Source organism: Schistocerca gregaria, chromosome 3 (genome assembly GCF_023897955.1).
Source record: "Schistocerca gregaria isolate iqSchGreg1 chromosome 3, iqSchGreg1.2, whole genome shotgun sequence".
NCBI lineage: Eukaryota > Metazoa > Arthropoda > Insecta > Orthoptera > Acrididae > Schistocerca > Schistocerca gregaria.
In genome coordinates, this window is record NC_064922.1 from 842,810,183 (window position 1) to 843,963,615 (window position 1,153,433).

General features: G+C 42.6%; 6 protein-coding genes across 7 annotated transcripts; 3 read left to right on the forward strand and 3 right to left on the reverse strand.

Moving 5' to 3' along the window:
* Nucleotides 1-23,936: 23,936 nt before the first annotated feature.
* On the reverse strand, nt 23,937-48,828 carry LOC126354733 (uncharacterized). Of its 2 annotated transcripts, none has more exons than XM_050004598.1 (2): nt 48,706-48,828; nt 23,937-26,616 (listed from the first exon to the last, which is right to left on the reverse strand). In XM_050004598.1, exon 2 carries the CDS (start codon nt 26,586-26,588, stop codon nt 25,878-25,880), a length of 711 nt encoding a protein of 236 aa, XP_049860555.1. In that variant the 5' UTR covers nt 26,589-26,616; nt 48,706-48,828; the 3' UTR covers nt 23,937-25,877. The 2 variants fall into 2 exon arrangements, with proteins under 2 accessions (XP_049860555.1, XP_049860556.1); XM_050004599.1 differs by having other exon boundaries at nt 48,740-48,804.
* Nucleotides 48,829-78,284: 29,456 nt separating this feature from the next.
* Nucleotides 78,285-87,358, forward strand: LOC126355620 (HORMA domain-containing protein 1-like). The gene is made up of 3 exons (XM_050005983.1): nt 78,285-78,368; nt 83,812-84,051; nt 87,221-87,358. The coding sequence occupies exons 1-3, from the start codon at nt 78,345-78,347 to the stop codon at nt 87,356-87,358; spliced, it is 402 nt and encodes a 133-aa protein (XP_049861940.1). The 5' UTR covers nt 78,285-78,344.
* Nucleotides 87,359-110,928: 23,570 nt separating this feature from the next.
* On the forward strand, nt 110,929-235,976 carry LOC126354734 (uncharacterized). The gene is made up of 6 exons (XM_050004600.1): nt 110,929-110,986; nt 136,832-137,036; nt 204,689-204,825; nt 212,382-212,510; nt 222,434-222,594; nt 235,515-235,976. The coding sequence occupies exons 1-6, from the start codon at nt 110,933-110,935 to the stop codon at nt 235,645-235,647; spliced, it is 819 nt and encodes a 272-aa protein (XP_049860557.1). The 5' UTR covers nt 110,929-110,932; the 3' UTR covers nt 235,648-235,976.
* Nucleotides 235,977-327,155: 91,179 nt separating this feature from the next.
* On the forward strand, nt 327,156-930,653 carry LOC126354735 (uncharacterized). The gene is made up of 9 exons (XM_050004601.1): nt 327,156-327,252; nt 531,938-532,191; nt 740,164-740,290; nt 793,097-793,240; nt 856,709-857,052; nt 887,686-887,946; nt 917,516-917,960; nt 920,777-920,968; nt 928,887-930,653. The coding sequence occupies exons 2-9, from the start codon at nt 531,943-531,945 to the stop codon at nt 929,042-929,044; spliced, it is 1,920 nt and encodes a 639-aa protein (XP_049860558.1). The 5' UTR covers nt 327,156-327,252; nt 531,938-531,942; the 3' UTR covers nt 929,045-930,653.
* A 12,244-nt stretch (nt 930,654-942,897) lies between these two features.
* On the reverse strand, nt 942,898-1,006,887 carry LOC126354736 (aspartate aminotransferase, cytoplasmic-like). The gene is made up of 8 exons (XM_050004602.1): nt 1,006,676-1,006,887; nt 972,233-972,414; nt 961,004-961,112; nt 960,580-960,797; nt 960,296-960,446; nt 960,044-960,209; nt 959,811-959,953; nt 942,898-943,336 (listed from the first exon to the last, which is right to left on the reverse strand). The coding sequence occupies exons 1-8, from the start codon at nt 1,006,815-1,006,817 to the stop codon at nt 943,194-943,196; spliced, it is 1,254 nt and encodes a 417-aa protein (XP_049860559.1). The 5' UTR covers nt 1,006,818-1,006,887; the 3' UTR covers nt 942,898-943,193.
* A 38,389-nt stretch (nt 1,006,888-1,045,276) lies between these two features.
* LOC126354737 (aspartate aminotransferase, cytoplasmic-like) lies at nt 1,045,277-1,116,174 on the reverse strand. Its single transcript, XM_050004603.1, has 8 exons — nt 1,116,006-1,116,174; nt 1,088,319-1,088,500; nt 1,080,557-1,080,665; nt 1,075,148-1,075,365; nt 1,072,838-1,072,988; nt 1,068,293-1,068,458; nt 1,048,130-1,048,272; nt 1,045,277-1,048,031 (listed from the first exon to the last, which is right to left on the reverse strand). Exons 1-8 carry the CDS (start codon nt 1,116,166-1,116,168, stop codon nt 1,047,892-1,047,894), a joined length of 1,272 nt encoding a protein of 423 aa, XP_049860560.1. The 5' UTR covers nt 1,116,169-1,116,174; the 3' UTR covers nt 1,045,277-1,047,891.
* Nucleotides 1,116,175-1,153,433: the final 37,259 nt, after the last annotated feature.

Here is a 1,153,433-nt window from a genome sequence, read left to right on the forward strand (position 1 = left end):
CGCCAAAGGTTGGTGCTGGGACCACTGCTGTTTCTTATTTATATAAATGATATGCCTTCTAGTATTACAGGTGATTCAAAAATATTTCTGTTTGCTGATGACACCAGTTGATAGTGAAGGATCTTGTATGTAATATTAGAACAGTATCAAATAACGTAGTTCATGAAATAAGTTCATGGCTTGTGGAAAATAATTTGATGCTAAATCACAGTAAGACTAAGTTTTTACAGTTTCTAACTCACAAATCAACATGAACCGATATTTTGATCAGACAGAATGGGCATATTATAAGCGAGACAGAACAGTTCAAGTTCCTAGGCGTTCGGATAGATAGTAAGCTGTTGAAGAAAGCCCATGTTCAGGATCTTGTTCAGAAACTAAATGCTGCTTTATTTACCATTAGAACAGTATCTGAAATAAATGACACCTCAACACGAAAAGTAGTCTACTTCGCATATTTTCATACGCTTATGTCATATGGTATTATTTTTTGGGGTAATTCTTCTGATTCAAAAAGGGTATTTTTGGCTCAAAAACAGGCTGTTCGAGCTATATGTGGTGTAAGTTTGAGAACCTCTTGTCACCCCTATTCAATAGTCTGGGAATTCTGCCATTGCCCTCACAGTATATATTTTCTTTAATGTCATTTGTTGTTAGCAATACTAGCCTATTCCCAAGAGTTAGCAGCTTCCACTCAGTTAATACTAGGCAGAAATCCAATCTCCATGTAGAATGCACTTCCTTGACTCTTGTGCAGAAAGGAGTGCAGTATTTTGCTGCTTCTATTTTCAATAAGCTACCACAAGAACTCAAAAATCTTAGCAGTAGCCCAAACTCTTTTAAGTCTAAACTGAAGAGTTTCCTCATGGCTCACTCCTTCTATTCTGTCGAGGAGCTCCTGGAAGAGCTAAAAAATTAAGCAAATTCCAGTGTTACATTGTTGATTTTCTTTATTTAAATTTACGACTTGTCACCTGAATATGTTTTTTTTATATTTCATTTTATCTGTTTCTAATATCGTGTTATAATTTCATGTATTGACTCGTTCCATGGCCATGGAGACTGCTCCTTAATTTGGTCCCACGGAACAATAAATAAATAAAAACGTAGTGGCCTGTCAAGGTGTGCATCCCCGTTTTCAAGAAGGGATGTCAAACAGATGTGCAGAACTATAGACCTATGTCTCTAACGTCGATCAGTTGTAGAATTTTGGAACACATATTATGTTCGAGTATAATGACTTTTCTGGAGACTAGAAATCTACTCTGTAGGAATCAGCATGGGTTTCGAAAAAGACGGTCGTGTGAAACCCAGCTCGTGCTATTCATTCACGAGACTCATAGGGCCATAGACATGGGTTCCCATGTAGATGCCGTGTTTCTTGACTACCGCAAGGCGTTCGATACAGCTACCCACAGTCGTTTAATGGACAAAGTAAGAGCATATGGACTATCAGACCAATTGTGTGATTGGATTGAAGAGTTCCTAGATAACAGAATGCAGCATGTCATTCTCAATGGAGAGAAGTCTTCTGAAGTAAGAGTGATTTCAGGTGTACAGGGGAGTGTATGGGACCATTGCTATTCACAATATACATAAATGATCTTGTGGATGACATCGGAAGTTCACTGAGACTTTTTGCAGATGATGCTGTGGTGTATCGAGAGGTTGTAACAATGGAAAATTGTACTCAAATGCAGGAGGACCTGCAGCGAACTGACGCATGGTGCAGGGAATGGCAATTGAATCTCAATGTAGACAAGTGTAATGTGGTGCGAATACATAGAAAGATAGATCCCTTATCATTTAGCTACAGAATAGCAGGTCAGCAACTGGAAGCAGTTAATTCCATAAATTATCTGGGAGTATGCATTAGGAGTGATTTACAATGGAATGATCATATAAAGTTGATCATCGGTAAAGCAGATGCCAGACCTAGATTCATTGGAAGAATCCTCAGGAAATGCAATCCGAAAACAAAGGAAGTAGGTTATAGTACACTTGTTCGCCCATTGCTTGAATACTGCTCACCAGTGTGGGATCCGTACCAGACAGGGTTGATAGAAGAGAGAGAGAAGATCCAACAGAGAGTAGCGTGCTTCATTACAGGATTATTTAGATAAACTCCAGTGGAAAACTCTGCAGGAGAGATGCTCAGTAGCTCGGTACGGGCTTTTGTTAAAGTTTCCAGAACTCTTCACCGAAGAGTCAAGCAGTATGTTGCTCCTCCTACGTATATCTCCCGAAGAGACCATGAGGATAAAATCAGAGAGATTAGACCCCACACAGAAGCATACCGACAATCCTTCTTTCCACAAACAATACGAGACTGGAATAGAAGGGAGAACTGATAGAGGTACTCAGGGTACCCTCCGCCACATACCGTCAGGTGGCTTGCGGAATATGGATGTAGATGTAGATGTAGGTGTAGAAAGCAAAGACGTTTTTCGTCGCGGCGAGATCTATTTACGAAATTTCAGTCACTAACTTTCTCTTCCGAATGCGAAAATATTTTGTTTAACCCAACTTACATAGGCAGGAATGATCATCAAAATAAAATAAGAGAAATCAGAGCTTGAACAGAGAGGTTTAGGTGTTCGTTTTTCCAGTGCGCTGTTCGGGAGTGGAATGGTAGAGAGATAGTATGATTGTGGTTCGATGAACCCTCTGCCAAGCACTTAAATGTGAATTGCAGAGTAATCATGTAGATGTAGATGTAGATACAATGTCAACAAGACTATGTCCATCCTGGGTGCCACACTGTCAATCACTGTGGCAAACACTTATCCATATACGAAGGCTGTAGGCGACTCCAGTTGTAGTCTAAGTCTCACAGGCTGATCTCCACTATGAACTGTAGCTATGTACAGCACCCTTGGAACTCCATACTAGAACAGTCACATGCCAATGCCCAACATGAACCGTCTGTTGCTGCCTGTGGCCACAGCTTATCACGCTGCAGAAGTGCCATCTCATTGGCGGTGGCGTTGAGTCTACAGCAGGTGCCGAGCCCCCGCTTGTGCTTCAACATTCACCTTACAACCACACTGGAACGCCAACCAAACAACAAGGCGGAGGGCACACACCTGCATCCAATAATGGAGCAGAATCTTCACGGTGTTGACTTGCAGTGGTGTCATGATGAGGGATGGTGGCCTCTTGCTAGGCCATGGAGTGTTGTGAACCATCCCTGGAAGATGTCTATTGCCCACTTGGTGCTGGCTGAGGCATCTGGTCCAAGGTCCATAGGTTCGGGACCTGGTACTGGCAACGCAGGACCCCACGTTGCTGGATGAGTGCAAGCTGCATCATCCAAGGAGGCAATAAATCTGCAAACTAAGACTCAGCAGCAGGATAACACAAATTACAAGTGTGAAGTTGGTTCCGATGCCGCTGCTGCAAACCTCCTGGACCCTGTACAAGAAACATGGATTTACTTAATGATTTTAAGATTTTGCTGCAATCCCAGCTATTCTGCCTGCCCCACATCCTGAAAAAAAATTGTGGATTAGCTTTATACATTGGCTGAATGAGCTGAGTAGGTGCTGGGAACCATGGGGGGTGCAGCAGCTGAAGCAGTGTGTGGTGGCACCAATCATGGAGGACCTCTGCTGGTAAAGGGCTGTTGCGGGGCTGGGCGTGGTAAGGTGAGAGGAAGAGGAGCAAAGCTTGTTCCCGCATGTGATGTATGCAAAGCTTGTCCATGTACTGTTCAAAAGTGCACATGAAGTGCTCCACTTCTTTTTGATTGAGTGTGATGTGTGACAAATGCCATTGGTTGCACTAAAGTCCTCAGATTCTGCTGACACAAATTGAGGTCCATTGTCAGTCACTAGCAACTCTAGAAGACCTTCAGTGCAAAATATGGACTGCAGAGAGTGGAGCATGCTACATGTCAATGTTGAATTCATGGGCATGACAAAAGGAAATTTGCTATAGGTGCTGATTACAATTGGGCAACGAATGTTCCAGTAGGGTACAGCAAAGTCCAAATGAACGTGCCACCAAGGTGCTTCCAGTTTGGGCAATCAAAGAAACATTGAGGAAGAGCTGTCTGATGTTCCACACAATCATGGCACTGTGCTGTCATCTGTTCTGTTTGAGCATCCATGCCAAATCAAGTGCAGTACTTACATGTTAATTGTTTCATGTGGACCACATCCCAGTGACCCTGGTGGAGCAAGCTGAGTACATGTCTCTAAGATCCTTTGTGATCACCAGACATGATTGTTCTGATTCAGTGCATAGCAAAATTACACCTTGAAGCTCTGACTGCAAAGTACTAGGGTATCACTGGGCTAATGATTTGTGTCATTGGGTGAGGCCAACCTATGTGGACATAGCATAACAATGTTTGTAAGTCCACATCCACTGCTGTTGCCTGTGTGATCTTCCAGTAGTCTAAGGCGAATTGGTCCAGAGCATCTAACTCCTGTGCATTGATGTGACAACATGATGCATCCGACATGTCAGAGTCTGCATCTGGTCACATGGGAAGACACAGGAGCATGTCTGCCTTGGCATACTCAGATGTGGGCTTCTAAATTATCTCGTAATGATAACGAGAGAATAAGAGCTCATTATTGAAATTTTTGTGCAGTGCGGTTTGAAGTAGGCTTGGCTGGCATGAAAAGTGACTGCAGCAGTTTGTGGTCAGTGACTAGAATTTCCTTCCATTCAGGTATTGGTGAAATTTAGTAACTCCATAAATGACTGAAGAGCCTCCTACTCTATCTGTGAATAGTTGGTCTGAGCCTTGTTGAGAAGTTTGGAGGCAAAAGCTATTGGTCTGTCTGCAGAACCAATTCTGTGCGAAAGTACTTCACCATTACCATACGAGGGTGCATCCATGGCTAAGGCAATTGGTTTACCAGGATCAAAACGGATCAGACAACAGCTGCTGAACAAAGTATCTCTCAGTTTTTGAAATCCAATCTCACATTTGCTGCAACCACACAAAAGATACATTCTTGCATAAAAGATGATGTAAGGGCACTGTGATTTGAGCTTCACTAGGAGTGAAGTGGATGTAATAGATCAGTTTCCCTAGTACTGATTGTAATTCAGAAAGCTTTCTTGGAGGTCTGAGGTCACTCATATCCTGCAAGTGTGACCATCAAATGAACACCTTGGTAATTGATCACATGACCTACATACTCAATTATAGTCTGGAAGAACATCCACTTATCTTTGTTACATTCGAGGTCTACCTCTGACAATAGTTTGAATAGGACATGCAAATTACTTAGGTGCTCTTCTGCTGTGTCGCCTCATACCACAATGTCATCCACATAATTTGTGCATGAAGACACAGATGCAGTTAATTGTTCCAGATAGTGTTGAAAGATTGCTGGTGCACATGCACTACTGAAGGACAAGTGAAGAAATTTTTAGAGTTCCATATGTCTATTAATCACAAACATTGCCTATGGCTGTTCACCTAAGGGAATCTGTAGGTAGGCATCATGCAAATTGATCTTGGAGAAATAGTGACCCACTCCTAAGTGGTCCATATGCTCATCAGGTCATGGCAGTGGGAATTATAAACTTCTGTCTGAGGATTCACTGTGGCCTTAAAGTCTGTGCAGATTCTCAGTTTCCTTGAAGGTTTTGTCATGAAAATTAATGGGGATGCCCACAAATTGGTTGTGATGGGCGCAATGATGCCTTTTTCCTGCCACTGTGCATGTCCTTTTGCAGCATGTTCATGGAGGGCGTATGGTACCGTGTGAGCTCTGCTAAAGAGGGGCTGTGCATCATCTTTCATCATAACATGAGGAACAAAATAGGTAGCTTCACCTAAGCCCTCAGCAAACAAATCTTTAAATTAGTCACACAACTGAACAACACTATCTCTAGAGTCAAATGAAGTAACTGCTAGCACATTGTCACGATATGCAATCCAGACAAGTCAAACAAATCATGGCCACAAATATTAGCACTGTCCCATGAACGCAAAACTTAGAATTACACAGTCTTTTGCAAGTTTTGATAGATGATAGGAAGGCTACAAGATCCTTATAATGGAATATCCTGTCCATCGTACAGTGGCAACGTAGTTTTTAACTTGGGTTTGCCCTGCAGATCGTAAGTATCATGATTTAGATATGACACTAAAGCACCCATGTCTAACAGGAACTGAACACTTTGGCCAGCAATAATAAGGTCTACAGAAAGTATGTTGAAGTGGGGTTGCCCTTAAGAAACTACTGATTAATTTTATTGCACAGTTCCATGGTTATGTTCTACACTAGCATCACAGCGCAGCTGAGAATTAAGAACATGCACTTGAAAGTTCGAGTTGTGTAGGCATTTGTCTGAGTGTGCTGAAACGAGCGATCCACGAACCAATTAAAGCCTCGGCTACCGTCTTTGCAGTAATGTTAGGGAGAGGGACAGCCTCAACCCAGCGAGACAGACGGTCGATAGTTGATAAGATATATGTATGCCCCTCCAAAGGAGGAAGAGGTCTGATCACATCAATATGTACGTGACGGAATCGTCCTGCAGGAATGTCGAACTTACCCAGAGGTGGGGAGGTGTGGCGGCTGATCTTGTTGTGGTGGCAAGCAATGCAGCTGTGTGCCCTGGTTTGACAGTCCCGTTTGATATTCTTCCAAACAAAATGTTCTGACATGAGACATATGGTGGTTCGAGTGCCCAGGTAGGCTAGGTTATGCAGGGTGTCGAAAATCTATCAGCGCAGCCCAGGTGGGAGCAAAGGGTGTAGGGTGCCAGTTGAAGAATCATACCACACCTCATCGCAACGTTATCTGCACCCTTGATGTAACGAACGTCTGCTGTGAATTGAGAAACCAGGTCAAAGTGGTGGTAACGTCAAGAGGGTGGGTCTTCAAGTGGGTTGCAGAACACTTCTACCAGTGGTTTGTGATCGGTGAGGACGAAAAACGAACGTCCCTCGAAGTCGGGGCAGAAATGTTTGATTGCCTCTTAAACAGCAAGGAGCTCTCTATCGAATGCAGAATATTTTCTCTGAGCCATAGATAGTTTCTTGGAGAAGAAATGAAGGGGAGAAACCCTGTCGACCTTGTGTTATTGCAACACTGCCCCCACTGCGATGTCACTGGCATCTGTAGTGATGGATAACTCGGCCAAGGGGTCGGGGTGGCTATGTGTCACAGCGTGAGCTAAAGAAGTCTTCAGAGCCTTGAAGGCCTCTAGCATTGGAGCAGTCCAAGAGATGGATTTGATACTGGAAGTTTGTTTGCTTGATAGCATGTCCGTGTAAGACAGATAGCGACGATAGTAACTGATGGTGCCGAGGAAACAGCGTAGCTCTTTGTAAGTAGCCTACACATGAGATTTGGAAGGCTGTATTCTGTCAGCGAAGACGGTGTAACCTAGGAAGGAGATTGACGCCTGGCACAACTGAAACTTGTCTTTGTTGATCTTGACACTGTTGGAGTTCAAGGTCTGGAGGACCATAGACAGATGATTTTCATGTTCCTCTGCTGAGCTGCTGAGAATGAGAATGTTGTCCAGATAAGCAAAACAAAACTCGAACTGTTGCAAGATAGAGTCAATGAAACAGTGCCATGTTTGCGCTGCATTCTTTAGGCCGAACGGCATGAAGAGGTATTGGAATAAACTGAGTGATAATAACCATCTTAGGAATGTCTTCCGGCGCCACGGGAATCTGGTGGTAGGCGCATTTACAGTCAATAACACTGAAAATTGTGGCGCCTGATAACATGTGAGTGAAGTCATTGATGTTCGACATTGGGTAATTGTCCATGAAATTACGAGTGTTTAAGTGTCTGTAATCACTGCACATTTGAAAAGTTCATTTGTGTTCGGGGACAAGGTGGATTGGTGAAGACCAGTTGCTATCTGAAGGTTGCAGAACGCCTGCTGCCAAAAGTTCATTAATCAGCTGCCAGGCTGTGCGCAACTTGATAGGGTTGATACATCGGACCTTATGCCTAATAGGAGGGCCGGCAGTGGTAACTATCTTGTGTGTCCTTCCATCAGTGATGGAAGAAATTGAGAATTGCACATGAGGTTGATTAATATCCTGGTGCCGAGTCTTTGGACAGGTAGAGCACGAGGAGGTGTAGCTGTTAGCGCGATTGGGGAAAGGTAGCACGAAAGTCACATGTCTCTTACAGGAGTGTGGTGTGCGCTTGTATGGAGGAGGTGGGTGCGTGCACAGCACCGAGAAAAGGGGAACGGGCGGCGACTGTCCGCTGTTAACCTAGCAATGGACAACCGGCGCAAGCGAGAGCAGTGCTGGTGTTGCACGGGGCCACAATGGCTGCTGGGTTACGTGGCCGGTGAGTGAGAGAGGGGGTTTGGAACATCACACACAAGTAAAGTTTGAGGACGCCACCCGCGTGGAAACTATCTGATGCATAACATGCCTGTGGTGCATGTGGTAGGCCACTGAGGCGAGGTAAGGGGTCCATGTTACGCAGAACACTGAATTGTGCCTGTAAATTAGACACAAATGGAACATCACGTGCTCGGATTGGATCCGGCTTAGTTTGCAGTAATGGCGGCATTGCACACTGCCTGACAGTAACTGATGTAGCATGCCGATGGGTGGCTAAACACGTGTTTGAATGGAGATCACTTTGTTCTTGAAACACTCAATTAGAAGAGAGACAGTTTGAAATATTGTTCAGTTCACATTTCACCGTCGGATGAGCATAATCCAGTGACATGAAGCCTGAGTCCATTGTTCACTCTAACGGTGTAGCTGCTGACCGTTGGAAATTAATGAGGTTAGCACACAGCATTGATTGAGAACGTAAATGATGAATAGGCCATTGGCGAAGAAATGACGAAACTCGGTGAGCGGAGTTGTGCTTCCATATCTTTTAACAAGGCATTGTTTGGCAAGGTCATTGCGTAGTGCATATAACCTGTTGCATAAACACCAGCGCAGAAGACGTGAAACACGAACAAACTGCGGGGTCACCACTATGGGAATGAGATCGGTAATTGATTGACACTGCGCCCATACAGAATGAAGTATGACAAAGAACTAACTAAAGTAAAGTTAAGATGGAGGCTCAACAGAGTTCACAGATATTAAGTTTCATGTTTGATACGAAACCATCGACATGTCAAAAGTTTTTCAAAGTTACAAAAAGTTGAACATTTTCAGAACAGTGTAAGTTCTATTATTAAATAAATAATTTCCAACACCTTTGTACTTAATGTTCTGTAATGGCTTAGAAGATGTTTATCAATTACTTACTCCTAAGGCTTATTTTATTATCTGATTTTTGATCCCCATTTAGGGCTCATGGCATGTTCCTCCTAAAACAACATTTTATTTTTCTTTTCTCTGCAGGCATAATACAAAGCACTTTCTAAAAGGGAAATTGGAGAAGTTGTAAATGACCCCAATATCTTGGTTTCTTCTGTGATGAGGGTGAAGTAAATGAGACAATTAACATAATCGATAGTGTAAATGACATGTCTGACTACAATGATGTCAAAAAGATATTGGTAGATCCTCTTTCAGCTGATGTTCCAGGTACCTTGGAAGTTCATACTAATAGAGAAAGGGAGGACAAGGAAAATGCAGACCATGATAAGAAGAAGATGAAAGCTAATTTCAGATCTAAATGGACAACAGAAGATATAACTCACAGCAAAGTTCCCCCAGTCTAGCAGAAAATGAACCGAGCAGCTGCAGCTTAGTAACAGCACTGAAAGGAAAGTCCAAAATGTTTACTTCGAAGAATTTCTTGATGAACAAGTGCTAAACTTGATTGCTCATGAAAGTGCCTGATATGCTACACATGAAAATAATCACAGCTTTCATTTATCCAATGAATGCATAAAAAAAATTCAGGTATACTGCTCTTTGCTGGATACCGTGGTCTCCCAAAGGAACAATGGAATGAAGATGAGGGCATTGATATAAGGTGCGTATGGCAGTGCATGAACCATAACAGATATCTGGAAATAAAGTGCCACACTCACACCTGAACACAATCCCAGCTGGTGAACAGGATAAAGTTTTCAAAGTTTGTCCCATGATGGACTTGCTGAATAAGAATTTCATAAAGTTTTAAGTTTTTCTGATAGCCTGAGCAATGATTAGCAAGTGATTCGATATTATGGACACCATTATATAATATTTTTTTTTCATGGGAAGCCAGTGAGATTTTGATTCAAACAGTGGGTTATGTGCCCAATATTTACTGCCTCACGAATTAAAGTGCTCCACTGCGCCATGTCAGAAGGATGATGACAAGGGCATATCTTGCTCAATCATCTGTTACTTCTGACCCAAAAAGGGTAAGACATCCATCATGCCCAAAAGCATCCATTTCAAGTGCACCAGTTGAACTAAGGGCTTCTGTAATCGGACACGTGATTGAACATATGACATTCAAGACACAAAGAAAATGTGACTGTGTTTAATGTGGGACAGCATATGGAATGCTTTATTTGGCACAAAAAAAGTAAAAAGACAGTGGCCTCTGCTATGATCCCAATTTGGGGGTAAACTAAAGTACATTGTTTATTTCAAGGTTATTTAATGTTTTTACTTTATATTCTCATTCTCAATCTCTATGTCAATCAGGCAACCCGGAAATAAATGTAGACTGAAAAAAGAAAAATCAGCAGTTGATGAGTTAATTCATATATCAGACCACAAAATCAGAAGCCTTTCCTCATAGCAACAATTATCATTTACTTGAAACACTTAACCAGACCCCTAGAATATTCCTCACTTTTGTTTAGAACATTCCTCACTTTTGTTTAGCTGATTCAGTTGCTGTCTCAGTCACGTATTTCAGATGCCTAGGGTAATCAAACAATGGAAAATCCAGGATGAAATTTAACAATATTATGAAAAGGAAAGCTGCTACTCACTATATAGTAGAGATGCTTTCCAAAGAAAGCTTTCAGCATGTAAGGCCTTCGTCAAAAATAGAGGCCCCTCACACATGCATGACTGCAGTCTCAGGCAACTGGAGCCACACTGCAAGCAGCAGCACCAGTGCATGATGGGAGTGGCGACTGGGTGGGGGTAAGGATAAGGCTGGGGAGGGGAGGGGGAGGGGTAGTAGGGTAGGGATGGCGGATAATGCAGTGCTGCTAGGGAGCATGCAGGGGCGAGGTGGAGAGGGAAAGGCAGCTACGTGTAGTCGGGAGGTTAGATGGTGGGCAGGGGATAGGTGGGGAGAGGAGGTAGCAGAAAAGGAGAGAAGTAAAACAACTGGGTGCAATGATGGAATGAGGGCTATATAGTGCTGGAATGAGAACAGGGAGGCTGAATGGGTGACGACAATGCCTAACGAACATTGAGACCAGGAGCGTTACGGGAATGTAGGATATATTGCAGGAAAGGTTCCCACCTGCGCAATTCAGAAGAACTGGTGTTGGTGGGAGGTGTTGGTGGCACAGGCTGTGAAGCAGTGATTGAAATGAAGGATGTCATGTTTGGCAATGTACTCAGCAACTGGGTGGTCCACTTGTTTTTTGGCCCTAGTTTGTCAGTGATCATTCACGAGGACAGGCAGCTTGTTGGTTGTCATGCCCACATAGAACACAGCACAGTGGTTGCAGCTTAGCTTGTAGCTCACATGACTGGTTTCACAGGTAGCCCTGCTTTTGATGGGCTAGGTGAGTTTGTGATTGGACTGGAGTAGGTGGTGGTGGGAGGATGTATGGGACAAGTCTTGCATCTAGGTCTATTACAGGGGTATGAGCCATGAGGTAAGGGGTTGGGAGCAGGGTTTGTGTATCCCATCAAAGTCAGGGCTACCTGTGAAACCAGTCGTGATCCCTAAAATTTCACAGTGTCTCAAATTTTCTCCACATTTATATCAGTAATTAAAAACAGCTTTCTTCAGTCTGAATATCACACATTGCTGTGGCAGTGTTAAGTCATGCTGTCCAACCAACAATTTTTTTCTGTTAAGTTGATTATCATTCAATGGAGAGCTTATGAGCATTTCTTTGTATAAATTGGAGGCAGATAAATGGAACACTGAGAATTTGAATTGTGGGAAGTGTGCTGGGTAGGCTAATTTGTGAAGGTGAGGAGCACTAACAAAAGTCAGGACATCCAGATTTGAATATTATGGTTGGCACGTTTCCGATGAACACATTGTAATCATCATAACACATACCATCACTAAAAATATTTTTCTTCAATTTGTGTAGTATTATATTTGCAATTTGGCTTCACATGGAACATAAGCAGAAGACTATTTACCTTCTATGGGGAGCTGTTTTACCATATCATCAACAGTCCTAAATAATCTTTCTTATATAAAGCATCCAAGAGAATATTTTGAAAACCTTTGCCTTAGTAAAATGATTTGCATTTCTGGCGAAGCGTTACATATTTCCTGTGTGTCACAAGGCTACATAGTGACAAAACTACTTTGAACACACCAAATACAGACATATTAACTATAGTATGTAATTATTTTCCAAAACAATAGTACTAATCATTCATCTGACATCAGTTCAGTACAATGGTGCCTACTGTTAGTCTTTAACACAGCTTGGCATATTGCTTGTGTTTGGCAGAACATACCTACTTCTGTATTAATGTATTAACACCCCACATTTAAATACTATGTAGCAAATTATACTCCTACTCTCTTATATATTGCTATAATTTTTTTACATCATTATGCACAGCTGTGGAGAATCATTGAACATATTTCACAGATATGGTTGCTATCTTCTTTTCCCAAAATCCCTTCATCTTCTTGCTGTGAATTCTTCTGTCCATGTTCTCTTACATGTAAAACTTTGATAAGCTTTAAAAATATGCTTGTCAACTAAAGCTTTCAGGGCAGCTCTATCCTGTAGAATTTTGTCTGTAATGTCTATGTTCTAAAGATCTTTTTCAATTTAAAGTATTGAATTGTTTTTAACTTTCATTAAGAACTTGGTAGAGAATCCTTTTTGTCAGTCTATTATCATTCATTCTGAGATTGTGGCCATAAAATTTCAACCTTCTTTTCCTACAAGTGTCCACAATTTTCTTCAAATTTTGATATAACTCTTTAGACTTCCATCTCATCCAGATCCTCTCAACACAAAGCAGAGCAAAATGTTTCCTCAATATTTTCCTTTCTTATTTTTTATGCTTTTATTAATGATCTGCCTCCAATGATTACAATCTCTGATGATGCATATAACATTTTATTTTGCATTACGAGATATTGTGTTTTTCCTGTATCTATTTAATATAATACTATAACCCTTTCGTAATTTAATGATTCTTTCTTCGTTTGGTCCTTAACGCAGAGGATTCAACAGTTTTTTATAGGTATTTAAATTTGGATTCTTGAAATATTTCGCCAGACTGTGTAAACAGGAGTTGTCCATTTAAATATCAAGGAGAACCTTCCATGTACTGCCTTTTGTGTGTGTGTGTGTGTGTGTTTGTTTTTTTTTTGTTTCCCCCCCCCCCCCCCCCCCCCCCCCCCCCTCTCTTCATAAGAAATTTTTGGTCAACTTTGAGCTGCTCTTTCAGGGAGTTTTTCAAGGTAGTGAGTTGCATCATATCTGTTGTTTGATAAGAGTGCTAGGTTGTCTGCAAACACAAACATTGTAAACAAATTGTAGTTTGATGTAGTCTGCCAATGGTTATTCCTTTCACCTTTTTTCCCATGTCCTAATTGAATAGTATAGTGGTATAGTCCATCTCTCTGTCAGGCTCAAATTTTTTATATCCAAAAGTTCGAACATTTTGCCTTGTAGTTTAACTTTTGAGCTAATATCTGTTGTTGTTGTGGTGGTCTTCAGACCAAAGACTGGTGTGCTGCAACTCTCCATGTTAATCTGCTTTACACACCTCTTCATCTCTGAATAACCATTGCAACTTACATCCTACTGGATCTGCTTACTATATTTATCTCTTGGTCTCCACTATGATTTTTAACCCCCTATTTTCTTCAAATACTAAACCATTTACCCACCTAATCATTAGCATTCTTCTGTAGCACCACATTTCAAAAGCTTCTATTCTCTTCTTGTCTAAACTGTTTATCATCCATGTTTCACTTCCATTCATGGCTGCACTCCATACAAATACTTTCAGAAAAGACTTCCTGACACTTAAATCCTTTTTTGATGTCAACAAATTTCTCTTCTTCAGGAACACTTTTCTTGCCATTATTTCTATATTTTATATTCACTCCACTTTGACCATCATCAGCTACTTTGCTGCCCAAATTGCAAAACTCATCTATAACATCAGGGATAGCCTACAGCACTGTCTCACTCCCTTCTCAACCACTGCTTCCCTTTCATGCCCCTAAACTTTTATAACTGCTGTCTAATTTCTGTACAAGTTGTAAATAGTCTCTCACTCCCTGTATTTTACCTTGAAATTTTCAGAGTTTCAAAGAGAGTATTCAAATCAACATTCTCAGAAGACTTCTTTACATCTACAGATCCTGTAAACGTAGGTTTGCCTTTCCTATTTTCTTATAATAAGGCATAAGGTGAGTATTGCCTCTAGTGTCTGGAATCAAACTGATCTTCCCTGAGGTCAGATTCTATCAGTTTTTCCATTCTTCTGTAAATAATCCATGTTAGTAGTGTCTCCACCTTTCCATTTTTTACTTAGGACTGGTTTCCCATGCGAGTTCCTGATATTCACACAGCTGCTTCTCTTGTCACCACAGACCTCTTTAATTTTCCTGTAGGTGGTAACTATCTTTTCTCTAGTGAAATTTGCTTCTAAATCCTTACATTTGTCCTCCAGCCATTCCTGCTTAACCATCTTGTATTTCCTGCCAGTCTTATTTTTTATAAATTTGTATTCTCTTTCCCTTGCTTAATTTTTATATTTTCTCTATTGATCAATATCTCCCGTGTTATCCAATTATTTTTGCTAGGCTTTGTCACTGTTTCACCTCTCAAGTTACTCATTTGTCTCCTCCTTGTGGCGGGGCAGGTTGCTCTCTCACTATCCTTTAAACAATTTGTCCACATACCTGTATAGGCTTCAGGTTGTTTGCCCCTTCAGTCTGTGATGATAGATACTGGCTTAGCTGAAAAAAGCAATGGACAAAAATTTTACCTACCATGCAACCAACGTCTCATCTCCTCCAGGCTCCATGGGAAACTATGTTTCAAATGTAAGGTGACAAATCGTGATAATTTGTTATGTTACATACTGTATTCCTTTCCCCTGTTCTAGTCATCCATTGCACAATGTTCCCTTTGAAACTCTCAACAACCCCTGGTTCTTTCAACTTATCCAGGACTCATCTCTATAATTTCCTACCTGTTAACAATTTCTTCAGTTTTAATCTACAATTCACAACCAATAAATTGTCATCAGTAGTCTATATCTGTCCCTGGAAATGTCTTACTAGTTAAAATCAGGTTCCCAAATCTCTGTCTTACCATTACATAATACACCAAAAACTTTCCAATGTCTCCAGGGGTTTCTCCTTATGACAACATCCTTCCAAAATATTAAGAAAAGTAATAAAAGCAGCAAAAATAATGCATAATGATGAAATCATTTATAATTCTGCTAATAAATCAAAGGCTATGTGGAGTGCTATAAAAAAGGAATGTGGAGAATACAGACAACCTTACAAAAATATAACACTATCACATAAAAATAAAAATGTAACAAACCCCTTAGAAGTAGCCAACACATTTGACAACTTTTTCACAGGTGTTGCTGATTATGTTACAATCAAACTTTAAGAGCACCCAAGCAAATGGATATAAAATAAGTGCATGTAGAGGATCAATGTACATTAGTTCTGTTTCACAAGATGAAGTAGCTAAAGCAATAAAAGGACTAAAAAATTCCAAATCGGCTGGTATTGATGGTATACCTGCAACAATGTTAAAGATGAGCACATCAAACCTAATTGAAGTACTCACACACTTATGCGACTGTTCACTTCAGGCAGGCACTTTCCCCGATGTGTTGAAAACATCAAAAGTTATTCCTGTATATAAGAAAGAGGATAAAGACAATGTAAATAACTACAGGCACATCACAATTTTCTCCTGCATCTCTAAAGTACTGGAAAAAGTTATGTATGAGAAACTTATGAAATTTATAAATAAAAACAGCATCCTATGTAATGAACAACATGGATTCAGAAACAAGAGGTCGATGACAACTGCTGTCAGTGAGTGCATCAATTCCATCCTAAACCTGATGGACAAAAAACAGGAAACAATAGGAGTCTTGGAGTCTTTATTGACTTGTCAAAAGCTTTTGACTTGGTGGACCATAAAATTCTGCTATCAAAGCTAGAAACATATGGTATTCAAGGTCTGTCCAAAAAGTGGATCAGTTCTTCGTGACTAATCGTACGCAGGCAGTGTGCATCAAGCACACAAATATTGAACTAAAAACTGTATCTAATCACTTATCTGACTATAAATAAATTAAATGTTGTGAACCCCAAGGATCAGTATTGGCACCCTTTCTGTTTCTTCTGCACATAAATGATCTAAGCTTAAATGTTGATGCACACAAAACAATCATACTTGCAGATGACACCATGATTCTACTAAAAGGAGATGATGACAAACAGTAAACACGGTAACAAAACAACTTAGCACCTGGGCACAGAGTAATCAGCTTGTAATAAACAGTAAGAAAACCATTGCTCTAAAATTCCACAATGTTCCTAAAAAGGACATGTTTATCCCATCAGTCTCTATCAATGATGAAACAGTTGGTAACAATACTGAAACCAAGTTCTTAAGACTTTGGCTGCAGAGTAACATCAGATGGAATAAGCATATTGAATATTTCAATGCAGAACTGAGCAAAACATGTTACCTTCTTTGTTCATTAAAATCATGCTGTGGTGAGAAAACAGTATTGAATGCATATCATGCATACTTTCATTCTCGTCTTAGATATGGGGTCACCTTCTGGGGAAACTCTAAAACAGCTAATAGCACTTTTAAACTACAAAAAAGGGCCATTAGAATCTTGTTTGGGTGCAAGCCTAGAGACTCTTGTAAACCTCTGTTTAAGAAATCTGTTATTCCTCCATTACCACGTGTATACATTATGGAAACTCTTTTGTTCTTTAAATTAAATGTAATAGGCAAGGACCGGAGACTGCAAAAAAACTGTGATATACATGAGCACTTTACCAGACAAAACAGAAACTTACATATGACTCAAATCAGCACAGCACTGTGCCAAAAAGGTACTTTTCACATGGGAGTTAAGCTTTATAACAAACTTCCTGAAAACATAAAAGCTATCACTGAGGTCAATACATTTGGAAAATCTCTTAAGTCATATTTACAGCATCACTGCTTTCACTCCATTGAAGAATATTTAAAGTTATGAAATGTGTTATATAAATATTTATGTGTAAAGTGTATTATAGTAACCTTAAGTATGTATACCTTGTAATGCCTTTCAGCCTGTATATAACTTAACTTGACCAATGTCTTATGCATAAGCTGCTATGTAGACAACAGGACCAATAAAAAAATACAATACAATACAATACAATCCTCCTGAGTAGCCCTGTTCAGAGATCTGAATGCATGACTATTTTACATCCAGATATTTTACCCAAGAGGATGCCACTTCATTTAACCATACAGTACAGCTGGATGGCCTCTGGAAAAATTTCAGTTGTAGTTTCCCTTACTTTCAGCCACTAGTAGTGCCAGAATAGCAAGGCCATTTTGGTTGTGTTGCAAGGCCATATCAGTGAATCACTCAGACTGCAGCCCCTGCAGCTACTCGAAAGACCCTCTTTAGGAACTACATGTTTGTCTGTCATCTCACAGGTACCTCTCATTTGTGACTGCAGTTGCAGTACAGCTATCCATATCCCTCAGACATGCAAGCCACCACACCAACAGCAAGATCCACAGTTCTTGGGGTGGGGATGTCAGTTAATGTTTGTTTTATCAACTGTCTTATCTTTTTGTCCCCATTAAATTCTTCCAGTATATTAAAGAGTGTACAACTATCTACTGAATCATATGCTTTTTTGAAGCCTAAAAATGTGATAAGTTTGCCTGCCATTGCAGAAGTGCTGGACCATCTTGAGATTGTGAATTTGTTCCACATAAATTGTTATCATTATTATTAATGAAACCCTACATAATTGTCATTAGTAAAAATAGGTGGGAATCATGTTTGAAGATGCACAAATCCGAAACTGCTCATCTAGGTATGAAAGAGACTTTGTAAATGAGTTTTTCCTAACTTTTAAAATCCACAGAACTTATTATCATTCACGCTATGCAAGTCAATGTTTTAATTAAGTCTCATAATTTTGAGTACAAATGCAGATTTGAAAAGGGATGTCATACTCTCTTCACACATATTTCGCCTTCAACACGTATGGCTCATTTATCTGTGCAGTGCCTCTACCCCTTGGCTGCTTAGCCTTAGAAATGGCAGAAATCAGCAGTACTTAGGCTATGGCGTTTTGTGCCAGCTGTGTAACTCAGTGTTGCCAGATTGAGGCCTATTTTTCAGAAGAGGGAGCAAAAAGATTTCAGAAAATGGGAAATATTTTAGAAGCTATTTTAATAAAAAATTACATCTTTACCTTAAAACAATTAATAGTGAATCTTAAGGCAGTTATACAGTTTTCTTCCTCATCCTCCCCTCCAGCCTATAGATACCATTACTCAACAGATATAGCGAAATTTTGTGCCATTATGAAAAACATAACAGAATGAAGATCTTGCCTTCTTTTTGGAATGTAGAAATCCAATTAACATTCTAGTGCTGCCTCTCACTTTGGGTTTCATTCTGTCAATTACCAAAGATATTCTTGGCACACTAACTGATGTAACAACCACAAAAGTGAAATAATCATGGATGATAACTTAGAGAACACTGATGCTCCATCTTTTCATTTCAGCTTACAAACAGCATTTTGCTATGCAAACTGATTGTTGGTGGTAATTTTCACTTCTGAGTTCCTCAATGGGCCCATTCAGTGTCAATGTGTTGAATATAATTTTTAATAAAACCCTAATGTAAGACACACATCCAGCAGTCGATGAAGTCTCTTGTCTCTAACAAAAATCTTATATGCATATCCACACTCTGTAAATCACAGTGAAGTGCTTTGGAGAGAGTATTTCTCATTGTACTAGTTATTTAGGCTTCTGTAAACACTGCAATTAGTCAAAAATTTCACAATACCTATGAGAGCAATATGCAGGGATTTCAGCATATTTCTAGATTACTCACTTAAAGTTGGTTCTTGAAACTTGGTAAATAATATTTCACAAGATAGATACTTACTTCAATCATATGCCATTTCCATTCTTTCAGCATTTCCGTGGCACTCCCCCACAGATAAAACAAACCTTTGACTGTTGGCACTGCTTTGCTTATATATGTTCAATATCTCCTGTTAGTTCTACTTGATGTGGATCTTACACACTACAACAACATTCTACAATCACTTGTATGAATGTTTTGTAAGCAATATCCTTTGTAAACTAATTGCAATTTTTTATCATCCTGGCAATAAAATGAAGTGCCGCCTGCTTTATCAGTGGCTGAGTTTACATGATGCTACATTTCATATCCCTACAAAATTGATACTCCCATGTATTTATATGAGTTGACTGATTCTATATGTGACTCACTGATAGTGTAGCTATAGGATACATTATTTTGTTTTATAAAGTGCAGAATTTAACATTTCTGAATGTTTAAAGCAAGTTGCCAATCATTGAACAATTTTCAAATCTTGTGAGGTTCCTAATATGTACCAGTGAAGCATTTTTCAGACAGAACTCAATCATCCTGAAGGTTCCACTTTCAATAGGCTTCCAGCAGAACTGTAAACAAAATTAGTGATAATCCCTAATTCTGAAAATCTAGTTTTAAAGGTTTCCTTGTATCTTGCTCATACTGTTTTGTGGAAGAAGTTAAGAACTTTTCTCTGTAATATGTTACTTATTTGTACTCTCTCATAATTTTTTTGTGTTTTTGTAATTCTTGGTTTCTTTTCTATACAAGTTTTCTAATCAGCACTCTGTAAACTATGTACTGACTTGTTTCGTGACCAGTAGCTTTGGCTCACATGGTTTACATAACATGATAAACAAATAAATAAAAAATTGATGACTTCAATGTTAACAAACAGTCTGAGGTTGCTGTTGTCTATCAGGTCATTAATAAACAACATGAACAGCAAGGGTCTCAACACACTTCCCTTGGGCAGTTATAAAGTTACTTCTACAGACATTGATGGCTCTGCATCTAAGATAAAATGCTACAGACTCTCTACAAAGAAATTCACAAGCCAATTACAAATTTTGTTTGATGCCCCACATGACTGAATTGATATAATAAGCATTGGTTTTGTGCTGAGCTAACACTTCTCAGAACAAGGCAAAATACCATATGCCAGAAAGCAGCAATGAGAAGTAGGATTGCATGGCTATCACTACATTACAATGCAGTAAATAACCAAACAAAAATGTGTGACAGAATGGATACATTCTAAATGGTTCCAAACGTTTGTTGCCATTTCACAGAATTAATCTATATGACTACATCAAACCTTGAAATATGAGCATTCAACAACCCAAAAACTCTGCCTTAGGACACACTGTTGTTTCAGTTAAAGACCTTGTGCATGAGGGAAAAGTGTGAAATACTAGATATATTCTAAATGGTTGCAAAAGTTTGTTGTCATATCACAGGTTCAACCTATTTGAGTACATCAACTCTTGAAATATGAGCACACAACAGCCCAAAACTCATTCCTAACAACATCTGTTGTTTCAATTAAAAGAGTATAAACTTTCTTTTCAAAGTCAGCAGGAGTGGTGACAGAATGAGTGTGCATTTTAGAACAAACATATGATTATATTTGCATTGAAGAGCCATGGTACAGGTATGCAAATTCAAATACATAGATATGCAAACAGGTAGAATATGCTGCTGTGGCCAGCAACACTTGTATAAGACAAGAAGTACTGGTGCAGTTGTTAAATTGGTTACTGCTGCTACAGTGCCTGGTTATCAAGATTTAAGGAGTTTGAACATGGTGTTATGGTCGGTGCAAAAGCAATGGAACACAATGTCTCCAAGGTAGTGATGAAGTGGAAATTTTCCTGTACAACCATTTCACGAGTGTACCATGAATATCAGGAATCCAATAAAACATCAAATCTCCAATATTGCTGCAGCTGGAAAAAGATCCTGCAAGAACAGGAACAATGACGACTGAAGAGAATCGTTCAAGATTTCAATGCTGGTGTATCAACAAGTGTCAGCATGTGAACCATTCAATGAAACATCATCAATATGGGCTTTCGGAACCCAAGGCCCACTCACGTACCCTTGATGACTGCGCAACACAAAGCTTTATGCCTCAGCTGGGCCCGTCAACACTGACATTGGGTTGTTCATGACTGGAAACATGTTGCCTAATCGAGCAAGTCTCATTTCAAATTGTATTGAGTCGATGGACGTGTACAGCTATGGAGACAACCTCATGAATCCATGGACCCTGAATGTTAGCAGGGGACTGTTCAAGCTGACGGAGGCTCTGTAATGGTGTGGGGCATGTGCAGTTGGAGTGATATGGGACCCCTGATATGTCTAGATACAGGTCTGACAAGTGACATGTACATAAGCATCCTGTCATGACCTGCATCCATTCATGTCCATTGTGCCTTGCAACGGACTTGAGCAATTCCAGCAGGACAATGCGATGCCCCATATGGCTAGAATTGCTACAGAGTGGCTCCAGGAACACACTCTGAATTCAAACACTTCCGCTGGTCACCAAAGTACCCAGACATGAACATTATTGAGCACATCTGGGATGCCTTGCAACGTGCTATTCAGAAAAGATCTCCACCCCGTTGTACTCTTATGGATTTATAGACAGTCCTGCAGGATTCATCATGTAAGCTCCCTTAAGCACTACTTCAGACATTAGTCAAGTCCATGCCATGTTGTGTTCCAGAACTTCTGCATGCTCGCGGGGGCCCCTAAATGATATTAGGCAGGTGTACCTGTTCCTTTGGCTCTTCACTGTATAAATACTTGATGGAATACAAAAAGCAACTACTTGGGGAAGCACTGAGCTCAAGATAATCATGTAAACAATGATTTGAATATTGAGATGATGACATATTCAGATGCATTTCTTCACTTAAGACACAAATTTACAACTGCACAAAATTTGTGCATTAGGGATAAACTGCAGATATCTTCGGACATACTGAAATAGCTTTGTTAATAATATGTATACTAATAACAGCCACATAACAGGTTCAAAATAATTAATGGAAAATCTCATATAAAGATGTGAAACAAATACTAACAAAGAGATAGAGGGGCTGGCCAGTACTTACCTCAGCTCAGTACAGCCGATAGATACACAAAAAACAACTGAAAATTTAAGTTCCTAGCTTTCGGAATAAATGTTCCTTCATCAGGCAGGAGAGAGGGGAAAGAAAGGGAAGAAGGGAAAGTGGATTTAGTTACTCACAACCCAGGTTATGAAGCAACAGGGAAAGGAAAACAGGGAGGGTAGCAAGGATGGAGGCATGGTTGTCAGAGGGAAGCCAAAGATATTCTACTGTAGGTACTGTGCCAGCTTCAAACCAAAGAGGATGCATACAGAAGTAAAGAGGTATATAGTATAAAGATGTAGGATGAAAAGATGCATGAATGGCTAAAGAGGAAAGGGAAAGAGGAGAAGACTGAAGAGTAAATGGGAGTGAGGTTGTTTAACGTAGGTTCAGTCCAGGGGGATGGCGGGATGAAATGAACAGGTTCAGTCTGTTATTAACATTTTACAATTGTTCACAATATGGAAACAACAACTGCATTCATAAATATAACACTAAGAATATAAATGACTTCTACGTTTATTAATTATCACGATATAGCGCACAAAGAAGCAAATTTTGTGATACTTGACCACATCTGTGATGAATTTATGAAGGTAGACGACATAGACAAATTTTTAAAAAGTGCTTGTTTGCAGGAGGGGATATACAATTAGTTATTAAAGCTGGACCTGAAATTCTGCACTGCAAAGTCTGAGATGGAATAATAACAATGTGGAAAGAAGAATGCCAAAAATATTTCAGTTTAGACACCCCTCCTCTCTCTCTCTCTCTCTCTCTCTCTCTCTCTCTCTCTCTCTCTCTCTCTCTCTCTCTCTCCCCCTCTCTCCCTCTCTCTCTTTCACACACACACACACACACACACACACACACACACACACACACACACACACACACACACACAAAATGGCTGTTGTCAATACAAATCAAACGATCAGTAGGTGGACAAATATGTGTTACGAAAATATAAACAAGGTGAGGAAAGATCTGGCGGAATGTAAATAATTTAGCACACCAGATAGTAGAACCATTGAGTCATCAAAAGGCACTCTTTTTCTCTGTGCCTGTCAACGACTCAACACTTCTACTTGTCGTGTAACACATCATTTTGGTAAAGTGATGTGTTACCCAGCATCTACCTAACTGACGAATGATGAATGCCACATCTGGAAAGAATTTTACTGGTTAACACATTGAGATTTTTGATAACTTACGCAATGATTTACAAGGTTTGACATTTCTCCTTGACAATTTCTGCTCCATAGTAGAATTTTTATGTGTAAAAGGTGATGGGCAGAAATTACTAACTAGTGAGGGAGGAAGAGAGACATAGAGAGAGAGAGAGAGAGAGAGAGAGAGAGAGAGAGAGAGAGAGAAGGAAAAAAAACATTTATAAATGTTCAGTATACAACTATATTTACCAATTAATTGTGATGTGAATGTAAATTTTATTATGCAAATGATCCATGGAACACTAATTAATTGCCTGATTAGTGATGGGTGTTTCACTGTCAGACCAGGCAAGTCTATGGCATTAGGTTTTACTGTGGCCACAATGTCAGGCGTAAACCCTGCTGTGGTGTCAACATATTAAGTACTTTAGGACTGCAAACTTTTTGGAATTTTTTTTGTTTGTGTATGTAAACTGGTACAGATGGACAAAGTACATGTTTAACATGGGATGACAATGGCTGTCTTACCACACATTGTGGTACTGGCTGGCATAGCAGTTACTCTGTGCTGCAGCATCCCAGCTCAAAGAAGAAGAGTGTACCACTGAATAAAAGAAAACTGAGACTATATAGACTCTTGATATCTGTCACGTAAATTTTAGCATTTTATTGTTGTATCTCAAGTTGTCATATCAACATTTACGTGAAGACTGAGAAATTATTGTAGTGTTTCTTATAAAGAGTCGTTAATATGGAGAGTCATTGTATCTGAGAGTACAAATATACGTCACGTTAATCTGAGAAGTGCCATATTTATTTTTGAAACTGGATACGTTGCTCTATTCATGACTCCAGTGACAACTGCCAAATTTTCTCGTCAAGAAACGAAAAGATGAGCGAATTAATAGTCTGAAATTCTAGCTTGTGAACAAAACAGTAATCTACAACCAAGGAGAACACTGCATACTCTCTGCTGTGTTGTAATCCTTAATTATTTATGTTAAGAATATGTCATTTTTGTATACACATTATCACATTACACAATCAGTTGTGGTGTTGCCCTTACCTGAACAACACACAAATAATCAAATGGTTCAAATGGCTCTGAGCACTATGGGACTTAACATCTGAGGTCATCAGTCCTCTAGAACTTAACTAACTACTTAAACCTAACGAACCTAAGGACATCACACACATCCGTGCCTGGGGCAGCATTCGAACCTGCGACCGTAGTGGTCGCGTGGTTCCAGACTGAAGCACCTAGAATCACTCATTCCCAACGGCCAACCACAAATAATCAACAATTAGATCTCTAGAAGTATGTACTTTATTTAAACCAATTTATACTCCGATTTTTGCCTCTATTCGTGTTTTACTGAAAGATACTTGCTTTTTGAGTTTTCATTTATTGAGTTTTATGTTTCATCACATCTATAAAATCCTTATTTCCACTTTCATTCTATAATCTCAGTATCATGATATAATTACCTGTCTGCACATGATTTCCTAATCCATTCTATGTCTTTTTTATGTTGCTGTAATTATATTTAAGAACAATATACACATACAGCTAACTTAGTTGACAAATAAATTCACTGAGCATTAAAAGTGCCCACTCTCATTCCAAGTGATTCTGCTGTTCACAATACATGTGTTATGGTAATGCGGTCAGTTTCATGTGAGATTCCTTAAAAATACAACAAATGTTTGTAATTGTAAGTTTTCATTAGTTATTCAGTATTACTTCACATGTCTGTTTCGCTATTTACTTGTACCTTAGGCTAAGTAAATGAAACAATAACGAATGCTTTGTGTACTTCAACTTACATTGCAAATACCTAGGTATAAAATTAAGAAGTGCACAGTGTGCATAAGGTTACATTTAGCACAACAAGATACCATGTTCTGATAATCATGTATTTTGCTAAGCAGTTTAAAGATCTCAATTTTCACCTAGAAAAAAAAAAAAAGTTCAGTGAAATTTAAAATGATATTACTAAGATAGATTATTATGAAATGTATAATATAGTACAAAAGTTTATTTCTGAAGCAAATTGTGTAGAAGTATTAGTTATATAGATAATTTTCTCTTTCTCATGTGAAGCTCCATTAATGTCATCTAATCATACATGTTCTTGCTTCCTGATCTCCATAAGGTTCAAACAATAGCTTGAAGGCAGAACATTTTTAACAAATGTCTTTTGTAAAATTTTATTATGTTCCAGTACCTACCACGAAGCTGTATTACACTGTGATAGCAAAAACTGTGAAAACGACCTGTTTCACTATAAGAATCTGGAGATGATGATAAACACAGCTGTCAAAAGAGTGCAGTCTGAACTGACTGTCTAAATTCCTTGGGGTAATTAATGATTACAGAAATTTTAGTATTTAGGTATGACTGACTTCTTTAGAAGTACTGCTATTTTGTTTAAGCCTAAACATTTTTCCCAATGACATTCTTTTCTGTTCATGATTTGACACTGATGGGCCAGTGTTGTACAGAGGCTCAGTATTGGGTAAAATGTCTTCCGTGCCAGATTTTCTTCTGTCTCCACCAAACCTTTGCTTCCAAATTTTTCCCAGTTGTTGCTTTCTTGTTTCTCTTCTTTCTCCACATACTTCATGATCTTCTGATCCCTTTATATGATTTCCTTCCAAATCTACAGGCCTGGATTGTTTGAAAAACCTAGCCAAAGATCCTCTCTTATTCTGAAGTTGAACATCATCTTTCAAATCAGCTGGTGAGTTTATGTCTGATTCGTTCAATGTAGCTGGTACACTGTGCCCAAACCCGTGCCTAAAGAATTTCCCGAGTGAGCCTCTCTTACTGTGTGTAGTAAGCTGCTCCACCTGTGAAGATGAAATGTCTGGCAAGTCTGCTCCATGACCAGCAGCAGCAAGCCCCAGACGGAAGATTCTTGTCAAACTTGCCCATCTTGATGTTGTATTTTTGTCTTTGATAGATTCAGCTTTAGTTAGCTCAAAATCTTCGGGAACATCATACTTAACAGATGCATCAGTCAATTCATGGTGTCCTTCTCCGGCACCAAAATTTTCTGAATTCGTTCTCCTTAATGAAGTCAGAATTTCTTCAGCCATATTTCTGTCCGTTGTGTACAACAAAAATCTGAAACATAAAACCCATAGTATAACAAAAACCCATAGTATAACAAAAATGAAATGTAATAGACATACAGCAATCAAATTAAGTAAAATTCAGTTCAAAATGGTTGATGGTACAATGAAACACTGACATGTTACATGCTCAGAAAGATGTAATACCATCATATAAGCATCAACTGCTTGCATCCAATGAAAGCAGTGTTCTTATTATTTGCTAAGCAGAGACAAAACTGCAGAAACAGCTCAGATTTCTTCAAAATACGTTGCATCAAGAGAGGAATATTGCTGAGGAGGATGGGCACTATTAGTACTTCACCTGCCAAAGCACCCCTGAACAAATATAAAAGTACAATATACGTGTATATAAGAGCTTGTCATTGATTGCACAGAGGTAATCTAACAGAAATACAAGACTTTACTTGCCAATTGTCAGGGCAGTGTTTTCCATACCTTCACTAATAATCAATAACAACCTTCTACTACATTGTTGCCCTTCTAGAAGGCTCCAGAAGGATCAGTTTCATGCTCACAGCTGGGAAGTCACCTGTTAGATTGCACACATTTGGGCAGATATGGGAGAGGCAACTGGTTGAGCAGCAGATGGTGACAGTTGGGGTGCAGCTCCAGTGATGGAGAAAATTTATGTTGTGAAGAATTATTTGTTCGTTTTAAGATTTTGAGAAGTGCTGTAAAAGAGGAAACGGAAGACATTTTGTAAATTTATGAATGGAGCATTGAAAGTTACAAATGTGAGTGGCCACCACTATTGGATCACATCTGCAGTACTGCACAACAATAGCCAGATCATCACCCAGGCAGACAATAGAAAATGCCACACATATAGGGGCAAGGGGCATACCGGTAGCATTGCATAGCACTAAACTGATGCTATGCACAATTAATAGTGTGAATATGCACTGGAATTATAAAAAACAATGTTAGGTGGGATACTTAACTGGGCCTTGTTAGGATGTTCTGTGTGCCACATAGTAACAAATCCAAGGTGCATGAAAAAGACAAGATGGTTAATATGGTGCGCACAGACCCGCACTGAAGATCCAAACAAACTGGTACGCCTGCCTAATATCGTGTAGGGCCACTGTGAGCATGGAGAAGTGCTAGGCATCCCAGATATGCTCAATAATGTTCATGTCTGGGAAGTTTGGAGGCCAGACGAAGTGATTAAACCCAGAATAATGTTCCTGGAGCCACTCTGTAACAATTTTGGACTTGCAGGGTGTCGCATTGTCCTGCTGGAATTGCCCAAGTGCATAAGAATGTGCAATGGACATGAGTGCATAGACAGGATGCTCACTTACATGTCATCTGCCAGAGTCATATTTAGATGTATCAGGAGTCCCATATCACTCCAACTGCACACGCCCCACATCTTTACAGAACCTCCACCAGCTTGAACAGTCCCCTGCTGACATGCAGGGTCCATGGATTCATGAGGCTGTCTCCATACCTGTACACATCCATCTGCTTGATATAATATGAAACAAGACTCATGTGACCAGGCAACATGTTTCCAGTCATCAGCAGTCCACAGTCAGCATTGACGGGCCCAGGTGATGCGTAAAGTTTTGTGTCATGCAGTCATCAAGAGTAAATGAGTGAGCCTTCAGCTCCGAAAGCCAATATTGATGATGTTTCACTGAATGGTTCATATGCTCACATTTACTGATGGCCCAGCATTGAAATCTGCAGCGATTTGTGGAAGGGTTGCACTCGTATCAGACTAAATGATTCTCTTCAGTCATTGTTGGTCCCATCCATGCAGGATCTTTTTCCAGCTGCAGTGATGTTGGAGATCTGATGTTTTACCAGATCCCTGAGATTCCCAGTAAACTCATGAAATGATTGTACAGGAAACTCCCCACTGCGTCACTACCTCAGAGGTACTGCATCCCACTGCTTGTGTGCCGACTATAACACCGTGTTCAAACTCACTTAAATATTGATAACCTGCCATTGTAGCATCACTAACGGATCTAACAACTGTTCCAGGCACTTGTTGTCTTATATAGGCATTGCCGACCACAGCACTGTATTCCACCTGTTTACATATTTCTGTATTTGAATGTGCATGCCTATAACAGTTTCTTTGGTGCTTCAGTGTATTTATAGTTGTGGACACATGGAAATAAGTGACGGTGGATTGAAGATATGGGGTTTTGGTACAAACAGTACTCTAGATGTTACAGATCAAATTTCCTCCACACCGTTACCAAAGACTAGCCAACAGACAGACAATCCAGTGACAGGAAATGATTCTAACATGATGCAGTTACTCATCCAGAGTCAAGCTAATCTAGCTAATAGAAGATTTTGATGTTAGAATTAGAAGAAATGTAAAATGTACAAATGGGTAGCTGCAAGAAATGCAGACAAGCCAACTTCCATTTCCTAATAAAATCAAAGAAAGTCAAAAATGTCTAATAAACCATTTAAAGAAATGTGGGATAAAATAGATGAGCAGGACAAAGAAGAATCACAAGTTCTTATTCAACATCAAGAAGAGGTAGTTAATAAATGCAGCAAGAGATTATAGAAAGTCAGAATCATGCTGTTAGCGAAATTAAGCAAAATCTCACGATTTTAAAGATTAACAAGATAATAAACATGTCACATTATGTAACAGAAGTAAATAAAACAAGATAGGAACATGAGGAACATATTCATGACGTCGAAAGTACCGGAGAGGAGATGGGTACTAAGATCACAAGTCTTTAAGTGACATGAAGAATAAATACCTACAAGAATGGCTGAATGTGTCTGCCTGCCACAACTGTGCAGCGCTGCTATAAGTGGTGGTGAATGAAAAAAATCATGCTTTCTACAAAGCCCACAGTTACTGCATTTGAGGGCTAAGGGAGATTTCCATTCCTTTGCATTTATTGGGACTTTTAAAGGTATATCACCATCAGTGTGGACCAATGCTGAAAATATGTCGTACATTCCTAATCTCATATAACTGGGGAATGCAGCAGAGTTAAAGGAAGAATGACTTATGCTGAATTTGAGGCAGCTTTTTTGACAAACTATTGGTCAGAACACACGCACATGATTGCATTAAAGACGGGTTGTATTATAAAGAACATTCGCAAGAAGCCAACAGAACATAAACAGAATATGGGAAGAAAGTAAGGCTATTAATAAGCAAATATAAATGGAATGTGAAGTGGGAAAGCCAAAACATAATACTGATGCAATAACAGCAGTTCTGCAGCCTTGTGAGTCAATGATTATTGGTACTAACTTAATGTCAGAGCATGAACTGAGTTTGAATTTTACTTATGAAGCCACAGAAATAAATAATGCAAAGAAACAAATGATATCATCCAGTTTACTTGGAAAACTCACTATGATCAGAAACGGTAACTTTGCCAGAGTATGTGAAGTGAAGATAGAAGAGAAGAAGTTTGAGATAAATTTGAGAAGATTTCAGAATACTAACCAATCCAAAAGAAGTTGCAATAAATAATAAAGAAAAAATTATCAACATGGTACTGAAGCAGTAGGAGCTGATGAGAAAGTTAAACTGTGCAACATGTGGTTCTAATATGAAGATCTGTCTTGAAGGTCCCTGGCAAGATTAAAGGGCCACTGTATAGGAAAAGATCAGACCACACAAACTATTCTGTTACATGTACCCAAGGCCACAAGTAAAGATGAAATCTGTAAAAAATGGGGGTACAAGAGATAATGTTGGCAGGAATAACAGAACAGACTACTGAAGTACCAACAGTGATAATAATTAAAGTGCTGTTTTAGAGATTTGAGTTATGAACACTCACCACAATGATACTGAACTCTAGTATTAAAACCAAGCGAGGTGACGCAGTGGTTAGACACTGGACTCGCATTCGGAAGGACGACGGTTCAATACCGCGTCCAGCCATCCTGATTTAGGTTTTCCGTGATTTCCCTAAATCACTCCAGGCAAATGCCGGGATGGTTTCTCTGAAAGGGCACGGCCGACTTCCTTCCCCATCCTTCCTAATCCGATGAGACCAATGACCACGCTGTCTGGTCTCCTTCCCCAAACCATCGAACCAATCAAGTATTAAAATTCATGAAGCAATGTCTTGGCTACATGACAATGAAACGGTAGTACATGGTACAGATAACAATGTAGGATGTAATGTAACAATATTATGATACTTATGTCTGTTTTGGTTTCTTTTATGTGTGCTAAGTGAGATGGGTAATGAGAATTGATGTTGAGACCATGCAGAAATTGTTACGTCTGTGTTGATGAATGCCAAGACAGTCTGTGATACGCAGTCAACAAAGCTGCATTGGAAAAAATACATACATATTGAGAAGGACATGGCTAACTGCTGACTAGGATCACTGTCAATCTAAAATGCATGGCCAGAGAGCAGTCTAAAGCTGGCAGCAGTGGAGAACTATGTCATTACACTAGGACAGCTGGTGAGGCTCTCAGCAGAGCGGTCGACTGGAGAGGCCCTATTCAGACTGCACAGTATTACTTACGACGGATGTGTGTTGTCTTTCAGCAAACTTTTAAAACAAAAAATCAAATTTTATCATTTTTTTCTTAATATTTTGTAATGTCCTGCTTCAAATGAGTACTTTTTTGTTGTGTCATTTAATGAATGGGCAACAAAAAAGGGTTGAGTGAATGTTTAAATGCCATGCATTTTTTATGTTTATAATTGACTGAGTTCTCTGCCTGTTCTGCATAGAGCATTCGATGTTTGGTTGAAGAAAGGGATTCTTAAAGGGGTAAATCTCATAACTGTTAAAAATGTGGAGTAAAAATTTCTATATAAGTGTTTCATTTCAGGAGGAATTGGTCTAAAATCTGGAAATATCAAACTTGGTCCAGCTATTTCTTGTGTACTTTGCCTATATTCATACCAATGATGGTACATTTACATTATGAGTGATGTAATAAGGATTTTTGTAAGATTCATTAACATTTCATACTTTAATGTCTGTGTGATCTGCATATGAACTTTTAGAATATTTTTTCCTTGAGTATCAGAAGTATCTGCCTAGACTTACTTAAAACAGTAACATGCTGAATGCTCCTGACGGATGATTAAAATAGTTTAGTAGTGACTTGCTGTTTGCTTACATGAAAGTAATCCACTTAAAAGTTATTTACTGTATGCGTCCAAATCTGGAGCGGAATGAGTTAGTGTGATTGCATTGCTCAAAACACTGTACAGGTTTACAGCCATGAATGGAGGTCTAACAACAGGGACTTGATTTTCTGGTGATTTGAGTTTTATTACTTTGCAAAAAGTTACAGTTTTGCAAAGAAAAGAAGGGTGAGGGTGAAAGGTAGCATTGCTAATGCTGTTACTAATGATCAATCACAACCACCTACTTAGGGTGACTGCTATATCACAGACCTTCTATAAGGTTTCAGAAGAAAGACTTTCATGCCAACAGGAGATACGTCCCCTCTCAAACGGCACACACTTGGGCAGACAGGAGAGAGGCAGTGGTTGATGGTGACAGTCAGGATGTGGGTCCAGTACTGGAGAAAGTTTATGTTATTGAAGAAACATTTATTTGATTTAAGATTTTCAGAAATGGGTTGAAAACAGGTAGTCTTCTGAAAAGAGGTAGTCTTTCTGTAAATGTGGAAGAAGTTTTGTCACTTTACAGGCGAAGCATTGAACTTTATAAGCGGAAAAATAGACTACAGAATATTATGTAAGTGACTGCCATTGATGCCATCTGGAAGTTTGAATACTGTTAAGGTGACTGTTGGCATAATTGGATACCAGAATCAATTTTATTGTGAGTTCATGAGACAGTTTTTCTGGATGAAATTTTCAAGTGGAAGCTTTTTGTTAGAATTAGATGGAATGTATACTGTAGAGAGACTGGGGACCATTTACTTGCCTCATGCATTAATAAACTGTGTTTCAATTTATGACTTTTTATCATTCCAGTACTATCATTCAATATAAATTCCTTAGGCATATGATGCAGTGTGTAGTTTAATTCAGGCACATGGTAGAATTCAATAGCTGTCTGTGTGTCTGGAAGTAATCACTACTCCTTTTTTTTACACATTTGATTGTCAAATAAATAGTATGAGTACCAAAAAGAAACTGTAAAATAAACAGGAGGCAGTTACACAGTATATCATCAGCAAAACATAAATAAAAGAATGGATGCTTTCCAATGGAAACATAATTAGGACACAGAAAGCGCAGCATGGTGGGTGCATGGGATATTCCCTGGTGCCTATGGTGGAAGGCAGCTGCATGATATTCTGGTGATTAATACATCCAAAATTAAACAACATGGATATCTAAATAATTAATGAAAATTCTCATATAAAAATGTGAAACAAATACTAACAAAGAGATAGAGGGGCTGGCCAGTACTTAGCTCAGTACAGCCGATAGATACACAGAAACAAAAAACAACCGAAAATTTACGTTCCTAGCTTTCAGAATAAATGTTCCTTCATCAGGGAGGAGAGACAGGAAAGAAAGGGAAGAAGGGAAAGTGGATTTAGTTACTCACAACCCAGGTTATGAAGCAACAGGGAAAGGAAAACAGGGAGGTAGCAAGGATGGAGGCATGGTTGTCAGAGGGAAGCCAAAGATATTCTACTGTAAGTACTGTGCCAGCTTCAAACCAAAGAGGATGCATACAGAAGTAAAGAGGTATATAGTATAAAGATGTAGGATGAAAAGATGCATGAATGGCTAAAGAGGAAAGGGAAAGAGAAGACTGAAGAGTAAATGGGAGTGAGGTTGTTTAACGTAGGCTCAGTCCAGGGGGATGGCAGGATGAAAGGATGTGTTGGAGTGCAAGTTCCCATCTCCGCAGTTCAGAGGGACTGGTGTTGGGTGGGAGAAGCCAAATGGCACATACGGTGTGGCAGGTTCCTAGGTCCCTAGAATTATGCTGGAGGGCATGCTCCGCTATTGGGTATTGGACATCTCCTAGGCGGACAGTTCGTCTGCGTACGTTCATGCGCTCAGCCAGTTTAGTTGTCATACCAATGTAAAAGGTTGTGCAGTGCAGGCATGTCGGCTGATAAATGACATGTATAGTTTCACACGTGGCCCTGCCTTGAATTGTGTATGTTTTGCCAGTAGCGGGGCTGGAGTAAGTGGCTGTGGGGGGACGCATGGGGCGTGTTTTGCAGTGGGGTCGGTTACAGGGGTAGGAACCGCTGGGTAGAGAAGGTAGTCTGGGAATATTTTAGGGTTTAACAAGGATGTTACGGAGGTTAGGGGGGGCGACGAAAGGCAACTCTGGGTGGTGTGGGGAGAATTTTGTCAAGGGATGATCTCATTTCAGGGATTGACTTGAGAAAGTCATATCCCTGGCGGAGTAATTTATTGATGTATTCAAGGCCAGGATAATATTGGGTGACAAGGGGGATGCTTCTGTGTGGTCTGAGGGTGGAACATTGTTGTTGGACGGGGAGGAATGTATTGCTCGGGAGATCTGTTTGTGGACAAGGTCTGCAGGATAGTTGCAGGAGAGGAAAGCACTGGTCAGGTTATTGATGTAATTGTTGAGGGATTCGTCACTGGAGCAGATACGTTTGCCACGAATACCTAGGCTGTAGGGAAGGGAGTGTTTGATGTCGAATGGATGGCAGCTATCAAAGTGAAGGTACTGTTGTTTGTTTGTGGGTTTGATATGGACAGAGGTGTGGATGTGAGCTTCAACAAGATGAAGGTCAACATCCAGGAAGGTCAACATCCCCAAAATAGAGCTTCAAATGACTGATGTCATCTCACTGACACTGTTAAACTCAAGGACGCAATCGGCTGAGCGCATGTCATCTGCTAATAGGGGAGAGATATCAGGCAACAGCTGTAAACAGGCATGTAGTGGATTAAAATAGGTGCTCTGAAGGAAAGGTGTTTCACCATCTATGGTTGAGAGCAGGGGGGACAAAGTGAGGGAGGATCGCCACTTAAAAGATGTCGATGGCTGAAAAGACAGATGTGTCCAGTGGGCTGTAGTATTCGGTGTTGGGACAGCATCAAGAGCTTTGAGGTGTATCTATCGGCTGCACTGAGCTGAGGTAAGTACTGGCCAGCCCCTCTATCTCTTTGTTAGTATTTGTTTCACAACATGGATATCAAAATACAAGAGCACTTGAGCTACAAAGTGAAGTCGTAGCAGTCATTAGAAGTTACAGAACAGCAAGTTCTGCTGATGGAGAAACATCACTAGGAGTTATGACAGCATCAAAATGTGGCCTTATCAATTATGGAAGTTTTCAAGAGCCTACAGAAGATCAGAGACCAAAAACCTACTAACAGATGACAAATATTGTGATTGTACCTACAGGAGAAGTTTCAGGCTTCAGGAAGGGAAAAACCCAAAAGTTAATGGAAGTAAAACTCAAGAAGGAGGGGAACTCAAATGGAAGGAAATCTTAGAAAACTACTACTGAAGGGCGGGGAGGGGGGGGGGGGGGAGTATTCCCCAAAATAGAGCTTCAAATGACTGATGTCATCTCACTGACACTGTTAAATTCAAGGACACAATCGGCTGAGGGCATGTCATCTGCTAATAGGGAAGAGATATCAGGTGACAACTGTAAAAGGCACGTAGTGGATTAAAATAGGTGCTCTGAAGTAAAGGTGTTTCACCGTCCATGGTTGAGAGCAGGGGGGGACAAAGTGGGGGAGGATCGCCAATAAAAAGATGTCGATGGCTGAAAAGGCAGTGGCCTATCCTGAGTCTAGTTAAAATTACCTCCTCCCGACGACGAGGCCAGGAGGAGGAGGTGGTCCAAGCACAGGGAAGAGGTTTTATGTCCTGTAATTTATTATCGGGAAGAGTAGACCAATGTGCATGCTATAAAAGAGCAATGCAATGACATAAAATGCTCTGTAGATCAGCAAAGGGAACCATTCAAACAGTGGGCCGAGGAGTGCCATGTAGTCCTATGACATTTCATGAGAAATGGCCGCAGATGTGTCCAGTGGGTTGTAGTGTTCGGTGTTGGCACAGCATCAAGTGCTTTGAGGTTGTGTAGCCACTGATGTGATACCAAGAAATCTTTCCTAATGACACAGTAGTCATCTCACACTCAAAGAAAGGAAGCTATTTCATGTCAGAAGCATGTCCAGAGAACTCAGTAACACTGGACAGAGTAAATCATTGTAATAATATGGTGTATAGTTGTTGTGAGTAATTATACTTAGATTTTCTTGAATAACTGAGTAGGAATGCTGCACCAGTTGCTCCAGGAATACCAGGTCATAGCTCCTAGGCCTATATAAAACAGTATATTTACTGTAGGTGATGGTCTCTTAAGTTGGATTATTCTAGCTGTAGAAAATTTATTCAGCTCTGAATTATGATGCTATGAATGTGTTTTATTAATAACTGTAAAATTAGTTTATATTACACTAACAAGACTGCAGGTTTTAAGTAATAAATAAATAATCATAAATATATGTGAAAACAGATTTATAATATTTTAGCGTTCTGGAAAAATCTGAGGTAACAGCTTAGCTGAATTACCCTATATAGTTTTACACCCATCCCCATTGGATCTAACCCAGTGTATTATCAGAGCAGTCTCACGCTTCATTTCTGTTGCTGGAATCATGTTCTTCCTGTTCCTAGAGTTTTGCTTTACCAGCTTATGTAGTTGTGCTATAGTGTATATATCATGGATTTCTTATGTGTTGTTGTTGTGGTCTTCAGACCAGAGACTGGTTTGATGCAGCTACTCTATCCTGTGCAAGCTTCTTCATCTCCAAGTACCTACTGCAACCTACATCCTTCTGAACCTGCTTAGTGTATTCATCTCCTAGTCACCCTCTATGATTTCTACCCTCTATACTGCCTTACAAAACTAAATTGGTGATCCCTTGATGCCCAGAACATGCCCTACCAGTCAATCCCTTCTTCTAATCAAGTTGTGCCACATCTTCTCACAAATTCTATTCAGTACCTCCTCATTAGTTACATGATGTACCCATCTGATATTCAGCATTGTTCTGTAGCACCAAATTCTGAAAGCTTCTATTCTCTTCTTGTCTAAACTATTAACATCCATGTTTCACTTCCATACATGGCTACACTCCATACAAATACCTTCAGAAAAGACTTCCTGACACTTCTTCAGAGATGCTTTTCTTGCGGGTCATTCCATATCAAATCACCCAATAAAAAATAAATTTTATACCCACCTCCTTAGAGTTTCATGAAATTTGGCTCAAATGGTTCTAATACCATCCTGACAACACCTGCAAATTTTTTTTGCTGTATCTCTTATAGTTTTTTAAATAAATTTTTAAAGTTTTTATGTTTGGTATTTTGCGAACGTTCGGAAATGGTAAATTTAAATTGTATTCAAAACTTTAAAATTTGCTTATCTTAAAAACTCTTTTAGATAACATCATAAATTTTTGCAGCAAGTTTATTTATTATACATATTTGAAGATAAAAATGATACTATTAAAATATATTAATATTTTCTATGAAAAAAATATATGTATTTTTTCTTTTTTTTTTTTTTTTTTAAACGGATGTTTTGTTTTATAAGAATTGCAATATCTAGAGTCTCAGACCTGATAGAATGCTCAAATTTGTTTTAATTTACTCTTAAACATATATGCTACTTGATAAAACAAAAATAATGATAGCCTTTTAACATGTTTATTAATTATAGTAGATTACATTAGAATTATGTACAAAGATAGTGTACTTGCGTCACTTATGTATAACCCAACTGATTGCTTGAAACATTTAATTTTTTGAGTAATTTTGTCTTTTTAATAAACATTAATGCTGATTCAAACTGTTTTTCCACTTCATCCAAGAGCTTTCAGTTCTTTTGATACAGTCTTTCTTGAAGTAATACATTCTTCCAGTGCTGCTTGATTGAGGTGCGTCTACTACACAGACTATGTGCTCCAAAGGCACTATGCAAGAATCTTCTCTTTCAGGCCTATAAAATGATGCAGCTGGTCCTGAAGAATGTAGAAATAGAATTTCTACATCTTCTTTATCATTGAATATTGTTTTTACCAGTCCAAAGTACCAGCTATCATCATAAATTGCAGCCACATAGCTATTTATGGATGGTTCAACACACACCCAATCAGAAGAAGAATGGAAAGAAAAGACTAAGGAGGGTTTCACACTATCTGTAGCCCTTCTAATTTCAAGGTTGTTTGTTGGAAGTGGTTTGAAGTTATGAAAACTTCTTGTTACAGGAATGGTTCGGGTTGCTGAAAAACGTTTTTCTAGTTTTAACCATAGCAAATCAGCTTCTTTTTTGTCAATAAAGTGAAAATGAATGTTTTCAATATTTTTTTCACAAAACTTGTACACATCGATTGCTGTCATTATTTGTTCTTTGTCTGAAAGCTGTAGACTGGCTTTCCTTAAAATTCTTTTAATAGTTCCTCCTAGGCCATCACAAATTGACTTCCCATGACCTGTTGCAAAAAAAAAAAAGTGTGTTGGGCCTTCAAATTAAAGTCTCTCAAGTGTTCAGTCAAATTTTTAAAACTGTTTCTATTTTTGTACTGCCCAGCACAACCATCTGTAAAGTAGTGAACTGAATCAATGTCAGTACGAAGTAATGACAGCCACTTTGTAATTTCGTTTTGTACAAAGTTAACAAAACTAGTGTCATGTTCTTGGTCATCACTAACAAAACAGTGGTTGCAAACAAAAATATTGTTTTCCTCATTTCTTAGAAAAACTCCAACTGGGTGTAGAGTACAACCACCTCTATTCCAGTGATAAGTTTGTATAACAAAGGAATAATTTTCACTGAAATCCATCACAATAATTGCTGTTTTGGGTGGTGGGTATTCTTTCAATCTTTTAAAGGCTGTTGATTGGGATTTTGCTATAAACGAGTGCGGGGTGAGCTTTTCCAATGACCTAACCAATAAAGAAATGTAATCTTCAACACTGATAGACTGTTTGATCATTTCTGCCCTGTCTGTGTTAACCCACTGACTGATTACAACTTCTTCTTCTAAATCATAATCTTCACTTAGTTTTTCACTTAAGTACTCAGATAGTGCAGTATTTGCAGGACACCTGTCGCAATGATGTAGCATGCAGTTTTGGTTTTCCGTGTTGCATACAAGCATCTTACTTAGGTCTTTATAAGATTCTTCAATTTTCACAGCATCCAGTAATAGTTTAACATTCTGGTGGATACTGCATACACATACAGTGTGTGTGCCTGCAGCACCAGCAAGGATACACCATTTAGGTCTCAAGAAACAAAATTTTGAAAATCTTACTTCTACCTTGGGATTCTCCCATTTGAAAGAATAATAGAGTTCTCTCAAGTTACACAAAATGAGTCTTTTTTGCATGTACACATTTTTTTGAACACTTACTTTGTCTTTTGTTCCAGGTAGCACTCTGGAACTTTCATCCTTTTCATAAAAATCTGTTACAAGTCTTACTGTATTTTCAGAAAGAGTTTTACCTTTTTTGGACCAGGAGTTTCCAAAATACCCTTTTCAGATTTTAGCTTTCTAGCTTGTTGCACCATGTACTCACTTAAATTAAATTCTTTCATCACTTTATTTCGACTCCAAGAATCTGGAACCAAGGTCAGAATCTGGATTTTTCTAGACCTCCCAACAGATGAAATCTTCTCTTTCATAAGAGAAATCATTACAGCAAAATCCTTTGCTTTCTCAAACACACTTGTATCTTCTTCATCATCAGCAGAACTTGGTGCATCATATCTTAATGCTTTTGAAACCGCCTTTTTCGCAGTCTTTTCAATACGCGCTTCTTCCTTTTAAAATAAGACCCTTTACTTTGTTCTGACAAGCCATGAAGCTTTATCAGTGTTAAACCTACATTATCAAGAGCAATGTTTGTTTGTACAAGGGATTCATTTCTGGATTCCAATGATTCTAATTCAACCATGACTTCATCATCTGTTTCACTTTCAATGACTTCAAATCTTAATTTTTCCTCACAAAAGTTACGGGATGTTGAGCAAAGCTTTTGTCCAGGTCTTATGCTAATATTTTTTGTCAGTAATTGTTTAGAAAGATCCAAGCCTACACTTCTCAATGATTTTTTGATGGGCTTTTTGTGTTTTTTTAGTGGGTCTATACATGTTGTTTGATACTTTTCAAAAACATTTAAAAAATAGTAGCTGTGGTGTGAACATATATTCTTAAATTCACACAGATTAATTCCAGGTCGTAAGTGGATCAAATCTTTTTCTTCCTCACTCACTTCAGATACCGGTTGTAACTTTTTTGAAGGTGTGTAGGTTGTTTGGAAACAGTCAGATTTTTTAAATAACCCTACGCTACAGGTTTGAATATCTGACATACTGATTTTACTTTTGGTCTGATTACTGTTCTGGTTACATTTATAGGATATTGGAAAAGAATCTCTGTAAACTAAGTAACAGTACTTACTGAAAGTTTGAATAAACTTAATAAAATATTATCCAAGCACTATTTAACACTGTAATAATTTTTTACTTCAAAACACAGGATTAACAAAACAAAATCCAAGCATACATTGTTACTCCAAGAAGACAAAAACTTATCTTCGCTGTCTAGGTCACTTGGTACTTTTCATTTTTTAAATATAATTAATATTATTTTGAAAATTAGATAACTATTAAACATTTTATAATAAACATTAATAATTTTTCTTTTATCTAATAGCCTATACAATTAAGAGTATTTTAAAACAAATTTGAGCTTTCTATCAGGTCTGAGACTCTAGATATTGCAGTTTTTGTAAAACTAAACATCCGTTGGGGGGGGGGGGGGGGGGGACCTTGTAAATTTTTTCATTTGAAAGATTTTAATATATCTTTATGGTAATTTTTTTTAACATTTAGATATAATACACAAACGTATTCCAAAATTTCATACTGATATCTTCAGTATTCTTTAATATACAAATTTTTTTAGTTGTGGGGACACAGATAAGTTACGATTTCCGACTGCTGAAACAATGCCAAATCTAAAAACCTTAAAAATTTATTAAAAAAACTATAAGAGATTGAGCAAAAAAAATTTACAAGTGCTTTCAGGATGATAAAAGAAGTAATTATACCAAGTTTCATCAAAATCTGACCTGGTTGGTGTCAAGGCCTGGGTGACTTGACATGGAATGACCCTTGCCATATGCAGTCTACATTTTATATCCTCCATACTTAAATAGCCATCAGTTATTTTGCTCCCCAAATAACAAAACTCACCTACTACTTTAAATATCTTATTTCCTAATTTAATTCCTTCAACATATCCTGATTTTATTTGACTACATTCCATTATCCCCATTTTGCTTTTGTTGATGTTCATCTTATACCCACCTTTCAAGACATTGTCCATTCCATTCAACTGCTCTGCCAGGTCCTTTGCTGTCTCTGACAGAATTACAATGTCATCAGCAAACCTCAAAGTTTTTATTTCTTCTTCATGGATTTTAATTTATATTCCTAATTTTTCTTTTGTTTTCTTTAGTGCTTGCTCAATATACAGATTGAATAACATGGGCGATAGGCTACAACCCTGTCTCACTCCCTTCCCCACCACCACTTCCCTTTCATGCCCCTCAACTCTTATAACTGCCACCTGGTTTCTGCACAAACTGTCAATAGCCTTTCGCTCCCTGTATTTGATTCCTGCCACCTTCAGAATTTTAAAGACAGTATTCCAGTTAACATTGTCAAAAGCTTTCTCTAAGTCTACAAATGCTAGAAACATAGGTTTGCCTTTCCTCAGTCTATCTTTTAAGTTAAGTCATAGGGTCAGTATTGCCTCACGTGTTCCAATATTTCTACAGAATCCAAAGTGATCTTCCATTCGTCTGTAAAGAATTCATGTTAGTATTTTGCAGCCGTGACTTATAGTTCGGTAATTTACACACCTGCCAATGCCTGCTTTCTTTGGAATTGAAATTATTATATTCTTCTTGAAGTCTGAGGGTATTTCGCCTGTTTCATACATCTTGCTCACCAGATGGTAGAGTTTTGTCAGGGATGGCTCTCCCAAGGCTATCAGTAGTACTAATGGAATTTTGTCTACTCCTGAGCCCTTGTTTCCACATAGGTCTTTCAGTTTCTGTCAAACTCTTCATGCAGTATCATATCTCCCATTTCATCTTCATCTATGTCCTCTTCCATTTCCATAATATTGACCTCAAGTAGATCGCCCTTGTATAGGCCCTCTATATACTCCTTCCACCTTTCTGCTTTCCCCTCTTTGGTTATAACTGGGTATCCATGTGAACTCTTTATATTCATAAAATTGGTTCTCTTTTCTTCAAAGGTCTCTTTAATTTTCCTGTGGGCAGTATCTGTCTTACCCTAGTGATATGTGCCTCTACATCCTTACATTTGACCTCCAGCCATCCCTGCTTAACCATTTTGCACTTCCTGTTGATCTCATTTTTGAGACGTTTGTATTCCTTTTTGCCTGCTGCATTTACTGAATTTTTATATTTTCTCCTTTCATCAATTTAATTCAATATCTCTTCTGTTACCCAAGGATTTCTACTAGCCCTCATTTTTTTAGCTACTTGATCCTCTGCTGCTTGCACTATTTCATCTCTCACAGCAACCCATTCTTCTTCTACTGTAATTGTTTCCCCCATTCTTGTCAATTGTTCCCTAATAATCTCTCAGAACCTCTCTAAAACCTCTCTTTCAGTTTATCCATGTCCACATCTCCTTAAATTCCCACTTTTTTTGCAGATCTTCTGTTTTAATCTACAGTTCATAACCAATAGATTATGGTCAGTGTCCATATCTGCCCCTGGAATTATCTTACAATTTAAAACCTGGTTCCTGAATCTCTGTCTTACTGTTATGTAATCTATCTGATACCTTCTAGTATCTCCAGGCTTCTTCCATGTATACAACCTTCCTTCATTATTCTTGAACCAAGTGTTAGCTATGATTAACTTATACTCTGTGCAAAATTCTACCAGGCGGCTTCCTCTTTCATTCCTTGTCCCTATTCCATATTCACCAACTACTTTTCTTTCTCTTCCTTTTCCTACTATCGAATTCAACTCCCCTATGACAATTAAATTTTCATCTCCCTCTTCACTGTCTGAATAATTTCTTTTATCTCATCACACATTTCTTCAATCTCTTCATCATCTGTGGAGCTAGTAGGCATATAAACTTGTACTACTGTGGTAGACATGGGCTTTGTGTTTATCTTGGCTACAATAATGTGTTCACTATGCTGTTCATAGTAGCTTACTCGTACTCATATTTTTTTATTCATTATAAAAACTCCTGCATTACCCCTATTTGATTTTGTATTTATAACCCTGTATTCACCTGACAAGAAGTCTTGTTCCTCCTGCCACCAAACTTCACTAATTCTCATTATATCTAACTTTAACCTATCCACTTCCCTTTCCTATTTTTCTAACCTACCTACCCGATTAAGGGATCTGTCATTCCACTCTACAATCCATAGTATGGAAGTAATCAACACACCTCAATGAAATTAGGACCACATTTAGAAAGAACTGCTTTGCAGTATAGTATAGAAGGTAACTGAAAGAAATATGCACAGAGACAAACAGAAATCATACTTTTATTCAAAGACAATAATTATACTGAAGTCACCATGATTTATGGTGCTCTCCTGGGTATTACAAAAGGTGGGTGATCACCACAAATGGCAGTGCATGCTCTGCAATATGTTCCCATAGCTGCAACAAGGTTGGTAAGAACTTATTGTGGTAGCACTTTCCATTCCTCCACCAGCATGGGTGACAGCTGCTGGATGGTTGTTGGTGTATGCAGACATGCTGCAATATGTCTTAATGGGATCTAAGCTGGGAGAATGGGTAGGCCAGTCCAGATTAGATTAGATTAGTACTTGTTCCATGGATCATGAATATGACACTTCGTAATGATGTGGAACATGTCAGGTTAATAAAAGGTGTCTATACAAACATTACATTACACTAAATATTACATGACACTCAATAATTTTTCCTTTTTTGTGGGGGTTGGGGAAATTACCCACTTAATATATCCAAAAATTCATCTAATGAGTAGAAGGAGTTGCCATTAAAAATTCTTTAAATTTCCTTTTAAATGCTATATGTCAGACTTTTGATGCAAAGGTAAGTGACCAAAGACTTTTGTGGCAGCATAATTTACCCCCTTCTGAGCCAAAGCTAGATGTAATCTTGAGTAGTGAAGATCATCCTTTCTCCTAGTGTTGTAGCCATGTACACTGCTACTACTTTTGAATTCATTTGGATTGTTAATAACCAATTTCATAAGTGAATATATATATTGTGAGGCACCAGTGAAGATCTCTAGCTCTTTAAATAGGTGTCTGCAGGGTGATCTTGGATGAGCTCCAGCAATTATTCTGATTACATGCTTTTGTGCAATGAATACTCTTTTACTTAATGATGAGTTACCCCAGAATATGATGCCATACAAAAGCAGAGAATGAAAATAGGCATGGTAAGCTAATTTACTCAGATGTTCAAATGGTTCAAATGGCTATGAGCACTATGGGACTCAACTTCTGAGGTCATCAGTCCCCTTGAACTTAGAACTACTTAAACCTAACTAACCTAAGAACATCACACACATCAATGCCCGAGGCAGGATTCGAACCTGCGACCGTAGCAGTCTCGCGGTTCCAGAATGTAGCGCCTAGTACCGCATGGCTACTCCGGCAGGCTTACTCAGATGTATATCTCCAAAATTTACAATGACCCTAATAGCATAAGTAGCTGAACTCAAACGTTTCAGCAGATCCTCAGTGTGTTTTTTCCAGTTCAATCCCTCATCAATGCATGCACCTAGAAATTTTGAATATTCTATCTTAGCTACCAATTTCTGATTGAAGTCAAAATTTATTAATGGTGTCATTCCATTTACTGTGTGGAGCTGTATATACTGTGTTTTGTCAAAGTTTAATGAGAGTCCATTTGCAGAGAACCACTTAATGATTTTCTGAAAAACATCGTTTACAATTTCACCAGTTAATTCTTGTCTGTTGGGCGTGATAGCTATACTTGTATTATCGGCAAAAAGTACCAGCTTTTTATCTCCGTAAATATAGAATGGCAAGTCATTAATATATATTAAGAACAGCAGAAAACCCAAGACCAAACCTTGCGGAACCCCATTCTTGATTGTTCCCCAGTTTGAGAAATCACCAGTTTTTTGCATATTATGTGGACTTTTTATTTCAACTTTCTGCACTCTTCCAGTTAGGTATGATTTAAACCATTTGAGCACTGTCCCATTCATACCACAGTACTTGAGCTTATCTAGAAGTATTCCATGATTTACACAATCAAAAGCCTTTGATAGATCACAAAAATTCCCAACGGGGAACTTCTGGTTATTCAGAGCATTTAACATTTCATTAGTGAAAGTATACATAGCATTTTCCATTGAAGAAACCCCTCTGGAAACCAAACTGACATTTTGTTAAAACTTTATTTTTACCAAGGTGTGAAGCTACTCTACAATACATTACTTTTTCAAGAATTTTCGATAAGGCAGTCAAAAGAGAGATTGGGCGGTAGTTGTTGACATCAGACGTATCCCCTTTTTTATGCAGTGGTTTAACAATGGCACACTTCAGTCTATCTGGGAACATACCCTGCTTCAGAGAGCTATTGCATATGTGGCTAAGAATCCCACTTATTTCTTGGGAACAAGCTTATATTATCCTGCTGGAAATGCCATCAATTCCATGTGAGCTTTTATTCTTGAGAGAGTTTATCATCTTCCTAATTTCAGAAGGAGAGGTGGGTGGAATTTCAATTGTATCAAATGGTGTGGGTAAGGCCTCTTCCATTAACTGCCTTGCTTCTTCTAATGAACATTTAGATCCTATTTTCTTTACAACATTTAAAAAATGATTATTCAAAATGTTTTTGACTTCCTGCTTGCTGTTTATCAAGTTTCAATTCACTTTGATGGTGATGCCGTCATCCTGTACTCTTGGTTGCCCTGTCTCCATTGTAATAATATTCCAAATTGTTTTGATTTTGTTATCAGAGGTATTAATCTCAGACATACTTCTGGACTTTTAATAACCTTTCTTAATGTAGCACAGTAGTTTTTATAATGTTTGGCTGTTTCTAGGTCATTACTCTTTCTTGTTGTTAGATACAGTTCCCTTTTGTGGTTACAAGATATTTTTATTCCTTTAGTAAGCCAGGTTTTTTGCATTGTTTCTTATAATTAGATTCAACAAATATAGGTGTTTACTTTCATTCCATGAGAAACAACTGTGCAATTCAAAGCAGTCATGTACTATCATCCATAAAAATGAAAAGACACATGTGGGGAAGGATTACAGTTTCACAGTAATGTTGACTGGCAACTGTACTGTGTTTAGAGATTTGGATGTCAGTATGCCCATGCAGTGTTATGATTTCCCACACAAAAACACATGGATAACCAAAACAATCATGTTCGACAATGTTCCTTGGTGCATTATGTACACGGGGTATGAGAGCATGTAATGCACCCAGGATCATAATTTAACATGACTGTCTTACTGGTCCAGGTGTTATGGTGTGGGATGTATAATGTTGCATGGGCTTACTGACCTCTAAATCTTTTAAACGGTACATTCACTGGCCAATGTTACTGTGACACTGTACTCCTTCCCCATATGCATCTTTTCAGGGGTTCTTGTGGCGCTGACTTCATTTTTTGGATGACAATGCATGACTACTTTGAACTTCACAGGTTGAGCAGCTGTTGGAATGAGAGGATATTCGGTGAATGTTCTGGCCTCCCCAGTTACCAAACTCAAATCCCACTGAGGGAATGTGGGATGCATTGGGGAGATGTACTACAGCATGGCCACATGAACAAGTGACCATCCAGCAGTTATCAGCTAGTTGGTAGTGGAATGGAATGCCCCGCCATAAAAATCCTTATCTAACTTGTGACCACCATGGAAGCATACTGCAGAGTGCGTGTTTCCATTTGTGGTGATCACACTTTCTATGAAGAGCATGTCCCACATTTTGTAGAGTCCAGAGGACCATCATAAATTGTGATGACTTAAATGTAATTACTGTCTTTGCATAAAAGTGCCATTTCTGTTTGTCTCACTACATACCACTACTAGTCCTTTTGTTGCCTTCTGTACTACATTGTAGCAGTTCTATGTTCCTTTTGTTGCCTTCTTTACTACATTGTAGCAGTTCTATGTTTGATCCACGTTTCATAGAGCTGTGTCATTTGGCAGTGACACATCATTAGAAAGTTACTTTCATCTTTACATTTTGCACATCCATTCAAAGAAACGTTTGTAAACGTTATTTGTGGATGGTAGACACCTATTTTTCATAGTTGATATATGATGTATGTGCATAGTGTGAATCAATATACTCGTTGGAGCCTTGGCCAGTACCAGTATCTAATTTATCATAGTCTTTCTGACTTTACTTTGGAGTTTTAATTTTTATAGCAAATGTGCACAAAAGGGACAAAATACGTTAAATATGGCAATAATGTAGTTATCAGATTACGCTACGGACCACTCAGTTGCCACAACCTTTGTTTCACAATCATGTTCATTGACTTCGCCAACCCTCGACCAAATTATCACCTTCCAAATGGTCTAGACATCGGGCTAAGTCAGACTATCACAATGACCAAGATTTTAGAGGGTTGTTGGAGGAGGGGGCTGTCACACTCTACCAGAGATTTGTCTAGACATGAATGAATAAATAAACATACAACAAGAGTTTTCTGGATGAGGACTCCATAAGCAGTTGTGTGCACTGTGACTGCCACGCCAGATTTAAAAACAAAAGCAGCTCCTGTCTGACAAGTGCTTTTCACTGATGTGTGCAGATATTGCAACTTTACTGCTGGTATTTATGAGTCCTGTGGTCTTTAATACTAGCGCTGATGATGGTCATGCAGTGACTGAAATCGATTTGCAACAGAAATAAAGATTTCTACTTCAACAACCAATGCTGACCCGCCTTTTGTTGTTAAATCAAAAGGCTCTAGCATGCTGACTACCATGAGGCCACAGGTGGCCTAAGCAGAACCTTATGACGTGGCCCAACCTGGCAGTGAAACATCCACCACTAAGCGAGAGTCACTCACCGTGCTAGAGAAGTTGGGATCTACACCATGACAAGGCAACTTGCGCAACTGACTGCCAGCAAACATTCTAGGACAATCATTCTACTTTGTTTCCAGACTAAAATTAAGAATTTGAGCGTTGTCTTTTGTTTGTCCTAGTTACTGGCATTTACATTAAATAATTGTAAATTATGCGTTATAGTACAGGCCAGTGAAAGAACGTGTCGGCTGATCAAAACCAATAATGGTTATGGTGGATGTAAATAAGCTGCCAGTTCAATTAACCACACCTTGCGAAAATGGCTATCTACAACGCTACTGCACAAAACTCTTATATAGCTAAGGGTAGCTGTGATCTTACACAAAATACCAGCGGGCCAAAGTCTCCGACTTCCGGTTCAGAACCAGGAAATCCATACACGTAGATTAGGTGTGCACATAGTATCAAATGTACTGGACAAGATAATGCAACGACCAACGCACTAACTAGCATTTTGAGTCTGAAAAGAAAAAATACGTATCGAACTGGTGTATAGGGCGCCACGCTCACTGTAGAGGATATTTTCTTTCTTTTTTTACGGATAAATCATAAAAGAAAGATTAGGATTAGCGTCGTCGATCACGTAATTAGGTAGGGAGAATGAGCTTCGATTAGGGGCAGAAATCAGCCGAAGCCTTTCCAAAGGAACCATTGTTTTCTGTTTAACAAGTGAAAGTGCGATTATATCAGCTCATTAAAAATGCAAGCTCTCTTTCGCTTTGAAAATTACACAGAGAAAATAGTGGGATCTATTTCTGTTACCTTACACGTCATTCTCGCACGAAATGCAAGGCAACTATCTCAGATTACTGAGATGTGGTTCTGTTCCTAAAGCGCACTAGCAATCCAGTCTGTTTAGTTTTGAAGGCAACATATAGTATCTGTTATCTGACAGACACCGGTGCCCATACTATGGGCCTTCGGTAGGCTGTGGTAATCTATACAATGAGCCAAAATAAATTTAATATGTAGTTTGTTGTGCAGCTGCTTACCGCAATTTTAATTTGATGATTGCATAATATTCACCTCTTCTAATCCTTTGTGACAATCGCCGATCTTCAGTTGTCACTAATCTTTTGTTTATAACGATTAACTCTTAGATTAGAAAATCTGTGATATTATTTATCTTCTTTACAGTGAACGATAATGGAACGATAGCTTTGAGGAAGTCCGAAGTATTACGTTAAAATTCATACTGGCTACGAAGATGCGCCATTAATTACAAAACAAGATAACAGAATTACAAGTACAACTAATAAACTTGTAAGTTGCAATAGTGTTTGGTTGTTACGATTTGTTTTAGCATTACTCCTTTTATAGTTATTATTTCTATTTTTTTATAAAAATTGTTCATTGAACTTTTCTGGAACTTAGTGCTGAAATGGGTAATTTTATCTGGACGGATCTGAACAGCGATGGTTATCTGTATCGTTCTCTACAGCACAGTCTAACATTTTTAGACTGTTAATAAATATTTCTTACAGCAATTTACTGATCCGCTGACTTACCGTTTTTTGTCAGCGAACTCACATAGTGGTGTCTACACCAAGTTTAATCAGTGTTATAAGATGGATTAGTAATATATGCGCATTTGGCTTCAGGTTCTCATGACATTCACGAGAATGTATCTCTGACTATACCGTGGATCATACTCATATTCATTTTTAAAGATGTTATGGGCAGATATCGTTCCGATAGCGAAGTTATTGCAAACGTTTTTGACATATTTGACCTTTCCCTTAACGAAATTCAATATTGCGCAAGTATGGGCAGCGCAGTAATCTTTCGACGGCGAATTAAACAAGCAGCATTCTGATCAATAAACATCTGATGACAGTTCACTGTCATCTTCTTCTCATAGGAAGTCGCTTTACTGTAAAGTGAACGAGGCAAAGTAAAATACATAGAACAATCGGTAGCAGACAACCCCCCCCTCCCCCCGCCCCCCCCCCCCCCCCCCCCGCCGCCGAATCACGCCTCCGTGATGATGTCGGAAAACGTTGTTGGAAATGAGCGTGTTCCAAGGGTCACCCAGAAAGTAGTGCACCACATTTTTTTGCTCCAAGAATTATTTACTGAACACAATGAAACGTACAAACGAGAGAGAATGATGTTTCTTCTACACTCCCTATTTTTCCACGTTATCCCATTCCCGTTCTACGGCCTTCCTCCAGCGAGGCACAAGGGCGCATATGCTCAGCTGGTCATTTCTTCACTGTGTGAACCACCCCTTCGTCATCGTCAAAATGTCTTCAGCGCCAACTGCCGAGTCGCTATGCATCGGTCTTCTCTAATAAGCACATCAGCAAGCAGCATCTTGTCAGGTGCGACAGCCGTGGATGGCCTCCCCGAACGCCGTAAAGTCTTGGAGCTCTGCAGAACTGTCCTCTCGTAATGGCCTCACCCTGTTTGCCCCTCGACTGACCAGACTTCTGTCGGCTGCAGATGCCCCACAATCTGCACAAAAACCTTTGTTAATATTCCAAAAGTTCCTTTATCCGCTATGATAAATTCAATGACGGCATGCTGTTTGTAACATACATCACTTACAGACGCAATTTTGAAGCATTGGCGCAGTTCGCTGCGTGTCGGAGGAAACGGAAAAGCAGCACTCACTCCGAAAATTCCAATAATACGTACCTAAAGTTTCGCATTCGTACGACTGATTTTAAAATGGACATAAACAGACTCGATTCTTAGGTCGAGACTGTTTGTGCTCATCTTAAAGTACTAGATAAAGCCGCTCTTCCCCCCGAGAAATGTTTTAAAAAATTACCTACCATCGTTTTTGGCTAAGAAAAATACATGGCTTATAACTTCCTGGGCGATCCTCGTAGTTCGGCGCATTGGATCTGTTCAACGTCACCTTGCTAGTGGTATTTGCCTGTTCAACGGACTCTGCAGCAGGAAAAGGATGCCCTTGTGACACAGTCTTACCATGCATGGTTTGGGCGTTGTGAGGCACTGGAACTTGACAGCTGTGGCGTAAAATTTGTTTGAATTATATTTGGTATCCTACCAGGTATTTAATACGTTATAACACGGAAAGTAATGACTGTACGAGTACCAAACTTGGTAGCATTAATGTCCAGAGTATTGGGTGCATGATTTCCACGAGTCGCAGCGCCACCGTCCAGTTCCAAATATGGCCACCAGGTGCCGTGATCAGTGATCGTGATTAATAGTTTCACGCACCTGATTAGTCGCAGTGCACATGTTGATGTGTCAACATGAGCTTGAACAAAAGGAGCAGCGCATTATTGGTGAAGCTCTATTATATAAACAACAGTAATGCTGCAGTTGCACTTTGAGAATTGCTGAAAGGATTACGGAAGGGTGCTCTTTTTCCATCTGCTGTCTGGAGCATGATGAAGAAGTTCGAATGTACTGGGGAACTGGGCGTCCTCTGGGAAGAAGCCGACGGCCAGTCGCACCAAAGGTGGTTGCTATGGCAGACAACACTGCGCGCAATTTCCGATCATCAGGCAGTGCGTGTGCCGTGTCACGACGGTTGAATGTTACGTGGTCCACTGTACGGAAAGTACTTCGAACAATTCTCAAATATTATCCGTACGAGTTCCACACTGTACAGCAGCTTGAACCATAGGACGCACAGCGACTTGTCGACTTCCCTCTCCACTATCTGGAAAAGATTGAAGTTGTTGATGGCTGGCCCTCGACCTTGCTCTGGACAGACGAAGCGTTTTATTAGCAGAAAATGTAACAGATCTATTAAGGAGACTGCCTCCTCTACGCTTGTCCGTCCTCTTTTAGAATACTGCTGCGCAGATAGGAGTGACGGAGTACACCGAAAAAGTTCAAAGAAGGGCAGCACGTTTTTTATTATGGCGAAATAGGGGAGTGTCACTGAAATGATACAGGATTTGGGATGGGCATCATTAAAACAAAGGTGTTTTTCTTAACGGAGGAATCTTCTCCCAAAATTCCAATCACCAACTTTCTCTTCCGAATGCGAAAATATTTTGTTGACGTCGACCTACATAGAAAGAAACGACCACCATGATGAAATAAGGGAAATCAGAGCTCATATGGAAAGATATAGGTGTTAGTTTTTTTCCGCGCGCTATACGAGACTGGATAACAGAGAATTGTGGAGGTGGTTCGATGAACCCTCTGCCAGGCCATTAAATGTGATTTTCAGAGTATCCATGAAGATGTAGAAGAGGGGCCTCCACCACATATCGCTTGTGAAGTTCACCTGCTTCTCCGAAACACATTTGGAAATGATTGAATTATGAACCGATCGTTTCCAAATGCTTGGCTGGCATGATCACCTGATCTCACTCCCTGTGATTTCTGCTTGTGCGGCTACCTGACAGACAGGGTTTACCAGGGGAACATTCACACATGTGATCTGAAGCGCAGCATATCAAGAGAGGTAGCCAGCGTACCTACAGACATGCCTCATTCTGCTGTGCAGAATGTAATCCTGCATTTCAGACTCTTCTGGACATTGATGGGCGCCATATTGAGCCCCTTTTGTAGCAGTAATTGTACTGGTATGATGTACTGTAGAAGCACATTAAAGGTTTTTCAATTGAATTGATTCTGCATTATTTCTCTTTCCCACACCATTGACACGAATGCTACGAAGTTTGGTCTTCGTATGGTAATTAGTTCCCATTTTGCAACGTGTTAGATAGGGAAAGTTTAATTACAACCACCAAGGTACTTAGTTATACCGCCCATTAGATATAAGAATAAGGTGGAAGGAAGTACTGGACTTGCAGAGTACCCTATTGTGTTGAACTGGTTGGTAAATTGATCGCTTTTCAAGGGAGAATCCAAGCCCAGAAATTTCTGATTTGGGCACAGTGGAGCAGCAAAGTTTGAGTATGGTGGGGAACATCATAGTAAATATTCAAGAGTAGTGAGATTTGTAGACTGTGGGTGTTCCACCTCTATCAACCATCGATCTGTATATGTTCTGCACATCTACAAAGTGTGCTAGTGTTTGTAAGCATACATATTGTCCAGCAGCCAAATTATGTGTGAGATTGACATTCATTGGGCATTGTCATGTTGACAATATGAGTTTTATGATATGAGTGGGCGTGTTTTCAGTGAGTCAAGAATGGTCAAGGGAGCCTGTAGGTCTTTTATTTATTTATTCATCTATCTTTAAGTATTTGCATGCAGTCCATGTTGTCGTGTGTAATGTACAAAATGTTGATTGACATACTTGAATACTCTATGGAACCATACATTACGTAAATAAATATAATAAATGAATATACATAGGACAACAACATGGATGATTCACAAAGATTTCTCTTTGTGGTTAACTGTGAAATGTGGAACTAAACATTTTTAAGTTAGTTACTATGGTTCATGCAATAAAAGAGTAGAGCCCATAGAAAAATGTGGTTAATAGTAAAATATGAGCTGGGCATTAGTTAGTTACTTGCATATTCATTACAAAAATGGACTTGTACCACTATTGAAATAAGCCCTTCATATAAAATTACATAAATAACAGAATTGGTGTACAAGAAACTTTAGATCATTATTGTCTGTCAAGATACAAAATAGCACATCATAATTGACATGATATATTCAACAGATTCACATATGTAAATGAAACTGTATTAGTAGGCCTACTTAAGACCATCTTTAGGGTACATTTTGAATTATTCTGTTGTGTAAAATGTTTCTTCTCTAAGATATCTCTGTGAGGTATTTTTTTAAAACATACACATTGTGTGCTTTACTGGCAACACTTTAAACACTTTCACCCAATGTATTCCTAACTCTCTTAAGTTTTCTTAAGTCTAGTGGCTGTGATGTTGACCTGCTGTTTTAAGTGTGTGTTAAGTTGGCGGACAGATTGTCATAGCTTGTAACTGTGTTGGTTTTCTTTTGTTTGTATTAGATAACTTAGTACAAAGAGGGATGTAACTGTGACACTTTTAGTTTTTCGGCATACTGTCTACAAGACTCAGTATTTCTAACTCCACAGATGCACCTGATATCCTTCTTTTGCCAAATGACAACTTTTTTTTGCTCTAGGGAAATTCCCTCACAACAAAACCACATATGTTAAGTGGTTACGGGAAAAGGCATAGTATGCTCTGTTCATTAGCTTGTCACTGACATAAATCTTAGTACAGAAAGAATAATGAGAAAAAAGTACATCGTTCCGGCCTTACCTGCCACTGCAAGGAAAAAAAGAACACTGGTTATTCGTAAGCAGATTGAGTATATGTATAAGTTGCCTATATTGCTCTGGCTCCGTGACATATCCCTCAGCTTATCCAGCATCTCCTCATGGTGGCACAGCTGCCTCCTATCCGTCTCCTACACCCACTCAGGCATCTCTTTGCCCAAACTATCATGGATCAGTCGATCGTGATCTTCGAATTCACATCCAACAGCAGCATATTGATTTAATAATAAAGAAAAAGCGTACACACACAAAAAACTAAGAAAAAAAGGCGAATGAGTATGTACAGGGTGTTTCAAAAAGAACTTTACAGCTTTGAAATTTATATAAATTAATTCATATATACATATACGTGATTGTAGTGTCAATTTGTAGGGAAATACATCAAGTTTTGTCTCGCGTAGTTCGCTAGTGTCCAATCGCACCGTAAGGAGCTCTAGCGATAGTTGCATTAAAGATAGCTGCCTTCACTAGGCCCGATTGCGCTAGTTGTGTGTTTTGGCTTGAGGAATCGAACACTGCGACAACAGTTCAGTATAATTTGCGTACCAAGCACGCTGAAGATCCTCCTACGATTTATGAGTGGCATAAATGTTTTGTAGAACAGGGTGCTTGGTAAGACATGGGAAGACATCTGATCGTCCAAGCGCATCTGGCGACGTCGTTGAGCGAGTGAGACCTGCCGCACATCTCGCGAATTGCAAATCCAACATATGCCTGTTAGCGTGTGTTGAGAAACCGTTTGCATTTGAAACCATACAGACTGACGGCCGTACAAGCAATAAAAGACACTGATAAAACTGCCCTCTGGAATTTGTGTGTGGATATGTTAAATCGATTACATGAGGCTGAACATTTCTTGGACAAAATCATCTTTGCTAACGAGTCGACTTTTACTTAAGTGGCAAGATTAACTCTTATAACTGTAGGATTTGGGGCAGTGAAAATCCACATCAAACCTTGCAACATGTTGGCAATAGCCCTAAACTGAACTTTTTTGTGCACAAGTGAACAGCCACTTTTTTCCACGAGAGAACCATTGGCGGAATAATGTACCTGGATATGTTGCAACAATTTTTGATACCACAGATCGATGAGGCCGACCAAGAACGAAATGTTTACTTCATGCAAGATGGTGCACCACCCCACTACCTGGCTCACGTCTGGGGTTTCCTCAGTGATCACTTTCCAGGTCATTGGATTGGCCATGATGTGCCAATTGCATGGACCCCAGGTTCCCCAGATTTGACACTACTCGATTTTTTTAATGGGGATTCATCAAGGATATTGTGTTTGTACCTCCCGTGCTGGCTTCTCTACTTGAACTTAGACCAAGAATTTACACCACCACTGAGCAAGTTACACCTGCAATTCTACAGCGAGTTTGGTGAGAAATTGACTTCTGATGGGATGTGCGCAGGATAACCCACGGGAGTCACATACAACATCTTTAGTGTGAGGTAAAAAGCTTGATGTGTTTATATACAAAATAACACTAAACCCAGCTCTATATCTTCTTTCAATTAATTTATATGAATTTTTAAAGTTGTAAAGTTCTTTTTGAAACACCCTGTACTTACATGACAGCTGTGATGCAGGTGGCATCACAATCTCTTTCTCTCCCTACTCCTGTTCCTCGAAATTATCTACAGCAACAACAACAAATATGCAACATATTATGTATACAATGAAGTTTTTGTCTAAAAGCAACATATTACGTATACACACAGTAATATGAAGAAGACAATATATACTACTTACAGTAATGCTGCTGCTACACTGTTGCTGGCTTTTCATCAGCCATGTTATCAATTATTCGCTGGATGTATACTGAAACATTAAGACAGCATGTATTTAAGACTACTACAACGAAATTCTTTGTGAAAAAGTTACAGTGGTCGATTTTGATCCTTCAAGTAATGTACTACAGCAAAGATTCACAGACCACTGAATAACCGCAGCACATTATGTGTATGAAGAAAAATGTATATACTACTCAAGATGCTGTTTCTGCAACTGCCACTGCAACATCTCCCCCTCCAGCGCATCCACAATTTGGTAGATGTACACTGAAACTATAAGAGGAAATGTGTATTTAATTACACTACTATGAAATTCTTACTGAAAGAACTTACCTTGTAATTCTCATTCCCACGATAGACTTGGGTGTTTGCCATCACTGGCACTGCCACTGCTACTGCTGTCTGATACTGCTTCTGAATGCTTCATGTTGGCAGGAAGACAATGACGAAGCAATCGCACCAGCAACATGCGAGAAAGGAATCAAATAGAGCTGACCCAGTCACAGATGATAGAACGAGCCTGGCATTGGAAGGGGCAGGCTTTATATTCCTTCACTGATTCACCATTAGCCAATAAGACTGTGGGGAGATAAAAACCCCTGTCTGCATATTTGGACACACAGGTTCACACACAAACAGGAAGTAGTCACTTAAGAGAGAGTGGTGATGTTTTCCCAAGTGTAAAATATCTGCTTCCTGGTCACTTGCAGCTGAAAATAGCCACTTGAGATTGGAATTCCCTCAGCAAAGGAGACCGCCATGAACAAAGGGGACCACCGCTGTGGGGTGATCTGGCTACTGGATGGTCACAAAAAATGGAGCTTGCGTCTGCTGTCGTGGGCAGTGAGGCTCTCTGGGCGCTCAGTATTCATTGTGTAATTCAATACTGATCCACAATCTCTGCATGGTCAATGTGCTAACACTACGAGATGTGTTGTTAACAGTAGACAGCTGGCAATCCCTCATGTTGCAGTGCGATGTCTTGAGCCCGGGCACACCACAGCTGAATGTTAGGCCTCCAACTATGGTTGCCTGTGACGGGCTGTAAGACACCCAACAGGGGTTTTCTCTGTGGACAGTTGGTGTGGTGGACATCTGCCCCCTGCATGTGCAGCCTCACTGTAGTTCCACATGGTAACACTAGAGGCTCGCACTGGCGTCTTCCACAGCCACAGGAGATGTCAATGGTGGCAGCCCCTGCTGACATCTGTAGCATAAAGAAATGCACCCCCAGTGCACGGACGACAGACACATGTGGGGTGATCGTGAAAAGTGGCAAATATGCTGCACATCATTCCATTCCTCTGGGCTTACAGTTATTATGTCATTGGAGGAGGCGTCAAATGTGGGCTCTATCCAAGTTGGGGAGCCCTGTTTTCCACAAACTGGCTAAATAAAAAATTGACATAAAAATGTTATATTGACATTGATTTGAACTTCGTGACCTGAGCTCATTCCTCTCCAGCACAGATAGAGTCTTTTTCCTGTCAATTTGCAGAGGGGGGTGGGGGGGGGGAGAGGAGGTCAGTGTGAAGGAGAGAAGGGGAGGAGATGGCTGGGGTATTTCCCAGGGGGACAGGGGTTAATTTATCGGTTTAATAAATTTGATATCAAAAGTGTGCTTGTATCAGTCAGGTGGAGGAGAAGGGGGAGGGAGAGGGATGTGGAGTTTTTCAGAGGGTTATCTGCAGGGACTCATAAATCGGTTAAGATAACAATAGATTAAGGGGAGAGGGAGGTGGAGCAGTGGGAACTTTCTCAAAAGGATTGATTATCCCCAGGAGGTCATAAATCAATTAATCCCCATGGAGTCATAAGTCAATCAAGTTTGCTCCTGAATATTGGCAAAACACGAAAACTGTCTCAGAATCCCTTTACCCTACTACACACACACCTACATTTTTATGTACATAAGACAATCTATGGTCTCTTTAGTGTACACACACACACACACACCAGACTGGAACTCTGACACGAATTGGGGAAATGCTGTGAGGACGATGCCATGAGGATAATGGGCAAGGGATGCTACATCAGTAGTGTGTGGATAAGCTGAGAATTTGGGTCTGATGGGAGGAGTGCTAGGGTAGTCCATGCAGTTACAATGACCACAGTGTCTAGATACCTTAGTGGTCAAAGCAACTGCCTAGTAAGCAGGAGACCTGGGTTTGAATCCAGGTTGGGCACACATTTTAAACTTTCCTCATTGTTTTCAATCAGTGCCCACTCGTAGCCAATGTCTGTAATTTCTCCGTCTGAAACCTTAGATGTTACAGTTGATGAGTCTACTTACGTTTAAAAAAGTTGTACATAAAAGGTCAGTTTACATATATATACTTAGCTCTAATTGGAAAAGATGCTCACATTTCTCAGAGAGTAAACTGTGGACTGTCTATTTATTGCTTGACTGTTACAAGTCATGTAATTTCTATTTGTGTTTAATTTATTCGTGAAATACTTTTGCCAGGTAGATTGACAGTTTATTCTCGTTGATGCTTCATGTTTATATTGTAATCTTTGCTAGTCATTGATGCTAGTAGTGTTTCATTGATATTATAATTTTGTTTATTTCTTGCTATAGATACTAATCTATAGGTACAAATACATTTATTGAATTATCCTCTTGCTTTATTTCTGGTGGTAACGTTCGACCTTGTGCACTAACTCCGCAGTTACCTTTCATGTAAGTTTTGTCAGGAGGACCACTTATTAATTTTTAAGAAAATTTTTTCTGCTTTGCTAAATGAATACTGATTGGCCTGTTCATTGAATTAATCTGTGCCCACTGAAAGCAACACTTGCTTGACAGTTTCCAGAATCTATTTTGCATCTATGGTTAGAAAGATCACAGTTCGTATTAGTTGTTGTAATGTTATGGAGAGTACCAGAAGTAACATCTGACGTTCCCCAAGGAAGTGTTATAGGTCCTCTGCTGTTTCTAATCCATATAACTGTTGTAGAAAACAATATGAGTAGCCATATTATGTTGTTTTCAAATCATGCTGTCATTTACCGTCAAGTAAAGTCATCAGAAGATCAAATACATTTGCAAATGATTTATAAAGAATATCTACGTAGTAAGAAAAGTGCAAGTGACCTAAATAAAGAAAATTGTGAAATCATCCACATGGGTAGTAAAAGGAATCTGACAATGGAGAGAAGTCTTCCGAAGTAAGAGTGATTTCAGGGGTGCCGCAGGGGAGTGTCATAGGACCGTTGCTATTCACAATATACATAAATGACCTTATGGATGACATCGGCTTTTTGCAGATTATGCTGTGGTGTATCGAGAGGTTGTAGCAATGGAAAATTGTACTGAAATGCAGTAGGATCTGCAGCGAATTGACGCATGGTGCAGGGAATGGCAATTGAATCTCAATGTAGACAAGTGTAATGTGCTGCGAATACATAGTAAGATAGATCCCTTATCATTTAGCTATAAAATAGCAGGTCAGCAACTGGAAGCAGTTAATTCCATAAATTATCTGGGAGTACGCATTAGGAGTGATTTAAAATGAAATGATCATATAAAGTTGATCGTCGGTAAAGCAGATGCCTGACTGAGATTCATTGGAAGAATCCTAAGGAAATGTAATCCGAAAACAAAGGAACTAGGTTACAGTACACTTGTTCTCCCACTGCTTGAATACTGCTCACCAGTGTGGGATCCGTACCAGATAGGGTTGATAGAAGAGAGAGAGAAGATCCAATGGAGAGCAGTGCGCTTCGTTACAGGATTATTTAGTAATCGCGAAAGCGTTACGGAGATGATAGATAAACTCCAGTGGAAAACTCTGCAGGAGAGACGCTCAGTAGCTCGGTACGGGCTTTTGTTAAAGTTTCCAGAACATACCTTCAACGAAGAGTCAAGCAGTATATTGCTCCCTCCTACGTATATCTCGCGAAGAGACCATGAGGATAAAATCAGAGAGATTAGAGCCCACACAGAAGCATACCGACAATCCTTCTTTCCACGAACAATATGAAACTGGAATAGAAGGGAGAACCGATAGAGGTACTCAGGGTACCCTCCACCACACACCGTCAGGTGGCTTGCGGAGTATGGATGTAGATGTAGATGTAGACATGTCCAACAAGGCAGTATGCATTGGCAGATGTTGGTTGGTTTGGCTGTTCTGAGACCATTACCAGGGTCAGGGCCGCCAATTTGAGTCTTCACTTTTCATCACATTATGCAACTTGTGCAGGATCGCTCACCATCGTTCTACGGCTTATCACTCCAAAAGCAGTGGTCTTCTGGAATGATGGCACCAAACTATAAAAACTACACTCATGTGCTCTTGGACTGAATGGTCGGAGAACTCCTTGGAGTCTGTCCAGCACACAAGTATGACTTACAAGAATCACTAGAAGATAGTCTGTGTGGTGAGACATTGACGTTGCCACCAGAGTTTGTGCTGCCTAAAAAGTCTCTTGGCCCATCTCACCTATAGGATATGGTACAGAGGCTCAAGACATATATGGAAATCACTTGTACCACATCCACTGACAAATATGTTACAGAGCTATTCTTCATAAAAGGCTCACTGACTGTGAATACACAATGGTGGTAAGTTCCTATGGGATCAAACTGCTAAGGTCATCAGTCCCTAGGCTTACACACCACTTAATCTAACGTAATCTAACTTACGCTAAGGACAACAGACACACCCAGGCCCGAGGGAGAAATCGGAACCGTGGCAAGACGCTCTAGACTACGCAGCTACCCTGTGGGGCAATATACAATGATCAGAGACGATACAGTACTGCAAAACCATAGTCACATATTTGATTTAAATTTAAGCAGTGTCAATCAAGAGATTGAAGTCAACATGGACCCTTCACTCCTCGAACAACACGATACACCTTCAACATGATAACAAATCAGGCGACATGCCTACCACTAGCTCTCTGCTGGCAGAGCCAGCAGGCATCATCATATATGTTAGAGATTTACAGCCGGAAGAAGCAGCAATAAAACTGATTGACGATACCTTTCTATAGCAGCCACGTACATCATGCCGGATTCTGTGACTATACTCACCACTAAAAAATGTGTCTGCACTTTTCTCTTGCCAAACATGGTGGACTTCTAGGCAGGGTAATCACATCTCTCAGAGACAGGCCATCTAATAGGCTTCCTGTGGTGTCACCGCCAGACACCACACTTGCTAGGTGGTAGCCTTTAAATCGGCCGCGGTCCGGTAGTATACGTCGGACCCGCGTGTCGCCACTATCAGTGATTGCAGACCGAGCGCCGCCACACGGCAGGTCCAGAGAGACTTCCTAGCACTCGCCCAGTTGTACAGCCGACTTTGCTAGCGATGGTTCACTGACTTCTACGCTTTCATTTGCCGAGACGATAGTTAGCATAGCCTTCAGCTACGTTATTTGCTACGACCTAGCAAGGCGCCAGTATCCGTTCTATTGATATTGTGAATCATGTACCATAAAGAGCAACGTTCTCCATGAATGGATTAAAGTTAAGTATTCCACGAGCTACGTCCGTTTTTCTCAGTTCTAATTCCCTTGTCATGTTCCAGACCTCACGCCAGCCTGCGTGAGCTAAAACGCGTGCATTTCGGCCTCCTTTAATAACACAGGGTTGGCTCTCAGCCAACCACAACAATTGGCGACGAGGCAAATCCGCGTTCTTATCGATATTGCCCTGATTTACTTGTGTAATGGCTTCGCCACAATCTCCAGATGTACTGTCCGAATTTTATCGCTTACAGAATCAGCAGACGCAGGCCTTGCTGGATGCCCTTGGACAGCTCGTCCAGGGTCAACGTGCGATGCAAAACGATGCGGCAGCAGCCGCTTCACCGCTAACGCAGCCACAACACGCTGTTGCACTCACTTTTCGACCTTTTGATGCTGCACTGGAAAGCTGGACGGAGTGGTCACGCCAATTTGGATTCCATCTCGCCGCCTACAGAATTCAAGGTAACGAGCGGCAGCCTTATTTATTGTCTTCTGTCGGCGTGACCACGTACTGTGTGATAGTCAACTTATTTTCCCGACGCGACGTAGCAACTCTGTCCTATGAAGAAATTTTGTCTGCATTAGATACATATTTCAAAGAATCACTCAAAAGGTATACCTTCTTCCATACAAAACGTACGGCGGGTCAGACTAATAGGGAGTGGGTTGCAACCTTGCAAGGCCTTACTAGGGATTGTGCTTATGAGTGTCAGTGTGGACTCCTTTATTCAGATACTATGGTACGTGATGCAATTGCACAGAACGTTTCTGATGTTCGTATAAGGGAACAGATTTTGAAACTAGTAAATCCCTCCCTTCAACAAGTGATGGACATATTGGATCGGCGGGACACACTTGACTTTGCTCAGGAATCATTTGAAACTTCGCCAGCGGTGTGTCAGGTTAACCGGCTCGCCGGGCGAGCTGCACGGAGCAGTAAACAGTCCTCGCGCCCGGCCGCGCCGCTGCCGCCAGGCTCTCAGGCACGTGTACCGCGACGGCAAGCTAATGCAGTGATCAAATCATGCCCACGGTGTGCTACTAAATATTCGCGTGAGAATTGCCCGTCACGCCAAGCTATTTGCTTTTATTGTAATATAAAAGGACATGTTCAGAGTGTTTGCCAGAAAAAGCTCAGATCGGAAGATCAAAACCGTTCCAGGCCCTTTGCTTCGCGCCGGAATCGAACCAAGGCTACTCAGGCTCGCGAAACTTCGCCCAAGGAAATTCATGTAGTTCATTCCACTCAGCCCAGTGCCACTCTCCCAAAAATAGTGTGCGTCGACATCGCCGGAACTCCCGTCAAGTCACAAGTGATTATGTGCCAGTGTCAGTTCACGTTGCACGAGACAGTCGCTCTTGTCAGCAGGACAATAAACTTTTTGTGGACTTGGACATCAACGGCAAAGTGATACCATTCCAGCTCGATAACGGTGCAGCAGTTTCATTGATCAATTGAGACACGTACAAACTGCTGGGCACACCTCCGTTGCGTGCCGCAAATGTTAAATTAATTTGTTATTCAGGTGAACAGATCCCTGTGTTAGGACAGTGCAGCCTTCTTGCAACATACAAAGGACACACAAAACTTGTCATTTTACGTCCTTCGTTATTCTTCTGCAGTGAACTTCTTTGGTTTCGATTTATTTCAATTGTTTAACTTGTCTATAGTAAATCAGGTCCTATCAGTGAACCAGACTGTGCCTTCAGACAGTGTTTCTCGTCTATGTGAAGAATTTGCAGACATTTTTGCACCGGGCCTCGGTTGCGCTAAGAACTATGAAGCACATTTGGAACTGAAAGTAAACGCGCAACCGAAATTTTTCAGAGCGCGCAATGTTCCCCACGCATTGCGTGATGAGGTCGCAGAAACATTAAACGATTTGGAATCACAAGGTGTAATTGAACGTGTGCAGGCTTCTCTCTGGGCATCACCCTTAGTAATTTTGCCAAAACCGTCCGGAAAATTGCGACTTTGTGTGGACTTCAAGGCAACAGTAAATCCACAACTAGTGATTGCAACTTTTCCTTTACCCCGCCCGGAAGATCTTTTTGACAAACTGTGCCCGGGTAAATATTTTTCGAAGTTGGACCTAGCAGATGCGTACTTGCAAATACCGGTGGACGAAGAATCCCAGCGCGTTTTGGTGGTTAACACGCATCTTGGTTTGTATCGATTCAAACGACTGCCATTCGGGTGTGCATCCACCCCTGCATTGTTTCAGCAATATCTACAAACTATTTGTGCGTCGGTCCCTACTGCAGCAAATTATCTGGACGATATTGTGATCTCCGGAAAGACGGAAGAAGAACATTTGGCCAATCTCCGAACATTATTTCAGGTCTTGCGACAAAATGGTCTTCGCTTGCGGAAGGACAAATGTGTGTTTTTTGAGCGGGACTCGCCATACCTGGGACATGTAATCAATGCCCAAGGCATACATCCCAGTCCCACGCACCTTCGTGCCATACAAGACTTGCCATCGACGCAGAATTTGAAGCAGCTACAGAGTGTGCTGGGAAAAATCAACTATTATCATAACTATATTCCGCATGCCTCTTCCATTTCAGCTCCGCTCCATCACTTACGCCGTAAAGGTGTTCCGTTCGTCTGGGCGACGGAATGCGAGCGCGCCTTTCGCCAGTTGAAATCGGCGTTGCTTTCCAATACTTGCCTTACACCATTCGATCCCCAGAAGATTGTTGATGGTGGATGCATCGCATTTCGGGATCGGTGCTGTGCTTGCGCACAAAGATCGATCGCACGATCGTCCAATTGCCTTTGCGTCCAAATTGCTCTCGTCTGTGCAAAGAAATTATTTACAGATCGAGGAAGAAGCATTGGCTCTCGTATTTGGTGTTACAAAGTTTCATGATTTCTTGTATGGTCGTCACTTTACCATAATCACAGACCACAAACCTTTGACATCGATTTTTCATTTTTTCATCCGACCAAGCCTGTACCTCCACGTACAGCGCAGAAATTCATTCGCTGGTCTATTTTCCTCTCGCAGTACCGTTACGATATCGTGTATCTGTCCACTGCTAAGCACGGAAACGCCGATGCGTTGTCCTGCTTGCCTGTTGCTGAGGATAGGGCATTCGATTCCTCCGAACTTGCTTGCATGTTCATTGATGCGGAAACCGATGACGTGGCCGAATTGTTTACGATTGATTTAGGTCGTGTAGCTACAGCCACAGCTGCCGACCCTGTCCTTGCTCCCGTTCTGCGTTCTGTTGCTACGCCATGGCCCTTGTCAAAGTCACTGATCGGGGACCCTTTGGTTCGCCGGTTTTTTGCTCACAAGGAGAGACTTTTTGTACGACGTGGTGTTTTGCTGTTGCGTTCTGATAATGATCAGTCCAGGGTCGTGGTACCACGTTCGTTACAGTCCTCTGTCTTACAGCTTCTCCACCAAGGACATTGGGGTATAGTGAGAACGAAACAACTTGTACGTCAGCACTGTACTTGGTTCGGAATCGATGCCGCGATTACGGATATGTGCTCTTCTTGCATGGTGTGTACCGCACAACAATCAGCACCACCGCGGAAATTCTTTGCATGGCCAAAAGCCACTTCCCCTTGGCAACGCTTACACATCGATTTTGCTGGTCCATTCTGGAATGCTCGATGGTTGGTTGTGGTAGATTCATTCAGTAATTTTCCTTTTGTTGTCCGGATGTCTTCCACGACGTCATCTGCCACCATCCAAGCGTTATCCGCTATCTTTCGCATTGAAGGTCTTCCGCAGACTATTGTATCCGACAATGGCCCACAATTCATGTCCGCAGAATTTGTCATTCTGCAAGGCCAATGGTATTCAACATTTGACGTCCGCGCCGTTTTCGCCGCAGTCAAACGGTCCCGCTGAACGATTGGTCAGGACTTTCAAGTCAAAGATGTTGAAGTTGAAAGAGTCCCATTCCCGGGAGGACGCGTTATTGCTCTTTTTGTCCTCGTATCGCTCTCAGCTCCGAGATGGTCGCTCGCCGTCTGAGTTGCTCCACGGTCGCCCTCACCGAACCTTGATATCTTTGCTACATCCGCCGCATCAGGTTCCTGTGCAGCAGCAGACACCTGCTTTTGCTCCTGGCGCCGTTGTCTACTATCGCCACTATCGAGGTCACGGCGTTGGCTCGAAGGGCGCATTCTTCGCTGCCGCGGACGCGCTATGTATCTGGTTTTGGGGGCCTCTGGTGAGGTGCGCCGCCATCTCAATCAGCTGCGCCTCTGTCGTCGCACGGGATCTGCCGCTCGCCGTCTGCTTTCAGCGACGGTGCCGTCCGGTCAGCGCCCCGGGGACCCATTTACTGGCTCGCCCCAGCCCCAGGTGTTGCCGATGCTGCCTTCCATTTTGCCACATGACGACGCTCCGCCGCCGCCGCCACCGCCACCGCCGCTGCAGCCTGTTCTCCCGCCGGCGACGCCCGCAGTGGACGCGTCGCTGCAATCGCCAGGCGCCTCCCTGGGTCACACGCCGCCGATCGCTTCCCGTGACCGGTTGTCCTCCGACATGGAGCTCTTGCCCGCTCCGGACCATATGTCGTCTTCGCCCGTCGGGTGCCCCGGCCAGATGGAGGTCGACCCTTCGGTCCCTCCTGTCTCTCTACGGGCGCATACACCGCATGTTGGCGTGTACCCTGGAGCAGGTTTTCAGGCGTTTCCTAGCTCCCCGCGGTCCGAATGGCAGGGTGCGGGTGGCACAGCCTCGCCTGTTGTTAGGCTCCCCACCTCGTCGCATACGTCAACATGCGGTCCTCCCCACGGCGGGCGGAAGCCTTATGCCACAACCGTACGCCGATTTGCGGGGGAGGAATGTGGTGTCACCGCCAGACACCACACTTGCTAGGTGGTAGCCTTTAAATCGGCCGCGGTCCGGTAGTATACGTCGGACCCGCGTGTCGCCACTATCAGTGATTGCAGACCGAGCGCCGCCACACGGCAGGTCCAGAGAGACTTCCTAGCACTCGCCCAGTTGTACAGCCGACTTTGCTAGCGATGGTTCACTGACTTCTACGCTTTCATTTGCCGAGACGATAGTTAGCATAGCCTTCAGCTACGTTATTTGCTACGACCTAGCACGGCGCCAGTATCCGTACTATTGATATTGTGAATCATGTACTATAAAGAGCGACGTTCTCCATTAATGGATTAAAGTTAAGTATTCCACTAGCTACGTCCGTTTTTCTCAATTCTAATTCCCTTGTCATGTTCCAAACCTCACGCCAGCCTCCGTGAACTAAAACGCGTGCATTTCGGCCTCCTTCAGTTACAATGTGTTGGCTCTCCTGCCAACCACAACACTTCCTTCTTCATTTTCCTCTGTAGATTTTCTTGACCGTGAGAGAAATTCATTCTAGTTCGGTCGCCTAGTGTGTAGACTGTTTGCCGTTCCGTCGTCACGGACAGTTGCCCGGAGTACACCGTCTTGGAGGTCGTCTACACTTCGTACCCTCTCATCACAGATTTTGATCCTTCGATACCGGTGGAAGGAATGCAGCCCAGAAGAACTTGGTGCAGACTTAATCGTGTGAGGACTAACCACGGCAGGTGTAAGGCCATTCTCCACAAATGGAAACTCACTGATGATCCACGATGCGACTGTGGTGCAGAAGAACGAACAATCCCTCACCTGATCTTCGAATGTCCTGCGAGGAGGTTTGAAGGAGAATGGAGGGATATCGTGAGTGCTACTCCACATGCTGTTCAGTGGGTGACCTGCTTAGATGTGGACTTGTAATAGCTGCAGTGGCTGTCTCCCTAATCTTTCGCACATTGTTGTTTGCAATCAATCATTTAATAATATATCTTTAATTCATTTATTATATTAATAATAGTGTGTGTGCAATTTTACTCTGTAGATGCCATACATTAAATAAAATAAAATAGGCTTCCTGTCAATACTGCCTTGGCTGGCAATACAGACATAAGCCTGACAATGGGACAGCTTTTGCACCAGCCGACATTTCATAGTCTGATGGAGGTGAGGAAGCACCATTAGCCCCACCACAATGCACTATGGCCGACTGTTGCACCTTCTACCGTGGCTCACTCTGTATCACCTTTATGATGTCTTCAATCAACAACTTCCAACGAGGTCGATCAGTGATCTTGTAATGACAGCATCTGCAGCACTCCAAGCCATGTGATCTGCACTCTGGTAGGGGGTGGGACATCTGTGGGGACAGCGCCCAAGGGACTGTTACTGACTGTCAATGGCAGTACTGAGTGAAGTGACTGCATGGAAAACAGTTTGGACCGAGCAACTGTGATTGTAAGACATATGCGTATTGTGCTGCGTGAAATAAATGATAGAAGTTGTGATTCTATGTCTCTGTCAATCATTTGTCTACGCCACGAAGAAAAATGCCCACATGTCAAAAAATCCTATACATATGCCAACAAAGTTCGTCAATTTAACTTTACTTTTGAAACAGGCGCTTTTTGTGTATACTGTATTTTGACACTAGTGGGAATGGCTACAAATGCAGATAAAACATTTATAACAATGACTCTGGCATTCTGTTTAAAGAAGAAGAAACCAAGACGCTAGTCCAGGAAATAGTTTGAAACGAGAAACATACACATGAAAACCTGCTAAAGGAAATGTTACCCTCTGAACCTGACGACTGCATCAACTTTCTGTGGCTGGACGGTGAATGTTATAATAGCTTGTTTACAGTTCACCTTCACATTGAAACGGAGGATGAAAGTATGCGAAAACTTATTCTCTTCTTCCTGGTACTCTAACGACAGTCCATTAAATTACTACAACATGGGAACATACAGCTCCCAACATTCATGGAAGTACTGAAGAAATTAGACTTCTTCTATTTCGCTCCACCACCATTTGTATATAATGTGCAGATTATTGAATTTACTTAAAAAAAAGAACATGACGCATATGAAGTACGGAAATCGGTAGATGTGATATACATTTACAGGCAAACAAATTATTATGGTTTAAGAAAAATTGGATGATTTATTCAAGAGCAAGAGCTTCACAAACTTAAGAGGTAAGTAATGCGTTGGGCGACCTCTGGTCCCAATGCTAGCAGTTATTCGACTTGGCATTGATGGAGAGAGTTGTTGGATGCTTGTCAATAATCAGAGCGAATTCCAGTTGCTTACAAACGTCAACCAATTCATCCTGTGTTTGAGAACAGTATGCACAGTGGGGCTGCATTTTGGCTGTGCAATGTATTACAAGGCAGTGAACAAAGAACTTTAAATTAAACGTGCTGATTATTTTTTTGATCTGTGGAGCTAGAAAATTGCTAATTCCCTGTGTGATTTGAAGCAGATACACAAAACGAGATTTCTATTAACGAAAAATAAACATCTGTGGTAAAAATTACTAGTTTCCTAAAAGTCTTGATGTTAATTATAGTTGTTAGCAAACTCGAGAACCGAGTTAATTTACAATAAATGCAGATAATATATAGGGCTATTCCTATTAAGGGAAAACTTGATGTAACACAAAATGTTAGTTAGAAAATCTGGTAGTAACTAATTAACAGACCATGATTTGTTCCAAATTGCTTGTAGATTATATAAAGGACAACGGTAGCTTCCGAAAATTCTCAAGGTTGATATACAGGGTGATTACAATTAAAATTGAACTTTCAAACCGATGTAGAAATAATACCATTGGTCAGAATGACGTCAAATTGCAACGGAATATTATCGGAGAAGGGGGAAAACGTATGGCTGAAGAAAAATAAGTTACAAAATGTAGCAATGAATGGAGCTGTTAGCATCATAATTTAATAGTGGTCGACTACAAATGACAAATCAATTATACAATAATGGCTAAGTTGTACGTTTGTTGTTAAAAAAGCTGTACTACTCAGTGTACATGGGGTGCACAGGTGTGATACTGTTACTTACATAAGCCCATCCACCACGGCAAGGTCATATCACAACGGACGGGAAAAATCGGTTTTAACTGTCCTGAGGCCAAAAACCGCATAAAAACATCACTCCCATCGGTTTTTAATTGTCCTGGGCCAACAACCGCATAAAAAGCACCAATCAAAATCAAATCGGATTATTAATTTCCGAGTGACTGGCGCAAAACATGTTCATTATGCTGTCCACCGTTTTCTGCAACAAGTTGAAATCGAGAAACAGCATGTTCCACAACTGATCAGTGTTTCCAGGGTCACGTTCAGAATGTATTGCACAATGCGCTCCGACAATGCAGCTAAGTTTGCAATCGGATCACTGAACACAACTTTCAGATAGCCCTACAGCCAGAAGTTACACAGATTAAGATCAGGTGATCGGGACGGACAGGCTGTAGGGAAATTTCGGCTGATATTTCTATCATTTCCGAAATGGCGCTTCAGCAGCTGCTCAACTGGATTTTCAATGTGCAGAGGTGTGCCATCTTGCATAAAAATAATCCCATCCACAAATCCACGCTGCTGGAGATCTGGAATGACGTGGTTGCGCAAAAGACGCTCATAGCTTACCAGTGATACTACAGGTAACAGGACCGGAAGCATCTCTATCTTCGAAAAAATATGGCCCTATGATAAATGGTGCCATAAACCTGCACCACACAGTGACCGTTTCAGGATGAAGTGTTACTGGTTGATTTGTATTTGGATTTTCCGTTGTCCATATTCGACAATTCTATGTGTTGACATATTGTGTCAGATGGAAGTAGGCTCTGTCTGCCGCAAAATCTTCCAGGGCCAATCACGTCCACTTCCATGCGAGCAAGAAATTCTAAAACAAAGGTCTCTCTTGCTGGCCGATTAACAGGAAGCAACTCATGCACATGGGTAATTTTGAACACATAGCAAAGAAGGATGTTTCGTAGGATTTTACACACTGTGTTCATGGGTATGCCCAATGTTCGCGCAATTCTCCGTGCACTACACATTCGCACACCAACATTCATCTCCTCCTGCATTGTTGTAGCCACTGTTTCCACTGATGTCGAATCAATTTGTTTCCTCCCTTTACCAAATTGAACACCAAAACAACCCGTCTTTTCGAATTTCCGAATCATTTTCTCCACATCCATGGCAGTTATCGTACCAACACCTTTTTTCAAACCCTTCAGTGTCCGGAACATTTACAGAGCCACGTGTGCACAATCATCATTCTTGTAACATAGGCCGGTCGCAGTGCCCGTACGGTTCTAGGCGCTTCAGTCCGGAACCGCGCGACTGCTACGGTCGCAGGTTCGAATGCCGCCTCGGGCATGGATGTGTTTGATTTCCTTAGGTTAGTTAGGTTTAAGTAGTTGTAAGTTCTAGGGAACTGATGACCTCAGATGTTAAGTCCCATAGTGCTCAGATCCATTTTTTGTAACACAACTTTACAAAGAGAGCGTAATCCTGCATTGAGACACTCATGGAGAATGTCGCAGGTGCGAAAGGAGGAAAAGCCTTTTTTTCCTTTATTGTATTTCCGTGCCCCATATGGGGTGGGCTGGAGCAGCATAGGCGCCACTCTTCAGCCGAGAGACAGACAATAAGTAAGTACAGAACATGGAGACATTTAAAACAACATAGAGGATATACAGGAATATAAAGGGGAAACATAATGCAAGACAGCTTAAAAAAGGGGGTGACTGTAAAAATGGTGATAAAAATCTAGAAACTGTACACAAGAAAAACCACACACTGTGCCAATTAAAAGAAAACACAAGGCAAAGTACGATCCAGAGCATAAAAGTAGCGATGGGCGACGTAGCACATAACAATCGCTGACAAGAACACTATTACGTAGCACATAACAATCACTGAAAAGAACACTATGCAAAAGTCCAGCACTCAATTAAAATTACAGCTCTTGACGTCACGGGAGAACAGCACCCTACACAACACTGACGTAGCACACCGACGACCATGAACAAAATTAGAGGATCTGCCAGGGGGAGAAGGGAAGAAAGGGGGTAGCGGCAGTGGTAGAGGGGGGAGGGAAGGACATGGGAGGGAAACAGTGGAGGAGGAGGCACAGAGACTCAGGAGGAAAATCCGCTCTGGGAGGAGGAGGGAAGAGGAAAATGGTGGGCCCTGGGGAGGGGGAGGGGGGCGGAACAAGGCCAAGCTATAGTTAGTAGGAAGGGTAGATGTCATGGCAAAGTTCAACATGCGGGAGTGGGAGGTGCTGTAAATTACCCTGATGAAGTAGATGGAGGGAGTGGAGGTGGAGAGAGGGAGGGTATAGCGATAGACATGTGGCAATGGGCGGGGGTGGAGAGGAAGGAGGAAACCAAGGGACTGGGGGATCAAGCCTGCAGACAGTGTAAATTTAGCCCATCAGTAGTATGATAACATTTTTCAGAAATGTGTAGTGGTTTTGTCACAATGTAAGCTGAAAGTCTGGGCTGGTTAAAATCTAATTGTGTTCAAGTTAAAATAAATCATGTCATGTAAATGAGAAAAATTAGTCAACAGTTTAGAGATAATATACATAATTTCCAGCAATACTAACTAATAAAAAACGTTCAAAACAGTGAATTGCGTAATCTGAATAAATAGGTTTTACAGGGGAAATTAATTTACATTAGGTTGAAAATTCATGTAATGTGTGCTCAGATAACGGATTCTATTCAAATTTAGCAAAGAATAACAGCAAGAAAAGAAAAAACAAACTAGAACAGATCATAGCTGGTGTAATTATGAGTGTAAAAGACAAAGTAGGATGGCGGGGCCAAACTAGCTTTGTCAGGCATTGCATATGTTTTGCGAAAAATAGTTTAACTGATCAAGGATGAAAACAAAGCCAATTACGAAAATGGTAGTGTTGTCACATCTTTCTCAGCCATATACACTCTAGGGGAAAAAAATGAAAGAATTGTGAGAATGGAGCCGAAAACGGTAGACGTGATGTCTCTTTATAGACAAACGATTACAGCTGCGTTTCAGTTCGTCGTTGATCCATTAACTTAGTTTTTTTTTATTACAGAGGGCAGCTAACCCTCTTTAAAAAAAATTTAAAAAAATATTCTATATTGTTTGTTGAATTTGATCAGGGCGGACGTCCAGTGACACCCGTCCAATTTGTTCGTTGCTCCGTTCGCTCAGCTTTTATTTTATTTTGTTCATTGTTAATCGTTGTGTTTGGTCGTTGCAGACGTCACAATGATATCCGTTAAGTTCTTTTGTTGATCCTTCCACTCAGTTTCTTTTATCACAGAGGCCAACCGGCTCTCTGACCAAACACGCTGAGCTACCGTGCCAGCACCCTCTGACCGAACATGCTGAGTTACTGTGCCAACAGCCTAGAACCGCTCGGCCACTGCGGCCGGCCTACAGCTGCAGAAAAAATAGGTGATTTGTTCTAGAGAAAGAGATTCACAAATTGAGCACGTCAATAACGCGTTGTTCCACTTCTGACCCTTATGCAAGCTGTTGTAAATCCCTCGAGATGTCACAAAGAGTGGTGGGATATCAGCCTGGTCGTCACCCACCAGAAATGATGGTCTGGGCTGTCATTTCACCTCATAACAAGACCCCATTGTTTGTCATCTGCGGCACCCTTACAGCACAGTGGTACGTCGCTCTACATCCTATTTTGTTGCCCTTAATGGTAAACCATCCTGGGTTTACGTTTCAGCAAGGTAATGCCCATACTCACACATGAGAGTTTCTACTGCTTGTCTTCATGCTTCGCAAAACATACCTTCGCCAGCAAGGTCGCCGGATCTCTTCCTGAGAACATTCAGAACATTATGGGCAAGGCCCTCCAACCAGCTCGGGAATTTGATAATATAACGTGCCATTTGGAGAGAAACGGGATTCGACAGCTTGTGCGAATTGGTGTGTTGGAAGAACTCCTGAGAGTCGTACCCTGTAATACCTCTACCAGAGGTACCTCACGTACTACCCTCTCCTGTGGATCCTGTCTCCTCTGGAGAAAGTATCACGTCTGTCATCACCTTTCCACTAGACTGCAAGTGGCGTGTCAATGGTAGATCTAGGCGTGCTGTATAGAGTGGACGGATGTTGTACCAATCACCTTCACCAATACGTTTGAGGTGCTGTCTTTAATTGAACCTGGAACTTACTCAGTGGGACTCACTTCACCTGTTGTTGGGAAACCTGTTTTGTTCTGAGTGAGGAGGTGGCAAATGCAAAAGAGTAGGGGCCTATCAATCATTGGCAGTTCAGACGTGAGGCAAATGATGGTACTGTTAGGGAAATGGCAGCAAGGGACAGGAAAGAACACCAGGTGCACTCAGTGTGTATGCATGGGGGCCTCATTCAACATGTTGAAGAGGTTATTCCAGCTGCCATTGAGAGAACAGGGTGCAACCAACTGCAGAACGTGGCGCATGTTGAAACAAATGATGCCTGTCATCTGTGCTCAGACGTCATTCTTGAGTCATTCCAGCGACTGGCAGAGAAGCTTGACAAAACCAGTCTTGTGCATGGAGTTTCAACGAAGTTCACGACTCGCAGCATTGTCCCCAGAACTGATCCTGGCCCATTAGTCCTGAGTCGAGTGGAAAGACTCAACCAGAGACATCGACAGTTTTGTGAAAACCTAGGCTGCGACTTATGGACTCTCGCCATAGGGTTGAGAGCTGTAGGGCTCCCTAAGTAGGTCAGGTGTGGACTAAACATCAGAAGCTGCTACTCAGACAGCTGACTGTGTATGGGGTGCTCACAAGGTTTTTTTAAGATTAAACGACTCTCCATCCAGTCAAGATAACAATGGCTGTAGGAAACCCGGAAGTATCAATGTAAGATCTAAAGAAATGCGTCCCACAGGTGAGAATATTAAAATCCTAATGGTAAACTGCCAAAGCGTTTGCAAGAAAGTGCCAGTGTTTGAAGCACTCATGAAAAGCAATGAAGTTCACATAATACTAGGTGCAGAAAGCTGGTTGAAACCTGAAATTGATTGCAATGAGATTTTGGGGGGAAATTTTAGTGTATATCGATAGGACAGACAAATGGGAAATGTTTTGCCATAGTGGACAAAACACTCACATCCACTGAGATAGAAGTGGAAGCTGCATGTGAGATTGATTGGGCAAGACTCAATATCAGGAGTGGGCATAAAACCATAATTGGATCCTATCACCCACCAGACTCATCCCTTGATGCAACGGAAAACTTGAGAGAAAACATCAGTTAAATTGTGCTTATGTTCCCCAATCATACTAAATCGTTGGTGGAGACTTTAATCATTCAACAATTAATTGGGAGAATTACAGTTGTTTTAGTGGTGGGTGTGATAAGACATCCTGTAAAATTTACTAAATGTCTCCTCTGAAAACTGTCTATAACAGATAGCTAGAACACTACTTATGATGGAAATATATTCGATGTAATGGCAACAAATAGACCTGAACCTGATCTCTTTGAGAATGTCTACATCGAAACTGCTATCAGTGACCATGACAGAGTTGCGGCAACTAAAACAATCAAAGATATATATGTTCAGTACACTAGATAAAAATTAGTAGTGTCATATCTCAATGAGGAATTTGAATCTTTCAGCACAGGTCAGGAGCATGTACAGGAACTCTGGATCAAATTTAAAAGAATAGTTGACCATGCACTGGAAAGATATGTATCCAGTGAACAGCTCATAATGGGAGGGAACCTCCACGATATATAGGGTGTCCCACTCAAACCTCCCTGATTTCAAGGACCCAGGAGAGAAAATACACAGTAGATACAACAGTGAAAAACGCACCTCATTTTAAAGTATCTCAAAGAATTTATATTCCCGCGTCAGAAGAGCAAAGTGTCGTCGACAGAGTGCAGCATGGTCGCATAACGTGCAAGCAGTTGTGTGGTTTGCAGACACAAAATCGCCATTTACTATGCAAAGAAATTATCGTCGTGTGTATGAATGTTATCCACTTGGTGGGCAAACAATAAAGGTAGGAAGTGTCTGGCAACAGGAAATGTTATGAAACATTCTGGCGGTGCACATTACGAAGCTTCAGAAGAGACAGTGGAGGACATAAGACAGACGTCTCTCAGAAGCTCACGTAAGTCAATTCGTCAAGCATCTAGGCAATTTGATGTACCTTGATCAACATTGTATCGTGTAGTTCACCGGCGTCTTCATATGTGTACTTACAAAGTGGAAATTCTGTAACATCTGATGCCGAACGACAAACCACGTCGACAACAATTTGCTGTGGATATGTTGCAGCCTATTGAAATCGATGCCAGTTCCTGGAAAGATGTTTTCTCAGATGAGGCAACCTTTCGTCTATCAGGAAGGATTAATAGACATAATGTTTGAATTCTGCGTTCACAAAATGCGCATGTTGTCATTGAACATGTTTGTGGCAGCCCTAAACTAAACGCCTGGTGTGGGCTAATGCAGGACAGTATTGTTGGACCGTTCTTCTTTGTGGAATAAACAATGAATGGGTCAGTGTATCTGGACATGTTGGGGCAGTTTGTGTACCCTCAGATACAAGACTTGCAACCCAACATCATTTTTCAACAAGATGGAGCTCCGCTGCATTGGTCAACGGCTGTTCGCAAGTTCCTGGATAGGAAATTTCCCAGTCGTTGGATCAGACGCAGAGGGCCCATTGCCCGGCCATCACATTCACCCGACATTGCGCCACTTGATTTCTTTATGTGGATATTCGAGAAGGACCGCGTGTATGCGACCAAAGCGGTCGATATTCGTACGTTGCGATATCATATCACTAATGTGATTGCAACAATAACAGAGGAAATGTTATCCAACTTGGCAAGAAATTGCATATAGACTCGATGTTCTTTATGCTAGAAATGGTTCACATGTAGAGATGTATTGATGATAAATAAGTAAATTCTTTGAGGTGATCTACAATGTGGTGCTTTTTTTATTATTGTATCCACTGTGGTTTTTTCCCTTGGTCTTTGAAATCAGGGAGGTTTGAGTGGGACACCTTGTACAGTCACTGAAAAGAAACAGAGATTACTGCAGAATAGGTGTAAAGTAAAGGGTAGGTCTATAGATAGATTCTGAATGAAACATATTTGGCTGTCAAGAGAGCAATGCGTGATGCCTTCAGTGACTGCTTTAGCAGAATATTGTCAAGTGATCTTAGACAGAACCCAAAGAAATACTGGCAACATGTTAGGCTGTTAGTGACACGAAAGTTAGTGTCCTGTCCCTAGCGAATGAGACAGGAACTGAAATTGAGGGTAGCAAAGCAAAAGTTGAAATGCTTTACTCAGTTTTCAAACGTTCCTTTACAAAGGAAAACCCAGGACAATTTCCCCAGTTTAATCCTCATACCACTGAAGAGATGAATGAAATAAGTATTAGTGTCCGTGGCGTTGAGAAACAGTTGAAATCGTTAAACTGAACAAAGCTCCTGGCCTCGATAGAATCAGTGTCAGATTTTACATTGAACTTGTGACTGAGTTAGACCCTCTTCTCACTATAATATTTTAGATCCCTCAAACAAAAAACTGTGCCAGTTCTTGGAAAAAGGCACAGGTCACACCCATCTACAAGAAGGGTAGCAGAAATAAACCACAAATCTACTGTCCAATGCCCTTGATATCGTTTTGTTGTAGAATCTTAGAACATAATCAGTACTCAAACATGATGAGGTATCTTGAACAAAATGACCTCCTCAATGCCAACCAGCATGGTTTTCGAAAACATCGATCATGTGAAATTCAACTCGCACTTTTCTCAGATGACATACTGGGACTTTGGATCAAGGCAGCGAGGTAGATGCAGTGATTCTTGATAAGCATTTGCGTCAATACCACACCTATGCTTGTCGTCGAAAGTACGATCACATGGGGTGAAATTTGTGACAAGATTGAGGATATTTTGGTAGGAAGGACATAGCATGTTACCTTGGATGGAGAGTCAATGCCAGATGTAGAAGTAACTTTGGGTGTGCCCTTGGGATGTGTGTTGGGACCCTTGGTTTTCCTGTTGTATAGTGTATTAATGACCTTGCAAATAATATTAATAGTAAAATCAGATTTTTTTAGCAGATGATGCAGTTATCTATAATAGAGCACTATCTGCGAGAAGCTGCATTAATATTCAGTCGGATCTTGATAAGATTTCAACATGCTGCAGAGATTGGCAACTTGCTCTAAGTGTTCAGAATTGTAAAATTTTGCACTTCACAAAACGAAACATGAAGGTAGTATTCTATTACTATAATATGCTGGAATCGGCCAACTCATACAGATACCTATGTATGACACTTTGTAGGGACATGAAATGGAATGGTCACATAGGTTCAGTCATGGGTAAAGCATGTGGTAGACTTCAGTTTAATGGTAGAACACTGGGGAGGTACAATCAATCTACAAACGAGATTGCATATAAATCCTTTTTTGCTCAAGTGTATGAGACCCATACCAGGTAGAGCCAATGGGATATTGAACATGTACAAAGAAGAGCAGCACCAATGGTCACAGGTTTGTATAACCCATGAGAGAATGTTACAGAGATGCTGAAACAATTGAGACTACATGCTCTTGAAGACAGACATAAACTATCCCGAGAAAGTCTGTTAACAAAGTTTCAAGAACCGGCTTTAAATGAATAGTCTAGGGATATACTACAACCCCTACGTATCGCCCACACAGGAATCGTGAGGATAAGATTAGAGTAATCCCTGCACACACAGAGGTTTTCAAATAATCATTCTTCCCACGCCCCATACGTGAATGAAACAGGAAGAAACCCTTGTAACTGTTCTAATGGGACGTACCTCCAGCCAAGCGCCTATTGGTGGCTTGTAGCGTATAGATCAGATTTTGATGTGTTGACACTTCAGAAAACTGATAAAACGGAATACAAATTAGTTTAAAGCTGCCTAAACGTTTAGTTTATATATTATTTCGACAATCTCATTGATTACTTGTACAGCAAATGACTGTCGTAGTCGATAACAGTTATGATGTGGTGCGAAATAAAAAAAAACGCACCTCTTAGTTAAAGCAGAATTAATATTGTCGTGTTTAATATATTACAACAGTATGCTTGAGGTTTCTATTTGAATGTACTGCGTTGGCGTCGTCTTTCACAAATGTGGCAGTTCATGAATTGTTAGCTTACTTTGTACTACGTTGGCACCGCCGTAAAAAAAAAACAACAACAAAAAAACAAAACGCCAAAGTTGCAGTGCCGCGGGTTTACGAATGAGTTTTGGTGTTGCAATTGTAAATCGGATTATATTTAAAGATCAGAATTATGGCAACTGCTATAAAAACGAAAGTAGGCTTATGTTTCGTTATTTTATTTTAATTTAGAATGTATTCATCTATTACAATAAGTTGTGTGAATATCGGCCTTTACCGCGATGTTGAAATGATTTAATAATAGAACTCACGAAAAGTTCGTCGTTGGTAAGAAACACTTAAAAAAGAAACCTTTTCAATTAAACACGTACAGTGTAACAACGTAGAGCACTATACATTAATTTAATAACTACGCTGAAAAGCACAGAGAGGCATCCTCCACAAAGAAGTGAATTTTTTTATCCGCAAACAGAATGTTAATTTTTTTTCAGTGTATTGACCTGAGTGTCGAGGCAAATCCCAGTGTTGGCACTGTAGAACTGTAATGACAATGTCGTAGCGTGTGCTATTGTATTTACGATTACTCATCATGGTTTATATAAAATTATACTGAAGATAGCTACGCTGTAGCTGAAATCGATCTGCATTAAACAGATTAAAAATCTGCGATCGATGTTGCCCTTCGTCCTTTCTTGTTTAGTTCACAGAATTGGCAAATGAGTCTAACGTTTCTTTGTCGTTACAGATAGAGTAGGCCAAATAATTCATTACACGTTAATTCATTTTATGTTTCATCAATACTTGTTTCCAACTTTTCTAAGTTTCGAGAAAACTACTGTGTACCCGGTATGTATTAATTTTGCAGTTTTCAGGAAGTTTATTTAGTCCCATGTAGGCTATACTGACGAGGCTAGGGAATAATTGCAGTCACCTTATCAAACATTTTCAGCAGGATTATTACATGAAAAAACAATATTAACGAATGAACTGTATAGCAATTACAACTGCAACAATCTATAACAGCTAATTCAGAAACCATTTGTGAGTCATATAGATGGACATAGGCTGTTAGCCTGCATTCCTGAGTGTTAGCTTATACAGTTAGATAGGTACTGGAAAGAGGAGAAATATAAATAATGAAATAAAATGTGTAAAATACTCAGAGAAGCAGGGACAGCAAGTTGTGTTTATGGTATATCTTCTGATACTTTGAAAAGGATGTACATCGTATGTTCCGAACCTGCCCACTTTAAATCCACAGTAAGTCTTAGTAGAAGAACCCTATTGAAAATAGTCAGGGAGTTTATGTGGTTTAAGGCAGCCAAGATATAATTAAACAGGATCAGTCATTTGAATTAGAAGGCTTCTTAATGCGGAAGATGCAGAGGCTTCCACTGTTGTTGAAACAATTACAGGGCCGACTCTGTATGTCTTCATCAGCAAGACAACACAAAACATTTGAGGTATGAATACATACACAACAAAATTTAAGTGTGTCATTGACAAACGACACACACAACTTTTTAACTTATGCTAGGTTATGAGTGAGGTGATGAGGAAGAACATCCAAACCCAGAATTAAAATCTTTCACAAATTGTGGATAGCCAGTTTTCTCATCATTATTAGATTTTTCTGCGTGTGTGTGTGGGTGGGGGGGGGGGATTCTGAACAAAAAGCAGAATTAATATTTATGGAATATTGTGTGCTTGAAATTGATTTTCCTTAGTGATCCATAAATTCTCTGACTGTGAAATTTTAATTAATCCCTGGTTCATTGCATGAATCAATTACATATGACTTCTGCAATTTTTATGAACAAATCATTGAATAAAATAGTCATTTTGTTTGCAAAATATAACTTGTGAACACTGGAGAAAATAAAAGTTTCCCCAAAACCGTAACACAACTCACACATATGTCATACTAACACTTGTAAGTCCATCTGATGATAGAGATTTAAACCTTTGAAACGTGTTGTGGATATAAATAAACAGTAACTGGTAACAGGAATCATATTGTTTCACTCAGAATTGATATTTTCATTCATACAGTGATACGCGTATATGGTACTGAACTAACACAGATATGGTGTGGTATTTTGCCGCACTTCACGTAGCGCAAGAATCATGTTCCTGGCAATTTCTGCATGTTTGCCCAACATTCCTCAAGACCAACAGTGAACTGAACATTTTCTTTCGTGGAAATGTAGAAAATATATGGTTTTCTCACAATCCTTGATGCAACCTCTGCAAATGTTTCTGCTCTAGTAACATGTTCCTTCCCATACAGAATGCTCAGTCATGCTGTTGTCTTAACACCAGCTCCAATTCTATCAATTATTCCCTTCCCATGAGCTGTTGCAAAGATGCGACAGCCAGCTAGAAATCCCAAGTCTCGCTCATGGTAAAGGAGTCTCTCGAAAGTGAATGAATTTTTGAACTGCGATGCTGCTCCATCAGTCAAATAATGAAAGTATGTACCTTCGTGGCCCCGTTATTGAAAATTCAGTTAAAACAGCCTCATGAAAGACAATGATTTGTAGATTCAGATACAACATATGAAGCTGTGTTTAGTTCATTATAATCATGATCATGATAGTATATCACAGCTGTGAATAATGTGACAGTTTCAGAACCTCAGTGAGCTTGCATTATTTCATTTTGAAATTTGATGACAATTATCTCAGAAATGCTATTTAATGCTGTTGTAGAATTGGAGAGAGAACTCTTTCAGCAACATTTTTAAAAGTCCAAATGCTTTTGCCATGGTCATGAACTGAGTGATCTGTATTGAAACTGGGTATTCTTACACCCACTGGAGGAAGGTAATGTCTTTGGAAATGTTAACTTTAGTTTTTACTCCACAGTTTTGGTTTTCTCACTTTGCAGCAGGTGATGATATTAGATTTTCAAACTGTTTCGGCAACCAACACATTTGGATTGAATGGGAATTATGGTATCTTGTGAGGAGGTTTATTCACAAGCAACTGCACATTTTCTTGAAATAAGCACATAAAGACTTATGATATTTATCTGTTGTAGGAAGTACGCGAGGTCAATAAGAATAAAACTTCATGACTTTCTGCATTAGAACATTTTTACTACCTGTAAAAGACTGGATATCCTTCGTACCAGGAGACGTTCTGCTAATATCATCACAGATATAGAAGACCTTAATTACATCACAGAAATCATTTACAATCTTGTAAGCCCCCTCCTTTTGCAATGTTTCACCAGTAACAGTGTCTTTTTGTTGGTCACAGTTTGCTGTAAATTTGCTGTAGTACCACTGCCTGTTTATTGGGTGTCTTTGGCAGTGCTTCCTTAGCTTGCAGCTGCTATTCCAAATGCTTGAGAATTCTCTGCAGTCCTTTTTTGTTGGTCTTCCTTTTCAGCCAATATTGATTTACTTTTATTCTTTTGCCTGTTTCACTTCATAACATTCATTTTGCCATCTTACTGTCCCATGTGTATGAGACATGACAACTATATTTACTCAATACTAAAACAAGACAATATTTTGGAGTAAGAACAGGCCTGTGACCTCATATTTCAGAAACAAGCATAACTAGATGAGAATTAATTGCTGATATTGACTTAAAAGATGATGAAATTAGAGCATAGAAATCCTCAATAGAGAAGACCTTGTTTCACAGATTCGGCATAGAAAAATTAGCTTGGATTGTTAAGCATATGATGAGAACTGCATGTGCAGATTGTTAGTAGCCAGTCTGAATAATTTGAGCATTGTTGCTAGATACGCTTCGCATATGCTATCATTCCTCCTGCTCTGGGAGGGGGAGGGGAGAGTGACTAACAACAATTTTACTGTTTTCAGATTTACCATTACACCAGTCTTGGACAGGAATTTTGGGTTTTTAATTTTGTTATTTTTGGAAAATACATACAGTGATCTTTCATTTCATATGACATTTTCTCTAGTTTCTTAAAAAGTGGAATGCATGTATCTTGTCCAAAATACTATGAGGTGTTCCTTATACATGCATATGTATATCCACTTATTTGATGAGTGATGTTTTGTTGGGATTAATTAACAGTGCAATACTGCATTTATGGGCCAATGAAGTCATTAACATGACACAGTTATTACTTAAGAAATGACCAACAACTGACGTCACTAGCAACATGAAAAAATATCAAAATATCAAAATAAAATCCAACAAACAAACAGGATCTCTGAGGAAATAGGGGTTCTAAGCAACCAAAAGTTTTCTTTTTATTAAGCCCAACAACCATATGGAAAACTAGAAAGTATGAGACCACCTTGTGGAAAAATGGCTTTATCAGGGACATAAATATAACTGTGGAATGTGCAGTGGGGAAAAATGGTTTTGATCAGGGACATAAATATAACTGTGTATATTAAGAAAAGTAATGAATTTCCTGACATCTTTGTTGAAATACCCTAGTCACAATTAAATTTTCCCTCCAACCTTATACGGACCCCAGCTATGCTACAGATCAGTCTGTCAGCACAAATTTAGTTTACCGAAAATGACCATTTGACATGACACATTTGTTCACTTTGCAACATCAAAGCTGAACTTTTTTTTTCCAGCCTAACATAAACCTCAGTCTACAATATCCTTAAGTCTTCACCGAGACCAGCCTGGTACCACAAATTTTGTTTGCCGAAAATGGTCATTTGACATGACACATTTGTTGATTTTGCCAAGTCAGAACCTAACTGTTCCCCTCCAGCCAAACATAAGCCTCAGTCTACAATACAGTTAAGCCTTCACTGAGAACTCACTAAAGAGAAAAAGTGCTCGTATGCTTTATTGTAAGAGACCGTACATAACACATTAAATTTTGCAACATCTTTTCTGGATTCTGGTCATTTGCCATAGCTTGTATCCTAATATTATAATGGTTGTGCATGCCATTCATATCAAATGTTTTCCCATTACTACCAGGCCCCAAAATCATCTTCATAAAAAGACTTTTACATAAGGTTCCAAAATTTGTATCTTAGCTCGTTATCGGGCCAGCTGAAAAAATTCTGCTGTGACCATCATGCCAGACAGTACCTCTGTACAGAGAAGGAGAATGCTAGGCAAGCAGGATATGGTGTGAGGTTTGTTTACACTTGGCAGCAGTGACGGGGTAGACACCTCCGTGTAGTTAAGCTCTGTGAAGGGTAGCTGTGGACAACAATGAATAAGATTGAGTTAGCGTTGAAATGTAGTCAAACCTCGGACTGGAGCAGGGCTTTTATTACTGTCCAGCATTGTTCACAGCAAAGTATCCTGGTGCTGTCGTTTTGCAAGCTGAAGTCACTTCAATTGTTGGTGGATTACAAGAAATTCTCTGAATAGAAATTTAATATTGTGGAAGGTGCTTTTCAGTCTGTGATGAGGAAAACAAAGGACAGTGTGTTATTTCCAATTTGTAGAATGTTCAGATGTGATAATTCTGACACTACCTTGTATATTTTTTAGAACAGTTTGCAACATCTTTACTGTGTAGAATGTCTGAATAATATTGTTTATATATACTGTAAAGCACTCAGAATTTTAATGCTTGTGTTATGAATTGATGAGCAATTTGTTTCAGTATTCATATTTCAGTTATTCAGAACTAAACTTTTCAACAAAAATGTCTTATTCTATTTTCAGACCACACCAGTGGTAATTCCAACAACATGTCAGAAATCTCAAACGCTTATCAAGCAGCTGGTTGCTTTGGCAGTTTCAAATGTTGCATATAACAGATCATTTTTCCCAGAAGATGCATTTATTGAACAAGAATTTGAAGGAACGTGTGTTAAAGTATTGAACAGTAACACAAAGTGTGAAAATGCTCTGATTTTTCAGAAGTGGATAAACAGTGCCTTAGAGGCATTTGAAAAAGGATATGTAAGTTTGTTTTATGTTTTAATAACTCCAAATGTCACCTCCTCTAGAGAATAAACCAAGAAATAGCAACATTTGTATGAAACTCAAGCAGAAAAGTCCAGGTGTAAAATATGAGCTTTGTTAAAATGTTGTTGACAGTGACAGCAGGTGCTCTTATAAAACTAATTGCAATACAGGAAAGTGAATACTGACACTTGTTGTCAGAATTAAAGACTGCTTTATCAAGGAATCAGTCTAAATAGGAACAAAGGAAGGAATGCTGTAAGATTCCTAAAATGGAGAAGAGAAACATGAGCCATAACTTTTGGGAGAAGGGTATATTTGAAAGACGGGAAACAACGTGTAAAGCTAACTTATCAAAATAATAGCAGCTCCTAACAACCAAATCAAACTTCAGGACACTTCAGTGTGGTGTGCCTCAAGGAAGCATACTAGGGCCTATTCTGTTCCTTGTATATGTAAATAACTTATTTGAACCCCAAAATTGCATGGTGGTAAGCTATGCCGATGACATATCCTTCATCAGCTGTGGCAGTGATATGCAGTCTGCAGCTAACAGTACTGAGATCAGTTTCAGTACTCATACTTTACAGCAAACAAGCTTCTTGTAAATAAAGACAAAACAGTTATAATGAAGTTCATTCACAGTCATAATGCTGCCATAACTGATACTGTGTTTACATCCCCATTGGGTTTTGCATTTGGAAATTCACATAAATTTTTGGGCATCATTGTTGCTGAACGCTTATCATGGAAAGGACATGTAGATAATATGTGCAAGAAAATCAGTAGAAATGTGTATCTACTGAAACAAGTCTCAGCCTTCTTGGACCATATATTTTAGGTTAATTCATCCACACCTTCAGTAATCTACATGCAGCTTCTCAACCATCTGACCACAAATAACATATTATCAAGAACACAGTTTGGATTTCTGAAGGGTTGTGATACCGAAAAGGCTATTTACACCTACAGTGAAAATGTACTTAATTCATTAAATAACAAGTTATAAGCAGCAGGTATTTTCTGTGATTTGTCAAAGGCATTCGATTGTGTAAACCACAACATCCTTTTAAATAAATTAGAATTCTATGGTGTCACGGGCTGTGCTGCAAAATGGTTCAAGTCATATCTCGCTAACAGGAAACAAAGGATATTAGTGCAAGGGACTAGTGAATTAAGTCATCTGTCATCATCAGAATGGGAAGAAATTACATGTGGTGTCCCACAAGGATCCATCTTAGGGCCATTGCTTTTTCTTGTGTACATTAATGATCTCTCATCAGTTACACTGCCAGAAGCAGAGTTCATTTTGTTTGCAGATGACACAAGTATTGCAATAAATAGTATGTCGAGTGTAGTTCTAGAAAGATCTGCTAATGATATTTTCATGGATATTAATAAATGGTTTAAAGCCAACTCACTGACATTAAACTTCGAAAAGACTCAATATATGCAATTCAGAACCTGTAAGAGGTTTCCACCCAGCATATGCATAAAGTACGAAGAAGAGCAGATAGAAGAGGTTGACAGTCTTAAATTCCTGGGATTACAACTTGATAATAAATTCAGTTGGGAGGAGCACACCACAGAACTGCAGAAACGCCCTAACAAATCTGCATTTGCAATTCGAGTGTTAGCAGACATAGGCAACATAAAAGTGAAAAAGCTTGCATACTTTGCCTACTTTCATTCCATAATGTCATATGGTATAATATTTTGGGGTAACTCTTCAAGTCAAACAAAAGTTTTCAGAGTCCAAAAGCGTGTAATACGTATTATTTGTGGAGTAAACTAACGGACGTCTTGTAGAAACCTCTTCGAAGAACTGGGTATACTAACTACTGCCTCTCAGTATATTTACTCCTTAATGAAATTTGTCCTAAATAATATATCTCTTTTTCCAACAAACAGCTCAGTTCATACATACAATACCAGGAACAAAAATGATCTGCACAAGGACTTAATAGCACTTACTTTAGTTCAAAAAGGGGTCCACTACTCAAGAACACTCATCTTCAATAATTTGCCAGCAAACATAAAAAAATTAGTTACAAATAGAGATCAGTTTAAAAGGAGCCTGAAAGACTTACTAGTGGCCAACTCCTTCTACTCCATTGACGGATTTTTTAATAGAAACAAATGATGTGTTGTATATATTTATACTATTAGTATTGTTATCTCAGCTTAAAAAAATAAAAAATTAACAAAATGGTGACATGTTCCACATCCATGAGGATCTCCTCAACACGGATCTATGGAACGAAAAACTAATCTAATCTAATCTAATCTAGTATAATATGGGGTGGGGCATCAGCAGTTCATATAGATAGACTTTTTAGATTACAGAAAAAGGCAGTAAGAATGGTAGCCAAGGTAAAGAAGAGAGAGCCTTGTAGAGACATCTTTATAAAATATAAAATTCTTACAGTGTACTCCATGTATATACTGCAGACAGTCATGTTTGTGAAACAAAATCCTGAATATAATATTAGAAACAGTAATATACACAACTGTGATACACGGGGAAGGGAAAATTTTTATAGAATTGTGACCAATAAAAAGGCAACGGACCACAGCCCACACAGAATGGGAGCGATTTTCTACAATGCACTACCCTGTGAACTCAAAGTAAATCTAAATATGCTACAGAGTAGACTGAAGCAATTATTAATAGAGAAGTGTTGTTACTCTATAGAGGACTTTAAGTTGTAGTGCCAGCTTGGAAATACATTTGTAAATACATATGTCTGCCTGTGTCTGTATATGTGCAGGTGTGTGTGTGTGTGTGTGTGTGTGTGTGTGTGTGTGTGTGTGTGTGTGTGTGTGTGTGTGTGTGTGTGTGTGTGTGTGCGCGTGCGCGCAAGAGTATACCTGTCCTTTTTCCCCCCTAAGGTAAGTCTTTCCGCTCCCGGGACTGGAATGACTCCTTACCCTCTCCATTAAAACCCACATCCTTTCGTCTTTCCCTTTCCCTCTCCTTCCTTCTTTCCTGATGAAGCAACCTTTATGTATATGGGATATGTATGCAAGAATTAAAAAATTGAAATTAAATTTACCAATTAGTGTTTTACAACATTTTATCTGATCAGCAAGTGCTTTATTTATGAAATATTTGTAAATAGAGATTGAAATTTATAATTTTTTTATTCACTGAATTTCTTTCTAGCTTAAGCAGTTGATGGTCTGTGTCCGGCCTGATTCTGAAGATATTGGAGTTGTTCTGGAATCATACAAGTTCACATTTAACAGCAAGAATGATGATGTTCAAATGATTGCTGAAAATTCATTTGGATCATCTATGTAAGTAGACTTACAGTCATCAAAACTTTGTGCCTTGGACATAGTTATACCAAGGTGATCCTGTACCCTTGGCAGAACTTACAAGGCTGCAGCCTCCCCCTCCCCTCTCCTCCTCACATAAAATTACCTTTCTCCAATTTTTTGTATGCATGTTTGGTAAATTTTATAATTTTGTAAGTAATTTTAATGAAAATGAAGGTTTATTGAAAAATATTTTTTAAACAAACTATGCTTATGAAAAATATTGCCACTCAGCAAATTAAATGTATCGCTGTAGTAAATAAATTATAAGCTGTGTAAAAGTTCTTAATAGTTTTAAAGTAAAACAAAGATCTATACCTTGTTGTTTTTGATCACTACTGTACGTGGTTTTTATTATGATGTGTAATAAAAAACAGATTTTATTTGTCTCTCATAAATCATTGATAGTTGATGAATTATTAATTAGAAACAAAAGAAAAGGAGCTATAATGAAGAGTTGAGAAAATATCCTTTTCAGGAATTGTGTTTTTATTATAATTTTATTATGAATTTTCATGCTTTGAACAAAATAAAATAATTTATGTCATTGAAGTCATGTTTAGCAGCTGTGTAGTACTCTGTTGACAACATAGCTAAATTTGACATATTGATTTCACCCATACTCGACCCCAATAGTTTTTCATTATTTTTAACATGCTGAAGCTGTGTTCAAGATATGCTGTAGTCATTGGCATTGTCAAAAATATCCTCAATGCTGTTCAACTGTTTTGGTAAGTGTCTATAATCCATAGTTAGACAATGGAAACTCCAGGTAGGAATATCAACAATGTAGGAAAAGATAGATTGCTACTTACCGGAAAGAAGACACGTCAAGTTGCAGACAGGCACAATTAAAAGAAGCTATATGTGAATGTCTTTTAATCATGCCTATCTGTAACTTGAAGTTTCTTCTTTATGGTAAGTAGCAATCCGTCTTTTCCTATCATACATTGTCCATAGTTAGACAAAAATCTTAGAAATATCCATTTTCGAAACTGTTTTAATGCCCTTAATCGGCTGTTTTGCATGGAACTTGAAAGCTTTGTTTACTGCTTCCACTGTATCAGTATCCCTGCTATATGTGGCAGCAAACTCAGCTGCACGTTTTTCAGAATAACATACAGAACTTTCATTTAAGGAATTTCCTGACAGGAAATTAAATTCGACAAAATAGTGTTATACATGTGAGATCTGTTTTCCTTTTCACATATTATTCTATCAAATACTTTGAAACACTCTACCTCAAACAGTAACTTAGAAGTAGATATCCTCGAAGTCGTGAAGCAACTTAAATCACTTAATAAAAGCAAGTCTTCCAGTCCAGATTGTATACCAATTAGGTTCCTTCTTTCAGAGTATGCTGATGCAATAACTCCATACTTAGCAATGGTATACAACCACTCACTTGACAAAAGATCTATACCCAAAGACTGGAATGTTGCACAGATCACACCTATATTCAAGAAAGGTATTAAGAGTAATTCACTAAATTACAGGCCCGTATCATTAACGTTGATATGCAGCAGGATTTTAGAACATATATTGTGTTTGAACATTATGAATTACTTTGAAGAGAACAGTCTACTGACACATAGTTAACATGGATTTAGAAAACATTATTCTTGTAAAACACAACTAACTCTTTACTCACATTAAGTGTAGAGTGCTATTGACAAGGGATTTCAAATTGATTCTGTATTTGTAGATTTACAGAAGGCTTTTGAGACCATACCTCACAAGCAGCTTGTAATCAAATTGCGCGCATAAAGGATTTTCGTCTGTTATATGACTGGATTTGTGATTTCCTGTCAGAGAGGTCAAAGTTTGTAGTAAGTGATGGAACATCATTGATTAAAACAGAAGTGATTTCTGTGTTTCTTCTCCTCTTGTTTTGCCTCTGTATGTGCGCATTTGGAACTGCGTCAGGCCTGTGTCTTTTAGCCGTTCTCCTTGTTCGGCGTCCGTCTTCGTCCCTTCACCGCCTGTGTTCCTGTTTCTGTGCGCTTGGGCGCTGATGACCACGCTGTTTAGCGCCCGTAAACCTCAAAAACACACACACACACACGTGATTTCTGGCATTCTGCTAGGTAGTGTTATAGGCCCACTGCTGTTATCTGTGTGAATGATTTAGGAGACAGTCTGAGCAGCTGTCTTAGGTTGTTTGCAGGTGATACTGTTGTTTATCTGTCTAGTACAGTCATCAGAAGATAAAAACAAACTGCAGAGTGATTTAGAAAAGATATCTGTATGGTGTGAAAATCGGCAATTAACCTGAAATAATGAAAACTCTGAGGCCATCCACATGATTGCTAAAAGGAATCCATTAAACTTTGATTACAAAATAAATCAATCGAATCTGAAGGCTGTAAATTCAACTAAATACCTAGGAATTACAATTACAAACAACATAAATTAGAAAGAGCACATAGAAAAAGTTGTGGGGAAGGTGAATTAAAGACTGCGTTTTATTGCCAGAACACTTAAAAGATGCAACAGATTTACTACAGAGACTGACTACATTATGCTTGTGGTGTGGGATCATTATCTGGTAGGATTAACGGAGTACATCGAGAAAATTCAAAGAAGGGCAGCACATTTTTTATTATCGAGGAGTAGGGGAGAGAGAATGTGACGGCACAAACCCCTGTTACTAGATGAATATTTCTAGTTCGCAAGGATTGCTTTGTGGAGAGCGTGCTAGATGGCACACAATTCGCAGAAGAGCGTGGTGCACCCGCGCGAGGTTTGCAACGGTTGGTGGGACGGTCTCCGCCGCCGGGCGGCCAATTGGCCTGCAGCTTGGGGCATTGTTTGGTTTTTCACACATAACGTGAAAACTATCTAACTTATGGTGAAGAGTGATGCGGTAGTGGATTGTGGTCAGCAACATGCACCTTCTGGAAGATCGACCTTTATTTCAAGTCATGACACGCAAAAGTTATAGCACTCATTAAAAATGTTTCATCCTAGCAGATCGAGTGCCGTAGTCATATGTTAAAAGAATGGCACTATATAATATATTGGGTGGCATCACACGTGTTTTAAAACTAGTTAAGTTATACTATACACTTAACTTGCAATAGTTTTCATTGTTTGGAAATTATTATTAACATTTATTGCCCATAATTAATTAATTATTATAGATATGAAGATTTTGAGCAGTGCAATGTGTATATCACTATAGATTATGTCTAAAAACGGTGCTATACGCAGTTCTATGTTAAAACTTTGCAGGACAGATGTCAACAAACAAATTTGCGCTAAGTGGTGAAATTTTGCGAAAACTAAAACTTGATTTATGTGTGATTAATGTAACATAGTAAATAAGATGTACTTTTTAGTGTGGTTCTGATGGTGTACTTATTTCTGTCAAGGGATGTATGTATCAAAATGTGTAACCTTAACTGGTGATATTGGTACTTAAATAAGCAGGGGGATGGACATCCGAGCCTATATAAGTGAGTGGCCATCTTGGCCTGAGGTCAGTCATTTTGGAGGGTGAGTACCAAGCAAGCCCCACTTGAGGGTGGCACATGTGGTCGTTTGAGAATTCTTTTTCGCGCCGATTTATTTCAACAAAGAGTATTGTTTAATAGTGCAAGTGTGCAAGCATATAATTGGTGAACTGGAAGTGCTACGATTATTTGTGTGAGTACGATTTACGAGGTATACACCGTCGTAAGTGAACATGTGGCGAACTGTGATTTCGCGCCAAAACTGTTAGAACAAAGAGGACAGTGGGACTTGTGGTTCTGTTCGAATTGATTGAGCAATTATCGTTTATAGCAGCCTATATTACTGCTATTGGGGCTTGGAGTCAAATTATTATTAAAGTAGAACTGTAAACCGTCTCACCAGTGCTAATTTCATTGTGTGAAAGAAAAGGACAGCACCAATAAATAGTGATTGAACTGTGTCGTGAAACACTGATTTTTTATAATAATTGCCTAATTTATATTCCCTAATATAAACTGTACTCATGTCTGAGTGAATAATTAATTCAAATATTGTAACTAATGCACGGGTGTGGAACAGTTAACTAGTGCACCAAGTCTGGAAATCATCCCCTGAGACTTACGTGAGAGCCAAAATTTGCAATAACATTTTTTAACCAACATTTGTATATGCACATTCGTGTGAACTCTCCAACTGCAATTCCTTTATTTACCGCCCCATCGCAAGTGTCATGAACGTGATACAGGACTTGTGGTGGACATTATTAAAACAAAGTTGTTTCTCATTGCTGAACATTTTTCGGAATAACATCCAGAACTTTCATTTAACGAGTTTCAGACAGGAAATTAAAATCAGACAAAATGGTGTGATACATGTGTGATCTGTTTTCTATTTCACTTATTATTCTATCAAAACCGTTGAAACACTATACCTCAAAAAGTTTCCCTGCACAATTATCAACTTTCTCCTCTGAATGTGAATATATTTTGTTGATGCCAGCCTACATAGCGAGTAATGACCATCATAATAAAATAAGGGAAACCAGAGTTTGCACAAAAGGATATAGGTGTTTGTTTTCCCCGTGAACTGTTCAAGATTGCAATGATAGAGAATTAATGTGAAAGTGGTTTGATGGACTCTCTGCCAGGCACTTAAGTTTGGACTGTGGATTTCTACACACCTTCTTCATGCAGATGTTTCATATTTTTTGTCAAACCAGACAGAAAACTCGATGCTACATCAATTGTAGAACATTTTTCCTGCAGAAATTTGTTAGTAGAGATCAATTTTATCGATGTATCAGACTACACCTCTAAAAAACATAAAAATTCATAATCATTTTCACTGAGAAAGTTCGTAGTGCCTGTTGCTGTTTCAGTGATGTCTGTGCACCAGACCAAAGACAGAATGTCTCAGGACTCTTATAGTGAGTATGGACTGTAGACGGAAAACCCAGAAGTGACCATGGAGAGGGGAGGCTGTAGGAATAAATATAGGACCCATTCCACTCAGCTAGCAGTCTCAGGTGGCATCTGATGAAGATGAATCATGTTGTTGAACTATTGTGTACGGTTGATGCTAAAATCCGGCAGAACACCTCAAGAGGTCAACAGATCACGGGGAAAACCTGAAGAATTACACCAGGAGACTGTATGAGGAGGTAATGTACCAAGATGTCAAGAATCTGGGCAAGCTTCAGTAAAGGAAAGAGAGGATACTGAGTTTTTTCAGTTCCCTGGTGAGATATCGAGATGGGACATAGTACCAGTTTTCACCAGGGTGAAGTATCATATCAACTCCGGAATGGTGAACAAGATGGAACATTTGGCAAACATGGCCCTTTCGAGGGAAAGCATTCGATACATGCATCACAGGCTAGATGTGGTGACCAGAAAGCTTTTACATCTTCACCTGTGCTTGGCAACCTCCTTGGCAGGTAAAGATGGGCATGGGGTAGACAGTGTCTCTTGGTTTCTGACAGAATGTGCCAGGAAGAATGCCTCATTGGGCAGTCTGTGAATTTTGACCATACAAGCAAGAAAGCACAGCAGATGGAAGAAGATACTTACACTATGATTAACCTACATGGCAAGCAGTTTTAGGACGCCATTTTGAAGGTGCTCAGATAGCCTCAACTTTGCAACTACTCCTAGGAATGAGCCCATTTAAAAATTCAACAGTGTATGGTGCAAGTAGCCAACCCACGCCCACCAAATGTGGCAGAAGAAATCTGCCAGGAAACCTGCAGGGTGATCAGCAAGATGAAACCTCCAAAATCAAACATTGCCAATGATTAGAGACTGACACTCAAGAAGCTCCACGAAGACAGCAACATCGTGGTTTTGTCAGCAGTCAAAGGGAACTCCACAATTGTAATGCAGCAGACTGCTATTGATGAGAAAGTTGTCAACTTATGGAGGATACAGCACACAGAATTTTTAGAATTTGACTCTATTGTCAGAGTAGATAAGAAGAGAGGTACTCTTTTGAAGGAAACAGGCATGCCTTATAATGTCATGAGATAATTGTGATCGAGAGTGCCATTTCCACATTGACTTTATGGTCTGCAGATGCTAAACATAGAGGCTATGTCACTAAACCTGATTGTCAGCAACACTGGTGCGTCAATGTACCCAGCAGCTACGTATTTGAAGAAACTACTGTGCGCAAATATGAGGATGTATATTCACCACATCCACAACTTGTAGGACTTCTTGCAGCACCTCAAGCAACTACATATCATGGAATCTGATATAATGGTCTGTTTTGATGAGGTGTTCCAGTTTATGAAGGAATCTCTGAAAGACTTACTGGAGCTGATTTGCAGAGAAGTTTGACGATGCTCTGACGGACCTGTAGCACAGTTGTGTATTCATTTGTTTGTTTTGAAGAGCGAGCAGCCATTTGTTTCAGCCTTGTCAAATGGTCAGGCAGGCTCCATCTGTCAGTTGTTACACAACTGCAGAGTATCAAGTTACACATTATGCTTTTTCCAGGTTTTCTTAGTAGTATATTTCTTAAATTCTGTCCTTGTTCTTTATGTAAGTGTAATCTCATGATTTTGTAAATTGTGAGCATCTGAATGTACTGAATATACTTTTGGCCTCAAGTTATAGTGATTGATGGAGAATCTGGTGCACTGCATGGGACACCTCAGATTTTGCTTTTTGTGCCCATGGGCTCTGCTGCCGAGGTACCTTCCAGTGTACGTCACATGATGGTCAGCTTCCATCACAGGATGGTAACACATTCATGCCGTTTGATATGTAGGGTCAGTGTGGAGTCTGGCTGTTTGACCTTGCCCATTTGCCCTGTAAGTAGACTGGTGGCCACTCCCTCAGCAGGATCCAAGCAGGTTCACAGTGGGGGAGGGGTTTCTAGTTATCGGGAGCTCCGCATTAGGTACGTTAGGGAGCCCTTTAGGGAAATAGCATTCAGGACCAGAAAGAAAGCCATCTGTACTTGATATGCTGGGGGCCCCTTCCTTGTTGTGGAGAAAGTCTTGCCTGTGGCTATTGAGTATACAGTACAGTCATCTACTAGCTGTGGTTCATGTCAGCACGAGTGACGTCTATCACTTGTGTGCTGAGGCAATCGTCAGTTCATACGAATGGCTGACGAAAGTGGTGAAGGCTGCTGGCCTTACACACAAGATGCAAGCAGAGTTCACAATTTGCAGCATTGTTCCCAGAGTTGATTGGGATTCTTCACTTTGGAGCTGAGTGGAGGATTTCGACCAAAGGCTTCATCAACTCTGTGATGGTCTTGGCTACAGATTTCTGGACCTACATTACCGGATGGAGAATAGGAGGAAGGCCCCCCCCTCCCTCCCCCTTGATAGGTTGGGGTTACACTGCACCAAGGAAGCAGCTAGCAGCTACTTGGGGAGCAGAGTACTTGTGGAATGCACTTTTTTATTTTTTTTAAGGGTAGGAGGTAGTTGGAGTTACTGTGATGACCAGTCCTCATTTGACAAGCAGATAGCAAAATGAGGCCACATTTTATCAGTAAATTGTTGAAGTATTTGTTACAAAGTTCCCAAATTTATTGCCTTCCAGGAAATTCCTCATGCTCAAATTATTCTCGGGGCTGAGAGCTGGCTGAAACCCAAAGTAGAAAGCTCTGAGATATGTAGCTATTGGAGGGGAGTGTTCATTGCAGTGGACAAAAATAATAACTCTATTGAGGTCGAATTAAGTTTGACAGTGAGGTTATCTGGATGTGTGTAACAGGCCAAGGAGAAATCAAATTAATTGTTGAATTTTTGTTGTCAGCCGCTATTGAGACAATTTAGGGGACCAGCATTTGTAGCAGACTGCATAATGATTCTACTACTGCCAATGCACATTTTGTATGATGACCACAAAGATAATATAAGAGAAATTAGGGCTTGTGCAGGGGCATGTAGACATTCACTTTTCTCTTACTCTAATTGCAAGTGGTCCACGAAAGGAAATGCCTTGGTACAAGACAACCCCACACCACACAATACGGTGGCTTGTGGAGTATGTATGTAGATATAAATGTAGATGTAGATCTGTTCAGACATATAATGACTAACATATTTTCTGAATGCAGGCAATATTATGAACAGACAGAAGCAGTGGCCATGGGTGGCTCCCTCTCTCCAGTGGTAGTAATTTGTGGAGAAATTTGAGGAGGAAGCATTACAGATGGATAGATACAAACCTGCATACTCCTTCAGGTATCTGGATAATACCTTTGTCATCAGGCCTCATGGCAGGGAGTGGCTCCGCAAATTTCTGGAACATCTTCACTCCCATTCCCAAAAAAAAGTGCATCAATGGAGCTGGAGAATAATGGTGCGCTGCCGATTTTGGGTGTATGTGTCAAAAACAGAGCAGATGGGTTGTTTGACAATGGTGTGTATCACATACTAACTAACTCCACAAGAACAGGCCATAAAGGCTTAATGGTACTGACTGGCCACCATGTCATCCTCAGCCCACAGACGTCACTGGATGCTGATATGGAGGGGCATGTGGTCAGCGTGCTGCTCTCTCAGCTGTATGTCAGTTTGAGTCCGGAGCCGCTACTTCTCAATCAGGTAGCTCCTCAGTTTGCCTCACAAGGGCTGAGTGCACCTCACTTGCCAACAGAACCTGGCAGATTGGATGGTCACATTCATGTGCTAGCCTAGACCGACAGCACTGTACTTCGGTGATCTGATGGGAACCAGTGTTACCACTGTGGCCAGGCCATTGGCCTATCACATACCAACACACTGATTTATACCTGGGAGCAAACAGCTATCATTACTTAGCACAGAAGAATAGAGTTCTAAAGACATTGGTCCACAGGCATACACCTTATCAGATAAAGATTGTTTGACATCAGAAATAGAGCACCTACACTCAGCCTTCTGCAGAAATGAATGCATAATCAAACAGATTCAGAAGGCCTTTCAGCCAGCCTCTCTGCTGCATGATATAGAAGAAGAGCAAGATGAAGCAAGGACTGCAGCTTACCCTCCCTATGCAAGAATCTGTTTCTGCCAAGGTCAATAGCATTCTCAAGAAGCATAACATCAAGTGTGTAAGAGGACTACAGGGAAATGTGAAAGATAACCTGGGCTTATGGAAAACAAGACTTTACAATATACCTTACCATTGTTTCATGTTGTACATTGTCCAAACAACTAGGACGGTGGACATCATATGCCAAGAACTTTGGAGGCACACCTCCCAGGGACAGGCAACTAAAGTAGCCAATTCTGAGCACTGTCTGGAACTTAATCATTCCATGAACTATGAAAAAACAAGGATTGTGGCACAGACCCCCAGATACTGGGACTGTCTTATAAGAGAATCATTAGAGATAAAGGTGATAGAAAATTTCATGAATCATGACACTGGGTACCAACTAAGTAAAACCAGGGATCCTGCACTGCAGTCGCAAAATCACAGTATTGGCAGCAGCAGAGCTTAACAAAAAGAAGAACTGAGAATGTGGAAATGGGGAATGAACTCAAGACAGAGAACCAAGTGCACCAAACCGAGAAAAGAACTGCCAATCGCTATCAGGTGCACCAGACCAAAAATAAAAATCCAGCTCAAGGCCAGGTTCTCTGTACCAAAGACAGAACATCCCACAACAGTTCTAGTGGGAATGGACCAATAATGGAATACCTAGAACCAACCAAAGATGCACATCAGGCCGAAAATAAAACATCAGCTTGTGGCCAGCTGCTCTGGACTGGAGCCAGCATGTGTCAGGATACTTCTAATGAGCATGGACTGCACACAGAACACCCACACCCAATCATGGAGGGGAGAGGCAGTAAGCATAAATATTGGACCCATTCTACTCTACTGTCAGTCTCAGGTAGCACCTGATGAAACAACGAGTCATGTTGTTGAAGTGTAGTGAGTGGTCGATAGTGATATCCAACAGAACACTTGATACCTCATTATGTAATCAGATTGCTGGGCAAACCTGAAGAACTACAACAAGAGAACCTATGGGGAGGAAATGACCTGAAATATCAAGAAGCTGGACAAGCTTTGGCAGAGGAAAAGGAAGATGCTGAGTTCGCTAAGTTTCCTGCTAAGATGTCAAGATGTGGATGTAGTACCAGTTTCTGCCAGGGTCAAGCATCAGGATAGAGTTTTGGGACACTATGAGAGCCAAGGATTGTTCAGCACATATAAATAAGAGTAATATGGAGATGGATAGTGAGGAAGATACACTATTTTTACCTGAAATTTATAGTTGGGCAGAAAGGAAAACAATAAATGAGGATATTGAACATGATAACTCTGGTCTCAATAGACTGTTTACAATACAAGTAGAGGGTTATGTAAATGATGAATCAGAAAAGCAGCAATCTCTGGTAATGATGCAAAACAAGGAACAGATAGTAGGCAGGGAAGACATTGATAATGAAAGAGAGGGAGCTAAGGCTTTTTTTTGTGGAGAATGTGAAATTAAAGAGGTCATAGAGGAAGAGCAGTCATATATTGTCATAAATGCAGATGAAGTGGTGAAGTTAGATAAAGTGGAAGTTTTTGTGGGACAGAGAGGGATGAAGTCAGTAAGGGAGAAGCATCAGGAACACATTTGGTGTTGGACAATGCTTGTCAGCCGTTAGCCATTGCAAACATAAGATTTGATAACCACAGAGTTTGTGATCAGTCAAATAAAAGTTTCAGGTTTGAGGGAAAAGGAGAAAAGTGTCTAAGAATAATATAGGACAGTTATGGGAATAATAATGATGATGAAGATTTTTGGAAAGGGCTTGTTAAAATCAGTGAGGCTCATTATCCTGAATGGTGGAAAGAGTTAAAGGACCAATTAAATAAAAAATGGGGTAAAACCAGTAGTCTGTTTAGTATAGTTTCCTTTAACAGAAAGCAATAGGAAAAATGGAGGCATCCGAAATATATGTAAACTTGATTAAAACTGAAGGAGGTGTATCTTGTTATCAGGAGTAGTAAAAAGGCTTTGTTTGTAAAGAAATTGAAAAGGACCTATTATTTGAAAATACTGAAGAATGAGATATTGGGGTGGGGGGTGAATTGTGCTGCCGTTATGTAAAAGTTAAGCTATATGGTTGGGAAGGTAAATGTCTATTAGACAAAGGAAGCTCTATCATGCAAATAACATGAAAACTTAGAGAGAAGTCCATGATTGGTAAAAGTGCTGTTGAATTACCAGTAATTTGGGTAAAAGTCGAAGGAGCTACAGGGAGTCATAGCGAAATGGTAAAGAGTCAAGTACTTTACACTTTTGAGATTGATAATAAACAGTTTGACAACTGTAGAATACGTGATCATTATTGTGGACCACCTACACCCATTCATGTATGTCTTCCCTCAACGGCGATGGTGTCTTCCAGAAGAATAACTGACTATGTCATAAGGAGAGGATTGTGCTACACTGGTGTGAGGAGCATGATACTGAACTGATGTTGAGGCTTAGGCACCAAATTCACCTCATCTGATCCCAATAAAACATATCTGGGAAAATTTCCTGCTTGGTTTGAACTGGATTCCTAAAATATGTGCAAGATTTGATTGAGATGGAAAAAGTATAGTGGTAACTGTTGTATTCCTGTTAGCTGTCTTGTTGTTGTCGCTGTAGAGGTGTACCATGGGAAGCTAGGAGCGGATGTTTGTTTGTGGCCAGTATCCTCGTTCTATAACACAAACTATATGCAGTTAATAACTGGATTCTTTATTAATAAACAAAGAGCTACATAACTTGAAGTTTCATATGCTGAGGTACAAACTTTCTTCTGTCTAGTTCACATAACCTCAAAGCTGTTGAAGTAGAATTCTGCTATGTTCACTACAAGGTTGCTATGTACTGCCCGTCTCTGTGTAGGTGCTAAGTTTGTGGCTTCGTCTCAGTGACATGCTGGAACTCCATGGTGTACAGACTCAAACTAACTGGTGCAATAGGCTGGAACTAACTGCCTAAACAGGAACAAACTGGCTAGCTAACTAGTCCTCCAGTCCATGGTGGCGAACCTAAATACTGACGGCTGAGAGAGCGTTGGCGGCAAGTTTCCGAGTCTTGTTGTTGGCCCCTATTGATACTCTCGTAAACTCTATGCTGTGTAGTGCTCTAGTGCCAGCATACGCCAGCACAGTAACAGATCTCAAGGATGGAGTAACTGTCAGAACAGATATGTACCTTGTGAATTGTGGGAATGAATGTAACCATATCACAAATCTAGAAGTGTGGGGGATAACAGACTCAGTTTAGAAAAGGTTCCTAGTGATTCAATGGATAATCAGAACTCTGAGGAACTCATAAACATAAAAGTAGATGCAGCCACAGCTTTAGATTCCATTCAGAAAGAACAGTTAAACAAAGTCTTATTGGAATTTCAGGATATATTCTGTGAGCGACCAGGAAGGGTGAAGAATTAACAATGTAAATTAAGCCTCAGACCACATGAACCTCACATGATACCTTTTGCATAAAGAAAAGCTGTGGAAAAGGTAATTCAAAAGATGTAAAATGTTATGTGACTAGGGCCTTCCATTGGGTAGACCGTTCGCTGGGTGCAAGTCTTTTGATTTGATGCCATTCAAAAGATGGAGACATGGGGTATTTTAGAAAGGAGTGTGAGTGAGTATAACAACCCATTGGTAGTTGTATCAAAATGAGATGGAGGGGTAGACTTGTATTGATTACAGACAGCTTAATAACTATCTAAAAATGGAGAATGATCACTGTAAGAACAATGATGAACTCCTTTACAAATTTCAATGTGTCAAGCATACAAGTAGCTTAGATCTGACCGCAGGTTTTCGCAAAAATGTACATGGATCCTGATTTCAGGAAATACACTACTTTTTTGTACAGTGGAAAGTGTTTCCAGTACTGTGTTGTGCCTTTTGGACTAAATGTGTCTGTGGCTGAGTTTGTCAGAGCCTTAGATTTTATTTTGAGGGGATGAGCGAAACTTGAGCTTAGTAAAATATGTAGACTACAGTTTAATAAGTAGTGAAAATTGGGAAGAAGATCTTGGATTACTGGAGGAAGTATGTCTGAAGTTAAGGAATGGAATGATGACATTAAAGCCACAAAAGTGCAAATTTTAGGTGAGTGAGTTGAAGTTTGTCAGGCACATTGTTTCAGAAAAAGGAATTGCACCAGACGGTAAAAATTGAAGTCACTGCTAAGTTTCGTGTACCCAAGAATAAAAACAAATAATATCTTTTTTGGATTAACTGGATTTTACAGAAAATTCGTAAGTAATCAAGCCCTCGGTTCCGCTTGTTTATATAATTTACTCAAAAAGAACATCATATGGGACTGGAATCAAGAATGACACATTGCATTTGATGAAATACAAAAAACATGTATGTCAAAGCTCAATGTTGTCAAGAACTGATATGTATCTGACCTTTTTCATTATAAGTTATAGCAGTAACACTGGATTGGGAGCACTATTTTTTCAAGAAAAGCTAGAAGGGAGAAAGATAGAACACAAGTCAATAGCTTTTTCCGCCTGAGACCTACAGAAACATGAGAAATCCTATATCACAACAGAGAAAGAATTATTAGCCATACATTGGGCTTTTAATAAGATTAAAAACTAGTAAATTTTATCACAAAAGAATTACCAGGTGGGCATTATTTTCACAGCAGTTCGATTATGATGTAAAATACATCCATGGAAACAAAAATGTAATAGTTGATGCTCTCTCAAGTTTACCAGTAGGAAATGAGACAGAGAACAGTAGAGGGGATGAAGAAAATCAGTTTAAAATTATGTATTTAAGGGAGTAGAAGAGGAAAAACAAAAATACGAAAATTTGCAAAGATATTAGGAGAAATCAAAATCATGATGACATGTAGGGACTAGTTAAAAGTTTTCTAGGAAAAAAATCATAGAGAAACTACTGACCAGTATTATGTTGTCCATAATGGAATATTGTTTAGAAGGTACAAACCTGACTTAGATGATTGGAAACCATGGCAATCAGAAAATTATATATTGAGACACTCATCACTTGCATTCTTGAAAGCTTTGGGCACTGTAAAACCACTAAATGTGTATAGAAAACACAAGAAAACCTATACATTTACAATATTGCTGGGAGAGTAAAACAGAAACTTGTGACCTATGACAGATGTCGAAGACTCAGAATTAGTATTGGGAACAATAGGGGGCTGAAGCAGAACATAATGCCAGATAAAAACCTGGATCTCACTGCAGTTGACATACATGGACATCTGGTAAAAACAAAAGGAGGTGTTGCTATTTTTTTGTAATTGTAGACATTTTCTCAAAACTAATTGAACTGTACCCACTCAAAAAAGCAACTAGTAAATGACTGATTAAAAAATTTAACAGTGACTATTTCACTGAAGCTGGGAAACCTAAAGCTATCTTCTCAGATATGGGCCACAATTCACATCTCAGACTTGGAAGGATTTCATTGACCATACCAAAATGAGATACATCTTAATCTCAAGCTATCATCTGTTAAGCATTGCCCATGAGTAGAGAGTGTGATTCATATCTTTCTTTCTTTTTTCTCAAAATTCTGACAGAAATCTTTTATGAACACTTTTTGTTTTTAAATGATTAATCAAACAAAACTTTCTCTTAAATAAGATATATTTTTGAGACAACACATATTAGCAGTGCAGGATACGTATTGGTACACGAGGTTAATAAAGCACCGTGATTTATGTTCAACCATGGTTGGTTTTGTGTCATGTTATAAGTAAACAAGTACTGAGCACATGTTGGAAGTACATTTAACAATTAGTTGGTGAAAGACTTTCTTGAGTAGTTATGGCCATTTGTTTTGAATTCATATACACAGAAATAGTTTTGTTTGTGTTCTGTAGAACAGACAACAAATATTAGTATTCTGCATAATTTGGTTCACCCCCCCCCCCTTTCCGTCTCTGTTTTTCTGATTTTTTTCTCAATCACACATCATCTTTAATGTTTTGTTTACAACCAGTGGAAGCACATAATCTGTACTACATGGAAAGATGATGTGAAAGGGCAGTGCTATGTGCTAGACAGGTGGTAAATTCCGTGTGTGCAATTATGCAAAAATTCTACATTTCTTTCACCAATGGAATGATATGTTTATTGAAAAGGTATCTTTGAATGAAATGAATCAGATTGAACATATAAGCTCAAACATAGATAAAGCATGTGGCAGACTTTGGCTTATTGATTGAATGCTAGGGAAATACATTTAGTGTACAAAAGAGACTGCTTACAAATCACTTGTACGAGGGCTTTTGGGAAAGTAAGGTCCGATTGGTTGAGAAATGAAAACTACAGTGAAAATAAAAAATTTTTATTTGCAGAAGTGAACCACACCTTCCAGCTACATCTCTAAATAGTCACCACTCTGACTTAAACATTTGTCGTTGCATTGTACTAACTTTCCAGTACCCTTATCACAGAAAGCAGCCACCTGAGCTTTCTGCCAATTCTCTATGCTGGTCTGCCAAAATGTTGTCACTGTAGCCAGTGGTTCATGTTAGCAGAGCTGAACAATGGAGGCAGCCAATTAAGAGCTGTATTGTGGGTGATCAAACACTTCCTATCCAAAACTCTGGAGGAGCGTCTTCATTGCCCCTGCAGAATGCTGCTGGAAATTGTCTTGAAGAAAGAAACACATGACATTTATGTTATATGGGGTGCATAGCTTCAGGTGAAAACTCTCACCACATCCACATACTTCGCAGGAGACACTGTTGTTTTAGGAATTTCTACGTGATCACTTTGGCTTTTGATCTGAAAGGAGCAAGGTGAAGCGATTGACAGGCTTACTAAAGACACTGCTCAACACATCTGTGCAGAGTTCCATCAGGTGAGAAATGGAAACCAATGTGAAAATCTAATTGGACCTTACTTTCTGAATACACCTTGTACAATCCATCCTAAAATATTGCTCAAGTGTGTGGGACTCATACCAAACAGGACTAACAGGAGATCTTGAACATATAAAGAGAAGGGCAGTGTGAATGCTCACAGATTTCTTTGACCCATGGGAGAGCGCCACGGAGATACTGGGGAAGCTGAACTGGCAGACTCTTTTAAGACAGACATAAACTATTGTGAGAAAGCATGCTGACGAAGTTAAATGATGACTCTAAGTATATACTATCACCCTGTATGTGTCGCTAGGGATTGCGAGGAGAAGATTAGTTTAATTACAGTACATAAAGATGCATTTAAACAGTCATTCTTCCTAGCCCTGAATGTGAATGGAATGGGAAGAAGCCCTATAACTGGTACAGTGGGACATACCCTCTGCTTGTACTTCACAGTAGTTTGCAGTGTAGGTGCAGATGTAGACTATCACTTTCTTTGGACGTTGCATTTGTTGGTGACAGATCCTTCATCGTTGTGACCAGTGACAGTTATTAAGGATTTTTTGGTGCAACTCACAAGCTGCACTGGCCAATGTTGGATCAACTAGGAGCATGTGTATTGGAATAGGGACTAAATATAGCTTGAAAGAAATTCTACCTACATAACAGCAACATCAACAGGCAAATGCGGATAGTTACAAAACCACTTTTTGTGAGGGTACTCTGACTTAAAAAATCTTAAAGTGTAACATGTCCCATATTTCATGGGAAATTTTTGGTGCTTAATTTGAGCTTTAGAAGTGTAGGACTATAAATAATTATCTGAATCAGTATAAAATGAATGAGGCCTTTGTAAGTGAATATTGATTTTATCTTATTTTAAATGTAAATTCATTTATGTTTCATGTGGAGTATGTAAAGCCAGAGAGTGTCTGGAATTCAGCATATCCAGGGATTTTGTACCTTCAGTAGAACACACATATGGATACTCTACTCTGTGAGTGTACCAAGAACACTAGTTGCCCTCCTATGCAGTTACATTAAAGTTTTCAAAAATGATAGTTATTGTTTTGACAAAATATGTGTTTGTCCTTTTTTGTTTACATGGAAAATATAACTTGGAAAATAAATGTCAGTTGTGCTGTATAGTTTTAGAACAAAAGTTCAGTGATGCTCAGCAGTTACTCCAATCATACATTAGTGTATAAAGATTGCACAAACAGCTTGGCAGCCCAATGTGAATCTATGGATACAATCAATATTCAGAACTGAAGTTTGATGCAAGTTAGGAACATTAACTTTATAAATATCATGCCTTTGCAACTGGCAAAAAATTGGTGAATTGAATGTAAGATAACTTGAGCCAGAAAATCAATGCAAATGATAATATTCAAGCCAGTTGCTGTGGCTGAGCAGCTCTAAGCGCTTTAGTCCAGAATCGTGCTCCTGCTACGGTCGCAGGTTCGGATACTGCTTTGGGGGTGGATGTGTGTGATGTCCTTAGGTTAGTTAGGTTTAAGTAGTTCTGAGTCTAGGAAACTGATAACCTCAGATGTTAAGTCCCATAGTGCATAGAGCCATTTGAACCATTCTTTGATAATACTCAACAGTGCACTTAATCATTTACTGACTGCTTGTGCACATGACTTGCAATTCCTCAAGTAGATTTTAACAGAAATTTAGTGTGGCACCAGTAAGAAAGCTCGCCACTCCCTCCCACACTCCCACCCCTATGATGCTTTAGAAAGAATTGAACTCCCATCTACAAAACAGTTTCAAACATTGGATTACTTTACAAATGATTTAATGTATTATATATTTGATGCTGAACATGTTAAACCTTTATTGTTGAAAATGTTCCATCTTTAAAAAAGAAACTTATTTTACACACTTTTCAATGTTTACAAAGTCATATATCCTGAACAGATGCTGTACTGTGATATAATTTTGCAGATATGTTCAGTCGTGTATGTGCACACTGTCTGCAAAATGTGTTATGAATAGAGTTAATGATAAATACGTAATAAATTAAAATGTCATGCCTGATCTGCAGTTTCACTGCATGAACGGGAAGAATATAGTAAGTAGTAAATTTTCTCCTTTCATTATTTTGTAGTGGGTGTCAGAGAAAGTCTGAAATTATATGTAAAGTGTGTTGGAAGTGGCTAAGTGCTCTCACACTCAATTATTGGATGAATATAATTGGCATAACTTGTGTACTGTCAGTTACGCTGTCTCAAGGCATATACACACTTTCTGACTTTAATACTTCTCTTAGTGTGTTAAAATTTCATCATAAGATTATATCTTCATATGAGTAACATTTTACGTTTTTAAATTCAGACAACAGTTTTATGAAATGCTGAAAATAAAATTTTTGTTACTCATGGAATCCATGGCATGTAACTTACAACAAATAGATCTGTTGACCATTTTACAAGATTATGGTGCACCTTATATGTCAGTTCATCTTAAAAGTGGAAATACAGTGAAGATGTGACTGACTGGAGACTGTTATGGTGAGCAGCAACTTTCTGCTGGTGCAAGGCTCTCTAACAAAATACATAGTGATGCACTGACTATAATGTAAACCTCACAAATTGCAGTTGTTAGCTGGCCTTCCCAGAGACAGCAGCATAACATTTGTACTGCACTTCTATCAAATACTGATACTACATATTTTCCTGTCACTTAGTTTCATTGATGACACAACCTTTCATGTAATGTAAACCAACACAACATACCGGTTTGTGTGACTGTACATTTATGCTTAAATATTGAACATGGAGAGGATCCAATAAAAACTATGTGTGTTGTTGATGTTAGAAAAGAGCGTAGACCTTTCCCCTTTGCAGGGGGAATTGTAAATAGTTTGTCTGATCTTGATTTGGTGGCTATTACTATAAATGTAGCAAGATTCAGACAATTTTATTTTCATCCATAAACATGACACACTTCATAACCATTTAGTTGTTGTTGTTGTTGTTGTTGTTGTTGTGGTCTTCAGTCCTGAGACTGGTCTGATGCAGCTCTCCATGCTACTCTATCCTGTGCAAGCTTCTTCATCTCCCAGTACTTACTGCAACCTACATCCTTCTGAATCTGCTTAGTGTATTCATCTCTTGGTCTCCCTCTACGATTTTTACCCTCCACGCTGCCCTCCAATGCCTCAGAACATGTCCATTTTCTTCTTGTCAAGTAGTGCCACAAACTCCTCTTCTCCCCTATTCTATTCAATACCTCCTCATTAGTTATGTGATCTACCCATCTAATCTTCAGCATTCTTCTGTAGCACCAAATTTCGAAAGCTTCTATTCTCTTCTTGTCCAAACTATTTATCGTCCATGTTTTACTTCCATACATGGCTACACTCCATACAAATAATTTCATAAATGACTTCCTGACACTTAAATCTATACTCGATGTTAACAAATTTCTCTTCTTCAGAAACACTTTCCTTGCCATTGCCAGTCTACATTTTATATCCTCTCTACTTCATCCATCATCAGTTATTTTGCTCCCCAAATAGCAAAACTCCTTTACTACTTTAAGTGTCTCATTTCCTAATCTAATTCCCTCAGCATTGCCCGACTTAATTAGACTACATTCCATTATCCTCGTTTTGCTTTTGTTGATGTTCATTGTATATCCTCCTTTCAAGACACTGTCCATTTCATTCAACTGCTCTTCCAAGTCCTTTGCTGTCTCCGACAGAATTACAATGTCATCGGTGAACCTCAAAGTTTTTTATTTCTTCTCCACGGATTTTAATACTTACGCCAAATTTTTCTTTTGTTGCCTTTACCACTTGCTCAATATACAGACTGAATAACATCGGGGAAAGGCTACAACCCTGTCTCACTCCCTTCTCAACCACTGCTTCCCTTTCATGCCCCTCGACTCTTGTAACTGCCATCTGGTTTCTGTAAAAATTGTAAATAGCCTTTCGATCTCTGTATTTTACCCCTGCCACCTTTAGAATTTGAAAAAGAGTATTCCAGTCAACATTGTGAAAAGCTTTCTCTAAGTCTACAAATGCTACAAACGTAGGTTTGTCTTTCCTTAATATTTCTTCTAAAATAAGTCGTAAGGTCAGTATTGCCTCATGCTTTCCAACATTTCTACGGAATCCAAACTGATCTTCCCCGAGCTCGGCTGCTACCAGTTTTTCCATTCATATGTAAAAAATTCGCATTAGTATTTTGCAGCTGTGACTTATTAAACTGATAGTTCGGTAATTTTCACATCTGCCAACACCTGCTTTCTTTGGGATTGGAATTATTATATTCTTCTTGAAGTCTGAGGGTATTTTGCCTGTCTCATACATCTTGCTCAGCAGATGGTAGAGTTTTGTCAGAGATGGCTCTGCCAAGGCTGTCAGCAGTTCTAATGGAATGTTGTATACTCTCAGGGCCTTGTTTCAACTCAGGTCTTTCAGTGCTCTGTCAAACTCTTCACGCAGTATTGTATCTCCCATTTCATCTTCATCTACATCCTCTTCCATTTCCACAATATTGTCCTCAAGTACATCGCCCTTGAATAGACCCTCTATATACTCCTTCCACCTTTCTGCTTTCCTTTCTTTGCTTAGAACTGTGTTTCCATTTGAGCTCTTGATATTCATGCAAGAGGTTCTCTTTTCTCCAAAGGTCTCTTTAATTTTCTAATAGGTTGTATCTATCTTACCCCTAGTGAGATAAGCCTCTAGATCCTTACATTTGTCCTCTAGCCATCCCTGCTTAGCCATTTTGCACTTCCTGTCGATCTCATTTTTGAGACGTTTGTATTCTTTTTTGCCTGATTCATTTACTGCATTTTTATATTTTTTCCTTTCATCAATTAAATTCAATATTTCTTCTGTTACCCAAGGATTTCTACTAGCCCTCATCTTTTTACCTACTTGATCCTCTGCTGCCTTCACTGCTTCATCCCTCAGAGCTACCCATTCTTCTTCTACTGTATTTCTTTCCCCCATTCCTGTCAGTTGTTTCCTTATGCTATCCCTGAAACTCTGTACAACCTCTGGTTTAGTCACTTTATCTAGGTCCCATCTCCTTAAATTCCCCCCTTTTTGCAGTTTCTTCAGTTTTAATTTACAGTTCATAACCAATAGATTGTGGCCAAAGTCCACCATTTAGAAGTCGTGCAAAATTCTTGGATGCTGAATTAGCAGAAGGAAGTGGCAAGGTATCTTTTGTTGTCTATGACCTCATGTGTCATGATATCTTGCCACATACAAAATAAAGAATTTTAATTTGTGTTTGAGTGATTCTGATGGCTATGATTTCCCACCTAATAGGAAACAGTTTCTTCTCTTATGCGTAAATGAATCATTTCCTCCTGAAGTGAGGTATTTTTCTTAAATGTAAGTGTCGTGTTTTGGTGATGGTGATGTGTCTAAACCTCATGTTTCTATTTATGGGATAAAAAACTAAAGTTCTTTTTTTGTCGGTATATATATAATTTATGCGTTGTTCATTTATATTTTGTTTGTGATAACATTTATTGTGGCACCTTTTGTTGAAAACACATTATTTTCATTAATGAACTTCTGAGCAAAATGTACTAAACTTGAGCCACTTTTTAAATGATTATGTCTTTAGGTATTTGTATATATGTTCTAGCAGTGACTTTTCCATATACTTAAAAATTAATTATGTTTTCCTCCTCCTGTGTCTGTAGGAGTATAGACATGAAGAAAATAAGAGAAGACTACACAAACCTTATACGTTCCACAGCCAGACTTCCACAGCCAGAATCTTGCAAATTATATGAAAAAGTCCGCCTCTGTGTTAAACTTGCATACAATGAAGAAGGTAACACTGATATCTGTAAATTTCTCTGTTTCTGCAGGAATCATAACATTGCTTCCTTTAACCATCATATTCATAATAATCAGAACCTGTGCACAGCTAGTACACAAGACAAACAAATTAGCTACATGCTCAGCAGACAAACACAACACTATTCCAAAAAAAAAAGTGTACTCCATTCTAGCATCAAACTGTATAATGCATGTTGTGTACATAGTTCCGCGTAGTCAGCGCGTACATAACTTTCCCACTAGAGCGCGCCCCGCTAAGCACAACAGTGCAGGCTCAGCGCTTGTCCGTCTCTGCTCTACGAGATGGCGCTGCCTAAGAGGTGGAACAAATTCTGCTTCCGCCGATCCGTGTATTAATATGTAATGCAGCCAATGAGATTGCTGCTAACATAGAACCTTTTCTCCTTGCGGATCACACTCGCGCAGTGATATCTGAACACGTGAGGTATTATAACGAGTGTACAGACCTCCGATTAGTCAGCCTGCCTTAGTCTGCATTACTCTGTAGACAAGTTTCAGTGTGCGCCTAATAAGATTATCATATTCCTGTACATAGCCTTGAAGAGAAATGTATAGACACTTTGTCAAGTATCAGAGGTATGTGAGAATAAGATTAACATACCAAGACCAAAGGAACTTCAGATTGTCAATTTTCTGTTTAAAGTTGGTCACTGTCAATCTGCTACTCTGATTGTGCAAGTGGCATTTCTATTGTCTGACCTAATGGCAGAAGATAAACTTGCCACGATAAGACCACGAGACATATTGCGACACTCGCCTACCTCGTTAGAGTGACAAGTCAAATAATCTGATGGTGTGTGAACCAAAGGTCTTACAGTACGCACACCACAATGCATTAAGAAGATACATAACAATAATAATGCACAAGGGTAAATTCAGATCATCAGCAAAATATTGCTTTTGGAGAACTACTCCTGTTCTGTGAGGAAGTGTCTAGAAAAACTAAACTATACCACCTTTATACGGTACAGACTATTTGTAATATTTTCTAAATAATAATCTTCTTCTTTTTCTTGGCCTTATTCTGTATCTTCACAGGTCTGCAAGTTAATCAGGATTTGCCTGCCTGGTTAGCCATGTGGTCTAACGCATGGTTTCCGGATTGGGAAGGTGTGCCTGGTCTCCGGGACAAATCCGCCCGGCAGACTTGTGTCGAGGTTCGGTCAGCTGGCCAGTCTGCGGATGTCCCACCCCTCTGTCCTTCCCATCCTCATCCCGGGACAGAAATATCTGTACCCCATCTGTCTAGATCTAGTGTTATTATATGTGAAAGCTTGAGAAGTGTGAATTGTGTTAATAGGTGGAATGTGGGTACCAGCTTAATATTCTCCTAGCTGGATTTGAGACCACTTAAAAGCCTTATACAAAGCAGCATATCCAGGCATGTCATTCTAAATAATACAATATTATGTAAAGTTATTTCTGTCAGAAAAAATATGTATAGTATAAGAAATGTTTATAGTGCTTAAGGACTGGTCTAATGTCTGTTGTACACAGGATCATTAAATAATAATAATAATAATAATAATAATAATAATAATAATAATAATAATAATAAAGATGGTGAAGAGTCAGCTGCTGCTCAATAAGTAATATTCTCTGGGTGGAGATGCTTTTTCCATTTCATTACTGTAACAAAGCCAATCTGGACCAACACTCATCAGATACATGTTGCTGCATCACTTTTCTTGTGTTCGGGCTTCTAGCAGATAGAGTATAGCTTCTTGGTAGTCTGGACCTGTACTATGTTTGTATCATTTCATCTCTAAACTCATTGTTTAATTTTATATAAATATCCTGTCTGACATACTTTCAGCCCCTGTGGATTATGAAGCAGAAGGGTTTCACAAGTCTGACCATCCAAAGAATACATTTATATTCGAGACACTGAATGAAAATCAAGGCAAGGTTAGCACAGGATGGCATAGTATGAAACTTTCAACAAAGATTGTAAAAGATCCAACAAATGCTGCAGTGTCTGAGGTAAGACTGCCAAAATGTGAAATATAATATACAGAAAATTGTGTATGAGTTTGGTGAGTTAGTAGTAAATATTTAACCAAGTATTTCACATTAAAAGCAGGAAGATGGGCCCTCTGTAGCTTCCAGAATATTAATGATGACAATGTAATGATATAACTGTGCCAGTAGATGATCCATTACATTTGCCACTATTTGGATTATTTCAAGAGACACCAAAAGGCACATAATGACACAAGTGGGACTCTGAAAATTAAATTTTATTTTCAAGTCATTTACAAAATTAGTGATAGTCATTTAGATATTTGTTTCTTACTTATGACTGAAAAACAAGTTTTCAGTAGTTTACTCTTTATTTATTTACTATTGCTTTAACATTTTTAGGACAAGGTATTTTTCTTTCATGTTTTCTTACAAATTTAAGACTGCTCAGCAAATTTTCTTTTAATCAGCCTGACAAATGTAAGATCTGTTACAGTAAAAGAGGCATGATATAATTTAACATGACAGTAGAGGTAAAAGGTTACATCTGACAACTATAAATGTAATTTAAGTCATGTTTATGGGGTTTTGCCCAGTATCTCTCATACACACACACTAAATGGCTAATTTAATGAATTCTGTGATGCAGTGTCTTTTACCACTTTAATTTTGTTTCTTTAGTATTACACCAGGATGTCTATGTCACTTCACTACGCATTTGATGAGGGTACTTCGTAGGCTGATGATGGCTCTATAATAGCCAGAGAACAGAACTGTGTGAGAGGGAAATGAAGTCACCTTGCTAGTCAATCTATGGGGAGAAGTGAGTCTGAAACCACATAGAGACGAGCACAGGAAGAACACAGGGTGGAGTTGGTGTGGACTAATGTGTAAGAACTTGGCACAACATTCGGCACAGTGTGAGGTCTGTGGTGGTCAAAATCCGAATAAGCACTATCCCGCCTAGCCTATTGCCACCCACAGGAAAAAACCTCTACCAGCGGATCTGCTCTTACTGTGTGTCATATGCATCCTCCAAGGCAGGTTTATGCTCTATCCCACTTCACTACCCACGACAGCTCATCTGCCTGAATCGTGGTGTCCACTGACAGGGATACTAAGTCCTTGCCCCCTGAAAAGACCATGTAGGGCCAAAAATGACCTCTGGCTCAGGACCGGAGGGGCCCCTGGGGAACCTGACAGCGGACCAACCATGAAAGGAGGCAATAGCACCACTGCTGAATCTGCTGGGAGGGTATGGACGCTGCAACAATGGGGTAACTACTGGTGGCAGTGGAGGTGATGCCATCTTCATCAGCGAGAGGGGTTGGGCGAGGCGAAGGAGGAGGAGCAGCATCAAAATCCATGTGCTCCACATCGGCTGGCTCAGGCACAGGCATCACTTTGGGCTGTTGTTGCAGGTGACAGGAGGACTGTGGAGTGCGTGGAGAGGCTGGCAACATGGAAGCATGATGCTGCAAGTGGGAATCCAAACTTGGAACACTGTCATGAACCAACCTGCTGCCCAGCAGACCAACAGACCATGGTGGTGATGTCCCAACAGGGCGTGGGTGTAAGTGATTTGCATGGCAGGTCAGCTGCTCCCTACCAAGATCCCCTCAAACAACTGCTGACTTTTCTGGCCCACCATGACACCCAGCAGCCACCCCTGTCACTAGTTCTGAAAGACTGGGCCCAAACTGTACCCAGTGACTGGTGTTTCCCAGTATGCAGTCAGAAAGCTTGACAACGCATCATTACAGAGCACAGCAGACACAGACTTCCTCATTTAGGTTTTGAATGTATGCACAAAGCACTCCACCTCTGAGTTAGAAACCTATTGAAAGACGCTGTAGTCAGATACTAGATATCATTATGAATGCAGAAGTCCTCGAGCTCCCATGACACAAAGTGCCAACTGTTGTCAGATACCAGGTTTCTGGTTGATCCCGTAATGGCAAAGGTAACAGACGACTTGTGAACTGCAGCAGTCAATGACGTGGAGGACAGCCTGACTACATATGGGACATTGGACAATGCATTTACCACCAACAACCACATGCTGCCCAAAATGGTGCTGGCTAAATGCTCGAAGCCCAATGGTGCTCCTGAACAGGTTAAGCAAAGAAGCAGTGTGATGGTGTAGTTTGTTTATGTGCACAAGCCCCGCAAGAATGCACTAGGTGTTTGATGTTACCATCGATTGCTGGGCAGGAGACATCACATCACACCATTGCCTCCATATGGGTAAGCAAGGAGGCAACTCCAGGGGAATGAATATATGATACCATTGCTCCTCCTTGGCAAGCAGGACAACCTTGAGCTGATCATGTAGGAAGAAAAATGTATGTCATGCCTGATCCGCACCTGAGAAGATGCACTCTGGATAGCCCAACTGGACATTCCAGTAAAACATGTCAGCATCATTGGTGGTCATGACTTGGTGTGCTGTCGATGGAAAGCCAGACAGTTGAACAGTAGAACCTCCTGCCAATTGAACTTTGAATCAGAACCTACTGGTAGCCACAATTGCGCATTATGGGACCACCTCTGCAACTGATGTGCAGTCCTATCCGGCACCTGGAAAAGAAGGCCAAGCAAGGAAACTAGTGGTTTGTGGTCAGTGATGATGAGGAACCCTCTTCCCATATAGTAAGGCATGGAACTTTTTAATCCGAAAAATAAAAACTATCACCTCTTTTCCCACCTGTGAATAATTACACTGCACAGTAAAATGTTATCTGTGTAAGTGTTGGCTGCCATCCGGGTTCTGATGGAACAGGATGGTACCAAAACTATAGTGGGATGCATCACAGGCCAGGAATAAAGCTTTCCCCAGCAGAAAGGAAGCCAGACAGGGAGCAGAGCACAGGTTCTGCTTGATAGACTGAGCCCATTGACCATCTGCAGATCAGATAAACTTAATGTCATTCTGGCAAAGCTGGTTAAGAGGGTGATGGATGTGCATGGGAATGAACTGAGCATAATATGAAACGATTGGAGCTTCTCCAGGTTCTTGATTGCTGGAAGGTTGACTATTGTCTTGATGTGGTCGTCCATGGGGACGAAACCATCTTTACTATGAACATGACCCAAAAGATGCACCTGTAAGGAGAAAAACGGTACTTCTCCAGATTGCAATGAAGACCATCCTCCAGGAGGTATTGGAAAACTAACTGAAGGTTCTTTAAAGGCTCCTCCTGAGTAGGGCCTATGACCTAGATATCATCAAGGTAATTGACACAACAGGGAATGTTCTGAATCAGCTGCTGAACTCCCAGCACAGAGGAGATTCCAAAAGGCAAGCAATTAAACTGGTAAAGCCCAAAGGGATATTGAGGATTGGGAAAGACCAAGAAACCGTGTCCAACAGCAACTACAGGTAAACATTGCACAAGTTGATGTGGGAAAAATACTGGCCCTCTCCCCAACAACTTCACCCACAACTCTGCCTGCTGTGGAATGGGTTATGAATCTGCAACACATTGGATGTTGACCGTCTGTTTAAAATCACTGCAAAGGCACATGGTACTGTCTTTTGAATCACCAACAGAGGGTTGGGTCACTGACTACAAAATAGGAGTATTAATGCCTTGATCCCATATGCTGCTATCAGTCTTTACCTTGTCATGCACGGTGAAGGGAATGGTCTGGGCATGACAAAATTTGGGTAACTCTGACAGTTTAAGATAGACATGTACCTCGACCTTTTCTGCTTGGCCCAAGGTGTTCTCAAGCAGTGGCCTGTAGGACTGCACTGAGGAGTCCAAACAGTGAAACAGAATGGATTGAGACACTAAATGCACTTCGTCAACAATCTAGAAGCTGGAAACAGAAAACGTATTGAGCCCTTAAGATATTTTGCACCAACAGTGAATTGACCACTAATGAGATAAGTTGCTGTTCCACATTCTCATAATATGCAGAGATGGAGAATTGCCTCCACAAAGGAATGTGCTGTTTACTATAAGACAATCTGATGGAGTGGTCATTGCAGCTCCTGGCACCCCAGCAGCCTGCAAGTATCAAAGTTAATTAGGCAAACTGTTGCTCCTTTGTCTACCAGAAATTCAACTAGCTGCCCATCCAGTACCAGCATCAGCAAAATACAATGGGGTGAAACATATGGGACATTGGAGGCAACTCATAGTTTATTGCTAATACGCTAGTGGCCCGTCGACCATCACAAACAGTTGCCAAATGACCTTTCTGCTGGCATACCCCATGCATTGCCCCCACGTGTGCTCATATTAGAAGTCATAGCGAAAATGCAAGAAATGACAATCAGGGCAGGATGCTGGTTCGCTCAATGGGCGGAAGGTTAATGATGCTAAGGACCTGAAAAATGCTTCTGGTGGGAGTTATAATGTTACAATGCTGTGAGCAGCATGAACGTGCTGAGCTCGGCACAGGCAAGAATGAGCAGCACCTCAAGGCCATTGCTCTGTAATCGTCTGCAAGGATTCCACAATTTGGGCAATGTTGGTTAAGAATAATCAGACAATGTCAACACTCTAGTCAGTATCTTTCATCTGATCTGACAATCACATCTTGAATTAGTTAGGCTGCATACGAGGTAGCACATTTGAGACACTCAAAATTGCACTTTTTGGAGAGGCCCAGCAAATCCTGGCTGCATACAACTGATCATGGTACTGATTTAACTGTGACCACATGCAATCACATGGGTCTGATACCCAAAACACTGCATAGGCAACTGACAAAGCTCATCAAATGAGATTTCTCAGGCTCAGTGGAAGGCTTCAAATTGTGTACATCATCGTATGAACCTGCACTGCTGGATAACAACAAGACACCCTTATCAACTGAATCTGCGACACTCCTTACCTGGGATTGCGGCAAGATCCGGTGGAGGTAATTTTCCCACCTTTCCATTGATTCATCGAAATTGGCAAATGACATTGGAAGTAAGGGCTCCTGGCCCTGTACCGGCACAGTGGGGGTATGAAACAAGTCCGTGTTTTGGTTTATCAGCAACTGTATCTGCTCCTGTTGCTGCAGCAGATGCTACTGCTGCTGAAGCTGGTGCTGCTCCTTCTGTATATGCAACTGTTTCTGCCAGCATTGCAGAAATGCTGTGTCCATGGTAGCCCAAATGAACACTAGGAAAAGGGGAAAGAAAATATAGTTGTATCACCTGCATAAGAATGTCTTTCATCCTCACTTAAGAAACTACACAGGTGTGACAACACCATTTAACTACACAGTTGGCATGGATATTTAATGGGCCAATGGTGGCTCAATAATAGTTGGGAACGGAACCCTGTGATAGGGAAATGAACTTGCCGTGTGAGTCGATCAATGAGAAACAGAGAGTTTGAACCCATGTAGAGACAAGCACAGGAAGAACTCAGTGCATGGCTGGTGCAGACGGCAAAGCACTCGGCACAACACACAGCACAATACGCTACACTAGGTCTGCAGTGGTCTAACTCTGAGGAAGAACTGGCCCACCTAGCCTTCTACTGCCCACAGATCAATGCCTCCACCATCCAGTCTGCCTATACTACTTGTTGTATTCATTCTTCATTGCAGCTTTCTGCACTATCCCACTGCACAAGCAATGCCAGCTCATCTGTCTCCATCACGATGTCCATTGGCAGGGATACTAAAGTTTCATTTCTCTAACACCCATTAAGTTGTTACTACATACAAGTGAGTTTATTCTTCCAGGAACACTTTTTAACTGTACAGGATGAGGCAGCTAAGGCAAGTGTAACGTGACTAACCTGGAGGGGAAGCCTCAGGCTGTTGTTGAGAGTTATTTGTTACAGCTGGAGAAACCAGGTAAGTTTCCATTTCTGCAGGAATGCCCAGAAGCACAATAAAAGACGGTCCTTAAGGAGCATTGTGGAAAGGCTGGAGCAGTGGAGGAGCATACCCATTAGTTGAGGCTATGAATGCCAGGGATGGTTTTCAGAAAATGTGCCCCACATGGAATTACCTTAGAAAACTGTTCATTGTGTACAATCAGAGGCTGGGCAAACAGTAGTGTGTTCTGCTGAGGTAAGCGTGGTGAGGGCCTGGAGATGAAGAAGAGATTAGCAGCAATGAGTGTCTGGCCGGAAGTGGTAGGCACATATGGAAAAAGCCGAGAGGGCTGCTAACAGCTGCTGATGTCCGAAGCTAAATGTTGTTTTAAAATGCTAAGACTCTTGTGTGCTCCACTGATGCAAATGCAAAGTCAGTATTGTGGCATAGCCACCTGACTGATGCTTGTAGAAGACAACTAGAAGAGGCCATTATGGAACTCAACCTACAGGTAGTGAATGCATCTCAAAATCTGCCAACCTATGAAGGGACGGTTGTAGCAACATCAAATATTGATGTCGCTTTGGCAAATATGGCAGTGGCATGCCAAGTGAAAGGCTGGAAAGTTGTGAGTGGAATGGCATTGAGTGACCACAACACTACACCAACATTGGAAGGGAAATCCAAAACACCACAGAAAACTTGTGTGTAAGGCCCAAATATAAGATCAAGGATGCTAACTGGAAAGAACTAAGAAGAATCTTCCAGTGTCCAGGAAGTCCATTGCTGGGTGATAATGTAGTTGTTAAAGTGCAAGGACTGACAGTGGCTGTACATAGAGCAATGGAGGTGTCGATGCCTGTCAGCAGAGGTCATTCTGAAAGAGTACCTTGTATCTGGACTGAGACATTGCACACATTGTGTGTGAAACCAATACCTGGGATGTAATATATAAGATAGTTTGCAAGAAAATATGATCACCAACAGTCTTATCCACACTCAGAAAGCTGGGAACAGTCAGAAGCCCTGCTAAAGGAAACATTACTTCGTGACCATGGAGAAGGAGGTGAGACAGATGATCAGTGTAGGTTACAGGAAATGTTACGTCAGGAAGAATATAGAAACAATAAACTTTGTACCCCTTGTGCACAAGAAGAAATTAGGTAAATAATTTTAATATTGAAAAATAAAATGTATCCAGGATCGGATAGCATACTGCCCGAAGTAATACAAGCCTTGGTTTACCAATTAGATAGTTACTTGTGTGATCGGTACAATGGGTGTCTCTTACAAGGAAGGGTCCTTGCACCATGGAAGAATTCTGGAGAGGTAATAATTAGTAAAGGGCAAGAAAAGGATCTAATGACACCCAAATCCTACAGGGCAGTTTGTCTTTTGAATGTTCTCAGCATGATATTTGAAAAAAAAACTATTATACAAAAAACTACAAGATCACAGACTGCTACAAGGAATGAGTCCTCACCAGTGCAGGTTAGAAGAGGCAAGTCAACTGAAGATGCCATTAATAAGGTGATCTTGCTAGCAACAGATATTCATTTTACGTACACTCTAGCGATGATGGTTGATATTGCTGGTGCTTTCGATAACCTAAGGTGCCTGTCTTTCTTTGGTCATCTTAGGGATTTGAAGTGATGGGAAGCACTGTATAATTGCCTGAGAGATTATTTCCACAGGTGATATGTTTCTTTAACATGCTCAGGAAAGAAAATAATGAGGACAATAACAAAAGACTGTCTGCAGGATCATAGTGTGTGGTCCAGAGTTTTGGGTTGTAGCACTGGAGCCCATACTTCAGAAGCTACATGACAGTGGTAACATAAGGGGACTGATGGCATTTGCAGATGGTGTGCTGTTAATTGTAAGTGGTGACTCCAGAAGAATTATAGAAGACAAATGACCTTGAGGGCTGGTGGTGAAGTGTTAAATTGTTGCAAGCAGCTCACAAAACAACGTACCTCGTGCTGAAAGGGAACTTAATAAGAACCCCTAGAGTGAAATTAAATGATGTAACTATTAGCAGAAGCATGGTAACGAGAGATCTAGGTGTACTTCTGGACAAACATTGTAACTTTGCCCATAATGTAGAGAAAGCAGGTAGAAAAGGTTCAAACCAGATGAATAAAATTATAACCATTGCAAATAGGCAATTTCAGCTTCCTGGATATGGTGTGAGCTTTTGGGCTGATAGATTGTAGTTAGTGAAGCCAGCGTCACTAGTGACAAGAGTTCACCAAGGTGTGCTACGAAGATTAACGTGCGCATACTGCACTACCCCGAATGATGCTTTGTTAGTAATTCTAGAAATATGCCCACTGGACATGGGAATTAGGAAAAAGAGAGCCTTCTACTGGTTAAAGAAAGGTAATCAAATGGAATTATGAAGTGTGCTTGGAACTGAGGCCAATTTGAAAAAGACAATAGAAGATCGCATGTTACAGTTGCGGCAAAATGAATGGGACACTTCAGGCACAAGCAGAAGAACACATGAATTTCTCTCTAGTATCAGGGAGGGATTAAAAATGAGATTTCTTAATGCATCGAGTGGGTTGATACATTACCTGACTGGCCATGGCCTGTATGCCACATATCTGTACAAAATCAGAAGACAGATTAATGATAGCTGCACCTGCAGCAATCATTAAGGAGTGAGTTGACCTCACGCATCTTGGATGATACTGCAACTGCAGTACCCAGAAAGGCCAACCAAGGAAGACTTCATGAGGCATTCATCCATAAGTCATCATGCTGCCATCAAGGCTGGACATAATCTTTGCAGATGGAGAGAAGATAACTGAGGTTGGCAACCACTGAGTGAAACACTGTCCCAAGAAACTACATTGTGTTGGTGCAAGTTATCATGGAATTATGTACTGTAAGAAGTAACAGTGATGGGTGGAACTAATTGCAATAATGGAAACACTGCTGACGTGCTGCCCAACTCCAAGGAATCCAGTAGACTACAGCTGTTGACAGTGGTGGTATGAGGGCAGATCCAGTAATGGAGACAACCATCTACATGTTAAACACACCAAAATAAATGAACAAACAGAGAACAAATTCTGTTGTGTTTGTAGTAGATAGTAGCTGGTAACGGGTTAAAGATTTAATGTAGTTTTGTAGTAGTAGAAGTAGTTTTTTTCTATACATAATTAAGCATCAGAAATAAATAATTAATACACAACTTATTACTATCCAAGGAAATGTTATTTGTATGGCTTGTAATATCTCTTTATATTCGATGAATTATTCTGATACAGTTCTACACTTGAATGATGTTTACAAAATTTCTATCTTCATGCTCGCAGAATCCATGCACAAAATAGTTTCATACAATAGCTATGCCATGAGCGCATAATTATTCTTTGTAGTACTCTCTCTGGTGGTTGTTAGAAGAAAAAAGCTTCCGAGATTGTCTTTGTGCCGATTAGCCTGAGTTTTTTGTTTGAAGAATTGTAATCTGATTATTGAGATTTATGACCGAAGATAACTGGTTCGAAATTGTACAATTAAAAGGGAAATATATATACTGTCCCTTCAAACAAAAGGTGTGTATTTGACAATTGATGATTAATGATATTCATCGATGTATTGCAAGTTGTTAATCAGAAGGGAACTTCCAAAAACTGGATACGAACCTGCATTTAATAATCCAAGAGCTCCATTACTTCTTCGGAAGGTTAAACTTCATCATAGCTGAATATCCGCTTGATCTGAGGTTTCTCGACTGATTATACAACGCTCCCAAAATTACGAGGCATTTTATTTGTACAGATTAGCACCCTGCCGCAAAGCACGAGCCTGCAGAGAAGAAGAATCATCACCTGATTTCAATCTAACAAGTAAAATTTCTGAATCATTTTGAATGACTGAGCTATGACTGTGTTTCCTATCATGAATGACTGATTGCTCGGACGAATTGAGAACTACATAGATAGGAGGAAAAATTACAGTGGCACCAGTGTGACAGGACTCTCTTGGATTGTTATATAATATATGTATTTTTTGTTTCATGAAAACCAACGACTATATTGTGTGATTTTCGTATTTGGACATTGAACTGTGTACCATCTGTGAAGTAATTTGAAAGTTAAGTGTGTCTACGACAGTAAATTTGAAACTATATTTAGTGACTAGAACCTGATATTGACAGTTATTTAATGGTATTGACTAGAGCGGCATTTAAAATGTCATTGAATCAGCAACAAGACGTGCAACAGCCTTCAGCTGTTTGCGCAGAAGCAGAGGCCACAGATACCAATTCTGAGACTGTTGTGGCTAGCGATAGCAATATAAATAATCCCGCTGGTTCAGAAAACATTCATACAACAGCAGATCAGAGTGTTGTTGACACATTAGTTGTTATTATGCAACAGTTGTCTCTATTCGCCGAAGGCCAAGCGGAGGTAAAACGAGACTTATCCGCCATACAAAATGAACTCCAAAATCAATTAGCCAAAAATCAATTAAGAGCAACCTTTACCGAATTAGATCAGAGATTAAATACCCAGACACAGCAAATAAAAGAACAGGCAGTAAGGACCAAACAGAATCTTATTGCTCAAATTGAGCAGGTCCGCCAACAATGCCAAGAAAACAATAGTAAATTAAAAGCGGAACTAACCGAATATGTATCCTTCAAAATTGACGCGATACAAAAACAAGTAAAATTGTTTCCTCAAGTAATACAAGATCAAGAGGACATACAGTGTTCCGTAGCTATGATACCAGAAATTATAGAATCCCAAGATAATCTAAAGAAGCAATTTGATGAAGTGAAGGAAAAACAGGAGACAGTGCAACATAAAATGAATGTACTTGCAGGAAAGTTTTCAGAAATGACGTTAGAGCGGCAAAATTTTCCTTCGGAAACGATAGAAGAAACTGTGAAAGTAGCTTTACAGTCAATTTCAGAGAGTTCCGAGGAAAATTCTTTCAACAGAGGGTTAAAGGAAGTTCGTGAACAACTTGGCAAAGAATTCTCGCGTTGGAAAGAAAGTACAGATAGATCATTAAATCTCTCGCAGGAGGATTTAGAAACAGCGAGAAGTAGGAAACAAAATTCTCAATCTGCACATGACATTCCGTCCACGTCAAGATCCGATGTAGACAGAACTGGTATGTCACAAGTTAGATTCGATATAACGGATAGCCACAGGGAAAAGTACAAACAGGATGATTTTTGGAATCGTAGTACCGTTGGAAAAAAAATGATTAAGCAGAGAAAATTTCAGATCTTTAACCCTGACAAAAAGAATGTTCATCCTGTAGTCTTTATTCGAAGTTTCAGAGGTCTATTTCCACGATCTTAGACAGAATGGCAAAAGATTAGTTTTGTATCTGGATTTATACATGGATCAGGAGCATTGTGGGCATCCGAACGAACATCTTCTTGTGAATGTTACAAAGAATTTGAGCAGGCTTTTCTAGCAAAATATTGGTCTGCTGGAATACAAGAAAGACTTAGGCAGGAAGTATTATATCCTGAGCCTTTCTCATTTTCTAGAGGATCTCTAAAGAGATATTTTGAGAAATACATTAATAAATCTTTGTATTGGGATGTACCGATTCGTTTGCCGGATATACTTAGGATACTCAAGTCCAGATTACCCACCAGTATAAGGAATCAGCTGTTATATATAAATGATAAGGATATAGACTCATTTATGACTACGCTTGATCATATTCATATAATTGAGGAGGACAATAGAAGGGCAAGAGAAATGTCATATCAAAGAAGAGTAATAGAAGCGAATCCGGGCTGCAACTCGAATGGGAATGGCAGTAATGGTAGCAGTAACAATAATCATAACCAACTACACTCGCTGAGGAGACTTAGAAATGGACAAAATGCAAACAATAATTATGACCATAATGGAAACTTTAGTAATGGTGCAGCGAGGGGCTATTTTAGGAACAATATGAATTTTAATCGATATAATCCAATGCATGGCAACACAGGCAGTTCTACCAACACCAGTAGAACAACAACAATAATTACACGAATCAAGCAAGACAATATAGACCGAATTCACCACAAAAACTGATAATCACTGAAGTAGCTGAAGAGACAAATACCAATCGGACCAACAATCAGTCAAACTAAACATGACCGCATCGTGCCCCAGAGGAGCGGTCAGGGGATGTGTTAGGGGTGAAATAGTAAAATTACAATTGTTAAGATATAATGATGGTGAGCTGTTGACTGAAGAGTTAACAAAGGATGAAATAGTAAAATTACAATTGTTAAGATATAATGATGGTGAGCTGTTGACTGAAGAGTTAACAAAGGATTTAATAACGTGTCATAATAACAGATCGAGTGTTCCGGTATCGGAAGTATTTGTTGAAATAGAGGAAGTTCCAACGAATGTGATATTAGACACCGCCGCTTCCGCCAATGTCATCTCAGGCGCTCTTTTTAGGAGAATTATTAGGAAGAAGAAGGTACCAATTTTGCTGGTACAAAACTACAAAATCATCGGAGCTGTTGGAGCGCGTGCTCCCAATGTCAAAATACAAACACAATTAGAGATGAAAATGGGAAATTTAGCAATAAAATGCACGTTCCTGGTAGTGGAGAAGTTATTAGTGGACTGTATCTTGGTATTGGGAGTATGCAGGAGTACGATTGTCAGGTTGATGTTTTGGAAGGAATAGTTAAACTTAGATTAAATGGAGAAGAGATAGCACTGGATTTAAATAGAAAGGAAACTGTGCATGAGAAATATTGTCGCGGTGCCATAATTCAATTAATTGACACTACAAACGGTTGTTGGAACGAGCTTTCAAAGGATTTGATACAACAAGAGGACTTTAACCAAACGACAATGATAAAAGCTAGGGAATCAAATCAGCTTACCGGAGAACAAAGGCAGCAGCTTCGTTATTTGTTAGAGCCATATGAAGAGATATTTGATGAGAAACCAGGAATTATTAAAGGGTGTATTTGTCACCTACAAGTCATGCCACATCAGACTTACTGTTACACACACTATCCGATCCCTTGGCATTTAAAACAATCTCCTCAAAGGGAGATAAATAGAATGTTAGAATGGAACTAGATTGAGCCATCAACTAGTCAGATTGAAAAGAACTTCTGCATAAACCATCTGCCAAAGTATGAAGACCAGAATTTAAAATGGGAGGAAAAGATTCGACACGCTTTTGTCGATTTAACTAAAAAGGCAATACAACGGAAATTGACATATGATAAACGGATTCACCGGATTCAGACGTTTCATCTTGGAGAAAAGGTTTTATTGAGGTGACACATCCATTCCTCGAAACTGATGATGAACATAAAGAAATGGAATCTTATTTATACCGGACCATATGTTATTGTAAATATACCAAATCCTGGATCATACTTGTTGGCATATCCCGAATCGAAAAGAATAATGGGATTATTCCCGCATAATGATATTAAGAAATTTTTTGAAGGATCGTAGATGTGTGATCTGCCAAATATGAAGAAGAATTTAAAGTGGAATTTGACTATGAGTCGAATGTGTATATAAATATCAAGAAGTTTATGTTGTCTATAGATTAAGAGACAGTGAGATTACTCCTGTGATAGTTTAGCACAAAATTTTAAGATAGGTAGAAGAAATTGTTAAATACTAGTGTTTTTAAATGTGGACTATGAGCACAAGCCATAGTGATATACAACAAAAGTGCATCTACATTTACCCAAGACACGGCACTTATGTGAGAATTGCGTGTGAAACTCGAACAGTGCGGGATATGTAGGTAAATACGCTGCGTGTATGATGTGCGCTGTTCGCGCAAGAAAACAAATAAACTGTGAAATGAAGCAACAGTCGATAATGTCATTGCTGCAAACAATTGAAGAAACTCCTTGGTAGCGCGAGAGAAAATTATTATAATTTTTAGATTTTTCATTATGCCTTCTCTTCCAACGAGAATTAATTTAAGAATTTTAATTAACATTTTAAGAATAGCAGTTTGTGTGTTTCAAATTATGGACTTAATTGTTGAAATATATTTCCATAAATGTTCATGAGAGGATGAAGAAGATTCTGTGAGTGGCTGATTTGTTAAATGAACATATGTCATCATTAATGATATTTATTTGCAGGTGGATCTATAAATCAATTAATTATAAGAATAATGAAAATTTTTCAGAGAATTTTTTTCTAAATATTATTCCCTTTGTGGAGTCAGTGTCATATGCCTATGTTCAAAATTTTTCATCAGGTGTAAACTTAAATTTTATCCATAATTTGCAATTGAAAGCAAACCTCGGACATATTCAATGCTCTACTTCCACCTGCACTATAACAAAATGAAGAAAAAAATTGAGAGGAATACATTCGATATGAGCTACAACAAAATTTAAATGCCCACTGTCTATTTGGAAATGTTGTGGACAATCAGCAGTTGTAATGCAAAACAACTTTGGTATTGAGGACTATAAAAAAAAATTAAAAAAAATTGCAATTGTCAGGACTGATGAATGTTCCAGTCTAGTACAGATGGAAGAATATAAGAATCCACTCCAATTTTGAGTTCAACGATGAAATATGGACTTCGTTGCCTTAATCTACTCTCTTCCAGGGATTTATTCAGTCAGAACCTTGTCTTATTCCACTTTAAACCTTTTCCATGTAAACGTCCCTGTCCATCTGTTCCTGAGATCATCTTGCTGTTTCTACGGCACGTTACCAGCTTCTATCCTGTACCATAAGCCATCGCCTGTTCTCCGTGCCGCCTCCACCAAACGCTGTACATCACCTACCTACTGTCGGTACCCAGTGTTCCTGTTCCATCGACTTCACAACAAGATCGCCGGCTACATCGTCGAAAGAAGAATTTTGAAAACTTTTTTGGAGCACTATTGTAAAATTTTTTTTGGTTATGAGGCACTTTTCCTTCGATCTAATCTATTGAGCTTCTATATATTTCAAACTTACCGGATTTAGGCTTTCCTATCTTCTTTAATACCTGGGCTGGGGTCTATTCTTTCCAGGGTTTCCCTGTGAAGGCCAGTTCCCAAATGGGTAGACCTTTTTCGTAATTACACCAATCTACATCTTCCCTGGTTATGTACTCGGGATGCGGGTATAACCCGGTACATGTAAAAGCTACAGCTTAGGTATTCTCGTAACTTACTGTCTTAACATGATACCCATACTCTCTATAGTAAAATTCTATTAATTCAAAATATTCCTCTTTTGAATAAACAACCCAACAAATTTTTCCTGTTAGCTCGCAAAGTGTATTATCATTAACTTTGCTCGCTGCGAGGGGCAATTGTAATATCTCTTTATATTCGATGAATTATTCTGATACAATTCTACTCTTGAATGATGTTTACAAAATTTCTATCTTCATACTCGCAGAATCCATGCACAAAATAGTTTCATACAATAGCTATGCCATGAGCGCATAATTATTCTTTGTAGTACTCTCTCTGGTGGTTGTTAGAAGAAAAAAGCTTCCGAGATTGTCTTTGTGCCGATTAGACTGAGTTTTTTGTTTGAGGAATTGTAATCTGATTATTGAGATTTATGACCGAAGATAACTGGTACGAAATTGTACAATTAAAAGGGAAATATATATATTGTTCCTTCAAACGAAAGGTGTGTATTTGACAATTGATGATTAATGATATTTATTGATGTATTGCATAGTTGTTAATCAGAAGGGAACTTCCGAAAACTGGATATGAACCTGCATTTAATAATCCAAGAGCTCCATTACTTCTTCGGAAGGTTAAACTTCATCATAGCCGAATATCCCCTTGATCTGAGGTTTCCCGACTGATTATACAACGCTCCCAAAAATTACGAGGCATTTTATTTGTACAGATTAGCACCCTGCCACAAAGCATGAGCCTGCAGAGAAGAAGAATCATCGCCTGATTTCATTCTAACAAGTAAAATTTCTGAATCATTTTGAATGACTGAGCTATGACTGTGTTTCCTATCATGAACGATTGATTGCTCAGACGAATTGAGAACTACCTTGATAGGAGGTAAAATTACAGGCTTATTTTAGCTTTTCAGATAATATGCTGTAATTATGAAGAATAAATAAATAAATAAGATTCTGAATAGAACGAATACTCTGATGACTTAGAAGGATATGAGGAATATTGTTGCAGTAAGCTTAACACTTATATGTGAGCCCGTGCTCTGTAGACAAGCACCAACTGTAATAACAAGCATAACTAGACTCTGCACTGTAAACATTTACATATTAAAATTACAAAAAAAAGTCTTATAAGCTAGACATAATGTCAGATAATGGCACTGCACAGCAGCTTTTATCATGAGTAGCAAAGCAAATTACTTTATTATTAAATATGCTGTGATGATAAGTCTCTGCACAAAGTGTGTCATACCAGAAAGTACTCCACACACACACTTCTAAATGATAATGTTTCGTGTAAAATCAAACAATGGAAACTCCTTGTTGGAATACTTACAATATTAGGGAAAGGATAGGTTGCTACTCTCCGTAAGGATGACATGTGCAGTTGCAGACGAGCACAACAAAAATACAGTTATACAGTGTAGCTTTCAGCCAAAGCCTTCTTCAGCAAAGAAAACACACATAAATTCACAGAAGAAAGCACATGACTGCTACCACCAGCAGCTCCGACCAGTTTGCGACTGTGCCATGAATAGCAATCTGGAGGTGGTTACAAAAGGGGCAGGAATGTTAGGGTACAAGTTGGGGCAGAGAAGAGTGCTTTCTCATGCGGTGTGCAGGGACTATATGATAGCCTGACAAGAACAGTAGGTGCAGCATTAGAGGATGGGGGTCTCTCTCTCTCTCTCTCTCTCTCTCTCTCTCTCTCTCTCTCTCTCTCTCTCTCTCTCTGTTCAGTTATGGCCATTGGAGACTGTGTGTTTTGCAATCAGGAGTGCAGCCAAGTGATAGATTCACAAAAGAGACTTGCGGTTGTAACTTTGGTTGTGGGAACATTAAACTGTATTTCATTTTATACCTGGACTTTAGTTTACACATCTGAGTGTGGGGTTAGAAGAACTGGTATATAAATGCATGTAGTAATTTGAGCATATTGCGTCTGCCGTCAACCATTTGACTGCAGGACCACCAATGTAGTGGAATGAGTGGTCACTAACATATCAGGGTGTAAAACATATGATGTACAGCTCTACCCTGAGACATCTGTGACCTAAGTTTTAATGAACAGAGTCTGCCCAAGGAAGAGAAGTCATAAGGGGGGATCTTTCTCGTCTAGGTTGTGGACTTTAATTGATTTAGTTATGAATTCACAAGCAAGACTCAGTGATCCATGTCCTGAGGTGTAGACAGTGTTGTGTGGGGGCTTCAGGTGTAGAGATGTTGGGGAGAAGTAGTAGATGAAGTTGATAGTGATTTGAAGCAGTGGAAGAGATAAGAAGATGGCAACATGAAAATGTGTTGAATACATGACATTGACTTCATCAGTGGATACCAACAGTGCAGACGTTGGCTAGTTTTTGGTGACTACAATACAGCAGAGGCAGTCATCATAGCAGAAAAGAGAAATACTGGTGATGAAAATGTCAATGTATGTAGCTTTGCAGGCCTACCATCAATATTGGAAGATGACACATTCAAACAGTGTCCAAGCACTCATGGTTTGGAGAATAATAGTTAGCTAGACAGCCCAAAGTAAGAGTGCAAAAGTTTAAATTTGGAAGATCCAATTATTAAGATGCTGTGGATGATGGGGGTTTACAGTTTAATATGGGGAAAATGAAAACATGTCTTTCAAGTGAAATTTCAGTTGTTAAAACTGAAATCTCAACTGTTGAAACTGAACTAAATTCAAAGATAGATGACCGAAACACTAAATTAAAAAAATGAGCTAAAAGCTGAAGTCAAGAAAAGTAAAACATATGCAGAGGATATGACTAAGGGGAAGCTAACTGAAATTAGAACTGAAATGGAAAAAATTACAGATGAAGTAGGTCACGTGGATGAGAAAAAAAAATGATGTTGAAAATTCAATGGATCTAAAGGCAGAAAACATGCATGATGAATTGAGGGGTGATGTAGGTAACTAAGAGGCAGAATGGCACTCCATGACGTGTCGGAAAAAGTTGTAAGACTGTGAGTGCATCATTGGAAAAATCAGCAGAGTTTGGAGGATGAGCTTGAAATTAGGTGCATTAGTGACAGGTGAGGCTGCCACCATAATAAATGTCCTTTAGGGTGGACTAGGAACTACAAAACGCTTAGCTAACGATGGAAAGTACCATTGTACAAAGTTTCTGGCCACATGTAAAGACAGCATTGTACCAGGAATATCTGATTTTATGAAAAAAATGGTAGTCAAAAGACAGAAGGAGACACACTATCATGGGCAACAATTTCTTGAATGGGCCAAGCTGTAGATACGGCAGTATGATGATGTGAGAATTTTGTGTATGCATGTTGGCTAAATTGATGCACATAAGTCAACAATGATTGCCAGAATAATTGCAGTGGGACCTTGCCAGAATCATTGCAGTGGGACCTAGTACATAGGCCAGCACTCTCAGTAGATGAACTCTTCGATTTTGTATGCTGAAGTTTAAACCACAGAGTTTCAGCAGCAGGTATGTGAACATGAACTACAATGGAAATTTTAACCAGCATGAAGGGAATCAGTCCATGTGATTTCACAAGAACGACAATAATAACGTAAACAATTATTTAAGGGGGAATAATCAGGAAGCAAATTAGAAATCACGGTAGGGAGCAAAGGTTTAAAGGGCCAGCAATGCATGGGCAGCATAGCTATGAAAGGAGATGGGAAAACTAGATTTTGCTGCATCTCAGATCCAGAGATGGCAATCTAACTTGGCGTAGAAAAGGATAAGATGGGCAGTAAATCTAAAGGGATATAGGGAATTAGAAAGTAGGGCTGAAATTATGGAAATGAAGGTTGTAAAGGAAGAAAAAAAGTAGGGAAAAATTGGAAGCCGAGTAACAGTAAGGGGAGAGAAATATATGGTGAAGCTATATTAGATGAGGAAATGAGAGTAAAAGATTTATTTGATTCAGGGGAAGAAGAGGGTAATAGTTGAACACTTTTGGGGAAAAATTCAGGAGTATATTTGAGATAAAAACGAGTAAAAACTTCATGGAGATTGAATGTTGTGTGACCTCAACTGACAAAATCCAATAGCAATAATAATTGATTGTTTTCACTGATATAATAGCAATAGTCATTGTGATGTAGGTAGTGATTCAGGAAATGTTGCAGCAGATGTTGAACCAGATAGTAATAGTGATTCATATGTTGTGTCGGGGTGGGTGTGTAGAAGTTAAATGTACACTCCTGGAAATTGAAATAAGAACACCGTGAATTCATTGTCCCAGGAAGGGGAAACTTTATTGACAGATTCCTGGGGTCAGATACATCACATGATCACACTGACAGAACCACAGGCACATAGACACAGGCAACAGAGCATGCACAATGTCGGCACTAGTACAGTGTATATCCACCTTTCGCAGCAATGCAGGCTGCTATTCTCCCATGGAGACGATCGTAGACATGCTGGATGTAGTCCTGTGGAACGGCTTGCCATGCCATTTCCACCTGGCGCCTCAGTTGGACCAGCGTTCGTGCTGGACGTGCAGACCGCGTGAGACGACGCTTCATCCAGTCCCAAACATGCTCAATGGGGGACAGATCCGGAGATCTTGCTGGCCAGGGTAGTTGACTTACACCTTCTAGAGCACGTTGGGTGGCACGGGATACATGCGGACGTGCATTGTCCTGTTGGAACAGCAAGTTCCCTTGCCGGTCTAGGAATGGTAGAACGATGGGTTCGATGACGGTTTGGATGTACCGTGCACTATTCAGTGTCCCCACGACGATCACCAGAGGTGTACGGCCAGTGTAGGAGATCGCTCCCCGCACCATGATGCCGGGTGTTGGCCCTGTGTGCCTCGGTCGTATGCAGTCCTGATGGTGGCGCTCACCTGCACGGCGACAAACATGCATAGGACCATCATTGGCACCAAGGCAGAAGCGACTCTCATCGCTGAAGACGACACGTCTCCATTCGTCCCTCCATTCACGCCTGTCGCGACACCACTGGAGGCGGGCTGCACGATGTTTGGGCGTGAGCGGAAGACGGCCTAACGGTGTGCGGGACCATAGCCCAGCTTCATGGAGACAGTTGCGAATGGTCCTCGCCGATACCCCAGGAGCAACAGTGTCCCTAATTTGCTGGGAAGTGGCGGTGCGGTCCCCTACGGCACTGTGTAGTATCCTACGGTCTTGGCGTGTATCTGTGCGTCGCTGCGGTCCGGTCTCAGGTCGACGGGCACGTGCACCTTCCGCCGACCACTGGCGACAACATCGATGTACTGTGGAGACCTCACGCCCCACGTGTTGAGCAATTCGGCGGTACGTCCACCCGGCCTCCCGCATGCCCACTATACGCCCTCGCTCAAAGTCCGTCAACTGCACATACGGTTCACGTCCATGCTGTCGCGGCATGCTACCAGTGTTAAAGACTGCGATGGAGCTCCGTATGCCACGGCAAACTGGCTGACACTGACAGCAGCGGTGCACAAATGCTGCGCAGCTAGCGCCATTCGACGGCCAACACCGTGGTTCCTGGTGTGTCCGCTGTGCCGTGCGTGTGATCATTGCTTGTACAGCCCTCTCGCAGTGTCTGGAGCAAGTATGGTGGGTCTGACACACCGGTGTCAATGTGTTCTTTTTTCCATTTCCAGGAGTGTATATTGGCAAATGTAATTCAGCCATTGTCAAAGGAAAGTGTGGAGGAGATTTCAGACAATAAAATAGTGGATGAGGGTTGTAATTTCACTGGATTAGATGTATCAGAAGAGGGAATCAGAGCATTCATTTCTGTAGAGGGGGGTGATCCATTCGTTTTAGATGGTGATAAAATGTCAATGAGTGGTTTTGAGTCAGACTTGCAGAAACCATTGAACTGAACAGGTCCTAATTTGATGAAATGAAGGGTCCCATTAATTCTGAAACAATAGTCTGTGGTAGCAAGAAAGCTTTGAGCATAAATATTTAATGACAAATAATGTTGGTAAAGGTGTTGTAGAGCTTGTCTCATTAACTGGAGATAGTCAAGGCCATTGTCAGAGAAAGTTTGTTGCCAGAAGATGAAAACTGCGAGGTAAATAATTATATTTTGCATATGGATGGTAAAGCTATGGAATGCCATACACAGAGGAAAAGAAGGGTATATTTAATTGAATTAGTGGCTTTGAATGACGAATTTGAATTATGCACAGCAAAAAGATTGTCAGAAAGTGAGTTTTTGGCAAACAAGGCCTTTATCAGAAACAGACACCACACACACACACACACACACACACACACACACACACACACACACACACACACACACACGTATCCCAGTATCTGGCTGCTGAGGCCAACTGAGAGCAGCAGCACATGATAGGAGAAGCAACTGGCTGGTGGGGGTAAGGAGGAGGCTGGATTGTGGAAGGTGATGGATAGCAGGTCTCTCCCATTCACTTTACGTGGTCCTACTCAACCATACAAGCCACCTTACTCGGTGTTGATCTACACCTCAAAGATGCCTGCATCAGTACCTCCGTGCATATTAAACCTACCAATACCAGCAATACCTCCACTTTGACGTCTGCCACCCAATCCATACCAAGAATTCCCTTGCATAAAGCCTAGCCACCCTTGGCTGTCAAATCTGTAGTAACAAGCAGTCCATCTTGAAATATAATGAGCATCTCACCGAGGCTTTCATAGGCTTTAATTACTCTCCCAAACTAGTACATAAACAGATTTCCCGTGCCTTATTCACACACTATCTTCCAAAGTCCAACTGTCTGGCTATAGAGGAATGTTCCCCTTGTGACTCAGTACCACCCAGAACTGGAGCACTGAATCACATTCTCTGCCAGGAATTCGACCGCTCATACCCCTGTTATAGGCCTAGATGCAAAGACCTGTCCCATTACATCCTTCCACCACCACCATCTGCTCCAGTCCGGTCAACAGCATCACCTGTCTCACCAAAGGCGAGGATACCTGTGGAACCAGTCATGTAATCTACAAGCTAATCTGGAACCTCTGTGCTGCATTCTATTGGGCATGACAACCTACAAGCTGTCTGCCTGCATGAATGGCCACCGATGGACTGTGGCCAAGAAACAGCTGGACCACCCCGTACTTCATTTCTGTGATTGCCTCACAGCCTGTTCCATCTGGATTCTTCCCACCAATGCCATCTTTTCTGAATTGTACAGGGGGGGGGGGGGGGGGGGGGCACTCTCCTTGTAGTGTATCCTACTTTTCTCTTAACCATCCTGGCCTCATCATTCATTAGTCATTGTCCTTACCCATCTAGCTCCTTCTCTGTTTCCATTCCAACACTACACAGCCCTCTATTCGACCATTGCACCCGCAGTCTTTTTACTTCACTTCTCCTTTTCTGCTACCCCCTCTCTCCCTGCCCATTGTCTAATCTTCTGACTACATCTAGCTCCCATACTGTCTCTTCACCCCGTCTCTCTATGCTTCCACAAGCAGCATTAACCATCCCCCACCCCTGCCATGCTATCTGTCCCCTTCCCTGCCCCAGCCTCTTCCTTATCCCCACCACCCGGCTGCTTCTCCCATCATGTGCAGCTGCTCTCAGTCGGCCTCAGCAACCAGAGACTGTGGTCATGTGTGTGTGAGTCACATATGTGATAGTGTGTGTGTATGTTGTCTATTTCTGATGAAAGCCTTATTGGCTAAAAGCTCACTTTCTGACAAACTTTTTGTGGTGCCTGTCTGTGACTCAGCATCTCTGTTATATGGTGAATGGCAACTACCCTGTTCCTAATATTGTTACATTGCATCCTGGATTTTCCGTTGTATAAAGTTGAATTAGATTGGGGTACAAAAGACCCAGATGGTTTCGCTATAGGGGACTGGAGATTAAACCTGTTATTTACTTGACAAATGAGATACTATAAAATCAGGAAAAGTAGATTACTTGTAGCAAATCAGATCTCTCACATATAACACGGCAAAATCAGTGCTACAAGGAGAAAATTATTTTCCCACCATTTCATGAGGACAACATTGCAACATATTCATTTTCGTGATATTTGTTTTGAAGAAAGTGGTATCTTTTATAAACAACAGTTAAAGTCTACACTTTTTCCTAATATATTTATTGAAAATTAAGCACTACGGAAAGAAAACTATATATATAACCTGAACTTCTAAATTTTTATTATATATTTTTTGAAGTATGAAAAATGGGTTTTAGGAATTGCAGGGTAAAGTTGATCATGCCAGGGAAACATGATAGAAAGTTATGAACTAAGGGAAAGAGAAACTTTAATGAAAAATATCTTTGTGAGGGTGTGAAGAATTGTGTTGTAAACTTTCTTAGAAAAAGGCAGAATAAAATGAGAGATTACTTTGCATTCTCAGAAGTGTGAGATATTCAAACATTTTCTAAAGACAACATCTTGACAAATATCCATGTGAGAGATATAAGAAAAGAATGGCCCACAGTTTCTGGTGTAGATATTGGCAATGTGGAATATGAGTTTGATTACTGATTCTAAAGGATGAGTTGGTTTTTGTTTTAGTTCAGTGCTTCATCAATTTACAAGAATCACCCCAGCCTAATAAATTCAGATTTGTTCATCACGTAGTCTTTTTTATTGTATAAATACCTTTTATTTTTCATTGTATTAATCGTGATGAGTATGTGTAAAACAGAAGATTTCTATTATAATAACTGTAAGTAATTTTTTGTTATTTGGTGTTTTTTCAGTTTCAGAAATTTTCGTATTAAATCAATTTTTTAGCTGTTATGGTGATTTTCTTATTTTTGAGAATATTAGAGAGTTATAGATTACAGCTGATCATCTGTATCCCACACTATGAGGTAAAGCAGATCATTGTTTTTAAGTTATTTATGGCTAGAGTTTTGACACTATACTTTTAATATTAAACTATAGATAATACCTGTAGAACGTTATGTCTTTGTGCTTTTCTGTGTTATGTTACTTAAAAATAAAGAAAAAAACATAAATAACAAGTTGGCTGTTTGTAAAACTGAAGTTTTTGTTTTATTTTTAACCTACAATAACATTTCATGAAAGTGACACAAACACATACACACTATTGACCAAGAATTCCGTCTGTTGAATAGGAGGAAATGTCAAATGCAAATGATTTAAATTTTTCTAAAAATTTTTATTGTCTGCTGTCAGTGTTATTTCACTAGGGCATTGGTCACTTGTTTTTATGGCTGTGCACTGTGTTTCTTTCTATGCAAGAGTAAAGTTAAGTTGTAGATAATAGTTTAACAGCATCATGTGTGTGAAACTTGATCAAATAGGAACAGTGCTGAAAACTGATGCCCTGCCATCAGACGAAGAGGTTCGACGAACATCTCCCCTACCGTATCAGACATAAACAAACCTGTAACTCAGGTCTGGTTTGTGTGTTGTGATTACACTTGTCTCAAGCGCTCAAAATGTTGACCTTGTGCACTGACAAGTTCTACAAAGTGATTCCATATAGATAACAATGAACACTGAATTTAATTTTGATGTACTTCTGCTCAGATCTGTGGAATGCGGTGTTTCATGTCTTCAGGATTTGACAGAGTCTCCTTGTAGGTTTCTTATTTTAATTTTTACCACATATAAAAATTGAGAGGCGGGCATTCCATTTTATATTTCCCAAATGTCTGTTAAGAAGGTGTGTCATTACTTGTGTGTAGTAGGCAGAATATCAAGCTGCTTCTACTGCATGGATTGCTTTATGGCCAGAGTGGTGTCTTTCAATAATTACAGCAATATGTCTGTTAGTATCTGTAGATATTTGTGGCTATTTGAAGTGCCTTTCAATAAAACAGCAACAAATGATATGTTCCTTGAAAAGCCTGCTCTGCCCACTGACAGACCAAGGTTATTGTTATGTACTTCTCTCAGCTAGTGGTGATTTTCACCTAATTTGTGAACATGGATTTACCCATGATTAGTAAACAATGCTTCTTCTACAAACAAAATCTTGCAAAGAAATTCGCCATCACCTCAAGGTTTTTGTAAACATAATTTGGAGAACTATAACTGACTCTGACAGTCAGAGCTGTTGTTGGAGCAAAATGTGAGAAAAATGAAATGTGTTGAACTTTAGCACTTACCCAGAAAGCAGTACTCATTTTGATTGATCCCACACTTACATTCAAGTAGCCTCATAGTGACATGTTGATTGTGTGCAAAAATGTTAGTTGCATTTCTCTCAGCAATTTCTGTTGTGTTTCATTTATGTATTTTAGTCTTCACACTCACAGTGTTGTGAATTTTTTAAAAGCATGTTTTGAAAGACATATCATAAGAGCTAGGTATGATCAAGATACCTTTCAACATACTGTTCTCATCAATAAAACAAAGACCAACATTGCTGTTCTTGAAAAGTCTGCACTGTGTGTTGACAGATCAATTTGCCTCATTGTCTACTATAACTTTCCAATTGTCTTGTCCTACTGGTAACACCAGTTCCTGTCATATCACTGAAGTTAAATACTGTCAGTTGCACTAGAATCTGGATGGGTTATCATCCATGACTGCCGAGCACTTTTTTCAAGTGGGGTGTACTTAGCCCTTGTGAGGCCAATTGAGGAGATGCTTGATTGAGAATTAGCAGCTCCAGTCATGAAACCTGCCAATGACTGGGAGAGCGGTGTGCTGACCACATGTCCCTCCATATCCTCACCCAGTGATACATATGTGCTGATGGTGACATGGTGGTAGGTTGGTACCATTAGGCCTTACGAGGCCTGTTTACACGGAGTTTAGTTTAGTCTACTATAACTTAGCAGAAATCACACCTTGATGTATTTGATCATCCTGGATGTATTTGGTATGGCCTGTCTCAGTTGTGTCTAGCTGTATTTCCATGTTACAGTCTAAGGAAAGAATATCAGACTATCAGTACATAATGTAGACTTATTAAAAAGAATGAAAATAATTATAATTTTCTTTATTGATTATGATCAAATTATCTCATTTGTTTTTATTATGTATTTCTCACTTCCCAATTTACTACATTATTCACAGAACTTGGCAAGTGAGCCAGCTAACTTAAAGCATTGGGGAGTATGTGGACCAAAAACGGCTCCAAAAGATGCAGTTGGCTCTCCTGGTATTTTCTCTCAGCCAACACAAAGTGCTGTGACTGTAGCTCCTGAAAATGTTGTAAAAGCGGGAACTCATATGTTGGCAGAAAATACAGCAATACCACTTGAAAGCCCTGACCACCCAGGTAAGCTGGTATTTAAAATGAGCCAATCAGAAAACATATTTACTGTGTCTGAATCATTGGTAATACTTAACTTCATAGAGATTTTCTGCAAGGAACTGTATTTTGCTTCAAAATTTTATTGTCAAGTATTATTCTCAAGGAAGTGTATTGAATGGAGAGAAACTACTACTTACAAAATGAAACTTCCTGGCAGATTAAAACTGTGTAGTATGCAGGAGAGCTTCTGTAATGTTTGGAAGGTAGGAGACGAGGTACTGGCAGAAGTGAAGCTGTGACGACAGGGCATGAGCCGTGCTTGGGTAGCTCAGTTGGTAGAGCATTTGCCCGCGAAAGGTAAAGGTCCCGAGTTTGAGTCTCGGTCTGGCACACAGTTTTAATCTTCCAGGAAGTTTCATATCACCGCCCACTCTGCTGCAGAGTGAATATCTCATTCTGGAAACATCCCAAAGGCTGTGGCTAAGCCATGTCTCCGCAATATCCTTTCTTTCAGGAGTGCTACTTCTGCAAGGTATGCAGGAGAGCTTCTGTAAAGTTTGGAAGGTAGGAGACGAAGTACTGGCAGAAGTGAAGCTGCGAATACGGGGCGTGAGTCGTGCTTGGGTAGCTCAGTTGGTAGAGTAGTTGCCTGCGAAAGGCAAAGGTCCCGAGCTCAAGTCTCGGTCCGGCACACAGTTTTAATCTGCCAGGAAATTATAAATTATAGTATAGTATAGTATAGGTCAGTTGTAGCATCGCGCTTTAGTGTTTACTTCGTAGATTCTTATTTAAATTGCGTGTGAGTTTCGTATAGGAGGTGCAATTTCGAGTTTTAGTTACTGTAATCGTAAATTCAGCAGATTGTAGCGCAGTCGTTAGGCATTTGTACAGGTTAGTTGATACATTCTTTTCGTGTTCCGCTTGCGTTATCTAGGCACGGACTCGTGTTTCGGTAACTGTTGTTAAACATCGATTAGAATGGACAGGGATAGCGATTGCTGTGTTCGGATGAGGGCTGACTTGGCATCCCTTCGCTCACAGCTGCAATCGGCGCTGACTTCGGTCGCGCAGCTTGAGGCTGTCGCCAATGGGCACCACTGTGGGAAGCCGGACTCGGGTATCCCGGGGATGTCAACCTCGTCCCGTCTGTCCCCAGATCGGTCTGCCGCTGTGGTTGCTCCGGTTGCTGCCCGCAGTGGGGCTAAGCCCTCGCCTGTGGTTGATTGGGAGGTCGTTCCAAGGCGTGGCAGGCAGCGAAAGGCGTCCCCGGAGGCTGATCAGAAAGCCTCCCTGGTGCGTCTGACAAACCGGTTTCAGGCACTGTCTCTGGCTGAGCCAGATGCAGCTGCCTGTCCTGTTTCAGAGGATCATTCTCAGCCTTCAAGGTCCGGGCAATCGCAGAGGGTGGGCTTACTGGTAGTTGGGAGCTCCAATGTTAGGCGCGTAATGGGGCCCCTTAGGGATACGGCGGCTAAGGAGGGGAAGAAATCCAGTGTGCACTCCGTGTGCATTCCGGGAGGAGTCATTCCTGACGTGGAAAGGGTCCTTCCGGATGCCATGAAGAGCACAGGGTGCAGCCAGCTGCAGGTGGTGGCACATGTCGGCACTAATGACGTGTGTCGCTTTGGATCTGAGGAAATTCTCTCTGGATTCCAGCGGCTATCTGATTTGGTGAAGGCTGCCGGTCTTGCTTACGAGATGAAGGCAGAGCTCACCATCTGCAGCATCGTTTACAGAAACGACTGCGGACCTTTGGTGCAGAGCCGGGTGGAGGTTCTGAATCAGAGGCTCAGACGGTTTTGCGACCGTATTGGCTGCAGATTCCTTGACTTGCGCCATAGGGTGGTGGGGTTTCGGGTTCCGCTGAATAGGTCAGGAGTTCACTACACTCAGCTGGCGGCTACACGGGTAGCGGAGGCTGTGTGGCATGGACTGGGCGGTTTTTTAGGTTAGAAGGCCTCGGGAAAATGCGGGATGGGCTGCAATGTCAAAGGGTGCTTGGCAATTACAGGACGTGCTTGGATCAAGGAATAGTCGGAATTATAGTTGTAAATTGTTGTAGTTGCGCTGGAAAAGTCCCTGAGCTTCAAGCGCTAATAGAAAGCACAGAAGCTGATATCGTTATAGGTACAGAAAGCTGGCTAAAGCCTGAAATAAGTTCTGCGGAAATTTTTACGAAGTCTCAGACGGTGTTCAGGAAAGATAGATTAGGCAGAATTGGTGGTGGAGTGTTTGTGTCTGTCAGTAGTGGTTTATCTTGTAGTGAAGTCGAAGTAGATTCTCTGTGCGAATTGGTGTGGGTGGAGGTTATACTTAACAGCCGAATTAAGTTAATAATTGGCTCCTTCTACTGACCCCCAGACTCCGATGATACAGTTGCGGAACAGTTCAGAGAAAGTTTGAGTCTCGTAACAAATAAATACCCCACTCATACGGTTATAGTTAGTGGGGACTTCAACCTACCCTCGGTATGTTGGCAAAAATACTTGTTCAAAACCGGTGGTAGGCAGAAAACGTCTTCCGAGATTGTCCTAAATGCATTCTCTGAAAATTATTTCGAGCAGCTAGTCCACGAACCCACGCGAATTGTAAATGGTTGCGAAAACACACTTGACCTCTTGGGCACAAACAATCCAGAGCTGATAGAGAGCATCATGACTGATAGAGGGATTAGTGATCACAAGGTCATTGTAGCTAGGCTCAATACCATTTCTTCCAAATCCATCAGAAACAAACGCAAAATAATTTTATTTAAAAAAGCGGATAAAGTGCCACTAGAAGCCTTCCTAAAAGACAATTTCCATTCCTTCCGAACTGACTATGCGAATGTAGACGAGATGTGGCTCAAATTCAAAGATATAGTAGCAACAGCAATTGAGAGATTCATACCTCATAAATTGGTAACAGATGGAACAGATCCCCCGTGGTACACAAAAAAGGTCCGAACGCTGTTGCAGAGGCAACGGAAAAAGCATGCGAAGTTCAGAAGAACGCGAAATCCTGAAGATGGGCTAAAATTTACAGACGCGCGAAATTTGGCACGTACTTCAATGCGAGATGCCTTTAATAGGTTCCACAACGAAACATTGTCTCGAAATTTGGTAGAAAATCCGAAGAAATTCTGGTCGTATGTAAAGTACACAAGCGGCAAGACGCAGTCAATACCTTCGCTGCGCAGTGCCGATGCTACTGTTATCGACGACTGTGCCGCTAAAGCGGAGTTATTGAACGCAGTTTTCCGAAATTCCTTCACCAGGGAAGACGAATGGAATATTCCAGAATTTGAAACACGAACATCTGCTAGCATGAGTTTCTTAGAAGTAGATACCTTAGGGGTTGCGAAGCAACTCAAATCGCTTGATACGGGCAAGTCTTCAGGTCCAGATTGTATACCGATTAGGTTCCTTTCAGATTACGCTGATACTATAGCTCCCTACTTAGCACTCATATACAACCGCTCGCTCACCGATAGATCTGTACCTACAGATTGGAAAATTGCGCAGGCCGCACCAGTGTTCAAGAAGGGTAGTAGGAGTAATCCATTAACTACCTATATCATTGACGTCGGTTTGCAGTAGGGTTTTGGAGCATATACTGTATTCAAACATTATGAATCACCTCGAAGGGAACGATCTATTGACACGTAATCAGCATGGCTTCAGAAAACATCGCTCTTGTGCAACGCAGCTAGCTCTTTATTCGCACGAAGTAATGGCCGCTATCGACAGGGGATCTCAAGTTGATTCCGTATTTCTAGATTTCCGGAAAGCTTTTGACACCATTCCTCACAAGCAACTTCTAATCAAGCTGCAGAGCTATGGGGTATCGTCTCAGTTGTGTGACTGGATTCGTGATTTCCTGTCAGGAAGGTCGCAGTTCATAGTAATAGATGGCAAATCATCGAGTAAAACTGAAGTGATATCAGGTGTTCCCCAGGGAAGCGTCCTGGGACCTCTACTGTTCCTGATCTATATAAATGACCTGGGTGACAATCTGAGCAGTTCTCTTAGACTGTTCGCAGATGATGCTGTAATTCACCGTCTAGTAAGGTCATCCGAAGACCAGTATCAGCTGCAAAGCGATTTAGAAAAGATTGCTGTATGGTGTGTCAGGTGGCAGTTGACGCTAAATAACGAAAAGTGTGAGATGATCCACATGAGTTCCAAAAGAAATCCGTTGGAATTCGATTACTCGATAAATAGTACAATTCTCAATGCTGTCAATTCAACTAAGTACCTGGGTGTTAAAATTACGAACAACTTCAGTTGGAAGGACCACATAGATAATATTGTCGGGAAGGCGAGCCAAAGGTTGCGTTTCATTGGCAGGACACTTAGAAGATGCAACAAGTCCACTAAAGAGACAGCTTACACTACACTCGTTCGTCCTCTGTTAGAATATTGCTGCGCGGTGTGGGATCCTTACCAGGTGGGATTGACGGAGGACATCGAAAGGGTGCAAAAAAGGGCAGCTCGTTTTGTATTATCGCGTTATAGGGGAGAGAGTGTGGCAGATATGATACACGAGTTGGGATGGAAGTCATTACAGCATAGACGTTTTTCGTCGCGGCGAGATCTTTTTATGAAATTTCAGTCACCAACTTTCTCTTCCGAATGCGAAAATATTTTGTTGAGCCCAACCTACATAGGTAGGAATGATCATCAAAATAAACTAAGAGAAATCAGAGCTCGAACAGAAAGGTTTAGGTGTTCGTTTTTCCCGCTCGCTGTTCGGGAGTGGAATAGTAGAGAGATAGTACGATTGTGGTTCGATGAACCCTCTGCCAAGCACTTAAATGTGAATTGCAGAGTAGTCATGTAGATGTAGATGTAGATGTAGAAATTTTATATCAGCGCCAATTCGCAGAGTGAAAATCTCATTCTACTACTTACAGAATGTTTCAATGCAAACGGTGTTAAGTGGCTAGTCTTGCATTGTATTCACTGTATTTTAGTGGTATTGCACAAGGCCAATGAATGGGAAGTTCTTATAACATCACTGCCGTCAGAGTGAAGGATAAGTTTCTTAGAACTCTAGACTAAGTGGTGGGAATCATCAGTGTAAAAAAACCTCTGAAGTGCAAATCTGAGATTAGTAATGTGCTGAATGCTTGCTTTTGTGTAACACATGCATATCCTTCAACAAAGAATTTTGACTAACTTTACTGTCCATTTATTCTGAAGTGTTTTGTCACATTTTTTGCATTATTTTGTTTTCTTAGGTATCATTTATATTACTGTCAGTGCTGTAGCATTTGTTCCATTTTATGCAGTTGAGATTTTGAGCCTCTTACCTTTCTTGTTTGACCTTACAAGTTATATTTTATGGATTTAACAAGTTTATAGTGTATATGTCTTTAAACTAAACATACGAAGTGAAAAGTCTCCCGAAAATTGAGAACTGGAACCACTGCCACTTAAGATGTTTATTAACACACTGTTGAAAGGACTTCAAAAGAAACTGATTGATGCTTAAATCAAAAAAGGAAACAAAGTTCTTCTGACTGTTCATCAAAAGGTTAACTTCATCTTGAAGTGTCTAGGTCTGAAAAACAAACTTTGTCATTTACTAGCAGGAAACTCAAACAACACATGAGGGTCAGGAGAGGGGGGGAGGGGAGGGAGCAGGAAAAATCATTCCCCTGCCTTGATTCTGAGCTAAAGTCCATGTCCAGCATGGGATATGAAGATTTATCGAAGTTCAGTAACCACTCCTGAATACTTCTCCAAGTCTGAAAGTGTCAAATTGAGCAGGACCCATCCCGAGAAGCATGACATCAAAGGTGGATGGCGACAGCAGTGAGTGGCAGTAGCAGTGCCAGCAACTGCAGGGATGGGGATGAACATCAATCTTCAGTGGTGACCAGAGCACAATCTTAAATCCTGGCTGTGTGGATGACTAATTCTTTCTTATTGGCTGGTTCCCTTGTTGATGGATGTGTAATGTAGTGTGATCTGTGTGTGCCGCTGGCTGGTGTGCATGTCGATTGTTGGCTTGATATGGCCACTAGTATTGCCTTGTGGCATCCTGCCAGCTGAATTCTTGTTGTAATCCAAAAGTCGGCTGCTAGTAGTGTGGAGTTTAAATACTGCGGCTTGTGAATGGTTGGCACTTTTTGGCGTTCACGTCACAGTATTCATCCCACACCCAGGATGGAGGTATCAAGTAAGAGGCAGGCATCAGAGACCTCAATGAGGCCAGAGAGGAAGAGTCCGGTTGCAGTTTGACATCCATCGGTAGGGCTTGATGGTGCTATGGTACCTGTTGGTATGCCTCCTCCCAAGATGGTGCCAGGTCACTGGCAGCAGATGGAAAAGGAAGCTCTGGAACACATACTGGATATAGATTGTTACTTGGTGGTGCAGCACATCTTTTCTGACAAAGCTGGCTAACATGCTGCCATTGTCTGGACCCATCAGCACACTCAATCTCCATTATAACATGGGGTAGGAGGCACTGAATGGTGGCGGGGGGATCAGTCTCAGCCTACCCCTGATGTACATGTTGGCTAAGACACAGGATACTGGGTAGCACAATGGTGGCACTGAGGGTGGGAGTGGGGAGTTGTTGGAAGCACAGTATGTGTGATTGACAACTGGGACCAAAGAAGGTGACTGTGTAGGCATTCTGTAGAAGACAGCCCCTCATGGGGTTGACCCTGGTAGGAAGGAAGATAAGAATAAGGATGAGACATCTGTAACAGAGTAGTGTTGAAGGAGTTTGACCACCTGAGTTTTTTAAAGTCTGAATAAAAAATTTGGCAAAGCCATTAGATGCCTGATGGGAAGGAGCTGCATGTATCAAGGAGATTCCATTAGTGTGCAAAGCTTTCTGAATTCTACAGATATAAATCATGGGCCATTGTTGGTCAAAATGCATTTGGGGAATCTTCCAACGAAAAAATTCATGCCAGTGCTTGGATAGTGGAGATGAAATGCGGAAAACAAAATGAAAGCCGGAACCAGTGTTGACTACTATCAACCAGGACAAACGTATGGAGGGCCCAGCAAAATTGAAGTGTATCCTGGACCACAGGGTGTATGATGTAGGACAAAGGAGAATATCTGCGTGCTAGGAAGGCCTGTTGACTTTTGGAAGGCTGTGCAAGCTGAGACCATGGTAGACATGGCTACATCCATCGCTCTCCAATAGATATGATGTCAGGCCAGCTGTTTGGTGAGGTGTAGGGGCTCAAGAGCCCTCTGCTGAAGGGAGCTGGGGATGACCACATCTGTTTGGTCATTGTCCACTTGGATCAGCAAGACTCTCTGGAGAATGGAGAGCTCATGGTGTCTGTTCCAAAGAGCCTGGAGGTCGGCAGTGTGCAATTGCCTTGGATTTGTGGCCCCTGTTAAGAGCACACCTCAGGAGTTTACTGAGAACTGGATCTTGAACTATGTGCTGCCTCACAAGGGTGGTATCTGAGGGCAAGGTAGTGACAGGCTCTTCTGCTGCCAGGGTCAGCATTCAATGCAGGATCTACACCCATGATCAGATGGGGAAAAAATCTGTGTTAGTGTGTCGAGCTGAAAATCTGAATTGTATATCATAGAAATAACTACACAAGAAGAGACATTGCTGTAGGTTCCGAGCCTTTGCTGTAGGTACTGCTGTTGAAACCAAAAAAAGAGGGAGGAGTGGTTTGTTAACAGTAAGCAGCCATACATGTAGTCGTGAAGCCCCTTGATGCCAAAGATTATTGCCAGGTCTTTTTTCTCCATTTGGCTATAGTTCTTCTGGGTGTGGTTGAGATAGGACATTATACGTCATTTGATGATATGAGAAAGCACTGACCACATCCTATAATCAGATGCATCTGTTGCCAGGATCAACAGCTTGGAAGGGTCGTAGGCGACAAGACACATCAGTTTCAGGAGGGTGTACTTCAACAGGGTTTCCACAGGTTCTAGAAATCAGGGAATATCATGGAATTTGAAACATGCGAGGGAAATCAGAGAAATATCAGGGAAATTTGGAAAAACAACTGGAGAAAGCTTGTTTATGTCTCAGTAGATGAAATGTTTTATTTACTGAGGTCATGCGCTGTCGTTGGCTGGGTGCAGCTGAGTACGTGCCCTGCTTCCCTACTCCCCCATTACTACTGCTTCTTTCCTTCCTACCACTCCCCTCAGCTTGCAGTCAGTGCTGCCACCACTTCTTGCCACTAGCCTAGCAGCTGCTGATGAGAGGCAGGGAGGCATGAGGAGTAATTTGTTGGGATCTGATTCACAAAGATTATAGACACAGTGGCCAGAGACGGTGGTCATGTGTGCTTGAGTTGTGTCTGAGTGATTGTGTGAATGTGTGTATGTTCTTGTTTTATGACGAAAGTTATGTCTGAAAATTTAGTTATGGGAGTGTGATTGCCTTTTCTACATGCCTGTCTGCAGCTCAGCAGTCATCTTTCTGATGAGTTGCTACCTATCCTCATTATTATTCATTCTCAGAGTATTTGAACAAGTTATCTGTTGCATGGATTGATCACTGTGATCTCATTTCATCAACATGTTGTCTGTAGCTTATGAATAGCTGGCCACATGAGTGGATTTCCGCGATGGGCCAAAATCGCAGACTGTTTTTGTGAGTATGTGTATGTGTAATTCATCGGGCCTGCTGATCTGAAGCCATTTGGCTTCCACTAATGGGCAGGCCCTGCTCAATGGATCTAGTCTGACCAATCTGCCCACAGGCCGGGTCTGTTTGTGTGTGGCGTAATGCAGTGGATTTTCATGATTTATTCATGGACCCAGGATTGCGATGCTCCTCAGCAGGCCATGGGCGAAGGATTTCAGGAATTGCTACTGTCTCACCACAAGTACATTGTGCAGTGTGGTGTTTTAAAGACATTTTATTTGTTCTAGGACATATTGGCAATTCAAAAGAGTTTATTAGAGAATATGGGCGATAAGAAAAAGAAAATTGTGTCAGTTGCTGGGAGTTTGTATGCTATGTACTCATATATTTCGCAAAAGAAAAATCACAAAATACCTGTAGAATAATAGATATAACACAGTGGTCACCTACAGTTTCGATTTTCACAATTCTTTCCCGCCTTATACACTCCTTTCAAGAGACCTACATTTTTGTGAGGTTGTTTCTGAAATCAATGAAGGTATTTTAAATCTGTCTTGTGATTCCAAGGAAGTGCGTATTTTTGTCAGCAAATGTGTTTTGTTTTATTGATATGAAATAACATCAGAGGTCTTAATGAAACACATATACCATTTGGCCTGCTTTCTCCATCTAAAATCAGATCATTATGAAAGATGTTGATATTAGTACTTAAGATTTTTGGCTCACTTCAGGAAATGCCATTTTTTTTTAGATATTTCCTTGTTTGCACTATTGTTTCTTGTACCATAGTTGCAAAGGGAGATTGTCAACTTACATCTTAACTTCCCCTTGATATCTCAAAATTTGAAAAATGGTAAAATGTGTCTGGAAATCAGGGAAATATCAGGGAATTTCACTTAGGGAAACTTGTGGCAACCCTGTTCAAGGTATGGAAAGCCCTGTTGCATTGGTCTGGCCACCTCCGTGGGACATTCTTTCTGAGTAGTTGATGCATGCCGTGTAAAAGTACAATAGTAATTGATCTTCCCCAAAACTGACTTCATTTGCATTGCATTCCAGGGAATCAACAACTTCTGGATCGCTTTGACATAGGTGGGCATGATGTGGATGCCTAAGGCACTAAAGATATAGCATAAATATTCAGTATGCTGGACAAAGAATTCACATTTATCAAGGTTACAGTGCAATTTTACGTTCTGGAACAACCTGCACCCAAGATGTCATTGAGGTAATTAGCTATGCTGGGGATTGGGCAAATCAGTTGTTGCAGATACCACTGAAAAATAACCAGCACACATGCAATGCCAAATGGTAAGCAGTTGTAACAACAAAGGCCAAAAGGGGTATTAATCACCAACAGTTTCTTAGATGTGTCATTGAGGGGGAGTTGGAGATTCACCTCCTTAAGATCGCCCTTCAGAAACATCTTGCTTCCTGCAAAGTGTGCCTTAATGTCATCCACCGTTGGTATAGGGTGTGAGTCCACAAACCCATGGTTATGGATGGCAACCTTACAATCATAGCAGACACAGGATGCTCCATTCCGTTTTCTGCTAGGACAGTGGGTGTTGCCTATCTACTGTTAGGAACAGGTGAAAGGACACAGTCCTCTTGCAGGTGCTGGAGTTCCTTGTGGAGCATGCCCCAGAGCACAAAAGGCACAGTTTGGGATGTGCAAAATTTAGAAATCACATGATGCATCATGGTGATGTAAGTTTTAAAGTTGTTGACCCCCAAGACGGTTGACAAGAGAATGGTGGGGAATTTCTCAAGGAAACTACTGGCATGTGGTAGCCGACTTAATACAAGAACTGGTAGTGTTGCATCATGAATAGCATGTCCTAGAGTGTGACAAAGGTCCAGTATGAGCAGGTTACACGCCTAGGGTGGCAACCACAAGGATGCGAGCTGTGGTGGAGGTAGCCCCCTACCGTATATATTAGTGAAGACCCCAGCAATGGAAATCACAACATAGCTAAAACTCTTTATCCAGCATGGAGAAATGATGGAGGGAGAGTGCCGCTACCCATTAATGTCCAAGTCGATAACAATGAGGGACTGATGACCTCAGATGTTAAGTCCCATAGTGTTCAGAGCCATTATTTTTTATAACAATGATTGCCTACACTATGTCAATCTGCACGGTGGCCGGAACCCCATTGAGCTGCCTGCAGTATCTGCCTTGCCAAGATTGTCCTGACATGGATTCTGTTCATGCTGATCAGCGTGGATTCTGTTCATGCTGATTGGTGTGTGTCTCCTGACATAAGATGTGGAAGAGCAACAAACTTCAGCCCTTGTACCATTTTACCACACGCTGTACACTTGATCCGACAGAGGCGACAGTGGGGCTGGTGAACAGAGTGCTGTGAGGAGAAGGGAAGGGGAGGTTGACGATGGTTAGTGGGGGGCTTCTTTTACTGTTTGGAAACTGACACTGGGATGGGTGGCCAGTCAGTGCAGGAAGTGAGGCAAACATCAACCCTGGGTCTTGCATAGACATTGAGGACTGGAGAGATTATTTGTAGGTCCTGATGATAGGGAGGCACGCATCCAGTGAAGGGTTTTAGAGTTTGAAAATGTTATGAATAAGAGCCTCCCTTACCAGAGAGGAGTCACATGACTGACAGCACTGACATTGGACCAAGAAACCCTGCACTCCAAGGAGTGGCCTTGAAGATGATTAGTCCATTCATGATAGGTACCTGAGGCTAGCTTCTGGTGACTAAAAAACTTATGATGAGCTGCAGTGGCATCAATCTGGGAGTCGAAGTGTTCAGTGAGGCTAGCCACCATGGTGGTGGATGAGAGGTTCTGGGTTTTTGCTTTGTGATGAAGCTGCTTGATGAGCTGAAACACCGATGGACCAGCATTAGGTAATAGAAAGGCACAGCACTGTATATCACCTGTCACCTCATAGATGCACAAAAATTGTTTGAGCACTAAGTTGTTTGAACTGCACGACATAACAGTCCCAGGGCTCCACCTGCCAGTCAATGGGCAAGAAGGGCAGGTGCAGCTGGCGGATATTGACGCTGATGAATTAATCATCGTGAGCTGGCCCAAATGAGAGGGGCGGACCAATTGATGGCATCCAGCCATGCCATAAGCTTCTCATTGGTTTGCTGCAGCAGGATGAGAACTGGGTGCCTGAGGAACATGGGCTCTGCTGCATTTGTTATGGAAAACAGAGCACCAAATGAATGTTTCCTGGAAGAAGACATGAGTATCTCAGTCTTTTACCTCATTGCCAATGAAAAGTCTCCAGTCACCTAACATGTTTATCAACACACAATTTGATAGGACATTGAACAAAATTAATCTGATGCTTGAACCAAGAAAGGAAACAAAATTATTCTGAATATTCAACAAAAGGTTAATTTCTTGTCGAACTGTGTAGGACCAAAGAACAAAATTTGTCAGTTCCTAGCAGGAAACTGAAAAAAAGGGTAAAGTCACTGCCCTGGTGCATAATAGGTCCCACTTTGGTTCTGAGCGTAAGTCTGTATCCAGCAAGGGATATGAGGATTTGAGAAAGTGTCATGCTGTGTAGGACCTGTCCCTAGAAGCACAATGTTGAAAGTGAACAGCGACACTGGCAAGTCGTGGGCAGGGCGACTTTGGAGATGAAAATTAGTCTTCAGCAGATGGATGAACTGTTGGTTGTGGCCAGAATGTGATCTTAAATCCTGGCCGTGCGGATGACTCCTACTTTCTTATTGGCTGATTCTCTTGTTGGTGGATGTGTAACATAGTCCAGTCAGCACACAAAGTTGGCAGGTTTGCACGTCGGTTGCTGGCTTGGTGTGGCTGCCAGTATCGCCCTCTGACAGCTTGCAGACTGACTTCTTGTCATGGTCTGAAGGTTGGCTGGTGGTAGTTCAGAGTTATGGGAATTTAAATGCTGTGGCTCACGGATGGTCAGCTGTTGGCACTTTACGGAGGATGTGCCACAGTGTGAAGCAAATAATAATTTCTTCTACAAATCTATTGCTCAATTGGGCCTGTCTCACAATTAATGTCTTTCAGGACAGGCTGTAAGATTACCTAACATAATGGCTAATTTAATTAAGCTATTAATTTCAATAAGAGTATGACTGTAGTAAACCAGGTGTTAATATCTAACTTTCAATCAGAAATACCTTCATATTTTAATTGTTGATGGTGATGGTATGATGTACCTTCTGATACCATGTGTAAAATACCTCTAAAGCCCAAGTGATGTAATGTTAGTCTCATTCTCTCTCTCTTTTTTTAAAAATATACTCAATGGTTTATTAAGATTAACATAAATAGAAAAGTTCTGGTAGAATGTAAATAGTTTGGGAGTAAAGGAGATAGCTCACTGAATAGCAGAAGTGTTGAGCCATCGACAGGCACATACAAAAGAAACAGAAAACTTGCTAGATTTTGGAATAAATCCTTTATCGACTGGAGTGCGTGAATGTGTGCTCGCGCGCATCAACACACGCACACACACCTCTGTGCCCCTACATTGTGCCAGCTTGTGGGTGTTTTGTGTGCGTATTTGTATTCTAGCTTGACAAAGAATGTATTCCAAAAGCTAGCTAGTGTTCTTTTTCTTTTGTATGTGTGCCTGCCAACAGCTCAATGTTTCTATTTGGTGCATGGTTTTCTAAAAGTGTTATACAAAATTCAACAGTACTTTTTTTTTTACTTTTTTGTCATACATGTCATTCAGAATGAGTTTTTTCTAACTCAAGATGATAACTTTGATAAATTTTATAAAGCTATAAGCCACTTACAAGGGTTCAAATGAAATAATGCCACTTATGATATAAACAGGTAAATGATTTAAATTGCTACAAAAAATATATAAGGCAGTAAAAAATACTGTATTTTCACATAGTCTTTATTACTCATCACCAGTAATACCATTGCCATTCAGTGGCCCAATGTCTTTAGCATAATCAGAAGAAAGAAGACTTTGAAAGTACAGGTGGTGTTTTTATTTTGTGGAACAGTGCTATTATTAGCACTGACTTTGGAAGCATACAGGACATACATGCTTTTAGTGTTGCTTTGCTTTGCTCTGTTATGTATTTGAGGAACAAACTTTTTGTTAGCTAATATTCTGATAAGGACATTCAAGTTCGTAAATATTATTTCTAATACAGTAAATATTAACTAGTACAGTAAAAGTAAACACAATCATTTTTTGTTTTGCATTTTGTGCACTAATGGAAATGTGTATATTAAATCTAAATTTCATGAGGAAATGTGTCACATGGACTACGCTCAAATCAACTGTGTTCAAAAAATTATCTGTAATCAGCTACTGCTACCTTTCCATACTTGGGACGTATAACAGTTTGTTCATACTTATTGTAACACTGTTGGAATTGGTTAAGTTATCTGTAATAATTACTGTGACGCATCATTGTTTGATTTTGACATCTTTGAGTGTCTATCACCTGGAAGTTTTCATGATCTTTCTTATGACATCCCACGAGGCAAACAAGTCTGTTATCAATGACAGTTGTCCTCCTTTTTACATGCTTGACGCCCACTGTTAGTCCAGTCCAACACAAATCTGATACACTAGAGCATATTTCTGTCCAAGCAACACTTGTTTAGTAATCAATTTCTGTTACAGCCCAGCTGTGAGTTTCCTAAAGCGTACTAATGAACCAAAGCCTGCCATTTGCTTTATTTGTAACTTGAATTGAGATTGTGTGGTTTTTCAGATTTAACCTGTAGATTATTATTCTGAAGTATTCTAATAGTAGTAGTAGTAGTAGTAGTAGTAGTAGTTTTATTCATCTGTAGATCACTTTTATAAGGATTTGGACATGTCTTAGTTTTAAAATTTAAGAACAATAAATATAATGTAATTTATATACACAAACATTTATGCGGCTGCACGCCTGTTATGACAAGGATAGGACAGGTAGGCAGCCATGGCCTTATATTAGAAACCGTACCATTTGCTAATTTAGGGAAAACACAGAAAACCTAAATCAAGGTGGCTGGATAGGTTTGGAGCCTCCACCCTCCCAAAAACAAGGCCACTCTGTTTAAAACAGTGCTACCTCATTCGTTTTATCCCTAGTGTACAATACTATTTTAAGAATAAATTATTCTGACACGTTCCACATCATTACGAAGTGTCGTATTCATGATCTATGGAACAAGTATTAATCTAATCTAATCTAATGTAATCTAATCTTTAATAGTGAAACAGGCTGTTTGATGCAATGGTAATGTAATTTTGATTGTATAATTTGTTTTACTTTAATGGCTATAAAATTGGTTTTAGGTTATGAGGTTTCACATTTGTATGTTTTTGATATGTGGTGCGAAGATGAACTACTTTCTTTAAGTTTTCTTCAGAGGAGTTGCTTCACAGTGCCAGCATGAAGCATAACTTGCAAAACTTGTAAACTGACTGAGCATAGGAATAAATCCATTATGGCTGGGAGATGCAACTCTCAACTGCTAAAATAATTTGCTTTAATATGTAAAATGTAAAAGAGAACACAAAAGCTTAGGCACAGAGCCTTGTCCTCCACATCTTTGTATTTTGACAGTACTTGCCCATACTCAATGGACAAATACAGTCTGTGATAGCATTACAGCACATGTGCTTCCAGACTAGCTGACTAAGCTAGTCTCTTTTTGTATCCATCACCCTGTTATTTTTTATATACACTCTGGGGATATTGGTGCTCTTACAGAGTGATGTGTCACACTACAGAGAGACAGTATTGCTCCACCCAAGCTTCATAGAGGAGCGACCTGACAAAGGAAGGGTAGGAGTGATCCTTTGTTAAGACCTCAGACATAGGGTAAATGCCTAAATAAACATGAGAATACTACTTGTGCAACTGTACATGAAACTGAGCAAGACCATGATGTTAAGTTGTACATGTTGAAATCAGTCTATGCTGAAGAAGACATGGAAAGAGTGTCATATGAGATGAAAGGCGCTATAAGTAGAGTTAAAGAACAAGACAACCTTACCATTATGGGAGAGTGGAATGCATCGGTTGCAGAAGTGATAGATGGCACTGCAGTGGGCCTTTTGGACTTGGAGAAAGAAATGAACAGGGAGATATATTGATAAAATTCTGTACAGAGCATCAACTGGTAATATGTAACATGGGGTTTCAATACAAGCCATGGAGAAGGTATACTTGGAAGGCCTTTGGAGACAGGAAGAGGTACCATATTGACCTCATTCTGTAGACAAAGGTTCCAGAATCAGATAAGGAATTGCAGAAGGTGCAGACATCAATAGTGACCATAAAAAAGTTATAGGTGATTGTGATATGAAATTCAAAAAAGCTTAAGAAAAGAACTTGTGAGAAATAGGATCTGAATAAATGAAAGTATGATATGATTAGGTCAGCATATGAGGAACAAACAAATGTGGCTACAGTTATGTTACATACAACACCAGAAATGTTCAATGAACCTATACGTCCTTCAAAAGTGATATTCCATGAGCAGCAAATGAAGTAGTCAGGAGACAGAAGGCAAAGCATAAAAAGAATGGTTTACAGAAAGCATAATAACAAAAATGAATTTCAGATGTAAACTGAAAAAAGTCAACACTGAGCAAGGACAAAGGCAGCGTAGAGTGTTGAGGAATAAAATCAACTGAGAGTCAGGAAAGGCTACATTGATGGAGACAGAGAAGCTGGAATGTGCCTATAAATCAATTAAACAAGTCTTAGGAAATAGACAAATAAAATGCAGTTGAGTCCACAATCAAGATGGTATTATTTCAGCAAAAAGACATAGCAAAAAGGTGGAAGCAATACCTTGAAAAGATGCATGCCAGAAGTACTGAACATCTGGAACTGGAGAACATGAAGGATGTTAGTATTTCACTGAAAAAATACAGCAACCAGCCACTTTTTAATGCGTTTTTTATTTACGCCAATATGCATTTCGGGTTTGCACCCATCTTCAGCTGGCAAATTACATGGATCTTCAGTTACTACAGTAGTACAATTTCGACAGCAGTTTGGATGCTGCAGCAAGCCTGTGCAAAGCAACGACTCCAATCAGTTACTTCAATTTCGCGAGTTTAAAGTCACACACTATCAGCTGTTCATTTTAAGTAAAATGACTTCTTGTCATGGTCTGAAGGTTGGCTGGTGGTAGTTCAGAGTTATGGGAATTTAAATGCTGTGGCTCACGGATGGTCAGCTGTTGGCACTTTACGGAGGATGTGCCACAGTGTGAAGCAAATAATAATTTCTTCTACAAATCTATTGCTCAATTGGGCCTGTCTCACAATTAATGTCTTTCAGGACAGGCTGTAAGATTACCTAACATAATGGCTAATTTAATTAAGCTATTAATTTCAATAAGAGTATGACTGTAGTAAACCAGGTGTTAATATCTAACTTTCAATCAGAAATACCTTCATATTTTAATTGTTGATGGTGATGGTATGATGTACCTTCTGATACCATGTGTAAAATACCTCTAAAGCCCAAGTGATGTAATGTTAGTCTCATTCTCTCTCTCTTTTTTTAAAAATATACTCAATGGTTTATTAAGATTAACATAAATAGAAAAGTTCTGGTAGAATGTAAATAGTTTGGGAGTAAAGGAGATAGCTCACTGAATAGCAGAAGTGTTGAGCCATCGACAGGCACATACAAAAGAAACAGAAAACTTGCTAGATTTTGGAATAAATCCTTTATCGACTGGAGTGCGTGAATGTGTGCTCGCGCGCATCAACACACGCACACACACCTCTGTGCCCCTACATTGTGCCAGCTTGTGGGTGTTTTGTGTGCGTATTTGTATTCTAGCTTGACAAAGAATGTATTCCAAAAGCTAGCTAGTGTTCTTTTTCTTTTGTATGTGTGCCTGCCAACAGCTCAATGTTTCTATTTGGTGCATGGTTTTCTAAAAGTGTTATACAAAATTCAACAGTACTTTTTTTTTTACTTTTTTGTCATACATGTCATTCAGAATGAGTTTTTTCTAACTCAAGATGATAACTTTGATAAATTTTATAAAGCTATAAGCCACTTACAAGGGTTCAAATGAAATAATGCCACTTATGATATAAACAGGTAAATGATTTAAATTGCTACAAAAAATATATAAGGCAGTAAAAAATACTGTATTTTCACATAGTCTTTATTACTCATCACCAGTAATACCATTGCCATTCAGTGGCCCAATGTCTTTAGCATAATCAGAAGAAAGAAGACTTTGAAAGTACAGGTGGTGTTTTTATTTTGTGGAACAGTGCTATTATTAGCACTGACTTTGGAAGCATACAGGACATACATGCTTTTAGTGTTGCTTTGCTTTGCTCTGTTATGTATTTGAGGAACAAACTTTTTGTTAGCTAATATTCTGATAAGGACATTCAAGTTCGTAAATATTATTTCTAATACAGTAAATATTAACTAGTACAGTAAAAGTAAACACAATCATTTTTTGTTTTGCATTTTGTGCACTAATGGAAATGTGTATATTAAATCTAAATTTCATGAGGAAATGTGTCACATGGACTACGCTCAAATCAACTGTGTTCAAAAAATTATCTGTAATCAGCTACTGCTACCTTTCCATACTTGGGACGTATAACAGTTTGTTCATACTTATTGTAACACTGTTGGAATTGGTTAAGTTATCTGTAATAATTACTGTGACGCATCATTGTTTGATTTTGACATCTTTGAGTGTCTATCACCTGGAAGTTTTCATGATCTTTCTTATGACATCCCACGAGGCAAACAAGTCTGTTATCAATGACAGTTGTCCTCCTTTTTACATGCTTGACGCCCACTGTTAGTCCAGTCCAACACAAATCTGATACACTAGAGCATATTTCTGTCCAAGCAACACTTGTTTAGTAATCAATTTCTGTTACAGCCCAGCTGTGAGTTTCCTAAAGCGTACTAATGAACCAAAGCCTGCCATTTGCTTTATTTGTAACTTGAATTGAGATTGTGTGGTTTTTCAGATTTAACCTGTAGATTATTATTCTGAAGTATTCTAATAGTAGTAGTAGTAGTAGTAGTAGTAGTAGTTTTATTCATCTGTAGATCACTTTTATAAGGATTTGGACATGTCTTAGTTTTAAAATTTAAGAACAATAAATATAATGTAATTTATATACACAAACATTTATGCGGCTGCACGCCTGTTATGACAAGGATAGGACAGGTAGGCAGCCATGGCCTTATATTAGAAACCGTACCATTTGCTAATTTAGGGAAAACACAGAAAACCTAAATCAAGGTGGCTGGATAGGTTTGGAGCCTCCACCCTCCCAAAAACAAGGCCACTCTGTTTAAAACAGTGCTACCTCATTCGTTTTATCCCTAGTGTACAATACTATTTTAAGAATAAATTATTCTGACACGTTCCACATCATTACGAAGTGTCGTATTCATGATCTATGGAACAAGTATTAATCTAATCTAATCTAATGTAATCTAATCTTTAATAGTGAAACAGGCTGTTTGATGCAATGGTAATGTAATTTTGATTGTATAATTTGTTTTACTTTAATGGCTATAAAATTGGTTTTAGGTTATGAGGTTTCACATTTGTATGTTTTTGATATGTGGTGCGAAGATGAACTACTTTCTTTAAGTTTTCTTCAGAGGAGTTGCTTCACAGTGCCAGCATGAAGCATAACTTGCAAAACTTGTAAACTGACTGAGCATAGGAATAAATCCATTATGGCTGGGAGATGCAACTCTCAACTGCTAAAATAATTTGCTTTAATATGTAAAATGTAAAAGAGAACACAAAAGCTTAGGCACAGAGCCTTGTCCTCCACATCTTTGTATTTTGACAGTACTTGCCCATACTCAATGGACAAATACAGTCTGTGATAGCATTACAGCACATGTGCTTCCAGACTAGCTGACTAAGCTAGTCTCTTTTTGTATCCATCACCCTGTTATTTTTTATATACACTCTGGGGATATTGGTGCTCTTACAGAGTGATGTGTCACACTACAGAGAGACAGTATTGCTCCACCCAAGCTTCATAGAGGAGCGACCTGACAAAGGAAGGGTAGGAGTGATCCTTTGTTAAGACCTCAGACATAGGGTAAATGCCTAAATAAACATGAGAATACTACTTGTGCAACTGTACATGAAACTGAGCAAGACCATGATGTTAAGTTGTACATGTTGAAATCAGTCTATGCTGAAGAAGACATGGAAAGAGTGTCATATGAGATGAAAGGCGCTATAAGTAGAGTTAAAGAACAAGACAACCTTACCATTATGGGAGAGTGGAATGCATCGGTTGCAGAAGTGATAGATGGCACTGCAGTGGGCCTTTTGGACTTGGAGAAAGAAATGAACAGGGAGATATATTGATAAAATTCTGTACAGAGCATCAACTGGTAATATGTAACATGGGGTTTCAATACAAGCCATGGAGAAGGTATACTTGGAAGGCCTTTGGAGACAGGAAGAGGTACCATATTGACCTCATTCTGTAGACAAAGGTTCCAGAATCAGATAAGGAATTGCAGAAGGTGCAGACATCAATAGTGACCATAAAAAAGTTATAGGTGATTGTGATATGAAATTCAAAAAAGCTTAAGAAAAGAACTTGTGAGAAATAGGATCTGAATAAATGAAAGTATGATATGATTAGGTCAGCATATGAGGAACAAACAAATGTGGCTACAGTTATGTTACATACAACACCAGAAATGTTCAATGAACCTATACGTCCTTCAAAAGTGATATTCCATGAGCAGCAAATGAAGTAGTCAGGAGACAGAAGGCAAAGCATAAAAAGAATGGTTTACAGAAAGCATAATAACAAAAATGAATTTCAGATGTAAACTGAAAAAAGTCAACACTGAGCAAGGACAAAGGCAGCGTAGAGTGTTGAGGAATAAAATCAACTGAGAGTCAGGAAAGGCTACATTGATGGAGACAGAGAAGCTGGAATGTGCCTATAAATCAATTAAACAAGTCTTAGGAAATAGACAAATAAAATGCAGTTGAGTCCACAATCAAGATGGTATTATTTCAGCAAAAAGACATAGCAAAAAGGTGGAAGCAATACCTTGAAAAGATGCATGCCAGAAGTACTGAACATCTGGAACTGGAGAACATGAAGGATGTTAGTATTTCACTGAAAAAATACAGCAACCAGCCACTTTTTAATGCGTTTTTTATTTACGCCAATATGCATTTCGGGTTTGCACCCATCTTCAGCTGGCAAATTACATGGATCTTCAGTTACTACAGTAGTACAATTTCGACAGCAGTTTGGATGCTGCAGCAAGCCTGTGCAAAGCAACGACTCCAATCAGTTACTTCAATTTCGCGAGTTTAAAGTCACACACTATCAGCTGTTCATTTTAAGTAAAATGAACAGCTGATAGTGTGTGACTTTAAACTCGCGAAATTGAAGTAACTGATTGGAGTCGTTGCTTTGCACAGGCTTGCTGCAGCATCCAAACTGCTGTCGAGATTGTACTACTGTAGTAACTGAAGATCCATGTAATTTGCCAGCTGAAGATGGGTGCAAACCCGAAATGCATATTGGCGTAAATAAAAAACGCATTAAAAAGTGGCTGGTTGCTGTATTTTTTCAGTGAAATACTATTATCCACAGCCACGGAGCTCAACAGTCCAAATAAAATGGACAAATTGTTATGAAGGATGTTAATCCAGAAAACAAGGAGACTATATTTTGCATGATGAGTTTGACTTCACACTCAGGCAGCTAAAATCAGGTAAAGCCACTTGACTTATTGATATATCAGCAGAATTTATCAAGGGTGTTGGAGAACAGCTACATGATGAACTGTTCCATCTCATGCAAGCTATATACAAAACTGGAAATCTCCCAACAGACTTTACAAAATGTGTTACAGTGCCAATAAAAAAGAAAATATCTGCAGATAGATGTGAACTATAGGACTCTGGTATTGATAACACATTTGTCAAAGATCATGGCCCCTATCATTCTAAGGAGGGTTGACCCCAGGATGGATGTAATGATTATGGACAGCAAATTTGGCTTTGGAAGAGTTGTAGGCACCCAAGATGTAATACTCAGTTTATGATAAGTTTTTGAGAAAAGTCTAACGAAGGCTCAGGACAACCATTCAGACTTCAGATACTTAGATAAAGCTTTTGACAGCGTGGAGTCGTGACAGCTTTTTGAGACGCTGAGAGAGAGCAGTGAAAAGTATAAGGACAAAAGAGTAGTGCAGGGACTGTATAGAGAAGATGTGGCTGTGATAAGACATGGACAACATCAAGAATTAGCTACTATTAAGCAGAGTGTATTGCAGGGTTGCTCCATCTCGCCTGTCTTGTTCAGAGGATATTCAGTGGGCAATAGATGAATTCAAAGAGAAACTAGAAGAATTACGAGGAAATAAACATACATGTTGAGAGTTGCTGATGGTATTGCGGTGCTGATGAGGTTGACACCAGTACCGATCTGAGTATCATCTTTGAACTAAGCTAAACATTATCTTTGTGCAGTTCCGCCATCCAGTTCTTTGTAAGCCTTACTTGTGTATAGAGGTGAATAAATGAACTCCTGATTATAAGGTGTTGTTTGGTGTAACTGACTCGAGCATCCACCTCACTGGTGACCCCGAGTTGTAACATCTTCCGTTTTTGCCATTTTACTGTGTCTGCAGTCTCCGTATCAGTTATTTTCGCTTGTATTACATCAACACAACATTTGAACAATGGCTTCGGCCCAAGGCTAAACGCCGGATTTTGTGATCGACATGCGTCATGTTGCGGGCGATGTACACCCACCAGGACTGCAACACGATGCCTCTCACTTGATGATTACGCCGATTTCACTGGACGTTTTCGTGCCTGCAACAATAAGTGAGGTTAGGAGCGTGCAGGACTCCTACTCTCAGACGCCTTTGTTCCCACCACATCTGCCCTCCCTCATCGACGGTGCAGTTACCTCTTACGGATCTCCGTGCAGTGCAGGATCAATGCCGATTTCTGCAAATGCTTTGTTGGATAATCTACCACTACCAGGACAACAGTTTGCCATGCCACAATCCGTGCAATACTACACGGATTCCTGCCATGTGGCCGGAACTGCTTTGTTCAGAGGTCAACCTCCTCAGCATCCGACCACACCTGCACCTGCCTCGGTTCAGCATCAGGACATGCCTTCCTGCTTCAATACCTCGGCCTGCGACAGGAACAATAGCTTGTTATCTTTGCCTGACTTCCATCTCCGTCCTACTGCTATGCCTCAGTGTTTTGTGCCACGACATTCACCTTATCCGCACACCGTTTTGAGTGACTATGAACAGTGAACATTCACACATTTCATCTGATGTTCGACATCATTTTCTGCACTGTGCTTCTGGACAGCCCACACATCTGCAGTCTCCCTGCAACACAGATGGCTCTGACTCTGATCGTATGTCGAGTTTTCTGCAGACTGGCACGCGTTTTCAAACTTTGAACTTTTTCTCACCTGTCACCCCCATACCAGCTCCAATCGAGCTTCTGCTCCTGTTCTCGGCACGTCCTGGTACCTCATCCAAGTCAGTCTTCTGTGATACTTCAATCTGAACACACCCGCAATGTGTCAAACATCCGCAACCGCAGTCAACACATTACGGTGTCTCACGGACTTCCGCGCCACGACGGATCGCGCTCAACCACAACACGTCACCTTCACGCTGCCACCCGACCAGCCACACATGCTGGAGACACACTCTCCTAGAATACTGCAGTAACAGCAGCTCGTTTCAGGCAGTGCCCCGACGAATTCAGCTCAACCTGTACTTCCGAACGTTCTACAACGCATACCGATGCTGCCGCCGTTCAATCCCGACAGGGCAACAACCTGGTTCAAAATTGTGGATGAAGTGTTCAATCATTTCCAACTTGACGAATCAACCAGATTTCTGTGCCTAATCACCCACCTGCACTATCAGGAGGATTTGATAGCTGACCTGGTCGACGCCCCGGACTCAGCTACCCAGTACACTCTAGCCAAACAGACAGTTCTACGTCGGCTTGCGCGCTCAACTGAGACAGCAATACGGCAAGTGCTCCATGTCGAGCAACTAGGCAATGACAAACCTTCACAACTCTGGAGACGGCTACGGGCCCTGGTCAGTGACGATCTTCTCTCTGACAGGGCTCTCCTCGCTATCTGGTCAGATAAACTACCTCCTCACATCCGCTTTGCTCTGGCTCCCAAACCTATCGAGCAACGAATGACAATTGCTGACAAACTACGTGATGCATCACTGCTCTATTTCGTCAGCCACTGCCTGCCTGGCAAGTCTCAGGTTCAGGCTCCTCATCCCACAGCCGGACTCGGCTGGGGCCACCCTATATCGACTGTTCCGCTCACTCCAGGACACAGTAAACAAGGAGCTGGGACGTCACTGGCTCTGCACTCGGTCACGCCCCCTCCTGCAACTGAACCTCAACCACTGCCTCCGGCAATGAACTTTCTGCAGAGAATGCAACCGCACTACCCATACTGTTACTTCCACACACGGTTTGGTGAGCTGGCACGGAACTGCAGACCACCCTGCTACTTCCCAAATGCCAATCGCAGGTATGTTTTGGTGCCGCCTCCTGCACACAACATGATAGTTCACCCCCTCTCCCCCCCCTCTCAGTGCTCCATTATGTCCAGGTATGACCGGATAATTGTGGATGACTTTACATTAAAGACATTTTGTCAGGATACCTTTTCCTAGATGACACAGGCGCCGATGTTTCACTGCTGCCCACATCATTAGTGTCGTCAAACATCCGCCCTCATCATACTTCACTGCAAGCCGTGAATTCAACTAAACTACAATGTTTGGATTCAACCTTACACGTCGTCTCACTCTCCGCAAACTGCAAACTCGGGTGGACTCTTTAGTGTGCGAAATTGACGAACCTATACTAGGCATTGACTTCTTGTGACACCACAAACTTTCACTGGACCTAGTGCGAAACATTGGGTTTCACCACCCGTCCAAGACTCACTTCCCGTGTGCTCCGTTGAGCAACTCACCCCATGACACATCGGTCCGGGCTCATCTTATCCGTACATGCTTGTCTCTGTTGACGACATTACAAGAAACCACGCATTAGTGCCTTGTCGAGCTTGAACACGTCACTCGCCTACGTAAGGAAAACTTCAAGCTCTCCCTCTGGCTCCACAAAACACAGCTCCAGCTCTCCAATGCAGCAAAGGAATTACAGACCCTACAGCAAGGACAAAGCAAGGTCAGTAAGTGCGCCGAATCTGCTTCAAATCCCAGCAATCGAGCTTCTGTGTGTCTACCTCCTGCTACCCCTCGCATCTGTGCTATCAAGACTGCCATAACGTGTACTGACAGTTCCTCAGGGTCACACCCTCCTAACACGGCAGCGTTTGACACTCACCCAGACACAAGTGTGCATACACGACGAGTGTCACGTGTTCCCGAACTGACAGCTCCTACCCCACCCCTTGTGGACAGCACCTAAAAGAATGCAACTATGGCTCCTGCACGCCGCTCTGCCACCGCCACTGACAACACAAACAGTCCACTCGCGCCAAGCGTTTCACCCGCGACTGTGCTGCCACAGGCCACGCCTTCAGTCGATGGACTCACTAACACTTCATGAGCTCTACCAAGCTCTTCCGACCACGGTGCCATTGCTTCAGGCTGGAGGCCATCTTGTCACGTTGACTCCTGGGACACTTCTCCGCCTCGGCTCCCATCGGATCCGCCAAGTGGCTCTGAACACCACGACCTCGCCTCACCTGCCCTGCCCACCAAAAACATTGCAAACAAATGGACTCCCGTGCCGCCGGCAACATTTCCGTCGTTACCAATGGTACGGTTCACAAGCTTCGCCTTATGCCAGGGCCCCCGATCTCCAGTAAAACATGTCGAATTTGTCCCGAGCGCCTCACCGACCTTAAAAAGCAGATTTCTGAACTTCTAAGCTCTGGCGTCATTGAACCCTCTGCCAGCAGCTGGTCTACGCCCATTCATCTGACACCCAAGAAAGACGGGTCCTGGCGCATGTGCGGAGACTACCATCGACTAAACACACAAACAATTATGGACACCTACCCCATACCAAACACTGCCGCCTTTACCAGTTCCCTTGCAAGTGCGACCACGTTCTCTGTCATTGATTGCAAACGGGCCTACCACCAGATCCCCATGGCTCCTGAAGACATCAAGAAGACAGCAATCACCACCCCAGTCAGGTTATTTCAGTTTTGATTCATGCCCTTTGGTCTGAAAAATTCAACCCAGAACTGGCAGTGCTTCATCAACGAAGTGCTATTCGAACTGAAATTCTGCTTTGCATATCTTGATGACATTTTTGTGTTCAGCTCGTCTGTCGAGGACAACACTTGACATGTGCAAACTGTTATGCACACTCTCGCAGCAGCAGGTATCGAGACCAACCAGTACAAATTGCAGCTACATCAACCCGCTGTCACTTTTCTTGATTTTCAGGTCTCTGCCGACGGCATTTCACTGCCCCCTGAGAAAGTACAAACAATACTAAACCTACCCAGTCCTTTGTCATTCGAAGCTCCAGCTCTTCCTGGGGACGGTTAATTATTATTGCCCTCATGTACCACGGGCTGCGGAGAATCAGGCTCCACTGATGGACGCCTTGGCAGGCATCAAGACTTCTGGATCTCAGCCCGTTCCATGGACCTCTGCAATGACTGCCTCTTCCACTGCCCTCAAAAATCTTCTTGCCGAGGCCTGCATCATCACGCATCCTCATCCCAGTGCACAGTTTTTCATCACCACATACGTGAGCGATACTGCCATCAGCACTTTCCTTAGCCAGACAGTCGATGGCCAAACTTTGCCTCTGCGGTTCTTCTCACGCAAGCTCACCAATGCACAATGGAAATATTCCGTGTTTGACAGAGAGTTGCTCGTGCTCTATGAAGTGATCAAGCATTTTAAGACTGACGTTGAGGGATGCCCTTACTGTGTTTTAACAGACCACAAACCCCTGGCTGCGGCCATTTCAAACCAGCCAGCTGACCCGCCTCCTTGCCGCTTCAGATACATGGACTTTACATATCAGTTCACCATCAATGTCAGACACATAAAGGGTGCTGACAATATAGTTGCTGATTTCCTTTCATGAGTCGACGCCATTCATTTGCTGTTAGACCTCTTTGAACTGCCTAACCTCCAACCCTCCAACGAGGACAGGAAAAACCTAATTTCAGACTCTACCTCTTCACTACACTTCATCCGCTCCACCTTCGCTGGCATTTTTTGTGAGATTTGGTGTGACAACAGTACGAGTGCTTTATGCCCCCTCATCCCAACCATGCTCCATCAAGCTGTCTTCAACGCACTGCATAATTTAGCTCACCCCGGTGTTTGTGCATCCACTCACCTCCTAACGGGGCACTTTGTGTGGAGAAATGTCAACAAGGACTGCCAGCAATAGGCACGCTCCTGCGTCGCTGAAAAGTACACAAGCACAATTCACCCCCTCTTGGGGCCTTATTGATCCCTCCTGGGCGTTTCCAGCATATTCACATTGACATTGTCGGCCCTCTCCCCCCTCGTCTAACTGCTTTTGTTATGTTCTCTCGTCTATCGACCGAACGACTCGCTGGGTCGAGGCTGTCCCCCTCCCCAATATCACGGCAGAAACTGTTGCTCGAGCTTTTGTCGAGTCATGGGTATCGTGATTCGGATGCCCAGCTATCATTATGACTGACCAGGGCAGACAGTTTGAGTCGGCCCTGTTCAATGAGATTTGTAACAATTGTGGCGTCCAGCGCATCCCTACCACAGCATATCACCCGCAAAGTAACGGGCTAGTTGAGTGCTGTCACCACACTTTCAAGGCGGCTCTTCGATGCCACGACTCTCTATGGACAGAGGTCCTTCCCCTTGTGCTACTCGGCATTCATGCAATCTATAAGGAAGACCTCAAAGGCACAATAGCCGAGTTCGCATACGGCCAGAACATTGTTCTCCCTGGCAAACTTGTGAGCTCTTCTGCTTCTCCTCCGCAGTCTGATTTACCTTCCTTCGTGGACTGCATCAGACGCCACTTCATCAACCTCTACATCCCTCCGCCTGCCAGCCATCCCCACCCTAAGGTTCACGTCCTGAAATCTCTGAACAATTAGAGTACGTCATGCTCCGAGATGACACTGTCCGTGCTCCCCTCCAACCCCCATATACCGGCCCGTACCGAGTTCTCCGGTGCTCAGCCAACACCTATGACATACAGATAAAAGATTCAACTGTTACAGTCTCTCTCAACAGACTTAAGCCTGTTCATGTCGAGCCCACTTCTACCCCCCTTCAGTCCATGACAACGCCACTCACTGTTGTGGCTCACAACGCTCCGACTGCTCCCTCCACGTTGGACTTACACACTCAGTCAAGTGACTTCCAGCTCCAGTCATCGAGCTTTTCTCTGACCTCACCCTCTACTCCGGTCTCACGCACTCTGTCGAGTGATCACATGCTCCCCACGTCAAGCTTATCTAGGACCACGCCCTCACCGCTGGGCCCTTCTCTGGTCCCTTCGACCTCTCCTTTGTCATCTGCCTTGCCCTGTCGACATTTCTCATGCCCCCCCATCTTGAACCTGCCCTAGCTCGAGGTGTTTGTGCCTGTCCCTCCGGACATAATCCACGACACCTCTATAATACTTCGCAATGACACACTGTTCTTTGTGTGTTTCCCTTCATCCAGTGCTCATGACACAACCTCCGCCATTCCCTGCCACCTGGTGAAATGTGTTCTCCTCTCGCCCGACGTCGATCTGGACATGCTTTGTGTGTTCGTCACACCCACTGGAGACATCATTGTCATCGCTCCGTACCTCCCGCAAATCGCTGGCCTACCTGTCGCTGCACTACCAGCACGCCCAGTACGATGCCCGGCGCACTTCTACGACTTCCAGTTTTGGCGACTGGACCTTCCTTCATGACATCTACCCACACAGCTCCCTGACGACACTGTCGAGCTGACCCTGCTCACGCCATTGTCACCCCTCCCCCCCCCCCCCCCCTCGGCCTCTCAAGAGTACACCTTACTGTGGGGGGGTCTATGTAGTGCCGATGAGGTCGACACCAGTATCAAGCTTAGTATCATCTTTGAACTAAGCTAAACATTAATATGAAAATTAATAAAGCTAAAACAATAATCTTGGTAGTGAGTAGACAGACACTATTGGTCAGTGCTCCTTAACAGTGACCAACTGGAGATCTTTGAATCATTTGCCTACGTTTTATATACTGTGTTTTTAAATTGGACTAAAAGATATAAAATAATTTTTTCTAGCCACATACAGACTCTTAACCCCATACAGATATATTATAAAAATTTGTGATTTTTAATACTTATGATAATACTTATAAGATTTAAGCAGGGGAACAAGCAGTAGATAATAGTAAGGAGGTGAACTACTCATGTATTTTTTGTTTTAAATCTTACAAAATTTTCATAACTATTAACAACTATTTTCGCAACTATTAACAACCAGTGGAAAAATGCTGCTATTGGAGCACAAGAACGGCAAATATGCTCTTCTTTGTTAAAAGACTCTGACTGAAAAGTAGGGTACCAGCTGCCTCATTCTACCTTTCTCAGCACCTTTAAAATTTTTCACAAGAATATTGTCATGTAAACATATTTGCTCTCTTTTTAACATGCAGTTCGCCTCTCACTCCCACAGGCTGCCATAACTGTAACTCACTCACACCCACTAGTCTGTCACTGTAAGTCTCCTTTCACTGTCACCATTTCCCTCTTGCTCTCTCTTACTACTACTATCTCTTTCATTCTTTCCCATTGCTGCTGTCTCTTCTCACTGTCACTGTCTCTTTCTTCCTCATTGTTGTTGTCATAGACTCTGTCTCTCATTGTCACTTACTCACATCCCTTTCCACTTTCTCCTTCTCTTTACTCGTCTTTCACTGGTACTGTCTCATTCACTCTTTTCGTAGCATTGTTCTCTCACTGTCTGCTACGTTTCACTGCAACTACATCTCTCTCTTACGCTCACACTGCCATTGTTTCCTTTGCTCTTTCTATACTACAACCACTATCTACTATCTTCCAGTATATATTGTTTCTCCATATCTTTTCCACTGCCACTGTCTCCACTCTCAGCAGAAAAATTTGCGACTATGTTAACATGCCAATAATTTTATAAAAAATTTTAAAAGTGCGGAAGGTAGAATGAGGCAGCTAGTATTCCACTTTTCAGTCAGAGTCTTTTAATAAAGAGAAGCATATTCACCTTTCTTGTGCTCCAATAGAAGCATTATTCCAGTGGCTCCCTTCTTTTTCCAGCCATAGTAGGGCATGTCACTATATGAAGAGAACTTGATGGGTCAGTAAAATTTGGATAGTTTACTTATGTGGGTAGCTGGTGGTAGACTTGGTTTATTTGTAGAATGATGGGGAAGTGCAATCAGTTTACAAAGGAGATTGGTTATAAATCACTTGTGCGACTGCTTCTAGAATAGTGCTCAAATGTGACCCATACACATATACAGAGAAGGGCAGCATGAATTGCCACAACTTTGTTTGATCTGTGGGAGAGTGTCACAGAGATACTGAAGGAAGTGAACTGCCAATCTCTTGAAGATGGCCGTAAACTATCCCAAGAAAGTCTATGAATGAAGTGTCAAGAATCAGATTAAACTGATGATTCTAGGAATATACTACAATGATCTATGTATTGCTGACACGAGGATTGTGAGGGTAAGATTAGAATTATTACTGGATACACAGAGTCATTCAAATAATCATTCTTCCCATGCTCCATATATGAGTGGAATTGGAATAAACCCTAATAACTTGTACAATGAGATGTACCCTCCATCATGCACTTTATCATGGTTTGCAGAAGATCAATGTAGATGTGAAATTAAAATAACACCAAACTAATTTTACACCTCAGATCAGATTTTACATGCACAAAAATTCTGCATGTGCTTCAGTATTACAACAAGGAGTTCCCAGAACCCTTATGATGCTAATGGAGACACTTTTCATCATATTTCTCTTTGCTACATCACTTTATAAACTACTTTTTTTTTTTTGCCTCACACCGCATTTTATGTGCATATTTTATGTGGACAAGTAGACTTGGAAACCCTTGTCTCTCAATAATGGATAAAGATATCTAGAAAATTTTCAAGGTTGTTCAATACTGAATTATAAGGAATATATAACAAAAATTACAGTCATTTGCTGTGTATAACCATCCTGTAATCCGTGACTGGAATTTGGTCCACTGCTGATGGAAAAAAAAGAGGGGGGGGGGGGGAGAGAGAGAGAGAGAGAGAGAGAGAGAGAGAGAGAGAGAGAGAGAGAGAGAGAGAGAGAGAGAGAGATGAAAAATGCTGTTTTGGGTTTCTCCAGGAACTGTCTATGAATTTATGCAAATGCATCATTCATTCATTTACATGTATACCCGTCAGTTTAATTAAACCATGGGTTTGTCACAGGTATATCCCTCATCCATCAGTTAATTTAATTTTTGTGTGCATACTTTATGTGTATGAGTAGCATAACTTTGAACCTCTGTATCTAGGGAAGGGATAAAAATATCAAGAAAATTTTCAAGACTGTTTGTGTTTGGGATTTCAGGAATGTTCGTTGTTGTCTTCAGTCCTGAGACTGGTTTGATGCAGCTCTCCATGCTACTCCATATTTTAAAAAGTTCAAAGACTGTTTGTGTTAAGGATTTCAGGAATATATTTTAAAAAGTTCAGTTGTTTCCTATGAAAATGCACCATTCATTCATTCATTCATCATGTGTTGTATACCTGTCTGTTTAAACCAAGGGACATCACAGAGATAACTGTCGTCATCAACCATCAGTCAGTTTATTTAATAATTTTTACATGAATATTTTACTTATGCAAGTAGTGTAACATTGAATCTTGAAAACAGATGAAGACACCAAGAAAATTTTGAAAATAGGTTGAGATTGGGATCTTAAGGATATATTGTAAAAATTATAGACATTTGCTTGCATAACCATCTTGAAATCCGTTGATGGGGTTTGGTCTGCTGCTGATGGCAAAAAAAATGGTAAATAAAACTTTTTCGGGGTTTTTCTCAGGAACCACCTATGACTTTATGCAAAATCATCATTCATTCACTAATCAATTCATTCACAAGTGTAACTGTCAGTTTAATTATACCATGGGTTCATCACAGATATATCTGCTTTCAATCAATCTACTGAATTTTTACAAGCATACTTTACATGTACGGGTAGGGTAACTTTGGACCTCTGTCTCTGGGAACAGGCTAAATATATCAAGAAAATTTTTAAGGTTATACAAGATCAGAATCTTAGGTGTATATCATAAAAATTTCTGTCATTTGCTGTGTGTAGCCATCTTGGAATCCTTGGCTGGGTTTTGGTTTGCTGGTGGTGGCGGAAATACAGCCAAAAAAAACCTTTTATGGGGTTTTCCAAGGAATCGCCTATGAAATAATGGAGCCTCCATAAGTTCCATCAAGCCAACCGTAGACCACCTTAAGCATATAAAAAAAACCACCGATTTGCTCCATTTCCTAAGCAGGAGGAAGTGCGTAATATTCATATTTGACCATTTATTGTAGGATACTGAGATGATTTTTCTGTTGGGTGTATAAATGGTTCCTAGCCCAAGGCTATCCACAACACTTGACCTTATCTTTTTATCACCAACAGGACCTGAGGTATGAGCACAAGAAAATCCCTCTTTTGTGCACATTCTGAAACATATACTGTTGCATGCATATCGATTCACACTGACACATTTTCAGGACTATCTATATGGAATTTGGAATCTGTATAGTGCTAATAGAAATTATTGTATACTTTTTAGTCTGGTTAAAATATGTGGTATATTAAAACCTGTTTTTTTTAAATGATTATTTTCTGCTTTGTAGTCTTATGTGTGAGAAATTTTTTTACAGATTTCAAACATTTTGATGAGATTACAAACAGACACATGTGGTTAATTTCAGATTTATTTCAATTCCCCTCAACTTGATTCAACCATATATTTACTTCTCCTATATAATTACAAAAATGAGAGAGGTCTGAACTCACATCGAGGCTTACCTGCAATATTTCTTTGTGCGAACTATTTGCAACTCAGGAAATTGGGAAATGGCAGTGGTACATTAAGTACCCTCTGCCACACACAATGCAAGAAAGTGAGTTAATATTGCACTGTCATCCAGTTATATTGAAAGTTTCAGGTGTCTAGCTTGTTAGGAAGTTAGTGTAAAGTCAGTTGCAAAATTTGCACCAAATAGACAGACAAAAAAGTGATATTTTAAAAACATGTTAAAAAATTAAATCAAGTGGAAGATTAACAAAGGATATCTCAAACTGAATCTACCAGTCAAAGGCTGCTTTTAACAAGAGAAGTAACCTTTTTACATCAAGCTGGACAGACAAACATAACATCTTAAGATGATTGGTTTTGGGGAAGGAGACCAGACAGCGTGGTCATCGGTCTCATTGGATTAGGGAAGGATGGGGAAGGAAGTCGGCCGTGCCCTTTCAGAGGAACCATCCTGGCATTTGCCTAGAGTGATTTAGGGAAAGCACGGAAAACCTAAATCAGGATGGCCGGACGCAGGATTGAACCGTCGTCCTTCCGAATGCGAGTCCAGTGTCTAACCACTGCGCCACCTCGCTCGGTCATCTTAAGAAAGACCTTATGAAGACTATTGTTTACATTTAGTACTTCGTGGAAGAGAAAAATGGACACTACAGACAGGATCTCAAAGGAAGAGGCATTCCATAGAGTGGAGGGAGAGAAGCTGTGTTGTTGTGAAGCTTATCCAATACAGAAGGGGCATGTGGATCAGCTCGTCTGCTGAGACATGATTGTGTGTTAAAAATTCATTGAAGGGACAGTGAAGGGGAAGCATACAAGAGGCAGACTGATACTGAAACACATTAATCAGATCATGGAGCTTACCAAACCAAAGCTGAAGAAAGCTTTGGCTAAATCTCAGTTTGTAACAAACTTTCCATAGTGTTTGTCTGCATCTCGATGTTTTATCTGTATGGTGATTAGCAATCTATCATTTTCATAATTGTTGATATTCCAGCCTGCAATTTCTTTTGTTTGATTTATTCAACATATTCGTACAATTACCCAAAATTTTCAAAATGGCGCCCTTCTGTGGATGTTTTCAGTCATGTTCCAATGTTTCCCTTTCAGGGCTTCATTTAAGCAAGAGACCCAGGTCTCAGGGCTGTAGGGAAGATGGGACAGCAGTGAGGTATGGGTCCTCACCAGAAATTCATTGATGAAAAAAAAAAAAAAAAAAAAAAAAGGATTGTGAAATTGTTGTGATGCAGTTTCCACTCATACTTGATATTGCTTCGGCAGCATGTTGTGATGCTTCTTTTCTTTTTTTGAGCACTTACAAGTGGAAATCTGCACTCACAGTGGTCCCAGTATGTAAAAATCCATGGAGCACAAAGTGTGTGATATCAAAGAAGACAATGAGCACTGTCTTTATCCTGGGCTCGCTCATGTGTTCTTTCTTGAGGTGAGATGCCTCACTGGGATGTGCCACTTTGAACTCTGCTTTTCTGTCCCTGGATCGTATCCCAAACTCCATGACTTGTCATTGGTGATAAGAAAGTTTAAAAAATTATTATCATTTCCAAGAGTTCTTGGCACCAGTGCAGTCACATATTCTTTTATTTGTCAGTCAACACTTTTGGGACCAGTTTGGCACACGCATTTTTCATTTTTAATATTCAATTACAATGCAATAAACAATGGTCTTTATCATGTTTAAAGTTTCTGCTACCAGTTGATGGCTTAACTGTCTACTGGAATTCAAGCAATCACGCACAAAATTTGCAATTTTGTCAATTCAGGAAGTTGATAGATGTCCTGTGTGTGGTTTGTCAGTGCAAATGATCCTGAAATAAGAGCTCAGCATAAAAGGCACTGCAAGATCTTAAATGAAGTTCTGATAAAGGCAAAAAGTATGTTCATCAAACCAGAAATAGATAATTCTGGCAACAGAATAAAAACCATCTGGGGTATTATTGAATGAGAAACTGGTAGTTACTCAAATGATGCAGAAAATATTGAAGTTAGACATAATGGGAATATCATTGATAAAGGTGAAAGTGTTGCAGAAACTTTCAACAAGCATTTTTTGACTGCAGCAGATAAAATAGGGTGTAATGGTTCTGTAAATGAGGCTCTGAATTTTTTACAAAAAGTGGACTTAGTGCAACACCCCAGAGTAGTATGCCTCCTCCCCAGAGTAGCATGCCTCCTGTCACTGTTGAGGAAATTAAAAAGGTAATAAGGATCATGAGAAACAAAAACTCAACTGGTATTGATGGTATTTCCATCAAAGTGTTGAAACACACACACATTTTCATTTGTGAAGTCCTGTGCCTCATCTTTAATGAATCACTGACACTAGGAATTGTCCAAAATAGACTTAAATATGCAGTTGTGAAACCATTGTACGAGAAGGGTGACAGAAATGAAGTAACCAATTATCGTCCTATTTCACTCTTAACTTGTTTCTCCAAGATTCTCAAGAAACTTGTTCACAGAAGGATTCTTGAACATTTTAGTAAATACAATATTCTCAATAAAAGTCAATTCGGTATCCAGAAAAACATTTTTTGTGACTTGTCTAAGGCATTCGATTGTGTGAACCATGAGATTTTTCTGAGAAAGGCAGAATTTTATGGGTTAACTGGAGAAGCAGGGATGTGGCTTGCCTCCTATTTAAAGGACCAGAAAAAGAAAGTCATGGTAAATGATACTAATGGGGAACCAGTGTCCTTTTCTTGGGGCAGAATAAACTATGGAGTCCCACCGGGCTCTATTCTGGGTTCTCTACTTTTCCTTATTTTCATAAATGACCTTCCAATGTGTACAAGGGCTAAGGTAAAATTTACTTTGTTTGCCAAATACATGACGATTCTGGTAGACAATTCAACAAATACTAATCTCGAGATCACTGTAAAGCAATTTTTCAGGAGACCTTTAACTGGTTTACCTCTAATGGACTATCACTAAATTTTGAAAAACTCAATTGATTCAATTCCACACAAGCCAAAATATTGAATGTGAGATTAATGTTAAATACAATGTTGGGAATTTAGCAAGAATGGAGTCAACAAAGTTCCTCTGTCTACTTGTTAATAGCAATCTAAACTGGTTCTTACATATTTATATATAAACTGAGCTCAGCAATTTACGCTATTCGTGAGATTGCTTTCTTCAGTGACTTAAATACTTTGAAAGCTGCCTATTTTTGTTATTTTCATACCCTGATGGCCTATGGAATTATATCCTGGGGAAAACAGCCAAAGGCAAACAAAATTCTCATAGCCCAGAAAAGAGTCATTAGGATTTTGTGTTGTGTCAATTACAGACCTTCCTGCAGGAAACTCTTCCAAGAGCAGATAATACTCACAACTGTATCTCAGTACATTTTCTTTCTCATGTGTTTCTTGTGTAAAAACCATTCCCTTTTTGAAATGAACAGCATGTATCACAACCATGACACTAGGGTAAACAATGATCTACATCTTGAACAAATGAATCTAAGTATGGTACAAAAAGGAGTCCACTACTCTTGCATAAAAATATTTAAGGCTCTCCCTCAGGTAATAAAAATGTCAGTTACTGATCCACCTACTTTTAAAGATCAACTTATACAGTATCTTCTAAGTGAAACCATTTACTCACTGGACGAATTTATGTATGAGAATATGTGAATTGATTTTGATCTAGTGTAAGTCTGTTCAATGTAATTTGTAACTTTTTACAAAAAACAATTCTTGTAAACATTTTTTTCTATGTAATATATTATTCATTGTGCAACCTATTATTATAAAGAAATGTCTCAAATCTATGTAAATGACACATTCTACACCCAAGCGATTTATCGCTAATGGGTTTACAGAACATGAATGAAATAAAATAAATAAATAAAAGTGACCTCCTCTCAGCACTCCTTGAACAACTTGTGCCATTGAAGAACTCGTGATTTGGAGAAACTATCACTCCCAAAGGATTGTTTAATTACTGGAAGTGTTTCAACACTAATTTTAATTGCATATCATTGCTCCATGAAACTATCCACCATGCGATGTTATGTAACCTCGAAACAGGGTTCACAGGAATGTGTATTTTGATTCTGGTAGCTTGGATACAACTTGAGAGACTGGGCATATATTGTTTTGTGATGTTTTGTTGCACAAGGAAAAATTAGGTTTATTATTTGTGCAACTCACCTTACACACTAAGAGTAAGACCTAAGAAGGAAAGCATGGCAAACTTCTGCCAGCCAACCTGATGATGAAGACCCAATGAGAAGTTACCTTAAAGTTCTTAACTTCTTTGATGTGTTAAAGGGATTACGCGATAGATAATTGGTGATAGTTAATGATGCTGGTTTATTATTATTCTTACCATTCAAAAGTACAGAAATTCTATAATTCCCTCATTAAAAATTTGCCTTCTAGGAAGAACTGCCTTTTGGAGTCAGTATTTTGTTTGGTATGGCTTATCTGGCCACCATTTTGTTGGTTATCATTGCAGTCCCTCTACCAAACTCTTCAAGTAAAAAATAGGACAATCTTGTGGATAGAATAAAACAATATTAAAACAGCTGTACCCCCATATTTTTTGTTCCCTGTCATCATAATATTAGACATATCTGGTTGTTGGTCCAAAGAAAGAAACGACTCTTTCAGCTTGGGTTAGTGCTGAGTCTCTCTGCACTCTTTTGTGTGTGTGTGTGTGTGTTTTTGAGTTTTACCCTATCAGCCCTCAGTGGTTTTGGCATAGATTAGCATCAGAATGCAGGAGACATACAAGCACATATTTTAAATGCAATATATTTTATTTTGTATCAAAGAAAAGTGGTTGTGGTGGTGTAATGTTTAGAACGCAAGACTTGCTCCTCATTCCAGCCCCTCCAGAATGGCCACAGATCCACTCAGCCAGTTATCAAAACAAATATTGGCGATCTTTCCCAGGGGAAAAAAAGGCCCCCCTGAATAGGAAGGCTGCGCTCAAGTTTATCGCAAGAGAAATTTTCTCAAGAAAACTATAAAATTTTCGACAAAATTGATGGTCAATAGTTACATTTTTTGTGAAGATAAATACTTTCCTGAAATTCTTTCACATAATTATATACATTTTATGTTTGCATTTGATACACACCATGCAGCCTACACCTCATGACGTAAGTGCTTTGATGATTAAAACAATAGTGTAAGGACATACAGAGCCCATATTGTGACAAGAAGTGTTTTTTATTTTCAAGATGAGTTCAAGGCTTCATTGAAATCCATCTGAGAAGGAGATAAGTACACAGGTGCTCTCATTGTTAGCATAACAACTTTACTGGGAAATTCTTATGTATCCTTGAAATATCCTTCAAAGATAGTGGCCCATAGATGTCAAGTTTGGTAACCAGAGAGCGCATTCCACATATCATATATCTTGTCCTTTACTGTGAAATTTAGTGTCATTAAAAAGGTTATGTTTTATGGCCCAAAGAAATTTCTTGAAAATTTTAGTGTTGGTGTGCAGTAAGGTGTCAAGGACCAAAAATGGACGCCAATAATCATCATTGGCAGGGAAGTATCAAGAGCATTTCAGGTAGAATATTTTGAAAGTGTACTTACCACACTAAATTTAATAGTGGCAAAGAGGGAATGTGTAAAGACTAATGTGAAATCATAAATACGGAATGTAAACTGTTTTCTGTGTCAAGTGAAGGTTAAATATATTTAAGAAACAGAAGACTTAAAAAACTAGCTACTGGCTGCTTTCCTCGGAGGGTTGGACAAAGTGACACTTCAATTGCTGCTAATGATAGAACCGCTGGGGAGTTGCAGGTGGACAGTTGACAGTGAAAGCAGGACTTCATGATGCAAGCGACCTGGGGCTGCACGAGAGACTTCAGAGGGTTACCAACACTCAACTTGGCCTCTGGCAACGTACTCCAGCTTGCCGTCATCATCTACCACTGTCGACAAAATGTCAGCTGTTTGATTGAGAGATTAGAGCCAGAAACACAAGAGAAATTGTCTTGTGGCGTACAGCATGCAGGCTGTTTGAGAAGAGTCCCATACAAAAAGCTGCCAGCAATTCATTGCAACATACCTTCCTGTAATTGAAAAAGGGCAGTAACTTCAGAGACTTACTGGTATATAAACTAACAGCAGCCAGTAACAGTGTAACAAACTTGTTCAGAACTGTTTTGTCAGCTACAGGAAATATAGTGTTCGGAATTGGTTTCTTGAACTGACTTTAAAGGTTCTTAATGCTGAGCCTGAACACTTTCCAATGGAAGTTTGTTTAGACACACAGTCTGACATTGCTGCACCAAGAACTACATCATCAAACCTATGAAAAGTAAGTTGTCACTAACATTACCTGTGACTGTATACATGTACTTTCACTGGGTGATTCAGTTTCTGATGCGGATTGTTGCTAGAACCATCATTACTCTCATCAGTATTTTTTTCGTCAGTAACAGTGGTGTATAGGTCCATTAGGAACTATGAGTAGTTTTAATTCTTAGTGTATATGTCAGGCTTGACTTCTTTTGTGGAGCTAGGATTGTTAATCCAGTGTTGCTATCCTGCCATTGCCCTTGGTGATACTGTCAAGAGTTAAAATCGACTGCTTCATACATAAGATGTTAATGTGCTAAAAGTTAGGTGTGATAAGGGCGAAATGTTCTGATGTAGTGGAAGAAAGAATGGTCTGGCCTGTGATTGGCAGGTGGGTTAGCTATCCCTTTTTTTGTGCCCATTTACGACCCTACACAGAGGAGTGAGGCATGCGACAAGAGTGTGTTTTCAGAGACAGTAGCTGAGAATAGCAATATATGTGACAAATGCATCAATGCACGAAAATGAACAGACATTTAAATATATCGAAGTACTAGGAGAAAAGAATTGATGGAGCTCTTGCTTAACTACCAGAATAATGAAACCCAATCACAAATTAGGAAACAGGGGGATCCATTATGGTATCAGGACGAGAATGTGTTGTGCATTTCCTTGTTCTCTCTACTTATGTTTTAATGTGTGATATAAACGTGCAAACACGGGGTACTTTAATTTTTGTATGTGAAGCACTCACTGGATTAATTTAGAGTTTGAGGACAGTTTATGTCTTATTGTTTTACCAAAACACTTGATTGTATTGATTGTCCTGCACTCTTATATAATATGAAACTTTTTATCATTCTGATAAATTCATAATGTTGTTTCTAATGTCAACAAACAGAAAAATCATTTTGAATTTGACTGGGGCAATGTAAAGTGGAGGGAGGGGGGAAGGACTCACTGCAACATTCTGTTCGTGATCTACCACTATTCTTGACATATACAAATGAATTACCACTAAATGTGATAGGTGAATTAAAACCTCCTCTATCTTCCGATGATGTACGTTTCATTATAAAATATGTGGGATGTAATCAAGAATTTATTCATCATTTATATGAAGGAAGCTATATCTTAGGTACATAACAATAGTATATGGATTTCGATGAATACTGGAACAATTATAAAAACTGAAATCAATATTGTGCATCTGATAAAACTATTTTATATTGCAAAATAAGTTGTCTGGCAGAAACTTATTCTGTTTTATGTCAGAAATTTCCAGTCCTGTTGACAGACAGAAAGGTAATGTATTAAAGAATATTGTTGTTGTGGTCTTCAGTCCAGAGACTGGTTTGATGCAGCTCTCCATGCTACTCTATCCTGGGCAACTTTCTTCATCTCCCAGTATCTACTGCAACCACTTCCTTCTGAATCTGTATAGTGTATTCATCTCTTGCTCTCCCTCTACGATTTTTACCCTCCACGCTGGCCTCCAGTACTAAATTGGTGATCCCTTGGTGCCTCAGAATATGTCCTGCCAATCGATCCCTTCTTCTAGTCAAGTTGTGCCACAAATTTCTCTTCTCCCCAATTCTGTTCAATACCTCCTCATTAGTTATGTGATCTACCCATCTAATCTTCAGCATTCTTCTGTAGCACCACATTTCGAAAGCTTCTATTCTCTTCTTGTCTAAACTATTTATCATCCATGTTTCACTTCCATGCATGTCTACACACCATGCATATCTACACACCATGTGGAATGACTGTCAACGTTACTGATTCATATACACAATATTTATTTATTCATATTACGCAGATAGATGCAACTTAAACACTTGGTACCTCAGAACACCCTGCCCAAGGTCCAGAGATACTGTTTTTGCAGAAATATTCTTGGGGATGGAAGTTCATAGAGCTTGGGTTCCACAAATTTATTATTTATTTTCCAACAGTAAACAGATTGCAGGATATGACTTTCCAATAACACAATTTATGTGATCCAAGACTGTTTAACAACGACAATTGGCAGTAACGAACAATGTTGCCCCACCAGTCTCGAGTGCAATGTTCTAGTTGATATAAATTCAGCTAGTACTAATGATACTCACAAGTCTCCCTATCAACCGAGTGACTCAAATACTTTCAGAAATGACTTCCTGACCCTTAAATTTCTCTTCTTCTATTAAACAATATTATTATGTATTAAGGACATTCACATTTTATGTGGATTTCTAGATCTTGCTAGCCTATTTCTTGGTATGTCCGAATTTGTTGTGGTGTAATGCTGGAGAACTTCTTCCCTGGAAACAAATTCTATAATGTGAATAGTCTAGGCCTGCTGCAAAAAGGAACACAAATACCAGTGTTAAACAGTCTTGGATCACATAAATTGTGTTATTGGAAAGTCATATCCTGCAATCTGTTTACTGTTGGAAAATAAATAATAAATTTGTGGAACCCAAGCTCTATGAACTTCCATCCCCAAGAATATTTCTGCAAAAACAGTATCTCTGGACCTTGGGCAGGGTGTTCTGAGGTACCAAGTGTTTAAGTTGCATCTATCTGCGTAATATGAATAAATAAATATTGTGTATGTGAATCAGTAACGTTGACAGTCATTCCACATCATGAACATTGTGTTCATTACCCAATTCCTGCATTGGAGATCCTGAGTTTTTTGACAACTGCACCGTGACATTTTCGTGTGACATGTTGCTCTACCTACACCCGATGTGAGAATCCAACACCTCGCCGATGTGGATCCTCCACACACTGACGGGCAGCCAGCTACTGTCAATGATAGCAAGTGTTATGAGTGTTTACCCAACGACTTTTCACCATTACAAGATGGAAACTGCAATACGTCAGTGTTTAATGCCCGCATAACAATGCAATCATTGTCACATCAGCATACACATAAGTACTATGATATTGACCACAATGCCTTTAACGAGCACTGCAATTAGTGCTATAAGTGCTTATGTGGACACGAACCTCGTCAGACTACATAACGAAGGAACAACGACAATTGGCATTAACGAACAATGTTGCCCCACCAGTCTCGAGTGCAATGTTCTAGTTGATATAAATTCAGCTAGTACTAATGATACTCACAAGTCTCCCTATCAACCGAGTGACTCTACCATTATTTAGACGTCAGGCATTGACAGGATGATTATGGACACCAACTACAGTGACATAACGCTGAACAATCAGTGACAACAAACAAACATCCAGGTCAGTGTATTTGGTGGTCTCAGGACATATAGTGCTGATTAATAGTGATTTTGAACAGAATGACATATTTCCGCAAATCAGTTTCGCTGGGTGATGTTGTGGAAGCCGTGCCGCGTACCACGGTACACCTCGGGCGTGACGTCACGGCCTCCCCAGCTGCACCACTCCCCACACCCCAGCTTGCACTGGAATACGCTGAGGCCCACTGCGTGCCAGTATGGACTACATAACGAAGGAACAACGACAATTGGCATTAACGAACAATGTTGCCCCACCAGTCTCAAGTGCAATGTTCTAGTTGTTATAAATTCAGCTAGTACTAATGATACTCGCAAGTCTCCCTATCAACCGAGTGACTCTACCATTATTTAGATGTCAGGCATTGACAGGATGATTATGGACACCAACTACAGTGACATAACGCTGAACAATCAGTGACAACAAACAAACATCCAGGTCAGTGTATTTGGTGGTCTCAGGACATATAGTGCTGATTAATAGTGATTTTGAACAGAATGACATATTTCCGCAAATCAGTTTCGCTGGGTGATGTTGTGGAAGCCGTGCCGCGTACCACGGTACACCTCGGGCGTGACGTCACGGCCTCCCCAGCTGCACCACTCCCCACACCCCAGCTTGCACTGGAATACGCTGAGGCCCACTGCGTGCCAGTATGGACTACATAACGAAGGAACAACGACAATTGGCATTAACGAACAATGTTGCCCCACCAGTCTCGAGTGCAATGTTCTAGTTGATATAAATTCAGCTAGTACTAATGATACTCACAAGTCTCCCTATCAACCGAGTGACTCTACCATTATTTAGATGTCAGGCATTGACAGGATGATTATGGACACCAACTACAGTGACATAACGCTGAACAATCAGTGACAACAAACAAACATCCAGGTCAGTGTATTTGGTGGTCTCAGGACATATAGTGCTGATTAATAGTGATTTTGAACAGAATGACATATTTCCGCAAATCAGTTTCGCTGGGTGATGTTGTGGAAGCCGTGCCGCGTACCACGGTACACCTCGGGCGTGACGTCACGGCCTCCCCAGCTGCACCACTCCCCACACCCCAGCTTGCACTGGAATACGCTGAGGCCCACTGCGTGCCAGTATGGAAGCACAACATTCCCGTTTCACCATGACCACACGTCAACAACTACCAGCATGCCACAATGGATGCATCAACAGCACTTTGACCACAAGATGGATATCAGAATTACAACCTGACTGCTACACCACCCACACTGACAACAAAGGGCGTCAAGTTCGACCCAGATGTCAACGCCATGCCTACAGTGAACCATGTGGACTGATGATCTACCACGAATTTATTCAGCCATCAATGATTATACAGCATGCCGCCAATCCACTCCCAGCCGGCTGCACCACATGCCGGACCACAGCTCCAGCTGGAATATCACATCTCACCATGCCAACAGATACAACAAACAGTGGCCATACCTCTTCAGGCCACCACAGTTGGTCCAAATAATGGCATGCAACTACAGCACGGTGACAACTCAGTCAGACCAACACAAAGCAACCACTGTAGGAACCATCCACCATCTATCAAATTTCACCTTCCACCAATTCACACAGACTCACCAGAAGTGTGGTTTGCTTTATGCAAATGTATGATGAGGACAGCAGGGATCGAGGATGTGCTGAGCAAGCTGTTAATACTTCTCAAACATATCGATGAAAAAGCAGGTCTCGTCAGTGATCTACCGCTAAATACTCGAATTGCGTACAAGTATTAGACAGTGAATTCTCTAACACTGCAACGATTATCACGCACACCAGAGCAACAGTTGCACTTTGCCATAAACGAGTTGTCGCTGGGCGACAACACACCACTGGTGTTATGATGCAGACTGTACCTGATAATTGATGACAACTTGCTGCCAGACCTGGCCCTATGATCATTATGGTTACTCAAGCTGCCAGAGCAAGTACAGACAGCACTTGTAGTACATGTGGAAAACTCATTGGAAATGCGCCTACAACTGGCTGATTGGATACTGGCGCTCACACACCACCAGACATTGTACAGTGCCAGGACACCTATGTACAACTGCCATACCAGTGACGGATACGGTGCACAACAGACAAGGATGGCAGCAGTGGCAGACACAGCGCAAATAACTGTGCACAGAACCCGGGCAACTGGATCCCAGCTGCCTTGCAGGCTATGACCGCTGCAGCACCACAAGAATCATGGTGCACAGATACAGCTCCTGCAGGAAATAAACAAACAAGGGAGATGGCCGATGCATGGGCCACAACAACATCTCCCAGCCAAAACAAAATGACAAGCGGCTACTGCTGGTTTCACATGCGAATCGGCGCTGAAACATGCCGCTGCCGACAGCCATGCGACTACCCAAACTACACTGGCAGCCTGGCCTAGGCACTTCAGCCCACCTCCCAACCACAAGCCACTGTCTACACTGGAGATACCAAAGCACGTAACACGCAACACACACAGGTGTGTGGGGTCCGACTGTTTGTTTATGACTGCCGGCTAGACCAGTACCTGCAGGTATGAACATCAGCACACTACCCTTGCTTCTCACTGCAGGAGATTACAATCCCCAACCATACAGCTCTGAGCAGCAATATTGGGGACAACCACTGTGATGCTCTGACTAGACGATTACACACCACATCCAAGGGGTTTCTTTGTGGCCGAAACAATGGAATAGGTGCTTGGAGTGGACTTCCTCCATCATTACTGCCTCATCAGGGCTCTGTTTTTCCAGAGTGACAAACTACACCCTATAAGGGGTGTCTGCAGTGACAGTCTTTGTCTCCCTCAGACCCTCCAACCTCCTCCACTAGACATGGAGAACACAGCAGCTCTTGCATTACAACGTGCAACACTGCAACGAGCTCCACGAAATGATCACGGCCTATAAAAACATCTACAAAGAGAACAACAGAACACATACAGAGAACGAGCAGCTATGCAGCCACCATCATGAACTGGACAGCCAACTGCAATGAACCTGACATCAACTATGTACAATCACTAGCAAGGATAAATAGGTTAGTACAGTGCCTTTATATTTGGTGACACAGCTCTCGTGAGTGGGTTGAACCAGGACAGTGTTTCTGCTCTCGTGAGCGGGTTACCCACTGACAAGGCTACCACACCTGCAGACAGATCAGACAAAAGGATTCCACCCCTTGGACCACACCTACCAAACAATACAGTTATAATCATTACAGACGGCTGCCGTCCCCACTGCTTAGCCCCCCACAGGCTCAAGGCAGTCATTGAAGAATTTCTCCAGGACGGTATAATCAGACATTCGGACAGTGCATGTGCATCACCTATCACTATGCAGTCAAAGAAAGATGGTACATGGCGCCTCTGCAGTGACTACCGGAACCTCAATGCCAGAACGATTCTAGTCAGCTACCCGGTCCCTAATATCCAAGATTTCGGACACTAGTTGGAAGGGGTAACCATCTTTAGTGTACTGTACTGTGAAAGAGTGTACTCTCAAATACCTATGGCTCCAGAGGACGTTCACAGAATGGCCATTCTCACTCTATTGGGTTTATATGAATTCTTAGTCATGCCGTTTGGGTTGAAAAAAGCTGCACAGATGTGGCAAAGATTCGTTATTGGGTTTTTTTCCAATTTGCCTCAGTTTTACTGCTATTTAGGCGATTTAATTATATTCTAAAACTCCACAGAGGAGCACGAACAACACTTGTGTGGAATATACGACAAGCTGACAACACGGGGTGGAAATTAATATTGACAAATGGCATCTGCGACTGCCTTGCGTCACATTCATCAGCCACCTAGTCGATGCAAAAGGCATACAGCCCACACAGGACAAAATTGAGCAGATTACTAACTGGTCCTCTCCCATAAATTACCAAGACCTATGTAAATTTCTCGGCATTGTCAGTTTCTACCGACGACACCTACCCCATGCAGCTCAAAACTCTACTTCCCACCACAGAGGCTCTATGGAAGAGGAAGCTAACGTAGACAGTGTGCAAATTTATATGAAAGAAAAATATATGATGTAATTAATTAATTAAATGAATTAATTTTTTCTGGCACTGTTACCATTTTGATTCCTTATAGATTTTTAAGGTAATACAATGTCCTTCACTTTCAACTTACATCGATTCCTGTATAATTAGTTCTCATTCTCGACCGTGTGTACAATATTGATTCTTAATTGGACTTCCTCTTCAGATGCAGGCAGTTAGTGACATGATGTTAGCATAATGCGTGGAAGGAAATGAAAACTTTAGTGGTTTTGCACTAATAAGAATCCTCACACTTCATACTTCATAAAAATTATTATTCACATAATACAATGTCTACTACACACTTCTCACAAGAATACGTCTTTTCGCTGCAACAACTAACGACAGAGTCTTCCTTAAAAATAAAATAAAATAAAATAAAAGTTTCCATGACTTGTCTTTCGCCTTCTGGCGTAGCAAAATATCTCTTTGCCGATGATTACAGTGGCCGCGTTAATGTTTATCGTAGTGTGTTGGGGGGCTTTTCCTTTATGTACCTATACAATTGCCCCCACACTGTGCAGTGACATGCAATGGAGGCGCACAGTGTTTTGTATACACCCATACAGATTAAATCTAAATTTTGGCTGAAAGGGGTACAGTGACCTTTATTTGTCAGCGTATTTTTATTTGTACTTTGGGTTGGAGATGTCAGTTTTCTTGGTTACACGTTATCTTACAGGAAATGCACAACTTACATACAGAATGATAAATCACTGAATATTTACATGAGCGCACAAAATATGTTTCTTGTCTGTGCAAGAGCCGTTAATGCTCCATGCATTGATTGTGTATGGTCATTCGTGCATCCACTCCCACTTTAGTGTCACTTTCACACTGAGTGCAGTAATATCCGTTGAATAATTTGCTATGGTGCGGTCTTCTATTGTGAGTGTGGTACATGTGCGTTTACTCTCCAAGAACTGATGCTGTGGCAGATGATTCATCTTTGATACGGCCCAGGAAGGATCTTCTCTGTCATATCCACATTTTCAGTGGGATGAATACTGCACACCAACACCCAATGTCAAGGTAAGTGATGCTTGCACAGTTGGAGTTTGCTGATTAATATATCAGACATTGCATAGCATGACAACCACAATTGATTCGTCGCATTATTGCACATGCACTTGTTAGTTTTTCAAGTTCATATTTTACATATGGCTTGATATACACTTAAAATTCACATAAACATTTTGACATAACTATGCATATCACAATGGCTGACATTCCACCTATTATTTGTATCAAACATGGAAAATTCTTAGATACTAAAAGATTACAAAATTCCTTTTTCAATTACAGTTGCTGGTTAGTATATATTGTTTGTTAGCTTAAAAAAAGATCCTTTGTACATAACTACAAATAACTTATTTACATTTCATTTCATTACATCGTGTTACCATATATGCATTTAATGCATCCACATTGTATTTTCCAGTCATGCAAACATCAGTTATGAGAGTTAGGGAGAAATAGAGAAAAACATTTATATCAGGATTCTACATTACATGTTGCTGACTTAACTACGCTTTGGCATCACCTCCTGTGTTGGGGAGGGAATAAGGAATACTATTCTACTGGTTTAAAGGATTACTAAGGAAATGCTGTTCGTCCTTTCTTAAATCACTTACCAGGGAACTCCTTTTTCATGGAATGGGAACGTATTAATGACTCATGTACTATATATCATTGTGATGCTTATAACCGTTTACTTGTAGCTTTGTGTCATGCTTACCTCTTTACGATTATGTGGAAATGTCATCATTTATATTCGCATGTGACACGATATGAATTGATTAGTTTCATTTGAGGTTACGTGCCTCCGTGTTTGTGTGCTCTGTGTAGTCACTAGGAACGGGTAAATGTTTTGTAGTTGCACAGCGACAACGTATATTCTTATTCTTCATTTGTCTGATGACCAAAATGTACACATAGACATGCTAATAACCAAATCATTTCTTTAAGGTACAGCCCATTTTTTTCATTTGGTACCTTTAACACCCATCGTAAATCTCTTCTTCTGCGCCATGTAAATGCACTGGTCGCTGCAATATAAAAAACTTATAACTAACTTAAAAACTAATTGTGTTTCGTAGCTCATAGGCCATGCATATATCGGTCATCACATTCATTTGCAGATGTTATTCATATTTCATTCTTATTTGTTTATATATTTATTCACTTGCATTTTTATTCTTTTTATTCATTTACCCTGCAAAGACAGTTATTTTGAGATCTCCTACAGTGTCTTATCTTTTTGTTGGCTAACACACCCTGTGTGTTTCATTGTAATGATTTCTTTTAATTCTAGTTACAGTGTATGTGCCTTAGTATTGATGCAACTTCGCATGTTGATATAAATGTAATATTATATTCTTTCGTTACCTGATAGCAAATATAGTTGTTACATGTTATTATTTATTTTGAAATTGAGTTTGCTACTTGTGTAGCTTCGCCTTTCTGTTTGGTTGCGCCGCGAGTTAGCGTGTTGTGCTTGTGCAAGGTCAATGTCTCTTCCCTAGTACTGACGTAAGCATGCATTGTTGAGCACACACAGCTGAGTCGTATGCTGCTCCAGTTTGCATTTTGCTTTGCGTGAAGCTGTATTTTTACACTTCCTTCTAGTCAAATGTTTGTCTTTGCTTACAAAGCAAGGAAATTACTTGAGTTTATACACATTTCATTTAAAAATTCACATAATGAAAATTTTTGCTTAAACTGTGACATTTACTTATAAATATATTTTCTGAAGAGAACTGCTGTGATACTATGTCACTACTCGTGAAAAGCCTTAAGTCTCTGTGAGGGTTGAGACCTTTGTCTCTCCCCGTACTTTCATATACCAACCCATAAGCTCCAGGATAGGGTATTTTTAAGTTCCAGGATAGGGTATTTTTGCAATAATATAGGGCCCTGATGATAGTAATTACGATTTTTTATTTAGGTTACCGACCTTTGTCGATTTGGGATGTGTTCTCAAGAGGACTCGTTGCCCTTCATAAAAATGTGTTTTAACTTTTGGTCCTATATTCTCCTTATATATTCTGCTCTATTCTCTGGTGTAATTACTGCTTGTTTGATTTGATCCTGCAAAGTTAACTCTTTAGTAGGTAATTTTGGTATGGGTGATTCCCATTCATCCGTTTGCTTTGTCTTAAACATAAATTCATTAGGAGTGAAACCTGAGGAAGTTTGGGGGTTGAGATTTTTTTCTATTTGCATAAATGGAGTCACATATTCAATCCATCGTGAATGCTTATTATGACCGTATGCCCTTATAAATCTATTGAATTCTTTAAACACCCTCTCCATGGAACTTGCTTCTGGGTGGAAAAAGCTTACTATGATGTGTTTAATGCCCTGTGTATTTGTGAACTGTTTCCATTTTCTTCCTACAAAATAGGCTGCATTGTCTGTTAATATTACTTTGGGTTTCCCAACTCCTCATAAATAATCCTCTCCATTTCTCCTTATGATGCTACTGGCTATAGTGGTTTTGATAGTGCAGTAGCCACCAGAAAGATTGCGGGAGGCGCACATCAGCACGGCGCGTCATGGACAGTAGTTGCCGCAAGTAGAGTCCCGTCCACCAGAGGGCACGCGAGAATTTGGCCACGACTTCTGCCGGTGGAACAACAACAACAACGCAGGCAGCACGGGCCATGCCCAGTCAGTTGACGTCGGGCATTCCTAGCAGACTGTTCCCGGTCTACGCTATGTGAAGTGCGACGGAAAATGTGAACCGTGTTACTACACAATTGGTGATGAGTAGGGTCGCTCTTTCACGTGTTGCATTGTTGTTCCGGTTTCGCAGCTTATTCACGGCATGGAGGATTTTAGTGCGGGTTTTGGTTGAGCAGGAGATGGAGCTCATGGCAACCTTGAAACAAGTGCTTCCAGCATTGGTCTCCGCACAGTCTGCTCCAACGCCGTTCCCTCCTCCTTTTCCCTCGTATGACGAGACGGCAGAGTATTGGGACGCATGTGAAACATCACCTTCAGCAGCATTTCCAGGCATTTCATGTTTCCGATGCGGAGGTATGTCACGCTCTTTTCTTGTCTTTGATATCTCCCTCATGGTATCAAGTTTTGCGGCAGCTAGTGCCGTTGCAGGAACCCACGTCCTTGTCTTTTGATGCATTGTGTTCATTGCTGTCTTCATATTATCGCTGCCGCACGCATGTTGTGGCAGCTAGGGTCGAGTTCTATCAATGCAAGAAACAGCCCCATCAGTCTTACAGAGCGTGGGCCGCTATCATGCACGGTCTTAATTGCAAGTGTCATTTTGTCACAGAGCAGTCGCGAGAGTCATTGTTCGTTCGGCCTCTGATAGGGAGGTCTGGCAACGGCCCATGCAGTTAGAAGACTATTCCCTTGAGGAAGTCTCTCGTGCTGCAGATCAACAGTTGGAAGCGGGGTGTGACTTCGTGGCAGTTCAGGGCGGCACGCCCGCGTCCTAGGTTGACGATGTGCGAGCGGTACAATTCAGCCGTTACGGCTGCTCCTGCAGAGCGCGTAAACAGAGTTCCAGCTGCTGGCCCCTGTTACCGTCTTGTGCATCGTGCTATATACATCATGATTGGTCAGAGTGCCCCCAGCGTTGGGCCGTTTGTTGCAGATGTAAAAAAAGGACACATTGCTAAAGTTTGCCACTCAGCCTCAAAAGAATTGAAGGATGCAGGTACAAAGGACATGGACGTTGACATTCAGGAAGTTTCATTGGGCAAGGCTCCCGACGCATCGGCACAAACTCTTTAAAGAGGTATTGGTTTGGTCACGCCGATTACAACTGCAAGTAGATATGGGTGCGGCAGTTCCCTTGTTGAATGCACAAACTTACTCCGACCTTGGGTCGACCCCGTTGGCGCCAGTTTACTGGTGTCTACCGGGTTCTGGTAAACAGTTCATTCCCCTACTGGGTCAATTCACTAACGATATTACTTACAAATCAGTCACTCGGCCTCTTACTTTTATTTTTGTCAGTGATATGAGCTCCGCTAACGCTTTTGGCTTGGATGCCTTTCAAGCTTTCGGTTTTTCTATCGCAAACACCATACAGTTGGTCTCCGAAGACATTCCCTGTCAATCATTGGAATCTTTGATCTCTGACTTTATGGATATCTTTGAGGAGACTTTGAAACTCACTTAATTTGAAGGCGTCATCTCACCCTCGTTATCTATGCGCAAGGCAGATCCTCTTGGTTCTCTGCCCTCAGGTAACAGAAGAGCTAGACTGGCTGACAGACCTCAGGGTCGTTCTTCCCATTTCTTCTAGTGAGTGGGCTTCGCCCCTCGTTATTGTCAGGAAACCCTTGGGAAAATTACGTCTTTGTGGCGATTTCAAGGCCAACCTTAATTCCCAATTGGTGGTGGACACATATCCTTCGCCTCGTTCTGATATTTTTCGAAAATTGGTCTTTCGGAGGCTTATCAGATACTACTTGATGAGGACTCCAAATGGCTGGCGGTCGTCAACACCCCGTTTGGCCTTTACCAATACCAGTGGTTGGCCTTCAGAATATCCAGTGCCCCGTCGAAATTCCAGCATTATCTTGAGCACGTCACATTGACAATCCCTCATTGTATTAATTACCTGGATGACATAATTGTCACTGGCCGCAGCACGAAGGAACACTTGCACAACCTTCGCACCCTCTTTCTCAAAGTCAGGTCTGTGAGCTTGCGTTGCAACCTACATAAGTCAAACTTCTTCCAACCGTCCATTGAGTATGTGGGCTACGCCATCTCTCGGCATGGCATCCAGCCACTGGGAAGTTTGGTCCAAGGTATTGTTGACCTTCTGCGGCCCACTTCACTGAAGGAGTTACAAACTTTTTTAGGCAAGATTGCCTACTACCACCGGTTCATTCCCAGGGCTTCCACCATAGCCCGACCCCTGTACTGCCTTTTCCAAAAGGGTGTTCCTTTTGATTGGTCACCTGCATGCGAGTGAGCGTTCACCTCGTTGAAGGGCCTCCTCATGTCAGCGCCTTGTTTGGCTACTTTTGACCCGAATAAGCTGTTGGTACTGGCTACAGATGCTTCGTAGTATGGGGTGGGGGTGGTCCTGGACCATCACAACGCGGATAGCTCCGAACAGCCACTGGCGTTTGTGTCCAAAACTCTTAGTCCCGCGCAGGCCCATTACTCCCAGGTGGAAAAAGAGGCTTTGGCCATTGTCTACACTGTTACCAAGTTTCAGTTAATCACTGACCACAAGCCGTTAGTATCGTTATTTGGCCCTGCCTCTCAGATTCCGGATAGGGCGGCCCAGAGACTACAGTGTTGGGCCTTGTTTCTCTCTATTTACCATTATGACATTCATTTGTGCCCTACCGGACAGCATGCCAACGCTGACGCATTTTCCCGTCTTCCGGTGGGCCTGGAAGGAGATTATGTGTTTTCATTTGGATGTGGCATCCCACCAAGCGGTTGATGGCTTCCCGATCACTGCCAGGGAAATGGAAGCTGACCTGATTCTCCTGCAAGTAGTTTGCCTCAGTCAGCAGGGGTGGTCGTCCCGACCTCCAAGGCGGGTCTCAGACCCTCTTCGTAATTATTTTGTTCTACGAGACCACCTCTCCATCTTGGATGGAGTTCTCCTTCTGACTACCGATGATACAGCTCCTCGTGTGGTTGTTCCAGCAAGTTTGCAAAGGGAAGTCCTCACGTTATTACGTGAGGGGGCACTGGGGTGTTTCCCGTACTAAAACCTTGGCTCGCAGACATGTGTACTGACCCAGTATTGACAGAGAAATTGAGCACTTGGTGGCCGTCTGTTCCTAGTCTGTGAGCCAACAGGCGTCTCCCAGATCAGCGTTCTCTTGATGGCCGCCTGCAACCCAGGCATGGGAACATGTTCACATTGATTTTGCAGGCCCGTTTCTCAATGGCTTTTGGCTCAATGTCATTTATGCTTATTCCCGATTCCCATATATGGTTCGCTGCTCCTCAACCACTTCAGAAGTTGCAAGCCAGGCACTAGCAAAAATCTTTTCTGTGGAAGGTCTACCAGTCACCCTGGTCTCAGACAATGGACCTCAGTTTATTTTGCAGACTTTACAGGATTTTTGTAGGCGCTTCAGTATTTGGCATGTTTACTCTGCCCCCTTTCATCCACAATCGAATGGGGAAGCCAAGCACATGGTGTGCACATTTAAGACGCAGATGAAAAAGTATGTGAACGAATTTCCTGCGGAGGAGGCAAGACGTTTTTCCTGACGGCATACTGGACTACACCAATGGGAGAACGCAGCCTCACAGAGCTCCTCCACGGGCGTCAACCTAGGACTCTGCTGCACCTCCTCTGGCCTGGTCCTCGCCAGTCTTCACAAAACGAAGTACCCAGTTTTCCACTGGGTATGTCGGTCTGGGCATGTGGGTTTGGTCACATTGCACGTTGGATACCGGCGGTGGTCCTGCGCCGCAATGGCCGCCGGCTCTATATCTTGTAGGCGGGGGACCGGGAGGTACATCATCACCAAAGTCAGCTACGTCTACGTTTGGGCACTCACCCTCTGGCCTCTCGGGCACCGGCTTCCCCATTGCGGCACCCCTGTTGTTTTCTCAGGGGACGCTACCGCCCCTCCCCCCTGTGACTCTGCCACACTGTGATGGTTCTCAGCCTTGGCAGCCTCCAGTAGCTCCAGCACCGGCATCGCCATCGTTAGAGATGCCCCAGCGAGAGCTGGCCCCCCTTGCAGGCTCGGTTTCTCAGGAGGCTGGTTCACCTGTGGTCTTCCCTTCCACATCGTCCCTGCTATTGGGTCTTGCCCCTCCTGAGGTGGACCAGGATCCGGAGTTCGACGGCTTGTCTCCCGTTCTGTCCCGGGCTCTGGTGGTGGGACGACGGAGGCTTCTTCGTGTGGATGACTTCAAGCCGTATTCGAACGTTCCGGCTCGAGGGTTGGCAGATTCCCTTGGCTCCAGCCTTCCGATGGACGTAGAGGTCATTGCTCCTGCAAGACGCTCCACCTTCCAACGCAGTAGATTGCAGTGGCTTCACCCCCCGAAGCAGGAGGAGTGCAGTAGCCACCAGAAAGATTGCGGGAGACGCACATTGGCGCGGCACGTCATGGATAGTAGTTGCCACAAGTAGAGTCCTGTCCACCAGAGGGCATGCGAGAATTCGACCTCGACCTCTGCCGGCGGAACAACAACAACTCAGCAACACGGGCCATGCCCAGTCAGTTGACATCGGGCATGCCTAGCAGACAGTTCCCGGTCTACGCTATGTGAAGTGCGATGGAAAACATGAACCGAGTTACTACAGATAGCATAAAGTTCCCTGTATTTTGTGAAAATATCATAAAGAGCTATTATGTATTTGACACCACCTTTTGCTCTGGGGTATGGCCCTGCGATATCCAGGGAAACTATTTCCAGTGGAGCTTTGGTTAGTATGGGGTGTAGTTCTGTAAATTTTGACATATTGGATGGTTTTGTTCTTTTGCAAATAGCACACTTTTTTAACATTTTAGAGTCACATTGTCATAAATTAGGAAAGTAATGAAGTTTGGAAATCTTGTCTGCTACCTCATGGTTTATATTCTGGTCAAGATTTCACATTACCTTTTTCCACCTATTGTTTTGGTGTTGTTATCATTCCCATCTGTTTACAAAAATTTTTGTAGCCTGATTTTTGTGTATTACTTTGCATCAATAATGTTCGGTTTTCTGAATCGTGTTCACACAGTTCACTGAACTTGTCTAGTTCCTGTGGTAATCTGGATTGTGCATCTGCGATAATATTCTGACTGCCTTTTATGTGTATCATCTCAAAATTGAATACCTGCAGGTACGAACACTACCTCGCTAGTCTTCAGTGTAACAGTTTACATGTTAAGAGAAAAGATAATGATTGGTGATCACAATAGACCTTAGTGTTTTTAGCCCAAAGAAAATACTCGAATTTCTTAAATGCCCAAATTACTTCTGAACTTTCCAATTCTGGTAAGGAATGTGATCTTTCTGCCTCTGATAAAGTTCTGCTGGCAAAGCTGATGACTTTGGGTACTGTTTTTCCTTCTTGTGTCTGGAACAAACATGCCCTCAGCCCCTGAGACAAGGCATCTGTGCTTAAACAAACGTCCTTGGACATGTCAGGATGACTCAAAATGTTTGCTGATATTAATGCATTTTTAATTTTGGTAAAGTCCTGGTTTCTCTCATCCCATAGCCAAAGTTTATTCTTTCTCAACAGGTTAAGTAGGGTATCGCTATTCATAAGCTGTTGTGGTATAAATTTTCGAAAAAAGGTTAGTCCTAGATATGCTTTCAATTGTTTTTTCTTTCTTGGGGGTGGGCAATTACGTATGGCATGTAGTTTCTTTGGGTCTGGTAATATACCCTGTTCTGATATGATATGTTCTAAAAATTTTACTTGTTCTTTGCCAAAGCTAGATTTTTAAGATTTGCTGTTACTTTGTACTCTGAAATAATTTTCCATTATACTGATGTGTTCTGTCCAAGATGATGTGACTATTAACATATCGTAAACATAAATGGTAACTTTACTGAGTAATTCTGGTCCTAAGATCCTGTCCAAAGCTGACATAAATATGCCTGCACTACTGTTTATGCCAAATGGTAGAACTTGAAATTCATAACTCGTGCCATTGCAAACAAATGCTGTGTATTTTCTGCTCTCCTAATGTAACTTTATTTTCCAGTAGGACTTTTTGTAGATCGAGGGTGCTGAAATATTTGGTGTTATGAAATTTTAGCAATTGTTCATTTAAATTATCTGGGTTTGTTCTTACTGGTAATAGCATTTTGTTTATGCCTCAACTGTTTAAAATTAGTTGTACTGATCCATCAGGCTTGCTAACTGGTAGTATTGGGCTGCAATATGGTGAAAATGATGGCACTATGATTCCCCGTTCGCACATTCTATTGATTTTCTGCTTAACTGCTCGACGATTTGCCCACGGTATAGGGTAAGACATAACACAAAATGTTTCGTGAGGATAGACATTAAGTTTATGTACATAATCTTTGATTGCTCCTGGATTCTTATTAAAAACATTTGCATATATAAAAAGTAATTCAGAAAGCTCTTGTCGTGTAAGCATCTAGAATACCAGAATGAGATTTTCACTCTGCAGCGGAGTGTGCGCTGATATGAAACTTCCTGGCAGATTAAAACTGTGTGCCCGACCGAGACTCGAACTCGAGACCTTTGCCTTTCGCGGGCAAGTGCTCTACCATCTGAGCTACCGAAGCACGACTCACGCCCAGTACTCACAGCTTTACTTCTGCCAGTATCTCGTCTCTTACCTTCCAAACTTTACAGAAGCTCTTCTGCGAACCTTGCAGAACTAGCACTCCTCAAAGAAAGGATATAGCGGAGACATGGTTTAGCCACAGCCTGGGGGTTGTTTCCAGAATGAGATTTTCACTCTGGTAGAGCACTTGCCCGCAAAAGGCAAAGGTCCCAAGTTCGAGTCTCGGTTGGGCACACAGTTTTAATCTGCCAGGAAGTTTCATATCAGCGCACACTCCACTGCAGAGTAAAAATCTCATTCTGGAAACATCCCCCAGACTGTGGCTAAGCCATGTCTCCGCTATATCCTTTCTTTCAGGAGTGCTAGTCCTGCAAGGTTCGCAGAAGAGCTTCTGTAAAGTTTGGAAGGTAGGAGATGAGATACTGGCAGAAGTAAATCTGTGAGTACCGGGCGTGAGTTGTGCTTCGGTAGCTCAGATGGTAGAGCACTTGCCTGTGAAAGGCAAAGGTCCCGAGTTTGAGTCTCGGTGGGGCACACAGTTTTAATCTGCCAGGAAGTTTCATATCAGCGCACACTCCGCTGCAGAGTGAAAATCTCATTCTGGAAACATCCCCCAGGCTGTGGCTAAGACATGTCTCCGCTATATCCTTTCTTTCAGGAGTGCTAGTTCTGCAAGTTTTGCAGAAGAGCTTCTGTAAAGTTTGGAAGGTAGGAGACGAGATACTGGCAGAAGTGAAGCTGAGAGTACCGGGCGTGAGTCGTGCTTCGGTAGCTCAGATGGTAGAGCACTTGCCCGCGAAAGGCAAAGGTCCCGAGTTCGAGTCTCGGTCGGGGACACAGTTTTAATCCCCCAGGAAGTTTCAGCATCTAGAATATTTGATTCATTCAATTTTTGTTGTATTAATTCCTGCTTAACTTCAGTGTCAGTCTCATGTTCGTTATGACATTTGTTCAAGAAATACACGGTGGTTTATGAATACTGTACAGTGACATTGAGTTCTGGGCTTACTTTGCCATACCTCACCGATGTGGTAATCAGGCTGATGGAAAATCTTTGGTCTTTCACAAAGAAATGGCTATGTCTATTTGAGTTTTGTAGGTTCTAAATGTGTCCATACCTATCAAGCAGTTGACAATAAGTTTGTCTACTATTAAAAAATTACACTGCACTGAAAATTGTTCAATGAGAACGTTGATAAGAGCTTCGTGTTTTACTAATTTAGTTTAGCGTAGCAGTTTGTACTTTGCAATTTTGTACTGGCAGAACAGGAAATTAATTCCATCTTTTTAATTCAGTGAAAAATGCTTCAGACCTTACATTAGTTGTGGCCGCTGTACCAAGTATTAACTGTGTGTCTATACCAAAAATTTTCATCCTGATTACTGCTTGCACTTGTTCTTCTAGTGTGGTTTTCGCTGATTCTAGGTCATGTTGGTACAGATTGTCTTTTATGTCTCCTTGCTCATCGAATCGTACGAAATGTGTTTGAAAATCTGATTTGCCCCGATCGCTTATATGGCCTATAGTATGGGGCTCAACTACGACCGATTCGGGTTTCCCTGTAGTGTAGTCTGATCTACTTCTGTGCACGGAACAGTTTCTGTCAGCTGTACTGTGTGACTGTTTCTCTAGTGTGTATCATTTCCAGTTTGCGACATGCTTTCTCTTCAAAAGTTGGCTGCAGTATGGCGTGCCGCATGGTATTGTTGTTGCCTCGCGCCGGCCTTTTGTACGGGTGACTGTTTTTATTTATTTGTGGTGCATAGTTTTGAGAGGAGGGATTGAAATTATCTTGTTGATGGTAATTGTTCCTGTTGTACGGAAAGTTTTCTTTAAGTCTCATTTTCCTGCCATAACCATTCCCACGGTTAATGTATTCTTGCGGTTGTGCATACCAGCCTAGCTATATGTTCACATCTGGCATTTTGTACTGACCACTCGAGTTATGGTGTTTGGCTGTCTGACGCCCTATTTGTTATTAGTTTCTCCTCATATAGTAAGTTGATTGAATCTAAAATGGATAGAAAATATTCTGTGTTGTGCTCAGCTGTAGTAATTAATTTTTCATGAATGTGTGATGGTAAACGACTTTTTAAAATTTTTAAAACATCAACATGGGAAATAGGATTCGTCCAATAACGTGTTTCCTTGAGATACTTCTCAAAATACCTTTGCAAGCTACCATACTTCCTGTTAAAAGGGGTAGGGTTAAAAGCCTCTCGCGTAAGTCTCTCCTGTACAGCTTCTGACCAGTATTTGTCAAGAAATGCCCTTTCAAATTGTAAATATGTGGCACAATGCTCAGCTACCTCTGTCGCCCACAAAAGTACATTGCCTTGCATGTAACCAACAAAAAACCTGATCTTTTGTGCTTCTGTCCAATTTCTAGAAAACACAAATTGAAAAGCACTATTAAATACAACCGGGTTCATCTTCATACCTTCCCTTGTAAATGTTGGGAATTGACAGTGTCTTAATAGACCTCCCTCAGCGAATATAGTGGACAAGCTGTTTCCATTTTGTGCTACGTTTACATAGCTGTCGTAATTATTTACATTTCTTGTAGGAACTGGTTCTGGTGTTATGCCATGTAAACTTACACTCTGGGGTCTGTCATTACTACTGGCATTGTTGGTAGGGTCTGCAATGATCTGTGTACATACATCACTTTGGTTTGCTGTGGCTGACTCTTTGTTTATGTGTACCACTTGTGTCCCTGTAACACTTTCACCTAAGTAGTTGCATATTCTGTGCTCCGTAGCTTGAAAATTGGTGTTCACTTTGTCAATAATGTCATTTTTCTTTTGCCGAATAAATTTTTCATCTACATCATTGATTAATCTACATTCCTTCACTACCTTTTCTGCCGCGGTACTGGTTTTGTCCAAAATACTTGCTTCAGCTCGTGAAATTACATCAGATAAGTTTTCACTAATTTTGTGTCCTTCATTTTTGGCACAGACTGATTCGATTTCAAGTGATGCTACTTTTAAAGTGAGTTCATCAATAGCTATTGGCGTATTTTCGTAATCCTTATGCAGTTTGTTCACTACATTAGAGATGTTCTTTACTGTGGAAGCTAACTGTGTTTGTGTAACTTTCAGGTTTGTGTGTGTGTGTCTTTAATCACTTGTATTTGCTGCTCTACTGTATCATTCTGTTCGTTAAGAGTGTCTAATTTGTTTTATTTCTGTAATGTCATTGTTTACTTTGGAAAGTACATCTTGCTTTAGCTGCTACCCCATGTTTCTAAATTTTACATTCATTTCTTTGTGAAAATTCTTTGTCAAATCGTTGATCTGTTGTGTGACTGTATCCTCAAAATCTTTTAAAACTTGTTTTTGCTCTTGTTTAACATTGTTTGTCTTGTGCGACTATGGTAAGGTTTTGTGACAAACCGTCAAGTTTTGTATTTATGTCTGTTCGCAAATTGGTTACATTTTTTAAGACTGCACGCAAACTGGTGTTCATACTATCGAGTTTTTGAAGTAGGCCTATAGCGGCAAATGTGTCATTTTGGTTTCTATGCAATGTGCGTTGGTTGTTAACAAGTGTACTTTGTAAATTATATTTGGATTTCGTATGATAGGTGACAGTAAAGTGTCGTCAAAAGTCACGTTATCTTCGCTTTACATGTTTTCCTGGGTGAGGAGAATGTTGCTCGTGGAGATATGTGATGTAGTTTCATCTATTGTCATCAACGTATCATCAAAGTTAGAACTCTGTGAAAGCTCACTAGCAGTTGTTACTTTGGTTATGTTCATCTCTGAACTACTTAAATTTCTTAGTGTGGAAGACATGGCACTGGTACTTCAGATGTCCTGTCTTGCAATTGTAAGCCATCTTGGCTCATTGCATTTTCGCCATTGTTAACAATAATGAAATCTGATTTTTGTACCCTTTTGATTGAATATTAAAATCAAAATTTTGAAAAATAGAAAATAGAAATTTATTATTTTTGGAAATTTAAACATATGACTTACGTGTCGTCAAGCGTTAATTGGCTACTTTTAAGACACACAAAATGTTGTGACACAAAAACTTAAAGCTTTTCTCTCACTAATCATTGCATATATCTGAAAAATTCATTACAATACATTTATGAAAGAAAATTAAGGAAAAGGATGTCTAATTACTATGCAGGAGACAGTACCAAGCAAAGCTAAGCAAGCAGTTGCCTAGCGGTCCTATCTTTGCTGCGATGAAACAAACAAGAGTATTTCCAAAATTTTTTGTAAATTCTCGGTTTCACTTTTGATTCCCTTCTGAACTAGTTACGTCATCCACAAAAAATTCTGTTTCTGGTTATTTCGGTCCCAGTCGTGATGTTGCACATAAAAATTTGAAAATAATTAGTACATGCAAAAAATTTTCATACAATGTCATAAATAATTTTTGAATAATTTACACTACTGTTTTTATGGCTTTCTCAATGTCATGTCACCAGGTCGCCAGTTGTGCAAATTTATATTAAAGAATAATATATAATATAATTAATTAAACAAATTGTTTTTTCGTACTTTTTTCTTTTTGATTCCTTATAGATTTTTAAGGGAATACAATGCCCTTCACTTTTAATTTACATTGATTACTGTATAATTAGTTCTCATTCTTAACTGTGTGTACAGTATTGATTCTTAATCGGACTTCCTCTTCAGATGCAGGCAGCTAATGACATGACACTAGCATAATGCACTGAAGGAAGTGAAAACTTTCGTGGTTTTGCTCTAATAAAAATCCTCACACTTCAGAATTTCATAAAAATTATTATTCAGATAATACAATGCCTGCCACACTTCTCAGAAGAATATGTCTTCTCACCACGAGAGCTAACGACAGAGTCTTTCTAATAATTTGATTAACCTGTCATTTTAAGAAATTTCTAATAATTGTAAAAAAAAAAAAAAAAAGAATGAAAAAGGTTTCCACATTTGTCTTTTGCCTTCTGACATAGCAAAATATCTCTTTGCTGAAGATTACGGTGCCCGCACTAGTGTTTATCATAGCGTGTTGGGGCTTTTCCTTTATGTAACTATGCAACAGCCGAGATTCAAACTGCATTCGACAACATTGAAGCTCAAGTGGGCCACACCATCACACTCGCACTACCTTCACCAGGTGCTTATCTTATCATTACATCAGACCTGAGTGTCCAAGTGACAGGTGCTATATTACAGCAGGAAGTGCCAGGTATGACACATCCTCTCTGTTTTTTCTCAAGGAAACTGACAGACTCTCAAAGGAAGTGGTTGACCTTTGACTGTGAACTACTGGCCATGTACGAAGCGGTGCACTACTTCCGCTACAGTATTGAAGGGAGACCACTTACAATCTATACAGACCATCGACCATTAGCTGATGCAGTAAAGAATCCACCTGTCAATGCCACACCACACAGGTCTAGGCACTTGGACCACATCGCACAGTTCACAGCAGATGTTTGCCACGTGCATGGTGTGGACAATGTGGTTGCAGACTACCTGTCCTGCCTAGCGGCCGTGACCACTCAATAACCTCGCGTATACACAGGCAACGGATATGGACCTGGAATGATTTGTGTCAGGCAGCGACATGGGATTATGACTGCGATAATGCCCAGTGCCTGAAACCAACAAACTAGTTTCGTGTGACATGCCAATGGGGAGGCAATGGCCTTTCATCCCTGCCAACTATTACCAAACAATATTCAACTTGTTCCACAACTCAGCTCACTTCGGAGTGTGCCCCATGACGAAACTAGTTTCGGAGCATTATGTGTGGCTGAATATGAAGAAGGATTGTGCCCAGTTGGACACAAGCCTGTGTTCCTTGCCAAGGTGAAGACAGGGCGACACAACCAGTCGCCTTTGAGGAGCTTCTCTGTCCCAGAGTGCTGTTTTTGCCATGCACATATAGATTTAGTGGGGCCACTAACTGAATATAATGGATTTTGTTATATCCTATCTGTCATTGACTGAACGACTTGGTGGGTGGGGGCTGCTGCACTCAGGGACACATCAGAGGAGACAGTGGCATAGATTGTTCATCAACGTATGCCTAGTGAGATTTGGCTGCGCTAAGTCACAAACAACGGTTCGTGGCAGGCAATTCGAATCGACCCTGTTTATGAAACTGTGCCACCTCTGCAGCTGCCACTGATTCCAAACCACATCTTACAATCCACAGTCGAATGGCCTAGTGGAACAGTTGCACTGCATGCTGAAAACAGCACTGGTATGCCACGATAACGAATGGTCAGAGACCCTACCCTGGGTGCTGTTGGGTATCAGAACAGGTGAAAAAGAGGGTATCAATACCTCCCTAGCAGAGATCCTCTACAGTGAAGCAATTAGCCTCCCAGCAGAATTTGTCACACAGACAGCAGATGAAGACAGCGAGGACCTCCCAGACCTGATACGACGGGTCATAGAATTGATATGCAGCATCAGAATCTCACTACTGTCGCACCACACAACACCCACTTTATTTGTGTACAAAAACCTACAGACTTGCACCCACGTAATGCTACATACAGACACCATTAAGCCAGTGTACAGTGGACCATATAAAGTTCTAAGACAGGGACCCAACACGTTTGAAATCATGATAGCCAGCAAACCCACTACAGTGTCTGTCAGTAGACTGAAGCCAGCATGGACTTTGGTGGAGATACCGGGGAACAATACTGCCTCTTAGATCTCACCCCAATACACAACCCACTTTTCCGCTATAGGCGATTTTTAAATGCTACCCTCCAGAACATATCACTGTGTGTTTACATGACACAACGATTGTGGTATCTGCCACGTATGAAAACCGTCAGGTCAGCAACAGTGCAGTGTCGTAATCATTGCACCAATCACACTCTGATACCAGAATCAGTTGATACAGCAGCACTGTTATCTATGCTATCCAGTTACGGCATCCTACATGTCAGTCCCAAACCACAACATGGAAAACTGGTCACTGGATCAGCCTACACCTCCATCACAGGATTACGTACAACCACCAGTGGATGACCTAACAAGAGCACCTCCAGTACCACCTACTCAGCCAGTCCTGACGTCACGAACAGGCAGACCACTGCGCCGACCGAGACATGTAAACGAGTGTGAGTCGAGCTAGTCAGCATCTCCAGAGACGACTTGCACCACACTGCAACACAACTCCAGCACTCTATGCCTTGGGGGAGGGGGGAGCCCTGTGGGGACACAAGCTCTATGGACTTTCACCCCCAAAAATATCGTTGCAAAAACAGTATCTCTGGACCTTGAGCAGTGTGTTCTGGGACGCCAAGTGTTTAAGTTGTATCTGTCCATATTGTGTGTATAAATATTGTGTATGTGAATTGGTAACATTGAGAGACATTACACGTCATGAACATTGTGTTAGTTACCGAAATCCCACACATATTATAAAGTGTGTGTAAGTATGAATGTTTATGTATGTTTCACATGTCCTGTTAAAACCACTGGATCAATTTCAACCCAACTTGATGCATTTATCACTTAGTGCCTGAAAAGCACCATGGTTGAGGTAAGAACCACACGCCTCTCAAGTGGGTGGGGTGGGGCCGAAAAAGAAACATTGTTCATGATGCCCAAATAGCCAGAATATGTTCATCTAGTAGTTGAGAATGAGAGCACTTAGTAACTTGCAACCAAATTTATATATTATTTCAAAACTTTAAAAGACTTTTGCTCACCTACACTCCCTACAAAATGATGAAAGAAAAAGTTTATCGCTTAGTACATTTTTGATTTTCATGCAGTAAAACAGGGCCATCAGTCATGATGTTTTAATTTAGTACTTCTTTACTACCAACACTATTCACAACATATTTTACAGATAGTGTTCACATATACCACTAAATGTACCTGAAAAACCATATCATTGTATGACCCATAGTTCAGGAGAAGTGATGTCATAAACACTGAAATGCGTGGAAAACTGCCTCATCATGCATGACATTTTAATTTGTTTCTTTTTTACTACTAACTCTATTCTCGACATATTTTGGAGACAGATGCACATATACGAATGGATGTAAATGTAGAGTTATATCATTGTACGACATAGGTCGAGAGATATGTCATAAACGTCAACCAGCTTGGGAATGAAACAGCAGGGTGAAATTTGGTAGAGATACAAGTGAAATATGTGTACAAATACATGTGAAACATTTTAAATATATGTGATATGAGTGTGACGTGTGGTATATGGACAAAGCCATAGGTATAAAGCTCCTCCTAAAGTCTTGGATCATTTCAGCCGAACTTGGTACACACATTACATACTGTCTGGAAAGAAATACTATGGGGTTAAGACCTAGCAACCTCCTATTTGGATGGGAGTGATAATGCGGAGAGAGAATGGGGGAGGAAGAGATGTACAGACAGAGAGAGAAGGAGGAGATGGACAGAGAGAGGGGAGGAGGAAATAGACAGAGAAAGGGAAGAGGAGGAGAGGGACAGTGAGGGGGGAGAAGAGGAGATGGTAGAGAAAGAAAAGAGGAAAAGATGGACCGAAAGAGGGGGGAGGAGAAAGACTTAGAGGAGGTGAAGAGGAGATAGAGGAGGGCAGATGGACAGAGGGAGGGAGGAGCAGATGGAGAGAGAGAGAGAGAGAGAGAACAGTTGGACTAAGGGAGGGGACAGGAGGAGATGGACACAGAAGGGGTAAGTAGCATAGGTAGACATGGAGAGGATGAGGAGAAGAGGGAAAGAGATGGAGGAGAAAGAGATGGACAGAGAGAGGGGGAAGGGGATATGGACTAATAAAAGATTGCCCAGGCAAAGCTGGCTACTTGTCTATTAATGTTATAAATTTTTTAAATCTTAAATCACAAGTATCAGTCTAAAAGGATAACAAACTTTTGATTTATATGACGTACTTTATGTGTACATTTTTTCAAGTGTGAACCAAAAGTTGTTTTATTATGGCCTACATTATGTTGTTTTTGAAATCCACATCAAAACGTTTTTTTTTTTGGTCATATGAGAAGTATGGACAAATGCCACATTTTATTGTATTTGAACTACTCATTCCTTATGTCATATTTTATATAAAAATGTGGATGACTAATCTTGTATTGTTCTTTGGGAAAGAACAAACAATCTGGTGAAATGATTTTGCTTTGTAAGCCAATAAAACAATTTGTTTCTGAGTTTCGTGTTCATCAGCTACAATGCTTATTCATTTCTTAGTTAATTTCTTCACAAGTTGGTGAGGTCCTTTGCTTTATAACTGATAGACACAACTACCTGTTTTAAACTATTGAATTCTTGATTACACTCATCCTGATCTAACTCTAGACAATGTGGTTTATCTACCACAGAGCAGAAGTATTCTTACTTTTATTGTGGAAGGTGCATCAGCTTTTCTGTAAGAATTTACAGGTTGGCTTGCAATATACTGTGTTTATTACCTTATCTGAATATAGTGGGATCTAAGAAATTAATGTCATTCTTTTTTCTGTTTCTAACAAAATAAAATTTTAGGGTAAAATGCACTGTTTCTCAGTAGCTTCTGTTAATCTGCCTGCAGTAACATCCTAAAAAAATGGTTGTATCACTGAAATATCTATAATACCAAGCAATTTACTCCTTAACCTCAGGCTGTTGAATGAAGGAGCTACTTTTCAAATTATCCAATAAAAATTTTGGCAGCTGTGTCTGGTAAAGACACATAGTCCATAGTGAGACCTCAAGGTTGTCAAAAAATCTTGCTATCAAAACTGAAATAATAGAACATTCACTATCTTCTTATTTTTGAAAGCAGTTAACAATTAATCAACTATTCCCATAGCAGTTACAGTGCTGTTTTTACCCAGTCAAAAACATAAGTAATTGTTGCTTGTATGTAAGTGATTCAAATATTTTTGAGGATACTAGCACAATTGTTTATCACTCTTTTTAATAATGATGTGCCTTTTCAGATTTTGAGTGAGGTAGGAAAAAAATTAATACTCTAAATATGAATTACAACTGTTTGTATATCAAGTGAATTAAATTATTCTCATATCATGCCAAGCACTAACTGAGAATGTAGTTAATGTTATCAAGAGAATTGTTCTTCTAATAATGTAATTAGAATCCAGTAGCAGCCAATACTTTTGAAATTAAAGAAGTTAGACACTTTTTTAAATGTCATCAGCTGGGCTGATATAATATAAATGGAGTGGCAATAGAGTTCACATAGTTTATGGTTTAAAGAGTCTTATAAAACAGTCTTTTATTGATTCAAGAGGAAAAAATAACAATGAACCATTTTAAATTCTTAAGACTGAAAATAAATGAAAGATCTGTTGCAACTATTGCATTTAGGAACAGTTGTGGAAACTGAGTGCATCTACTTTCACTGTCGCTCATATAATGAAGGTTGTTCAACTTACTTATTTTCACACCATATTTTGTGACAACTCATTGAATGCGCAAAGGAAATTCTTAATGTAGAAAAGAGCCATTGTTTAATTACATAAGTCATGGTGAGTTCCATGAGTTGTAGTATTGGCTCATACATCCATTTCAATTTGCTGCAGAGGTTGAATGCCTGTCAAAGGAGATGCACTTATGATGCCTGTTAGGGGGTACTGCAGCTGCACGATACTGTGCTCGCGCAGTGAAAGAGCCAGTGCCACGCAACGTGATAGGGTGGCTGGTAGTGTTCCATATAGTTAGTACATAGGTGGCCACTCAGTGCACAGCTGATCAGTTCAGTGCTTGCATTTGACATCCTCACAATACTAGGATGGCTTGGTAATTACCTCATTTGTCACCCAGTTGCTCACTTTGGTTGTGTCTTGGATTTATCTGTCTGCTGCTCTGGACCTTTTCATCATTGTTGTGGTGAAGACTTCGCTCAGCACCTCGTTGTTGTTTAGATTGTTTGTCCTAGTCCTGGCCTGTTGTTTTGTCCACAGTCTGTCTGTCACATTTCACTCACTTACCGTTAGTTTGGGTTAGACATCTGCAGTTGATTTTTCTCACCTGGAGACTTCATCTGTTTCTCCATTTCTTCTGGAGCTTTGATGTGCGAACTGATATCCAGCTATCTTTGGTTATAGCAATATGGTCCCACTGAATCTGAGAATACAAGTAACTAAAATAAGGCACTGTATTTGTCTTTTTATCTGAGTTGAAAAATTATTTTAAGTAATGTAATAATCTGACTATTTATTCTAATCATACATTGTTAAAAATTTCCAACAGTTTCTGCTGTGTCAAAATCAGAGACACAAACGCCATCTGATATAAGAAATGCTGTAGTGGACTGTGCTTGTAAAACAGATGAAGACTCTTACGGACTTATAATATTATGTTCATTATGTCACAGATGGCAACATGGGGTAAGTTTTTGTGCATGCTGGTACATAATATGTAAACTGTAGCAATAAAATACTTCTCTGCTGAAAGATTAGTGCTTGTATTGTTGATTAATTGCCTCATAAAAAAATGAATGCCAAGTCTAAAATTGCTGTAATGTTGACTTGTAAAATGCGTACAGCAATGTGGTATGTCTGATCTCTCTGATCAACATTGCCTGTGTGTACCAGACACAAATTAGATGCTAGGTTAAGCAGCAAAGTTAGCAAATACGTTCATAGTGACCCTGCAGATTCTCGTATCAAGAGTGTGTGTAGATATTTCAAATGATTGTCCTGTTGTTTTTAAAGTGTTTCTTGGACCTCAGAATTCTCAAAAAATTGTTGCAACTTTACTAACACATTTTCTATATTTGACAATCAGTTTTCCATTTGATGAGATGCTTTGTTTTCATGTTTAATTGTTTTGGTACTTTTTCCCAAGTCTAATGAATTTTTGGCCCATCGATTTATACTTTTGGCTCAAAACTATTCATTTTTAACAACTGTTCTTCACACACAAACTAAAATAAAGAAAATGATCACTTTTGCACTTCACTTGCATGTGCTGATCTGCTGCCATTTTTGACCAGGTGGAAAACTGGTTATTGTTTGTCTCCATTGTCATCCTTTGTTTGGAAAAAAATCTTTTTATTTTGGTTAATGATATTTCTATATTCCTTGATTTCCCACAATATACATATCATTTCAGTACATTTTTTTTATTCCAATCCTGGGCCTGAAAAAACAGGTTTAATCCATTTGTTGCTCTGCTGACTATAATAATCGTAGTAATAAAGAAATTAGCAAGCTTCACAAATTTATGACTTTGCATGCATTTGCATAATAAATACATAATAGTGACAGGAAGTGCAGGTAGAATAATTAAAGTTTATTCTTTGTACTTAACTTTGTTATTGGTGATATTGTATGACTGTTCATCTACATGGTATATACTGCTTCCTGCAGAGTGTCATCGGGTTGTTACTTGGATGTATGTGTATGAAATAATATTAAGCATGTCTGCAAAGTAAGTAAAATTTTGGAAAAAAAACCTCATAAAAAGCTTTTTTATTTCAAAAACATTTTATTTTTACAAGAAAGAACATTTTTTAAACAATTTTTCTACACAGTTGCCACCATTGATCAGACGTTTGTCAATGTGGGAAACCAACTTTTCTATGCCCTCTTCATAGAAAAATGCTGCCAGTGAAGGCAGCTACCACTGAACAGTGTTTTCTTTCTTTCTTTCTTTCTTTATTTATTTATTTTTTTGCATCTTTTTCTGATTGTTGAGTTCCTTCCAAGAAGCGAAGCTTTCTGTGCAATATGATACTGTAAAACACTGAGAAAACTTTGGTGCACGGTTCTAAACAAAAGGTGTGGAATGCTGAGTCGAGGCACTGTGTTGCTGTATCACAGCATGTGGCCCCATTCTGCTGGAGTCACTTGGTCTTATTCAGGAATTCGGTTGGGAGCAGTTTGATCACCACCGTACAGCCCCGATCTCTCACCTTCTGACAACCATCAATTCTTTAACTTGAAGTGTGTTTTTGGAGGCAGGCACATTGACAGAGATGATGATGCAAAAAATGGTGTTAAATAGTGGCTGTCTTCACTGGAGGAATCTTTCTATGAGAGGGCATAGAAATGTTGGTTTCCCACTATGACATATGTCTGAACAATGATGGTAGCTTTGTAGAAAAATAGTTTAACAACTGCTCTTTCTTGTGAAAGTAAATTTTGTTTTGAAAAAATGATTTTATGAGTTCTTTTCCAAAATGGTACAAGCCAAAGACTGCGATTTATTGGCAGAACACTTAAAAAGTGCAACAGGTCTATTAAAGAGACTGCTTACACCACACTGGTTTGCCCTCTTTAGGAGTATGGCTGTGCAGTTGTGATCTGTATCAGATGGGATTGATCGAGGACATCAAAAAAACTGAAAGACGTTTTGTATTATCGTTCCATGAATTGGGGTGTCAGTCATTAAAACAAAGACGGTTTTAATTGCGGTAAGATCTTCTTATGAGATTTCAGTTACCAGCTTTCTCCCCTGGTTATGAAAATATTTTTTTGGCATTACCTATATAGGAAATGATCATCATAATAAAATAAGAGAAACTAAAGCTCACAGAGAAACATTTAAGTGCTTGTTTTTTCCAGACACTGTTCGAGAGTGGAATGTAGAGAAATACCTTGAAGGTGGTTTGATGTACCCTCTGCCAGACACTTAATTGTGAATCACAGAGTATTTGTATAGATGTAGATGTACTTTGAGAACATTCTTCGTATTCTGGTGTACAGTACTTTCTTCACTTAAACTTTTTAATGAACATCAGTTTCTTCATTGCATGGCAGACATGCTAATTGTTGACAATTTAATAAAATCATTTACTAAACAGTCCAACATCTCAATGCCATCTTCCAACTCGCTACTCCAAAATGAGCAGACAGATTCCAGCACAAAGATACACAAAGTTCACATACAAAGATATGCATGTTGTAGCAATATGATCAATGTTTCTTAACCAAAAAGATATAATCATACAAACCGTGCATAACATAAAGTACTTTTTTATCAGTTTTATCTTTTTTGAATAATTTTGGGAAGCAATAAGTATGATTATAATGATGAATTGTAAGATTCATAAATTTAAATTTTTGTGTATCATGTTCTATGATACTTTGTGAAAAAGAAGAGGTCTGTTGAGCAGTTCCATTACACTAGAAAACAGCTGAGTTTTCCTGAATACACCAGAATGGCTAAAAGACAGGACTAAGCAGTCTCAAGAATCCAATGAAAATCACGAGGCAACCTTGGTTGCGGCTGGAGAATATCAGACTTTAATGTGCTCTTCGGAAACTCTTGAAAGTCAGGGACGATATGTGATATGATGCTGATCAGTGACATCATTAAATTTAATAATTTTCAGCAGTGTTTCGTGCTGTTTGTGGCAAAATAAAAATTTAATAAACTTTTGGAAACATTCACTTGCTGTGTTTTTTTTAGAGTTTTCTGTACATTGAAGTTGTTTAGTAAATTTTGTGCTTTAGTTTTCAGCTGATGTATCTTATTGTTTCTAGTAAAATATTTCAGTAAAATTTTCATTCAGTGTTTTAACTTGGTTGAGTGTTCCAGTGGCCACTTGAATTTTTGGTTTTTAGCTAATAATTTTGTGAATTTTTGTTGATATTTGTATTAGCTGTGGTGTAGTAGTTTTAATACAAGTAGTTGCTTTCTTAGTAGGCAGAGAATTTTGAGACCACCATTGTTAGTTCTATAGATAGTTCTACTGGTGTAACTGAACTTCGGTAATATAGATGTATAGTTTTTTTTCAGTAACTGTACAATTTTACCGTGAGTGAGAAGTTCGGGCTCGGGTGTCATAGGTTTGTGAATAGTGGGTTATGGTGTGGGATTTGTTCAAAGTATTTTCATGGAGGGGGGGGGGGGGTGCAGTGGGGAAGCCAGCAGGAGTGCAAGAGCTGTGCCTTCAGGTGCAGTTACAACACAAAAAGGAGGAACTATATAGGTTGAGGAGGGTGAAGTGTGGTGGGGAGTTGGAACTGTCAGTTGGCAAGAAGGCAGCTAGGATGAGGAGGTGGTACTCAGACAGTTATACTTTGTGTATATGCAATATATTTGACTGACTGTCAGAGTTGAGTGGAGAGGAGCTTCTTGTAGCTGTAGATGTAGGGAACATGCAGCAGTCCACAGCAGTTAGGAGGCTTAGGTTAGTTGCAAAGTTAAACAGAGAGAAGAAATTTCTGCTGCTAGGTAGTTCACACGGTAGAGGTGTGGGCCAGCGGTTGCAGGAAGTGTTGGGGAGTGAGTACCAGGCCACCCGCATTGTGAAGCCTAGAACAGGGTTGGCTCAGGTGACTGACAGCATAGGGGAGTCATGTAAGAATTTTACAAAAAAGGATCAGGTAATGATAGTGGGTGGAGAAGGGAATAGTCTTGATAGGGACGGGGAATATGATGTCAGTGGTGATTTGGTTAAGATAGCTACTCAAACTGGTGGTACTAATGTGCATTTCGAGCAACTGTTTCAGCATAATGATCGGACTCATCTTAATGCGGCTGTTAGGTATGTTAACATGGGGCTGGGGAGGGCGCTGATGGCAGAGGGCATGGGTCACATTTCAGTGGTGCCAGTTGGGTCTATCAGTAGATGGGGTTTCACTAGGCGTGGCCTGCACCTCAATAGGTATGGGAAGGGGAGGCTGGCTAAGCTTATAGGTGACAGTGTAGTGGTTGGTGGTGGAATCATTCATGGAAAAATTCCTGTAGTAGTTGCTGTTAGAGCTGCACCTTTCTTAGATGGAAGTCAGCTGATAGGTATACCTGCTTAAAGGAAGTCCTTCTAACTGAGGGCTCACCTTCAGAGGATGTCATGTTTCCAAATAGAGAAGGAATTAGCATATTTCATCAAAATATAAGAAGTATTAGAGGTAAAGTTAATGAACTGCTTATAGATGTTTACTCTGAAATTATTGGTATGTCGGAGCACCGCTTAAATAATTTGACAATTCAGAGACTTCCTTTAGCAGGATACAGATTAGCTGGCTGTTTTTCAATGAGTTCCTTGCAGGATGGGGGAGTGGCTATGTATGTAAAAAACAGTATTCCATTTGCGTCCATAGACCTATCATGGCACTGCACTGAACAAATATTTGAATGCTGTGCAGGTGCAGTTAAATTTAGTGAAAGTAAACTTCTAATTGTTGTTGTTTATAGGTCCCCTTACTCTGACTTCAGAGCATTTCTACTCAAGCTAGAGACAGCTCTAGATTCACTTTGTAGGAAGTACCAGACATTAGTTATATGTGGTGACTACAATATAAATTTTGTGTATGATGGTGCAAGAAAAAGGATGTTGGTAGATCTCCTAAATTCATATGATGTGATGCAGACTGTGTTCTTTCCAACTAGGGTGCAGGGTAACTAGCACAGCCATAGATAATATTTTCATTCATTCTTTATTACTAGATGGGCAGTCTGTTATTACAAGTGTGAATGGCATTTCAGATCAAGATGCACAAATTTTAACACTAAAAGGCTTTTGTACTCAAACAAATGTTACATATAACTACAAACTATGTAGGAAAGGTAATCCAACAGCAGTAGAGAGATTTTTAAACCTTGTCAAGGAACAAGAGTGGCAGGATGTTTATAGTGCCAATAACAGAGGATAAATATAATGCTTTCCTTAACACAATTATCATACTCTTGGAGAGTTGCTTTCCATTAGAACGTTCTAAACAGGGTACTAGCAGTAAAAGTCAGCCTGTGTGGCTGACTAGTGGGATAAGGATATCATGTAGAACAAAGTGGGAATTATATCGGAATGTTAGAAGTAGTCACAATCAAGCTGCAGTACCCCATTACAAGCAGTATTATAAGGTGCTTAAAAATGTTATTAGGAAGGTAACGAGTATGTGGTATGCAAATAGAATAGCTAATTCACAGGATAAAATTAAAACCATGTGGTCAGTTGTGAAGGAAGTGTCTGATCAGCAGCACAAGGTCAGCAATATAAAGTCAGTTTGTAGTAAAAATATTTCTATTACTGATAAATCAGATATACGTGCACTATTTAACAATCATTTTCTGAGCATTGCTGGTGAATCAAATAAAAAATTAATTACTACAGGTAATCATATAACTTTCTTCGTAAATACCTTTCTGAGCTTGATTCTGAAATACTCCTCTTTGATACAGGCAAGGCGGAGATTGAATCAATAATTAAATCACAGATTAAGGACTCTCATGGTTATGATGGAGAGCCTAGCAGAATATTAAAGTAATGTGCTGCACATGTTAGCCCTGTATTTAGCCATATTTGTAATTTTTCCTTTAGGAATGACCATTCCCTGAATGATTAAAGTACTCATTAATAAAGCCGTTTTATAAAAAGGGAGAAAGGGGTAATGCAGACAATTTCAGACCTATTTCTATGCCATCAGTGTTTGCTAAAGTTATTGAAAAGACTGTGTATGGAAGTATAATTGATCATTTTATATCAAACAATTTGCTTTCAAATGGACAGTTTGGCTGTAAACGTCACTTAACAACTGAAAATGCTATATTCTCTTTTCTCTGTGAGGTACTGGATGGGTTAAACAAAAGGTTTCAAATGCTAGGCATATTTTTTTTAAATTTAATTAAGGCATTTGGTTGTGTTGATCACAAAATATTGCTCCAGAAGTTGAACCAGTATGGAATACTGGGAGTAGCTCAAAATTGGTTCACCTCTTATTTTAATAACAGACAGCAAAAGGTCGTTATTCACAATGTTGAGATTGTCTGTGATGTGGGGGCTATTAGTCTACTTTGCGTATTTTCATTTGCTTATGTCATATGGTATTATATGCTGGGGTAACTCTCCCATTCTAAAAGGATATTTTTGACTCAGAAACAGACAGTTTGGGCAATAAGTGGTGTAAGTCCAGGTATATCTTGTTGACCCCTGTCAACCAGTCTATGTATTTTGACTTTGGCCTCTCAATGTATATATTCCTTACTGTCATTTCCTCTTAATAATATTAGCTTATTTCCAACAATAAGCAGCTTTCACTCAGTTCATACTTAGCAGAAATTAAAACTGCATTTGGATCAGACTTCCTTAACTCTTGTGCAGGAAGGTGTGCAGTATACTGCTGCATCCATTTTCAATAAGCTACCAATCGAATTAAAAAATCTTAGCACTAATTCATGCGCTTTCAAATCGAAACTGAAGAGTTTCCTCATGGGTCACTCCTATTCTTTCGAGGAGTTCCTTGAAAAATGAAGCTGGTTCTTGTATCGTTGATTACGTTTGCTTAAGCTTATGGATTGACTTTTTGGATTCATAAACATTTTATTTTTATCTTTTATTACTTTTTTGTTGTAATTTCATGTACTGACACGTTGCATAACCTTGGAGATTTGCTCCTCAATTTAGTCCTACAGAACTTGGTGTGTAAATAAATAAATAAATAAATAAACTGTGACACCAGGCTGAAGACTGCCTGGCATGTGGCACCTTCTCTTTATATAATGAAAATTAATTCAGTTGATAACATTTATTAACTATTGTTTTTAACACAACTGTACAATGTTTGTATAAACACATGATACCAGACTTTTCACTTGATCCATTTAAAGTAGGGAAGAAACGTGTATATACTGTATAGAAAGGCAGTAAAAGGTTTTTATATTTATTGTATTAGTCTTATGTAAACATGTAAACACAGAAAAGTAAATAGGGTACGGAACACAAAAAACTGCACGTGGAATTCTCATGAACTGAAAGAAAATGGTGGTGGGAGAGGAAATCATGATAGCTTGATGTTTCAAGTGTTATGTGTAGATTTAAAAAAAAATGCACTCTTTGTCTCTCAGTGATTATTCAGTTACAGTAAGAAACAAAATGTGACATCTTAAACAACAATAATTGAAAGGTATGTAATAAGTTCTCAACATGTGTTAATGTCCTGAAGTTCATATGTAGTATGTTATGAAACATGTCTCATGTCATTTTCATGACTTACAGGCTTGTTACAGAATAGTTCGTGAAGAGAATGTACCTCCAAGATTTTGTTGCTTTTTCTGTAACAGTGAAGAAACTGGGAATATTTGCTATGATCAGACTCTCATTAGAATGGATGAAGAACAACGGAAAGTAAGTGTTTTAATTTTTGCCATTATTAACAGAAGAAACACTATGGAATCTGTCAGATTGGTTTAGGTTAGTACAGAAGAGCTACTGCTGCACTGAAGTGTTTAGTCATATTTGAGAATAGAACTCCAGGAAGCCACCAGGATGTTCTAAAACATTGCCTTTTTCCCCAGTGGTGCTTGTTCTTTGTTTTTAGTGGAAAGAACTCTGTGGCATTTGCGGTAAGTAGCAGAGAGATTGTGATAAACCACAGATTTAAGTTGGGGTGGGGTGCGCTACTACATCATTTACATGTGTAAATAATTTAGAAGTAAGTTCATATGTAGTATGTTATGAAACATGTCTCATGTCATGCTTGTGTCTGTGTTCAACTTTTGAGTCTGTGTCTGTGTGTGGGCGGATGGATATGTGTGTGTGTGTGCGATTGTATAACTGTCCTTTTTCCCCCTAAGGTAAGTCTTTCCGCTCCCGGGATTGGAATGACTCCTTACCATCTCCCTTAAAACCTACATCCTTTCGTCTTTCCCTCTCCTTCCCTCTTCCCGGATGAAGCAACTGTTGGTTGCGAAAGCGAATTTTGTGTGTATGTTTGTGTTTGTTTGTGTTTCTATTGACCTGCCAGCGCTTTCGTTTGGTAAATCACATCATCTTTGTTTTTAGATATATTTTTCCCATGTGGAATGTTTCCCTCTATTATATCCATATCATTAATTTAGAAGTAAAGGAGACATGCACTTAATAGTAGAAGTGTTGAGTTGGCAACTGGCACACAAAACAGAAAACACACACACACACACACACACACACACACACATTCACACACACACACACACACACACACACTCACACACACACACTTACACTTGTGCTAAACGAGGACATGAGATTCCTCCTCCTTTTTTTTGCAGACCATTATATCTGAATACAATTTTAGAGCAGAACAGAATAGAATGGAATGACATTTCTCGTAAGTATTGTTCAACTTTTGAGTGTCATCTTTGTCAGCAGTGCCTCTTGTTCTGTGCCTTCCTAAACATCGCCAAGGTGTGACGTCAAAGTATAAGTGATGCAGCCACAGCAGGTGGTGATGCTCAGTCATTGTTGCATTTTACAGATGTCCTGTTTTCACACTGCTCCCATAATACCTGTAAGTATATGAAGTCAAAGCATACACAATGGGAAGTTCTGTACTCAAACACAATGTAAATAATGTTTTTATACAAACATTTTTCATTTGGTTGAGAAGAAGTAGTGTATAACATTTTATTCTTAATGGACAACATGTCACACCACAACTCACGATTGAAGTTTATACGCTTATGTAAAACTGGTTGTCGATTTTAGCTTTACAAATCATGACAATATCTCTGATATAGTTAGTATGTCAAATTTCACAGTTTTCATTTTAAAATTTCATGAAAGATACATCAATAATAATACTTTAATTATTTTATAATTACGGTACACTGAGGTGACAAAAGTCATGGGATACCTCCTAATATCATGTCAGACTTCCTTTTGTAAGATTTAGTGCAGAAAATTGATGTAGCAGGGACTCAACAAGCAGTTGGAAGTCGGTTGTAGAATCCTGAGCTGTGCTGGCTCTATAGCTGTCCATAATTGCAAAAGTGTTGCTGGTGCAGGGTTTCGTCTATGAACTTACCTCTCAGTTATGTCCCATAAATGATCCATGGGATTCATGTCGGGCAATCTGGGTGGCCAAGTCATTCACTCGAATTGTCCAAAATATTCTTCAAACCAGTTCTGAACAGTTGTGGCCCAGCAACATGGCATATTGTCATCCATAAAAATTGCATTCATTAATGGTTGAAAATGGCCTCCAAGTAGCTGAACATAACCATTTACAGCCAAGGATTGGTTTCAGTTTGACCAGAGGACCTACACCATTGCATGTACACAAAATACACTTCACTATGGAGCCACCACCAGCTTGCACAGTGCCTTGTTGACAACTTGGGTCCATGGCTTTATGGGGCCTGCATCACACTCAAACCCTCCCATCAGCTCTTACCAACTGAAGCTGGGATTCATCTGACGAGGCCATGGTTTTCAACTCATGTATGGTCCAACCGTTGTGGTTATGAGCCCACAAGGGGCGCTGCAGAGGACGTCATGCTGTTGGCACAGGCACTAGTGTTAATCATCTGCTGCCATAGCCCATTAATGGAAAATTTCCCTGCACTGTCTTAATGGATATGCTCATTGTACATCCCACATTAATTTCTGTGTTTATTTCATGCAGTGCTGCATGTCTGTTAGCATTGACAACTCTGTATGCAAACACCATTACTCTCAGTCACTAAGTGAAGGCTATTGGCAACTGAGTTGTCTGTGGTGAGAGGTAATGCCTGAAATATGGTATTCTGGGCACACTCTTGACACTATGGATCTTAGAATACTGAATTCCCTAATGATTTCTGAAAGGGAATGATCCATGTGTCTAACTCCAACTACTGTCCTGTGTTTGGAATCTGTTAATTCCCATGGTGCAACCCTGATCACTTTGGAAAAGTTTTCAAGTGAATCACCTGAGTACAGATGACAGCTACACCAGTGTGTAGGGAAGCAGCCTACTCACGCCGTATAAAATTCACAGCGGTCTTTCCATTGTGTGCCAGCCAGTCCGCTGTAACTAGCTCTGACGTCATAAATGTTGTGCAATACTTTAAAAATCAAGTAAATAACCTGAAACGTTTCTTGAATGTCAGGAGTAATACTAAACCAATATGTGTTGAATATCAGTTCAATAACTTTAACCATTTTCGAGATTTGGACATTTTTCTGTAAAAATCATTTGCGCACCAGAAAAGAGCTAGAAACTTAAAAATTCATATTTAGATTCCATTTGCATAATAATTTAGTAGAAACAGTGTTCTGGATCGCACAAATTAAAATTTTAGATGACATTCATAATTTTCTGGTTTTTGTCTTAAAAATTAAGGAAGCAAGATAGATTAAGTAGGTGAATGAATAAAGCTAGGATGTTTAAATTTAAGTAGAAGGGAGATACGCTACAATCATAAAGATGTAAGAAGTTTCAACTGAATAACTATAAAACTATAGCGATAGCGTAGCTCCAAAGGGCAAGTTAAGAGCTCGTCTACTGCGTATAGTGTAATTAAATTAATTATCTCGCCCAAAATATTTGACTTAGCCACGTCAGATTTTTATTATGATTACTTACCTGTGTGCTGATTGAACATTTAAATTGAGAGCTTCATTGGCCATCAGCAAAGGAAGCAATGATTTATTTAATAACTTAAAGTGGTGCATTACTAGCTCAGTGGCTATTCGGGACAGTGAATTTAATCAAGCGTTCCCTTAGCCGTCCGCACCGTGGCTTTATATATAAGAACGCTGCGTGAGAAAGAATTCGAAACCAAGATCAAGCAGGTGGTGAAGGGCAGCTTAACAACGCGGACGGCAGGCCGCAACCTGTACCGCGTCATCACTCGCACCGTGGACGACTACCGTGGTGTAATGGAACTGACGAGGCATGGGGACTCCATTCCTTCACGTACTCATCGGAACCCGTGAAAACACTCAAGGTAGTTTTCAGGAAGCTGCCTTTCAACATGGATCCCGGCTACCTACGAGAGCTACTGGACGAGAAGGGGTATGTCATCCGCAGCACGTCGCGGATGAAGTCACCGAAGGACAACAGTGACATGCCCCTTTTCCTCGCTGTCCTGGATGACAATCCTGTTCATCGGAAGATTTTCCAGGAGAAGAGGGTGGGCAGTGCTGAAATCACTGTGGAGAAACTGCGGCGCAGAAGAGGACCTCCACAGTGCTTCAACTGCCAAGGCATCGACCACATTGTCAAATATTGTCAAATGATGCTGCACTGCGTGAAATGAGCAGGAAACCACGCCAGCGGGGAGTGTCCGCTCCCCAGGAAGAACGCCCCGACCTGCTGCAACTGCAAGGAGTTGCATGTCGCCAACTACAGAGGCTGCAAGGCCTTCAAGAGAGCAGCGGCCAGGGGGTGACCTGCGCCTTCCAGGCCTGTGCATGCGGGCAAAAGTTTCGCGGCGGCTGCCGCTGCATCTGCGGCACCGACGACGAGACCGGCCCAGAGACCACCAGCCCCCCTCACGGACGTCCAGGAGAGCGGACGGCGGAGTGAGCACCCAGCGCCTGCCGGCGCAGCATCCGAGGTCCAGGGGCGCGGACTGCGAAGAGAGCAGCCAGCGCTGACCGGCGCACCGCCAGCTGCAGAATCCACGCCAGCCAGGGCAGAAAACCGGCTTGGTAGACGCGGAGGGCGGCCAAACAACGTCCCCACCGCTTCGTCGCCCGCCGAGCAAGTCCTGCCTCCACCGACGGAGACGCCAGCTGCGCCCAGCGAAGCTGCAGAGCTGCGTGAAATGCTGCGTGAATTCAAGCAGCTCATACTGCAGCTTCTGCAGATGATTGTATCTGCCAACCAGGCCGCCACCACACGTGCAGCCCCCCGCCCCACATCATGGCTAATACGCCAATACTGGGGCTCACCGTTTGCGTCTGGAACGCAAACAGCATCCGTGACCAGGCAGGCGAGTTTTGGCAGTTTTTGCGTGACGAGGCCGTGGACGTCTGCCTCGTCACCGAAACCTGGCTGAAACCAGGTGTGCAAGTGCGGGCGCCGAACTTCTGGTGCTACCGCACCGACCGAGAGATGGCGGGCGGCGGAACGGCGGTGTATGTGAAAACATCGCTGCGCCACCACCCGTTCCAACTGCCTGAACTGACCACAGTGGAGGCCACTGGTGTTGTGGTCAACACCTCGGCGGGTCAGATGAAGTTTGTTGCCGCGTATCGACCACCAGGACGGCCGCTGCAAGCGCGAGATTTCCACTCGCTGTTGTCGATGCGTGGCAACCTGTTCATCGGCGGCGACTTCAACGCCAAACACCCGGAGTGGAACTCCCGGGTGACGACCAATAGCGGGAGGAGGCTACTGCGAGCGGCCCAGCAACACGACACGATAGTAGTGGGGCCTTTTGACCCCACACACTATCCCCAACGCGGCCGCGCCAACGTCTTGGACGTCGCCATCATCAAGGGTGCCGCACACGACGCTGTCGCGACCACGCGGGTGGCGCTATCGTCTGACCACCTTCCTGTGGTATTCGATCTCGACACCGATGGGGTCGCACCACCGGAGGGCCACAAGCAGTACCGCAACGTCGACTGGGACCACTTCCGGGACCACCTAGAAGAGACAGTCGCCACCATGCCTGACCCAGAAACCGAATGCGCCGATGCCGCCCTTGCAGCATTCACCCGTCTGACGTACGAAGTGGCAGCAGCGGCCACGCCACGCGAATGCAGACGTCACGGGAACACTCCAAGCAGCTCCCACCAGACATCCTCCAGGCCATCCGGGAAAAGAACCGTCTGTTCTGAGAGTGCAGATCACGCGACAGCCGGCAACGAAGGCCACCATCAACCGAATGCGTCGCGAGATCAAATACGCGATTGAAAACCACCGCAATCGCGACTGGGCCGGCAGAATTGCCACTCTCAGGATAGAGGACGGAACGGGCTGGAGGGTGACCAAGAGTTTCCTGCAACAACGCCGAGTCCCGCCGCTCCAAGTCGGAGGCGTCGCCATCACAGAGCCTGACGCCAAAGCTGGCGCGCTAGCCGACGCCTTCGCCGCCAATTTCACGCCAGTGGAGGACGTTGTGGACGAAGAGCAGGTCCGCCTGGTAGAGCGGCGCCTTCCTGTGTACCTGGCGCACAGAGAGGAGGGCGACGCCATCGCGGAGGTGACGGAGGACGAGTTCGCGCAACAGCTCGCACACCTACAGACAAGAAAGGCGGGAGGGTGCGACAACATCAGCAGCGAGCTTCTGAAGATGCTTCCGCCAGCCGCTGTGCGGCAACTCACGAAGATTTGCAACTCCGTGCTCGGGACCTGCAGCTTCCCAACTGCATGGAAACACGCGGTAGTTGTAGCGGTCCCCAAGGCCGGAAAAGACCTGCGGCTGCCGCAAAACCACAGACCTATCAGCCTGTTGCCCGCAGTCTCGAAGGTCTTCGAACGGCTCTACGTCAAGAGGCTGTGGCGGCACGTCGGGGAGGAAGGCCTGCTCCCTGACGAACAATTCGGGTTCAGGAGGGGCCACTCCACTCAGCAGCAGCTGCTTCGACTGGTCGAGCAGGCGATGGGGGCGCTGGAGCGTTGCGAGTACCTTGGGGCGGTACTCCTGGACGTTTCCAGAGCCTTTGACAGCGTGTGGCACGACGGCCTTGTGTATAAACTGCTTACACAGGGCCTACCGGTGTCGCACGCCCGCCTGATCAAATCCTATTTGACTGGGCGCACCTTCCACGTGCGCACCGACGACGGAACATCGACAGCGCGTCCCATTGCAGCCGGAGTACCGCAAGGGTCCGTCATCGGCCCCTTGCTCTACTCACTCTACACCGCCGACGTCCCGAAGAGGCAGGGCGTGCATGTCGCACTCTACGCAGACGACACCGCGCTCTATAGCAAGAGCATCAATGCCAGGATGATGCGTCACCGCCTGCAATCGGCTTGCAATGTGCTTGGAGCTTTGGCCACCAAACGGCGGCTTAAGTTCAACGCAGCCAAAAGTCAGGCGGTGATCTTCACCAGGAAGAAGATTCCGGCCGACCTCCAGCCACTCAACATCATGGGAGGCCCCATGGTCGAACACCGGACGCTACCTAGGCATCACACTGGACGGGCACCTGACGTGGAAGGCGCACATCAAGGAAGTAAGGGGTAAAGCGTTTGGCAGATTGCGCTTGCTATACCCCTTACTGAACCCAGCGACGACTCTGCCCCCACACTGCGGTGTTACACTGTACCTAACATTGATCAGGCCATTGTTCGAGTACGCTGCTGTGGTATGGGGCAACGTGGCCGACTCGTCAATCGCCAAGCTGCAGACGGTCCAGAACAAGGCGCTTAGGTTAGCGCTTCACCTGCCACGAGATTTCAGCACCGGAGAACTCCACAGAATAGCCAGAGTACCGCTGCTCAAACACCGATTCCGGCAAGCGGCCCATCGATTTTATGCGGCCGCGAGGACTTCGGAGAATGACCTCGTCCGCAACCTGGGCAACCAGGTGCACTGGCTTCCGACCACAAGGTGGCCAGATCTGTTGCTGGCGTAAATATACGCCACAACACGAGCTACAAGAAAGAAAAGCAACAACGCAACCGAGCAGAAGATCCAGAAAAGAGGTAAACAACCATCAACCGAAGATTGAAGTAGGAAAGGCGTGATCCGCTCACCCTATGACACACCAGAGCATGAAGCTCTGTGAATTTGCGAGCGAGCGAGTAAGTAAGGCCCCAGTTCTCTCCAGACGCTGATCAGCGCACCATCAGTGCCGGGAGTCGCGCCGCGTCGGTATCATTGCTATAAACAGAACAGCCTCGGATGCCGTAATAAGTTACTCAGGATACGCATAACCATGAAATCATTTTCGAGTGAAGTGTTAATTCTGGGACAACTCTGATGATCTATCTTCAGTTTGCGTATGTCGTATTTTCACTTGCCGCCACGGGACAGACATTCTACCATTATTTAGTGTGGCGTTTGATGAACATTATCATCAAATTATAGTGAGCATTCACTTAAACATTTAATTGGAACAGTTATAGTTGCATCAGCGCATTAGACTCTAAACTGCTCTGGTAGTGGGAGTGTGTGGATTCTTTTTGGTCTGTGACTTTCAGAATATAGCAAACATTTTTGAAAGAATAGTTTTTGATTATGAATCCCAGACAATCTGCTAATTCCTCAGAGCTATAAGCTGTAGCTATAAGTGTATTTCTCAGTTGAAGTGGGCACTAGTAATTCTAATTACAGACTTCACATTTTGTTAATCAGTTTCTGGTTGCCAATATTGTAGTTAGAGAGCCAGTGTTGAGAACGGCAAAAACAACAGCATTAATTAAATCATAGGAACATTTCAATAACAATAAATTCCATACACCGCCCCACATATGGTGCATCGTTGGGAAAGTTACAGACATTTCCACATTACATTTCATTCAACAATTATTTCCACCCGCCGCCCCGGGAAAGACATTCCACTAAACATTTATTCAATCATATATATTTCCACCCGCCGCCCCACAAGTGCATTGCCGTTTTGTACCTTGTGTAAGTGATACTACCACCATCTGTGTATGCACATATTGCTATCCAATGGCTTTTGTCATCTCACTGTTTATCTTTTTGTCCTAACATGATCCTGTGTCTTTACAGTGGGATCAATCATAATTACTATTACTCTTTTCTGTATTAATTCTACAGAGGGTTGTTTCAGCCTGTGTGCATTTTTTTGGCTTATGGTAAATCTTTCTATAAATTTATTAGAATTGAATACTATTGTTTTAAGTTCCTCATAAGTCAGTCAGTTTTCATAGATACAGTAAGGCAGCAATGTTACAATTTAAACTTCTGCACGTATACAGTTCATATGAACATCAAACAGTGGAAACTCCAGGTAGGAATATCAACAATGTAGGAAAAGATAGATTGCTAGTTACCATAAAGATGACATGTTAAGTTGCAGCCATGCAGCTTTGAAAATTCCTACTCTTCCAATCTGCTGATCTGTTACTAATACAAAAATTATAAATATTGGTTTACATTTTTTATGTTACCAACAGGCCAGCAAATGAAGAAAATGCTTTCATATATGGCTTATTGCTTCTCTTTTTCCATTGGCAAGTCAACAGCCACGTAAAACAGAGTCACAGAGAAGGAATATGCCAAACTGAGATTCATTGGAAGAATCCTCAGGACATGTAGTCCATCCATGAATGAGGCAGCTAATAAAACTCATACTGATACTGTGTATTACTCACCATTTTGGGAGGACTACCAGATATAATTGTTGGAGACAGTAGGAAAAGGTCCAAAGAAGAGTTGTGAATTCATCACATATTCATTTTGTGAGCACAGAATTTTACATTGATGCACATCAAACATCAGTGGCAGACAACTCAAGAGAGGCATTATGCATCATGATTTGGTTTACAGTTAAAATTCTTAGAGCGTAGATTCGTAGTAGGCTCATTCTGTATGTTGCTTCATTCTACGCATATCTTGAGAAAGAAAATGAAGGTAACATGACAGAGATCTGAATTCACACAGAGGTTTATGAACAATCATTGTTCCCATTCACCATTAGTGCCTGGAAATGTGGCAAGTGACAGTGGTGCATAAAATAACCTCCACTACAAACCTTATGATGCTTTGCAGAGGATATATTTAACAGAGGTAGATTTAATAAATGTAGACCCTTCAGCTCCAGACCACAGTGCTTTGATTATTCTGTTAACACTTTCGAGTGAGGCTAGCTGTATTTACCATGTATAGCAGTCTTTGGAGAGAACTGAGAATGGCCTCAGAACACAGGCAGGAGATGTGGTATATGCCTAAATGAGCAACAATCTGCAGCTGACTGCAGTATGTGCTCCTGCAGTAGCCTATTCCATCAGGCAGATAATTCTTCCCTGATACACACCAATGCTTGCCCTGTGATACTGTTTCTTGTGCCTAGCTACACTTTACTTGATCTTTTATTTTGACTGGAGAATGGTTTTATAGCAGGGTGTGTCTCCTTATTGATAGTGCTCTTTTTCTAATTTCATGCCATTTAAGTTATTTAAAATGCAAGAATAGGAAAACTGTTTCATTTATTTTTAGCTCATTCTTTTATTTTTGTCCTTTTTAATAAAACAAAATATTATTTGACCGATAATTTCATCAGCTGTCATTTTTATTTTGGCACATGCATTAATTTGTTATACTATTGTTCATTGATATCTGATGGACTTTTAAAAGTTTTATCATTATAGTGACACTAGACAATAAATTTAATTTAATGTTAATTGGTTAAATATATTTCATGTATTTCTATGACAGGAGGTGTGCTTGTACAGGAAAGCACTAGTTTATTGCTTAAGTAAACAAAGACTAAACCTGAGAACCTTTGCTGCTGATCTGTCACTCTCAGATACACAGTTTGAAAAAATTCAGAAATTATTGGAGGATGACAATGTTGTAGCTGTTAGCAGGAGAGGAACGTAAGTAAAATTTTTTATTTAGTTGACCTTTTTGAAGTCCTGAAATGTGCAAATAAGTTTAGAAAATCAATATTTTGGACAAAACTATATTAAAACTCTGCTGCATGTCACATAGATTATAATGAAGAGATAAGGGAGATTAGGAAATGTGGAACCATATAGATAGTTGTTTTTTCCTTGCTTCACATGCAAATGCACAGAACCACTAGTAATTTATTTATTTATTTATTTTTGTTTGTTGTTCATTGTATTGGGTCACTGTAGCAAGATTTTCTCTCATGGGTCATGTACATCCAAATGATTCAAATGGCTCTAAGCACTATGGGACTTAACATCTTAGGTCATCAGTCCCGTGGACTTAGAACTAAATAAACCTAACTAACCTAAAGACATCACACACATCCATGCCCGAGGCAGGATTCGAACCTGCGACTGTAGCAGCAGGGTGGTTCCGGACTGAAGCACCGAGAACCACCCGGCCACAGCAACCAGCTCATGTACATCTCCTCACTCCAATGACTCACTACTGTGCCGTATCTTCTCACTTGCTGCTGTTGTATTCCACAGTGCTGTTTAAGGCAGCAAATTACTTCTACTAATTGCATTGCCCCAATAAAATGTTAAATTTAGAAAATAAAATGCTGCCTAAAATAACAGGAACCTCATATACTCCCCTTGGTGATTTCTTTTCAAAATTTGGGGTTTTCGTAGCAAAATTCCAATTTTGAAAATAATAGAATAATTATATCAAAATCCATAGGAGTAGCGTTCACATCTGAATAATCTTGTTGGAGACTGACCATAAAGTTTATAAATATGTAGAAATATATGACATGCATATTAATTTCCTGTTCTTTCAGATTACTGCAATATTCAAATCCTATTTCCCATGTAACCTTACTATCAATGTTCATTACCCTTCTTCATTTTACCAGACAACAAACATAATAAATTTAACATATATCATATGATATTTCAAACAAATTGCTTATTTTAGGTAGTATGAATCTGTAATTCTTTGTAATAAGGCCCTTCTCAAATTATACATTAAAACAACATTCTGAATATTCTTGCTAAATAAAATTTATTATTTAGGTATTTTTTTACATTACTCTGAGTGTGAAAAATAAACACGATACTCACTTTTGTCTGTGGCCTGGTTACCACCTTATGAGTACTTTACCGTCTCATTATTACACTAACATAAAATATTATTTATTATGCTTTTGCATGCAACTCATTGCCCTTCAAAATACACATACCATACACACGGTCATTGTCTCAGGATGAAGTGACCACATGCGTACGAGATGTGCTTGCCTGAATGTGTGTGTGTGTGTTTTCTACTGCACAGTAAGGAGTTTATCCGAAAACTTTAATATTTTACCAGCCTTTTCTGTTGTGTCTGTGACTCAACACCTCCTCTGTAAGATGAGTAGCAATCTGTCCTAGTGTTGTGACGTGCCCATGGTCGCACCACTATAACATTCCTCTTCATTTTGGCCTTTACAACTGGCCACCAGCTCCCAAGGGGCCATTAGCACCTAACTGCACATATGTCTGGGGCTCCATAAACATATCACAGTTTATCCATGCATCCGTAGAAAATGTATATGTGACATACTGTATGAATGGCCATACCTTCCCATTTGAGACTGAATAAGTTAAGTTAACCCTTTCCATGATTACCTTAATGAATCGGTGTGTAGGATTTCCTCCTACCTGTTCTCCGTAGATCTCTCATTGATGTAGTCCCTCAGAGGGGTTGTGGAACCATGTTGGATTCATTTGGGGATGCAAACAGGCGACGTGTGTCCATAACACTGGATAGTGAAGTATATACCTATCCTTTTTTCTCCATAGTATTTTTCCATAAGTTAAATAAACACAACAGATACACATAACACAGACTTATATCATCAATAGTATGTCCTCCTTCACTATTTACAAGTCTGCCAAAGCGGTGATATCCCTTTGATTCCGCGACTGTGAAATCATGTGGTTTTGAGGTGAAGAACTCATTGAGCTACGTTCAGTGCATGTTTCAACCAGGAAGAAAGCTCCTTCAAGGCTGTTCAACAGAGAGCGAAAAACATGAAAATCTCTTGGTGCAATATCAGGTGAATAAGGTGGGTGCAGAATGACTCCCCAACCTAACTCTTGCACAGTGTTTTTAGCCAGTCTAGCAGAATGCAGGCAGGTATTATTGTGGAGCAGTATCGCTTGACACAATCTTCCACATTACTGTTCTTGTATTTCATCTGCAAGATGTCTCTGTTATCGACAATATATGTCAGCAGTGATGGTTGCATCTCGGGGATGCAATCCATAGTTCACCAGACCATTCCATAGTGCACCAGACCATTGCTGTTCCACCAGATGCATAGAATTATCTTTTGTGGATGAGCACAGGTCTTTTTACAGGGAGTTGCTGTTTTGCTTGGGCTCAATCATTCCTTTCTTTTGCTTATATTAACATGAAGACACCATTTCTCATCAGCACTGGTGATACAGGGTAGGAATGGTTCGTGTTATTCACAAGCCAATTGAAGAAGGAGAAGCAGAGGTGCACATATGGCCATATGCTGATTTTTGGGGTTTTGGATTAAAACATGGTACCCATCCACCTAATTTTTGATCATTCCCCAGTGCATGCAAATGTCACACAATGGTGGAATGATCACAGTTCATCACATTTGTCAGTTCTCAAGGACACTGATGTGGATCATTGTGAATTAATGCATTTTAATGATCTTCATCAAACCCAAAGGCCTTTCTGAATGTGCAGAGTCACTAATGTCAAAACAATCCTTCTTAAATTGAGAAAACCATTTTCTTGCCCTGCTGTGTCCAGTGGCAAGCACAAATGTTTCTGGTTGCCTCCTTTGCTGTAACCCGTCTATAGAACTCAATCAGAAGAATATGTTAGAAATGTACTGACTTATCCACTTGGCACTCCATTTTCTAGTGTTCACAGTTCCAGTCACAACCTCCAAATGACAAAATGACAACATATAATCTCAAATAGCAATAGTGAAGTACAAATAAAAAATGACAGTTGATAAATAAACCCATAGCAACCAGGATACCATCTTGCAAAAGAAAAATGCTATGAATTTATGCACCAGTGTAATATTAACATGTAATTGACTTCATTATTAAAGATGAGTAGGTGCCTAACTCCTGCAAACACAGTCTGATGTCAACACCTGGATCACTTAGAGCGAAGCAATGGTAAAGGGGCCCCACCAATTGGCAGAGGCAGTGCTATGTAAAACTTATTACTGGCTCAGTAGCAGCTGGTTGTCAGGACCAAGATGTGTTGCTGTATGGCACTGCAGCTTTGTAGAGAGAGTTAATGAATTGTGGCAGTACCTAGACCCAGTCCTCAACATACAAGGAGTGTTTTACGAATGAGTGCTGCTTGCCCTGCTGATTGTGAGTGGGTGGATTATTCAGCTGGAAAATGGCCAAATGGTTCAATTCTGATCTCCTGCACCACATGGTAGTCTGCATACAGCATCCATGTGACTCAAACAAACAATGTATGCTGGACAATAGATGTTCTGGCCATACTGTTACAGCACCTGAGATGGTCAATGCCCTGGTGGTTGACAGGATGCATATAAATAATGTCTTTATGACTCATAATTGAGATGGTGCTGATGGCATCATCACATAGCACTGGTTGCCACAACACTGATTCAGCTCCTTGCATGAGAGCTTGCTGTGCTGCCATCATAATACTATCACAATTCAGTGTGCCAGTGATGTCACCAGCTGTGGGGAAACTCCAGTAATAGGTGCAGATAGTGTGTTGTACATTTGTGCTGTTATAAAGGACTTCAGCGAACCCATGCGAGAGAAGCAAATTGAGCAAGTCTTCATTAATAAACCTATCTGCAGTCCAGTATATCACTGTTAACATACAACTAACACTACCAGAAAACAAACCAGATGTAGAACCAAACAGTACTGAATGCTAGCTTAAGACATAGAGTTAAGTGGACATTGATGATGATGATGATGATGAGGAGGAGGAGGAGGAGGAGGAGGAGGAGGAGGAGGAGGTGGTACCATACTCAGAGGAGCGTAGGGAACAATGCGGGAGACACACACCACCGACTAGGCAAGGTCGTAGTGGAGGTGGTTTGCCATTGCCTTCCTCCAACCGTAATGGGGATGGATGATGATGATGAAGACAACACAACACAATACCCAGTCATCTCGAGGCAGGGAAAATCCCTGACTCTGCCGGGAATCGAACCCAGGACCCCGTGCTCAGGTAGCAAGAATGCTACCGCAAGACCATGAGCTGCGGACAAGTGGACATTACTGTAACCAAAAATGTGTTTGGTGAGTTAATGAAACAACATTGTTTCCAAATAAGACACACAGCCCATACCATTGACATTTTCACTGTTATACAGATATTCTCAGGGCAACACAGATACTGAGATAAACAGGGATATGAAATCAAAGTAAATGCAGTTACTCTGTAGTGACTGACTGGAGAACATGGGTTCTTGGCGATACCTGAAGCCAGTTCATTTTCTTTTTTCACTATGTATCCTATTCCCTTAGGTTTCACCTTTTCCCTGCACTTAACATGTCCTGTCCTTTTTGTGATTTATTCCACATTTTTGTGCACATTTTGTGTTTTTTCATGTGTATTTTTATGTTATTTACGTGTTTTTATCCTCCCCCATGGATCCTTGCTTCTTTCATCTGTTCCAGCATGGAAAAGTTTCCTTATCCCTAGCTAGAACCCAATCCCACATGCTGTTCCTGCACTGTTGCTTGGATTAAGGAATTACTCAAATGGCCACACCATGAAATAACCCATCTCTGGCTGCAAAACCTCCTCCTACAATGGCCTCCATCTGTACACATTCCACTATTCCACTCACCAACCTATTCGTGTAAAACCATCTAAATCAGGCCCAAACCTCCTTGCAATACCTCCTCTCTGTCTGTATAATTCTCCTGCTCTGCAATCCCAAATTCCTGTATTCAATGCCTCACATTAAAACTGTTGCCATCCAGGAATTAGAACATCATGCACAAAGTCACCTCAAAAAAACTCACCAGCCTGTTCACCTTCCATCCCCACCATCTCTACAACAGCCTCCAAACCTCCCCCACATCTGCTCATAGCCAACAAACCCTGCTTCACCGACCTACTACATTTACCACACCCTCAAACTTCCTTCCACCACTATGCAGAACCTAAACAGAACCGAAATAGTCTTTAACCTTTCCTCCAAAAGCCTTAGACCTACAAAAGTGTCAGTCCTTTGCCCCACTCCCAAATTAAATCATGTTGGATTTGTTAAAGACCTTCTCTCCTTCTCCCAGTTCCTACAGTGGATACACTTTTTCATCACCAACCCTACCAACCAAACTCAACCCAAAGCCAATGTTGAACCCTGCCTGACTCAGTACACTCCTTCATCCAACTATAATCCAGCCCCACTACCCCCAAATCATCCCCTCGTAACATTCCAGTATTTCTTAACCTCAAACCTTGCCTTGCAATCATTCCCCAAATCCCTCAACATGTAAACTAACCTTATACATGCGGAAAGAATGGCAATACACTTTCTAAAAGCTGACCTCAACCTTATAATCTTACCTGCGGACAAAGGCTCAATCACTGTGGTTTTGAACCATAGCAACTACCTAAAGGAAGGACTCTGCCAGCTGTCAGATTTGTCCACCTACAAACACTGCCACAGTGACTCAATTCCAGTAGTACAACAGGATTTCCTGTCTCTTCTCAAATCCTTAGACCCATCCCAGAATTGCTCCCCTGAATATATCTCTCTCCTTCCCCGTACCATTAACCACACTCCTAGCTTCTACATGCTTCACAAAGTCCATAAACCAACCAGCCGGGATGCCCCGTTGTAGCCGGTTATTGTGCCCAATAGCTTCAGCTTATTACCCATAACCTACCCTCCTGTATCAAAGACACCAACCTTCCACAATCTCTCCACAGTTCCTCTTCCTTTACCACATGGCACCCTGTCATCACTACCAATGTACTTCACATTTGAAGGGATCACCATCAAACAAAACTGTGGTACAGTAATGGCTGTATAGCAACATCCTATGCCAACCTATTCATAGGCCATCTAGAGGACTCCTTCGTAACAACCAAGAATCCCAAGCCCCTCACCTGGTTTGATTCAGTGATATCATCTTCATGACCTGGACAGAGGGTTAGAACACCCTATCTACATTCTTCCGAACCTCAACACCTCCTCCCTCATTTACTTATACTTCACCTGGCCCTCCTCGACCCAACAAGCTGCCTTCCTCAATGTTGACTTCTACATCAAAGTTGGCTACACCAGTACCTCCGCCCATATCGAACCTATCAACCACCAGCAGTATCTCCAATTTGACAGCTGCCACCCATTCCGTACCAAGAGATCCCTTCCATACAGCCCAGCCACTTGTGGCTGCCACATCTAGAGTGACAAGCAGCCACTCTCCAAACATACCAAGGCCTTCACAGACTGAAATTACCCTCTCAACTTGTCTTTATAGTTACATACCACTTCTAACATTTGTGCCATTCAGCCGCAAAGCAGCACTCCCCTCATGACTCAGTACCAACCACGACTTGAGCAACTGATTCACATTCTCTGCCAGGGTTTTGAATACCTTATGCCGTGCACCAAAATGAGGAATACTGTACCCACTATCCATCTTTCCCTTTCCTCAGTGGTATTCTGCTGTCCACTGAACCTATACAATATCCTGGTCCATCCTTACTCCACTCCTGCTCCCAAGCTCTTGGCTTATGGCTCATATCCCTGCAATAGACCTAGATGCGAGACCTGTCCCATACATCCTCCCGTTGTCCCTGCTCTAGTCTGGTCACAAGTATCACCTTTCCCATCAAAGACAGGGCTACCTGCAAAAGGAGCTGCATGAGATAGAAACTAAGCTGCAACCGTTGTGTGGCATTCTGCGTGGTCATAACAACGAACAAGCTGCCTGTCCGCCTGAATGGCCACTGACAAACTGTAGCCAAGAGACAGCTGGACAACCCAGTTGCTGAACATTCTTGCCAACTTTCCTTCCAACTACTATCCCTTTTTCTACTCCTACTCTGGCACTACACAGCCTCCTATTCCATGAAGCACTCACTAGTCTCTCTCTTTTTCCCCCCTCCTCCACTTCTCTCGTTTTTCACTCACCCCCACCCCCCATCAAACCTCCTGACAGCACCTAGACGCCCTACCCCATTCCTGTCATATCCCTGCATGCTCCCACAAGCAGCAATACATCCTCCTCCATCGCTGCCCTACTATCCCTCCCCCATCTCACCTCAACACCCCAATACTAAATTGCTGGCTATTAGTTTCAATGTTAGTAATCTTACTAGTAGCTTGCATACAAAATTTAACACACACATCTTTTCCTTCTTTGATTTTATTTTCTAATACAATGTGACTTTCTTCACAGCACTTTTCTACCTTGTGAATCTGTTCCTGAACTTCACTTACTTCTGAATGTAATTGTTGCTCTACCTGCTGGTTGCTCTCGGCAACTTGCTCAGTTTGTGAAGTTAGTTCACTTTTCACTGTTACAATAGTAGTATTACATTCGAATTTCACGTGATAAATTTCTCCTTTAATATTATTACCAAACAAAGTCATGTCATTCTTTAAAGACTCCTTCAACTCAGACATTTTATCCTCCATTTTAGATTCCAGTTTGACTGCCAAGTTACTAAATCCCTGATCAATTCGGAATGCAATTTATTTATTTCTGAATTTAATTTACTTATTTTGAAATCCATATCAGTGCTTAATCTACTCATTTTATGGTCAATATCTGATTCCATTTTACACATATTAGAATTCATTTCTCCCATATGCTCTCCCAAATGTTCGCCAACATATCTGGCACATTGTCCTTTTGCTCCCTAGCAACTGACATTGGTTCCTGTTTTATTTATTTAACAGTAACAGCTATATATTTAGCATCGGCTTCCACCTCACTCAGTTCATTATCTACACCATAGTTAGACAACACTGACTCAGGTAAACCACTGTCATTTTATTGTGATACATCAAAACTAAAATTACCTGTCATTGAATCATCTTCGTAATTTACATTACCTAACTCTACCTCCCGTTTCTCATCTACAATTTCCTAATTCTTTTCGGCTATTCTGCAAAGTTTCTTGGCGCACACACACACAAAACTTTAAGTAGAACACTACTTATCCTTTCTTTCTTGCAATCTGCACAGCAAGGTGCTACAGCGGATCCGTTCTCCAGGCCTTGCTTCCACCGATCCAGTTTATGGGCCAGCACTCCATCCACAGCTGCGAACTGCTCCAGCGGCTGGTGGTCTGCCTAGTGTGACGACACCTCTCATAGCTCCACAGTCGCTGCCGAAATCTGCCGCCTTGTTCCACTTGTTGCCTTGTTGTATTATTGACGCACATTCAATTGCACATGTGTCTTTGGTCCTACTTTCCAGTTCCTTTTTTTCACACGCGTGTGAACACTTTACAAGTTCAATTAAACACTACTGCTTCTTCATATACAGTTCATACTCTTCCGAACTCTACATCCTACTATTTTCTGGCCAATGCACCAATTGCGGCGGGGCAGGATTTACTTTTGTTCGATAGCACTGTGTGAAGCAAGCTGCCAAATTAATGTCCACCTACCTCAGTATAGTGTCAGTTCACCACCTGTTACTCTGCATTTGAAGGTACTATGAAGACGATGCGAAAAGCAGCATTGAAGAAAACCACCGTCCATACTTATGATTGCAAAGTCCACATACCTCTGGTAACAAAGTAAACCTGTAAATCTCTAGTAATAATGGGCAAACATGGATGCTTCCTTCCTTCATTGAAAATGTCTGCTTATGGATTCTAATGCTTTTTATTGTCTTTTAGTTATGGTGTCAACAAGCCTACATTTACGTTGATAGTACATCCACCACTAGTTCAGGCAGCTTATATCACATGCAAGACAGCCAGAAATGCGCTAAGTCCAACCCGAAATATAACGAGATTAATACAATCAATATACTGCTACAAAACGAGTTCACACTCGGTCCTTTTCAGTGGATTCTTCAAGTGAAGATGCTCACCAAAATGTTCTGTAAATGCATATTGAACACGCCACGCAGAATTCAGTACAAAGACCGATAGTTTCACACGCAGTTTTCTCTGCAACCAACAGTCCAAAATCTCCGAAAACTTTACAGAACTGTCCATAACTGCATCTGCTTGAACGCCGATATAAACCAAACATGATAAAACAGTCATTTCTTCATTTTACAAATAATTTTTTTGGATATGTCTAGCATGACCTTCTCGGCCAGCAGCTAGTCCACGACTGACTGAATGCCATTGCTTTCAGGCCATATAACTCATTCCAATTCACGGGAAAGACTTTACTCTCATTGGTTGATCAAAACAAACAGCCAATCAGATTAATCTTTCATGGTCATATTCACACTCAAACTGCTTTACTCCAGTCAACATTCACAGATGAACTATGTTATTTCATGCTGCAAGTATTAACAAAATGTTCCACCGAACCAAACAAAATGAAAACTAAGAAAAAAACTATGCCTGAAATATACTTTAGAACTGCTTATCCTCTTATTACCTTTCTGGCTGCCTTAGTACAAAAGCAAACGGTTTTAGACATATGTCATCCATCAGTTACGGGGATTTACATAGTTAACAACACCTTGGTTGTGTAACACTTGCTAGTTACTCAAGGTGGAATTTTATGCAAATTTGAACTCATTTACTCTCACCCTAACACAAGATATAGGTATTAACTCTTAAACTGTTATTTTCATTACAAAAGAAAAAAATATCATTGAAAGCTAGAATTGAAATTCTTTAAAAATAAATCAGCATACTAAGAGTGCTATTACTGTTGTCAAATAACAAAAGAAATATAAACTGTTATTGTTACTATCTGAATTTACTTTCTTAAGTGTCAGTTAAATATTTTTAATAGGTTTTTTTATATCTCCAAAAGTATTATAGGTAGTGGTATCAAATTTTGACACAAAGCTTTTCTGAATAACAAAAGGTCATGTACCAAATTTTAAATAAAACAGATAATATTTAACATAGTTATTTAGTTTCTCAGGTGAGGTGAATAAGTGATTTTAGTACACATCACAATGAGCAATCTCACAGTCCGCTGGAGCAACAGGTGTAGTTATGATGCATACAGCAGGCCACATGGGCAGCTACCACTGAACACTACTGTACTGTAGGCTTCAAAAACAGCTTGCCAGAACTTAACAAACTTACTGCAAAAATGTGCAGTCACATAATAGCTGCGAACGCTACAAGCCCAGGGGAAAGCAGAGACGAAAAACTCAGAGCAGAGGGACTCCAGTTGCTGATATGGAACATGATCTGACACTACATTGACATCATTGGCTATGGAAAAACTGAAAGCGTTAAACATGTCTAACCGAAACAGGTCTGTGGTATAGGAATGATCCGTGGCATGGAAGGTGAGAGGGCAAACAACACATTTGTAAGAGACAGCAGCGGAGAACTGACCAAGTTCGGAATCTTATGTTTATTGTAGCTACACGACTTCCGTGAAATCTGTGAGAGCGGAGGGGAGCCCAAGTCCACTTACATTTGTGCATTTACTTAAGTCACTGCAGCTCCTAAGTCCACTTGCAATTTATTGAACACATGTAAGTCAATATAAAGTTTGTTCAGGGGGACAGTCACTGGAGAAATATAGTTTATGTCCATCGGTATTACTGTGTGTGCCACGTTTGAAGAGGGGTTATGCACTGATGCAGTGTGGCCTTTCTTTTGACACTTGTTGCAAACTGCTCAATGTTTAGGGCACACAGCACACTCATTTTGGATGAAGCAGTATGGGCAAGACAGAAGGGGAGCACGTGGCCACTGTTGTGATGCAGCCTGTTGTTGCTGTGGCCATAACTGATGCTGCCCCATATGACACTAAGTTGAAGGTTGTACTGCTGCAACTGCTTCCCTGTCATCCTGAACACTCGCAACATGCCTAATAGGGACTGACTGAGCAACTTCTGATATCTCTCCCCATGCAGAAATCTTATCACTTGCAGCCCGTGACACTTCGAAGGACTGTGCTGCATTGAGCACATCTATAAGCACCAAATTCTCACACTGAAGTGCTTTTTATGATCTTTCCTATCTGGGACCAGACAAATAATAACATCACACACCATATGATCAGTGTAGGATTCGTGATGGGTACTAGTGACAAATTTACGATAATGGCTGAACCGGTGTAATTCGGCAGCCCAAACATTGTATTATTGGTTTCGATCTTTCTGACAATGGTAAATTTCACACGCATTGCAATGACATGCGTTCTGTCACAGTAATAGGTTGAGAGAAACTTGCACATTTCATCAAATGATAAGCTGACCAGTTCTTGTAAAGGTGCAAGTTGACACAACTGATAAGTGTGCAGTGAAAGCCAGAAAAGGAAAAAGTCCTACTCAGGTTTGCATCATTCACATGAAAAACCTGGAAATGTTGGCATATCCATGTCTCTTAGTAGTCCCAATCTTCAGCCGATTCATCATATGTTGGAAAGGGCGTCGGTAGCACAGACAGGAGAGTAATCTGACGCAGACAGGTAGACACCACTTGATTGAGAGTGATGGTGAGAACCTGCTGCTTTCCACAAAAGTTTGCTGCTGATCAATGAGATGTTGGAATATTTCTTCCATTGAGATGTTTGTTGGATGACTTAGCACTGACACTAACACGTGGAGAAAATGTAACCCTCACTCATCATCAAGTTTGTTATAGCAAGAACAAGCACAATTTATGAAACATAGCACTTTCTAGAGCAACTCGTAAGATATAGGTTGTGCATACCAATGAACATATTAACTGGAAAATAACAACATAGTGTACAGAATAGGCCGAGCAATCATTTGCAGTCGCTTAAATAATACTGTTTCCTTGGCGGCTCACCAGAAAGCGACCCAGACAGTCCCCATAAGCAGGCCTGTGATCATTATGGCGTGTGATCTTGAAGGTACATCAAAATTCACAGTAATGCAAGTGTACTATGCTCAGTTCCACTGCTTGCTCTGCTATGTAATCATCTTCAGGTGAAATTAAACTCATAGCACAAACATAAACTACAAAGAAGAGCACTGAGGATAATTTGTGGTCTCAAAAAGATGGAGTCTTGTGAATGTCACTTAATAAAACTTCATGTTCTAAAAATCTCATGCCTGTCCATCCAAGAAACTATCCTATTCAACTGGGAATACCTCAGGTGAAATGAAATGTGAATTGTATTTTATTCATCTCATAACAACAGAATTTCAGAACGTATGTCTGCTGTACAGGAGACACATCAAGGTTACAATTCGCGTATTTGAAATTTTGTCTCGCTTACTACAATATTACCCGTAAAGAATTTATTTATTTAAAATTTGCCAAACTTACAATATTTACATCCACTACAACTATTATAAATTTTTATTCCATTTATGGATCCAGCTCAAAGTATCACTTCATCCTTCATGAAATCTTCCCCTTAGTGGTATCATCTTTTAGTTAGAAAATCATGTAACTTGCTTTTTAAAATATTTATCTTCATATTCATTATGTCACACCCTTTTATTTTGTTGTTCATTTTCATGACTATATACTAAGGAGTCTGAGCACACAATTTTAAGCAATGTGAGGCAAGCATAAAGTTTTCTTTATGCCTTGTGTTGTGTGTGTGTCAATTTTTTCTTTTTTCTTTTATCTTTTTTCTTTTTTTCCTTTTTTTCTCTGTTGAGTAGCCTTTTATCAGTAACGTGATGCAGCCATGAATACTTAAATTTTTGGGGTAACATTTAAGCCAACATTTAATACTATTTTATTGTTTCAGACTTTCACATGTACGGACTGTCAACAATGACCATTTAACAAATGTTATCATCCCAAAATATTTTCATGATGTAGAGGGATCTTCTGTTGTGAATAAGGCACAAAAGACTACTGATAACATGTCACTAATGTGATTATTTCACCAGAAATTTATTGAAATATTATTAAAGTGGTAAATTTCTTGGCCACAAGACTCAAAGATGTCATACAATTTGTAATTTAATTTAGTCTGAAAATATATGAAAGTGTTCTATTAGGTAAACCCTACAAAGTAAATATTTAAATGAATTTGTTAATTTCTGTTATGTACAGTTTATGAAGAAAGTCTGAGTGTAATATCAAATAGCTATTGTAAACTATTTAAGATGTATAGCACAAGTACAACTAATCAAGTTGTATGATATAATGTTCATGTTAATATCTTATAACTTAATGAGAATAAAATGTTTAGTTTTTCTAGTTGTAATATTTTTCAACATGTCTCAGTTCCACAGCATTTTCTGGTAAATATTTTTGTGTGGACTTGCAACTGTGTAATATTATGGTAAAATAATTAGAAAGGTGATATCATGATACTGTATTTTTCATAATTTCTTCTGTCTGTCAGATTAATAAATGAACATGTTACAAAAGTGAGCAAAATTATCATTTGTGAAGAAATACACTGTTTGAATGTTTATCCATGAGCCTTGTTAGTTAGGTTTAAAAATAAGTGTTTTTTTTTTTTAATTTAAGCATTTTACAAACAAATTTGTTGCTGCTTTTGAACTCCTTTCTGAGCCCTGACAGCTTTAATAATGCATGATAAACGTCATTTTTTCCTTTAGTGTTGTAGGTATGGATATCACTAGTCTTTTCAAATTGTGATGGATTATTTATGATGGATTTCATTTTTGAATGTATGTATTGTTATGATGCAATTAAAATGCTGAGCTCCTTGAAGAGGTACATAATGAGACAGTGGGTGGACACCACATATCATCTAACTGCTTGCTTTCTGTGGAATTATTACTTTCTTTCTAACAAGTGAAAATTATTCCATAAGACATTACTGAGTAGAAATATGCAAAATATGTCAGGAGGGCAATTCATTTGTTCCTGAGACTAACAGTTATACAAAGAACTTAATTGTATGTCAAGCTCAGTAATATGCTTCTTCCAGTTCAACTTTTCATCAATATGTACCTTCAAAAATTTGGGACATTCTGCCATATTTACTGATTCCTGTTCATGTGTTTCATCAATTGTTGACATGACTTTATTTACTGTACAGAACTGAATATAGTGTGTTTTCTCAAAATTTAGGGATAGTCCATTTTAAGAGAACCACTAACATTCTTTATTAAACTTTGTTAATAATATTTTGTGTTGCTTTTTCTTTAAAGAGATTTATTATGATACTAGTACCAATTCTGCTTGTTGAATGTTAAGAGTCATAAAATAAAAGCGGTGTATATATTATGAAAAGGAATGTTGCCTCTCACCTCATAGTGGATATGCTGAGTTGCAGATAGACGCAACAAAAAGACTGTTACAAATAAAAAAGCTTTTGGACATTAACACACACACACAACTGCAGTCTCAGGCAACTGAAACCACACCCAGTGGTTTCAGTTGTGTGTGTGTGTGTGTGTGTGTGTGTGTTGTGTGTGTGTGTGTGTGTGTGTGTGTGTGTGTGTGTGTGTGTGTCTATTGTTGATGAAGGCCTTAATGGCCGAAAGCTTTTTTTATTTGTGAAATTCTTTTTGTTGTGCTTATCTGCGACTCAGCATCTCTGCTATATGGTGAGTTGCAACTTTCCTTTTCATAATATTGTTACATTCCATCCTGGATTTTCCATTGTTTGAAGCAGTGTATATAGTTGCAAGAGTTTTATTTGTCCTCATGTTTCAAAATATGAATTTCAATGTATTTGTAAATTTCCTGTAGTGGTATTTTTCTTGTTACTCTACTCAGTGTAGATCAGGCAACAGAGCTTTTGGGACCTACAGAGGGAGTACAGAAGCTGGATGTTGGAATTAATTCCATTTCACTCAGTGATCTTTCTGTTATATTAGATTTGTTAAGAATTTGTTAATCGTAAGATAAATACATTGATACAGGGCGTTTCAAAAATGACTGGTATATTTGAAATGGCAATACAAACTAAACGAGCAGCGATAGAAATACACCGTTTGTTGCAATATGCTTGGGACAACAGTACATTTTCAGGCAGACAAACTTTCGAAATTACAGTAGTTACAAATGTCAACAACAGATGGCGCTGCAGTCTGGGAAACACTATAGTACGATATTTTCCACATATCCACCATGCGTAGCAGTAATATGGCGTAGTCTCTGAATGAAATTACCCGAAACCTTTGACAACGTGTCTGGCGGAATGGCTTCACATGCAGATGAGCTATACTGCTTCAGCTGTTCAATTGTTTCTGGATTCTGGCGGTACACCTGGTCTTTCAAGTGTCCCCACAGAAAGAAGTCACAGGGGTTCATGTCTGGCGAATAGGGAGGCCAATCCACGCCGCCTCCTGTATGTTTCGGATAGCCCAAAGCAATCACACGATCATCGAAATATTCATTCAGGAAATTAAAGACGTCGGCCGTGCGATGTGGCCGGGCACCATCTTGCATAAACCACGAGGTGTTCGCAGTGTCGTCTAAGGCAGTTTGTACCGCCACTAATTCACGAAGAATGTCCAGATAGCGTGATGCAGTAATCGTTTTGGATCTGAAAAACGGGCCAATGACTCCTTTGGAAGAAATGGCGGCCCATACCAGTACTTTTTGAGGATGCAGGGACGAAGGGACTGCAACATGGGGCTTTTCGGTTCCCCATATGCGCCAGTTCTGTTTATTGACAAAGCCGTCCAGGTAAAAATAAGCTTCGCCAGTAAACCAAATGCTGCCCACATGCATATCGCCGTCATCAATCCTGTGCACTATATCGTTAGCGAATGTCTCTCGTGCAGCAATTTTGTATGGATAGAGGTCTAAATTCTGGCGCATGAGACGATACGTGGACGTTGGCGTCATTTGGACTGCAGCTGCAACACGGCGAACGGAAACCTGAGGCCACTGTTGGATCACCTGCTACACTAGCTGCGCGTTGCCCTCTGTGGTTGCCGTACGCGGTTGCCCTACCTTTCCAGCACATTCATCCGTCATGTTCCCAGTCCGTTGAAATTTTTCAAACAGGTCCTTTATTGTATCACTTTTCGGTCCTTTGGTTACATTAAACCTCGATTGAAAACTTCGTCTTGTTGCAACAACACTGTGTTCTAGGCGGTGGAATTCCAACACCAGAAAAATCCTCTGTTCTAAGGAATAAACTATGTTGTCCACAGCACACTTGCACGTTGTGAACAGCACACGCTTACAGCAGAAAGACGACGTACAGAATGGCGCACCCACAGACTGCGTTGTCTTCTATATCTTTCACATCACTTGCAGTGCCATCTGTTGTTGAAAATTGTAACTACTGTAATTTCGAAAGTTTGTCTACCTGAAAATGTACTGTTGTCCCAAGCATATTGCAACAAACGGTGTATTTCTATCGCTGCTCGTTTAGTTTTTATTGCTGTTTCAAATATACCGGTTATTTTTGAAACACCCTGTATTTACACATAAATGCTGACTGTTCTCCCTTAGTTACATATACAGGAAAGTTCTGGAACACACTTCATACTAGAATCTTCTCAACATTTGACCAGTTTTGATATTCCAACATGCCTCTGTATATTTATGTCACAGTTAAATTATAACCAAATCACAATAACGAAGGTTAATTAATTACATTCAAAGATCTGATAAAAATGTCAGCCACTTTGTTTTCTGAATCTACTTTAGGAATGTCTGTAATCCTGTTCATATAACATTCATTCACAAAATGTTAGCATACTTTGATATACTTTGAACTTTAGTAAAGGTACCGTATCTAGCAATTTTGACTGCCCTTGAATTATCTCCATACCCCTTAACAGGATCAACAGACTTTACATCAGAAACATTCAAAATATCTAGTATTAACTTAATCTCTGTGACAGCTTCTGATAATGCTGCATACTCAGCAAAAGTAGAAGATTTTGTTAACACTTCCTTGTCTCTTAGATTTTCAAAATATTGTATTTCCAAATTATCTGGTTTCATAGCCTGACGTGGATTTACTATCTACACATTCACCTTCCAAATCCGCATCTACAAACCACTCTAAGAGATCAATGTTTTCAGTCCTTTCATATGTTAACTTTGAACTTTTTGTTAGATACAAATATTTCAGTACTCACAAGGCAAGTGAGTATCACTGTAACACTTTTGAAATCTATGAATTTTTTTCTTAAAGGCTTAAGTGCAAAAAAATTTCCCCTCAACCCTGCAAGCACTATCTATGACCAATTTCCAGGAGGCTTTGTCAATGTGTCAACAGTGGTGGGCAGCATTATGCGACAATTTTTAAAATGAACTACTATAAAATGTCATACCATTTGTTGTTAACAAATGAAGGCAGTTCTTCTGTATCTTCATTTATTTGTTTGTTTGTTTGTAAATACTTCGTGAAATATGGGAGCTGTTTTTGCCAGATTCTATAAAAGGGAACATCTATCAAGTTTTTGTACTTAATATCATGACTTATATCTTGCACTGCTTCTGATTTCAAATTACTTCCATTGGCGTACTGTAGAATGTCGAATGTTCAATCTGATATTTCTTAGGTAAAGATTCAATAAGATTATGAAAAGGCTAGATTGCTAGTCATTGTAAAAATGACGCACTGAGTTACAGACATGCACACTGAAAAAACTGTTACAAGCCTTCTGAATAAAAGAGAAAACACACACACACACACACACACACACACACACACACACACACACACACACAAAGAGAAGCAAGTGTATCTCATGCTCACATGAGTGCTATATCTGGTTCTTCCAGCCAGAATGCCTGAAGGAGGCTTAGGCCAAAAACTCAATGTGTAACAGTCTTTTTTTTTGTGCCTGTCTGCAACTCAATGTGTCATCTTTACCGTGAGTAGCAATCTATTCTTTTCGTAATATAATTGATATTCCTACCCGGAGTTTCCATTGTTAGGTAAAGATTCATTATACCTTTCCAGACTAATGGGCATTGCATTCTTTGCATAATTATAATTACTAATTATTGCAAGATAATTCTTTACTTTGTCAAAGTTCATTTGAAATTGCTTGGATTACAGATTCTCAATTTCTTGTACTTTTCCAATTACCTTTACAACAAATCAGCAAATCATCAACAAACATAGTTAAATAAATCATGTAATTTACAGTCACCAGTACATTTTGACAATAATCACATTTATTTCCTTTAAAACCTAGGCTTTCTGAAAACTCATCCAAACAATTGCGCAGCACTTAAGAACTTTCTCTCAAACCATATAATGCCTTAAATAATCTACAAACTTCTTTGTCCCTCTACCCTGAAGGTAGCTTTACGTAAATTTCTGGTAACCTTTGCTATTGAGAAACATAATGTGTACATCCACTGGTTCTACAATTAAGATCTTCTGACAACACAGTGACTACAATAGTGTGAATTTTTGCATTGTAGTAACTGGTGAAGGAATATCCACGATTTCTTTTTGTTGAAAACTCCTTATAACTAATCTTTTTTACAAATGTTATCTGATTTTCTTGTAAAAATACAATTTACATCAAGAACATTTACATTCACTAGTTTCTAGTTTCAAAGTTTTAATTTTATTTAAACATTCAACTTCTTTACCCATTGCCTGTTTCCAAAATTTTCACTCCCTACTATTCAGCACCTCCTCAAAATTTTCTGGACTGTCAGCACTGCAGAAGTTTACATAAATGAAGCTTCTCATTAAATCTAGCACACATTCTGTGTTCTGTATATATGTTCTCATCTCACATTCTTGATCATGTTTATGATTGCTTGAACCCCATTCAATGCCCTTTTTTTTTATTTTTGTTATAAACTTTAATCACCAATAATTGCGTGGATATTCAAACACTCTCACTTAGAAACAATAGCTGGTTACATGATAACAACTCAGTGTCTCTTAATCGACTGCCGTGCCGTGACATGTGGCCGGCGCTTTTTGTAGCTATGTGGTGCTCCCGCGCTCAGCCGAGTTGCTGAGCGCCTCTATCGCCGTTTGCGTGTACTGTCATGGCGGCACTGTTAAATGTCGTGGCACTGTCACAACACTTTCCCCCCTTGAAAAAAAACCAACACTCGCTTCCTTGGAGACATGGACAGTGCAGAGACATCCATGGCCTCTTGTGAGGCCCCGAGAAGATCCCGCGGAGAGACACGAGAGTATGGTCGAAAATGTCCAGGACGGAAGCTCGTGCATGGAACGTGCCTCCTGGATGAGATGATGGGTGAAAACTCTGGAGCAGCATCCATAGGTGTTGTGGACCTGGGGGGTGTGCTCCAGTGAGATGGGTCCCGGCGAAGGCGGCATCGTGACTGGGGCCGGTTCCGGCATACTCGGAAGCGGTAGCAATGTCGGCTGCATCAACATGTACGGTAGATCGGCAGCAGCAACAGGACGGGATTCTCGGGCTGGTGGAGGCGAAGGAAGGGGCGGTGGCACCAGCATGGCCACCACTCTTGGGCGCATCTGGTCGTAATGGCGAACAACCATGCCATCGTCCGTACGTATTTCACAAAGCCGGCAGCCGCAAAGAGCCTTGAGGTGGACAAAAGCCTGCTCACACTCGTCGGACCAACAGAAAGGGACGTTTTTGCGTAACAGCTGATGCAAAGGATGAGCTACCGCCACGGCGGATGGAATTAATTTGTGATAATAAGCAATCTTGCCTAGAAACGCCTGAAGTTCTTTGACTGTAGACGGCCGGGGTAGAGCATTAATGGCCACAATGTGCTGACGTAGAGGACGTATACCCTCACAGGACAAGTGGAAACCAAGATACACAATGGAGGGTTGGAGGAACTGTGGCTTGTCCAGATTGCACCTCAACCCAGCCGAATGCAAAACCCAAAACAGTGAATGCAAATTGCGAAGGTGTTCCTCAGTGGAGGCCCCTGTGACAACAATGCCATCCAGATAGGTTATGCAGCCGGGAACGGAAGCTGTAAGCTGTTCCAAAAAGTGCTGAAAAATGGCCGGAGCACTAGCGACGCCAAATGGTAACTGCTGGTACTGATACAACCCACAAGGAGTGTTGATGACGAGAAAGAAGCATCCAACGGCAACTGATGGTACGCCTCCGATAAGTCAAGTTTGGAAAAGAGCTAGCCCCCAGCGAGCTTGGTAAATAACTGCTCAGGATGGGGAAGAGGATAAGTGTCAATGAGGCTCTGAGTGTTGACAGTGGCTTTAAAATCACCACACAATCGCAGACTCCCATTTGGTTTAGAAACCACCATGATTGGCGATGCTCATTCGCTGGAGGTAACAGGAAGGAGAATCCCTGAAGCTGTTAACCTGTCTATCTCAGCCTTGACAGGTGCACGCAACGCCACCGGAATAGGGCGTGCCCAGAAAAACTTAGGGCGAGCTGTGGGTTTAAGAGTAATGTGGGCTTCAAAATCCTTGGCACGAGCCAGACCAGCAGAGAACATGGACGAAAATTCAGAACACAATCCATCCAGCTGTTGATATGGAATATCCTCAGATATGAGGTGCACATCATCATCAATGGAGAACCCGAATAACTGAAAAGCGTCATAACCAAACAGGTTTTCAGTGCCCGCATGATCCACCACATAAAACGTGAGGGGCCTAACAACAGACTTGTAGGCAGTGGAAGCATCAAACTGGCCAATGATAGGAATTTTCTCTTAATTATAAGTTCTCAGATTTTGCGTAACTGGAGACAAGGGAGGGGAGCCCAACTCCAAATATGTGCGAGAATTAATGAGAGTTACTGCAGAGCCAGTGTCCACTTGCATGTGGATGTCTTTATCCAGAACACGAACAGTAACAAACAACTTATTTGTTTGAGAAAGCACACAGTGAACATCCATGTCTGATATCCCATCCTCGCCGCCAAAAAGTTTTATAACCTTTAATCAACCAATAATTGCGTGGATATTCAAACACACCCACTTAGAAACAATAGCTGGTTACATGATAACAGCTCAGTATCTCTTATTCAACTGCCGTGCCGTGACATGCGGCCTGCGCCATTCGTAGCTAGGTGGCGCTCCCGCGCTCAGCCGAGTTGCGGACCGCCTCAATCGCCGTTTGCGCGTACTGCCATGGCGGCACTGTTAAATGTCATGGCACTGTCACAACAATTTTCATATACTTTTATACTGAGAATCAGTAAAATGAACCAGAGCCCTTTAGATCAATGCACCTGCTGTCCTCTTCCACAGTGTCAACATGTGTTTCAGTGCTAATTTTACTGTCAGTCAATAGTTTGTGTCCAACTTCACTGTAGCCTATTAAAATTCCCAAATGTGCATTATGATGCCACCTTGACTTTCTTAATTGGTCTGGTACATTTAAAAAAACCTATTTCCATACAACTTTAATGTTATAATTAGGTTTCTTCACAAAAAGTACAGTTTCAACAGTATTACTTAAAATTCTGTTTTTAATGTACACAGTTGTACAAACGACTTTTGGTCAAAAGCTCAAAATCGAATTTTTATTATCACTTAACACGCCTCACAAATCAAAGACTGTGACATAAGTCACAAGTCAATTCTAACACAATATACAGACTGCTAAACACAGTCTAAGGTTATATAATTTAGGGATAAAGGAGACCACTCACTGAGTAGCAAAAGCATTAAGTCATCAACAGGCACACACAGATGTGAGAGAAAACTGTTTAGAATAAAACCTTTCTTGAGCTAGAGTATACTTGCCCCTAACCTCCCTCTCTCCTTGTGTTCTTGTGCGTGTGCGTGTGCGTGTGTGCGCTTTAGCTCATAAAGGGTTTATTCACTGAAGGTAGCATGTTTTCTTGCTTTTGTGTGTGCTGGTGATGATTCAATGTTTCTGCTATTTATTCAGTGGGTTATTCACTCCTAAACAATTTATATTTCACCACAACTTTCCTACTTCTTATATTAATCTAAGATTATAATACATATGTTGTTAGTTCTTTGGACAGGTGTTATTTTACATGGTTATAATTGAAAAAAATAATCTATGTATGAGTGTCTTTTCTTTTGGACATCTCTAAAGTAAAGGCACCATTCGTTTGGGACCCCACAGCCATATATATACATGACAAAACTGAAATTCCAACATTAGCCATACTCGAGCATTGAAATAAATTCAATGATGACAAGAAAAAATTTGTTCTGGACCAGACCTCGAACCAATATTTCCCACTTTATGCAAGCAGTCACTTTAGCAGCTTCAGCTATCTGAGAACACTTCCCATCCAACCTCAATTTCCAATTTGTCGCTCCATATATATGTAGCATCCCATGTCCATTTCCCTCACTGCTCAGCCTCGTACTAATTCCTGCACGAGATCATCTATTTCTGTGTGTGGTGTCTGTTCTTTCGGACTAAAAATGCTGCACATAATAATTATTAATATTTGCCAGTTATTACTGAAACAAAATTACTATGCAAAATTACTACAGGTAAGACCCAGTGTAACTAAAACTTATTATTATGGACTTAACAGTGTTTAGAGCCAGTGAATATTTTTGTTGGTTTACTCTCTATCTTTATGGATTTTTCCTTTGGTCTCTGTTTCCTCCATAGTTATTGTGGCTGATGGCAGAATTAGGCCACTGCTACTAATATACATTTTGTGAGGGCAGGATAGGAACTATGGTTAGTGCAGAAGCATCTAGATCAGCTGTCTATAAACATTTTTGCCCCGGAGCCAATACTGTCATTGTGGGGCAGCACTGTAGGCGCATACATACCGATCTTATTATTAATTGAAGAATAGAAATATGAATGGTCCTGAATGCAAAACTCACATTTGTCAGGAGAATCAAAAAACAGTGTATCACTTTTTTTACATAACTTATTTGTATCCAAAAATTGATAACACACAGTTATGCTATTGACTTCATCACTGCAAATTAGAAAATAAATAATTCATTAAGAATGTTCTAGTGCTGAAATGACAGAACTGAGTGGTTACAAGTGCCAACTAGAAAGTTTTGTTTCAAGTGTCATTAATACAGAGGTGCTACATTTTATTTGTGGTAATACAAGTACTGTAGAACTGTAGTCAACAAAAAACATTTCACATTTCATTTAAGTTTGACACATAAAAGAATAACATAATTAAATTCAAGGAAAAATTTCTCAGTATCAACTTCTGTTTCTTACAGATCTTCATTCTTGGGATCGATTGTTGTAAAGTTTACTGTAAAGCTCCATGTGCTGCTGAGGAAGAATGGCAACATTGTCTACAATTCTTACTGTTGTGCAACTGATAAACACAGGTGGTCTTTCAGATGAAGTAAGGCATGACATACATGTGCCGTGGTCATTCCTCTTTTAAATATACTGACATTTTTCCATTATTCTGTTTCAGAGTAAAAATTTTCATATAGCTTTACGAGATGGACAAGTATGAGACATTTCAGTCATACTGCATTTAGAGATCTTACATGCTTCCATTTACAACAATGTTTCAGCAGCATTTTTAAAATCAAAGCAGTCCGTGCCATGCATGGGAATTACACGGAACAGTTTCATAGCTTTAACTGACCCTACAGTCTTGTGGGACAAAGTTCATGTTTATTTTTCTTCATTTTTCTATAATCGCAAAATCTCTGTCACAACTCAAAAAGCTGTGCCCACTCATCAAAAACTTATGCATTCCCTCTCCAAACCATCCCAAGCTAAATGGAGGAGACTGGGACTCACCGAATGAGGTGCTGCAATGGTTAATACACTGACCATGCATCTGGGAGGATGTGTCTGCCGCCTGCTGTCTGCGTGTATGCCTGCCAGTCCAGAGTTCAGACTTTGTTGGCCCCACACTATGCTTGATGTTGGAGGGAAGGTGACAGGCAGCTGCGGTGGTGGGGGGAGAATCTTAGTTGTCTTCTGCCCACTGCTCCTGTCGCATCTCGTGTCTGGATGTCATGTTCTGCTTTGATGGAGCTTAGAATTGGCTCCTATGTCTTTTCCAGTTGGAAGCTCAGATCCCTGTTAATTAAATTACCAGTCACACGGCTTGTAATCGCTTCTTTGATAATGGAGTCCCAAATTTTATTAGTGGTAGCCTGTAATTTTGTCTGCTGGAAATTCATTTTATGTCTCTTTTTAGTGCAGTGTTTTGCTTTTGCAGACATGTTAGCTGCAGTAATCAGGTTTGGCGCTCATGTTCTGTACATCGATCATCGATTCTGTGGATTGTTTATCCAATATATGTTTCTCCGCATTCATGTGGAACTTGGTACACCCCCACTTTTTGAGTCCCAGTTCTCCTTTACTGTCCCTGAAAAAGCACATGATTTGGCTGGCAGGTGGGAAACTGGTGTTACGTGGTGTTTTCTCAGTAGTGTGCCAAATCTTTGATGATACGTTGCGAGCAAATGATATTAAAGCTGTCGTCTTATCTTCTTCCATGTTTTTGGCCTCTGTGTTTTTCTTGAGGCTCGTGAGTTGCTGTACCCATTCTCGTGGAAGAGAGATTGCAGGTGGCGCAGCAATGCCATCAACCTTTGTTCGTCTGAAATGGAATATGCCCCATGTACTGATTGTTGAGCATGCTCTTCTTTTGGGAGGGATAGTGGCAGCTGGAGCCATGAAGTATAAATCCATATGCCTTGGCTTACAGTATACACTGTGGGCAAGCAAGCAAGCAAGGGTGAACTAGGTCATCGAGAAAAGGAAGTTTGCAAACTTTTTCTGATTTCATGGTAAAGTTGATGTTTTCACAGGTGACTTTAAGAAGCTTTAAGAATTTATGTAGTTTTTCGGGTTCATGTGGCCAGATGACGGAAGTGTCGTTGACATACCAAAACAGATTAGATTAGTACTTGTTCCAAAGATCATGAATGCAACACTGCGTAATGATGTGGAACACGCCAGGCTAATAAAAGGTGTCTATACAAGGTATTACATTACACAAAATATTACATGACACTTAATATTTTAAATTTTTTTATGTGTGTGTGGGGGTTGGGGAAATTACCCACTTACTATATCCAAAAATTCATCTAATGAGGTGAAGAAGTTGCCATTAAGAAATTCTTTTAATTTCCTTTTAAATGCTATATGGCTATCTGTCAGACTTTTGATGCTATTAGGTAAGTGACCAAAGACTTTTGTTGCAGCATAATTTACCCCCTTCTGAGCCAAAGTTAGATTTAACCTTGATTAGTGAAGATCATCCTTTCTCCTAGTGTTGTAGCCATGTACACTGCTATTACTTTTGAATTCGTTCATAAGTGAATATATATATTGTGAGGCTACAGTGAAGATCTCTAGCTCTTTAAATAAGTGTCTGCAGAATGATCTTGGATGAGCTCCAGCAATTATTCTGATTACACGCTTTTGTGCAATGAACACTCTTTTACTCAATAATGAGTTACCCCAGAATATGATGCCATACAAACGCAGAGAATGAAAATAGGTGTGGTAAGCTAATTTACTGAGATGTATATCACCAAAATTTGCAGTGACCCTAATAGCATAAGTAGCTGAACTCAAACGTTTCAGCTGATCTACAGTGTGTTTTTTCCACTTCCACCCCTAATCAATGCACACACCTAGAAATTTTGAATATTCTACCTTAGCTACTGATTTCTGATCGAAGTCTATATTTATTAATGGTGTCATTCCATATACTGCGTGGAACTGTATATACTGTGTTTTGTCAAAGTTTAATGAGAGCCCGTTTGCAGAGAACCACTTAATGATTTTCTGAAAAACATCGTTTACAATTTCACCAGTTAATTCTTGTCCATTGGGTGTGATAGCTATACTTGTATCATCGGCAAGAAATATCAGCTTTGCATCTTCATGAATATAGAATGGCAAGTCATTAATACATATTAAGAACAGCAAAGGACCCAAGACCGAACCTTGCGGCACCCCATTCTTGATTGTTCCCCAGTTTGAGAAATCACCCGTTTTTTGCATATTATGTAAACTGCTTATTTTAACTTCCTGCACTCTTCCAGTTAGGTATGATTTAAAGCATTTGAGCACTATCCCATTCATACCACAGTACTTGAGCTTATCTAGAAGTATTCCATGATTTACACAATCAAAAGCATTTGATAGATCACAAAAAATCCAGACAGGTGACTTCTGGTTACTCAGAGCATTTAATATCTCATTTTTGAAAGTATATATAGCATTTTCTATTGAAAAATCCTTCTGGAAACCTTAGCTGACATTTTGTTCAAAAATGGTTCAAATGGCTCTGAGCACTATGGGACTTAACAACTATGGGCATCAGTCCCCTGGAACTTAGAACTACTTAAACCTAACTAACCTAAGGACATCACACAACACCCGGTCATCACGAGGCAGAGAAGACATTTTGTTAAAACTTTATTTTTACAAAGGTGAAGCTACACTGCAATACATTACCTTTTCAAGAATTTTGGATAATGCAGTCAGAAGGGAGATTGGGCGGTAGTTGTTGACCTCAGACGTATTCAGCAGTTTCCAATGCTATGCCTTTAAAATACTCCATGAATAAATTTGCTACAACTTGGTGAGAGCAGGCTGCTTATCACTACCCCATCAGTCTGCTCATAGTTTTGTACATTGAAAACAAAACAGATTGATGTCAGAACATGTCTATTAAGCAGCGTCAGCTCAGGGCTGAACTTCTCATTGATAAGTTTTATGGAGTTTTCCTAGAGGATTCGAATGAAAAGTGAGACGACATCAAAGCTGACCTTAATGACTCCTGCAGCCTAAGCTCTTTCAGCTGGCAGATGAAATCACCCAAGTTTCATTTCTGATGTGTACACTTGCCGATGTGAGGACCCAACAGGTAAGTCAGATGCTTCGTCAGGGGTATGTTGATGCCTCGATGTTGCTCACTATTGGTGGAATGCCTTTTTTATGGGTCTCTGGCGGGTCATACACTCTAGGTGATACAGCAATGCAGTGGCGAAGAAGTGTTTGTCAGGGTCGTCATCAAGTACCGTGCTCGTTAAGAGATCGGAGGTGCTTTGTTACACTTTCTTGGTTGGTTCTGCTACTATTTTCCGGTATTCTGGATCGTTCAGAGGCTGCAGCATTTTCCGCTCATAGTTCTTACATTGGAGGAAAACCACGCCATGCCCTTACTGGCTAGAAGCACAATGATTTCTTTGTCTTCTTTGAGGGTATTATTATACTGGACAAACGAAGACCTATGTACAGAACGTGAGCGCCACACCCGCTAATTGCGACCCAACAAGTCTGCAATAATACAACACTGCGTTGAAAATGGACATAAAATGAACTACAGACGAAACTCCTGGCTGCCATTGGTAAACTTTGGGACTTAATTTTCAAAGAAGCGATTGAAATCCCTGTGACATAATTAAATCAATAGGAACACGGGCTTCCAACTCCAACTGAGCAAAACATGGGAGCCAGCACTAAGCTCCAACAAAGCAGAAAGACACTTCTGGATACAAGACGCAGCAGGAGCCGTGGGTGGAAGGCAAGTGAGACTCACCTCTCCCCACCACCATCGCAGCCGCACGCCCCCCACCACCAAGCACAGTGCGCAACCGATGACGTCTGAACTGTGGCAGGTGCATATACCTCCAGCGTGCAGCAGACATTATTCCATCAGCACCACCTGATGATGGCAGAATGCTTGTTCGCCAAAATATCCTGAACTTTCGATGATTGGATCCACCAGTACACATGAGAATCGTGGAAGCAGATGTAGTTTTTCTGTGATTCACATTCTCTAACTGTGCATCGGTTATGCTACTTACTCCTCTGCTCCTGAAGAAATCGGCCAAATTTACTTCACTCATGGCCGATTTCACCAATGTCAATTAAAATTAAATACATATTAAAATATTACTGCCTGTATAAGTGATGTTTGTTACTGTACAGGAAGCCTACACTCTTAAGAAGCTCAAAGCGTTAGCTGAAGTTTTTGGATGTGGCTATTAGTTACTAGATGCATATTATTAAAAAATTCAGTTGAGAACCACGGGCCACATGAATATTGTCATATTCATGACAACCACTGGTATTTATATCCCTCACTGCATCTGTGTGAGGATCAAGAAACAGTAGTAAATATGTTTCGACAATACAGTATGCGAGTCAAATTCACCACAGACTATGAAGCAGAGGGAAAGATAATTTTTTTAGATTTATAATTTATAACAAAAACATCAGACACACACTTCAAATGTACGTGGGGAGATAAAAAACACAACAATTTTATTAGCAAAAAGTTTAATAGGTCAAAGAACAAAAAAATACACATGAACTTACATCTTTTATCTACTTTTCTACATAGCCACCAACGTTCTCAACACATTTCTCTCATTGTGATACCAGTTTCAATATGGCCTGTTCATAGAAGTCCGTTTGGTTGGAGTATAGCCATGTGCTGACTGCTGATTTCACTCTTTCATCTATTGCAAAGCATTGGCTGACCAGAAATTTCATCATGGGGCCAAACAATTCGATGGTACAAGGTCCGGACTGTATGGTGGATGCTGCAGCACCTCTCATCAGAATTTGGCAATTTTCTCTTGAACAGGAACAGTAACATGGAGGTGAGCGTTGTTACGAAGAAGCTGGACACCGTCAGCACTGATGTTGTGGTGTTTGGTTAAGTTGCATCGTGCCCTTCATGACAAAGTTTTAATGTAGGCTGCAGCATACAGTGGTCCTGTGTTCAGCAAAGTACACCAATAACACACCATCCACATTCCAGAACTTTGCCACAAGCATTTTCCTAGCAGTCTGAATTTTTTTTCGTGCTGGGGAACCAACATGTTTCCACTCCATAGAGGTGTGTTTGGTTTTGGGCATGTAGTGATAAGTCCACATCTCATCATCAGTGATGATTCCTTTCAGAAAGTCACAAACTTATGTGGCGTAACGCGTTAAGAGATCCAAGCTTGTCATCATTCGTTGTCCCTTGAGGTTGTCCATCAGGTTCTTAGGCACCCGGCAAGCACTAACTTTACAAAATTTCAACGTGTCGTGAACAATATCATACACCATACCATAGTATATGTTGAAATGCTGCGGTAGGGTTCGCAGTTGTACTCGTTGGTCGTTCATTATAGTTGCCTAAATGGCTCCGACATTCTGCAGGGTTGCAGATGTTACCGGCCGCCCAAGTGTGGCGAATCACGAAGGTTCACACGGCCCTCTTGGAAGAATACACACCATCTGGAGACAATGCTACGGTTCATAAAGTCGTCTCCATATGCGCCACACATGTCGTTGTCAATCTCACTTGGTTTATGTCCTTTGTATGTATGTATGTATGTACGTATGCATGCATGTATTAAACAGGGGACCTAGAAACGACGGGGAGGCTTCTTCCCTCTGTAGCCCGCAGTGCTTCACAACCCCACAACAGGCCACAGCAGTCCACCCATCCCACCGCCGCCCGAACCCAGTATTACTGTGTGATTCGGCCCCCAGTGGACCTCCCCCGGGAACGTCTCACACAAGACGAGTGTAGCCCCAAATGTTTGCGTGGTAGAATAATGATGGTCTACGCATATGTGGAAACGGAGTTTGCGGAGCAATCGCCGACGCAGTATATCTGTGGAGGAATAAGGGGAACCAGCCTGCATTCGTCATGGTAGATAGAAAACCGCCTGAAAAACCATCCACAGACTGGTGGGCACACCGGACCTCGACACTAATCCGCTGGGCGGATGGCGCCGGGGACCGGCAAACCTTTTCGCTCGTGAAGCAGCGCGTTAGAGACTGCGGGTAGCCAGGCGGGCTTTGTCCTTTGGTCCGCAAATATCGAAATACACCTCGCTGCTCTTTACAAATTGACAATAGTAACATGGGCGCCATTTTTGTTTCATAGTTCAGGCCTCCCTCGCTAGAGCTGCACATGAATGCAAAATACCATGCTTAGCACAAACTTCAAACTGTATCGTTGTGAAATGTCAACATTACAGCTGCTATACTATGGAAGAAAATAAAATTATTGCGCGTTGCCATCCACTTCTCCCTCATGCAGGAAACCGGCAGGTGTGGATGTGATTATTAATGCCGATTGCAATCATCCTATACATAATCAATATTCATTCACTTACTCTATGATATACAACAAAGCTTCCACTATGCCGAGCGTAAGCAAGAAAGAACTAGGCATATTAAGACTGGTCGCCCTAAATATGACTGGATATAGTAAACACCATATATAATGAAATTCTGAAGAATATAGAGAAATAAAATACATGTACAGATGGCATCCGATAACGACAAGGATGCTGCCATGAAATACATAGGCAAAACTTCAGATAGAACTGAGCACATATTTCATAGAAACTAATTTAAAATAATTGGGTTCAGTACATCAGATAATATAAAAATACAAACGTGTCATAACTTGCCATTTAAGAGCAATAAATTTGGGAAATGTGGAAACTATAAAATATCATGCTATGACTGCAAAAAAAGCTATATCGGTCGGACACGCTGATACTTTGATTTGAGATTTAAACAACACACCCAAACCAGCAAAAAAACATCATTAGGCTCACATATGAAAAGTGGGATCTAATAATGGTAGCATTGACAAAAAACTAGAAATTTTATATAAAGTTGAAAAAGTTAATGGTAGGCATTTTAGAAGGACAGAAGGTTTATATTACGGAATGCAAGGAGCCAGATAAACCCCTCAATGAGCAGAATGAGTCTCCAACAAATTCATCTTTTAATACGCTTACAGAAAAAAATCGCAACACCAAAAAATAATTAATGCAGAGTAATGAAATTTGGAATACATTTGTCTATGTAATATATTTAACTGATTAACATAGCAGGATCACAGGTTAATGTAAGCACAAGATAAGACAATGCAAATGTGAAATTATGGTACATTAATAACCGGTGTGACCGTCAGAATGTTTAATACAAGCATGCCAACTTACATGCATTGTGTTGTACAGGTGCCGGATGCCAGCTTGTGGGATGGAGTTCCGTGCCTGTTCCACTAGGTCAGTCATTACAGAGACTGTTAATGCTGTTTGTGAATGACGCTGGAGTTGTCCGATGACGTCTCACATGTGCTCTGGTGGAGACAGTTCTGGTGATCGAGCAGGTCAAGGCAATATGTCGACACACTGTAGAGCATGTTGGATAACAAAAGCAGTGCGTGGGTGAGCTTTATACTGTTGGAAGAATGGCAGCACAACTGGTCGAAAGACCGGACTGAAATGCAATTTTGCAGTCAGAGAATGCTCCTGATTTCATACAAATTCATACCCTGTATCATACATAACTCCAGGTGTAGGCAAGAGCGCCAACTTTCAAAAATTTTTGTGGGTGCATATCAGTGGCGGAATGTAGTATGTTTTCTGGGGCATCTCGATATGTTTTAAAATAATGACCTTTTGTTTATAATCTTTTATGAACACTGCCTGTGTCATAAAGATATGTGCTGTGATAAAGTAAAATATACTGGTACCCTAAGCATACGTCGAGATTGCCCTATCTCAGATGGTAACACAACTGACTTAAAAGCAAAAGAAATGAGATCAAACTCGGGTTCAAATGTACTTGGACGAACCCACAGACCCAGTGGCGTAACGATGCGATACGGGCCCTCCTGCAAAAATAAAAATCATGACCCCCTAACATAAAATGTATAACCTATCACTAACTAACGTGATTTTCATTATAGCAGGTAGAAACAGAAACTTAATGGAGTGTATTGTAAAATCCCATGTAATATAAACAAATAGATCATTCGTTTACTATATTCAACGCATTACACAAAAATTATTAATACTGACAATTGTTATTAAAAATTACACATTATAGTGACTGAAAGTCAATATCAATCTATCTGTTTGATTTGTATTTGTAAAACCTCACAGTACTCACCTTGATCTCTACGGAAACTGGACAATCCAGCGTACTTTCTGTGATAGAAGGTATTGATTACTTCACTGGCATCAATAGATCACTTTTGATGCTGTGGAGGCTGAGTTGACTAACTTTTCTTGGGTCATAGAACTCTACAGACAGTTCTTTATAAGTATGAGCTTCAAAAATAAGCGTTCAGCCGAAGAAACAGGAACAGGAATATTTAAAAACAGGTAAAATTTTGTGCGTAAATTGGAACGCTACAGCTACGACTCAATTCTCTGCTACTAATAGTTTTGTTTAATCATCTACCGAGGATAATGAAGCTACTTCTTTGTTCAAAGCTCTTTTGGTCTGGGAATTTACAAGATAAATCCTTATCATATTCATTTTGAAGAATTTACTACTGCATTGTGAATCTCTTCGTCGGAAGCAGAATGTATAAATTTCAGGAAAATAATTTTGAAGAAATGGTTAACATTATGTATACTCTCAAATTTGCTATTTTACGTGGACTTCAATGATGTTAAACAGCCATTAAAATATTCCATTTCTTTACCAAAGATGCAGCCGATGACATTGGTGCTTCAAAATTGTGTTGATAGCAAGATAAATTATCAACTGCATCTGAGCAAGAGAACGTACTTTACCAGGCTCTACACTTCCCGATTGCTTAACCTGAGATGCTAAATTGTGAAGTTTTGAATGCAGCGCTACATGAAAAATGAATTCACATTTCTCTAATTGGTTTTTCAAAACAACAGCTTGTTCTCTTTCTTACCTTTGTATGTCAGTATTTTTTTACGCAGCCTCAAGTAGCCTAAATGATGATAGTATCCTCTTGGGTAAAATATTCCGGAGATAGAATAGTCCCCTATTCGGATCTTCGGGCGGGGACTACTCAGGAGGACGCCGTTATCAGGAGAAAGAAAACTGGCATTCTACAGATCGGAGCGTGAAATGTCAGATCCCTTAATCGGACAGGTAGGTTAGACAATTGAAACAGGGAAATAGGTAGGTTACAGTTAGATTTAGTGGGAATTAGTGAAGTTCGGTGTCAGTAGAAACACGACTTCTGGTCAGGTGAATACAGGGATATAAATACAAAATCAAACAAGGGTAATGCAGGAGTAGGTTTAATAATGAATTAAAAAATAGGAGCGCGGATAAGCTACTACGAACAGGGCAGTGAGAGCATTTTTGTAACCAACACGGACACGAATCCCGTGCCTACCAGACTAGTACAAGTTTATATGCCAACTAGCTCCACAGATGATGAAGAGATTGAAGAAATATATTATGCGATAAAGGAAATTATTAAGGGAGATGAAAATTTAGTAGTCATGGGGGACTGGGACTCGATAGTAGGGAAAGGAAGAGAAGGAAGAATAGTTGGTGAATATGGGCTGTGGGTAAGGAATGAAAGAGGAAGCATCCTGTTAGAATTTTGTGCAGAGCACAAAGAAGGCTGTATACTTGGAGGAGGCCTGGAGACATTGGAAGATTTCAGATAGATTATGTAATGGTAAGACAGAGATTTAGGAACCAGGTCTTGAATTTTAAGACATTTCCAGGGGCAGGTGCAAACTCTGACCACAATTTATTGGTTATGAACTGTAGATTAAAATTGAAGGAACTGCAAAAAGTTACGAATTTAAGGAAATAGCACCTGAATAAACTCAAAGAACCAGAGGTTGTAGAGAGTTTCAGAAAGAGAATTAGGGAACAACTGACAAATACAGGGGGAAGAAACACAGTAGAAGAAGAATGGGTAGCTTTGACAGATGAAACAGTAAAGGCACCACATGATCAAGTAGGTAAAAGGACGAGGGCTAATAGAAATCCTTTGGTAACAGAAGAATACTGAAGATACTGAATTTGATGAAAAGGAGAAAATATAAAAATACAGTAAACAAAGCAGGCGAAAAGGAATACAAACGTCTCAAAAATGAAATCGACAGGAAGTGCAAAATGGCTAAGGAAAGATGGCTAGAGAACAAATGCAAGCATGAAGTGCCATGTACCACTAGGGGTAAGATAGATACTGCCTACAGAAAAATTAAAGAAACCTTTGCAGAAAAGAGAGCCACTTGTATGAACATCAATAGTTCAGATAGAAAACCAGTCCTAAGCAAGGAAGGGAAAGCAGAAAGGTGGAAGGAGTATATAGAGAGTCGATACAAGGCAATGTACTTGAGGGCAATTTTATGGAAATAGAAGAGGACGTAGATGAAGATGAAATGGGAGATATGATACTGTTGAAGAATTTGACAGAGCACTGAGAGACCTAAGTAAAAAAAAAAAAAAAGGCCCAGTGAGTAGACAACATTCCATTAGAGCTACTGATAGCCTTGGGAGAGCCAGCCATGACAAGGCTCTACCATCTGGTGAACAAGATGTACGAGACAGGCGAAACACCCTCAGATTTCAAGAAGAATATAAAAATACCAACCCCCAAAGAAAGCATGGGTCGTTAGGCGTGAAAATTACCGAACTACCAGTTTAATAAGTCATGGCTGCAAAATACTAACACGAATTCTTTACAGACGAATGGAAAAACTGGCAGAAGCCTACCTCGAGGAACATCAGGCTGGATTCCGTAGAAATGTTGGAACACGCCAGGCAATACTGATTCTACGAGTTATCCTAAAAGATGGATTAAGGAAAGGCAACCCTACTTTTCTAGCGTTTGTAGATGTAGAGAAAGGTTTTGACAGCGTTGGCTGGAATAATCTCTTTCAAATTCTGAAGGTGGCAGAGGTAAAATACAGGGAGCGAAAGGCTATTTACAATTTGTACAGAAACCAGATGGCAGTTATAAGAGTCGAGGGGCATGAAAGGGAAGCAGTGGTTGAGAAGGGGGTAAGACAGGGTTGTCGCTATCTCCGATGTTATTCAATCTGTATATCGAGCAAGCAGTAAAGGAAACAAAAGAAAAATTTGGAGTAGGAATTAAAATCCTTTGAGAAGAAATAAAAACTTTGAGGTTTGCGGATGACATTTTAATTCTGTCAGAGACGGCAAAGGACCTGGAAAAGCAGTTGAACGGAATGGACAGTGTCTTGAAAGGAGGATATACGAGTACGATGAACATCAACAAAAGCAAAACGAGGATAATGGAATGTAGTTGAATTAAATCAAGGGGATGTTGATGGAATTAGATGAGGAAATGAGACATTTAAAGTAGTAGATGAGTTTTGCTATTTGGGGGCAAAATAACTGATGATGGTCGAAGTCGGGAGGATATAAAATGCAGGCCTGCAATGACAAGGAAAGCGTTTCTGAAGAAGAGAAATTTGTTAACATCGAGTATAGATTTAAGTGTCAGGAAGTCTTTTCTGGAGGTATTTGTGTGGAGTGTAGCCATATATGGAAGTAAAACATGTACGATAAACCGTTTAGACAGGAAGAGAATAGAAGCTTTTGAAATGTGATGCTACAGAAGAATAAAGATTAGATGAATAGATGACGTAACGAATGATGAGGTACTGAATAGGGTTGGGGAGAAGAAAACTTTGTGGGACAACCTGACTAAAAGAAGGGATCGGTTGGTAGGACACCTTCTGAGGCATCAAGGAATCACCAGTTTAGTATTGGGAAATATGGAGGGGGAAGTATGGAGGGTTTAAATCGTGGAGGGAGACCAAGAGACGAATACACTAAGCAGATTCAGAAGGATGTAGGTTGCAGTAGTTACTCGGAGATGAAGAGGCTTGTACAGGATAGGGTAGCATGGAGAGCTGCATCATACCAATCTCTGGACTGAAGACCACAACAACTACAAGTAGAATAATAGACATAAGCATAACGAAGGGCTTCTACAGACTGTTATCGCGAAGACCAAAGGGTTGGGCCAAACTTTAATAAGGTACAAGATGACACCAAAAGTTTCCGTTTTTTAATTCTATGATTGACGAAATGATACAACGTTTCTTCTGCGTCGTAGATGGACCACACTTCTTAGTTCCACATATAGCATCGTTAAGTGTTCGACTTTTTCATGTGTGCACTGCACAATGCACATATTTTGCAGCCTTTTATCTTTGTTGAATTGTCATTTTGATATCTTTGCGTATGCATGACATATTGGCACAGCCATCATAATCCTGACCACAGCATTTAATTAAAAAGTTCCCCTTCATCTACCTCACTTAGTATTTCCTTTTCTGTTCCTAATGTGCTTTGATCTTTTATTTAATGAAAACTTAAAATTTTTCGTTTATCTTTATGTGACGAGGCTTTCCACTGTGACGTATCTAGATATATGAGTTAATTGCACACTTTTTTTTAATGTTCTATGCTGCATGTGTAATAACAGAAAATAATGAGGCAGAGTTAATGTCATTAATAATTTTTTTTTCAACTGCAAGGCACAGGACTTTTGAATTGAAGGGCTAAGATATTTTTGCGTGCAGGTCTATTTTGGTTTATTTGCTAGGTCTTGAATTACCGTATTGTATTTTGCTAGAAGTTTGATGGTTGCTAAAAAGTTTCCACTGTTTGACTTTCCTGTTTTCTTCCCATGTCCCCGAAGAGCTATATTATTGGATTCCATCATGTTCACAATAAGCTCAAGCACCTATTTGCACACGTTCTCACTTTTCCTTAGTTACGAGTACATACCGGTGTCAACTGTGTGTTTTTCGTACACCAGGAATTGAATACAACGCATAGTTTCGTGTCACACTATACTTTTGGCTAACCACCTCTAACACGAACCACTTCGCTCCAAGCTGGAGGATTTTTGTCAAACAAAGAACTTTTCAGTTTTCTCATTTACATCCAACTGATAATCTGCTCGATCATTTGAACAGTCTGCCATATTAACAGGCCTAATTAAATTTGTGGTGATTTTGCTACCATCTTCTCGATAACTGCTGTTATAACTTTTCACTTCAGAATAGCACTCACTTGTGACACTGAAAACTTGCGTAACCATTGTGCTAAAGTGAGTAGACTGCCCGTTATTACACCATTACTTCCCATCGACTAATTGACAGTGTTGCTTAATAAAGATAAGACAAAAGTTAAATGTTCAGAAAAATGCTCATTGTACAGTCTCGGGTATACTAAAAATGAAGAATGGATAATTTTCTTCCTAAATGTGATATTTTGGAATACACTTCCTTGATTGCCATTGTTTTGCAATAACTAACCTGCACCACAGTTTTGTGAGGTTCGAGGAACATGCTACAATGAAAGTGGTACGAGAGACATCAAGGACAAGTATTGTTTTACATACTCTGTGCTAAACTCAATTTAGCGTTGACTGATTCTACGAAACCGTGTTTATCTGACCACATCTATGCATTTAACTTCATTGTTTATCGTATACATATTTCCGTGTTTACATTTATATATATTTTAATTTTAATTCTTAATAAAATAACGTTTTAATTGCTGCAGGCCGGTCTCTGTGGCCGAGTGGTTCAAAGCGCTTCAGGCCGGAACCGCGCTGCTGCTACGGTCGCAGGTTCGAATCCTGCATCGGGCATGGGTGTGTGATGCCCTTAGGTTAAGTAGGCTTAATTTGTTCTCAGTCTAGGGGAGTGATGACCTCAGATGTTAAGTTCCATAGTGCTTAAGGCCATTTGAACTTGCTGCTGTGGTCCGCTAAAGTACCAGGTCGACCCGCATTGCAGGTCCTAACTTTACACTCCTGCACACATGCATAGACCGTACGTTTCCGAGGTTTACTCAGCCTGAAGTCAGTACCGGAGCATCATTGGGCACTAAGCGAATCACTTACGTTTTTAATCACTTACAACGTTTCCACCTACATAAAGGCCTATGTGACAGGCTCTCGCCCGCAAGTGGGTTTGGATTATAAGAATAAGTTACTGTATCGAATATTCTCAAAATATGTTATCATAACATTAATCGATTTTTCCTGTATCAAAATGTCTTTTTTCAACTTTTAATTCACTAACGAAACGCCAGTTATATCTGTATCAGGTATTATATACTTTAAACAGCTCACATCCACAGTGATTGCAAGAGGCAACGACGTTATCAATACGTTACTAAAAGAAAATAACACATTCGTACAAATTAAAATAAAACTGCACAAATTAGATAGTTTTAATTTATTGGAGAAAGAACTATGCAAAGATTTATTTGTGAACATAACTGCAAAATAACTCGCTTAACGTACCAAATAATAATCATGAAATATTAACTTCCAGTATAAAACACTTTCCTTCTTAGGTCATTTACACATATAAATTTGTTTTTAATTTTGGTAACATCAATATTTTTAGTCATTTCTTTATGAACATGCAAAAGTTGCCAAAGCATTCAATCTTTTGTTGCCATTGTTGACTGTAAAACGTTTTTCACCGACTAAGTGCTGAAAATGACCGCTCAAAGGTATAAGAAGTAACAGGTATAGTTAAAATCATCTGAACAAACATCACAAATTCTGTTACCATTTCATGCGTGGGACCACTGTTTTCTCTACTTAAAATATTTGTAACGTCTGATAAGTTGGCCCCTTCCTCTTGCTTCGTTCTGCACACAGCTAGAAACATGTCCCTACGCAATGTTAGCTCGTCTTGCTCGAAGTCTGCCCGACAGAACTGCAGGATTCGATCAGCACCAATTTGACCGAAAGAAAAAGCTTCAAATTGGGAGATAAGTTCCAGAAACTTCGAGTCAAATCTACGATTTAGCGAATCCACACAGCCAAATCAATTATTTCAAAAAAATATTTGTCTGTTCATTTCCACAGCGTCTTGTCATCTTCTTTTTCTAGGGAAAACTGGTTCATCAATTTTAAGTTCCTCAACTTTCCTGATGGTTTCATTCCACAACTCAAAATATATATCCCTTTGTGCAGCTAAAATTGCAGACAAAGTTTCCACAAATGCTTTGATTTCTCGGTATGTCAGTGATTTCTTCTGAAAAGAAGAATGAAATTGCACAGTCCTGCCGGAAACTGAAATTAACATTTTCAGGGAAATACAAAAATCTGAATTGAAGCAAGTTTGATAAATATCCAAAAACCTTTTTACCGACTAATTTTTTCTTCTGAAAGATCTTCTAATAATTTCAAGAGACGTCGTAATTACTGTCCAACGTTTTTAGTGATTGTATCGTGACACACCGCCTTGTAGGGCAGAATGGTCCCAAAGTCAGTCTGTGAACGCTTTTTACATCACCTTCGTTGTCTTCTTGTAGCGATTGAAACACAGCTAGCCTCTTTAGTGAATGTCTTACAAATGATATTAACCCTGGAAGAATCATCAGAAAGTCTCGCACATGCCAAATACCTTGCACCGCGTCTTGTACTAGCAAATTCAAATTATGCGCCAAACAATGAACAAATGTAACTCCTGGCTGCAACTGAGTAATCCTACTTTGTAATCCTGTAAAATGGCCACTGACATTACTCTGGCCGTCATTACACTGACCACGACAGTATTTTATGTTGAGGGATAAACATTTTATGACATCCTGGACGATTTTAATGCCCAACTTATTGAAGATATTTCATAGAAGCCCATAAAAACTTCTTCAACCTCAAGATTTTTATCGACATAATTATCTGAAACATATGGATAGTTGTTCTTTCGCTAATATGTCGGAAGTCTCATCTACAATAAGGAAAATATAATGCCACCTTAATAGATTTCGCACTGTTTTGCTGTACATCACTGGTAATAATGAGTCAATTTTATTCAATATATCGTGAATAATCCACATGTATGAAGTTCGATGCAGCCAGTATTTCAAGTCAAGAGGACCTTCGTTTCTAAGTAATTATAACTGACGAATATTTGATACTTCATCGGTGTGAGCACGAATTGCTATTCCTTGCTGACTTAAAAAAAAAAAAAAAACTGGAGGGACGTTTTGTTCTTTAAAATGGCCTTGCGGGCATTTTTCATATCTTCTATTTTATTTGTTAAGATAAGGGTTGACACACTGGTACCTTGTTTCGTAGTTTCCAGAGTAGTCACGGACGAGCGATGAAGTGTAGATTTTTCATGTACTCTGAAACGTTCAGTTGCCTTTTGCCACTGGGAAAATTCATTCAGAACAAATGCATTACACGAATCCCTGTCTGCAGAAGTAGCAGTTGCCGATGGAAGCACTATACTGGAATCAAAAGCGTTTTTAGACACACTACAGAACATTTTGTACAATTCTTTGTTGTAATAAATCCAGGAAAATGTGTTTTTCCATTATTCATGGTATGATCTACCTGACGGTTTCTTGACATGTCTTGCTGATGTACTACGGGCACTGGTAGAACATACATTCTCAGGTTCCTTGTTTTTTGGCTCAACACGCTTTTCAATATTGTCGGTGTTAATAATACACACTTGTCATGATGACAACAAACGTATGACGAATTTATCCACAGCGACTAGGAAAATGTTCGAATTCAAAAGTATGTGTAGAACCAATACTCAATATTGTGTTTCAGCTGTCCACACGCGTCCAGTAATTGCGCAACGTTTAAAAACTGCGAAAATTTTTGGCCAGCGAAGAGCTTTTGCTCCACACATTCTGTCAGTAGACCTTTGTACTAACCATTAATATGGTGACACCCCTTCAGTCTGCATTATAAGCCACCTCGTCCTTCAAAGCAAATGTTTCAACAAACAAAACGACTACAATCCAGATTACGTGAAAACAATTTCACTGGAATCGTAAACGACACCACAGTGTTTTTTTTTTAAATAACTATTGAAGTAGTCTGTAACAACTGGCTTCCTTGTATCTGGGTTATTCTTTATTATTTCTCAGTATTGGGAAGCAGGTATTTCAAAATAATTTTTGACGGATGAAATGCGAATATCGTAGCGTGTCACTTTTTGGGAAACATGAAAGCAAGCCGAAAAGGCGAGACTACAGTCAAAGTATAGTGCGACTGTTATTCCGGGGTGTGCCTTTGACTTGGCCACAGAAGGCAAGGAACGCGGGAGTGTGTTGCTTGGTTGCCTTTGCACAAAGACATCAGAAAGAAACATGTTTCAGAGGTCAGAAATTTTTAACTTCCATCTCAGTGTTTTCATAGGTGATTAGTTTTTGATAAAGGCAAGTGAGAACTATTTATTTTATTTTGTTTTTATCAAACTAAAAAGTTTGTGGGTGCAGCGTGTTTGGGTGCTCGAACCCCAGTGCACCCACGTAGTCGTCGCACTTGGGTGTAGGTCCTGTGTGTCCGTCGCGCAGACGTATTGGTTGCAGGCCCTCAGCTGGTCTCCTAACCAACACACGGCCATCACTGGCACCCAGGTACAGCCATCTTTCATAAGAAGACACAACAGACCCCCCACTCTGCCCTCCAAAGAGCTCTAACTTGACACCAGTGCAGCTGCGAATGGCGATGGTTTGGGATCGGTGGAATGCACACTACAGGGCATCTAGTTTGGAGCTGCCCTTGAAGTGACCGACTTGTAGCAGCTCGTTGTGCCACTGTGGTGCCAACTGCTGTTCATATTACTGCTGCAGATGCAGTACGATGCGCCGAGGCTCGCAGCGGAACATTGTCTTCCCTCTCGACAGTGCCATCTGGAGCCCGGTCTTCTTGTGACTGTAAATTACCGCGACCACCGCTGCCAGCAATCATATAAAGCGGCTCCATTTCTGCCAAGTCTTTCTCCTGTGTCGTAAAGGAACATCCGGCTTCTCGTAGTCCTATTATACGACCTTCTTCAAACTCAGTGAGGTGTTGATAATGGCGTCTTTGTCGGCTAAAAGTCATTCTTGACAAACATCAACTCAACAAGTCCCCTCTCATAGGTAACTAACACTCACGACCGTTTGTAACGTCGCGAATCAATACACGATAACTTTCTTGCTGTAAGCTCCTTTGCAGAAAAGCCTATAGCATTGCAGCCGTTCGCTATGAAGGAGACAGCCAGTTGTATTTCAGCAGTGACTCATTCGCACCTGTCGCTATGATAGCCGTGGGAAGCGGTATCTGTGTCACGTCGAGCGGCTGAATATTCAAACCTCTAAGAATGCAAATAAACTATATTAAATATTATTCAATCATTTTCAAAATCGGTACACTAGCTTTTGTTATTCAGGAGAAGATTGTATAAAAATTTCAACGTTGTAACTATCATAATTTCAGAGATAGAAAAAATTACTTAAAAAGACAAAAATCGACACTTAGGGAATTAAATTCTTTTAGGAACTACAGGGTGGCGCACGAAATGTGTTACCAATTGTTTCTTTCACAATTTACGACGCACATTAGATATCCCGCTGGGATCTCTACAGCAGTACCAGCAGAGCTTGGAGAAACAAATGAGTTACGAAATGACGTGTAATTCACGATACTGCAGCTAGGAGACTAGTAAGCAGCAATGGCTGATATGGAAGACTGACGACACAGCAACGATCGGCAATTGTGTTACTCTTTCATGAAACGAAAAACCTTGTGTCTCAGAGGCGTTTTCGACAACAGTTTAACACACGATGGGTCCCTTGCAAGAAGACCATCCACAGGTTGTACGATAAATTTGTACAGGAAGCAACAGTATTGGAAGCTAAGAGACCTCGGCCTAAGCCTGTTTGTTCGCCGAAGAATACTGGAGCGGTACTAGTTGCTGTACAGAGAAGTCCCGGGAAATCATGTAGAAAGGCAGCAGTGCAACTGGCAATATCCAGACGCTCCTTTCGACGCGTTCTTAAAAGAGACCTCCATATGTACGCATACAAGATGACCTGTGCACAGTAGCTCACTGAAGAACACAAGCAGCAGAGACTACTGTTTGCTCAGTGGGCAGAGGATAGGGAAGCAGCTCTCAACATCGTTTGGTTTTCAGAGAAGGCGCATTTTCATTTAGACGGTGTGGTTAACAAACAAAATGTACACTTTTAGGTCACTCAAAACCCACAAATGCTTCATGAACGACAACATTATGCTCCGAGGATTACAGCGTGGGAAGCAATTTCCAGTCACGGACTTATTGGACCCTTTTTCTTTGAAGAAACTGTGAACAGCGATCGTTATTTGAGCATGCATCGCAATAGCTTCATTCCACAGCTTCTTGCTGCTGCCTTGCCCTTCAATATGCAAAATGGAGCAAGGCCACATACTGCAAACACTGTGTTGGAGTTTTTACACGAGCATTTCGACATGCGGATCATTTCACTCAGGTTTCTAGGTCGCTTCAATGACGGACAAAATTGGCCCCCCAACAGTCCAGACCTCAATCCATGTGACTTTTTCTTTGGGTGTACCTAAAGGAAATTTTTTTCCCGAAACGTCCACGTGATTTAATGGAGCTCAGAAGACTTCTTCAAGCTTGCAGTGAAATTACGGAAGACATGTGCCGTAGAGTAATCACTAACTTCAGTGTTCGTTTGATGGAAGTTAGGAAACCAAATGGTGGACATATTGAGCATGTGCTGAGTTACAACAAATCTCCATGGACGGCTCTTCATTGTAGTATATGTTCCTTTCAGATTGTATTGACAATAAAGTTTACATTCAAAAACAAAATGGTAACACATTTCGTGCGCCACCTTGTATAACAGTTTATCTTTTGGTATCTTTTGAAAACATAACCAGAACTCTCAGTGTGCAGAATTAATTAATTGAGATTTTCATATTAAAACTTTAATTATTTTTTCATTTTCGTAATATAAAATTATTTTTTGTGTTTTATGTCGTTGTGGAAATAAATGAGAGTGTGTATGAGGGACATACGTTAAATTTCAAGATTAATTTTATATAATACATTATGTAATCATAGCGTGGGAAAGATATTTGTACCCACATTGCTGATGACGTATGTCTAAGTGTACTTGCTTTTGTAAGGAGGCAGCCAGAAAAACAGTTGAAAGTATAATCATTTTTTAAATTTATTCCAAGATTAACTTTCTTTTCCTTTGGTTCTATTAAATTTTATATTAGTATTTGCATGCTGGAATGACTTAAATGCATCTGTGAATAGTGACTGGCGCAGGCCAGTTTTGGCGCAAGAATGATCTCAAACGATGATTCTAATTGACCAATCAAATGAATCAACCAATCAGAAATTTGCAGTTTCTACGCACTGCTAGATAGATATGCTGTGACGGAAGCAGCATCCAGGGAGTTACTAGTTAGCTATTGGATGTGCAGGTCATGTTGAACGTGTCAGTCTTCATTATGTGTAAAATGAAAACACAATTGGTTTCTCGCGTCTAGATTGTGTTGCCATGAAAGCAGTTGCATTTACGAACAGTTTGTTGAAAGTTGGAAATTTTGGAATTGTTTTGTTGAAAAGTTATATCGTATGTGAACTTTTGGCCTGAGTAAGATTTCCTCATGGCATAATCTGTTTTCATATATGGAATATTTTGCGAGCAGTTTCTGTTAAAGGAATCCACTGAAAAGGACCGAATGTGAAACTCACTATTAGTAGCGGAACTTTGACTGTAAGATCGGGTAATCATTCTGGGACGGACTTCCGTAAGATTCTGGCTGCTTCGTGTGTGATCTGGATTGCATGAACTGTGAACTGAGGGCAGTAGTTTTGTTAGTTAATTACATGCGGGCTTGATGGCAGGTTTTTTCATTTGAGCTAAAGGAAATAAAAAGACTTGTGGTGATCTGCCGCCGTACTGAGGTAGGTGGAACTTTTGCTGTGATCAATACGACGAACGAGCAGACTGTTTTAACCCGCCCCGCCGCACGTCGCAGCCTATATTTAAAGCAAACCTGATTTGCATCATCATAGTGACGCTACAGGGGCCGCTCTTGCGCGGCTGGTGTGAAATCTGGATAGATATCATCTTTCATATGTAGAAACACGCCCACCAATTTTCATATGTCGCACAACTCCTTTCTGGTGTTGGGCTTTTTCTCCGTCAGTGTATTTATAACATAAGCAGCAGACAGAATTACAATGTTAGCCGGAAAGTTCAAATTTTTCGTTTCTTCTCTCTGAACTTTAATTCCATTTCCAAATGTCTCCTTCGTTCCCTTTACTACTTTCTAAATGTACAGATTTGGCAAGGTCGCGGAAATGCTATAAGCTTGGCTCACACCATTATCAACATTTACTTCCCTTTCATGTTCTTTGACTCTTTGCGTAAAAGCCGTAGACAGCATTTCGCTCAACGAGGACTTATTAAACTGACGGTGCGGTAACACCCTCACCTAACAGCACTTGGAATCCTTAGAACTGGAACTATTTCTTTATTCTAAAAGTCTGGAGGATATTTCACCTGTCCCACATGCCTCGCATATCAGAAGCAAAAACTTTTTCATCGTATTTTCTCGCAGGAAAATATCGTTTATTCCAGCTGTCGTCTTTCGAGTAGGTCTTTCGGTCTTCGGTCAGAGTCAAACAACGTTTCGGATGCGGTAATGTGTGGGTGTACCAAACTTAGTTAAGCAAAAAAGGGAAGCAAGAGCGTCACCTCGTACAGTACATTGGAAAATGAGTTCAGTATTTTGACTGCAGAGTGTACATCGACAGTGTAGACACTGATGCAAATGATGAAAATAGGTGGAGTTTTGGGTTCAGTATTTCAGTCAGGACTTGGAATCACACTATAAGGTCATCCTCTGATGCTAAAGGAGTAGCATACGCTGTAATCTTCATTTTACCCTACAGAAAATAGTGAGGAACTGTTAAACCTGATGACAGAGTGGACCACAGAAGACTTCTCCTCTAACAGTACAAGGGACCAGAGTGACACTGTACAGTTCCATCTAAGTGAGCCGGAGCTGTGTCATTTTGCACGTATTTTATCTGACGAAACAGTACTGATACACAGTGCAATAATGTAAGAAGAGTATTCTTCTTCTTCTTCTTTCACTTACGCCATTGTCCTGCAGCTATTGCAGGGCCGGCGTGGTGACAACGGATTTGGCAAGGTTAATTTTAGGGGTGGCGGGATGCCCTTCCTGCCGCCACCCTGTACCCTCAGGGATGGAATCGGTGTACCCCAGCTGTCTGCATCTAGTGCAAATCGTGAAATAGTGCGGACGAGTTTCAAATGTCTGCAACGCGTGTAACTGAGGCGGAACGTGGGGACCAGCCCGGTATTCACCTAGCGGGATGTGGAAAACCGCCAAAAAAACACATCCAGGCTGGCCGGCACACCAGCCCTCGTCGTTAATCTGCCGGGCGGATTCGATCTGGGGCCGGCGCGCCTACCTGAGTCCAGGAAGCAGCGCGTTAGCGCTCTCGGCTACCCTGGAGGGTTAATGTAAGAAGGATATCTCTGAGGAAAATGAGGCAGATCCGTCCTGTCAGTCTGCTTGGAACCAGGTGCGGCCCACTGATCAGATAACAAGCACAGGGTGACAAATATTGAAATGTATTAAAAAAACGTAAATAAGTTACAAAAATGTTACAAACTACGGCATAGACAATTTATTCAGCATCGAAACGGCACTGCAGATGTTCGGATTTAGGTTATGACATGTTCAATATGCCTGCAATCATTGGCGATGATGTGGCACAAACGAACAATGAAATTCTGCATGAGCCGCTGAAGTGTCAGAACATCGATGTTGTCGATGATCTCCTGAATGCAATTGCTATGAGGTTATTGCTGTACACCCTGTCTTTAATAGTCGCAAGTGTTCAGATCTGGAGAATATGGCGGCCAATGGAGGCCCATGTCAGTGGCCTTTGGGTACTCCAGATCCAAAATGCGGTCTCCAAACTGCTCCTTCAGGACATCAAACATTCTCCTGCTTCGATGGGGTCGAGCTCTGTTTTGCATGACCGTACCTTTTCGAAATCAGGGTCACTTTGGATAATGGGGGATGAAATCATCTTCAGAAGCCTTCACGTACCATTCAGTAATCACCGTGCCATCAAGGAATATCGCACCGATCATACCGTGACTGGACATTGCACACCACACAGTCACCCCTTGAGGGTGAAGAGACTTCTAGTTGGCAAAAGGTGGATTCTCAGTCCTCCAAGTGCGCCAGTTTTGCTTATTGACGAATACGTGCACATTAAAGTAGGCTTTCACGCCAAATCAAATCACACTAATTTCCATCACGCCCCACAGCCAACTGTGCAGTTTGAAAGTCCTAATGCAAACCGTTCAGAAGTTATGACGATTTTATTTATTACAGTTCAATAACTGTTACCGCGTATTATTATTGTTGCAAAAGTATTCAAACGATCTACTACATACACTCCTGGAAATTGAAAAAAGAACACATTGACACCGGTGTGTCAGACCCACCATACTTGCTCCGGACACTGCGAGAGGGCTGTACAAGCAATGATCACACGCACGGCACAGCGGACACACCAGGAACCGCGGTGTTGGCCGTCGAATGGCGCTAGCTGCGCAGCATTTGTGCACCGCCGCTGTCCGTGTCAGCCAGTTTGCCGTGGCATACGGAGCTCCATCGCAGTCTTTAACACTGGTAGCATGCCGCGACAGCGTGGACGTGAACCGTATGTGCAGTTGACGGACTTTGAGCGAGGGCGTATAGTGGGCATGCGGGAGGCCGGGTGGACGTACCGCCGAATTGCTCAACACGTGGGGCGTGAGGTCTCCACAGTACATCAATGTTGTCGCCAGTGGTCGGCGGAAGGTGTACGTGCCCGTCGACCTTGGACCGGACCGCAGCGACGCACGGATGAACGCCAAGACTGTAGGATCCTACGCAGTGCCGTAGGGGACCGCACCGCCACTTCCCAGCAAATTAGGGACACTGTTGCTCCTGGGGTATCGGCGAAGACCATTCGCAACCGTCTCCATGAAGCTGGGCTACGGTCCCGCACACCGTTAGGCCGTCTTCCGCTCACGCCCCAACATCGTGCAGCCCGCCTCCAGTGGTGTCGCGACAGGCGTGAATGGAGGGACGAATGGAGACGTGTCGTCTCCAGCGATGAGAGTCGCTTCTGCCTTGGTGCCAATGATGGTCGTATGCGTGTTTGGCGCCGTGCAGGTGAGCGCCACAATCAGGACTGCATACGACCGAGGCACACAGGGCCAACACCCGGCATCATGGTGTGGGGAGCGATCTCCTACACTGGCCGTCCACCTCTGGTGATCGTCGAGGGGACACTGAATAGTGCACAGTACATCCAACCCGTCATCGAACCCATCGTTCTACCATTCCTAGACCGGCAAGGGAACTTGCTGTTCCAACAGGACAATGCACGTCCGCATGTATCCCGTGCCACCCAACGTTCTCTAGAAGGTGTAAGTCAACTACCCTGGCCAGCAAGATCTCCGGATCTGTCCCCCATTGAGCATGTTTGGGGTTGTCCAGAAAGTAAGATCCGATCGGTTGCGAAATGGACACCGCAGTGGAAACCTGATGAAACTTGGCACAGATGTGTTGGATTGTGTCTTTAGTATAACGTCGATCGCATCAAGACGCTCTTTTCAGTTGTGAGCGCACTGTGAGCGAGTAAAGGTGCCTAGAAGAACTATGTCTCCTGTCAAGTAGGAGGGCCCGCTGAGAGGCTTCGCCTTAATGAATGCAGCCCACCTAACACAACTGCCACGCACTTCCTACTTCATGGCAATTCTCAGCCGCACTCTGCAGGGGCAGCGAAGACGCTCCTGCAGCTTGTTCGATCACCCACAACACAGCTCTAATTGGCTCGTCCTGCGTATCATCTCTGTTCACATGAAACGCTGTATACGAAGCTTGGGCGCAGGCTACGCTCTATAGACCTGCATAGAGAATTATCAGAAAGCACAGGCGGCTTCCTTCGATGACGATGGTGTTGGAAATTTGGTATAACGCTCCGACAAATGTCTAAGTCGGAGCGGCGACTATGTAGAGACGTATCTGGAAAGTGAAGCTAACTCTTGCAAATAAAATATTTCTGATTTTCACTGTGGTTTCCATTTAGCGACCGATCGGAACTAACTTTCTGGACGACCCTGGTGCAAGAACGTTATCAATATAAGAATGGACCACTGTAGATTGTCCGATCAAAAGTATGGGAATTCCTGTATGTAATGCGTAATTGACCACTAGATGTCACAAGATGCGTACCCCCACGTTAAATGAAGATGGGAGGTGCTGCGTTGTCAGTGAAGAGGCAGTAACGGCAGACAGGATGGGACAGGAAGCTCAGTGAGTTCGAACTTGGACAGCCATTGTGTGTCATCTGAGTAACGGATCCATCACCGACATTGCAACCCCTCTAAAGCACTGTTGGTGACGTGATTGTGAAGTCGAAACGGGAAGAAACAACTACAGCTAAATAAAGACCATGGGGGCGTCTTTTACTGGCGGACGGGACGGTCGAGCATTGCTGAAGGTGGTTGTAAAAAATCGCATGAAATCAGTGGAAGGAATGACTCGCGAGGTCCAGACTGCTACCGCCAGTCCAGCTAGCACAGTGACGGTGCGTAGGGAGTTGAAAACAATGGGGTACAATGGTGGAGCAGCTCCTCATGAGCCACACATTTCTGTGGTAAGTGGTAAGCGACGCCTGAGGCTGTGTAAAGAGTGGTGTCACTCGGCAGTGGACGACTGGCGATGACGGGGCGATGAATCACGCTGCTACACAAAGATGCAATCAGGTGGGAAGGTTTGTTCTACGAATGGCTGGAGGACGTTATCCGCCGTCATATGCAGTGCAAAAAAGTGAAGCATGGAGCAGGTGGTGTTACGGTACGAGAATGTTTTACGTGATTAGTGTGTGGTCCCGTTATTTCATTCAAGAAAACGCTAAATGCGGAAGTACGGGAGTGAGTCAAATGAAAACCTTAAATATTTTTTCAAATATTATTTATTGTGCAGAAGTGGTAGAAAGCTGTATCACTTTTCAATATAATCTCCGCCACGCTCAATGCAAGTCCTCCAGCGCTTACAAAGTCCATAAATTACTTTAGAAAAAAATTCTTTTGGTAGTCCGCGCAACCACTCACGCACCGTGTGGCGTATCTCTTCATCAGAATGGAACTTCTTTCCTCCCATTGCGTCTTTGTGTGGTCCAAACATATGGAAATCACTTGGGGCAAGGTCTGGAGAGTATGGTGGATGAGGAAGACACTCAAAATGCATGTCTGTGATTGTTGCAACTGTTGTACGACCAGTGTGGGGCCTTGCATTGTCATGTTGCAAAAGGACACCTGTTGACAGCAATCCACGTCGCTTTGATTTGATTGCAGGCCGCAGATGATTTTTTAGGAGATCTGTGTATGATGCACTGGTGACAGTGGTCCCTCTAGGCATGTAATGCTCCAAAATGCCGCCTTTTTCGCCCCTAAAGAGAGTCAGCATAACCTTCCCTGCTGATAGTTTTGTTAGAAACTTCTTTGGTTTTGGTGACTAGGAATGGCGCCATTCCTTGCTCGCTCGCGTCGTTTCCGCTTGGTGGAAGTGAACCCAGGTTTCGTCCCCAGTAACGATTCTTGTAAGGAAGCCATCACCTTCTCGTTCAAAGCGCCAAAGAAGTTCTTCACAAGCATCAACACGACGTTCTCTCATTTCAGGAGTCAGCTGCCCTGGCACCCATCTTGCAAACACTTTGTGAAACTGGAGATCATGCACAATGTGGTGTACTGAGCCATGACTAATCCGTAAACATGCTGCAATGTCATTCGGTGTGACTCGGCGATTTTCCTTCACTATGGCTTCAACTGCTGCAATGTTCTGTGGAGCCACAACTGGTTTTGCCTGTCCTGGACGAGGAGCATTTTCCACTGAAGTCACACCATCTGCGAACTTCCTACTCCATTCGTAGACTTGCTGCTCTGACAAAAATGCATCACCGTACTGAACCTTCATTCGTCAATGGATTTCAATAGGTTTCACGTCTTCACTACGCAAAAACCGAATAACAGAACGCTGTTCTTCCCTGGTGCAAGTCGCAAGTAGGCGGCCATCTTTATACTGATATTGCGGCGGTATGTGTGCATCTCCACTATGCTGCCACCTACAGGCTATTCTGCACGCTGTTTGTAGCACCTTACCAACTTACAGGATAGCGGCCAGAAATTTCGATTTGTTATTACATATGTAAGGTTTTAATTTGACTCACCCTCGTATAAAAACACGTTTTACAGCAGTGTGTACTCTGTACAGTTGTGAAATAGTTCGGAGACCATGAGCGCTTGTATCAGCGTGTGAATGCACCCTCTTATAAAAAAAGCCTCTGTGAGGCAATGTTTTATGGTGAGTGACTTTCCTGAAATGGACTGGCTTGCCCAGAGCATCGAGCTCAATATCAGGGGCGAGTCAGAACATCGATCTCTTTCCACAGCCCAGCGCCCAACGTCACTATCTTCTCAACTTTCTTATCTTGGGGAAGAATGGGCTGACATTCCTCCACAGACATTCAGACACCTCACTGAAAGTGTCCGCAGCCCAGTTCTAGCCGTCGTGAAGGCGAAGGTTGGACACACCTCTTATTAATATCTGTGTAACGTAGCGATTCAATACGCGATAACTTTATTGCAGTAAGCTACTTTGCAGAACAGCCCGTAGCATTGGAACCATTAGCTATGAAGGAGACAGTCATTTTTGTCTTATCAATGACTCATTCGCACCTGTCGCTATGCTAGCAGTGGGAAACGGTATCTGTGTCACTTCGAGCGACTGAATACTCAAACCCCTAAGAATCTAAATAAACTATATTAAATATTATTTAATATTGTTTAAAGTCGTTACACTGCCTTTCAAGAGAATATGGTATAAAAATTTCAGCCTCCTATCTGTCATAGTTTCAGAGTTAAAGGAAATTACCTAAAACACTCCAAACCGACACTTACACTAAAAAACTCAGGAATAGTAACAGTTTGTCTTCTAGTAACTGTCTTCTAGTATCATTTGAAACCATTACTGGAGTTCAGAAAATGTCAGGTCAATTTATTTGGATTTTTATATTAAGAACGTTAACTACTTTTCATTTTCGTAATATAAAATCTAGAAAAGACTATTATTTAATTAATAACTATTTTTCGCTGTGGAATGAATGAGAACGAGTGAGAGTGTGTAGGTGGGACATACGTAGAAATTCAATATTGTGTATTGTACCACATTACGTAACTGTGTTGTGGGAAAGTTGTGTTTTCGCCTTATTGCTGATGACATATGCCTAAGAGTACTTGCTTTTATAAGAAGGTAGCCAGAATAGCCATTTGCAGAGTAATAGTTTTCTAAATAAATTCCCAGATTAGTTTTCAAAAAATGGTTCAAATGGCTCTGATCACTATGAGACTTAACATCTGAGGTCATCAGTCCCCTAGAACTTAGAACTACTTGAACCTAACTAACCTAAGGACATCACACACATCCATGCCCGAGGCAGGATTCGAGCCCCTGCGACCGTAGCAGTCGCGCGATTCCGGACTGAAGCGCCTAGAACCGCTCGGCCACAGCGGCGGGCAGTTTTCCTTTACTTCGGTGTTGTTAAACATTATATTAATATTTTCATATTGAAATGACGTGAATGCAACTGGGAATAGTGACTGGCGTAGGATAGTTTTGGCGCGAGAATGATCTGATTGGCTGGTCATTTTGATCAACCAAACAGAGTTTAGCAGTTCCCGTGCACTGGCAGATAGTTATAGGCTGTGGAAGGAGCAGCATTCAGGAGTCGCTGGGTAGCTATTGAAAGTGCAGGTCATATTGAACGTGTCCGCCTGCATAATGTGTGAAATGAAGAAGTTATTGGAATTTTGCGTCCTGATTGTGTTGTCATAGAAGCAATTGCATTTACCGACAGTTTTGTGAAGTTTCGAAGTTCTAGAATTGTTTTGTTGGGAGGATAAACGCGTGTGACCTTTCAGCCTTTGTAAAATTCCGCGTGGCATGTTTTGTATCCATATATGGAATATTTGGCGAGCAATGTCTTTGGTAGAAAGCCACTGAAAATGACTGAATGTGAAACTGAGATATAGTAGGTCGTATTGACTGTGAAATCGCGTAATTCTTCGGGTTGGACTTAACTACATTTCTGGCTGCCTTGCGTGTGTACTGGGTTGCATGAACTGTGAACTGAGGACAGTGATGTTGTTCGGTAATTACATGTGGGCTGGTGGCAGTTTTTTTTTTTGAACTGAAATGGAATAAAAGACTCGTCTCAGAATTTTGACATATTACTGAGAACTATTTGCATTGAACAGTACGACGAACGAGCAAACTTTTATAACCCGCCCCACCGCACTAAGTGTCAAGGTGCTTTTGATCAGGTAGTGTACATAAAGGAAAATATATGAAGAGTATCGAACGCATTTTGCCGTAAGCACGTGGTGGAGTTTCAGAAGAGTCCAGGCGCAAAGTATGGCACCTGCTTGCCTTCTCTCAGTTGCTACGAAAATCGAATGGTTTAGGGCAGGGCCGGCCACGGTGCGCCCGACGCCAGGCGCGCAGCTTGTGCGAGCCACACGCAGGCCAGGGCTCAGCCGGTCACTCGGCTTTGCTCGGTCCGTCTCGGAAGTACCCGGAACAGCGCCGACATTACAGTGGGTACTGCGGTGTGGCGTTTTTCGATCGGCACAACTCGCCGAGTTCTGCAGAATCGTGGTGTCAGCGGTGTTTCACCTTCGCTATTTGTACGTGGTATGAAGGACGTTCACAGGTCTAGTGGCCGTTTGCACAAAAAGAGGCAGTCTAACGATCTATCGGCACAGTCCTTTAAAATGAATGGCAGAAGAGAGCGATCAAAATTCTCAATTCCTATAACGACAGGTACTACTTATTTGCTATGAAAAGACATTACAATACCATTCACAAGGAGTTTATAGATTTAGTTGACAATGAAGGAGCAAAACATTACAATGATCAACAGACAGAAATCATTGTTCTGTACATAAAAATTTGCTTCGTGCTAAATTTGCAGGCCTGGAGCACGGAAGACTTTTGGTCGTACGAAGATTAAAATTTCTGAAGTCGCGCATTGTTCCGTTGTTAGTTGAAACCGTTTTCAAAGAAACTGACTAAATCGTCTGGAGTCTTCATATATTACTGTTATACCAGAGCCAAGGTAGCCCTTGCGGGCCATATTACACGATAGAGGACGAGGTTGACTATGCCCAAGGCTTACCAAAAGCACCATGGTAAACACCGGCTATTTACATACAAGATAATGGTAACAGACATTCCGAGCACTACTTCCTGCATGGGGAGCTCGAGCCACGGCCTGCAGGAAGTATCAATGCACCAAAACCTGATTGGCTGGAGACAGCTATTTAGGGGCTAGACCCAGCCCCGAAGTTCCCATCCTCTGTTACGCCAGTCCCACCTGGATATCTGCCCTCTACAAGTCCATCCAGATCCTTGAGCGTGATGCACTCTGCCTCGCCTTCCGTATATGCCTCCCGTCCCCCACGAGGATACTCTATGACCTCACTCCTTCCCCCATTTGCTCCTATTTCTCGAACATATCCGCATACTCTACACATCCCGCCGCCTTGAACCCCTCACCCCCTGCCACGCCTTCACTGTTGTGTCCCCCCTACCCTCTACACCCTTCATCTCCTTTCCCAAGGTGGCTTCCACCAACTCCCCCTCCCGGATGATGCCCTCTCTCCCTCCATCTATCCTTCCTATCATCTCTGATCCTCACCCCCCCCCCCCTCCTTTCCTCCGTCCTTTCCCTGGGCTCCCTCTCCCCTCCCCTTCCATGCTGTTTTCTCCCCACCAAACCTCTCCCTACGTCCCCCCCCGAGTCATTTTGTATTCCCCTCCTCTGCCTCCCCACTCATTATCGCGTCCTGCCAGCACCCCCCACCCCTCTTATGGGTCCTCATCCTCCATCGGCTCCTTTTCCCCCTCCCCACTTCACTTTTCCTTTCCTTCCCCCTCCCTCTTTTTATTTTCCCGTCATCTGTCCAGTTTCCCCCCACCTGCTCTCGCCTGTGGTATGTCACATTTGCCAACTTTTTAGTGCAGTGTTCCAGTGAATGTTCAGTATTGTTTGTCTTTCTGGTGTTCAGAAACCATGCTGTCGCAGGGTGTAAATTTTATGTCTTTTGCGAACAGAAACCAGACTGTCGCCGTGTTTTTTTAATCGTCCGTCTATTATTTTACCTGTCTGCTTTGTATGTATTTTATTCGCATCAGCGTCCCTTTGTACTATGTTTTAAGTTCCACTATTTTTGACGGTGGTTGTCTACCTCTGTGGCCAGTGCAACTGCCCCATGCCCCTACAAATGGCATCCAATGGCGCTATTGGCAGAGAATGACACGGGGGTCGGTCGGTACGGACGGACGGAGTTTACTTATTTGTCTCGCTCCTTCGTTCATCACCCGATGTGTGTCTAGACCAGATGGCGATAACACAGCGTTCTCCATATCAACAGCTGCGATTCAGTTACAAATGTGCGGCGTGATTTTCGTCGGGCGTATCGTGATGCACCTCACACAGCACAAAGCATTCACCATGTGCTTCCCTGGCATCTTTCGTGGCTATTTTTACGTTTCAGAGCACATAGGACTCTATTGCTACAAGCTCTTCATGATGGTGACAAACAACGTGTTGAGTTTATTGAATTCGTTCTGGGCCCGGCGAGGGAAGGTAACCGTACCGTTTTCGCGTTTAGTGTTCGGTGATGAGGCTACGTTCTATTTACGTGCAAAAGTGAACGACCGTAAACTAAGAATATGGAGAACACAGCACCCACGTATCATACTTCAGCACGCGAATAATAATTTTTTTCGCCATGTTCCTATTTAAGTCTCCGATTTTATCGCCTGTTTTTATTATTTATTCTCTTAATCTTTTTAACAAAGTCTGTAGGCTGAAGAGCGGCATACTACGCTGCTGCCAGCCCGCCCCCTAAAACGAAGTTCAGTTCACGCTGGATGCCGACTTCGTATACTGCGACCGTTGAAGATTTTGTCTTCGTCCCAGAATTGGACTGTTACTGGTGTGTGTGTGTGCGTGTGTGAGCGCGTGTGTGTGCGTGTGCGAGTGCGTGACCACGAACCTTTGTGGAAAATGAGAAGTTAACTTTTGTTTGCCTAAATTAGAAGACTTTTACTAGCATCGTTATTGTTACCTTTCGTTTGCTATTCAGTCATCAACCTTGTGAACTTACATCAATAAAAGTTATGTTTGTGAAAAATTGCGAATTTTCAGTCATAAATATTACTACAAAGTACGTTGGTTAAGTCAAGGGTCATGATTGGAACGATTTTTCGATTTAAAACTCGATATTGTTGAATTTATGAAAAAAAGTACAGCAGCAGCGGAAATTAGAACACCCGCAACTGAATGCAAAGCTTGCATTTTAAGTGAACTTGACTGTACACTGCCCATAGTAAGACACTGCATGGTAAATTTTTTCTTATTTGATAGTGATGAATTTAAAAATAAAATCACTTAGTAGAGTGGTCATAGTCTGATAAAGACAATCCACTTCGGTAAGGTCACTGCTGTTAAAGAAAGCGCGAGATTTTAAGAATTCATTGTGACCTTGAAAGAATTGCAAGGATGGTTTTATAAAGATTTTGAGGACAGTGTCAGTTTTGCTCCTGTTTCCACGCTGTCCTTGCGACCGTTTGCCGTTCCTGTTGAAAGCGCCCCTGAGCATAAGCCTATGTAACTGATTGACCTGCAAGGTAATTCCAATTTTAATGACAATTTTTTTTCTTTAGAACTGTCCGCTACGTCTACACTGCTTTCCTCCGGTCGAGTTTCCCGTCATGAGCTTGAAAAAGTGTTACAATATTTCAACCGTCATATTTGTGTGAAGACCTTTTCCGATTATGATATTAAATAAGTCGCGATTACGTTGCAACTTGGGTCCAAAACTCTTTGAAATTACCAGCATCTGTTCGTATGCCAGATAATAATTATGTTAAATCTTCAATGCACCAAAAATAATTGAATAACACCGAAAATTTGTTTTGTTTGTGGACTATGTTATCGAGAAATGGGTAATATAAAACTATGTTGTATGCAGTGCGACTGCACTGACGTTTAAATGTGGAGCGTTCTCAGTTTTCCTCTCTCCCCCCTCCTCGTGCTCAGACAGCGTGGCTTGGCGGTGGGGGAACTGTGTAGCGAGGCTTGAGTGCTTTGGCACTCACTCCCAGGCACGGCCCCAAACAGCATGCCAGTAATTTTGTTACTTCTTTTCCGGTAGATATCGTAATGTTGTCAGAAATGCACTGATAAACAACGGAATTACCGAATCATGACGAGAGCGGGGGACCGTCGGAAAACGCAGTGTGTGTGTGCAGGAATGCTGTTAGGCGCAGTGGGCTCGCCCACATTACATTGGTGGCCACTGGGTTGCATAGCCAGTTAGGCTACCAAACAGAGCATAGCGGCACATTGACACCATCCTTTTCTAACTTCGAAGCCTTACAGCACCGACACCATACATTTCCGGATTGGAGTTCGCAACTGAAAAATGACTGCTTCGCAATAAAATTATATCCAGCGAGTAAGTATGACCCAACATCGGGTAACAGCTTATCTCAGGATATTTTTCCTCTAAGGCTGTGCTTTGACCTGTACTAGGCTAATGGCAAGCGTTCTTCTCATGAACCATTCGCAAGTGGAACAGAAAAAATGAGGAAATGACACTGGCTGACAAAGTACTCTCCACCACACACTGTAAGTTGACTTGCAGAGTATAGGTATATATGCAGATGTAGATGCGATGTTAATTTAGGGCTTTCCCAAAAGATTCATCCAAATTTTCGAGACTACGTTTTCTATATGATTGAGAACAGAAACGTGGAGTGTATTTTGTTTTATGCATAGGACTGCAAAGTTTTATTTTCAATAGACGCATCAGAGTTTTGCAAGGGAGTTATTTTACGTACATACACATACGATCTCTGAGTACTTCTTACAATTACATTCAGCCTCACAGTTTTGAGACACGCCAACAGAGGCACGACAAACGTCTGACCGTAGCGATACTCGTCCCATATTTTTGGGAGCATGTGTGGCGTCACTGCATGTACTATTGTAACTGTGGGGCCCCGCAGTTAACTCAGCGTTGTTTGAGAACCAGGAACAAGACACCAGCAAAAAAATCGCATACCGCGAGATGAAGCGACACTGGAAGCCAATGACGCAATGCGAGATCCATGGACGCCTTACGCGACCGGTCTATCATTCAGACGGCTCGTTCTTAAGAAATGCTCTTGCGTGCGGCTGCCAGTGCGGTCATTCTGCGCTCTGCTGAAAAACTGGTCAAGTGCGAGTACAACTTGCGTACTGAGGGTTTCGTACAAATTTGATTATGCATATATGTAGTTCATTCATCCTGGGAGCCGAGATTCTCAACGATTTTTGCCTGATATCTGTATCGACACTGACAAGACTGACAAGATATCGGTCCTGCTAATTCCAAGACTGTATCAGAATCTCTGCAGTAGTTCCTCAGACTAGGCAGGACATACAAAAACGAACGAACAGGGCATATCAGTTTATATATGTAGAGAGAGAAGAATAAAAAAGAAAATATTTACTTACCAACACATAGATACAATTTACTTTTTTTGTTAGTATGCAGTCTATTACGCTTTTAACGGATGGTGAATGCAATGTATATTCAAATGGCAAAAGATATTTTTATGTGATATAATTACAATTCAACAAATTTCGCATTTTTTGCTTTCCTTGTACTGTGAAACCTTACTTCTTGCCGAATTTCTTGAGTATAGGTCAAGGGGAAGTACCCTATAAGTTTTGATGAGTGAGTTAGCGAGTATCAAAATATGTGACATAAATGGCCGTATCTTCTGACTGCACTGACATAAAATCTTAATTTTTTTTTTGTACCAGCAAGGACCGTAGACTTCAGCATGTGATGTAAATTTAGGCTGGTACACCAGCCTGTTCCAGAGAAAAGGGGTCTTAAAGGGCGGGACACACAGGCAGACAGATAAAAAATGACAAGAAAGATATTTTTTTGTGTTATGTAATTACAAATTAGCAATATACGGATTTTTTCCTGTACTTTTACTGAGAAACCTCCATTCTTGCCAAATTTCATGATACTAGGTCAACGGGAAGCACCCTACACTTTTCAATGAGTGAGTTTTCGAGTATCAAAATGTATGACATAAATGGCCGTATCTTTTGATTGAAATAACTTAGGAGCTTCAAATTTGTACACCTGCTAGGAACCATAGACCTTAATATGTGACATATATTTGTACTTGATTTGTCTGTCTGTTCCTGAGAAAAAGGATTCTTAAAAGTCGGGCGCACAGACAGACGGACGTTCAACAAAGTAATCAGAAAAGGCATTCGTTTTTAATGACTGAGGGACGGAACCCTAAAAATGAACTTGTCGTTATGTCTTGCAGTTGTGGCAAAAGCAAAATCTCAAACACAACACATACTTGATTATTGTAACCACTTTTCCCGAAAAAAAAAGGAACAGGCCATAAATATTTTTTCTCGAAACGACGCAAAACCGATACTACATGATACTTCGGAGAATTATTCGCGTGCTGAAGTATGATACGTGGGTGCTGTGTTCTCCATATTCTTAGTTTACGGTCGTTCACTTTTGCACGTAAATAGAACGTAGCCTCATCACCGAACACTAAACGCGAAAACGGTACGGTTACCTTTCCTCGCCGGGCCCAGAACGAATTCAATAAACTCTACACGCTGTTTGTCACCATCATGAAGAGCTTGTAGCAATAGAGTCCTATGTGCTCTGAAACGTAAAAATCACCACGAAAGATGCCAGGGAAGCACATGGTGAATGCTTTGTGCTGTGTGAGGTGCATCACGATACGTCCGACGAAAATCACGCCGCACATTTATAACTGAATCGCAGCTGTTGATATGGAGAACGCTGTGTTATTGCCATCTGGTCTCGACACACATCGGGTGATGAACGAAGGAGCGAGACAAATAAGTAAACTCCGTCCGTCCGTACCGACCGACCGCCGTGTCATTCTCTGCCAATAGTGCCATTGGATGCCGTTTGTACGGGTATTGGGCTGCTGCACTGATCACGGAAGTAGACAACCACCGTCAACGAAATGAACTGGCACCAACGTAAACTTCTAGTTTTGGCGCGGAAGTTGAAATATACCCGGCACTTCTATCATCAATCGTATAGATGATACGAGAGGAGTTCTATAAGTAAAGAAACACATTTTTCCTCGGCCAATTTCGGTTGAAAAATGAGGAATTTGTTGCGGGACATCGTGGCATATTCCCATTTCAGCCCCTATAGTTTCATAAAGTTCCGATATGTTTCGCCGCTGTACGTAGTCTTCAAAATGGCGTCTGTAACGCAGGTGCGTTCCAAGCAGAGAGCTATCTCTGAGCTTCTTTTGACGAAAACCAGATATTCATGGGCCATTGCACAATCTCTAGGGAAAACTGGTAGCGAACAAAAGCACGACGAGTCGTTGGGAGAGGCGTCCGTCGTCATCGCAACGAGGTCGCGCAAACCTGTGCGATCAACCGTGAGCCGACCGGCCAGCTGTGACTGCTGCAGTGTTGGAACGTGCAGACACTGTCATTCGAGGTGATCGACTGATCATAATCAAACACTTCGCTGCTCAACTGGACGCCTCTCCTGATAGTGCTGACACACTCGTCCATAAGTTGGGGTATTCTAAGGTGTGTGACTGCTGGGTTTCTCGCCACCTAACGGGAGATCATAAAGAGCTTCCATCTGTTTGGTCCAATGAAGGATGCACTCTGCGGGAAGCAGTACGTGGATGGTGGGTAGATTATTGATCCAGCAAGACGACGGCTCCGGCGTCGACTAGTAGAGTGCTAGCATGCGGGCATACACACCCGACCTGTAAGGTCGCATAGTCGCGTCTTGTAGATTGGAAATTATATTAAAAAAGGGGGGATTGTAGCCAGCCTAGTGGGGAATAATATAGTGTGCTAGAATCCTGAATAAAACCAACCTGCTTTAAGGGGGGTTGGACGTCAAACGGGCCGACTTGGAGCAGGAGAGGTACCACAGGACATTTTAATTTCCACTGCCTGTACTTTTACAAGTAAATTCATAAAACTTTGTCAGCATGACCAGGAAAGATTCAGGATTCACACTCGTAGCAGCAGAAGTTCAAAAACATAACAAAATTTTTTTTACATACTAACCATAGTTGCAGGTGTCTGAAGCTCTAGAATCTATTTAATTTATGAAAAAAATGAATGAGCTGTTACCTTTTAAACTTTATGTTTAGAAAAAAAATCAAATTTTATATTTATTTATCTCAATTTTTACCGCAGTTTTTAATATATTTGGAAAATTCTAGAGTTTCATACACCTGTAAGTATGGTCTGTATGCTGTGCAAAATTCATCAAAGAATCTCTCTTACTTGTGATGAAAAATGTACCTATAGCAACAAATGCAGCCAACAGTAAGTGAAAAAAATGATGAAATTTCATATCTAAAAAAATTATTTTGTTATGTTTTTGCACTTCCTTTGCTATGAGTGTGAATCCTGAATCCTTCCTGGTCATGGTGACAAAGTTTGATGAACTTATTTGTAAAAGTATAGACAGTAGAAAATAAAATGTCCTGTGGTGCCTCTCCTGCTCCAAGTCGGCCCCTTTGACGTCCTACCCCCGTCAAGAAAAAAAATATTTTTCAGTATTTACTGAACGGTCTGAGTGCATTCTTCTGATATCGGAAGAATCTTTTTGAAACGTCATACCGTATTGTATCGTCAAAATTCTGTCTACGAGACGTCACTTTCCTTTCACGGTAGCGACCATTTCCACTAAATAGAATCTCTTACAAGTAAGGGAAGCATATAAATGACGCAGGGGACGACGTCAGATTCTAGTGGCATCAGCTGCATATCTGAAGCGTGCTGCGCTACTTCTGCGATACAACTCGCGTGTTTCCCGCACGTCGGATATTTCCAGAGAACGACACCGTGGAAATCTACTGGCAAAGAGCCCAACGACTGACTCATCCCGAGACTGCACGAACACAGCAACGTGGCGCAGGTGCGGAACCCTAGCATACAGGAACACCGAGTTTGACGCAGCACTTCCGATCGTGATGGGTACAGGCTTGATGCCTCGAACTACCAGGGATCTACATCAACATGCATACACTGCAAACCTCCGTTTTCTTTGGGTTGGAGAGTACTGTGTCACTGTCACTACCCCCCCCCCCCTCTCCCCCCTCCCACAGTCCTCCCCAACGACTAGCCCCCTCTTTCCGTTCCAATCACGAATACTGCGCGGAAAAAAAAACGGTTGTTAGTAACACTCGGTGTGGACTGTGATTTCCCTTATGTTGTGAATAAAGATTCTAGTTCGCTTAATAAACCCTAGGACGCCTAAGGAGGGGGGTTCGTTTAACCCTCAATTTTTTTCTGTCCCCTGCTTTTTCCCAAGTAACTTTCATACTACTTATTCCCTTTGAGTCATTATTTGTTGGTTATTTTATGAAACGTCAGTGTCAATATATTTTATAGAAAATTAGAAAATTCCTGCTTTGAAAGATTTATTGCCGGTCCAACTACCCCCCCCCCCCCCCCCCCCCCCCCCGTAGGCTTCCATGTGGTAGAAACTAGAGGAAGTGATTGTTGAAGTCAGTCAGCTGTTATTTGTCTTGTAAACTTGCAGTGAGTTAGTGCAGTTCCTTGCCGTTCATACCAAAACTTACAAATGACTAAAAGAATACGTGACTCGTCTTTAGAAAGAGTTCTGAATGAAATTTTAGATGAAGATTCTGACTCCGGGAGTGAAAGTCAATATGAGGATAGTGTTATGGAGTATGATTCAGATCGGGAAAGTGATGTGGATGTTAGAGAAGATGAAGATAGCGCAGCTTCAGGCAGTGACCATCAGGATGTTATTGTGGCCAAGTCTGGAAGAAGGTACGTAACCACACAGCCTAGAATTCCTCGGAGATCTGTTGCTAATATAGTAAGAGAGCAGGCAGGAGTAACTCGACCTGCTGTTTGCCATTCACCTCGAAAGCCTTGAAGTTACTTCTTACTCCTGACATGATGGATATTACAGTAAAACATTCAAATGAAGAGGCAGTTGGGCGAAATGTTACTTTGGCTAATGAGAAGGAATTGTATGCTTTTATAGGAATCCTGATACTTATGGCCGCAAATAGGGACAATTCTGTCAGAGTGCACGATCTTTGGTCAGACCAAATGGGTCGGCCAGTTTACAAGGGTATTATGGCAAGAGAACGTTTCAAGGAACTTATTGCAATCATAAGGTTTGATGACAAAAGTACCCACCAGCTAACAAGGGAAGCAGGCAAGTTCACAGCAATCCGTGATGTATTCAGCAAAGTGAATGATAGATTTCCACTACTGTATAAACCAGGGGTCCACCTCAGCATTGATGAGATGCACAGCTTGTTTAGAGGGCTCTGCTCCTTCAAAGTATTTATGAAGGATAAAGCGGGCAAGTATGGCATCCTTATACGCATGATGTCCGATGCAGTTGACATACGTATTGAATATGGAACCCTATGGAGGTAATGTTCAGAATTTGTCGAAAGAAGAACGGAGTTCAGCAGCTGTCGTCAAACGTCTGGTAGAACCTGTGAAAAATACTGGTCGAAATATTACTTCAGACCGATACTACACATCGGTGGATTTGGCGGAAGTTTTATACCAAGAATACTGCAGTAGGAACTCTCCAGAACAACAGGAAGCATTTTCCAGACATAATGAAGAACACATCAAATCGAAAGCTATATCCATCAATGTTCTTGTTCACAGAACCATCAACAGGTAGGCCTCCAGTAACTTTGGTGTCCTACATAGCAAAAAAAAAAAAAAAAAAAAAAAAAAAAAAAAAAAAAAAAAAAAAAAAAAAAAAAAAAAAAAAACCAAGTAAAAACTTACTGATGTTGTCAACAATACACCAAGATAAAGGCACTGTTGGGGGAGAGAAGAATAAAACCGAGATAAATGCATATTATAATTCCACTATAAATCCACTATTGATCAAATGGCGCGTATGTACACCTGCAAGAGGGGAACAAAGAGATAGCCTCTATCTGTATTTTACTCTCTCATCGACATATCGACATTTGTGCTATCAATGCAACCACCATATTCATTCAGCAACATCCAAGATGGAATGAAAAGAAATACAACAAAAGGAAACTTTATCTTCTGCAAGCTGGGATGGAACTAGTTAAATTGCAGGTAGAAGAAAGAAGTGCCAACGCAAGAGGGTTATCTAACCAAATTATTCAATCAATGGAGACTATTCTACAAAAGAAAATCAAAGAAGTGACAACAGAAGCACGTCAGCCTCCTGCAGAGAAAGGTCGGTGCCATATTTGTGTAAGAGAAGCTAAAACAAAGAAGCAGAAGTACAACACTCTACACTCCTGGAAATGGAAAAAAGAACACATTGACACCGGTGTGTCAGACCCACCATACTTGCTCCGGACACTGCGAGAGGGCTGTACAAGCAATTATCACACGCACGGCACAGCGGACACACCAGGAACCGCGGTGTTGGCCGTCGAATGGCGCTAGCTGCGCAGCATTTGTGCACCGCCGCCTCAGTGTCAGACAGTTTGCCGTGACATACGGAGCTCCATCGCAGTCTTTAACACTGGTAGCATGCCGCGGCAGCGTGGACGTGAACCGTATGTGCAGTTGACGGACTTTGAGCGAGGGCGTATAGTGGGCATGCGGGAGGCCGGGTGGACGTACCGCCGAATTGCTCAACACGTGGGGCGTGAGGTCTCCACAGTACATCGATGTTGTCGCCAGTGGTCGGCGGAAGGTGCACGTGCCCGTCGACCTGGGACCGGACCGCAGCGACGCACGGATGCACGCCAAGACCGTAGGATCCTAAGCAGTGCCGTAGGGGACCGCACCGCCTCTTCCCAGCAAATTAGGGACACTGTTGCTCCTGGGGTATCGGCGAGGACCATTCGCAACCTTCTCCATGAAGCTGGGCTACAGTCCCGCACACCGTTAGGCCGTCTTCCGCTCACGCCCCAACATCGTGCAGCCCTCCTCCAGTGGTTTCGCGACAGGCGTGAATGGAGGGACGAATGGAGACGTGTCGTCTTCAGCGATGAGAGTCGCTTCTGCCTTGGTGCCAATGATGGTCGTATGCGTGTTTGGCGCCGTGCAGGTGAGCGCCACAATCAGGACTGCATACGACCGAGGCACTCAGGGCCAACACCCGGCATCATGGTGTGGGGAGCGATCTCCTACACTGGCCGTACACCTCTGGTGATCGTCGAGGGGGCACTGAATAGTGCACGGTACATCCAAACCGTCATCGAACCCATCGTTCTACCATTCCTAGACCGGCAAGGGAACTTGCTGTTCCAACAGGACAATGCACGTCCGCATGTATCCCGTGCCACCCAACGTTCTCTAGAAGGTGTAAGTCAACTACCCTGGCCAGCAAGATCTCCGGATCTGTCCCCCATTGAGCATGTTTGGGACTGGATGAAGCGTCGTCTCACGCGGTCTGCACGTCCAGCACGAACGCTGGTCCAACTGAGGCGCCAGGTAGAAATGGCATGGCAAGCCGTTCCACAGGACTACATCCGGCATCTCTACGATCGTCTCCATGGGAGAATAGCAGCCTGCATTGCTGCGAAAGGTGGATATACACTGTACTAGTGCCGACATTGTGCATGCTCTGTTGCCTGTGTCTATGTGCCTGTGGTTCTGTCAGTGTGATCATGTGATGTATCTGACCCCAGGAATGTGTCAATAAAGTTTCCCCTTCCTGGGACAATGAATTCATGGTGTTCTTATTTCAATTTCCAGGAGTGTAAGTAAACAGTATTGTGGACAGTGTCATAAACATGTGTGTAACACACATTCAGAAAAAAATTGTGAAGTGTGTCTCTTGCCTTGAAGTTGAGGACTCAGAGTAGTCTATTGTATATGAACACATCTGTATTTTGTATTGTAATATGTCAATTTTTTATTCAGTCAATACCATATTTATAACAATTAACAACATTTATAAACCGATGCCTTAGTTAAAATACTTAAACCATTTTGAAAGTTGTAATTTTTCTTCAGTAAACTTATTTAATACCTGTGGGCTCGCCGACCCCCCTCCCCCCCCCCCCCCCCTTAGGCATCCAAGTTAGAAAAAAAGGCTTGGTTGTCCTAGGGTAAATTTCTTTATAAACAAACAAAAACAAAAAAGGGAATTCATTAAATGATCTAGACGATTTTATTCAGAAAATTAGGAAATTAATTTCCTTTATTAATACGAATCCCTTTAATTTTGGATCCATGGGAGTTTCGCGACTTATGCGCGGGATGAAGCACTATATTGCTTGACATCTACAGGAAAGTACAGTCTTGGAATTTTTACAGTGGGCCATGCTGTGACGCACAGATCCCTTCTCGCAACGTCTCCCACTGCCATACCCGTGGCGGTTTCGCTTTTTCTAAACGGCACCACCGACCACCTTAAACGATAATCGATGCTAAGGTTATACCTCTGCTAGGAATTTTTGAGATGTGGCCGTGGGATAACTTGATGGAAACAGAACAATCAAACTGGCATTCTTTCCGAAATACTCAATCAGAGTATAAACAATAGTAAACGGTGGGTCAGGAACAAACGTTCTCCCAGCACAAAAGCAAGTTGTAACATTACGTATTAAAACAGGTCGCCAGCGTAATTAGGCATTATTGTGTCAAGTAAAATGATAAAGCAGAAAGCAGGGCTAAGGCTAGCCTGACGTACCTTGACAGACACCCTAAACTCTTTCCTTATATCTGTTCACACCACAACACAGTATCCTAACCTTGCAGATGAATGTGCTATTAACTAGTAAGTCAGATAAACAAATGGCCAGTGAGGTAGTAAACAGCAACATATGCCTCTCAACAACACGTACCTTAAATGAACGAGGTGCAACGGTTCATAAAACCAAATATCGACACACATGAAACTAGTAACAATACTGACTGAACAGGGAAAAGTTTAAATGATTCTGAATTTAAAACAGGGGGTCTAATAATGATCATAATCTATAACTTCATTGCCTAATACAGGATCTCTATGTCTGTGCATTAACCAACTTGCATTAGAATAGATAACACAGGAAATAGTTCTTTCTTAAACTTGGTTTGAAACAACTAAACAGAATACAAATCTAATTACACTGGCTCTGAAGGACCTTTTGCATTGCTTCATTAAATAACTAGGCTGGTACATGAGGAAGCTTAAACTTTCAGTTTTGAAGAACCATGGCCATTAACATAACTACACCAGTATGTATGAGAGAAGGTAAGTATTCTTATCATTAATTATTACTTAAATAATGCACAACAAACTATAACTCTTTAAATAACAAATTTGCTTTCATAAGTATTCTTTTGACCTACTCAGAATTAGAATTCACTGTGCAAATGACAACACAACGTTAAATTCAAATTCAGCCACTTTCTCATAATAAATTAGGACAATCGGAATTAAATTCACTAAGATAGGTTTCCTGCGCAGGTTTATGATTTGGGATAGACACGCGTGTAAGACAGAGTTTTTAGTAGCACCACAATTATTATTAAAATTAAGCAAATATCACAAATACATGGTCCATTTACAGAGTACCAAATACCAAACAGTTTTGTGGACGGCTGGTGACTAATTTGCAGTGGCTGTTAACCTGGTGGCGATGCAGTCACGGCAATACTGTTGGCCTCACCCTATAACTGATCTTCTTGGCGTCGAAATAATATTTTTATAGGTCCAAAAACCATGCCATGATAATGGTATCACCAAATGCAGCATCCGAAGCCCATAAATACTGCCCTTAAGCTCTTCTGGACTCAGAACAGGAATATGAACAGCTATGATCCGCTGCTGCTAGCGATATGTTAACCACAGTATTGCTCAGCCCAGACTCCTCACCTGTCACAAAGGACAAGTTGCCACTTGCGCGCCAACCACACCTTTTCCACTTGCCAGGCTACTTCCGTACCTGCAGGGCTTCCCCACATCTTTCACAGTTAACCCAACGTTTGTTAATTACGGACCAAGTTATTTATAGAACATTACCTAACAATCATTTCAGTAGAATGAGATTTTCACTCTGCAGCGGAGTGTGCGCTGATATGAAACTTCCTGGCAGATTAAAACTGTGTGCCGAACTCACGACCTTTGCTCTCCTGCGAACCTTCTGTAAAGTTTGGAAGGTAGGAGACGAGGTACTGGTAGAAGTAAAGCTGTGAGGACGGGGCGTGCTTGGGTAGCTCAGATGATAGAGCACTTGCCCGCGAAAGGCAAAGGTCCCGAGTTCGAGTCTCAGTCCGGCACACAGTTTTAATCTGCCAGGAAGTTTCAATCATTTCAGTAGTTATTTAAATTCACAAGCATATTTTACACAATTTCATTCAAAAATTCACATAACTGAAACATGTATACATAGTCAAAGAATTTCCATGACAGATAGACCATTATACATAAGCAATACTACAAATTGACATAGACTTATAGATATAGATACAAAATAGGCCGTAAAGGTGTACAGAAACAGTGTCGACAATGCTTTTCTTTAGATTTTTCTCTATTTTCATTGTCAGCCCTATCTGGGAACGGTCCCAGCTTGATGAGCAATAGTCAAGTCGAGGTCATACGACGGTCTATAACTCCTACTGTCTCCTTTTTGGGTGGGCTTTAAAAGCTTACTGTCGATGTTTCCAACGAAACGCAGTATGGCATCTGTCTTACCACAAATAGTTTTATGCACTTTAAATCACTCTGTACTCATACTATATACACTCCTGGAAATGGAAAAATGAACACATTGACACCGGTGTGTCAGACCCACCATACTTGCTCCGGACACTTCGAGAGGGCTGTATAAGCAATGACCACACGCACGGCACAGCGGACACACCAGGAACCGCGGTGTTGGCCGTCGAATGGCGCTAGCTGCGCAGCATTTGTGCACCGCCGCCGTCAGTGTCAGCCAGTTTGCCGTGGCATACGGAGCTCCATCGCAGTCTTTAACACTGGTAGCATGCCGCGACAGCGTGGACGTGAACCGTATGTGCAGTTGACGGACTTTGAGCGAGGGCGTATAGTGGGCATGCGGGAGGCCGGGTGGACGTACCGCCGAATTGTTCAACACGTGGGGCGTGAGGTCTCCACAGTACATCGATGTTGTCGCCAGTGGTCGGCGGAAGGTGCACGTGCCCGTCGACCTGGGACCGGACCGCAGCGACGCACGGATGCACGCCAAGACCGTAGGATCCTACGCAGTGCCGTAGGGAACCGCACCGCCACTTCCCAGCAAATTAGGGACACTGTTGCTCCTGGGGTATCGGCGAGGACCATTCGCAACCTTCTCCATGGAGCTGGCTACGGTCCCGCACACCGTTAGGCCGTCTTCCGCTCACGCCCCAACATCGTGCAGCCCGCCTCCAGTGGTGTCGCGACAGGCGTGAATGGAGGGACGAATGGAGACGTGTCGTCTTCAGCGATGAGAGTCGTTTCTGCCTTGGTGCCAATGATGGTCGTATGCGTGTTTGGCGCCGTGCAGGTGAGCGCCACAATCAGGACTGCATACGACCGAGGCACACAGGGCCAACACCCGGCATCATGGTGTGGGGAGCGATCTCCTACTCTGGCCGTACACCTCTGGTGATCGTCGAGGGGACACTGAATAGTGCACGGTACAACCAAACCGTCATCGAACCCATCGTTCTACCATTCCTAGACCGGCAAGGGAACTTGCTGTTCCAACAGGACAATGCACGTCCGCATGTATCCCGTGCCACCCAACGTGCTCTAGAAGGTGTAAGTCAGCTACCCTGGCCAGCAAGATCTCCGGATCTGTCCCCCATTGAGCATGTTTGGGACTGGATGAAGCGTCGTCTCACGCGGTCTGCACGTCCAGCACGAACGCTGGTCCAACTGAGGCGCCAGGTGGAAATGGCATGGCAAGCCGTTCCACAGGACTACATCCAGCATCTCTACGATCGTCTCCATGGGAGAATAGCAGCCTGCATTGCTGCGAAAGATGGATATACACTGTACTAGTGCCGACATTGTGCATGCTCTGTTGCCTGTGTCTATGTGCCTGTGGTTCTGTCAGTGTGATCATGTGATGTATCTGACCCCCAGGAATGTGTCAATAAAGTTTCCCCTTCCTGGGACAATGAATTCACGGTGTTCTTATTTCAATTTCCAGGAGTGTATTTAACGGATGTGACTGCTTCTAGCCACTATTCGTCAATCGTGCAATCATACAATAACTGGCCTTCCGCCAATTTTTGCGCAAATTACTACATTTATTTATGTTGATATCAGCTGCCAATCCCTGAAGCATGCTTTGAACCTCTGTGTGTCTTCATGCATTTAGGTACAATTTTCTAACGTTCCGACTTCTCAATGTACAGCAGCATCACTCGTGAATAGCCTCACGAAGTTTTCGACATTGTCCACTATGTCATTCATACACCGATGAGCGAAAACGTTACGACCACCTGTTTAAATAGCGTGTTGTTCCACTTTTCAAACACAGTACAACAGAGATTCCGCTTGGCATGGATTCTAAAAGTCCTTGTCAGGATTCTAGAAGTATGTGACACCAGATGTCAACGCACAGGTGAGGTAGTTCCCGCAGATTACTGGATGGTGGTTTATGGGCACGCAGTGGGTACAGACCAGGGACATTTACTGGCCAAGACATCAGTAGGAGTTCACTACAAAGCCCCTCAAACCACTGTAGCACGATTCTGACCTTGAAACACGGACAGTTATTCTGGTGCAAGATGCCATCGCCATAGGGGGAGACTTCAAGCACGAAGCGATGCATGTGGTCTGCAATAATGTTCACGTAGATCACGTGCTCTCATGATGCCTCCGGTTACCACCACAGATCCCATGGAAGACCAACTCAGTGAACCCCATAGCGTAATTTTATCCTCACAGGCCTGCATCTGTGGCACTGTGCATGTTTCGTGAAGGCATTCGCCTGGATGACGGCGTGTGGGGACCCGACCATCGACCCGGTGTAACAAGAAATGCGATTCATTTGATGGGCGATACGTTTTTATTGGTCCACGGTGAAGGCTCAGTGATGCTGTCTGAACCGTGATTTATTTTCAAAGAATATTCTTAAGAATTTATTTTATTTACTAGCGATTCATCAAGAACATTAACACATTTAATCACACTATTTAAGCATGGAAGTAGTTGCCAGGGAGTAACTGATGAAATCATAACCGAATTCCTACCTGCCTACTGCCGTCCTCATAATCTTCTTTATTGTGTAGTTATCAGTTTCACGTGTCAGTGCGCCATCCTCAGGCCTTAGTTGATGCTGAAGGGGTTATCACGATCCATATATACGCTGATTCAGTGTCAAACATAACTGGTTTACGCAGACTATCTGCAACTGTGGTGTCAGCACTCCAAATATCAGCTGCCTGCAGCATCAATTAAGGCCTGAAAATGGCGCATTGAAGCGCCGAAACTGGTAGCTACACAATAAAGAAGATCATAATCACGGTTTTAGGCGTTCAAATTTCTTACAATAGCTTCACTTCATGTCAGAATGAACACCAAATGTGTGGTAGTTATTTAAAAACGAAAAGCAAAAATATTTTTCCCCCTCTGTGGAAATGCCGATTATTTATGAGCCACTAGTTTAATGTTTTGTTTTCATACGTTGATCGTAGCCAGTATCGATTTTCTTGTTCCTTTTAACAAATGGGAATTTTATTCACTTTAATAGTGCCTAAAAGCATTTTTTAAAAGAAACAGATTTAAAAGTATAATCAGAAAGCACCCTCTAAATGTCAGAGTTACAATTTATTTAGAGGCAGAAAGAAACAAGTTTTAACTGTATGAACTTTCGGGCAGAGAACATTACCGCTCCCTTTTTGACACGTCCGTAGTTACAACCGCTCACAACAGCCTCTGAAAGACTACCCTGGTGCAAATCTACAACACACCAGATTACTTTAAACTAAGAGTTTAAACAATTGACACAAGCACGCAAACTATGCACCCCCCGTAGGAGGGATGGAAATGGTACAAAACACTAACAATTAAAATGTTAACCTTGCCACCGAAGGTGCAACTTGATTTTAACTTGTAAGAAAAGTCTTACGGTGAAAGGGTGGAAACTTTATATACTATAATGATCATGTAAATAAAAGCCCATGAAATGCAACCTTATATATATTCTATAAAGTTGGCCAAAAAATAGTAAGATGCTCTACAGTATACAGATACCGCCTCTCAAGATCACAGGCAATAATATCAAAGTTTACAAAGATCAAAACATATTTCAGGTATTAGGCCGTTACACTCCAAGCAATAAATTCGTTAACACACCAAATCCGACAAACATGACAGAGGCAGCTACTAACGTACGGTAGATTGATATGGAGATTACCGAACAACCCGAACCGCAAGTTGCTCTAACCCGCCCCTACTCCACAAGGGACAACCACCTTCTCGCGGGTGGGCAAACGGAGAAGAATGGTGGGACGACCCCAAAGCAAAACGGCTGGTGACCTCACCAAGAAAACAAGTAGAATTTAACAAGAGTAAATCAAACAGCATATCACCAATCACTTAACTTCTAATAAACTGCGATCTCTCGAGAAAACCTGGCGCAGCACCCCCCAAAACGCTCTCCCGAACCGTCCGCTGCCGGCCGCTTCAACGGACGCAGGATGGCGCGCCGATCTCCCGTCTCACGGCGTCGCAGCTCGCACCGGCCAGCCTGATGTCGTGGGTTGACTCCTGTTGCTCTCGTGTCGACCGCGAAGTCACTACCCCTCGCTATACGCCGCGGCTCACTGGACTCACGTGGCGACCTCACATACGCCGACGCTCAAGACGGACAAGTCATCTTGTGTCTCAGTGCGCGACCGACCAGCCGATCGATCCAACCGCCAGTGACCATTGCCTGAGCAAACTCGAGCAGACTCGCGGCCTAACTCGCAGACTCAGATGCAGGAACTAAGCCCCGACCGGGCGACCACTCTCTGAGTTCTTTTACTGTCGGGGTGGAAACACTCTCATTTTGCCGGCTTTAAAGGTTGATCCGACTGACCCACACACTACCACTCCGAACGACAGACAGACACTAACTGCCTAACAAATGCGGACGAGAGACAGACCAGCAAGCTGGGTACGAGAGACTGACCGACTGGCTAGCTCATAGTGCCCCTTAAATGCACGTGAACAGGCAACCTTTCCCCTTTCCCACCAGTGGGAGACACCAAAGTTGCGATTACCACAGCGGCGCCACCGCCAGAAACGGAGGGCGACTGCTTCACACTGGGCGCTGCGGCGCGCTCTTCAAAACAGCAGTTTTTACCACGGCTCATCGTGCCCACTGCAATCGTAACTGACAACATCGTTGGATCAAGACGGGAACACGCAGGGCCCGTGTGATGGGCAGCTCCAGGTCCAACAATGGTGTGCTCCGAAACACTTGTGCTTACACCAGCATTGTACCCTGCCGTCTGCTGCCAATCCTGGACCACACAGTGGGAGATCCTCCGACATCTACGTTTTGTGATGAGACGTGGTCGTCCAATACCATTTGGCCTACTCGTTATTTCAGCAACCTTCACAAATTTCCTAAGGTGCTCACGACAGTAGTACTCCAACAGGTGACCAGCCTTGCCGTTTCAGACGTACTTGCTTGCAACGGCAGGGCCATAACAATGTGCTCTTTATCAGAACCGCTTATATCAGTGGATCTCAGCATTTGCGGCCGGTATCTTGGCTATAATGACTGCCCATTCGTCTCTCTTTCACTTACATTCTTTACTTGCTGCATCAGGTGCTTGCAAGACCACCAAGAAGCATCCAACCACGCTGTGGGAAGAGGTCACAATGTTTTGGTTCATCAGTGCATAAACAGGGTGGTCGTGGTACTCAGAAACAGTATGAAAAGTTTATAAACGTGTTGCAGGGGAGGTTGTGCTGAGAAAGAATTGTTATAAAAAAAATTAGATTCATTGCACTGTTTGCGAGTTAATTATCGTTGAAGTTACACAATGAGGCAGTTGCAAATTCGAGCGGACCGTCAGAGATGGTGTCGCCAAACGTGTTCTTCGTTTGTTTTCCCTAGACCCGAACAAGAGAGCTATACAAATTGGACATGGGACGGTAGTAAGGATCGAACCCGAGCCAAAGGCTGCCCAGTCTCGTGTGCTATCATCTACGTTGTAAGGAGAACTGCCACTGGGGGGACGATTGAATTTGTGTGCGCAACGGCCGGATTAGCTAACTTCGATGCTCAATAAGTCGGAAACGGCGCCACATATTAATTTTTTTCTTAACAATTACTTCTCAGGACAGCCTACCCTGCAACACGCAAGCTTCGCAGGCTGTTTCTGACCACCCTGTACACATATTGTGAACAAAAACGGTTACTTTTACGTCTGCAGATTTCCCTCCGTTAAGAATGGCATGCTGTGGCGGTCCATCATTCCTGATCAAAGTAACTGGTTCCTTTTTACATGTCGTCTAGAGTGCGAAAATCCTCTGGTTTCTGTAAAAAGAGAAAAGTCACGAAAGTAACAAAAGTCCAAGAAACATAAGCACCTGATAGAAAAATGACTGTGTAGCATAAAAGCTATTACTCGCTAACCAATGAAGCTACGACCACCTTCAATCATTTTGGAAGGAGCTCACTGTAGTTTTGAGTCCCGACATTTGTCCCAGAAAGACATCTTTAGAGTCGACCATACAATGGACTACAGGTAGCTGGGGCTCTATTCTCTTCTCATAAAATGACTGCAGACATGTCTCGATTCAGGAGTAAACCCGAGCTGGTTGAATATCGATGACTTCCAAGGAGGCAGCAACTGTATCCGATGGCATTTTCTAAGTTTAGACAGTCATGTGTAAATAGTACTTGAAGGCTTATGAAGAAGCAGAAGCTTTGCCAGTGTATGTGAACTCAAAGAATCCTAGAAAGTGTTAAATCCCTACCACTCACGTCTTGTATTCTGGACGATTATTTTCATCAAGAAACTGTTAAGCAGAGAAAGTGCCCAGCATACTCTTTGCACCTGCATGGCACAGAGCACATCTGTAACGATGATAATATTATTAATTTATCACTGGGTTATTTTGCACAGTGATGTAGATAAGTTAGATCTGAAGAGGTCGATTGTCAGTAATATTACTGTAGCCCAGCTATACGCCTGCCACTGCAGCTACACGGCATGGAAGCGTGTCTGGCGGGTAGCCGCATTCCAGTAGCACAAGTATCTCCCGCTGGGGAGAGCACGCCCGCAGCAATCCCAATACTTGCCAGAGTGCACACCGAGTATATGGGAATGTTACGGACAACACCGAAGGGCCGGTTTGTTGTCAGCGGAGCCCCCTGAAGCCGCCACGAGAGGCGCCAGCGTCGCCACCACCAGCACAGGTCAATCGTGGGCACTATTTTACCTCCACGAGTCACGGGGCCTTCGAGTGACGACCAGATATCTTTGCGGGGGCAGGTCTTTAGGGCACCACTGGATGGTAAAGAGAGCAGTTCAGTTCACTGAGGATCATATCTCTGGAGTGTCCGTGCAATCGGCAGTTCAAGCGCCGAGCCAGGATCCAGTGTTGCCGTCGCTCATCCTGAACACCAGTGCTTTCGGAACATTCTACTACCCACCAGCAATTCACGACGAGCAACGCTCTCAGACCTTGGCATCCATGGATTCAATCCAACGCCAGGAGATAGTATCCAGCTGTCTTTGGCGTTTTCTGTGTTTGTGCATGTGGGACACCCGTGTAAACTGTACTCCGTCTGGACATAGAGATTTATCCTATCACACTCACAGCGAAAATGTTTAAGAATCGCTGTTTAAGACTAGTCACTGATCATGAAGTTATAAGACTGTTGCATGAAGAGGTCTTGTTGTTTTTCTGTGAGAGGTTCAAATAGCTCTGAGCACTATGGGACTTTACGTCTGAGGTAATCAGTCCCCTAGAAATCAGAACTAATTAAACGTAACTAACCTAAGGACATCACACACATCCATGCCCGAGGAGGGATTCTAACCTGCGACCGTAGCGGTCGCGCGGTTCCAGACTGAAGCGCCTAGAGCCGGCCGCAGTGGCCGAGAGGTTCTGGGCGCTACAGTCTGGAACCGCGCGACCGCTACCGTCGCAGGTTAGAATCCTGCCTCGGGCATGGATGTGTGTGATGTCCTTAGGTTAGTTAGGTTTAATTAGTTCTGAGTTCTAGGGGACTGATGACCTGAGATGTAAAGTCCCGTAGCGCTCAGAGCCATTTGAACCATTTTTGAAGCACCTATAACCGCTCGGCCACACACCGGTCGGCTTTTTTGTGACTGATTTTGCACTAAACCGTATGGTTAATAAGAAATGTCTCTTTTTATTTTACTGCTAATAAAACGTTTATTAGTAATTGTCTACCTGGGAGGCTATTCTTTCTGCATAAGCCAATACCAGACCAGATGATGTATCATACGGAAACAAATTAGTGGGTCTTAATGAGATGCAAAATTAAAGACAATCGTACATCTTAATTCTCCCACACATCTCAGAACTTCCTACAATTTTTACGAAGGGTGTATTATAATTAACAGCAAAAAGCGCCACTGGTGAAAATATACGATGACAGAAACAAAAACTTTCCATGAAACATAACGCTGCTAACAAGCTTCTTGCGAGATAATTGAGAATGTGTGGTGACGCCCTGCCACAGACTTCAGTACGAAATATTCTTCTAGTTAGTAAAAGTGTTTAAATTTTCTTGTGTTGAGAAGTTTGAAAAAGCAATCTGTTCTACTTGATAAAAAACATTCTATAGCTAAGATCGCATAAATTATTCTTTATTTTGGTCAACCAGTTTTGACAGACACTGCTTGATTTGTAACAAAAAAGATTTAAGGACTAAAAGATGACAGCAAAGTCTGTCGAAACCGGTTGTCGAAAATTAAAAACAATTTATGCGATCTAGGCTATAGAAGGTTTTTATCTACACTCCTGGAAATTGAAATAAGAACACCATGAATTCATTGTCCCAGGAAGGGGAAACTTTATTGACACATTGCTGGGGTCAGATACATCACATGATCACACTGACAGAACCACAGGCACATACACACAGGCAACAGAGCATGCACAATGTCGGCACTAGTACAGTGTATATCCATCTTTCGCAGCAATGCAGGCTGCTATTCTCCCATGGAGACGATCGTAGAGATGCTGGATGTAGTCCTGTGGAACGGCTTGCCATGCCATTTCCACCTGGCGCCTCAGTTGGACCAGCGTTCGTGCTGGACGTGCAGACCGCGTGAGACGACGCTTCATCCAGTCCCAAACATGCTCAATGGGGGCCAAATACGGAGATCTTGCTGGCCAGGGTAGTTGACTTACACCTTCTAGAGCACGTTGGGTGGCACGGGATACATGCGGACGTGCATTGTCCTGTTGGAACAGCAAGTTCACTTGCCGGTCTAGGAATGGTAGAACGATGGGTTCGATGACGGTTTGGATGTACCGTGCACTATTCAGTGTCCTCTCGACGATCACCAGAGGTGTACGGCCAGTGTAGGAGATCGCTCCCCACACCATGATGCCGGGTGTTGGAACTGTGTGCCTCGGTCGTATGCAGTCCTGATTGTGGCGCTCACCTGCACGGCGCCAAACACGCATACGACCATCATTGGCACCAAGGCAGAAGCAACTCTCATCGCTGGAGACGACACGTCTCCATTCGTCCCTCCATTCACGCCTGTCGCGACACCACTGGAGGCGGGCTGCACGATGTTGGGGCGTGAGCGGAAGACGGCCTAACGGTGTGCGGGGCCGTAGCCCAGCTTCATGGAGACGGTTGCGAATGGTCCTCGCCGATACCCCAGGAGCAACAGTGTCCCTAATTTGCTGGGAAGTGGCGGTGCGGTCCCCTACGGCACTGCGTAGGATCCTACGGTCTTGGCGTGCATCCGTGCGTCGCTGCGGTCCGGTCCCAGGTCGACGGGCACGTGCACCTTCCGCCGACCACTGGCGACAACATCGATGTACTGTGGAGACCTCACGCCCCACGTGTTGAGCAATTCGGCGGTACGTCCACCCGGCCTCCCGCATGCCCACTATACGCCCTCGCTCAAAGTCCGTCAACTGCACATACGGTTCACGTCCACGCTGTCGCGGCATGCTACCAGTGTTAAAGACTGCGATGGAGCTCCGTATGCCACGGCAAACTGGCTGACACTGACGGCGGCGGTGCACAAATGCTGCGCAGCTAGCGCCATTCGACGGCCAACAGCGCGGTTCCTGGTGTGTCCGCTGTGCCGTGCGTGTGATCATTGCTTGTACAGCCCTCTCGCAGTGTCCGGAGCAAGTATGGTGGGTCTGACACACCGGTGTCAATGTGTTCTTTTTTCCATTTCCAGGAGTGTAGTATACATGTATTTGAAATATAGACTTTTCCGTTTCAGTAATAAAATCAGACCAGTCTCGTCTAAATAGGGGCACATGACAACTCTGCAGGTACATTACTGGCCATTAAAATTGCTACACCAAGAAGAAAGGCAGATGACAAACGGGTATTCATTGGACAGATATATTATACTAGAACTGACATGTCATTACATTTTCACGCCATTTTGGGTGCATAGATACTGAGAAATGAGTACCCAGAACAACCACCTCTGGCCGTAATAACGGCCTTGATTCGCCTACACATTGAGTCAAACAGAGCTTGGATGGCGTGTAGAGGTACGGCTACCCATGCAGCTTCAACACGATACCACCGTTCATCAAGAGTAGTGACTGGCGTATTGTGACGAGACAGTTTCTCGGCCACCACTAACCACACATTTTCAATTGGTGAGCGATCTGGTGAATGTGCTGGCCAGGGCAACAGTCGAACATTTTCTGTATCCAGAAAGGCCCATACAGGACTTGCAACATGCGGTCGTGCATTATCCTACTGAAATGTAGGGTTTTGTAGGGATCGAATGAAGGGTAGAGACACGGATCGTAACATGTATGAAATGTAACGTACACTGTTCAAAGTGCCATCAAAGCGAACGAGAGGTGACCGAGACGTGTAACCAATGGCACCCTATACCATCACGCCGGATGGTACGGCAATGTGCGTTCACCGCGATGTCGCCAAACACGGATGCGACCATCATGATGCTGTAAACAGAACCTGGATTCATCCGAAAAAATGACGTTTTGCCATTCGTGCACCCACGTTCGTCGTTGAGTACACCATCGCAGGCGCTCCAGTCTGTGATGCAGCGTCAAGAGTAACCGCAGCCCTGGTCTCCGAGCTGATAGTCCATGCTGTTGCAAAAGTCGTTGAAGTGTTCGTGCAGATGATTGTTGTCTTGCAAACGTCCCCATCTGTAGACTCAGGGATCGAGACGTGGCTGCACGATCCGTTACAGCCATGCGGATAAGATGCCAGTCATCTCTACTGCTAGTGATACGAGGTCGTTGGGATCCAGCACGACGTTCCGTATTACCCTCCTGAACCCACCTATTCCATATTCTGCTAACAGTCATTGGTAATCGAGCAACTCGAGCAGCAACGTCGCGATACGATAAACCGCAATCGCGATAGGCTACAATCCGACCTTTATCAAAGTCGGAAATGTGATGGTACGCATTTCTCCTCCTTACACCAGGCATTACAACAACGTTTCAGCGGGCAACGCCGGTGAACTGCTGTTTGTGTATGAGAAATCGGTTGGAAATTTTCCTCACATCAACACATTGTAGGTGTCGCCACCGACGCCAACCTTGTTGAATGCTCTGAAAAGCTAATCATTTGCGTATCACAGCATCTACTTCCAGTCGATTAAATTTCGCGTCTGTAGCACGTCATTTTCGTGGTGTAGCAATTTTAATGGCCTGTAGTGTATCTTGTGGCAACCTTAAATAAACTGGTCGGTCTTACTTGTCAGTGTAGAGGATTCATTAGACTTTTTTTTATAGGTGCGGGGTGTAGCTTTAATCAACCCGAAGGCTGGTTTGAACAGCACAAAGAGTGGTCATTAGGCGCGGTCATACTGAATGTGGTGAGTGAGCTCTTGCCTTCCTCCGACCTCTATACTGGCTCACAACACTCAGTTACAGGCACGCCTACATTTTAACGTGGGCTCTCAGTCACGGGGAAAGTTTGCATTTATTGCATATGCAGTCAATGCCAGAGGCGAAAGAAGGCGCAGGAGGAAGTTAAATCCAAGAGATCACTTATGACCTTTGCATTTTTAGTCTGACACTCACCCACCGTAACACCGACACATACACTGCGACTTCTGCCAGAACAGTCTACGCTACCTTTACCTCAATAGCCGTGGTCGCTAACACACACTTGTGTGGTGGTGCTCGGCTCGGAAGTAAGCTGGTTCGAATCCTACAGGTGGATGAAATTTTCGCTGCTGGTATTTGACAGGCAAGGAGCAGAGATATGGTGACTTAAAGTTCCTGATGACCAGACTTTGCGCCAACGTTGTGGTTTAAATTCCAAATCTCTCTGCTGTGTCTCATGAAGAGAGGTCATGCGACGCTGCTGATGATGTCCCATCCGTCGGATGGCTGCCCCTTTGATGCTACACTACTGGCCATTAAAATTGCTACACCACGTAGATGACGTGCTACAGACGCGAAATTTAACCGACAGGAAGAAGATGCTGTGATATGCAAATGATTAGCTTTTCAGAGCATTCACACAAGGATGGCGCCGTTGGAGACACCTACAGCGTGCTGACATGAGGAAAGTTTCGCACCGATTTCTCATACACAAACAGCAGTCGACCGGCGTTGCTTGGTGAAATGTTGATGTGATGCCTCGTGTAAGAAGAGGAAATGCGTACTATCACGTTTTCGACTTTGATAAAGGTCGGATTGTAGCCTATCGCGATTGTGGTTTATGGTATCGCGACATTGCTGCTCGCGTTGGTTGAGATCCAATGACTGTTAGCAGAATATGGAAGGGGTGGGTTCCGGAGGGTAATACGGAACGCCGTGCTGGATCACAACGGCCTCGTATCATTAGCAGTCGAGATGAGAGACATCTTATCCGCATGGCTGTAACGGATCGTGCAGCAACGTCTCGATCCCTGAGTCAACAGATGGGGACGTTTTCAAGACAACAACCATCTGCACGAACAGTTCGACGACATTTTCAGCAGCATGGACTATAAGCTCGGAGACCGTGACTGCGGTTACCCTTGACGCTGCATCAGAGACAGGAGCGCCTGCGATGGTGTACTCAAGAACGAACTTGGGTGCACGAATGGCAAAACGCCATTTTTTCGGATGAATCCAGGTTCTGTTTACAACATCATGATGGTCGCATCCGTGTTTGGCGTGTATTCGTCATCGCCGTACTGGCGTATCAGCCGGTGTGATGGTATGGGGTGCCAATGGTTGCACATCTCGGTCACCTGTTGTTCGCACTCACGACACTTTGAACAGTGGACATTAAATTTCTTACGACCCGTTTCTCTACCCTTCATTGGATCCCTACGAAACCCAATATTTCAGCAGGATAATGCACTACCGCATGTTGCAGGTCCTGTACCAGCCTTTCTGGATACAGAAAATGTTCGACTGCTGCCCTGGCCAGCGTATTCTCCAGATCTCTCACCAATTGAAAACGTCTGGTCATTGGTGGCCGAGCAACTGGCTCGTCACTATACGCCAGTCACTGCTCTTTATGAACTGTGGTATCGTGTTGAAGCTGCATGGGCAGCTGTACCTGTACACGCCATCCAAGCTCTGTTTAACTCAATGCAAAGGCGTATAAAGGCCGTTATTACGGCCAGAGGTGGTTGTTCTGGGTACTGATTTCTCAGGACCTATGGACGCAAATTACGTGAAAATGTAATGACATGTCAGTTCTAGTATAATATATTTATCCAATGAATAGTCGTTTATCATCTGCATTTCTTCTTTGTGTAGCAATTTTAATGAGCAGTAGTGTATTTGACAGTAGTGGGCTTCGTGTTAGCTTCAGGTTTCACATTCTCCCCTCTCTCATTATCAAGATAAACACAGCACTGCAGTATTCAACCACCCATCACAGACAGCTACGCTCTACATCTACACATGCGACACAACTCTCACATATCCGCAAGATCACCATTTCCGACAGGCGGCTGAGCCCTCACGACATTTACATTTTCCCTCTACGGTACCGTACACAACTCTGCGCAGAACCTTTGAAAAATGAGCTATTTTCCGGTGACTGGGTGCCATAAGACCCTTCTTAGCCATAAAATAGGCAGTAGAACTGAATCACTAAACTACGACTCCATGTCACTTACGTTTGCCGGTGGCTGAATTCTGAGAACACGCTATGTATTCACACGTAATGTAAATGTCGTGTGATTAGAGTCTCCCGTCAGGTAGACCGTTCGCCGGGTGAATGTCTTTCGATTTGACGCCACTTCGGCGACTTGTGCGTCGATGGGGATGAAATGATGATTATTAGGACAACACAACACCCAGTCCCTGAGCGGAGAATATCTCCGACCCAGCCGGGAATCGAACCCGGGCCCTTAGGACTGACATTCTGTCGAGCTGACCACTCGGCTACCGGGGGCGGACCGCACGTAATGATCTGCATGTGACAGGACGTGATGCATAATTTCGGAAAATAACGTGTAACTCTTTCTCTTCAGGTTGGCGAGAAGAGGTGTAAAAATTCTATGACCAGGTCCGCGCCCCCTGCCTTTGATTTCGGCCGCGCAGACTTCAGGATCTTCCTTAAAGTCAAATCTGCTGTCAATGGGGGGCATTTTGTAGATAAACGATAGGCTATGTATATTTACCGCAACCAGCCATAATGTTTGAAGGTTATTAATACTATTCAATCCTGACTAGTCGTCGAATGTGGGGTTTCAAGGAAACCTGCTTTCTCGGATCGCTAGACAACATCCAAACAAATCGTATTAAAGAGCTTTATTACGAAAATTAAATGGCAATACTTAACTTCGAGGATTACATAGACGCGTCGAAAGCCAAGATCGTTAAGCAAAATAATCAATGTTCTTCAGTATAACAATTCCAGGATTGAACTGCATAGAATTCACATACAAGTACGAACTTTGACGCTTCCATTCAGGTCGCTTGTCTTCGAGTTTCTTTTGAATTGGCTTATGTCCTCTTCACATATATGCCACTGCTGACGCGTTGTCGTCCTGGAGAGAGGTCGGTCAGCGTGCGATTGGCTGACGTTAACTTCAGAGCCCTCTTTTCTCTCTCGTTCCCGACTGGCGATCCGGCGCTTGACTTTACGCCGAAACTAATACTGTGATATTAAATTATAAGCGACGTGTTTCGAGCTACGAGGGCTATCCACAAAGTACATTACGTTTTAGAATTAAAAATAAATAAAGTATTGGAATTTTTTAAATTATATACATATGAAAGCCACACTAAAATACTACTTTTCTACATAGTTGCCATTTAAATTAAAGCAATTATCGTAGCGATGGACGAGCTTGGAAATTCCTTCGTCGTAAAATTCGGCCGCCTGCGCCTTCAACCACATGGTTAATCAGTAACCCGGTAGAAATACGATTTTTGTGGATTTCCTGGAAAGAGGCACTACAATAAACTCTCAAAGGTATTGCCAAACTCTGCACAATTTCAGAAGAACAATATGAAACAAGCGCAGGGGAAAGTTGGGCTCAAAGATCTTGCTGATTCACGACAACGCCCGGGCCCACACGGCAAATGCCACTCGTGAAGTTCTCGAATCTTTTAAGTGGGAGTTGTTTCCTCATCCACCGTACAGTCCCGACCTGGCACCGAGCGACTTCCACTTATTCCCAGCAATGAAGAAGTGGTTGGCTATGCAGCGTTTTGATGACGACGCACAGATTCAAAAAGAGGTAATCACGTGGTTGAAGGCGCAGGCGGCCGAATTTTACGACGAAGGAATTTCCAAGCTCGTCCATCGCTACGCTAAGTGCCTTAATTTAAATGGCAACTACGTAGGAAAGTAGTATTGAAGTGTGGCTTTCATCTGTATATAATTAAAAAAATTCCAAGACTTTATTTATTTTTAATTCCAAAATGTGATGTACTTTGTGGATAGCCCTCGTACTAATACACACCAACGGGCATGGGTGTGTGTGTTTGTCCTTAGGATTATTTAGGTAAGTAGTGTGTGAGCTTAGGGACTGATGACTTTAGCAGTTAAGTCCCATCAGATTTCACACACATTTGAACATTTTGAACCCTGTGTTGGTGGCAGACTGAAATTTCTTTAAAAGATATCTCCGCAACGAAAAAACGATCATTCTATGGTGCCCTAGCCATCTCCTCCATCCACCAGACGGCATGTCATTGATATCAATTTGATAGGCTAAGTAATTAAATTGATCATGAGAGTCAGTTTGCGTGGCGAGTAACTTTTTGTTTTCATTAGTCGAATTACTCCCACCAGGTAGGTCAAATAGGAACCCGTGGAGGGAAGACGAAGTTCTTTTCGAGGAACACCGTTGAGAACCGACATTTGAAGCTGACCGTAGAGGGATTCTACAGCCCACGCAATACATTTCGCGTAAGAACTACCAGGATACTTGCGTTGAATCTTGTACAGACGTCTGTTAATGACTACAGCCACCGGTGAATCATATTCGTACCACTCTCATATCTCGAAACGCGTCACCTTTTTCGAACCTATCTACTAAGGATCCCATACAACAAAACCCCAGCGCTGTTTTTTAGACAGTTACTCTGCATCTAGGTCGCGATCGAAGACGCTTGCACAGACCGATGTAGTTTCCTCACCTACCTGTAGGATGACAATATCCAACAGAATATCAGTCACACGAGAGGATTCCTGTATTGTTCCTTCATACGCAGTTCAATACTAAAGTACAGGCTGGTAGAAATAAAACACAGAGGCGATGTTTCTCATTGACAAAAATGTGGAAGACATTGCAACATACGGAAACTGGAAGAGTTTCGGTATGGTAGAGTACTTCCAACACGTGATGACTGGGTGTTGTGTGATGTCCTTAGGTTAGTTAGGTTTAAGTAGTTCTAAGCTCTAGGGGACTGATGACAATCGATGTTAAGTCCCATAGTGCTCAGAGCCATTTGAACCATTTGAACTTCGAACAGCTATTCGAAGGAGATGACCTGTACAGTTTATCTCATCTTCCCCATGGATTGGGTAGCGGATGTCTCGGTGTTCCATTTCGAAAAACATTATTCCTTCATTTTACAGTCATGTACATGATTACTGTCCGGTGTTGACGATCGCCGGAAGGTGCTGTTCACAACACGTGTGGATTGCTACAAATAAAAAAGAGGTGCTGTCACATTCTTGGTAAAAAAAGAACAAAAACATGTGGAGGACATGACGGCATATGGAAATAGGGCCAGTCCGTGGCATTGAGGAACGCTACGAAACTACTGTATGGAGAGGATGACCTCTGCATTTAATCCCGTGCTCCACAGTGACAAGTAGCAGATATCCCGTTTTCCACCAAGGCTCCCTCCTCCTCAGCCAAGTGGTGTCAGTGAACCATTATGCGGTAATCATCAGTCCGTATCCGGTGGACGGTCAGGATGGGAAAGACACCACTGACATGCAACAATGTACTGTATTACACACCACAGTTGACAGCGATATCAATTTTACCCAGAAGTCGGAAGAGCTGTATCTAACACATTTTGCAACTCATGTAGGAACAGATGAGTTGAGTTAAAGCTATATGACCGTGTTTTGACCACTCGGTGGAAATGGGAACATGTTGTCGTAGCTCCGCCACGCCTGTACCATGTGTAAGGTCAGTGCCAAACGAAGCCTACTCCTGCAACACGACGTAGTATAAACGACAGTACGAACAGTTATGGTGGTATTTCTTGTTGGGTGAAGTAGGAAGGCTTCACATCGAACAGGGCATGAAAGGAGGACGAGGATTTTGCTAATGCACTGCGATACATCTCCAAACTACATACAGGTACCGCAGTCTGAAGCAGATCCTCATCCCTCAGGGCCCATTCACGTCTATCTCCCAAACATTCTATCATCGTTATTCTGTACCATCCAACAGAGAAAAATTACGAACTATAAAAGCTCCGCTAACTTCATCCGATAGATTTTTAACGAATCTCTTTCTTCTGATATATCGAAAACGAATACCATCTACGTGCTGGCATCGAGCATATGCGGCGATCCCATTAAATATACAGGTATTGATCCATTGGAGCAGGCGGATAGTGATCGAAGTCGCTTGCACAGACCGGTGTAAAGTTTCATCGCCTGTACTGCACGAGAATGGCATGAATAGAAGTGACAAATAAATCGATAAAATGACGGAAAATACGTATTGACAGAGTATTGCCGACTGGGCAGTCCGAAGACATACGCGATATCATTAAACGGTTTAATGATGATGATAATGAAATTCGGAAAAACGAATGAGATTGGAGTGGCACCTGGAATAGGAAGGCGTTCTTTCGTGTTGGAAGTTAGTGACAAGGTTGCCGTCGCTTTAACTGACCATGCAGCATGTGCCCCAGGTAATCCTAGTGCTCATGCAGTGACACCAGAATTGTCCATCCTGTGGAAAAAGTGAGGAAAGTTTTGTGGTCTGTATTACACTGGTTCCCGTACAATATTCAGATGTTGCAACAACTGAAATCTCATGATCTGCAGCAACGTTCTGAATTTGCTCTTCAGTTTCTGGCACGGATCGAAGTTGTGGCTGGGCATATTCTGTGGAGTAACGAGGCACATTTTACACTATAGGGTGCAGCGAATACACAGAAATTCCGAATATTGGGGATACGGTTCAAATCACATATTGTGCACGAAGTGTCATTGTACTCCCCGTATGTGACTGTGTGGTGTGCGTTCAGAAGCACTTTTACTATCGATCCGTTCTTCTTTGAAGAGAATCCACCCAGCGAGCCTGTCATGTGTATCGTGACGTCTGCACACTATCGATACCTCGCTGTACAGTATGTGATTCCTGCTTCGCAAGAACGCAACTGTGTGGAAACTGCTGCTTTCGTGCAAGACGGGACAATGCCTCATGTCGTTAGCCCAGTGAAAGATTTGCTTAATGCCATCCTCCGCGAACGTTTTATTTCCAGACTTTTCTAGGTGCGTGGCCTGCAAGATGACCTGATCTGAGTCCATGTGACCTTTGGTTATGAGATATCTAAAAGAGCGCGTTTACCAGAGACGCGTCCGCTCTGTACCTGATCTGAAGGCCAGTACACAGGAACACGTTGCTCAGACTCCACAGGGACTGCGCCGAGCAACTGTTTCTCACGTCGTTTGACGGATGTAGCGTCTCGTCGACGTCTCCGGTGCTTATTTTGAACAAACTGTGTGAACGGTACTTAAAAATAAAATCAACATCATGCCTTTCTCACTTATTCGACCTTTCCCATTACATATCAAAACATTTCTATACTTCTTGCATTCACTGCTCCAGATTTGCACCTAGTGTTCAAAATTAGACCTATTTTTTCAGCGTAAATCGGTTAAATGTGAACGTATTAGCGTGTCTACCAAGTTTCGCCGCCGTACGATAATTACATCCCACACTGGAGCTCTGAGGGCGGCTGCACTTCAATTTTAACCAACCTGTACGCACACTTGCACAAGCCGTCGCGATATGAACGCAGAATGACCGCAATATTAACACTAGTTTCTGAAAAACAATTTGGAACTCAAGTTGTTACAGACTGTCAGAGATATTTGACCTATGCTTTGTATGTCCCGATGCCTGATAATGACCACTAGTGGCTCGAAACGAGTCGCTAACCAAATAATGTCATAAGATTAAATATTCTTAAACGCTGTGACTGATTGCGCGACTACGGACACTGTATTATAAAAGTAACTACACTTAATCTTCCACTACGTTTAATGATTATTGATTTGAGGATGCAGAATCGATTAAGCGGACTGTTGCTGCAAGTTGAAGCTTCTCTCTCTCTCTCTCTCTCTCTCTCTCTCTCTCTCTGTGTGTGTGTGTGTGTGTGTGTGTGTCTTTGTGTTTCTGGGTGGGTACGTGTGTTTCGTAAGGGAATGCATGTATCTCCAAAGCGTATATGTTAGCAATTTTTACAGCATTTTTGTTCTATTTAGATGTAGTTCGGCGACTTACTTAATGTACTTTGCATTTACGGACGTACTATATCTAGTCTAGCTTACGAGTAGATTCAAACCTTTCCGACAATCTTGTGGCAGACGGATGTAAAGTCACGTAAAAATTCAGAAGGAATATCTGCTGACCAAAGATACTGCCTTTAGGGCCATTACCGTTCATGATGCACTGTTAATGCCTTAGTGGAGAGTATTAGCTACCGTCTGAGTCTTTTCACAGACGACACGATTATCTAGAAGACCTATGGTCCGATCGAAATTACAGCAACAGTCACTCAGACATTGACACAATACCAGCCTGCGGCTAAGACTGACGAATGTCTCTTAGCTTAGAGAAAGTTGAGTTTCCGCTTCACGAAATGTAAAAACGTCATAACCTCTGAGTACCCGATTAATAGGACGTAAGTGGGATCTGTTATGACTTATAAATGTTAGTCAGTAGCAATTGGGTATGATTTCCCGTTACATAGACGCTTTTGTAGACAGAGTAACTGAGATACTGGGAAACGGCAATTTGTCCTCGATCGAGTGTTTACGGAATAATTCGACTGCCTGTTCTGGGATATTGGTCAATTATGCCGAACAAGCGGCGTACTGGAGTTAACAAGGGACACTGATCGCCCGTAAAAGATAACTGTACCGATAGTCACTGACTTTTCGGACTAGAGGGAGACTGTCACAGAGTTTCATCGAAATTAGAGCTGCCATCCTTCTGATGAAAGATCAACTTAAAGTATTCGTCTAGTGAGTAGCCCACTACCACTTCTAGGAATTCTCGAAGATTCCTTTACGGACCACGTAAATGACATTAGGCTAATGCCACATCGCACAGCAAACTATGGCAGTTATTCTTCCGTCAGTGAAGCCTAGAATGAAACAGGGGGAATTTTTTATCTGTAGCACCAAAACAAGTATCAGAGTTCTTTTATCAGTGGATGACGTATTGAATGTAAGCAAAGCTATATGGTGAAATAAGTTATTGTGAAACACCTAGCAACCACCAGATCAGTGCGAAAGAACCACAATACAATAATGAAAGGTATCACCGATCGCCTTTTTCATGTTCTTGATACCATGTTGCTAATTTGTGTATCATCTTTATGTTCAGACGTTTGATGGGATCGTGCTTTTTGTTTTTAATATATATACGGGGTGAGTCATATAGGACGCAACACCCCTTTTATTTCCCGAACGCGTCCTGCTATCGAAACGCGGTTTTCCGCAATTGACTGTATTCTGAGGGGCACGTAATGTTTCGTATGAATAATGCTGTGAACTGTGGTATCCTTCAAGGTACTGAAACAGGTATGGTTCTTTTTAATGGAACCGTATACTTTTCATAACTCCATTCAGTAGCTCTTGGAAATACCATTATAATGATACAATGCTTGTTAGTATTGACGTCGAATCCTTTCGCAAAAAAGTCCGAGAAATGCCCTAAAATTGTAAAGCTATGCAGCCAGAAGTCAGATATTGCTGTGTAAACACCGCCAAACAGAGGCCGTTGTTTTATACGGAAAGACAAGCTTGTGATAGTAAGATGAAACCTCATTTCCTGTACTACATAGATTGACGGTCAAGTATGATGTTTCATATATGCAACTACGGCATATACTAGCTTCTGGCGCATGAGATGGGCCTTAGGAAAACTGTTTGGAATGTGCGTACGTTTCCAGGTTTTCTTGAAAACAACTATAGCTACGTCAGGCAGTTTTCCATAGCCATTTTGACAGCATTTGACATTCGGTGTATAAAAGTAACATGCCCAACTTCTCCTCATTGGTGTACTCGGTTGCATGCAAGGAATATTGTAGCAGTAATGGCTTACCGACAAACGACACAGTTTCTGCTAGTTCTGCAGCGCAGACAATCAACAGTCGAATGGGTTGATGCAACGACACAGCCTGGCATGAGCATGTTTACAACTCAGTAGCCGATTTCGAGCGACTTGCTTCTCAATTTTAGAATATTTCCAAGATTCTTTTGCGAAGAGTTTCAGTCTCAAAATTAACAAGCGTTATATCGCTGTACTCGTCTTTTCAAGTGTTTTCGGACGCCGTTAAAGAAAGTATATCATTCTCTAGAATCTGCCAGGAAGTTTTATATCATTTTGTTTAAAAAAATCATACTTGCTTCAATGTCCTGATCGATACAAGGTTAATATTCTTTATTAAGTACCAAAGTAAGTGCCCATTAGCGTTCTATCATCTGCCGAAAACCTCGTTTTGGTATCCAGAACCGTTCATGAAATAAAAAGGGGTGTTACGTCTTATGTGACTGACCGTGTATAGCCCCCATTCCACGATTTATCCAAAAAATTGACTTTTAGACGTTTTAATGCCACGTTGCGAATTTTTGTACCATGTTTATGTTCAGACGGTTGATGAGATCCTGCTCTTTCTTGTTAGTACATACATATTCCCCTAGTTCCATGATTTATAAAAGTAAACTGGTGATTATGGTACTAAAAACAGACAATACGTTGAAAAACTGGCACAGTACCAGCTTTTAACGTTACTGTTTTACATTGTACAAGGAGCTTCCAAAAAACAAATAATAAAAAAATAAAAATATGTGACATTATCACTCACATCATGGCAATAAAAGTATGCAAGATTCGATCGGAAATAAGAGGGGACTTCAAAAAGCAAGTTATTCATTAGCGTAGGAAGCGGAGTAACTTTTGTTATTTTCTGTACTACACTTTACAGTGACACAGATGTATGAGAATATTTCTCAACACCGTCGCCAAATCTGTGACTGGAATGTTCCGTCACTCGTTCATTTCCTCAAGGACAGAAATCCGCCCTTTGGACACGGAACCTTTCCAGAACCGGTGTGTGGACGTCCTCATTATTGCAAAATCTCTTCCACCCCCCTCCACCCCCCGTCCCCCTTCCAGGTGTTCTTTCAGCATGTCGAATAGATGGTGCAAGATCTGGACTTACCAATCAACATTATCTACATCAACGTCTACATCTAATGTACATGATTATTGTACAATTTACAATAAAGTACCTGGCAGGGGGTTCATCGAACACCTCCAGGCTATTTCTGTACCGTTCTACTTTTGAACCGCGCTCGCTGAAAACGTACACTTAAATCTTTCGGCGCTTGCTCTGATTTTTCTTATTTTACAACAATGTAAGCGGGCGCCAATAAAATATTTTCACAACCTCTGGAGAAGGTGAGTGATTGAAAATTCATGAGAAGATTCTGCTGGAATGAAAAACGCCTATGTTTTAATAATTTCCGCTGCAACAAGCGTATCATATCCGTGACAGTATCTCCATTTTTTTTCACGATAACATAAAACTAGGTTACCTTGTTTGAACTTTTTCGATGACATCCTTCAGCCCTATCTAATGCGGATGGCACTCCCACGGCAGTACTACAAAAGAGGGTGGAAAGTGTAGCGTAAACAGTCTCTTTAGTGCAACTGTTGAATTTTGTATGTGTTCTGCGAGTAAATCGTAGTCTTTGGTTAGCTTTTCCCACAACAGTATCTATGTGATACTATTTAGGTTATTCATAATTGTAATTACTAAGTATTTAGTTGAGTTTACAGCCTTCAGATTTGTGTGATCTGTATTGTAAATTTAGCGGCTTCCTTTAAGTAATGTTGTGTACATTGTTCCGCGTAGTCAGCGCATACACAACTTTCCCACTAGAGCACGCCCCGCTAAGCCCAACAGTGCAGGCGCAGCACTTGTCCGTCTGCGCACTACGAGATGGCGCTGCCTTAGAGAGGGACCAAATTCTGCTTCCGCCCATCCGCGTATTAATATGTAACGCAGCCAATGAGACTGCTGCTAGTGTAAAACCTTTTCTCCTCGTGGATCATAGTCGCACAGTGGTACTTGAAAACGTGAGGTATTATAACGAGTGTATAGACCTCCGATTAGTCAATCTGCATTTGTCTGCACCAGTCTGTAACAGTCTACATTAGTCTGTACCAGTCTATAGTCAAGTTTCAGTCTGTGCCTAATAAGATTACCCTATTCCTGTACATAGCCATGAAGATAAATGAATAGACACTTTGTCAAGTATCAGAGATTTGTGAGAATAAGATTTCTAACATTCTGTGTGGTGTCTGTTTGTTTTATATCGTGTCTCCCTACCACTTTCGCGCAACGACGCTCTGAGCGTGTTTTTTTAGGGAATTGACTAGTTGGAACCTGGGACCTGTTGCTGGTAAGGAGACGCCAGACCACACATGGCATATAGAATTCAGAAGAGTTCAGTGAGACTAGCGATTATATAAACAAATACTTAATGATTTCAGCGTCATCTCCACTGCACTCCCTGTAAAATAATCTTGATACTAACTAAATTCAGTGGAAGGGGTTCAAGGCTTTTCTATTTTTAATTTGCTGGTAAAATAACGTCGAAATATCAGTTAAGTTTACCATTGGAAATGTTATTCTACACACAAAACATTGTTTATAAACTGCACTATTGATAAAAGGAGATGTTTTAATACAGGATGGTAAAAACCAACTGCGTTCAACAAAAATGCGAACGAATATTCCCTGAATGGGTTTCCAAGTTCTACAATGGATCGAAGGATGACCTAAGCCATATCACATCTATAATCTAGGTTTAAATTAAGTTTCACAAAAGAGAAAACTATCAAAATGGTCTACAGTGACCCTCAATTATCTTTAATTACTTATCCAACTTGTCGTAAATTACAGTGGCTGATGTGGCTTCTCAATAACTATATAACAGAAATATCATCGCATTTCAGATTTTTACTTCAAGTGGCAAATGTGAACACCGTGAGCTTTAATTGACGATCGACACTAGTATTACGCAAAAAGGGGGTGTAACAGATGAGACTTCTGCAGTTCTGAGTGGAGCTTTATGCGCTGTTATGCGGCATCGCGTGCGTTCATTACCTTGTCGGTGTTCGTCAGGGGGCGGCGGGCAGCACAGCTCCGCTCACCTCGCTGTCTCGGAAGCAACTCTGTCCTAACTTCTCCTTACTACAATTTACCAAAGTTGGTTTTAAAAAAACTATCTGGCTGTGTTTTCATCTGACCAATCAGGGTCTCAATGTTAACCTTAAGCTCCACCTATAAAAATTCTGTCTATCCAATGAGAAAAGTTATACTTTTCTTGGTGGGGCAATGTTTTTAAAGTTTGCAACGTAACAGAGTCGCAAAAAAGTCTCACGCTAAAACTTGCAGCTGGTGTGGTCCTTTTAGCGTTATCGTAAGATCTATACTGTTCTTCTGGAGAGCTCTATCTTTTAATATGGGCTGGAGGGGGGGTCCTAACAGAGACGCGAAAAAATCTCACGCTAAAACTTGCGGGTGGTGTGGCCCTTTTTGTGTTATCATAAGATCTATACTGTTCTTCTGGAGGGCTCTAGGTTTTAACATGGGCTGGGAGGTTAGATGGCAATGTGGGTGTCCGTCCCTTATCGTAGGGCCTTCTTAATTAACACGGTTCTGCTCTCGGCTTCTGTTCTCGTTTCTCCCCTCGGAACTGCGTCTGTCTCGCGGTGGGAAGGTATGACATGTATTTAGGCATTCTTGTGTTAGTCTGTAGTATTCCATTTGCTCACTCGTTACTCGTATTACTTTGGTTAATTTAATGTCACGATTTATTAGGAGCTATGTGACATACTACTGGATTTGCTTATCATGTCAGTGTTTTCATGGAAGGTGTTGGATTTGCCTGACACCTTACAGATTAACGTACCAAGACCAAAGGAACATCAGATTGTCAATTGTAAACAGCATTCAGAATCAAGTTACGTAATGTCTATACTTTTTATTATTTTAATAATTGTGTGTGAAAAGTAATCAAGTTCTGTTTAAAGTTGGTCACCGTCAATCTGCTACTCTAAGCGTGCAAGTGGCATTTCTATTGTCTGACCTAACGGCAGAAGATAAACACGCCACGATAAGACCACGAGACATATTGCTGACACTCGCCTACTTCGTTAGAGCAACAAGTCAAATAATCTGGTGGTGTGTGTACCGAAGGTCTTACAGAACGCACAGCACAAGTATGTATGTGGATGGTCTCACACTTTTCATTGTTTAGAGTGTCCTCCCCGATAGTTGAGTGGTCAGCGTGACGGATTGCCGTCCTACGAGCCCGGGTTCGATTCCCGGCTGGGTTGTGGATTTTCTCAGCTGAGGGACTGGGTGTTGTGCTGTCTTCATCATCATTTCATCCCCATTCAGCGCGCAGGTCGCCCAATCTGGCGTCGAATGTAATAAGACCTGCACCAAGGGGGCCGGACCTGCCCTGCAAGGGGCCTCACAACCAATGACGCCAAACGTTCATTATTTAGAGTTAGCAGCCACTTTTCGCACCAAAGAGATACAGGGAGACAATTATTGAACTACATGAAATAAAATCGTCATAACGTCTGCACGGTTTGCTGTAGGACGTTCAGACTGCACGGTTAGCTGCAGTGCATGAGTAGAATTAGTCTGTGCATACATGGTTTGATTTAGCGACGAAGCCCACTTTCATTTGGATAGGTTCGTCAATAAGCAAAACTGGCGCATTTGGGGGACTGAGACTCCACACTTCGAGATCGAGAAGTTTCTTCACCCACAACGTGTGCTTGTGTGGCGTTCGGTGCTATATTCCTCGATGGCGCGGTGACTATCGAACGGTACGTGAGGTTTTTGGAAGATGTTTTCATCCCATTATCGAAAATGATCCTGATTTACCAAAATGTGGTTCGTGCAAGACGGAGCAGGAGTGTGATTGATGTCCTGGAGGAGCACTTTGGGGATGCGTTCTGGCTCTGGGGTACCCATAGGCCACTGGCATGGGCCTTGATTGGCCGCCATTTTCTTCGAATCTTAGCACGTGCGATTCCTTTTTGTGGGGCTATATTAAAGACAATAACACTAAAACCATTGGTGAGCTGAAAACAGTCATTCAGGAGGTCATCGACACTTCAGCGGGTGATGCAGAATTTCGCTATTCGTGTGCGCCACATCATCGCCAATGATGACAGGCGTATCGAACATGTCATGACCTAAATCCGAATATCTGTAGTGACGTTTACATGTTGAATAAATTATGTGCATGCCATAGTTTGTAAGAAATTTATGTTTTTTTATATACACTACTGGCCATTAGAATTGCTACACCACGAAGATGAAGTGCTACAGACGCGAAATTTAACCGACAGGAAAAAGATGTGATATGCAAATGATTAGCTTTTCAGAGCATTCACACAAGGTTGGCGCCAGTGGCGACACTTACAACGTGCTGACATGAGGTAAGTTTCCAACCGATTTCTCATACACAAACAGCAGTTGACCAGCGTTGCCTGGTAAAAAGTTGTTGTGATGCCTCGTGTAAGGAGGAGATTCAAATGGTTCAAATGGCTCTGAGCACAATGGGGCTCAACATCTTAGGTCATCAGAACTTAGAACTACTTAAACCTAACTAACCTAAGGACATCACACAGCACCCATGCCCGAGGCAGGATTCGAACCTGCGACCGTAGCAGCCCCGCGTTTCCGGACTGCAGCGTCAGAACCTCACGGCCACCGCGGCCGGCTGTAAGGAGGAGAAATGCTTACAATCACGTTTCCGACGTCGCATTGTAGCTTATGGCGATTGCGGTTTATCGTATCACGACACTGTTGCACTCGTTGGTCGACATCCAATGACTGTTAGCAGAATATGGAATCGGTGGATTAAGAAGGGTAATACCGAACGCCTGGCTGGATCCCAACGGCCTCGTATCACTAGCAATCGAGATGACAGGCATCTTATCCGCATGGCTGTAACGGGATCGTGCAGCCACGTCTCGATCCCTGAGTCAACAGATGGGGACGTATGTTGTCTTAACAACCATCTGCACGAACGGTTCGACGACGTTTGCAGCAGCATGGACTATCAGCTCGGAGACCATGGCTGCGGTTGCCCTTGACGCTGATCACAGAAAGGAGCGCCCGCGATGGCACATTCAACGACGAACCTGGGTGCACGAATGGCAAAACGTCATTTTTTCGGATGAATCCAGGTTCTGTTTACAGCATCATGCTGGACGCATCCGTGTTTGGCGACATCGCGGTGAACGCACATTGGGAGCGTGTATTCGTCATCGCCATACTGGCGTATCACCCGGCGTGATGGTAAGGGGTGCCATTGGTTACACATCTCGGTCACCTCTTGTTCGCACTGACGGCAATTTGAACAGTGGCTGCCCTGGCCAGCACATTCTCCAGATCTCTCACCAACTGAAAACGTCTGGTCAATGGCGGCCGAGCAACTGGCTCGTCAGAATACGGCAGTCACTACTCTTGATGAACGTGTTGAAGCTGCATGGGCAGCTGTACCTGTACACGCCATCCAAGCTCTGTTTGACTCAATGCCCAGGCGTACCAAGGCCGTTAATACGGACAGAGGTGGTTGTTCTGGGTACTGATTTCTCAGGATCTATGGACCCAAATTGCGTGAAAATGTAATCACATGTCAGTTCTAGTATAATATATTTGTCCAATGAATACCCGTTTATCATCTGCATTTCTTCTTGGTGTAGCAATTTTAATGGCCAGTAGTGTAGTTCAATAATTGTCATCCTGTATATTTTATGAATGAAAAATCCGACATAGGTACACGAAATAAAAACCAAAATACCGAATGTGACGTATATGTGGAGACTGAAGCGGCGAACGAAAATTTGTACCAAAGTCGGTATTCGAATGTGAGTCTCGTGCTCAGTAGGCAGTTGCACTAACTACTGCACCACACTGACACAGCGGCTCTGCACAAATGCTAGGACTACCCTGGCACACCTCCCCCCCCCTCCCCAATCCCCAATTACCATTCACACCTCAACTTTAAATTGATTTTTGTGATTTATTAGTTGTCTTTCAGCAGGAGGATGGCAGTTTTAATTTTGAAGGAACTCCATGACAGTCTCTCTAGTTCTTAAAGTCAATCAGTCACTATTGCTACAGTCTTCTTTTACGGACGATCAGTGTCCCCTGTTAACTCCAGTATGCCGCTTATTCGGCATACTTCATCAATATCCCAGAATAGGCAATCGAATTATTCCGTAAACACTCTTTCGAGGACAAATTGCTGTTCCCCAGTGTCTCAGTTGGTTCAAATGATTCAAATGGCTCTGAACACTATGGGACTTAACTTCTAAGGTCATCAGTCACCTAGAACTTAGAACGACTTAAACCTAACTAATCTAAGGACATCACACACACCCATGCCCGAGGCAGGATTCGAACCTGCGACCGTAGCGGTCGAGCGGTTCCAGACTGCAGTGCCTAGAACCGCTCGGCCAGTATCTTGGTTACTCTGTCTACAAAAGGGGGGGCATGCTAGGATAGTCCGTGCAATTGTCTAAGTCACTGTACCAGGGTGCTGTAGTTGTTAGCGCATTTGCCTAGCGAGCGGCAGATCCAGGTTCGAATACCGGCTTAGTACAAATTTTCATTCGCCACTTCAGTCAGCAAATACACCAAGGAAGTTTCTCACGTGACAAGGTTTCTGGAATTACAAGGTTTCATTTGAAAATAGAGAATGTTGACGATAGCAAACCGCAATGGCTGGCTACCAGCAGGACCGAAGAGAAATTGACATTCACGAAGGAAACATTCAAGATAGAAAGAAAGTTAGCACCATAATTCAGAAACGCAGCTTTGTTGGGAAGCCAACCCGACAAAATTCAAGGCAGACAGAAGAAGTTAAAACCAACTAAGCAGATAATTTACTTGCAGGAAAGGGAAAAATAAAGTTCTGGGTAAGCCCGTACATTCTCTTTAGTTGGGCAGAACGAATGAAAAACCAATTGAGGGGCTTCTGTTCATAAAGTAATTAACAATAAAAAAGATTTCCGTGTGTGCGACTGATCTACATTTGTTGTGCAAGGCACTGTGAAGTGCATGGCAGAGGGTACGTCCCAGTTGTTAGGGCTTTCTTCCTATTAATTCAGGTATGGAGTGCGAGAAGAACGATTGTTTAAATGCCTCTGAATGCACTGTAATTAGTCTAATCTTTGCGATCCATATGTGAGCGATACGTAGGGGGTTGTTTTACATTCCTAGATTCATCACTCAAAGTTGATTCTAGGGCGCGGTATATTTGCGTCTGTCTTCAGGAGTCTGCCCATTCAGTTCTTTCAGCATCTTTGTGAAGTTCTCCTGTAGGTCAAACAAAGCTATGACCATTCATGGTGCTCTTCTCTGTATCCGTTAAATATCATCTGTATTTTTGGTACAGGTCCCACACACATGAGCAATATTCTAGGATGGGTTGCACCATTGTTTAGTATGCTGTCTCCTGTGTACACCGGTTGCCTTTCCCTAGTATCCCATCAATGAACCGTAGTCTGCCACTATCGTTACGAACTTCCAGTATTAACGTGGGACATATTATGAAAAAGTTGTTTTATCTTCACGTAATCTGTATAGTTTGATGAAGCAAAGTTAGTTTTTAAGCTTGTAAATGATCAGAAATTATGAAGATTTTTCATTACCTATTGTTTGGTTTCTTTTAATACTAATGTTGGTGTTCACACTTAACGATTATTACGTGTCAACATGGTATACAGCTTTGTAATACGCGCCGTGTGTGGCGCTGCTGTGTTAGTGATTTTGAGTATTTGACTGTTTTTGGTAAAGATTTTAAAAAAGTATTAATTTTGTTGTTGACTTGTACGGCTATTGTATGAATTGTTGTGTTCTTGATGGTTGGAGAACATTTCATTAAATAATAAAAGTTACCTATATTCTAATAGGGCTCCCCCTTCTCGCGGTTCCCTTACGGCAGCGGAAGGAGTAAAATGCCAGTTGTCTGTATGCAGTGTAACTGTTCATTGTACGTTTTTGATATTTTCGGAAATGCCATTTTCGACTATGTTATATAAGTTTTGAATCGATATGTTCTGCATCCAGTCTGGAACCACGTGACCGCTACCGTCGCAGGTTCGACTCCTGCCTAGGGCATGGATGTGTGTGATGTCCTTAGTCCTTAGGTTAGTTAGGTTTGAGTAGTTCTAAGTTCTAGGGGACTCATGACCACCGATGTTAAGTCCCATAGTACTCAGAGCCATTTGAACCATTTTTTTTGTTCTGCATCTTTGGCATGTGCTTAAACACTTGGTAGTAACTGTATTATTCATGAGTGTAATTTTGGTTTTCTGCCCTGTAGGATGCTTTGAAAATGTGTCTCGGCCTCAAACTAGTCATCGAGTGAATAAAACGTACCGCTCTATGCGTGAAGAGAACGTCAAGCAGTGGCGGTAGTTCAGGGGTAGTAGCTGAAGCGGCACTTCACCAAGGTTTTACTTTCGCCACAATTTTAAAAAAATGTTCATTTATCCTGCCACGTTCTCTGATTTTAACTCCAACCGTAGTTCCCCGTGATGCTTTGCGTGGAACTCCCTCGTAGCAGCAAGCGAGCGATTCTGACCAGGCAACGTGAAGGAGCTTTGTCGAACAAAGCCGAACACAGCTGTGGCTTTACTTGCTTGGGTTTGTCTGTGGAGTGGGCATGCGGTGAGGTAGATGGATTTTACTCCTGGCTACTTCCAGTTCCAGATTGTAAAGCAATGACTGTTTTGTGTGTGGATAATGCTTCACCTGTAATGCGCTTGGTGTTGTATGAATGAAAGCAAATGTGTACAGAGCCTCGTATTGCGAAACCTAGTCTCCCGTTTGGATACAAGTGGATGAGAGATTTCGCGATTGTGGAAAAATTCAGTTTGTTTACCTTGCCAATACCATAATATTCGAATAATGTCACATATATTTTCCTTCTAGTACACTTTAAAACTTGTAAAATTTCGTTGGATCTGTATTCTGCAAATACAATACGTTAGAAACGAACTATCTATTTCGTATTCCTGACGAGAAGTAGAGTAAAATTTTCACCTGAAAAGTGTTAGAGATTCTTAATGAGGATAGGAACATTTTTACAGTCACTTACAAATTGTTCTCCGCTGCTCTGTGCATCTTTTCTACTACAGCATCTGTGGAACTGAGCTTCCCTGGCCTGAAACGTCTAAAAACATTTCTGAGAAACATAGGAATTAAACAGCCAACCGGTTGCAAATAACTGTTTGGTACAAGTGACCTAGGTTGTGACATCTACTAAGGGTATCTTCAGCAGATTGAAATTTTGAGAAGGCGTGTAAAATGATGCACAGAAAATTAAACAGGACAAAAAAATTAAACATGATAAAAAACACGTTAACTAAGAAGACAATTGTCATGACAAGTAACAAAGGTTACTTACATAAAATTACATTGCGAGAAAGCAATGGTCAGAATATAGAGCAACTGTGCTCAAGAAAAAATAAAATAAAATACGTTTCAGCCTATTCACATATGCCTACCTAGGAATAACACCTGACTGATCAGCCGAGTGGCTTACATTGGTGCCATGAAAACAATACAAGTAGCACCGCATATTGAGCGCGGACTGTGACATGTGCCTATGTGAACTTTACAACAGAAATAATTGAAAAAACGACAGTCAATTATAAAACCAAATTACGAGGAAAGAGATCTTAATGTATTTTTTTAAACTGCACAGTAGTCAAGCAGATGAAGTATAAGAACCATCTATTAGGCTGTACAGAAAGTACTATTACGTAAAGAACAGAATAATATAGAAATTTATACAAACAGCTGTACATCACAAAAATATCTATACTCATGCTCATAAATTAAGGATAATTGCAGAATGTGGTGCCACAAACGTGGCACTACACAAAACTGGCGCTAATAGCACACGACACAGATCTGTAAGTCTATGGCATTGGTGATAAGTCGATAAAACCGTCCCGAAACACATGTGCTACAAAACGCCACTGTTTTCTGCGCATGTATCCCGACATCAATATGGGATATGATCACCATGCACACGTACACAGGCCGCACAACGGGTTGGCATACTCTGGATCAGGTGGTCGAGCAGCTGCTGGGGTATAGCTTCCCATTCTTGCACCAGTGCCTGTCGGAGTTCCTGAAGTGTCCTAAGGGTTTGAAGACGTGCAGCGATACGTCGGCCGAGAGCATCCCACACGTGTTCGATGGGATTTAGGTCTGGAGAACAGGCAGGCCACTCCATTCACCTGATATCTTCTGTTTCAAGTTACTCCTCCACGATGGCAGGAAGGAAGTTGGGACACACTGCACCCCTGAAAAGGCGGACATACTGGTGAAATATGACATCCCGATACAGCTGACCTGTTACAGTTCTTCGACGTGCACCCATCATAATGCCACCATACGCCATCAAACTACCACCTTCATACAGGTCCCTTTTAAGGACATTAAGGCGTTGGTATCTGGTTCCTGGTTCACGCCAGATGAAAACCCGGCGAGAATCACTGTTTGGACTATACCTGGACTCGTCCGTGAACATAACCTGGGACCACTGTTCCAATGACCATGTACTGTGTTCTTGACACCAGGCTTTACGGGCTCTCCTGTGACCAGGGGTTAGTGGAATGCACCTTGCAGGTCTCCGGACAAATAAACTATGTGTGTTTAGTTGTCTGTAGACTGTGTGTCTGGAGACAACTCAACTGTTCCAGTGACTGCGGTAAGGTCCCGAGCAAGGGCACGTGCACTATATATATATATATATATATATATATATATATATATATATATATATATATATATATATATATATATTGTTGTTGTGGTCATCAGGACTGGTTTGCTGCAGCTCTCCATGCTACTCTATCCTGTGGAAGCTTGTTCATCTCCCAGTACCTACTGCAGCCTACATCCTTCTGAATCTGCTTAGTGTATTCATCTCTTGGTCTCTCTCTACGATTTTTACCCTCCACGCTGCCCTCCAGTACTAAATTGGTGATCCCTTGATGCCTCAACACATGTCCTACCAACCGATCCCTTCTTCTAGTCAAGTTGTGCCACAAACTTCTCTTCTCCCCAATCATATTCAGTACTTCCTCATTAGTTATGTGATCTACCCATCTAATCTTCAGCATTCTTCTGTAGCACAACATTTCAAAAGCTTCTATTCTCTTCTTGTCCAAACTATTTATCATCCATGTTTAACTTCCATACATGACTACACTACATACAAATACTTTCAGAAATGACTTCCTGACACTTAAATCTATATTCGATGTCAATAAATTTCTCTTCTTCAGAAACGCTTTCTTTGCCATTGCCAGTAAAGCTGCATGCCCTCGGAAAAAATTACGGCCGTAGTTTCCCCTTGCTTTCAGCCGTTCGCAGTACCAACACAGCAAGGCCGTTTTGGTTAGTGTTACAAGGCCAGATCAGTCAACCATCCAGACTGTTGCCCTTGCAACTACTGAAAAGGCTGCTGCCCCTCTTCAGGAACCACACGTTTGTCTGGCCTCTCAACAGATACCCCTCCGTTGTGGTTGCACCTACGATACGGCTATCTGTATCGCTGAGGCACGCAAGCCTCCCCACCAACGGCAAGGTCCATGGTTCATGGGGATGTATGTGACATCTTAGGTTATCGGTCCCTTAGAATTATTTAAACATAACTAACCTAATGACATCACACACATCCATGTCCGAGGCAGGATTCGAACCTGCAACCGTAGCAGCAGTGTGTCTCCGGAGTGAAGCGCCTAGAACCGCTCGGCCACAGCGGCCGGCCCTACCTGCAGTATTCCGTGGCCGCCTGCGGGCACTGATGGTGAGATATCGGTCTTCTTGTGGTGTTGTACACTGTGGACGTCCCGTACTGTAGCGCCTGGACACGTTTCCTGTCTGCTGGAATCGTGAGATCACACGTTGTGGCACACGGCGGGCCCGTGCTACGATCTGCTGTGTTTGACCAGCCTTCAGTCGCCCTAGTATTCTACGCCTCCAAACATCAATATGTGTTATCTGAGCCATTTTCAACACACAGTCACCATTAGCACTTCTGAAAACGCCTGCACACTTACGCGCTGCACCGTACTCTGACATGCACTAACACACCTCTGCATATGTGGACTGCTGCCAGCACCACCTTGCGACGACCGCAGGTCAAATGCAGCGCATGGTCATACCCCGAGGTGATTTAAACGCGTAAAACTCCCACCAGAGCGTTGTTTCACCATGTATCAGCATTATCGTCAATTTATAAGCATGAGTGTACATGAAGGTAGCTATAGCAAATCACATCTGTGAGATTCGAAGAAAATAGCATTTCCAAGGAGCGCAATTTCAGAATAGAGACTTTCTTCATTGGTGAATGTTTCAATACAAAAAGAACTTTTTGCGTAGTTAGTAAAAGCAACCGTTCTCTGAAGACATCACCTACATTTTTCCAGCGTTAAAGGGCCGAAGGTTTGATTTGGAGTACAAGAAATAGATAAGTCCAAACATTCACACAATATAGATATAATTTTCTTTTCTGCTGGCTCTTCACCTAACTTTCCAGGCGCAAGCTGCCACTGACGCGAAGAAGCCTCGGTAACTGGTCACGGAGACCAAATCCAAAGTAAAATTTATGGGAGAATTGAGGACAGAATTTGAAATAGACACAGGAGTTGACAAGGGGATGGACTGTCCCCAGTGCTCTTAAATTGTGGTCTTGAAAAAGTTGTTCGAGAATGGAGAAAAGCGGGTGCACTAACACACAGACTGGGACCAAGACGTAAGGGCATAGAATTAGACTGTTTAGCATTTGCTGATGACATTACCGATGCACAGAAACAGCTAGAATTATTACAAGAGCAGGCAGCAAAAACAGCATTACAAAGTTCATTTGAAGAAACAAAATTTATGACTGACATCAAAGATGCACCTTCTGATCTCAAAATTGGGAACAATTACATCTCTGGAGTAAAGGAATTTAAATATTTAGCTGAATGGATTGCAGAAAATTGTAATCAAAAGAAATCTGTCAGGTCAAGAGTCCAGAAAATGTAGACGGCGTTTCAGTTCGCAAAAAAATTTTACAACAAAAACAGCCTCTCGTGGAACTGCAAAATACGACACTACACATCAGTAATTAAACCTGAAGCTGTCTACGCATCTGAGACACTAAACCTTCAACACAGAACACTAAAAGGGGAATTAGAAGTGAAAGAACGTAAAATAATGAGGAAAATCCCAGGACCAAGAACTAAAGATGGTGTGCATTATCCAAAACCCAATGCAGAAACATTTAAAAATATCTCCAAAATAACAGACACAATGGGCAAGAGAAGAATCCAGTTCATGGGGCATGAAGAAAGAATGGACTCAAACAGGTTAACGCACAAAATCCATACATTTTTAAAGAACAAAACTACAAGACCGACCTGGTACAAACAGACGGAAAAATACCTGAGAGAATTAGGGTCTCCAAATCTACATGACGCAAATGCAATCAGAAAAATCACAAACACACCGGGTTTTGAGGAAAAAGAGAGAAAAACTAACCGACATACATGGTCTACGCAATGAAAGCTAGCCCATTCGTTGCTTTTGAAGGAATACTGGGCGAAAAGGAAGGCCAACAAATGTTGCTTACGCGTGGTTCTAAGTGATCCATCCGCGAAAAAGAAGAAAGATAGTACACTCTGTCGTGCACTAGACAACTGTTTGCGTAGAATAGATGTAGATGTAGTGGGTGGTAGTTGTGTCACAATGCCTTGCCCTGCAATAAGAAAGTGGCCTCCGCCACCGTGCGTGATGAGTAGAGCAGCCGCGCCCGTCCAGGGTTTACGAGCAGACCGGCATCGTCGCCTGTCACTTGTTGCTCGGGCCGCCGCCAGCGCCGCCAGCGGCCGCCGCTGAAAGCACGACCCTGTGGCGGCAGCCGCGACCACAGCGGACAGTCAGCGGCGCGCGGCGGTGAGGGAAACACGCCGGGTCGTAGCACACAGTTCACACACACGCGAGCGCAGCGGAACGGACACTTGCCGCCCGGCGACTTGGGGTGAGTACCGCGAGTCTGCACTAAGCCAGCGCCGCTGCCGGCGGACAACTAGCTGGCGTAGTGAGAGCAGGCGCTGCTGATTGACCACTCGCGGTAGTTTCTTGCACATCATTGGAGTTACATGCCACTTGCTTGCGCGAGATATCTCTGATAGTATTTAAGAGAGACTTGTAAAAGCATGTTATTCTTTTGTGCTGGACGGTGGAATTACTCTTTCGGCAGAGCGTTGCCTATTTTACTCTGTGTCATAAATCACCGATTATTACGGTAGTGCTGGTTTAGTACCACTACCCAAGTTATGCTCTCTATTAATATTAACTATATAGCACCTTGTCGATGCCCAGATCATTAGCGACGAGGAGCTACCTCAGATGGGTAGTGATGAGGGAGGGGAATAATCCACGGTCTCGTCGAAAGAGTCATTCCAACAACCACACGGAGAATTTTTCCGAAATACTGTAAAATCTAAATCCACTTGTTGGTGGAGTATGGACGTGAATTCCATCAGTGCAGAATGCGAATACGTTGTGTTAACCAATGTGCCACCTCCCGCAGGGGAACATGGATTGGAAAAATTGCTTTTACAGGAGGAAACCTGTGGCCAATTGTCGGGCAATGTTAGTAGTCTGAAGATTGATACTGCGGAACAAAACTTTTAGTCCGTATATAGATTTCTAACCCAGAAACGAGAGAGTCTTACTCGGAGAAGCAGTAGTTCCTCATAATGAACCAGCGTACCGATTTGAACATTCCACTAGTTGCTACAGTGAAGTGATTCACACCTTAGTAGAATTATGGCTTCGGGTTTGAAACAGGTTGTATTTCGTGGTGCAGTCCGTCTAATGTCCACTCGGAATATTTCTTTATGTCGGTGATGTTGGTTTCGCTTGATGAAGGTAGAAAAGTCGTCAGAGACCTGGGACCAGGTACCTAGCGTAGCCGTGGGGCGTAAGTAGCCAATAGAAAAGCGGTAGTGCTACTATTGATTTAGTGTCGGTGTGACACTGGCCGCAGTGCTGCGGGCACAGTGGAGGGGACTCTAGAAACGCCGGCCTCCAGCGGCGAGGGAGCAGAGTGCGGAAACTTGAGGCCTGGCTTCGAACCTCCGAGGAGTTACTTGGATCTTGACCTTCCGTGGTCCTGTCTCATTTTGAGCTCGGACAGAGGGGAGGTCCCTTGAGCTGCAGGCAGTTCCTCCAGCCGCCGGATAGAGGTGGCGCAGTAGTTAACAAACTGACTCTAGAGGAACGGCTTTCGGCCTTCGTCTAGGTTTTATGTTGACAAATAAAAACACTTAAGCCGAATGCTGGGAGCGTTGTTAAACAAAACCGAAAACACTTTATATCCAATTTTTTTCTCCAATCTGAGTTTGCGCTCCGTTTGCATCTACAATCGCCAAGCCACGGAAGGTGTGCGGCGGAGGATACTTTACGTTTATTGTCATCTCCCACTTTTCCTGTTACAACTGCGAATGGTGCACTGGAAACACGAATATTGGTAAGCCTGCATGTGGGTTCAATACATTCTAATTTTGACAGCATTGTTCGTGATGTAGCGCGGTGTCCTGAAAAGGTTAGAGGAAGTCACTGTTCAGCAGAGGCTGTATTTCCGTACAGTACTACATTTTACTTTGGGCTGTTGACCATGTGATCGTAATTGACCAATTGGGGAAAATAAAATATATTATAGAAATACAACGTTTGCGGCACAGTAACTTCCTTCAAACATTAACATTTACGTTCATGATCTTTTAAGTAGTTGCACGCAGAAGGAAGCACTATACTGACTCCCAGAATCTTAAGATTTTTTTTTTTTTAATTTTAAAATTTGTGACTTCTGACCTGAAGGCCGTACAGCCACCTCTCAGTCTTTCGCAGCTTTACAGAGTAAGCTTACATATATCTAAAATTTTCCGTATTAGTTTTGATATCAATATATTATTTTGATGAAGGGGCGTTGCTACATTTGTTGGTAAAGCCTGATGAAATCTTCTTAACTGTTGTGTGAAATCGATCTGCTGATCTGCTTACAGTTTAAGTTCGAGTAAAATATAGTTGATATCTCCTACTGTTATTCCATCACATTCACAATTATCTCGAACGTGTATTGAAGAAGATGGCTGGGGAATGATCTATGCGAATTATGGAACTTATAAACTTTATATTCACCTTAATTAACCCGGGCTTCGAGGGAACGATTGTATGCATTTGTTCATAAAATTTCTCTTTAATGCTTATCTATGATTAATGCCACTGGAGTTTTCTTCTTCTATGTAATGAGGTCTTCGCGTATGATGGTGACAATAAAATGTTTTTCAATGTGCCGTTTTGGCTAAGTCGTCGACTATTCCATTATATTTAATGTTACCGTGTCCTCTGGCCCACATAAATTATACCTTGTTTCCGAGATATTCGTTTTCCTTGAAAGCTTTCACGACGTCCATTACCAGTGGAATAGTTTTTTTTAGAACTGCTGGTGTCTACAGACCATGGAGCAAGCTTCCTAGGTCCGTTAAAATCGAGATGCTTCCTACTGTGATGTTCTCGAAGTAATTGAAAGCTTGGGTACAGCTGCGAATTTTCCAGAAAAATTTGAAGTTTCTCTCGGAAGCGAAATCATTTCCTTGTAACCTGTGCCTGGACACACGAACGCAGGGCCCACTATGCCTGTAGTTTTATAGCAGCAAACCAAACCGTGATGCAGAATGCCTCTCTTGCTGCGTCTGCCAGTGGAGGTGGATGAGAATTTGCATGATGCTTTCGCGCCTGCTAAACGGATCTGTGACGAAATGCCTTGCTCTTATTTGGATCTTGTCTGTCAGTCCAGTCTGGTACGGTCCCAAACCAACGAGCAAAATTCAAATATCGGTGATCTGCACAAGTGTCGAGCATCTGCAAGTCTTCCTGCCTCTGGGCGGCCGGAGTGGCCGTACGGTTCAAGGCGCTACAGTCTGGTGCCGAGCGACCGCTACGGTCGCAGGTTCGAATCCTGCCTCGGGCATGGATGCGTGTGATGTCCTTAGGTTAGTTAGGTTTAATTAGTTCTAAGCGACTGATGACCTCAGAAGTTAAGTCGCATAGCGCTCAGAGCCATTTGAACCATTTTTGTCTTCCTGCCTCTCCATACGACATCGTTGCGTTCCGATTTCTCTGTCTACAACATCATCCGCGAAAGGTTTCATTGAGCTTACATTGTCCTCTAAGGAATTTACGAGGGCTATTCGGAAAGTAAGCACGAAAAGGAAACAACAGTGAAAAGCCGATGACACTTTGCACAGATGTGTTGGGCAGTGTCTCTAGTATGCCCGTCGATCGCGTCACGTCGCTCTTTTCAGTTCTGAGCGCACAGTGAGCACGTAAACATACATAGAAAATAGTTCCTTCCGCCAAGTATGGGGGCCTGGTGAGAGATTTCGCCTGATGTGATGCAGCCCGCATAACATCTCCGTCATGCCAGTTCTCGGCCGCACCCTGCAGGGGCAATGAAGACGTTCCTGCAGCGTTTCCGATGGGAAGTGTTCGATCACCCACTGTACGGCCCTTAATTGACTCTCCCTGAGTTTCATCTAAGCTCACATGAACCTCTGGCTTTGAAGACAACATTTTGACACAGAGAACGAGCTGTAGAATAGCGTAACGAATTCCAGAAAGCAGAGGCGGCCGCTTTCTATGACGAGGGTATCGGAAAGTTGGCGCAGTGATGCGGCAAATGTCTAAGTCTGAGCGGCGACTATGTAGACAAGTATCTGGAAGGTTTAACTAACTGTTGAAAATAAAACATTTTTGATTTTCACAGTTGTTTCCATTTCGCAACCGAGCGGACCTTACCTTCCGAATAGGTCTCGAAATTAACATATTTGTAACATACCCCTCGTCTACTACTGGTGCTTCTGATCTAATGCACTTGTGTTTTCACTGTTCAAACGACTTAGTAAGATACGAACTACTTTGTTATAAATTACAGGGTCGCCACCAGTCCAGGCCCTTCTTTACAGATTAAATATCAGACGGAACTGGAAAATTTTGTATGACTGCATAATCGGAATTAAATGGGTTTAAATTAATTCAGTCAAAGTATGCAAAATCAGATCATGTAATCACACGACGAAGTATGTGGTAAATTAATAAAACGTGGACTAGGCACTCCACTGAGGAGGGCTGCATCTCAGATTATGTTTCGTTACTATCGCTGCCACCTTTGTGCAGCCTGTCAAAGCAACACTGATGTATTCTGAGAAAACATAGGCATTAGACAAAGCATATTTGGCAATGAGGGTGTCTACGTGGTAAATCAGAAAGAATACGGCGGCCGGCCGGTGTGTCCGTGCCGTTCTAGGGCTTTAGTCTGGAACCGCGTGACCGGTCCGGTCGCAGGTTCGAATCCTCCCTCGGGCATGGATATGTGTGATGTCCTTAGGTTAGTTATGTTTAATTAGTTCTAAGTTCTAGGCGACTGATGACCTCAGAAGTTAAGTCGCATAGTGCTCAGAGCCATTGAATACGGCGGGACGTACGGTACTAGTTTTCAAAGAGAACATTTGTTCTTAAATTCACATAGGAGAAACAAGGTGGAACATCTCAACTCAATAGCTCGTTACCAGAGCATGAAACAACTCACCAGGTCACTCTAAAATAACGCACGATCGTAAATCTTAATTGACCGTATGAGAGGCGAAGGGAGAAAGGAACGAACAGTTTTATGCTCCCAAACTGGATTCACACAAGAAGATAAAATTCGGGGAGAAATTAGCCATCACCAGAAGCATGAAATTATGACAAAGAGATTTATACCGAATGAAATAATATTACTGATATAGTATTAGATGAGGAAATTCGCGCCCACAATATACCTATATATGAGAAACGGAAAAGAACGAGTAAGTGAATAAATCACTCATCGGGAAACACCTTAGTGAAACAGGTAAAAATCATGAAATTTCCCAGTAAAAAGTACACGACTAGAAATGTTAGATTAAACGTGAATTGAACTAACGAGACCGGGAGAGGTGAAGCTCCCACTGGTTCATGCAAGAATGTAAGAAATGTAGCATATAGACAGACGTACTTAAAAAAAAAAAAAAAAAAAAAAAAAAAAAAAAGCGCCGCTCAGTTGTCATCTGCTCCATGACGAAAACAGACATCGAACAACAATGTTCATCACACAAAAACTATCAGGCTACTAATGGAAAGGATCACAGACACCAAACATGAGAAAACCACGATTGTCAACCGTCGTATGACAAAATGGTGCAAAATTCAAATTAGCCCTTACTTCTCGGACACCCTATACAACACAGCATGGCCATTCTTGACAAAGAGAAATCTTCAGACGTAAATGTAGGCTCGGGTGTATTCCGAAATATTGTTGTAGTAAAATTACTGTTCACATTAAGAAACGTCTCTATAGAATCGTTACATAATACTTTTGACCCATCTTATCTCATTCCATCTCATTTTCTGCACCGCTCGTCCGCCCCGCAGAAGAACTGAGCTGTGGGATTAATATAAATTTAATAATTATCTGACGAATTTTTATGTGCTGTGTAATTCAGTTACTTATCCTGTCTATCCTATATAATTCATGTACATACTTATACATGACATCCTATATTATCAAGTTTCCTTCTTTACTTTGCCACTTCTTTTAAATTCTTTATTCTGGTTTTACGTTACAAGATCCATACAGCCAACAACGTTTATAAAGTGCCAAAGAAACATAATCGCAAAAAAAAAGAATAACACAAAATTGCCGGCCGCTGTGACCAAGCGGTTCTACGCGCTTCTGTCCGGAACCGCGCTGCTGCTAAGGTCGCAGCTTGACTCCTACCTCGGGAAAGGATGTGTGTGATGTCGTTAGGTTTAAGTAGTTCTAAGTCTAGGGGACTGATGGGTTCAGATGTTAAGTTCCATAGTGCTTAGAGCCATTTGAACCATTTTAACACAAAATTACGAAGTAAACGTACAAACACACTCTTAAGGTAAAATAAAAGCGCAATTAGACAAACACCAAACAACCGGCGCCGCTCTATACAGTTACATTGTGACAAACATGCATATGCTCTTACAGTAAAAGACAAAACGCGAAAGGGCAAACACTGGACGCTGTACAATAAGAACGACAATAGCTGAAGAACAAAGCTGCAAATAATATCATAACAATGTAAGAAATGTAGCATATAGACATAAGCACTTAAAAAAAAAATCCCAAAATGACACAAACACAATACAACAAACGGTATGTACAATAGTGCCAGTATAACAGTGGCAAAATGCACTAGAGAACAATAATGAAACTTTCATGTACAAGTGGAGGACTGTACGTAAATTAATGTGGTCCCCACAAACAAAGGAGGTCACTAAAATGTCTCAAAACTGTGAAAATACAGGTGCTCAAATGACATGTTAGACGCTGATCATTCAATCTAGCTGGGTTAACCAGTTGGAATACGGAGCTACAGCAGAGGGCTCATTGAACAAGGAACACGTGGACATAAGTGTAACTAAACATACGATGAAATCGGTATATCTAAGCACACATTAATATGAGGCAGGAAAAATCCGTCAATTAGAACAGAAAGAAACACACGCACACGAAGGCACCTTTGTTCTCACCTTGACATAAGGTAAACATTGCTCTAACCTGGCTCAGTCAATACGCGCGGGAGAACATTCCACACCACAATGTTCCAGCGGAACGGAGAAAACCCAGAATACAGAATGAATCGAAACCCTGAACATTCGCTAGCATTAATGAAGCATTGTGCTTTTAACTGAACATTTCCTGGAAAAGGTGATGAAACGTTTCACTTAGGCTGAAGTACTTATACATTCACAACAACTTTAAAAGGAGCAAGACCGTGATTAAGAACTAAGAACTACGAACAAAACCCACCAACGGGCAGCAACAAAGTGTCTGTGAAGCGGTAGCACCCAGACTACCGCACAGGTAAAATGGAAAAGACCGGAGGGGTCGTTTTCGCCACCAACATAATAAACAGGCAAGAACGCTCATTGGCGACAGATTTCATTGCCCCGGTAAAGGAACACGAAGTTGATTACCCTGTACCCCAGAAGGCGGAAAGCATCTAGTCTGTCACAAACTTCGTAAACCCTAAAACACACCATCTTTTCATACAAGAGGCAACGTATTTTCACGTGGCATCAGACCAGTTCGTAATCGGGTGCGTAATTTGTGTTTTAATTTACGTACAGACCTCTACTTGTACATAAAATTTTCATTATTGTTCTCTAGTGCATTTTGCCACTGTTATACTGGCACTATTGTACATACCGTTTGTTGTATTGTGTTTGTGTCATTTTGGGTTTTTCTTTTTTTTAAAGTACGTCTGTCTATATGCTACACTTCTTACATTGTTATGATACTATTTGCAGCTTTGTTCTTCAGCTGTTATTGTTCTTATTGTATAACGTACAGTGTTTGCCCTTTCGCGTTTTGTCTTTTACTGTAAGAGCATATGCATGTTTGTCATAATGTAACTGTATAGAGCTGTTTGTAATTCTATTCCAATGTCATTGTCATCACTGCCGCCGGTTATCTAGTGTTTGTCTAATTGCGCTTTTATTTTACCTTAAGAGTGTTTGTACGTTTACTTCGTAATTTTGTGTTGAAATGGTTCAAATGGCTCTAAGCACTATGGGACTTAACATCTGAGCCCATCAGTCCCCTAGACTTAGAACTACTTAAACCTAACGACATCGAGGCAGGAGTCAAGCTGCGACCTTAGCAGCAGCGCGGTTCCGGACAGAAGCGCCTAGAACCGCTCGTCCACAACGACCGGCAATTTTGTGTTATTCTTTTTTTTGCGATTATGTTTCTTTGACACTTTATAAACGTTGTTGGCTGTATGGATCTTGTAACATAAAACGAGAATAAAGAATTTAAAAGAAGTGGCAAAGTAAAGGAGGAAACTTTATAATATAGGATGTCATGTATAAGTATGGACGTGGATTATATAGGATAGACAGGATAAGTAACTGAATTACACAGCACATAAAAATTCGTCAGATAATTATTAAATTTATATTAATCCCACAGCTCAGTCCTTCTTCGGGACGGACGGGCGGTGAAGAAAATGAGTTGCGAATAAGATAAGATTAGTCAAAAGTATTATGAAACGATTCTATAGAGACGTTTCTTAATGTGAACAGTAATTTTACTACAACAATATTTCGGAATACACCCGAGCCTATATTTACGTCTGAAGATTTCTCTTTGTCAAGAATAGCCATGCTGTGTTGTATAGGGTGTCCGGGAAGTAAGGGCTAATTTGAATTTTGCACCATTTTGTCATACGACGTTTGACACTCGTGGTTTTCTCATGTTTGGTGTCTGTGATCCTTTCCATTAGTAGCCTGATAGCTTTCGTGTGATGAACGTTGTTGTTCGATGTCTATTTCCGTCATGGAGCAGATGACAACTGAGCGACGCATCCAAGTGATAAAAAGCTATTACAAAAACAGTGAAAGTTCCACGGGAACCGTTCGGAAATTGCGTGTGACACTTGGACGTAATGCTGCTCCAACCGTATCATCAGTTCGGAAGTTGATCCGGAAGTTTGAGACCACGGGTTCTGTTTCAGACGTTAAGAAAACGGGACGAGTGTGTTCTGTTCGAACACAAGAAAACATTGATGTCGAACCTGACAATGTGACCGTAAGCCCCAGTAAAACAGTTCGTCGACGAGCTCAACGGTTGAATTTATGACAAAGTCCACTGCATTAAATCCTTTCAAAAGATATGAAAATGCATGCGTCCAAGATTCGACTTAGACAAGAGTTGAAGCCTGCAGATCACGAAAAGAGACATCGATTTGGTCAGTGGGTCTTTTCTCGACAAGCGGAGAACGACAACTTCGCAAAAAAAAAAAAAAAAAAAAAAAAAAAAAAAAAAAAAAAAATAATAATAATAATAATAATAATGATGATGAAATAATAATAATTTTATCAGAAGAGGCGCACATCCACCTCAGTGGGTACGTCAATAAGCATAGCTGCAGAATTGGTGGTAATGAACACCGCGAGTGGCGAGCGACTGTAGTAGATGAGAGGTCAGAGAATAAAAGACAGTCAAGTAAAATGTGGCGGACAGTAATCTGGACGCCACAAGCACTGCAGATTGGGGGGTCCTCCCGCCGGAGTAAAAAACCACGCGTGAAGGGACTGTGTCCAATGCGGAGGCGAGTGAGGAGAACCTCATCCCGCCTGTATGACTGGTAGGACGTACGCCATGGTCGCGTAGTGGCCTTTACCAGACGCAGCTTATTGTCAGAAACTGCCAACCACTCCTCTTCCCATTGATGCATAACACGAAAACGCAAAAAGGAGGTTATAGCATGGAGGGGAACGGCACATTCAACAACGTGAGGGAGGGAACATGCATCTTTGGCTGCCACATCCGCCAGTTCGTTTCCCCTAATACCCACGTGCCCCGGCACCCAGCAGAAAGAAACCTCCTTCCCCTGCCGTTGCAGGTGGAGTAGGGCATCATGGATGTTCTGGACGACCGTATCCGCTGGGTACAAGTGTTGCATGGTCTGAAGGGCACTCAGGGAGTCAGAAAAGATGAGGAACTTAAGACTGGTAACACATCTCATCTGCTCCAATGCCCGCAAGATTGCAAACAATTCGGCATCGAGGATGGTAAACGCCGCAGGAAGCCGTAACTTGACGACTCGATCAGGGAAAACAACAGCACAACCAACAGAGTCCCCTTGTTTAGAGCCATCTGTGAATACAGGTACATGGTCCGGATGCTGGTTTAAAATATCGTAAAATAAGGAGGTAAAAACAAACGCCGGAGTGCAGTTCCTCCGGTACTCCGACAAGTCTAGAAGGATGCTGGCCCTCTGGAGCAACCAGGGAGGCAGGCGAGTAAAACCTTGTCGTTGGGGGGCCACACGCTCCACACCAAGGGTCTCAAGCAAATGCTTGGCACGAATCCCAAATGGTTTTGTTGCCCTGGGACGACTGGAAAAGAGACGTTCCATAGGCGGTCGGGCAACGGTAGGGTACGCAGGGGAGGTAGGACAGGCAAGGAAATGACACACCCGTCGCACCATGAGGAGTTTCCGCCGGATGGCGAGCGGCGGTTCCCCTGCCTCAGCACACAGGCTGGGGATGGGACTGGTACGGAAGGCACCAGTGGCCAGCCTGATACCCTCATGGTGTACTGCGTCAAGGATCTTCAGATACGAAGGCCTTGCTGACCCATACACGGTGCAAGCATAGTCAAGACGCGATCGGACGAAAGCCCTATAAAACTGCAACAGACGCGCCCGATCTGCTCCCCAGGACCGATGGCTCAGACACTTCAAAATATTCAGTGCCTTCAGGGCCCGCACCATGAGGTCTTTAAGGTGAGGCAACCACGACTTAGAACTACTTAAACCTAACTAACCTAAGGACATCACACATATCCATGCACGAGGCAGGATTCGAACCCACGACCGTAGCGGTCGCGCGGTTCCAGACTGAAGCGCCTAGAAACCAACCACAGCGGCCGGCACACCCTCTGTTTGCTAGGAGCTCTTCAATCTAAGTGCTAAGCTGGTCAGATTTTTCCACATGCTGTTATTTTGTTCATTGCGCAACAGAGCGAAACTGTATCGAAAGCCTTTCGAAGGTCAAATAACACGGTATCAACGTAGGCGCCGGGATATGCCGCCTTCCGAGTCTTGCGGACTAATGACGCCGGCGTCGACACAGTAGTCTTACTGGGTTCCCCTCGTCCAGCTCGGCCGTGTCTAATGACGTAGAACGCCTACTGGGCGAAAAGATCAAAGGTTCGAGATCATTAACGACGGAGCGCATGCAAATGTCTGAAGAAGCCACAACGGTTGCTGGTCATTAGGTAAAGCACTGGAAGCAGCAGCTTGCGTAGGTGATGCCGAGCTGTGGCGTTCACACAGAGGGCAAATAATTTCCTGTGCATTGCAGCTTCACACAGGCCTACTCTGCAGGACGAGTTTAAAGTTTTCCCGTGATTATTTATTTATATACACTCATGCTCATAAATTAAGGATAATGCTGATACATGGTGAAACAATGCTCTGATGGGCGATTTGTCGGCTTAAATCACCTCGGAGTATGACCAAGCGGTGCATCTTGCGACGGGTCAGGCTCTTATCGCGCAGTTTCCTTTCCCTGAAAGAAAATCCACCTACCTCGTTTCTTAGGTAGTTGCTGCACTCGCCTCTCCTGATAGCAGCTACTGGAAAAATTGCAGAAAAGCAGTGTTGAAGAAACTGCAATTTAATAGCCGCTCACCGGAGGCCGCGATACATGTTTGCTGAAATACAATCTATGAGCAATCTTCCTAAATAAATTGAGTTATTGGAATGGTAGTAATTGTTTACTCAAACGAGAACGCGAAGTTGGTAATTCTATTTAAGCTCTTTATTGTCTTTAAGCCTGATCATCAGCCCGCTAATCTACGTTTGAAGAAAGTTCAGTTCACAATTCTATCCACACTCAAACCCCGCCAGAATTAGCTTTCAAAGTTACGGAATTTACTTAACTGCAACACAGACGATTTTCTAACATACACGTTTGCAGTCGATGTTCAATAATAGTTCGTTTTTTAACGTTAATGCTCGCCATAAGCACTTAGTAAAAGTTTACGAAGTACCGCCACGCTTTTAATTATTAAAGTTACTCGCGTCTTTCGCGGAACGAAAAGTCACAACTCGCTCAAACTCACACTACGCGTTACTGGACTCTTCCAGTCTCAAATCGCACAGTACCGAACCGATGAAGCCGTTTTATGCCTTCATTTTACACATTATTCGCGAGGACACATCAAGCATGTCTCTTCTCGATCACAGTTCCTTCGCGACTCCTCATCCACTCGCGACTCACTCTCCTAGTCTGCTAACCGTCCTCGCATCTCATTGGCTCACACATCACACAGCCAATCAGAATTAACTCTTTGGGTGCGCCTCGCGCCAAAATCTAGCACGCACCAGTCATGACTTCTGAATCATTTACGTCATGATTTCTTGTTACACAAAATTTACTGTATAATTTAACAAACCGAAAGGAAAACTAGACTTTACTTTATTTCCAGAAATTATTTAAATACCCGCGAACGTTCTGGCTGCTTGTACAATACCATACACTCTTGGACATCCGACATTCACTAAGATGGGGAACCACTGGCGACTCTGTTCCCACGGTTACATCGTCTGAACACTTGCGAGTTCCAACCTAGATTTTATACACTTGCAAAGAATGGCGAATGTCCCTCTTTCATTCACTCAGGCACACTCATTCACTCTCACCTACTCATATAAAATAACTGTTCACAAAAATTCAAAACATTTATGGTTTTAACAAAGTTATAGGTGAATTTCTAAAAGTAAAATTCTCAAAATAAATACAAAAGCACGGAAGGTGATTTTGTTTCATAGTTGGATGGTCACTGAAGGTGATCTATACATAATGGTATTTATTTAGACTCGAAAATTGTAGAAATTTGCGTTTTCTGTAAGATTTTTCTAATTTCCAAAATATGCAGGTTTCAAAGCTCAAATTTGGATGACTTATTTTTATTCATAACAGAAACTAGTATATTAACTTTTAATTTCCTCAGGTTCCTCAGTTAGAAGTTATTAAAGATGAAAGTTCCTTGTTATACACGCGGCTAGTTAGCGCACAGGTCTTACATTCTCACGGTACAGACATGCCATATGGTCGTGACGTCAGACGAACGGACACCGGTAATCTGCCCGCTACAGCACATATGCTAATCTGATGGCTACTTTACAGTCTGTCTACATTTCACAGTAAATATTTGATAGAAAACTGTGCGCTCGCACTAGTTGCGACGCCACACACCTCCTGAGGAAACTAAATTTTTTCATTCATGACAAACTTTTAGTTTTCTAAAAAAATTTCTATTAAAGATTTACTCAAACAGCTATTTAACATTTATAGTTCCTGTACATCAATCATCCACTTATACCTAGGGCTGACGACCTACAAAACATCTTATATCTAAACATGCACTTTTATCATCATTCAAAAAAAAATTTTTCAGATTACAAAATTCTATTTACAAATTCCTGAAAGAGAAAACAAACCTAAATACTATCTTGATGTACGTCACACGCACACTAACACTACTATCGCTATGGTGAGCGTCACTTTTTTACCACTTACACTTAAGATTTTGATAGCACTCGTAGTTCGACCGGGTCCTGCTTGGGAGGTCCATTTCAAGTCTCGTGCTACCACCTCTGTTTACTTCGGCGCACCTGAAACATCAGCTGGCCTCAGTTCCCTTTCTAACTGCTACGTCTTAACCTACAGCAGCGATAAATGGCGCTATCTGCTTGACTCTAAAGTCTCATATTTTTGATAAAATTTACTTTACAGTATGTACAATTTTCAATTTTTTTTTTTTTTTTTTTATTTAAGTGAAAAGTGAATTGACTTTCCTAATGCAGTACCGAAGTGGCACATTTACTCTTTAATTACTTCTTCATCTCATAATCAAACAAGTTATGGTTACATAAGAAATACTAAGAAAAACAATTCCTACAAATAGTTCACAAATACATAATAAATCTCCGCCAGCACTGGTGACTCTCCAGTTCCTGTACAATACACAACAATATAAAATATACACAAAATTATCAATATTACAATTCTGTCTCCAGGCAATCTCCTGTAGTCCTGTATCATAAATTAAACACTGAAAAATACATATTTACTTATTCATTTATCAACACTACAATCCTTATACTAATCTCTACGACAAACTTGGGGAGCTTTGTGTGTCTCTGGTCAAAAATGGAATCGATGTCATGGGTACTTTCCTCATCTCACATATCTGGAGTTACTTCAATTTCTTGTCAACATCAGGTTTTCTCTAGTCACATTCGGGTTTAATTTACAACTCTCATACTCATACTTCACACACTCAGGTTAGTATTTGTTAAAGCGTTTCCTACTAATCTGCGAAACCTCGTTACCCATACTTTCTAACATACATCCACCTCCTGAGTTACCAACGTCGCCTCAGCTCTGTTTACATTCGTAGCCTCACTTCCTTTTGTTTACAAACATCTCCTCTGTTTACCAACAAACGCCACCTCTGGTTACCAACATTAAGCTTTTTATTTACTCACCTTCGTAGCCTCACTTTTTCCTAATATCGAGCTAGCCAAACACTATGCTCATTCTTTCTCCTTGTCTCACATATTTCTCTTCATTTGACAGTCAGTCCTGCTGCACTGTCCCTTTAACTTAACTTCCTTTACCCCTTTGACAGTCAACCTTGTTGCACTGTACCTTTACTCATTTTACCACTAAATCACCTCCTGAGGCTCTGACTTCATTGAACAGACAGTTTTGCTGTACTGCTCCATTTCCTTTCCTAAACATTAGCTTAATGCTACGTCTTAACATATCGTTCTGTTACTTAACAAACAGCTTCAATGTTCGTCACCATATTTTCTGAGGCTCTTACATTTCTTAGTTATTTTACCTTTCTAAGGGCATTACTCACACCTTAGGCCAAACATTTACTTTACTGAGACTTATTACTTATCTGAGGTATCTTAATCCTTTTTGATTTTCTCTTACACTCATTCCTTACGCTTAACCTATACTGCACTGAGGTTCTTTCCTACTCATTACTTAAACACTTTATCACTTAAAAACTACGATAGAGAAGAAGGAAAGACGATAGAATTTTAGTTCTGAATGAAAGAAGAGGTAGGTTGACAATACGGAAAAGAAAGTGGAAGAAATATTGTCAAACGACTCGAGACCTAGTGCTCGTCACGCACTTAGCTCTGCAAAGAGTGCAAAGCTCTCTGAGGTATCTACTCACTCCTGGCCACGTCTCTCTTTTGAACATATCTTTTCAAATCCACAATGTTCCTAAGCCCTAACTCCTTATGTGATTTCACAAACTCCAGTCTATAAGCATTTGGGTGAGGCTTCTCTACGATTCTAAATGGGCCCACGTACTCATCGGTAAACTTCTTTGTTTCTGACGTAAGTTTCTTAGATCTTTCCCTAGTTTTCACTAGCACTAGATCCCCTACCTGAAAACTAGTGGGATCAGCTCTTGCGTCATGCCTTCTCTTTCTTTCCAGGGCCTTCTTTCTTATATTAATACGTGCCAGTCTCTCCTTCTCTTCGATGGCTATGTCTGTGAGATTTGGAAACTCGACCAGGTCGAATAAAATATTATTCGGCCTAATGTCACACATTAGCTCTACTGGTGCATATCCTGTGGCTTCATGCTTCAGATGGTTTATTACTTCTTCGAAGTATTCAATATAATTGGCCCAAGCGGAGTGTTTTTTATGACAATATGTTCTACACAATCTGTTTAACTCCTTCATAATTCGCTCACACATGTTCCCTTGAGGAAAGTACGCGGAGATTTTTATGTGATCGATACCTCTCTGTTGTAAACATTCACTAAATTTCTTAGAGATAAACTGGGGCCCATTGTCTGACAATATTGCCTTTGGCACTCCTATCTTCCCAAAATAGTCCTTCTCCAACTTATTCACTAATACTTTAGAGTTGGCTTTCTTAATTGGGTAAAATTTTACGTACTTAGTAAACCCATCCACCATCACAAACACATATTCACATCCCCCTCTAGACACTGGTAGTGGACCAAATAAATCTACAGCTACTAAATCCAGCCGATTTTGTGGTTCTACTGAATACATCTGTCCTTGGATAGTTCTATTGTTGGCCCTAACTTTCTGGCAACGATCACAGGATTCTAATCGCTGTTGCACCCTTCTCCACATATTATCAAAAATTACCACTTCACTTAACTTAGCTATACATTTACGAGCGCCATAATGCCCATACTTACAATGTACGTAGTCTATAAGTGCATCTACATGTTGCTCCGGAAAACATATTTTCCAATTCTCCTCACTGTCTTTCCTGCGCCTAAATAAGACATCTTTATGCACTTTATAGTAGACCAGTAATTTTGGGTAGTCTGGATGACCTAATCTACTCTTTACTAATTTAATGTTGTCATCCTGGTTCTGTTCCCTCCGTAGGTTCTTACAAATGCGCTTAATTAAGCCATCGTCCTGGAGCTGCATGATGGCCAACATTACTTCATTATTATCGGTATTTCTTAAAGATTTCCCTTCTTGTCCTGTATCTTTCACACTTCTTGATAAGGCGTCCGCCACGATGTTCTCGGAACCCTTAATGTATATCATCTTATAATTAAATTGCTGTAAATACAGGGACCACCTTCTTAATCTAGCATGTTTTAGCTGACATGAGTCTAAATATGTAAGGGCACTATGGTCTGTGTAGATAAAAATTTCATGTCCTAAAAGGTACTTTTCAAATTTTTGCAGGCCGAAAATAACAGCTAATGCTTCAAGTTCAGATATACTATAATTTTTCTCGGATTGTTGCAATGACCTGCTCGCAAAGGCTATGGTCTTGTGGACTTCCTCTTCTCCTTCTTTTTCCAACTGAAATAGTTCAACTCCTAACCCGTAACCACAAGCATCAGATCCCAGACAAAATGGTTTCGAAAAATCGGGATGGTTCAAAATCTTACTATTAATAAGAGCTTCTTTCAATTCTTCAAACGCCTTCTGACACTCAGAAGTCCATTTATAAACTACATTTTTCTTTAAGAGTTCTCGCAGGCACGGTGCATTGAATAATTGTCCAGACACAAATTTTCTATAAAACCCAAACAAACCAAACATCCCCTTTAATGCTTTACGTGTTGTAGGTGCAGCATAATCCCTTATTGCTCTAATCTTTTCTGGATCCGGCATGATACCATCGCCACTCACTATTTGCCCCAAGAATTTAATTTCTTTCTTCACAAATTCAGTTTTGTCTAGCTTCAATTTCATACCCCCCAATTTTATGGCCCTCAATACTTCATCCAATAACATACAGTGTTCCTCCCACGTTGGTGTCGATATCAAAACGTCGTCTACATACACTGTAATTCTTCTTAGTAGATGGTCCCCTAATACCTGCGACATAGCTCTTACAAAGGCACATACACTTATATTTAAACCAAACGGCACCACCTTATACTGATAACATCTACCTTCGAATAAGAATGCCGTGTACTTTCTTGATTCCTTTGCTAACGGTAGGTTCCAATATCCACAGGTCACATCCATGGATGTAAAGAACTTAGCACCTTTAAACTTTTGTAGCAGTTCTTCAATATTCTCCGGACGGTCACTCTCAGGTAGTACTATTTTGTTTAATGCTCGAGCATCCAACACTAGTCTAATTGAACCATCCTTCTTAGGAACTATGACTAGCGGGTTATTGTACACACTAACAGCCCTTTCAATAATTCCCCACTCTAACATATTTTGAATTAAGTCACGTACTGCCTCCTTATGTACTTCTGGGATTGCAAATGGTTTTTTGAAGAAATGAGCGTCTTTCTGCACTGTTAAAAAACACTCATAATCCTTTACTAGCCCTGGTTGATCTGAGAAAACCTCGGCATGTTTGACTAGTATTTGTCTTAAATCGTTTTTCCTTGCTTCATCAATATCAATTAATTCTAGTAATTTCTCCTCGATCCTATTTCTGACACTCACAAGCTCAGACGGATCCTCTACTTTTTTGCCACCGTACTCATTATAGCCCTCCAAGAATTTCTCTGTTTTACAAATACATATAGGAAAATCATTCTGCTCAGGATCCTCACATAGCTGCTTACCGATGAAAGGTATAGTAATTAGTTTACCCTTAATTTTTACCATAACATCATTGGTAGAAAAATTCACCCATCCTTCATATTTATTCAAAAAGTCAGCCCCCACCAATATGTCTACACTCAGTCCATTTATAACTAAGAAGTTCTGTCTTATTTCTACTTCCTTAAATGCTATGGGTAGAAACACTTCCTGTTTTACTGTCTTCTTAGTCTTACCGGTTGCTACTACAATGTTCAAGCCACTTACTGGCATCTTAACAATCTGTTTACTGTTAGGGAGTTCATTTACCAAGTTCTGGGATACTGCACAGACTTCCGATCCAGTATCTATCAAACATTTAACTGGTTCATTTAATACTCTTAGCTCTACTATCGGTTGCCCTAAGTACTCTTTATTTATTTTGGGTTCTGCTTCCTCCAATAAATCATGCACAATTTCTCTCCTTTCGAAGCCTGTCTTTTGGGTGGCAATCACATTCACACTTACAGGGTTTATTTCATGCTTATTATCACCCTCAATTCTAGTGGCAGCTCCTATTAGCCTATCCACTATTGCTAAGTCAAAACATTTTTCCAATGTTTCCCCCTCTTTCTCATTAACCTCCTTTTCTACGACCCTATCCAAGGCGTCGTCATTAACCTCTACCTCCTCCTCTAATCTATCCTCTTCTTCTAACTATCTACAACATCAATTATCTTATCAAGCACAGTCACAACCCTGCCATTATTACTGTTCTCACCCCTATCCGACAGCTCTTCATTAGTTTTACTGTGCATAATGTCTTTCTGATTATTACCCTTATAACTAGTACTTAGTTCTTCAATAAGTGGCTTCTTATGATTATTCTTACAGTTAATTGGTTCATTAACCTCCACTTGACTTAAAGCTACTATCTCTGTCTGTTTTACGTTATCCTCCCTAAATTTTGTAGCAACAACATTTATGTTAGGTGGTCGTTCAGGCTGCTTTCTTATGAATGGTTTTGCCAGCGGATTTAACTTTAAACGCTGTTGCCTACGATCGCCAGCACACTCGTAGACAATTAATGGTTTTCCGAGCGCGGTGCGTCATCACTATGCCTCCAGCTGACCGCCTCACCTCCTGACATCTGTCGGCCGCTGTCATACTGCTCGCGTTCATTGAACCTGTTAACATATGTTCTTCCTCTACCACGTGAACTGCCACGGTATCCGCCGCCTCTCTGAACACCCATCCTATTAATGTTTACATCCGCGCGATTGTCATTCTGCCTAGCAGGCGGGCGATGCTCCCTCCTCATGTTTTCTTCTTCTTTTTGGACGGATTCAACCCTTTCTAAATACTGTACGAACTTGTCAATGTTATCTCGGGGCGCAGATATGATCTTAGTTTTCCAGTTCCACGGTAGCTTATTTTCTACCCCTAATATGATCTGTTCTGTTTCTAACTTATTACTAAGGTAGGACAGAGTTGTTACCCACCTTTGAACAAATCGTTTGATGCCCTCTCTCTTGGGGTCATACTTCTCTCCCGACCAGAACCGATTAAGAACATCCATCTGCTTTCTCTTTCCCCAGTATTCCTCAAAGAACGCTAATTTAAATTCTGACAATTTCGCGTATTTTTCAGAGGCTAAATTCCCCCATACTCTGGCCTCTCCCATCAAATTTGAGGTGATAAAGCCTATCTTTTGTTTATCGCTCCATACTTTCGGCAAAACGTCTTCAAAATCGTTCCAAAATTCTCTGGGGTGCATGTTCTTACTTGGGTCAAATTTTAAAAACTGTCTGTGGGTAACATACGCAACCTCGGTAGATTCAATTATTCCACTGGAAATTATACTACCACTATGGTTAGAAACACACTGTTCTACTTTGGTTAGTCTGCATTCATGCCCACAAAGTTGCTCATTCACACTTTCACTGAAATGGCTTATGTGAGTCTCTAAATTATTGACCTTATTTACAACTTGCTCTCCAAGTTTCTCACACCGAATTTTGGTATCATTTACTTTACATTCTAAGGCGGCATGATTAATTTCATTGGAATTCTCTACCACTTTTATGTGCTCACATACTTTATCTAATTCTGCATCAACATGGGATTTAAATTGCTGTTGATCCTCAGTAACCTGTTCGATTCGTGTCGTCAATTCACTTTGCACTTGAACAATATTTTCTGTACATTCTAGTTTAACCTGCTGTATTTCAACATTTACTTTACTACTGAGCACTGCTAAATCTTGCTTCCAACAGTCTCTGAGATCGGATATTTTGGAATCTAAATCAGCGCCCATTTTAGTCATCTCATTACTTAAATCAGATCCTAATTTAGACATTTTTGAATCCATTTTACTTGACATATTAGTTTCCATTTGTGACATATTAGTTTCCAATTTTGACATACTGGAATCCATCTTACTTGACATATTGGAATCCAACACGTTCATCTTAGTTAATAGATTCATCAGCATACTGGCGACATTATCCTTCGCCCCCTCATTTGCTGATACAATGTCCCTATTAACATTAACTACCGGCATGGGTAACTGTAACTCACTTGGCACTGACATATTTGGATCTGACTCCAAACTATAATTAACATCGGATGAATCAGTCAAACTACTACTGAAATTGGGTTGAGACACGTCTAAACTAAAATTCATGGGGTCATTTTCCCCTGTCTCCATCCCACTATCACAACTTAGTTCCGCCTTTTTGTCACTTGGTTGAAACTCAGCCATTTTTCTCAGTTCGACTCCACAAACACACAAAGTTTTCAAAAGCACTGTACTTAACTTTGTGCTTCGGCGTGCTGCGTTGCTGCTAGATGAAACTGCGGGTCCGTTCACCATACACTGCAATGCTGTACCAGTTTCCGGGCCCCCGCTCGAATCAGCGCTGCCAACTGCCACTGCTGTCGTCGCCTCTGCGTAGTCTCCGTAGCTCGTCGTCTGCCAGACGCCGTCGTAGACTGCTATTCCAATCGGCGCGTAGTCACCGAAAAATTCTTCCGTTCCGTACAACACATTACAGTTCACGGACACTTTCACTGTCCTTCCTATTCACGTGGCGATATCAATTTGTACGCTACACAGTTCCTACACATAGCGAGCACTTCTGTATTGTCCGGTAATTGTCACTACTGCTTTTTTTTTGAAATTCACTGGAATTTACTATTTTTATTTCCCGGCCGATGCACCACTTGCGACGGGTCAGGCTCTTATCGCGCAGTTTCCTTTCCCTGAAAGAAAATCCACCTACCTCGTTTCTTAGGTAGTTGCTGCACTCGCCTCTCCTGATAGCAGCTACTGGAAAAATTGCAGAAAAGCAGTGTTGAAGAAACTGCAATTTAATAGCCGCTCACCGGAGGCCGCGATACATGTTTGCTGAAATACAATCTATGAGCAATCTTCCTAAATAAATTGAGTTATTGGAATGGTAGTAATTGTTTACTCAAACGAGAACGCGAAGTTGGTAATTCTATTTAAGCTCTTTATTGTCTTTAAGCCTGATCATCAGCCCGCTAATCTACGTTTGAAGAAAGTTCAGTTCACAATTCTATCCACACTCAAACCCCGCCAGAATTAGCTTTCAAAGTTACGGAATTTACTTAACTGCAACACAGACGATTTTCTAACATACACGTTTGCAGTCGATGTTCAATAATAGTTCGTTTTTTAACGTTAATGCTCGCCATAAGCACTTAGTAAAAGTTTACGAAGTACCGCCACGCTTTTAATTATTAAAGTTACTCGCGTCTTTCGCGGAACGAAAAGTCACAACTCGCTCAAACTCACACTACGCGTTACTGGACTCTTCCAGTCTCAAATCGCACAGTACCGAACCGATGAAGCCGTTTTATGCCTTCATTTTACACATTATTCGCGAGGACACATCAAGCATGTCTCTTCTCGATCACAGTTCCTTCGCGACTCCTCATCCACTCGCGACTCACTCTCCTAGTCTGCTAACCGTCCTCGCATCTCATTGGCTCACACATCACACAGCCAATCAGAATTAACTCTTTGGGTGCGCCTCGCGCCAAAATCTAGCACGCACCAGTCATGACTTCTGAATCATTTACGTCATGATTTCTTGTTACACAAAATTTACTGTATAATTTAACAAACCGAAAGGAAAACTAGACTTTACTTTATTTCCAGAAATTATTTAAATACCCGCGAACGTTCTGGCTGCTTGTACAATACCATACACTCTTGGACATCCGACATTCACTAAGATGGGGAACCACTGGCGACTCTGTTCCCACGGTTACATCGTCTGAACACTTGCGAGTTCCAACCTAGATTTTATACACTTGCAAAGAATGGCAAATGTCCCTCTTTCATTCACTCAGGCACACTCATTCACTCTCACCTACTCATATAAAATAACTGTTCACAAAAATTCAAAACATTTATGGTTTTAACAAAGTTATAGGTGAATTTCTAAAAGTAAAATTCTCAAAATAAATACAAAAGCACGGAAGGTGATTTTGTTTCATAGTTGGATGGTCACTGAAGGTGATCTATACATAATGGTATTTATTTAGACTCGAAAATTGTAGAAATTTGCGTTTTCTGTAAGATTTTTCTAATTTCCAAAATATGCAGGTTTCAAAGCTCAAATTTGGATGACTTATTTTTATTCATAACAGAAACTAGTATATTAACTTTTAATTTCCTCAGGTTCCTCAGTTAGAAGTTATTAAAGATGAAAGTTCCACGTTATACACGCGGCTAGTTAGCGCACAGGTCTTACATTCTCACGGTACAGACATGCCATATGGTCGTGACGTCAGACGAACGGACACCGGTAATCTGCCCGCTACAGCACATATGCTAATCTGATGGCTACTTTACAGTCTGTCTACATTTCACAGTAAATATTTGATAGAAAACTGTGCGCTCGCACTAGTTGCGACGCCACAATCTGACCTGCTGTCGTCGCACGTTGGCGCTGGCAACAGTCCATATACGCAGAGGTGTGTTGTTGCACGTCAAAGTACGGTGCAGCGAGTAAGTGTGCAGACGTTTTCAGACGTGCTAATTGTGACTGTGTGTTGAAAATGGCTCAAAGAACACATATTGATGACGTTATGAGGGGTGGAATACTAGGGCGACTGGAGGCTGGTCAAAAACAGCAGGTCGTAGCACGGGCCCTCCCTGTGCCACAAAGTGTGATCTCACGATAATGGCAATGACTCCAGCAGACAGGAAACGTGTCCGTACAGTACGGGACGTCCACAGTGCACAACACCACAAGAATACCGATATCTCACCATTAGTCACCGCAGATTGCCACGGAGTACTGCAGGTATCCTTGCTCGGGACCTTACCGCAGCCACTGAACAGTTGTCTCCAGACAGACAGTCTACAGACGACTGAACAGACATGGAGACCTGCAACGTGCATACCACTGAACCCTGGTCACAGGAGACCCCGTAAAGCCTGTACATTGTCATTGGAACAATGGTCGCAGGTTACGTTCACGGACGAGTCCAGGTATAGTCTGAACAGTGATTCTCGACGAGTTTTCATCTGGCATTAACCAGGAACCAGATACCAACCCCTTAATGTCCCTGAAAGGGACCTGTATGGAGGTCGTGGTTTCATGGTGTGGGATGGGATTATGGTTGGTACACCCTTTTCAGGGGTGCAGTGAGTCCCACCTTCCTCCTGATGGATGATAACGCACGGCCCCATCGTGGAGGAGTACCTCGGAACAGAAGATATCAGGCGAATGGAATGACCTGCCTGTTCTCCAGACCTAAAAGCCATCGAGCACGTCTGGGATGCTCTCGGTCGACGTACCGCTGCACGCCTTCAAACCCCTTCGACACTTCAGGAGCTCCGACAGGCACTGGTGCAAGAATGGGAGGCTATAGCCCAGCAGCTGCTCGACCACCTGATCCAGAGTATGCCAACCTTTGTGCGGCCTGCGTACGTGTGCATGGTGATCATATCCCATATTGATGTCAGGGTACATGCGCAGGAAACAGTGACGTTTTGTAGCACATATGTTTCGGGACGGTTTTCTCAACTTATCACCAATACCGTGGACTTACAGATCTGTGTCGTGTATGTTCCCTATGTGCCTATAATATCAGCGCCAGTTTTGTGTAGTGCCACGATGCGTGGCATCACATTCTGCAATTATCCTTAAATTATGTGCATGAGTGTAAATGATATGCCCTCTAGTATTACGGGTAACTCTAAAATATTTCTGTTTGCTGACGACACTAACTTCGTAGTAAAGGATGTTGTGTGAAACACCGGCTCGGCTTCAAATAGTGCAGTTCATGACCTAAGTTCATGGCTTGTAGAAAATAAACTAACGCTAAATCACAGTAAGACTCAGTTTTTACAGTTTCTAACACACAATTCAACAAAACCCGACGTTATAATTGCACAGAATGGGCATGTGATTAGTGAAGCTGCACAGTTCAGATTTCTAAGTGTTCAGATAGATAGTAAAGTGTCGTGGAAAGCCCACGTTCTGGAGCTTGTTCAAAGACTTAATACTGCGATTTTTACTATTCGGACGGTATCTGACGTGAGTGATCGTTCGACACGAAAATTAGTCTACTTTGCTTATTTTCATTCGCTAATGTCTATGGTATTATATTTTAGGGTAACTCTTCCCATTCTAGAGGATATTTATGGTTCAGAAACGGGCGGTTCGGGCAGTTAGTAGTGTTAGTTCGCGAACATGTAGTCGATCGCTGTTCACTAGTCTGGGTATTTTGACAATGGCCTCTCAATGTTCAGGGTGAATTACTAATTATTGCCACCAAGAATAACTCCGAAAGTATGATAGTAGCTGAAAAGTTTGTCGGACAAAAATTGCATGGGACAACGGGGACCATAATATGTTAGTTTTTTGTTGCTAGGTGGGGTCGCGTCAGAGATATGAAGGCCAACTTCGTTGTTTTATATTTTGATGATATAGTCTGGTACGTTTTTTCTGATAGCGGCTATCGAGACGAATTCAGTGATGTGTAACAGTAAGATCTTTGAACGTCAACGAAGGTCAAAAAGGTGGTATGAACGTACATTTACACAGGATAAACTGAAAGAACCAGATGTTGTACAGAGTTTCAGGGAGAGCATAAGGGAACAACTGACAGGAATGGGGGAAAGAAATACAGTAGAAGAAGAATGGGTAGCTTTGAGGGATGAAGTAGTGAAGGCAGCAGAGGATCAAGTAGGTAAAAAGACGAGGGCTAGTAGAAATCCTTGGGTAACCGAAGAAATATTGAAATTAATTGATGAAAGGAGAAAATATAAAAATGCAGTAAATGAAGCAGGCAAAAAGGAATACAAACGTCTCAAAAATGAGATCGACAGGAAGTGAAAAATGGCTAAGCAGGGATGGCTACAGGACAAATATAAGGATGCAGAGGCTTATCTCGCTAGGGGGTATGATAGATACTGCCTACAGGAAAATTAAAGAGACCTCTGGAGAAAAGAGTACCACTTGTATTAATATCAAGAGCTCAGATGGAAACCCAGTTCTAAACAAAGAAGGGAAAGCAGAAAGGTGGAAGCAGTATATAGAGGGTCTATACAAGGGCGATGTACTTAAGGACAATATTATGCAAATGGAAGAAGATGTAGATGAAGATGAAATGGGAGATACGATACTGCGTGAAGAGTTTGCAGAGCACTGAAAGACCTCAGTCGAAACAAGGCCCCCGGAGTAGACAGCATTCCATTGGAACTACTGACGGCCTTGGGAGAGCCAGTCCTGACAAAACTCTACCGTCTGGTGAGCAAGTTGTATGAAACTGGCGAAATATCCTCAGACTTCACGAAGAATATAATAATTCCAATCCCAAAGAAGGCAGGTGTTGACAGATGTGAAAATTACCGAACAATCAGTTTAATAAGCCACAGCTGCAAAATACTAACACGAATTCTTTACAGACGAATGGAAAAACTAGTAGAAGCCGATCTCGGGGAAGATCAGTTTGGATTCCGTAGAAATACTGGAACACGTGAGGCAATACTGACCTTACGACGTATCTTAGAAGAAAGATTAAGGAAGGGCAAACCTACGTTTCTAGCATTTGTAGACTTAGAGAAAGCTTTTGACAACGTTGACTGGAATACTCTCTTTCAAATTCTAAAGGTGGCAGGGGTAAAATACAGTGAGCGAAGGGCTGTTTGCAATTTGTACAGAAGCCAGATTGCAGTTATAAGAGTCGAGGGACATGAAAGGGAAGCAGTGGTTGGGAAGGGAGTAAGACAGGGTTGTAGCCTCTCCCCGATGTTATTCAATCTGTATATTGAGCAAGCAGTAAAGGAAACAAAAGAAAAATTCGGAGTAGGTATTAAAATCCATGGAATAGAAATAAAAACTTTGAGGTTCGCCAATGACATTGTAATTCTGTCAGAGACGGCAAAGGACTTGGGAGAGCAGTTGAACGGAATGGACAGTGTCTTGAAAGGAGGATATAAGATGACCATCAACAAAAGCAAAACGATGATAATGGAATGCAGTCGAATTAAGTCGGGTGATGCTGAGAGAATTAGATTAGGAAATGAGACACTTAAAGTAGTAAAGGAGTTTTGCTATTTGGGGAGGAAAATAACTGATGATGGTCGAAGTAGAAAGGATATAAAATGTAGACTGGCAATGGGAAGGAAAGCGTTTCTGAAGAAGAGAAATTTGTTAACATCGAGTATAGATTTAAGTGTCAGGAAGTCATTTCTGAAGGTATTTGTATGGAGTGTAGCCATGTATGGAAGTGAAACATGGACGATAAATAGTTTGGACAAGAAGAGAATAGAAGCTTTCGAAATGTGGTGTTACAGAAGAATGCTGAAGATTAGATGGGTAGATCACGTAACTAATGCGGAAGTATTGATTAGGATTGGGGAGAAGAGAAGTTTGTGGCACAACTGGACTGGAAGAAGGGATCGGTTGGTAGGACATGTTCTGAGGCATCAAGGGATCACCAATTTAGTATTGGAGGCCAGCGTGTAGGGTAAAAATCGTAGAGGGAGACCAAGAGATGAATACACTAAGCAGATTCAGAAGGATGTAGGTTGCAGTAGGTACTGGGTGATGAAGAAGCTTGCACAGGATAGACTAGCATGGAGAGCTGCATCAAACCAGTCTCAGGACTGAAGACAACAACAACAACATCGTGCAAATAATAAATATTCGCCGAATACGGTGTATCCATCTAACGTACCACTGACATGTAAACACCGTTCAGCGGTTTCGCAATACAGCACCAATAGGAACGCTAAGACTAGTAGCGTCGAATCAAGCAAATGTGAATGATGTATTCCTTCGAAGAACAAGTCGATATGCTTCTCATTTACGTAGAATGGCAACGAAATCCAGTGAGAGCTAGAGACTTATACGCTGAAAGATACCCTCAACTTATTCACCCTACACGTCGTACATTTAAATATGTGTATGATAAATTGAGAACAAAGCCGGCCGAAATGGCCGATGCCGGAACGGTAGCTCAGCGTGTTCGGTCAGAGGATTAGCAGCCCCGTGTAATAAAAAAAAACTGAGTTAATCGATCAACAACGAACTTAAACGGATGCCTTACGACGTCCGTCCCGAGCAGAAGCAACGAACGAAAGCGAACAAAATGAGATTTAAATTTTTTTTAAAAAAAAGCGGTTCTAGGCTTTACAGTCTGGAACCGCGCGACCGCTATGGTCGCAGGTTCGAATCCTGCCTCGGGCATGAATGTGTGTGATGTCCTTAGATTCTTTACGTTTAAATACTTCTAAGTTCTAGGGGACTGAAGAGCTCAGATGTTAAGTCCCTTAGTGGTCAGAGCCATTTGAACCATTTGTGTACTTAAACAAATCTACGGCTGCGGTAGTTCTACCCTGCAGGGAGCAAATGATTGATGTCCAGGTAAACTGGTGCCGTTATGGTAGACTCAGTGAGAAAGAAGTGGAAGCGTATCAATGAAAAAATGTCAAATTAAGCTACCACTTGCAATAAGTCTCACAGCTGTATGTAGCATAATAATTTAGAGACTCCCTGTATTTTACACGTGCAACGGCTTTCTCGACGATACGCCAGCTGTGGGTGGCTTATTCCATTTATAGCTGTCGAGTTCGTTGGTTGTCTAAGCGAAGCTGATGCTCATCTTAGTTGTGTCATCCTGGACGATGTCTCGCTACTTCATTGTGCGTCTTCCTCTCCCTTTCGTACCCTCTATTGTGCTAGATAAGCCGTTGTAGGTGGTCTATTATCTGACATTACATCCGTGTGACCTTTCCGAGACGGCGCATTCGACGCTCTTTGCCGTCCGAGACTGATGAGAACCTTCATAGCTGGCTGCTGAAACAGGACTCGGTCCCACATCTTGCTGCACCGTCGTCTGTCCTCATTTCTCCCTGCTTCAGCAATTACTCACAACAAAAGTTTACCTTTGATCCTTCAGCAAACAAGACATGTCACGGTTTGATTCAGTTTCACACAACACAGACATTTTAGTGAACGCTGAACATCACAATCATTTTATATTGTACGTGTGGCCCCATATGCTACAGTCGGAAACATAAAATGCAATTATTTATGCAAGAAAACAGACAAATTTTAGGTTGATAAAGATGTACACTTTTGGATTTGGCAACGTCTATGGAATGCGACGCAGCAAACTTTTTTAATGTCTCTCTGCAGATACAGGGACTGTCTTGGTTCAGTCCTAGGCTGTTAAGTCAGTTCTGTCGACCAATTCCAGGGTTGTTTTGGGAGCCTCCCTACATTCATACAGTTGTTCAAATGGTTCAAATGGCTCGGAGCACTATGGGACTTCACTTCTGAGATCATCAGTCCCCTAGAACTTAGAACTACTTAAACCTAACTAACCTAAGGACCTCACACACATCTATGCCCGAGGGAGGAGTCAAAGTTCAAATGTGTGTGAAATCTTATGGGACTTAACTGCTAAGGTCCTCAGTCCCTAAGCTTACACACTACTTAACCTACACACACAACATGCCCGAGGAAGGACTCGAACCTCCGCCGTGACCAACCGCACAGTTCATGGCTGCAGCGCTCTAGACCGCTCGGCTAATCCCGCGCGGCTGTGGCACGATTCGAACCTGCGACTGTAGTGGTCGCGCGGTTCCAGACTGTAGCGCCTAGAACCGCTCGGTGACTCCGGCCGGCCGTACAGTTGTAATTGGGCCTGTTAACTTGACAGGGCTTGAGGTACTGTAAGTAAACGAAGTGTTATAAATTGAATAAAAATTGCGTACATGATTTTTTAAACTTTATTTCTGGTTCCTCCACTGTGAAATGAAAGTTCTTTTATAATTTGTGTTGGTGTCTGTGCAAGATTTTTCTTTGTAGTTCTAATTCTTTGTTTCATTTCCGAATTTTAATTGTTAAAGTCGAGTTATATGATCAGTATCTGAGCGGAAACGTATTACGCGAATATCTCTTAGCTGTTGGATATGCTCGGTTTAATCACACGAGGATGTAATTTCACGTGAGGAACTATTAAAGACATAGAAAACATATTAATAATACATTGAAGAGGAAAGGAAACTGGTAAACTTGCCTAATATCGTGTAGGACTCCCGCGAGCACGCAGAAGTGCCGCAACACGACGTGACCTGGACTCCACTAATGCCTGAAGTAGAGCTGGAGGGAAGTGACACCATGAATCCTTCAGGGCTGTGCATAAATCGGTAAGAGTACTAGGGGGTGGAGATCTCTTCTGAACAGAATGCTCAATAGTGTTCGTGTCTAGGGAGTTTGGTTGTCAGCGGAAGTGTTTAACCTCAGAAGAGTGTTACTAGAGTCACTCTGTAGCAATTCGGGATGTGTGGGTTGTCGCAATGTCCTGTTGGAATTGCGTTTGTCCGTTGGAGTGCGCAGTGGACATGAATAAGATGCAGGCGATCAGACAGGATGCTTACGTACGTGTTACCAGTCAGAGTCGTATTTAGGTGTATCATGTGTTGCATATCGCTCCAACTGCACACGCCCCACACCATTACAGAACCCCCACCAGCTTGAACCTACTGACATGCTGGGTTGACAGATTCGTGAGGTTGTATCCCTACCCGTACACATCCACCCGCTCTATACAATTTGAAGCGAGACTCGTCCGACCGGGAAACATTTTTCCAGTCCTCAACAGTCCAATGCTGGCGTTTATGAGACCAGGCGAGGCTTAAGGTTTTGTGTCGCGCAGTCATCAAGGGACGTGGGTGGGCCGTCGGCTCCGAAAGCCCATATCGATCACGCTTCGTTGAATGGTTCGCACGCTGACACTTATAGGCGGTTCAGCGTTGAAATCTGCAGCACTTTGCGAAAGGGTTGCACTTGTGTCACGTTTAACAATTCTCTTCAGTTGTTGTTCTTCCCGTTCTTGGAGGATCTTTTATCGACCGTTGCGATGTCGGTGATTTTATATTTTACCAGATTCCTGATATTACGGTACACTTGTGGATTGGTCACACGGAAAAATCCCCACTTCATCGCTACCTTGGACATGCTGTGTGCCATCGCTCGTACGCTGACTATGACACCACGTTCAGAATCACTTAAATCTTGATAACGTGCCATTGTGGCAGCAGTTACCGATCTAACAACTGCGCCAGACTCCTGTTGACTTATATAGGCGTTACGACCGCAGCGCCGCATTCTGCCTGTTTACACATATCTGTATTTGAATACGGAAGCCTATATCAGTTTCTTTGGCGCTTCAGTGTATAAATATATATAATTTACATACACTAATGAAATACACTTACCTTTTACGTAATTTATTATATGAATTATCTCAGAGAACGAAAATGGTGAGGTTCAAATGGCTGTGTGCACAATGCGACTTCACTTCTGAGGCCATCAGTCCCTTGAACTTAGAACTTCTTAAACCTAACTAACCTAAGGGCATCACACACATCCATGCCCGTGGCACGATTCGAACCTGCGACCGTAGCGGTCGCGCGGTTCGAGACTGTAGCGCCTAGAACCTCTCGGCCACCCCGGCCGACCGAGAGATAGTCGTGCAGCTGCGATAACGCTGTGTCCCTGCCTAGTCAGCAGGAGATCCCGGGTTCGATTCCCGGGCCGTCACACATTTTCACTCGTCGCCGCTTACAACGCGTAATGTCTCGGTTCAGCTGTCAGCAGTGATCCCCTCCCTTTCCTCTCCTTTCTTCCCCACACCTTCAAATGGTTCAAATGGCTCCGAGCACTATGGGACTTAACATCTGTGGTCATCAGTCCCCTAGAACATAGAACTACTTAAACCTAACTAACCTAAGGACATCACACACATCCATGCCCGAGGCAGGATTCGAACCTGCGACCGTAGCGGTCGCACGGTTCCGGACTGAGCGCCTAGAACTCGACCACCTCTGCCGGCCCTCCTCACCTTCAATTTACGTGGAAAGTAATTTATCTGCAAAAAATATTTTGAGCGGATAATTATCGGTTGTGAAAGATACGAAACGTTAAGTGTAATTATTATAAAATTTAGTTCTTGAGGCACCAAAAATCTTCAAACGCATCAAATCAGTTACATTAAAAGTGCAACTTTAGAATCTTGCCCCCTCGTCGCCACGTGCCTGCGGACGCCCAGAGGCAGTGGGGGTGTACTGGGCGCCGCGTGGCAGCCCGCTCTGGGTTGTTTTGACTCAGCTACGGTACTGCGCGGACGTCTCGGTTCCACGTATTTGGACGGGACGACGATTGTTCTTTCACGATATTAAAGACGAAATTGGTCCGTCCCGGTAGCTGCTCGGTCAGCGCTGCGGATTGCCGGGCTGAGAGGCCCGGGTTCGATTCCCAGGCGGGTCGGAGAGTTTCTCCGCTCGGGGACTGGATGCTGTGTCGTCCTTAGCTTCGTATCATCATGGCAAACAGTTGATACAGTTGTGAATAGAGAAATACGTAACTTGGACAGTAAAAGTAAAAATTGCGCTTGTTCGGATTATACAGGGTGTACCAAAGAGAATCATCCCATTTGGCACGTTTATATTTCTGAAGCTAATAAACATATTCAATGCAGATTAAAACTGTGTTCCCGACCGAGACTCGAACTCGGGACCTTTGCCTTTCGCGGGCATGTGCTCTACCATCTGAGCTACCGAAGCACGACACACGCCCGGTACTCACAGCTTTACTTCTGCCAGCGCACACTCCGCTGCAGTGAAAATCTCATTCTGGAAGTATCCCCCAGGCTGTGGCTAAGCCATGTCTCCTCAATATCCTTTCTTTCAGGAGTGCTAGTTCTGCATGGTTCACAGGAGAGCTTCTGTAAAGTTTGGAAGGTAGGAGACGAGGTACTGGCAGAAGTAAAGCTGTGAGTACCGGGCGTGAGTCGTGCTTCGGTAGCTCAGATGGTAGAGCACATGCCCGCGAAACGCAATGGTCCCGAGTTCGAGTCTCGGTCGGGCACACAGTTTTAATCTGCCAGGAAGTTTCATATCAGCGCACACTCCGCTGCAGAGTGAAAATCTCATTCTGGAAACATCCCCCACGCTGTGGCTAAGCCATGTCTCCTCAATATCCTTTCTTTCAGGAGTGCTAGTTCTGCATGGTTCGCAGGAGAGCTTCTGTAAAGTTTGGAAGGTAGGAGACGAGGTACTGGCAGAAGTAAAGCTGTGAGTACCGGCCGTGAGTCGTGCTTCGGTAGCTCAGATGGTAGAGCACTTGCCCGCGAAAGGCAAAGGTCCCGAGTTCGAGTCTCGGTCGGGCACACAGTTTTAATCTGCCAGGAAGTTTCATATCAGCGCACACTCCGCTGCAGAGTGAAAATCTCATTCTGGAAACATCCCCCAGGCTGTGGCTAAGCCATGTCTCCTCAATATCCTTTCTTTCAGGAGTGCTAGTTCTGCATGGTTCGCAGGAGAGCTTCTGTAAAGTTTGGAAGGTAGGAGGCGAGGTACTGGCAGAAGTAAAGCTGTGAGTACCGGGCGTGAGTCGTGCTTCGGTAGCTCAGATGGTAGAGCACTTGCCCGCGAAAGGCAAAGGTCCCGAGTTCGAGTCTCGGTCGGGCACACAGTTTTAATCTGCCAGGAAGTTTCATATCAGCGCACACTCCGCTGCAGAGTGAAAATCTCATTCTGCATATTCAATGCATTTTGTTTTTTTGATGAACAGGAAACTCAAACAGTTTTCTTCATACCTTTTCTTCGGTGTTCAATATGCCCCCTTGAGATTCACGGCACATGTCAATGCGGTGTTCAGATTGTTCCTACACTGCAGCAAACATGTCTTGAGTTAAAGCTTCGAATCTGCTGTTATACAATGTGTTACTCCATTCACTGTTGTTGGTAACGGAGGCACATAAAGAAAACCTTCTATAAACCCTCACAAGAAATAATCACATACTGTCATGTCCGGTGACCATGGAGGCCAGTAATGTAAGGCTGAATCATTTGGTCCATTGTGACCTATCCACCGTCCAGTAATCCTTTGATTTAAAAATTCCCGCACTTCCAGATGCCAGTGTGACTGTGCTCCATCCTGTTGGTAAATGAAGTCGTTCGATTCAGTCTCCAACTGTAGGAAAATAAAGTTCTCAAGCATATCGAGATATACACCTCTTGTAACAGTGCTCCTGGCAAAGAAAAATGGACCAACACCTCTTCCCGTGAAACTGCACAAAACACATTAAATTTTGGAGAGTCCCTCTCATGTTCCACACACCATATTCACACATTATGTAACTTTTCAATTTAAACGGAATGTTGCCTCGCCACTAAACGCTAAGCATGGAAGAAAACTGGCCTCCTCCATCTTGCCAAGAACGAAATTACGGAACTCCACACGTTGTTGTTTGTCACCTCCACGAAGGGCTTGCAGTAGGTGGATTTTGTATGGTTTCACATCTAACGTCGACGCAACACACGCCAGACGACATCGGGGGCGTATTAAGCTGTCTAGCTGCACGCCTTACGGATTTCTGCCAACTCCTTTGTGATACTATGGCGTAGGCGTTCGACGTCTGTGTCAGATACTCGGGGACGGGCCGGCAATTTGCCTTAAACACAAACAACCTGTTTCTCGGAATTATTCATGCCATCGTCTAGTGCTCTGTGATGTAGGAGGATGCACACCACACCTAGTACGAAAGTCACTCTGTACAGTTATTACTGACTCGCACTGCGCAAAACTTGGAACACAAAACGCATTCTGTTGTCCCGTCACCATTTTTACTTGAACTGAAGTGGGCGCATGTGCTGCTACCTAGTGGGAAGCACTTAAAACTTGAGAGTTTTCTCTTTCCAACAGTACGTGCTTCACGCACATATCTCAAATAACAAATCTCTATGATTTTTTAAAATTGGATGATTCTTTTTGATACACTCTCTACTGTATTATGTGCTGTACTTTCACGTACATCCACAGAGTGTACTGTTCTCCTAGTAAATGGGCAACTTTTCTGCCTGGGACCGTCTCAGAACTGCTGTGTAGAGCAGCCCCCTTGAAACGGCCAAGGAGCTGCAGAGGTGAATTGTACTGCGTCAAGATTTACTTCAGAATCCGAGGGTGTTCGATAAAACTCGTAATTCTCTACAGAAGCAAGTGGATATTGCATCCAAATGCGAGGACAGAACTTAGAACAGCGTCTTTAACAGGTACGTATAAGTATACAATGAAACGTAACGCCTATAGTGCTGAAGCAGTATTGCACTTCTTGTTAGGATAGGCCGTGGGTAGAATTTGAGTCCTGTTACAGAGGCTTGAATAAAATGTTCTCGGGCCCCCAGCTGCGCAAAATGATTAAAATGCCATGAGCCTTCAACCAAGTATTGCTTGACCATTGTCAAGTGTTATGGCTGCCAATCGGCTGCCGATGCGCCACTTACATACTGTACCTGCAGGCTGTGACGTCACTGGTGCTCACAGCATCGCTATATATGATCATCCGTTCACTTGGCGTCCGATGCACCCACCTTCAACTGCGCGATCGCCAGATTCCATGCTGCGCTGAGCTGTAGTTCATCATCTGCATTAAAGGTGTTATCGGCGATTTTTATACGGATGGCTTCTTTAATTATGATTAGACTGGCGGTTTTGCGATGGGAAGACTGTTAGCTCCAGCTGTTGCAAACTTTTTTATGGAGGATTTTCAGGACATTGGCTTAGACATGGCGCCATTAAACCCTGGTTGTTTCTTTCGATACACTGACGACACTTTTGTCATTTTGTCCCACGTACTTGAAAAGCTTGACGAGATTTTGGGACATCTTCACATACAGCTCACTACGGAGGTACAAAAAGACAACGCATTGCCCTTCACCGTCCGCCACAAACTAAATTCGTACCTTGGCCACAGCATGTACAAAAAGCTAACTCCGATCTGACTTTGGCCGCCATTGGACACCAACAGCCAACACAGAAGCACCCTATGTTACAAACGATATCAGATACCGATAACCTGCCCCACGAGCTGAACCACATACGCACATTCTTTAGGAACAACGGCTGCAGCATTAACCAAATAAATGAACTGATATCAAGTAAGACCCACATTAAGACTGCCTACGAGGAGACACAGTAGAAACTTGCTTTTTTGGTCTCGTTCCGTGCCTCCGTGTCGGGCAAGATAAGTCGCCTGCTTAAAATACACAAAATAAAATCGATTTTGAGGCTTTCGTCAAAAATCTGACAGTTGCTGAGACCAGTTAAAGGAGTAGGAGGTCTCAGTACACCTGGGGTGTAAAAGGTACCTTGCGAGTGTCGGACAAACAGTGTGGCCTGCAGAACAACGCAGCAAGACCATGAGACGTTTTATCGCTTATGCCACCCCAAAAACCCCGCTTTAGCCTAGCATGCTCTAGAAAACGGTGACCGGATCAGATATGACGAAACCACTGGCGTGGCTCGTACTAACACGGGTCGCACTAATACCCTTTGGGGCTGGAATGAAATTTTCACTCTGCAGTGGAGTGTGCGCTGATACGAAACTTCCTGGCAGATTAAAACTGTGTGCCGGACCGAGGCTCGAACTCGGAACCTTTACCTTTCTCGTGCAAGTGCTTTACCATCTTATTTTTATTATTATTTTTTTAAATCTCATTTGTTCGTTTTTATTGGTTGTATCTGCTAGGGGCGGAAGTCGAAAGACACCGATTTCAGTTCGTTGTTGATCCATCAACTCAGTTTTTTTTATTACAGAGGGCAGCTAGCCCTCTGATCGAACACGCTGAGCTACCGTACCGGCTACCATCTGAGCTAGCCAAGCAGGACTCACTCCCCGCCCTCACAGTTTTACTTGTGCTAGTACCTCGTCTCCTACCTTCCAAACTTTACAGATGCTCTCCTGCAAAGGTCCCGAGTTCGAATCTCGGTCAGGCAGACAGTTTTAATCTGCCAGGGAGTTTCATAGCAGCGCACACTCCACTGCAGAGTAAAAATCTCATTGTGGGAACATCCCCCAGGCTGTGGCTAAGCCATGTCTCCGTTCGTAGGAGAGCTTCTGTAAAGTTTGGAAAGTAGGAGACAAAATACTGGCAGAAGTAAAGCTGTGAGGGCGGGGCGTGAGTCGTGCTTGGGTAGCTCTGATGGTAGGGCACCTGCCAGCGGAAGGCAAAGATCCCGAGTTCGAGTCTCGGTCCGGCACACAGTTTCAATCTGGCAGGATGTTTCAACTTCTGGGGCTGTGTAGTTAAAGAAGACATCGAAATAAAAAGTTACCAATAACATCCTAAATAGAGACGGCAGACTACAGCTGAACACGGCGTTCTGGCTGTCGTGCGTTTGAAGTGGGCGCATCGAACTTCGAGTCATCGTATGCCCGGATAAGGATATACCGTGAGTACCAGTGGCGTGACAGTCGGCAGACAGAATAATGTACCAGCAGCAACCCAGCAGTCGTTCCACTTGACAGTGGCCTGGGAGAAATTGATCGAAACCTCATGGTATTTTAACCACTTGACGCTGCTGCAGACCGTCAACAGTTTATTCAATGTTACCGCCGTAGGACTATGCATTCTTGCAGATAGGGGCTTAATACAAAAGTTTACATTTCAAATACATTTATACTGATTATTTCGCACTGAAGTCATTGGCAACCACACATTCGCAATTACCTCGCAATAGGCTAGTTTTAAAGCCATTTTTCTGGGAAGTTTTTGGTTCTATTATCGTGTTCTTTCACCTGCGACGCCTTCCTCTTTCAATTATGACACAATTATGTACACTCAGGAACACTGAAACTAGTGCACGCAGAGGGAAGAAAACTGTTTTTTGGTTGAGTCATCTGTCTTTTGACTATTTTGATGCGGCTCGCTACGAGTTCCTATGCTGTGCCAACCTCTTCATCTCAGAGTAGCACACGCAACCTACGTCCTCTATTATTTGCTGGATGTATTCCAGTTTCTGTCTTCCTCTACAGTTTTTACCCTCTACAGTTCCCTCTAGTATCATGGAAGTTATTCCGAGATGTCTTAACAGATGTCCTATCATCGTCTCTCTTCTCCTTGTCAGTGTTTTTCATATATTCCTCTCCTCTCCGATTCTGCGTAGGATCTCCTCATTCCTTAGCTTATCAGTCCACCTAATTTTCAACATTCGTCTGTGGCACTACATCTCAAATGCTTCGATTATCTTCTGTTTTGGTGGTCGAGCGGTTCTAGGCGCTTCAGTCCGGAACCACGCGGCTGCTAAGGTCTCAGGTTCCAATCCTGCCTCGGGCATGGATGTGTGTGATGTCCTTAGGTTAGTTAGGTTTAAGTAGTTTTAAGTCTAGAGGACTGATGACCTCATATTTTAAGTCCCATAGTGCTTAGAGCCATTTGAACCATTTGAATCTTCTTTTCCGCCTTTCCCAAAATCCATGTTTCACTGCCTTGGTCCAAACGTACATGCACAGAAATTTATTCCTCAAATTAAGGCCTATGTGTGATACTAGTAGACTTCTCTTGACGAGGAATGACCTTTTTGTCAGTGCTAGTCTGCTTTTGATGTTCCCCTTGCTCCGCCCGTCATTGGTTCTTTCGCTGCCTATGTAGTACAACTCCTTGAAGTTTATCTACTTCGTGACCATCAATCCTAATGTTAAGTTCCTCGCTGTTCACATTTCTGCTACTTTCTCATTACTTTAGTCTTTCTTCGATTTACTCTAAAGCCTTATTTTGTTCATTCCATTTAGCAATCATGTAATTCTTCTTCCCTTTCAGTGACGACAGCAATGTCATCAGCGAGTCGTATCACTGATATCCTTCCACCTTGAATTTTAATTCCATGTCTTACATCCTTTTTAATCCAAGCACTTCGTTCTTTTTTGACCTCTCTTATTATTCCCTCTTTGCTTTTGTACATATTGTATATTATCCGTCTCTCCCTGTAGCTTACCGCAATTTTTCTCAGAATTTCGAACATCTCGCACCATTTTACCAGGTCGACAAATCCCATGAACGTGCCTTGATTTTTCTTTAGTCTTGCTTCCACTATCAACTGCAACGTCACAATTGCCTCTCTGGTGTCTTTACCTTTCGTAAAGCCAAACTGATCGTCATCTAACACATCGTCAATTAGAGTCACAGTCGGAAACGCACAAACGCATAGTTTTGCTAACAAGTATGCTGAGATCTGATGTGCAAAAGATCCAAGACTTGTGCCAATGCGCATCCCCACAGACGCTGCAGCGGCGCTGCAATCGGGTAGTGGGCCATATTTAAACGGTACGTCGTGGACGAGTCGTAAATGTAACGACCACTTTATACTCGAGGTTGGTTGGTTGTTTGGAGGAGGAGACCAGACAGCGAGGTCATCGGACTCATCGGATTAGGGAAGGACAGGGAAGGAAGTCGGCCGTGCCCTTTCAAAGGAACCATCCCGGCATTTGTCTGGAGCGATTAGGGAAATCACGGCGGACGACGTTTGGACCAGTGGACACGAGATGGCAGCAATGTGCGAAGTACCGGGCCTGGAGCGACCAGGAAGACGACGAGGCGAGAGGATCGAAAAATAGTGCGGTAAGCGATCGGGGACGGTATAGTGGCTCGCTCCACGTTACAAGCAGATGTAGGGGTGCCGGCTGTTCCGTAAACCATATCCAGACGCCTTGCGGATGCGAATTTGCAATCGATTCGCACTTGTGGCGTACTGCCGTTAACACCGAGCCGTCGTAGATTCCGTCTACAGTGATGCGAAGCCAAAACGACGCGGATTGCTACATATCTGTATCTACATCCACCTAGGCACTCGGAAAGCCATCCTACGGTTCGAATCCTGCCTCGGGCATGGATGTGTGTGATGTCATTAGGTTAGTTAGGTTTAAGTAGTTCTAAGTTCTAGGGGACTGATGACCTAGGATGTTAAGTCCCATAGTGCTCAGAGCCATTTGAACCATTTGAACCATCCTACGGCGCGTGGAGGAGGGCACCATGTACTATTAATTGCCCTTTCCTTTCCTGATCCACACGCAAATAGAGCGAGGGAAAAACGACTGCCTGTAGGCCTATGTATGAACCTTAATTTCTCGTACCATATCATCGTGGTCTTTACGCGCAATGTATGTTGGCAAAACATCGTGTTTAGTGATGAATCCAGATTTCTTTTGGGGACGCGTGGAGGAGGGCACCATGTACTATTAATTGCCCTTTCCTTTCCTGTTCCACACGCAAATAGAGCGAGGGAAAAACGACTGCCTGTAGGCCTATGTATGAACCCTAATTTCTCGTACCATATCATCGTGGTCTTTACGCGCAATGTATGTTGGCAAAACATCGTGTTTAGTGATGAATCCAGATTTCTTTTGGGGACGGATGATAACCGCACACAAAGGTGAATACAACATGGTGAATGGTACAATTCCGCCCACGCTGTCACTCGTCACACCGCCCACGCAGCCAGCATAATGGTCTGGGGGGCCAAAGCCTACAATAGCCGGTCACATCTAATTGGGATACGTGGAACACTAACGGGCTAGCGTTATGTGGGACCTTTCCTTCATGATCAACCAGGAGCATTCTTCCACGAAGATAACGTTTGTCCGCAGAAATCTTGAATTGCTCGAGACTTCCTAGGTACGCAGGCCGCGGTGGCCGAGCGGTTCTAGGTTCAGTTGAGAACCGCGCTACTGCTACGGTCGCAGGTTCGAATCCTGTCTCGGGCATGGATGTGTGTGATGTCCTTAGGTTAGTTAGGTTTAAGTAGTTCTGAGTTCCAGGGGACTGATGACCTCAGATGTTAAGTCCCATAGTGCTCAGAGCCATTTTTGAACTTCCTACGTCCAACTCTTCCATGGCCGGCCCCTATAATGCGTGTATGGGATCAGTCGAAACGTCAGATGCCGGCGTGTCATTCTGTACATGATATGGAGATGGATGTTGAAGATTTGTGGGCCGACCTGCCTCAGGACAATGTCAGACGTCTAATCAAGTCGATACCGGACCGTGTTGTGGCATGGTTTGCACCAAAAAGTGGTGCGACACGTTATTTATGTTACACTGTGTTAGTCTACTAGTACTCACTGTATTTGTTTACAGGTCTTGATTTTGGTATCAAATGAACCTCTCATCTTTATCAATACTTTAATAAATTTCATTTCGACCCGATGCTCCCCTCTTGGTGCGCTATTTTCAATGTTCCTTTGTGTATCTCGTGATCAGTAATGGGCCTATAACTGTCCCTTGTGGTACTACGAAAGTTATTTTTAAATACTATTGCGCGAAAACAGAAGGGTATGCTGAGTGTTCTGTTCTAGGCGATCCTGAATCCAGTCACCAGTCTTCCCTGATATTCCCTAAGTTCATACTATGTTTACAAGCGATAGTACTGAACAGGGGGCGTCAACCTGGGCGCCATCATCTTCGGCCATCTGGATCTCATGGACTGACAGAATGAGCAAAGTTTTGGAAAATCTCTGTTTGCCGTACCCATGTAGACTCTTGTAGAGGACATGTTCACATCGAAGTGGGATATTTTCTGACGCTCTTTTATGTACGGAGACTTTTTAAAATCCTTATACTTAGTGGTAGTTACAAGGGAAACTCCCATCTCAGCCCCCCCCCCCCCCCCTCTCTGATTTAGTGGTAAGATGACCCAGTGAATAGCCCGTCAAAAACTCAACACACATCAAGCAGGAGGAAGGTATACTAATGTGTGACAACAAGGAAAACAGAAACAGTGAACCTTACAAGGTTAACATGTGCAACATTAAGCGCACAGGAAGAGTTACGGCGTCGAGGTTAAGTGGTCAGTGGTATGGACTACTAAGCGCACGAGCCGGGTTTGAAACTTCTGCCTGCCATTTATTATTTTTTTGTTTTTTTCACAAAATTATGAACTGTCCGTCCGGTCATTGAAATGTTTCTTCTCTTTCTGTACTCTTGGCACTTGTCATGCTATACATTGGTTACAGAATGTGAGTCATATGGTAAGAATACATTACCATCACAAGTAAATGTGATGCATAGTGAGAGCAGACAAGATACCACATAGACGTCTCACAGAAATAGAAACAACAAATAAATGTGTGTGAACTATTGCCGACCAGGGTGGCCGAGCGGTTCTAGGCGCTACAGTCTGGGACCGCGCGGCCGCTACGGTCGCAGGTTCGAATCCTGCCTCGCGCATGGATGTGTGTGATGTCCTTAGGTTAGTTACGTTGAGGTAGTTCTAAGTTCTAGGGGACTGATGACCTTAGCAGTTAAGTCTCATAGTACTCAGAGCCATTTTTTTGTGTGAACTATTTTATAACAAAGGAATTTAAAAGCCAAGACGTCCAACACGGAAAGCAGCTTCAGACGTTAAGAACGTATGTTTTGACAGAGCACAGGGAAACTGTCTGATTGTGAAACTGTTGAGTTCATTTGTTGCTGCCTATGTGACAAACCATTATGTTTACATCATTTCCTTGGGAGTGATCACAGTCATATTCATACCAACACCTAAATAGGGCAAACAGGCATATCTCAATCACTCACCAGGCGTACAAATTAGGTGTCGATAAGAGATTCCTATCGTATGACACACCTACTGTCACTAAAGCAGTGTATGGCATTCCAGACGTGTTTTCCGTTGGAGGATTCGGTTGATTTGTGGCTTTGTCATCAAACGTTTGCGATTCCCATTCGAAAGCCACCTCCTTTCGGCTGCTAAGAGAGTAGTTGTGCAGAATCAACTGTCGTTATAGGTCCCTACCTTACACCTCGGTTTTGGAAACAGACGTTACACCACGACACAGACACAAATTTGAAAACAGGTAACAGCGAAAAGCGAAAAAAAAAAAAATGGGAAGAGTGAGCTCTAAACACAGCTCGCCTACTTTGTAATCCAACACTGTGACCAATTAACCACGACGCCGTGGCTGTTCTTCCCCGCTCTATATTGCAATTCTTGTCTTGGACCGTTCACTATTTTGACTTTGCTCTTTTTAACACTTCAGTACAAATTCTTCTTCTTTTCAAGCTTGATCTCTGTTCAGTTTTTGACAGGGTATAGGGTGTCTATTGGGACATTTTACCACAGAATCTGGGTGGGGGGGGGGGGGCGTTTTCCTTGTAAGAAAAAGCCGGCTGACGAAAACACCAATCATAATCGCCAGAATGATCTCAAGCCTTCACCGCTCGTATTCAGTGTGGGGGGGGGGGGGGGGGGGGGGAGAGGTGGGGACTCCAAAGCTCCGATACAGAGTTTGCGGAATGTCTAAAGTCGGTCTCTCACGTGACGAGTGCTGGCCTTTGAGTGTTCAGACGGAGCACGTGGGGTAGGACCGCGCTCACCAGAAATAGCGGCGTCCAGTGGGTGACGAAACCGGGGCGCAACGTCGCCGGCCGCGATCTGCTAGACTCCACTCCGCCTGGGTTGGTTGCTTCACCTCGCCCGGACCGGGAGCGCCCTTAAATACGCAGCACTGGGGGCTTGTAACGCGGCCGTAGGGATTTTGCTGTTTAATTATACTGAGTAGTCAGATGTCCAGGCCGAGAAGGTACCGCACTAGCCATCACTGCGATACCACGGAAATGCTGGAAGCGCACATACTTCACGCTATTCGTTTGACTTCACAAATTTCAGCGCAACACGCCCATGCTTCCTCACTATGACTTCCATATTATGGGAGCAGTAAATTTCTCGTATCAAATATAATTACATTACACGTGTATTACATTATGGTTAACTTTACGAGCCGGCCGGATTGGCGGTTCTAGGCGCTACAGTCTGGAGCCGAGCGACCTCTACGGCCGCAGGTTCGAATCCTGCCTCGGGCATGGATGTGTGTGATGTCCTTAGGTTAGGTTTAATTAGTTCCAAGTTCTAGGCGACTGATGACCTCAGAAGTTACGTCGCATAGTGCTCAGAGCCATTTGAACCATTTGAGCATGTCAGTAACGCGTTGGTCCATCTTTTATTTAGCTGGCATCATTGGCGCGCGCTGTATTGCAGTAGATCGAGTAGCGAAGATTTTTGTGAGGTAAGTGATTCATAAAAGGTATAGATTATTGTTAGTCAGGGCCATTCTTTTGTAAGGATTATTGAAAGTCAGATTGCGTTGGGCTAAAAATATTGTGTGTCAGTTTAGTGATGATCAGAATAAGTAAAGAGAAAACTGTCTGAGTACGATGAGTTTGCCGCCCAGGGTGGCCGAGCGGTACTAGGCGCTACAGTCTGGAACCGTGCGACCGCTACGATCGCCTCGGGCATGGATGTGTGTGATGTCCTTAGATTAGTTAGATCTAATTAGTTCCAAGTTCTAGGCGACTGATGACCTCAGAAGTTAAATCGCGTAGTGCTCAGAGCCATTTGAACCATTTAACTTTACGAAAGATAAAAGTTTGGGTTTCGCTAGCAATTCAATGGGCTTATTTTGTTATACACAGCTCTACAATTCCGTACTGTTATACACGTTCGCAGGGGATTCCGCGTAAGTCCGAACGGAATCCATTAACTCCGAAACAGAATGACCGCTATTTCAGCATTACGATTGCCTAGGCATCATTTTTTTTGTCAACAAATGATCCTAGCCGCACGGGATTAGCCGAGCGGTCTGGGCGCTGCAAAAAATGGTTCAAATGGCTCTGAGCACTATGGGACTTAACTTCTGAAGTCATCAGTCCCCTAGAACTTAGAACTACTTAAACCTAACTAACCTACTGACATCACACAGATCCATGCCCGAGGCGATCGTAGCGGTCGCACGGTTCCAGACTGTAGCGCCTAGTACCGCTCGGCCACCCTGGGCGGCAAACTCATCGTACTCAGACAGTTTTCTCTTTACTTATTCTGATCATCACTAAACTGACACTCAATATTTTTAGCCCAACGCAATCTGACTTTCAATAATCCTTACAAAAGAATGGCCCTGACTAACAATAATCTATACCTTTTATGAATCACTTACCTCACAAAAATCTTCGCTACTCGATCTACTGCAATACAGCGCCCGCCAATGATGACAGCTAAATAAAAGATTCTAACTACTAAAGGCACTAACTACTGATAGGCATAGTTAGCAAATGAAAGAGTTGATAGAGAACAAACAATGTATTTACCTTAATAATGATCAAAAGTCATTTTATATGTATATGTATCAATTCGTGACATCCATCTTTACAAATTACCTTTTTCTGCCGGACACACGTCCAGATCGTCCGCTTATAGCATCCTCTCAAAAATCTGGCATCTCTCTCTCCACATCCACCACTGCTGGTGGCTCGCCTCCAACTGCACAACGCTAAGCGCTGTTCCCATGCAGCTCCCCAACACCACACAACCGAATATGCCAACCAGCCACAGACTGCACACATCACAGTGAGCGATTTTCATACAGAGCATTGCGTGGCGTTAGCAACATAAAAACCTAAACAGCCTACTTACAACTCTTTGACTAGCTTTCTATGGTTAATGCTAGCGGCACCTACTGGCCTTCGTTTACCTCTTTCATAGTTCAATCGCCACACTCAGTTTGGCACTGGTTCTATTCGAATAGGCGACGGCACTGTCAACCCAAGGACGCTGCATGTCAGCAGGGGACTGTTCAAGCTGGTGGAGGCTCTGTAATGTTATGGGGCGTGTGCTGCAGTTTAGAGTGATATGTAATTCCTGATACGTCTAGATACGACTCAGACAGGTGACACGTACGTAAGCATCCTGTCTGATCGACTACATCTATTCATGTCCGTTGTGCATTCTGACGGACTTGACCAATTCCAGCAGGACAGTGCGACACCCCATAAGTTGAGGATTGCTACAGAGTGGCTCCAGGAACTCTCTCCTGAGTTTAAGCACTCCCGCTGGCAACCAGACTCCCAGACACGAACATTATTGAACTTATCTGGGATGGTTTTCAATGTGCTGTTCAGAAGAGATCTCCACACCATCGTACTCTTACAGCTTTATGGACAGCCCTGCAGGATTAATGGTGTCAATTCCCTCCAGCCCTATTGCAGACATTAGTTGAGTCCATGCCACGTCATGTTCCGGTTCTTCTGCGTGCTCACTGGAGCCCTGCACGATATTAGGCAGGTGTAACAGTTTGTTTGGCTCTTCAGCGTATAACGTCCAGTCACGTTAATGTAGCGATCGCCTATGCTCGACGTCAACATAAACTAACCACTCACAGAAGGCAGGCTGCTGTACTAGTAGGGTATATACACTACTGGCTATTAAAATTGCTACACCACGATTATGACGTGTTACAGACCGAAATTTAATCGACAGGAAGAAGATGCTGTGATATGCAAATGACCAGCTTTTCAGAGCATTCACACAAGGTTGGCGGCGGTGGCGACACCTACAACGTGCTGACATGAGGAAAGTTTCCAACTGATTCCTCATACACAAACAGCAGTTGACCGGCGTTGCCTGGTGAAACGTTGTTGTGATGCCTCGTGTAAGGAGGAGAAACGCGTACCATCACGTTTCCGACTTTGATAAAGGTCGGATTGTAGCCTATTGCGATTGCGGTTTATCGTATCGCGACATTGCTGCTCCGTTGGTAGAGATCAAGTGACTGTTAGCAGAATATGGAATCGGTGGGTTCAGGAGGGTAATACGGAACGCCGTGCTGGATCCCAACGGCCCCGTATCACTAGCAGTCGAGATGACAGGCATTTTATCTGCATGGCTGTTACGGATCGTGCAGCCACGTCTCGATCCCTGACTCAACAGAAGGGGAATTTTGCAAGACAACTGGCGTATCACCCGGCGTGGTGGTATAGGGTGCCATTGGTTACACGTGTTGGTCATCTCTTGTTCGCATTGACGGCCCTTTGAACAGTGGACGTAACATTTCAGATGTGCTACGACCCGTGGCTCTAGCCTTCATTCGTTCCCTGCGAAACCCTACATTTCAGCAGGATAATACACGACCGCATGTTGCAGGTCCTGTACCGGCCTTTCTGGATACAGAAAATATTCGACCGCTGTCCTGGCCAGCACATTCTCCAGATCTCTCAAGAAATGAAAACGTCTGGTCAATGGTGGCCGAGAAACTGGCTGTTCAAAATACGCCAGTCACTACTCTTTATGGACTGTGGTATCGTGTTGAAGCTGCATGGGTAGCTGTACCTGTACACGCCATCCCAGCTCTGTTAGACTCAATGTCTAGGCGTATCAAGCCGTTATTACGCCCAGAGGTGGTTGCTCTGGGTACTGATTTCTCTGGGTCTATGCACCCAAATTGCGTGAAAATGTAATCACATGTTAGTTCTAGTATAATATATTTATCCAATGAATACCCGTTTATCATCTGCATTTCCTCTTGATGTAACAATTTTAATTGCCAGTAGTGTAAAGCGTGTCGAGGTGCAGAAACACAGCGATTTATCTGAGGTCCAAAATGGCATGATCATTGCATTCCGAATCAAGGGTGGAAGGATTTCCGAATCGTCTGAGTTTGTAAACTGTTCGCCTGTCGCCGTGATTAAAGTACACCGCACAAGGCAAAATGGCGCTATCCGAAATAGGTGCCAAGGCGACTGTGGTAATTAACAGGCCAGAGATCACAGGGGTGAACGACGGCAGCGGAGACGTTTAAGTGTGAACAGACGTACGCCTATTGAGAAACTGCCGCCCAGATGAACTAAAGAGCTGTCAGTAGCGTCTCCTCAACGAATATTCACTGAACTTTGCCGCGTGTGCAGCAAGCGCTTGGTTCGTGCATCCACGCCGACTTCTCTTCGTCGGTGGGGAAGGTTGGAATTTGGACGTCAGTACCACAACTGGACGTCCGCTGTGTGGCGCCAGGCAGCGTTTACAGGTGACTCACATTTTACGCTGCACCGGACAGATGGCCGTTGGCGTGTACGGCATGAAATGTATAAAGGCAAACACCCTGCATCAAGCGGCGGAAGGATCCAGGTTAGGTTGGAGCATTATGGTCTGGGTAATGTTTTCCTTGCATTCGCTGGGTTATCTCGTCATTCTCGAAGGCACATTGGATCAACACATGTATTTATCTATGCTTGGGGACCATGTATATTCCCGTCCCATGACAGAAACGCGCTGTCGGGCTGGGCTAGCACTTGGATGGGTGACCATCCGGTCTGCCGCGCGCTCTTGGCAGGCGGGGTGCACTCAGCCCTTGTGAGGCAAACTGATGAGCTACTTGATCGAGAAGTAGGGGCTCCGGTCTCGGAAACTGACGTACGGCTGGGAGAGCGGTGTGATGACTACATGCCCCTCCATATTGACATCCAGTGACACCTGTAGGCTGAGGATGACACGGCGGCCGGTCGGTACCCTTGGGCCTTCATGGCCTGTTCGGGCGATGTTTCGTTTTTAGTTTACTTTGGGGGCCATTTCTACCCCTTGTTCCCCCCCCCCCCCCCACATGATAGCATCTTCCAGCAGGACAACGCAACGTGTCACACACCTCGCAGTGTACTTGCGTGATTCGAAGAGTACGAGTACTCCCCTTTCCAACAAACTCACACCTAGAGGAGAATCTGTGTTACCACCTCTAACGCGTCGTTCGCGCCGTGGGCCCTCAATCGAGAGACCTCGTAGTGCAGCTGTCCAGGGCACAGGTGTCAGTGTGGTTCCACATCCCTCTCAGTGTCTTCCAGAACATCACTGACACTCTTCCTGAGCGTCTACAGCGGTCCGTGGTGCAAAGTGTGGTTATTCAGGCTTCTGACAGGCGGCAACATTAATGTGACTGGACAGTGTAATTAAGCTTTCGCTACTTGAGCCAATGTAGACGGAAAACTGTTTACAGTACGGGTACCCTTCTTTATAGAAGTCCGCGTCGCAGGATTTGCCTTGTTGGTAGCGTCAGTGTCTTGACTCACCGTTAGGCGTCGGTAGTGGTACGGCAGGCAACATACAGTGTGGATGAAACACAAGCATCAGTGCGCATCCCAGTTGCAGACGGTCAACGTGGATCCGCACAAGGTGAGAATGACTTTACTCTTATAGCTGTTTTAGCAAAACAACAGCAGTAGTGCCGGTGCTCTTCGCGAATATCGACGCATTGAAAAATACGGAGAGATCCTCTTTCCGCACAAGATTCGAAAGTTCGAGTCGAGTGGCCAATGAAAAAAATGAAATGAAATGTTGTGTGGCGAGGGACCCCCGGCGGGCGGAGCCCATCGCCTGGTGCAAGTCTTTTGAGATGACGCCATTTCGGCGACTTGCGCGACGATGAGGGTGAAGACGACACAAACACCCAGAAAAATCTCCAACAGAGCCGGGAATCGAACCCCGACATGAGAAGCCGGCGCGCTGCCCACTCAGCTACGGCAGTTCTGCCACAAGTTGTCGAAGAAGTCATTGTTGGCGTGGCTGAGAATGCTGAACGCAATGTGCGATCTTCGAGCAATGCACCGGCTGTGGAACGGGAGCTCAACTTTCCATGGTCCGCCTTTAGAAAAGTGCTGCAACCACTTGCGAAATGGTATCCCTAGCGCGGTTCCAGGTCCTCGTGGATATAGGTGGCCTTCAAATTGAGCCACGTCGGTTACCTGAACGTAAACGTGGTACGCAATTAGTAAATCTTACCCTCTCGTGTGGAAACTAACAAGGAGACGGCACGACAGAGGGGTCGGGGACTTGTCCGCAATTTTGTGTGGTGACAGAGGACCCCTAACGCCTCACGTGGTTAAAATATTAGGTCGCACTACCCGGAAAATCCCGGGAAAAATCTATCCAAAGCTTGTTAGGTGCCTTATGAGTATACAATGTTAGTACACTGCCAGGGCGCCGTCTGGCCTATTGCAGGCACGGTAGCTCAGCATGTTCGGTCAGAGGGTTAGCTACCCTCTGTAATAAAAAAAAACTGAGTTAATGGATCAATGACGGACTGAAACTGGTGTCTTGCGATGTCCGCCACGAGCAGATAAAACGAACAAAATGAGATTAAAAAAAAGGTGTTTAGGGCTCGGATTCTTACGCCGGAGGTCTCGTATTCGATTCCTCCGCTGGCAATCTTTTCTTCTCTTTCATTTTCTTTCGTTATTTCACCAATTATTCAGAAAGTTTTCCAGACCTACATTATCTTTAACAAATTACTTTCATTATTGAAAAAAAATTATTTTCTTTTTACGCAACACATTTCATGGCGGTGGGTTTTTCATTTTTCATAGTAAAGTATATGAGGAGAAACATTGCCTTTTTAATCAGAATAACAAAGTCGATTAGAAAACATTCAATTTTTATACACATAATTATTATAAACAATAACCGCAGTGGTAACTATCGTAAAAACAAACAAAACAACAATTTCTGCGACATCTTGCGCGACATATAAAAGCGGAGTTTTTAGAATCACAGGGCGTTTGCAATAAATCTGTACAAAAACATGCCCCATTAATATTTAGGAAAACGTTTCGAGTTTCTTACAATTTTGAGGCAAACCAGGCATACTGAATCATGCCTCTGAATATTGGTGACGATGATTGATGGTGAATTATAGAATGAATTTTTATACAGTCTTCCCGGGAATTAATTTCACGATTCTCCTGTAACAATGCGCTGCAATTTTGCATGCAACACAAGAAAAAAAAAAGTGCCGGAGGAGGAATCACACCCGAGACCTCTGCGGTAAGGGTCCGAGCGCTAACCACGTAGGGCAGACGGCGGCTCGGCAGTGGACTAACAATTTATACTCATAAGGCACCTAAGAAACTTTGGATCGATTTTTCTCGGGATTTTCCGATTAGTGCGTCCTAATATTTTAACCACGTGAGGTGTTAGGGTTCCTCTTTCACCACACAAAATTGCGGACAAATCCCAGACCCCTCTGTCGTGCCGTCTGCTTGTAAGATATGTTTCTTTCAATGGTTTATTCGTTATTTCTCTTCCGCATGTCGTTATAGATGTTTCCCTCTGAAGTAGGTACAGTTTAATTACAACCACCATATGTACCGCCAAAAAGCTGTTAAAGTCTTTACCAGAATGAAAAATGTTCCTATCATACCACAAAAAAGGCGAATATGCATTGGGCAGGGTTAACGGTGTAAAAGAAGGGAACTAGCTTTTCGATTTATCCGGCATCTTCAAAGATATTTAAATCAAAACATCTTGACATATGAGCCATTTTTTACTTGTTAGTATTAGCAGCCATGTCATGTAATATACCGTAATGGATCGTGTCACGTAAAGTAACATGACACATGATGTCGTGTCGTACAACACGCCGCTTGCCATCATGTCATCCAGCGTGCCATTTGTCAGGTCGTGCAATATGACACTGTAGAGTCTTGCCCACTCGCCGCTAATAGGGTGCCTAAGGGATGCAGCGTTCTCGGAATGCTATACAACAATTTCAAACAAATAAAATTACTAGTTTTATTTCTAGAAAGCAGTTGACAATACTTAACTTTAGAGATTTACAAGCAGTAGTCGCAAACGAGGGGCGACAAGCATTATAATTTAGCGTCCTTGATATGTGAACTGTTCAGGCGACTGATACACGCCACTGATAACTAATGTCCGCGATCCGGTGCCGATCTGTGCGGCCGAGGTTCGCTCGCACATATACTGAGGGTTGAACCCACTGCTGTGATCGAAGTTTTAGCGCAACGAGGCGCTTCTCCTTCTTACATGAAGATTGATGTGGGATGTCATGACGGTTTGGTGGTTGCTTGACTTTTGTGCAGCGGCCGAGGCTGCCAGGAGCGGCGTTTATATTCCTCTCTTCCAGGTGTCGCTCTAGACGCGGCGAGATCCTATTCCGCGCAATATTGGCCGATGTTTCCTCACCACCTTCTTTGCTCTTGCGCCCGGCATCTCCTTCGTTCCAGCGCTTGTAGTTACGCTAGAACAGACACAACGGGTCATTGAAGTTTAGGATGCATGCATCCTCACTCTGGAACACTGTCTATTATAAATGCACCCTCATTTCCGGGTACTTCCCAATACAGATGCATTCCACTCTCTAAACTTTGTGTTCTGCCTCACGGCAGGTCCTGTCATGGGGGAGTCTAGAAACACATAAATTTGTATCTATTTGTTATTACACACCTTGCCATACATGTGACGGTGGGTGTGTTCAAGGGTTACTCGCTGCGGTGAGGAAGCTGGGTTAACTGGTAAAGAAGAGTGAATAAGTCTAGATGTTTTGATTCAAACGTCTTTGCTGCGGCCAGATAAGCTAGAAAGCTAGTTTCCTCTTACATCCCCACCTCTGCACAGGGCATATTCACCTTTATTGTGCTGCCATAGGAGCAGTTTTCATTCTGGTTACCAACTTTTACCTCCATAATTTTTTTACGTTAGATCTCCATTTCTTGGCAACCGATGTAGATTTTTGTTCACTCGACCGACTTCTGATCTGGTGTAGGTGTTTTTGTTGTAATCCAAACAAATGTTGCGTATGTAGTAGCAACAGATAAAGCTTTCAGAAACTAACAGGACAACCGTTAATTACATGTGTTTGTCTACGTTCGTACAAAATTTGAACCGATCCACACGAGTCTGAAACATAGAAGTGACGCTTTATAGATATATATATATAAAGGTTCGCAGTAGAGTGTTTTTTTCTCGTATAATCCGAATCGAACCAGGTTTTTTAAAAAAGGGATTTTTCAGTTTTATTGTAAGAATGTATTTCTTATTTATTTAATTAACTTGCTTTCTTCGCTTTCAACTTATGAACGTATTTTTCGTGCTACATTTAGTTCGAATTTAAAGTATCGTATCTTGATAACGGATAAGATTATTGGATAAAAAAAATGGTTTTCAATTTATCCATTTATCTATCTTCGTCCAAAGTTTGACGTGATTCGTACAGATATAAGGTATAGAAGTGGCACTTCAAAAACCTCCCACAAAGCCGAGCTATTTGAACGTAAAATCCAGACGAAGCAGCATTTTTTCAACGGTTAAAATTTGTCTTAGACAGAGGTCCGATACACCGGTAGACCAAATTTGAACATCAATGTCGCTCCAGTCCGGAGTTATTTAAGAGTGACTGTTTCTGGAGGTAAAATCCGAACGGTGTCGACTGTTTCTGGACGTATAATCCGAACGGTAGAGGATACAATTAGCTGAGCATTAATTTCAGCCCAATTAAAATCTTTGTCGTTCAAACCTTGTTTAATATACTGTAAATCAGTTACAGCAAGACAGGTGTTCAAATTGCTAAACAAACGACCTCTGGTCCAGCTTAAGCCAAGAATTTTTACTCCGATTTCCTAGCTCCAGTAGCAAACGAGCACCAAGACGGCCGCAAATTGCGATTCTGCACATTGCCTTTTCATACATAGTTGCTACAGTGCTTCCTCACTGTAACGATTACGTTACGGGTAGAGTCGATAATTTGTGTCATCGATCCTTCGCGTTTCCACTTCAGTCACATCAGCAAAAGTCGAATTCAGTTTTAGAGAGATGGAAATGTGTGTGATGGATTTGTTACTCAGGTGACATACAGTGACTAGTCCACGTTCGCTGTTACTCAGCTCTTCTGACATACCCCTTCTGCTCTTCCTGATTACTGACGACACAGTACTACTCCACACCATCTTTTAAAATGGCGGCTCCGCTTGTCGTGACATCTGCTGCCCAATTCCGCATTGAATAGTTGTATTCCTGATGATTTTGGTCAAATAACGTATTATTGTCGACGACGCGGCTCCTAATTTTTCTTCCATTTGTAGGCTCTATATGACGTCTTTACCCTTTACTATTTAATTGCGCAGAGAAGCGACATTTGGCAAAGGGGCAACTTACATACTCACAGGATGACCCCCATCCGTTTTTTAATATTCTCCCTTACTTGTCTGAGTTATAATAAAACGTCGCCTGACGGAGTTGGGCGATACATGGAAGGTGCTCTGCAAGCGTAATTCCTGACGCCGGCTTTCCAGCTCAGTGAACTACAGAGCGGCTGCTGGAGTATTTCTTTTATTCTCGCCGCCGGATCAGCACCGGCACTGACGTCACTGTACCAACTAAATGGTCGTCCGTCCTGGACGGAATGAAGTCTGCGCGGGGAACTACCTCATCAGCTCGCGCAATATTGCAGCCGCTTCGGCCAGTGATAAAGCTGGAGCCATCCTGTGCTTTGGCCGAGTGTTTAAACTCCCGGTGCATCACGTCCCTTACAAGGGCACCTCACCGCATCCATATTTTTATAATACACTACTGTTCATTAAAATTGCTACACCAAGAAGAAATGCAGATGATAAACGGGTATTCATTGGAGAAATACACTCCTGGAAATTGAAATAAGAACACCGTGAATTAATTGTCCCAGGAAGGGGAAACTTTATTGACACATTCCTGGGGTCAGATACATCACATGATCACACTGACAGAACCACAGGCACATAGACACAGGCAACAGAGCATGCACAATGTCGGCACTAGTACAGTGTATATCCACCTATCGCAGCAATGCAGGCTGCTATTCTCCCATGGAGACGATCGTAGAGATGCTGGATGTAGTCCTGTGGAACGGCTTGCCATGCAATTTCCACCAGGCGCCTCAGTTGGACCAGCGTTCGTGCTGGACGTGCAGACCGCGTGAGACGACGCTTCATCCAGTCCCAAACATGCTCAATGGGGGACAGATCCGGAGATCTTGCTGGCCAGGGTAGTTGACTTACACCTTCTAGAGCACGTTGGGTGGCACGGGATACATGCGGACGTGCATTGTCCTGTTGGAACGGCAATTTCCCTTGCCGGTCTAGGAATGGTAGAACGATGGGTTCGATGACGGTTTGGATGTACAGTGCACTATTCAGTGTCCCCTCGACGATCACCAGAGGTGTACGGCCAGTGTAGGAGATCGCTCCCCACACCATGATGCCGGGTGTTGGCCCTGTGTGCCTCGGTCGTATGCAGTCCTGATTGTGGCGCTCACCTGCACGGCGCCAAACACGCATACGACCATCATTGGCACCAAGGCAGAAGCGACTCTCATCGCTGAAGACGACACGTCTCCATTCGTCCCTCCATTCACGCCTGTCGCGACACCACTGGAGGCGGGTTGCACGATGTTGGGGCGTGAGCGGAAGACGGCCTAACGGTGTGCGGGACCGTAGCCCAGCTTCATGGAGACGGTTGCGAATGGTCCTCGCCGATACCCCAGGAGCAACAGTGTCCCTAATTTGCTGGGAAGTGGCGGTGCGGTCCCCTACGGCACTGCGTAGGATCCTACGGTCTTGGCGTGCATCCGTGCGTCGCTGCGGTCCGGTCCCAGGTCGACGGGCACGTGCACCTTCCGCCGACCACTGGCGACAACATCGATGTACTGTGGAGACCTCACGCCCCACGTGTTGAGCAATTCGGCGGTACGTCCACCCGGCCTCCCGCTTGCCCACTATACGCCCTCGCTCAAAGTCCGTCAACTGCACATACGGTTCACGTCCACGCTGTCGCGGCATGCTACCAGTGTTAAAGACTGCGATGGAGCTCCGTATGCCACGGCAAACTGGCTGACACTGACGGCGGCGGTGCACAAATGCTGCGCAGCTAGCGCCATTCGACGGCCAACACCGCGGTTGCTGGTGTGTCCGCTGTGCCGTGCGTGTGATCATTGCTTGTACAGCCCTCTCGCAGTGTCCGTAGCAAGTATGGTGGGTCTGACACACCGGTGTCAATGTGTTCTTTTTTCCATTTCCAGGAGTGTATATTATACTAGAATTGACATGTGATTACATTTTCAAGCAATTTGGGTGCGTAGATCCTGAGAAGTCAGTATCCAGAACAACCACCTCTGGCCGTAATAACGGCCTTGATACGCCTGGGCATTGAGTCAAACAGAGCTTGGATGGCGTTTACAGGTACAGCTGCCCATGCAGCTTCAACACGATACCACTGTTCATCAAGACTAGTTACTGGCGTATTGTAACGAGCCAGTTGCTAGGCCACCATTGAGCAGACGTTTTCAGTTGGTGAGAGATCTGGAGAATGTGCTGGCCAGGGCAACAGTCGAACATTTTCTGTATCCAGAAAGGCCGGTACAGGACCTGCAATATGCGGTCGTGCATTATCCTGCTGAAATATAGGGTTTCGCAGGGATAGAATGGTGGATAGAGCCGGCACGAGTTGCCGAGCGGTTCTAGGTGCTACAGTCTGCAACTGCGCGACCGCTACGGTCGCAGATTAGAATCCTGCGTCGGCCATAGATGTGTGTCATGTCCATAGTTAGGTTTAAGTAGTCCCATAGTGCTCAGAGCCATTTTTGACGGATAGAGCCACGGGTCGTAACACAACTGAAATGAGCCGTCGAAGCGAACAAGAGGTGACCGAGACGTGTAACCAATGGCACCACATACCATCACCCCGGGTGATACGCCAGTATGGCGATGACGAATACACGTTTCCAATGTGCGTTCACCGCGATGTCGCCAAACACGGATGCGACCAACATGATGCTGTAAACAGAACCTGGATTCATCCGAAAAAATGACCTTTTGCCATTCGTGTACCCAGGTTCGTCGTTGAGTACACCATCGCCTGCGCTCCTGTCTGTGATGCAGCAAGGGTAACCACAGCCATGGTCTCAGAGGTGATAGTCCATGCTGCTGCAAACGTCGTCGAACTGTTCGTGCAGATGGTTGTTGTCTTGAAAACGTCCCCATCTGTTGACTCAGGGATCGAGACATGGCTGCACGATCCGTTACAGCCATGGTGATAAGGTGCCTGTCATCTCGACTGCTAGTGGTACGAGGCCGTTGGGATCCTGCACGGCGTTCCGTATTACCCTTTCGAACCCACTAATTCCATATTCTGCTAACAGTCATTGCATCTCGACCAACGCGAGCAGCAGTGTCGCGATACAATAAACCGCAATCACGATAGGCTACAATCCGACCTTTATCAAAGTCGGAAACGTGATGGTTAACATTTCTCCTCGTTACGCGAGGCATCACAACAAAGTTTCACCAGGCAACACCTGTCATCTGCTGTTTGTGTATGAGAAATCGGTTGGAAACCTTCCTCACATCAGCACGTTGTAAGTGTCGACACCGGGGCCACCCTTCTGTGAATGCTCCGAAAAGCTAATTATTTACATATCACAGAATCTTCTTCCTGTCGGTTAAATTTCACGTCTGCAGCACGTTATCTTCGTGGTGTAGCAATTTTAATGATCAATAGTGTATTGTATACAGCGTGGACATAAAGTCCGGGAACACTTTCAATTATTTGTTGCACAAGAACTAAACATTGCACACATGTCATACATACTGCATTTTGAAGAGAAACTCTGAAAGCTGTTTTGTACAAACATTGGATATGCGAACCATGAGTGACCCAGCAGACGGCAATACGGTAATCGAATTCTTGCCATACCTGTCCCAGCATGGCATTGTCAACTGTGGCCGTCGCTTTCCGTATTCTCTCCTGGAACATACACCAGATCTTTAATGTGTCGCCTCAGAAGAAAGTCACACGAAGTGGGAACTGATGATCGGGAAGGCCATTCCATGAAACAACTGTCCTGTTTTGTAGCACGGCCTATCCATCGATGCGGCGGTTCCGTGTTCAGGTACCCACGAACTTCACAATGAAAATGGGGTGGAGCCCCATGCTGCTGAAAGATGAATTGAGTGTCCGATTCCATTTGAGGCATCAGACATTGCTGCAAAATGTCCAGGTAGGAATATCCAATGACAGTGCTCTCGGTGAATAAGAATGGCCTCTACAGTTTTCGACTTGACAAGGAACAAAAAACATTTACCTTTGGGGTATCACACTCAAATTCAATGCACTCGTGTGGATGCTTTGTACCCCAGATGCGACAATTATGCCTGTTCACGTTCCAATTAGTGTAAAAACTTTCGTCTTCGTTAAAAAATAAGCGATCGACGATGCCCTCCCCATCCTCATTCAATAGTTGCAACTGCGAACAAAACTCAAAACGCTTGTCTTTGTCATCTTCATTGAGCTTCTGCACTAGCTCCAGTTTGAATGGTTTCATAGAGAACTTCTGTCGCAGGTCTTTTCCATACTGTCATTGGAGCCGTTTCGAGTTTATGGGATGCACGACGCACAGATTTATTTGGACTCACGAATGTCTCTCGTACGCGCTTCACATCCACTTCACTCACACTGGGACGTCCGCTTCTCTTTGCCGGGTACAAGCAACTCGTCGTAAAGAATTTGTTGTGTCAGTGGTAAATGGCCTTCCTTGTTGGTAGCTTCTTACCGTACTTGGTTCTAAATATATGTTGAACAGCTGTAGCACACTTGTTTTTGTCGAACTTCAACGCACAGAAAGCTTGCTCCGCACCTCAACTCGCCATGTTTGCAACTAGCACTGACTATCGGTAAATTACCAAACTACTCTGTGGCGGTATACATGAAAAACAACTTTCAGGGTTTCTCTTCAAAATGACATATGTATATCTGTACAGTGTTTTTTTCTGCAGTAAATAATTGAAAGTGTTCCCGTACTTTATGTACACCCTGTATTTATGGTAAGCGATGATCAGAACTCAAGTATTGATCCCCCAAAATAATTCGATGCAACGCTGAAACAATTTTGACAGAATCGACTACGAAGTTTTTCGACTGTCTTTAATATGATAAAGAAAGGCGATTTTTCTCTACAGGTCGTGTGGCTGGGTGATAGAATATTCGTCTGCCTCGTACGTGTTCGCTTCCCGGTTGCTGCAAATTTTTAAGCAGAGATGCCTGCACCTACTAGCAATTCCGTGAAGTCTAAAATACATAAAGATGGGAAAAAATAAATAGCGCTTGAGACTGGTAATAGCTGGTTCGAGTCTCACTTCGGTCGTTACGTTTTTCATTTTTTCCCTCTCCATTCAGTTAGAATACCTACGCCTACATCTACATCTACATGGATACTCTGCAAATCACATTTAAGTGCCTGGCAGTGGGTTCTTCTAACCACCTTCACATCTCTCTATTATTCCAATGTCGTATAGCGCGCGTAAAGAGTGAACACCTATATCTTTCCGTAAGGGCTCTCATTTCCCTTATTTTATCGTCGTGATCGTTCCTCCCTATGTAGGTCGGTGTCAACAAACTATTTTCGCATTCGGAGGAGAAAATTGGTGATTTCGTGAGAAGATTCCGTCTCAACGGAAAACGCCTTTCTTTTAATGGTGTCCAGCCCAAATCCAGTATCATTTCTGTGACACTCTCTCCCATATTTCACGATAATACAAAACGTGCTGCCTTTCTTTGAACTTTTTCGATGTACTCCGTTAGCCCTATCTGGTAAAGATCCCACATCACGCAGCAGTATTCTAAAAGAGAACGGAGAAGCGTAGTAGGTCTGTTACATTTTCTAAGTATCCTGCCAATAACCCAGTCTTTGGTTAGCCTTCCCCACATTTTCTATATGTTCCTTCCAATTTAAGTAGTTCGTAACAGTAATACCTAGGTATTTAGTTGAATTTATGGCTTTTAGATTAGACTGATTTATCGTGTAACCGAAGTTTAACGAGTTCCTTTTAGCACTCATGTGTATGAACTCAAACTTTTCATTATTTAGGGTCTACTGCCATTTTTCCCACGACTCAGATATCTTTAGTAAATCGTTTTACAGTTTGCTTTGATCTTCTGATAACTTTATTAGTCGATAAACGACAGCGTCATCTGAAAACAACCGAAGACAGCTGCTCAAATTGTGTCCCGAATCGTTTATATAGATAAGGCAGAGCAAAGGGCCTATAGCGCTACCTTGGGGAACGCCAGAAATCACTTCTTTTTTACTCGATGACTTTCCGTTAGTTAATACGAACTATGACCTCTCTGACAGGAAATCACAAATCCAGTCACATAACTGAGACAATATTCCATAGTACGTCATTTGAATACAGGCTGTTCATTAATAAAATGGCTAAAATGGCTCTGAACCCTATGGGACTTAACATATATGGTCATCAGTCCCCTAGACCTTAGAACTTCTTAAACTTAACTAACTTAAGGACATCACATACATCCATGATCGAGGCAGGATTCGAACCTGCGACCGTAGCGGTCACGCGATTCCAGACTGAAGCGCCTAGAACCGCACGGCCACACCGGCCGGGTCATTAATAAAACTGACAAGATAGAGAGATGGATTCCTGACTGAAAATGAAGGAAAAATGGTCCTGCGAACATGTGTCCTGAAATGGACGGTGCGCGTGCAACGGCAACAAATCGTCCCAGAACACACAGTTCTTTGTCACAGTAGATGTTCAAAGTGGCCCCCTTGGGATTGCAGGTGATAGGGATAGTAGCGTTTGTCATGCAGGATACAAATTGTCGTACTCGGACGTACACCCTGTTGGCGGGCCACTCACGTGGAGCTTGTACTAGGGTTCATCTCAATATCCTGTAGAACCTGCTCCTCCTCATGAAGTGGTGCCACGCCGCCTCTCCTCGAAGAAAAAGTTCAAAGCCGCATCCTTAGCCAGTAAAGTCATGGCGACGGGCTTCTGGGAATTTGGGGGGGGGGGGTTTCATTCTGTTTGATGTCCTCCTTCATGGTGCAACGACGAGCTCCGAAGTGTATTTTGCAACCCTCAGCAAACTCAAGAAACGGCTTCGGCGAGTTCGTCGCCACAAAAATGCAAACGAACTTCCCCCTTTCCGTGACAACACAGGGCCTCGGAGAAGTCCGTGCACCCGAGAGGGGCTCACAAAACTTCATTGGATTATTGATCCTCGTGTACCCTACAGCCTCGACTTCGTACCTTCCGACTTCCAAGTGTTTAGCTTCATGGTGGCTGCACTCAGCGGCAAGCAGTACGTTACTGGCTCCGACGTCGACCAGGAGTGGTATCTTGCGGGCATACGGGCTCTCTCAGTAAGGTGACGCAAGGCCGTTTCATTGAGCTAATGTTGAAAAATATAGTTATATAGCCAAAAGAGTGGGGAATAGTATGATTTGTTGGAATCGTAAACGAAACGAACCTGCTTGAAGAAAAAAAAAGTTGCATTACTTGTTGAACGCCCCGCATACTAACTGCCTCAGTGCATTGCCCTCCTCCCTCGCACGTATTAAACGATCCCGTCACGAAAAGCGCGGCTGTTCTTTGGATCTTCTTCATCTCCCCTGTTCTGCTTTTTTGTGCCCCTCTGTCGCGTGTGCAGTAAGGGGCATGACATCGATATACACGTGAATAAAACACCAGAAGAGTGGCTCTAACACACCGTAGTTCGACGAGAACCTCGGTGCCAGCTTATAACACTACCGTCTGCTACCGACCATAACCTTAAAGCAGGTTGTGAAATAAAACAATCTTATTAAAGCAATTATGGTATAACGCAACAGAGCAGTGTTACCCTCTGAGAGGAATTTTGTTGTGTTGGCCGTGTTGTACCTAACGGAGGGGGCTTATCGGAAGTGAAAGTCAGAATTACGGAAATATTTGAACAGTAACAAACAAAATTTTGCCTATCTGCACTGTTTAACGGGTAAAGAAAACGGTCGCCAGCCTAACTAGGCAAGAGAATGATTAACATTCTCGTTCAAGAAAATAGTTATTAGTAACTTTAATGGATAAACACAACATATACTTTGTCACACGCGAGTGCAGTGAACTCTTGACACATACGTATGTTTTAGGTTTGAAACTAACAACTGGAGCAGCACAACTATTTGCAAAATTATAACAGATACCGAGACACACTATTACTTTCAGGACTTACACAAACTGGATGGTCTTTATAACGTTATTATTACTATTCACTGCAGAATCATTAATTGGATATAGGTTAAGTCTCTCTCAGTTAAATACTTTACTATTTAAAATGAAAGTTAATTGGAATCCACTAACAGGTTGCTTATCACTACCATTTAAATAAAGAAATTATGGTTTTCATAAATAATGGTCTTTCCGTTGCTTGTTACCGAGCATTAACACAATAGACAGACTGCAATAGACAGACTGTGGATCCTGGTATACTATTCATATGCACTCCTAATACACAAGAGAGACAAACACTTAGCAAACATGAGTATATAACGTTTCATACTGCAGTTTTCCACTCTTACTACATTGAGGGACAAAATTAACATATATGTAAGATACTGACTCACCTCTGTGATTTACAACAGGCAGTAATGAGATCATTTACGAAGCAAAACTTTATAAGCGTCAGTCTTACGAACTCTTAAATTGAAGTTGGCAACAATACATTAATAAGCAGTTTTATTAGGAAAATTACTTTCAGCAAGTATTATTAACTTTAATTTTCTTTTTACTATGTTCAAGAGGCATTAATTAGCAAAAACACTGGTCTTTAATGTTATTTCAGTAGGGACACTCAGTAATCACTTTAGTTCAAACGGAGAGGAATCTGAGAGGTGTTATGATAAGGAAAAAATCAAGGTAGGTACATAAATTCAGTTGTAAATTACCTTATATTTGACCACACTAACACATCCATTTAGCTGATCCTTCACTGTACATTATTATAGTACTCCTTTACAGTGATTGCGCAATTTGCAGACAGAATTGCTGGACTCTGGCCTTTCGTGGTAGCGCTGATGAACACCAATTCCAGAGTCGTTCCAGCTATTTATCCATCCATCCGAGGCATTGGAAAGTAGCAGAAAATATCCTCTCTCGGGACCAGCACAATGTGCAACATTTACATGTCAGTGCACAGTTTGGTAGCTCGTCCCTGACTGGTGGCTCGCCCCCGACTGACTCTTGTTCCACCTTTTCTACCTAGGCCAACCACAATTTGCGCGCGCTACAGTTTCGTTCCCGAGGGGAACCACTACTCCTTTTACATACAAACTAACTAAGAACCCTAAGTGAGGATCAGCAGTTTACATAACAGCAAACAAATACAATAAATAAAACAGAACATTTGCACATACTGACATTTCTACCAAAAATTATTCACACAAAATTACAATTATATACAGTACGTTTTGTTCCCTCCAAATGGGACAAAGAATTTAAATGACAGATACACTACATTGCATAGAATCATATCATGACATCGAAATTCTTACAATGAAAGGAGTATACAATTTTATGTTATAGATTCAAACAAACACATTTACAGAAGCTCAGTGATGTAACATTAAATAAAACACAAGCAAACTAAATCAGTACAGCATTAGAGCTATGGTGTTACAAGCTGTTTGCCTTTGTTGGGCACTTTAAAAATTTGTCTAAACAAACACACCCAACGGCTGACCCCTACCCGCCAGTGGGAGAGGCAACCCTCTCGACACTAGCGTCTGCTGAAACCTGAAAGGCGTTGCAAGCGCTGCCTGCGTGCTGGAGCAGAGTCAGCTAGTTGCACGTCGAAAGCCACATCCCGTATGCAGGTGATTTTCACACGCACATCACTGATTGTTCGTTAATTTATCTGGTCTTAGCTACGATGGTGCATTCTCGATCTATAGATACTTAGAAAATTTTACTCTGTTCGAAGTCCCCTAACCTAAAATGGTTCAAATGGCTCTGAGCACTATGGGACTCAACTGTTGTGGTCATCAGTCCCCTAGAACTTAGAACTACTTAAACTTAACTAACCTAAGGACATCACGCACATCCATGCCCGAGGCAGGATTCGAACCTGCGACCGTAGCAGTCGCACGGTTCCGGACTGCGCGCCTAGAACCGCGAGACCACCGCGGCCGGCACCCCTAACCTACTTTGGCCTTTGTTTGTTTTTATCCATCCTGGCCAGCCGCTATGACAGAGCGGTTCTAGGCGCTTCAGTCCGGAACCGCACTGCTGTTACGGTCGCAGGTTCGAATCCTGCCTCGGGCACGGATGTGTGTGATGTCCTTAGGTTGCTTAGGTTTAAGTAGTTCTAAGTCTAGGGGACTGACGATCTCAGATATTAAGTCCCATTGTGCTTAAAGCCATTTGAACCATTTATCCATCCTGTAGATACGGATGTACACTACCTGACCATAAAAGTGAACCGCCTCAGTAAAGTGAAGCAGAAGAGAAGGTGGTAACAAATGAAACTTCATAATTTGATATTATTTCAATGATTACACAAATGAGCCACATTCACAAAGAACTTTGCTGTGGAAACGCACTTACCACGATGAAGTTGCACCCGCTTTGGCATGGAAGCACGTACTGATTCAGTTGGGAAGGCTGTCATAAAGCCTGTGGTGTCACCGCCAGACACCACACTTGCTAGGTGGTAGCCTTTAAATGGGCCGCGGTCCTTTAGTATATGTCGGACCCGCGTGTCGCCACTATCAGTGATTGCAGACCGAGCGCCGCCACACGGCAGGTCTAGTCTAGAGAGACTTCCTAGCACTCGCCCCAGTTGTACAGCCGACTTTGCTAGCGATGGTTCACTGTCTACATACGCTCTCATTTGACGAGACGACAGTTTAGCATAGCCTCCAGCTACATCATTTTCCGCGACCTAGCAAGGCGCCATGTTCAGTTACTAACAGATAATATTGTGAATCATGTGCCGTCAAGAGCGACGTTCATCATTAATGGATTAAAGTTAAGTATGAAACTAATTACGTCCGCTTTCTGAATTCTAATTCCTTGTCACGTTCCAGACCTCAAGTCAGTATACTTTTTCCCTCATCACGCCAGTCTTCGTGAGCTAAAACACGTGCATTTCGGCCTCCTCTACTAACACGGTGTTCGCTCTTCTGCCAACACAACAAAGCCATCTATTCCTCTCCTGAGGCGAGTTGGTGCGCAGCTGTCGTAACTGGTCCTCGGTGTTCTGGATACTTATACTGAGACGGAGATGATGCCTGAGCTGTTCAGACACCTGCACTATCGTGGACGGATTTCGGGATCTCGCTGGCCATAGAGCTACCTCAACGTTACGGTTGCAAACAGTTCATAGACACACATTGCGTCTGTGCTGTTTAAAAATGGCGCCTACACTACTGGCCATTAAAACTGCTACACTACGAAGATGACGAAATTTAACCGACAGGGACAAGATGCTATGATATGCAAATGTTTAGCTTTTCAGAGCATTCACACAAGGTTGGCGCCGGTGGTGATACCTACAACGTGCTGACATTAGGAATGTTTCCAGCCGCTTTCTCATACACAAACAGCAGTTGAACGACGTTGCCTTGGTGAAACGTTGAGGTGATGCCTCGTTTAAGGAGGAGAAATGCGTACCATCATGTTTCCGACTTTGATAAAGGTCGGATTGTATGTTATCGCGATTGCGGTTTGTTGTATTGCGACATTGCATTGGTCGAGATGGAATGACTGTTAGCTGAATATGGAATCGGTGGGTTCAGAAGGGTAATACGGAACGCCGTGCTGGATCCCAACGGCCTCGTATCACTAGCAGTCGAGATGACAGGCATCTTATCCGCATGGCTGTAACGGATCGTGCAGCCACGTCTCAATCCCTGAGTCAACAGATGGGGACGTTTGCAAGACAACAACCATCTGCACGAACTGTTCGCCGACGTTTGCAGCAGCATGGGCTATCGGCTCGGAGACCATGGCTGCGGTTACCCTTGACGTTGCATCACAGACAGGAGCGCCTGCGATGGTGGACTCTACGACGAACCTGGGTGCACGAATGGCAAAACGTCATTTTTTTTCGGATGAATCCAGGTTCTATTTACAGCATCGTGATGGTCGCATCCGTGTTTGGCGACATCACAGTGAACGCACATTGGAAGAGTGTCATCGCCATATTGGCATATCACCAGGCGTGGTGGCATCGGTTGCCATTGGTTACACGTCTCGGTAACCTCTTGTTCGCATTGACGGCACTTTGAATAGTAGACGTTACATTTCAGATGTGTTACGACTCGTTAGGATATGCTCGGTGCACAATACTGCGCTGTCGGTTGTGGTGGTCAGATGTGGTGAACCGGAACAATGATGGCCGGAATGCGTGCCTGCTCGTTCTGAAGCAGTCAGACATCAGGCCTCTGTCACGTCCTAATGCTCCACAAATCTGGGTGCACCACGATTTGCCAATCTCGCCGAATGGAATCCCACAATGAGGGCCCTTTCAAACTCTGTCATGCGCTGATAGTGATGTGTCATACGAGTACGCGGCATCTGCATGACTTTCACACTGATACTCGGCGTCTGGTTCTGTTCACGCCCGTTATACGTCCTACCAGGGTTGATAACAACAATTAACACAAACGACATTGATGTACTCCGGTACTGTTCTCCCTGTCGCAGATAATAGCATCTCTAATCATTTACTAAAGGGGATTATATGAAATTCCATTCAGATATGATCTGGTCTCGGTGCTTCATTTTCTTGGTTAGGAAGTGTAGACTGACGCTCGAAGGATGTCTGATTGGGGTGCCATTGTACGATGATTTACTCGCAGGCAAGGAAAGCTTTGTAGGGGCTGCTGGATCCACACACGGGTCTTTCACGCCCTCTCCGGCTCAAGTGACGCACAAAAGCTCCCTTGCTGGGAAGCGACCGAGGGCAGAGCGCGGCTACTTAGGGCAGCACCTGGCAGAGTGTAGCTATGGTGGGAGGGGGGGGGGCGACCTCTGCCCCCAGACACAGCTGCAAGCTGCAGCGGGGGGATCGCGTGGGCGGCGGCGGCGGCGGCGGCGGCAGAGGCGTCTGGGGCAGGTCGAAGGCGGCGGCGCTGCGAGAGCGAGCGGTCGATCCTGCCGGCGGCGATGCGAGGCGGGGAATCCCCCACCTCTTCCCGCCCCACCCCACCCCACCCCGCTCGTGGAGCCCGTTTCGGCGGCCAGGGGCTCGCTCGCGCCGCTAATTGGCGGGTGGCTAGCCGGTGCTTCCTCCCCCGCCCCTCCTGTCGCAGACTGGCCCCCGCTCTGCTCATTAATGCGGCCACTGCCTCCTGGAGATCTCTGTAACGCCTCGCGCAATTTGCAACACTCCGGACGCGCCTCCAAAGCACCGCCTCGTGCCCGAGTAGTCGGACAATGAAACCTGGTTCTCGCGACTTCCGCGAACCTTCACGAAATGCGTCTGCGTTTCGGAGCGCGTTTCAACCGAGCGAGGCTGGCGCCAGGGACCCTTTTACCGAAGGACCCGTGCTACAGATGTTCATTCAAATCACCCCACTCCATCATTACCGCACTGGCACTGGTGCAGCAACCATACTAGATCTTTAGAACAGGAAAAACCAAGACCGTGTTTCTTGTTCTACTGATACTATTAGGTGAACCGGAATTAATGTCATTTTTACATGAAATTTGAAAATAAAAATTAACAGGTTTTTATTTTTAACAATGAAGTAATCACCCACGTTTTCAACAACCTCCTGCCACCTAGCGTGCAAATTTTCAAGGCTGGATTGGTAAAAATTAAATAGTTTTTGAGCAAGATATCTGGAGATGGCATTTTGGGCATCATCTACATCTCCAACTTTATTTATTTATTTTTTATTTTTGCCACTTACAAAAGTTGCAGAGATAGATGTAAATTTACATCCGATGGCTCCATGTCCGACTACCGTGGTGGGTGTGGCAACACCTCCCACCTCAGTTCATTAATCTTTTCCTGCGTTTGTCTCGCACGTTGCAGACTTGTATTATCGTGTTGCAGAATAATGCTTTTGCTCTTGACAATCGCTGGGCACTTATAAATTCAAAATTGATTTATTCAGTCCCACTCTTCACAGCAAAGGTCAGAATTCAGAGTCCGTCCAGGTTTCAGCACTTGAAAATGAACGCCTACGCGAATACTCCATCAAACACATTGAAACGCCTTTTTCGGGAGTAAACTTGTCTTAGCTGTACCTCGTGGCGATTCATTGGGAGAGCGGCACTGCCTTGTCCGTTTTGAATTATGAACGAGGGCCCATTTTCCATCTCCAGTGATTAAGGTATCAAAAAATGTTTCTGCATTGTTCCGCGAAGCTCAATACGTGGCACCTGGTGGATCGGTTAGCTTTGTTTGTTTCTGCTGCAAAAGTTGTGGGGTGGCCGAACAAGCTTGCTTAAAAGTGTTTGACTGTTTCTCGATTGTTTGGTTTTACTTCCGCCCTTCACGTGTGATTCTCTAAAGTTGCTCTTATTACTGGTCGATACGAATCGGAAAGATCAAAATTACCGGATTCGAACTTAGATAACCACCTTTGGCATTTGTGTCTAATGCACTTAGATAAACACTGGAAATGTTCTGGTGGCAGCTGTTGCGTTACTGCCCTTGCGAAACTCAATAAGCATACGATGCTGGATATGTACCGCTTCTGGTATTTGGCGGTGATTTCACCACGAATTGGAAAAAAATTAAGATTTAATTATTTATCAGTAAACAAGTCACTCTAATCTCAAACTGACTGATAAATGATAAGCGAATAACGACATTACTTTCTGACCTTAACTTTACCACATATGTCGTGTTAATAGTCTAAAAACTTATATCATTGTACTCGATAATGGAGTAAAAGCCGAAATCTGAATTGTGCTGAAGAAAAATACAGTAATATAGAGTCAAATGGCGGTGTATTCTTCAAAAAAAAATTCAGTATGACTGTGGCTCGCCACCGTCGAAAATAAATGAAGAGTCTTGGCAAACCTAATTGCAGTAATTGTGCAGTATAAAATCACCAAAGTAAAATTTATGGGTGAGTTACCACGACCTTTACTAGTAAATACAGGTGTCAGACAAGGCCATCGCTCTTCTGCACTTCTCTTCGAGTGTGTAAAGAGGAAAATTGTTGGAAATTGTAATGCAAAACGGAAAGAATCCAAAATATCGTCTCTCGTAATACGGGAAAAGACCGAAGTGGGGCATTCAGCTGCCTAAAATTTGCCAGTAATTTTGTTATACTTGAAGTCAGGCGTGGTCGGCACTTGGATGGGTGACCATCCAGGCCGCCATGCGCTGTTGCCATTTTTCGGGGAGCACTAAGCCTCGTGATGCCAATTGAGGAGCTACTCGACCGAATAGTGGCGGCTTCGGTCAAGAATACCATCTTACGACCGGGAGAGCGGTGTGCTGACCCCACGCACCTCCTATCCGCATCCTCCACCGAGGATGACACGGCGGTCGGATGGTCCCGGTAGGCCACTCGTGACCTAAAGACGGAGTGAGTGAAAGCGTGACAGATGAAGCAGGCAAGTCAATTTTCTGGAAGAGGCAGCCAACACGACAGCCTTCAACCTGTCTTCAGAGAAAACAAATTTTTTGACAAATATAGAAAGTGTTCCAAAATATTTAGTAACAGCAATTGGGAAAACAGAAAACGAAGAAAGTTCAAATATCTGGCGGAGACTATTCAAGAAAACGGTTTAGAAAAATCTACTTGAAAGGAAAGGCTACACAACACCGAAACGAATACGTTCAACAAAAAGTGGCCATCAAAAAAATTTTAACAACGCGGTAGGTGAAATCAGAATTCCTGTGTGCTAGCGGATGTCTAGTATTAAAAAAATGGTTGATAAATACGTAGTATTAGAAGAAGAATTATACACAAAATATTATGTTCTTAGAAATACGCAACAATTTGGAAATTAAAAAGTAACGATAAAATTTATCGCAGCACAGAAAACATCAGAAACAATAACGAAGACGAGATTACTATTTTTTGTGTACGTTAACAGAATGGATGACAATACACTCACCAAGCAGGTCTTTAGATAACTTAGGGGAAAGAAATTAACAGTCACTTAAATCCAAGAGGTTAGGAGAGATTTGTAAGTGAGGAACGTAAGAGAAGTATTGGGAAGGGATATTTTTAGGGAGAAACCTTTAAAACTGGAAGGATTCCAAGGCACAAGGCTAACGAAAAGTGCCATAAATTGGACTGAAGTTTGGAAGAAGAAACATGGGGAAACAATGAAGGAGTACTGAAGGAAAGGAAAGGGAAGAACAACTTCAGTAACTTTACTAAGTGAACTGCACTTCTTGTGTATGAACGAGTTTGCCAACAATATGATAACAGTACTTACTCGTATAAACTTTTTTCCAGTGCTACGTTGCAAAAATATTCTGGTGTACAATCAGTAATTAGTTCTGGTTATCAAATGTTTAGTTATCAGATGTAAAGGACAACTGATTATTTTCATCGAAGAATTTTAGAATACCCGCGCTTGTACTTTCAGGTTTACGGTACCTTATTCGGAACTCACCTCGCTACCTACGTTGTTTAATACGAGTACTTTTCGATTTCTTGTAGTGTGGTCAGTAGACAGTTTCAAAACGTGTACCGCCGAATAGTGACTGAGTGACGCACACTGAGTTGGCAAAACTCGTAGGACGCTTTCTAATATCGTGTCGGACATCCTTGCCGGCCGGTGTGGCCGTGAGGTTCTAGGCGCTTCAGTCTGTAACCGTGTGACCGCTACTGTCGCGGGTTCGAATCCTGCCTCGGGCATGGATGTGTGTGATGTCCTTAGGTTAGTTACGTTAAAGTAGTTCTAAGTTCTAGGGGACTGATGAGTTCAGATGTTAAGTTCCATAGTGGTCAGAGCCATTTGAACCATAGAGGCGCTGCAGGCGATCTCGTGCTCTTAGCAAAGGTACTCCCGTCTGTTGTCTACTGCCATAGTCCACTAACGCCAAATTTCTCCGTCGTAAAGGATTCGTTCGTCATACCTTACACATTAATTTGTGCTGTTATTCCATACAATGTTTCTTGTCTGTTAACACTGACAACTCTACGCAAACGCCTCTGCTCTCCATCGTTAAGCGAAATCTGTCGGCCACTGCGTTGTCCGTGGTGAGAGGTAATGCCTGAAAAGTGATATTCTCTGTACGCTCTTGTCACTGTGGATCTCAGTATATTGAACCCGCTAACGATTTCCGAAATTGGATGTCCCATGCGTTTAGCTCCAACTACCGATCCGCGTTGGAAGTCTGCTAATTCCCGTCCTACGGTAATAGTACGTCCAGAAACTTTTCGCATGAATCTCCTGGGTACAAATGACAGCTTCGTCAATGCACTTCTCTTTTACACCTTGTGCACGCGATACTACCGTCATCTGTATATATGCATATCGCTATCCCGTGAGTTTTGAGACCTAAGAGTATATAGCTGCAAGTGTAACAGTTAAGAAGTAAGATTCTAAGCCTTGCATTGCAAAAAAATCAAATTAAAAAATATATATATAAAAAAAATGGCTCTGAGCACTATGGGACTCAACATCATAGGTCATAAGTCCCATAGAACTTAGAACTACTTAAAACTAACTAACCTAAGGACATCACACACACCCATGCCCGAGGCAGGACTCGAACCTACGACCGTAGCAGTCCCGCGGTTCCGGACAGCAGCGCCATAACCGCACAGCCACCGCGGCCGGCAATATATATATATATATATATATATATATATATATATATATATATATATATATACTCCTGGAAATGGAAAAAAGAACACATTGACACCGGTGTGTCAGACCCACCATACTTGCTCCGGACACTGCGAGAGGGCTGTACAAGCAATGATCACACGCACGGCACAGCGGACACACCAGGAACCGCGGTGTTGGCCGTCGAATGGCGCTAGCTGCGCAGCATTTGTGCACCGCCGCCGTCAGTGTCAGCCAGTTTGCCGTGGCATACGGAGCTCCATCGCAGTCTTTAACACTGGTAGCATGCCGCGACAGCGTGGACGTGAACCGTATGTGCAGCTGACGGACTTTGAGCGAGGGCGTATAGTGGGCATGCGGGAGGCCGGGTGGACGTACCGCCGAATTGCTCAACACGTGGGGCGTGAGGTCTCCACAGTACATCGATGTTGTCGCCAGTGGTCGGCGGAAGGTGCACGTGCCCGTCGACCTGGGACCGGACCGCAGCGACGCACGGATGCACGCCAAGACCGTAGGATCCTACGCAGTGCCGTAGGGGACCGCACCGCCACTTCCCAGCAAATTAGGGACACTGTTGCTCCTGGGGTATCGGCGAGGACCATTCGCAACCGTCTCCATCAAGCTGGGCTACGGTCCCGCACACCGTTAGGCCGTCTTCCGCTCACGCCCCAACATCGTACAGCCCGCCTCCAGTGGTGTCGCGACAGGCGTGAATGGAGGGACGAATGGAGACGTGTCGTCTTCAGCGATGAGAGTCGCTTCTGCCTTGGTGCCAATGATGGTCGTATGCGTGTTTGGCGCCGTGCAGGTGAGCGCCACAATCAGGACTGCATACGACCGAGGCACACAGGGCCAACACCCGGCATCATGGTGTGGGGAGCGATCTCCTACACTGGCCGTACACCTCTGGTGATCGTCGAGGGGACACTGAATAGTGCACGGTACATCCAAACCGTCATCGGACCCATCGTTCTACCATTCCTAGACCGGCAAGGGAACTTGCTGTTCCAACAGGACAATGTACATCCGCATGTATCCCGTGCCACCCAACGTGCTCTAGAAGGTGTAAGTCAACTACCCTGGCCAGCAAGATCTCCGGATCTGTCCCCCATTGAGCATGTTTGGGACTGGATGGAGCGTCGTCTCACGCGGTCTGCACGTCCAGCGCGAACGCTGGTCCAACTGAGGCGCCAGGTGGAAATGGCATGGCAAGCCGTTCCACAGGACTACATCCAGCATCTCTACGATCGTCTCCATGGGAGAATAGCAGCCTGCATTGCTGCGAAAGGTGGATATACACTGTACTAGTGCCGACATTGTGCATGCTCTGTTGCCTGTGTGTATGTGCCTGTGGTTCTGTCAGTGTGATCATGTGATGTATCTGACCCCAGGAATGTGTCAATAAAGTTTCCCCTTCCTGGGACAATGAATTCACGGTGTTCTTATTTCAATTTCCAGGAGTATATATATATATATATATATATATATATATATATATATATATAACTGTGAAGAACAGCGTTGGAGTCTTAAGTTACTTGTTGTGCTCGTCATTCCGGTATTGCCAATTGGGCTATGTTGGTCGTCCATTTTCTATTGAATATATGCACAGGACGAAGCTTTATAAAGAGAAATTTTGTGTACTGTTACTTAGATCACGCTGTGGCGTCTGAGTGCGCGAACGTTGTTTTAGCCTGTGTAAAAGTCTCTCTTAACGTTCCATCTTCAACTCAAGTTTCCATTTCACCTGTGAAGATCCGTACCGCATTCGAAGATGAAACGCCAGGAAACAATTTTATATACCGGCCACGGCCTCTTAGCCTGCATCTTTCAGCTGAAGTACAGTACACCGGCTGCGAAAGACTACATTGTACTATCAATGTGTATCCATCACGGGAGGCAGTGACAGCTTCGCGTCCGAACATAATAGCCGGGGGATGGATGGCCATGTCGCAGCTGGCTCCATGAAAGTAGGGAAAACAGTACTGTGGTAACAACCGACTTTATCCTAATTTACGCACGTTTTTGTCATTTAATATATTTTATGCTGCAACGTTGAAAGCGCGTTCTCACAGTCCCCGACAGCACGCACTTTACATCCACTGGATGATACATTATACCTAGTCCGTATAATACAGTGCTGTGCAAAATTTTAGGACGAAAGTAACTTTCACGTGATGTGTCGCTGACAAGTAACATAGCCTGATGAAACTTGGACCGTACACAGAAAGAACTGCTAGAGTATAGCACAGTAAAGAAGGTATTTGTGGAAGGGAGGTGGAAAGAATAAAGATTTTTTTTACATATATAACTTTCGTTTATTATTATGTCTTTTCAGGAAAGTACAGAATTATCTATCGTACTTAATGTCCCGCCGGCCGCGGTGGTCTCGCGGTTCTAGGCGCTCAGTCCGGAACCGCGCGACTGCTACGGTCGCAGGTTCGAATCCTGCCTCGGGCATGGATATGTGTGATGTCCTTAGGTTAGTTAGGTTTAAGTAGTTCTAAGTTCTAGGCGACTGATGACCACAGATGTTAAGTCGCATAGTGCTCAGAGCCATTTGAACCATTTGAACCATTAATGTCCCTATCCTTACCTAAGTAGTTTGGACTGGTAAATTGATTTTATAAAAATATTCACCCTTATAAAATGTTTCCCCCTGGAATCTGACTGCATTTTATCAATGTGGATGACAGTGATATTGGTGGGCAACGTACCTAAATCTACTCTAAACCTGACAGCTTCGAATGCAGCTAAAGAGAGTGAAAAGTCGTTTATTGAATTAAGCTCTTACTTTGCCGTGCAGCGATATCATCGTAAACTGCAGTTGTGTACGAGAACCACTGGCGTACGCCGTCTGGTTGCGGCTGAACTAGGTTCTGAGGGTGCTCTCACCAGTGCTGAAACCTTCCTCCACTCTTGGACCAAAGCTTGTCCGGTAAAATTCCTAACATGAACTGCTCTTTTATCCTTCTGTATGCGAGCCAGATCTACTGACTGCTCACAGGCCAGATAAAGACAGTGATTGCGAGCACACCAGTGTAGAGGAGTACTTCGAATGCATCAACAGCTCGTGAAGCTTATTAAATTAGTCACTCTGCGCACAGACCCACGAACGTACAGCTGTCTGAGACACGCTGGCACATTCACTAAAATTCAGTGAGATATGCGTTTAACCTGTGCAGTCTGAAACACACAGAGTTCCTCCTCACTCAGAGGGGACCCAAACTTGACTGCCCCCTCGCTTCTGTCCCCCATAGCAAGACTGAAACCTTCCCGTCTCCTCTATATCTCTTTTGTTACGCAAACTTCCCTTTTACAATAATCTATGAAACCTTCCCTTAGGATTTCTACCTCTTGCTTAACAATAACAAATGAAATCTTCCCTTTGAAATTAATTCTCTTTCTCAATCTTCGTATACAAATTTAAATGCTGCTAATTAAAAGTTATTTTCTGATTGTTTCGACGAAACATAGAATGTGTCGTCGTCGTGGCCCTCAGTCGTTACCTGCAATAACTCAAAACTGTTCCTTACCTTTTTTACTGTTACTGGATCGCCATCTGACTGCTACATTGAACTGCGACATGAATATACTTACTCTGTTTTACTATGTCTATTATCAGCTGGTGGGCTGTCATAATAAGTGGCTGTATTTATTACCAAAGCTGACATTGTTCTTTAATAGCAAAGCTGACGTCAGTCTTTAATTAATTTGACTGAAGTTACGTAATTCATAGTTAAATTTTTTCTTAACAACAATAAAATTTTACGAAGTTTTACGTTTGTGGATTTTGAGATGAATTATAATCAGTAATGCAATGTTGCTGGCAAAAATTACTTATATTCTGAATGAAATGATTTTACAAACGTTCAAATGGGACTTACTTGTTACAATAATCTTACGACTAGCAATGCGCAAACATACCTTCCATGGTCTTGAGTTTCTGAAAAAATTAATTCAATAATATTAGTTCCTCTTATGATAATAGTTAGCTGAAGTCTCTGTACATCCGTTTATAATCTCTTGTAAATAACAGCTGGTGGCTGGCAGGCACACCGCTCCTCGCAACCTCTCGCTTCAGACCTGCTACCGGCTCGCTTCACATCTCGCTTACTACGAACGCTAAAGTGCGGTCTCTCCTGCCAACAATGCTTTCTGGTGCAGACAATCCCTGCTACCGTTACAAAATGTATCAATGCGCGGTCTTTCTTGCTCTTTTCTTAAAATGTATCCATACGCGGCCTCTCCCGCCCATTTTAAAATTATATCAATTTGCGGTCTCTCTTGCCAACAATACTTTGACGCAGACATTCCCTGCTACCACAATTATTTCCAACATGACAAATATTAATTATTCCCACTTAATCCAATTAATAAAATATAAACATCTTTCATAAATTGTGGTTTGACAATAGACAATAGAATTGTACACGTCTTACAAGACGAGGCCCCACGCTTTAAGCTACATGATGGAGCTTAGTTTCACCGTCCATGTTACTCTGTGGCGCTGGACCGCCTGTAGAGCCGTGCTCCGCCCAGGTGTCCTCTGCTATACCTGCTCGGGCTATGCACAGAAACTGCTGTCTCCCTCCCTCGCCTCCCCGAGGCTTCTGACCGCTTCTCATGTCATTTCAAAACTTTGAGCTGTTTTCTGCGCTGCTTATGGAGATCAGCAATGCCATCCTCATTGTCAGGGTTCAAATAATTCTCTCATTTCGTTCCCGTCACAGAAATAAGCAAATTGATTATACTGTTGTTAATTTATGTCTGGGACATGTTTTAGTATATTCACTAGAACAATAACAACAAAATAAATGGAAACCGTGCTTTAACCTCATACAGTTTTGCGATGGCTTCATATTATCGAAGTTGCTAAATTTTAGGCAAAATCTTTTATTAGCTGTAACTCCGATGCGGCGGCGTGGTTCTTTCCGTCCCTTTACGACGAACCTGCACCTACCTGTGAACATTGTCTTAGCAGATCATCAGTAGGGAAGCCGTGCGGAACCTACTTTACTTCGACGTGAACCAGTCTGCAATTAAAGTCACTAAATCTACGTTTCGGGAGAAAGTTTTCACACGAAATGAAAGGTTGGAAATTTTGTCCTCAATTAATATATTCTGAAACTGAGGTGAACAAGAATCACTGACGAGCCGGTGCTAGTCTTAACGCAGTCACTCACTCACTATCCCTTTTACTCACGTTAGCAAGTTTATGGTGTTGCATTTCCCGAAAACGTAATAGCTACAAAAATACGTATTATTTTTGGTTGAGAATGCTCGCCAAATATTAAGTCTGTCGGTACTTAATGCGGTCACAGATTTTTACCCATCGACCTGCTCGGTTCGCCACGCGGAATTTATGTCTTTACTCGTCACAAAATTCACTTAAAAATTCCGAAATTTCTACACACCCATCAGAATAATTATCCCGTCACTTTACAACACTTTTGATGTATGAAACACTGCTTGATCCAGCAACTTATCATTTCCATCGGAACTACTACTACACACGTCCGAACTGTTTCATGACTAGGCTCTGACTCTTTCTAGAATACTCTAAGTCTTCTTTTCCAGCAGAGAAAGGCGCGCGAAGAATATTGCTTTACCATTGGTCAGTTTACTCAACAGCCAATAGCAAAACAACACTTTCCTGCGTCAGTTCGCGCTTTTCATCAATAACCAATCGCAAATAGTAAACCTAACGACTGCACTTTTTACCGACGTAATTATCTAATATGCTGAGGTTTTGCATATGCATAAAGTTATTTACTATTGATATTTATACCTGAATTAACTTTCCCTTTACCATAAACTTACTTTACAAATCTATTCTACAAAAATCCCCTTGGTCCATATCCATACTTCTTCGAAATGTTCCCACACTAAATCTTACTACATAACTCGTTAAACAATTATCTTCATATTAACCTTAAACCACACTCACGCATCACTCATACTGGTAAAACACATTTATAACATTTTACATACACAAAAAGACATAACAACACTTTATGAAAATACTAGAATAGTTTATGAAAAACATTCTATTACTTTAGTGCACTCTAGTGGGCACAATCGGAACTAAAATCACAGTTCCCCGATCCAATATTGTCCTCTGTCGGCTGATACATAAACTACGTGCGCGTCCAGTCTTGCGTCACCATCTGTCACTATCCAGCTCTGAGACACATCTCCCACTTAACCACCTCCAAAGCAGGGCCGTTATACGGCGCTACGCCTCGCTGTGACTGAACATTTGCAGACCTGTATTTATATGAACTTTTTTCTTTAGTTTTACTTGTAGAGTAACATATTAAAATATTTGCATATCTCCGTGAATCACATGGGTTGGATAAAAAGTAGTAGCAACACTGTAAGACTCGTACGACACTTTACTTGCACTTCACCATGTTACATCCCCTCGAGATAATCGCCCCGCATCTCGGTCTCTTTTCCCCAAAGGCCGGTATTATACTATCAAATTTCTTTGTCCAAGATATTTGATGGTGTAATAGGGCCTTTGTCAAATGTCGTCCAATATTTGATCAAATCTAGGGCTTCGCTGTAGATTTGATCAAAGAAATCGCTTGTCTTCTGTTCACTGCAATGTGACGTGTTACCACATGGAGCGCTAGCATCGCTGCAGCGTTCTGTCGTCTGTAGTGTTTTTATAAACATTGCCGGTAAATACAATTGGTGTGTGCCGACAACTACAAAATAAATAGAGATGTATGAAGCTGGTGAGGCGCTTTACAACGTGAGGCACCCTGAATACAAAAATAGATTAAGAAGATTGGAGACCTGACCTGACCTAACCTAACATAACCCTCTGCTGTAGCAAGGAATCGGAGTGTTACAGTGAACCTGTCTTCTGAAGATGTAGCAGTTCTTAAGTGAATATTGTTCTTTGTGATATGAGGATACACCTCACTGAGCACATACAGAAATGTATGCTGATCCATTCTTAAGTAATTGATGTACGACTTGACGTCTTCCACTCACGTAACAAGTTTTGTTGAATGCTTTTATCGTGTCATAGTAAAACCCACGGCTTCACCCAGATTAGATTAGTTTTTCGTTCCATAGATCCGTGGCTGAGGAGATCCTCGTGGATGTGGAACATGTCAATTTTTTAAAGCTGAAATAACAATACTAATAGTATGAATAAATACACCATTTGTTTCTATTAAAAATTTCGTCAACGGAGTAGGAGTTGGCCACTGATAAGTCTTTCAGGTTTCTTTTAAACTGATCTTTATTTGTAACTAAATTTTTTTATGTTTGCTGGTAAATTATTGAAGATGAATATTCCTGAGTAGTGGACCCCTTTTTGAACTAAAGTAAGTGCTTTGAAGTCCTTGTGCAGATCATTTTTGTTCCTGGTATTGTATGTATGAACTGAGTTGTTTGTTGGAAAAAGAGATATATTATTTAGGACAAATTTCATTAAGGAGTAAATATACTTAGAGGCAGTAGTTAGTATACCCAGTTCTTTGAAGAGGTTTCTGCAGGACGTCCATGAATTTACCCCACAAATAATACGTATTACACGCTTTTCTACTCTGAAAGCTTTAGTTTGACTTTAAGATTTACCCCAAAATATTATACCATATAACATTATGGAATGAAAGTAGGCAAAGTATGCAAGCTTTTTCATTTTTATGTTGCCTATGTCTGCTAACACTCGAATTGCAAATACAGATTTGTTAAGGCGTTTCTGCAGTTCTGTGGTGTGCTCCTCTCAACTGAATTTATTATCAAGTTGTAATCCCAGGAATTTAAGATTGCCAACCTTGTATGTATGGTTCCTTTTTCCCCCAACTTCTTTTCCGCATGTGAACACGATGCAATTGCGGTACGTGCTACTGCTTCGGTTAATAACAAGTTGTTGTCAGCCATCTTGAACTTTGACGAAAAATTTGATGGCAGTGTAATACCCCTTCTAGCGCTACGTCAAAGATCTTTGTCAAATATATTTGACGGAATATTCGATCACATCTTTGATCAAATCTTTGACAAAGAAATTTGATAGTGTAATACTGGCCAAACGGACAGATGGCCCAGAATACTGTCAGTTCTATCGATGTTTCGCGAGAACCGCCCTGTGGCACGGATGATGTCTTTCTTCTCTTGTGTTGTTGCGCGTGCCACGAAGAGTTTCCTTCATTTTGGCGAATAGGCCGTAGCCGTACGGACTCATATCGGGTGAGTACGGTGGACGTTCCAATATCTCCCATCCCCAAAGACACAGGAGCTCCTGCATGGGGTTCGCCGTGTGTGGCATCGGGCGTTGTCAAGGATGATGGGATGCAGTCCATAGGCGATCCACATAGAGTGGAGAGTCAAGGAGCTCAGTCGTCACGTTGTCCATGGGACGGGACGTTCCGAACGGGGCAGACCTTAAATGACATGCCTGCCACCCCGAAACGCTTTCATCTGTCTCGCCACCGTACAATGGGGTCAATGCTGCATCGCCACACGCCTCACACAGCCCCTGAAAGCATCGTTGCGCGCTCCTACCACGTCCCATTTCAGTCTTAATCCACGTATGGTGTTACGGCTCTTGAAATGGACTCGCGCTCGTTCAGACAGTTCAACCCCCCCCCCCCCCCCCACCCCGCTGCACTTCAACTGGCCTCCTGGTATCAGCGCACATGCCATTGGATACACATCCTTTATGTTACGGCAGTCACTACTTTTCATCCAACCCAAGTACATCAGATCGTAAAAATCTCGGCTTCCATGCAGCTCCCACTTTTTTCCCCGTGTATGTTCTTTCTTTCCTCAGTCAATTGAGCTCCTGTTTTCTAGGCTGTTTCGTCTGCGACTTGCGGCGAAGCGGGCTGCTCGCTCACTATCCTTAAAACAATCAGTCTATCTACCTGGATAGGTTTCAGGTTGTGTGGCAGATTTTGGTTTAGCAGACAAAGGAGCGTTGACGAAAAGTCGACTAGAAACCTACCACTCAAAGGCCGCATAACTCCAGTCCGTGGGCAGCAGTGAATGTTAGTTAACTATTGTGCGTTCAGGATTCTTGCATGACTCGTTGTAAATTTCCTTTAAGTTGGTTTATTGTCTTTAAACACGGATAATGGCTATAAAATCCGTATTTAATATCGCGGCATCAATTATGCAATGTTACTGACTGTCTCTGTTACAAGTTCACACCCGAAAGCAGCAAGAAGGTATTTAGTCCGACCGGATTTTTTGAACGTCCTAAACAATCACCTACCCACGACTACATATTTGCAAGTTAACACATTCAGTCGTTCAGTAGGCTCCCTGTAAAGAACTGCTCGTCATCATGTCTCGTAATCTGCAAGAAACACGCCACGCGGAGTTTATGTACGACATGAAATGTTCACATGCGAATATCTGCTAAAATAAATCAATCACAAAACTCAAACTTTCATAAGTTACTCAATACTGTAGTCGCTTTTCGTCAACGACACGAGAACCAATCGAAATATGCGAATTTCGTCTTCTTGGTACAAATTTGATCCACTCGATTTAACATAGCTCCCGAGCGCCTATATCGACTCGTAGATGTGAGGCACAAAGCCCTACTCAAACGTGCGGGAAACCCTTAATTCCGATTGGCTATACGGTAAGCAGACAATCAGATCATCTCGAGCACTTCTGTACTCGCGGTATTTCCAGTCCCAGCCAATCAGATTACCACAACTAATTTAGACATGAAATTTGGCAATTCCGAAACTAATTAAAATTTAATTAAAACAAAATACGATTACTTTCTACAAAATACATTACTAATAATTTAATACTCAACGTCCTTGGACAATGTAAACATAAGTAGAATGCACACCCGTCATTCCGTCAACCATCGCCAGTTGAAGACTTGTGTGAGTAGAAAGTACACCAACGAAGATAAGGTAGAAATGCTACTCATCTATGGGGAATGCAAGTTAGGAGAACAGTAATTGCAATACTGTTTTGTTATGTACGGGTACATTTAGGACATTAGTTTAGTCCTTTTAAATACTGTTGTTTAGAGTAGGCATACAGTAAAGACTGTCCTTCCTACAAACTGCATCGACATAACGTTTCTTTTATTGTTGTTTTTGTTGAAGGTAGGCGAAATGTAAGCAGGCAGCGAACTTTACTGAGAGCGATATCCTGACAATAACCCACCTTCCCGACGGATGTTTTCTCGTCTTGTTGCGACGCTTCAGGAAACGAGAAGTTTCAACGCACGACAACGCAATCGTCGTAGCACTCGCACAGACGAAGCTGCCGAAGTTACTGTTCTCACTTCCGTTGCTATGAATCAACATGTGAGCACACGACAGCTTGAACGCGAGATTGGCATTCCTAAAACCAGTGTACATCGTATTCTTACACGTCCCCGGTTCCATCCTTACCATGTACACTACATCAAGAATTGCGTGGGAATGATTTCCAGAATCGTGTACAGTTCTGTCAATGGGCACAGCAGCAAAACCTCGCCAACCCGAACTTCTTCTCCAATGTTCTATTTACCGATGAATGTTCCTTCTCAAACAAAGGACAGGTAAAGACAAGGAAAATGCATTATTGGTCCAGCGACAACCCACGATGGCTTAGACAGGTGAAACATCAGCGTCAATGGAGAGTTAACGTCTGGTGCGGGATGCTTGGTACTACAATTATTGGCCCTTATTTCATCAATGGTGGTCTAAAAGGCACAGCGTATACCAACTTCCTCAGACGAATTCTTCCTCCTCTTCTGGATGACGTGCGCTAAGAACTAGAATGCTTATGTGGTATCAACACGATGGATGACCACTACATATTGCCTTGCGTGCACGTCGTGATCTGAATCGCAGGATCCTGACAGATGGACTGGTCGAGGGGGAACAGGTCGAGGAGGAACTTGGCCTGCTAGGTCTCCTGATTTAAATCCTCGGGACTTTTTTCTTTGGGGATTCATTATAGACGTTGTCTATCGCGATATTCCAACAACTCCAGAGGACATGCAGGAACGTATCGTGCTTGCTTGTAATTCTCTTCATCAGGCAACACTGGACGCAGTAAATAATTCATTCATTCAACGAGTGCACCAGTGTATGGGTGTCCAGGTTCACTACTTTGAGCACCTTTGAATGTTTTACTCCTGCGCAATGGTACAGGAGAGTCAAAGTCAATTTTGTGTTATGTTTTTTTTACTTGGTTTTAATTTGTTTTCTGACAACTCCAGCAAGTGGACGAGTTTGTTATGTAATTAACAACGTTGAGTTTCAGTGAATGGTACATTGTGATACATTTTTGAATAGGTCTTTAGGAGAGGAAATGAATTACCGAATTAAAAATACAGGGTGCCACTTTAAAAATTCATACCGTTCTTCATATCTTTGTGAAAAAAAGCTACAACAATAATGGCTACTCAGGGAAAGAGGTAAAGAGAATGTTGCGACTAAGGAACAGAAGTCTGAAGGACAAAGATGAATCACAAAGACGGGAAATATAATTTCCCTCCCTCTTATTAAAAAAGTAACGGATCAGATCCGCAAGATTTTACAGAAAAATAACATCAGACCGCTCTTTAAACCAACAAAGAAAATAAGTCAAGCAGTCCGATCTATGAAGGATAAACGCCCTCCTCTGCTGACATGTGGTGTATACAAAATTCCGTTCAAATGGTACTGAGCACTGTGAGACTTACATCTGAGGTCATCAGTCCCCTAGAACTTAGAACTACTTAAACCTAACTAACCTAAGGACATCACACATCCATGACCGAGGCAGGATTCGAACCTGCGACTGTAGTAGTCGAGCGGCTCCGGACTGAAGCGCCTAGAACCGCTCGGTCACGGAGGCCGGCCAAAATTCCGTGTACGTGTAATAAAGTTTATATTGTAAGTACCAAGAAGAGCGTAAATACACGGCTAAAAGAGCACAAAAATTCTTGCTGACTAGAAAAAATTGAGAAATCAGCTGTAGCAGAGCATGCTCTGCAGTCAGGAAACCACGAAATGAAGTTTTCTGAAACAGAACTTTTATCTACAACGTGAAGTAATTATCCACTACTATGTAGAGAAGCCACTGAAAGTTATAAGCATAAGGATAATTTTAATAGGAAAGGGGAGGCAATGAAGTTGAGCAACAGATTGAAAGTAGCTCTCCAGAATCGCTAGACAGTTTTATCTTTGACAAGAAGACAATCGATAGTTAAGTTTTATCTCTGACAAGGATTATCTCCGCTCATCACATGTTACTTTGACCACGCCCCCTTTCCTATAGTACTTATGTCGCGCTCTGACGTCCGACCGATCATTCAGTCGGCAAGACTACAAGAGGAGCGCCTCTGAGGATGTCCAGCGCCAGTCCTGGACGAAACGTGAGGAACCGAAGAGTTTCTTAGACCACGACCTTACCAGCAGCTATGTCATCCGATCGTGAAAGCCTTCATTCTAAAAACTTACGTTGGTCATACATTGTTAAAATACATTTGGGCGGTGAGACTTCAAAACAATTAACATTACACAAAATGTTTCTTTAATTGTTATGAAAAAATTATTTTTAATGGGTTTTGATACAGTTATTAACAATAATATAGTTCCATTTGAGTGCGTCGTTTGTGAATTACTTTTAAATAAAGCGATTAGGGGCGCCAGCAGCAAGAATGTAAATATTTTGTTGCAATACTCCTTACTGGTGTTCATAACATGAGCAACACAAATGTGTTGGAAGGAACTACATCCACAACGTATAGACACGATGACACTTCCCCTTCGATCGCACTGCTCCTATAGCTATCCGTGCAGTCGCTGCTCCTTAAACACGCAACCCCAGAAGGTGGAAGGTCGCCTACGTATTTTGGTGCTGTCTAACATGTAGTATAAGCAGTTTTTATACTATGGTACGCCACGGCTGATCAGGTTCAAATGGCTCTGAGCACTATGGGACTCAACTGCTGTGGTCATCAGTCCCCTAGAACTTAGAACTACTTAAACCTAACTAACCTAAGGACATCACACACATCCATGCCCGAGGCAGGATTCGAACCTGCGACCGTAGCAGTCGCACGGTTCCGGAATGCGCGCCTAGAACCGCGAGACCACCGCGGCCGGCGGCTGATCAGGTGGTCCGGCGCAAAATTTCTGCTTGCCGAAATATCGTGGAAAACTTACAAGGTGACTTTGGCGGACTCGAGAATTCTCTAAGTGAGAAATACGCTGGGAGAACATCAGATCGCATGCAGAGTACATATTAAGACAGTGACCTCAAACACCTTGTTGTCTCGTAAATACCTGTAGCTTTAAACTGATCATGTAGAATCTTCAGCAACAACATACGCTAACCAGTACTGGATAGGGAAACATCGTTTTTACATGAAGCACGTTTGGGTTAATAAACGTGCCCCGTATCACAGTCCGTCCCAGTTTTATTCCTGCCCCGGCTTTCACAACTCGCCGCCAATCCCAAACAAGCTCCAAACGCAACCAGCCTCCGCCCCCGCTCCCCCCTGTATCTTTGTAGGGAGACTTGTCTCATTCAGCTGCTCCAGGCGGAGGCGGCTGCCTCTCAGAGTTAAGAGGGGAGTACATCTTGTTTCTCATTCATTGTCTGGGCTCAGCCCACTGTTTCGTCGGACCGATGTACTTCAAACTTCTCCTCTAGTCTATCTCGATTCCAGCACGGTAATGAAGTTTCAGTACCAACTGCTTCGTACTTATTGTATGTGTGTGTGTGTGTGTGTGTGTGTGTGTGTGTGTGTGTGTGTGTTCGTTTTTTTTGTTTTGTTTGGGGGAGGTATTATTCTGTAAATGACGTGTGGATCTCATCTGGTCCCACAGTCCCTCTATGTGTTTACTGGCTATTGTTTTATATTCCGAACATTCTGGTTAGCCAATATAATGAGAACGAGCAGGAGCAGTTACGGAGTGAGTAAACAGACTTCATTACTCTACACTTCTCCATAGTACTGAACCGAGTTTTCAGTGGTTTGGAATGGAGGGCTGGGTATTATTAAGTTATGAAGTTGAATTGGATATCATTTACTGAAACTTTCGTTTCCAACAGGCTGTAACATCATAGATCTAGGGTAGACCTGCGACAGCAATCGCACAACTTGCGTACGGGCAGCTAGACGCAACCGCGAGCGAGTTGCGTACGGGCCCCGAGGTGCTGCCACGAGCGCAACCGTATATAAGTACCGACGGAGTTCGCAACTAAAATTTCATGAATGCAATATTAACAAAATTGTAAAGCATTAAAAAACTCCATAAACCACAGAATAGGATTTAACCAAAAAAATTCAAAACTTACTCCAAACGGTACCATTATCTGAAATATTAAACTTTAGTCACGAGATAATACACACACTAAATTTGGTGATTACTGCCAATGCTTAACTTTCCCTTTTAATTCGCTTTCGCCATAAAATAATCAAAGGAAAGTAAGTTCATCATTTCCTTAGTTTGTCCTCACCCCCGAGAATCATTCCAGAATAACAATTTGTACCACGTATGACCAGTAATGAATCCTGGTCTCCAGACACTATCGGACGCAACACACACAACGCAGAGTTATCAGCGCTCAGTTCACAACCTTAACTATCTACATCTACATCCATCCTCCGCAAGCCACCTGACGTTGTGTAGCGGATGGTACTTTGAGTAGCTCTATCGGTTCTCCCTTCTATTCCAGTCTCGTATTGTTTGCGAAAAGAAAGTTTGTCGGTATGCCTCTGTGTGGGCTCTAATCTCTCTGATTGTATCCTCATGGTCTCTTCGTGAGATATACGTAGGAGGCAGCGACAAAAGGCCGTACCGAGCTACTGAGCGTCTCTCTTGCAGAGTCTCCCACCGGAGTTTATCTATCATCTCCGTAACGCTTTCGCGATTACTAAATGATCCTGTAACGAAGTGCGCCGCTCTCCGTTGGATCTTCTCTATCTCTTCTATCAACCCTATCGGGTGCGGATCCCACACTGCTGAGCAGTATTCGAGCAGTGGGCGAACAAGTGTACTGGAACCTACTTCCCTTGTTTTTGGACTGCATTTCATTAGGATTCTTCCAATGAATCTCAGTCTGGCATCTGCTTTACCGACAATTAATTTTATATGATCATCACAATTTAAATCACTCCTAATGCGTACTCCCAGATAATTTATGGAATTAAGTGCTTCCAGTTTCTGACCTGCTATATTGTAGCTAAATGATAAGGGATCTTTCTTTCTTTGTATTCGCAGCACATTACACTTGCCTACATTGAGATTCAATTGCCATTCCCTGCACCATGCGTCAATTCGTTGCAGATCCTCCTGCATTTCAGTACAATTTTCCATTGTTACAACCTCTCGATATACCACAGCATCATCCGCAAAAAGCCTCAGTGACTTCTGATGTTATCCACAAGGTCATTTATGTATATTGTGAGTAGCAACGGTTCTACGACACTCCACTGCGGCACACCTGAAATCACTCTTACTTCGGAGGACTTCCCTCCATTGAGAATGACATGCTGTGTTCTGTTATTTAGGAACTCTTCAATCCAATCACAAAAATTGGTCTGATAGTCCATATCCCCTTACTTTGTTCATTAAACGACTGTGTGGAACTGTATCGAACGCCTTACGGCACCTACCTGGTAACCGTGTCTATGACCGTCAGAGTCTCGTGGACGATTAGCACGAGCTCGCTTTCACACGATCGTCTTTTTCGAGAAAATTATACAGAGTTATCCGTGAAAGCATCAGCAGCCCAAGCAATCCACTTCTGGCACAGCGGAATTCACACAGCTTAACCTGTCATAAAGCAGCGTGAGAGTCCTAGATATACATAGGTATCACTAGTATTAAGTACGTAACACGTATACTAGGCTAGGGGACCTGGTGCAGCACATCTAACTTTAGATTAAGGAGAGCAGTCCTGGGCGCAAAAAGAAATTCTTATACCATTGCTTGTAATGAAATTGAACACAAGACTGATAACCAATACATAACGAACGCGCAGACTGCGCTTTATCACACCTACAAAAGCGTCTGTTTTCTGCTCAAACTTAATGTGGCAGAACATAAATTATTTTCGTGAGAGTTTTCGCCAAATTCGCACGATGTGTACTACTTTCACAGGCAATACCGCAAACGAGGTAAATCCTCCGCTTTTACCTCACTTGCGGTGCCCAAAACTTGAGTCTGAACAAGAAACCTAAATAAAATAAAATCTTGCACAATCAGTACACATGCATGGAATCTGTATTCATATTGCCACGCAGGGATGTAAAACGTCCCTTTATGATAAACTCATAGCACTCAGCACAGAGCCCCCTGATTGGCTGTATGATACGTTGGAGGATGCAGCAAAAGATTCGTGGCAGGAGCGACCTCTGGCTGATTTACACACCCTCTGTGCTTTGGTCCGGTGTACGCTAAGGCCACCTGCAGGTCGCCCTCCAAACGGCGGAAGGCGAACGTCATGTAGTCGCAGGGGCTAACCTGGCAACCAACCCGACGGTGGTGTGTTGCAGTGTGGCGTCGACGCCTGACGACTCCTGCGGCGCGCCAATAACACAATACGGAAATCGTAATTGCACTAGCTGCAGATCGGCGACGTGGCTACGGACACTAACCATTAACACTTTAGCCTATTACGCCTGAGCTGCACAAACCAGAAGGTGTACCTACACTACTGGCCATTAAAATTGCTACACCAAGAAGAAATGCAGATGATAAACGGCTATTCATTGGACAAATATATTATACTAGAACTGACATGTGACTACATTTTCACGCAATTTGGGTGCATAGATCCTGAGAAATCAGTACCCAGAATAACCACCTCTTGCCGTAATAACGGCCTTAATACGCCTGGACATTGAGTCAAACAGAGTTTGGATGGCGTATACAGGTACAGCTGCCCATACAGCTTCAACACGATACCACAGTTCATCAATGGTAGTGCCTGGCGTATTGTGACGAGCCAGTTGCTCGGCCGCCATTGACCAGTCGTTTTCAGATCTGGAGAATGTGCTGGCCAGGGCAGCAGTCGAACATTTTCTGCATCCTGAAAGGCCCGTACAGGACGTGCAAGACGCCGTCGTGCATTATCCTGATGATCTGCAGGGTTTCGCAGGGGTCGAATGAAGGCTACAGCCACGGGTCGTAACGCATCAGAAATGTAACGTCCACTGTTCAAAGTGCCGTCAATGCGAACCAGTTGAGATCGGGACGTGTAACCAGTGGCACCCCAAACCATCACGCCGGATGATATGCCAATATGGCGATGACGAATACACGCTTCCGATGTGCTTTCACCGCGATGTCGCCAAACACGGATGCGACCAAACAGAACCTGGATTCATCCGAAAAAATGACGTTTTGCCATTCGTGCACCGAGGTTCGTCGTTGACTACAGCATCGCAGGCGCTCCTGTCTGCGATGCAGCATCAAGGGTAACCGCAGCTATGGTCTCCGAGCTGATATTCCATGCTGCTGCAAACGTCGTCGAATTGTTCGTGCAGATGGTTGTTCTCTTGCAAACGTCCCCATCTGCTGACTCAGGGATCGAGACGTGGCTGCACGATCCGTTAGAGCCATGCGGATAAGATGCCTGTCATCTCGTCTGCTAGTGATACGAGGCCGTTGGGATCCAGCACGGCGTGCCGTATTACCCTCTTGAACCCACCGATTCCCTATTCTACCAACAATCATTGGATCTCGACCAACGCGAGCAGCAATGTCGCGATACGATAAACTGCAAACGCAATAGGCTACCATCTGACGTTTGTCAAATTCGGAACGAAGGAATCGGTTGGAAGCTTCGCTCATGTCAGCACGTTGTAGGTGTCGCCACCGGCGCCAACGTTGTGTCAATGATGTGAAAAACTAATCATTTGCATATCACAGCATCTTCTTCCTGTCGGTTAAATTTCGCGTCTGTAGCACGTCATCTTCGTGGTGTAGCAATTTTAATGGCCAATAGTGTAGCACCAAGTCACACATTCGACAAGCAGGTCTTCGCCTCCGCCGTGCACCGCGTGTCCGCTCATGCGACAACGTTGCAGCTTGCTGCCGATCAGCACTCCGCAAGTGCAGCTACTCCATCCTGTGCAGGCTTCTTCATCTCCCAGTACCTAGTGCAGCCTACATCCTTCTGAATCTGCTTCGTATATTCATCTCTTGGACTCCCTCTACGATTTTTACCCTCCACGCTGCGCTACAATACTAAATTGGTGATCCCTTGATGCCTCAGAACATGTACTACCAAACCGATCCCTTCTTCTAGTCAAGTTGTGCCACAAACTCCTCTTCTCCCCAGTCCTATTCAATACCTCCTCATTAGTTATGTGATCTACCCATCTAATCTTCAGGATTCTGCTGTAGCACCATATTTCGCAAGCTTCTATTTTCTTCTCGTCCAAACTATTTATAACCCATGTTTCACTTGTATACATGGCTACACTCCATACAAATACTTTCAGAAACGACTTCCTGACACTTAAATCTGTACTCGATGTTAACAAATTTCTCTTCTTCAGAAACGCTTTCCTTGCCATTGCCAGTATACATTTTATATTCTCTCTACTTCGACCATCATCAGTTATTTTGCTCCCCAAATAGCAAAACTCCTTTACTACTTTAAGTGTCTCATTTCCTAATCTAATTTTCTCAGCACAACCGACTTAATTCGGGGGAAATAGTACCCGTGGTTCTATTGCTTGGAGCACCACCGGAAGGAGGAAGGCGATCATTTTTTGGACTAAACATCACACTCCCACCAATGGCCTGCATATAAAACGTTGTTCGTGTGGACACAGTGGCGTATCCGTTATGAGGATTTATGTAACCTGTAACATATTTCCCATTTACTACCTTATATCACAATGCACTCGTCCCCATGTCAAGGTGTACATGCTGCACTGTACGCCATACCACTGAACTTGTCGCTGTTGGTTTCCACCTCTCTATGGTATTGTTCTGCTTCTTCGAGTCAAGATGTCATATATATCACCCGCCGTTGCCGTCCTGGTAGTCAGTAATTCAATATGTACGTAACTGTGTTGCATGTGGACAAGCGATGGTGAGATGTGAGCCACTGCTTCTGGTGCCAGACGAGAAGATGGAGCCAGGTCGTCTGTCAAGGTGTCTGTCAGACTTGTGATAAGTATCACGTTCGTTGCCATCCTGGTAATCGGTAGTTCCGTATCTATATAGCTGTGTTGCATGTGGGCAAGCGATGGTGAGATATGAGCCACTGCTTCTGGTGCCAGACAAGAAGATGGAGCCAGATCGTCTGTCAAGGTGTGTGTCAGACAAGCGATATATTTCATGTGCTGTTGCCATCCTAGTAGTAGGTAGTTCACACGACTGTGCTCCATGTGGGCAAGCGATGGTGAGATGTGAGACACAGCTTCCGGTGCCAGACGAGAAGATGGAGCCAGTTCGTCTATCAAGGTGGCTGTCAGACTTGTCTGGTATCATGTTTATGTAAATCACCACTTTTCGGTCGTGGACGTGGACTAGTCAAAGACCTTCACGATTATTAGGAAGGGTGAGGGTTTCGTATCCGACCTCAAAACACAGGCCTGTGCTCACAAAATATCCTAATGCCGTCAGGATTCGATGTGCAAACACCACCGGCGTAGGGAGAAAGTGGGCCAGGTGGGGAATGCGTTAAGCTAGATAAGTGTTGGAGAACGTTGCCCGTTGTATCGTCTGGAGCCCTTAACCTGTGACTCCGAACACTGGCGTGAATTGTTTGCAGAATCTGTCTGTAGCTGGGGGCCGCCGTGCGTCGAACGTCTGTAGTGAAGATAATTCCCAAGAATTTCATCTTGTCTATCGACTGTAATTGTGCTACACTTCCAATCGAGAATCCTCTACCGGTGTTCACCACTGCAGACTTTACCATGGTCATAGACTTCCCGTAGCCACACCATACAAATCAATCAATGCAAAGCCAGGCTTGTCTCGTCTCCCGATCGTACTAAAACACTAGATCATCGTCGTATGTTGTGCACATAAAGGTGTAGTGCCTTATCGGCATTCCTTGGTTCTGTGGTTCCGGAGGCCGCAGAGCAGCGACTCGACAGCGATGGCATACGGTATCGTCGACAGTGGGCATTCTTGTCTGACCTATCGCGAGATGGTGATGGGATCCACCATGCGTCCATTGATGAGCGCTCTGGATGAGGCGCCAGCACTCAGCTAACGGGCGAATATAAACGCAACAAACTGCATCCTTCCTCGACCTGGGAGATGGACTGGAGAAACTATTGTCCAAGTATTACACTACTGTCCATTACAATTGCTACGCCACGAAGATCACGTACTACAGACGCTAAATTTAACCGACAGGAAGAAGGTGCTGTGATATCCAAATGATTAGCTTTTCAGAGCATTCACACAAGATTGGCGCCGGTGGCGACACCTACAACGTGCTCACGTCAGGAAAGTTTTCAACCGATTTCTCATACACAAACAGCAGTTGACCGGCGTTGCCTGGTGAAACGTTGTTGTGATGCCTCATGTAAGGAGGAGAAATGCGTACCATCACGTTTCCGACTTTGACAAAGGTCGGATTGTACTCTATCGCGATTGCGGTTTATCGTATCGCAACATTGCTGCTCGTGTTGGTCGAGATCCACTGACTATTAGCAGAATATGGAGTCAGTGGGCTAATGAGGGTAATATGGAACGCCGTGCTGGATCCCAACGGCCTCGTATCACTAGCAGACGAGATGACAGACATCTTATCCGTATGGCTCTAACGGATCGTGCAGCCACGTCTCGATCCCTCAGTAAGCAGATGGGGACGTTTGCAAGACAACAACCATCTGCACGAACAGTTCGACGACGTTTGCAGCAGCATGGAATATCAGCTCGGAGACCATGGTTGCGCTTACCCTTGACGCTGCATCACAGACAGGGGCGCCTGCGATGGTGTAGTCAACGACGAACTTGGGTGCACGTTTGACAACACGTCATTTTTTCGGATGAATCCACGTTCTGTTTACAGCATCACGTTGGTCGCATCCGTGTTTGACGACATCGCGGTGAACGCACATTGGAAGCGTGTATCCGTCATTGCCATACTGGCGTATCACCCGGCGTGATGGTATGGGGTGCCACTGGTTGCACGTCTCGGTCACCTCTTGCTCGCACTGACGGCACTGAGAACAGTGGACGTTACATTTCAAATGTGTTAGGACCCGTGGCTCTACCCTTTTTCGACCCCTGCGAATCCCTACATTTCAGCAGGATAATGCTGCCCGCATGTTGCAGGTCCTGTACAGGCCTTTCTGGATACAGGAAATGTTCGACTGTTGCCCTGGCCAGCACGTTCTTCATATCTCTCACCAATTCGTCTGGTCAATAGTGGCCGAGCAACTGGCTCGTCACAATACGCCAGTCACTACTCTTGATGAACTGTGGTATCGTGTGGAAGCTGTATGGGCAGTTGTACCTCTAACCGCCAACCAAGCTCTGTTTGACTCAATGCGCAGGCGTATCAAGGCCGTTATTACGGCCAGATGTGGTTGTTCTGGGTACTGATTTCTCAGGATCTATGCACCCAAATTGCCTGAAAATGTAGTCATACATCAGTTCTAGTGTAATATATTTCTCCAATGAATAGCCGTTTATCATCTGCATTTCTTCTTGGTGTAGCAGTTTTAATGGCCACATGACGTGGGTAAAATAGTCAGTAGTTGTCACGGTGAGCGATGTATTTTGCTTGCTCGAAGGCGTGTTGATTATCACTTCCTATCTCCCCCTGGAAAGCTGACGTAGCTGTGGGAGGCGGATTGTTCCTGCGGAGCGGAAGTCCGGCCACCTGCTTTCAGAGCCTTCCAGAGCAGAGCACAGTGGAGATGTTGTTCTCCGGTGCTGGGTTCGCAGCGGGCAGCAGAAAGCCACGGCAGTAGCAGCAGCAGCAGCAGCGCGGCTTTGTTCTGGCGCTCTTTTGTTCGGTCCGCCACTGGAGTGCCAGAGATATCGATTGCCGTAACCGTGGTTTGTAAACAACGTCCGGTGGCACTCCAGCGCACTCCAGCCCACGTGCCGTGCTGCCAACCGGGCGTTAGTCGATTAGCCAAATTAGTGCCGGTTTAAAGAGACCGAGTGCACTTTCCTCCGCCAGCACTCTTGAATTGCAGCCTAGAGTTTGACAAACGTCTTCTGTTTTCTGTGTTTGTTTCGACACGGGGAGACGTTGCGATTAAAATACTCAAACTGCCTCGGCTTGCTACAATTTAACTGATATAAAGCTGTGTTACATGACGATCGCTTTGGCTTTAGGGAAGCTAAAGCCACCAGTGAGGCAATTCTGACCTTGCGGATGATAATGGGAGCAAGATTAAAGTGAAATTAAAAGACGTTCATAGGATTTGCCGACCTGGAAAAAGCGTTCGAAAATATAAAATGGTGCAAGATGTTCGAACTTCTGAGATAATTAGGGATAAGCTAAAGGGAGAGACGGGTAATGTACAATATGTACAAGAGACAAGAGGGAGTAATAAGAGTGGACGAAGCTCTCGGATTTAAAAGGGTGTAAGAGAAGGATGTAGTCTTTAGCTGATGACACTGCTATCCTGGGTGAAAGTGAAGAAGATTTGCAGGATGTGCTGAATGAACAGTCTAAGGAGTACAGGATACGCATTGAGAGTAAATCGAAGAAAGACGAAAGTAATGAGAAGTAGCAGAAATGAGAACAGTCAGAGACTTAACATCAGGATTGATGGTCACGAAATAGATGAAGTTAAGGAATTCTACTACCTAGGAAGCAAAATAACCAGTGACGGACGGGGCAAGGAGGACATCAAAAGCAGGCTAGCACTAGCAAAACGGGCATTCCTGGTCAAGAGAAGTCTACTAGTATCAAACATAGGGCTTAATTTGAGGGAGAAATTTCTGTGAATGTACGTTGGGAACACAACATTGCATGGTAGTGAAACATGAACTGTGGGAAAACCGGAAAGGAAGAGAATCGAAGCGTTTGTGGAGTAGTGCCACATGTGAATGTTGAAAACTGGGTGGCTTGATAAGGTAATGAATGAGGAGGTTCTGCGCAGAATCGTAAAGGAATATGTAAAAAACACTGACAAGGAGAAGGGACACAATGATAGGACATCTGTTAAGACATCAGGGAATGACTTCCATGGTAGTACAGGGAAGAAGAGGAATTCGTAGCGGGCCGCATCAAACCAGTTAGATGACTTATGACTCAAAAAAAGAAAAGCTAACTCCTGTCGCTACTGACTGCAGAGCTTGAGTTTTGTAGCGATACAGTCTAACCAGTCAAACCATTATGTATGACAACTTCCTTAACAGCCTGTTGGGCCACCTTTGGAACGCAACGCACAAGTTTTTCAGCATGGGATGAATTCGCCAAGTGCTTGGTAGAAGTCTGGAGGTATGTGGCACCAGACGTCTACATACAGGTCACGTGATTACGTGAATTATGGACTAGTGATTTTTGCGAATGTAGCTGGTGCTCGATAGCGTCCCACGTGAGTTCCAGCGAATTTCGTGGGATAGACGTTGAGCTGACTATCATGATGTTTAAACCACTGCAGCACGATTCTGGCTTTGTCACAGAGACAGTTCACTGGAAAATGTCACCGCTGTCCAGAATACATCAAACACGACTTGATGCCGGTGACCCACTATAAATTTCATTTAATCTACAGTTTTCATCATTCTTTAAATTACTATCACAGGTCTCCTGGAAACCCTGATGAAAGTTTCCCATAGCGCAATACTGCCCGCGCCAGCTTACGTCCATGGTGCGGTGCATGTCTCGAGAATTCTTTCACTCGGATCACTGCGTATCTGGACAATCGACCTAATTTATTAAGAAACGTGATTCATCCGACGGGGCAACATGGTTCTACTGATCTACGGTCCAGTCTCGATCATCCCCTGCTCACTTCAATTGTTATTGATGATGCCGTTGCGTCTAGATGTGAGCAAGCGGGAATTGTCTGCTGCGGCCCCCCTGTTCAGCAATGTGATTTACAGAATGGACAATCCTGCGACCTCCATGTTCTGTGATGTGACGCAAATGTCCAACATCTTGTCACTAATGATTTCAACATCCTTCGACCATTTTACATAGAATACATGAAATGTATTCGCAATTGTGACTATGGACAACCATCAACTGCATAATTTAATGACGTCAATGAAAACTGTGCCAGACCGGGAGTCGAACTCGGATTTACCACTTATCTCGAGCGGTCGCCTTACCACTAGGTATCCCAGAACGCTTCACGGCTGGACATAAACTTACATATGACGTCATGTGCCTATAACGTGCACACGCACATTCTTATGTATATTTAATTGAAAGTCGCTTGCCCGGTGTAGGCGGACAATTACGGTATTCCAGTGCCTGTGTTAAGTACGCTGCAAATTTCTTTCGGGCATGCATGAATGTCCGAAGGCACAGGCATTGCGGCGAGTACAGCCGTTATCCGGTCCCGCACAAATTTTCATTGTCTTCATTCCCTTACACAGCTGACGGATGTCCATATTTGCAAGTGCGAATACATTTCATGTATTTCATAACAGCTGAAGTCGCCGCAATGCGTTTTTCTTCGGACATGCGCGCACGCACTGCAATATCGTATTTTGTATAGACGCTCAGGGCAGTAGAAGGCGAACGGCCGGTCAGCTTTGTGGTATCGATAGCTACGACGCTACGGCGTAGGTACAAGTTCTTAGGTTGGCACTACAACATCGAAAACGACGACAGCGCCCTGGATACGGCGCTGTGCAGCTCTACGAGCGCCGCTCCACATTCTGCCATTTTGCTCGCGAGCTGACGACCAACCAACATCGTTTCATCTTCATAGTGGGCGAGCCACTACAGATTTTGCCTGAGTTAGCTTCGATACATCCGGCTTCGCACCTACGTGCTCATCTTTATCGAAAGTTACGTATATGTCATTGACTAATATTCTCTATTAAGTGTACTTTTACGTTAAAAGAAGTACCGAGATTTTTACCCCACCTGCTACTACTCGCTTCCTACATTCGGCCTATCCTTCAGTTTGTAGGAGCAGACCGACGAGCCGCCTTCCAGGCGGGATACAAAGAGCTTCAACGTTTCTGAAATGCTCGTTCCCATATGCTGGGCGATAACAATTTGCCCTTTGTCAAAGTCGGTTATGTCGGTGGGTTTACCCATTTGCGGATCGTATTGCTGCTAGAATGATTTTGCATCTGCTTCGCTAAGATATACCTAGTGAGGTGTCGCAGAGGTTAGCACAATGGTCTCGCATTCGAGAGGACGACAGTTCAAATTCCCGTTCTACCGGCCAGATTCACGTTTTCCGTGATTTCCCTAAATAGTTATGCCGGAATGGTTGCTTTAACAAGTCCGATATCCTTCTTTCGTAATCCGCGCTTGTGCTCTCTCACTAACGACCACGCTGTCTAGGCTTACATACTTTCGTTGCCGCGTCAAGTGGCCGCTACGTCACCAGATGCCATTCCATGTTTCGGTGCGTAGCGGTCCTAATTAGGGCTGTTGCTAAAATATCGACATCTTTTCCCAAAACATGTCGTTATATATGGGAGATATTTTTCCCCCGATAGGTATCGAAACTAAAATTGCTACACCACGAAGATGACGTGCTACAGACGCGAAATTTAACCGACAGGAAGAAGATGCTGTGATATGCAAATGATTAGCTTTTCAGAACATTCACACAAGGTTGGCGCCGGTGGCGACACCTCCAGCGTGCTGAAACGAGGAAAGTTAACAACCGATTTCTCGTACACAAATAGCAGTTGACCGGCGTTGCCTGGTGAAACGTTGCTGTGATGCCTCGTGTAAGGAGAAGAAGTGCGTACCATCACGTTTCCGACTTTGACAAACGTCAGCTTGTAGCCTATGGCGATTGCTGTTTGTCGTATCGCGACATTGCTGCTCGCGTTGGTCGAGATCCAATCACTGTTTGCAGAATATGGAATCGGTGGGTTCAGGAGGGTAATACGGAACGCCGTGCTGGATCCCAACGGCCTCGTATCACTATCAGTCGAGATGACATGCAGCTTATCCGCATGGCTGTAACGGATCGTGCAGCCACGTCTCGATCCCTGAGTCAGCATATGGGGACGTTTGCCATACAACAACCATCTGCACGAACAGTTCGACGACGTTTGCAGCAGCATTGACTATCAGCTCGGAGACCATGGCTGCGGTTACCCTTGCTGCATCACTGACAGGAGCGCCTGCGATGGTGTACTCAACGACGAACCTGGGTGCACGAATGGCAAAACGTAATTTTTTCGGATGAATCCAGGTTCTGTTTATAGCATCATGATGGTCGCATCCGTGTTTGGCGACATCGCGGTGAACGCACATTGGAAACGTGTATTCGTCATCGCCATACTGCCGTATCACCCGGCGTGATGGTATGTGGTACCATTGGTTACACGTCCCGGTCACCTCTTGTTCGCATTGACGGCACTTTGAACAGTGGACGTTACATTTCAGATGTGTTAGGACCCGTGGCTCTACTCTTCATTCAATCCCTGCGAATCCCTACATTTCAGCAGGATAATGCACGACCGCATGTTACAGGTCCTTATCGGGCCTTTCAGAATACATAAAATGACTGTTGCCCTGGCCAGCACATTTTCCAGATCTCTCACCAATGGAAAACGTCTGGTCAATGGTGGCCGAGCAACTGGATCGTCACAAGACGCCAGTCACTACTCTTGATACCGAGCGAGGTGGCGCAGTGGTAGCACAATGGACTGGCGTTCGGGAGGACGACGGTTCAACCCCGCGTCCGGCCATCCTGATTTAGGTTTTCCGTGATTTCCCTAAATCGCTCCAGGCAAATGCTGGGATGGTTCCTTTGAAAGGGCACGGCCGACTTCCTTCCCCATCCTTCCCTAATCCGATGAGACCGATGACCTCGCTGTTTGGTCTCTTCTCCGCAACAACCAACTACTCTTGATGAAATGTGGTATCGTGTTGAAGCTCCATGGGCAGCTGTACCTGCAGACGCCATCCAAGCTCTGTATGACTCCATGTCCAGGCTTATCAAGGCCGTTATTACGTCCAGAGGTGGTTGTTCTGGGTACTGATTTCTCAGGATATATGCACCCAAATTGCGTGAAAATGTAATCACATGTCAGTCCTAGTAAAAAATATTCGTCCAATGAATACCCGTTTATCATCTGCATCTTTCTTGGTGTAGCAATTTTAATAGCCAGTAGTGTACTTTTTGAGGTTTCATCACGTCCAGTCTTTCTCTTTCACCATGTGAAGCACATATATATGGCACCGATAATAAGTTCGACTGCACTGTTGAGTGGAGGTGTGAATAGGATAGCCTGATTCCGATGCGAAGAAATAGCACACCAGTTAAAAGTGATTTTTAACGCAGCTAGTATGTTATTTCTTCACATCGGCATTCTGCAAAAGCATTTGTTGAAAATGATGTACAAAAATGTACATGAGAAGACTGGGCTTTCCGATGGGCGGAGACGTGTGAGGGTGACGAAACCCACGAGAAAGACAGCCTGTGCCGCGTACGTCACACATCACGTGACACTGCAGGTCTTACGAGCGCCAGCAGTCGGCTCCGCCGGGGAGCTGGATACTATTTCAGAGGAGTTTGATAACTCTTGGCTACGTGTTTAAACGTAAGCAAGCAGTTGAGCAAGCAGTGAAGGAAACAAAAGAAAAATTTGGAGTAGGTATTGAATTCCAGGGAGAAGAAATAAAATCTTTGAGGTTCGCCGATGACATTGTAATTCTGTCAGAGACAGCAAAGGACTTGGAAGAGCAGTCGAATGTAATGGACAGTGTCTTGAAAGGAAGATGTACGATGAACATCAACAAAAGCAAAACAAGGATAATGGAATGTAGTCGAATGAAGTCGGGTGATGCTGAGGGAATTAGATTAGGAAATGAGACACTTACAGTAGTAAGTTCGGGAAGTGAGGCGGACAAGCCAGCTACTGTGACGTCACAAGTTCGTTGCAGGGCCGTATGTCGCGTTGGCCCCGCCGCCTAAATGCTGACGCAATTGTCTCTCGGTGGTACCAACACAAACTGCAACGTTCAACTTCACCACGCAATTTTGACGCTACAAATGCCGGGCCACTGGCGTTTGCAGAAATGAAAAAAAAGGGAAGTCGGCGTGAACTGTTCCGGACAAATCCTATATGTGACGATACCGAACGACGAACCCATTGGAAACCTTCTTTTGTACCATTTACATGCAGTTACCATTGTTAGCAAAATGGTTATCGCCAATTGTGAATGTGCATCGTTTTCCTTTCAAGTGGAATAAGCAGGCTGCTAGCTTGTTGGTGTACAGAACATCTAATAATAAATCAGTACTTAAACATGCAGCTTTGAAAGTTGCAGTATATTTACAATATGTAGATGATATTTTTGTAGGCCGGTACGTCGGTATTTTTTCCATCGGTACATCGATATATCGAGAGCCGATAACGATATTTTTTAAATATAGGGATATCGAATTCCTGATATTTTTAAAAATATGAGCAGTGCTAGTCCTAACGTTTGGGCCAGTCGCTGCAGGAACACTGCACTTCCTAGGCAAACCATGGACTTTACTCCGTGCAGTATACACGTATACAAAGACGCCTACATAAGCATAAAATTTCCATTTATTTGTGTGGACATATTGTCCTATAATTAAATTAAAAATAGGTCCTAAACATATGATTATGACCAAGGATTTTGAAAGAGTTTCCATTACATGGAAGAGAAATACCTGAACAGGAAATCATCTCGCAAGTTATTTCCAGTGGCGATTCTATGTGCCTAACTACCAATTTCTGCGTCTGGAAAGACTCTGATTGTATGTACAATGGGATAGAGCTCGCTCCACCTGTAGCGATAGATAATGAAAATAACTGCAATTAATTTTCAGAAATAAATGTCTAGGTTCGACATATTAGTACTCACAGACCCCTGCACACTCTTATTGGACATGAAGTATGTAACTTCAAATAGATGGATCGAGCTGATTGCCTACAGGTTTCTTCATATATTTTTGATACATTTATTGTTAAATACAAAAGTTTTCAGCTGTAATCATATTTGTGTGTGCTTCATAGTGCCGGCCGGGGTGGCCGAGCGGTTCTAGGCGCTCCAGTCCCGAACCGCGCGACTGCTACTGTTGCAGGTTCGAATCCTGCCTCGGCCATGGATCTGTGTGATGTCCTTAGGTTAGTTAGCTTTAACTAATCCTAAGTTCTAGGGGACTGATGACCTCAGCTCTTAAGTCCCATAGTGCTCAGAGCCATTTGAACCATTTTTGCTTCATAGTGTTTGTATATAAGAAGAATCATTATTTTTAATTTACTATTATCTTTTGAATGTTTGGCAGTAGAATGTCCAAATTCGTTATAGTGAAATATGTGCAAAACTGGCTATGTGTTTAGTAGGATACGAAGATACGAACCGTTTAACAGGATATGAACTACACTCCTGGAAATGGAAAAAAGAACACATTGACACCGGTGTGTCAGACCCACCATACTTGCTCCGGACACTGCGACAGGGCTGTACAAGCAATGATCACACGCACGGCACAGCGGACACACCAGGAACCGCGGTGTTGGCCGTCGAATGGCGCTAGCTGCGCAGCATTTGTGCACCGCCGCCGTCAGTGTCAGCCAGTTTGCCGTGGCATACGGAGCTCCATCGCAGTCTTTAACACTGGTAGCATGCCGCGACAGCGTGGACGTGAACCGTATGTGCAGTTGACGGACTTTGAGCGAGGGCGTATAGTGGGCATGCGGGAGGCCGGGTGGACGTACCGCCGAATTGCTCAACACGTGGGGCGTGACGTCTCCACAGTACATCGATGTTGTCGCCAGTGGTCGGCGGAAGGTGCACGTGCCCGTCGACCTGGGACCGGACCGCAGCGACGCACGGATGCACGCCAAGACCGTAGGATCCTACGCAGTGCCGTATGGGACCGCACCGCCACTTCCCAGCAAATTAGGGACACTGTTGCTCCTGGGGTATCGGCGAGGACCATTCGCAACCGTCTCATGAAGCTGGGCTACGGTCCCGCACACCGTTAGGCCGTCTTCCGCTCACGCCCCAACATCGTGCAGCCCGCCTCCAGTGGTGTCGCGAAAGGCGTGAATGGAGGGACGAATGGAAACGTGTCGTCTTCAGCGATGAGAGTCGCTTCTGCCTTGGTGCCAATGATGGTCGTATGCGTGTTTGGCGCCGTGCAGGTGAGCGCTACAATGAGGACTGCATACGACCGAGGCACACAGGGCCAACACCCGGCATCATGGTGTGGGGAGCGATTTCCTACACTGGCCGTACACCTCTGGTGATCGTCGAGGGGACGCTGAATAGTGCACAGTACATCCAAACCGTCATCGAACCCATCGTTCTACCATTCCTAGACCGGCAAGGGAACTTGCTGTTCCAACAGGACAATGCACGTCCGCATGTATCCCGTGCCACCTAACGTGCTCTAGAAGGTGTAAGTCAACTACCCTGGCCAGCAAGATCTCCGGATCTGTCCCCCATTGAGCATGTTTGGGACTGGATGAAGCGTCGTCTCAAGCGGTCTGCACGTCCAGCACGAACGCTGGTCCAACTGAGGCGCCAGGTGGAAATGGCATGGCAAGCCGTTCCACAGGACTACATCCAGCATCTCTACGATCGTCTCCATGGGAGAATAGCAGCCTGCATTGCTGCGAAAGGTGGATATACACTGTACTAGTGCCGACATTGTGCATGCTCTGTTGCCTGTGTCTATGTGCCTGTGGTTCTGTCAGTGTGATCATGTGATGTATCTGACCCCAGGAATGTGACAATAAAGTTTCCCCTTCCTGGGACAATGAATTCACGGTGTTCTTATTTCAATTTCCAGGAGTGTATTAGAAGACTACTAAAAGTGTGAAGTTCGTGATTTTTAACTAACATGAACATTCTTAGTTTTGCGTGGAAAGCAGGAAAATAAATTAAGTACAGTGAAATGTGTATTTGTCTATCTAATAAAAAAAATATATTGCCTGCCGCGGTGGACGAGCGGTTCTAGACGCTTCAGTCCGGAACCGTGCGACTGCTTCGGTCGCAGGTTCGATTCTTGCCACGGGCATGGATGTGTGTGATGTCCTTAGGTTAGTTAGGTTTAAGTAGTTCTAAGTTCTAGGGGACTGACGACCACAGGTGTTAAGTCCCATAGTGCTTGAGCCGTGGTAAAAATTGCTGTTTTGAAGAGCGCTCCGCAGCGCGTAGTGTGAAGCAGTCGCCCTCCGTTTCTGGCGGTGGCGCCGCTGTGGCAATCGCAGCTTTGGTGTCTCCCTCTGGTGGGAAAGGGGAAAGGTTGCCTGTTCACGTGTATTTAAGGGGCGCTATGAGCTCGCCAGTCGGTCAGTCTCTCGTACCCAGCTTGCTGGTCTGTCTCTCGTCCGCATTTGTTAGGCAGTTAGTGTCTGTCTGTCGTTCGAAGTGCTAGTATGTCTATCGTTCGGATCAACCTTTAAAGCTGGCAAAATGAGAGTCTTTCCACTCCTCCAGTAAGAGAACTCAGCGAGTGGTCGTCCGGTCGGGGCTTAGTTGGGCATCTGAGTCTGCGCGTTAGGCCGCCAGTCTGCTCGAGTTTAACAGGTTGGTCGGTCGCGCGCTAAAGACACAAGATGACTTGTCCGTCTTGAGCGTCGGTGCATGTGAGGTCGCCACGTGAGTCCAGTGGGCCGCGGCGTGTAGCGAGGAGTAGTGACTTCACGGTCGACACGAGAGCAACAGGAGTCAACCCACATCAGTCTGGCCGGTGCGAGCTGCGACGCCGTTGAGACGGGAGATCGGCGCGCCTTCCTGCGTTCGTTGAAGCGGCTGGCAGCGGACGCTTCGGGAGAGCGATTTGAGGGTGCTGCGCCAGGTCTTCTCGAGAAATTGCAGTTTATTAGAAGTTAAGTGACTGGTGATACGTTGTTTGATTTACTCTTGTTAAATTCTACTTGTTTTCTTGGTGAGGTCACCAGCCGTTTTGCTTTGGGGTCGTCCCACCATTCTTCTCCGTTTGCCGACCCGCGGGAAGGTGGTTGCTTATAAATTGGGTGGTCCGTTTTTCCCTTGTGGAGTAGGGCGGGTTAGAGCAACCTGCGGTTCGGGTTGTTCGGTAATCTCTCCAGCTACGTTAGTAGCTGCCTGTGTCATGTTTGTCGGATTTGGTGTGTTAACGAATTTATTGCTTATAGTGTAACAGCCTAATACCTGAAATATGTTTTGATCTTTGAAAACTTTGATATGATTGCCTATGATCTTGAGAGGCGGTATCTGTGTACTGTAGAGCATCTTAACTATTGTTTGGTCAACCTTGTAGAATTTTATAGAAGGTTGGATTTCATGGACTTTTATTTAAATGATCATTTTAGTATATACAGTTGCCACCCTTTCACCGTAAGACTTTCTTAGAAGTTAAAATCAAGTTCCACCTTCGGTGGCAAGGTTAACATTTTAATTGTTAGTGTTTTGTACTATTACCATCCCTCCTTAGGGAAGGGGGGGGGGGTGTTTGCATAGTTTGTGTGCTTGTGTAAATTGTTAAAACTCTTAGTTTAAAGTTAACTGGTCTGTTGCAGATTTCCACCAGTGTAATCTTTCAGAGGCTGTTGCGAGCGGTAGTATCTACGGCCGTGTGAAAAGGGAGCGACAAGGTTCTCTGCCCGAAGGCTCATACAGTCAAAACTTGTTTCTTTCTGCCTCGGAATAAACTGTAACTTTGATATTTAGAGGGTGCTTTCTGATTATAATTTTAAATCTATTTCTCTTAAAAAAAACGCTTTTAGGCACTATTTAAGTGAATAACATTCCCATTTGTAAAAAGGAACAAGAAAATTGATACTGGCTGTGATCAACGTATGAAAACAAAACATTAAACTAGTAGTGGCTCATAAATAATCGGTATTTCCACAGAGGGGAAAAATATTTTTGCTTTTCTTTTTTAAATAACTACCACACATTTGGTGTTCATTCTGACATGAAGTTAAGCTATTGTAAGAAAACGAAACGCCTAAAACCGTGATTATGATCTTCTTTATTGTGTAGCTACCAGTTTCGGCGCTTCAATGCGCCATTTTCAGGCCTTAGTTGATGCTGCAGGCAACTGATATTTGGAGAGCTGACACCACATTTGCAGATAGTCTGCGTAAACCAGTTATGTTTGTCACTGAATCAGCGTATATATGGATCGTGATAACCCCTTCAGCATCAACTAAGGCCTGAGGATGGCGTACTGAAGCGTCGAAACTGATAACCACACAATAAAGAAGATTATAAGGACGGCAGTACGCTTTTCGTTTTCTTACAATAGTGAACGACAGTGGTCCACGAGACCTCGTAAAAAGAATGGACATACAAAAACTTAAAGTGAACCTGTCCGCATCCTGAAGGTTGGGTTTCGCATCACTGCGCTTTCCGATTCATGTCTTCTTCTGATCTTAGAAGTGGTTTATCCTGTTTACGAGCAACGTTGGCTCCTGACCATGGAGCAGCTCGAGATTTTTCATATTAACAAATCACTGTCGATGAACAGGATCTACTGGGCATCGAACCGTAGACATATAGATTTGAGGTCAGGCATTGAAAAACTTCTTTCCAACTGCTTGAACGATCCTCTATAGATTAGTATGTGATATCGATAAATATTTAATACCACAACTAACCAGGTTTAGTGCGTAAATCTGCGTGTCTCAAGTTGGGAATTTGACACGGCACGTTGGTAACGGTTTTGAAGAACGTCAAATTACGAAGCCGCTGTTTATGAACCTGGCCGAAACCCATGATACGATCAACTACTGAATACTGCTTAAAAGAGATTACTAAATAATTATAAACTGTTTTTTACTCGCATAATGGCACGATTTTGGTCAGATAGTATCCTTAACACTGCAATAAACTGTTATTTTTGTCCTTGGTGACTCATTAAAGATATGTTTGATAATAAACACACACATGTGTATGTCACACACTCCTGCTAAAAGCAATTATGTATTTGGTGGCAAGAAATTTTCCTTAAATTTGATTTACTGCTAGTCCGTGACTTACAGATGGTCGCTTGACCTAAACTAGTTCTCCGTCAATAAATATTCATTACAACAGCTTTTGGTGGCTCCACTATACAGTTCTTGATTTACACTGAAACCGTACAGCACTGTCTATAGAAAATTAACTGCACCCTGGGCCACGGTAGGCACACTATTACCTCTTGCTGTAGCAACAATATGTAGTCAGTGGGTAGTTTCATGTGTTATATCTGAGACATCCACTTTGAGCACATGAAAGGGGTTGAAAATTCGAAAATTATCATTACGCCTGTTTATATGTCTTAGATATGCAGTTTCATGTGATCAACGCTTTTATTTGATTCACTTCTGAGCAATCATTGTTTCCCTTCTTGTTTATGGAAACCAAGTAGACGCAATAAATAAAAGTACCGAGTGTCTTTTCAAGGCTGTTGAATCAGCGGTATCTGAAAGTCTTTCTGCTACGTCTTTCAGTCAATAGACGAGATTTACTTATCCACAACTGTTTCAACAAGAAATCTCGTTGTATCCGTAACTCTTGTGTCAGTATTAAAATCTAGCTTTTTTTTAAATATCTGGCTTCCAGAGTGTTTTCTATTTAGCCATCTAAAGCTTAAGTATACATTATACATTTAATTGCCGGCCGCGGTGGTCTCGCGGTTCTAGGCGCTTAGTCCGGAACCGTGAGACTGCTACGGTCGCAGGTTCGAATCCTGCCTCGGGCATGGATGTGTTTGATGTCCTTAGGTTAGTTAGGTTTAAGTAGTTCTAAGTTCTAGGGGACTAATGACCACAGCAGTTGAGTCCCATAGTGCTCAGAGCCATTTGAACAATTTTTTTTTTATTTAATTGTATGGAGGAAATACATAAATTCAGATTTAAAAGCTCAATCTGTTAGTTTTTTCCACAGTAATTTTTTAAGAAATAGCATCACCATTAAATTTGGCACTTTCAACATTGCAGCACAGTCAGCAGTCGTGATAATTTAATATATAAGAAACTATCAGCCTCGATTGCGGTAATGAAACCAACCTTTACCTAGGTTTCAGCCCATATAATTGAGCCTCCTTCAGAAGATATACCTGAATCTATAATTTGTCTAAGAAGGCATGGTCTAGAAATAAAACGAAAACGGCCTGAATAGGCGTAGTCAAATTTTAAAAATGCGGTACATAAGTACTAAGTCAACACCAAGACTTTTCTTAGGCTCTGACGTGCGCCTCGTCTGCATGAACGCCGTGCGGTGGCCCTCGGGAGCTCACGTGAAACTAAGTAGGAAAGGGCGTTGCACGTCCGTTCACGCAATTATCATATTTTTTACACGTAAAACATGGTCATTTGCTATTATATGGCGATGAAGTGGCGTTATTCGTTAACTCACACGTTAATTTTAGTAATAAGATAAAAAGTTATTCTTGATAATATTCTTCATTCAGTGCGTGTCAGCAATAAGAAGTATATCTACATCAACTGATAAAACACCAATTCGAACGTCTGTGTACAGGTTAACCGAGACTATTGCATTACGGCTTTTACATACTACAGTTTTATGTCCAATGTCATCTTTCATTAATAACGATGGGTGCGTTATGCAGCATTCGTTTTGAAAGGGCCGATATATTCTAATAGTGTAAGTCGGGGTAGTGTGTTCGAACTTTATATAATTCTATGCATAGTTTGTCACATTTTAGTCATAACCTGGTGCAGAGGCTTTGTTTAAGATTTTCAAACTTTCTATAAGTTATTTGTTTCAAGATATAACTGTGTTGGTCTTTCATCTTTGACAGTCATGGATTCAGACATGCGCAATGTTCCCCGACCTGTTGATATGTAGCGCGTCATCTAGGCCTGCTTACAAGGGAACCTCCCCATCGCACTCCCCTCAGATTTAGTTATAAGTTGGCACAGTGGATAGGCCTTGAAAAACTGAACACAGATCAATCGAGAAAACAGGAAGAAGTTGTGTGGAACTATGAAAAAAAATGCAAAATATACAAACTGAGTAGTCCATGCGAAGATAGGCAACGTCAAGGATGATTTGAGCTCAGGAGCGCGGTGGTCTCGTGGTTAGCGCGAGCAGCTGCGGAACGAGAGGTCCTTGGTTCAAATATTCCTTCGAGTGTAAAATTTTTTTCTTATTTTCAGATAATTTTCAGGTACTCACACATAATCAACTTCGCTCTCCAAAATTCCAGGACATGTTCAGATCTCCTTGGACATATGCAGGATTTGACGGTCTACACACGGAAAAATTTGAAAACGTTAAAAACATGTTTTGACAGAGCACAGGGAAAACTGTGCGACTGTGAAACTGTTGGATTCATTTGTTGCAGTTTATGTGACAATCTATTATGTTTTCATCACTTTTTTGGGAGTAATTCTCACATCCACAAGAAAACCTAAATTAGGCGATGTAGAAGAATCTTCTTACCCAATCGTCAAGTGTAAAAGTTAGGTGGGTCGACAACATATTCCTGTCATGTGACGCACATGCCCTCACCAGTGTCGTATAGAATATACCAGACGTGTTTTCCTGTGGAGGAATCGGTTGACCTATGACCTTGCGATCAAATGATTTCAGTTCCCATTGGAGAGGCACGTCCTTTCGTCTACTAATCGCACGGTTTTGCGGCGCGGTCGCAAAACTCAGACACTAAACTTATTACAGTGAACAGAGACGTCAGTGAACGAATGGACAGATCATAAGTTTGCGAAAATAAAGAAAAACTTTTCACTTGAGGGGAAACTTGGACCAAGGACCTCTCGTTCCGCAGCTGCTCACGCTAAGCACGTGACCACGGCGCACCTGTGTTTAGATCATCCTTGCTCTACCTATCTTGGCATGAACTACTCAGTTTGTATATTTTGCTTATTTTTCCATAGTTCCACACAACTTCTTCCTGTTTTCTCGATTGATCTGTGTTCAGTTTTCCAAGGCCTATCCACTGTGCCAACTTATAACTAAATCTGAGGGGGGTGCGATGGGGAGGTTCCCTCGTTAGTTTCACGTCCATGGAGACGAGGCGCTCGCCGGAACTTAAGTCTTGGTGGTGACTTAGTACCTATGTACCGCATTTTTAAAATGTGACTACGCCTATTCATGCCGTTTTAGTTTTATTTCTAGACCATGCCATGTTAGACAAATTATAGATTCAGGTATATCTTCTGAAGGAGGCTCAATTATTTGGGTTGAAACCTAGGTAAACGTTGGTTTCATTACCGCTATCGAGGCTGATATTTTCTTATATATTAAATGAAATTAGGCATATTTGTGTTATTAATCCATACTATTTCTTAAATTTATTCATAAGCGATACATAAACATGAAAATATTAATTCTGTTGAAATCTTACAGAAATTAAAAACCACTTCTTAAAGGCGAAACTGCTTGAGGGAGGCGTTATCTCATACTCATTAGCATCTTCAAGAATTCCGATCTTTCGACCGAGCGAGGTGGTGCAGTGGTTAGCACACTGGACTCCCCTTCTGGAGAACGACGGTGCAAATCTACTTCCGGGCATCCTGATTTAGGTTTTCCGTGACTTCCCTAAATCGCTTCAGACAAACGCCGGGATGGTTCCTTTGAAAAGGCAAGGCCGACTTCCTTCCCCATCCTGCTCTAATCCGATGAGACCGATAAGCTTGTTGTTTGTTCCCCTCCCCCAAATCAACCAACCAACCAGTTGCGATCTTTCCTAGTCAGATTTGGGATAAGAAAACAGTGTGGTGTACATCAACGTTAACTCAGAAACACACTAAAATGCAGGACAACAGTAAATGTTGATTCTCAGTAGATGCAGAGGAAAAGATCCGTGTTTATAGCGTGTCGATCCAGTCTCGTTTAGTCTCGTCTCTGCTTTAAGGCTGTTCCACGACTGTTTTCCTCTCCTAGCGGTTCACCTCTGCGCCCCGGCTTCTCTCTTGGGTCGAAAGCAGCGCGTGTAAACACGAGACCAAGCAAACGGGACTAAGCCAGTAATCTGATAAGGCGAGGAGGCGCAGGAAGCAAATATTTTGGGACGATAGCTTGAACTAGCGTCAACAAAGGTGCGGGTGAATGAGTAATTTCAACATTTTTAGAGGAGCGATCCACTAAATGATTTGTTGCGAATATATGGCCGCGCCTTGGTTCAATGGTCATGTTAGAAACTAGCTACGAAAACAAAGGTAGCTTCATCGCAGATTTTAACGAAGTTGGCTCTGAGCGCTATGAGACTTAACTTCTGAGGTCATCAGTCGCCTAGAACTTAGGTTTAATTAGTTCTAACTAACCGAAGGACATCACACACATCCATGACCGAGGCAGGATTCGAACCTGCGGCCGTAGCGGTCACTCGGTTCCAGACTGGAGCACGGCCATTCCGTTTAACGAAGTTAAAGCCGTGTAGACAAACAGCAGATGAACGATGATAAAAATGAAAGGAAGGGGAGCAATTCCAGAAGCGTTCAACGAGCTAGCAATTAAAATTTTGGCCAGCGACGTGACGACGTCTAAGATTTTGTCTTGCTTCAGTTCGACAAACGAACCGAAATCATCTGTTGAGTCTCTCAGTGATCATAAAGGCACTGCAAAGGAAGATGAAAGAGAGAAGCCCGTAGTACTCAAATCGACGTTTCGAAACTATTCCTTTGTGGGATTCGTAATGCGATTCCTTCTTTCAATGACTGGACGAATATCGGAATTGCATATATTGAGATGAAGCATCGTGGAACAGAAAATAAATTGAAATAGGCAAGCAGAGAAAAACTTACGCTGCCAGACACTCGAAGAAACATACCAACTACCATGTGAAAGTCAATTAGTAAGTCTGGAAAGCTAGTTTGAACTGAGAAATCCAGGAATATTCTACATCCTACTACTTAACGCTGTCACAGGGATCGCGAAGAAATGACTAGACAGTCCCCAGAGAGGCACTTAAGCTGTCATTCCTACCGTGCGAATAGAATGGGAAGAAATCCTGATATACGGTACGAGGGAAGTGTTTCGCAGGCTATGGATGTATATGTAAATTTATATGTACCTGCAGAAGGTGTACCATGGGTGCTTAGATGGAGAGAGAGGGGTGCTTGGTAGATGGAACTATTTGATATTTAGATTAAAAAACCTGTAGGGAGTATTTGAAGCCGTTCTAACAGTCCGTTGCTAATTTAGTGGTAATGGAGACAGTGCTTTATTTTCAAGGGCGCATCTGGGCCTTGTAACTACGCTATATTCTTGAACATTACTTAAATTGACTTAACTTGGCCTGGAGTTCATTTGATGAATGAAAATAAGTTTCCAACTTCACACAATTTATTGGCAACTGAAGTGCATACTCGTCACGTTAACGAAACACTGACTGGCATCACTGATCTCTTTGACTTTCAAAACGAACTTCAAAACTGATTGACTGGCAGCATCGCTGCTTTGCTTTATATAGAGTCTTAACAATGAATTACAAAATGGTCCATTATTAAATTTGTACAATTTCGATGTTAAAATTAAAATTTACAAAACATTAAAAAACTGATGTGGCAGCTGAATAAGGTAAAAAATACAATATTAAGTGATGTAATTTTTATAGTATCATCACTAGTTTTAAATATGAGAATCGGTCTGAACTTTAATCACAACAATGTCTCTTGTATTATTTTAGTTTCGTAATTAATTACCTATTGGATTTGGATACTAGCATTCAATGACATTACAAATCTTGTGCTCTATCCGACTGCATACGAGAAATTTACAAATAAGGCTTCAAATTCTGGAAATCGGAAAATTGTGTGAAGTAAACAACTGTCGAGTTAATTAGAAATGTAATTACAAAGGATATTAATTACAGAGGAGGACATGAAAATAGACAACAAATGAAAATACATCGCTTGGTAATAACTTTTAATCTGTTTCTCAAGGTAAAGATGTTTTCCGTGTTTACTCATTCTTCAGTTCGAATTATGGTAATTAGAGGCTCCAACCACTTATGCCAACATTTCCACGGCCTTTTTTACTTTGTTCCTAAATATGTTTCCCCTGAAAATCATGATAATATACGTTTTTCTAGAATCTTCTATTTGGTTTCGCAATGAATATAAAGTGTTTTAGCAAATTGGACAGAATGATAGAGACACACATACAAGTCCGTAGGAAGCACTAAATGTTCCGATAATTATCCGGGTGCATACAATAAAGGTAGTATCAAACATTTTATTAGAGTTTTGGGGAAGGCCGTATCGTTATAGCCTGCACCACAGTACTGAAATAGCTGGAGGCAAAATGTTAATTCGCCTGAGCGGCTCCAGCAAGGGGAAGTAATGTGCTGGAAGGAAGCGTGCGTCCTCTGGATACTAAAAATACGCTCCTCTAAAACAGACACTTCCAACACGATCCACTTTCAACATTCTCGGCCGGCTCTAGTAAGGATGCAGTACTAAAGCACAATGCGTGGTATCATATGACTTGTCCTACACCTCAATCACTTTCTCGAATTTGTTGATCTCGTCATTTTACGTAGCGGAAATAACTACTACACCGTTGTGTTTGCTGTCAACGTACTACCAACAGCAACAGTGCGACCAACAGAAGTTTCTGAGTTACTACGGTGCATCATGCAGGTTGTTTAAAAACGATTCATATTATTCCACAAGACTTATTTTCTACATAAATTAAGATAGTACTATCAAGTATTTATTTTCGAAAGAACCATCTCATATTATAAGAGTATATCCTTTATACTCACGCTCTGTGAGGAATTTGTAAGACTAAATTAATCATCTTTTTTTTCATTTCGCTCTCATAAATGTTCATTGTAACCTCTATCGACACACGGCAAACATCCATACTTTTACAAGTACGTCTGCAACTACTGATTCCGTTGCCGTTGCTATGCGATGTAAAATTCGTGTCAAACTTCCTGGCTGATTAAAACTGTGTGCCGGACCGAGACTCGAACTCGGGACCTTTGCCTTTCGCGGGCAAGTGCTCTATCAACTGGGCTACCCAAGCACGACTCACACCGCCTACTCACAGCCTTACTTCCGCCAGTACCTCGTCTCCTACTTTCCAAACTTCACAGAAGCTCTCCTGCGAACCTTGCAGAACTAGCACTCCTGGAAGAAAGGATATTGCCAGGAAGTTTCATATCTGCGCACACCCCGCTGCAGAGTGAAGATCTCATTCTGGAAACATCCCCTAGGCTGTGGCTAAGCAATGTCTCCGCAATATCCTTTCTTTCGGGAGTGCTACTTCTGCAAGGTTCGGAGGAGAGCCTCTGTGAAGTGTGGAAAGTAGGAGACGAGGTATTGGCAGAAGTAAAGCTGTAGTAAGGTTGTGAGGATTGGGCGTGAGTCGTGCTTGGGTAGTTCAGTTGGTGGCTATCCCACCACTAACCGAGGCGTACCAGCCTCAGTGGACGAAATCTTTAGCGCACGCATGTACAGTGGCATACGACCCGGAGGTAAGCCGGTTCGAATCCTGGTGGTGGAAGAAATTTTCATTGCTAGTAATGGGCCGGCGGGGGGAGGAGAGGTGGAGCCGTGAAGTTCAATATGGTTCAAATGGCTCTGAGCACTATGGGATTTAACACCTGAGGTCATCAGTCCCCTAGACTTGTTATTGTTGTTGTGGTCTTCAGTCCTGAGACGGGTTTTATGCAGCTCTCCATGCTACTCTATCGTGTGCAAGGTTCTTCATCTCCCAATACGTACTGCAGCCTACATCCTTCTGAATCTGTTTAGTGTATTCATCTCTTGGTCTCCCTCTACAATTTTTACCCTCCACGCTGCCCTCCAATACTAAATTGGTGATCCCTTGATGCCTCAGAACATCTCCTACCTACCGATCCCTTCTTCTTGTCAAGTTGTGCCACAAACTCCTCTTCTCCCCAATCCTATTCAATACTGCCTCTTTAGTTACTTGATCTACCCATCTAACCTTCAGCATTCTTCTGTAGCACCACATTTCAAAGGCTTCTATTCTCTTCTTGTCCAAACTATTTATCGTCCATGTTTCACTTCCATACATGGCTACACTCCATACAAATACTTTCAGAAACGACTTCCTGACATTTAAATCTATACTGAATGTTAACAATTTTTATTCCTTAGAAACGCTTTCCTTGCTATTGCCAGTCTACATTTTATATCCTGTCTACTTCGACCATCATCAGTTATTTTGCTCCCCAAATAGCAAAACTCCTTTACTACATGAAGTGTCTCACTTCCTAATCTAATTCCCTCAGCGTCGCCCGACTTAATTCGACTACATTCCATTATCCTCGTTTTCCTTTTGTTGATGTTCATCTTATATCCTCCTTTCAAGACACTATCCATCCCGTTCAACTGCTCTAGACTTAGAACTACTTGAACCTAACCTAAGGACATCACACACATCCTTACCCGATGCAGGATTCGAACCTGCGTCCTTAGCAGCAGCGTGGTTCCGGACTGAAGCGCCTAGAACCGTTCGGCCACAACGGCCGGAGCCGGAAAGTTCCTTATCCAGACTTTGCATCTATGTCCTGGTTTAAATTCCAAACCTCTCCGCAGTCTCTCATGAAGCGAGGGAATGTGACAACTGTTGATGGTGAACCGTCCGTCGGATGGGGACGTTAAGCTAGGTGGTCCCTTTGGTGCTCTTCGAGAGGAGGAGGCTATGTGCTGGCACTGAATTTCACCATCTTCCTTCTCTCACCATTTCCATCACGAACGTCACATGACATACACACATCAGTCACCCATACGTAACAGATGCATGTACACTTACAGTTATCATCCCACGCGAAGGAAAGGTGCCTGAGTCTTGAAGGATAGGGGAAACAGTTTTTCTTCTCTAGGGCAAGCAGCATAACATAAGAACACATTGACACCGGTGTGTCAGACCCACCATACGTGCTCCGGACACTGCGAGAGGGCTGTACAAGCAATGATCACACGCACGGCACAGCGGACACACCAGGAACCGCGGTGTTGGCCGTCGAATGGCGCTAGCTGCGCAGCATTTGTGCACCGCCGCCGTCAATGTCAGCCAGTTTGCCGTGGCATACGGAGCTCCGTCGCAGTCTTTAACACTGGTAGCATGCCGCGACAGCGTGGACGTGAACCGTATGTGCAGTTGACGGACTTTGAGCGAGGGCGTATAGTGGGCATGCGGGAGGCCGGGTGGACGTACCGCCGAATTGCTCAACACGTGGGGCGTGAGGTCTCCACAGTACATCGATGTTGTCGCCAGTGGTCGGCGGAAGGTGCATGTGCCCGTCGACCTGGGACCGGACCGCAGCGACGCACGGATGCACGCCAAGACCGTAGGATCCTACGCAGTGCCGTAGGGGACCGCACCGCCACTTCCCAGCAAATTAGGGACACTGTTGCTCCTGGGGTACCGGCGAGGACCATTCGTAACCGTCTCCATGAAGCTGGGCTACGGTCCCGCACACCGTTAGGCCGTCTTCCGCTCACGCCCCAACATCGTGCAGCCCGCCTCCAGTGGTGTCGCGACAGGCGTGAATGGAGGGACGAATGGAGACGTGTCGTCTTCAGCGATGAGAGTCGCTTCTGCCTTGGTGCCAATGATGGTCGTATGCGTGTTTGGCGCCGTGCAGGTGAGCGCCACAATCAGGACTGCATTCGACCGAGGCACACAGGGCCAACACCCGGCATCATGGTGTGGGGAGCGATCTCCTACACTGGCCTTACACCTCTGGTGATCGTCGAGGGGACACTGAATAGTGCACGGTACATCCAAACCGTCATCGAACCCATCGTTCTACCATTCCTAGACCGGCAAGGGAACTTGCTGTTCCAACAGGACAGTGCACGTCCGCATGTATCCCGTGCCACCCAATGTGCTCTAGAAGGTGTAAGTCAACTACCCTGGCCAGCAAGATCTCCGGATCTGTCCCCCATTGAGCATGTTTGGGACTGGATGAAGCATTGTCTCACGCGGTCTGCACGAACTCTGGTCCAACTGAGACGCCAGGTGGAAATGGCATGGCAAGCCGTTCCACAGGACTACATCCAGCATCTCTACGATCGTCTCTATGGGAGAATAGCAACCGGCATTGTTGCGAAAGGTGGATATACACTGTACTAGTGCCGACATTGTGCATGCTCTGTTGCCTGTGTCTATGTACCTGTGGTTCTGTCAGTGTGATCATGTGATGTATCTGACCCCAGGAATGTGTCAATAAAGTTTCCCCTTCCTGGGACAATGAATTCACGGTGTTCTTATTTCAATTTCCAGGAGTGTATATATGATTATTACGAGGTTTGCCCAGAAAGTAATGCACCGCATTTTCTTCACCAAGAAAAGAATGGTGTTTCATCTACACACTCTATTTTTCCACGTAATCTGCATCCCGTTCTGTGGCCTCCTTCCAGTGCGAAACAAGGGCTTATATCCCCTGTCTGTACCAATCCTTGTCTTGGTGGCGAAGCCAGTGCGTCACTGTGTGAATCAACTCATCGTCGTCAAAACGTCTTCCAACTGCCGAGTCGTAATGCCTCTGTCCTCGCGAATGACATCAGCTTGCTGCAACACGTTACGTGTGACAGCCATAGATTGTCTCCCCCTCCGCCGAACCACTTACTGATGAGCTAACCACTTGTGCCCAGCGACTAACTGCACTTCAGTCGACAGTCGGCGCTCCGTAGACTTTGCACAAACGTTTGTGAATATTCCCCACAGTTCAAAATGGCTCTAAGCTCCATGGAACTTAACATCTTCTGAGGTCATCAGTCTGCTAGACGTAGAACTACTTAAACCTAACTAACCTAAGGACATCACACACATTCATGCCCGAGGCGGGATTCGAACCTGCGACCGTAGCAGCATCGCGGTTCCGGCCTGAAGCGCCCAGAACTGCTCGGTCACAACGGCCGGCCCCCACTGTTCCTTTCTCTGCATTCAGAAATGCAATGACAGACCCGTGCTTGTAACGTACATCTCCTACAGACGCCATTTCGAAACTGTCCTGCAGCTAAGCTATCTGTCGGAAGAGACGGAAACTTGGCGCGCTCTCTCAGATTTCAGATAATACATACGTAACGTTTCGCATTCGTATTAATGTTTTCGGCTGAGAAAAAAAATGCTGTGCATTACTTTTTGGGCAACCCACGTAAAACAGATGCACCAAATAGCTGCTTATAATAAGTATTTTTTAGTCACGCCAGACTGTTCTGTGACGTCCATATTACGTCGTTAGAGAACTTTCATAACTGTCACTGTTTTAATAAAATGGTAAATGAAGCAAATATGTGAAAATAAAATGTTAATTACGGTGCAACAGTTCGGAACCTGTACAGAGAAATGGGATAGAGATCAACATAAGCATCATTTCCGCCCTTTTTTATTGCCAATGAAAAACACACAATGCATGTTGTACCACATACAGCGAGACCTTCAGAGGTGGTGGTCCAGACTGCTGTACACATCGATATCTACAATACCCAGCAGCACGTCCTATTGCATTGATGCATGCCTGTATTCGTCGTGGCATACTATAAGTTCATGAAGGCATTGTTGGTCCAGATTGTCCCAGTCCTCAACGGCAAATCGGCGTAGATCCCTCAGTTATTGACATGTCACGTCCTCCATAAACAGCCCTTTTCAATCTGTCTCTGGCTTGTTCGAAATGGTTCATGTCTGGAGAATGTTCTAGCCACTCTAGTCGAGCGATGTCGTTATCCTGAAGGAATTCATTCACAAGAAGTGCACGATGCGGACGCGAATTTTTGTCCATTAAGACGAATGCCTCGCCAGTATGCTGCCGATATGGTTGCACTATCGACCGCAGGATGGCAGTCACGTATCGTACAGCCGTTACAACGCCTTCCATGACCACCAGCGGCATCCGTCGGCCCCACATAATGCCACCCCAAAACAGCAGGAACCTCCGCCTTGCTGCACTCAGTGGACAGTGTGTCTAAGGCGTTCAGCCTCACCAGGTTACCTCCAAACACGTATCTGAAGATTGTCTAGTTGAAGGCATATGCGACACTCATCGGTGAAGAGAACGTGATGCCAGTTCTGACCGGTCCGTTGGGCATGTTGTTGGGCCCATCTGTACGTCACTTCATGGTGTCGTGGTCGCGAAGATGGACCTCGCCATGGACGTCGGGAGTGAAGTTGCTCATCATGCAGGCTATTACGCACAGTTTGAGTCGTAACACGACGTCCTGTGGTTGCACGAAAAGGATTGTTCAACATGGTGGCGCTGCTGTCAGGTTCCTCCGAGCCATAATCCATAGGTAGCTGTCATCCACTGCAATAGTAGCCCTTGGGCGGCCTGAGCGAGGCATGTCATATCATCGACAGTTCCTGTCTCTCTATATCTCGTCCATGTACGAAAAATATCGCTTTGGTTCGCTCCGAGACGCCTGGTCACTTCCCTTGTTGAGAACCCTTCCTGGCACAAAGTAACAATGCGGACGCTATCGAACCGCGCTATTGACCATCTAAGCATGGTTGAATTATAGAGGACACGAGTCGTGTACCTTCTACCTGGTGGAATGACTTGGGAGAGGGGCAGGAGGTGATGGACAAAGCGAAGTGTGGGAAGAGATGGACAGAGACAGCAAGGACCCCCTCCGTCTAATAGGCGCTGCTCATGCATAGTTGTTTACATCTTCGGGCAGGTTTAGTGACATCTCTGAACAGTCAAAGGGACTGTGTTTGTGATACAATATCCAGTCAACGTCTCTTCAGGATTTCTGGGAACCAAGGTGATGTAAAACTTATATTCCTAGAGAAACTAGTATTTAATGTAACCATTTCGTAAAATATAGGAAAATTCCAATTTTACAAATATTTGTATTATTAAGGACATCTGTGCGAATAATAATGTAGCACCTTGTAAATAATATCTGTGTATTTGTAAAAATGCAGCTTCTTCAAGGTCGAAATTCTTTGAAATGTATAATTGTGTTCGAAAATGTGCTGTGTCAAAATGTTTCTTCAAAGGTGCTGTTTAACAGAAAGTGTGTATTTGTACACAAACATACTCCAGAACCATGAACCTACTACTAGAAACAGTAATGTAATTTTCGACTTATCATAGTTTTATAAGCTTATATTTCACAACGTGGCATTTTGTTGTATAACAATGTCATCTTGACAGCCCCAGAATTAAACTGTAAAGTTGATGTAGACTGTCAAAGCACCTGAAGGGCTCGAAACACGTGGTGCATTTGAATAAAATCACGACTTGTAGCTGAGGGTGGTTATTCTCAATTATTACGAAAGTAATACAGTCACGGAAGAAACACTGCAAACATGGATAAAATGAAGACATGATTAAGGGCGTGCGGAACTGTCAGAGCCCGGGTTCTACTTGTACCTATCCAATGTCCCCCCCCTTCCCCCTTCCCCCTTCTCTCTCTCTCTCTCTCTCTCTCTCTCTCTCTCTCTCTCTCTCTCTCTCTCTCTCTCTCTCTCTCTCTCTCTCTCTCTCTCTCTCTCTCTCTCTGTGTGTGTGTGTGTGTGTGTGTGTGTGTGTGTGTGTGTGTGTGTGTGTGTGTGTGTGTGTGTGTGTCTTCTTTTTCGGTAAGGACACTTCAAATGCCACGTTTCAGCAGCGCAATACACAGCCTCGTGCAGTGAAGATTCTACAGGCCTTAAGACCAGTAGCCTGGCCTGTACAGTAGTATACTTTAGAACAAAAAGTGAGGCACCCAGAAAGGGCGGAGGAAATGAAGAGAGATCTACAGGTTGACAATGTGTATGGCGTTAATGCAATGATTACAGCATCCGGTCAAATTTACACAGAACTTTTGAGTATGAGCTTGCTTATCACTACAAAGGTGTATCCCTCTCTCCTCTGCTGAGACAAGCTGTACCACAAGTGGTCCTTGACATCCTGCACGCTGGTACTGGTGTGAAGTTGACTCCCTGGCAGGATCCACACATATTTTATCGGGGACAGATTTGGGAATCTTTCTGTCCACAGGGGTACTTCAGCACCACACTTAGACATGTTCAGTCAGTCTACTGCTCCCTCATTTGTCCATCTGCTCCTTCCCCAACTGTACATCTCCTCCCCCTCTTTCTATCAATGTGTTCCTCCTCTCTCTGTCCATCTCTTCATACCCTTCGCTTTGTCCATCTCATTTTGCCCCTCTCACTGTCAATCTGTATCCCTATGTCCTTCTCACACTCCCCCTCTAATTCTATCTCCTTCACCCTCTCTCTTTGACTACCTCCTCTTGCCACTCTTTCTGTCAATCTAATCCTCCCTCATATGTCAATCTGCTCCTTCCACCTCTGTCCATGTCCTCCTCCGCTACCCCTGTCCAGCTCCTCCTCCTCCTGTGCCTATCTCCTTCTTCTCTCTCGCTTTCTGCCCATCTCCTCCTCTCCTCTTCTCCATTCATGTCATCACACTCAAGGTTGGTTGTTCTTACCCCTACAGTACTTTCCAGATTGTAGTTAATGTGTGTACCAAATTCGAAATGATTCCAACAGTTTAGTATGTGCTTTTTACCCTTGGTTTTGTTGGCATAAACACAAAAAATGGCTCTGAGCACTATGCGACTTATCTCCTGAGGTCATCAGTCGCCTAGAACTTAGAACTAATTAAACCTAACTAGAGGGAGACCAAGAGATGAATACACTAAGCAGATTAAGAAGGATGTAAGTTGCAGTAGATACTGGGATATGAAGAAGCTTACACAGGATAGAGTAGCACGGAGAGCTGCATCAAACCAGTCTCAGGACTGAAGACCACAACAACAACAACAACAACCACCTAAGGACATCACACACATCCAAGCCCGAGGCAGGATTCAAACCTGCGACCGTAGCGGCCGCTCGGTTCCAGACTGTAGCGCCCAGAACCGCACGGCCACTCCGGCCGGCGGCATAAACACATGTCAAATGTATATCACACGTAATATTCTTCTCGGGTATGCAGTCGGATCATAACGTCTTCATGACACAATATTCCCGGCATCCAACTGGCCGCCATCTTCAGGTGAGAGTGCTGGTGCACGGTCTCGCCGGAACTGACTTCCCAGCGCAAGCGGCGGCCCCTATATAGGCCGCAGAAGACCCACAACGCATGCACGAGAAGGTGCCGTAACTGCCCTCTAGCGCAGTAGACATACCCCGCCGTCAGTGGTGGAAACAGGCGAAATCGAGATATCGCTGTCAAAAATTAAAAAAAAAAATTATTCCGACGATCGAATCACAGATCGTTGTTTTTTAATGTCAGATAACACTGGGTCCCAAGTCTTACTTAAAAGATAACACTTGTCTCTATTAATAAGTTTGTCAGATAACCGAATCTCTATGGATTCTTTTAAAACACAATCCCAATAGCGAAATGCAGGGGCAACCATTTGTGTCTCGTCATATAGTATTCTGTGTCCCTCGGTGAGACAGTGTTCCGCCACTGCAGATTTCTCAGGTTGAAGCAGTTGTGTGTGCCGCTGATGCTCAACACATCGGTCCTGAACGGTCCGGATTGTCTGACCAATATAAGCCTTTCCACATTGGCAAGGGATCTTGTAAACACCGGGCTTCCTCAAACCCAAGTCATCCTTAACAGAGCCAAGGAGGGCTCTAATCTTGGCTGGCGGACGAAAAATACTTTTGATATGTTGTATTTTCAGAATCCTTCCTGTCTTCGAGGAAATGCTCCCAGCAAAAGGCAGAAAAGCTACCGATTTGCAGGTGTCTTCTGGTGGTTCAGGCGAAGGTCCGAACTGGAAAGCACGACGGATCTGTTTATCTGTATAGCCATTCTGCTTGAACACAATCTTAAGATGGTCCAATTCTTGTGTCAAGCTTTCTCCATCTGAAATGGCATAAACTCTTCTCGCCAACGTCCGCAGGACCCCCGTACGCTGGAACGATGGATGACAGCTAGAAGCATGTAGGTAACGGTCCGTGTGCGTAGGCTTTCGATAAACACTGTGTCCCAGTGTCCCATCATCCTTTCTGTACACCAGAACATCCAGAAACGGAAGCTTTCCATCACTTTCCACCTCCATGGTAAACTTGATGCTAGGATGCAGGGAATTAAAATGATCTAGGAGGCGGTCAAGAGCTTCTCTCCCATGAGGCCACACCATAAACGTATCGTCAACGTACCTCCAAAAACAGGTTGGTTTTAAGGACGCTATCTTCAGCGCCATGTCCTCAAAATCTTCCATAAAAAGATGGCGACTATTGGGGACAAAGAGCTCCCCATAGCAACTCCGTCAGTCTGGTCAAAATATTTGTCATTGAATAAAAAATACGTCGACGTTAACACGTGGCGACAAAGCCTGGTTGTTTCCTCATCCAGTTTCTCACCAATTAATTGCAAGGATTCTTCCAGAGGAACCCGGGTAAAAAGCGACACGACATCAAAGCTCACCTGTAAATCACAGGGACTAAGAGACAATGACTTCAATCTCTGAATAAACACCATATAATTGGAAATGTGATGTTCGCATTTACCGACGTGAGAGCCAAGAACAGATGCTAAATACTTGTAGGTAGGAGCACCCAAATTACACACGATCGGACGGAGCGGGACCCCTTTCTTATGAATCTTGGGTACACCGTATAGTCTCGGTGGCACGGCAGCACCAGGACGAAGTTTTTTGAGAACGTCGTCAGGTAAAGAACTCTTCTTCAGCAGTGAAAGCGTCTTCCGTTTTATCCGTTCAGTTGGGTCGTCCTGCAATGTTCTGTATGCTGAGTCTTCAAGTGGGAGATCCATCTTTCACAGATAGTCATCATGTGACAGAAGAACCGTTGCGTTGCCTTTGTCCGCTGGTAGAACTATCAGATCTTCGTCTTCTCTCATGGACCGGACGGCTGCCCTTTCGAGAGAGGAGGTGTTACTCCGTGGAGGCGGCGCCCGCCCCTATGTATGTGAGACCTCTTGCCTAATCTCTTCAGCTTGATCCTGAGAAAAGCTGGACACTGCTTGTTCGACTGCGCAGATGAATTCGGTGATAGGCACATCCCTCGGTGTAGGGGCAAAAGTCAGGCCTTTCTCCAACTCTGACAGCGTGGCGTTGTCCAGTTCTTTACTCGTGAGGTTAATCACTGTCCGTCGACGTGTGCCATCAGGTATCATGGGTTGAGAACAAAGCCGTTGAAACTTCGAAGACTGTTTCCTGACGGCGCTCCTATGCGTCCAATTTGATAGTGCCCAAGAAGAACTATCCAACCATTCCCAAGATGCATCCAACCATTCCCAAGATGCATCCGACAGCAGCGACGATAACCCCAAGTGCAACAAAAGTAAATCCTTGGATATGAGATCCAGTTGTCTTCGAGTGAAGCGAATGCGCTTCTTGACTAAGGCGAAACTGGCACGCTTCTTGATGTTGTTGGCCGTTTTCGTAACTATAAAATGCACAAATCTAGCAAACTTAGGTATTACTCTTCCATCGCGGCATCTCAGCAAAAAGGCGAGGGCACTCAGCAACTTGCCTTTTTTCCTTACGAAGTTTATCAAACTTCTTCACAACTCCTTCCCGTAGAGGTTTCTGATGTGACTACGAAACTATCGCGGAAATATTGTGTCATGAAGACGTTATGATCCGGCTGCATACCCGATAAGAATATTATCAATTATTACGCCGGGAAATCCTTCGTAATAACATATATCACACGTGTTTAATGTATTTGATGCATATTTGTGCACATATTTCACCTCTATGTCTTGCGAATTTCGGCCTGTAGTTTCATTTTCATGCAACTCAATGTTTATGACGACGTGTCTCCTGAAGTATGTGCTGTACATTGAGGTAATTGTGCAGGTACATCCAGTGGTGTATTTGCCTACTGTCTAAGAAGTGTGCTATGAATAGAGTTAGTAGTAAAGAAGTAATAAATTAAAACATCATGCATGATGCGGCAGTTTCCCACGCATCTCAGTATTTATGACATAAACCTGAACTATGAGTCGTACAGTGATGTGTTTTTCTAGGTGCATTCATATGCGGATACCTTCCCCTAAATGTGTTGCGAAAAAGTTTATAGTAAAGAAGTAACCAATTAAATAATGCGGTACCTTGGCACTCATCTCAGTGTTTACGATGTCATATCTCCCGAACTATGGTAGTATAATGATGTAATTTTTCTGGTGCAGTCATTATGTTATATGTGAATATTGTGTGCAAAATGTGTCATGAATACAGTTAGTAGCAAACAAGTACTAAATTAAAACGTGACGCTTCATGTGGAAGTTTTGCTGCATGAACAGAAAAAAATCTAGTAAGCTATAAACTTAGTTCCTTTCAACATTTTGTGTGGGGTCGCCAACGAGAAAATGTTTCGTAAAAGTTTGATTTTGTGTGTAAAGTTTGTTCTAAGTCACTGAGTGTTCTCATGGATATTGGGGACTACATTCCATTTTCACTCTCACCGCCGACACCCAGCCCACCTCCCCCGCCCCCCCCCCCTCTTATGGATGTGTGATTTTTACGCTCACAGTGATTCTTTCCAGGCAGTGAATGATATGTGTATGAATTATGGTTCAAGTAGGTCCAGTGGTTTAGGAGGAGATGTGGAACAAACATACACGCATACATACATCCATTTTTATAATTATATGTTCTTATTCATTTTTTTATTGAATCTTACCAGATTATTATCTTCAGGGCCCCCCCCCCCTAACGTCGGACCACAGTTACACGCACGCAGAGTATATTTTTTTAAATATTGCAGTTCTGCATCTACATTTATACTCCGCAAGCCACTCAACGGTGTGTGGCGGAGGGTACTTTACGTGCCACAGTCATTAAATCCCTTTCCTGTTCCAGTCGCGCGCTCGAATCTCTCTAATTTTACATTCGTGATCTCCTCGGGAGGTATAAGTAGGGGGAAGCAATATATTCGATACCTCATCCAGAAACGCACACTCTCGAAACCTGGCTAGCAAGCTACACCGCGATGCAGAGCGCCTCTCTTGTAGAGTCTGCCACTTGAGTTTGCTAAACATCTCCGTAACGCTATCATGGTTACCAAATAACCCTGTGACGAAACGCGAGACTCTTCTTTGGATCTTCTCTATCTCCTCCGTCAACCCGATCAGGTCGGATCCCACGCTGATGAGCAATACTCAAGTACAGGTCGAACGAGTGTTTTGTAAGCCACCTCCTTTGTTGATGGACTACATTTTCTAAGGACTCTCCCAATGAATCTCAACCTGGGATCCGCCTTACCAACAATTAATTTTATATGATCATTCCACTTCAAGTCGTTCCGCACGCATACTCCCAGAAATTTTACAGAAGTAACTGCTACCAGTGTTTGTTCCGCTATCATATAATCATACAATAAAGGATCCTTCTTTCTATGTATTCGCAATACATTACATTTGTCTATGTTAAGGGTCAGTTGCCACTCCCTGCACCAAGTGCCTATCCGCTGCAGATCTTCCTGCATTTCGCTACAATTTTCTAATGCTGCAACTTCTCTGTATAGTACAGCATCATCCGCGAAAAGCCGCATGGAACTTCCGACACTATCTACTTGGTCATTTATATATATTGTGAAAAGCAATGGTCCCATAACACTCCCCTGTGGCACGCCAGAGGTTATTTTAACGTCTCTAGACGTCTCTCCATTGATAACAACATGCTGTGTTCTGTTTGCTAAAAACTCTTCAGTCCAGCCACACAGCTGGTCTGATATTCCGTAGGCTCTTACTTTATCAGGCGACAGTGCGGAACTGTACCGAACGCCTTCCGGAAGTCAAGGAAAATAGCATCTACCTGGGAGCCTGTATCTAATATTTTCTGGATCTCGTGAACAAATAAAGCGAGTTGGGTCTCGCACGATCGCTGCTTCCGGAATCCATGTTGATTCCTACAGAGTAGATTCTGGGTTTCCAAAAACGACATGATACGCGAGCAAAAAACATGTTCTAAAATTCCACAACAGATCGACGTCAGAGATATGGGTCTATAGTTTTGCGCATCTGCTCGACGACCCTTCCTGAAGACTGGGACTACCTGTGCTCTTTTCCAATCATTTGGAACCTTCCGTTCCTCTAGAGACTTGCGGTACACGGCTGTTAGAAGGGGGGCAAGTTCTTTCGCGTACTCTGTGTAGAATCGAATTGGTATCCCGTCAAATCCAGTGGACTTTCCTCTGTTGAGTGATTCCAGTTGCCTTTCTATTCCTTGGACACTTATTTCGATGTCAGTCATTTTTTCGTTTGTGCAAGGATTTAGAGAAGGAACTGCAGTTCGGTCTTCCTCTGTGAAACAGCTTTGGAAAAAGGTGTTTAGTATTTCAGCTTTACGCTTGTCAACCTCTGTTTCAATGCCATCATCATCCCGGAGTGTCTGGATATGCTGTTTCGAGCCACTTACTGATTTAACGTAAGACCAAAACTTCCTAGGATTTTGTCAAGTCGGTACATAGAATTTTACTTTCGAATTCACTGAACGCTTCACGCGTAGCCCTCCTTACGCTAACTTTGACATCGTTTAGCTTCTGTTAGTCTGAGAGGTTTTGGCTTCGTTTAAACTTGGAGTGAAGCTCTCTTTGCTTTCGCAGTGGTTTCCTGATTTTGTTGTTGTATCACGGTGGGTTTTTCCCGTCCCTCACAGTTTTACTCGGCACGTACCTGTCTAAAACGCATTTTACGATTGCCTTGCACCTTTTCCATAAACACTCAACATTGTCAGTGTCGGAACAGAGATTTTCATTTTGATCTGTTAGGTAATCTGAAATCTGCCTTCTATTACTCTTGCTAAACAGATAAACCTTCCCACCTTTTTTTATATTCCTATTAACTTCCATATTCAGGGATGCTGCAACGGCCTTATGATCACTGATTCCCTGTTCTGCACATACAGAGTCGAAAAGTTCAGGTCTGTTTGTTATCAGTAGGTCCAAGATGTTATCTCCAAGAGTCGGTTCTCTGTTTAATTGCTCGAGGTAATTTTTGGATAGTGCACTCAGTATAATGTCACTCGATGCTCTGTCCCTACCACCCGTCCTAAACATCTGAGTGTTCCAGTCTATATCTGGTAAATTGAAATCTCCACCTAAGACTATAACACGCTGAGAAAATTTATATGTTGCCTAGGAAGTAACAATAATTTTAATATAACTAATAGTAATAAAATGGTGTTAACAGATTTAAAAAACGTTCGAATGTATGTAGAGGCAAAGTAAATAAACATTACTGACTAAGAACTAATGAAGTAAATACTGACGGTATTACTGCTGCTGCTACTTCTACTACTAATGATGACAATAATAATAATAATAATAATGATAATAATTCAAATAATATCACATCACAGCCAATACAGATTATGGGTGGAATATACCAAGGAGACTCATTAAGTCCTTTCTGATTCTGCCTTGCTCTGAACCCACTATCCAACATGCTAAATAATACAAATTATGGATACAACATTACTGGAACATACCCACACAAAATCACACATTTGCTATACATGGATGATCTAAAACTACTGGCAGCAACAAATCAACAACTCAACCAATTACTAAAGATAACAGAAGTATCCAGCAATGGTATAAATATGGCTTTTGGAACAGACAAATGTAAGAAAAATAGCATAGTCAAGGGAAAACACACTAAACAAGAAGATTACATATTGGATAACCGCAGCGACTGCATAGAAGCGATGGAAAAAACAGATGCCTATAAATATCTAGGATACATACAAAAAATAGGAACAGATAATACAAATATTAAAGAAGAACTAAAAGAAAAATATAGACAAAGACTAACAAAAATACTGAAAACAGAATTGACAGCAAGAAACAAAACAAAAGCTATAAATACTTATGCTATACCAATATTGACCTACTCATTTGGAGTAGTGAAATGGAGTAACACAGGCCTAGAAGCACTCAATACACTTACACAATCACAATGCCACAAATATAGAATACATCAAATACATTCAGCAACAGAAAGATTCACATTAAGCAGAAAGGAAGGAGGAAGGGGATTTATCGACATAAAAAACTTACATTATGGACAGGTAGACAATTTAAGAAAATTCTTTCTAGAACGAGCAGAAACTAGCAAAATACACAAAGCAATCACTCATATAAATACATCGGCTACACCACTGCAAATTTCATAACCACTTCTACAACCCTTTAGATCACATAACATCAACAGATACGAAGAAAGTCAATTGGAAAAAGAAAACACTACATGGCAAGCACCCGTATCATCTAACACAGCCACACACAAATCAAGACGCATCCAACACATGGCTAAGAAAAGGAAATATATACAGTGAGACGGAAGGATTCATGATTGCAATACAGGATCAAACAATTAACACCAGATATTACAGCAAGCACAACAGATAAATGCAGACTTTGCAAACAACAAATAGAAACAGTAGATCACATCACAAGCGGATGTACAAAACTAGCAAATACAGAATACCCCAGAAGACATGACAATGTAGCAAAAATAATACATCAACAGCTTGCCTTACAACATAAACTTATAAAACACGTTCCCACATACAAGCATGCACCACAAAATGTACTGGAGAATGATGAATACAAATTATACTGGAACAGAACCATTATAACAGATAAAACAACACCACATAGCAAACCTGACATCATACTCACCAATAAAAAGAAGAAATTAACACGACTAATCGAAATATCCATACCCAATACAACAAATATACAAAACAAAACAGGAGAAAAAATTGAAAAATACATCCAACTGTCTGAGGAAGTCAAGGATATGTGGCATCAGGATAAAGTTGACATTATACCAATTATACTATCAACTACAGGAGTCGTACCACACAATATCCACCAGTACATCAATGCAAGACAGCTACATCCAAACTTATATATACAACTACAGAAATCCGTAATTATTGATACATGTTCCATTACTCGAAAGTTCCTAAATGCAATGTAACATATACCGTACAGTTAAAAGGAAGACACGCTTGATCAAGGTCCGGGTCACTTTCTACTTCTGACTAGACATAACGTCTGAGATAAGAAAGAAATAATAATAATAATAATAATAATAGTGGTAGACAGAAAATGTATCTATCAGTGTACGAAATTGATATTTTCTGACGGAGAGTTCTGAAGAAAAGACATCTGGGTAGACTTCACAAGTTAAGAGCATTAGGAAAAGAGGAAAATCTGGTTGGAATGTGGGATGTAATGGAGGAACCAGTGCGTACTGGCACAAATGTGGATATTATTTTTGCTTCAGCAGATATGTCATTAACAGTCTTTTGAAGCTGGAGATGTTATTCAGTTCTGATACAATGAGAGAGGTCATTCCAAAGTCGGGTTCTTGCTACTCAAAATACTTTCATAAGGCATTAGAGGAGTGAGAGTTTCTTTTTCAGATCTGAGGAAGATTTTTTTACATTTTTGTAGGGCATGGAGAGGTGCTGATGCGCTGTTGCACATTGCAGCTGTGTGCTCTGCTCAGTTTACGAGTTCATGTAGTATTTCTCCTAGATTCTTCCTGTAGTATTTCTCCTAAACTCTCTGCTGAGGTAAAGAGGCTGATTATGCAAGAAGAAGGATTATGCAAAGAAACTGAGTAACGTTATGATGAGCTAAGGCGGAGCAAGCTTTTGTGGCAGACTGATTTGAGTGGAGGACAGAAGGTTATATGAAAGAACTTTCCAACTCTTTAATAAAGAACTCCCATTACTGCAAGTGAACACAAGAAATTGCAAATTATCCGAGAGATAGAGATAGAGAGACATATATATTTCGGTTGGTGTAATATTTTTCACTGTCGCATTCTAACATAGGCGTAAAGCTTGTCGAGAATACAAATTACGAAGCCTGGTCTTCATCCAACACATAATGTTTAGTAAACTAAATAGCTCTTCTCCCTTAGTTGGAAATCGACATTCGCTGCTAACTTTTTTGCTACCGCAAACCATATGAAGAGCGCTTTACTGAGACAGTAAAACGCAGCACCAGTTGCCGAGAGAGGGGACAATATTACATGCCACCTCGTTGGACGCTCGTAAAAATTAAGCAGTTAAGTGCTCTCGCGTTAAAATGCTGTTTGTAAGCGAGACTCCCGTTACCGTCTAGTCTTTACTGGAAATCTGCTCCATCTCTTTCCTGCACCATCCACGCTACGAGGGTTGTAATATCACGTTATATCATCGACTGCAGAGGGATACATCATTATTTAAAGCTAATGGGTATTTCATATTTTTTCTCACAATTCACTAAGAGAGGTGTAATTTCTTGTAATAATAACTGTTGCTGAGAGTAGTACGTTTCTTAAGCGCTTAATAACACTGGACTGTATTTAAATATGCGATTGCATAGGTCGAGGGAACTACAACTCCACACCAAAGAGTTTACTGTGATGAATGCTCTGCAACAACTTTCGATGGCTTACTTTTGTATCGGTAACAAATTGTGAGAACGAGACGGTCTTTAAGGAACGTACGAGAAGTGTTTTTAACTGTTCGTAGAATGTCACAAGCACGATAATTTCAGTGCAAAAGTTAGACGAAAGTGCATGACGCACTAGAGTAGAAATTTTTGAATTTGTGGTAAATCCTATGGGATGAAACTGTTGAGGTCATCGCTCCATACGCTTACACACTACTTGATCTAACTTAAACTAACTTACGCTAAAGACAACACACACACACCCATGCCCGAGGGAGGACTCGAACCTCCGATGGCGGCAGCCGTGCGAACCGTGACAAGGTGCCTAAGACAGCGCGGCGCACACGAGTGGATTCTGTCAGACAGTGTTTAGTGTTAAGCGTTTCTGCCAATGGACACCCACTTCTTAGAGTTATTCATGGATTGCAAAAAGAATGAAAAATGAAAAGAATTATTACATATCGCAACTGACGCAATGTGTGCAATAAATATATTTATCCCTCGAACGTGACCCACAATGAAAAATCAGTCTTCTTATCTGGCTTTCAGTACTTCATGGCTTCGTATAAAACGAGTATTGATCTCACCGTGAGGCATGCCCACTCCAGGAAGCTTCCACCCAGGCTACAAGTTCACCTTGTAACACTTCGTTTTTGAAATTTGTTGGAGTATTGTTATTCTCAGTGAACGTGAGAAAGATTACGGAACCTGTGGAACGGACCTGAATGGTCTAATGGACACACTTTATGGATTCGGAGTGAATCGCAGAAAGATGAAAGTACCGAGGAGTAGCAGAAATGAGACTAGCTATAAAGTTCACAACAACATTGGGGATCGTGTAGAAGAGGATGTGAAGCAATACCGCTACACTGAAGCGCCAAAGAAACTGGTATAGGCATGCGTATTCAAATATAGAGATGTAAACATGCAGAATACGGCGCTGGGGTCAGAAAAGCGTGCATCAGGCAACAAGTGTCTGGCGTAGTTGTTAGATCGGTTACTGCTGCTGCAGTGACAGGTTATAAAGATTTAAGTGTGTTTGAACGTGGCGCTATAGTCCGCGCACGAGCGATGGGACACAGCATCTCCATGGTAGCGATGAAGTGGGGCTTTCCCGTACAATTACTTCATGAGTGTACCGTGATTATCAGGAATCCAGTAAAACCTCGAATCTCCGACATCGCTGCGATCAAAAAAGGTCCCTCAAGAACGGGACCAACGACGACTGAAGAGAATCTTTCAACGCGACAGAAGTGCAATCCTCCCGCAAATTGTTGCAAATTCCAACGCTGCACCATCAACATGTGTCAGCGTGCGAACCAGTCGATGAAACATCATCGATATGGGCTGTCGGAGCCAAATACCCACTCGTCTACCCTCGATGACTGCAGCACACAATGCTTTACGCCTCGACTGGATCCATCAACACCGACATTGGACTGTTGACGATTGGAAACGTGTTTCCTGGTCGGACAAGTCTCATTTCAAATTGTACCGTGCGAATAGACGTGTACGGGTATGGAGACAACCTCATGAATTCACGGTCCTTGGATGTCAGCAGGGGACTGTCCAAGCTGGTGGAGGCTCTGTGATGGTGTGGGGAGTATGCAGTTGGAGTGATATGGGACTCCTGATACGTCTAGATATGACTCTGACAGGTGACACGTACGTAAGCATCCTTTCTGACCACCTGCATCCATTCATGAGCATTGTGCATTTCGACGGACTTGGGCGATTCCAGTAGGACAATGCGACACCCCACACGTACAGGATTGCTACAGAGTGGCTCCAGGAACACACTCCTGAGTTTGAGCACTTCCGCTGGCCACCAAACTCCCCAGACATGAACACCATTGAGCTTATCTGGGATGCCTTGCAACCTGCTGTTCAGCAGAGATCTCCACCCGCTCGTACTCTTACGGATTTATGGACAGCCGTGCAGGATTCATGGTGTCAGTTCCCTCCAGATCTACTCCAGACATTAGTCGAGTCAATGCCACGTGGTGTTGCGGCACTTCTGCGTGCTCGTGGGGTCGTCGAGTACCTACTTGGTGGTGGCCACAGAGGCATTACACTGTTCGTGCCTGAGTTGGAAACTCCCCTTACAAGCCAAGGAGTATTTGCCCATCACTTCTGGGACATGGAAACTACTTTGAATTGTTTACTGACCAGGTAAAAGTTGCTGTGGTTGGGTGGTGTCAAGAGGAAAGGCCCATTTGGAGTGGATGATACCATGGCAGAATATTTGCACATGAAGCGAATTAAAGTTTCTTCCGCTGGTGGCCGCAAGGCACCAGGAGGCTCATGAGAGGGGAAATATCATCAGAATGCATAGTGATGCGAGCCCACGACGTTTCTTTCCCAGGATATGCACTAGGAAGAGAGAAAAGCCAGATGTCTGGGAGCGAAATACTTCACCCAAGGACCGATGGCCCTTGTAGTCTGGTCCCTTCAGTCCCTTCAATCCCACAAACAAACCAACTTCATCCAATACTTGGTCTGTACTCGAACTGATGGATACTTTTACTGCCACGGAACCATGATCTTTGGTCCAAAACACTGATGAAAAATTTCGGGAAGCTGGGTCTCTGTGAAAAATGCCAAATGGTTTGTTGTTAGTTAAGACTTCCTCTGCTAACAACTCTACAGCTTTTGAGGAATGTGATCGTCTAGCTGACATACCTGCGACCATTGGACCTCACAAAACTTTGAACATGATCCAAGGAATCGTCTTTCACAGTGATCTTATGCTACAAACAGGTGAGGATCTCCAGACTAATCTCCAGTGGCGACACGTACAAAAAGGGCCTGAGGATAGTTGTATGGATACGGTCACCTTTATCTTAGCCTTTGCAGGGAATGTCCTCCTGGAGAAAGTTAAGGTCATGACACACAGCTGTGACAACCATATGTCCCAGCACCTGTGACGTACTTCGGCTGTCTACACTTTGGGCGTACATTTTCCTGCTCCACAGCGGACCCAAACTGCGGCAGCTGTGGAGGATCACTGGATCACTCCATGAAGGTAGTCTTTGCGAACATCCACCTTTGTGTGTCAACTGGACGGAACATCACCCTCCATGTTCGCCAGTTTGCCCAGTTTTCAAGAAAGAAGATCGAAGAATACAATTTTATTGACCGCCTGTCGTATACTGAGGCATGGAATAAACATAAACGCCTACATTCTCTGGGTACGATGATCAATTGCGCCAAAATAATGACCATCTCCCCCCCCCCCCCCCCCCACCTCAACCTTCCTGAAACCAGATCTTCCACCATGCTCATGCACTCTCTCTTGAATGGTACCCACGTCACTGATTAGGACCGATCTCTTCCAAGGTCCTAAAATCTCTCTCGCCTTTGATATTTTGGTGTCTGTTACCTTCAGCTCTTCAATTTTAATGTTGTTGCTATGTTTTACACTGACAGCTCTGAAACTGTGGCTTAGACGGGAGAAGCTTTTACACCCTATGCTGGTATGGAACGCCAGTTGCAGCTGGGAACCTATAGCGTGGTTATGGCAAAGGTGATAGTCATTAGCAGAGCCTTTCATTTTATTAAACGGGCTTTCATTGACTGCGTTTTAATATGTGCCGAATCAATGAGCAATCGCCAGGCTGTTGCCCGATGCTATTCTTGCTACCTGTTCTTCCGTCCTATTCATGACCTTCTCGCTGACCACCGTGTTGCCCGCTTATTTGTATTTCTCTAGGTCACAAGTAATGTGAGTGTCCAGGGGAACGAAGCACCCGATTGTCTGACTACAGGACCTCTCGTTCGCTCCCCATTTGCTTTTCCATCCCCATGTGCGAAGTTGTGTGTGCACATGGCACGTGTGCTCTCCCGGATGTGGAACGACATCTAATGAACTCCGTAATATTCTTGTGGTAACTAGTATATTTGGAATGGCTTGTAGCATACGAATGCGTTAATGTTGCATTTATTCTGGGTAATTCCATAGTGTGAGACGGAAACTACCTATAAAAACATAGATTTGGAACACAAGTGCTGACTGCAAACTGAGTGACAGAGTGTGGGACCTTCTTTTGGCTTTACTATAGGACTGGTACGTTGCATCACATACATATAATTCAAAACCCAAGTGCAACTACTCCATTCTGCACAACAACGAAATATTACATACTTACCCTTTTTTGAGTCCCACGTCTCTAGTACGCTTATAGGCCCTCTGGTTTACTTACACCACAAATTAACGGTCAAAACATTCTGTTTATTTACTTTGCGTATATCCCAGTCTTTTCACACGACAACCCAATATGAGTGCTAAGTTAGTTACAGTCCTGTCAACGTACATATACGTCCAGGCATCAAGCTGAGTCGCACAAGACACACTCCTGACCCTCCTTTCTTGCTGTTGACTGATTGCCATCTCCGCTAGTGCGGTGGCTAACATACGCACTGCCAGAGACACTAGGCTTGCCAGTGAAGTGACTCCAAAAGAAACTTGCCACAGGCGACCCTCTCCTCACGGCTTCTGGAGGATTCGGCACAACAGGGATTCACAGGTGAACTGTGCACTCCGACATGTCGAAATGTGTCCTGAAATTTTCTTATATAGGAAGAACGCACTGAAAGAAACTCTATGCCAACATTCTGGCTGTTAAGGCGCGCTGCAAGTGCGGGGTGTCTGAAAAGTCTCTCCGCAGTATGATTGGTTCAAATACCTCTGAGCACTATGGGACTTAACATCTGAGTCATCTGTCGCCTAGGACTTAGAACTACTGAAACCTAACTAAGGACATCACACACATCTATGCCCGAGGCAGGATTCGAACCTGCGACCGTAGCGGTCGCGCGGTTCTAGACTGAAGCGCCTAGAACCGCTCGGCCACTGAGGCCGGCCGCCGTATGATTGTTAGCCTCGCGTGCCGTATGATTGTTCGCCTGCCTGGGTTGCTTCCCTTCAAGTGGATTCTCCCAACATTCCACTGTTTCGTTTATCTCAGCCAGCGTCAGTAGTATCGTTTGTGTGTGTCGTTACGTGTTGACATGAACGTTTAATTCAAAAAATGGTTCAAGAGCACTATGGGACATAACATCTGAGGTCATCAGTCTCCTAGAACGTAGAACTACTTAAACCTAACTAACCTAAGGACATCACACACATCCATGCCCGAGGCAGGATTCGAACCTGCGACCGTAACGGTCGCGCGGTCCCAGACTGAAGCGCCTAGAACAGCTCGGCCACAACGGACAGCTTAAGTTCAGTTCCTTTGAGCGTTTGTTTCGTTTTTGTCACTGTTAAAGTGCTAACCATTGAAGAACGTGTGTTCTTAATCGAACAAGTGTTCGAAGCTGGCGGTAAATACACAGTTTCAGTTCGTCAAACACTTAATTCAGTTTTCCCGGAGACAAACTCCCACATCGCGATACTATGCGAGATTTGACTAACAAATTTCGAAGTACGGGTTCAGTGACAGATGTATCGAGAAGTGGTCGTTCTAGCGTTTTGTCTGAAGATAAACTACTCGATATTTCCGATAAAATGTCGCTGAGTCCGAACAAGTCAGTAAGAAAACTCGCCCAGGAAATCGCTGTTAGAGTTGGAACGATCGACGCAGCTGTAAGGAAAAAATTAGCTTTTCCCACACAAAGTGACAGTCGTTCAAGAACTGAAAAATACTGATCGTGGCAAGAGACTGCATTATTATCAATGGTTCAACAATTTTGTTCAACAAAATGGAAGGGATATTTTTAATGAAACGTTTTTCATTGATAACGCGTGGTTTCATTTATCCGGGTGCATGAACTCGCAAAATTCTCGTATGTGGAGTACTGCAAATCCATTGTGTTTTCATGAGGAACCACTTCATTCTGTGAAGATAGGCGTTTGGATTGCAATTTCTAGACGTCGGTTTGTGGGCCCCATATATTTAAACGAAACAATAAACTTACAACGCAGTGATATTCTGTACGCATTCATAGGAGAACTTGTGTTAAGTGAGATACTGAACGGTTATTCTCAACAAGATGGTGCACCGTAACATACAGCTTACGTTTCAGTGTCACTGGTTGCTGATGTTTTTGGAGATCGCATAATTTGACAGTGACTTTGGCCTCCACGATCGCCTGACCTAACACCACCTGACTTTTTCTTCTGGGGTGCAGCGTAAGCAACTGTCTATAAACACCGTCCAAAATCCATCAATGAATTGAAGATTGCAATATCCACTTTCACTGCTTCTGTTACAGAAGAGATGTTACAACTTATGTCTGGAAACATGATTAGACGAATTGAATTGTGTATTCAACAACAGGGGGGACAATTTAAACATTTAATGTGAAAATTTGAAATGAATATTCAATAAATTAACAACTTGTATTTCACCGAGTTTTATTTCGGTATATTCACTACGAGATACGGCACGCGCGGCTAACAATCGTATGGCACTGCGGAGAGACTTTTTGAACACCCCGTACTTTAAAAATGTATACTCCTGCCATAGCTATAGCAGACATCACGTGCACAACAGGGTCGCACATATCCTTGCTTGATGGCACATCGGTGAACAGATAACATTGCACAACGCGAACGTAATTTGTAAAGCGAATTTAAGTTCCTGTTGATAGTTCCTCTGATACAATTGTTCAGTTACTATTCGCTCGAATTTGCAACTCGTTTAATATCCGTAATACGAGGGCTATTTGGATGGTAAGTTCCGATAGGTCACGAAATGGAAACCACTGAGGCAATGCGATGAAGCTTTGCACCTGTTTGTTGGACAGTGTCTCTAGTTTGGCCGTCAATCGTAACGTCGGTCTTTCCAGTTATGAGAGCACGGTGAGCACGTCAGCATGCCTAGAAAATGTCTCCCGCCAAGTATGAGGGCTTGATGAAAGATTTCGCCTTATGTCATGCAGCTCACATAACATAACTGTCCCACGGTTCCTTCTTCGTGACAATTCTCTCCCGCACTCTCAGGAGTAATGAAGATGCCCCTGCAGCGTTTTAGATGGAAAATGTTTGCTCACCTACAATACAGCCAGTCATTGACTCCTCCTGTGTTTCACCTCTGCTCACATGAACCGCTGGCTATGAAAACATTTTGACACACACCACAAGCTGTAGAAGAGTTCAGAGAATTTGCGGAAAACGTAGGCGGCTGCCTTCTAGGATGAAGGTACTGGAATATTGGTACGACGCTTTGACAAATAGTGTGGTTCAGCCTCTGTGTGTACGGTGTGAAGCATTCTTCAGAAAGTTGTCAGGCAATGTAATTTCCAATAGCTTTTTGTTATTTCAGATTAACTGTGTGATCGTTATTGTTAAACTTCAAACATTTGTGCATTGTCAGTTTCCGCCATCACGTTTTACGAATTTGTACAAGTATGCCTGGTACACAGAATAATATGCAGAACAACGGCCACGACCATTTCTCCCTCCATCCCAATTTTGCTCAAATTAAACTAGTAATTACTGTGAAGTGCGTGAATGCATTAACTTTTCCTGTGTCAGATATGCCTAGTGTAAAGAAAATGTTTGTTTTAGACTTCTAAGAGACACTTCGCAGTTTTGTGACAACTACAATAACGCCCCGGAACTGTTTCATTGTTAGCAAAATATGTATCATTTACTAATTATCATAAGAAATGCGCTACAGAAATTTTTGTAAAGTACTTCGTGTCTAAAATTTAAAGATCTGCTTTATGAAAGTCGTATGTAATGTAACACCATACACTGCCTTGATTTTCCTATCTCCACTAGTCGCCTGTGTAACAATTGCATCCGAAGTAGCCTAGCTTTCGATGTGAAGTGCAAGCTACTCAAGCAATTAACGATTTGAGGCATTTTTGGTGTAGTCTGAGTGCTCAAAATTCGCATTTGAGGACTTTGTGCTTCATCCTACGCTGCACTACGAACTCTTGTCACGGCTGCGTCCACTTATTCTCCGATTCGTTCTCTACGCATGATGGGCTGCCCGAGCCGCTTTTATACACTGATGAGCCAAAACATTATGACCACCTGCTTAACAGCTTGCTTGTCCGTCTTTGGAACGAAGTACATCACTGATTATGTGTATCAGGGATCCGACAGTTTGTTGGTAGGTTTGTGGAGGTATGTGGCATTCGATGTCTACGCACAGGCTATGTATTCCGCCTAAATAACGGGCCGCTGAGTTGTGTACGCGGTGATGGCGCCCGATAGCGGCCCAGATGTGTCCCATAGGAAGTACCAACGTGAGTTCACTAGAAAGCTCCTCAGACCATTGTAGAAGAGATCTGGCTCCGAGACACAGACAATTATACTGCCGAAAGATGCAATCTGCGTTGGGGAAGCCATCAAGCACGAAGGGATGCAGCTGGTTCGGGTCTGTCAGGATGTCTTTGATTACTAACGCACTTCCTATGCAAGCGCAGGAGAATGTCTCCCACAGCATAATGCTGATCCCGCGAGCCTGTGTCTGTGTCACGCTGCACGTTTCGAGGCGCTATTTACCTTGAGGATGGCGTTTGTGGAGACGACTATCGGCTTAGTGCAGCAAAAGTGTCATTCACCCGAAGAGCCGATATGTTTCCATTGATCTACGGGCGAATCCCGATGTTCCAGCACCTACTGCAGTTATACTTGACGATGTCGTACGGTCAGCAAATGAACACATAGGTGTGGTTTCCTGTGGAACGCCATATTCAACAATGTACAGCGACCGGTGCGCTCCGAAACACATGTGAATGCGCCAGCATTGTGCCTTTTAGGCAGAGATGCCACAGATCACCATCTGTTCTACTTCACAGAGCAGACAAGCCTCCGATCCCCACGTTCTGCGAAGAGTCGTGGTCGTCCAGCCATTTAGTGCCTATGGTAGTTTCGCTGTCCTCCCACATCTTTCCGTAGAGACTCACGACAGTTGCACGTAAACATTCGACCACCTTTGCCTTATTCGAGATACAGGCTCTGCGTAATAATAATCAGCCCTTTGTAAAAGGCTTATCTCAATGAATTTCTCCATTTATAGCCCATATTTTCGCTAGGGTGGTCCCCCGCCTGTGTCTGCTCTGCTTACATACTTTCCTTACCGCGTCACGTTTTCGCAACGCTACTAGGCGGCATCCAGTGTTGCGGTGGGTACTGGTCATAATGTTTTGACTGATCAGTCTAAGTGGATCTTGGTGTGACAAATACGAGTAACTTTACCATTAAAGATAAAGAAAACTACTTGCAGTTTCTGGCAGCCTGCCAAGAAACAAGCACCCGCACAAACGCAAGAGTTCACCCGCTGTAAAAAGCCTAATTCATTACGCAGCAGAAACGTTATTTTGTGCTGTGCCATTATTTCATGCTTCTTCCGCAGCATCTTTCCGCCTTACTACGATTGTACAGTTCTAATACTGTACGTTAATAGAGACTCGTCACATTCCACAAGAATGTGACACTTAAATGAATGAAAATAGAAGCTTGGAGAAAATTTTAACTTACGCATGCCACTACAAACTTTTTATTTCAAAAGACCCATCCTGTTTCTGAAGGGTACATCTTTTACATACGTACACATATAACGTTGTGGTTCTTTTCTGCAATTTTGTTTGGGGTAAAAGTTTTCATTTACCTTTAAAATGTTACAACCACTACCACCGTCATACCTTAGCAAAAGATCTTGCTGAAAACCCTACGAAATTCTGGTCTTACGTAAAATCGGTAAGCGGGTCGAAGGCTTCCATTCAGTCTGGCCTGGCAACGGAAGACAGCAAAACGAAAGCTGAAATTTTAAATTCAGGATTTGAGAAATCTTTCACGGAGGAGGATCGTACAAACATACCGCCGTTTTACTCTCGTACAGATTCCCGTATGGAGCACATAGTGATAGACATCACTGGGGTTGTGAAGCAGCCGAATGGGTAGAAAATAATAAATCGCCAGGTCCTGATGGGATTCCAATTTGGTTTTACAGAGAGTACTCTACTGCATTGGCTCCTTACTTAGCTTGCATTTATCGCGAATCTCTTGCCCAACGTAAAGTTCTGAGCGACTGGAAAAAAAAAAGCGCAGGTGACGCCTGTATATAAGAAGGGTAGAACGACAGATCCTCAAAATTACAGACCAATATCCTTAACATCGGTTTGTTGCAGGATTCTCGAACATATTCTCAGTTCGAATATAATGAATTTCTTGAGGCAGAGAAATTGTTGTCCATGCATCAGCACGGCTTTAGAAAGCATCGCTCCTGCGAAACGCAACTCGCCCTTTTTTCACATGGTATCTTGCGAACCATGGATGAAGGGTATCAGACGTATGCCATATTCCTTGATTCCGGAAAGCGTTTGACTCGGTGCCCCATTGCAGACTCCTAACTACGGTACGAGCATATGGGATTGGTTCCCAAATATGTGAGTGGCTCGAAGACTTCTTAAGTAATAGAACCCAGTATGTTGTCCTCGATGGTGAGTGTTCATCGGAGGTGAGGGTATCATCTGGAGTGCCCCAGGGAAGTGTGGTAGGTCCGCTGTTGTTTTCTATCTACATAAATGACCTTTTGGATAGGGTGGATAGCAATGTGTGGCTGTTTACTGATGATGCTTTGGTGTACGGGAAGGTGTCGTTGAGTAGCTGTAGGAGGGTACAAGATGACTTGGACAGCATTTGTGATTAGTATAATGAATGACAGCTAACTCTAAATATAGATAAATTTAAATTCATGCAGACGAATAGGTAAAAGAATCCCTTAATGTTTGAATACTCCATTAGTAATGTAGCGCTTGACACAGTAACGTCGATTAAAAATTTGGGCGTGACATTACAGATTGATATGAAGTGGGACAAGCATGTAATGGAAGTTGTGGGGAAGGCGGATAGTCGTCTTCGGTTCATTGGTAGAATTTTGGGAAGATGTGGTTCATCTGTAAAGGAGACCGCTTATAAAATACTAATACGACCTATTCTTGAGTACTACTCGAGCGTTTGGGATCCCTATCAGGTCGGATTGAGGGAGGACATAGAAGCAATTCAGAGGCGGGCTGCTAGATTTGTTATTGGTAGGTTTGATAATCACGCGAGTGTTACGGAAATGCTTCAGGAACTCGGGTGGGAGTCTCTGGAGGAAAGGAGGCGTTCTTTTCGTGAATCGCTACTGACAAGGGAACCTCCCCATCGCACCCTCCTCATATTTAGTTATAAGTTGGCACAGTGGATAGGCCTTGAAAAACTGAACACAGATCACTCGAGAAAACAGGAAGAAGTTGTATGGAACTATGAAAAAAATAAGCAAAATATACAAACTGAGTAGTCCATGCGCAAGATAGGCAACATCAAGGATAATGGGAGCTCAGGAGCGCCGTGGTTAGCATTAGCAGCTGCGGAACGAGAGGTCCTTGGTTAAAGGCCTCCCTCGAGTGAGAAGTTTACTTTCTTCATTTTCGCTAAGTTATGATCTGTCTGTTCGTTCATTGACGTCTCTGTTCACTGTAATAAGTTTAGTGTCTGTGTTTTGCGACCGCACCGCAAAACCGTGCGATTAGTAGACGAAAGCACGTGCCTCTCCAATGGGAACCGAAAACATTTGATCGCAAGCTCATAGGTCAACCGATTCCTCCACAGGAAAACACGTCTGATATATTCTATACGACACTGGTGACTGCATGTGCGTCACATGACAGGAATATGTTGTCGACCCACCTAACTTGTAACTTGACGAATGGGTACAAAGATTCTTCTACCTTGCCCGATTTAGATTTGCTTGTGGATTTGATAACCACTCCCAAAAAAGTGATGAAAATATAAGTTTGTAACAAACTGCAACAAATGAATGCAACAGTTTCACAGTTGCAGTTTTCCATGTGCTCTGTCAAAACATGTGTTTTTTTAACGGTTTCAAATTTTTCCGTGTGTAGACCGTCAAATCCTGCATATGTCCAAGCAAATCTGAACATGTCATGGACTTTTGAAGTGCGGAGTTGATTATGTATGAGTGCCTGAACTTTGATAATTGACACACGATCACGTAAACAATACTGCTCTGTGTACCTGTGCAGCTTCGTAAAATAATTGTCTGAAAATAAAAAATGAAAACTTTTCCCTCGAGGAAAGTCTTGAACCAAGGGCCTCTCATGCCGCAGCTGCTCGCGCTAATCACGGGACCACGGCGCTCCTGATCTCAGGTTATCCTTGATGTTGCCTGTCTTGCGCATGGACTACTCAGTTTGATGATCAAACCTACCAGTAACAAATCTAGCAGCCCGCCTCTGAATTGCTTCTATGTGATGAAAACATAATAGTTTGTCACATAAACTGCAACAAATGAATGCAACAGTTTCACAGTTGCACAGTTGCACAGTTTTCCATGTGCTCTGTCAAAAAGTTTTTTTTAACGTTTTCAAATTTTTCCGTGTGTAGACCGTCAAATACTGCATATGTCCAAGGAGATCTGAACATGTCCTGGAATTTTGGAGAGCGAAGTTGATTATGTGTGAGTACCTGAAAATTATCTGAAAATAAGAAATAAAATTTTATACTCGAAGGAATATTTGAATCAAGGACCTCTCGTTTCGCAGCTGCTCACGCTAACCACGGGACCACGGCGCTCCTGAGTTCAAATCATCCTTGATGTTGCCTATCTTCGCATGGACTACTCAGTTTGTATATTTTGCTTATTTTTTTCATAGTTACACACAATTTCTTCCTGTTTTCTCGATTGATCTGTGTTCAGTTTTTCAAGGCCTATCCACTGTGCCAACTTGTAACTAAATCTGAGGGGAGTGTGATGGGGAGGTTTCCTTGTGAGGAAATTTAGATAACCAGCATTTGAGGCTGACTGCAGTACTATTTTACTGCCCCCAACTTATATTTCGCGGAAAGACCACAAAGATAAGCTAAGAGAGATTAGGGCTCGTACAGAGGCATATAGGCAGTCATTTTTCCCTCGTTCTGTTTGGGAGTGGAACAGGGAGAGAAGATGCTAGTTGTGGTACGAGGCACCCTCCGCCACGCACCGTATGGTGGATTGTGGAGTATGTATGCAGAGGTGGAAATGTTGTGTGCCCTCCCCCGGACGCGCAATAGACATCCAGACTACCGTCAAACTCATCCCATACTTTAGCGAGTACGTCTCGGAGTTACCGAATTCACTTCTGTAGCTTTGTAGATTTTAGTTCACCCACAGTTGTTAGAAAAAGGTGTGTTCACAAGTAGTCTTCACAATAGAAAAAAACACGTGACATCAAGCGACCTTGCAGGACAATATGAATTGCACTTGATGTGTTGTTACGAAGTACGATGCAAAGTGCTTTCGGACATGAATGCATGTGTAGACACGTGGTTGACGAGACACGGAAATTTGGGTCTGGCTGTGAGTCGTCCTAGGATGGCCTAATGGGAAGACAACCGCTGGCGATAAGCGGGAAATCTGGGTTATAATCCTGCTCAGGCTGAACTGGAACTGTTGAAACGGAGAATAGTGGTGATTGGGGGACTTCGAAAAATACGGCTATTTCGACAAATCTGGGTGCACTGTTGTAAATTACATTAAAACCATAATTTTATTCAAAGCCTTTTTTAATACCTGTTACCGTTTCAACGGAATTCATTCAGGAATATTAAGAGAGTTTGAGCCCCTTAACAACTGTATAAGTAGGCATAAAAAAGTCTATAATTTTCCTCTGCACTACAACACACTCAGAGCTGATCAAAATCGAAGTGTATCCTTTGTGTAGGTTCACTTGTCAGAAAACTTTTGTCAGCTGACTCTGGCCGCTGAAGTATTCGCAGTTAATAACGTAATCTTGTCTTGGTTGTTACTACTGAAGCGATGTGCAGGATGTCGTAGTGCATTCATAGATTCCGCACTTAACACTTCCTTGAAACTCTGTAAGAACGGTTTCACGGGACGGCTGACTTTCATTTTCAAGCGTTTGCCAGTTCTGGTTTTTCAGCACATCTGTGACGTTCTTCTGTGTGTATATGTTTAATAACCCATGTTACTCCTTTTTGGTATGAGTTACATACACTGCAGAAATATTTTAAGTTGGGTCGCACGAAAGTTTCATAAGCAATCTACTTTGTAAGACTAGCTGCATTTCTCTGAGTCCTACCGAACAACTAAAGTCTGCTACTTGCTTTACCTAAAACTGAACCTTTGTGATTACCCACATCATTACGGGATGTATATGGAGTACAAGCGTCCTATGACTTCCTGTTCTCAGCAGTATCCAATCTCCAGCGCTAAGAATATCAAACTCTACAGGAGGTCTGGAATAACACTCGGAAGAATCCTCAGCTAGCCATTCACCGAGATATTGCACAGGCGGGACATTAACTCTTGACATCGAGGAAACCATCGTGGCGTACAGAAAACAACCTTGTTAGTTCCTCTCTTAATGTCAACCATTCGTGAAAAATCCGGTGGGAAGTCATCAATAGTCAACAAACATCCTGGCCGGCTGGTGTGGCCGTGCGGTTCTAGGCGCTTCAGTCTGGAACCACGTGACCACTACGGTCGCAGGTTCGAATCCTGCCTCGGGCATAGATGTGTGTGGTGTCCTTAGGTTAGTTAGGTTTAAGTAGTTCTAAGTTCTAGGGGACTGATGACCACAAATGTTAAGTCCCATAGTGCTCAGAGCCATTTGAACCATCAACAAACATCCATTTTAGAACCATTCCTTGCGTTGTAAGGATTCGATCTTATTGAGCGTCAGTGGAGGATCATGAACTGAATTCGAACCGATCTCGGCAGATGTGGTTATCTGACGCACAAGTCGGGATGGGATATTGTGACTGTGATGCTTCCTCGCGACCTTGCAATCAATACACCATATCGTTACTGTCTGCCCTCTTCGTGCGTACGAAGGAATAATGGACATTCACCACGCATCAGATAAAGCGATCGAATGGATTATGGAACTAGATCTCGAGATATAAGATTTTACGAGGTTGTGATTGTGCACATTTGTCCACAAATGTTGTTTTAATTATACGATACATAAATAAATTCCATTTCATACCTGTACAAGTTGTATGTTATGCTATGAGACCAAGACGCTACTGTGTTCAACTATATTGTTTTTTGCTGTAGGCCTTAAGATTATCTGTGATAGTTATCAAGACCACTTGATGTACTTATCAATCCATAATTCTATAATACTTTACATTGTCTGCTTCAAAAATTGAAACATCGTACCAAACTATGTACCTTTCACATATAACCTGAAGATGGCAATCACGCCAAAACAGGCCGACAGTAACGAACAATGTAGTTGTACATAAAGTAGCAACCCATTTGGTCTCAAAGTGTAATGTAAAATTTCCTTATATGACATACGATGCAGCTGGCCCAGATGAGTAAAAATTCCTAAGAAATTGTTACACCCAGATAATTGTATGCATTCACTAATTGCCGTTGTGACCCATTTTTATTGTAGCCGTAGATTACATTTTTTCGCTGTGTTAAGTGCAAAGATTTACATTTCAAAATATTTGAAGTAAGTTGTTAATCTTTGAACAACTTTGAAACCTTATCAAGATCGCATTGAATATTTGTGCAGCTTTTTCCAGACAGTACTTTATTATACATAACTGCATCATCTGCGAAAAGTCTGGGATTACTGTTTGCAAGTCTGTGCACAATTTCGTAATTTCAGTTTACGGGTAGAAGGCAGTGTAGCCAGGGAAACAGTTTTAAGGATACCGCGATTTATTTTTCGATGCGCCCTCGATCTAACACAAAAAGAATAGCTGGCTGAAGTTTAGTGGATCACTGTGAAACAATTTCTAGGCATAGCGAGGTGCTATACGTCGTTTTTATGAGGTTTGAGCGTCGCTGTGCATTCGAAACGGAATGGGCCAATCAGTTTATAAAGGCAGCTATTACAGGGAACGCTCCTACCTGTTACCTTCACAGCAGCACCGAAATTGCCCTGACGCCATTCACGTGCTCAGCATGCGAACTGCGGTCGTTTGGCGGTTCGTTCTCGGTGCTCCACAGGCTTGTTACCGTCGATGCATTTTCAGACCAACGTAAATTGCTCGTTTGTCACGCACGTGGAATACTGTAATGGTATCATCATGAGAGTACGTAACAAGCAGTGCTTCGTTAATTGTGATATCAGTAAATGATTAAAGTTTACAACCAATACCGTAACCAAACAGTCACAAAGCAGGCATTTTGTTAAGTTATTTCGCTTTCAACGCAACTTAGATCCATTGTGTTGGTAGTAAATATTTGGTTTGTAATTTTATGCATCTCAACAAAAAGTTGGAGGTGTGCCAAATTGTGATTTTAATCATTTTCACATTCTTTGTAGTTCCGGTCAGTGTTGACTTCACACTCATTCCCACAAAGTAAAGTGCAGCTAAATACTGTGTTCGTGTGTACCTCGAGGGAGTGTATTCACCGTCACAGCAATTAGCTACATATGGTCAAAGGTATAATATTCCTGTAATACCTCCATCTGACGATGACACTGCAGTGGCTCGAAAACTTGTTCATGACGCACAAAACAAGTCGTATCAAAATCCAAAAAGTCGACGGGTTTCATATTGTACCCGAATGAATAGCCAAACTCATTTCTGCTACTCTTCATTGCTTTTGTATTTTTTCGGTGTACACCCTGTGTATATTTGGTACTCATTGTACTGTTCATTCCGTTCAACAGGTCCTGCGATTCTTCCTCACTTTCACCGAGGACACCAATGTCATCAGTGTCTCTTATGATTGATATTCTTTCAGCTTAAATTTAAATCCCAGTCTTGAACCTTTTTACCTCCATCTTTCATCGATGTGCAGACTGGACAGTGGGGGTGAAAGACTGAATTACTGTCTAACACCCTGTTTAATCCGAGCACTTCGTTCTTGGTCTTCTATTCTTATTGGTCCGCTTGGTTCTTTCCCTCTAACTTAAATCTATTTTTATGAGACTTTGGCACGTCTCACACTAGTTTACATTCTCGAACGCTTTTTCTAGGTCGACAAAATCTATGATTTTTCTTAAGCCTTGCTTCCATAACGAAAAGCAACGTCAGCCAAACTGGCCGTCATCTAACACCTCTATTTTTTTCCAATTCTTCTATATACTACCCTTGTCAACCAGTTAGATGGAAGATCATTTGATAGTCCTTGTACTTATCTGGCCTTGAAATCTTAGATTTTAGGTGGATGACATTTCTCCGAAATACTAAAGGTGTGTCGCCAGTAACATATATTCTTAGCGCCATCATGAATAGCCATTTGGGTGCCAGTACCTCAAATGATTTTTAGAAGTTCTAAAGGAATGTAATCCATCCCTTCTGCCATGTTTCATAACTTGTCTTCCAAAGCGCTGCTAAACTCTGGCTCTTGTAATGGATCCTCTATCTCTTCCATATCAACTCCAGTTTCTTCTTCTGCCACATCATCAGACAAGCCAACCGCTCGTAAAGGCCGTCAATATGCTCTCTTCGCTCTCTCTTCTAAGTTTATCAGAGTAGTCGTCATTGCACTCTTAATGTTGACGACATTTGACCTTTCTACACTCTCAGTTTCTTTTTCGAATTCTTCATATTTTTCCTGCAGCCATTTCGACTTCAATTCCCCGAACTTCCTTCATATTTCGTTCCTAAGTGACATCGACTGCTGTGTTCCTGCCTCACCCTGAACTTCTTGAAATTTCTTGTTTCGTCGGAAAACTCAAGCATTTCCTATGCTACCAAAGGTTTCTTTGCAGAACTCAACTAGTCTTCTCCTCTCTCATAATTGGTACCGAATCCAAATCCTCCCGTCAATCTTCGTCGATTCATTCCTTCACTACCGCAGTCCTATCCCTCATCAGTGCTACATTATCACCTCCCTTTACATGCTGAATCAACCATTCAGTATCGTTATATACTTTCTCTCCCTCTTCGTCTTATGCTTGCGACATCGGCATGTGTGTCTGAGCTATTGTTGTTGGCGTTGGTTTCCTGTCGATTCTGATAAGAGCAAACCTATTACTGAACTGTTCAGTGGGCCTTACATCCGTATTCACAGCTTATTCTATTCTCATTATATCATTTTCCGTAGCTGTTTGATGTTCCCCTATATTCATCTCACCAGAAACTCTTATTTCAATTTCACTTCTCTGACTCCCACTCTGTTCTAGATTGTACAGTTCTATATCCTTCTTCTGGCTTTGTACCTTCACTTCCAAGATGCTAATCCAGGCGGGTGTAAAAATGAACGTGCGCAACGGAAAATACTGAAGGCGAAAATGAAGATTTGGCCCTGTCTGACTACCCCCTGAAGCAGATCTTAGGATCTCTTAATGGTGGGGTTATCTCCTTCTTCTTGCTCTTTGACATATCAATTACAACATAAACACGAATGAATGATTAAGGGAACTAGTAACTCCAAATGTTAAATATGTTTCTGCTTATACATTTATTGTAAACTAAAACCCCTTCATATATATTACAAATGTTTATATATGTCGAATTGATATAAAGAGATACAAATGAATTTCCTAATTAATATGACTGATCAGTTGTCCAACTCTGCCCGTTTTTATGGCTACGCAGTATAAATAACTCGAGATGACTGGCATAAGTACGTACCAAACACTAGAAGACACTACTTTTCAAAGATGATCTACAGTGGTGTGCAACCTCAGTGGGAATTGCGTGATAACAGCTGTTTAGTTTTATAGCCCTAATAAGCCGAAGAAATTAGCATTATCACCGTATGTACTGTGTCCGGTGCGTCGGAGTGATCGTTCTCGCACACATCTGCGACAATGGAAGAACTCCAGCCACAAAATATTAAAAAAAAACTCATTCAAACACTAAGACGGCAGAAGACAGTCCTTTGACGAGTGTAATCTAATACTGTCTCCTCCTCTCTGTGTTCTACAGACGGAAAACGCGAACACCCAGCCACAAGGACGGAGTTCAGATAACGTCTCAACGTATGGGCACAAGAAGTGCTCTCAGTCACTGAACGCTGCGTACTCAACGACTACACCCTACCCAGAGGCTAAGTCCAGAATCGTATAAGTTCGTAACAGTACAGTGCCTAACCCTTCTAATTATAAAACCTCCTGAGAGCAAAGCCACCAAGTCTGTCTGTAGCAACAAAGCTGATACTGAGCGACCGTCAGACACGGGCGCTCAATACGGAAGACCTAATTTTCTTTACCCCTGGCTTCCCATCTCAGCTCGGATCCCCTCCATCACAACTGCAGAAAGCGAATCATATTCTCGAAACCACGAAATATTCTCCCTCTCTACAGATTATTCTCAACGGCGACCAGCCATACTTTAGTCTTTTGTCGTCCAGTGCGGAGAGTTTGCGAGGAAATACCTATCCTCGTTACTTAAGAATACATACAATGGTACGCTTCTCAGAGTAAAAATCCTCGGAAATAATCCAGCCCGCGTGATTTCTGAGGCAACGCTTCCTCTTTCCTCTCTGCTGCGTCCAAGATTTTCAGGGTTTCCAAAGTATTATCTGGTTATCCTTTCAGCCCCGCTACAAACCGGCCGGCCGCCGCTGTATTATACATCAGCGCTCAGGTGCCCCAACCGTCCGTCTCGGCTACTTCATGTGTCAGGCAGGGCCAACACAGCTGTGCGGCCTTTTCCACCCAGTGCTAGAGTTTCCCCTGCTGTTTCATTTCCACTGGGGTTCCTACCTCTACTAGTTTAGGCAATCATTCATTACGTCTTTTTGATAATAAAGAAACTCCGTCACCTTTAGTGCAATAAGCATTAACAACTACTTACAAGGTGTATGTGACAATGTCAGTCTTCTTTAAATATTCATATATACAATATACAACCTATCAAATTATACCTAATTCTGGTTGTAAATAATGGCAAAGTATGTAGATGAGTGCTTGTAAGGTGCCACCTTACACACAAAATTTTCATTGGTTATTCAGTTTTTTTTCTCATGGTTACCCCTCCTGGAAATCCAAAAGGGGGAAGTATCCGTATTCTTTTACCAATGAAAAGATTGTCATGACGCTATTTTAATTATAAGCCACGTGTCCTGCAGGTACACAGTATGTGTCTCCAACGAAGTGTTTTCGGTTTACTTCTGCGTCCTCAAGCCGTTGATCACTGCTGATTCTCCCGCTTTTTAATTTTCCACACCAAATGCATGAGGGTGCCCCGAAACTCGGTCCGTTCCGCAGCCTCTTGTGATATAGCCGTTGGTAGTGCGAGAATGGCCCCTTATATTGGGAGTCTTCGGCCGCCATTGCTATTGCTTGTTATTCAGATTTTAAGCAGTGGCTGGGTTCGATTTAAGTACTGAGGAAGTTTTGATTACTAGTCAAGACGGAACCCATAATCAACTAGTATCCGCCTAATACTTGGCTGAAAGGAGTCGAGACTCTATAATGGGGCGTCTCGTAAACAGCCTTGGAGTAACTAATCAAAAGTTAAAAATGAACCCAATAGTGGATAACGGGGATCTGTGTACGAGAATAAAATGGTTTATTTGACGGCGAAGGGCTACTACTGTGTCGTGTCACAATCGCACATCCTCCGCCAGTCTTTTATCCGACGATACTGAAACACCGAGAAGACGTGTTAAGATGTAACTGTAACTTCGTACATTTACACACTATCAGCTGGTATGTAAACGACTAGAGTCACAATTCTCTCCGACAGGTAAAACAGCCATTGTTACTGTTGTCGACGTTTAGTTTCTTTAGCAGGCCTGGTAAGTTATTGAGACCATATGGGTTCTATGAGAATGTGCGTGTGGTGTGGATGACAAAATAAAAAGCTATCTCTCTCGTCACCTCATAGGGACCGATGACCTTCGCTAGGAACTTACCACTATCTACCATCAACTCGCCGAAAATCAAAGTTCTGAACTGTTCACGAGTTCTATATCAGCTCGGAGTCCCCACGTGATATTGCACGACAAGATTCATTGACGCTTTAGACAACACAAACACTTCAATGGACCCTCGCAAATGTGTTTGGACTCAAAAGTTTGACTATGGTTCGTCTATGGGGCGCCAACTGGTTTGATGCAGCTCTCCACGCTACTCTATCCTGTGCAAGCTTCTTCATCTCCCAGTACCTACTGCAACCTACATCCTTCTGAACCTGCTTAGTGTAGTCATCTCTTGGTCTCCCTCTACGGTTTTTACCCTCCACGCTGCCCTCCAATACTAAATTGGTGATCCCTCGATGCCTCAGAACATGTCCTACCAACCGATCCCTTCTTCTGGTCAAGTTGTGCCACAAACTCCTCTTTTCTCCAGTTCTATTCAATACCTCCTCATTTGTTATGTGACCTACCCATCTAATCTTCAGGATTCTTCTGTAGCACCACATTTCAAAAGATTCTATTCTCTTCTTGTCTAAACTATTTATCGTCCACGTTTCACTTCCATACATGGCTACACTCCATACAAATACTTTCAGACACGACTTCCTGACACTTATATCAATACTCGATGTTAATAAATTTCTCTTCTTCAGAAACGCTTTCCTTGCCATTGCCAGTCTACATTTTATATCCTCTCTACTTCGACCATCATCAGTTATTTTGCTCCCCAAATAGCAGAACTTCTTTACTACTTAGGTGTCTCATTTCCTAATCTAATTCCCTCAGCATCGCCCGACTTAATTCGACTACATTCCATTATCCTCGTTTTGCTTTTGTCGATGTTCATCTTATACCCTCCTTTCAAGACACTGTCCATTCCGTTCAACTGCCCTTCCAAGTCCTTTGCTGTGTCTGACAGAATTACAATGTCATAGGCGAACGTCAAAGCTTTTATCTCTTCTCCCTGGATTTTAATACCTTCTCTGAACTTTTCTTTTGTCATGCAAAAATCATGTATGCACGTATTTCTTAATGTTTCACAAATTCGAGTTTATTTTCAATAAGAACGAAGATACAGCCAAAGTCACTTTTCACAATAAATTAATTTCAGAGCCTGACAGAGTTTGTTACGATCTTGGGGTTATCTTTAGAATACTGTTACACTTCCAAAATTCCTGAAACCTTCAAGCAACGTGAAAAATAACAAGTTCATCAGATGCTGAAAAATTTCTATGTCCGAATGTATCAACTCTGCAAAATCACACTTGCAACCTAGCGGCTGTTTCACCGAACTTTCTCAAAACACAGACTAACACAGCCCGACCACCTCCAGCGGCGTTAGAACGTAGACCCCACTCCAAAATGCAACTGTTTACCCATGAACCGTCCGTCATGCACCACTTAACTCAGTTAAATTGCGGAAATCAAAATTGCTGAAATTCTTAATTTTAATGTGTTGTGCGTATATGATACATCAAATCGCACTGAAATTTCCCGATAAATATTATACTGTTATCAGTTTTCTTTTATTTGTATTTATTTTTTATTTACTCGTCAAGTTCCTTAGGACCAAATAGAGGAGCAAATCTCCAAGGTCATGGAACGTGTCAGTACATAAAATTACAACATAAACGTAGTAACAGATAAAAATAAATGTTAATTAACCTTAAAAAAGTAAGTCCACAAGTTTAAGTAAACGCTATCAGCAATACAATAAAAATCAGCTTAATTTTTCAAGGTACTCGTCGACAGAGTAGAAGGAATGACCCACGAGGAAACTCTTCAGTTTCGATTTGAGAGCGACTGGATTACTGCTAATATTTTTGAATTCGAGTGGCAGCTTATTGAAAATGGATGCAGCGGTATACTGCACTCCTTTTTGCACAAGAGTTAAGTCCGATCCAAATGCAGGTTTGATTTCTGCCGGGTATTACCGAGTGAAAGCTGCTTATTCTTGAGAACAGACTGAATTGGTAACAAGAAACTACAGTAAGGAATATACGTTTTGAGACGTCAATGTCAAAATACCCAGACTCGTGAACAGAGGTCAACAAGAGGTTCGTGAACGAACACCACTTTTTGCTCGAACCGACCGTTTCTGAGACAAAAATACCCTTTTAGAATGGGAAGAGTTACCCCAAAACATAATACCATACGACAATAGTGAATGAAAATAAGCAAAGTAGACCAATTCTCGTGTCGAACGATCACTCGCTTCTGACACCATTCGAATAGGAAAAATGGCAATATTAAGTCTTTGAACAAGATCCTGAACGTGGGCTTTCCTCGACAGCTTACTATCTATCTGGGCACCTAGAAATTTGAAATGTTCAGTTTCACTAATCATACACTTATTCTGTGAAATTAAAACGTCAGGTTTTGTTTAATTGTGTGTTAGAAACTGTAAAAAATGCATCTTACTGTGATTTAGTGTAAATTTTCTACAAGCCATGAACTGAGGTCATTTACTGCACTATTTGAAACCGAGCCAATGTTGCACGCAACATCCTTTACTACGTAGCTAGTGTCATCAGCAAACATAAATATTTGAGTTACCCATAATACTAGAGGGCATATCATTTATGTAAATAAGGAACAGTAGCGGCCCCAAGACTGATCCCTGGGGGCACCCCCCACTTGACAGTACCCCACTCAGACCCTACATCACAGCCGTTATCAACATTGTGAATAATGACCTTTTGTTGCCTATTGTTAAAGTAAGATGTGAACCAATTGTGAGCTACTCCCCGTATTCCGTAATGGGCAACTTTGGAGCAATATTTTGTGATCAACACAATCAAATGCCTTAGTTAAATCAAAAAATATGCCAAGTTTTCGAAACCTTTTGTTTAACCTATCCAGTACCTCACAGAGAAAAGAGAATATAGCATTTTCAGTTGTTAAACGACTTCTAAAGCCGAACTGTACATTTGATAGCAAATCGTGTGATATAAAATGATCAATTATCCTTACATGCATAGCCTTTTCAATAACTTTTGGTTAGGCCGAAGTGGCGGTGCGGTTCTAGGCGCTGCAGTCCGGAACCGCGAGACCGCTACGGTCGCAGGTTCGAATCCTGCCTCGGGCATGGATGTGTGTGATGTCCTTAGATTAGTGCTACGGGACTAATGACCTTAGAAGTTGAGTCCCATAGCGCTCAGAGCCATTTGAACCATTTTGAACCAATAACTTTTGCAAACACTGATGGCATTAGAATTATCTACATTATCCCTTTCTCCCTTTTTATAAAGCGACTTTACTACTGAGCACTTTAATCGGCCACGAAACTGACCATTCCTAAAGGGAAAATTAAAAATAAGGTTAAATACAGGGCTAACATGTGCAGCACTGTACTTTAATATCCTGCTAGACACTCCAGCATACCCATGAGAGTTCTTAGTCTTCAGTGATTTAATTATTGACTCAATCTCCCTCTTGTCTGTATCACAGAGGAGTGTTTCAGACACTAATCTCGGAAAGGCATTTGCCAATAAAGTTATATGATTTCCTGTAGAAACTAAATTTTTATTTAATTCACGAGCAATGCTCAGAAAATGATTGTTAAGTGCTGTACATATATTTGATTTATCACTAACAGAAATATTATTACTGCGAACTGACTTTATATCGTTGACCTTGTGCTGCTGACCAGACACTTCCTTCACAGCTGACCATATGGTTTTAGTTTTATCCTGTGAATTAGCTATTTTATTTGCGTACCACATACTCTTTGCGTTCCTGACTTCTAAGCACCTTACAATAGTTTATTTATAAGGAATAATTTATATGGTTGTCCTCTGTTTTCGGATTTATAAGAGAAAATATGAGCACCACGACGACGACTTATACGTATTAAACCAACGTCCCACATGCAGTGTACGAATTCCTTCGGTGTGCAGGCTTCATTGCGTTGCTGGCGAACGGCAACATTGGTTACCTGTGGGAGTGTCGGCTTGAGCTAAGGAAGAACACACAAGACTGGTTGTGGAAGGCAGCGCCTCATTTGTTCCGTGTAATGCGTTCCTATTGTGCGGACACTCGGGACAATGGCACCGGCGCGTGGAGACCTGGCCAGCAGGCGATTTGCTGACGCGGTCCGCATCTGTCGATGTAGCGTAACTCTCAGCTGCTACTCTGCGAAGCACCGAAACGTAAGCATCCTTAACGAACAAGCTGCAGCCCCGTCACGCATCGTTACGAGATAACAGTGGCGCGTGCTACTCTGTACAGGCAGAACTCGCACGGATAACTAGACTACTGGCCATTAAAATCGCTATACCACGAAGATGACGGGCTACAGACGCGAAATTTAACCGACAGGAAGAAGATGCTGTCATATGCAAGTCAGTATCATGTCGTTTCTGGAAACCCAGAATCTACTCTGTAGGAATCAACATGGATTCCGGAGACAGCGATCGTGTGAAACCCAACTCGCTTTATTTGTTCACGAGACCCAGAAAATATTAGATACAGGCTCCCAGGTAGATGCTATTTTCCTTGACTTCCGGAAGGCGTTCGATACAGTTCCGCACTGTCGCCTGATAAACAGAGTAAGAACCTACGGAATATCAGACCAGCTGTGTGGCTGGATTGAAGAGTTTTTTAGCAGACAGAACACAGCATGTTGCTATCAATGGAGAGACGTCGACAGACGTTAATGTAACCTCTGGCGTGCCACAGGGGAGTGTTGTGGGACCATCGCTTTTCACAATATATATATAGTGTCGGAAGTTCCATGCGGCTTTTCGCGGATGATGCTGTAGTATACAGAGAAGTTGCGGCATTAGAAAATTGTTGCGAAATGCAGGAAGATCTGCAGCGGATAGACACTTGGTGCAGGGAGTGGCATCTGACCCTTAACATAGACAAATGTAATGTATTGCGAATACATAGAAAGAAGGATCCTTTATTGTATGATTATATGATAGCGGAACAAACACTTGTAGCAGTTACTTCTGTTAAATATCTGGGAGTATGCGTGCAGAACGATTTGAAGTGGAATGATCATATAAAATAAATTGTTGGTAAGGCTGGTGCCAGGTTGAGATTCATTGGGAGAGTCCTTAGAAAATGTAGTCCATCAACAAAGGAGGTGGCTTACAAAACACTCGTTCGACCTATACTTGAGTATTGCTCATCAGTGTGAGATCCGTACCAGATCGGGTTGACGGAGGAGGTAGAGAAGAACCAAAGAAGAGCGGCGCGTTTCGTCACAGGGTTATTTGGTAACCATGATAGCGTTACGGAGATGTTTAGAAAACTCAAGTGGCAGACTCTGCAAGAGAGGCGCTCTGCATCGCGGTGTAGCTTGCTCGCCAGGTTTCGAGAGGGTGCGTTTCTGGATGAGGTATCGAATATATTGCTTCCCCCTATTTATACCTCACGAGGAGATCACGAATGTAAAATTATAGAGATTCGAGCGCGCACTGACCCTTTCAGACAGTCGTTCTTCCCGCGAACCATACGCGACTGGAACAGGAAAGGGAGGTAATGACAGTGGCACGTAAAGTGCCCTCCGCCACACACCGTTGGATGGCTTGCGGAGTATAAATGTTGTTGTAGATGTAGACTAGGGTTTCAGAGCATTCACACAAGGTTGGCGCCGGTGGCGACACCTACAACGTGCTCGCATGAGTAAAGTTTCCAACAGATTTCTCATACACAAACGGCAGTTGACCGGCGTTGCCTGGTGAAACGTTGTTGTGACGCCTCGTGTAAGGAGTAGAAATGCGTACCATCGCGTTTCCGACTTTGACAAAGGTCGGATTGTAGACTATAGCGATTGCGGTTTATCGAATCGCGACATTGCTGCTCGCGTTGGTTGAGGTCCAATGACTGTTAGCGCAATATGGAATCGGTGGGTTCAGGGGGGTAATACGGAACGCCGTGCTGAATCCCAATGGCCTCGTATCACTAGCAGTCGAGATGACAGGCAACTTATCCCCATGACTGTAACGGATCCTGCAGCCACGTCTCGATCCCTGAGTCAACAGATGAGTATGTTTGCAAGACGCTGCATCACAGACAGAAGCTCTTGCCATGGTGTAATCAACGGCGAACCTGGGTGCACGAATGGCAAAACTTCATTTTTTCGGTTGAATCCAGATCCTGTTTACAGCATCATGATGGTCGCATCCGTGTTAGGTGACATCGCGGTGAAAGCACATTGGAAGCGTATATTCGTCATTGCCATACTGGCGTATCACCCGGCGTGATGGTATGTAATGCCATTGGTTACACGTCTCGGTCACCTCTTGTTCGCATTGACGGCACTTTGAACAGTGGACGTTACATTTCAGATGTGTTACGACCCGTGGCTCCACCCTTCATTCGATCCCTGCGAAACCCTACATTTCAGCAGGATAATGCACGACCGCATGTTGCAGGTCCTTACGGGCCTTTCTGGATACAGAAAATGCTCGATTGCTGCCCTGGCCAGCACATTCCCCATATCTCTCACCAATTGAATGCGTCTGGTCAATGGTGGGCGAGCAACTGGCTCGTCACAATACGCCAGTCACTACTCTTGATGAACTATGGTATCGTGTTGAAGCTGCATGGCCAGCTGGACCTGTACACGCCATCCAAGCTCTGTTTGACTTGATACGCCTGGGCATTAAGGCCGTTATTACGGCCAGAGGTGGTTGTTCTGGGTACTGATTTCTCAGGATCTATGCACCCAAATTGCGTGAAACTGTTATCACATGTCATTTCTAGTATATATTTGTCCAATGAATACCGGTATATCATCTGCATTTTTTCTTGGTCTAGAAATTTTAATGGCCAATAGTGTAGATTACTCCGGTGCAGCGTTCCCGCAAACTCCTTTGTTCAGGGCATCATGTTGACTGTACGGCACTCGGCGGGATTGTACCGTCGAGCTAGCAAATTTATAAGAGATCCAAGTTGGAGCAGAAATAGCACGTTTCCAGTAATTGTCGCTAGAGGCCTCTCGCACTAAAGCTCGCCAATTTCGTCTGTCCTATACTTTCTCCCGCTGACTTTCCATGTTGGAATCCATTATTTCTGTGATTTCATCGGTCCCTCTCATCCTCTTCTCTTTTTATCATTCCCAGCTTTATGGTCTGCCTTGTCACAATACGCCAAAAGCAGATCAGTTTTTGTTGCAGTATCAGACCTTCAAACGGACAGTTTGGTTTTATTTGCTGCAACACCGACCTATTCGCTCTTTTTACAGTCCGTGGAATTCGACGGAGTATATACGTAGATGCAGAAGAATAATACCAAGAGTCGCTTCGTTCATTCAACATTCAACCTGCTTACTCTATTAACACCTTGGTCTCCGTCTGCAAATGTTACCACCAGTTTCTTATAAATCAGTCTATTTACCCATCTTAGTTTCACCATTCTTCTGTATCACCACATCTTAAAAGCTTCTATTCTCTTCGTATCTGAACTTCTTATCGTCCACGTTTTCCTTTCCTACGAGGATACACTCAATACACATACTTTTAGGGTAGAATTCTCAACACTTAAAGTTCTATTAGAGGTTAGCAGATTTCCCTTTTTTAGAAACGCTTTCCTTATGATTGCCAATCTGCATTTTATGTCATCTTTACTTTGACAATCGTCACTTATTTTGCCGCGCAAACAGCAATACTCGTCTACTACTTTTAGTGTCACATTTCTTGATGTAGTTCCTTCATCAGCACCTGCTTTAATTCAAGTACATACTATTGTTTTATTATCGTTGAACTGCATCTTCTAATCTCTTTTTGAGGCACTATCTGCTCTTCCAAGTCCTTTGCTGTCTCTGACAGAATTACTACGTTGTCGGCAAAAAACAGTTTTTATTTCTTCTCGTTGAACTGCATTTAGCGTACAGATTGAACAACATCGGGGAATTCGCTAAAATCCCGTTCCACTGTCTTCTAGACCACTGCTTCGTTTTCTGGTACATCGACTCTGTTAAGTGCAGTCTGCTTTCTGTACAAGTTGTGGATAACCATCGGTACCTGTATTTTACTCCTGCTACCTTCATAATTTCCAATAGTGTATGCGAGTCAAATTGTTTTCTCCAACTCTGCAAATGCTGAAAACATAGGATTGCTTAGACTGTCTTTCTTCAGCCTATCTTCTAAGACAAGTCAGTACAGTCATACGTCTTTCTGCATTTCTCCGCATCTTCCCTTATATCTCCCGTAATCACTGAGCAAAACCAGAGAAATTCTGACGTATAAAGAACTGTGCTCACAATCTTTCTTCTCGTTGGACCAACCATGACTGCAACAGAAACAGTGTGGATGAGTTTGGTGAGGGATCGGGGGCTTTGCTGCTACATCATTTCATAATGATTGACCCCTGACTTCCATCTCAGCATAACTACTGCATCTTGCATCCATCCGAATGTGCTTTCCGTATTATAGTAGTGGGTCTTTCACGAAGAGCCGGTCCGAAAAGAAGTGTTCACTAAATTGAAAGATACAGCCGTGGAGCGACTTCTGAAGTAGAGTTATTCACCATTCCCATATCGGTCTCATTGGGTCAACCTCATTGTTCTTTTTCGGGTGATCAGTCATTCCTCTCTCGGGTCCGCCGTTGTTCGTTCAACTGTAGTTCCTTTCAGTCACTGCGTTAGCCTATTCTTGTTCTGTTTGAAATCTTTCCTGAAATCTCAGATTTTTGCTCATTGCGTATGCCGTCCAGTGTCCATGACTGAGAGTTAACAAGGAGTAATAAGTCTCTGGAACTTGTTTTTCGATATGCTAGTGGGTGTTTTTGATAACAAATTTTATTTTATTTTTATTTAAATTTCAAGTTCCGTAGGACCAAATTGAGGAGCAAATCTCCAAGGTCATGGAACAGGTCAGTACATGAACTTGCAACATAAATAGTAATAACAGATAAAAATAAATGTTCATGAACGTGAAATAAAATCAGTCCATAAGTTTAAGCAAACGCTATCAGCAATACAATGAGAATCATCTTAATTTTCAAAGGAACTCCTCGACAGAATAGAAGGAGTGACCCATAAGGAAACTCTTCAGTTTCGATTTGAAAGTGCGTGGATTACTGCTAAGATTTTTGAATTCGAGTGGCAGCTTATTCAGAATGGATGCAGCAGTATACTGCACACCTTTTTGTACAAGGTTTAAGGAAGTCCGATCCAAATGCAGGTTTGATTTCTGCGGAATATTAACCAACTGAAAGCTGCTTATTCTGGGGATTGAACTAACCTGGTAACAAGAAACAACAATAAGGAATATACGTATTGTGAGGCCAATGTCAGAATACCCAGACTCTTGAATAGAGGTCGATACGAGGTTTATGAACTAACACCACTTATTTCCCGAACCGCCCGTTTCTGAGTCAAAAATATCCTTTTAGAATGAGAAGAGTTACTTCAAAATATAATACCGTACGACAATAGCGAACGGAAATAAGTAGACTAATTTTAATGTCAACGATCACTCACTTCTGATACCGTTCGCATAGTAAAAATGGCAGTATTGAGTCTTTGCACAAGATCCTGAACGTAGGCTTTCCACGACAGTTCCACGACAGCTTACTATTTATCTGAACACCTAGAAATTTGAACTATTCAGTTTCACTAATCATATACCCCTTCTGTGAAATTAAAACGTCAGGTTTTGTTGAATTTTGTGTTAGAAACTATAAAAACTGAGTCTTACTGTGATTTAGTGTTAGTTTATTTTCAACAAGCCATGAACTGAGGTCATGTACTGCACCATTTGAAACCAAGCCAATGCTGCACACACCATCCTTTACTGCCAAGCTAGTGTCACCAGCAAACAGAAATATTTTAGAGTTACCCGTAATACTATCCGGAATATCATTTATATGAATAATGAACAGGAGTGGCCCCAACACTGATCCCTGGGGCACCCCCCTCCCCCCCCCCCTACTTGACAGTACCCCACTCAGACCACATATCGTAGCCGTTATCAACATTGTAAATAACGACCTTCTGCTGCCTGTTGCTAAAGTAAGAGGTGAACCAATTGTGAGCTTCTCCCCTTATTTCGTAATGGTCCAGCTTCTGGAGCAATATTGTGTGATCAATTGTTAAATCAAAAAATACGCCAAGCGTTCGAAACTTTTTGTTTAGCCCATCCAGTACCTCACTTAGAAAAGAGAATATTGCATTTTCAGTTGTCAAACGACTTCTAAAGCCGACATGTACATTTGATATCAAATCGTTTGATATAAAATGATCAATTTATCTTACATACACAGCCTTTGCGATACCTTTTGCAAACACTGATGGCATAGAAATAGGTCTAAAATGATCTACATTATCCCTTTCTCCCTTTTTATAAAGCGGTTTCACTACTGAGTACTTAAATCGCTCAGTAAACTGACCATTCCTAAAGGAAAAATTACTAATGTGGCTAAATACAGGGCTAACATGTGCAGCGCAGTACTTTAATATTCTACTAGACACTCCATCATAGCCATGAGAGTCTTTAGTCTTGAGTGATTTGATTATTGTCTCAATCTCCCTCTTGTCTGTATCACACAGGAGTATTTCAGACGTCAATCTCGGAAAGGCATTTGCTAAGAAATTTATGTGATTTCCCGTAGATACTAAATTTTCATTTAATTCACCAGCAACGCCCAGAAAATGGTTGTTAAATACTGTACATATATCTGATTTATCAGTAACAGAAATATTATTACTGCGAACTGACTTTATATCGTCAGCCTTGTGCTGCTGACCAGAAACTTCCTTCACAACTGACCATATGGCTTTAATTTATCCTGTGAATTAGCTATTCTATTTGCATACCACATACTTTTTGCCTTGCTAATAACATTTTTAAGCACCTTACAATACTGTTTGTAATGGGCTACTGTAGCTTGATTGTGACTACTTCTAACATTTTGATATAATTCCCGCTTTCTTCTACATGATATCCTTATCCCACTAGTCAGCCAACCGGGCTGTCCATTACTGCTAGTACCCCGTTTAGAATGTTGTAATGGAAAGCATCTGTCAAAGAGCATGAGAAATGTGTTATGGAAAGCATTGTATTTATCATCTGTATTATCGGCACTGTAAACATTTTGCCACTCTCGTTCCTTGACAAGTTTTGAAAAACTCTCTATTGCTGTTGGATTAATTTTCCTACGTAGTTTGTAATTAAATGCAACATTGGTTAGAGTACAAAAACCTTTTAGTGTTAATATTTGTGCATCATGGTCTGAATGGCCATTCACCCTTTAACTAACAGAATGCCCATCTAGTAGTGAAGAATGAATAAAAATATTGTCTATGACTGTGCTACTGTTCCCCTGCACCCTAGTTGGAAAAAACACAGTTTGCATCAAATCATGTGAATTTTGGAGATCTACCAACATCCTTTTTCTTGCACAATCATGTACAAAATTAATATTGAAGTCACCACATAGAACTACTTTCTGGTACTTCCTACAAAGTGAATCAAGAACCCTCTCTAGCTTAAGCAAAAATGCTCTGAAGTCAGAGTTAGGGGACCTATAAACAACAGCAATTAGAAGTTTAGTTTCACTAAATTCAACTAATGCTGCACAACTTTCAAATATCTGTTCAGTGCAGTGTCGTGATAGTCTATGGACTCAAATTAAATACTGTCTATGGTGTCAAATGAAATACTGTTTTTTACGTACAGAGCCACTCCCCCACCCCGCAAGGAACTCCTTGAGAAACAGCCAGCTAATCTGTAGCCTGGTAAAGGAAGCCTCTGAATGATCAAATTATTTAAGTGGTGCTCTGATATACCAATAATTTCAGAGTTAGCATCTATTAGCAGTTCACTAACTTTATCTCTAATACCTCTTATATTTTGATGAAATATGCTAATTCCTTCTCTACTTGGAAACATTACATCCTCTGGAGGTGAGCCCTTAGTTAGAGGCACTTCCTTTAAGCAGGTATACCTATCAGCTGACTTCAGTCTAAAAAAGGTGCAGCTCTAACACCAACTACTATAGGAATTTTTCCATGAGTGATATCACTATCACCACCACCCACTGCACTGTCACCTATAAGCTTAGCCAGCCTCCCCTTCCTATACCTATTGAGGTGCAGGCCATGCCTAGTGAAACACCATCTACTGATAGACCCAACTGGCACCACTGAGATGTGATCCATGCCCTCCGCTATTAGTGCCCTCCCCAGCCCCACATTAACGCGCCTAACAGCCGCATTAGGGTGAGGCCGATCATGACGCTTAAACAGTTGCACGAAATGCACATTAGTGCCACCAGTTTGAGTAGCTATCTTAACCAAGTCACCACCGACATGATATTCCCCGTCCCTGTCGAGACTGTTCCCTGCTCCACCCACTATCACTACCTGATCCTCTTTCGTAAAATTCTTACATAACTCCCCTATGCTTTCAGTCACCTGAGCCAACCCTGCACTAGGCTTCACAATGCTGGTGACCTGGTACTCACTCCCCAACACTTCCTGCAACTGCAGGCCCACGCCTTTACCGTGGGAACTACCTAGCAGCAGAACCTTCTTTCTGCTAGACTTTGCAACCTCCCTAGGCCTGCTAATTGCTGAGGACTGCTGCAAGTTACCTACATCTACGGCTACACGAGGCTCCTCTCCCCTAAACTCTGACAGTTGGTCGTATCTATTGCATGTATGCAAAGTAAAACTGTCTGAGTTCCTCCTCTTCCTATCTACCTTCTTGTCAACTGCCAGTTTCCATTCCCCACCATCCTTCACCCTCCTCAACCTATCTAGTTCCCCCTTTGCGCATTGTAATTGCACCTGAAAGGCACAGATCTTACGCTCCTGCTCCTTTATTAACTTGTTTCTACTACAGATTCTACATTCCCAGGAGAGGATCTCCCTAAAATGACCACTGGCTTCCCCACTGCATTCCCCCCAATGAAAATACTTTGAACAAATCCCACACCGTAATCCACTACTCACAAACCTACGACAGAGCCCACACTTTTCACTCATGGTAAATTTTACAGTTAATGAAAAAAAAAAACTATACGTCTACGTTACCAAAGTTCAGTTACACCAGCAGAACTATTTAAGAACTAACAATAATAGTCTCGAAATTCTCTGCCTACTAAGAAAGCTGCTACTTGTTTTAATACTACTACAACACAGCCAATACCAATACCAGCAAAACTCCACAAAATTATTAGCTACAACCAATAAATTAAAACTACCACTGTAACACTAAGCGAAGTTAAAACACTATATGAAAATGTTACTGAAACATTTCACTAGAAAGAATAATAAACGTCAGTTGAAAACTAAAGCACGAAAATAACTAACGACTTCAACGCATGGAAATCTCTCTAAAACACAGCGACCGAACGATTACAAAAGTTTATTAAGCCGTTATTTCGCCACAAACGGCACGCAACACAGCTGAAATCTATTAAATTTAATACCTGTATTACAGAGCACAAATAAGTTTGTCAGTACTTAGCTAATAACCGCTGCAGCTGCAGTAAACGCCCCAAAATGAAAACTCACTACTGAGGTTCGAGGCTTAGACGAACGACGAAAGCAGACTCACAAATAACACACCACTCGAGTCAATAACACAGGAAGAAAGACTGAGATTAATGAAAATCCACTAATAAGTTACTTTTACGGCAAATATTAAAACAAATAAACTTTAAAATAAGTAAATGAAGTCTAAAATTCATAATATATTAACGAACTATTTCAACAGCAGTGCAGCACACGTGACTATTACATAACCATGTGCTGAACGGAATGCCCAAGCAATTTCCACTTTAGCTTTCAGGAATGATATTTATCAATGGCAATATACGAAGTGGTGCCGAAAGTAATGCCTCCGAACTTTTACGTGAAAACTTTGAAAGCTTTTCCAGTAAAACGAACGTTTTTGACGTTGTACATCTTTATTCTTCGTGTCTACATATTTCATAACATAGTCGCCCTGGCGACGAACGCATTTCTCCCAACGAGAGACCAGTTTGTTGATACCGTCGCTCTAGAATGTTTGACTTTGTTGACGGAGGTACATCCTCGCATCTGCTTGCGCCGCTTCATCACTATCAAAGTAAAGACCTCGAAAACATTCTTTAAACTGTGGGAATAACTGAAAATCGGATGGAGGCAAGTCGGGATTGTACGGAGGATGATCGGTGACAGAACCCAAGGCCTCGAACTGTTGCAGACGTCGCAGCTGTCGTGTGTGGTCTGGCGTTGTCATGCTGCTCCTTGTGTGGACGAACTCTTCCACGATTGGAAACGCGATTCCAACATGCTGGTTCTCACACACCGCCGTGTTATACGCTCGCAATCCAGAGCCCTCTAGCGCCAGAGAGCTGCTGCTAAGCTGGACAGTCGAAAGAGCCATGTGCATGGCATGTGATACCTCAACTTGTTTTGAGAACAGAATAGAAAAATGAGAGGTATTACTTTTTAGCACTTCCTTGTTTAAGTTTGTGTATACATATCTCTTCAAGTTACTAAAAAACAAAATTTGGAAATAAATCAGTTTATCAAAACATTTCATGTACCATTTTCACTTTTACAGATTCTAAGGCACATCTGTCAATACCATGAACCCGCGACAATCGGACAACGTGGAGTCCATTCTAATCTGTTTCATTCGCTCATGTCAGCAACTTATTTAGGTCGACTTTCGGAAATTTTTGCTCCCACTTGAGTGTGACGCATGTCTGACGTTTATCAGGAACCCGACGGTCTGCTGTGCCCTCTTCGGTTTTGCCCATACTACGAAGATTTAAATGTCAATGCCCAAACATTAATTTCCATCTAGAGGGTTGGACCCCCCCCATCTAAAACGTCAGATTGCAAACCGTGGGCTACTCTCAGGGTGGAATCTTCGTGTTCGAAGATTGTTGCTGTTGATGCCTGTCTGTGTATCTGCCTGTCTGTGTATCTGCCTGTCTGTGTATCTGCCTGTCTGTGTATCTGCCTGTCTGTGTATCTGCCTGTCTGTGTATCTGCCTGTCTGTGTATCTGCCTGTCCGCCGCTCGCTGCTGTAGCTGTTCGTCCGTCCGCCTGCCTGCTCGCCGTCCATCGTCGTCGCCGCCGTTGGCGCCTACTGTCCGTCCGTCCGTCTGTTCGTCGCCGTTCGTCCACCATGAGTACTCCCACCTCCACTGTCATCTCCCCCTCCCCCTCTTCCAGTTACTTCCTGGAGTGCCGCCCCTATTCCTCCTTTCACCTCCCCTCCCCTTCCCCCACTTACCCATCCCCCTATCTCCTCCCCTGCAGTATACCCCCACCTATACACCCTTCCTCCAGCCTCCACATCCTCAACAGCTCCCACTACTACCTCCACCTGCACATACGCCTCTGTTGCCGCCTCTGCTGACCCTTTCTCACCCACCCCATCACTCCATCATCTACATCCCCCACACGCATCACGTCACGCCGAGCCACCGTCGCCACCACTGAACCGGCTGCTTCTCCCAGCATCTCCACTACACCACAGGGATCTGCCACCTGTCACCTCCCTCTCCTGCCAGTCCCTCTCCCCTCCTCCCAGCCCCGGTCTCCAAAAAACCCCAAAAGCGCGTCATTAGCGACTCTGCTCCTGCCACTTCCCACAAAAAGTCAACACCACCTCCCCCTCCTCCTGTCGTCTCCATGGACACCACCTCTCCTCCAGCCACCTGTACCCCGGCCCCCACCCTCCACACCTTTGTCCTGTCAAATCCCAATCCTAAGTTCCTCGATGCCCGTACCCTCACCGTGGAGATACGAAAGTATTTACTTGGTGCTCCCATCTCCCGACTAATTCCTCACAGGGACTCGGTCCTTATCGAGTCCCCGTCTCCCTCCTTTCGCACGGGCCTCCTCTGTAAACTCCCACGAGTTATGTTTGGACCCGTGCATCTCTGACACCCATCCTTTCCTCTTCCACTCTTCATCAACCCCAGCCTTCTCGTCGCCCCCCCCCCCACCTACACCGCCGTGATCACCGATCTCATCCTGGTGCTCAGGAAGGATGAGGTGTTGGCAGAACTAAACTCCCATCCGAACCTGGAAATTTGCTCTGCCTGCCGTATCCACCATGCCTCTGGTCCCACCTACCTCGTGAGGCTCTTCTCTGAGTCCGCCCCCTCCACTGACCATCTCCTCACCCATGGTGCCCTGATTTACCACCGTCGCCACCCTGTTGAATCCTCCAAATCCCCTCCTCAATCCTACCACTGCTAGCGGTCCCTGATGTACAATGACCACCGGACCCCCAACTGCAAACCCTCCCCCCCCACCTGTCCCCATTGCAAGGCCTCCCACTTTCTTAAGAACTGCCCCAACCTCGCTGCTCCTCCTTCCTGTAACACCTGCAATGGCCCCTATCCCACCTACTCCCACAAGTGTAAAGCCAAACTCCCTCCAGCTACCCTTGAGCTTACAGTCCCTGTCCGTCCCGTTGATCCCCCTGTCCACCGCAACAATTCCCTCCGTCCACCCCCCATGGCCGACGACATCATCCGGTTCCTTACCATTGTACTCCAAAACATTCACCCTTTGGAGCGCCCCCACACCTTCCAACAAATCTCCCTTACCGTTCGCTGCGTTTTCCACTTACTCCACTTACTCCCACAACCAAGCCCACTTCATTTTCACCCGCCTCGACAAATAGTTCAGATGGCTCTGAGCACTATGGGATTTAATTTCTTAGGTCATCAGTCCCCTAGAACTTAGAACTACTTAAACCTAACTAACCTAAGGACTTAACACACACCCATGCCCGAGGCAGCATTCGAACCTGCGACCATAGTGGTCACGCAGCTCCAGACTGTAGCGCATCGAACCGCTCGGCCGGCCAGCCCGCCTCAACACCCTGGTTCAAGCCTCTTCTCTCTCTTCCCCCCCCCCCTCTTCCCGCCATGGCGCGGCACGAGTATCGCATCCTCTTCCAGAAAGTTTGCTCCTTCCAGCAAATACCTCCTCATGCACACCCTGTCCCACCACCAGATCCACCCTTCCTCTTGAACGAAACCTTTCTCCAGCCCCACCATTCTTTCCGCACCTCTCCCTATATCCTCCACCGCACTGACACTCCTGGTTCTCGTGTGCATAGTGGAGTCATGATTGGCCACCTTAAGCATATCCCTGTCTGGCCACAACCTTTCCTCAGTGATCCCACTGAACATCTTACCCTCAGACTCCTCTTCCCCTCCGTCACGATTACCTGTGCCACCATCTATGTCCACTCCACTGCTCCTCTTCCTTATGACTTCATCTCACACACTGACCGCACCTTCTCCACCTATGTGATTGCCGCTGGCCTCAACATCCATAGCCGCACTACTGCCGCCCTTTGGCGGTGGCATCAGTTCCTCTCCACGATCCAAGGTGACCTTATTCCCCTTCCCCAGCACACCCAACCCAAAAGTGACACCACCCCAGATGTTGTCATTGCCTCCGCCAACCTCCTTGGGCGTATAGCTGTCGCCATCCTTGACCCCACAGGTAGCGATCAACCCCTCGTCCTTCTCACTATAAAGTTTGCTTGCCACCCCCCTCTGGCTCCCCACCCTGCTTCCCCTCTCAAGGTCGTCCATGACTACCACTATGCCAACTGGGATGCCTACCGGGAATCCATCCCACCCAGTTCGAAAGCCACCCTCTTACCTATCGCCATCCTGACGCCATCATCCACGCCTCGTCCTTCCTTCAGAAGGTAATTACTGACGCCGTGGAGGCCCATGTTCCTACTAAAACCATCCACCCCCACCGTCCCATTCTCCCTCTGTGGGCTGTCCTCCTCCTCCGTGAATCCCGCCGCCTCTATCGCTCCTTCCTGCGCACTGGTGACAGGGATACACTCCAATGCCACCGGCAAATACAGCGACACGTACGGAACCTTATTACAGCAACGAAACGCCGAGACAGGCGCCAGACCTGCACACGACTCAAGGCCACCATCCCTATCAACTCTTCCAAGTACTGGTCCGCCTTCCATCGCCTTACTGGTTCCCTTTCCGCTCCCCAATACCCCATTCTCCATAGCGATCGCCCCCTTCCTGACATCCTCAGTAAGGCCAACCACTTAGCTTCCCACCTTTCCAAGGTCTTCTTCATCCCAGATGATCCCCACTTTGATTATTCTCTTTTCCCTACCGCCATGGAACGTGTCGATACCTCAGCCGCTCCACTTGCTCCTAGTCTCCAGTACTTGGGGAAGTTGCCCCCCTCTGACATAAGCCCGCCCCAATGGGGAATTGAAATACAAAAATGGAAAAAAAAACATTCATTTACTAACGCAGTACGACGCAATTTACAAACACATCAATAAATCGGCTTTGAAGGATGGAACATTTCTAAGCTGTATTAAGTACAAAACAACTCTTGTTCAGGAGTGTAGCCGTTAAACTGCTGCGAACAGACACCAGACTGTCAGCGTGGTTTTAAATTGTGCCTGTCTGTTCACTATGTGTTTTAATCAGCATCGCCGACCCTTTGTTTTTATACTGTCTTCGCAATTTTTCCGCCTTGTTCCAGTTTTAATCAGTCACCGTTTAATAGCCTGTTTTTATTTTTATGATATCTCATAAATTTGTTTTTAACTTTTCTGTAGGCTGCAGAGCGGCATATTACGCTGCTGCCAGCCCGACCCCCAATAAACCGAAATCCAATAAAGAAAAAACAGACTGTAGCCGCTGGTAGCTGTTCGTGGGGAAAAAAAACGTGTGTTGCGAAGAAGTTCTATAACTGTAAAGTCACTGGTTGGAATGTTGCAAACGGTAACTTCTTCGTACTCTAATTTAAATTCTATATGTCAACAAATGAGAATGATAATTAACAAATATCAAACTATCGTGTTTTAATAACACTTTTTTAAATTTTTTTTAGCAATGATCCATAAATGCATGGAGAAAGAGCACTACCTCTCTCTCTCTCTCTCTCTCTCTCTCTCTCTCTCTCTCTCTCTCTCTCTCTACTGAACCACTCCGATCTGCACTTCCACCTTTCTGATTAGGGAGTTTGGAATGATTAGTTTTTCTAAACACTTCCAGATTTTACACCATGCCGCACTGTTATATGCTTTTCCCAAATCCTGGAACACGATTGTAAGATCTTTACTATTTTCACAATATTTTTCCACTAAATCTTTTACTACAAATATGAGGTCTATTGCTCCTCTGCTGCTGCTGCTTCCATGTTATTCCTCTTCGAACTGGTTTCCTAACAACGATCTTAATCTTTTTTAGAAAGAATCTTTTCCAGTATCTTAAGACAATGCAATAACAGATGTATAATAGAACACTAAACAATATGTAGTGCACTTTCCCCATTAGTTTAGACAGCACTTATGGGTATGATTGCAAAGGAAAGCATTGAGACAGGAAATATTGGTCTCAGTGATTTAGTCTTTGCTGATGATGCTGCTATTTGGAGAAAAACAGAACTATAGGTATAGGGAATATTAGACGATTGGATCTACATTTTAGAGGGCACTAGCTGACAGTAAGCAAGAGCAAAACTGTAGCAATACTTATGAACAGGGCATTTGCCAAGGCTAATGTGATGAGAGGAAACTAAATGTGTGAAAGCTTTGAATTACCTGAGAACCACAATATTAACGAATGGGATTGCCAGACCAAAAGTACAGACGCAGTAAGAAAGGGATCTAAATTTTTTCATGAAGTGCAGAATCTTGTGTGAGACAAAAGAGTTCCTGTGAAAGCCCAACACATCATGTTTAAAACGTGTCTCCTGCCAATTACGATATACGGTTTAGAGTGCTGTGTAGTTAACAAGGCAGACTTGAGCAAGTTACAAGCAGGCGAAGTGAAGTTTCTGTGATCACCCTTGCAGAGGACTAAACGAGATAAAATTAGGAATGAAGACATTAGAGGAGAGCTGCAAGTGGATCTGTCAGTGAGCCGGCCGGGGTGGCCGAGCGATTCTAGGAGCTTCAGTCTGGAACCGCGCGGCCGTTACGGTTGCAGGTTCGAATCCTGCCTCGGGCATGGATGTGTGTGATGTCCTTAGGTTAGTTAGGTTTAAGTAGTTCTAAGTCTAGGGGACTGATGACCTCAGATGTTAAGTCCCATAGTGCTCATCGCCATTTGAACCATTTCTGTCAGTGAATGAGAGACTGAGTACTCCACGTCTCGAACATGCGAAGAGGATGAAGGATAGCTGCCTGCGAAAACAATACTTGGATGGAAATGGGCAGGTGAAAAGGCCAATAGGATGAACCAGAGAAAGACGACTGGATCACATCAACGAAGATCTGATGGCTGGAGGAGAAAACTGGAAAACAGTATCAAGACAAGAAGTATATCAAGATAGAGCAAAATAGAGGCTAATTGCTCATAAAAACGCTACACAGCTGACTGGAAGGACATGAATATAAAGGTGGTGATGACTCCTGGTCGCACGGAAACAAATTACAATATGATACAGACATACAGTGTTATATGATTATATAAAATAAGTAACGATGAACGAGTAAAACTTAATGGTTACCAAAAAAAAGTCACAACAACTAGTTCCCAAAGACGAACGAGTTTGCCCATCTTTACCACGTATCCTCTCAAATTCAACATGCAGTCGCTCGTAGAATGTATAGCTGTCATCTTGATTTTTTTTTTCTACACGGAGCTACGAAATTCGTTATGACTAATACCAGTAACCTACGAGACATGATAGTTAAGTACTGATCCAATGGTGGGATTAGTTTTCGTCATGTTTCACTGCAGTCAAATTCCATTACAGCTCGAATCAGAAACTCAAGAGCAGAGGCGAATCAATATAGTCTCATGGATGAAAGTGTGGCTGCTGACCATCATTAAAAGGATATAGTTAACACATGCACAGCACCTGCAGTGTCACATACACACGGACATGCACGTATACAACATACATACACAATAAACACACACATAATTTTAATTATTGCTCAGGACAGCAGAACAGTGTTGTCCCAGAAATAAATTAAAATTTGTGGTTGTTTAGATTCTCCCGACGTACTTAATATCGAAATAATTCAGGAGTGAAATGCTGAATGTCAGTGTCGAATGCGTATAATATTTCGACAAACGAGCATGTTACCATCATCAGGTGCGCTGAAGATCTAAGTTCATCAGTACACCTGATAAAGGCAACGTGGTCGTTTGCCGAAATAATGTGGGTGCTGGACAATGTTATCCAGCAATTCACCCATGAATTACTTCTAAATAAATTAAAATGGTTCCAGTCTCCCTGTGCTGACCAATGGTTTTTGGAGTCTTCCCTTGGTTGTCGGTAAATGCCAGAACTGGTAACCACCTCCCATTTATTCTCAGTCCTCAATTTGGTATTGGAGGGATGTGAATGGAATAAAAATTGTAGAGGGAGGGAGCAAGGTGTTAGTTACAAAAAGCACATTTTAATGGATGCAGGCTGCAGTGGTTATGCGGATGTGGAAGATCTGCTGCAGGATAGACTACCATGGATTAACGCAGTTTTTGGACTGAAGACCACAACAACAATATCAAGTACATTCATATCCTGCCACATTAAACAAATTAATAGAATTGTAAGATTGTTCTCTTACAGTATGAACGAGTAATTTATGAACTGTTTTAGAGGCATAAAAACAGCATGTCAAACAAATATTGCATCACTTAAGCTGTGCACCTTGCAGCACTGCCTACACTGGGACTTGGAATATGTGAAGAAGTTTTCCCCGCTCACAAAGAGTTACCAGAGATCAGAACATTGATAATTGGCTGGAAAAGAATGGAATTAGACATCGTGCATTGGTATTTGTAGTCCGATGGTTAATAGCTCCACGAGAAAGTCATATTAATGGATTTACTTCGTCAAATGTGAAAGAGAGGGAGAAATTGATGCAAAGAGTGTGAAATGCATTTTTTAATAGTTCATAAGCTTTGAATTACAATGCAAATGTCGCTGCTGTGTCAGTTAAACAGTATAGTCGTCATCCGAAGGACGCCTTTCAGGTGCTGATGAAACTGCCCTGGTTCCCGAACTGTTCGCCCAAATCATGAGAGTAGTGTCAAGGATAGGTCGTTTCTGGAGTCTATGGAAACTCTTTCCTTACCTAATGGAATGTAGAGAGCCCTAAACAGGAAAGTAAAAAATAGTTTGTTAGATTTATACGATTTGCTGCTGAAAGATTGTATATATGTCCATTTCTGGGGTTGTTACTATCTTCTTGAAGCAGAACAGTTGTCAACAGGCCGACACTGATGCACAAAAGTACTACAACGTGGTTAGATGATCAGTTCGCTCAGTGTTTTGTAAATATGCTATTTTTTCCTCGGGAGGTTATCTCTGTGCTTATACACCAAAGTCATTATACTGAACGGCGTCGTAAACACGGTTGATTTAAAGGCCACTGCCTGTTTTTGCGTGAGTAAGAGAAGATACCTTCAAGAGCAAAACATGAGAACGTTCGGAGACTACTTGTACATATAACGACGCTCAGCAAGTACACTGAACTTCGCTAGCGTAAATACCGAGCACAGTTGTGTTACTGCAGACACAATTCTGAAGACAATTGTAGCGTATGAGCAAACGTCTGGAACTGTTATGTTCCTAAGGAAGTGGCGTGGCACAAAGCACCCTGTTCCATAAGGCTGTAAGCGTGTCACTTACCTGAGCATGAATGGGCACGCTGTAAATAAACTATCTTTATCCAAAACTGTCCCCATTAATTTATTCGTAACGGTAGCTACGTGTTTGGCTCGTTCAAAGCAGGTCCTCGCTATACTGTGCAAATAGTACCAGAGCATATACGGTTTAAACAGAACTACCAAGATATGTCGACATCGAAACTGGATCACAATTTTTGAGGACGTCAATAACGATCCGACTCATACAAATAAAATTTTTGTTTTGAAAGCTGCACGCAGCTGTGTGTCCTGTCTAACTTGGCTAAGCAATATTCACTGGAGTCTGCTTATAATCTGACTAACTGTTGCCGGTCTCATGTAGCTCTGGTTCAGACTGGTTATAAAGAAAAGAGAAAGCACTCGTCTGTAATATGTATGGGAATAGGTTGCAGGTCCCAGTCTCCTTCCCACGCTCCCCCCCCCCCCCCCCCCCCCGACCGTCCTTCTCCTCCTCCCCTCTATCTTTGTCCATCCCCTCCACCTTCTTCCTCTGTCTCTTGCCTCCCGCCGCCCCCCCCCCTCTCTCTCTCCATCTCCTCCTGCCCTTTCTCCCCCCCTTCCCTCTCCCTGTCCATCAGCCCTTCCTCCATTTCTCCGTTCATCTTCTCCTCCATCCCTCTCTCTCCATCCTTGTACTGCTCCCTCTCCCTTCACCTCTCTCTGTCTATCACCTCCTCCTGTCTTTCCTTGTCCATCTTCTCCACGCTCCTCTCTCTCCTTCCGCTCCCTCTCTCTGTCCATCTCGTCCTTTCAGCTTCTCATGTCAGTTCCCTCCCATCTCTATGTCCAACTCCTGTTTCCCCCCCTCTCTCTGGCTTTCTGCCTTGTTTATTATTATTATTACAAATTAAGATTCCCTAGTAGTATTCTGATCATAAGCTGATAAGGCATCAATATAGATTTCCTGTTTGCCAGCAACATTTTACTGTTATATATTTTAAACATACATTTATATATTATATATGTTAAAAACATATAGCCTACGTATGTCCATAGTTTTTACAGCAATGCAGTAGTATGTAAGAATTTGGAGGAAATCGGCCAAGTACTTTTTTGAGATTTTTAGTAACAATTTTTCCCCATTATGTACAGGATGTTTGGGAGGAAAGGTCAATATGTTACAGTTATAGTACAAGTAATTCTGAACAAAAAATGCTATATGAACATATGTCCGCAAATGCTTCGTTAGGGAGGCATGAGTATAGAAAGGAACTTTAATTCTGCAAAATTGATGTGAACAATTTGATCGTACGCACAGTACAACTGGACTGTAACGTGATTTTCTTGCACTGTCCTTGGCAGATTTCTGTCATGAAGCTAGATGATAGAAATCTTCCAAGGACAGTACTTGACTTATGGCATGTATCGGTAAGAAAAATGCACCGATGATGACTGATATCAGTCGACGTTGATTTGCAAAAAGATAAATAAATTATGTTTCCCCGATTGGTTGATACATTCTTTATAATTTTATATTCCACGGTCGCTGAAAGAAAAGGGAACCTTATTTAGCCCAACATTCATGTCTTCACGGTGTTTGGTATCGTTGGATGTCCCTCTCCGAGACAAAAAAAACTGGAATTATAACTTTGTTTGATCCGATGTGTAGTTTCCGAGATATTTCATAGTCTTCAATTCAAATGAACACCTTGTACTAATATTTCCCAGTATGCTGCGTTACCGTCTGGGGTTTTGCAGGACTCCCCATGCTAGGTCAGGGATGCACTACACAAAGGAAACGGCTGCTCGGGTAGCAGAGTACTTGTGGAGCGCACCTGGGGGATTTTTAGGCTAGGCGGTAGTTGTGCTCTAATGAACACTCACCAGTCGATTCACAGAAGAGAGGTCAAATGGCTTCCAGGAGAAATGCACTTGGACTGTCACAATTTTATCAGTGAACTGTCCAAGTATTCGTAATAAAGTTCCCGAATTTACTCCCTACATGAAAGTTCTCGCGCTCATATTGTTCTTGCGACCGAGATCTGGCTGAAACCCGAAGTGGAAAGCTCTGAGATATTTAGTGAATCGTGGAACGTATATCGGAAAAAGACAAAAGTATTATCTCTATTGAGTCGAAGTTGAGTGTGATAATGAAGTCATTTAGTCCCGTATAACAGGTGTAGGTGAAGTTAGTTGTTGGAATTTTTACTGGCCACACGATTCCTCTGTGACAGTTCTAGAGTCTTTCAACGAATGTCTACGACCAATAGCGCGTAAATATCTAGATCATGCAATACTAGTTGAAGGCGACTTTAACCTGTCGAGTATACATTGGGATGTCTATGGATTCATTAGAGGAATTATGGGCAGACCTTAAGCAGACTGTAAGTAGTTTTCTGGAGAGTTACGTGCCTACTGAGTGGGTAAAGGGTGGGAAAGACCAAGAGTGGTTTAACATCGAAATTCGACAGATGCTGAGGAAACTGAAGCCGTTGCACTCTAGTTTGAAAAGAGGACGCACAAATGACGACAAGCGAAGGTTAGTAGAGATTTCGGCGTCTGTGAAAAGATCTATGAGGGAAGCACCCATCAACTACCACCGTCATACCTTCGCTAAAGATTTGGCAGACAACCCGAGAAAATTCTGGTCGTATGTAAACTCGCTAAGTGGGTCTAATACTTCCATTCGGTCCCTTGTTGACCAGTCTGGTGTGGCAGTTGAAGTTAGCAAAACGAAAGCCGAAGTTTTAAATTTCACGTCCAAGAAATCGTCCTCACCGGAGAACCGTACAAATAATCAGTCATTTGGCCATCGGACATTGTCCCGTATGGAGTACATAGAAATAAGTATACCTGGCGTAGAGAAACAACTGAAAGGTTTGGAAACAAATAAACCACCAGGTCGGGGTGGAATTCCAGTTTAATTTTACAGAGTGCTCTACGGCATTGGATCCTTACCTATCTTGCATTTATCTGTGAATATCTCGCCCTGCGCAAAGTTCGAAGCTACTGGAAGAAAGCGGAGATGACTCCAGTATATAACTAGGGTAAAAGAACGGATCCGCAAAATTACAGAGCAATATCCCTAACTTCTGTTTGCTACAGAATCCTTGAGTTAAAATATAATAAACTTCCTTGACACTGAGAAGCTTATGTCTACGAATTAGCATGGGTTTAGAGAGAATTGCTTGTGCGAATTTCACTGCCTTTCTCACATGGTGCACTGAAAACTATGGATGAAGGACAACAGGCATATTCGATATTTTTAGATTTCCGGAAAGCATTTGACACGGTACCCCACTGCAGGCTGTTAACGAAGGTACGAGCATATGGAATAAGTTCTCAGATATGTGAGTGGTTCGAAGACGTCTTAAATAATAGAGCTCAGCATGTTGTCCTCGATTGCGAGTGTACAGCAGAGACAAGGGTGTCGTCGTGAGTGCCCCAGGAAAGCGTGACAGGACCGCCATTGTTCTCTATACAGGGTGTTACAAAAAGGTACGGCCAAACTTTCAGGAAACATTCCTCACACACAAAGAAAGAAAATATGTTATGTGGACATGTGTCCGGAAACGCTTACTTTCCATGTTAGACCTCATTTTATTACTTCTCTTCAAATCACATTAATCATGGAATGGAAACACAAAGCAACAGAACGTACCAGCGTGACTTCAAACACTTTGTTACAGGAAATGTTCAAAACGTCCTCCGTTAGCGAGGATACATGCACCCATCCACCCTCCGTCGCATGGAATCCCTGATGCGCTGATGCAGCCCTGGAGAATGGCGTATTGTATCACAGCCGTCGACAATATGAGCACGAAGAGTCTCTACATTTTGTACCGGGGTTGCATAGACAAGAGCTTTCAAATGCCCCCATAAATGAAAGTCAAGAGGGTTGAGGTCAGGAGAGCGTGGAGGCCATGGAATTGGTCCGCCTCTACCAATCCATCGGTCACCGAATCTGTTGTTGAGAAGTGTACGAACACTTCGACTGAAATGTGCAGGAGCTCCATCGTGCATGAACTACATGTTGTGTCGTACTTGTAAAGGCACGTGTTCTAGCAGCACAGGTAGAGTATCCCGTATTTAGTCATGATGACGTGCTCCATTGAGCGTAGATGGAAGTACTACTGACGAAACTAAAATGAGCTATATCCGGACACATGTCCACATAACGTCTTTCCTTTATTTGTGTGTGAGGAATGTTTCCTGAAAGTTTGGCCGTACTTTTGTGTAACACCCTGTATACATAAATGATTTGGCTTTCAGGGTGAGCAGCAACCCGAGGATGTTTGGTGATGATGCCGTGCTGCAAGGTAAGGTGTCAAATGGTTCAAATGGCTCTGAGCACTATGGGACTTAAGCAGTCCCCTAGAACTTAGAACTACTTAAACCTAACTAACCTAAGGACATCACACACATCCATGCCCGAGGCTGGATTCGAACCTGCGACCGTAGCAGTCGCACGGTTCCGGACTGCGCGCCTAGAACCGCGAGACCACCGCGGCCGGCGGTAAGGTGTCGAAGTTGAGTAACTGTAGGAAGATAAAAGACGACTCAGACAGTTTCCAGTTGGCATGATGAATGGGAGCAACCATGACTTTGGACAAATGTAAGTTAATGCGAACGAGTAGGAAGACAAAACCTTTAATGTTCCGATGCAGTATTACTAGTGACCTGCTTGACAAGTCAAGTAGTTTAAATGTCTGGACGTAACGTTGCAGAGCGATACGAGGAGGAACGAGCACGTGAAAACTGTGGTAGGGAGGGCAAATGGTCGACTTCGGTTTATTAGGAGAATTTTAGGAAATATTTGTTCACTTGTAGAGGAAATCGCATTTTGGACGCAGGTGCGATCTATTCTTGACTACTGATCGAGTGTTTGAGATCCGTACCAAGTCGGGTTTAAGGAGGACATCGAAGCAATTCAGAGGCGAGCTGCCACATTCCTTACCGGTAGGTTCGGACAACATGTAAGTGTTACGGAGATGCTTCAGATGGGAATCCCTGGAGAGAAGGTGACGTTCTTTTCGAAAAACACGATTGATCAAATTTAGAGACCTGGCATTTGAAGCTGACTGCCGAACGATTCTACTGCCGCCAACATACATAGCGCGTAAGGACCACGAATATAAGATACGAGAAACTCGGGCTAATTCAGAGGCTTAGAAACAATCGTGTTTCCCTCGCTCGCGCGCAAGTAATGGTACAAGATGTCCTCTGCCACGCACTATACGGTGTCTTGCGGAGTATCTTTGTAGGTGTAGATGTAGATGTAAATGTAAATGCTGTAAGTCTCACTAAGGCCTTCACAGACAGTCACACTTCCCCATACCTAGTTTGCAAGCAAATTTCTTGTGTCATTTCCCCCAGACTCATCCAATCGTCCCAAGACTCCCAAGATCCAGCTTCAGAAGAGTGCCTCCTCGACTACTCAGTACTCGACTCAACCTCTACAACATCCTAATCCAACCCTATGCCACTTTCAATCCTAACCCCTTACCATATGGATCATATCCCTGTGGAACACCTCAGTGCAAGACATGTTCTGTCCACCCACGCAGTATTTCCTATTCTAGTCCTGTCACAGGTTTATCTTACCTCATCAAAGGCCCAAACACGGAGCTACCTGTGAAAGCAACCATTTCGTATTCCAGCTCTGTTACAACCATTGCACAGCTTTTTATATTGGTATGGCCAGCAACCAGTTGTGAACTAGGATGAACAGCCAAGAGTGGGGTGGACCACCCCTGTAGCAGAACATGCAGCTGAAGATAACATGTTTGGTTTCAATGGCTGCTGCACAACCCGGGCCATCTGCACCCTCCCCTTCATCACCAGGGTTTCTGAACTGCGCAGATGGGAGTTATCCATACAACACATTCTCCAATCCTGTAATTGTCGCGTGACTGCTACGGTCGCAGGTTCGAATCCTGCCTCGGGCATGGATGTGTGTGATGTCCTTAGGTTAGTTAGGTTTAAGTAGTTTTAAGTTCTCGGGAACTTATGACCACAGATGTTAAGTCCCACAGTGCTCAGAGCCATTTGAACCATTTTTGATTTTGTAATTGTCCTTGTTGCAAGGTTGTAAGAGATAGGAAAAAGAACTGGTTGGGACATTCATTGAGAAGGGAGTGCTTGCTAGCAGATACTTTAGAAGGATTTGTTTGTGGGAGAAGATTGAGAGGAAGAAGGAGACACAAGACGATAGACAACATAAAGGGAAGAGGAAATTATGCAGACCTGAAGAGGATGGCAGAAGACGGGACAGCCTGGAGGACTAGCATGTGAAAACCTGCCTTTTGGCAGAACACTGATGATGATGATGTAATTGTCCTGGCTTCAACTTGCGGTAACCTACTGTTCCCTCCACTCAGCAGTTTCTGCCCCTTGTGTGATGCGATGCACCCCCTCGTCCTTCCCCTACGCTGCTCGTCTCCTTTTCCGTTGCCCATTAATTTTTTGTCACTTCTCGACGCTGCGCCTGTCAGTCTCGTCAGGTCGCCATCTAGTCTCTGCACCCTCCACCAGACAATGCTCTTCTCTCCTCCTCCCCCCCCCCCCCCCCCAATCCCATTCTCTGCTATTCACGTTCGCAGGAGATGACAGTCAAGCTGTGTGCATTCGAGGTTGAGGTTACGAAAACTAGCGTTCGTTACATTCCTAATATAACTGGACTTAAAAACTACTTCTTCACCTAACAAGCATTAAATACCTTGTTACGAACCTCGTGGTAGTTTAAAATTCTGCGCTGCTACACGTCCGCTCTCAAATACTGGAACCTGCGTATATTGTTCATACGCCAGATCGAAATAGGACAGTACTACGAGTGATTTAGAATAAGCTGCGTGAAGATGGAGGAAGTTCCTTGTTCAGATGAGGTGCAATTTGTTCAATGCAACTGCAAAGCTGAGGCGAAGATCTGGGGGAAGGTTGTGAGTCATACCTAGGTAGCTCAGTCGTTAACAACATTGCCTGCGAACCGCAACGGTGCCGGGTTCGAATCCCGGTCCAGCACAGGTTTACGTCCTCGAGTACCTTTCTTCTTACTTTCCCAACTTCACGGAAGTTCTCCTGCACAGCTTGCAGGACTAACGTCCCTGGAAGATAGCTACACCCCGGTGACGATCTGCAGAATGAACCTTTCACTACGCTGTCGAGTGTACCTTGTTACGAACCTCGTGGTAGTTTGAAATTCTGCGCTGCTACACGTCCGCTCTCAAATACTGGAACCTGCGTATATTGTTCATACGCCTGTCTGCGAGGCATAGTTACTGTCCAACAGAGGGCGCGGAATGAAATTCGCAAAGACTTTATGCCCTGGTATCGACATGTGCCCTACTTGCTATCTTGGACAAATACGCGGTAAAATGGCGCTGCAGCGTCACACATTAATCCATCGGCCACTAAAGTTCACAATTTTGCGTTTTTGGTCGATGCCTGTATGAATGTCAATTTTGTGGCCAATTTGCATGATTTCTTTGTGGTGCGTCGTTCTCTCTCTCTCTCTCTCTCTCTCTCTCTCTCTCTCTCTCTCTCTCTCTCTTGTCTTAAAGTATATAAGTACTGATGCCACAGCAAAAAGAGCACTCTCTGCTTCAGCTACGTATGTTAAGAGAATATGATACTAGAAATTCAGATCGTCCTTCAGGCCAGCTTCCAAAGTAGAACGAAGGTAGCACCTTGTAAAGCGTAATTTTTTATGTTTTACTTGCTATGTACAGACCGTAAATTAATTATTAGGAAATAAAAATAAATTGCTTTTGCTTTTCAAATTTGTTCAGATATTTACGGTGTTTCTCTCCATGCGGTGCCACACATCACAGGATCGAGGTCAGTATCCTTCTTGCATTAAGTAATCTCCGCAGAGCTCCCGGTAGCCCTTAATGGGAAAAGGGCCGTTGTGTCGAAGGGCTTGCAACGCTAAGAAGCTGATTCCATTTGCATCTCGCTCCCCCATCGGCACAGCAGGGTTCTCGGCTTAAACGAGATAAAAAGTTTAGGGAGCGCCTGAGATTCGCTCTCTGCTCTCCGTAGAGATAATCGGATCCGCGAAACTGCTTGCACCGAACTCGGGCGGCGAACCGCTGGAAAAACGTTAGCAGCGAGAGCTGAATGTCGAGCATGGCGCGCCACTGTATAAAGAAGAAGCTACGTTAACTGGACTGCTCTTTCACGTAATGATGGGTACAACAGCATCGCAGTTCTAACCACATCATATTATTCAGAAATGATATGCGCCGTGTTTCGCTGCCTGACAAAGAAAGTGAAAACTCAGAACGGGAGGAGGAAAAGAAATTAAACTTCCCGAGTTGAGAGGGAATATGATGCTATTTCAGTGCTTACAATATCGAGTCAGATTTACAAGGCAAACTTTCTTATGGAACACTTTAAAGACAAAGACACTTGATTTAGCAGAACGTTTACCGAGAGTCGTCAGGTGACTGTCAGACGATACGCGCAGTACACGAGAGGTGCGCTGAACACGAGCACCACACTCGCCTTTCGCAGCGCAGTAAGTCGGCTGTAGCTGAGCATTATATTACCACAGGACACTCCATAGATTTTTCTGCCTTAAAAACCTTGGCTCCGGCGAGATCCTTCTGGGATTCAGTAATTAAAAAGTCTGTGGAAATACGTCTAGTGCAATATCTCATAAATCCTGACGGCGCCTTTAAACTGGACAAGGCTTGGGATCCGGCGATCTCTGTAATTTCTTCTGAGAGAAGACAGTTTTTTGCTAATGACATGTATGGCGACATCGGACCTTTGTTTCTAACCCCGCGAGTGCGCGTTCAGACAGAGGGCGGACGTGTAATTTCACCTTTACGGAGGGAGCGCAGATTTTGATAGAGGGCGCTCCCGTGACTGCTGAGCCTATGGGTCAGTTTTTGCTATAAAGCCGACACCGTGAACTAGAACTGTCCATTAAACTCCATCATGTCGACGCCAGTGGTTTTCCTGGACTTGGAAAACGCGTATGACAGGATTTAGCAAGGCAATCTCGTGTTGAAGACGACCATCCCAGATATCTATGTCAACATCGTGGATGATTTCCTCCACGATAGAACCTTCTTGGCTACTAAGCAAGGAAAACGCCCGAATTGGGTCACATGTCAATGGGAGCCCCTCAAGGCTCTGTGCTGTCTCCCATCCTCTTTAACAATCGTGTTAATGATACGCCAGTCATCCCGCCCTGCCACCTGGCGCAATACGACGACGATACGGCGGTCTATACGACCAGCCGCAACACGGACCAGATCACTGCTGGTCTCCAAAGACAGGTGCACGCAACAGTCACCCGGTCTCGTTTGAACAAGATTGCCCTCAATGCTGCCAAAACTACGGCGGTCTACTTCACCGTGTTACGCCCAATCCTCCGTCCTGGTTGCATGGTCCGGATGTAGGTGTATGTGTCCGGATGGATAAAACACTGTTCTCTCGTCGATATGCTGAATACGTCACTCAGGAAGGACAGAAGCTGATAAAAGCCTTGTACGCAATGTTCAACAGTATGGAACATAACTGAGATACCAAACTCCGACTGTGCTGGACAGTTGTCCACCCTTGCCTCACCTGTGGCTCTTCCGCGGGAGCCACGATTAGTGCCTTCGAGATGCAGACCCACCAGCGCCTGCAGATTACGCTGCTTCGGTGGAGCATGCACACCACTCCCCTCACAAGGGTAGTTACCTCCACGAGGAGACAAACATGATAACTCGAAGGACGTCCATACGAGAGAAGGCAAGGCGTCTCTGACAAAGTGAATGCCCTGCACAACACCTCTCCGGCACTGGCACCGACACCCTGTTCCTCTTACCACCCTCAATGAATCACATTCAAACTATGGCTAAAGATATCCCTGTTACAGCCACTAATAATGTCTCATTCTTGATACGACCACTCACTATGTGACGTCCATGGTAATACCACCTGTGTAGTTATGTTTTCTCTTGCCTGCAGTCTTCAACTTCCACCGTCCAGGGTGGTATGGGACTTCATGTCCCACTACTCCGCCTTCAACGTTCACTTCAGAAAATGATTCAAATGGCTCTGAGCACTATGGGACTTAATATCTGAGGTCATCAGCCCCCTAGACTTAGAACTACTTAAACCTAACTAACCTAAGGACATCACACACATCCATGCCTGAGGCAGGATTCGAACCTGCGAGCGTAGCAGCAGCGCGGGTCCGGACTGAAGCGCCTAGAACCGCTTAGCCACAACGGCCGAGTACACTTAAAGAATGTCATTGTAAGATAGAAAAATTTAACCCTTACACGAGCGGCGACAGTGTACCACAACCTACGACAAAAAAGCAGTCTCCAGTGGCGGACACTCACCTGAAGAAGCCTGGACGGTTGCCAGTCGAAAAATGGTGGTAAGAAGTCAACATGACATAAAACCTCATAGAATGCAGAGAACTTGGCTGTAAGAGCCCACTTGTCAGTGTGACCTTGTTGAAGCCCCCTCTGGCCTGGACGCACACACTGGTTCCCTTGGGACAGGTGTCACAAAGTCGTTGTACCCTGTCCTGACCCAAAATCCTGGATACTGGCAACGGGACGAAGTTGACATTTGAACTGGTCCCATGGAGGTTCTGTCAGGGACAGATCTGAGGCTCTTGCTGGCCACAGAAATAGCTCAGCGTCATGTAGACAGTTCACAGGGACACGTGCCATGTTCGAACCTGCACTGTCCTGGTGAAAAATGGCACCGTCATACCATCCCTTGAGAGATAACACTTAAGGTCGCAATATGTTCATGACGTAGTATATTGCTTATCACAGTTCCCTCATTCACCACTTTCTGTGACCTGTAGTCATATAGAACGGCTCCCCACAGCATGAGCCAAGAAGTAACGCGGCTGTGCTTCTCCAAAACACTGCAATATTGGGACCTCTCTCCAGGTCGCCACCAACGATGGTTACCCGGGATGACAGAGGACTGTGATTCATCACTGAGCAAATATGACGCCATTCATCTGGAGTTCACGTTGCCCTGTCAAGACTTCAGACTCACCCATTTGTAATACAAAGGAAGGGAAGGGGTCAGCTCCCATCGACCATTGAAATACAGCAGTGGGGAAAGTTGAAAATTTGTGCAGGACTGGGGCTCGAAGACGGATTTTTTCGTTTCTTGCGAATGGTCGCCTTGACAACCTCAACCATCTGGACACAGTCTCTGACCGACCCAAATTACTAACATATGCACACACTACTGACTACCCACGCCCGAGGGAGGACTCGAACCTCCGCCGGGACCAGCCGCACAGTCCATGACTGCAGAGTCTGAGACCGCTCGGCCAGTCCTGCGCGGTACTGACGTAGTGCCCCTACTATACTCACTACTCGCAGCGATTCACTGCTTTCCGTAAGAGTTCTAGAGTATTATGCAACTGCACAGAGTGGGTCACTGGAACGTCCAGCCCTAGTAATATATCCACTGAGGTGACAAAAGTCATGGTATAGCAACATACATGTGGCGGTTGTGTCGTGTACACATGATATAAAAGGGCAGTGCATTGCCAGAGATGTCATCTGTACTCAGGTGGTTCATGTGAAGAGGTTCCCGACGTGATAAGTCACACGACGCGAATTAGACACTGAACGCGGAATGATGGTTGCAGGTACGCGCATGTAACATTCCATTTGGGAAATCGTTAGGGAATTCAATATTCCGAGATGCACAGTGTCAAGAGCGTGCCGAAAAAACAAATTTCAGGCATTACCTCTCGGCAAAGACGACTCACCGACGGACGTTAACGACGGAGAGCAGCAGCGTTTGCGTAGAGTTGTCAGTGCTAACAGACAAGCAGTACTGCATGAAATAACCGCAGAAACCAATGTGGAGCGTACGACGAAAGTATCCGTTAGGACAGTTCCGCGAAATTTTGCGTTACTGGATTGGATGATGGCAGCAGACGACCGACGCGAGCGCTTTTGCTAACATCACGACATCGCCTCTCCTTGGCTCGTGCCTATTTCGGTTGAACCCTAGACAACTGGAAAATGGTACCCTGAACGGATCAGTCCAGATTTCAGTTGGTAAGAGCTGATGGTAACGTTAGAGTGTGGCGCAGACGATACAATCCATAGACATAAGTTGTCAACAGGGCACTGTGCAAGCCGGTGGTGGCTCCATAAAGGTGTGGGCAGTGTTTAGTTGGAACTGAACCGATCCTTGATTGGAAATGGTTGTGTTCAGCTACTTGGAGACTATTTGCAGCCATTCATGGACGTCATGTTATGGAGGACACTGCGCCGTGTCAGCGGGCCCAATTGTTTGCCATTGATTTGAAGAACATTATGGACAGTTTGAGCGAATGATTTGGCCATGCAGATCGCCTGATATAAGACATAATCGAGAGGTCACTTCGTGAACAAAACTCAGCACCGGCAATAGCTTCGCAATTATGGATGGATGTAGAGGCAGCATGGCTCGATATTTGTGTAGGGGACTTAGAACGGCTTGTTGAGTCCATGCTAAGTATGGTGTATGAGGTATCTGTTCTTTCGGACATGTCGTTCACGTTCTGTGAATTGATCCGTACAGGGATTAAGCAGTTTCGGGACATGCTGATTAGCACTGACAGTTTGGCGAAAGAATCATGTTACGATGCCGACACCAGACATTGTGCACCGAATACCAATCCCGAGATTATGCAGCGGCTCTCCAAAGTACCTCATGTACATGTGGCAAGAGCAAGATGTTAATGCTTATTTCCTCCTGTGCAGCAGGTCACGTGTTGATTAGTGGATGGGTGGATGCAAAACGATTAGTCTATACTGTTAAGTGTAGTCTACTTAGTGGTGCAGTTACGTCCATACAGAAAACATCAGGTAGTAAAATTCAAATGGCTCTAAGTACTATGGGACTTAACATCTGAGTTCATCAGTCCCCTAGACTTAGAACTACTTGAACCTAACTAACCTAAGGACATCACACACATCCATGCCCGAGGAAAGATTCGAACCTGCGACCGTAGCAGCAGCACGGTTCCGGACAGCTCGGTTACAGCGGCCGGCCTAGGCAGTAAATTACGTGGGTTGTTTGCGGGATGACTGTTAGATGCAGAGAAAAAAGCAACGTACTAACCTACCCACTGATGTGTGTACATATTAATGTACCGGCTATAAAAATATCTGTACTAATTTAGTTACGCCAAATCAGACGCACTGACATGTTAATTCTTATCAGAGTGGACTCTCAGTTTTTATCCAAATCATTTGAAATCATATTACTGTATAGAATTAAAACGACAATGAATCTCCAGCGATATGTGCAGAGCTTTCGGTCGGGAATATGCGTATATGACTAAACTAAAGTATTCATTTATATTTGTCGTTGTTAGGCCGCATTAATTAATGGCTCTTAGCGCTATGGCACTTAACTTCTGAGGTGAACAGTCCCCTAGAACTTAGAACTACTTAAACCTAACTAACCTAAGGACATCACACACATCCATGCCCGAGGCAGGATTCCAACCTGCGACCGTTGCGGTCGCGCGGTTGCAGACTGAAGCGCCTAGAACTGCCACTCTGGCCGGCCGCATTAATTAATGTTCAAACTAGCACAGTGCTGGGTTTTGATTCAAAACAAATTTAAATTTAACTTAGACACAAATAAAAATTATTATTCCTCTGCTCCACTGCAGAGGAGTGGATTTATGGAATAGGGAAGTGAATAAATGCCCGGCACACAATAAACAAAATTCCGTTTTATATGCTATTCTTAATTAGCTCTACGTGAATAGTTCGGTTTTACAAAAGGCAATTCGTGTAACTCTCGGACATAACTATGCAACGTAGAAGAGGACTTGTGATATGGCCAAAGAGTGACAGCCATTGTCCGTCCATACTTTCATTCTTTCCCAGAACTACCGCAGTCCTCGTTGGTTTTGTGTCATTCGCTTCCGCTTACTCGCCTTGCGTGATGTGTCGGTCTGTTTTCCGTAAAAATTCCAACTTAACGCGTTGATATCCTTCGTAATGGACTTATGGCGTGCATGTAATTGTATGTACGGAGAGTGAGCAATCCGGAATTTCTTCAGCATTGTAGTGACACACGTTTACGCTATGCATATTTTACAATAAAGCGTTTATGTCTACAGTAATTGTGGTCGATAATAGTCTTCTGCAAACCGTAGTACATAAAAGTAACAAAGGATGTGTGCTATCTTTCACTTTTTGTCAAGGGAATGGCCCGATCGGTACCGTCAACAACGATGATTCTCCGCTCTTCCCACTTCGTACCCCCCCCCCCCCCCTCCCTTACCCATCGCTACATCATTCCTCCGTTTGTCTATTCGAGCAGGTGTTCTGTGCCTGTCAAGATTAAGTGAACGTTATATTATAAACCTCACTGATCTCGTTCAAAATTAGTTTTATTAATTCTACACCATGTGAGAATGATAGCCCGTCTTATAACTATAATTATCGTAGATCCGTGCGCAGTAGCTGGAAGAAAGCACAGGTCATACCCGTCTACAAAAAGCGTAGTAGAAGTATTCCACAAAACTACCGTCCAATTTCCTTGACATCGATCCGTTGTGGAATCTTAGAACATATTCTGAGCTCAAATATAATGAGGTATTTTGAATAGGTTGACCTCCTCCATGCCAACCAACATGGATTCCGAAAACATCGATCATGGGAAACCCAATTCGCACTTTTCTCACATGATCATACTGAAAGCCTTGGATCGAGGCAAACGGGTAGATGCAGTATTTCCGAAAACCATTTGACGCAGTATCACACCTACGATTATTGTCAAAAGTATGATCATATTGAGTATCAAGTGAAATTTGTGATTGGGTTGAGGACTTTTTGGTAGGGAGGACGCAAAATGTTGTCTTGGATGGAGAGTCATCGTCACATGCTGTGCCCCAGGGAAGTGTATTGAGACCTTTTCTGTTCATGTTGTATATTAACGACCTTGCAGACAAATGGTTCAAATGGCTCTAAGCACTATGGGAGTAAACTGCTGTGGTCATCAGTCCCCTAGAACTTAGAACTACTGAAACCTAAATAACCTAAGGACATCACACACATCCATGCCCAAGGCAGGGTTCCAACCTGCGACCGTAGCGGTCGCGCGGCTTCTGACTATAGCGCCTAGAACAGCTCGGCCACGCTGGCCGGCCCTTGCAGACAATATTAGTAGTAACCAAAGATACTTTGCAGATGATGCAGTTACCTGTAATGAAGTACTGTCTGAAAGAAGCTGCTAAAATGTTCACTCAGATTTTGATAAGATATCAAAGTGGTTCACAGACTGGCAAATTACATTAAATGTACAGAAATGTAAAATAGTGCATTTCACAAAACGAAGAAACGTAGTATCCTGTGACTGTAATATCAATGAGACACAGCTGGAATCGTCTTTCCGTTCAAGTACCCAAGCGTAACACTTTGTAGCGATATGAAATGGAATTATCATATAGGCTCAGTTTTGAGTAAAGCAGGTGGTAGACTTCGGTTTATTGGTAGAATACTGGGAAGCGCATTCATTGTACAAAGGAGATTACTTACAAATCACTTGTGCGATCCATTCTAGGATATTGCTCAAGTGTGTGGGGACCATCCCAAACAGGGCTAACGGGGGATATTGAACGTATACGGAGAAGGGCAGCATGAAAGTTTATTTGGCCCGTAGGAGCGTTTCATAGAGATACTAAAGAGACTGAACTGCAAGACTCTTGAAGATAGACGTTAACTATCCCGAGAAACTCTACCAATAAAGTTCCAAGAACCGGCTTTAAATGATGACTCTAGCAATATGCTACAACCCCCTACGTGTCGCTCACACAGGGATCGTGAGGATAAGCTTAGAATAATTACTGCCCGAACAGAGGCATTGAAAATATCATTCTTCCCACGCTCCATACATGAATGGAACAGGAAGAGACCCTAATAACTGGTACAATGGGACGTATCCTCTGCCATGCACTTCGCTTTGTTTTACAGAGTATGGATGTAGATTTGGATGCAGAATGTATTAGGACTATAACTTAGCTTCGGCCGTTTCGCAATAGATGGCAGTAGCGGTAGCGGAAAACATGGTACATTTAGTAGGTCTTAAGTCTCATACAGTAATCTTAGGCATTTGTAAATATAAAGCCTTCAACATATTTGTCGATTTCTGATTGCATAATGAAATTATTCTCGATTGAATATATCAGTGTAAGAGGCCAATTCTCATTTTCGGGAAGGTTTAATTTTCTGCTTTAACACGAAGAAATCTGTGGCTCAGGTTCATAAAATGTTGACTAAGACTTAACAATCAGACAAACGACCACAACACGATGATGGACATGAAAAAGTGATTTTGCAGCACGATAGTGCTGGACCGCATGTAGCAAAAGCGTCAAAACGTACTTGGAAATGTTGAAATGGAAAGTCCTACCCCACCTGCCGTAATCTCCAGGCATTGTTTCCTGTGACTACCACCCTTTCTGAACCTAGTCGATCAGCGTTTCTGGTCCTGTGAACAAGCGCATAATTCGCTCGATTCGTGGATATCCTTAAAAGACGCCCAGTTCTTCCGCCGCGGGATTCGTGTACTGCCCGAAAGATAGGAGAAAGCAGTGGCTAGGGATGGCTTAATACTTTGAATCGTTAAGTTTTTGCAGGTTTTTCACGATATGGCCTTGAACTTCTAGGAAAAACCGAAAGAACCAAAGTTCTAGCCCCAATATGTACTGCGTAAACTAACCTCCTAGAGAGTGTACTGAGTATTAACCATTCTACGTACAGCTGAAAAGTAGGTGAGCTGCAGTATAATTTCAGACACCCTTGATTTCAGAGAACTGCCGAATTTTTATGAGAGTAATAAACGACATAATGTTTCCTACTCGCAACAACTGCATTGAACTTGCAGAAATGCCCCATAAGTAGTTTCGATCCTATCACAGAATCATCTTCAGCTAACGTCACAGCTTGTCTATCTAGTAACGTCTGACAGTTTGTTTTGCATCAAATACGCCAGAATCATTGCTAGCTTATTCCTTTTTTTAACCTTGTATCTGTTGACGTTGATCTGAAGCCCGAGTAGAAATTTACGAGCTTTCTAGTACATCATAGTGGTGTCCATATTTTATAGGTGCAAAATTTTTACGTTCCATGTGAAAGTAGTTTCATTAACTTTCTCTATACTTTTATGCTGATCACTGATATTAGACCTTGCTTGGCTGGTAATAAGAGCATATGTTTGGTTATGAAGTTCGCAGTAGGGTTTTTAATTTTTTATCACAGAGTATTTTGCAATCATTAATGGATCGTTTGAACAACTGTATCTCCACTGCCACCACAGTTTGATTTGTCAGCAAATGAAGAAGAACAAGACAGCAGAAAACGATCACATCTTTGGTGTTACAGACAATGCTTACAGCAAGTCTAACACCAGTGTGTGTGTTAAGTAGAATGTATTAAAATAACGAAGCAGTCAATACACATATGTTTAATACAACTGTTTAATCAGCTGACAGAAGTTTCTGTTTGAAAAAAAGTTTAGTTCATAGGCACATGTTGTATTACATTTACCTCTCGCAAATAAACAGGTTGGTATTTGTATAGAAATGCAAGCAAAGCACAGAAGAAGGCCCCAGCTGAAAACTCATCAAGAGAGGAAGAGTGTTGAAGTAAAAGCAGAATTACTTGATATCTGGGAACTGCAACCAGTTCACTTCTCTATGGAGTTGGTGGGTTTGCTTTGGGATGAAATTAAGATCACGAAGAAAATAGCTGAGACTACTCACGTTACTGATAAACCTCTGTCACGTTATTACTACACAACTGCTTTTCAGCCAAGAACGAAGTTCTCGGGAGGAAATATTACTCACCACCGTTAATGAGCACGCTTGTCCCTTTGGAGCTTTGTAGGAGGTGTAGAATTGGTACCAGGCACAAATAAAACAGTGACTTCAGTTGCGGCAGTGGCGATGTGTGTTGTGTGCCAGCCATCTGTAACACACCAGTTCAGTAAGATGGTATATGTGGTGACCAGACAAAATGGCTGAAACATGGTATCGTGTCTGGACGTACCCACGACCACATTGTGAATGAAGTTTCCTGATTTGTTGGCGTATCAACGAGATTGTACAAAGTATGAACGAGGAATGGTGCACAGCAGCGATCGGCAACTGGCGGACCGTGGCCCACGTCAAAACTGGCTGACCAAAAATATTTTGAAAGCTTAAATTACGTTCTCAAATAATTAAAAAAAGGATCTTTCTGTAGATAGCAATTGGTTTGAACGCCACCCTTATATTTTTTCTAGTAGTCTACAATTAACTGCTGAATAATTAGAATTCTTCACTGGTAATTACAGATAGATTAAATTCATATTGGCTGTGCTGTGCAGCTCACGAGAGTGCGCGGAAGGGAGCAAAATGGTCGGCCGGCGCAGCGTGTCATATCGACCCACATAAAGGCTCTGTACACATGAATGCAGCACAAGAATTTCATAAAATGAAGAAGGAAATTTAATAAATCAATTTCAGACTCTGGCAACCTCTGAAAGCTCAATTAAGTCGGAGAAGGCACGTTCATTTAAACACCATTTTTTTGTGCTCGTAACTCGAACGATAGCTTAGCCTTAAAGCTACTCTGTGAAAGTTCCAGCGAGTTCACTCGACGGCGGCGATCTTTGACAACGAAGCACCTCCTTTGCTGTAAGGCTCCTTTGGTGTGCCGCAGCATATTCTTTGTCACGGGAGTAGCCCCTTTGCGGTGCGTCGGCTCTTGCTGTGTGCCGGGCGCCGCTATTTTTATAAAGAGCGAATTTACACTGAAGAGCCAAAGTAACTGGTACACCTGCCTAATATCGTTTAGGGAGAGTTTGGTGGGCAGCGGAAGTGTTTAAACTCAGAAGAGTGTTCCTGGAGCCACTCTGTAGCATTCTGGACGTGTGGGGTGTCGCATTGTCCTGCTGGAATTGCCCAAGTCCGTCGGAATGCACAATGGACATGAATGGATGCAGGTGATCCGACAGGATGCTTACGGTCAGAGTCGTATCTAGATGTATCGGGAGTCCCATATCACTCAAACTGCATACGCCCCCCACCATTGCAGAGCCTCCACCATCTTCAACAGCCCCTTGCTCACATATAGGGCCCATGCATTCATGAGATTGTCTGCTTACCCGTACGAGTCCACCTGCTCGATACAATTTGAAACGAGACTCGTCCGACCAGGCAACTTATTTCCAGTCATGAACAGTCCAAAGCATAGCCTTCCTAGTTCGCTCTATGTTGGGCAAGAAAAATCTGCAGAACCAGGGGTGCGTGTATGTTGGACATTTGACATAACACCGGAAGCCATTTTCAGACTCTGTGATTGTAAAACAATGTATTTTGGAAGTGGCAGTGTCACTTTTTGAAGAGAAAAGGGATCTTGTTGCCACAATTCAAGGTATTCCATTGTCGGTATGAAGTAATACAAGAAGAACCGAAATTCTGGGTGCTCGGACTTCTGCAGGAAGCGCCTTGCTACACCTTAGCACCAGAAGAATCATACTGTGTTGTTGATGAAGAACAAATGTCAATTTTCGTGCGATTTTTGGATATTGAAAGTAAAAGACTTACAGAATCATTGCTAACAATATTTCCGTTGAAAGGCAAGACTCGCTGAGAAGATTTATTAAAGAATTTTGATGACTTCACGACAAAATCAAACGTTAGCTATGACAAAACTGTCTTTCAACTGGTGGGTCCCCAGCGATGATCGGGAAAGAAAAAAGATCAGTAAAGAGAATTAAAGATGAGAATGCTGTGCCACTATCTTATCAATGCACATTTCTCCAGGCAGCCCTTCGCGAAAAACGTGAGTGTGACTCTGAAAGGAGTAATGGATAGGTTGATAAGTTGATTAATTTTATGAAGTCTCGTTCTGCTCTTCAGCACAGAGAACTCAAACAATTTGTTGTTGAGTGTGATTCGGCGATTTCTGACTTACTGCGGGACAACAATCTTCCTTGGTTCAGTAAAGGTCAAGTGGTTGAATTTTTTTGGGAAATAAGAGAAGAAGCAACATCTCGGTCAGAAACTTGGATTCACAAGAAACAAGAAACCATTTGGAGTTCCTAGCAAACGACCACAGTACTCTAGCTGTGACTCTCGTGAAAGACATTTTGAAACATTTAAATGCGCTCAATACCGAACTTCAAGGAAATCGGAAATTAGTATGTGATCTTGTTGATTAATCAGGTTTCTGCCGGTTATTCGCGTCTTTCCTGCACGATTAATCAACATGAAAACGCCTCGCCGGGAAAGCTTGAAGAATTGGAATATGTGATCTGATATATAAAGTGTGTCTTTTCTCCTTCGCGAGCTGAATATATTTGAAAAGACTTTTCAGACCAAGAAATTTTTCACTTTCTAACAATTTTTTAATACAAAATTAATTCTGATATAGACGTTTCAGTATTCTCAAATTTTATGTCAGATCTTAAGATGGAATTTGCAGCAAGATTCCAAAAGTTTTCAGAGATAGAAAAGCTGTCGCGATTCTTAAGATCGCCTTCTTGAGGTTTTCCAACGGCAGAATAGACGGATGTGGCTGCGAAGTTGTGCCTTTCTAAACCTTTACCTCAAAAGGAGATAATACACTTGCAGAAAGACATTTCCTTGCAGACATATGGAACTATAACCGCTGAATAATTTGTCCCAGAGAAATAAGAAAAATGCGAAGAATTAGCCATACACCTGGCTACAATGTTTGACTCCACATACATTTGTGAAATTTCATTTTCAAAAATCAGTGGCACCCAGCAATGTTGAACAGGTGCAGACACCAACAAGTGACATTATCTTAGTAGAATCAATTCCATCAGTGGTACCCAGTAATGTTGAACAGGTGCAGGTACCAACAAGTGACATTATTTCAGTAGAAGCAGTTCCATCAGTGGCACCCAGTAATGTTGAACAGGTGCAGGTAACAGTTCATAATATTCACTATCACTAATCACAGTTCATCAGAGTTTATCAGCAGAAATTAAACATTTCCATGTTGCAGCCATCAATGATGATAGGTGCAAGCACGAACAACAGTTTGAATGCACACACAATCGCTTTTACAAAATTATTATCAATGATATTACTCTAAACATTTTTTTTGTCGTCAGTCTACTGACTGGTTTGATGCGGCCCGCCACAAATTCCTTTCCTGTGCTAACCTCTTCATCTCAGAGTAGCATTTGCAAGCTACGTCCTCAATTATTTGCTTGACGTATTCCAATCTCTGTCTTTCTCTACAGTTTTTGCCCTCTACAACTCCCTCTAGTACCATGGAGGTCATTCCCTCATGTCTTAGCAGATGTCAGATCATCCTGTCCCTTCTCCTTATCAGTGTTTTCCACATATTCCTTTCCTCTCCGATTCTGCGTAGAACCTCCTCATTCCTTACCTTATCAGTCCACTTAATTTTCAACATTCGTCTATATCACCACATCTCAAATGCTTCGATTCTCTTCTGTTCCGGTTTTCCCACAGTCCATGTTTCTCTACCATACAATGCTGTACTCCAGACGTACATCCTCAGAAATTTCTTCCTCAAATTAAGGCCGGTATTTGATATTAGTAGACTTCTCTTGGCCAGAAATGCCTTTTTTGCCATAGCGAGTCTGATTTTGATGTCCTCCTTGCTCCGTCCGTCATTGGTTATTTTACTGCCTAGGTAGCAGAACTCCTTAACTTCATTGACTTCGTGACCATCAATCCTGATGTTAAGTTTCTCGCTGTTCTCATTTCTACTACTTCTCATTACCTTCGTCTTTCTCCGATTTACTCTTAAACCATACTGTGTACTCATTAGACTGTTCATTCCGTTCAGCAGAGCATTTAATTCTTCTTCACTTTCACTCAGGATAGCAATGTTATCAGTGAATCGAATCATTGATAACCTTTCACCTTGTATTTTAATTCCACTCCTGAATCTTTCTTTTATTTCCATCATTGCTTCCTCGATGTACAGATTGAAGAGTAGGGGCGAAAGGCTACAGCCTTGTCTTACTCCCTTCTTAATACGAGCACTTCGTTCTTGATCGTCCACTCTTATTATTCCCTCTTGGTTGTTGTACATATTGTATATGACCCGTCTCTCCCTATAGCTTACCCCGACTTTTTTCAGTATCTCGAACAGCTTGCACCATTTTATATTGTCGAAAGCTTTTTCCAGGTCGACAAATCCTATGAACGTGTCTTGATTTTTCTTTAGCCTTGCTTCCATTATTAGCCGTAACGTCAGAATTGCCTCTCTCGTGCCTTTAGTTTTCCTAAAACCAAACTGATCGTCACCTAGCGCATTCTCAATTTTCTTTTCCATTCTTCTGTATATTATTCTTGTAAGCAGCTGCGATGCATGAGCTGTTAAGCTGATTGTGCGATATTTCTCGCACTTGTCAGCTCTTGCCGTCTTCGGAATTGTGTGGATAATGCTTTTCCGAAAGTCAGATGGTATGTCGCCAGACTCATATATTTTACACACCAACGTGAATAGTCGTTTTGTTGCCACTTCCCCTAATAATTTTAGAAATTCTGATGGAATGTTATATATCCCTTCTGCCTTATTTGACCGTAAGTCCTCCAAAGCTCTTTTAAATTCCGATTCTAATACTGGATCCCCTATCTCTTCTAAGTCGACTCCTGTTTCTTCTTCTGTCACATGTCACATCAGACAAATCTTCACCCTCATATAGGCTTTCAATGTATTCTTTCCACCTATCTGCTCTCTTCTCTGCATTTAACAGTGGAATTCCCGTTGCACTCTTAATGTTACCACCGTTGCTTTTAATGTCACCAAAGGTTGTTTTGACTTTCCTGTATGCTGAGTCTGTCCTTCCGACAATCACATCTTTTTCGATGTCTTCACATTTTTCCTGCAGCCATTTCGTCTTAGCTTCCCTGCACTTCCTATTTATTTCATTCCTCAGCGACTTGTGTTTCTGTATTCCTGATTTTCCGGATCATGTTTGTACTTCCTCCTTTCATCAATCAACTGAAGTATTTCTTCTGTTACCCATGGTTTCTTCGCAGCTACCTTCTTTGTACCTATGTTTTCCTTCCCAACTTCTGTGATGACCCTTTTTAGAGACGTCCATTCCTCTACAACTGTGTTGCCTACTGCGCTGTTCCCTATTGTTGTATCTATAGCGTTAGAGAACTTCAAACGTATCTCGTCATTCCTTAGAACTTCCGTATCCCACTTCTTAGCGTCTAAACATACAAATTATAATAAACACACAAATGATATCAGATAATTGTCATATTAACTATTACAAATACACAAAAATCAGTAAACCTATAATATTTATGTGTGTCAGTGCAAGCCACAACCAACAAGTAAAATAATAATTAGGAGGTAGGTGTGTACCAATTATTTGGGATTAGGAAAGCAAAACACACAAAACACACAAAACACACTCACTCATCTTTCCAATTGAATAGTGTTAACTGTGTAAATGCAATTCTGTCAAAAATTTGATGTTCAACATGTGTATCAAGTAGTAGTGGTACAGTGTATAACAGTCAATAATAGTTAGTCAACGTCATAGTCATCATGTCAAGACCAATGTTTGCCAAGCCATATCAAATGTATGGTTGCTGAACAACTGTCAGTGTGCCAAGATATGCAAATACTTCCTCTCTCCAAAAAAAAAAAGTATATACTGCTTATTGATTTAACAAAGTGTGTGTGTGTGTGTGTGTGTGTGTGTGTGTGTGTGTGTAGACAATCTTCCTTCTACTTGAGTGTTCTACTCTGCCATCTTCATCCTCCTTGTTCCATATAAACCAAAAAAAAAACAAAAAAAAATCCTCCTCACTTACTTTACCTCTTATCCACCAAAACTCCAATAATCATCAGCATCACATAATCTTAATACTTCAATGATACCTCTTACGTCGATACATATAAACCTTATCATCAGTATCATTTACCTTACCTCTTGTCCACCAAAACTCCAATAATCATAAGCTTCACACATACACAATACCTCAATAATATCTCTTCAATACGTCGATACATATAAACCTTATCGCCAATATCATTACACTTCTATAACAACTCTTTCCTCTAGTCAGTCTCCTCGAACTAGTACAGATAAAATCCTAGTGCAAACTTCAATTCATTATCCTATACAATCCGAAGACACAATGTCCACACACAACCTCTGTGTAATCCATCTGACCCAAATCTTCTACTCATTATGAATTATAAAATACATTTTGGTTACCTTGTCCGTCATTAAATAAAAGAAATGCATACATGACTTCTAACAGCCTTTAGTTTGAATAACTTTCAGTAAGTAAGCACGAGTACGGAGTGTGAATGATCGTAATATTTCACAGTGTGTACACCACTTCAAGAATCATGGCAAAACAGAAGCAAACATGTGGAGTGTTTCTTGTGTCAAGTGCCACTTGCTATTTCAATTGCTCACGAAGAATGCAGTGTAATAACTGTCAATGGCCTAAACCTAGTGTTCGTATGTCATGTCGTTAGCTTCCTTGCTATTAGCAAAAATTTATACAGCTTCCATAAAACCTCCAGCTCATGTGAATTCAATGAAGTTTCTTGTACCAATGTCGTTCGTAGAATTATAGCAGTTCATTTTCTTATCTTAAAACATAAGGCACTGAGCGTAAGCAAAACATGCAATAGCGAGTAAATGTACCAGTAGACAACAGAATGTTAACAAGTGGATGTAGCACAATCCCTATAACGAGGCTCTGCCAAGGGAACAATCTATAATTAATGACATAGTATGACCTATACTCCATGTTCATACACTGTAGTACAGCATTTCTACATACCAAATTAAAGATTAGTTATGACAACAGAACAGAAATGTGTAAATATGCAATTCATACGCAAAGCAGCAAATATATATCTTACATAATAAACAGGTCATTAGCATCATATCGGCTTAAGCAAATAAATGTTCATATGTAATCTTAATAAGTAAACACGAAGGCGCAAGCAGATAAATCACAAAGTATAACTTACATACATAACCGTATCAGCACAACTGATCAGGTGACAATTATAATTTAAATAAATAAGCACATCAGGCACATAAAAAAATGTGACATCAGTGAAAAAGCAGTGCAGCCAAGCGATGCTTAGTACACATAAGTTGTTCATTAATCAATAATTGTCAAAATCAGTTAACACATAGTATAAATCACGTAATCGCGAGCAGCAAATTACGCCTAAAGTACGTACCTAAGTGGAAATGTTACCTCAAAAATAAACTCAATTAATAGTTACCTTTTTAGTTTATTACTTTCTTCTTCGAAATTACATTCTTCGTGAAATTTTCTCGATAGCAAGTCCTCTTAACGTCGGACACACACAGAATTTATCTGAAGTTCTTAAATATTTTATAAAACTGTATCCTGAAAAAAACTGAACGTTAATAACATAATTTATCAAGTCACTATAGCTTATACTGAATTTAATCAGAGAAATTAGACTGCGTATTTGTTTACGGCTGTCACTGCATTCGCACAGAGCGCTCGATCAGCTGTAGGTACGTGTGACGTAAGAAGTAATTGTTTGCGGTCAACGACTGCCTTGTGCGGCGCGCAGACTTGACTTGCTTTGAGTATGTGCCCCCGCCAGAACACGGCCCGGTATCCTTGTATTCTCTGCGTGTTTACGTATAACTGTTAGTTTCTCAAAAGTATGTCATTCCACAAAAATTTTAACGTTCGATATTTGATGTATTCCCTTAGAGCGCCGAGATTTAAGAATTTCTACTTCGACAGTGTTGTCATGAATAATTTTGTGAGACAAACGGTGAGACTTAATTAACACCTTTTGACCAACTGACAAGGTTTTTAAACGACCAGGACGTTTAGCTGATTTCTCTCTTATAACAGCCGCAGATGCAATATTTTGTAGAGAAAGGTGGAAAACTTCAGAATGCCGCAGTTTCCGTGAAGGCGGAAAAGGAACGATTTCAGAAATGCGGTTTGTCGGTGCTTTATTTTTTAATATTAATATAGGCGGTAAAGAAGTTGAATCATTAGGGAGTTCATTCAGAATGTTTTGAAAAATCTGAAGATACTGGTCCCACGTTCTGTGATTCTGATGACAATAAAGTCGATACAATTTATTGATTTCCTTCATCAATCTCTCTGAAGCGTTAGATTGAGGGTGAAAAAGTGAAATGAAAATTGATTTAGTCTTACGACGCCGTAGAGTACGAAGCCGAATTTTTTGAACGAAACTGTGATCCATCATCTGATCTAACCTTATCAACATGACTCAGTCCTTTAAGAAAATGCTTGATGAAAGCATTAGATACTGAACGAGCTGTTGCTTTCCGTAAAGGTGTAAAACACACATATTTTGATGTCAATTCCACTGCTACCAAAATGTACGCAAAACCATTAGTAGAACGAACCACTGGACCGAACAAATCGACTGCAGCCATCTCCTTTAATTTCGTTGGAATCATAGGAAACAACGGTGCTCTGTGAGAAATAGTTGGCGGCTTAGCCTTTTGACATAATTTGCATTATGAATTGCAATATGTTTTTTCCATATTACTGAAGTAGCAATTTTCTCGTAATTTATGAAAGCATTTTCTGGGACAAAAGTGTGCATAACTGAAATGTGTATACCAAATCAATTTATTAACCTACTCATGAGGAATGCAAACTAACGAAACAAAGTTGTTGACCCATTTTCGTTTAAAAAGAATATCATTGCGAACTAAATAATACTGTCTAACCGCTACGCTTTCCTTTCTCCGTCACTTCTCCTTAATGTCCTTCCAGGTTGGGTCCTTGTTTTGCTCCTTAGCGATGTCCTGGAGCGAAGACGAAATAAAATTTTCAAACGCAACACCTTGAATATACATCAAACAATAATTGTTTGCTTTGCAGTCCTCCTCAGCACTTTGTTTCAAACCCATAAGTGCACGTGATAAAGCATCAGCAATAATATTTCAAGAACCCTGTTTGTAAACAATACTAAAATCACATTCCTGTAGATACAGCGCCCATCGTGATAATCTTCCATGTGTTAATTTTGTTGACATAAGAAATTCCAGAGCTCGATGATCGGTGTAAACCTTAGTTTGTCTACCATACAAAAATATGCGAAATTTTGTCAAAGCCCAAACAACAGCCAAGGCTTCAAGTTCCGTAATCGAATAATTCTTTTCTGATTTAGAGAGAACACGACTTTCAAATGCAATAGTTTTCTGTATTACAACGCCGTTTTCTTCTATCTCTTGAAATAAGTGTGCACCTAGGCCTCTGTATGATGAGTCCGCCGCCAAACAAAAATCTTTAGATAATTCCGGATGTGAAAGAAGTGGAGCAGCAACTAAAGCATCACGAAGTTGTTCAAATTCTGATTGAGCTTCCTCATCCCAACACCAAGTAGAATTCTTTCCAGATAGTTCACATAAACGAGATGTGGCCAAATTCTCCAATCTAACAAAGCGTCTAAGAAAATTACAGACACCAAGGAAACTACGAACATCACGTTTTGTAGTAGGAACAGCATAATTACGAATAGCGTCTAGTTTCTCTGGATCAGGAAGAATACTTTCTGTAGAAATAATGACCAAGAAATTTCACTTGAGAATGACCAAATTCAGATTTTTCGAAGTTCACTGTAATGCCAACTCTTGCAGAAATACGTAATAATGAATCCAAAATTTTGTTATGCTCACTCCAAGAACGTTTAGAAATAAGAATATCGCCAACATATGAAGTAATATTGTCACGAAGATAAACAGTAAAATTTATTTTAAACTACGAATGAATGCTGCTGATGATACAGTAAGTCCAAATGGTAATTTCCGTAATTGATAACAGTTACCAAAGGCTAAAAAGGCAGTGTATTTTCTACAATCAGAGTGAAGTTCTATTTGCCAAAAACTTGCGCGTGTATCAATTGTGGATAAAACTTGAAGTTCATCTAAATTTTGTTTGGGTCAGTTTCACGAATGGTGATATTATTTATCTGTCTGGAATCCAGAACCAAACGAATTGACCCATCCTTTTTAAGAACGACATTTAATGGGCTGGTATAAGGAGTGACTGCTGGCTCAATAATGCCTTGATCTAACATGCATTGAAGTTCACTCTTAACCTTGTCTCTATAAGCCAAAGGAATAGCGTACGTTTTTCCTCGAAATAGTGTGTGTTCATTTACTTTAAATAAATATTGTAAGCCTTGTATAGCTCCTGTGTGATGACTAAATACTGTAGCATGTGAAGTCAAAATTTGGTGCAGTTCTTCTCTTGCAACGTCATCTGGCACTTCAGCTTTGTTAACCTTTTCATTAATTAATTCTTCACTATTAATTATATCCTCCATCCCGTCTCTGTACCTATTGTCGTGGTTATGAATGAACACATTGTCGTCATAATGCTCAGCGAAAACATCAGAAGTAAGAAACCTTAAACATTTTGTCTGATTCAGATTTCGTTACACACTCAAAAAATTTCAAACATCTCGGCATTCCGGCAACAGTCAAGTTCACACTTCCTTCTTTAAAGTTTAAAATTGCCTTATGTGTGTTAAGAAACTCCATACCTAATACAATTTGTGTACTGAGTAATGGAACAATAATAAAATCAGCAGAAAATTCATATCCTTAACAAATGAAATTTAAGTTGGTCTGTTGTTTGACTTACACACTTTTTCCAGAAATAGCTCCTCGAATTGTAGTTTTAGAAACAGGTAACACAGCAATAGTTCTTGCACATATACGAAAAACTGATTCACTAATAACATTCAATGGGCTCCCAGAATCTAAAACCGCAGTGAACTTATTCTTACTCACACATACTTCAATAACAGGATGTAAAAAAGCGTCTACATTATTTTCCTTTTCGTCTAGCAAAATATCTCTCATGTCTTCCAGGCGTACGTAGTGTAAAGTCGTAGTGTCATTACTTTCTGAATCGTCTGTATTGCTGACAGAAGCCGAAGCTGCAAGTCATTGTCGATTGTTTGCGTCACGTATTTGATTATTCGCGTCATTTCGCGGTTCAGTTTCTACGATTTGCGCTTGTCTCTCCGGATTTCTGTCACGCGGAGGATGCCAATTAGGTCCCTCCTGTCTGTTACATGTAAATTCTTGGTTGTGTCTGTTATTAAAATTTCTATTTTCCTGTCTACCTGCATGACTACTTCTTGTGTAATTTCGACTGTCACTTCTGAAATTATTGTTATATCTACTACCCTGGTTATTTCTGTAGTAAGAATTCCTATTATTGTATGAATAATTTCAGTCTTTATGATACCGATTACCGGTTCCGTATGACTGATCATTCCGGTAGGAGATCCCGTTGTTATAATTGTCTGTGTAATTTCTGTTAGAACGTCTGTTACTGTCATAAGGCTGGTATCTATTGTCCTGTCTGTTTCGTCTGTCATTTTCAAAATTACCGCTATAACGTCCGTTCCGATCATTATCACTTTTCTTTGAAAATCTATTGTGATTACCGTTACTGAAAAAAATTACAAGAATTCCCGTCGTCGTTGTCATACTCAAATTTCTTGTAGTAAAGCCTTAAAAGTCTCAATGTCGTCTTTACATCTTCCGGCTAAAGCAATTTGTCTTATCGATTGTGGCAGCTTAGTTAAGCAAATGCGAATTAATTCAGTCGGGCTATAAGGATTGCAAAGGACCTGATTCTTTCGAATCATGTCTTCAAAGTATTCTGCTGGCGTGCGGAACTCTGACTGTTTAAAATTACGCTGCATAATAAGACTATGTTTGACTCTGTCTTCCGTGTTTTCGGACCCAATATGCCGATAGAAATGCATGATAAAAATCATTTAAATTATTACAATCTCTAATAAGAGCGCATATGCGCGTCGCCTGTTCGTTTTCTAAATATCCACACATATATTCCAGTTTGTGACTTAGTGGCCAGTTTGGTGGAAGTGCGTACATTAATTGATCTAACCATGAACATGGATGTATGTCATTCTTAGAATTGCGAAAGATCTTAACTTTCCGAACAGTTAAGAAGTGTTTATAGTCAAAGTTTTCGCCTCGTGGCGACAAAGACCTACCGCGTCTGTCCCAGTCCCAATGTCGATTATTGTCAAGTTCGCGCGCCTGGCGCTCTCTTGTTGCAGCTCGTAAATGAAATAAATTATTTTCTTCAAAACCCGCTGCTATCTGTGATTCTAGATTTCTTCTACTGTCTTTACCTACGATTTCGCTTTCAATTTGTTTGACTTGCTTTCGTAACGCTTCAAATTCCCTTTTAACGCGTTCATTAAATTTTCCTTGATTTTCAACATGTTTGTTTATGTTCTGATACTCTTCGGTTTGTGCAAATGGCAATGGAGTTGTATCATCTGAATCTCTGTCCCCATTTAAACTAAGGTTTGTCAATTTATCTGAAATCTCCTCAACTCTTTCCGATAAGTTACCTATTTGTTCTTTCTGTTTATTTACGTCTTCCGTAAGTGCCGTGACTCGGGTTTCCGTATTGACACATTTAGTAGTTAACTGTTCATACTGTCGTCTTAGGCTATTTATTCTGTCATTTGGTACGGATTCCTCGTTTCTTTCAAATATTTCTTTCTTATCGTGTGCACGTTGTAAATTTAACTACGAATTTTTTTTTACTATCACGCGATCTCTTTCTTCCTGTTCTCTATCCTGTTCCTTTTGTCTGATTTCTATTGAAATTAATCTATTATTGTGAGCATTCAAAATCGGTTGTACTTCTTCTCTAATTTCTTTCTTTAATTCATCTTTCATGTTTTTGAAACATGTCATTCGTGAGTCTAATCGTGTTTCCATTGTTCCCATATCAGTTTCTAACCGTGTTGCCAGAGTTCCCATCTCTGTTTTTAATTCAGACCCTAACTGTGATCCCGGTGAGTCTAACCGTTTTTCCATTGTTACCATCTCAGTTTTAATTGTTCCCAAATGTAATATTGCACTCATCAACTGCTCCATTTTAACTGGTTCGAAATTCTTTTCGCCCCTAACATTTCCCGTAAAACTAACTTCGTTCGTCATAGCAGTAAAGCTACCTGTGTTCGATACTATTCCAGAATCTTCTGTCGTTAATCTCGTATTCTGGAAATTTTTGATTGTGAAAAATTTTGAACTGGTTCCGTACTATTTTCCCGGCTTATTAAATTGTTTTCTACTTCATTATTAATCATACTGTTCTCCTTTGTTGGCGAGTTCGCCATGTTAACAATTTCGTCATTCTGACTATCCATCATTTTTGCCTTTTTCATCGATCGCGTAATCATTTACAAAACATACAAAACTCGTCACTACACGAAAATTACGCACAATATAACACTTTATCACCAATAATATAATTCAAACGAAATGCTTCCCGACAAACACGATTAATAAACAATAATTGCACAAAATTGTCAAACCCGTATACGACTCATCAAAAACTAAATCCACAAAAATACAATCAGATGAATGGCAAGACAACTACAAATGTTCAATTACAAAATCTATACATGCAATATAGACTACCATTACTAAACTACAAATTACTACAACAATACTACTGTCTGCTATTTTTACTATCAAAAGAATTCCAAGGGACGATCCGAAGCAGCGGTCGTCACGTGCATGGGGGCTTAATTATTTTAAGTGGAAATATTTTTTTTTCTGTATGTCCGGTTACGAAGTCTCGCAACCGGTTGGCCTTGAGTAGTATTAGTACGCAATCTGACTGCATAGAATAACAACAAAGAATGAAAGGAAATTTCCGTTAACACAATTAATTCATTAAGTCCCCCCGAAACAACAAAGCACAAGTGAAACTGTTCTGTGTGTGGAAGTGTGATTCAACGTACACATCTGTCACGGTTCTTCCTCGATACGACAAGATATTTTAAACACCATTTGCAAGGAAGTAATTAAAAAAACCAGAAACACTATAATTGCAGATAGAAACCAGAATTACAATCTAATACATGAACACAAGCCAGATGCTTTGTGGACTGAACCTGTGACCAAGAGGCATTGTTAGTTAGGAAATTTGAAATTAAAAAAAAAAATTGTTACCTTTATATATATTGACGAAAAATACACTCTGATCATTGCAACATCCCCAATCAAACAGCATCTGCTGTCTCGTCCAACAGAACAACTGCACACGACATGCCCACAGCTAGTACTGCTATCGACATCCTCTCAACAAGCACTGCTCACGGCAACCTCAGAACTACAAAACACTCTTTGGCGCAATCTCTGGCGCTGTGACTCAGTGTAGGCACCTTTCAAGGTCACGAGTACATTCAGGGGCGTTAGCTTCTTTGTGCCATTTTATCAGATCTCCATGTTGATCCATCTTACTCTGTTGATTTGTTACAGCCGGATGGCATACACACATATCATGACACTGCCATGACATATGACAGCAGTAGAGAGCCACATTTCTGCCTGGTACCTGGTACAAAAACTACAACGTTCCAAATGGACAAGTGTACTCTTTAAAGGGGGTGACTAATATTTCCTCTGGAGAACTTAGTGCCCAGTGGGAAAACAATTGTGTAGTAATATAATGCGTTAGAGGTTCATTAGCAGGGTGAGCAGTCTGGTTTTTTTTTTTTTTTTTTTTTTTTTTTGTGGTCTTAAATTCCATTCTGAAGCTAACCCGCCATGTGAGTCAATAGGTGAACAGGTTGATTCTTGTATACTCTTCCTGTCTTGGTGAGTTTTCTGCTGGCTCCTCCTTCTATGCTTCATTTGTCTTTCTGTATGATTGCCAACCTGTATTCTTTTTTTTTTTTTTTTTTTTTGAGAAGTAAATAGAATACATCAGATGCCTACGGTTTTTTAAACGGGTTACAATACATCGTTATGACTGTATAAGGACGTGTTTGCTTTTGCAGGTAACATGTCCGCTGAAAAGGAGGCGATGTCGGGCGAGAAGGACAGGATGTTGGACGAGAAGGACAAGACGACGACGGAGAAGGAGCGCCTGGTGGCCTACCGGCGGAAGCGATCCGACCGGAAAAGGAAGAAGGCGACGGCGGCGGCGGCGGAGAAGCAGAGGATCGCCGCCGAAGAGCGCCGGGCGCCGCGGATGGTGGCCCCCGATGGCGGCTGGGGCTGGGTCGTCGTGCTCGGCGTCAGCGTCGTCAACGTGAGCACTAACCACCTGTCTCTACCTGTCCGTCCAACTCTCCACCTTCTGTAGTCTACTTGCCTGTAATCTGCAGCTGAGAAGAATGTGACATGAAGCGGCTGACATTCTTTTATAATTTTACTTTACACGCCCAATTCCAAAGGACCAAAAAGAGGAGCAAACCTCCATGGTCATGGAACGTCAGTACATAAAATTACAAAAGTAATAACAGATAAAATAAATGTTTATGAATCGTAAGAATACGACAAGCCAAAGGCATTGCCACAGCGGTAATATCAGTTCCTGTCAGATCACTGAAGTTAAGCGCTGTTGGGCTGGACCAGCAATTGGACAGGTGACCATTCAGTCAGCCGAGCGCTGTTGTAAAGCGGGGCCACTTGATTGAGAAGAAGCGGCTCCTGTCTCTTAAACTGACATGCGACTGGGAGAGCAGTGTGCTGACCACTGTGCCCCTCCATCTCCATCTAAATCTACATCTACATCCATACTCCGCAAGCCACCTGGCGGTGTGTGGCGGAGGGCACCTAGAGTACCTCTATCGGTTCTCCCTTCTATTCCAGTCTCGTATTGTACGTGGAAAGAAGGATTGTCGGTATGCTTCTGTGTGGGCTCTAATCTCTCTGATTTTATCCTCATGGTCTCTTCGCGAGATATACGTAGGAGGGAGCAATATACTGCTTGACTCTTCGGTGAAGGTATATTCTCGGAACTTTAACAAAAGCCCGTACCGAGCTGCTGTGCGTCTCTCCTGCAGTCTTCCACTGGAGTTTATCTGTCATCTCCTTAATTCTTTCGCGATTACTAAACGATCCTGTAACGAAGCGCGCTGCTCTCCGTTGGATCTTCTCTATCTCTTCTATCAACCCTATCAGGTATGGATCCCACACTGCTGAGCAGTATTCAAGCAGTGGGCGAACAAGCGTACTGTAACCTACTTCCTTTGTTTTCCGATTGCATTTCCTTAGGATTCTTCCAATGAATCTCAGTCAGGCATCTGTTTTACTTTATATGATCATTCCATTTTAAATAACTCCTAATGCCTACTCAGAGATAATTTATGGAATTAACTGCTTCCAGTTGCTAACCTGCTATTTTGTAGCTAAATGATAAGGGATCTATCTTTCTATGTATTCGCAGCACATTACACTTGTCTGCATTGAGATTCAATTGCCATTCCCTGCACCATGCGGCAATTCGCTGCAGATCCTCCTGCATTTCAGTACAATTTTCTATTGATACAACCTCTCGGTACACCACAGCATCATCTGCAAAAAGCCTCAGTGAACTTCCGATGTCATCCACAAGGTCATTTATTTATATTGTGAATAGCAACGGTCCTATGACACTCCCTTGCGGCACACCTGAAATTTGTCTGATAGTCCATATGCTTTTACTTTGTTCATTAAACGACTGTGGGGAACTGTATGAAACGCCTTGCGGAAGTCAAGAAACACGGCATCTACCTGTGACCCCGTGTCTATGGCCCTCTGAGTCTCGTGACGCCTGTGGGCTGAGGACGAGATAGTGGTCGGTCGGTACCGTTGGGCCTTCATGGCCGGTTCAGGAGGAGTTTAGTTATTTTAGTTTTAAGAAGGCGACAAGCTATAAGATTATATAAACGCAATCAACAATATAACACAAGAACCAACTTAATTTTCAAGGAAATCCTCCACAGAACAGAAAGAGTGACACACGAGGAAACTATTCAGTTTAGATGTGAAAGCGCGTGTGTTACTGCTAAGACTTCTGAATTCTTGTGGTAGCTTATTGAAAATGGATGCAGCAGAACTGATAATGGATGCATGGCTTTCTGCAAAAGTGTTAAGGAAGTGCGATTCAAATGCAGACTGCATTTCTTCCTAATATTAACGGAGTGACAGCCGCTAATTCTCAGGAATAAGTTGATGTTGTTGACAAGAAATGACATTAAAGAACATATGTGCTGAGAGGCCAATGTCAGAATACCCAGGCAAATGAACAGGGGTCGACAAGAGGTTCGCAAACTTGCACCACTTACTACCTGAACCGCCCATTTCTGAGCCAAAAGTACCCTTTGAGAATGGGAAGAGTTGCCTCAAAAGATAATACCATATGTCGTAAGTGAACGAAAATAAGCAGACTAGTAGGTAAAAGCAGACTACTTTTCGTGTCAAATTATCACTTATGTCACATACTGTTCTAATAGTAAAAGTGGCAGCATTAAGTCTTTTGACAAGATCCTGAATAAAGACTTTCCACAACAGTTTACTATCTACCTGGATATGTAGAAATTTGAACTGTTCAGTCTCATTAATCATGCGCGTGTCCTGTGTAATTATAACGTTAAGTTTTGTTGTATTGCGTCTTAGAAACAATAATTTAGCATTATTTTATTTTCTACAAGCCTTGAACTTATGTCTTGAACTACACTATTTGAAAAAGTGTCAGCATTCCAAGGAAGATACTTCACTACAAAGCTAATGTCATGAGCAAACAGAAATATTTTACAATCACCTGTAATACTAGAGGACATATCATTTATATAAAGAATGAACATGAGTGGCCCCAGAACTGATCCCTGGGGCACCCCCTCTCCCCCTTCCCCCCGTCCATTTAATCGTGCCCCAATCAGACGCTACATCAGAGCCATTCTTAATTGTGTGGAAAATGACCTCTTGCTGTCCAGTCATATAGTTAGAGGTGAACCAATTGTGAGCTGCTCCTGGTATTCCATAATGGTGCGACAGCAGTAGAAATATTTCGTGATGAACACATATCCGTGCCTTACTTAAATAAAAAAAGATGGTTAGCGTCCGTAGTCTTTTGCTTAATCCATCCAATACCTCACAGAGTGAAGAGAATACAGCATTTTCAGCTGTTAAGCCACTTCTAAAATCAAATTACACATTTGACGTCAGATTATGTGAAATGAAATGACCAGTTATCCTTACATACATAGCCCTTTCAATAACTTTAGCAAACACTGATGGCATGGTAATAGATCTAAAATTGTCTACATTATCCCTTTCCCCCATTTTATAAAACAGCTTAACTAATGAGTGCTTCAATCGTTCAGGAAACTGCCCATTCCCAAAGGAAATATTAATGTGGCTAAGAACAGGATTAACGCTTGCAGCACAGTACTTTAGTATTCTGCTAGATACTCCATCATATCCATGAGAGTCCTGAGTCTTAAGTCATTTAATTTTTGACTCAGCCTCCTGTTTGTGAGTATATCAGAAGAATATTTCAGGTATTAGTCTAAGAAAGGCATTTTCCAAGAGAGTTATATTACTCACTGCAGAGTCTAAATTTGTATTTAATTCACTAGCAATGCTCAGAAAATGATCATTAAATACTATAAATATATTTGACTTATGAGTAACAGAAGTAATTTTACTATGAACTGACTTTATGTTGTCCACCGAAGTGCTGTTGACCAGTAACTTCCTTTACAACGGACCATATGGTTTCAATTTTGTCCTGTGAATTACCTATTCTATTTGTGTACCACATACTCTGTGCCTATTAAGCACCTTACGGTACTGTTTGTAATGGGCTACTCAAGCTCAATTGTGACTGTCTAACATTTTGATACAATTCCCACTTTGTTCTACATGATATTCTGATCCCACTAGACAGCCACTCATGTTGCCCTTTACTGCTAGTACTCTCGGTTTGCATGTTCTAATGGAAAGCAACCTCCAAAGAGCACGAGAAAAGTGTTAAGGAACGTATTACATTTGTCATCTATGTTGCCGGCACTAGAAAAACGCTGTCACCCTTGTTCCCTAACAAGGTTTAAAAAACTCTCTGCTGCCGTTGGATCAGCTTCTTCGACATAGTGTGAAATTATATGTAACGATTATTTGAGTACAGAAACCTTTTAGTGTTAAAATTTATGCATCATGGTCTGAAAGGCCATTCACCCTATTACTAACACAATGCCCCTCTAGTAATGAAGAATGAATAAAAATGTTGTTTATGGATGTGCTACTGTTCCCCTGAACTCTTGAAAAAACAGTCTGCATCGTACGAGTATTTCCAACATGCCTTTTCTTTCACCTCACATAAGAAATTAATACTGAAGTCGACACATAAAACTGATTTTTGGTACTTCCTATGAAGTGGACCAAAAACCCTCTCTAGCTTGAGTAGAAATGCTCTGCAGTCAGAGATAGTGGACCTACAAATAACAGCAATTAGAAGTTTTGTTTCACAAAATTCAACTGTCCCCTGTGCAACATTCAAATGCGTCCTCAGTGAAGTTCTTTGATACGTCTACGCACTCAAATAGAATACTATTTTTTTACGTACACGGCCACTCCCCCACTCCGCAAAGAACGCCTTGAAAAATAGGCAGATAATCTGTATCCTAGTAAAGGAAGCCTCTGAATCGTCAAATTACACTCCTCGAAATTGAAATAAGAACACCGTGAATTCATTGTCCCAGGAAGGGGAAACTTTATTGACACATTCCTGGGGTCAGATACATCACATGATCACACTGACAGAACCACAGGCACATAGACACAGGCAACAGAGCATGCACAATGTCGGCACTAGTACAGTGTATATCCACCTTTCGCAGCAATGCAGGCTGCTATTCTCCCATGGAGACGATCGTAGAGATGCTGGATGTAGTCCTGTGGAACGGCTTGCCATGCCATTTCCACCTGGCGCCTCAGTTGGACCAGCGTTCGTGCTGCACGTGCAGACCGCGTGAGACGACGCTTCATCCAGTCCCAAACATGCTCAATGGGGGACAGATCCGGAGATCTTGCTGGCCAGGGTAGTTGACTTACACCTTCTAGAGCACGTTGGGTGGCACGGGATACATGCGGACGTGCATTGTCCTGTTGGGACAGCAAGTTCCCTTGCCGGTCTATGAATGGTAGAACGATGGGTTCGATGACGGTTTGGATGTACCGTGCACTATTCAGTGTCCCCTCGACGATCACCAGAGGTGTACGACCAGTGTAGGAGATCGCTCCCCACACCATGATGCCGGGTGTTGGCCCTGTGTGCCTCGGTCGTACGCAGTCCTGATTGTGGCGCTCACCTGCACGGCGCCAAACACGCACACGACCATCATTGGCACCAAGGCAGAAGCGACTCTCATCGCTGAAGACGACACGTCTCCATTCGTCCCTCCATTCACGCCTGTCGCGACACCACTGGAGGCGGGCTGCACGATGTTGGGGCGTGAGCGGAAGACGGCCTAACGGTGTGCGGGACCGTAGCCCAGCTTCATGGAGACGGTTGCGAATGGTCCTCGCCGATACCCCAGGAGCAACAGTGTCCCTAATTTGCTGGGAAGTGGCGGTGCGGTCCCCTACGGCACTGCGTAGGATCCTACGGTCTTGGCGTGCATCCGTGCGTCGCTGCGGTTAGGTCCCAGGTCGACGGGCACGTGCACCTTCCGCCGACCGCTGGCGACAACATCGATGTACTGTGGAGACCTCACGCCCCACGTGTTGAGCAATTTGGCGGTACGTCCACCCGGCCTCCCGCATGCCCACTATACGCCCTCGCTCAAAGTCCGTCAACTGCACATACGGTTCACATCCACGCTGTCGCGGCATGCTACCAGTGTTAAAAGACTGCGATGGAGCTCCGTATGCCACGGCAAACTGGCTGACACTGAAGGCGGCGGTGCACAAATGCTGCGCAGCTAGCGCCATTCGATGGCGAACACCGCGGTTCCTGGTGTGTCCGCTGTGCCGTGCGTGTGATCATTGCTTGTACAGCCCTCTCGCAGTGTCCGGAGCAAGTATGGTGGGTCTGACACACCGTTGTCAATGTGTTCTTTTTTCCATTTCCAGGAGTGTATTTGAGTGGTATTCTGATATATCAATAGAGTCCAGAGTCAAAATCTAAAAGCAGTTCGTTACGTTTATCTCTAACACCTCTTATATTTTGATGAACTGTGCTAATTCCTTCACTACTTGGATACCTGACTGTCTTTGAAGGTGATTCCTTTGTTCGAGAGACTTCTTTCAAACAGGGGCATCTGTCAGCTGACTTCAGTCTAAAAAAAGGTGCAGCTGTAACACCTACTACTGCAGGAAGTTTTCCATGAGTGATCTCACCATCGCCCACTACACTGTTACCAATAAATTTTGCCAACCTGCCCTTCCCATACCTACTGAGGTGCCGGCATTTTCATGACTGCAGTTACATCAACAGTGTAAGTATAGGACCAACATGAAGAGGCCTGAATGATGTGGGTACACTACTCAACGCAATTAAAGGATCAATTTGTCGAATCCTGGTAACTGTCTGTCTTTGCTACGTAGAAGTTTGAAATTTGGTTCAAACATGCCTATCAGCTTCCTGTGTAACGATGCAAAATGGTGGCACTCTGCTACGACACCCTCGGGCTTGGCGACATTTCAGTGTGTGGCGAATACACACATACGGGAAAAAGGCCAGAGCTCATAAAATCATGTGCGGTGTACGGTGGGTTCATAACGTCACATTGGCACCAAATTCCACCACACTTCTGTCTAACGCTGCCGCGGAGGTGTCAGTCGATGGGAGGGTCGCCGCAGCCACTCTTACCCACATCTCACCACTTCCTTTGACTTCTCCACGGTGGAGGTCAGAACCGTTACGTACTGCAATGAAATAGCGCTGTTTTCTTGTAGGTGGCCAAGTAAAACATTTCAGACCTACCGGTGCTCAGAGTGGACGCGAGAAGTCCTCAGTGGGGGGCCTTAACGTGCATCAATGAAAATTTTCTTTCTTTGAGGCATTGATTCTCACAGATTTCACGATTGAAAATGACAGTTTGCGGTGTGATGAGCAAGGGACTGAAGTTCTTGACAACCACTGGCACAGCTGAAACGCCCTGGACGATTCGATCTTTCTGAAAGGAGATCGTGGGGCCGAAACTCTGCTGAAAGTTTGCACGCCTTTGGAGTGCAGTGTGACTGTAGATTTTTATCTGGTGTACCGGCTGAAACCACTAGCGACCGTTTCAAAATCATTCGATGAAATCTGAATGTGGTTCAAAGCAGCGAAGGGTACTTGTTCTTTTGCAGCGACCTGCTTTGAAGTGATCACAGGGTGCTGCGACATTGGCACAAGCGCGAATAAAACGCCAAATGGCCCGTCTAAGATACTGCAGTTTGGCAGCACACTCAGCGCCATCCAACCTCCTGCGTTACAGGTTGCCTCTGTACAGGTACATTTTTAAAATGCTCAACGGAGTTCTAGATACTTGCAGAGAGCTTAGCTGCTGCTCTTAGCCCATGTTAGCAGCCATGCAGAAATGGAGGGGCGTCTGGGATTGCTTGCCTGCAGGCTCCTATTTCTCTGTCAAGGGTTGTTTCTAAGAGGACAATCTCATAGCTTTTACTCTGATTAAGGACAGGCAATGAATGATCATACTGCACGGTAATGGGATTACCTATGATGTGGCGTCCTATTGGAACACAGTTAAGTTGATTCCGCCTAGGGGTAAGTGCTGGGATGGCCACTACTGTTTCTTATATTTTCCCATGGCTTTGCCCACATATGTGTTCGACACTATATTGCACACACCTCCTCCTCCCTCACTCTTTCCGCATCTTCCTCAGTCACTCTGTCCAATATTGCAAACACATTCTCCCACCTCTCTGTTTCCATATGTTCCTCTGCCACTCTGTCTACCTCATCCTCCCCACTCTCTCTCTCTCTCTCTTCATCTCTTCCACATCCCTCTCTGTCTAGCTTCTCCTCGCCTTCTCTCTGAACATCTCATCCTCCCCATCTCTCTGATCATCTCCTCCTCCTACCCCTCTCTTTTTGCAACTCCTTCTCTCCCTTCCCTCTATAACCTCTTCCCCCTCTCTCTGGTCAACCACACCTCTTCCTTTACATCTGCTCCTCCCCTCTCTATGTTAATCCCATCCTCCCCTCTCTCTGTCTAGTCTCTCCTCACCCCTCTCTGCATCAACCTTCTCCACATTCTCCTCCCCCACTCCCCTCTGTGTTCCTACCCTCCTTCTCTTTCTCCATCCCCTCCTGCCTCCAACTCTCCTTTTCAGCCCTCCATGCAGGCTGGTACTACTGCAACCAACACAACTCATGCAGGGCAGCTTATATATTGGGCTCATGAAAACCGTTTCTTCTCCTGATGTACAGGCTGCCATGCAAAGCAGGCCAATACAGTAGGCTTGCACTACTCGAACACAGCATGCTTCTCATGAAAGGCAGCTTACATGTGCGGGCTGAAAAACCTTTTCTTGCCCCTGGCATTTTGGCTTCCCTGCAAAGCAGGTCGATCAGGCAGGTGATACTCTTGCTGCATGATATGTCTGTCACACAGAGTAGCCTATACTCCACAGCTAGAAGAAAACATTTGTGCCATATCTCTGCTCCTATTGGAACTGAAAGCTATAAACCCCACAGATCTGCTACTCAGAAGGCCTACAGTTTCAGTGTGTAATTTTGCTGAAATCGATCTGTAGTTTCAGGAAGAGATCCAAGGGGCGCAAACACACACACACACACACACACACACACACACACACACACACACACACACACACACACATATATATATATATATATATATATATATATATATATATATATATATATATATATATATATATATACGCTGCTTTATATAGATAAATAATATATAAAACCTTTAATATTACAGGCGATTCTAAAATATTTATGTTTGCTGATGACACTAGATTGGTAGTGAAGGATATTGACTGCAACATAAACAATGTATCAAACAGCCCAGTTCAGGACGTAACTTCAGGGCTTGCAGAAAATAAGTACTTGTGAAATCGTAGTAAGACTCCATTTTTACAGTTACTGGCACAATTCACTTAAAACTGACAATGTCATTACACAGAATGGGCATGTAATTAGTGAGCCTGAACAATCCAAATTCCTAGATGTTCAGATAGATGGTAAACTCCCATGATCAGGATCTTGTTCAAAAACGGAATGCGGCTGTATTTACCATTAGAATAGTATCTGCAGTAAATGATACTGCAACGCGAAAATTAGTCTGCTTTCCTTTTTTTCCCTTTGTTTATGACACACAGCATCATATTTGGGGGGGGGGTAACTCTTCCCATTCAAAAAGTGTATTTTGGCTTAGAGGTGGGCAATACAAGCAGCGTGTGGTGTATGTTCGTAAACTTCTTGTCGACCCCCCGTTCAGGACTCTGGGAATTATAGCACTGGCCTCTCAATACATATTTTATTTAATGTCGTTTGTTGTTGTAAGTACGAGATTACTCCCAATAATTGGCCACATTCAGTCAGCTAAACACTGAGTACAGTGGAGCCCACAGTAGATCGGACGAACAGTAACGCACAGAAGATGAAGAAGAAAAGGCACCTTTCTCAAAAACTGGTGTGTCAGAGACAATTTATAGTGCAGATTTTGAAATTTATTTTCATTTCGTTCTGTCACGTCAGAATTTTCCACAAAATAAGACGTCATACTTTAAAAATTTAAGTAATTTAAGCACAAATTAAGGAAAATTAAATCATGATCTGTACTTTTGTAATTATTCTTTTATCTTCCTAAGAATATACTAAAAAAACAACAAACAACTGACTTAGCAACATTATGAGCACCCTGTTACAATTAGTTTTGAAAATTTTCTCGTCTTTTATTTCCTTGCCAAACCTCTATCATCGCTGCTCCTCTTTAGAATCTAATAACAGTCTCCATCATACCTCCCTTCCATCTTCGCTGGTACATGTTCTCCGCCATTTTGGTGTCCTGGTGGAAGTGCTCTACCTCCTCTTCTTCGCCAGCTGCGGCACCACTGTATGTCTCCAAAGCGTTGGAAAATGAGACCTCTCCCCAGGTCTCCAGCAATGGCCGTTCAGGATGGTGCAGAACTGCGATTCATTGACGAACACAATGCTACCCCATTCTACATCTTCATCTACATATATACTCCGGTAGCCACTAAGCGGGGTGTGGCGGAGGGAAAAATTCGCTCCAAAGTCATATCCCCCCCCCCCCCCCTAAACGACTGTCTGAACGCCTCAGTACGAGCCTTAATTTCTTTGAATGGTGATCATTGCGCGATTCGAAAGCTGGTGATAATAATACACTACTGACCATTAACATTGGTAAACCAGGAAGAAATACAGATGATAAACGGATATTCATTAGACAAATGTATTATACTAGAAATGACATGTGATTACATTTTCACGCAATTTGGTTGCATAGATCCTGAGAAATCAGTACCCAGAACAACCACCTCTGGCCGTAATAACGGCCTTCATACGCCTGGGCATTGAGTCAAACAGAGCTTGGATGGCGTGTACAGGTACAGCTGCCCATGCAGCTTCACCACGATACCACACTTCATCAAGAGTAGAGATTGGCATATTGTGACGAACCAGTTGCTCGGCCACCATTCAAAAATGGTTCAAATGGCTGTGAGCACTATGGGACTCAACTGCTATGGTCGTCAGTCCCCTAGATCTTAGAAACACTTAAACGTAACTAACCTAAGGACATCACACACATCCCTGCCCGAGGCAGGATTCGAGCCTGCGACCGTAGCAGTCGCACGGTTCCGGACTGCTCGCCTAGAACCGCGAGACCACCGCGGCCGGCTCGGCCACCATTGACCAGACGTTTCCAATTGGTGAGAGATCTGGAGAATGTGCTGGCCAGGGCAGCAGTCGAACATTTTCTGTATCCAGAAAGGCCCGTACAGGACCTGCAACATGCGGTCGTGCATGATCCTGCTGAAATGTAGGGTTTCGCTGGGATCGAATGAAGGGTAGAGCCATCTGAAATGTAACGTCCACTATTCAAAGTGCCGTCATTGCGAACAAGAGGTGACCGAGACGTGTAACCAATAGCTCCCCATACCATCACGCTGGGTGATACGCCAGTATTGCGATGACGAATACACGCTTCCAATGTGCGTTCACCACGATGTCGCCAAACACGGATGTGACCATCGTGATGCTGTAAACAGAACCTGGATTCATCTGAAAAAACGACATTTTGCCATTCGTGCACCGAGGTTCGTCGTTGAGTACACCTTCGCAGGCGCTCCTGCCTGTGATGCAGCGTCCAGGGTAACCGCAGCCGTGGTCTGTGAGCTGAGAGTCCATGCTGCTGCAAACGTCATCGAACTGTTCGGGCAGTTGGTTGTTGTCTTGCAAACGTTCTCATCTGTTGAGTCAGGGATCGAGGCGTCGCTCCACGATCCGTTACACTCATGCGGATAAGATGCCTGTCATCTCGACTGCTAGTGATACGAGGCCGTTGGGATCCAGCACGGCGTTCCGTATTACCCTCCTGAACCCACCGATTCCATATTCTGCTAACAGTCATTGGATATCGACCAACGCGAGCAGCAATCGCGATAGGCTACAATCCGACCTTTATCAAAGTCGGAAACGTGATGGTACACATTTCTCCTCCTTACACGAGGCATCACAACAACGTTTCACCAAGCAACACCGGTAAACTGCTGTTTGTGTATGAGAAATCGGTTGGAAACTTTCCTCATGTCAGCACGTTGCAGGTGTCGCCACCGGAGCCAACCTTGTGTGGATGCTCTGAAAAGCTAATCATTTGCATATCGCAGCATCTTCTACTTGTCGTTTAAATTTCACTTCTGTAGCTCGTCATTTTCGTGGTGTAGCAATTTTAATGGCCAGTAGTGTATAAACTCTAAGTCCTCGGCGAAGATCGGATTTCGGAATTTAAGGAGCAACCCCTTCCGTCTATCTGCAAGTGTGTCCCACTTCCAACCTTCTATGGCATTTGTAGCGGTCTCGCGATGGCTAAATGTACCCGTTGCGGATCTTGTCGCTCTTCTTTGGACCTTTTGAATCTCTTGAATAAGACCCAATTGGTAAGGGTCCCATACAGACGAACTATAAGACTGGACGAACTAACGTATTGTAAGCAATTTCCTCTGTTGAAGGACTGCATCACTTCAGGATTCCACCAATAAACCCCAATCTAGAGTTCGCCTTGCCCTTTACTTGTGTAATCCGACCATTCCATTTGAGATCATTTCGAATAGTCACACCCCGATACTTGACGAATGTTACCGCTTCCAAAGACTGGACATTTATTTTGTACTCGTACATTAATGGGGTTTTTCGCCTTGTTATACACAGTAGGTTACACTTATTAATACTGAGAGATAACGTCCAGTCATTACACCACGCATTTATTTTCTCCAAATCCTCATTGATTGGATCACAAGTTTCGTGTGATACTACTTTCCTGTAGGCAAATAGTCTAATGCCGCTGTCAATACCCTCAACCATATCGTTTATGTAAATCGTAAAAAGCAGTGGAGTTATTACGCTGCCCTGGAGCATACCTGAAGTTACGCTTGTTTCTGTTGAAGTCACTCTATTCAGGACGACATACTGCTCTCTGTCTGTTAGAAAACTTCCTATCCAACCGCATATGTCATCGGATAGATCGTAAGTGCGCACTTTTTGGAGCAAGCGACAGTGCGGAACTGAGTCGAACGCCTTTCGAAAGTCGAGAAATATGGCATCAGCCTGGGAGCCGGTATCTAGAGCCTGTTGTATATCATGCACAAAGAGGGCCAGCTGTGTCTCGCATGACCACTGTTTCCGAAAACCGTGCTGGTTTCTGCAGATGAGCTTCTCAGAGTCTAGAAAGGTCATCGTGTCTGAACACAGCGGTCCATCTTCCTGGTCAGGGCATCATTAATGTACGAGTGTTGTTGTAGTGTTAATGGCTGTCTATGCAGGGGACTTTAGTTCCCTAGGTTGGTGCTAGTCTCCAACTGATGGTGAAAAAACGACATAACGTTGCAGGGAGTCCAGTATTTGTTCTCGAAAGGTAGGCGCAGATGAGGAAGGATTTCGATGTACTTCGTGCAAAGGTGGCTATTCTGCCTTGTGTGGTGATACGTGGTCGTCGGGGACGTTGAAGGCGAATATGCCTGCCCTCATTTTCCCATCCAGTCGAACTTAGGGTCACTCTCACATCCGAATGCCCCGCAAATCTGGATAGTGAATGATTCGACCAGTCGGCCAAATTGAGTCCCACAAGGCGATACCTTTCAATCTGTGTCACCACCAGTGTACTCTTGTGGCCTTCTACCTGCCACAGACAACTGCAACTTTAATCATTCACTTAGCCGGCGATTGTGTTTATGTGTATGAGGCTATACTGACATTCGATCATGTATACTGGGTCAGCCAGTGTTTATAAGTCTTTAACCTGAGCGTAAACTGTAACGGCACAAGATTGTGGGGGTGGATCCTGCTGTGATGTAAGTACGCCTCTGGTGATGCGTGAATAACAGTAACGTCCAGAGTAGCAATGAAAAGATGGTTATAGTAATGGGAAGACGAACTACTACAGGAGGCATATGGTATTTGACGGGAGGAAGGTAGAATAAGGGGGAACGGCAAGATACGCTGGGAAAAGCCTGGAATGGTGGGTTACAGTCTATGATTTGCAGGTAGGGTAGGCTATATTTCGGTACGAATGTCAGGATTGGGAAGTGGCAGTTGGTTGAAGTTACGGAGTGGCAGAGCGGATTCGTTATGGAGCTGCGTAAGACCCGGGTGTGAGTGAATGTTGGGAGATCGGTAGGTGAAACGTCGTACGCTGAGTTTTGCGGTTGATATACTACGTTTTAGGCATCCTGGAAGATGAAGTGGTGGGAAATTGATGAGTTGCTACAGCAGGTGTAGAAGTACGAAACCGGAATTTGGGTGCAATAATTACATGTCTGTTTTTTGAAACTGATAAACAATATTTATTCAAAATAATCTCCATTGCTACTTATACATTTCTTCCACCTCTCCGGCAGGCTATGAATGCCACGCCAAAAAACCGTTCTTCTTTTGGAGCGAACCAGTCAGTGAACCATTTTCTTACATTTTCATACGAATTAAAGCTTTGATCAATGAGAACTTGTCCCAGTGATGCAAATAGATAATAATCGGACGGAATCAAACCTGGAGAATAAGTCAAATGCCCTAGTATTTCCCAACTGAACGCCTCGATCGTTTCCCTAACCAGTTTTGCTGTGTGTGAAGGGGCGTTATCATGGAGCATTGTGACTTTGTGTTGCCTTTTCCCATTTTCCAGTCTTTTTCACGTAATGCTCAATTTAATTCCATCATTTGCTGTTGATAGCGATCGGTGTTAACGGTTTCACCAGGTTTTAGCACCTCGTAATAGATGTCACGCTTCTGTTCCCACCAAACACAGAGCTATGTCTTCTTTTCAAAGCGATTTGATCTTGTAGTGGATGTCGATGGTTTTCCTGGATTCACCCGTGGTTTGCCACCCTTAGGTTATGAAAACTGGATATATTTTGAGAATCCTGACACTATTCGATGAAGAAATGAGTTTCTTTTGTATCTGGTGAGCAGCATTTCACAAGTGGTATTTCGATTTGCTTTATGTCTTTCATTCAGGTCATGCTGAACCCATTTTTCCACTTTCTGCACCTTCCCTATAGCTTTCAACTGAAGAGAAACGCCCTTCTGTGTCACATTCAGTTATTCCACGAGTTCCTGTAGAGTTTGAGTATCAACTTCATCCAATAACTTTTTCGGTGGTTTCACGCGCTCGTCGTTTCTCACGTCAAAATCACCACTTTTCAATTTTTTGAACCACTCGAAACATGGTGTTTTCGCAAGATCATAGTCACCAAAAGCTTCGACAAGGACTCGATGCGATTCTACAGCAGTTTTCTGCAAATTATAACAGAAAACCAGTGGTGTCCGCAAATCGTAGTTCGTAGGCACGAAGCTCGCCTTTTATTTATGGATTGAAACATACCGACTTACGGAAATTGGGTTACCGTGTGTTGACATTCGTCGACCGCCGTTAGAGGAAGCAGATGGCGTTGCAGATGTGGTCTCACGGGCCCTACACTGACAGACAGCACCATCTGTAGGGAAATTCCCGTTTCATACTTCTACACCTCGTAGAATGCGATTTGGGAATGGTAGACAGAAGCGGAAAACGAAGACAGTTGCATTTGTTTCTAGTATTTCTTGTGTTAATAGAAGGTACTGGTTATTTGATCATGCACACTGAAAATTAAGAACAAGAAATCGGCGCGAGATGTGAGAAAATGTAGCAGTTTTGCTTTCTTATGAATTTACAGTTTTGATCCAAAACGTTGAAACCACCTGCTTAATAACCTGTTTGTCCGTTTTCGGAACAAAATACATCAGTGATACTGCGTATCAGGGATCCAACAGTTCGCTGGTAGGTTTGCTGAGGTACGTAGCATTAGATATCTACACACAGGTCACGTAATTCGGGAAAATAACGGGCCGCTGATTTTCGTACGCGGTGATGGTGCACGGTAGCGACGTAGGTGGGTTCCATAGGATTTACATCAGGAGAATCTGGTCGCTCAGGAGCCAACGTAAGTTTACTACAATGCTCCTCAAACCAGTGCAGCACGGTTCTGGCTCCGAGACACTTCTGAAAGATGATATCCCCGTTGGGGAAGACTCAAGCATGAAGGGGTGCAAGTGGTTCGCAGCTCTCCACATATTTTCGATTACTGTCACAGATCTTAGTCAAGCTCCCGTAGCATAATACTGCTCTCCTAGCCTGCATCCGTGGCGCGCTGAACGTTTCAAGCCGCCGTTCACCTCGATGACGGAGTTTGCGAAGACGACCATTGACCTAGAGAAGCAAAAATGTGATTCATTCGAAGAGCCGACACGTTTCCATTGATCGACGGTCGATCTCCGATACTGCCGTGTCCACTGCAGTCGTAGCTGACGATGTCGTTTGGTCAACGTGTGAACACGTAGGGTTGCTATGCCGGGGGCCCCATGTTCAGCAATGTGTGAGGGACGGTTTGCTGCGAAACGCTTGTGCGTGCCCCAGCATTGTGCTCTCTAGGCAGAGATCTACATCTACATCTACATCTACATACACACTCCGCAATTCACCATACGCTGCGTGGCGGAGGGTACCTCGTACCACAACTAGCATCTTCTCTCCCTGTACCGCTCCCAAACACAACGAGAGAAAAATGACTGCCTATATGCCTCTGTACGAGCCCTAATCTCTCTTAGCTTATCTTTGTGGTCTTTCCGCGAAATATAAGTTGGCGGCAGTAAAATTGTACTGCAGTCAGCCTCAAATGCTGGTTCTCTAAATTTCCTCAGTAGCGATTCACGAAAACAACGCCTCATTTCCTCCAGAGATTCCCACCAGAGTTCCTGAAGCATTTCCGTAACACTCGCGTGATGATCAAACCCACCAGTAACAAATCTAGCAGCCCGCCTCTGAATTGCTTCTATGTCCTCCCTCAATCCGACGTGATAGGGATCCCAAACGCTCGAGCAGTACTCAAGAATAGGTCGTATTAGTGTTTTATAAGCGGTCTCTTTACAGATGAACCACATCTTCCCAAAATTCTACCAATGAACCGAAGACGTCTATCCGCCTGCCTCACAACTTCCATTACATACTTGTCCCACTTCATATCGCTCTGCAATGTTACGCCTAAATATTTAATCGACGTGAATGTGTCAAGCGCTACACTACTAATGGAGTATTCAAACATTAAGGGATTCTTTTTCCTATTCGTCTGCATTAATTTAAATTTATCTATTTTAGAGTTAGCCGCCATGCTTTACACTAATCACAAATGCTGTCCAAGTCATCTTGTATCCTCCTACAGTCACTCAACGACGACACCTTCCCGTACACCACAGTATCATCAGCAAACAGCCGCACATTGCTATCCACACTATCCAAAACATCATTTATGTAGATAGAAAACGACAGCGGACTACCACACGTCTCTGGGGCACTCCAGATGATATCCTCACCTCCGATGAATACTCACCATCGAGGACGACGTACTGTGTTCTATTACTTAAGAAGTCTTCGAGCCACTCTCATATTTGGGAACCAATCCCATATGCTCGTACCTTAGTTAGGAGTCTGCAGTGGGGCACCGAGTCAAACGCTTTCCGGAAGTCAAGGAATATGGCATTCGTCTGATGTCCTTCATCCATGGTTATCAAGATATCATGTGAGAAAAGGCCACAGATCACCATCTATCCTACTTTACAGAGCAGACAAGCCTCTGAACCTCTCGTTCTGTGAAGAGCCGTGGATGTCCAGTTATTTAGCGCCTATGTGTAGTTTCACTCTCCTTCTGCCTCTTACCGTAAATACTCACGACAGTAGCACGTGGACATTCGTCCAGCTTCGTCGTTTTCGAGATATTCGTTCACAGGTTCTGTGCAATAATAGTCTGCCCTTTGTCAAAGTCACATATCTCAAAGAATTTCCCCGTTTGCAGCCAATATCTTCGCTAGGGTGATCCTGTCCGTGTCTGCTCTACCTAATACCACGTCACTTGCCCGAAACGACATCAGATGGCATCCAACATCGCGGTGGGCAGTGGGCACAATGTTTCGGCTTGTAAATGTATTTGAAGTGCCCGTTTGCTGTTCCTGTAAACCACGAGATTGAGATATCGTTGAAGAGAAGCATCAGAGATGTGGCGTGTATGATGTGTAGCTAGGTGAATAGAATTACCGGCACAGTGCCGACATAGATGACGGTGAGGGTTTAGGAATGTCTGAGTTTATACAGATGAGGGGACACGATAAATCCTGCAGGCACGGCAGCAATAGAGTGGAATATCCGGAAGCAGTTGTTAGTTCTGACATGTGTAGGACGCTGATAGGGGAAGTGTGCTATTAGTGTGATATAGTCATCTGCGAGCGCGTAAGTCTGTGATTTGAAGAGCAGATCAGAGAGCTATACTTGGATAAATGCTCGTTGGATATCAAGGGAAATATAAAAATGGTAGTTTTACGTTTTTAATTGGAGGGATGTAAAGGGGGTACGGTTGAGGAAATTCTCAGGTAATTAGAATGGAAGCCAAATTAGACCTAGGGTAATAGCTACTGCAAAATGTCGACAGATTCGTATCGTGTAGATAATTTGAAGAATTTAGCTGGAAACAGATGTGAGGCTAAATCATCGGTAGGATGGGGTGAGAGAGGGATATCCATAACATTTACGAAAAGTAAAACATAGGGTGTTGACCACACTTTACACACGCGCCATAAGCAGCAGTGGACAAGGGTTTCGTGGTAGGCTCTAGAATATTCTTTGAAGTCCTATTTATGAAATTCTGTATAGGTACTGCAGGTCTCATGGGAGAAGTGAAATATTTATGTTCCTGCATTCGTGGATATAAGGCTCAATGGAGTGATCAAAGCTGAGGTGAAATGAGATGGTAAAGTGGTTGGAAAAGCGGTTAGCATAAGATTTTGAGAGGGATTTACTATTATGTAGAATGGAGAACGTGGCGAGTGCCGCTTTTCCTGATAGCCAATATAATGTTTTCCAGAACTCCGCTCAGTTCATACATTATGTGATCAAAAGGATCCGGATACTCCCAAAAACATACGTTTTTCATATTAGGTGCCTAGTGCTGCCACCTACTGCCAGGTACTCCGTATCAGCGACCTCAGTAGTCATTAGACATCGTGAGAGAGCAGAATGGGGCGCTCCACGGAACTCACGGACTTCGAACGTCGTCAGGTGATCTGTTGTCACTTGTGTCATACTTTTGTACGTGAGATTTCCACACTCCTAAACATCCCTAGGTCCACTGTGTCCGATGTCATAATGAAGTGTAATTACACGTACAGCACAAAAAAGTACATATCAACCTCGTTAGTTGACTGAAGAGTCTGCCGACAGTTGAAGAGGATCGTTATGTGTAAAAGGCAGACATCCATCCAGACCATCACACAGGAATTCCAAACTGCATCAGGTCCACTGCAAGTACTGCGACAGTTAGGAGGGATGTGAGAAAACTTGGAATTCATGGTCGAGCGGCTGCTGATGAGTCGCACATCACGCCGCTAAATGCCAAACGACTCCTCGCTTGGTGTAAGGAGCGGAAACATCAAACTACTGAACAGTGGAAAAGCGTCGTGCGGAGTGACGAATCACGGTACACAATGTGGCGATCCGATGGCAGGTTGTGGGTATGGCGAATGCCCGGTGGACTTCATCTGCCAGCGTGTGTTGTGCCAACAGTAAAATTCGGAGGTGGTGGTATTAAGGTTGGGTCGTGTTTTTCATGGAGGGTGCTTCCACCCCTTGTTGTTTTTCGTGGTACTATCACAGCACAGGCCTACTTTGATATTTTGAGGACCTTCTTGGTTCCCATTGTTGAAGAGCAATTCGGAGATGCCGATTGCATCTTTTAACACTGTCGAGCACATTTTAATAACGCACGGCCTATGGTGGAGTGGTTACAAGAAAATAACATCCCTGTAATGGACCTACACAGAGTCCTGACCTGAATCCTGCAGAACACCTTTGGGATGTTTTAGAACGGAGACTTCGTGCCAGGCCTCACCGACCGACATCGATACCTCTCCTCAGTGCAGCACTCCGCGAAGGATGTGCTGCCATTCCCCAAGAAACCTTCCAGCACCTGATTGAACGTATGCCTGCGAGAGTGGAGGCTGTCATCAAGGCTAAGGGTGAGCCAACACCAAATTCCAGCATTACTGGTGGGGGCGCCACGAACTTGTAAGTCATTTACAGCCAGGTATCCGGATACTTTTGATCACATAGTGTATATATTATGTTTCGTTTAGTACATTTTATAAGCCAGTTTTGACTCCATTTACTGGTAAGTAACTGCAAACTTGACGAGGGCGGAGAAATTTTGTGTGAGGACGACGAGTTTTGTGGCCTATGACAAGAGAAGAGCACGTAAAGGGAGGATCGGACAGAACGGTTGTATGGCTGATAATAGATAACTGAGCCTTCCGTCTCTTGTTGTTGGAATAACGTCATAATTATAAATGAAAAGTACAATAGTGAATATGTTCCGCTGTAGAACAATACTTTAGAACATACAAGATATCATGTTTTTCATTTATAATCGTAGAGCGATTTTCATAATTTGCCAAATGAGCTACAGAGGACATTAAAGAGTCACATCGTGGCTCTATATGGACTGTTTGTGTCAAGACGTTAACAAAATAAAAATAGTATTTAAGGAACACAGTCTTGGATGTGTAGTTGTCAAGCAATTGTTCAAAGGACACGACCATTTTCCGCTCAGCGCTAAACCATCCACGCTGAAAGTACGTTTTGCTTGTTAGATATGTGTGTGTGTACGTGAAATCAACGAATTCATCTGTGTCATACATAACGGTGGGCATATTCCGCACTAGGTGCTCATTGCAGTGGAAGGGGTGAGTTAAATCCTTCTAAACTAGATCGGACTGTACATAGTAGCCCTGGGAGATTATGCGAAATTTTAATATTAGATGGCAAACAAGCTGCTAACGCAGAAGTTAGAAAATGTGGGTTGGCTGTTTCACCATTTACAGTCGTTGCCCTCTTATGATTCCGAACTTTGAATAATGGCGAGGAAGAAATTCGATAAAGCTTCAGGTCATCATTAAACTTTAATCAAATACTACCTCGTTGAAACTTATTTGATATCTTACGGTTCTAGGCGCTTGTCCGGAACCGCGCTGCTGCTACGGTGGCAGATTCGTATCCTGCCTCGGGCATGGATGTGTGTGATGTCTTTAGGTTAGTTAGGTTTAAGTATTTCTAAGTCTAGGGGACTGGTGACCTCAGATGTTAAGTCCCATAGTGCTCAGAGCCATTTGAACAATTTTGTTATCTTAAGAAACGGGAGATACTGAGGATTGAAAAACAAAAAATAGTTTTGCAGTAACATATAACACATCGATGAACCAGCTATTTTTATAACGGCAACTTGTGACGTCATTCTTAAGATGCCGACCTACGTTATAATTACACAGTGAATTTTGATTTAAATTATCCTTTACACCGGTTCGAATGACATTAAACGCCAAATATAAGCAAGATGTGGCGGATCAAAATAATATTTTGGGCCCCTGAAAGATTGCCGGTTTTGTTCGCACGCAAATTATGTTTTCTGATATATTTATTGAATCGGGTTACCTCATGGGTAGAAGGACTAAAACCATATGAAAAGTAAAATCACTGTTAAAATGTCAAAATAATAAATTGAACACAATGTGTTTGGAACCCGATTTTCACAGGACAAAGTATTTTTAAATTTTCGATATATGTTTATCCATCTTTTAATTAACTAGCATAAATTAGAATATTGCCTTTTATGTGGAACAAGTTACCTGTGTCGACGTGTTTTGACTTCATACTTGGGCTAGTGTACCTCAGTTACTTGACAATGCTTTTGAAACAAAGTGTCAAAAATAAGTTGAGGCAGTGCACTCGTATAAAGCTTTGTGGGGTTATTTCAAGGAAACTATATTCCACTGGACTTCTTGTGTAACTGTCTATGAGAGGTGACTTCCATTAAATATTAGTAATTTGGTGATAATTTCTAAGCAGGGAACAGAATGCGAAAACCTGAATCACACTAAGTAAACTGATAAAGTAAAAGCAAGTAGTATATTAATATGAAAAAAAGATATAATTTCAACTAGTTTTATGTTGTAGCAAAATTGGTGTGCGATGTTATATCACAACAACTTTTATTGCACGAAAATTTGGGCTATGATGACAAAAGAGCCTTCCGTCTGAAGCACTCAAATGTTTCCAGTTAATCTTGGACTAACAAACAGACTGAGAATTTAACAGAGTTATTCACAAGAACCCCAATTACGGAAGATTCCACTGGTGCAAAGTTCTCGCTACCTAGCAAATCAAAATTCAGCCCAACATGGTCAGCCAGGATCCGACCCACAGTATTCGTTGTCGACGGTTTTTGAAGCTTTCGAACCGTGCTTGGAATATTCTCCGCGCCGTCTCCCTGAAGCGGTACCCTACGACTGTCTTCTGTCGCCCCCTCCACCCCTTCAAGCTTCACAAGGAGATGTTTTTTGCCCTCCCGCTCTCCTTTCATCTCGAGTTCGGACCGTCCTTTGACGTCACGCAACCATCAAGAGCAATCCAGCCTGCCAGCGGTTGTCTCTTGGAAAATTACTTGTCATTCTCGCTCAATGTCCGTCGTGGCTACGCACGTCGGGTGATTCCTCGGTATAGAAGCAGTGATGAGAACCCTGCAGACCCCATGTATGCGCTGGCGCAACTGATGCTCGCAACCTCACTTGGGAGTTTAAAATTAATTCAAGAAAAACCAATGTTCCGTCAGAAACAGAATATAATATTTATAAAATGCCAGGATGTACCATTCTGTTAGCGAAATTTTATTAGTCCATTGTTGTTATTGAAGACAACAGACAGAAAGCCCCTAATTACTGCCGTGCCAAACATAATGACGAAAGTGACTTTCGGATGATGTGCCACTGTCAGGCAACACAGCTTGATGAAACTTACAGCATACGAAGAAAGAACTGCTGCAGTATACTACAAAAGTAGGTAACTGTCAAAATTACGCAATGGGACAAACAGAAATGGCACTTTCATTCAAAGATAACAATTAGATTGAATTCTCCGAGATTCGTGATGGTCCCATGGACATTACAAATGGCAGTAGGTAGTTCTTAACAGGGTGTCAAATGAAACATCTTTCATCCATGTAGTTTTCCAAACTTATTTTATTTGGCTACCAGTTTTGGCGATTTACTACGCCATATTCAAACCCCTGACCGACGTGTAGGAAAATTCCGCCTCGGTTCTGGTCAAAACAGGGACCAACATTCAACTGATCGCCGTAGCAAGCAGAAATGTATAGATACTGATATTTGAAGGCTGGCCCTTATTTTGACCAGAACCGAGGTGAAATATTCCCACATGTCGGTCAGGGACCTCTAGATGGCATAGTAAATCGGCGAAACTGGTAGCCAAATAAAATAAGTTTGGAAAATTAGATGGCTGAAAGGTGTTTGATTTGACATCCTGTAGTGAACAGCCGAGTCCCGCAACCATCTCTGGAATAATGGACATACAGAATTCTTAATAGGGTTTGTTGTCACCACGAACGACAATACATGCTCTGCAACATGTTCCCAAGGTTTGTAAGGAGTTGTAGTGTTAGGGCGTCCCATCCCTCTAGCAGTGTGGTTGACAGATACTGGATGGTCGCTGGTGTACGTGGGCATGTTGCGGTACGTCTGCCTATTGTGCAACACACGTGCTCGATGAGATTTGAATCGGGAGAACGGACAGGGTAGACTATTCGCCAAATATCCTCTCGTTCCACGGGCCCTCCACCTGCGCTGTTCGTTACGGTCGCGGATTGCTGGACGTATACCCAAATGGAGAGGGATGGAAACACATAATACACCCAGGATCGTTATCGAACGTGATCTTGTGGTAGACCAGCTGTCGTGGTGTGGGGATATATAATGTTGCATGGGCTTACCGACATCCAGATCTTTGAACACGGTGCATTCACAGGTCGACGTTATTGATACACTGTACTCCTTCCCAATGTGCGTGTGATCACCGATGCATTCGCCCCTGACTCCATTTTTACGGAGGACAATACGCGACCCTATCGAACAGCGCAGATAGAGGCGCTCTTCGAACGAGAGGATATTCAGAATAAATATCTTTTACTTCACGTCTATGGTCACAAACTTGTAGCTCCTCAGACTATCGGTCTCGATCAGGAATGACCATCTTAAGATCTGTTTTATAGAAACATGTCTTAATATACTGGAGCCGTAGTGGCACCGTCTAAAGCTAAACACACAATCAGCCCGAGCATCGTCACACATGTATAAATAATGTTGTAGTATACACAAGAGTCAGTGCGGCTGACAAGATGACGCTTGTGTATACTACGAGGTATGTCCACAAAGTAAGTTCTGTTTGGTTATGTAAGACAAACGTGTACAGATACAGAAAATGTATTCATTGCACAAAAATCAACAACTGTTAAACTACTTTTCTACATAGCTTCCGAAATTTTGTAAGCACTTGTCATAGCGTAGCACAAGTTTTTGTATGTCTTTTTCATAGAAGGTTGCCGCCTGTATATGTTCTCTCAGGTCGTCATCATCGCTGAAGTGTTGACCACCAGGGACAGATTTTAGGTGTAAGAAGAGATGAAAGTCGCTAGGAGCGAGGTCCAGGCTGCACGGAGGATGATCAAACGCGTCGCAGTCAAACTCCTGTAAGAGTTGTTTGGCTACATTCACCGTGTGAGGTCGGGCATTACCGTGGAAAAAAACAACACCTTTTGACGGTATTCGTCGGTGCTTGTTCTGTATTGCGGGGCGCAATTTCTTAATGGTCTCGCAGTAACCATGTGCATTGATTGTTTGGCCTCATAGTAAGAAATCAACGAGCAAAATGCCTTATCTGTCCCAAAAAACGGTACATATGACTTTTCGAGGTGTCAAGATTTGCCTAGGCTTAACTTTCGTTGGGGATGAAGTGTGCCTCCATTCCGTTGATTGCCGTTTTGTTTCAGGAGTGTAGTACGATACCCAGGTTTCATCCCCCGTAATTATCCGAGAAAAAAAACCATCGCCTTCTTCATTGTAGCGTGTCAAAAACTGAAGTACACTGTCCATCAGTGGTTCTTTTGTGTTTTTCAGTAAGAATTTTGGGTACCCATCGTGAGAAAAGTTTTCGAAATTTCAGTTTTTCAGTAACAATTGCATGAATTAGTGATGGTGAGATTTGCGGAACTTCCATAGCAAGGGCACTAAGTGTAAACTTACGGTTGCGCTCAATATTCTCTTCAATTGTGTGATCCAGTTCATCAGTAACCACAGACAGGCGGCCACTTAGTTCTTCATCGTGCACTTCATCACGTCCTTCATTGAAGAGTCTGACCCATCTTCTTACCATTGAGTCACTCATAGCATTTTGTCCGCATACCTCGCAGATTTGCCGAGGAATCTCCTTTGGTTTAACTTTCTTTGCATTTAGAAAACGAATCACAGATCTGATTTCACACGCGGCGGCATTTTCAATTACGGCTGACACTATAAAGAATCACTACAAAGCACACGTCGGCAGCAGCGATCTGAAAATGGCGTACATGTCTTCCCCTTGAGTCAGAGTAACTGCCGCGCATGCTCGGAACTGCGATCGGAGCGCTGCCGCGGATAGAAACGGAACTTACTTTGTGGACGACCCTAGTATTACTTACATATGTGTGACGATGCTGGCGCTGGCGCTGAGTTTGTGTTCAGCGTTTTACGATGCCACCAAGGCTGCAGTATGTTAGGTCATGTTTTTATAAAACAGACCTGAAGATGATCATTGCTAACCGAAACCAGTAATCTGACGAACTAGAAGTTTGTGACTGTAGACGTGATATACAAGAAATTTAATCTACATTTTCGGATCACTGTTCCATGTCGTAGCTTGTGAGATGATATGCGGCAAATCGACTGGTCTGCCCGTTCTCCCGACTTAAATTCCGTGGAGCACGTGGATAATGCCTTGGGCAGACGTATCGCAGCACGTTCACGCTCATCACGACCCTCCAGCAATTGCCAGCCGCTCTGGTGAACCAGTGGAACGCCCTACCACAAGAACTCTCAGATCACGCATTGCCGTCCATGATGATCAAACACCCTGTTAAGAACCATCTCCCATCTTTTGTAATATCGAGGTGACCATCGTAAATCGCGATGAGTTACTGTAGTTATTATCGAATGAAAATACCATTTCTATTAGTTTCACTGAGTACTTCTTGTTAGCTGCTGTGCTATTCTGTAGTTGTTCTGAGTCACATATGTAATGCGTCACTTACTCAAGGTATTTTCCCAGACAGGTTAAAATACGCCATTGTCAGGCCTCTCTACAAAATGGAGGACAAAAAATGGTTTAAATGGCTCTGAACACTATGGGACTTAACATCTGAGGTCATCAGTCCCCTAGAACTTAGAACTACTTATAACTAAATAACCTAAGGACATCACGTACATCCAAGCCCGAGGCAGGATTCAAACCTCCGACCATAGCGGTCGCGCAGTTCCAAACTGAGGCGCCTAGAACCGCACGGCCACACCGGCCGGCAAAAGGGAGGGGGGACACCACAGATGTCAATAATTATCAGCCAGTATCCTTGCTAACAGCATTTTCAAAAATCGTCTAGAAAGTAATTTACTCAAGAGTGGTTAGCCATCTCAATAGTAATTTGATACTTAGTAAATCACAGTTCGGATTTCAAAAATGCTGTTCCACTGAGACAGCAATATACAATTTCACTGTCGACATAATAGAGTCTTTAAATAGCAAAAAAATACCAATAGGAATTTTCGGTGACTTGTCCAAAGCATTTTATTGTGTGAACCATGTTATTATGTTATGGGAATTGCAATTCTATGGTATAAATGGAACAGTATATGAGTGGCTTAAGTCATACCTACAGAACAGGAAGCAAAAAGTTTCCTTATCTGGGTCAAGTGATTTAAATAAGTTTGCCACTTCATCTAACTGGGGTGAAATTACATTAGGTGTTCCACAAGGTTCAATCATGGGTCCCCTTCTGTTCTTGATACATGTGAACGACCTCCCTTCCAATCTGAAACAGGAAACTGAACTGACAGTGTTTGCTGATCATACAAGCATCATTATTAATCCAGTAAAAGAAAGTTAAATTGAAAATGATACAAATAAGGTCTTCAGAAAAGTCATTAATTGTTTTTCTCCAAATGGGCTTCCTCTAAACTTTGAAAAACTCAGTGCATTCAATTTTCTGCAGCAAAAAGTACAATTTTTTCAAGAAATATAACACATCAACAGAAGTCAGTAGACAGGGTAGAGCATATTAAATTTTTGGGTGTACATATAGATGAGAATCTTAATTGCAAAATTCACGTTTTGGATCTCCTAAAGCGACTAGGTTCAGCAACTTTTACGATCAGAATAATTGCCAATTTTGAGTATATAGAAATGAGTAAGCTAACATACTTTGCATACTTTCACTCTCTGATGTCATACGGAACAATATTTTAAGGTAACTCAACATCTAGACAAAAAGTATTTACTGCTCAAAAGAAAGTGGTTAGAATAATGTGTGGGGTTCATAGTTGCCCATCTTGTAGGCATCTTTTTAAAACATTGGGAATTCTTACGACATTCTCACAACACATCCACTCACTAATGAAATTTGTTCTCAACAACATGGACCAGTTTAAGAACAACAGTGATAATCATGATTATTATACCAGAAAAAGAAAGACTTACACTATCCTTTCCTCAACGTATCTTTGGCACAGAAAGGGGTAAAATATGCTGCTATAAAAATTTTCGACAAATTACCAGATGAAATACGGTGTCTGACAGACAGCAGTAATAGCTTCCAAAGTAAATTGAAATCATGTCTCCTTGACAACTCCTTCTATACCATAGATGAATTCTTGAATAGGAATAAATAAATCTATAAATATAGTATAAGAATTTTGTGCCATTTGAGTGAATGGGGTAAATAATAGAAATATTAATCTTTAACTCTTTATTGTAATATATATATATATATATATATATATATATATATATATATATATATATATATATATTAAAATAATTTGTTTCAAATGCGCATTTCTTGTGCACTTGACACGTTCCACATCATAACGGCTACTGTAACGTGCGATTGCTCAATGGAACACGCAAGCAGCTAACTAACTAGCAGTCTTTTCTGTGTGCGGTCCAAGGTTCATCGAGCTACATTACGTTCCAGTGACACATGATGCGTAAGTTACTTTCATTCTCAAGTTTTCCACACTGTTGTATTAAGTTATGTATTTCAGAATACGCTGCTCACCTTATAGAATTTTATTCAGGAGAAACAGCAAAAAACGGAATTTTATTTATTGTGTGTACGTGGTATATTAAGTAGAATACATGAAGTTGGTGATTAAGAGGTGTACTGGATTTAATGTTTCATCCACATGGATGCCAACTTTGACAGTGACAATGGCTCTGATGCGGCTTTGCACTGAGGCGAACTGAGGCTGGATGACAGATATGCATATGTCACTGCTTCAACTCGCCCCGAAGTTGATCTGCCGCAGTGGTTTACACGTTGTGGAGTGTCAGGTTCTCAGCAAACTCATAACCACACTTGAAGAGGTTGAAAAAATCATCGAACCATTGTAAACCAAAGGTTTATTTAGTCCCTGACCTAGGTTATGATATTTCTAAAATTATGTTCTTCAGAAACAGTGGGCCTTGTTACATATTTTTAGAAATATTGAAACCTGGTTCAAGGGCTAAATAAACCTTTGGTTTGCAACTGATTCGCAGATTTTTTTCAACTTCTTCAAATTTTTACACTTGATAAGCCGCAGCCATGTTTAAGATATCACAACCAAACGTTTTTTGTGGGCGAAAGATCTGGAGGCCGCACTGGACAGAGTAAAATACCGAGACTATCTGTATGTAGGTGCCGTTCAGTATCCTCGACAACCATTTGTTGTAGATTCCTAGAACATATTCTGGGCTCAAAGAGAATGGGATATCTCTAACAGACTTACCTCTTCCACACCAATCAGCATGGATTTCTACATTTATAGCATTTTTAGACTTAGAGAAAGCTTTTGACAATGTTGACTGGAATACTCTCAAATGCTGAAGTTAGCAGTAGTAACTAGACGGCAGTTATAAGAGTCGAATGACATGAAAGTGTAGCATTGGTTGAGAAGATAGTGAGACAGGGTTGTAGCCTATCCCACATGTTATTCAATCTGTACGTTGACCAAGCAGTAAAGGAAACAAAATAAAAATTTGGATGAGAAGAGCTGGAAACTTTGAGGTTTTCCTATGACATTGTAATTCTGTCACGAACAGCAAATCGCTTGGAAGAGCAGTTCAAATGAATGTACTATGTCTTGAAAGGAGGATATGAGATGAACATCAACAAAAGCAAAAAAGAATAATGGGATACTGTCGAATTAAAGTAGGTGATGCTAAGTGAATTAGATTAGAATAACATTTTAGCTGAGACATGGTAGTCTCAACTTTATCTTCGGTAAGGATAGAAGCTGAATAAATAAATTAAAATTTGCGCCATGGTCAGAACTTGAATCCGGGTCTCCTGTTTACAAGGCAATACTGGCAAATCCAAAAGAGGAAACAAGGTATAAACTATAGATATATGCACTCAAATGAAAGGTGGAACGAAGTGAAGTATTAGAGATAGTTCTGAAATACTAAGAAAAGTTATCTCAACAACTTTCCAGAATGTGAGAGTTTCACCTTCAGAACATACATAAATCTCTCTTAACTGCAAAAGACATTTTAGGTTGACGACTAAACACACAAAAACCGCTGAGATTTAGCTACGCTATAACACTCGATTTCCATTTACTATTTCCATTCTCCAGATATTTTAATAAGCACTTAGTTTCTTTAAAAAAGGTTGATATGTAAAACAGCTTGTCAAGAAAAAAGTAATTTTACGTTTCATTTCCTTTTAAATTTTTTCCGTTGTCCTAATGGGAGAGAAAAACATAATTTATTGGCTACGAGGAACAAAAAGAAAGATTACAATTTCATCAGGATAGAAAAGGAAATAGTTATGTCGACAGGGTACTTGCGCTCGAAAGACAAAGGTTCGGTAAACGGCTCTAATGTGCCAGGAAGTTTCAAGTACCAGAGTCTTTGGCTTCAAGTAACTTACCTGTAGCTCGACTCGTTTCGTTACATTCGCGTTGACTGACCTACATGGAAGTACGTAGCGCCGACCATCTGGAGCCTCTACAGCCAGCAGCACTGTACAGCCATAGTCAATAATCAATTGTAAAGAAGAATTATTAAGTTTGCGTATTATGTGCAGACCACATGTACTTTAATGACGTGGATATTTTGTCTTTAGCTGTGGTAGAAAACAGTTTCGTCTTCAGTGTCTAGGGACAGGCAAGTTCCATTCAGATACTCCAAAAATGTGGTCGAGTTGTTACGAGATGATTGAAATACTTTTCTCAAGATACAAACGAATTAATGACGTAAGCTGCCAGTTGGCACTTATTAAAATCAAAGTGGAAAGGTGAAAATTTGCGCCAGACCAGGATTCGAACCATGGTCTCCTGATTACTAAGGCAGATGCGATGACCACTGAGCCATTCTGATACAGTGGTCATCGCGACTGTACGAACTACCCTATCCCGGTCCGACATGTATTCTCAACTTTCCCAGCTGATTTACATAAATCAGTGCCGACTGGCAACTAATTTCATTAATTCCTTTGTGCCTTTACTGATTCTTAATGGCTCTGGTATCGAAACTGTGTCTGTTCTTTCGGACATGTCCGAGAAAACAGACACTACATATGAAATATTTTTCTTTAAATTCCACACTTCTTATTACGAATTTCACTGTAACAAACAAAAAGCTCACATATCTTTGCATATAATTTGTCAAAATCTTGAAAAACATACATTAATAGCATAAACAGTTCTTACTAGATCATTACAATACCACAACAGTCCGTCACTTAACAACAATTCAACAACAACTCTCTCCAACACACTTGGTACCAACTTACCACCGAATACAATAATGATACAAAGATAAGTTCAGAGATGTTACAGTGATATTGGATTGTAAACTGTGACATTGATACGTGTACGTTTAAAAGTTTAATTTCATTCGTCATTACAAAGTATAATTTGAATTAATATTTATAACTAGTATTTTGACCAATTATATTTGAATATAATGTAAGGATACCAGAATAACTAGTTTTCGGATTGCACACCATTTTGCATAAGGTGCAAGCCGAATATCTTCAAAATTATCCAGTATGATCTAGAAGTAATGAATAAATACAATAACAGGGAGCAACCCAGAAAATGCTGAGAATAACACGAATATAAACAGAAAGTAGTGTCGAGCGATTTATCAGCAATGAGACCGGCATCTATAGAATGAGTTTGGAAGAGAAAATTACTTAGGAGTGTTACAAGCCGCAACCAAGAACAAACGCCGAAGTTTCGTAACCGCACAGTGTCATGTGGATGCTGGTAAAGTTACAGCCGTACCAATGTTTCCTTATGAGAATTTTGTTTTTATTTTTCGCAAATAGGGGTTGGCCCAGGAGCCATTTCTTTGGCGTACATGGAGTCCTGACAAGGGAACCTCCCCATCGCACCCTCCTCAGATTTATTTATAAGTTGGCACAGTGGACAGACCATGAAAAACTGAACACATCTCAATCGAGAAAACAGGAAGAAGTTGTCTGGAACTATGAAAAAAATAAGCAAAATATAAAAACTGAGTAGTCCATGCGCAAGATAGGCAACATTATGAATAATGTGAGCTCAGGAGCGCCATGGTCCCGTGATTAGCGTGAGCACCTGCGAAAAGAGAGGTCCTTGGTTCAAGTTTTCCCGCGAGTGATAATTTTACTTTCTTTCCGTTTACTTTCTGTCCGTTCGTTCATTGTCATCTCTGTTCACTGTAATAAGTTTAGTGTCTGTGTTTTGCGACCGCACCGCAAAACCGTGTGATTAGTAGACGAAAGGACGCGCCTCTCCAATGGGAACCGAAATCTTTTGATCGCAAGGTCATAGGTCAACCGATTCCTCCACAGGAAAACACGTCTGATATATTCTATACGACACTGGTGACGGCATGTGCGTCACATGACAGGAATATGTTGTCGACCCATCTAACTTGTACACTTGGCGAATGGGTACAAAGATCCTTCTACTTTGCCCGATTTAGCTTTTCTTGTGGATGCGATAGTCACTTCCAAAAAAGTGATGAAAACATAAGAGTTTTCGGATAACAATTGTCTGAAATAAAAAATTAAACTCGAGACTTGAACCAAGGACCTCTCGTTCCGCAGCTGCTCACGCTAACCACGGGACCACGGCGCTGCTGAGCTTACACTCTCAATGATGTTGCCTATCTTTCCATGGACTACTCAGTTTGTATATTTTGCTTATGTTTTTCATAGTTCCACACAACTTCTTCCTATTTTCTCGATTGATCTGTGTTCAGTTTTTCAAGGCCTATTCACTGTGCCAACTTATAACTAAATCTGAAGGGGGTGCGATGGGGAGATTCCCTTCCCTTGCGAGTGTTCCAAAACTGGCGCTGCGCCTGCAGTTCGGCCCAGTGCGTGGCATTTGCCCGGTCGGCACCGCCGCAGTAATTCCGTGCAGCCATTACCGGGCACCAGGGGTGGCAATGAGGCCGCCTCCCCCGGGGCGCTGCAAATGCACCGCAGCGTGCCGAGCGCTAAAACACGGCCGCCGGCGGGAAACCACCTCCACTAACTTTCAGCACTGTTACATCAGAGGCAATTCTCTCCACAGGATGTAACATTTCTGGCTCTTGCGGCCATGTTTGCTTTATTTTCAACCAAAACATCATATGTAAGGGTATTGAGAAAATTATGCGATACAGCTTTATTTATTTGATTTTTTCGAAGTAATTTCCTCCATACTGAATACACCTCTCCATTCTCCGAACCCAATCCCTAAACCAGTTATCCCAAGTTTCTTTAGTGTCTAAGGCGCACTCGTTGCTCCAAGCCCTCTGGAAGTCCTCATCACTTGAAAACTGCACTCCTTTCAGCTTTATTTTCACATGCGGGAAGAGTATTAAGTCACAAGCAGCAAGGTCTGGAATGTAAGGAGGGGCTCAAGAAGTTTCGGTCCTGTAACCCGAAAATATTCGGCGCGTGCTATGGCGCGGTGAACTGGAGCTTTGTCGTAATGGAGGAACCGAGCGTCCATTATTGACTTCGGTCACAGGATGACTTCGGGCAGGCACTCACTGCTCAGTGTACCACGTAGCTGTGACAGTTTTCTGTGTGTCCAAGACAACACGCTCCACAATTCTACTCGATTAAATAAACAGCTATAATTTTCTTCTTTACTTATTAGGATTTTGTGACAGCTACGGGTGTGTCGTCATCGTCAAAGATCCAAACTTTGTGTTGAGTCTTAGTCGGCACGTCATAATAGTATAGCCAAGTCTCGGCACCTGTCTCGATGTTATTCTCGCACTGAGATTGTCCATTACAAAACTTCTTTTACATCTCCCGGCACCAAGTCACGCCGTATCATCTGCTCTTCCATCACTCTATGCGGCACCCAGACAAAACAAAGCTTTTTTACTTGCAAATGATCTTGCGAATTGCCGGTGCATTTAGATCTGGGGTATCCTCTACCTACTTATAGGTCACTCGCCCGTCTTCGTCTAGCATTTTCCTCACAGCATCAATGTTTTCCTCCGTAACTCATGATTGTGGCCTTCCCTGTCCTCTCAAATGGTTCAAATGGCTCTAAGCACTATGGGACTTGACATCTGAGGTCATCGGTCCCCTAGAACTTAGAACTACTTAAACCTAACTAACCTAAGGACATCACACACATCCATGCCCGAGGCACGATTCGAACCTGCGACCGTAGCGGTCACGCGGTTCCAGACTGAAGCGCCTAGAACCGTCCTCTCAGCGTCCTACAAAGTGAAATTTCCTTTTTAGATTTCTCTGTAACGCCTTCATGTAGTTCTGCGATGTGGACACACACCACCGAGTACAAGAGTCACTTATTAAAAGCACCGGTCTATGTTTAAACCACGCGCAAAGTTGTACCGCAAAACTGCCTGTACCTCACTTCGTGACCACAATGCCGTAGCCAGGAACTTCAAACTAACCCTGCCAGTGAACGACTGCGCCCACAGACTTGGCACTACGGCTACAATGCAAATATGAAGTATTCTCAGAACAGAGCAATAATCGCATTGCAGAACTTTCCTAGTACCCTTGACCGGTGTTTGCGACCAAGGCTAACAGATACGTGCAGAATTGCAAACAACACTTAGGGTCAGTGAAACTACTGCTTTTAGCTCGCCTGGAACCAGAGGAGAATACTACAGAGGATAGGCAAAACAATGCGAACACCTGTACTTACTTGGGGATAGTTTATTAATAAGGGGTTGGACCCCAATTCGCCCGTAATACAACTGCGATTCTTCTTGGAACATTGGCATATAGTGATTGTATAATCTCCAGTGGAATGTTATGCCCCTCTTCAATCAGAACCTCTTCTAACTCCTGTAGTGACCAGGGAGGCGGAAATCTGCTCCGGAGTCTGCACTCCAATACCGCCAACAGGGGTTCGATAATGTTCAAGTCAGGAGACTGTGCTGGCCAGGGAAGACGCTGCAGTTCAGCTCCATGCTCCTCATACCCCGGTTGTACTGCCCTGGCTACGTGAATGGGTTCATTATCGTCCTGAAACACGGCATCATTGTTGAGGAACAACATTTGAATCATGGGATGCACCTGCTTACCTAAATTTTCACATAATCGTCGGCTGTAACATGGCCTTTGAGACTAATGATGGGGACAGCAGAATACCATGATATAGCTGATCACACCATCACACTTCCACCTCGATGCTTAACCGTTGGAATCAAGCAGTAGGGATTGTAGGGTTCTTTTGGCGTTCTCCAGACGTAAAACCCGGCAGGATGTTGGAAATAACGAAAATGTTGCCTCGTCGGACGATATGACCTGTTTCCAGTGATCAGCCGTCCACCATGCTTCTTTGCATTGGTTGTCGTCACTAATCGTTTCCGTATAGCAGCTCATCCACGAATATTCCCTTTATGGAGTTCTCGGCGGACAGTGTCGATAGATACGGGGTCTCGAAGATGACTATTGAACTCTGCAGTGACTTTAGCCGTCGCAGTTTCCTGTTGTTTCCACACAATTCGTGTTAGCGTACGACGATCATTGAGTTTTGGTTTGCACCCAGTATTACGATTACACGATAATGTCTTTCCATGTTTTGTGAAGGTCTTCATGACTTTTGAAAAAAGTTGTTCTTGAAACATTCAATAAGTTGGCTGTCTTGGTTACTGATGCTCCACCTAATCGTGCCCCCACAATCTGCCCTCTTTGGATCTCTGTTAGGTCTTTCATTGCACGTCGACCTCGCCCACTGAGTGTAGATACGAAGTGTGCACTACTCGCAAACAATCTGCACTGATGCCTAGTTCGTACTGAACAACCAAGTTCAGCGCGACACGTGGTTTAACTGAGTTGTTGACCGTAAAAAAAAAAAAAAAAAAAAAAAAAAAAAAAAAAAAAAAAAATAAAGGTTAAAATGGCTCTGAGCACTATGGGACTTAAAACAAATTAAACGTAATTAACCCAAGGACATCACACACATCCCTGCCCGAGGCAGGATTTGAACCTTCATCCGCAGCGGTCGCGCGGTTCCAGACTGAAGTGCCTAGAACCGCTCGGCCACACCGGCCGGCAGGCAGGCAATTGACCCTAAATAATAAAAATGGTCAAGTCATCCACATGAGTGCTAAAAGGAATCCGTTAAACTTCGGTTATACGATAAACCAGTCAAATCTAAAGGCCGTAAATTTAGATAAATACCAAGGAATTACAATTAAGAACAACTTAAACTGGGAATAAGACATAGAAAATGTTGTAGGAAAAGCAAACCAAAGACTGCGATTTATTGGCAGCATACTTAGAAAATGTAACAGGTCCACTAAGGAGACTGCGTACAGTACACTGGTCCGTCCTCTTCTGGAGTGTTGCCGTGCAGTGTGGGATCTGCATCGGGAAGGACCGACGAAGGACGTTTTTCGCTGCTTCAGAATCTTCTCGTGAAACCTCAATCATCAACTTTCACCACAGAGAGTGAAAATATTTTGTTGGCACCCACCTACGTAGGGAGAACTTACCATCGTAATAAAAATTAGAGAAATCAGAGCCCTCACAGAAAGAAATAAGTATTCGTTTTTCCTGGGCGCTGTTCGAGTTTGGAACGGTTGAGAAATGGCTTCATACTGGTACCATGGACCCTCTTCCAGGGAATTAATTGTGAATTGAAGAGTAATCATGTAGGACAGGCAGATGCGGAAAGCTAGAGGGTTTGCACGGCACTCGAAGATCTGGAGTAGTTGGAGAAAGTTTGGTGAGGCGCTCTGCGCGGGATTCACATCGTTGCCCCATAAACGGTGTAGTGAACGCCGCTATGGAGCTGCTTTCTTAAGATTACCAGCTGTCACTTCTTGGGGCCAGGGCACAGTGGCCTTATTCTGTATCGTTCATACCGATCGGTGTAGTAGGTTAGTCTCGGTAGTGACGTCATTTTCTGTTCTTTATCCAAATATCCTATTCAGTAAGCTTCTGAGTCTTGTTACCGAACATTCCTCCCACCGATTTAACGACAATTGTACCGAGAGGTTTTGAATTCCAGTGTGGCCCTGTGGTTTGTATACACCTATAATGTGTTATTTTAAAAATATTTAGCGGTTTTAGCTTGGGATTTAGTGATTGTATCACTAAAGAATCGCCAGAGGACGTATCCAGTTGGAAAGTGAGTTCATAATAGACTACTTTCCTTGTTAGAAGCTCGCATCTCGTGGTCGTGCGGTAGCGTTCTCGCTTCCCACGCCCGGGTTCTCGGGTTCTGTTCCCGGCGGGGTCAGGGATTTTCTCTGGCTCGTGATGGCTGGGTGTTGTGTGATGTCCTTAGGTTAGTTAGGTTTAAGTAGTTCTAAGTTCTAGGGGACTGATGACCATGGATGTTAAGTCCCATAGTGCTCAGAGTCATTTGAACCACTTGAACCTTGTTAGAAATATGGTTAGATTAGGTTGTTACTGTGAGTGATTACATAAAAAAAAGGATTTCGGTCAATATTCTCTCAAAATACGAGTTGTTTTTAAGCGAATAAGAGTTCAAAGATCATTAAATATCTCAAGACATCGGCTCTGCTTACGTATATTACATGAGTGTGAACTGACATTACTAGTGACTTTGTGTACGTTTTCCCACAAACGGTTTAGTTAGTAACTATCGAAACGTGTTTACAACTTTCAAGTAACAATGGAAAGCAATTATGTGCAGCCTGATATTGGAAACCTTCCAAACTATCACGCATTTATGACATACGCAGCCTATGTTCCTCTACGCAATAGTACAAGAATTGAGCCATACGTTTGTGTTATTTGGCGAGGCCAAGTGGTTAGCGCGCGGGAAAGCGATACGAAAGGATACGGGTATGAGCACGGATGGGTGCAATTTTTTCCCCTTCATATATGCAACACGTTCTAAGACATTGTTATTCGTGTAAGTGAAGATTTTTGTGCAATCTTTTTTATTACTTATGTATAAGAGCGCACTTTCTCAGTAACGATTTCGTGATTTCTGTGTGTTTAAAAAACGAAATTTGAAATTGCTGGACATGAAACTGCTGTGAGTGAAACAACCGAATGTGAAGTTTGTATTTTTTCTTGTAAGAAATAATTCACCATTTTTTTCCGTATATGTAGCGACTTCCGAGCATACGGTTAGACAGGAATGTAACTAGCAGCAGTCATATTCATAATCTTGCTTTTCACAAGTATTTATCTGCGATCGAATCCTCAACAAGAGTGGACAGAGATAAAAGATCTCTGCCGAAATACTTTTAGATTGTAGCACCATATACGAAACATTTTGATTCATGACATGCATGTTCGACGAACTGCAGGAGCTCTCGAAAACGCGTTTCTTTCAATTTTGCTTTTAAGACCCAAATCGTTGACGTATCACAAGAGAAGTGGGCTACTTAATCATTTGGATCTCTAGGAGCTAGTTATAACCACATTCTGTTTACCTTATTCTTTGAAACTCTCAGAATCAATTTTTCGGGTGTTGTTATAGGTGTTTTAGTACAGTGTGGTACTATACACTATTCCTAACTCATTTTCCGAAACCGAGCGAGGTGGCGCAGTGGTTAGCACACTGGACTCGCATTCGGGAAGACGACTGTTCAATCCCGTCTCCAACCATCCTGATTTAGGTTTTCCGTGATTTCCCTAAATCGTTTCAGGCAAATGCCGGGATGGTTCCTTTGAAAGGGCATGGCTGATTTCCTTTTCCATCCCTCCCTAACCCGAGCTTGCGATCCGTCTCTAATGACCTCGCTGTCGACGGGACGTTAAACAGTAACCACCACCACCACCACCATTTTCCGAAACGAAAAATCCAAAACACGATGTCAATGCGAATGAGAATAAGATGACATAATGCGGCATTTACGACAATCTGCAGAATACCGTCAAATACGTTATCGTTATTATGCACGCATGGAAATCTGCGGTCAGAGAAACTTAAAAATTACTATGCATTTCAGCTGAGAATTATGGAAATTGATATACTGCGCCTGATACTGTTTAGGAGGAGGCAAGAGCGATGAAGGTGGGCACGTCAGCTCGATGTAATGCGGCGTCATGCGTTACGGCAACGTAAACGCAATTTTCGGTACTTGGAAGAATAGCGCGCCTGCGTCGCCTGCTAGCTTTGAGTTCGTGGCGCTGTGCGCGCTGCAGTGCGCGAGCGCGGATCTGCGGCCGCTTGCTTTTGATTGGCTTGCGCGACAGGAACCAACAACAGAGCTTCGGTTCTCTAGACCCGAACGGTATCGCTACCGAAATGCCTGCTGAATAATGCAGGGACTCTAATTCGAGTACTAGATCGTTCGGCGCTCATGATTACCGAAACGATCGACACAGTGGCGGAAAGATACAGAATAGGCACCCAGGTGTGGACCTGTGGCTGTCCAGTCCTTCGAGTTACAAAGAAGCAGCAGCTGGGTCTCTCGCTGCAGCTTCTGGCGGACACGCCATCCAGTGAGCAGCAGCGCGCCCAACTGCCGCCATAAGGGCTGGCAGCGCAGGGCAGGGCGGCTCCGACCGCACTCGAGACGGCGAGGGCACTTGTAGCAGCGAGCGCGCTCTGCCTGCTGACTGCTGGCCCTCCGCCAGGCTCCAGGGCAGCGCTGGAAAATGTGCGGCCAAAGGGAGGGGGTGGGGAGGGGTGGGGGTGCGTTTGTACCCCTCCACCCCCCTGCCGACCAGCTGGCGCCGCGCTGTCTGCCACGCCCAGGCCACCCGGCTGGCTTGTCAGCTCGTTTAAAAAGCAGGCACTGGCCTTCTCATTAGCTTCGCACCATTGTCGCAAAGATGCGAGCGGTCCCAAAAACGACTTACTCCTTTCTGTATTTACACTACTGGCCATTAAAATTGCTACACTACGACGATGACGTGCTACAGACGCGAAATTTAACTGACAGGAAGATGATGCTGTGAGATGCAAATGATTCGCTTTTCACAGCAGTGGCGACACCTACAACGTGCTGACATGAGGATAGTTTCCAACCGATTTCTCATACACAAACAGCAATTGACCGGCGTCGCATGGTGAAACGTTGTTGTGATGCCTCGTGTAAGGAGGAGAAATGCCTACCATCACGTTTCCGACTTTGATAAAGGTCGGATTGTAGCCTATAGCGATTGCGGTTCATCGTATCGCCACATTGCTGCTCACGTTGGTCGAGATCCAATGACTGTTAGCAGAATATGGAATCGGTCGTTTCAGGAGGGTAATACGGAACGCCGTGCTTCATCCCAACGGCCTCATATCACTTGCAGTCGAGATGATTCCAGTTGCTGACCTGCTATATTGTAGCTGAATGATAAAGGATCTTTCTTTCAATGTATTCGCAACACATTGTCTAAATTGAGATTCAATTGCCATTCCCTGCACCATGCGTCAATTCGATGCAGATCCTCCTGCATTTCAGTACAATTTTCCATTGTTACAACGTCTCGATATACTACAGCATCATCCGCAAAAAGCCTCAGTGAACTTCCGATGTTATCCACAAGGTCATTTATGTATATTGTGAATAGAAACGGTCCTACGACACTCCCCTGCAGTACACCTGAAATCACTCTTACTTCAAAAGACTTCTCTCCATTGAGAATCACATGCTGTGTTCTGTTATCTATGAACTCTTCGAACCAATCACACTATTGGTCTGATAGTCCACATGTTCTTACTTTGTTCATTAAACGACTGTGGGGAACTGTGTCAAACGCCTTGCGGAAGTCAAGAAACACGGCATCTACCTGTGAACCCGTGTCTAAGGCCCTCTGAGTCTCGTGGACGAATAGCGCTAGCTGGGTTTCACACGATCGTCTTCTCGAAACCCATGCTGATTCCTACAGAGTAGATTTCTAGTCTCCATAAGTCATTATACTCGAACATAATACGTGTTCCAAAATTCTACAACTGATCGACGTTAGAGATATAGGTCTATAGTTATGCACATCTGTTCGACGTCTCTTCTTGAAAACGGGAATGACCTGTGCCCTTTTCCAATCTTTTGGAACTCTACGCTCTTCTAGAGACCTACGGTACACCGCTGCAAGAAGGGGGACAAGTTCCTTCGCATAGTGTAAAATCGAACTGGTATCCCATCAGGTCCATCGGCCTTTCCTCTTTTGAGCGATTTTAATTGTTTTTCTATCACTCTGTCATCGATTTCGATATCTACCATTTTGTCATCTGTGCGACAATCTAGAGAAGGAACTACAGTGCAGTCATCCTCTGTGAAACAGCTTTGGAAAAAGACATTTAGTACTCCGGCCTTTAGTCTGTCATCTTCTGTTAATGTACCATTTTGATCACAAAGTAATTGGACTTTTTGTTTTGATCCACCTACCGCTTTGACATAAGACCAGAAGGTAAAGTTGCTGCCTGTAGATCATATGCATCACAGTGTACAAGTTGACGTTGGTCGTAACTTAAAGTTAGTGTATAAAAATAAAAACAAGCATCTATAACTATTTTTATTCGGTCGCTCTCTACACTGTTTGTAGATACAAATTTTGCAACTGATTTTAAACTAACTTCTTAATGAGCTACCGACCGGAAATTTTAAACTTAGCTCAGATCTCGATGACAATGCTATAGTAACGGGGAAGAGCCACTTACCTGCAGCAGGGTACGGGGTGGGCGTGTAAACTGGGTGACAATGAAGCACAACGCAGAGCACCGCCTGTCGAATTGGAGTTCCCGCACGACGGCTGTGCTTAGCAGATTGCGTCACAGCACCTGCAGGCGAAATGTGTGACAGGTACCTGCTGCAGAAAGTGTCTGCGACAATTCGCTCGATTTACAGGTGCATCTCTTTAACTCCTGAAGCAACTTGTATCAAACCAGTCACACTACTCAATTACAATCTGGAAAAGCGGTGCTACAGACGTGTTGTAATATTGTTACTTTATTTTGTTGCGTAAGCGGTGCTGTTTAAAAGTTGTGAGCTATTTGAGGAAGTTAACCTTGCATTACTGCGCAACTGTTTCACCAGGTATCCAGTCTAGCTTACCAAATTTCCAACCAGACTAACATTAATTATAATCTTTTAATAGTCATACGAAAACCGGTGATATATATATATATATATATATATATATATATATATATATATATATATATAAGAGAATTTAAATAAAAAGAAATAAATCAGTTTATATTTGGAAATTTATTTTAACATTGATCATTGAAATCTCAGCATATTAAACTTGAGTCATAACTAAGCTGGTGCCTTATTTAGGATTGTGAAAATGTGAGTTTGTAATCTTACGGAACACATCAAATATGGAGCCAAGATTGGGAGACTGCAGACAACATTGCATTCATAAATTAACACACGATGAACGTTGAAACGTATGCGAGAGTAAATTAACCACAACCAACCAATTCAATTTTCACCCAAATAAGTTACGTTTGTAGCGCAATCCTGTCCCTCATGTAATTGCCACACACTGGTTTACTAAATTCACACTAACTCTCTGTGAAATCTTCCCGAAGAGAATAGCTGAGGGCTACTTTGATGATTACACCGCATGCTTCACGTGGTCAACTTGGTTTACACAAATAGTGTAACTCCACAATAATTTTGATAATTAAAATAAATTAGATCGAAAAGCAATTTACAAAAGAAAAACCTCGAACTGGTTACTATCGGCTTACGATTAACCTGATGGATCAAACAATTGTATAAGCACGTGGCACTGGTCTCACAAAGTACATCCCACGTGAGTTGAACATAAAGAAAAGTTGCTATATTGAAAAATATTGTTAAGGCGAGACGTTATAATCTCACGCACATTCGCATTTAAGATTGATGATCTTAATTTGAGTTACTGATCAACACGTGGTTCCACTTTACTCACAAAGTAGTGACAAAGCAACTGCTGGAAAATATTCTGAAGTTCACACTCGAAATACACTGCGTTGCAATTTAAGATAACATTAGATATTTTAGAGCCAAACCTGAAATAAATGTGATTAAATTTTCAGTTAGGCTGAACTTAAGAAATCGATTGTCCTGCGGACTTAGCAAACACGCACTTAGCCGGAGATGTAACCACTTCTGACGCTCGCCACGGTCAGACTGACCTGCGGGGCTCCTACCGAGCGTGCTTCGGTATACAAAACGTAAGTGACCAGAGAGGCAGCTTCCTTTACCAACATGACAAGGGACGTACAGGACAATACTAAGGATAGAATCCTCTTTGCTTTTAGAAAGCGTAGCTACCTGTTCCGACGTTGGTCCTACTGTTCTCTAGCAGACAGGCTTGTCTGCTGCCATCAAGCTTGCAACTAGAAATACATTTGCTCATTCATTCTTTCACACAGAAGGGAAGGGGGATGATAGTATCTTATCATATACAGTATATAAAAGAAATCGGATGTAGGTTCCGTATGAGACTGTGTGACATGAATTACATATAAACTGTGTTTTAAAGTGTAGTAGTGTGACAGATCGTTGTTGTTTATGTGTAAAAGTAACACGTTTCACTGCTCAGTCTCCTCCCAGATAGTCCGAACACCACAGTAAATTTAGAAGAGGAATTTATGCCGTAAATGACAACAGATTTCAGAAATTAACATGAAAGGAATCCAACAGATACCTTTCAGTGTTACTGTCACAGTAATGTTACTGTGCATGACTCATTTTTCTAGGGTTTTATTAACTAGCTCTCTTGTCTGTCTGTTCGTCTGTTTGGTGCAAATTGTGCAATTGATTTTGCAGTGAGCTAGAGACTTGGAACACTAGACGTAGCTCAGAACTGGATGAAAATGTCGTATTAACTCGCTTTCTTGTCTGTTCTACATCTACATCTACATCCGTACTCCGCAAGCCACCTGACGGTGTGTGGCGGAGGGTACCCTGAGTACCTCTATCGGTTCTCCCTTCTATTCCAGTCTCGTATTGTACGTGGAAAGAAGGATTGTCGGTATGCTTCTGTGTGGGCTCTAATCTCTCTGATTTTATCCTCATGGTCTCTTCGCGAGATATACGTGTAACAGAGGGTAATTTATTTACTACTGTCGATTCCCAACGTGAAATTTTCAACATAGCACAGAACTGGGTGTAACCTTGTTTATTGTCTGGTGTCTGGAGTACAGTACTTTGTATACCTCTGCCACTCCCCCCTTCTCCTGTTCCAGTCGCGAATGGTTGCTCCTAAGCCTCTGTGTGGATAAATCATTCAGATTTTTACCTCAACTGTCTTTTCATGAGATATTCGTAGGAGGAAGCAATATATCGCCTGACTCAGCTGAAGAAAAACTGAAATAAGCCAGACGTTTACCACATGTCTCTCCTGTAGTCTCACTAACAAGTTCGAACTCGATTAAAAAATTTCCCACACACAATATAAAAAAGCAGAAAATAGTTATTTAAATAAAAATAAACTTTTAATGTAACACGTTTTTATATCAGTCTAAAAAGTAGATGCTTTACCCTAGCCGCATAGAGGTCGTTCTGAAAATTTAAGATCGTGACTTATTAATAGCTATGAAAGTACTTGCAAGATATATAACAGAAAACGTGGGACACATGAGACACATAATCTATGCATGAATAGTTCACTTTCTAACCATTATCCATTGCCTGCGCCCTGTTATCTGTTTGCAGTTAGGAAAGTGTTTCGTGTTAGTGCAATTATTTTAGACTTTTTAGTCGGATATTATATTAAAAATTCATTTTTATTCCATTAGTGATTACATGTCAATACAAATTCTAAAGGTTAATGCCTTGTCGATTCAACCACATTCTTCTGTTATTAGGTGTTCGTTTCATTTCCATATAATTACCACATCCTGTTCTCTTCTCGGTGTCTTCCAAATACTTCATCTTTGGGCGTCGTCTTTCCCAGAACTTCCCCTTTAAGGTTTTAATGATAAGTGTTCAGTTTAATGACATGCCCCAACAAATTTTATTTTCCCTTTTCCATTTCCTTTGACAATCTTCTCTCTTCGTTGACTTCCCTCAAGGCTTCCAGGTTGGTTTTCCCTTCCCGTTCAGCTCGTTCCTGTCATTTTCCGACATTTCCACATTTCAGGAGCTTCAAGTCAATTCCTTTCCAGTTCACCTAGAGCCCAACTTCCATCTCCATAGTGCAGTCTGCTCAATACAACTGTTTCTGCAAATGATTTTCAGACTTCTATATTTATGTGTTTGCTGGTTAAAATACGTTCCTTTGTCATAAATGCCTGTTTTGCGAATGCTATCCTTCTCTTCACTAACGTAAAGTATGTATTGTCTTCTGTGATTATACTACCGAGATAGCAAAATTGTTTCACTTGGTCGATCTGATCACCTGATCATGAATTTTTAAACTGTTTTAGTTTCTTCCATTTTTTTCCATACTACCATTACTTTCGTTTTCCGTTTATTCACTTTTAATTTCCATAGTTTAAGAGTGTCTAATAACATCTGTAGCATTTTGTTCCGTACTTTTTCTAAGTCTCTCACGATGTCATCAGCAAACATCATACAGTGTACCTTTCCACCATTGACTTCTATTATCTCTGTCTTCTCCTTCATGATCTGAATAGCTTTCTCAATTAACACATTAAAAAAATATGGAGATAAGGGACATCCATGATATCTCATCCCTTTTCTAATCTTGACCTCTTCTTCTACCTTATTGAGGTTTATTTTTGTGCTTTCTGATGCAATTGTTTAATCATTCTTCTGTCCTTCCAGTCTGTTCTTATTTTCTTCATCGTCCTAAAGAAAAGCTTCCACTTCACATTGCCAAAAAAATTTTCCATGTATTCATATCCATCCATCTCTTCACTAGCATGTGCAATGCCAAAATTGCTTTTTGTCTTCCTCTATCGTCTCTAAATCTAAACTGGTCTTCTCCAAGATGTTTATCTTTCTCTTGACTGTATTAATATTTTAGAGGCATGTGAAAACATTAACGGTGTTCTATAACAGGCGCAATCAACTGAAAACGCACATATTGCAAAGTAAGTAAATTGAAGTTCATGTACTCACTCTTTGAACAGAAGTGGTGCTACAGTTCATATCCTGAAATTGATATTTCGAGTGAATCTGTATTTAACATATATATTTCAAATCATCTGGCACCTTGCTGAACAGTTGTATTCCCATATATCCAGTACATTTCGTAATGCTCGCTGTGCACTGATGCTACTTTCGACACAAACTTGCTTTAGCTGGGATTTAATGCAAATTTTCTTTATGTGTGTCACAAGTTTTTATTACATTGCTGTTATTGCCAATTAGATTTCAATATACATTAGAGTGGCCATAACGTACATGCGTGGTAATGGTATCAATGTTTTTCAAGAGTGGTTTAAATGACAGTCTAGCCTGCCAGGGTAGCCGAGGGAAGGTTTAAAGTTGCTTGTTGGAAATTACTTCTCGCTGACACCCCCCTCCGCCCCTCCTCTCCATCGCACGCCACGCACAAAATAATGTCAGGAAAAAAGATATCGTTTACTACATTTTCCAGTTCGTGCAGCAAAACTTTAGGATCAGGTATTAACTTTTAATTTATTACTGCCTTAATATGAACTCTAGTCGCAACACATTTTCCAGACAATATCTCAAAATACCACTGAACCTGCGAGCATAAATATATTACTGTATGATGCGGCGTTCGGGAGATATATTCTCATAAACATTGAGATGCATCTAAAACTAGAGATTTTTTCAAAAAAAAGGAATTCCATTCTATAAAAATCTTGTGGAAGGGCCTTGATATTAAGCAAGTATATGTACACTATTGGCCATTAAAATTGCTACACCACGGAGATGATGTCCTACAGACGCGGTATTTAACCGACAGGAAGAAGATGCTGTGATATACAAACGATTAGCTTTTCAGAGCGTTCACACAAGGTTAGCGCCGGTGGCGACACCAACAACGTGCAGACATGAGGAAAGTTTCCAACCGATTTCTCATACACAAACAGCAGTTCACCGGTGTTGCCTGGTGGAACGTTGTTGTGATGCCTCGCGTAAGGAGGAGAAAAGTGTACCATCACGTTTTCGACTTTGATAAAGGTCGGTTTGTAGCCTATTGCGATCGCGATTTATCGTATCGCGACATTTCTGCTCGCGTTGGCCGAGATCCAATGACTGTTAGTAGAATATGGAATCGGTGGGTTCGGGAGGGTAACACGGGATGCCGTGCTGGATCCCAACGGCCTCGTATCACTAGCAGTCGAGATGACAGGCATCTTATCTGCATGGCTGTAATGGATCGTGCAGCCACGTCTCGTTCCCTGAGTCAACGGATGGGAACGTTTGCAGCACAACAACCATCTGCACGTACAAATCGACGACGTTTGCAGCAGCATGGACTATCAGCTCGGAGACCACGGCTGCGGTTCCCCTCGATGCTCCTGGGTTGTTTTCGCGGAGTCTCCGATTATGGTTGAACCTCTCCTCGACTATTCAGATAGTCTGCTGCACATCAAGTACTCAACGACGAACCGAGGTACATGAATGGTGCAACGTCCTTTTTTCGGATGAATCCAGGTTCTGTTTACAGCATCATGATGGTCGAATCCGTGTTTGGCGACATCGCGGTGAACGCACATTGGAAGCGTGTATTCGTCGTCGCCATACTGGCGTATCACCCGGCGTGGTGGTATGGGGTGCCATTGTTTACACGTTTCGGTCACCTCTTGTTCGCATTGACGGCACTTTGAACAATGGACGTTACATTTCAGATGTGTTACGACCTGTGGCTCTACCCTTCATTCGATCCCTGCGAAACCCTACGTTTCGGCAGGATAATGCACGATCGCATGTTGCAGGTCCTGTACGGGCCTTTTTGGATACAGAAAATGTTCGACTGCTTCCCTGGCCAGCACATTCTCCAGATCTCTCACCAACTGAAAACGTCTGGTCAATGGTGGCCGAGCAACTGGCTCGTCAGAATACGCCAGCCACTACTCTTGCTCAACTGTGGTATCGCGTTGAAACTGCATGGGCAGCTGTACCTGTACACGCCATCCAAGCCCTGTTTGACTCAATGCCGAGGCGTATCAAGGCCGTTATTACGGCCAGAGGTGGTTGTTCTGGGTACTGATTTCTCAGGATCTATGCACTCAAAGTGCGTGAAAATGTAATCACATGTCAGTTCTAGTATAATATATTTGTCCAATGAATACCCGTTTATCATCTGTATTTGTTCTTGATGTAGCAATTTTAATGGCCAATTGTGTACGTCTGATCACACCAGAGGCATGCTTACGACTCTCATTGTCTGCAGAAATAACGATATTGCAAAGCGTTTACAGTTTTTGTTAACAGATGGATGTCTACTAGTTTCTGTTACATTATTACTTTCGATTATTATTTCATAAATGAATCTACAAATAAACATAGTAACCAGAAGCGTATTGCGTAATTAATAATAGAAATTTTAAGTGTGACAATAGTTCGTAATTGGAAATGTTAAAAAAAAATTGTAACTATATATTCAGAACTAGAACTTATCAGAACCAATACTTATTGAATATAACATCGAGACTAAAACTTCTTATAAAGTAATTCCTTTTCATAAATTTTAGCTTGAAATGTAACGTACTGTGTATAAGATTATATGAAAGTTTTAGAAAAGCAATTGAGATAATACTGACCTCTTCAAAAGTCGAAAAATAATACTGGTATCGATAACTATTGTTGAGGGAAAGTAAAAAATATAAATGACCTAGTAGATAGTGTCGGAAGTTCCATGCGACTTTTCGCGGATAATGCTGTAGTATACAAGGAAGTTGCAGCATTAGAAAATTGTAGCGAAATGCAGGAAGATCTACAGCGGATAGGCACTTGGTGCAGGGAGTGGCAACTGACCCTTAACATAGGAAAATTTAATGTATTGCGAATACATAGAAAGTAGGATCCATTGTATGATTATATGATAACGGAACAAACACTGGTAGCAGTTACTTCTGTAAAATATCTTGGAGTATGCGTACGGAACGATTTGAAACGAAATGATCATATAAAATTAATTGTTGGTAAGGCGGGTGCCAGGTTAAGATTCATTGGGAGAGTCCTTAGAAAATGTAGTCCAACAACAAAGGAGGTGGCTTACAAAACACTCGTTCGACCTATACTTGAGTATTGCTCATCAGTGTGAGATCCATACCAGGTCTGTTTGACAGCGGAGATAGAGAAGATCCAACGAAGAGAGGCGCGTTTCGTCACAGAGTTATTTGGTAAGCGTGATAGCGTTACGGAGATGTTTAGCGAACTCATGTGGCAGGGTCTGAAAGAGACGTGCTCTGCATGCTTGCTGTCGAGGTTTCGAGAGGATGCGTTTCTGGATGAGGTATCGAATATATTGCTTCCCCCTACTTATACGTCCCGAGGAGATCACGAATGTGAAATTAGAGGGATTCGAGCGCGCACAGAGGCTTTCCGGCAGTCGTTATTGGCGCGAACCATACGCGACTGGAACAGGAAAGGTAATGACAGTGGCACGTAAAGTGCCCTCCGCACACACCGTTGGGTGGCTTGCGGAGTATAAATGTAGATACAGATGTAGATGTAATGCTAGAGGAGGATGTTCCGTTACAAGCGCCTGTCGTGAGCTCATGGCTCGTCACTGCGGTTGGACCGTAGACGACTGGAAAACCGTGGCCTGGTCACATGAGTCCCAATTTCAGTTGGTAAGCAGTGGTGGTGGGGTACTAGTGTGGCGCAAGCCTAACGAAGCCAGGGACGAAGTTGTCAAGAAGGCACTGTGCAAGCTGGCGGTGGCCCCATAATGGTGCGGGCTGTGTTTACATGGAATACGTTGGGCCCTCTGGTCCATCTGCACCTATCACTGTTTGTAAATGGTAATGTTCGTTTACTTGGAGTCCATTTGCAGCCATTCAAGGAATTCAGGTTCCCAAACAACGAAATGGTGTCACCGGGCCACAGTTGTTTACGATTGGTTTGAAGAACATTGAGGAAAATTTGAGCGAACAATTTGACCACTCACATCGCCGTACATGTGTACCGCAGAACATTCATGGGACTTACTTGCAAGGTTACTGATGCAAACAAGATCCTGCCCTGGATACACTTTCGTAACTGCGGACGGCTGCAGAGGCAGCATGGCTCAATGTTTCTGTAGGGGACTTTCAACGACTTGAGTCCATGTCGCACCGAGTTGATGCAGTACGCCGAGCAAAATGAAGTCCGACACGACATTGGGAGGTATCCCATGACTTTTGTCACCTCAGTGCACGCCGCGTTTTGCGATACTGACAGGTGTGCGTGTGCTCATTTCTTTCCGCAGTGACGTAGGAAATTCCGGCACGCCGGCGGCTGGCCGGTGCGGCTGTACGGCGGCCACCCCGCCGCCCGCCGCACGCCGCCTGAGCTGCTGCTGGTGTCGCGTGGTGCGGTGTCGCCCTGACCCTCCGCCGTCACTCATTGATCGCCGCCTCGGTTCGCCTCCTCTGCTGCCCTCCGGACGACCTTCCGCACGCCGGCGCCCGCAGACCTGCTGCTCATCCACCCGTACTGCACCACAGCGGCCTCCAACTTGTCAAGTCAATCCCGTAACGCAATCAGTACACGCTGTCACACACTGCTGTTGTTTTCGTGCTTTTGAGCTCGGAGAGTAGATTAATACCTATGAATGGAATATACCTCCGAAGGGAATATTCCAGAACTTGAAACACGAACAGCTGCTAGCATGAGTTTCTTAGAAGTAGATACCTTAGGGGTTGCGACGCAACTCAAATCGCTTCATACGGGAAAGTCTTCAGGTCCAGATTGTATACCGATTAGGTTCCTTTCAGATTACGCTGATACTATAGCTCCCTACTTAGCAGTCATACACAACCGCTCGCTCACCGATAGATCTGTACCTACAGATTGGAAAACTGCGCAGGTCGCACAAGTGTTTAAGAAGGGTAGTAGGAGAAATCCATCGAACTACAGACCTATATCATTGACGTCGGTTTGCAGTAGGGTTTTGGAGCATATACTGTGTTCAAACATTATGAAACACCTCGAAGGGAACGATCTATTGATACGTAATCATCATGCTTTCAGAAAACATCGTTCTTGTGCAACGCAGCTAGCTCTTTATTCGCACGAAGTAATGGCCGCTATCGACAGGGGATCTCAAGTTGATTCCATATTTCTTGATTTCCGGAAAGCCTTTGACTCCGTTCCTCACAAGTCACTTCTAATCAAGTTGCTGGCCTATGGGGTATCGTCTCAGTTGTCCGACTGGATTTGTGATTACCTGTCAGAAAGGTCTCAGTTCGTAGTAATAAACGGCAAATCATCGAGTAAAACAGGCGATATCAGGTGTTCCCCAGGGAAGCGTCCTGGGACCTCTGCTGTTCCTGATCTATATAAATGACCTGGGTGACAATCTGAGCAGTTCTCTTAGGTTGTTCGCAGATGATGCTGTAATTTACCGTCTAGTAAGGTCATCCGAAGACCAGTATCAGTTGCAAAGCGATTTAGAAAAGATTGCTGTATGTTGTGGCAGGTGGCAGTTGACGCTAAATAACGAAAAGTGTGAGGTGATCCACATGAGTTCCAAAAGAAAGCCATTGGAATTCGGTTACTCGATAAACAGTACAATTCTCAAGGCTGTCAATTCAACTAAGTACCTGGGTGTTAAAATTACGAACAACTTCAATTGGAAAGACCACATAGATAATATTGTGGGGAAGGCGAGCCAAAGGTTGCGTTTCATTGGCAGGACACTTAGAAGATGCAACAAGTCCACTGAGGAGACAGCTTACACTACACTCGTTCGTCCTCTGTTAGAATATTGCTGTGTGGTGTGGGATCCTTACCAGGTGGGATTGACGGAAGACATCGAAATGGTACAAAAAAGGGCAGCTCGTTTTGTATTATCACGTAATAGGGGAGTCAGTGTGGCAGATATGATACGCGAGTTGGGATGGAAGTCATTAAAGCAAAGACGTTTTTCGTCGCGGCGAGATCTATTTACGAAATTTCAGTCACCAACTTTCTCTTCTGAATGCGAAAATATTTTGTTGAGCTCAACCTACATAGGCAGGAATGATCATCAAAATAAAATAAGAGAAATCAGAGCTCGAACAGAAAGGTTTAGGTGTCCGTTTCTCCCGCGCGCTGTTCGGGAGTGGAATGGTAGAGAGATAGTATGATTGTGGTTCGATGAACCCTCTGCCAAACACTTAAATGTGAATTGAAGAGTAATCATGTAGATGTAGATGTAGCTGTGGTAAAAACTGCCGTTTTGAAGAGCGCGCTGCAGCGCATAGTGTGAAGCAGTCGCCCTCTGTTTCTGGCGGTGGCGCCTCTGTGGCAGTCGGAGCTTTGGTGTCTCCCTCTGGTGGAAAAGGAGAAAGGTTGCCTGTTCACGTTCATTTAAGGGGCGATATGAGCTGTCAAAGTCATCCCTCCAAAACCCAGGCGATCATTCCAGGCAAAACCACCCCTTCCTTCCGCCTCCTTGATTTCTATCTCACCATCTATGGCCGTCCTATCGCCCTCACTCCCACCCTCAAGTACCTTGGCGTCACCATCGACCGTCGCCTCTCCTGGACCCCCCATCTCCGGACAATCCAAGCCAAGGCACACTCCCGACTCCGCCTCCTCAAGCTCCTTTCGGGCCGTACGTGGGGTCTAGACCCCTCCACACCTATAAATCCCTCAGCCGCCCTATCCTCTGCTACGCCCATCCGGCCTGGATCTCCGCCCCCCCCCCTACCTTTTATAAATCCCTTCAAATCCTTGAACACCATGCTGTCCGCCTCGCCTATCGCATCCTTCTCCCCTCCCCCACGCGGATCCTGTACGATCTCATTCCTTTCCCCCACCTCCTCTTTTTCCTTGAATGGATACGGATCCTGTACACCTCCCGCAAACTCGACCCTCCTCACCCGCTTGTCTCGCCCATCCTCTCCCAACCCCACCCACTGCTGCGCCTGTATTCCCAAGTCCCACCCGGTCTCCATCTCTCCACCCTCCTTACCCTCTCCCAAGGTGGCTTCCGGCAGCTTCCCCTCCCTGATGATGTCCTCCTCCCCTCCAACTATCCCTCCTATCAACTTTGATCCTACCTACCCCCACTTCCTGTGGCTTCTCCTCTTGACACCCTCCCTCCCTTCTCTTTCCTTTTCCCGCGTCCCCTTCCTCCACACCTCTTCCCCTGGGCTCCCCCCCTTCTCCCCTCCCCCTGTCTCCCCTACCTATGGCATCGTTTCTCCCCTCTCCTTCTCCCTCTCCCTCCCCCACCCCTCCCCCCTCCTCCTCTCTTGGCAGGTCCCCGGACTCGTACATGGTTAGTGAACATTCGCGCGCCGGAGATCACCGCCTCGTGTTTCTGTGTGTGGCGTCGTTTGTGCTTAAGTGGTTCAGTGTTATTCGTTTTGTGCACCTACGTTCACGTGTGACAAATTTCGTCTATGTATGTGTCCCGGTGCCTGAACAATTTTTATCCTTTACTCTACACCCGTGAACGGCTCCATGTATTTTAAAAAGTGTTTGTCTCCGTTTATATGTCCACCATCTGTTCATCTCACGTTGCAACATTTCTGTCTTGTATGTTTCTCTGCGGCCGAAGAGCGGCGTAGTATGCTGCTGCAGGCCTGCCTGTAAACAGGTTTAAAATAACAATAAAGGGAAAAAAAAACTCTCCAGTCAGTCAGTCTGGGTCAGTCTCTCGTCCCCAGATTGCTAGGCTGTCCCCATTTGTTAGGCAGTTAGTGTCTGTCTGTCGTTCGGAGTGCTAGTTTGCCTGTCGTTCGGATCAACCTTTAAAGCCGGCAAAATGAGACTCTTTCCACTCCGCCAGTAAGAGAACTCGGTGAGTGGTCGGCCGACTGCATCTGAGTCTGCGCGTTAGGCCGCCAGTCTGCTAGAGTTTGTTCACGCAATGGTCATTGGCGGTTGGATCGATCGGTTGGTCGGTCGCGCACTGAGAGACAAGATGACTTGTCCGTCTTGAGCGTCGGCGTATGTGAGGTCGCCATGTGAGTCCAGTGGGCCAGGCGTATAGCGAGGGGTAGCGACTTCGCGGTCGACACGAGAGCAACAGGAGTCAAACCACGACATCGGTCTGGCCGGTGCGAGCTGCGACGCCGTGAGATGGGAAATCGGCTCGCCTTCCTGCGTCCGTTGCAGGGGCTGGCAGCGGTCGGTTTGGGAGAGCGATTTGGGGGTGCTGCGCCAGGTCTTCCCCAGACATCGCAGTTTATTAGAAGTTAAGTGATTGGAGATATGTTGTTTCATTTACTTGTTAAATTCTACTAGTTTTCTTGGTCAGTCTCTCGTCCCCAGCTTGCTCGACTGTTAGCCAGTTAGTGTCTGTCTGTCTGTCTGTTTGTCGGTCTGCTGTACGTTATTAGCTGCCTCTGTCAGGTTTGTCGGATTCGGTGTTAACGAATTTATTGCTTGAAGCGTAACGGCCAAATTCCTAAAATATGTTTTTATCTTGCCTATCATCTTAAGAGGCGGTATATGTGTAATGTAGAGCATGTTTGGCCAACCTTGTATATTTATGTAAGACTGCTTTTCATGGGTTTTTATTTAATTGGTCATTTTAGTATTTAAAGTTGCCACCTTTCCACCCTAAGACCCTTTTTTTTTTAATCAAGTTGTATCTTCGGTGGGAAGTTAATCTTTTAATGTTACTATTTTGTACCATTTCCATCCCTCCTACGGGGTGCATAGTTTATGTGCATGTGTGAGTTGTTAAAATTTTTAGTTTAAAGTAATCTGGTGTGTTGCAGATTTGCACCCGTGTAGTCTTTCAGAGGTTGTTGGCGGTCGTGGCTACGGCCGTGTCAAAAGGGAGCGGCAAGGTTCTCAGCCCGAAAGCTCATACAGTCAAAAATTTGTTCTTTCTGCCTCTGAATAAATTGTAACTTGATATTTAGAGGGTGCATTCTGGTAATAATTTTAAATCTGTTTATAAAACGAAAAAAGGCTTCTAGGAATAAATTTTCCATTTGATTTGCTTTCATCAGTTACCCACTGGCAACTACTTCCACGCTCATATAGTGTGATTAAATATGTTAATGTTCTTGATGAATCGCTAGTAAATAAAGCAAATTCTTAAGAAAAGGTTCTGAAAGTAAATTTACGGTTCAGGATTGTTTTGTGTCGTCTCGTTGCCAGTGTAAAGCTGTACCACGGGAAGCAAGGAGAGGATGTTGTTTCGTGGCCGGTACCCTCTTCTATAACACGCTGCACGCATTTACTTTAGTCATCCGAACAGACAGTTCTTATCTTAATCTAGTCCCTGTGGTACAAGGTCTACATAATAGTCCACGTTAGCCTCACTGCTTGTGAAGTACACTTTGTGATCAAAAGTATCCGGACACCTGGCTGAAAATAACTTACAAGTTCGTGGCACCCTCCATCGGTAATGCTGGGATTCAGTATGCTACTGGCCCACCCTTAGCCTTGATGACAGCTTCCACTCTCGCAGGAATACGTTCGATCAGGTGCTGGAAGGTTTCTTGGGGAATGGCAGCCCATTCTTCACGGAGTGCTCCACTGAGAAGAGGTATCGATGTCGGTCGGTGAGGCATGGCACGAAGTCGGCGTGCCAAAACATCCTGCAGGTGTTCTACAGGATTCAGGTCAGGACTCTGTGCAGGCCAGTCCATTACAGGTATGTTATTGTCGTGTAACCACTCCGCAACAGGCCGTGCATTACGAACAGGTGCTCGGTCGTGTTGAAAGATGCAGTTGCCATCCTCGAATTGCTCTTCAACAGTGGGAAGCAGGAAGGTGCTTAAAACATCAATGTAGGCCTCTGCTGTGATAGTGCCACGCAAATCACCAAGGGGTGCAAGCCCCCTCCACGAAAAACACGACCACATCATAACACCGCCGCCTCCGAATTTTACTTTTGGCACTATGCACGCTGGCAGATGACGTTCACCGGGCATTCGCCATACCTACACCCTGCCATCGGATCGCCACATTGTGTACCGTGATTCATTACTCCACAAAACGTTTTTCCACTGTTCAATCGTTCACTGTTTACAATCCTTACACCAAGCGAGTCGTCGTTTGGCATTTACCTGTGTGATGTGTGGCTCGACCATGAAATCCAAGTTTTCCCATCTCTCGCCTGACTGTCATAGTACTTTCAGTAGATCCTGATGTAGTCTGGAATTCCTGTGTGATGGTCTGGATAGATGTCTGCCTATTACACGTTACGACCCTCTTCAACTGTCGGCGACTTCTGTCAGTCAACAGACGATGTCGGCCTGTACGCTTTTGTGCTGTACATGTCCCTTCACGTTTCCACTCCACTGTCACATCGGAAACAGTGGATCTAGGGATGTTTAGGAAGGTGGAAATCTCGCGTACAGACGTATGACACGACACCCAATCACCTGACCACATTCGAAGTCCGTGAGTTCCACGGAGCACCTCATTCTGCTTCTCACGATGTCTGATGACTGCTGAGGTCGCTGATATGGAGTGCCTGGCAGTAGGTGGCACCACAATGCACCTAATATGAAAAACGTATGTTTTTGGGAGTGTCCGGATGCTTTTGATCGCATAGTGTACAAGTCCTTTATGATGATGATGTTTGGTTTGTGGGTCGCTCTACTGCACGGTCGTCAGCGCCCGTCAAGTCCGCTATGCAAACTACTTGGTTGCTAGGTACTGACTGACTCTGAGATAGTGGCTGAGGACTGCGACTCCCTCTGGGCTGCGACTGGTGACTCGAGTCGTTGACTCACTGCATGACTGACTGGCTCCTCCAGTCCGTGACGGCGATCTAAATACTGGCGGCCGAGAGGGCGTTGCGGCGCGTTTCTGGTGAGTATGTCTCTGGCTTCTCTCCTGACAGGCTCGCTTGCTCCGGTGCTTACTATCGATCTTCTCGCAACCTCTTTGCCGATCGAAGTGCTGGTAACAGCTTACGCAAGCGCAGATTACATACCAATTAGTACAATACATTTTCTAAAATTCAGAAGAAGTAATGGATGAAATTGTTGGTGGTCAAAGTTAGCATGGATTGGGAATACAATAACCGGCCTATACTTCCTCCACAACTGCCAGATACCATTCCATTTGTGGTCAATACTATCAAAAAGATAAGAGTGAAGTAATGGTATTTGGAAGAGAGAGTCAGAGATCAATGGAAATACACACCAGGAAATTGAAATAAGAACACCGTGAATTCATTGTCCCAGGAAGGGGAAACTTTATTGACACATTCCTGGGGTCAGATACATCACATGATCACACTGACAGAACCACAGGCACATAGACACAGGCAACAGAGCATGCACAATGTCGGCACTAGTACAGTGTATATCCACCTTTCGCAGCAATGCAGGCTGCTATTCTTCCATGGAGACGATCGTAGAGATGCTGGATGTAGTCCTGTGGAACGGCTTGCCATGCCATTTCCACCTGGCGCCTCAGTTGGACCAGCGTTCGTGCTGCACGTGCAGACCGCGTGAGACGACGCTTCATCCAGTCCCAAACATGCTCAATAGGGGACAGATCCGGAGATCTTGCTGGCCAGGGTAGTTGACTTACACCTTCTAGAGCACGTTGGGTGGCACGGGATACATGCGGACGTGCATTGTCCTGTCGGAACAGCAAGTTCCCTTGCCGGTCTAGGAATGGTAGAACGATGGGTTCGATGACGGTTTGGATGTACCGTGCGCTATTCAGTGTACCCTCGACGATCACCAGAGGTGTACGGCCAGTGTAGGAGATCGCTCCCCACACCATGATGCCGGGTGTTGGCCCTGTGAGCCTCGGTCGTATGCAGTCCTGATTGTGGCGCTCACCTGCACGGCGCCAAACACGCATACGACCATCATTGGCACCAAGGCAGAAGCGACTCTCATCGCTGAAAGCGACACGTCTCCATTCGTCCCTCCATTCACGCCTGTCGCGACACCACTGGAGGCGGGCTGTACGATGTTTGGGCGTGAGCGGAAGACGGCCTAACGGTGTGCAGGACCGTAGCCCAGCTTCATGGAGACGGTTGCGAATGGTCCTCGCCGATACCCCAGGAGCAACAGTGTCCCTAATTTGCTGGGAAGTGGCGGTGCGGTCCCCTACGGCACTGCGTAGGATCCTACGGTCTTGGCGTGCATCCGTGCATCGCTGCGGTCCAGTCCCAGGTCGACGGGCACGTGCACCTTCCGCCGACCACTGGCGACAACATCGATGTACTGTGGAGACCTCACGCCCCACGTGTTGAGCAATTCGGCGGTACGTCCACCCGGCCTCCCGCATGCCCACTATACGCCCTCGCTCAAAGTACGTCAACTGCACATACGGTTCACGTCCACGCTGTCGCGGCATGCTACCAGTGTTAAAGACTGCGATGGAGCTGCGTATGCCACGGCAAACTGGCTGACACTGACGGCGGCGGTGCACAAATGCTGCGCAGCTAGCGCCATTCGACGGCCAACACCGCGGTTCCTGGTGTGTCCGCTGTGCCGTGCGTGTGATCATTGCTTGTACAGCCCTCTCGCAGTGTGCGGAGCAAGTATGGTGGGTCTGACACACCGGTGTCAATGTGTTTTTTTTCCATTTCCAGGAGTGTATTACCTTGAATGCAGAACCCCTCAAAGTGGTAGAAGAAAATATCTAGGGATGGAAGAATAACTAACGAAATTAATGGGATGTTACAGAAGGGAGGCAATTTCTACCAAACAATAAAACACCTGATTTGGAATAAGGAAGTTTCAGAAAAAGCAAAACTCCTTATGTATAAGAATTGCTTTCCTATTGTCAGCTATGGTGGAGAAACATGGACAATGACGGAAAGGGACTGGAGCAGACTACAAGCAGGGGAAATGAAATTTCTCAGAGCAGATACGGGAAAAACAAGAATGGACAGAGTAAGGAATGCAGAGATTAGAAAGGATCTTAAACGAGAAAGTATGACAGAAGAAATTAAAAAAGAGATGAAGATGGTATGGGCATGTTAAGAAGATGCATGGGCAGAGACTCCCCAAAATTATGGAAGAACTCAAGATGGATGGGAAAAGACCTCTAGGGTGTCCAAGAACACGGTGGAAAATGGGAGTGAGAATATCTGTGGAAAGGAGAGATGTGGCCTGGCAGCAAGTGGTGGAAGAAAAGTGGTGGGAGGACTGAGCCAAACGGAGAGGACTCGTCAGCACCCAGAACCTGCAGTAGCTGGAGCAGGATCCGGATATAGATCGACTATCAAAAACCCAATGAAAAATTGACCACTCATAAATACAGCTTGTGTCCATAAGAGTGTACAAAGATGTAACGTGACATAGAGAATGCTTCACTGAACAATTTGAGGTAGGGAACCTGGGGTTGGAGAAGCCAGCTTCAGGAGATATGGAAGCAAGCTTGTCTACCGCTTTGTCTAGCAGTACTGTTTTCCAGTTTATTTGCAAATCACATAAGTACAGGTTTATTCGTACTGTGCTGTTTACTCACATGCACATTCTTTATTTCCTACAAGAAAACAAGTAGGACGATCTTGATTACCAGGAAGTCATAAAGCAGGTTTTGTTTACTTTTCTTGAACATAAGGTGGCTCTGTGTCGTGTTTACATTGTCCCAGGAATCAACGGCAGACCCATTTATTACTCACTGCTATTCATGTACGTTCAGTATAATAAGAAGGAGCAGTACCGATACGGTATCTCCTGGTCGCTGGATTGGAAGGGTGAGGTCCCATTCCATGGCCTGCGAGGTCACCTGACTTCAACCCCCTTGATTATTTCCTGTGGGGATACCTCAAGTCACTTATGTATGAGACCAAAGTGGATATGGAGTTGGAATTTAGTTGCCAGAATTGTAGCTCCCTATGATGTGACTCGAAACACACCATGGATATTTGTCAGGATGCGTCAGAATCTTGTTTGCCGATGTCATGTTTGCATTCATGGTGATGGCCATCAGTTTCAGCATATTTTGTAAGTTTCAGCATAAATGGTGCGTTCACTATGTCAATGATGGTATTTTCAGTTAACTAATGTAAATAAAAAACTACTAAGAATGTGATTTTATTCCTATTAGCTCCCTAAGATGGCTTCTCCGACCCCAGGTTCTCTGCCTCAAATTGTTCAGTGGAGCACCGTCTTTGTCTCTGACCTCAGATAGTGCGGCTTCGGCGTGCCTGCAGATTCTATTAGCTACATAGTCCGCCATGTCGTACTTAGACAAAAAAATTTCCACCGCTCTGTACGTCATAAGGAATTCTTTACTTATTTCTGGCTTCTAACTTTATATCAATATGCTATCTAATAGGCTGGTATGGGAGCAGAATGGAAAAGTATTTTCATTTTGTGTTCACTTGACATATGGTGGCAGCCATGTTCTAATTAGGCAAGAAACGAAATACGGCATCTTTGACCGGCACATTCAGACAGCTGGAGTTCGATATCCAGACAGTATTACAGAGATCACTGGTCACTGGTCTTATTGTTATGATACACTGTGGAGCAGTAGCGTGTCGTAAGTTGGCGCATCTCTGCTTGTGTTGGGGTCAGGAACGTCTTAGCAGTATGCAGGCTGGCCCAACAAGAGCGCCATCGGTATGCGACGGCGGGAGGAGAGAAGGACGTGCACAGAGTCAGTTGGACCGAGCTGTCATAAAAACATGCGTGACCAACAGCGAAGATTGGCACATCACGTTTTTCTTTTTTTTTTGGGGGGGGGGGGGGTCATCAGTCTACTGACTGGTTTGATGCGCCCCGCCACGAATTCCTCCCTGTGCTAATTTCTTCATCTCAGAGTAGCACTTGCAACCTACGTCCTCAATTATTTGCTTGACGTATTCCAATATCTGTCTTCCTCTACAGTTTTTGCCCTCTACAGCTCCCTCTAGTACCATGGAAGTCGTTCCCTCATGTCTTAGCAGATGTCCTATCATCTTGTCCCTTCTCCTTATCAGTGTTTTCCACATATTCCTTTCCTCTCCGATTCTGCGTAGAACCTCCTCATTCCTTACCTTATCAGTCCACCTAATTTTCAACATTCGTCTATAGCACCACATCTCAAATGCTTCGATTCTCTTCTGTTCCGGTTTTCCCACCGTCCATGATTCACTACCATACAATGCTGTACTCCAGACGTACATCCTCAGAAATTTCTTCCTCAAATTAAGGCCGGTATTTGATATTAGTAGACTTCTCTTGGCCAGAAATGCCTTTTTTGCCATAGCGAGTCTACTTTTGATGTCTTCCTTGCTCCGTCCGTCATTGGTTATTTTACTGCCCAGGTAGCAGAATTCCTTAACTTCATTGACTTCGTGACCATCAATCGTGATGTTAAGTTTCTCGCTGTTCTCATTTCTACTACTTCTCATTACCTTCGTCTTTCTCCTATTTACTCTCAAACCATACTGTGTACTCATTAGACTGTTCATTCCATTCAGCAGATCATTTAATTCTTCTTCACTTTCACTCAGGATAGCAATGTCATCAGCGAATCGTATCATTGATATCCTTTCACCTTGTATTCCAATTCCACTCCTGAACCTTTCTTTTATTTCCATCATTGCTTCCTCGATGTACAGACTGAAGAGTAGGGGCGAAAGGGTACAGCCTTGTCTTACACCCTTCTTAATACGAGCACTTCGTTCTTGATCGTCCACTCTTATTATTCCCTCTTGGTTGTTGTACATATTGTATATGACCCGTCTCTCCCCATAGCTTACCCCTACTTTTTTCAGAATCTCGAACAGCTTGCACCATTTTATATTGTCGAACGCTTTTTCCAGGTCGACAAATCCTATAAACGTGTCTTGATTTTTCTTCAGCCTTGCTTCCATTATTAGCCGTAACGTCAGAATTGCCTCTCTCGTGCCTTTACTTTTCCTAAAGCCAAACTGATCGTCACCTAGCGCATTCTCAATTTTCTTTTCCATTCTTCTGTATATTATTCTTGTAAGCAGCTTCGATGCATGAGCTGTTAAGCTGATTGTGCGATAATTCTCGCACTTCTCAGCTCTTGCCGTCTTCGGAAATGTGTGGATGATGCTTTTCCGAAACTCAGATGGTATGTGTCCAGACTCATACATTCTCACACCAACGTGAATAGTCGTTTTGTTGCCACTTACCCTAATGATTTTAGAAATTCTGATGGAATGTTATCTATCCCTTCTGCCTTATTTGACCATAAGTCCTCCAAAGCTCTTTTAAATTCCGATTCTAATACTGCATCCCCTATATCTTCCAAATCGACTCCTGTTTCTTCTTCTGTCACATCAGACAAATCGTCACCCTCATATAGGCTTTCAATGTATTCTTTCCACCTATCTGCTCTCTCCTCTGCATTTAACAGTGGAATTCCCGTTGCACTCTTAATGTTACCACCGTTGCTTTTAATGTCACCAAAGGGTGTTTAGACTTTCCTGTATGCTGAGTCTGTCCTTCCGACAATCATATCTTTTTCGATGTCTTCGCATTTTTCCTGCAGCCATTTCGTCTTAGCTTCCCTGCACTTCCTATTTATTTCATTCCTCAGCGACTTGTATTTCTGTATTCCTGATTTTCCCGGAACATGTTTGTACTTCCTCCTTTCATCAATTAACTGAAGTATTTCTTCTGTTACTCATGGTTTCTTCGCAGCTACCTTCTTTGTACCTATGTTTTCTTCCCAACTTCTGTGATGGCCCTTTTTAGAGATGTCCATTCCTCTTCAACTGTGTTGCCTACTGCGCTATTCCTTATTGCTGTATCTATAGTGTTAGAGAACTTCAAACGAATCTCGTCATTCCTTAGAACTTCCGTATCCCACTTCTTTGCGTATTGATTCTTCCTGACTAATGTCTTGAACTTCAGCCTACTCTTCATCACTACTATATTGTGATATGAGTCTATATCTGCTCCTGGGTACGCCTTACAATCCAGTATCTGATTTCGGAATCTCTGTCTGACCATGATGTAATCTAATTGAAATCTTCCCGTATCTCCCGGCCTTTTCCAAGTATACCTCCTCCTCTTGTGTTTCTTAAACAGGGTATTCGCTATTACTAGCTGAAACTTGTTACAGAACTCAATTAGTCTTTCTCCTCTTTCATTCCTTGTCCCAAGCCCATATTCTCCTGTAACCTTTTCTTCTACTCCTTCCCCTACAATTGCATTCCAGTCGCCCATGACTATTAGATTTTCGTCCCTCTTTACATACTGCATTACCCTTTCAATATCCTCATACACTTTCTCTATCTGTTCAACTTCAGCTAGCGACTTCCACATGGATACCTGAACTATCGTTGTCGGTGTTGGTCTGCTGTCGATTCTGATTAGAACAACCAGGTCACTGAACTGTTCACAGTAACACACCCCTCTGCCCTATCTTCCTATTCATAACGAATCCTACATCTGTTATACCATTTTCTGCTGCTGTTGATATTACCCGATACTCATCTGACCAGAAATCCTTGTCTTCCTTCCACTTCACTTCGCTGACCCCTACTATATCTAGATTGAGCCTTTGCATTTACCTTTTCAGATTTTCTAGCTTCCCTACCATGTTCAAGCTTATGACATTCCACGCCCAGACTCGTAGAACATTATCCTTTCGTTGATTATTCTATATTTTTCTCATGGTAACCTCCCCCTTGGCAGTCCCCTCCCGGAGATCCGAATGGGGGACTATTCCGGAATCTTTTGCCAAAGGAGAGATCATCATGACACTTCTTCAACTACAGGCCACATGTCCTGTGGATACACGTTACGTGTCTTTAATGCAATGGTTTCCATTGCCTTCTGTATCCTCATGTCGTTGATCATTGCTGATTCTTCCGCCTGTAGGGGCAATTTCCCACCCCTAGGACAAGAGTGCTCTGAACGTCTATCCGCTCCTCCGCCCTCTTTGACAAAGCCGTTGGCAGAATGAGGCTAGGCTGACTTCTTATGCCGGAAGTCTTCGGCCGCCAATGCTGATTATTTATCAAAATTTAGGCAATGGCGGGGATCGAACCCGGGAGTCAAAGACGCTACCCCTAGACCACGGGTACAATATCACGTACGGCTGTTAAAAGGGAGGCATATGGAGTTGGCTAACGGACGGTACACGTGGTACTTCCATTTTGTTGAACTGAAATCCGATGATGGTTTGGCCTATGGATATACTGATACTAATGGGTTAAATTTTTGCACGCTTGTATGGAAACACCCTGTATATTAATCTAAAATTTTCTTAAATGCTTCATTAAGCCACATAAAAGAAAAACGGCACATAAATCAATCTCTATCATCCATCATAAAAATTACAAATATGAAAAGTGCTAGGATGGAGTACTACACATATAACTCTAAATTTAATTGAGTGTAATACCTTAAATTTCATCCATCTTAAATTTAAAGGCTCGTTTAAAAACGTCCGATGCAGCTAGAACTAAGGTTATTTATTGTTCGCTTACTCAGACTTGTTGCCGGCCGGAGTGGCCGTACGGTTCTAGGCGCTACAGTCTGGAGCCGAGTGACCGCTACGGTCGCAGATTCGAATTCTGCCTCGGGCATGGATGTGTGTGATGCCCTTAGGTTAGTTACGTTTAATTAGTTCTAAGTTCTAGGCAATTGATGACTTCAGAAGTTAAGTCGCATAGTGCTCAGAGCGATTTGAACCATTTGCAACTTGTTGCCAAACAAAATTGATTCCTTGTTTTTGGAGATATTTGACATTGTATGCTATACCTGAATCACCATAACAGCTTGCAATTTGAACGATATACGAGGGTTGTCCAGAATGTAAGTTCCGATCTGTCGTGAAATGGAAACCACAGTGAAAACCAGAAACGTTTTATCTGCAACAGTTAGGTACACCTTCCACCTACTGCTCTACATAGTCGAGTTTTGTCGTAGTGTTGTATCAACTTTCCAATAGCCTCGTCATAGAAAGGAACCGCCTGTTCTTTCGGCCAGTTATCTGCACTGGTCTGCAGCTCTTTGTCTGTGGAAGAATTTTGTCTTCATAGCCAGTGGTTCCTGTGAGTAGAGACGAGATTCAGGTGGAGCCAATTACGGACTATATTGTGGGTGATGAAACATTTCTCATCAGAAACGCTGCAGGAGCGTCTTCATTGCCCCTGCAGTGTGCGGCCTAGAATTTGTATGAAGAAGAAACTGCTCGACAGTTGTGTTATGTGGGCTGCATGACACAGGCGAATTTTCTAACAAGACTCTCATACTTGGCGGGAGACGCTGTTCCCTACGCATCTTTACATGCTCACTGTTCACTCAAAACTAAAAAGATCTACGCGACACGATAGATGGACATACTAGAGACACTGCCCAACACAACTGTGCAAAGCTTTACCGGATTTTACCAGTGGTTTCCATTTCGCGACTGATCAGAAATTACTTTCTGGGCAACCCTCGTATGACTGTTATTTGTTTTTATTAGTTGAAGGCAAATTAACAAAAACAAATGAGCCTTCGTCTGTATACGGAAGGTTAATGTTTGTATTTCTTACTAACTATGACCAGGCTGAAAGTAGCTCCAAAACAGAGAAATCGTGCACATGACCTCATAAATCGTAATATACCGTCAGATATATACATGTGGACAAAACACTAATTAGTGGCTATACTACGGTTGTCCGTCCTCTTTTAGAATACTGCTGCGCAGTGTGGGATCCTTACCAGGTAGGACTGACGGAGCACATCGAAAACGTTCAAAGAAAGGCAGTACGTTTTGTATTATCGCGAAATATGGGACAGAGTGTCGCAGAAATGATACAGGATTTGGGCTGGAAATCATTTAAAAGAAAGGCGTTTTTCGTTGCGACGGAATCTCCTCACGAAATTCCAATCACCAACTTTCTCCTCCGAATGCGAAAATATTTTGTTGACACCGACCTACATAGGGCGGAACGATCACCACGATAAAATAAGGGGAATCAGAGCACGTACGGAAAGAAATAGGTGTACATTCTTTCCGCGCGCTATGCGAGATTGGAATAATATAGAATTGTGAAGGTGGTTCGATGAACCCTCTGCCAGGCACTTAAATGTGATTTTCAGAGTATCCATGTAGATGTAGATGTGAAAGGGCACGGCCGACTTCCTTCCCCGTCCTTTCCGAATGTGATGAGACCGATGACCTCGCTGTTTGGTCTCTACCCCCCCCCCTCCCCCCCCCCCCCCCCAAACAATCCAGTCCAAATCCTATTGCGTCACAATAAGGCTGACCGGTGAGTGTATCGTGTCCAAAGTCTTGGACGTCAGTACGCCCATGTAACACTAGGCTTCCCAGCACCATAACATCTGGGCCAGTAAAACATTCTCTTCGACAATGGTGTTGGATGTACAGAGGGTCCGAGTGGATGACGCCTGTGCACGATGTCAGGGGTAGTCTGGAAGCGCTCGTGGCGCTAAGGAAAGTTGATTATTCAGTGAATCGTTTATTTTGACAACTTTCACAAAGGGTGGTTCACTGCTGGCTGTAGTTGCCTCCTGCCCTGGTCACGGACAGACTTTAGGTGTCGGGCGCTGCCCCGGTCCTTGCGCCTGCGTCCTAGCGAGACGTCGTTCCTCTTCCGTTGATACGAATGCTGTGCCCAGCCTGGTACACCATGTGTAGCTGCTACCGGCTGAGGGAGAGTACTCTATCCGTGCCTCTTCTTCCCTGGATCACCCCATCCGCGGTGTGGTGTAGGCGGCAGGCGTTGAAACCGGTACTGCCGGCCTGGTAGGCACTGCTGCTGGTAGTTCATTAGCTCTCCCATCAGTAGTCGGAATTGTCACCTACACAAATGACCTATTAGTTGTAGTCACTGCAAACAACAGAGTCCAGTTAGAAGAGAAAGGCAGTGAAATACTACAAACAATTACTCAGTCGTGTCACAACAACAAACTCAGGATACCCGAAAACAAAACAACAAACACTTTAGTGAAAGGATCACTCCAGAGGAATCCTTCGGTTAAAATTGGGGACACAAACATCAAACGAGCACAAGTTACGCGCTATCTTGGGGTACACATAGATGAAAAATTGAATTTCCACGAACACATAAGGCTAACAACTGACAAAGCAGAGAAAATACTCCACAAACTGGTGAGGCTAAATTCAAAACAGTACAGACTACTTCTACCAGTCATACGGACATACCACTGTGCGCTCTTCGAATCAGTACTCAGCTTCGCAGCTGGCACGCGGGAACATAGACTGAACGTGGACACCAACAAATGATTCAAATGGCTCTGAGCACTATGGGACTTAACATCTGTGGTCATCAGTCCCCTAGAACTTAGAAATACTTAAACCTAACTAACCTAAGCACATCACACACATCCATGCCCGAGGCAGGATTCGAACCTGCGACCGTAGCGGTCACGCGGTTCCAGACTGAAGCGCCTAGAACCGCACGGCCACACCGGCTGGGGGACACCAACAAATCATCGGTCAGACGAGGGCAGAGAAGTGTCCCACTTAGGCTATCTGGAGCCTTCGGTACCACCTCAGCGGATGCACTGTGTGCGGTGCTCGGAATATGCCCCATAGATATCACGATCAAATACAGAGCTGCAAGGTACTGGTTAAAGGTGGGGAGACTAGGTAAGGTACACACAATAACCTGTGTGCCGATAGAGACGATACGCCATCTTAAAAGTTGGCGTTTGGATACATGGCAAGATGAGTGGGATGTAAGTGATAAGGGACGTAGCCTCCACGACTTCCTCCTTGACATAAGGGTGCGGTTGAGAACGAGACATATCGATACCAGTCGCGGTATGGTGCATTTCGTAACCGAACACGGACCTTATCCCACGCACTTAAACCGCGTGAGTCTGAGGCATGGACATAGGGGGAAGAAGGTTCCCCAGAACACTGTCTTTTTCTGCGGGCAATAGGCGAACAACAGACATACACTACACTTAGACTACACGTATACAGACACAGGTATATACACAGCAATAGGAGACGAAGAACAATAGGCACAATTAAGCGCACTGACAAACAGTATTCCAAAACAACACATGAAGATTTCAAATGGTTCAAATGGCTCTGAGCCTTGTGGGACTTAACATCTATGGTCATCAGTCCCCTAGAACTTAGAACTACTGAAACCTAACTAACCTAAGGATATCACAAACACCCAGTCATCACGAGGCAGAGAAAATCCCTGACGCCGCAGGGAATCGAACCCGGGCGTGGGAAGCGAGAACGCTACCGCACAACCACGAGCTGCGGACACATGAGGAGTACATGCGGACACGACATTACAGACATGCCTATGTTCAGCGTAACAACAATCTCCAGAGGGTGGACAGCGATACGCACAATGGCAGCGAAAGTAGTAACAATGAGGAGGAACAGGAGGAGGAAGCTGAGATGTGACAGTAAATAAGCATAAGGTACTGGCGATCTAGCCAAGAAATCACCAAGTGCTGTACATGGATGGGCACCTAAAGTAGTTAATACTTAGGATCAGTAATAAACAGGATAAGAAACATTATTTCTCTACTAACCGTGTGTGTGTGTGTGTGTGTGTGTGTGCGTGCGTGTGCGTGTGTGCGTGTGTGCGTGCGTGTATGTGCGTGTGCGTGCGTGTGCGTGTGAGACTGGCGGCCAATAGCTCGAAGAAACCATTCCGACGTATGCACCATCAGTCATATTCGGTGATAGTACTAACAAATCTCTCCTCTATCCTATCTTCTTTTTATATTCTTCTTAAAAAACAACAAAAGTTTATTTATATTTCAACCTTAAATTATTGTTATTTTGAAAAGTATCATTCTTTGTAAATGTTGTCGATAAAACAAAAGAAAACAAAACTGTAAAAAGATGAAAAACGAAAATTGTAAGATGTACAACCTGTTTTAAACATCAGGTAAGAGAAGGAGGAAATTAGTGTTTAACGTCCCGTCGACAACGAGGTCGTTAGAGACGGAGCGCAAGCTCGGGTGAGGGAAGGATGGGTAAGGAAATCAGCCGTGCCCTTTCAAAGGATCCAACCCGGCATTTGCCTGAAGCGATTTAGGGGAATCACGGAAAACCTAAATCAGGATGGCCGGACACGGAATTGAACCGTCGTCCTCCCGAATGCGAGTCCAGTGTGCTAACCATTGCGCCACCTCGCTCGGTCATCAGGTAAGAGGTCTATAATTTAGCAATAAATAAATAAATAAATAAATAAATAAATGTGCGGTCCCCCATCTGTAGTTGTTAGTGTGACACACCATGAAGTTCGTCAGTAGAGTTCAGCTCTGCGGCACTCCGCGGCTGGCTGGTACAGCGCTGGTTTATCTGAGACTAAAGCAACGTTGTCATGTAACGGAATGTCGTCGACACGGCTTCCATCATTCCCATTGACGTGAACCGTTCTTCTCTACTTGGAACTGGGACTGCGGTATTTAAAGAGCTTCCGTAGTTATATGACGTGCGATTTACTAGCGATGACAGCACGTGATCTCGGTATTCTGCTACCCTTCTTTCAATTCTCTCTTAGCAACTAGTTAAATTGGTCCTTTAGTGTTCTCCTTAGCCGTGTCTATGCTTCTTGCAGCATCCCTTAGCGCGAACGATAGTGCGTGTTCTTTTGCTTAGCCGCCGTCCTTCTCTGTTTTCCCGTTGCGTGTGCTCTCTCAGCTACTGCAGAGTTTCAGACTGTGCTGCCCGCCCGTCTTGCATAACCGTACTTCTTGCTCAGCCGCTGATCGTCGCGTAACTAGTCAATCTTACGTCAAGGTGTCTGAACTCCGTTAAAAAGGTTATAAATTGGAACCCTTAGTACCCTGTACCCTATTACGTTTGCCCACCTCTCACCATAGGAGGGAACAACCAGCATTGTCGAACTTCCTTCCGCATACTCATCATGAGTATTTGCGGACACTCCCATCAGTCAGAGTTGGGTCGCTCAAGAAGTCAAAATACACACATAAAAAACAGTGTTTCATCACCTCGTTTCGGAGAATTCCGGAACCTGTACAGAAAATCGGAATAGAGATCAACATAAACATCATTTCCGCCCTTTTCACTGCTCATGAAAACCACACATTGCATGTTGTACTACCATACAGCGAGACCTTCAGAGGTGGTGCCCCGGAATGATGTACACACCGCTAGCTCAAATGCCCAGTAACGAATCCTCTTGCATTGATGCGTGCCTGTATTCGTCGTGCCATACTACGTTCATCAAGGCACTGTTGGTCGAGATTGTCCCACTCCTCAACGGCGATTCGCCGTAGATCCCTCAGAGTGTTTGGTGGGTCACGTCACCCATAAACAGCACTTTTCAATCCATCCCAGGCATGTGCGTCGGCCGGTGTGGCCGAGCGGTTCTAGGCGCTTCAGTCTGGAACCGCGCGACCACTACGGTCGCAGGTTCGAATCCTGCCTCGGGCATGAATGTGTGTGATGTCCTTAGGTTAGTTAGGTTTAAGTAATTCTAAGTTCTAGGGGCCTGATGACCTCAGATGTTAAGTCCATAGTGCTCAGAGCCATTTGAACCATTTCTCAGGCATGTGCGATAGGGTTCGTGTGTGGAGAACATGCTGGCCACTCTAGTCGAGCGGTTTCGTTATCCTGAAGGAAGTCATTCACAAGATGTGCACGATGGGGGCGCGAATTGTCGTCCATGAAGACTAATGCCTCGCCAATAAGATACCGATATCGTTGCACTACCGGTCGGAGGATGGCATTTACGTATCCTACAGTCGTTACGGCGTCTTTCATTACCACCAGCGGAGTATGTCGGCCCCACATAATGCCACCTCAAAACAGCAGGGAACCTCCACCTCGCTGCACTCGCTGGAAAGTGTGTCTAAGGCGTTCAGCCTGACCGGGTTGCCTCCAAACACGTCTCCGATGATTCTCTAGTTGAAGGCATATGCGACACTCATCGGTGAAGAGAACGTGATTCCAACCCTGGCCGGTCCATTCGGCATGTTGTTGAGCCCATCTGTACCACGCTGCATGTTGTCGTGGTTGCAAAGATGGACCTCGCCATGGACCGGGGGAGTGAAGTTGAGCATCATGCAGCCTATTGCGCACAGCTTGAGTCGTAAAACGACGTCCTGTTGCTGCACGAAAAACATTATTTAAAATGGTGACGTTGGTGTTAGGGATCCTCCGAGCCATAATCTTTAGGTAGCGGTCGTCCACTGCAGTAGTAGCACTTGGGCGGCCTGAGCGAGGCACGTCATCGACAGTTCCTGTCCCTCTGTGTGTCTTCCATGTCCGAACAACATCGCTTGCGTTCACGAAGAGACGCATTGACACTTCCCTTGTTGAGAGCCGTTCCTGGCACAAGGTAACAATGCGGAAGCGATCAAACCGCGGTATAGACCGTCTAGGTGTGGTTGAACTACGGACAACACGAGGAGTGTACCTCCTTCCTGGTGGAATGACTGGAACTGATCGACTGTCGGCCCCCTCCGTGTAATAGGCGCTGCTCATGCATTTTTGTTTACATCTTTGGGCGGTTTCAAAATGGTTCAAATGGCTCTGAGCACTATGGGACTTAACTTCTGAGGTCACCAGTCCCCTAGAACTTAGAACTACTTAAACCTAACTAACCTAAGGAGATCACACACATCCATGCCCGAGGCAGGGTTCGAACCTGCGACCGCGGCAGCAGGGCGGTTCCGGACTGAAGCGCCTAGAACCGCTCGGCCACCCCGGCCGGCTTTGGGCGGGTTTAGTGACGTCTCTGAACAGCCAAAAGGGACTGTGTCTGTCATACAATACCCACAGCCAACGTCTGTCTTCAGGAGTTCTGGGAAGCGGGGTGATGCAAGACTTTTTTATGTGTGTACATATGCAAAAGAACAAGGAAGGCTACCCGTTGGATAATTTTCAACGGATCGTCCCGATGTTTACTTTAAGCAAATTTAGACACATCCTGGAATATTATAAATGTAAGGTAATGCAGATGAGTAGGAAAAAAAGGCAGTAATGTTCGAATACAGCATTAGGAGTGTACTGCTTCACACAGATGTAATTGCAAAGCGATTTGAAATGGAACGACCAAGTAGTCGTAGGGATTGTACTAGAGACGGCGAATTATCGGCTTCTGCTTATTGGGAGAATTTTTCGAAAGTGTGGCTCATCCACAAAAGAGACGGCATATAAGAAACTAGTGCCAGCTATTCTTGAATACTACTGGAGTGTTTGGGCTCCGTACCACGTCGGATTAAACAAAAACATCGAAGGAATACAGAATTCAGAGGCAGGCTGCTAGATTTGCTATCGACAGCTTAGAACAACGGGCAAGTATTACCGAGATGCTTCGGGAGCTCAAATGGGAATTCCTGGAGGGAAGGCGACGTTCCTTTCGATGAAAAATACTGACACAATTTAGAGAACAGCATTTTGATCGCAGAGCGATTCTACTTCTGCCAACGCACACTTCCTGTAAGGACGACGGAAGCAAGATACAAGTAATTCAGACTCTTACGGAGGCATAGTGACAGCCGTTTGCCCTCTTCCTATTTGCGAGTGGATCAGGGAGGTTAATGATTAGCAGTGGCAGACCGTACCCACCGCTACGCACCATACGGTTGCTTGCATAGTATGCTTGTAGAGGTATATGTACATATGGAATTACATAAATCTGAAAGAGTGTATGGAAATTTGAAGGTCGTATCTATCGAAAAAGTCTTGTACTCCAGACACTCGGTGGAGAGTTTTCAGAAACGGGAAGATGTTACAGTAGAATGGAGCTCTGGGCGTAATATGGACAATGCTCAGGTGTTACTCGCGTCAGTCAAAGGCACGAAGTTCACTAGCTTAAAGCCAGCGCAAACTGTGTTTCAGTACCTCTGATGTCGTCATAAGGAAAACAGGGATTTTTACATATACGTGGATGCTCTGCAAACCAAACCAAACTTACGTGCCTGGCGGAGGGTTCATTCAACCACCTTCACAATAATCTCTATTATTCCAGGCTCGAACAGCGCACGGAAAAATCGAACACCTATATCTTTCCGTTCGAACTTTGATTTCCCTTATTTTATTCTGTTGATCGTTTCTCCCTATGTAGATAGGCATCAACAAAATATCGTCGCACTCGAAACAGAGAGTTGGTGATTGAAATTGCATAAGAATATTCTGCCGCAACGAAAAACGACCTTGTTATAATGGTGTCCATCCCAAATCCTGTATCCTGCCAGTGACACTCTCTCCCCTATTTCAGGACGATACAAAAGGTGCAGTTCTTCTTTGAAATTTCTCGACGTACTCTGGTAATTCAATCCTGGAAGGATCTCAGACCGTGAAGCAGTATTCTAAAAGAGGGCAGACAAGCGTAGTGTAGGCAGTCTCTTTAGTAGATCTGTCATTTTCAAAGTGCTCCGCCAATAAAACGGAGTTTTTGGTTTGCCTTCCCCACAACATTTTCTATGTGACCTTTTCAATTTAAATTGTTCGTAATTCTAATTCCTAGGTGTTTGATTGAACTTACGGCTTTCAAATTAGATTGATTCATCGTGTAACCGAAGTTCAATGGATTCGTTTTAACACTCATGTGGATGAATTCACACTTTTCATTATTTAGGGCCAATTGCTAATTTTTGCGACATTCAGATATCTTTTCTAAATCGTTTTTCAGTTTGTTTTGATCTCCTGATGGCTTTACTAGACGATAAACAACACCATCATCTACAAACAACCTACGACGGCTGCTCAGATTGTCTCCTAAATCACTTATATAGATAAGGAACAGCAAAGGGCCTATAAAACTACCTTGGGGAACGCCAGAAATCACTTCTGTTTTACTCGATGACTTTCCGTCAATTACCACGAACTGCAACCTCTCTGACAGGAAACCACGCGTTCATGCACGTAACTGAGACGGTATTCCATAAGCACGCAATTTCACTGCAAGGCGGTTGTGTGCTACAGTGTCAAAAGCCTTTTGGAAATCTAGAAATGCGGAATCAATTTGAAATCCCTTGTGAGTAGCACTCAACACTTCGTGTGTGTAAAGAGCTAGTTGTGTTTCAGAACACGAAGTTTTCTAAATCCGTATTCACTGGTTATCAATAGACAGCTCTCTTCGAGGTAATTCATAATTTTCGAACGCAATATATGTTTCAAAACCGTGCTGCATATCGACGTTAATGATATGGGCCTGTAATTAAGTGGGTTACTCCTACTACCTCTCTTGAATATTGGTGTGATCTGTGCAACTTTCCAGTATTTGGGTGCGGATCTTTCATCGATCGAGCTGTTGTATATAATTGTTAAATTTGGAGCTATTGCATCAGCATACTCTGAAAGGAACCTAATTGGTATATAGTCTAGACTGGGAGATTGCTTCCATTGCTTCTAAGAACATTTTGACGGACAATGCCTCAACAGAGTTTAGATGTCCCAAAATGAGCTCCTCGAGCAAAATCGTGAAGAATAAAACTAAATATGTAGAGCACACAGTAAATTGTTTTATGGTTTCTCACTCCAATGAATCACTCAGTCTATATCATAAAGTGTGATTCGCGATCAAAGTACTCTCTCCTCGTCACATACTGTGGAAACCATTGCGAGTCCTCTGAGCGAAATATGTGGGCGTGTTGTTAGGCACTCTCTTTGTCCTCTCCGACTTGAGGTTTAAGTACAGAATTATTCAGTGAGTCATAGGTCGTAGGGAAAGGCCAACCCTGTGTCACGCTATTGCCGCAGATGTGTGTCGTGTCGAACCGATGACGTCAGGCGGAAATCGTTCCACAGCTGCACGTATTCTCGACGTTAAAGTGCTTATGGTATGGCCCCTTTCTTCTTCGTGTGTACCATCTTAGATTTTTCAGTATTCTTATTACCTTCTCTGGCCACTCAGGGAACCCTCTGCTCATTCTCCTCTTCTTGGTATTTGCTCTCTGTCCTGTGTAGGTCCGATGTGATATATATGATGACTTGAGCAGACGTCCTATGGTACACCCCTGGGATACACCAGGTACTACTCAAGTGTATGAAGATTCCATTCAGGATAACGGGATGTACCACACCTCTAGGGAAATGTTCGATACAATCGGAGACCTGTTTAGATTAGATTAGATTACATTTAGTTTTCATTCCATGTACCCAAAAATGATTCTCGTGGATGTGGATCAACTCAGAAAGTGTAACATAACAAACATAAAACTTTTGAATATCATACTCACCACCCTGATCATTTGTCAGGAGAATGTCAAAAATAGGTGAACACGTTACAGTAAACTGGAACTACTAATATTTATAGTAATAATACACTGTCAGACTGAAACATAGTTATGCACTTTTAATAAATTTATCATACATAAAATACCTAATCTTGACTTTTGTGACCAAGTGCTGCCAAAACTGAGTCTAGCAGACATTTTTTCTTAAGCTGGTTTAACAGTCCATGTTAAGATACTCATCTACACAGTAGAAGAAGTTTCCTATCAAAAAGCTTTCAAACTCTGTTTATACTGTGTTTTATCTGAAACCAAGTTTTTAATTGTTGCTGTGAGGAGCTGTATCTGTTTTTAGACAGCCAATCGTAATTTTATAAACTTACGTACTGATACTTAAGCTCACTGCTTTCCCAACTCAAAACAACGCGCTGGCACAATTCCTTCTCGCTTTCTACATTACACTAGAGTACAAGCCACAAACACAATAAGGCGAAAGTAAACCATTAAAAAAATGCTTCTGTGTCAGAGGCTCGTACGGGATGCGTGTAAACGGTTAGGTGATTGGATCAACATTTCAATGAGAACGTATGTGAGAAACGTTTGCTTGCAGACATACAGAAAAACAGCCAGTGGTGCAGCACATTCGTCTGCTGTGGGCTGTCTAGCGCAGTGGTTCAGAAGATTCGTGCTAGAGTGATTACGCGACGCATAATAACGAAAAATAAAAGGGGACGGAGGAATGGTATACTATTGAAAGTGTACGGAACAGAGGCAGCGAACAGTTTTAAGGCTGTACGGCTACTGTTAACGCGTCGCCTAGGGGTAGCAGCTTTGGTTAGTAATAAAAATGTCCTCGGTCCGGGTTCGAACCCTGCCACTGCTTAAAGTGTGATTAACAACCAGTATTGGCGGCCGAAAACTTCCAGCACAAGAAGTCACCTTCATTCCGTCAACGTCCTTGTCAAAGAAGGCGGAGGAGCGGACAGAGGTTCAGGGCCCATCTTGTCCTTAGGGTGGGGAAAATGCCTCTATAGGTGGAAAAATAAGCAATAATCAACGGCAACAGAATACAGCAAGCGATGGAAACCACTACATTAAAGACACATTTCTCCATTGACAAAAGATTCCGGAATAGAGTCCCATTCGGATCTTCGATAGGGGATTGCCAAGGGCGAGGTGACCGTGAGAAAAAGAGTGAATAACGAACGAAAGGATAACGTTCTACGAGTCAGGGCGTTGATAGTCAGAAGCTTGAAAGTAGTAGGGAAGCTAGAAAATCTGAAAAAGAAAATGCAGAGGCTCAATCTAGATATAGTAGGGGCGAGTGAAGTGAAATAGAAAGAAGACAAGGATTCCTGGTCAGATGAGTATAGGGTAATATCAACAGCAACAGAAAATTGCATAACGGGAATGGGATTTGTGATGATGACTAGGAAGGTAGGGTAGAGAGTGTGTTACTGCGAACAGTTCTGTGATAGGCTGTCCTTTTCAGAGCCAACAGCAAACCAACACCGACAACAATAGTTCAGACTGAAGATGAACAAATGGAAAAAGTATATGAAGACATCGAAAGAGTACAACAGTATGTAAAAGGAGATGAAAATTTAATGGCCATAGCGGACTGGAATGCAGTTGTAGAAGAAGGAGTAGAAAAAAAGGTTGCAGGAGAATATGTACTTGGGACAGGCAGTGAGAGAAGAGAGAGACTAATTGAGTTCTGTAACAAGTTTCAGCTAGTAATAGCGACTATTCTGTTCAAGAATCACAAGAGAAGGAGGTATACTTAGAATAGGCCGGGCGATACGGGAAGATTTCAGTTAGATCACATCATGGTCAGGCACAGATTCCGAAATCACATACTGGATTGTAAGAAGTAACCAGGAGGAGATGTAGACTCGTATCAGAATGCAGTAGTGGTGAAAATTGGGCTGAAGTTTAAGACATTAGTCAGGAAAAATCGACAAGCAAAGAAGTAGCATACGGAAGTACTAAGGAATGACGAGATACACTTGAAGTTCTCTAAGGCTATACGTACAGCAATAAGGAATAGCTCAGTAGACAGTGCAGTTGAAAATGAATGGACATCTCAAAAAAGAGAAGTCACACAAGTAGGAAAGAAAATCGTAGGTACAAAACCATGGAAAACACAAGAAATTCTTCAGTTGATCAACGAAAGAAGTGCAAAAATGTTCAGGGAAATTCAGGACTACAGAAATACAAGTCGCTGAAGAATGAAATAAATGGGAAGTTCAGAGAAACTAAGACGAAATGGCTGCATGAAAAATGTAAAGAAATTGAAAGAGAAATGATTGTCGGAAGGACTAACTACGCATATGGGAAAGTCAAAACAACCTTCGGTGAAATTAAAAGCAAGGGCGGTAACATTAAGAGTGCAACGGGAATTATATGTTAAATGCAGAGGAAAGAGCGGATAGCTGCAAAGAGTATACTGAACGCCTGTGTGATAGACAAGAAACAGGAGTCGATTTAGAAGAGATAGGTGATCCATTATTAGAATCAGAATGTGAAAGGAGCTTTGTGTGACTTAAGTGATTGATAATATTCCATCAGAATTTCTAAAATCATTGGCGTAAGTGGCAACAAAACGACTACTGGTGGCTAGAAGGTATGTGTCAGGTGATATACAATCTGACTTTCGGAAAAATATCACTCACACAATCCGAAGACTTCAAGAGCTGACAACTGCGAGAATTACAATCAGCTTAATAGCTCATGCATGCAAGTTGCTAACAAAGGCAATACACAGAAGAATGGAAAAGAAAACTGAGGATGTGTTAGTTGACTATGAGTTTGATTTTAGGAAAGATAAAGGCACGAGAGAGGCAGTTCTGACGTTGCTGTTGATAATGGAAGCAAGACTAAAAAAAATCAAGACACGTTCATAGGATTTGTCGACCTGGAAAAAGCGTTCAGCAATGTCAAATGGTACAAGATGTTCGAAATACTGAGAAAAATGGCGGTAACCTATAGGCAGAAACGTGTAATATACGATATGCACAAGAAGCAAGACTGAATAAGAGTGTACGATCAAGAAGGAAGTGCTCGGATTGAAAAGTGTGTGAGACAAGGATGTATTCTTCCTACTGTTCAATCTGTACATCGGACAAGCAGTGACGGAAGTAAAAGAAAGGTTCAGAAGTGGAATAAAAATTCAAGGTGAAAGGATATCAATGACATGATTCACTGATGACGTTGCTGTCCTCTGTGAAAGTAAATAAGAATTACAGTATCTGGTGAATGGAATGAGCAGTCTGATGGGAACAAAATATGGACTGAGAGTAAATCGAATAAAGAAAGGAGTAATGAGAAGTAGCAGAAACGAGAACTGCGAGAACCTTAACATCGGGATTGATGGTCACAAAGTAGATGAAGGAATTCTGCTACCTAGCCTGCAAAATAGTTAACGGACGGAGCAAGCAGACAGCAACAGCAGTCTAGCAATGGCAGAAAGAGCATTCCAGGCCAAGAGAAGTCTAATAGTATCAAAGATAGGCCTTAATTCCAGGAAGAAATTTCTGAGAATGTACGTGTGGAGCACAGCGTTGTATTGTATTGAAACATGGACTGTGGAAAAGCCGGGACGAAGAGGATCGAAGCATTTGAGATGTGGTGCTACAGACGAATGTTGAAAATTAGGTGGACTGATAAGGTAAGGTATGAGGACGTTCTGCGCAGAATCGGAGAGGAAAGGAATATGTGGGAAACACTGATAAGGAGAAGGGACAGGATGATAAGACATCTGTTACGACATCAGGGAATGACTTCCATGGTACTGGAGGTTGCTGTAGAGGGCAAAAATTATTTAGGAAATAATTGAGAACGTAGGTTGCATGTGCTACTCTGAGATGAAGAAGCTGGCAGAGGAGAGGAATTCGTGGCGGGCCGTATCAAACCAGTCAGAAGACTGAGGACCCCCTCCCACGCTCCCAAAAAAGAGGTTTTTGTCTCGGCTATGTCTGGAATGAATGAGCGTGAATGATTTGCTAGTAGCAACATACAATATTTTAAAACCTGCATGTCTGGAGAGTCTGAAGGGGTGGAAATGAAATGAATCAAGTACGAGTACAGATACTTGCACCACATCAATTTTTGTCAGTGATAAAATCCGATACAGTTGCTTTTTACAACTGTAACGGAGTTTATAATTGACAATGAATTAGTTGTGGATGTCTCGTGAAGGGAAACATCAAATTTTATATACGCTGTCATAATGTTAATTGTGATGATCATCATAATCACCTACATTCAAGGACCAGGGGTGAGAAACCTCTTCCGGGTTGAACTTCTTGGCTTCATCGTTTTCTGGGCCGACCTATGGCCTTAACCTTTTCGGTATGTATTGCAAAGCAAGGTGTTTTTGCTTTTACAGCCCTCGTGTTTCATAACCCCTTGTGGTGTGATCGAAGGAGGGATGGAAAAGCATAAACATCGTTTGCATCATTGTCGAACTTCCTTCTAGGTATCCTCCATGATTATGTTGAAGAGATTCTCTTCCGTCAGAAGTTAGGTCACTAATGATGAAACCCAAACGAATACACTGGTGTCCAAAACTAAAGCAACAAACAGAAATTTTGCAAGGCTGCGTTTATTTTGCCACAAAACAGTATAATCAGATGGCAGTGAATCAGAAACAATAAAAAGATTACAGAACATAAACAACTGCAACATGCATAACGGTAGACACAAATGATCTTCCTTTTTTCGAACTTAACGGATTTACACACATTCCGACAACTGTTCTGTATGGGGTGTGACTACCTCTGGAAGCAATGCAGGTATGACAAATGGCGGAGCATGCTGTGAATGTTGTCATCAGTCTCACGTTGAGGCAATGACCCCCATTCATCCTGCAGCAATGTTCGTAAGTCTTGAAGAATGTTTGTGAATGCTGACGAGGTGCATCCCGTGTCCCTAGTGCATCCCCGACGTGCTGTATGGGATTCAAATCGAGAGAGCGAGCAGATCACGCCATGCGTGCAATATCTTCCATTTTTAAGACAACATCAACCACCCGTGCTCTATTGCTCTATGATGTCGAGCATTATCGTCCAGCAATACGAAGTCTGGGCTCACAGTACCTCGCAACAGCCTAACATGAGGTCCCAAGATCTCGTCTCGATACCTGACAGCAGTTAAATCGAGCGAGGTGGCGCAGTGGTTAGACACTGGACTCGCGTTCGGGAGGACGACGGTTCAATCCCGCGTCCGGCCATCCTGATTTAGGTTTTCCGTGATTTCCCTAAATCTCTCCAGGCCGGGATGGTTCCTTTGAAAGGGCACGGCCGACTTCCTTCCCTAATCCGATGAGACCGATGACCACGCTGTGTGGTCTCCTTCCCCAAACCAGCCAACCAACCAACCTGACAGCAGTTAAGCCTTGCCGATTTAAAATTACAATTTCGTTAGGAAGTGTTCTTGTAATGAACATTATCCCTGCCCACACCATCAGGGATCATCCTTGATGTTAGCCTCTTCCCACAATGGTTGGGTCCCGAAATCGTGTTCCACGTGCGCTCCAGATGCAGATCCATCGAGAATCGCTGTCCAGATCAAATCGGGACTCATCTGTGAAAACAACAGTTGCCCACAGTTCGAAGGTCGAGGTGACATGTTGACAGCTCCACTCTAGACGTTTGCTTCTGTGAAGGAGCGTCAGAGGTAGACATACAGCAGGTCTCCAACAATAACGGCCACTCTGCTGAAGCCTCCTGTGCAACGTTTGCCTCCATATATAGGGTCACTCCAAAAGAAACGCACACTATTTTTGTAAAAATACAGTTTTCATTCTGCATGTGTGAAAGTCTTACAGTGTGTAGAAACATCCCTCCCGCTTGTTTTCAAACTTAGTTGAACCTGTTCCCGTGAGTGGCGCCGTCACAGCATGTTTTCAAGACTGCTACATTTGACGTTCGTCAGAAGCAACGTGCTGTCATAGATTTCCTGTGCTGTGAAAACGAGACAGTGGGAAACATCCACAAAAGGTTGAAAGAGTTGTATGGAGATGCTGCTGTCGATCGCATTGCACTTAGTCGGTTGGCAAGCAGGTTACGTGATGAAAGCGGGCACGGCAATATTGAGGATTGTCCTCGCAGCGGCAGGCCTCGTACTGCACACACTCCAGATAATGTGCAGAGAGTTAACGAATTGGTAACTGCTGACAGATACATCTCTGTGAACGAATTGTCACGCTATGTTAGGATAGGGGAAGGAAGTGTTTGCAGAATACTGAAAATGTTGGCGTTAAAAAAGGTTTGTGCCAGGTGGGTTCCCAGGATGTTGACAGTGGCTTACAAAGAAACAAGAAAAACGGTATGCAGCGAACTCTTGGAACGGTACGAGAATGGTGGAGATGAATTTCTTGGAAGAATTGTGACAGGTGAAGAAGCATTGCTCCATCATTTTTCATCAGAGACGAAGAGGTAATCAATGGAGTGGCATCATGCAAATTCACCCAAGGAAAAAAATTGAAAACCACACTTCCTGCTGGAAAAGTTATGGCTACGGTGCTTTTCGATTCCGAATGACTCTTGCTTGTGGACATCATGCCAAGTGATACCACCATAATTTATGATGCATATGTGACGACAGTGAAGAAACTTAAAGCTTGACTGAGTCGTGTTCGACCACAACGGCAAAAGCAGGATGTTTTGCTGTTGCACGACAATGCATGGCCACATGTCAGTCAAAAAAACAAAATATTAATATCTTCACTGTGGAATTGGAATTTTCCTGGAACAGGTCTGAAAGGAAGTGGGTCGGCGTTTTTCGCTGTAACTCCGATTGCGGTTATCTGAAACGTGAAATTAACATATTAACATGATCCTTACAGATGTAATATCAGTTCATCGTGGGCATTTACAAAAAAATTGTTCTGGCGAAATTACTGACATTTGAAAAAAATGGCCATTTTTGAACCCCACTTTTTTGGCCGAAAAAAATACTAAATATCAACACACATAAAAAAATCGGCTACGATGAACTAAGGAGAATTCAGTTTGCCTCAAGAGAGACCAAAAATCATTAAAATCTGGAGAAAATTGTAGCGTAGGCCGAAAAACATGATTTTGAGAGAAACGCGTTTAAAGTTTGACAAGTATTTATCATATAAAAAAGGGACAAAGCCTGAAACTTACTGGGTATGATCGATGCCTGGTCCATAATAACTATCGCCCCGGCTAGTGGGTGGCCGCTTTCTGCTGCTTTGACCTGATAAGCCCTCATTTTCGTCCTCAAAGCTCTTTTCGCTGCTGAGGGCATCGCCACTGGAGTCTCTATCTTCACAGAATCGACGCATTTCATTTTCGATTTGAACGCCATTTGCCATGTGCGTTAATGCAGTGTGTTCTACACTGAATAGACATACGGTCAAATTTGAAGCAATGTTGGCAATTTCGCTTTAGCTTGGTGTTATTTTTGAAGCGTATCTCCAAATGAGACCAGTTATTCAAATGATTCGCAGTCGCGTTATTTATTTTGCCGCCAACCGGTTTCAACCCGCGATGGGCGATGGGGTCATCTTCAGGGCAATTTACTCCATTTGGTCTCTCGCTGGAGTCGTCACCCTGCCTGTGCACGGTTGGTAACTATCACACAGGCAGGGTGACGATTCCAGCGAGCCACCAAATGGTGTAAATTGCCCTGAAGATGACCACCGGGTTGAAACCGGTTGTCGGAAAAATAAATAATGCGATTGTGACTGTCATTTGACTAACTGATTGTAAGTAAATTAATTGCTGTTTATCTCCATACAACTATTTTGTCTAAATATCCAAATGAGACAATTGAAACTCTCGTTAACATTTTAAGTAAAACCGCCCAAACAACGCTGCAGACAATCAGGTTTACTCAAATCGTTATAAATAGGGGTGTAAGCATCGATAACCACATGTGAAAATGGCATTTTATGTTTATAACTTTTCAATTCACCATTCGCTTTAGCTTCAAACGGTCACAGGATCGTTTCTTTTGTGAGTTCGCGCATAACAATTTGGGGAATAATTCTTCAATATACAGGGTGTCCCAGCTATCTTGTCCACCCAAAATATCTCTGGAACAATAACAGCTATTGGAAAACGACTTTCACCGGTATCAATGTAGGGCTGGGGCCCATATTTGGAAACATTCTAAAACTAAAGCATATGTGTTTCTTAACACAAACTTATGTTTTTTTTTTTAAATTGACCTCCTATATTTTTTCTTCGGCAATCCATAGCATGACAAAGCACATACACAATTGCGTTCGTTGATTGCATCGCAATATTCCCATTACATCCCGAGATATTAAGAAGCGAAGTTGACGCTTGAAACACCCGACATGCGCTGCTAGCGCACGTCCTGAAGCTCAGGCGTGAACCCCATGCTGTCCGTAATCGCGCAGCACACCGTATTATTCGTTTCGGACCTCTTCCATACTTATCAAGAGGTCCGAAACGAATAATACGGTCTGCTGCGCGATTACGGGCAGCATGGGGTTCACGCCTGAGCTTCAGGACGTCCGCTAGCAGCGCATGTCGTGTGTTTCAAGCGTCAACTTCGCTTCTTAATATCTCGGGATGTAATAGGAATATTGCGATGTAATCAACGCCATTGTGTATGTGCTTTGTCATGCTATGGATTGCCGAAGAAAAAATATAGGTCAATTAAAAAAAAAACATAAGTTTGTGTTAAGAAACACATATGCTTTAGTTTTAGAATGTTTCCAAATATGTACATTCATGGGCCCCAGCCCTACATTGATACCGGTGAAAGTCGTTTTCCAATCAAAGACGCTACCCCTGGACCACGGGTTCACTACTGGCCATTAAAATTGCGACACCAAGGAGAAATGCAGATGATAAACGGGTATTCATTGGACCAATATATTATACTAGAACTGAAATATGATTACATTTTCACGCAATTTGGGTGCATAGATCCTGAGAAATCTGTACCCAGAACAACCACCTGTGGCCGTAATAACGACCTTGATACGCCTGGGCATTGACTCAAACAGAGCTTGGATGGCGCGTACAGGTACAGCTGCCCGTGCAGCTTCAACACGATACCACAGTTCATCAAGAGTAGTGACTGGCGTATTGTGACGAGACAGTTGCTCGGCCATCATTGACCAGACGTTTTCAATTGGAGAGAGACCTGGGGAATGTGCTGGACAGGGTAGCAGTCGATCCAGAAAGGCCTGTACAGGACCTGCAACATGCTGTCGTGCATTATCCTGCTCAAATGTAGGGTTTCGCAGGGATCGAATGAAGGGTAGAGCCAAACACATCTGAAATGTAACGTCCACTGTTCAAAGTGCCGTCAATGCGAACAAGAGGTGACCGAGACGTGTAACCAATGGCACCCCATACCATCACGCAGGGTGATACGCCAGTATGGCGATGACGAATACACGCTTCTGAAACGTCCCCTTTGAAAAATTTATACACGACTGTGCTTAAACTGACACACAATATTTTTTTGCGCAGCGTAATCTGACTTTCAGTAATCCCTACAAGAGAATGGCTCTGACTAACATTAATCTATGTTTCACAAATCACTTACCTCACAAAAATCTTCGTTACTCGAACTACTGCAATACAGCGAGCACCACTACTGCCAGCTAACTAAAAGATTCAAACTACGGAAGTCACGAACTACTGATAGGCACAGTTAGCAAATGAAAGATTTTAATAAAGTACAAACAATGTATTTATCTTAATAGTCATAATATATATAGCAGTTCATGACACCAATTCTTACAAATTTCAAAACTCCGCCATCTCTCTCCCCACGTCCACCACTGCTGGCGGCTCACCTCCAAGTGCGCAACGCTACGTGCTGTTAGCATCCAGCTGCCGCTGCCCAACACTACAATGGCAGACAACAATACAAACCAGCCACAGACTGCACACGGCACAGCCAGTGATTTTTCATACAGAGCGCTACGTGGCGTTACCAATAAGAAAACGTAAACAGCCTACTTACACTTCCAATATGCGTCCACCGCAATGTCGCCAAACACGGATGCGACCGTCATGATGCTGTCAACAGAGCCTGGATTCATCCGAAAAAGTGACGTTTTGCCATTCGTACACGCAGGTTCGTCGTTTAGTATACCATCGCAGGCGCTCCTGTCTGTGGTGCAGCGTCACAGGTAACCGCAGCCATGGTCTCCGAGCTGATAGTCCATGCTGCCGCAAACGTCGTCGAACTGTTCGTGCAGATGGTTGTTGCGCTGCAAACGTTCCCATCTGTTGACTCAGGGAACGAGACGTGGCTGCACGATCCGTTACAGCCATGCGGATAAGATGCCTGTCATCTTGACTGCTAGTGATACGAGGCCGTTGGGATCCAGCACGGCCTTCCGTATTACCCTCCTGAACCCACCGATTCCATATTCTGCTAACAGTCATTGTATTTTGACCAACGCGAGCAGCAATGTCGCGATACGATAAACCGCAATGGCGATAGACTACTATCTGACATTTATCAAAGTCGGAAACGTGATGATACGCATTTCTCCTCCTTACAGGAGGCATCACAACAACGTTTCACCAGGCAACGCCGGTCAACTGCTGTTAGTGTATGAGAAATCGGTTGGAAACTTTCCTCATGTCAGCACGTTGTAGGTGTCGCCAGCGGCGCCAACGTTGTGTGAATGCTCTGAAAAGCTAATCATTTGCGTATCACAACATCTTCTTCCTGCCTTTTAAATTTCCCGTCTGTAGCACGTCATCTTCGTAGTGTAGCAATTTTAATGGCCAGCAGTGTAGCTCTTTGTTTATGTTCATATTGAACCCCGCTAATACATGCGCGAAGTTGTGTCATGGAAGTTGTGTTAAGAATGTTCCCCAGTGTACATCGAGTGGCACAGCTCGGTCTACACTTCATTCCCTGGCGGCTTCCGAGTTCCCGGCGCCCCCACGCTGCCTTCACCTGTGACGGCTGGAGTCCCGGCAATCGATCGCGGGCTCCACAGTGCGTCATAATGCCATTCGGCCAGCCGTCACAGCCAACTGAGCCGAGTCGAACTGAAGCGAATAACGCAGCGCCACCCCGGCATCCGCACAATGCTGTCGCCTGCTCTCGATACTTCCTTCTTTCCCACAATGGCGCCGCTGGAGCTCTTACCGTGAGAGTAAACCGAAGTACCAGCTGCAGCATAAACTAACGCCGTGAATTTCAGTTTGAAGAGGGAAAATGACAGTGTTATATTCAATGTAGATGGCACCGCTATAGACCGTGTAACAAACGCAAAATTTCTGGGAATGGATATTGATTCTCAGTTGAAGTGGTGTGAACACACAAAGGTACTTGCAAACAGAATTTCATCAGCATGTTGTGCCCTTAGAATCCTGTCATCAGTGTGTAACATGCTGTGTCTTTTAGTTACTACTATTCATATGTACACTCAATTCTTAGCTATGTCATTCTTTATTGGGGAACAAATGCACAAAATATGAACTCAATTTTCAAACTCGAGAAAAGAGCCATAACAATAATAGCCAAAAATTGAAGTCTACCTCACTGTAAATTTCTATTCAAAACAATGGGGATTTTAACTGCTCCGTGTGAATATATTTACTCGTCAGCTGTACACATCAAAAATAACATTTGTAAGTACTGCTCAAACAGCTCTGTCTATGACCGTCGAACAAGAGCTAGACTCAGCTTACATTTACCAAGAAAAGATGCACATAAAACTCAAAACACCATTTTCTACCAAGGAATAAAACTGTATAATAAATTACCAAAAGAGATTAAAGAAACTGCAAAAATACACCTATTTAAAAAGGAAGCTAAGAAGTACCTGTCATACAATACATTTTATATATTGAAGGATTACTTAGGTAAAACAGAGTAGGGGTTTGGTAAAAAAATGTTGTACAAATAAATAATAATAATGATTATAAAACATCCAACATTCCACATAACACCTTCACACTATGTTCTTTTTCCTTGTTTTTTCCTTTTCGAGAAAAACGTACCCTGAAGCTATGCATAGCACAATACTAACGCCTGTTTCTCTTTCTGAGCTCATCGCACTCATTATAGAGGGATGCTGACTCTGTCTTTCACTATAGCAAATGGCCGAGAGATCACCAGTATGCTTGTTTGTGTGAGTAGCCAGTGAAGTGCTATGAAACAATCGTGTATATTTGCATGTAGTGACTGATAGTAAGATATGAGTGAACAGTGTGGCATTACATTATTTAAGTAGTTATTTGTAAAAAAAAAGTATTGTATACCAGGAGTAAATCTAATCATTGTCTCTAACTAGACGTCTGTAAATGTATGCGTACACGAATTAGCTTATTTTAAATTGGTGTTAGCTTGTAAAAGCTTTGACATGCCTTATATACTTATAAAGAGGTCTACGGATGAATAAAGCTACTACTAGCACTACTACTACAGTTTGCGTGAAAATGCTGAGAGACGACTCAGCCATTTAGATGCACTTTTCATAACTTTCCTTGCGTCTTGACCACACTTCTATTTTTCAAACAACACCCTACGCGTTTCCACTCCGTCATTTCCAAAGGCTACAAAATACAACCGAAAACTGGTATCATAATATATGAAAATATCGTACATTTCACTACTCATAAGAGACACAGTACAACCACTAGAATATGTCTTATAATAAATTAAAAGATGTATACGACCACCCGAGGTACAGGAATTTCCTATTACGTCCAACGTTGGGGTGCTATTCCGATGGAAGAGAGCCCTGGCAGTAGTGACGAGTTAGCTGATAAGTAAGCTGAAGATATGATCTGAAATTTGTCTTGGGGGAGCGCACTGGACTTACGTAGTCCGTGCAGTATTGTTACTGATAGTACTGCGATTGTGTAATGGTCAGTATTCCTGCCTAGAAAGCAAGTAGACCGTGGTCCAAGTCTTAGCTGTGGCACAAATTTTAATTCCTCTACTCAGGTTCCATCATTATCGTAGATTAGAATATGGCTTCCTAACTCAAAAAAATGGTTCAAATGTCTCTGAGCACTATGGGACTTAACATCTGAGGTTATCAGCCCACAGATCTTAGAACTACTTAAACCTAAGTAACCTACACACCCATGCCCGAGGCAGGATTCGAACCTGCGACCGTAGCAGTCGTGCGGTTCCGGACTGAAGCGCCTTGAACAGCTCGGCAACCGCAGCCGGCGCTTCCTAGCTTACCAGTGCTATGACAGACATATAGAACTGTTCATTACCTATATTGTTACAAGTCAACGCTTTCGCGTTATTTTATTCAAAGCTGTCACTTCATAACATTTGCAGTCACAGCATTACAAACAGTTTTAGAGGATTTTTTTATGCCAAGGGTTATATTGTGAAACCCTTCACCCCTTCCCCTTTCTTTAACTGCGTCATGGCACTCTACAATGTTTGTTATTCACAGAAAACAGTTTTATGGTCACACAACCACAGGAGATCTTATTTACTTTATCTTAAGTGTGCCAGCTTTAACCAATTCCCTACCAACCCTCTAGTGAGTTTTATAATTTTAAGATTTATTAAGTATTTATCAGCTTTTACTGATGATAGTAACTTATGTGCTATAAGTTGTCAACAAATAAATAAGGTTCGGTTTTTAACAGACAGTTGGCCCCAGCGCCAATCAGTGTGTTCGTCCAACGTATTAGTTTCGACCACTCAATAATCTGTTACACATTGTTTTGATAAGTAATTATTTTTTTTGTAAAACACTATAAAGTGATATCCATGTTTACTGATGAAATTGTTCTATACGATGATACACTGCAACGATTTAATTGGGGTTGTAAACAAAACCAAATTGCAACGTCAACCACATACCCAGCGCCGGCTTGCGGTTGAGTCCAATTGGCTTCCAAAATTTTCCATTGGAAGTAGTTTGCACTTGTGATTGAGAATGTCGATGTGATGCAATCTATCTAATAAACAATTTTATATGACTGACACAATACTGGTTAGCTAGGAAGCCATATTCTAGTCACTGTACTATGTCTCTTATCAATAGAGTGATATGTATCATATTTTCGTACCTTCTGATGCCAGCTTTGTGTTGTATTTTGTAGCCTTTGAAAACGACGGAAAGTCGAAACGCGTAAGGTGTTGTTGGAAAAATAAAAGTGTGGTCAAGACATAAGAAAAGTTATTAAAAGTAATCTGAAGTAATGGATAACGATCATCAAAATGGTTCAAATGGCTCTAAGCACTTTGGGACTTAACATCTAATATCATCACTCCCCTAGACTTAGAACTAGTTAAACCTAACTAACCTAAGACATCACACACATGCATGTCCGAGGCAGGATTCGAACCTGTGAGCGTAGCAGCCGCGTGTTCTAGAGTGAAGCGCCTGAACCGCTTGGCCACAGCGGCCGGCGTAGAGACAGGATTTTGCTTATGTCCTGCTTGGAGTCCTGCTCTCTCCCTGGTCATACAACCAAGGGATCGAGTTCATTACAGACCCGTTGGTAATTAAGTAGCTCTAGGTCTAGGGGAATGATGACCTCAGATGTTAAGTCCCATAGTGCTTAGAGCCATTTGAACCCTCTGAAACTGTCTCTATTTATAAGGTCACTTGCTAATTTAATCTCAACTTCTTCCTCAGTTCCACTATTCCAATAGCTAGTACTGCACACCAGAATCTCCACGTTATTATAGTCCTTACGATGACCGGTCCAAGGGAATGTTCTGCAACAGCTGATTTGATCGGCTTTTGTAAGCGTGTGTGAAGTTTAGTGCATACACACTGATCCTCCACGGTCCTTGAGTTCTGAGAAATACATGACATGCCGTAACTGTAAAGAATACGACCGATACCCACGGTACGCAAACTAAGATCATCCTTCACAGATCCTAAAAGGGCTATACTCTTCTACTGATGTCGACAAACGCAGCTCACAGGGTGTTCCCTGATAATACCACTAGTCCTGTTGCAATGCGACGGGTTTCCAGTAAGTAATGCAACACACTTTTTTTCTCGGACAGTTTCGGTTGAAAAAAATGTGGAATTTGTTGTGGGACATCTTGGAATATTCCTGCTCCAGCCTTTATAGTTTCATGAAGTTCCGATAAGTGGCGGCGCTATACGTATCCTTCAATATGAAGTCCGTGAGGGAGGTGCGTTTCAAGGAGAGAGCTGTCATTGAGTTTCTTTTTCCGGAAAACCAGAGCATCGCAGATATTTGTAGGCGCTTTCAGAATGTCTACCGAGAACCGGTAGTGAACAAAAGCACGATGAATCGTTGGGCGGCGCGTCTTTCATTCTCACAACAAGGTCGCACAAACCTATGCGACCTCCCGAGTGCCGGCCGGCAGCACACGACTGTCACTACTGCAATGCTGGATCGTGCAGACACTCTCATTCGAGGTGATCGACAAATAACGATCAAACACCCCGCTCCTCAACTAGGCGTCTCTGTTGGTAGTTCTGACACACTTGTCCACCATTTTGGATACTCAGATGTGTGTGCCCTCCGAGTTCCACGCAAATTATCATAAGGAGCGTCGAAGGACCATTTGTGCGGAATTACTTAAGCGTTGCGAGGCTGATACTGACAATTTTTTGTCTAACATCGTCACAGGGGATGAAACATGGGTTCGGTACTTCGAAGCAGAAACAAAACAGCAATCCAAGGAGTGGCGCCACACCGCATCTCCCCCGAAGAAAGAAGTTCAAAGCCGCACGCTCTGCCAGTAAAGTCATGGCAACGGTATTCTGTATGATGTACTCCCTCATGGTGCAACTACCAACTCTGAAGTGTGTAGTGATAGACCCAGGAAACTGAAGAAACAACTTCAGCGTGTACATCGCCACAGAAATGTGAACGAAACTCTTCTTCTCTATAGCAACGCAAGGTCCTATACAAATGTGCGCATCCGAGAGGACCTCACATAGCTTCACTGGTCTATCCTTCCTCATCGCCCTACAGCCCGGATTCCCTTCCTGTATTTTAGCCCTATTACCTTCACAATTTCAAAGAGTGCATTCCATTCGACATTGTCAACAGCTGTTTCCAAATCTATGAAAGCAATAAATACAGGATTGTCTTCGTTCAACCTACTGTCTTAGATAAACCGTAAAGTCAGTGTTGCCTCGAATATTTCTTCGTTTCTCCGGAACCCAAACTGCAAGAGGTATGCATTCTTAATGTGAGATCAGAAGAGGCTCAAAAGCATTGGTTCAAATGGCTCTGAGCACTATGCGATTTAACTACTAAGGTCATTAATCGCCTAGAACTTAGAACTAATTAAACCTAACTAACCTAAGGACATCACACACATCCATGCCTGAGGCAGGATTCGAACCTACGACCGTAGTGGCCGCCCGGTTCCAGACTGTAGCGCCTAAAACTGCACGGCCACTTCGGCCGGCGGCTCAAAAGCATTGCTTTTTAACATCTCCAGATGATGCAAAATGATTCAGATGTGTGGTTGATAGAAAATAAATGTGAAATGCGGTATGATTCAGAAAAAAACGTGGACTGGCGTTTAACGTTCTATCAACAATAATGTCATTAGAGACGACGTACAAACTTCGAATCAGGAAAGCTGGAGTGGGGATATTGGTCGTGTTATTTCAGAGAAACCATTCCGAAACTTGCCTTAAGCAATTTAGGGAGACCACGAGACGCGTAAAAAGATGATGGCCTGGCATGGATTTAAACCTTCTTCCTTCTTTTGTTTACCACTGAGCCAGCCCGCTCTGCTGAGAACGACACTCTCTCGAAAGTCGCTGTAACGAAGCGGGGATCTCGTAATCCCTCAAGACAAGGCAGTAGATGCCTGCAGAGCCCCCGGGGTACCAAAGTTGCCGGGCAAGTGCGCGCCGCGGCCAAACCTAGCACAAGCTGGCGCCGTGGGGCAGGGCAGGCCACGGGCAAGGCTTCCGCCCTACCTCTCCTCCCCTCTTGTCCTCCCCCCCCCCCCCCCCGGAGCCGCTACCCCCACCACTGACACGGCCGCCGTTCCCCCTGCCCCGCCCAGCCGCTCAGCTGAGCGCCCCTGACACTGGGATGCGCCGGTCGATATCTCGCAACAGCCACCGGGGGGTGTTCCCCCTGCTGACGTCAGGCTCAGCCCAGACACAGCCAGAATTAGCTCAGTAGTTGTTATCAGCCGCAATAGATTACAGCCAGCAACAACTCCTCCCCATTCTCCCAAATCCATAACTCTCGTGTACAATAAAAAGCTTCAAATCTCTATTTTACATGTGAGGTGTTATTTTCAGTGTGAAGACAAGTTTGATGCAGCTCTCCACGCTACTCCATCCTGCGCCAGCCCGTTCATATCCTAACAACTACTGCAGCCTGCGTAGTGTATTTGTGTCTTCGCCCCCTTCTACAGTCTCCCATTCCCCCCCTCCCCCCCCCCCTCCCCCCCTCCCCCCACTGATGCACCTTCCTCCAGTACAAAATTCACAATTCCTTGAGTGCTGTTTGTCAACCTATCCCCTCTTTTAGTCAAGTTATGCCACAAATTTCCTGCCCCACCATTTCTGTTCAGTACCTACTCATTAGTTACGTGATATACCCACCTAATTTTCAGCATTCTTCTATAGCACCAGATTTCGAAAGCTTCTATTCTCTTTTTGTCTAAACTTTTTATCGTGCATGTGACTCTTTCGTACATGGCTGACTTTCTAACATTTAAGTCTCTATTCGACATTAACAGATATCTCTCCTTCAGAGACGGTTTTCTTGCCATTTTCAGTCTAGGTTTTATATCCTATCTACTTCGGCCGTCATCGGTTCTTTTGCTGCCCAAATACCAATACTCATCTACTAGTTTAAGCGTCTCGTTTCCTAATGTTATTTCCTCAGCATTGTCTGATTTAATTCATCTACCTTCCGTCATCCTTGTTTTGCGTTATTTGCCTTTGTTGATATTCGTCTTATATCCTGATTTCAAGACACTGTCCATTCCTTTCAGCTGCTCTTCCAAGTCCCTTGCTGTCTCTGACAGAATTGCAATGTCATCGGCAAGCCGCAGCTTCCTGGAATTGCATTCCTATTCCAAATTTTTCTTCGGTTTTCCTTACTGTTTGCTCAATGTACAGATTCAATAACACTGGCGATAGGCTACAACCCTGTCTCACTGCCTTCTTAACCACTGCTTCCCTTTCATGCCCCTCGACTCATTAGTCGTCTGGTTTCTATACAAGCTGTAAATAGAGTTTTGTCGCGGTTAGCTCTCCGAAGGCTATCAGAGTTCCGACGGAATGTCGCCTACTCCTGGGATCTTGTTTCGACTTAGGTCTCCTATTGTTCTTTCAGATTCTTGTCGCAAAATGTATCACATCTCTTCCTCATGTACGTCCTCTTCCTATTCTATAACACTGCCTCGAGGGCTATAACATCTTATGGATAGTCATCGTCTTAAATGTCTGGTAAGTCCGTCTGTAGACCAGAGGCTCCCCTCGTACCGGGATGCTACATGCAGGGCGTTAAAACGTGTGGACCATGAGTGAGAAGTCGAAAATACTGCATTCCGGTGAGTCTGCCTGCCGCCTTATACGTAAACGACTTTTTTTGCCATACATACGCACGGTGAAAAATGTAAGGACCGTATGGCTTTATTGGGTGTGAGATCCTAGTTAAGGATGTTCGGCCGCTACATGGAAGCCTCTCGACCCTGCCATCTAGAGGCAGTAGTGCTAATTGCTCTACCTCAAGCCAGTAGTAGTAGTAGTGGTGGTGGTACCTTTACTCATCTGTATATCTCTTTTTACAAGGATGTAGGACTTGTCAAAGTATTTATAAATTTAGATCAATTTAAAATGAGCTAATTCGTATACACGTATATTTACTGTCTTCTAGTTAGAGACAATCATTAGATTTACTCCTGGTATACAATACTTTTTTTACAAATAACTTATTAAATAATGTACTGCCACACTGTTCACTCATATCTCACTATCAGTCACATCACACGCTATACACACATTGTTTCAAAACACTTCATTCACGATACACACACACACACACACACACACACACACACACACACACACACACACACACACACTTGTGATCTCTGGGTCATTTTCTGTACCACAACTTCCCATTTGCTATCCTGAAAAACTGAGTCAGCATCTCTCCATAATGAGTGAGATATTGAGCTCAGAAAGAGGAAGAGGTATTAGTATTGTGCTATGCGTAGCTTGGGGATAAGATTTCTAGAAAGGAAAAAAGAAGATAAAAAAACATAAAGTGTAGGTGTTATGTGGAATGTTGGATATTTTATAATCATCATTATTATTATTTATTTGTATAACATTCTTATCAAACCCCTACTCTGTTTTGCTAAGTAATCCTTCAATGTATAAAACGTATTACATAACAGGTACTTTTTAGCTGCCTTTTTAAATAAGTGTATTTTTGCAGTTTTTAATTTCTTTTGGTAATTTATTGTACAGTTTTATTCCTTGGTAGAAAATGCTGTTTTGAGTTTTATGTTTATTTTTTCTTGGTAAATGTAAGTTGAGTCTGTCTCTTGTTGCATGGTCATGGACAGAGCTGTTTGTGCAGTAATTACCAATGTTATTTTTGATGTGTGCAACTGACTGGTAAATGTATTCATAAGGATCAGTTAAAACCCCCAGTGTCTTGAACAGATCTTTAAAGTGAACTCGACTAGTATTTTTGGTTATTATTGTTATGGCTGTTTTCTGGAGTTTGAAAATTGTGTTCATATCTTGTGCATTTGTTCCCCAAAAAAGAATGCCATAGCTAAGAATTTAGTGTACATATGAATGATATGTAACTAAAATACATGCTTGTTACATACTAATGATAGGATTCTAAGGGCATAACATGCTGATGAAATTCTGTTTCCAAGAGCTACTGACTTACGCAGGATAAAGGAGAGAATCGTGCGAAAACTGGAATACCAACAGTACATAGGCTGACCAAGTGAGTCCTTCATGTCAGTCAAAGACAAACGGGACCGTTTCACATCAAGGAATTAAAGGAAAGTACGCACTTGCGATAGAATGTATACCGAAACGATCTTCAACATCATGACCACGGAAATTGGCATACGTCGAGTGATATGTAATATTACTTAAACTTTGACAAATATATGTAATATTGAAAAAAATTACAAATATGTATCGTGCGTGTCGAAATGAGTTACCACGCCCAATAGTTCTGTGAAGCCTTCAAGACACTTCAGCAAGAAAGAGGAAAGCCACAAGCCGACGCTGGACTAATGTCCCACAGAAAACGACAACCGCGACCACGCGAAGATCCTCGCACAGTGACACAGCTGTACAAACAGGTTCACTTCACTTCACGCACGCGACGTGGAAATGAATTCCTTACAAAAGCCATGTACTTGCGCTGCCAAACGTGAGAAAATGTCAATGAAGGAGACTGAAAGAAGAATAAAGAACTGAAACAGACACATCGGGAAATAGGTCAGGAAATGGGTGCGAAAATGTCAATGATTACACAAAATATTATTTCCTGGAAACATGTCCGGGCATAGAAGCAACTGGCGCTTAACACTTTAACTAGTGATCGAGCGACATAGCACAGCGCTTAGTGCACTGGACACGCATTCGGGAGGACGACGGTTCAAACCCGCGTTCGGCCATACTTATTTAGGTTTTCCGTGATTTTCCTAAATCGCTTAAGGCGAATACCGGGCTTTTCCTTCGGAAGGGTACGGCGGCTTTCCTTCTCCATCGTTTCCTAATCCGAGCTTGAGCTCCGTCTCTAACGACCTTGTTGTCGACGGGAGGTTAAGCACTAATCTCTTCCATTTTAACTAGTGGTATCCTCTGCGCTATGTATTCGGGTACCTGCCCTGCTCTCCAAAAGAGTATGCGCTGCTACGGCTTCATACAGCCTGCGGATTTTAATCCAACTTTTTATTTTATTTAATGCATTTTTCGAAAATTTGTTCTAATTCCCTGTTGCTCCTTAATGGTGGGAGCTCTGTAACTCCTGTTTCTTATTTCGCATACTGACGTTCCTGTTCCTGAGTATCCAAGACCTAATTTATGATTCTATAGTTCATGAGTTCCCCTACGGTGTCTCTACTGGAAATGCTGACTACAGAAAAAGTCTCAAACAGCAATTTTCATTCCTGTCTTTATTAACTGCCTCAACTTTTAGATCATCTTGTACGGGTAAGATTTACTACTTCATTTTCAACAGCATATTTTATTTCTCTTTTCTGTTTTACCTCATATTCGTGATTAAACTACTTTTAACTTTGTAACCGAAGTAGTTTGAAACATGCTACAAATGAAGTAGAATAGAAATTTACGAGTCACTTATCAAATCATTATTCTTATGTGTCTATTTTCTTTTACAGCCTTATCCAATTTGTAATATTGCTATAGGGAAATACTGTACTTTTTCTTAAAGTATGTACATTCTTTTAGTTCTCCAATTTTACTTGTATGTTTGGAACTCGTAAAGTGACTTACATATTTCTTTGAATATATATTGTACAAAATGAGTTAGGAGCCACTTGACACTTTCTTTTTTTTTCCTTCAGAATACGGCCATTTGCCCGGTGCAGTGAATAATTCTGCTCTTACGGTGTTAAAGTCTGTGTGGTTAACTACTGCAATTCTATCTTTTTGTACAGTCACATATTTCTGCTACTGTTTTACAAGTGAATTTATGTTCTATCGTGTCCTCATTTTGACATTCGAACCATTTGTCGGTGTTACATGCGTGTCTAGCTTTCAATTTCGAATTAGTTAGTATCACATTAAGAGACGAATGCACTGCCCGTTAAATTCCCTGTGTGTAGTACTGCCGTACGCTCCACCACACACCGTAAGGAGGGTTGTGGAGTGCAGATGTAGATGAAGATCCTTTTCTATGGTCATCCATCCAGTTGTAGGCAATGCGTTGAACCTCTCCTTGCAGTGTAGGCAGTCCACAAAACACGTGCGAACAGTACGTGCGTTTCATTAAGATTTCCTAATGGATTTTAGCTGGCACCCGCTTTTCATACGATTAATTTTGTTTGTATATATGCAGACTGAAGCGAAAAATGGAAATTTGTACCAAGACCGGGATTCGTACAGGGGCCTCCTACTCACTAGGCAGATGAGCTACCCACTACGCAATCCTGGCACAGTGGCTTTGCATAACAGTACGGATAACCCTATTACGCCTCACTCCATAATCATAATTCCCATTCAGGCTTCAGCCCAGTTTGTGTTCCCCCAACACAGTTGGAGAGGCTCAGCAATGCTGTTCTGAAGCGTGAAAGGGAATTTTGACTGAGGAGGGAGGCACACAATCCTGACAATCGCGCAAAGCCACTGTGGCAGGGTGGCATAGTGGTTAGCACGTCTGCTTAATGAGCAGGAGACTCGGCTTCGAATCCCCCCACCGAGCGAGGTGGCGCAGTGGTTAGCACACTGGACTCGCATTCGGGAGGGCGACGGTTCAATCCCGCGTCCGGCCATCCTAAATCGCTCCAGGCAAATGCCGGAATGGTTCCTTTCAAAGGGCACGGCCGACTTCCTTCCTCGTCCTTCCCTAATCCGATGAGACCGATGACCTCGCTGTTTGGTCTCTTCCCCCAAACAACCCAACAAACTCGAATCCCAGCCTTGGTACAAATTTACATTTGTCCCTTCAGTCTGCATGTGTACATCGTAGATGTTTGAGACTTGAAAATATCTCTGTGAGCATATAGTTTCATGGTGTCACATGTTTCAACAGGGAGTAGCGTTGGTAAACACGAGAAGAACCTTAAGTCAGGAAATGAACATCTGTTGAGATATGGGACAATATTTCCTCTCACTGCCGTCTGTCTGTTATGTAGAAGTAGAAACTACAGGCAGTGGTGCGTCTGGTTTACACACATCCTGACACATGCTTCAGCTCTTCTTCGCAATGTACCAAGCTCTCTTTCACATACACCTGGCTCCTTTCGCACTGCTCCAAGTACATCGGTCACACGCTCGTGTGAAGTCTGCACATTGCTGATTGGTTTGGCATAAATCAATGCCTGTAAACGACTGCATAGCCAGAAATGCGACCAAATCCGGTACGGTGAAGTGGGGAGGCCATGCTATCGGACTTCAGCCGTCAGTCCATTGCCCATGGGACGTTGCGGGAGGTAGTGTCGCACGGGCGTAGACAATGGTGTGGTGCCGCGATGCTCACAATCCACAGTCGTTGTCTTTCTGCAAGGTTAACTTTCTCCAATAGAAAATGGTTCTAAGCACTATGGGACTTAACATCTGAGGTCATCAGTCGCCTAGACTTAGAACTAATTAAACCTAACTAACCTGACAACATCACACACATCCATGCCCGAGGCAGGATTCAAACCTGCGACCGTAGCAGCAGCGCGGTGCCAGACTGAAGCGCCTAGAAGCGCTCGGCCACAGCGGCCGGCAATAGCACAGGTAATGTATAACACGGGAATCGGTGATACAGGTACAATGTATGGGGGCTGTGAGCCTGTCACCCACAGTTCCTGGACATAATATTGATACTAAAGAGATCCAGGCGTCTCACATCCGTGACTGCTGGTGGATTTGTATCTGTCGACAAGTGCGTATTGTGATAATTTACTATGGTGTCTCCTGTGATTCATATCTTATCTCTAAATAAAATGCAGGCTGTGAGCTGCGGATCTTCAACAGCCCATATCTCAACAGGAGATATGGATCATTTCTTCCGCATCATTGTAGTAGCTTTTCTTCTAGTTGCTTTCTTCTAGTTTTCACCAACACTACCTCATAAAGGAATATGTGACACATTTTTTAACGCACCCCCTTTGGGAGGTCGAGAGACATGGATATTTGCGATGTATTTTGGAATACAGTTTATGCACTAATAGACTGCGCAACATCTAGAATCCAGGCCACTGGAAATCTAACCCGATCAAAATAAGTAGGTCCCTCCGAAAAGGCTGGCTCTCTCAGTGATGTTATTCGACAGCCCGCTCTGTGATCCGAACTCTACACACACCTTGACTTTTCAGGGAGCATATCTGGCAGTGTGTACGTACCCACATGGCTTCAATATGGTAGTTAGGAAGAACGAAGACACAGTGAATATGTGGGAAGTTTGGGTAAGCTTTAGCAATATTTGGTATCAGGTAACAAAAAATGTCCACTCTTTTAGCACAAGGCCTAAGGTCATTGCTGTCATGAACAGTATTAAAATAGGGTTTTGTTTTTGTCTTATGGTACCAGACAGCGACGCAGCTTACCCAGAAATTTTACATATAGTAAATATGTCTCGTTAATTGACACAAAATCACCTGACGGTGGAAGCTTAACACATCAAACCGCGCTGTGGAAATAAAATAGTGACAGGTTACAGTAAGTTGTAGTTTCAGTACACATTCACAACAGTCACGGTCAAGCCTAAACTAAAAAATCCGCGAGCAGTTTCATTTAAAAGAAACATCATGAGCCATGAGTGATACAAATCAAGCGGGTCGAAGTCTTCTACTCAGTCATTTCTCGACTGGTTCAGCAATGCATTAGAAGACAGTAGAAGGAAAGCCAAAGAAAATTTCGCGTTTAAAACATCATTCACGGAGAAGGGTCTTACATCGTTTTACCGTTGCACAGGCTCCCGTATGGAGAACAATGAAATAACTACCCCTGGCGTTGAGAAACCAACGAAAAAGTTGAAAACACAAAAAGTCACGAGGTCCGGGTGGAATCCTGACTCTGCTTTACAGAGAGTTCTATACGGTACTGGCCCGCTGCTTAGCTTGCACTGTTGGAAATCTCTCGACCTCTGCAAAATATTCGAGCGACTGGAACAAAGTGCAGGTGACTGCTGTATGTTAGAAGGCTACAAGAAACGGACCCGCGATCTTACACATCAGTACCTTTAAAGTCAGTATGCTACATAGTTCTTGAACATATTATAAGTCCGAATATAATAAATTTCCTAATACAATAAATTTTCTCAAGGACAGAAGCTTCTGTCCGCAGATTACGAAGGCGTCGTTCGTGTGAAACTCAGGTTTCCCTTTTCCGCGTGATTTCGTGTGATCCATGGATGAAGGACAACAGACAGATTCCATATCGCTAGATATCCGAAAGGCGGTTGACATGATGTCCCACTGCAGACTCGAAGGAGGTCAGAGCATACGAAATAAGTTCCCCAGGTTTGTGAGTGGCTCGAAGGCTTCTTAAGGAATAGAAAGCAGTACGTTGTCCTCGATGGCGAGTGTTCATCTGAGAGAAGGGAACCGGTAGGAAAGTCCCTGGGGAGCGTGATGTTTGTGTGAATTCCTAATGGACCAAACTGCTAAGGTCAACGGTGCCTAGACTTACACACTACTTAAACTAACTTATGCTAAGAACAACCCACTCAGCCATGCCCGAGGGAGGACTCGAACCTCCGGCGGAGGGGCCGTTCAATCCGTTACATGGCGCCTCAAACCTCGCGGCCACTCCGCACCACTAGGATGTGTGATAGGACCGCTATTGTTCTCTACATATATATATAAACGATTCGGTGGACAGGCCGAGCAACAAGGTGCAACTGTTTGGTGACGAGGCGATGGTACGAGGGAAAGTGTCGTTGTTGTAGCAGGGTACAGCATGACTTAGAATTTCTATTTTGCGTGGTGAATAGCAGCTTGCTGTAAAAGTAGAAAAACGTAAGTTAATGCAGACGAGTAGGAGAAACAACCTTGTAAACACATAGATATCCAGCGATCACAGGCCCTGCAGACCACGCGCTGCTTTCACAAACTGCGTCCATTCCTTCCTGTTTTATGCTCAGTTCCTCCAGGTGTCTTCAGTCCCCAGGACTGCTAGGTCCCTCGTCAGGTCGTCCATCCAGCGCTGCCTTGGTCATCCAATGGGGCGCTCGGTGTTTGGTTTCCCCTCTAGTGCCATCTTCGCCTGTCTTCCATCTGGCATACGGCCTACATGGCCCACCCGTTGTATTCTTTTGATCTTTATCTTCTGTAGGATAGTTGGTTGTTGCATCAGAAGCTAGATTTCCTCGTTTTTCCTCCTCTTTCATTCTCCGTTATCGAAAACTGGTCCCCATATCTTCCTCATGACTCTTCTGTCAAATACTAGTAGTTTTTTCTCGCTTAGTCATGCTCCATGTTTCCGAACGGTACATTACTGCTGGGCATATTATTGTGTTGTAGATTTTCATCTTAGTGTTCACTGACATCGATTTAGAGCCGAGCGTCTCTCTGAGGGAATGAACGCATTTCATTCCCACTGCTGTTCTTTCCTTGATGTCCAGTTTTATGTTGTTGTCCGTGGTAAACCAAGAACTCAAGTATTTGAACTGGTGTGCTCTGCGCTTCTCATCTATCTCAAGAAATTCTTCCTGCTTTTGGCTTCTTCCTAACTGCATTAACTCTGTTTTGTCTTCATTCACTTTGGGCCCTACCTTCTGTGCATAATTGTCCATTTTCTGGTTCATTCCTTTCAACTCGTGCTTTGATTCACTTAATGGTACTATGTCATCTGCATATGCGAGACAATTGAAGCTACCGCCCATCTCTACTCCAGCCCCCTCCTGTTGCCTACACTCTTTTATTATTTTCTCTAAGGTGACATTGAACACAGCACATGAGAGAGCATCCCCTTGTCTGAGGCCTGTCTCAATCTCGAATGTTTCTGATGTGGCTCCTCGGAAACGTACTGCTGCCTTTGACCCTTCCGTACAAGCTAGCACCATTCTCACTGGCTTCTCAGGGATTCTGAAGTCACGCATTGCATTTTATAGGCTATTCCTATGGATGCTGTCATATGCACAAAGAAAATCGACGAACAGGCCGTAGATATATTTAGCATATTCCCAGTGTTTTTCAAACAATTGTCTTAGTGTGAAAATGTGATCTATTGTCGATCGGTTTGGTCGAAAGCCAGCTTCGTGCTCCTGTATGTTGTTCTCCATGAATGGTTGCAATTTTCTGAGGATAATGATCGACAGTACCTTATACGTTACATTCAACAAGCTGATTCCTCTGTATTTACCACATTCCATTTTGCTTTCCTTCTTGTATATTGGGCATATTGTATCCAATTTCCATTCTTCTGGCAGTGTCTCCTTCTTCCATATGAACAGGACCAGGAGTAGGAGAAACAACCTGGTAATGTGCAAATACAGTGTCGCTTGAGTACTGCTTGATAAAATCACGACGATTAAATATCTAGCCGTGTCGTTTAAAAGCGATATGAAATGGCACGAGAACGTAAATTCGGACGTGAATGGACGATTTCGGTTTATTTGGAGAATTTTAGGGAAGTGTGGTTAATCTGAAGAGAAGAAAGGGTATGGAACACTAGTGTGACCCATTCTTGAGTACTGGTCGAGTTTTTGGGATGCCCACCAGGTCGGATTACAGGGAGACAGTCAAGAAATTCAGAGGCTTGTTGCTACATTTCTTCCCGGTTGGTTGTATCAACACGCGAGTACTAAGCAAATGCTTCGTGAGTTCAGATGGGAATTCCTGAAGGGAATAACGTTTCTTCGTGGAGCACTGTTGAGAAAGTTTAGAGAACTGCCATTTGCGGAACGATTGTATTGCCGCCAATCTATATTTCACGTAAGGACCGCGAAGATAAGATGGAGAAATTAGGGTTCTTATGGAGGCATGGAGATAGTCGTTTTCCCTCGCTCCATTTGCAAATGGGACAGTAATGGTACAAGGAAGCCTCCATCATGCACGGAATAGTGTCTTGCAGACCATGCTTATAGATGTAGATGTAGGAGTACACATTACTGAATTGAGGTCACATAGCTCCATGCGACACCGACGATTACAAAAATTCCTTTTGCAGAGTTTCCCCTTGAACTTCAAATTACTCCAAATCTGCGACACACGAGGTTGACAATTGCTCCGTGTGAAGGGCCAAAGACACCCGCTGATCGGTAAACGACAGATATCCGGAAGGAAGGGCCGGACAATGGCAGATAGAGATTCGGTGCGACAGATGCCGTTGGTCACGTCTGCCATGCCAGCACGTGCTGCGTTGCGTCAGACGAAAACAGTTGCACAACCGGGCAACGTGATATTTTTTTGTGCCGGCCGGCCTGTGACACCGACTCTGACGTCACAACAGGGGCAAACAGATCGTAGCGTACGCGGAGAGGCTGACTCACTGCTGGACGTCTCTAGCCGGTGGCATCGGCTCAGGGACTCCCTCTAATAGCGAGGCTTAGCCAGCGTTGCTGATTTTTCTGCACTTCTTGGCCGATCCGCAGAGATTCTGTTTTAATAAATTACACTGATGTCGATTTCCAAAATGGATCCTAGAACGCCATATGTCCCCAAAAACATCGAATCTGGAGCTTTGACACGTAGAAAATTAGCGATTTATCACACATTGGAATATGTCTGGAGATGGAATTCATGTTTTTTTAATTACAAAAAAGGTACGGCCAAACATTCAGGAAACATTCCTCACACACAAATATAAAAAAGATGTTATGTGGCATGTGTCCGGAAACGCTTAATTTCCATGTTAGAGCTCATTTTAGTTTCGTCAGTATGTTCTCCCACCTACGCTCAATGGAGCACGTTATCATGATTTCATACGGGATATTCTACCTGTGCTGCTAGAAGATGTGCCTTTACAAGTACGACACGACATCTGGTTCATGCACGATGGAGCTCCTGCACATTTCAGTCGAAGTGTTCGTACGCTTCTCAACAACAGATTCGGTGCCCGATGGACTGGTAGAGGCAGACCAATTACATAGCCTCCACGCTCTCCTGACATCAACCCTCTTAACTTTCATTTATGGGGGCATTTGAAAGCTCTTGTCTATGCAACCCCGGTACAAAATGTAGAGACTCTTCGTGCTCGTATTGTGGACGGCTGTGATACAATACGCCATTCTCCAGGGCTGCATCAGCGCATCAGGGAGTCCATGCGACGGAGGGTGGATGCATGTATCCTCGCTATCGGAGGACATTTTGAACATTTCTTGTAACAAAGTGTTTGAAGTCACGCTGGTACGTTCTGTTGCTGTGTGTTTCCATTCCATGATTAATGTGATTTGAAGAGAAGTAATAAAATGAGCTGTAACATGGAAAGTAAGCGTTTCCGGACACATGGACACATGTCCACATAGCATATTTTCTTTCTTTGTGTACGAGGAATGTTTCCTGAAAGTTTGGTCGTACCTTTTTGTAACACATATATATATATATACTCCTGGAAATGGAAAAAAGAACACACTGACACCGGTGTGTCAGACCCACCATACTTGCTCCGGACACTGCGAGAGGGCTGTACAAGCAATGATCACACGCACGGCACAGCGGACACACCAGGAACCGCGGTGTCGGCCGTCGAATGGCGCTAGCTGCGCAGCATTTGTGCACCGCCGCCGTCAGTGTCAGCCTGTTTGCCGTGGCATACGGAGCTCCATCGCAGTCTCTAACACTGGTAGCATGCCGCGACAGCGTGGACGTGAACCGTATGTGCAGTTGACGGACTTTGGGCGAGGGCGTATAGCGGGCATGCGGGAGGCCGGGTGGACGTACCGCCGAATTGCTCAACACGTGGGCGTGAGGTCTCCACAGTACATCGATGTTGTCGCCAGTGGTCGGCGGAAGGTGCACGTGCCCGTCGACCTGGGACCGGACCGCAGCGACGCACGGATGCACGCCAACACCGTAGGATCCTACGCAGTGCCATAGGGGACCGCACCGCCACTTCCCAGCAAATTAGGGACACTGTTGCTCCTGGGGTATCGGCGAGGACCATTCGCAAACGTCTCCATGAAGCTGGGCTACGGTCCCGCACACCGTTAGGCCGTCTTCCGCTCACGCCCCAACATCGTGCAGCCCGCCTCCAGTGGTGTCGCGACAGGCGTGAATGGAGGGACGAATGGAGACGTGTCGTCTTCAGCGATGAGAGTCGCTTCTGCCTTGGTGCCAATGATGGTCGTATGCGTGTTTGGCGCCTTGCAGGTGAGCGCCACAATCAGGACTGCATACGACCGAGGCACACAGGGCCAACACCCGGCATCATGGTGTGGGGAGCGATCTCCTACACTGGCCGTACAATGAATAGTGCACGGTACATCCAAACCGTCATCGAACCCATCGTTCTACCATTCCTAGACCGGCAAGGGAACTTGCTGTTCCAACAGGACAATGCACGTCCGCATAAATCCCGTGCCACCCAACGTGCTCTAGAAGGTGTAAGTCAACTACCCTGGCCAGCAAGATCTCCGGATCTGTCCCCCATTGAGCATGTTTGGGACTGGATGAAGCGTCGTCTCACGCGGTCTGCACGTCCACCACGAACGCTGGTCCAACTGAGGCTCCAGGTGGAAATGGCATGGCAAGCCGTTCCACAGGACTACATCCAGCATCTCTACGATCGTCTCCATGGGAGAATAGCAGCCTGCATTGCTGCGAAAGGTGGATATACACCGTACTAGTGCCGACATTGTGCATGCTCTATTGCCTGTGTCTATGTGCCTGTGGTTCTGTCAGTGTGATCATGTGATGTATCTGACCCCAGGAATGTGTCAATAAAGTTTCCCCTTCCTGGGACAATGAACTCACGGTGTTCTTATTTAAATATATATATCGACTATCTAATTGTTGAGTCTGGGGGAAACTAAAATACGATGGTGTGCAAAACTCAAGTACGAAAGTACATTTCGCAAGACGTGTTACTGCCAAGCAACATAGGTGGATGAAAGTTGTATCATATATATAAAGAACAGATAGTAACTGAAAGAAATACTCAATGAGACGAAGAGGAATGACTTATCGAAAGATAATTTTACTGAATGAGGTTTTCACTCTGCAGCGGAGTGTGCGCTGATACGAAAATTAAAAAAAAATGGTTCAAATGGCTCTGAGCGCTATGGGACTCAACTGCTGTGGTCATCAGTCTCCTAGAACTTAGAACTACTTATACCTAACTAACCTAAGGACATCACACACATCCATGCTCGAGGCAGGATTCGAACCTGCGTCCATAGCAGTCGCACGGTTCCGGACTGCGCGCCTAGAACCGCGAGACCACCGCGGCCGGCTACGAAACTTCCTGGCAGATTAAAACTGTGTGCCGGACCGAGACTCGAACTCGGGACCTTTGCCTTTCACTGGAAAACGCTGTACCAACTGAGCTACCCAAGCACGACTCACGCTCCGTCCTCACAGCTTGGGTAGAGAACTTGCCCACGAAGGGCAAAGGTCCAGAGTTTGCGTCTCGGTCTGGCAGACAGTTCTAATCTGCTAGGAAGTTTAATAATTTTACTGCATTCACCACGATTTATGATGGTGTCCTGGACATTCCAAAAGCCGGGATAGCGAGCGTGATTACCACAGCAGGGCGTGCCCTACAAGGTGCTACCATGCTCACCAGAAGGTTGGTAAGCAGTTCTTATGGTGGTGCCTCCATTCCTCCTCCTGTGTATCTGAGAACTGATTGATGGTCGACCATTTTTCTTTTGTTGGGCCAGCAGCATAATGTATGTCTGATAGCGACATAATTATTAGAGTAGGTGTACCAAATAGCTGCTTATAATAAGTAATGTTTATTTACGACAGACTGGTTTTGCTTTGTCGCCATTTTCAAGTACCTGGTTCAAATGGTTCTGAGCAGTCTGTGACCTAACATCTATGGTCATCAGTCCCCTAGAACTTAGAACTACTTAAACCTAACTAACCGTAAGGACATCACACAACACCCAGTTATCACGAGGCAGAGAAAATCCATGACCCTGCCGGGAATCGAACCCGGGAACCCGGGCGTGGGAAGCAAGAACGCTACCGCACGACCACGAGCTTTGGACTCAAGTACCTGGAATTACTGTATTGGTGAGAACAGGTATCGATGCAATTGTTTTTGTATCCCGCCTGGAAGGCGGCGATTGGGTCTGCTCCTGAAAATTGAATGGTTGGCCGAATGTAGGAAGTGAGTAGGAGCAGGGAAAGGTAAGACACGTCGGTACTGCAAATACAGTTAAAGCACCTTTAGTAGTGTATAATCATATGCAAACGTATTACATAACTCTAGGTGATGAGCACGTAGGTGCGACGTCGTAGACCCATCGTAACTGATACAAAGTCTCAACAGCAAACTAAGCTGACGCGATGTTTCCTGGCTGTCTGCACTTGATGAAATGGGCATAATCTGGAGCAGAGCTCATAGATCTGCACAGCGCCTGCTAGAGGGTACTATCGTTGGTGTCTTGTGGTGCCAACTTAAGTACTTGCACCTACGCGGTGGCATCGCTGCTATCGATACCACAATTGTCATTTATACTACAGTAGCTGTGTTGTATTCGCCTCTGGATTGATGTGACATCCGTATTACGTCGTTAGTGGACTGTTTTATAGCTGTCGCTGCTTTAATAAGATGGTAAATGACGTTAAGATGTCGAAAATAAAATGTTAGTTACGACGTAACAGCAGTTTGACAGTTCCACTCTTACGATGCTATATGTTCACAAATATTGTGCAGATGAACACCAATATTATTTTACCAACTGGAATATGTTCTACAAGAACAGGCAAATCGATAAATCGGAACTAACATATGCAACAACCGAAGACAATCGCCACAAATTCAAGTTAATAAACAAAATATCGCTGTTCATCTGCACACTCTTTGTGAACATATAGCGTCGTAAGAGGGGAACTGTCAAACTGTCAAACTGCTGTCACGTCGTAACTAACAGCCAGGTTAGCCGAGAGCGCTAATACTCTGCTTCCTGGACTCGGGTAGGCGCGTCGGCCCCGGATCGAATCCGCCCGGCGCATTACCGACGAGGTCCGTTGTACCGGCCAGCCTGGATGTGGTTTTTAGGCGATTTTCCCCATCCCACTAGGTGAATACCGGGCTGGTCCTCAGTTACACGCCTCGCAGGGATTTGAAACATGTTCGCACTCTTTGATGGTTTACACTAGATGCAGACAGCTGGGGTACACTATTCCGTCCCAGGGGGTGTGGGGTGGCGGCAGGAAGGGCATCCCGCCACCCATTTACAATTTACCTTGCCAAATCCGTACGTAACTCTCTGCCAACCTTGCATACAGTGCAGGACGAAGGCAGTAGCAAAGAAGAAGAATATTTGGTACATCTACTCTAATAATGATTGATGGTCGTTGGTGCATGCGGAGATGCTGTAATGCGTCTGCCCAGGGTATCCCACTCGTGCTTGATGGGTTTTAAGTCGTGGATATCCTCTCGTTTGAAAAGCTGGTCCGCATGAGCGTCCTAAAAACGAAGTCAAAGCCAAATGCGCTGTGAAAAAATGAAAATGGTGAAGGAGTACAACGTCACAATAACTTTGACCAGTGAGTGTTCCTTGTTCAAAGATTTGCAGGTCAGTACGACCACACATGCTCCTCGCGCCGTAACATCTGGATCAACAAACCGACCATATTCAACAATGTTCCTTGGTGGATTACGTGTTACCATCTCCCGCCATGTGAGGGTACATCCGGAATCACTGCTCAGCCTGAATCTGTTCTCATCCGAGAAGAAATCACAACGCCAGTTCTCTTTCGTCCAGACCCTACGTCCCTGGTACCAACGCAAACAGCGCTGCCGATGTACGGCTGTCAACGGAACACATCGTGCTGGTCTCAGGCAAAGAGCCCACACCCATGCATTCGTTGTGGCACTGTGGAGCGTAAGATTGAATACATTGCAGTCCTGTTGAATGTTGTTTCAATTCCACCCGTTCTTTGACAAGGGTCTCTTCTTGTATGTTGCACAGCGCAGCGTTCATCTGCTGCTGTAGTTGATGGGGCCCATTATTTCCTCTCTTTGTGCAGCAGAGTCTGTGGGTTGGAACGCTCCCGATGTACGTAAAACAATGCTGTGGGCAATAACAGATTCCTGCAGTGCAGACGGCACACTTCGTCCAGACTCCCGATAATTTTCCCCCTGTAAAGGCATCCAAATGATGACTTTTGGTCATGTTGAATTGGTATGGTACATTATCTGTCTGGTCCTTAAGTTTTGCAGAGTTGTCTATTAATAGCACTAAGTCTTTTCCCACATCACAGGCACTATAATCACATTTTCCTATTGCGACAATTTTAAACTAAGCTTAGGAGTAAAGAAGCGTCTAGGCCTATTCTCGATGTTAATAAATTGCTCTTACTCCGAAACACTTTCCTTGCATTGACATTCTACATTTTATATCCGCTCTACTTCGACCATCATAAGTTATTTTGCTGCCCAGATAACTAAACTCATCTACTACTTTAAGTATCTCATTTCCTAATCCAATTACCTCAGCATCACCTGATTTAATTCGACTACATTCCATTGACCTCATCTTGCTTTTGTTGATGCTCTCCTTATATCGTTCTTTCAAGACACTGTCCGTTCTGTTCAACTGTTTTTCCAATTCCTTTGCTCTCTCCGACAGAATTACAATGTCATCGGCAAATCTCAAGGTTTTTATTTCTTCTCCTTAGATTTTAAATTCTACTTCAAATTTTTCTTCGGTTTCCTTTACTTCTTGTTCAATGTATAGATTGAATAACATCAGGATAGACTACAACCCAGCATTGTCAAAAGCCTTCACTAAGTCTACAAATGCTATAAACTTAGGTTTTCCTTTCCTTAACCTTCTAAGATAAGTCTTAAGGTCATTACTGCCTCGTGTGTTCCTACATTTCCACGGAACTGACCTTCTGCGATGTCGACTTCTACCAGTTTTTCCATTCGTCTGTAAAGAAATCGTTCCACGGATAAATGACATGAATGTGCGTCTTGTTTTAAGGGTTTTTCATTCTTTATGAATCACTGTTTTCGCCTGCGGACAGAGCACGTTATTGGCATTCTTTGTTAGAGGAATGGAGCGCCGTGGTTTACCTGAGGAAGAGATTGACGATCTGCTGGATTTTGTACTAGTGTCGACGCTCTAAATAGTGAAGATGGTTTGAACGTCACAGTTGTCTTTGAAGGCGACTGCAGTACAATGTGCTCAGGCATAGGACTGTAAAATGGTAGCGGAAACTGTTTCTTCATCGGTTCATTTCAGACAAGGAAAATGCCAACAGCTCCATGTAACCAAAGCAGACACGCACGGTGACTGATACACAGACATTTTCTGTAACGCTTACCACAAATGGCTCTGAGCACTATGGGACTTAACATCTGTGGTCATCAGTCTCCTAGAACTTAGAACTACTTAAACCTAACTAACCTAAGGACATCACACACATCGATGCCCGAGGCAGGATTCGAACCTGCGACTATAGCGGTCATGCGGTTCCAGACCGAAGCGCCCAGAACCGCACGGCCATACAGTCCAGCCCACAAGCAAAAAATGTGCCTCCTGTGTATGTTATGTATGTTTTTCAAAATCAGAGGAAGAAAGTGGGAAAGCATCTCGCAAGGAGACACGTTGTCAGTACGAACAGTGCTGTGTGGCGCTGTGTATGGAACCCTGTTTTAAAATATTTCGTACGAAAGTGCAGTATAAATCCATGTGCACTGGAATTCCAGTGCAAGCAACAAACCGCTATTTCCCCGTGTTCTGTCTAATTCACGGAATAATCATACAAAATGTCAACAGATGTCGACACAATCGCGCACTTCACGGAAGATGGCATTTTGGTCAATGGACAACCGCGTCATCGGTAACGTCGGGGCACCTATCGAACGGGGTAGTGTTTGCTGGGTAATCCCACATCCACACTCGTTGTGTACACAGTCACAGAGGTTGCAGTATGGCACAAAGAAGACGCCTACCAAACCGTATGTGGTGGAGAGCGATAGGAACGACGGATGCAGGACGGTAGAAAACTGATGTGGCCCGATGCCTTAATGTGAATCGTTCTCTTGTTTCCTGGATGAGGCGACAGTTGACACAGACGGAAACTGCATCCCAAAGACCACGGTAGGGCAGACTACGTACGATATCAAAAGGAGAGGCCCGTTACTTGGCCGTAAGGGCACAACGGTGCCACCTTAGTACAGAACGGCAACTGGCATCTGACCTCGTAGCAACACCTGTACGTGTTGTGTCGAGACAAACGGTGTACAGTAGCTTTCGACAGAGTAGCTGACTGTTCCTCTGTGTACCTCTGATGCATCTTCACAGAAGGGAACGTCTAGGGCGGAGTCATGAACATGCCACCTGGACGATCGAACAGTGAGGGAATGTTCTTTACGCTGACGAGTCCCCGTTTGGACTGGAGAGTGATTCTCGACGCATTAGCACCCGCAGGGAACGCGAAAACACGATTTCGGAATCGAAAAATTGTGGAAAGAGACCGATATCGAGGTCCGTAAAGGTTTGGACAGGGATAATGTTGACCACTCGAACACCTCTTCAAGGGTAAATTAAAAAAAAATGGTTCAAATGGCTCTGAGCACTATGGGACTTAACATCTGTGGTCATCAGTCCCCTAGAACTCAGAACTACTTAAACCAACCTACTCTAAGGACATCACACACATCCATGACCAAGGAAGGATTCGAACCTGCGACCGCAGCGGTCCCGCGGTTCCGGACTGAGCGCCTAGAACCGCGAGACCACCGCGGCCGGCTAAGGGTAAATCGGCAAGGTTTAAATGGTGTCAGGTATCACGTCGAGAGCTTGGGATCTCATGTGCGGTTGTTGCGAGGTGCTGTGGGTCCAGACTTCGTATTGATGGACGGTACTGATCGACCTCATAGAGGGCGGGGGTGGTTGATGTTATCTTGGAAACGAGAGATATTGCACGTACTGCGTGGCCTGCTCGCTCTCCCGATTTGAATCCCATAGAGCACGTCTGCGATGCGCTAGGGAGACGGGTTGCATCACGTCAGCATCCACCATCCACTCTCGACGACTTGCGACCAACTAACTGTGCAGGAAGAATGGGCGTTATCGCTTCAACATGAGACTAATAACGTCATTCACAGCCTTCCCCGTCGTTGTCAGGCCTGAAATGCAACCAGGCATGGTAACATCCCATACTGAGCATGTTAACCAGTTGTCTGAATGTGTGTGCAAATCCGTTAAGATGGAAAAAACGAAGAACATTTCTGTCTACTGTTATGCATGGCCGGCCGCTGTGGCCGAGAGTTCTAGGCGCTTCACACCGGAACCGCACTGCTGCTACGGTTGCAGGTTCGAACCCTGCCTCGGGCATCGATGTGTGTGATGTCCTTAGGTTAGGTAGGTTTAAGTAGTCTAGGGGACTGATGACCTCAGATGTTAAGTCCCATAGTGCTTAGAGCCATTTGAAACATTTGACTTTTTGTTATACTTGTTGCAATCGTTTACGTTCTATGTTCTTCGTTTCTGCTTTACTATCACCTGTTTACTCTGTTTTGTGGCAAAATAAATGCAACATTGCAAAATTTCAGTTTGTTGCTTTTGGACACCAGTATACATCGAACAACGTAGGAGAGATACAACAACCTTGTTTCAGTCCCTTGTTCACTGTCGACTCTTCCGCCCTATTTCGACATTAGTTACTGATATCCTTACATGGTTGCTTGACTGGATTTACATAAACCGCAGAAACTTTTTTGTCTTTCATTGATTACCATATGTTTATAATTGGCACACTGTCCTACGAGTTCTTCACACGAATAAATACTGTATGCATCTCTTTTCTGTTTCCTATTACTTTCCTGCAAGCCCTTTGAGACAGAATATCTATAGTATTGGACTTAAACGTCCCATGTCAGTTTGTTCATTCAGTAACACCGTATGTCAATTTATTTAATTACTACTTGGCGTGAAATTTATTTTCCAATATTTTTTCATCTCATATTTTATTAGTGAAATGTATTATAATGACAGAATTTTACATGTGCTTGTTATCTTCATGATAATAATATTATTTTTAACTCTCCTGTGAAACTGAATTTTTTGACATACGAGGTTGCTGTCCCATATCATCGATATATTGTCTACGCTTGTCTACTAACCTTAAATCCACTTTACTCTTCAAAATCTTCTGCCTATTATTGTATTCTTTGCTTCATTACTCGTGTTAACAGTTGTAGCCACAGAGGAAAGAACAGTTATTCCCCTCTAGTTATTGCAATCTCTTTTACTTCATTTTATCTACTTTTTTTTTATACATAAGAAATTTGCATTCCTTGAGGATTTCCTCTCCACTCACTTAGCTGTTAAAGGCCTCTGCACAATTACAACACTTCGTCATAATGAACCGTACTGTTTACAGTAAAGATTCAAAAATGGCTCTGAGCACTATGGGACTTAACATCTGAGGTCATCAGTCCCCTAGCACTTAGAACCTAACTAACCTAAGGATATCACACACATCCATGCCCGAGGCAGGATTCGAATCCGCGACCGTAGCGGTCGCGCGGTTCCAGACTGAAGCGCCTAGGACCGCTCGGTCACTGCGGCCGGCAGTAAAGAGTAGCTCCGTTAATATCGCCTTCATTAACAAAGGCTTTGATAACCGTCCTATGTCGGGAGTAAAGAGGGTAATTTAGTAAATATAGGTAAAAACAACTATTGTCAATGTTCTATGTGTTTCTCCATCTAGTAAGTGAAACAGTCACTTCTCACCAATCGAAAAATAGGGCGATACTTTTTGCTGAACATAGTGGCAACGCAAAACCTGTGGCAACACGAACAATATTCTGGAAGCAGGAGGTGTACTCCAGAGCTTAATGACGGATCAGAATGAACGATATCGATCGTAGCTCTTCGAAGATTATTTATCTCCCTGTTTTCGACGCTTATTCTACTTCTCCTGTCGAGAACAGTACCCGAAAGCGTCTCTATTGTCATACGTGAATTACGGAAGAATTATTCTTCCGTACTGCCTCATTCCTGTTGCATATTTCCTTATAACAAAAGAGATACGTGTTGGTGATGTGTAGCAGACGACCTTTATAATTTAGATCACCAAACGTTGAAAAAATGTTTGCGTCTACAGTAACTTTGAAAGGTACCGTTATACGTATCGACACGTGATGTCACACCAGACGACTGGCATTCACAGTGTGCTAACAAGTCGCCTAAGATTTGGTAACAAAATGAGAACATGCAGTTACATGGCTACGCGTTTGCGGAGTGAACCAGCAAGCGTGAATCGCCCGCCGACTTCGCTACACGGGTCCTTGACTCCCTTAAAGAAATGGGCGGACTCCGCTTAAATGTTATTCATTTACAAAGATGGCGGACTGTGGAAACGATATTAAACGATGTTTTCTCTGCCTGACATTTGGCACTTTTCTCTTTCAGTTAACCTTCGCCGAGTTGGGCCTATAACCAGTGAACTTGTCTGGACCAGTGCTCGTGACACAGAAACCCTACTATCCGTCCCACTTCAGTGCCATATTTCATCACTCTGTTTTCGACGACAAGTAATGGAATACGACACGCGCACAGAAGCGTAGCCACTTCGCGCTACCTGCTGCCTCCATGGAATCAGAAACTACATTTATTCGGAAATATCCTGCACCAAAAGCTTTTTCACTTTTGTTCGGAGAGATCAGTGACATTTCTAAACGCGTGGGTGACATCGCATTATCTGGCAGGTCAACGCTAAGCTAGTTAGCGCGTGCCATTCTCGGAAACATTGTCTCGTTTAGCGGAACCGAGCTCGACTTTACCCAATTTTCGCAGCTGCGATATTTTCCCTGTTATGGGTAGAAATTGAAGGAGACATATGAGAGAATTAAGACGCTAAGCAGATTTAGATCGGAGCATGGTTTCCACGAGAAAAAACTGGTTGGAAAGGGGGGATACTGAATGCAATTCGATTAATAGGACAGACGAAAAGTGAAGCAGCAACAAAAGCTTGGCACATGTGAATAGAACTCACACACTGAGGGGTTATGTACAAAGGTAGTTAAGCAGGTGGACACTTCATCCATTCCGGGAATCGAGATCTCGACCACTTTTGCCTGTTATTAATACCGGCAACATATCAGTCTCTGGCATTCCAAGTTTTTCGGGAATGTTCTGATTTCAATCATAAAAATGTGACGTAAAGTCGCGCAGGATGCAGGCGACCATTTTTATAATCATGAGTAGTTTTCCATTGAGGCTGACGGGGACGCAACGGTGAAAGTCAAATATCAGACAAGGAATGACTATGCCTCATAAGGCATCATCAGATATTCAGGAGCGATTACTGCACGTTGATACGAGTTTTCAAGTTGTATTTGAAACAAACTTTCGCAGACCAGTCTGTGAATATTTGTTTCACATACAACATCACACGCCACATCTACAGGACGACAATCATTGAACTGTGTTAAAAAAAACGTAAATTATTTACAAACTACAGTGTGCACACACTTTATTCAATATGTAAACGTCACTAAGACGTCACTAACATATTCGGATTCAAGTTATGACATGTTCGATAATCCTGCCATCATTGGCAATGATATGGCGCAGACGAATAGCGAAATTCTGCATGACCCGTTGAAGCGTCTGAACATCGATGCTGTCGATGACTTCCTGAATTGCTGTTTGCAGCTCAGCAATGGTTTTTGGGTTATTGCTGTACACCTCGTCATAAATATATACACACAAAAATGAGTCGCATGTGTTCAGATCTGGAGAATATGGCGGCCAATTGAGGCCCATGCCAGTGGCCTCCAAAGCGCTCCTCGCCGGCCGCTGTGGCCGAGAGGTTCTAGGCTCTACAGTCTAGAACCGCCGCAGGTTATAATCCTGCCCCGGGAATGGATGTGTGTGATGTCCTTAGGTTAGTTAGGTTTAAGTAGTTCTATGTTCTAGGGGACTGGTGACCTCAGATGTTAAGTCCCATAGTGCTCAGAGCCATTTGAACCATTTTTGAAAGTGCTCCTCCAGGGCTTCACACACTCTCCTGCTTCGATGGAGTGGAACTCCGTCTTGCATGATCCACATCTTGCCGAAATCAGGGTCACTTTGTTTAACGGGGATGAAATCATCTTCCAAAACCTTCACTTACCGTTCGGTAGTCACCGTGTCATCAAGGAATATCGCACCGATTATTCCGTGACTGAAGATTGCACACCACACAGTCACATGTTGAGGGTTAGGAGACTACTGATCGCGAAATGCGGATTCTCAGTTCCCCAAATGCGCCAATTTTTCTCATTGACGAACCCATCCAAATGAAAATGGGCTTTGTCACTAAACCAAACAGCAATGCGCGTACTAATTCCATCATGCCCCGCGGCCAACCGTGCAGTCTGAACGTCCTAACGCAAACCGCTCAGCAGTTACGACGATTTTATTTCGTATAGTTCAATAACTGTCACCCTGTCGTGTGCAGAAATCGCTCCTGGATATCTGATAATGGATTAGTTCCGAAATGCGTCATAAGAGCAATAACGTGTTTGACCGCACCATTGCCACCCAGTCAAACTAACTGCAGAACTACTGATTGTTTTAATCTTAAGTTTGGCGTCGGATAACAAATCACAAAAGAGGTGTTTTTTTTCTTGTGATATAATTACAAATACACAGTTTCCGGATTGTTTCCTTCGGTTGTACTGTGCAGCCTTCCTTTTTCCCAAATTTCATGATTCTGGGCCAATGGGAAGTCCCCTACAGGTTTTGATGAATGAATTTGCGAGTAGTGCTAAAATATGTGACATAAATGGCTGTATCTTTTGACTGCATTGAGTTAGAAGCTTTAGCCTTTTAACCCGCCAAAGGACCATAGCTCTCAGTATGTGACATAAATTTCAGCTTGCTACGTCTAACTTTTCTTGAGATTTTTAACAGTCGGGCAGACAGACGTTTTACCCACACATGCACGGAATCCTGAAAACCTTTGAGATAAATTATGTAGCTTTAGGATTTTATTTCCACGTTATTTCTGATAACCTGGAATTAGTCTACGACAGCGTACATGTCTGTCTCTGTACTCATACACTGATCAGCCAGAACACTAAGTCTACTGACCTACTATCGATACAAACCCGACGTGGGAGTAGCAGCGTCGCTTGCCGAGTAGTGACTGCTAGTCAGACAGACGACGGTGCAAGTGGTATCGATGAGAGCGCCGTCCGTTTGTAGAATGGGGAAGGCGCGATCTATCCGAGTTTGGTCGAGGGCACGTTGTGATGGCCAGGAGGCTCTGCACGAGCGTTTCGGAAACTGCACGACTTGTCGGGTGTTCGAGGAATGCTGTGGTGAGTGTTGTGTTGGCAGAAGTGCCAACACCGTGTTGCTAGTGAATGCCGAAATGCACGCGTTTTATCTGATGCAGGCTGGCGTGAGGAGGGAAGGACCATACTGACGCGAGGTCTGGAACATGGCAAGGAATTAGAATTCAGAAAACGGACGTAATTAGTTTGATACTTAACTTAAACCATTAATGATGAACGTCGCTCTTGACGGCACATCATTCACAATATCTGTTCAGAATACATTCTTATGGTAACTGAATATGGCGCCTTGCTAGGTCGTAGCAAATGACTTAGCTAAAGGCTCGTCTCTGCAAATGAGAGCGTATGTAGGCAGTGAACCAACGCTAGCAAAGTCGGCTTTAGAACTGGGGCGAGTGCTAGGGAGTCTAGACTAGACCTGCCGTGTGGCGGCGCTCGGTCTGCAATCACTGATAGTGGCGACACGCGGGTCCGACGTATACTAACGGACCGCGGCCGATAAAGGCTACCACCCCTCGTTACAGATGTCGGACGTCTTAGGCTGGGCAGACTGATAAAACAGAAAAGACGGGGAACTGTGGCGGATCTAACATCAGACTTCAATGCTGAGCAGGCTACAAACGTGTCTGAACACACAGTGCATCGAACACACCAAACGATGGGCCTCCGCAGCCGACGGTCAATGTATGTCCCAATGTTAACACCACGACATCAGTAACTACGACTGGAATGGGTATGTGACCATCGACACCGGACGCTGGAGCACTGGCAGAGCGTGGCATGGTCTGATGACTCCCGATACTTCTTCATCTCACCGATGGGAGGGAGCGAATCCGTTGTCTTCCAGAGGAACAGCTTCTCGACACCTGTATTGCAGCATGGAGACAAGCTGGCGTCGGCTCCATTATGCTCTGGGGGACATTCACGTGGGTATCCGTGGATGCAGTGGAGCGTGTGCAAGGCACCGTGAGGGCCAAGGAGTAGCCTACACTGGTTGCAGATCACGTACACCCCTTCATGACGATCATGTTCCCCGACGGCAGTGGCATTTTTCATCAAGAGAATGCGCCATTTCACAAGGTCAGAAGTGTGATGGAGTGATTCGAGGAACACAGTGGCTAGGTCTAATTGATGTGCTGGTCCCCCACCCCCCAACTCGCCAGATTTGAACCTGATCGAACACGTCTTCGATGTAGCTGAACATGGCGTCAGAGCTCATCGCCCACCTCCCAGGAACTTACGCAAATCAGATTACTTGTGTGTGCAGATTTGGTGCCACTCCCTGCAGCCACCTACCAAGGCCTCATTGCCTTCGTGCCACGACGCGCTGCCACTTTTATCCGTCTCAACAGTGCACATACCGGTTATTAGGTCTGTGGTCATAATGTTCTGGCTGATGAGTGTATGATCAACCTATAACGCAACAGAATGAGATTTTCACTCAGCAGCGGAGTGTACGCTGATATGAAACTTCCTGACAGATTAAAACTGTGTGCCGGACCGAGACTCGAACTCGGGATCTCTTGGCCTCGATCAGTACAGCGGAGTTTCACCACTGTACACGTGTGTTATAAATTACCTTCCAAATCTAGATTGTAACTTTGAAATCTAAGTTATATTCTGTTTCTCGGTTGAATGATAAACTAGTATGGGGAGTAGGTCGAAATGCAGTAGGACAAGTGAATAGTACACAAATAAACGAAATCGTCATCCTTCATATCTAATGCAGACAAGTTAATATTTTCTCTACAGTTTCAGCATACGCATGTCTTAAGTTCGACAGCGAGAACAGACACGTAGAGACAGATGGATGCTTTTGAGCATTGGAGTTGGGCGCTTGCTAAGGATCCTGGAGTCAACAAAAGCTTCCAACAGAGAAGTATTAAGTTTCCTTAGGCCGCGGCAGACACTAAGAAGGAATACCCTTAAGCAGAGGTCATGCCACGACAATGTTACCTGATGAGGTATTGAAACTTACCCTTTGTGTGTAAAGAATGACAGTGCTGGAAAAACTCTTACGTTATTTAATTTTCAAACAGCTGAGTAAAACTGAACGTACTCAGACAGTTCTCTGTTTAGTTATTCCTATCATCACCAAACAGACACACAATATTTTTAGCGCAACGCAATCTGACTTTCAATGATCCTTACAAAAGAATGGCCCTGACTAACAGTAACCTATAGCTTTCATGAATCACTTACCTTACTGAAATCTTCGTTACTCGAAATACTACAATGCAGCGAGCACCAATACTGCCAGCTAAATAAAAGATTCTAACTACTGAAGGCACTAACTGCTGATAGGCATAGTTAGCGAATGAAAGATTTTTTTGTGCTCAAAAGTCTTAATATATATATATATATATATATATATATATATATATATATATATATATATATATATCAGTTCATGACATCCATTTTTACAAATTTCCTTTTCCTGACGGACACACTTCCAGATCGTCCGCTCATAGTAACCTCTCAAAACTCTCTCCTCCCACATCCACCCACCTTCAACTGCGCAACGCTACGCGCTGTTCACATCCAACGGCACAGCACTACACTAGCGAATATTCCAACAACGAGTCCAATCAGCCACAGACTGCACACAGCGCAGTCAGCGATTTTCATGCACAGCGCTACTTGGCCTTACCAACATAAAAACCTAAACAGTATGCGATACTGAAACAAGTCAAAGGAAAAAAAGGATGCAGTCCACAGATACGACGCATTTACATTTTACAAACTCGTCGTGACACAGCTTATTTTGTACGAACCACACAGTGCAATTAAAGAACACAGTCATATGCAGACTGTATTAGCAATTATTTGAGAGTCAGTTTCTGAGGTTTTAGTTATTGCTTTCGGGCAAACAGAATAATGGTAGACAGACTTCTTCTTCTTCAGTACCCCAGCGCTTGTCATCACCAAATTTTGGTAAGCAAGCTCGTGTCGGCACTCAAGGCATATTGATGTTACAATAAAACAGAATGTGAATGTGTTAACGCCTGTGACAAACGCATCCTTTGCAACTATTGTCTCAGTGATCTATACACACATGGTGACAGTTATGAAATAAAATCGTCATAATTTCTGAACGGTTTGCGTTAGGAAGTTCAAATTGCACGGTTCGCCGCGGGGCACGATCTTAATTAGTACGCGCGGTATGGCTTGGTTTAGCGACGAAGGGTACTTCCATTTGGATGGGTTCGTCAGAAAGCAAAATTGGCGCATTTGGGGGTCTGAGAATCCGCATTTTGCGCTCGAGAAGTCTCTTCACCCTCAACGGGTGTCTGTGTGGGGTGCAATGTCCAGTCACAGAGCAACACGGATTAGCAAGAGGGAGATCGATCCCATGGAAGCAGGAGAGTGTCTAAAGTCCTGGATGAGCACTTTGGGGACCGCATTCTGGTTCTGGGGTACCCAGAGGCCACTGGTATGCGCCACGATTGGCCGCCATATTCTCCAGATTTGAACACGTGCGACCCCTTTGTGGCACTATACTGAAGACAAGGTGTACAGCAACAATCTCAAATCTGAGCTGAAAACAACCATTCAGGAGGTCATAGACAGCATCGATGTTCCGGCACTTCAGCGGGTCGTGCAGAATTTCGCTATTCGTCTGCCCCACATCATCGCCAATGATAGCAGGCATATCGAACATGTCATAATATGGATCCGAATATCTGTAGTGACGTTTAAATGCTGAATAAAGTGTGTGCACACCGTAATTTGTAACTAATTTATGTTTTTTTTCATATAGTTCAATAATTGTCAGCCTGTATGAACAACAATGTGGACGGACGTAATATCGAAGTGTGTGTGTGTGTGTGTGTGTATGTGTGTGTGTGTGTGTGTGTGCGTGCGTGCGTGCGCGCGCGCGCGCGCGCGCGCGCTTGTGCTTGTGCTCTCAAAGTTCAAAAAAGGGTTGAATTTTGCTTATTATTTCGCTGAACATAAACTTCCTCAAAACAACACAGGATATTCGATGTAAGCAACAAAAGCTGAACTCATATCTTATACTAAAAATTATTTTTGTTTTTAGCTCATCGTTACATCTGATTACAGTGAAATAGCCATTTTTCTAATGTCGCATTATGCTGTAAAGCATGTCACCTCAAGAAACTTTCATACAAACGAAAACAGACAACATCTTGTAGTCAGCGTAATCTTATGGCTCCGAGCACTATGGGACTTAACATCTATGGTCATCAGTCCCCTAGAACTTAGAACTACTTAAACCTAACTAACCTAAGGACATCACACAACACCCAGCCATCACGAGGCAGAGAAAATCCCTGACCCCGACGGGAATCGAACCCGGGAACCCGGGCGTGGGAAGCGAGAACGCTACCGCACGACCACGAGATGCGGGCCAGCGTAAGATAATTGTAGTCATACAGGCGAACAGGTGTCTGATGATAAACCTGTTGTTCGAAACCGTCAACCGCGTTATTTCATTTTATTAAAGAGCATTATTTAAAGAAACTGTTTTCTGCAATTTACTTTTTGCGCGAATTGACCTGTGAGTTTACTTGCAGTTATGTAGTTCTCCTGTCTGCGCAGAAATGTACAGAATGGTTTTCTTACTGTCCCTATGTAGAATCTGTGACTAGGAATGCCTGAAAGCCGTTACAGTAAACCTAATTTGGTTCGCCCTTTTATCTCAGTTAGTGCAAGTGTCTACATCACTTAAAATTTGTACGTAATTACGATGTAATGTAACGTGTGTTTATACACAGAAGCGCCCAAGAAACTGGTATAGACATGCGTATTCAAATACAGTGACATGTAAACAGGCAGAATACAGCGATGTGGTCGGCAACGCCTACATAAGAAAAGAAGTGTCTGGTGCAGTTGTTATATCGGTTACTGCTGCTACAATCACAGGTTATCAAGATTTAAGTGAGTCTGAAGGTGGTGTTATAGGCGGTACATAAGCGATGGGACACGGCATCTCCGAGGTGGCGGTGACGTCAGGATTTTCCGGTATGACCATTTCACGAGTGTACTGTGAATATGAGGAATCACGTAACACATCAAATCTCCGACATCGCTGCGGCCGGAAAAAGATTCTACAAGAACGGGACCATCGACGGCTAAAGAGAATCGTTGAACTTGACAGAAGTGCAACCCTTCCTCAAATTGCTACACATTTCAATGCTGGGCCATCAACAAGTGTCAGCGTGCGAACCATTCAACGGAACATCATCGATATGGGATTTCGGGGCCAAGGGCCAACTCGTGGACCCTTGATGATGACTGCGCTACACAAAGCCTTACGCCTCGCCTGGGCCCTTCAACACCGACATTGGACTGTTGATGTCTGGAAACATGTTGCCTGGTCAGACGTGTCTAGTTGAAATTATGTCGGGCGGATAGACTTGTAAGGGTATGGAGACAATTCCATGAGTCCATGGACCCTGCATGAGAGCAGGTGATTGTTCAAGCTAGTGGAGGCTCTGTTATAGAGTGGGACGTGTGCGGTTGGAGTGATATGGGATCCCTGATACGTCTAGATACGACTCTGACAGATGACACGTAAGTAAGCATGCATCCATTCATGCCCATTACGCACTCCGACGGACTTGGGCAATTCCAACAGGATAACGCGATACCCCACACGTACAGAATTGCTACAGAGTGGCTCCAGGAGCACTCTTCTTAGTTTAAACACTTGCGCTGGTCACCAGACACCCCAGACATGAAAATTATTGAGCATATCTGGGACGCCTTGCAACGTGCTGTTCAGAAGAGATCTCCACTCCCTCATTCTCTTACGAATTTATGGACAGCCCTGCAGGATTCATGGTGTCAGTTCCGTCCAGCACTACTTCAGACGTTAGTCGAGTCCATGTCACGTCGTATTGCTGCACTTCTGCGTGCTCGCGAGGGCCATACATGATAGTAGGCGGGTGTACCAGTTTCTTTGGCTCTTCAGTGTATATGGGATTCTGTTGATGATACACGTAATGTTTGGAACATATCTAGTGCACGAAATAAAAGTATAATTTGTTTAATAGGTCATGATGGCTGTAGGGCGTGGGTTATTCTTATCAATGCACTGACTAGCTACAGATCTGTTACTCGTGGGTGACAGAAAGGTTTGCGGAGTAATATTTGCGCATTGATTACGTGCGCTGTTTACCGAATTTGACGTGGGCCTTGTACAGTTTTCACTGAAAACAGCTAAATACTTTAGGTCGGCTGTTTACGTCGTCCTCCCAGTTTGCGTTGCGTGTTGGCGGAGGTATTTCGGCGCCGAGAAGCAGTGTAAGCGTACGTAGACCTTTCCTATTTTAGCCGCCGTGATACGTCTCTGTTCAATAGCTTTCGTGAGGTTTCACCGTGGAGGTCAGGCCAACTCTCCAATCACTGATGAGAGCCATTCGCTGTGAGCTGGGCCCAATAAGGGAGCTTACAGGCTTCTTTGCAACAAGACTGGTCAACAAATTGGAACTATTTTCTGCATCTGGTTCCTAAGTGGACTGATTTTCTAATTTTGGAATGCTGAATTCAGGGTCTGACCAGATTTCCTCCGTCACATCACAGTTATGAAATACAAAACAAAAATAAAATGGTATTAGCCTTATTTCTAACATATGGTGACATTAATTAAAGCAAAAATTTGATACACAGAACCCGAAAATTATTCACTTACAAAAAACTTCAAAACAGTTATTATACCATGGAAAAGGTCACATACTTTCAAAATAATAATAATAGTAACAATTATAAATTTTAATACAGAATTTTAACGTCACTTTATTTGGAAAAATGACATGAGGGGGCTTTTCTTCCTAAGGAGTCTCTCCGCTATCTGTAAATAAAAACCAACAATAATTGTTCACCATTGGAGAATTCCAGGGTCCTTGATGGTTAAAATCTCTTGGTTGAAGCGTTCACCCTGTTCATTGTTATCAAAACGGAAGTTTTGTATGAAAAAATCAAGCTGCGAATGTGAAAGACGTATTTTTAGTGACATCCTACACACCATTTTTTTGGAGCTGTCCAACAGTTTAGTCACTGTGGTAACAGTTGCACAAAAAGGCGTGAAAGTGACGTTGAACGAAATCTGAGCGTGCAACTGGATATTCGCGAGTTTAGTACCGAAGTTCTCATCGATCAACAATTCTCCGATTCGTGGTCCAATAAACAAACTTGATCCACTGAACTCAAGAAAACCTGTTTCGAAAAACTTGAAATCCTCACACCCTATTTATCAACAGCATTTGAAAAATTCTTCAACAGACCTAAAAACGCGAAGTTAATGTAGCATTACTTGAAAAGACTAATGGTTTGTTCTTAATATTTTCCTTTCCCGTAACGAAAATTTTCCTCGTTGGTCGTTCCTTGACATCATGGTGATTTTTGACATGCTGCCAGTGACAAAAACAAAATAACAAAATCACCTGGAAATGTGAAAAAATGGTAAGTAGTACTGTTTTCCTTCGTTCCTTAGTTGCTTCAAAATTCGTAGACTTGTGTTCCGTCTACGCAACTAATTGAAGGCACTTTGTTTTTTGCCATACGTGATTCGCTTCTTTTATTTGTGAAGCATCTTCAGTGGCCTGTAATATATGTTTCTTTTTATACATATAACAAATGTTTCATTTGGTAGTTACAATATGTTACCATGTTACGCTTCGTCACGTTTTTCTCTTGTTTTTTTAGGTTAGAGTCGGTAGAAAAATAAGAGAAAAACATAACAAAATGTAACACGGTAACAATTGTAATTACCACATTATACATTTGTTATATGCATTACAGGCCAATGAAGCTTCCAAAGTAAAAGAAATGAAACGCTTATGGCAATAACAAACTGCCTTCAATTAGTAGCGTAGATGGAAAATACCTCTGCGAATATATAATATTCTTTTGCCTGTATGGGTCCATTGGTGCCGCAAGCTTTTGTGGTCTCAGCTAATTTCGCACCTCGCGTTATTTTCAAGCTACCTCCATCGCAGTGAAAAACGATTGTCACGCGTCGCATCTTTCATACAGTAGTGCGGAGGAAGAGCCATCTAATGGTTTCTCTGATAATGGTTCCTTACTAACGTAGAGGTAATGGACACAACCTGCATATATATCACATATATAACATAAAAATATGGGTTATGTTTGGTATTATCGTCAGAGGACGTAATAATTTACTTTCACAGACGTAAATTCCGTACGTAAAAAGATAAAAACCAACCCTTCTGCAGTTCTCTATCGCTGCGCCAGTCTGTTGTTTTCAGTCCTGAGACTGGTTTGATGCAGCTCTCCATGCTACTCTATCCTGTGCAAGCTGCTTCATCTCCCAGTACCTACTGAAACTTACATCCTTCTGAATCTGGTTAGTGTATTCATCTCTTGGTCTCCCTCTACGATTTTTACCCTCCACGCTGCCCTCCAATGCTAAATTTGTGATCCCTTGATGCCTCAGAACATGTCCTACTAACCGGTCCCTTCTTTTTGTCAAGTTGTGCCACAAACTTCTCCTCTCCCCAATTCTATTCAATACTTCATCATTAGCTATGTGATCTACCCATCTAATCTTCAGCATTCTTCTGTAGCACCATATTTCGAAAGTTTCTATTCTCTTCTTGTCCAAACTATTTATCGTCCATGTTTCACTTCCATACATGGCTACACTCCATACAAATACATTCAGAAACGACTTCCTGACACTTAAATCTATATTCTATGTTAACAAATTCCTCTTCTTCAGAAACGCTTTCCTTGCCATTGCCAGTCTACATTTTATATCCTCTCTACTTCGACCATCATCAGTTATTTTGCTCCCCAAATAGTAAAACTCCTTTACTACTTTAAGCGTCTCATTTCCTAATCTAATTCCCTCAGCATCACCCGACTTAATTCGATTAATAACATTAAAATCTGTTAGTTCACATTTCAAATAAAACATGACAGACGATGCCCATGCCATTAACTAACAGAGCAAAGGCAAGAAATAACGGGTTTATTTCAAAAATACAAATAGCCTCCGTAGGTCAGTGAGTTCCCTTAATAATGTCAAATATTTCGAAAACCTCAACTGATACCACATTTCTAAGGGTACATTTTTATTCTACACCCAAAACTAAACAGCACTTGACATACCATCACGCGAGAAGTAGACTTGTTAACTAGTCTTATCAGCTAAAAATCAGACACAGACCAATTTGGAGTCAAATGAACGATAGTCATCACGTTAGATGTTATTTCCCTTTACTTTTTCACTCATCAATCAATTCACACATTCTTGTACATTTCTCCGCACACGAAAAAAATGTGCCCTCTGAACCTTACGCAGCTATCTCATCGGAGCGCCTCATCATTTTGTCTTCCAAATTACATAGACACTGAGATGGCATAGTTATGTCGAATGGCAAGTCAACAAAGAAATCGTAGCCAATGTGGAGTAAGGAAGGTTAGGACATTCTGAACAACACGCTTTTTACATCAGTGCCAACGACCTTGCCACAGTGGCAACACCAGTTCCTGTCGGGTCACTGATGTCAAGCGCTGTCGGGCTTGGCGAGCACTTGGATGGGCCACTGTCTGGGTCTGCCGAGTGTTGTTGACAGTTGGGCTGCACGCAGCCCTTGTGAGGCCCATTGAGGAGCTACTTGACTGAGAAATAGCGGCACCGGTCACGAAAAGTGACAACGGCCAGGAGAACAGTGTGCTGACCACGTGCCACCCCCCATATCCGCTTCCAGTGACACCTAAGGTCTGAGAATGACACGGCGGCCGGTCGGTACCGTTGGGCCTTCAAAATCTGTTCGGACGGTGTTAAGTTTTCTTTTGTTTACATCATAATTTCACCATCTCTATACCGTATATGGTATATGAAACAGCCGATAAATTCACAACACCTCATGCAACTGCTCTTCACAACTTGTCACAAGTTTATATTACTGACTGGGTTATAATGTCCCACAACGCTTGAAAATGAGAACATGACTAAACTGCAGTCGCAACAAATAATGCTTTTATTAAAAGTTTTACGAAGCCTAAAGATCCTGTTATCGTCAAACTTCTAGATGTGAGCCGGCCGAAGTGGAAGAGCGGTTCTAGGACCTACAGTCTGGAACCGCGAGACCGCTACGGTCGCAGGTTCGAATCCTGCCTCGGGCATGGCTATGTGGAATGTCCTTAGGTTAGTTAGATTTAAGTAGTTATAAGTTCTATGGGATTGATGACCTAAGAAGTTACGTCCCATAGTGCTCAGAACCATTTGAACCATTTTTCTAGATGTGAAAAAAAAACAGAAAGAAACAGAACTCCCTGTTGCCCCCTCATCTATAAGCTTGCATACCTATATTCTACAGACCCGTATTCACAATCGTAGTACTGACTGAAATAATGGCAGTGGCGAGTGCACTTCATGGTTTTGTTGTTGTGATCTTCAGTCTCAAGACTGGTTGATGCAGCTCTCCATGTTACTCTGCCCTGTGCGGGCCTCTTCATCTACCAATAACTACATTTGCCTGCATCCATTTGAACCTGCTTCCTCAGTTACCAAACTGACAATTCCGTCAAGCCTCAGCATGTCTCTTACCGACCGATTTTACCAAACACGATCAACTGCCGACCTATACCCAGTATTCAGTGTTGTGTCGGTCAGTTTATTCTGTTACACATGCCTCAGTCCAAGCCTTTAAACTCGACGCCACGTAGGGAGCTAGCTGTGATTAACGGTTGTATCCACTGTAATGGTGTCTCCGTGTAATTGGGAATGGACTGAGAGAAAAGGGGAGGGGATAAATCCAGTGCTAACACATGCCCTCCTCCTCTGCAGATGTGTCGTGTCAGTATGGGCGTTGAGCTTAGATGGTTGACTGCCATAGACTGCTGAGTGTCCATCTATGGAGACCAAAAATTATATTTGGGCAAAATAATAAAATTTTCGACATAAACTTCTTAAAGATACGAGAACAATTCATATTTCGAAACTCCCGAGAGCTGCTGATGAGATAAACCTTTATAAGTTAGTGGTTTTGATAACGTGACCATCTTCAGGTAGCCTAGCATAAAGTTATTTACAGCATCCTGTATGGTACTATTCTCAGTGTGGCGTGAAGTTATACAGAATCATCCTGTGTCCTTGTTGTCAACAGTAAAATGCATTATACGCTCTAAAATTGAACACATTGATATACAGGATGGGCAAAAACAACATTGGCCGTGGAAAAAAATAAATAAATAAATAAATATTCATGCCCCTTAAGGTAGGCAACACACATTACTTCATCCACATCCAACTGCACATTATGTAAGCTGGGTTACCTATCTTAAGTCGCATGATTTATTTATTTATTTATTTATTTATTTTTTGCCAGTGTTATTTTTTTCCGCTCTGTAGTTGATTAATCAGTCTTCGTACCATTGCCAGACTCCATTATAAGCTGCTACATTTAATTATACTTCATACAGTGTCATAATCAGATTGCATTAGGACCGTGTACAAAGATAAATTGAGGGTATCAATGCACTGAATACACTCAGTAGCAAAATGTATAACGCATTGTAGTGTTGATTGCAGTGTAGCAACTTTTACATACAGGCTCATTTAAGTACTGATGTAATGATATGATGATCAGGTGGTCGAAACCTCTAGATTATAAAGATTTATTTCGTTACTAGTCTCGCCGATTCGGAAATATATATATTTTTTCGAGTATCTAGGATCCGTAGAGCACCACATGCAAGAAATGTGACCCTAAATGTAGATACGTCAAAAAGGGGACCCGTTTCCCAGTAGTCATTGACAGCACGTCATTATACATTAAAATCATTCTAGGACTTTTAACACTACCAGGGGCTATGTTTTTAAACTAAATTGTGTCATGTTACCTGTCACTATACTGTGTATGATGAAACATGTTGCTTGTTCATAGATGTATAATTTTACTACAACGCTTCAGGAACACTACACTCCTCAATTCTCTCCACAATATCTTCTTTAGAATACCTTTGAATACCTTTGAAATGCATTACTTAAAATTTTGACGTTCCGCATCTTGAATTTGTAAGCAGACTGTAGTATCTTTGCGTATCCCGGAAGCGTATATCGGTAGTTACTATACTGCGGTGCCTGTGCTGTTCATAATTGCGATGCATGAATGTCCGCTGGAATAGGCATTGGGGCCACTACGATTGTTATGAAATACAGTAGATGTATTCGCACTTGCGAATATGGGCGCGAGTCAACTGTGTAATGTAATGACAACAATGAAATTTTATGCCGGACTGGGTGTTGGAACCAAGTTTTCCCGCTTATCGCTTATGGTTGACTATAGTTTGGGTCTGGACGTGAAGCGTGCACAGACAGCCTGACGGTAAGGCGACCGATCGCGATAAACGGGAAATACGCCTTCGAGTCCCGGCTCGGCACGACTTTTCATTATTGTTATTCCATTATCAAGCTGCTCACTGACCGTATTGGCAACTGTGGCTCTCTGGCGGGCACAGAGCGCAGTAGTAGAGCTACATTCTGTGGCGTGTAAGTTTTATCATTTCAGTGTTGGTACCGCAGATGCAGAACGCTATCTAGAGGCAGTTGTCGGAGTAATTAACATTCATGCTACGGGACTTGTTTATTTCCATTTGAGTTTTGACGGTTCAGACTTGGTGGTTTATTAGAGGATGATAATTCCGAAATCATGTGTCGTTTCGGGAGAACAACAATCCAACAGTGTCAGGTCTGTTATGTGCAACTGAAGTTTATCCAGCAATTATCTGTGAGAACTCTAGAAGTGAGAGAGAGGGACAGATTCGGTCTGACCAAATATCACGAGTGTAGATACTTTTCGTGCGGATATCGTACCGCTGCGTCATCAAAGAGCCGTATCGCGGTCGGTCGTGCGTACGTTCGTAAAATGCAATAACTACGTCACTAGAGCTGAGTAATGCTAACTGCAACGACTGTGTTACACTTCTGAACTTGCAACGGCCCGTTTGAACAGTGAATTTTGTGCGGTTGTGCTCCGAGCGTTTTAACTGACTGCTTTATGTTTCGACGATACATTTCGTTACGTTCCAATGGACTACGTGGCTGAAATGCCAATAAATTATTGGTTCAAATGGCTCTGAGCACTATGGCACTTAACGTCTCAGGCCATCTCATCAGTCCCCTATAACTAAGAACTACTTAAACCTAACTAACGTCAGGACATCACACACATCCATGCCCGAGGCAGGATTCGAACTTGCGACCGCAGCAGTCGCGCGGTTCCGAACTGAAGCGCCTAGAACCGGTCGGCCACCGCGGCCAGCTCAATAAATTATTACATCGATTACTTGATACATTAGTTGTAAACAGCCCAGCACAAAATTTAAGGTGTTGATTATCAAGATATGTTTGGATCTTACCAGCTCAACTTGGATCTCATTATGTGAGTGCCTCTCCAACTTGCCACAACTAATTAACGTAGTAGGAGAGAATCTTCAGCTGGCGGTGTAGAAGCAACACGACAGCCGCGGGGAAACGAGGTACGTGGGGTTTAGGCATGCTGTAGTTAAGTATTCAGCCCTCGTCCCTGTGTTTATGTGACTTGTGCTGTATGAACTGAGTAGTACCAGCATATGCAGCTGTGTTATAACTCCGAGCATCTGACAACGTGTAGCGCAAACGGCTTTAGTACTTAGTGCGACAATATCTTTCCAAATCTGAAACCATAATAAACTGTCGAGAGACTTCTTCATCTACACTCCGACTGCCACCTTAAGGTCTGTGGCTGATGGCACTTCGTGACCCACGGTCATTTCCAACCTTTCTTGTTCCAGTTGCGGATGGTTCGTGGCGAGAACGATTGTTGGCAAGGCTTCGTGTGGGCTCGAACCTCTCGAATGCTGCGATCAAAATCTCTATGGTCTTTTCTCCAGACGTACATTGGAGGAAGCAATATGCTGATTGAGCCGTGCGTCGCTCGTGTTCGTGCCAACTATTACTTAACACCCACCTCGTTATGTTAATTTCTATCACTGGTGTCACTGACTTGTTGGCTTGCCTGGCCGTGAGCGGCAGCAGCAGCGCTTATCGATATAAGCCCTGCCGTATTATCTTTGCTGGACTGCTATTACTTCCCGGTCGTCGTGCGTAGACGAGTCAGTTAGAACGTGCCAACAGGTGTTCGGACATGGCAGTGTTTGAGTTGGCACGCTGCACAAGTTCAGTCGGGGCGCGGCAGCAGTGAGGTCCGGACCGCCCGACGGTTGCCGACACACATGATTGGAGTCGCGACAACTTTCGTTGGTCGTTGGTCGGTCGTCTTGCCGGACGACGTGTATTTCGCCAGCGATCGATTATGGGTTGGCTGTGTGTGCTGACTCGTGTTTCATCCATGTTATTGTACAGTCACTGCCGTTAGCATTGTCTAGTTCTTCTTGCAAGTGTTCGTGAAACTGTGTGTACTTTGTGTGATTTTGACTGACAAGTTATTTTATATGTTGTCGGCGTACTGGCTCTGAGGAGTCGGTCGGCTGGCGTGGAGCAGTGAGGAATTCTCGGCGGGGCGTACACTCCTGGAAATTGAAATAAGAACACCGTGTATTCATTGTCCCAGGAAGGGGAAACTTTATTGACACATTCCTGGGGTCAGATACATCACATGATCACACCGAGAGAACCACAGGCACATAGACACAGGCAACAGAGCATGCACAATGTCGGAACTAGTACAGTGTATATCCACCTTTCGCACCAATGCAGGCTGCTATTCTCCCATGGAGACGATCGTACAGATGCTGGATGTAGTCCTGTGGAACGGCTTGCCATGCCATTTCCACCTGGCGCCTCAGTTGGACCAGCGTTCGTGCTGGACGTGCTGACCGCGTGAGACAACGCTTCATCCAGTCCCAGACATGCTCAATGGGGGACAGATCCGGAGATCTTGCTGGCCATGGTAGTTGACTTACACCTTCTAGAGCACATTGGGTGGCACGGGATACATGCGGACGTGCATTGTCCTGTTGGAACAGCAAGTTCCCTTGCCGGTCTGGGAATGGTAGAACGATGGGTTCGATGACGGTTTGGATGTACCGTGCACTATTCAGTGTCCCTTCGACGATCACCAGAGGTGTACAGCCAGTGTAGGAGATCGCTCCCCACACCATGATGCCGGGTGTTGGCCCTGTGTGCCTCGGTCGTATGCAGTCCTGATTGTGGCGCTCACCTGCACGGCGCCAAACACGCATACGACCGTCATTGGCACCAAGGCAGAAGCGACTCTCATCGCTGAAGACGACACGTCTCCAGTCGTCCCTCCATTCACGCCTGTCGCGACACCACTGGAGGCGGGCTGCACGATGTTGGGGCGTGAGCGGAAGACGGCCTAACGATGTGCGGGACCGTAGCCCAGCTTCATGGAGACGGTTGCGAATGGTCCTCGCCGATACCCCAGGAGCAACAGTGTCCCTAATTTGCTGGGAAGTGGCGGTGCGGTCCCCTACGGCACTGCGTAGGATCCTACGGTCTTGGCGTTCATCCGTGCGTCGCTGCGGTCCGGTCCCAGGTCGACGGGCACGTGCACCTTCCGCCGACCACTGGCGACAACATCGATGTACTGTGGAGACCTCACGCCCCACGTGTTGAGCAATTCGGCGGCATGTCCACCCGGCCTCCCGCATGTCCACTATACGCCCTCGCTCAAAGTCCGTCCACTGCACATATGGTTCACGTCCACGCTGTCGCGGCATGCTACCAGTGTTAAAGACTGCGAAGGAGCTCCGTATGCCACGGCAAACTGGCTGACACTGACGGCGGCGGTGCACAAATGCTGCGCAGCTAGCGCCATTCGACGGCCAACACCGCGGTTCCTGGTGTGTCCGCTGTGCCGTGCGTGTGATCATTGCTTGTACAGCCCTCTCGCAGTGTCCGGAGCAAGTATGGTGGGTCTGACACACCGGTGTCAATGTGTTCTTTTTTCCATTTCCAGGAGTGTAGTTTGGCCGGGGCCCGCTGGCGGCCTCTACGCGGTGTCGGAGAGTGTGGCGCTGTTCCCATTGCTACGAGGTCCGTGGCTCACCGACCCTGGACACGAACTTACCAGCAAGTCAAGACTGTTCACATTGTGTCGTCTGGAGTTCGTTATCGGCTGTTGGGATATTCCCGCGAGCAACAACGTGGTTTTCAAGTTGGAAAATTCTAGCCTTCGTCTGATGGAGTTTCACCGTATTTGGTTGTTTGAATTAAAGTGCACCAGCGGAATCTTCTGCCTAGTGGACGTAAACGTTCCTGTTACCTGCCTTGGGCGTTGACGTAAATTTCGGGCAGTGTAGTTTCCTCATCGTGTTGTTGCTGTGTAGTTTTACAGCTCCGTGTATGATTGGTTGTGGGCGCCAGTATCTTCTACATTTGTCCGTTGAACTCTCTGTTGTGCCCTGGTCGGGTGAGGTGGAGTGAAGTCGGAACGTGAGTGGTTGGCCCGACTGCCTGTCTCACCTAAGCGAGCGTTAGTGTTTGAATTACAGGCTGACCCTGTAACGTCTGGGCGCCCTTGTGTGTACAGCCTTTTTTTAAAAAATTTGTTCTTGTTGTTGGTACTTGTATGGCTTATAGCCGGTTTTGTGTTTTAAATTAGAGTTGTTTCACCCTTAAAGCCTTCAGCCTAGTTTAAAGTACTGTTCCACGTAAGCTCTTCGGCATTTTAAATTTTTTTTTTAATTTTTAGGTTTCGGCTTTCAGCCGGTTTGAGTGCTAGTTGTTTGTTTTTAAGGCCTTCAGCCTAAATTAAAGAACTTTTTCACGTAAGGACTTTCGTATTTTTGGAGTTTTTCGGCCTTCTGCCGATTTGAATTTAACTTGTTTACTTCAGCCTAGCTACAGAAATGTTTTAGGACGAGGCTTGCCTTTTGTATTTCTAATTAAGCTTGGGCTTTAATTTATTAGCCTTCAGCCGTTTTTTAATTAAATTTAATTTTTAATTAAGTTCGAAAGATTTAAACTATGCGTTTAAAAAATTTTTGGGTTCTTGTAATGTTTAATCAAATAATAAAGTTGTATGTTCGAGTGTAACTGACAGCCCCTTATTTTGACCCCTTTCCACAATTTATTGTATCTGTCCTCTCCTGCGGGTTAAGCAGGGCATTTCACTGGTGGGCGCTTCTAGGAACGTACGTTCTCCGAACTTCAACAGTAAACCGCACTGTGTGATCCAGAGCGCCTCTCTTGCGGCGTCTGCCACTTGAATTGGCTGACGAGGAAAACAAGGCTGGTGCCATAAGCCGATTTCCCAGAAACTTCGCTCAGTGGCAGAGGGATCAAAATAAGCGGACTCGTGTCTCGGCTTAACCACAGACGATCGACAATTTCTGAGAAAATGAGGGTCAAAGTTTTCGACGTACTTTACGTGCCTTTTAGCGAGTAAGTAGTTTGACCGATGAGGTGGCACAGTGTATAGTTTCGCAGTTTAACATTTTAGCGCCCCGTATTCGAATCGCGGTTAATTTTTTGTTTATTTTTGTTTTTCATGTATCTACGCATATCCATAGAAGATTTCTAAGCAAATGGTTTTCAATGTATATTGAAATAATGTTGTCCTTACTCGTATGTATGGTGAATGAATTAAAAAAAAAACAATAAATGACAGGAAAAATTATTTTAAATTGTTTTCGGTGAAATTCCTATGGTGTGATTCATAGTCAACTGCAAGCGCCAGAATGTCAGTCCTAAGGGCCCGGGTTCGATTCCCGGCTGGGTCGGAGATTTTCTCCGCTCAGGGACTGGGTGTTGTGTTGTCCTAATCATCATCATTTCATCCCCATCGACGCGGAAGTCGCTGAAGTGACGTCAAATCGAAAGACTTGCACCAGGCGAGCGGTCTACCCGACGGGAGGTCACACGAAACTGATCCTGATCAAATCTTCCTGAAGACTACACATGAGAATAGAATATAAGAACTGAGAAGAATGAAATACAGGAATACGAGATTTTAAAATGATTGTAATCCCTGAAAATACCCCGGCGGGATCAGGGATTTTCTCTGCCTCGTGATGACCGGGTGTTGCGTGATGTCCTTAGGTTAGTTAGGTTTAAGTAGTTCTAAGTTCTAGGGGACTGATGACCATAGATGTTAAGTCCCATAGTGCTCAGACTCATTTTGAACCTGAAAATACCGTAACAGCTATATTATACACTGAAGCGCCAAAGAAACTTGTATAGGCAAAGGTATTCAAATGCAGAGATATGTAAACAGCCGAATACGACACTGCGGTCGGCGACGCCTATATGAGACAACAAGTGTCCGGCGCGGTTGTTACGTCGGTTACGGCTGCAACAATCGCAGGTTATCTTTTTAAGTTTGAACGTGCTATCACAGTCGGCGCACGAGTGATGGGGCACAGCAACTCCGAGGAAGCGATGAAGTGGGGATTTTCCCGTACGAGCATTTCACGAGTGTACCGCGAATATCAGGAATCCGGAAAAACAACAAATCTCCGACATCGCAACGGCTGGAAAAAGATCCTGCAAGAACGGGACCAACGACGACTGAAGAGAATCGTTCAGCACGACAGAAGGCCAACCATTCGGCAAATTTCTGCTGATTTCAATGCTGAGACAACATTCAACGACCTATCATGAATATGGGCTTTTGGAGCCGAGGGCCCACACGTGTACCCTTGATGACACGACACAAAGCTTCTCGCCTGGGCCTGTCAACACGGACATTGGACTGTTGGTGACTGGAAACATGTTGTTGCCTGGTCGGACGAGTCTCGTTCAAATTGTATCGGGTGTATGGACGTGTACGGGTATGGACACAACCTCATGAATCCATGGGCCCTGCACGTGAGCAGCGGACTGTTCAAGCCGGTGGAGGCTCTGTAATGGTGCGGGGAGTGTGCAGTAGGAGTGATATGGGAGCCATGATACGTCTACATACAACTCTGACAGGTGACACATACATAAGCATCATATCTCCTGCATCCATCCATGTCTATTGTACATTCCGACGGACTTGGACAATTCCATCAGAACAATGCGACACTCCACATGTTCAGAATTGCTTCAGACTAGCTCCAGGAACATACTTCGGTGTTTAATCACCTCCTCTGGTCACCAAACTCCCCAGACGTGAACATTATTGAGCATATCTGGGATGCCTTGCAATGTACTGTTCAGAAGAGACCTCCACCCCCTGTAGTTTTACGGATTTTATGGACAGCCCTACAGTCTTTATGGTGTCAATTCCCTCCAGCACTTCTTCAGACATTAGTGGAGTCCATGCCACGTCGTGTTGCCGCACTTATGCATGCTCGCGGGGGCTCAACATGGTATTAAGCAGGTATATCAGTTTTTTGCTGTTGTTGCTCTTCAGCATATAATAAATGTATGACACTTATTGTGAATCACAGTTTGCAATTTTACAGTTAACATAAAGCTTTCATATCCCCTTACTTGATAAGAGACAGTCGTGTAGTAATCTTCTACAGCCATAGGTAGATAAGTGAAAATCAAATAATAAAAACAATCGAGTATCGAACATGGGACTCGTTATTGAGAGGCCGCTAGGCCAGCCACTGTGCCACCAGTTGGCGCTAAAAGGCATCTGTGGTACGTCGGCAGTTTCGATGGTCGTCTTCCCAGAAACGGTCGCGTATCTACCGATAAGCCGAGAACGTGTTCGCCTGTCTTGCTCTCTCTCCTACTCAGCAAAGTTTCTGGAGAACCGGGGTATGCTACTTCCCGTATTCTCCTCCTGAGCACCTCCGTGTCGCTTTCGCGCCTGCTAAATGAACCTGTAACGAAACGTGCTGCTCTTCTTTGGACCGTCTGTAATCTCTCTATCAATCCTATCTGGTGTGAAAACCAGACTGACAAGCCATCTTCAAGTACTGGTCGAACGAGGGTAGTGTAAGCACTCCCATTTACGGGTGGACTACACTTTCTCAGGCTTGTTCCACTGAATCTTAATCTGATATCCGCCACAGTTGCGAGTAGTTTAAAGTGTTCGTTCCACTTTAAGTTGCGCCGAACGCACACTCTTCGAAATTTCGTGTACGTGACTGCTTCCAATGATTGTTCTGCAATGGTTTAATCATATAGAAAGGGGTCTTCGTGCCTATTTATGCACAACATCATTTTGTTTATGTTGAGGGTCTGTTACTAGTCTTTGCACAAGTGACGATCCTCTTTCAGCCTTCCTGCGTTTCGCTTCCATTTTCCAGCGTTGTGGCTTCCCTGTACAAAAAGGCACCATCCGTGAAAACCCTCATGGAACTCACACATTATCTACTAGGTCATTCGTATACGCTAAGACAAAATAACGACTCACCACGAAGGAATGATCCGGATGGGACGAAAATCCGTTGATGTGAGGTATATGTACAGACAAACAAATGGGTAAGAGATCAGAAAATTGGGATGATTTGTTCAAGAGAAAGAGATTCACAAATTGAGCAACAGAATAACCTCTGGCCTCAGTTATTTGGTTGGCATTGATTGATAGAGTGGTTGGACGTCGTCCTGTAGGATATCGTACCAGCGCATTAGATCGTCAAAAGCCTCGAGATGGTTGGAGAGCGCTGCCCATAATGCTCCAAACGTTCTCAAGTGGGGAGAGATTCGGCGACCTTGCTGGTCAAGGTGGGTTTTGGCAAGCACGAGGACAAGCAACAGAAACTATCGTCGTGTGTGGGCGAGCATTATCTTGCTGAAATGCAAACCTAGTATGCTTTATCACGAAGGGCAACAAAACGGGGCGTAGAATACTGTCGACGAACCGCTGTGCTGTAAAGGTGCCACAGACGGCAACCAGAGGTGTGTTGCTAATGAAATAAAGTGACATCCCAAACCATTAGACCTGGTTGTCGAGCCGTATGGGTGGCGACAGTCAGGTTGATATCCCATCACTGTCTGTGGAGTGTCCAGACACGCCATCTTTAGCTGTCGGAGCTCAGTTCGAAGTGGGACTCATCAGTGAACACAGCTGTACTCCATTCAAGGAGATTTCAGGTCGAAGATGTGTCTGGAGACGCCCCAGATAGCAGTAGGGTACCAGTGTGACTGGCACCGGCCAAACGGCTCGGCAACCGGGAGTGAGTGGCATTTCCTTTCATAGCAGGACCCCTTTGGTTGTCATCCGCGGCACGCTTGCAGCAGAGCGGTACATAGACAATATTGTACACCCCGTTTCGTTATCCTAGCGGGCTTTCAAATAAAATGAAATGGTGTGGTGGCCCCGAACTACGCACCCACGGACTCAGAGCTGAAATATTAAAAGTTTTGGCTGGTTTCGTTGTCTAAGGGCTGGGATACATAGTTGCCGCATTACAAACCAAATACTGCTAAGTCTACAGTACGCAATATGAATATACACATGAGTCGAATGGTCGTAGGTTCCTATCAGTCGTCAATTGCGAATGTAGCGTAGAAATTTACAAGTAAAAGATTGCAACAAAATATAATCTGCAGGTACTATTTTAACGACTTTAAATGATGAGTACGATAGTATAAGTACTTTTGAGAATGCGGTATATTTCTGCCAAACACTTATTGATGTTGATGGTTCAGCAATTAAATAAAATATAAGTTGAGTAACAGGGAAAGAATAGATTACTACTTCGCGTAATTAGTCATGAACGACAACACAGCTCACGAAATATTTACTTCTAAACGCACACTACGTCTTCACTGTAGAAGCCACGGAAATCTCACAAGAACACTAGTTAGCACTCCGAAGTATTTCAACAGCTCCACACTCCCCAAGTCTCCCCGCGACTGTGCGTCCATCACGCCGTCGCGTCCAGCCTCCCCCTGTCCTGTGCGACTGTCCCTCGTGCCGCATTGTCCCGAACTGTCTCCTCCATTCACTTCGGTAGTCGCCTCCCTTAGTAACGAGCGCTGTGATTGGCAATAGCGCTTCCATCATGTCTCCAAGCCAACGCACATTCACAAACATTTTGAAACATATTCAAAATACTGGATCTACGTTTAAATAACTTGAAATTAAATAAATATTCCTATGGCTCTACCATAAACACTCATAATATACGTTATGAAACGTCCCCTTTGAAAAATTATACAAGACTGTGCTTAAACTGACACACAATAGTTTTTAGCGCAACGCAATCTGACTTCCAAAAATCCCTACGAAAGAATGGCCCTGACTAACAATAACCTATACGTTTCACAAATCACTTACCTCACGAAAATCTTCGTTACTCAAGCTACTGCAATACAGTGAGCACCACTACTGCCAGCTAAATAAAATATTCAAACTACTGAAGGCACTAACTACTGACAGGCATAGTTAGCAAATGAAAGATTTTAATACAGAACAGACAATGTATTTACCTTAATAGTCATAATATATAAATCAGTTCGTGACACCAATTCTTACAAATTTCAAAACTCCGCCATCTCTCTACCGACGTCCACCACTGCTGGCGGCTCACCTCCAACTGCCCAACGCTACGCACTGTTAGCATCCAGCTGCCGCTGCCCGACACTACAATGGCAGACAACAATGCAAACTAGCCACAGACTGCGCACAGCACAGCCAGTGATTTTTCATACAGAGCGCTACGTGGCGTTACCAATAAGAAAATGTAAACAGCCTACTTACAACGTTAATAAATACATAAATAAATTAAATAAACATATATCAAAGGAATAGCAAACAAAAGTAGGCCAGCAGCCTAATGTTTGTATGCTTTCTAAAACACAGCAAATATTTGACCAATTTCTTCATGAATAGTATATATCGGATATAAACAAAGACATGCACGAATAAATATATTTATAAGCATGCTGCTACCATTTTTTTTATGTTGTAACTGTGGAGTACTTATAACCTGACGCGATCGATAGTAATCGACGACTTTGACCTCCAATAACTCATGTACTATTCAAGTTGCATGCCTGCAATTTATACCAATTTAGGTTTACACTTATAACTTTATAAAGACATGTCGACCGACGAAATCGGATGAGCCGTTTAGATTTTAGAAATTCGTTGCTGGGTGTTACTTGTATAATTTACCGTCAGATCCTAAACTTTAAACTAATAAAGCCATTGAAGATCTGATTAGCCACCAGAATCGTCGTGCAAATAATAGTAATGTACATGTTTCTTTTTGAGTTATCATGATTCATCTGGCTACTATTATATACCTCGCGAAGAGACCACGAGGATAAAATCAGAGAGATTAGAGCCCACACAGAAGCATACCGACAATCCTTCTTTCCACGAACAATACGAGACTGTAATAGAAGGGAGAACCGATAGAGGTACTCAAGGTACCCTCCGCCACACACCGTCAGGTGGCTTGCGGAGTATGGATGTAGATGTAGATGTATTAATTTCTGTACGAACTGTGAAATGTCTGGCATGATGGTTTCACCATCTTTGGCACTCTCGGCATACAAGTCTCTTTCATCGAGTCAGCACCACCACGGAATTCCCAGCCGCGCGGCTGGACCCCTCTTGCTTCAGCCAACGTCCGGCTCCACGTGGCCGGCCTGCCGAGCGGACCGCGCCCGCCGAGCAGCCCGTGCGGCCACGTCAACTCCCAACAGAATATTTTCAGGTCGCCACAACTCGCCCGTCACCTCACACCCTTCATGACAAGCCATCCTGCGCTTACATTTCCGCGCTCGGCGAGAGTTTGTACTGCCTGTCTTCGTGTTTGCCAAAACCCACCTTGACCAGCACGGTCTTCGGATCTCTTCGCAAATGGGAACGTTTGGAGCATCATGGGTAGGGCTGTCCAACCATGTCGGGACTTTTGACGATCAAACGCCGCCAATTGGACAGAATTTGTCACGGTATCCCTCAGAAGGACACCCAACGACCCTGTCGAGTCCGCAGCTCGTGGTCGTGCGGTAGCGTTCTCGCTTCCCGCGCCCGGGTTCCCGGGTTCGATTCCCGGCCGGATCAGGGATTTTCTCTGCCTCGTGAAGACTGGGTGTTGTGTGATACCCTTAGCTTAGTTATGTTTAAGTAGTTCTAAGTTCTAGGGGACTGATGACCATAGATGTTAAGTCCCACAGTGCTCAGCGCCATTTTTTTCTGTCATCGATGCCAAGCTGAATAACTGCCTGCATAAGGGCCAGATGAGGACCCATGCGTTCTTCACTCGCTCAGTTTGTGTGGCACCTTCTCTGGAATAAACCATCCAATTTTTCGGAAAGTCTTCGGATATTTCAGCCAATCAAAAATCGTGTCTGTCATGTCAAGATGTAGCAAATACCCAATTTTTTATGTCCACAACTTCATTTTTTTTTTGGTTTTGAATTTCTAACACGATTTTTAATGTTATTGTTGCAAACCAACTTTTCAGATTCGATACTGCTTAGGTACATTCACAAGACATAGTTCAACAGTTTCTGTCCATTCATTTTATGAAAAACGTTGTTAATTTATTGTCAGTATTTTTTCCAGGCTCAACCATAAATTTTCTTTAATTGTTGGTACATAAATATGAGACCAAAATAGACAAACTACATTTGCGATAATGTTAATACTGTATGCAAATACCTCTAGACTAGTTACTGCAAACATTTTATTGAGATTGGTAAATATGTAGGATAAAAAAGGCAACCTAGAACGTATGAAAGTAAATTTACAAGAAAATAGATTTTAAAAATTTCATTACAAACTCAATTCTAGTACAAGGCACATACACAGTAAAATTCACCAGCACCATAAATTTTCCCTTCCCGCTACTGTGGCTACCATTTCTTGTAATCTCGAGCCCAGGGTTGCCTTCTTCTTGAATTTTTCCTTCTCCAGCCAGCATCTCGTGAACTGCGTCCTTGACCTCTACATAAACAGATCTTCTTCTGGAAGGATGATAGAGGAGTGCCGGGACTCCTGCTTTCTTCACTCTTTATACACTCCATACTGAACTGAGAAACAGCTTCTACGAGGTCCGAAAGAATCTTCTTTTAGACATGAGAATTGTCTGGAATACTTTGACGTTCATTTTCATTTTGCGTCTCGCCGTCAGTGCCTTTGAAGTCTCTGAGAGAGAGGTATTAATCTTGACCACAACATCCGTTCCAAGACGACTGTGAGCATTATCTGTGTTACCTCCTGGATCTTGACTTAGTACTTGTAATTCGAATACAGCCAAATCGTTTTGGCATCTAAGAATAAACACTCAATGGACGTGAAACAGGCATTAAAAAATTTCTATGAAAAAAATTGGAGTTTCAGGGTAGAGTCTCGCCTTGAGTATTCTGCTTCTATTAGCTCACATCACACTGTTGGCGGTGTGTCGGTGGTGATGTGAAATACGCGTAATCAAATGTTTTCCAGTACCTTACAGAGTGAATAGGATCCAGCGCGTTATCTCCCCTCGGAACGTAGTTTTCCCTTCGTCTACACGGCTCTCAGAAAACTTCCAATCCTTCTTGTTTGCCAGAGGACACTGCAGACCTAATTGGAGGGCTTTGCCGTATCAGAAGCCCTTCTCGAAAGTTAATAACTCCACAACAACGAGAGTCGTGTCTTTCTCGGCGATGAGGATAAATTCCGTTCGCCCCGAGTAACTTCACAGCATTATGTCCCGGTTTTTATGGCAGTATTACATTTATAAATGATATTTTGTTCCCGTAATTGGTCGCCCGCAAATAATTTCTTCAAGTGAGTGTGTATTTAATTAATTCCCGAATCAATTTGTTGTTCCTTTTTTATGAGCCTTGATGACACGACGAATGACATGAAATGTAACTGTATCAATTGCTAGTTCCAATTTCTCAACTGTTTCGTTCAAAATAGTGTTGCTATACTAGCAGTAACATACTAACCATCGTGAAATTACGTTTCACTCAAGTTTGTTTGCTATGTGTTAAATACTTACTTCATCATGCAGTAGCAGCTTTATTATAAGTGCAGCTTTTCTGATTTACAGCTTGCATAGCCACCACCTGAATGAACGAGTGTAATGGTGTTTCATTGTTAAAATAGCCTGAAGCGTAAGTTTTGACAGTTCCTTATACCTCGGCTTCCATATCGTCGGCAATTTTTCTTCGCGGCAGAATCTAGGAAACACGACGAATGAGTGAATACCTAAATGAATGAATGAAAGGGTGTCGGAATGAGAAATTAGGTTAACCACAAGATCTAAAAATATGTCTCACGTCCAAGAACTGTAGCACCAAAGCACTTCGCTGATTTCTCATGTACAGAGTGGTTCGGGAGGAACGTCACATAATTTGTGAGGTGATTCTAGATTGGAAAATAAACTAAAAAAGTCCTATGAACGTGTGTCCAGTTTTAAATCGTTACAGAACTGAACAGGTTGGAGACTAGGCACATCCACGAATGAATCTGAAGACAAGCGTGAGTAGTACTTTGCGAAATGCTGTGTTGCCGCTGTGGTGGACAGAATATTGGTGGGACAGATGAATGAGCCGTCCTACAAGTGGTGTTCAAGATGTCCTCCACCCATCTCAACGCACTTGTCAATGCGTTATTTTGTTCCCTTAATTGGTCACCCGCAAAGAATTTCTTCAAGTGAGGCTGTGTTGTGTTGCACATCGAACGTCATCTCAGCGTTAGTGTGGCGAGCGAGAACGTCTTCACGTGCACCCATTTTCGTAGCGTACACATCCCCGTTTAACCAGCGCTATAAACAGAAGTCGAATGGGGTTAGGCCGGGTACTCTGGCAGGCCACTTAAGTGTCCGCCATGACCAATCCACCGTTGAAGAAATGTGTTATCCAGGTACTGGGATACTTGTCTGGCACAATATATGGGTGGTCCGTCGTGTTCCAGGTCCATATGCCCTCATTGCTCTAATGTCACGTCTTCCAAGAGTGCAGGTAGGTCTTCTGTCAGGAAATGTGCGGATTCTGCAGCTGTCTAGTTATTTGGCGGGAACACAACCCTTATCACCATGTCATCAATCATAGCGGACCAGACGTTCACTGAGAATCTAACTTGGAATCTTGTTTCCCTAGTGTCCTGTGGATTCTCCATTAAGTCACGTACGATAATTGCATGTGTTCGTGATTACACTGCGTGTAAATGTAGCTTCATCTATAAATAAACTGTATTGCACAACATCTGTGTGCGCAGTCAACAATTCACATACGTGTTGGTTGCTTACTGGGTCACCTGGAAGCAGATGTTGCACGGTCTGCACATGGAACAGGCACAAGTCCTCGGAATGTAAAGTACGCCACACTCGCTTTTGTGGAATATCGAGCTGAAGGTTAATGCGTGGGACTCCGTCGTACCTTTGTAGTAATTTCTTTCCTTTGCTTAACAGACTGGCGGCCTCACGTTCTGGTGTTACGTGTACTCTGCGTAGTGTTCTGGATTCAATTAATGAGTGAAAAACCGGTGGAAATACTCTCGAAAAGGGGGTTGGTTGTCGATCAGGGAAACGTCTCTGCTGTATTGTCACAGCCACACAGGTACTGCCATTACAATACCTGTACGAAACAACATGTCTGCGTATTCTACACGGGTGAGTATATGCGGCGTGTCACACACACAGTGGACTTGTTCAATTAAAGAACACTCAAGCACGACACGCATAGGGCCTCACGGCTACTCACTGATCCAGACCACGATTAAACGCCGAGCACGCTTGCAGCTGCTGCTTCGGTGTGATATCACGGTGCTGCCATTTGTTGGGGAACCCCCACTAACTATTCTGTCCACCAATGCACGTACACAGCATTTCGGTAAATAATATTCACACCTGTCTTCATATTCATTCATGGATGTGCATAGTCTTCAAACCGCTCCAGTCCCATAACGATCGAAAATCGGACACATGTTTACAGGACATTTTCGGTTTGTTTACGCACGTAGAATCACCTCACAAATTACGTGACATTCTTCCTGAACCACACTGTATATGTGCATGCGATGTCAACCAGACTGAGGCCTTGTTCTGTGCGAGCTTAGTTTGCTGTTACAAGAGCTCTCTCGCTATAGGTATGGCTTTACTCTCGCTTACAGGTTCGCTCCCAACTTTCCTTCTAAAGAAGCACCATTTGACCATTTGTGTAACTTTTTATGCTTCTTTCAAGTTGTCCTTCACACATCCTCCTCCCCCTTCCTAACTCTCTCTCTCTCTCTCCCTCTCTCTCTCTCTCTCTCTCTCTCTCTCTCTCTCTCTCTCTCTCTCTCTGTCTCTGTTGTCTCTTTCTCTCACCACTGGGCTGAATCATAAAACTGAGGTGATCGACAGTTGTTTCCTACGACGTTGTCGAAGGAACTACTGACAGAGAGCCAAAGTATTGTGACTTACTACGACAGTACGGTCCGAGCAGAGAGACTCGATGTCGTCCTTGTGCCTCCATCGAAGAACGGGCCTCTGTAGGGTTTGATAGGGGCGCATGAAGAATGAGCTGAGGCATGTGTGGACGATTGGAAATAAACGGAGACCATGGTTGATGCGGCAGAAATGGTGCATATTAGAGTAATACACATAGGGACAGCTATGTACAGTGTCTGAGGAAAAAAGGGAAGCACCTAGAAGAGAAGGAGGAAGCTAAGTAAAGCGTCACAGGCGGGGAGGACATCTAGCGTAATTTACAACGAATTTGATGAAACAGAAAACCAGCGAGGTGGCGCAGTGGTTAGCACACTGGACTAGCGTTCGGGAGGCCAATGAATGAAACCTGCATCTAGCCATCCGATTCAGGTTTTCCATTATTTCCCTAAATAGCTTCAGGCAAATGCTGGAATTGTTTCTTTGAAACCGCATGGTTGACATCCTTCCCCATTCTTCCCTTATCTAATGGGACCAATGGCTCGCTGTTTGGTTCCCTTCCCCCTCTCCCAAAATCAACCAACCAACAAAACAGCCCAATAATCTGTATGACGTTGCATCCCCTCTACCCTGCATGCATTGACTGATTCCCTTGATAAGGGTGTCATAAAGCCTTTGTGTGCTTGTTGTGGTTGGCACGAGAGCCAACAGGGTTACTAAAGGAGGCCGAAATGCACTCGTTTTAGCTCACGCAGGCTGGCGTGAGGTCTGGAACATGACAAGGGAATTAGAATTGAGAAAAACGGACGTAGCTGGTGGAATACTTAACTTTAATCCATTAATGACGAACGTCGCTCTTGACATTACATGATTTACAATATCAATAGAAACTGATCATGGCGCCTTGCTAGGGCGTAGCAAATAACGTAGCTGAAGGCAAATGAGAGAATAGAAGTCAGTGAACCATCGCTAGCAAAGTCAGCTGTACAACTGGGACGAGTGCTAGGAAGTCTCTCTAGACCTGCCGTGTGGCGGCGCTCGGTCTGCAGTCATTGATAGTGGCGACACGCTGGTCCGATGTATACTACAGGACCGCGGCCGATTTAAAGGCTACCGCCTAGCAAGTGTGGTGTCTGGCTCACCTGAGGCAAACTGCCCAGCAGCTGTTGTAACTCGTCTTCGATGTCCTGGATACCGGCAGTTGGACACAGTTCATGTTCAAGTTGGTCCCACACGTGTTCTATTGGTAAACGATGTGGGGACCTTGCTGACCAGGGGTGTAATTCACAGTTCATGCAGACAAGTGCCATGTGTGAATGAGCATTGCCGAGTTGGAGAACGGCCTTACGATACTGTCACTCGAGAGTTAACCCATGAGGACGTAGGGTATCTGATTGTTCTGCCGTTAGAGGCTGCCTCATCAGTACCAGCCATAGCCTGAAATCATATCCAAACCACGGCACCAGCTGTAATGCTGCACCTCTCCAAAACATTGGAAGAATGAGACTCCTCTGCACGTCACTGCCATACTCACCGATGATTGCCATCCTGGGTAGTACAGCACAAGACCATTCCTTGCCATTCATCAGAATCACACCAGTCACCGGACCACGCCAAACGCAGCACTCAGTGTTGTGGTATTAACGGCTGCACACGCAATAAACGGTAATTCCCTAGTTCGGCTGCTGCTATTCGTCGACCAGTGATGTGGGGATTACACAGGGTAGAGCAGGGAGTCCACTACCTGTCCCCGCAGGGCAGACACAGAACTGTTTGGGTTAAGCTGTGCTTGGTGCACAGTATGGCGACCGTACCTTGGGGTGGTCAGATGTGGTCGACTGAGACCTCGACGATGGATATGCCTACCCTCACGTTCCCACGCAGTTCCACATTGGACTCACATCCGAATGTTCCAGAAATCTGCTTGTTTCAAGATTCGATAAGCCGGCCAAATGGAGACTCACAATGAGGCCGCTTTCAAACTGTGCCAGGTGCTGATAACGCTGTCTCACACGTGTACACAGCGTCTGAGTGTCCTTCACAGGGATCACGCAACATATGATGGTGTTCACGACCTCCCCATATACCACGTCAGACTAACACTAAATACGAACAAAACTATTGCATTCCGGTGGGTGTTCTACCTACAGGGAGTCGTAACTGTAGTCATTTACACACAGAGTAGTAGTTACGTTATCTGTCCATGTCTTCCATTTGCTTCACTCTTTCTGTCAGGCAGTGTACTTACGAGGAGTAATCGTCTGGTTTAGAAAGGAGAGATACCGCCTTGAAGCTGTTTTCAAGTCTACTCTTATGATAAGAATGCCCTTAAATTTTCAGTTCTTTGTAAATTAATAACAAACTATAAAAATAATGCTACAATAACATACGAGGGCTCAAAAGAAAGGAATTGAGGAGAAATTTCATTTCGTCTCTGCATGGGTTCTATAAAACCCTACACACAGCTTCGAGCGATCCTTAATTACAACAGTTAGTTAAAGGCAATTTCGCACACAATTTAAACATCACTGCACAAACAAGCAACAGCACGTAGTACGTTATAACAGCTTTTCGACTGAAGTATTGAGATGCGTCTAGTTTTTTCAGCCTTTTAAGTATGTTTCGCGCCTTTGCAGCTGTATTGTTTAAACAAGCGCTTTAGTTAATCAGATGTGAAAATTACCGAACAATCAGTTTAATAAGCCACAGCTGCAAAATACTAACACGAATTCTTTACAGACGAATGGAAAAACTAGTAGAAGCCGACCTCGGGGAAGATCAGTTTGGATCCCGTAGAAATGTTGGAACACGTGAGGCAATACTGACCATACGACTTATCTTAGAAGAAAGATTAAGGAAAGGCAAACCTACGTTTCCAGCATTCGTAAACTTAGAGAAATCTTTTGACAATGTTGATTGGAATACTCTCTTTCAAATTCTAAAGGTGGCAGGGGTAAAATACAGGGAGCGAAAGGCTATTTATAATTTGTACAGAAACCAGATGGCAGTTATAAGAGTCGAGGGACATGAAAGGGAAGCAGTTGTTGGGAAGGGAGTAAGACAGGGTTGTAGCCTCTCCCCGATGTTATTCAATCTGTATATTGAGCAAGCAGTAAAGGAAACAAAAGAAAAATTCAGGGTAGGTATTAAAATTCATGGAGAAGAAATAAAAATGTTGAGGTTCGCCGATGACATCGTAATTCTCTCAGAGACGTCAAAGGACTTGGAAGAGCAGTTGAATGGAATGGATAGTGTCTTGAAAGGAGGATATAAGATGAACATCAACAAAAGCAAAACGAGGATAATGCAATGTAGTCGAATTAAGTCGGCTGCTGCTGAGGGAATTAGATTAGGAAATGAGACACTTAAAGTAGTAAAGGAGTTTTGCTATTTGGGGAGCAAAATAACTGATGATGGTCGAAGTAGAGAGGATATAAAATGTAGACTGGCAATGGGAAGGAAAGTGTTTCTGAAGAAGAGAAATTTGTTAACATCGAGTATAGATTTAAATGTCAGGAAGTCGTTCCTGAAAGTATTTGTATGGAGTGTAGCCATGTATGGAAGTGAAACATGGACGATAAATAGTTTGGACAAGAAGAGAATAGAAGCTTTCGAAATGTGGTGCTACAGAAGAATGCTGAAGATTAGATGGATAGATCACATAACTAATGAGGAAGTATTGAATAGAATTGGGGAGAAGAGAAGTTTGTGGCACAACTTGACCAAAAGAAGGGATCGGTTGGTAGGACATGTTCTGAGGCACCAAGGGATCACAAATTTAGCATTGGAAGGCAGCGTGGAGGGTAAAAATCGTAGAGGGAGACCAAGAGATGAATACACCAAGCAGATTCAGAAGGATGTAGGTTGCAGTAGGTACTGGGAGATGAAGAAGCTTGCACAGGATAGAGTAGCATGGAGAGCTGCATCATCCAGTCTCAGGACTGAAGACCACAACAACAACAACGTAGTTAATAATGGCGCACAATGCGCAAAAGCTAACCGTGCCAGTGAAATTAATAGGATGTCATTGTCGTTGTAGGTTAGCATTCAACATTCTTTTTTTATTATCATTGTACCTTTCTTCTGTTGTATAATTGTTTGACGTAATTTCGTAAAGTTATACTTAAGGGCTATGGACAGTTGTTTCAATCACAAAATAATAAGCTACATAACATTTTAATTACTCCTTCAGTGCGCATCCGACGATGCTATGGTCATGTTATTAGGTTAATTTTATTAAATAATGATGTACTTACTGACTCGGAAAGAGATGTGGCCATTTCAACGTTAATGAAAACACTACAGAGCCCACTGCATGGCACACGTTCACTTTCAGCAAGAAGAGAGCCAAAGTACCAGTTTCAGCATTACTCATGACAATTATGTGAAAAACTCTACGAAACGCAACATGATTTTCTGTTAAGCAACAAAGAACCATTCGCAGTAACTGGGACAAGATTACACCAAGCTATGTTCCAAAGTACTGCAAGTTTTGCCAAGGCGGCGTCGGGATGCCAAGCGCCCTTTCAAAAAAGTCAGTGGAACCAGATGACTCGGAAGATTTTTTTTCCTTTTTTTTAAGACAAAGGCGGTGGCCTATGGATATCTAACACTCGGTGGGGAAAAAACTACAGGTGCTCTGATTCGCAGGGAAACAGTTTTGCTACATTTTTGTGGTGGGGCGGGGGGGGGGGGGGAGCGGAGGGGGGGAGGCGGAAGAGAGCTATCAATATTACTGCTACAAAGTCCATAACGCACAAGAATTTCTACCACACCGGTAGATTTCACCACTCGTACTCACAGACTCACACTTTACAGAGTTTGTCTGAGGAATATACGACGGTTGGAACTTAAATAGTGGCAACTATTTATATACGACCGATACAAAACAGTTATATCTTTGCACCTGTTCCTGTCCTGCAAAGTAGTCACCAGCGTTGTGTAGAACCCGTTGCCAGCGATGTGGAAGGCGTAATATGCCATTAGCAGAGCCAGTCCTGTTGATGATGCGAATGGAACAGTTCTGAACCTAACGCCACTAAGTGGTTCCTTCATCTTCGGAATCAAATCAAAGTCACAAGGACTTAAGTTCGGAGAGTATGGTGGATGGTACAGTTCGCGCTATATGCACCCGCGCATTGTCGTACAGAATGATGGCTGGGTTCCGCAGAAAGTGTCGCCGCTTCTTTCATAAAGTTGGTCGCAGGTGATGGTGACTTTGATTTGATTCCGAAGATGAAGAAACCACTTCGTGGAATTAGCTTCAGAACTATTCCAGAGATTCGACAGGCAGTAGACCGCTCCATTCGCACAATCAACAGAACAGGCTCTGCTAACGGTATACTACTCCTTCCACATCGCTGGCAACGGGCTCTACATAACGCTGGTGACTACTTTGAAGGACAGTAGAGGTCCAAACATGTAATTCTTTTGTATTGGTTGTGAAACTTTTTAAGTTCCAACCCTCCTGGCGAGAATGGTGGCTGACACACAAAATAAATATACGCACACACTGCATGTTCTCTTACCAAGAAAGCAGACACAGAAAAGCCATGTGTGCAACTTATACAGGATAATTAACTAGCATCACACCTTCAGGAATGGAAGGTGTCTTGTGCAGCCACCTTCTACACTAATCAGACACTGTTTTTGTTGTGCTTAGTAAGAGGTTTTAGGCATCCAACAAGCACACAGTTTTCGAAGATTCAGTTTTTCAGAAAGAAGGTCATGGCGAGGTTGCAGTATTCTTGACTTTGAACACTTGGGCAAGAAACACACGAGCATGTCGTTCATCCTCTGTATTTACGAACACAATGAGTTCAATGCAAATGGTCTTCCTTGACTATCACAAACAAGTAACTAGTTCCTAACAGGATAATGAATACACGACTAAACGCATGTACTAGGAATACAAGAGTTGGTTGAGGAAACAACACAATGAAAGCTTCTGCACTTGTTCTCCACTAGTTTGGCTCCCAGATGTTTAAGCCCTCTCTCACCTTGAGCGAAGCACATTGGAAGAGACTAACATGTAAGTTACTCTCTGTAAGAGTTCGCGGATGAGTCTGACAGAATACCAACATGCCTGCGAGCACGTTGCCGATGTCCCTTGGCAGCATAGGCTGCATGCGGCTGAAGCGGCGCTGGATACGGAACAGGCTTCATTCTTTTTTTGGCTGGCTGTGTCGAAACTGCCGTGATCGGCGCTGGTGCGGTCCTGAATACTCGCACGGCGGAGGTACACTTCCTCCAGAATTGCTGTACGTGACATTAGCGGACAGGTTCGTGACAGGAGCAAACTCTCTCGCTGATTCACACGCTCTGCGCTTTGGTCCTGTGTACGCGAAGGCCCCCAGCAGGTCGCGCTGCAAATGGCGGAGTCGGGACGTCTTTTAGGTGCAGGGGCTGAGATAGCAACCAGCCCAACAGCGGTGTGTTGCAGTGCGGCGTCGACGCCTGACAGCTTGTGCCACACGCCAGAGGTGGCCTTGAAATTTGCACAGTTCTTAGAAAGAGCTGATACTGCAGTATTGCGGTTTTCCTTTACTAGTTTTTCAACTGCACAAACCAGTTCTTGATTAACCAAACATGACTGCCTACCATATTCTTCATCGTGCACTCCATCGCTTCCTTCACTGCGTTGTCAGACTTTCTCGTTACCACTGAATCACTCATCTTGTTTCCTCCGCAAAGCTTGCAAATCTGTCGATAAATTCAGATCAGTTTAGTGTTCTTCACACCTAGAAAACGAATTACTTATGCAATCTCACAAGCGGTAGTATTTTCAACCAACTTTGCCAGCCTAAAAAAAGCAGTATGTAGTTTAAACAACGCAGAGAGAACTAAAAATGGTGTCATCGCCATCTCCTCGACTTAAAGCAATTACTGTGCGTAGGTCAAAGTGCGATTGTAGCGTTACTGCGGGAAGAAATAGAAACAGAATTTAACTCTCTGGATGTACCTCGTATTAGCATTTAAATTTTTTGTCTGTGTCCTAGGATTACAGACTGAAATTTTTAACCGAAGGGATGGTGCATTCACCGACGGTTTTTTGGTTCATTTTTTTCTTTTTTCTTGGTAATACATCTTCAATATTTGCCTTACAAGGCTAATGTGGAGTTAGACGTTAACGTGATCCTTCTTTGGGGAGAGAATCTTTACCCCACACACAGTTGTCACACAGGCCCTCAACACCATTTCTGCCAGGTATGTCCAGGAACTACGGTTCAGTCGTGAATCCGTTTCTGCATTCTGAACAATTTCAGCCGTTAGTTTATCACGAAGCCACCTCACAAAACTGTTTGAGTATCACACAGATCGCAAATTCCTCAACAGAACAGAAAATGCTACGCACAACAGTTAGTGAACACGAGGATGCAACAGGTAGTGACGGATATCACACTACACCGTCTGTTTAAGAATATTTCCTGTCGGAGACTTCTATATGATGGACCTCGTATTGTGAACATGGTCTGTCATATGGCGGTCCCTGTGAGTAGCGGCTTTAAACTGGTATCCCTATTCGAGGCGAGAACTGAGTCTACGACCTACCTTTACCGCCTCCGAGCTTCAAGAAGCAGCCCTTTCTCCGAGGCATCGCTTTACAACACCGTGCGTGTGCAGTATTCAGGTCTGGCCGATTCATTACAAATGCGTAACCTGTTACGGAGATAATCCAACGCGTCCAAGCCTATGGCCTGCTGTTAAGCCAAGCAACAGGTGTCTGCCTGGATTAGCGCTCGACTCCCTGGACAGATGAATTGGCACGACTGCTGGAACACGTGTACGGGTGGAGCGGGCAGCAGACACTGACATACTCAGACCACATACACGACAGTTCTCAACACAAGCTCGGTGCGCAAATACACTCCTGGAAATTGAAATAAGAACACCGTGAATTCATTGTCCCAGGAAGGGGAAACTTTATTGACACATTCCTGGGGTCAGATACATCACATGATCACACTGACAGAGCCACAGGCACAGAGACACAGGCAACAGAGCATGCACAATGTCGGCACTAGTACAGTGTATATCCACCTTTCGCAGCAATGCAGGCTGCTATTCTCCCATGGAGACGATCGTAGAGATTCTGGATGTAGTCCTGTGGAACGGTTTGCCATGCCATTTCCACCTGGCGCCTCAGTTGGACCAGCTTTCGTGCTGGACGTGCAGACCGCGTGAGACGACGCTTCATCCAGTCCCAAACATGCTCAATGGGGGACAGATCCGGAGATCTTGCTGGCCAGGGTAGTTGACTTACACCTTCTAGAGCACGTTGGGTGGCACGGGATACATGCGGACGTGCATTGTCCTGTTGGAACAGCAAGTTTCCTTGCCGGTCTAGGAATGGTAGAACGATGGGTTCGATGACGGTTTGGATGTACTGTGCACTATTCAGTGTCCCCTCGACGATCACCAGAGGTGTACGGCCAGTATAGGAGATCGCTCCCCACACCATGATGCCGGGTGTTGGCCCTGTGTGCCTCGGTCGTATGCAGTCCTGATTGTGGCGCTCACCTGCACGGCGCCAAACACGCATACGACCATCATTGGCACCAAGGCAGAAGCGACTCTCATCGCTGAAGACGACACGTCTCCATTCGTCCCTCCATTCACGCCTGTCGCGACACCACTGGAGGCGGGCTGCACGATGTTGGGGCGTGAGCGGAAGACGGCCTAACGGTGTGCGGGACCGTAGCCCAGCTTCATGGAGACGGTTGCGAATGGTCCTCGCCGATACCCCAAGAGCAACAGTGTCCATAATTTGCTGGGAAGTGGCGGTGCGGTCCCCTACGGCACTGCGTAGGATCCTACGGTCTTGGCGTGCATCCGTGCGTCGCTGCGGTCCGGTCCCAGGTCGACGGGCACGTGCACCTTCCGCCGACCACTGGCGACAACATCGATGTACTGTGGAGACCTCACGCCCCACGTGTTGAGCAATTAGGCGGTACGTCCACCCGGCCTCCCGCATGCCCACTATACGCCCTCGCTCAAAGTCCGTCATCTGCACATATGGTTCACGTCCACGCTGTCACGGCATGCTACCAGTGTTAAAGACTGCGATGGAGCTCCGTATGCCACGGCAAACTGGCTGACACTGACGGCGGCGGTGCACAAATGCTGCGCAGCTAGCGCCATTCGACGGCCAACACCGCGGTTCCTGGTGTGTCCGCTGTGGCGTGTGTGTGATCATTGCTTGTACAGCCCTCTCGCAATGTCCAGAGCAAGTATGGTGGGTCTGACACACCGGTGTCAATGTGTTCTTTTTTCCATTTCCAGGAGTGTACTTGACGAAGAAATATTCAGAGCTAATAGAAACTTCAGATTTACTCCAAACGAGTGTTATAAAAATACTAACTGGGGTAGATGCTTCACTCAGTGAGTTGATAAGAGATTTTGTATTAGTTGGAATACAAGGATAATTCGCTGTGCTCTTCGTTTTTGCCGTTTTGCTTCGGGACTGGCAAGATCTCCGCCTCTTTTAAGTTTGGGTAGTGCGTACAATATAAATCAAATCAACGGTTTACTAACAGATACACCACGTACACTTTTCACACTTTATTTTCGATTTATATTCTTACTGTACCGCATTGACTACTCACACTTCACTGTTCGTTTTTATTCACTCACTGCACTACTTTTTCGGTTCCTTCCTTCATCATTTATAAGAAACTGACGGTCGAACCCACGACGGATCTTGCTTTATATACCCCTACCAACGCGGAGAACCACCAGTGGCGAATTCGACAACACCTCAAAAAGGCTTCGAATGGTTCACAATGTTCCAAAACATTCCACAACATTCGAGAGTGTTCTGGAACGTTCCACAATAGCCGGGGTGTTCTCAAACATTCCGGAATCATCCTGAATGTTCCAGACTATTACCGAACATTCCAGAACATCCCGGATCATTTTGGAACATTCCGGTACATTCTGTGGTGTTGTGGAATGCCCTAGAATACTTTGCACGTTCTGGAATGTTTTAGAATTTTTTAGATGGTGAAACTACTCAGTCGTTACATCTTCGAAAGCACCCCTTTTAGGTAAAAATGGGAACCTTCCTTGTGGGTGCGGGATAGAGGGCTACCCCACCATATAACTCCGTTGATCGTACCAAGACTCGTTTCTGAGTTTTAGCAGCACACACATTGAACACTTGCTTCTATAATACATATTGATTACTTTTCAAAATAAATGGCTTCAAGGTTAACAGCACAATGGAGGTTCCACTGTTAAGCGCAAAGGAGAGACAGGACAGGCGGAAACAGTATGTTGAAGGTCTCTACTATGGATTGGAAGTGTCTGATGTCATAGAAGAAACGGGAATCGATATGGAAGACATATGGGATCTATCTCACAGTCAGAGTTTAACAAAGGTTTGTAAGATTTGCCATCAAATAAGATTGAAGGGGTAGATAACATTCCTTCATAATTTCTAAAATAACTGTGACAACAAAACGACTATTCAAGCTGGTGAGTACACCAATGAGCCTGGAGACATACCATTAGACTTTTAGAACAATTTCATCCACACTGTCTCCCAGATAGAAACGGCATAGAAATGCGTGAACTATCCTGGATTCAAGTTTCTGACGAGAATACTGTAAAGAAGAATGGAAAACAAAATTGATGATCTGGTTTGGGAAAGGTGAAGGCACCAGATAGGTAGTTATGACGTTAAGAAAAATGAAGACACGTTTTTGGAATTTGTAGATCCAGAGAAAGCCTTCGACTAAGTAAAATAATGTAAGATGTTCGAAATTCTCGGGAAAATAGGTGTAAGCAGTAGGGAAAGACGAGAAGTGCGCAACATGTACAAGAACAACGAAGGAAAGGTAATAATGTGAGTCTAAGAACGAAGTGCTCGGATTAGACCGTTCAACCCATACGTTTAAGATGCAATGACGGAAATAAAACGAAGTTCCAGGAATGGGATACAATTCAGCATGAAATAATAAGATTCACTGATAATGTTGCTATCCACGTGAACGTAAAGAAGATTTACGGGATCTGCTAAATGCAATGATAATTCTAATGAGCATATCAAGCACTGAGTGTACACCGAAGAAAGACGAAAGAAATGAAGATTAGTGTTAAACAACTATCAAAATTAGGAACTACGAAATAGACGAAGTAAAGTAATTCTGCCATCTTGGACGGAAAATAACACATGAGGGACGAAGCAAAGAGAATAAAAAGAAGGCAGAGTAACACAGACAAAGAGGGCATTCCTGGCCAAAGGAAGTCGCCTAGCTTCAAATATAGGTCTTAACAGAAAGAAATTTCTGAGAATTTACGTTTGGAGGCCAGCATTGGTATGGTAGTGAAATGTGGACTGTGGGAAAACCGGAAAAGAAGAGAACCGAATCATCTGAGATGTGGTGCTATCGAAGGATGTTGAGAATTAGGTGGACTGATAATAAATGAGAAGGTTCTGCGCAGAATCGGCGAGGAAAGGGATATATGGAAACCACTGACAAGAAGAAGATACAGAATGATAGGACGTGTCCATGGTACTAGAGGGAGCTGTAGAGGGTGAAAACAGTAGAGGAAGACAGAGATTGAAATACCTACAGCAAATAATTGAGGACGTAGGTTGAAAGTGCTAATCTGAGATGAAGAGGTTGGCACACCGCATCAAACCTCACAGAAGACTGATTAAAAAAAGTAGGCAATGGCCTGAGGAGGTCAGGCGACAGATCCGTATGAAAACTGCAGCAACCGAAACTCTCCTGCATGAAGGAATGGAAAGCGCTTATACTCATGTACACAATGTATCGGAGACGAGTTCAGTCTCACAGTTCAGTTAAACGCAGAGTCAAAGCGGCATGCAGCCACTAATTCTTCCACTGAAGAGCCCAAGAAAATGGTACACCTGCCCAATATCGTGTAGGGCTCCCGTGAGCACGCAGAAGTGCCGCAACACGATGTGGCATGGACTCCACCAATGTCTGAAGCAGTGCTGCAGGGAACTGACACTATGAATCCTGCAGGGCTGTCCATAAATCCGTAAGAGCACGAGGGAGCGGAGATCTCTTCTGAACAGCATGTTTCAAAGCATCCCAAATATGCTCAATAATGTTCATGTCTGGGGAGTTTGGTGGCCAGCGGAAGTGTTTAAGACCACAAGACTGTTCCTGGAGCCGCTCTGTAGCAATTGGGGACGTGTGAAGTGTCGCCATGTCCTGCTGAATTGCACAATGGACATGAATGGACGCAGATGATCAGACAGAATGCTTACGCTCGTGTCACCTGTCAATCGTATCCAGATATCACGGGCCCCATGTCACTACAGCTCCACACGCCTCACACCATTACAGCGCCTCCACAAACTTGAACAGTCCCCTGCTGACATGCAGGGTCCATGGATTCATGCGGTTGTCTACATACCCGCGATACAATTTGAAACGAGACACGCCCGATCAGGCAACATGTTTACAGTCATCAACAGTTCAATGTCGGTGCTGACGGCCCCAGACGAGGCGTAAAGATTGGTGTCATGCAGTCATCAAGGACACACGAGTGGGCCTTCGGCTCCGGAATCCCATATCGATGATGTTTCGTTTAATGGTTCGCACGATGACACTTGTTGATGGCGCAGCACTGAAATCTGCAGCAATTTGCGGATGGGTTGCGCTTCTGTCACTCTGAACAATTCTCTTAAGTCGTCAATACTCCCGTTCTTGCATAATGTTTTTTCGGCTACAGCGATGTCGGATTCCTGATTTTCACGGTACGCTAGTGAAATGGTCGTACGGGAAAATCTCCACTTTATCGCTACCTCGGACATGCTGTGTCCCATCGCTCGTGCGTCCTCTATAACACCATGTTCAAACTCATTTAAATCTTGATAACCTGACATTGTAGCAGCAGTACCCGATCTAACAACTGCGCCAAACACTTGTTGTCTTACGAGTATATAGGTGTTGTTGATCGCAGTGCTGTATTCTGGCTGTTTACATATCTCTGTATTTGAATATGCATGCCTATACAAGTTTCTTTGGCGGGTCAGTTTATTTGTGAGTGGGCACTAGTTAGTTGTTACAAAGACTGCAGCGAGATCGAATAACGGTATACGATACCGTTGCGAGGCGCGTCAACCCAGTCCGGACATTAATGATAAAAAAAATGTCAAAGAAAACTGATGTAATATCCGCATAGATCTCTATAAAATACGTACGGACTTCAGAAAATGAATTCCATATGATGTCTCACGCTTAAAAGCATTGCACAACAAGACTGGTAAGAGGAGAGAACGTATTCCGGGTTTTCGGCAGGAACAGTGCTGCTCCGATGCAGATTACTGGTGACCCACAGTATGCGAGTCAAAAGGCGCTGCAGCTGGAAACCTACTCCTGAGGTGAAGCAGGTGGGCCATGGTCTACAGTGGAAACGGAATCACAGTGAAATTCTGGCTGTATATGGACCAAATATCGCTTCTCGCCGCTGTGAAATGGCACCAACAATTTGACCAAGGTCACGCAGGGAGCAGAGGGGGAGCCACGCTTATCGAGAAGGTAGGCCATCAACACCGACCACAAACAATAACCAGACATTCGAAGACCAAGCGTACAAATCATTCTCCACTCATGAATGCAATGGAATGGGAAGAAAAATTTATGAGAAATAAACATCATACGCCACCATGTACATCAAAGATTTGTAGAGGGACATGAAAGGGAAGCAGTGGTTGGGAAGGGAGTGAGACAGGGTTGTAGCCTTTCCCCGATGTTATTCAATCTTTATGTTGAGCAAGCAGTGAAGGAAACAAAAGAAAAATTCGGAGTAGGTATTAAAATCCAGGGACAAGTAATAAAAACTTTGAGGTTTGCCGATGACATTGTAATTCTGTCAGAGACAGCAAAGAACCTGGAAGAGCAGTTGAACGGAATGGATAGCGTCTTGAATATAGGATGAACATCAAAAAAAGCAAAACGAGGATAATGGAATGTAGTCAAATTAAATCGGGTGATGCTGAGGGAATTAGATCAGGAAATGAGACACTTAAAGTAGCAAAGGAGTTTTGCTATTTGGGGAGCCAAATAACTGATGATGGTCGAAGTAGAGAGGATATAAAATGTAGACTGGCAATGGCAAGGAAAGCGTTTCTGAAGAAGAGGAATTTCTTAACATCGAATATATATTTAAGTGTCAGTAAGTCATTTCTGAAAGTATTTCTATGGAGTGTAGCCATGTATGGAAATGAAACATGGATGATAAATAGTTTGGACAAGAAGAGAATAGAAGCTTTCGAAATGTGGTGCTACAGAAGAATGCTGAAGATTAGATGGGTAGATCACATAACTAATGACGAGATATTGAATAGAATTGGGGAGAAGAGAAGTATGTGGAACAACTTGACTAGAAGAAGGGATCGGTTGGTAGGACATGTTCTGAGGCATCAAGGGATCACCAATTTAGTATTGGAGGCCAGCGTGGAGGGTAAAACTCGTAGAGGGAGACCAAGAGATGCATACACTAGGCACATTCAAACGGATGTAGGTTGCAGTAGGTACTAGGAGATGAAGAGTAGCATGGAGAGCTGCATCAAACCAGCCTCAGGACTGAAGACCACAACAACAGGTGTGGATGCCATGTGTCACTAAGAGACTTGTAGGACCAAGTCCGGGCAACTTATATGGAGAACATTAGTCAGAAACTTCCTGGAAGATTAAAACTGTACGTCGGACAGGAACTCGGACCCGAGACCTTCGCCTTTCGCCGACAAGAGTTCTGTGGAGTGAGCTACCCGTGCACGACTCACTACCGGCAGTCACAGTTTTACATCCATCAGTACGTCGCCTCCTAACTTGCACAGTTTTAATCTGCCACGAAGCTTCATATCAGCGCACACTCCACTGCCGTATGAAAATTCGTTCTGGAAACCTTAGTGTGAATAGCGTATAAACCTCCAGTGTTTATTGAAGGTACTCTGAATACAGAACACCGAGAGTCTCATTCTGCTGCCGTTCCCAGCACCAGGAAGATGTAGTCTTCCAAGTGGATGCCGCTCGGGAAGAACTTATATTGTTGCCCAACGCACCCTTTAACCTTGGTCAACGCTCCTCTCAAGCTTGTTCAGTCATTGCAATTCTTATTTTATATCCATTGTGCTCTTGCTGTCATCTTTTACTGTAATTCCACCTAGCAAGTTTCATTTAGTTGCATCTACATTCTCAATGTTTGCCCTTATTTGTTGACCAATTTCTCCGTCAGCATTATTTCAGTTCGTGGATATCCAAGGTGCCAGACAAAATTTATACCATGTAGTTCATATCCTTTCCATAATCTCATAAAGTTACTGCATCATCAGCATACAATATATGTGGTTAGCAATAATTAATTTTGCTGCTTTTTATTCTTCGTGTTTCACTTCCTACAAATAAACTGAATAAATAAGGAGACACAGTACAGCCTTGTCCGACATCTCGTCCAAATTTTTTCTTAGTGTCATTGATATCTGGTTTTACTATATATTGGCAGTCAATTTAATATCTGTCTAGTCTATTCCGATTATATTCAGTTTTTCAAACACAGTATCTTACAGCCCACTGTATCAAAAGCCTTCTCTCGGCCAATGAATGCGACATACGTTCTCCTGTACATCTCAAGTCTTCTTTCTAATATTATTCGTAGCGCCATTATTGCTTCCCTGGCTCCTTTCCCTTTCCGAAATCCAGTATGGACTTCTCCCAAATGTTGACTAATTTTGGCTTTTAGTATTTCTTTAACAATATCGAGTGGAATTTTTTAAGCATGAGTTAGTAATTCAAAGGTTCTACAATTTGAACAATCATTGGTATTGCCTTCCGCAGGTACGTTTATTAATTTCGAGGTTAGTGTTTCATCCTCATAGAAGACACACATAAATTTTTACAGCTGTTCCTTCACCGTATCTCCAGCACACTTTAACAACACAGCAGAGATGTTATTTCTTTCAGTCCTTTGTTCTTGTTCAAGGTATTTAAACCATTATTGAATTATGGGCTGGTAGTTGGTGGTCGTATGAATTAATTTTCCACTGCTTTCATGGTTCTTGTGTAATATGAATTATTTCTGATATTTTCTCTGGGGTTCCCTTTATTTCTGCCAATCGCTCCACTTTAAATTAGTTCTTACGAACGGTAGTGCACACAGAGAACATAATGGAGCCCTGTAGGTGCTCGCGAATTCCCATGAAAGCTTTCTGTTTTTGCTACAGCTGCCCCTGAACCCACTGAAAACGGCAGAAACAGATACAATGCGTGGCCCAGGAAAATCCATTAACTCGGCGAAAGGTGGGAGGATTTAATACCACTCGCAGCGACGGTGCATCAGCGTACTTCTTTTTGCTCATTCTCAGGCTAGACGATCAGAAAACGGCTTTGCTGTCGCCGGAGAAGACAGGATGGCAGTTCCACATCAAAGGCGCCGCCATTACGCCGCAACGGCCTTTGGCAGTGGGAGGAACGGTGATCCTCTCCGGCGCACACAGACGTGGGCGGTGACTTTCCTCGAACGTAACAAAAGAACGACACGGCAGAACGAGCGTGGCGAATGCAGCGCCGCCACAAACAGACAGGCGTATAAAGAACTGCCAAAAAGCGAATAACAACGTCTGTCCAAATAGCCACAGGTCACTGCCAACGAAGAGCGCAAGAGTTCTGCACCCTTGACACACCAATGAACATGTAGAACGCTGCAGTCCTAGTGGAATGACTAGCCCTGTGTACAGACGTGATAACCAGCGAAGATTACTAGTAGCTACCGTCCTTTTTTTCATGCAAAATTTCTGTAAGTGTTATTCTAGCTTAACTGTGTGAGTTATGTTTTACAGTGATTTCGCAAAGCTTTAAAGTGAGTACTGTACAGTGAGCACATTTTTTTTACGACGTGAGAACGGTTTCTAATGTTTTATTACAGTTTACAACCGATCGACACGCAAGTAAAATTTTTTACCGGATATTTAGGCTTACATCTGAAGGACAACATTCCAACAACCAAGCCGTCCGCACACGAACCTCACTCGCGGACTCCTGCTTTTACAGGTATTCTATTTATATATTTACTTTGATCTTGAAAATGACCGTGTAGCACACCATTCCAGAGTTCGCCCGTGGTCTCGTCCTTTCGATATTGTGGACGCCAGAGTCTATTTCCGGTATCGGACGCAAGGGGGCTTTACCCTGCCCGGCGGTAATGGCTTTCGAGTCCCTGTAATTATCCCAAACGGATTGTGGTCCGGCATACTTCGCTGATTCATCTGCTAGCGAATTTCCTGTGACAACTACTTCCCAGCGTCTTTGACAAATACCCTTTTCAAGAACTTGCATTGGGCAAGGCATTGTTATTAACGTAAGCGGGAACTGGCCAATAAAAGTGCCTGTAAGTTACCCCTGAGTATGTTTTTAAGCGCCTGAACGTCGAAAAAGTTTCGTAAGTGTTGCAAGTTTGAAGAGAGGAGTTATTGGTTCTTAGTGATCGGTAAAGTTTTCCACTGATACGGAAGCTTACAGAAATTTGAAAGTGCATAGTCGTTCGTCTCCTGTGACGCCATCTAGTAAGCGAGCGCATACCTATAGACACAGTTCTCATATCAGAATGTGTAGCCATTGGATAGCTTTAGATAACTCGAGCTTTACTCGCCTGACATCCGAAAAAAAGGTTTAGCGCAGTGACTTAGATGAGATGGAATCAAGCTAAATTTCGTAGTAGGCAGGTCGCAGAATATTATCTTCGATAGAGACTCAGATGTAGAAGTAATCTCAGACACATGGGGGGGGGGGGGGGAATGGGTCCCTTGTTGTTCATGTCGTATTTAATTATCAGGCTGTAAATATTAACAGTAACCTCAGACTTTTCGCAGGCAGTGCAGTTATCCATACTGAAGAATTATCTGAAAAAAGTTGCACAGATATTTGGCCATATCTAGATAAGGTGTGAAGGTGGTGTAGAGATTGTCGACTTGTTTTAAATGTCCAGACATTTAAAATTTTGTCCTTCACAAAACGTAAAAATGCAGTATCCCCTGACCACTGTAGCTATGCGTTACATATACCATCAGCAGACTCATACAAATAGCTAGGTGTAACAGTTTGTAGCGAGACAAAACTGAATGATCATTTTGGCTCAGTCGTAGGTAAAGCACGTAGTAGACTTCGGCTCACTGCTTAGAATACTGGGAATCTTCAATGTGTCTACAAGTGAGATTGCTTACAAATCACTCGTGCGACCCATTTTACAATATTGCTCTAATGTGTGTACGATAAATACCAAACAGGACAAAGAGGGGATATTGAAAGTACACAGACGAAGTCACCACCAATGGTCACAACTTTGTTTGGTTCACAGCTGAACTTCACTGAGATGATACAAAAAATCTTAACTGGCAGACTCCAACTACCCCGCCGAAGCCTGCTTACAAACTTTCGAGAAACAGTATTGAGTCATGGATATAGCAATATCCCATCAGTGCAAAATGTTTCCGTACGGGAATAATAAAAAATAACGGAAAATTGAGATGGTGGTTTTAATGCTTCACATGTTTTACATACTATCAACCCCCTACTTAAGTACACAGCCATGTGAAACTGTCAGAAAAGACCTTGTTTGGGATGTTGTTCAGCTCACTAAAAACACCGGCTTGAATTTCGGTTATGTCGCCAAAGCGTTCACCCTTCATGTGAATTTCTGTTCTTCGTCGTTTTGTAGGTTCGTATTGATAACACCGATTCTCGTCACCCATGATGATTCTTTTCCAAGAAAGAACTGTCCGCGTTTTGCATCTCCATCAAGTCGCGGCAGCTGTCCAGGTGGCATTGTTTTTGTTCCAGAGTACGCGGGACAAAATTTACATACACTTTTGTCTTCTTCAAAACATTCTGATGGATATATTGAACACTTAATTTGGAGATGTCGCTTCATTGCACTTTTTGACAGATCATTGTTGACACACTTCGGCCGCGCGTTCACGGGTTAACACTGTCTGCTCATAAGTGACTGGTCGAATGCACGTCTGTTGTTTACTGTTGTTGGTTTTGGAGCCTCCTGTTGCTGCCTACTGGCGCTTCCACGATCGGCGAAAGTGTAATGTCCTTTTTCTATGTCCAGCCAGTATTCTTCACCTCGTCGGCGTAACGTGAAAGCGAAGCTACTCAACAGAATCTGTTACTGCAGTCATTATTTGTTGATAATGTCCGCTCCTTGCACTAATTTGAGTCTATATTCGGGGCTACACAAATTTTTTAAAGTCTCTCCAGATAATAAGTTTAGACTCAAATTATTACTATCGACTAGCTGCGTTGTTTAGCGGTTGTCCCCAAAGATGCTCATTAACAATTACTGGGCAATCGCTTTCAAAATTAATTGATATCTTTGATTAGCGTACCATATATACCACCGAATTAATTCCTTCAAAAGACACAAGGTTCATTTAGCACAGTACGATGTTTTGTCCGTTAAAAATTGTTCCTGTTAATATTAATGTGGAATAAACTATTGCTATTATTATTATTATTATTGTTATTACTGTCCAGAGATAATCTAACATACGGTTCACTTATCGTGATGCTCTGTTCGAAATCGTAGGACACTATAGTTTTTCCTTAACTCGGTTTTATCAACACATTTTCTTTGATATCGTTCACTACTATGAATGATCACACTTTAGCTCGATAATAAATGTCCCGACAGAGCAGGGAAGTCAAGTTGCGGCGCTATGTTTGAATAGTAGCTTCAGCAACAACTGAAGACCTTAAATTGAAATTAATGATATCGATCTTTTATCGATTGACATGTTCGCTGGATTTTAGCGTTATCTCTGTTCTGTCAGTTTTCGTACTTTTGACAATCAATTAAATAAACAGATATTTATTTTTAATGAGCCCGGCTTCCAATGTAGTTAACTATTTCACGCAATGGCGCATGGACTTAAGATACACGAATACTCAGGTCTCAAAAGCTAAAATCTCAAACACTAAAATCTCGAACATAAAGATTCGCAGACGCTAGAAAATCCGAAACGTTAAAGACTCCTAGACGCTAAAGACAAAAATAGGTGCGTTGGGTTTATATAGTACTTGCGAAGCAAATGGACGTTCGTTGCATACTCTTAGAATAAAGCCCCTTGCTACTTCGCATATACCACGTGAAGAAATATGAAACCGTATTTTTCCTATAGATGGTGATAGCCGTCTGTGTAGTGTGCGTGAGGTCGCGTCTGCCAGCACGTCAGATTTTACAGTAAGCAAAGACTGACGGCGAATGTCAACACACAGTGACTCAAGCTCCAGAAATCGGTATCTGTTTCAAACGAGTAAACATTTTGTGCCTAAGAACTACGATTTGCGGAGAGAATTGCTTTTCTATTATCGTTTGAAGAGAACTGCTGCAGAATCACATCGAATGGTTGTCGAAGCTTTGTGCAAACATGTTTTTGGGGGAAACACATTACCTCGAATGGCTCAAGAAATTCAAAAGTGGTGATTTTTGTCGCGGGGAACGACGAGAGCAGGAAATCACGAAACAGTTCGAAGACAACGAATTGCAGGCTTTATTGGATGAAGATGATACTCAAATTCAACAGGAACTCGCCGAATAATTGAATGAGACGCAAAAGCCGTTTCTCTTAGGCTGAAAGCTACGGGAAAGGTGCAGAAAGTGTGAAAATGAGTTCCGCGTGAACCGAATGAAAAACAGCAAGCAAATCGAAAGACCACTTGTGAAATGCTGCTCACCAGGCATTTAGAGAATACCATGCATCATAAATCATGGGTGAATCCAGGCAAACCATCGACATCCACTGCAAGATCTAATCGCCTTGGAAAGAAGACAATGCTCTATGTTTGGTGGCATCAGAAGGGTGTCATCTATTACGAGCTGCTAAAACCTGGTGAAAACGTTAACACTGATCGCTAACAACAGAAAAAGATCGATTTAAAGCCAATGTCATGTGAAAAACGACCGGAATATGGAGAAAGGTAACTTAGAGTCATATTGCTCCATGAAAACTCCCCAATACATATAGCATAACGGGCGAGGAAAGTGATCGAGGCGTTCAATTGGGAAATACTAGGGCACACGGCTTATTCTCCAGACTTGGCTCCGTCCGATCATCATCTGTTTGCATCACTGGGTGACGCTCTCGCTGAACAACGCTTGACTTCGTGTGAATATGTACGAAAATGGTTCTCTGACTGGTTCGTTCAAAAGAATAACTTTATTTTTGTGGCGTGTCACTCATAGCTTGCCGGAGGAATGTATAAATAGCAATGGAGATTATTTTCAGTAACATTTTGTTTATCAATTTCAAACAACAGACGTGTAATTATTGCAACCAAATCTCGGTTTCATACTTCTACACCTGGTAATACTCTAATCCATTGGGTCTTCTTTTCTTTTATTTAATTTTCTCTGCTTTAAAATGGGAATTTACGATTTTATATGAAATATAGAAATTGTTCATGGCCAATTCGAATAAATTTTTGCTTTAAAAAAGACCAGATATGTAACGAGGTGTTACATAGTTCGAGTTGCCACCGTGTTTATTATCAGTCACGGAACTTTTTTGATGGGCGGTGTATACTAGAACCACTTACATATGACTCTCGTAGCTACCGAGAAGACAAGACTAGAGTAATTACAGCTTGCACTGAGACATTTAAGCAGTCATTCATATCGCGATCATCGCGGAATGTGAGAAGTCATAAATTAGTGCATGGAAGTACCCTATCCCATCCACCTTACAGTATTTTACGTAGATATTACCGATATATCAGTGTTTTGTCTAGTTTTCGATATGTCTTGTTTAAGATAGTGCATAATCGAGAGGGGCACATTTATCAAACCTGCAACCCTGTGACATTTTCAAGATCGAAGTATGCCGGACCACAATCCGTTTGGGATGATTACAGGGACTCGAAAGCCATTAGCTCCGGGCTGGGTAAAGCCCCCTTGAATCCGATACCGAAAATAGACTCTGGCGTCCACAATATCGAAAGGACGAGACCACGGGCGAACTCTGGAATGGTGTGCTACACGGTCATTTTCAAGATCAAAGTAAATGTATAAATAGAATACCTGTAAAAGCAGGAGTCCGTGAGTGAGGTTCGTGTGCGGACGGCTTGGTTGTTGGAATGTTGTCCTTCAGATGTAAGCCTAAATATCCGGTAACAAAGTTTACTTGCGTGTCGATCGGTTGTAAACTGTAATAAAACATTAGAAACCGTTCTCACGTCGTAAAAAAAATGTGCTCACTGTACAGTACTCACTTTAAAGCTTTGCGAAATCACTGTAAAACATAACTCACACAGTTAAGCTAGAATAACACTTACAGAAATTTTGCATGAAAAAAAGGACGGTAGCTACTAGTAATCTTCGCTGGTTATCACGTCTGTACACAGGGCTAGTCATTCCACTAGGACTGCAGCGTTCTACATGTTCATTGGTGTGTCAAGGGTACAGAACTCTTGCTCTCTTCGTTGGCAGTGACCTTTGGCTATTTGGACAGACGTTGTTATTCGCTTTTTGGCAGTTCGTTATACGCCTGTCTGTTTGTGGCGGCGCTGCATTCGCCACGCTCGTTCTGCCGTGTCGTTCTTTTGTTACGTTCGAGGAAAGTCACCGCCCACGTCTGTGTGCGCCGGAGAGGATCACCGTTCCTCCCACTGCCAAAGGCCGTCGTGGCGTAATGGCGGCACCTTCGATGTGAAACTGCCGTCCTGTCTTCTCCGGCGACAGCAAAGCCGCTTTCTGATCGTCTAGCCTGAGAATGAGCAAAAAGAAGTACGCTGATGCACCGTCGCTGCGAGTGGTATTAAATCCTCCCACCTTTCGCCGAGTTAATGGATTTTCCTGGGCCACGCATTGTATCTGTTTCTGCCGTTTTCAGTGGGTTCAGGGGCAGCTGTAGCACAAACAGAAAGCTTTTACGGGGATTCTCGAGCACCTACAGGCCTCCATTATGTTCTCTGTGTGTACTACCGTTCGTAAGAACTAACATAAAGTGGAGCGATTGGCCGAAATAAAGGGAACGCTAGAGAAAATATAAAAAATAATTCATATTACACAAGAACCATGAAAGCAGTGGAAAATTAATTCATACGACCACCAACTACCAGCCCATAATTCAATAATGGTTTAAATACCTTGAACAAGAACAAAGGACTGAAAGAAATAACATCTCTGCTGTGTTATTAAAGTGTGCTGGAGATACGGTGAAGGAACAGCTGTAAAAATTTATGTGTGTCTTCTATGAGGATGAAACACTAACCTCGAAATTAATAAACGTACCTGCGGAAGGCAATACCAATGATTGTTCAAATTGTAGAACCTTTGAATTACTAACTCATGCTTAAAAAATTCCACTCGATATAGTTAAATAAATACTAAAAGCCAAAATGTGGATTCTGTTCTTTCCTTTATGTTTGTTCGGAACATTAATGACAGAAGCATTATAGACACAAAAGTGGAGGTAATGTACCTGTACCACTATTGAAATAAGCCCTTCATAAACTGTATGCTGATGATGCAGTAGTTTTATCAGATTGTGAAAAGGATATGAACTATATGGTAAAAGTTTTGTCTAGCGCTTTGGATACCAACAAACTTAAAAATGAACGCCAACAAAACTAAAGTAATGCTGATGGATAAGGGCAAACATCAAGAAAGTAAATAAAATGCTGATGCAACTAAACAAATATTGCTAGTTGGAATTACAGTAACAGATGACAACAAGAGTATAATGGGTATAAAATAAGAATTGCAGTGACTGAACAAACATTCAGAAATGAGAGTAATTTATCAACAAACAACGACATTGATGTAAAAATGAGACAGAAACTCATCAAAACATTCATTCGCAACATTTTTTATCTGTAATTGTGAAGGGTGGACTCTGGGAGATCAAGAAAAAAAATTAGAAGCAATAAAGATGTGGATTTTTGGAAGTCCCTCGACTGAAAGGAAATCTTAAACACTAAAAAAAGCCGGACAATTGCGAGTAGAACACGAACTCTGAGGGTTCCGTACAAACTCAATTTATGTATGTAGATAATAATAATAATTTCTTGTGTGTCAGTGGCGTGGTACAAGTCTTCATATTGGACGCCAATTGGGCGATTTGCGTCTTGCTAAACTACCCCAGTTACCCAACCGGCGAGACGGGACCTATAGTTTAACGTAGAATCCGAACCAATGTTCTTTCTAGCAACAGCTCACATCGTTGAGAGTTCACTTATAGGTTTTAATGAATGAGTTTGGGACTATCAAAATATTTGACATTTGTGGCCGTATCTTTTGATAACTTTGACTTAGAATCTTAAGTTATTCGCACTGCCAAGAAATCTTTGACCTTAGTATTTGACATAAATTTCAGCTTGACACCTTCACCCATATCTGAGAGAAAGCAGTCTTTACAGACGGACAGACCGAGAGAAAATTGCAAAAACTTTTATTATTTGCTACAATTACAAAAATGAACATTTGGTGGATATTTTCCTTTGCTTTTGCTGTGAAAACTGCTTCTTGTCAAATTTCGTGATTCTATAATGATGATGATGATTTTGGTTGAAGGAGCGCTCGACATCATGGTCATCAACGCCCCGACGGAAAGTCAGCATGCAAATCTCATGGGTGGGGACGAGGGCTGTTCCCACATACCGAGCATTTTCTAACGTATTAAAGTCTGACGGCCTTCCCCATCAATTTAGGGATGAGGCCTGACAGTTCACAAAATTTCACCACCCGTGTAACACTGGTATCGGAATCTGCGGAGATGGTGGGCAGATCTACGAGGTGCATTCAAGTTCTAAGGCCTCCGATTTTTTTTTTCTAATTAACTACTCACCCGAAATCGATGAAACTGGCGTTACTTCTCGACGTAACCGCCCTGCAGACGTACACATTTTTCACAACGCTGACGCCATGATTCCATGGCAGCGGCGAAGGCTTCTTTAGGAGTCTGTTTTGACCACTGGAAAATCGCTGAGGCAATAGCAGTACGGCTCGTGAATGTGCGGCCACGGAGAGTGTCTTTCATTGTTGGAAAAAGCCAAAAGTCACTAGGAGCCAGGTCAGGTGAGTAGGGAGCATGAGGAATCACTTCAAAGTTGTCATCACGAAGAAACTGTTGCGTGACGTTAGCTCGATGTGCGGGTGCGTTGTCTTGGTGAAACAGCACACGCGCAGCTCTTCCCGGACGTTTTTGTTGCAGTGCAGGAAGGAATTTGTTCTTCAAAACAGTTTCGTAGGATGCACCTGTTACCGTAGTGCCCTTTGGAACGCAATGGGTAAGGAGTACGCCCTCGCTGTCCCAGAACATGGACACCATCGTTTTTTCAACACTGGCGGTTACCCGAAATTTTTTTGGTGGCGGTGAATCTGTGTGCTTCCATTGAGCTGACTGACGCTTTGTTTCTGGATTGAAAAATGGCATCCACGTCTCATCCATTGTCACAACCGACGAAAAGAAAGTCCCATTCATGCTGTCGTTGCGCGTCAACATTGCTTGGCAACATGCCACACGGGCAGCCATGTGGTCGTCCGTCAGCATTCGTGGCACCCACCTGGATGACACTTTTTGCATTTTCAGGTCGTCATGCAGGATTGTGTGCACAGAACCTACAGAAATGCCAACTCTGGAGGCGATCTGTTCAACAGTCATTCGGCGATCCCCCAAAACAATTATCTCCACTTTCTCGATCATGTCGTCAGACCGGCTTGTGTGAGCCCGAGGTTGTTTCGGTTTGTTGTCACACGATGTTCTGCCTTCATTAAACTGTCGCACCCACGAACGCACTTTCTGCACATCCATAACTCCATCACCCCATGTCTCCTTCAACTGTCGATGAATTTCAATTGGTTTCACACCACGCAAATTCAGAAAACGAATGATTGCACGCTGTTCAAATAAGGAAAACGTCGCCATTTTAAGTATTTAAAACAGTTCTCATTCTCGCCGCTGGCGGTAAAATTCCATCTACCGTACGGTGCTGCCATCTCTGGGACGTATTGACAATGAACGCGGCCTCATTTTAAAACAATGCGCATGTTTCTATCTCTTTCCAGTCCGGAGAAAAAAATCGGAGGCCTTAGAACTTGAATGCACCTCGTTCAACGAGACTGAAGGCTGCCCTGATGTCAGCATATAGGACACATGTAGCCACAATATGCTGAACTGAAAGTGGCACGCCACAAACTTCACAGAGTCGTGGATCCTCCCGCCGGAGGAAGAAGCCGTGCGTTAAAGTGCTATGTCCGGTGTGCAGCCTGGTAAGCAGAACCTCCTTCTAGCGGCGAGGCTGAAATGAAGTCCGCCAAGACTTGTGGTCGATTTGAGCAACCGCAGTTCGTTGGCTGTCACCTGCAACCTTTCAGTCTGCATGATGCATCTGTCAGAAAATGAGATGATGGCGTGCAATGGGATGGGACATTGGTGGACAGCATTATCCGAGCATGATTCCTTGGCAGCTTTGTCGGCCGTGTCGTTGCCCTGTATCCAGATGTGGTCCGGTGTTGGAGAACCTGTAAGGACTCATGGATCAACTGAATCATCGGGTCTACTGGATGCATTTGGTGAAGTGCTTGCAGTGCACGAAGAGAGTCGGAATAGACAAGAAACCTTGTACGGTGATGTTTGTGAACCCTCTCTAGTGCCATCAGAATGTCATATAACTCCGCATCATTGTTTGTAAATTGTTCTGGAAGAAGTTGTAAAAACAAAATCTGAAGTTTTCTTGTTTTGTGTCAAACTTAAAATCACTTTGGGCCTCTGAAGACGCCAAGACGGTAGTGTGTTCCCTCCGTTTCTGTGTATTTTGATGGCTGAGAAACCCAGATCCTTGAGACAGTCTGTAGCACGTATACCGAATGGCTGGGTCGCATGGGGCCGATTCCCGAACAGCAGTTCAAAGGTAGATTGGACCACTGAACTAAATGCCAAAGACTGAGGTGACGCTGAGATTTTCAGCGCCTGTTGAAACAAAAGGATACGTCACCGAATCCAGAGTGGTGGTTCAGCAGCCTCTGCATACAGACTCTGAACTGGGCTAGTCCGAAAGCCTCCAGTCGATATCCGAATGCCTTCATGGTGGACAGCATCTAACATCCTGAATTAGGAAGGGCGGATCGATCCGTAGACCACGCTGCCATAATCTAAACATGATCGAATAAATGCAAATGGTTCAAATGGCTCTGAGCACTATGGGACTCAATTACTGAGGTCATCAGTCCCCTAGAACTTTGAACTACTTAAACCTAACTAATCTAAGGACATCACACACATCCATGCCCGAGGCAAGATTCGAACCTGCGACCGTAGCAGTCTCGCGGTTCCGGACTGATCGTCTAGAACCGCTAGACGACCGCGGCCGGCCTTCTCGGCTGAGAACCGAAAACCAGTTGTCCGGGACCAGGTTTCCAGCCTCTAATGGTCATCTGTAGATGCCTCGTCGTCTTCATGAGTCTAGGTCAGCGACAAGTACCCTATAGATTTTGATTAGTATCGAAAAATTTGTCATAAGTGTTGTATCTTTTTGATTGCATTGACTTAGAAGCTTACAGCTTTCACACTGCTAAGAGACCGCAGATCTTAGTACATGACGTAAATTTCAATTTTCTGCCTCTTCCGTTCCTGAGAAAAAGGCGTCTTAGGAGTCGCACAGAAAGACAGACAATGAAACAGACAGACGGCCAACAAAGTAATCCTATAAAGTTTATACTGATTAAGCTAGGGAACCCTAAAAAAAGAAAAAAACTAAGAAGAAAAGGATACTGATTAACACAATACAGAGAAGAAAAACTACATTATTTGACAGCCTAATTGAATACTGGAGCACCTGTAGCAAAATGGTACAGATGGCGATGTTAGGAGAACGGTGCTACATAGTGCTGATGATGATGATGATGTCCTACATTGAGGCGAAGGGATCATAAAGTGAAATGTCACACTAGTTTAGCGCAGTAACGCAGACTTTTGAAATGGAAACTGCCCACTAATATTAATGGACATCTACGGACACAGGTGAATCGCCATGCTGTGTAGACTCATCACTTCAAAAGAGTACCAGAAAGACAAAATTACTATTATAGTGAATGACATGCACACGCACTTCAAAACGTTCTCTGCGAACAACAACTTAGGAGAAGAAAGTAATCGGCCGTTATGACCGAGCGGTTCTAGGTGCTTCAGTCCGGAACCGCGCTGTTACTACAGTCGAAAGTACGAATCCTGTCTCGGACATGGATGTGTGTGATACCCTTAGGTCAGTTAGGTTTAAGTAGTTCTAAATCTAGGGGACTGGTGACCTCAAATGTTAAGTCAGAGCCTTTTGAACCATTTTTTGAGAAGAAATGTATTACTGCTACTCACGGCGAAAAGATTTATCTCTCCTCGTCGGGAGAGACACGACACAAGTCTCTGTAAAGTTATTTTTGAGAAGAAAATATAAATTAGAAATGTATTACTGCTACTCACGGCGAAAAGATTTGTCTCTCCTCGTCGGGAGAGACACGACACAAGTCTCTGTAAAGTTATTAACTTTTGAGTCGGGCTTCCTGAGCGGCAAGCCCTCCCAATTAGTTCTGCAGTGACCTCTGGCATACAAGAAGGAGCGGAAGTTTTGTGACAGCCGTCCAGACGAAGGGAGGAATACGTCTCGAGAGGAGCTAGTGTGGCATAGACGACGCAGTGTGCTTGGCACCTCCTATAATTTCATAACGTGTTGTTACCGCGGATCGCCCGTTACACGTCAATAACTGTGTCATTTAAGCTGCAAATCATTCTCCTGCCGGGCACGCCACATCCAGATGAAGTCATTCATCGATGATTAAATCCCGTAGAGTAAGTAACTTGGGGGGAGGGGTTACTGATCGTTACGCTACACTAACTGAGGGGAATTACAAGCAAGCATGATGCGTTCCTGGATGTCCTCTGGAGTTGTTGGGATATCACGATAGACAACGTCTTTAATGCATCCCCAAAGAAAAAAGTCCAGAAGGTTTAAATCAGGAGACCTAGCAGGCAAAGTTCCTCCTCGACCTGTTCCCCCTCGATCAATCCATCTGGCAGGATACCTTCGGTTCAGAACACAGTGTGCACGCAAGGCATTATGTGCTGGATATCCATCGTGTTGACACCACATAAGCATTCTTATTCTTAGCGGCAGTTCATCCAGAAGAGAAGGAAAAATTCGTCTGAGGAAGTTGGCATAAGCTATGCCGTTTAGGCCATAACTGATGAAATAAGAACCAATAATTGTAGTACCAAGCATCACACACCAGACGTTAACTCTCCATTGACGCTGATGTTCCACCTGTCTAAGCCATCATGGGTTGTCACTGAACCAATAATACATTTTCCTTGTATATACCTGTCCTTTGTTTAAGAAGGAACATTCATCGGTAAATAGAATATTGGAGAAGAGGTTCGGGTTGGCGAGGATTTACTGCTGTGCCCACTGACAGAACTGTACACGCTTCTGGAAATCATTCCCATGCAATTCTTGATGTAGGTGTACGTGGTAAGAATGGAAGCGGTGACGTCTAAGAATACGATGTACACTGGTTTTAGGAATGCAAATCTCGTGTTCAAGCTGTCGTGTGCTCACATGTGGATTCTTAGCAACATAAGCTAGAACAGTAACTTCGGCAGCTTCTTCTGTGCGAGTGCTACAACGATTGCGTTGTCGTGCATTGAAACATCCCGTTTCCTGAAGCGTCGCAACAAGATGAGAAAACATCCGTCGGGAAGGTGGGTTCTTGTCAGGATATCGCTTTCTGTACAGTTCCGCTGCCTGCATAGCATTTCGCCTACCTTCAACAACAACAACAACAACAATAAAAGAAAAGTTATGTCGATGCAGCTTGTAGGAAGGACAGCCTTTACTGTATGCCTACTCTACAGGACTGCACTACTGAACTAAATGTTCCCATACATAAGAAAACAGTATTACAATTACTGTTCTGTCCCCATAGATGAGTAGCATTTCTACCTTCTTTTCGCTGGTGTACATTCTACTCACACAACTCTTCAACTGACGATGGTTGACGGAATGAAGTGTGTCCAGTTTACTTATTGTTTCATTTGTCCTCTGTCAACGTCAGCACGTGGATGTGTGCAACTACCTCGAGTACCTGCACTAAGCGCTGGGAGCGTCAACGTCAGTGTTGTGTTACGTAATTAATAACGTTGTGTTTAAGTGAATGGTACACTGTGACACATTTTTGAATAGGTCTTTAGGAGAGGAAATGAGTTACCGAATAAAAAATACAGGGCGTCATTTAAAAAAGGCATTCCGCTATTCACATCTTTGAAAAAAAACCTACAGTGAAGGCAATCATGCTGGTCGATGTCCCTGTGATGGTTAAAGAACATTTGCTTGAAACATTTTGTAACATGCATTTGTACAGTTATTTAGGGTGGTCAAGATAAATGGGACATCCTGTATAAAATGAATGTTAGTAACGAATTACCTCTTTTGTAGTAATAGAACCCCACTCTCCATTTTTGCCAAATTTATTCAAGATGGCGAATCTAAGATGGCGGCAATAGATATGGCAACGTCGCAATGACGTCATGGTGGGAAGTTCCAATTTTGATGGTAAGATAGGTCAATTGGGCTACCTCCACTAACCTAAGTCGCCTGACCACCACCTCTTCCTAGGATTGGCAGGAAAAGGACTCAGCCTCTGCTGGGTAGGATGGATGTAAGTCTTTATTTTGCAGGCAGTCTTATTTAAACAATTAGAGGCAGTCGCTCCATCCAGTGTCTTCACCATGGGATCTGGAGTCCAACTGACCTAGTACACAGTACTGCCACTAGAGGGCGCTGTCATCCCTTCTGTGACATAATCCAAGATAGCGGTCTGGGGAGGAAAAATGGCGGGAAATGGACTCAGCCAGTGTTCGGCTGCTGGATAGGATGGACATAAGTCTTTATTTTCAGTCTTAATTAAAACAATTTGAGGCAGTAGCTCCATCCAGTGTGTCCACCATGAAGTCTGGAGTCCAGGTGACCTATTACACTCTACTGCCACCAGAGAGTGCTTTCATCCCATGGTGGTCTGGGGGGGGGGGGGTCGCGGGAAATGACTCAGCCTGTGCTGGGCTGCTGGAGGACGGATTTCTTTTAGTTTATTTATTACACTAATACAAAACACATGCTATGATGTGCTTGGGGTCGCAATTCACAGCCTACAGACCTGCAACCTACTCGTGAATCACCGAAATAAAGCAGTATGCTGATGTACAGACACACAAACAACACGTAAAATGTCAAAAGAATGCATCTATAATGCTCTGGAAACATGCTTGCTAATCGTAAACTTTAGAAATAATGCACTAAACAGCCTACAGAACTGCAAACTACCCGTAAATCACCGAAATAATGCAGTTCACTGATCTGCAGACACGCCCACTTATTATAAACTTCCGAAGTAATGCATACAAATTATTTAGGGACGGATTTCATCTGCTTTATTTATTACAATGATACAAAATACTTCTGTGGCGTGCTCGAGGTCGTAGTAAATATTCTTCAGACCTGCAAGCTACTCGTAAGACACCGAATTATTACAGTACACTGATGTGCAGAAACGCAAACAACTTGTAAATTGTCAAAGTAATGCATGTAAAAGGCTCTGCAAACGTGCTTGCTACTCGTCAACTGTCAAAATCATGCAATGCACAGCCTACAGACCTGTTCACAAAATAATGCGACAGACACGAAAACAACTCTTAAATCACCGAAATAATGCATACATAATGCTCAGCCAACACGCTCACAGCGCGTAAACAGCAGAAAATGCACTGCACTGCACATAAAAAACACATTCGAACTATAGTGAACCGCGAAGTATCAGCGAACTGTTCCCCTACAGAACTCAAAGGTGTGCACAGAAGGTGGCTCATTCACGCCGGTTGACTGTGCGAGACGCCTCTGGGCACGCATGTTTACCATTGGCACGATACTTGTGGATACTGACATCACAGGTCGCGATAGAAGTCCTTTCCAGAATAACATCGACTGCTTTCTCCCAAGCGATCCTAACTGGACATGCTAGCTGCAATTAGGCGGGCACATGTGTTTACCTCCCCAGCATTGCTGACGCGTTGCCACAAAGTGTCCGCTTGGTGACTCATGATCTAAAAGGTTCTCAATGTTATACTGACATCGCTTGGCTATGTAAAATAAAAGCCAAGTTGACCCCTCTGAAGTTGTATAGTGCCCAGAAATAGTTAACGGACGCTATTGTAGGAGCTTTAGTGCTGTCTCAGCTTGCCTGCCTGGAAATTCGTGTCCAAACAGAACCTGTTTACGAAAATAACACAGAATAACGCCGAATGCATTCCTTCTGATGGTCTTAATGTGGCACCCCGTCCATCACGTGTTACCCTTCATGGAAATCGTTAAGTCCTGCTTTCAACGAATATCTCTGAAATACAGATGTTCTCACGGCAACGTTGAGGCTCCTATATCCCAGCACAAAGGATGTCTTATGAATGAATGGATCATAATGGTTGGCTCTTTTTGAATTTACCTGCCGAATTCCTGATGCGTGTGAAAGCACTGTCAGCCTTTTATTTTCTTTCTGCAGACGAGACTTTCAGCGGCAAAATACCATTTTGTACAAATCACTTTTTGCACCAACAATTAAACCCTGCAAAGTGGCCTACAGATCATCAAATACGGAAAAACTCTTACTCAATTACACTGCTCTGCCACTGAGGACAGGTGCTTGAATATCATAGCGTGAAACCCATCTCCAACCCAACAATATATCACTGCGTACCGTGTCGATGTAGCAAACATACAATTCGTATCCTGCACCATACAAAGCCGCCACTGTTACATAATTCGTATAGCTATCAGGCGCCAGACACTCGTACATATACGGAAAAGACAGACAGCATAAGCGCATGCACCATAGGTGTACTCCTCGCTGTACTAGATATTTCCTGTGAGGTCGGGCAGTCATCCACTCCCCACGCGTGAGCAGAGCTCCCTCAGCAGACCAAAGTCACTCTCAGAGCTGTTCTACAAATTCAGGGTCGACCCCCTCGGCACAAAACGTTACTGCTTACCACCCTGACCTGTTGCTTGCTTGCTTTTCTACACCCCTCCCTACACTCTGGGATTACAAGAACATATGTAATTTCGCGTGATTTGCCAGAATATCATACCATTTTCGCGATACTTCTCGATATCAGGCACATAGCAATATCGCTTGCATAGCAGTACCACTCACACAACATAATTCCGAAGATATAGACTGGAAATTAATTCTCTAGAAAACCGAAACTTAAATGAGGTGGAGCGTGCTGTAAACCACTGAGTAACTAGAAACTTATCCCGTCTGCAAAGACCTGTACATGAAAACTCGGAAAAAATAGAGGAAACTGATATTTCCACTCACGAATACTGATGTCGGTGATGTAACAGATTCCAAATCAGTCCTATAATTTACAAAGTCAGCTAAGGTGTTCCTCATATCTAGAGAACCAGCAAATGTGTCTTCCACCTGTCTTCCACCCTTCTCGTACATGGGAAGGAAAAATGGTCCAACGTGAACACATGTCCATATTAGATCTTCTCAAATTTCCACTCGATCACAACAGCTGCACAACACATACTAAGTACTAGTTCGCCATACGGCCGTCTAGAGGATGACACTGTTAAGTCAGCCTTATTCCTACACCCCAACACACCTCTCTATTCGGACAGCTCCTGCAAGTAATGGTAAACGTGAATCATTCCCACCACAGTCCACCGGCACTACCTGCCAAGCACGCATAGGTAGAATCATCACCCGACGAAATCTTTCACCCATATATTTGATCGCTATACTTAAAATTAAATGTTTCATTTGCGATCTCTGTTGAACAACATTTGACAATGAGCGAAATATCGGAAATACACCCTGTTTAAGCGTTGTGAGCGTGTTGGCACAGCGTTATATATGCATTATTTCGGTGATTTACGAGTTGTTTTCGTGTTTGTCGCTTTATTTTGTGAACAGGTCTGTAGGTTGTTCAATGCATTAATTCGAAAGTTTACAATTATCAAGCGTGTTTGCAGAGCGTTATACATGCATTATTTTGACAATTTACATGTTGTTTACGTGTCTGTAAATCAGTGTACTGCTTTATTTCGGTGATTCACGAGTATTTAACTGGTCTGTAGGCTGTGAATTGCGACCCCAAGCACATCATAGCATGTCTTTTGTATCAGTGTAATAAATAAACTATGTGAAACCTATCCCTAATAAATTCTTCCAAAATAAATACGAGTAAATACAAACCTTCCTCTCTCCAGCAGCATAGCACAAACTGAGTCATTTCCCGCAATTTTTACCCTAGACCGCCATGGGATGAAAGCAATTGTGTATACTAGGTCAGTTCGACTCCGAACAATATTTTGGACGCACTGGATGGAGCTACTGCCTCAATTTGCTTAAATAAAGATTGAAAACAAAGACTTATGTCTATACTATCCACCAGCATAGCACAGGCTGAGTCCTTTTCCCACCATTTTTCCTCACCAGACCGCCATCTTGGATTATGTCACAGAAGGGATGAAAGCGCCCCCTGGTGGCAGTACTGTGTACTAGATCAGTTAGACTCCAGACCTCATGGTGAAGACACTGGATGGAGCTACTGCCCTAATTGTTTAAATATGACTGCCTGCAAAATAAAGTCTTACATCCATCCTATCCAGCACAGGCTGAATCCTTTTCCTGCCAATTCCTAGGAAGAGGTCGTCGTCGTATGACTTAGGTTAGTGGAGGCAGCCAAGTGAACTATTTTCCCTCCATTTTCTTAGGTTAGTGGATGTAGCCATGGTGTATCGCATTGTCCTGATGAAATGTGAACTTCCTGCAGTTTTCTGGCTTATGGGGAAGGGGATGGGAGGAGGGGGGTGGGGAGAGGGTTAGGTTAGTGGAGGTACCCAATTGACCTATCTTCCCAACAAAATTTGAAATTCTCACCGTAACAATTGCGACATTTCAGTATCTATTGCCGCCTTCTTGGATCCGCCATCTTGAATAAGTTTGGCAACAATGGAGAGTGGGGTTTCTCTGCCTTTGTTGTACTTCTGTTGTGTCATATGTTTCATAAGTTTAAATATTATGTTCATTTGTTTTTCTTTCATATTTCTGGCACAGCCTGTATTTCATATTCCCAGACCAATTTTTCAGTTTGATACTCAACTTTTCCCTAGTACATCATCACCTATTTGTAATATTGCTGATTTTAATGTTTCCCAGTCTTCTTAAATATTGTCCTTAGTTTCAACCGTTTGCAGTTTTTGCGCGTCTTTGTTGATGTAAATTCTTTATGCTTTCCTCCTGAGGAAAGAGAAGTCTTATGTTCAAGTTTTGGCCTTGAGCTTTCTTTACATTTGTTTGCTTCTGCAGACTGGCCCACATTTTAATTTTTGACGTAACTTGGAAGTGATCAGAGTCTATATCATTACCTCTAAATAGAAATATATCTCGTATTTGAGAGCTTACTTTTTTATTAGCAATTAGCATTTCTCAATAGTGTTCCCCGAAAGGAACGTCGCCTTCCCTCTAGGGATTTCCATTTGAGTTCCCGAAGCATCTCCGTAACACTTGTGAGTTTTTCGAACCTACTGGTAACAAATCTAGCAGCCCACCTCTGATTTGCTTCGATGTCTTCCTTCAATCCCATCTGGTGTGGATCCCAAATACTCGAGCAGTACTCAAGAATAGGTCGCACCAGCATCCTATGTGCGGTGTGCGGTCTCCCATACAGAACAACCCCTCTTTCCTAAAATTATCTCAATAAACCGAAATCGACAATTCGTCTTTCATACCACAGTTTTCACATGCTTGTTCCACCTCATATCGCTTTCCAGCGTTACGTCCAGATATTTAAACAACTTGACTGTGTCGTAAAGGACACTAGTAATGTTGTATCCGATCTTCCTACTCACTCGCATTACCTTACATTTTCCCACATTTAGGACTAGCTGCCATTCATTATACCAACTGGAAAATCTCATCTTGCTCCAGTCACTCAACTTTTACAACTTACCGTACACCACGGCATCATCAGCAAACAATCACAGATTGCTGCACGTCCTGTCTGTCAAAGTATTTATGTATACAGAGAACAAGAGCAGTCCTATCACACTTCTCTGGAGCACTCCTGACGGTACCCTTGTCTCTGATGAACACTCACTGTCGATCATAACGTACTGTCTTTTTTTCCATCTGGCCACCTGGCTGAATCGTGCAGAATCCAGATTTGTGGGGAATTCAGGTGTGACAGTGGCCCAAAGTTGGACGTCACGGGCAACGTGAGGGTGGGCGTACTTTTCGTCAAGGGTGCGGTCCGTCACCTGCGACCACATCCGATAACAAGTTGGTTCAAATGGCTCTGAGCACTATGGGACTTAACATCTATGGTTATCAGTCCCCTAGAACTTAGAACTACTTAAACCTAACTAACCTAAGGACATCACACAACACGCAGCCATCACGAGGCAGAGAAAATCCCTGACCCCGCCGGGAATCGAACCCGGGAGCCCGGGCGTGGGAAGCGAGAACGCTACCGGGCCCGAGAATAAGTAATGGATTCCCTGTCATCCTGCACCATTGGTCAGAGACTGGCAGCAGCCGAACGAGGGAATTACCGTCCCATACAGAGGCTGCCAGCGACACCACAACACAAACGGCTGTGTCTGAAGTGGTGGTGTGACCAGGGAGCAGGGACTTCTGTTGGCTGGTGTTGCATTATGTTCAGCAGTGAATGGCCGTCCTGCAGTACCTGGGATTCCTGTTGTTCACGACCTGGGAAGCAGTGACATTCTTCGAAAGCTTTGGACAAACACAGTGTGGTGTATCTGAGGTCATGGTATGGGCAACCCTTAGTGATGATTTTTAGTCTCGGCTGGTAATGACTGAAGAAACTCTGACTTCACAAGGATACGTCACGAAGGTCCTGGGACCGAGCAAGGTGACGCAGTGGTTATCACACTGGACTCGCTTTCGGGAGGACAACAGTTCAAAACCGGGTCCGGCCATCCTGATTTAGGTCTTTCACGATCTCCCTAAATCGCTTCAAGCAAATGTCAGGATAGTTCCCTAATCCGATGGGACCAGTGACCTCTCTGTTTGGTCCTCTCCACCAATTCAATTAACCAACCAAACAGCCAACAATTGAACAACTGGACTAACATCCTGGGTCTGGATCTGTCCTAGATAGAACATGTGTGATACGAGTTTGGATGTCAATTCTGTACCAGTGCTATTCTCAGCTCATAAAGGACCAGATGCTACAATTTTTGGCCATTTTGCCTCAGGAGAGAACACAAAGGATTTATGAAGCCCTTCGCAACATCATTGCAATGTCTTACTGAATAGCGAGCTCATATTGCGAAGTTACTTGTAAATTTGACTACATATTGCAGTCACTGAAATAACATCACGTACCCTCTCACGCCGTGGAGTTTCATTTCGTTTTCCTCCTCCCATTCTGGGTTCATCTCCTCTTTGTCAGGCAGTATATTTTGCCTGAAAACAGGGTTGTTTGGAAAATCAGCCTTATGCAAACACAATTAATTTTTTTTTTTATCCGTATGTGTTTCGACCCTATGTGCCATCTTCTGTGGGTCAATTTTTTTTTATTTTTGTAAAGTACAGGGTGTTTATAAATCAATATCGGGGTTCTAATGCTTTATAATATTTATTATATTAAACTTACAGTTATAAACGATGTGTCAAATGAAAGAGGAACTCACAGTTTTACCAACAACTTTATAAATGTTCAATGTGAGCACCATTAGTCACATGGTACACATCAAGTCCATCGCCGAGTTCTTCATAAACGTTGATAAACGTGTCTTCAGTAATTGTAGCAACAGCTGCTTCAATCCGGTTTCTTAATTGAGGGAGGTTTGCTGGTAGCGGAGGCACGTACACACAATCCTTGATGGAGCCCTAAAGGAAAAAAATCATATGGCGTTAGGTCGGGTGAACGTGGAGGTCGTGCAAAGCAAGCCCTGTCATTGGGCCCCTTGCGGCCTATCCAGCGTTTGGGTGGAGTGAAGTTCAACCAATGTGACAAATTATGTTCACATTGAACATTTATAAGGTCCTTGGTAAAAATGTTTGAGTTCCTCTTTCATTTGACATATCATTTGTAACTGTAAGTTTAATGCAATAAATATTATAAAGTGTTAAAACTTCGATATTCATTTATAAACACCCTGTACAATATCAAATTTATAATAATTTATCTATTGTAGGCCTAACAATTACAATATCTGCATTTTGCGTCTTTTTTAGACGCTCGCCTTAATGTTACATCGCTAAATGAACTGCATTATCATACATCGGTTTTTGTGCCCTTTTTTTTACAGCATGTCATCTGCAAAATAGCCATGAAGAAAGTTATTGTGTATTTGTGAAGAACTGTTTCGTGGGTAGAGGTAAATGTCCTTTTCTGTAGTTACATTTTTCGTCCTATTGCGTGTCTCTGGTTGATGTCTCGATGGCCTGCTATTCAGTGTACTGTTCCCACAAAGTTATTCACAAAATTTTCGCTCACTACTACACCTCACATGTACTTTCACAAGATGTGGAGAAACGTGATCTGAGCAGACACTTCGGACTCGATACTCAGTGAGAGGTGTTCTGTTATTGTCGCTGCTCACTTGTTCACCGTTGGTCTCGTGTTTGTTGCGGCGATAATTTCGAATGTTTCGTCGGAAGTAGTGTGGCGTGGCTGCTGGGAGAGGGCAGAATGTATGAAATGTGTATGTGTGTGCAGAATAAGAGAGAGAGAGAGAGAGAGAGAGCTGGAAAGAGAGGTGGGGAGGAAACCGAGAAAACAGAAGATTTTTTCCGATATTTGAAATTGTTTGGTATGTTCTATGTCGGGAGGTGCTTTCGTATAGTTCACTGAGTGTTCCAAGCAGTGTTTTGTTGCACAGTGTTGTATTTTCATACAGGACTCTCTTTTCTTGTACACTACTGGCCATTAAAATTGCTAATCAAGAAGAAATGCAGACGATTAACGGGTATTCATTGGACAAATTTATTATACTAGAACTGACATGTGATTACATTTTCACGATATTTGGGTGTATAGATCCTGAGAAATCAGTACCCAGAACAACCACCTCTGACCGTAATAACGTCCTTGATACACCTGGGGATTGAGACAAACAGAGCTTGGAAGGCGTGTACAGGTACAGATGCCCATGCAGCTTCAACACGATACCACAGTTCATCAAGAGTAATGACTGGCGTATTGTGACGAGCCAGTTGCTCGGCCACCATTGACCAGACGTTTTCAATTGGTGAGAGATCTGGAGAATGTGCTGGCCAGGGGAGCAGTCGAACATTTTCTGTACCCAGAAACACCCGTACAGGACCTGCAACATATGGTCGTGCATTATCCTGCTGAAATGTAGGGTTTCGCAGGGATCGAATGAAGGATAGAGCCACTGGTCGTAACACATCTGAAATGTAACGTCCACTGTTCAAAGTGCCGTCAATGCTAACAAGAGGTGACTGAGGCGTGTAAGCAGTGGCACCCAATACCATCACGCTGGGTGATACGCCAGTATGGCGACGAGCAATACACGCTTCCAATGTGCGTTCACCGCGATGTCGCCCAACACGGATGCGATCATCATGATGCTGTAAACAGAACCTGGATTCATCGAAAAAATGACCTTTTGCCATTCGTGCACCCAGGTTCGACGTTGACTTCACCATCGCAGGCGCTCCTGTCCGTGATACAGCGTCAAGGATAACCGCAGCCATGGTCTCCAAACTGATAGTCCATGCTACTGCAAACGTCGTCGAACTGTTCGTGCAGATGGCTTTTGTCTTGCAAACGTCCCCATCTGTTGACCCAGGAATCGAGACGTGGCTGCACGATCCGTTACAGTCATGCGGGTAAGATGCCTGTCATCTGCTAATGATACGAGGCCGTTGGTAACCAGCACGGCGTTCCGTATTACACTCCTGGACCCACCGGTTCAATATTCTGCTAACAGTCATTGGATCTCGACCATCGCGAGCAGCAATCTCGCAGTATGATAAACCGCAATCGCGGTAGACTACAATCCGACCTTTATCAAAGTCGGAAACGTTATGGTACACGTTTCTCCTCCTTACACGGGGCATCACTGCTGTTTGTGTGTGAGAAATCTGTTGGAAACTTTCCTCATGTCAGCACGTTGCAGGTGTTGCCACCGGCGTCACGTTGTGTGAATGTTCTGAAAAGCTAATCATTTGCATATCACAGCACCTTCTTCCTGTCGGTTAAATTTCGCGTCTGTAACACGTGATCTTCGTGGTGTAGCAATTTTAATGGCCAGTAGTGTATTATTGGTTTTTGTATGTGGTTGTTTTGTTGTGGCCTTCAGTCCTTAGACTAATCTATCCTGTGCAAGCTCCTTCATCTCCCAGTACCTAATGCAACCTACATCCTTCTGAATCTGCTTAGTGTATTCATCTCTTGGTCTCCCTCTAGGATTTTTACCTTCCACGCTACCCTCCAATGCTACGTTTGTGATCCCTTGATGCCTCAAGATATGTCCTACCAACCGATCCCTTCTTCTTGTCAAGTTGTGCCACAAACTTCTCTTCTTCCCAATCCTATTCAATACCTCCTCATTAGTAACGTGATCTACCAACATAATCAACATTCTACTGTAGCACCACATTTCTAAAGATTCTATTCTCTTCTTGTCCAAACTATTTATCGTCCATGTTTCACTTCCACACATGGCTACACTCCATACAAATACTTTCAGGAACGACTTCCTGACATTTAAATCTATACTCGATGTTAACAAATTTCTCTTCTTCAGAAACGCTTCCCTTGCCACTGCCAGTCTCCATTTTATACCCTCTCTGCTTCGACCATCATCCGTTATGTTGCTCCCTAAATAGCAAAACTCCTTTACTACTTTAAGTGTCTAATTCCCTAATCTAATTCCGTCAGCATCACCCGATTTAATTAGACTACATTCCATTATCCTCGTTTTGCTTTTGTTGATGTTCATCTTATACCCTGCTTTCAAGACATTGTCCATTCCGTTCAACTGCTCTTCCAAGTCCTTTGCTGTCTCTGACAGAATTACAATGTCATCGGCGAACCTCAAAGATTTTATTTCTTCTCCCTGGATTTTAATACCTACTCCAAATTTTTCTTTTGTTTCCTTTACTGCTTGCTCAAAATACAGACTGAGTAATATCGGGGACAACCCTGTCTCACTCCCTTCCCAACCGCTGCTTCCCTTTCATGCCCCTCCACTCTTATAACTGCCATCTGGTTTCTGTACAAATTATAAATAGCCTTTCGCTCCCTGTATTTTACCCCTGACACCTACAGAACTTGAAAGAGAGTATTCCAGTCAATTGTATGTGGTAGTTCTTCACTATTGTGAGTTTTTGATAGAGGCTGTTGCTTTTTCTGAGGATCTTAAGATCAGTCTGCGTGTTTTTTTGGTGGTGGTTTTCTCGTATTAGATGACAAGCATAAGTGTAGCGTCTGGTAAATTGAAAATTTCTCAAATCATTGAAAAGGCCATAGCGGATGTTGCCTGGTATCAGGTAGTTACTTTGCTCGGCGCTTTTATCGAGGTGGAGACGGTAGCTATGTAGGGAGCCTGGATGGACGGGAGGAGACATGGGATCGCTCCATGTGTGGGATTGCTGGAGGTAGCTGCTTGACGCCACGCCCTGTCCTGGCCTGCTGGAGCGCGACAGCACAGTCGCGATCGATACGGAGGGCGCCCCTACCCCCTCCCCTCCATCCCTGCAGCAGACCTCTCCCCCGCTAGCCGCCAACAGCAGAGCGTCTGCCCGCCGTCTGCTAACAGCCGACCCACATGTCACAGGGAAGGGGGGGGGGGGGGTTGAAAAGGGGGACAGGGGTGACACTGGGCGATACGCGGGATAGCACTTGCTCCTCTGGCTGTCCGCCACAGCGCTGTCTGCTGCCAGGGACGGCCGTCAGGCCCTCACCGGGCGCCATCCACTGTGCGATGTGCAGTGTTTGGAGATCTCTACTAATGTGCATTTTTTTCCCATCTCGTTCTCTTTCTCAAAGGCTGGTCTCACTAGACATGTTAACTATCCTACTACCCACAGCTCTCTCCATACTTTTACCGCGCGAGATTAGCCGAGCGGTGTCAGGCGCTGCAGTCATGGACTGTGCGGCTGATCCCCAAGGAGGTTCGAGTCCTCCCTCGGGCATGGGTGTGTGTATTTGTCCTTAGGATAATTTAGGTTAAGTAGTGTGTTAGCTTAAGGACTGATGACCATAGCAGCAGAGAGACTGAAACGTCCCCTTAGAAAAATTTATACAAGACTGTGCTTAAACTGACTCACAATATTTTTAGCGCAACGCAATCTGGCTTCCAAAAATCCCTACCAAAGGATGGCCCTGACTAACATTAACCTATATCTTTCACAAATCACTTACCTCACAAAAATCTTCGTTACTCAAGCTACTGCAATACAGCGAGCGCCACTACTGCCAGCTAAATAAAAGATTCAAACTACGGAAGGCACTAACTACTGATAGGTATAGTTAGCAAATGAAAGATTTTAATAGAGAACAAACAATGTATTTACCTTAGTAGTCATAATATGTATATCACTTCATGACACCAATTCTTACAAATTTCAAAACTCCGCCATCTCTCTACCCACGTCCACCACTGCTGGCGGCTCACCTCCAACTCCGCAATGCTACGCGCTGTTAGCATCCAGCTGCCGCTGCTCAACACTACAATGGCAGACAACAATGCAAACTAAACACAGACTGCGCACAGCACAGCCAGTGATTTTTCATACCGAGCGCTAAGCGGCGTTACCAATTAAAAAAAAACCTAAACATCCTACTTACAACGCCACAGGACGTTTTAACTTCCACTGTCTATACTTATACGAATAAATTCATAAAACTTTGTCAGCATGACCAGGAAGGATTCAGGATTCACACTCATAGCAGTGGAAGTACAAAAATATAACAAAATTATTTTTGTTTTACATGTGAAAGTTCATCATTTTTTCAGTTAGTATTGGCTGCGTTTGTTGCCATAGGTACACGTTTCTTCATAAGTAAGAGAGATTCTTCGATGAACTATGCACAGCATACAAACCATACTTAGAGGTGTATGAAACTCTAGAAATTATGTAATTTATGAGAAAATGAAAGTGCTGTTACATTTTAAACTTCATGTTTAGGAAAAACTCAAATTTTATAGTTAATTATCTCAATTTTACCACAGTTTTTAATAGATTTGGAAAATTCTAGAGTTTCATTCACCTGGAAGTATGGTTTGTATGTTGCGTAAAATTAATCGAAGAATCTCCGTTACTTATGTAGAAAAGTGTACCTCTAGCAACAAATACAGCCAATGGTAAGTGAACAAAATTGAAATACAAATGTAAAAAAATATATATTTTCTTATATTTTTGAACTTCCACCACTGTAAGTGTAAATCCTGAATCCTGCCCCAAGTCGTCCCGTTTGACGTCCCCTACGCCTCTTGAGTCCTATAAGATTTCACACACTTTTGAATGTTTTCTCTCCATACTTTGTATTTTCTAGTTTATAACAAGCCACCGGTCCAGGCCTCGAACAGGTAGCATTAAGTACCCAACGCTGGACTACTTGTACACTACGACACATACGCAAACCTCCCTCGTAAATCAGTCACTCTGTTACTGAAAATCGTATCAAAATCCCTACAACAGTTTCGAAAGTCACCTTCACATACAGGCAGAGAAACGATACAGGGGACTGTAATCGTTACAACGCGTTTTGGGGCAGTGTTGGTACTCTGTTCCTGCCTCAGATAGGAACATGAGGTGAAAACATTTTGGTTTAGCCTCGACCAGCAGTACAGTCATTCGAACATCTGTCTTACTGTAGCTCTATCGCAGTACATTAAGCAAGCGTTTAACGACGGAGAAGAGCTGGTGCCCAGGCAAGTTGTGCGAAGAGATTAATTCGTTTTTCAATAGATTTTAATTGGCCTGAAATTAATGCTGAACAAATAGCACCATTTTTATGCGCACCATTTTGCTTTTCGTGCAAAAACAATCACCTTTAAATAATTCCGGACTGGAGCGACACTGATGGTTAAAATTTAGTTCACCGCTGTATCGGAACTTGCTCTAAGACAAGTTTGAAAGAAATCTTGCTTCATTTGGATTTTTGGTGCAGAAAACACGCATTTCTGAGAGGTTGCTGAAGTGCACCACTTCTATACATTATACCTGTAAGAATCGCTTCAAACTTTATACGAAAGTAGATAAATGAACAAAGTCAAAACGAATTTTTGTTTATCAATAATCTTTATCCGTTTTCAAGATACGATGCTTTAAAGTCGAGCTAAATGTAGCATGTAAAACTCATTCTTACATTAATTGAATACACAGAAACGGTTTAAAATAAATCAGATAAATAAAAAATTCGTTCTTACTATAAAGTTTATAACTTACTTTCAAAAATCTAGCTTCACTCGGAACTTACGTGCAAGAAACACGTTGTTTTTGAGTTTTTCTTTTCCTTTTTTTTTACGAGCGTCGCTTCTGCGTTCCAAAATTGTGCTAATCAAATTATGTAAGAAGGTAGACAAATACATGTAATTAATGGACGTCCTGTTGCTTTTCGAAAGTTTTATCCGTTGCCACGATGTAAGCAGCATGGTTCAAAGAACAGTAGAAAAAACTACACCACATCAGTCGTCATCTGAGTCGACAAAAATCTGCATCGATTGCCAAGCTATGGCGGTCTGATGTCAAAAATATGGTGGAGTAAAAGTTGGCAACCGGTATGAAAAATATTCGTATCAGAGGACAGGAAAAGGCGAATATGTCCCGGACAGAGTTAGGGATGTAAATAAAAGAAGGGAATTAGCTTTTCACTTATCAGGCAGTTTCAAAGATATTTAAACCAAAACGTCTCGACAAATTATAAAGCACGTATAGATTCAGGTCAAGCTTCGCCTCTCTCTGGAGTTGCTTTTCCCGCCAGACACTGCCTCCTCTGTAGCTGCCCAGGTCATAGCTGCCATTATTGACACGCCAGATGAATATGGGGCGGATACGTATTACACACTTATCATCGCTATAAAGGATAAATTATATCACCAGCACTGACGGTTTCTCGAAAGTGCCTCGTTTCTGGAACGATCTACCATGATAAAATTATGGTAAACGACGTATCGGTGGTTAAAAGCTTTACATATTGCTGCTTTTCGTATTATAATTAGCGTGCTATGAAATTATGGTGTTTCAAGTCACTGGTGCCTTGAAGGCTTATGACAAATGCGCCGTTTTGGTACATTTTGTTATAATTAAATGTCAGAGAATGAGATAACGGTCCGACTCTGTAGCTGACTGGTCAGTACAGCCGACTGCCATGTGGAAGGGGGGGGGGGGGGCTGGTTCGATTCCCGGCACTACCAGGGATTTTTCGTCGGTGGTAAGACTGGAACAGCGTGCAGTCAGCCTCCTGAGGTCAACTCAGGAGCTGCTCGGTCCAGTAGTAGCGGTTCTAAGATCAAGAAACCCCATAACGACTGGGAGAGTCGGGTACCGACCACATGTCCCTCCATACTGCAAGAGATGCCACCGTTAGCAGATGATGACACGGCGGTCGGTTGGAACCTCATTAGGCTGTTTAGGGCCAGAACGCGGAACTTCAACTAACTTTAATGACATATTGGGGGTTAAAGATCTTAGGGTATGGTAAGATTGACGTTTTCAGATTCAAATCACGTTTATAGGCTGTAGTGTACTGTCTAGGGATGCGGACAGTAAGTTCGTCAATTTGCTTCTTGGTTTCTGCAAGTAATGTATTTTGTAAAAGATTAGAGATCTGTGGTATTAGTCTAATAGAAGTATGTTCCGAAATATTCGATGTTATGTATAAATAAGAGTGTTCTTCTATGAGGAGGAGGAGGAGGAGATTACTGTTTAGCATCACCCGACTTAATTCGGCTACATTCCATTATCCTCGTTTTGCTTTTGTTGATGTTCATCTTATATCCTCCTTTCAAGACACTGTTCATTCCGTTCAACTGCTCTTCCAAGTCCTTTGCTGTCTCTGACAGAATTACAACGTCATCGGCGAACATCAAAGTTTTTACTTCTTCTCCATGGACTTTAATACCTACTCCGAATTTTTCTTTTGTTTCCTTTACTGCTTGCTCAAGATTGAATAGCATCAGGGAGAGGCTACAACCCTGTCTCACTCACTTCCCAGCACTTCTTCCCTTTCATGTTCGTCGACTCATAACTTCCATCTGGTTTCTGTACAAATTGTAAATATCCTTTCGCTCCCTGTATTTTACTCCTGCCTCCTTCAGAATTTGAAAGAGGGTATTCCAGTCAACATTGCCAAAGCTTTCTGTAAGTCTACAAATGCTAGAAATGTAAGTATGCCTTTCCTTAATCCTTCTTCTAAGATAAGCCGTAGGGTCAGTATTGCCAATACTTGTACTGAATCCAAACTGATCTTCCCCGAGGTCGGTTTCTACCAGTTTTTCCATTCGTCTGTAAAGAATTCGCGTTACATTAGAAAAAGAAGAGACAGCAAGAGAAGTAATACAAAAACACATTTCAGTATCAAGTACGGTATAATATTCTTGTGAAAACTGATTTTCTCCGGTTATCTTTAAAAAAAAATTGGTTCAAATGGCTCTGAGGACTATGGGACTTAACATCTGAGGTCATCAGGCCCCTAGAACTTAGAACTACTTAAACCCTACTAACCTAAGGAGATCACACACATCCATGCCCGAGGCAGGATTCAAACCTGCTACCGGAGCGATCGCGCGGTTCCAGACTGTAGCGCCTTTAACCGCTTGGCCACAACCGCTTGGCTCCGGTTATCTTCGACGTTCGCAAAGACCCAATTAATGTAGCTATTTTACACGCGTCCGTTTTTGTAAAGAAACTGTGTGATTAGCGTACCTGACAATCATAGCGGTCGCAAATCGGGTCGAGAAGCACGTTCCGTGTGACGTTCCAGCTCGTTGCTGAGCATGCACCACGCGGGAGTTCACGTTTGCCGTGCCTCACATTGAAAAACACGTTCAGTATGAGGACGGACCGGTTTCCACGTATGATGTGTTCGGACTGTGTTTTGACTGTGCTCCGACTGTGCACGAAGTATGGGATCACGACTTAACTCTTCTGTTCACTTTGCAAAAGGCATCAACGAGCTCGTTTCCACATAGCCTGGTGCGTCGCTGCCGTATCCATGCCGTACGCCTGTCGCGCTGTAGGCTATGCGTCGGGAGAGCGGTTTCATAACTAATGACAGGTGCTCAGTCGGGACCCAGTACGTCACGTGGATACCAAATCGAGGCGCCGGTATGTCGCCTTTTCGCGGTCATTCGGTGTTCGGCTCTTCTTGCTTCGCCGGAACGGCTACGAATCTCTTTCGAATGCTCGAGTCGTGTCGGACACCACACTAGGCTCTGGTTGTTTTTAGTAAACATGGGTGAGGAGCTTGTAATACTTGTTCAGCAGCATCCACAGCTCTACGATTTGTCGCATAACGATTCCGACAATACTTTTACTTCAGGCAATATATGGAGGCACATTGGTGAGAATCACAACAAATGCGTTACGTGTAGGTTTTGTTTTGATGCTCGTGTTACCTTTTCTTGCACTTGCTGAAGGTGAAACTTCTCCTTTGTATGTAAAGAATGACAGTGATGGAGAAACTCTTACGTTATTTGATTTTCAAACAGCTAAGCAAAACTGAACGCACTCAGACAGTTCTCTCTTTGCTTATTCTGACCATCACTAAACTGACAAACAACATTTTTAGCGCAACGCAGTCTGACTTTCAATAATTCCTGCAAAAGAATGGCCCTGACTAACAATAACGTAAACCTTTCATGAATCAGTTACCTCACGAAAATCTTCGTTACTCGAACTACTGCAATACAGCGAGCGCCAATATTGCCAGTTAAATAAAAGATTCTAACTACTGAAGGCAGTAGCTACTGATAGCATAGTTAGCAAATGAAAGATTTTGATAGAGAACAAACAATGTATTTACCTTAATAGTGTTCAAAAGTCATAATATATATCAGTTCATGACATTCTGTCTTACAAATTTCCTATTTCTGACTGACACACGTCCAGATCGTCCGCTCAAAACTCTGGCATCTCTCTCTCCACGTCCACCGCTACTGGCGGCTCACCTCCAACTGCACAACGCTACGCGCCGTTCACATCCAACTGCCCAACACTACAGTAGCGAAAATTCCAACAAAGAGTCCAACCAGCCACAGACTGCACACAGCGTAGTCAGCGATATTCATACAGAGCACTACGTGGCGTTACCAACATAAAAACCTAAACAGCCTACTTACAAAGGTAACAGTGGTAATGTTTTTCACATTCAGGTATAATTATTCCTTTACCTGTAGGTGATGATTGCACAAGAAAATAGGCGCTACTGAGGTCGTATTCTATCCGAACTCTTCTTAGAGGCAAACCCACATATAGCCAGCCTGCAAAGATGATAAATAAATTGAGACTGAAAGAGAAAATGCAGTCCTTAATACGGTTTCTTCAAAACTGTGTGACTTGTACCAACGTTCTAAGTCCCCTAGATGATGTAAATGTAGAAAAAGAAAGAGGATGATGAGGTAGTTCCAACATCCGTACAGCCCCAGTACTTCCTCTCCCGCAAGTTGAACAACATTGAAGCGTGCTGGCCAGATAAACAGAAGCCAGAGGACTTCAGTCTCGCATGTAAGCGCTGGTGGCACTCGGAAATCGCACTGACTGATTCTGCAAGAGCCAGGAGTCAGTCCTGGCAACCGCCGCAAGCGCCAGAGAAGGAGAGAAAAGTAATGGCATTTCTCGAAGATATAACACATACAATGATGTTTTCCGATCTCGACACTAGGGAATTAAAAAGATACAGCATTATTAATACAAAAGAATTTGAAACGTCGAATAACTGAATGAAAGGAAATTAATGCCATGTGCAATCGGAAGTTCTTACCTTAGTGTTACAGCCTGTCTTTCCTCAGCTGAAATACACTCTCTCCATTACGAGTGTTTCTCCTGAAGCTTAGGAAGAAGGAACTACAATAAATTCTTGAAGGTAGTGAAATTCATTCTAGAATACTTCATGAATATCGCAGGATTATCAGCGAGCCGGTTAAATATCGGCATTTCTTCCTCTTCTTCTCTACATCTGAACAAAGGGTGAACACAGTAACGATGTTTCATTCTTTCCCGTTCTTATTTACTTCTCCACAAAACTAAAAAGGTCGCGAAAGCCTCAATAACACCGTGCCCTATTTGCGCCATTGGTGACTGTACACAGCTCCCACACGGTGTGTTACGAAGGAACGCACGCGAAGCGACACGGCAGGAGCACAGTCAAACGCACTGCCCTAGTGGAAACCGCCCCCAACAGTTTTTTTTCAGGTTTCCTACTAAAAGTAAAGTTGTGTGGCATGAATGGCTGGAACACCCCAAAGGGCAGCTTCAGCCACCTAATTGAAAAGCTTTTCGCCATCCTTCACACCCAGAGGCACCTTTCCTTCTACGGGGGTCACTCCAAAAGAAAGAAATACAGTTTTCATTCTGCGTGTGTGAAAGTTTTACGGTGTGTAGATACATCCTTCCCGCTTGTTTTCAAACTTAGTTCAACCTCTTTCCGTGAGTGTCGCCGTCACAGCATGTCTTCAAGATGGCTGCTACACTTGACGTTCGTCAGAAGCAACGTCCAATCATAGAAGTTCTGTGCTGTGAAAACGAAACAGTGGGAAGCACCCACAAGAGATTGAAAAAGGTGTATGGAGATGCTGCTGTCGATCGCAGTACAGTTAGTCGGTGGGCCACCATGTTACGGCCGGCCGTGGTGGCCAAGCAGTTAAAGGCGCTACAGTCTGGAACCGCGCGACCGCTACGGTCGCAGGTTCGAATCCTGCCTCGGGCATGGATGTGTGTGATGTCCTTAGGTTAGTTAGGTTTAAGTAGTTATAAGTTATAGGGGACTGATGACCTTAGAAGTTAAGTCCCATAGTGCTCAGAGCCATTTGAATCATTTTTGAACCATGTTACGTGATGAAAGCGGGCACGGCAATGTTGAGGATTGCCCTCGCAGCGGCAGGCCTCGTACTGCACACACTCTATGTGCAGAGAGTTAACGAATTGGTGACTGCTGACAGACGCATCACAGTGAATGAATTGTCACGCTACGTTGGGATAGAGGAAGGAAGTGTTTGCAGAATACTGAAAGTGTTGGCGTTAAAAAAGGTTTGTGCCAGGTGTATTCCCACGATGTTGACAGTGGCTCACAAAGAAACAAGAAAAATGGTATGCAGCGAACGTTTGCAACAGTACGAGAATGGTGGAGATGAATTTCTTGGAAGAATTGTGACAGGTGATGAAACTCGGCTACATCATTGTCACCAGAGACTCTAATAACCCTACCACAACAAAGGTCAAAATTTTAATAATGATTGTGGTGTTGCTCGCGCTTCTAAATACTGCATTGTCGGGCAACAACAGTCATATTATGTGGCAGGTGTCATTAGAGCACAGTTACTAGTCATTTCATGTAATAATCAAAAAACTAGGCAATCATCTTTTTGTGTTTCCCACGCTGGTCTCGTCGTAAAATCATGGCTCAATCGTTTAAAATCTAGGTGGTTATAATTCCAAGCTCGGATGCAAAGAGACCTAGGTTTTATCCTGCTATATTCAAAAGTTTTGTAGATGCGCTTCACAAACCATTCTTGGAGATTACACTTTTGCTGGACAATGGTGATGTAAAAAAATAATCAGCACTCCGAATTTAAGTTACACTTCCTTTTAATTTCTTTTATTGCAATATCACGTAACACACAAACAACACTTCACAATACAAAACGTACTTGAAAACATCTTCCTCACATTTTATAAGCCAACTACAATATGCATCTTTCCAACATGACGTCCAAGACTTGCCTTTTCAAGGTCCGACTCTCTAACAACTCCACAACTAACTAACAATCGCTTACGCTCCCAAAAATCAGAGTTACAAGTAGGTCATAGATCATAGTGACAAAAGAAAGAATACACATAAAAATAATATCATTGCAATATAAACATATCTATGTATCACAAATGGAATCAAATCTGAATGTTGTCTCATAAGTAAGTTAAGTAGTTAACAGAAACACAGTAGAATATAGCTGGTATCGAGAGGTTCAGGTGAGGTGGCGTTATGGTTACGTAATTCAAGTACCATTACAAGACGAAGAGGCAATCTATGGAGTAGCATCATGCAAATTCACCGAAGAAAAATAAATTGAAAACCACACCTTCTGCTGGAAAAGTTATTTCTACGGTGTTTTTCGATTACGATGGATTCTTGCTTGTGGACATCATTCCAAGTGGAACCACCATAAATTCTGATGCATATGTGACGACACTGAAGAAACTTCAAGCTCGACTGAGTCGTGTTCGACCACATTGGCAGAAGCAGAATGTTTTGGTGTTGCACGACAATGCACGGCCACATGTCAGTCAAAAAACCACGGAAGCGACCACAAAACTCTGATGGACAACACTGAAACACCCGCCTTACGGGCCTGACCTGGCTCCATGTGACTATCATCTCTTTGGGAAACTGAAAGACTCTCTTCGCGGAACAAGGTTTGAAGATAATGACTCCCTTCTGCACGCTGCCAAACAGTGGCTACAATAGGTTGGTTCAGAATTTTACCATTCGGGTATACAGGCGCCGGTTCCAAGATGGCGTAAGGCAGTTAAGAGGGATGGAAATTATGTGGAGAAATGAAAATATTGTTCCTAAGGGATGTATCTACACACTGTAAAACTTTCAAACATGTAGAATAAAAGATAGATTTAAAAAAATAGTGTGCATTTCTTTCGGGGTGACCCTCGTAGAAGTATGAGATCTGTGTGCGAACGTGTTTCTGTTGATTGTAGGTGAGTCTGCTATGTATATAGTGTCGTGTTGGAGGCGATCAGACAAAGCAGAGGGTGAAAGACGGTACCGGCACAGCCCTCTCCTCTCTAAGGGCACCAGGGAGGTTGCCCAGCTTAGCGTCCCAATCCGACGTACGGGTCGCCATCAACAGTGTCACATGGCACATTGTGGCGAGGGTTGGAATTTAGACCAGGATACTGGCGCAATGACTGGCGGTCAGAAACTTCATGCCTCCACCTCTCCCCCAACTACCGGCCAAATACTGCCATTAAGAATTTCCTCCACTACCAGGATTCGATCCGGCTTACCTCCGGAAAGACTATTACCGCGCAGGGGTATGTTGAAGTCTTTTTTTTGTAATCTCATTTCGTTTATTATTGTTCGTTCCATTTGTTCTGGGGGGACGGCACATGATACCAATTCAAGTTCATCGTTGATCCATTCACTTAGTTTTTATATTACAGAGCGCAGCTGTCTCACCGAACACGCTGAGCTACCGTGCCGGCAGCTAGCTTACCTCCAGGTGGAGTGCCACGGCACAGAGGTGTGTCAGCGTCCTCGGCCACAGTGGTGGGTTGTTGCCGCCACGACGCGCTGTGCCGTTACTGAAAACCAGCTGGAAAGTCCTCGAGCTCTCCAGGCCAAAGCTTATCTGCGAGGTCCTGCGAGATCCTCCAACAGATCCTCCGCAGAAAATAACCAGTCCCTTCTTTTTCACTTCCCGCCGATCATTCACTTCAAAATTCCTACAGCACGAATTGCTTTGTCATCTACATAGCAAAAATGGGGTATTACACAGTGGATCCGTTATTATTGATATTAAGAATGTATTCTGTCTGCCAGCTAAAATTAGAGCGCTGCTGCACTTAGTTAAGGATGTTTTGGATTTGAGGAAGCCCAGTGTCTACAAAATTCCCTGCAACTGCCGGAAAGTCTGTACTGGACAAAGGATTCGCACGGCTCAGGATCGATTCGTGGAGCACCATCGCCACATGCCTTTATTTCTGCCAGAAGAATCTGATGTTGTCTTACTGAAGGACGTAAAATGTTGCACGAAGCGACACAAGGGGTTGCCTCTGTGTCGCGTTATTGGGACTCTGCAGTGAAAGAAGCTGTCGAAATCCGACTATCTGACGATACTGTAAACAGAGTAGTATCCTTCAAGTAAGCGTTGCAACCCTGTTTTGTTTCACATTGAAAAACAACGGTCTTTGTTTCGGCCATTAAAAGGGGGCAACAGTGTTTGATATCGATTTATCGTTTCCGCAAGTTTACGCCATCGGTGCGCAGCAGTGCCCTGCGCTAGAGCGCAGTTAAGTTAGCGCATGCGCAGTGGACCTGAAGGAAATGTATTAAGGAGCAGCTGCTGCGGTTTGATTCCAAATCCGGCGAGTTAGTGATGATGAGGTTTGGTTTGTGGGGCGCTCAGTCCAATCTCGCAACTTTCATGATGAAATGATGAGGACAACACAAACACTCAGTCATCTCGAAACAGGGGAAAATCCCGGTTCTAGGCGAGCAGTCCGGAACCGCGCGACTGCTACGGTCGCAGGTTCGAATCCTGCCTCGCGCATGGATGTGTGTGATGTCCTTAGGTTAGTTAGGTTTAACTAGTTCTAAGTTCTAGGGGACATGACCTAAGATGTTAAGTCCCATAGTGCTCAGAGCCATTTTTTTAAAAATCCCTGACCCCGCCCGGAATCGAACCCGGGACTCCGTGCTCGGGAAGCGAGACCGCGAGACAATGACCTGCGGAAGGCGAGTTAATGAGACGGATTACTCAGCTGAAGATGGTGGCTAGGTGGACTGCCGAAACGTTGTGTCAAGACGACGTTACGCTCCAGCTGGAAATCCCATATAAATATAGTGAGGTATTACTCTGCGCAGAGAAAATAATAAAAAATAAAAAACCAGATGAAGATCCCAGAATAGGAAGAGGATGCAAAGTGAAACTTCACGCCGCGCGGGATTAGCGGAGCGGTCTGAGGCGCTGCAGTCATGGACTGTGCGGCTGGTCCCGGAGGAGTTTCGAATCCTCCCTCGGGCATGGGTGTGTGTGTTTGTCCTTAGGATAAGTTAGGTTAAGTAGTGTGTAAGCTTAGGAACTGATGACCTTAGCAGTTAAGTCTCATAAGATTTCACACAAATTTGAACATTTTGAAACTTCACGGGTTTCTTAGAGGGCAGGTGATGTTACTTCTATGATTACAAAAACGAGTCAGATTTGCAAACAACTTAGTAGTACAGGCCGACTTGTCACGAAGATATTTGTTCCCCCTCTGGCCTAGTCGCGTGCACTGATTCGGTTAGGAGAAATATCTTTTCCTGAGGCAAGCTGGCCAAACAGCTGTCGTAGCTGCTCCTTGATAGCTTGTACACTGGCACTGGGACGGAGTTGGTCCCACACATGCCTTATCGGATATAGACCTGTGGATCATGCTGGCCACGGGACTACCTCAGTATGACGCAGACAGTTCATAGAGACACGTCCCCTGCGTTGAAAAGAACTCTTCTGTTGGAAATTGGCCTCACTATACTGTCACGGGACGCAGGATGTCCGCGACGTACTGTTGTGCCGTCAGAGTTCCCTCAGTCACCACCAGCCAAGACGTAAAGTCATACCCGATGGTTGCCCACACTATGATCCATGCAGTAGCCCTCCTGGGTCTCTCCAAAACACTGCCGGAACGGGACCTGCTCCCAGGTCGCGCCAAGCTCGCGGACGAGGTTCCCCCGGAGCAGTGCTGAACAACGACTCATCACTGAACACAGGCGACGACATTCTTGAGCAGTCCATGCTTTCCAGTCATGACACCACTCCAGACGCAGCCGTTTGTGCTGTGGTGGTAACGGCAGCCTACGCAAGGGACGATAATTCCCTAGCCTAGCCTCTCTTCCCGGGGACTGGGCGTTTGTGTCGTCCTCATAATTCCATCATCACTCGTGAAAGTGGCTAGATGGGACTGTGTACAGATTGGGATTTTGCACGGGCGCTGATGACCGCGCAGTTGAACGCCCCAAACCAAACATCAACATCTAGTCTCCATTGGTGTGAAATGACAGGGAATATTGCATGGAATACATTACTTGTTCTCGAATGGCAGATTTAGATGTGAAAGGGATAAGCTGTACTTGATCTACAATACGGCGATCCTCGGTTGTGGTGGTCGGATTACAACGTTGAAGACGAATTTACCTGCACTCAGGTACCCAAGCAGTCCAGCATTAGGCGAATGTCACATCCGAATGCCACACAGATCTGGATACGGGGCGGTTCGACCAGCCGGCTAGATAGAGACCCACAACGACGCACTCTTCAAACTCTTTCAGGGGCAGATAACGCAGTCTCACACGTGTCTCCTGCATCCCCATGAACCGGTTGGTTAGAATTAAACTTTCCCTATTTAACACGTTATAACAAGGAAAGTAATTATCGTACGAAGATCAAACTTAATAGCTATAAAATCAAGAACATGGGGAAGAGAAATAATACAGAAACGATTTAGCTGAAACAGTTTTAATGTTGCTGCTACGGTACATCACACCATTACATACCGGTACCATTACTGCGACAAAAGGGTAGGGTCTTAGCATGGCTCCCATCAGTGTCCAGATGAGTCTGAATACGAACGATTTCATTCTGCACAAGCCGGCCGCTGTGGTTGAGCGGTTCTAGGCGCTTCAGTCTGGAGCCGCACTGCTGCTGCGGTCGCAGGTTCGAATCCTGCCTCGGGCGTGGATGTCTGTGTGATGTTCTTAGGTTAGTTCGGTTTAAGTAGTTCTAAGACTAGGGGACTGATTACCTCAGATGTTAAGTCCCATAGTACTCAGAGCCATTTCGACATTTTTGAACATTCTGCACAGAAGAACGAAGCATGTCCGTAGGTATACTTTTGATATGCTGTATTTCAGATCAGCACATGTGTGAATGTTCCTCTGGTAAAGCCTGTCCTTCAGGAAGCCCCCACAACCAGACATCACAGGGAGTGAGATCAGGTGATGGTGCCGGGCAAGCATTTGGAAACAATCGGTTGATAATTCGATCGTTTCCAAACGTGATTCGGAGAAGCAGGTGAACTTCACGAGCTAAGTGCGGTGGGAGTCCATCTTGCACGAAAACTATTAACCCTAGTGCGTCTCTCTCCTGTAGTGCGGGCATGACGTGCTTGCGAAACATACCACAGTAACGCTGGCCCGTCACATTGCACATCTTGGTCCTTGAGCGCCATCCTGTTCAAAAAAGAATGAGCCAATGGTGAACGTAGCCGTCAAGCCACACCATACAGTGACACGTTCACCACAGTTCATGCACAGTGACTGGAGGTGAAGATCACCACACTCGACAATTCTGTGTGTTCACCTGACCCGTCAGAGAAAAATGAGCTTCGTGTGTCCGTAGGATGGTTCAGGATCAGCCCTCGTCAACTTCAGTCCTTGCGAGAAAGTGGAGCGCTAAGTCAACACGTTGTTGTGCGTCCTGTAATGCAAGCTGCTGTACGATGTCGATCTTGTACGGATGCCATTTGAGAACGGTTTGAAGCACCTTCCGCACAGAGGACCACGGGATGTTCAACTCTCGTGACAGGGCACGCACACTGCCTGACGATAGGGATTTGCGCACAGCGTCGTCTGCCACAGCGAGAGAGATTTCATCAACCACCCGCGGTGAAACGGGTCGTCGACCTCTTCCCGGAGCGACGCCCAGTTCTCCAGTTGATTCGAACTTATTCATCATACACGGCACAGAAAGTGGAGGAAGAAGACCCCTCCGTAATTCTTCTGGCCGGCGATATTGTCGAATTGCAGCTGCTGCATTACTGTTGTTTTAATAATAGAACTTTACCAATAATGCCCAGCTCCTTTTATCTAAGCTCATGCTGGCATGTCAACAAGTGCACTTCGACTGGTCAAGTGGGTGAGTATATGAATCACGATGGCTGATCACGGCACCTGGTTGCCATTGTTGGAACTGGACGGTGGTGCTGTGACGGATGGAAATCATACACCCAATACTCTGCACATTGATGTTACCAAGTTTGGTACTCGTACGGTAATTAGTTTCCATGTTGTAACGTGTTTAATGGAGAAAATTTACTTATAACCCCCCGGTACTTCACAGAAGTCACTGAAAACCTGACTTTTTCACGCCCTTTGTGCACCCTACAAGCTCACTAAACACCAATGCTCTCCGGTAGCCGTTCTACCTGTCACAGAGAACTGCAACACTAATCATTTACGTATCCGCCAAGTACGTCCACATTCACATTCGACCATCTCTTGTGGATGCTTCAGATTTTTTTTGTCAGGCAGCCCACAATTTCCTGAAATTAAGCGCTAATGTAACCCCAGATAAAATATGGCCGAGAAACTCTGATGTGATTTTAATGGCTGGGATACACAATGCAAAAATCTGACGTAGGCGGCGGCTTTCATGGAGGTAGTGGATACTTTTGAATAGAACGCCCACAGCCCGATAGAGAAATCGATGGCAGTTTGGCCTTGACTTATCTGACTGCATCTAACAGACGAATTGTGAAACTGCGTCAATTGAATGAACTAAACGCTCACAGTTTTAATACACGGTCGCCATCACTCATAAGGAAGATAAACGCTTTATAGAGGAAATAGATAGAGCACAATTAATGACAAAATTCAACTTACTACTGCATCTTTTGCTCCAGCAACTGACGAAAACAAATAATTCTGCTTTGAAGAACGCGTACATCACAGCGTTGTCTCGTTGCATATATCAATTTGCTGAAGACATTTGATTGCAGTACGTTCATAAACAAGAAATATTAGCAATTGCTCTGTTACTTCATGACCTTAAAGTGCTGAAAATTATATCATACTTTGGTATTTATGAGTGTGATTCATTATTGTATTTCTCCTTTTACATCAGTTTTTGTGCGACTGACACTAATAGCACAACCTTAAAATGCCACAATTAAAAGAGCAACATCCACAACTTGAATATTTTTAATATGGCGAGTTTGATGCTTTACCTGTAAATTACTAAGTCTTAAAACATTAGCTCACATTTATGCACGTTAAGATTAAAAGGAGGAGAAGGAAACTGATCAGGTGATGAAATAAAGAACAAAACAACAGGATTGTGTTCTGGTTAAGTTTCATGCCAGTGTCCACGATTAAGTACGGAAGTAGCACGTGCTTATAATTAAACTGACGGTATTCAGAGTACTGTAGTGCGGGCTGCATACATCGCAGGACGCTGAAGCATCGTAGGTATCTTCATTAATCACTCCGGTCGCGGAGTATGCTGAAAAAATAATAGTTCCACTTTGTGCCACCATTTGAAAATATGGCGTTGTAAGCAGTCAGAATGCGGTGTGGGTGCAGGTAAAGGGGAGGAGCAATCGAACACTTTATAACAGTGGTTCTGGCGCGTTTATAGGATGTAGTAACAAGTTACAAGATATGTTCACTATGGTCTACCGACTCTTTAAAATTCTGCATCCGTAACACGGTATGGTCGATGGTTGGTCGCAGTGTAATCACAGCAACGTGTGGTCGCGTGCTTTCCTTGAGATTAGGAAGAGTCCGGAAACATCCCTGATAGGCACGATTTTTCAGATATCCCCACAACCAGAAGCCATGTAGATTTAGGTAGGGGTATCTGAAAGACCACAAATCTTGAAACTGGCTAGAGATCGTGCGGCTGTTACCGAAGGTTTCTCACAGCAAATCTTTCAGCCGATGAGAGACAGGTGACGTCGCCCCCTCTTGCATGAAAGTAGTGGTGTGGACACAGTTACGTTCTTGCTAAGCTGGAATCGAGTGCTGCTGAAGGAGGCCCTTATAACGTGCAGACCTCACTGTACGCCTGACAGGCCCGTAAAGTGTCATCTCCTCGAAGAAAAATGGACCGAGAATTAAGGAGCTTTCGAAATTACACCACACTGTCACATAAGCTGAGTGCAGTAGATGTTGCTGCACAATATGTAGCGTATTACAACATCACATTCCACTATTCTATGCATTTGAACAGAGCAAAATGTGCCTCATCCGTCCAAAGAATGTTCTCCAGCCACACGTCATCCATTTCCATGCGCGCCAAAAAACGAAGGACAAAGTCACGACCTTGTAGCCTATCTGGGCTTTCATTTGGTGCACATTCTGAGACTTTTAGGGATACCAGCTCAAAATTTGCTGCAAAATCTTTTGAACTGTTGGCTGGGTTAGAGATAACCCGTAACACAGCATGAGCCCTGGCTGCAGAACTTGAGTCATGTGCTGCACAGAAAATTATACTTACAGCAACTTCATAAACAACTGCGATTGGAATAGGCCGCCTCCCACTCCCTGCTGCACCATGTTACCCAACTGTTTCTTCATATTTCTTGACCATATGTTTATTGACTTGGGGCCTCTTCACAGGTGTTTCTATCGGTGATATTCCCGCAATGCAGCGCCGCTTCTGCTACCGTTCCGATAAAACAACTCTTATCAGCAGCGCACTGTCTGACTTCTTAATATGCACTGCGTTTCGTATCGTACGGAAAGCTTCAATCTTAATCTACACCTACATCATACCCCGCAGGCCACCTAATTGTGTGTGACGGAGGGTACTTTCGGTACCACTATCTGATCCCTCCAACCCCGTTCCACTCGGGAATAGTGCTTCGGAAGAATGATTGTTGGTAAGCCTCTGTATTGGCTCTAATTTCTCTAATTTTCTCCTAGTGGTCAATGCGCGGCATGTATGCGGGAAGGAAGTAATATTTTGTACGACTCCTCCTGAAAAGTGCTGTTCCGAAATTTCAATAGTAAATCTCACCGTGATGCGCAACGCCTCTCTTGTAGCGTCTGCCAGTGGAGTTTATTTAGCATCTCTTCTCTATCTATCAGTCCTACCTGATACGGATCCGAGACTGATGAACAATACTCAAGAACCGAGTGAATAAGCGACTTATAAGCCACTTCTTAAACCTTTACACCAGCAGACACTTCACAAAAGAAATCAACATGCCTCGCCAAGCGACAAACAGCTTACTGACGTCAAAACGGGAAGCATTTCAATTCTGACTACTTACAGCGCGCTATTTTTTCAACATACTCCACGAGCGGACCGATTAATGAACATACCTACGATGTTTCAGCGTTCTACGATGCATACAGCCCGCACTACAGCACTAGGAACACCCTCAGTTTAATTATAACCACCTGCTACATTACGGTCCATCAAAATTGCAACGCCATGAAGGCAGCGCGCTATAAACGCCTAATTTGCATGAAGTTCACTACAAGCTTGGATATGCATATGATTAGTACCACGTCCGATTGGTGGATACAGTACACAGCCATGCAGAGAGAGGCGTAACACAGCTGTATGGTCTGACATACACAACACCAGCATATTATGCTCCCGCGTTACTTCACGCAAATAGCACCCAAGCGAGCATTGATCCGCCAAATGCGGGTAGAGGCAGACGCATGGCTCCACTCAGGCAGGCTATATCGACAGTTAGCTCGACAGTATAGAGACGTAAGGCGTATCTATTCGTAGAGTGGGGAGGGGTGGTGGTGGATGGTGGCTGTGTTACTTTATAAAACTTCATTTCAACTGCATGTTTATGCCATAAATTTATATTTATCGCAATAAATTCCTCACATTGGCTGTTCATAGTTCCCAACTGTAATCTATCCCTCCTTCCTACTTGCAATTATTGTCCACATTAATAACCAAAGTATTTGATGAAGATTTGAGAGGTGTGAAGATTACAATAAAGTTTCTAGTTTACTTAGCTTGTCATGTTGAGTTGGCTCCAGTTCTTCTTGTCTGAGGGTCTGATTCTTGAAGCTGAAAATCTCACATTTCAGGTTCTCTCGGTTGGACTGACTTAAATAAATTTCAAGATTGTTGTTACAGAATTTTTATTTTTACGTAAATACATTTTCCCACATTTTAGTATATCATACGGTCTTTTGATTTTTCACGTTAACAAAGCCCAAAGTACACTGTTCGCACAAAAATACGTCCGATCATATCAGGGGCATCTTACGGCTCTCACACTCTGCGGAAATAACACTATTCCAAAGGGTTTACAATTTTTCTTAACAAATGAATTTCTACTAGTTCCGTTATATTATTAATTTCGATTATTATTTCATAAATGAATCCAGAAATAAACATAGTAAACAGTACAGGATTGAGTAATTAATAATAGAAATTTTAAGTGTGCCAATAATTCGTAATTTCAAATGTTTCTAAAAAGAATAATCTTAACTGTACATTCAGAACTAGTACTTCTCGATTAAAACATCGAAACTAAAGTATTTTATAAAGTAATTCCTTTTCATAAATTTTAGTTTGAAATATAACACACTGTGTATAAAATTATGTGAAAGTTTTCAGAAAAGTAGCTGAGAAAATACTATTGAAAATTCGAAAAATAAAGCTGGTGTAGCAACTACTGTTGAGGAAAAATAATCTTAGTGGAGGATGTCCCGTTACACAATGCCACTGTACTGGTTCCCTCTTGCACCATTAGATTTAATGGCATCTATCTCCTTTAGACTCTGTTATTTCACTTCAGTGAATTTAATTCACTTGGTAAATAACCTGCGCAACACAATGGAAGGGTCAAGTCCCGTAACTGTATCCCATTGTGACGCAGAAGTTTGAAATTTAGCTCAAAGCTGCCCACAGCTCTCCTGTGTAACGGTGCAAAACCCTGGCGCCCTGCAACGTTGCCCTCGGATACATGCAAGAAAAAGGCCGCAGTTCAGAAGTTCTTGTGAGGTGTAAGGTGGGTTAATGATGTCACACTGGCACCAAATTTCACCACAATTCTGCAAAATGTCACCGTCGACGTGTCATGCGATGGGGAGGTCATCACAACCCCTTTTACCCACATTGTGCCCCTTATTTTGACACCTCTGCGGTGGAGATCAGAACCGCGACGCCCAGCGTTGGAATCATGCGGTTTTCTTTTGGGTCGCCGAAGAAAGTGTTTCAGACACACGGCCGCTCAGAATCGTCACGGAAAGGCCACCGGGAGTGGCATAAACAGAGTGAATCAAAACTCCCCTTCAGTTGGGTCGTTTCTTCCCACACATTTCTCCCTCGGAAGCGGCGGTTCGCTGGGCGATGAGCAGTAGGTCGATGTTTTTGACACATTTTCCTCTGCTGATACCCCTCGAAATATTCAGACCTTCTCTACAGACATCGCGGTCTGCAACCCCTTGTACGAGATACCACCCCTTTGCAGTGTAGCGTGACCGCAGTTTTTTCTCTGGTGTACTGGGCGGAACCTCCAGGGACCGTTGAAAAGCATTCGACGAAATTTGAATGTGATCTGAAGCAGAAACAATGTTTACGCTTTTTCATCGACTCTTTTTTATGCCCTTCTTTGCCCTGTACACCGGTGAGGGAGGCGGGGGGGGGGGGGGGGGGGGGAGAAGAGAGAGAGAGAGAGAGAGAGAGAGAGAGAGAGAGAGAGAGAGAGGGAGGTGATGCGACAATGACACACATTTGAATGAAATGGCAAAAGATTGCTCTAAGATGGCCAGTTAGGCAACATCCCTCGTGTCACTCGAGCATCTTCGCTAGGCACTTTAGAAATGTCTCTGCATGGAGATGTCATTCACTAAGCCCTACCCACTTGCATGAAACGCAACCCACTTCGCACTTGTGCCTACTGGCTGCATTCCACACCACAGGGATGTCGGAAGGGTTGCCTATCTTGCCGGTGGGTTGGGACTGGAAGGTGGCTGCCTCCGCACAGGAACATTTTTAAAGTGCCCAGTAAAGTTGCCAATGTCCCGCAGACAGTGTTACCGAAAATGGGATGTTAGAGGCACCATTTGTCGTTTTATTCACGTGTGTTTCAACGCAGCATCCTTCCTCCCCTTCTCATCCCCCACACCTCCACCTGACACGTGTAGGCATAACAGATGGGTGCGAAAAAGAAGGAATGAAAAAGCATAAAAACCATTTTGGTTCTGATCATGTTGAAATTTCATCGAATGGTTTTGAACAGTCGCAAGTGATTCCAACCTGTACTCCAGAGCAAAGCTCGCAGTAGCACTACACTTCAAAGGAGGGAGATCATGCTCAATGGTTTTGCAGCGCCACAGTGTCTTAGAAATGGGATCCAGTCGATCGGTAATAGTCAACAGTGGCAAATATTGTCAAGACGGTCACCTTGTTGTACATCGTTCTGCACACTGTTGGTTTTGAGCACGAAATACGTGAAAATGAACGTCCCAAGTGAAGGGGTGGTTTCATTGACGCCCTTTATGCCGCCTACTCAGGTCTTTCCGTGTGAGTCTCAAATGTTTTCCTCTGCTACCCACAAGAAAACCGCGTGATTTCAAGGCTGCGCATCGCAGTTCTGACTTCCGTCGAGGAGGCCTGAAACGAAAGAGTCAAATGCGGTAAGATGGGGGGGTGAGGGCATCGTGCGACATGTCCATTGTGGAGTCGGGGAGAATTGTGATGAAAATTGGTGTCAATGCGACATAATTACACCACCTTACACCTCACTTAAATTTCTGAGTTGCGGTTTTTTTCTCGCACTTATCGACACCTTGCTGTTTGGAGAGTCGCCGAACCCGAGGGAGACATCGCAGGGCGTTACGCTTTTACACCATTAGACAGGGAGGCTGTAGGCACCTGCGAGCCACATTTCAAAACTCTGCATCGGAGTGGAAGATAATCACGGGGTTTCCGAAAAACGTCACTTTGATTGTGCTGCGGACTGTAGCTGCCGTAGTTGAAGCAGTGAGCGATCCTGACGGCAGATGTTTTTGTGTTCTATGCCCGCAGCTGGCGACGCGCTCCATCGAGCCGTCCTTCGGGCTGCTATTCGGCGACGAGCTCCGGGAGTTGGGCGTCGAGACGACGGGCGCCTCCGTCATCATGAGCGCCTACGACGCCACCATCAACTTCTCCGGTGAGTGACCTCCGCTGCCCGCGCTTCGCTATCTGGCACAACTCGCGAGCTGGTCGTACTGCTCGTACTGTCCCGCGACAAGCCAGCTTCGTTTATCTACACTGAAGCTCAAAAGAAACTGGTATAGGCAAGCGTATTCAAATACAGAGATACGTAAGCAAGCATAATACGGCACTGCGGTTGGCAGCGCCTCTATAAGATAACAAGTGTCTGGCGCAGATGTTAGATCGATTACTGCTGCTGCAATTGCAGGTTATTGAGATCTAAGGGAGTTTGAACGTGGTGTCATAGTCCTCGCACGAGAGGTGGGACACAGTACCTCGCAGTTAGCGATGAAGTGGGAATTTTCCCTTACGACAACTTCACGAAACATTAGGCGAAGTATCATCGATGTGGGCTTTCGGACCCGAAGGCCCACTCGTATACCCTTGATGACTGCACGACACAAAGTTTTACGTCTCGCCTGTGCCCGTCAACACCGACATTGGATTGTTGATGACTGGAAACATATTGCCTCCTCGGACGAGACTCGTTTCAGAAGTGAATCGAGCGGACGGACGGGTTTGGAGACAACCTTATGAATCCAAGCAGGTGACTGTTCAAGCTGGTAGAGGCTCTGTAATGGTGTGGCGCGTGTGCAGTTGGAGTGATGTGGCACCCCTGATACGTCTAGATACGACTCAGACAAGTGACACGTGGGTAAGCATCCTGTCTGATACCTGCATCCATTCATGTCCATTGTGCATTCCGACAGATTTGGGCATTTCCAGCAGGACAATGCGACACTCCACATGTCCAGAATTGCTACAGAGAGGCTCCAGAAACACTCTTGTGAGTTTAAACACTTCTGCTGGCCACCAAACTCCCCAGATATGAACATTATTGAGCATATATGTGATGCCTTTAACGTGCTGTTCAGAACAATATACACCCTGTCGTACTCTTAACGGATTTATGGACAGCCCTGCAGGCTTCATGGTGTCAGTTCCCTCCAGTACTACTCCTGACAGTAGTCGAGGCCATTCCACGTCCTGTTACGGTACTTCTGCGTGCTCGCAGGGGCTGTACACGATATTAGGAAAGTGTACCAGTGTGTACGGCTCCTCGGGGTAGATCTGGTGAGGGCGTGCCTTTGTGCCGTACGACACATTTGGGCATTTCCAGCAGGACAATGCGACACTCCACATGTCCAGAATTGCTACAGAGAGGCTCCAGAAACACCCTTGTGAGTTTAAACACTTCTGCTGGCCACCAAACTCCCCAGATGTGAACATTATTGAGCATATAGGTGATGCCTTTAACGTGCTGTTCAGAATAATATACACCCTGTCGTACTCTTAACGGATTTATGGACAGCCCTGCAGGCTTCATGGTGTCAGTTCCCTCCAGTACTACTCCTGACAGTAGTCGAGGCCATTCCACGTCCTGTTACGGTACTTCTGCGTGCTCGCAGGGGCTGTACACGATATTAGGAAAGTGTACCAGTGTCTACGGCTCCTCAGGGTAGATCTGGTGAGGGCGTGCCTTTGTGCCGTACGACACATTTGGGCATTTCCAGCAGGACAATGCGACACTCCACATGTCCAGAATTGCTACAGAGAGGCTCCAGAAACACTCTTGTGAGTTTAAACACTTCTGCTGGCCACCAAACTCCCCAGATATGAACATTATTGAGCATATATGTGATGCCTTTAACGTGCTGTTCAGAACAATATACACCCTGTCGTACTCTTAACGGATTTATGGACAGCCCTGCAGGCTTCATGGTGTCAGTTCCCTCCAGTACTACTCCAGACAGTAGTCGAGGCCATTCCACGTCCTGTTACGGTACTTCTGCGTGCTCGCAGGGGCTGTACACGATATTAGGAAAGTGTACCAGTGTCTACGGCTCCTCAGGGTAGATCTGGTAAGGGCGTGCCTTTGTGCCGTACGACACATTTGGGCATTTCCAGCAGGACAATGCGACACTCCACATGTCCAGAATTGCTACAGAGAGGCTCCAGAAACACTCTTGTGAGTTTAAACACTTCTGCTGGCCACCAAACTCCCCAGATATGAACATTATTGAGCATATATGTGATGCCTTTAACGTGCTGTTCAGAACAATATACACCCTGTCGTACTCTTAACGGATTTATGGACAGCCCTGCAGGCTTCATGGTGTCAGTTCCCTCCAGTACTACTCCAGACAGTAGTCGAGGCCATTCCACGTCCTGTTACGGTACTTCTGCGTGCTCGCAGGGGCTGTACACGATATTAGGAAAGTGTACCAGTGTCTACGGCTCCTCGGGGTAGATCTGGTGAAGGCGTGCCTTTGTGCCGTACGACACATTTGGGCATTTCCAGCAGGACAATGCGACACTCCACATGTCCAGAATTGCTACAGAGAGGCTCCAGAAACACTCTTGTGAGTTTAAACACTTCTGCTGGCCACCAAACTCCCCAGATATGAACATTATTGAGCATATATGTGATGCCTTTAACGTGCTGTTCAGAACAATATACACCTTGTCGTACTCTTAACGGATTTATGGACAGCCCTGCAGGCTTCATGGTGTCAGTTCCCTCCAGTACTACTCCAGACAGTAGTCGAGGCCATTCCACGTCCTGTTACGGTACTTCTGCGTGCTCGCAGGGGCTGTACACGATATTAGGAAAGTGTACCAGTGTCTACGGCTCCTCAGGGTAGATCTGGTGAGGGCGTGCCTTTGTGCCGTACGACACATTGGGCATTTCCAGCAGGACAATGCGACACTCCACATGTCCAGAATTGCTACAGAGAGGCTCCAGAAACACTCTTGTGAGTTTAAACACTTCTGCTGGCCACCAAACTCCCCACATATGAACATTATTGAGCATATATGTGATGCCTTTAACGTGCTGTTCAGAACAATATACACCCTGTCGTACTCTTAACGGATTTATGGACAGCCCTGCAGGCTTCATGGTGTCAGTTCCCTCCAGTACTACTCCAGACAGTAGTCGAGGCCATTCCACGTCCTGTTACGGTACTTCTGCGTGCTCGCAGGGGCTGTACACGATATTAGGAAAGTGTATCAGTGTCTACGGCTCCTCGGGGTAGATCTGGTGAGGGCGTGCCTTTGTGCCGTACGACACATTTGGGCATTTCCAGCAGGACAATGCGACACTCCACATGTCCAGAATTGCTACAGAGAGGCTCCAGAAACACTCTTGTGAGTTTAAACACTTCTGCTGGCCACCAAACTCCCCAGATATGAACATTATTGAGCATATATGTGATGCCTTTAACGTGCTGTTCAGAACAATATACACCTTGTCGTACTCTTAACGGATTTATGGACAGCCCTGCAGGCTTCATGGTGTCAGTTCCCTCCAGTACTACTCCAGACAGTAGTCGAGGCCATTCCACGTCCTGTTACGGTACTTCTGCGTGCTCGCAGGTGCTGTACACGATATTAGGAAAGTGTACCAGTGTCTATGGCTCCTCAATGTAGATCTGGTGAGGGCTGCCATTCCACCACGGACTTTCAGACGCCTCACTGAAAGTGTACCCAGCTGAGTTCAAGGCGAAGGGTGGACACACCGGACATTAATGTCCACTAATAGGTGTTCCCATTTAAGTAATCTGGTAATTGGTGATGAGTCTTCTGGGCTGTATAGCCGTGTTCGAAGGAACTTCTAGATTCCTGAGAGTCGGCAAGACTCAGTGTCGCTTAGAGCAATTCCGAAGCTGTCCTGCGCAGTCTAGACGAAACATCACTAACCGAAAACTTTCTCGGACCAAGGCGATGCAGCCCGGAAGATTCATAACCAGCTATGACATCCAGTAGTGAAAGCCTTCACTGTGTGATCTGATAGTGTTTGTTATGTCGGCAGTGATCCAGAAACGCCTTACTCCTATATCAGGTTTCATTTTCTTCAGCTGTTTACTGTACATCATGCATGACAAGCAGACATTAACAACATACCAGCTTATCACAAAAAATTGTGTGTGAAATCTTATGGGACTTAACTGCTAAGGTCATCAGTCCCTAATCTTAAACACTATTTAACCCAAATTATCCTAGGGACAAACACACACACACCCATGCCCGAGGGAGGACTAAAAACCTACGCCAGGATCAGCCGCATAGTCCATGACTGCAGCGACTCACACCGCTCGGCTAATCCCGCGCGGCCAGCTTATCACATGAAACTATTTCATACACGAAATGTTTCAAATGCCTCTTACCGTGTGTTTTCGGGTGTTCAGACGTCTAATTGATTCCATTTTACCTAAAAAGTTTTGAGACTGAGAAGCTTATAAACACGAATGAGCAAGGTTTCATAAAGTATCGCTCGAGCGAAACTCAGCTTGCCGTTTTCGCTCATAATATGCTGCGAACTACGGATGAAGGGAAACAGGCAGATTCCATGTTTCTAGATCTCCGGAAAGACTTTGTCACGGTGCCCCATAGCTGGAAGTTAAGTAAGGTACGAGCATATGAAATAAATTCACAGATATGTGATTGGCTCGAAGACTTCTTAAGTAATAGAACCCATCAGGTTGTCCTCGACGGCTACCGTTCATCAGAGACAGAAGTATCGTCAGGAGGGGCCAGGGAAGTGTGATACGACCGCTTTTGTTCTCTGTATATATAAATGATTTGGCAGACAGGATGGGCACCAGTCTGGATTTGTTTGCTGATTATGGTTCAAATGGCTCTGAGCACCATGCGACTGAACATCTGTGTTCATCAGTCCCCTGGAACTTTGATCTACTGAAACCTAACTAACCTAAGGACTTCACACACATCCATGCCCGAGGCAGGATTCGAACCTGCGACCTGCGACCTGCGCCTAGAACCGCACGGCCACACTGGCCGGGTTGCTGATTATGCCGTGGTGTCCACTAAATTGTCAAAAAATGGTTCAAATTGATCTAAACACTATGGGACTTAACATATGAGGTCATCAGTCTCCTAGACTTAGAGCTACTTAAACCTAGCTAACCTTAGGATATCACACACATCGATGCCCGGGGCAGGATTCGAACCTGCGACCGTAGCAGCAGCGCAGTTCTGGGCTGAATCGCCTAGAACAGCTCGGCCACAGCGGCCGGCTAAAGTGTCGAAGTTGAGTGGCTGTAGAAGATACAAGGCGACTTAGACAAAATTTCCAGTTGGTGTGATGAATGGCAGCTGTCTCTAAATGTGCAAAACATCAAGTTAATGCGGATGAGTAGCAAGATCAAACCTGTAATTACTAGTGTAATTGTCAGTGTCCTGTTTGACACAGTCAAGTCGTTTAAATATCTGGGCGTAACGTTGCAAAGCGATGTGAAATGGAACAAGCTTGTGAGAACTGTGGTAGGGAAGGCGAATGGTCGACTTTGGTTTATTGTTCAAATGGTTCAAATGGCTCTGAGCACTATGGGACTCAACTGCTGTGGTTATCAGTCCCCTAGAACTTAGAACTACTTAAACCTAACTAACCTAAGGACATCACACACATCCATGCCCGAGGCAGGATTCGAACCTGCGACCGTAGCAGCAGCGCGGATCCGGACTGGAGCGCCTAAAACCGCACGACCACCGCGGCCGGCCCGCTGGTTTATTGGGAGAAATTTATGGAAGAGTCGTTCACCTGTAAAGGTGACCGGATGTAGGACGCTGGTGCGACCTGTTCTTGAGTGCTGCTCGAGTGTTTGGGATCCGTACCAGGTCGGATTGAATGGGGACATCGAAGGAATTCAGAGGCAGGCTGCCAGATTTTTTTCTGGTATATTCGAACAACACGTAAGTCTTACAGAGACGCTTCGGGAACTCAAATGGAAATCCCTGGAAGAGAGGAGGCGTTCTTTTCGAAGAGAACCGGCATCTAAAGGTGACTGCCGGACGAGTCTATTGCCTCCAATATACATTCAGCTTAACGACCTCGAACATACGAAAAATTGAGTCTCAGATGGAAGCATGTAGATAGTCATTATTCCTCGCTCTGTTTGAGAGTCTAACAGGAAAAAAAGTGACTAGTAGTGGTACAGGGTACCCTCCACCACGCACCTTACGGTGGCTTGCAGTGTATCTATGTAGATGTTGATGCATATGTAGACGACCGAACCAGCCGTCTTCTGCATGCGCTGCGATCTGTGTTATTATGCGTACTTGCTGCTGGACTCTAACCAGACTCTGAAATATTGTTTGCATCGCGCCGCTATTTATAGTGGAGTTCGGAGCCAGCAGTGTTATTCTGCGAAACGCACATCCTCTCAGCATTTCATGGCCCTGAATAAACTGAACGGCGTCCCCCAAGCATTGTTTAAATTGATATCTCTGTCCTGCTTTATTAGGTTCTCTGAGACAGTTACTTCGATAGACTCCTTAAGTAAGCTGTCCCAGAAACGTAGTGTCTACGCCGTAGAACCGCCCGTCTAGAATTTCTGTGAGGTTTTAGAACATGTATTGTGTTCGAACATTATGAATTACTTCGAAGAAAACGGTCTATTGGCACACAGTCAACATGAATTTAGAAAACAGCGTTCCTGTGAAACACAACTAGCTCTTTATTCGCATGAAGTGTTGAGTGCTGTTAGCAAGGGATTTCAGATTGATTCCGTATTTCTGGATTGCCAGAAGGCTTTTGACAATCATGGACTGTGCGGCTGGTCCCGGCGGAGGTTCGGGTCCTCCCTCGGGCATGGGTGTGTGTGTTTGTCCTTGGGATAATTTCGGTTAAATAGTGTGTAAGCTTGGGGACTGATGACCTTAGCAGTTAAGTTCCATAAGATTTCACACACATTTGAACATTTGAAGGCTTTTGACACTGTACCACACAAGCAGCTTGTAGTGAAATTGCGTGCTTATGGAACATCGTCTCAGTTGTGTGACTGGATTTGTGATTTCCTGTGAGAGAGGTCACAGTTCGTAGTAACTGACGGAAAGTCATCGAGTAAAACAGAAGTCATTTCTAGCGTTCTCCAAGATAGCGTTATAGGCCCTTTGCTGTTCCTTATCTATAAAATCGATTTAGGAGACAGTCTGAGCATTCCTCTTATTTGAAGATAAAGCTGTCGTTTAACGACTAATAAAGTCATCAGAAGATCAAAACAAATTGCAAAACGATTTAGAAAAGATATCAGAATGGTGCGAAAATTGCCAGTGGGCTGTAAATAACAAAAAATGTGAGGTCATCCACATGAGTGTTAAAAGAAATCCGTTAAACGTCGGTTGCACGATAAAACAGTCAACTCTAAAGGCCATAAATTCAACTAAATACCTAGGAATTACAGTTACGAACAACTAAAATTGTAAGGAAAACATAGAAAATGTTGTGGGGAAGGCTATCCAAAGACCGCGTTTTATTGGCAGGACATTTAGAAAATGTAATAGATATATTAAGGAGACTGCCTACACTAAGCTTGCCAGTGCTCTTTTAGAATACTGCTGCACCGTGTGGCATCCTTGCCAGACAAGCTTGACGGAATACATCGAGAAAGTTCAAAGAAGGGCAGTACGTTTTGTGTTATCGCGAGATATGGCAGAGAGTGTCACTGAAATGATGAAATGATACAGGATTTGGGGTGGACGTCATTAAAACAAAGGCGTTTTCGTTACGTCGAAATCTTCTCACGAAATTCCAATCACCAACTTTCTCCTCCGAATGCGACAAAATAAGGGAAATCAGACTTCGTACGGAAAGTTCTTTCCGCGCGCTGTAGAAGATTGGAATAATAGAGAATTGTGAAGGTGGTTCGACAAATCCTCGGCAGGTAGGGCAGAAATGTAGATGCAAATAAGGTGAATTCGATGCACTGCGAAACGCTAGCGGGCCCAGGGGAGAGACAGCGCGTCGCCTGACACGGGTAAATCCCATAGCTGGGGATTCGGACATTTGCTGCTCTTATTGCTTTTGTGCAGAATGTGCTCCAGGAAATGGCGGAGTGTCAAATACTGTTAAAGATGGCCAAGTTACAGCTCTTTGAGATTCGACAATAGCTCACATCAAATATTAAAATGCGATCTCAGAAATTTGAGTTACATCCAATAGCACAGCAATGTCTCAATATCTTTAAAACTACTGAAGTTAATATCTCATAACGAATAATCATTCTCACAATGACCCTGTGAATTAACAACTTTTAATCGCTTCAACCGATTTCAACAAACAGTTTCTCAAGTGATAGTGTTGCACTGTAGCTATCATCCCTGAAACCTACTTATCTCCATATATTTTGTTTATTAATTTACGACCTCTTTTACATCTTTTTCATAGCTCAAATGTTTGTCACAACATCGTAGTGATCACGGAACATCAGTAACTCACGGAACATCGGAACCTGACAGATTGTTATACTTGTGTTTTTATTTAATGAACAGTTTACTTTTTGCCGATAAGTTTATTTAAAAGCTGACTGCAACTGATATTAAAAAACTGTGCTAATTTAAACGTGGTCAGTCGCATGCGTTAGGGGACACCACAATTGTAAAGAGTCAAGTAGGCATAAATAATTGTTTAAGCCATTTTTAGCGACTATCTGATTGTTATCTAACGTAAGCGATCTGATGAAAAAATGCTGGGTTATTTATTAATAAAAAACCTTTATTTATAAGTATTTGTGAATAATCTCATTGTAACCTACCGTTTATGATATTACTCTACTTACCCACTGTTGTAATACATTAGTTTAGTCCGGGAAGCGGTCAACAAGAATCAAATAATGTCTGTCGAGCTTATTTTTGGTGGGGATGGCCTTCAGACAATGAAAGAAACTGATAGTATTTGTATATTGTAAGTATTTGTGAATAATCTCATTGTAACCTAACGTTCATGATATTACTCTACTTACACACTGTTGTAATATATTAGTTTAATCCGGGAAGCGGTCAACAAGAATCAAATAATGTCTGACGAGCTTATTTTTGGTGGGGATGGCCGTCAGCCAATGAAAGAGCTGATAGTATTTGTATATTGTAAGTATTTGTGAATAATCTCATTGTAACCTAACGTTCATGATATTACTCTACTTACACACTGTTGTAATATATTAGTTTAGTCCGGGAAGCGGTCAACACGAATCAAATAATGTGTGTCGAGCTTATTTTTGGTGGGGATGGCCTTCAGCCAATGAAAGAGCTGATAGTATTTGTGTACTGTAAGTATTTGTGAATAATCTCATTGTAACCTAACGTTCATGATATTACTCTACTTACACACTGTTGTAATATATTATTTTAGTCCGGGAAGCGGTCAACACGAATCAAATAATGTCTGTCGAGCTTATTTTTGGTGGGGATGGCCTTCAGCCAATGAAAGAGCTGATAGGATCAGACCACTATGGGAGTCAAGTAGAGACCCCGGATTTTGAATGAGAAGCTCAAGGCAGCGATTCTCGACACTTTTACGCGAGGAGGCAGACTTTCGTAAAATAACACGCGCGATTCCGACGTCTAGGTGGTTGTTTCTGTGTGGTGAACGGGTGCCACAATATCCAACTTTTGAAGGGGCTTTATATTTCGCTAGGTCCGAATGTGCCCCAGAGTAGGACTCTCACTTTTGCCGCTTGATTTACGGAGCTGAGGATAGGCACGGTACAACTTAATAATCTTTGTATCGCGTGTGTTAATTTGTGACTCATCACGTTGAAGTCTGAACTATTTTGAGCTGGAGAATGTTTCACGTATTGTGATCGCGAAATGGACTTACTTTTCACGAGTCTTTCATTACGATGTAGTGTGAGGATGTTGGTTCGATTCTAGTAACGCTCTCAACGTAACTTTACTGCTTTTGATAAGGGTATTTTCTGTCTACTTTTTAATTGTATATCGTACGGCCACATCTCGTCTTTTTGAGATGTCCTTTCTTGAATAAAATTTATTCAACATAATTTTTGTTCAAAAAATGGTTTAAATGACTCTGAGCACTATGGGACTTAACTTCTGAGGTCATCAGTCACCTAGAACTTAGAACTACGTAAACCTAACTAACCTAAAGACATCACACACATCCATGCCCGAGGCAGGATTCGAACCTGCGACCGTAGCGGTCGTGTGGTTTCAGACTATAGCGCCTAGAACCGCTCGGCCACCCCGACCGGCTAATTTTAGTCATCTACATCAATTAAAGAAGTGAGAACAGTATCCCTGTTATTAAATTAATTATTTAACTTTTATTTTGTTTTTCTGTGTATTTTATTAATTCCAAGTTCCAGACTCTTTGCCTGCAGAATCACAACTACAGGTTATTATTTTCTGCGAATTAGCTGCGGGACATGAAAGCAGATGTGTGCGGCTCAACCCTATGACCACATCGAGGCATTCTTTTTAAACACAGCCATGCATAGCCCAAGTACCTACAGTAGGAGCAATATCAGGCAAAGTCGCAATTGGGTTGCTCGAATGGGCTGCTGTCTGGGAGGAGCAACAACTCAACAGTAACGCTTAGGTACCGCCGATAACTGTATCGAAGATTTTCATTTCAAGATTACTCGAGGCAGTGTTTGGCGGCAGCTGATTTGCACCCTTGTTTTACTCGAGTGTGTCGTTTCTTACCCACCTCTAGCTCGGCTGTTCTGATAGCCTGCCCGGCATAAGACATCCCACTTTCGCACGGGACTCATACGTCCTGCTTTCGGCGACCTAGATCATCTTAAACATTTGTCGCGTCCCGGCAAAGTATACCTACACGAATTTTTTTTTTCTTTTGGCTTCGGTGTTATCTGCGTGGCGCAGTCAGGAATATAACGACAATATGGGTTTAGTTAGCTTGTTTGCCAACCTTCATAACGGACATGACAGGGAGGACCTCTTCTCGGTTGGTATGGGTGTTGGGTTACAACAGGTTGGTAATTCTCGTGGACCTGGCAGGCCTGATCTTCTGAAGTAACAAGGCATGACTTTTGCTCAGCCGGCCGGGATGGCCGAGCGGTTGTAGCCGTTACAGTCTGGAACGGCGCGACCGCTGCGGTCGCAGGTTCGAATCCTGCCTCGGGCATGGATGTGTGTGATGTCCCTAGGTTAGTTAGGTTTAAGTAGTTCTAAGTTCTAGGGGACTGATGACCTCAGAAGTTAAGTCTCATAGTGCTCAGAGCCATTTCAACCACTTTTGCTCAATTCATTTTTTATTCTAAACAAAACCCCTTAACAGAATGTTAGATGCTTTGAAACGCCCGCATAGAAAAAGTATACAAGATTGTGCTTAAACTGACACACAATATTTTTAGCGCAACCCAATCTGACTTTCAAAAATCTCTACAAAAAAATGGCCCTGACTAACATTAACCTATACGTTTCACAAATCGCTTACCTCACAAAAATCTTGGTTACTCGAACTACTGCAATACAGCGAGCGCCACTACTGCCAGCTAAATAAAAGATTCAAACTACGGAAGGCACTAACTACTGATAGGCATAGTTAGCGAATGAAAAATTTTAATAGAGAACAAACAATGTATTTACCTTAATAGTCATAATATATATATCAGTTCATGACATCCATTCTTACAAATTTCAAAACTCCGCCATCTCTCTCCCCACATCCACCACTGCTGGCGGCTCACCTCCAACTGCGCAACGCTACGCGCTGTTAACAGCCAACCGCCCAACACTACAATGGCAGACAACAATGCAAACTAGCCACAGACTGCACACAGCACAGCCAGTGATTTTCATACAGAGCGCTATGTGGCGTTACCAATAAGAAAACCTAAACAGCCTACTTACAACTTTCCATAATCACCAGGAAAGACTTTTATCAGAGGCGAGTGCTTTCACTTCCACTCCATCTACTGGCCACTTCTTAGTCATAAATAGCCAGAAATCTGAAGTAATTCACTATTAATCAAGGGGTACTTACGCTATAGTACTACAGACAAGTACCTATCAGTAACACTCCTGCTGTTCAGTGAAATTCCTCTCACTTCCTTCTTCAAGACAGATTCAGATAGTCTCTGTTCAATGCTGTTCTAATGAATACTGAAAATTGCTACTTAGAATTTTTAGCATATAGCAGCCCCGTCAGTAACTGTGATAGAATAATATATTTAAAGATCCGCCTCAGTTGCGAGAATTTTCTGGTCTTTATCCAGGTTTCGGCTAGAATAATCTAGCCTGAAGAAGGGTAGCTTATTCTAGCCGAAACCTGGGTATAGACCAGAAAATTCTCGCAACTGAGGCGGATATCTCAATATAGTAATTGCTACTTAGCTTTCAGCTGCCATGTGTCCACCAGAGTCCATCACAGTCTATTGGTAACTTAAGCGTCTACTCCTCCGTCAGGTGCAGCTGAGGAGTGTCGCTGCACTCCAGCTGCTCTCATTACTCGCTGAATCCCTACTCTCCTTTAATTTACCCCTCTCTGAGCTTTTATTCCCTTCAACATTGATTCTTCGTAAGATCTATCGTGAATATTCCATTGGCACCTTTCGTCGACATATTATCGTGCTAATGTTTGACTATCATTCTAACTTCCAATAGAAATTCCTGCATTACGTGCATTGGCAGCTTACCACTGACGCCCGTGACCTCGAGCCTCGTCACCTTGGCGAACTGCCAACAAAAATCGACACTAGTATGTTTGGACAGCCGCTGAGAAGCAAACAGTTTTCGGTTGCCTTCAGACTCGCTATCTCACCCTGTTTGTCACCTGTCTATTCCATGTGTCTGAAACCATGTGTCCACTTCTAGACATGTAATTATAATTATTAACATATTCTGATCTCATATTTAATTAAAATTTTTAACATTTTCTACTGTCATGACACATCAGAGGACGTTTACGTTTGTTGGAGGATGGATAATGTCACAACATGTAGTACCTGATGAGACAGCTGGGTAGATCGTCGCAATATCGCGCTGGAATATGGAATAAACAACTCGGGTGGAAACCCTAAGGTACAGCATTAATAAGCCACGCTGAAAAATCCTCGGGGATCACTTCACAATGCCCCCTTGTGCGTGTCAGTTTAAGGTGTAAGGTTTTGTGAGAGGTGGAGGCGGACCAATTCCCTGGCCCCAATGTTCACTGGCCTGCAACCCATCAATCTTTTGTATGTAGTGGCATTTGTCAGCTATCGTGTATCGAACCTGAGTACTAGATGCAGAGATTCGGGATTTAACACTTCTGCGGACAGACACTTCTGTGGAGCTATGGGGTCCGCCTGGCATAAGCCGCTTTTCACATGGAATGTGACAGATTGGTTGTGAGCTGGCGAAGCCTACGCATGTGAAACCAAAAAAACCTTGTTGTGATAACAGTCTTATCTGCTGCTTAACCCTTAGATCTAGGTTAGGTTGCAATGTGACAGGCGACGAAACTTACGAATATGAATGCAGGAGACCATCTGATATGTCTTGACCCCGGAGAAATTTCATAATGTTACATCTCCGTACACGTGTGATTCCGTACGATTTCCGCAAATTCCAGAGAGTCTTTGTGCTCATTTTGCGGACGACTCCGAGACTTTGGATATAGCGGTATGTCATCACACCCGGGATTCAAATTCAGTGCTATAGCAGATTGACGCACGTATCAGTGTTAACTGAAAGCATCCCAAACGTTTGATTTCAAAGCCCTGAGGTGTTGCTGAGACATAGCTCATACACTCCTGGAAATTGAAATAAGAACACCGTGAATTCATTGTCCCAGGAAGGGAAAACTTTATTGACACATTCCTGGGGTCAGATACATCACATGATCACACTGACAGAACCACAGGCACATAGACACAGGCAACAGAGCATGCACAATGTCGGCACTAGTACAGTGTATATCCACCTTTCGCAGCAATGCAGGCTGCTATTCTCCCATGGAGACGATCGTAGAGATGCTGGATGTAGTCCTGTGGAACGGCTTGCCATGCCATTTCCACCTGGCGCCTCAGTTGGACCAGCGTTCGTGCTGGACGTGCAGACCGCGTGAGACGACGCTTCATCCAGTCCCAAACATGCTCAATAGGGGACAGATCCGGAGGTCTTGCTGGCCAGGGTAGTTGACTTACACCTTCTAGAGCACGTTGGGTGGCACGGGATACATGCGGACGTGCATTGTCCTGTTGGAACAGCAAGTTCCCTTGCCGGTCTAGGAATGGTAGAACGATGGGTTCGATGACGGTTTGGATGTACCGTGCACTATTCAGTGTCCCCTCGACGATCACCACAGGTGTACGGCCAGTGTAGGAGATCACTCCCCACACCATGATGAAGGGTGTTGGCCCTGTGTACCTCGGTCGTATGCTGTCCTGATTGTGGCGCTCACCTGCACGGCGCCAAACACGCATACAACCATCATTGGCACCAAGGTAGAAGCGACTCTCATCGCTGAAGACGACACGTCTCCATTCGTCCCTCCATTCACGCCTGTCGCGACACCACTGGAGGCGGGCTGCACGATGTTGGGGCGTGAGCGCAAGACGGCCTAACGGTGTGCGGGACCGTAGCCCAGCTTCATGGAGACGGTTGCGAATGGTCCTCGCCGATATCCCAGGAGCAACAGTGTCCCTAATTTGCTGGGAAGTGGCGGTGCGGTCCCCTACGGCACTGCGTAGGATCCTACGGTCTTGGCGTGCATCCGTGCGTCGCTGCGGTCCGGTCCCAGGTCGACGGGCACGTGCACCTTCCGCCGACCACTGGCGACAACATCGATGTACTGTGGAGACCTCACGCCCCACGTGTTGAGCAATTCTTCGGTACGTCCACCCGGCCTCCCGCATGCCCACTATACGCCCTCGCTCAAAGTCCGTCAACTGCACATACGGTTCACGTCCACGCTGTCGCGGCATGCTACCAGTGTTAAAGACTGCGATGGAGCTCCGTATGCCACGGCAAACTGGCTGACACTGACGGCGGTGGTGCACAAATGCTGCGCAGCTAGCGCCATTCGACGGCCAACACCGCGGTTCCTGGTGTGTCCGCTGTGCTGTGCGTGTGATCATTGCTTGTACAGCCCTCTCGCAGTGTCCGGAGCAAGTATGGTGGGTCTGACACACCGGTGTCAATGTGTTCTTTTTTCCATTTCCAGGAGTGTAGCTTTCTCTCAGTGACATAGTATTCCAGTTGATGGCTAGTTGAGTACAGAAGTAGTAGTAGAGTGGTGTTATGAGCGCAATTTTAATACCAAATGGATATGCAAATTAATTAAATTGATCAATTAATCACCTCCCCCGCTTCCCGCCCCCCCTCCACCCACGACCACGCCCACCCCGCCCCCAGATGATGTCACGCATTTTCTCAGCTGCATGTGTGCCCCCGCCCCCTCATTCCCCTCCCCCACTCGACCCCTCCTCCTCCCCTCCCCCATCCCCCTCCACACGACCTACCCTGTTGGTGAGAATTTCGAATTTTGGCGGGAAGTTGAAATTGGTGGTATCCTTACCGGGACTCGAACCCCTCCTGGGCGGAAAGAAGCTCAAGTGGACTCCCCTAATACAGGCTATATCATACTAGCGTTAATGAAAAAAATCGTGAGAACCTGCCTCGCCCTGTGTAGGTGGGAGATTGAAATTTCGTTAAAAGATATCGCTGCAACCAAATCCTGTTCTAAAATTGGCTATAAATGTAGTACAGCTGACAACATCTAGCACAGATGCACTATTTGTGATTAATTGATCAGTTTAATTGATTTGCATATCACTTTGATTTCAAAATTGCGCTCATAACCCTACTATACTTCTACTTACAGATTCTTTCAGAGACACAGTTGCATATCGACGCACGCATGAATAGGCAGCATGAAATTTGCTTCATTGATTCACGGCTGTTTCGTCGAACAATGGTGTGGAAGCTGCACAATATTTCCACGAGACAGCTGCTCATCACCTTCAGGAAGGTGAGGAGCAGCTGTTTCTTCGAAATATTGTGTAGCTTCCACACCACACCATCCTACGCAACGCCCTTGAACCAACGAAGCAGTTACTACATTCAGAAAGTCTTAAACCGCACGGCATGAAATTTGGTTAACAACAGGCGATTTGCAAGTGGTATGTGAGTACCATCTCGTCACCTGTAGCGAGAGATTCTCACATTTGTAATTACATAGGCTTTCCCGGTGTAATAAGTCATGAAAGTCTCTTCGGGTTTGTTGCCGGATCCTAAAATCAACTTGACTCGATATTTCGGCGATCAATCTGGTCGCTATCTTCAGGAAATGCTGCTGCTGAACGGTGGCAGCCTGGCGTCAGTTCTCAGCGGGACTCACCAGCAGAAGCTGCATTTCCTGAAGCTGGCGACCAGTTGGATCGCCGAAATATCGAGTCAAGTTGATTTTAGATCCGGCAGCAAAGCCGAAGAGACTTTCATGATTCTCACATTTGTCCCGCAACATGCGGGAGTCATTGACGATTCGTTGCTTTTTTCTGGTTGAAGAAGTTCGCCTTCTGAGGACTGATTTCGATCCATCCGTCCAGCAGTCTAGTTTGGAGTGAACTAAAGCTCCGCCAGCCATGCTTGGGAAATGATTGATATACGGGTTGCACCTGGACCAGCACCAGATGGAGGCTGTTCTGTTCAACGATTACCAGCAGCTCCCCAGGGACTCATTCACACTCTCTATGAATCGGTGCCAAGCAGATACGACGCAGTATTGGGAACACCGGATAATCACATATTGTGATAGATACGTGTGGCGCCTTCTTCTTACTGTGCTATAAGTGTTTACAAGGTATCTAGGATCAAGCACAGCATGCTCGTTCTGTGATATATGAACCAAATAAAACCTTATATTTAAATAAGAGTTCTTTTATTTTCATACTATATCTGTCCTATCGCTTTCTAACATTAATTTAAAGCACCATGTTTCAGAATTCTTGTACCGTTCTTTCATGCAAGGCACTAAAAGTAAAATTCTTAGCAAGAAAGTATACACAACAACTTAGTTATTTTCAAATTAAAGTGTTGGATTCGTCGCTCTGCCTCTTGCATCTTCCTTCTCTCTCTCTCTCTCTCTCTCTCTCTCTCTCTCTCTCTCTCTCTCTCTCTCTCTCTCTCTCTCATGTTTTCTTTTTATGTTATTTATTTAATTGCTGCTTCCTCTCTGCGTAATTCTTTAGTTTTGTCTACCACTTCCTGAGATTTGAATCCTATATCCATGCGTATATATTAACGCTATTACTGTGGAAACTATTGCGAACAGGGACAATTCCGCCTAAAATATGGTCGTCCATTGACGTTTACACTGAGGTGACATAAATAATGAGACGGTGATATACACATATGCAGATGATGGTAATATCGCGTACACAAGGTACAAAAGGGCAGCGCATTGACCGAGCTGTCATTTGTACTCATGAGATTCATGTGGAAAGGTTTCCGGCGAAATTATGGCAGCACAACGGGAATTAACGGACTTTGGATGCGGAATGATAGTTGGAACTAGACGCATGGGACGTTTCATTTCGAAAATAGTAAGGGAGTCAGCATTCCGGGATCCACACTGTCAAGACTGTGCCGAGAATGCCAAATTTCAGGCATTACCTCTCACCACAGGCAATACAATGGCCGACGGCCTTCACTTAACGACCAGGAGCAGCGGCGTTTGCGTTGAGTTGTCAGTACTAACAGACAAGCAACACTGAGTGAAATAACAGCGGAAATAAATGTGGGACAAACGACCAACGTATCCATTAGGACAGTGCGGCGAAATCTGGCGTTAACTGGCTGTGGCAGCAGACGACCTACTAACCGCGCGACATCGCCTGTAGCGCCTCTGCTGGGACCGTGACCATATAGGTTGGATCGCAGATGACTGCAAAACCGTGACCTTTCAGTTCGTAAGCCTCGCAATTGCGAATTTATTCATGGAATATTTTGAACATCAAGCACTGCAGCCGGCCACAAAAAGCCCCTCGAAGTGGTATCGGTATGTGGATGATACCTTTGTAATATGGAATCATGAGGAAGAGGACTTGAATGATTTCCTGGTGCACTTAAATAGCATCAACCCAAAGATCAAATTTACCATGGAAAAAGAGAATAATGGACAACTTAACTTTTTGGATGTATCAGTTATCAAACGGGCGGATTGCACCTTAGGCCACAAGGTCTACAGGAAAGGTACACAAACTGATCACTACCTCCATAAGACCTCAAACCACCACCCTAGGTAAAAGAGGGGGGTCATAAAAACACTAGTGGATAGGGCCAATAATATTTGTGAACCAGGCTACTTACAAGAAGAACTACATCATTTACGAATGGCTTTTGCGAAAAATGGTTATACGAACAACGAGATTAACCGAGCACTTCAAGTAGAAAAATGCCTAAAAATAGGAGACAGCAACAACCATCAGCTGGAAAAGTATTTCTGCCCTTCATCCATAACATCACGGATCGCATTGGGAAAGTACTAGCCGAGTTTCAGGTGGAGACTATTTTCAGACCTACTAAGATAATTAGTGAATGCCTAAGATCAACAAAAGATGCTCGTCACCCCCTAACCACCCCAGGGGTGTATAAAATTCCGTGTAGTTGTGGAAGGGTTTACATAGGAACTACAAAAAGAAGCATCAATACACGTTTGACGGAGCACAAAAGAAACTGTCGCTTGGGACATATCGACACATCGGCAGTAGCGGAACATGTTTTTAAGGATGGAGATCACGAAATAAAATTCGGTGAGGCAAGCGTGCTAGCGAGGACGTCGCGTTATTATACACGCATGTATAGAGAGGCAATTGAAACCCACAAACATCAATACAATTTTAATCGTAAAGAAGAAGGATTAAAATTGGACAAAATGTGGCGGTCGACGTTGCATCAATCACGTGACAATCGATTGCCTGCTATCGAGAGAACAGACGATAGCCAGAGATAGCTACACATCGACGCCACGTGACGTGCGGTGGCGCCCTCTACGATCTATATATAAGCGGCGGCCCAAGCTCCTACCAGCCAGTCGTCGACTCCCCTCGGAAGATGTTCTCCGTAGTTGAGAACGAAACGTCGGGGAGAAGAAGTTCTACAGATCTACCACGGCAATTTAGACAATATGCAGCCAACAATGGACTTCATGTTCCCAAACAATGATGGAACTTTTATGGGATACACATTCGATAGGGCTGGCTTGAAGAATGTTTTGAACAATTCGAGCGAGTGATCTAGCCATCCATATCACCCGACATGAATCCCATCGAAAATTTATGGGACATAACCGAGAAGTCAGTTCGTATACAAAATCTTGCACCGGCAAACTTCCGCAATTACGGTCGGCTGAAGAGGCAGCATAGCTCAATATTTCTGCAGGGGACTTCCAACGACTCGTTGCGTTTTCAGACATAATCAACGTTTTTGACAAAATCTATCATCCATGATGTCTGATTTTCACATATCACACTTAATCTTACATTTTTTTTGACGTGAATACGTCTTTAAGACCAGTACCAGGTGTGGAGGACCAGGCAGTGAAAGAGAAGCGAAACATAGAAGGTTCACATCTTACTTATCCTTTACTTATTTACACTACTGGCCATTAAAATTACTACACAACAAAGATGACGTGCTACAGACGCGAAATTTAACCGACAGGAAGAAGATGCTGTGATACACAAATGATTAGCTTTTCAGAGCATTCAAACAAGTTTGGCGCCTGTGGCGACACCTACAACGTGCTGACATGAGGGAAGTTTCCAACCGATTTCTCAGTCACAAACAGCAGTTGACAGGCATCTTATCCGCATGGCTGTAACGGATCGTGCAGCCGCGTTTCGATCCCTGAGTCAACAGATGGGGACGTTTGCAAGACAACAACCATCTGCACGAACAGTTGACGACATTTGCAGCAGCATGGACTATCAACTCTGAGACCATGGCTGCGGTTATCCTTGACGCTGCATCACAGACAGGAGCGCCTGCGCCATGGTGTACTCAACCACGAACCTGGGTGCACAAATGGCAAAACGTCATTTTTTTCGGATGAATCAAGGTTCTGGTTACAGCATCATGATGGTCGCATCCGTGTCTGGCGACATCGCGGTCAAAGCACATTGGAAGCCTGTATTCGTCACCGCCATACTGGCGTACCACCAGGCGTGATAGGTATGGCATGCCATTGGTTAGACGTCTCGGTCACCTCTTGTTCGCATTGACGGCACTTTGAACAAAGGAAGTTACATTTCAGATGTGTTACGACCCGTGGCTCTACCCTTCATTCGATCCCTGCGAAACCCTACATTTCAGCAGGATAATGCACGACCACCTGTTGCAGGTCCTGTACGGGCCTTTCTGGATACAGAAAATGTGGACTGCTGCCCTGGCCAGCACATTCTCCAGATCTCTCACCAAATGAAAACTTTTGGTCAATGGTGGCGAGCAACTGGCTCGTTACAATACGCCAGTCACTACTCTTGATGGACTGTGGTATCGTGTTGAAGCTGTATGGGCAGCTGTACCTGTACACGCCAACCAAGCTCTGTTTGACACAATGCCCAGGCGTGTCAAGGCCGTTATTACGGCCAGAGGTGATTGTTCTGGGTACTGATGTCTCAGGATCTATGCACCCAAATTGCATGAAAATGGCCGGCCAGGTGGCCGAGCGGTTCTGGGCGCTACTGTCTGGAACCACGCGACCGCTACGGTCGCAGGTTCGAATTCTGCCTCGGGCATGGATGTGTGTGATGTCCCTAGGTTAGTTGGGTTTAAGTAGTTCTAAGTTCTAGGGGACTGATAACCTCAGAAGTTAAGTCCCTTAGTTCTCAGAGCCATTCTACTGCATGAAAATGTAATCACATGTCAGTTCTAGTATAATATATTTGTCCAATGAATACCCGTTTATCATCTGCATTTCTTCTTGGTGTAGCAATTTTAATGGCCAGTAGTGTATTTATTACAAATTTTTTTTCTGAGTGATACTACTATTAGGTTTTTGAAGTTGCTGTATAGCAAGTGTTAGTTGAAATTTATCTTTACTTATTGATCTAGAGGGCCTTCTGAAAAGTAATACCTCCGATTTTGTTTATGTGAAAACTGTTAAAGCGTTTTTAGTAGAACAAACGTTATTAACTTTCTACATCTTTATTCCTCATGTCTGCATATTTACTTTTCAACATTAGCACCCTGACGGCGAACACATTTCTCCCAACGAGAGACCAGGTTGTTGATACCGTCAGTGTAGAAGGTTTAGTTTTGTTCACAGAACCACAGCCTCACTTGCACTTGAACCGCCTCGTTACTATCAAAGTGTAGTCCTCGAAGACGTTCTCTAAGTTGTGAAAACAGGCGAAAATCGGATAGCCAAGCCAGGAATGGTTGGAGGGTGATCGATAACGGTGAGCCAACGGCGTCGGATTATTGCAGAAGTCGCAGCGCTTGTGTGCGGTCTGGCATTGTCATCCTGAAGGAGCCCGTGCTCCGTGTGTGGACGAACTCGTCGAATTCCAAAATCGATTACAGCGTGCTGTTCCCCACAGAACTACATAGTTACCTTACACACCGCCATGTTACACGCTACAGTTAGTAGCCCTCTAGCGACAGAGAGCTGGAAATATGTAGATTTGGAATGTTAATAGAGCTTTCAGTACGCACTCGTATAAAGTTTCTCCTTTCTGTCGGCAGGCATAGGTACATTTCAAGTGTTGTGTAGCGAAAGAGAAAAATTCAGTTGGCAACACTGCCACTAGTAAGCCTTGCCACTTTGAAAGACCCAGCCTAGATGACCAAATCCAGGACTTCATATGCCATCTGTTTCACATCTCCGCAGATAATTTCTGGTAAGAATTGCTTGTGCTATTTTCACACTTCTTCTATGTAAAATGTTTCATTGTCTTGCTTAATTCATCCTTTTGGAACCACATTATATCATAACATTTTGTCGTTCCCAGAAATTTGCCACCCTGAGCTGTGACACGGTTCGCCTCTACATCTACATCTACATCTACATACATACTCCGCAATCCACCATACGGTGCATGGCGTAAGGTACCTCGTACCACAACTAGCATCTTCTCTCCCTGTTCCACTCGCAAACAGAACGAGGGAAAAATGACTGCCTATATGCCTCTGTACGAGCCCTAATCTCTCTTAGCTTATCTTTGTGGTCTTTCCGCGAAATATAAGTTGGCGGCAGTAAAATTCTACTGCAGTCAGCCTCAAATGCTGGTTTTCTAAATTTCCTCAGTAACGATTCACGAAAAGAACGCTTCCTTTCCTCTAGAGACTCCCATCCGAGTTCCAAAAGCATTTCCGTAACACTCGCGTGACGACCAAACCTACCAGTAACATATCTAGCAGCCGGCCTCTGAATTGCTGCTATGTCCTCCCTCAATCCGACCTGATAGGGATCCCAAATGCTCGAGCAGTACTCAAGAATAGGTCGCACCAGCGTTCTATAAGCGGTCTTCTTTACATGTGAACCACATCTTCCCAAAATTCTACCAATGAACCGACGACGACCATCAGCCTTCCCCACTACTGCCATTACATGCTTGTCCCACTTCATATCGCTCTGCAGTGTTACGCCCAAATATTTAATCGACGTGAATGTGTCAAGCACTACACTACTAATGGAGTATTCAAACATTACAGGATTCTTTTTCCTATTCATCTGCATTAATTTACATTTATCTGTATTTACAGTTAGCTGCCATTCTTTACACCAATCACAAATCCTGTCCAAGTCATCTTGTATCCTCCTATAGTCACTCAAAGACGACACCATCCCGTACACCACAGCATCATCAGCAAACAGCCGCACATTGCTATCCACCCTATCCAAAAGATCATTTATATTGATAGAAAAAAACAGCGGACCTACCACACTTCCCTGGGGCACTCCAGATGATACCCTCTCCTCCGATGAACACTCACCATCGAGGACAACGTATTGGGTTCTTTTACTTAACAAGTCTTCGAGCCACTCAAATATTTGGGAACCAATCCCATATGCTAGTACCTTAGTTAGGAGTCTGCAGTGGGGCACCGAGTCAAACGCTTTCCGGAAGTCAAGGAATATGGCATCCGTCTGATACCCTTCATCCATGGTTCGCAAGATATCATGTGAAAAAAGGGCGGGTTGCCTTTCGCAGGAACGATGCTTTCTAAAACCGTGCTGATGCATGGACAGCAACTTCTCTGTCTCTAGGAAATTCATTATTTTCAAACTGAGAATATGTTCGAGAATCCTGCAACAAACCGATGTTAAGGATATTGGTCTGTAATTCTGAGGATCCGTCCTTCTACCTTTCCTACACACAGTCGGCCCTGGGATTATGTATCCGTATATTCTATGTGGTAACTCTTTAGTTTTTCGTGTACCTCATGAAACTGTCAAATTTTAAGCAGAGCTGCAGCTTCCTGGTGCAGCTGGTTCGCAGTTTCTCACGTATGGATGGCACACACGCCAGGCAAGTCGAAAGTCACGTGACATTATTCGACGAGTGCTCTACTGCGTATCGAGCTCTACAGCATATCGGGAAATCACGGGCCCTTTCAAGTTCGAGTACCGTGTGCCCAGCCGCGGCTTCATCTGTACTCGACACAACACGCACTCGCTAATTCCGTACCTGGATTTCTCTGCAGAAAGAGCCAGGAGCATGCGCACGTATCAAAAGATGAAGGATGCGTGTGGAACGCAGCTTAATGAAGTGACCACGGGAGCACAAGTGTCACGGCCGGGAAGCAACGTACACGCACGGCGCTCAGCTAACGCGTGCACTTTGCGTGCTGTGTAGCACGGGACAGGAGTCACGGCTCACTCGACGCGGCACGCCCCACACACGTGACATAAGCAGATGTTGACAGCCGGCCGTGTCTGAGGACCTGTTTTTTGTGACGGGCCGAGGCGCTAACAGCGTCTTAAGTGGACACACTTGCCTACTGGCCTGTTTTCCGCGTGATTCTCTCTGAATTGCTTACAGAGGAACTATACGCCCAATGAGTCGCCGATTTTGCCCATCTGTGATAGACTGTACCACTCGAATTCAAAAATCTTAGCAGTAATCCAAGCGCTTTCAAATCGAAACTCAAGAGTTTCTCATGGGTCACTCCTTCTATTCTGTCGAGGAGTTCCTTGAAAAATTAAGCTGATTCTTGTAGTATTGTTGATTGACTTTACTCGAACTTATGGACTGACTTTTTTCGGGTTCATAAACATTTATTTTTATATCTTCTATTACTTTTATGTTGTAATTTCATGTGCTGACACGTTACATGACCTTAGAGATTTGTTCCTCAATTTGGTACTTCGGAACTATTCGTGTAAATAAATAATAAATAAATACACTATTGCATCAAATGTAGCCGAACAACTATTAGTGGAGATTAATAGGGGGTGCGAACTCCTTGCTTTTATGACGGCTGGAATTCTGCTGAGGAGAACTTCAATCAGGTCACCGAACTTTTCTTTTTAAAGGTATAAGGATATAACCGCCATATCACTGTACAATAGGTTTTATTCCACAATCTAGATTTTGGCCTTAGACCATTATCAACTGTTACAACTGCAGCAGATTAAAGCACAATAAAATCGCAAGTATCAGAGAAACAGCAGGGTAAATAATTGAATTTATGTATGATTAATATGAATTGTTCTCTTACTTACATATTTAAAACCATTAGACTTCAGTAGAACATAATTTATCATTGAAATATGTATCTTGAGTTATATAAACGAATTTTGTCAAAAGTAAATGCGAGAACATTTGTGTAATAGGCTAATTCACTGACAATTAGCATGACTTCTACACCTACATGGTTGTGGGATAAAATAGATGACCAAATCATAGGTTTTAAACTCAGCTAAACTGTTTTAAGCAGCCACTGACATAAACATAAGTGAAACGATCGTCAAACACCATCATAAAGGCATCCTCGTTAGCACCATGCGATTTGTGGTATGTCATGAGAACACGTAGTGAGAGTCTTTATTACACAAGCTGGTTACATTATCTTTGAAGCAGGCCCCGGTGGCCGCGCGGTTCTAGGCGCTGCAGTCCAAAACCGCGTTGCTGCTACGGTCGCAGGTTCGAATCCTGCCTCGGGCATGGATGTGTGTGATGTCCTTAGGTTACTTAGGTTTAAGGAGTTCTAAGTTCTAGGGGACTGATGACCTAACATGTTAAGTCCCATAGTGCTCAGAGCCATTTGAACCATTTTTTTTTATCTTTAAGTGGGCAGAAGATGACAGTGTTTACATACTATGGTGTGAGGAGCAAATTTCCCAGCGTGAATGTAAAACCCCGACTTACACCATGGTAATTAAAGATAGAAATAAGTATAATCTTGCAAGATAGTTTGTGAAAGTCTCTGTAGGAATGGCAGCCCAGTCTTCCTCAAGTACAGAAGCCAAATGAAGTAGTGATGTTGACATTAGGGTCTGGACAGCAAACAACGTTCTAGCTCATCCCAAAGGCGTTCCACTTTCCTTCAGATTGGGACACTGCGGAAGCCATTCCACTTCAGGAATATTAATGTGCACAAACCATTGACTCACACATACTGCTTTATGACAGGGTGCATTGTCATGTGCTACAATCGTTGTCCTACTGTTCCTCTAATGTGCGCAGTACACAGTTCTGTGAAATTTGTTCTTCTCCTTCCACATTTAGCGTTTTCTTAAGTGCACAGAGGGATCACATTTTGACGTACCCTTGGCGCGTTGTGGGGTTGCTATTGGCCACCTCAAGCACCTCCCTGTTCGGCCCCAGCCTCTCCTCAAATATTCTGCCTATCATCTCACTCTCAGCCTCTTCTTCCCCACCAGTACCGTCATATGTGCCACCATCTACATCCACCATCGTACGCCAATCCCATACGATTACCTGGCCAACATTGACCAGACCTTCTCCATCTACGTGACTGCTGTAGACCTCATATCCACAGCCATGCTCCTGCCGAACTCCAGCGGTGGCACTGGTTTATCACCACCCTCCAGGAAGATGTGGTTCCCCTCCTCCAACACACCAGACCCTAATCCAGCACTACTCGCGACGTAATCCTAGCCTCTCCCAACCTCGTAGGGCGTGTCGCCCCGAATGTCCTTCACCTAATTGACAGTGACATGCCCCTGTCCTTACTAACTCTGGTGGTCGCCATGCCTGCCCCGTTCCTCGCTTGGATATTCCTTCTAAACTTGTCCGCAACTACTCCTGTGCCAACTGGGATGCCTACCGGGACTCCATACACATGCAGGTCGAAAGCCACGATCCTACCCTCCAACCTCCCAATGACATTTCCTAAACTGCTGCCTTCCTCCACCAGACCTTGCCTGATGCTTTCGCCACCCACATCCCGACTAAAGCCATCCACCCTCACTGCCTGGCCCTGCTCCCACAGGCCACCCTTCTCCTTCGTGAATCCCGTTGCCTCTACAGATTCTACCTCCGCACTTGTGACCGGGACACATTCACCTGCCAGTACAATGACACATCCAGAACATGCTTACTGTGAAGAAATGCTGTGCCTGGCGACAGACATGCACACAACTCAATGCCACACTCCCGATAAACTCTTCCAAGTATTGGTCTGCTTTCCACCACCTTACTGGGAACCGCCCCATCCTGCAGCACCCTCTCCTCCTTGATGACATCCCTTTCCTGACAACCTCAGGAAGGCCAAACACTTTGCCTTCCACCTGTCCCATGTCTTTTCCATTCCAGATGATCCCCAATTGGATTATTCCCTCTTCCCTGGCGTCATCGTACGTATGGATACCTCCACTCCTCCCCTTGCTCCTAGCTTCCAGTACTTGGGCCACACACCACAATCAGATCAGACTTAAGACTCCCATCACTACACAGGTCATCAGCCTCACACTCCGCACTAAATGTAACACAGCTCCCAGCCATGACCGCGTTATCTACTGCCATCTCAAATACTACCTTCCCTCCTTCTTGCAGTCCTTTCCGCTCTCTACAATGATATCCTTGCCACTGACTTCTATCGTGACCTGTGGGAAACCTCCCATATCCTTATGTTCTCCAAATCCCTGATGCCTCTTCCTATCGCCTTATGTCTCACCTCAGTTTTCAGCAAGCTCTTTGAATCCATCCTTACCCGGCACATCCATCACTACCTCCACCGATACCACCTCCTCCCCAACACCCAACGTGGCTTTTGACCTCCTCCTCTGCTGATGACCAACTCCTATCCCTCACTCATCTCCTCTCCCTCCAGCTTAACTCCTGTCGCTCCGCGATTTTAGTCTCCCTAGACTTCAAAAAGGCCTACAACCATGTATGGCACCCTGGTCTCCTGTTTAAACTCTGGATATACTCCCTTCCTATCAACTAGATCTGTCTGATTGCCTCCTTCCTCTCCCACTGCCCCTGCTACATTACTATCCATAACGCCGATTCCTGCACATTGTACCCCTCTGCAGGTGTGTCCCAGGGCTCTGTCCTCTCCCCTCTCCTCTATCTCCTGTATGCTGCAGATATGCCCCATCCCCCCCACCCCCACCCCCTCTGTCCACCTCCTGCAGTATGCCGATGACACCACCTTCCTTGCCCTCACTCCTATCCTTCAACAGTACCAACACCTTCTCCAGAATCACCTTGACCTTTTTGCCACATGGTGTAACCAGTGGCTCTTCAAAATCAATCCTTCCAAAACTCAGGCAATCTTTGTAGGTTGTACCACTCGCTCCTTCTGGCTCCTTGATTTTTCCCTTGCCATCTGCACTCGTTATGTCCACCTCTCCCCCACGCTCACCTACCTTGGACTCCCATTGACTGTCACCTCACCTCGATCCCTGTTCTCCACTCTATCCAATCCAAAGCCCACAACCACCTCTGTCTTCTTAAACTCCTCTCTGGTCAGACATGGGGGGTTGAACCCCTCCACCATCTCCCACAACTACAAATCCTTAATCCATCCCATCCTCTGTTATGCCAGTCCCACCTGGATATCTGCCCCCCCCCCCAAATTCTATAAGTCCCTCCAAATCCTCGAGCGCCATTCAATCTGCCTCACCTTCTGTCCCCCACGTGAATCCTCTATGACCTGATTCCTTTCCCCCTACATGCTCCTTTTGCTCGAACATGTCTGCGTCCTCTACACCTCCTGCCGACTTGATCCCCCTCATCCCCTGGTTGCTCCTCTCCAACTCCTGCCCGCTGCTGCACCTTCACCATTGTGTCCCTCCTACCCTCCATCTCTACACTCTTCATCTTCTCTCCCAAGGTGGTTTCCATCAACTCACCCTCCCAGATGATGCCCTCTCTCCCTCCACTTATCCCTCCTATCATCTATGATCCTCACCTACCCCTCCTTCCCTCTGTCCTATTCCTGGGCTCCTTCTCCCCCCTTCCATCCTGTTTTTTCTCCACCTACCCACTCCTTGACTCCATTGTCTACCACCAACTCCTGTTTTCTTTCCCCTCTACTGTCTTCCCCACTCCTTGCTCGTGTCCACCCTGCTCCCCCTTTTCCTGTGCTCTCTCCCTCCATCAGTTCCCCCCTCCCCCCCCCCCTTATCTGAGTCCTCCACTCCCCCATACCAATATGCCTTTGTACTGTATAGTGCAGAGTATTCTGTGAGTGTTCAGTGTTGTGCGTCCCCATTTTAAAGTGTTGCGAACAGAAACCAAACTGGCTCCGTGTTTTTTAATTGTACCTGTCTATTTCCTAAGTGTTTTAAATCAGTATCACTGACCACCTTGTTTTTTATGTTTTCTTCCCAACTTTTTGCCATGTACCAGTTTTAAACCATCACCGTTTTATCACCTCTTTTTATTGTTATATCTCCTCATTATGTTTTTTTAACTTTATCTGTAGGCTGCAGAGCGGCGTATTACGCTTCTGCCAACAAAGAAAAAGAAGAAAAACATCTTAACCACAAAAAACTTCTCCATACCATAACATCAGGAATTCCGTACTGCACTGTTGACAATACATATGTGGACAGGTAGCGTCTTTTATGAAGATTAAAGAGGAGTAAATATTATAATAAAATTTCTAATTTACTTAGCTTCTCATGTTGAGTGGCTCCAGTTCTTCTTATCTAGGGGTCTGATTCTTGAAGCTGAAAATCTCACATCAGGTCCTCACAGTTGATTTGAACTAAATGAAAATGAAGATTGTTACTGCAGCATTTTTATACGTAAATATATTTTCTCACATTTTAGTATATCAGACAGTCTTTTGATTTTTCAAAGTAACAAAGCCGAAATTACTTTTTTCGCACAAAAATACGTTCGATCACATCAGAGGCAAGCTTACGATTCCCACACACAAAGGGTTTACGATGTTTCTTAACAAATGAATTTCTACTAGGCTCCGTTACATTATTAATTTCGATAATTATTTCATAAATGAATCAAGAAATAAATTTAATAAACAGTACAGGATTGCGTAATTAATAATGCAAATTTTAAGTGTGCCAATAATTCGTAATTTCAAATGGTTCTTAAAAAAATTCTAACTCTACGTTCAGAACTAGTACTTGCCAATTATAGCATCGAAACGAAAATATTTTGTAAAGTAATTCCTTTTTCATAAATTTTAGTTTGAAATATAACATACTGTGCATAAAGTTATATGAGAGTTTTCAGAAGAGCAACTGAGATAATACTGTCCTGTCCAAAATTCGAAAAATAATACTGGTATCGACAACTACTGTTGAAGAAAAGTAATGCTAGAGGAGGATGTCCCGTTACAAATCCTTTCAATCGTATTGCCATAGGGTACAACGTGAGTCATGAGTACAAGTCACTCGTTTCCGGTCTGCCAGCGTCCAGTAGCGTAGTTCTTTGCACCACAACAGAAATGTGTGCTTATGAGGAGCTGCTCAACCATTGTACCCAATTCTTTATAATTCTTTATGGGCAGTCACTGTGCTATTTGGACTCCTGGAAATCACGAGTGATTCCATCCGCAGATTTTATCTCATCTTTTACAACCACCCTTCACAATGCTCGATCCTCCATGTCCGTCGTTGCATGAGGTATGCCTCGTTTCGGTGTAACTGTGGTTGTTCCTTCACGTTCCCAGTTCACAGTCACATCATCGCCATATCCAGGCCCAACTTGACTAACTTGGGCAGCTTGACAACGGTTGACATGTCTCTGATAGAACTGTTTGCTCAGGCGACATCCAATCACTAGCCCATGTTCCAAGTCGCTGAGCCCTCCTGAACGAACCATTCTCCTGTTACTGCTTCGCTACTGACAGCAGAACACTCCCTGCTTTCTTTGACTCTGCCGGGTCCGTCTCTCGTGACATTAAGAGGGCAGTTCCGTATCACGCAGGGACGTCCGGATAGTTCTGTACAGATAGTGGCCATATTTGCATGTGCCAAAAGCTGCTCTAGCGCGATGCGATTCTCAAGTGTTTTCGAAAAATCGAGGTTTAAAACTTTGCTAGCCTGCTGAATACCATACGAGAGCTCCAGCTACCCAACAGCGTCGTTAGTGCGACTGGCTAAAGGCGGCACAGTAGAACTCTGTCGTTAATGCGTGCGAGTTACGTCATTTTTTGGGTTACGTCCCTCAGTCGCTAAAAATGGAATGCTTGTACACTGAAGCGCGAAAGAAACTGGCACAGGCATGTGCATTCAAATACAGAGATATTAAACAGGCAGAATAAGGCGCTGCGGTCGGTAACGCCGGGTGTGAGGCAACAAGTGTCTGGCGCAGTTGTTAGATCGGTTACTGCTACTACAATGGCAGGTTATCAAAATTTAAGTGACTTTGGACGTGGTATTATAGTCGCCGCACTAGCGATGTGACGCAACATCTCCGTGGCAGCGATGAAGTGGAGATTTTCCCATACGAACATTTCACGAGTGTATCAGGAATCAGGTAAAACATCAAATCTCCGACATCGCTGCGTATGGAAAAAGATTCTTCAGGAACGGGACCAACGACGACTGAAGAGAATTGTTCAGCGTGACAGAAGTGCAACTCTTCCGAAAACGGCTGGAGATTTCAATAGTGGCTCATCAACAAGTGCCGACGTGCGAACCATAAACGCAACATCATCGATATGAGCTTCCGGAATCGAAGGCCCACTCGTGTACCCTTGATGACTGCACGACACAAAGCTTTATGCCTCGCCTGCGTCCGTCAACACCAACGTTGGACTGTTGATGACTGGAAACATGTTGCCTGGTCGCACGAGTCTCGTTTCAAATTGTATCCAGCGGATGGGCGTGTACTGGTATGGAGACAGCCTCACGAATCGATGGACCCTGCATGTCAGCAGCGAACTGTTTAAGCTAGTGGAGGGTCTGTAATGGTGTGGAACGTGTGTTATTGGTGTGATGTGGGACCCCTGATACGTCTAGACAGGACTCTGACGGGTGTCACCCACGTAAGAATCCTGTAGGACCACCTGCATCCATTCATGTTCATTCATGTCCATTGTGCGTGCCGACGGACTTGGGCAATTCCAGTAGGACAATGCGACACCCCACACGTCCAGAATTCCCAGAGTGGCTCCAGAAACACTCTTCTGAGATAAAACACTTCCGCTGGCTACCAAGCTCCTCAGATATGAACATTAATTATCATATCTGGAATGCCTTGCAGCGTGCTGTTCTGAACAGATTTACATCCCTCGTACTCTTACGGATTTATGGACAGCCCTACAGGATTCATGCTGTCACTTACCTGCAGTACTGCTTCAGACATTAGTCGAGTCCATCCCACGTCGTGTTTCGACACATCTGAGTGCTCGCCAGGGGCACTGCACGATCTTAGGCACGTGTACCAGCTTCTTTGGCTCCTCAGTGTAGCATCGCTTTGTTGTCCGTCTGTATGTTCGACTGTGAAAAACACTGTTTCTCAGGAGCAGGTAGAAGTATCAAGCTGAAATTTATGACACATACTGAGGTCTAAAATCGTTTGGCGATGTAATAAATGTCAACTTTGAAGTCACTGTAGCCAAAAGCTACGGTCATTCAGGTCACGTGTTTTGATACTCGCAAACTTACTCTTTAAAACTTAGAGGGTACTTCCTGTCGATTTGCAATGATGAAACTTGGCAAGAAGTAAGATTTCACAGTCCAAGCAAAGGAAAAAGTCTGAAAATGGTTGATTATATGACACGAAAAAAATATTTATTTTGTTATTCGTTATCCGACATCAAACTTTAAATTAAAACAGTAAGTATTTGAGCATTCAGACTGACTGTGTCGCAAAAGCAAAAGTCAGACATCAGGCAAGGAGTGGCTTAGTTGCTCATAGAAAGATTTTGCGATATTTGTTCACGTAAACTTCGAAACGTCGTATCTACGTCCAGTAATTACTCCTGGATATCCGATGATGGATAAATTCCGAAACCCTTTGTATGAGCAATAAAATCATTGAAACTTCCTGGCAGATTAAAACTGTGTGCCCGACCGAGACTCGAACTCGGGACCTTTGCCTTTCGCGGGCAAGTGCTCTACCAACTGAGCTACCGAAGCACGACTCACGCCCGGTACTCACAGCTTTACTTCTGCCAGTATCCGTCTCCTACCTTCCAAACTTTACAGAAGCTCTCCTGCGAAACTTGCAGAACTAGCACTCCTGAAAGAATGGATATTGCGGAGACATGGCTTAGCCACAGCCTGGGGGATGTTTCCAGAATGAGATTTTCACTCTGCAGCGGAGTGTGCGCTGATATGAAACTTCCTGGCAGATTAAAACTGTGTGCCCGACCGAGACTCGAACTCGGGACCTTTGCCTTTCGCGGGCAAGTGCTCTACCAACTGAGTTTGGAAGGTAGGAGACGGATACTGGCAGAAGTAAAGCTGTGAGTACCGGGCGTGAGTCGTGCTTCGGTAGCTCAGTTGGTAGAGCACTTGCCCGCGAAAGGCAAAGGTCCCGAGTTCGAGTCTCGGTCGGGCACACAGTTTTAATCTGCCAGGAAGTTTCATATCAGCGCACACTCCGCTGCAGAGTGAAAATCTCATTCTGAATAAAATCATTGTTTGTCTGATTTTTTACTTTTACCATTGCAACCCAGACAGCTGAATGGAGAACTGCTGATTATGGTAATAATGCCTTCCAGGGATCTGCACCTACCACCAGTTCTTACCAACTGAAATCGGAACTCATCTGACCAGGACACGGTCTTCCAGTCGTCTGGGGTCCAATGGATACGGTCACGACCCAGTACAGGCGTTACAGGCGATGTCGTGTTATTAACAAAAGCATTCGCTTCGCTCGTTTGCTGCCATAGCCCATTAACACCAAATTTCGCCGCACTGCCCTAACAGGTACATTTGTCATACGTCCCACATTGATTTTTGCGGTTATTTCATGCACTGCTGCTTATCTCGCAGCACTAACAGCTCTACGCTAACGCAGCTGCTCTCGGTCTTTAAGTGAAGGCCGGTAGCCACTGAGTTGTCCGCGGTGAGAGGTAATGCCAGGAATTTGGTACTCTCGAGACACTCTTGACAGTGCTGATCTCGAAATATTGAATTCCGTAACGATTTCCGAAATGGAATGTCCCATATGTCGGACTCCAACTACCATTGTGCGTTGAAAGTTTGTTAATTTCCGTCGTGCAGCCATAATCACAACGGAAACCTTTTCACGTGAATGACCTGACTACAAATGACAGCTCCGCCAATGTACTGTCGTTTTACACATTCTGTAGGCAATATTACTGCCATCTGTACATGTGCATATCGGTATCACATGACTTTTGTCAACCCATTGTATATCATGCATTGTATGCGATCATTGCAGTTCATGTGGATACGTATTGTTACACCCAGCTGTTAGTATCAGTTGGCTAATATATTCATCACCTGCTAAACCTGTGAGGTCTAGGCACTGCAGTCATGGATTGTGCGACTGGTTCCGGCGGAGGTTCGAGTCCTCCCTCGGTCATGGGTGTGTGTGTTTGTCCTTAGGATAATTTAGCTTAAATAGTGTGTAAGCATAGGGACTGATGACCTTAGCAGTTAAGTACCGTAAGATTTCACACACATTTGAACATTTTTTTTTGAACTGCAAGGCTCTCAACAAACTTCGCTGTGACACGCCTGAAGTTAGTTCTACTGTACATGTCGCGATGACTCTCCATCCAAGATAAAATGCCGAATCTTATGTACCATGAAATCCTCGATCAAGTAACAAATTTTGTTTGATGCTTCATATGATAGTACTTAACAATCTGTGACGTTGTAACGAATCAAAAGCTTTTCGGAAGTCAAGATAGGCTGCATGTGACTGACCGTCTTGGTCAATGGCTTTCAAGTGTCATCTGAGAAAAAAGCGGGATGGTGTTGTCTGGCTGGTTGGCGTAGTGAAAGTGATTTTCTTCAAGATAACACATTACGTTTTAGCTCAGAATATGTTCTAGGTTTGTGCAACAGTTTGACATTAATAAGATTACGTGAGCGTCGAACCACTATGCACTCAGAATTTATCGCGCGCACAAATCGTTACCGTAATTGAAGAACACGTAACGTGACGGATGGGTTCCTGGGAGAATTGAGCATTTTCATATGCAGTCTGATATGCACTCAGCCGCCGAACAATCAGCTGTCCGCGCAATATTGTCCGGTAGCTTGGAAACCGAAGCAGTAACTCCGCTGCCGCACTGCTTGCTGTCTACGGACGTAGCGAAAGCCGGCTACAGCGAGCCTGAGACGTCGTTTTATTCCGCTCATTGGCGACCTGAGGAGTGCAGAGTTGCTCAAGCATTCATTTGGTTTGTAACTGAGTTTATGCCTCCTTAACGGGACAGAAGCACAAACAGGTGACTAACAAGCGCCTGTCCGCATTCCTTTTGTTTGCGTTTTCCTAATGAAATCCTCAATTACGAACGAGAAACAATTTTCTGTCAGCCGTCAACAACCGTTAAAAAGTCACAATTGATTCATTTCGCACGTCTTAAACAATGAAAGGATTATTTAAAACCAAAATTAACATTTTTGTTTAGTTTTCGGGTATGATAGCTCAAATGAAACAGTCTTCGATAAGTAACTCTTGTTTCTTATAGTGTTAGGACGAATATCTTTTGTGGATAGGGATATCTCTCCAAAATGTTCGTGTCACACGAGATATTATTGAGGCTGAGCTGCATTTAGTGCAGTAAATTAGAAGTTACGTCACACTGTATATACAGATCCCGTATTGGTTCTCCAGACTGGGAGCAAATGAAATAAAAGTTCTATTTGATTGCAAATATTTTAGGTTAAACTAGAATTAACTGTTGTGATATACACTAATATTTGTAATCGCTCGTATTTATTTATTTTTCCGGTTGTCTTTCCAGGTGTTACACGGTCATCACGTCTTTTCTTCCTTTATTTATTTTTTAAAATAAGCTTAATGTAACGTGGATGGTTGACACATGCCATTTTCTGTGGCGCATGTTGAGCAGTGAAATATATAGGCAAACGGTCTCTCGCATTATTTTGTACAAGCGCACTTGATGATGCGTATGTAACATGTAACCTACTGAAAAGCCTAGCGACAAGATAAATAAACGTGACAGCTTTCTTAAGTCCGTCCGAATGCATAATGGACATGAATGGGTGCTGGTGATCAGACAGGATGCTTACGTACGTATCACCTGTCAGACACTTATCTAGAAGTATTAGAGGTCGCATATCACTCCAACTGCACCCCCCCCCCCCCCCACCCAACACACACACACAATCAAATAATTACAGAGCCTCTACCAGCTTGAACAGTCCCATGCTGACATGCAGGGCCCACGGATTCATGAGGTTGCCCCCATACCCGTACACATCCATCAGATCGATACGATTTGAAACGAGATTAGTACGATCAGGCAACATGTGTCCAGTCATCAATAGCCAATAACGGTGTTGACAGGGCCACGCAAGGCATCAGGCGTACACGAGTGGGCCTTCTGTCTCAAAAGCCCATATCGATGATGTTTCGTTGAATGGTTCGAACGCTGACACTTGTTGATGGCCCAGCATTCAAAATCTGCACTAATTTCTGGAAGGGTTGCTCTTCTGTCACGTTGAACGATTCTCTTCAGTCGTCGTTGGTCCCTTTTTTACAGGGTCTTATTCCGGGTGCAGCTGTGTCGGGGGTCTGATTGTTTTCTGGATTCCTGATATTCACGTACATTAGTGACATGGTCGTACGGAAAAATCCCCACATTATCGTTACCTCGGAGATACTGTATTGTAGTACCAATAACCGATCTAACAACTGCGCCCGACACTTGTCTTATATATGTGTTGCTGACCGCAGCGCCGTATTCTGCCTGTTTACATATCTCTGTATTTGGATACAGATGCCTATACCAGTTTCCGAGGCGTAGCCTTGATGAGCTTTCGGAAGTTAAACCAGGAGAGTAAGTGGATAAAAAATCTTTTAAGAATTATAAACTTAAAATGCTTTACACGTATTCATTCGTACTGCAAAGCTTCTTGATTTTCAAAGTCAGCACTGTTGTTTTCGAGCTCATTAGTGTTCGGGAAAACATTTAAAAAAAACATTGAAATCGAAGATGTAACATTCTACTTGATAATTTGATTTTGTCGAACGTCTACCACAACTAGTTTGAACTGAACAAAATGCACGGCGACGCACCGAGCACATTGCCTAAAGCACCGTGTCCCGTTTTGTCAAGCGTCGGGGATGCTTCGCTCGTGCTACTCCCTGCCCGCTTATACCTGACGATCCGGCCCTCCAGGTGTACAGTGGGACCGCCTCCCCCACAGTCTTCAACCCGCAGGGGTGGGCAAAGTCTCGCTACAACGGGAGGGTGTCCAGCTGCGACGCTTTATAGAGAAAACCATTCATGTTAATTTTATGTAGGCAAGTAATGGCACGCCGATGATTAAAAGTCATCGTCGAATTTCTAAATGGCGTATCCAAAGACGTACGAGGTATGCTTGAAAAGTAATGAGAATTTTATAATGTCTATAATTCTGTCAGTGACAGCAAAGGACTTGGAAGAGCAGTTGAAATGAGTGGACAGCGTCTTGAAAGGATGGTAGAAGAGGAACATCAACAAAAGCAAAGCGAGGGTAATGGAGCGTAGTCGAATTAAATCAGGTGATGCTGAGGGAATTAGATTAGGAAATAAGACGAAGTAGTTCATGAGTTTTGCTATTTGGGCAGCAAACCAGATGGTGATGCTGGAAGTATAAAGGAAATAAAATGTAGACTGGTTATGGCAAGGAAAGCGTTTCTGAAGAACAGAAATTTGTTAACATCGAGTATAGATGTGTCAGGAAGTCTTTTCTGAAAGTATTTGTATGGAGTGTAGCCATGTATGGAAGTGAAACATGGATGATAAATAGTTTAGGCAAGAAGAGAATACAAGATTACGAAATATGTTACTACAGTAGAATGCTGAAGATGAGATGGGTAGATCACGCAACCAACAAGGTGGTACTGGACAGAATTGGGGAGAAGAGGAATTTGTGGCACGATTAGAAGTAGGGATCGATTGGTAGGACACGTTCTGAGGCATCAGGGGATCACCAACTTGGTACTGGAGGGAAGCAAGGAGGGTAAAAGTCATAGAGGGAGACTAAGAGATGAATACACAAAGCAGATTCAGAAGGATGTAGGTTGCAGCAGTTACTCGGAGATGAAAAGGCTTGCACAGGATAGGGTAGCATGGAGAGCTGCATCAAACCAGTCTTCGCGAGATTTTTTTCGTTGTAAAACATGCCTGAGAAGTACCTACGCAGTGTTAGCCATATCGGACATTTAATCTACTGCCAGTTGTCAAAAAAGATTACATGCTTTCTGGTAGAATCCACGATGATTCCTGTGGATCAATGGCCTCGTGAAAGTCGTTCTATTGGACACCACTTCAGAGACTTGCGTGTCCCTAGTCCACCGCCCCCCTACCGCCCCCCCTCCTCCAATCTGCCGTTGTTAACGAACGGGGCAGAGAGGTTTACAGTTTAACGTGGAATTCGAACCATGTGTACTTCCTGGGGACTTCTTATGTCGTTGAGAAGCGTAGACCAGATTAAAAGTAGGCTGTCAGTTTTTGTGGTTGGTGTTTAGGGTATGAAACGTCTGCGAGAAAAAACTGTTGAATTTCAAAGAAAAACAGCGCGAAGGCAAGTCGCCCAAGAGTCGCTGAATGAAGTCAGAAACAATGCAGAACTACTTACACGAGTCGTAACACGCGATGAAACATGGCTTTAAGTATTTATAACGTCGAAACTAAAGCTCCATGGCCAGGTGAAGGCATTCTGAATTGCCAAAGCTGAAAGAAGTTCGACAAGTGCCGTTAGATGGGAAGGACATATCCACTGTATTTTTCGATTTCACCGGCATACTGCAACTTGAGTTCTTGCCACGAGGTCTAACGAACAATGAAGAGAACTACATAAAAGTTCATCTCCGCTTTCGTGAAGCGGTCTGAAAACAACACCCAGATTTGTGACTAAACAATACACGGCATTGGCACAACGATGCTGCACCTGATCACACTTTGTTGCTTGTATCTTTAATTTCTGGCCAAAAACAATACTGTAATGACGCCTCGGACTCCATATTCGCCAGACGTCTCCCCATGTAAGTTTTTCCCGTTCCCAAAAATTAAGCAAATCGTTTCACAAGCAGACACTAGACACTGAGAGAGCTTAATGCTATCCCAAAGATAGAGTTCCAGATGTGTTTTGGGGCTTTGAAAAAGCGTTGCTATAAATTTATAATACCTAATGGGGCTATTTTGTAGGGGATACGTTGTTATAGACGAATACATAAAAGTCGCTCAAAAAATACATTATTTTTTGAACATTTCTCATATGACGTTCCACAATTAAATATATTTTGTCACAGACGAAAATAACAAGATATTTGGTGAGTGATGCTAACAAAACTGCAACTAAAGCCGTTATATCGTATTGACAACACTGACAGTTATGATGGAAAGAACTTCCAAAATAATGTTAATAACAAGTAACAAGCTCAAAAAGGAGCTATAGGAATACGAATTTGAAAATAATGGAAAGTACTTTTGCAACTACTAAAAAATGCATATTTATTTTACCATGCACGTTTCGTTTTATCAGTAAAATGAAATACCAAAGGTATAAATATGAATTTTTTTAGTGGTCACAGGAACGGATTTTAAATATTCTTAATAATAGGAATGCAGCTACGGACACTATGACCACAGAAATGAAGAAAAAAATAGTTTTGCGTACAAACTTACTGTGAATGCCTACAACAACAAGAACTTTTCGACTAATGCAAAATTAAAACATTACTGGACACTGCTACACCCTGAAGCCCTACGTGCAGAAACTAGTCTAAAGCTTGTAAGAACAGAATTGCATATGAGGCTAGGATTTATGGAACAAGCAATTCTCAGGAGGATAGTCGGATCTCGAAGAAGACGAGACGGTAAATACAGAAGGTGAGCGGACCAAGAGCAGCATATCACAGTAGAGAGGAATTCACATATCATCAGGGAAAGGACTATCTTCTTCGCACACATCCTTATAATCGCCCAAGGCAGGGTGGCACGTCAATTATTGAAGTTTCTTGTGAACAAGAGGACCAAAGTGTACTGGACCCCATAGGTAGAAAATGGTCTGGAAGAAACAGGAGCACAGGAAACAGAGATTTGCAATAGGGTTACTATCGAATCAAAAATCTGGGCTATCATAGGTTTACAGGACAGAATTAAACACAGGAGAAAAACGTCATCTACAGAAGAGCGAAGAAGGTTGTGAAGTAAGAATGTTGCATAGGGATATAGACCAGAAGAAATATAAAGGTGACCCAAATTTACGTGGTCTTCATATGGCAAAAACAAAACGCAGAAGAATAAATGTGTCTCTCCTAAGAGTCATCAAGCACTTTTGATTTAGTGTTTCGGCAGATATCTGCAATTTCGTTTTTGTAATGTGTGGACGAAATCGGACCAAACATATACTGCTCCTGTGAGGTTGTTCCACCCCCCATCGGGTGCCACCCAAGGTGTGGGATAGGGCAAATCCTCCCATATGTGTGTGGTACTGAAGAAATGAAATCTCCAGGGCGCACTAAATACTATCGCAAGACCTATCAGTGCCTGATCTGATATGCTAGCGACTGTGGATCAGCGTTTGTCCATCTAGTTGGTGCGCCTGTTAGACATACGACTTGATCTCAGCAATTAAGTCTTACAATCTTGCGACCTTCATCGGGCATCGCCAAAAAATTAAAGTGGTAAGAGGGGGGAGGTAGCGGTAAGGCGCTGGGCCGATGCTACATTACACATTTTGCTTAAAATAATGTTACAGATAAAGTCGGACTTCAATATTAAAACCCAAAGAGCGTATTTTAACTTTCACGGAACAATAACATATGCTCTGTACTTCATATTACAATTTCTGATAACATCATGCCGTAAGAATCAACAGTTCGATGGTGATCTACATGAGAAACCAAGCTGTAACCATAAATTTCACACACTGACTTCACAACAGGAAAAGAGGTGTCAGAGCCTAACTGAGTTTCAAAGACTTTAGATAACAACTATAAAATGATAGATCTATTTGATATACAAGTTGAGCCCTGAGTTGAGCAACGTAACTGTACTTACGAAATTTTGACGTAATGTAATTACTATACTTCCACCTGATCAGGTTAATATGAAATAGCAAATATAACACAAATCATTAGACCCTGTAAATGGCCTATTGCCAAAGTTCAATGCAGTGAACAGATTGTGAAAAAATGCAGTAGTGATTATATTATTTCAATTAGTGAAGATTTCTTAAAATTTAAACCATGAGTACACAAATACAAAATAACGTTATTCGCAGCACAGTGCCTCTTCGAAATGGTATCTACCTACACGAGCAGATTTGCTGTATTACAAGGAACTCAATACATTCAGGAAGTTCAAAAAATAGTAATGGCATCTTGGAACTAAATAGCAAATTTCTGTAACTAATAGTCCCTACAGTACACATAACTTGAATAGCGAAATAATAATCACAATTGACTAACGCACGGCAGGATGACAAATTAAGAAAACCATATTACTTGATGTAACAGCCTGGTCCAAACAATAACAACAGGTACAATCCCTACTGTCAAATGGTTGCGCCGTACATTTTTTTAAAACATCAGTCACCAGTATGGCCTCTACAGTGCATTAAGCATAGTAGAAAATTTCGATGGAGATACCTGAAACTTAAATTTGTTACTACAAAACCCACACACATAAAAAGTAAGCCGCGCTGGTTTAGTCGAGCGGTCTAAGGCGCTGCAGTCACGGACTGTGCGGCTGGTCCCGGCGGAGATTCGAGTCCTCCCTCGGGCATGGGCGTGTGTGTTTGTCCTTAGGATAATTTAGGTTAAGTAGTGTGTAAGCTTAGGGGCTGATGACCTTAGCAGTTAACTCCCATTAGATTTCACACACATTTGAACATTTTTTTAAAAAAAGTAAGGGACGGCACTTACGAGTGCCGTTCGGAAAGTGAGGAACGGTCGCTCGCAAAATGGAAACCCCTCTGAAAACCACAAATGTTTTCTTTACGACAGTTCGCTACACCTTCCACCCACTTCGCTACATAGTCGCCGCTCAGACTTAGACGTTTGTCGTAGCGTTGTACCAACTTACCAATAGCCTCGTCATAGTATGCAGACACCTGTGCCTTCCGCCAATCTTTTAAGCTTATCTACAGCTCGTTGTCTGCACCAAAGCGTTGTCATCATGGGCAGCGGTTCATTCGAGCAGAGCTGAAACTCAGCGGAAGCCAATTACGGGATGTATTGTGAGTGATCAAACACTACGAAAACGCTGCAGGAGCATCTTCATTGACCCTGCAGAATGCGGCCAGGCATTGATACGAAGAAGGAACTGTATGACAGTTACGTTATATGGGCTACACGACATCAGGCAAAATCTCTCACCAGGCCCTCATACACTACTGGCTATTAAAATTGCTACACCACGAAGATGACGTGCTACAGACGCGAAATTTAACGGGCAAGTAGAAGATGCTGTGATATTCAAATGATTAACTTTTCAGAGCATTCCCACAGCAGTTGACAAGCGTTTCCTGGTGAAACGTTGTTGTGATGCCTCGTGTAAGGAGGAGAAATGCGTACCATCACGTTTCAGACTTTTATAAAGGTCGGACTGTAGCCTATCGCGATTGCGGTTTATCGTATCGCGACATTGCTGCTCGCGTTGCTCGACATCCAATTACTGTTAGCAGAATATGGAATCGGTAGGTTCAGAAGGGTAATACGGAACGCCGCGCTGGATCCCAATGGCCTCGTATCACTAGCAGTCGAGATGACAGGCATCTTATTCGTATGGCTGTAACGGATCGTGCAGCCATGTCTCGATCCCTGAGTCAACAAATGTGGTCGTTTGCAAGACAACAACCATCTGCACGAACAGTTCGACGACGTTTGCAGCAGCATAGACTATCAGTTCGGAGACCATGGGTGCAGTTACCCTTGACGCTGCATCACAGACAGGAGCACCTGCGATGGTGTACTCAACGACGAACCTGAGTGCACGAAAGGCAAAACGTCATTTTTTCGGATGAATCCAGGTTGTATTTACAGCATCACGATGGTCGCCTCCGTGTTTGGTGACATCGCGGTGAACGCACATTGGAAGCGTGTATTCGTCATCCCCATACTGGCGTATCATCCGGCGTGATGGCATGGGGTGAAATTGGTTACACGTCTAGGCCACCTCTTCTTTGCATTGTCGGCACTTTGAACAGTGGACGTTACATTTCAGATGTGTTATGACCCGTGGCTCTGCTCTCCATTCGATCCCTGCGAAACCCTACATTTCAGCAGGATAATGCACGATCGCATGTTGCAGGTTCTGTACGGGCCTTTCTGGATACAGAAAATGTTCGACTGCTGCCCCGGCCAGCACCTTCTCCAGATCTCTCACCAATTGAAAACGTCTGGTCAAAGGTGGCCGAGAAACTGGCTCGTCACAATACGCCAGTCACTACTCTTAATGAACTGTGGTATCGTGTTGATGCTGCATGGGGCAGCTGTACCTGTAGACGCCATCCAAGCTCTGTTTGACTCACAGCCCCGGCGTATCAAGGCCTTTATTACGGTTAGAGGTGGTTGTTTGGGTAGTGATTTCTCAGGATCTATGCACCCAAATTGCGTGAAAATGTAATCACATGTCAGTTCTAGTATAATATATTTCTCCAATGAATCCCCGTTTCTAATCTGCATTTCTTCTTGGTGTAGCAATTTTAATGGCCAGTAGTGTATTAAACGTGAGGCACCGTTTTCTAGGCGTGTTTACGTGCTCACTGTGAGCTCACAACTGAAAAGAGCGACTTAACGCGATCGGCCGGAATACTAGAGACACTAACCAACACATATGTGCAAAGCTTCATCGAATTTTCACAGTAGTTTAAATTTCATGATCGATCGAAAATTATTTTGCGAATAGCCCTCGTATGCGCTACACAAGGATCGAATTAGTGGTATGTGTTACGCACAATATCTAGTGGTTTGCACCTTAACAATACGCGACCAACTTGAGGTCACAATACTATGCAAAATTTGACGGGAGAATAAACACATTAGTCGGATTCACATTAGTCGGATTCCAGATGTAACCAGAACGCGAAAACAGTATGGTTCAAATGGCTCTGAGCACTATGGGACTTAACACCTGAGGTCATCAGTGCCCTAGACTTAGAACAAATTAAACCTAACTAACCTAAGGACATCACACACATCCATGTCCGAGGCAGGATTCGAACCTGCGACCGTAGCGGCCGCGTGGTTCAGGACTGAAGCGCCTAGAACCGATCTGTCACCGCGGCCGGCGGAAACAGTATAATAAGCGCAATAATTCTCACTTGTTTCTGGAGAACCCGGCAGAAGAAAGCCACCGCGACATAGCTTACCTGTAAAGTCCAGGTGAAGAGAACACCGTGGCCACAGGTTACCGGAGTGAAGAAGAACTGACAAGACTCCAGTAATACTCCGCCACAGTGTCACCGACTCAATGCGGGCTCCACAAGGCATCGCGCCAGAGAATTCCAGAATACCACGTTGCAACACCTTGACCTGTCCTTCAGCATGCTGACACAGTTCTTCGAGGCGCACCTGCCTCTAGCACACACTATTACTCCAGTGACGGCAACACTGAACTCACCACAGCCGACTGCTCCAGTCCCCTGCCACCACGCTCCGCAACAGCGAGCACGCGCGCAAGTAGCCTCCAGCTCTCAGAACTCCCTGACGGGAAGTGTTGAGAGAGCAATGGAGCTAACCGAGGTAGTAGAAGACGCAGCAAAACCATCGCCAAAACGATTTACTACAAGCTAGTCGCAGGCGGCTCAAAAACAAAACAATCATCAACTTGAAGCGGTCATGGCAGACCAACAAGAAGGAATTTCACTACTCCTGCCCCGAGTCAAAAGACAGGATTCCCGTTCCGCTCATAGGGGACCAAACATGCCTTGTAGAGACGTATCGGAGGTTCTCAAAACGTTTCCGAACAAAACCAAAATTTTTCATAGGTATACCGAAAGTAAACACATTATAGAAAACAGGAAAACTGAATCACCTTCCGAATACGCTGGACAGATTTGGCATCAAAATTATGACGCTGCAAAAAATGGTTCAAATGGCTCTGAGCACTATGGGACTTAACTTCTGAGGTCATCAGTCCCCTAGAACTTAGAACTACTTAAACCTAACTAACATAAGGACATCACACACATCCCTGCCCGAGGCAGGATTCGAACCTGCGACCGTAGCGGTCGCGTGGTTCCAGACTGTAGCGCCTAGAACCGCTCGGCCACCCTGGCCGGCATGACACTGCAAGAAACCCTGTCTACAGATAAAAATAATTTCGACTCTGAGAATTAGGGGTTCTATAGAGGAAAACTTGCAGTGTATATCAACACAGGACCGAAAAAATTTGGCACAACTTTTGCGGTTCACAAGCCCGTCTCAGATACAGTCACTGACTTTACATTACCTTCAGAAAACTCTGAAGATGTCAAAAAAATCAAGGAATGCGGCATACACACTGATTAACGCACATGCGCCACAAATGACTACGAGAGAAAAGACGCACGGGTGATGACGCTGTCCTAAGAGACGGAACTTGGTCAAATGACCCACCAAGGAACTCTAAAATAGAATCTCAAAGAAAAATATTAACATAGTTAATGCAAGCAAATGAAATATTAATTGGCTGAAAGAAACACAAGTGCCTTTAACAACTGAGATTTTAAGAAGGAGAAATTGAGCACAGAAAACACTTCAGAAGTAAAATAAAAACCAGGAAACTTCAGTAAGTCTCAACGGAAGAAACAACAGAGAAAAAAGAGACAAACGAAAGAAAGACAAAAATACAGTGAATTAAGTCTTTGGGAGAAAAGAAGTAGGGGACGTGTGATTGAGTCAAGATCACACTCTCTTCCTTTTTGTATTCCACGAGTTGCACTTCAAAATCTATAACCATTAAATAGATTTTTTTGGTGACGGACAAGTCGTCTGATGTGTTGTGGAGAGCATATGGCACTGATGATAGGTGGGATATACGCCTGAATATCGGTCTCGCAAATAAATGCATGTCATGGTGTTCAACAAGATGTCTCTATCAGATACGCATAACGTGGAGCACCGAAAATACAAGATTTTCATATGTATTGCATCATTATAATTTTCAAGTGGAAAACTTAGAGATTTTTCTATAAGGCTCTCGAGTTTTTGCGAATGTTCTCAAATGTTAACGGATGTTCTAACATAAAACTTGGAAACGGCACATGTCTTATTGATACGCACTCTGGCAAAATCGTCTCAAAAGATGAGTTGCGAAACACAGTAAAGACGGAGGAACAACTCATCGAGAAATTAAATTCGCTTGTGGGGAGAAATTATGTAAACAAAGAATATTATGTAAGCGAACAATTTTAGGAACGAAAAACATAGTTCAACAAATAAATCAGGGAATACAGAACATGATACCAAGGGAAGAAAAAATATTTAAATCCATTGATACAATGATGAACCAAGACGAAAGTGTAAACTTACCAAGAGAATTCCTAAATTGGCTCAGTATTGTGGGTATAACCTCTCACATAAGCCTCTAAACAACATATAGGCGGAAATACTAACCGGAAAAGAGCAATACCACGATTCCACTTACTTCAACTAACGTACCACGTAGCTTATAAAGCCTTCTATTTCTGGTAAGATTAGTGTGGAGTATGACTATCAATAAAGCACAGGGGCAAACATCCCAATGTTGTGAAGTGAATCTAAAAGAATAGTGTTTATCACTCGCTTGTTGGGAAACAGCAAAACTTACTCCTTATGTTCGCGAAAGCATAGCACCAGATGTAGTTCATAAGCATTCACTACGAATAAGTTTGATGATTTAGGAATGAGATGATTCATCATCATCATCATCATTTAAGACTGATTATGCCTTTCAGCGTTCAGTCTGGAGCGTAGCCACCCTTATAAATTTCCTCCATGATCCCCTATTCAGTGTAAACATTGGTTCCTCTTCTGGTCTTAAGTCTATTACTTCAAAATCATTCTTAACTGAATCTAGGTACCTTCTCCTTGATCTACCCCGACTCCTCCTACCCTCTACTGCTGAACCCATGAGTCTTGGGTAACCTTGCTTCTCCCATGCGTGTAATATGACCCCACCATCTAAGCCTGTCCGCCCAGACTGCTACATCTATAGAGTTCATTCCCAGTTTTTCTTTGATTTCCTCATTGTCTACACCCTCCTGCCTTTGTTCCCATCTACTAGTACCTGCAATCATCCTAGCTACTTTCATATCCGTAACCTCAACCTTGTTGATAAGGTAACCTGAATCCACCCAGCTATCGCTCCCATACAACAAAGTCGGTCGAAAGATTGAACGGTGCACAGATAACTTAGTCTTGGTACTGACTTCCTTCTTGCAGAAGAGAGTAGATTGTAGCTGAGCGCTCACTGCATTAGCTTTGCTACACCTCGCTTCCAGTTCTTTCACTATGTTGCCATCCTGTGAGAATATGCATCCGAAGTACTTGAAACCGTCCACCTGTTCTAACTTTGTTCCTCCTATTTGGCACTCAATCCGTTTATATTTCTTTCCCACTGACATTACTATCGTTTTGGAGATGCTAATCTTCATACCATAGTCCTTACATTTCTGATCTAGCGTTGAAATATTACTTTGCAAACTTTCAATCGAATCTGCCATCACAACTAAGTCATCCGCATATGCAAGACTGCTTATTTTGTGTTCACATATCTTAATCTCACCCCGCCAGACTATTGTTTTCAACATATGATCCATAAATAATATGAACAACAGTGGAGACAGGTTGCAGCCTTGTCTTACCCCTGAAACTACCCTGAACCATAAACTCAATTTACCGTCAATTCTAACTGCTGCCTGACTATCTATGTAAAGACCTTTAATTGCTTGCAGAAGTTTGCCTCCTATTCCAAAATCTCGTATAACAGACAATAACTTCCTCCAAGAAACCAGGTCATATGCCTTTTCTAGATCTATAAAGCATAGATACAATTACCTGTTCCACTAGTATCACGTCTCCATTATTTGCCGTAAGCTAAAGATCTGGTCCTGACAAACTCTAAGAGGCCTAAACCCACACTGATTTTCATCGAATTTGTCCTCAACTAATACTCGCACTTTCCTTTCAACAATACGTGGAAGATTTTAACCACAACAACGTTGATTAAAGAGATACTTCTGTAGTTATTTCAATCTTTTTTGTTTCCATGTTTAAAGAGTGGTGGGATTACTGCTTTCGTCCAGTCTGATGGATTAATTCATTTTTTTCCAATTCAGAAAACAGATGGAGTAAAAGACCAAGCGAAGCAGGTCCTTTTCAGCTAGTCACAGTTTCCGGCATCGTCAGGTGGTTATCCACCCTCGATCTCCCGCCAGAATGCCCCTCACCACTGTCAAGTGGTACTTGGCAGCCGTGTGGCTGCAGGCCTCGTCCTCTCGCAACCGTAATGCCGACTGTGACGTCACTGGTGCTCAGTGCATCGCCATACAAGGCACTGTTTTTTTTTGGTCTACCGCGCCTGCTGCTGTAGCCTGGTGATGGCCGGGTTCCACTTTCACATCGCTTCAAACAGCCGTCCTTATCGATGATGTTATCACGCATTTAGGATATCTATAGCTTCCTTGATTACACTGTCACAAAATAAATCATTGAGTTATAGCAGTGAAACTGAGAAATCTTATCTGTGCTTATCCCAGATACATTTCACTTTTTATTTATAAAGAAATCAACTGTGGTGATTTCTCGGAATTTTGTTGCAGTTGCTCAAGCATACGTTGTTTTTGTAACATAGGAACTAGTCACTTTCTCCAGGATTTTGTGTCATAACGTTAACATTGCGGGCAGTTTTTCACACAACAGAAGAAGAAAGGAATGAATATTACGATTTAAACTACTGCCTACGACGGTGTCACTAGAGACCGGACAGTAAGCTTGGTTCAGTGAAAGGTGTGAAAGAAAATAGGGTGGCATTTACTCTAAGTGAAGTAGTGAAACAGTGGAAAATTATATCAGGATAGTCGACAGGGGGATCTGAAGCAACGTAATCCCGAATGCGCGTACCTGTTTTATCCTCAAGGCCACCTCGTTCGGTAATTCAGAGAAGGCAGATTTAACATGGCCATCACTGACGCTCCGACGCCAGTGTATTGAGTTGCGTTGACAATATGGCTTCTGTTGCCGGCTGCTTTAACAGATGGAAGAAAAACTGGGTCGCAGCACAAAGTGTTCGCTTAAACGTCCTCCTTTCTGCTGTCGGCAGTGAAACGCCGGCTACGGCTGACGCAATGCCGGTCAGACGCTGGCAATAGAGCGAGAGAAGCGTTCACTGAGATGTAGGCCACCCACCACGCATGAATGTCGTGCGATTCACAGTGCGCACGGCGTAAGCGTCGCTCGAAGACGTGCGGCGAAATTACGTAGGGAACAGCAAACGACAGAAAAGACTCAAAGTTGCACAGATGCTATGCAGTAGTTTCTCATGCATTTCTTTATCTCTATCACCACCTATGTGGATCATGCCGCGGTAGACCGTGCACCTCATACAGAGGTCGAATTGCTTCTCCGTGTCCCATGTCTCGTTGAAAAATCGAGCATTTAGACGAAATGGGAGCAGATGCTGATCCAGGGTTCTGATCTGGTAGGGGGTTACGGGTTTTTACCGTTTCCCAGTCCCCTGCAAACCTTAGTTTTCGTCATCTGCGCTTTTAAAATGCTAAACATGAACAGGATTTTAACATTAGCAAAATTTATAAAACGTTTTAACATAATCATAATAATAATTATAATAATTTATTTACGCAATTGCCTAGTGCTTTACTTTAGAATAACTTCCAAGAAATTCCAGTTCACTGGAATAATCATTTGAACAGCATTCGTTCAAAAACTCCACAAGTACATCTGTCGTTCTGTTGATTCAAAAGCTACAGTAGCAACAAACTCATGCAATTTTGACGTCATACTTAGCATAATATAAAACCGAAGTGTGCACGCATCATTATTATATTACTTAGCACTACGACTGTGAAGCCGTATTTGCAAACTATAACTATACAATGGTCTAAACTGAGGTTCATTGTTGTCGCTTAGCCTACATTAAGGGAAGTTAGTATTTCTAGTGTACTTCTCTTAGTGGAAGGTCTTTTCCTATTTGTCTTGCCAAAAGGAGTAGTATACTATTTACATGCACATGTACGCAAATGGAACAGGCAGTAATCTAAATTCGTGGGACAGCAGGGAGTACCCTCTGCCACGTACTTCACATTAGTTTATAGGGCATAGATGTAAATATACAAAATTGAGATGAATTTCAGTTTAGTCAGTGTCCTCCATCCTTGCGCCTCTGCCAACATCTCCAAACACTCCATATCCCTTTCCAATGTAATTTCGCTCGCTTGCTCTCCCAGATCATGAAGTCATCCATGAAATCTACCCTTCCTTCTAACCGTAACCTACCAAACTCTCCTCAGATGAAGCCTCCAACCCACTCTTTCCTTGCTCAGCTGGTACCTATCTCCTAACACCTACATTTGACCCATGAGTTCCTCCCCACATAACCATCCCACATCTTCCATACATATATTGCTGTACCACATGTTTTGTGGTATGTCGCGCCGATTAAATCATAACCTGGCTGTTGTCTATTTGTCATACTCAGCATAGCGTACAAAATTTTAGAAAGTATCACCCTCAACAGATTATCCATGAAATACTGGAATCAGTTCCCCGTGGAGAAGCCGGCTTCCGACCAAACAGATGTTTCTCACACCGAGTTCTCTCTTTAACTACTTACATTGAAGGCGGGCTTCATACCCAACTGAATCTTTTGCCAATTTTTAGATTGAAGACACTGTATGGAGATTGGGAACAAGAGTTAATACTGATTAGCTTCTCATGGCTGGGTTTCACAGTCATGTAGACTTTTCTGAACGACATCATATTCGCCGTTGGCTGAGGCCCATCTTAATGTTTGACGTCTGTTGCACCTAATTCTTTTGCAATACCACTTTATAATGATCTTAAGGCTGAAATTTCAGCCGTGAAATAAATTATCTCTACTGTCAACGGTGAATATGATATTCTTAAACAAAATGATTAACGCGTAACTTCCTTCATATTATTCCCCGTCGTGTGATTGCAAGACTGCTAGAAAATATGCCTTGCAATAGAAGAGTTCAAGTGACTGTTTGTACTAAATGGAGCAAGCAAATGAAGTTGAATAATGATCTTCCTCAAGACTCTGTTTTAGGTCCTCTGTTCTTTACCATTTATATTGCTAGTATGCCTTCAACAACATCTCTAAAATTTGGATACGCTGATGATTGGGCGCTAGTGACAGAACACAAGGAAATTAAGAAAGCGGAGGATGTTCTGATAAATGATTTGGCTGAAACTGGTAACGTTTTAAATAAATGGAGGCCCCATTCCATTTAATTCAAGCCGGAGGTTTCGTGCTTCCTTCTGAACAATAAACTTGCAAACTTGGAACTTAAAATTCCTTTCAGCAATGTCACCTTAAATCGCAGTATAAAACTCCTAAGTATACAAGGGACGTTAAGCTATCAATGGCGCCTGATAATCAGAGCTGCAAAATAATATGATACACAAGGTATGTAGCACCACATGTGGCTCTTCGGCATCTGTGTTACGAAGAACAGCTTTAGGTCTGGTTTTTTCAGTAGCAAAATACTGCTCCCCACCTGGGTTATCAGCACCCATACCAAGAAAATAGATATCGAACCACGGATCAGAGTACTTCCATGATTTGCCTACCAGTATTACGTCAAATACATCCAATATAACTCCGAAGACAACGAACACTTCTTAGAGAATTTAGAAAAAAATCAGAATAAACAACAACTTTCTTTTCATTCGCTTTCTGATAACATAAAAATCAAACAATTCCTCTCCATAAAATCACCATTTTTGGAAGTTAAATTCCTTTAAAATAAGAACTCTGATATTGAGCAATACTGCAATAGGCTGGGAAGATAATGTAACTGCGGATCTGAAGAAATTTCGATGTACCGCTGAAAATAACTACTTGATTTGACCTCGTCAGATATTCCAGCGTAATTCTAAAACGAATTAGAACCAACCACGCAAAACCTGCTACTCATTGTATAAATGAAATCTGAACACACCTCCGATGTACGACAGACAGCAGGATGATAGATATATCCACTGTGAGCCTACACAGGACAATTTGAAGACTTTATGAGTAAGACTGATAGTTTTTTAACTACATTTGTAACCTAGATGTATCTTCATGAGTTAACCCTTTGTTATCTTCATTAGTGTGATTTCTAATAATACCATACAATAAATAAATAAATCCTATATTCTCCTCCACACTGCCTCCCCTCCAATACTTCCCGCGTTCAAGGCCACGGGCTCATCTTCGAAATCTACACTTCCTTGCAACGTTAACACATTCTGCCCGTACCACCCCAAATGAAGGCTCGAACACGACCTTCCCCTTGCCCAGCTGGGATCCCACTCATCTCCTAACACTTATATCCTGCCCATTAGTTCTATCCCATACAGTCATTCCACACCCTTCTCCATATAACTTAACTACGTCTCACACCCAAGACAATGAGCGCATTCCTCAACTCTAGTCTTCGTTATTACCATGACCTACCTTGCCGATCCCATGCCAAATCAGCACCCCTTGCTCAGCTGGCATTGATCTCCTAACATCAACATCCCGACCCACCAGCTCCTTCTCGTCTAGTCATCTCACAACCTTCTCAATATAACCTCCTCTACAATACTTCCCATACCCCAGACCATGAACTCCTCTCTTCGATCCAACCTTGACCCATTCTTCTCATCTCACCACAGATGTGGGCTCGAACCCATCATTTCCGTGCCTAGCTGGAATCCCACTCATCTAACACTTCTATCCTGCCAATCAGTTCCATACCATACAGTCACTCCACACCATTCTCCATATAACTTCATTACGTCTCACAGCCAAGACAATGAGCGCATTCCTCAACTCTAGTCTTTGTTATTACCATGACCTACCCTGCCCATTCCGTGCCAAACAAACACCCCTTGCTCAGCTCAGCTGGCATTGGCCTCCTAACATCAACATCCCGATCCACCAGCTGCATCTCATGTAGTCATCTTACAACCTTCTCAATATAACCTCCTCTCCAACACTTTCCATGCTCCAGACAATGAAATCATCCATGATACCTACCCTTCGTTCCAACCTTGACCCATTCTTTCTATCTCATCCAAAACAAGACACGAACTGACCATTTGCTCGCTCCGGCTGCGATCCCACTCATCTCGTAACAAGCACATCCTACTTATAATTTCCATCCCACATAGTTGTCGCACATCCTTCTCCAAGTAACATCCTCTGCTGTCAGGCCCCAGTTACTACCTACAGTTACAAGGAGCCGCCATCAGCAGCGCAGCTCCAGGTACTGACCCACGGACACTTTCTCGTTGTGTTTCAGGCCTCTTCGTGGGCCCGCTGATCAAGATCTACTCGTACCGCAAGGTGGCGCTCGTGGGCTGCGTGCTGAGCGCCGTGGGGCTCATCCTGACGGCGCCCGCCAACAGCATGGCGCACATCCTCGCCACCTACTCCATCGTGGGAGGTAAGCCCCAGACGTGCAGTACTCGCTAACTTCTGTTCACTCAGAAAACAAAGGTGAAACAAAGCAGCATGACAAAATTTACTGTTATACGCTGCCTGACAAAAGAAAATAAGAATTCCAAATGGGAGGGCGAAACGAAATGACATTTCAAGGATTCAGAGGGCACGTGACGTCATTTCAGTGGTTACAAAGGGGAGTCGATTTTACAAAGAGAACTTGACAGCATGAGCCCACTTATCAAAGACGTTGCATCCGCACTGGCGTGGATGTGTGCGCTGATTTAGTTGAGAATGGTGTCATAAAGCAGTTCCAACTTCTTCTGAGGCAAACCGAGCGAGGTGGCGCAGTGGCTAGCACACTGGACTCGCATTCGGGAGGACGACGGTTCAATCCCGTCTCCAGTCATCCTGATTTAGGTTTTCCGTGATTTCCCTAAATCGTTTCAGGCAAATGCCGGGATGGTTCCTTTGAAAGGGCACGGCCGATTTCCTTCCCCATCCTTCCCTAACCCGAGCTTGTGCTCCGTCTCTAATGACCTCGTTGTCGACGGGACGTTAAACAAGACTAGCCTAACCTTCTGAGGCAAGTCGGCCCACAACTGTCGTAAATGGTGCATGATATCCTGGGTACTGGCAATGGGGCGGATTTGGCGTCTGAGTTGGTCATACACGCTTCGTATTGGGGACATATCTGGAGATCTTGCTAGAAATAGAAGTACCTCAACATCACGCAGGCAGTTCTCAGAGACACGTGCCATGTGAGAGTTTTCTCTATATGAATAAATGATATGACGGGTCGTGAGCAACAATCTGTGGCTTTTTGCTGGTGTCACTGAGATGTATGGGAAGGTGGCGTTGAGTGACTGTAGGAGGGTACCAGATGACTTAGACAGAATTTTTAGTTGGTGTGATGAATAGAAGGTTGCTTTAATCGTAGAAAAATGTAAGGAAATGCAGATAAGTGAGAAAAACAACCCTGTAATGCTCCGACACGGCATTCGTAGTCTGCTGCCGTGAGACAGTCACTTTGTTTAAATATGCTGCAAAGCGATATCAAATGTAATGAGCATATAAGGGCAGTAGTAAGGAAAGCGAGTGGTCGAGTCAGCTTTACTAGGATAATTTTAAGAAAGCGTGAAGGAGATAACTTCTTGAGTACTGCTCGGGTGTTTGAGCTTCGCAGCAGGTCGGATTAAAGGAAGATATCGAAAAAGTTCAGAGGCGAGCCGCTAGATTTATTACCGGTAGGTCAGCGCAACAGAGTGCTACGGAGATGCTTCGCGAATTCAAATCTGAATCCCCTGACGGGAGATGACGTTTTCTTCGCCGTACACTATTGAGTAAACTTAGAGAACACATTTGAAGCAGACTGCAGAACGAGTCTACTGCCGATAACGTAAATGTCGTGTAAGGACCACGAAGATAAGATACGAGAAGTTAAGGTTCGTGCTGAGACATGTGGACCATGTAGACAGTGGTGTTTCCCTCGGTCTAGTTGTAAGTAGAACACGAAAGCACAGACTAGCAGTGATACAAGATACTCTTGATCATGCACCGTAGGGTGGCTTGCGGATTGTGTATGTAGATGTAGAAGTAGACGTAGACCAGCACTGTCCTGTTGAAAAATAGCTTCGTGATAGTGTCGCACGGCAGCTAACACATAGGGACGCGGGATGCGTGTGATGTATCGTTGTGCCATCAGGGCTGCCTCGATCACTACCGCTGTGAGCTGAAATCACACGCGATGGCTTACCATTCGCCAGCAGTCCATCTGGACATTGGACCACTTCAAACATAGTCGTTCGCTTTGTGGTGTTAACGGCCACCTATGTATGCGACGACAATACACTAGTCCACCTGCAGCTAGTATCCGGTCAATGGTGCTGGATGACCCAGAATGTTGCACGGAGTCCTTAGGTTGTTCTCGGATGACTAGCAAATGTATGAAGGGGTTACGTCGTGCTTGTTGGACTATTCAGCGATCCTCTCAGCTTTTCAACAGAAACTGCTAATCTACTAGCCATTAAAATTGCTACACCATGAAGATGACGTGTTACAGACACGAAATTTAACCGACAGGAAGAAGATGCTGTGACATGCAAATGATTACCTTTTCAGAGCATTCACACAAGGTTGGCGCCGCTGGCGACACCTACAACATGCTGACATGAGGAAAGTTTCCAACCGATTTCTCATACACAAACAGCAGTTGACCGGAGTTGCCTGGTGAAACGTGATTGTGATGCCTCGTGTACGGAGGAGAATGCATACCATCACGTTTCCGACTTTGATAAAGGTCGGATTGTAGCCTATCGCGATTGCGGTTTATCGTATCGCGACATTGCTGCTCGCGTTGGTCGAGATCCAATGACTGTTAGCAGAATATGGAATCGGTGGGTTTAGGAAGGTAATACTAAACGCCGTGCTGGATTCCAAAGGCCTCGTATCACTAGCAGTCGAGATGACAGGCATCTTATCCGTATGGCTGTAACGGATCGTGCAGCCACGTCTCAATCTCTGAGTCAATAGATGGGGACGTTTGCAAGACAACAACCATATGCACGAACAGTTTGACGACGTTAGCAGCAGCATGCACTATCATCTCGGAGACCATGGCTGTAGTTGCTCTTGACTCTGCATCAGAGACAGGAGCGCCTGCGATGGTGTATTCAACGACGAACCTGGGTGCACGAATGGCAAAACATCATTTTTTCGGATGAATCCAGGTTCTGTTTACAGCTTCGTGCTGGTCGCATTCGTGTTTGGCGACATCGCGGTGAACGCACATTGTAAGCGTGTATTCGTCATCCCCATATTGGCGTATCGGTCCCTAAGCTTACGCACTACTTAAGCTAACTTAAAATAACCTACGCTACAGACAACACACACACCCATTCCGGAGGGAGGACTCGAACCTCCGACGGAGAGAGCCGCGCGGACCCGGGCAAGTCGCCCCGGACGGCCCGTCTACCATACATGGCTATTCATATTTAACTGGAAGACTGCAGAAGGTTGGAATTAACTGGGGAAGTATGAAGAACTGTGTCCCACAGGGTTCAGTCTTAATGAATTGCCACTCTATATTTGTGAAGATGCAAAGCTTGTTCTTTTCGCTGGTGATACAAGTGTAGTAGTCACATCCAACAAACAAGAATTAGCTGAGTAAATTGTGAATAATGTCTTCCTGAAAATTATTACGTGGTTCTCTGCAACTGGACTCTCACTAAATTTTGAGAAAACACAGTACATGCAATTCTGTACAGTAAATGACATAACGCCATTGATAAATATAGACATTGAACAGAAGTCTGTTGCTAAAGCAGGATATCAAAAGTATGGGTGTGTGCACGGTTGAGAGACTGAATTGGAAGAAAAGCATTGATCAAAATGTTAGGTTCAGCTACTTATGCTGTTAGGATTATTGCAAATTTTGGTGATAAACGTTTCCGTAAAGTAGCCTACTACGCCTATTTTCATTCTATGCTTTCACACGGCATCAGATTTGGGGTAGTTCATCATTAGGAGAAAAAATATTCATTGCACAAGAGAGTGTAATGAGAATAATAGCTGGAGGCCACCCAAGATCACCTTGCTACGTGCACAGTACCTTCGCAATACATATATTCACTTATGAAATTTGTTATTGTCCCAATTCAAAACTATTATCTTAGTGCATAGCTACGACACTAGAAGACAGGGTGATCTTCATTATTCTCTGTTAAACCTGACTTTGGCACAGAAAGAGGTGAATTATGGTCCCAGAAAAATCTTTGCTCATTTGCCAAATAGCGTTAAAAGTCTGACAGATAGCCAATCAAAATTTGAAAAGAAATTAAAAGGATTTTTGTATGACAACTCCTTCTACTCAATAGGTGTATTTTTAGATCTGCATTAGCAACTGTAAAAAAAAAGTATTGTGTAAAGAAAACTTATGTCGAACTGAGATGTTCCACATCATTAGGAAATGTAATATTCAGGATCTATGGGACAAGTATTAATGTTATATAATGGTCAGATGTGGTCGATCGGAGCCTTGACAGCGACTGTGCCTGCCCTGACGTTCCCATGTCCTACAATATAGGACCACTGCCAGCACACACACACACCTGGATATTGCGAGATTTGACCGGTCGGCGAATGGATACGCACACTGGGGCACTTTCCAAACTCTTCAAGTGCTAAAAACGCCGACTCACACAGGTACGCCGCATCTCCACGTCCTTCAGTGAGCACTTAACGTCTGACACTGACCACACCTCTTATACACACTACCAGGCCTCGTAACAACACTAAATACCAACATCACCAATGCGCTCCAGTTTCCGTTCTACCTGTCGCAGAGAACTGCTCTCCTTATCAGTTACGTACCCGCCGATGGCGTGTATGTGTGGAGAGTTTTTTCTAAGGAGCGTTTTTGCGTCACTCTTCTCAAACTCAAAATCTTATCCACTAACTGCTTTCGCTGGTTCTTTCAGCTCGAGGTAAAAGTTGTTTTACGTGAAATTTTCTACAGCGTTGCCCCTATTGGTGGGACTGGAAAGGCAGAACGTATACCCCTCATATAATAATTACACTGTGTTTCAAACAGAGACATCAGATTTCACAGGAGTATATCGCCTATTTGATTGAGGATAGAAGTAGACATCCTCGATGCAACGAAAAAGCTTAAATCACTTAGTAAAGACAAGACCTGGGGTTACAGGATTATCAGTCAGGTTCCTTTCAGAGTATGCTGATACAGTAGCTCCATACTTAACAATCATATACAACCGCTCGCTTACAGAAAGATCCGTACCAAAAGACTGGAAAGTAGCAAGTCACACCAAGAAAGGAACTAGGAGCAATCAGCTGAATTAAAGACCCACATCACGAACCTCGATTTGCAGTAGGATTTTGGAACATGTAGTGTGTTCGAACACTATGAATTATGTCGAAGAAAACGATTTATTGACAAATAGTGAACACAGATTTAGAAAATATCGTTCTCGCGAAACACAGCAAGCTCTTTATTCTCACGAAGTGAAAAGTGCTATCGATTTGGGATGTTAAACTGATTACATATTTTTATATTTCCAGAAGGCTTTAACACCGTTCCTCAAAAGCGACTTCTGATCAAATTACTCGCCTATCGCGTATCGCCTCGGTTGCACAACAAGATTAGTGATTTCCTGTCAGAAAGGTCACAGTCCGCTGCAACTGACAGAAAGTCATAGAGTAAAACAAGTTTAATGTCTTACGTTCTCCAGGGAAGTTTTACAGGCCCTCTGTTGTTCCCGATCTACGTAAATGATTTAGGAGACAATCTCAGCAGCCGTCTTTGATTGTTCAAATGGTTCAAATGGCTCTGAGCACTATGGGACTTAACATCTGTGGTCATCAGTCCCCTAGAACTTAGAACTACTTAAACCTAACTAACCTAAGTACATCACACAACACCCAGTCATCACGAGGCAGAGAACGTCTTTGATTGTCTGCAGATGATGCTGTTATCAGACGATCAAAACAAACTGCAAAACGATTTATACAATATATTTGTATTGTGTAAAAAATGACACTTGACTCTAAATAATGAAGAGTATGAAGTCATCCACATGAGCACTAAAGATAATCCGCAAAATTTCGGTTACAGGATAAAATGCTCAAATCTAAAGTCTGTCAGTTCAATTAATACTCAGGGATTACAAACATGAATAACTTAAATTGGAACGACCACATAAATAATGTCACGGGGAAAGCAAACCAAAGACTGCGATTTATTGGGAACACACTGAGTAAAAGCAACAGGTCTGCTAAGGAGACTCCTTTACACCACGCTTGTGCTCCCTCTTCTGCTGAGCCGTGTGGAATCCGAATCAGATAGGATCTACGGATGACATCGATAAACTACAAAGAATGGCAGCTCGTTTTGTGCATACATCAAAAATGTTTTGCATCCCCCAGTTCCCAGAACTCCTTAAGATAGACGTTGACTGTAAATATTGTATCGAAGACACTGTCCCTTTGACTGTTCAGAGATGTCACTAAACCCGCTCAAAGATGTAAACAACCATGCATGAGCAGCGCCTATGAGATGGAAGGGGTGCAACATCCAATCAATTCCAGTCATTCCACCAGGAAGGAGGTACACGGCTCGTGTTGTCTGTAGTTCAACCACGCCTAGACGGTCAATACCGCGGTTCGGTCTCGTCCGCATTGTTAATTTGTGCCAGGAAGGGCTCTCAACAAGGGAAGTGTCCAGGCGTCTCGGAGTGAACCAAAGCGATGTTGTTCGGGCATGCAGGAGATACAGAGTGACAGGAACTGTCGACGACACGCCGCGCTCATACCGCCCAAGGGCTACTACTGCAGTGGATGACCGGGACCTACTGATTATGGCTCGGAGGAACCCTGACAACAACGCCACCATGTTGAATAATGCTTTTCGAGCAGCCACAGGACGTCGTGTTACGAGTCAAACTGTGCGCAATAGGCTGCATGATGCGCAACTCCACTTCCGACGTCCATGGCAAAGTCCATCTCTGCAACCACGACACGATGCAGCGCGATACAAATGGGCCCAACGACATGCCGAATGGACCGTCAGGATTGGCGTCAGGTTCTCTTCACCGATGAGTGTCGCATATGCCTTCAATCAAACCAACCGTCGCAGACGTTTTGGAGGCAACCTGGTCCGGCTGAACGTCTTGGACACATTGTCCAGCGAGTGCAGCAAGCTGGAGGTTCCCTGTTGTTTTGGGGTGGCATTGTGTGGGGCCGACGTATGTCGCTGGTGGTCACGGAAGGCGCGTAACGGCTGTAGGATACGTGAATGCCAGCCTCCGACCGATAGTGCAACGATATCGGCAGCATATTGGCGAGGCATTCGTCCTCATGGGCGGCAATTCGCGCCGCCATCGTGCACATCTTGTGAATAACTTCTTTCACGACAACGATATCTCTCGACTTGAGTGTCCAGCATGTTCTCCAGACATGAACCATATTGATCAAGCCTGAGATAGATTGAAAAGGGCTGTTTATGGACTATGTGACCTATCAACCACTCTGAGGGATCTACACCGAATCGCCGTTGAGAAGTAGGACAATCTGGACCAACAGTGCCTTGATGAACTTATTGTATGCCACGACGAATACAGGCATGCCTCAATGCAAGAGGACGTGCTACTGGTATTAAAGATACCGGTGTGTACAGCAGTCTGGACCACCACTTCTTAAGGTCTCACTGTATGGTGGTACAACATGCATTGTGTGATTTTCATTAGCAATAAAAAGGGCGGAAATGATGTTTATGTTGATCTCCATTCCAATTTTCTGTACAGGTTCCGGAACTCTGGGAACCGAGGTGATGAAAAACTTTTTTTTGATGTGTCTAATATTGCGAAACAGGTGAGAGGATGCTATGGATACGATAAACGATTTGGGGTGGCAATCATAAAAGGAAAGGCGTTTTTCTTGCTGCAAGATCTCCTGTGGAATTTCAGACAGTGACTTTATCCTCAGAGTGAAAATACACTCCTGGAGATTGAAATAAGAACACCGTGAATTCATTGTCCCAGGAAGGGGAAACTTTATTTACACATTCCTGGGGTCAGATACATCACATGATCACACTGACAGAACCACAGGCACATAGACACAGGCAACAGAGCATGCACAATGTCGGCACTAGTACAGTGTATATCCACCTTTCGCAGCAATGCAGGCTGCTATTCTCCCATGGAGACGATCGTAGAGATGCTGGATGTAGTCCTGTGGAACGGCTTGCCATGCCATTTCCACCTGGCGCCTCAGTTGGACCAGCGTTCGTGCTGGACGTGCAGACCGCGCGAGACGACGCTTGATACAGTCCCAAACATGCTCAATGGGGGGCAGATCCGGAGATCTTGCTGGCCAGGGTAGTTGACTTACACCTTCTAGAGCACGTTGGGTGGCACGGGATACATGCGGACGTGCATTGTCCTGTTGGAACAGCAAGTTCCCTTGCCGGTCTAGGAATGGTAGAACGATGGGTTCGATGACGGTTTGGATGTACCGTGCACTATTCAATGTCCCCTCGACGATCACCAGAGGTGTACGGCCAGGGTAGGAGATCGCTCCCCACACCATGATGCCGGGTGTTGGCCCTGTGTGCCTCGGTCGTATGCAGTCCTGATTGTGGCGCTCACCTGCACGGCGCCAAACACGCATACGACCATCATTGGCACCAAGGCAGAAGCGACTCTCATCGCTGAAGACGACACGTCTCCATTCGTCCCTCCATTCACGCCTGTCGCGACACCACTGGAGGCGGGCTGCACGATGTTGGGGCGTGAGCGGAAGACGGCCTAACGGTGTGCGGGACCGTAGCCCAGCTTCATGGAGACGGTTGCGAATGGTCCTCGCCGATACCCCAGGAGCAACAGTGTCCCTAATTTGCTGGGAAGTGGCGGTGCGGTCCCCTACAGCACTGCGTAGGATCCAACGGTCTTGGCGTGCATCCGTGCGTCGCTGCGGTCCGGTCCCAGGTCGACGAGCACGTGCACCTTCCGCCGACCACTGGCGACAACATCGATGTACTGTGGAGACCTCACGCCCCACGTGTTGAGCAATTCGGCGGTACGTCCACCCGGCCTCCCGCATGCCCACTATACGCCCTCGCTCAAAGTCCGTAAACTGCACATACGGTTCACGTCCACGCTGTCGCGGCATGCTACCAGTGTTAAAGACTGCGATGGAGCTCCGTATGCCACGGCAAACTGGCTGACACTGACGGCGGCGGTGCACAAATGCTGCGCAGCTAGCGCCATTCGACGGCCAACACCGCGGTTCCTGGCGTGTCCGCTGTGCCGTGCGTGTGATCATTGCTTGTACAGCCCTCTCGCAGTGTCCAGAGCAAGTATGGTGGGTCTGACAGACCGGTGTCAATGTGTTCTTTTTTCCATTTCCAGGAGTGTATTTTGTTGGCGCACTCCTACATAGGGAGGAATGATGTTCGTAGTAAAATAAAAGTAATAATCTAAGATCACATGGAAAGACTTAAGCGTTCGTTTTTCCCGCGTGCTGTTCAAGAGTGGAACGGTTGAGAAGTAACTTAGAGGTGGTTCGATGAAACCTCTGCCAGGCGCTTAATTATGAAGTTCACTGTAATCATGTAGATGTAGATGAAGATAAAAACTTCGAGTGAATTTCAATTTGCGCATTTAAATTAGAAGTCTACCTTGGTGCCATCTCTTAAATTCGCTCGCCGCTCCTATTACCCATTGCGCGTCGAGGTAACGTGACCACAACAACAAAAGGCGTTTCGCTGTCTCGGGTTCACAAGGTGCAATTAATTTCCATCTGTGCGTGTTCATTTCCTATTCGCAGGTGCTCGCTAGAGTTTCACTGATTCTGGAGCTTTCAGCGAACCGTCAAAGGAAGTTCTCGTGCGCTTCGCTTCAGAGATCGAAGTGAAGAGGGCATTCACCTGCAGTTTCGTGGGGGAACTGCTGTTGTTATCGACGCGATTTGTGAGAGTGGTGAAGTCGTCAGGAGTGAATGTGCTATCGCTGATAGAATAGGCACTTGCAGATTTACAACACAATGTACCGAACAAAGAGAAATATCAATGTGTTGTTATCGACGCGATTTGTGAGAGTGGTGAAGTCGTCGGGAGTGAATGTGGTATCGCTGATAGAATAGGCACTTGCAGAATTACAGCACAATGTACCGAACAAAGAGAAATATCAAAGTGTTGTTATCGACGCGATTTGTGAGAGTGGTGAAGTCGTCAGGGGTGAATGTGCTATCGCTGATAGAATAGGCACTTGCAGATTTACAGCACAATGTACCGAACAAAGAGAAATATCAATGTGTTGTTATCGACGCGATTTGTGAGAGTGGTGAAGTCGTCAGGAGTGAATGTGCTATCGCTGATAGAATAGGCACTTGCAGATTTACAGCACAATGTACCGAACAAAGAGAAATATCAATGTGTTGTTATCGACGCGATTTGTGAGAGTGGTGAAGTCGTCAGGGGTGAATGTGCTATCGCTGATAGAATAGGCACTTGCAGAATTACAGCACAATGTACCGAACAAAGAGAAATATCAAAGTGTTGTTATCGACGCGATTTGTGAGAGTGGTGAAGTCGTCAGGGGTGAATGTGCTATCGCTGATAGAATAGGCACTTGCAGATTTACAGCACAATGTACCGAACAAAGAGAAATATCAATGTGTTGTTATCGACGCGATTTGTGAGAGTGGTGAAGTCGTCAGGAGTGAATGTGCTATCGCTGATAGAATAGGCACTTGCAGATTTACAGCACAATGTACCGAACAAAGAGAAATATCAATGTGTTGTTATCGACGCGATTTGTGGAAGTGGTGAAATCGTCAGGAGTGAATGTGCTATCGCTGATAGAATAGGCACTTGCAGATTTACAGCACAATGTACCGAACAAAGAGAAATATCAATTTGTTCACTGATGGTGCTTGCGTTGAGAGTGCGCTCGAATGAATATTTGGGTTAAGAAAACCTCTTAAATCACTGTAATACTTTTTTCCTCTACACAATACATTTCGAAGGGTGTGCATAACCATCAGTTGGATTTTAGTTCACCCGAGAAAGAGGATAATTTCATTACATCGTTGGCTCTGTAAGGTAGGAACGGTATGAAGAGGCAAAAGCCTTTGTACTTATTTTTCTTAAAAATGAACAACAAGATAATTTCTTTCAGACTAAATAAAAGCGAATATGTATTATTATGCTGATTAAAGTTGACTAAACACATACAAAAGACCTGCTTTAGTGGGTTGCGTTCAAGGTAATTGTAACTACTCCATAGAATTATCGGTATTATTTTAAGAGCTTTCAATGTAACACCTAAATAATTAAATATACTTTTTCCCCCGGTTACGTTACTACCATTTCACCTCAGCAAATACATTTTATCAAGTAATAGTATGTGTGTGTTACATTACATTATTCATACTTGCCGGCCAGAGTGGCCGAGCGGTTCTAGGCGCTACAGTTTTCAACCGCTCGACCGCTGCGGTCGCAAGTTCTAATCGTGCCTCGGGCATGGATGTGCGTGATGTCCTTAGGTTAGTTAGATTTAAGTAGTTCTAAGTTTTAGGGGACTGATGACCGCAGCAATTAAGTCCCATAGTGCTCAGAGCCATATTCATACTTTATGGAGGCTTCTTCCTTAGACGTACTTGAATAAAATCCTTAAGTGCTTCACTTGTCGCGCCAGACTTCAGGAAACATACGAGATTTAACTGCCATTGAAACACAAAACAAAACCTAACATAAATGTCTCCATTTGCTGCTAGAATTTAAATGCTGGCCATTCGACAGAATTTCTCCCTTAGCTACAATGCGAAGCCAGGGAATAGCGTCAACCGACGTACATGCAAGGTTTTAGAGTAATCCTAAAGAGGGGTGTAATTCCGTGCTAAGTTCCACGTTTGCTAAAAAAAGTTTCCTAAGTCATTTTGTTTGTTTTGTCAAAATGGAGCACTCGCTTCATTCATGACTGTAACTAGCGTTGTATGAAGTGAAATGTGTGTATCGATTATCAGTTAAAATAATAATAATAATAATAATACATCAACAGCTTGCCTTACAACATAAACTTATAAAACAACACGTTCCCACATACAAGTATGCACCACAAAATGTACTGGAGAATGATGAATGCAAATTATACTGGAACAGAACCATTATAACAGATAAAACAACACCACATAACAAACCTGACACCATATTCAACAGTAAAAAGAAGAAATTAACACAACTAATCGAAATATCCATACCCAATACAACAAATATACAAAAGAAAACAGGAGAAAAAATTGAAAAATACATCCAACTGGCTGAGGAAGTCAAGGATATGTGGCATCAGGATAAAGTTGACATTATACCAATTATACTATCAACTACAGGAGTCATACCACACAATATCCACCAGTACATCAATGCAATACAGCTACATCCAAACTTATATATACAACTACAGTAATCCGTAATTATTGATACATGTTCAATTACCCGAAAGTTCCTAAATGCAATATAACATATGCCGTACAGTTAAAAGGAAGTCACGCTTGATCAAGGTCCGCTTCACTTTCTACTTCTGACCAGACATAACGTCTGAGATAAGAAAGAAATAATAATAATAACGCAGTTTTCATGGGATCCGATGGTTTGATAATATTGGCACCTATCAGCATCTGATTTCTTTGCAATTGAAGTCACTACATTCTTCTTGAGTTGGAGGGTATTTTGCCTGTCTCATATAGCAGGAAGAAAGGACGAATAAATTTATCGTTGGTGTCAATAACGATCATCCTCGTTTACCTCCTCTGCATTACTGCGGATGACGTGTCACTGAGCACATTTGTTCTGTGCATGCAGTACACGTGAGGCGCCTAGTTGTTTCCACTGCACTGTGTGGAAATCGAAGGTTCTGTTATAGTTCACTAACATCCTGTCTGCAAGCTGATGTCCTCAGCGCAGAAAACAGCACGCAGGTCGTAGGTTCTGTATCTTGAGGCTGAAACTGACTTTTAACGAGGTTCTGTTCTGAAATAATGTATCACTTCTTTGCGATGCCCCTCTCGTATTTTAATATAGCCACACGAGAAGACTACATTATCTTAATACTACACCTTCTGATACAGCAAAGTACATGACCAAACACAATGTTTACGAAAATGTATCTTTGCACTATTTGTGGCACGTGTCTGTGCCTCATGACTACCGGAGTGAATCTTTTAATACTGAATACTGGCAAACACATCCTGCGACAGACAACTTATCTGTTCTTCTCGACTGCCTAATCCAGAGTGATGAACAGTCCGAAACACTTCGCGCGCCATACCAGAAAAGGCGTGACCCGAGCGCTTCCGAAGTGCTTCGTCTGAAATTTCGTCAGTCTTTTCTTTTTGATTTAAACTGTTTTTAATCATTCTAAAATGACTGATTGATAGTCAGCTGTTGAGAGATATTTATATTAAATAGTGGAGTCATTCCAATGAGTAGTTTAACTAATAATAATAACTATACTTTAACGTTTTGGCGCCCTTGCTCCGAACACAGCAGCCAATCACAGAGCAGTAGCATTATGCAGGCGGTCTTTCTCACGGGAATGGTACCGAATCTAACATCTGTCACAGGTACCTCACACCACATTTCGTCACCTGTATACTTCTTGCATCTCCACTGCTCTGGTAACAGCTTCTTGGAGCCTAATATGATGGCTGACTAAGCCAGAAATATTACAAGGTGGTATAATTTTATCATGACTAACTCTTCCAAGGACCTCAGTAATTCTGGCAGAATATTATCTACTCCAGGTGCCTAGTTTCGGTTTAGGTCTTTCGTGCCTGAAAACTAAGGTGCCCATTGCTCTCTTTCTCAATCGCAAATTGAACTTTCACACTGATATTACAGAGATGGGCCAGCAAGACATTCTACGAACGCTCCCTAGACTGTGTTCGTTTTCATTCGTTGAGATGTAAACGAGGTATTTAGGTACGAGTGCCCCTCGAGCGGGTAATGAAAGCGGACGGAAAATCACCCGCACCGCTTTTCGCAAATCGCCGGCCGGACTGGCGCGATCCAGATATTGGCAAGTAGGCCGCCCGCGGGGCACGGTCCCCCCCCCTCAAAACCACGACCCGCCCGTGATGGTGCCAGCAGCTGGAACAGCTGACAGCCGCGACCGAGTCAAGGTCACGTGACGCGACCGCCACAGTCGGAGCCAGACGGCCCGCCTCCGAACTGACCTCGCTCACGCGCATGCGCGCACGTGGCGCCCAGCTGATCGCGCCATGCAAAGCTCCCGGCATGCCTCGCTGGCGCAAGCGCTAAGCGATCCTGGCAACCGCTGTCTCCTGTGAAGAGCCACCCTACACACGAGCAATAATCGCCGACGATCTCGATCGACAGAGGCAACGCCTGCAATCGATTTTTCGACCCCGCTACTCACGAGTCATTTACCAAGCAATTTCACCTAGTTTTATGGAGTGCGTTCCTTGGGAAGTGTAGCTATCCACTAACAGCTTTCAGACCCAAATAATCGCATGCATATCAAAAAATTTCCTTCTGTAGAGTTCGGGAGCCTGGAGAAAGTCTGTTACTCTGACGCCATTTCGCCGATTGTACCTCAATGATGATGACGTGGTGATGTAAGCACAACACCAACACATACACAGCACCAAGCGGAGGAAAACCTCGCCCCAGCCAGGTATCGAACCGGTTCCCCATGATCGAGAGTCAGTATTACTAACCACGAGACCACAAACTTATAACTTGATACCAAAAACAAGTTGAAACTGTTTGCAATTTTATAGCTGTCTTTGGTCAGTTCATTATTCCACTCTGAAGAAATTTTCTTAATTTCCTGATTCATTTTTCCAATGTGTCTATGTTAGAGTAACGTTTTTATGACCCGTTGAATTTGCTTAGAATTTTATAATACAGTACGTACTCTGAATTAACCACGTACCACTCGCGTCCATTGATGTTTACTTTGCGTAATTTTCTGATTCTACACTCCTGGAAATTGAAATAAGAACACCGTGAATTCATTGTCACAGGAAGGGGAAACTCTAATGACACATTCCTGGGGTCAGATACATCAAATGATCACACTGACAGAACCACAGGCACATAGACACAGGCAACAGAGCATGCACAATGTCGGCGCTAGTACAGTGTATATCCACCTTTCGCAGCAATGCAGGCTGCTATTCTCCCATGGAGACGATCGTAGAGATGCTGGATGTAGTCCTGTGGAACGGCTTGCCATGCCATTTCCACCTGGCGCCTCAGTTGGACCAGCGTTCGTGCTGGACGTGCAGACCGCGTGAGACGACGCTTCATCCAGTCCCAAACATGCTCAATGGGGGGCAGATCCGGAGATCTTGCTGGCCAGGGTAGTTGACTTACACCTTCTAGAGCACGTTGGGTGGCACGGGATACATGCGGACGTGCATTGTCCTGTTGGAACAGCAAGTTCCCTTGCCGGTCTAGGAATGGTAGAACGATGGGTTCGATGACGGTTTGGATGTACCGTGCACTATTCAGTGTCCCCTCGACGATCACCAGAGGTGTACGGCCAGTGTAGGAGATCGCTCCCCACACCATGATGCCGGGTGTTGGCCCTGTGTGCCTCGGTCGTACGCAGTCCTGATTGTGGCGCTCACCTGCACGGCGCCAAACACGCATACGACCATCATTGGCACCAAGGCAGAAGCGACTCTCATCGCTGAAGACGTCACGTCTCCATTCGTCCCTCCATTCACGCCTGTCGCGACACCACTGGAGGCGGGCTGCACGATGTTGAGGCGTGAGCGGAAGACGGCCTAACGGTGTGCGGGACCGTAGCCCAGCTTCATGGAGACGGTTGCGAATGGTCCTCGCCGATACCCCAGGAGTGTCCCTAATTTGCTGGGAAGTGGCGGTGCGGTCCCCGACGGCACTGCGTAGGATCCTAGGGTTTTGGCGTGCATCCGTGCGGTCCGGTCCCAGGTCGACAGGCACGTGCACCTTCCGCCGACCACTGGCGAAAACATCGATGTACTGTGGAGACCTCACGCCCCACGTGTTGAGCAATTCGGCGGTACGTCCACCCGGCCTCCCGCATGCCCACTATACGCCCTCGCTCAAAGTCCGTCAACTGCACATACGGTTCACGTCCACGCTGTCGCGGCATGCTACCAGTGTTAAAGACTGCGATGGAGCTCCGTATGCCACGGCAAACTGGCTGACACTGACGGCGGCGGTGCACAAATGCTGCTCAGCTAGCGCCATTCGACGGCCAACACCGCGGTTCCTGGTGTGTCCGCTGTGCCGTGCGTGTGATCATTGCTTGTACAGCCCTCTCGCAGTGTCAGGAGCAAGTATGGTGGGTCTGACACACCGGTGTCAATGTGTTCTTTTTTCCATTTCCAGGAGTGTATTTACTCCTCAGGGTACAGGAGCATTCAACGCACTTACACAAGTTAATTTATTAGACAATAGTAAGCTATGACTTTGTTATACAACACATTATACTTCTCGTTAACGCCAAATGTGTTTACACAATTTTCCTTTCTCTATTTCGCTAATACATATTGAAGCCCCCCCAATTTCTTTTACATTTGCTAGTCTTGTGTAAGAATCAGAATCTTTATTCGCCTTTCAGCATCTTTCAAACAATTGGCTCTGTCGAAGCACACAGTGGACTTGCACTTCGTGCAATAATCAGTTACATATGGCGTCACTGAAAGTAAAAAGCTTAAATAAAAACTAAAAGCACGTTTTGATTATCACTTAAGAAGAAACTTGAAGAAGGAAAATCCAACTGACTGCTCCTTGTATTGTGTACATAGCACGCTGTATTTCACCAGATTTTCTCTAGCATATGTTTAACAGTTACATATGTACAAGCTAGCACCGTCATTATGAGGAGATATTTGAAGTAGCTTCTGCACGTCTCCATTGGTGCTAATCCCAATATAAATGACTGCTTTCTTCTACTACCTGATATTGACTTAGCTCCTTGGTAATTACCCCGTAGCAATATTCCACGCTGCAGATGAGAATGGAAAAAAGCAAAGTGTGAGTAAAGTAACAACTGTTTGTTCTTAGTCTGTGAAATAAAATATTACACGAGCTAGTTTTCTGAACACATAATTTATGTGTCCTTCCCAAGGGAATTCTGATCAGCGATCAGTCCAAGTGATTTCGCTGTTTTGCTTTCATTTTCAGCTATCTTGTGATTAATGGTTTTTTCTCCAGCTGTTTGGACTGACAGCAATGACTAGTCATTTGCATCATTCTCTGGTATTGCCTATTGTAGTACACTCTCTAAATTCCCTACTGCAATTATTAGCGTCTTCTCATTAGCATACAGTACTGTCTTATATGGTATACTAGGGTGATTTTGTCCACAGTAAACAAACTCTAGGGATTGATTGCTAAGACGATACGGAACAAAAAAGGTCTCATGAACTTATGCCCGGAAGTTAGTAGTTTCCACGCTAGAGGCCATCTATTGAGTCACACATTGTTACAGAGACTGCGGTCTAATACGCGCTGTACCATGCAGCTACAGTTGCAGTATGTGTTTAAAATGGTTTCCATGTGCCTCAGAGCATGCGTATACGCGCCGTAGCATCTTTTGTCTCACACGTTCACACCGTCCAGGCTCCATCGGAACAGTGTCAAAGGCAGCGTGAATACACTGCTCCAGTGCCTCCAGATCTGGTATGGGCTCTGCATACTCGATACTTTTGAGATGGTACCATAACCATAAATCCGATCCATCGATCAGGGAAGGCACGATTGAGATGCTCCGGACGTTAATTGCTAAGAGGGCTGTAGCACCATCATGTAGCAGCCACATAACACTTCGAATCATCAGTGTCACTTCTTCCAACCGGGCAGGCAAAGTCACTCACAAGAAACGCCGATAGCTCCGGCCTGTTAGGCGGCGTGGAAGGGAAACTGGTCCCAAAATACGGTCGCCAGTTACCCCGCCACACAAATTCCGGCTGCACCGATGCTGTTGATTCGCTGTCACCATACCATGGGGGTTGTGCATACTATCGCAAAGATAGCTGTTATGAAAGTTGAAGATATCCTACCGCGAAATTCTGGGACAAATCCCGGAGTCGTGGTTTCCAGATGAAGAAACCAGTGACAAAACTGCTCTCGATGTAGAAACTCTGTTGCTATAAGCGGTAAGGGTAGTAATAGTTGTCAAGGTGAATGTTCCACAAGGTCGTCTCGCTTATCCTGTACTGGCGGGCCAACTGCCTGGTACTTCCACGGCGGTCGCCTTCCACAGTGTTAATCACATTTTCCTCCACGTCTGGTGTCCGAACATTTCGGGTACGTCCTTCACCATTTTCCGCTTCCTGAAACGACCCTGTCTCAGACAGACGGCGAAACACTATTGCAAACATTGAATGCTGTGGTTGTTGTCAGCGGGGATAGGTCTTCTGATACAACCTTGCTGCGCACCGCTCGTTGCCATTTGCTTTTCCGTAAGTAAACACCATGTCGGCAAACTCTCGATTCGAATACAGAACCGTTGCGTACAACGCTGTATCACACCCACTACAAGGTGAGCCAGCAAGAGAAGTGAATCGAACACAATATTACCACTTATTATGGCAGGAGAGGGCGCTAGAGCATGACGTTTGAGGAACAGCACCACTCTCTAGGAGGAAACCATCTATACTGTAACTGTGGCTGAATGGTACAGTGTGTACAACGCTGTATCACACCCACTACAAGGTGAGCCAGCAAGAGAAGTGAATCGAACACAACATTACCAATTATTATGGCAGGAGAGGGCGCTAGAGCATGACGTTTGAGGAACAGCACCACCCTCTAGGAGGAAACCATCTATACTGTAACTGTGGCTGAATGGTACTGTGTGTATTCGACCGCAGTCTCTGCAACAATTTATAAGTGAATAAATGGTCTCTAGCATGGAAACCATTCATTTCTGGACATAAGTTCATTACACCTTTCATGTTTCCGTATCGCCTCATCGATCAATGCCTAGAGTTTGTACATAGTGGAAAAAAATCACCTTGTATAATTCGAGAAGTCATTAATGTATAAATCCAACAGGAAAGATCCAAAAAAACAAAGCCTCAAGGTATTGCAAATTTTCATGCTCTCATGGCGCACTAATTGACTCATAAAATTACAGGAATTCGGCCGTAACTACACTTTGACAGTTGCTAACATTTCGCCTGTAAACCGACCGGCCATTTCGGAGCGAATCTGACACACTGATGGTAAAGTGTCTTTTTCTTTGTTTCCTCCCTTTATTGTCATTTCATCCCCCATGCGCCACATGGGCGATGGTGGGCTGTCAGCGGTAACAATTCGACACTCCTCAGCCAAACGATTTAAAAAATTTAAAACATATTAAATTTTTTTTACATGGCCTTAAAAAATGAATGTTTTCACAAAAAGAACTAGAGATAATGAGATGCGTTGGTTAAAAGGTAAAAGGCTGATTTATTCTTTTGTTTACATGTCGTATGACTAGGACCTACCGTCGGGAAGACCGTTCGTCGAGTGCAAGTCTTTCGATTTGATGCCACTTCAGTGACTTGCGCGTCGATGGGGATGAAATGATGATGATTAGGACAACACAAAACCCAGTCACTGAGCGGAGAAAATCTCCGACGCAGCCGGAAATCGAACCCGGGCCCTTAGGATTGACATGCTGTCGCGCTGACCACTCTGTTACCGGGGACGGGCATCTGTTTAAAGAATAGACTAGATAAATTAAGTGTCAAGTTTATGTAGACTGCTCGTGGCAAGGATATTATGGGATTTGTTGGCTTTTGAATCTTGTGTAGTATTGACTTGATATGGGTTGATGTTTTATTGAGGGATTTGGGAGGATGGTGAAAGGTGAGGTTCCGAATCGAGTGTTAGAATGTGTGTAGAGGTGAGTGGTGTGCACGGACACCCTGACGAAGGGAGAAGGGCGGGTTCTGCTAAATCTGGCTGGGCGGTTATCGTGGTCGGGTAAGGGCGGGCGATTAAAGGAGCATTGGGACATGATGTGGAGAGTACGTAGGTGTAGTGTTGGGGGGAATGTGGTGATGTATGTGATGCAGAGTGCTAGATTAGGATAGCGGAGGGATTAGCTTAAAGTTAGCAGGTAACGTAGGATATTCGGAGGTGTTCAGTATCGAAGAGAAGGGTAGGGAATTTTATAAGTTGATAAAGGATTCGTGTAGGGGAAGGTAAGTGGTTCAGAATAGCTGTTCGGAGTGAGTGGCGTTCTAGCACCAATAGGGAATGATAGAAATTTGGACGGGCGAAAATTCATACCGCTGTGGTATAGCAGAAGATGGTACGTATCATTGATTTATAGGTACGGAAGATTGTAGAACGGCGCATTCACTATCTTCGGCCGGTTAGTACTTTTTTTTTATTGCATAGTTAGTAAATGGGATTTCCATGTTAGTTGTCGATAAAGTGCTAGTTCGAGGTATTTCAGTGTGTCGTAAAAGGCAATCTCAAAAATATGCTGCTGGTGTCTCATCTTACAATAACACATAAAAACGCCAAAGAAACTAGTACAGGCATGTGTAGTCAGATACGGAGATATGTAAACAGGCAGAATACTGCACTGCGGCCGGCAAAGCCTATGTAAGACAACAACTGTAGACAATAACTGTCTGGGGCAGTTGTTAGCTCCGTTACTGCTGCTACCTTGGTACGTTATGGAGATTTAAGTGAGTTTGAACGTGGTGTTATAGTCGGCGCACGAGCGATGGGACACAGCACCTCGAAGGTAGTGATCAAGTGGGGATCTTCCCGTACGACCATTTAACGAGTGTACCATGAATACCAGGAATCCAGTAAAACACCAAATCTCCGAAATCGCTGGGGCCGGAGAAACATTCTACAAGAATGGGGCCAACGACGACCGAAGACAATCGTTCATCGTGACAGAAGTGCAGCCGTTCCGCAAGATGCTGGAGATTTAAGTGCTGGGCCATCAACAAGCGTCAGCGTGCGAACCATTAAACGAAACGTCATCGATTTGGTCTTTTGGAGCCAAAGGGCCAATCGTGTACCCTTGATAACAGCACGGCACAAAGTATTACGCCTCACCTGGGTCCGTCTACACCGACATTGGACTGTTGATGACTTCAAACATGCATGTTGCCTGGTCGGACGAGTATCGTTTCAAATTGTATCGAGCATATGGAGACAACCTCATGCATCCATGGATCCTGCATGACCAGCAGGGGACTGTTCAAGCTGGTGCATGCTCTGTAATGGTGTGGGAGTGATATAGGACCCCTGATACGTCTAGATACTACTCTGACATGTTAAATGGTTCTGAGCACTATGGGACTTAACATCTAAGGTCATCAGTCCCCTATAACTAAGAACTACTTAAACCTAACTAACCTAAGGACATCACACACATCCATGCCCGAGGCAGGATTCGAACCTGCGACCGAAGCGGTCACGCGGTTCCAGACTGAAGCGACTAGAACCGCTCGGTCACACCGGCCGGCTCTGACATGTTACACGTACTTAAGCATCCTGTCTGATCACCTGTATTCATTCATGTCCATTGCGCATTCCGATGGACTTGGGCAATTCCAGTAGGACAATGCGACACCCTACACGTCGACAATTGCTATAGAGCAGAGCCAGGAACACTCTTCTGAATTTAAACACTTCCGCTGGCCACCAAACTCCCCACACATGAACATTATTAAGCATGACATCTTGGGTTGTCGGGTGTTCTGCAGGATATCAGCGTCGTACTTGCACGATATTTCGGTCACGTAGCTCGTAACCTTCATCAGGTGCAACCTGAGACTGCTCCTCGAGTGGACCTGGTCCAGTACTTATGCCTATGGTCTTCCCCCTCCACCAACAGCTGCAGGCGCTTCCTCTGTGGTCCGCGCCCATTCCCTGCGACCTGCTGGAGCGTTGCTGCTCCGTTTTCCGTCCGCTGCGGTTCTAGGTGTTCCCTCTGCGGTCCGCACCCACTAAACACGCTCCGGGGGGTCACTCACTCACTGTTCTACCTTACGGGTCTGCCCTGACCCGTGCAGGAGCAGGCTAAGCAGTCGACTGCTATTCCTGCGTAAACCTTACATTTCGGAGGGACTACCTCTCTTCGAGGATTGGCCTCTGGTTTGTTTCTTTTTTTTTCTGGTTGGGGATGTCCTGTCTCTATTGCGGAAGTTTTCACTCCCGCAGCAGGTCAGGCCAGCGTGTTGTTGGCCTGTGGTGTGCAGGATGGCCCAGATCCCTGATGAGCCGGTTGTCGGACCGTTCGGCCTTCTCATAGAAGGCCCGCGCCGATTGCTTGAAGCGGTCGCGGAGGAGGGGTATTCCGGTCTGCTCGTGTAGCCGAGCGGTCGAGTATAGCCTCGGCAGGCGCAGAGCGAGCTTGAGCGCCCTGTTCTGCACCCTTTCCAGCTTGCTGATGTGTGTTTCGGCCGCGTATTCCAGCACTGGACGTACCAGCGCCAGGTACAGCGTGATGCCGTGGTGAGGCGGCAGCGCAGACGAGGGATTGAGCAGAGGGTACAGGACACGTAGGCGCCCTATTGCTCTGCCCCTGACGTCCTCGATGTGCGGCTTCCATGTCAGCTTGTGGTCCAATGTGACACACAGGTAGCGGCCGGTCTTGCTCCATGGGACGGGGCTGCCCATGACGGTGACTGGCGGAAGATCGGGCGGCAGTGGTCGTCTCGTGAACACCACCGCCTGGCTCTTCGCCGCGTTTTGCTTGAGGCGCCACTTGGTCGACCAGGCGCCAAGGGCCTCGCAACCTCGTTGAAGAAGACGGCGCATCTCGACCGCCTTCATGCTCCGCACGAACAGCGCAGTGTCTTCAGCATATAGTGCCAACTTCACCGGCGTCACGCGCGGAGCGTCGGCGGTGTACAGGGAGTACAGTAGGGGCCCGAGAACGGACCCCTGCGGCACTCCAGCACGGATGTATCGATGGGTGGATGACCCGTCGTCCAGCCTGACATGGAAGGACCGCTCGGCTAGGTATGACCGGAGGAGGACTCCGTGCGACGTCGGTACCCCGTGCACAAAAAGTTTGTACACGAGGCCGTCGTGCCACACGGAGTCGAATGCCCTAGAGACGTCCAGGAACACCGCCCCAAGGTATTCCCGAGTCTCCAAGGCGCGCATGGCTTCTTCTACCAACCGCATCAGCTGGTGGACGGTGGAATGGCCCCTCCTAAAGCCGAATTGCTCGTCGGGTATGATGCCTTCTGCTGTCACGTGGCGGAGCAGGCGTCTGGCGTACAGGCGCTCGAACACCTTCGAGAGTGCCGGCAGCAGGCTGAGTGGCCTATAGTTGGCGGCGTCCCGTGGGTCCTTGTTCGCCTTGGGGATTGCCACCATCTCTGCATGTTTCCATACAGAGGGGTAGACCCCAGAGCGAAGGACCTGGTTGAAGATGCCCGCCAGGAATGGGTGTGCACCCGCCGGCAGGCTCTTCAGCAGATGGTTGGTGACGCCGTCAGCCCCACCAGCCTTCTTGGTGTTGAGCGCCGTTATCTGCGCGGCCACCTCCTCGTCGGTGATGGGGTCGATCTCGTCCGCGTCGTCCCTGGCTTCCAGGAACACTGGGAGCTGCTCCTCAACCCGGTGGAGGTGCTCCTCGTCTATGTTATCATCCACCGGGGTGAATGACAGCTCGAAGTGGTCCGCCAGGGCGCCTGCTTTGCCGTCCGGGCTGCAGACGACGTTTTGTCCGACGAGTAGAGGCGGGACGCGCTGCCTTCTGCGTAGAAAGGACTTCACAGTCCGCCACGCGCTGCCGTCCTCGGGGTTGAGGGAGGCGACGAAGTCCGTCCAGACGTTGTTCCTGTGCGCCTCACCCGCCGCTTTGATGTCTCTCCGCATGCGGTTAAGGCGCCGTTTCGTTGCGGGTTGGCGGGTGAGCTGCCACTCCCGGAAGAGGCGGTTCTTCTCCCGTATTGCGTCCCGGATGGGACGGGAGAAGTCCCTGGTACCCTGTGGAGGGGCAGGGGAGGCCGCGTCAGCTGCCTGCAGCAGCTGACGCGTGAAGAATTGAAGGGCGGCATCCGCCCCCACTGCCGCGGGGTCAGGTGAGTCCGCCAGTGATGCCAGGACGTTGTCCTCAAATCGATCACAGTCCAGGCGCCGGTACGTCTGCCGACGTGGCGGGGGCGTGGCTCCAGCGATGTCGATTCCGTAGACCACCGGCAGGTGGTCGGACGACATCGCACACCGCGTGGTGGCGGTCGTGTGGTGCCCGATGCCTTTGTTGACGGCGACGTCGAACACGTCCGACCGCCCCCTGGCCGGGAAGATGGTGTGTTCCTGTGGGCCCAGTACCAGGGCGCCATTCCTCTTGGTTGCGCGAAGAAGTCGGCAGCCACTGACGTTCGTGAGGCGGGAGTTCCATTCCGGGTGCTTCGCATTGAAGTCACCCGCAATGAAGGCCCTCCCCCCAAACGCCAGCAGTGCGTCGACGTCCGCCTCCTGGAGGTGTCCACGTGGCGGCCTGTATGCAGCCACGAAGGTTATTTGCCCCACAGCCGTGGTGACGTTCACCCCGGTGGCTTCCAGGGTGGCCATGGCGGGGAGCAGCACCTGGTGGTGCCGGAGTGAGGCGCGGACGTAGATGGCGGTACCCCCGCCTGCCTGTCGTTCCGGTAGAAACATAGTTTGCTACCTTCACGTGAACTCCTGGCTTGAGGCGAGTTTCGCAGATCAGGCACAGGTCGATGGCCTCGTCCTGCATGAACTGATGAAACTCACCCTGTTGCGGAAACAGGCTGTTGGCATTGAAGCCACAGATGGTCAGGCCGTGGATAAGGACGTTATCCATGGTGTGGCTTCGTGACGACGGTAGCGGCCTGGAGGGCCCCCGTTACGGCGGTGACGAGCACCGGCAGTTGCTGTAGCAGGGCAGAGAGGGAGCTCAACATTGCTCCCAGGTCTGCTGCTTCCGGTCGTGGTATTGCTGCTGGAGGTGCCGCAGTTGCGGGTGCGTGGGCGGCGGGGCGCAGTGGAGTAGCTGCGTCCGTTAGCGGGACCGCACGCCTAGCAGCTTGCGGCGTGTCTGAGGTGGGGGGACGGTTTAGCCGTCCGCCCTGGTGTTGGTCGTCCTGGGTGCCGGCTGCCTGGTTGGGCGCCATGGTGGTCGGGACGTCCACCCGCCGCCCCCTGGGGGCCTCCGAGGACTCGCCCTTGGTGGCAGAGGCGAAGCTGGTGCCTGGTTGCACCTTTCGTGCGGGTGCCGCACGTCCTTGCTGCCGTGGGCGGCGCTTGAAGGCGGTGCAGCCTCTGTAGCTCGCCACATGTGGCTCGCTACAGTTGCAGAACTTGGGCGCCTCCTCCCTCTTCTTGGTGCAGTCTCGGGGAGTGGGAGTCGGCGCACTTGACGCAGCGGGCCGGCATCGTGCAGTAGCTCCGGGGGGTTTCATCTACGGTCTGGGGTACCAAGCGTTCCGCCTGCGGTCCGCGCCCGCACACCACGACCTGTTGGAGCGTTGCCGACCGTTTTTTCGTCCGCTGCGGCTCTGGATGTTCCCTCTGCGGTCCGCGCCCACCAGTCCCACTTCTGGGTGTTCCATCTTCGGTCTGGTTAGCCTGGCAGTCCTATAGGGGCTCGTTTTCCATCTCCATGTATCTGGTTCTTCTGTTTGTATAGTGTTGCAGCTGGGCCCGTTGCTCCTTACAATTCCAGAGCCGGATCCCAGGCTCTGCTTAGCTGGTACCCTGTGTCACGGTTCATAAGATCGTCAGCCATTTTTATTTCTATCGATTCTCCTATAACACTGTCCCAAAATCTGGGTGTTTGTGCTAGAATCTTGGTATCCTCATACTTCATGGCATGATCTAGTTCTAGACAGTGTTGAGCTATGGCTGACTTAGTCACCTGTCTTAATCTAGTGCGCCTCTGATGTTCTTCGCACCTGATCTCCACAGTTCTTGTCGTCTGGCCAATGTAGGACATGCCACATTGACAAGGTATATTGTAAATCCCTCGTTTTCGTAACCCCACGTCGTCTTTGACACTCCCCAGCAGTCCCCCGATCTTGTTGGATGGACAGATATTGTGTTTACAGAGGATCCTACTGATTTTGGCAGGAATAGAGCCAGCATAGGGCAGATATTCCACCTTCTTGGCTACATCTTGGTCTTCTTCAGGAACCTGTGGTATAGTGGCTGGTTGGAGTGCCCTCTCAATTTGTCTGTCTGTGGACCAGGTCCACTCGAGGAGTAGTCTCAGGTCGCACCTGATGAAGGTTCCGAGCTACGTGACCGAAATATCGTGCAAGTACGACGCTGATATCCGGCAGAACGCCCGACAACCCAAGATGTCATTAGATCGCCGGGAAAGCCTGAAGAGATACATTATTAAGCATATCTGAGATGCCTCGCAACGTGCTGTTCAGAAGAGATTTCCACCCTCTCGTACTCTTATAGATTTATGGATTGCCCTGCAGAATTCATAGCGTCGGTTCCGTCCTGCACTACGTCAGACTGAGTCGAACCCACGGCACGGCGTCTTGCGGCAGTTCTGCGTGCCCGCGGGGCCCTACACGGTGTTATGCTGGTGTTCCAGTTTCTTTGGCTCTTCAGTGTAGAATGAGGCCCTAGTGCCAGCCAGCAGTGTGTGTGTGTGTGTGTGTGTGTGTGTGTGTGTGTGTGTGTGTGTGTGTGTGTGTGTGTGTGTGTGTTGGAGGGAGGGGGGAGGAGCGGGGGAGGGGGGATGGTATAGCGAAGTGCAATCCGTATTTGTGAACAGTGAGGGCTGTGACCAATGATTAAACACAAATGACTAGCGTAAAAGTATCCTTTTAGGTTAGTTGTAAATTTGTTTCCAATTATGGTTAAAACACTTTACACAACATAACGTAATTAACAACAAATGTTAATTTAAACTTACATCAGATAATGTTACTGTACACACGAAGTAGCCGTTATTTGACGATGATTTCCGTTTTCAGTTAAGATGACATGTTTAATATCATTCTGGAAATGATCTGTAGATGCATAAACAACCAACTAATATTAATCCCTGTTTGCCCCTTCTCCCAAATTTAATTCGTTCTTACCATTCAGCCCACGTCTCGTGGTCGTGCGGTAGCGTTCTCGCTTCCAACGCCCGGGTTCCCGGGTTCGATTCCCGGCGGGGTCAGGGGTTTTCTCTGCCTCGTGATGGCTGGGTGTTGTGTGCTGTCGTTAGGTCAGTTAGGTTTAAGTAGTTCTAAGTTCTAGGGGACTGATGACCTAAGATGTTAAGTCCCATACTGCTCAGAGCCATTTGAACTTACCATTCAGTAAAACAGTCTCGATCACAAGACTTGTTTATTTTGGTTGGCAATCGCTTTGCGTCTATAATTTGGACTATCTTCAAGCCGTAAACACGATGACGGTGATTGATGGTGGTGGGCGGAGAAATAAGAACTCGGGCGTCAACTGTTCAGCAAACATCGTTTCCGGTCGACACTGTTTTACTGAATTTTAATATTTTAGTGCGATCGCTATTTACTCTCCACGAAAGAATGCTTCTAAAATGTTAATTCTTTCTGTCATCTCATGTCCTATTCTTACTTTTACTCCTCGCGTCATAGGTGTAGGATGTCCTTTCCAGCTGACTCCAGACTTCGTTAGAAAGTCTAAAAGGTTTTGTGTATTTTTTTTTTACTGTGTATTGAACTGGGGACCTAGAAACGACGGAGAGGCTTCGTCCCGCCGTAGCCCTCGTGGTTCACAACCCCGCAACAGGCCACACCAGTCCACCCACCCTACCTCCGCCCCACACCGAAGCCAGGGTTATTGTGCGGTTCGGCCCCCAGTGGACACGCTCGGGAACGTCTCATACCAGACGAGTGTACCTCAAGTGTGTGCGTGGTAGAGTAATTATGGTGTACGCGTACGTGGAGACAGTGTTTGCACAGCAATCGCCGACATAGTGTAACTAAGGCGGAATAAGGGGAACCAACCCGCATTTGCTCGAGGCAGATGGAAAACCGCGTTAAAAACCGTCCACAGTCTGGCCGGCATACCAGACCTCGACACTAATCCGGCGGGCGGTTTGTTGCCGGGGACCGGCATGTCTTCCCGCTCGGAAAGCAGTGCATTAGCCCGCGCGGCTAGCCAGGCGGGTTCTAAAAGTTTAGTCCACCGAATCTATTAAGGCTTTCTCTAATTCTTAAAGACAGTCCTTTCTGCTTGTTCAGCATTCGAATGGAGTAGGACAAAAAAATCGTTAATATTCGCATGTGGTACCCTATGTCAAGGACTACAGAACGGCTAGTGGAATACACTTGAGCCGTGCGTGGCTCTTGTTCCCGCCATCATTTATTTGACACCCTGTTTTTAAACTACTTCCACCTCACTGCGTTAATTTTGCCTGACCGTAAGTTTCGTTAGGAGCGCGTATCGATATATCCCCTCTCGTAGTATCTTTGCTCGACTGCTATTACTTCCCGGTCATTGTCTGTTGTAAGCAGTTCGGGTCGCGACTTCGGGCTGCCAGTCAGGGACTTGCAATGCGGCGCTAGGGCAGCCGGGTTGGAGCGTCGACATGCCTCGCCCGACCATTGCCGCCACGAAGCGCTTGAGCCGGGCCATAGTCTTGGTGGATCGTCGGTCGGTAGGTCGACGCGTTTTGGCTCTCCGATTGTTCATGAGTCGGCTGTGTGTGTGTGTGTGTGTGTGTGTGTGTGTGTGTGCGCGCGCGCGCGCGCGTGCGCGCATCGACTCCCGATTTGTCTTTGTGCGTGCTTAGTTACTGTTGGGTATCGTTCAGGTCTTCGTGCAAGTGTTTGTCAGGTTGTGCGTGTAGCTGGCGTTATTTCCACTGACGACTATTTTAGATGTTATCGGCATTCTGAGGGCATTCGGTCGATTGATGCGGACCAGGGAAGCTATCTCCGCGCGGTGCAGACGGCTGGGTCCGCTGGCGGTCCCTGGGCAACGTCAGAGCGTGTGTGGAGCTGTCCCATTGCTACGAGCTTCGTGGTTCACCGACCCAGGACGTCAAAATTGAGTAGTGGTGTCAAGTACCCAAGCCACGCCCGTTCATGTTGTGTGGTTCGTTTCGGTGGTTCAAAAATCAAATAGCTCTGAGCATCATGGGACTTAACTTCTGAGGTCATCAGTCCCCTAGAACTTAGAACTACTTAAACCTAACTAACCTATGGACATCACACACATCCATGCCCGAGGCAGGATTCGAACCTGCCACCGTAGCGGTCACACGGTTCCAGACTGTACCGGCCAGAACCGCTCGGCCACTCCGGCCGGCTTCGGTGGTTCGCTGTTGGGGAGGTTTTCCTGTGAGCAACACCTAGTGTTTGTATTCCTGACATTTAGGCGCTATGCGATGTAATTAACTATATTGATTGACTACAATTCAAGTGCACCAGCGGAATTTTCTGCCTTCTGGCCCTTAGTGTTCCGGTTACCTGCCCTGGCCACTAACGTAATTTCAGGCAGTGTCCTTTCCTCACGTGGTGTCGCTGTCCAACACGGTGTGTAGTTTTGACAGCTTAATACATATACATATTTTATTGTGGATAATCACGCCCGTAATATTTTGTTTGAATTCTCATGTACCGATTGGTGTCAAGCAAGTCGTTTGTCGGTCGGTCCGTGTCTGTCCCTTGGTTGGGTTCCGACGGATCAAGTGTATTTGGGCTCACCACCTATCTCGCCATAGTGAACGAGGGCAGACCGACATCCGCGGAGGCTTCTGAGTGCTGTTGTCTTTACTTTCTTTCTCACCAGTGTTTAACTGTCTGTCTACCATAGCCAATGATAAATAGAAAATTCTTGGTTTTACTATGTTTTATGTAAGTATTTTTGAATTCTGGCTGAAAGGTTATTGCCGTTGTGTTGTCTTTTCTTTTAGACTGGTTTTAGCTACTTAAAACTTAAGGCTTATGGTTGCATTTTTTTAAAATTTTGGTAAATTAATTGTGGGCTTTCAGCCTTGGAACCTTACTCATAAAATTATCTTTCAAGCTTAAACGTTGCGGCCTTCTGCCTTTGAAAGGTTATGGTAATTTATTTTAAAATTTTGAAAATTTAATTGTGGGCTTTCAGCCGTTTGTATTGCATCTTGTTTATGTTTGTCTATCCACTTTTCCCTTGAGGCTTTCAGCCTAGCTGTAACAAAAATATACTTTAATTATTTTAATTGCTATTTTAACTGTATTTTTTATCTTGTTGATTTTTAAATTTCTTGTTTGGAAGTCTTCAGCCGTGAAAGAATTGCATTTTGGAAACTCGCACTTGTAAAAGTTCGGCTGTGTACCGCTTTGGTTGTAAATGTGTTATTAAATTACAATTTTAAGGTGAATCTGACCCCAACCTTATTTGGCCCTTTCCACAATCCTAATCACCTGTTCTGCCCAGCGGGTTTAGCGGGCGCATCAACACGATGTGATCCGTGTGTAATGCGGAATTGACCGTTAGATGTCACGGAAGGTGGACCAGCCACTACAGGAGGAATCAGCCAGTATTGTGTTGGCGATAGAGAAGCAGTGACAGCAGATTGGGTCGGAGAGGTCAGCGACTTCGATTGTGGACTAATGATTGCATATCACCCGTGTAACAAATCCGTTAAGGACATTTCATCCCTACTACGGCTGCACAAGTCGACGGCTGGTGGTGTGGCTGCGAAATGGAAACGCGAAGGAACAGTCACAGGTAAACCGGGATCAGACAGAACAGGGTCCGTCTAGCATTGGGGAGGGTGGTTGCAAAAAATCGCATGACATCAGCGGAAGTAGCCACTCCTGAGTTCCAAAGTGCTATCAGAAGTGCAGCTAGCACAATGGCTGTGCATAGGGAGTCAAAAAGGATGGGGTATAGTGGTGTAGCAATTCCCCATAGCCCAGTAGAGTAAGCGAAATGGCGAATATCGTGAGAATCAAGAACTGTGCTGTGATCGAATTGAAGACTGCACTGTAGTTCCTTCTCTAGATTGTCGCACAGTTGACAAAATGGTAGATATCGAAGTAGACGACAGAGGGATAGAGAAACAATTAAAATCGCTCAAAAGAGGAAAGGCCGCTGGTCCTGATGGAATACCAGTTCGATTTTACACAGAGTACGCGAAGGAACTTGCCCCCCTTCTTGCAGCGGTGTACCGTAGGTCTCTAGAAGAGCGAAGCGTTCCAAAGGATTGGAAAAGGGCATAGGTCATCCCCGTTTTCAAGAAGGGACGTCGAACAGATGTGCAGAACTATAGACCTATATCTCTAACGTCGATCAGTTGTAGAATTTTGGAACACGTATTATGTTCGAGTATAATGTCTTTTCTGGAGACTAGAAATCTACTCTGTAGGAATCAGCATGGGTTTCGAAAAAGACGGTCGTGTGAAACCCAGCTCGCGCTATTCGTCCACAAGACTCAGAGGGCCTTAGACACAGGTTCACAGGTAGATGCCGTGTTTCTTGACTTCCGCAAGGCGTTTGACACAGTTCCCCACAGTCGTTTAATGAACAAAGTAAGAGCATACGGACTATCAGATCAATTGTGTGATTGGATTGAGGAGTTCCTAGATAACAGAACGCAGCATGTCATTCTCAATGGAGAGAAGTCTTCCGAAGTAAGAGTGATTTCAGGTGTGCCGCAGGGGAGTGTCATAGGACCGTTGCTATTCACAATATACATAAATGACCTGGTGGATGACATCGGAAGTTCACTGAGGCTTTTTGCAGATGATGCTGTGCTGTATCAAGAGGTTGCAACAATGGAAAATTGTACTGAAATGCAGGAGGATCTACAGCGAATTGACGCATGGTGCACGGAATGGCAATTGAATCTCAATGTAGACAAGTGTAATGTGATGCGAATACATAGAAAGATAGGTCCCTTATCATTTAGCTACAAAATAGCAGGTCAGCAACTGGAAGCAGTTAATTCCATAAATTATCTGGGAGTACTCATTAGGAGTGATTTAAAATGGAATGATCATATAAAGTTGATCGTCGGTAAAGCAGATGCCAGACTGAGATTCATTGGAAAAATCTTAAGGAAATGCAATCCGACAACAAAGGAAGTAGGTTACAGTACGCTTGTTCGCCCAATGCTTGAATACTGCTCAGCAGTGTGGGATCCGCACCAGGTAGGGTTGATAGAAGAGATAGAGAAGATCCAACGGAGAGCAGCGCGCTTCGTTACAGGATCATTTAGTAATTGTGAAAGCGTTACGGAGATGATAGATAAACTCCAGTGGAAGACTCTGCAGGAGAGACGCTCAGTAGCTCGGTACGGGCTTTTGTTAAAGTTTCGAGAACATACCTTCACCGAAGAGTCAAGCAGTATATTGCTCCCTCCTACGTATATCTCGCGAAGAGACCATGAGGATAAAATCAGAGAGATTAGAGCCCACACAGAAGCATACCGACAATCCTTCTTTCCACGTACAATACGAGACTGGAATAGAAGGGAGAACCGATAGAGGTACTCAGGGTACCCTCCGCCACACACCGTCAGGTGGCTTGCGGAGTATGGATGTAGATGTAGATGTAGAAAAGCGTCAAAGCTTTTCATGTTTTTAATTAAAGGAGATAATTGCTTTTAAAATCAGTCTTTAGTTTATTGCAATATATGAATTGTGGTGGAGGGGAATTATTGTGTCATTCAGCATCGGTGAAGGGCTATGATTCTTCTCTTTGCAAACTTGGTACATGGTATCTGGGCAGCCCGGCGACCAGGTGGACGCAGGTAGTGCCCACCGGCGAGCGGCGGTCGCGCGCCTGTGTCGGCACGCTTCACAGAGGGCAGGCCCCCAGAGGATTAGCGACAGGCGAAGACGCTGCTTACATCGACACGCTGCCAAGGGAAGCCGTGGACATTCGCACGTGTGCCCGAGGCAGTGGAAACTACAAACTTAGAGCGAAAAACAGCGTTATCACGATTCTAGGTAACGCGGACAGACCGACGAGTTGAATAGGAACAACACGACTTGGGTGTCCAAGAATCTCAAGTGACCCGGGGACTTTTGGCCGTTTCTCGTGACCAGAACACCTGGTAACGTAGCGGCAATACTCAAAGGGAGAAGTCTTGGTTTATTTGTATACTCTGTCTCACACAGGGTACCGCTCTCTTTTCATCGCGGAATGCGACGGCAAGGAGGGAGGAAACTTTGAAACGGACATCTTCATTGGCACGAATCTCATGTTCGCTTTGAAAAATACTAAAAGCTACGTAATTTGCGGAAGGGCGGAGACAAGACGCTGGAGGGGAGCGGCTCTCTCTCACCAGGTGCGAGAAGCGGAGTAGTATTAGGGATTCGGAATAGTGCATCTGATGAGGCAGGAGTTCACTCTTGACTGCTTCCGATAAGTCGCAACGATCCTCTTATCGCTGTCATGAGACAATGCACTTTCCATTCGTCGCAAACAGTGCAGCATGCAAAGTTTGTTAGATCCAAGTAGGCGAGCTTCACTCACTGTGCGCGTTATCAAGAGCTTAACTCAGGATCATTTTGATTTACTACATGTCCGATGACGGTAGTATTGTTAGAACAAAAAATGGCTCTGAGCACTGTGGGACTTAACATCTCAGGTCATCAGTCCCCTAGAACTTAGAACTACTTAAACCTAACTAACCTAAGGACATCACACACATCCATGCCCGAGGCAGGATTTGAACCTGCGACCGTAGCGGTTGCGCGGTTCCAGACTGTAGCGCCTACAACCGCTCGGCCACACCGGCCGGCTACTGTTAGAACAATTTTGAGCTTTGTTTAATGCAGTTTCACGTAGGTTTTCACTTGCAGATGGACGCATATTGTCGTTCGGTAATGATAACTTCCAGTAGCGTAGGACATGTTAGACGCTACCAACTACGACGCCGGCAGAGTCTTGATGCAGCCGTACGCAATCAGCCGACTCCACCGCCACGCCGACTACGCTATGAACATGGTAATACAGAAAACGCCCGCCTTCCTACCTGCGCATTCTTCTTTCGCTTTCTTCAATTTCTTTGCAATGTGTTAGATGCTCATACAGATGCAATGCACAGTATTCACCGTTTGCCCGTTAGGAGAGTCATATGTTCAGCCGTTTTTTTATTCCTTCTTCATTTAATACACCAGGTCAACCCGTCTCGTATAATTTGTTTTATGTTAAATTAGAATGAAGTCATACAATGCTCGTGTTAAAAGGCAAATACCAGGGCAGCTCTTGGTGCCAATTCAATTCTATTTGTAGCTTTTTATTTGATACTTTCTACAGTATCTGGCGACCCAATTTTTTTATCTTTGTTTAACATTCATTGAATAATTTGTGAATGATTGTTAAATGAATTTGATAAAATTTCAATAATTATTGCATTTGCCGTTTAATGCAGTTTCACTGAATAAACCGCTTATATGTTGAACAGCACTCCTTGCATTTAATTTATAGAATTTAAATCAAAACTCACACCTCCTTCTCCCTCCCACACGAGGTATCTTGTAGAATATCTTCATTTGAAGTGAATGACGCCCAAGGTAATTGCGGAGGACATGCGGAATACACTTAAGGACAGTCTTATGCAACAGCCAAAAACTGCGTGTCCGACTTCAAATGTGGAAGAACAATTGCGGTGGATGCGCCAAGGAGTGGAAAGTCTGTCACCGTTAGAGAAGGGCAAACTCGTTAATCCTTGGGAACTAGTTCATTGGTGATCGCTGTTTTTTGGGAACCGTTCATTTTTACTCGTTCACCGTTCATTTGTGCTTGGTATATGGTTATTATGAAAAATTCAAAATTACTGATTCTCCAAAACATCTCGTTTAGCCAACTGTAGCGTTATGTGGCTGATCGCAGTGAAATAATGTAAGATGGCGCACGAAAAACTGGCCCCGAGTGCAGACTGCTTGCCAATTACGCACTATTTGTTGACCGCTACGAGCAGAATAGATAAAGATGTAATAATTAGGCAGTGAAGAAATAACAGATAAGCCAATGCAAACAACAGCTTCGAAACAATGGATGACGATTGGTGGACGACAATGAAGAGTGTGGTACTCGGGGCCGATTTTTCGTGCGCCACCCCGTACCACTGAAATAATGTTGTAGGAGTTGTCGTATTCTCTTTACAAAATGTGACACCAGGCACTCGATTATGGACCGCGGGCTTTATTCGGTTGTACGTTGGTCTGACTCCCATAACAATGAACGTGCTCTTTTGCCTTGTATCAAAAAAAGACGGAAAATGGCCACTCGTGTGTGCCGTGCCGACGTCCTTTGCATGTGTAACAGCAAAAAAATCTTGCCTTTTTACAAGTATTTCTTCTGCTGTTTATCGAAATACGTAATTATAAAATACATTTTAATTACCGGTCGTGGACGCTGGATAGAATACGAAAAGAATCAGAAGTCCTGAGTTCAAAAAAGGGTTGAAACGGATCTAGAATGGGCGTGCGCAGCGAACGAAACGAACGACCTGCTAGTGAACTAACTAGGAGCAGTTGGCAGTGGAACTGCGACGAGCGGTAATGCGAAGAAGAACGGATCCGGCCTAGTGAGACCGACTCGAACGAGACCTGTCGATGTGCCGTTGCGGGAATAAGACCTATCGTTTCCTGCTCCCGGGAACTATAAGTAGAAGGCCGCAACCGAAATGAACTATGAAAGACCGTTCCTTACAATTCGTTCCTCCCTCGTTCCGTTCATCTTGGTGAAGGTTTCTTTGGACCGGATAGTTCACGAACGACCCATCTCTAGTCGCCGTTGCCTCTGATGAAACATTGACTGCAATTCACGATGCCATTTTGCAGGATCGTCTAACAACGTTGCAGCATATTGAAACCACATTTGGAATCTCCCGCGGGCGTGCTCATGACATTGTTGTGGATATTTGGGGAGTGCAGAAAGTTTCATCTCAGTGGGTCCCGAAAGACTTGAATGCAGATCGGAGACGGGAGCGTGTGCTGTGTTGTGAAGAAATCGTCTGCCAATGTGAAGAGGATGAAGTCGGCTTTCTAACAAGGTATGTGCCAATGGACGAAACTTGGGTTCATCACTTTGGTCCTGAGACGAAACAACAGTCACAGCAATGCAAACATCCTTCATCCCCTGCCTCCAAAAAAATACAGGGTGCAAAAATCAGCCGGTAAGGTGATGTCATCAGTTTTCTGTGATGCAGAACGGGCAATTATGGTGGATTACTAGCAGAAGGGCTTAACTATGAATGCATCAAACTATTGCAACCTCCTGCGCCGTTTGAGACCAGAGATAAAGAAAAAATGCGCGGAAATTGGTGCACGGAGTTCTTTTGCATCAGGACAACGCAATTGTTACATTATCAGCCATATTCTCCAGATTTGGCTCCATCAGACTTTTTTCTTTTCGCAAACCTATAAACAGACCTCAAAGGACGACGATTTGACAGTGATGAAGTGACTGATGTTGTGAACGCTTGGCTAAACTCGAAATCGAAGACCTTTTACTTGAATGATTTGCTGAATTTATCTGAGCGTGCCCGCAAGTGTATTAGTCAATACGGCTATTATATTAAAAAATAAAATGGTTTCACGAAATTTCTGCCATTCTTTATTTGTTAGGCTAGAAACTTTTCGACCGCCCCCCTCGTAGTGCCAACAGTGAAGTGAGGGGGTGGTGTTAGGGTATGAGTGTGTTATTCGTGGTTAGGGTGCAGTCCCCGTACTTCACTGAAGAAAACTCTAAATGCGAAAGAATCTGAACACATTTTACCGTATCGTGTACTGCGTACACTACATGAACACTACAGAGACTGTTTAAATCAGCATGACAATGCACTGCACCCTGTCATAAGCAGCATCTGTGAGACAATGGTTTGTGGACAACAACATTCCTGAAATGGACTGGCCTGCCTAGAGTCCGAATCTCAACCCAATGGAACACCTTTGGGATGTGTCAGAATCTCGACTCCGCTCCAGACCCTAGAACCAGTATCGCTACCTTCTCTGCTTTCGGTTCTTCAGGAAGAACGGGCTGATATTCCCTCACAGATATTCAGACACCTCATCGATTTCAAGTCATCACAAAGGCGAGGGGTGGACGCATTCCACATTAATAATGTGTCTATGTCCCTTTGATCACATTCTATATAGAAGGTATTTGGGGTATAAGTGCAGATATTTTTATATGTGGTATCTTAATATCTACACACATCAGCGTGTCGGTTGTTTTTCTCTGTGTTGAACAGTTTTCCCAAAAACACATCACAAACTTAATGACCTGATGTTTTCTGCATGGCCGTACCTGGACAGCGAAGTGAACGACGCCTGGCAGTATAGACTACCCGTTTTGGGTATACGTGTCTACACTTCAACACCTGACCTACTGCTCAGAGGAAAATAAGCATTACTGGCTTGATCTTGCCACGTGTACTTGGAAGTATTGTACAAGCTGGAAACATGAGGAATGTATTAGCTGTAATTATTGTCTGTAAATGACGTAAATACTGATATAATGTTGTTTGGGACACTACCCTCAGTCACCAATTGACAAACTTGTCCACTTGTACCCATTACAGCCTGTACACTGGATACATCACAACTTATATCGAAAACTGACACAGCTGAAAGTATACAACAACAGCAGCAAAAACGTTCCAGTAAACATGAGTCTGCAAACCAGCAGTTTGCGAGATAACAGAATGAGTGGTTACGAGCCAACGTACGAATTATTGTCCTAGTCAGTACAAATGCAATTGAAATGTACATTTTTCGATTAAGTCCAAATCCAAATGGATTTAAATTTCGCCCATGGTCTCCTTCTACAAGACATACATGACCACTCCAGCATGTCATATGCTACAATTTACTATATACTCCTATCTGTTAAGGTGTTCGCATTTGGTTGCAAAACAGCACTCGTCGCTGCAGTAAGTTATGAATTCTTTCATAAACACCTTCATGTCATTTCATGAAGCATGAGTACGCTGCTCAGTTCCATTTCTTCAACTTTATCAGTGATAGTGCAGCATATTTCATTTCTGAGATGATCTCAGACAGAAAAATCGATAGGTTTGAGGCCAAGTGGTCTTGTAGGCAAAAGTACAGGTTCTACTCGACATCTCCATCCTGAACAATACTGGCGCGTTAGATGTCGTCTTACATGAGCAGAAAAATGTGGCAGTGTCCCATCAGATACGTATCACGTTCCCCAAGGTTTCGCAAGGGACACGTCCTCAAGCAATCCTGGTAGGCACGTCAAAAGAGACTGAATGAGTGGGCCAATGAGATGATCAACTAGTAGTCTCCAAAACACGCATTCAGTAAGAAATGTTGCTTATGTGTTGACTAATGATCAGCATGAAGCTTTACGTAACGTTTGAGCCCAATCATAAGGGGACATAATCGCGGATAATTATGACATATCGTGTGTATACACTGGTGACCCCTGCTTAACATCCTGTTGCTCCACCTTTGCAACGCAATACAGTAGCGATCCGTCATGTCCTTAGTGGGTTTCCAGAGGTATGTGACACAGGTTATACAATTACCACAAATTACGGGTCGGTGGTTTGTAGGTCCGTGGAAGTCAAGCGAAAGCGTCTCACAAATGTTCCATCAGGTTCAGATCGGACGAATTTCGTGGCCAAGACATGAACGTGAGTACCCGATCATCTTCCTAACACCATTGTAGCGCGATAGTGATACAGTGACACGGACAGTCACCCTGCTGGAACGTGGGATCGCCACTAGGGAAAACATCAAGCATGAAGAGATGTAGGCGGTCTCATATTCAACAATGTGCTCTGGGCTCTGTGCTCCGAAACACTTTTCCCGGCGCTATTATTGTACTCATTCGCCACATCTGCCACTGGTCAACACGTTTCCTGGGTTACAGAAGGGGCAAGCTTCCGGCGTCCACGTTCTCTGATGAGTCTTCGACGTCCAACACTTTGCCACCTACCTGCGATTTCACCGCGTATCAACCACTTTGCATTGCTACTCACGGCAGTAGTATACGAACACCCAACGCCCTCTTCCTTTTCGAGATACTCGTTCGCGGTTGATAACGACCTGTCCTTTTCCAGTGTCGCCTATGTCAGTGGATTTCCACAATTGCGGACCCTGTCGTCGCTAGAACGATTCCCAATGCATCTAAATGGGGTTTCCATAAGAGCGCGCAAAACTTTGACACGACATACAGGATGCTCCACTAAACAATTTGAGGCAGGAAACCCGGGATCGGAGAAGCTAGCTTAAGGAGATAATAGGAATGAAATCACATTACTGTGTACTTTTTTTATTTACATTAGTTAACTGCAAATACCATCACTGACACAATGAACCTACCATTTGTACTGTATCTTACAAAATGTGCTGAAACTGACGACCATCAACCTCAATGCAAGCGTGACGTCGACGAACAAAATTCGGACGCACCGGTACAGACATCCCTGATGTGTTTCGAATCACATCACAGCAGCTATAATTCTGGCAACTAATTCCATCTCGTATTCAGTTGAAATATTGGAACACGTGAGGCAATACAGACCCTACGATTTATCTTAGAAGATAGATTAAGGAAAGGCAAATATACGTTTCTAGCATTTGTAGATTAAGAGAAAACTTTTCACAATGATGACTAGAACACTCTCTCTTTCAAATTCTAAAGGTGGCTGGGGTAAAATACAGAGAGAAAGGCTATTTACAATTTGTATAGAAACCACATGGCAGTTATAAGAGTCGAGGGGCATGAAGGGGAACAGTGGTTGGAAAAGGAGTCAGACAGGGTTGTAGCCTATCCCCGATGTTATTCAATCTGTATATTGAGCAAGCAGTGAAGAAAACAAAAGAAAAATTCGGATTAGATATTAAAATCCATGGAGAAGAAATAAAAACTTTGAGGTTCGCTGATGACATTGTAATTCTGTCAGAGACAACAAAGGACTTGGAAGAGCAGTTGAACGGAATGGACGGTGTCTTGAAAGGAGGATGTAAGATGAACATCAACAAAAGCAAAACGAGGATAATGGAATGTAGTCGAATTAAGTCGGGTGATGCTGAGGGTATTAGATTAGGAAATGAGACGCTTAAAGTAATGAAGGAGTTTTGCTATTTGGTGAGCAAAATAACTGATGATGGTAGAAGTAGAGAGGATATGAAATGTGGAGTGGCAATGGCAAGGAAAGCGTTTCTGAAGAAGAGAATTTTGTTAATATCGAGTATAGATTTAAGAGTCAGGAAGTCGTTTCTGAAAGCATTTGTATGGAGTGTAGCCATGTTTGGAAGTGAAACATGGATAATAAATAGTTTGGACAAGAAGAGAATAGATGCTTTCGAAATGTGAAGAAGATGGGTAGATCACATAACTAATGAGGAGGTATTGAATAGAAATGGGAAGAAGAGAAATTTGTGACACAACTTGGCTATAAGAAGAGATCGGTTGGTAGGACATGTTCTGAGGCATCAATGGATCACCAATTTAGTATTGGAGGGCATCGTGGAGGGTAAAAAACGTAGAGGGAGACCAAGAGATGAATACACTAAGCAGATTCAGAAGGATGTAGGTTGGAGTAGGTACTGGGAGATGAAGAAGCTTGCACAGGATAGAGTAGCATGGAAAGCTGTATCAAACCGCTCTCAGGTCTGAAGACTACAGCAAATTCCATCTCTGTATTCTCTGGGGTATCATACACAAGTGACTTTAGATATCCGCTTAGGTAATAATCACGAGGATTCAGGTCAGGTAACCTCGCAGGCCATGGACCTCCCCTTCCAATCCAGCAAACCGGAAATTCTTCCCAGTAACCAGGCTCGTCCTCCTCGTTTCCTTGCAGGAAGTAAAGAATTTCCACGTCAGTAAACAGCCCTGTAAGTGTAAACGTGTACGCATGTTAGTTGTAAGTAGGATGGAAAACAGCAATGCTAGACAAAGCCGCAGGCAAATTTACTTCAAAATCTATTTAATCTATCTTCTTCGGCCCCAGGTTCCCTACCTCAAAATTATTCAGTGGAGCATTCTCTATGTCTTGTTACATTTTTACACGATCTTACGCAAACACTCTGTACACTTCGTGTATACAGGGTGACCCATTGATCGTGACCTTGCCAAATACCTCAGGAAATAAGCGTCAAACGAAAACACTACAAAGAACGAAACTTGTCTAGCTTGAAGGGGGAAACCAGATGGCGCTATAGCTGGCCAGTTAGATGGCACTGCCATAGCTCATAAGGATATCAAGAGCGTTTTTTAAAAGTAGGAACCCCCATTTTTTATTACATATTCATGTAGTACGTAAAGAAATATGAATGTTTTAGTTGGACCACTTTTTTTGCTTTGTGATAAATGGCACTGTAATAGTCACAAACATATGGCTCACAATTTTAGACGAACAGTTGGTAACAGGTTGTTGGTGTTGTGGTCTTCAGTCCTGAGACTTGTTTGATGCAGCTCTCCATGCTACTCTATCCTGTGCAAGCTTCTTCATCTCCCAGTACCTACTGCAATCAACATCCTTCTGAATCTGCTTAGTGTATTCATCTCTTGGTCTCCCTCTACGATTTTTATCCTCCACGCTACCCTCCAATACTAAATTGGTGATCCCTTCATGCCTCAGAACATGTCCTACCAACGGATCCATTCTTCTGGTCAAGTTGTGCCACAAACTTCTCTTCTCCCCAATCCTATTCAATACTTCCTCATTAGTTATGTGATCTACAAATCTAATCTTCAGCATTCTTCTGTAGCACCACATTTCGAAAGCTTCTCTTCTTGTCCACACTATTTATCGTCCACGTTTCTCTTCCATAGATGGCCTCACTCCATACAAATACTTTCAGAAATGACTTCCTGACACTTAAATCTATACTCGATGTTAACAAATTTCTCTTCTTCAGAAACGCTTTCCTTGCCATTGCCACCCCACATTTCATATCCTCTCTACTTCGACCATCATCAGTTATTTTGCTCCCCAAATAGCAAAACTCCTTTACTACTTTAAGCGTCTCATTTCCTAATCTAATACCCTCAGCATCACCCGACTTAATTCGACTACATTCCATTATCCTCGTTTTGCTTTTGTTGATGTTCATCGTATATCCTCCTTTCAAGACACTGTCCATTCCATTCAACTGCTCTTCCAAGTCCTTTGCTGTCTCTGACAGAATTACAATGTCATCGGCGAACCTCAAAGTTTTTATTTCTTCTCCATTGATTTTTTTTCACTGCTTGCTCAATATACATATTGAATAACATCGGGGATAGGCTACAACCCTGTCCAACCACTGCTTCCCCTTCGTGCCCCTCGACTCTTATAACTGCCATCTGGTTTCTATACAAATTGTAAATAGCCTTTCTCTCTGTATTTTACCCCAGCTACCTTCAGAATTTGGAAGAGAGAGTATTCTAGTCAACATTGTGAAAAGCTTTCTCTAAGTCTACAAATGCTAGAAACGTATATTTGCCTTTCCTTAATCTTTCTTCTAAGATAAGTCGTAAGGCCATTATTGCCTCACGTGTTCCAGTATTTCTACCGAATCCAAACTGATCTTCCCCGAGGTCGGCTTCTACTAGTTTTTCCATTCGTCTGCAAAGAATTCGTGTTAGTATTTTGCAGCTGTGGCTTATGAAACTGATTGTTCGGTAATTTTCACATCTGTCAACACCCGCTTTCTTTGAGATTGGAATTATTATATTCTTCTTGAATTCTGAGGGTATTTCGCCTGTCTTATACATCTTGCTCATCAGATGGTAGAGTTTTGTCAGGACTGGCTCTCCCAAGGCCGTCAATAGTTCTAAGTTTTTTAAATTAAAATACAGAACGTAGGTACGTTAGAACATTTTATTTCGGTTGTTCCAATGTGATACATGTACCTTTGTGAACTTATCATTTCTGAGAACGCGTGCTGTTACAGCGTGATTACCTGTAAATACCACAGTAATGCAATAAATGCTCAAAATGATGTCCGTCAACCTCAATACATTTGACAATTCCTCTCAACAGCGAGTAGTTCGCCTTCCGTAGTGTTCCCACATGCATTGTAAATGCACTGACGCATGTTGTCAGGTGTTGCCGGTGGATCACGATAGTAAATATCCTTCAACTTTTCCCACAGAAAGAAATCCGGCGACGTTATCCGGTGAACGTGCGGGCCATGCTATGGTGCTTTGACGACCAATCCACCTGTCATGAAATATGCTATTCAATACCGCTTCAACCGAACGCGAGCTATATGCCGGACATCCATAATGTTGGAAGTACATCGCCATTCTGTCATTCAGTAAAACATCTTGTGGTAACATCGGTAGAACATTACGTAGGAAATCAGCATACATTGCACCATTTAGATTTCCATCGATAAAATGGGAGCCAATTATCCTTCCTCCCATAATGCCGCACCATACATTAACCAGCCAAGATCGCTGACGTTCCACTTGTCGCAGCCATCGTGGATTTTCCGTTTCCCAATAGTGCATATTATGCCGGTTTACGTTACCGCTGTTGGTGAATGACGCTTCGTCGCTAAACAGAACGCGTGCAAAAAATCTGTCATCGTCCCGTAATTTCTCTTGTGCCCAGTGGCAGAACTGTGCACGACGTTCAAAGTCGTCGTCATGCAATTGCTGGAGCATAGAAACATGGTAAGGATGCAATCGATGCTGATGCTTTTTGAGATTTTTGAGATTCCCGATTCTCGCGCAGTTTGCCTGCTAATGATGTGCGGATTAGCTGCGACAGCTGCTAAAACACCTAGTTGGGCATCATCATTTGTTGGAGGCCGTGGCTGACGTTCCACATGTAGCTGAACACTTCCTGTTTCCTTAAATAACGTAACTATCTGGCTAACGGTCCGGACACTTGGACGTTCTCGTTCAGAATACCGAGCAGCATACGTAGCACACGGCCGTTGGGCATTTTGATCACAATGGGCATACATTAACACGATATCGACCTTTTCCGCAATTGGTAAACGGTCCATTTTAACACGCGTAATGTATCACGAAGCAAATACCGTCCTCACTGGCCGTATGTTACGTGATACCACGTACTTATACGTTTGTGACTATTACAGCGTCATCTATCACAAAGCGTAAAAAGTGGTCCAACCAAAACATTCGTATTTGTTTACGTACTACACGAATATGTAATAAAAAGTGAGGGTTACTATTTTAAAAAACGCGGTTGTTATCTGTTTGACCTGTGGCAGCGCCATCTAGCGTGGCGACCATAGCGCCATCTAGTTTCCCCATTCAAGCTAGACGAGTTTCGTTGTTGTAGTTTTTTCGTTTGATGCTTATTTCGTGAGATATTTGGCCCGGCCACTATCAATAGACCATCCTGTATACTTTCCCGAGGCCCACGAGAAAGACAGGCCGCTCTGCGTACGTCACAGCACGTAAGAATGCAGGTCTTACGAGTGTCAGTGGCCGTCTCCGGCGGGGAGCGAGTGACAGTTTCTGACGAGTTTAATGATTGCTGAGTGCGCGTTTAAACGCACGCAATGGGACGCGTACTTTCCTTGCTCGCGTCACTCGTGCGCGATGTCACCAGATCGCGATGGGCAGTGATGATAATTCCAGAATGAGATTTTCACTCTGCAGCGGAGTGTGCGCTGATATGAAACTTCCTGGCAGATTAAAACTGTGTGCCCGACCGAGACTCGAACTCGGGACCTTTGCCTTTCGCGGGCAAGTGCTCTACCATCTGAGCTACCGAAGCACGACTCACGCCCGGTACTCACAGCTTTACTTCTGCCAGTATCCGTCTCCTACCTTCCAAACTTTTAATCTGCCAGGAAGTTTCATATCAGCGCACACTCCGCTGCAGAGTGAAAATCTCATTCTGGAAACATCCCCCAGGCTGTGGCTAAGCCATGTCTCCGCAATATCCTTTCTTTCAGGAGTGCTAGTTCTGCAAGGTTCGCAGGAGAGCTTCTGTAAAGTTTGGAAGGTAGGAGACGGATACTGGCAGAAGTAAAGCTGTGAGTACCGGGCGTGAGTCGTGCTTCGGTAGCTCAGATGGTAGAGCACTTGCCCGCGAAAGGCAAAGGTCCCGAGTTCGAGTCTCGGTCCGGCACACAGTTTTAATCTGCCAGGAAGTTTCAGTGATAACAATGTTTTGCCTCATAACTGTAAATGTAAATGTGAAGCAAGTATTAAGTCTCGGACAACAGTTGAACAGGCGTAAAATTACTGTACCATACGATGTCGATGTGTGAACGCCAAGGAAATGGGAATAGCTAAGTTCCTGTAGCCTTTCTGGTCGCTGCAAATGACAGAACACTGTTGCTGCCAAAGAAGGGAGAGAGACGTCACGTCGTTATTCTGAAATCTGAGTGTGCAGCTAGGACGGCTGCACCGTTTGTCGCACACAGAGGGCAGTCTTCTGTCGGCGGTGTGTGCTGCCTGCCGGCGACCACGTGCCTGCAGCCGCCTTGTTTGTGCGGAAGTGGAGCGTGGAGCGCGTGGCGGCTCTCCTGGCGATAAGGCGCGGCCAGCTGCGGCGCGAGATAGGTCCCGCCGCCAGGCGCGCTCCCCGTGTGCTGGGACCGCAAGAGGAGAGGCAACTAACGCTGCTGGCGCATTTACTGCCGCTTTTCACAATATATACAAATGACCTAGTAGATAGTGTCGGAAGTTCCATGCGGCTTTTCGCGGATGATGCTGTAGTATACAGAGGAGCTGCAGCATTAGAAAATTGCAGCGAAATGCAGGAAGATCTGCAGCGGATAGGCACTTGGTGCAGGGAGTGGCAACTGACCCTTAACGTAGACAAATGTAATGTATTGCGAATACATAGAAAGAAGGATCCTTTATTGTATGACTATATGATAGCGCCCCCCCATGAACCATGGACCTTGCCGTTGGTGGGGAGGCTTGCGTGCCTCAGCGATACAGATGGCCGTACCGTAGGTGCAACCACAACGGAGGGGTATCTGTTGAGAGGCCAGACAAACGTGTGGTTCCTGAAGAGGGGCAGCAGCCTTTTCAGTAGTTGCAGGGGCAACAGTCTGGATGATTGACTGATCTGGCCTTGCAACATTAACCAAAACGGCGTTGCTGTGCTGGTACTGCGAACGGCTGAAAGCAAGGGGAAACTACAGCCGTAATTTTTCCCGAGGACATGCAGCTTTACTGTACGAATGGAAAAACTGATAGATGCGGACCTCGGGGAGGATCAGTTTGGATTCCGTCGAAATGTTGGAACACGTGAGGCAATACTGACCTTACGACTTATCTTAGAAGAAAGATTAAGAAAAGGCAAACCTACGTTTCTAGCATTTGTAGACTTAGAGAAAGCTTTTGACAATGTTGACTGGAATACTCTTTTTCAAATTCTAAAGGTGGCAGGGGTAAAATACAGGGAGCGAAAGGCTATTTACAATTTGTACAGAAACCAGATGGCAGTCATAAGAGTCGAGGGGCATGAAAGGGAAGCAGTGGTTGGGAAAGGAGTGAGACAGGGTTGTAGCCTCTCCCCGATGTTATTCAATCTGTATATTGAGCAAGCAGTAAAGGAAACAAAAGAAAAATTTGGAGTAGGTATTAAAATTCATGGAGACGAAGTAAAAACTTTGAGGTTCGCCGATGACATTCTAATTCTGTCACAGACGGCAAAGGACTTGGAAGAGCAGTTGAACGGAATGGACAGTGTCTTGAAAGGAGGATATAAGATGAACATTAACAAAAGCAAAACGAGGATAATGGAATGTAGTCAAATTAAATCGGGTGATGCTGAGGGAATTAGATTAGAAAATGAGACACTTAAAGTAGTAAAGGAGTTTTGCTATTTGGGGAGCAAAATAACTGATGATGGCCGAAGTAGAGAGGATATAAAATGTAGACTGGCAATGGCAAGGAAAGCGTTTCTGAAGAAGAGAAATTTGTTAACATCGAATATAGATTTAAGTGTCAGGAAGTCATTTCTGAAAATATTTGTTTGGAGTGTAGCCATGTATGGAAGTGAAACATGGACGATAACTAGTTTGGACAAGAAGAGAATAGAAGCTTTCGAAATGTGGTGCTACAGAAGAATACTGAAGATAAGGTGGATAGATCACGTAACTAATGAGGAGGTATTGAATAGGATTGGGGAGAAGAGAAGTTTGTGGCACAACTTGACTAGAAGAAGGGATCGGTTGGTAGGACATGTTTTGAGGCATCAAGGGATCACAAATTTAGCATTGGAGGGCAGTGTGGTGGGTAAAAATCGTAGAGGGAGACCGAGAGATGAGTACACTAAGCAGATTCAGAAGGATGTAGGTTGCAGTAGGTACTGGGAGATGAAGAAGCTTGCACAGGATAGAGTAGCATGGAGAGCTGCATCAAACCAGTCTCAGGACTGAAGACCACAACAACAACAACAACATATGATAGCGGAACAAACACTGGTAGCAGTTACTTCTGTAAAATACCTGGGAGTATGCGTACAGAACGATTTGAAGTGCAGTGATCATATAAAATTAACTGTTGGTAAGGCGGGTGCCAGGTTGAGATTCATTGGGAGAGTTCTTAGAAAATGTAGACCGTCAACAAAGGAGGTGGATTACAAAGCACTCGTTCGACCTATACTTGAGTACTGCTCATCAGTGTGGGATCCGTACCAGATCGGGTTGACAGAGGAGATAAGATGCAAAGAAGTGCGGCGCGTTTCGTCACAGGATTATTTGGTAAGCGTGATAGCGCTACGGAGATGTTAAGCAGACTCAAGTGGCACAGCCAGCCGTAGTGGCCGAGCGGTTCTAGGCGCTACAGTCTGGAACCGCGAGACCGCTACGTTCGTTAGGTTCGAATCCTGCCTCGGGCATGGATCTGTGTAATGTCCTTAGGTTCGTTAGGTTTAACTAGTTCTAAGTTCTAGGGGACAGCAGTTAAGTCCCATAGTGCTCAGAGCCATTTGAACCAAGTGGCAAACTGCAAGAGAGGCGCTCTGCATCGCGGTGTAGCTTGCTGTCCAGGTTTAGAGAGGGTGAGTTTCTGGATGAGGTATCGAATATATTACTTCCCCCTACTTATACCTCCCGAGGAGATCACGTATGTCAAATTAGAGGGATTCGAGCGCGAACGGAGGATTTCCGGCAGTCGTTCTTCACGCGAACCATACGAGACTGGGACAAAAAAAAATGCCTCTGAGCACTATGGAACTTGATATCTGAGGTCATCAGTCCCCTAGACTTAGAACTACTTAAATCTAACTAACCTAAGGACATCACACACACCAATGCCCGAGACAGGATTCGAACCTGCGACCGCAGCAGCAGCGCGGTTCTGGACTGAAGCGCCTAGAACCGCTCGACCACAGCGGCCGGCGACTGGAACAGGAAAGGGAGGTAATGTACTGGCATGTAAAGTGCCCTCCGCCACACACCGTTCGGTGGCTTGCGGAGTCTGAATGTAGATGTAGATGTAGAAAGAATTCTCTAATACTCTCCCTGAGAAAAATGGTGAAGCCCCCTAAAGACATGGTCGAATGTGAACGTAGTTTCCTACACGTACTCACCACCAGTGGGTATGTAGACAGTTACAGATACAGCTCTCTGTGACAGGTAGAACGGCGACCGCAGAACATTGGTGTTGTCATCAGACCTGGTGGGATATGAAGGTGGGTGAATAGTCAGATGTTGGGTGACCACTGCAGAGGCCACACAGGCGTTGTGTACTAGTGTGAGACACCGTTATCAGCACCTGACAGACTTTGGAATGGGCCTAATTGTGGATAGCCATTCGACCGGCTGGTCGAATCTTGCAACATCCAGATTGTTGGGACATTCAGATTTGACAGTCTACATCAACATTTTCATCTACATGGATACGCTGCAAATCACATTTGTGTGCCTGGCACAGGGTTGATCGAATCATCTTCACAATTCTCTATTATTCAAATCTCGTATAGCGAGCGGAAAAAGTGAACACCTGTATCTTTCCGTGCTAGTTCTGATTTCACTTATTTTATTATGATGATCGTTTCTCCCTATGTAGATCGTCGTCGCCAAAATATTTTCGCAGTCGAAAGAGAAAGATTGTGATTTGAATTTCGTGAGAAGATTCCGCCGCAAATCCTATATCATTTCAGTAACACTCTCTTCTCTGTTTCGCGATAATACAAAATGTGCTGACCTTCTTTGAACTTTCTCGATGTTCTCGGTCAATCCTATCTGGTAAGGATCCCACGCCGCACAGCAGTATTCTAAAAGAGAACGGACAAGCGTAGTACTGGCTGTCTCTTTACGAGATCTCGCTTTAGTAGATTTGTTACATCTTCTAAGTGTCCTGCCAATAAAGCAGTGCCGGCCGGGGTGGCCGAGCCGTTCTAGGCGCTACAGTGTGGAACCGCGCGACCGCTGCGGTCGTAGGTTCGAATCCTGCCTCGGGCATGGATGTGTGTGATGTCCTTAGGTTAGTTAGGTTTAAGTAGTTCTACGTTCGAGGGGACTAATGACCTCAGAAGTTAAGTCCCACAGTGCTCAGGGCCAATTTTGAATAATGCAGTCTTCGGCTAGCCTTCCGCATAACGTAATCTACGTGTTCTTTCCAATTTAAGTTATTTGTTATTGCAATTTCTAAGTACTTAGTTGAATTTTCGGCCTTTAGATTTGACTGATTCACCGTGTAACCCAAGTTTAACGGATTACTTTTAGCATTCATGTGGATGACCTCACACTTTTCGTTATTTACTGTCAACTGCCAATTTTCGCACCATTCAGATATTTATTCTAAATCGTTTTGCAATTTGTTTTGATCTGCTGATGACTTTACTAGTCGATAAACGACAGCGTCATCTGCAAACAACCTAAGACGACTGATCACATTGTCTCCTGAATCATTTATGTAGATAAGGAACAGCAACTTATGAGAGCAGCTTGCTGGAACTCCTAGCAGCAAACAGAGCAAAACTTTTCGAATCAGTTGCCGCAGAGAGGTCAATAGTGAGCATAAGGCTATGAGAACATCAATGACTACAGTAGTTGTTTGGGCAGGATACTGCGGAGTTTTTGAGCTATGAATATCAAATACTCTGCCCTGAGGTCGAAGACGTGGAGCACAAAAGAAAAAAATTCAAAAGTACTGTTCAGCATGACTTGGACCAGTACATGCTGGGCAGGTTTTAAAGGGGTCGAAACGCCCACTGTGGTGTAATAGCCGTGTTAAGAAGTTACTACAAAAGCGAAAAGAGAGTCATCGCAGATTTGAGTGACGTCATAGCCTTGTTGACAAACAAAAGCTGAAAGAAGCGGAAGTGAGCGGAAGGAGCTCAATGCTAGAAGCATTCAATGAATTTTAAAGTAAAATTTTGCTAACCGGAGTGGTTAAAAACGCTTATGTAAAACCAGTAAACGGATCTATTCATTCGCACAATGATCATATTGGCACTGGGACGGAAGATGACAGACAGAAGACCGAACCACTGAAATAGGTCTTCCGAAACTGTTTCACCATGGGAGATCCTCCTTTCAATCATCGGACGAATGCTGAAATGGCAGATATTGAGAAATGATGGTCGGATAGAAAATTAACTAAAATCATTCCATAGCGGAAAAGGCATCTGGAACGGATGAGATACTTGTGAGGCTTTAGAGACATCATGCGAAAGAATTTCTTGCCCGTTTAGCAGTAGTGTATCAGAGGATGCTGGAGGGAAAAAGGGTACCTAGCGACTGGAAAAAGCCGCAGGTCCTTCTCGTTTGCAAGAAGAGCCGTATGACAGATGCACACAATTATAGGCCTATATTTCTGTTGCAGAATTATGGAACAGTTTTACGCTCATTTATTATGACATTTCCGTAGAAGGAAAATCTCCTCTATAAAAATGAAAATGGGTTTCCCACATACAGAGATACTGCGAAACTCATCTAGCTCTATTCCTCCATGATACATATGCTTTAAGGTTGACGCCGCTTTTCTTAACTTCATGAAGGCATTTGATAGGGTTCCACACAGTGTTTTAATGAAGAAAATACGAGCTGTCCAAATATCGGACCAGATCTGCGGTTAGCTCCAGGATTTCGTTACCGATAAACCTTGGCATGTCGTTCTTAACGAAACAGAATCACAGATGTAAATGTAATTTCAGCAGTAGGCCTATCTCAAAACACATACAAATGGTCTAGATGATAACGAGAACGTTATAGAAAGGTGCAAATCCCAGTGTTATGACCCGACGAAACTACAATGGTCAAGCCACAATTATGGGTTGTTCGGGTGCTTTGGGAGATGGTTCGTTTTTACTACAATAGATGAAATATTAATTCACTTCATTACATGAACGAATAAAAAGATTTACTGAGCTTGCGACAGTTCTTTGTCACAAGATAACGTATAATATTTGCAGTTGTCATTGACTGCGAAAGCACCACTCGATGCTCAGGTTAACAAACTGTTCTCTTGTAGTACAAACTGCAACCTTTACGAACCTACTGTTCATCAGAAACGTTAACTGTCGCTGTCCTACACTCTGATATGGACTGGCCCAGCTGTGGACTCGGACTGGGTTGAGGTCTTGCATTCTCAATACTATACTGACCTCGAAGTGAGGGCGCTCCTGTTCCTGAAAGGGAGGCGCGGTCTTCTGAAGCGCCTTCCATACGTCGCTGTGGATTGCAGCGAACTCTTGCTAATGTCTGTGGTAGTGTTTCGCGTTACTGACTTTGGTGCAGCACGGCAATCTCTGCATAATACCACATACAGAATACTGCATCTAATTGTGGGAAGATATCAAGAGGACTTATGATTGATTCAGGATCTATCAGTTGATATTCAACATAGTTAAATGTAATGTATTGTGCATAAACAAGCGAAGAGATCCATTACCGTTCGATTACTTTTTGGCAACATATGACTGGAAATAGTAACTACCGTAAAATATCTAGGAGTAACTCCACAGAGCTATGTAAAGTGGAAAGACCGCATGAAACATACTGTAGGAAAAGCGGATAGCAGTCTGGGATTTATTGGAAGAATAATAAGGAAATGCAGTTCATCTACAAAGGAAGTAGCTTACAAAACATATATTTCACTGATTCTTGAGTGTTTCCCATCATTCTGAGGCCCTTACCAAGATGGACTGGTGGAGGTGATAGAGAAGATCGATTGCGGTGTGTCGTCAGAACAAGATACAGCCTGCGCAAGAGCACCACAGGCACAAAGATGGGAGCTAATGCCAATGCCATAAAGACTCGCCACTTGCGCGAGTTCCCCCAGCGCCACGGGCGGCCCTGCGGATGTAGATGTTGACTTCGCGTCGGCCAATTGCCGGCCGAATACGATACGCCAATGTTCGGACGACAACGGACGGAACCCTACTCGGAAGAGAGATGAGCAGCTCTAACCCACTTGGTCATAGATCATTGCCCAGGGCTGGCTTGGACAGGGAACGTCGTTTGGTGAACTCTTGGAAGGGAACAGACAGTTGTTTTAATTGCATTTGCTATGTAATGTGAGGTCTGATGATGTCCCATACTCCGAGGTGTCTAGGGGACGATGCAGGAGACCCGCACCGCCGCGCTTGCCATTGCCTTCCTCCGACTGTAATGGGGATGAATGATGATGTTGAAGACGACACAACAACACCCAGTTATCTTGAGGGAGGAAAAAATCCCTGACCCCGCCGGGAATTGAACCCGGGACCCCGTGCGGGGGAAGCGAGAACGCTACCGCAGGACCACGACCTACGATTATTTGCACTTAGCCATTGAGGGCCTCTTTTGTGTTACATTACACGCAGTGATGCAGACTTACTTATTAAACTAGTAAAGAAGATAAGTAAACCTTTTAACTTCTTTGTGTGACTTCGTTACTGATTTGTTGGAGTGTTGTAGAACCTTTGTTCTCCTATCCTGTGGCTTAAGCCTGGGGCGTAGCTGTAATAGTGGCAGGGACAAATTGTCTTAGCGGTGTAATGCACCAGAAGCCGTTTCACGAACTCACAGACTTGCCTTCCCGTAACAACAGTGGCAATTCGGCCTCCACGGCAGTAGCGACGAGGCCTTTACGAAACTGGTGACGAACGTTTACTACATTAAGTATTTATCAGCATCAAGTGATCAACGGTTCGATGCCTTGAGTTATAGCCGGCCGCGGTGGTCTCGCGGTTCTAGGCGCTTAGTCCGGAACCGCGCGACTGCTACGGTCGCAGGTTCGAATCCTGCCTCGGCAATGGATGTGTGTGATGTCCTTAGGTTAGTTCGGTTTAATTAGTTCTACGTTCTAGGGGACTGATGACCGCAGATGTTAGGTCCCATAGTGCTCAGAGCCATTTGAACCATTTGAACCATTTGAACCTTGAGTTGTACCTTAAAGACAATGGCACATACATGAAGCATTTATTATAAGATTCATTACAACTGATACAAAATTACCAATTAAAACAACTGTAAAAAGTAAAATGAAAGCTGTCCTAATTTTTACATATCGATGACTTATGCACATTATAGCATCCTTGGTATTGTTTTGTCCATCTCCACTTTCGTGACAGAATAGGTATAACAGCAGTCACATGATAATTATAATGATGATACTTGAGTGCCCAATATCCAAATCATTAGCCACTGTATTAAAACGTTTTACTAGACGAGCGTGGTTACAATTACTAATACACCAAAAAGTCAACAAGGACTAAAATGACAACACGCACGGGAATACTAAAATCATGTTATAATCCATTCTAAAACTTATTATTAAAAATTAACTACTGGCCATTAAAATTGCTACAACACGAAGATGACGTGCTACAGACGCGAAATTTAACCGACAGGAAGAAGATGCTGTGATATGCAAATGATTAGCTTTTGCGAGCATTCACACAAGATTGGCGCCGCTGGCGACACCGACAACATGCTGACATGAGGAAAATTTCCAACCCATTTTTCATACACAAACAGCAGTTGACCGGCGTTGCCTGGGGAAACGTTGTTGTGATGCATCGTGAAAGGAGGAGAAATGCGAACCATCACGTTTCCGACTTTCAGAAAGGTCGGCTTGTAGCCTATCGCGATTGCGGTTTATCGTATCGCGACATTGGTGCTCGCGTTGGTCGAGATCCAATGACTGTTAGCACTATATGAAATCGGAGGGTTCAGGAAGGTAATACGGAACGCCGTGCTGGACCCCAACGGCCTCGTATCACTAGCAGTCGATAAGTATCGTATCCGCATGGCTGTAACGCATAGTGCAGCCACGTCTCGATCCCTGAGTCAACAGATGGGGACGTTTGCAAGACAACAACCATCTGCGCGAACAGTTCGACGACGTCTGCAGCAGCATGGACTATCAGCTCGGAGACCATGGCTGCGGTTACCCTTCACGCTGCATCACAGACAGGGGCGCCTGCGATGGTGTACTCAACGACGAACCTGGGTGCACGAATGGCAAAACGTCATTTTTTCCGATGAATCCAGGTTCTGGTTACAGCATCATGATTGTCGCATCCGTATTTGGCGTCATCGCGGTGAACGGACATTGGAAGCCTGTGTTCTCATCGCCATACTGGCGTATCACCCGGCGTGATGGTATGAGGTGCCATTGGTTACAAGTCTCGGTCACCTCTTGTTCGCATTGACGGCACTTTGAACAGTGGACGTTACATTCCATAAGTGTTACGACCCGTGGCTCTACCCTTCATTCGATCCCTCCAAAACCCTACATTTCAGCAGTATAATGCACGACCGCGTGTTGTAGGTCCTATACGGGCTTTTCTGGATACAGAAAATGTTCGACTGCTCCCCTGGCCAGCACATTCTCCAGATCTCTCACCAACTGAAAACGTCTGGTCAATGGTGGCCGAGCAACTGGCTCGTCACAATACGCCAGTCACTACTCTTGATGATCTGTGGTATCGTGTTGAAGCTGCATGGGCAGCTGTACCTGTACACGCCATGCAAGCTCTGTTTGACTCAATGCCCAGGTGTATCAAGGCCGTTGTTAAGGCCAGAGGTGGTTTTTCCGGGTACTGATTTCTCAGGAACTATGCACCCAAATTGCGTGAAAATGAAAATGTAATCACATGTCAGTTCTAGTACAATATATTTGTCCAATGAATACCCGTTTATCATCTGCATTTATTCTTGGTGTAGCAATTTTAATGGCCAGTAGTGTATAAATTCATTGGATTGATATAATTACTTTAATACGTATGGTGACCCCAAAATGTTGCGGCAGACGTCAATGGGGTGTAAAGGAACAAATCTAGGATAGAAACCCGTGTGCGGAAACGTCATCCAACGACGCTGTAGAGCGTCGAAGCTGTAGGCGCCGGCGCCTGCCACTAGGCAAACATGACTTTGTACGCTGACGGCCTGCAGGGGGAACGTCTCGCAATGTTGTTTGTAATTTAGTGACTGCGACTGATTGTCTCGATCGAATATGGAGAAGATGGAGCTAGCTACCACGTAGGCACGTCTTGTTTCCTGTGAATGTGATGCTGTGTTGCCTCAGTAAATGACAGTTTCGTGCATGGGTTTCCATCTGCAGTCTATATTTCTGCCATATACCGAGAAACGATGGAGATTTTAGAGGGTTCAAGGAAAAAAGGAAATTGCAGATAGAAATCCATTCCTGAAACCATCATCAAGGAAACACATCATATTCATAGGAGACAAGGCTGTCTACACAATAACTAGCTCCATCATCTCAATTGCCGTTCGTGGCAATCAGGCGCCTATCAATGAATAACAAACAAAAAATGGTTCAGATGGCTCTGAGCACTTTGGGACTTAACATCTGAGGTCATCTGTCCCCTAGACTTAGCAATACTGAAACCTAACTAACCTAAGGACATCACACACATCCCTGCCCGAGGCAGGATTCCAATCTGCGACTGTAGCAGCAGCGCGGTTCCGGAATGAAGCGCCTAGAACAGCTCGGCCACAACAATAACAAACAACACGGCAAGAAGTTTCGTGTGTGGTCTGTCAGTGTACAAAATAACGTCGTTGGATGACGTTTCTGGACACGGCTTCCCATCCTCTATTTGTTCCTCGAGACAGCCTTTACACCCCATCGAAATCTGTCGCAACATTTCTCATACACCCTGTATAAGTGTGGCAGGACTGAAAAATACGAGCCATCAACTACGCAAAATGGTTAAAACAATAGTCTAGATAACAATAATATTTGATTAATGATGAGTTTAGGCTTTATGTAGAAGACATCTTCACAAAATGAGGGCCATCAGGCTGCTGCTGGCAGCTCGTCAGATGCTCACGTGGCAATACAATAACTGTTACTCCTTTGGAACATGTTGACCAAATTTATGCAGTCTGCAACACAAATACACCACATACATTTTTAAATATCTGACTACACTTGTCTCGTTAATTCAATCCAAGCTTTCACAGCTCGTATTTACATTCTGGATGATTCTTTTTATATGAGCATAAGGCCAGGCCATGGCTAATTTTCACGCCAGCCAGTCACTTCCCGACGAAGCAGATGACGAGTACCTCCAAAATCTATATTTGTAACTCGTTTTAGGCGATTAGAAAACTGAGAAAATTTTGTACGATGAACAGACAACTGCACAACATTTTCTGGAATTAGGATGATTTTTTTCAGAAAATAGAGTTCTAAACACAATCTCCCTACATTCATATACACACATCCCACAACATAATTCCATGGCGCTTGCGAACGGTTGTTTAGGAGTCTATTTTGACTACTGGAAAATCGTTGATGGAATAATGTCATGCGTGAAGAATGTACGACGACTGAGTGTGTCTTCGGATAGAGCCAAAAATCGCTAGGAGCTGGACCAGATGAGTAAGCAGCATGAAAAACTACCTGAAGGCAGTGTTCACGAAGAAACTTCTGCATATATTCCCCCTGAGCGATGGTGAATTGTCTTGATGAAAGAACACAACTGCAGTACTTTCCGTCAGTGTTCTCGTAATCATCGAAGGAGCTTGTGCTTCAAACATCTTTGTATCTTGCACCGGTCACTGGAGCGTCCTTTGTCCTTTGGAACACAATGCGTACAAATTAAGCCATCACTCTCCCAACAAACAGTCATCATATTTTGCAACACTGGTCCTTACCCGATTTTTTTTTAATGTCATCCCTGTGCTTCCACTGAGCTGACTGGCGCATCGTTTCAAGATTGACAACGGTATCTGTGTCTCATCCATTATCATAACTGATGAAAAGAGCCCCATTCATACTGTCATCATCGACTGGCTAATTTCCCGGTGCACACTCTTGCAATTGTCCGTCAGCTTTCGTGGCACCCACCAGTAGGAGCCTTCCCACTTTTCAGGTCATGATGCAGGATTGTGTGCGCAGATCCCGAAGGAGTGCTCACCATGGAAACGATACCTTTCACACTCGATTGGTAATCTTCCAAAAGAGCTGTTTCCACTCTTGTGACCATGATGTGTGACACCCTGCTGCGAGGCCGAGACCATTTCAAAACTTTTGGTGACATTTTCGGGAAGTAGCGGTCTAGTAATGTATATAAAATCGGTGTAAAAACAGTCTAGAACGAGTTGTTGTTGTTGTTGTTGTCTTCAGTCCTGAGACTGGTTTGATGCAGCTCTCCATGCTACTCTATCCTGTGCGAGCTGCTTCATCTCCCAGTACCTACTGCAACCTACATCCTTCATACAGTAAAGCTGCATGTCCTCGGGATAAATTACGCCTGTAGTTTCCCCTTGCTTTCAGCCGTTCGCAGCACCAGCACAGCAAGGCCGTTTTGGTTAATGTTGCAAGGCCAGATCAGTCAATCATCCAGACTGTTGCCCCTGCAACTACTGAAAAGGCTGCTGCCCCTCTTCAGGAACCACATGTTTGTCTGGCCTCTCAACAGATACCCCTCCATTGTGGTTGCACCTACGGTACGGCCATCTGTATCGCTGAGGCACGCAAGCCTCCCCACCAACGGCAAGGTCTATGGTTCATGGGGGGCTAGAACGAGATGGTACTTTATTAAAATAGATAGGCCATCTTCAGACAACACCATAAGCTGAAGTTGACAATGCGTACAACAGCCAGTTGACCTCAGTCGCTGAAACGGCTCTATTGGTAGTTCCAGTGACTGAGGTCAACTCGTTGTTGTACGCAACGTCAACGTCTTGCTGAATATGGCCTAAGTATAGGCCGAAACGGGTCCGTTTAATAAAATACCATCGCGATCTAGATCGTTTTTTCACTGATTTGATCGAGACTCTTTTGGTTCACTGTCACACGACGTTATTATCCACTTATGTACGTTTGTGGCGCCATCACCACTCGTCCGAATCAGCTGGCGATGAATTCAGGTGGGTGTCACACGACACTCGGCGAGAAAACTAATGGTTATCCGATGTTCTTGTTACGAAAATGTCCCCATTTCTCCTGCTCGGCGCCCCTGCTTCCTCCATCGCTGCGCTATTTTGAGTAGGTGTGTGAGTGAGACCGTTACATGCTGAAGGTTACACATGCTGGGAAATCTAGGAACACGTGTCTGCAACACAGTGCGACTACTAAGAGGCGAATATTGCAGAATGCTATTACAATTACGATATTATCGCTACTGTTTATTTTCAAAATCTTAGTTTCCTGCCAAAGCATTAATGTTATTAATTAATTAAATGAGAACATTAAATAGTTCTGATACGGCGAGCAGAACTACAGCAACCTTTCCATACAGGCTTTTGGCACTAATCTGTGATGTTTATAAAGTTAAACACATATCGAGTTTAGAATATCTGGCTGTGCTTCGGAAGACAGTCAAACACATGGAGTTACACAGTTTAATTTCTGTTAAACTCGAACGTAAACTCGAACGATGGCTGCATTTTGTCAGTTTCATAACATCAAAAAAATGTTCACAGACGCCATGTTGAAGCAGACACTGAATTGACTTTAGCGACATGCCTGCCCAGTCGAGGACATTGACTGTGGGGTTTATATAAAGTGGAAAAAAACTTTATTCAACATGTAAACGTCACTACAAATATTCAGATTTAGGTTACGGAATGTTAGATATGCCTGCGATCATTGGCGACTATGTGGCGCACACGAATAGCGAAATTCTGCATGACCCGCGGAAGTGTCTGAACATCGATGCTGTCGACCGCCTCCTAAATGGCTGTTTTAGTTCAGCAATGGTTTTGGGGTTATTGCTGTGGACTCTGTCTTCAATAGAGGCCCCACAAAAAGCAGATGCGGAGGATATGGCGGCCAATCCAGAGGCCCCTGGGTACCCAAGCGGCAGAATGGGGTCCCAAAAAGTGCTCCTCCAGAACACCAAACACTCTCCTGCTCCGATGGGGGTCGAGCTCCGTCTTGCATGAACCACATCTAGTGGAAATCAGGGTAAATTTGGATAATGGGGATGAAATCGTCCCTCAAGACCTTCATGTACCGTTCAGTAGCCACCGTGCTATAAAGTAATATCGCACCGATTATTCCGTGACTGGAAATTGCATACCACACAGTCACTCGCCGAGGGTGAAGAGACTTCTCGATCGCGAAATGCGGGTTCTCAGTCCCCCAAATGCTCCAGTTTTGCTTATTGACGGACCCATCCAAATGAAACTGGGCTTCGTCAGTAAACCAAACCATGCTTGCGCATAGTAACTGACATCACGCCCAACGGCCACCCATGTAGCTTGAACGTCCTAACGCAAATCGTTCCGAAATTTTATTTCATATAGTTTAATAACTGTCACCTTGTACGTTACCAAATGATTATCTCCTTCTACTAAGAGAAGTAATGAATTGAAGTAATTGGTCATGCCGACCATAAAAGATTTTGTCACAGCCCTACTTTCCCAGAACTCAGTTCTTCCCTGATGGCCACCTCCGCTTCATCCTGCATTCAGTCTCATTCGTCAGAAGACAAGGGTGTCACTTCGATTTTGTGGCTGTGTTGTAAAGAGGTTCCAGTGAGTGTTTTTCCATCTCATAATAGCGTGTGGCATATTCAGTAGTCTGCATCGCCTTCAAACGATGCGAAAAGTAAAGAATTTCCTTCCTGCATTGAATGATGCGACACCTGGACTTTCTTGCTTTTTTGGGCAATGACGCAGACTCCATCGTATTCCTAATGCAGAATGGAAGTATCCTTGCTATCAAAGTGCTTGGCGTCTGACGAGGCGACTGCTTGATCCAGCGGCGTCTGATTGCTGCCTCTTCCTGTCCCTCCTCATCCCTCATCTCCACTCCCTGCTGCACTCAGAGCGCTAGACAGGGGTGCGACCAGAGCACAGTTCGGCCAGGTGTGCGCTAGAGTTTTTTGTACTGTATAGTGGTGCCATCTGTCTGCAACATACGTGAGTGGCAGTCCAGGTAGTAGATACAATCTCTGGCGCCAAAGTGGGTCAAGTGTCGACAATCTGTGGTGCCCAGAGGCGCATAGCTATACCAGCACAGCGAGGCTCGGGCAGGCTCACTTGTTTCCTCGTTCGGTGCTATTATCTACACTCTGGCCGCATCGCGTACGACAACTCTTGCCTGTTCCATATACTAGTTCGAGTTACTGTGTCAGCCAGTTCCTCGCCTGCCGTTTATCGACGACCATGTCTGGTGTTGATTCTGTACATTAGACTTAATCTTTGTCAAAGCTGTTGTACATCGTGTTCAATAAACGAGACGTGTACCACGTGTCAAGTGAGTCACAAATACAGAATGTTGTGACTAGACGAAATTACTTTCGTCCGGCCGTAACTGTGGGTTCTCTGATTGTGTGGGAGACGGCTCATCACTAGAACATATGCAAAAGTTCCTTCACTTCTTTACATAAATGAATAAAGATTTACGTAACTCAGTCCCCTTTGTCATAGAATTACTTAAAAATTTACAACTGGCATTTCTACAGAGCATCACTCGATGCACTTATTAACAAATTGTTCTCTCGAGGTACGAGGGCTTTTCGGAAAGTAAGGTCCAGTCGGTCTCGAAATGGAAACTGCTGTGAAAATCAAAAATGTTTTAGCAGCAACAGCTATCTACACCTTCTAACTACATAGACACTGCTTCGACTTAGATATTTATTGTAGCGTTGTAGCAACTTCCCAATATCATCGTCATAGAAAGCAGTGGCCTGTGCTTTCACCACTTCTCTAAGCTTGTCCGCAGTTCGTAGTCTTTGCCAAAATGTTGTATTCATAGATCGCGTTTCATGTGAGCAGAGATGAAAATTTATGAGAGGCACATCCAGTCTGTATGGTGGGTGACCAAACACTTTCGATCACAAACGCTGCAGGAGCGTTCTCATAGCCCTTGCAATGTGTGGCCGAGAATTGTCACGAAGAAGGATATGCATGACAATTATGTTATGCGGGTCGCATAACATCAGGCGAAATCTGTTACAAGCACTCACACTTGGCAGGAGTCCACCCCGATATCTGACTGGTCAGCGTGACGGATTGCCGTCCTAGAGGGCCGGGTTCGATTCCCGGCTGTGTCGGGGCTTTTCTCCGCTCAGGGACTGGGTGCTGTGTTGTCTTCATCATCATTTCATCCCCATCGGGCGCGCAGGTCGCCCAATGTACTAAGACCTGCACCAATGCGGCCGAACATGCCCCACAAGCGGCCTTCCGGCCAACAACGCCAAACGCTCATATCCATTCGAATACTTGGCAGGAGACACCATTTATCTAGGCATCTTTACATGCTCACCGTGCGCTCAGAACTGTAAAGAGCGATGTGACACGATCGACAGACGTACAGGAGACACTGCCCAACCCATCTGTGAAAACTTCCGTCAGGTTTTTCACTGTGGTTTCCATTTCGCGCCTGATCGGACCTTACTTTCTGAATAGCCCTCGTACAATGTTTGAGGTTTGCAAAAGTAAAATTCATGTGAAACTGTAACTGTAATTATCCGCCGGCCGGGTGGCTGAGCGGTTCTAGGCGCTACAGTCTGGAACCGCGCGACCGCTACGTTCGCAGGTTCGAATCCTGCCTCGGGTATGGATGTGTGTGATGTCCTTAGTGTAGTTAGGTTTCACTAGTTCTAAGTTCTAGGGGACTGATGACCTCAGAAGTTAAGTCCCATAGTGGTCAGAACCATTTGTAATTATCCTACGAGATGACGTAGACTGCAGCCCGGAGTGGCCACGCGGTTTGAGGCGTCATGTCACGGACTGCGCGGCCCCTTCCGCCGGAGTTTGAGTCCTCCATAGGGCATACGTGTGTTTGTTGTTCTTAGAATAAGTTACACTATTGGCCATTAAAATTGCTACACCAATCAGAAATGCAGATGATAAACGGGTCTTCATTGGACAAATATAACATACTAGAACTGACATGTGATTAAATTTTCACGCAATTTGGGTGCATAGATCCTGAGAAATCAGTACCCAGAACAACCACCTGTGGCCGTAATAACGACCTTGATACGCCTGGGCATTGAGTCAAACAGAGCTTGCATGGCGTGTACAGGTACAGCTGCCCATGCAGCTTCAACACGATACCACAGTTCATCAAGAGTAGTGACTGGCGTGTTGTGACGAGCCAGTTGCTCGGTCCCCATTGACCAGACGTTTTAAATTCGCGAGAGATCTGGAGAATGTGCAGGCCAGCGCAGCAGTCGAACATTTTGTCTATCCAGAAAGACCCGTATAGGACCTACAACATGCGGTCGTGCATTATCCTGCTGAAATGTAGGGTTTCGCAGCGATCGAATGAAGGGTAGAGCCACGGGTCGTAACACATCTGAAATGTAACGTCCACTGTTCGAAGTGCCGTCAATGCGAGCAAAAGGTGACCGAGACGTGTAACCAATGGCACCCCATACCATCACGCCGGGTGATATGCCAGTATGGCGATGACGAATACACGCTTCCAATGTGCGTTCACCGCGATGTCGCCAAACACGAATGCGACCATCATGACGCTGTAATGCAGCTGTCTGTGATGCTGCGTCAAGAGTAACCTCAGCCATGGTCTCCGAGCTGATAGTCCATGCTGCTGCAAACGCTGACGAACTGTTCGTACAGATGGTTGTTGTCTTGCAAACGTCCCCATCTGTTGACTCAGGGATCGAGATGTGGCTGCACGATCCGTCACAGCCATGCGGATAAGATGCCTGTCATCTCGACTGCTAGTGATACGAGGCGGTTGGGATCCAGCACGGCGTTCCGTATTGACCACCTGAACCCACCGATTCCATATTCTGCTAACAGTCATTGGATCTCGACCAACGCGAGCACCAATCTTGCGATACGATAAACCGCAATCGCGATAGGCTACAAGCCGACCTTTATCAAAGTCGGAAACGTGATGGTACGCATTTCTCCTCCTTACTCGAGGCATCACAACAGAGTTTCACCAGGCAACGCCGGTCAACTGCTGTTTGTGTATAAGAAATCGGTTGGAAACTTTCCTCATGTCAGCAGGTTGTAGGTGTCGCCAGCGGCGCCAACCTTGTGTGAATGCTCTGAAAAGCTAATCATTTGCATATCACCGCATCTTCTTCCTGTCGGTTAAATTTCGCGTCTGTAGCACGTCATCTTCGTGGTCTAGAAATTTTAATGGCCAGTAGTGTAGTTTAAGTAGTGTGTACGTCTAGGGACCGATGACCTAAGCAGTTTGGTCCTTGTATCTGATGTCTCGAAGTGGGGCTGAGCTCTTGCGTGCTCGGTTCTATATTGACAGCAGTGTCTGCACGCTACTATTGCTGAGAGGGGAGGCATGGTGTTCAGGAGCGCCTTCCGTACATCACTGTGGATTGCAGCGTGCCGTCCCTAATGACATTTGTGTCGCACCATGATCTCTGGACGATTCCACACAGAAGGAATGCGTCTCTTCTGTCTGTTCCAAGTCCTTAGACGATCGGAGACTCCAGAGCTCGAATACCCCTCGTATTTATTGTTAAACTGTTTCTGATGTTGCTGAGCAAGTGTCATAGAATAATATTTAAATGAACCCACCGCCATTTGAGTGCACTGATGTTCATTTACTTCCGACCGAGGTTTCGGCCTTTTACGCCATTTTCAAGTGACAGAGTTTGTGATTAACTCCTATTTTGCAGGACATGAAGCTCAAAACTTGCATTAAATTAAGAAGAATATTGGCTCCCCCACGAAATGCCAGTTGTTGCAGTTTTTTTCCTTTTTTAAGCAGCTCGCTACTGTTTGCTCGCAGGGCTGGGCGTGGGCTTCGCGTGGTCGTCGACGTTCGTGTCGCTCAACTACTACTTCAGCAAGTACCGCGGCCAGGCGATCGGGCTGTCGATGGCGGGCACGGCGGTGGGCATGATGCTGATGCCGCAGGCGGTGCAGCTGCTGCTGGCCGAGTTCCAGTTCCGCGGCGCCGTGCTCGTGCTGGGCGGCATCGCGCTGCACTCGGTGGCCGGCGCCGCCCTGCTGCAGCCCGTGCGCTGGCACCTGCGGCCCGCCGCCCACCCGCCGCCCCTGGCGCTGCCGGCCGCCGCCGCCGCCGTCGACGTCGAGAAGGGCGCAGTGCCCACCGCCATCGTCGTCACCAGGGTCAGTGCAGAGCGCCCGCCAGCTTCCGCATTTGGAGTCACAAGTGAAAGCTGTCGAGTTTAGCCTCGCTCTGTCTGCGTCACGCATTCTCCGGCACTCAATGACAGTTCAATAGTGTACTGAGCTTTCTGCTGTGATCGTCATATCAGCAGGTGACTGTTCCAGCTGGCGGAGGCTCTGTAATGGTCTTGGGCGAATGCAGTGGAGTGATATGGGAGCCCTGATACGACTCAGACAGGTGACACGTGTATAAACGTCCTGCCTGATACTTGCATCCATTCATGTCCACTGTGCATCCAGACGGATTTGGACAATTCCAGCAAGGGAAATGCTGGAAGGGTTCACTAGTGTACTGAGATCTCTGCTGTGAACGTTTTATCAGCAGGTGACTGTTCCAGCTGGCGGAGGCTCTCTAATGGTCTTGGGCGAATGCAGTGGAGTGATATGGGAGCCCTGATACGTCTAGATACGACTCAGGCAGGTGACACGTCCGTAAGCATCCTGTCTGATACCGGCATCCATTCACGTCCACTGTGCATCCAGACGGATTTGGACAATTCCAGCAGGGCAATGCTGGAAGGGTTCACTAGTGTACTGAGATCTCTGCTGTGAATGTCATATCAGCAGGTGACTGTTCAAGCTGGTGGAGGCTCTGTAATGGTCTTGAGCGTATGCAGTTTAGTGATATGGGACCCCCGATACATCTAGATGCGACACAGATGACACGTGCATAAGCATACTGTCTGATACCAGCATCCATTCACGTCCACTGTGCATCCAAACGGATTTGGACAATTCTAGCAGGGCAATGCTGGAAGGGTTCACTAGTGTACTGAGATCTCAGCTGTGAACGTTATATCAGCAGGTGACTGTTCGAGCTGGTGGAGGCTCTGTAATGGTCTGGAGCGTATGCAGTTTAGTGATATGGGACCCCCGATACGTCTAGATGCGACACAGATGACACGTGCATAAGCATACTGTCTGATACCTGCATCTATTCATGTTCACTCTGCATCCAGACGGATTTGGACAATTCCAGCAGGGCAATGCTGGAAGGGTTCACTAGTGTACTGAGATCTCTGCTGTGAATGTCATATCAGCAGGTGACTGTTCAAGCTGGTGGAGGCTCTGTAATGGTCTTGAGCGTATGCAGTTTAGTGATATGGGACCCCCGATACGTCTAGATGCGACACAGATGACACGTGCATAAGCATACTGTCTGATATCGGCATCCATTCACGTCCACTGTGCATCCAAACGGATTTGGACAATTCTAGCAGGGCAATGCTGGAAGGGTTCACTAGTGTACTGAGATCTCTGCTGTCAATGTCATATCAGCAGGTGACTGTTCAAGCTGTTGGAGGCTCTGTAATGGTCTGGAGCGTATGCAGTGGAGTGATATGAGACCCCCAATACATCTAGATACGACTCAGACAGGTGACACGTCCGTAAGCATCCTGTGTGATACCGGCATCCATTCACGTCCACTGTGCATCCAGACGGATTTGGACAATTCCAGCAGGGCAATGCTGGAAGGGTTCACTAGTGTACTGAGCTCTCTGCTGTCAATGTCATATCAGCAGGTGACTGTTCAAGCTGTTGGAGGCTCTGTAATGGTCTGGAGCGTATGCAGTGAAGTGATATGAGACCCCCAATACATCTAGATACGACTCAGACAGGTGACACGTCCGTAAGCATCCTGTCGGATACGTGCATCCATTCACGTCCACTGTGCATCCAGACAGATTTGGACAATTCCAGCAGGGCAATGCTGGAAGGGTTCACTAGTGTACTGAGATCTCTGCTGTGAATGCCATATCACCAGGTGACTGTTCTAGCTGGTATAGGCTCTGTAATGGTCTGGGGCGTATAGAGTGGAGTGATATGGGAGCCCTGATACGTCTAGATACGACTCAGACACGTGTATAAACATCCTGTCTGATACCTGCATCCATTCATGTCCACTTTGCATCCCGACGGATTTGGACAATTCCAGCAGGGCAATGGTGGAAGCGTTCACTAGTGTACTGAGATCTCTGCTGTGAATGTCATATCAGCAGGTGACTGTTCAAGCTGTTGGAGGCTCTGTAATGGTCTGGAGCGTATGCAGTGGAGTGATGTGGGACCCCTGTTACGTCTAGATGCGACACAGGTGACACGTGCGTAAGCGTACTATCTGGTACCTGCATCCATTCATGTCCACTGTGGATCCCAACAGATTTGGACAATTCCAGCAAGTCAATGCGACACCCCACACATCCAGAATTTCTACAGCGTGACTCCAGAAACACTCTTCGGAGTATAAATACTTCCGCTAGTCACCAAACTCCCTGGACCTGAACATTATTGAGCAAATCTGGGATGCCTTCCAACATGCTGTTCAAAAGAGATCTCCACCCCGTCGTAATCTTACGGATTTATGGATATCCCTGCTGGATTCTTGGCGTCACTTCCCTGCAGCACTGCTTCAGACATTAGTCGAGTCCATGCCACGTCGTGTTGCGACATTTCTGCGTGCTGGTGGAGGCTCTACACGATATAGGCATGTGTATCAGTTTCTTCGGCTCTTCAGTGCAAAAGTCTCCTCTTAAACCACCGCACTGATTTCAACGAAGCTCGGTACACATATACCTTACTGTCTGCTAACAATTACTCTCGGTGTAAGAGTTACCTATTTGTCACATTTTCGGAAATATGACGCCATAAACATTGAAATGAGTGAAAAACTGCCGCATTCTACATAACTTTTAAATTCATTACTCTATTTGCAACACGTTTCGCAGATATATGCTGCAGAATGTACCTACACAAATACATCATTGAGCAACACATAGTTCAAAAGATATGACGTCATAAACAATGGGATGCATGAAAAGTCATGCGTGAATTTCTAATAAATTTATTCTCTACTACTAAGACACTCCTACAGTCGAATCAACTTAAGGAAATACCTGAACTTGGCAGCGCTTTTGATAGCGTTCAACTCTGAGGCGCAGATGGCTGTAAGCGAAAACAATAGCCGTTTGTAGAGCTATCAAGAGCCATTGCCATAGAGACGTCTATAAAATCGCATTGTGGAGACTTGAAGCAGCTATACTTATACACTTGTACATATGCATATTTCTTTGTACGGCTGTTTCATAGTTTCAGAGTTATGTTCACGGATACCTGGAAATGAATTTTTTTCGATATTGCACTACATACTTAGCTCCGTTTCTAATAGAAAATTTGCAAAATGAACACGCTGGTGATGACGGCATTCTCAGCAAGTAAGTCATAATTACAAATCTTAATTAGATATCACTCTGTAACTAGCCACCGGAGAAAAGGGTCCCTTGCACCAAAATACTCAGAAAATATCTCTCAACAACCTGTGAAAGTTTCTTAGTGGATCTGATATTCACACAGTAGTCATCCAAACAAACGTGTCGGGATCAGTGTAATTCGAGCTGATCGATTACCGATTAATCTGACGTCAAACAATTAAGCATGACAGCAACTCTTAATTTCTATGCGTGCAGTAAGCTACCTGAACTGTAACCGAGAATGACAGTACAGAATGTGAAACTCAAAAACATGGAACATCAAAAACGCATGAATAAACATCGCGCATCGGAAAGCACAAGCACACGCGTGTGGAAAAGAAAACGGCGCTCCTGGCGGCAGGATGCGGAACACTTTGACATCCGCGATTCAGCTGATACAGCACGCGACACTCCAACGTACACACACCGTGCAAACACTTAAAACTCCTCCCCACTCGCGCGTAACAGCTGTCGTGTCGGACGCTATAAAAGCGTTTCCCTATGAATCAAGACATCGCCACACAGTTACATTAATGGCCATTAAAATTGCTTCACCACGAAGATAACGTGCTACAGACGCGAAATTTAACCGACAGGAAGAAGATGCTGTGATATGCAAATGATTAGCTTTTCAGAGCATTCACACAAGGTTGGCGCCGGTGGCGACACCTGCAACGTGCTGACATGAGGAAAGTTTTCAACCGATTTCTCATACACAAACAGCAGTTGACCGGCGTTGCCTGGTGAAACGTTGTTGGGAGGAGAAATGCGTATCATCATGTCCGACTTTGATAAAGGTCGGATTGTAGCCTATCGCGATTGCAACATTGCTGCTCGCGTTGGTCGAGATCCAATGACTGTTAGCAGAATATGGAATCGGTGGGTTTAGGAAGGTAATAAGAAACCCCGTGCTGGATCCCAAAGGCCTCGTATCACTAGCAGTCGAGATGACAGGCATCTTATCCGTATGACTGTAACGGATCGTGCAGCCACGTCTCGATCCCTGAGTCAATAGATGGTGACGTTTGCAAGACAACAACCATCTGCACGAACAGTTCGACGACGTTAGCAGCAGCATGGACTATCAGCTCGGAGACCATGGCTGCAGTTGCCCTTGACTCTGCATGAGAGACAGGAGCGCCTGCGATGGTGTACTCAACGACGAACCTGGGTGCACGAATGGCAAAACATCATTTTTTCGGATGAATCCAGGTTCTGTTTACAGCTTCATGCTGGTCGCATTCGTGTTTGGCGACATCGCGGTGAACGCACATTGGAAGCGTATATTCGACATCGCCATACTGGCCTATCACCCGGCGTGATGGTATGGGGTGCCATCGGTTACACGTCTCGATCACCTCTTGTTCGCATTGACGGCACTTTCGATAGTGGTCGTTACATTTCAGATTTGCTACGAACCGTGACTCTACCCTTCATTCGATCCCTGCGAAACCCTACATTTCAGCAGCATAATGCACGACCGCATGTTGCGGGTCCTGTACGGGCCTTTCTGGATACAGAAAATGTTCGACTGCTGCCCTGGCCACCACATTCTCCAGTTCTCTCACCAATTGAGTACGTCTTGTCAACGGTGGCCGAGCAACTGGCTCGTCACAATACTCCAGTCACTATTCTTGATGAACTGTGGTATCGTGTTGAAGCTGCATGGGTAGCTGTACCTGTACACGCCATCCAAGCTCTGTTTGACTCAATGCCCAGGCGTATGAAGGCCGTTATTACGGCCAGATGTGGTTGTTTTGGGTACTGATTTCTAAGGATCTATGCACCCAAATTGCGTGAAAATGTAATCACATGTCATTTCTAGTATAATATATTTGTCCAATGAATATCCGTTTACCATCTGCATTTCTTCTTGGTGTAGCAATTTTAATGGCCAATAGTGTAGCTTACTGCAAGAAGCAGCAGCATTTGTTTAGTGGATCCAGAGGGCGCGCTGCGCCTGACCTTGGCGAACAGTGCCAGTCAGACCTTTTAAGACAGCGAAACGGAATGCAGTGCAGCCAGCTGCAGCGAAAAGGCGAGCTGGTCGATTCCGTGGCGACGTAGCCCGCTGGTACCGGCGTGCAGCCGCTTTGTGTGTGCCTCCACGTGGCGGGCATTCCGTGCTGTCTTCTGCTATACTTGGGCCGCGGGAACTTTTTCCAGTCAGCGCCGTACCGAGGGAGTGTTGAGGTACGCCCTGCTAAGGGCGCAGGCACACAGGAGGTGCAAAAACTGACAGGGGGAAACAGCAAAGAAACTTGTAACTGGGAGAGATCCCTCAGATTTAGTGGTAAAATTACCCAGCGGATAACCCGTCAAAAACTGAACACGGATCAAGCATGAAAAGAAGAAGAAGGTGTTGCTTCAGATGGCTCTGAGCACTATGGGACTTAACTTTGAGGTCATCAGCCCCCTAGAACTTAGAACTACTTAAAAATAACTAACCTAAGGGCATCCCACACACCCATGCCCGAGGCAGGATTCGAACCTGCGACCGTAGCGGTCACGTGGCTCCAGACTGTAGCGCCTAGAAGCGCTCGGCCACACGGGCCAGCGAAGAAGGTATACTGAACTGTGAAAAAACAAGCAAAATAGAAACAGTGAACGGCCCTAGCTCAAGATGTGCATCATCGAGCGGCATGCAAGAATCGCGGCGTCATGCTTGTGTGGTCACGGTGTTGGACTGAAAAGCGCTAGATCTGTGTTCAAACCTCCCCAATGCCCCATTTAATTTTTCACAAATTTATGGACTGTAGACTGACAATGGCAAGGAAAGCGTTTCTGAAGAAGAGAAATTTATTAACATCGAGTGTAGATTTAAGTGCCAGGAAGTCATTTCTGAAAGTATTTGTATGGAGTGTAGCCATGTATGGAAGTGAAACATGGACGATAAATAGTTTGGACAAAAAGAGAATAGAAACTTTTGAAATGTGGTGCTACAGAAGAATGCTGAAGATTAGATGGGTAGATCACTGTGGTGTGCATACTGTAAGACATTCAATACACACACCATCAGATTATTTGACTTGTCGCTCTAACGAAGTAGGCGAGTGTCAGCAATATGTCTCATGGTCTTATCGTGGCGTGTTTATCTTCTGCCGTTAGGTCAGACGATAGAAATGCCATTTGCACGCTTAGAGTAGCAGATTGACGGTGACCAACTTTAAACAGAACTTGATGAATTTTCACACACATTTATTAAAATAATTACAATCATAAAAATAACTTAACTTGGTTCTGGATGCTATTTAGAATTGACAATCTGTAGTTACTTTGGTCTTGGTACACTAATCTTATTCTCACACATCTCTGACACTTGACAAAGTGTGTATTCATTTATCTACATGGCTATGTACAGGAATATGGTAATATTATTAGGTGCAGACTAAAACTTGACTATAGACTGGTACAGACAAATGCAGGCTAATGCAGACTGACTAATCAGAGGTCTGTACACTCATTATAATACCTCGCACGTTCAGGTATCACTTTGCAAGTGTGATCCGCGAGGAGAAAAGTTTCTACGTTAGCAGCAATCTCATTGGCTGCATTACATATTAATACACGGATCGGCGGAAGCAGAGTTTGGTCCGTCTCTAAGACAGCGCCATCTCGTAGTGTGGAGACGGACGAGCGCTGAGCCTGCGCTGTTGTGCTTAGCGGGGCGCACTCTATTGGGAAAGTTGTGTACGCGCTGACTACGCGGAACTATGTACACAACAATCACATAACTAATGATGAGGTATTGCATAGGACTGGGGAGAAGAGAAGTTTGTGACACAACGTGACTAGAAGAAGGGATCGGTTGGTGGGACATGTTCTGAGGCATCAATGGATCACCAACTTAGTATTGGAGGGCAGCGTGGAGAGTAAAAATCGTAGAGGGAGACCAAGAGATGAATACACTAAACAGATTCAAAAGGATGTAGGTTGCAGTAGGTACTGGGAGATGAAGAAGCTGGCACAGGATAGAGTAGCATGAAGAGCTGCATCAAACCAGTCTCAGGACTGAAGACCACAACAGCAGCAACAACAACAAATGAACTGTCTGTCCGGTCATTGAGGTCTCTGTTCCCGTTCTATAGTCTTGGTAACTGTCGTACTATGCACTGGTTATAGAATGTGAATCACGTGGTAAGAATATATTACCGTCGCAAGTAAATGTGATGAATAGTGAGAGCAGGTGAGGTGTCTCATAGAACTCATACAGAAATGAAAACAACAAATAAACAGGTGTGAACTGTGTTACAACGAAGGAATTGAAGAGTCTAAGCTCCCAAAACGGAACGCAAGAGTCATAATGTGTGGTACCTGTGTAGGACAAGTAGGAGCTACGTACGTCTGGAGGTTCCTACCTTACTCCTCGCTGTTGCAAAAGGACGTTACACCACGACACAGGCACAATTTTGAATACAGCGAGCAGACACGTCTATAACCAGACAGAGAGTTCGTAATTTTGTGAAAAACAGTGGGGAATGACGCAGGTCTGAACCACGATCTCCCGCAACATAGTCCAACACCGTGACCACATAACCGAGACGCCATTCCATTTCAGTTTCTTTCGATATTGTACCGCTTTAAGTTGGAGCGTTCACTGTTTCCATTTTGCTTCTTTTTTCCGCAGTTCAGTACACATTCTTCCTGTTTTCATGCTTAATCTGTGTTGAGTTATTCAGGGTATTTCTGTTTTCTTGCTTCAACTGTGTTCATTTATTGATGAGCTATCCAATGGACCGTCTTATTTGTACCACTAAATCTGAGGACGGTGCGATGGGGAGTTTGCCTCGTAAGCGACACCATGTATGAATACCTACTCGAACATTCGAAGATCACCGTGTTATTCCACTTAAAAATAAAAAAGCGCCTCTAACAAGCTTTCTGGGAGCCTTCCTGTAAATATGTATGTTCTGTGGCCGTTTCCTGATTCGAGACGTAGATCAAGTTTTAATGAACATATTTAAAAAATTCCATTAGGCAACTTTTTTTGTAAATGTTTCAACCTAATCCAGATGCTTTCTTTAACTGCCTAATCATCGTGGACGACGGTTGGGTATATCTCTATGACCCTGAAACAGGGGAACAAAGTGAACATTGGAATTGTGTGAATCCACATCACCCAACAATCGTCGGGCAACTTTCTCTCTCTCTCTCTCTCTCTCTCTCTCTCTCTCTCTCTCTCTCTCTCTTTTTTTTTCCCACAGCAGCACACTACCGAACTCTCCTGAGTAGATTACGAGAGGATGTCAGGACGAAGCGTAACGGAAAATTTCCAAGGGGGTGTTTTTGCTCCACTAACCCGTCCCCGTTTCAAGTCCAGTCATGTCCTTAAGCGTTGCCCTAACTTGGAAATCCCCAACCCAGTGTAATATTTGAAATGTACCCCACGCTACTACAAGTGCAAGTCCAAATCAGCTCACACAAAATAGAAACGACTCTCCCCATCTGCCTCCTAATAACTCCCTCCGTTCTACCCCACTACAGAAGACACTATCCGTTTCACCACAACTGCTCGCCAAATATCCAACCAACTCAAATGCTTCGTCAAGTCACACTGAGTACCCGTTGTGCGGTTTACCTGAATGTCACCGCCACATACTCCCAAAACGAGTTCCATTCCACTTCCTACCAATTACATACCCTTGTACAGTGTGAGAATTATTGAAATATACGAAATAAAATCGTCATAACTTTTGAAAGGTTTGCGTTAGCAGGTTCAAACTGCACGGTTGGCCGCGGGCCATGCGCATGCGTGGTTTGTTCTAGGGGCAAAATTGGCGTATTTGGGGGACTGAGAATCCGCGTTTCGCCATCGAGAAGTCTCTTCACCCTCGACGAGTGACTGTGTGGTATGCAATTTCCAGTCACGGAATAATCGGTGCGATATTACTTTATGGCACGGTGACTACTGAACGGTACGTGAAGGTCATCCCCATTATCCAAAGTCACCCTGATTTCGACAAGATGTGGTTCATGCAAGATGGAGCGCGGCCTCATGGAAGCAGGAGAGTGTTGATGTCCTGGAGGAGAACCTTTGGGTATCGCATTCACTGGTATGAGCCTCGTTGGCCACTATACTCTCCGGATCTGAACATATGCGACTCCTTTGTGTGCGACTGTATTAAAGACAAGGTGTACAGCAATAACCCCAAGACCCTTGCTGAGCTGAAAACAGCCATTCAGGAGATCATCGACAGCATCTATGTTCCGACACTTCAGCGGGTCAATGATGGCAGACATATAACATGTCATAACCTAAATCCGAATATCTGTAGTGACGTTTACATGTTGAATAAAGTGCGTGCACGCCGTAATTTGCAACTAATTTACGTTTTTTTCATATAGTTCAATAACTGTCACTCTGAATGATCCAGCTCCTGCAGTAACATGTACAGCGTATCTAGCTGTACGCCTACTGCAAACAGGTCCCCATAACCAGCATAATATTATCCTGTCCACTTATCCCAGCCCTCTGAACGAAAGTTGAAAAATTTCCAATTTTCTTTGCCTGCTGCCGCTCAATCACCTTCCTGCTACTGACTAGGTTCTGCTATCCCCTCCATTGTAACTATTGACTATCGCTTTAGAGTGCTATTTGTTTATAACCTGAATTGAATGATGAAGAGTGGCTCTATAACTTGTTAAAAAAGAATCTATCACCTTGTCGCGTCCTGACATAAATGGGAGAGGAAGAAAAGGTGTTACTGGTCAGCCTGCGCTCCCGAGCGGTATAGAGCAGAAGGCAGGACAATTCACAGTGAAGGTATTTGATTGTTTTCTTCTATCTGAGCCAACACTGGTACAGGCGTTTACTAGAAATGCAGTGGTGAGACTTGGCAGGGAACTCGTTGTGCAGACTCTTGGACAAACAGGGTTTTGAAATAGTTGTTCATTCCAGACAGGACTAACTAATTCACGGGAGGCTAGTTCCAGGGTTAGAAAAAGCATGAATAACATTGTTACAACAGAAGCCAGTGCAGAAGTCCCAAGAGTGGATGCTAGCCACAGTAGCAAACACTAGCAGCATCCTAAGGCAATAACTTAGTTGCAAAACAAAACATACTGAATGTGACACTGTTCACTGAGGCCCTCCAAGTGAGAGAGCAAACTTACAGTGAGATGGACCGAGGCTGGAGTCGACAGACGCGCATTCGGCGCCCAGATCGTCTGGCTGAGAAATCCGCCATCTAGGGGTTTTAAAGAGTCCGTAATTGGTATCAACATTGTTCAGCTGAAAGCTAAACGTAACTGCTCTGCCAAATAGCCATTTAGCCACCTCCCCCCGTGAACCATGGACCTTGCCGTTGGTGGGGAGACTTGCGTGCCTCAGCGATACAGATAGCCGTACCGTAGGTACAACCACAACGGAGGGGTATCTGTTGAGAGGCTAGACAATCGTGTGGTTCCTGAATAGGGGCAGCAGACTTTTCAGTGGTTGCAGGGGCAACAGTGTGGATGATTGACTGATCTGGCCTTGTAACAATAACCACAACGGCCTTGCTGTGCTGGTACTGCGAACGGCTGAAAGCAAGGGGAAACTACGGTCGTAATTTTTCCCGAGGGCATGCAGCTCTACTGTATGATTAGATGATGATGGCGTCCTCTTGGGTAAAATATTCCGGAGGTAAAATAGTCCCCCATTCGGATCTCCGGGCTGGGACTACTCAAGAGGATGTCGTTATCAGGAGAAAGAAAACTAGTGTTCTACGAATCGAAGTGTGGAATGTCAGATCCCTTAATCGGGCAGGTAGGTTAGAAAATTTAAAAAGGGAAATGGATAGGTTAAAGTTAGACAGAGTGGGAATTAGTGAAGTTCGGTGGCAGGAGGAAAAAGACTTTTGGTTAGGTGACTACAGGGTTATAAACACAACATCAAATAGGGGTAATGCAGGAGTAGGTTTAATAATGAATAGGAAAATAGGAATGCGGGTAAGCTACTACAAACAGCATAGTAAACGCATTACTGTGGCCAAGATAGATACGAAGCCCACACCTACTACAGTAGTAAAAGTTTATATGCCAACTAGCTCTGCAGATGACAAAGAAATTGAAGAAATGTATGATCAAATAAAAGAAATTATTCAGATAGTGAAGGGTGACGAAAATTTAATAGTCATAGGTGACTGGAATTCAGTAATAGGAAAAGGGAGAGAAGGAAACGCAGAAGGTGAATATGGACTGGGGCAAAGAAATGTAAGAGGAAGCCGCCTCGTAGAATTTTGCACAAAGCACAACTTAATCATAGCCAACACTTGGTTCAAGAATCATAAAAGAAGGCTGTATACATGGAAGAAGCCTGGAGATACTGACAGGTTTCAGATACATTATATAATGGTAAGACAGTGATTTAGGAACCAGGTTTTAAATTGTAAGACATTTCCAGGGGCAGATGTGGACTCTGACCACAATCTATTGGTTATGACCTGTAGGTTAAAACTAAAGAAACTGCAAAAAGGTGGGAATTTAAGGAGATGGGACCTGGATAAACTTAAAGAACCAGAGGTTGTACAGAGTTTCAGGGAGAGCATAAGGGAGCAATTGACAGGAATGGGGAAAAGAAATACGATGGAAGAAGAATGGGTAGCTTTGAGGGACGAAGTAGTGAAGGCAGCAGAGGTTCAAGTAGGTAAAAAGACGAGGGCTAGTAGAAATCCTTGGGTAACAGAAGAAATATTGAATTTAATTGATGAAAGGAGAAAATCTAAAAATGCAGTAAATGAAGCTGGCAAAAAGGAATACAGACGTCTCAAAAATGAGATCGACAGGAAGTGCAAAATGGCTAAGCAGGGATGGCTAGAGGACAAATGTAAGGATGTAGAGGCTTATCTCACTAGGGGTAAGGTAGATACTGCCTACAGGAAAATTAAAGAGACCTTTGGAGATAATAGAACCACTTGTATGAACATCAAGTGCTCAGATGGAAACCCAGTTCTAAGCAAAGAAGGGAAAGCAGAAAGGTGGAAGTAGTATATAGAGGGCCTATACAAGGGCGATGTACTTGAGGACAATATTATGGAAATGGAAGAGGATGTAGATGAAGATGAAATGGGAGATACGATACTGCGTGAAGAGTTTGACAGAGCACTGAAAGACCAGAGTCGAAACAAGGCCCCCGGAGTAGACAACATTCCACTGGAACTACTGACGGCCTTGGGAGACCCAGTCCTGACAGAACTCTACCTTCTGGAGAGAAAGATGTATGAGACAGGCGAAATACCCTCAGACTTCAAGAAGAATGTAATTATTCCAATCCCAAAGAAAGCAGGTGTTCACAGATGTGAAAATTACCGAACTATCAGTTTAATAGGTCACAGCTGCAAAATACTAACGCGAATTCTTTACAGACGAATGGAAAAACTAGTAGAAGCCGACCTCGGGGAAGATCAGTTTGGATTCCGTAGAAATGTGGGAACACGTGAGGCAATATTGTCCCTACGACTTACCTTAGAAGCTAGATTAAGGAAGGGCAAACCAACATTTCTAGCATTTGTAGACTTAGAGAAAGTTTTTGACAATGTTGATTGGAATACTCTCTTTCAAATTATGAAGGTAGCATGGGTAAAATACAGGGAGCGAAAGGCTATTTACAATTTGTACAGAAACCAGATGGCAGTTATAAGAGTCGAGGGACATGAAAGGGAAGCAGTGGTTGGGAAGGGAGTGAGACAGGGTTGTAGTCTCTCCCCGATGTTATTCAATCTGTATATTGAGCAAGCAGTAAAGGAAACAAAAGAAAAATTCGGAGTGGGTATTAAAATCCATGGAGCAGAAATAAAAACTTTGAGGTTCGCCGATGATATCGTAATTCTGTCAGAGACAGCAAAGGACTTGGAAGAGCAGTTGAACGGAATGGATAGCGTCTTGAAAGGAGGATATAAGATGAACATCAACAAGGATAATGAAATGTAGTCAAATTAAGTCAGGTGATGCTGAGGGAATTAGATTAGGAAATGAGACACTTAAAGTAGTAAAGGAGTTTTGTTATTTGGGGAGCAAAATAACTGATGATGGTCGAAGTAGAGAGGATATGAAATGTAGACTGGCAATGGGAAGGAAAGCGTTTCTGAAGAAGAGAAATTTGTTAACATCGAGTATAGATTTAAGTGTCAGGAAGTCATTTCTGAAAGTATTTGGATGGATTGTAGCCATGTATGGAAGTGAAACATGGACGATAAATAGTTTGGACAAGAAGAGAATAGAAGCTTTCGAAATGTGGTGCTACAGAAGAATGCTGAAGGTTAGATGGGTAGATCACATAACTAATGAGGAAGTATTGAATAGAATTGGGGAGAAGAGAAGTTTGTGGTACAACCTGACCAGAAAAAGAGATCGGTTGGTAGGACATGTTCTGAGGCATCAAGGGATCACCAATTTAGTATTGGAGGGCAGCGTGGAGGGTAAAAATCGTAGAGGGAGACCAATAGATGACTACACTAAGCAGATTCAGAAGGATGTAGGTTGGAGTAGGTACTGGGAGATGAAGAAGCTTGCACAAGATTGAGTAGCATGGAGAGCTGCATCAAACCAGTCTCAGGACTGAAGACCACAACAACAACATCATTTAGCCCCGCCCCTCGGGCTCCCCGGAGTGGGGACTGCTAGGTCAACAGTTTTTTTTGCGTTTTCGCTCTCTTTCTAACCCTTGTGACGTTGCTGTTCTCAGGGCTGGTATCAAGCTGGCTTTATACGCTAGTACGTCCCTGTTGGTTACAAAGTTCTACGTTGACAACCCATCACAGCGTCTAGACGACATATGAAGTTACATGTTAATTCCATGAAGAGTAACTAACGCCCTGGAACCGCGTCTGGGGGCGTCTGCATTTTCGATAGGCTCTCCACTTACGCTTTACTTCACGTAAAAATATCTCTCCTAGTTTCGTCTGCCCTCAGCATCGTCGCTGCTTCCGCGCCTTGGAGCGCCTGTGTTCCTTTCTCACAGCTTCAAGATAACACTACCGTAGCAAGGAATAATCAGTCTATTACAACCTGAGGATGCGTATTCAATTGACTTTACAGTCAGTGCCGCTGATTTCAACCGAAATCACGCGTTCTCGATACTAGCGCCAGCTTCAAACTGTCGCAACAGTTCTATAAGAGTTTCTTCCAGCAGAAACGTTTTTGTACCGCTGAAACTGCAGCAGACAGCCTTAAATTTAGTTGTCGTGTAAATCGGGCACAAGCTGCGACCAGCGGCGACAAGTGACGAGCTACGTACCGGAAATCCCAGGAAATCGATACTCCCCGCTGCAGGCGTCCCAGGCCTTTCCGTGAGGTCCTCAGTTCGCAGCCAATCGACGCGCTGTGGAAAATTCCCCGCTCTTGCACCAACAAACTTCCGAACATAAGGTCTGAGTAAACATTCATGCGGGGACGGAGAGAGTCAGTGGCGAGAAGATACTTTCTTCAGGAGTGCTAGTCTGCAAGGTTCACAGAAGAGCTTCTGTTAAGTTTGGAAGGTAGGACACGAGATACTGACAGAAGTAGCAAAGCTGTGAGGAAGGGGCGTGAGTCGTGCTTGGGTAGCTCAGTTGGTAGAGCACTTGCCCGCGAAAGGCAAAGGTCCCGAGTTCGAGTCTTGGTCCGGCACACAGTTTTAATCTGCCAGGAAGTTTCATATCAGCGCACACTCCACTGCAGAGTGAAAATCTCATTCTGGAAACATCCCCCAGGCTGTGGCTAAGCCATGTCTCCGCAATATTCTTTCTTCAGGAGTGCTAGTTCTGTAAGGCTCACAGGAGAGCTTCTGGAAAGTTTGGAAGGTAGGAGACGAGATACTGGCAGAAGTAAAGCTGTGAGGACGGGGCGTGAGTCGTGCTTGGGTAGCTCAGTTGTTAGAGCACTTGCCCGCGAAAGGCAAATGTCCCGAGTTCGAGTCTCGGTCCGGCACACAGTTTTAATCTGCCAGGAAGTTTCATATCAGCGCACACTCCACTGCAGAGTGAAAATCTCATTCTGGAAACATCCCCCAGGCTGTGGCTAAGCCATGTCTCCGCAATATCCTTTCTTCAGGAGTGCTAGTTCTGTAAGGTTCACAGGAGAGCTTCTGTAAAGTTTGGAAGGTAGGAGACGAGATACTGGCAGAAGTAAAGCTGTGAGGACGGGGCGTGAGTCGTGCTTGGGTAGCTCAGTTGTTAGAGCACTTGCCCGCGAAAGGCAAATGTCCCGAGTTCGAGTCTCGGTCCGGCACACAGTTTTAATCTGCCAGGAAGTTTCATATCAGCGCACACTCCGCTGCAGAGTGAAAATCTCATTCTGGACATATTTACTCGTTAATTGACACCAGCATGCAATAAATTCAGATCCATTCCGTAAGTAACATCGTTACTATTCGCTTTTATTCTGTCTCAGAACATCTCTGAAGCGTTTTTCTTTTCGTGCGACAGTCTAGCTGTTGAATTTTTGAGGTTGTTCATGGCCGTTGCCAAAGGAGGCAAGTGCTGATAGGTATAACAGTTGCAAAATACTGTCACGAATCTCTTACAGTTGAGTGAAACGGCAGACAGAAACTAGCCCTAGGTAACATCAGTTTTGGTTCTGGTGAAATGTAGGAACGCACGAGAGAATACTGTGATCCTACAACTTATCTTAGAAGATGGAATGCACGAAGGAAAACCTACATTCATATAACTTTTAGATTTAGAGAAGGCTTTTGACTATGCTGACTGTAATAATTTGTTTAGAATTATGAAGGTAGCAGGGATAAAATATACGGAGGAAAAGGTTATGTACAAATTGTACAAAACCAGACTACAGTCGTAAGAGTCGTTGGACATGAAAGGGAAGCAGTAGCTGAGAAGATAGTGGGACAAGACTGTAGTCTTTCCCTGACGTTATTCAGTCTTTGCTATGGGCAAGGAGACATTTAAATTTTACGGAGAAGAAATAAAACTTGCATTGATTAGAAATTGAATTGGAAGAAACACATTGATGATCTGCTGAAACGGTTAGGTTCAGCTACTTAAGCTATTAGGGTTTATGCAAAATTTGGTGATAAACATATCAGTGAATTAGCCTAACATGCCAATTTTCATTCGCTGATTTCATACGGCATCGTATTTTGGGATAATTTGCCATTAAGAGAGAAAGTATTCATTGCACAAAATCATGTAATCAAAATAATAGCTGGAGCCCAGCCAAGATCACCTTGCAAACATTTATTTAAGGAACTCGGGATATTCACAGTACCTTCGCAATACATACATTCGTTAATGAAATTTGTCATTAATAACCCATCCCAATTCAAAAATAACAGCGAAGTGCATAGCTACAACACTAGAAGAAAGGATGATATTCACTATTCTGGATTAAATCTAACTTTGGTACAGAAAGCGGTAAATTATGCTGCCACAAAAATATTTGGTCATTTGCCAAATAGTATTAAAAGTCTGACAGACAGCCAACCATCATTTAAAAGCAAATTAAAAGGATTTCTGAATGAGAACTCCTTCTACTCAATAGATGAATTCTTAGATATGAAGTAGTAACTGTAAAAAATTAATCAATTAATTAATTTGTGTAAATAAAATTTATGTTAAAGTGAGACGTTCCGCATCACTACGAAATGTCGTATTCATGATCTATGGAACAAGGATTAATGTATCTACGTATGAGATTTAAGGAGTGTATTGTAAGTTGGTCAGAGACGGCAGAGGGCTTCGCAGTTTAGTTGAACGGAATGAATAGTGTCTAGAATATAAGTTAAAGTTGAACATCAACAGCCGGCCTGAGTGGATGAGCGGTTCTAGGCGCTACAGTCTGGACGCTACAGTCTGGAACCGCGCGACCGCTACGGTCGCAGGTTCGAATCCTGCCTCGGGCATGTATGTGTGTGATGTCCTTAGGTTAGTTAGGTTTAAGCAGTTCTAAGTTCCAGGGGACTGATGACCGCAGAAGTTAAGTCCCATAGTGCTCAGAGAAATTTGAACCATTTTCTTGAACATCGACAAACTTAAAACAAAGGCAATGGTCTGTAACTGAATTATAAAGTTGATATTGAACGAATTACATTCGGAAATGAGACACTTAAAGTAATAGACAAGTTTTGCATTTGAAGAAAAATAACTGACGACGGCCAAAGTAGAGAGGATATGAAATGCCGACGTGCAAGAGCTAGAAGAGTTCTACCGAAAAAGAGGGGTATTCTAACAGCTAGTATAAATTTAAGCATTAGAAAGTATTTTCCGAAGTATTTATCTGGAGTACTGCGTTATACGGAAGTGAAACTTGGACGATAAACAGTTCTGACAAGAGAACAGAAACTTTTGTAACATCGTGCTATAGATGAATGCTGAAGACTAGATGGGTAGCTCGGATAACAATGAAGAAATACTCACTGTAATGGTTAAGAAAATAAATTTACAGCACAACTTCATTAAAAGAAGTAATTGGTTGATAGGACACAGGCTAAAGAATCGTTAATTTGTTAACAGCGGGAACTGTTGTAGATAAAACTCGTAGAATGAAATCAGGGCTTGACTAGAGTGAGCAGGTCGTAATGGACGTAGCCTGCAGTGATTGTCAAGGCATGAGGAGAATTGCACGTGATGGGCTAGCGTGAAGAGCAACATCAAACCATAGAACTGAAGACCACAACAACAACAACAACAACGCTAACTTAACTGCAACTAGTGAAACGAACCACACCGTTCCTTTTTTTTTTAAAAAAAAAAAAAAAAGGTTATTGACGGCTCTAATAACATATAATTTCAATGAGGGATTAGCGGTAACGATAGGAGCAGTAGGCCATTCACAAGCACATTGAAAGGACCACGTGTAACTGGCCTTTCTTACACATTCAATTCACATTGCTTGACGTAACACGCGAAACGATAGAGATCACGGAGGAATTTTATGATAGAATTAATGTATGTGTTCTACATCTACAACTGTACTCTGCAAACCATCGTGAGGTCCGTGGCAAAGGCTACGTCCCATTGTACCACTTACTAGGGTTTCTTCCTGTTCCATTCACGTATGGAGCGCGGGAAGAATGATTGAATGTCTTTTTGTGTGCCGTAATTATTCTGATTTTATCTTCACGTCCCCTATGTTAGCGATACGTTGGGCGTTGTAGTATGTTCCTAGAGTAATCATTTAAAGGCTGTTCTTGAAACTTTACTAATAGACTTTCTCGGGACAGTTTCGTGAGAGTCTTCCAGATCAGTTTCTTCAGTATCTTTATAACAGTCTCCCACGGGTTAAACAACCTTGTAATCATTCGTGCTACCCTTCTCTGTATATGTTCAATACCCCTGTTAGTCCTATCTGGTACGGGTCCCACACACTTGAGCTATATTCTAGAACCGGTGGCACAAATAATTTGTAATCAATCTACTTTGTAGAGTTATTGCACTTCCCCAGTATTCTACCAATAAAACAAAGTCTACCACTTGCTTTAGCCATGACTGAAACTAGGTGGTCATTCCATTTCATATTCCTTCAAGGTGTTACACCCAGGTATTTGTGTGGGTTGGTCGATTCCAATAGTGACTCAGTGACATTATAGTCATAGGATACTACGTTTCCTCGTTTTGTGAAGTGCAAAATTTTACATTTCTTAACATATAAAGCAAGTTGCCAATATCAGCACCATGTTGAAACATTGTCAATACCTGACTGAATATTTATGCAGCTTCTTGCAGATAGTAATTCATTATAGATAACTACGTCATCTGCAAAAAGCCTGATTTTACTATCAGTATTGTCTGAGAGGTCATTAATATACAATACGGGCAGTAATGGTCCCAACACACTTCTCTGGAGCACACCCGAAGTTACCTCTACATTTGAGGATGACTCTCCATCCAAGATAACATGATGCGTCCTCTCTACCAAAAAGTCCTCAATCGAGTCACAAATTTCCCTTGATACGCCCTGATGGTGCTCTTCACAATAAACGCAGGTGCGGTACTGAGTCAAATGATTTTCGGGAATCAAGGAATATTGCATCATCTACCTGGTTGCCTTGGGCTCTGAGCACTATGGGACTTAACAGCTGAGGTGATCCGTCCCCTAGAACTTGAACTACTTAAACCTAACTAACCTAAGGACATCACACACATCCATGCCCGAGGCAGGATTCGAACCTGCGACCGTAGCGGTCTCGCGGTTCCAGACTGACGCGCCTAGAACCGCACGGCCACATCGACCGGCTCCTGGTTGCCTTGATCCAAAGGTTTCACATAAGTCATGTGAGAAAAGTGCGGGTTGTGTTTCACATGATCGATGTTTTCTAAGTCCATACTGGTTGGCTATAAGAGGGTCATTCTATTCAAGATACCTCATTTTGTTTGAGCACAGAATATTTTCTAAGATTATGCAACAAATAGACGTCAAGTACACTGGACGGTAGTTTTGCGGATCACTTCTGCTACCCTACTTATTGATGGGTGTGACCTTGCCTTTTTCCAAGAACTGGGCACCGTTTCTGGTTCGAGGGACCTACGATGGATTACAGTTAGAAGAGGGGCTAACTTATCCACTAATTCAGTATAGAATCTGACAGGGTTTCCATCTAGGCCTGGAGTTTTGTTCTATTTTAACGATTTCAACTGTTTTTCAACACCACTGACACTGATACTTGTTTCATTCAGCTTTTCAGTGGTACAAGGATTAAATTGGTGTTTTCGATTGGGGCTGTGAAAATGGTGTGCCTTGTGGGTCACTAATTTACAATTTTTTTCAATACGAGGTTATTTCACTCTGCTGCTACCATTCTTATCAATAATTGAATTGTCCGCCTACATAGCTGACTGTTCAGTTCGGCAGATTGCCATGAGAGAGGCCCAGGTTCGATTCTCGGTCACGTCGGAAATTTTCCCCAGTTTTTGACTGGCAGTTGTGTTGTCCTCATCATCATTTCATGTCCATCGGCACGCAAGTCGCCGCAAAGGCGTCAACTAAGAACATTTCACCAGGCAACCGGTCTACCCGACGGCAGGCCCTAAGCTCGTGCGGGCACACACACACAAAGAAATCTCCATTGAGTCTCTTCTTACATCTGCCGAGAAGATTCCGTTGGTAGCATTCTTTGTGCTGCGCAAAACTTAGATTTATTTCCCCAGAGTTCAGGTGCTTGCGAAGCGCAGATACACAATCAAGAATACAGGTAGTGAAACGTTGCTGTGTCAGCGTAAGGAAGGAAGTAAATAAACTAACCGGAGTTGATAATGGCCTCATTTCGGAGATGAACACAGTCAGCAAGTTTCTTCAGGTATGCCACATCCAGCTGAGGCAACTCACTGATGATCTGATCCTGTAGAGTTGCCAGATTTGAAAAATCTTAATCGACAATAAAATATGAAAAACGGAACCCAACCACATACATACTATCTATTCAGAAATACATATGTGGGGTAGAAAAAATTGTCAGGCGCAAATGATTTCAATCTATTTATTTTTTAAACTTCCATTTTTTGCCATCACTTTTAATTAGCGAGGATGGTGGTCAAGTACTTTTGACTGCACAGTTTTGCTTTATTCTGCGTAACATTAAACTTAAGCTTTGGATAGTGCAGACTATTTTTTATCCTGGTGTCATATTTATGGCACGACACATATTGTTTTTCTCTTGTTAGTATGCCTAAGGTTTTAAACAGTTGCCTACATAAACATCGAGGATGAACACAAGATATTAATTTTGCAAGATGTTTTTGATAATGATATATATTCCCTTGTACAGAATTGAGTGAATTGTGTTTTTTCTAAGTTAAGTGACAGATAATTTAACGAGAACTGATCAGTAATACTTTTGAACTTTTCATTTATTGCTTCTTCTGTTACGCTTGATCGTGATGCAAAAAGGCGTAGCCCATATCCTATAATGCAAGTGCGGAAAGAAAGGACAAGAACTGCAGATCCAAAAGGTGAATACCATACACTTCGTTCTCTCTCAGAAAAACATTCATCATGAAAGCTAATGAGCTACCAAACACGAACTTTTGCCTCCCTTTTAATCACACAAGACGCGAGCCATTTACTCATTGCACCTCGAAAACAATAAACTTTAACTTTCTCCAAAATAATGTTGTGATCTGCATAAGCAAATGCCTTAGACAGGGCTTAAAACTCTAGTAGGTTAACTAGACCTTTTTGCCTCGATTCGTCGTTCCTACGATGTTCCTGAATATTGGCCGTTCCTCCTGGGACAGCCTGTAATGCCCAACCATTCTGAAACACATTACTTTTTCCAAAAAATTTGTCCCACTACCTTTCTCGAATCATGCGCGTTATTCCGTTTCAGTATCAGGCTGTGAAGCAAAATGTAGGCTTCTGTATGGTTCGCATTATAGTGGGCAAGTTATTTAGTTACTTTTATGCTGTAAATAATCCGCAGCTGCGCAGCTTTTTAGGTTGAAGTGATACGGCGCATTGGGCTGTGGCGGTAGTGTGCTCGATGGCTGCCAGAAGTTTCTGGGAGTCTGAGCTGTCGGTGCGGGGCTTTTGATTTCCAGGTGAAGTTAGCGAATGCCAGGCAGGCCGACGCGAGGCAAGGTTAGGCGCTGGTGATCAATAACGCCGCTAGGCGCCACCCTCTGCCGCCGCTGTGGACTAGTCCTGTTGCAGACCTCGCAGACATTCTAGCCGGCAGAAGATGATGCCACTCCCCCACGTCAAGCCGCGCCATATAGATCAAACACTACGCAAACATACACTACTGGCCATTAAAATTGCTACACCAATAAGAAAAGCATGTGATAAACGTGTATTCATTGGACAAATATATTATACTACAACTTCCATGTGGTTACATTTTCACGCAGTTTGGGTGCCTAGATCCTGAGAAATCTGTACCCGGAATAACCACCTCTGGCCGTAATAACGGCCTTGATACGCCTGGGCATTGAGTCAAACAGAAATTGGATGGCGTGTACAGGTACAGCTGCCCATGCAGCTTCAACACGATACCACAGTTCATAAAGAGTACTGACTGACGTATTGTGGCGAGCCAGTTGCTCGGCCACCATTGACCAGCCGTTTTCAATTGGTGAGAGATCTGGGAAATGTGCTGGCCAGGGCAGCAGTCGAACATTTTCTGTATCCAGAAAGGCCCGTACAGGACCTGCAACATGCGGACGTGCATTATCCTGCTGAAATGTAGGGTTTCGCAGGGATCGAATGAAGGTTAGAGCCACGGGTCGTGACACATCTGAAATGTAACGACCACTGTTCAAAGTGCCGTCAGTGCGAACAAGAGGTGACCCTACCATCACGCCGAGTGATACGCCAGTATGGCGATGACGAATACACGCTTCCAATGTGCGCTCACCGCGGTGTCGCCAAACGCGGATGCGACCATCATCATGCTGTAAACTGAACCTGAATTCATCCGAAAAAATGACGTTTTGCCATTCGTGCACCCAGGTTCGTCGTTGAGTACACCATCGCAGGCGCTCCTGTCTGTGATACAGCGTCAAGGGTAACCGCAACCGTGGTCTCCGAGTTGATACTCCATGCTGCTGCAAACGTCGAACTGTTCGTGCAGATGGTTGTTGTCTTGATAACGTCCCCATCTGTTGACTCAGGGATCGAGACGTGGGTGCACGATCCGTTACAGCCATGCGGATAAGATGCCTGTCATCTCGACTGCTAGTGATACGAGGCCGTTGTGATCCAGCACGGCGTTCCGTATTACCCTCCTGAACCCACTGATTGTGCTAACAGTCATTGGAACTCGACCAACGCAGGCAGCAATGTCGCGATACGATAAACCGCAATCGCGATAGGCTACAATCCGACCTTTATCGAAGTCGGAAACGTGATGGTGCGCATTTCTCCTCCCACGAGGCATCACAACAACGTTTCACCAGGCAACGCCGGTCAACTGCTGTTTGTGTATGAGAAATCGGCTGGAAACGTTCCTAATGTCAGCACGTTGTCGGAATCGCCGCCGGCACCAAACTTGTGCGAATGCTCTGAAAAGCTAATAATTTGCATATCACAGCATCTTCTTCCTGTCGGTTAAATTTCGCGTCTGTAGTACGTCATCTTCGTGGTGTAGCAATTTTAATGCCCAGTAGTGTAGTAAAGTTAAAGAAATTGTTAATCGTGCTGTCATTTTATACGGGAATATTATCAACGCCGCGAGGGACAGGCGCGATGTCTGAGGCGTCTGAGCGTCTTGCCATGTTTGCTCCCCCCCCTCCCCCCCCCCTCCCTCGTCGCCCGTCAGTTGTCGGAGGTTTTCGAGTCCTCCCTCGGTCATGGGTGTGTGTGTTGTCCTTAGCCTAAGTTAGTGTGGAAGCCTTGGGATCGACAACGTCAACAATTTTGGTCCCCACAGGAACTTGCCACAAATTTCCAATTTCCAATAATATCAATGTCTTTTCTAACCGCCTTGCGTGCGGTTGCAAACCAGACAAAATTTCTTGTGCCAACTTCCAATATGATTTTGCTGGACCCTGCTGCATAGTCAGAAACATCCAACAGCTACTGTTTGTTTATTTTTGCTGGTCTTTCATTTTGTTGGGCTTGTAACACTGATCGTATCTCTCGAAATTTCTCAATAAGTCGACTAACCACATTAAAATATGGTCCACATGTTCCCAGGAATTTTTCAGCAACTGCCTCCCGCAGTAAGTCTGTGCCTTGTCGAAACAGATGTTTAACAAGAAAAATACGTTCGACAGTTGAAAGAATCGTAATTTAAAAGCAAGTCATACATCGAAGCACTATACTTTGCATTGGGGAGCTTTCATCAACTAGACCGAACAGTTAAATTTTACGCAACAGTAGAGCAAATTAAAAACAATTGCATATCTACGCATATCTATATCTGTATGGTGCGAAAAGTGGCAATTGATCCTGAATAAGGAAAAGTGTGAAGTTATTCACATGAATACTAAAAGAAATCAGCTAAATTTCGATTACGCGATAAGTGACAGAAATCTGAAAGCTGTAAATTCAACTAAGTACTTAAAGATTACAGTTACAAATAATCTGAATTGGAACTATCACATAGATAATATTGTGGGTAGAGCAAACCAAAGACTGCGATTCATTGGCAGAACATTTAGAAGGTGCAACAGGTCTACTAAAGAGACTGCTTACACCACGCTTGTCCGCCCTATTCTGGAGTATTGCTGTGCGGTGTGGGATCCGCATCAGGTGGGACTGACGGATGATATCGAAAAAGTACAAAGAAGGGCAGCTCGATTTGTATTATCGTGAAATAGCGGAGATAGTGTCATAGATATGATACGTGAATTGGAGTGACAGTCATCAAAACAATGGCTTTTTTCGTTACGACGGGATCTTCTCATGAAATTTCGATCACCAGATTTCTCCTCCGATTGCGAAAACATTCTGTTGGCACACATATACATAGGGAGAAATGATCATCACGATAAAATAAGAGAAATCAGGGCTCGCACAGAAAAATTTAAGTGCTCGTTTTTCCCGCGAGCCGTTCAGGAGTGGAACGTTAGAGAGACAGCTTGAAGGTGGTTCCTTGAACCCTTTGCCAGGCACTTTATTGTGAATAGCAGAGTAATCACGTAGATGTAGATAAACAATCCGTCCAACTTGTGTTCTACCAATTTTATTTTGAACTTCCAAGGTAATCTACATCCGGTGATAGCGAATTTCCGAACGTACTGTGTTTTATCGGAGAGTAAAAAATAATCTAATTGCTGTGCAGTTATATTGTGGAAATGTACTTAAGGAGGGTTTTCGAACCGTGGCTTGGGCCCACTCTTTCTGGTTACCGTGAACGTAGACCAGGACGAGTGTTTAAACATGACTGGTGACCAAGTGTTGCCCCTTTTTCTACGTCCTTGTTATGTGTGTGCCTTAGGCACAGCTGTATTCACAAGGCTGCTCACAGGCGTTCCTTGTTGGGCGAAGACATCGACAGTCCGCTAAACCGCCCATTTTAATCCCATACAAAAAATCTGAGACTTTTTGGTACAGTAGGTGAGACGTAGCAATCGACATTCCGCAATATGATAGCTCGATGGGATCCCTTCATGAATGAGTGGTTTCAGCTCGATATGGCATGCCTGAAGAAACCTGTGGAGTCCCCTGCTCACCAAGGCTAGAAGCGGCATTACACGGTATTAGCACCATATATGCGGGAGGCGAGTGAGTCCTCCACTGATAGCGTTATCCTCATGTATCCCAGGGGGAAACGCGTGGTGGTAATGTCTGGGAATCAGGGTGGTTACGGAAACTCAGGTCGCCTAATTGTTAAGGTGACTGCTTGCGATAAGTAGGAAATCTGATTTCGAGTCCTGGTCTGACGTAAATTTTCAGTTGTCAATGCTTATACATTATACTGCAGATTCAGCATATCTGAACGATTTACACAGGTATCGCTTCATACCATTGCATCATCACTGATTTCACCCTCATAGATCCACTCTTTCCAGTTCAATGAATTTAAATAATATATTTGAAAATGAAAAGCCCGCATCATTTTATCTACTAATTAGTGTTTGGCTTAAAAGACCGTAATCAAGCTGAAGTAGACTGCCAAAAAACCTAGTTCGCCTTTACGTAGATGCATGTTGCGCAACGCTTCTAATGTTCGAAGCGTATTTCGTGGAGGATTTACAGATTTTCTCCCAAATACTCTTCTACAGGGGTGCTTTGTTTTGTACGAACTCTCGACAGACTGTAACCATAGAGAAATATTGCCAGCCTGTTAAAACTTCGCAAACAGATTCTAATGGCTGCACAAACTTTAACAATAGATAGTCGAACTGCTGGCTAAACGACTCGTTGGAAAACAGCTTTGTGCTACGGTCTACTTTTTGTGCTTGCTTGGGAAAGTGGAAAATTTCCCAGACTGTTACAGAACACTGTGTCGCCCAAGTAATAAATGCACTTAATTTTTCGTGTAATTCCCTCACGCAGTATTTATCCAGTGAGCAGATTTCATCCCCTAAGTCCAGTTTTGCGAAATTACTCGTTAGCAACTGGTCTAGTCTCTTCAATAAAGAAACCGATGCATAATACATTATGTGAAAAGGTTTTACGCATTGCATTCTAAATCTTGATGTGTTTGTACGTATATATTTTCTCGCTAAAAGAAATGTCGATATTCTGATATATTTGTAGGTCGCTTTACCTATTCTTTCATTTGACAGCAGTGTAGAAAATTTGCAGTACAACATTTGTCAAGAACCTCAGTTTAGCCATTAATAAGTTCATTCACTCCTAGTTCATTAAATCCTCTACTATATTCTGACTTTTTGTATCAACAACCGTATCTGAGAACATCACATCCACCATTCGAACTATGCTAAGCGAAGTGCCATAGTGTCGACGTTCTGTCTAGTGCTATAGAGTGAACAAGAGATGAGAAATGGAACGAGTACGAATTTAATGTTGACGGTTTTATACCTTAGAAACTAAGGCACCGCTGTTGTGTCGGTGCTATATTAGCTTCCTTTTTTCCTGACGTAGTTCCGAAAATATGACGAGTCTGCGACCGCTTCCCGCTCGCGTTGCCTCGCTCCCTCTTACGAAGCGTACCGGCGTGTAAGGCACGTCACGACTTGGTACAGGAGTTGAGTGCACGATCTCGTCGTTGCAAAACAGCATTCACAGGGCGGAATTAACGACTGTTACAAGCACATACCCTCTAACGAATCTGTGTTTTGTGAGATTGCCAGGGGTGTAAGACAAAAATTCAGTGATGCAGTTTACACTATTGAAAAAGTGCTCCATTACACGAAGAGCGATGTCTGAAAAAAGTTCGGTGCTGGAGCCCAGCGTTCAGGCGAAAGACATAAAAGAGTTCCTCCAATGGAAACAAAATTCTTGTTTATTTGACATCCACCATAAGAAAGCGTACTGTATATGCTCCGTCAAACGAAGCTACGATACACAGCAACGTCACTCTTACGTCCATGCGACCAAAGAGTGCGCTATTTGCGTATTCTTTCAGTCAACGTAACTTGTATTTTTGGGCCAATAACGAGTTTGAAGCTTTTTCCAAGACTGCTGCAAATTTATTTTGGTGATTAATCACCATCTGGAGAATACACTTCATCCTCATCTCCTGTTTTCTTGTACTGTCTCCACATAGTAGGTAAAGTGACGAAAGTGTGTCTATATTGATGAAACTGTTAACCTGTTCTCTGAATAGAAATTAAATGTTAAAATAAATTTACAGTAGGCATCGAAAAAATTTTATACATATGCATACAAACAAACACATATACAACCACGCTCTACACCTGTCAGTCCATCAGTCATTTTCAACAGAAACTCATGTTGTTGTGGTCTTCAGTCCAAAGACTGGTTTTCTGCAACTCTCCATGCTACTCTATTCTGCCGGCCGATGTGGCCGAGCGGTTCTAGGCGCTTAAGTCCAGAACCGCGCGACCGCTACGGTCGCAGGTTCGAATCCTGCCTCGAGCATGGATGTGCGTGATGTCCTTAGATTAGTTAGGTTCAAGTAGTTCAAAGTTCTAGGGGACTGATGACCTCAGATGATAAGTCCCATAGTGCTCAGAGCCATTTTTGATTATTCTATGCAAGCCTCTTCTTCTCGGAGTAACTACTGCAACCTTCATCCTTCTGAATCTGCTTACTGTAATCATCTCTTGGTCTCCCTCTACGGCTTCCGCCCCCCTCTAACCTCCTCCCCCCCACACACACACATACACGTCCCTCCAATACTAAATTAGTGATCAAAAAATGGTTCAAATGGCTCTGAGCACTGTGGGACTTAACTTCTGAAGTCATAAGTCCCCGAGAACTTAAAACTACTTAAACCTAACTAACCTAAGGACATCACACACATCCACACCCGAGGCAGGGTTCGAACCTGCGACCGCAGCTGTCACGCGGTTCCAGAGTGTAGCGCCTAGAACCGCTCGGCCACTCTGCCCGGCTAAATTAGTGAACTCCTGATGTCTCAGAATGTGTTACATGAACCGATCCCTTCTTCTAGTCAGGTTGTGCCACAAATTTCTTTTCTCGTCAGTTCTGTTCAGCACCTCCCATCATCTGAAGCACCACATTTCAAAAGCTTCTATTTTCTTCCTGTCTAAATCGTTTATCGACTATGTTTCACTTACGTACCTAACTACACACCAGGCAAATGCTTTCAGGAAAGACTTCCCAACAGCTAAACCTATATTCGATGTTAACAAATTTCTCTTCTTCAGAAACACTTTTCTTGCCATTACCGGCCTACATTTTATAGGCACTGTACTTCAGCCATCGCCAGTTATTTTGCAGCCCAAATAGCAAAACTTATCTAGTAGTGTTAGTGTCTCGTTTCCTAATTTAATTACCTCAGCATCGCCTGTTTTAATTCGATTGCATTCCATTACCTTTTTTTTATATTCATCTTGTACTCTCCTTTTAAGACCCTGCCCATTCCGTTCAGCTGCTCTTCCTAATCCCCCTGACACAATTACAATGTTATAAGCAAACCCCAAAGCTTTTATGTCTTCCCCCTGAAATTTAATTCCTATTTCAAATTTTTCTTTGGTTTACTTTACCGTTAACTCAATATACAGATTGTATATCATTGGGGAAAGCCTAGAACACTGTCTCAGTGCTTTCTCAACAACTGTTGATGCCCCACGACTCTTGTAACTGCTGTCTGGTTTTTGTACAAGTTGCAAAGAGCCGTTCGCTCCCTGTATTTTACCCATGCTACCTTCAGAATTTTAAATCAGAAATTCATACAGACAAAAACATAAGCAGATAAGAAATACTGCCTGAAAATGAGGACACTATCAGACCAGGAGTAAAGCGGACTGAAGAAAGAGAAAGAAAAGATGGAGAAACAGAAAATGAGAGCAGCCTCGAAACTCTGAAGATAAAAACGTAATATATTTGCGTAATTCGCTGTTAACCGATCATTTGTGATATTGGTATATACACTGTACCGTTAAAGAAACTGGTATAGGTATGTGTAATCAAATACAGAGATATGTAAACAGGCAGAATACGGCGCTGCGGTCGGCAACGCCTATATAAGTGGTCAGATCGGTTACTACTGCTACAATGGCAGGTTATCAACAGTTTAAGTGAGTTTGAACGTGCTTTTAGAGTCGGCGCCTACGACCATTTCACGAGTGCACCACGAATATCAGGAATTTGGTAAAACATCAGATCTCTGACATCGCTGTGGTCGGAAAGAGATCTTGCAACAACGAGACAAACGCCGACTGAATAAAATCGTTCATCGTGAAAGAAGTGCAAGCGTTCCGCAAATTTCTGCAGATTTCAATGCTGGGCCATCAACAGGTGTCAGCGTGCGAATTATTCAACGAAAACTCATCGATACGGGCTTTCGGAGCCGGCCTTCTCTTGTACCCTTGATGACTGCACGGCACAAAGCTTTACGCCTCACCTGGGCCCGTAAACACCGACATTGGACTGTTGATGACTAGAAACATGTTGCCTGGTCGACGAGTCTCGTTTCAAAATGTATCAATCGGATGGACGTGTACGAGTGTGGAAGCAATCTCATGAATCCATAAACCCTGCTTGTCAGCAGGGGACTGTTCAAGCTTGTGGAGGCTTTGTAATGGGTTGGGGTGTGTGTAGTTTGAGTGATATAGGATCCCTGATACGTCTACATACGATTCTGACATGTGACACGTACTTAAGCATCGTGTCCGGCCACCTGCATTCATTCATGTCCATTGGGCATTCCGATGGACTTGGGCAATTCCAGCAGGACAATGCGACACCCCACACGTTGGGAATTGCTGCAGAGTGGCTCCAGGAACACTCTTCTTTGTTTAAACACTTCCACTTGCCACCAAAATCCCCAGACATGAACATTATTGAGCATATCTGGAATGCCTTTAACGTGCTGTTCAGAAGAGATCTCTACCCCCTCGTACACTTACGAATTTATGGACAGCCCTGCAGGATTCATGGTGTCATTTCCCTCCAGCACTACTTCAGACATTAGTCGAGTCCATGCCACATCGTGTTGCGGCACTTCTGCATTCTCGCGGAGGCCCTACACGATATTAGGCAGGTGTACCAGTTTCTTTGGTTCATCAGTTTCATATGGTAATCTTTTTGGATAACAGTTGCGTAAACAGCGGCAAAGCCGCAATACCTCTATTGTACTCGCGTTCACTTGCACGAGACAAAACACAATAGACGAGTTCACTGTTATAAATGAACAGCGGCTGAGACTTGCAAGTGGTGTCCCCGAACGAACGGAGACTGAGAGTTCGGTGATGACGTCAAAGGACCCGCTGGCGAATTTAGAGCGAGTGCACGAAATTCATTTCTGATCACTAGTGTGAACATCTCTGCAGAGTGGCGTTGCCTCCCGCACTGTTTCATTCCGTTGACACCCGGGGTGGATCGACCCGAATAAAGCGATGTAATTGTTGCGCAGGTCCCGCAGGACAAGAAGAAGGAGGAGGTGCAGACGGCGCTGCTTTCGGCGCCCAAGATCGAGGTGACGTCGGAGGCGGACGAGAAGCTGGCGCGGGCCGTGGCGGCGGTCGTGGCTGCCGGCGGCACGGTGAGGCCGCGCTCGCAGATGCCACGCATCACCTCGCTCACCAACATGGAGGCGGCGCGCAAGCGCAAGGCCTCCATCATCTCCAACATCTCCAGCATGGACTTCCACGGCAGCTCCCTGCACATACACACGGTAAGCGCCAACACCACCGCCGCCGAAGCATTTCTAGCAACTCAGATCCTCTGCGTCTTTCTTGTTTCATGTTTTCCAGTACTCTTTCATCTTCTCCCCATGTTGTCTTTTTTCTGTCCATATTGTTCCTAATTTGTATTTTATCTGCCTCAAAAGTCCTAAAAATTACCTAACTGATTCTTAACGAATTTTCTTTGCCTTATTTCCTATTCTTTGATGTTGTTTATACCGGGTGATCAAAAAGTCAGTATAAATTTGAAAACTTAATAAACCACGGAATAGTGTAGATAGAGAGGTAAAAATTGACACACATGCTAGGGATGACATGGTGTTTTATTAAAACCAAAAAAAGTTTACAAAATGTCCGACAGATGGCGCTGGACAGCAAAACGTCAGTGACTGCGCATGGCAATCGTGTATAAAACGAGCTGTAATGAGAGAGAGAATCAGATGCGCCAGCAGTCGCAGCATGTTGACGTTACCTGAAAAGACGCTTTTAGTGACGCTGTGTTATCAGAATGGGGACTGTGCTAGTTCAGCGCTACGATCCTACCGCCATAGGAAGGGAATTCTAACGGGTAAAGGTCCGTTGACAAATGCAGTTGTGGCGAGAATGATTTCGAAGTTCGAAGCCACGGGTTCTTTAGACGATAGATCCCATAGTGGCCGACCGAGCACAAGGCGTAATGCTGCTGAGACAGTTCAGGAAGAAATGGAGACTGTAGCGGGTTCGTCTATGCACGGGGAAGTCAGCACTCGTGCAGTCGCACGTCGCACCGACATTCCATACACTACTGTTTGGTTGGCACTTAGGCGTATCCTCCGATGCTATCCATACAAAATCCATCGGCATCATGAAGTGATTTAGTGAAGCGAAGGGCATTTGCGGTGTGGGCGTTTCAAAAGATGGCGGAAGTTGACGATTGGTTGAGTAAATTGTTGAGGACCGACAAAGCTCATTTCACGCTCCGAGGGTCTGTCAACGCCCACAACTGCAGAATTTGGGCTACCGAACATACTAGAACTGTCGTGGAAACTCCATTTCACGACGAGAAAGTCACGGTATTGATTGGATTTATCACATCTACCGTTATCGGGCCTTTTTTCTTCGAGGAAATGCGTGATTCTGGTTTTGTAACTGCTACCGTGACGGGTGAGAGCTACGCCGATATGTTACAGAATCGCATCATCCCCAGCCTGGTTGATAAACACCTGCTGGAACGTACGATTTTTATGCAGGATGGCGCTCCACCCCATACTGCTAGCCGCGCGAAAGACCTCTTGCGCGCGTCATTTGGTGATGATCGTGTGCTCAGCCGCCACTTTCGTCGTGCTTAGCCTCCCAAGTCCCCAAACCTCAGTACGTGCGATTATTGACTTTGGGGTTACCTGAAGTCGGTAGTGTATCGTGATCGACCGACATCTCTAGGGATGCTGAAAGACAACATCCGACCCCAATGCCTCACCATAACTCCGGACATGCTTTACAGTGCTGTTCACAACATTATTCCTCGACTACAGCTATTGTCAAGCAATGATGGTGAACATATTGAGCATTTCCTGTAAAGAACATCATCTTTGCTTTGTGTTGCTTTGTTATGCTAATTATTGCTATTCTGATCAGATGAAGCTCCATCTGTCGCACATTTTTCAACTTTTGTATTTTTTTGGTTCTAATAAAACAGTCCAAGCATGTGTCTCAATTTGTACCTCTCTATCTACATTATTCAGTGATTTATTCAGTTTTCAAATTTATACTGACTTTTTGATCATTCGGTACATTTTTTATTCATCTAATCTATACTATTATTGACTTCTTTTGTCAGGAATGCAATAATATTAGTTTGGTTAGCTTGTTCATTCGGTAGGGAGGTTGAAAGAAGGTTAATCTTCACTTCCAGTATTTTCTGTATACTTTGCTATATTTCTTCATAACTTCCCATTTTCCAGTGAAATGTAGTCTTCAGTTTGTATTGCGTCCATTAATTTTGTATTAATCTTTCAGTTATCTCTGTTCTGCCCAATGTATATTTCATTGTTAAGCATGTACATGCTTTAGTGTCTTAGCATTGTAATTCTAGAGTTGAATTTCTCGTTGTAGATATTATTTGTTAACCATGTACTCTTCCCATTGTACTAACTTTTTCGTCTATTGCAAATTTTTCTAGTCCATTCTGTGTATGATTATCCTGATGCGTTTAAATTGCTTAACTTCTTCTATTTTTCCTATTTGTGTTTCTGTGTATTTTGGTCCACCTTTTATATTTGTCAGTGTTATGAAAAGGAAAGATTGCTACTCACCATACAGCGGAGATATTAAGTCACAGATAGGCACAACAAAAAGACTATTAAACCAAGTAGGCTTTCAGCCAAACATGCCTTGATCTAAATTAGACAACACGCTTTTATATTTGTCATGAATTCTGTTTTTTTTTCAGTTAAAATTCTAAGACCAATAAAGGTATTTTATTTGTTGTTGTTGTGGTCTTCAGTCCTGAAATGCAGCTCTCCATGCTACTCTATCCTGTGCAAGCTGCTTCATTTCCCAGTACGTACTTCGGAATCTGCTGAGTGTATTCATCTCTTGGTCTCCCTCTACGATTTTTACCCTCCACGCTGCCATCCAATACTAAATTGGTGATCCCTTGATGCCTCAGAACATGTCCTACCAACCGATCCCTTCTTCTAGTCAAGTTGTGCCACAAATTCCTCTTCTCCCCAATTCTGTTCAATACTTCCTCATTAGTTATGTGATCTACCCATCTAATCTTCAGCATTCTTCTGTAGCACCACATTTCAAAAGCTTCTATTCTTTTCTTGTCTAAACTATTTATCGTCCATGTTTCACTTCCGTACATGGCTACACTCCACACAAATACTTTCAGAAACGACTTCCTGACATTTAAATCTATACCTGATGTTAACAAATATCTCTTCTTCAGAAACGCTTTCCTTGCCAGTGCTAGTCTACATTTTATATCCTCTCTACTTCGACCATCATCAGTTATTTTGCTCTATACTTCGAACATTTTATTTATATGTGTATTTATTTTGTTTCAAATTGTTTTGAGCAGTCACGCTAATCGTTATAGATCTTCTTTTAAGAATTTTTAAATATATCTACAGGTCTGATAGAACAGATCGAGAGAATTAATCAACAATACTGAGTGCTTCATGTACAGTTTGCTTTTTTTTTTACATTACACACATTACAATACAAAATGTCGAGTGTCATCTTCAGTTGTACCATAATCGCAATTTGGAGAGGGTATTAACTTTGAGGTGTTTCCTTTTTTTGGTAGTTATATCGTCTGCTCTTAACCGTCGGTGACGATGTCCTTCAGATTAACATCATTATTAAGGAACCTTGAGGTATGTTGAGTAGCACATATCTTTCTTTTCCGTTTAATGTGCTCATTACATAATGTTTATCGCTCCTCTTTTGCCTTAACTGCAACCTGGCGATAGTAATTTCTGTACAGAGTAGACGTCATAGTAGGTTCGAGTTGTTTCTCCTTTCGGTAAGCTGGTCAGCGCATACATAGTCCCCTTATGACGATGTGGCCCGCTATCCGTTGAAAATAGAACGATGTATGGAGGTGTCTCGATCTCGTAAGATGTGGTAAGAGATCTTGTCTGCCCACGGTAGCTGAATGGTAGCCGGCACGGTAGCTCAGCGTGTTCGGTCAGAGGGTTAGGTGCCCTCTGTAATATAAAAAAACGGAGTTAATCGATCAATAACGAACTTAAACGGATGCCTTACGACGTCCGTCCCGAGCAGATGAAGCGAACAAGCAACATAGCAAATAACTTATCTGTTAACGCAGACGTTTATATAGATAGCAAGAAGGGCCGATCGTGCCAATCTGCCACAACACAGAATGTAGCTTCTACAGGGATGCGTGGTATTTTCGATCCATCAGTGAGCAAAACATCTTCTAGTTATTCATTAATACCTGTCCTACGCCTTGCTGCAACCAGGGACCGGCTACGATACTCATTTACAAATATAAAGGAGCTTTCGTTCTCTCATATGCACCACCACTACTAACGTCAATCGTCAGGCATCGTCCACAGTTGTAGACGTAACTATAACTATCGAAAATAAAACATAAGTGGAAACGACATACAACCTATCGGCCGAGCAAAGATGTTCTCTGCTGGATTCCAAGAGATTACGAAAGACCTAACAGAAAGTTGTTAGATGACATAAGAAAACTCGTGTTGTAGTAGCGACTGGGATGTTTGTGACTAAAGAAAGTAACGATTGAGAATTGTAGCAGAAACCTTTACTCAGCACTGTATGCCAGACGGTTGACTACATAATATCATCTACATGAAATTAAATAAAAACTTGCTCTGAATTTCAACGTCCGAGACTCGACTTCGCATCGATACTTCTCGGAAGTACTCGGTACACCATGACATTTCATTCACTACTTTTCGTATGTGGAGTCACATTTCACCCGAAGTTGTTGGAACGGGGCTGTCTCTCAGAAACCCCCACAACAACAACAACAAAATCAAATGCAGTGAGATCAGATCCAACCAACGGGTCGCGTTGCTGGTGACTTAGCCAGATGCTTTGAGTTGTAGAAGGCACAGTGCTGTAATTGAGACAGAGAGCGAAAAATGGCTTTTGTTGTGGTGTTATTGCCGTTTTCAATCGACACACGATGGGTAATGAATAAATTGGTTCTATAACTTCATTGTTAATTTGAACTATATTCTTTCCAATATGATGGTTATACATCATTTTTGCTTTATAGCAATTATTTTTCTGTTTATATTCCAAACTTGCACTATTCATTACTTCCATTAGTTGTTCCCCCACAAGCAAACTACACTCCTGGAAATGGAAAAAAGAACACATTGACACCGGTGTGTCAGACCCACCATACTTGCTTCGGACACTGCGAGAGGGCTGTACAAGCAATGATCACACGCACGGCACAGCGGACACACCAGGAACCGCGGTGTTGGCCGTCGAATGGCGCTAGCTGCGCAGCATTAGTGCACCGCCGCCGTCAGTGTCAGCCAGTTTGCCGTGGCATACGGAGCTCCATCGCAGTCTTTAACACTGGTAGCATGCCGCGACAGCGTAGACGTGAACCGTATGTGCAGTTGACGGACTTTGAGCGAGGGCGTATAGTGGGCATGCGGGAGGCCGGGTGGACGTACCGCCGAATTGCTCAACACGTGGGGCGTGAGGTCTCCACAGTACATCGATGTTGTCGCCAGTGGTCGGCGGATGGTGCACGTGCCCGTCGACCTGGGACCGGACCGCAGCGACGTACGGATGCACGCCAAGACCGTAGGATCCTACGCAGTGCCGTAGGGGACCGCACCGCCACTTCCCAGCAAATTACGGACACTGTTGCTCCTGGGGTATTGGCGAGGACCATTCGCAACCGTCTCCATGAAGCTGGGCTACGGTCCCGCACACCGTTAGGCCGTCTTCCGCTCACGCCCCAACATCGTGCAGCCCGCCTCCAGTGGTGTCGCGACAGGCGTGAATGGAGGGACGAATGGAGACGTGTCGTCTTCAGCGATGAGAGTCGCTTCTGCCTTGGTGCCAATGATGGTCGTATGCGTGTTTGGCGCCGTGTAGGTGAGCGCCACAATCAGGACTGCATACGACCGAGGCACACAGGGCCAACACCCGGCATCATGGTGTGGGAGCGATCTCCTACACTGGCCGTACACCTCTGGTGATCGTCGAGGGGACACTGAATAGTGCACGGTACATCCAAACCGTCATCGAACCCATCGTTCTACCATTCTTAGACCGGCAAGGGAACTTGCTGTTCCAACAGGACAATGCACGTCCGCATGTATCCCGTGCCACCCAACGTGCTCTAGAAGGTGTTAGTCAACTACCCTGGCCAGCAAGATCTCCGGATCTGTCCCCCATTGAGCATGTTTGGGACTGGATGAAGCGTCGTCTCACACGGCCTGCACGTCCAGATCGAACGCTGGTCCAACTGAGGCGCCAGGTGGAAATGGCATGGCAAGCCGTTCCACAGGACTACATCCAGCATCTCTACGATCGTCTCCATGGGAGAATAGCAGCCTGCATAGCTGCGAAAGGTGGATATACACTGTACTAGTGCCGACATTGTGCATGCTCTGTTGCCTGTGTCTATGTGCCTGTGGTTCTGTCAGTGTGATCATGTGATGTATCTGACCCCAGGAATGTGTCAATAAAGTTTCCCCTTCCTGGGACAATGAATTCACGGTGTTCTTATTTCAATTTCCAGGAGTGTATATGATCTCATTAAAAGATCGAAACTAGTTCACATATGTTCTGTTAACATATAATCCTTATTGGTTAACATATAATCCTTATTGGTTTTCCCACTTGAAGGATATGAAACCGTTCTCTACGTCTGCTGGAAATATTTTTAGTGATTTTACATCTCCTTGCTTCCTCTTTCAGTTTTGAAGTTCTCACTATTCTAGTAAAGTCTAATGGAAACTGTAATATGTTGAGTATTATTCAGTTTATTGAGAGTGTCTGAATCAGTGTCTCTTTTTTCAAGGAACAGGCGTAGATTTTGTTGAAATTGAGTCAGAAGCTTTCTCAAAATCTATGAATATCAATTTCTTTTTTTTGTTTTTGTTTTCAGAATCTGTTTTGAACAGCTTCTCCTTTACAATTTTTATTCCATCTTCTCACAGCATTTTGAAAATATTTTCGATTTGTTTTGTTTGACTCTGCGTTTTCTATCATGTTCATGTTATCGTCCGCTTCAAACTCAATTATCCTACATAGCTGCAATGTTCCATTTGTGATTTTCTTCTCTTTGGTTTCCTGCTGACCAACAATCAAATAATTAGCAATAATTTACCGTGATTTTTGATGTTGTATGGTCGCAGGTTCGAATCCTGCCTCGGGCATGGATGTGTGTGATGTGCTTTGGTTGGTTAGGTTTAAGTAGTTCTAAGTCTGGGAGGCTGATGACCTCAGATATTAAGTCCCATAGTGCTCGGAGCCATTTGAACCATTTTTTAATGTTGTTGATATATCAACTCTCAGTTAATAAGGACTCTGACAGCAATCAAACCATTTTTCTGCTCAATACGCGACACTTTTCATAATGTAGTCTCCATAGATAAGGAGAGCGATCACTACAGCTATTGTGCTATAGTTTAGGCGCTCTGTTGATTTCGCTTTTCACTGAAAACCCCATTTCCCGTAACCCAGCAACTTCAAATAGCTACAGCATCTATGCGAAGAAGGCGCAAGTCTATACTTTCTTAATTCAAAGTTACGCATATTTGCATATTTTCAGTTATTTATGGTTTCTTCCAAAAAGAAACATGTTTGCAAGGGTGTCAGAAGATACACATGGCTCGATGTAGTTGATCTTAGTGTTATGTGCACCACGTAGAGAGAAGGATCGCTGAGGAGACACTGGAAGAAATGAAGGTCCAAAGCTGCCCCAATTTGTTTACAATACAATGAAATTTTACAGGCATTAAATCAACAACGCATATGCTTGAATATTCGAGAAGAGTATGAATCAAGAAAGTAGGACCACAGTCTAATATATACAGTCGCGACACTCACTGCTGTGAAACTTGATACCATTTGACAGTTCAAGTGACAGTAGCGCCCCTAGCGGCCAGAAAGCTCGCCTTCCTCTGACGGCAGATGCGACGTAAAAATAATCTTTGTTTTTATTTCGTTTTGTACGTAATTTACAAAATAGTTAGTATATTTTTGCGCCACAAGTGTTAGGAGAACAGCGAGAGACATAAATGATCGTGAAATATAAGTAAACAGAGCACGAACTATTGAATGAAGTGACATAAGCTGCAACATATTCTTGAAGAAATACTTAAGAAGTAGCATACAATCGCACTTATTCCACTGTAAGTAAGAGAATACACACTGTATATCCCACATATAAAATTTATGGATGCTCTTCCTTGTGTAAAAATGAAGCAACACATCACTTATTATTACGTTCTGCTTTGCAGGAAGCCTGCTCCCAAAAATATAATTTCCATCTTACTCTTTGTGCTATCTGGTTATCTCAATAAAAAGCATGACTGTTTTAAAACTTTATTATATCCCATTGATACATTTACCAAAAATAAAATCAAACGAATATCAGTACAAACCAATCTCTGTGAGGTTTTTGACAACTTCAAAAAATACGCGCGTCAGATGGGTGGCTCCTAATGGTCCTTTGAAGAAATAAGATACTAATGGCTGTTTAAAATTTGAGAAGATGCCGTTAATCATTATAACTAATGCAGTATTGCTAACCACAGATGTACGTATGAAACTCTTGTCTTCAAATCCAATAACACAATCCCTAGAGGTGTCATATATCAAATTTTCCACTAGTGACATCTTATCCATAGACAAATTAACAATTACATCAGCTTCTGGTAACTGCTGCACTTTCTGCTTTAAAAGATGAAATATATTATTATTTATCCCACAGTTTAATTGTATATCTTTGACATAGCTTTGTAAGGTACGTACTAATGGAAGGCTACAGCAGTGTGATAAAAAACTGTATGCCTGAATACTACAATACAACAAATTAAGTGCAAATAATTTTGTTTCATCTTTCCATCTCGCACGACGTTTTCCATTCAATGGTATACTGTTTTGGCTTATTAATAAATCGAGAGCATCTTTTTTCGAGTACTTGGAACCAATACTTTATGAAATGACCTTGTCCTTTTGTACTTGTGTCCTGTGACATTGTGGTTGCAGTTTATTTGTACGATGGGCACTTTCCTTGTCACATAGTAATTTTGTACGAAGTCTAATGATTTGCACGTTTTTACATTTCACACGATTTTCCAACACGCGAATAATTTCATGTAATCTAAGCATTTCATCTTCAAAAGATGTCTGTGTTGCAGATTCCGTTGGTAGGGATTTTATATATGCCTCTCGTGTAGGAACACTTGTCGTAGCTGTTTCTTCTGTGTCAGGAGACAGTTTTATTGTTTTTTGCAGTAACACTTTCACGTTTGTATGGCAAATCGTCACTAGTTGTGGCTTATTTGGCACGTCAAATATCGTAGGACGTGCATTCCATACCAATCTCTTCTTTTCCGCGCTCATGAACTGGTTTGACTCGAAATATAACGCACAATTGTGCAAATAAAGGGCATCTTTTTGCAGCAGGTCCTTTCTTCTACTATTTATTAACCATTTTTTGCTCCTAAAACAGCAAAACAAGTTCAGTAATTCAATACAGTTTAGGAAAAAGTTGTAAATAAATAGCGCTCTAATGTGATGTTTCATACCTCTCAGGGTCCTTAGGAAGCCTGAAGAATGACAAATGTGGTGTCTTCTCCCTATTATTATTGCAACTGATTGCGCTACATACGCTGCCTTTCGTAAAAACCATGTTAAAAATGAATATAAACGATACCGCTTACATTTACTGAATACCATATTCAGCAGCGTAGCTTCTCCACCGCTTGGGGCGCTGTCATCGCGGTGAACAACAAAAATCAGCGAGAGTGTCGCGACTGTATATATTAGACTGTGGTAGGACACAGATTAAAACCAACATGAACACCGTTAAAAATTGAATGTGATGTTACCTGTCAAGTAAATGACGCCTTCATACGAATGCTGACACTAGAAATACAAATAAAAATACAAATAAAACTACAAAGCGGATGTAATTAATATTTTAAAAATATTGCCAATGAACTACAAGGAAGTTTATTTTACACTAACTAGAAGAACACGCGAATCAAATATTTTCAAGGAATGGTGCCGAGTAAATTCAATGACCGAAAATGAATATCAAACAGCTCTTTTTAGCTTCCAGGAGGAATGAAAATATAAGAAATTGACGAAGATAAAGAAAGGCACATACATAAAAGAAATAACTAAATGCGAGAATAAAGTTCCAGTGGGTGATCAAAAATAGATGGTAGTAGTCGGACAGATGACAAAAATACTATGCGCTCAATGTACTGACGTGTGTAGGTTAGTGTGACAAGTTAGTCACTGCACGCTTGGACACATCCACTCTTTGGTTATTGCACTAGGCGTGAACTTGACGACACGTGTATTGATCTATCTAGTGGAATCGAGGCTAAGAAGCAGAGCAAAGCTATTTGAAGTTATGCCTTAGCCAACTGTGGATATTAAAAGACAAGCTGATAGTAGTTCTGAAACAGCAACAGTGCTATCTCGCTCGTAGAACATTCTTCGACGGTACGTTCTGAAAATTTAAGATCTGCACACTCCGGTCACTACGAGAACCAACTCGCTGTAAACAGTTATGGCTTCCACCAGTATAGACACAATAATCTGAACTCAAGTAAAAACAAACCGCATATCTTTAAAAGCAGTGCCAAATTGTTTCAAAATTCAGAAAGTATGTCGCCCACTTGGCCATCTGTGATGTACTAAATATGGTGTTGACATAGAAGCATGGCTGAATGAGAATTGTAACATAATTTCAGTTTTTTACGAGACTCTTTCTCGCTTACAATCCCCACAGAACGATGAATCGAAAAAGTTTATTGCTTACTACATTTTGATGATGAAGTGATGATTTATGGTGGAAGACACTAAACATTTAGGTCATCAGCGCCCTTGCATTAATGTTATGCCGAAGACGAATTTCATAATCTATGGAAGGAGATCAATAAACTGGAAAACTACGTGTGATCCAAACACAGGAAACGTAAAGCAACACCAGGAAGGTGAGGTTCAGAAAAGCCCGTAATAAAACCCCAGCGAGACACAGCGGGATAACTAAATGAAATCATGGAGAAGATACCTGTAAAGATGCTGTTAAGAAAGGGACAAATAAGCGTGACTGGATGACGACTTAGAAATAATACGTGACCCAGCCACTCTGCGACACATTAAGATTGCACACCAAGTATTTTGGGAAGAATTCCGGACACCGCATAAAATTTTAAGACACAAACAACACTCGCCTCGTTATCAGTTAAAATAGAGGTGAGATCCTGTGGGAGACCCAGTTCAACCTTCAGGTCGTCATATAAAATACACTCAGTTAAAAGATGTCATACTGACAGCTGTGTCCCGCATCTCTGACATACTGGGGGCTCCTCACGCCGGCCGCGGTGGTCTAGCGGTTCAGGCGCTCAGTCCGAAACCGCGCGACTGCTACGGTCGCAGGTTCGAATCCTGCCTCGGGCATGGATGTGTGTGATGTCCTTAGGTTAGTTAGGCTTAAGTAGTTCTAAGTTCTAGGGGACTAATGACCACAGAAGTTGAGTCCCATAGTGCTCAGAGCCATTTAGCTCGCCGGCCGCGGTGATCTCGCGGTTCTAGGCGCTCAGTCCGGAACCGCGCGACTGCTACGGTCGCAGGTTCGAATCCTGCCTCGGGCATGGATGTGTGTGATGTCCTTAGGTTAGTTAGGTTTAAGTAGTTCTAAGTTCTAGGGGACTAATGACCATAGAAGCTGAGTCCCATAGTGCTCAGACCCATTTTTTGAACCATTTAGCTCCTCACGGCGTAAGAGGAAGCCTTGTGTCAGTGGACAATGTCCTACTCTAAGCCGAGTAAGAGCTACTTCCTCCCACCGTCGCGGGCAGAAGGAGCTTATCCATGGTCTCACTGAAGTTTTGATGGAACGTAGTTCATTGTTCCTCACTTCCAGCCACTGGGACTCCCACCAACATACAGCCTTCTTGGTCACAAATTAAGTGATAGCCCGCAGAGTGACTGAACAGCGGGCAGGAGGAGGAAGGGAGCAAGCCTCCTTAGAGCAGCATCAGCGAGTTCGTTTCCCTGGATGCCTCTGTGCCCTGGAACCCAGAAAAAAATGATTTCCTTGTTTTGCCTGTGCAATAGAAGGAGAGCGCCCTGTATCTGTTGCACCATCCGATTTGCTAGGTACATCTGTCCAACAGCGAAAAGGCCACTTTGAGAATCAGAGCAGATGAGAAATTTTTTGTCACGGCGCCTTCTCATCTGCTCCATTTCCCTCAGGACAGCAAAAAGTTCCGCGTAATAAACTGAAAAATGCTCTGGGAGCCCTATCCTGAGGACAATGTCGGGGAACACGACAGAACAACCGAAAACATCTCCCTGCTTAGAACCATCTGTGTAGATGATAATAAAATCTGGGTGACTACATAAAATTTCTGGGCGTTGGTAGTAGCCAGGGGGAGGCCCTACTCTAACCCTAGCTTAGGACCTTAATGCCCCCCACCTGTAATAACTCAAGGCTCTCCCTTGCTCGGATCCCAAATGGGATGCTTGTGTTCGATGATCGAACAGCCGTTCCAGTGGCGGCTGAACAACTTAACTGGATTCTGGCGATATTGGAACAGACCCCTGTATGCTTGGCGTATCACGAGAAGAAGACGTCGAACAGACAGCGGAGGCTCACCAGACTCCGCACACAAACTAACAACAGGGCTCTTGCGATAGGCCCCTGTCGACAGCCTAATGTCCTCGTGGTGAACGGCATCCAGCACTTTTAAGGTATGAAGGCCTTGCTGACCCATAAATCTGGCATCCGTATTCAAGCCGTGGTCGCACAAAGGCCTTATAAAGTTAGGGCAGACGTGCTCTGTCGGCTCCCCAAGACCTATGACTGACACATTTAAGGATGTTTGACGCCTTGACATCTCAGTTTCAGTTCTTTAAGGTGTGGCAACCATGTTAACTCCTCATCAAAGGTAAGACCCAGATATTTCATCTTTTCCTTAAAAGTGAGAGCAGTGTCTCCCAGTTCCAAAACGGACAAATTAAACAGACAGTAGGAACGATTAAAATCAACATAAACTGTTTTCTTTCATGAGAATCTAAAACCTGTGGTGCAAAACCATTCCTCCAACCACCTGATTGTCAGCTGCAATTGCCGAGTAGCTGTGGTGAGGCTGGACGATGCACAGAAGATTGAGAAGTCATCCACAAACAAGGAACGTAGTACTGGACGTCGCACTGTGGTTGTAATAATACTGATTGCAATGGCGAAATCCGTGACACTTAAAACACTCCCTTGAGGGACACCATTCTCCTGCTTAAAATGGCCAGACACAGCATTCCCAACCCTGTATCTAAAATATCTGTCCGAGAGAAAGGACCGCATGACGGTCGGTAGACGTCCACGGAATCCCCACTGATGGAGCTGCGACAAAATATTATGCCTCCAGGTAGTGTCGTAGGCCTTTTTCAGATCGAAGAAAACACCGACCGATAAGGTGTCGCTTACGAAGGAAAACTTGTTGAATTGCAGCTTCGATCACTGTCAGGTTATCGAGAGTGGAGCGATACCTCCTGAACCCACACTGGGAGTGACTGAGGAGGGACTTGGTATCAAGAAACCACACTAGGCGCCCATTGACCATGCGCTCCAGTGTTTTTCCTACGCAGGTTCTCATACTAATACTACGATAACTACCAGGGTCTGTCCGATCCTTTCCTGGTTCTAAAATTGGGATTAAAATAGATTCCTTCCATGAGTTGTGAAAGTCGCCAGTTACCCAAATTTTATTGAACAGATGAAAGAGAACGTCCTTTGTACGTCGGTCCAACTGTTATGACATGCTGTAGGTTATCATGTCGTTTCCAGGGGTCGTATCACAAGCAACTGACAATGCAGCCTCCAGCTCCCACAGCTCCCTCCACCATGTTGGTGGAACGGAAATCAAGATCAGCATTCTCCTGGACCTCCCGATACCGATGGAAGGTGGGATTCGGCTGGAATCAGCTGTAATGGATTTATTTGATTCAGCCATTGTCTGAGCTATATCCCTCATCAATGTTACAAGAGATCCCTGTATTCGTACAGCTGCTATTGGCAGTGGAGAGTTGTGCCTTGAGATCCTCCTGATGGCTTCCCATACTTTACCTGCGGATGTGGACTTATTTGTGGAGTTCAAGAACTCTTGCCAAGACCTCTTCTTACTCTCCCGAATTACTCGCCTCGCCTTTGCGTGCGCCATTAGAAAGTATGCAAGGTTCGACTCTGTAGGGCATCGATTGAAACTGCGCTTAGCTGCCCTCATGTGCCTGGCTGCAAAACAACACTCATCGTTCCACCAAGGAACAGGTCGCTTCCTAGGCACTTACACAAACTTTGGGATGGCTGCATCTGTGGCATGGTGTATCGCAGCTGTAATGTGATCCACCCAGTCCTGGACGCCATCACATTGCTCGAAAACAGCTAACTGCCTGTAATGCATCCAGTTAACCTTCTTGAAGAACCATCTCAGTAGCTTTCTTTCAGGGTCTGCTCCATCAGGCAGATGGACCCAGATTGGGAAATGGTCACTACCATGAAGATCATCATCCACTGCCCACTGAGCAGTGTCCCCAAGAGCAGGCGAGCAGGAGGTGAGGTCTATGGCTATAGATGAACCTGTAGCGATGCTGAAATGTGTGGTGTGACCCATGTTCAGCAGTATAAGATCTGTTGTGTGTAGCATATCTCCAAGTATTCGACCCTTTGGGCATGTGGTGTTAGAGCCCCATAGTGCGCTGTGTGCATTGAAGTCCCCCAAAAGGAGAGCTGGCAAGAGTGGCCGAGCGGTTCTAGGCGCTACAATCTGGAACCACGCGACCGCTACGGTCACAGGTTCTAATCCTGCCTCGGGCATGGTAGTGTGTGATGTCCTTAAGTCAGTTAGGTTTCAGTAGTTCTAAGTTCTAGGGGACTGATGATCTCAGAAGTTAAGTCCCATAGTGCTCAGAGCCATTTGAACCATTTAACCCAAAAGGAGAAAGGGTCAGGGTAGTTCATCAAGAAGTTGAGTGTGGACCCCAGTATCAAGAGGTTCAGGGGGAGGTAAGTACACAGAGCACACTGTTATGTTAACATGGGTCACTATCCGAACAGCAACCGCTTGTAGTGTTGTTGTTAAGGGAATAGGTGAGGAGTGAAAAGTGTCCTTTACGAACACTGCAATCCCACCTTTTACTTTGTCACCAGTGAGGTCGTCATTTCTATAAAGGTGATAACCTCCAAGTACAGATGTGACAGTCTCTTTAAAATGAGTCTCTTGAAGGCAGAGTCAAAAGGGTCTGTCTCGTACAATAAGTCTTAATTTTGCCAGATGAGTCCTGTATCCATTTGCATTCTATTGAAGTATGGGAGCCATTTCGTCAATGTGGTCTTGATTTACCCCTGTCTTTGCACCAAGGTGGTGAGGCACTTGTAGAGTGAAGCGGGGTTTTGGGGCTGACAGGGTCTGGTGATGAAGCATCAAAATCCACAATGTCCTCATCATCAGTCAGACATGCCAGAATGAATTCCGATGGTACCCGAGCCAGCTTTCGACCCGAATGTTTGGATCCTTTCCCTGCTCCCTTTCCCAGCAAGGCTGAGGTGGACAGGGGGCCGTGAGAGCCACTTTTCTTCGAAGAAACTTGGCGTTGAGGGACACTCTGCTTTTGGGGTGCCTTCGAGCTGTGCACTGTGGAAGCATTACTGGTCTCTTCCCTCATAGCTGTTTGATCGCTATGTCTTTCACTTAACTTTGGCACATACGGGTACAGTACAAGTGCTAGAATTGTATAATGGAACATTGGATGTCGTCTGAGTCCTTAGTAACAGGTTTCTGCACCGACGAAGCATAAGAAGTGGCAAAGACAGAAGTTTGATCTCCTGATAGTCCTTTTTGGCTTCTGAATATGGGATCTGCTTGGTCACTTTGATTTCCTGAATTTTGCATTCCTCTGCAAAAACAGGGCAGGCTCGGCTCCAGACTGGGTGGCTTCCAGAGCAGTAAATGCAAACTGCTGGAGATGGACAGTCCGTCCCAGCTTCATGGGTTGCCTTTCCACACTTCCCACAAGTTGATTCACCTCTGCAACTCAGTGTTGTATGGCTCAAATGCTGCCATCTGAAGACCACATAGGGTTAGGTACATAGGGTCGAACCCTAAGTCGGAGGAAACCTGCCATGAAGGTCATAATAAAAGTGGCCATCTGTGATGTACCAAATATAGTGTTGACATAGAAGTAAGTCTGACTGAGAATTGAAACATACATTCAGACCTTTATGAGACTCTTTCTCGCTTACAACCCCCGCTGAATGATGAAAGGAAAAAGTTTGTCAAATACTACATTTTCACTTTTCATGCAGTAAGACTGCTGCATCAGACATGATGTTTTAATGTATTACTTCATTACTACTAACACTCTCTGCGACATTTTTCGAAGATAATATTATGTATACTACTTAACATACTTGCAAAATTACCTGATTGTACAACACATAATTTAGGTATGACGTCACGAACATTGAGTTGCGTGGAAACAAAACTGCAGGGTCTAGAGATACAGGTGAAATACAAATATATGTAAAATACATTAAATATAGGTGAAACAAATGTAACTTGTGAGAACCCTGCAAAACTGCAGGTAAAAAGCTACTCCTAAACTTCTGGATCAATTTCAACCAAACTTGGTACATGTTTGTGGTTATCGTGTAATGCTGATCGGTAATAACACACTTTAAATGTAGCAAATGCATTTATTAGATATGAAGCAAGAAGAACAAAACATGGCATTACAAGTTGCATGCCGAGAGATGCAGAGAACAAAGCAGTTCAAAGAGGTCAGAGTCAAAGATAAGGTTCTCCGTGCCAGAGACGCCACAAGTGTACTTACTACAGTATCTAAAAAGAAATACTGTGCAGCTGAGGTGGGTAGGACAACGTGGTGATGGAGAGAGAATGTGTGAGGAGGAGATGGACAAAGAGAGGGGGACGAGGAAATAGACAGAAAAATGGAAGAGGAGAATATGGACAGAGAGAGGGGCAGGAGGAGATAGATTGAGAAAGGGAAATAAGGAGATGGATAGACAGAGGGAGAGGAAGATATGGACAGAGAGGGGAGAGAAGATGGACAGAGAAAGGATGGAGGAGGATATGGACAGAGAGAGGGGATAAGATGGACAGAGAAAGGTAAGAGGAGAAGAATGGCATAGAGAGAAGGAGAAGGAGATGGACATAGAGAGGGGGAAGAAGCAGATGGGCAGAGAGATGGAGAAGGATTCAATGGACAGAGGAGGAGGGAAGCAGATGGGCAGAGGGATGGGGAGGAGCAGATGGACAGAGGGAGCGGCAGGAGGAGATGGTCAGAGAGGGGGTTAGAGAAGATGGGAGGGAAAGGCAGAATGAGGAGGTGGACTAATACATATATACCCAGCCAACACTGGATATTCAACTAGTATGGCAATAAAAGCAAAAGCCGTCCAGTAAATGTGGAATCACAAATGAGCAATTAGCAATATAATTGCAAATATACATTTACAAGCCACTGCTGATTACAGTATGAAAAACAGCCCTAGTTAATACAAATGTATTTGAAATGTTAACTTCCAGTCAGGTCCCCATTGAATTGGGCTTATATTTTACCCAAGACTCTTGTGCAATGTGGGCTCAAAGACTTCTTAAGTAATAGAACCCAGTACATTGTCCTTGATGGTGAGTGTTCATCGGAGGTGAGGGTATCATCCGGAGTGCCCCAGGGAAGTGTGGTAGGTCTCCTGTTGTTTTCTATCTACATAAATGATCTTTTGGATTGGGGGTAACAATGTGTGGCTGTTTGCTGATGATCCTGTGGTGTATGGGAAGGTGTCATTGTTAAGTGACTGTAGGAGGATACAAGATGACTTGGACAGGATTTATGATTGGCGTAAAGAATAACAGCTAACTCTAAATATAGATAAATGTAAATTAATGCAGATGAATAGGCAAAAGAATCCTGTAGTGTTTGAATACTCCATTAGTAGTGTAGCACTTGACACAGTCACGTCGATTAAATATTTGGACGTAACATTGCAGAGCGATATGAAGTGGGACAGGCATGTAACGGCAGTTGTGGGGAAGGCGGATAGTCATCTTTGGTTCATTGGTAGAGTTTCGGGAAGATGTGGTTCATCTGTAAAGGAGACCGCTTATAAAACACTAATACGACCTATTCTTGAGTACTGCTCGAGCGTTTGGGATCCCTATCAGGTCAGATAGAGGGAAGACATAGAAACAATTTAGAGGTGGGCTGCTAGATTTGTTACTGGTAGGTTTGATCATCATGCGAGTGTTACGAAATGCTTCAGGAACTCGGGTGAGAGTCTATAGAGGAAAGGAGGCGTTCTTTTCATGAATCGCTACTGAGGAAATTTAGAGAACCAGCATTTGAGTCTGACTACAGTACAATTTTACTGCCGCCAATTTACATTTCTCGGAAAGACCATAAAGATAAGGTAAGAGAGATTAGGGCTCGTTCAGAGGCATATAGGCAGTCATTTTTCCCTCGTTCTGTTTGGGAGTGGAACAGGGAGAGAAGATGCTAGTTGTGGTATGAGGTACCCTCCGCCACACACCGTATGGTGGATTGTGGAGTATGCATGTAGATGTAGATGTAGAATGTGATACATGCACTATGGGGCATTGGAACATCTTGCTGCTGATGTAAGGCTTGTGGTCTAAGACAGCTAAGTCTTTCAAGGCGTCTACTTTGATCTCTAAGATCACTTTATCTCATTCCTCTGGATTTTTCTGTATGAGTTCATCTCAAAACTGAAGTGTTCAGGACTCACTCTTCCCACTGATATGGCTAAGGAACTGGGGCACCAAAATGTACAGTGTTGTCAAGCTTTTCAAGATGATCTGGAGGTGTTTAAAAGAATTCATGACTCACTGCAGAGATGAGTGCAGTATTGTGTCCAAATGCAAGGACAAAACATGGAACACCTCCTTTAAAAGGCATGGGTTTAAACTGAAACATGTAACTTGCTAAAATAGCACTGTACTGTATTTCTTGTTGAGGTAGACAAAATGTGAAACTTAGTCCAGTTAGAAAGACCTCCCTAATTTGCACTAGGGTCATACAGTATTTAATTCTGGAGTCAGTGATGGGTCATAACTACACATTTGCAGTTACCTCTCAAATGGCTTGTTTGTGAGTTCATGTTTACTGTAGAATTTTGTCTTTTGCTCTTGTATACTTTCACCTCCATCAGTTTCCACTGCTAATTAAGATACTCCTTGCTTAGCTCATACTGCTATCTGTGTTTTCTGACTATTTCTCTCTTTGCTTTTGAAAATCATATTAATGTATGAATTGCAGTCTATTTCAGACTGATGGCCAAAGTATACTGATGTCATAAAAACTGAAACAAATAAAAATAATGTCCTGTATGTGGGAAAGTACTGATATGAACTCTGATCCCAGCTGACCATTTTGTGCTCTTCTGTACCAATGGGCTGTATATCATAGTCAATTTTCACTCAATCTGTGGTTTAGTTCTATACTCATTGCTGACAATTCAGAAACAATAATGTATTTTAAAAGCACTCATTGTCCAGCTGTGCAGACCATAAGCCCACAGTTACACACACAATATGTTATCACTGGGTAAAAGGATTTTATTGTTTACTTATTTTTAATTCCATAAATCCACATTGAAATGAATAACAAGGAAGTGGAATGAGTCAGGTTTACGTTATTATAGAAATACAACAAAAAATTTACAGTAACCAAATGTAAATTACTGAGAATAACTTAAGATACTGCAAAGAAAAAAAGATTATGCATTGACCATCACAAAGCCAGAAAGATGAATAATGGCTAGCATATTAGAAATTGAAAATCTCAAAATACAAATATGAATAACAATGCAAATTTACAAAAGCAATCATTGATTAAGCTTCATGTACTCATCAAGAGAGCAGAATGACTTATCCATAATGCATTTTCTTAAATTAGGTTTAAATGTAGATGGTACATTCCTGTGGGCTTTGATACCTGATGGAAAAGAACTGAAAACTTTCATGGTAGAATAGTGAACACTTTTTTGTGCAAGACTTAGATGTTTTAGATCCCTATCTAAACCAATTTTTGACCTTTTATTGTGGTCATGGTAGGCACCATTAGGTGTAAAAAGAGAATAGTTATTAGAGACAAAAATCATCAAAGAAAATTAGTACTGAAATGTGGTTGTGTTAATGTCTGGAGCTCATGGAACAAGTTTCTACAAGAATATCTTAGATGAGTGCCACTCATGATTTTAACTGCTCTCTTATGTGCAATAAACATATTTCTTGGCTAAAAGTTGACTACCCCTAAAAAGTATACCATATGACATTATCAAGTGAAAATAGCCAAAATAAGCAGCTTTGATAGCATTCATATCATTAACAGAGGTAATTACATAAAGGACATACGCTACCACTGAATCGTTTTTGAATGTCCAGTATATGCCCAGACCAATTTAACATGCCATAAATTAGAATTCTGAGGAACTTATCGGATTCACAATTTAATATGTTTTGGTTATCAACGTTAGAGTGGATTACTTCATTCTCTTGTCAAGATGCACAAAACTGCATATGTTGAATTTTTTCAATATTTGAGTTAATTCATTCGACTTAAACCAGTAGAAGATGCCTACAAGTAAAGCATTACATTTATTTTCTAGTTCACTGTTTGTACAAAGTGAGAGATTGTTGATGAAGGTAAGATACAGTATTGGTCCCAAAATGAGTCCTTGTGGTACTCCAAATTTTAGTATGCCCCATAAGTTTCATTAAGAATCATCTTCTGCTTTCTGTTGTGTAGGTATGATTCAATCCACCTATCTTTGCTACCATTCAAATCATACAAATAAGTGTTGTGATCTACACAGTCAAAGGCTTTTGACAAGGCACAGAAAATTCCAATACATGATGTTTTGTTATTTACTGACTCAAGAATTTCATTTGTGTGAGAGAGAAAATGGTCTGTTTTGCTTGCTGCAGTATTAACTTTTAACAAATGATCTTTTTCCTATAATTATATTTCTTGTTTCCCACGAATTTCTGTATGACGTTACCTTCTTGTTCCAGTATATACTGTCAGTAGTTTTCTTCCTGGAAATCTTCATGCAAACTTTTTCTAAAGATTCTCACTAATAATTTTATTCCTGTACATCATCCAACATACAAACTCAGTTTCCATATTTCACATTATAACATATTTCTCCTATTACTAGCCTGAGATCTGTTCTAATCTGCAGTGAAAAGTGAATGGCTGAGATTTGTGATTTGTCTCTCTGTTTACCTTTCTGCAGCCACGACATCGCCCGCTTTCCTCTGTGGTGAGTGGTAGTAGCTGTCTTCCATTTGAACTTTGTCGATATTTCTGCTTTTTGCTTTTTATTCAAATTTGTAGGATTATACAATATTTCATCACAAAATGCATATTTTTTTCTGTTTCAATTATTTCTGCTATGCACACACAGAAGCATAAGCACTCATCATGTTTACTCACTGTATTGTTCAGATTTTAATCTATATTTAACCTAAAAGCACCATATTTTTCATGCTTCATCTAGAATTTCACCTATTTCTTTCGATTTGAACTTCTGCCAGTGGATGAGAAGAATGGCAACATTGGATCATATTTGCGATGCTTTCTGTAGACTGCACATGCATGAATACTACCAGATTCCTTCCTTTTTGTGGCTTTGTTCGTTCTTGGCATGATCTTTGCAAAGTGGTACACCAGTACATGTAAAAATGTGGAATTGCCTGAAGCTAGTCTGTCCCACGGTGAGTCCAGTGTTTTATCGATGCACAGTTTTTTTGTTTTTTTTTTTTTCTATTTCCTTGGCCATTTATGGGAGACACTCCTTAAAACTGATTTCACAAGCACAGAAATAATGCTTCAATTCATTATTATGATGGATTAGAAGAAGTATTCCGCACATTTGGAAAACAACAACAAGACTGTTACAGAATTAATTTTGTAAATCTAATTCATGGTGTTACAGGTTTGTAGAACAGTTTCAACTGGTAGACGTTTGAAGAAATATGCTCCCTGTCTCACAAAATGCACTGATACAATATTGATAATAGGTGTTAACTGAGGAGTATAGGTCAGCCCTATAGCTCAATATGACATTTACTACAGTTGTGATGAAAAAAAACTTCGAGTACGTATGAAGGCATAATAGGTTTATTATCCCATCCATGTTAAATCCACATTTGATTGGGAACAACAAATCATGATCTCTGTGTGGAACTCTCAAGGATGCCAACTTCACAACATTTTACTTTGAATAACTGTAGCTACAGTAAACATGTAATCGAAAATGGTGACCATTCAGAAATATTCAGATGGAATGCTGTACAGAATAGTAAGCCTAATAAACAATTTAATTAAAACTTTGATACCAGTAGTGATATTCCAAAACCAAAGTCTCCTTTTCTAGTGCATAAAAGGCATCGGATATTTATGAAACCATAATATGTTTGGTGTATTGCGTTGCAAATAAAATCGTGGCACTACTATTAAACTGACAGTGACAAATTGTCATCATTCCAAAGTCTGATGAAAATAATACCAAAACTGAGTAAAAGTAGCACACCTAAACTATTAAATGGTCACAGTTCTCATGGAGAAAGGAAATCTGATACTGCACTGTGTATATACAGGGTGTCCCAGCTATCTTGTGCACCCAAAATATCTCTGGAACAATAACAGCTATTGGAAAACGACTTTCACCGGTATCAAAGTAGGGCTGGGGCCCATGAATGTACATATTTGGAAACATTCTAAAACTAAAGCATATGTGTTTCTTAACACAAACTTATGTTTTTTTTAAATGGACCTCCTATATTTTTTTCTTCAGCGATCCATAGCATAACAAAGCACATACACAATGGCGTTGATTGCATCACAATATTCCCATTACATCCTGAGATATTAAGATGCAAAGTTGATGCTTGAAACACCCGACATGCGCTGCTAGCGCACGTCCTGAGGCTCAGGCATGAACCACATGCTGCCCGTAATCGCGATGACCGTATTATTCGTTTCGGACCTCTTGATAAGTACGGAGGTGTGATTACACATGTCAATCACATCGTGATTACGGGCAGCATGGGGTTCATGCCTGAGCCTTAGGACGTGCGCTAGCAGCGCATGTCGGGTGTTTCAAGCATCAACTTCGCATCTCAATATCTCGGGATGTAATGGGAATATTGCGATGCAATCAACGTCATTGTGTATGTGCTTTGTTATGCTATGGATTGCTGAAGAAAAAATATAGGAGGTCCATTTTTAAAAAAAACATAAGTTTGTGTTAAAAAACACATATGCTTTAGTTTTAGAATGTTTCCAAATATGTACATTCATGGGCCCCAGCCCCACATTGATACCAGTGAAAGTCGTTTCCCAATAGCTGTTATTGTTCCATAGATATTTTGGGTGGACAAGATAGCTGGGACACCCTGTATATTTTTCACTTTCTTAATTTTGTTAGCAATTACTTACTCTGGTGTGCCACATTTACAACCTGCCAGTAATGATGAACTGCTGGTCACTTCAGTCTGTATGATTATTATCTTCACTCTGACTTGTCCACCAGTCTCCATGACTAATCATCCAACAACAGCAATGCTTCCCATTTGCATTAGATAAATTTGTAGCAGGGGGCTACTTTTGCTTGATTTGATTTATATTTGATCCTTTTCATTATTTTTTGTACAAGTTAAGTGAAAGAAAACTTAATGGTACGGGATGCCATCTCAGGCAGCGATGCCAACTCTTTCCAGTTAATGAGCTTTGCTATTGTGCCAATGTCCAAGACAAAGTTTCTACAACAAAAACAGTCTAACTTCATTAAGGAATGACAAATATAAATACTCTACTTTCAAGTTTGTCTAATTCATTCTTGGTGTAACCTGAAGAGATTGAAGTTGCTTTGGCTTTCTGACCTGGTCTTCCTGAAATCCCCATTAGCAGTGTGCTTAGAGGCAGTGTTCCCTCATAAGACCAGTACAGAGACACCAAAGCCTGTAAAATCGTATTAGTGCAGATACCACAACCCGATGTGAGAGGCTTCTACACAATATGCGTTATTGGCTGTCTAGCAGTTTCCATGTAAGCCCACGGTTTATCAATACTGTTGCTGAAGACTGGCTAGCCAAAATTGGTATGGCCATAAGTGATGGATGGGCCGAGCAAAATGCAGCCCAACAGAGAACCTCTCCTTGCTGCTAAGTCGATCATGAGCTTCGTAGTTGGCCTTGTTTTGTTCCAATTTAGCTCTAGGAATGTGCCAAAGTAAGAATGCAACTTTAGTTTTTGCTAGTTGTTGAGGTAAAAAAATACAATAATTTCTATACACAAGATTGAATGTCACCACACTTTCCCTTTTTTCAGCCAAATGCTAGTGGTATATATTCTTGTGATTGTATTAAAGTGTTTCAATCATGTGTTTGTAACATTAGTGGTGTATGACATATTTTATGCCTTGCTGATTTATTCATGGCATTGAAATGTTTTGTCCCATTGTGAATAAAAAAAGCTACAGCACATTTTTAGTCTGCTCTTGAAGGAAGTCTCCTAGTTTTTGAGGACACTAAGGTGTGAGAATGAAGGTGGTACTGTTTGAAACAACTTGATATATTACTGGATAATCTCTCATGCTTAAGAGATAGATAACAATGTTGGAGGTATTTGTTTTCTGAAAATGAGCTCAAACTGTGTGTATAACGTTAAACACAAAGGTGGTAGTTCTGAAAAATGTGCAGTTGGAGGATGCTGATACTTATCATATGTAAACTGTAATTACATCTCGTACCACCAGGCACTGGACAGATACACACCAAGTAAAATGGATCATGATGGGAGGGACCTTCCATGGTATTCAGTGACTTTAAAGAAATTTCTACGGAAATGGTGACTACTTCATAATATTTTGAATACTATGTATGGGGTTGGAGACACAGAAACACTGAATGTAGTGTGTTTGGCTGTCTAAAGGCCAATGACTAGTGCATCAAAATCTTAACAAAAGACATTTTACAAAACCAAAAGAAATTCTAGTCAACATGTAATGGCTTCCATTAGTACCAAAGTTACTTTCCAGACGTTCATGACATGAACTGAAACTGAGGTTAGCAAAACAAAAATTCAAATGCCATCACAGTTTTCAAATGTTTCTGTACAAATAAAATTACAGAAAAATTAAATTAAAGAAGCATGTAACATCTGATGCAACTCCTGTCTGTTGAGCATGATGGAAAATGTTGTGGTTTTAGGAACTGTGGCACAACTTGTTTGTTTTCATAAAGTTTTGGTAATATGAATAAAAATAAAAAAAAATTTCAAAGCTGGGGAAGGCAATATAAAGAAGAATAGATTTGTTTGGTTTTCAGGCTGCTCGCAGAAATGCAATATTGTTTCCTGTGTGGAGATGATTTCAGTACAGTCCTGTGATCAATGGAGACGCAGTCCTTTGCAGAACATTGTCAAAATGAAATCTCTCATTTTTTTTCTCTTTCACTTCCTCATGCAGGCCTTATTGAGCTGCAGAGAGAGAAATTTCAATATCCTGGTGCATGGATTCTAGTACCAGTTCCCAGAATACATTAAACTTGGCTGCTGTACACTCCCTGACATCTGTCCCTAATTCCCATAAGGATGCCCCCTCCCCTCAGCTGCATGACTTATTCACACAGTACACAACATGTAATTGAATAGAAAAAAGTCTACTCAATCAGTGGCAGGAGAACACATATAAAAAGGTATTACATATGCAAGCTTCTGGAGCCAGTGGCTCCTTCTTCTGGCAGAAGTGTTGAAGGGGAATGAAGAGGGGTTAAGGAAAATGACTTTTGAGGATTAAGAAAAGGGGTAGAGTTTGTAAAAGTCACTCAGCACTTCTATCCCATCTGGTAAGACTCCCCTCACTGGAGGTTCTGGGTAACGTTTCCAAACTCTACCCGTTTTTCTAAACCTCACCAGTCATTTTCCTTCACTCCTCTTCCTTCTCCTTCAACCCTTCTGCCAGAAGAAGGAGTCACTGACTCCAAAAGATTGCATATGTAATACCTTCTATACGTATGTACCCCTTCTTCCACTTGCTGAGTAGATTATTTTCTGTCCAATTACTTTACTTTTGTTATATACTAAGTCCGAAGTTCAAAGTTGAAAACATTTCTTCTCCAAGAGTTGCAGGGCTTGTAAAATTCTATGGGATGGGACACAGCACAATGTGTGCTAGGCAGTTTGACTGCTGACCTTTGGGTACACTTTACCCAAATAACCCAAAAAATATAATATTCAACTTTAATTATTCCAGGCAACATTAAAAAGTAGATGGCATTAATATAATGTAATAAATCAATAAATATGATCAGACATGATGTTTTGTAACCAAGTAGTGTTATTGTTGGCACTAGTGTTGAAGAAATGTATAAATGCTTTTTATTTATTTTTTAAAGTTTATCCTGTTTTTCCAATTTTAGGAGTATTAATCAGTGGCATTTTTATACTGGATATGCTGCATTTAATCATAGGAACATATACTGTTTGATAAATTTAAAAAAGTGGCAACTCCATTCATATTAATAGTATAAAACACACTTAGGAGACATTAATGAAAAGTGTTTAGCTATGAAGTGTTAATTTAATCTATATTTCAGAAAATATACAGAGTAGATACCTATCAATCCTTTGAGATACAATAAAATTTGTTCATATCATATGAAATTTTATTCATGGAAATTGATAGATTCACCAACTTTCGCTGGAAGAATGCCGAAAGTTGAAATAAGTGGTTCATGTAATGTTAATACAACAGCTGATTCCTCAAACTGGGGGGCTATCAAGCATGGGGTCCCACAGGGTTCGGTCTTAGGTCCTTTACTGTTCTTGATAAACATTAATGACTTACCATTCCATATTGATGAGGATGCAAAGTTAGTTCTTTTTGCTGATGATACAAGTATAGTAATAACATCCAAAAACCAAGAACTAAGTGATGTAATTGTAAATGATGTTTTTCACAAAATTATTAAGTGGTTCTCAGCAAATGGACTCTCTTTAAATTTTGATAAAACACAGTATATACAGTTCCGTACAGCAAATGGCACAACTCCAGTAATAAATATAGACTTTGAACAGAAGTCTGTAGCTAAGGTAGAATTTTCAAAATTTTTAGGTGTGTCAATTGATGATAGGTTAAACTGGAAGCAACACATTGATGGTCTGCTGAAACGTCTGAGTTCGGCTACGTATGCTATTAGGGTTATTGCAAATTTTGGTGATAAGAATCTCAGTAAATTAGCTTACTATGCCTACTTTCATTCACTGCTTTCGTATAGTATCATATTCTGGGGTAATTCATCGTTGAGTAGAAAAGTATTCATTGCTCAAAAACGTGTAATCAGAATAATTGCTGGAGCCCACCTGCGGTCATCCTGCAGACATCTATTTAAGGATCTAGGGATCCTCACAGTAACCTCACAGTATATATATTCACTTATGAAATTTGTTGTTAATAATCCAGCCCAGTTCAAAAGTAATAGCAGTGTGCATAGCTATAACACCAGGAGAAAGGATGATCTTCACTATGCAGGGTTAAATCTGACTTTGGCACAGAAGGGGGTAAATTATGCTGCCACAAAAGTCTTTGGTCATCTACCAAACAGCATCAAAAGCCTGACAGATAGTCAACCAACATTTAAAAATAAATTAAAAGAATTTCTAGATGACAACTCCTTCTACTCATTGGCTGAATTTATAGATATAAATTAAGGGAGGGAAAAAAACTAACTTAAGCATTAGTGTAATGCAATATTTTGTGTAATGTAATATCTTGTACTGACATCTTTCATTAACCTGACACGTTCCACATCATTACGAAGTGTCATATTCATGATCTATGGAACAAGTATTAATCTAATCTAATCTAATCTAATCTTCATGTAATGAGTTACATAAAAATGGATATTTTAGAGTCCTGCCCCTCTTGGATAAATTAGATTTGATGGCTGCTTGTGTTGGACTATCAATGTTATCCTTTGAACACATTATTGCTATTCTCTTCAATACACTTAAATCAGTTACATAGATTAAAAATAAATCTGTTCACTAACATACCTCCTTATAAATACTGAATATGTGGGAGAGGATAGACTTCTGCTCACCAAGTGGAGGAATGCTTAGCAATGGGTAGAACTGTAGTAAAGCCAAAAATTTGTTTAGCCTTTAGTCAAAGTCCTTCTTCAGAGATGACTACACACACGCACACACACACACACACACACACACACACACACACACACACACACAAACATGCATGCCAGTGCCCACACACAAAGAGAGAGGAGGGAGAAAGACAGAGAGAGAGAGAGGGGGGGGGGGGGAGAATGTTTAAGCTCTGAAGAAAGACTTTGTCAAAACGTGATGGCAGATTTTATCTTTTGAGTATCTTCTGGTCCTTTGTATTTAGTGATCACTGAATCTATTTTCACATACATATTGCATATCTTCTTACATTTTCTATCAGTCAACAGTATAATTAAGATTTTTTCTATAGACCAACAATGAAAGAGTGACATATAGAGAGAATCTTACAGCAATAGGGCTCAGCAATGAAAGAGGCATAATAGATAGACTTTCTTGGGTCTAGAAATCTAAATGTAATCCAGAATGTGACATAACTCTTCCTTCTTTTTAACACCTATCCAACTTTCCCTTTACCATGACCAAGGAATTATTCAAACTTGAAACCTTGCGATTAAAATGAAAGTAAAAAAGTGAACATCAACACAATTTGAGACAGGTGAAGAGTATGTAATGACTCACAATTGAACAGGAGCTTTTGGAGCAGTGGTGACAGATAAACATGTCTCCAGCTTTTGAATTTCTTTATAATTTCAAAAGAAAAATTCAATCAGGAAAGCTATAAAATTGAGACAGAACTGTATCCAGGTATTTACTTTCAGGAGGAAAAAATTAGTAGTAGACTAATATTCATATCCTCTCACCAGGAGAGCCACTCTAAATCTGGGGCATGAGGGACCTGCCCTACATTCTTCACCTTCTGAAACTACATCTCTCTCCCCTTTAAGGAAAGAATTAATAGTTCATAAACCCACGATAGTTCATGTAATTTTATATATATCTACCTGCAGCAGTGAGTAGTCTGTTATCAAACAATGGAAAATCAAGGATGTAATGTAAAAATATTATGAAAAGGAAAGTTGTTACTCGGCATATAGTGGAGACATTGAGTCGCAGATAGGCACAACAAAAAGACTGTCACAAATAAAGCTTTCGGCCAATAAGGCCTTCATCAACAACAGACGACAGAAACGCGCGCACACACACACACACACACACACACACACACACACACACACACACACACACACACACACACACACATACAAATGCAACTCACACACATGACTGCAGTCTCAGGCAACATAAACCATATTATTTGTCATAATTTTGTTATGTTGAATAGAAAAAAGAACAGGGGAGATACATGGTGTAAAAATAATCACAGGTAACAACTAGCAACAAATAGTTGAGTTCTGAAGCATTACAGACTTCTAGAAATCTGATCTGTATATAATCAGTTGTCTGTTAGTAAAAGCTTCTCTTCTGCCACAAATATTGTTAATTTTCATTTATGTGTATCACAAAATCAATCATTTTATGTGATAAATGTTGATTTTTGTTATTTCATCAGGAAATTGAGAAATTGGTTTTAGTTTCCTATATTCATTAGCAAGATCCTTTACTTTAGAGCAGTGTAGTTTAAGTGTAGTTACAATAAACCATTTTTGTTCACAGCCTCTTGAAAGTGAAGATGAAGATGAAGATGATTATATTACTTTTAAGCCCAAAGTTGAAACTCAAAAAAATGAACAGAATGATATAAACAAGAATATAAAGGAAGCAACAAAACCCAAAGTGATCAAGGCAGCTAAGAAGAGAAGTTACTGGAGGAGAGTTATAAATTTTATGGACTTAGATCTTCTAAAAGATCCAATATTCCTGAACATTTTGTTTGGATTGTCTATATTTTATGTGGCTGAACTGAACTTCAAAATGATTGTACCATTTTTCCTTGCAAATCTTGGATATTCCAAATCAGATACAGCATTCTATTTATCAATGACAGCTGTGGCAGATATATTTGCACGTGTGGTTCTCCCACCAATATGTGACCGGATTAAAGTACAGAGACGAAGTGTCTTTATGATTGCAACTGTTTTCCTTGGACTTGCAAGGTCTGGTAGGTATTGATGTTATTACTATTATTATTATCATTATTATTGTTATTATTATTAATGTTGTTGTTTACTCCTTACAACCACAATACTATATTGTAGTATTTAAATGAGTATTACAAAGTTTAAGTTCAGATTTCAATGTTACTGCTGGACTGTAGACTGCAGGCAATCCAGACAGAACACACCAGATTCCAAGCAATGTGTAATAAATTAACAGTGCAAGTTCAGTAAGTTAGAAAAGTAATATTTTGGCTATTACCTACATATATTAGGATGGAATCATACCCTATTTACCAAGCAGAAGCATTTATTCATCATGTCTTCTTTTGGTGACAAAAAACAAATAAGTTATTCATTTGAGTAAAAAATATTAAAACCAAGTGAAACATAATTCAAAGTACATGTTATTTTCCCTTAGAGAGTACATCATTACAAATTAATATAACATAGAGAAATATGAGAGAATGTGGCAATAGTATGCTTCATTACAGTTGTTATTTTGGAATGTAAAAATAAGAGAGGAAAAAGTCACATAAATCAGATGGCAGAACTATGCAGTAGGTTTTGAACATAAATATTACTACTATTGATAATTTTATCACTGTGATAATTTTACCTCAGCTAGTCTGTATATTTTGTCAAAACTTCAAAGTATTTGTTCAAAATAAGAGTAAGAAATGCATGCAACCATTATTGGATGAAAGGGTAGCTTACAAGTCTTCAAAACAAGGATGGCTGGAAAAGAGCATGTTGCTTCATCACAGTGACTTATGACACATAATGAGCTATGGAATGAACAAATCTGACTGAACAAACCATTTTTAAAAAGCTATCCATGAGAGAGGTTAGTATAAGCCCACTGTTCAATATATCATATATACAAGCTAAAACTGCTACAAGAAATTAATCCAAATAACAACCTAAAGAAACTTCCCTTTGTTCAGACAGAAAGAAGTTTTTATTGGTCAAATGCTTTTATCAGTGTCTTTTCCATGTGCCCTAACATCTCTCTATCAGGATATGTTATCATAAGTATTAGAGAGCCTATGTTCACATGTTTAAGATTTGCAGTGCAGTTCAGTCAATATTTGTGAATATGTGGTATAATATTGCTCATTACGAGATAACATAGCAACTCTTTCTCCAAGAGCAATCTGCAGCAGTAAATATGTTCTTGTATGAACTGAAAATAGTCTCCATCTCGCATAAAATCATGTGACTGCCTTAATGATATTGAAATTGTACACATTTTCACTACTTTGGAGCCAGTGTCAGATGGGACTACATGAATGGATTTATAAAATATTGGATTCATAATGGAGAGAAATTTTCCTTCATACTTTCTTGTGCACCTGTGCCAGCTCTGTAGAGGTTCGTTTCAATATAAACTAAAGATATAGAGTATTGTGAAGCACCTATCCTCAACTGAAATGGACAGGAATTTGTGTGCTCTGTGCTTGGAAGATGTTACTATGAAGCAAAAGTATTTCTCTAATGTGATGGCATTAGTGCTGGATCTGTTATCTCATATTGGTGATGTCTGAGCCAACTATTAGTCAAAACTGGCTGGTAGTATTAACTAAAGCAAAAAGTGCAGCATTAAAATCATTCTTAAAATTGAAATTACAAAGTATTTAAGTTCTAGTGTATATGTATTAATTTTCTATTAGTAACATGCCAATGGGAGGCACACAAGATCCTACAGCTACAGTATATACTTTAGTAATAATAAGGTCTATACACATTTTTGTTTTGCTGTAGTCATTGATGGGAATATGGAGTTTCATGAAAGGGGTATGTTACAGGTTCTGTACTTTTTTTTGTATGTGTGCAGTGGTAATGTAGAAAGAGATTACTTCAGTGACAACTGCTAATGTGGGGAGCAGAAATGGAGAGGGCTCATATTACAGTCAGTGCAGAAAATGGTTAGACTTTTTAAAATATTCAAGAAGTTTTGGGCAGTAGTTTGCAGATGAACTCTTAGAAGAAGCCTGCAGCTGTCAGGAGTTTTTGAAAGTCTGACTGAAGCATGAGGATGGGATTATAGTGTGGACATTTTAATTATAAGCATCAGTGAACCAGAGTAAGCCTCATACATCATCTTCCTTTAGACAAACAGTACAGCTTTTAACTAGCACCAATAAGAGAGTTTTTAGCTATGACAGTTTGTATAACTTTATCTATCAGTGACATGAGTAGACACAGACAGATAGTCATTACTTGCACAGTGTACCATGCAGAGCATGTTCTGTTATGCAACACTACTGACCTTTGTGCCTAGTTCATTACAAAGCTAACTGGTATCCTTTCTTCACACTAATACCCAACCATTGTGCAAATGGAAGCTTACCTTACAGCATGTCGATGGCATCCCGAACTATACTATCTTGGTGTGATTCCACTTACTCTCTTACCCATTTTCTCTTGTTTCTGCCACTATTTTTACATTTATTTATTGTCTCTTTCTTTCTCTCCTTGATATTTTATAGTTTCTTTAATTAATACACCTTTCCATTGCTGCTTCTTCTTAGACGTCTGCATCTTATTACTGCTTTTCTACACTCTTCCCTACTTCTCTATCATTTACACTTCAACCTTCACTTCATCCCTTCCTTATCTCTGATTCGTTTAATAACAACATATCCAACCTTCCTGTCAACTGGCTTACATTTTGCCTGTCTAAATTTAATTTAATTTTGAAAACCATTGTAGCTAAATGTCTTACACTACAATTGAAATGCTTAACCTTAGATACATATTACAGATATCAAACTTCAAGATATCCATTACAATGAATATCTGTATTTCTTATTTGCAGCACTAGCAGAGCAAACAGAGTATGCTCCTTTAATGGTGGCACTAGTAATGAATGGATTTCTGCGAGGGGCAGCTCTCATCAACTTCAACTTGACTATTTCAGAGTATTGCAGCCTGGAGAAATTACCAGCAGGCTTTGGTCTTCATATGGTTGGAAAAGGAATATTTATTGTTGCTCTTGGTCCAGTTCTGGGTATGTATAATAAGTACACTGATAATTAGTTAATATAAAATATTTTGGATGTTTATAAGACAGTAAAGCTAATAGACCCACATAAATCAAAACAATGACAGCACTTCTAACTTTCAGAGCCACTTCTTCCTTGTCAAGGACAAGAAACAGAAAATTCTTTGGGGATGTTGTAGGTGATAGATCACTTAGAACCAAGGTTATGAGAGAACAGTTTCTTTTGAGGAGCAAAAGGAGACAAATATAATGGAAAATAGAAAAAGTGTTTGAGAAAAACAAAACATGAGTTAGTACTCCAGTAACAGCTGGTAAAATTTCAGTGCAAAGGTGATAAAATGGAGATATAGGATGAGCAATTAAGACAGATATAAAAGAAAAGAAAATGGAAACTGGTGAGAATAAAACAAATAAAGTGTGATAAATAGCAGAAAAGGGGACAACTCAAGTGAAAAAAAATGAAGTCCAAAAATCCCATCAAACACTAAAAAGAGAGAGGAATAGGCTAACTTGAGTTCAGTCCATGAGGGTGGCAATATATGATATTAAGTTGGAGAGGAAGATCACGTCTTGAGAGTTAGGAAAATGTGCTGGCTGGAAGAATTCAAATGGCACAATTCATATGGAAGGGTCTGAGGTCTCTCAATTTATGCTGTTTATCATGTTCAGTAAATAGGTAGTGAATGTGAGTTTGTAAAGGTACTTACACTGAATGAGCCATGCAGTGGTAAAATTGAACCCTTACTTATCTCTACCAACCTTTGATGGCAGGATGTGCACACATCCTTGTGCACTAGTAGTGGAGTATTAATTTACTTTAATTTTTTTGTTCTAATGAAAAAGGTAAAATAGGGTATAAGCAGCCGTCAGGGAGTGTGGTACTGCCAATGAAACAGAGAGTTCCTGATAATTGAGTATGAGATTGGTGAGAAATGTTCTGGACAATGATGCACTTGATCCATTTTTGATTCAATCAATTATAAAGATCCCACTTGATGCAAAACTACATACACCAGATGCTTCCGTAAGGATGTGCAAAAATTTAATAGGGCAAAGAGGATGCTCCACTGAACAATTTCAAGTAGGGAACTTGAGTTGGAGAAGCCAGCTTAAGGAGAGGATAGTGACAAAATCACATTGCTCTGTAGTGTTTCATTTACATTAGTTGCAATTAACTGCAAATACCATCACTGACACTATGGTGTACCATTTGTACTGTACCTTACAAAACGCGCTGAAACTGATGGCCAACATCAGTGCAAGCCTGACATTGGTGAACAAGATTCTGGTGTGTTCTGAATCACATCACAGGCAGCTACAATTCTGGCAACTAATTCCATTTCCGTATGCTCTGGGGTCTCATACACAACTGACTTTAGATATGGCCATAGGAAATAATCAAAGGGGTTCAGGTTATCTTACCTTGCAGGCCATGGAATAGTAGCTCCCCTTCTAATACAGTGAACAGCCAAGAGTACATTCTACAACTCAGGTAGAACCTCAATTAATGGTATCCATTCAGACAGCTAGGTAGAAGATATACCCATTGAGTTTGTAGCATACAATGCTGGCCCAGATATTCACAGGAAAACGTACTTGATGGTGTGACTCCACTACAGTGTGAAGGTTTTCCTCATCTCACAAATGGCTGTTCCTGCTGTTTGAAACACCATCATGATCAAATGAGGCCTCATCAGTAAACAGCACAATTTGAAGGAAATCTGGTCAATCAATCCATTGTTGGAGCACCCATTAACACAATGCGACCCTTGGTGCAAAGTAAATCATAAGCATTGCATGGGCTTGTTGTGGATGATATGGTTGTAATTGTTGTTCATGGAGTGCTTGCCACATGCTAGTATGCACAGCACCCATTTCACATGCAGTACAACAATCACTTGTAGTGTGGTCCACTGCAACTCGTTCCAGCAATTCCTCTTCAAAATCAAATGTGTGAGTGGTCTTCATCTTGCCAGGTCTTTCGTTTCCTCTTTCCAATGAACCAGTCTCCCACATTCATTGATCAAGAGAAATAAACACTCATTGTGACAGATGATGCCAGTTTGGAAATTGTTCCCTGTACAGCCTTTCAGCAGTGAGAGCATTGCAACATACCTCCCCATACATAACGTGCATGTCAGTGAGTTCTGTGAAACTGTTCTAGTACTGCTAAATCTTACTGCACTGTACATCTCTGAATGGCACTGAGTAATGAATGGGTCTGCTGTTGTTTCATAGAATGTTCTGTCATGGGACAATGTAAATAAAATTTAGCCACCTTCTGGACAAGTAAAGTGAACAAAACCTGCATCATGACTCCCTGATAACCAAGCTTGTCCTTGTTTCCTTGCAGGAAATAAAGAATTCACATGTAAATAAACAGTGCAGTACACATAAACTTGTACACATGTTAGTTGCAAATAAGCTGGAATATGGTAATGCTAGACAAAACAACAGACACCTTTACTTCTATATCTCCTTAAGTTGGCTTCTCCGACCACAGGTTCTCTACCTCAAATTGTTCAGAGGAGCATTCTCTATGTCCTGTTACATTTCTGCATGCTCTTATGGAAACACTCTTTAGGCTATGATTCAGTGCAGTAAATATGAGCAACAGAGTTCATTACAGTATGATACACAACTTCAGGGAGCAGACAGATTGATGCTGCCCCAATGTGTCCGAGAGATCAAATTGTTGTAAGGGCAAGAATGGTTAATAAATTCTTAAAGCTGTTTCCGACCAGCAACACAGTGTGTATAACAAAGTAATGGTTAACTCTGAAGTAAACTAAGCAATGAATAGCCATTAGTGTAAGTGAGTGCACTTTGCGAATTTCCTCTATGTGTTGCTGAACAGTACACCACCTTATTTGTATAGACTGTCTCATTTCGAATCACACACTCATGATTTTATGTCTATGCAAACAGAAATATGAGTCATATTAAGAGAACTGTGTTACTGTCAGGTACACAGTCAGCAAAATATGCACCCATCATAAATGTCTGATCACCAAAGCTGAAATAATTCAATTTAGGAGAATGAAGAATAACAGATAAACCAAGGAGGGGTGTTACATCTCCTGCCATTTTGAAGGTGGTCTTCCTGACTGAAAGCTGTGCAGTGTGTAGATGTGATTTGGTAACTGATATGAGTAGTTTTACGTATGTTTCTGCTTTTAATGTTATATCCTTGACAGCAGTTGAGCTGTAGCAGGTAGTAATATGTGGTCTCATGAAGCTGATATCACTGTGAGAATTGTAGGAAGGGGGCTGCAATATTTGGATAGCAATGATAGACAGAGAATATTATAAGGACTGATAAGGATTTTGTGAACATTATGAGAAAGACTCCCCCCTCCCCCACAATGAACCATAGACCTCAAGAAAGCTGAAAGGTGGGAGGAGTGTATAGAGAGTCTGGACATGGGAGATGTACTTAAGTGCAATATTAGAGAAATGGAAGAGGATGTAGATGAACTGGAGATGGTAGTTAGGATACTGTGAGAAGACCTAAGTTGAAACAAGACCCTGGGAGTTGATAACATTCTGTCAGAATTACTGATACCCTTGGGAGAGCCAGCCTTGAAAAAACTCTTTCCTCTGGTGTGTAAGATATATGAGACAGGAAAAATACCTTCAGACTTCAAGAAGAATATAATAATTCCAATTTCAAAGAAAGCAGGAGCTGAAAGATCTGGATACTACCAATCTGTCAGTTTAATAAGTCATGGTTGCAAAATACTAACACAAATTCATTACAGAAGAATGGAAAAACTGGTAGAACCTGGCCTCAGGGGATGTCAGTTAGGATTCCAGAGAAATGTAGGAACATTTGAGGCAATACTGACCCTAAATCTTTTTTAGAGGATAGATTAAGGAAAGGCAAACCTACATTTATAGCATTTTTAGACGTAGAGAAAGTTTTTGTCAGTGTTGAGTGGAATACTCTCTTTGAAATTCTGAAGGTAGCACAGATAAAATACAAGGAGTGAAAGGCTATTTACAACTTGCACAGAAACAGATGGCAGTTATAAGAGTCAAGGGGCATGGAAAGGAAACAGTGGTTGAGGAGGGAGTGAGACAGGGTTGTAGCCTATCTCCAAAGCTATTCACTCTGTACACAGAGCAAGCAATGGAGGAAACCAAAGAAAAATTTGGACTAGGAGTTAAAGTCCAGGGAGAAGAAATAAAAACTATGACATTTGTAGATGACAATGTAATTCTCTTAGAGATGGCAAAGGACTTGGAAGAGCAGCTGAGCAGAATGGACATGATCTTGAAAGGAGGATATAAGATGAACATCAACAAAAGTAAAACAAGGATAATGGAATGTAATTGAATTAAATCAGGTGATGCTGAGGGAATTAGATTACAAAACAAGACACAAAGTAGAAGATTAGTTTTGCTATTTGGGCAGCAAAATAATTGCTGATGGCAGAAGCAGAGAGGATATAAAATGTCAATTGGCAAGGGTAAGAAAAGTGTTTCTGAAGAAAATAAGGTTGTTGACATTGAATATAGGTTTAAGTGCCAGGAAGACTGTTCTGAAAGTAGTATAGTTATGGTTGGAAGTGAAACATGGACAATAAATGGTTTAGACAAGAAGAGAATAGAAGCTTTTGAAATGTGGTAATGCAGAAGAATGCTGAAGATTAGATGAGAAGATCACATTACTAACGAGGAGGTACTGAGTATAATTGGGGAGAAAAGAAATTTTAGAGACCTCATGGGATCACCAATTTAGTGCTGGAGGGAAGTGTGTGTGCGTGTTTGTGTGTGTGTGTAGGGGGGGGGGGGGGGGGGGGGTTAAAATAATACAGGGAGACCAAGAAATGAATACAATAAGCAGATTCAGAAGGATGTAGATTGCATTAGTTATTTAGGCTTGCACAGGGTAGGGTAGCACGGAGAGCCCCATGAAACCAGTCTTCGGACTGAATACGATAACAACAAAAGCATGAGGAAGAAGAATAAAACTGTAGTTGGTGTAGATAGGAGATCAGAAAAGTACAGTAAACTTGACAAAGGAATAGCACTGCCAGGTTTATGTTTTGAGACGCCAAGACTAAGATGATACTCGGTATGAAGAGGGTGTCCTGTGGAGTAGTAGTAAGTACTGCTAATGAGGGTGAGGCAGGGGGTGACTGAATAGTGAATAGATTAGGTACATAGTTGTGGAATAGGAAACCATACTAGAGAGAGGTTGTTGAAACAGGTACTGAGGGTTTCATTGTCAGAGCATGTTTATTCAGCAGGAGTGTCTAGGCTGTAGGGAAGGGAGCAATTGGCATGGAATGGAAAGACACTGTGTAGTTCATTGGAGTGTATGAAGTTGATCAATATTTGGCTCCACATCACAATAAAATAGTGCTTAACATCCAGGAAGATTGCTTGGAATTTGGAGAAACACAAAGTACATTTGTGTTCAGAAAAGAATTTGAGCTTTTAATGGAAATAGAGTTTTGTTCCCCCATCAGCTCATAGTTCAGGGTGTCTCGTCTTATTCTGCAACCTCATATATGAGGGTTGCCCAAAAAGGAATGCACCACATTTTTTTCTTCAATAATTATTTATTGAACATAATGAAAATTACACACATGAAAGAATGGTATTTTATCTACACACCCTATCATTCCATGTAATCTCCATCCTGTGCTATGGCCTTCATCCAGTGTGAAACAATGGAATGTATGCCCTGTTGGTACCAATCCTTGTTCTGGTGGCAGAGCCAGTGCTTCACTGTGTGAATCACCTCTGCATTGTCCTCAAAACATCTTCCACGAATGGCAGCCTTTAATGGCCCAAACAAGTGGAAGTCCAAGGGGGCTAGGTCAGGACTATAGGGTGGATGGGGTAACACTGCCCAACCCCATTTTGCAATGTTTTTAGCAGTCCTCGGACTTGTGTGGGGCTGAGCGTTATCTTGTTGCAGCAAAACATCTCCTAGTTGCTGTGGTGCCAAAGTCGCCAGAAGCGCCTCTCGAGTTTTATTAATGTTTTGACATATGCTTCTGAATTAATGGTACTGCCTCTTGGTATCACATCAATGAGAATCAAAACTTTGAAGTCCAAGAACATGGTGATCATGACCTTTTTGGGCACAAGAAGTTGCTTTGAATTTTTTCTTCTGTGAGGAGTGGGATTGGCGCCATTCTATCAACTGTCATTTTGTTTTGGGCTCAAAATGGTGAACCCAGGTTTCATCACCTGACACAATCAGGGAGAAGAAGGCCTCTCCCTCAACTTGAAAACATTGCAATTAATCACCATTAGACACCATGGGCCCCATCTTGCACACACTTTTGAATATCCAAGAGTGTGGATAATTGCATCCACACTTCCTTTGCTGATTGACAGATACAGTGCCTAGTCATAATGTATATCCTCATGAATGACAACATTAGCTCGCTGCAACATGTCAGGTATGACAGCTGTGGATGGTCTCCCCGACCGCTGCAAATCATGGAGCTCCGCTGAACCACTTTCTGATGACCTCATCCTCCATACCCAACAACTATCCATACTTCTGTTGACAGCAGATGCTCCATAGACTTTGCACAAGTTTGTTTGCACAGTTTGTTTTTCTGTAGTGAGAAATTCAATGACAGCACATTTCTTGTAACGTACATCACCTACAGAGGCTATTTTGAAACTGTCCTGCAGCACACTATCTGTCGGAAGTGACAGAACCTTGGCGTGCTCACTCAGGAGACTGTAAATAATACACAAGTAATATTTCACATCCATATCATTGTTTTTGGCTGAGAAAAAAAGTGCGGTGCATTACTTTCTGGGCAACCCTCATTTTTTGCAAGTGAAACAAAATGTGAAAGAGAGAAATGGTCAGGGATGCAGCTATGTCAGGGGCACATGCAATGTGCAGGAATGTACAATCTATAAAAGTGAACAAATATCACTTTCAATACTAGGTTCTTCCTACTGAAATGAAAACTAGAGGTACAATTAGTGGTGGTAAACTTGGTTTAACTGCTCTAAACCTCGTACCTTTTAGAGTATTTAGACTTTAATGCATGGCAACAGCACCACAGTTTCTGTACATCCCTGGCCAATTGTATTTCTCACATTGTTTCATTTCAGAAATGTATTATGTCACAGTGCTAGGAGGGACACAGTACCAGTAAATTTGAATCTTTTTTATTTAGCATGGTTTCATTATTTTGGGAGTTAATGTATGTGCTTTACTATATATAAGTATTGACATTTTACAACAATTATTGTATTACTTTATAAATGAAAGTAAGTTCTAATTTTTTACTTTTCTAATTTCTTCAGAGTCATTTCACTAACAACATATATTCTATTGCAATCCAATATCTCTGGGAAAGGAGGTGGTGGGGAGGGTGGGGTATGTATTGTGATGTCTAGTAGAAGAATTCTGCATTTGTTTTGTAAATAAATATTCCGCAGACAAATTTTGTTTTTATTTAATTTAATTATATTTCACTTTTTAGTCAAATAAAAATTTAATGTAAAACAAGGTGTACCTATGGAATTTATATTTCCAAAGTAAATACTTCATCACCTGCAGACCTGCAAAAATAAATCTCTGCCTAAAATAATGGAGAAGATCATGAAAAAGAATTCTGCATATTAGTAAAGTGTTCAAATCAGTTCCTTTCATACAAACTATGTTAAATATTGTGCACATACAGAAAGTAAAAGGTATGTAGGGTGAAACAAATTCAAGAGAACCACTATACCTGTAGCACACAATTTAAGACAACTACTAAGAAATGTTCTGTGCTGCTAACATTAACATAAATACTGCATGCTCAATAATTTTAACAACAGTGGTAAACTAAGGTGAGAAAATGACATTTGTTTTTAAGACAAGCTGTCCTGTTAATGATGTAATTAAGATGAGCAGAGTACCTATCAGTTAAAATACTTATTTTTGTTTCAGGTGTTATTCGAGATGCAACAGGAAGCTATCCACTGTGTATACATGCGCAAACAGTCTGTGTCTTCCTGTGCATAATTGCTTGGGGGATTGAATATATAGTTGTATATCTTCATTCGAGAACCAAGAAAAATGAAGAGCCTCAGGTAGCAGAAACGTAACATATGAAGGAAATGTTGCACAAACCTAAAGAGCCTTAGTTGCTCTCAATTTGCAATAGTAAAATATTTCTCAAATTGGCAAGGTTTATTGAAAATCTTGTGAGAAATGTAGATGAGATGAAGAAATCTGATGGCAGGACAATGTATGTAAGATTTATTTGCAGTAGTGAAAGAGATGAGGTCAGATGATGTAAAAAGAAAGAAAGCTGAAAAAGCACTGAGAAAAGCTTGACAGCGTTGGTCTGAATGTGTTCCTACCAGACTGTATATCTTTCAGTAGGTGAACATGATTTGTTTTCTTTAAAATGTGTTAAATGAGTTTACATTTTAATTCATGGATGTAATTTGAGACAAGAGTGATATGTATTTTAAAGTGGAAGTGAATGGTTGGGCTAAGATTTCTTGTGAGATGAATGACTTCCATACTGATGAGAGGATGATATTTCAGTATTCCTTGATGTAATGAAAGTACAATTACTGTGAAGACTGTTATTAGGCATTTTAAAGACAATAGAGGCGATTGTTTGTGGAATTATCTCATACAAGAGATGTCTTCATGTGTTGATGTGTTGTGATAATCCTATGAGCTATTATGTTCATAATACTTGTTCATTTTTACTTCTGCTGTTGTTTGTTGTTTATACAAAACTCAGTTATAATGAAACTGTATGTACTCAGTTTTAACATAAGAAGGTTGACTCCAGAAAATTATTTACGCCAAAATCTACTTCCAGTTTCCAGAATTTTTGTTTTAATCATTTTACTGCTCAACAGTGAAGCTTCTATCATATGATGGTTGATTGCTTTGAGAAGTCATATTATTAGCTTTTGAAACTGTTTATGAACTCCATGCCTGTCATGGTGGCACTGAACAAAGTAACAGCTGTATTTTTTACTCTATAATAATGAAAAATTTTATGTACTTATTTTTTTATGCTCAACTCTCAGGATTTAAGTGCATTGTCACAAAACTTGTATGAATGTGTAACATAATTAATTGTGTGATATAAGAGATGTTAAGACCAAACTTTCACAGATTTAACTACAGTTGCAAACTGTCATGTTCCATTTTATGAACACTGTTATAGCTCTTTTTAATAAATTAAACTGTTGCTATTCTTGAGAATGGTATACAGGCACAATTTACATGTGGTGAACTGAAGACATTGGTGAAGGAAGGATGATCACTATTGGAGTACTTATAAAAATATTTTTCAATGAAATATTTTTGTAATCATATATGCAACTGATTGCATTACGTTAATGTTTTGTAAAATGCAACAAATAAAATAAACTGGATGTAAAATGCAGGATCAAATACCTTAAAAACTTATTTAACATTCCACACATTGGTTCACAAGTATAGCCTTTTTTGTTAATGTGTTATTTATAGCTGACAAGAAAAAAATAACTGGTTAGTAAAATTTTAGAAGTAAATGGTTGATTCATAAATGTTTTGTGCAGTTAATTACAACAGATTGAAGGATAGTTGTAAAAATGATAAACTTTGTCAAAAATTCTGTCCTGTCTCAACTGCAAGTAAATATTACAAGGTTTTTCAAGCTTGTGTAACATTATATTGAATGGAACATGGAAATACAATGAACTACTGAGAGTTCATTTAAGTCGTTAGTTCTTTGTAGAGCTGTTAGTAGCAAAATATTTACCATTTTACCCTGTGTCCCATGCCCACTTCCTTTTTAAGATTTACTGTTAAATCAGTAATCCCGATACCTGAGAAGGCGGGTTTATATGGGTTTGAGTTACAAAAATCTGTTTGTGTCATGTTTGCAAAATACTGAAGTGAATTACCTAAAGAAGGGCAGAATAACTAGCAGAAGCTGATATCAGGGGAAATCAGTTTGGGTTCCTTCTAGAGCAATACAGGAATATGCAACGTAATCACAGCCCTATAACTTACCTTAGAAGACAAACTGAAGAAAGGCAAACCTACATTTATAGATTTGTAGACTTAGGAAAAGATTTGACGAATGATGGCTGAAATATGGCCTCTGGGATTCTTAAGTTATCGGGGATACCAGAAAGCAGACTGCAGTTACAAGTGATATAACATGAAAGGGAGGCAGTAGCTGAGACAGAATTGTATCCTATCTTCCATGTCTGTGCATTGAAGAGGCCGCAAAGCAATTGAATTACAGAGAGACAAATGAAAACTTTAACATATACTGATGATGTATTTCTGTCAGAGATGGCAATGATTAGGGAGATCAGTTGAATAGGATGTAAAGTGTCTTGAAAACAGGTTATAAGTTGAATGCCAACAAAAGTAAAAGAAAGGTAAAGTACTGTAGACGAATTGAGTCAGGTTATGCGGAGGTAATTAGGAAATGAACTGCTGAAACCAGATGAGTTTTGTGAATTGGGAAGAAAAATAACCAAGAATGGATAAAGTGAAGAGTACATGAAACATAGACTCTCAATAGCAAGATGAGCTCTCCTGGGAAAGAGACTTGTGTTACAGAACATAAATTTCAGTATTAAGAAGTCATTTCTGAAAGTTTAACTTTTATAATAAATGGTACAGACATAAAGAAAATATAAACTTTTGATATGTGGCGTTATCAAAGAATGCTCAAGATTAGATGGGTAGATTGGGTAATTAATGAATAGGTACTGATTCTGAATGGGGAGAAAAGTTCTGTATGTCACAACTTGGCAAAGCGAAGGGGTATTCTGATAGTACATTCCGTGCAATTTCAATGAATAATTAATTTGGCAGTGGAGTGAAGTGGGGGGGGGGGGGGGGGGGGGATAAAAATTGTAGAGTGAGACCAAAGCTTCACTATAGCAAATGGGATCAAGTGGTTGTAGGTTCCACCTGTTACGCAGAGATGAAGACATTGCACATGACAGACTAGTGTGGAGAGCTGCAAAAACCAGTCTTCAGACTGATGACTGCAAGAAGACAGTTGTTAAATCAATATGTTCACACATACTGAAGTGTTACATGTGACAGTGAATGTACATCACTCTTCACTGTCACAAAACAGAAATTAGGTTTTACTGTCTGTGAGCAAGACAAGACATTTTTGTTAGCCTAAATACTCGTATGTGTTACGAGACCAGTACCAAATACTACGATAGATCAAGTAAGTACATCACCCACAGCAAAGAAATTTGTACTTAATGGCAGAAGACTGAATACAACCAGTTCCTTACACATAATTTAGTTACAACTGACATTTTAAATTGTCAAAATAGATACATAATAAAAAGTAGGTGATGTGTTCTAAGCTATAATTCGGAATACAGATATGGAATATCATTGGAATATTTTATTTAAGTGCTTGAGCAGAAACTGAACTCTTAACATTCTTTTTTCCACCAGAAACGCATACACTGTTGGAGACATTGATACGCCTGAAGCTCATCCAGTTGCTTTCATTCAGTATCTTATTCTTAATGGGTTCTAACTGTTCAGCCACATTAATATGAGCACCTGCCAAAAGCCTTTGAGATGTGGATGAAGAGAGTCAATGATATTCTGGAGCCATGTTGACTCCAGTGCTATGGCCCGCTGCACAAGGTTTGTTGCTTAAGGATCCATGCCGTGACCAACCCAACTGAGGTGCTCCCACTGATTCTTGATTAAGTTTAAATTCTGGGAGCTTTGTGGCCATGGGAGTATGGTTAACTCATCCTACTGCTCTTCAAATCACACACATACACTGTGAGCTGTGTGACACATTGCATTGTCCCGCTGATAGATCCCATCCTGCTGAGGAAAAACAAACTGCATGTAGGGGTGTACATGGTTCCCAAGGATAGATGCATACTTGTATTGATTCACTGTGCCTTCCAGAATGACAAAATCACCCAGGGAATAACATGGAAACTAGATAATAACATTCCCTCCTCTGGCACAGATCATTCTGACGATCATTGTAGGGTGTTCGATTTCAGACATCTGACACGATACACACCAATGGCCACCTGTCTGAGGAGGTTAGAACATGATTCATTTGAGATAGCCACCTGCCACCACTCAGTGGGCATGCAGTTGCAGTATTGGTATGCAAATTCAAGCCTTCGTTGCTGATGAACAGCTGTTATCTTAGGTACAGGTACTAGCCACCTGCTGTGGAGCCCCATGTATAGCTATGTTTGCTGAACAAAAATTGAAGAGATGCTGTCAGTAGTCACTTGGTTCACCTGGGTGAACTCATCAGTTGCATATCTATTCACCTGTGCACATCTCTGTAGCTGTCATTCACCCTAGTCATCCATGGCTCATGGTACACCACAGCTGCCTCACCAGCAGTTTTGGATAGCCTCATTTTGCCTTGCATGGTATGCTTTGTCCATGGCAGCATGTGAACAGTTCACAAATTTAGCCATTTTGCAAATGTTTGCAGCCAATGATCATGCCCTTTTCAATGTCAGATAAATCATTCTGTTTTCACATTATGATGAAGACTACTGTCTTCCACATCCACCCTGCACAGCTAGTTCTTCCACCAGCTGTCTGTGAGTGATTATTGCACATTGACTTGAACGTAGGTGGTGGACACATTAATGTGACTGGGCCATCTATTACCTGCCCTTTGACTTACATCAAAGTCATGTCTCAGAACTTCCAACCAAGAAATTAATATTTTTGAATCTGCTGATCAAGGTTAACTATTCTAGTGTTATCTGGCAGTGTGTAGTGACATTTACTCTCTCTTGAGCAATAGCAACAGCATTTGTATTTGTTAGGTTTCACAATGTTCATGAGAAATTATGGCAGTCCCTTTGCTCCAACAGTGACTTTTATAGTGACAAACAATAAAGGCAGATATGAACCTTTTCAGAGTTTAACTGAGAGAAGGGTCTTTTCTGTCACACAAGCCCTTATGACACTGCAAGAAGGGCCTGAACCAACACCATGGCATACTGCAGCTACAGGGTGTTCAGGAATTCCCACTATAAACTTCTAGGACTTGTAGAGGGGAGTGAGTACATAATATTTTGAATAGGAACCCATGTAAATAAATGCACCATTTTCTGTCCTACAACAGTTCCAGTTCAGATATGTAATGTGTGCACGTCCACTGAGATAAAGAGAAAAGTCTCAGAGTTGCTTTTCCTAGATGCAATAGCATAGACAGGATGATGTGTACTGTGTCAAATGGTCACCTGGTGTCATTTAATATCTGCCTTGCTGCTGGACCTGTTCAGTGCCTGTGTATCTTGAGTACAGTCAACATGGTTTGGTACACATCTTTGGAATACACAGATATGACCCTTGTGTATGGCAAAGCTCACAGTAATGGAAAAGCTGCCAATCGGCTGCATCACAAATGTTCTCCATGATGTAGTACACCATCCCACAAACCGTTTGCCAAAATTACATAACAGCTCAAAGAAACAGGTACCTCCACTGTGAGGAGGCAGAACTGTGGTACTCCAAAGAAATACTGCACACCTTAATTTGAGGGAGATGTACTGCATCGTGTTGAAGAGAACCAGTCAATGAGTTAGTCACAGTATCATCTGAGATATTCTGCATGAGCAATAATTGCATCTGTACCTCTTACAAAGGTTATACACTATGAGTCCAGCCAATTTTCCACAACACGTTGTCTACTGCATGTGGTTCCTGAACCACTGCATCGACACACTCCTGTTTCCATGTTGTGTTCTGTTCACAGATGATTATAAGTTCACTAGGGACTGTTTCTGAATTTATGAAACAGCCATGTCTGGGCAGACAAAGACACTCATGCCATGCTTGTTCAGGTTTGGTATTAACACCTGGGCAGGTATTTTGGACAGTTGTGATTGGACCGTACCTCTTCAACTCGAGCCAGCTGATTCCACATACCTGATCTTTCTACACATCATATTGGACCCATGCTTGGAAGCGGTGCCACTGAATGTCCAACAGGAAATGTGATTTCAGCATGATGGTGCACCATTGCACTTCTCACATGTGGTTCAGAGACATCTCAACAGATGAAGGGCATGATCATGGGATTTAACTCCTATGGACTACTTTTTGTGGTGTTGTATGCAAAGTTGATTTTACAAGACTCCTGTAGAGACAGAGGAAGATCTGCTGGCACAAGTTCTGGCTGCTGCACTAGAAATTGAAGAGACACCAGGTGGGATGGAGAGTGTGTACAACAACAGGCTTTGTATTTACAATGTCTGTATCAATGTTGGTGGTTATCATATCAACCTGCTGTCGAAATGCATCAGTACTGTTCTGTACATACAGTATACTGGGTTCTCTTTTGTTCTGGAATAATGTAAACATGTAATGTGTTAAAACAAATAAATGTGCTTCAATGATAAGTGGATGTTTCAATACGTTTCCTTTCAAACTGTTACCCAATAATTATAGTGTGTAATGCCTAATTGATTTTTCTTCAAGCAGACGTGTATGAGCTAAACATTTGCATGTAATAGAACAGAAACAGTATGTTTCTGAACATTCAGAATATTATGTACCCACTTTTCTCTACAAGTCTTAGAAGTCTGTAATGGGAATTTCCAAACACTCTGAGTAAATAAGACTCAGATAAAGACTTCCTCTTAACCTGCACAATTTAATCACCATAGTGGTTTACCTTTCATCTGAGCACAGGATAGATCTGTGGCAGCTTGTTGAGACTACATTCAAGTTTATAAATAACAGTAATATAACACTATAACATTTCATAAAGTTAAATAATACTGTTGTGCAGTAATCAGATAAACCTTACACAGTTACAAATTCCATGGATTGGTTGCATCATATTTCATATAATGACATGGAATGTGTCAATTTCCAGGTTCCTAATTTCATATGTTTTTAAATGTGTCTGCCTAAAAGCTGGAACACCACAGTGCTTTACCTTATATTTAGTGCTTTACTAGCTATTGGACTATTGAGGATGGTATGCCCTTGCCTTTCTCCAATCTCTGAACTGACTTCTCTGTCAATTATAGGTGACCACACCTACTCATCTTCCCAGATTTTGTTTGAATTTATAGTATATGCAGGGCTTGCCAGAAATGAAAGTTACACGAGTGAGTGCTCCAGATGGTCAGGTGTTTAGAAAAAATAGTATTCTTGGCTTGGGTCAGGTGATGTGTGAGCCATTTATATTAGTCATTTCCAGGTATCAGCTGACACGGTGGAAGAACTGTGGGATCAAATCTGTAAAAAGAAAGTTTTTTTCTTTATTTTCACTTTTTATGTTATTTACACAGCAAGTAAACTGAAATAATATTCAAGATACTGTATTTATAAATATTTCCCTATACAGCATGAGAAGGAAAGGCACAGTAAAAGGAAAGTTTGAGATTGCAAATAAATTTCCAGAAAGGAATTGTAAGGAGTACACAAGAATTTAGTATGCAAAATTAGCTACTTTTATTATTTTATAGTTGACTTACACATTCTGGAAGTGATATTCTTGGTTGAAACAGGGTAGGCAGTAATTTTCTCTGCATCTTGCGCACGTTATAAATGCTGCATGTTTACAGTTATTTGGTCGTTTTAGAGTTTGTACAGACAAACAAACTTGGTTTCATTCAAGAAGGAACTCTCTCTTCACACAATTTGGCAGCAAATCTTGCATAACACATCATTTGGCCAAATATTTGTGAGGACAGCTGGTGATATATAATTGATGCAGTCTTCTCAGAATGTTATTTCTTCTTCCTTTTCTTGTCTCTCTCTCAATGAGATAAAAGTAGTTATTAAGCTTTTTGATCAGATTCCTTATCTGGTAGCATAGTGAGTAGAAGAGAAAGTGTGCTGACTCCCCGCCCGTTAACAGAAGCAGCATAGGACAGGTGGCATGCCTGTGAACAATGAGCAGCACTGTCGCTTGAGACTCAAGTTCTTGTGGTTTTACTTTATCTGAAGGTGTGTTTTGCTATTGCCTGTGCTTATTTTGTGAGTGCATTTATGTTGCTGTGAGTGAACGTTGAAGAGTTGAAGTCTGTGGTGAATAAGTGGTGTTTAGGAATATAGTTACTCGTATCTGAAAAAGGACAAAAAATGCTGGCTTGTTTTGTTCCAGAGAGCACATCTGGCTATCAAGAAAGTAAAGGTGAACATTTTTTTAGGCCTCCAAATAATGAAGTAGAATTTGCAACATAGGTCAGTGCAGTTCCTCAGAAAGACAGAATTCTAACTCACAATTGTTTGGTGTGTGATTCACATTTCTGTGAGGAACTTATTATAATTATTATAAAAGCTGACATGTTCATCATCGAGGGTAAACAAGCTAAAATTCCAAGACAAAGGTGGTCTCTAAAATCAGGGGCAATTCCTCATTTATTTCAAAATGTACCAAAATATCTATTGAAAATATTACACAAAAGAAAACCACCACCAGTAAAATACTCACAAAAGAGTAGTCGGTGTAAAGAAAATGTTAAACAAGAAGTTCCAATGTTTCCCAGTGTTTCATCTGTCAAGTAAAATGTATGGAAGGTACCAGGTGCAGCGCTCATTTCACCACTAAAGAGAATATTAAAGTGTGGCTGGAAGTTGTACGGTTATGTAATAAACTAAAAACAGTGAATGCAGAAATCCATCTACTGTGAAAGCAGCTCTCAGACGAAAAGCGTAAGATAGCTCAATCAATTTCCTAGATTGTTCCAAACTGAGTAAGAAACAGAAAATTATAGTAGACACTATGATAAAGAAATCCCAATTAAAAAGCACTAAGGGAATGTAGTATGATGACTAGTTTCTTCTAGACAGCATGCTCTTAAAAATTAAGTCACCCAAAGGATACAGACATTGTTTGAAGCATGGTTTGTTGCCACTTCCTTCTGAAACACATCTTCGAAATTTAGTAAAGGGTCTCAAATGCTCATATGGAATCAATACACACACTGTGGAGGCCATTGAGAATTATTTTTGGGAAGAACAAGATGAAAACAAATGCTTAGGTGTGCTGATTTTTGATGAAATTAAGCTCCAAGAAGAACTACAATTTAATAACAAATCCCTGAAAGTTGATCGTTTCATCAATTTAGGAAAGTATACTCTGGGCAACTGTAAGAATAAACTTGTCAATCATGCTCTCGGTTCATGTTTGCTCCCCAGTTGCATAACTGGATCCAACCTGTTGCTGTGTATGCAAGTCGCAATGCAACTCCAGACATCATCTTGCAGGTATCAATTCAAGGGATTATCCAGCTGGAACAAGCCGGAACAAGAATTATTGCTTTCACTTGTGATGGCAGTCAACCGAATAAAAAGGTCTGGCAATGTCTTGGAATTAGTGGCAAAAAAAAGTAACTTGCTCTGTATCAAATCCTGTTGACAAAACCAGAAGAATTTGGTCATTTTCAGAAGCTGTTCACACAATAAAGTGTGTAAGAAATAATTTCTGTGATAAAATTAAAAGAATGAGATCGTCAACTGTAATTTTTATCGCAGTCTAACAAGAAGATAATTTCCTAGGATTTGCAGAAAATGAGTCAATGATACTTTTAAAAACATTGTTTACCATTTCTTCTATTGCTGTGTGTATGCATGAACTGATTACAATATTAGTGTCATCTGCAAAAAGAACTAATTCCACTTGTTGTATATGAGATGGAAAGTCATTTACATACATGAGGAATAATAGCAGAACTAAGATTCAGCCATAGGGAATTTCGTACCTGATTTCTCCCCAATTAGAATAATGTCCACAGACTACACTGGGTGAATTACGAAGTATAACTTTCTATGTTATTTTGGTTAGATATGATATTCACTGCTCGGCTATACCATCAATCCCATTAAATTCCAATTTATCTAGGGAGATATTGAGATTCACACAGTAAGATTCCCTTGATAGTTCACATAAAATACCAACCAGTGTTTTTTTGTTATTTAATGCATGTAAAATTTGCTGAGTGAACTTGAAATGGTGTTCTTTGTAGAGAAACTCCTCTGAAACCCAAACTGTGATTTGCTCAGGATACTTTTATTGCTCAGGTGAGATACTATTCTCGAAAATGTTACCTTCTCAAAAAAAAAAAAAAAAAAAAAAAAAAAAATATGTTGTTGTGGTCTTCAGTCCTGAGACTGGTTTGATGCAGCTCTCCATGCTACTCTATCCTGTGCAAGCTTCTTCATCTCCCAGTACTTACTTCAACTTACATCCTTCTGAATCTGCTTACCTTTATTGAAATTAGTAGTGGTTGACACCTCTCCTGTTACCCTTCTTAGAGAGGGATTTAACAACAGCCTATTTCAGTTCTCTGAAAAAGTGCCTTGAGTTAGGAATGCATTAAATATTTCAGAAAAGACAGGGCTCATTATAAAGGAACAAATCTTTACTACTCTGTTGGAAACACCATCAAATCTAGATGAGCTTTTATTTTTGAGAAAATATGTAACTTCCTTCATTTCAGGAGAAGTTGGTGATACATTCAGGTGATTGAATTTTGTGGGAGCTGCTTTCTGAGCTTATTGCTGTGGTTTATTTCTTGAACTCTCTGTCCACATACTTTCTATTATATTTAAGAAACAATTATTAAATATGTTTGCTACATGCGACTCATTATTTATAGCCCTTCCATTCAGGTCAATAGTGATGTCATCCTGTTTCCGTGGCTGGTTGTCCTATCTCATTTCACTACATTCCATATAGCCTTAAATGTGTTGTTGCAATTACTGAGTCTGACATTATGGGCATGTTCCTTGATTTATTAATAACTTTTCTTATTACCTCTGTGTAGTGTTTGTAATATACAAATATGCAGGATCTCTACTCTCTCTCTCTCTCTCTCTCTCTCTCTCTCTCTCTCTCTATATATATATATATATATATATATATATATATATATATATATATATATATATATTACATGGCTGTTTAATGTCCTTTCTTATTAGCTTATGCAAAAACCTATTTTCAAATAATGATATGAATTTACAATAGAATAGATTAAATTCTATGTTAACATTTGGTGCATTATAAATTTCTTCCAAGCCATCTGTTGTAAGCTATTCTTTAAAAAACTGTTCTGGGATCATTAATTATTCAAACTGATTTCCACTGAGGAATATCAGTACTGTGAGACACAATCTTATTTATCCTAAGTTTGCATTATGATCAGACAGAGCATTTGTTACTAGATGAACAGTTATTTTCCTGTTTTCAGCTTCACTGAAGAAAAACATTTTGAATTAGGATCTAACTGTCTTTAAGCACCCACATTGGAAAGAAAATTATTGAGATCATATGTCAGGATCCAAATAAGGTTTCAGGATTATTTTTCCTTTTAGAATCCATAAGAAAATGTACATTCAGGTGCATTCTGACAGGTAGCAAGTAAGGAATCCAAACTCTTATAAACAGTTCAAAGCCCTCATTTTCCTTTTCCAAACATACATTTCATTTTTCCAAATATCATATACTTCAAAAGTTACATCTACATCTACATCCATACTCCGCAAGCCACCTGACGGTGCATTCAAAATTTTCGAATCTTAAAATGCAATCCTGTCAAAATCACAATGTTATAGCTTTGTAGCCATGATTTCTCTGATTCAAAAAATCCATGCCTTTCCTAAAATGACAGGTTAGGTTATGAAATTCAAGTTACAGAAATTAACTTTCTAGAAAAATTTTAGTGGGTTTTGAAATTCCCAGTACATGTTAAAACTTCCACATCATAAAACAGTACACATTATTTTGCCATTTTCTAGTTATACAGCTTATAGTTAATTAAGATCATTTCCCTGCCTACTTTGTTTTTGTAATTTTTTCACTTTTTCTGTTTTTTCATTAATATCTGAATTTAACAGTCTCATATTTTCCTGTTTTATCACTTCTGTACTATGTACATTTTTGTAAAGTTGTCACACACAAAGGTGTAGTTGACGTCACCTGTTACTCGTGAAACAAACTTCCATGTCAGTCACTCAGAGGTGGAGATACCCCAGGAAAGTGTATTCTGACCCTTACTGTTCATTTGGTATATTAAAGACCTTGCAGACAATATTAATAGTAAAACCAGGTATTTTGCAGATGATGCAGTTATCTGTAATGAAGTACTATCTGAAAAAAGCTGCTTAAATATTCAGTCAGATATTGATCAGGTATCAAAGTGGTGCAGAGATTGCCAGCTTGCTTTAAATGATCAAAATTGTTAAACTGTGCAGTTCACGAAATGAAAAAATGTAGTATCATATGACTATAATATAAATGAGTCACTGCTGGAATTGGCCAACTCATACAAATACCTGGGTTAACAGTTAGTAGAGATATGAAATGGAATGATCACATAGGTTCAGTCATGGTTAAAGTATGTGGTAGACTTCAGTTTATTGGTAGAATACTGGAGAAGTGGAATCAATCTATGAAGGAAATTGCTTACAAGTCTCTTGGGTGAGCAATTCTAGAATATTTCTCAAGTGTGTGGGACCCTTACAGGTAGGGGATATTGAATGTGTACAGAGAAGAGCAGCACAAATGGTCACAGGTTTGTTTAATGTGTGGGAGAGTATCACAGAGATACTGAGGGAACTGAGCTGAAAGACTCTTGAACACAGACATTAACTATCCCAAGAAAGTCTGTAAACAAAGTTTCAAGAACCAGTTTCAAATGATTATGCTAGGAATATACTACAACCCCCTATGTATCGCTCACATAGAGATCATGAGGATAATATTAGAGTAGTTACTGCACACACAGAGACATTCAATCATTCTTCCTGCACTCCATACGAGAATGGAACAGGAAGAAACCCTAATAACTGGTACAATGTGATGTACGCTCTGCTGTGCACCTCATGGTGGTTTGCAGAGTATAGATGTAGATGTAGCCATGTATTCAATGCACACCAATGCTTGCCAGTCTTCGTTGTGAAACCTTTAAAATCACATTACAAGCAAGCTGTTCATCATGTTTTTAATAATAATAAATATGAATAAACTGTGTTGTGTTGCATTACTGTTAACTATCTGAGTCATGTACTAATTATAAGAAGAGGATTGGGCTGATAATATTATATGGTACTTATTAGGCATAGTAATGAGGTTGGTAATGCTTCACACCGAGAAAAGTTTCTTGATGGTTTCTAACATGCTCTCTTAGGATGCTGTTATACAATAACAGAGAGCTCTGTTGGTGCAATGTTTGTAGGTGTTATCACTGCTGTTACACATGGTTCTGCAACTGCTGAAATATGAGATATACCTAATGTGATGGAATAATAACTTATCCACAGATCGTTGGTTGGCTGGTTGATTTGAGGGAGGGGACCAAACAGCAAGGCCATCAGTCCCATCAGATTAAGGAAGGGTGGGGAAAGAAGTTGCCCATGCTCTTTCAAAGGAACCATCCCAGCATTTGTCTGAAGTGATTTAGGGAAATCATGGAAAACCCCCAAACATAGCATCACATATCGAAGAGGCTTCAAGTGGGAGTGGAGTGAGTGGCTGCCACTGGCCATCCTGTATTGCAGTGACAGAGGATGCTCACGGTAAAGAACCACAGGAGGCATAGCACAGCGGCACTCTCCACTGGGTCTGCCAGTGGCGTGACTGCTATTGCCATGTGAGGGGAATCTTGCAATTCTGTTGCCAACTTTGATGGCCATTGAGTGGTACTGATATGTGATACCATTGTTGTATTGTGATTATGTGTACAGGAGCTTGCTCATTGTTGCAGAACGTCAGGTTGATGTAATATCCACCTCTCACCTTCCATGTTCATTGCCTGTCAGCCACAGAATTAACCTCTGTTCAATAAAAATGCTGAGTGACAGACGTCAGCCACCATCCAGCATTCCAGTACTCATCATCACACTACAAATATGAATATGTAACAGCTGAATGCATTATCTGAAGATCACTCTGAAAAGGATTGTAAAGTAATAACAGAAATAAACAAATCTTTCATAGGTGACTGGTCAGTCTTATCCGTATTTATATTAAATTAATACATACTCACAGTGTTCCATAATGTCCACAATGAACAAGTTTAATTCATGAGTGAAGTTCTATACCTGGTTTCCCAGTGAACCAAAATCATATGAAGGAATGAGTAGTGATATTGGTTATGCAGTAGATTTATAGAGTCTGTACATTTCATTGACACTTTATTAAAATTTCATTTTATGTTGTTCAATTATTTTCATACTTTCTGGGAATAGTGTATCTACAAATTCTTTCATTTAATGTATAATTCTTGAGAGTTATTGAGACACATTTCTGATAGCATCATTAAATGCCTTTGCAACATAATTGACATTGTGTGTGTTTATACCACACATATTTGCTCTCCCACTCCGCATAAGATAAACATGCCATTTATCCTTCAAGTAGTCAACCTGCTGGGCTGCAATAAAGCAAAATATTATACCTTCATTTGTTAACAACAATATTATTTTTAATTGTAACAGAAACACTCTCAGAAAAAGAAAAAGAAGAAGAAGAAGAAGAAGATGCATGACAAAGGAATTATCAAAATGGGATGGAAATCAATAGATATGATGTACATGTACAAGCAAATAAATTATCACACTTTCAGAAAAAAGTTGATGATTTATTCAAGAGAGAGCTTCACAAATTGAGCAGGCCATTAATGTATTGTTCCACCTCCATCCATTATGCAAGCAGTTATTCAGCTTGACATTGATTGATAGGGTTCTCAGATGTCCTCCTGAGAGACATCATGTCTGTGAGTTGTGTAACTGGGGCGGGACAACAGAAGCCAAAGATAGTTTATTATGTCGGCTGTTTGAATACAAGGATTATGGAATAAGCTGCTAAAATGTGCTTTGTTGTGGCATCATATTAATAAAAATGTATTATTTATTCTAAAATGTACATTCAGCATATTCTATTCTTTTGTTTATTTGGTAATTACTTACTATCTTGTGTCACCAACATTTGCAATTTGACTCCTGTTATACGATGAAGGCCTCCTCTAGATACTTCTGTACATTACAGTCATTGGCAAATGTATCCATGACCTTCTTGTAGGCTTATTGGTGCCATTCACCCACCTTTCATTGGATCATCACCTTGGTCCTTTCTTATCTTTGGCCCACCTACCACTCATTTATCTGGCAACATGTTTCACTCACTTCCATTTACTTTTCATTATACTCATAAATAAATATTTCCTCTCAGTCTTTTCTCAGATCCATTTGTTTGCTTTCTTGTACCTCGGACTCATTCCCACCAACCCTATCTCTAAATTACTGACTCTATTTTAATTTGAACACCATATTGCTTCCCACAGTAAAAAATGATAATACACACTGACTGTAAACTTTTCTTTTCAGACATATCAGAAACTTAGCTACCAAAACCTATTTATTTTATCAAAAGCACTCCAGGCTAATTTTACTTTGGTATTTATTTATTTTCCCACTCAACCAGATGCTATTTTCAATTCTCTTGAATACGGAAATTGATCAACTGGTACTATGAATTCATTGCTAATCAGTACTATTTTCTGTTCAGTATAATTGCTGTATATTTTTGCGTTATTGCAATTATCAAGCATCGGAAATTTCTTTCTTCAAATTGATTATTCTGATTCACAGTCACTGCAAGCTTCTCTCATTCATTCCCAGTGGATTGCTCAAGCTGCTTAATGAGATCAATCACTAAAATTACTTAAGTACTACAGTCAGATGGGTTGGCTCCCACAATCTAAAAGGAACCTCAGTTGCAGTAGTTTGCAAATAACATGCTCAAGGAAACAAACTTTCTCTCCAGACTGCAGCCTCCCAATGAATAAACACAAGTTTTGATTCCCACATCTTTGCAACAGCACATGTTGAAATGATTAGATAGAGGACACTAGGGAATCATCAGTACTAATCAGCTAGTGTGCCAGCATTGTACATGGCTCAGACTGGATAAACAGATTGAACATTTGACCACTCATTGCTGCACTTGCACAAATAACAGGCAACACCATACCAAGAATTTTTCCATCACCTTCAACCTGATGGTCCTTGGCATTGTATTCAAGTTGATTTTGCTGGTCCTTTCTGGAACATAAGATGGCTCTTTATTGTTGATGCATGCAGTAAATATCCTTTTGTCATTCGCAAGCATTCAACTACTAGTGCTAGCACTATTAAACCACTCACCTCTGTCTTTTTGATTCGAAGGTTTGCCACAAATGATTGTTTTAGACTATGTTCCACAAATTTCTTCATTGGAATTTCAACAATTTTGTAACAAAATGGAATTCAATGTATCAGAATGACACCAATCTCTTGTCAGTCATAGGTGAAGTTGAACATCTTATTTGCACTGTCAAGGTTCAGATGCCCTACCTTTGTGCTTCACATTCAAGAGCAAATGTTTTGTTGTCATTCCTGAGCAGCTATTTCACTGTGCCTGCTCATGATTCTTTGCCAGCAGGACTCTTACAAGGTCATCATACCATCTGCTGCATCTCTTTCACTCTCACCACTTTGTTTCCAGTGCTAACTTCACAAGTTCTGCACAAAGGATACAGTTTTCTGTCATGTCTATTACAAGCCTCTGCTGTAGTCACTCAGATGTCTGCTCACACTTACTACACCATTTACAGTGCACCTGATGTCTGTTAATAGCAATGAAAGCAATTTTGTTTCTGTGATAATAGTGATGCTGCTGTAGATTTTCATTTCATTTTGCAGACACCCTGCCCACTACCTCTGAGCAGTCGTTGTCACTGTCTGACATCTGGATGCATGGGTTTTTTACTGACTCTGTCATGGAGATTGACCCCTGCATGCTTTCACAGCTTTCACTGTCACAGCAGCTGCAGCCATCTCCACCTCCACTGCTACAGCTGCAGCTGCCATGACCATCGCTATTCATAGTGATGAAAGTCATGGCATCAAACTACACCAACTGCACAGCCTTGTGCATCCTCAGCTGTGCCATTGCTGCACCCATCTGTCCATTGGAAAGATGCCCTGCCCCTGGTTTCTTGGAAGATATTCCTAGTGGGTTCGCAAGATGAATGTTCGGATGCCTGTAGGTTGAACCATCTGCTCCCATCAGTGTCACCATGGTGCAGACATCCTCCTCATTGTCACCTGTGCTAACACAGTGTAACAATGTAGTGCAGTTTGCAGTAGGGGAGGGGGGGGGGGGAGGCATACAATATCGGCAACATCTTTCTCCATCACACCCATCTCACTGCTGACAGCTATGCAAGAGATGCACTTTTAAGCCTCCCACCAGCACAACACTGGGTGAGCAGCATTCTTCCATTTCTCACAGTTTCTGATGAGGGGTGCGATACATGTGCCACCAGCAGATGCTAAAATTACATGACCTTACTGTGTGCATCTATGATTGGCTTTCACATCTTTTTAAGCAGCCACACTCGGAGCTTTGCTGTGAGATTCATTGTATTGATAAACTTATCAAAATTAGTATGGAAGACAGCATTGAGAGCAACGCATCAATGTGGCATGTGACTAGTAAACATTACTATGTTTCAGTAACACCAATAAGTGTACTGGCATTCAAAATCATTACTACTGTTAAGAAAAGTTGTATTGTCTGCAGTTAGCATGTATAGGACTTAATAAATGATGAGAGATCATTGTTAGGAACAAAAAGTGGCCCTGTACAGATCCCTGTGGAATACCTACCATAACTTGCTCTGTACTGGCCATGTCTCTGCCAACACACAAAACCTGCTTATGATTCTTTCAATACTATTTTACAGTCAAAAGATACGCTTGGATCACAAAAAGTGTCTTGACGAGAACCTTTATCCTGAATACTCGAATCAGGTATTGGGCTACAGAGTAAATATCATCAACAGTTGACAAGTTTTTTTCTTAAACCATATTGTGATCCACTAATTATTCATAGATTTTCAAATTATACAGGCAATTGTTGATAAATTACACATTACAGTACTTTATAAAAAAATGGGACAATGGAAATTGGTCTGTAGCTTGAAGGTGAGTCTATATCTACTTTTTTATATTTTGGTACTAGCCCCCAACATTAGGAAAATATCCTTCGGATATACATTTGTTTATACAGTACGTTAAAAGATACAACACAATCTCTTACTTTCTGTAGTAAGCTGTAAGATATGTCATTTATATTTACATTTTCTGATAATTTCAGCTGCTTTACTATTTTTAGGACAAAACCAGGTGAGAATTCAGAGAGACTAAACACAAACTGATCAGCCAGGACATTATGACCACCAACCTGCTATCTACACTCCTGGAAATTGAAATAAAAACACCGTGAATTCATTGTCCCAGGAAGGGGAAACTTTATTGACACATTCCTGGGGTCAGATACATCACATGATCACACTGACAGAACCACAGGCACATAGACACAGGCAACAGAGCATGCACAATGTCGGCACTAGTACAGTGTATATCCACCTTTCACAGCAATGCAGGCTGCTATTCTCCCATGGAGACGATCGTAGAGATGCTGGATGTAGTCCTGTGGAACGGCTTGCCATGCCATTTCCACCTGGCACCTCAGTTGGACCAGCATTCGTGCTGGACGTGCAGACTGCGTGAGACGACGCTTCATCCAGTCCCAAACATGCTCAATGGGGGACAGATCCGGAGATCTTGCTGGCCAGGGTAGTTGACTTACACCTTCTAGAGCACGATGGGTGGCACGGGATACATGCGGACGTGCATTGTCCTGTTGGAACAGCAAGTTCCCTTGCCGGTCTAGGAATGGTAGAACGATGGGTTCGATGACGGTCTGGATGTACAGTGCACTATTCAGTGTCCCCTCGACGATCACCAGATGTGTACGGCCAGTGTAGGAGATCGCTCCCCACACCATGATGCCGGGTGTTGGCCCTGTGTGCCTCGGTCGTATGCAGTCCTGATTGTGGCACTCACCTGCACGGCACCAAACACGCATACAACCATCATTGGCTCCAAGGCAGAAGCGACTCTCATCGCTGAAGACGACACGTCTCCATTCGTTCTTCCATTCATGCCTGTCGCGACACCACTGGAGGCGGGCTGCACGATGTTGGGGCGTGAGCGGAAGACGGCCTAACAGTGTGCGGGACCATAGCCCAGCTTCATGGAGATGGTTGCGAATGGTCCTCGCCGATACCCCAGGAGCAACAGTGTCCCTAATTTGCTGGGAAGTGGCGGTGCGGTCCCCTACGGCACTGCGTAGGATCCTACGGTCTTGGCGTGCATCCGTGCGTCACTGCGGTCCGGTCCCAGGTCGACGGGCACGTGCACCTTCCGCCGACCACTGGCAACAACACTGATGTACTGTGGAGACCTCACGCCCCACGTGTTGAGCAATTCGGCAGTATGTCCACCCGGCCTCCCGCATGCCCACTATACGCCCTCGCTCAAAGTCCGTCAACTGCACATACGGTTCACGTCCACGCTGTCGCAGCATGCTACCAGTGTTAAAGACTGCGATGGAGCTCCGTATGCCACGGCAAACTGGCTGACACTAACGGCGGTGGTGCACAAATGCTGCGCAGCTAGCGCCATTCGCCGGCCAACACCGCGGTTCCTGGTGTGTCTGCTGTGCCGTGTGTGTGATCATTGCTTGTACAGCCCTCTCACAGTGTCCGGAGCAAGTATGGTGGGTCTGACACACCGGTGTCAATGTGTTCTTTTTTCCATTTCCAGGAGTGTATATAAACCCAACCAGGTTATGGCAGCATCACCTAACAAGGAATGACTACTATTCAGATGCATGGATGGTTCATGTAGTATAAGAGGACATTGAGTCCATGTGTAGAATGGGAAAGGCAAGCAATCTATCTGCGTTTGACCAATTGTAGATTGTGGTGGCAAGAGGCTTGGCATGAGCATTTCAGAAACTGCATGACTTGTCGCGTATTCGAGAAACGCTGGATGAGTGTCTTCAACAAGTGGTGAGACCAAGGTAAGATTAGATTAGATTAGATTTACTTTCATTTCAATTTATCTGTAGTGAGAAGGCCCTCCAGGATGTGGAACATGTCAGAAAAACAACAATACATGAGAAATATTTACAACTAAAACAAATAAGCTAATGTACCATTCTACAGGTCCCAAGTGGAATGATCGTCATTTTTAAATGAACACTATATGAAAGATTCATTTTACAAATACTAATGCACTGAAACCATGTCCAGACTTCATGGACTTTGACAGCCACCCCTCATTACAGATGTCAGATGTCATAGGCTTGGCAGACTGGTAAAACAGGACAGGTGGTGAACTGTGGTGGAACTAACACCAGACTTTAATGCTGGCACAGTACAAGTGTGTCTGAGCACACAGTGCACCATGCTCTCCTAACAATGGGCCTTCACAGCTAACAACCCATGCATGTGCCAACGTTAACATCATGACATTGGCAACTACAACTGAAATGGGCATGTAACCATTGGTACTGGACATTGGCACAGTGGCAGAGTGTTGCATGATTTGATGATTCCTAATACATACTTCATCATGTGATGAGATGATGCTAATCTGTCATCCTCCGGAAGAACAGCTCATTGTCACCTGTACTGCAGAATGGAGACAAGCTGGTTGTGACTCCATTATGCTCTGGGGAACATTCATGTGTGCATCCATGGGTCCAGTGGAGCTTGTGTAAGGCACTATGATGGCCAAGGAGTGTCGTACACTGGTTGCAGACGATATATACCTCTTCATGCCGTGGCAGTGGCATTTTTCAACAAGATAATGCTCCATGTTACAAGGCCAGGAGTGTGATGGAATAGTTCAAGGAACACTGTGGCAAGCTCAAATCGATGTGACACACTGTAGATGTTTAAGGTTGCTAAGCAACTGTAGAGAGGGTACATTACCTAAATAAGACTGTTTCAGGAGCTCAAATGGAGCATTGCAGGATGTTAGCATTAAGTCTTTGAGGATTGGAAGAATGTTAAGGGAAAATGTGCCCTAATACAGTACTATTTCTTAATTTCCTAAAATCATTTGACTCAGTAACACATCTACCCTTATTATCAAAAGTACAATCTTCTGGGGGTATCAAGCGAAACTTGTGACTGGAATGAGGATTTCTTGATATGTAAATTGTCTTGGATGCAGAGTCATCGACAGATGTAGAAGTAACTCTGGGTCTTCCCCAGGAAATTGTAAAGGGATCCTTACTGTTCACACTATGTGGGCAATATTAATAGTAATCTCAGACTTTTTGCAGATGATGCAGTTGTCTGTAATGAATTTCTGTGTGAAAGAAGCTGCATAAATATCCAGTCAGGTCTTGGTAACATTTCAAAGTGGAGCAAGACTGACAACTTGCTTTAAGTGTTCAGAAATGTAAAACTGTGCACTTCACAAAATGAAGAAAACATAGTATCCTTTGATTATAGTACCAATGAGTCACAGTTGGAATTGGTCAACTCATTCAAATATCTGGGTGTAACAATTCATAGGGATATGAAATGGAATGATCACATAGACTCAGTAATGGGTAAAGCAAGTGATAGACTTCAGTCTATTAGTGGAACACTGGGGAAATGTAATCAGTCTACAAAGGAGATTGCTTACAAAGCACTCATGTGACCTATTCTAGAGTATTGCTCAAGTCTATACAGGACTAACTGTGGATATTGAACATATACAGAGAAGGACAGCATGAATGGTCACAGGTTCATTTTTTCTGTGGAAGAGTGTCAAAGAGATGCTGAAGAAACTGAACTGGCAGACTCTAGGCGATAGATGTAAACTATGCCAAGGAAACCTACTTGTAACATTTCAAAAACTGGTTTTAAATGATGATACTTGGAACATACTACAACCTCCTACATATCACTCCCATGGGGATCATGAAAACAAGATTAGGTTGATTACAGCACACATGGAGGAATTTAAACAATCACTCCTCCCATGTTCTATATATCAATGGAACTGGTAAAGTGACACACACCCTCTGTAATGCACTTCACAGTGGTTTTCAGAATACAGAGGCAAATGTAAATGTAGATGTAGATATTCAGAGCTACTTCAGCATAATGTTCTTGCAATAAACAGAAGTCAACTTGGGTCACATTGAATGTAGCACAGAGGAGTACACTTAAGAGACAGCAGATGGGAAATCTCAGTAATCTGGTAGTGATTCTAAGTAAAATAGTAACAATTTATCTCAAGGTGTGCTGTATAATATTAAACAGGATACTGTATCCTTACATAAAAATCATGTAATGAATAAGATAGGTGCACCAAAGCAAAGAGGATCTACATCTGAAGGGAGGTGTGAAAAAAAATACATATAATCTGATAAGCCTCCCTGTTTCACAACTTTGGAGAAAGCCCCCATAATAGCAGTATTCCACTTCTGTAGAAACTTTCAATGACAAAGGCCATCTCCTAGCCACAAGCAAATTTTCACGGAAATAGAGAGAGTGGGGGGAGGGGGGGGGGGGGGGAGCAGAGAGAGAGAGAGAGAGAGAGAGAGAGAGAGAGAGAGAGAGAGAGAGACACTTTTCCTGTAAAAATTTGATGGTCTTCTGAGGAAGTGGGTGTCATTGAAAGCTTCTATAGAATAGAAATGGAATACTGTTCGTTTTGAATCTACTCCAAAGTAGTGTAATAGAGGAGCTTACATGATTTGTAGCAGGTGATTTTCTATACTGATTTACTAAATGAATAATAGTGATGAAAGCTGTTGAACTTTGTGCACTGTCCATAATGTAGGTAATAAGGATTAAAGAAGTGTAGTGTACAAGGCAACAAAACATTTTTAGTTGTTCCAAAGTTGTAACACATCTTGCTTGGCAGCAGTGATGAAATCAACACAATCATATGTATACTACTAACTGCACCTGTAGAGTATCCACAATATATTGCAAGCTGTAATGATTGTAGTCCTATCGGAACCATCACTCAATTACTAAAATGTTCAATACCATCTAAATTTTAGACAGTCTTAGTTGGTTTTCTTATGTAAATTACGTAGTTTTAATCTGTGAATGTTCATATCGATTTCTGATTGTTAGAGACAGTTTTTCTCACAATACAGGGCACCCCACTCAAACCTCCCTGATTTCAAGACCCAGGAGAGAAAAACCACAGTACATACGACAATGAAAAATGCACCACATTGTAGAGCACCTCAAAAAATTTGTATTCCTGTGTCAGAAGTGGAAAGTATTGTCACCAGAGTGCAGCATGATCACATGAAATGAGTATGGCGACTCCACAGCAGTGCACGCAAGCAGTAGTGTGGTTGGCAGAAGCAAAATCCTCGATTACTGTGCAAAGAAATTATCATTGTGTGTATGAATGTGATCCACCTGATCTGAAAACAATTAAGGAATTGTTATAGGAAGTTCCTGGCAACAGGAAGTGTTTTGAAACATTCTGGCAGTGCACGTTATGGAGTTTCAAAAGAGGCAGAGTGGAACATCAGACAAATGTTTCTCAGAGGCCCCTGTAAGTCAGTTCATCAAGCATCTATGCAACTTGATCTGCCTCAGTCAACATTCTATCATGTAGTTCGACAGCATCTTTGTATGTGTGCTTACAAAGTGCAAATTCAGCAACAAACCACAGTGACAACAACTTGCTGCGGATATGCTGCGGCATTTTGATATGGATGCCAGCTTTCTGGAAAGATGTTTATTCTCAGATGAGACACCCTTTCATCTATTAGGAAGGATTAATAGACATAATGTTTGGATTTGGAGTGTGAAAAATCTGCACGTTGTCATTGAACATGTTTGTGATAGCCTTAAACTAAACGTCTGGTGCAGGGTAATTCACAACAGGATTGTTGAATCGTTCTTTGCGGAACAAACAGTAAATGTATCAGTGTATCTGGACATGTTGGAGCAGTTTTTGTACCATCAGTTACAAGACTTGCAACCCTACATCATTTTTCAACAAGATGGAGCTCTGCCACATTGGTCAATGGCTGCTCGCAAGTTCCTGGATAGGAAATTTCCCAGTCGTTGGATTGGACATGGAGGATCCATTGCCTGGCAACCACGTTCACCTGACACTACGCCGCTTGATTTCTTCATGTGGGGATTCATGAAGGGCCGAGTGTATGCGTCAAAAGTGGACAATATTCCTACGTTGTGATGCCATATCACTAATGTGATAACAATATTAACAGAGGAAATGTTACAAAGAACTTGCCAAGAAATTGAATATAGACTCAATATTCTTCGTGCTACTAATGGTTCACATGTAGAGGTGTATTGATGATACATAAATTCTTTGAGATGCTCTACAATGTGGTGCATTTTTCATTGTTCTATCTACTGGTTCCCCCCCCCCCCTCCCCCCCCCCCCCCCACCACTGGGTCTTTGAAATCAGGAAGATTTGACTGGGACACCCTGTATATTTATATTGGTTTTATGTTGATGTATTATCAGGTATTGATGTTACACTGTGGAAATTAGTAGCCATAATTTTAAAAGTATGTGATCTGAAAAGAAGTCTACATTAGGTACAATAATTTTTATTGTTAAACCAAACAATGGAAAATCCAGGACGGAATGTAACAATACCAGAGAAGGAAAGTTGCTACTCACTATATAGCAGAGATGCTGAGTCCCGATAGGCACAACAAAAAGATTCGCACAATTATAGCTTTCAGCCATTAAGGCCTTTTTCAGTAGTAGACACACATACACACATGCACACACACACACACTCACACAAACACAACTTGCACACATGTCTGGAGTCTCAGAGAGCTAAAACTACACTGCGAGCAGCAGCACCAGTGCATGATGGGAGTGGTGACTGTGTGCGGGTAAGGAGGAGGCTGGGACGGGGTGGGGGAGGGATAGTATGGTGGGAGTGGCGGACAGTGAGATGTTGTAGTTTAGATGGAGGGCAGGAGAGAGGGTTCAGAGGAGGGAGGGGGCAAGTAGTGGAAAGGAGAGAAATGTTAAGAAAAGAAATTAAAAGACAGTGTGGCAGTGAAATGATGGCTGGATGGGAGAGGACAGTGACTAAAGAAGGTTGAGGCCAGGAGGGTTACCAGAATGTACGATGTATTGCAGGGAAAGTTCCCACCTGCACAATTCAGAAAAACTGGTGTTGGTGGGAAGGATCCATATGGCACAGGCTGTGAAGCAGTCATTGAGATGAGGGATATCATGTTTGGCAGCATGTTCAGCAACAGGGTGGTCCACTTGTTTTTTTGCCACAGTTTGTCGGTGGCCGTTCATGCAGACAGACAGCTTGTTTGTTGTCATGCCTACATAGAATGCAGCACAGTGGTTGCAGCTTAGCTTGTAAGTCACATGATGGTTTCACAAGTAGCCCTGTCTTTGATGGGATAGGTGATGTTAGTGACCGGACTGGAGTAGGTGGTGGTAGGAAGATGTATGGGACCGGTCTTGCATCTAGTTCTATTACAGGAGTGTGAGCCATGAGATAAGGGATTGGGAGCAGGGGTTGTGTAAAAGGATGGATGAGTATATTGTGTAGGTTCGGAGGAGGGTGGAATACCACAGTAGGAGGGGTGGGAAGGATAGTGGCAGGACATTTCTCATTTCAGGGCATGACGAGAGGTTATTAAAACCCTGGCAGAGAATGTAATTCAGTTGCTCCAGTCTCGGATGGTCCTGAGTTATGAGGGGAATGTTCCTCTGTGGCTGGACTGTGGGACTCTGGGAGGTGGTGGGAGATTGAAGAGATAAGGCAAGGGGGATTTGTTTTTGTACAGGGATGGGAAGATAATTACGGTCAGTGAAGGCTTCAGTGAGTCCCTCAGTATATTTTGAGAGGGACTACCCATCACTGCAGTTGCGACAACCATGGGTGGCTAGGCTGTACGGAAGGGACTTCTTGGTACGGAATGGGTGGCAGCTGTCAAAGTGGGGGGGTATTGCTGGTGGTTGATAGGTTTGATATGGACTGAGGTACTGATGTAGCCATCTCTGAGGTGAAGGTCAACATCTAGGAAGGTGGCTTTTTGGGTTTGAGTAGGACCAGGTGAAGCAAATGAGGGAGAAGTTGTTAAGGTTCTCGAGTAATGTGAATAAGAATCCAGATAGCAAAGATGTCATCAATTAATCTGAACCAAGTGAGGGGTTTAGGATTCTGGGTTTTTAGGAAGGATTCCTCTAGATGTCCCATGAATAGGTTAGCATAGGATGGTGCCATGTGGGTGCCCATAGCCATAATGTGGATTTGTTTGTAGGTAATGCTTTCAAAGGAGAAGTAATTGTTGGTGAGGGTATACTTGGTCATGGAGACTGGGAAGGAGGTTGTTGGTTTGGAATCCATAGGGCATCTGGAAAGGTAATGTTCAATAGCAGTAAGGTCATGGACATTAGGAATGTTAGTGTACTGGGAGGTGGCATCAATAGTGACAAGCACGGCACCATGTGGTAAGGGGACAGGAACTGTGGAGAGTCGGTTGAGGAAATGGTTGCTATCTTTTTATATAAGAGGCTACGTTCCAGGTAATAGGTTGAAGGTGTTGGTCTATGAGAGCAGAGATTCTCTCAGTGGGGCCACAATGGGACGTACTGGGTGGCTGGGCTTATGGACTTTCGGAAGCACGTAGAAGGTGTGAGTGCAGGGAGTGGTAAGGGTATGTAGAGAGATGGACTCTGGGGAGAGGTTCTGGGCTGGGCCTAAGGATTTGAGCAGTGACTGGAGATCCTGCTGTATTACTGGTATGGGATCACTGTGGCACGGTTTGCTGGTGGAAGTATCTGACAGCTGACGGAGTTTTCATTGTTAGTGTTATATACGAACAAATTATCTGTCTCCATTTATAATTTTATTAATTTTACTATCAGTAATGAAATCTATTTTATAAAAAAATTGGAACTTCCTTTTTTTCATATTTTCAAAATCTGTAACCTTTGTTACTTACCATTAGACCTGTAAGTCTTCACTTTAACAACAAATTAATAGATAAAAAATTAAAACTGATAAACAGTTTCAGTAACAACAGCTATCCTAACATTAAATTGATTTAATATCAGTCCTCAAAACTTCTAGAATGTATGGTAATAACGTATATAAATACAATTTTTTGTGCCTTGCATGTTAGAGTTTTGTATTACACTTCATTAGATTAGTCCAGGTTACTATCAGATTGCTATCAGACAGTTTTCAATGATGTTCTTTGAAAGGCATGAAAATACATATTTTCTACAGTGTGTATTTGAAAAACTGTATGTAGTAATTATGGAAGTATGTGTGTTCAAATGTGAAGGGGTAAATGAACACTGGTTGTGAACTGAAATCATTAATTATTCAGCCAAATTAATGGTAACACCCAGGACCTCTTTGCATAGAATATTATGCAGCAGGTGCAGAGATCTAGACACTAAGGCCATCTTGAAAAAATAAGTAAAGTTTCTCAACTTAATGTAATGTAATCTACATTTAACCTAGGAAATCATTGTTACAACATGAGAGAAATTACATAGCAGTGTTATTATGATGAAGTAATTCAACATGTTAATTGTGGAACATATAGGGTGGGGTCTCTAAACAAGGTCAGTCATGGTCAGAACAGTGTTCCATTTAGTTGTGAATGCATTATATCAGAGCTAAAGGGATTCAAACGTGGGGAAATTGTCAGTGCTCATATGGATGGTGCTTCTATAACCAAGGGGGCCCAAGTGTATGGCGTTTCAAGACATACTGCTTTGAAGATTTTTACTGTATGGAGGAAAAGTGGAAAAACTCCATTTGCTCTAAGTCACAGTGCAGACAAAAGCATGTGTTGAGTGATCATGACAGATATTCACTGAAGAGACTTGTGTTGAAAAATAAAGGGTGAGTCAAAAAGGGCTTTTGGAATGATAAAGAAATTAATTGAGGTAACTTACAGAATTGGTAGATGTGTCATTTTGTAAGAAACAACCTCAAGTCTGTTGATTTACATAATGTATCGGTACCCCATTCTGCCACCAGGTACACCAGCATAGTGCACAGTTAACATGGCTACTCTCACTGCTGCAGAATGAGCTTATTGTGTGTTTTTGGTTTCGTGAAACAAATTCTGCAAAAATGGTTTGGCTTAAATTTCACATCATATATGCTAAAGAACCTCCAAGTAGGCCTATAATTTATTCTTGGCACAAGAACTTTATTGAGACGTGGCAGGATAAATCACAGGGAGAGTTTTTCCTGTAGTCTGCAAATGTCAATGCAATGTACATCTTGAGAGACTGGCATTCCACAAAACACTCTTTGGCAAGTATTGCATAGATTTTTACACTTGAAACGATGCAGATTCACAATGGCACAGCCCATTAGTGGTGCAAATAAAGTTTATCGTGGGGAATTCTGAGCAGAAATGTTGTGTTGCATAAAGGAAAATAAGATATTCTTGAACAAAATAGTCTTCACCAATGAGTCAACATTTCATATCAGTGGAATGGTAAACACCCTCAGCTACAAAATATGGGACAGTGACCCTGACAAACATTTGTAAGATCCCCAAAGTTAATGTATTTTGTGCCCTTAGAAAATTGAAAGAGTATGGCCCTTTCATCTTCACAGAGAAAACTGTCACTGCTATTGTGTATCTGGATACTTTTCAAAACTTCTTAATTCCATAGATAAGTGAAGGTGACTAAGATGGGATGGTTTACTACCAGCAAGACAGTGCACCACCTCATTTCATAATGGAAGTTTGAGGCTCCTTTGATAATCACTTCTCCGGTCAGTGGATTGGCCACGAAGGGCCAAAGCATGTATACCTCACCCCCCAGACTTGACACCACTGGACTGCTTTGTCTGGGGTTTCATCAAAGACTGTGTGTGTGTTCCTCCCCTAACAACCAATTTTGCCAACCTGAAAAATTGAATCTATGCTGCCATTACACAAGTTACAACTAATTTGCTGCAATGAGTGTGGGAAGAAATTGATTACTGGTGGGATGTTAGCACATTGTGACAAAGCAAGCCGGGATACTTTTACTTCCCCTCCTTTTTTGCCATCTGCCTCCTTAAAATTCATTTTTTCACTTCTGACTAATTACCATTAACATATGAGAGTATAATTTGCATTTTCATAAAAGAGAAAGGTTGGACCTCAGTTTTAAAAAATATAACACCAGTTCTAATTCTGTGCTTATTTTTATGCATGTAAATGATTTTCTAATTTATTTTGACTATGCCTAGTTAATATCTTATGTTATAGGGTGAAATCAGTAATTGTTCCATAAATTAAATTCTATTGTTGATGTATAAACAAATATAAATTCTGTACTAATTATAAACATTTGGAAGATGAATTACTAGTAATCTTAAAGTATCTATTTGGTTCTATTCGAAAACATGTTAGCAAAGCCAGCCCTTCATTAATTCTAACATAATTAACACTTTTGTCAAAAGTATTGATGATATATCTATATATGTTAGTTTCATCATTTAAATAAATAATTCGGCTTAACCTTGTAGTAGAAGAAACTGTTAAAAGGAACGAATTTTTTGATGTATTCAGTTAATTTAATGAGTTAAGTTATAATTGTAAGTGTAGTTTAAGTACCTATTATTGTGAGGATATATAAGGGCCCAATTTTTGTCCCAAGACAGTCAGTCCATGGCCGAGTTGCAGACGAGAAACTTGTACTGATTAGAACAAGAACAATGCTTCAACTTAACTGTGAAATAACTGTTACATAATTAGGCCGTGTATTAAAACAATGACAGTGTCTGCTCCATATGTACCTTTTCATTCTTCAAGAAATGTGAATTATGTGGTTATGTTTTCTTACTGCTCATAGACATTCAACAATGAACTATTTTAGCAGTATGTGGATGTTCGCCTGACAACTATTAATGAGGGCTATCGAAAGTTAAACAATAGTGCACTGGCCACATTAAATGTGTATATGGGGGATTGTGAAAAGTGAAAGTAAACAACTGTGAAATGCAAATGTGTACCTGTCAGCTACATCATTTACAGTAGACAGAACTGCCCTTCGACCCCATATTTTTTCAGCCAGTATGTCGACACAGAGGACAACAAACAAAGAAACAAATCAGGGAATGTCGTCTCAACATTGCAAACGGCAGTCACATGGAACCAAAATGACACTTGACATTTTTATCTGAAACAAGAGGTTATTCGCTACAAAATAACATATCTATCAATTCTATAAGTTATCTCAATAAATTTCTTTCTCGATCCAGAGTTGTAAACTCCTTTTTGACTCACCTTGTATGGGGACAACAGCTGCAAAAGTCACTGCAAAACTGAATGTCACACTCATGAACCCTGTCAACACCAAAGCAACATGAAGGGTGCTCTATGAGCAGGGAATTGGAGAATTCCAGAACAAGCTGGAATTCCAAAGCCACTCATCAGTGAAGCAAATGCTTGTAGCAGGGGAAAATGCATAAAACCTGGACTATTTAGCAATGGAAGAAAGTCATTTGCTCACATGAGTCTTGTTTCACACTACTTCCAACTTTTGTCTGAGTTTAGGTCCCAGGGGTGAAACATGGTGAGGGTTTTTTGATGGAGGGGATTTTGGCAGCCACATTGTATTATTCCGTGGGCATAATAAGCCACAAATTGATGGAACACAGCTTATGGAACAAGCTTCAGAATTTGCTTGTTAAGCGCACAATCTTGTAATCAATTTTTGAAATAATAATTTAAAATACAACCAGAGAATCATCAAAGAACTCACTCAAGTGTATATAATTCTGAAGCAATTAACTTTGGTTTAGTTAGCAACTCTCATTCAGTGTTTTCTGGTCAGTAAATCTGTACTGAGCATTGCTTGAGTTTTTATTCTGTGTGAGTTAATATCAAACTGACAAATTTTATTAAATCCCTCAATACCACCCGTATCTGAAAGTAAAAAAGTGCCATAGAAAGGTGTTGAACAGAGATAACATATTCTGAGTGAATGATGTACCTGTGAGGCCAGTGTAAGAGAACATTCCTTTATGTTCAGTTATGTGATCCCAGTTACCTGGGGTCTTTAGCCTTTCAAGAGACAGCTTAAACTCTGATCTAATGCTCTGCAAACGTTTTGTCATGATCTGCAAACATTCTTTCCTGAAACACATACACAAAATGGAACACAGTTGATTTGAACTACATTATATCTGTTAAAAAACACTACAAATTTACATTAAATCTACTAACCACTCTTTAGTCAGCTCTGGATCATTAAGTATACGATCAACTACTCGAGCTCCATGAGCTGGTGGATTCAGATACATTGCTCTGATGATAGTGTGCAAGTGAGATTGTATTTTTAATTTATCTTGGATGTTTTTGGGTACTACTGCCAGATTTCCAACCCTTTCACCTAAAATATTAACATAAAAGAGGTATTAGGTTTTAAGAGCCATGTGCAGACTATATACTCATCTAGTGATTGTGCTTAATACATACTGTATAGGCCAAAATTTTTTGAAAACGATTGTGCACAAAACAGTTCAAAACCTCTCTCTTCAAAGTATCTAACAGGCCAAGCATCTTCATCCAAGTCCCCAGATGCAAAGCCAAGATAAGCTCCATCAAAGAAAGGGAAGAGCTTGTTCTCCTACATGAATAAAAATGCATCATAGTTTAGTGTACAATAAAAAATTTTAAAAATTGAAAAGAACATGCCTTTCATTTGTCATAAATCCTGAAGCACTTTGTATCTCATCTAAATGCAAAATCGTGATATTTACCTGCATGACATCAGCAATTTTAATCCACTGTTCCTTTGTAGGATCACAACCAGTTGGATTATGAGCACACAAATGTAACACAATGACAGAATTTTCTGGTGCAGTAGAAAGGTCACTTATCAGCCCATTAATATCCAAAGATCTCGTTGCATTGTCCCAGTATCGGTACTGCCGTATATCACTAAAGCCAGAGAATTGTAGAATTTTTTGATGGTTATCTGAAATTCAGATTTGGCCTCATTCAAATTGGTTTTTCAAAAATCAGTTTTCTAAGATTCTAATTATGTGTCACTGACTTTTTTGTGAAATAATTTATACATAAATGTTATACAGAAAGTAAATATTTTCAATAGACTATTTATGATTCCAATAATAAGGCTAAATATATGATAAAAATCTCATTAGAAGAGCAAATACAACATACCCCATGTTGGAGTGGGAATATAAGCAATGTTGAAGTTTAGTATTTTTGACAGAAACTCTGATCCAATTCTGAATGACCCAGTCCCACTGAGTGAATGCACACCAAAGGCCTTGAAAAGATGTAATGGAAAATTATTTTTGAGTAAAACCAGTAAAAAATACAGTGGCAACTACTATAACTGCCACTAAAATAAAAAAAAGTAACAGTAATTACAAACAAATAAAATATAAGCTCTTTGAAAGAGAAAAACATTTATTGAATTGTTAATTATGCTATTTATAGTTAATATCATAGTCAATAATATTTTACACAGAAGAATAAAGTCTACTGACCAGCAGCTGAAAAATAAATAGCTTAAGTTACTCTGGTTGTGTGTCATTAAGTCGCTGTTAAATTCGTATCCCTCTCCTGTCTTCAAGACTACTTTTAATATTCAAATTTTGTTTTAATGGCAGTAATGCATGTTATGGTATTCTCAAACAAGCATAGTATTTGTATTCATATTCCATATATGGTAAAGTTCAAAGCAGCAACTCTTTCATCAGTCCACTTGATTTCCCTGTTTCCAAATAATGAAGGAATGGTAATATCCTACATGTGTCTGGTAAGTGCAATGATTTCTCTGATATTATCATTGTGGTCTATATGTGATTTCTATGTCACTGGCAGTAGTTACCCTACTGTTTGAATGATTCTCTGGCACAACACTGAATATTGTTATGAAAACTGTAGAACATTGTAACAGGACGGCTGCTCTTGAAACACTCCTTTATTAAACCCACCATTATTGACTAGTGGATTATAGCCTGACAGCTTAGAATAGTTTGACCATGTGCAACTGATGAAAGCTGATCAGTTAATATTTGCATGAGAGTTGTCTCATATCTGATCCAATAAAGATAATTAGGATGTCAGTTACCAATAATAGGTACATTCTTGATGTTAATTTTTTTTATTTATTGTCTAAACAGGACGAATGAGGCAGTTACTCCCTTCATCTGACAAAATAATAATGGCTAACTCCATGGGCGTATCCAGTGAGGGCAGGGGGAGGGGGCAGCTGCACCCCCTCCCCCCAGAAGATATTCGCAGTTTTTCACTAGTTTACTGTTTTATTTAATAAGAAATGCTGCATGTTTTCTTGGATTGTACAAGTGCATTCTTGTATTTAAAACGCTTATTAAAAGCACTTTTTCACTGGTTTACTGTTTTATTTAATAAGAAGTGCTGTATGTTGTCTCAAGTCCTTGTTTCTTGAGACTAGTATGACCAGCCCCCCCCCCCTCCCCCTAGTTACGCACTTGGCTAACTCATGACAGGTCACCTATTAATGTCACCACATGTCAACACTGACTACTCTCTGGTACACTCAGCACTCGACTATCCATAGTACCTACTGCGACCTATGTGAGGCAAAGATGTATTGTTCTCAATACATAAGGGGTGGTTGACCCCTTACACTCTCCATTTTGAGGTGCACCTCTGGGAGCTGCAGTGGAGATCAGCTCAGATGCTAGCTTGCTAGAAAATGCACTGTCAGCTATAGGAGGTATGGAGAAGAGGCTGGGACATAACTGCAGGGGAAGTTGACATTCATAACATCATGCTGAAGAAACAAGCCATGGATGCCACCACACAGGACAATTTGGGAAGCCTGGTTGTAAGCTGCAGGTCTTGAAATAAATGTTACAGCAAGTTGTTGAGTGCATTCTACCAGCTGGCCAGCGACTTATCTAGAGTCGGGCCCGGCCAGCTTCATGCACAGTCTGATATTGTCTTCAGCTGATGTAACAAGAGCTAGCACTGCGGCCACTCCATGGCTTCCAGTTTCCAACTAGTTGTGTGTGAGACCTCATACAATTGGACAATGGACAGCACTTAATTGAGGGAAGGGTTTTCCAATTGTATGGCTTGTTGCTGGACTTTCTTATCAGAGGCAGAGAGGATTATAACATAGCAAATCGGGACCGATGACCGTAGCAGTCTGGTCCCTTCAATCCCATAAACCAACCAACATTGCAAACCACATTGTCGTGTGCAACTCTTTTGACTTGGACACAACAAAATGGCACTTGTGACTAAGGCCACAGTGAGTTGTGTTCCAAACATGATAAGACTGATGGGGTTGTTTCTTGCATTGGTAGAATTCAACCCTAACAGCCACAAAATGTGAGCATGCGATAATAGGAAGCATAAACTATCAAAACACAACAAAGAAGGTTCCTGTAATGGGGCCCACTGCCACAACATCTAAAGTGAGGTGGGAGAAATATAGGAGTGAAACAGTGCATGACATACCTCCGAATCCATGGAAGGCATGTAAATGTTGCTGTAGGTGGTGTCTGTGTGCTTCCCAATATTCTGCTGCCTCTTCAAACAGTGGGAATAGAGGAGGAAACACAGCCAGACATGAAGTGGGAGAGAGCAACAATGGCATAGCCTGTCTAGGATTGTAAGAAGTTCTGTCTGTTGCTGAACCAACATTTGAACGAGAGATTCCATATCACAACAAGAAAAACATCACAACCAAATCCAGAAAGCAATCGCATAATATGAGGGTTGGAACTAAAATAGTGGCAACTATTTATTCACAACAAATACAAAAGAGTTGCATGTTTGCACCTGTTACTGTCCTACAAAGTAGTCACCAGCATTGTGTAGAAACCGTTTCCAGTGATATGGAAGGCGTAGTATATCGTTAGCAAAGCCTGTTCTGTTGATGTTGTGAATGGAGCAGTCTACTGCCTGTCGAATCTCAGGAATAGTTCTGAAGCGAATGGCATGAAGTGGTTCCTTCATTTATGGAATCAAATCAAAGGCACAAGGACTTAAGTCCTGAGAGTATGGTGGATGGTACAGTACTTCCCAGTCCCATCGACTGAACAGAGCAGCCACAACTTGCACTGTATGCACCCGCACATTTTCGTGCAAAATGATGGGTGGGTTGTGCAGAAAGTGTCGCTGCTTCTTACACAAAGATGGTCACACGCGCTGCTCCAAAAACAAACAGTAATGACTAAAGCTCTTGTGACTCATTGCAGAAGGTACTTTATGCATGCTTATTTATGCAGCACTTAAGGTCTGCCTAATCGAGTACTTGGCACAGTCACTAGAATACAGGCTCTGCAGCTTAGTGGCAGTTGATGGCTTAGGAAACATGTCCACCACCCAGCTACTTTGCAACCTGCACTTGCTAGTGGGACTGACCTATTTTTCAAACAGTCCCTCCATATAATATGGCTCAGCAGTCTTCCAGAGAACATGAGACTTATCCTCACATTGGATAAAAATGCAGCACTACATATGCTGGCAGACAAAGCTAAAAACATGGTGGTTACATAAAAGGATAGTGCAAGAGTATTCATTCTGCCAACAGCCCAGGCCCGAGTATTTCAGCAGCCACCAGAAACTTCTGCCCTGATGCAAGTGTGCTAGGTGAAGCATTGGCCCCTACATCTGATCAACTAGCCCTTGCAGCATAGGTGAGAGCACTACACAGAGAACAGTACTCAGGAGAACAAAGCCAGGGCAGATAACAGGACTGTGATGAACTAGATGGCGGATGGCATCAGAAAAACATGAGCAGCTGGTGCTGATATCATTGCAGGTTCCACAACAAAGGACACACTTGCTCAGCCGTGCACCAGTAACCGAACTCACCCGACAGCTGCTAAAAGGCTTCACGCAACATTCAAGCCACTCTCCCTCTGCCACAACCACATTGCTCATTTTTAAGGAGTCTCATACCCACACTTTTGTTTATAGCATACACCCGGGTGGACGATGTGCAAAAATGTCTGTTGTATTCCACGTTGGCGTCTCAGTTCATTGGCACAATGGCTTCTCCATGTGCATCTTCAACAATGGTATTTCAGGCTTATAATGGTCAGGAGTAGCAGAATGACACACACACACATAGGAAGAGAACAACATTTTTCCACTGGTAACATACACAGACACAATACACATGCACTGCAACTACATTACCACCTTTCCTAGCTATGAAAACTTCACCTTTGAAGAACTAAGTTTTTATGGCAATCCTATGCAGATCCTCACCCATGGATCATTTCTGGTCAGTTTCACCAACTCACAGAAAATTTAAAAGATGCTCTTCATGACAGACAAAATATCACAGTTTTTAGGTATCACTGGGTCTAACATCAGTGTTTTACCAAGTAAATTCTTTCAACTGCAATGTATGAACACTCCCTACTACATCATCGCAGCTAATAACACATCCATTTTGGCATATGCTGAGAAGAGATTGTTCATCAGCATAAGTCTACAGGATCCAATCATAAGGAATTCATAACTGTATATGTCAGGAAACCTACCATTGTGGCAGACGTACTACACTATTTCCAGTTACTCATGGATGTCCTCATGCCTGATAGCTCAGCCATGTTGTTATATGGACAATTTCCTCATATTTTTTCAATCACTGGCACAGCATGCTAAGCACCTTCAACTTCCTTTTGAATGACTCCAACAAGTAGGGGTTGTGATAAACACAGCTAAGAAGGTTTTCGGCCAGGGTAATGTCAGGTTCCTAGGGTTTGAGATGTCAGCAGCAGTCGTTTTGCCTCTAGTGGAATGAGACAAACTGATTTAGGAAATGACATGACCAAGGAAATTCAAGGACCTATAACAGTTTTTAGGAATGCTCGACTACTATCAATGCCACCTACCTCTTGTGGCGTCATTGCTGACACCTCTCGCAAGTTAGCTTGAGGAAAAATACATGGCAGGTACTAGGAAGGTGACTTGGAGTGAGGGAGCAATAGCCACATTTCAGTCAGTGAAAGAATATGTCATACAAACTGTACTACTGAGTCATACACACAAAAACATGCCAACAGCTATTATAGTTGGTGCAAGCCAGGTGGTGGTAGGCACTGCCCTCCAAGAGCACATTGATGGTACATGGCAACCCTGACATTCTTCTCCATATTGTTAACAGTGAACTGAAGAAACTGAAGTGCCTTAGATCAGGAGATGTATGCCATCTATGCAGCTGTAAAGCACTTCCATGAGTGTGTGGAAGGCATAGGGTTTATGATTTCCACGGACCACATCCCCATCACCACACCATTTAAAAAAGGATTGCCTAACAGTTTTTTTTTATAGATCAGACAGGTGGAATTTATTTCTCAGTCTACCATTGATATTTGTCATGTAAGCAGCTGCATGAATATTATTGCTAACTGTTTATTCAGACATTTTGCCAGTACTAGGGCCATGTGATGGAATCACATCGCACATGCCCACATGCTGGACAGGGGAGTCAGACATGCTATGGGAACAACAGGTTCCAAGTCTATAATTATAGAAAGTCAAATCATCACCGGAAAATGAAACTCTGTTGTGGGATGTGACACAGTGTAGCAGTGTGCCTACATTCTGCACGAATTCCAGAGAATCATTTTTTCAGCCTTCCAAAACCTTGCACACCTGGGAGTATGGGCTATGGAGAAACTGATGAAGAGTTAGGTGCTGTGGCCCAGGGTTGACAGAGATTGCCACACATGGGAAAGCAGTGTGATGGATGTCAGCAGGGTAGAATTGGCAGCCATGTCTTAGACCCACAAGGATCATTCATCACACATTTAGCCAGATTCGGGCACATCCATGTAGATCACATGGATCTACATCTACATCTACTTATACTCCGCAAGCCACCCAACGATGTGTGGCGGAGGGCACTTTATGTGCCACTGTCATTACCTCCATTTTCTGTTCCAGTCGCGTATGGTTCGCTGGAAGAATGACTCTCGGAAAGCCTCCGTGCGCTCTCGAATCTATATAATTTTACATTCGTGATCTCCTCGGGAGGTATAAGGGAGGGAAGCAATATATTTGATACCTCATCCAGAAACGCACCCTCTCGAACCCTGGGGAGCAAGCTACACCGCGATGCAGAGCGCCTCTCTTGCAGATTCTGCCACTTGAGTTTGCTAAACATCTCTGTAACGCTATCACGGTTACCAAATAACCCTGTGACAAAACGCGCCACTCTTCTTTGGATCTTCTCTATCTCCTCTGTCAACTCAATCTGGTACGGATCCCACACTGATGAGCAATACTCAAGTATAGGTCAAACGAGTGCTTTGTAAGCCACCTCCTTTGTTGATGGACTACATTTTCTAAGGACTCTCCCAATGAATCTCAACCTGGTACCCGCCTTATCAACAATTAATTTTATCATTCCGCTTCAAATCATTCCGCACGCATACTCCCAGATATTTTACAGAAGTAACCGCTACCAGTGTTTGTTCCGTTATCATATATTCATACAATAAAGGATCCTTCTTTCTATGTATTCACAATATATTACATTTGTCTATGTTAAGGGTCAGTTGCCACTCCCTGCAGCAAGTGCCTATCCACTGCAGATCTTCCTGCATTTCACTACAATTTTCGAATGCTGCAACTTCTCTGTATACTACAGCATCATCCGCAAAAAGCCACATGGAACTTCCGACACTACCTACTAGGTCACACTGTGTTCTGTTTGCTAAAAACTCTTCAATCCAGCCACACAGCTGGTCTGATATTCCATAGGCTCTTACTTTGTGTATCAGGCGACAGTACAGAACTGTATCGAAACGCCTTCCAGAAGTCAAGGAAAATAGCATCTACCTGGGAGCCTGTATCTAAAATTTTCTGGGACTTATGAACAAATAAAGTGAGTTGGGTCACACACGATCGTTGTTCCCTTCCATATTCCAGTGGCTTCTGTTACCTGGTAACCTTAGTGAATTTCTTTGCCTGCTGGCTGGAGGCCATACTTGTGACAGACATTGTAGCAGGTACAGTAGCAAAGACTATCTTAGGGGAACAGACTGCAAGGTTCAGCCCACCAGTCACCATCATGATCAACAAGAGCTGGCAGTTCATTTATTTTATTATTTATTTATATGCCAAGTTCCATAGGATCAAATTGAGAAGCAAATCTCCAAGGTCATGGAACATGTCAGTACATGAAATTACAACATAAAAGTAATAACAAATAAAATGTTTGTGAACCCGAAAAAAGTGAATCCATAAGTTTAAGTAAATGCAATCAACAATACAACAAGAATCAGCTTAATTTTTCAAAGAACTCCTCAACAGAATAGAAGGAGTGACTCATGAGGAAACTCTTCAGTTTCTATTTGAAAGCATGTGGATTACTGATAAGGTTTTTGAATTTGAGCAGTAGCTTATTGAAAATGGATGCATCAGTATACTGCACACCTTTCTGCACAAGAATCAAAGAAGTGCGATTCAAATCCAGATTGGATTTCTGCTGAGTATTAACTGAGTGAAAGCTTCTTATTCTTGGGAATAAGCTAATATTGTTAACAAGAAATGACAGTAAGGAACATGTATATTGAGACGCCAATGTCAAAATACCCAGACTTGCGAAAAGGGGTCCTTACTTCAGGAACGCCTAAAACTATAGGTGTTCCTGCCACTGGCTGCCCTCTACCCTGCAAAGGTATGATGGAGAGGTGCTGCTCATCCTGCTGGGCCCACATTTGGCAAGTGAAGAGGGTCTACAACATTCAGCAGCACAGCCCATATAAGGCAACTGATGCCTGTCAGTGGAACTAATTACCAATAAGTTTTCTGATCTACCGCCACCAGCCTCCATCACCAAGTTCAGTTAATATCTCAGAGAAAACATGACCCAAGTACGTCCTCCATGCCACAGTTATGTGGACACAGGAACATCTTCATGCACGAGGAGCTCTCAGTATACCTTTCATTTCGTTGGAGGATGACTCAGTCTGCCCACCACTCATGCCACAGTATGGTGTCCTGTACAAGGATCTGTAGTGTGGACAACACACTTTTAAAATTTAATCCTGGGGATGAGAAAAATTGTTTCCATCAAGTGGCTGCAGCTGGCACTCTCGGACTTGAAGGCAGCAGAGGAGACTGCTCCAGTACCATCCACAATGCTGCTAGCCACCCTCAGACAGTGCCGTGCAAAAGTACCACACTCTTACTGGTTGTCACCTGTGGGAACTGCTGCTAGTTCTAATTCCAAAGACTATGAGATCTGACTGCACTGTAAAACACCAGGTCCCCAACATAGCTGGGACCCAAGCTTTTTTTTAAAAAAAATGGGGGGAGGTGACTGATGTAGTGACACAGATCAGCAAACAAGTGACAAAATACACTCAGTGTTAAATATCTGTAACTGAAGGACTTTAGGTCACCCTCTATTGGCACAATTCCCTATCTTCTGATGTTGTACGTTGTTCTAAGACATAGAGTGAAATTAAAGATGTTATGGTGTGCAATCTGTGTACTGCATTGGATTATCTCTACTTTCAATGACATACCTACAAACCTATAAAGAATGTTTTGAGAACAATTTAGTTTGCATATATATTGTAATGTTAAATGATGCATTATAATTAGATTATACAAAGATAAATGTATAACTGGATTCTAGCAGAATATAATGTTGCATTTCTTGTAGGAGAGAGTGTTGTGCATAGAAGACAGTGTACCTAGGGAAACATGATGTTTTTTGGCTGGTACTAATTTTAGAACGATTCAAAGGAATGCATACTAGCAACTGCCATAAGCAGTTTCCCCCATTTTCAACAGCTTCTTTTTTTCCACGATTAACTCCCGTATAATATATTACAGCTATTTAGTATATATTATCAATTATTCTTATATGGTAAGAAAATTCTATACATTTTTAGAAATATTTATGTAACATGTGGACAGTTAAGCCATACTTTGTCAGTCATGCAGCATCTTGCAGCTTGAAACATAAGAAGGTCTTTTACTGTGGAACTTCTTATACATGCATATGGACTGAATTGTTTTAATGTCTTAACCATTTTACCTGTACTGAAAATGGAAATCTGTGTTAATTTCCAACAGTGCAAGCATTGAACTTGTAATTAGTTTTTGATAATCTTGTGCTTAACTTGATTTCAGATACTGATTATTGATGTATAATAGAGTAATAATGTAACAGGTAGAGGATTAAATACAGTATTGACAAGGTTTCCTCAATTGTAGTACTCTTAAATTTCAATAAAATATTTGTTCCTAGTTACCTGAGAATGTTATGTCTTTGAACTGGTTTGACATTTGTAAAATCCTGAATTTTTCAGAGTATTTTTTATAATTTCAGAAGAAAGACTGCAGCACATACAAAATGAGTGCCAGAAGATGAAAATACATGAAACTTCTGTTACAGGACTGGCTAGATGCAAAGGTTTGAAATGCGAACCAGTGTACAACACACTCCCCTTGCTGTTACATGTGTGCACTCCGATGAGGTTTCATGGTATTGTTGGTGCCACTTCCATATTTATAGTAAAGTCTGATTCCTGGCTTAGAGTCAGAAAACATCAAGAGAATGTGCATTTCATGGAATAATGATGCAGCTGGAGACAAATGAACCTTACTTGAAAAAACAATACGCTGGCAACTATAAAGCTGTCGAACAACTCACAGCAAAAAAGTGTCTATATACTAAGATGTTGTGGTAGATGCCTTTCTGCACACTGCCCCTGTACAGACCTCTCGTCTCTCGATTTTCCAGCAGTTTTATAGTTATACTGTTTTTTAAGTGAAGTTGGTATACAGTGATGAGCCAAAACATTATGACCATCTGCTTAATTCCTGGTTTGTCTATCTTTGGAATGAAATACATAACTGATTCTGCACACCAAGGAACCAGGTTTTTGGAGGTACATGGCAGTAGGTTTGTGTGCACAGGTCATGTAATTTGCGTAAATAACGGGCTGCTGATTTGTGTATGCAGTGAAGGTGGCCGACAGCAACCCAGAAGGGACCTTAGGATTTATATCAGGCAAATCTGGTTACTGAGACAGCAACATGGGTTCACTATAACACTCCTCAAACCACTGTAGCACAGTTCTAGCTCTCAGACATAGGAAATTATAATGCTGAAAGATGACATCACCAGCGGTGAAGATATCAAGCATGAAAGGATGCAGATGGTCCACAGTTGTCAGCGTGCCTTCAGTTACTACCACAGGTCCCACACGACTGCAGGAGAATGTCTCTCTTAGAATAATACTGCTCTCATTAGCCTGTTCCGATGGTGTACTGAAGGTTTTGAGGCACCATTCAGCTTGATGACAGCATTTTTGGAGACAACCATAGACCTAGTTTAGCAAAAATTTAATTCACCTGAAGAGCCAACATGTTTCCATTGATTGATGGTTGAATCTTGATAGTCTCGTGCCCACTGCAATCATAATTGACAATGTCATTGGGTCAACATGTGAACACGTAATGGGTGGTCTGCTGTGGAGGTCCATTTTCAACAATGTACCTTGAACCATGTGCTCTGAAGCACTTGTGCTTGCACCATCATTGTGCTCTTTTAGCAGAGATGCCACAGATCACTGTCTATCCTTCCTTACATAGCAAACAAACCTCCAAACTCCACATTCTTTGAAGAGTCGTGGGTGTCCAACCATTTAGTACATAGTGGTAATTTCACTGTCCTTTTACCTCTTTCTGCAGATGCTTATGGCAGTAGGTTGTGACCATTCAACTAGCTTCACTATTTTTGGGATATTGTTCACAGCTTCTGTGAAAAATTATCTGTCCTTTGTCTAACTCACTTACATCAACAGATTTCCCTTTTGCAGCCTATATCTTCACTAGGGTGATCCCTGATCTGTGTCTGATCTGTTTCCATTCTTTTGTTACCATGTCACATGCCTTCTCCTCCATCAGGTGGCATCCAGTGTCATGGAGAGTAGTGGTCACAATGTTTAGGCTTATCGGTGTATGCAGATGAAGAATGTATACCCTAGATATGTATGAGAAAGCACAACTTGCAGACCTTAATTGATTTATGCATCTTTTAAAGACACCTGAAGATGAAACCATCTAATTTCAAAATGACAATTGCTACAGCAGTGAGTGTTTGAGTGTCTGTTTAGTTGTGTATGTGAAGAGACTGAGCGTAATAGCTAGTGAACACTGTTTTCTGCTAAAGGTATCTATGTACCACACGTCAGGCTGCTATAGATGAGTGGACATCTTTCACATATTTCATATATTATTCCATCCAGAAATATCCATTATAATGATAATTTCAGAACTGACAAGATGTAAAAAGTACACAAATAAATACAGCATAGAAGAATTGGAAAAATTATAATTTGCCAGCAATCTTATATGTTCTACATTGCGAATACAAAAATAGTATTGTAGACAGTATTGCCATACCCGGTTTTCAAGAACAGCTCTTGATTTTTCACCCAACAGGAGTTTAGTGGCAGCAGAACTGAGTGACTCAATCCCAAGAAGCATTAGATATTCATGGTTCAGGCTTTTGTCAGCAGCCACTTTCTCTCCAATTTTTTGCACTATTGGTAAGACCCAGGGCTTGCCTTCATTGTCCTTGTAAGCTAAACAATGATAAGTTCTGTGACATTTTGAAATAAAAGTAAAATGTAAACTGGTTAAAAACAGCATGTAAAAATATTGACATATTTGTATTGGAATGTGGCATAGTGTCTCACACAGATCATCAACATTAATCATATAAAATAGTTATTTATTTATTTATTTAGCATCCAATAGACCACACATGTGATATAGGATTTGTCATTTGATTACACGTAACACATACACATAATAAACTGACAGACATATACAAACAGCAAACAAATTACATACACATAGTACATAAGTAGTGTACATGAACTTATTACCCAAAAACAAAAGTAAGTGCTCATGATAAACAATTACAGATCATGAACTACGTCTTATACACAAAACGTATTACAGGTATTTAACAGATTTTTCCTAAGTACCATAATTACAAAGTTGAAAACATAATTAAATTAGTTTGATTTTTTTAAAAAGTAAGTACAGGTTTCAATCCACACTCTGAGACAGGTATTCATTTACACTGTAGTAGCATTTTTCCATCAAGTAAGTTTTTACTTCACGCTTGAAGTTATTTTTGCCTTTCAATTCTTTAATTTGAGATGGAAGTGCATTTAAAAGCTTTATTCCTAAATGGCTAACATATTTCTGACTTCTAGTTTTTGCTACATAGGGAATGTGGAAGTCTTTACAATGCCTTGTATTGTGATCATGGTAGCTTGAGTTGGTTTGGAGATCGCAGTTACTTTTACTGATCATTTCCAGACATTTAAAAATATATATTGATGGTATTGTAAGTATCTTTAGTTGTTTGAATAAGGGTCTACAGTGAGTTTGTGGTGGGCTGTGTGTCATGATACGAATAGTTCTTTTTTGCATAATAAAAATGTCATTTAGTCTAAACCTGGTTTTCCCCCAAAAACTTACGTCATAGCTTGCAACTGATTGGTAATAACTAAAGTACACCGCTCTAATACATTCTTTGCTACATACCTTGGATATTATTCTTAAGGTGAAACATGATGAGCTAAGTTTCTGAGTAAGATATACACTGTGTTCATTCCAGTTTCAATCTTGTTCAATTCGCATTCCCATAAACTTAGTGGTGCACACTTTTTCTATTTGTTTGCTATCCAGCATAAGGCACATATTTTCCCCTTGACACTTGCTTCCATACTGTATAAAGTTTGTTTTGTTTGTATTTAATGTCAGCTTATTTGAATAAAACCATGACTGTATGTATGAGAGCATTTTTTCTGCTGTAGTACACAATGATTCTTTTATATCACTAATTATGATACTTGTCTCATCTGCAAATAGTAGAATTTTGGCTGAGCTGTATGGATCCTGGATATCATTAATATAAATTAGAAATAACAATGGGCCCAGAATGCTGCTCTGTGGAACACCTATTTCAATTTGTTTCGGTTCAGATATGAGTTTAAAGTTGTGAAGATTGTTGGATGACCTCAGCTCAACAACTTGTGACCTGTTAGGCAGATAAGATTCAAATCATTTTTTAACAGTGCACCTGATGCCTATTGCTTCAAGTTTCTCTAGTAATATTACATAGATCACAGTATCGAAGGCTTTGGATAAATCTAGATTAATTCCAACAACCTGTTTATTTGACTCCAAATTTCTTACTATTTCTGTTGTGTAGTCCAATATGGCTGTTTCTGTACTGTACCCTGCTTGAAAGCCATGTTGACTGTTATTTATTAGTTTATGTTTTTCTAGATATTTGGTAACCCTGATTTTCATTAATTCCTCAAATATTTTGGAGAAGGCTGGGAGGAAAGATATAGGTTGGTAATTTTCTATTTTATGTCTGTCACCATTTTTGTATAGAGGTATCACTTTAGAGATTTTAAGTTTATCCGGAAATACCCCTTCACTAGGGGACAAGTTTGCTATGCGCACTATAGGTTTGACAACACATGGAGCAATATTCTTAATTATTGATACAGGTACATCATCCAACCCAGAGGACATTTTGGATTTCAAGCATTTAATGACTTTTAGAACTTCATGCTCTCCTGTTGGGATTGCCAGCATGCTGGTATTTAAGATTTGAAGTCGTCACTGTTGGTTGTTGCTTAAATTTATTACTTAAAGTAAGGGGAATATTACAAAATAATTGTTTACATAGTCTGCCATGGCATCTTTTTCTATGGGAATATTTTCATTATTTTTAAGATTGATTTCCTGTTCTTTAGTTTGACCTCCAGTTTCATTTTTTTTTGCCATTTTCCATATCATTCTGGATTTGTTGCTAGCCTGCCTTATTAATCTATCATTACTGAATAATTTTGCTTTTGCTATTACTTTGCGGTAAGTCCTTTTGTATGTCCTCACATACTCAACAAACTGCTGATCATGACAGGTTTTTAAATTTAAACTTAGTAATTTCATGTCCATACCAAGCACATAACATTTTTTGTACTCTACAACAGTATTACAAAATATCCTTCCAGATAGTCCACTTGCTGTTTTGGAAACAATAACTCTTTATTATACTTATCCCTAGCTAGTGTATTTATGTGATATCGCAATGTCGATGTTGTTCAGAAGTATAATGCAACAGGCACTGCAGTAAATACAGCCATCATGAAATACATGAATTGTGAATATGGACAACCATCAGCTGTATAATGGAATGACGATAATGAAAATTTGTGCCGGATTGAGACACAAACCAGGATTTCGCACTTATCATGGGCAATTGCTTACCATTAGGCTGTCTGATCATGTCACACTGCCAGACCACACTTGGTTATTGATATATGTGAGTCTGGATATGACCATGAGTCAGCTTGGATAATGGTAAAGTGACCACTTGTGATAAGAAGGAAACCTGGGTTCAAAACACAGTCCAGCACAAATTTTCACTGTTGTCATTCCATTATACAACTGACAGTTGTCCATGTTAACAACTGTGAATGCATTTTGTGTAAGCAGTTTTATGTGTATAATAGAGCAGACAATTTGGTCAGTCATTCTGCACTGAATTTTCCCAGACATTATATAAACAGGATCTTCCCTCACACATCACTTTGTTCTTAACTTGTTCTCAAGATGCTGTTCTCTCTATGCACTTATCAGTGTATGATTACCAGTTGTTTTCTACGCCTTTCTTTAACTGCACTCCGGCTTTTGACCCAGCTTCACAATACTACTTCATATTCTCAATCATTATTAATGATCACAGGAAGCAGGACTGGTGGTCATAATGATATACCATACATGCTGAATTCTATGTTCAAATGTTCCTTTACAAAAGTAGATCCAGGAGTACTACACATTTTAACTCTTGCAGCACCTTGGAGGTGAATGATATAGCTACTAATGTTAATGGTATTGACAAACAGTTGAAACTGTTAATATTGAATGAGTCTCTTGGGTCCATTGGAATCTCTGTCAGATTCTATATGGAATTTGAGGGTGAGCTACTGTTGCTTATCATGTATCTCCAAAACAAAAAAATATGTCCAGAGTTTGGAAGAAAGTACAGATAACAATCTCTAGAATGTCAACAAAACAACTGTCTAATATGATCGAAATCAATCTATTGTAAAATCATAGAACATATGACTAAGCTGAAACATAGTGAGGTATCTTGAACAGAATGACTTCCTTTATGCTAACCAACATGGATTCTGAAAATACAGCTCACTCATGGTTCTCTCATAAACTTGAAAGCCTTGGGTCAAGAGAATCAGGTGGGTGAAGTTTTCATCTTTTATTTCTGAATACTTCTTGACTCATAAATCACACCAACATACGTTAACAAAGGATGATTATATGGGGTACCAAATTGAACAAAATTGTAATTGGATTTGATAAGATGCTTTTATATTGAAAAATCAAAAACTATACACTACACAAAGTGCAAAAACATAATAGCAAGGTGATATATATAATATCAAGGAGTCACAGATGGAATCAGTTAGCTGATAGAAATGATCACATAATATCAATAACAGGTAAAAGAAGAGGCAGACTTTGTTTCATCAGTAAAATACTGGGAAAAATTCTATTTATTTATGAAGGGAATTGTATACAAACATATGTGTGACCCATCTTACAATATTGGCTAACTGTGTGAAACACATACCAAATAAGACAACAAGGAATATTGGACATAGGTCAAGGAGGGCAGCACAGATGGTAACAGGTTTGTTTGACTTGTGGTAGAGCATCACAGAAATAGCGAAAAACCTGAACTAGGAGACTTTGAGCTCCATTTCACAAATTCTATTACATTTTGTCAGTTTCAGCCCTAGGAAAAAATCCCTTGTAGAGAGTCACACAACTGTTCATCATATTTCCATCTAACAATGTCCCGTGTGTCGTAAACAAATATGATCACTTATTTTACACATAAGGCATAAAACTGAAAAAAACAGATTTTTAAGGAGGCAGATGGCAAAACAAGATGGGAAGTAAAAATATCCCAGCTTGCTTCATTACAACCCGACTGCCCCAGGCAAATTCAACAGTCTACAACTACTGGCACAGCCAGCAATCAACCCACTCTGCACCTAGTTTACCATCTTAGCTGGTTTCACAGCACACTCGGGGATGTGGCAAGGAACTGAAGACCACTTTACACATAGACAAATGCCTCCTGTGGTCCAGTGTAGGCACCATGACCTGCAACAACAAGGATGGGTGCCACACAATACTTTGGTCTGATGACTCTACATCCTAAATTGGATGACTATATGTATGGGACACCTTATCCCATCACCAGCTTCTAGGGGGCACAGGTGCTCACATGATCATCATACCAATGTCCATTGCCCCACCCCATACACACACTTCGCCGGTGTAACTCTCCTTATGTGCGCTGAACAAGACTGACATCTCGGTACAGTGTGTGGTCAAACTACCAATCTAACTGTTTCCTGGCATGTATTTAAAATGTACCTTCCACATTACTGATGTTAATGACCCTGTCCTCGTTATTAACTTCCTACAGTTTTTCGACCTCTCCCCAGACGTGCAAAAGATGTCTTCACTTCATCACAAGATGAGCACTCGAATCATGTGTGCTGGCTGCAAAACAGACTCTCTCCAATCCACTCTCTCCGGCTGCCTCTCTATTGACATGGCTGGCCTCCTCGCTCATTGACCTTACAACAAAATGCTTCGAGATCAATGCTCTCCATCTGCACAAGGAAGAGACAAAACCCCCAACAGATGCTGCTTCAGAAGAACTGGTACTCACACAATACCTACTCCATCAGCTCAAATCTTTTTGCAGCTGTCATCTGGTGGAGAACTTACCTTGGCAACTATTCAACATCATCCTGACCTGTAGCTCTCAATATCTCACATTAGTGACAGTGTTATCTCCAAGTATGGCACCCACACCCCTTCTTTGCTGTTATGTCATGGTAAAGTAGACACAGTAATGAGTGGCACATGACATTTTATCAGTATTACAGATGACCTATAAAACTTCACAAACCATGTGACATAAGTGTTCCATGAACTCCTTCAGATGGGCATTATTTGCCCTTCAGAAAGCAACTGATCATCCCCTATTCACTTGATACCAAAGAAAGACTTTTCATTTCAGCTGTGTGGTGACTACAGACACCTTCACACTAGCATTTGAATTAACAACTTACCAATCCTCCATATTCAGGACTTTACACAACTTCCTAATTGTGCATGTGTTTTCAGTGCCCTCAGTTACTGTAAGACATATCTACATATCTCTATGTTCCTGGGTGACATTGTTAAGACTGCACTGATTACTCCATTGGGCTTGTTTGAGTTTTGTTTCAGGCCCTATGTCCGTCAATATTTTCCTTGAAATCCACCTGCAACAAGTCAAGGTGGTTTTACTATACAATGGCTTGGAGAGCAACCATGACAAATCTCAACTGAGCTGTAAATCCATCACCTTTCTTGGACATACTGTAGGTGCCAATGGTATTTGACCACCAGCTGATCAGGAAAACTTTATTCGCAACCTCCCTCACCCTTCTACTTTTTGGGAATTGTGCCAGTCCCTTGGCACCATCAGTTTTTACCAGTGACGTCTTCCCAAGGCTGCCATCATCCATGCCCCGTCACAAATCTCTTGGTTGAAAAGCAAACTTCTGGTAAACATCGGAGCAGTGATCGGACAAACTGATCCAGACATTTGAGGCACTGAAAGTTACATTAGCTAATGCCATCACAATCATGCACCCAATTCTGGATGCATGTACCTCTATCACCATGGATGCAGTGGTTTCATGATAGGTGCTCTCCTCCAACAACATATAGGCAATTCCATTCTGCCATTATGCTTCTTTTCCAGTAAACTGTCAGGTTCACAACCAAAGTAGTCCACCTTTGATTGTGACCAGCTTATGGTTTACGAAGCAGTTAAATACTTCCATGATGACATTGATGGTTGTGAAGTCACTATATTTACTGACCATATTGTAGCCATCTGGTGGATGAGATTTGCAGCCCAGTACTGGATCTACCCCTAAGAAGCTTTTGGCACATGGACTTGATTGGCCAATATACAACAAATGTACATTATGGGATCAGACAATTTAGTTCCAGATTGCCTGTCCAGAGTGGCAGTGATTACTTCTCCTTTGGACTTCAAAGAGCTAGCTCAACTGCAGGCAGACACAGAAATACAGGAACTGGAACAAGATACGGCTGCAAACCTTACAGTAGTTCTTCAATGTCTACCAGATACAGCTACCCCAATTGTGGGTGACATGTCCATGGGTAGCCTGCACAAGCTTGTACCAGCTGTTCTTCAGAGGAAGGTGTTTTCAGCCATACATGACCTTGCACATCCTATTATTAAGGCCTCCAAATGTCCCATGACTTCTTCTGCCAAATGTAAAGAAAGACTGCCAGACATGGAGTCATTTGTGTATTCCCTGTCAACAGAGTGAGGTTGGTCATCATAACCACCTCCACAAGTCAAATTTGGGATACTGAAAGAGTGATTGCATCACATCCACCTTGACATCATTGGCCCCCTTTCCTTGTCTGAAGGATACTGCTACATAATCAATGCCATCAAGAGAGTGACCAGGTCAAAGCTGTACCACTCACAGAAATTACTGCTGATACTGTTGTCAACACACTTGTCAGTATGTTTATTGCACAATTTGGCTGCCCCTCATCAGTTATGACTGACAAGGGCCACCAATTTGAGTCCCAGCTTCCTTCGAAAGTGTCACCACTGACAAGTTCCAGATCACTGCTGACCATCCCCAGAGCAATGGACTCATTGAATATTGGCAGTACATGTTTAAAGTGTCCCTCATATGCTATGAGGAATCTGGACTGAGACATTACTTTGTGTCTTGCTCAGCATTTGTTCGGCATTCAAAGAAGATTTAAGGGCTTCATCCACACAGGTTCTTTACAGTGAGCCCCTGGTGCTTCCTTCTGAGTTCATGCAATGCTCACATCCAGCTGAGCTTCCTGGTCTGGTTGAGTATGTTAGATTGCACATTTCCCAAGGTGTGCATGCCTAAACATTGGCCACATTCAGCATCCTGAGGTTTTGTTCACAGTGAGCTGCCTCATTCTGAATTTATTATACTATGTGACAACACCATGTGACAAACACTATAGCCTCCCTGCTCAGGCCCTCACCAGGTGTTAACCAGGGTAAACAATATTATGGACATTTTACAGAATGGTAAACAACAGACCTTTTCAGTCCACAGAGTCAAAAAGCCTGCTTGGCCTTTGGATGATGACTCAACTGCAGGCATGTGCCAGTGTTGTGTGAAAGATCTTCACTAGCTTGTGATGTTCGTTCTCCCCTGTTTTCTGACTCCTCTTCTGCTGAGGTTGACTCTAACCCAGCTCCCCCCCCCCCCCCCTTGATAATGTCAGTGTTCAGTGTTCCAGTGGATCAACCCATGCTCACTATGCCACCACCCAACACACACGTGGCATTCACTATCGACGTATCTGACCATCACATCGAGGATCACAACACCGTCTTCACATTGGTACACCACCTTCCAACTGTGATGAGGCTACCACGTTGCATGTGACACTTCTGTGTTCATTCCAGATACTCCTGGATGCAGACAAAGATCCCATTGCCATTAATGACGTTGGTGGACATCTCAGCATCACCTTGCCTGTTCCTTTGGCCTTCCCAAAACTCTGCTCTCATGTGTGGTCTGCCACCTGTGTCCCCTTTAGTGGCTACATGACTATGTTGTCTCTGGGGTTCATGCCCACAAAAACAGCAATCCACTGAGGAACGGTCAAACCATACCCTCCTTCAGGATCTGCAGTCAAATGTTTGGTCACACAAACTTCCTCCCACAGAAGGTCAGTATCAATGGACTCCCTCTCATCTCAACTCTGATATGCTCCAGTGTCACTTTAGACTCCCTTCCATCATGCTCTGCACAACTGGGGGAGTGGCAACCACCACCAACAATTAACAATGATCAATCAATGAAGCATGTTGCTCAACCTGAACAGTGTACTTTGTTTTTCTGTCTGGGTGATACACATGTTAGTTATTGTTCATATTAATGACATAGTTCAGTTAATAAAGTCAGTTTTAACCAAGTGTTGGAGTATTCCCATCTGCTCTGTTACCAGTAGGACAGTGTATAATTTCTATAGTTTGTTTCAAGGTACATGTCTGCAGTCCTGGTACATGTTAAAATCTATGCACCTCAGTATGGTAGCACACAGCCAGATGAGCTAAAAGAAAGTGGATATTGTGTGATAATTATTTTCTGCATTTGCAAGAGAACAATGCTGCGGCAATCCATGCTAAGTTGGTGTGGCAGCAATTCTCTATCATATAACTCAGTGATTAGTTTGGACAGATGCTTTCAGTGTGGTCAGGCTTGTCCAAATAATGAAGAACAAAGCAATAGAAAATCTCTCTGCGGAGAACTGGGGATCACTAGGCAAGAGGAGGCCTTGCTGCTCAAAGACCAGCAGACCTCCATCAAGGCAATAAGTGAAAAGCTGGAAATCAGTAGCATTCCAAGACAGTATATCCCCATTCAAAAAGCCTGTCGAACAAAGGCTGCAGTGGAATTGTTGTAGTTGTGTCAGATGAATTTAGATGACTTGTTTAGTAGCTTAATCAACACTGGTGAGATCTGGTTCTACTACTATAATCCTGAGACATATAATCATAGCAAGCTGTTTACATTTGGATTCCCCACTGCCAAAAAAAGGCAAAGAGTCAACTATTATATGGTAAGGCAATTCGATGTTTTTTGTGGGACTGCCATGGGGTGGTGCTGACAGACTGTCCTTGTAAGGGGAGAACCACCACAGGGGTGTACTAATGAAATCTCCTGGTGATGCTGTAGGAGTCAGTTATGACAAAATTCCATGAGAAGTGTGAGACAAAGTGGTTTTCATTTTGCAGTCTCTGGTTATTACTGAATATTATGAGGGCTATCCAGAAAGTACATACCATTTATGCCTGCAGCAACATGATCTGAGCTAGCATAGCCATTTTGCTATCTGAGCTTATGTTCTTTCAATGAGCATCAAGCCATGCCAATGTCAGGTTCATGTCATTTCCCATTATTTCACAATAAAAGTTTTAAATGTGCACCATGATTGAAAATCCTGTGAGTTGTGCAGTACAGTCAGTAATAAGGTTTTGTTGGCAATAAATCATAAACCAACTGAAATACTTAATAATACCAACTGAATAATACCAACTGAAATACATAAACTTTCAAACCACTGTAGAAGTAACACCACTGGTCAGAATGACATCAAATTGCGACAGAATATTACCAAAGAAGGGGGAAACCAATGGCAGTAGAAAAATAAATAGTTACAAAATGTAGCAATATATGGTGCTGTAAGCATCATAATTTAATAGTAGTCAACTACAAATGACAGATGAACCACACAGCAATGCCTAAGGTGTATGTTTGATGTTAAACAAACTGTACTACTGAGTGTGCATGGGTGTACAGGTGTAATACTGTTAGTTATATAAGCCTATCAAGCCTGGCAAGGTCATATCACATTGGATGGTAAAAATCTGTTTTTAATTGACCTAAAGCCAAAAAGTGCATAAAAAGCATCAATCAAAAATCAAATCAGTTTTTTAATTCTTGTGTGACTGGTGCAAAACATGTTCAATATGCTGTCCAGTGTTTTCTGCAACAAGTTGAAATTGAGAAACAGCATGTTCCACAACTGACTGAAGTTTTTCCAGGGTCACATTCAGAATATGTTGCACAATGTAGCTAAGTTTGCAGCACAACATCTTTCAGATAGCCCTGCAACCAGATGTCACAAGCATTAAGATCAGGCTGTAGTAAAATGGCAGCTGATAATCCTAGCATATCCAAAACACCACTTCAGCAGCTACTTAACTGGATCTGCAATGTGTGGAGGTGTGCCATCCTGCATAAAAATGATCCCATCCACTCATCCACACTGTTGGAGAGCTGGAATGATGTAGGTTGCTCAAAAGACACTCATAGTGCTTACCAGTGACAGTACAGGTAACTGGACCAGAAGCTCTCGTCCCTGACCCTGTGATAAATGATGCCGTACACCTGCACCACACAGTGACCTTTTCAGGATGAAGTGGTACTGGTTGATTTGTGTGTGGATTTTCTGTCGCCCACATTCAACAATTCTATGTATTGACATATTCTGTCAGATGGAAATGGGCTTTGTCTGTCCACAAAATCTTCCATGGCCAATCATTATCCACTTCCACATGAGCAAGAAATTCTGAAGCAAACTCTTGCTGGCAGGTCAACAGGAAGCAACTCATGCACATGGGTAATTTTGAATGGATACAAAGAAGGATGTCTCGTAGGATTTTACACACTGTGCTCATAGGTATGTCCAATGTTCGGGCAATTCTTCGTGCACCACATGTTTGCACACCAAGACTTGTCTCCTCCTGCATTGCTGTGGCCACTGCTTCCACTAATGTTGAATCAATTTGTTTCTTCCCTCTACCAGGTTGCACACCAAAAGAACCCATCTTATTGAATCTGAATCATTTTCTCCAGACCCATGGCAGTCATCAGACCAACACTTTTATTCAAACCCTTCAGTGTCTGGAACTTTTGCAGAGTGATGTGTGCGCAGTCATCATTTGTGTAATACAGCTTTACAAGCAGCATTGAGACAGTCAAGGTGAACGTTGCAGACATGAAAGGAGAAAAAACCATGTACCTGACGTTTTTATGCCAACTTCAGTGGATTGTGCACATGACAGGTGGTTTTATTTATGTATTCTGACACATACAGCACCACATATCGATCAATTTTCACACTTTTTTTTTTCTTCTGCGCTACATTTCCCCTCTTCTCCAATAATATTCCATTGCAAATTGACATCATTCTGATCAGCGGTGTTATTTTTACAGCATTTTGAAGATTTATCTTTAATTATGATCACCCTGTATATCAGCAACTGTGTGAAATATATGAAAAAAGTAATCATTGAAGGTGGAGTGCACCAATGGTGCATTAGTTTTGAAAGTGACTGGACTAATGTTCACAGTGGAGAGTGAGGTGGATAACCAAGCATTGTGACTGATGACCTGGGCACAAATTCAATGAGAAGATTCAAGAAAACTACCAGTTTACAATAACAGAGCTCTTGTTTAGTTCTGTTGTGAAGAATCTAGGAAGAGAGAGAAGAATGACTGTTTTTTGCGACAGGAAGGTGTGCTTCTTTCCAGTTTTCTTCAGTATGGTGCAACAATAAACTCTGTAATGTATTGCCAAACTTTGACAAACTCAAGAAGAGCAGTTCGGAATAAGCAATCAGGAAAGTTGAGTCCAAAAATTTTCTTCTTGCATGACAACACTTGACCACATAGCAATTTGCACTCAAGAAGTACTCAATACTTTCAAGTGGGAGAGACTTCTTCATGCATCATGCAGTCAAGATCTTACACCCAGTGGCTGCTAACTGTTTCCAATGATAAAGACCTGGCTTGCAACATAGCACTTTCATGACTATGCTCAACTGTTGGGGGGGCATGACTAACTGGGTGAAGTCTTAGCGGGCAAAATTTTATGACAATGGAATTTCAGAGCTTGTTCACCACTAGACAAGTGCCTAAATTTTGCATGCAGACTATGTTGAAAAGTAGTATTTAAGTGTTGCCTTCAAATGAATAAAATATCCTTCTTTTTATATGTCGTTTATTTTTGTAATACAAAAAAGTAATCTACTTTCTGAATAGCCCTCATACATTATATAATGTTGTCAATTAAGTTAAGGAATAAATTACTGCATACTATTCAGGAAAATATACAGTGGAAAATTTGTGATTAATTGATGCAATGCACATCTAAATCAAACTCATGGTTCACGCTCTATGCAGTTTTTAAGTGAGTGCAAGGTAGCCATTGTTGCCACTGTTCTGGATAGTGAGAGGGGAAATGACCAAGTGAGCTTCGGGGATGCTAGAGTGGGCAGTGGTGTTATATCTGGTATGAAAACTGATGCATCTGACACCACAGGCAGGGAAGAGTTTACCTGTACAGGTAGTGGTCCATTCTTTGGAAGAGACTGTGATGAGAGTGTGACTTTGATTAGTGCACAAAAGTTTTATTTTGATTGATGACAGTAATTACAGACTTATATGTGGTTAGATGAGATGGACATGCTACTCCACTACATTATGGCTCCCCACTGTGCTGATAAGTAGGGCTGCACTAACCAACCCACTTCAGATATTCTCAGTGTTGTTTTAGAAATCCCAGTTGGCCTTACAATCATGACTGAATGCATAAAGGTAGGTAGGGAGAATTCTTTGGCAAATGGTGCCAGGCAATATTTGAGTTTCTGGTGTTTAGTGCATAAAGTCCCACACGGAAGAATATTTTGCATAGCCTCCTCTGAATGTTTGTGAGTACTGCTTGCCTGGGTGTTTATCTTCCATTGTTGTTGTAGGTTGAGATACGGGGTGTCCATAATTAAAGTTCCAGTTTCAAAACACCTAAGAAAGAGAAAAGAGAACCACTGCTCAAAATGATATCAAATTTGAACAGCATATTGTTCGTGCTGGGGGAAACATCATGGGAAAAAATCCACGAAAATTTGACCAAGAAATGGCACTGTAAGCATCGGAATATGCACATCAACAGACACACAACACACACCTGTTCCTCACTTTGTGTCTGAGGCATCCAACATGCCTCTCTCCAGGATGATCACATTGTGCTGGTAAAGGTCTTTTAAAAGAGCTGTGACTGTGTGCCAGTAGCTCTGGAGAACTATTGGACACTTAGGGGTATGTGAAAAGGCATTGACCCAATGTCTGATTACAAAATTCAAAAAGGCAGGTTCGTGCAAAATGCAATGTGGAACAGAGAGAAAAGCAGTTGATCCAATGTATGTTGAAGATGTGGTCACAGCATTGCAGGAGGTGTAAGGTGGTGCTGTGTACACATGCGGCGCATGGGGAATTGCCAAAACATTGCACATGCCTGTGAGCATGGTGCATAAAATACTACAAGTCATCCTGCATTGCTATCTATACAAAATCAGACATGTTCAGGAGTTGCTTGCTGCTGATCTCCCAGTAAGACAAACGTTCACTCTGAAATTTCTTGCTTGCATGGAAGTGGAAAATGAATGGCTGTGGAACATTCTGTGGACAGAGAAAGCCCATTTCCATCTCTAAGGACATGTCACTATGCAGAATTGCAGAATATGAGCAACAGAAAATGTGCACAATCATTGAACAGTGCCACTTCATTCTGCAAAAGTGACTTTGTGGTACGAGCTGATGACATCATTCACTGAAGAGCCACATTTTTTCCAAGGAGTTGAGTCCTGTTACCTGTATCATCATTCGTAAATGCTCTGAGTGTCTTTTGTGCACCAACGTCATTCCAACCCTTCAACAGTTTGGATGCATGACGAAGATCATTTCCATGCAAGATGGTGCTGCTCCACACATCGTGCAGTCAGTGAAGTCGCCACTACAGAGGCGTTTTGGAAACGCTAGAATTATCAGCCATCATTTCTCCTATGCCTGGCCATCCAGATCATCTGATCTTACCCCATTTGACTTCTGGCTGTGGGGTTATTGGAAAGAAGTTGTGTTCAACGGTCCAGTTGTGAATGTGGTTGAATTGTAAACATCTACTGAGTAACGCATTGTGAATGTGACCCCTAAGACACTCTGATCTGTTGTGGAACATGCTCTTTCTCAATTTCACCTTGTGGAAGAAAACAGTGAACAGAACATTGAACATGTCCTGTGCCAGTCTCATGACAATTAGAAATTTATGTCATTTTGCTTACTCCAAGTTAGTGGCATCCATGAAGGCCCCTTGAATTCTGGTGTTACATGTACATCAGTTGATTGTGAATATGATACTTATGTACACTGACTTAATTACAGGGCACAGACCCTAAACAACATAGCATCCCTTTAGCTGGTAAGTTTGATATTTATTTGCTATCCATCCAACGGCTTGCCTGGACTGTTATTTCATTCAGTGTGTACAGGTAAGTCATCAGAAGGACCACAGTGCACCACATCTTGTGCTGTGAAAGCAAATCTGGTGAGCTTTACAAGCTGCAGTGTTGATGAACTCACAACTAATTGACTCAAACAGGTGGGTGTTAATCAGAGAATGATTGTGTGTCCATGTAGCTTGGCTAACTCCCAAGGCAGGGTGCTCTTTTTCATTGAGACATTGTACTTTGTTACTTTTCACGTAACTAGTAAAACCATTGCAAAATTAGGAATCAGGTGAATACATTACAAGTTGTCAAATGGAATATTTTTTCTCCACGACAACACCTCACCTCTTTCTACTCAGAACACAGTCACACATGCTGCTTCTTCAGAGTAACAAATTTTATCTCACCCTCTGTGATCTCCTAACAAGGCACACAGTGACTTCTTATTCCTTCAGATAAAAAAGTCATTGCAAAGCAGGCATTTCTGGAATGATGATGAGGTGATTTCTCAGGTGGTGTTTTCCCTGGACAACCAAAAATGCATACTTCTACAACTTAAGTCTGCTGTTCTGCAGCTTGATTTTCTTGAGATGAATATTACAACTTTGTGGCCACCTGTCAAAAGTTAGAGTGACACACACTTGATATGAAAATCATTACTGTATTTTCACACAAATTAGTCACTTACTAAAAATATAACTTCAGCTATAAGCTCATATCAATTAATTTAAAGTTTGCTTCTCATAATGATCACAAAATCCAGCTGTAAGTGGTAAAACTCAAATTTATCATCATTCCACACTCTTATGACAGTAAAATCTGAAGTAAATATTATAAAATCTGTCGCTCCACAATATTGTCCAACACTTTTCACTTCTCATTACACATGTGTCCCATAAGTTAACCATTTAATATGAATACAAGCTGCTGACTAATTTTGCAAATCAACCATGTGCATAACTCTAAGAACTGGCGTTGTAGTTCTGTAAAACAACAGTGCCCAAGACAAACCAACCATGCAACAGCTGAGGGAAGACTATTGGTGGGGAAAAAAGAAAGAAAGTAAATCACCAAGGCTAAGAATGAGTGTACACATTACCCTTATAAAATGCTTGAAAACAGATACCAGCTGACCTGTAAAAGATTACTTTCAAAGCTTCAGAAACCAGTACTAAGTGAGGAGCCTAGGAATATACTCAGTCAGAGTCACATTATTGTTGTTGTGGTCTTCAGTCTTGAGACTGGTTTGATGCAGCTCTCCAGGCTACTCTATCTTGTGCAAGCTTCTTCATCTCCCAGTACCTACTGCAACCTACATCCTTCTGAATCTGCTTATTGTAGTCATCTCTTGGTCTCCCTCTACGATTTTTACCCTCCACACTGCCCTCCAATACTAAATTGGTGATCCCTTGATGCCTCAGGACATGTCCTACCAACCGATCCCTTCTTCTGGTCAAGTTGTGCCACAAACTTCTCTTCTTCCCAATCCTATTCAATACCTCCTCATTAGTTATGTGATCTACCCATCTAATCTTCAGCATTCTTCTGTAGCACCACAGTTCGAAAGCTTCTATTCTCTTCTTGTCCAAACTATTTATCGTCCATGTTTCACTTCGATACATGGCTACACTCCATACAAATACTTTCAGAAATGACTTCCTGACAAATCTATACTCGATGTTAACAAATTTCTCTTCTTCAGAAACGCTTTCCTTGCCATTGCCAGTCTGCATTTTATACCCTCTCTACTTCAACCATCATCAGTTATTTTGTTCCCCAAATAGCAAAACTCCTTTACTACTTTAAGTGTCTCATTTCCTAATCTAATACCCTCAGCATCTCCCGACTTAATTTGACTACATTCCATTATCCTTGTTTTGCTTTTGTTGATGTTCATCTTATATCCTACTTTCAAGACACTATCCATTCCGTTCAACTGCTCTTCCAAGTCCTTTGCTGTCTCTGACAGAATTACGATGTCACCTCAAAGATTTTATTTCTTCTCCATGGATTTTAATACCTACTTTGAATTTTTCTTTTGTTTCCTTCACTGCTTGCTCAATATACAGATTGAATAACATTGGGGAGAGACTACAACCCTGTCTCACTCCCTTCCCAACCACTGCTTCCCTTTCATGTCCCTCGACTCTTATAACTGCCATCTGGTTTCTGTACAAATTATAAATAGACTTTCGCTCCCTGTATTTTACTCCTGCTACCTTCAGAATTTGAAAGAGTGTATTCCAATCAACATTGTCAAAAGCTTTCTCTAAGTCTACAAATGCTAGAAATGTAGGTTTGCCCTTCCTTAATCTAGCTTCTAAGATAAGTCGTAGGGACAGTATTGCCTCACGTGTTCCAACATTTCTAGGAAATCCAAACTAATCTTCCCCGAGGTCGGCTTCTACTAGTTTTTCCATTCGTCTGTAAAGAATTCGTGTTAGTATTTTGCAGCTGTGACTTATTAAACTGATAGTTTGGTAATTTTCACAGCTGTCAACACCTGCTTTCTTTGGGAGTGGAATTATTATATCCTTCTTGAAGTCTGAGGGTATTTCGCTTGTCTCATACATCTTGTTCACCAGATGGTAGAGTTTTGTCAGGACTGGCTCTCACAAGGCCGTCAGTAGTTCCAATGGAATGTTGTCTACTCCGGGGGCCTTGTTTTGACTCAGATCTTTCAGTGCTCTGTCAAACTCTTCACACAGTATCGTATCTCCCATTTCATCTTCCTCTACATCCTCTTCCATTTCTATAATATTGTCCGCAAACACATCGCCCTTGTATAGACCATCTATATACTTCTTCCACCTTTCTGCTTTCCCTTCTTTGCTTAGAACTGGGTTTCCATCTGAGCTCTTGATGTTCATACAAGTGGCTCTGTTTTCTCCAAAGGTCTCTTTAATTTTCCTGTAGGCAGTATCTATCTTACCCCTAGTGAGATAAGCCTCTACATCCTTACATTTGTCCTCTAGCCATCCCTGCTTAGCCATTTTGCACTTCCTGTTGATCTCATTTTTGAGACGTCTGTATTCCTTTTTGCCTGCTTCATTTAATGCATTTTTATATTTTCTCCTTTCATCAATTAAATTCAATATTTTTTCTGCTACCCAAGGCTTTCTACTGGCCCTCGTCTTTTTACCTACTTTATCCTGTGCTGCCTTCACTACTTCATCCCTCAAAGCTACCCATTCTTCTTCTACTGTATTTCTTTCCCCCCATTCCTGTCACATTATTCATACCTTTTGTACTGCATAATGTAACTTCAGTGTTACTTTCATAAAGGAGTTACATTATGTTGTGGTTTATCTTTGTCTACATCTACATACATACTCCACAAGTCATGATGTGGTGCCTGGTGGAGGGTACTCTGTATCCCTACTAATCAGTTCCTTTCCTGTTCCACTCACAAATACAGTGGGGAAAATGAATATCTATGTACCTTCAAATGAGTCCTAACCTCTCCAATCTTGTCTTCAGGGTCCTTGTGTTAAATGTACGTTGGTGGCAGCAGAATTGTTCTGCAGTCAGCCTCAAATGCTGGTTCTCCCTTAATTTTTCTCATTATTTCTACTTGAAAAGAATATTGCCTTACCTTCAGTGATTCCCATTTGAGTTCCCAAAGCATCTCTGTAATACCTGCATGTTGTTTGAACCTGCCAATAACAAATCTAGCAGCCCCCCTCTGAATTACTTCAGTGTCTTCCTTTAATCTGACCTGGAACAGATCCAAAACACTTCAACAATATTCAACAATAGGTCATACTAGTGCCCTATATGCAGTATCCTATACAGATGAATGACACTTTCCTAAAATTCACCCAATAAACCAACATCATCTACTTGCTGTCCCTACTATAATCTCTACATGCTCATTCCATTTAATATTGGTTTTAAATGTTATGCATAGATCTCTAAGCAATGTGACTGTGTCAAGCAGAACACCACTAATGCTGTATTCAAACATTACGGGTTTGTTCTTCCTATTCATCCCCATCAACTTAAATTTTTCTTCTACATTTAGAGCCAACAAGAAATTTTGTCTAAGTCATCTTATATCATCATATAGGCACTTATCTTCAACTCTTCCCCTTACACCACAGCATCATCAGCAAACAGCTGGATATTGTTGCTTACCCTATCATTTACACATATAGAACATGGGGTCCCACAGGGTTCGGTCTTAGGTCCTTTACTGTTCTTGATATACATTAATGACTTACCATTCCACATTGATGAAGATGCAAAGTTAGTTCTTTTTGCTGATGATACAAGTATAGTAATAACATCCAAAAACCAAGAACTAAGTGATGTAATTGTAAATGATGTTTTTCACAAAATTATTAAGTGGTTCTCAGCAAACGGACTCTCTTTAAATTTTGATAAAACACAGTATATACAGTTCCGTACAGTAAATGGCAAAACTCCAGTAATAAATATAGAATTTGAACAGAAGTCTGTAGCTAAGGTAGAATTTTCAAAATTTTTAGGTGTGTCCATTGATGAGAGGTTAAACTGGAAGCAACACATTGATGGTCTGCTGAAACGTCTGAGTTCAGCTACGTATGCTATTAGGGTTATTGCAAATTTTGGTAATAATAATCTCAGTAAATTAGCTTACTATGCCTACTTTCATTCACTGCTTTCGTATGGCATCATATTCTGGGGTAATTCATCGTTGAGTAGAAAAGTATTCATTGCACAAAAACGTGTAATCAGAATAATTGCTGGAGCCCACCCACGGTCATCCTGCAGACATCTATTTAAGGATCTAGGGATCCTCACAGTAACCTCACAGTATATATATTCCCTTATGAAATTTGTTGATAATAATCCAACCCAATTCAAAAGTAATAGCAGTGTGCATACCTATAACACCAGGAGAAAGGATGATCTTCACTATGCAGGGTTAAATCTGACTTTGGCACAGAAAGGGGTAAATTATGCTGCCACAAAAGTCTTTGGGCACCTACCAAACAGCATCAAAAGCCTGACAGATAGCCAACTAACATTTAAAAATAAATTAAAAGAATTTCTAGATGACAACTCCTTCTACTCATTGGCTGAATTTTTAGATATAAAGTAAGTAAAAAAAAAAAAAAAAAAAAAAAAAAAAACTTAATCATTAGTGTCATGCAATATTTTGTGTAATGTAATTTCTTGTACAGACATCTTTTATTAACCTGACACGTTCCACATCATTACGAAGTGTCGTATTCATGATCTATGGAACAAGTATTAATCTAATCTAATCTAATCTAATCTAATCAGCAGTCCTATCACACTTCTGTGTGGCACTCCTGTTGACATCCTTGTCTCTGATGAACACTTGCCATCGAGGGTGACATACTGGGTTCTTCTGCTTAAGAAGTCTTCAAGCCACTCACATACTTGGGAACCTATTCATTAAGGTTGTACTTCCATTAACAGTCAGCATTGTGGCAGCATGTCAGATGCTTTATGAAAGTCTAGGAATAAAGCATCCACCTGTTGCCCTTCATCCATGGTTTGCAGGATCTCATAAGAGAAAAGGGTAAGCTGAGTTTCCCATGAGTGATGCATTCTAAAACCATTCTGGTTTGTGGACTGAAGCTTTTTCCTCTCAAGGAGATTTATTATATTCAAACTGAGGATATGTTCAAGGATTCTGCAGCAAACCGATGTTACAAATGTGTATCCCTGTTCTTTTACCCTTCTTATATACAAGAGTCGCCTGCACTTTTTTTGAGTCACTTGGGATTTTGCACTGGATGAGAGATTCATGATAAATGCAAGTCAGGGGTAGGTGCTGTGGAGTATTCTTTGTAAAACTGAACTGGGATGCCACCATGACCTGGTGATTTATTTGATTTCAGCTCATTCATTTGTTTCTATGTGCCATGGATGCTTATTACTATATCCTCTATATGTAAGTCTGTGCAGTGGTCAAATGTTTAAATGTTTGTATGATTCCCCATGTCAGAGGTTTCTTAAATGTGAAATTTAAAACTTTGGCTTTAATTTTGCTGTCTTCTCCTGTCGCACCAGATTGGTCAAAGAGTGTATATTTCACAAGCCACTGCATAAATATTACTTAAAACCATTGCTAGTTACTGACATTCAGTTTTCATGTATGCATTAAGCAAGAGATAACATACTCAGTCTTGCATTTTCCATCCATCTATATTAGTAATATATGTAACACCTTTATGTAAATGCTGTGCTATGGTTAAGACAAACAACCATTATAAATTCTGCCCCTTTTATGATGCTTGTGTATAGCAGTGTAAGAAGTTTTTCATGTCCTCTAGTACATTTTTAAAATCAGTGTGAATTATTGGATTAATTTGTACTTGAAAATTGCTCTTTTCCTTCATATCCATTAAGACTACTTCATTTAGGACCTCTAGAATGAACATTAAATCTAAATTGATTGATTTTTGAGTCATGTGAACCTTCTATGTAATGTTTTCTGATGTGTTATGACTGTATGATATACACTGGAGACTAAAATTTCCTTATGTGGTATCTGAAGTAGTCGTTTGTGATGAGACCACTATAATCTTTCAGAAATTTAGTTTTATATTTTCATAGTTCTGTCATAGCTCGTCCCAAGCCCAGCTGCAAAATGAGGAGGAAGGGCAATGCAAAAGAACCAGTGATCATCTGACTCCAAATGATAGCATCCTGTAAGGGCCCCTGTCTAGGATTACAGGTGAAGAAGACCAAAAACTTCAATGGTGGAAGAAGATGACAATCACAACTGCAGAGAAATCCAAAGAGCCTTTCTTCCTGATAGCGACAGAATTGCTGTCAGTGTTGTACCTGCAGCAGTGGAGACAAAATGCAAACAATATTCCTCAATCTGTTTTTATTAGGAAAAATGGATAAACAAGAACACTGCTGATTTTGACAAAGTAGTCAAAACAAAACACAATCCAAGCAAGAAACAAAGCATGGATCCCACTGCAGATCTTATAACAGAAGAATAATGAGATAAAATGTTTTCCTCACAAGTCTCTCATCTGAGAAAGTCCACCAAAGAAAAGTCAGAAACAAAACTAGTACGGAATGGTCAGCATCACATTACTGCAAAGCTGTCCATGGGAGGCCAAACCACCATTACTCAACACTCTTTAGTCACAGTCCAAAGCTACCACCGCTGACGATCCAGGACTACCAGTAGACAAAGCGCGTGGATGTTGTGGCCGGGATGGCAGATTCCTGCAAGTCGGGGTGGCATGTGGAACTGTCTTCTGGCCAGTGGTGTGCCAGCTCATAAGGCCAGTTGGCAGATGAATCTTATGGGACTATTTTCGATCACATGAGTGGCATAGGGAAATAGGCTGCTTGCTGACTGAGACCTCTGGTGGTGTTGTCGATCCACAGTGCACAGATAGTGGGCCCTGGTGGCTGTTGGCTGAGGCACCAGGCTGTGTTTTCATCTCCAGTCATACCGTAAACATCTGCTTTGGTTTAACTCGCTGTGATGAAAGTGTCCCATATTTCTGTTTTGTCATGCAGAATGCCAATGTTGCAGGCAGACAGGACAGATGTTGCAATCACTATCATGTCAATGCAGAAGACAAAGGCTATGTACCTGGATTATTACTAAATATTCACTGGCATGGTCAAAGCATCTTTAATGGCAAAGGGATATCAGCAGATTGTTTTGTAAGTACAGCAACTGTGGAGAAATAGTGGAGAATGGTTGCAGTGATAAAACATGGCATTCAGAGTATGATGATGATGATGATGATGATGATGATGATGTTCATATTAAACAGATACATGTAGAGGAATAAAACATAACATCATACTATTGCAGAACAAAATTAAGAACTGGGTGTGGGGGAGGAGGAGGGGGGGAGAGAAGAAGAGAGAACTGTATACCAAAAAATTACTGTTAAGTCCAAGGCACTACATGTTAATAAGTAATGTGTGCTTTCTGCAACACAGTGGGACTTGCAACACACAAGAGAGTAATACTAATAGATTACTGGCTGACAACAGGAACAGCTTAAGTGCCCTCAAGCAATTAGAGATGTTATTGATAAGATTATGCAACTTTAATAAGTGGCTCATTGTTTGTAAAGACTTTGATGCATACATTATCTCCAGTGGCACTAGCTGATGGTATGAGTTTTTTATGTGCAGCTTCAGATTATTTCCTGTAATCAAGTTCCCAAACAATCAGCCACTGTCAACTTATTTTCAGGCATATCAACTTTCATTTATTTAGATGTATTTCTTCAACATTATTTGTTCTTTCCAAATTTAATGTCTGGTGTACTGGTTAAAATATTAGCACATCATTTTATAAACAGTACAAGATGTGAGCACATTTGCTCTTTCTCTCCCTTCACCTTGTGCTATACAAACAAGTGGGACTAATTTATTTTTTTTTAATTTTTGTTACTGATATTAAAGATGAAGTTAGGTTCTGTACCTTCTGACTGTGATGGAGTCTCAAAACAGACTATTTATGGCACGGTAATACATTCTGCATATTTATTATTGCTACTACAGTAGTTTTGGGAGCACAAGCAACATCAGTGTCCTTATCAGCAAATTCATTATCTTTCCTCCATCCATGCAAGAAGTCTTTATTCTTCTTCCAAATCAGATTCCTTGAATGGTACACAAATGTCAAACTGATCTCTTTGGTGCTTTAACAAGAATTCCTCTTTACTCCAAAAACTTCAAAAGTATCTTTCTTTCAAGTCAGTTGGATCATTCCTTGCAGAACAGTGTTCTGTCTAGTTGTGAGTGCATCATGCTGGAGCTAAAGTGAAACTAAAAGTGGGCAAAGTGTCAGTGCTCATATGGTGGGTGCTCCCATAACCAAGGTAGCCAAAGTGTTTGGTGTTTCAAGAGGCACCGTATCAAACATTTATACCACATACAGGTAAAGTGAAAAAAAAAAAAAATCACCCCATCACTTATACACAGACAAGTGAGTGTGACAGTCATTAAAGAGGATTGTGATGAAAAATAATATGACTACAGCTGCAAAACTTAATGGAGTAATGAATGTCACACTCACAAACCTTGTGAGCATTAAAAAACACAAAGGGAACTTTAAAAGCTGGGAAATGCAGGGTGAGCTGGAATTCCAAAAACACTCATCAGTAGCGTAAACTCCCACAATAGGAAAATATGATTCTGAATCCATAACACTGGGACTATGTAGCTGATGGGGCATTAAGCTCTAATCTTCCTTCCTTTTTTTGGTACCCATTAGCAATGGAAGAAACTCATTTGCTTCAATGAGTGTTGTTTTACACCATTTCTAACTTCTTGCCAATTTTACATCCCAAGACTGGAACACAGTGGGGATCCAGTGTTGATTTGAGCAGCCATGTCATGATATTCCATGAGCCCCATGGTTACTGCCATTTAGGCTGATCAGGTCCATACCATGGCACAGTGTTAGTTCCCCAAAGATGATACTGCATTCCAAGGTGACAGGGCCCCTGTTCCCATAACTTGCATAATCCAGGACTATTTTGTGAGCACAAGGACGAATTGTTGCATCTCCTCTGGCCACCACAGTCACCATATCTCAATATTGTTGAATCTTTTTGGTCTACTTAGGAGAGAAGGGAGTTTGATTGCTATCTGCCTCCATGATCATTGACTGAACCTGCCACTATTTTGCAGAAATAATAATATAAAATTCACTTGAAAACCATGCAGGACCTGTATTTATCCATTCCAAGAATGCTGGAAGCTGTCTTGAATGCCAATGGTTTTCCTGCATGACAGTGTGTTATGTTTTTGGTGTTTCCAAACTTTTGTGGTGGTGGTGGTGGTTAAGTTCCTATGGAACCAAACTGATGAGGTCATTGGTCTCTAAATACTTTTGTCCACCCCTGAATGTATACAAGTGATTTAAAAGACCTGCTAATATAGGCTGATGCCCAGTACAGTAGATTGTGAGGCACGGACAAGAGGCAAACGTAGACTGAATCTTCATGGTGGATTACCAGATGATTGTCTGGTACTCCAGATAGCTTGCATATGGTTTTAGGTGCCATTCCACACTCCTTTTGGCAAATACTGGGCTTGTTTCTAATCTTCACTTCAGAAAGTGTAACACACAAACAGCTAAAATGAGATAACAGACAAAGTGATGTTTATAGAATTCACAGACCAGTGGCAAAGTGACTTGTCTCCTTATGTTATTGTGGTGACAGGAAACAAGTAGAGATCATTTACTGCAGAGCTCCATGTTCAACAGTATGTGCATCCTCTGAAACACTTGTGCCTGTACCAGCAGCGTACTCTGTTCTTCAGACTTGTCACTGATCACCAACTATCCTGCTCTAAAGAGCAGGCGAGCCTCTGTTCTCCACATTCCATGAACATCCAGCACCCAACACCTTGTTTTCTACCCTTGGGTTCAGTGTCCTTCAACCACTTTCCATAGACACTGAAGACAGTAACATGCCAGCAGCTGAGCACTTTTGCCATTTTCAATATGTATGTCGCTAATCACTGGCCAGAACAATCTGCATTTTGTTAGAATCATTTATGTTAGTGGGTTTCCCCGTTTGGACCCTGTATCCTTATTTTAATGATTCCCCTTTCATCTTTGTTTCACTTATGTCACGTGTGGTTATGATTAAACAAACGGTTTTCTGAGTGCTGCAGTGAGGGTGGGCTGTGTACATCACAGGACGCTGAAACATTGTAGGTATTTTCATTATCGGTTCACTCGTGGAGTATATGGAAAAATAGTAGTACCACATTCTGCCACCAGGTGAAATTATGATGCTGTAAGCAATCAGAATGTGAGATGTTTGCTGTTTTGAAGACAGTATGCTGTTTGTCATTAGGCAACATGTGTTATTTTCTTTCATGCAGTGATTGTTGGTGTAAAGGTTTAAGAAGTTATAAAATGCAGTGGAAATTGAGAAGAAAAACTGTTACTACTGGCAAAGTAGTTTTATGGGAAAGGCAGCAATAGCAGCACTGCATTGGGGGGAATTTCTGATAGAAACAGCTGCAAAGCGGCCCCATGTCAATAAATGGGCTGAAGAAGATGATCAATAATTTGAATTATGAGGTGCTGCAGGGAGAAGGAGGAGGCCTATTCTCATAGAGGTTGCTAATGAAGTTGCTCTAGCTATAGCTGACCATGGAGTACACACCTCAGATTCAGCAGCCAGTGCTCAAGCTGTGTCAAGAGAATTCTCTCTCGTCTGATCAACAGTTCCAAAGTTTTTGTAGTGCATTTTGCATCAATATCCCATAAGATTCAGGATGTGCACCAAATGAAGCCAAAGGATAGGTGACAATACTATGGCTATACCCTTAGTTTTTTGGCACACATGGAAATGGATGCCATGAGGCTGGGGAATACTCTTCAAATGGATGAGGCACATTTTAGTCAATGGACAGAACTGTTGCCTATGCAGTTCTACACTACCACATGTTGTGCAGGATCATCCACTACACTCAGCTTATGTGATTGTGTGGTGCAGTTTCACAAGCAACTTCATTCTCTGTGCATTTTTCCTCAAGGAGACAACACCTCATGAGCCTGTTTGGTTGTTCAGTGACATCTGGACATTGTAAAGACCTTCTTGTTGTAAGCATAGAATTGTGTAATTGACTATCGAGAGTCGCCTCTCTGCTGAGCGCAGAGCAACAGTGGAGAGTCATGGCATAGTTTTCATGGAGTGTGGATTGAGTGTTGTGTTGATGCTGTGGCTGCAGCACATACCTTAAAAGTTTAGGTGAAGTAATTTAAAATGTTTGCCACATAAGTTTTGTGTTTAGTTGCAGTGTTCACAATGTGGTGTCAATTTATATCCAAAAGCTTCTGTTTCTCAGTTTCGTGTGCTGTGTCAGGAGAATAACAGTCAACTGCATCATGATGGTTATGGAAAAATAATCTGATTCTAGTTGCAAGTAATATGTTCTAAGTGAAAGGAACACATGTCGTATAACTGGCTGAACATCATGAGTGCAGGTACATCCTTGTTAGTATACTGTACCTGAAATTTTATGGAGTATCCACATCGCGATTTGGTCATGCGCACACTCGTGTTATAAGCTATTGAATTGTTTTGTACTGCTGGAAAACTGTGCCAATCGTCAACTGATAAAACATCTGTTGAACAGTGATTACTTTGTGTCCCATGCACCTTGTTATTGCATTGGATGCCATCTTTAAGACAGCAACCTTAGACATCACAACGGACACGTACTTGGAGTACAAATAGTAATCACATCCATTGTGGAATAATGTTAGTTGTGAAGAGTGCAGCCCCACCCTGTGTGATTGTTTAACAGAATGCAGTGAATTCTACCAGATCAACTTAATATCACTGGAGTGAGTGGCTCCTCCCCTGCTAGACAGTAGTTATTACAGGACACATCATAGTAGGCAGTATAGAGAGGAGCAGATCAAGTGCCACAGGAAGTACCACGTATGTGGGTTTAGGCACATGGTCATTAAATGTCATGCCCCACTCCTGTGTCTAGGGTGTGTTGTATACTGTCTCAAATGCTAATGGCTAGCTCTTATTTGTGCTGCATATCTATCCCCTTTCCTCCAGGGTGTGTTACATATGATTTCAGCTTTGAAAAAACGCTAGTGCGTCCACATCACATCACTTGCCAGGTGAAACATTTGCTTCGGGAAACCTTTGGTAATGAATGAACCATTTCCAGGAAATTTCAAGTTGTGTAGCCTTCCAGACCTCCTGACCTAAATCAAATGATTCAAATGGCTCTGAGCACTATGGGACTTAGCTGCTGAGGTCATCAGTCCCCTAGAACTTGGAACGACTTAAACATAACTAACCTAAGGACATCACACACATCCATGCCTGAGGCAGGATTCAAACCTGCGACCATAGTGGTTGTGCGGTTCCAGACTGTAGCACCTAGAACCGCTTGGCCACTTGGCCAGCTGGTCTAAATCCATGTGAGTTCTGGTTGTGCAGATATCAGAAGGTTGATTGGTTGGTTCGTTGATTTAGGGGAGGGGACCAAACAGTGAGGTCATTGGTTCCATCAGATAAGGGGAGGATGGGGAAGGAAGATGACTATGCCCTTTCAAAGGAAACATCCCGACATTTGCCTGAAGCGATTTAGGGAAATCACGGACGCAGGTTTGAACCATCATCCTCCTGAAACACTGCACCATCTCACCCAATATATCAAAAGGATTGTGTCTATCAGTGATGTTTCCAGACCCTTCCTGATCTGAAGGATAGCGTACAATGACATATTTCTCTGACTGCTGCAAGCAACTGTCAACTGTGCAGTGTTGTGCATGCAGCTTATTGCTGAGTTAAGAGACCATATCAAAAAACCATATTGAGTAAATGTGCAAGAACAACCACTATCATGTGTTTCATAATTTCCCCTCTTTTTCCACATACACGCTGAATTCTGACAGCTTACAGAGTCATATTTTCAACTGGTGGTAGAAAGCGAAACAATTATTTATCAGCATATTCCACAAATGTAGCAAGAAAATACATATGATGTTTCAGCATCCTGCAATGTATACATCCACACTACATCTATCAGAACACAGTCAGATTGTAATCATCTGGTACTTTCCTCACTGCCATCACATGCCCACAGTGCCAACACTCATCATTTATTCTCGTGGTGGGTGTTGGTCATCATTGATTTGGCTCATCAGTGCAAATAAATGAACTACGTGGAAGTGAGTTATGGACTGTGCAAAACCCAGAAAAGATGAGATGTGGTGTTGTAGCTGAAGGATATTGAAATTAAATGGACTGTTAATTTAATAAGGAGGTGCTTCACAGACTCGATGAGGACAGGAATAGGTGTTAACCACAGACTGAAGGAATGAATACTCAGGTGCTACATGGAGCCATGAAGTTCAAACAGTGTAGGGGGAGACAAAGACTGGAATATTCACAACAAATAACTCAGTAAGTTGGGCAGTAGTGCTCTGCTGAGATGTAGAGATTGGAACAGAAGAGGAAGCCATGGTGAGTTCTATCAAACCCGTCAGGAGACTGATGAGCCGAAAAAACAGAATGTCTGATCGATATCACAGGAAGCTCCTAGAGACCATACCTAGATGATGTACTACTGCTTACAGGACATATGCAATGCCTGAAAACTATAGCAAAATGCAGAAAGATGGGCAGAAAATACAGGTTGATACAGAAGCTGGTAGTTGGTCCTCGACATAGGTAAATGCAATATGTTGTTGCTGTTGTGTCAGGTTTGGTGAACAGTGCAATGGAAATGTCTGAGACTAGTGGCATCCATCATAAAATCCTTAAAATCTAACCATTCCAGTGGGTATGATAACATATCAACAAAGATAATCAGAGAGTGCTCATGCAAGTTGTGTTCTATCTCCAGTTATTTGTGTAATCAATCTCTTATCAGTGGAAAACTTCCAGAATGGCTAAAATATGCTGAAGTTACGCTTCTTTACAAGAAGGGGGATAAAGAGTTATCATCAAACTATCGACCAGTTTAACTTCTGCCAGTATTCTCAAAAATATTTGAAAAGATTGTGTTCAAGCATCTCCTTAAGCATCTGACTGTAAATAATATATTTTACAAGTCACAGTTTGGATTTATTAAGGGTTCTGATATTTAGAAAGCCATTTACACTTACAGAAATAACATACTTAATTCATTAGATAATAAATTAGAGGCTACTGGCATTTTCTGTGACCTGTCAAAAGCCTTATACTGTGTGTACCATAGCATTCTCTCAAGTAAATTAGAATATTATGGTGTAACTGGCAATGCTGCGAAATTGTTTGAATCTTATCTATCTAACAGGAAACAAAAGGCATAACTGCGAAATACCTGTGCAGCAAGCAGTCAGTCTTCATCTGACTGGGAATTAATTACATATGGTGTTCCTTAAGGTTCAATCTTGGGTCCACTGCTTTTTCTTGTGTACATTAATGACCTCTTATCTGTTACATTGCCAGATACTAAGTTTGTTTTGTTTGCAGATGATACAAACATTGCAATAAGTAGCAAGTTAAGCAAAGATTTAGAAATAGCAGTAAATCAAATTTTCACTTATATTAATAAGTGGTTTAAAGCTAATTTACTGTCATTAAACTTTGAGAAGCCCCCCAAATGCAGCTCAGAATCTGTAACAGACTTCCTTCCAGCTTGTGTATAATATATGAAGACACACAGATCAAAGAGGTTGACAGTGTCAAATTTCTGAGAGTACAACTTGACAATAAAATCAGTTGGGAAGGACATACCACATAATTGCTTAAGTGCCTAAACAAGTCTGTATTTGCAGTAAGAATGATGTCAGATGTAGGGGACATAAATATAAAAAAAACTTTAATACTTTGCTTACTTTCATTCTATTATGTCATATGGGACCATATTCTGGGACAACTCATCAAACTGGGCAAAGGTTTTTAGGGTACAAAAGCATGTAATAAGAATCATTTGTGGTGTAAATTTAAGAACATCATGTAAAAAACTGTTCAAAGAACTTTGTATTCTAACCACTGCTGAGGGTACTTCACCTGTCTCATACATCTTGCTCACCAGATGGTAGAGTTTTGTTAGGGCTGGCTCACACAAGGCTATCAGTAGCTTTAATGGAATGTAGTCTACACCAGGGTCCATGTTTCTACTTAGGTCTTCCAGTGCTCTGTTAAATTCTTCACGCACAGTATTGTATCTCCCATTTCATCACACCTATGTCCTCTTCAATTTCCATAATATTACCCTCAATTACATCACCCTTGTATAGACCATCTATATACTCCTTCCATCTTTCTTTTTTCCCTTCTTTGCTTAGAACTGGTTTTCCACCTGAGCTCTTGATATTCATACAAGTGGTTCTCTTTCCTCCAAAGGTCTCTTTAATTTTCCTGCTGGCTGTTTCTATCTTGGCCCTAGTGATACATGCCTCTACATACTTACATTTGTCCTCTAGCCATCCCTGCTTAGCCATTTTGCACTTCCTGTTGATCCTGATGTTTTTATTCCTTTTTCCCTGCATCGGTTACTGCATTTTTATACTTTCTCCTTTCATCAATTAAAATCAATATCTCTTCTGCAACCCGAGGATTTCTACTAGCCCTCATCTTTTTACATACTTGATCCTGTACTGCCTTCACTGTTTCATTTCTCAAAGCTACCCATTCTTCTTTTACTGTATTTCCTTCCCCTGTTTCATCAATTGTTCCATAATGCTCTCTCTGAAACTCTCTACAACCTCTGGTACTTTCAGTTTATCCAGGTCACATCTCATTAAGTTCCCACCTTTTTGCAGTTTCTTCAGTTTTAATCTACAGTTCATAACCAATAGATTGTGGCCAGAATCCACATCTGCCCCTGGAAATGCCTTACAATTTAAAACCTGGTTCCTAAATCTCTGTCTTACCATTATATAATCTATCTGAAACCTTCCAGTGTCTCCAGGTCTCTTCCACATATACAGTATTCTTTCTTTCATGATTCTTAAATCAAGTGTTAGCTATGATTAAGTTACTCTCTGTGCAAAATTCTAACAGGTAGCTTCCTCTTTCATTTCTTACCCCCATTCCATATTAACCTACTACTTTTCATTCTCTTCCTTTTCCTACTATCAAATTCCAGTCCCCCATGACTATGAAATTTTCATCTCCCTTCACTATCGGAATAATTTCTTTCATCTCATTATACATTTCTTCAATGTCTTCATCATCTGTGAAGCTAGTTAGCATATAAACTTGTACTACTGTGATAGATGTGGGCTTCATGTCTATCTTGGCTACAATAATGTGTTCACCTCACATTCCACTCTCCGATTTGTAGAACACCAGTATTGTTTCTCCTGATAATGACGTCCTCCTGAGTAGTCTCTACCTGTAGATCCGAATGGGGGACTATTTTACCTCCGGAATGTTTTACACAAGAGGACACCATCATCATTTAACTATACAGTAAAGCTGCATGCCCTCAGCAAAAAATATGGCTGTAGTTTCCCCTTATTTTATGCCATTCATAGTACCAGCACAGCAAGGCTGTTCTGGTTAATATTACAAGGCCAGATCAGTCAATCATCCAGACTGTTGCCCCTGCAACTACTGAAAAGGCTGCTGCCCCTCTTCAGGAACCACACATTAGTCTGGCCTCTCAACAGATACCCCTCTTTTGTGGTTGCACCTGCAGTATGGCTATATATATCACTGAGGCACACATGCCTCCCAGCCAATGTAAGGTCCATGGTTCATGGGGGACCAAGATACTGCACATAAATTGACTGGTTACTGTTCAGTTGATACAGAAACTGCCAGTTGGTCCTCGACATAAGTAAATGAATTATATTGCATAGAAACTGACTGCTTACTGTTCAGTTACACTATTGACAGTAAATGATCAGAGACAGCAACTACCAAAAGTATGAGTATCTGGGCATGGCCATCCAGAGTGAAATGAAGAGGAGCGAGCACATAACAACTGTAACAGAAAAACCAGGTGTAAGGATTATTTATATTCATTGAAAGAACCCTAAGGAAGACGATTCTTCATCATTCCTCTTAAGTCTGGAACTGTTACCCGACTGGATTAGTAAAAGAGACTGAGATGATTCTACAGAGATTGGCACATAATGTCTTGAGATCGCTTGGTAAGGCTGATAGCATTATGGAGGTGCACTGTCCATCATTACAATGAGGCTTGCTGTCGAAATTCAGAGGTAAGACATGCCAAGAAGAGTTAGGCGATGTATTACTTCCTCCCACTAACGTTTCAGTTCCCTTTTTGCGAAAGGAAAAACTGCTGCAGAAGTCTGCACTCAAAAAATGTGCTCTCTGAAAACATCAAAGAATTGTTCGTGGACAATAAAATGAAAACGAATGAAGAAAAAAACACAATATTTCAGCAACGTTGGCTACCACGATGATATGGATGCTGTCAAGCTGCTGAGATTCATGATTGGCAGACAATAAAATGAAAACGAATGAAGAAAAAAAACACAATATTTCAGCAACGTTGGCTACCACGATGATATGGATGCTGTCAAGCTGTTGAGATTCATGATTGGCAGCAAAGTATCAAAGAATGAGCACACGCTGCATGTGTGTTCCAAGCTCTCTCGTCTAATGCAGCTTCTATGGAGAATTAAAAGGCGTATTGACTGACAGATACCTTGTAACCATGTTTTATGCACTATTTCATAACTTACCATTATGGGGACACTCTGCAGGTTGCTACAAAAGAAGGCAGCCAGAATCATTGCATCAAGCAAAAGACTGGAGCACTGTAAGCCTGTATTCACCTCGTTAGGGATAATGACAATCTTCAGTCAGCACATGTTTTTATGCCTCATCAGTGTAAAAGAGAACCAAGGGTTTCCAGCATGAGGCTAGACGTACATAATCATGACACTTGCGACAAGAACAGTGATGTACCAAGCTGACGACTGTCGGGAACACAAAATAGTTTTCCAATGCTCGCTTTAAAAGTGTTCAGTTTCCTGCCTTAAGAAGTGCAATTGCTGCCACCAGGGCCATTCAAAAGGAAAACTGCACGGGACCTGGAAGGTATCCATTATACTCTATTGGAGAATTCTTCAATCATGAGCCAAGTGAATGGACAAAATAATACTGTTTCATTTTTATATACAGTAATTATACGATGGTTAGAACTTCAATAGTGGCAACTGTTTATTTACAGCTCGTACAAAATAGATACGTGTTTCAAAGTTTTACTGACCCTCAGAGTAGTCTCCAGCATTGTGTATAACCCGTTGCCAGCGATATGGAAGTCGTAGGATACGCTTAGCAGTGCCAGTTGTGTTGACAGTTCGAGCGGCGGGGTCTATTGCCTGACAAATTTGTAGCAGTTCTGAAGTGGACGCTGTGAAGTGTTTCCTTCAGGTTAGAAATCGACTTGAACTCACGAGGGCTTAAGCCAGGGGAGTGCAGTAGGTAGTAAAGCACGTAGCAGCCCCATCAGTCAAACAAATCCGCAACAGCTTTGCTTGAGCATTGTCCAGCAAAATGAAGGTCAGGTCCTGCAGAAAGTGTCAGCATTTCTGTCTCTGTGCTGTTCATTTTTCGAGCACAACCTACGACCGGCTTAGAGACAGAAGTGATGACACTTTCTGCATGACCTGGCCATCATTTTGCAGGACAATCCTCAAGCACATATAGTGCAAGCTGTTCCTGATTTCTTTGACTGATGGGGCTGCTAAGTGCTATACCACCCCCTGCACCCCCCTGACTTACGCCCTCGTGAGTTCAACTCGATTTCTAAACTGAAAGAAACACTTCACGGCATTCGCTTCAGAACTGCTACAAATTCGTCGGGCAATAGACCGCCCCACTCGAACTGTCAACACAACTGGCACTGTTAAGAGTATCCTACGACTTCTCCTACATCGCTGGCAACGGGTTATACACAATGCTGGTGACTACTTTGAAGATCATTAAAACTCTGAAACACGTGTCTATTTTGTACGAGCTGTAAATAAATAGTAGCCACTATTAAAGTTCCAACCCTCGTATATTGTGAAAATTTGTCTTCATAGATATGAAAAATTGTAAATAACTCATATGTGGATAAGTAATCTTGAATGCAGTCTGCCCACTCATGACTGGTGAACGATGTAAATCTTGTAATGAAGTAATTTCTGACGCTCTTTCTCTTGAAGAAATCATCGAAGTTTTTTGAAATTGTAATTTTTTTTTCTGTACTTGTACATCACATCTACCGATTCCGATCATTCCTTCGTGGTGTGTCGATTTTTGCCTCAGTGTGTGTGTTTTGTGTGTGTGCGTGTTTGTCAGTCTGTCGCATGCACGCTCCCTTGAATCACGTAACTGGCCTTAGCACCTTTAATTTTCATAACTCATCTGTCTTACCTCCCGCACCGAGATCGACTTTGTTCTCGTTGGTGTCTTGCATGTAGTCTACCCTCATTTTCACTAGTTCCACCGGGGGCGCAGCTTGACCCGGGTCCAACACAGATTTCTCGTGTCCCGAGGCCGCGCCATTCGTAGCCATGGCTGTGTTGCGCTATCTGAATGCTAATATAAACGTGCGACAACACCTCCCTGCGCTCTTTATCACAACTGACGCTCTCAATTACGTCCACGGCTGCTAGCAGGTTCGGCACTAGTCGGTCGCAATCGTGAATCTTCGTCCCTCCAGTACTATAAAGAACGTCTCCTTGACAACTCAGAGATAATCACGTCTGTGAAATACAATTTGCACTCTGCGTGTTACGCAATAAGGGAGACACATGTCGCGTTATCGTTAAATCTTGGATTATTAGGGTTTTCTAATGAGTGTGCACTGTACTCTCGTTCATTATCGTAAATTGGGTTTCGATATGCAGTGATTACTGCCGATGTTGTTGTGGTCTTCAGCCAGGAGACTGGTTCAGTCCAGCTCTCCATATCACTCTAACTTGCGAAACGCGTTGGAACCTACTTCCACCTGCACCTGCTTGCTTAACACTCTGAGTCCCAACAAAATAAAAACATGAATTTTACAACTGTTCACTAAATTGGCCTTTATCTACGTAGCAAGCGACGAATAGAAGAACAAAGCGACAAAACATAAACAATTATTTTAAGGAGATGGTTTCACTCAGGAACCTCTGAGACATGCGGTTTTCATTTCATGAGATATAGTTGAAACCAGTTTCGTATTTTTCCTACTTCCATGAACTCATAATGGCTAAAACAAATTATAGTCCTAAATAACAAGCAAAAATCGGCCTAAAATTTAACAAATTTATATCACAAGTACACGCTGCCGCCGTAGTTCAGTTCGAAAGCACTTAAGCAGCAGTACAAACTCAAACTTACTTTACAGTACCTTTAGATAAACTTACTTTCACTGTTAATGGTCTCCTGAATAACTCAAATTTACGTACAGTTCCTTTAGATACACTTGAAACGTCCTCTTAGAAAAATTATACAAGACTGCGCTTAAACTGACACACAACAGTTTTTTAGCGCAACGCAATCTGACTTCCAAAAATCCCTACGAAAGAATGGCCCTGACTAACAGTAACCTATACGTTTCACAAATCACTTACCTCACAAAAATCTTCGTTACTCAAGCTACTGCAATACAGCGAGCACCACTACTGCCAGCTAAATAAAAGACTCAAACTACTGAAGGCACTAACTACTGACAGGCATACTTAGCAAATGAAAGATTTTAATAGAGAAAAAACAGTGTATTTACCTTAATAGTCAAAATATATATGGTAGTTCATGACATCCAGTCTTACAAATTACAAAACTCCGCCATTTCTCTCCTCACATCCACCACTGCTGGCGGCTCGCCTCCAACTGCCCAACGCTACGCGCTGTTAGCATCCAGCTGCCGCTGCCCGACACTACAATGGCAGACAACAATGCAAACTAAACACAGACTGCGCACAGCACAGCCAGTGATTTTTCATACCGAGCGCTAAGCGGCGTTACCAATAAGAAAACCTAAACAGCCTACTTACACACTTCTTTCGCTGCAAATGATCTACTAAATATGATCACTTAAAAAAACGGGTTTCGCTCGCAATAGCATCGGCGGTTTCATGCGAAACAAAGTTAATAAAATGGTGGTTTTGGCCCGAAACCACTGGTAGTCAAAAGATTAAATCGCGTCTTGGTCTCATAGTCTTGGTCTCCTTCTACATCTTTACCCTTCACACGTCACTCACTGAACTGGCAATTCCTTGATGCCTCAGAATGTGCCCTAATTAAGTGATTCCTCCTTATAGTAATATTGTAGCATTTTTTTTTCTCTCCAATTCGATTCAGTAACTACTCATTAGTTATTCTGCCTACCCATCTAATCTTCAGCATTCTTTTGTAGCAGAACATATTAAAAGCTTCCTTTCTCTTCTAGGCTGAACTATTTACATCTGTGCCTGGTTATACTCTATATAAATGCCTTCAAAAGACATTTCCTAACGCCCATATTTATAATCTCCGTATTCTCTGTCCAAACACGCCTCGTAAGGCTCAACGGTACTGACCGACCGCCGTGTCATCCTCATCCGATAGGTACTACAGGTTGGGAATGTGTGTATTTGTGTGCGTGTATAGGGGAAGGGAGGATATGGTCAACACACCGGTCTCCCGGCCGGCCGTTGTCAGTTTTCGTGACCAGAGCCGCTATTTCTGATTCAGGCAAATCCTCAGTGGACCTCGAAAGGACAGTGCACCCCGCTTGACAACAGTGCTCGCCAGACCGGGATGATCACCCAAGTGCTAGCTAACCCAGACAGTGGCTAACTTCAGTGATCTGAAGCGAACGGTTGTTGCCACTGTGTGTTAACAAATTTATGGTTTTTGGAAACGCTTTTCTCACTATTTCCAATCTTTTTTCTATATCCAGTTAATCTACATCTACACTCCTGGAAATGGAAAAAAGAACACATTGACACCGGTGTGTCAGACCCACCATACTTGCTCCGGACACTGCGAGAGGTGTAAGTCAACTACCCTGGCCGGCAAGATCTCCGGATCTGTCCCCCATTGAGCATGTTTGGGACTGGATGAAGCGTCGTCTCACGCGGTCTGCACGTCCAGCACGAACGCTGGTCCAACTGAGGCGCCAGGTGGAAATGGCATGGCAAGCCGTTCCACAGGACTACATCCAGCATCTCTACGATCGTCTCCATGGGAGAATAGCAGCCTGCATTGCTGCGAAAGGTGGATATACACTGTACTAGTGCCGACATTGTGCATGCTCTGTTGCCTGTGTCTATGTGCCTGTGGTTCTGTCAGTGTGATCATGTGATGTATCTGACCCCAGGAATGTGTCAATAAAGTTTCCCCTTCCTGGGACAATGAATTCACGGTGTTCTTATTTCAATTTCCAGGAGTGTATTTTGTAAATCAGTTCGTGTAATAGTCAAACCAAGTTCTCTACAGTGTGTAAAGGTTGAGGGCAATAATAATTTTGTGGTTTAAATTGCATTCCCCGAGTGTGATCAATTATTTAAAGGAAATAGCTCATTAGTACCCCATATCCAGTGATTTCTATGTGCTTCAACATCAGTGAAAAGTTATGGTGCGTGAGTATCGGCGTAGCTATATTACAAGAGACAATAGTCGGAATTAACGCCGAAATTGCCAGTAGACGCCGCTTCATGCAACGGATGGAAGATGCCAGGTACTGTGCCATCTTAATTACTATCCAGCTCGATGTGGTGGCTTTTCAGTACATTGCCATAGTCAAAATTACTCGGTTCCGTCCGAGCAACGTGATTCTCAATTAATGTTTTCAGTAACTATGTTGACAAGCAGATCTATATTGTTCTTTAATTAAGCGTTCAAGGAAATTGCTGCCACCACAGTACACATTGTGCCTTCAGCACAATGCAAGCTCAATAACATTAAATACAGTAATTACAATTTGTGCAGTTTACAATAACCTAAAACAAGTTCAAGTGCTTATCACGTGTGTTTATGTACTGTGAAACGATTTCAGGCTGTGGTATTGTTTTAAATGAATAATGTCCTCCTGCTAGGCAATATCAAAGATACAGAATTAAGTGCTCCCTGTTCAGTCGCTTCAAAGAGACTATCAGTGCTACTAATAATCAAATATACGCGTAAAAATAAGTTTTACGCGCCATTATCATTATTTATTCCAAACATTCCGTGTAGTAGTGATTATTCAAAACCTACTACACGCGAGAGCCCCTTTCCGGAAGTCTGATGCCGCATAGTCTAATAATAATACAGTAAATTCGGGTAGTGGTATCGCAGACGTCAGAGCTCATCGTCCCCCCTCCCCAGAATTTACAGGTATCAGGTGACTTGTGTGTGCAGTTGTGATGCCAACTCCCTCCAGCGACCTACCAGGCCTCATTGCGTCCGTGCCATGATGCATCGCTGCTGTTATCGGCGCCGAAGGTGTTCATACCGGTTATTAGGTAGGTGGTCGTAATGTTCTGGCTGCTCATTGTATGTATGAAAATATAATAGATGTAAGATATCCAGCAACTTCATCTCATATATTGGATCATGCCCAAACAAGTGCCCATTATGAACAATTTACATGTGTAATAATGTCAACAATTAGTATTGAGTTTCAATGAAAATGTTTATATTATTGAGCTATGTAGTTACTGATGTGAAACCTTATGTTATTAAAATATTTAAATAGAACAGTAACATGCTCACACATGGGCACAAGTTTGTCGTCATTCCAGTTATTGTTCCTCTAATTTTGGAAAGTAGTTCGCCGAAGGAAGATATTACATTCTGGTGTGATTTAAAAAATCATGTTCATAGTTTCTTAACTCCTTGTAAAAGGCGATAAAAGCATCGTTGGTCTTTATTTCCTGCAACAAAGGATGCACTTAGTATATGCATTATCTGCTTCTACTGCGCCTTTCCTTCTTCAAACGATGTACCAAGAGCCAAATGGCCTCAGCACTTCCGCAGACATATTTCATTTTGATTTATTAGTTCCGAAAACTCGAACAAAAAAAATATAGTCCGTCCATTGTATTCCGATGGCAACGATGAGAGAGCAAGAACTACAGCGGGACACTGCGGGCGACGGGCCACTTCATTGTTGCCCTTTTACACTGACTGTTGCTCTGCAAGTAGATCCAATGTCCGTGTTGATGCTTGTCTTGCTTCACAAAGTCCACTTCTGACTCGAGGTACGAGACGCAGCAGTACGATCAAAATGTCGGCTCTGTCAGGCACATGAGGCAGTTATGAAGAGTGAGAGACTTAGCACCTGTTGTAATTTAAATTGACACCGAATAGCACTCGCATTAATACAGCTCTAAACTTGTCACAGGTGTGTAATAGTTATGGAGAGCTTGTTTTGTTCACGGTAATGTACTCATTATATGCTGTTTCTGACTTTATACAAGTCACTCATCGGTTTCACATGCGCCCAATAGTCGTTCAGATCCTGACCAGTGCCAACAGCAATATCATGGAACATAAACCGCGATTTCAGCAGCCTATGCTGTTTCAGCAGCCTATGCTCCTATCGCCGCCGAATTCCTGCACTGGGTGATACAAGTTTCTCCTTCTTCATGGCGCACAACTCGCTCTTCTCATAAATAAACAACATTCACATTCAATTTCTGAATGAAAAAAGTATATTTGGAAAAAAAAGTTTCAACATTCTTTCAGGAAATTATGGAATTAATGTCCACTGAAACGTGAGTTGTTGAATGATGCACTATCGCCTCCATCGCGATACGCCAGTCTCACCGCGTATCAGCAGGGGAGGAGACCAGGAGGGACACTTGCCCCCTCCCCCCCCCACTTCTGGCGGGAGGGGGGCGGGGTACGGTTTCTTCCCCCCACCCCCTCACCCCCACGAATTCATTTGAAGTTTTATTTGATCTACAGGCAGATCCAGTGAATAAAATGTGGGAGCAGTATTTTTGTTAGCAGCGATTTTTGCTTTAGGTTGAAGCATCTTATAACACCTACTACATTCTGTCCTCTCCCTTCGTCTCATCTTGCAGTCTGTGACTCCTAACGAGGACAGCCTCTGTATGCACATGAGCCAAATTCTGCATAGAACTTCCGGACAGTAGTTCAGACTGACCGGGTCCTCAGGGCCGACAATGTCGTATAGGCGAATTACAGAGTGGCCAGCGCGCCGAATTTGGTGGAGTAGCGCCAGCTTAATGCAAAAATCTTGACTGTAAAAAACTGGTTTTGCTGTCTCTTTACGTTGTTAACAGTTATCCCCTGCACATCCGTAATAATATACTGTTCAATCCAAGTATTACCAACACTCTCATTACTTACTTAGATTCCCCTTGAATCTAAGTCTACACAGTTCGCAGATCTGCAGGTGGTGGAAAAGCTTTTTGGATCAGTTTAACCTCGAGGTCACGCAGGCACAAGCCACATGCTGTCCTACCGAAAATGACAAACACCGGCGAACAGTGCCCAAACATCATTCGGTACGTCTGATCTGGCTTGCCGCTACGACAACGTCCGCCGCGCTCTATGAACAATCCAACATTTAAGAAAATAAAAACAACATAATAACCTGCAAGAGAGGAAAGAAAACAAAAACAACGTGATAACCTGGAAATGAGGAGAGGCAGTATTCTAACACTCCTCCCATTTCCCTCCCTTCACGGCCACCGTGCCTTCACGCCGTAGATACATCGCTATGCATTGTTCCTCTGGTAACGAACGTGAAACGTGTACAGTGTAGCTAGTGATTTTCCCCAGTTTTCGAGACAGAGACAAAGACCCACACGTTTGATGTACAGTATCGAGGTGATATGAGTGAATCTTTGTGAGGAAAGGTATGTAATTATTTTATGTCATTTATTTTCATAAATCTCCAAGTTTCATACTGATTGTTCTCAGTAGTTCGTTGAAGAACGTGAATGTAATTTATTGCCACAGTGAGACTTTTATGGGAAGGAGGGGATGGGGGGAGCTATGGTGTACCCGAAAGTATTTACAAAAAGATGTCAGTTATTTCCGATGCAGTGGAAACGCTTTTGAGTTAGAGGGGACAAAAGCGACAAAACAGTCCTGAATCTACACTGAAATACTCAGAAAGACGAAATCACTCAAAGGGTTTGCTTGCCCCACTTGGTACGCCACTGGCCAGTTTTTTAATATCGGGCCTCGGTTTCTCTTGCGGTATCTGGTTCTTAACAGAGAATCGTCTGCGGCTTTGTTCTTCGTCAGTCAGACTTCTTAGTCCACACTGGAAGCATCCATACAACCACTGTCAAGGTAGCAACATAGAGTAGAATCATCAGGGGAAAAATGTTGCTATTGGGGCACAAAAATGGCGAATATGCTCCTGTTTAAAAAACTTATTGTAAGTCGGGTACCAGCTGGATCATTCTACCTTCCTCAACCCTTTTGTCCAAAAACTTTACCATGCAAACTTATTCGCGTTCTTTTTAACATGGACCCTACCTTTCTCTCCCACAAGCTGCCGTAATTGTAAATCGCTCACACCCACTACGCCATTGCTGTAAATCGCTTGTACCTATCCACTCCAACTTGCCTATTCTCACTCCCTCATTCAGCCCAATTCATTGTCATTATCTCCTTGTGTCACTCTGTCACAGTTTCCTGTCTCACAGTCATAGTCTCCTCCGTTCTGTCTGACTATTACTGCCTCCTCCCGCTGTCACTGTTTCCCTCTTGCTCTGTCTCACTGCAACTACAGGGTGTTTCAAAATGAATATACGGGCTTTAAGGCTTTGTAGCACATATTACATTCACCTTACAATTATAAATAATTCACCAAATGAAAGAGAAACAGAAACAGTTTTTCTTTCAATTATTCACTGTGAACACCGATCACAAAAAAATGGTTCAAATGGCTCTGAGCACTACGGGACCTAACATCTGAGGTCATCAGTCGCCTAGAACTTAGAACTACTTAAATCTAACTAACCTATGGACATCACACACATCCATGCCAAAGGCAGGATTCGAACCTGCCCCCAATCCACCGGTCGAATACAACGTCGTTTAACCAGTCGCGTACTGAATTATGCCAGTGAGGCGGCGCTCTCAAATAAAGATGTGTTGTTCAGCTTCTTCCCATTGAGGCGCGAAACATAACTGTAGCACATGAAGATAAGAAACATCAGTTACAGTTAGTTGATTCACCGAAAAATAAAAGCCCATAAACTTTCCGCGCGGATATTTCCTGGGGCTACGCGTGAAAGACTCGCACTTGTTAAACATGTTTTTCAGTCACTCTTTGTCATTCCACACTCTTACCATTGCGCACACGTATACCAACAAAACTGTTTGAGTTGCTCTTTCATTTGGTGTATTATTTACAATTGTAAGTTGAGCGTAATAAATGCTACCTTAAAACAGGTATGTTCATTTTGAAACACCCTGTACATCATTCGTTCCTTCTGACTGGTGCTCTCTTTTCTGACTGTCACTATCTCTCTCCTTCTCGTTGTCATTATCAACGCACTGTGCCTTCCGTTATCACTGGCTCTCACAGACTTCAACTTCCTCCATCTCTTTACTCCTACGTTCCACTGCCACTGTGTCCCTTTCTTCCTCGCACACTGTCATTGTCTCCTTCACTCTTTCAACACAACACTGTTTACTATTTCCCAGTATTTATTACCTTTCCGTTACTTCCCCAACGCCACTGTCTATTCTCTCTGAGTATAAAAAATGCGAATATGTTTGTATACCAAAATTTTTAAAGGTGCTGAGAAAGGTAGAATGAAGCAGATAACACCCTATCTTTCTTTCAGTCTTTTAAACACGAGCATATTGTCCTTTTTGTGCTCTGATAGGTGCATTTCTCCACTGGCTCCCTTCTGTTCCCTGCCACAGCGTGGCATGTCACTCATGGGTCAGTAACATTTTGATAGCTTACTTATGTGAAATTGAAATAACGCAAAACTAATTTTGTGCATCAGACTGGATTTTATGTGTAAAAAAATAACTGCATGTGTTTCAGTACTACAACGTGGAGTTCCCATAACTCTTCTGATAAAAATAGACTTTTCAATATACAGGGTGATATTTTCCACCGTGCAAAAACTCAAAGGGATTGACTGATGAGATGGTACGGAACAAAAAGGTCTAATGAACATATTTCAGAATTGGATGGTTTCCATGCTACAGACCATTTATTCATTCACACATTGCTACTGAAACTGCAGTCTAATACGCGCAGTACCATGCAGCCACAGTTACAGTATGTGTTGAAAATTGTTCCCATGTGCCTCAATGCATGCATGTACGCTCCGTAGGACGTTCTGTCTCACACATTTGCATCGGCCAGGGTCCATCTGAACAGTGTCAAAGGCAGCATGAATATGTTGCCCCAGTGCCTCCACAGCTGGAATGGGCTCTGCATACACAATACTTTCAAGATGGCCCCATAACCAGAAGTCACGCGGGTTGAGATCCAGTGAATGAGCAAGCCATACAACTGGACCCCTCTCGTCCGATCCGTCAACCAGGGAGACACAAGTGAGATGTATCGGGACGTTAAAGGCGATGTGGGCTGGAGCACCATCATGTAGCGGCCACAAAACCCTTCGAATCATAAATGGCACTTCTTCCAGGAGGGGAGGCAAAGTCACCTGCTAGAAACGCCGATAGTTCCGGCTTGTTAGGCGGCATGGACGGAACACTGGTTCCAAAATATGGTCGCCAGTTATCCTGGCCCACACATTCCCGCTCCACTAATGCTGATGATTGGCTGTCATCATACCTTGGGGATTCTGCATACTATCTTACAGATGACTGTTATGAAAGTTCAAGACACCACTACGTGTAAAGGTGGCCTCGTCTGCGAATAGGATGTATGACACAAATCCAGGAATCGTGGTTGTGTGATGAAGAAACCAGTGATAAAACTGCTCCCAATATGGAAAGACTGTCGCTAGTAAGCCCTGCACACGCTGTAAGTGATAAGGATAGTAACAACTGTCACGGAGGATGTTCCACACGGTCATCTGACTTACCCTGTACTGGCAGGCCAACAGCCTGATATTAACACGGTGGTCGCCTTCCACAGTGTTTAGCAAATTTTCCTTCAAGTCTGGTGTCCGAACATTATTGGGTACGTCCTTCATGGTTTCCTGCTCCTAAAACGACCTTGCCTCAGACAAATGGCGAAACTCTGTTGCAAACATTGAATGCTGTGATTGTTGTCAGCGAGTATAGGTCTCCCGATACAACGTTGCTGCCCGCTGCCATTGCCATTCGTCTTCCCATAGCTAAATACCATGTCAGCAAGCTCTTGATTTGCATATAGAACCGCTGTGTACAGCGCTGTATCACATCCACCACAAGGTGAGTCAACAATAGAAGTGAATCGGACACGAATTACCAATGACTGTGGCAGAAGAAGGCGCTAGGGCCTGATGCATAAGGAAGAGTACCACCCTCTAGGAGGAAACCAGGGATACTGTAACTGTGGCTGCAGATTCCTTGACTTGCGCCATAGGGTGGTGGGGTTTCGGGTTCCGCTGAATAGGTCAGGAGTTCACTACACTCAGCTGGCGGCTACACGGGTAGCGGAGGCTGTGTGGCGTGGACTGGGCAGTTTTTTAGGTTAGAAGGCCTCGGGAAAGTGCGGGATGGGCTGCAATGTCAAAGGGTGCATGGCAATTACAGGACGTGCTGCGATCAACGAACAGTCGGAATTATAGTTGTAAATTGTTGTAGTTGCGCTGGAAAAGTCCCTGAGCTTCAAGCGCTAATAGAAAGCACAGAAGCTGATATCGTTATAGGTACAGAAAGCTGGCTAAAGCCTGAAATAAGTTCTGCAGAAATTTTTACGAAGTCTCAGACGGTGTTCAGGAAAGATAGATTAGGCATAATTGGTGGTGGAGTGTTTGTGTCTGTCAGTAGTGGTTTATCTTGTAGTGAAGTCGAAGTAGATACTCCGTGCGAATTGTTATGGGTGGAGGTTATACTTAACAGCCGAATTAAGTTAATAATTGGCTCCTTCTACCTACCCCCAGACTCCGATGATACAGTTGAGGAACAGTTCAGAGAAAGTTTGAGTCTCGTAACAAATAAATACCCCACTCATACGGTTAGAGTTGGTGGGGACTTTAACCTACCCTCGGTATGTTGGCAAAAATACTTGTTCAAAACCGGTGGTAGGCAGAAAACGTCTTCCGAGATTGTCCTAAATGCTTTCTCCGAAAATTATTTCGAGCAGTTAGTCCACGAACCCACGCGAATTGTAAATGGTTGCGAAAACACACTTGACCTCTTAGCCACAAACAATCCAGAGCTGATAGAGAGCATCATGACTGATACAGGGATTAGTGATCACAAGGTCGTTGTAGCTAGGCTCAATACCATTTCTTCCAAATCCATCAGAAACAAACGCAAAATAATTTTATTTAAAAAAGCGGATAAAGTGTCACTAGAAGCCTTCCTAAAAGACAATTTCCATTCCTTCCGAACTGACTATGCGAATGTAGACGAGATGTGGCTCAAATTCAAAGATATAGTAGCAACAGCAATTGAGATATTCATACCTCATAAATTGGTAAGAGATGGAACGGATCCCACGTGGTACACAAAAAAGGTCCGAACGCTGTTGCAGAGGCAACGGAAAAAGCATGCGAAGTTCAGAAGAACGCGAAATCCCGAAAATGGTCTAAAATTTACAGACGCGCGAAATTTAGCACGTACTTCGATGCGAGATGCCTTTAATAGGTTCCACAACGAAACATTGTCTCGAAATTTGGTAGAAAATCCGAAGAAATTCTGGTCGTATGTAAAGTACACAAGCGGCAAGACGCAGTCAATACCTTCGCTGCGCAGTGCCGATGGTACTGTTACCGACGACTGTGCCGCTAAAGCGGAGTTATTGAACGCAGTTTTCCGAAATTCCTTCACCAGGGAAGACGAATGGAATATTCCAGAATTTGAAACACGAACATCTGCTAGCATGAGTTTCTTAGAAGTAGATACCTTAGGGGTTGCGAAGCAACTCAAATCGCTTGATACGGGCAAGTCTTCAGGTCCAGATTGTATACCGATTAGGTTCCTTTCAGATTACGCTGATACTATAGCTCCCTACTTAGCACTCATATACAACCGCTCGCTCACCGATAGATCTGTACCTACAGATTGAAAAAATTGTGCAGGTCGCACCAGTGTTCAAGAAGGGTAGTAGGAGTAATCCATTTAACTACAGACCTATATCATTGACTTCGGTTTGCAGTAGGGTTTTGGAGCATATACTGTATTCAAACATTATGAATCACCTCTAAGGGAACGATCTATTGAAACGTAATCAGCATGGCTTCAGAAAACATCGCTCTTGTGCAACGCAGCTAGCTCTTTATTCGCACGAAGTAATGGCCGCTATCGACAGGGCATCTCAAGTTGATTCCGTATTTCTAGATTTCCGGAAAGCTTTTGACACCGTTCCTCACAAGCGACTTCTAATCAAGCTGCGGAGCTATGGGGTATCGTCTCAGTTGTGCGACTGGATTCGTGATTTCCTGTCAGGAAGGTCGCAGTTCGTAGTAATAGACGGCAAATCATCGAGTAAAACTGAAGTGATATCTGGTGTTCCCCAGGGAAGCGTCCTGGGACCTCTGCTGTTCCTGATCTATATAAATGACCTGGGTGACAATCTGAGCAGTTCTCTTAGATTGTTCGCAGATGATGCTGTAATTTACCATCTAGTAAGGTCATCCGAAGACCAGTATCAGTTGCAAAGCGATTTAGAAAAGATTGCTGTATGGCGTGTCAGGTGGCAGTTGACGCTAAATAACGAAAAGTGTGAGATGATCCACATGAGTTCCAAAAGAAATCCGTTGGAATTCGATTACTCGATAAATAGTACAATTCTCAAGGCTGTCAATTCAACTAAGTACCTGGGTGTTAAAATTACGAACAACTTCAGTTGGAAGGACCACATAGATAATATTGTCGGGAAGGCGAGCCAAAGGTTGCGTTTCATTGGCAGGACACTTAGAAGGTGCAACAAGTCCACTAAAGAGACAGCTTACACTACACTCGTTCGTCCTCTGTTAGAATATTGCTGCGCGGTGTGGGATCCTTACCAGGTGGGATTGACGGAGGACATCGAAAGGGTGCAAAAAAGGGCAGCTCGTTTTGTATTATCACGTTATAGGGGAGAGAGTGTGGCAGATATGATACACGAGTTGGGATGGAAGTCATTACAGAATAGACGTTTTTCGTCGCGGCGAGACCTTTTTACGAAATTTCAGTCACCAACTTTCTCTTCCGAATGCGAAAATATTTTTTTGAGCTCAACCTACATAGGTAGGAATGATCATCAAAATAAAATAAGAGAAATCAGAGCTCGAACAGAAATGTTTAGGTGTTCGTTTTTAACGCTTGCTGTTCGGGAGTGGAATAGTAGAGAGATAGTATGATTGTGGTTCGATGAACTCTCTGCCAAGCACTTAAATGTGAATTGCAGAGTAGTCATGTAGATGTAGATGAGTGCGTATTAGCCCGTAGTCCCTGTAACAAAGTGTGATTGAATAAATGGCCACTTGCATGGAAACCGTGCATTTCTGGGCCTAAGTACATTAGACAATTTTTGTTCCATATCCTCTCATCGATGAATCCCTAGAGTTTGTACACAGTGGGAATGATCATCCTGTATTTGTCGGTGCTATGTCACCCAATAATCTACGTTTTTGCTTCATACTGGATTTTACGTGCGTATTTTACACGTACAGGTAGGTTAACCTTGAACCTTTGTATCTCAGAAACGGATAAGATATCAATAAAATGTTCACGTTTCTTCGAAATCAAGATCTCATTAATATATCATAAAAATTTCAGTCATTTGCTGTGCACAGCCGCCTTGGAATCCGCGGCTCTGTTTTGGAATGAAAAAAATGGTAAAAACAACATTTTTGGGATTTTGGAAGGGTCTGCCCACGAACTTGTGGCACCTCCATAAGCCCCTTAAGGTACATCATAGACCACATCAAATGCAAAAAGAACCAGCTGATTTGTAAATAATAGATTTCAGCTTTCAGTCGTCCTTTTTAAATTTTATTGGCAGATCTAGATTTCAGCTAGAAATTAGCCATCCTCAATGTACTACCATTTTTGATCAATATGTAATGCCTGTTGGTCGGGCTTCATCCACAGTTATGACTACGAAGTCTTTCGCGATGGAGCCCTTGCACAAAAAGTTCTCGGTTTACTTGCAGCGTCCAATTTGGATAAAATCCCGAGCTTTCGATGACTACCTCCGTCATCTTCGTCAGGGGTAAAACTAACCCCTTACGACGATGATGGAGGTAGTCATCGAAAGCTTGGGATTTTATCCAAATTTGATGCGCAAGTAAACCGAGAACTTTTTATGCATCCACAGTTCATTGAATACAATTGATTTGCTCCATTTTTCTAAGAGGAGGAAGTGTGTATGTAACATTCATACTTTGACCCTGCACTGCAGGATAGTTGACTAAGACAGTCCTGCTGTTAGGTATACAAATGATCCCCAACCCAAAGTCTATCCAAAACAACTTACCTGCCATCACCGATAGAGCCCGATGTCTGAGCCCCGGAAGAATCCCGTTCATTGTCAGCGTTTTGTAACATATTAAGTAGCGCACACTGTCACATTCTTACTGGTTGCGTAATCTTATGGTGCAGTGTTGCCCTGCACTTCCGCCAACTAAGCATGGATTGCTGTGGCGTTGTCCCCTTTCAAGGGGCAAGACTGATACAACACTTTATCAATGGGCTGCGCCATTTGCTTTGATTCCTCTAGGTGCTTGCTTCGGTACTGTGATGCTGGAATTTCATAGAGTCTTAGGTCTTCAGACAAGTAGTGTACCTGCAAATAAATAAAACGAAATTACCTACCGATAACTTCATTTTTTGAGGTAGTAAATAATACTCTGATTATCGTACCCTTCGTAGATGTAGACGCGACCACTTTCAAGACATATTGAAATACTTTTAACTTTTAAAAGTACGTTCTGATTTTAATTAATTACGTTTTTCTATGACTGACAGTGTATTATCGATACATGACAATGAGCTGGAGAGGATTAGATTATGCTCAAAACGCTTCCTCGTAAGTGGTCAAGAAAAGAAGGGTGAGAGACTTAGCATCTGTTGACACAATTTGGTTTACACTGGCATCGAACAGCAGTCGCATTAATACAGCTGTAAACGTGTTACAAATGTTTAATAGGTATGGAGAGCTTGTTTTATTTACAATAATGTAATCGTAATCTGCTCTTTCCGACTTCTGTTCTTCATGCAAGTCGTCATTCTCCTACTTCACCTCATCTTAAGAGAACTTAAATAAAACTACATTATTTTGGATACAATTGAGCGTATTTAACAGAGACTGACTTTATTTTTCTGTGTAGGTAAGTAAGGAAATTGCTGGAGTGTCTAGCAATGCATTATGTCACCACTTCCGCTTAAAAATGTTATCAAATAATGAGGTCGGTGATAGTATCAAGTGGCTCTCAAGCTCATGTGTGTGTCTTCCCATTGTGTTGACTGCTTGTTTCATTTCCTATTCACCTCATGGGCTCACGTGTCTGACAAGATAAAAAAAAACTAACTACTGGTCATTAAAATGAATAACATTAATTTATGAGCCCCAAGTTATCAATTAAACAACTACATATCTGAAGAGGAAGGAGTTTTAATTTCACCGCGTGTTCACTTGTGCTGTTTATTGTAAATGCTTTACAGTGCCGACGGAATGTCAGAGTCCATAACGGAAACCTAAGAAGAAAAAATTACCTTCATCACTTCTCACTAAAACTGACTTTAGCTCATAAAGATTCGAGACATATCATAATTAAGTACTATCTGAAAAATATCTGGACGGATATCCTATCGGTGTTGATAAGATTTCAAAGTAGTGTGAAGAAATGTATAATTGTGCACTGCACAAAAAGCAAAAACGTCGTACCCTGCGACTCAGTATCAATGGTTTACAATAAGAGTCACCCAAATCATACAAACATCTGGATGGGAGGATAGTTACAAATGAAAATGCATACATTGTGCAAATACAAACAAATACGAGTCAAATATAAAAGTGAGTTACGTTATTCTAGACCTCGTTGTCTTCTTTTTCTATTTCTTTTCCGTTTGGGTCACCTAAGGACCGTGCGTCTGTTTCATTGCTTCTTCCTTTGTTCTTCTTTCTTCTTCCTCCAGTATTCTTTCATCTTCTCACTATGTATCCTTTTTCTCTGATCACACCATTTCGACCCTATCTTCTTCTCCCTCCTGCCTTGGAATCCTTTCACTTTTAACACTTTCTTTTAAAAAATCTTTCTTTCTGCTGCACCTCTTTTACTTATGTTGTTCCTTTCCAAATCTTTCCTAATTTCTCCAATCCAGTGAATTGTTGACTTCTCATCTGAAAAATATTTGAAAATCTGTTTGGTTAACCTGTAGCCGTTCATTCTGCGTAAATGTCCAAAAAATAGCAGTCGCCTTTCCCGAAGCATTTCAGCTATGTTTTCATGTTGCAGTATACTTAATTTCCATTCCTCCGTATTTCTTAGCGGACCGAGTATTTTTCGAATAATTCTTCTTTCTAGGACTTCCAGTTTGTGTAATTTGGACAGTACTAAACAAATTACCAATGACTGTGGCAGAAGAAGGCGCTAGGGCCTAATCCATAAGGAAGAGTACCACCCTCTAGGAGGAAACCAGGGATACTGTAACTGTGGCTGCAGATTCCTTGACTTGCGCCATAGGGTGGTGGGGTTTCGGGTTCCGCTGAATAGGTCAGGAGTTCACTACACTCAGCTGGCGGCTACACGGGTAGCGGAGGCTGTGTGGCGTGAACTGGGCAGTTTTTTAGATTAGAAGGCCTCGTGAAAGTGCGGGATGGGCTGCAATGTCAAAGGGTGCATGGCAATTACAGGACGTGCTGGGATCAACGAACAGACGGAATTATAGTTGTAAATTGTTGTAGTTGCGCTGGAAAAGTCCCTGAGCTTCAAGCGCTAATAGAAAGCACAGAAGCTGATATCGTTATAGGTACAGAAAGCTGGCTAAAGCCTGAAATACGTTCTGCAGAAATTTTTATGAAGTCTCAGACGGTGTTCAGGAAAGATAGATTAGGCATAATTGGTGGTGGAGTGTTTGTGTCTGTCAGTAGTGGTTTATCTTGTAGTGAAGTCGAAGTAGATACTCCGTGAGAATTGGTATGGGTGGAGGTTATACTTAACAGCCGAATTAAGTTAATAATTGGCTCCTTCTACCTACCCCCAGACTCCGATGATACAGTTGAGGAACAGTTCAGAGAAAGTTTGAGTCTCGTAACAAATAAATACCCCACTCATACGGTTATAGTTGGTGGGGACTTCAACCTACCCTCGGTATGTTGGCAAAAATACTTGTTCAAAACCGGTGGTAGGCAGAAAACGTCTTCCGAGATTGTCCTAAATGCTTTCTCCGAAAATTATTTCGAGCAGTTAGTCCACGAACCCACGCGAATTGTAAATGGTTGCGAAAACACACTTGACCTCTTAGCCACAAACAATCCAGAGCTGATAGAGAGCATCATGACTGATACAGGGATTAGTGATCACAAGGTCGTTGTAACTAGGCTCAATACCATTTCTTCCAAATCCATCAGAAACAAACGCAAAATAATTTTATTTAAAAAAGCGGATAAAGTGTCACTAGAAGCCTTCCTAAAAGACAATTTCCATTCCTTCCGAACTGACTATGCGAATGTAGACGAGATGTGGCTCAAATTCAAAGATATAGTAGCAACAGCAATTGAGATATTCATACCTCATAAATTGGTAAGAGATGGAACGGATCCCACGTGGTACACAAAAAAGGTCCGAACGCTGTTGCAGAGGCAACGGAAAAAGCATGCGAAGTTCAGAAGAACGCGAAATCCCGAAAATGGTCTAAAATTTACAGACGCGCGAAATTTAGCACGTACTTCGATGCGAGATGCCTTTAATAGGTTCCACAACGAAACATTGTCTCGAAATTTGGTAGAAAATCCGAAGAAATTCTGGTCGTATGTAAAGTACACAAGCGGCAAGACGCAGTCAACACCTTCGCTGTGCAGTGCCGATGGTACTGTTACCGACGACTGTTCCGCTAAAGCGGAGTTATTGAACGCAGTTTTCCGAAATTCCTTCACCAGGGAAGACGAATGGAATATTCCAGAATTTGAAACACATACATCTGCTAGCATGAGTTTCTTAGAAGTGGATACCTTAGGGGTTGCGAAGCAACTCAAATCGCTTGATACGGGCAAGTCTTCAGGTCCAGATTGTATACCGATTAGGTTCCTTTCAGATTACGCTGATACTGTAGCTCCCTACTTAGCACTCATATACAACCGCTCGCTCACCGATAGATCTGTACCTACAGATTGGAAAATTGCGCAGGTCGCACCAGTGTTCAAGAAGGGTAGTAGGAGTAATCCATTTAACTACAGACCTATATCATTGACGTCGGTTTGCAGTAGGGTTTTGGAGCATATACTGTATTCAAACATTATGAATCACCTCTAAGGGAACGATCTATTGATACGTAATCAGCATGGCTTCAGAAAACATCGCTCTTGTGCAACGCAGCTAGCTCTTTATTCGCACGAAGTAATGGCCGCTATCGACAGGGGATCTCAAGTTGATTCCGTATTTCTAGATTTCCGGAAAGCTTTTGACACCGTTCCTCACAAGCGACTTCTAATCAAGCTGCGGAGCTATGGGGTTTCGTCTCAGTTGTGCGACTGGATTCGTGATTTCCTGTCAGGAAGGTCCCAGTTCGTATTAATAGACGGCAAATCGTCGAGTAAAACTGAAGTGATATCAGGTGTTCCCCAGGGAAGCGTCCAGGGACCTCTGCTGTTCCTGATCTATATAAATGACCTGGGTGACAATCTGAGCAGTTCTCTTAGATTGTTCGCAGATGATGCTGTAATTTACCATCTAGTAAGGTCATCCGAAGAACAGTATCAGTTGCAAAACGATTTAGAAAAGATTGCTGTATGGCGTGTCAGGTGGCAGTTGACGCTAAATAACGAAAAGTGTGAGATGATCCACATGAGTTCCAAAAGAAATCCGTTGGAATTCGATTACTCGATAAATAGTACAATTCTCAAGGCTGTCAATTCAACTAAGTACCTGGGTGTTAAAATTACGAACAACTTCAGTTGGAAGGACCACATAGATAATATTGTCGGGAAGGCGAGCCAAAGGTTGCGTTCCATTGGCAGGACACTTAGAAGATGCAACAAGTCCACTAAAGAGACAGCTTACACTACACTCGTTCGTCCTCTGTTAGAATATTGCTGCGCGGTGTGGGATCCTTACCAGGTGGGATTGACGGAGGACATCGAAAGGGTGCAAAAAAGGGCAGCTCGTTTTGTATTATCACGTTATAGGGGAGAGAGTGTGGCAGATATGATACACGAGTTGGGATGGAAGTCATTACAGCATAGACGTTTTTCGTCGCGGCGAGACCTTTTTACGAAATTTCAGTCACAAACTTTCTCTTCCGAATGCGAAAATATTTTTTTGAGCCCAACCTACATAGATAGGAATGATCATCAAAATAAAATAAGAGAAATCAGAGCTCGAACAGAAAGGTTTAGGTGTTCGTTTTTAACGCTTGCTGTTCGGGAGTGGAATAGTAGAGAGATAGTATGATTGTGGTTCGATGAACCCTCTGCCAAGCACTTAGATGTGAATTGCAGAGTAGTCATGTAGATGTAGATGAGTGCGTATTAGCCCGTAGTCTCTGTAACAAAGTGTGATTGAATAAATGGCCACTTGCATGGAAACCGTGCATTTCTGGGCCTAAGTACATTAGACAATTTTTGTTCCATATCCTCTCATCGATGAATCCCTAGAGTTTGTACACAGTGGGAATGATCATCCTGTATTTGTCGGTGCTATGTCACCCAATAATCTACGTTTTTGCTTCATACTGGATTTTACGTGCGTATTTTACACGTACAGGTAGGTTAACCTTGAACCTTTGTATCTCAGAAACGGATAAGATATCAATAAAATGTTCACGATTCTTCGAAATCAAGATCTCATTAATATATCATAAAAATTTCAGTCATTTGCTGTGCACAGCCGCCTTGGAATCCGCGGCTCTGTTTTGGAATGAAAAAAATGGTAAAAACAACATTTTTGGGATTTTGGAAGGGTCTGCCCACGAACTTGTGGCACCTCCATAAGCCCCTTAAGGTACATCATAGACCACATCAAATGCAAAAAGAACCAGCTGATTTGTAAATAATAGATTTCAGCTTTCAGTCGTCCTTTTTAAATTTTATTGGCAGATCTAGATTTCAGCTAGAAATTAGCCATCCTCAATGTACTACCATTTTTGATCAATATGTAATGCCTGTTGGTCGGGCTTCATCCACAGTTATGACTACGAAGTCTTTCGCGATGGAGCCCTTGCACAAAAAGTTCTCGGTTTACTTGCAGCGTCCAATTTGGATAAAATCCCGAGCTTTCGATGACTACCTCCGTCATCTTCGTCAGGGGTAAAACTAACCCCTTACGACGATGATGGAGGTAGTCATCGAAAGCTTGGGATTTTATCCAAATTTGATGCGCAAGTAAACCGAGAACTTTTTATGCATCCACAGTTCATTGAATACAATTGATTTGCTCCATTTTTCTAAGAGGAGGAAGTGTGTATGTAACATTCATACTTTGACCCTGCACTGCAGGATAGTTGACTAAGACAGTCCTGCTGTTAGGTATACAAATGATCCCCAACCCAAAGTCTATCCAAAACAACTTACCTGCCATCACCGATAGAGCCCGATGTCTGAGCCCCGGAAGAATCCCGTTAATTGTCAGCGTTTTGTAACATATTAAGTAGCGCACACTGTCACATTCTTACTGGTTGCGTAATCTTATGGTGCAGTTTTGCCCTGCACTTCCGCCAACTAAGCATGGATTGCTGTGGCGTTGTCCCCTTTCAAGGGGCAAGATTGATACAACACTTTATCAATGGGCTGCGCCATTTGCTTTGATTCCTCTAGGTGCTTGCTTCGGTACTGTGATGCTGGAATTTCATAGAGTCTTAGGTCTTCAGACAAGTAGTGTACCTGCAAATAAATAAAACGAAATTACCTACCGATAACTTCATTTTTTGAGGTAGTAAATAATACTCTGATTATCGTACCCTTCGTAGATGTAGACGCAACCACTTTCAAGACATATTGAAATACTTTTAACTTTTAAAAGTACGTTCTGATTTTAATTAATTACGTTTTTCTATGACTGACAGTGTATTATCGATGCATGACAATGAGCTGGAGAGGATTAGATTATGCTCAAAACGCTTCCTCGTAAGTGGTCAAGAAAAGAAGGGTGAGAGACTTAGCATCTGTTGACACAATTTGGTTTACACTGGCATCAAACAGCAGTCGCATTAATACAGCTGTAAACGTGTTACAAATGTTTAATAGGTATGGAGAGCTTGTTTTATTTACAATAATGTAATCGTAATCTGCTCTTTCCGACTTCTGTTCTTCATGCAAGTCGTCATTCTCCTACTTCACCTCATCTTAAGAGAACTTAAATAAAACTACATTATTTTGGATACAATTGAGCGTATTTAACAGAGACTGAATTTATTTTTCTGTGTAGGTAAGTAAGGAAATTGCTGGAGTGTCTAACAATGCATTATGTCACCACTTCCGCTTAAAAATGTTATCAAATAATGAGGTCGGTGATAGTATCAAGTGGCTCTCAAGCTCATGTGTGTGTCTTCCCATTGTGTTGACTGCTTGTTTCATTTCCTATTCACCTCATGGGCTCACGTGTCTGACAAGATAAAAAAAAAACTAACTACTGGTCATTAAAATGAATAACATTAATTTATGAGCCCCAAGTTATCAATTAAACAACTACATATCTGAAGAGGAAGGAGTTTTAATTTCACCGCGTGTTCACTTGTGCTGTTTATTGTAAATGCTTTACAGTGCCGACGGAATGTCAGAGTCCATAACGGAAACCTAAGAAGAAAAAATTACCTTCATCACTTCTCACTAAAACTGACTTTAGCTCATAAAGATTCGAGACATATCATAATTAAGTACTATCTGAAAAATATCTGGACGGATATCCTATCGGTGTTGATAAGATTTCAAAGTAGTGTGAAGAAATGTATAATTGTGCACTGCACAAAAAGCAAAAACGTCGTACCCTGCGACTCAGTATCAATGGTTTACAATAAGAGTCACCCAAATCATACAAACATCTGGATGGGAGGATAGTTACAAATGAAAATGCATACATTGTGCAAATACAAACAAATACGAGTCAAATATAAAAGTGAGTTACGTTATTCTAGACCTCGTTGTCTTCTTTTTCTATTTCTTTTCCGTTTGGGTCACCTAAGGACCGTGCGTCTGTTTCATTGCTTCTTCCTTTGTTCTTCTTTCTTCTTCCTCCAGTATTCTTTCATCTTCTCACTATGTATCCTTTTTCTCTGATCACACCATTTCGACCCTATCTTCTTCTCCCTCCTGCCTTGGAATCCTTTCACTTTTAACACTTTCTTTTAAATAATCTTTCTTTCTGCTGCACCTCTTTTACTTATGCTGTTCCTTTCCAAATCTTTCCTAACTTCTCCAATCCAGTGAATTGTTGACTTCTCATCTGAAAAATATTTGAAAATCTGTTTGGTTAACCTGTAGCCGTTCATTCTGTGGGAATGTCCAAAAAATAGCAGTCGCCCCTCCCGTAGCATTTCAGCTATGTTTTCATGTTGCAGTATACTTAATTTCCATTCCTCCGTATTTCTTAGCGGACCGAGTATTTTTCGAATAATTCTTCTTTCTAGGACTTCCAGTTTGTGTAATTTGGAGTTCAGTACTAAACATTCACTTCCATAAAGACATTCTGGTTTTACTACTGTACTACATTTTCAAATTTTTGGACAGAGGCGTTTTGTTGTAAATGTTCCTGGTTACATCATGTGCTTTCCCCATTCCATGTCCTCTATCTTCTGCAGCGAATTTTTCTAAGCTGTTTTCTTGAATAATTTCTCCCAGATATTTTAAGTTATTAACCCTCTTTATCTGTCCAATATTTCTTAGTAGCATTTGTGGAGCATTTTTATGTTTGTCATAAATTTTGTTTTGTCCTGCAGAAATTCTTAAACGTTTACTTCTACAGACATTCTTGAAGATGCCTTGTTGGCTGTTTCTTCTAAGAGATTGATTTGTATTTCTGCATTTGTTACATTTTCAGAAAGAATGATTAAATCATCCGCAAATGCCCCTGTGCCTTTGTTCTATATCCCAATCTTATTGGTGATAGCATATGTTATTTTAGTTTTTCTTTCCATTGCTTTACTATTTTCTCTAGGATGCAGTTGAGAAGTGGAGACAGGCCTTCACATTCCTTTACACTTATTTTTATTTTGAATACCCCAGTAGAAATTTCAACAATGTAGGAGAACATAGTTTGCTACTTACCATAAAGAAGACACGTCAAGTTGCAGACAGCCCAGTAGAAATATATCTTTTCCTACATTGTTTATTTTGAATGCCTTAGACAAAAAAATTTGCTTTTGATTTGATGTCTTTGAACGTTTCACAAATAAGTTTTACTAGTTTAGGTTTAATTGTTGACACTGTTCTTTTTCTGCATTTTTTTTTTTTCATGATATCTTTCACAGTGTGCATTACACAATTCACACACGCATTTCTCATTCGACTAGTGGAATGTCTTTTTTGGTAGAACTTGTGGTGGAATCCATGTGTTGCATATCATGTTATCACTTGAGGAGTTCGTAGTTTGCTTGTTTCCACTCTTGTGCCATCATGTTGTCAGTTGAGCAGAAGTCGTTCCAGATAGAGTTGTGTTTTCAATATTTGGCATCATGTGCTTTCATAGGCATTGGTGTTGGGCATGAGCATTCTTCAGTATCCCACATACCAATCTTCTGTGACGAACTGGTGTTGTCTGCAGAGTGACTCCGTCATATTTGTATCATGGTGTTTTCCGGACACTATATCATGACAGTTTTAGGTGGGGCGTGTTCTTAATTGTGGTTACTTAAGATACCAGTAGAGATTGGTTGGGCCTGATCTACCATTGCCAACCGCAGCAACCAATTGCGCTACAGCCACTACCAAATGCTTTGTTACTCTAATTTGGCTTTTATTGCAGATTGCTTTTTTTCCTATTTTGAAATGAGAGAAGAGACTAATCCTGGTGCATAAAGGGATTCGACTGTGACTCTCACCATAGCAAAAGGAATCAGCGATCCCTATGACCGTTACGTCAGTTGTGCTTTCTCGGAAGCAAAGAACTCGGGCGTAGGATGGCAGCCCTTCGAGAGGGAGGCGGGGCTAATTTCCCCACACCGCTCTTCTGCCCTTGTGCACACTAAGTTCTCGTTTGTTACGGTCGCGGCCTACTGTCACGAATCCCATCCGCATAATTCCACTCCTAAGAACTTTGTCTTAAAGTGTCAGCGTTTCTTTTGGTGATTCTATCATCTATTATGAAAGTAATCTGGATGAGAGAATATGAAATCTAATATTCACATAGGCTCATTTGTTGGTAAAACGGACGGCATTCTCCATTTCATCGCTAGGGTACCGGATAATATAGTTAGGCTGCAGAGGACATTGCTTACAAAACACTTGTGTGTGCCATCCTAGAATATTGCTCATGTGTGCAATACCAATAACAAACGAGATTAACAGAGGACATTGAACGTATACGAGTGATAACAGGTTTGTTTGACCAAAATAAGCGGAAAATATACCTACCCAAAAAAGCAGATAAAAATTCACTTGACGCCTTCCTGAGAGACACTTCCTGAGAGGTAACCTCCACTCATTTCCAAATTAATTATATAACCAGATGTGGCTTGAATTCAAAGAAATAGTATCTGCAGCAATTGAGAGATTTATATCAAATAAATTAAAAAACGACGGAGCTGATCCTCCTTGATACAAAAAACGGGTTAGAACACAGTTGCAGAAACAACGAAACAAACATGCCAAATTTAAACAGATGTAAAATCCCCAAGATTGGCGATCTTTTACAGAAGCTCGAAATTTAGCGCGGACTTCAATGCGAGATGCCTATAACAGTTTCCACAACGAAACTTGGTCCCGAAACCTGGCAGAAAATCCAAAGCGATTCTGGTCGTATGTGAAGTATGTTAGCGGCAAGAAACAATCAATGCCTTCTCTGCGCGATTGCAATGGGGATACTATCGAAGACAGTGCTGTTAAAGCAGAGTTACTAAACACAACCTTCCTAAATGCCTTCACAAATGAAGACGAAGTAAATGTTCCAGAATTCGAATTGAGAACAGTTACCAACATGAGTGAAGTAAATATCCTCGGAGTAGTGAAGCAACTTAAATCACTTGAAAAGCAAGTCTTCTGGTCCAGACTGTATATCAATTAGGTTCCTTTCTGAGTATGCTGATGCATTAGCTCCATACTTAACAATCACATACAACCTAACCGTTCGCTCGACTAAAGATCCATACCCAAAGACTGGGAAGTTGCACGGGTCACACCAATGTTCAGGAAAGGTAGTAGGAGTAATCCACTAAATTACAGGCCATATCGTTAACGTCGATATGCAGCAGGATTTTAGAACATATATTGTGTTCAAACATTATGAATTACCTCGAAGAAAAGTGTCTATTGACACACAGTCAACATGGGTTTAGAAAACGCCCTTCCTGTGAAACACAACTAGCTCTTTATTCACAAGAAGTGTTGAGTGCTATTGGCAAGAGATTTCAGATCGATTCCGTATTTCTGGATTTCCGGAAGGCTTTTGAAACTATACCACAGAAGCGGCTTCTCGTGAAATTGCGTGCTTATGGAATATCGTCCCAGTTATGTTTCTCGATTTGTGATTTCCTGTCAGAGCGGTCACAGTTCGTAGTAATTGACGGAAAGTCATCGAGTAAAAGATAAGTGATTTCTGGCGTTTCCCAAGCTAGTGTTATACGCCCTTTGTTGTTCCGTATCTATATAAACGATTTGGGAGACAATCTGAGCAGCCGTCTTAGTTTGTTTGCAGATGACGCTGTCGTTTATCGACTAACGAAGTCATCAGAAAGTCAAAAGAAATTGCAGAACGATTTAGAAAAAATATCTGAATGGTGCGAAAATTGGCAATTGACCCTAAATAACGAAAAGTGTGAGGTCATCCACATGAGTGCTAAAAGGAATTCGTTAAACTTCGGTTACACGATAAATCAGTCTAATCTAAAAGCTCTAAATTCAACTAAATACCTAGATATTACAATTATGAACAACTTAAATCAGAAGGAACACACAGAAAATGTTGTGGGGAAGGCTAATCAAAGACTGCGTTTTATTGGCAGGACACTTATAAAATGCAATAGATCTAATGAGGAGACTACGTACACTACGCTTATCCGCTCTCTTTTAGAATACTGCCTCGCGGTGTGGGATCCTTACCAGATAGGACTGATGGAGTACATCGAATAAGTGCAAAGAAAGGCAGCAAGTTTAGTATTATCGCGAAATATGGGAGAGAGTGTCATAGAAATAATATAGGATTTGGGCTGGACATCATCAAAAGAAAAGCGTATTTCGTTGCGGCGGAATCTTCTCACGAAATTCCAATCACCCACTTCCTCCTCCGAATGCGAAAATATTTTGTTGCCGCCGACCTACATAGGGAGAAACGATCACTGCGCTAAAATAAGGGAAATCAGAACTTGTACGGAAAGATATAGGTGTTCGTTCCTTCTACCCGCCATACGAGAATTGTGAAGGTGGTTCGATGAACCCTCTGCCACGCACTTAAATGTGATTTGCAGAGTATCCATGTAGATATAGATGTAGATGATAACTCATGGGAGAGATGAATTGAACGGCATTCCACATTTCAAAATCCGATTAGTAATTTCGGACAAATTACAATATTCAGAACTTGGGATTTATCTGTTTTGAACATGAAACCGGTTGCTGTCTCATATGGAATTTCATGACTTCATTCCAAAATAAGGAAACGCCACCTCAGATAATGAGCAAACAGGGTGTTGAGCCATCACAATATTGGTGTAAAGGGGCCACAGAGGAAATTTATACATCGTTTAGTGAGAACCTTCTCACCATTCTTCTGGGCAGAAATACGAATGCGATGTTTTACATCCTTTCCAAAATATTCGATGTGAATAACTTAGTTCTGTCGCCCTGCATATACGAGTCTGAAAACTGATCCTTCCAAATTAGCCTATGCTAAAAGCAGGAATGCGTACAAAAAATCCACCCTGAAAGTTGGCAATCATACATTCTTAGTAGTACAAAACTGTTGAGGTTTTCGTGGCCACTGTTTGATGTATTGTCCATTGGCTTTCATTTTGGGATCTTCATCCAACTCTGTCATTTTCCAAAGCTTCTTCCTCCACCGCTGGTGGTTGATGGGAGTCGAGTCTGCAGCCGCAGATTATTTATCCCCAAGTCAATGTCTGAGGGTCTTCCCCTGATCACTACCACTATAGTCCCTTGTTACTGCAACGGTAGTTCTCCACAGCAAGGCAATCCAGCATCCATTACGAGTAGGTCCCTTTCACCCTTTGTCGATCTGAGACAACTCTGATCTTTTTGGTCAGCTTGTGGACTGTCTTTAAACCGTGTTTGAGCATTATACTGCTGATTTCATCTGTCTTCCTGGGGATGTATGGCAGAAAAGCCGTACCCAATATTTCTTCTTCTGATGTGTCACTTCTCCGAATGTTTAGGCTTTGTGACCGAGGGGTTCTAGGCGCTTCAGGAACCACGCTGCTGCTGCTACGCTCGCAGGTTCGAATCCTGCCTCGAGCATGGATGTGCGTGATATCCTTAGGTTAGTTAGGTTTAAGTAATTCTAAGTCTAGGGGACTGATGACCTCAGATGTTAAGTCCTATAGTGCTTAGAGCCAGCCGTATGTTAGGTTTTGTGACGCTTCTTATGCAGCAGCCATTGCTTCTAAGAACACTTTCCTCGTATTGCATTTGATATCCAAGGTGCTACAGCTAGCATGTGCTACAAACGAGTTACTGTAATTACCTCTTTTCTGGCTAAGGCGATGATTGAAAAGTTTGTGCAGGTATCAATCCTTGTGTGTTAGTATCTGATACATACTGTGTAGGTTATCACAAATCCTCATAACTAGAACATCTCTTAAGGGTAAATGTTCATCGTTTTCAACCTCCATAGAAAATTTAATGTTGGAATGGAAACTGTTCAGGTGTCTTAGGAAAATAAAGAACTGCTTCTGATCATGGCTCCGCACAACGAAAGAGTAATCGTTGTACCTGCACCACACCTTAGATTTACAAGGTGCCAACTCGAGCGTGCTTCGAAATATTCCATGAATAAATAGGCAATCAATGAATTAAGTTGGCTACGAATGGTGACGCCTCCCAACTGTTCATATAAATTGCCATTCCACATAAAGTAACTCATAGTAAGACATTCATGAAACAGCTTGGTGATGTTCTGTTGGAAAATAGAACCAATAGCCTCCAGAGAGTTATTGATTGTCACTTTGATAAACAAAGAAACAACGTCAAAACTGACCAGATGACATGTAGTCCAAGGTTTAGTTTCTTCAGCTTCTCAGTGAAATGTCTAAAGTCCTTTATGTATGGGTTCGTCTTTCCAATGTACGGCTAAAGCAGAGAGGCCAAGTGTTTCAGCAGTTTACATGTTGGTGGCAGTGGCGGATTTAAAAATTTTGCGCCCCTAGGCACACCATATTATATGCGCCCCGCCCCCCCCAAAAAAAAAAAAAAAATTAAATAATAACCATTACACGATCACTTCACAGTTGCCATTTTGTGTTGAAGCGCAGTGAGCTGTTTCCACACTTTGCTGTTCGTTATTCTGAAGCACGATTCAGCGATCTAGTCGCGCTCAATCGAAATGTAATATGGTTCCTGAACTGTACTTGGTGTACGGCAACGAGTTAAAATTTTAACTCGTTGGTGTACGGTAGCGGATAAAACAAACTGAAAACTGTAATGTGTTAACACATTCTTCTGTCGAAAGACAATAGAAACGAACACAAGGAAATTAACCTTTCTGTTATGGCCTAAAAATTCAGCAGAGCGTGTAGGAGACACGCACTTTTAATATGTCCTTTTAGACGAAACCGTTGAAAATGAAAATAAAAGAGTTGTGTTGCGACCTAAAAATTGAAGCGAACGTGTCATACATTAGAAATTAATAGGCACTTTTACAGAGATGCGTTAAAAATTAAAGCTAAACGGTCGTTTTACGAACTTGAATGTGTAACAAATAAAAAAAACACGTTCGGTATTAACACATGAAGCTATAGGAATGCGTAAGAAATGAAATAGAGATTTCGGTGCACTATAACAAAATACAGACGAACAAACACAGAACTGGATTTGCTAATACATAATTTTACAGACTAGTGTGGAAAAATAAAATTTATTTTATAATCTAATAGTTAGTGTGTACAGCATTAGGGTCCGTGTAGCTAGATGCTGCATAATAAGTGTACACAATACCTTTAATTCATGCAAGGGCCTAACAGTTTTGCACTGCAACTACTGCTCTCACCATAGCTCTTTCTAACGGTATTAACAAAGCTTTTACATATTTATTGACAGAACTGAACTACGGTATTTATTAACACATTTTCATCTGAGCGAACTCTCCGATAACGTATATTTCTGCGATAACTATACATCTCAGCAGACGCGAAGAATACGCATCAGTTGTAATATACTACAGTATCAGTTATGACTTGACTGTACAGCCTGGGTCATTTGGGTATTGTTTAGTATTGTAGGGCGCCTTCGGTGACGTCCGCACGTAAACGAGGTTTAGTTCCGCGTTCTGCCATCGGCAATTGTAAAATAAACAGGTAATACGTAGTTTCTAAATCCAATGAATGTGCTCTAATTTATAATAAAAATTACATTATAATCTTATTTTTTTTAAAACTAATGTGAATAAATAAACAACCGCACCAATCAGCAAAGTTTGCACCTAGGTTTGACGACAGTAAACTCGTTGTTCGTATCTTCTAGTTCAGGCGTTTATCATTTGGGAGGTCAGCTTCGATGTGAAGAATGGACGTGGCGTTCAATCTCTTCTCATACAACGTAGAGCGTAGGTACAATTTCAGTCTTTTACGAGCCGAAAACGAGCGTTCTGCTGAACAATTTGTAAGTGCCATGCATAGAAATATTCTAATAGCAGTGTCAACATTCGGAAATACGGACTGTAACCTCTCTTTTCTTACAAATTTACTTATTTCGACTGGTAAATCACTAATCTCAGAAGATTTCAAAAATTCCGCGAAATGTACACATTCACTAGGGAGGGAAGGCTCTAAATTTGTGTCGTATAACTCTTGCAGTTTTGCTGCACGTTCAGCAATATCGTCAGTTAACTGTTCTTAAGGTTACTAAGAACTGTGAAGCTTTCCTTCCTCCTCACTAACTCGGCGTACAAATTGTCCAGTACTGGGAGAAATGTTTCGACTCTAAATTTTTCCCTTTCAATTAGTCAAACTTCTTCAGAGTCTGCTTCTTCGTTATCATGAAGTTTGTGTTTTCGTTATCTTTTATAGGTGCATTCGTAGTCTATATCAGTCACAATCTCCATGGATTTATTTTCATAATAGTCGAACATGCCACGAATAGATGCAGTAAATCCTACAAGTGATTCATATAATTCGTGCACTATTTTAGTATTAATACTACACTTTGCAATTTCAGATTTACACTGTTCAGTCTGTGGAGTATGTCCTTCAAAACTGTCATCATGAATACTGTTTCTAATCTGCTGTGTTGATTCAAATAATAAAGCTGGAGCCTCATTTCGCACAAGTGGTTTTTCAAACGTATTATTGGCAATATGTGAGGGGATTGATAACGTCCTTCCCGTTTTCCTATAGACTTCCCCACACTTCCTCTCTTGCTGACCAACGTGTTTTGGATAACGATTTTACCGTTTTGCTTCCTGGTTTCATGAAAGAAAGATGTGTATCCCAGCGCTGTGTAGAAGCAGGGAAAGATTTTGCACTATATTGAAAAATGAACATGCTTCCCGACAACAGAGTGCAGCACTAGTGCAGACTAAATTCAAAGAATGTGCTGTACAAGGCACATAATGCGCTTTCGGATTTCGTTCTTTAATGCGTGCCTGCAAACCATTGCAGGTTCTTGACATATTGCTTGCGTTGTCATATGACTGGCCTCTAAAGTCAGTAATATCAATGGAATTTGTAGACTAAACTTTTAGTACGACCTCAGCTAAGTTTTCGGACTAGTGTCCATGGTTTTGTAAAAGCAGAAGGAAACATTCAACAGGTTCACCATTCTCGTTCACATATCTTAAGATGAAAGGTAATTGGTCAATATATGGAATGTCTGCAGTAGAATAAAATGAGCTCTGTTATTTCATTACAGATTCTTGAAGGAAGATCAACTGCCCTGGATTTCCATATCATTCAATGTGCTCTGCGAGAAAAGGATCAGACTCGGCTATAAGTTCAAGAGACCTCATAAATTGACCATTATGCAATGAATGGGGAATCTTTCAACGCGTCCACGTATGGGAAGTCCACGACTTGGTTAGCTTCTTCACTACTGCAAACACCCTTTTCCACATACTGTGCCAGTACATTTTTTCCGTCTCAACATATGACTCGAAATGGCCTATCGTTCCAAGTGACTTTTTTCTTGTTAAGAGTGGTAACTCAAGAGTTTTTGTGTTCAAGTGAATTCGCATGATGAGATAAAATATTAGAAATATTTTTCCAATCTGCAATACCATTAGCAGCAATCGTGGCCTTACCTCCGAACAATGTATATGGTGCACAAAAAACAACACCAATGCTACAGGAGTGTACTAGAAAATCACGCAAAGTTGAATCACCAATTAAAAGTTTACAGTAAAATAGATTTATGTTCAAATATCTGGTTTATAGCCTATTAATCTTCGTGAATTAGAAAAATCACCGTTACAATTTTGATTAATGCCACTTTGTAAGAGAATGTTTATTGTTGATTCATTGACAGACCATTCTGCAGGATCAACACTAACGAGGTTATTTCCTTTTGTTATGTCTGACTCGACAATGAGTTTTTCGTGAAACTTGAAATCAGGGACAATTTGCTTTTCTTGATTTTTAACTTTTGTTTCATCTGTATTTACTTCTTTTACAACAGCGGCAGTGCCAGAAATATCATCCGTACTACTTGCACTCAAAGTCGAACAAGCATAATTTTCTGTGAATAATTTATGTACTCTGCCAAGTGTTTTTAGAACATTGGCTTCTCATTCTCGCCTTCCTTCAATAATTTTCGAAATGCCTTCCCACTTCATTTTGCACATTTACTTTTTTCACAGATATTCACGTTAGGTCTAAGGCACTTACAAAATTGTAAACCAACAGTCAAAAAAAAAACTGTAAAATGAAAGAAAGAAAGACTGTATTCAGTTCCAATCGTACTACACCGCACATGAGCACAAAGCTTTTTATTTAATCACGGCACACGAGCGCAAAGATTTTTCCTTTAAACACTGAGCGATGAACTGACCAACTCGCATTACTCGACCTAACTGTGCTATGAAAGAACGACAATGCAGAATAAGTTAATTTCTTTGTCGCCTTTTTTTCTGTTGTCGTGAACACTAGAAGCACACCTGCCGGCTGGAATTCGTCTCGTAAAGTCCCTTTTTTGGCTTCTGTTTCCCGCGTCGCCGGTTTTTTAGCGGGGACACAAATATGTTCTTAATATTCTAAAGACTGTCATTCTAATTTAAAAAGCAAATAATTTTTGCAATTTCTTGCAATGAGGTGTGCTGGATCGGCTCTTATCCCACTTATTCTTGTTAACATTTTAGCGGTTTCTGTGGGCAGAGTTTAAGTAGTCTTGTTGGCAGTTAATAAGGAGTGTTGTCATTTGTCTGAACACAGTTATGTCTACATGCAAATGCACCTTTTGTTCCAACATAAAATAAAACTAACGTCTCCTCGAAAAAAAAACGCTTAGTTAAGAAGTTTAATATAAAATTTGCATTCCCACGTACTATTCGATTGCGCAGAGTGGATACTTTGATATTGTGCAGGCTGCAGCACAATAAAAGAGACAAACGAAAGTTGGTTTCTTCTTCTCTGCCAAAAACTTTTAAGTGTATTTCACCTGTTATTAGATATTCTGATAATGTTCTTTTCGTATAAACGTGTTTAAAAATGTAGAACATTCCCAGTATCGACGTGTTTTGTTAAACGTGTGTCATTAAATCAAAGCTCAGATATTGATAAAATCTACTAACACTGGACTAGCTGTTTGGAAAGTAATAAATAGCTTTAGGGATTGTAAGGACAGATCTACCAGTGATTTTACTATAAACCATAAAGGGCGTATCATGAAACTTCAATGTCAGATTGCAAATGTTTTTAATGAGTACTTTTCTTCTGTTGGAAAATCTGTCAATGACCATTTTAAGAATCTTCAGTATAGATATAAGGGCATTCCAATCAAACAAAGCATATACTTGGCCCCAACCAATAACAAGGAAATCCAAACCATAGTAAGGTCATTAAAAAATACAAAATCAGCAGGCTATGATGGATTGTCTATCAGTACACTGAAAAGATGCATAGACAACATATCTGATGCCATGGCCACAGCAGTAAATGATGTAATTGCATCAGGTTGTTTCCCAGATAGTCTAAAGATAGCACAAGTAACCCCGATTTACAAGAAAGGTGATAAATCAAAAATTGAGAACTACCGTCCCATCTCAATCTTACCTGCATTTTCTAAGGTAGTTGAGAAAGTTATTTATACTAGATTAATGACATTCCTGAGTCAAGACAATTTAATATTTGAAAATCAGAATGGCTTTATGAAAAACAAGTCAACTTCAGTAGCCGCAGCACAATTAATAGACAAAATAATAACTGCCATAGAGAATAAGGAGTATGTAACTGGAGTGTTCCTTGATCTAGAAAAAGCTTTTGATTGTGTCAACATCACCATATTACTTGACAAGCTATGGAACCTGGGTATTAGAGGAACTGGCTATGATCTAATAAAATCCTATATGTGCAATAGAAAACAATTTGTCTTGCTTAAAACAAAAAGTGGGTCTTTCAAATCTAAAATTACTGATATCGAATATGGAGTGCCTCAAGGTTCTGTCTTGGGACCCCTTCTTTTCTTAATTTATGTTAATGACATACAGTATTGTTCCCCTAACTGTAAAAAAATATTGTATGCAGATGATACATCAATTGTGTGTAGACACGAAGACTATGACAGTCTGGAGGTGCTGTGCAACAGTGTAACTAATGAAATAGTGAAGTATTTTAATGAAAGCCATCTAAATGTAAGTGCTTCAAAGACTGCAATGATGGAATTTAACACAAGGAAACAAATAGAATTTGGTATGAAATTATCCATAGGAAATGACATTGTGAAAAAAGAAAAATGGACAAAGTTCTTGGGAATTACAATCCAGGACAGCCTCAAATGGGACATGCATATCGATTCCTTAGCCTGTAAGCTGTCGAAGAATGTATTTGCTATAAATATGATGAGCAAATATTGTAAGGATATGGGTGTACTAAAAACTGCTTATCATGCACTATTCTCATCAAATTTAAACTATGCTGTAGAAATATGGGGTGCAACAACTCAAGCCAACCTAAGCACATTATTAATACTACAGAAAAAAGTTATCAGAATTATTTGTGGTGCCAAACCCAGAGAATCATGTCGAAATCTGTTCCCAAAATTAGGAGTGCTTACCATTATAGGTTTATACATATTGAAAGTTATATTGCTCGTTAAAACAATAAATCCAAATTTCAACTGTGACCTGCACCAGTACGATACAAGGCAAAAGTTCAGATACCATGTAAATAGCCACAGAACAGCTTTATATGAAAAAATGCACTTTATGCTGGGCTGAAGCTAGCTAATGCCCTACCAAAAAGTTTCACAACCCTTCCTAGTAACAAATTAAAAGATCAGCTAAAAAAAATTCTAATTGAAAACCCTTTTTATTCCTTAGACGAGTACTATATCTATATGAAAAGTGCTTCATAAGTATGTCAAGCTCATAGTTTAAAGTAACTTACAACTAATACGATGTCGATAACAACAATATTTGTAATATTGTGATTGTATACTACCAAATGTAAAATGCATCAAATGTAAAATTTATTAATACAAACAAACCATTAGTTTTTAAATTTATAAACTGACGTATTCAGAAGAATAATCTATATGATGTCCTGAAACTGTATTATTTCTAGGGATTGTATTTGATTATTCGATGTTGAATAAATATTTAAAAAAAAAAAAATCAGAATAGGGTCCACTATTCAGGGACACACATTTTCGGTAAATTGCTACCAACCATTAAAAACTTGGTTTCAATTAGAGCACAGTTAAAACGGAATCTGAAAAACTTTTTGATGTGTGATTTCTTGTACTGTATACATTAATATCTTAACAGGGACTGGTAGACCAACTTATGTACAAACTTGTGTTAGATTTTAGTTTTGAGAGCATTTGGTCACAACAGTCAAGATTAGGTGTTTTGTGTATGATAAATGTATTAAAAGTACATAACAGTGTTTCATTATGACAGTGTATTAATTCTGTAACTATTAGAATTTCCAGGTTACTTTAATGTATCCACATATTTTGAAAATCTTTTGACAAATGATCAGGGAAATAAGTACTATACTCAAATCTTCTATGTTTCTTGTGTTATACTTTATAACATGTTCCACACCCACGAGAATAATTTAATTTTTGGGTCTATGGAGCGAAATCTGAACCTAACCTAATCTAATCCAATCAGATTGGGCAGTGCATCTTTCTAAGCAGTTGTTCCCGAGTCCAGTATATCTTCAGACTTGTATCACCCTTAATATGGAAGACTGCAGTGAGAAAATACATTGATGTAGTGCCTCGTCAGTAAGCATTACTACAGCTCAGAGACTATTTGATTGTATCAGCAGTTGAGACTATTTGTTTCTGTAAGAACATTACATTCCTTATATACAGGTTGAACAAATATAATTGACAAACTTCAGAGATGAGTTCATGACTGGAAATGCAGGAAAAAGGATTCTATGAACAGGTGTCCAGAAATGGACAGAGTCCATGCAACGACAACAAATCATCCTGGAATACAGTACAGAGCTGCATTGCATCCATGTCATATTAAATGTTAAAAGTGGCCCCCATGAGTTGCAACACACGTGTTCACATGTCGCATCATAGGGAACTGCACTCTTTCACACATTTCTGCCTCTCTCTGAATAGTATCACAAGCTTTTGAAGGGTCAGCATATCAGTAACAGGTTCAGCATATACAACTTTTTCAGAAGCCCCAGGGGTACAAATTCAGTAGGTGTAAGTTTGGTGGTCTAACAGGCCATTCTACAGGGCCTCCGCATCCTATCCAATGTCAGAGGAAGATGTTGTTGAGGTGTCGGTGAACTGAAATGCTGAAGTAGGGTGGTGCTCAACCATGCAGAAACAACATAATCTGTTGTACTACCAAATGCACACTGTCAAGCAGCCCAGGATAAGTACTGCAACAAGTCTAAGTATGTGGACACCACGAATCCCTCCCTACACATTGGTGCTAAACCAGTGCCGATGAAATGCCTCAACCATTCCCCAAGGACTGTCTGTGGTCCACAGATGATGATTATGCAGATTTATGATGCCAGTTCTGATAAAGACTGCTTGATCAGTAAAGAGGACTGGATGACAGAAATTCCATAATTTTGATGGTCTGGTGCAAAAACCATTGACAGCCTCCTTCCTGTCAAGGGAATTCCACTGTTGGTAATCCTTGCACTCATTGAAGGTTATAGGAATAGCAGCAATTGTCATGGAGGATACCCATAATTGTACTTTGGCTTACACCATTTTGGCAGGCCACTTGCCTGGGACTTATATTAGGGTTTGTCTCAGTATCCTGTGGAATAAGGTCCTCTGAATCTGGTGTATACACAGTCCACCGCCTCCCTGTGCCTGCGGGGTCAGGGATTTTCTCTGCCTCGTGATGGCTGGGTGTTGTGTGATGTCCTTAGGTTAGTTAGGTTTAAGTACTTCTAAGTTCTAGGGGACTGATGACCTAAGATGTTAAGTCCTGTAGTGCTCAGAGCTATTTGAATCTCCCTGTGCATTGATCTGTTTGAAAGGACCCATGATCACACAAACACCCAAAAACAGCTTGAAATGTTGTATGATGTGGTTGGTGTTGAAGTATAACATGCAGTTTAGGCAAATGACATTTCACACTCCTTATGTAGTACAAGGAAAGATAATCGTGACAGAACAATATTAAGTAGAGAGTAAGTTGCAAACATATACTGTCTGAGTGTGTTCTTTTTGTTTATACAGACATTAAATGGGAGGTGAGGAGTATGAGAAAACAGCAAGAGGTGGTGACAAGTAAACAGCTTCACGTGCTGTGGGTGGGGCCTTTTATGTTTTGGCATTGCGGCTTGGCAGTAGCTTGATTTTCAAAGAGCAATCACACTCTCCAAAAATGAAAACAAGAGGCAAGATGGTCTTGGGACAAATGAAATATATTGTAATCTTGACTGTCATGTTGAGCCTTTGAGGAGTATGTCATATAAAAGTTGTGTTCTAGTCTAATTCAAAACTCACTCTAATGATCTGTACATCCTTTCAGCGAAATATATGTCTGTTAAAGAAAAGTGGAGGACTTGCTTTTTCATGATATGACTAGAAGTTATCTTCTTTTGCTCAAATAACAGCTACAGAACATGAAAAATTCTAGTATTTTCTCAGCTACACATAGGATTTCAGAGGCACTTAAAGAGAATCAACTATGGCGGTGGAATTTTCATTTGTCAGTTGCATCTACTGTGGACACAATACATCTCCAGACACGTGTTCATAGGATTATTTTCCCTCTATTTCCCATCATAAATCCATCCCTGCAACCTATTGGTTTTATTAATGTTAACCATGTATAACTCTGAACCACAGCAGAACTCACAGCATTTAAAATTACATATACTTAGATTTTTAAGTGTGCATGTTGTAAATAAACTTATTAATCTTTTACCTTTGTGCAGATGTTTGACTGTCTTTCTTGGTCACCTGCAATTGTCCTTCTTGGTCACATACCGACACATCAAACATGGCTAAAATTGTTGGATATATGCCATTTGATGGAGGGGGGGAGGGGGTCAGAATGTTGTTACATCTCTGTTGCCCACTGCTCGAATGCTTTTGCTCAGTGTTCCCAAACCTAGAAGATTACTTGGTTATGAGATTGCATGAGTGGAAGCCAGCAACCATGTACACACAGCAGGATTAATACAATTCTTCACTGGAAATTCTCCATGACCAATGTGGGACCATTAATGGTAACAGCTGATTTCAGTGGCTCTAGCAGGATGTCCCAGCTTGGCAGTTCCAAGGATGAACTTGCAGTATGCTGAGTCTCACAGAAAGAGCATTTGCATTCTGCCCATCTACAGTTTATCAGTTCATGCCTCTGATTTCACATCTCTGTTTCTCCCACATTAACAGTGATGGCTGTTGCCAACACACCATAACAGGGCACCTCACTGGGTGTCTACAGACAGATGGAGAAGTAGTGTATTGAAAAACTATACCTGGATGCTAACTCCTGGAAAATAAGACATGAGGATGCAGAATGTCTATGACATATTGTTATGATTGGCACCATTCACTGAAAATGATGTGTTTTGTCCTAATGTTAACAGATAAATCAGTGTTGGTATGTAGTGCACAACATGACAATGTGACAGAAGTTTAGTCAGACATGGTCAGAAACTTAATGAAACAAGTGAATAAATTTGTGTCCATTGAATCCAAAATTATTCCACTGTGACATTAAAAGAGTGATACACCAAAGCTGTTACACAAATCAAGATTATTTTCATGTTTTATGACTATAAATGCAGAATACAAATTGTAAAGTAAAATCTTTTATGAGTTAGTTGTAACATAAATTTAACATAAAACATTTTCTTTATTTTTTACTCATTAAGCATTTACAAAACCAATCTACAATATTCTTATAGCCCTGTACAGAATTACAATATTCTTTAGTCACTTTGTTGCTGAGTCAGAGAGTCTGTTTATGTGCTTCAGTTCACCCTTATCACTTGTACACTTAACACACAAATGAATGATCCATTGGTTGCATTTCATGCACTCACATTCAGAACCATCAGTTATGCTGTAACATAACAGAGTGGTGAAAAGTCTATGCAATTGCAGGAACTTTAGACACTAACATCTCCTTGTCAATGGCAAAGCATGCATATAAGTGCTGGAAGTGCCACTTCTCCAAGAATTTCTGACGAAGAAGGAAAACAAAATTCATGTGAAATGATATTTTATTTGATCTGGACACATTTTAAAATTTATTCGTGAATATCCACCATGCTGCAGACAGCAGTACCACTAGCTCATTCAATACTGAACATTCTCGTATTCAAGCTTTCATAACATCTTATACTTGATAAGTTTTTGAATGTCTTAAGTCGATCATAATGCAGACAGAAAAGTTTTGTAATCATCTGCTTTGTTTAATGATATTGAGATAAATTAAGATAAGTGGTGAATCCAGAACAGAACCCCATGAAACTACCCAGTCCCAGCAACCCAGTCACATTCCGATCTATTCCCTGTTTGGAAAATTAGTTTCTGCATACTATTTGCTAGATTTGAAATGAAACACAGATAAGATTCTCCCTATCAATTGCCTAAGAAAACATCCTACGCTCCTCAACTGGTCATTTACCTCAGCTTCGCATATTTTGCCTTTGGAGAAGGTGTATGTTGCATAAATGCACTCAATAATTTTAAACTATGTGTTAGCTTCTTAGTATGCTTAAACGTATTTTTGTGGCCAATAAGGTGGGTCCATCATTCTTTGTTTATGTGCAGTGGAACTTAAGTACACTATGTTTTTCCGTATATTCATAAGTGACATAAAGTTCTATATGGTAGCATATATTTTGAACTATCAAAAGTTTGAACTATTAAAAGTTCAATGTACTAAACAATAACTTGTAAAAACTGACTTGTTATATATCCAGCAGTCTACTCATATGTGGTGCTAATGAACTACTAATAAATAATAAATAAATGTTACAAAAGCTTAAGTCCCAAATCCAAACAACAAACTATGTTTATTGGCATATACTATTACTTTGGCGTACATTGCCTTTTCCAACCTTTGAAAACACTAGTGGCAGAAAACTGCCCTATGATTGTCCACATAATGCTCTTCTATCTTGTTATAGAGTGGATTTACGAAGGAGTACTTTAATGCCTGGAAACTGACTGCACTTGAGACACACTGCGTAGGTGCCTAAAGAATGGTGCAATAGTACTCACAATACTGTTTGATGCCTCCTCACACTCATTTGTATATTTACTTCCAGTGATTTAATAACAGAGTTGATGTCCTCCTTGATTTCTTCCTGTAGCTTCTTTGATTGGCTCAAAACAACAGTTTTTAGTCATTTTAAATACTTGTCTGTACTAGTAAAACATTAATTTAACAATCAACTGTTGACAGAAAGTTGTTATCAAATGTTTGATACAGCTCTGATGGATCAGTAACAGTTCCATTATTCTACAAAAGCCAAATTATTTAAGATGTTAGGCATCCCACCTCTAGTCGAGACATCCTTCACAACAGACCATGTTATTTTAGTGTTACTTAGCGGGTTACCCATTATCTTATTATAATGAATTCTTCTAGCTTTTCTGTATACATTCTACAGCACTCTGCAATATTACAAATGGCAAAATTTTTTAGCTTGACTGTAACTGACCAGTCTTTTGTTACAATTACCGTTTCCTCTTGCATAATGTTCTGATGTCATTCTTTGGAATCTATATTGCCCAAAACCAAGGACCAATGCCTCTCATGATCCAAAATATAAAATTCTTTATTCTACAATGTTGTTTTCTAACAAACTGAGGTCACACTGTCACCTATTACATAACATGCAGTCCTCAAATAGTAGTTTTGAATGTGTTCTTTTGGTATTGATAGGTGACAACAAAATTAAATGTCGTATACATTTGCATATTTATAATATATAAAAATCAAAAGATTCTATTGTTACTATCTTAAACCACTTCCAGCATTATGAGATAAAAATATTACTGAAGGAGACATTTACAAACTCCACAATGTGGTGTTAATTAAACATGAACTAACGCCCTAGAAGGCAGATTGTATGAAAATATAATTTTTGAGTTGGAATGAATTTGTGTGCAGTTGTTATAGTTACATTTTACATAGGACCCAAATTTTGTTAGTTGAAATAAAGCATTGTTTAAAATGTAGCTTATGAAGTAATGATCAATTAACAGATTAACATAGTAGTCTGCTACTTAAAAATAAAACAACAAAGAAATAAAATGAATATAGTATTTCATGCTTATATTCATTTTGATTGGATAAATTTGTTCCAATAACAAATTTACTTGAGAGCAATACACATGTAACAGGCAGACTGGTCACTATTCACATTAAAAAGGAACAATCTCTGTAACTCAAAACAACACAGTTCACTCTTGGACAAGTGTAGAATTTCTATCTTCATTTTATCTGTGTCACTGTATCATGGATAGCACTTGCAACATAATCCAGATTTTTGTTGTTGAGTCCACACATGTTGGCTCTTCCACTGCTTAACATGTATATGTGGTGCTTTTCCTTCATGTACTGAACTTGGTGTTCTTCAAAGAGAAACAAATGAATACTATTAAATTTATTTCACACATCGTTTTCTAAAATAAAAAGCAAAATTTACTTATTTTGCTTAAGTGTCATGTACCTGTAAGGCCTGTGAATGAAAACATCCCCACTTGTTTAGTTATGTGCTCCCAGGTGCCTGGTGTTCTCATTCCTTCAAGTTTCTGTCTCAGACTATGTCTCATGTCTCGGATTCGGCCAGCCATTTCCCTTAAGCATGCTCTCCTGTAATATAATTATAGCATTAGCATTAATGTTACCAGTACAGACTGACAGACAAAACTAAAAAATTATGGTATGTATTTGTATCTAAAATTAATTTACTTCTAGATAATTTAGAGCACACCATATTTACACCAAACACCAAAGTCAGAAATCCAAGTCTACAGTGAAACATAAAACCAATAGAAAAAAATGTTTTTTCAACATACTCAGAATTAGGAAGAAATGAACCACTGAAGTTAAAAATAAAACTTCTGAAAAGAAGAAAAAGGCAATTTGAAGCTAAAAACTATGCCACAATAAATCTAGTATAACAGAGAAAAGGTACAAGGAAGGCAGAGAGTAATGAGACAGAATAAAAACAGTCACTTACTGCAGCAAAATATGACAATTCCTTATCCACTCTTATGTTTCTTAGGACCAACAGATGAGGCAGAAGAGAGAGGACAGTTGCAAGGTGAGAGGTATTAATAATGTAAAGTAAGAACAAATAAAAAATGAGGACAGACAAGTGATTGATATATGACACATATACACACTTATAACGTTAGAATATAGCAATGGCCTTAGAGCATCTTGTCCTGCTAGAGCATCCCAAGTATTTGGATTACTACTGAGATATCGTACACTGTAATCAACTGTTTCTGATTCTTTGTTAGCTCACACACAATTTATTTGTTCGGCTTTGGATTCTGAACTAAACTCATTGTACTCCTAATATCTTTCTTTTTCTGTTTTCAGTAAAGTTATTTTCCAACCTTATATTTAGCTTGTCGGAGTTGGTAACATAAAGCCAGCTCTGTTTTTACATGAGTACAAAGTACACTGCTTGTCCATTCATATTATGATAAACAGCATGCCCACTTGACAGTGATTAACAGCTTTTGGATCTCTATATGATTTTTTTTTTTTTTTAATGTTTGAACATTTCAGTTAGGAGTAATGCTGCACACCTGGGAAAAATGACTCCTCTGTTTTATGTTCCATAACAGAGGTATGTAAAACACTGTCTGACTGACCTCAACAGGGTCACCCTCCTTTTTCATACTCGTACTCCCAGACATACACACTGCCAACTACCACCACATGTCATTGACCTCAGATGTACTCAGCTGCTGTCAGACAAGCCATCAATGATCATGCAAGTGCTGTTGTTGGTGTTGATGTCATTCCGATAAGTGTGACATCACAAGAATGGAGCAGTGGAAGTCCCATGGTTACAGGCTCAATAGTCATTTGTATTATAATGCTTAAACGCCACCATAAATTATGAGCTTCTTTTTGAGGCGAGGCAAATAATACACTTAACTAACACTATCCTTCAGTTTTTGGAATTCTTTCAATCTGCCATTCATAACAGAAATACGTCTTCAGAATACCATGTGGTACACTATATTTAACTGTATGAAATCAATTTTGAATACTATGCACAAAATGTTCAGGACACTAAAGCAGTTCAGTTGTCATTGGGCACTCCATGGCAATGAGACACACAATGAATTTCAAAGAAACAATGATGCTAATATAGACTACTAACTTATGGGATACCATCATAAAATAGTTCATTCAAATAAAAATCATGAAAATTTGTATTAACTGTGATCTGAGTACTGCCTCAATAAAACCAGAGATTGTTACCTTAATGTGCTAAAAACTGTGGAAACATAGTCCAGTACCTGGCCTAGGTTAAAACAAAAAGCATTTGGTGCCCTCATCATGCAGAAGTGACAGCAAAAATGGAACAAACTGGGAGAGACTCTCCTGAGATTGTAACAGATTGATACAGCCCATACAAAAGTGAACACGGATGCTCAAAGAATTTAAACAGGAATTTTTGCATGAAAATTGACATTGTCATCACAAAACCCTGTTGGATAATTTTAGAGAGCTGGTATTCAAGGACTGCAGAAATTCTGCTGTGACCATTATACATCAAACAGAGATGATGAGAACAAGATGAGAGAGATTAGAGCTTGAATAGAGGCATACAGATAGTAATTTTTTCTTCATTCACTATGTGCACAGAACAGTACAGCATCTCTCTAATACTAGTACAAAATATCCTTTGCCACACACTGTACAGTGGCTCTTGTAGTACATACATAGACAGGCACAGGTATTCGCAAAGCATTGATCAGAGCAGTAATGAATCAATTGTGGCCCTGATGTGCAAAAATAATCCATAATGCAAGTAGCCATAGTGCAAAGTATATGAGAAAGGGAAAGGCATGTGTGTTTATACACTCCTGGAAAGTGAAACAAGAACACCGTGAATTCATTGTCCCAGGAAGGGGAAACTTTATTGACACATTCCTGGGGTCAGATACATCACATGATCACACTGACAGAACCACAGGCACATAGACACAGGCAACAGAGCATGCACAATGTCGGCACTAGTACAGTGTATATCCACCTTTCGCAGCAATGCAGGCTGCTATTCTTCCATGGAGACGATCGTAGAGATGCTGGATGTAGTCCTGTGGAACGGCTTGCCATGCCGTTTCCACCTGGCGCCTCAGTTGGACCAGCGTTCGTGTTGGACGTGCAGACCGCGTGAGACGACGCTTCATCCAGTCCCAAACATGCTCAATGGGGGACAGATCCGGAGATCTTGCTGGCCAGGGTAGTTGACTTACACCTTCTAGAGCACGTTGGGTGGCACGGGATACATGCGGACATGCATTGTCCTGTAGGAACAGCAAGTTCCTTTGCCGGTCTAGGAATGGTAGAACGATGGGTTCGATGACGGTTTGGATGTACCGTGCACTATTCAGTGTCCCCTCGACGATCACCAGAGGTGTACGGCCAGTGTAGGAGATCGCTCCCCACACCATGATGCCGGGTGTTGGCCCTGTGTGCCTCGGTCGTATGCAGTCCTGATTGTGGTGCTCACCTGCACGGCGCCAAACTCACATACCACCATCATTGGCACCAAGGCAGAAGCTACTCTCATCGCTGAAGACGACACGTCTCCATTCGACCCTCCATTCATGCCTGTCGCGACACCACTGGAGGCGGGGCGCACGATGTTGGGGCGTGAGCGGAAGACGGCCTAATGGTGTGCGGGACCGTAGCCCAGCTTCATGGAGACGGTTGCGAATGGTCCTCGCTGATACCCCAGGAGCAACAGTGTCCCTAATTTGCTGGGAAGTGGCGGTGCGGTCCCCTACGGCACTGCGTAGGATCCTACGGTCTTGGCGTGCATCCGTGCGTCGCTGCGGTCCGGTCCCAGGTCGACGGGCACGTGCACCTTCCGCCGACCACTGGCGACAACATCGATGTACTGTGGAGACCTCACGCCCCACGTGTTGAGCAATTCGGCGGTACGTCCACCCAGCCTCCTGCATGCCCACTATACGCCCTCGCTCAAAGTCCGTCAACTGCACATACGGTTCACGTCCATGAGCTCCATATGCCATGGCAAACTGGCTGACACTGACGGCGGCAGTGCACAAATGCTGCACAGCTAGCGCCATTCGACGGCCAACACCTCGGTTCCTGGTGTGTCCGCTGTGCCGTGCGTATGATCATTGCTTGTACAGCCCTCTCGCAGTGTCCGGAGCAAGTATGGTCAGTCTGACACACCGTTGTCAATGTGTTCTTTTTTCCATTTCCAGGAGTGTAATTCATTTGTAATTTTAAATAAGTGTACAACAGGTATAAAGAAAGATCACTCCAGCTTACTGGCATCAGTTTGTCAGCATGCCTGATGATGAAAAATCAGATTGTTGTCAAAATATTGTGTATGTTTGCAATTATAACTTGGTCATCTGCCTGGGAATGTTTAAGTTGTGAGAACAACAGCATTATGTGTTCTCTCACAATAAAGTGTAATCTATTCGTAACCATGTTGACTGACTTACAGGTATGTGCTCCAGTATACACAGTAAAGAACTACTACTTTGGTGACAAGAAGTAACCTGACAACTGTTCTGGTCAGCAATTCACTCACTTTGTTCTGCTATGCACTAACAATGCAGCCATTTTCTGCTATGCCACACTTGTCAATTGCTCCACATGAGGACATCATATTGATCTCATCTCAAGTACCATTAGTTCAGTGATAGCTTTAATCAACAAACAGCTATTAAAGCAGCATCAAGCTATTGCAACCCTCACACCACAAGAATGGCTGCCATCATGTGACTTATTATATTATTAGACTTTCCAAGGGATCCACCATCAAGCATGTAACAGCCAGGACTTGATTCTCAATTTTTGAAGATTCTGACTGTTTCCAAGCTGACTGTGTCAACTGTATCAACCACACCACAACTTTCAGCCACAAACATAGCCCTACTTGACAAGGTACAATACCACTGTTCTCTTCTACCAGACACCATTACACTTGTTCTATATCAACACTGCAAGCACTCCAGGACTTTTCTGCTATCATTCTGACTTATGCATTTAACAGTCTTTCACAAACAAACAGCATGCCCACCCTTTGAAGACTTTCTCATATGCTTAAACTGCCTCCAATCCATACCGAGCAACCAGCCCTGTGGCTCACATTGGCAGAATGTGTGTTCAAATCACTGGAAATATTGGTCAACAATTTGAAATTTGCCTAATTGATATGCCACCTCTCTGAACATGCTGACACCATTAATGACATTATCTTCATGCTACCTGTACGTGATCAATACATCACAGAAAAATCAGCCATACCCCAGAAACACATTTACAATAGGCCATATACAATGAACACTTTCAAGACACGATTGTGATTCTGACTGTGAGCTCTCTAGGTACAAACCTCTTGCTGGACAATATGCTTTGGACTCTCTGGATAGTGAAATTTCCTCAGCAACGGCAACTTACTTTCATTGTGCATAAGGCAGAGCAGATAAGGCAGAAAACTTGGCCTAGTGGATAGATTACAGATGGTCCTACAACATTACTGTGTAAAACTTCCAAGACACAGTACAACCACAGCACATCAAAATCTGCAACCCACAACACACTACACGCCACCCCGAACAGAGCCAAGAGCAGCTGACAGTTCTGTCACTGACATGACTGGATATACCCTGGTTGGCTGCATAGATTAGATTGGATTAATATTTGTTCCATAGATCATGAATACGACACTTCGTAATGATGTGGAATGTGTCAGGTTAATAAAAGATGTCTGTACAAGATATTATATTACACAAAATATTGCATGACACTAATGTTTAAGTTGGGTTTTTTCCCCGCCCTTTATTTATATCTAAAAATTCAGCCAATGAGTAGAAGGAGTTGTCGTCTAGAAATTCTTTTAATTTATTTTTAAATGTGGGTTGGCTATCTGTCAGGTTTTTGATGCTGTTTGGTAGGTGACCAAAGACTTTTGTGGCAGCATAATTTACCCCTTTCTGTGCCAAAGTCAGATTTAACCCTGCATAGTGATGATCATCCTTTCTACTTGTGTTATAGCTATGCACACTGCTATTACTTTTGAACTGGGTTGGATTATTAACAACAAATTTCATAAGTGAATATATATACTGTGAGCTTACTGTGAGGATCCCTAGATCCTTAAATAGATGTCTGCAGGATGACAGTGGGTTGGCACCAGCAATTATTCTGATTACATGTTTATGAGCAATGAATACTTTTCTACTCAACGATGAATTACCCCAGAATATGATGCCATACAAAAGCAGTAGTAAGCTAATTTACTGAAATTCTTATCACTAAAATATGCAATAATACTAATAGGATACGTAGCTGAACTCAGACGTTTCAACAGACCATCAATGTGTTGCTTCCAGTTTAGCCTCTCATCAATGGACACACCTAAAAATTTTGAAAATTCTACCTTAGCTACAGACTTCTGTTCAAAGTCTATATTTATTACTGGAGTTGTGCCATTTACTGTATGGAACTGTATATACTGTGTTTTATCAAAATTTAAAGAGAGTCCATTTGCTGAGAACCACTTAATAATTTTGTGAAAAACATCATTTACAATTAAATCACTTAGTTCTTGGTTTTTGGGTGTTATTACTATACTTGTATCATCAGCAAAAAGAACTAACTTTGCATCTTCATCAATGTGGAATGGTAAGTCATTAATGTGTATCAAGAACAGTAAAGGACCTAAGACCGAACCCTGTGGGACCCCGTACCTGATAGCCCCCAGTTTGAGGAATCAGCTGTTGTTTTAACATTACATGAACCGCTTATTTCAACTTTCTGTTCCAGTTAAGTATGAATTAAACCATTTGTGCACTGCCCCCTCAAACCATAATGATTTAGCTTATCTAAAAGAATTCCACAATCAAAGGCCTTTGAGAGATCACAAAAAATACCAATGGATGATGTCCGGTTATTCAGAGCATTTAATATTTGATCAGTGAAAGTGTATATAGCATTTTCTGTTGAAAAGCCTTTCTGAAAACCAAACTGACATTTTGTTAGTACTTTATTTTTACAAATATGGGAGGCTACTCTATAATACATTACTTTCTCATAAATTTTTGATAGAGCCATCAGAAGAGAGATTGGGCGGTAGTTGTTGACATCCGACATATCCCCCTTTTTATGCAATGGTTTTACAAAGGCATATTTCAGTCTATCGGGGAAAACACCCTGCTCCAAAGAGCTATTACATACATGGCTGAGAATCCTACTTACCTGTGGGAAACGCCATCAATTCCGTAAGAGCTTTTACTTCTCAGTGAGTTTATTATTTTACTGATCTCAGAGGGAGAAGTTGGTGGAAATACAGTTGTTTCTAATTGCACAGGTATGGCCTCTTCTATTAGTAGCCTTGCCTCTTCTAGTGAAGATCTAGATCCTATTTTCTCCACAACATTTTAAAAATGATTATTGAAAATATTTTCAATTTCTGATTGTTTGTTGGTGGACTTGTCATTCAGTTTTATGGCACTAAAGTCTTCCTGTGCTCTTGGTTGCCCCATTTCCCTTTCAATAATATTCCAAATTGCTTTAATTTTATTATCAGAGTTACTGATCTCAGACATGATACACATGCTTCTGGACTTTTTTAATAACTTTTCTTAGTACCGCACAATAGTTTTTATAATATTGGACAATTTCGGGGTCAGTACTCCCTCTTGCTGTTAGATACAGTTCTCTTTTACCGTTGCAAGATATTCTTATTCCTTTAGTTAGCCAAGGTTTTTTATATGATTTCTGGAATTATGTTTAACTATTTTCTTGGGAAAACTATTTTCAAATACCCTTAGAAATGTACCGTGAAATAAGTTATATTTCAAGTTTGCATCGAGTTCCTTATACACTTCATCCCAGTCTAGCTGCTGTAGGATTTCCCTATAATTTGCTATATTTATATTGTTAATTGAACGCACTGCTTTGAAATTCTTATTTGATATACTGCATGGAGCTATGTCATGTACTGTAACTAGCTGTGCACCATGATCTGAAAGACCATTCTCAACAGGATAAGCATTTATGTCCTTAAACTTATCTTGGTCTATAAAAAAGTGCTCAAATTGAAAGAACTGAGTAATACTACAAAGTCATTCTTCCTATTACACTCTTTCAGGGAGTCAACATTGAAATCCCCACAAATGATAATATGCTTCCCCCTGTCTGACAGATAGCACAACAAAGCATCCAAGTTTTTTAGAAATAGCTGAAAATTCCCTGAGGGGGACCTATACACTGTTACAATTATGAAAGTGCCATCATTTAGTTTTAGTTCAGTGGCACATGCTTCCATATGTTGCTCTACACAAAATTTTTTAGTTTCTAAATTTTTTACACTGTGGAAGCTTTTGACATACATGGCAACTCCTCCTCTCATCATATTATCCCTACTTACATGTGCAGCTAATTTGTACCCATTGATGCTAACCTTTTGCATATCAGTGACAATGTGATGCTCAGACAGGCATAGTACATCTATTACATTCTCAGTTTCTTTATCTTCTAAACAAAGCAGAAGCTCATCAATTTTATTCTTCAATCCCCCAATATTTTGATGAAATATACTAACATTATTTTTCACTTTACTTTTGTGAGTATCTTGAACTTTTTTAACATCTTTAGTACTTGCCTGGCTGAGTTTCCCACTGGACACTGATCTTACACTAAAAAAGAGTTTCCACCATGAGATGTAGTTCCTCCCCCCTTTAAATATCCTGCTATCAGCCCAGGCAGTTTACCCTTCCCTTTTTTGTTGAGGTGCAGGCCATGTCTAGTATAGTCCCACCTACAGAGTGAATCAACAGGAACCACACCAATGTGTGACCCTGCACCAGATCCAAGTAGCACCACTGCTGCAGCTCACAACTCTGTGATGACACAATTCAGCAACACTGTGCACCAAAGTAGGCACATTGGGCCAGATGTGGATGATAGGCACCTTTGCATATATTGAGCCAGATATGCATCCATTCTCATGGATAACTATCACATGACCAACTGTATATACTAGATCACAACTTGGGCACATACTTCCTCATGGACACTGGTTTTGATGATAGTATGATTCCCACAAACATGTTCACAAAGTCTAATGACTCATTATTGATTCAGCTTGGAGCTTCTAATGACTCTGTGCTCTCACTGCATGGATTGGTTGATCGCATATTCCAACACAGCAAAAATCCTCACTACCCACTGACCTTCCTTCCCTAATGACATTACAATCCAGTGTTAAGCATGAAATTTCTTTAATATTTCCACCTCTCACCTGACCTCTAACAAGCAACTCTTATACACCATGTGACTCAGCAATTCATCACTGGACTTTTCATCCCAGTATCAACTCTGCCAGTGCACTCCAGTTCAAGAGCCACTTGCTAACTAACGATGTTGACAATAATCACTTGGTTACCATCAAAGAATGCACGGCAGTCATCAAGACAATTGCGATGACACAGCAATAATATCTTGACACTCATTAACAGGCAAAGATTCTTTGGAGAGAGAATGGAAACATACCGCTTCACAGTATTTTCTGAGATCTCAAGCACGCTCTTGAACAACAGAAGAAACTTGTGGCTGCCTACCCACATGATGGCCCCAACCTGATGTATCACTGTCAAGCAGATGTGCCACTGACACAACACAACTCACCATTGCAAACACAGGTTAGTCTGGTGCTTTCAGCCCCACCTTCCAGTTCACTGACTCAGTATTCCACTCTCTCCATGGCACACACAATCGCTTGCCAATGAGCAATTTGCAATGGAACAACTCACTGCATACTTACATTACCTGAACTGCTGGTGCATCACAAGGCACTCCCATTAGCTCATGTTCTCCTACAAGCAGCAAAAATGATGATCAGTGACCTTCAGTCAGGAATTGTTCACCCCTCTGACAGCTCCTGGATGTCACCTTCTAAACTTGCCTCTCACTTTGCAATGACTACAAAGTGCTCAATTCTTGACTATTTCTGATAGTTATACCAACCCCAACATACAGCACTTCACACGCTCATTCATGGGTGTAATGGTCTTCAGAGTGATAGACTGCAAAACAACATATCTGTAAATATGGATGCACCTGGAAGACATTGATAAAACAGCAGTCACTACCCCATTCAACCTGTTAGAATTTCTGTTCATGTCCTACAGTCTGAAAAATGCTACCGAAATTTTGCAGAAATTCATTGACAGTTTCTCCTTAAATCAGACTGTTGTTATGCATATCCCAACAATATCATAATTGTCTCCTACAACAATATGGACCATGAGCATGTCCTCAAAGCTAGTTCTCACTGCCCACTGAGAGGCTGGGGGTCATAAAAAATGGAAAAAAATGAACTGGAAAACTCAACAGTTACCTTCCTCAGACATACTCTAAACACAGATATCATTAAACCCACACTAGAATGTACGGAATTCATGCAGCAGTTACGGCTTCCAGAAATGTATCAATATGTACAATGATTCCTTGAAGTTCTCAACATTTACTTTTATTATTGACAGCTGTCACACACAACTGAAATTTAGGATCCACTCACCAACTCTCTTGCAAGGCCAGACACGCATGGCAAGATGAAATTGGTGTGGACACCGAAAATGCAAACCGCATTCGAATGAACAAAAGCCTACCTGGCAAAAACAGCAGCACTCATCCATCCCCTCCCACATGCACTCCTCAGGGTCACAACAGATGCAAGCGAGATGGCTATTGACACAGTCCTTCAGTAAGTATTAGATGGCGAGATGCAACCTCATTTTTTGTTCTTGAAGAAACAAAAGATCACAGCCAAAGTGTTCCATGTTCAACCAGGAAGTGTAAATCATGTATGAACCATAAACAAGTAGGAGATGCAGTATGCAACCTGTCCAAGAACAACAATCCTCATTGCTTCTGTCACCTGAATTTTACCTCTCAGTATACTATCAATGTAGATATTTGTAAGGAGTTGATAATATTGTTGTGGATTACTCATCATACATTAACAGCATCTCCTTCCATATATTCTACACCACCCTCACTCATGACCAAGTGCTTGACCCATCAACCACTGACCTCCTCAACAACAATACATCAACTTTATGCATTGAGCACCATACTATACCAGGCACCAGTGATCACTTACTGTACAACATCTCACAAAATGGCTCACCCAGGTGTCTGACTGATCATACGGCTGATTAGTGGCTTAATATCAAATGGGACTACCGCGCCCAGGTGCAGGCCTGTCTGACATGCTAGTGCAGCAAGATCAGCTGCCAAGCACAACTGATACTCTGTTACATTGATATAACATGCACCAAATTCTGCATGTACATTTGCATCTGACTGGTCCACTTCTTGAATCAGAAGGCTTTAAATATATATTATCAGTCATCGATCATGTCTCTTGATGATTCAAGGTGGTATCTATCACAGTTTTTGTGGCAGAATCTGCTGCCTGTGCATTCATGAATATGTAGGTATGCTTCTTTGGTTGTCCTGACACATTCACTACCAACCAAGGATGCCGACTTGAGTCAGCTCTCTTTGAAGCTCTCTTGTCAACTCCACAGCACAAAATGAAATCAAATGACGGCATAACATCCACGAAGTAATGGGCTGGTGGAACACTGGGACCGCATGCTTAAGATTGTACTCATGTTCCACACAGAGAGCTGGACAGAGGTACTATCCTGGGTCTTGCTCAGCACCTGTACAACCTTTAAGGGGGATCTAATGGCCTCTCTGGTAGAAGTACTGTATGCAGAAATGCTCAATCTTCCAGCAGACTTCATACTACAAGCAACCACACTTGTTCTGACTAAGCACCTGGCTCTAGTACAACAACTGTGCCCCTCAAACTGTACCTTTGACAGCACATGCTATATCATAAACATTTGTTCACAAAGCACTGTAAGGGTGTGAATTTGTGATGCTCTGTGATGACACCATCACCCACCATTACAACTTCCTTACACAGGACCATTCCAAGTCATCAAACAAGGACTGTAGACCTTCAGCATCACCATCAAGGCCAAAGTTAATACAGTATCCCTTCACAGACTTAAGCCAGTGTGGGTATTGTGGGGAATCTGCCAACACTGATGTGGAGGATACAAACACACCACCACTTAACAATGCTGACACAACTTTGTGACCATTCCCTTCACTGGCAATCATCACTACTGATGTTTATGAATTTGAGCCAGAACACCTTGTTGTGAAAATAATTAATGATGAACTCATTACTGATGCATGACAAGACCTTCCAAGCATGCTAACAACTCCATTCATCCATCTGCTCACACATGCCAATCAACTACCCTCTTATGTCAAGTGCACAACCCTTGCACTGCACACGCCTTCAAATGGCATCCTCACCATCGCCACACCTATCCAAACCCCCTACAGGCAAGCAAACCCCGTGATGCCACCAATACCACTACTTTCATCTACAGCATTTATAATGCTGCAGCAACATCTACTGACTCCACTTGACTATATGCCACCTACACCACATTACAAATTGTGAGAAATGATCCAGCCGTGCCCTGTGCGGGAGCCAGCCACAGCATGGTTGGCCGCACGCTCCTATATTCTCAATGCACCACAGTTGATGAGGGTCAATCACCTCTCCCTTTAGTGTTCCACACTCTGGGAGGGGGAGGGGAGGGGGAGGGTTGTTTGTGGGAACAACAGAACTATCAGTGTCAGCAACTAAAGAGCTGCAGCTCCAAAGTGGAACATCTGTGGGACTGGAGATCAAAGACAGTACAATTCAACCTCAGTATTGTGTAGAAGTCTTTTATGTGTACTTTTGTAATAAAGTGTAATCTCTTCATAATCATGTCAGCTGACTTACTGGTACATCCTCCCATATCTGGAGTGATCTACCTGAACACAATATATCACCATTCTGACATTCAAAATGTGTTGCATAGGGAGCTCATTTCAATCTATTGAGTTAAAGAAGTTAACTATGCCTCAAAAAAATCATCTGTCATGGAGCTCTAAGTGGTAGAAGGACAAATAAATAACAAAGTAAGTTTGAAATTGCCCACATGGTTACGTTGCTGATCAATATCAGCTTGAAAATTTAAACAAAATATATATATATATATATATATATATATATATATATATATATACCAAGCGGGAAAGCGCCGGCAGACAGGCACATGAACAAAACACACAAACACACACACAGAATTACAAGCTTTCGCAACTGGTAGTTGCTTCGTCAGGAAAGAGGGAAGGAGAGGGAAAAATGAAAGGATGTGGGTTTTAAGGGAGAGGGTAAGGAGTCATTCCAATCCCGGGAGCGGAAAGACTTCCCTTAGGGGAAAAAAAGGACAGGTGTACACTCGCACACACACACACATATCCATCCGCACATACACAGACACAAGCAGACATATTTAAAGGCAAAGAGTTAAGGGCAGAGATGTCATTCGAGGCGGAAGTACAGAGGCAAAGAAGTTGTTGAAAGACAGGTGAGGTATGAGCGGCGGCAACTTGAAATTAGCGGAGGTTGAGGCCTGGCGGATATCGAGAAGAGAGGATATACTGAAGGGCGAGTTTCCATCTCCGGAGTTCGGATAGGTTGGTGTTGGTGGGAAGTATCCAGATAACTCGGACGGTGTAACACTGTGCCAAGATGTGCTGGCCGTGCATCAAGGCATGTTTAGCCACAGGGTGATCCTCATTACCAACAAACACTGTCTGTCTGTGTCCATTCATGCGAATGGACAGTTTGTTGCTGGTCATTCCCACATAGAAAGCATCACAGTGCAGGCAGGTCAGTTGGTAAATCACGTGGGTGCTTTCACATGTGGCTCTCCCTTTGATCGTGTACACCTTCCGGGTTACAGGACTGGAGTAGGTGGTGGTGGGAGGGTGCATAGGACAGGTTTTACACCGGGGGCGGTTGCAAGGGTAGGAGCCAGAGGGTAGGGGAGGTGGTTTGGGGATTTCATAGGGATGAACCAAGAGGTTACGAAGGTTAGGTGGACGGCGGAAAGACACTCTTGGTGGAGTGGGGAGGATTTCATGAAGGATGGATCTCATTTCGGGGCAGGATTTTAGGAAGTCGTATCCCTGCTGGAGAGCCACATTCAAGGTCTGATCCAGTCCCGGGAAGTATTCTGTTACAAGTGGGGCACTTTTGGGGTTCTTCTGTGAGAGGTTCTGGGTTTGAGGGGATGAGGAAGTGGCTCTGGTTATCTGCTTCTGTACCAGGTTGGGAGGGTAGTTGCGGGATGCGAAAGCTGTTTTCAGGTTGTTGGTGTAATGGTCGAGGGATTCAGGACTGGAGCAGATTCGTTTGCCACGAAGGCCTAGGCTGTAGGGAAGGGACCGTTTGAGTTTGGTACAGATTTATTGATGACATCTTCATGATCTGGACTCACAGTGAAGAACAACTCCAGAATTTCCTCTCCAACCTCAACTCCTTTGGTTCCATCAGATTCACCTGGTCCTACTCCAAATCCCATGCCACTTTCCTAGATGTTGACCTCCATCTGTCCAATGGCCAGCTGCACACATCCGTCCACATCAAACCCACCAACAAGCAACAGTACCTCCATTATGACAGCTGCCACCCATTCCATATCAAACGGTCCCTTCCCTACAGCCTAGGCCTTCGTGGCAAACGAATCTGCTCCAGTCCTGAATCCCTCGACCATTACACCAACAACCTGAAAACAGCTTTCGCATCCCGCAACTACCCTCCCAACCTGGTACAGAAGCAGATAACCAGAGCCACTTCCTCATCCCCTCAAACCCAGAACCTCTCACAGAAGAACCCCAAAAGTGCCCCACTTGTAACAGAATACTTCCCGGGACTGGATCAGACCTTGAATGTGGCTCTCCAGCAGGGATACGACTTCCTAAAATCCTGCCCCGAAATGAGATCCATCCTTCATGAAATCCTCCCCACTCCACCAAGAGTGTCTTTCCGCCGTCCACCTAACCTTCGTAACCTCTTGGTTCATCCCTATGAAATCCCCAAACCACCTCCCCTACCCTCTGGCTCCTACCCTTGCAACCGCCCCCGGTGTAAAACCTGTCCTATGCACCCTCCCACCACCACCTACTCCAGTCCTGTAACCCGGAAGGTGTACACGATCAAAGGGAGAGCCACATGTGAAAGCACCCACGTGATTTACCAACTGACCTGCCTGCACTGTGATGCTTTCTATGTGGGAATGACCAGCAACAAACTGTCCATTCGCATGAATGGACACAGACAGACAGTGTTTGTTGGTAATGAGGATCACCCTGTGGCTAAACATGCCTTGATGCACGGCCAGCACATCTTGGCACAGTGTTACACCGTCCGAGTTATCTGGATACTTCCCACCAACACCAACCTATCCGAACTCCGGAGATGGGAACTCGCCCTTCAGTATATCCTCTCTTCTCGATATCCGCCAGGCCTCAACCTCCGCTAATTTCAAGTTGCCGCCGCTCATACCTCACCTGTCTTTCAACAACTTCTTTGCCTCTGTACTTCCGCCTCGAATGACATCTCTGCCCTTAACTCTTTGCCTTTAAATATGTCTGCTTGTGTCTGTGTATGTGCGGATGGATATGTGTGTGTGTGTGCGAGTGTACACCTGTCCTTTTTTTCCCCTAAGGGAAGTCTTTCCGCTCCCGGGATTGGAATGACTCCTTACCCTCTCCCTTAAAACCCACATCCTTTCATTTTTCCCTCTCCTTCCCTCTTTCCTGACGAAGCAACTACCAGTTGCGAAAGCTTGTAATTCTGTGTGTGTGTTTGTGTGTTTTGTTCATGTGCCTGTCTGCCGGCGCTTTCCCGCTTGGTAAGTCTTGGAATCTTTGTTTTTAATATATTTTTCCCATGTGGAAGTTTCTTTCTGTTTTATTTATATATATATATATATATATATATATATATATATATATATATATATATATATATAAAGAGTGAGACTGAAAAAGTTTAATTAGTAATTGTAAGGATCATCTATAAATGTAAAACTTACAGCCATTATGCAGTAAGACATTATACACTCCTGGAAATTGAAATAAGAACACCGTGAATTCATTGTCCCAGGAAGGGGAAACTTTATTGACACATTCCTGGGGTCAGATACATCACATGATCACACTGACAGAACCACAGGCACATAGACACAGGCAACAGAGCATGCACAATGTCGGCACTAGTACAGTGTATATCCACCTTTCGTAGCAATGCAGGCTGCTATTCTCCCATGGAGACAATCGTAGAGATGCTGGATGTAGTCCTGTGGAACGGCTTGCCATGCCATTTCCACCTGGCACCTCAGTTGGACCAGCGTTCGTGCTGGACGTGCAGACCGCGTGAGACGACGCTTCATCCAGTCCCAAACATGCTCAATGGGGGACAGATCCGGAGATCTTGCCGGCCAGGGTAGTTGACTTACACCTTCTAGAGCATGTTGGGTGGCACGGGATACATGCGGACGTGCATTGTCCTGTTAGAACAGCAAGTTCCCTTGCCGGTCTAGGAATGGTAGAACGATGGGTTCGATGACGGTTTGGATGTACCGTGCACTATTCAGTGTCCCCACAACGATCACCAGAGGTGTACGGCCAGTGTAGGAGATCGCTCCCCACACCATGATGCCGGGTGTTGGCCCTGTGTGCCTCGGTCGTATGCAGTCCTGATTGTGGCGCTCACCTGCACGGCACCAAACACGCATACGACCATCATTGACACCAAGGCAGAAGCGACTCTCATCGCTGAAGATGACACATCTCCATTCGTCCCTCCATTCACGCCTGTCGCGACACCACTGGAGGCGGGCTGCACGATGTTGGGGCGTGAGCGGAAGATGGCCTAATGGTGTGCGGGACCGTAGCCCAGCTTCATGGAGACGGTTGCGAATGGTCCTCGCCGATACCCCAGGAGCAACAGTGTCCCTAATTTGCTGGGAAGTGGCGGTGCGGTCCCCTACGGCACTGCGTAGGATCCTACGGTCTTGGCGTGCATCCGTGTGTCGCTGCGGTCCGGTCCCAGGTCGACGGTACGTCCACCCGGCCTCCTGCATGCCCACTATACACCCTCGCTCAAAGTCCGTCAACTGCACATACGGTTCACGTCCACGCTGTCGCGGCATGCTACCAGTGTTAAAGACTGCGATGGAGCTCCGTATGCCACGGCAAACTGGCTAGAACTGACGGCGGCGGTGCACAAATGCTGCGCAGCTAGCGCCATTCGACGGCCAACACCGCAGTTCCTGGTGTGTCCGCTGTGCCGTGCGTGTGATCATTGCTTGTACAGCCCTCTCGCAGTGTCCGGAGCAAGTATGGTGGGTCTGACACACCGGTGTCAGTGTGTTCTTTTTTCCATTTCCAGGAGTGTATGAGCTAGTGACTGAATTATCTCAAGAAGTAATAATCATAATTTCTGGAACTAAAGGCCATGCTGAAAAGTAATGCTTAGGAATTTGTTAGCTGAAAACTCTTAAAGCTTTTTAAATAAAGCAAAATTTATTAACGTTCTTTATTCTTCATCTCTGAGTATTTATTTCTCCACATAATCACTCTGTTGATGAAGACATTTCTCTCAATGCGAGACCAGTTAATTGATACCATCACTGTAGAACCGCTTCATCAGTATGAAAATGAAGTGCTTGTAGCTGTTCGTTAAGTTCTGGAAACAGGTGAAAATGGGATAAAGCCAAGTCAGAAATGTATGGAGGACGACCGATGACAGTGAACCCTAGGTGTCAGTTTATTGCAGATGTTGCCGCACTCATGTATGGTCTGGTATTGTTATGCTGAAAGATAGTGTACCCCATGTGTAGATGAACTCTTTAAATTCATGCTTTCAGTTTACTGAGGGTCTCACAGTACCTTTCAGAGTTTATGGTGGTGCCTTTAAGCATGAATTCCAAATGCACCATACCTTGAATATCCCAGAACATTGTGGCATGACTTTGCCTGCTTACGGCATGGTCTTGAACTTTTTTGGCATTGTTGATCCTTTCTGGCAGAACTCTATTGACGCTGTCTTGTATTGGGGCACCAAATGCTGAACTTACCTCTCATCACTTGTCACAGTGTTGTTAAGGAACCTTTCACCCTTACTCCAAAAACACAAAAGAAAATGTTGACAGATGTCCAACGTCCTCTGTTTCATGTCAAGAGTGAACATTTGAGGCACCTACCATGCACTTAGTTTGCTGTACTGCAGTTCTGCAACGATGGCAAGTACACACTATCATGATATGTCATACTTACCTGACAGCTGTGCCTCTGTTATTCAGTGATTTCCTCTGATGAGTTCATCATCCTGCTTTTGACGAGTCTCATCAGTTGCTGTAAGCAGTCATCCATTCTGAGCTCTGTCACACACACTTCCTCCATTACAAACATCAACAACCCAATGTCTCACATTACTAATGTTGATGCAATCATCACCATACACAGTTCTCATTCTGCTATGTATTTAAATTGAAGATATGTTTTCTACAGTAAGTAGCATGCTCGAACAGTCTACGGGTGTACTGCTGGTCCATATTGTCCAATGGGCACAATATGTCAGCGATCAGACATGTCGCCATCATCAGGTGTGCTGACAAACTGAGGTCCTGAGGGTGGGCGGCCATCTTAAATCCCCTCCTCTCACAAGACGTTCTCTCCGCAGTCCACACCCACGCGTCAGCAGTCAGTGAGATGCTGGAGTCGGCGTTTGTGGTGGCGTTGGTGTAATTGCCTCATGCGCCCTAGTTGCCCTTTCATTTCCTTTGCTGTGTGTCTTTTTAATTAGACTCAGTGCTGGTTCCCAAGTCCTGCTGAGGTTGTAGCTGCAATCTCGGTTGATGAGTCCATCCCTGGTATGAATTTCAACAGCCTCTCTAAAGACACTGTCTCAGTACTTAGATGTCTGTGCCACCCTGGTATGTTGGTAGTCCATTTCGTGATTCTTGGACAAACAGAGCTCTGCGACCACCGACTTGTTGTGGTACGCAAGTTGAGTGTGCCTCTAATGATCTCGGCAACGAAATTCGATGGTGCGCACTGTCTGTCAATGTAAGTCTGCCCACTTTGACACGGAATCTGGTATATGCTGGGGAGCTTGTCCCTTCCCTGGGGCAAGATCATGAATGTGTCATCCACATATTATAGAAATCAAGTAGGTTTCCATTTGGGAAACGCCAAAGCTTCCTCCTCAAAGTACTCCATATATACTTCCTTACACACCTGAACTCCATACATCTGAACATCAAATTCACTAAGGTGACTGAAGCAGAAGGAAGGATACCATTCCTGGATGTCATGGTCAAAAAAAGAGCGGATGGCACCCTGGGCCATGGGATACAGGAAGTAAAATGCACACCAACCTGTATTTGCAAGCAGATAGCTGCCACCACCCTCCGCAGAGGAATGGGGTGCTAAAAACACTGGTGCACAGGGTGTGCATCATCTCTGATGCAGAGAGTCTACCCCCAAGAGCTGGAACACCTCAAAACTGTATTCCGGAAAAAGGGGTACTTGGAAAGGCAGATCAGACACGCTCTCTGCCCCACCTCTACAGTACAGCATGTGGGGACGGAATAAATCACGGAGAAAGAGATAGCCACTGCCTATATACCATATACTGGTGCACTGTCACAGAAAATAGGACGAATATTGAGGAAACACCAAGTAGGAACTGTCTTTTGCCCACCAAATAAAACGCAAGCATTATCGGGAAGTCTCAGAGATGATCTCGGTTTGTGGAAGGCCGGCATATACCAGATTCCATGTCAATGTGGGCAGACTTATATTAACAGACAGCACGCACCATCGAAAGTCACTGCTGAGAACATCAGGGGCACACTCAACTTCACAGAGCACCAAATGCCCAAAAGTCATGAAATGGACTACCAACATACCAGGGTCATGGCACAGACATCTAAATACTGGGACAGCATCATCAGAGAGGCAATCGAAATTCATACCAGGGCCGACTCATCAACCAAGGTTGTGGCAACAACCTCAGCAGGGCATGGGAACTGGCATTGAGTCTAATTAAAAAGATGCTCAGCAAAGGAAATGAACGGGTGACTAGGGAGGACAAGACAATTACACTGATGCCACCACAGACGCTGCCACCAACATCTCACCGACCGTGCTGACGGGCAGGTGCGGACCACGAAGAGGGGAGGGGATTTAAGACGGCCGCCTGCCCTCAGGAGCTCAGTTTGTCAGCACACCTGATGATGGTGACATGTCTGATCACCAAAATATTGTGCCCATTGGACACTATGGACTGGCAGTACACCCATGGACTGCTAGAGCAAGAAATACGCCGGGAGAAACTGATGAAAAGCATGCCGTTTCTCATGCACTGACGTAGTTATGTTGCACACTGCCTTGTTACATACTAAAATTCAGAGCCCTCTCATGGCAGAGGGTTGTAGCTTGCACCAGCAAAGTGGGAAAGCTGACCAAGTAACAGAATTATATATTACACATCATTACTCTAGAGTAGACACAGTCAGCAATCGTAGAATTTGTGTTAACTGTAAAAGCTTAAAAGTAAAAGTTATGTATGCATCTAAGTATGATATGTAAATTCTATAAAGTCATATACTCAGAACACAGATTTCATGTTTGGACTACTATTCCTTACCATTCCTCCTGCATATTTGGGTCTTGAAGCATTGTGGAAATAATCTGTGCGCCATGTCTTGGAGGACTGCAATATAGGGCTCTCACAATAATACGAAACTGTGATCTCATCTTCTCAATCTGATCTGGATCATGCACAACTACTGTTAAGTTGCCAATTCGTTCACCTAGAACAATGAGAAAATGTTTATTTGCCTACTTGAAGAAGCATGCTTGCATGAATCAATCGCAACTGATTAACTAATTAATTGATGATCAGGTACTAACTTATTAATCAAAGATGCACAGTTTGCAAAGCTCGGTTCTTATTGGGATGATTTTGTATTTACGAACTGAAACAACAAGGAAAATACATGTGGGGGCTTCACCATCAATGATATGAAATACCATATAAATAAAACTATATGGTAGCAATAAGAGTGCAGCCCTCCAACAGGGTGTTATATATGTGGCAGTCTGCCATCCTCAGTTTGCTATGAACAATTGTTTTGTATACACATGTTCTTTCTGTATGCTTATTATTAGTAATAGAATTTGTGCTAACTTCACTCACTTGCTTCCAGCTTCATTCTGGAATCACCTGTATTGGAATTCCTACATATGCACAGAACTGAGAAATTTAAAATGTTACTGCCAGCTCCTCTGTTCATTAGCTTATTGATTTACTCATGCTGTGTGTTCAATGAATCGTGAATGAGAGCAGCCATCATGTAAATAGAAGAAGCAGTATGCAAACAACTGAGTATTGCTGGAAACGATATGAAATGGTCATCTTTATTTAAATAAAGACAATCAATGAATGCATTAATGAGATGGTTATATTACCAGGCATTCAGTGATCACAGACTTATGAGACAAAAACAGTTCCACAGGAAACAGGACTTTTATTATACAAATAGGTCATTTGTGATATACAAGGAAGAGAAACATCTCAGCATCAAACACAATTTTAAGTGTGTACAGAGTGAGTCATCTAAAGCTTGCAACATAAATATGTTGGAATTGAAAAGTGTTGTTGTTGTTGTGGTCTTCAATCCTGAGACTGGTTTGATGCAGCTCTCCATGCTACTCTATCCTGTGCAAGATTCTTCATCTCCCAGTACCTACTGCAACCTACATCCTTCTGAATCTGCTTAGTGTAGTCATCTCTTGGTCTCCCTCTACGATTTTTACCCTTCACCGCTGCCCTCCAATACTAAATTGGTGATCCTTTGATGCCTCAGAACATGTCCTACCAACCAATCCCTTCTTCTGGTCAAGTTGTGCCACAAACTTCTCTTCTCCACAATCCTATTCAATACTTCCTCATTAGTTATGTGGTCTACCCATCTAATCTTCAGCATTCTTCTGTAGCACCACATTTCAAAAGCTTCTATTCTCTTCTTGTCCAAACTATTTATCATCCATGTTTCACTTCCATACATGGCTACACTCCATACAAATACTTTCAGAAATGACTTCCTGACACTTAAATCTATATTCGATGTTAACAAATTTCTCTTCTTCAGAAATGCTTTCCTTGTCATTGCTAGTCTACATTTTATATCCCCTCTACTTCGACCATCATCAGTTATTTTGCTCCCCAAATAGCAAAACTCCTTTACTACTTTAAGTGTCTCATTTCCTAATCTAATTCCCTCAGCATCACTCGACTTAATTCGACTACATTCCATTATCCTCATTTTGCTTTTGTTGATGTTCATCTTATATCCTCCTTTCAAGACACTATCCATTCCATTCAGATGCTCTTCCAAGTCCTTTGCTGTGTTTGTAAACCTTCAATCTTTGTGTCAACACATGTGGCAAATACTTTTTGGTGTGTGTGTGTGTTACTTTGCACGATATGGTCATATAAGTGCCGCATATACTATACAATATTTGAAAAATGCAATCCTGCAACTTCACAAAAAATTTTCGCGGAATTTTCAATGGCACCAACACACCAAGAATATTTCGCTGCAGTGGAAGCATAAATATCAAAAACTGATAATTATGTAAAGTGGGTCTTGTAAATATTGTGAACAGCCATCTGAAGATGAACTTTTCAGTTCGAAACCGGTTACGGCGCTATTTACTTAAATAAATAGCATTATTAATAGTGGCTGGTTGCTGTTTTCTTCTTTGTAAGAATCAACCTACATTAATTGTATACAGCCACGGTCTCACCATGTCAGTTTTAGACAAAATAGCTACAATGCTAAAAAGTTTTACAAGATTATGGAGAGATGAATCTGTAGATCAGTGGAAAAGTAGCTGAGTAAAAAACAGTATGGCTTCAGAACAGGCAAGTACACAGTTGGTATCATTGTTGCAGAAAGACAGCTACAGAAATACTACAATGAGCATAGGAGATATACCAATGCTCTTCTTGATTTAGAGTCATCATATTATTAAAAAAATGTATGTACATAGTATGTACATTCCACATCTCCTAAACTACTGGACTGACTTCAACCAAATTTGGTACATGGATCATTTACTGTCCAGAAAGAAGTGCTGAATAGGTATTAACCATCTACCTATCAAAGGGGAGGGGTGGAAAAGTAGTTCAATCCATAATGGGCAAATTTCAGACTTGAGAATGAGTTAACGTAGCCATTTGTAACAAACTTAACATAATTTCAAGCCTTCAGGAAACTTTTTCTTGCTGACATGATGAAAGAAAAAAAATGTTTATCATTTACTACATTTCTACTGTTGGACAGTAAAAGTGCCATATCAGGCAAGGAATTTTAGTTTACTATTTCTTTACTAGTAACTCTATTGACAACACATTTTGCAGATAGTATTCTAAAATACCACTGAATATACCAAAATTATATCATTCTATGACACATAGTTCAGAAGGCACAGTGCCATAAACAATGAGATGTGTGAAAAACTGCTGCATTATGCATGAAGTTTTAAATTATGACTACTGTACTGCTAACTCTATTTTGCCAGCACATTTGGCAGACAGTATACACATATGCTCAACGAAACTGCAAAATTATCTCATTGTATGACACATAGTTCAGAAGATAAGACATCTTAAACATTAGGTGCCTAAAAACGAAACTGCAGGCCAAAATCCACTAGAGTTATGAGTGAAGCATGTGTGAAATGTGTTAAACACATACTAAATATATGTGACATATGTGTACATGGATGAAGCCATGAGCGAAAAGCTCCTCCTAAACTCCTGGATGAATTTTGACCTAACTTGGTACATTTCTTACTTACTGATTGGAAAGAAGTACTTTGTGGCTAACAATCACCAACCCGATGGACAGAAAGAGTGGGGCAGGAGGAGATGGAGAAATAGAGAGGGGGAAGGAGGAATGGATGCAGACTGGGGCGGAGGAGGAAATGAGCAGAGAGAGGGAGAGGAGGAGACTGTCAAAAGATGGAGGTGAGGAAATTGTCAGAGAAAGAGGAGAAGAGGAGATTGAAAGAGTGGGGGGGGAGGGGGGAAGAGTGTAGTAACAGAGAGATGCGGAGATGGACATTTGACATGAGAATATTGACGGAGAGAGGGGGAGAAGGAGATGGACAGAGATAGGCAGAATAAGGAATTGGGCTAACAGAAGACTGGAATTAATACATACCCAGGTAATACCAGGTATTCAGCTAGTCTGGAAATAAAGTTTGAGATGCGCTAAGAAAGAAATGGCTTGAGAAGGTGACTTTTCTGATGAAAGCATTGCACCAGGGAAGTGTAAGTTGAGGGAGAGTGGAAGGACGTCTGAAGCAGAGAAACAGCCTTAAAAAGAAGTCCACTGTCTCAATTATTACTTTTAGTAGTGGCAGTAGATGGTACAATGACACAGATGGTAAGAGAGGTAGGAGAAAGAATGATCCCAGTGTTCTCTGCTGATGATTAAATAATGCTAGGGAGGAACAAGTATGAAGTAATTAGATGTTTGGAAAGAAGGTGTACAAGAGTATGGCCTACAATTTAATGCTAAGAAGTATGGGCTGTCAGTCACAATAAGAAAAGAAGGATACACCTACATTAAACATGACCTGAGAGGGGAGCAGTTGAGAATGTGGAAAGTTTCAAGAACATGGGAGCGTATTTTAGCAAAATGGAAGAAACTATAAAGAGAAATATGAACATGCAAGATAGAGATGGCAGGGAAGTGTTAAAGTGGAAGGCCAAGGGAGAAGTGGCTAAAAGCAGCAGAAGGAAGTGTTAGAAAGGGAGAAGAAGACTGTGCCAAGTTACTGATGGAGGTAGCTAGGGATTCTATTTAAATGTTTTGATTGGCAAGACTAGGGATTTTGACTTCTAGATGCAGCTACTGACCAGCTATACTGATTCTCTGTACTTTTACCAGAGAATAATGAATACAGTCAATTCCAAAATATTCAGTGAAGTTCAATGCCATCAGCTTCAGATTCTACATGATTTTCATTGACTTAAGTATAATTTTTTTTTTAGTTCTATATACATTGAGTTTTTCTAAAGTATCAGATCAATAATGTCATGAAGGTGTAATTCATTCACTTCTTCATTTCTCAGTTTTAGAATGAGAAAAGGAAGTATTTTAAAAAGTTTACTCACCATACAATCCACAAGACTTGGAGAAAGATTGAGCACAAAACAATTCAAGTTCCCTTTTAACAAAATGACGAACAGCCCATGCATCTTGGTCAACATCACCTGAAGCCAAGCCTTGGTAGGCTGTGTCAAAAAATGGAAAGAGTTTTCTTTCCTGTGGAACAGATGATGCAGTCATCAGCAAGAGTCACAAGGACACTCGAATTCATATACAACCAGTTTTGAAACAGTAACCTTCTGCTCTATCTCTTTCAGAATTTGTTCTCTCTATTATTGTTTACTGGAGGACAGAGTTGATGACAGTGCATCCATAATTTTTTTCTGGTATGAACCTTTAAAACAAACAAAGCAATTTGCTCTTTTTTTAAAAAAATGTACAAATCCACCTTTCCAATACCACTATTTGTGTTTTTAATTTTTGAGCTACCAAGGTATGGTACAGATGGCGGCTGTAGGAAAGAAAGACAAAAGGAGGCAGTGAAAATTGTAGAGGAGACAGTGGCAGTGGGATATACTGTAAAGCAATGGGAGAAAAAGGCGACAAGGGGAGAGAGACATACACAGACAGTGGCAGTGAGAGGGAGACTCTGAGTATGAAGGCTTAACTGCAAAGAAGGACTGGATAACAAGGATTTGGAATGTCCCATGTTTAAAGAGCACCATTATGTTCACATCCCAAATTTTTAATGTGGAAGGCTGAACGAAGATTAAGACAGCTGGTTCCCCACTTTTCTGTCAGAGTATTTTCAGAAGGAATGTTTTGCTTTTATGCGCTCCAACAGGAGTATTTTTGCACTGATGTTTTTATACTCAGTCGATATCTAAATCAAGGATAAATCATTGTATAGTTTCACAAAATATCTCTCTGGTAAAGTCTTTCTTTGATTGCCAAAAATACAAAATTAATGAAGATAAGGATATAATACAATCATCCCAGAGAGATGTTCAACAACTATATTGGTGTGAGTGCTTTGAAATTTGTAATCCTATTTAACAATATTATGAAAAGGGTAGTTGCTACTCATCATATAGTGAGTCACAGATAGGCACAAGCAAGAAGACTGCCAGAAAATGAGGTTTAATTAGAGGCAGAACATACGCAAACACACTCATACAATTGCAACTCACATACACATGACCATAGTCTCTGGCTGCTGAGGCCACACAGCCTCAGAAGCCAGAGCATGCGGTCTTGTGTATGTCAATTGTTTTTGCATATGTGTGTGTGTGTGTGTGTGTGTGTGTGTGTGTGTGTGTGTGTGTGACTCAGCATCTCAGCTGATTGTTGACTAGTAACTATCCTTTTCATAATATTGTTACACTTAACCCTTTTTAATGTATATACAACTTGGGCTATGTTAGTAATACACAGCTTGCTACTGTTAACAGTTCTCTGCAACCGTAAAATGCAAGCATTAACTCCTGCATTAGGCAAAGCAAGTGCAATTGCCATTTATGCAAAACAGATAGCTCAGCAGTAGCAAATCATGCACTGGGACCAGGGGACCCCCAAATTTGTTTCTCAGATATTGATGTTTTACCGAGATATAATTGTTGCTATGATATGATGTACAGAGAAACCATGGAAATGCAAAAGCACAACAAAAAAAAATCAGTGGAAAAGAAGAAGGACTGAAATTATTCATATTGTGGGCCTTAGTGCTAAATACAACAGACAGCACCAACTTTTCCCCCCTAAAAGCCCCATAGTGTATGTCGGCATGATTACATGGTCTTAGCAATGGTCTGTTGATGTCACAACGTGACCAGTGCAAGGAAATATATTAACAGTGTGGCTTGCTGAGCTTGTTTGAGATTGCTACTGCTTTCTGAGGTGAAAAAAAGTCTGATGAAGTCTCCAGCATCGGAAGCTGAAATGGTAGGTAGAGAATTATGCCTTTAACCATGGCCTAAGGCTCATAAAACAAAGATCACAAATAATTCTCTGCAACTTAGGAACAAGATATTTTAGTATACTTAGAACTGTGTGATATACTGATATTAACATTACTGGGGGTGAATTCCCTAAAATCTGACATGATTAATTTGTTTTATGGGAGAGATATGCACAATAACACAGTCATTAGCACCTTTTTCATGAGTTAATGTAAATTCGTGGAAAGCATAACAACTAGATTATTAAATAGTTAATAAAGATTAATAATCATAATAAATAAAACTCTGAAAATGGTAGCTGCACAAAAAGATGCTCAATATATTATAGCAAGCAAAAGTTGATGGCTGGATGTTATAGCTTCATGTTATATAGATTTGTGAATGACTAAAATATACGTTAAAGAATATGTTATGCACCTGAATAATGTCAGCAATTCTGTCCCATTGTTCTTGCGTTGGATCACAGCCTGTAGGATTGTGGGCACATGGATGTAACACCACCACAGAATATTTGGGAGCAGATGATAAGTCTTCAATTAGACCCTCAAAATCTAGTGCCTTATTCAGAGGATCCCAATACCTGTACTCCTTCATGTGTGTGAATCCACTTCTAGACATAACTCTGTGATGATTATCTGAAATATGATGCAACATTTACAACTATATGGAAATTCAGGCTATTTCAGTAAATTTCATTGAGGAAATGTTTACAAGTGATCAGCTGAGTTGTGGTGTCATGTTACCACAATGCTTATAAAGGTTTCCTACTGATACCTGCAGGGCTTTTGCTACATTTTTTGCCACCCTAACAACTGAAAACAATGGTACAACAATGGAAATCTCCTATTACACTATTAATCATTAAACTAAGGTGATCAGATGTCCTCATTTTCAGGAGCTGGTCCTAAAGTTTCATCCTATATCCTCACTTCCTTTAAAACTGACTGAAGACAACAAATGTCCTCAATTTCTTATCTTTTGTCCTCAATTTTTTAAATTACCCAAAATAATTGAAATAGGGAGAATTTGCTGAAGATTTTAAACTAGAGCTCAACTCAAATATACCAGTGCAACCAAATCTGGCATAAATTACTTATTTTATTTAACTGCAAGAAAATCAACTAATAAAGACATGGGCCTGTTTTCTGGTGCAAATGAATTTTTCCTTGAATTTAGAACTTATGCAGTACTGATTGGTGATGTGCTGAAGCATCAAACTAGGTCGTTTGGAGAACAATGGTGTTATTTTGTTTCTCTTTTAATGGAAGTATTTGTAGAATGAGGAATAAATCTCATCTTCTTCAGCAGGTAGGTAGTTCCTTGTGATTAAATAAATAACTCGTGCCTTGTTTGTATTTACTATTGACAGTTCTGCAACTTTAATTAATCAGCCCAGTGGCACAGTGGTCTAAGTGAAAGGTTTTTGAGCACTCGTCTGAGCTTGCTCTTTATTCAAATCCTGGTGAGGGATGGATGTTATGTTTGTCTCAAGGCATTGACTCTTGCCCTTCCACGAAGTCAGTGGCCCTAAATTGGGGACAAGGGACTGCTTATAGCCCAGTGAGTTGTTCACTGTGGTAGTTAAACCCAAAGTCAAAACTCTCAGTAGTGGCTCCTTTACTTTTGAGGTAGGTACAGGCAGTGTGTTTACTTTTGTCAGAGTAAATAAAGACTTGTTAAGTAACTGTTCCATAAGTTTTTGAAAATGATTTGGTGTTTTAATTTTTCCTCTTTTTCAGTTTTTCTCATAATTTGCTCAATTTTTTCATTATTTGATTTGAAATTAATTTTTTTCTGCCCTTTACTGCCGCTTAATTTTGCCACCGTAGGGAGTTGCCTAGTTTTTCCTGATGGTGAAACAGCACTGCATACCTATAATCCTTCAAGTGCATGTCTCCACTTCTAAGCATAACTCTGTGATGGTTATCTAAAATACTATGCAACAGTTTCAACTATATGGGGATGCAGGTTATTTCAGCAAATTTCATGATGAAATCTTCTTTCGTTATCAGCTCAGTTGTCATGTCACATTGCCACAGTGTTTCCACGGGTTTACTAATTGTCATCATTCTGTGAAGTCATGTACAGTGGCAACCTATGATAGACATTAGCAGGAGAATACAAAAAGTCCATTCGGAACCCAGTACAGGTATACAGAGCCTGTATGCAAATTATTTTTACCTGTCGCATTGTGGATGTGCATTTCACCATTCAACCTGAATTCATTCAACCACAAATACCATTAGGGAGTATATGGATCCCCACATAGGTATCAGAATTACAAGAACACTAAAGGGATTTTGGTAAGATGCTGAAACTAATTGCAGCTAATTTGCTTTTTACCTAGAATATTTATCTACAAAAGTAAATATTCTGTATACTTTTAGTCTGTGTAATAAACATCAAAGGTAAAAAGACCTAGGACAAACTTTAGCAGTGACCCTGATGTATGGCTGTAATGGTTGCATTAGCTGAGTAATGAAGATCCTGACTGAGACATTGTTGATTCAGAGAAAGAGGTTTGTGTACATGGAAGTGGTCATGATTCAGAAAAAGATCAAGAAGTGTCAGAAAATGATCAATTCATACTCACAGGAAGAAGTAATTCAAGAGGATGTTTTTTATTTTATTTTAATTTAGGAGGACAATACACTAGCTAGATGGAAGAAAAGTAAAGCTCATACCAATGTTAGAACAATATCTCATAATATTATCATGCATTTACCTTGACCCAAAACTGAGGCTCATACAATAAAGATAGACGCAGATGGTATAAACTTATTTTTGAATGAAAATATAATACCCATTACTGCAAAATGTACAAATATTTACATCAATGAAGTTTGTGATAGCTTTTATAGGGAAAGGAATGTTAACAAAACACACATTATAGAGACCATAGCATGCATTGCTTTGTAATATCTGTGTGGATCTCTGAGATATTCTAGAAAGTTTATGAAAATTGTGCGATAACTCAAAGGGGGATGAACTTGTATCATGCTTCTTATGCATGAGTGAAAATCGATTCAGGCTGCACTTGAGATTGTGACAATGCTAGCCTGCTTTGTTTATCTCTTCTTTCGTTGTCCTCAGGGTCGATGTACAGGCTGAAAACTGGAGTGTGGAAGTACAACACTGACTACTCGAAATAATGTAGCTGACAGGTACGCATTTGTGTTTCACAGTTATTTACTTTCATTTTTCACAATCCTCCATATATTCATTTAATATGGCCAGCACAATATTGTTTTAACTTTCTATAAGCCTCATTAATAGGTTTCAAGCGAACATCCACATACTGCTACCTTGGTTTCCTCTTGAACATCTAGGGGCAGTAAAAACCTGACCACAAAGTTCACAGTTCTTGAAGAATAGAGAGGTATCTATGGAGCAGACACTGCCATTGTTTTAACATATGGCCTATTGGTGTAGCACTTATTTCATTGTTAAGCTGGTGCATTGTTGTCATTCAAACCAACACAGGTTCCTTATATGAAACTCAGCCATGGACTGACTGTCTCAGGACCAAAAATTGGGCCATTATATATCCAAACAATAATAGGTGCTGAAACTACACATTGTTCAAAGTTTAATTTATGGAAGTTACAATTAAAAATTAACTCATTAAATTAACTGAATACATCAAAAAATTCCGTCTTTTTAACAGTTTCTTCTACTACAAGAGTTACGCTGAATTATTTGTTTCAATTGTGAAATTAGCAAATATAGTTACACAAACAATACTTTTGACAAAACTATTAATTATTTTTGAATTAATGAAGGGCTTGCTTTGCTAACATGTTTTCAAATAGCCAAATAGATACTTTTACTAGCATTTTATCTTCCAAATGTTTAAAATTACTACAGAATTTATATTTGTTTATAAGTCAAAAATAGAATTTAAATTACAAAACAATTACTGATTTCACCCTGTAACAAAAGGTACTAATTAGGCATAATTAAAATAATTAGAAAATCAGTTACATACATAAAACTAAGCACAAAATTAGATTTGGTATTATATTCTTTAAAACTGAGTGCCAACCTTTCCCTTTTATGGAAATGCAGATTATATTCACATATGTTAATAGTAAAGTTAATAGTAATTAATTAAAGTTGAAAAAATGAATTTAACGGAGACAGATGGCTAAACAAGAGGGGAAGTAAAAATATTCCAGTTTGCTTCATCACAAGATGTCCGAGACTTGACAGTATCTTTGATAGAGGTGTTCATGGAGAAAATGACAAACAGGCTGGTATCAGAGAGGTACTGGGATTATTTATGAAAAAGTGCCAAAAATATTTATCATTTAGTGTATACCTTATAATATTTGTTTATTAATTGTATTATATTTGGATTTAAATAAAAAAGTCCTAAAATCATTCATATACACTGTTCAGAGTGTCCAGATACATATTTTATGTTGTGAATGATACTTATAACCATGTGAGTGACCACATTGCACAAATAATGGTGGGTTAAATTATCCCTATGCTGGTGTCAATTCTTTTTATTATCCATCTGGAAGCCTAAGAACTTCACAGATGGAAACTCTTCCAGTATCTTCCAATTGATCTCTACTTCTGGCACCTGTAAGTAAAGCTGGTTGGGGTGGCCGAGTGGTGCTACGCGCTACAGTCAGGACCCGCGCGACTGCTATGGTCGCAGGGTTGAATCCTGCCTCGGGCATGGATCTGTGTGATATACTTAGGTTAGTTAGGTTTAAGTAGTTCTAAGTTCTAGGGGACTTGTGACATCAGAAATTAAGTCCCATAGTGCTCAGAGCCATTTGAGCCATTTTTTGAACCTGTAAGTAAACATCGCTCAAGGATTAGGCCTTAGACTTTTTCTAAATGACTGTCTGACTTCTGCCTATAAGGCAGTAAGAGAAGTGATCATGGGACACATGATCAACATGTCACCAATCACTTCTGTAATTATTAGCAATAGATAAATCCTGGTGATGCTGCTACTTCTTTTTTATTCAAGTAGCTCCTCATCTGCCCTTACAATTGCTGAGTGGACCACGTATCAGCCTCCCTATATCAGAAAGATTCTGAGAAGGTACCTGGGGGCCAGGTGCTCCTGCACCAAAAGCTCCAATGCTAACCATTCAGCTATGGAGATGGTCTGTAAGTACCTGTAAGTCACTTTTATATGTTTGTAATTGCATATCATGAGCTTCTGTAAGATTAAGAATTAAGCTGTTTGCTGTCAACCAGCTGTCAATCTGTTCCACTACTTTATTGGGCATGTTATTCTGGAGCAAAACCGAAACCAGACATAATTAATTCAAGGTGGCCTCAACCAGCAGTATACGAGGTGTAATCAATATGTAAATCATGACATTAATTGATCTCCCAGTTATTTCTATTCCCTCATTGAGAGGTTGATGATTTTAAAATTGAAGCTTGTTCACTGTTTGTTAACTACATAAAATAAGAGCAGTTGGGCTTTTAGAACAATTTTATCTGCATCTATGTCACTTATATTAAAAATACTTAAAAATATCTTTTGAAACTTGTGAAATATCTTGACACATTAAAATTGTGGGGCAGCCCAGGAGTCAAACACAGATCCTCTGCCTGTTCTGGTGCACAGTTTTAAACTCCCAGGGAGGTTCACAACAATACATATTCCACAATGAATTGAAGGGTTAATTGTCTAAAACATGACTGGTAAACAGATAATATAAAAGAACTAGGAAAACCTGAAATACACAAGAAAATGAATTTGGCGACTTAAAAAAAATTACATGTCAACTTATAACGTCTAACCATTACATATTTTGTAGATAAAAATAAATAAAAGTGAGCAATATTCACCCCATGTTTGTGCAGGAATGTAGGCAGTATTGTAATTCAGTACTCTGGATAAGAATTCGGATCCAATACGTACACATCCAGTTCCCCCGAGGCTCTGTATGCCAAAAGCCTGCAAACAAAATATTTAAAAAAAAAAGAACTATAAACTACCACAATTTCTAAGGAATATTGTAGTTAATATCACAGTGTCTGTTTTAATAATATTTTTAAAAATCTTTTCTATATTTCAGTTTTTTTTTTTTTTTTTTTTGGCAACATGCATTTATATATATATATATATATATATATATATATATATATATATATACTCTGCATAGCACTGTGAAGGAGAGTGCTTAGTGTGTTAAGAGTTTCCTCCTGTTCCAATCACTTGTGGAGTGTGGGGTAGGTGCCTCTGTGCATGCTGTAATTAGTCTCATGTTGTCTTTATGGTGTGTGAGGAAACAATATGTAAAGGGATGAAGAGTATCTCCAGATTCATCACTTAATACTGGTTATGAAACTTTGTAAGTAGGTTTCATGATACAACAGGCATCTCTCTTCAAGTCAGTTCAGGTTTCTCAACATTTCTGTGATGCTTTCCCATGAGCCAAACAATCCTGTGACTAGAATGAGATTTTTACTCTTCAGCAGAGTGTGCGCTGATATGAAACTTCTGGACAGATTAAAACTGTGTGCCGGACCAAGACTTGAACTCAGGACCTTTGGCTTTCACAGGCAAGTGCTCTACCATCTGAGCTGCCCAAGCACAACTCATGCCCCAGCCTCACAGCTTTACTTCCACCAGTACCTCGTCTCCTACTTTCCAAACTTCACAGAAGCTCTCCTGCAAACCTTGCAGAACTAGCATTCCTGGAAAAAAGCATATTGTAGAGACATGGCTCAGCCAAAGCCTGGGGGATGTTTCCAGAATGAGATTTTCACTCTTCAGCAGAGGTTTGCACTGATATTAAACTTCCTGGCAGATTAAAACTGTGTTCCAGACTGAGACTCGAACTCGGGACCTTTGCCTTTCGTGGGCAGGTTCTCTACCAAGTTTCGCAGGAGAGCTTCTGTGAAGCTTGGAAAGTAGGAGATAAGGTACTGGTGGAAGTAAAGCTTTGAGGACAGGGTGTGAGTCATGCTTGGATAGCTCAGACCGTAGAGCAATTGCCGCAAAAGGCAAAGGTCCTGAGTTTGAGTCTCGGTCCGGCACACAGTTTTAATCTGCCAGGAAGTTTCAATCCTGTGACTACTTATGCTGCCATTGTTTGTATACATTCAAGATACCTTATTAGTTCTAATTTGGTATGGATCCCATTTCCTCAAGCTGGGGTGAAGATCGGGGCATGGGTACTTCACTCCAATCCTAGATGGACTCAGGACATGATCACTGCTCATTGAGCACTTCAGATACTCTCTGTGGTGGCCCAAGGCAAGCCCTGGTGAAAACTGGAACCAGTTGAGGCCACATCCAACAGAGAATGCCTCTATGCCATGCCCAGCACCACCTCATCCTCCACATGGCCCGCATGCCATTTCATCCTGCTGCCTGTCTTTCCACAGCATTATTATAACTTGCACTCCATGTGATCCCTGTCTGCTATTGCCACATTCTCTGCCCCTGCCTCAGGACCATGACACCTCACCACATAGGTGTGGACTTCAATGGAGACAGAGCAGTTGTCTCTGCCTCACACCTTACCACCATCCCTAGTGCCCCTGAAATTTATCATCAAGTGCCCTCAAGCACGTGCAGCATTATGTTTGGTGGCATTTTCGATGATTCGATGAAAGAGTCTTTGGTGGTTAGGGATCACAGTAGTCCCTCTACCTTGTTGATAATCCAGGCTCCATCCCATCCATTTCTCTTGATGTTTGCTGCAAAGGATCCTCAACCACATGCACCACAACTTGGTAGATGGGGGCCTCAATTGCTTCTGCTCCTTGTTGCCAATGCAGATTCCAACCAATCCCTTTCCATTTCTACAAGTTGATTGAGAGAGAGAGAAATTTTGCAACAATACATGTTTCACTGAATGTGGTGCCAGTGTAAGAATTCAGGTGCCACTATAAGCAGCAATCTCATGTCTCATGGGCAACGCCTCTGGCTGTGAACTGCACACATGAGGGTCAGCTCTGGGACTGAGAGCAAATGCTTTGTTAACTATAAGTGCCAACTGTATCTGGCCAATGCACCAGATATCAGATCCTTGCTACAGTCTTGCCCACTCCTGAGCTGTTCTTTGGTTAAGGCAGTTTCCTTTATTTTTCTTTGGTTCTTTACATCTAACTCTGCAACAGAAACTAGTGCTGTGACCTGGGCTTGTTTGGATTATTTCTGCACAGTATTTCTCTGTACCCTGTGCTGATCTCAGCTTATCATTGTTTGTGTCTGTATACACTCCTCCAGAGCTTCTACTGTTCTACATTAATGAACTTTTGTTAATACAAACATAAAATCCCTGATATTGGTTATTGATTGTGGTAGTGTCAAGATGGGCTAAGATGCAGAAAATAGCTTTCAGTAGTTTAGATGTGAGAGTTCTAGAAAGAAAAGATAAACCTAGTGAATGAACAAATGAGAGGACAGTAATGAAAATAGTCATGGTGCTACTGGTACGAATAGTAGTATTAGAAGTTGGCTGATGGGTTAAGAAATCAATAACAGGTTTGTACAGGTAGAAATTATTTTTCTTCAACTTGTCTTTTTCTAGTATTACTACATAGCACGCAGCAAAATAATTACAGACATAATTTATTACACATAAATATATAGAGTGAATCATCTATTTTTTATTCAGATGAAATGCTGTAACTATGAAGAATAAGTGAATACATAAGTAAAGCTTCTGAAGTTGTCCGAATAGTAACAGAATTTGATCTGTAGTGTCCTTGAAGTATCCTGCAGTGTTCAGTGTTCCCTTAATACACTGACGGGTATGGAAAATATGCAATATGGAGCATCAGTCTGATGTTTACCAAACATTGTGTAGATGTTTGTCCAGTAAAAAACAAGTTTTTAGACATACTAAAAAGCTTCAACATGTTCCCCCACATATCAGCTCCCACTAGAACAACAGATTCCAGTGAAAGCCTAATAGATAACATCTTCTCAAATGTAGTCACACATGAAGTTGCAGTTACAAATGTGAATATAGGATTATCAGATCATAATGCACTAACCTTTAATCTCACTGCAACTCCCAAGGTGGAGGAAAATAAGAAGGAATACAAACGATTTTTCTATACTGAAAATTGTAATCAGCTCAAAAATAATTTAAAAAATGCAGTTTGGTCAGAGGTTTTGGCACAAACAAACACAAATGATGCTTATAATATATTTGCTTCCAGTTTTATGACATACTTTGAAATGTGTTTCCCAAAAAAGCTTTTGAGTTATAGACCATCTGGATCCAAAGGGACCTGGATTATATCCGGAATTAAAAAGTCAAGTGAAACCATGAAATTACTAAGTTTAAAGTTAAAAAAAGGCATGATCAGCAGTTTGTTGAGTATGTGAGGACATACAAAAAGACTTACCGCAATGTAATAGCAAAAGCAAAATTATTAACTAATGATAGATTAATAAGGCAGGCTAGTAACAAGTCCAGAATGATGTGGAAAATGGTAAAAAAAGAAACTGGAGGTCAAACTAAAGAACAAGAAATCAATCTTAAAAATAATGAAAATATTCCCATAGAAAAAGATACCATGGCAAACTATGTAAACAATTATTTTGTAAATATTCCCCTTACTTTAAGTAGTAAATGTAAGCAATAAGCAACAGTGACGACTCCAATGGTAAATACCAGCATTATGGCAATCCCAACAGATGAGCATGAAGTTTTAAAAGTCATTAAATGCTTGAAATCCAAAATGTCCTCTGTGTTGGATGATGTACCTGTATCAATAATTAAGAATATTGCTCCATGTGTTGTCAAACCTATAGTGCACATAGCAAACTTGTCCCCTAGTGAAGGGGTATTTCCGGATAAACTTAAAATCTCTAAAGTGATACCTCTATACAAAAATGGTGACAGACATAAAATAGAAAATTACCAACCTATATCTCTCCTCCCAGCCTTCTCCAAAATACTTGAGGAATTAATGAAAATCAGGGTTACAAAATATCTAGAAAAACATAAACTAATAAATAACAGTCAACATGGCTTTCGAGCAGGGCACAGTACAGAAACAGCCATATTGGACTACACAACAGAAATAGTAAGAAATTTGGAGTCAAATAAACAGGTTGTTGGAGTTAATCTTGATTTATCCAAAGCCTTTGATACTGTGAACCATGTAATATTACTAGAGAAACTTGAAGCAATAGGCATCAGGGGCACTGTTAAAAAATGGTTTGAATCTTATCTACAAAACTGGTCACAAGTTGTTGAGCTGAGGTCATCCAACAATCTTCACAACTTTAAACTCATATCTGAACCGAAACAAACTGAAATAGGTGTTCCACAGGGCAGCATTTTGGGCCCATTGTTATTTCTAATTTATATTAATGATATTCAGGCTCCAGACAGCACAGCCAAAATTCTACTATTTGCAGATGACACAAGTATCATAATTAGTGATATAAAAGAATCATTGTGTACTATAGCAGAAAAAATGCTCTCATACATACAGCCATGGTTTTATTCAAATAAGCTGACATTAAATACAAACAAAACAAACTATATACAGTATGGAAGCAAGTGTCAAGGGGAAAATATGTGCCTTATGCTGGATAGCAAACAAATAGAAAAAGTGTGCACCACAAAGTTTCTGGGAATGCGAATTGACCAAGATTTAAAATGGAATGAACACAGTGTATATCTTACTCAGAAACTTAGCTCAGCATGTTTCGCCTTAAGAATAATATCCAAGGTATGTAGCAAAGAATGTATTAGAGTGGTGTACTTTAGTTATTTCCAATCAGTTGCAAGCTATGGCATAAGTTTTTGGGAAAAAAACAGGTCAAGACTAAATGACATTTTTATTATGCAAAAAAGAGCTATTCGTATAATGACACACAGCCCACCACAAACTCACTGTAGACCCTTATTCAAACAACTAAAGATACTTACAATACCATCAATATATATTTTTAAATGCCTGGAAATGATCAGTAAAAGTAACTGCACTCTCCAAACCAACTCAAGCTACCATGATCACAATACAAGGCATTGTAAAGACTTCCACATTCCCTATGTAGCAAAAACTAGAAGTCAGAAACATGTTAGCCATTTAGGAATAAAGCTTTTAAATGCACTTCCATTTCAAATTAAAGAATTGAAAGGCAAAAATAATTTCAAGCATGAAGTAAAATATTACTTGATGGAAAAATGCTACTACAGTGTAAATGAATACCTGTCTCAGAGTGTGGATTGAAACCTGTACTTACTTAAAAAAAAAAATTAAACTTATTTAATTATGTTTTCAATTTCCTAATTATGGTACTTAGGAAAAATCTTTTAAATATCTGTAATATGTTTTGAGTATGAGACGTAATGAATGATCTATAATTGTTTATCATGAGCACGTACATTGTTTTTGGGTAATAAGTTGTTGTACACTACTTATGTACTATGTGTATGTAATTTGTTTGCTGTTTCTATATTTTGTCAATTTATTATGTGTATGTGTTGTTATGTGTTACATGTAATCAAATGACAAATCCTATATCACATGTGTGATCTATTGGATGCTAAATAAATAAATAAAGTATAAACAATGCACAGGAACTCCAGATTGGAATCCATCTTCCTGTACACTGTTCCCAGTGGTTCCTGGTGACACTCTGCCTGTAACCTGTGTTAGAATGTCAGTTGTTGTCATTTGTATATTCACAGAGAAAATAAAACAGTCCTATGATCTCCTTGTTGTGCAGTATTTCTGAAAGGACTTGTGAATACCCTCCTTGCCACACTGCTGTCCTGAGTCCACCTCATCACCAACTGTTGTACAGACACTGAAATGCTGCCAGTGACCCAGAGAGGGAAGTTATTTAGTCACTCCCACATCTGACGGTGCAAAATACACACAGCAGGCAATGAACACACAACAGCAAGCCAAAATATGACTCCCTTCACCACATCAGACTGCATGATCCCATGGTCTACAGAGTGGAATAAAGCCGCTTGCTCAGGGACAAGAGGCCAGTGTTGGATTCAGTCCACATGCATACAATGTACACACTGGCTCAATGGCTATGCTCTTACTGATGACCTATTCTGTGGGCTTATAATTTATTATTATTATTATTATTATTATTATTATTATTATTATTATTATTATTATTATTTTCTGGACTTGTCATAACAGTAGAAGAGATCTGGGCTTCATTAACAGAATTATAGTATTTAACAGTGTCAGTTGTTTGTGTAACTGCAACCAACCAGATGTTTGTGTTGTGCAATGAACTCTCAATCTCTACCAAATTTGTAATTAGTTCTTTTGTTCAAATAATGAGAGTGGAAGTAACATTCCAACACCTTGCACTAGAGCCAACTGTTTTTGCTCTCTGTTGGTATTGTGTTCCCTTGTATCTCATGCCAGTGATTTCACCTTTCTCAAAATCTGAAAGAATGCATTAAACTGCAAGTGTTTGTTTCTGGGCCTGCTATATTTTGCAGTCTCCACTTGGAAAGTTTCTCTAACATTAGACAGATCAATAGCCATTATGTACTCACATCATTTTTCATCTGTACAAATGCTGTACCTAGAGGATACTGTACACTTAGTGCTGTATAATGCACTGAAGCTATTTGGCATACATTGTTAACTCTTCAGTTACAGATTGTTAAAACAAGTAAACGTCCGCTTTTCTTAAAAGTAGTTATGTAGTCTGTGGACTGTTAAGCCATACTGTCGGATCAGCTGCACCATCTTGCACCTTGAAAGAGAAAAAGGTCTTTTGCTATAGAAAATGTCAAATTTTCAAATTAAATCAGTTTCATTAAAGTCTTGACAATTATACCTGCCTTGAAACTGGAAATTTGTGGTAGTTTCATAAACACATTTACCTGGTTTTTATAACACTCCTGCCTAATTTGATATATTTTACTGGTTATTGGTGTATATTAGAGTAATAATGTAACAGATAGGTGATTAAATATGCTACTGACAAGATTTTCTGGATTGCAACACATTTAAATTTCAGTGGCCTGATTGTTGCTAGGTACATGACCATGCTATACCTTCTAACATGTTTTCACATTTTGTAAAGCCTTAATTTTCTGGAGTATTTTTTGTAATTTCAGAAAAAGACTGCAGCACATAAAAAGTGAATGAGATCGTTTAGAACCAGAATAAGAAAATATACTAAATTTCTATTGCAGGTCTGGAAAGTGTCTCAAATTGTAACACTTTCCCCTACTGAAAATAAGCTCATATAAGGATAAAGTTTTTTCAGTGTATTCTATACGCATGGAAATACTTGACTATCAGATCCATAGTGTTTGGTCAATGTGTTAACGCTTCAGCACTTTCCATTTCCCCCCCCCCCCCCCCCCCCCCCCTCTCTCTCTCTCTCTCTCTCTCTCTCTCTCTCTCTATCTCCCTCTCTCTCTCTCTCTGTGTGTGTGTGTGTGTGTGTGTGTGTGATGGCGGGAGAGAGCAAGGTTTATATTACTACACTCAAAAAATGTAGCTGTAGGTGAGAACTATATGCAGTGAGTTTCACTTTCTGAATCTCACTAATTCTATCATTTAATATGCCATCCACTACACAATGATTTTCAGTATATGGCTGCAGATGTGGAAAGACTGATAAATGTTTCACACTCACCTTTCCCTGTTTCACAGCATCACTTTCAGGTCCCAACAACAGGGCAGTTGATGCTTGGCTGAAAGTGTCACAACCCAGGAATGTCAGGTACTCATGGTTCCTTGTCTTGTCTTCACCCATCAGATGCTCAATTCGCTGCACCCATGGCATCACCCAAGGCTGCCCCTCATTGGTGCGATAAGCTGTGGAATAGAATCACAAATTCTTTCTGGGAACAAAGACTCAATGAAAACTTTGCAGACATGGTCCACAAACTCAACATGCATTATAAGTCTCGTGACCATCTGATTAGAGCAAAATCTGTTGTACTATGAGGATGAGCATGTTTATAGTACTTTTGTTTCTTACACAATGAGTTCCTAGAAATCTGTGTATATTTTTAGATGCAATTTACTATTTGGTATATGATACTTGTTAGTAAAGCTTAGAATTTTTGGAAAGTACTGATTTGTGTGCTGAAGAAGATGGGCTGACGAAATTGGAAAAAATGGACATCACTAAAAATTCTTCTTTTGAAATTAGTGGAAGAGCTGATACACTGGAAGCAGCTCAAATCATATGTCACCTATCATGAGTGTGCCACTCGACCAGACAATGCAAAAAGATACTGCTTCATTCAGAATAGGATAATTATGAGGTGGAGAATTAGCTACACCTCTGTTATGGCTTGCAAAGCAATTGAAGTCATGCCTCTTGGAAAACATACCATATTGTGTCTGCAGGGCCACTTTTAAACAAGTGATGCCATGTCATTTTCATTTCATTGCAAGTTCAGTATTTCTGAATGAATTTTTCTGGTATTTTGTATCATTGCATTTTACTGATTTCACTCCAGTTTGAACCATTTATTTATATAGATAAAAAAATCTACTCACTAAGCAGCGGCAGAACACACACGTAAAAGAAGGTTGTAATTAGGCAACCTTTCAGAGCCGGTAGCCCCTTCTTCAGGCAGAGGGGTTGAAAGGGAAGGAAGAGGGGTGAAGGAAAATGACAGGAGAGTTTTAGGAAAATGTGTAGATTTTGGGAAAGTCACCCAGAACTGCGGCTCAAGAGAGACGTACTGCACTGTATGAGAAGGGAAGACTGATTTTTGGGGACTGCATCAGATGAAATTGGAAAACCTGAGAGCTTAAAGATGGAAGTCAGGGTACCGTGCAAGACAGAGATTACTGTTTAAACATCATGCATGAGATAATAAGAATGAAAAGCTAAGTGAATTGTACATTACAGAGGTGGGAGGGGGTGGCAAAATGTAGATGGGTAAGACAACAAAAGATGCAGAAAACTAAAATGGAGAGGAGGAAAGAGTAGTTACTCTGAAGAAATGCTGAGATGGAAGAAACTAACATAAATTAAGGTGAGGTTGGTGGTGAGAATCAAGGACATGTTGGAATGCTAGTGGAGTTCTGAGAAATTGGGATCTGGCAGAAGAATCCAGATGGCACATGTTGTGAAACAGACACCAAGGTCATGATTGTCATGTTGTAGACCATGCTCTACAACAGGATATTATGTGTTGCCAGTATACACCCTCTGTCTATGCCCATTCATCCTCATTGATGCTTTGATGGTCATCATGCCGATGTAAAAGGCGGAACGGTGTTTACATAACACCTGATATATGATGTGTCTTTTTACAGGTGGCTCTCCTTTGATAGTAAATGTTTTAAAAGTTACAGGACTGCTACAGGTGGTGGTAGGAGAGTGCATAGGGAAAGTTTTCCAGTGGGGATGGATACAGGTGTAGTAGCAATTGGGGAGGGACATGGGTGCAGCAGAAGCATTGGATCTGACAAGAATATTGCAGAGATTGGGAGGGGGACGAAAAGCTATTCTAGATGTGATGGGCAAAATTTCACACAAAATTGATCTCATTTCTGGATGTGATATTAGAAGTCATGGCCCAGTTGAAGTAGCTGATTAATACAGTCCAGACCAGGATAATACTGAATCACCAAGTGGTATGCTCCAAAGCTGTTTCTTGGAGGAATCAGCAGTACCAGGATTGGCTGTGATGGCCCAGGAAATCTACTTGTGAACTAGGCTGGCAGTGTAATTACACGCAGTGGAGGCTGAGGTGAGAATGGTGGTGTATTGCTGTAAAGAGTCTACATCCGAACAAATATATGTGCCTCAAACACCAAGGCTGTGTGGGAGGTATTGTTTGACATTGAAAGTATGGTAACTGTCTAATGTAAGTGTTTGTTGTTGCTAGGTTTAATGTGGATGGAAGTGTGTAGTTGGCCTTTGATGAGGTTGAGATCAACATCAAGGAACGTGGCATGGGATTCCAAATCACACCATGTGAAATTTAATTGGAAGAAGGTATTAAGAGATTCTAGGAATTTTAACAGGTCAGTCTCACCATGTGTCCATATGGTAAAGATGTCATCAGTGTATCTAAAGCAAATCAGGGCTGAATACTTACAGATCCCAGAAAAGCCCAGTCCAAGCAATCCTTGAAAAACTGGGCATAAGAAAGAGCCATTCTCCTTCCCATAGCCGCACCCCTGATCTGTTTGTAAGTCGGCACCTCAAAGGTGAAGTAGTTGTCGGTACATGTAAAGTTGATTAAGGCCAATAGGAAGGATGTCATAGGTTTGGAATCAGGTGGGCACTGAGTGAGGAAATGTTCAGCAACAGGCAGACCATGTACGTGGGGGATGTTGGTACAGAGGGAGGTGGCATCAATGGTGGCAAGCAAGGTGTGTGGTGAAGTGGGATGGGCAATGATTTCAGATGATCTAGGGAATGGTTGGTATCCTTGATAGAGGAGGGGAATCTTTGTACTATGTGTTGCAGGTGCTTATCAACTAAGGCAGATATATGTTTGGTGGATGCTTTAAAGCCAGCAACTATAGGATGGACAGGATGATTGGGTTTGTGGATCTTAGGAAGAAGGTAAAAGGTGGGTGTGTGTGGTTTTTTTCTTGGGGGGGGGGGGTGAGAATTTCTATGTACTGAGGTGTTAGTCCTTGTGAGGAATCTGAGGTTTTAAGGTGGGACTGCAGGTCAGTTTGAATCACAGGGACTGGATCTTGATGCCAGACATTGTATGTAGAGGTGTCAGACATCTGGTGTAGACCTTTGCTAAAATACTCCTTTTGGTCAATTACTACAGTGGTAGATCCTTTGTCAAACTTCACCTCAAAAAGCCATCTCACCCTCTAAGCTATATGAACACTGGTGTTTCCCCTCCTTCCCCCAGCAGCTCCCTAAGCAGCCACGCCATCAACCACCACTCCTGTCATACAAATGGAGCTTGGACAACCTCCTTAACACCTGAGAGCCTTCACCACTGCCTCCCAGACTAAGAAGAACCCATAATCACAAGAACCAGTCACAACAGTGCAGTGCCCTAACCTCTCATCTAAAGCCCACTCCACTCCTGAATTATCTTGAGCCCTTAACCTGCATTTGATCAAACTGCTTTGGTGAATGACCTACTTTCCTTCACACATAATATCAATTGGAAATATCACTTTGCAACCCAATCCCAAAATATTTCCAAAAGCAAACCTGACATTGAATCCTGCCTTGTGCAGTTTAGACCATGATCCCAACTTGCTCCACCACCACTACCTCAATAACAGTCCTTACAATCCTTCCACAAATTCATCACATCTAGTATTACTTCATAACCCTTCCTCAGGTCCCTACAACATGACCCTAACCTGTCCTCTGCAGAACTCCAGGATCTACGTTCCCTAGAAGCTGATGACTCCATCATTATCCTCCCAGCAGACAAAGGATCTACCACTGTAGTAATTGACCAAAAGGAGTATTTTAGTGAAATTAGCTGCTGACAGGCATTGATATATATCAATGGGGACAGGTGAAAATGTGTGCCCCGACTGGCACTCGAACCCAGGATCTCCTGCTTACCTAGCAGACAATCAATCCATCTGAGCCACCGAGGATAGTGCGACTGCAGAGACTATCGCATTCACGCCTCCCACGAGACCCACATTCTCACCTTATATGTCCACACTAAATTATTTGTGTCCTACCCAACACAATCATTACTCGTGGAAGACATTCTTACCAAGTCCTGTAAGAGTTTGGGTAATATGTGTACATCCGCCTGGTCAGGGGACACATTTTCACCTGTCCCTGTTGATATATATCAACGCCCGTCAACAGCTGAGGGTTTTAATAAATAACTCTAATTTCATTCTAGATGGCTACAGGTCATCAATGGTGTCTGTTCTTTTGGACATGTCCAAAAGAACAGACACCATATCCATATAAGAAATTTAGTGAAGGTCTACACCAACTGTCTGACACCTCTATATACAATGTCTGCCATCAAGATCCCATCCCTGTTATTCAAACTGACCTGCAGTCCCTCCTTAAGACTTCAGGCCCCTCATAAAGGCTAACAACCCACACCATAGAACTTCTCACCCCACCCAAACCACACGCCCCCACCTTTTACCTCCTTCGTAAGATCCGCAAACCCAATCTTCATGACTGTCCTATACTTGCTGGCTTCAGAGCGCCTACTGAACGTATATCTGCCTTAGTTGATCAGCGCCTCCAACCCACAGTACAAAACGCATCTCCTGTATCAAAGATACCAATGATTTCCTAGACCGTCTGATATCCGTTCCCATCCCATTTGCATCACACACCTTGCTTGTCACCACTGATGCCACCTCCCTTTATACCAACATTCCCTACATACATGGTCTGTCTGCTACTAAACATTTCCTCTCTCAGTGCCCACCTGATTCCAAACCTATGACATCCTTCCTACTCACCTTGACCAACTTTATACTTACCAACAACTACTTAACCTTTGAGGGGCAAACTTACAATCAGATCAGGGGTACAATCATGGGAACCAGGGTAGTTCTTTTCTGTGCCAACCTTTTCATGGGTTGCTTGGAGGGGCTTTTCTGGGATCCATAAGTCTTCAGCCCCTGGTTTGGTTTACATACATTAATGACTTCTTTACCAGATGGCTTCATGGTGAAACTGACCTGTTGAAATTCCTAGAATCTCTGAATACCTTCTTCCAACTAAATTTCACATGGTCCTATTCTGAATCCCATGCCACTTTCCTTGATGTTTATCTCTTCCTCACCAGTGGCAAGCTACACACTTGCATCCACATTATACCTACCAACAAACAACAACACTTATATTCTGACAGTTACCATCCTTTCCATGTCAAATGTTCTCTTCCATATGGCCTTGGCATTGAAGGCAAAAGTATTTGTTTGGATGCAGACTCTTTACAGCAGTACATCGCCATTCTCACCTCAGCCTTCACTGCATGTAATTACCCTGCCAGCTGAGTTCAAAAGCAGATTTAGCAGCATATCACATCTAATCCCAGTACTGCTGATCCCCCCCAAGAAACAACTTTGGAGGGCACCACTGGTAACTCAGTATTATCCTAGTCTTGTATTAATTAGCTACTTATACAGGGTCATGACTTTTAAAATGATATCCTGAAATGAGATTGATTCTGTCTGATATTTTGCCCACCACACCTAGAATAGTTTTTCATCACCCACCCAATCTCTGCAATATTCTTGACAGATCCTATGTTTTTTCTGCATCCATCTCCCTACTCTATGGCTCCTAACCCTGTGACCATCCTCGCTGCAAGAATTACCCTATGCAATCTCCTACCACCACCTGTAGTAGCCCTCTAACTGGCAAAACATATACTATCAAAAGGAGAGACACCTGTGAACCCACATGTGTCATACACCAGCTGTTATGAAAACACTGTTCAACCTTTTACATCAGCATGACTACCAACAAATTATTACTTAGTATGAATGGGCATATGCGGAGGGTGTATACCAACAACACGCAATATCCTGTTGCAGATCCTGCTCTAGAACATGACAACTGTGACCTCGGTACGTGTTTCACTACACGTGCCATCTAGATTCTTCCTCCAGACACCAGGTACTCAGAACTCTGCAGGTGGGAACTAGTGCTACAAATGTCCTTAATTTACATTAATTTCTTCCATCTCAGCATTTCTTCACAGTAACTAATCTTTTCTTCACTCCATTTTAGTTTTCTACATCTTTTGTTGTCTTACTCAGCTATTTTTCACTGCCACCCTCCCACTTCTGTTATGTTCAATGCACTTAGCTTTTCACCCCTGTTAACTCATGCATGATGTTTAAGCAGTAATCTCTGTCTTGCATATTACCCTGTCTTCCACTTTTAAGCTCTCAGATTTTCAAATCTTGTCTGAGGCAATATCCAACAATCAGTCTTTCCTTCTCATCATGTGTGGTAAGTGTCCCCTGACCTGCGTTTCTGGGTGACTTTCCCAAAATCCATCTCTTTTCGTAGACTTCTCCAGTCCTTTTCCTTCATCCCTCTTCCTTCCCCTTCACCCCTTTTGTCTGAAGAAAGAGCCACTGGCTCTGAAAGCTTGCTTAATCACAACCTTCTTTTATGTGTGTCCTGTCGTGGCTTGGTGAGTAGATTTTTTATCTATATAATTAAATTATTTTGTCAAAAATTGATAGTTGTCATTGTTATATTTATTTATTTATTTAGTGTATGGAAATACAAACTGAACTGCAACTAACATACACAGATAGAACTGTTTTACAAAATAAGTAGATCTAAAAAACTAAATCTCGAAATTAATCAAATTACCATCTAAATTTTTGGCCCATTCATGGGCTGCCTCTCTCACTACAAAGAAATCTTCTAGATTTCCACAGGAAGCACATCTGATACATCTTGTTACAGTGTGTTTGATGATCTTATATTCATTGCCACAGTCCCATTAAAAAGAGGAAGACTCCCACCATTAGTGGGGGCTTCCTGTGCAGAAGTAATGGCCTTTACAAATCATATTAATTGTCTTCCAAACATATTGTGGTAATTCCATGGAGCTGTTCTTGTGTCAGGTCTTATGATGGTCTGATATTTCTCATGGGCAATGTATTTCCACATTTATGACCACATCCTGCTCATGCTGAAGTCCAGTGCTTGCAGTGATTTTGACAGGTGACAGCCTCGATTTTAGCCCATTCTAAGTACAGGAACAATGTAGTGGATTTGGAGCTGGAGAATTTTAATTAATATTTCATATTCCTTGAGAAGGCTATCCTGTATTCAAAGATCTGGTGGCATAACGAGGCTTAAGAGAGGTAACCAGTGAAACGGATTAGATCTGATGCAGTTTCTCATTGTCCTCATTTCATTTCAGAGAAATTAATTCAAATGATATTTCAGACACCATTGTGGAATCTTTATTCAATGGCCAATGAAGTTTCTCCTTTCTTCCTTCCTACTCACACTTTTTTTGGAGACAGCAATGTTATTGTAAACAGCAATGTTATTCTACTCTGTAAACTGCTCCTACACCATCCCTGTAGCTTATGCTGGAGACTAGTCATAGAGGAAACATTGCTCTCTTGTTATATGGTGAGGACTGATTTACTTGCTTATAATATTAGCATATTGAGCAATATCCATCTGACCACAATGACACATTGCAGTGCTATGTAATCTCACTGACCTCACTCATTTCCAGGTTCTTGAGTTCTAGAACCTTGGTAGTTGATCAAGATAAGAAAGGACGTTGGAACAACATGTCCTGCAAAGAAATTCAAGCCAACAGGAAGATGTTCAGTTGTGCAACTCTTCGGTGTTTCAGTTGGCACCTGATGGCCTTGTACTTATTGTGGTCCGTCGTTTGATGAGGAAAATAGTACTGTTATGAGTTAGAACTTATTGTATAAGAAGTCAGAGTGGAGCAACACAAGAAGAAACAGAAACAAATAGCACTGCCATGACATTGTAAGTACAAATACATAAGCTGTGGGTTTATAAATATTGCAGAAGACACACTAGAATTGCAGTTCAAGTTCAATTGAAAGGAAATGGAATGAAGACAAGGTAAAGTAGCACAGTTGGGTTTATATAAGGAAAGTCAACATAATGAAAGTTGTTGTCCTCTTCAGATGACCACAGGAGTAAGGATTGCTTTGGAACACAGTGAGCCACACATTAGCTTTCTTCATCATGAGGATGATGACAATGGTGGCAACTGATACTGGCTGAGATGTTGATATCTCTGGAGCAGCATAGGTGTCACCTGATGGACACAACCCATGGATGAGGAGCTGCTTGTTATAACTTTCATCATAATGGTGGCTTTTAGTTATGCTACCTAATTCCTCCCCTGTTTGTGAAGCAAAAGCAGTTGGGGTGGCAACATGTGCACAATGGAACTTCTCTGATGAGGTACCCAAATGCTGCTGCATATGTAACATTAATATTCTAGTATTGTGCAGTCACCAACTACTTCAGGTTTTTCGGTTCAATGTCCATGCTCTGCAAGGAGCCTACATTTGACCAATAGGCATTCCTCTGAGGCTATTGAGGTGCCTTGGTAGTATGTTGTACATTGTGGGCACAATACAGATTATAATTTGTTAACAGACTAAATGCTAGCAAGTGCCACCAGTGGCCACAATTGCTCATGGGCAGTGGTCACAAGTGTGTTAAGTGTTACCCTCTTTGCCATAGCCATCAACAGTATTATCTCTACAGTAAGGAGTCCTCTACAGCGCTCCTTATTTGTGGATGATTTTGCTGTTTTCTGCTCCTCCTCCAGTGTTGCAATGGCGAGCTGTCAGTTGCAACTTACAGTGTGGTGCTTAGAGGAGTGGGCTGCAAAGACAGGTTTTCGGTTTTCTGCTGATAAGTGTGTGTGTGTTTTCATTTTGATCGTTCTCATCATCCTTTTAATTTTAATTTACCTGCCTTGAAGATGGGGGACACCATCCTACATTTTAGAGACATAGCGTGGTTTCTGGGCCTCATTTTTGACTCCAGATTGTCATGGCTGCCACACCTGCGAGACTTGAAAGCCAGAAGCCTGAAGGATACTTGACGCTCTCCACCATGCGGAGATTTGACTGGCCATGGGGGCTTATTGGACCAGTTTCATACCCAGCCTCTGTGCTGAGGCTGGGGAACTGCCACTTACCATCTGGCAGCAGCTCCTCCTAGTGTGCCAGGTGTGTAAGTTTCTTGGAGCTCCAACTTCACCCATTCACCATATTGTTGCTCATCCGCTTCTGGACTGTCTTTTTTCCACATCATCCCTGAGCCACAATGCTGTTTGGGATTTGCATGCAACATGAGCTGGAATCCTTTGGTGTGGAGCCCATCTGGCCTCAAATCAAGGGTTTTAACCACCTGCCACCCTGGTTTCTGGAGAGGCCCAGAGTGATTTTAGATTTGGTGCAGTACAAGAGAGATTGAACTTCTGCTTTCATTTTTAATGCAACATTTTCTGATATTTTATCTGAGCACCGCGACTATGTAGCTGTTTTTATGGATGGGTTGAAACAGGGGAATTCCGTTGGTTGTTCTGTTGTTTCTCCAGATAGTGTCCTCTAGGTCCGACTGCCTCAAGTGTTTACTGTCTTTGATGCAGAACTGTCTGCAATCTTGTGGGCACTAGAGCAGATGAGGTGCTCTTCCCATCCTAAATTTCTTGTCTGTTCTGATTCACTAAGTGCCCTTCAGTCATTGCAATGTTTGTATCCAGCAGATAAAACAGTCCAGACCATCCAGGACACCCTCCTCCAACTACAACGACAGGGGTAGGAGGTGGCTTTCTGATGGGTTCCAGGACATGTCAGCATTGCTGAGAATGAAAGGATAGATCTTGCAGCCAAGGAGGCATGTCTCGATCCACAAGTATTTCAGTGTGCCATACCCCTGCATGCACTCACCTCGCTGTTGAGCGCACGAGTCATGCATCGGTGGTAGGATGAGTGACTGGAAATGACTGACAATAAGCTCCGTTTAGTCAAGCCCACAACGCGTGTGAGGTGTACTTCCTTCCAGCCCCGTAGATGGGACGAGGTTCTGCTCACTCGGCTTTAGATAGGCCACAGTCCTATGACGCCTGTCTTCCTGCTCCGGCGAGAGTACCCTCCAATGTGTGGTGCTTGTGGCATCCAAGTCACTGTGTGCCACGTTTTATTCGAATGCATTTTATTTTCTGACCAGCGGGTTATGGCTGACTTGCCGACAGATCTGCCATCTCTTTTAGGAAATACACAAATGAATGTGGTTAAAGTTTTAAAGTTCTGTGACTTGTCCAATGTTTTTACCAAGATTTTAGGGAGAAGGCCTTAATTTGTTCACAGGGTGACCCGATAGCCCATATTTTACGTAAGTGGCCAGTCAGTGACAATTTCCCGTGGCATCCTTGACACTCCTTTCTCGTTTTCCTTAAGTTTTATTTCCTTATACATCATTTATCATCTTTTCCTGCTGTCTTTGCGTGTATGATTCCATTTTGCTAAGTTTGTCCACATTAGTTTCTTTTAATGTGTGTCAGGGCGCTGATGACCTTGAAGTTGAGCTTGAGCGCCTGTAAGCCCCAACACACACACACACACACACACACACACAACAGGGGGGTGGGGGGGGGGGGGGCTGCATTTGAGGGAACTGGCTTTCATCCATGGGTCACATGTCTGCCCAGTGCCTTTGATACGCTTCTGCCTGCTGTGTATTTAAGGAGGGTGGCCACTCAATGTCAAGCAGACAGCTGTTGATAGAGATCCAGGCCAACTGCTGGCCACATCCCACAGCCCATCCATCAGAGCTTCCTGCCGAGTCTTCACCTCACCACACCAGTGACATCGCTCCACCCACCACCAGGGATAATATTCCACTATGAGACTGGTGAAACTTTAACTGTCTACTTGAGCTAGTATGATTATCATGACTACTGATACTATGGACTTTGACTACGTTGCTGCGGTCTGATCAAGGGCACTTATCTCAGTTGTTATTCCGTTTTATATTGAATTCGGATTTGTTGTGACACTCTAATAAAAGTATTTTTAAAGGCTCTCTGGAAAACATCACTCAAGCATCAGTCACGTGCATTCAGTTAAAATTAAAGATACAAAAGATGGCGACAAGATCAAAAGCAGCATTTTCCAGTGTAGTTATCTGGCACAACAGTAATTGGGCCACAGAAGCGGAATAAAGCACCAAGTGATTCAAGAAAAACGGCACACTGTAGCATGTTATCCAGGAGAAGTGTTGCACCACATTCGTCAGGAATGCCAACCATGGCTGGAATTTTTGAAAGTGGTTGGGCCGCATCTGGCTCAGCCAGGGTGGTAGCGAGCAGGGTATCGCACCTGCTCACTGCTCCCCATGCCTCTTCTTCTGGGTAACTTGTAACAGTGTGCTGTTTTTCTTGAATCACTTGCCGGCCACAATGGCCAAACGGTTCTAGGCGCTTCAGTCTGGAACCGCGCGACCGCTACGGTCGGAGGTTCGAATCCTGCCTCGGGCACGGATGTGTGTGATGTCCTTAGGTTAGTTAGGTTTAAGTAGTTCTAAGTTCTAGGGTACTGATGACCTCAGATGTTAAGTCCCATAGTGCTCAGAGCTATTTTAACCATTATTTGAATCACTTGGTGGTTTTTTTCCGTGTCTGTGGTGTGGGTGTTTCTCGTTTGTCGCATTTCCTTCGTGCAGTGTACATCCTTCCTGTGCTCTTACACACGTCATCCTCACCATCTCTTCAAAACAATGGTAGTGTTTTCTTTTCTCTTCTTGTGTCCCAGTATTAGTTTCCCGCGTGGTATTTTTCAGGTTCTGTCAGGATTTTTTCTCTCTCATCTGGCTTTTCCGTTTGTGTACTCCTATGCTCGCTATACTGCCTGCTCTCTGGATACCATGCATCGTCAGTCGCACTCATCAATCCGTCGTTTTTCACGTTTCCAGACCTTTCATCTATCCTCTGGGCACGCCTTTTCCATGTCTGCTATCTTCATACATTTGTGTTTCAGTGACCACCGCCCGACTGGCTTTGTGTCGGCTGCACTGGTGGAGCTATGTCTGCCAGTGACACTGGCATTCCGCTGGTGCCATGCTGTCTTTTGGCACTGTCGTGTTCTCAGTGGCAACATTAGTTGAGTCCTATTTCCCAGTGCTGCTGGCACTTGCTGACACCGCACCATTACGTCACACATCACGCCAGCAGCTGAAATGGTCGAGACCTTTCTCTAAGTGCTGCCAACGCCCATTTCCGTTGCAAAATTGGGCCAACAGCTGCGTTGGTAGAGCGGTGTTTCCCAGTGACACTGGCGGCCTGTCAGCAACCTTACCACTGCAACAGTGGACACCTTGGTCGAGCCTGTGTCCCAGTGACACTGACACCCAATTGACGCCTCATCTGGTGTCAGTGCCACGGCTCCTCCAGTGGCACTGGTCAAGCCCTGCTTCTCAGTGCCCCCAGCACCTGCTAAAACCATTCCATTGCACCACACGTCGTTCAGCAGCCGTGCTGGCTGGACCCTGGCTCCCAGTGCCTGTGGTAGTTGTTGACAATCTGCCAGCATGTCAGCGTCTTCACTCCACTGGTTGCTCCTTCAGCTTTCCTCATCTGTTCCTAGCAATGTATGTGTACCTCACCGACAGGCTCCAGTCAGTTTTTGGGCGCATTTCCTTGAGCCACTGATGTCCCAGGTTCTAGGAGACAGCTGCTGAAAATTCCCCTCTCCCTTGGATACCCTCTGCATCTACCCCTTCCAATGAACGCCTGCTGCCACTGTTATCTTCTTCTTTGGTTGGCCCAGCCATCCCTAGCCCAAGGGAAAGCTTGCAGGATGTTTTTGCTAGTATCACGATGGCGCCGCCATCTTTTCTGTAAGGGAGAAGGGAGGCTTAGCATCTCGCAGCCGCTGAATACTTCGGCTTTCCGCAACCTGAAAGGAGCGTATTCTTGGCCTGCAAGCTTCAGAAGCTGTTTACACACCTCACAAAATACATAGTATGTTCTGGACTCACAGAAGAACTGTACAATTCGACATGTCGAAATCTGCCCTGAAATTTTTTATACAGGAAGAATAACCGAGAGGAATACACTGTCAGACTGTTCACTGATAAGACTCCTGCAAGTATTTAAAAAACAAACAAACAAAACATAAATACTGAAAATTGCCAAATGCATAGGTCACGAGGGGCTGGAGGAATGTACACCCCTGCCATATCTGTGGCAAACACCGCATGTGCAATGCGGTGGATGCACAGCCTTGGTTGACAGCACAATGGTAAACAGATAACAAAAATGGCTCTGAGCCCTATGGGACTTAACATCTGTGGTCATCAGTCCCCTAGAACTTAGAACTACTTAAACCTATCTAACCTAAGGACATCATACACATCCATGCCCGAGGCAGGATTCGAACTTGCGACCGTAGCGGTCACGCAGTTCCAGACTGAAGCGCCTAGAAACGCATGGCCACACCGGCCAGCAAACAAATAACACAACATGATCGTAATGTGTAAAATGAATTTCAGTTTTCGTTGGTAATTTCTCTGATACAACTGTTTCCAGTTACTATTCACTTGAACTTGCAACTCATTCAATAACTATAAAAATTACCGGTTGCCTTTGCACTTGACGAAGTGTTAATAATGGAGATAAAACTGAATTAATTTTATTTGTGTTTTCTTCCTATATGCTAGCTAACAGCACATGTCTTTGTGCAGGTTCCAAAGTTTCACAGTAAGGTGGGATGCAGCTAATGTCTTCAGCCTTGAATAGGTGAAATATGAAGAATCTGGTATGGAATCGAAACCATCTACTTCTTCTGAAGACCTATGTATGTGTTACATATTAGTTAATTTATTGTATATTCATTGAAATGATGTCGAAGTTTCGTTATAAAGTATGGAAACAGTAGAAGAAACAAGAAATAACTCGATTCCACGAATTGCAGGTCGAACAATGATTGCTGTAGTAATTTAACAAAAACACAGTACCGGAACCATCTTACCCCGAATAAAACATGTAAACTAATAGCTTTTAGTGTCAAAGAAAAGGCTGTAAATTTTTTGTTTAAAGGAAGGAGGATGACTACTCTTACAGTTAAACCACAGTTAAACCTAACAGTTACGACACTTCGTCTCGATTCTGTTGCCTACTACGCCAGCAGCGCCCAAGCGGCCAGTAAGTTAAACTGTTGAGTTAATGTGTGTGTGTGTGTGTGTGTGTGTGTGTGTATTCCTAACGGACCAAACTGCTGAGGTCATCACTCCCTAGACTTACACACTACTTAAACTACCTCATGCTGAGAACAACACCCACATCCATTCCCAAGGGAGGACTCGAACCTCCAGCAGGAGGGCAGTCCGTGACATGGCGCGTCAAACTGCTCAGCCACTCGCCTGGCAAAGCAGTTGAGTTTGCCGCGATCGTGAAAACGGATGTGAATAGTAGTTGTTTATTTTGGTTTGTACAGTGGTTTTACAAATGGGAGTGTAGTGTAGCGCAATGAATTGCAGCAACAACAAGAAGAAGATACCACATCTGTCTCTTTTAGGTTTGCTAAGGACCCTGAGAGGTATATACCACTACCATCATGCTACCAGATTGCGTCTGAATTCGCTTGCAAATTACATGTATATTGATGATTGATGTTTCATTTTAGGAGTAGAAAATGGCTAGTGAATAGCAGACGAGAAGATCTGATGAAAAAACACCCTGTTTACCTTTACAGTAATGTTATGTTTCGTCCGTTACACGTCGAACAAAACCAGTTCATGAATGCAGACAATAATAAACTCGTGTGGAATGCACTTAACCGCATTGTTTCACATTCCAAATAGGCCACCTCAACGGACGTTGAAGAGGGGACTGACACAAAGGTTTGACAATCCCTCTAAAGCTGTAAAACACTCCTATGGCACAAAAACAGCCAGTTCAACTCTCCGTATATCAGAGCCAGATTCATCAGAATCGTCAACACAGACCTGCTTTGACGATCAAGTGGTAAAATTAAGTGTAGTTCAAAAATGGCTCTGAGCACTATGGGACTCAACTGCTGTGGTCATTAGTCCCCTAGAACTTAGAACTACTTAAACCTAACTAACCTAAGGACATCACACACATCCATGCCCGAGGCAGGATTCGAACCTGCGACCGTAGCAGTCGCACGGTTCCGGACTGCGCGCCTAGAACCGCGAGACCACCGCGGCCGGCTAAGTGTAGTTATTCAGGTTTAGAAAACGTATGTGGAGCATCAAAATGTGCAGATCGCTATACTGTTGTGGGACTAGGAAGGTGCCTATCATTTTAAGTACATACAGCAATAGAAACTGTATCAGAAGGATCAAGTTAAGGACAAACAAATTTAGAAGACTATAGGATCCCAATTTTTTTAAAATAAGGTGTCCTTGGCTTGTTGCTAAATCAAATTATCATGCCATCTGCAGAATGGAAAGACAAAACTAAGCTGTTTCCTCTAAATTTATCATATTACAGCACTCTGGCATACAGGCTTTGTCAGAATGATTTATGTTTTCATCAGTGTGTACATTGCAGAGGTGTATGGAAGGCATACAAATAAAATGTGGGCTAAATCGCAATATATTCCACCTTTTAAAGCAGAAGGCACAGCATTTCTCCGATACTGATAAACTATGCATATGTCATTGGATTAAAAGTCTCTAATGGCAAATTTAGCATACGACAGCACTTCTGACAGTGTTATTGGCTTTTAGGTTTTGGGGTTTACTCTCACAGTATATTTCTCCCACTATTTGGCACTTGTTTGTTCCCCTTAGAAGAATATAACGATGAAGGTCGTACTTGTAGGTGACAATGATTAAAACACGATAGGCCTATGGAATGACAAATGGGGCATCGATCCATTTTGCATGTAGAGTTACACATCTGTGCTTCTTATTTTTGAATCTATGTGTTTATATTCCGTTGATAACGTGATAAGCTATAGTTCTATTCAATGTCACAAATGTTTATTCACGAATGTATTGGAACTTGCCACTGGATTCATGAGTTTCATTCATACTTCCACTTATTTTAGAATCATTTTTAGAAACATCCATGTCTTCCGATAGTCCACAGCTCGTGGTCTTGCGGTAGCATTCTCGCTTCCTGCACATGGGGTTCCGGGTTTGATTCCTGGCGGGTCAGGGATTTTCCCTGCCTCGTGATGACTGGGTGTTGTTGTGTCGTCTTCATCATCATCATCATTCCTCCTAATTATGGTCGGAGGAATACAATGGCAAACCATCTCCGCTAGGACTCTGCTTAGTACGGCAGTGCGGGTCTCCCGCATCGTCCCCTACGCTCCTTAGAGTATGGGACCTCATCATCATGTCTTCTGATATTACACAAACTCTTGGAGGCAAAAAAATAATTCAGATATTTCGTAAATCAAGTAGGAAATGGATGCAAAACAAACATCATGCTTACGACGCATATGAAGTTCTCCTTTCTCGCCGCTTGGAGAGCCAGTGTCGCTCCAGCTGTCAAACGTAAACAACTTTTACAGCAGTAAGTGTCGCGACTGTTGTGTTAGACTGTGGTTAAGTTGCGTGCAAAACCAGCTTCGTTTCGTAAAATCTGAATGTGAATTGTAAAACTGGAACAAACATGTATGGTACACGAAGTACAAGTTACACATCAAACTGAAACTCGAAAAACTGCTAAAGTAAAACTATTCGAAAGTTGTAGAACTGTTCGCCAGAGTCAGTCTACCGTTACCATGTGAGATCTATGGATCTGGCCGCTCTGAACTGCAAGTGAGATTAACATTACTGTCTTTCAGATTCTTCGACCTATCTAAACAGATTCAGGGAATTATACCAGTCGCGAAATTAAGATATTTAGTTGAAGTAAAAATGTAGAGGAGATTTGATTAATAGATAATACTATAGAGAAATTGTAGCTGAGCTAAAAACGAAACATCTTATTATCCCCAAAATCCTTTCCATAAAGCCAGACAGTCACGTGTCATGCAAGAACTGCGTGTAAACTGCACTTTATCATTTCTAGCGAAAAAAGAGAATGTCACTTATACAGTTGAATGCTATAACACTTTTGTATACAACAATGCAATGGATTACGGTTTCCACAGCTTTATACCTGTCTTCAAGAACCTTAAGGCAAATTAGGACCAAAAATTTAAAAAAAACGGATTTCTCAGTTGCAATAATACAATATTATAATCAAAGTAGGAAAGTCTGGAAAAATGGAAGAGAATAATTTTCAGTATTGCATCATGCAATATAGGGATACAGACCGATGAAGAATATCGAATACACTATCAGTAAGTAGAGTAATACCACTTTGTTGAAAGCGATTAAATGAGATGTTTGCTCATGAACAGAGCACAGTGCTTACTAAACAGTCAGAGAGAGTTCACGTCACTCTCGCTGGTTAGTGTTGTTGTTGTGAACGATAGCCACCACTGAGCGCCCCCCCCCCCCTACTCTGGCAGTGTGGAGGTGTGGAGCATGGGGTAGGAAACAAAGGAGCAGTGCTGAGGTCAATGAGGTGAAGTGGCGGTTGATTAACTTCAGGTGTTGTGTATGGTAAGTTTGACTGACCATCCGCATCATGACTGGCCTGGAAGGAGAGCGTGGCTGGACTGTTTCTTGCAGGTGTGAATCTCTTCTGGCCAAGCACGTCATGGCTGAGATAGGAACCAGGAACAGCTGGAGCATTTCTCATAGGCGATGAAGTGCAGATGCACCAGTTTTACCATTAATGACACTTTTGCGAGACATGACTGAGCTAATACTCGAAGTCACAGTGGGTGTCATACAGATGCTGAACAGCTGGTATATCTGTGTCTGATGTGGGAAACATACGATGTGTCAACACAGGACGTCGGTGGTGCGACTGAAGAGAGAAGGGATGGGGTGTCGATGGTGAGGATATCAGCATGTGGAGGCTACATGTACCAAACGGACTCTGATTCGATCAAAGTGATGGTGTATGTTGAGAGGATGTTGTAATTGTCGTGAGTCGCTAATTTATTAGACAGTGCGAACTTTAATGGGTGAAGCCTGTGCAGTGACTGTCTGTGATAGGCTGGAGGCCGAGATGAGGCAGTTGTTATTAGTGGAGTGAAAGAGGACTGAGTGATGTGCGGAATGTTGAGGTGACTAGGATAGTCTTCTCGAATAGATAAACCTGTTTTGAGTACTACTGAGTAGTCACAAATGGAGCTACACTCACACGCAGATGTGTCAGCATATGGGGTGTGGTCGCACATCATGAAGTCATTTGTTTTGAAAGGCTGCCAGTCACAGTGCCAAGCTGTTCTGGGGTTGTACACTGTGTGAGGCTGATAGAAACGGAATTATCTGGGTGGAGCAGAATCAGCTGTATGTGGTGGCTGTGTGGTTGTGGCACACTGTGCCAACTGCAGTGGAGACTTACAGTGTTAGATGCTGATAGTAGTGGCTCTGCCACGGTGAAGCAGTCTCAGCCACATTTGGTCTTTGTATGAAGGACACAGTTTAAATCACTGATCATAACAAAGTGATAATAGAACCTGGAAAACAGAAGGGCCACTCATCTGTGAAGAACGTGGACAGCTGCCAATGATTTGTGGGTGTAGATATTGACAAAGTGTGTGTCGGAGATGGTTACAGCTATGCCCCAGCCAAATGAGAGGAGTATTGTGTCTGTGACTGGGGTCTCTTCACATGTGAAAAAGGCCATTCTGCACCCTGAGTGATTGCCTACAGATGTGTATGAGTCATAGCTATAGATTGTTGGTAGTGTGGCAACACAAACTTCCTGAAGATGGATGGCATCAAAGTGAGAGCCCTGAAGTACACATACAGGAGCTATAACTTTGGCGCAATGCTGATCATGTTGACGTTCAATGCGGCGAACCATTATACCTGTTCTAGTAGTTGTGGATGTGTGTCTGCCATCGCTGGGAGCAGTGTGGGAATGGGACTGCAAGGATGGTCCCACCAGCCATCATGTGTCGAGTCTGATATTAATGGGCAGCCTTGTTCGGGAGGGCAGGCAGACCCAAGGAGGAGACGTTTCGTCTTCCATGCCATTACTCCATACCGCTGTGCCAAGTGTCTGTCGAATGCCCATGCGAGAGGGATCGTGAGGGATTGGCAGCGAGACAGATGTCGCAACCTGCACACTTGTTGCCCTTCCAGCAAAACGAGTTGGCCATCACTAGTACATGGGACTGTCAGCAGGTCGGACTGCATTTCCAACTTCTTGGATAAAAGTTTTGTGGGGACCTGTGGGCGAGGGGCGATGATGTTTGCGCCGACGTGGCGGAAATTGTTTGTGCACAAGTTCCTCAGTGGGGAACAATCAGGTTTCAAGGCCTTGGTTGGTACAATGAAGGAGTAAAGGGTGTATTGTGGCACCTGTCAGGAGAGTTCTGTAGTGGCCATGTCGTCAGATGAACTGAAGGTTCAAAAAAATGGCTCTGAGCACTATAGGACTTAACATCTTAGGTCACCAGTCCCCTAGACTTAGAACTACTTAAACCTAATTATACTAAGGACATCACACACATCCAAGCCCGAGGCAGGATTCGAACCTGCGACCGTAGCGGTCGCGCGGTACCAGACTGAAGCGCCTAGAACCGCTCGGCCACAACGGCCGGCTGGACTGAAGGATGGTGGGATGGCAGGACATGATGATCGGAGAGACCATGCAACGGGCTGGGCAAAGCTGTAGGCGTGGCAAGGACTATTGCGTAAGTTACTGGTAGGGCAGTCAGCCTGTATTGCACGAACATTTCTGAAAATGTGAGCTGGATAGTTTCGGAATTGTACACATCCTTAGGCAAAATGTTCCTGTACGCTGCCATTGGGTCAGAGCTCCGCAATGACAACGTATGCGGGTTCTGGAATGGCAGATCGAATATCTGTATCGTTCGTACCCTGAGACCGGCGTGATAGACCATATCTGGCCCTACGCTGCCGTCGGAATGTCAGAAATATAGTCCACGGTTCGCTTCCTGTAGCGCCCTGTCACACGCTGCGTCGTTAATCATCTTGACATACTGCTACCAACTATGGACAGGAGGATTCCTATTAGACCTTGCGGTGGTATGTTAACGTAGTCGCGAGGAAATCGTTCGACGTCGAGGGCATTGGGTCGGGCGAAGTCTGAACAGAAGACGAAACGTAAAGTCGTTTTGCAAATAGCTGTACGCCATGTTGACTTAGCAGCGGCCGAAGTAAACCCAAAACGCCGGACGTGTGACCGAGCGGTTCTAGGCGCTTCAGTCTGGAACCGCGCGACCGCTACGGTCGAAGGTTAGAATCCTGCCTCAGGCATGGATGTGTGTGATGTTCGTGGGTTAGTTAGGTTTAAGTAGTTCTAAGTTCTAGGGGGCTGATGACCCCAGATGTTAAGTCCCATAGTGCTCAGAGCCATTTGAACCGTTTAAAACGTGACACATGCCAGCTAGCGGAACGTTGGTGTATTACCGCACCGTAGTTCTGCCGGCGGCAGGCTGGCTGTTGAATCACTTACTTCCCACATTCTTGCAGCAGCTGGAATGCAGTTTTAGGTGCAACCAGTCGAGGAATACGCTTAATCTCTCTTGTGATTAATCGCCTGTCTCTTTCATTTAGCTCTTGCCCGCGCTTTCTTTAGGAACAGAGCTACGCGATTCTCTTCGTCAAATAGTCACGTAATATCCTAATCAGTAGGGCCTGCTTCTGCACACACGCATTAGACTTGCAATGTCTCTGAGACTGCATTCTTCGCTCGGCGAAAGTTGGCAAATTGTCGCTGCTCTATCGTAGTGTCTCATTGTGACCTTGTATTCCAGTAGCTCGCAAACAGCGAGTGGGGTCGGGGGGGGGGGGGGGGGGGAGGAGGAAGAGTGGGAGGAGTGTGTGACAGACATAAACGGGAGCGCAGACATCTCAGAAGAAAGCAGAAACATGCGCTTAGACAAATCAAAAATTTTATATTTCTATTACAGTCAGCTGGTGCATTTTTTGTAGAGTTGGCATCAGGTTTGCCTTGTACGTCACCGAGCTATTGCGAATACAACACATTCTTCAATCTGCGCTCTGCATTCTTAATACAGTACTACGCTTGTTGTGCTCTATAGAAGTAAACAGCAGTTTTGTTGCTTTTGTAGGCTGAGTAACAATGTCTGCTAAAAGAAGATTGTGACTGTATTATGGATGGATTCACGTTCGTTGAAAAAGACAACGTGCAGTTACTACCAGATTAGATTAGATTAATACTCGTTCCATAGATCATGAATACGACACTTCGTAATGATGTGGAATGTGTCAGGTTAATGAAAGATGTCTGTACAAGATATTACATTACACAAAATATTGCATTACACTAATGCTTAAGTTAGTTTTTTTTTCCCTCCCTTAATTTATATCTAAAAATTCAGCCAATGAGTAGAAGGAGTGTCATCTAGAAATTCTTTTAATTTATTTTTAAATGTTGGTTAACTATCTGTCAGGCTTTTGATGCTGTTTGGTAGGTGACCAAAGACTTTTGTGGCAGCATAATTTACCCCCTTCTGTGCCAAAGTCAGATTTAACCCTGCATAGTGAAGATCATCCTTTCTCCTGGTGTTATAGCTATGCACACTGCTATTACTTTTGAACTGGGCTGGATTATTAACAACAAATTTCATAAGTGAATATATATACTGTAAGGTTACTGTGAGTATCCCTAGATCCTTAAATAGATGTCTGCAGGATGACCGTGGGTGGGCTCCAGCAATTATTCTGATTGCACGTTTTTGAGCAATGAATACTTTTCTACTCAACGATGAATTACCCCAGAATATGATACTATACGAAAGCAGTGAATGAAAGTAGGCATAGTAAGCTAATTTACTGAGATTCTTATCACCAAAATTTGCAATAACCCTAATAGCATACGTAGCCGAACTCAGACGTTTCAGCAGACCATCAATGTGTTGCTTCCAGTTTAACCTCTCATCAATGGACACACCTAAAAATTTTGAAAATTCTACCTTAGCTACAGACTTCTGTTCAAAGTCTATATTTATTACTGGAGTTGTGCCATTTACTGTGTTTTATCAAAATTTAAAGAGAGTCCGTTTGCTGAGAACCACTTAATAATTTTGTGAAAAACATCATTTACAATTACATCACTTAGTTCTTGGTTTTTGAATGTTATTACTATTCTTGTAACATCAGCAAAAAGAACTAACTTTGCATCTTCATCAATATGGAATGGTAAGTCATTAATGTATATCAAGAACAGTAAATGACCTAAGACCGAACCCTGTGGGACCCCATACTTGATAGCCCCCCAGTTTGAGGAGTCAGCTGCTGTATTAACATTACATGAATCACTTATTTCAACTTTCTGCATTCTTCCAGTTAAGTATGAATTAAACCATTTGTGCACTGCCCCCCTCAAACCATAATGATTTAGCTTATCTAAAAGAATTCCATGATTTACACAGTCAAAGGCCTTTGAGAGATCACAAAAAATACCAATGGGTGATGTCCGGTTATTCAGAGAATTTAATATTTGATCAGTGAAAGCGTATATAGCATTTTCTGTTGAAAAGCCTTTCTAAAAACCAAACTGACATTTTGTTAGTACTTTATTTTTACATATATGGGAGGCTACTCTTGAATACATTACTTTCTCAAAAATTTTTGATAGAGCTGTCAGAAGAGAGATGGGGCGATAGTTGTTGACATCCGACTTTATGCAATGGTTTTACAATGGCATATTTCAGTCTATCGGGGAAAACACCTTGCTCCAAAGAGGTATTACATACGTGGCTGAGAATCCTAATTATCTGTGGGGAACAAGCTTTAAGTATCTTGCTGGAAATGCCATCAATTCCGTAAGAGCTTTTACTTTTCAGTGAGTTTATTATTTTACTGATTTCAGAGGGAGAGGTTCGTGGAAATACAGTTGTTTCAAACTGCACAGGTATGGCCTCTTCTATTAGAAGCCTTGCCTCTTCTAGTGAAGATATAGATCCTACATTCTCCACAACATTTAAAAAATGATTATTGAAAATATTTCCAATAACTGTTTGTTATGTGTCATGATGTCCTCAGTCACGTCTTTTGTGGCTTGTACGTCTTGAAAGTCATCTAATAACAGCTCACCCAGCGTTGAAATATAAACACAGCATTTTCGTTGGAAAAAGAAATTCTTTAAATCGCATGAAACTAGACTAGCCATTATGAAAACAAAAACTGCAGTCGCCTGAACATGGAAAGTGATCTTGATGTCTTGTAACTAGTTTGAAACCTAACATTCGAGAAGACACGCAAGGGAAAATAATTTGAGCCATCTCATTGTCGTTCTGAGTTTTTCTTGCGACTTTCATCAGATAAAAAAACAACGTTGAATGGGGAAAAGTGTTGTTCACGTGAAAACACTATCGTTAGGTATTTAAGTAACACAAAAACGTCACTGTTTTCGCTACCAAGACTTTTGAAAGACTATAGTTTTATGTTGCTCTACATTTTACTAAAGTGTGTACTGCATATTATTGCCAAATAAAGTTTCTCGAACAACGAGGTAAATAAATAAATAACATAAAATAAACACACTCAAAGACGAAAAAACATGCACCACGAAGGAATTATCCGAATGGTCTGAAATCGGTAGATGTGACGTCCATGTACTTCGGAGAAGCGTAGGAGTGTTACTTCTGGCGTTACAGTGCGAGGTGTCATCGGATGTCACTTTAGGTCACGGCTGATGGTTATCGAGCGACCCATGAAGGAAAAACAGTGTATCACAGACATTCTGCAACCTCACGTGTGATGCCTCGTGTGACAATTTCGTGTTGCCATTTCTCAACAAGACTCGCACAGGATATTTGTCTGCATGAATTGTCTGCGTGATGTTGAGGTACTGCCGTGGTTGATAAGATTTCCAGATCTGTCCTCAGTAGAACGTACAGCAGTGGAAATGAGTAAGGCATAGACATCTGCAGGAAAATTAACACAGTCGGTTGGAACAGTAGTGAATACTGTATATGGAATAGTATGAAATCTAGTATAACGACAAATGCAGTCAGATGTCATCAGTACAGTGTGTAACAAGACGTCAACGATTCAGTTGGTGGAGGGTGAGCTCGGTGTAAATGCAGTCGGCTCTGTCCTTTATTAGTGAGAGCATAAGTGCGTTTACACTGAAGATAGGAAACTGACACCATTAGCGATAGTGTGTGTTGCGTACCTAAGCCACGACTGCGACGATGTCACGTGGAAAACAGGTATCATCAGATGAGAAGGCAAAACTTAGTGCGTACAAGTAAATGGGACTTTCTAATCAGCCAGTCGCCAAGAAGTGGAAACGTTCGAGTGCGGTGTTGATCATTTCGTTACATTGGGCGCACTATATGGACAGAACGGTAAATTTGGGCTTAGCAGTAAATTATTTGGGAAACAGTTATTTTTGCGCAAAGCAAGGGCAACAAACTGTTATTCTTCTCAATTCGTTGCTGATTTATAGTCGTCAGTAACAGCCAGACGGGTACGACAAATTTTGTCAAATGACAAACAACTTGCATTCAAGAAATGGTCCCAAACAGTTGTTCAACATCCAAATGTGAACAGGCTAGATTGGAGCTTGCTGAAAAACCTATGTCACGGACTTCAGAATGGGATAATGAGATCTTCATTGACGAGAAGAAGTTCAGTTTTGAAGGGTCGGATGAATTTCATTGTTATCGGCATGATTTGAGAACAGAGCAGCAGGTGAGAACGACCAGAAAATTTGCGTGGTGGAAGTGTTATGATTTAGGCAGACCACTGCGCTAAAGGTAAGTCACGCATTGCTTGGGTGAACACTAGAATTGACTGTAACTTGAACGCTGAGATGCTAGAAGCAGAATGAATTAGAACCTATGTGAAAGAAGGGGACGAAAGTCTAACATTACAATAGAATAATGGGTCTGTGCGTGTTTCTGCTACAACCAAAAAGTTTTGCCCTGGCCTGCAGTAGCCCGGACCTGAATCCCATGGAATACCTTTGGGGAATACTTGCAAGGCGTATCTATGGAATGGAAGGCAATTTGAGGTCGGTTGCGAGAAAAGTGCAATACGAGAAGAGTGGGCGACAACTTCATTGCGAGAACTACGAAGCCTAACAAAACCCATGCCGACTAGAATTTTTCTGGTAATTAGGAAGAACGGAGGTTGGACAAAGTATAACACAACAGGGCAGTGAGTGCCTTTATGCCAATTTCCGTACAGGAAATGCAAACGCCTTACGTTGTTACTCGTGTTGAGAAAGAAACTATATAATTTTGTCATGATTGCTTATGTCTCATATGTATCTACAAGTTTCGTAGTAAATTCGACAGAAGTATTGTTCAGATACTGTACTATTACCAATTTCCACTACTGTACGTGGAACCAGCAATACCGAGGATGTCAAGGACTTGTTACAACAGTTATGGGCCATTTTGCCTCAGGAGAGGATACAACGATCTTATCCTTTTCTAATCGAACCAGAGCATGCTTCCCTCAATGAGATATTGTTAGGTGGGGTCATATTGCCAAGTTCTTTCGAATTTTGACTCGATTTTCTAATCACTGCAGTAACTTTACATACCCTCTCAACCCGCGATGTTTTGTTTCGTTTCCTTGCCCCCTTCCGGGCGATTGACCCCCCCCCTTTTTTTTTTTTAAAAAAAAAAGAAAAACCAGGCAGTGTGTTGAGGAGCGAGGAGCGCCAGGTTAGCCGAGCGCGCTAACGCGCTGCTTCCTGGACTCGGGTAGGCGCGCTGGCCCCGGATCGAATCCGCCCGGCGGATTGACGACGAGGGCCGGTGTGCCGGCCAGCCTGGATGTGGTTTTTAGGCGGTTTTCCACATCCCCCTAGGTGAATATCGGGCTGGTCCACACGTCCAGCCTCGGTTACACGGCTCGCAGACATCTGAACACTTTCGCACTATTCCATGGATTACACTAGTCGCAGACAGTTGGGGTACACTAATTCCTTCCCGGAGGGTACGGGGTGGTGGCAGGAAGGGCATCCGGCCTCCCCTTCAACTAACATTGCCACATCCGATTAACCATGCCGACCTTGCGTATCCGCGGGAAAAACGGCACAAGCAAAACAAGGAAAGTGTGTTGAGGAGCGGTGCGTGACGGAATACTGCCTGCAGCATCTGGTACCGGCTTATTTACCTAACAAGGGAACCTCCCCATCGCACCCCCCTCAAATTTAGCTATAAGTTAGCACAATGGATAGGCCTTGAAAAACTGAACACAGATCAATCGAGGAAACAGGAAGAAGTTGTGTGGAACTATGAAAAAAATAAGCAAAATATGCAAACTGAGTAGTCCACAAGCAAGATAGGCAACTTCAAGGATGGTATGAGCTCAGGAGTGCTGTGGTCTCGTGGTTAGCGTGAGCAGCTGCGGAATGACAAGTTCTTCGTTCAAGTCTTCACTCCAGTGAAAACTTTACTTCCTTTATTTTCGCAAAGTTCTGATCTGTCCGTTCGTTCATTGACGTCTCTGTTCACTGTAATAAGTTTAGTGTCTGTGTTTTGCGACCGCACCCCAAAACCGTACGATTAGTAGACGAAAAGACGTGCCTCTCCAATGGGAACCGAAAACATTTGATCACAAGGTCATAGGTCAACCGATTCCTCCACAGGAAAACACGTCTGACATATTCTATACGACACAGGTGACGGCATGTGCGTCCCATGACAGGAAAATGTTGTCGACCCACCTAACTTGAACACTTCGCGAATGGGTAAAAAGATTCTTCTACGTTGTCCGATTTAGGTTTTCTTGTGGATATGATAATCAAAAAATGGTTCAAATGGCTCTGAGCACTATGGGACTTAACTTCTGAGGTCATCAGTCCCCTAGAACTTAGAACTACTTAAACCTAACCAACCTAAGGACATCACGCACATCCATGCCCGAGGCAGGATTCGAACCTGCGACCGTAGCAGTCGCGCGGTTCCGGACTGAGCGCCTAGAACCGCTTGACCACCGCGGCCGACGGATGTGATAATCACTCCCAAAAAAGTGATGAAAACATAAGAGTTTGTCACACAAACTGCAACAAATGAATGCAACAGTTTCAGAGTTGCACAGTTTTCCCTGTGCTCTGTCAAAACATATGTTTTTAACGTTTTCAAATTTTTCCGTGTGTAGACCGTCAAATCCTGCATATGTCCAAGCAAATCTGAACACGTCCTGGAATTTTGGAGAGCGAAGTTGATTATGTGTGAGTGCCTGAACTTTGATAATTGACACGCGATCACGTAAACAATACTGCACTGTGTACCTGTGCAGCTTCGCAAAATCATAGAATCTTTTCACAAAGTATTTCACTTGCCGAAAACCAAACACATCTAACGGTTGCACAAAAGGTGTACAACCTGGAGGAATGGTAATCACGTCTACTCCCACACTAAAATTGTACAATGCCTGATTGTTCTGTCCTGTACAGCTGTCAAGGAGTAAGGCAAAATCTTTATCCGCGTAAGGAGCAATCACACGTTCATTTAGTCTTTTCTCCATTTTTCCTGACGCACTGCAATTCACAATAACATTCGGCGTTTGCCCTATTCACCTGTTGCTGAACTTGCGGTCCAAATACACTAAATACACAAAAAATTAAACTTTTCACTCGAGGTAAGACTTGAACCAAGGATCTCCCGTTCCGCAGCTGCTCACGCTAACCACGGAACCACGGCGCTTCTGAGCTCGCGTTATCTTTGATGTTGCCTATCTTGCTTATTTTTTTCATAGTTCCACATAACTTCTTCCTGTTTTCTCGATTGATCTGTTTTTCAAGGCCTATCCACTGTGCCAGCTTATAACTAAATGTGAGGGGGGTGCAATGGGGAGGTTCCCATGTAAGACCTCTGCCGGACTCACCGCCGATGCCGAGGTCGACCTTGCTTGGGTGGGGGTCGCGCGCGAAGCCCGCCACCACGCTGAAGATCTCGAGCGGCAGCGCCGACTCGACGGCACGAAAGACCGACGCGGACGCCGACGCCTTGGCAGCCAGCGAGCGCAGCGCCCATCCGCTCGGCCTCATGGCGAACACTGCCGCCGTTCGCGCAACGCGGCAGCCACGTGCTGCTGTTTATCTGGGGAGGGGGCATCGCGACCGACCGCGCGTGGCCTTGGCGCCACACACGGGCCGCGCGGTTCGGTGGCCCACTTCTTCCGCGTGTATTCTCAGCGTGTCGACATTGGGAAATACACGTGGCCTTACCGCGTTTCGAGACCAGCGCCATAGAGTGCATATCGAGACAACCAAGCGGCGTCCTTATTGTTTATTAGTTAGATGTCCGCCCCCGGTAGGTGAGTGGTACAGCCGGCTCGGTAGCTCAGCGTGTTCGGTCAGAGGGTTAGCTGCCCTCTGCAATAAAAAAAAACTGAGTGAATGGATCAATAGCGAACTTCAATGCGCGTCACGGGACGTCCGCCACGAACAATTGCAACGAACCATAACGAACAAAATGAGATTTGAACAAAAAAAAAAAAAAGTGGTGAGCGCGACAGACTGTCAATCCTAAGAGCCCGGGTCCGATTCCCGACTGGACCAGAGATTTTCTCAGCTCAGGGACTGGGTGTCGTCAGAATGAGATTTTCACTCTGCAGCGGAGTGTGCGCTGATATGAAACTTCCTGGCAGATTAAAACTGTGTGCCCGACCGAGACTCGAACTCGGGACCTTTGCCTTTCGCGGGCAAGTGCACTACCAACTGAGCTACCGAAGCACGACTCACGCCCGGTACTCACAGCTTTACTTCTGCCAGTACTGGGTGTCGTGTTGTCATAATCATCATTTGATCCCCATCGACGCGCAAGTCGCCGAAGTGGCATCAAATCGAAAGACTTGCACCAGTCGAACGGTCTACCCGACGGGAGGCCCTAGTCACACGACATTATTATTATTATTATTAGATAAATTCAGTTCTCGTTCCACAGACCCAAAAATGAGATGATTCTCGTCGGTACGGAACAAGTCACAAAATCTAAAATAAAAAACGTAAAACGTCTGAATCTCAGTGCCCCGATCATTTGTTACGAGATTATCAAAATGCACTGAAGCGCCAAAGAAACTGGTATAGGCATGCGTCTTCAAATACAGGGATATGTAAACAGGCTTAATACGGCGCTGCGGTTGGAGACAAGTGTCTGGCGCAGTTGTTAGATCTGTACTGCTGCTACAATGGCAGATTATCAAAATATAAGTGAGTCTGAACGTGGCCTTATAGTCGGCGCTCGACCGATGGGACACAGCATCTCTGAGGTTGCGATGAAGTGGGGATTTTCCCCTAGGCCGGCCGGGGTGGCCTAGCGGTTCTAGGCGCTACAGTCTGGAACCGCGCGACCGCTACGGTCGCAGGTTCGAATTCTGCCTCGGGCATCGATGTGTGTGATCTCCTTAGGTTAGTTAGGTTTAAGTAGTTCTAAGTTCTAGGGGACTGATGACCTCAGAAGTTAAGTCCCATAGTGCTCAGAGCCATTTCAACCATTTTCCCCTACGACCATTCCACGAGTGTACCCTAAATGTCAGGAATCCAGTAAAACATCAAATGTCCGACATCGCTGCTACCAGAAAGAGATCCTGCAAATGTGGGACCAACGTCGACTAAAGAGAATTGTTCAAGGTGACAGAAGTGCAACCCTTCCGCAAATTGATGCAGATTTCAATGCTGGGCCATCAACAAGTGTCAGCGTGCGAACCATTCCACGAACCATCATCGATGTGGGCTTTCAGAGCCGAAGGCCTACTCGTGTACCCTTGATTGCACGAAGAAAACTTTACGCCTCGCCTGGGACCGTCAACACCGGCATTGGATTGTTGATGACTGGAAACATGTTGCATGGTCGAACGAGTCCGCTTTAAATTGTATCGAGCGAATGGACTTGTACGGGTATGGACACAGCCTCATGAATCCATGGACCCTGCACGTCAGCAGGGGTCTGTTCAAGCTAATGGAGGCTCTGTAAAGGTGTGGGGCGTGTGCAGTTGGAATGATATGGGACCTCTGATACGTCTAGATACGACTCTGACAGGTGACACGTACGTAAGCATCACATCTGATCACCTGCATGCATTCATGTCCATTGTGCATTCTGACGGTCTTGGGCAATTCCACCAGGGAAATGCGACACCCCACACGTCCATAATTGCTACAGAGGGGCCCCAGGAACACTCTTCTGAGTTTAAACGCTTCCTCTGGCCACTAAACTCCCCAAACAAGAACATCATTGAGCATACCTGGGCTGCCTTGCAACTTCCTGTTCAGAAGAGATCTCCACCCATTCGTACTCTTACAGATTTATGGACAGCCCTACAGGATTCATGGTGTGAGTTCCCTCCAGCACTACTTCAGACATTAGTCGAGTTCATTCCACGTCTTGTTCCGGCACTTCTGCGTGCTTGCGGGGGCCCTACAAGATATTAGGTAGGTGTAACAGTTTCTTTGGCTGTTCAGTGCATGGGGATAGCCTTGGGGGGGGGGGGGGGAGGTTCAATCCCCGCCCCTCGAAATACTGACGAAGTTAAAAGGAAACGGAAGAATTGACCTTAAAATCGATTGTAATATAATATTTATTTCAAAGTTAACGCGTTTTCAAACAGGCTATGCCAGCGTGGCGTAGTGCGCGAGGGGAATACGGCAGCGACGAGCCAGCATTGGCGACAATATTGCCACAAATGGCTAGACTGAGCCTCAAAGGAATGCGGTTTGTCTGGAGCCCTGGAAATTCCAGGTAGTGCAGTCCCTGCATCAGGGCCACCCTAGTTGTCACAGTTCCGAAGCTGGGCACAGTGAGAAGTCATTCATTCACACGGCATCCCGCTCCTCGGAAACTGCAGAAATTGTTACTGACGTGGTGAGAATTTTTTTAAATGTTTATTTTAAGTAAAGTTATGTAGAAGGGAAACGACTAGTGTGTGCAATATCATAATCTGTTTTTTTATATATGTTTTCTTTCTACATTTACATTTGTATAGCTGTGCTACGGAAGGTACGACATGGTAAGTGAGACACTTGATACTAAAGTACCCCATCACCTCCTCCCCGTCTCTTCCATTCACGGACATTACGCGAAAAAAAAAAAAAAAAAAAGTATTTATTCCTCAGTAGTTGGCCCGACTTCCCTAATCGTTATTATAATGGTCCTCTGAAGATATATACGTTGCACTCTCAGATATCCTTCCGTTATTTGTACTCAGAAGTTCTTTGTTCATATTCGGTGATCTTACTGTTTGTTCAAATGTTCATTTCTGAAGTTAAAATTTGTTTACGCAAAAACGAGATAATCTTCAATGTGACCTACCTCAAACTTTACTTGAGTTCTCCAGTCATTATTTCGTTTTGTCACCAATTCCATAATCGATTTTGAAATGTCTTTGTAACGTCACGAACCCGATTTCTTTTTAATCGGAATCTACATTTCGTTTTTCATGCAACCCTATGATACGTTTTTCCCACAAAACAAACTGACGATCTACAAATGTAGGACTTATTTCCCATTGTCTGTACCCGTTTTTGCATAACGTTCCTTTCAATAAGATTTCCTGCATTTAGCAACAACAACAGCGGTACAGTTCACCAAAACCAACATGTTTACCATCCGTTCTCGTCTTAGTCCTGTCCATAAACGTTTGTATGTCTTTTTCCTTCACCGTGTCAAATTTACTTCGTTCATAACACTTTCACTACAAATAAACCTTTCAGAGGTCGCGCTGACTCCCTCTGACGAACGTAAGTAAACAATGCTCTGCTGATAACTGTTGCCTCCTCCACTGCCAGATTTATTATTCATGAAAATACTCACAGTGTGCAAATACGAAACTGAACACATTGTTGTAGTCCTAGTTTTATTATTAACATTCATCTTTTCCTGAAGTTTTCTGCAGATCTTTTACAGTGTTCATTGCACAGTTCACAAACGCCGCATTCATTCGGCTGGTAAAATCTCTTGTTTTGGCAGGGCTTCGTGAAAACCATGTGTTTCGTATCGTGTTACTACATGCCGGAGTACACATTGTGTCTGTTTCCATTCTTCTGTCATTGTGGCATCGGATGAATACAAGCAGTGTCTTACCGTATGGATTGAGCGCCCGAGTCAGTTTTAAAAAAAATACCCGATAGAAAGAACACTTTTCGCAGATCTGCAGAACTTTTACATTGTTCATTGCACAGTTCACAAACGCTGCATTCATTCGGCTGGTAAAATCTCTTGTTTTGGCAGGGCTTCGTGAAAACCATGTGTTTCGTATCGTGTTACTACATGCCGGAGTACACATTGTGTCTGTTTCTATTCTTCTGTCATTGTGGCATCGGTTGAATAGAAGCAGTGGCTTACCGTGTGGATTGAGCGCCCAAGTCAGCTTAAAAAAAAGACCCGATAGAAAGAACACTTTTCGACAGGGAGCAACAAAATCCAGAGAATGAGTGTACTGCTAAATAAATGAAACAACAAGAATGAACACTATAAAAAGCTAATGAATGGAAAGTCAAAAATTTACTGTCACTGACAAAGCGTTTTCCATAAAAGTGGTAACTCGCGATATTTACTAACGAACTAGGTTTTTCGACACTTTCTTTGACATTTTGACAATATATTTAGATGCTCCACAACTTTCTTCTCGAAAGTTTTTCGTCAAATTGGCCAATCTCAGATATTGCACGTATTATGGCGACGAATCGAGTTTTTATCTTAAGGTGAAAAACTAGTATTTTCTAATGTAGCTTTTCTCCACAGCAAAATGTAATCAGATTGTAAAGTATTCTTTCCCAATAGATACAGAACGTAATACACGACAGATTTTGTAATCTTGACGTTTTCGATTAAATGCTTCAGTTCGAAAGAATTTGAGAAGAACCAGAGAAATGTCTGAAATTTCGGTGGTTTCTTTTCATCAAGACTGAAGCTCCACTCAGAAATCGGGCAAAGCTCGGATTATGCGTATCTGAGGCCTATTTGAGTGATTCAGTTTTCAGAACTCCGCAGATTTTTGGATGGAAGAACGCTAATTTTCTTATGCTAGTAGCTGTTGCCCATCATTTTGTGAGTGTGGTTAACTAAAGTTAAATCAGCACATTTGCAATCTGACTAAAACCAGCCGAATAAAATTAATGATAACCAGTCGCATGTTTGCTAATTTTTTTATTATAGTGTTTTTATAGGGTAATCTGCATCGCAAAAATGGAGGCAAAGGAAAGAAAAGCTGAGAATACAAATAAATGTAAGGGCTTGGAATATTGGGGAAATGGTGTTCACAAGCTGGTACATTTAAAGACGCATTTTCAACTGTCGAACCCGCCAGTCATAATGTTACGAGTGGAGACAGTAAAGACGTAATGATTGCTGAGGCCTCATTATCAGAAAGAGCTACAAACGCGGAAGTACTTTTGGCCACTCAGCAGTCGTCTTGCACACTATCTCCCAGCATCAATCAACCTGCAACATCGAGCGTGGCACTCAGAAGTTTACGTGCTGTCTCATCTGCTTCGAATGGTTTTGCTACATTAGACATAGGTTTATATTCAAATCAAAAGTTCACAACTGGATGATTGTCTAAAGGAACAAATTTTAAAAGGCGCTTGGATACCGTCTAATGATTACAAAGTTCCTGTTTCGTCAAAATCAAACTTAAGCGTTCAACTGAAATGGTTGGACAGATTCCCTTGGCTGTCGTATTCTGATTTTAAAAAATGGAGCCTTCTGCAAAAATAGTGTCATTATGGGTCGTTCATGTGAAGGCAAGGGAAACAATCAGCGATTAGGAAAACTCGTGTGTGAGCCTTTTTCAAATTGGAAAAAAGCGTTGGAGATATTTCAAACGCATGCACAAACTTCCTATCACAAGCGAAATTCAGAAATGGCTGACAATTTTCTTAAAACTGTTTCCTCAAAGATGTCTACAGTAATCGAGCAATTGTCTTCAGAGAGAAAACGATAGCAAGAAGACAATGAAAGGAAACTGACGTCCATAGCAAAAGCTATAATTCTTTGTGGTAAACAAAGCACTCCTTTAAGAGGACATACTGACTCTGGACTAGTTTACATATTATTGGAACGTCAGCGACTGCTAATGAATGATGGCAACTTTCGAGCGTTACTGCGTTATGCTGCTAAATCTGGAGATAAACATATTTTGGAGCATTTGTCAACAGCTCCAAAGAACGCTCTATGTACCAGCCCACAAATTCAAAATGAAATTATTGCTATTTGTGGTGAAATTATACAACGTAAAATAATTGATGAGCTAAAGAAAGCCAGAATATTTAGTAGTCTTGCTGACGAAACTACTGACATTGCACACGTAGAACAAGTTTCACTTTTGTCATATGATGATATGATGGAGACCGTGGCTGTTGTTTGAAAACAAATGTTGATGGTGTTAGGACAGCAACCAGCCACAAGTTTACCACATAACACACATGAACTCATAAGCTTAATTAAAGACATCAACACCCCACCAACAGCTAAATTAGCATCACTAGACATAGTCAATCTGTACACTAACATCCCTGTCAAAGAGACTATTAACATTATAAGAAACAATCTGCTTAAATATAAGAAAATTAGTGTTGCAGAGATCTGTGAACTCATAGAAATACGTGCACTTATTCTAGATCATAATTACTTTAACTTCAATAACAAACTGTACCAACAACATGATGGTTTGGCAATGGGAAGTAGCATAGCTGGGATATTGGCTGACATTTACATCAACCATATAGAACCAAAATTCTTCTCTGCCAACCAGCACATCTCAAACAAAATAATATACTACAGAAGATATGTTGATGATACAATCCTGCTTTTTGATGGTACAAGCAATGAAATAGATACATTAGCAGCAGATCTTAGCAAAATGCACAAAAATATTAAATTCACAGTTGAACATGAAACTAATAAAAGAATTAACTTCCTTGACCTGAAAATTTGCAATAGTAACAATAAACATCAATTCAGTATTGACAGAAAACCTACCACCACAGATGTCAGTATTAGCAACTCATCTTGCCACCCCCACCAACAAGAAATGGCATATTTCAGAACGATGCTACACCAAATTAAAAAAGTACCAATGAGTGACACAGGCCAACAAAATGAAATAAATACAATTAAAATAGTTTGCTCGTAATAATGGATATAAACCCACAATAATTATAAAACTCCACAACAAAATGCAGACAAAAACCACAGATCCACTTCACAGCAGTCACTTCAAGCCAAATCAGTGTGCCACTGAAGTCAAACCTAAATATGCTACTCTCCCATACACAGGCCCACTTTTATACCAAATACCAAACTTATTTAAAAAGAAGAAAAATATCAGAATCAGCTTTACCACAAATAATAAATTACAACAAAAAGTAATCCATGATGTAAATACCTCCAAGAGTCCCTGCCGTAAATCAGGAATATACAAACTCAAATGTGATACATGTCCAAAATTCTACATTGGACAGACAGGCAGAAGTTTTGAAATTAGATACAAAGAACATATTGATGCTCTAAGACTTGGTAACTTGAACAAATCAGCACTTGCAGCCCATATTGCTGAAGAAAACCATTCAGTGGGAAACATTGAGAACAACTTAAAAATTTTGCATCTAACAGAAAAAGGAGCCACTATGAATATATTAGAAGAATTAGAAATACACACACACAAAAACAGCACCCCAGACTATATCCTTAACGAACAAACAGAGTTAGCTAACATTCCTAACCCGAAAAAATTTTCAAAAATTACTTTCCAGCCTCCAAAGCAAATAATATTAATATACCTATCTGCAGATCAAGTAGCAAATTTACTATAATTCTCATGATGCCAAATGTAATAAAATAATATACTATTTTACCTATACAGTTCTAAATATATATAAAAAACTTTATAATTAATTTAGCAATATCAGCTCAAAAATTCAATGTCTTTGTACTAACGTAAAAGGCATTACAGTTTTGTAAATGAATATATGATCCTTTCCAAACATAGGCATCATCCTCAAATGTTATCTGTGATACTCATATGTTTGTAAGCTCATTGTATGTATCAAAACATGTGGTGCGTGGTTGAAATGATCTCAGCGACAAATCTAAAGTGTACAGTGAGAACTACTTACGTGTGCAACAACGAATGTTATGAAAACAAACACTCGAAACCGACGGTTCACGTAAGTCACATGCAACGAAAATCTGTAACGCAACCATCTGTGTGTGGCGTGTTTATAATTATGTTTTATTTATATTTTAGGACAATTAATCTATAAAAACAAACCAAATGTCATAAAGAAAGCGTGTAAACCGTCTGAGGATGAATCACAACGATTCGAAACCGGTAACGGTTTCCTTTGAATAAAGGAACTCAAAGTAAATTTGTGGCTGGTTGCTGTCCTAGCACCATCAACAAAGTTTCACTTTGCTTACGGTATGTTGATTCGGAGAATGTTAATCACCATGAAATTAAGGAAATGTTCGTCGAATGTATTCCAAGTATCGATGTTACTGGATTCAGCCTTGCACCGCTAATCATTAAAGTTGAAAAAACACGGACTTGACTGTGCCCATGTAGTTCGTCAAGGCTATGGCGGTGTTGCAGCTTTGAGTGGGCACTTGCATGGTGGCCAAACGTATGTTCGTAAGGAATGCCCCTATGCTCTTTGTGTACATTGCAGTGTACACTCGCTTAACCTTGCAATTGCTGACGCATGTTCACGAGCAGAAATCAGAAACTGCGTCGGGACTGTGCAGTCTGTTGGGTCTTACTTCAGTCATTCTGCTCAACGCACTGCCGCATCAAAAGACGAAATTCGCAAACTGTTGCCAACTGGACACAAAAAAACTTGTTAGCACTATGTGAAACACGATGGATCCACAAGCACGAAGCAGTGATTCGTTTCAAGGAAATTTGTCCAGCAATTGTCGCCGCCCTCGAAAAACTGCAGTCTAGCCATAACAAGGACACGTCAAGACAAGCTGTCCAACTGATAAACACACTCCGTTCCTCAAATTTTGTGATAAGTTTATTGACTCTTCAAAAAGTGATGAGCTACACACTATCGATATCAAAACAGCTGCAAGGAACCAATATAAACCGTATTGCAACATTTCATCATGTTGACAATGTTCTTAACGCCTTGTAGTTGTTGAGAGTCAATGCTGAAGATGAATTTACAAAGGTTTTTGCAGAAGCAAAGCTAGTGTCAAAGGACAATAGTGCTTCGCTGCAGGCGCCACGTCTTACTGAGAAGCACTTGAACCGCTCTAACACGCCTGCGGTGGATGTAATTACATATTACAGAGTGAATTCATTTATTCCATTCCTTGAGCACACAATTCAACAGTTAACTGAAAGATTCACAAAGCTTCGCAAATTAATATGTGCTCTTTATGGCCTATTCCCAGAAAATTTCGATAAAATCACTCACATTGATGAGGCGATATCAGTGTATTCGTCACGTCTTCCGGAGAAAAGCACATCAGTAATAAAAGTAGAATTTGACATTTAGAAGGCACAGATGACTTCAAAGAGAGTTAGTCAAAAATCTGCTTTGGAGTACTTAGATCTGCGTGATTCAAAGTTGTATCCAAGCATTTACGTACTGCTTCAGATTTTGGTAACAGTGCCCGTTTCAACAGCTGCTCCAGAAACAACATTTTCCAGCTTAAAGAGATTTAAAAAAATATCTTAGGAACACAGTTTCCGAAAATAGGCTCAACGGTTAGACTCTAATGAACATCCACTACAGCATAGAACTTGATGCGTCGGAAGTCGTAGAATCCCTTTCGCAAAAAAATAGAAGACTTGTTATGTAAATGTGTATTTGCTAAAATAAAAAATTATGAAACTGTTACTTTGTTTGTAACTCTGTTATTTCCATTCTGAGCAATACATACACACAGTTCATTTGTAGCAGCTATAGCAATACATGAAGAGACTGGTTATGTATTTATGACTCAAAAATTTAAATTCTACTTATGCCTTTGCTGTGCTTCTTCCTAATATAATATCTCTGCCAAATCTGCTGCTAGCAACAGCAGTTATTGTGCAGTTTGTTGCTACTGCTGATGTCAGTTATGTGTTAACGTAAGTTCTATTATAAATGTAACCGTTCAATACGTCTTAACAAAAGTTGCACTACTATCACAGTTATTGTTCTCTCTCTTTTTCATTGAACGAATTAACGTGGACTACATTTCGTAAATACAGAACCTCCAATGAGATCTAATAAGTTCACACAAGATAGGAAGCATTAAAGTTTATTCACACTAATTAAGATTTATGCAAATGTATACAGTACAGTACTCTAACTGAAAATCTCCATAAACTACTTTAAATGGACCTATAATCTTGTGGAAGTTTTCTTGCCAGTAGCTGGTCATTGCCTAACTTAGCAATCTAACACTATTACAATATACATAACTTAATTTCAGATTACATTTGAACATTCACGTTCCTATTCCACGTTTTTTTCTGTCATTTCTACCACAGTACTATGCAGGGTGGCGTAGTGCCTGAAGCACTACACTCACGTTCACGAGAGCCGGATACAACCCCAGAGCTGACCACACAGGTATTGGTTTTCCATGGTTTCCCAGTTCACCCTAGGCGAATGCCAGAATGGTTCCTTGGAAAGCCCACGCCCACTTCCTTCTCCCACTTCCATGGTTTCCCAGTTCACCCTAGGCGAATGCCAGAATGGTTCCTTGGAAAGCCCTCGCCTGCTTCCTTCTCCCCCTTCCATGGTTTCCCAGTTCACCCTAGGCGAATGCCGGAATGGTTCCTTGGAAAGCCACGCCCACTTCCTTCTCCCACTTCCATGGTTTCCCAGTTCACCCTAGGCGAATGCCAGAATGGTTCCTTGGAAAGCCCACGCCCGCTTCCTTCTCCCCCTTCCATGGTTTCCCAGTTCACCCTAGGCGAATGCCAGAATGGTTCCTTGGAAAGCCACGCCCACTTCCTTCTCCCACTTCCATGGTTTCCCAGTTCACCCTAGGCGAATGCCAGAATGGTTCCTTGGAAAGCCCACGCCCGCTTCCTTCTCCCCTTCCATGGTTTCCCAGTTCACCCTAGGCGAATGCCGGAATGGTTCCTTGGAAAGCCCACGCCCGCTTCCTTCTCCCCCTTCCATGGTTTCCCAGTTCACCCTAGGCGAATGCCGGAATGGTTCCTTGGAAAGCCCACACCCGCTTCCTTCTCCCCCTTCCATGGTTTCCCAGTTCACCCTAGGCGAATGCCGGAATGGTTCCTTGGAAAGCCCACGCCCGCTTCCTTCTCCCCTTCCATGGTTTCCCAGTTCACCCTAGGCGAATGCCGGAATGGTTCCTTGGAAAGCCCACGCGCGCTTCCTTCTCCCCTTCCATGGTTTCCCAGTTCACCCTAGGCGAATGCCAGAATGGTTCCTTGGAAAGCCCACGCCCGCTTCCTTCTCCCCCTTCCATGGTTTCCCAGTTCACCCTAGGCGAATGCCGGAATGGTTCCTTGGAAAGCCACGCCCACTTCCTTCTCCCCCTTCCATGGTTTCCCAGTTCACCCTAGGCGAATGCCAGAATGGTTCCTTGGAAAGCCCACGCATGCTTCCTTCTCCCCTTCCATGGTTTCCCAGTTCACCCTAGGCGAATGCCGGAATGGTTCCTTGGAAAGCCCACGCCCGCTTCCTTCTCCCCTTCCATGGTTTCCCAGTTCACCCTAGGCGAATGCCAGAATGGTTCCTTGGAAAGCCCACGCCCGCTTCCTTCTCCCCTTCCATGGTTTCCCAGTTCACCCTAGGCGAATGCCAGAATGGTTCCTTGGAAAGCCCACGCCCGCTTCCTTCTCCCCTTCCATGGTTTCCCAGTTCACCCTCGGCGAATGCCAGAATGGTTCCTTGGAAAGCCCACGCCCGCTTCCTTCTCCCCTTCCATGGTTTCCCAGTTCACCCTAGGCGAATGCCAGAATGGTTCCTTGGAAAGCCCACGCCCGCTTCCTTCTCCCCTTCCATGGTTTCCCAGTTCACCCTAGGCGAATGCCGGAATGGTTCCTTGGAAAGCCCACGCGCGCTTCCTTCTCCCCTTCCATGGTTTCCCAGTTCACCCTAGGCGAATGCCGGAATGGTTCCTTGGAAAGCCCACGCCCACTTCCTTCTCCCCTTCCATGGTTTCCCAGTTCACCCTAGGCGAATGCCAGAATGGTTCCTTGGAAAGCCCACGCCCGCTTCCTTCTCCCCTTCCATGGTTTCCCAGTTCACCCTAGGCGAATGCCAGAATGGTTCCTTGGAAAGCCCACGCCCGCTTCCTTCTCCCCTTCCATGGTTTCCCAGTTCACCCTAGGCGAATGCCAGAATGGTTCCTTGGAAAGCCCACGCCCGCTTCCTTCTCCCCTTCCATGGTTTCCCAGTTCACCCTAGGCGAATGCCAGAATGGTTCCTTGGAAAGCCCACGCCCGCTTCCTTCTCCCCTTCCATGGTTTCCCAGTTCACCCTAGACGAATGCCAGAATGGTTCCTTGGAAAGCCCACGCCCGCTTCCTTCTCCCCTTCCATGGTTTCCCAGTTCACCCTAGGCGAATGCCAGAATGGTTCCTTGGAAAGCCCACGCCCGCTTCCTTCTCCCCTTCCATGGTTTCCCAGTTCACCCTAGGCGAATGCCAGAATGGTTCCTTGGAAAGCCCACGCCCGCTTCCTTCTCCCCTTCCATGGTTTCCCAGTTCACCCTAGGCGAATGCCAGAATGGTTCCTTGGAAAGCCCACGCCCGCTTCCTTCTCCCCTTCCATGGTTTCCCAGTTCACCCTAGGCGAATGCCAGAATGGTTCCTTGGAAAGCCCACGCCCGCTTCCTTCTCCCCTTCCATGGTTTCCCAGTTCACCCTAGGCGAATGCCAGAATGGTTCCTTGGAAAGCCCACGCGCGCTTCCTTCTCCCCTTCCATGGTTTCCCAGTTCACCCTAGGCGAATGCCAGAATGGTTCCTTGGAAAGCCCACGCCCGCTTCCTTCTCCCCTTCCATGGTTTCCCAGTTCACCCTAGGCGAATGCCGGAATGGTTCCTTGGAAAGCCCACGCCCGCTTCCTTCTCCCCTTCCATGGTTTCCCAGTTCACCCTAGGCGAATGCCGGAATGGTTCCTTGGAAAGCCCACGCCCGCTTCCTTCTCCTCCGTTTTTTTTTTTTTTAAAGGCCAAATCACCGTCTCTGATGACCTTAGCTGTCGACCAGACATAAACACTAAACTTACTTTCTTACTTCTATCATAGGAGATGTCGATGGGCCTAAGAAGTGATGAAGTGGAAACCGAACATTTGTTATCCGCACTGAGCAAAACGAAACTTCTTTTCTTCACTTCTCCTCTCTTTGTGACGGTCATTGCGTTAGTTGTCCAGCTCACTAACTCGTTGTATGAATTTAAACCACTTGTTGGATGGACGTGGATTGCACAGATGTCAACTGCCATCTCTAAGCAATGTTTACTGCCATACAAAAACATTTTCACTGAGATACCATCGACAAAAGAATTTTACTATTTCTGATTAATGATAATATTTATTAGTTAAATGATCCACATTGATCGTGACCGGGCAAATATCTCACGAAATAAGCGTCAAACGAAAAAACTACAAAGAACAAAATTTGCTTACCTTGAAGGGGGAAAGCAGATGCCGCTATGGTTGGCCTGCTAAATGGCGCTGCCATAGGTCAAACGGATATCAACTGCGTTTCTTTTTAAATAGGAACCCCCATATTTTTTAAGTACATATTCGTGTAGTATGTAAAGAAATATGAATGTTTTAGTTGGACCACTGTTTTCGCTTTGTGATAGATGGTGCTGTAATAGTCACGAAAAGATGTCTCACAATTTTAGACGAACAGTTGGTAACAGGTAGGTTTTTTACATTAAAATACAGAATGTAGGTACGTTGGAACATTTTATTTCGGTTGTTCCAATGTGATACATGTACCTCTGTGAACTTATCATTTCTGAGAACGCATGCTGCTACTACCTGATTACCTGTAAATACAACATTACTGCAATGAATGTTCAAAATAATGTCCGTCAACCTCAGTGCATTTGGTAATACGTGTAACGACATTTGTCTCAACAGCGAGTAGTTCGCCTTCCGTAATGTTCGCACATGCATTGACAGTGCGCTGACGCATGTTGTCACGCGTTGTCGGTGGATCACGACAGCAAATATCCTTCAACTTTCCCCACAGAAAGAAATCCGGGAACGTCAGATCCGGTGACCGTGCGGACCACGGTATGGTGCTTCGACGACCAATCCACCTGTCATGAAATATGCTATTCAATACGGCTTCAACCGCAAGCGAGCTATGTGCCGGACATCCATCATGTTGGAAGTACACTGCCATTCTGTCATGCAGTGAAACATCTTGCAGTAACATCGGTAGAACATTACGTAGGAAATCAGCATACATTGCACCATTCAGATTGCCATCGATAAAATGGGGCCAATTACCCTTCCTCCCATAATGCCGCACCATACATTAACGCGCCAAGGTCGCTGATGTTCCACTTGTCTCTACCATCTTGGATTTTCGATTGCCCAATAGTGCATATTATGCCGGTTTACGTCACCGCTGTTGGTGAATGACGCTTCGTCGTTAAATAGAACGAGTGCAAAAAATCTGTCATCGTCCCGTAATTTCTCTTGTGCCCAGTGGCAGAACTGTACACTACGTTCAAAGTCGTCGCCATGCAATTCCTGGTGCATAGAAATATAGCACGGATGCAGTCGATGTTGATGTAGCATTCTCAACACCGACATTTTTTTATTTTCCCGATTCTCGCGCAATTTGTCTGCTACTGATGTGCGGATTGTCCACGACAGCAGCTAAAACACCTACTTGGGCATCAACAATTGTTGCAGGTCGTGATTCACGTTTTACATGTGGCTGAAAAGTTCCTATTTCCTTAAATAACGTAGCTATCCGGCGAACGGTCCGGACACTTGGATGATGACATTTAGGATACCGAGCAGCATACATAGCACACGCCTGTTGTGCATTTTGATCACAATAGCCATACATCAACACGATATCGACCTTTTCCGCAATTGGTAAACGATCCATTTTAACACGGATAATGTATCACAAATCAAATACCGTCCGCACTTAAGGCCTGGCCAGACAGAATCCAGCCTGCCGCTGGGACGGACAGCGCAGCGACAGGCGGGGCCCGTCAGCGGCCAGGGGCGCAGCCACTCGTCATGCGCCATCTGTTACACTGTGGAAAGGGCCAAACCCCGTTATGCAGCTTGGAAGCATAGAGCGATTGTCTTGGCGTTAGACGATTTGGAAGCTTCTCGCGGGACACGTTATCTTTGTGCGAGTTATTTATTTTTTTATTTTTTTTTTAAGTGCAGATATGAGTAGCTCAGACGAGGAAGAACTCCTCCTCGCATTAGCGATACGAAATGGCACCAAGAAGAGGAGATGTTGGGTGCACGACATTAATAGCAAGAGAGAAAGCTCAGGAGAATACCATCGTCTGTGTATTGAACTAGAGTCTGACGAACATAGGTTCTTCAAATATTTTAGTATGTCACGAGAATGTTTCAAGGAACTGCATCTCCTGATAAAAGGGATCACGAAGAAGCGCACAACGAATTGGAGAAAGCTAATTGATACAAGGTAAAACTAGCCATTTGTTTGAGGTAAGTATACCATTTGTGGCCTCTTTGTGCTTCATACAAAAGTCATATAAATTATTCCATTTCAGTTTTGCTGTATGATATGAAAGATTCTGTGGAAAAAAGTGCTATCCTACAATGTAGTTACGAGTGGAGTGATAAATTGATCTGCAGTGTTTACGAATACAGCAAACGATAGTTAACATCTAGTTCCGTATATCCCACTAGACTGAACTTTCTACTAAATAGATTGTTTTGTTTCATTGTATTCATAACATTGTCACTGAATTTAAACAAACATATCTTTGGTCGTTAACTTATCTATTCGTTCTATCGGCATAATTTATTTTAATCTTTTCCGGATACTTGACTACAGGCGACAGTCACCAGACCAAAGCTTTTTCTTTTCGGTTAGGTCATTCAACAGTCTCAGAAACTGTGAAACAATGTGCCAGGCAATATGGACTGTTCTACAACCCAAGTATTTACCTACTCCTACAACAGAGATGTGGAAGATATCTGAAGAAAGATTTCTAGAACTTTGGGGGTTTCCGAACTGCCTTGTAAGCATATCAGGTTAAAATGCCCGAAGGATAGTGGATCCCAGTTCTTTTGTTACAAACAATTCTTTTCGCTGGTTCTCCTCGCGATCGTTGATCCATACTACGAGTTTACAGTAGTTGATATTGGAAATTATGGGCGTCACAGTGACAACACTATTTCTGAGAATTCAGCTTTCTATCAAGAGTAGATCGAGGGCAAAAGTATTCTACCTCCAAAGCCACTACCAGGTACAGACATCCCTGTCCCTCGTGTCTTCGTTGGTGATGAAGGTTTTGCGCTTCAGACTTGTTTACTGAGACCATATCCAAAACCTGCAGTAATCAACAATACAAAGAAGAAGCAATTCAATGCCTGGCTCAGCCGATCACGTCGTGTAGTGGAAAATGCCTTTGGTATGTTGGCAATGAAATGGCGCGTATTTTTAAGAGCCATAGAAACCGATGTTGAAACTGCAGAACATATTGTTAAAGCGGCTTGCTGTTTACACAATTACGTTATATCAAGTCATAACAAAGAATAACCGCCTTCTGAAAGTGAAGAAGGGTGAAAGCCAATACGTGCATTTGTAGATATTGGATCAACTAATCAAAGGTCACCTATTGCTGTTATTCAAGTTCGTGAACATTTTGCTGTTTATTCAACGGGAGATAAACATATTATTGTGCGATTACTTTTGAATAACTACCGAGTGTTTTGACAATTTGTCAACACAACGTATTTGTGTCAAAAGCAATGAAGTTATGATACACTGCAAAAGGGCTAATATGTGAGAACAGAAAGACTAGCAGATTCTTTCCAAAAGTTCTGTTTTGTGTATTCCATTTGCTACAGCAATTGGTTTACAAAATATTAATATTATTTCTACACAAGTACAGAACTTTTACTTGTGAAAAATCTGATGTGTTGAAAGTTGTGTGAGGATTCATGTCCTGACCTACATCGTCAGTTGATGTGCCAGTACTTGCACCACGAAATGCAGCTGGTTCATGGAAATCAACATGGGCCGAGTCTACTGAAGGACTTTGAGAGACATGTGTTGGCTGTTGCTCATCTAATTCCGCGAGCTCAACCTCCGCAAATAACTGTGCCAGTTGCACTTCAAAGCTTAGCTTGTGATCGAACTGTAAGACTTTATATGTTTTTGCATAGCTTAAAAATAAATGATCAACTTCGCTATGCTTATCCTTATACTGATGTTTCTTTTGGAAGTTACTAATTATACACCCAACATCAGCACTTGGTCCCTGATTTCTCATTTTTTAGCGGTTGGCTTCTTTCGTGCTGAAGATGGTTCCAAAACCTCTGTGCACTGCTCCTGAGATTCTCCTTTATACTCATGTGTTAGCAACTCTGGCTGAGGAAAAATTGTGGAGTCTGATGAGTGTTCAGCTGACTGTGAGTGTCTTTCGCTGTCACTTATGACTGCCTCTCTTGAGCAGGTAATATTTGATGTTGTTGGTCGTGCTTCCAGAGCACAGTCCATGAACTTCATGTGTTCACTCCACGCCCATGATCTGTAACGTTTCAAGCTCTGGCCAGCGGTGCCTTTTACCATCTTCTTGTGTTTGACATAGGCATCTCTCAAGTTCCTCCACTTCGTTTTCAAGGCCTCGGCTGCAAATAAACAAATGTACCAGTAATGTATTCTTGTAGAATGTATAAGAAAATAATGACTGTGACAGATGTCTGAAATGGAAACAATCACATTCAAAGAGATCTCTAATGTTAATATATGAAAATGTCTCTTATGATATGCTACTATTCCCAGCCAAATATGAAATTCTCTTTCTGTATATGTTCCTCTATTATTGAGTATTCGTCCTTTGACAGTTTTCAGTTAGTCTAGCCAGTAATTATTTTCTTTCTCATCAAAGATTTTTTTTCACATACTTGGCAAGTTGATAAAACCAGAACGGTAGAATTTACACCATTTCATGGCAGTAAAACAAATGGGTATTAAAATATCGAACTATATAAGCATTTGTAAGATCCATGTGAACTCTTAACAAGATGAGCCTGTCATAGCCATGGAGACATACACTGTAGTATCTCATAACACAATTAACTGCAGAGCAAGACATGTCGCATTTTCAATAAAGGGCAGTTATGTTGTTACTACAATGTCACATTTGGGTAACAAAATACCTTTTAAGGAAAGATAACTAAGACACCTCTGTGAGGCTACTAACAATATCCTATTTCTGTGTTATTTAGTTGGTAAATTCTTAAGTGACTGTAAATGTTAAGCAAATAACAATGTTTCGGATCATTGGCAAAATTATGTGAAATATATTTCTCATAATATCGAAAATATTACTTTGATTTGTATTATGAAAGAGTTGCATGAAATAGCATCTTCTGTTGTTAGCATTAAAAAGAAGCATGGGAATAACACACGACTTCAAAATATACGACATGGGGAGAGACAATGAATTTTCGTTTAAATAGAACACTATTATCATACATCTTTTCTCTTTCCACATTCTGTGGGTAGTTTTCCATTATGATGGCATTGCTACTTACATACTTCCAGCTCCTTTAAGTTATAATATAGACTAGATAAATTTCGGTACTTAATAATATACTTTACTCCATTTTTGCTTCTGTGGAGCTTAAAATATTTCAAAAATATTTACCATTTTGATCCAGTTTAACAGCTATATCCCTCCAAGCTGCAGCCTTCTTCAGGATGTTCTTGTAATCAGGATCGCGTGTATCATACAAAAAGTTGTATTCTCTCACCTCCTCTGTAAGTCTTTCTGTGTCCGTGATGCAGGCCTTTAGTACGTATACAGGCCTGGCCAGACAGACTGCGGCCTGTCCGTCTGGCCTGCGGCATTGAACAGCAGCCGGCAGGCCGCACTGCTGAATTGCACGTTGTTGTATGGCGGCGGTCACACAGAGTGCGGCTCTGACGCACCGGCAACCGGCGTGACGCACCGGACGCCGCCGGGTTGTCACAGATTACAGATTCGCCGCAAGCCGGAGCGGCTGCTTGCCTCTGTTGGCGCCCTCAACTGCTCTGTTAACACACTGGAAGCGGCGGCGTGAGGCAGTTTTTGGTTTGCAGCTCGTAGGGCATGCATCATGGACACAGAAAGACTTACTGAGGAGGTGAGAGAATACAACTTTTTGTATGATACACACACTCCTGATTTGGAGGTAGAATACTTTTGCCCTCGATATACTCTTAATAGAAAGCTGAATTCTCAGAAATACTGTTGTCACTGTGACGTCCATAATTTCCAATGTCAACTACTGTAAACTCGTAGTATGGATCAACGATCGCCAGGAGAACCAGCGAAAAGAGTTGTTTGTAACAAAAGAACTGGGATCCACTATCCTTCGGGCATTTTAACCTGATATGCTTCCAAGGCAGTTCGGAAACCCCCAAAGTTCTAGAAATCCTTCTTCAGATATCTTCCACATCTCTGTTGTAGGAGTAGGTAAATACTTGGGTTGTAGAACAGTCCATATTGCCTGGCACATTGTTTCACAGTTTCTGAGACTGTTGAATGACCTAACCGAAAAGAAAAAGCTTTGGTCTGGTGACTGTCGCCTGTAGTCAAGTATCCGGAAAAGATTAAAATAAATTATGCCGATAGAACGAATAGATAAGTTAAAGACCAAAGATATGTTTGTTTAAATTCAGTGACAATGTTATGAATACAATGAAACAAAACAATCTATTTAGTAGAAAGTTCAGTCTAGTGGGACATACGGAACTAGATGTTAACTATCGTTTGCTGTATTCGTAAACACTGCAGATCAATTTATCACTCCACTCGTAACTACATTGTGGGATAGCACTTTTTTCCACAGAATCTTTCATATCATACAGCAAAACTGAAATGGAATAATTTATATGACTTTTGTATGAAGCACAAAGAGGCCACAAATGGTATACTTACCTCAAACAAATGGCTAGTTTTACCTTGTATCAATTAGCTTTCTCCAATTCGTTGTGCGCTTCTTCGTGATCCCTTTTATCAGGAGATGCAGTTCCTTGAAACATTCTCGTGACATACTAAAATATTTGAAGAACCTATGTTCGTCAGACTCTAGTTCAATACACAGACGATGGTATTCTCCTAAGCTTTCTCTCTTGCTATTAATGTCGTGCACCCAACATCTCCTCTTCTTGGTGCCATTTCGTATCGCTAATGCGAGGAGGAGTTCTTCCTCGTCTGAGCTACTCATATCTGCACTTACAAAAAAAAAAAAAAATAAATAAATAAATAAATAAATAAATAAATAAATAACTCGCACAAAGATAACGTGTCCCGCGTGAAGCTTCCAAATCGTCTAACGCCAAGACAATCGCGCTATGCTTCCAAGCTCAATAATGGGGTTCGGCCCCTTCCACAGTGTAACAGCTGACGCATCAAGAGTGGCTGCGGCCGGCCGGCCGTTGCCCATGTGGTGTCCCTGGCCGCTGACGGGCCCCGCCTTCTGCTGCGCCGTCTGGAGGCAGGCCGGATTCTGTCTGGCCAGGCCTATACGCTTGTGACTATTACAGCGCCATCTATCACAAAGCGAGAAAAGTGGTCCAACTAAAACATTCATATTTCTTTACGTACTACACGAATATGTAATAAAAAATGGGGATTCCTACTTAAAAAAAACGCTGACCTGTGGCAGCTAGACGAATTTTGTTCTTTGTAGCTTTTTCGTTTGATGCTTATTTCGTGAGATATTTGGCCCAGTCACGATCAATGGACCACCCTGTATATATAGTTCTATTACAACTCTACATTATTACGATGTTCATTTGTTGCCCCCCTCCCGAAATCATATCCTGGCTACGTCTATGGTTCATTGCATTACTTGTAACAAATGTCATAAAGGCATAAGTATACTCAGATGAAGTGGTTAGAATACAAAGATCCATGAACAGGCTGCTACATGATGTTCTTGAATTTACACCGCAAATGAGTCTTATTACATCCTTTAGCACGCTAAAAACCTTTGCTCGTTTTGACGCGTTATCTCAGAAAATGATCCTCTATGACATAATAGAATGAGAGTAAACAAAGTATGCAAGTTTTCTATATTTATATCGCCTACATCTGACATCATACTCACTGCAAATACAGACGTATTTAAGCGCTTCAGCAACCCTGTGGTATGGCCTTCGCAACTGAATTTACTATCGAGTTGTAATTCCAGAAATGTAACACTGTCGAGCTCTTCGATCCGCATGTCTTGAGATGCTATACAGATGCTGGAAAGAAATCTTTCACCGTCTCTGAACTGCATGTAGCGGGTCTTTTACAAAGTTTAATGATAATGCATTAGCTTTAAACTATTTATTAATGCCAGTGAAAATTTAACCTAACAGCCATTTCTAAATTTGTACTTCATCGTGGAGAAACTCTACTCGAGCAAAAAAAGTGTACCTAACTCTGAACGAGACATCTACATCCAAGCATATGACCATACTCCACTAGCCACCTGACAACTTTGAGCTGAACTGTCGGCCATGTTTTTCCCAAAGTAGAGTATATTCGTACTTGTTTAGTCTACACATGAGTCACAATGTGAGTGGATATTTCCAATTTAATGTACTGAAGAATCAATCGTAAATATGGATGCTTGCTCAACTATGAAATGAGCTAATCATTTCAAAATGGTTTTCTCATGTTTAGATATGCATTTGACCCTGAACGAAAGAAAGAATGTTGGTTACAACCCAAAACCGTCCAGCTTTACCAAAAAAAGTTCCTATTTCTTTAATTGCCAGGTATACATTCATTTAAAACGTAGTGTGTCTACTGACCATAAGCTTTAGTAGAAAGTATATTGTATAAAATCATCTGTCTTATATCAACTGTATATTGTATAAAATCACCACACGATTAAATAAATAAACAAAGTAGAAAGGCAGAAATGCACGAACCAAACAAAATACGAGGGTTGGAACTTCAATAGTGGCAAATATTTATTCACAGCCGATAAAAAAGAGTTACGTGTTTGTACCTGTTACTGTCCTTCAAAAGAGTCACCAGCGTTGTGTAGAAACAGTTGCTAGCGATGTGGAAGGCGTAGTAAATCGTTAGCAGAGCCTGTTCTGTTGATGGTGCGAATGGAGCGGTCTGCTGCCTGTTGAATCCCTGGAACAGTTCTGAAGCGAATGCCACAAAGTGGCTCCCTCATCTTCGGAATCAAATCAAAGTCACAAGGTCTTGAGTCCGGTTAGTATGGTATATGGTACAGTACTTCCGAGTCTCATCGACCGAACAAAGCAACCACAGCTTTCGCTGTAAGCGCCCGCGCATTGTCGTGCAAAATGATGGGTGGGTTGCGCAGGAAGTCTCGTCGCTTCTTTCGCAAAGCTGGTCGCAGGTGATGCTCCAAAAATGAACAGTAATACTGTGCTTGACGGTCTACCGTCGAGGGTCGTAATGCGTTAGGATAACACCATCACAGTCGTACACGAGAATCACAATAACTTTAGACAGCTCCATTCGCACCATCAACAGAACAGGCTCTACTAACGGTATACTACGCCTTCCACATCGCTGGCGGCGGGTTCTACACAACGCTGGTGACTACTTTGAAGGACAGTAACAGGTGCAAACATGTAACTCTTTTTATCGGTTGTGAATAAACAGTTGCAACTATTTAAGTTACAAGGGGTTTCTCTGTCAGAATGTTATAGATACTAGTTCTGCAAAGGCACCAACTCTATGGGCTACCCACTCATCAGAAACAATGGAATCACATCTCGAATTACTTAATGACCTAAATTATAAGCAGAATCTTATAATTTCTAATATTGCAATAGTTTTTGTAATCTCCTTAAGGAATGTATATTCAAAAGTAAAGTTCGTCGATATATTTCCATTGTTAACAGTTACTAGGACTTCTTCCCGTTCCACTCACCTTATGAGACAAGGGATGAACGATTGATCAGATGCCTCTGTGCTCGTTGCAATTAGCTTAATACCTGCGGGATACATAATGTGAGTTTATCAACAAAAGTAAAACAAGGGGAATACGATGAGTTACAATGAATTCAGACGACGCTAAATGAATTAAATTGGATAATCAGACACTAAAAGACGAGGGTGATTTTTTCGTCATTTGGACAAGAAAATAGGAGATGAAATCAGTGTTACAAGTGACAAAATTGAAGCTGGCAACAGGCAAGAGAAGTATCTCTTAAAAAGGGAGATTTATCAACACCATACATACTCATCACAAGTGAGTTATCCGCGATTCTTTCTTATACAACATCGCCTAATTTTTTTGTCTGCAGATGGCTGCTTTTTATTTCCAAATTACGGGTTTCTGGTAATGACGACCATCTTCAGATCTGTTAAACAATCCAATAATTACAACTGAATTTTAATCCTATGTGTACAAAGCTTAAAAATTTAAATTACTTACAATACTTAAGTTGTATAACATCCCACATTTTGTAGTTACAAAGTTACCTGTCATAAACGAACTATCAGTTCACTGTCATGTTCTAAGAACATATCTGAACGCTGTCGCTTTGTGTTAGGATTTAAAATAGACGTAATTGGTGGAAACTTCTGCAGCCCTCTACCAGTACAAACGGATTTAAACTGCAATAATGAAATAGTTGATACATTGAAATGAATAAAAACCTTCCTGGGGAGCTTGTAGCTTTGCGAACATATTCAAGTTTAAAACATTTTTGTATTGAATTTTATTTCACTGTTTAAAAGATCTGAAGATTATCGACATTGCCCGAAACCGCTAAATTGGTACAGCAGAGTCCCGCTAATCCAGACCCCGGTAATCAGAGAGTTCGGTTAATCCGAACATGAAAAATGTTAATCTAAGTATGGAAAACTGTGCGGTAAACTGCTGTACATACACGCTATTTTAATTTACACAGTACAGTAATGTATTAGAAAAATTGGTAAGTAAACATTAGGTTTAAACAATGCATAACAATGAAAGAAAAGCTGTCAAACTTACTAAAATACAGCGGACACTTTATCCCTACTGTTTGGATGACAACAACTCAGTCATTGTGTTTTGACGTAATGAAGACAGTCTGTTACATGACGCATAGTTGCGCCATCGTCTCATAAACATCAAATCAGGAGGTGTAGCAGTGGGCTTTTGCTCCAAATAACGTAGCGTGAGGTCAAGGGCCTCTGCTGCGTCACTGTGTGGCACCAGTTCTCCTGTGTCGCTTTCAGGCTCTTCGCTGTGACTTCCGCCACAGCAGTCCACTTCTTCCTGGTCTTGAGTCACAGCAGCAACTAAATCAGCGTCAGTAAGGTTCCCCACTCATTATCCATCCGCTGTCATCCACTCATGTACGCCTCCTTCACTAGCTAATAAATTCACACGCTCTTTGCACATTTTAAAACCAGGAGCATGGTATTCCGCTTTTGATGCCAGGCTTTTTGTTGCCAGTGCCCTAAAATTAAGGCCTGTCTCGTCAGTGTTATAAATTTGTTGGGGAGAATACTTTCCCTCTCTTATAATTTTTTCAAAATCCCCAAGTATTCCTTCGCTGCATCACGGTCAGAAGAAAGCTTCTCTCGAGTAATTGTTAGCTGATGGATGCCATGAGGTTTTTTGAATCTGTCCAGTCAACCCGTACTGGCACTAAAAGACTCATCACCATTCATTAACTTGTTCAGGTAAACAGCCTTCTCCCGAAACAGTGTTTCACGCAATGGAATTCCTCTTTCTCTTTCTTGCGTAAACCAAAGGAAGAGAGCTTCATCCACTTTATCGTACTCGGACTGTTTCAAAGTCTGCCAAATTTGAAGTGTTTTTCCCGAAGACGTTGCACAGGACTGTTCAAGCTTTACTCGGTTCTTCTTCCAATCACAAATGGTTGCTTTATCAAACACCCAGTTCCGTTGCCAGTTTAGATACATTCTCACCATTGTCTATCCGCTTCAAAGCATCGAGTTTTTCTTTGAGAGTTAACGTTGTATGTTTCCGTTTCCTCAGGACGAAAATGCGCACACCACTACACCTGAACGAATAAAATGCAACTGTTACGCGTGCCAGCGATCGATAACTAACATAACCAAGCGTTTTGCGAGCCAATTGGCAGTGCATTGACCTCAGACCCTGCAAAGGTCTCAACAGTGCACAACAACAAGGGCAGGAAGTGAGAGTGAGCCATTGTTCCCACACTTGTTTCCATTTGTTACCATGGTGTACCTACTTACCTACTCGGTATATTACATTCTAGAAACTCGTCACCGTAATTCCTGCTAATCCGAACAAATCGGTAATCCGAACAAGGTTCGGTCCCAATTAGTTCGGATTAACGGGACACTACTGTAATAAAAAACAGCGATGTGCAGACTGAAAAAATTAGACAGTTTGGTATAAAATGTGCTAACATCGAATATAAATTTAAAAGTTAGAACATATCTACTAGAGAGTACCCTAGAGAGTACAGCAGTACAAAGATGAGGAACATAGAAAGTTCTGAAATGTGGCGTTTCAAAACAATGTTGAAGATCGTATGCATATTTCTAGTGACTAACAAAGAGGTGGAGAATCGAATCGAATAGAAAAGAGCTTTGTGGAAACTACTGAAAAGGCTGCTGCCCCTCTTCAGGAACTCTATGTCACTCTCATTTATCCATAGATACGCCTCCGCCGTGATTGCACTTACGGTACTGCTACGTGCATCTTTGAGGCTCGCAACCTACCCCACAGTGACAAGTTCCACGGTTCAGGGCGGAACAAACTTCATAAAGGCGTAAATGACTGTGAGGCTGTAGTCATTACATCAGAATGCTGAAAGAACCGTCAGCAAGAGGTTATTCGGTGGACATCACGTATTATTCGTATTACAAGCTTCTGTGTAAAAATACTTTCTTCCTCAATGAAGAGTTGTCCAAGAATTTGATGCACTAAGACATCCAGTGAACTGTTCAACACAACACTTACTAATCTAGAGGTCCCCCCGAGTTATCTCGATTTGTGTCATTTCCCATGTCGTTTCACTGGTTGTACAATAACTTGCCATTAGCTTTTATTCAGGCTTGTATATCTGATAGTTGTTCGCCTCTCTAGCGACATTGCCTCTTAAGTAGTCACGACACATTTTACTTCTAATTCGGTACCGAACCTTTTGAAAGAGTTGGTGAGACAGATATTCTTGTAATCTTTATTCAAGGACAGCGAACAGTTTATTTTGATATTCCTGGGACCTATAGAAATTTGTACACAAATAAATAATTCTAACCGTTTTAGTTAACTGTCATGTGCGAACCGTTATTTATGGAAAAGTTATCTTGCTGCTCAGACATAATAATATATGGAAAGAATGCCTTCTGAGGGTTTTTTTTTTTTTTTTTTTTTTTGCGCCGGTATACCGAACAAGTTGCAAGTGCTGATTGTAAATGACTTCTTATCCATCTTTACATGTCTTTGTATCCACGAACATGTACTCATCTGATGATGTCATAGCAACAATACGTTTTTTGTGAGCCACTACCGTATATTGTGGACCACATGACGGAACGGACTATAAGACGCACTATAATTTTAAGCATCTTTTTAAAAAATGACATTTTTACGATTTCCATTATTAGACTGCAAAGCCAGTCTAAAAACAAGTTCTTAGTTTTAACTGGCCTGTAAAATTCCTGAAAATCATATTTTCGTCGTAATCATTGTCTGCTTCATACATAAGATGGTCTTCACTGGTATCGATAGCGTTACTTATGCCGCACGTCTTGAAAGTGGCCGTGCGGTTCTAGGCGCTACAGTCTGGAACCGAGCGACCGCTACGATCGCAGGTTCGAATCCTGCCTCGGGCATGGATGTGTGTGATGTCCTTAGGTTAGTTAGGTTTAATTAGTTCTAAGTTCTAGGCGACTGATGACCTCAGAAGTTAAGTCGCATAGTGCTCAGAGCCATTTGAATCATTTTTTCTTATCTCACTCTAGACCGTGACTGTTGTATCCACTGACACACTTGCTTGATTGTAGGTCGTTTTAATGCTCCTTTCGATGTGAATTCGTGTTGTGTTTCATCCATCATCCATATGTTCCACCGAGCGAGGTGGCGCAGTGTTTAGCACACTGGACTCGCATTCGGGAGGACCACGGCGCAAACCCGCGTCTGGCTGTCCTTATATAGGTTTTCCGTGAATTTCCTAAATCGCTTCAGGCTAATGCTGGGACGGTTCCTTTGACAGGGCACGGCCGACTTCCTTCCCCATCTTTCCACAATCCGATGGGACCGATGACCTCGCTGTTTCGTCCCTTCCCCCAAATCAACCAACCAACCATTTGTTCCATTTCTCTTTAATATACACTTCAAATGGTTTATTTATCGAGACATCAAGAGGCTGCAATTGTGGAATAAGTCGACCTGGAATAATATGAAGCTCTGTATTTCCCTGTCTCAATTTCTCAGTCGCAGAATTTTTCAAATGACTACAAAACTTATCTAGCAGAAGAAAACTTTTTCAATAAAGAACCTATCCTTCTCTCCCATATTCTGTTAATCTATAATTTCATACCAGTCTCGTCTATCCAACCCTTGTCATGTACTTGATAAACAACACCTAGTGGTATTTCAGAAAGTTGTGGCATTGTTTTGCACTGGAAAATGGTCATTGGATTATGGTTACTACCGTCAGCACAATATCAAAAGACAACAGTCAAGTCTATTTTTCACGACTATTTGTCTCTATAGTTACAGTTTTAGCACCTTTCATGGCAACAGTTCTGTTACTCGGGACATCAAACGTCAGAGGAGTTTCGTCCACATTCGCTATTTGGTTTAGTTCCACAATGGTTTTCCCTCGGTGTTGAATAATAAAGCGATGGAAAGATAATATTTTCTCTTCATACCCGCCTTGTGGCATTTGCTGAGATGCTTTTGTTTTAATCTTCGTTGATCCATTATGGACCGTGGGACAACAGCTGGCATGAACTTCTTGATGCAATGATTTCCCAACAGCCGTATGTATTGTAGAAATTTATTTTATTTTATGAACTTCTGTGTGCTACCAGTTTCAGCATTACATTGACGCCATCTTCAGGTCCCACATGTCATAGTCGTAAAACAGCTATACACGGAAGGAGCCATATAACTGGATCCGTGAATCAAATCGCCATGCTGTGTCGCATGGCCACCAAGAGTTGTTGCATGACGATTTGATACAGTTATATGTTCCTTCCGTGTATAGCGATTTTACGACTAAGCATGTGGGGCCTGAAGGTGGTGTCAATGTAATGCCGAAACTAGTAGCACATAGAAGTTCATAAAATAAAATAAATGTCTACAATACATACGGCTGTTGGTAAAGCATTGCACTAAGAAAAAAAAGTTTTTGTTTTGGTTCGCATGCTAGCTCCGCGGCGCTCCATAAACCTGTAGCACCAACCGACTCCACCCTTAATGTCTGTTAAGTTCCACTGTAGCGCTAGCTTACGAGCGTGTATTTGAATCGTTTCTATATTAATTCCAGTGCCATTTGGACGGTTTGCTTGAACCCATTTCAATATGTCATTTTGCATTCAGTCTTCTATTTACACATTTAGTCTTACTCATTTTTTTCAGCTCTTCTTTACTACCCCTCCAATCGCGAATGGTTTTTTTTTCTGTTGGTGGAGGGCCTAAACGCTTCTCAGTTGCTTTATTTCCATTTTCTTCTGCATATGCTATTACTTTCAATTTACAGTCCGCATCATATGAATTACCTTTCATTTTTTTCCACCACGACACCAGCTACCAACAAAAATATTGAACTGTTACGGATAACACAAATGGCTTCCAATTTAAGTTCACTGGCCCCGTATAGTGCAGTGACGCATCACAGGCATCAGTGTTGTGGGTTTGTGATGGCGGGGCGGAAGCGAGACGCTGCTGTGTATCCCAGCAACTCGTGTTCGTCGCATCGGTGCACTGCTGATGCCAGCTGAATCCAGTGTTCGTAGACATAGATAGGTTACCTGCGGCAGCGATTGTATGGCCATTTTTCTGACTGGCGGAATTTCAAATCAAACACTAGACATTTTCATATATATTTCGAGTATAAGACGTACCTGAATTTAGGAGGCAATTTTTGAAGAAAAAAGTGCTTCTTATAGTCTGTAAAATACGATATTTTTGTATATGCGTCGTCTTCTATTGTACGAGAGTAATCCCAAAAGTAAGGTCTCCTTTCTTTTTAATAGGTACATAGACCTGTTTGTTTCTACAATGGTTTACATCAGTTTACAGGTTGAACATTTAGCTATTTTTCGACATAATCACCATTTCTGTCGTTGCATTTTTGTAGGTGCTGTCGCAGTTTTCGTATGTCCATGTCATACCAGGTCGCCGCCATGCTGTTCAGGAAGTTATGAACCTCTTCTTTCAACTCGTCGTTGGAGCTAAATCGCTTTCTGGCCAAATGTTCTTTTAACTTAGGGAACAGGTGATAGTCACTGGGCGCCAAGTCGGAACTATAGGGTGGATGGGTGATTATGTTCCACTTAAACTGTTGCAGGAGAGCAACGGTTTGCCGAACGATGTGTGGGCGAGCGTTGTCATGGAAAATGTGTACGCCCTTGCTCAACATTCCTCTTCTCCGGTTCTGAGTTGCCCGTTTGTGTTTTTTCAGAGTCTCACAGTACCTGTCAGCGTTAATTGTGGTCCCAGCGGGCATAAAGTCTACCAAAAATACCCCTTTCCGATCCCAAAAAACGGTTGTCATGACTTTACCGGCAGACTGTGTTTGTTTGAATTTCTGCGGCTTTGGCGAAAAAGGATGCCGCCACTGGCGTGATTGTTTCTTGATCTTAGGTGTAAAGTGGTATGCCCAGGTTTCGTCAACCGTGACAATTGAGTCCAGAAACAGCATGGCGGAGAGCTGGTATGACATGGGCATACAAAAACTGCCACAGCGTCTACAAAAATGCATCGACAGAAATGGTGATTATGTCGGAACTAAATGTTCAAGCTGTAAACTGATGTAAACCATTGTAGAAATAAACAGGTCTATGTACTTATAAAAAAAATAGGAGACCTTACTTTGGCATTACCCTCGTAGTCTTAGTTTTTTCTTCTTTGATGGAAAAGGCTAAGAAACATACATTTAATAGTTTAGTATTAACAGTTCATAATTATGTGTCGCATTCCCCAACCAACAACAGTTCGGCCGGCCGGTGTGGCCGTGCGGTTCTAGGCGTTTCAGTCTGGAACCGCGTGTCCGCTACGGTCGCAGGTTCGCATCCTGCCTCGGGCATGGATGTGTGATGTCCTTAGGTTAGTTAGGTTTAAGTAGTTCTAAGTTCTAGGGGACTGATGACCACAGATGTTAAGTCCCATAGTGCTCAGAGCCATTTGAACAACAGTTCTTTGCCGGGGTACAAGCTTACATCTGTACCCGATAAACTTTTTTTTGTTAAATATATATCGCTGTTTTCATTCGACCTACGCAACTACATTTTTTGCGATCTAGGTTCAAATTCTTTCGGATAAATTTTAACGTAGTACATTGCCTGAAAAAAAAACGTGAAAGAGCCTAAAGACATGGTCAATGTCAACGTAATTTTGTACATATCACCATCGATTGTTGTGTAAATTATTAGCGTTTCAATTGTCTGTAGTGGGGGAAAGGCCACCAAAGTGCGTTAGTGTCGTTCGTATTTAGCGTTGTTACCAGTCCTGGTAGGGTACAAATCGGATTGAACAGCCTCAAATGTTGAATATCACTGTTAAGTACAAGGAGAAGCTGCGATTTCGTGTGAGACAACGTTATCAGCATCTGGCTGGGTTTCAGTGGGGCCTCATTGTGGGTCTCAATTTGGCCAGCTGGTCGAATCGTGCATTACCTAGATTTGTGGGACATTCGGATGTAACAGTGGCTCAATGTTGGACTGCATGGGAGGCACACTAGTTGTCAAGGTTGCGGTCAACCACGTGTGACCACCAAGCACAACCAACTCCTCCACATTTGCTCTTGTCATCTGAAAGAAGCAATGGACTCTTGAATCATCCTACGTCATTCGCCGGAGGGCAGCAGCGACGAACTAGACAGTTACCATCCCGTGCGTAGACTGCCGTTAACGCCACAATTCGGTACAAACAGTTGCGACTGGCGTAGTACCGTGACTCGGGACCATGGATCGTTGGTGAATGGTGTCGCATTCCGTTCATCGATGAATTGCGGATCTGCACTACTTCGGATGACCATAGCCATCCAGCTGGGTGGTGACGTGGGGTGAGGCCCATTCATCGAATGTTTGGTTGATTCGGGGAAGTGATCAAACAGCGAAGTCATCGGTCCCATGGGATTAGGGAAGGAAGCCGGCCGTACTCTGTCAAAGGAACCACCCCGGCATTTGCCTGAAGCGATTTAGAGAAATCACGGAAAACGTAAATCAGGATAGCCGGATGCATATTAGAACCGTCGTCCTCCCGAATGCTAATCCAGTGTGCTGACCATTGCGCTACCTTGATCGGTAGACACAGTGGTGTTACACCTGAGTTACGTTGGTGCCATTTTTTCAATAGGATAACGCTCGTCCACACATAGCACGTGTGTCTATGAACTGTGTGCGAGATGTTGGTGTACTACTGTAACCAACAAGATCCCAATAAAACATGTGTGGGGTCATTTCGGACGTTAACTCTGTCGCAGTGCCACTGTGCAGGATCTCAAGAACTAGATACAACAGTTGTGGAGCAGCTTGTCTCAGGAGAGGATACAACCACTTTATGACACCTATCCCAACCGAATCAGTGCACGCCTCCAGGCCAGAAGGGCAACAACGTCTTACTGAGAGGTGGGGTCGTACTGCCAAGTTCTTTATAAATTTGACGCGGTTTTGTAAACACTGCAGATCACAAACCTCTCAGCACGTGAAGTTAGTTTCGTTTCCTCCTCGGCTTCTGGAAGCTTCCCCATATTTGGCGGACATTGTATTTGAGCGTACCCACGTGTCTAATCCAAATATTAAACGTTTTGATTTCTTTCCGATAAGCGTATACGTAAATGTGCTTTGCAGTTTCAACGCGAGCTATATAATTAGTCATGTTTTCAACAATGCACTGTTTTATGAAGGTTACTCCTGATACGTATAGCTTTCTTTTGGCACATTTTGTATGTTGCTGTTTCCCTAGAGCTACACTCCTAAAATTTGTTTTCCAAAATAAACTTCACTTTCTCTTCGACGAATTTAGTTCGTACTTCCTATCATTGTATACACTCGAGCTTTGTAAATATTTTTGTTTTCTTTGCAACATACTTCGCGATTTAGTCTTGAATCATAGACCTCTAGGTATATTCCTAATTATAAATCACATGCTACATTTGTGTCGTATGCGGGAAAATATATTTTGTGATACACACATTGGCAGTTTTGCGATAAAGATGTTTTCCTTTGTTATTACTGTTCATCGTCATGTTCACTGCTGCTGTCACCTTTTTCCGATAACTGTTTTGTAACTCGAGCTGTAAACAGTATTTCATGTTTCTTTGCAACAAACGCCTCTATTTACTTCTGATAAATACAATGTCTCGAAAGAGTGTATTCCAGTCTCCTCTTGGGATTTATAGCTGAAACTTATTTTGCGACACATGATTAGCTTTTTTTTATGTGCAGTTGTTCTGTGTATCCTCTTCTGCAGTCAAGATGAATCCATTTTTACAAAACTCGGACAGAATGCTTCCCTTCACTTATGCTTTTTATAGACGTGTGAATGTGTATTGTAGTCGTTATGCCGGCAGCGGTGGCCGAGCGGTTCTAGGCGCTTCGGGTCGGAACCGCGCGACTGCTACGGTCGCAGGTTCGAATCCTGCCTCGGGCATGGATGTGTGTGATGTCCTTAGGTTAGTTAGGTTTAAGTAGTTCTAAGTTCTAGGGGACTGATGACCTCCGATGTTAAGTCCCATATTGCTCAGAGCCATTTGAACCATTTGTAGTTGTTAACTTTAGCTACACAGCTGAAGTTTTTTTATGCACAAAATTCTCGTGCTCTTGCTGCGCAGGATTAGTACTTTGCGAAATGTTTGTTTTATTGTTGAAACGATACTCCTTTATAGAAAGAACTGTTGTTTTCGTTTAGTCCATAGGATAGACAAGTTCGTGAAAGTACACAAAATACTGACGAGATACACAAATACAAACGTCAATGCTTCCTAACTATCAGGCCAGTCTTCCTGGAGGAAAGTGGTGAACATCATATTCAGTACCCACTTTCCGCATTTATCTGAATTATCAAGTAGTTAAGCGTATGTTCTGCTCTGAACGGAATAATGCACAGAATATAAATTTTTTATTCCTTTACATATTCAGTGGACTACTTTACCCAATTTCAAAATCTGGTGTACAGTACCATAGTCGTGGGAAAGAGTTCGCCAAACACGTAAAGAAAACAAAGCAGCGGTATGTCACAAGTAGGACACACGCCGAAGTCGACACGACTTTTCTGGATGTGTGCTTATATGACATCGCACAGGTCTTGAAACTTGTCACAGTTAAGTATGCAGCAAATGTACATATCAACATCGTGGGTAAATCTAATGTATTGAATTGTTACGTTTACGATTGTGCTGCGGACTGCTATCGAGAATTTGTTTCACGCTGTAATCTTTCCCTCGAGTTCGGTTGTTTCTTAATGATGTTGTCACAGCGTCGTCAATAAGACACTATGGAAAACCGATGTAACAATTCCGCCTCTGGCTGGTCATATAAACTTTTCAAACTCGATTCCGGAAATCCGTTTCTAGCCGGTTTTCTACTTCCACAATCGATTTTTGCTCACGTATAAACGCGCAACAGTTTTTGAAACGTGCTTGGGCTGTCAGGTTACGTCTTGTTCTCAAAATATTCAACTAATATGGGCGGAGTGGTTTATTGTTCAAAGAAGGAGAAGCCGAAATATTAGACTGGGCAAGAAGCAGTCTACCTCTAATATAATATTTAATTGAAGACATACTGCAATTGTGCTGGCTAGATCATAAAATTTGAACGGCTATTTTTCAGACGCCATATTTAACTGGGCCAGCAAATCCGCTTCAGACCTTAATATGTAAACACGACAGCGACAAACGCTTTCCGAAATTCGGTTTTCGTCTGGAAGATGTGTCTCATGTAAACGTAGTAAGTGTTGTAGCTGTGGTTTGCTCTCCCCATTCCCTGCACAAGCGGTATTTTATGTGTTAATATGAATTAGTGACAAAATTACTGACATTATACTGTACAGACTTAGCTTTTTTTTTATCGTGAAGCCTTATCTCAAGTGTTATCGTTTTAAAAAGTTGTGTGACAGTCTCCGTGGCTTTGGTTCCATGGTGTAAAGCATTTGCAATCACCAAACCAAATTATTTAATACAAAAGGTATCACAGACATCGGCTGCTAGTAGACATTGACTGAAATCAGTGGGTAAATTTGAAAATTTGTGCCGAGCTAGGACTCAAAACCGGGTCTCCTACTTACTGGGCAGACGCTCTGACCACCTTTTTTTTTTTTTTTTTATATACAGGGTGCCCCATTTATCTTGACCACCCTAGATAACTGTTTGTCCAGATGAAAATTTCAATCAAATGTTCTTTAGCCGTCAGGGGGACATCAGTCAGCATGATTGACTTCGTTGTAGCTTTGTTTTTTTTTTTACAAAGATATGAACAGCGGTATGACTTTTTTAAATGTCACCCTGTATTTTTTATTCGGTAATTCATTTCCTCTCCTAAAGACGTATTCAGAAATGTGTCACAGTGTACCATTCACTGAAACACAACGTTACTAATTACAAAACACAACATTGACTTTGAGCCTGGGATCACAAACTCGTCCACTTGCTTCACTTGTCAGAAAACAAATGAAAACGAAGTAAAAAAAAAAACACACAAAATTGACTTTGACTCTCCTGAACCATTGCCCAGGAGTAGAACATTCAAAGTGAGAAGTTGTGAGCTTGGACTAGGGTGAAAAGATGCAACTGTTTAAAAAGGAATACAAACAGTTTCAAAAAGGAGGACAAAGGAAGAAAAAAGAGGACACATCAAAGGGGTCAACTGCAGATGAGGATACTACCCGTCAGCTTTCGACAAGTCACGTGACTGTCGGGAATTACCGGTAAAACTAGTAGTTAATTGTTACTGATGGTCAGATGTGGTTAACTGAGAATATAAAGAGATTTTAAAAACATTGATTGTGGTGACAGTGTGGCGTGAATTGTTTTGTTATGTCAACAACACGGAATTGTTTACAAAGCGAAAAACGTAAGACCATTCACCTCCCTTCATTCGACGCACTGCTACCAACATCTACAATTCAAGCAGCAGCTGACGACATGTAAACTGCACTTTAACCTTCTGAATACAAATAAATTGAATGACTACGAAATAAAAAATAAAACCATGACAGTTAATCTGTCGAGCTATTTCTTACCTTTATTGGCCACTGAGACGTACGTTACAGCTCCACATATCTTACATTCCGTTTCAAATGCATTTCTCCCTTTCTTAAAGCCGGATGTTTGCAGGAAAGGACACCAGAAAATGTACACTTAAGTTTAGGTATAGCCAAATATTTTACGTAACTTACTCGGTTAAAAATTACACTCACAAGTCACGCGTGTACTACAGGAAGCCAAGCCACTACAAAGTGAAGATACGAAACGAAAATTTTAAAAAATCGATATTTGCATTCGCTTATAGGTAGATCAATGATAACATCGACGATCCTGGTGCCACCTACTAACACCGCCTTCGTGCGAGTTTATCACGATGGCTGTGCCAATAGTTAAAGTATTTAAGAAAAGAGCAATAGAACGGGACGGATTGTAAATTTAACTATATTACGCTCAACTCTGCGAAAAAGTCGAACACTGTAAAAATCCCCCGGACTCCGGCAAAGAGCTAAAAAGGAGGAATGTCCTGATTAATCCGGACGTCTGGTCACCCTACCCTGGACACCGATACACTGGTGCACTCGTTCAATGGAAGAATTATTTACTGCTTACAGTGTTGCCTGCTGGAGAGAATTGCAAGCAACTTTATACGTCCCTGCATGTCCTCTAGAGTTGTTGGAATACCGCGATAGACAACGTCTTTAATGCATACCCAAATAAATAAGTCCAGATGATTTAGATCAAGAGACCTGGCAGGCGAAGTAACTATTTCTCCTCGACTAATTCATCTTGCAGGATGCCTTTGGTTCAAAACACAATGTGCACTCAAGGCATTATGTGCTGGACTTCCATCATGTTGATACCACATAAGCATTCTGGTTCTTAGCGGCACTTCATCCTGAAGAGGAGGAAGAATTCGTATGAGGAAGTTGGCATACGCTGTGCCTTTTAGACTACCATTAATGAAATGAGGGCCAATAATTGTAGTACCAAGCATCCCACACCAGACGTTAACTCTCTCCACTGACGCGGATGTTCCACCTGTCTTAGCCATCGTGGGTTGTCTCTAGACCAAACATGCATGCTCCTTCTATTTACCTGTCCTTTGAGAATGAACATTCATAGGTAAACAGAACATTTGAGAAGAAGTTCGGGTTGCCGAGAATTTGCTGCTGTGCCCACTAACAGAACTGTACATGATTTTGGAAATCATTCCCATGCAATTCCTGATGTAGGTGTACATGGTAAGGATGGAGCCGGTGACGTGTAAGAATATGATGTCATTGGTTTTAGGAATGCCAATCTCGTGTTCAAGCTGTCGTGTGCTCACATGCGGATTCATAGCGGGATTAGCCGAGCGGTCAAAGGCGCTGCAGTCCTGGACTGAGCAGCTGGTCCCGGCGGAGGTTCGAGTCCTCCCTCGGCATAGGTGTGTGTGTGTCGTCCTTTGGATAATTTAGGTTAAGCAGTGTGTAAACTTAGGGACTAATGACATTAGCAGTTACGTCCCATAAGATTTCACACACATTTGAACATTTTGGATTCATAGCAACGGAAGCGAGAACAGTAACTTGCGTAGCTTCTTCTGTGCGAGTGCCACGACGATTGCGTTGTCGTGGGTTGAAACTTCCCGTTTCCTCAAGCGTCGCAACAAGACGAGAAAATCCGCAGCTGGTGGTTGTGCAGTTGCATTCTCGCTTCCCGCGCCCGAGTTTCCGGGTTCGATTCCCGGCGGGGTCAGGAATTTTCTCTGCCTCGTGATGACTGGGTGTTGTGTGCTGTCCTTAGGTTAGTTAGGTTTAAGTAGTTCTAAGTTCT

What these genes read in the sequence shown, in the direction of transcription:
- LOC126354735 (XM_050004601.1), top strand. Translation starts at nt 531,943, where the DNA reads ATGTCCGCTGAAAAGGAGGCGATGTCGGGCGAGAAGGACAGGATGTTG. An exon ending in CCGCCATCGTCGTCACCAGG is followed by an intron (nt 857,053 to 887,685) that starts GTCAGTGCAGAG and finishes ATTGTTGCGCAG; the next exon opens with GTCCCGCAGGACAAGAAGAA. An exon ending in GCTCCCTGCACATACACACG is followed by an intron (nt 887,947 to 917,515) that starts GTAAGCGCCAAC and finishes TTTTGTTCACAG; the next exon opens with CCTCTTGAAAGTGAAGATGA.
- LOC126354737 (XM_050004603.1), bottom strand. Translation starts at nt 1,116,168, where the DNA reads ATGAGGCCGAGCGGATGGGCGCTGCGCTCGCTGGCTGCCAAGGCGTCG. An exon ending in CAAGTCTTGTGGATTGTATG is followed by an intron (nt 1,068,459 to 1,072,837) that starts GTGAGTAAACTT and finishes TCATTGTTCTAG; the next exon opens with GTGAACGAATTGGCAACTTA. An exon ending in TTCATTCACAGGCCTTACAG is followed by an intron (nt 1,048,032 to 1,048,129) that starts GTACATGACACT and finishes TTCTCTTTGAAG; the next exon opens with AACACCAAGTTCAGTACATG.
- LOC126354733 (XM_050004598.1), bottom strand. Translation starts at nt 26,588, where the DNA reads ATGGCTGAAGAAATTCTGACTTCATTAAGGAGAACGAATTCAGAAAAT.
- LOC126354734 (XM_050004600.1), top strand. Translation starts at nt 110,933, where the DNA reads ATGAAACTTTCAACAAAGATTGTAAAAGATCCAACAAATGCTGCAGTG. An exon ending in CAAATGCTGCAGTGTCTGAG is followed by an intron (nt 110,987 to 136,831) that starts GTAAGACTGCCA and finishes CATTATTCACAG; the next exon opens with AACTTGGCAAGTGAGCCAGC. An exon ending in TGGATGAAGAACAACGGAAA is followed by an intron (nt 212,511 to 222,433) that starts GTAAGTGTTTTA and finishes TTTCTATGACAG; the next exon opens with GAGGTGTGCTTGTACAGGAA.
- LOC126355620 (XM_050005983.1), top strand. Translation starts at nt 78,345, where the DNA reads ATGGCAACTGCTATAAAAACGAAA. An exon ending in CAACTGCTATAAAAACGAAA is followed by an intron (nt 78,369 to 83,811) that starts GTAGGCTTATGT and finishes TTCTATTTTCAG; the next exon opens with ACCACACCAGTGGTAATTCC. An exon ending in AGGCATTTGAAAAAGGATAT is followed by an intron (nt 84,052 to 87,220) that starts GTAAGTTTGTTT and finishes ATTTCTTTCTAG; the next exon opens with CTTAAGCAGTTGATGGTCTG.
- LOC126354736 (XM_050004602.1), bottom strand. Translation starts at nt 1,006,817, where the DNA reads ATGGCTACGAATGGCGCGGCCTCGGGACACGAGAAATCTGTGTTGGAC. An exon ending in TATTCCCACTCCAACATGGG is followed by an intron (nt 960,798 to 961,003) that starts GTATGTTGTATT and finishes TCTGAATTTCAG; the next exon opens with ATAACCATCAAAAAATTCTA. An exon ending in AAATTGCTGATGTCATGCAG is followed by an intron (nt 960,447 to 960,579) that starts GTAAATATCACG and finishes TTATTCATGTAG; the next exon opens with GAGAACAAGCTCTTCCCTTT.